Genomic DNA, 1,073,645 nt, shown 5'->3' with positions numbered 1-1,073,645 from the left:
GGTTGAGCATGAATGGCCCCTCGTTAAGTATGTCTCCTCTGTAGAACCAAACTTTTCACTCAGATAAGATATCATCAGGTCTAGACTTGGCAAAGTTGGGGACAGGAAGCGCTAGCAAGCCCATTTGGCCCTCACACAGAAGCTGTTTTATCTTCAACAGTTTTATTATGAATGTGATATTTTTATCTCCATCTGCTTGTCTCCTGTAGATATCTTTCCATTTTTTGTGAAACTTGGGCAAGTTGACACCCTCAAACTCTAACATATAGCATAATTTTAAATAGTTACATAGCATTCCATTGTTTGGATTATGTACAATAATTTTATCTAGTCTCCCATAGTTAACATTTCAGTGCTATTATAAATAATCCTTGTATACAAGGATTGCTACTCAGTTGTGGAAAGAGATCTAAGGAATATTAATTAAAGTGAAAAAGGCAATGTATAGAATCACATGTATAATAGGGTTCCTTCTGATGAAAAAAATGGGGGAGTAAGATAGCCTTTTTTTTTTCTTTTTTTGGCCACAAGTATCCAAGCCCCCTTCCCATATTTGGAAATTTCCCACCCACTATAGAAATTGAAAATACCTACCCTCCCTTTTGGGTAGGGCATAGGAACATGCCCTAGGCTCCACCAATCATTTATTTCTGCCCTAGACATTGAATCGGACATTAGTGATATTCAGGATCAGTGATGTCAGTGATACAAGTTGCAGAGTCTTCAAAAGGCCAGCTCTGCAGTGGTATTTTGGCCACTATTACCGTTAGTGGTAATTTCCAGGCTAGGATCACTAGATATCCTACAGATTCTGTAAGCCATCTAGTTTTTCTTGTTTGTTTTGAGGTAGAGTTTCGCTCCCTTTGCCTCCCAGGTCCAAGTGATTCTCCTGCCTCAGCCTCCTGAGTAGCTGGGATTACAGGCATCCACCACCACGCCTGGCTAGTTGTTTTGTATTTTTAGTAAAGATGGAGTTTCACCATGTTGGCCAGGCAGGTCTCGAACTCCTGACCTCAGGTGATCCACCTGCCTCGGCCTCCCAAAGTGCTGGGATTACAAGCGTGAGCTGCCACTGCACCCAGCCTAAGCCATCTAGTATTTAAAAAAAAATTTTTTTTTTGCCTGTTTAAATTAGCCAGAATTGGTTTCTTTTATCTGTCTTTTTTTCTTTAGCAACTAAGTACCTGGAATAATATATATGGGGGGTGGGGTGTGTGTGTGTACGTGTGTGTATGTGTATCTGTAGTTGATGCTGTGATGTGCCACCTAGCTGCCCCTTCAAGACTGAAGGACTTATTTCCCTAGCTTCTAGGGGTACTGTTGAAGAAAACTACCTTATCCAAGGTCATGCTGCATTCCTGTGACAGCCTGTGTCCAATGACTGATGGATATGGAGAATATAAAGGCCTGGCCCCTCTGCCCCACTGTAGGACAATAACAGTGAGCCATCCCAGTTTCAGAGCTCTCAGTGGAGAAGAATGAGGCCTTTGTTGATACTACATCAGACCTCAAATTCCCCTTCTGCCCAAATTTACTTCCTTTCCTTCCCCCACAAGTGTTGCTCCTGAGAGAACTCTCCAGTAAGTTTCCTGTACACTGACCTTCATTTTAGAGTCTGCTTCTTGAAAACCCAGTATGTCATCATGGCCTTATTAGAGTGGGGGCATATGTTGGTCATATGGAGTCCTGGTCCAGCTCTGACTCATAGTGAATCCACAATTGGGTCCACCTGGTAACTGTTTCTCCTGCAGCAGCCAAAAGAGTAAATCAAAACAAGATCCCAACCCAGGGAAAATGGCGTCCCTAAAGACCTAAAGTATTCAGGAGTCTAGTCCTCACCATGTTTCTGTTTAATTCATTCATCTTGCCCCTACAAAAGCCCAGTGGATGCTGAAAGATGACAATAGACTACCTCGAATTGAATTCATTAGTAATTTCAGTTGCCACATATGGTGAAAAATAACACACTTTTGGAGAAAATAGCTCCTGGCATAATATTAAGCCCTAGTATAGATGGAGCACTTGACCATACAACTAGAAAACTGTATCATGAGCTTATTTCTGTCAGTCATCTCCACCAAATCATAAGGTCAGATGGGCTCACTAGCAACCCATTGTAAGATGGAAGTGGTACATCTGGAACTGTGCACAAGCAGGTCAGAGAGCACTAGAAAGCTGCATCAACAGATGATCCAGTTCCCATTTCATGCTCCACTGTCACCTTGACACCTCTCCTTCAGCTCACGTTATGGCTGCATGGGAGATTTTCCTATGACCAACTAACAGAGGAGAAGAAAAGCCAAGCTTGATTCATGGATAGGTCATCTTGGTATGTAGGTGTGATATGGTTTGGATTTGTGTCCCCACCAAAATCTCATGCTGAATTGTAATTCCCACTGTTGGAGGAGGGACCTTGTGGGATGTGATTGGATCATGGAGGTGGATTTCCCCCTTGCTGTTCTCATGATAGTGAGTGAGTTCTCATGAGATCTGGTTGTTTAAAAGTGTGTAGTTGGCCGGGCACAGTGGCTCACGCCTGTAATCCCAGCACTTTGGGTGGCTGAGGCAGGCAGATCACTTGAGGTCAGGAGTGATCTGGGACCAGCCTGGCCAACATGGTGAAATCCCGTCTCTACTAAAAATACAAAAATTAGCAGTGCATGGTGGCGGGCGCCTGTAATCCCAGCTACTTGGGAGGCTGAGGCAGGAGAATTGCTTGAACCTGGGAGGCGGAGGTGCAATGAGCCGAGATCTCGTCATTGCACTCCAGCCTGGATGACAGAGTGAGACTCTGTCTCTTAAAAAAAAAAAAAAAAAAAAAAAAAAAAAAAAAAAAAAAAGGTAGTACCAGGGGGTTGGGGGCTAAGGGAGGGATACCATTAAGAGAAATACCTAATGTAGATGACAGGTTGATGGGTGCAGCAAACCACCATGGCATGTGTATACCTATCTAACAAACCTGCACATTCTGCACATGTATCCCAGAACTTAAAGTGTAATAAAAAAAATTAAATTTCTTTTAAAAAGTGTATAGCACCTTCCCCTTCACTCTCTTTTCCTCCTGCTCCAACCATGTAAGAGGTGCCTGCTTCCCTTTCACCTTCCACCTTGATTGTAAGTTTCCTGAGGCCTCCCCAGCCATACTTCCTGTACAGCCTGTGGAACCACGAGACAATTAAACCAATTTTCTTTATAAATGACCCAGTTTCAGGAATTTCTTTATAGCACTGTGAGAACAGATTAATACAAGGTGCAAGATGAAAATGGACTTCACCAGCCTTACAGTCCCATTCAAGAATAGCTTTGAACAACAGGAGTGAAGGGACAGCCTTCCAATGTGCAGAAGTTCAGGCAGTGTACTGGATTATCTACTTTGTGTGGAAAGAGAAATGGCCCAAGGTCAGAATATAAACAGATTCATGGTAGGTGGAGAATAGCTCAGCCAAGTGGTCAGGGTCATGGAACAAAAAAGACTATAAGATCAGAGGTAATGAGGTTGGGATAGAGATATGTGGATGAACCTATGAACACAAAATATGAAGATCTCATGTTTAATGCTCATATTAATACTCACCAGAAAGCATAGAATAACATTGGCTGAGTATGGTGGCTCACACCTGTAATACCAGCACTTTGAAAGGCTGAGGTGGGAGGATCACTTGATGCCAGTAGTTTAAGACCAGCTTGGGCAACATAGCAAGACCCTGTGTCTACAGAAAATAATGTGGTTTTTTTCTTTTTTTTTTTTTTCTTTGAGACGGAGTCTCGCTCTGTCGCCCAAGCTGGAGTGCAATGGTGTGATTTTGGCTCACTGCAACTTCTGCCTCCTGGGTTCAAGCGATTCTCCTGCCTCAACCTCCTGAGTAGCTAGGATTATAGGTGCATGTCACCATGCCTGGCTAATTTTTGTATTTTTAGTAGAGACGGGGTTTCACTGTATTGGTCAGGCTGGTCTCAAACTCCTGACCTCATGATCCGCCTGCCTCAGCCTCCCGAAGTGCTGGGATTACAGGTGTGAGCCACTGTGCCCAGCTGAAAATAATGTTTTAAAAATTAGCTGGGCATGGTGGCATGCGCCTGTAGTCCCCACTACTCAGGAAACTGAGGCAGGAGGATCAGTTGAGCCCAGGAGGGTGAGGCTGCAGTGAGCCATGATCACACCACTGCATTCCAGCCTGGCTGACAGAGTAAGACCCTGTCTCAAAAAAAAAAAAAAAAAAGCATAGAAGAAGCATGAAGCACTAAGCAAACAAATAGGCAGAATGACTCAGTCAGTTGACATCAGGCAGACTCTGTCATTGACCACTGCGGTGGTACATAATTCATCTATGAACATAGTAGACATGGTGGCAGGAATGGAGGCTACGAATGGACCCAACACCGTGGGTTCCCACTCACCACTGAACTTTTACCTACTACTGCTACTGAATGTCCAATCTGCCAGCAAGAAAGATGAAAACCAACCCCCTGATTTGACACCATCCCTCAAGTACACCAATCAGCCACTTGGAGGTAAGTTGCCTACAGTGGACCCCTTCACCTTACAAGGGGCAGCAATTCATTTTAACTGGAATATGCATCTATTTCAGGTATGAGTTTGCCTTTCCTACTAATAGAGCCTCAAAGTGTGCTCAGCCAGCACCACTTTCAAGAGCTTACAAAATATTTGCTCCATTGATAAGGGATCTCATATAACAGTGCATCAAAACAAAGAGCCCTTTTTTTTTTTTTTTTTTTTTTTTTTTTAAGACGGAGTTTTGCTCTTGTTGCCCAGGCTGGAGTGCAATGGCACGATCTCGGCTCACTGCAACCTCTGCCTCCAAGGTTCAAGCGATTCTCCTGCCTCAGCCTCCCTAATAGCTGGGATTACAGGTGCATGCCACCATCCCCAGCTAATCTTTTGTATTTTTAGTAGAGACAGGGTTTCACTATGTTGGCCAGGCTGGTCTCCAACTCCTGACCTCAGGTGATCTGCCTGCATCCGCCTCCCAAAGTGCTGGGATTACAGGTGTGAGCCACCGCTCCTGGCCATAAAGAGCCCATTTTATTTATTTATTTATTTATTAATGATTAATAGACTATTAAGGCAGGAATACATATAGTCATCATTGCCAGACTTAATATGAAAGGTTAAATGTTCCATCCAATTTTCCTTCCCGGATAAGTTTTTCTTTCCTATCTCTGTCAGTTTTGAAAACATAATACCAGAAGAAGAGGGGCCTAAATCCACACAGAGTTCCCAAGAGTGAGTTTTTAGGAGTGGGTCTGAAATTTGGATAGACATTTGCTGATCTTGGATAGGTCCAACGAATCAAGGCAGGATCTTCGATGACCCCTCGGCAGTTGGGTTCGTTGTACTGAAAGCAGGTACTCTCATTTCAGCCGGGCAAGAGCCCATTTTATAACAAAGAAGATATGGCAGTGGACACATGACTTTGGGATCTTCTGGTCCCAGAGGCTTTATTTTTCAAAAAGTATATAATTCTTCAAGTCATATAGCTATTGAAGATACTAATTGAATTTACAGTAGTCTACTGTCATCCTAACTACGCAGAAACTTTTGGCCTGATTGAGCAATGCCATGGCCCACTCATGGTGCACTGAGAAACCAGGGCAGAGATGCACCCTGTGAGGACAGACACCACCCTCAAAAACACATTTAGCCGCTCTAAATTAATGACCAACCTATGGTGTTTTGTCCCTAATAGGTAGAATACATGGATCTGGAAACAAAGGGGTGGAAAAAGAAATGGCTCAGCTTTATGCATCCCATCCCCTCAGCTCTGGGCTCTGTGAGTTTAGAAATTCTGATTTCCAAGGGGACTGTTTCCACCAAGAGGCACAGCAAGAGTCCCACTGAACTTTACGGTTGCTGCCTGAGCACTTCAGACTCCTGTGTCAAAGGACCAGACAACATAAAGAGAAGTCACCACGTTGTCGGGGTAATTGATCCTGATCATCAGGAGGAAGTAGGGGCCATGCATGGTGACTCATCCATGTAATCCCAGAACTTTGGGAGGCCAAGGTGGGCAGATCACTTGAAGTCAGGAGTTCCAGACCTCATGGCCAACATAGTGAAACCCCATCTCTACCAAAAATACAAAAACTAGCCAAGCGTGGTGATACATGCCTGTAGTCCTAGCTACTCAGGAGGCTGAGGTGGGAGGATCACTTCAGCCCAGGAGGCAGAGGTTGCAGTGAGCTGAGATTGTGCCACTGCCCTCCCGCCTGGGCAACAGAGCAAGACCCTGTCTCAATACAGAACAAAACAAAAAAACAACAAACGAAGTTCAGATTCTGTTACACCATGGAAGCTGAAAGGACCCTGTTAGCTGTCCTGAAGGGATCCCCTGAAGGGATCCTCTTAGCTGTCCCTTAGTACTATCTTACCCAATTTTGTTAGTAAATGGTACATCAGCCATAGCTTTAACAAGGATTGTTGACCAGGCACGGTGGCTCACACACCTGTAATCCCAGTACTTTGGGAGGCTGAGGTGGGTGGATTGCTTGAGGTCAGGAGTTCGAGACCAGCCTGGCCAACCTAGTGAAACCCCATGTCTACTTAAAATACAAAAATTAGCTGGGCGTGGTGGCGAGCGCCCGCTAGTTGGGAGGCTGAGGCAAGAGAATTGCTTGAGCCCAGGAGGCAGAGGTTGCAGTGAGCCGAGATCGTGCCACCGCACTCCATGATTGTTAGCAGGTGCTTAGACCCTTTGGGCATGAAAGTCTGGGCTGTATCACCAAGTAGGCCGCCTAGACCAGCAGAGGCACTAACAGGGGAAGAGGAATCTGCATTTGGATAGTAGAGGAGGGAGACAATGAGTAGAGTTGCAACCTTGCGATCAACTGCAGTGGTGGAGGCTGTCTTTCCCCCACTCTCCTCTCCTTATAAACTTCCCTCAGGGGAAGAGGCCCACCAGAATCCAGGAAGAGCTGCTCCCAGAACCCACACAATAAGTGGTTCCAAGTGGACTATATGTAAAACTCGGATTCACTTCCCATCCTCCCCTTCAGGACTGAAATACTTACTCCCCCAGCTGTTGGGAATTTTCTCTGAGACTTTCCTCAGCTGAAGAGAGCCATTCTGCTCAGGATCACTTCTGAGGGCAGCTTGTATCCAATATGTTGGGGTATAAAGGCCTGGGCACCTCACCTTGACTCAGGATGACCCTGAGGTGCTAGCCTGGCTTCAGAGCTCCCATGGAGTTGGCTGAAACATTTGCTGAAAGTGTAGCAGAGTCCACCTTCTCCATCTGCTCAATCCTGCTTCCTTCACTTCCTCCACAGGTGTTGATCCTGAAGGCACCTCTAATGAACTTCCCACATGCTAGCGTACTCTGCAACCATGCTGGTGGGTACAAATAAAATTTCAGGAAGGATACACAAAATAATGTTAAAAGTAAGTATCTAAGGGTAGTGGGACTGGAGTTTGGAATTATGAAAAGAAGACTCTTTCTTTCTTTTTTTTTGAGATGGAGTCTCACTCTGTCTCCCAGGCTGGAGTGCAGTTGCACAATCTCTGCTCACTGAAACCTCCACCTCCCAAGTTCAAGTGATTCTTCTGCCTCAGCCTCCCGAGTAGCTGGGGCTACAGGCGCATGCCACCACGCCTGGCTAATTTTTTTTGTATTTTTAGTAGAGATGGGGTTTCACCATCTTGGTCAGGTTGATCTTGAACTCCTGACCTTGTGATCTACCCACCTTGGCCTCCCAAAGTGCTGGGATTACAGGCATGAGCCACCACACCTGACAGTGATGGTCAATTTTGTCATATACTTTTTTACCACAATTAAAGGTATTTTTTTAAAAAAAACTTTTTAAAGGCTGGACGCAGTGGCTCACGCCTGTAATCCCAGCACTTTGGAAGGCCGAGGCGGGCGGATCACCTGAGGTCAGGAGTTCGAGACCAGCCTGACCAACATGGACAAACCCCGTTTCAACTAAAAATACAAAAAATTAGCCAGGCGTGGTGGCACATGCCTGTAATCCTAGCTACTAGTGAGGCTGAGGCAGGAGAATCACTTGAACCGGGAGGCAGAGGTTGCGGTAAGCTGAGATCGTGCCATTGTACTCTAGCCTGGGCAACAGGAGTGAAACTCCATCTCAAAACAACAACAACAACGACAACAACAAAAACCTTTTTAAACATTTTTAAGTATACAGTTCAATAGCATGAAGTATATTCACATTGTTGTACAATAGATCTCCAGAAGTTTTTCATTTTGCAAAACTGAAACTCTGTATCCATTAAAGAACAACTTTCCATCTTCCCCTCTCCTCAGCCCCTGGTAACTTTTATCATTCTATTTTCCATTCCATGAGCAATTTTTTGATCAGTGATTAGTAATGCTTACTTGAGACCTTGGCAGTCTTAGAGCCTATTTTGTGAGGGCAACATAGCTCCCATAGAAGTCCATTTTCTCACATTCACAATCAAGATGAAGCACAGTACCTATTTTGTAGTTTGGCTCCCATTTGGATTCAAGGCTGGTATCCATTGCCAGCATTCAAGATTAGGATGCTATATTACTCACCATTGTCTTTTTAGGTCAGTGAAGAATACCTGGCACAGTGGTCCACAAACTTCTGGATGTTATGGACAAATTAATTATTATTATTATTTTTTTTTTTTTTTTAGTCAGTAGTAGTGATGTGTGCCTGGAGGCCCAGCTACTCAGGAAGCTGAGGTGGGAGGATCTCTTGGGGCTAGGAGTTTGAGGGTGTAGTGCATTACAATCATGACTGTGAATAGCCACTGCACTCTAGCCTAGGCAACATAGCAAGACTCTGGCTCTAAAAAAAAAAAAATACACACAAACACAATTTTTTTTAACAGATGACTGACATAAGATGTTCAACTCTTTATACATATAAGTAAGCATATTTTTTGTTTGGTTTGTTTCATTTTGAGACAGGGTCTCACTCTGTCACCCAGACTGGAATGCAGTGACACAATCAGAGCTCACTGAAGCCTCGAACTTCTGGGCTCAAGTCATCCTCCCACCTCAGCCTCCTGAGTAGCTGGGACTACAGGTGAATGTCACCACACCCAGCTAATTTTCTAATTTTTTTGTAGAGATGGGGTCTCACTGTGTTGCCCAGGCTGGTCTCAAAATCGTGGCCTCAAGTGATCCTCCTGCCTCAACCTCCCAAAGTGCTGGGATTATAGGTGTGAACTACAGCACCTAGCCAGTAAACACATTTTAAAAAATTGACTCCTATCTATGATCTTCATAATTTTAGGAAAGGAAAGACATTTAACAGCAACAAGCTAGAATAAAAGTTAGAAGAACATAAGCTCAGACCAAAAGACAATATGTTGTTTTTTCTCCCCTTCTCTCTCCAATTCTGTCTCATGGCATTGCAAAGACAATTTCTTTTTTAAGGAAAATTCTGTACCCTCACAAATAGTAGAACCAGTGTCAATTCCAGGGGGACATTGATTGTTTTAAAAATGCGATATTGGACGGGCGTGGTGGCTCAAGCCGGTAATCTCAGCACTTTGGGAGGCCGAGGCGGGCGGATCGCCTGAGGTCGGGAGTTCGAGACCAGCCTGGCCAGCAAGGCGAAACCCTGTCTCCACTAAAAATACAAAAATTAGCCGGGCGTGGTGGCAGGCACCTGTAATCCCAGCTACTTGGGAAGCTGAGGCAGGAGAATCGCTTGAACCAGGGAGGCAGAGGTTGCAGTGAGCAGAGATCGCGCCACTACACTCCAGCCTGGGCAACAGAGGGAGACTCCACCTCGGAAAAAAAAAAAAACAAAATGCAATTTAGATGGATGCGATGGCTCACACCAGTAATCTTAGCACTTTGGGAGGGTTAGGCAGACGAATTGCTTGAGCTCAGGAGTTCGAGACCAGCCTCCTATTTAATAATAAATAAATAAGCAATATTAAGTGGCATAGTATGAATATGCCAGAGCACAGGGTTGCTGAGGCCCTCATTAACTCTGCCCTGGCCACAGACTTTAGCTTTGACCAGTTTACCATCTCATTTCCGCCTTAAGTTATGTCATGACCAGGAGACAGGCTATAGGTGGGCCCCATTCAAAGTCCTTGTATCTGATCTCCTATGGGTCAATAGCAGTGACCACACAGAGTAAGAGGTGCTAGAATCCAACTGCCTGGACTGGAATTCCTCCACGTGAGTATATTCTACCTACGAAAACTTGGGCAAACCGCTTCTTTCTTCCTTTATTTTATTTTATACAGGGTCTCACTCTGTTGCCCAGGCTGGAGTGCTGTGGTGTGAACACAGCTTACTGCAGCCTCGACCTCCTGGCCTCAAGTAATTCTCCCACTTCAGTCTCCCAAGTAGCTGTGACCACAGGTGCATGCTACCACACCTGGCTAATTTTTTAATTTTTTGTAGAGACAAGGTCTCATCATGTTGTCCAGGGTGGTCTCAAACTCCTGGGCTCAAGTGATCCTCCCATTTTGGCCTCCCAAAGTACTGAGGTTACAGGCATGAGCCATCACACGTGGCCTTACTTAACTTCTTTAAATCTCAGTTTCCAGCCAGGCGCGGTAGCTCATGCTTGTAATCCCAGCACTTTGGGAGGCCGAGGTGGGCGGATCACCTGAGGTCCGGAGTTCGAGGCCAGCCTGGCCAACATGGAGAAACCCCGTCTCTACTAAAACTACAAAATTAGCCGGGCTGGTGGCACATACCTATAATCCCAGCTACTAGGGAGGCTGAGGAAGGAGAATCGCTTGAACCTGGGAGGCGGAGGTTGCGGTGAGCCAAGATCATGCCATTGCACTCCAGCCTGGGCAAAAAAAAAAAAAAAAAAATCTCAGTTTCCTCTGCTAAGTTTATGATGATGTCTGGATGAGGTAGTACATGTAAAGTGTTTGGAATAGTGCCTGGTATATTGTAAGCCATTGATAAATGTTCGCTATTGTATTTTTGTTGTGGTTGCTGTTGTTTGTTTGTTTTTTGAGACAGAGTCTCGTTCTGTCGCCCAGGCTAGAATGCAGTGGTGCAGTCTCAGCTCACTGCAACCTCTGCCTCTTGGGTTCAAGCAATTCTCGTTCCTCAGCCTCCCAAGTAGCTTGGATTACAGGCAAGTGCCACCATGCCCAGCTAATTTTTGTATTTTTAGTAGAGATGGAGTTTTGCCATAATGACCAGGCTGGTCTCAAACTCTTGACCTCAGGTGATCTGCCTGCCTCGGCCTTCCAAAGTGCTGGGATTACAGATGTGAGCTACTGTGGCTGGCCTGCTATTGTATTTTATATATTATACATGGACAGTAAAGAAGGCAGAAGTAGACCTTCTCTTCTTCCCTCCTGCAGAATGTTTGAATACCTGGCTGTCAGCATTTCTCTACTAAACTGTTATCATTCCTCTACTTTTTAATTTTGTATTAATTTTTTTCTTTTTTAGAGATGGGGTCTTGCTATGTTGCCCAGACTGGTCTGAAACCCCTGGGCCCAAGCATGCTCCTGCTTCAGCCTCTTGAATACCTGAGATTACAGGCATGTGCCACCAAACCTGGCCATTTTTGTACTAAATGCAACAAGATTTAGCTTACTTGGTGACCTGGCTGGCAGAAGCCTAGAGGAAAAGAGAAGAAAGCAATTAACTCCTGATTGCCTGGCATATACCAGATAATTTATATGAGGACATGAAAATTGAGGAACTTCTCAAGAAACATTTCCTTTAGGGACAATTTCTCCCAACTAGTATGATGACCTTGAAATAATCAAATCAAGTCAATTAAACAGATTAATTTAGTATCTTTCAACCTTAAGCCAAATACCAAAGACCAGAAAGGAGTATAAGACTGCAAAGCGGTGGCCAGGTGCGGTGGTGCACACCTGTAATCCTAGCACTATGGGAGGCCAAGGTGGGTGGATCGTGAGGTCAGGAGTTCAAGACCAGCCTGACCAACATGGTGAAACCCTGTCTCTACTAAAAATACAAAATTAGCCAGGCATGGTGGCACACACCTATAATCCCAGCTACTCAGGAGGCTGAGGCAGGAGAATGGCTTGAACTCGGGAAGTGCAGGCTGCAGTGAACCAAGATTGTACCACTGCACTCCAGTCTGGGCAACAGAGTGAGACTCCATCTCAAAAAAAAAAAAAAAAAAAAAGACTGCAAAGCAGTAGGTGTAGGGACAGTGTCTGCCATGTTCATTATTGTATTTGCAGTGCATCTTGTGATACTTGCTTTTTTTTTTTTTTTTTTTTTGAGATCTGTCTCTCCAGACTGGGCGACAGAGCAGACAAAACCTCTTCTCTACCAAAAACACAAAAATTATCCAAGCATGGTGGCGCATACCTGTAATCCCAGCTTGGGTGGCTAAGGCTGGAGAATCGCTTGAACCCGGGAATTGGAGGTTGAGTGAGCTGAGATCATGCCACTGTACCTCAGCCTGGATGACAAGAGTGAGACTCCATCTCAAAAAACAAAAAACAAAACAAAAAAAAAAACAAGGTCTCCCTCTGTTGCTCAGGCTGTAGTGCAGTGGTGCAATCTTGGCTCACTGCAGCCTTGACCTCCCAGGTTGAAGCAACCCTTCCACCTCAGCCTCCCAAGTAGCTTGGGACTACAGGTGTGCATCACTATGCTGGGCTAATTATTGTATTTTTTATAAAAATCTTGTCTCCTTATGTTGCCCAGGCCGATCTTGAACTCCTGGTCTCAAGCAGTTGGGCTGCCTCAGCCTCCCAAACAAAGCTCAGGGATTACAGGCGTGAGCCACCACGCCTGGCCTCCTGCATTCTTATTGAATGCTATTGGCAGACATGAACTAGTCCGCTTCATGGGCATGAAGGGAAAATCAGAGGCTGTCTGAAACTGTACTGTAGTGCACGTGGCCAAAGGTTCAGAGACTGCAGGAAACAGGAGGGAAGGCAGAGGAGTTGGAGGCCAGCCAGGAGCAAGCTGGGAACAGCCAGGCCGTGCTGCTCCTTAGTTACTGCGGGCTTTGTCCTGCCAGATGTCCTCAGCATCTCCTTGGTTTTTGGCCTGAGGAATTTGACTATTCATCCTGAAGTTGTCTTACATGCTCTTCACATTCACAAATACTCTTCAGAGGCCAAATCCATTTTTATATAAATGGGGATATAGCCTGGACCTAAATAGACTTAGGTTTATTCCAACTTTGTTATTTACTAGCTGAGTGAACTTATGCAATTTATTTGGATTCTCTGATCTTCAGTTTGGGAATAATTTACTTAATAAATCTTTTTTTTGTTTGTTTTTGAGATGGAGTCGCCCTCTGCAACCTCTGCCTCCCAGGGTCAGGCAATTCTTGTGCTTCAGCTTCCAGAGTAGCTGGGACTACGAACACATGCCACCATGCCTGGCTACTTTTTGTATTTTTAGTAGAGACGGGGGTTTCACCATGTTGACCAGGCTGGTTTCCACCTCCTGACCTCAGGTGATCCGCCTTCTTCAGCTTCCCAGAGCTCTAGGATTACAGGCATGAGCCACCATGCCTGGCCAATAAATCTTTATTCTTGTATGCCTATTATGTGACAGACTCAGACTTGGGTGTTGAGAATACAGAATTAAATCGGGTAAGGGAGGCCCTGCTGTCACGGAGCTTGCTTTTTTTTTTTTTCTTTTTTTTTGAGACGGTATTGCCCTGTTGCCCAGGCTGGTCTCCAACTCCTGGGCTCAAGTGATCCTCCCCACCTTGGCCTCCCAAAGTGCTAGGATTATAGGCATGAGCCACTGTGCCCAGCCTGTCATGGAGCTTTATTCAAGTAGAGATGAGAGAGAAATAAATAGACAAGACAATATGGGATATTTATAAATTCTAGGAAGACAGTAAAACAAGCTGATATGAAAGACAATGACTGGGTGGAGGCATTGTTAGATGACAAGAAAAGCCTCTCTGAGAATTTGATATTTGAGCTGAGACAGAAGTAAGGAAGACAAAAAGCAACTAGCCCTCTAAGGATCAGGGTGTGGAGCATTCCAATGAGAGGGAAGGGGAGTTTCAAAAGCCATAAGGCAGAGGAGAGAGTTTGGAATGTCAACAGAACCTAACAAAGATCTAGAATGGAGTGAAGTGGAGAGGGATCTGGGAAGATGTGGGAGAGGTAGGCAGGACTGAGGAAGTGGAGGAGGAGGTGGGAGATTTGCAGAGAGAGAGAATGTGTGAAAAAGTTGCTTTGGAGAATGGAGGAAAGAATGTATTGGGGAAGTGTAGTGGGACTGCTTGGCAGCATTGACAGTCCTTTTGAGATGTGTGGTCCTGAATTTAAACTAGAACTAATTGGCATAGTAGATGTTCTGAGGATTAGGTAAAATGAACGGGAGGTTTGGATTCATAGCTGATGCTCAAAAATGTTAACTATCATAAGATGTAGAAAATATTAGAATGAAGGAGAGGAAACCAACCCATTTATTTTTGCTACCATTTGCAACTCAGGAAAGGTAGATAACACGCTGTCTGTTCTGATCTTAGATTTAAGACTAACTTTTTCTTCTAAAGTGAGATTTTTGCTTCTGGATTTTTATTTTATTTTATTGATTTTTTTTTTACAGAATCTTGCTCTGTCACCCAGGCTGGAGTGCAGTGGTGCAATCTCAGCTCACTGCAACCTCCGCCTCCTGGGTTCAAGCAATTCTCATGCCTCAGCCTCCCAAGTAGTTGGGACCACAGGCACGCGCCACCACACCCAGCTTATTTATTTATTTATTTATTTATTTATTTATTTATTTATTTATTTTTGAGACAGAGTCTTACTCTGTCACCCAGGCTGGAGCGCTGGAGTGCAGTGGCGCGATCTCGGCTCACTGCAACCTCCACTCACTTGAACCTCCCGGGTTCAAGCAATTTTCCTGCCTCAGCCTACTGAGTAGCTGGGATTACAGGCACGTGCCACCACACCTGGGTAATTTTTGTATTTTTAGTAGAGACGGGGTTCCACCATGTTAGCCAGGCTTGTCTCAAACTCCTGACCTTGTGATCCGCCCGCCTTGGCCTCCCAAAGTGCTGGGATTACAGGCATGAACCACCGCACCCGGCCTAATTTTTTTTGTTGTTGTTTGTTTCTGAAGACAGAGTCTTGCTCTGTCGCCCAGGCTGGAGTGCAGTGGTGTGATCTCGGCTCACTGCAACCTCCACCACCCGGATTCAAGTGATTCTCCTGTCTCAGCCTCCCGAGTAGATGAAACTACAGGCGCGTGCCACCATGCCTGGCTAATTTTTTAATTTTTAGTAGAGACGGGGTTTCACCATATTGGTCATGCTGGTCTCGAACTCCTGACCTCGTAATCCACCCGCCCCGGCTTCCCAAAGTGCTGGGATTACAGGCATAAGCCACTGTACCTGGCCTTAATTTTTGTTTTTTTGTTTGTTTGTTTGTTTGTTTTTGAGACAGAGTCTCGCTGTCGCCCAGGCTGGAGTGCAGTGGCGCGATCTCGGCTCACTGCAAGCTCCGCCTCCCGGGTTCACGCCATTCTCCTGCCTCAGCCTCCCAAGTAGCTGGGACTACAGGCGCCTGCCACCACGCCCGGCTATTTTTTGTATTTTTAGTAGAGACAGGGTTTCACCATATTAGCCAGGATGATCTCGATCTCCTGACCTCGTGATCCACCCACCTCGGCCTCCCAAAGTGCTGGGATTACAGGCGTGAGCCACCGCGCCTGGCCGTAATTTTTGTATTTTTAGTAGAGACAGGTTTTTGTCATGTTGGCCAGGCTGGTCTTGAACTCCTGGCCTCAAGCAGTCCACCCACTTCAGCCTCCCAAAATGCTGGGACTACAGGAGTGAGCCACCTCACCCTGCCTGCTTCTGGATATTTTTAACCTGGGTGTTTTTACATACTTAATGCAAAATGCTATGATTTTTGTTCTTGTGGTCTTAATAAACGGGAAGTGAGTATCTTTTTTTTTTCTTTTTTTTTGAAATAGGATCTCTCTATGTCACCCAGGCTGGAGTGCAGTGTTGTAACCTTGGCTCACAACAACCTCAAAGTCCTAATCTCAAGAGATCCTCCCACTTCAGCCTCCTGAGTAGTTGGGACTACAGTGGTGCACCACCATGCCTGCTAATTTTTTATAATTTTTTTTTTTTTTGAGACAGACTCTTGCTTTGTCTCCCAAGCTAGAGTGCAGTGGCACGATCTCAGCTCACTGCAACTTCCGCCTCCCGTGTTCAAGCAATTCTCCTGCCTCAGCATCCCGAGAAGCTGGGACTACTGGCGCCCGCTACCACGCCAAGCTAAATTTTGTATTTTTAGTACAGACAGGGTTTCACCATATTGGCCAGGCTGGTCTCGAACTCCTGACCTTGTGATCCACCCGCCTCGGCCTCCCAAAATGGTGGGATTACAGGCGTGAGCCACCGTGCCCGGCCTTAATTTTTTTATAATTTTTGTAGAGACAAGGCATTACTTTGTTGCCCAGGCTGCCCTTGAATTCCTGAGCTCAAGGAATCCTCCCACCTCAGCCTCCCAAAGTACTGGGATTACAGGCATGAGCCACTGCACCCAACTTGGAAGTGAATTTCTTTGATCAGTCCTTTGTAGAACTAGTTCCTTGTATTCCAAATACAGGAACTTGTTTCATTTTAGTATATACACGAAATTTGCTTCTCTAGCTTTTTCAGTGCTCAGACAAAATAAAGATGTCTGCTGGTAAACTTCTAAGATGTTTTAAAATGTTAATTCACAACATTTGGTACCTGGGAACAACTCTGCAGCCTAGGATATCACATCTATTACAACTTTAAATATAATCTCCTTCACAATGCAGTAATGGAAAAAATCACACCTGAGATTTCCTGTAATTTCATCTCACTGATGAGATCTTTTTAGACAAACCCCTTTTTGAACCTCCTTAAGGTTTAATAGTTGTGATATCAGAAAAGCACTTCTTATGGAGCAGAAAAGCAGAATGAACAAGAGTTGAACAGAACAGGATCTGGAGAAAGGCTTAAGGATAGGATGTTTTATCACTGGGGACCTGGGGAAGAGGGGCTGGGAGACAGCTAGGTGCTGAGAGGTGAGAATGACAACTGGTTGGCAGGAGGCTAGTGAGGAGTTCAGCAAGGGATAAGTGGGTACACCAACCAGAGGGCAACAGGCAATGGCAAGGAACCTGAGAGCAAGCAATGTGTGGGATTCTAGGCACAGAGTCTGACAGCAGCGCTTAGACAGTTCCAGAGGTTGAGATGAATAAGGAAGGCCCCCACTGGGCATGGCGGCTTACGCCTGTAATTCCTAGCACTTTGGGAGGCCGAGGCGGGTACCTCACCTGAGGCCAGGAGTTCAAGACCAGCCTGACCAACATGGTGAAACCCTGTGTCTACTAAAAATACAAAAATTAGCCACACGTGGTGGTGCACGCCGGTAATCCTGGCTACTCAGGAGGCTAAGGCACAAGAATTGCTTGAACTCAGGAGGCAGAGGTTGCAGTGAGCTGAGATTGTGCCACTGCATTCCAGCCTGAGTGACAAAGGGAGACTCAGTCTCAAAAAAAAAAAAAAGGTAGGCCCCCAATTTCAGAGTCTCTGATAGCCCCACCTCTGTGTTCTGCAAACTCTTCCCCTAGGTGGTATTGCCTCTAAGAGACACCATCCACTCCAAAATTCTTGCTTCCTCACAAAAACCTCCTTTCCATCTCCCCCACCTCCAGCCCACATAATATTTATAAATCAGAGAAAAAGAGGTTCTGACGTTGTAGCAAATGCTGCTGTCCCCTGTTGTATCCGCCCAGCACTCGCTGTTTCTATATATGCTGACAGCTTCTTCCTGCAAGTGTCTGGGACTCTCTGCCTGGGAGTTTTCCCTGATCACTGGAGCAGGCTTGACTCATGAGCAGGGCAGACCAGAAAAGCCAGGGTTTTCACGTCTCCAGGAGCGACTGCCAAACAATGATTGACTGGAGTTGGTGTATATTATTAATATATGCATCTCAGTTGCCTATTGCTGGTAACAAACCACTCCAAAATCCTGTGGCTTAAGACACCAACGATTTGTTATTTCTCATGATTCTGTGGGTAGGCTGGGTGGTTCCCCTTTGGTCTTGTCTTGGCTCACTCATGGAGCTGTTGCATTCAACTGCAGAGTGGCTATGCTGAGAGGTCCAAGCTGGTATTGCTCGCATGTCTTTCACTTGACGCTGGCTGTTGGCTTGGGACTCTTTTTTTTTTTTCAGACGGAGTCTAGCTCTGTTGCCCAGGCTGGAGTGCAGTGGCACAATCTCGGCTCACAGCAACCTCTAACTCCAGGGTTCAAATGATTCTCCTGCCTCAGCCTCCCAAGTAGCTGGGATTATAGTCACATGCCATCACGCCCAGCTAATTTTTGTATTTTTAGTAGAGATGGGGTTTTACCATGTTGGCCAGGCTGATCTCGAACTCCTGGCCTCAAGTGATCCTCCCGCCTTGGCCTCCCAAAGTGCTGGGATTACAGGCGTGAGCCACCATACCCGGCCCACTTCAGTATTCCTCCACATTGCCTTTTATCCTTTACGAGGCTAGTCCTGCTTCCTTATGTGACGATCTGCACATTATCCTTACGTGGAGGCTGCAAGGCATCTCAAGGCCCAGGCTCTAAAGCTGTTACAATATCACTTCTGCCATTTTTACCAGTCAGAGCAAGTCACAAGATCATCCTAGAGACTACTTCCATTAACTCACCTCTATTAATTTTGTTTAGATATTGTCACTGGCTACCACCTTGAAGAGTCAGTAACATAATGGACTTAATGTGGGATACAAGTAGATCAGAGTGGAACAAGGTATATTGTACCCTGCACACCTTCCCTTGGCATAGGACTCCTTACTCTCATGCCTTTTTCCTGCCAGCACCTATAATCCTTTGCCTGGTGGCTTTCTGTGGCCATAAGTACTTTTTTTTTTTTTTTTGAGACAGAGTTTTACTGTTGTTGCCCAGGCTGGAGTGCAATGGCACAATCTCGGTTCACCACAACCTCCGCCTCCTGTGATTCTCCTGCCTCAGTCTACTGAGTAGCTGGGATTACAGGCATGTGCCACCATGGCCGGCTGATTTTCCTTTTTTGTAGAGATGGGATTTCTCCATGTTGGTCAGGCTGGTCTCCAACTCCCAACCTCAGGTGATCCACTCACCTCGGCCTCCCAAAGTGTTGGGATTACAGGCGTGAGCCACTGAACCCAGCCGGCCATAGGTACATATTTAGCCCACACTTAAGGCAGACTGCAATCACCATGATGTTAATGTACTCAGAAGGAACTTTCCACCAATAGCTAAAAGGAGTTGGTGTATAGTAAATACCCCAACTTATTTATTTATTTATTTATTGAGACAATGTCTCACTCTGTCCCCCAGTGTAGAGTGCAGTGGCACAATATCAGTTCACTGCAACCTCTGCGTCCTGGGTTCAAGCAATTCTCCTGCCTCAGCCTCCTGAGTAGCTGGGATTACAGGTGTGCACCACCACGCCCAGCTAGTTTTTTGTATTTTTAGTAGACATGGGGTTTTGCCATGTTGGCCAGGCTGGTCTCGAACTCCTGGCCTCAGGTGATCTGCCCGCCTTGGCTTCCCAAGTTCATGCTGGGATTACAGGCATGAACCACTGTGCCCAGCCTATATATTTTTTACAGTTTTTAAAAATCCTGTTCTATTTCTTTAGTGATGTAGATTATTAAAAATGGCTCCTAATAATTTGAACAATAAAATAAATAACTCAAAGCATAAAATAAATATCCATTAGTCCATACTGATATAAATGACTGAAAAATAAATAAATGGGAGAAGAGACAAATTTCCTGTGAAAAATAATTCCAGATAATTTATTAGATGATCCTTCACCCTTAACGAGGTGGAGCATATCTCCCACTGCTTGTGTGGTCTCCTCATACTGGCTTCCTTCCAAAGAGCACAGTAAAGAAAGTAAAAAAGAATAACTTTCGGCCAGGCGCGGTGGCTCACGCCTATAATCTCAGCACTTTGGGAGGCCGAGGCAGGTGAATCACGAGCTCAGGAGTTTGAGACCAACCTGACCAACATGGTGAAACCCCATTTCTACTAAAAATTAGCCGGGCATGGTGGCAGGCGCCTGTAATCCCAGCTACTCGGAAGGCTGAGGCAGGAGAATCGCTTGAATCTGGGAGGCGGAGGTTGCAGTGAGCTGAGATTGCAGCACTGCACTCCAGCCTAGGCGACAGAGCGACATTCCATCCCAAAAAAAAAAAAAAAGAAGAACTTTACAGTGGAGAAACCTAACAATCACTACCTCAGCCAGATGCTCAAGGTCAACATCAACAGTGATAAATCATGTTGATAGTATGTATATGATGTGATGAAAATGACACTTTGGGGAAGAAGACCTCTGTGGTCTTCTTCCCAAAAACCTATAATGTAATCATGAAAAAAACATCAGCTAAAGCCCAATAGGAAGAACTTTTTTTTTTTTTTCCTGGAGTCTCACTCTCTCTCCCAGGCTAGAGGGCAGTTGTGGGGTCTCAGCTCACTGCAACCTCCACCTCCCAAGTTCAAGCAATTCTCCTGCCTCACTCTCCTAAGTAGTTGTGATTACAGGTGCACACCACCACACCTGGCTAATTTTTTGTATTTTTAGTAGAGTTGGGGTTTCACCATGTTGGCCAGGCTGGTCTTGAACTCCTGACCTCAGATGAGCCACTCACCTCAGCCTCCCAAAGTGCTGGGATTGTAGGCATGAGCCACCACACCCGGCCAGAAAGATATCTGGCCAGTACCCCTCAAAACTGTGAAGGTCATCAAAAACAAAGAAAGTCTGAGAAACTGTGACAGTCAAAAAGAGCCCAAGGAGGCGTGCCAACTACATGGAATGCAATATTCTGAATGGGATCCTGCAACACAAAAAAGACATTAGGTAAAATCTAAGGAAATTTGAATAAAGTATGGCCTTTAGTTAATCACAATGTGGTTAATTCATTGCGACAGATACACCATACTAATATAAGATGTTAATATGGGGGGACTGAATGTGGCATATGGGAACTCTCTGAACTATCTGCACAATTGTTCTGAATATCTAAAACTGTTTTATATATGTATGTTATATATACATATACATACATTTATTATATATATTATATATATATATATATAAAGGATATATATCCTTTTTTTTTTTTTCCAAGAGATGGGTCTCACTATATTGCTCAGGCTAGACTCAAACTCCTGGGCTTAAGTGATCCTCACACCTCAACCTCCCAAGTAGCTCAGCCTCATCACCACACTCAGCCTTAAAGTTTTTTTAAAAAGAAAGAAAAATGGCTCCCTGTGTTCATACTTCTTTATAATATATCTTGCCCTCCTCTCATCAAAAGAGAATCTGTTTTTCTTGCTGCTTAAATATAAGCTGGCCTTGTGAATTGGTTTAGCCAACAGAACGTGGTGGAATTGATGTTCTGAGACTCCTACGTCCAGGTCTTAAAAGGCTCTGTAGCTTCCAGTTTCATTCTTGGAAGCCTGCTGCTATGTAAGAAGTCCAGCTAACCTAAGATCGCCATGCTGTGAGGAAGTCCAAGCAAGCCAGAGGCAGAGGCCATGGGGAAGCGAGGCACCCCAGCATGTAGCTGAATGCAGTTGTCTGAGTGACTCCAGACAAGACAAGAACCACCTAGGCAACCTACAGAACCATAAGAACTAATAAAGTTTTGGGGGTAGCCTGTCATACGCAATACTTCACTGAAACATTTAGGGAGGAACTTTATTCTGGGAATTAAAAAGCCTAAGTTCAAGACCCAGAGTAGCTATTAGACCTTGGTTGGTCGGTGGGGGAGGAATGAAAAAAATACTGATCACTAATGTAGAGGCTTGTTATGAGGACTGCATGTGATAAGGCAAATGAAAATGTTTTGTAAACTTCCAAATGTCACACAAATTTAAGAGACATTATGGCTGGGCGTGGTGGCTCACGCCTGTAATGCTAACACTTTGGGAGGCCTTCATCTTAGACTTCCCAGCCTCCAGAACTGTGAGCAATACATTTCTTTTCTTTTTTTTTTTTTTTTTTTTGAGACGGACTTTCACTTTTGTTGCCCAGGCTGGAGTGCAATGGCGTGATCTCAGCTCACTGCAACCTCTGCCTTCGGGTTCAAACGATTCTCCTGCCTCAGCCTCCCAAGTAGCTGGAATTACAGACGTGTCACCACGCCCAGCTAATTCTGTGTTTTTAGTAGAGATGGGATTTCTCCATGTTGGTCAGCCTGGTCTTGAACTCCTGACCTCAGGTGATCCGCCCACCTCTGCCTCTCAAAGTGCTGGGATTACAGGCGTGAGCCACCGTGCCCAGCCTACATTTCTATTATTATTATTATCATCATCATCATCATCATTATTTGAGACAGGTTCTCTGTTACTCAGGCTGGAGTGCAGTGGTGCTATCTCAGCTTACTGCAACCTCCACTTCCTGGGCTCAAGCCACCTTCTGGAGTACCTGGGACTACAGACACACACGGCACCACGCCCAGCTAATCTTTTGTATTTTTTTGTGGAGATAGGGTTTTTCCATGTTGCCTGAAATTAATAGAAATAGTAATTTCTATTATTTGTAAATTACCCAGTTGATGGTATTTTATTATAGCAGCAGGAACAGACTAAGACAGAGAAAGGTCAACCCTGAGGAGGCTGAATTTTATGCCCTCTGTGAGTCTAAGGGTTGGAGCCACAGCTCAGCCCTTATCAAGTGTATCTCATCTGTCAGGCTGGCCTTCAGGATTCCTGGGAGATAAACCAGCGCACATTTTGGGGGCCAAGAGCCCCTCCCGTGCAAATCCATAGTGAAAGGCTACTCTTGTGTCTTTGCTTCAAACTGTGGGTAACACAGTACCCACCAGGAAGCAGGGCTCAGCCTAGGAAAAGCATCAGGTGGCTCACTCAGCTTTTCCCTCCAGCTTGTGTCTGTGAGTGGTGTGGTGATCAAATCTAATGACACATCAAAGAAAGCCAGAAAAAAAAATGAATGCTTGTTATAATGGTAGCTACTGTTCTAGGCAGTGTTTCTCTTTCTCTTTCTCTCTCTCAACCTTTCCTTATTAAAAGTTCCAAATATAGGCCGGGCGCGGTGGCTCACGCCTATAATGCCAGCACTTTGGGAGGTCAAGGCAGATGGATCACGAGGTCAGCTGTTCGAGACCAGCCTGGCTAACATGATGAAATCCTATCTCTACTAAAAATAACAAAAATTAGCCGGGAATGGTGGTGCACGCCTGTAATCTCAGCTACTCAGGAAGCTGAGGCAGGAGAATCACCTGAACCCGGGAGGTGGAGGTTGCAGTGGGCCAAGATCGTACCACTGCACTCCAGCCTGGACAACAGAGTGAGACTCCGTCTCAAAAAAAAAAAAAAAAATTCCCAACTACATACAGAAGTATAAAAAGTAGTATAATGGGCTAGGCATGGTGGCTCACGTCTCTAATCCCACCACTTTGGGAGGTCAAGGCAGGTGGATCACCTGAGGTCAGGAGTTCAAGACCAGCCTGGCCAACCCATCTCTACTAAAAATACAAAAATTAGCCAGGTGTGGTGGCATGCGCCTGTAGTCCTAGCTACTCGGGAGGCTGAAGCAGGAGAATTGCTTGAACCTGGGAGGTGGAAGTTGCAGTGAGCTGAGATTGCACCACCACACTCCAGCCTGGGCAAAAGAGTGAGACTCCATCTCAAAAAAAAAAAAAAAAAAAAGTATAATGACTTCCCATATATCATTACCCAGTTTCTTTCTTTTTTTTTTTTATTAAAAAGTAAACTTTAATGTCAAAAATGCAAACTTGGGGAAGGCAGAAAGATCACACACAAGGCTGTCACTTCACACTTGGAGGGCATTACCCAGTTTCAACAAGTATTCATATATTCATGACCACCCTGATTTTATTTTTATCTCTGCCCTCTCCTGCCCCCTGTATATTATATATATGTATGTATGTGTGTGTGTGTGTATATATATATATATATATATTTTTTTTTTTTAGATGGAGTCTCACTCCGTTGCCCAGGTTGGAGTACAGTGGTTCAATCTCAGCTCACTGCAGCCTCCACCTCCTGGGCTCAGGTGATTCTCTGCCTCAGCCTCTCAAGTAGCTGGGATTACAGGCGCACGCCTAGCTAATTTTGTATTTTTAGTAGAGACGGGGTTCACCATGTTGGCCAGGCTGGTCTCAAACTCCTGACCTCAGGTGATCTGCCCGTCTCAGCCTCCCAGACTGCTGGGATTACAGGAGTGAGCCACCATGCCTGGCCCCCCTCCATATTATATTGAAGCAAATTCCAGATAATCATCATTTTACCCAGAAATAATATTTCAGTATGTATCTCCAAAAGATAAGGACTCTTACAACATAACCACAATGTCATTAACATATCTTTTAAAACTAACAATAATTCCTTAATCTCATCAAATAGCCAGTCAGTATTCAAATTTTCCTAATGTGTATTTATATAGATATATATATACTATATATATGTATGTGTGTATATAAACTCATCACTTCTCTTAACCATTTTTTGAACCCATCCTTACCCTTTTACATCTCTGTGCTTTTCAATTTGTCATCCCTTCTGCCTAGATTGTCCTTCCGTTCATGCCTAACTGACAAGACACAGCCTTCCAGATCTGTTCAAGTATCACCTCCTCCAGGAATCTTTCCCTGGCAAAACTCAGGAGTTACTCATTCCTACAGCACTAGCACTCTGCACTCTGCGCTGGGTATTTGTGTATATGTTTATCTGTTCTCCAGATTGTGAGCTCCTTGGAGACTTGAGCCATATTCTTGTGGCCTTTGAGAACCCCAGGTACCTAGCATGGTGCCTGGCCCACACTATTTGCTTCAAGCCAACATATTATTTCTAAGGAGGGGCTCCCACGGCCTCTTCCATTGTTCTTGGTGTTGATTTATCCTTTTCTAAAATTCAATGTCTTTTGCAAAGATAATGTCCTCTCCACTTTTCCTATTTGAGCTGGGAGTTGACCCAATGTTTTCAATCTGAAAGCTTTTAGAAGCCACTGGAGGCAGAATTAATTGGTTCAGAGGTGGTGTTTTTGTTGTTGTTTTTTTCTTTTTTAAGATCCCAGGATTGATATAAAGCAGAAAGACTGAGAAAGAGAAAGCCACTTTGTCAGTCAGCAGTCACTCTGGTATTAATGTAGTAAGAGCTGTCCAGAATTTAAAAGAAAAAAAATTGTCCTTATCCTCTAATTGAATACAATCCACAAACCTTCTGGTTCTCTGAGGAGGACCTTGGAATGTGCTTGCAGTTTCCAAACTTTAATTAATAACAGTTTAAATCATAGTTTTCAAGTGTTTCTTTTACATCAGAACCCCTTCCTCAGTTCTATCTGCCTGGAAAATCTGTTACACAGATAAAAGCTCTGGTGGGGCCAGTGGCACATGCCTGTAGTCTCTGCTATTTTTTTTTTTTTTTTTTTTTTTGAGGCAGAGTCTTGCTCTGTCATCCAGGCTGGAGTGCAGTTGCGCCATCTTGGCTCACTGCAACCTCCACCTCCCAGGTTCAAGCGATTCTCCTGCCTCAGCCTCCCGAGTAGCTGGGATTACCAGCATGAGCCACCACACCTGACAAATGTTTGTGTGTTTGGTAGAGATGGGGTTTCACCATGCTGGCCAGGCTGGTCTCGAACTCCTGACCTCAGGTGATTCGCCCACCTTGGCCTCCCAAAGTGCTGGGATTACAGGTCTGAGCCACCACGCCTGGCCTAGTCTCTGCTATTTCACAGGCTAAGGTGGGAGGATTGCTTGAGCCCAGGAGTTCAAGTTTGAGGCTATAGTGCACTCTGTTTGTGCCTGTCAATAACCATTGTACTCCATCCTAGGCAACATAGCCAGACTGTGGTGGAAAGGTGGTAGACAGGTCCCTGGGACTCAGTTTTATTGGACTGTCTGACACAGATCAAGAGCAGTTGCTCGATCATTCATCAGTCTCTCAATTTTCCTCCATACAACGATTTTTAGAGTGCCTGCTATGTGTGGTGTTGGAGGGACTGTACTGAACAAGACAGATGACTTCAATTTTCTTGGAGTTTACATTCTAGGGCAGTCATGAGAGAGAGAAGAAATAATCACTGTAAACCACTGCTATGGTTTGAATGTGTCCTCCAGAAGTTCATGTGTTGAAAACTTAATTATTATTGTAACAATATTAAGAGGTAGGGCCTTTCAGAGGTGATTATCAGGTGAGGAGTGCTCTCCCCTCATGCATGAATTAATGCTATTATTGAGGAAGTGGGTTACTTATCATGGGAGTGGACTCTTGATAAAAAGGAAAACGGTGGCCCAATTTCTGCACTGTCTGTTTCACATGTTCACTTGCCCTTCTGCCTTCTGCCATGGGGTGACCCTCTTCAAATGTCAGTGCCATGCTTTTAGACTTCCCAGTCTCTAGAACTGTGAGCCAGGTAAACATCTATTTTTTATAAATTACCCAGTCTGTGGTATTCTGATGTCACAGCAGAAAATGGACTAAGAGTGGCTCATGGCTGTAATCCTAGCACTTGGGGAGGCCGAGGCGGGCGGATCACAAGGTCAGGAGATTGAAACCAGCCATGGCCAATATGGTGAAACCCCGTCTCTACTAAAAATACAAAAATTAGGCTGGGCACAGTGGCTCACGCCTGTAATCCCAGCACTTTGGGAAGCCGAGGTGGGCAGATCACGAGGTCAGGAGATCGAGACCATCCTGGCTAACACAGTGAAACCCCGTCTCTACTAAAAATACAAAAAAATTAGCCGGGCATGGTGGTGGCTACCATGTAGTTCCAGCTACTCGGGAGGCTGAGGCAGGAGAATGGCGTGAACCCGGGAGGTGGAGCTTGCAGTAAGCTGGGATTGTGCCACTACACTCCAGCCTGGGTGACAGAGCGAGACTCTGTTCCCCCCAAAAAATAAAATTAGCTGGGCGTGGTGGTGTGTGCCTATAATCCCAGCCACTCGGGAGACTGAGGCAGAATAGCTTGAATCCAGGAGGCAGAGGTTGCAGGGAGAGAGATCGCGCCACTGCACTCCAGCCTGGGTGACCGAGTAAGACTCCGTCTCAAAAAAAAAAAGGAAAAAAAAAGAAAAGAAAAATAAAATGGACTAAGAGTGCCAGTGGTTGCCAAACTTTAATTTTCATCAACATCATGTGGAGAATTTGTTACACACAGATCTTTGGATCCCATGTTCACAATTTCTGATTCAATAGGTCTAGAGTAGGGCCTGAGAATATGCAGTTAGAACAAGTTCCCAGGTGATGCTAATACTGCTGGTCCCAGGACCACACATTGAAAGCTACTAACGTAAACAATCAAGTAAGTAAAATATCTTCAGACACAGGTAAGTGTTATGCTTTTAGAAAATCAAATAGGGTAACAGAATAGGAAGTGATCTGGTGGTGGATAGCTACTTTAGGTCGGGTAGCCAGGGAAAGACTCTCTGAGGCAACATTTGATCTGAGCAGGCCACCTAAAAATCTGAGGGAAGGGCATTCTATGAAAAGGACATAGCAAGTGGCCGGGTGCGGTGGCTCACGCCTATAATCTCAACACTTTGGGAGGCTGAGGCAGGCAGATCCCCTGAAGCCAGGAGTTCGAGACTAGCCTGGCTAACATGGCAAAACCCCATCTCTACTAAAAATACAAAAATTAGCTGGGCGTGGAGGTGCACACCTGTAGTCCCAGCTACTCAGGAGGCCGAGGCAGGAGAATCGCTTAAACCCAGGAGGCAGAGGTTGCAGTGAGCTGAGATCATGCCACTGCACTCCAGCCTGAATGACAGAGCGAGACTCTGTCTCAGAAAAAAAGAAAAGAAAGAAAAAAAAAAGGCTGGGTGCAGTAGCTCACACCTGTAATCCCAGCACTTTGGGAGGCCAAGGCAGGCGGATCATAAGGTCAGGAGTTCCAGACCAGCCTGGCCAACATAGTGAAACCCCATCTCTACTGAAAACACAAAAAATTAGCTGGGCGTGGTGGCGGGTGCCTGTAATCCCAGCTACTCAGGAGGCTGAGGCAGGAGAATTGCTTGAACCTGGGAGGCAGAGGTTGCAGTGAGCTGAGATCTCATCACTGTACTTCAGCCCAGGCAACAGTGTGAGACTCCATCTCAAAAAAAAAAAAAAAAAAAAGGAAAGGACATAGCAAGTGCAAAAGCCCTAAGCAGAAAACAAGCACAGCATATTTAAGAAACAAAATAAGACATTCAAAGTGCCAGGACAGCTGCAGAGGCTTTGTTTTGTTTTGTTTTTGAGACGGAGTTTCGCTCTTGTTGCCCAGGCTGAAGTACAATGGTACAATCTCGGCTCACTGCAACCTCTACCTCCCGTGTTCAAGCAATTCTCCTGTCTCAGCCTCCTAAGTAGCTGGGATTACAGGCATGTACCACCATACCTACCTAATTTTGTATTTTTAGTAGAGATGGGGTTTCACCACATTGGTCAGGCTGTTCTCGAACATCTGACCTCAGGTGATCCATCCGCCTTGGCCTCCCAAAGTGCTGGGATTACAGGCATGAGCCACTGCGCCCAACCACGTATTCTGAAGAGCAAAGGGTAACACAAGATTGTCATAGAAAAAGAAAAGGGCCAGGTACGTGGCTGACACCTGTAATCCTAGCAATTTTGGAGGCCAAGGGAGGAGAGTTGCTTGAAGCCAGGAGTTTGAAGCCAGCCTGGGCAACATAGAGAGACTCTCATCTCTTTTTTTCTTTTAGACGGAGTTCCACTCTTGTTGCCCAGGCTGGAGTGCAATGGCGCGATCTCAGCTCACTGCAACCTTCAAGAGAGGCAACCCCATCTCTACAAAAGAAACATTTAAAAATTAGCTGGGTATGATGGCACGTGCCTGTAGTCCCAGCTACTTGGGGACTGAGGCAGGAGGATCACTGGAGCCTCCTTGAGCCCAGGAGTTGGGGGCTGCAGTGAGCCATCATTGCACCACAGCACTCCAACCTGGGTGACAGAGTGAGACCCTGTCTAAAAAGAAAAAAAAAAAGTAGAAAGAAATCTGATCGTGGAAAATCTTGTAGGCCACTGTAAAAATTGAGCTTTTACGGTACAATGTAAGACCACTGGAGGGTTTTAAGCAGGGCACACATATGACCTTATTTTACATTTTATTTATTTATTATTAATTAATTTATTTTTGAGGCAAGGTCTTGCTCTGTTGCCCAGGCTGGAGTAGGGTGGCATAATCACAGCTCACTGTAGCCTCTACCTCCTGGGCTCAAGTGATCCTCCCACCACAGCCTCCTGAGTGTCTGGGACTACAGGCACATGCCACCATGCCTGGCTAATTTTTTGTATTTTTTTGTAGAGACAGGGTCTCGCCATGTTGCCCAGGCTGGTCTTGAACTCCTGGGCTCAAGCAATCCTCCTGCCATGGCCTCCCAAAATGCTCAGATTACAGGCATGAATCATTGTGTTCTTATTTTACTTTTTTTTTTTTTTTGAAACGGAGTCTTGCTCTGTTGCCCAGGCTGGAGTTCAGTGGCCCGATCTCAGCTCACTGCAACCTCTACCTTCCAGGTTCAAGTGATTCTCCTGCCTCAACTTCCTGAGTAGCTGGGATTACAGGGCCCCCCCACCACCCCAACTGGCTAAGTTTTGTATTTTTTGCAGAGATGGGATTTCGCCATGTTGGCCAGGCTGATTTCCAACTAACTCCTGACCTCAAGTGATCCGCCCGCCTCAGCCTTCCAAAGTGCTGAGATTACAGGCATGAGCCACTACACCCGGCTTTATTTTACATTTTAAATATGAATTATTTGCTATAAAATATCTTTCTGGCTACTGTGTGGAGAGTGTACCATGGAGGATGGTGGTGTTGAGGGTGGCAGGGTGTATGTGAAAGCAACCAGAGAAACTGAGAGACCAGTTAGGAGGCTCTTGCAGTATCCTGGGCAAGATTTGATGAGGGGAGGGGAAGTAGCAATGGACATGGTGAGAAATGGTCAGTTCCGCAGCAGTGAGGGCTTGCTAATGAGAACCACATTTAGCATAACATCTTGCACATTGTAGGTATTCAGCTAACAGTCATTGAATGAATGAATGAATGAATGAAGCCCCCTTCCTTTCTGAAATGCATGATTATAATCCTTCACTTTACTGATAAAGTGAAGAATATTGTCAATTATTCTCCAAACTGGATTCCATTGTCTCGTTGGTAACAGTGGTTTTGAATAGGTGTGGGTGGGTGGGTGTGCCTGTGTTACTTGAATTTTTTGGGATATAATATTCCCCTCCACCCTCTAGCTCACTTATTAAATATTTCACTCCTACCCTTTCCCTTTTTTTTCAGATACAGTGCAGGTTTCCAACAGCTTGCTAAGAGTTATTTTCCCTTTGTAAAGCAAATTGAGTGGGGGTGGCTCCAGAGCTCGGCAATTCTCTTGGGAGGTGGCAGGGGTTGGTTGGTCTCCAGGGGCTCTGGTTGCTGGGAGAGGTGAATTGTGAGTGCTGGGAGTGACGAGCAACTCTTCCTAGTGCACTGAGGGCTATAAGCAAGTTATTCCTTTAAGACTATTTCAGGGAAGTGTTTTTATTATTTCCACGGTATTTCATCCCTACTGCAACCAAAGGCAATCAACATATGTGTTTAATTTGACAAGGGGAAAGGGCCACAAACAACTGTAAATTGTCAAAACTGTGGCAGATGACAGCCCTGATCTCTGCAGTAACAAAGATGAGCCAAGAAGCCTGCTTTTGCACATCAAAGGAAGCTGTCACACTGCTCAACTGACGATGCTGGTTAGGTGTGGAAGAAAATATTTCAAACACAAGTCATCTCATGGAAGGCTAGCAAGATGTTTAGAATTCCCCTGGGGAAATAAACCATTGTTTTAGCACAAGTTTCAAAAATTAAACAATAATAAAAGCTGAAAATCTGCTTTTTTCTTTGCAGAGATGACATTGAAATCCTTCCACCAGCCAAGAGGATTCCAAGGTCGGTTTTAACTTGCTTTCCTGCCGGGGCCCTGGAGGTCTGTGGAGTGTAATGAGCCTCCTGCTGAGCCTCTTCTCAGTCTCTCTCAGCCACTGTATTTCTCCCTGCGCATTTCCTTTCTGAATACTGTTTTCTTTCTTTCTTCCTTTCTTTCACAGGGTCTTGCTCTGTTGCCCAGGCTGGAGTGTGGTGGTCCAGTACTGTGGGACCACAGGCGCATGTGCCACCACATCCGGCTAATTTACTTTAATGTTTTTATAGAGATGGGGGTCTTACCGTGTTGCCCAGGCTGGTCTGAAACTCCTGGGCTCATGTGATCCCCCCGCCTCAGCCTCTCAAAGTGCTGGGATTACAGGAGTGAGCCACTGCGCCCGGCCTCGGAATGCCATTTTCTAGGTGATGTCTCAGGATAGGTTTCTCACTTATGTCTTTCTTTCTTTATCACTTTCCTGCAAACCCATTTATTCTCTCTCCCCCTTGTATACGTATGCGTTATATATCTTAAATAGCACAATATAAAACTAGCCAAGTTGCACAACTGAAGTTTTTTGGTTTTTTTTTTTGAGATGGAGTCTCGCTCGCTGTGTTGCCCAGGCTGGAGTGCAGTGGTGTGATCTCGGCTCACTTCAACCTCCGCCTTCCTGGTTCAAGCAATTCTCCCACCTAAGCCTCCCTAGTAGCTGGAACTAGGCGCACACCACCACGCCCAGCTAATTTTTGTTGTTGTTATTGTTGTTGTTTGAGATGGAGTCTTGCTCTGTCGCCCGGGGTGGAGTGCAGTGGCACCATCTCAGCTCACTGCAACTTCCGCCTCCCGGGTTCAAGTGATTCTCCTGTCTCAGTCTCCTGAGTAGCTGGAATTACAGGCGCACACCACCATGCCCGGCTAATTTTTGTATTTTTAGTAGAGATGGGGGTTTCACCATGTTGGTCAGGCTGGTGTCAACCTCCTGACCTCAGGTGATCCACCCGCCTCGGCCTCCCAAAGTGCTGGGATTACAGGCGTGAGCCACTGTGCCTGGCCTAATTTTTTGTATTTTTAGTAGAGACGGGGTTTCACCATGTTGGCCAGGATGGACTCGAACTCCTGACCTCAAGTGATCTAAGTGCTGGGATTACAGCTGTGCCCAGCCATTATGCTTTTTTTTTTTTTTTTTAATGGAATTTCGCTTTGTTGTCCAGGCTGCAGTGCAATGGCACAATCTCAGCTCATTGCAACCTCTGCCTCCTGGGTTCAAGCGATTCTCCTGCCTCAGCCTCCCGAGTAGCTGGGATTACAGGCGCATGCCACCACGCCCAGCTAATTTTTGTATTTTGGTAGAGACAGGGTTTCACCTTGTTGGCCAGGCCGATCTTGAACTCCTGACCTCAAGTGATCCACCTGCCTCAGCCTCCCAAAGTGCTGGGATTACAGGTATCAGGCACCACGCCTGGCCTACCCATTCTTAATAGTCCCAAAAATACACGAATCAAAATATCGAAATTATTTGTCTGGGTATTGTTTAATTTACTATGTTTTCATATATTTTTTAGTATTTATAGGTATATTTTTTTTAATTTCAAAATTTTTGACTTGGCATACCTTACAATTATTATTATTATTATTATTATTTTTGAGACAGGGTCTAGCTGTTTCCCAGGCTAGAGTGCAGTGGCACAATCATGATTCACTGTAGCCCGACCTCCCAGGCTCAAATGATCCTCCCACCTCAGCCTCCCAATTAGCTGGGACCACAGATGGGTGCTACTGAGAGGTGACAGCGTGCTGGCAGTCCTCGCAGCCCTCGCTCGCTCTCGGCGCCTCCTCTGCCTGGACTCCCACTTTGGCGGCACTTGAGGAGCCCTTCAGCCCGCCACTGCACTGTGGGAGACCCTTTCTGGGCTGGCCAAAGCCGGAGCCGGCCCCCTCAGCTTGCGGGGAGGTGTGGAGGGAGAGGCGCAGGCGGGAACCGGGGCTGCACGCGGTGCTTGCGGGCCAGTGCGAGTTCCGGGTGGGCGTGGGCCCGGCGGACCCTGCACTCAGAGTAGCCGGCAGGCCGGCCCTGCCGGCCGGGCAATGAGAGGCTTAGCACCTGGGCCAGCAGCTGCTGTGCTCAATTTCTCGCCGGGCCTTAGCTGCCTTCCCGCGGGGCAGGGCTCGGGACCTGCAGCCCACCATGCCTGAGCCTCCCCGCCACTCCGTGGGCTCCTGTGCGGCCCGAGCCTCCCCGATGAGCGGCGCCTCCTGCTCCACGGCGCCCAGTCCCATCGACCATCCAAGGGCTGAGGAGTGCGGGCGCACGGCGTGGGACTGGCAGGCAGCTCTACCTGCAGCCCCCGTGGGGGATCCACTGGGTGAAGCCAGCTGGGCTCCTGGGTCTGGTGGGGACGTGGAGAACTTTTATGTCTGCTCAGGGATTGTAAATACACCAATCGGCACTCTGTATCTAGCTCAAGGTTTGTAAACACACCAATCAGCACCCTGTGTCTAGCTCAGGGTTTGTGAATGCACCAATCCACACTCTGTATCTAGCTACTCTGGTGGGGACTTGGAGAACCTTTGTGTCCACACTCTGTATCTAGCTAATCTGGTGGGGACATGGAGAACTTTTGTGTCTAGCTCAGGGATTGTAAATGCACCAATCAGCGCCCTGTCAAAACAGACTACTTGGCTCTACCAATCAGCAGGATGTGGTGGGGCCAGATAAGAGAATAAAAGCAGGCTGCCCCAGCCAGCAGTGGCAAGTGCTTGGGCCCCCTTCCAAGCTGTGGAAGCTTTGTTCTTTCTCTCTTTGCAATAAATCTTGCTGCTGCTCACTCTTTGGGTCCACACTGCCTTTATGAGCTGTAACACTCACCGCGAAGGTCTGCAGCTTCACCCCTGAAGCCAGGGAGACCACGAACACACCGGGAGGAACGAACAACTCCAGACGCGCCGCTTTAAGTGCTGTAACACTCACCACGAAAGTCTGCAGCTTCATTCCTGAGCCAGCGAAACCACGAACCCCCCAGAAGGAAGAAACTCCAAACACATCCGAACATCAGAAGGAACAAACTGCGAACACGCCGCCTTTAAGAACTGTAACACTCACCGCGAGGGTCCGCGGCTTCATTCTTGAAGTCAGTGAGACCAAGAACCCACCAATTCCGGACACAGGACCACACCTGGCTAATTTTTGTATTTTTTGTGGAGACTGGGTATTGCCATGTTGCCCAGGCTAGTTTCCAACTCCTGAGTTCAAGCAATTTGCCCACCTCATCCTCTGGAAGTACTGGGATTACAGGCATAAGCCACCATGTCTGGCCTATGCCCCCCTCTCTCTCTATATACATAAAATATATATATATACACACACACACATATATACACATATATATACACACATATATACATACACATATATATACACACATATATATACACACACATATATGTATATATATATTTTTTTTTTTAAGAGACAGGTTCTCGGCCAGGTGCAGTGGCTCATGCCTGTAATCCCAGCACTTTGGGAGGCTGAGGCGGGTGGATCACCTGAGGTCAGGAGTGCGAGACCAGTCTGGCTGACATGGAGAAACCCCGTCTCTACTAAAAATACAAAAAATTAGCTGGGCGTGGTGGCGGGCACCTGTGATCCCAGCTACTCGGGAGGCTGAGGCAGGACAATTGCTTGAACCTGGGAAGTGGAGGTTGCAGTGAACCGAGATCATGCCACTGCATTCCAGCTTGGGCAACAGAGAGAGACTCCGTCACAAAAACAAAAACAACAACAAAAACAACCAGATTCTCGCTCTGTTGCCCAGGCTGGAGTGCAGTGGTTTGATCCTAGCTCACTGACGCCTCGAACTTCTGGTCTTAAGTGATCTCATGTCAGCCTCCTGAGTAGCTGGGACCACAGAAATGTGCCGCCGCACCATGTTTCATCATGTTGGCCAGGCTGGTCTCAAACTCCTGGTCTCAAGTGATCTACCCGCCTCAGCCTCCCAAAGTGCTGAGATTACAGATGTGAGCCACTGTGCCCAGCCTGCATATTTCTTACATTTTTTTTTCTCAAAACATGTCTTTTCTCAGTTATATGCCTAATTTTGTTTCATAATTTTTATCCTTTTGCTTAATGAGAGTCCCTCCCTGGTACCCCTTCCCCCAAGTCCCACAAACCTTGGCTCTGCTCCTGGCTGAGACGCTTGGACTTTGCAAAGAGACCAGAGCCTAAGGAATACAGAGCATGCACTGTGAACAGGAACAGGGCCAGTGCATACAGCTGTGGCTAGAAGGCACAGGCTAAAGTGTAGTGGTGCTATCGCAGCTTGCTGCAGCCTTGGCCTCATGGGCTGAGGCAATCCTCCCACCTCAGCCTCCTAAGTGGCTGGGATATCAGGTCTGTGCCACCACACCCAGCTAATTTTTTTATTTTTGGTAGAGATGGGGTTTCACCATGTTGACCACGCTGGTCTTGAACTCCTGACCTCAGGTGATCCACCAGCCTCGGCCTCCCAAAGTGCTGGGTGCTGGGATTATAGGTATGAGCCACCACACCCGACTGATATAAATTATTATTATTGCCAGGCGCCATGGCTTATGCCTGTAATCCCAGCACTTTGGGAGGCTGAGGCGGGCGGATCACCTGAGGTTGGGAGTTCGAGACCACCCTGACCAATATGAGAAACCCCGTCTCTACTAAAAATACAAAATTAGCTGGGCATGGTGGCTCATGCCTATAATCCCAGCTACTCGGGAGGCTGAGGCAAGAGAATCGCTTGAACCTTGGAGGCGGAGGTTGCAGTGAGCCAAGATCGTGCCATTGCACTCCAGGCTGGGCAACAAGAGTGAAACACTGTCTCAAAAAAAAAATTATTATTATTATTATTTTGAGATGGAGTCTTGCTCTGTTGCTCAGATTAGAGTACAGTGGCACGATCTTGGCTCACTGTAACCTCCGCCTCCCGGGTTCAAGTGATTCTCCTGTTTCAGTCTCCCAAGTAGCTGGGATTACAGGTGTGTACCACCACGCCTGGCTAATTTTTGTATTTTTAGTAGAGACAGGGTTTTGCCATGTTGGCCAGGCTGGTATCAAACTCCTGACCTCAGGTGATCTGCCCGCTTTGGCCTCCCAAAATGCTGGGATTACAGATGTGAGCCACCCTGCCCAGTCCATAAATTCTTTAACAAATAAGGAGAAGAGAAAGTTGTTGCCAGGCGCCGTGGCTCATGCCTGTAATCCCAACACTTTGGGAGGCTGAGGTGGGCAGAACACCTGAGGCCAGGAGTTCAAGACCAGCCTGGCCAACATGGCAAACCCCGTCTCTACTAAAAATGCAAAACTTAGCCAGGTGTGGTGGCCGGTGCCTGTAGTCCCAGCCAGTTGGGAGGCTGAGGCAGGAGAATTGCTTGAACCAGGAGGCGGAGGTTGCAGTGAGCAGAGATTGTGCCACTGCACTCCAGCCTGGGCAACAGAGGGAGACTGTGTCTCAAAAAAAAAAGAAAGAAAAGAAAAAGCTGCTTCTCACAAGTTAATGCCGATGAATATGTGTAGAAAAAATAACGGAATTTAAAAGCCACCATTTGGCAATCATCATAGCAGTAATTAATTCATGCAGGAAACATCAATGAATATTAAAACTAGTGGGTGAAATTCAGAGGATGAGTGGGGATATTTACATAGTTTCATAGTATCTCCTCACAAAATGCTTATTAATTAAAAGAGACAAATAGTAACTGTATAATAGGGAATCCTGGCAGACACCATCTTAATCAAGTGCTGAAAGTTAACATTGCCAGTAATGGTGCAAGGCAATGTCATCACGGGCACCTGATGCGATACCGTGAAAAGACCACAGCATTAGTTCTGTGCACCACCTGAATCTAATCATAAGGAGACAGCAGACAAACCTGGATTGAAAGAGTGTCTACAGGTTAACTAGCCTGTAATACTAAAGAATGTATTGCGGAACTTTATATAGGAGACTAAAGAGATATGACAATTAAGTGCAACCTATGATCCTGAGTTGGATCCTTTTGCTGTAAAGGTCACTCTTAGGATAGTCGGCAAAACTTGAATGAGGTCTCTAGATGAAGAGTATATGCAAGTTCTTAGTGCAGTATGATTCTTGCAACTGTTCTGTGAGTTTTATTTATTTATTTATTTGTTTTTGAGATGGAGTCTCACTCTGTCGCCCAGGCTAGAGTACAGTGGCACGATCTCGGCTCACTGCAACCTCCGCCTCCCAGGTTCAAGCGATTCTCCTGCTTCAGTCTCCCGAGTAGCTGGGATTACAGGCACGTGCCACCACGCCCAGCTAATTTGTGTATTCTTAGTAGAGACGGGGTTTCACCATGTTGGCCGGGCTGGTCTTGAACTCTTGACCTTGTGATCCGCCCGCCTCAGCCTCCCAAAGTGCTGGGATTATAGGCATGAGCCACCGCACCCAGCCTTGTTCTGTGAGTTTTAAATTATTTTAAAAATAAACACTCGGCCAGGCGTGGTGGCTCACACCTGGAATCCTAGCACTTTGGGAGGCCGAGGCGGGTGGATTGCCTGAGGTCGGGAGTTTGAGACCAGCCTGGCCACTATGGTAAAACCCAGTCTCTACTAAAAATACAAAAATTAGCCGGGTGTGGTGGCAGGAGCCTGTAATCTAAACTACTCCGGAAGCTGAGGCAGGAGAATCACTTGAACCCGGGAGGTGGAAATTGCAGTGAGCTGAGATTGCGCCATTGCACTCCAGCCTGGGCAACAGAGCGAGACTTCATCTCAGAAAGAATAACAATAAAGTAAAATAAAATAAACACACAACAAAAACCATAAACAGTGTGTCTGACTCATCAGTCCTCATGCCTTCCATGCCCATCTCGCCTGCTAACCATTTGTGTGACTTTTCAGAATCACTTTCCTTTTCTTGGCCTACTTTTCCTTATTGCAAAATAAAAGCTTTGGATATTAACAAATAATCACTTTAGGCCAGCATGGTAGATCATGCCTGTCACCCCAGCATTTTGGGAGGCTGAGATGGGGAGATTGCTTGAGGCCAGGAGTTTGAGACCAGCCTGAGCAACATAGCAAGACCCCATCTCTACAAAAAATACAAAAATTAGTTGGGCATGGTGGCATGCACCTCAGTCCCAGCTACTTGGGAGGCTGAGGTAGGAGGATCGCTTGAGCCCAGGAGTTGGAGGTTATAGCTATGATCGCTCCACTGCACTCCAGCCTGGGTGACAGAGGGAGACCTTGTCTCAAAATTAATAACAATCATCATCATCATCATCACTTTGGTTTCCTAGCCCAAAGAGGGAAGCACCCCGCCTCTCCCCCTACCCTGTTGTGAAGAAGGGAAAAGTGGCTGAGCACTGGGGTGCCTTAGAGCGGCTTTGTGCCCTCTTTGTGCTCTACTACCCGGGAGCCCAATCCTGGTGTCACACAAACAGCCGGCCCCAGCGCTGGGCCTGTCAAAGAGCAGGCCCGCTGTGAGGATGGCTCTGAATAACAAAGGGCTGGGACTGAGATTCTCACACGTTAGTGAGTGTTCATAGAAATCATCTGGTGGGGGCTTGCTGCGGTGGCTCACGCCTTTAATCCCAGCACTTTGGGAGGCAGAGGCAAACAGTTCACTTTGAGGTCAGAAGTTTGAGACCAGCCTGGCCAACATTGTGAAACCCTGTCTCTGCTAAAAAAATAAACAAAAATTAGCCCGGCTCCCAGCTACTGGGGAGGCTGAGGCAGGAGAATCCCTTGAACTGAGGAAGTGGAGATTGCAGTGAGCCAAGATCTTAGCACTACACTCCAGCCTGTGCAACAAGAAACTCTATCTCAAAAAAAAAAAAAAAGAAAGGAAGGAAGGAATCACCAGCCAGGCGTGTGGCTCATGCCTGTAATCCCAGCTACCCGGGAGGCTGAGGCTCCTCATGAAGTCAGGAGTTCAAGACCAGCCTGGCCAATATGGTGAAACCCCATCTCTACTAAAAATACAAAAATTAGCCAGGTGTGGTGAGGTGAGCCTGTAATCCCAGCTACCCGGGAGGCTGAGGCAGGAGAATTGCTTGAACCCAGGAGGTGGAGGTTGGAGTGAGCCAAGACCACACACTGCACTCCAGCCTGGGCAATAGAGTGAGACTACGTCTCAAAAAAATAATAATAATAAAAATAAAAAAAAGAAAGAAAGAGAAAAAAAAAAAAGAAGTCATCTGGAGGTGCTCATTTAAGTTCAAGGTTGCAGTGAGCTATGATTGCACTACTGCACTCCAGCCGGGGTGACAGAGCAAGACTCTGTCACAAAAGAAAAAAAAAAAGTACTTATCATTATCCAACATGCAATATGTTTTCTTGATTAAAGTCTTTCTCCCAACCCTAGAATGTAGGCACCATGAGGACAGGGACTTTTTTTTTTTTTTTTTTTTTTTGAGACAGTCTCACTCTGTCACCCAGGCTAGAATGCAGCGATCTTGGCTCACTGCAACCTCTGCCTCCCGGGTTCAAGTGATTCTCCTGCCTCAGCTCTCCAAAGTAGCTGGGATTACAGGTGCACACCACCATGCCCAGCTAATTTTTTTGGTATTTTTAGTAGGGATGACGTTTCGTCATGTTGGCTAAGCTGGTCTTGAACTGCTAGCCTCAAGTGATCCACCTGCCTAAGCCTCCCAAAGTGCTAGGATTACAGACATGAGTCACCACACCCAGCCACGGATTGTCTTTTCTGTTCATTGCTGTATTCCCAGCACTTAGAACATTACCTGGAACATATAGGTAACGAGTGCTTAATAAATACTTGTCGAATGAATGAATGAATGCACTTGCAAGAGGTGCGTTTGAGTTCCAGGCAGGGAGAAGAAAACAGAAGAGGAGAAAAGGATGATATCTATATCAGGAAAGCAAAAACTTTTCCAGAAATCCCTAGCAGATTTCTACTTACATCTCCTAGCCAAAACCATGTCACATGGCAACCCATTGCTGTAAAAGAGTCTGGGAATATGAATATTTTTACCTGGGCACACTGCCCTTCTTGAACAAAATTATCTTTTAAGCAAGGAGGAAGGGAAGAATGGATATTGGAAAGGCAACCTGTAGTGTCTACCAGTGGGTTTATCCTGGACCTGATCAAGCAGAATCTGAGGATGGTAATTTTTTTTTTTTTTTTTTTTTTTTTTTTTTTTTTTGAGACAGAGTTTCACCCTTGTCGCCCAGGCTGGAGTGCAGTGGCACAATCTAGGCTCACTGCAACCTTCGCCTCCTGGATGCAAGCTATTCCCCTGCTTGTAGCTGGGATTACAGGTGCCCACCACCACGTCCGTCTAATTTTTGTATTTTTAATAGAGACCGGGATTTCACCATGTTATCCAGGCTGGTCGTGAACTCCTGATCTCAGGTGATCCGCCTGCCTCGGCCTCCCAAAGTGCTGGGATTACAAGTGTGAGCTACTGTGCCCAGCCAAGGATAGTAATTTTGATCCAGGTAACTCTTGGACCACATTGTAAGAAAAATGGCCAGGGTAGACTGGACACTGTGGCTCACGCCTGTAATCCCAGCACTTTGAGAGGCTGAGGCAGGTGGATCACCTGAGGTCAGGAGTTCAAGACCAGCCTGGCCAAGATGGTAAAACTCTGTCTCTACTGAAAAAATACAAAAATTAGCTGGGTGTGGTGGTGGGTGCCTGTGATCCTAGCTACTCGGGAGGCTGAGGCAGGAGAATTGCTTGAACCTGGGAGGGGGAGGTTGCAGTGAGCCAAGATAGCGCCACTGCACACCAGCCTGGGTGACAGAGCAAGACTCGTCTCAAAAAAAAAAAAAAGAAAGAAAGAAAAGGAAAAAGAAAAATGGCCGGGGTAATAAAATAAGCCCAGATTGAAATTTTCTTTCTTTTTCACTTTTTCTCTCTTTTTTTTGAGACGGTGTCTCGTTATGTTGCCAAGTCTGATCTTGAATTCCCAGGCTTAAGCGATCCTCCTGCCTTTAGCCTCCTGAGTAGCTGGGATTTCAGGCGTGTGCCACCATGCCCGGCTCCAGATTAAAATTTTCTAAAGCCATCCTCCTGGGTGATGGACACACTGGCAAAGAACATCTGTTGTGCTGGCTGCCCGGAGCCCATTCGACTCCACTCCTACTTCCATCATCTTTTTTGAGAAATACTTTTACTTCTACCTCATCCCTCCCCCACATCTGCATGGTTACAGCCTTGGGACTCTTGGAGGTTTTGTTCGTACATCATATTCCCACCTACCTGACCCAAACTGCTAAATCAGAGTCCCATTCCCATAAATTTGGCATTGGGACCAAGATGCTAACTCTCTCCGGATGGCTGGATCATGTACCCAGAGAGCAGCTAGCAGATGTGTTTCCTACATCACGAACTGGAGCAGCTGAGGACAGAGTGTGAACCCCACACAGAAGGAAGTGTGGTGAAACAGAGAGGGTCTTTGTGGTGTTTGAGTCCCTGGTACTAGGTCATTCCTGAGGCCTGGGTCTTTCCTTGCCTTTGTGTGCCACAGCACGCCTCTGGGTCAGGCCAGCTTAAATGATTTTTTAGTGGTAGCCAAGAGTTCTCACACTCACCCCATCCATCCTAAGCCAAGGGGACAAGGACAAAGGGTAGTGTTTTCTACACCCCAGCTCTAGGTTCTGAGAACAAAAAGAAGTAACTCTGTGGAGAGCAGGTGTCCAGTTTTGGAAGAAGAAGTGAAACATGGCAGTTTCTTTATCAATGAACTGTTTATCAACAAAAGACCAGAGGCCTGGGTCAAGGGAGAATTTCTACCCCCTGGCTGTTGCTGTGGGGCTCAAGAAAACCACCTGCTGTACAGGTTATCCCACTGCTAATGGAGGAATGAGCGGTTTTGTGTTGTTGTTTTTTTTTTTTTGAGACGGAGTCTCACTCTGTTGCCAAGGCTGGAGTGCAATGGCACCATGTCGGCTCACTGCAACCTCCGTCTCCCGGGTTCAAGCAATTCTCCTGCCTCAGCCTCCCGAGTAGCTGGGATTACAGGCACCCACCACCGCGCCCGGCTAGTTTTTAAAATATTTTTAGTAGAGATGGGGTTTCACCATGTTGGCCAGTCTGGTCTTGAACTCCTGACCTCAGGTGATCCACCTGCCTCGGTCTCCCGAAGCGCTGGGATTGCAGGCGTGAGCCACCGCGCCTGTCCTGAATGAGTGGTTTTACAATAGGACCTCTAGGCAAGGGTCTGCAGATCTGGTCTGATGCCGAACCTTGCCCATTGAGATAAATCACTCTGTCCTCTGTCCCTGGCTGTCACCACTTGGGAACCATGTATAGTGCCTGTCAGTTTTCCATGGGCTAGAGAAGCAGTGTGGCAAAGAGGGCAAAACATGGGTTCTAGAGTCTGCAAGTCCAGCTTCATCACGTACTGGGTCTTTAGCCAGTTAGTTAATTTCGCTTACTTCCATCTCTCAGTCAGTCACCATAATCCTCTCACTAGGAGAATGAAATGAGTGTGAGTGTGTGTGTCTGTGTGTGTAAAGCACCTTACACAATACCTAGCAAACGCCCCCGAAGCAGCAGAGCCACTCCAGCCCTGGAACCCTGTTAGAGATCAGGGTGAGAGCCTGGCACAGAGACAGGACATCCCTCTAAGAAAACTGTCAGTGCCAGAATAGTTGGTTTACTGCCTGATTTTTGCAGCAGACAAACTTCAGTGCTCCCCTAGGAGTCAGGGTTCAAAGCTTTGTGTTTGTTTGTTTTTTAGCAGTAACTAATTTTCATTTCCTGTAAGACCTCCACACTACAGAGAGCTAGTGGCTAGAACCCAGCAGGAGGGAAAATAGGTCCTGAGAAGAGAGGATAAGGGAAGCTAGTCTTTCTTTTCTTTTTTTTTTGAGACAGAGTTTCGCTCTTGTTGGCTAGGCTGGAGTGCAATGCCACAATCTCAGCTCACCGCAACTTCTGCCTCCTGTGTTCAAGCGATTCTCCTGCCTCAGCCTCCCGAGTAGCTGGGACTACAGGCGTGCACCACCATGCCTGGCTAATTTTTGTATTTTTAGTAAAGACAGAGTTTCACCATGTTGGCCAGGTTGGTCTCGAACTCCTGACCTCAGGGATCCACCTGCCTCAGCCTCCCAAAGTGCTGGGATTACAGGCGTGAGCCACTGCACTCGGCCTAGACTTTCAAGTTATTGTAATTCAGCACCCATCAGGCCCAGGCACATCTGTGTGGTTTACATGCATTCTTTCCTCCTTTAACCCCTTTGGTGGATCATTGAGGGCACAGGGAGTATGACAGTGACAGCCAATCTGGACACCACTGAGGCAGTTCTGAAATCTGCTAGTCGCTCAGAATTAACTGGTTGGGGACGACCAGCCTAGAACACAAACAGCTGCTGCCATAGTCCAGGCACAGACTTCCGACTAGTGCCTGGGACCTGCTCCCCAGCCCTATTGGGCAAACAGATCTCCATTTATTAAGCAACCAGTTCTTTTCCAAAGTGCTGATAACTGCAGCTGGAATCCATATGCTCTTTTTATTTTTATTTTTTGGGACGGAGTCTTGCTCTGTCACCCAGGCTAGAGTGCAGTGGCACAATCTCAGCTCACTACAACCTCTGCCTCCAGGGTTCAAATGATTCTGCCTCAGCCTCCAGAGTAGCTGAGGTTACAGGTGTGTGCCATCACACCAGGCTAATTTTTGTATATTTAGTAGAGATGGGGTTTCACCATGTTGGCCAGGGTGGTCTCAAACTCCTGACCTCAGGTGATCTGCCTGCCTGGGCCTCCCAAAGTGCTGGGATTACAGGTGTGAGCCACCACGTCTAGCTGATATACTCTTGAGCCCCTACTGGAAAAACATGGAAGAGAGAGAAAGGAGAAAATGAAAAAGGGAGGGAGTAAAAGTAGGAAGAAACAAAGGGAAGAGAAGTAAGGCAGTCAACTCCGTGACGATACTCATTCCTTTATTGTCAACTGCGTTGATTGGAACAGGGCTGGGGCCTGCAAGCTGCTGGCAGCACCCAGCTGCAGGTGCATTTCAGCTCAACAGAAAGGCCTCCATCCTAAGCCAAGGGGACAGAGGGGAATGTTTTATATATATATTTATATATTACATATGTCCCGTATAGTCATATGTGTAGAGTGACAAGAATGGGCCACTGCATTGTTAACTGTTGTCCTAAATAAAGACCATAGCAACACACGAGAATTTGGTCCTAATCAAGGCCCTTACTTTGTCAATCAAATATTTGATACACCAAAAGGAAAAGGAGAGAAAGAGAGACAGAGAGACTGAGATCCAGCCACTCCTGGTGGCCCTGTTCCCAGCAGATCTTACACTGAGTGTAGAGTGTCCCCTGTGGAGGTAAACACGCACACAAACACGCACACACATACACACGTACACAAAACCGCAGGCAGGAGCTCCTCCTCCGACCATACCTTGGGCCCAGCCCTCGGACTGGGGGTGCTGATTTGGGTATATTGTGCTATAAGACTGTGAGGGGTGTGACAAGACAATGCAAAGGCGATGTGTCCAAGTGATGAATGAGGTGATACGTGCTGCTCTGTCCACAAACGAGAAAGAGGTCAGTGGGAGAGGCTGCTCAACGCAGCCCTGGAGGTCCCCCTGCGCTCAGGCCACCTGGTGAATTTCTACACACGACTGTCCCAGCCACAGTCGAACCTCTGATCTGAATCCTGAGTCTCAAATAATCTCTTGGGCTCTGATGAAAATTGTGATTTCCTGGAAGGACAGGAGCAAATGGCAAGTGGGTGGCTCAACCCTCTAGTCCAGTAATGAAGCAGAAATGACAGTGTCGCTGAGTTAAATCAGACCCAAGCTTGATCCTCAGAGCAGAACTTGAATGATGTAAGAAGGGTTCATTTCCTGAAGGAAAGAGAATAACCCCCACCACCACCTCCCACACCCCCCATTTCAGGCAGATCTGTCAGTCTCATGGTTTCACCCCAACGACAGCACTCTTCATATTCTAGGAACTGGAGACTCACACTATTAGGGCACTTTGAAATCCTAATTCACTCGTTTGCTTTCGTTATTACCTCTTCACCCGTCCTCCAAAATATACACTTAAAAAGCCAGTCAATGAACATTAACCATTTTTTTTTGTAGAAATTTACTTATCACTTGAGATACCTAGAGACATTTTGGGCCATCACAAAGGAAGGTAAGGAGTATCCCCCTAGGAACCAATTTGCGTAACTAGTGAATAAAGGATCTATTTTCAACAAAATAATACCTTAAAGATGCAATTCAGAAACAGGGGTAACAGGCAAAGCTGGAAAAGATTGTGCCTGGGCTTCTGTTTCCTGTGACAGATGAAGGGAAAAAGCAATAGATGTTAATATCTTCGTTTAGCCAGGGGTAGAATGACATTGACTCCTCCCACTGTGAACGGGGTCTAGGCAGCTGCAGGGAGAAATGATCGAAGCAGGCAGGAGCAGCCTCTTGAAAATGGGGAGTTGCCTTGAGGGCCTGTCGACCAAAATGACTCCTCGGAGGGGACAGAAACAAAGGAATCCAGTGGAGGGACTTCCGTTGATGACTGTTCAAGTTGTCTCAATTGCTGTTCCATTTCCTGCAGGTTCCAAGGTGATGGTAATTGCTTGGTCCACAGTTCCCATCCAAGGTGGGCAGAAAGCAGAGTTTGGGAAGCCGTGAGTTCTTGTCAAAGCTGAAGGGCATGAGCTATGTTGGTGAGGTTATTAATGTCCTTGAAAAGGAGCCCAAGAGGCTGAATGAGGTTGTCTGAGGCTCAGAAAGTGGAGAGTGGGGCTGTGTCCACGGGGAGCAGATGCCCAACACTGTCAGGATGTCTCTTGTCCTCAGGGAACACCAAGCAGTCTCCCAGTCCCAGAAAGTGCTCAGGGGCTGCTCGCCATCAGTGTGGGAGAAGATGGAGGTTATGGAGTGCGGTGGGTAGAAAAGGGACTGTCTTCTCAGGCACTGGCTACCTTCCCTTCTGGAGGCAGCTGACAGGGGGACAAGCCTGAGATCTGACTGGGGGAGCTCTCAAGTCAGAAGAAAAAGAGGCTACGCAGTGACCACGGTAGGCCCAGACGGCTCAGGCGAGGGCATCTCCCCAACACGAACTGAGCTCCGCAAATAAATAACATGAATTAAATAAAGGAGGCGAAGAAGAGCAGGCAGAGGCACCATCTGCCAGATTCTCACCCCTGCACACACGCACACGCACATGCACGCACACGCACACGCACCAAGCGGCAGATGAGATGAGCCAGGGTTGGCTGCCCCATCCCAGGAGTCTATTGGATGGGCAGCCTGACGTGATGGTTGTCACTCATGGTCCGCCACTGTTGCAGGGCGCAGAGAAGCAGAGGCCAGGGAGGCATGTGTGGTGGAAGGTGGAGGCCGCTGAGGACTCTGGCACCTGCAGGGGAGATGAGGCAGGCGAAAGGGGAGGTTAGGGAAATACAGGAAACAGGAAAGTGAGTCCTCTCCTTTGCCCCATCCTGTTGCTGCAGGAATCCCTCTGACATCCCCAGTCACCCCTTGCCCTTCCTGCCCTTCGGGTACCAGCAAAACCCTCTTTAGCATCACCCAGCCCCTGCAGTTCCCCTGCCTCCTGGGTCCAGTGCTGCCTTGGACCATGGAGGTACTGACCAGGATCTGGACTTTCGGACTTTAGACGTGGAAGGTCTTTCCAGAAAGCTGTCCAATCGCATGAGCCTCTCCATGTGTAGCGCACGAGGGTCTTGTTCTTGGTCGTGAGAGAATTCCATCTCAAAGACAGCTGGAGGGGACACATCCAACTCCAGAAACATTATGTTTTCAGCCTGTGGTGGGAATATCATGCCAGGCTTGAACAGTGCCCGGTCACTGTGCCTTCTAGGGACTCAGCCAGGCTTGGGTGTAGCAGGGCTGATGAGGTGGTTAGGGGAAGCAGAGGCTGTGAGCATCCCCTCCCATAGGCTCTTTTTTTTTTTTCTTCTGAGATGGAGTTTCACTCTGTTGCCCAGGCTGGAGTGCAGTGGTGCAATCTCGGCTCACTGCAACCTCCACCTCCCAGGTTCAAGCAATTCTCCTGCCTCAGCCTCCCAAGTAGCTGGGACTATAGGCACCCATCACCACGCCTGGCTAATTTTTGTATTTTTAATAGAGACGGGGATTCACCATGTTGACCAGGCTGGTCTCGAACTCCTGACCTCAGGTGATCCATCCGCCTCGGCCTCCCACAGTGCTGGGATTACAGGTGTGAGCCACCTCGCCCGGCCTCCCTCCCACAGGCTCTTTCTCCCCTCTCCGCTTCTTACCCTGTACCTGGGGTGGGACCCCATTGCCATGGCAACCCGAGCATACTGGCTGATAGGCCTCTTGTAGCCCACTGCAGATGTTGGCCGCTTCTTCATCTGGCTGTTACTGCTGTAGGGAAGAGGCTATATTAGAAAGGATTTCTGTGGAACACAAACAGCAAATGACATCATGAGGACCTAAATATCATTCAGGTAGCTAGGAGGCCCTGCAGACTGCAAGTTCTGGAATTTTCTTCTCCTTGCTCTAATACAGCTTGACAACTGAAGCTAGTGCAGTTGTCCCCCTCATCCGTGGTTTCACTTTCCACAGTCTCAGTTATTGTGGTCTGAAAATAGGCAAGTATAGTACAATCAGATGTTTCGAGAGACAGACACCACACCTGCATCACTTCTATTAGAGTATATTGTGTTTTTGTTGTTGTTTTGAGATGGAGTCTCACTCTGTCACCCAGGCTGGAGTGTAGTGGCACAATCTCAGCTCGCTGCAGCCTCCACCTCCCAGGTTCAAGCAATTCTCCTGCGTCAGCCTCCTGAGTAGCTGGGATTACAGGCATGCACCACCACACCTGGCTAATTTTACTTTATTTTATTTCTTCTTTTTTTGAGACGAAGTTTTGCTCTTATTGCCCAGGCTGGAGTGCAATGGCATGATCTTGGCTCACCACAACCTCCGCCTCCCGGGTTCAAGTGAGTCTTCTGTCTCAGCTTCCCGAGTAGCTTGGATTACAGGCACGTGGCACCACGTCTGGCTAATTTTTTGTATTTTTAATAGAGACGGGGTTTCTCCATGTTGGTCAGGCTGGTCTCGAACTCCCGACCTCAGGTGATCCACCCACCTCAGCCTCCCGATGTACTGGAATTACAGGCGTGAGCCACTGTGCCTGGCCTAACACCCGGCTAATTTTTGTATTTTTAGTAGAGATGGCGTTTTACCACGTTGGCCAAGCTGGTCTTGAACTCCTGACCTCAAGTGATCTGCCTGCCTTGGCCTCCCAAAGATCTGAGATTATAGGCATGAGTCACTGCACCCGGCCTTATTAGAGTATATTATTATAATTGTTTTGTCTTATACATCTCATGTACCCCATAAACATATATACCTGCTATGTACCCACAACAATTTAAAAAAATTAATAAAATTTAAAATAAACCTTATAGCATATATAGGGTTTGGTACTAGCTGCAGTTTCAGGCATCCACTAGGTCTTAAAACGTATCCCCTGCCAGGTGCAGTGGCTCACACCTGTAATCCCAGCACTTTGGGAGGCCGAGACAGGCAGATCACCTGAGGTCAGTAGTTCGAGACCAGCCTGACCAACATGAAGACACCCTGTCTCTACTAAAAATACAAAAAATTAGCTGGGCATGATGGTGCATGCCTGTAATCCCATCTACTCAGGAGAGTGAGGCAGGAGAATTGCTTGAACCTGGGAGGCGGAGGTTGTGGTGAGCCAAGATCACGCCATTGCACTCCAGCCTGGGCAACAAGAGCAAAACTCCATCTCAAAAACAAACAAACAAAAAACAAAAGAAAAAAAGTATCCCCCATGGATAAGTGGAGACTACTGTGTAACACAAAGAAGTACATATTAATATTTCTTCACTCCTGTTGCTTTAAATTGTTTCTGCAGTAGAAAGGCGTGATTGAAGGCTGAAATGAAATCCAGTCTCACTTTAGCTTGTAGCTTTATATACTTTTTTTTTTTCAAAGTCTTGCTCTGTCACCCAGGCTGGAGTGCAGTGGTGTGATCTCAGTTCACTGCAACCTCCGCCTCCTGAGTTCAAGCGATTCTTGTGCCTCAGCCTCCTGAGCAGCTGAGATTACAGGCAAACACCACCACACCCGGCTAATTTTTGTATTTTCAGTAGAGGACAGGGTTTCACCATGTTGGCTGGTCTCAAACTCCTGACCTCAAGTGATCTCCCTGCCTTGGCCTCCCAAAGTACTGGGATTACAGACGTGAATCACTGCACCTGGCTGTTTTTTTTTTTTTTTTTTTTTTTTTTTTTTTTTGAGTCAGAGTCTCACTGTCACCCAGCCTTCATTGTGTGTTGGTTTTTTTTTTTTTTTTTTGGAAACGGAGTCTCGCTCTGTCACCAGGCTGGAGTGCTGTGGCACAACCTCGGCTCACTGCAACTTCCGACCCCCTGGTTCAAGCGATTCTCCTGCCTTAGCCTCCCGAATAGCTGGTATTGCAGGCGCGTACCACCACATCCAGCTAATTTTTGTATTTTTAGTAGAGACAGGGTTTCACCATGTTGGCCAGGATGGTCTCGATCTCCTGACCTCGTGATCCGCCCACCTCAGCCTCCCAAAGTTCTGGGATTACAGACATAGGCCACTGCGCCTGGCCGGTAATTTTTAATTTTTAGTAGAGACAGGGGGTTTCACCATCTTGGCCAGGCTGGTCTCAAACTCCTGACCTCAGGTAATCCTCCTGCCTCGGCCTCCCAAAGTGCTGGGATTATAGGCATGAGCCACTCCACCCAGCCTATTTTTCTTCATAGGAGTTAGCATAATAAAATGGTTAAAAACTCAGGCTTGAAATGAAAAGGAACAAAGTTAGAAGCCTCACATTTCTCAGTTTCAAAACTTATTACAAAGCGCCAGGTGTGGTGGCTCATGCCTGTAATCCCAGCACTTTGGGAGGCCGAGGCAGGCGGATCACCTGAGGTCAGGAGTTTGAGACCAGCCTGGCCAACATGGTGAAACCCTGTCTTTACCAAAAATACAAAAACTAGCTGGGTGTGGTGGCACACACCTGTAGTCACAGCTACTCGGGAGGCTGAGGCAGGAGAATTGCTTGAACCCGGGAGGCAGGGGTTGCAGTGAGCTGAGATCTGGCTACTGCACTCCAGCCTGGGTGACAGAGTGAGACTCCATCTCAAAAACAAAACAAAACAAAACAAAACTTTTTACAAAGCTATAGTAACCAAGATACTATAGAACTTGCATAAGACGAACATATAGATTAATGAAACAGAACTGAAACTCCAGGGCCAGGCACCATGGCTCATGCCTGTAATCCCAGCACTTTGGGAGCCCAAGGCAGGTGGACTGCCTGAGCTTAGGAGTTTGAGACCAGCCTGGGCAACATGGTGAAACCCCGTCTCTAGTAAAATACAAAAAATTAGCCAGGCGTGGCAGCATGTATCTGTAATTCCAGCTACTTGGGAGGCTGAGACAGGAGAATTGCTTGAACCTGGGAGGCAGAGGTTGCAGTAGGCCAAGATCACGCCATTGCACTCTAGCCTGGGTGACAGAGTGAGATTCTGCGAGACTCCGTTTCAAAAAAAAAAAAGGGCAAAGGATCTCAATAGATATTTCTCAGAAGATATACAAATGGTTGATAAGCACATGAAAAGATTTTCAACATTATTAGTCATATAGGGAAATCTAAATCAAAACCACAATAGTGGCTGGGTGTGGTGGCTCACACCTGTAATCCCACCACTTTGGGAGGCTGAGGCATGTGGATCCCTTGAGCCCAGAAATTTGAGTCCAGCCTGGGCAACATAGCAAGACCCTGTCTCTACAAAAAATACAAAAAAAAATTAGCAGGGTATGGTAGCACACACCTGTAGTCCCAGCAACTCGAGAGGCTGAGGTGGGAGGATCACCTGAGCCTGGGAGGTCAAGGCTGCAGTGAGCCGTGATCATGTCACTGCACTCCAGCCTGGGTGACAGGGTTAAGACTTTGTCTCAAAAGAAAAAAAAAAAAACCACAATGGATACCAGTTCAGATCCACTAGGATGACTATAATTTAAAGACAGACAGTAACACATGTTGGTGAGGATGTAGAGAAAATGAAACCCTCATACACTATTAGTGAGAATGTAAAAAAAAAAGTTAAACATAGACTTACCATATAACCCAGCACTTCCACTACTAGGCATATACTCAAGAGAATCGAAAACATGTATTCATATGAAAACTTGTACACAAATGATCATAGCAGCATTATTTATAATAGCCAAAAAGTGGAAATTACCGAAATGTCCACCAACTGATGTGTTGATAAACCAAATGTGGTATATTCATAGAGTGGAATATTACTCACCAATACAAAGGAATGAAGTACTGATGAGTGTTCCAACATGGACGAACCTTGAAAACATTTTGCTAAGTGGAAGAACTCAGTCACAACGGACTACATATTGTGTGATTCCATTTACATAAAATATCTGGAATAGGTAAAGCCATAGAAACAGAAAGTAGATTGGCAGTTGTCTAGGTCTGGGGAAAGGGGTTTTGAGGAGAATGAGGAGTAACTGCTAATTGGTTCAGGGTTTCTTTTTGGAGTGATGAAAATGTTCTGGAATTAGGCTGGGCGTGGTGGCTCATGCCTATAAACCCAGCACTTTGGGAGGCCAAAGTGGGCAGATCACTTGAGGTCAGGAATTCAAGACCAGTGTGACCAACATGGTGAGACCCTTTCTCTGACAAAAATACAAAAATTAGCCAGGGGTGGTGATGCATGCCTGTAATTCCAGCTATTAAGGAGGCTGAGGCAGGAGAATTGCTTGAACCCGGGAGGCAGAGGTTGCAGTGAGCCGAGTCGCACCCCACTGCACTCCAGCCTGGGAGACAGAGCGAGACTCCATCTCGAAAAAAAGAAAAAGAAAGAAAATGTTCTGGAATTAGATAGTGGTGACGGTTGTACAACTCTGAATATACTAAAATCCACTACATTATTAAGCAGTAGAGCTAAAAAAAAATCCACTGAATTGTACACTTTAAAATGGTGAACTTATGATAGGTCAACTACATCTCAACAGAGCTGTTATTTAAACAATGAACAAACAGGCCAGCCTCAGAGACTCATGCTTGTAATCCCCACGCTTTGGGAGGCCGAGGTGGGAGGATCATTTGAGGCCAGGAGTCTGAGGCTGTAGCGTGCTATGATTGTGCCAATGAATAGTCACTGCACTCCAACCTGGGCTACAGAGCAAAGAGCCCAGCTCTAATTAAAAAAAAAAAAAAAGTTTATGGCCAGGCGCAGTGGCTCATGCCTATAATCCCAGCACTTTGGGAGGCCGAGGTGGGTGGATCACCTGAGGTCAGGAGTTCGAGACCAGCCTAGCCAACATGGTGAAACCCCGTCTCTACAGAAAATACAAAAATTAGCCGGGCACGGTGGCTCACACCTGTAGTCCCAGCTACTTGGGAAGCTGAGGCATAAGAATCACTTGAACCTGGGAGGCAGAGGTTGCAGTGAGCTGAGATCACACTGCTGTACTCCAGCCTGGACAACAGAGTGAGACTCAGTCTTAAAAAATAATAATAATAAATTTTTAAATGCATACTCTTTGACCCAAATTTCTCCTCCTAGGAACTTCACTAAGCAAATAATCAGAGGTAAAGAGAAAAATTTACATGCAGGGGTATTTGCTGAAGCCTTTTTTTTTTCTATAGACAGAGTCTTGCTCTGTCACCCAAGCTGGAGTGTGATGGCAACATCATAGCTCACTGCAGCCTCAAATTCCTGGGCTCAAATAGTCTTCCTGCCTCAGCCTCCTGAGTAGATAGGTCTACAGGCAGGTGCCACCACACCTGGCTAATTTTGTTATTTTTTGACAGGGTCTCACTCTGTTGCCCAGGCTGGTTTTGAACTCCTTGCCTCAAGCTATCCTTCCACCTCAGCCTCCCAAAGTGCTGGGACTTTAGGTATGAGCCACTGTGCCTGGCCCTGAAGCATTATTTACAACTGCAAAAAATTAGAAACAACCAAAATGGGGTTGTTTAAATTATTAGGACTCAGTTACATTACTATTCAGTCCTATGAAGGAACTTTATGTAGTCAATAAAATTTTTATGTGGCTCGGCCGGGTGCAGCGGCTCACGCCTGTAATCCCAGCACTTTGGGAGGCCAAGGTGGGTGGATCACGAGGTCAGGAGATTGAGACCATCCTGGCTAACACGGTGAAACCCCATCTCTACTAAAAAAAATACAAAAAAAAAAAAAATTAGCCAGGCACGCTGGCACGCACCTGTAGTCCCAGCTACTCGGGAGGCTGAGACTGGAGAATCGCTTGAACCCGGGAGGCGGAGGTTGTAGTGAGCCAAGATCACACCACTACACTCCAGCCTGGGCAACAGAGTGAGACTCAGTCTCAAAAAAAAAAAAACCAAACCAAAACAAAAAAATGTGTGTGTGGCTCTACATACATGCAGAAAGACTGCCACAATATATTAATAAAAGAGCAAATAAAAAGATGAAGTTTTTGTTTGTATTTTTAAATTTTTTGTAGAGATGGGGTCTCGCTATGTTGTCCAGGCTGGTCTCAAACTCCTGGCCTCAAGTGATCCCCCAGCCTCAGTGTCCCCAAGTGTTGGGATTACAGGCATAAGCCAGCATACCTTGCCAGTTTTAAGGAAATGCGTGTGTGTGTGTCTGCTTAGGAAAAAGTCTAGATGTTCAACAAAATGTTGACAGTTATAATCTTTGAATTGTGTGATTATGGGTGATTTTTATTTTCTCTCTGCCTTTCTGCAATATCTCAAAAAATTTTTTACAATGAATATGTATAACTTTATACTAATTAATTAGTTCAAACATCTACAGGAAATATGTATCTGTATGCCTGCCATCCAGTTTTGTAAAGAATGCTGCTGTGAACACTTCTAAAGGTATTTTCATGCTTATATTTAACATTTTCCCTGGGGTATGGATCCAGGAATGGAAGTGTTGCATTGCAGGGTATGTGGATTTTCAGCTTTACTTGATATTGTCAATTGCTTTTCAAAGTGGTTACACTTATGGAAGTTTCCATTGGTCTACATCCTAGAGAGCTCATTGAGTGCTTTTCACTTTCAGCAATTTGGTGAGTGTGATGGATTATTAAAATACTTTTACTACCCTGAACAAAAACAGAAAAAAGAAAGGAAAGAAAACAAGAAAGCTACTTCCATTTAAAAAAATAAAAGAACACAGGTTCTGGAGTAAGGCAGACCTGGGTTTGAATGCTGGCTCTGCCCCTTCAAGCTCTTTTACTTGGGGAAGTGGCTTACTATCTCTGAGCCTCAGATATATCATCCCTATCATACAGAATTTCTGAGATTAAACAAGACAAGCACTTAGCACAGTACGCCCGCCACAGGGCTTAACACATGGCAGCTGTGATTATGATTTATTTTCAATTCCACTTGCTAATTTCAAGTGGGGATACAAATGAAATGAGCAAGGATAAAAGTCAAAAGGCGACAGTTGGAAGAGGAGAAGAAACAGGCCGAGTAACTCAAAGCTTAGGACATTCTGTCCTTGAACAGCAGAACAAGCTGTGCAGGGGCCCACAGAACAATGGCTGCCTTCTGCAGCTGGCAGTGATGGGAAATAACATTCTTGTGGTTTAGTTTATGATGCATATAAAAAGGTGCCGTACCCCATTAGTGGTCCCTGCTGACCCTCTCTGTAGATGAAAACAAGGAAAGATAAGGCTCCAGAAGCCCCAGCTGGGTCTGCAGCTGAGCTTACAGGATGCCGGGAGGCGTGCCCGTGAGGAGAGGCAGCCTCAGTGGCAGTGGCAGCAAGGAGACAGTCCTGCTGCAGACGCTGCTGGAAATGCAGAGCCATCCCCTCTAAGAGGGGAGTGGGAAAATTAGGAAAATGGCAACTTCTTTACAACGTGCTTCTACACAGTTCATCTGAACTTAACAACCTCCGGAGGTGTGGATAGAGCAAAGAAGACTGAGGCTCAGGGAGGTGCAGCGCCTTTTGTGTCCAAGGTCATGCAATTAGGGAGAGACTAGGAATCTGAATCTTCCCATATACTCCTTTTAAAATTATTATTGGCCAGGCGTGGCGGCTCACGGCACGCCTGTAATCCCACACTTTGGGAGGCTGAGGCAGGTGGATTACCTGAGGTCAGGAGTTCAAGACCAGCCTGGCCAACATGGTGAAACCCTGACTCTACTAAAAATATAAAAATTAGCTGGGTGTGGTAGCATGCACCTGTAGTCCCAGCTATTCAGGATGCTGAGGTGAGAGAATCACTTCAACCCGGGAGGCGGAGGTTGAGTGAACCGAGATCATGCCACTGCACTCCAGCCTGGGTGACAGAGCGAGACTCTGTCTCAAAAAAAAAAATTATTATTATTTTGTGGTTGGGCACAGTGGCTCACACCTGTAATCCCAACACTTTAGGAGGACGAGACAGGTGGATCACCTGAGGTCAGGAGTTCAAGACCAGCCTGGCCAATTTGGTAAAACCCCCTCTCTACCAAAAATACAAAAATTAGCTGAGCATGGCACATACCTGTAACCCCAGCTACTGAGGAGGTTACTCAGAGAATTGCTTGAACCTGGGAGATGGAGGTTTCAGTGAGCTGAGATCGTGCCACTGCATTTCAGCCTGGGCGACAGAGTGAGTCTGAGTCTCAAAAAAAAAAAAATTATTTTGTGAAATTTTTGAATCGGGCAACACCTCATTCTATGCCACAGGGTGGGGGTTCCCCCCAAGGACTCTAGTATCATCTCTCAGGAGGACACTGGGCCAGAACAGATGGGCCAGTGAGTGCCTTTGAAAGCTCAGGCGCTGGGAACAGGACAGAGGGACAGGGCTGGGTGAGCAGCGGATCAGCGCAAATTGGCAGCCTGACCCAATAAAGATGCCAGGGCTATTCTGGGTGGCATGTGGGAGAGAAGGGTTGGGGGAAGGGAGTCTGTAATTGGGGCACCGACCTTCCCATCGGCTCCCTCTTCTGCCCCAGGCCTACTTTCCATGATTGATCCTCTGTAGAAAGCAGGTTTTGGCAGCCCGGAGCTGAGGCCTGGGTCTGCGTTTACGCACCCCTCCCTTTAAGCACCCCTCCCAGCAGGGCCCCACAACCACAGTTATCCTGCGTGCAGTACATCTGACGCGTTCTCCTAGGACCCTCCCTCTGTAATTGGCTACTATCATTTTTTCTCCTTTAATATTAAAAAGTCATCTCTCAGCTCCATCTCAGGGGTTGACATCATTCTCTTTCCTGGCTGTTTGATCACTTCCTTTCCCCTCTCCTTCCTCTCCTTCCTTCCTGCTCTCCCTCTCTCCCTCCCTTCCTCACTCTGTCACCCAGGCTGGAGTGCTGTGGCAAGATCTTGGCACACTGCAACCTCTGCCTCCCAGATTCAAGTAGCTGGGATTACAGGTGAGAGCCATCACATCTGGCTAATTTTTGTATTTTTAGTAGAGACGGGGTTTTGCCATGTTGGCCAGGCTGGTCTCGAACTCCTGGCCTGAAGTGATCCACCTGCCTTGGCCTCCCAAAGTGCTGGGATTACAGGTGTGAGCCCCCGCGGCTGGCCTCCCCCTCTTGTTCTGAAAGCAGGCATCCGACATCATCGGGTGTGTTTCCTTCTAGTTCCTTCCTGTGCATTCAACACTGACAATCAGGCTTTCCTCTTCGATCTGGCTGCTTTCTCCTGGCAGGCCATCTGTCCACCTTGTTCCACTGCCCTGCTTGTCTGAACTCTCAGCCTTCCCATTTCCCCTCCATGCTGTCCCCGACCCGCCTGGGAAGCTGCAACTGCTCCCTGCTTCACACTGTCTTCAATTCTCACAGGTCTGTGAAGAAATCCAGGGACTCAACGCAGAGCTAGGAATGTTCTTACTGGGGTGAACTTTGCCTCTGTGACAAAACCAGTTTAACTTTCTTTCCTGATTCTATTTATAGCAAGAAACACTCTCTCTTTAAACCCAGAGGCAGAGCCTGGGCGAGGTGGCTTACACCTGTAAGCCCAGCACTTTTGGGAGGCCGAGGCAGATGGATTACCTGAGGTCAGGAGTTCAAGACCAGCCTGGCCAACATTGAAACCCTGCCTCTAATAAAATACAAAAATTAGCAGGGCATGGTGGTGCACCCCTATAATCCCAGCTACTCAGGAGGCTGAGGCACAAGAATCGCTTGAACCTGTGAGGTGGAGGTTGCAGTGAGCCGAGATCGTGCCACTGTACTCCAGCCTGGGTGACAGAGTAAAACTCTGTCTCAAAAAAATAAAAATGAAAATAAATAAATAAATAAAATAAACCCAGAGGCAGTTTAACAAAAAATCAACATCTAAAACAAAAACATAAAGTCAAACTGCCCTTGTAGGGCACTTCTAAGGGATAGAGCAGGCCGGTTTCTCCAGAGTCCCCATAATTAGAATATTGGTTTATCAGTGTGAGTGCAACTCTTCATTGATCATCTCCTCTGCACCAGGCACAGGCCTGGAACCTTACATTATTTCATTTCAACCTTGACAGTCCTGCAAGGTACATATTGTTATCCCCACTTTACAGATGAAAAAATTTGGGTTCAGAGAGGTTAAAAAAACTTACTCAAGGCCAGGCGCATGGTGGCTCACGCCTGTAATCCTAGCAGTTTGGGAGGCCGAGGCGGGTGGATAACCTGAGGTCCGGGGTTTGAGACCAGCCTGGCCAACATGTTGAAACCCCATCTCTACTAAAAATACAAAAATTAGCCAGGCATGGTGGCGTATGCCTGTAATCCCAGCTACTCTGGAGGCTGAGGCAGGAGAATCGCTTGAATCCAGGAGTGGGGGGTTGCAGTGAGCTGAGATCACGCCACTGTACTCCAGCCTGGGCGACAGAGTGAGACTCCATCTCAAAAAACAAAAAAACAACAGAAAAAAACTTACTCAAGGCCACTAGTAAGTGGCAGAGCAGGGGCTAGAATTCAGAATGTTCTTTTTTTTTTTTTTTTTTGAGTCTCGCTCTGTTGCTCAGGCTGGAGTGCAGTGGTGCGATCTCAGCTCACTGCAACCCCCGCCTCCCAGGTTCAAGCGATTCTCCTCCTACCTCAGCCTCTGGGTAGCTGGGATTACAGGCGCCCACTACCACACACGGCTAGTTTTTGTATTTGTAGTAGAGACGGGGTTTCACCATGTTGGCCAGGCTGGCCTCAAACTCCTGACCTCAGGTGATCTGCCCGTCTCAGCCTCCCAAAGTGCTGGGATTACAGGCGTGGGCCACCACACCCGGCCAAATTCAGAATGTTCTAAATCCAAAGTCTAGTCTCTCTCTACTGCACCACGATGCCTTTAAAAAGAATCTAGGGGCTGGGCACAGTGGCTTACGCTTGTAACCCGGCACTTTGGGAGGAGTTCACTTGAGCTCAGGAGTTCAAGACCAGCCTAGGCAACATAGTGAGACCCCCGTCTCTACTAAAAATGAAAGCAAATTAGCTGGGTATGGTGGTCCATGTCTGTACTGTGGTCTAAGCTACTTGGGAAGTTGAAGCAGGAGGATCACTTGAGCCCAGAAGGTCAAGGCTGTAGTGAGCCATGATTGTGCCACTGCATTCCAGCCTGGGCAACAGAGTGAGACCCTGTCTCAAAAAAAGAAAGAAAAGAAACAAAGAAAATAATCTAGGGTGGCTGGGGTTACAAAGGTCAAAGGGCTAAAGTTGCAATGGAATTTTGTGTACCATAAACCACAGGGTATGGATACTGTCACATATATAACCCTTTAGAAGACAATTTTGTGGGGCTGGCTCACACCTGTAATCCCAGGCTGAGGTGGGTGAACTGCTTGACATCAGGAGTTGGAGACCAGCCTGGGCAACATAGTGAAACCCTGTCTCTATTTAAAAAAAAAAAAGAAGAAGACAATTTTACCTAAACACAATTAAAAATAAAGTCTAGGCCAGGTGTGGTGGCTCACGCCTGTAATCTCAATACTTTGGGAGGCTGAGATGGGGGTATCACTTGAGTCCAGGAGTTCAAGACCAGCCTGGGCAATGTAGTGAGACCTCATCTCTAAAATAAATAAAAAATTGGTCAGGCATGGTGGCACAAGCCTGAGGTCCCAGCTACCCAGGAGGCTGAGGTGGGAGGATCACTTGAGCCAAGAAGGTGAGCCAAGATTGTGCCACTGCACTCTAGCCTGGGCAACAGAGTGAGACCTTGTCTCAAAAAATTAAATTAACTGGGCCTTGTGGCATGTACCTGTGGTCCCAGCTACTCAGGGGGCTGAGGTGGGAGGATTGCTTGAGCCTGGGAGGCAGAGGTTTCAGTGAGCCAAGATGATGCCATTGCACCCTAGCCTGGGTGACAGAGTGAGACCCTGTCTCAAAAAAATAGATAAAAATTAAATAAAATGTAAAAATCTAGGTTGGGCACAGTGGCTCATGCCTATAATCCCAGGACTTTGGGATGCCGAGACAGGCGGATCACCTGAGGTCAGGAGTTCGAGACCAGCCTGGCCAACACGGAGAAACCCTGTCTCTACTAAAAATACAAAAATTAGCTGGGCATGGTGGCACATGCCTATAATCCCAGCTACTCGGGAGGCTAAGGCAGGAGAATCGCTTGAGCCTGGGAGGCGGAGGTTGCAGAGAGCTGAGATCACGCCATTGCACTCCAGCTTAGGCGACAGTCTATTATGAGAAACTAAAAATAAAAGGTTGTACTTGTAAAATATTTATTGCTAGACCTAGTTGCAAAAAAAAAAAATTTTTTTTTTTTTGAGATGGAGTTTCGCTCTTGTTGCCCAGGCTGGAGTGCAATAGCACGATCTTGCCTCACTGCAACCTCTGCCTCCTGGGTTCAAGCGATTCTCCTGCCTCAGCCTCCCAAGTAGCTGGAATTACAGGCATATGCCACCACACCTGGCTAATTTTGTATTTTTAGTAGAGATGGGGTTTCTCCATGTTGGTCAGGCTGGTCTCGAACTCCCGACCTCAGGTGATCTGCCCGCCTTGGCCTCCCAAAGTGCTGGGATTACAGGCGTGAGCCACCGTGCCAGTGCAAAAATGTTTTTTAAAGTAACTTTAATATTATACAAGATTATGACTGTGGAAGGCACCTCACCTTATATTATTTTATATCAAATAATGGCTACATGGAGATGGTAGAGAAAAAAAAGAAAGGGCTAAACTTCCAAAATAAGTTGATTAGGAATATTTCTCAAGAGTTGCCTGACAACTCCTTGTTTGAGAGAGAGGCACCGGTCAGAGGGTGGGATGGATGCTTAGAGCTGGAGTAGGTGGAGGAAGAATGTTTTTTGAACAGAAGCTTTCTAATGGGACAGCATGACTTCAGGTAATTTCTTACAAACAATGTTTTTTCCTCTCACTTCGAGCAGCTCTTAGTGTTCTCATCCCCAGAATACCACAGGCCGAAATAAAGCAAAATATTCCACACTTGAGTTGAGCAAATGGAACAACGCCCTAATTAGTTAAATATGCTTTGGAGAGAAATAACTTTTCTGTTTGTTTTTAGCCCTAATTAAGTGATGCGGCAAGTGGTGGGATCCAATGCTGAAGAAAGGACCTTTTCTCTGGGGAGTGGAGAAGTTTGCTTCACAGCTGTAGCCTCAGACCCCATGGTTCCTGAAATGAGGAAAGCTGCCTTGTTCAAGGACCTCCCTGCCCTCAACCTTCTGTGGTGAAATGAGGGACATGGGGCAGATGACCTCAGAGATCCAGGCCAGCAGCTCCCTGCCCCCTACTGTGCCCCACCAGGGTCTCTCTGCTAAGTCAGAATCACAACTGGGATTTCAATGACCGTGGAATTGTTTTTACTTTATTCTAACCATCTTATCTTGGCTTTAAAAAGAGTAATTTAAAAAACTTGTTTCATATAAAAAATCCTAGAACTGGCCGGGCACGGTGGCTCATGCCTGTAATACTAGCACTTTGGGAGGCCGAGGTGGGCGGATCACCTGAGGTCGGGAGTTCGAGACCAGCCTGACCAACATGGAGAAACCCCGTCTCTACTAAAATTACAAAATTTGCCAGCCGTGGTGGCACATGCCTGTAATCCCAGCTACTCGGGAGGCGGAGGCAAGAGAACCACTTGAACCTGGGAGGCAGAGGTAGGGGTGAGCCAAGATCGTGCCATTGCACTTTAGCATGGGCAACAAGAGCAAAATTCTATCTAAAAAAAAAAAAATCCTAGAACAATTTTTTACTTGCCTTTTCTATTTTTGTATTTTTTAAAGTTCTCAAATAAATATTAAATACTGCAAATTGCAGTCATCAGACATAGCAAAGTGGACAGTGACAAAAAAAAATGAAAAAGAAAAAGAAAAGAATATATTCATGATTACCTGATATTTCTTTCTTTCTTTTTTTTTTTTTTCATAGATATGTAGTCTTGCTCTGTGGCCCAGGCTGGAGTGCAATGGCATGATCTCGGCTCACTGCAACTTCTGTCTCCCAGGTTCAAGCGATTCCCCTGCCTCAGCCTCCCAAGTAGCTGGGATTACAGGTGTGATCCACCGTGCCCAGCTACCTGATATTTCTTAATAACTGTTTTGAAGTAATTTATTTCTTGGAATTCTTTATTATATTAGAGCATTCTGTAATTACTGTTCATATAATTTGTATTTAAGTGTAGTAGAGAACATTGGTAAATCATAATTGCCTTTTTTTTGTGTGTGTGTGAGACAGGGTCTCACTCTGTTGACTAGGCCAGATGGAGTAAAGTGGTATAATCACGGCTCAGTGAAGCCTCAACCTCCTAGGTTCAAGCAATCCTCCCACCTCAGCCTCCCAAGTAGCTAGGAGTACAGGCATGTGCTAATGCCTGGCTAACTTTTTGTATTTTTTTGTAGAGATGGGGTCTCGCTATGTTGCCCAGGCTGGTTTCAAATGCCTAGGCTCAAGCCATCTACCTGCTTCAGTCTCCTAAAGTGCTGGGATTACAGGCATGAGCCACTGTACCCAGCCTATAATTGCCTTTTACCCTACCCAGATGTATTTGCATATTTTCTTCACATATGTTGTACTTGGTCTTTATTCTGAACAGGTACAAACATATTCTGTATAAAATAGCATGGTTAAGTCATGAATATACTTGACCATAATTTCGGAAAACCTTGTAAATCTATTTATAGCTTTAAATTTTCAATATAAGAATTTCAGGGAGGCCGGGCACTGTGGCTCACGCCTGTAATCCCAGCACTTTGGGAGGCTGAGGTGAGTGGATCACCTGAGGTCAGGAGTTCAAGATCAGCCTGGCCAACATGGCGAAACCCCGCCTCTTCTAAAAATGCAAAAATTAGCCAGGCGTGGTGGTGGGCACCTGTAATCCCAGCTACTCAGGAGGCTGAGGCAGGAGAATCACTTGAACCCGGGAGGTGGAGGTTGCAGTGGACCGAGATCACACCATTGCACCCCAGCTTGGGCAACAAGAGCAAAACTCCATCTCAAAAAAAAAAAAAAATTTAAGGGAACACTGTCCAATTGGTGTTCATTTAGAAGAGTTGCCAACACAAACTTACAAATGCAATGTGGAAGCAACTATATGCAGATTTAAATTAATGGGCATAATGAGCGTGTGTTAGGACTAATTCTTTGCAAAGAATCTTGGAAAAGAAAACACTATAAAAGCTGCTCTACTTTATAGTCTGGTAGTTAAAATCCTGTCCTTTCACAGCTGCAGCCTGGGTTCAATTCTTGGTCTGGGTAGTCCCTTTACAAAGGATAAAACTAAGGCCAGGTTCGGTGGCTCAAGCCTGTAATCCCAGCTACTTGGGAGGCTGAGGCATGAGAATTGCTTGAACCCAGGAGGTGGAGGTTGCAGTGAGCCAAGATAGTGTCACCGCACTCCAGCCTGGGTGACAGAGTGAGAATATCTCAAAAAAAAAAAAAGAATAAAATTTAAGGCCAGTTGCATGCAGTGGCTCCTGCCTGTAATCCCAGCACTTTGGGAAGCTTAGGTGGGAGGATTAGCGTGAAGCCAGGAGTTCAAGACCAGCCCAGGCAACACAGCGAGCTATCATGGTGCCAGTGCACCGCAGCCTGGGTGACAGACGAGACTCCATCTCAACAACAGCAAAATAATACAACTTAACACTATGGAGGTAAATTTAAAGCAAATAGTTTTTGGATGTGCGTGGTGGCTCACGCCTGTAAATCCTAGCACTTTGGGAGGCCGAGGCAGGAAGATCACTTGAGGTCAGGAGTTCAAAACCAGCCTAGCCAACATGGCGAAACTCCGTCTCTACCAAAAATACAAACAAATTAGCCGGGCATGGTGGTGGGTGCCTGTAATCCCAGCTACTCAGGAGGCTGAGGCAGGAGAATTGCTTCAACCTGGGAGGCAGAGGTTGCAGTGAGCTGAGATCATGCCACTGCACTACAGCCTGGGTGACATAGCGAGATTCCGTATCAAAAAATAAATAAAATAAAATAAAATAAAATAAATAAAAATAAAGCAAATAGCTTCTGAGGAAAAACCAGAGTTTTCCAGTTTTCCACTGGCAAAGAACTGACTCTCTTTTCACAACTTTCCCTGCTCAAGGACAGTGGGAAGAATCACAGAGAGGAAAGGTGGGGGCCAGGTGAGGTGGCTTGTGCCTATAATCCCAGCACTTTGGGAGGCCGAGGTGGGCGGATCACTTGAGATCAGTAGTTCCAGACCAGCCTGGCCAACATGGTAAAACCCCGTCTCTAGTAAAAATATAAAAATTAGGCCGGGCACGGTGGCTCACGCCTGTAATCCCAGCACTTTGGTGGGCGACGTGGGCGGATCACGAGGTCAGGAGTTTGAGACCATCCTGGCCAACATGGTGAAACCAAGTCCCTACTAAAAATACAAAAATTAGCTGGGCGTGGAGGCACATGCCTGTAATCCCGGTTACTCAGGAGGCTGAGACTGGAGAGTCGCTTGAACCCGGGAGGCGGAGGTTGCAGTGAGCCAAGAGTGCGCCACTGCACTCCAGCCTGACGACAGAGCTAGACTCCATCTCAAAAACAAAAACAAAAAATTGGCTGGGTGTCGTGGTGTGCACCTGTAATCCCAGCTACTCGGGAGGCTGAAGCTAGAGAATTACATGAGTCTGGGAGGTGGAGGTTGCAGTGAGCCGAGATCGCACCACTGCACTCTAGCCTGGGGACAGAGCGAGACTCCATCTCAAAAAAAAAAAGAAATAAGGCTGGGCGCAGTGGCTCACGCCTGTATCCCAGCACTTCGGGAGGCCGAGGTAGGCGGATCACCTGAGATCAGGAGTTCAAGACCAGCCTGGCCAACATGGTGAAACCCTGTCTCTACTAAAAACACAAAAAAATTTAACCAAGTGTGGTAGTGGGCGCCTGTAATCCCAGCTACTGGGGAGGCTGAGGCAGGAGAATTGCTTGAATCTGGGAGGTGGAGGTTGCAATGAGCCAAGATTGTGCCATTGCACTCCAGCCTGGGCAACAAGAGCAGAGAGCTTTTGGAGACATACATTAGAACCCTTTAATAAAGAGCACAAACTTGCCTTTAAAGCAGAAGATCAGGGTAAAAAAGACAATGGGCTAGAAATTGGCAACATTTACACAGTAAAGAAAGATCTGTATTCTAGCAAGCTTCTTTCTTTTTAAAAAGTTACTACAGGGGCCCGGCGCAGTGGCTTGCGCCTGTAATCCCAGCACTTTGGGAGGCCGGGGCGGGCAGATCATGAGGTCAGGAGATCAAGACCATCCTGGCTAACATGGTGAAACCCTGTCTTTACTAAAATTACAAAAAATTAGCCGGGTGTGGTGGCAGACACCTGTAGTCCCAGCTACTCGGGAGGCTGAGGCAGGAGAATGGCGTGAACCCGGGAGGTGGAGCTTGCAGTGAGCCGAGATAGCGCCACTACACTCCAGCCTGGGTGACAGAGCGAGACTCTGTCTCAAAAAAAAAAAAAAGTTATTATAGGTATTGCTGTAAAAATTAATTAAAGTATGCTGTTTTAAGGTAGCTATTTTAATTTTTAAAATCTGTGAATGGTTTTTTTCAGCATATACAAACCATTTTAACTCTCAAAAGGAGAAAAGTTTATGTATAAAAAAAGAAAAGATGGTGGAAAGTTCATATCCAATTGTTAGTAAACAGTACTACTAGCTAGGTGGAATTTTCATTCTTTCTATGTTTATTTAAATTTTCCATAATGAAAACATTGTTTGCAGTTGAAGTAAGGGTTACTTAAAAGGAAGAAAGTAAATTAAAAAAAAATTTTTAGAGATGAGGTCTCATTCTGTCGCCCAGGCTAGAGTACAGTGGCATGATCCTAGCTTACAATAGCCTGGGCTCAGGCAATCTTTCTGCCTCAGCCCCCAGAGTAGCTGGGATTACAGGCATGAACACCTGGTGGAAGAAAGCAAACTTTTAAAAAACATTTAAGAAAAAATGAGCTGGCCATGGTGGCGACTGCTTGCTGGTTCAAGCTACTTGGGAGGCTGAGTGGGAGGATCACTTGAGCCCAGGAGGTCAAGGCTGCAGTGAGCTGTGATCACACCACTGCACTCTAGCCTGAGTGCAGACAGAGCCAGACTCTGTCTCAAAAATAATACAAATAAATAAATAACATAAATAAGGAGGGGAAGTCCAGGCTGGGTGGGGTGGCTCATGCCTGTGATCCCAACCCTGGGAGGCAGTAGGAGGGGGATCGCTTAAGCCCAGGACTTCACAACCAGCCTAGGCAACAAAGTGAGACCCTGTCTCTACAAAAGATAAAAAATTTAGCTGGTGTGGTGGTGCATGCCTGTGGCCCCAGCTACTCAGAAGGCTGAGGCAGGAGGATCACTTGAGCCCAGGAGCCGGAAGCTGCAGTGAGTTATATACTCCAGCCTGGGTGACAGAGTGAGACTCAAGAAAAAAGAAAGCAAGAAAGCAAGCAAGGAAGTAAGGAAGAAAATAAAGAAAGGGAGAAAGAGAAAGAAAGAAAGAAAGAGAGAGAAAGAGAAAGAGAGAAAGAGAGAAAGAGAAAGAGAGAGAGAAAGAGAAAGAGAGAAAGAGAGAGAGAAAGAAAGAAAGGAAGGAAGGAAAGAAGGAAGGAAGGAAGGGAAAGAAAGAAGAAAGGGAAGGAATGAAGGGAGGGAGGGAGGGAAGGAAATTCATAATCATTATGCAGAAAGCTCATTCTAACTTCAGGTAAAGCACCCGCCACACTTTGAGTCTGGATCATGTGCTTGAGGCAGTCAAGTCAAAATTGCAGAGTGTTTTGAGAAATGAATAAATTCCTCTGAAGCAAGAAACTGCTAAACTCAAGTCAAAATCCCTTCTCAGTTCCACATTAAAGGAGACCAAAGGGTCATGACAATTAAATGAAATGCATGACTGCAGGTGGGGAGGGAGGGAAATCATCATAAAGGACATTGGCAAATTTTAATATTGCCTATATAATAATATTGTGACAATACAAAATTTCCTGAGTTTGATCATTGCACTGTGGAACACGAATGTTCTCATTCTTCAGAAGTACAGGTAAAAGGTCAAAATGTCTGCAACTTAATCTCAAGTGGTTGGGGGAAAGTTAAAGCAAGATATGGCAAAATGTTAATAATCTGGTGAAGGGTATATGAGAATTCTTTATACTATTCTTGCAATTCTTGTTTTCAAAATAAAAAGCTGACGTGGCCAGGCGCAGTGGCTCACGCCTGTAATCCTAGAACTTTGAGAGGACAAGGCAGGCAGATCGCTTCAGCCCAGGAGCTCAAGATCAGCCTGGGTAACATGGCAAAACCCTGTCTCTACAAAAAATACCAAAAAAAAAAGAAAAAAAAATTAGCTGGGAGGAGGATCACATGAGCCTGGGGAGGCTGAGGTTGCAGTGAGCTGTGATTACACCACTGCACTCCAGCCAGGGTGACAGAGTGAGACCCTGTCTCAAACAACAACAAAAGTTAATGCACACCTTCTCAATGCCTCTCCCATCCCACAACTAGTTCAGCACATTGTTGGCACTACTACATCCAATGTAAAGAAATTCCTTCACCTGCAAACTTTAAACTCAAGAACTTTTCTAAGGACTGGTGCAGTGGCTCATGCCTATAATTCCAGCATTTTGGGAGGCTGAGGCGGGTGGATCACTTGAGCTCAGGAGTTCGAGACCAGCCTGGCCAACATGGTGAAACCCCGTCTCTACTAAAAATACAAAAAATTAGCCAGGCGTGGTAGCACGCACCTGCAATCCCAGCTACTGGGGAGGCTGAGGCTCGAGAATCGTTTGAACCCAGGAAGCGGAGGTTGCAGTGAGCCAAGATCACACCACTGCACTCCAGCCTGGGCGAAAGAGCAAGTTTCACTGCAACCTCTGCCTCCTGGGTTCAAGTGATTCTCTTGCCTCAGCTTCCCCAGGAGCTGAGACTGCAGGTGCATGCCACCACACCCGGCTAATTTTTTGTATTTTTAGTAGAGATGGGGTTTCACCATGTTGGCCAGGCTGGTCTCAAACTCCTGACGCCAAGTGATCCACCCGCCTCGGCCTCCCAAAGTGCTGGGATTACAGGATTACAGGCATGAGGCATGAGGCACCATGCCCGGCAGAAAGACCTTTTCTTTTCTTTTCTTTTTTTTTTTTTGAGATGGAGTCTTGCTCTTGTTGCCCAGGCTGGAGCGCAATGGCGTGATCTTGGCTCACTGCAACCTCCACCTCCCGAGTTCAAGCGATTCTCCTGCCTCAGCCTCCCTAGTAGCTGGGATTACAGGCGCCTGCCACCACGCCCAGCTAATTTTTTTTTGTATTTTTAGTAGAGATGGGGTTTCACTATGTTGGTCAGGCTGGTCTCAAATTCCTGACCTCAGGCTATCCACCTGCCTCAGCCTCCCATAGTGCTGAGATTACAGACTTGAGCCACCACGCCCGGCTAGAAAGAACTTTTCTAAGCATAAGATAACCCTTCAGAGCGAAGCCTCGCCAGCATCCAACTCCGGCAAATGTCATTGGAGCAGTGGTTTTCTAGCCTGGCTTCAAATGCAGAATCACAAAACCTAAGACCTGGGACCCTTTAAATCAGACTCTCTGCAGGTATTCTAGCTCCAGCCAGGGTGGAAAACCTCTATGACAGCTGATGTACTATTGAGAATCTCTACCTAGATTGGAAAGGTGGATTGTAGGTGCAAAGTAATACCATTGAAAAGTCCTCTATTCATGTGCTTGCCACTTACAAACTTATGTGGTATCACCTTAAGTAAAATCAGCCTTTAAGAAAGATCAAATAGGCATCTAAGCTATAGTTGTTAAAAAAAAAAAAAAGAAGAAAAGAAAAGGAAGAAAGGGAAAAAAAAATAACCAAGTAGGCATCTGATGCTTCAGTGAGAAACTGTAGACCTCTTGCTAGCTTCCCATCCCAGATTTAGGGAGACTCTTGCCCTATTTTAACATTAATATTCTAGAGAGAGCAAATAATCTCCAGGAAGGTGCATTGGTGTCCAGCCTCCTAAGCACCTCTATATATGTATTTGTAATTAAGGGCCCATGGTTCAGCCGGGCAAGGCCTCACTCTGTTGGGATGTTCTTCATGGCCACCAGCAGAGGGAGCCACACACCCAGCCAATGGCCGCAGCTGCACCCAAGGGCTAAGACATGGAAACAGGTGGAAATGCTGAAATCACCCGGATGAGCGAGCGCACTGAGATTGGATCACAGCTCTATCACATCATGATCTGATTACTTATTTCCCACTGGACTGTGAGCTCGGACCATGTCTAATTTATCTTCTGTCTCCTGAGTCTTGCACAGCATCCGGCACACAGTAGCGCTTGGCAAATATTAACTGTGGTTGCTATTTCGGGCATCTGACAAATGAATATTCACCAGACCTGGCCAGATGTTAGCATTCGCTAGGATTGACAAGAGGCTGAGATGCTCTTCCTCCCTCCCGAGATCCCTCACAAGGTATTTTCTGCATCCCAGGCCAATGAGACACTTTTTTTCCCAGAACACCCTTCCATCATAGAGACCCCTACAATTAGATCCTGAGAAATTCATCCCCCATGGGCATCCTCCCCATCTTTTCCCCAATCCACAAAACATCTGTCTCCCTGCAGGCAAGGCCTCAGGCCCCTCACCAGCCCCGACCTGGAGTGGACCCACAAGTCCCCCAGCCCAGACAGCTGGGTTAGAGACTCACACGCCGGCTGGCACCAGTGGCTGGAACTTCCACTGCTCCTCCTCACAGTCCAGGAAAAGCCGGTTCATGATCTTGTTCTTCTCCTCCGGCGGGATGAAGTTCTCGATGATTAGGTACCTGGGAGCAGGAATGAAGGAATGATGGGAAAATGGGTGAGCGAGAGACCACGTGGTGCATGTGAGGGTTGAAGGATTAGAAGCAACAAGCCAAGAGGCAGAGGGGGCCGGGCGTGGTGGCTCACGCCTGTAATCCCAGCACTTTGGGAGACCAAGGCGGGCGGATCACGAGGTCAGGAGATCAAGACCATCCTGGCTAACACAGTGAAACACCATCTCCGTCTCTACTAAAAATACAAAAAAAAATTAGCCGGGCGTGGTGGTGGGCACCTGTAGTCCCAAGCTACTCGGGAGGCTGAGGCAGGAGAATGGCATGAACCTGGGAGGCAGAGCTTGCAGTAAGCTTAGATCACACCACTGCACTCCAGCCTGGGCGACAGAGCGAGACTCCGTCTCAAAAAAAATAAGTTAATTAATTATTTATTTATTTTAAAAAAAGAGGCAGAGGCAATGTGGAGGTGGGGAAAATCAAGAAGGGGAAAGGATCCCTACAGAAATACTGCAGCTTGAAAAATCACTGCTTCTAATAGGTACACAAAAATAGAAAAATGAATAAATACTTTTATTTGATAGCACAATACGGTGACTATAGTCAATAACTTAATTGTATATATATGTGTGTGTGTGTGTATATATATATATTTTTTTTTTGAGACAGTTTTGCACTTGTTGCTCAGGCTGGAGTGCAATGGCGCGATCTCGGCTCACTACAACCTCCACCTCCTGGGTTCAAGTGATTCTCCTGCCTCAGCCTCCTGAGTAGCTGGGATTACAGGCACATGCCACCATGCCCGGCTAATTTTTGTATTTTTAGTAGAGATGGGGTTTCACCACGTTGGCCAGGCTGGTCTCAAACTCCTGACCTCAGGTGATCCACCTGCCTCAGCCTCCCAAAGTGCTGGGATTACAGGTATAAGCCAGCAAATTGTATATTTTAAAATAACTTAAAGAGTGTAACTGGATTATTGTAACTTGAAGGATAAATGTTTGAGGGGATGGATACCCCATTCTCCATGATGTGCTTAGTTCACATTGCACACCTGTATCAAAACATCTCATGTGGCCAGGCGAGGTGGCTCATGCCTGTAATCCCAACCCTTTGGGAGGCCGAGGAGGACGGATCACCTGAGGTCAGGAGTTTGAGACCACCCTGGCCAACATGGCGAAACTCCATCTCTACGAAAAATGCAAACATTAGTCAGGTGTGGTGGTGGGCGCCTGTAGTCCCAGCTACTCAGGAGGCTGAGGCAAGAGGACCGCTTGAACTTGGGAGGTGGAGGCTGCAGTGAGCCAAGACTGCACCACTGCACTCCAGGGTGGATGACAGAGCAATATTCCATCTCCAAAAAAAAAAAAATCTAATGTATCCCATCAATATTAATATATGCACCTACTATATACACACATTTTAAAAAATAATTTTTAAAACAAATTTAAAATAATTTTTTTTTTTGAGACAGAGTCTTGCTCTGTCACCCAGGCTGGAGTGCAGTGGCTCCATCTCAGCTCACTGCAAGCTCTGCCTCCCAGGTTCACACCATTCTCCTGCCTCAGCCTCCCAAGTAGCTGGGACTACAGGCACCCGCCACCACTCCCGGCTAATTTTTAATATTTTTAGTAGAGGCGGAGTTTCTCCGTGTTAGCCAGGATAGTCTCGATCTCCTGACCTCGTGATCTACCTGCCTCAGCCTCCCAAAGTGCTGGGATTACAGGCATGAGCCACTGCGCCCGGCCTTTTTTTTTTTTTTTTTTTTGAGACGTTGTCTCACTCTGTCACCCAGGCTGGATTGCAGTGGCATGATCTCGGCTCACTGCCACCTCCACCTCCCAGGTTCAAGCAATTCTGCCTCAGCCTCCTGAGCAGCTGGGATTACAAGTGCGCGCCACCATGCCCGGCTAATTTTTGTATTTTTAGTAGAGATGGGGTTTCACCATGTTGATCAGGCTGGTCTCGAACTCCTGACCTCAGGTGATCCACCTGCCTCCCAAAGTGCTGGGATTACAGGCATGAGCCACTGCGCCCGGCCCTAAAAATAATTTTTAAAAAATTTAAAATCACTGATTCTTATGCAAAGATGGTAGCCTCAGGGCCTTCGGAGTTACTTTTGGCCAGCACCTAGCGTCCATTTTGAGGGGTTCATCAAATACAGGCAGAGGAGGTAGAAGAAACTCCAGCACGTGGGCCCATCCCTCAGCCCTCAGACGCATTTTATTCCTAAAGGACTCATGGGAGAGGAGACAGTCAGGATGAGGCCTTAGGGGAGGAGAGGCCTGAGTAATGATGGCTGGCTGTGGGGACCCGGGAAGAAAAGAGCTGCGGGCCCTACTTGAGCTTGAGTTCGCGGGTCTGCTCGTTCTGCGCCTCCTCCAGGTCCTGCCGCACGCGAATGTACTCATCATGCTGGTCCTGGATCTCCGCCTTCACCGCCTGCAGCTTGGCGTAGAGCTGGGTGGGGACAGGTGCCACTCAGAGGCTGCTTGGTGTGGCAACGAGGCCCCAGTCACCCAGCCTGGGCCACAGGGCTGCAGGCTCAGAGTCTACCGACTCAGCCCAGGATGAGGCTGGGGGTCCTTTTCTGAACTCCCCGCTGTGCCCAACCCACCACGAATTGGGCTGGGCTATTTAAAGTGGTGCCCCGCCCTCCTTCACTGAGGCCTGTGACCATTGCCTGCTCTTTCTCAGCTGCTATCAGCATCGTGGAATGTTCAAACGGGAGGGGACCCCAGGGACCTTTTGGTCCAATACCCTCCTTTCATAGATGAGGAAGCCAGGCACAGACTTGCTCAAGGTCACACAACCAGCCAATAGAAGAGCCGGAACTAGGACCCGGGGCTCATTTGGAGACCCAGCTCAGGAAGCAGGAAGCCTGAACGAGTTTGGAAGGTGACCCCTACCCACTCCAGTCTCTTCAGGGGCTTTCAAAAGTGGAGTGTGGAGGTAGCATGGCCATCCTGCTCCTCTCCAAAGCCACTGAGGGCTGGGTCCGTGGTAACTGCCACAGTGGCAGTGCCTCTGCCAGGCCTGCCCCTGGGCAGCCACATCACCCACCCCGAAGGGCCTCCAGGTTTTTCCCAGAATCCAAGCTAGAGCTTTGCTGCTTCCTGCCCTAGACCCCCCTCACATGTACATGTCTTTCCCTTGCCACGGGCTTTGCAGGGTTCTGGTGAGCGGCTATTCTCATCCCTTGACATGTCCTTGAGGGCCTTACGCTCCCCACCTGAGCTTCCCGGGGTTCCAGTCTCCTCCTCAGCCTCTCTGTATTCCCCTGGCCCTGCTCCAGGCCCAGCTATCCCAACTGTGACTCACTGGTGACACTGAACGGGGTAATCACCCAGGACCATGAAGATGGTAACGCTGGATACTGCAAGTGACAGAGTTTGCAGTCTGTCATAGCCCACCCTGGCCCAGGAGAAAAGGCTCTACTCCACCCCCAGCCCCCGCCTCCTGCCTCCCCCTGTTGCTCACCCCCGAGGCCAAGCCATGTCACTCAGGGGTTCAGCAGTTCCAGCCAAATGGGGAGGAGTCCCTGAAGCATACACCCCTTGGGCAGAGACTGCTGGGCCTCCAGCACACCTTAACCGGTTCTGCTGCAGCGTCTCACCTTCTTGAGTTTCTTGGTTTTGACCTCCACCTCCTGCTGCAGGGATGTGTAGGTGCCCCGGAGCTCCATGGTCTCCTCGTCCCGGAGCATCATCTCCTGCTGCATCTCCCGCTCACGACGTTTCTAGGCCAAGGACGGGCAGTGTGGCTCAAAGGAGCAGTGCATACTCGGGAGGGCCAGGAAAGCTCAGGGGACTGGCTCACTCTGCCTGTCTCGGGACCTGGCTTCACCATGGCCCATGGCCCACATCCACTGCTCCCACCCAATCCTGCAGAGCCCCTGGGAACCCTCCTCTCAGTTCCCAGGGCCATGCCTTTGCCAGGCTCTGCCCCATGTGGATGGAGACTCCAGCCCCTAAGAGCTGGCCTACTCCAGAGGCGTTAGTCACACAGATGGAGGCACATCACACTGCCTTCCAAGCTGCCTCACCCCCTCCCCAAGTAGTGTAATGGTTGATTGGTAAGACCAACAAATTGTGATTCTTGATGATTTAGGGAAACAGTCATACAGTTGGCAAAGAACTCACACCACCTTGTGGAAGGCCCAGGAATTAGTACCAGGTGGCTTGTGGAGGCTGATGTTATGGAGAGCTATCACGTCCTCTCGCCCACCAGCTAGCAGTGCCCCTGCTAAAGGGAAGACCCTGGGCTAGTAGACCTGTGGGACCCAGGGTGGCATGTCTGAGATTCTCAGCACTGTAATTCCAGAGATCCAGAGTCCACCATGGTTTACGGCCCTGCACCTCCCAGACATGAGCTGCAGGCCACACTCTCCAAGGGGACCTGGCACCTGGAGGCCCTACCTGCTCGGCAATCTCCTGCCTCTTCAGTTCCAACATCTTCTGCTGTTCGTTGGTGTGATCCATGATGTTCCTGCCCCCGATGAGGAGCTTGCTCTCCATGGCCTGGGGACACAGAGGGGTTGGGAGGTGGGCTTTGCAAAGGGTCCACAACATTGCTAGCTGGAGAGATTTTGCTTCCCTGCTCTGTGGTCCTTCTGGGAGTGGACACAAGATGTGTCCCAGATGGGGCCTTGTGGCTTTCAGGGAGAATGGAGTTTTCCCCTCTAGTGTCTCAGGTCCCAGCACAAGGCTCTTACTGTCAGCAGGAACACTAGGGAGGCAGAGAGGATGCCCCTCGGGGAATCTAGGGCAACTGATCTGTTTGCTTTGGGTACACAGGAAAGGTTGGTTCACCAGGGCTAGGAGGAGGATGGGGGTGGCAACCTAATCCTGGCAACCAGGACCCAGCTGGTGTTGAGGATTGGGAAAGATAAGATACAGTCACCAGGTAGCCCAGCCTTTAGCTAACTGGCTTCCAACTCAGGAAGACAGCTCTCAACACAGGCAGCAGGAAAGGGTCTAAATCTTCAGCTGATGTGGAAAGCAGAAGAAAAGCCAAAGGGAGCAGACTGCACAGCAAGAAGGAACAGCACGGGCCCAGCACAGCAGGAGCTTTGGAGAGGGCCGGGAAGACTTGGTTCTACCCACTTACCTCGAGGCTTTGGGCAAATTAATCCCTTCAGGTCTGTCATCTACAATATTGGAACACCACCTATGTTCCAGGATGGCTGGCAAACATTTGCGGAGCGCTAAGTATCTATTAGATGCTGAGCTAAGCCTTTAAACACCATGGTTTCCATCCCCCCCTAAGAGGGACTATTCTCCTCCCCATTTAATAAATGAAGACATTGAGAATGACCAGCCTCAGGCCATGCAGCTATTGAGTAGCAAAGAGGAGAGATTCGAACCTCGCACCCCCAGTCTCACTCTGTGAAAGCCCCTAGTCAGTGCTTTGGAATCTGAAGCTGAAATAATGTCAGATTTGTGTAAACTGTGACTACATAAAATGTATTTTCAAGAGGGTGCTGTCGGCAGCCTCTCAAAACCTATTCTGGTTTGGGGGGGTGCCCGATTTGAAATTTTAGAAAATGAAAATAAAATAAGAAGAAGGTGCTGTCCCAGGGTACCCAGTTGTCCTCTGGCTTCATCATGGGCCTCCTGGAAGGTTGAAATCACCTTGAACCAGTGGAAAAAGCTGGCTGCTTCTCCACTGGAATTTTTCCCAGTGGAAACAGCTGACCTGCCTGAGGGATCTCAAAGCAGGGGGTGCTGTCAGACTTGGGGAGCAGGAGACCACCTGTAAGAGCCACATCATTGGGAACACAGCCAGACAGGGGTTAACAGTGGCTTTCGGGAGGTCAAGGAATGGGCTGTGTGAGGCTTTGTCACCCAAAGACGCTGAGCAAGTTGGGCCCGCCAGAGAGGCACGAGCTTCATTCCAGCCCCACACAGCCTCAGAGGCCAAGGCAGGAGGAAGAGGCCTTGAGCCCTGGAGGCTGTCCATGCTGCCACACTGCAGCCGCCTGCGCTCCTGGTTAATGATCTCCCCTCTTACCGCATCGCCTTGCCACAGACCTAAACCCATCCTAGGCTCCTCCTTCACACTCCAGGTCAGCATTTGCAGGACCATGAGAGGGAAGAATCCCTTACACTGCACCCTCAGCGACTCACCTGCCTCGCCTCATCCCTGCCCTGCCTCTCATCCATTGCATCTGGCCAGTGAGTCAAGGCCATCAAATCTGCTCCTCAGTGCGGCTCCCACCACCCCCCATTTTTCATTCTCACTGCTACCTGCTGGCTTCATTGCAGCCCCCACAACTCTCCTGGACCACTGCTGTGGTCTCCCCGCTGCCTCAGTGTCCCCTTCCACCCCTCTGCCACATGACACCCAGTCAGATCCACTAAAAGCACAACTCTGGGCTGGGGACGGTGGCTCACGCCCGTAATCCCAGCACTTTGGGAAGTTGAGGTGGGCGGATCATCTGAGGTCAGGAGTTCGATACCAGCCTGGTCAACATGGAAAAACCCCAGCTCTACTAAAAATACAAAAATTAGCTGGGTGTGGTGGCATGCACCTGTAGTCCTAGATACTCAGGAGGCTGAGGCAGGAGAATCGGTTGAACTAGGGAGGCAGAGGCTGCAGTGAGCCGAGATCACGCCACTGCACTGCAGCCTGGGTGCCAGAGTGAGACTTCATTCGCAAAAAACAAAAAACAGCACAACTCTGAATGCTTGCTCCTTGGCTTCAAACTACTGAATGGACCTCCATTCCTTGCAGGATGAAATCCAAGGTCAGCTGCAGTGACAGGCCCCGGGAGCTGGCCTGGCCTCCCGGTTCCTCTCACTACTCATGCTCCGCGTATGCTCTGTACTCCAGCCTCACCAAAAGAATTCCAGCTCCCTGGGGGCCCGGTGCGGTGGCTTACGCCTGTAATCCCGGCACTTTGGGAGGCCAAGGCAGGCGGATCACCTGAGGTTGGGAGTTCGAGACCAGTCTGACCAACATGGAGAAACTCCATCTCTACTAAAAATACAAAATTAGCTGGGCATAACGGCACATGCCTGTAATCCCAGCTACTCAGGAGGCTGAGGCACAAGAATCGCTTGAACACGGGAGGCGGAGGTTGTGGTGAGCCGAGATCACGCCATTGTACTCCAGCCTGGGCAACAAGAGCAAAACTCCATCTCAAAAAAGAAAAAAAAGAATTCCAGCTCCCTCAATGGGCCATGGCATTTCACAAGCACCTGGGTTCCTCCTCCCACTCCACATCTAACTGGAAAACTGCTACTTTTTCTGCAAGACACACCTTGACCATTGGGAAATTTTCCCTGATCCCCTTGAAATTGCTCTTTCGGGCCCCCTCAGTAACCAGGCCATATTCCTACTATTTCTCATAATAGAATAAGTATTCATTTACATGCTGTCCCCCCTGTGAGCTCCCTCACGGCAGCAGTCATATCTTACTCATATCTCTGGGTCCCTGGACTTAGCTCAGTGCTTGGCAGATAACAAGTGCTCAATACGTATTTGATGAACCAAACAGAATCCTTGGGGGTTGTCCCAGAGTGGGTTCCAGGTCCCTTCCTTGGGCTCTCTTTTTTTTTTTGCAGTGGCGCGATCTTGGCTCACTGCAACCTTCACCTGCCAGGTTCAAGCGATTCTCCTGCCTCAGCCTCCCACGTAGCTGAGACTACAGGCACATGCCACCACACCCAGCTAATTTTTGTATTTTTAGTAGAGACGGGGTTTTGCCATGTTGGCCAGGCTGGTCTCGAACTCCTGACCTCAAGTGATCCGCCCGCCTCGGCCTCCCAAAGTGCTGGGATTACAGGCGTGAGCCACTGCACCCGGCCACCTTGGGCTCTCTTTATCCCAGTTTCTCCTCCTCCCATTCATCAATCCACACTCACTGTCACGGGGCCCGATCATCTGGGGAACCTGGCAGGAGGGGTGGGGTGGGTGTGAGAGAAAAGAGAAGAACCACATGGAGGAGGCCCCTACTATTGTGGACCATGGATACCTGATCCCCTAACTACTGGGTCACAGGTCTTCAGGAGCCTGCTGTCTGGCCTGGCCTCTGAATCTGGGACACGCTTGTCCATTTCAACCCTGAGACCTTTCATTTTCCCCAGCATTTTATGTGGCTCCAGCATTCTTTATTCTTTATAATCAAAAGACACTTGCTCTCAAATTTCACTGCATGTTAGAGCCACCTGGGGAGGTTTTGTAACACTCCAGAGCCAGGTGTGGTGGCTTATGCCTGTGGTCCCCGTTGTTTGGGAGGCTGAGGCAGGAGGATCGCTTGAGCCCAGGGGTTCAAGCTCAGCTTGGGCAACATAGCAACGCCCTATCTCAAAAATAAATAAGCAAATCAAATAAGAAATTCAGACCTAGTGAATTGAGATCCATATTGCACTGAGATTCCCAGGTAATTTGGATGCACATAAATGTCTGAAAAGGACTGGTGTAAGGGGCATGCATATTATTAGCACTATCATTTTTCCAGTGAAAGCTCACAGAGGTTATATAACCCATCCAAGGTCACATGATGGCCCCCTCAGTAACCAGGCCATATTCCTACTATTTCTCATGATAGAATCATTATTCGTTTACATGCTCTCTCGCCTGTAAGCTCCCTTAGGACAGCAATCATATCTTACTCGTATCTCAGGGTGCCTGGACTTAACACACTGCTTGGCAGATAACCATCTGTGAGCTTTCACTGGAAAAATGATAGTTATATGCCTCTCATTAAATTTAAATGGAGATCCAGCTGAGCAGGATGGCTTATGCCTGTAATTGCAGCACTTTGGGAGGCTGAAGTGGGCGGATCCCTTGAGTCCAGGAGTTCAAGACCAGCCCAAGTAACATGGCAAAACCCGTCTCTATAAAAAATATAAAAATGGGTCGCGCACGGTGGTGTGGGCCTGTGGTCCCAGCTACTCGGAAGGCTGTGGCAGGCGGATCACTTGAGCCTGGGAGGTTGAGGCTGCAGTGAGCTGAGATTGCGCCAATGCACTTTAGCTTGGGCAACAGTGAGACCCTGTCTCAAAAAAAGAAAGAGAATTAAAAACAAAAAACTTAAATGGAGACCTGGCCTGGGCCTGCCTGGCTCCGAAGCCCAAGCTCTTCCTATTGCAGGGGCTGTGGTGACTCCTTTAGGAAGCAGAACCTGCTAAAGGAAATCAACATGTTTCCGGCAAGAGGAAATGGTGTCTGACTAATCTCCGAGAGTTCTTTCAGAATGGGACGGAATAGGTTATTACAGCACATGGGGAAGCCAATGACCAGAACTCTGGAGGTTAAAGCGCTCCTGGCAAGGCTGCACATCAGAGGTTATTCAAAGTTACATGGAAAGTGAAGAGATGGAGAAAGGGGAAGTGAACTAGGGAAAGGAAACAGAAATAAACAGGTATTTCTCTGGATGGAAAGCACTCAAGTGTGAAACAACAGGACTAATCTCTGAAGCTGTGCAAGAAGGAGTGCATGGGTGAAATACCCAACTTCACAGACACCCCCAAATCCTCCTAGGTGGTAAAGTACAAGAGAATTTCTAGCCTATGTGAGCTGACAAAAAATGGCAGATGAGCATCAATTACAATTTTACATTTTGGGGAAAAGGAATCCTAACTCTACTAATTAAATGATAGCCGTGGGCAATCAGTTATAAGCCCTAAAAAGGGGAGGAGGAGGAGGAGTAACTCCACTGTTCCCAGAAGACACTGGCTGAATATGCTGCCACAGCTAAAAAAGTCAGTAGCATCTGCCCAGGCACCATCATGAAGGCTTTTTAGAAACAAAACATTGTACCCTCATATAAAACCATGATGTGGCTGAATCGGGAGTACTATGTGTAGTTCTCTTACTGCATCTCCAGAGACATAAAGGAGAGAGAAGATCAAGAGAAGGGAGGCTTAGGCAGGGCGCAGTGGCTCAAGCCTGTAATCCCAGCACTTTGGGAGGCCGAGGCAGGAGAATTGCTTGAACCCGAGGCGGAGGTTGCAGTGAGCTGAGATTGTGCCACTGCACTCCTGCCTGGGTAACAGAACGAGACTCCATCTCAAAAAAAAAAAAAAAAAAAAAAGAGACTCTTTGTTCTGAAAAGACAAAGAAAAGTTAAGAGGACAAGTCTGGAAATGAAACAATCAAAACTGGGGATGAAAAGGAAAGATCCAGGCTTTTCCAATCCATCCTGGCACATAGAGTAAGAACTCACGTCTTGAGGTTTGACAGCAGCAGTTTTTAGGACAAACGAAAAGGAGTTTTACTGTTTATAGAAGGTAATACATTTACGAAATTTGTTACTTCAAGAGTTAACCCTGGAGGAAATACTTACCAGTCTATTAAAGAATTCTGGGGACACGTTTTTAACCCTTTATTGTCTTTCTCTCCTTTCAGAAAAAAAGAATTGCACAAACATCAAAATCACCAAAGAAATAAAATGACAAATGCCACATATTCCCTACCATGGCTACTTGGTTTCTTTCATTTTCCCTGTTTTTTTGTTTGTTTGTTTGTTTTTGTTTTTTTGAGACGGAGTTTTGCTCTTGTTGCCCAGGCTGGAGTGCAATGGCACGATCTCGGCTCACGCAACCTCCACCTCCTGGGTTCAAATGAGTCTCCTGTCTCAGCCTTCCAAGTACCTGGGATTACAGGCGCGCACCACCACACCCGGCTAATTTTGTAGTTTTGTAGAGACAGGGTTTCTCCATGTTGGTCAGACTGGTCTTGAACTCCCGACCTATGGTGATCCACCCACCTCAGCCTCCCAAAGTGCTGGGATTACAGGCATGAGCCACCGTGCCTGGCCCTTTTTTCACCTCTATGGACATAGTATAAACACAAGCTTATGTCTTGCTATTTCCACTTTACCATATATATATATATATATACACACACACACACACACATGTGTATATATACATATACATGTGTACATAGATACCTGTATATGTATATATACACATATATGTGTGTGTGTATATATATATTATATATATTATATATCTATATATATTTTTTTAAAGACAGAGTCTCACTCTGTCACCCAGGCTGGAGTGCAGTGGTGCAGTCTCAGCTCACTGAAACCTCCCGCCTCCCAGGTTCAAATGATACTTCTGCCTTGGCCTCCTGAGTAGCTGGGACCACAGGCACCCACCACCATGCCTGGCTAATTTTTGTATTTTATTGTAGAGACAGGGTTTTGCCATGTTGCCCAGGCTGGACTCAAGGGATCCACCTGCCTCAGCCTCTCAAAGTGCTGTGATCACAGGTGTGAGCCACCACTCCCAGCCTAATTTTTTGCTTTTTTAGGTGACTTTCTTAGAAAGGAATTTCAGGAGAGGACAAAGGGTTATAAACATTTTGTGTATCTTGGAACATATTGTCAATTATCATTCTAATGACTTAAACTACTGCCAGCAGTAAATAATGGAACCATTTTTATTACAGCATCATAGGCATGAAGTATTATTAATTATTATTATTTTGAGACAGAGTCTCACTTCGTTGCCCAGGCTAGAGTGCAGTGGCATGATCTTGGCTCACTGCAACCTCTGCCTCCCAGGCTCAAGCGATTCTCCTGCCTCAGCCTCCTGAGTAGCTGGGATTACAGATGTGTACCACCACACCTGGCTAATTTTTGTATTTTTAGTAGAGATGGGGTTTCACTATGTTGGCCAGGCTGGTCTCGAACTGCTGACCTTGTGATCCGCCCACCTCAGCGTCCCAAAGTGCTGGGATTACAGGCGTGAGCCACCATCCCTGGCTCCGCATGAAGTATTATTATTTTAAAAATTTGTTATGGCTAGGCACAGTGGCTCATACCTGTAATCCCAACACTTTCTGAGACCTAGGCAGGTGCATCGTTTGAGGCCAGGAGTTCGAGACTAGCCTGGCCAACATGGCAAAATCTCATCTCTACTAAAAAGACAGAAATTAGCTGGGCATGGTGGCGTGCACCTGGAATCCCAGCTACTCAGGAGGCTGAGGCACAAGAATCACCAGAGGTTGCAGTGAGCCGAGATAGCACCACTGTACTCTAGCCTGGGCCACAGAGCAAGACTCTGTCTCAAAAATAAAATAAATAATATAAAATAAAAATAAACATTTGTTATAATAATAGATATAAAATCGAGCCTCTGCATTCATTTTATATTCTCCATACCTTTAAGGTGGTCTTGTGGAGGCCTGAGCTTTCCTTTCCCGACATACTCTATATTGTGTTTTTAAAACCTTTTTGGCGAATTTTCTTTTTCCATTAGAGACGGGGTCTTGCTCTGTTGCCCAGGCTGGAATGTGGTGGCATGATCAGAGCTCACTGCAGCCTCCAGCTCCCGGGCTCAAAAGATCTTCCCACCTCAGCCTTCTGAGTAGCTGGAACTACAGGCATGTGCCAGCGTGCCGGCTAATTTTTTTGGTGATTTTCAAGCGAAGAGATGGACCTCAGATTCAAAATGAAATTTTTTGTTTATTCAGCCCCCACCTTCCCCAGCTATCCACACCTAGGCCCAAGTCCTTCTCACTCAAAGGCTACCAACTCACCCAGTTCTTGAAGCCACCTGGACACTATCAGGCATAATTTGAGCTGCCAGTCAGGCCTGGGGTCTGATGCATTAGCCAAGCATGACTGCTGAGTCCCCAAGTCCCAGCCCTCCTTCCTCCCTCTTCCCCATTACAGGAGTCTCAAGACCAGCTCCTGGGCTGGTTTCTGCTCATCTGCTTCCGTGTTGGATCTCCTCTGTGGACCTAGAACTCTGCTTCACAATCTCTCCTGCGGGCTGGGCCCTGGGCTCCATAAAGAGAATCCTGGACGATGACTAACTGGCCACTATCACTCCACCCGTCTGTCCAATGCCCCTGTGTTTCTCTGCCAGCCCTGCCGGGACCCAGCACAGACGTGGTCTGAATGACAACTGAATTTGCCTTATCAGTCACTGGCCAAGTCTTGCCCACTTGCTCAAACCCACACTCTCAGCCAAGCCTGGCTGACAGACCAGTCTTGTGCTGGGAAGAGGGGGCTGGCTCTGGCATGAAATCTGTGGGTGGGCCTCAGTCCAGGTGCAGTGTCTCTGCTCCCTCCTTCTCCCTAGTCTCACCCCATGCTGTCTGCTTCACTCCCATGCTCGGAAATATGTCACACATGAGATTCCTTTCTTGGCTTAGAAATAGATTTTTTTTCCTTTACTTTTTTATTTCCACATTTGTCTGAGGATACCAGTGGCCATCTCCTCCTTTCTCTCAGAGATCTTGAGCCTTTTCTTTTCTTTTGAGACACGGGATCTCGCTCTGTTGTCCAGGCTGGAGTGCAGTGGTTCACTGCAGCCTGGATGTTCCAGACTCAAGAGATCCTCCCACCTAAGCCTCCCAAATAGCCGGGACTACAGCGCATGAGCCACCACACTCGACTAATTTTTTTAGAGATCTCTATCCTTAACCATCACCTATGAGGGCAGGGAGGGACAGGGATGCCTGAAATCCCTGAGCCTAATTCAGTCTAGAATATACCAAGCAGAGGACATGAGAATGTGGAGTTCCTAGTCTTCAAGAGAAGTTCCCTGAAGCTCTAAGCCATTCCAGTCAATGCTTCTTTTGTAATATTTCAGAGCAAAAGACTATAGGTGGGTGGGCCTGGGGACAGGACTGGGTTTGATTCTGCTGATTCTAAACAAGTCCAGTGTAACTAAAAGGGCAGCACAGGCTGTGGGGGTGGAAAAGACAGGGCTGGGAGCTCCAGGGCACCATAGTCTCTCGCTTGAGAGATGGATATGAAGGGCAGGGTAACCAAGGGGACTTTGGGAATCATCAACCCCAACCCCCATGCTTTATAGATGGGAAACAAAGGCCTAGAAGTGGAGTCCTTGAAGCCTGAGTCTCCTAATTAAGGAATCTTCGTCTAGATGCTTTTTTTTTTTTTTTTTTTTTTTGTAAGACAGAGTCTCATTTTGTCACCCAGGCTGGAGTGCAGAGGCACAATCTTGGCTCACTGCAACCTCTGCCTCCTGGATTCAAGCAATTCTCCTGCCTTAGCCTCCTAAGTAACTGGAACTACAGGTGCCTGCCACCACGCCCAGCTAGTTTTTGCATTTTTAGTAGAGATGGGGTTTCACCATGTTGGCCAGGCTGGTCTCGAACTCCTGACCTTAAGTGATCCACCCACCTCGGCCTTCCAAAGTGCTGGGATTACAGGCGTGAGCCACCACGCCCCACCTGTCTAGCTGCTCTTACATTGACTATGTGCTTTCCAAATAACTTCCCAATTTGACTAAGGCTCTGATTCCAGGTATCAGAGGCAGGTCAGCTGCTGTGACAACAGCCAGGTCACTACAGGGACAATGCCAGCTTGTAGACACAGCTGGGGATACTCAGAGACTCACCTTTAACTATTCCAAGAGCAAATGGAGTGCAAAACCAGAGCGGGGAGAAAGGAGGCCCCAGTACTCATAAAGCACTGACGTGGAAAGCTAGAATGGAGACAGCCAGGCCCAGCCAGCCACTCTTCTGGAAAGATAGCATCAAGTATGATTTTACAAGGACAGAGAAGTCAAACAGGCTCTGCCCTGCCACTGCCACCTATCTGTGACATTCCGCAGGAGACAGGAGTCTCAGATGCAACTGGCCATGTGCCTCAACTGGGTTAACTCCTTTTTACCTTAATCGTCCTATCTGATGCTCACAAGAACCTTATGAGATAACGGTTATGATCCCCATTTGACATAAAAGAAAACTAAGGCCCAGACAGGCGAAGTGATTTGCTCAAGGTTTGGAGCCAGTAAATGGCAGAGTGATATTTGACCATCACCGCCCTAACTCCAAGCCCAATGTCCTTTTCTCTATTCCATGGCTTTCTTCCAGGTTCAGACAGGAAAGCACCTTGGAGAGAAGCAGCATTTGGTATTTGTACCTTTGCCAACTCAGGAACCATCAGGAAAGCTCAGAGCCTCCTTGCTTTCTCTTTTGGCTGAAATAGGCAGGGCTCTGCTGCTGCTGCTTCTGCCTGTGTGAGAGTCTTATGCAGGTCTCTGAGATAAGTGGGTTAGAGCTCTTAACTGTGTGCTGGCAGGGAGGTTGTCAGGATCCCTAGAGTCCCAGAGAGAGGCTAAAAACTCTGGGAAAATATTTGTGGGAAGGGCCCCTGCACAAGTTCTGTGGTGGAATGATATAAAGGTGGCTGGGTGTGGGAGTCAGGGTGCTCCAGTCGGGCTACACACTCTGCCACTCTCTTTGCTACAAAACCTAGCTCTTCAGCCCTTTGGACTTCCACTTTCTCATCTGTAAAATGGGGAGAATACCTGCTACCTTTCAGGCCTTGGGTAAGAACAGCAAGTTGGGCTGGGTGCAGTGGCTCACGCCTGTAATCCCAGCACTTTGGGAGGCTGAAGCAGGCAGATCACTTGACCCCAGGAGTTCAAGACCAGCCTGGGCAACATAGTGAGACCCCATCTCTACAAAACATTTATTTTAAAAATTAGCCAGGCGTGGTATTGTGTGCCTGTAGTTCCATCTCTGTAATCTCATCTACTTGGGAAGCTGAGATGAAAGGATTCCTTGAGCCCAGGAGGTGGAGACTGTAGTGAGCTGAGATTGCACTAATGCATTCCTGCCTAGGTGACAGAGTGAGACCCTGTCTCAAAAAACAAAACAAAACAAAAAACGGAAACAAAACAAAACAACCAGCGAGTTTGAGAATAGATGTGAAAGTGTTGGTAAGTGATAAATTACACCCAAATGGTAGTCGTTACTCGCTGTTTCGGTATCTCATTGGTATTTTACCCACCACCTGCCACAAAAAGCAAAACCAAAACAACAATCTCAACAGACCCCGCTTCCATCTCTTAGAAAATATAGCCACCCCTTCCTTCACAGACCTATTTCTCCTTTTCCAGCGCCCTGATTGTACATCTTGAGGAGTCAGCAGTAAGGGAAGAAGAAATGAAAGAGACAATGGGGAGGGGATGAAGAGTACCATTTTCAGATGAATAATGCTATTTTCAATGATATCCTTCCCTGGGAGACAAAAATCAGGAGACTGAGTCTGAGTCTCCGCCTTGGATGGCTCAAAACACAACAAAAATGACGAATGGTTCAAGTGCTAGGAATTTCCTTATCAAGAAGAAAGAACAATTTGAGATCAGGAAACTATTGGCCAAGGGATGAGGCGAGCTGGACTCCAGTACCAGCCTTATACTGAACAAGGCAAGGATGCCCAGAAGTGCCTCAGCTCACCTGGAAGAAAAGCAGGAAGGAAACTAATCAGCCCTTCTACTTTAGTGAAAAAACCATGAGCCCCTCAGATCAATGCTTATCTTCACCTTTCCGCCCTATTTCCCTCGCTTATTTGTGACTTTCTAGAGGGTTTCTCTTCAGCAAATCCAGACAACAGAATGTTCCAGTGTCAGAACTGGATGAACCTAAGGATATATATAGTGTAGTCTGAGCAGTTTACAGATCAGGTGCGGGGCCCAGAGGGGTTAGGTTCGTGGTCCTGGGTCACACAGCCTCTAGGCTCCCAGTCAAGGCTGGGTCATTCCTCTCTGTCCTTCACTGTCCTTCACTCAGGCTGGTTTCTAACCCTGGCCTGCTTCCAAGGTGAATCAGCAAATGGTACAGAAAGCAAGGAATCATCTTTTTTTTTTTTTTTTTTTTCTTTTTTGAGACAGAGTCTTGCTCTGTCACCCAGGCTGGAGTGCAGTGGCGTGATCTCGGCTCACCGCAACATCCGCCTTCCGGGTTCAAGTGATTCTCCTGCCTCAGCCTCCTGAGTAGCTAGAATTACAGGCGTGTGCCACCACACCCAGCTAATTTTTGCATTTTTAGTAGAGACAGGGTTTCGCCACGTTGGTCAGGCTGGTCTCGAACTCCTGACCTCAGGTGATCTGCCTGCTTTGGCCTCCCAAAGTGCTGGGATTACAGGCATGAGCCACCGCGTCCGGCCAGGAATCATCTATTGGTCATTCCTTACAGCTCCTGGGAGGGAAAGTGACTTGTCCAAGGTCACAGGATTACCAATAACTGAGTATAATTGAGCATTATTATCAACCCTGGATTTTCCTCAATTATTCATTACCTTTAAGCAAATCTTCCAACTAGGCATTAACATATATCTTTTATATGTCCCCCCCGTCTTTTTTAAACCATAGAACCTGACAAAGGGCTTTTTCCTTTAAAAAATTCAGATTAGTTTTTGTTTAATTTTTTAAAAGTGGGTGATGGGTGCACCAAAATCTCAGAAATCACCACTAAAGAACTTATCCATGTAACCAAACACCACCTGTTCCCCCAAAACTTTTGAAAAAATAAAAAAAAGTCCCAGATGACTTTTTAAAGTATTACATGCTTATTGTGAAAAATAAAATAAAAAGGTATAAAGTGAAAAATAAAAATTCCCCTCCATATTAAAATCCCTAGCAATAACCATTATTGCGAGTTCTTATGATTCCTTCCAGAAATTTAAAGAATTTAAAGATGAAGTTAACTATACCTACTGATTTATGTCCTTGGCCATGGTTACTTAAAAAGATTTGTTGGGTTTTTGTTTTTTTTTTAAGACAGAGTCTCACTCTATTGCCCAGGCAAGAGAGTGGCGTGATCTTGGCTCACTGCAACCTCTGCCTCCTGGATTCAAGTGATCCTCCCGCCTCAGCCTCTGGAGTAGCTGGGACTACAGGCACACGCCACCATGCCCAGCTAATTTTTGTATTTTTGGTAGAGACAGGGTTTCGCTATGTTGGCCAAGATAGTCGTGAATGCCTGGCCTCAAGTGATCTGCCCACCTCGGCCTCCCGAAGTGCTGGGATTACAGGTGTGAGCCACTGCACCCGGCCAAAGATTTGTTGATTATACGAACGAATGGTGCTGGGCTGAGGTTAGAAGCTGGGGGTTTGCATCATACAGAAGGACAAAGATGAGTTAAATATCTCAGGAGACAGGAGTTCCCACTGGGGCTTATTAGTCAGGGATCTGGCATAAATCCTTCCTGTCTGAGCTGGCATTACAGTGTGGAGGTGAAGATCATGGGTTATGGAGTCAGGCAGACATGGGCTCGTAACTCTGGCCCTACCACTTTCTAGGTGTGCGAACTTGGAATGTTCATTCCTTAATGTGCCTCAGTATCCTCACTAGTCAGATGAAGATTCACGCTACCGTGAGGATGAAGCAAAATGATACACATAAAGAACACATCAGAACACATCAGGCTGGGTGCGGTGGCTCACGCCTATAATCCCAGCACTTTGGGAGGCCGAGGCAGGCGGATCAGCTGAGATCAGGAGTTCGGCGCCAGTCTGGTCAACGTGGCAAAATCCTGTCTCTACTAAAAATACAAAAATTAGCCAGGTGTGGTGGTGGCCACTACAATCCCAGCTACTCTGGAGGCTGAGACAGAAGAATTGGTTGAACCCGGGAGGTGGAGGTTGCAGTGAGCCGAGATCACGCCATCACACTCCAGCCTGGGAAACAAGAGTGAAACTTTGTCTCAAAAAAAAAAAAAAAAAAAGAACACATCAGAGTGGTTGGCATTAAGCACGCATGGAAGAAATGGTAGCTATCATTATTACCATCACTGTTGTTATTTTTCTGCTGGCCCACCTGAAGAAAGGAGAAACCCTGCATGTACATTAGCTAGTGCTATAGAAATAGCTCAGCCCGGCAGGGCATGGTGGCTCATGCCTGTAATCCCAGCTCTTTGGGAGTCCGAGGCGGGTGGATCACGAGGTCAGGAGATCGAGACCATCCTGGCCAACATGGTGAAACCCTGTCTCTATGAAGAAAAAAAAAAAAAAAAAGGGCCGGGCACAGTGGCTCATGCCTGTAATCCCAGCACTTTGGGAGGCCGAGGCGGGCGGATCACACGGTCAGGAGATGGAGACCATCCTGGCTAACATGGTGAAACCCCGTCTTTACTAAAAATACAAAAAATTGGCCTGGCGTGGTGGCGGGTGCCTGTAGTCCCAGCTACTCGGGAGTCTGAGGCAGGAGAATGGCGTGAAGCTGGGAAGCGGAGCTTGCAGTGAGCTGAGATCACGCCACTGCACTCCAGCTTGGGCGACAGAGCAAGACTCTGTCTCAAAAAAAAAAAAAAAAAAATAGCAGGACGTGGTGGCACGCACCTGTAGTCCCAGCTACTCAGGAGGCTGAGGCAGGGGAATTGCTTGAACCCGGGAGGCAGAGCTTGCAGTTAGCTGAGATCACGCCACTGTACTCCAGCCTGGTGACAGAGACAGACTACATCTCAAAAAAAAAAAAAGAAAAAGAAAAAGAAAAAAGAAATAGCTCAGCCCAGGGCCTGCGACTCTTCTGTTGAGTATATCTGGGAAGAAAGTGAGACAACTAGAAAGTAATTTTTTAGTATGAGGTGGAGTTAATGCCCAGGAACTTCTCAGGATATTAAAAATTCTAGATATACCAAACCGCAAGTGTGGGTGTCCTATAAGGTCTGAGCATGAGGGTGTGCCTTGTACAGCCTCTACAGCTGCAGAGCTGGATCTGTGGAAAGAGAGACCATTTTGTTTCATTTTCTTTTTTTGTGAGTTGGGGTCTCGCTCTGTTGTCCAGGCTGGAGTGCAGTGGCAAGATCAAGGCTCAAGCCATCCTTCCATGTCAGCCTCCTGAGCAGCTAGGACTACAGGCATGCAGTACCATGCCTAGCTTTTTTTTTTTTTTTTTTTTACTTTTTTGTAGAGATGGGGTCTGGCTTTGTTGTCCAGTCTGGTCTCAAACTCCTGGCCTCAAGTGATCCTCCTACCTCACCCTCCAACACACTGGGATTTCAGGCATGAGCCACTGCACCTGGGGAAGCATTTCCTTATTCATTCAAACATGCCACCTGGTTCAGCAGCTACAGAAGAGGTGCCCCAGACTGGCCAGGCGCAGTGGTCTGGCAGAGAAAAGTCCCCCTCTCTATCTGAATTCCAGGCCTTTCTTCCTAGTCTTCAGAGCACAATGAGAATATTGTCAAAGCCACTTCATCCAATCTTGTGCTCTGCGGAGGCTGGAAATGACTCAGGGCAGTATGATAATACCCTCCTCCAGCCAACACATAGCACGAGAAATCTAACACTGGACCAAAAGGCCTGCTGAGCCTCAATGTCACTTGAAGCCCAGAATCTCATGGAAATCCATTAGTGTCATATACTTCCCACTAGTCAAATCTTTGTGTTACAAAATGCCCCCAGGACGCAACGACTCTGTTAACCGACCACACCCACCAGGGATGAGAAGGAACACAAGACACTGCTCTCACCAACACCAAGAGGTCACGGACTGTGACCTGGATCCAAACCCAGTCTGGAGTATGGGTCACTTGTTATCTCAAGGCTTCTTTCAAGGGTCTGATCATACAGGACTCAGCTGATCATGCAGCCCCACAAATCTCAGAGTGTCTAGCATGGGGCTGGTGTCCTTGGGGACATGTGGATGGAACCAGATCAGCTTTGTAGAAGTCTCTGGAGACTGGAGATAGCCCTATTTGAAGACTAACATTAAGATCAGGACAGTGGAATGATACACAGTATTTAACTCTCTCCACTACAGCACTTCCTCTCCCAATCAAGGTTTCTTCTTCCCAAAAACCCTGTCGTCCACAGCTTTACCCACTCTACCTCCCCACCTGTTTCTCTTTCCCCTCTTTATTGTCCCCCTCTATTTCTCTCTTGCTTTTCTCCTATTTTCTCTCTCTTTCTCTCTTCTCTTCTTCTCATTGTCTTTGACTCCTCTCTAACTGGTTATGACAGAGAGCTGAAAAACATCCCCTATTATATTATTGTTTGAATTCATACTATATTAAAATTTAAATCTTCTGGTCTTAATTTTCAGAAAGCTAAATATTTTCTATTTTACTGTTTAAAAAATACCATTTTAAACAATTAAGGGCCTTTAAGAGAAAGGGATTCTGAAGATCATCTGGTTCAATGGCTTTTCTGATACATCAAGCCCTTAGTGCACCACTGACATTCTGTCTCTCCTTGAACACTTCCAGGGATGGGAGCCCATGACTTTATTGGGGCATGATTGATGTGTAAAAAGCTGTACATATTTAGGTCACGCACGGTGGCTCACGCCTGTAATTCCAGCACTTTGGGAGGCTGAGGTGGGTGCATCACCTGAGGTCAGGAGCTCAAGACCAGCCCGGACAACATGGTGAAACCCCATCTCTACTAAAAATACAAAACTTAGCCAGGTGTGGTGGCATGCACCTGTAATCCCAGCTACTTGAGAGGCTGAGGCAGGAGAATTGCTTGAACCCGGGAAGCGGAGGTTGCAGTGAGCTAAGATCGTCCCACTGTACTCCAGCCTGGGCAACAGAGTGAGACTCTGTCTCAAAAAAAAAAAAAAAAAAATTGCTGTACATATTTAATGTATACAACTCAATGAATTTGGGGACAGGTATACAACCATGAAATCATCACCACCATCAAGGCCACCTATTTCTTCTTGAAACAGCCCAATTTTAACTGTTAAAGAGATCTTTAAATTAAGCTTAACCTGCTTCCGTAATTCCTACTCCCTGGTTACCAGCAACAATCCAGGACACAAAAACAGTGCAATCAGCAGTAGGATAGGGAGGCCCATGTTGGTTTCAAAGGAAGGGGTAGAACAGCTGGTGCAGGGTTTTCCTATTGGAGTAACCGGCTTGGGCAGGCAAGATAGAAGAGATGCATTGCAGTCAGACTCTGAAGCGCCTTGAATGCCAAACTAAAATGTGATGTGTTTAATATATCAGGAAGGTGGCCAAGTGAAAACATCTATTAGGTGGTTTGACATAGCAATAATAATTATTTACTTAACACTTGTGTGCCAGAAACTGTGCAAAGTGCTTTATGTTCATTCTCTTGTTTAATTCTCTTTTTTTCTTTTTTGAGACGGAGTCTCACTCTGTCACCAGGCTGGAGTGCAGTGGTGTGATCTCGGCTCACTGCAACCTCTGCCTGCCGGGTTCAAGCGATTCTCCTGCGTCAGCCTCCTGAGCAGCTGGGACTACAGGCGCGTGCCACCAAGCCCACCTAATTTTTGTATTTTTAGTAGAGACAGGGTTTCACCATGTTGTCCAGGCTGGTCTCAGTCTCCTGATCTCGTGATCCACCCACCTCGGCCTCCCAAAGTGCTGGGATTACAGGCATGAGCCACCGCGCCCGGCCTTTTTCTTTTTTTCCTAGAGACAAGGTCTTGCTATATTGCCCAGACTGGTCTTGAATTCCTGGGCTCAAGTGATCCTCCTGCTTCAGTCTCCCAAAGTGCTGGGATTACAGGCATGAGCCACTGCGCCCGGCCCTTGTTTAATTCTTTCAATAGCACTGTAACAAAGATACTATTACTATCCCATTTTATAGCTAAGGAAAGTGGTACTCAGAGGCGTCAGAACTGGTAAGTCACTAAATCCAGACCTGGCTGACTCTGATGCCCATGCCCTGAACATAGCACTTCATATGATAAGGCCAGCAGAGAGACCAGAGAGGAGACCTCGATCTGGGAGTCATTTACACAGAGGGAGAGAGTGTCAAAAATAGAGGGGCAGGGCTGGGCACGGTGACTCATGCCTATAATCCCAGCACTTTGAGAGGCTGAGGCAGGTGGATCACCTGAGGTCAGGAGTTTGAGACCAGCCTGACCAACATGGAGAAACCCCATCTGTACTAAAAATATAAAATTAGCTGGGTGTGGTGGTGCATGCCTGTAATCCCAGCTACTCGGGAGGCTGAGGAAGGAGAATCGCTTGAACCTGGGAGGCAGAGGTTGCGGTGAGCCAAGATCACACCATTCCACTCCAGCCTGGGCAACAAAAGTGAAACTCCATCTCAAAAAAAAAAAAAAAAAAAAAAATGAGACCCAATCTCCATTTCCAGTCTTGGGCTTGCTTCTAAACTCCACTGGCCCAACTCCAGCTGCCCACTGGACTCTGTCACCTCAAATGTGACACATCTACAGCAGCTCCTATCAGTTTTCTTTTCTTTCCTTTTTAAGACAGGGTTCCTCCCTGTCACACAGGCTGGAGTGCGATGGTGCAATCAAGGCTCACTGCAGCCTCAACCTCCTGGGCTCAAGCGATCCTCCCACCTCAGTCTCCTGAGTAGCTGGGACTACAGGTACACACCACCATGCCTGGCTAATTTTTTGTATTTTTTATCAAGACAGGGTTTCTCCATGTTGTCCAGGCTGGTCTGGAACTCCTGGGCTCAAGGAATCCACCCACCTTGGCTTCCCAAATTGCTGGGATTACAGGTGTGAGCCACTCCTACTCCTATAATTTGCCCAGCCTACTCCTATAATTTTTCAGCACCTCCTCAGGAACCAGTTCCCAACCTGATATTCCTAATTTTTTTAAGCCTAAAAGAGCATCAGATTTTGTGTCAAATCCAGCTGGGTTTACATAGTTTTACTATACCAACCATGTGGCCTCGGGTGAGTTATTTCACCTCAATGGAGCTCTGTTTTCTCATCTATAAAGCAAGAACAATAAGGTCGGGTGCAGTGGCTCACACCTGTAATCCCAGCACTTTGGGAGGCTGAGGTGGGTGGATCATGAGGTCAGGAGATCGAGACCATCTTGGCTAATGTGGTGAAACCCCATCTCTACTAAAAATACAAAAAGTAAGCCCGGCGTGGTGGTGGGCGCCTGTAGTCCCAGCTACTCGGGAGGCTGAGGCAGTAGAATAGCGTGAACTCAGAAGGTGGAGCTTGCAGTGAGCCGAGATCACGCCACTGCACTCCAGCCTGGGCGACAGAGTGAGACTCCGCCTCAAAAAAAAAAACAAGAACAATAACAGCACCTTTCTTGGAGGGTGCTCGTGTGGAATAAACGAGATAATCTGTATATAGGATAGCACTTGGCACAAAGCAAGTGCTCAGTAAATGTCATTATTATTGCTGCTACTGTTGTTGCTCAGGCTTGAAACATTCTCTCTTGCATTTATGGTTAATCCCCCTGCTGAGGGGTGGGAGAAAGCAGGACCCACAAAAGGGACAATACAATTTCAACAGTTCGCATTCCTCCTTATGACCGCATCCCTCTGGCTTCCGGGGCTGCTTCTGCAGGTTCTCTTTTCTACATTCACCACAGAGAGAGTGGGCTCCAGCCAAGAACCCCAGCTCTTCTCCCTCCAGACCTACTTATGGGGGTTCACATCCGATGCTGTTGTTTCTGTCTTCAATTCCTGCCTGCATTCTGTATCATCTGTACACAAACACTCTTTTTTTCCTTTAAGTAGCTAAAATCAAAGTTTTAGGAATCATCTAGTCCAACTCCTTGAAAAAATTAACTAAGCCAGACGCAGTGGCTCATGCCTGTAATCCCAGCACTTTGGAAGGCTGAGGTGGGCGAATCACAAGGTCAGGAGATCGAGACCAGCCTGGCCAACCTCATGAAACCCCGTCTCTACTAAAAATACAAAAAATTAGCTGGGCATGGTGGTGGGCACCTGTAATCCCAGCTACTAGGGAGGATGAGGCAGGAGAATCCCTTGAACCCGGGAGGCAGGGTTGCAATGAGCTGAGATCGTGCCATTGCACTACAGCCTCAGCAACAAGAACGAAACTCCATCTCAAAAAAAAAAGTTAATTTCAAAATTAAAGCAGTCATTTAAAAATTGTCTTGCATGATTACATTTGAATAAAGTAGGCCTTCTCCCAACCAATCTACATGTGTTCACCTGTCCTCACTGCAGTATGTATACTGCGCACAAACATTTGGGTTTTCACTGCGCAGTACCAAATATTTGAGGTTTTCACTGTGCATTGTGGGTCTGTGATGTTACCTATTCCTCCTACCTCACAGGCCTAGTATGTTATCAAGCCCTCACCAGCATTTCCCGCCCACACCCTCCCTCCCCCAGACACTACATAAGTATAAATTGCTAATGATTACTGATAAACAGGACACTGATCACAATCACAAACTCTCACACATTTGCACAATCGAACATCCCCTGAGGCCCACAGTAAACATGAAAGGAGGGATGAAACGAGATTCCAAGGAGACAGGCATGGTGTTTGTGCACAGTGAGGGGAGAACAAAGAGAACAGGGAGCCTGGGAGGTGGCAGGCAGGGAGAGCTGGCGAGACAGACTATGAGATGAGTCAGAGAGAGTGAATGAGGGCACTGGGTCGCATCAACTACCACTTAGCTGCCCCCAGAGGGTGGCATGAACTGGAAGAAGGGAATGGGAGCTGGTCGGGGAAGAAGCGGAGTTGATGCCATAACTCAGAAAGGGGGGACAGGAGTGAGCTGCAGATGGGGAGCCTGCCTTCTGAAATCTCCTAGACCTCCCCTGCCTGGCTCTACTCCCAGCAGCTGCAGGGTTATGGCAAGGCAGCTGGGATGGCAGGGTAAAGAAGAAGTCAAGCTAACAACAAAGATGTCTGTCCTGGAGATCACTGGACCCCAGCTTGGTGGACAGAAGCCACCCCATAGCTGCTAATGCCTTCCATGTATTTGGTGCTTTCAACTTATTTTAAATGCCCTCCTGCTAATGATCTCATTTAATCCTCAACCCTGGGAAATAGGCAGGACTGGGGTTGGTATCTCTAACATGCTCCTCCCCTCTTTACCCTGTAGATTCCTCAAGAGCCCTCAAATTGTTTCCACCAGCCTAGAAACATCCGACACTGAACCAGGCGGTGCCTTGGGGCTATGGGGAACTTGGGTCCTCTGTCTAGGTTCCATTCTGGGTTGCTGGCTGCTGACTGTCCTAGGCTGAGTGTGATGAGAAGTCACAGGATATGGAATCATTCCTGTTGTGGAATTTCCCAGGCACTCCTCCCCCTTTGCTTCCATCTGAACACCTGGTACATAGTGACTGTTTCACCCACTCCCCAGGGAGCAAGGTCAGGCTTCTCCTCCTCATTAGGTGAATGGAAGCCTGAGGGCTGGAGAGGGAAAGGCGGTTGCCCTGAGTCACACAGTGAGCAAACATGGAGCAATCTGAGATGCCTTGGAAAGAGCACAGGGCTGGGGGCATCAGAAGACCTGGGTTCCAGTCCTGGCTCTGCTGCCTATCACCCAGGGTCACGAGCTGATAAGACACTCACTCCACCTCCCCAGCCTTAGTTTTCATAACTGTTGAATGGAAATAATAGTACCCACCCCTTGGGGTTGTTGGGAGGATCGAATGAGATTAAGATGTCAACGGGTTATATAAAAATGAATTACTCTGATTATCAAGTAGCACAGGTAACATTAGGACTCAAGCAGTGGAAAGAGGCTGGGCTCTTCCATATATAAAGGGGCTAGGCTCTCCTCAACTCACCTGTGTGGCCCTGGGCAAGTCCAGGCCTCAGTTTTCCAAAGCTCCTGCCAACTCTAAGACTGTGATATTTTGTGGGCTATGCCTCTGGTGCAAGAATTCTGGTGCTGGCCGCCCTGATCTCTTGGCCGTTCTATCATCTGTGCCCCATACTGCCTTAGATCCAAGGATCTCACTGAGGGAAACTGGTCAGTTCCCAACAACGGAAACCTTCACCCCATCCCTCAGGCAGCCGAAGTGTGTTATTGCATTTTCCTCCCTTCTTAGCCTTTGTTGCCTTCCAGCTTTCAGGGAGGTGGGGGGTCTTCTTAGCAAAATCAATGGCAGATTGACCAGGTAAGCAAACACTGGATTCCCTCCCTCCTAGGGAGGGCTTCAATCTAACAGCCCTGCCTCTAATATCTTGCTTCTCTCAGGATGTCCCTAACGGTTCCAGGCCCCTGATCCTTTCCTTGAGGAAACAGCTCAGCATAACTCTTCCTGGGCTCAAAGAAGTGAATTAAATATTAAATATGTAAGGCCAGAGCCCCTGCTGCAGCAGCACATTCCCAAAACAGACAATGGCATACAGCTCATCTGTCACTCTCCCAGTGGCTGTAGGCTGGGCCCCTCTGCTCCCCAGACCACATTCCTGAGAAGGAATAAGAAATGGCAATATTTTGCTCTTCCCAGCAAGCTCATGGCTTCCTGTGTCCTTCCTTCAACCCCTAGTGTTGAAGGCTCCAGGGGCCTGGAAATGCCTGGAACATTGAGTTGTGGCATCCTCAGCAATGCAATTTAATAGGTCTATGACTGGACAGGGAGGGGCCTCTGTAGTTAGCCCCATTAGGGCCTGGAAGGTCCCGGGGGGGAGGAAACAGCTCAGGAAGGATGCTGAGGTCCTGACATCTCTCAGGGTTATGGGGAATTGGATATTAACTGTGATGAGGCCTCGGGGCAGGGGTCGGTTGGTTTGCTGCTCAGATTGATATAGGCCATAGAATTATCAGATAGGTAGAGCCTCAGAGATCACCCAGGCCAACCCTCTATTTTACAGAAAGGTAAACTGAGGCCTGAGAAAAGAGAGAAGCAACTTACACAAGGCCACTCAATGAGCTGTAGAATAGCTAGGCCAGTCTCTTGGTCTCTGGTATAGAGTTTGGTGCTTTTTCCACCCTACCTCCTGCATAACCCCCAAATCTCTTTCCTAATGATAGCAAGCAATGGCTCCTGCACTGTAAGGCCCAGGGGACCATTTTCCCAGGGAGCAGAATCTGTTCATGGTCCCACTTTGCCCAGCTAAGAACTGAAACAGCATGCGGTCCATGGGTTCCAGCTCAGCTCTGCCACTTCATAGGATGGAACCTTGGTCACGTCACTTCTCCAAGCTTTAATTCCTCACCTCTGAAATGGGGATTTCAGAACTGTGACCCTGGATGGCCAAAGGATCCAATGAGATCATGTATGGATCATATATATGGGGCATTTTGTAAACCGAAGCACTAACCAAATGATATTATTAAAACGACGTGAGGTTTGAAGATGCTGCAGAGGGAGGAAGCCTCAGGGGAGGAGGCTGTGAAGGAACAAGAACACACATTCACAAGAGGCTGCCTGGCCATCCCACAGACCTGACTGATCCTGAGGCCACCGGCAGGAAATGCCCACAGCAGGTCAGACCACCCCAAGCTCACTGGCTTGAGAGACCGCCTGTCCGCGTTGCTTCGTGTGTGTGTGCCTGTGCATGTACCTGGCAGCCCGGTATCACAGCAATTTGCCTGGCTGCTCTGGGGGCACATTTGGCAGGAGGGCAGTGTGCGGTGCTGAGGGAGAATCTCCACTTCAGGCCAGGTCACAGACTCTCAAAGAAGAGCCTCCTTGCCGGGATCCCCTGCGGGGACATCTCGAGTGCCCAGCTCCTCTGGGGCCCTTACCTTGTACTTGGCCGCAAGCAGCTCTGTGGCCTGCTGTTCCCGCCGCAGGTCCTCCAGCATCTTCTCCTTCTCCTCCAGCAGCTTCTGCTTCTCCTCGCTCACCAGGCTGCGGTCATCCTGGATGGCTGCCTTCTCCTCCTCCAGCCGCTCCTTCTGTTCCTGCAGGTAATTCTCCATGTTCTTCTCCAAGGCTGACTCCAGGATGGGCTGGGGCGGGCGGTGGTTGTTGTTGTTGTCATCCTCCTCTTCTGCCACCCAGGCCTCAATCACTGGGCCCTCAGGGTACCCAGGCGGGGCGGACACGGCCTTCTTCCTGCGGCTGCTCTTCCTCCGGGGCCGCTTCCCCAGCATCCCCCTCTTCTCCAGCTGGGCCTTCAGGCGGGCAATCTCCTCTTGGAATTCCCGCAGCAGTGTGTCCTTGGGGTCCTCGTTCACCCGGGGCTTGTTCTTGATGTTCTTGGCTCGGTTGGCAAAGCGCAAGGTGGAGAGGCTCTCATCGTAGCTGTGAGAAGCTGGCCCCAGTGTGGCTACCATGATGGTCTTGGCATTCCCCCCCAGAGAGTCCTGGAGCAGCCGGGTCAGCTTGGAGTCCCGGTAGGGAATGTGGGTGTTCCTGTTGCCCGCCAGGGCAGCAATCACGTTGCCCAGGGCAGATAATGAGAGGTTGATTTTGGAGGCTTCCTTAGGCCTCTCTCCACCAGCACCGCCACCACTGCCTCCACCGCCACCACCGCCACCCGAGGATGGTGTGGCTGCCCCTCCCGCTGTGTTGGGGCCTGCCTTGTTCTGCCTCTCGCTGCCAGCCAGGTCCACGAGGTTGAGCTTGCCCACTCGGATGTGGTCCTGGCCATCAGAGCCACGTTCGCTGCACTCCACAGTGATGATGAAGATGGCATGGGAGCGGGAGCTGACCTCGTTCATGTGGGTGCTGCCCACAGCCCGGGTCTGGTTCCCCAGGTTCATCACATGCTCAATCTCCTTGACATTCTTGGTGACGAAGGAGGAGAGGTCCTTGATGTAGACGCCAGTCTCGGGGTTCTCTTTCAGCTCTAGCCTCTTGCCCGGCTCCTTGGAGAGCAGGTCTCGAATCTCTTCCTGGTAGATCTCCAAATAGGAGGCCCGGACCAGGTACTGTTGGTTCTGGGAGCGGGAGATGTGGGTGAAGATGTGCTCAAAGGCATTCGGGATGACCCCGCGCAGCTCGGGCTCCACCCAGGTCCCCTGCATGGTATAGGTCTTGCCAGTGCCCGTCTGGCCATAGGCAAACACCGTGCCATTGAAACCCTGGAGCACGGAGTCTATCAGGGGCCTCACGGTTTCGTCATACAGGTCGGCCTGCTTGGAGCTGGCATCATACACGGCGTCAAAGGTGAAGGTCTTGGGCAGCTCCCCCGGGGCAGCGCGGGGGTTCCGCAGGGTCACCTGGCCCAGTTTCACGTCCATGGTCAGGATCTGCTCGTGACCAGCAGCCTCCTCCTTCCTGCTGAGGGGGCGGCACCGGGCCACCACCTTGAGGGCCTCGCTGGCCTTGGTCTTACTGGCCATTTTGCTGCTCTGACCTTCCTGCCCCCGAGCCCCTCCGCAGCCTGGGCGGTCCTGCTATCCTGCTCGCTAGGTCGGGATCAGCGGGGCCGGCCCAGCCCCCAGGCGCAGCTCTTCAATCCGCATGCAGCCTCCTAGGGTGGGGACGCTGGGAGGTGGCCCCAACGCTGCTGCAGTCCGGGCCTCCACCGCTCTCCGGTCCTCTCTGCACCGGCTGGGAGGTGAATTAGGCAGAATCCCCCAGTCGCCGCGGGAGCAGCGCCTGCCGAGCAGCCGTGCCCGGAGCCCGCCCCATGCTGGAGCAGAGGGAGCGCTGCCGTAAACAGCTTCGGCAACAATGAGATAAAGGAAGAGGAAAATGGGATGGGGGTGGGCGGCGAGCTGTCTTCTCCTCCTTCCTCTAGGGATCCATAGCGTGGGCTGCCGGTCGTGGGCGGCCGGGGGTCCCGGGCCTCCCGAGGGCAGAGGCTCACCTGGAGTCCTCCCCCCAAGCTGGGGGATCATTCATTGCAGCCAGCGCGGCTGCTGCTGCCTCTGCCTCCGCCTTCCCCGCCGCCGCCACTGGAGAATGAGAGAGAAAAACAGAAGGGGATGGGGCGGAGCAGCGGCAGCGAGAGTGATGTTGCCGCCGCGCTGCGGCCCCAGCTAAGCCTCCCGACTGGGGTGGGGCAGGGGGCGGGGCCGCGGGGCGGGAGGCGCGAGCCCGGAGCGGCCCGGGTGCGGGGCACAGGGGCGCATCGCCGTCTCTGCACCCCCGCCGACCGCTCCGGGATGACAGGCTCCGGTGCCGACCCAGGTCCTGCGCCCACCAGTCGGGTGCAGCGCAGCCACCGCCCGCCGTCACCCCACCGAGGCCGAGCATGCCGGGAATTGTAGTCCTGCCTTTGTTAACCGGGTTCTGGCAGGTTGCTAATGCCTTTCCCGGTCCCCCAGTCCGGGAGGCGCCTCCCTCATCCGCATGCCACCCCTTGAGTGACTGCTGAGCTTGCACCACCTATGCCTGGTCCCTCCGAGCCACCATCCTCGGACACCCCCCTGCTCCTGCCTTTCTGCCTGCAAATGGGTGCGCGTCACCCCTCCCCGTCAGGGTGTCGCCAGGCCTCCGGGAACCGAACTCCTAAATGTTCCTTGACTCTGTCCTTTCCTCCCCCTGTCCCGGTCTACTTCTGGCCTTCCTCTTCTCTCTGCTGGAGCCCACCTTCCAGCTGATTCTCTCGCACCTCATGTCCGCACAAGCACCCGGGAGCCCCCTCGCTCCTCCTCCACCGCCTTCCTTGTGTGAAAGGCTCTCCATCTTCCGCCTTCGCAGCCTCACCGCCACTACTCCTCTATAGAAAAATCTGTGTTCCAGACAGCCATTTCTTCAGTTATCCTGCGCCTGCTGAGCCCCAGGCCCCATTCTAGGATCTGGGTCCTTCCTGTCCTCAAGGAGTGCACATTCCCGGAACTGTGTTTTGTTTCTTTAACTGGCTTTGCTGTGCAGCATCTTTGTGCTTTTGCCCAGAGGCCTTGTCACCCTTCGGCACTTAGTGCCCTGCCACTTGGGCAGTTCAAGCACCTCCTCCTCCACGAAGCCTTCCCTTAGCAATTTTTTTTTTCCTATAGTGAAAGAGGCACAGAATTTACCTAAGACAAAACCTGGATTGAAGTTCCAGTTCTGATGGCCATCCAACGGAGTGACTTTGAGCAGTCACTCCCCTTGCTGCAGCCTTAGTTTCCTCATTTATTTTTTTAAAAATTCGAGGCGGGAAAGAAATAATTAACAAGTACTTCATGGAATGGTTGGGAGGCTCAAATGAAATAATGAATCATGAAGTACTGTACCATGAGAAGTCCTGCCCTGGCTTGGATTGCCTGACAGCTCCTGCTTCCTTGAGTATCCTGGATAGACCATGTCTGTGCTTGGTGTTCCTCTATGGGAGTCTTAATCTTTTTTTTTTTTTTTTTTTTTCCTGTAGGATACAAATGAAGTGTAATTCCACAAGGCCAAGGACCAAGCCAGAGTCCTATCCATGGTCCACTCTGCAGAGGGCAGTTGAGTCTGTGGACTGAGCCCAAGCTGTCCTTACTCTCCATATGAGAACCAGACTGAGAGGTGCTGTTATCTGAAACCTGGAGACCCTTCTTCACAGAGGCACCAGAAGAGTCTTTCCACAAAACATTTCCAAGCATGTTATCCTCTAGAGGACCCAATTGTTTTGTTTTCCAACTCAACAAAATTTACCTCCTTAACTCTTCCCCATCCCAGAACTTTAGCGTGAGCTGGACTAGAGGCTTGAGACTTAGCTGAGAGCTTGCCCGCTTCTGAAGCTCCCTGGCCTCCCTCCACCCTCTCCTTGATTAAGCTCCACTGCTTATGATTAACATGGCTTTTGGACCAATTACGGGGTGGGGTTTTGGCTCCGTAGACTAACCCCTCTTGGCTCTCACAACATGATTTCTGGATGGATCCTTTAGTTCTTCAACTATTTTCTGGTTGCATTCGGCTTTGGGTTTTGAATGCCCTTTCTCTGCTTAGGCTAATGTATCTGACACTACAGCGCTGGATAAAAGGGATTCTCACCCTGTTCTCCCCACTTGATGTCACCACCTGGCAGGGGACTTACCCAGATCCTCTTGTGTGAGAGGGAGATTGGAATTGCATTGCTTACAAGATGTGTGATCCTAGGCCAGGCGCGGTGGCTCACGCCTATAATCCCAGCACTTTGGGAGGCCGAGGCGGGTGGATCATGAGGTCAAGAGATCGAGACCATCTTGGCCAACATCATGAAACCTCATCTCTACTAAAAATACAAAAATTAGCTGGGCATGGTGGTGCATGCCTGTAGTCCCAGCTACTTGAGAGGCTGAGAGAATAATTTGAACCCAGGAGGCAGAGATTGCAGTGAGGCTAGATGGCGCCACTGCACTCCAGCCTGGCGACAAAGCAAGACTCCATCTCACCAAAAAAAAAAAAAAAAAAAAAAAAAAAGATATGTGATCCTGGGGAAATTATTTAACTTCTCTGAACAGCTATTTTTTCAGTGGAATAAATGAGGATAAGAATGCTTACATTGACCAGGTGTGGTGGCTCAAGCTGTAATCCCAGCTATTCAGGAGGCTGAGGTAGGAGGATCACTTAAGCCCGTAAGTTCAGGGCTGCAGTGAGCAATGATTGTGCCACTGCACTCTAGCCTAGGTAACAGAGTGAGAACCTGTCTCTGAAAAAAAAAAAGAGGGCTTACCTTACACATCAGGATTAAGTGAGATAATGTATGCAAAAACTCCTACGACATAGGAGGCACTCCAGAAATAGCAGTTTTCTTTTCTCTTGTCCTTTGCATTCAAGGCTGTTCACTTCAGCGTCTCCATTTTCACCACTGTCTTCATTTTTCCTTCCTCTTACATACTCAAGTCTCCAGCCACTCTGATTAGCTTAAGTCCCCCAAACACACCCCACTTTTTCGTGTCTCCTTGTCTTTGCTCATGCTGCTTCTCTGCCCGAAATGTCCTAACTTTGTTTTTATTTCAATTAATTTATTTGAGAAGGGGTCTCATTCTGTCACTCAGGCTGGAGTGCAGTGTTATGATTATGGCTCACTGCAGCCTCAAACTCCTGAGCTCAAGCCATCCTCCTGCCTCAGCCTCCCGAATAGCTGGGACTACAGGTGCATGCCACCACACCTGGATAATTAAAAACAATATTTTTTTAGGCCGGGCGCGGTGGCTCACACCTGTAATCCCAGCACTTTGGGAGGCCAAGGCAGGGGGATCACAAGGTCAGGAGTTTGACACCAGCCTGACCAACATAATGAAACCCTGTCTCTACTAAAAATACAAAAAATTAGCCGGGCATGGTGGTGGGCACCTGTAATCCCAGCTACTTGGGAGGCTGACGCAGGAGAATCCCTTGAACCCGGGAGGTAGAAGTTGCAGTGAGCCGAGATTGCACCAGCCTGGGTGACAGTGCAAGACTCTGTCTCAAAAAACAAAAACAAAAACAAACAAACAAAAAACAATATTTTTTAACATTAGCCAGGTCTCATTCTGTTGCTGAGGTTGGTCTCAAATCCCTGGACTCAAGTGACTCTCACACCTTGGTCTCCCAAAGTGCTGGGATTACAGACGTGAGCCACTGTACTCAGTCTTCCTAACTGTGTCTGTTTCTGTCTACATAGCCTCAGCTTCTATTCATTCCACTGCTCAATCTCACATGACTGGCCCAGTGCGGTGGTTCACACTGTAATCCCAGAACTTCGGGAGGCCGAGGTGGAAAGAGCATTTGAGGCCAGGCGTTCGAGACCAGCCCCATCTCAATTAAAAAAACAAACTTATATGGCTTCTCCTCTCACTACGCAATAGAGACCTCTCTTACCAAGGACATCAGTGAGTTCCAGTGCCACCCTCTAGTGTCATTATAGCTTATGGCTTCCATTATTGTCTATATAGTTCCTAGATTTGTATCTCCAGTCCAGACCTCTCTTCTGAGTTCTAAACCTCTATATCCGACTCTGTAATGGACAGAGCCACTTTGGTGGCTCTCCAGGTACCTGAATTTCTACTTGTTCACACTGAACTCATTATTCTCCCCTCCAAAAATATTACGTAGCTCTGTAAATAGCATTTCCTTCAGTCTCAGTGTATCCATTTGAATACATTGAATCCATTTGAATACGAAATTCTGCCAACTTCTTGCATATTTCTCAGATTTATCCATTTATTTTCTACTTCCATAGGGGCTATCATGACCAAGCCATCGTATTCTCTGGCCTGACTTCCTATAGTAGCCTCCAATCTGGCCTCTCTGAATGGGGAGATTCAGAGTCTGCTCTTACCCCTATGTATTCATTCTTTAGAAAGCAATCTTTTTGACTGGGCACGGTGGCTCACGCCTATAATCCCAGCACTCTGGGAGGCTCAGGTGGATGGATCACCTGAGGTCAGGAGTTCAAGACCAGCCTGGCTGATGTGGTGAAACCCCGTCTCTACTAAAAATACAAAAATTAACCTCGTCGCTATTGAAAATACAAAAAGTAGTGCACGCCTGTAATCCCAGCTACTCGGGAGGCTGAGGCAGGAGAATCACTTGAACCCTGGAGGTGGAGGTTGCAATGAGCTGAGATTGTGCCATTGCACTCCAGACTGGGTGACAAAATCGAAATTCTGTCTCAAAAAAACAAAACAAAAAAAAGAAAGTAATCTTTTAAAAACATCTATCTGGCCAGGCACAGTGGCTCATGCCTGTAATCCCAGCACTGTGGGAGGCCAACGTGGGAAGATGGCTTGAGGCCAAGAGTTCAAGACCAACCTGGGCAACATAGTAAAACCCTATCTCTAAAAAAAAATTTGTTTTAAAAGCTAGATGTGGTGGTGCATGCCTGTAGTCCTAGCTACTTGGGAGGCAGAGGTGGGAGGACCCCTAGAGCCCAGGAATTCAGGGGTGCAGTGAACCATGATCATACCACTGCACTCCAGCCTGCGTGACAGAGCAACACCCTGTCTCTAAAATAAATAAATAAATAAGTGTAAAAATCAGCCAGGCGCTATGGTTCATGGCTGTAATCCCAGAACTTTGGGAGGCCAAGGCAGGTGGATCACCTGAGGTCAGGAGTTCAAGACCAGCATGGCCAACATGGTGAAACCCCATCTCTACTAAAAATACAAAAAAATCAGCCAGGTGTGGTGGCACAGTCCTGTGATCCCAGCTACTTGGGAGGCTGAGGCAGGAGAATTGCTTGAACCTGGGAGGCAGAGGTTGCAGTGAGCCAAGATCACACCACTGCACTCTAGCCTGGGAGACAAAGTGAAACGCTGTCTCAAAAAAAAAGTAAAAGTAAAAACACCTATCTGATCATGTCACCCCATGCTTAAAAAGCTTCCAGGCCGGGTGCAGTGGCTCACGCGTATAATCCCAGCACTTTGGGAGGCAGAGGCTGGCGGATCACGAGGTCAGGAGATCGAGATCATCCTGGCCAACATGGTGAAACCCCGTCTCTGCTAAAAACACAAAAACGAGCCAGGTGTGGTGGCACGCGCCTGTAGTCTCAGCTACTCGGGAGGCTGAGGCAGGAGAATCACTTGAACCCGGGAGGCAGGGGCTGTAGTGAGCCAAGATCGCGCCACTGCACTCCAGCCTGGGTGACGGAACAAGACTCCGTCAAAAAAAAGAAAAAAAAAAAGCTTCCAGTGCTTCTCATTGAATTTTTTTTTTTTTTTTTTTTTTTTTTTTTTGAGATGGAGTCCCTGTCTGTCGCCAGGCTGGAGTACAGTGGCACGATCTTGGCTCCATGTAACCTCTGCCTCCCGGGTTCAAGTGATTCTCGCTGTCTCAGCCTCCTGAGTAGCCAGGACTACAGGTGCGCGCCACCAAGCTCAGCTAATTTTTGCATTTTTAGTAGAGACGAGGTTTCATCATGTTGGCCAAGATGGCCTTGATCTCCTGACCTGGTGATCCGGCCACCCTGGCCTCCCAAAGTGCTGGGATTACAGGCGTAAGCCACCATGCCCGGCCAGTTCTTACTGGTCTTAATGTAAACTCCACATCATTAACGCAGTCAGCAACGCCCTGCACAACATGGCACCTGTGCACATCTCTGTCACATCACATGCCACTCTCCATCTTGCCCCTCGTGCTCTAGTTACAATGACCTTCTTCAGCTCCCTTCCAGTTTCCTGTCACAGGGCCTTTACACATTGTGTCTCTGCTTCTAGAATATTTATCCTCACCATCTTTGCCTAGATACCTTCTCTTCATCCTTTGGATTTCAGCTTGAATGTCCCTCCCTAAGGATATTTTTCTTGATTTACCAACCTAGGTATGTCCCTCTGTAATAGGTTCTCATCCTTCCCTGTACTTTCCTTCATAGAAATTAGTACAAGTATAATTAAATCATAATTTGTCCACCTCCTCTGGTCTGTGAGGTCATAACATGTCTGCTTTATTCATTTTTGTGATCACAAAGACTAGTGCAGCTTCCAGTACATAGTTTGTGCTCAATAAATATTTTTTCAAATAAATAAAGTCCCATATGAGCATCACCTCTTCTGGGAAGACTTATTTGACTCCCCTGACTCTACCAGAATTATTTTTCCTTTTGGCCAGGTGCGATGGCTCATGCCTGTAATCCCAGCACTTTGGGAGGTTGAGGCCAGTGGATCACTTAAGCGCTGAAGTTCAAGACCAGCCTGGGCAACATACTGAAACCCCCATCTTTTAAAAAAATTAATTAATTTGTAAAAAAGAAAAAAAAAGTTCCTTTCTTCATGTTGCTATAGCTCTCTGTTTAGCTAGACCCCTAGTACTCATCACAGTTTGACTTGTACTGTGGCTAACTGAGTCTGTCTCTCTCACCATAAAGTGTTGAAGACAAGAGCCATGTTTTTTGTCTTTGTGTCTCCTTTTCCCATACCCAACACAGTTCTGGCTGCAATTAAGGTAGTTAGTATTTGCCCGAGGGCGGTGGCTCATGCCTGTAACCTCAGCACTTTGGGAGGCCAGGCCAGTGGATTGCTTGAGCTCGGGAGTTCGAGACCAGCCTGGCCAACATGCCAAAACCTCACCTCAACAAAAAACACAAAAATTAGTCAGGTGTGGTGGCATGTGCCTGTAGTCCCAGCTACTCAGGAAGCTGAGGTGGGAGGATGGCTTGAGCCCAGGAGGCAGAGGTTGAAGTGAGCCAAGATTGCATCACTGCACTCCAGCCTGGGCAACAGAGTGAGACCCTATTTCAAAAAAAAAAAAATATATATATATATAGTTAATATAGTTATTATATAATATTGTTATATAGTTAATATAGTTAATATTGGTCATTAAGCAAATGAATTAATTTTTTTTTTTTGAGACAGAGTTTTGCTCTTGTTGCCCAGGCTGGAGTGCAATGGTGCGATCTCGGCTCACCACAACCTCTGCCTCCCAGGTTCAAGTGATTCTCCTGCCTCAGCCTCCCAAGTAGCTGGGATTACAGGGATGCGCCACCACATCCAGCTAATTTTTTGTGTATATTTTTAGTAGAGACAGGGTTTCTCCATGTTGGTCAGGCTGGTCTCGAACTCCCGACCTTAGGTGATCCACCTGCCTCGGCCTCCCGAAGTGCTGGGATTACAGGCATCAGCCACCGCACCTGGCCATGAATGAATGTTTAAAGACCTTCAAGGCAAGAATGAATGAATAAATAAATAAATAAATAAATATTAAAAAGGCCGGGCGTGGTGGCTCACGCCTGTAATCCCAACACTTTGGGAGACCGAGGTGGGCGGATAACAAAGTCAGGAGTTCAAGACCAGCCTGGCCAACATGGAGAAACTCTGTCTCTACTAAAAAATACAAAAATTAGCTGGGCGCCTGTAATACCAGCTATTCGGGAGGCTGAGGCAGGAGAATCGCTTCAACTCAGGAGGCGGATGTTGCAGTGAGCCGAGATCGTGCCATTGCACTCCAGCCTGGGCAGTAAGAGCAAAACTCTGTCTCAAAGAAAAGAAAAAAAAAACCTTCAAGGCAAGAGAATGGAAAGGTGAGACAAAGAAATCACAGTAATAAACCCTTAGATTTGTAGTGTGATTAACAGTTAATAAAGTATTATCACATTTGTTACTCACTTGATCTTCACATAAATCCCAGGAGAGAAGAAACTATTAATATCCTCACATTATAAGGAGGACCCTAAGCTTCAGACTGATTAAGTGACTAAGAAAGGAAACGCAGCCAAGTGGCACAGTCTACAGACTCCAAACCTGCAGCCCTCCTAGTGTTTCCCCTGTGCCACGGGGTGAGCTTCCTATGATGGTAAGGTACAGATCAGTTGCTTCCCAGTCCTGGTTTGAATGACAGCTTCATTGAATACAGACCCGTCACTGGCTTGGTGGGAGGAAGAAGCTCCTTTGCTGCATTTCCTTTGATAATGAAAGTTCTTGGCAGGGCACAGTGTCTCACGCCTGTATTTCCCTGCATTTTGGGAGGCCAAGGCGGGCAGATTGCTTGAGGTCAGGAGTTCAAGACCAGCCTGGTCAACATGGAGAAACCCTGCCTCTACCAAAAATACCTTAATTAGCCAGGTGTGGTGGTAGGTGCCTGTAGTCCCAGCTACTGGGGAGGCTGAGGCAGGAGAATCGCTTGAACCTGGGAGGCAGAGGTTGCAGTGAGCTGAGATTGCACCCCTGCACTCCAGCCTGGGTGATGGAGTGAGACTCTGTCTCAACAACAACAACAACAAAAAAAGTCATTTTTCCACAGGGGATTCCCGTTCCACCACCTTCTTCCAGTGTGGTCCCAGTGACAGCCACAGTAAGATTACACAAAGAAGACAGAGTTCACTCTTTGGTAATCCTGGGGTCTACAAATGTTCAAATACAAGTAATTCAGGTTTGGATTTACCCTACAAAAACCAAGTTCTGGCTGGGTGTAATGACTCACACCTGTAATCCTAGTACTTCGGGAGGCTGAGGCAAAAGGATCCCTTGAGCCTGGGAGTTTGAGACAAGCCTGGGCAACAGAGGGAGACCCTGTCTCTAAAAAAACAAACAAAAAAAACAGGCCAGGTGCGGTGGCTCACGCCTGTAGTCCCACCACTTAGGGAGGCTGAGGTGGGTGGTAAATCACCTGAGGTCAGGAGTTCAAGACCACCCCGGCCAACATGGCGAAACCCCGTCTCTACTAAAAATACAAAAATTAGCCAGGCCTAGTGGCACGAGCCTGTAATCCCAGCTACTCAGGAGGCTGAGGCAGGAGAATCACTTGAACCTGGGAGGTGGAGGTTGCAGTGAGCCAAGATCGCACCACTGCACTCCAGCCTGGGCGACATCTCAAAAACAAAATCAAAAACAAACCAACCAAGTTTTGCCAGCAGAGGGAGACATGACTATGTGACAGAATTACTGGATGAGCTCCAATTTCTGGGCTATCAATCGTTATGCAATTACCTAACTGTATGAGTTATTACCTAACTATAGGAGTCTACCAAATGTGTCTAAGCTTGATTTCTCAATTGCGCGTCTTTCCCCTGCAGCTTCCTGTCTACAATCTCTGCTGTAATTTCTGGTGAACAGGATTTGTCAACCTAAATAAAAAAATCATAGAAAAATCTGAAAATTAAGACTCTGGATATTATAAAAAGAACAGTTCATAGTTGTTCCCCTTTACTGAGAACCTAATGGGTGGGTCACAGATGTTTTATCTAATCTTCACATTCACTTACCTGGTAAGTGGCTGCACTGGAACTTGAGCCTAATTCCTCCCACTCGAAAGACAGCGTTTTTCCTACCACCCTGTCCTAAGCCCTAAGGCTCAGCCCTCAATCCACCTCTATCTGGTCTAACTCTACCTTCCTCTTTCAACACTACCTGCCTCCTCAGTAAAGACCTGCCTCCTCCAGACCTAGGGGCCTCTTCCTCTCCTTACCTTCTGGGGCAATTTGTACGATGTGCAATTACCATCTGCTTTTTTAAATGGTGCTATCCATCCGTCTATGAATATATTGTGTCTCCCCAACTCGAGTTCTTCTAATTTGCTATAAGTAAGTGTCTTGTTCCAAAAGTAATTTAAGAACATTTTTAAAAGAGTTTTGACCAAACTATATATAGAATTGTCTCAATTTTGTTTTAAAGCATCGTACATGTTGACTCCTCTTCCTCTTACCCTAAATACAATTCATCAACAAATGCCATCCCGGTTCTACTTAGAAAATCTGTTGATCCTGATTCCAAAACTCTCCGCGCTACCACCACTACCCTCTTAGTCCATGCCCCCTACATCTCTCACCTGCATGCTGCAGTAGTATTTTAACAGGAACCCCTGGTTCCACCCTTATCCTCCTACTCTCCCTCTGCGACAGAACAGCTAGAGTCTTCCTTCAGAACTACACATCAAATCATCCTACCTCCTCCTCTCCATCCTCCAATGATGTCTCATCCCTCTCAGAACGAAATACAGGCCGGGCGCACTGGCTTACGCCTGTAATCCCAGTACTTTGGGAGGCTGAGGTGGGCGAATCACCTGAGGTCAGGAGTTCAAGACCAGCTTGGCCAACATGGCAAAACCCTGTCTCTATTACAAATACAAAAAATTAGCCGGGCATGGTAGTGCATGCCTGTAATCCCAGCTACTTAGGAGGCTGAGGCAGGAGAATCACTTGAACCCGGAAGACGGAGGTTACAGTGAGCCGAGATCATGCCACTGCACTCCAGCCTGGGTGACAGAGAGAGACTCTGCCTCAAAAAAATAAAAAAAGAAAGAAAGAAAAGAATGAAATCCAAAGTCCTTGTTGGGGCACGTACACTGTACTCTATCAAGCTCCTGGTCACTTCTCCTGTGTCATGTGTTCCTATTCCCCCCTTCCCTACTCTCATCCAACAACACTGGCCTCCTTGTTCCTCAGTCCTGCCAAGCACCTTCCAGCTTGAGGGCCTGCGCCTTGCTCTTTCCTCTGCCTGCAAGCTCTCTCTCTCAGCGTCTCACTCGGCTTCCCTCCTTCCTGTCATTCACTTGTATTTGCAAATGTCATCTCCTCAGAGAAGCTTTTTTGTCTGTGCTTCCTAAAATACTTCTTTGTCATTCCCTATATCCTTACTCCATTTTGTTTTTCTTCACAGCACTTACCACAATATGACATTCTAGATATTTCTTTATCTGTTTATGTTTTCTTCTTCCCATTAATGTGCAATGAGATAATTTCTCCCAGTGCCTAGAAATATGCCTGGTTCAGGCCCGGCACAGTGGCTCATGCCTGTAATCCCAGCACTTTGGAAGGCTGAGGCAGGCAGATCATGAGGACAAGAGATCGAGACCATCCTGGCCAACATGGTGAAACCCCGTCTCTACTAAAAATACAAAAATTAGCCGGGTGTGGTGGCGGGCGCCTGTAGTACCAGCTACTTGGGAGGCTGAGGCAGGAGAATCACTTGAACCCGGGAAGCGGAGGTTGCCATGAGTCGAGATGGCTCCTTTGCACTCCAGCCTGGGCGACAGAGTGAAACTCCGTCTCGGGAAAAAAAAAAAAAAGAAATATGCCTGGTTCATGATAAGCCCCCAGGAGATATTTGCTTAATGAATAAATGGTGAATTAAGCTATTAATAGTTTTCACAACCATCTTTTTTTCTTTTCCTTTTTTTTTTTTTTGAGACAGGGTCACACTGTGTCACCCAGACTAGAGTGCAGTGGTGCAACCACGTTTCACTGCAGCCTTGACCTCCTGTGCTCAGGTGATCCTCCCACCTCAGCCTCCCAAGTAGCTGGGACTACAGCACCACGGCACCCCGCTAATTTTTTTGTTTTTTATTTTTTGTAGAGATGGGGTTTCACTATGTTGCTCAGGCTAGTCTCAAACTCTTGGACTCAAGCAATTCGCCATCTTTGGCCTCTGAAAGTGTTGGGATTACAGGTGTGAACCACTGTGCCCAGCCACAACCATCATTTTGAATAGCTGCTTAACTTAATGTAATTTTTTTTTTTTTTTGAGACAGATTTTCGCTGTTGTTGTCCAGGCTGGAGTGCAATGGCGCGATCTTGGCTCACCACAACCTCTGCCTTCCGGGTTCAAGAGATTCTCCTGCCTCAGCCTCCCTATTAGCTGGGATTACAGGCATGTGCCACCACGCCTGGCTAATTTTGTATTTTTAGTAGAGATGGGCTTTCTCCATGTTGGTCAGGCTGGTCTCGAACTCCTGACCTCAGGTTATCCACCCGCCTTGGCCTTCCTAAGTGCTGAGATTACAGGCGTGAGCCACCGCGCCCAGCCTTAGTAAATTATTTTGTGTGTGTGTGAAATACTGGGTTGAATCACATGAATTCTCATTTTGTAGGTTAATAATGACAGCATATTGACTTCAGGCCAGATCGCCGGATATCAGCTGAGTGACTCTTACAAGTCCTTCTAGATCCTGAAGTGGATTAGGTGCCGCAGTTGCTGCTCGTGTTGAATCCAGAACCGTAGCCAGACATAGGACTGGAGGACGAGCGAAAGATGCTGACCGAGTCCGGAGATCCTAAGGAGGAGGAAGAAGAAGAGGGGGAATTAGTGTTTCTACATCAGGATCCCCTAACAACAGTGAGAGAGCAATGCCAGCAGTTGGAGAAATGTGTAAAGGCCCAGGAGTGGCTGGAGCTCTGTGATGAGCGTGTATCCTCTCAATCACATGCAGAAGAGGATTGCACGGAGGAGCTCTTTGACTTTTTGCATGCAACGGACCATTGTGTGGCCCACAAACTCTTTAACAATTTGAAATAAATGTGTGGACTTATTCCCCACAGCCTTCATCACCTGGGCATCAGGATATTTCCTTATGGTTTTGGATATGCCATTTGTTTCTTATTTCTGTAACTGTAAGTTCACATGAACCTCATGGATTTTGGCTTAGTCTGGTAGCTTCTATGTAATTCGCAGTGATTTCATCTTAATAAAGTTCTGTGATCTGCAGTCTGCAAAAAAAAAGAAATGACTGCATATTGGCAATTACACATAGTTTAATCAAATAAAACACATTCAGAAAGGTGCATGGTACATAAACACACGGCTTAAAAAAGTATTATTATTTGAGATGGAGTTTCACTTTTGTTGTCCAGGCTGGAATGCAATGGCCCAATCTCAGCTCACTGCAACCTCTGCCTCCCTGGTTCAAGCAATTCTCCTGCCTCAGCCTCTCAAGTGGCTGGGATTACGGGTGTGCGCCACCAGGCTCAGCCAATTTTGTATTTTTAGTAGAAACAAGGTTTCACCGTGTTGGTCAGGCTGGTATCGAACTCCTGACTTCGTGATCCTCCCACCTCGGCCTCCCAAAGTGCTGGGATTACAGGTGTGAGCCACCATGCCTGGCTCAGAATTATTATAAGACAATATCCATGTGCCCATTATCCAGGCCAAAAATAGGATATTGCCACCATCCTAGAAGCCCCCTGCAGGATTTTCTGCTGTCAGGAATTCCCCCTTACTCGTTAAAGGTAACCACTATCCTAGCTTTTCTGGTAATTCTTACCTTTTCTTTTTTCTTTTATCAACTAAAGATTATGGTTTTGGTTTGCCTGCTTTTGAACTTTATGTAAACTTATATAGTGTGTATTCTTTTGTACCCGGCTTTTTTCTTTTTATTTTTCCTTCCTTATTTATTTATTTATTTTTTATTTTTAGTAGAGACAGGGTTTTACCATGTTGGCCAGGCTGATCTCGAACTCCTGGCCTCAAGTGATCCACCCACCTCGGCCTCCCAAAGTGCTGGGATTACAGGTGTGAGCCACAGCGCCCAGCCATGTACCTAACTTTTTTCTTTTCTTTCTCTTTTTTTTTCTTTTTATTTGAGAGATTTATCTGTGTTTGTTTTATCTATAGTCCATTCATTATTACTATATAATATCCTATTTTATGAATATACTACCCATGATCGGCTCCTGATGGACATTTGGGTTGTTTCCACTTTGGGATTATTACAAATTATGCTGCCATGAATATTCTTGTCCATGTACCCTGTGTAAGTTGAACACATTTCTGTTCGGTATTGTCTTAGTTGGTTCTGGTTGCTGTAACAAAATACCATAGTCTGGGCAACTTATAAAGAGTAAACATCTATTGCTCACAGTTCTGGAGGCTGAGAAGTCCAAAATCAAGGCACCAGCAGATTTGGTGACTGGCGAGGTCCTGCTTCTTTCATAGATGGCACCTTCTTACTGTGTCATTATATGCTAGAACAAGCAAAGAAGCTCCTTCAGCCTCTTTTATTGTAAGGGTGCTAATCCCATTCACGGGACCTATGACTTCATGATCTAATCACCTTCCAAAGGCCCTACCTCTTAATACTGTCACCTTGGGGGTTAGGATTTCAACATACGAATTTTAGGGAGACACAAACATTCAGACCATAACAAGTACATACCTAGGAATGGAATAGCTGGGTCACAGAGAACGCATTATTTTCAACTTCAGATAATGTCAAACTGTTTTCCAAAGTGGGCATAACAATTTGCACTCCCAGCAGTGCAAGAGGTCCAGTTGCTTCACATCAGCACCAATACTTAGTAATGTCATTCTTAGTTTTAGATATTTGGTATCTCGTGCTTTTAATTTAGGTTTCCCTGATAACAAATAAAATTGAGCACTCTTTCATATGCTTTTTGGCATTTCCATATTTTCTGTGAATTTCCTGTTCAAGTCATTGCTCATTTTTTGACTCAGTCGCCTGCCTTTCTTACTGCTTATTTTGGATTTCAGCCTTCTGTTGCTTATATGCATTCCAACCATCATCTCTGTGGCTTGACTTTTCATTCTGTTCATAGTGCCCTTTTATAGCCAGGATTTCTTAATTTTAATGTAGAAACATTTATCAATCTTTTATTTGGCTTGGCACTTTTTGGATCTTGCTTAAAAACTCTTCCTGTACCCCAAGGTCACAAAGATATTCTTGTATACTGTTTTCTTTTTTCTTTTCTTTTCCTTTCTGTCTTTTCTTTTCTTTTCTTTTTTTTTTTTTTTTTTTTTTGAGACAGAGTCTCACTCTGTCACCCAGGCTGGAGTGCAGTGGCACATTCTTGGCTCACTGCAACCTCCACCTCCTGGGTTCAAGTGATTCTCCTGCCTCAGCCTCCCCAAGTAGCTGGGACTACAGGTGTGCGCCACCACGTCTGGCTAATTTCTGTATTTTTAGTAGAGATGGGGTTTTGTCATGTTGGCCAGGCTGGTCTCAAACTCCTGACCTCAGGTGATCCGCCTGCCTCAGCCTCCCAAAGTGCTGGGATTACAGGCATGAGCCACCGCGCCCAACCAAACTTTGCTCTTTCTTAAATCTCAGAGTGGGACTGCCAGTGCCAGCCTGGCATTCCCTCTTGAAATCATCACCTATTTCAGAGGAGGCTGCTACAGTGGGAAGTCAGGACAACAAGGTTGGGGCCAAACTCTGGTCTCCCAGGCATTTCACCTTGATAGGAAAAGTGCCTGAATCTGTCCTCCTCATTTGGCTCATGTGCAGAACAAGGCACAAAGCCCTGCGTCTCCCGGCTGCCTGTCCGATGCCCTTTTCCCTGACTCACCGTCAATCAGCAGTCAGACCAAGGTCCAGGCTCTTGCCTCCTGGAATGTTGCAAGGGCGGTTTCCCAGTGTGATTCACAAACAGCAAGAATGTTTCAGGCTGACTTGGAGACCACTTGGGGGTGGTATCCTCAGCCAGGAAGCTTCCTCAGGGCCTCTGAGTCCCAGAGAGCGCTCTCTATTTGTCCCTTTCTTTCTTTCTCTTTCTTTCTTTCTTTCTTCCTTCCTTCCTTCCTTCCTTCTTTCCTTCTTCTTTCTTTCTTTCTCTCTTCCTTCCTTCCTCTCCTTCTTTCCTTCCTTTCTTTCTTTTTCTTTTTTTCTTTCTTTCTTTCTCTTTCTTTGCCTTGCTTTTCTTTCTCTCTGTCTTTCTTTCTTTCTCTCTTTCTTTCCTCTTTCCCCCTCCCTCCCTTCTTTTCTTCCTTCCCTCCCTTATTTTTCTTTCTTCCTTTCTCTTTTTTTTTTTTTTTTTTTTTTTTTGAGACAGAGTCTCGCTCTGTCGCCCAGGCTGGAGTGCAGTGGCATGATCTTGGCTCACTGCAACCTCCAACTCCCGGCTCACTGCAAGCTCACACCATTCTCCTAACTCAGCCTCCCCAGTAGCTGGGACTACAGGCGCCCGCCACTATGCCCGGCTAATTTTTTGTGTTTTCAGTAGCGACAGGGTTTCACCATGTTAGCCAGGATGGTCTCGATCTCCTGACCTCGTGATCCGCCCACCTCAGCCTCCCAAAGTGCTGGGATTACAGGTGTGAGCCACTGCGCCCAGCCTCCTTTTTTTTTTTTTTTTGAGATGGAGTCTCACTCTGTCACCCAGATTGGAGGGCAGTTTCGTGTTCTTAGCCCCTTGCAACCTCCGCCTCCTGGGTTAAAGCGATTCTCTGGCCTCAGCCTCCCATGTAGCTGGGACTACAGACACATGCCACCAAGCCTGGCTAATTTTTGTGTTTTTAGTAGAAACAGGGTTTTGCCATGTTGGCCAGGCTGGTCTCAAACTCCTGACCTCAGGAGATCCACCCGCCTCGGCCTCCGAAAGTGGTAGGATTACAGGCGTGAGCCACCGTGCCCGGCCTCTTTCTTTTTCTTTCTGTCTCTCTTTCTTTTTTTTTTCCTCTGTCTCTCTTTCTTTTTCTCTCTCTCTTTTCTTTTTTCTTTTCTTTCTCTCTTCCTTCTTTCCTTCCCTCTTTCCTTTCTTCCCTCTTTCCTTTCTTCTTTCTTTCTATTTCTTTCCTTCCTTCTTTCTTTCCTTCTTTCTTTCTTTCTTTCTTTCTTTCTTTCTTTCTTTCTCTCTCTCTCTCTTTTTCTTTCTTTCTTTCTTTCCTTTTCTGAGACGGAGTTTTGCTCTCATTGCCCAGGCTGGAGTGCAATGGCGCAATCTCGGCTCACCGCAACGTCTCCCTCCTGCGATTCTCCTGCCTCAGCCTCCCAAGTTGGGATTACAGGCATGTGCCACAACACCCAGCTAATTTCGTATTTTTAATAGAAACAGGGTTTCCCCATGTTGGTCAGGCTGCTCTCAAACTCCCGACCTCAGGTGATCCTCCCGCCTCTGCCTCCCAAAGTGCTGGGATTACAGGTGTGAGCCATCACACCCAGCACTCTCTGTTTCTTTTTCTTTCTTTCTTTTTTGACTTTGGATGATCTTGTCACCCAGGCTGGAATGCAGTGATGCAATCATAGCTCACTGCAATCGCAAGCTCCTGGGCTCAAGTGATCCTCCTGCCTCCACCTCCCAAAGTGCCGGGATTACAGGCGTGAGCCCCATGCCCAGCCCCAATCTCTGCATTTCTGAGAGCTCATAGCATCTTTCATCCAGGGCCCTCGTACCACCTTCTTTGCTGTTATCCTCATGTGTGGTATTGTTTCTCCAACTGTGAGCAACTCCAGGTCAGGGAACACCCGTGGATTTCCTTGCCTAGCGCTAACCCTGGATACCAATAACCCTCAGTAGCTGTGAGATTGAGCCATGAATTTTATGGAGTCCCTAGGCATTCTGCAGCCTGTATGGTTAGAACCACACTTGGAGGAAGGCTTCCAAGATGGTCCAAAATGAACACCTGTGACCTGGCTGTTTGCTGACCACTATCACAAGGAGTGATAAAGGAGCCTGGCAAACTCACGAGCCTGGGTTGAGTCGATTTTTAAAACCCAAACCTGGGCCAGGCATGGTGGCTCACGCCTGTAATCTCAGCACTTTGGGAGGCCAAGGCAGGTGGATCACTTGAGGTCAAGAGTTCCAGACCAGCCTGGTCAACATGGCGAAACCCCATCTCTACTAAAAATACAAAAATTAGCTGGGAGTCGGGGTGCACACCTGTAATCCCAGCTACTCGGGTGGCTGAGCCATGAGAATCACTTGAACCTGGGAGGTGGAGGTTATAGTGAACTAGGATTGTGCCACTGCACTCCAACCTGGACAACAGAGTGAGACTCTGTCTCAACAAACAAACAAGAAAACAACCCAAGCCTGTCTCACTGGCAAAGGCTCAAGTGTCCTCTGAATTAGCTGCACCCAAAGACCATGCTCACTGCTATGGAGAAGTGAATCCCCCTAAAGGAGATCCTGTCTGTGGGCTCTGAAGGTTTAGAATCTAAACAGAACAACAGCTGGTCAATGCTGGGAGCAGAGCAGCCCCAAGAGCTGGGAGCAGGTCCCCAGTTGGAGTCAGGAAACCCGAGCTCAGGCCTGGCTCAGCCACAATATGCCGCGTGATGCTGGACCTCTGATGCCGGGACTCGTGGTGACTTCACCCCTCTGAGCCTGTGCCCTTATATGCCCAGCAAGGGGCAGCCCTGCCCAGCCACCCACACAATGATGGTGTCAGGAGCAAATGACACAATACAAATAAAAGTACTTTGAAAATCTTAAAGTGCAATAATGACACAAAAGGTTATTAGAAAGAGAAGCTCTGTGAGATGAAAGGGGCAGGTCTCTAACACTTGTCAAGGTAATTTACTCAGTAGTAGGAACAATGCCTTATTTGTTCGGTATTTGATAATTTACAAAGGGTTTCTAGATTCTTTATCTCCCCTGAGCCTCATAATAACCCAGTAAGGTAGGCAGGGCCGGATTGTTCTCTTTGACCACTGAACAGGGGAGGAAAAGGAGGCTTGGAGAGGAGACATGATTCTCCTGAGGTCACAGAGCTGGGACTGAACGCCCCTCCCCCCCCCCCTTTTTTTTTTGAGTCTCACTCTTGTCACCCAGGCTGGAGTGCAGAGATGCGATCTCTGCTCACTGCAACCTCCACCTCCCAGGTTCAAATGATCCTCCCACCTCAGCCTCCTGAGAAACTGGGATTACAGGCACGCACCACCACGTCTGGCTAATTTTTGTATTTTTAGCAGAGACAGGGTTTCACCATGTTGGCCAGGCTGGTCTCCAACTCCTAAGCTCAAGTGATCTGCCCGCCTCGGCCTCCCCACATGCTGGGATTACAGGCGTGAGCCACCACGCCCAGCCCCCCACCCCCTTTTTGTAGTTCCCCAATGCTCCTTATGATGGGCCATTATGGTGCTACCTCTGTTTCAGCTGCTGCAACCCCATGGGGCAATTTCCCACAAGACCTGTGTGAACATATCCTACTAGGCCCTGGAACCCCAGTAAGGCCGGACCGGCAGGGAGGGAGGGAGAGAGGGGCTGATCTAAGGAGCAACAGGAAATTATCAAAAGGTTTTAAGCAGAGAAATGATATGATCAGGGTTATGTTTTTAAAAAACTACTCTCCTCCACCTCCTTCTTCCTTTCCCACTCTTTCTTCTCTTCTCCTTTTCTCCTATTCTTTCTCCTTTTCCTCTTTATTGTTCACTTATGTTATATAATTCCCTAGGAAAGAAAGAAAGCAAGACTCTGGGACCTTCTATTGCCAGAACCCGTGGGCGTTCAGCCAGCTGGAGCCCTGACTGGTTGGCTCCTTACACTGTAGGAGGCCAGTGTTTTGCCCAGAATCCGGGGACCTGCTCAGAGACTCCCCTCTCCAGGAGTAGTCCTGGGAGTGGCATGCTCCAGGATCAAAGCCAAGGACTCAGAAAAGGAGGATGAGGTGACAGGCATGTTCCTGGGGCTGCTTGCCCCTGGAAAGGCTGGCACCAGGCCCCTAGGGGCCTCTCTCACCCTTTGGGAAGGGCCTTGGCTCAAGAACTGCCTGAAGTGGCCCAGAACCTGAGACCCTGGCAGGGTGCCCTTCTCCACTGGATGCTTGCCATTCAGAGTTATGCACTCCCTGGGCCACTAGCAAATAAGCACGTCCTGGGGTGCCCCTTCTGGGCTGTCTGCCCCCTTTCCTCCCCAGTTTCCTCTGGCTCCCAGCCCAACTTCCTTCCCATTTGTCTGTGTCCCACACAGATCGCATGCCTGGCAGCTGGGCCCCAAGTCAGAGGCTTTGGGGAGGATGTTAACAGAGAAAGTGAACATATATGCTTGCATGCATGTGCGTGTGTGTGGCGCCTTGGGTGGGAGAAGTAGATGCTGCCTTTACAGAGAATCTTTAACTCATCAAACTTGTTCAATATTGTATCCCCAGTATTGGGGATACAATAAGCAGTCGGGACCTAACAAATATTTGTTGATGTAAATGAATGAATGAACAATGAATGAATGAAATAAGATTACAACTGAAGAGTATCTGTTGCCTGGCTATAGCAACAAGAAAATCCTTGGAGACACTGATAACCCGTTTCTAAGGTGTGTCGGCAGGGTGGGCCTGGTGTTGACGATGGAGGAGTGTATAGGAGGTGAGCTGGGGGCACGGGCGGCTTTTAAGGAGTTTGGAGTGAGGAAAAGGAGTCTGGAGGGGCCAGGGCAGCGGAGAGGATGGCACAGCCTGTTTGAGCCTGAAAGGAGGAACCCCAAAGAGAATGCCATTGGCCAGTAAGGCCTTCTGTCACCCTCATCCGGCATTGCTCATTCTCTGAACTTGACCTTGTTGTTTCCCCTTCCCAAATGAAAATCAGTCTCTTCTTTTGCTATCCTTGAACACAGATCCTACGCCTTGCTGACCCCAGGCCTGGGGTGACCAGGGTCCTCCTTCACCCAGTTCATGGCCTGGAGACTCTTTGGATGCCCTGTCCAGCTGGCATGCCCTGCTCAGCAGCTTCCCACCCCAGGGGATTCTCAGGGCACTCCAGCTTCTGCCAGGTCTGCCCTCCCTACACGGAAGCAGAAGAAACAGATGCAGAGAAGAACAGAAGGAAGACCACGTGCCCTGAAGTTACAGAGGGAGGAGCTTCCAGTTTGGACTTTCCAGTTCCCCATCTTGAGCTAGCATGAGTAGGCTTCTGCTGCTTCCAACCAGATGATGCCAGACTCACAGCTTGGACTCGATTTGATTTGAACACATTCAAAATGTAGCCACCACCCACCTTAATACCCCTACCCTAGACCGGCCTCTCACTCCCAGTTACCCTGTTCCTGTCACCATCACCAGCATTTGGAGTTACATTTTCCTCACATCCTTGTTCCCGTTCTCTGTGAGGCGCCTCTTACCTTCCCATCCCCCTCCCCGACAGTTCCCACTGTCCCACTCCATACCTTCTTCAGTCCAAGCTCTCATCTCAGCACCAGCTTCCTTTCCACATCTGACTCCAGGGTCTCTCTTCTCCATCCCATTCAGCAGATCACCACCACTACATCATTTATTTTCTTTTTTATTTTTAAAAATTATAGACGACAACCAACCAACCCTACCTATGTATAAGGGTAAAAAAATAATAATAGGCCGGGCGCGGTGGCTCACCCCTGTAATCCCCGTGCTTTGGAAGGCCGAGGTATGCAGATTGCCTGAGGTCAGGAGTTCGAGACCAGCCTGGCTAACATGGTGAAACCCTGTCTCTACTAAAGTTGCAAAAATTAGCCAGGCGGGGTGGTGCATGCCTGTAATCCCAGCTACTCGGGAGGCTGAAGCAGGAGAATCGCTTGAACCTGGCAGGCGGAGGTTGCAGTGAGCCAAGATCGTGCCATTGCACTCCAGCCTGGGCAACAAGGGCACAACTCTGTCTCAAAAAAATAAAAATAGCTGGGCGCGGTGGCTCGCGCCTGTAATCCCAGCGCTTTGGGAGGCCGAGGTGGGTGGATCACGAGGTCAAGAGATTGAGACCATCCTGGCCAACATGGTGAAACCCCGTATCTACTACAGATACAAAAATTAGCCGGGCGTGGTGGCGGGTGCCTGTAGTCCCAGCTATTCAGGAGGCTGAAGCAGGAGAATCACTTGAACCCAGGAGGTGGAGGTTGCACTGAGCTGAGATTGCGCCACTGCACTCCAGCCTGGCGACAGAGTGAGACTCCGTCTCAATAAATAAGTAAATTAATTAATTTAATTAAATTAATAATAATAATAATAATAATAATATGAATGGTTGGGCTCAGTGGCTCATGCCTGTAATCCCAGGACTTTGGGAGGCTGAGGTGGACTAGTCTGGGCAACATGGCAAAACCTCATCTCTACCAAAAAATATATACATATGCAAAAGTTAACTGGGTGTGGTTACAGCTGTAGTCCCATCTACTCAGGAGACTGAGGTGGGAGGATTGCTTGAGCCAGGGATATGGAGGTTCCAGTGAGCCAGGATCACATCATTGCGCTCCAGCCTGCGTGACAGAGTGAAACTCTGTCTCAAAAAAAAAAAAAAATGATGAATTACATCATGTATGTATTCAGAAGTACATACAAAACATATCAGCATAATTTAGAATGAATGTATGTGGGGAGCTAAAACCATCCCCCATGTTAAGAAACAGAACACAAGGCTGGGCGCAGTGGCTCACTCCTGTAATCCCAGCACTTTGGGAGGCCAAGGCAGGTGGATCACAAGGTCAGGAGTTCAAGACCAGCCTGACCAACATGGTGAACCCCCGTCTCTACTAAAAAAATACAAAAAATTAGCTGGGCGTGGTGGCACGCACCTGTAGTCCCAGCTATTCAGGAGTCTGAGGCAGAAGAATAGCTTGAACCTGGGAGGCAGTGAGTGACAGAGCAAGACTACGTCTCAAAAAAAAAGGGCTGGGCACGGTGGCTCACGCCTGTAATCCCAGAACTTTGGGAGGCCGAGGCGGGTGGATCATGAGGCCAGGAATTCGAGACCAGCCTGGCCAATATGGTGAAACCCCATCTCTACTAAAAGTACAAAAATCAGCCAAGCGTAGTGGCATGCGCCTGCAGTCCCAGCTACTTAGGAGACTGAGGCAGAAGAATCACTTGAACCCAGGAGGCAGAGGTTGCAATGAGCCGAGATCGTGCCACTGCACTCCAGCCTGGGTGACAGAGTGAGACTCCGTCTCAAAAACAAAAAAAAAAGAAAGAAAAAAGAAACAGAAGTACTCATTATCTTCTTTAAATGTCTCATTTAAATTGTTCAAGCATGGCCAGGCGTGGTGACTCGCACCTATAATCCCAGCACTTTGGGAGGCCAAGGCAGGCAGGTCCCTTAAGCTCAGGAGTCTGAGACTTGCCTGGGCAACATGGTGAAACCCCATCTCTAAAAAAAAAAAAAAAAAAACACAAAGTGTTCAAGCACCTTTGGTGACTCCCTGTTTCCTATTCTAGCTTCCCTAGCCTGTTTTTCAGTCGGGCCCCCTCACACTGGCCTTGGCGTTCTCCTCACTGCCTCTTCCACCCCACCTTCACTCTGGCCATTACACTTCATCTAAGAGCACAGGATCAGAAACATAAAATCTGTGTTCCAGGCCCCTCTTTGTCATTTATTAGCTGTCTGAATTCAAATAGATTGTTTAAGCTTTCTGAATTAGTCAGTACTCTTTTGGTAGCAAGTAACAGAAACCAAATTCAAACCGGCTGACGTAAAGGAGGAGACGTAATGGCTTATCTCAGACAAATTTTAGGATAACTCAAGCTTCAGGCACAGCTGGATCTAAGGACCCGAACCATGTCACCAGGAAATGGTCTCTTGGCTGTTTTCCTCTGGGTTGGTTTTATTATCATCCCCCATTGTTTCAGCAAAGGTTCTTTTTTTTTTTTTTTTTTTTTTTTTTGAGATGGAGTCTTGCTCTGTCGCTTTGTTGCCCAGGTTGGAGTGCAGTGGCACGATCTCGGCTCACTGCAAGCTCTGCCTCCCGGGTTCATGCCATTCTCCTGCCTCAGCCTCCTGAGTAGCTGGGACTACAGGTGCCCGCCACCACGCCCAGCTAATTTTTTGTATTTTTAGTAGAGACAGGGTTTCACCGTATTAGCCAGGATGGTCTCAATCTCCCGATCCCCTGATCTGCCTGCCTCGGCCTCCCAAAGTGCTGGAATTACAGGCGTGAGCCATCGCACCCGGCCAGGTTCTTTTTTTGTTTTTTTTTGTTTTTTTTTGAGATAGAGTTTCATTCCTGTCTCCCAGGCTGGAGTACAATGGCGTGATCTCAGCTCACTGCAACCTCTGCCCCCCAGGTTCAAGCAATTCTCCTGCCTCAGCCTCCCAAGTAGCTGAGACTACAGGCGCCTGGACCACCATGCCTGGATAAGTTTTGTATTTTTAGTAGAGACGGGGGTTCACCATGTTAGCCAGGCTGGTCTCGAACTCCTGACCTCAGGTGATCTGCCCGCCTCGGCCTCCCAAAGTGCTGGGATTACAGCTGTGAGCCACCATGCCCAGCCTCAGCACAGGTTCTGACTGTGAGTCTCATTGGCCTACTTGAGTCACATACCCATTTCTGGAGCCCTGGCCAGTGGTAGGCCAGGCCTGGTTATGCCTACCCTGGAGTTTGGATGGAGTTAGACCCTGGTTGGTGTGAGAGTGAAGAGACAGGCTTTTCCAAGGAAAACCAGTGTTCTAATTGCGAAAAAGGGAAAAGGGATGTTGAATAAACAACATCAACAGATACTCTCAGTTCTCACTTTCCTTGTGAGTGGGAATCTCTGTTCTGCCAAATGTTCAAGCCTGCTGAGAAGATAAAAAAAAAAAATTAGAGATATGAAGTTTCATTGAAAACTTTAAAGTTCAACAAAAATGGAAGTGATTTTGAAGAAGATAATCTCTTTGACTTGCCTCCAACTGTTTACCTGTCAGATGCGCTTTGTCTAGCCAAGCCTACCCTTCCTTCAGCCCCCAGCCCAGTAGGAATTGGACTTTTTCCAGCACCTAGAGCCTCTTGGGTACCTGGAGACCTTCTCAGCATTTAGATGGGCCACATAGTTTAGCATTTAATTAGATATGGACTGGGCCTGGTGGCTCACGCCTATAATCCCAGCACTTTGGGAAGGTGAGGCGGGTGGATCACTTGAGGTCAGGAGCTCGAGACCAGCCTGGCCAACATGGTAAAACCCCATCTCTACTAAAAATACAAAAATTAGCTAGGCGTGGTGGTGCGCGCCTGTAATCCCAGCTACTCAAAAGGCTGAGGCAGGACAGTAGCTTGAACCTGGGAGGCAAAGGTTGCAGTGAGCCGAGATTGTGCCACTGCACACCAGCCTGGATGACAGAGTAAGATCCCATCTCAATAATAATAATAATTAGATATGGTCTTTCATTGTCTAGGTTGTTTTTTAGGAATATTACAGTTGAGCCAGGCATGGTGGCTCACACCTGTAATCCCAGTACTTTGGGAGGCCAAGGCAGGAAGATCATTTGAGCCTAGGAGTTCAGGAGCAGCCTGGACAGCACAGTGAGACCTCATCTCTATTTGTGTGTGTGTGTGTGTGTGTGTGTGACAGAACCTTGCTCTGTCGCCCAGGCTGGAGTGCAGAGGTGCAATCTCAGCTCACTGCAACCTCCACCTACCTGGTTCAAGCAATTCTCCTGCCTCAGCCTCCTGAATAGCTGGGATTACAGGCGCACACTACCATGTCCAGCAAATTTTTTTGCATTTTTAGTAGAGACAGGGTTTCGCCATGTTGGTCAGATTGGTCTCGAACTCCTGACCTCAGGCAATCAGCCTACCTGGGCCTCCCAAAGTGCTGGGATTACAGGTGTGAGCCGCTGCGCCCAGCCCTCTATTTTTTTTTTTTTTTAAGAATATTACAGTTTAGTTGACAATTCTCTCATGGATCATCAACACTTACAGATGAAATGGAAACAATGTTGAGTCTCAAGATATCTCCTCCTCTCCTCCTGCCATGTTTAACACTCTCACTGTTCCCAGCTGGTGTCTGCTCAGGGAGTTCATGCTAATTTTAATTTTCTCTAGTTATTAGCTTCTTTGAGAGAAGAACTTGTGCCTATTGTTCTCTACTCCTTATAAGGGCCTAACCCACTGTTGAACACATTTTAAGTCTGCAGTACATCTTTGTTGGTTGTTTTAAAAATGATCTTCTGAGCTGGGTGCAGTGTGCATACCTACAGTCCCAGCTACTCAGGAGGCCAAGGTGAGAGGATTGCTTGAGCCCAGGGGTTTTAGACCAGCAGGGCAACATAGCAAGACCCTGTCTCTAAAACAAAGTAACCAAAAGTAATCTTCTGGCTGGGCATGGTGGCTCATGCTTGTAATCCCAGCACTTTAAGAGGCCGAGGTGTGTGGATCACCTAAGGTCAGGAGTTTGAGACCAGCCTGGCCAATATGGCAAAACCTCATTTCCAGTAAAAATACAAAACTTAGCCGGGAATGGTGGCGTATGCCTGTAATCCCAGCTACTCAGGAGGCTGAGACAAGAGAATCACTTGAATCCGGGAGGCGGAGGTTTACAGCGAGCCGAGATCGTGCCACTGCACTCCAGCCTGGGTGACAAAGTGAGACTCAGTCTCAAAAAAAAAATCAACAAAAAACCAAAACAAACAAACAAACAAACAAACAAAAAGACACCACATACAGGAATAAAATGTACTGAGGAGACAAAAGAGTGTCAACCCAAAGATCTCTTTCAGAGGGGTTCCCTTAACTCTGGCAGGCCATGAGGATGATGCCTGGGAGCCCCAGGATTCTCCTGTTACTTTCTTGTGCCCTCAGAAACCACCCTGGTGACTCAGTAACACAAACCTAGGGTGTTGAGTGGGTGGGGCACCGCTTCCCATCCCAGTTTATCTGGTTTTCCCAGGCAGAATAGTACACTGAAGCTGTAGGCAAAGAGGAAGCCCAAGATAGGGGAAGGCCAGGGTGTTGGTTCCTCAGTTTGTTGAAATCAGAGTCATGAAGCAAGACAAGCCAGGGCTTGCTCAGCATTTCTCCTTCCTGGCATGGGTTCACCTCAGCCCCAATTCAGTGGCAGCTCTGTTGGTTCAGAGGGGTGAGGTATCCAAGAGGAGGAAGCTTGTACAATCCTGCTAGCAGGGGAGGGCTGATGGTGGGGTGGAGTTTCAAAGGAAGCCTCTGACATCTGACAAAGGCTGAGTCAGTTATATTGCCCCATCTCTGAATCTGGCTTCTCCTGCTCCTCTACCCTACCCATCCTGCCTTCCAGACACACCAAAGTTCTTTTTATCCCTGACCATGACAGGCATGGCTGCTGTGTGCAGCTTCATAGGTTGTGCACTGCACAGTTCCAGGAGGTGCTATTCCCATAGACAAAGGAGTGAATAACAACTCCAAGAATCATGCACAATTGTACCAGGCAGCCCCGAGCCAAGCCCTTTTATGACTTCCTTCCTTTCCACATATTGCTTACCCTGCCACAACTGCCCTTGTTTGCCTTTCCTCCCCCCATTTCTTTATATGGTGCAACATCTAACACTTAGTTCTCAAATTCTGCCCAAATATAATCCTGGTGAACACAAACATAACAGAATGCATATGGAAGACCTGACATACAGGAGTCTCGAACTGGCACATTGCCAGCTCATTAAGCTTGGTAGTTTTATTATGCCTGTGGGGTGTTCTAAAAGGTAATGTAAGTAAAGTCCATTAGAATGGCTAAGATGAAAAATACACAATACTAAGTGTTGGTGAAGATGTGGAGCAACTGGAACTCTCATACATTGCTAGTGGGAGTGTAAACTGGATAGCTACTTTGGGAAACTAGCGGTATCTACTAAAGTAGAAGAGATACCTAGTCATGTATGATCTAGCAGTTCCTAGAAATACATACACATGTACTCCTAGAAATATGCATACATACATAGGCTTCAAAAAAAGTGCAAAAATGTTCACAGCAGCACTATTTATAATAGCCCCAAACTAGAAACAACTCAAATACCCATCAACCTTAGAATAGATGAATAATATGGTATATTAATAAAATGGGGATGGGCGCAGTGGCTCATGCTTGTAATCCCAGCACTTTGGGAGGCCAAGGTGGGTGGATCACCTGAGGTCAGGAGTTCGAGACCAGCCTGACCAACATGGTGAAACCCCATCTCTACTAAAAATACAAAATTAGCCGGGTGTGGTGGCACATGCCTGTAATCACAGCTACTTGGGAGGCTGAGGCAGGAGAATTGCTTGAACCCGGGAGGTGGAGGTTGCAGTGAGCTGAGATTGTGCCATTGCCCTCCAGCCTGGGCAATAAGAGCACAATTCCGTCTCAAGAAAATACAAATGGCTGGGCACGGTGGCTCACGCCTGTAATCCCAGCACTTTGGGAGGCCAAGGCAGGCAGATCATGAGGTCAGGAGATCGAGACCATCCTGGCTAACACGGTGAAACCCCATCTCCATTAAAAATACAAAAAATTAGCCGAACGTGGTAGGGGGCACCTGTAGTCCCACCTTCTCAGGAGGCTGAGGCAGGAGAATGGCGTGAACTGGGAGGCGGAGCTTGCAGTGAGCCGAGAACTCGCAAATGCACTCCAGCCTGGGTGACAGAGCAAGACTCGTCTCAAAATAAATAAATAAATAAATGAATAAAAATAAAATAAAATAAAATAAAATAAAATGAGATGTAGGCCGGGTGAGGTGGCTCATGCCTGTAATCCCAGCACTTTGGGAGGCCTAGCTGGGTGGATCACCTGAGGTCGGGAGTTCGAGATCAGCCTGACCAACATGGAGAAACCCCGTCTCTACAAAAAATACAAAATTAGCTGGGTGTGGTGGTGGGCGCCTATAATCCCAGCTACTTGGGAGGCTGAGGCAGGAGAATCGCTTGAACCCGGGAGGCAGAGGTTGCAGTGAGCCAAGATTGCGCCATTGTACTCCATCCAGCCTGGGCAACAAGAGTGAAACTCCATCTCGAAAAATAAATAAAATAGAATAAAATGGGATGTTACATAGCAGTGAAAGGAATTATTTCTTCACACAACACACAGAAAAGGTCAGACACAAAAGAATACATACTGCAAGTTCAAAAACAGGCACTATGGTGTTAAAAATTAGAAAAGTGGCTCCCCCATGAGGATGGGTAGTGATTGGAAAGGAGCATGGCGTTTCTGATGTGCTGGTAATATTCTATTTATTAATGTGAGAGGTGGTTGCACAGGTGTGTTCATTTTGTGAAAGTTTATTGAGCTGTATACACTTAGGATTTGTGTGCTTTTGTGTATGTGTGTGATGCTTCAATAAAAACAATTACTTAACAGAAGAAGACAATGTCTACTTTTTGCCATGATGAAGGAATGGGGTCTAGATTTATCCTCTCCTTAATCAAGCAAAAAGTTGAATGAAATATATGAAACAGTGGTTTTAAGACATTGGTCATTGGTCAACAGGGAACTCAGGACAGTGATCCTTAAGAGAAGGGAAACCAAGGAGGTGAGCAGAGCAGATGTCCCAGCTGGAGAGAGTGTCCAAGCTATAGCACAGAGAACGTGGGCTCCTGGAGACCTGCAGAGGAGTCCCCTGACTTTTTTATTTTTGAGACAGGGTCTCACTTTGTCACCGAGGCTGGAGTGCAGTGGTGCGAACACGGCTCACTGCAGCCTCAACCTCCTGAGTAGCTGGGACTATAGGTGCAAGCCACCACACCTGGCTACTTTTTGTATGTTTTGTAGAGACAGGATTTCATCATGTTGCCCAGGTTGGTCTCAAACTCCTGAGCTCAGGTTATCTTCCTGCCTCAGCCTCCCAGAGGGCTGGGATTACAGGCGTGAGTTATTGCGCCTGGCTTCCCCTGATTCTTTGGGTTCCAATCAGTCACGTGTGTGAAGAAACTACTGACACACTGGGGAAAGGAACCCTGGAGAGGAGGAGGAAATGGATCCGTCAGCAGAGCTTACACAGGCTGGGGAGAGCTGGTGTTCCCATTAGCTAGAGTAGAAAGACCTTCCAACCCACTGGGCATAGAGTGACACACACTGAGGCTGTGAGGCTAAACCTGCAGCAGTGAGAGAAGTAGTGGGTCTTAAGTCTAAACACGGCCTCTCAGGGGCCAGGTCAGACTAGAGGGAAATTTGATCTGCTAAATCCTCTGAGATTGAGCTAAAGCTTCTTAAGTCTTCCTGGTACGCATGAGACAGGGAGGGTCTTAGAACCTCGGGTACAGCTGAGCCTGTGTGCAGGAATTCAGTAACCCCAGGTGTGGACTATCAGTTTGAAGTTATCTATTGATATGTTTGTTTTTCTCTTATGCGTCATCCCCTCATCAGCGCGTGCACTCTGTGAGGATAGAGATCTTATCTGACTGTGTCACAAGGGCTCCGACCAATGCCTGGCACGTAAATGGCACTCAATAAATATTTGTTGAACTGATGTTGAATGAATAAACTCGCTCTAAACCAAACCCACGAGGGAGAAACCAGATGCAGCATTATTCATTCATTCTGTGAAATGTAATTGACAATAGGCCCGAAGAAACCCCTGTCAGCACATTCCTTGCTTTGTGGAAGGCACACTTCAGAAGCTCAAAGTATATCCAAGAGTCACTTTGTAAATACAGAGTAGGGCTAAGGGGACTTGAAAGATCTTAAGAGCCTGTGTCACTGAGCTATGGCACCCCGATGAGTCATGCTTTCCCACACAGGGACAGACATCCCTTGCCAAACAGGATCCTGCCTTGCCCAGCACTGGCCTCTCTTCCCCGTCACCGTGGGAGAAACACTGACAGTCTGTCCTCTCCCACTTCTCTTCTCGGTACTCCTTATCAATCATAATGCTTCGGTCCTTTCTACTTGACCTCACATAACAGTGTCTTAGATTACACAGTGTCCCTTACTCGTTACATTTTCCATGTGAATTTGGCCACAATTTCATACATCCTGCAAAAGACAAAATAACCTAGACATGGATCAAGACCTCTCACTATCTAAGTTGCAAAGTCCCTCAGTCACTGTCTCTCGATTTCCCTATCTTTAGAAAATGAAATAATGTACCTTTTCCATCTAGCCTACAGGGCTGTTAAGCAAAAACAAACAAACAAAAAACTGAAGAACATGAATATGAGTGGCTCAGAAGTTGTGATTTAGGCCAGGCACGGTGGCTCACACCTGTAATCCCAACACTTTGGGAGGCCGAGGCGGGCGAATCACGAGGTCAGGAGTTCGAGACCAGCCTGGCCAACATGGCGAAACCCCATCTCTACTAAAAATACACAAAATTAGCTGGGCGTGGTGGCAGGTGCCTATAGTCCCAACTACTCGGGAGGCTGAGGCAGGGGAATCACTTGAAGCCGAGAGGCAGAGGTTGCAGTGAGCTGAGATCGTACCACTGCACTCCAGCCCAGGTGACAGTGGGAGCGAGACTCTGTCTCAAAAAAAAAAAAAAAAAAGTTGTGATTTAACCTTTCTAATTAAAGTTCTATACTAGATTTGCCACTAATGAACTACATGACATGAAATCATTTTGTCAGATGCTTAGCCCAGCATCTTATTCTTAACAAGCCTCCAGGAAATATTTATTATTGACATGGGCTCTATTGCCATGAACTGAGATACCTCCCACTTTCCCAAGGAGCATGCTTGAGGAAAAATAGTCAGTTGCTTTTTAGGTAACTATTGTGCTTTTGTTTTGTTGAATGCAAATGATATGAGGTGATAAACTTGGGACCATAACTGAATGGTCTGGAAGAAAAGAGGGAATTCAGAAGTTGTATACGGAAAGAGATGAAGGGAGGAAAGTTGGCAATATGGTAGTAAGGGAGAAAACTTTTGGAGGGAGAACAGGTTTAGCTAGTGGAGTGGAGGGATCTAATTAAGCTTTGCTTTATGGTGTGTGATGTAATCCTCTTCTGTCTTCCCATGAAGCCTTCAGTGAAATCTCCTTAGTCATAGGTATTTTTGAATTTGGATGTATTGGAGGGGATGCAAACAAAGTTCTCAGTTTGGACTTGAGTTGTATAAGGAGTGAGAGCAAAGACCAATCATCTCCTGGTTATATTATCAATTTTAAAATGAGGAGGTGAGGCCGGGCCTGGTGGCTTATGCCTGCAATCTCAGCACTTTGGGAGGCCAAGGCAGGCAGATCACTTGAGGTCAGGAGTTCAAGACCAGCCTGGCCAATATGGTGAAACCCCGTCTCTACTAAAAATACAAAAATTATCTGGGTGTGGTGGCAGGTGCCTGTAATCCCAAATGCTCAGGAGCCTGAGGCAGGAGAATTACTTGAACCTGGGAGGTGGAGGTTGTAGTGAGCTGAGATTGTACCATTGCACTCCAGCCTAGGCATTGCAGTGAGACTATGTCTCAAAAAAAAAAAAAAAAAAAAATATATATATATACATAAACACATATATATATATACACACACATATATATACACAAATATATATATATATATATATATAGAGAGAGAGAGAGAGAGAGAGAGAGAGAGAGACAAGGTTTCCACCCAGGCTGCAGTGCAGTGGCACAGTCTTGGCACACTGCAACCTCTGCCTCCTGGTCTCAGGTAATCCTCCCACTTCAGCCTCCCAAATAGCTGGGACCACAGGCATGCACCACCATACCCAGCTGATTTTTTTGTATTATTAATTTTGTGGAGATAAAGCTCATCACATTGCCCAGGCTGGTCTCAAACTCCTGGCCTCACATGATCTGCCCGCCTCGGCCCCCTAAAGTGCTGGGATTACAGGTGTGTGCCACCGCTCCCGGCCCACACATTGCAATTGGTTGAAAGTCTCTTTTATCTACAAATCACCCCTCTGACACTTTTTTTTTCCTCGCAATTTATTTGTTAAAGAACCAAAGTTATTTATAATAGTGATAAATTGATGAATTATTAAAGTTAGGCTGGGTGTGGTGGTACATACCTGTAATCCCAGTACTTTGGGAGGCTGAGGCAGGAGGATCATTTGAACTCAGGAGTTCAAAAACAGCCTGGGCAATATGGCAAAACCCTGTCTCTACAAAAAATACAAAAATTAGCAGGGTGTGGTGGTGTGCTCCTTTAGTCCCAGCTACTTGAGGGGCTGAGGTGGGAGGATTTCTTGAGCCCAGGAGGTTGAGGCTACAGAGAGCTGAGACTGCGCCACTGTACTCCAGCCTGGGCAACAGAGTGAGACCCTGCCTCAAAAACATTAAAAAAATATTTTTAAGGAATTATTAAAGTTAGATATTATTAAGTCAGCTATATCAGTACAAAATGTGGAGACTTATCTGCAGTTTGTGAAAAAAGGCCTAGGATTTTTAGCTGGCCACAAACCTATTAGAGCAAACATCATGACACAGTTGCCAAAATCCTAATCTACACTTAGGTTACATTAACCCCAGTACATGTGTACAATGAAAAATGTGGTTGTCTTTTCTACTACACCAGGTCAAACCATGCCTGGCATATCATGCCTGATTGTGGCTCCCACACTTTAAGAGAGATTGAAAAACTGGAGTGATTAGACAAAGTCCTGATGCTGGTAAGAGAGCTATAACATCCCTCCCCTGGCAGGGGAGCCTGGAGGAAAGAAGGGGAAGGGGTAGAGCTGGCTGTTTGCCTGCGGGAGACTCAAGACAGTGGGTCCTTAGCAATGAGAATACACAAAAGGCAGCGATCGGAGAAGGGGCCCTGGAAAACCCACCTTCAGGAGTTTTAAGGCTAAAGAAAAGGAGGAAGAAGGGAATGAGTTAGTGAGAGAGTACACAGAAATTATCAGATCCAACTGTGTGGTAGTAGCCAGTGGGACAGACACAAATTAAGAGTGCATGGAATTATGAAGGGCTGGACATGGTGGCTCACGCCTGTAATCCCAGCATTTTAGGATGCCAAAGCGGGCAGATCACTTGAGGTCAGGAGTTTGAGACCAGCCTGGCCAACATGGTGAAACCACGTCTCTAATAAAAATACAAAAGTCAGCCGGGCATGGTGGCGAGTACCTGTAATCCCAGCTACTTGGGAGACTGAGGCAGGAGAATCGCTTGAACCCATGAGGCGGAGGTTGCAGTGAGCTGAAATCGTGCCATTAAGCTACAGCCTAGGATACAGGGTGAGACTCCATCTCAAAAAAAAAAAAAAGTGCATGGAATTATGAAGTCAGGACTGTGGTGTGGTCTGGGCTGGCAGACGACCAGAAAACAACTGGCCCATGTAGGTATAAATACAATTTATTGGAGACCATTGGTTTGGACTGAGCTCCTGCACTAGGTCCAACAGACCAAACCAAAATGAAGTTACTCATGCTGAAGTTTCATGTCACCAAGCTGAAACTAAGTTTATCTGACCTTCTAAGAAATCAGGAGAATGAGAGATAATAGCCAAATTTCCAAAAAGGCCAGTTTTAGCCAGCGTGATAAGGAAGTCCCCTCTGCTTTAACCTTTATGAGAAAAGTAACTTTGAAACGATGAATCCACTTTTCGTTTTGTTTCTGCTTTCTTTCTCTAAAACCAACCTCCTCTGCTCGGCTCATGGGAACATTCACTCTGCCTTGTAGAATGAGATATTGCCCAATTCTGGAATTTCAAATGAAAGCCAGTTAAAATGTTTAAACTAAATTTGTTAGAATTTTGTCTTTTGACGTGGGAATCAGTGGGAAGGTATTGGGACTCTGGTGTGAATGCCCAGAATCAAGAGTGGAGAGCTGGGCAGAGCTTGGTCTCAGGCCTAAAAGCTTTGATATCAGTAGAGTTTGAATAAGAGCTGGTCCCAAGGAACAAGGCAAAGTGAAAGACACTGATTTTTTTTTTTTTTTTTTTAGATAGAGTCTTGCTCTGTCGCCAGGCAGGATTGCAGTGGCGCAATCTCAGCTCACTGCAACCTCCGACTCCCGGGTTCAAGCAATTCTCCTGCCTCAGCCTCCTGAGTTGCTGGGACTACAGGCACATGCCACCATGCCCAGCTAATTTTTTTAATTTTAATGGAGATGGCGTTTCACCATGCTGGCCAGGATGGTCTCGATCTCTTGACCTTGTGATCTGCCTGCCTTGGCCTCCCAAAGTGCTAGGATTACAGGCAGGAGCCACTGCACCCAGACTTTTTTAAAAACAAGGTCTTACTCTGTCGCCTGGGCTGGAATGCAGTGGTATGATCTCAGCTCACTGCAACCTCTGACTCCTGGGCTCAAGCAATCCTCCCACCTCAGCCTCCTGAGTAGCTGAGACTACATGCGTGCACCACTGCACCTGCCATTTTTTTTGGATTTATAGAGAGGGGGTTTCACCATGTTACCCAAGCTGGTCTCAAACTCCTGGGCTCAAGCCATCCTCCGGCCTCAGCATCCCAAAGTACTGGGATTATAGGCATGCACCACTGCACCAGGCAAGGACACAGATTTTTATTGTTCACCCACAAAGTGCTTCACATGCACTACTTTGTCTGACCCTCACGACAACCTGCAAGGTAGGTATTGTATTCCTACTGTACGGATGAGAAAAACTGAGACTCACAAAGGTTAGTTACTAGCTCAAGATCATGTATGCCTCAGTGGCAGGGCCAGGATTCAGAGCAGGGTGGCCTGGAGGTCTGAGGTTGGAAGCAGGTGTCACCTTAATGACTTAGCAATGAGGTCAGTGTCAGTGTCCTCCAATTATGGTGCCAGGCTCAGTCTCTACCAATGCCTGGAGAATATGTCAGCACTTACTGTAGCTTCATGTTTAGGCCAAGAAAAGGCTGAGATGAGATGATCCATGAGAGTTTTTCACAGAAACACAGACCAAACACAGAAGCAAAATCTTGGTCTTCATATTGCCCCAGACTTGTTCTCTTCTGGGACTGAACCTAGTGTTAGAATCCTGCTCTGCAGGAATAGGGGGGTGTCTTTACATTTCATTCTGGTTATTTGCCTAAAGCAAATCCTAGAGATACCCAGAGAGGGAAGACTTTCCTCTGCAGATGGTGGAAGATGCTGGCGCCCAGGCCATCCTATGTCATCTGTATCCAGACACAGATTCCAGATCCCTGTTCATGCCTCTGAGGACATGGAGTGGGCCTTTTAGCTCTCTTCAGAGCTAGAGTTTCAGGCATATGGTTGCTGCCCTGGATGACAAGGGTAGCACATGGGTGGGAACTCCAGATGCATGTAAGGGAGCAAGAAGCTGCCCTCTGAGGAGAATGCTGGGATAGCGCAGGGCTGGGCTGGCCCAACTAGTTCAGCTCAGCCAGGAAAGGGCAGGTCAGATCTGGCTCAGCAGGGGAGGCTGTGTAGGGGAGTGGTGCTGACTCAGGGCCTGGTGAGTCAGGTGACAGCCAAGGACAGCTGTTGCCTGGGTGTTTTTAGAAAACTTTGGCTGCCAACCACTCTCTCATGGGTGCTTCTGCACCTACTCAGAAGCAGGCAGAAAAAAGGAGGGCATCTTCTGTATAAGAAGCTCTGGGTGAGGGGTATTAATATCTGGCTCTACTTATGTTGATCCTTCCCATGAAGTACCTAGAAAACGGAGCAGAAATTAATTGAGAGGCTTCCAAATCCCTTCTGAATTCTCTGAAAATCACTTATCTTTTCTGCTTAGCTCTTTTTAGGCACCTTGCCAGGTATCCAGCATAAAGGTTAAGAGAGCAGGCTCTGAAGTTAGGAGGGCCTGGGATCAAAACCTAATTTCATCATATATAGTTGTATGACTTAGATCAGACTAAAAACAACTTTTAATTATGGAAAGCTTCAAATATATATGAATGACACACATTAGTATGATGAACTTCCATATACTCATTATCCAGCTTGAATAATCATTAACCCACTGTAACTTTATTTCATCTATACTCTACTTATCCCCCTTGCTCCCACTTATTTTGAAGGAAATACCAGGCATCATCACATTCCATCTTTTTTTTTTTTTTTTTTTGGAGACGGAGTCTTGCTCTGTTGCCCAGGCTGGAGTGCAGTGGTGCAATCTCAGCTCACTGCAGCCTCCTCCTCTTGGGTTCAATGATTCTCCTGCCTCAGCCTCCTGAGTAGCTGAGATTACAGGTGCCCGCCACCATGCCTGGCTAATTTTTGTATTTTTAGTAGAGATGGCGTTTCACCATATTGGCCGGGCTGGTCTCGAACTCCTGATGTCAGGTGATCCACTCTCCTCAGCTTCCCAAAGTGCTGGGATTACAGGCATGAGCCACTGCACCCCACCTTCCATGTCTTTTCACATCTTTTTCTTTTCTTTTCTTTTCTTTTTTTTTTGGAGATAGAGTCTTGCTCTGCTGCCCAGGCTGGAGTGTGGTGGTGCAATCTCGGTTCACTGCAACCTCCGCCTCCCAGGCTCAAGCAATCCTCCCACCTCAGCCTCCCTACCAGCTGGGACTACAGGCGCGTACCACCGTGCCCTGCTAATTTTTGTATTTTTTGTAGAGACGGGGTTTCACTATGTTGCCCAGTCTGGTCTTGAACCCTGGGCCTCAAGCAATGTGCCAGATTTGGTCTTCCAAAGTGCTGGGATTACAGGTGTGAGACACCATGCCCGGCCTCTTTTAACCTATTTAAACACTTGTTTCTTCATCTGAAAATGGGGATGATCATAGTTCCTACATCAATGTATTATTGTGAAGTCATGCCTCTAAAGGGCCAGAACAATGCAGGAACTCCATAAATGAAAACTCATGTTGTTAGATAAAATATAAAAATACCCCAGGCATGGTGGCTCATGCTTCTAATTCCAGAACTTTGGGAGGCTGAGGCAGGAGGACTGCTTGAGGCCAGGAGTTCAAGACCAGCCTGGGAAACATAGTGAGACCCCATCTCCACTAAAAAAAAAAAAAAAAAAAGCTGGGTGTAGTGACTCACACCTGTAATCTCAGCTACTTGGGAGGCTGAGGCAGGATAATCACTTGAGCACAGGAGTTTGAGGCCACAGTTAGTTATGATTGAGCTATTGTATTCCAGCCTGGGTGACAGAGTGAGACCCACCTAAAAAAAAAATTAGCTGGGTGTGATGGCACACACCTGTAATCCCAGCTACACGGCAGGCTGAGGCAGGAGAATCAGCTTGAACCCAGGAGGCGGAGGTTGCAGTGGGCCAAGATGGTGCCTGGACAGAGCAAGACTGAGTCTCAAAACAAGCAAACAAACAAACAAGCAAACAAACAAAAAAGGGAGCCTCTGCAACTTTCCTATCTCTTTGCCTGTGTCCCTCTTTCCTCCTGGTGACCCTCCCTTCCAGCATCTGAGGACTCTGCCCTGCCAGCACGAGGCCCACTGCTGACATCATGACAGGGTTAGGATGACTGCCCAACCTGTCTAGGCCTCAGGATGGGCTGGGAGCACAGGTCACCTGAACCTGGGGTAGAGGGGGCTAGAAAGAGGCAGTGGAGACCCAGGAAAGAGGAACCGAGGCTGCAGCAGTCTTGGAGGGCAGGCAGGAGCCAAGTTTCAGCAGAGGTGCAGCACATTCAAGTGGCAAGGTCAGCAGAAGGTGGGAAAGAGGAAGTGGACGTGCACAAATGTCAGGTAGAGCTGGAGTCATCCTGGGAATTTTACCAGAAACAAGTGTATCAGTCACGGGTTTTGGTTGCAACAGAAACTGATATTTGGCATTTAGAAGCAGAACATACATTTACTGAAAGGCTATTGGGAAGCTCTCAGAATTACTGGGAAGGCTAGAGAAACAGGCTCAGGGATCTGGGGAAAGAAACAGGCCACAGATTCAGTCTGTTAGGCCAAGCAGTGAGTCCATCACTGCCCCTGCCGCACCCCAAAGAGATTCTGTAGCCTATAGCACCATGGTGGCCAGCACTGGACTTGTGATCCCATCCAGCTCTGGGGTCCAGAGGTGGCCCAGAAACCAAGTGCTACTGCTCTCAGTCGCCCTCACTGTGCCTGCTTCTTTGTGTAGCTGTACACCTGTAATCCCAGCTACTCAGGAGGCTGAGGCAGAAGAATAACTCGAACCCGGGAGGTGGAGGTTGCAGTGAGCTGAGATTGTGCCACTGCCCTCCAGCCTGGGCGACTGGGTAAGACTCCATCTCAAAAAAAGAAAAAAAGAAAAAAGAAAGAAAGAAATAGCATCCTTATTTGGCCTTCAAGGACACAGGGCAGGTTTGCCCTGTGGACACCAGTGCCCTGAGGGAGGGCAAAAGGTAGTGGAACCCTGAATGCATAAGCTACATGGGCAAAAGTCTGGCTTCCTCTTGGGAGTATTTTTTCTTTTATTTTTATTTTCAATGTTTGTGGGTACATAGTAGGTGTATATATTTATTGGGTACATGAGGTGTTTTGAAACAGACATGAAATGTGAAAGAAGCACATCATGGAAAATGGGGTATCCATCCCCCCAAGCATTTATCCTTTGAGTTACAAACAGTAAAATTATACTCCTTTAAGTTATTATTATTATTTTTTGAGACAGAATCTTGCTCTGTCACCCAGGCTGGAGTGCAGTGGCGCGATCTCAGCTCACTGCAACCTCCACCTCCCAGATTCAAGCGATTCTCCTGCCTCAGCCTCTGCAGTAGCTGAGACTACAGGCGCACACCACCATGCCCGGCTAATGTTTTGTATTTTTAGTAGAGACAGGGTTTCACCATGTTGGCCAGGATGGTCTCAATCTTCTGACCTCGTGATCCGCCCACCTTGGCCTCCCAAAGTGCTGGGATTACAGGTGTGAGCCACTGCGCCCGGCCCCTAAGTTATTTTTCTTGGAGGTATTTTGGACAACAGAGATGGCTGCTTTTAGATATTGTCTTGACAGTGACTGACTCAATTAGCAGGTGTGTAAGGGCTTTTGATAACCTATACTTCTACTCTTTCTCTGGCTCCAGGAAAAAGGTGAGGTAGCTTGCAAATAACTGGATTTTTCCAAACAGCTAGCACCAGACAGGGAGGGGAAAGAGCTGACAGCTGAGAGTTGAGCACCAAGCTTCAGAAACTGACAATCCCATAAAGTCCATGGCCAAGTTCATATGATGAAATAAATCTGTCACATTTTTAAATTTGCATGACTATTGTTATGCTATGTGGCAGTTAGGCATAAAAGCAACAGCCAGAATCTATATTTTTTGTATTGATCCAAACCAAATATTTAGGGTTTTTCTTCTCATTTTGATATTTTTCTGCAAATGATAACTATAAAGAGTATCAATATCAATGTCATCTACCTCCATGTGCAATTTGATCTTCTCAATTTGTTTAAAAATTTAGATCTGGGATGCTGAGCACTGAGTTAATCACATTCCTCACTTTCTAGCACATTGACCACTGACTATGTGGTCTGTGCAAGGTCCTACTCATTTTATATTTTTCCCCCTTCTTTTTTTTTTGAGACAGAGTCTTGCTCTGTCGCCCAGGCTGGAATGCAATGGCACGATCTCAGCTCAATGCAACCTTCACCTCCCAGATTCAAGCAATTCTCCCGCCTCAGCCTCCCGAGTAGCTAGGATTACAGGCACCTGCCATCATGCCCAGCTAATTTTTGTATTTTTGTAGAGACGGGGTTTCATCATGTTGGCCAGGCTGGTCTTGAACTCCTGACATCAGGTAATCAGCCCGCCTCGGCCTCCCAAAGTGCTGGGATTACAGGCGTGAGCCACTGTACCCAGCCTATTTTTCCCCCTTCTTCCCTCTCATTGCCTTCTTCTTCCATAGGTTTCATGTGTAATATGTTTGATGTATGTTATTAAACATGTGTGAAACCTCATAAAAGAAAGTTGTTGTTTGTAATTTACCTGAATGGCATTGTATTATAAATCTTTTTTTTTTTTTTTAATGAGATAGAGTCTTGCTCTGTCACTCACGCTGGAGTGCAGTGGTATGATCTCGGCTTACTGCAACCTCCACCTCCCAGGTGCAAGCAATTCTGTCTCAGTCTCCCGAGTAGCTGCGATTACAGGCGCCTGCCACCACATCTGGCTAATTTTTGTATTTTTAGTAGAGACAGGGTTTCACCATGTTGGACAGGCCAGTCTCAAACTCCTGACCTTGTGATCTGCCTGCCTAGGCCTCCCAAAGTGCTGGGATTACAGGTGTGACCACCACGCCCAGCCTATAATTCATTTTCTGTTTCCTTTGTTTCAGTTCACTATGTTGCTGAAGGTGCAGCTAGTTAGGGGCTTAATAGTGCATGTGGGATAGGCCACGGGCAAGCCTGCTATCGGCCCAATAATACAAGAAACTTTCTTATATGGTATACGGTAGGCCCTTGAATGCTGACCTGGCCTCCTCCTGTGGTTAATCCTACCAAAAAAAGCTAGTCCCAGGCTGGGCGCGGTGGCTCACGCCTGTAATCCCAGCACTTCGGGAGGCCAAGGTGGGTGGATCGCCTGAGGTCAGGAGTTTGAGACCAGCCTGGCCAACATGGTGAAACCCCATCTCTACTAAAAATACAAAAATTAGCCGGGTGTGGTGGCATGCACCTGTAATCCCAGCTCCTCGGGAGGCTGAGGCAGGAGAATCACTTGAACCTGGGAGGCGGAGGTTGCAGTGAGCCGAGGTCACGCCACTGCACTCCAGCCTGGAGAATAAGACTGAGAATTCGTCTCAAAAAAAAAAAAAAAAAAAAGCTAGTCCCAACTCTAACCTCATTAGACCAGTTTTCTCCCTATGAATGTGGGATAGGCCATGGGTAAAGCCTGCGGTGATCACCAGAACTTAGGCATGTTTCTGTGAGGAACTAGAAAAGCATTGTTCTTTGCTTATTTGTGTTCTTTGCTTATGTGCTTATTTCACATTGCATGCCTGTATCATTGTTCTTTGCTTAGCTTGTTTGCCAATTTGTTATTTTTATTTTTATATTTTTTTTGAGCGGGAGTCTTGCTCTGTCACCCAGGCTGGAGTGCAGTGGCATGATCTCAGCTCACTGCAACCTCTGCCTCCTGGGTTCAAGCGATTCTCCTGCCTCAGCCTCCCGAGTAGCTGGGATTACAGGCCTGCACCACCGCGCCCGGCTAATTTTTTTTTTTTTTTTTTTTTTAGTAGATACGGGGTTTTACCATGTTGTCCAGGCTAGTCTCAAACTCCTGACCTCAATTGATCCACCCGCCATGGCCTCCCAAAGTGCTGGGATTACAGGCTTAAGCCACCGCACCTGGCCCCAGTTTATTAATAAACAGAAGTGCTAACAACCTTAACTTGGGTCTGAGTTGTCATAATAGCCAATTTTCAAACCCAAGCCAACCCTTTCTGATCTGCTCTAAATCAGTGAGCATCCATTGTATTTTATTTACTTATTCTCCTAGTAATAGATGCTTAGATTGGTTCCAATCCAACATCTAGCTACGACAAAGCAATGATGAACCTGTGTGGGAATTTCTCTTGGACGCCCCCAGGAATAGTGCTGTTGAGTCACAGATATGTACATTATTTATTAAATATTGCCTTGTTGCTTCCCAGAATGGCTAGACCAGATTGAATTCCTGTCAGCTATGCATGAGAGTTCTCATCTCTTCACATCTTTACCAACACTTGGTATTATCCATCTTTCTAATTTTTGCCATGCTGATGGATGGAAAATATTATCTTATTGTTTAATTTTAATTTCTCTGGTTACAAACTTGAATATTTTGTCTCAGAACATTTCTTCATATAGTCATACACTTCTGTTAATTGCCTGTTCTTCTTCTTAATTTTATTTTTTTAGAAGAGGTCTTCCTTTGTCTCAGATTTGAGTGCAGAGACACCATCACAGCTCACGGCAACCTTGAACTCCTGGGCTCAAGTGATCCTCCTACCTCAGCCTCCTGAGCAGCTAGGACTACAGGCGTGAGCCACCATGTCCAGCTAATTTTATTTTTTGTAGAGACAGGGTTTTTTTTTTTTTTTTTTTTTTTGAGACAGAGTCTTTCTCTGTTACCCAGGCTGGAGTGCAATGGCGCTATCTCGGCTCACTGCAAGTTCCACCTCCCGGGTTCACGCCATTCTCCTGCCTCAGCGTCCCGAGTAGCTGGAACTACAGGCGCCCACCACCAGGTCCAGCTAATTTTTTTGTATTTTTAGTAGAGACGGAGTTTCACTGTGTTAGGCAGGATGGTCTCGATCTCCTGACTTTGTGATCCTCCCGTCTTGGCCTCCCAAAGTGCTGAGGTTACAGGCGTGAGCCACCGCACCCGGCTGAGACAGGGTCTTGCCATATTGCCTAGGCTGATTGGGATCAAGTGATCTTCCCTCCTCAGCCTCCCAAAGTGTTGAGATTACAGGCACGAGCCACTGTGCCTAGCCTTCTTGGTCTATTTTAAATTTGTAAATGTGAAATGTAATTTTAATCATAATTTATTGTATAGCTCTTTAGTTACAATGCAGTTAACCTGGAAGGTGGTTTTGAAACCATCTTCGTCTTAGATATTTCTACTACCTGCCAGTGGTAGCTTGATCTGGTTATTTCCATGGGATTATGCCCTCAACTCAAACATAATGTTCAATTATGGATGTCATACTCTAAGAGAGACATAAGCAAAGCAGAATGATGGTGATGATAGTTTTCTGAGAATCGTCTTATATGAAAAGAGTTTCAATACCTCAGAAGGGGAAGAAAAAGAGAGAGGGTTAACTTGAAGCAGCCTAGAGGAAAACACCAATACTATGTTCAGATAGTTAAAGCACTGTCATGTGAAATTAGGGAAAGATTTATCCAGTGTTGCCCTAGAGGATGGAATTAAAACAAATGGGTGATGTTATAGACAAACATAGTTACTCTCAGTCTGTGGAATGCTTTTTTGTCACAAATACCTAGCCCTGCAATCAGCTGTCTGCAAGGCAAGCTCACTGGCCATGTTGATATAGAGGCTGGTTGGGGCATTTTTTCATGGAGCAGGAAATTAGTTACAACTTCCAACATTTCTCCCAATATAGATATAATTTAATTTAACTAAAGTTTATTGAGCTCCCACTACATGCAAGACACTGGGCCAAGGTAGGAGGATTACTTGAAGCCAAGAGTTCAAGACCTGCCTGGGTGACATAGTGAGAACCTATCTCTACAAAAAAATAAAATAAATTAGGCATGGTGGCACATTCCTGTAGTCCTAGCTGCTTGGGAGGCTGAGGCAGGAGACTCGATTGAGCCCAGAAGTTTACTGTGGGAATACAGAAGATAGTGTGGGAAAGAAGTCTCGTTCAGCTTCTCTGAAGATTAGCATATGGAAGCTAGGATAGAAAATAAGACTTGTTGGCGAGGGCCTGGAGCCCCTCAACAGCCAGCTGAGATCAGCATTTCAGAACTGAGGCATCCTTGGCAGTGGATTAGAACAAACATATCCAAAGGACTGGGGAAGACTCCCGGGGCAATCATTTTCTTTTCTTTTTTTTTGAGACAGAGTCTTGCTCTGTCACCCAGGCTGGAGTGCAGTGGCACGACCTCAGCTCACTGCAACCTCTGCCTCTTGAGTTCAAGTGATTCTCCTGCCTCAGCCTCCCGAGTAACTGGGATTACAGGCACGCGCCATCATGCCCGGCTAATTCTTTTTTTTTTAGTAGACACAGGGTTTCACCGTGTTGGCCAGGCTGACCTCGAACTCCTGACCTTGTGATCTGCCTACCTCGGCCTCCCAAAGTGCTGGGATTACAGGCGTGACCCACCGCACCCGGCTTTGTTTTTTTTTTTTGTTTTTTTTTTTTTTTGAGACAGGGTCTTGCTCTGTTGCCCAATCTGGAGTACAGTGGCGGGATCTTGGCTCACTGCAACCTTGACTTTCCAGGCTCAAGCAATCCTCCTGCTTCAGCCCCCTAAGTAGCTGGGACTACAGGCATGTGCCACCATGCCTGGTAGGGCAATTATTTTCTAACAAGAGGAGGCCTAAGTCAAGATATGCAGGCAGAGCAGAATACTGACGGGCTGCCAGCCACTAGGCAATCAGTACTTAGCATCAGGAAAGTCTAACCAAGATCTATCCTCATGAAGTCCCTGCAGGAAGACTGTGGGTGTGAACACAGGAAATAAGCAGTAGTAAATACACAAAGTCCTGGAGACTGGAGGGGAAGGTTTCATAGCAAGGTGATGACGTAGCAGTCGGCTGGCCCTTCAAGGGAAGACTCGATTCTCTCTTTTTTTTTTTTTTTTTTTTTGAGACGGAGTTTCCCTCTTTTTGCCCAGGCTGGAATGCAATGGTACGATCTCGGTTCACTGCAACCTCCGCCTCCTGGGTTCAGGCAATTCTCCTGCCTCAGCCTCTCAAGTAGCTGGGATTACAGGCATGCACCACCATGCCTGGCTAATTTTGTATTTTTTAGTAGAGACAGGGTTTCTCCATGTTGGCCAGGCTAGGCTGGAACTCCCGACCTCAGGTGATCCACCTGCCTCAGCCTGCCCAAGTGCTGGGATTACAGGCGTGAGCCATCACGCCCGGCCTGGAAGACTCAATTCTTATGAAGAACACGGAGAGCAAGTTGGGGAGGGATAAAAGAGTAAGAAATCAGGTATAGAGACTGAATATGCATGGGAACAGTGGTAAAGATGATCCTGCTTCAATATCTTTTGAGGCAGGAGTTTTTTATAAGGTAGAGGCAGGTCCTAAAAGCTTAAGTTGAAGACTAGAACCATAAACTGGTCAACTATGCTTTTTCTAGAAAAATATAGAGATAATACCTTAATTGATAGTATAAACATATAAATATGCCTCTTTTTTCTTGGCTTTGCAAATATTTGGACTACTACTTTCTCTTTTCCTCCCTCCCTCCTTTATTTATTTATTTATTTATTTATTTATTTTATTTATTTTTTTGAGACAGAGTTTCGCTCTGTCGCCCAGGCTGGATTGCAGTGGCACAATCTCGGCTCACTGCAAGCTCCGCCTCCCGGGTTCACGCCATTCTCCTGCCTCAGCCTCCTGAGTAGCTGGGACTACAGACGCCCACCACCATGCCCGGCTAATTTTTTGTATTTTTAGTAGAGATGGGGTTTCACTGTGTTAGCCAGGATGGTGTTGATCTCCTGACCTCGTGATCCACTTGCCTCGGCCTCCCAAAGTGCTGCGATTACAGGTGTTAGCCACCGCGCCCAGCCTCCCATTTATTTATTTATTTTTTATTTTTATTTATTTATTATTTTGGTTTTGAACCTTTAATGAGAAAAAATATATAATATCGAGCTCAAGAACACTGTGTGTTTGGTGTCATCGGATCAAGGGTTGGGGATACACAAGGCAGAATTCGGAAACGGTATATATCAACAAAAATACACACAGTCATAACAAGAAAAACTGGCGCATGGCACAATCAACTCTCAGTTTCCTCTTCACTCAGCAGCATGTTGGGGATCCCGCGGCTGATGGGGAACATACGTCCAGATTCCGGGCACTGCAGGGTGCCCTCTATCACTTCCACCTCCAGCAGCAGGTGGTGCATGGTCCTCAGAAACTCTTCATTTTCCTCATATCCCTCAACTGGCCCTTTAGGCACCTGGATCAGGCGCAAGCTATCGGCCGCCTCCAGGAACGCCGACCACTCCACCTTAGGTATCATATGTACCACGTATGATACGTGCCACGTATGATGCCACGTAAGTTGGGGGTTGAACTCCACAGGGCAGATACGGACCTCGGTGGCCTGGAGGCACAGGGGGAAGCCACGGGACCCCACCCCCCGCACATGCGAGCTCAGCAGATTGTGGGTGAGCAGTTTCATGTCGCCACACAACTATTTTTTATTTTTTGAGACGGAGTCTCACTCTGTCGCCCAGGCTGGAGTGCAGTGGCGTGATCTCAGCTCACTACAACCTCTGCTTCCCGGGTTCAAGCGATTCTGCTGCCTCAGCCTCCTGAGTAGCTGGGACTACAGGTGCACGCTACCAGGCCCAGCTAATTTTTATATTTTTAGTAGAGACGGGGTTTCACCATGTTGACAAGGATGGTCTCGATCTCTTGACCTCGTGATCCACCCGCCTCAGCCTCCCAAAGTGCTGGGATTACAGGCGTGAGCCACTGTGCCCAGTCTATTTATTTTTTTGACAGTGTGTCTCACTCTGTTGCTCACGCTGTAGTGCAGTGGCAGGATCATGGCTCACTGCAACCTCAGCCTCCCAGGCTCAAGCAATCCTCCCACCTCAGCCTTCCGGAGTAGCTGGGATCACAGGAACTCATCACCATGTCAGGCTAATTTTTTCTTACTTTTTTTAGAGATGGGGCTTCACCATGTTACTTAGGCTGGTCTGGAACTCCTAGACTCAAGCTCTCTGCCTACCTTGGCCTCCTAAAGTGCTGGGATTACAGGCATGAGCCTCTGCGCCTGGCCTGGACTACATTTTTTGTTGTTGTTGTTGAGATGGAGTCTCGTTCTGTCACTCAGCCTGGAGTGCAGTGGCGCGATCTCGACTCACTGCAACCTCGGCCTCCCAGGCTCAAGCGAGTCTCCTGCCTCAGCCTCCCAAGTAGCTGGAATTATAGGTACCTGCCACCATGCCTGGCTAATTTTTGTGTTTTTAGTAGAGATGGGGTTTCACCAAGTTGGCCAGGCTGGTCTCAAACTCCTAATCAAGTGATCCACCCGCCTGGGCCTCTCAAAGTGCTGGGATTACAGGCATGAGCCACTGCACCTGGCCTCTGGACTACATTCTTTATAGAGCAGTTTTGAAAAAAGCATAACCCCTAAACTAGCAGTAGATTGGCATTTTTTTCACTGTTTCCACTTTTATGAAATATTTCTTCATAACTCTAGGTTTATCCTTTAGGCCTGTGTAGATCCCCATTTTACTCTTCTTTTCTAGAGTCAGAGATCTTCCATACCTTGATCACTTCTGCTTGCTTCACTGGCAGATATAGCTTGATGCTTAGGCCTCACTCCAGCAAAACCTTTAATTAACTTTAGAGAATCCAAATGCTAAGTACTGGCCGAGCCTCTCAATCCTCGCAATTCTCACCTTGAGGTAATACGGTGTCCTGTGGAGGTTTTCTTCTCTTTTCCCTTGCCCGTATAGTCCAGGCTCTGCACTAACAGTGTGACCTCTGGGAAGGCCCTAACTTCTCTGAATCTTAGACTCCTCACCTGTGAGTTACGTGCAGGGGTCAAATTATGATTTAAAATATATGGTGGGGCATGTTGGCTCGCACTTGTAATCCCAGCATTTTGGGAGGCCAAGGCTGGCAGATTGTTTGAGCCTAGGAGTTCAAGACCAGCCTGGGCAACATGGCAAAACCCCATCTCCACAAAAAATATAAAAATTAGCTGGGCGTAATGGTGCACATCTGTAGTCTCAGGGACTTGGGAGGCTGAAGTGGGAGGACTGCTTGAGCCCAAGAGGCTGAGGCTGCAGTGAGCCATGATGGTTCCACTGCACTGCAGCTTGGGTGACAGAGTGAGACCCTGCCTCAAAAAAAAAAAAAAAAAAGGTATGATCCTGGCCGGGCACAGTGGCTCACGCCTGTAATTCCAGCACTTTGGGAGGCCGAGGAGGGCGAATCACTTGAGGTTAGGAGTTCAAGACTATCCTGGTCAGGCATGGTGGCTCACGCCCTAGTTTAGGGCTTATGCTTTTTTCAGAATTGCTCTATAAAGAATGTAGTCCAGGGGCTGGGCGCGGTGGCTCATTCCTGTAATCCCAGCACTTTGGGAGGCTGAGGAGGGCAGATCACTTGAGGTCAGGGGTCTAAGAGCAGCCTTGCCAACATGATGAAACCCCATCTCTACTAAAAATACAAAACTTAAGACAGGCGTGGTGGCGGCGCCTGTAATACCAGCTACTTGGGAGGCTGAGGCAGGAGTTTCACTTGAACCAGGAGGCAGAAGTTGCAGTGAACCAAGATTGTGCCACTGCACTCCAGTCTGGGTGAAAGAGTGAGATTCTATCTCAAAAAAAAAAAAAAAAAGTCTATGATCGATAATTTGTTAATAAATGTAATAATTCCTAAAGTTTCAGAATATGAGTTCATGGGGAAAGGTTTCTAAGTGATAAAATTGTTGGTTACAGGATAAAAAATAAAGTGAAAAAATCTTTTTTACTTATATTTGTACATATTAATGGAAGTACATGTGATATTTTGATACATGCATACTGTGTGTAATGATCAAATCATTACAAATGAGGTTACCCATCACCTCAAACATTTATCATTTGTGTTGGGTTTTTCAAATTTTTCAACTGTCCATTATCCCCAAAATTTACGTAGTGGTATTACTCTCCAAATTAGGCTTTTTTTTTGAGATGAACTCTTGCTCTGTCACCAGGCTAGAATGCAGCGGTGCAATCTTGGCTCACTGCAACCTCCGACTCCCTGGTTTAAGCAATTCTCCTGCCTCAGCCTCCTGAGTAGCTGGGACTACAGGTGCATGCCACCATGCTCAGCTAATTAATGTATTTTTAGTAGGGATGGGATCTCACCATGTTGGCCAAGATGGTCTCGATCTCTTGACCTCAAACGATCCACCCACCTCAGTCTCCCAAAGTGCTGGGATTACAGGTGAGAGCCACTAGGCCCGGCCCAAATTAGGCCTTCTACAGGAAAAAGTCTTGGCTGGGCCTGTTGGCTCACACCTGTAATCCCAGCACCTTAGGAAGCCAAGGTGGGAGGATCGCTTGAGGCCAGGAGTTTGAGGTTGCAGTGAGGCCTCCACACTCCAGTCTGAGAAACAAGCAAGACCCTGTCTTAAAAACAAACAAAACCTTTAACACTTCATTTTTTCACAGATGGAGTCCACTCTGTTGTCCAGGCTGGTCTCAATCTCCTGGGGTCAAGCAATCCTCCCTCCTCAGCCTCCTGAATAGCTGGGACTACAGGTTCAGTCACTGTGCCCAGCTTAAAAACTTTCAAGACTTTTAAAATACTTTGTAACATTGAGGCTTGAGTTAATCTAACTTATTTTGAAAGGAATAATCAAGGTAGCAAGATTTTCCTTCTGACGCTGAATTGACGACACACCTGTGCTGCACTGACCATCACTCACTTTGTGATTTGCATAACTAGTCTATTTTAGAATTGTTATTATCGTAAGGCATTCCCGACTAGAGTCAGAATGATTCATAGAGGATAAGAAGGTTTAAGTGAGGCCAGGCGCAGTGGCTCTCACTTGTAATCCCAGCACTTTGGGAGGCTGAGGCGGATGGATCATCTGAGGTCAGGAGTTCAAGACCAGCCTGGCCAACATGGTGAAACCCCGTCTCTACTAAAAATATAAAAATTAGCCAGGCTTGGTGGCACACGCCTGTAATCCCAGCTACTAAGGAGGCTGAGGCAGGAGAATCACTTGAACCTGGAAGGGCTGCAGTAAGCCGAGATTGTGCCACTGCACTCCAGCATGGGTGGTAGAGTGAGAGTCTGTCTCCAAAAAAAAAAAAAAATGTTTAAGTGACAAGACTAGGAGCAATTGGAGAAAACAACTGAAGAGAAAGCTGTATTAGTGAAGACAAGTATCTTCGGTAAGGACGCTTTAGGGGTGGTTGAGAAGAAAGGAAAAATGTAAGACAGAAATGTAAGACGGAATTGCCTGAAAGTCTAACTTTAATTACATATCAAATACACATTTTGGTGATTTGGCGATCTTGGGGTGGTGTGTGTGAAAATGTAGTTTTTACTTCTCTATCCCTGTTTCTTGTTTTCCACATACTTCAGCGTTTTCCACTTTATCAGGTTGAACCAGCTCACCAGGTTCAACTCCTGTGCCATCACACCTAGGTGTGCTTTGAGGGATGGATGTCCCTGAGAATGGAAGGTCAGCAGCATGCATACTGCAACTACAGAAGGGTAGGAGAGAAAAAGGGTGGCGTAAACAGGACTGATGGGGAGAGAGAACAGAAGGTAAAGCAAATACAAAGAAAATGCGAGGGCCCGGGCGCGGGGGCTAACGCCTGTAATCCCAGCACTTTGGGAGGCCGGGGCGGGCGGGTCACCTGTCAGGAGTTCGACACCAGCCTGACTAACAGGGTGAAACCCCGTCTCTACTAAATACAAAAAATTAGCCGGGCGTGGTAGCACATGCCTGTAATCCCAGCTACTTGGGAGGCTGAGGCAGGAGAATCACTTGAACCCAGGTGGTGGAGGTTGCAGTGAGCAGAGATTGTGCCATTGCACTCTAGCCTGGGCAACAAGAGCGAAACTCCATCTCAAAAAAAAAAAAAAAAAAAGAAAGAAAGAAAGAAAAGAAAATGCGAGGAAGCAGACTGTGTCGGACTGGGAGTAGGCTTGACCTTTCAATTTTCAACCCAGTGGTACGACGCTGGCGGCAGGCAGAGGCCCCACCTCCTCTGCAGAGCGCTCTCGGATTCTCCCGGATTCCTAAAGGACGGCAAAGGCCTGAAGCAGGTTCTCTGAGCACCGCACAGAACCTTCCGCTTCGCAGGGAGGTTCTTCCTGCGCCCAGGTGTTCCTCAACCTTCCTCTCCTCGCCCAGGAAGAGGTTGTGAGGATTACCTCATCCCAACCCGAGCAGCGTGGCCAGCTTTTCCATCTCAAACTCTTGCTCTTTAAGTCAATCCGGATGGAGCGCTCATGTTTCCCCGTCAGGGCTGGCCCTGGAGAGGGGGCACGCCGGGAGGCGTCTCTTTCTAGCAAAGAGGCTATTAAATGACCCAGGGCGCGGCTTTTTCTCGCGTTTACGAGCTCCACCTACACGGGAACACATGGCCACCCAAGCCCGTCGCTGCGCCAAGACCTCCAGCTCAACACACCCGACAAGCGCTGTGCAGAGAAACCGCAGCGCAGTCCAGCGGGAGACCCCGGGAGGGGAAGGAGGTGCTGGGCTCTGTAAGGGTGTCCCGGGGAGCGGGGAGCGGGAGGCGGGAGGCGGGAGGCGGGGGGCGGGGGGCGGCGGGGGGCGCTGCGCCTGCGCAGTCGCTAGGCAGCTTCTCCCCCGGGGCGTGCTCGTAACGCCGCGCACCCTATCAGGCGGCCACAGGGAGCGCGCCCGCGGCCTCGCCCTTTCTCGCCCCTCCCTTCTCCCCTCTGGGTCCAGCCTCAGACTGAGGCTTGGAGACCGGAGCATTCCACTCGCCACTTCGGCGCGCCCCCATGCCCTCTTGTGCGCGTGCGCAGAGGCGGACCGCAAGGCTAGGGCGTGAGGGAAGGGCGGGCGTACGTCCTTGCGTGCGTCTCAGGCAGCGCGCACGCCGGCGTGGGAGGGCACGGGGAAAAGGTGGCTCTGGCCGGGGTGGCTCGGTTTCCTGGGGCTATGTAACTGAGCTCGTTGACTTGGGGGTCCTTCTTCGCTGCCCTCGCCGCGTGCTAGCAGGGAGTTTCCGCTCGGGAGAGAGACTGTCCTCACGCCCGCTGCGCCTCCTCGACGGCAGAGCAGGCTTGCTCGCCCGTGGGAGCGTCCCGGCCGAGAAGCCCTGAGGGGGGAGGGGAGGCCATTTTGTCCCGACCGACTCCCCGGAACCGGGCGGAGCGGCTGGGAGAGGCTGCGGAGCCGCGGTCGCCGCCCTCGCCGCCCTCGGAGGCACTGGACGCCGCCACTGTCGGGGCTTCCTCAAAGCTGTTCGTAGGTCGCCCGCGCCCTCTCGAGCCTTTTTCCCACGCTTCCCCGGTCCTCCGGCCTGAGAACGCCCGAGTGAGGAGTTGGCCGTAGTGAGAGGGACCGATCCCTTGGGGCCGCCGGCGGCGAGAGCCCGAGCCGCTTCTCCCAATGGCGAAGAAGACGTACGACCTGCTTTTCAAGCTGCTCCTGATCGGGGATTCCGGAGTGGGGAAGACCTGCGTCCTTTTTCGTTTTTCGGATGATGCCTTCAATACTACCTTTATTTCCACCATAGGTAAGACCTGTGGGAGGACGGTGTACGGTCTCGGTAGCTGCATACCGTTTATTTTACTCCAGACATCTTGCTTCCCGTAATATACGCCTTTGTTTCAGTGATTCCGATTCCAAACGACACATCCAAGTTACTGTTTGAATCGGCATCGAGCTTACTGGGGCGGGGTCTTCCCATGATTTCCATCCAGTCTTTTGCTTTCGAGTCTCCCACTATGCTCAGTGCCTTCTGTTACAAAATATGCATCATTTAACCATGTTCCAGAACCTTATTTCTTCAGGCGACTGGACTGGCTTTTTCCACATTTGCGTGGAATTAGTAGATGTGTGATATTTTTAAGGTATTTATTTCAGTGGTTGCGATTGAAGCAGTACTAGCTATTTGGGAAAGGCCTGAATTTATACTTTGGGGCAAAGAAAAGATTCCATATGGTGATAACTTAGAGTAAACTTGAGGGTTTCTGAGAAGAATAATTAAGGTAAATTAGAAGGGAAGAGTGAGTTGCCCTCATTCACTAATCCATTGATGTGTCAAACAATCGGAGGCTCTTCGCGCTTGGGGTGGGACTCTGGCATATTTGCCTCAGTGCTTTTCGAGACATCAACAGAAGCAGTAATCTGAGGGAGATGATCAGTTTCTGTCCTCAAACCCAACGGAGTGAAGTCAAGTTCTCTCTTCTATTTTATTTGACTCTAGTATTTACAGGAAAGTATTTTGCCAGTCATAGCCCTATGGACTTACAATGCACTTTCACCATGTTTCAGAATTACTTAGTGTGGAAGTAAGAGCTAAAGAGTGACCTTTTTAATCGAATTTCCCGTTTAGGAAAGGAAAAGGGAAGGCTCTAGGAAAGTCCCTTTTGAATCTGGTTAGAAAATTTAAGTGGCATTGACGCTAATTGTGCTATATTAATTGTGAAACCCATCCGCTCCGCAATAAATTTCTTAAAAGACACATGGCTCTCAGCATTGTGGCGGTGCAGTTGAACCCATTTTTAAATGTACTTTTATATTGAGACGCTTTTAAAAAGCAACTGCAGTCGTCTTTGAACTCTGGGAATTGTCAAAATTAAGCTGATTTGAAACAGTTTGTATAGCGTTACTGAAATATTTGGTTTGGGTTTTCTTTTGTGACAAATACCTGCTTCATTCTCACAAAAGAAATTATACTGAAATTAAATTGGACAAGTGATTTTTTAAATAGATTTTTATTTTGCTTACCTTTTTTGGGAGGCAAATTATCATAATCCTTATTTCCAGAGTATCATACTGTTTTCTTGGTCTGTCATAAATTTCATGAAACTTAGAGCTTGTTCTCTAACTTGTGGGTTAGAGAATACTAGCACTTAGCGCTAGCACTTCCCTAGCACTGTTTGCTTTTAACACTCCACTTTTAGCTGTAGCTGGCTAGGGTTAGGTGATCAGATGGGTCAGCAAATATTTATTGAGCACCTAATGCTGGGCACTGTTTTTAGGCACTGGGAATAAATGATGAACACAACAGACCCCTTGAGGAGCATTCCGGTGAGATCAATCATAATAGTGTGGAAGATGCTACAATAGTAAGCACAGGGAGGAAGAGTGGCTAGTCTAAATCGTGAGGAGTTTGAGCAGGCTTACGTAGAGATGATACCTAAAATGAAGTCTGGGCCGGGCGCGGTGGCTCATGCCTGTAATCCCAGCACTTTGGGAGGCCTTGGCGGGCGGATCACAAGGTCGGGAGGTCAAGACCAGTTTGGCCAATATGGTGAAACCCCGTTTTTACTAAAAATACAAAAATTAGCTGGGCGTAGTGGCAGGCACCTGTAGTCCCAGCTACTCAGGAGGCTGAGGCAGGAGAATCACTTGAACCTGGGAGGCGGAGGTTGCAGTGAGCTGAGATTGTGCCACTGCACTCCAGCCTGGGCAACAAAGCCAGACTCCGTCTCAAAATAATAATAAATAAATGAAGTCTGAAGGACTAATAGGAATTGAGTCAGAGGGGTAGGATAGGGCCTTTCTGGAAAAGGGAGCATAGAACAAATGTATAGTAAGGTTGAGGATTTAATTCATGTGGTCAACTTTATTTATTTATTTTGAGACTGAGCCTCACTCTGTCGCCCAGGCTGGAGTGCAGTGGCGTGATCTCGGCTCACTGCAACCTCTGCCTCAGGGGTGCAAGCAATTCTGCCTCAGCTTCCTGAGTAGCAGAGACTACAGGTGCCCACCACCACACCTGGCTAATTTCTGTATTTTTAGTAGAGATGGTTTCACCATGTTGGTCAGGCTGGTCTTGAACTCTTGACCTCAAGCAATCCACCGCCCCAGCCTCCCAAAGTGCTGGGATTACAGGCGTGAGCCACCACGCCTGGCTGTGTGGTCAACTTTAACCTATCCTTAGGAACAGTGTGGAGTAGGAAGCAAAACATTAACTCTGTCTACTCCAATCTTTTTGTAAAGGGTGCATGCCCCCAACTAAAACTCAATCCTGTAAGATAATGGTATAATCTTTTTGTAGCCCTTTTACTTGGGAAGATGTGTGATGATTTTGGATCAAGTCTGCTGGGTTGGAATCTTGTTTCCACAGGTTACTAGCTGTGCAACTTTGGCAGATTACTTAACCTCTGTCGGCTTCAGGCTCTTTAAGAGTGTTAAGGCTGGGCACGGTGGCTCACTCCTGTAATCCCAGCTCTTTGGGAGGCCGAGGCAGGCGGATCACCTGAGGTCGGAAGTTCGAGACCAGCCTGATCAACATGGAGAAACCCTGTCTCTACTAAAAATACAAAAATTATCTGGGCGTGGTGGCGCATGCTTGTAATCCCAGTTACTCAGGAGGCTGAGGCAGGAGAATCGCTTGAACCCAAGAGACAGAGGTTGTGGTGAGCTGAGATCGTGCCATTGCACTCCAGCCTGGGCAACAAGAGTGAAACTCTGTCTCAAAAAAAAAAAAAAAAAAAGTGTCAATCATAATATCTACCACATAGGGTAGTTGTGAGGATTTTAGGGGTTAGTGAGAGTAAAGCACTTCACATGGTGCCAGGGCCAGGCACTTTGTAGGAGCACAGTGCATATTAGCTATATATAGAATATGTGACTCTTCTGCTGTGGAGGTGTGGCAGAACATGTTATTTTATGGATTGAACATCCTGCACACCGTGGTACCCAAGTATTTGTTGGTGCTCCACTAAACAATTTCTTTTTTTTTTTGAGACGGAGTTTCGTTCTTTTTGCCCAGGCTGGAGTGCAATGGTGTGATCTCGGCTCACTGAAACCTCCGCCTCCCAGGCTTAGGTGATTCTTCTGCCTCAGCCTCCCAAGTAGCTGGGATTACAGGCATATGCCACCACACCTGGCTAATTTTGTATTTTTAATAGAGACGGGGTTTCACCATGTTGGCCAGGCTGGTCTCGAACTTCTGACCTCAGGTGATCTGCCCGCCTCAGCGTCTCAAAGTGCTGGGATTACAGGCGGAAGCCACCACACTGCCCTCCTTTGTTTTTTGTTTTTTGTTTTTTTTTTGAGATGGATTTTCGCTTTTGTTGCTCAGGCTGGAGTGTAGTGGCACAATCTCTGTTCACTGCAACCTCTGCCTCCCAGGATCAAGCGATTCTCCTGCCTCAGCCTCCTGAGTAGCTGGGATTACAGGCGCGCACCACCACGCCTGGCCAATTTAGTATTTTTAGTAGAGGTGGTGTTTCATCATGTTGGTCAGGCTGCTCTTGAACTCCTGACCTCAGGTGATCCACCTGCCTCAGCCTCCCAAACTGCTGGGATTACAGGCATGAGCCACTGCGCCCAGCCTAGACTCTGACATTTTCATACTTTCAGGTAAAAATGTTTTCATATATAAGATGTTGAATAGTGTAAGTTGAGAAAATAAATGATTCTGAGTACAGCTTGAACACATACATGTATTAGCTCTGTGCACAGGTTTAAAATACCATTGGGCGGGGCGCGATGGCTCACGCCTATAATCCCAGCGCTTTGGGAGGCTGAGGTGGGTGGATCAGGAGGTCAGGAGATCGAGACCATCCTGCCAAACATGGTGAAACTTCGTCTCTACTAAAAATACAAAAAATTAGCTGTCCGTGGTGGTGGGCGCTTGTAGTCCCAGCTGCTCGGGAGGCTGAGGCAGGGGAATGGCATGAACCCAGAAGGTGGCGGAGCTTGCAGTGAGCCGAGGTCGCACCACTGCACTTCAGCCTGGGCAACAGAGCGAGACTCTGTCTCAAAAAAAAAAAAAAAAAATCTACCATTGCGTTTAACCAGTGCCGTTCAAAAGAAATAATGTGAGCCACATATATTACTTTTAATAGCCACTTTATTATTATTTTTTTTTTAAGATACGGAGTCTTGTTCTGTTGCCTAGACTGGAGTGCAGTGGTGCAATCTTGGCTCACTGCACCCTCCGCCTCCTAGGTTCAAGCAATTCTACTGCCTCAGCCTCCCAGGTACTTGGGATTATAGGCGTGTGCCACCATGCCCAACTAATTTTTGAATTTTTTAGTAGAGACGGGGTTTTACCATGTTGGCCAGGCTGGTCTTGAACTCCTGACGTCAGGTGATCCGCCCATCTTGGCCTCCCAAAATCCTGGGATTACAGGCATGAGCCACTGTACCTGGCCAAATAGTCACATTTTAAAAAGTAAAAAAATTTTTTTTCTTTTTGAGATGGAGTATCACTGTGTTGCCCAGGCTGGAGTGTAGTGGCGCGATCTGGGCTCACTGCAACCTCCGCTTCCCAGATTCAAGCAATTCTCCCTGCCTCAGCCTCCCTAGTAGCTGGGATTACAGGTACCCACTACCACGCCCAGCTAATTTTTTTGTATTTTTAGTAGAGATGCGGTTTTGCCATGTTGGCCGGGCTGGTCAAGAACTCCTGACCTCAGGTGATCCACCCACCTCGGCCTCCCAAAGTTCTGGGATTACAGACGTGAGCCACCACACTTGGCCTAAAAAGTAAATTTTAATAATATATTTTAACTCATATCTAGAATGTTACTTTATTGTGTGATCAAGATTTAAAAATTGTTGAGGGCAGGTTCAGTGGCTCACACCTGTAATCCCAGCACTTTGGCAGGCCTAGGTGGGAGGATTGCTTGGGCCCAAGAGTTCAAGACCAGCCTGGGCAACGTAGTGAGACCCTGTCTGTATGAAAAAAAATTTAAAATTGTTGAGATATTTCACATTCTTTTTCTCTGGTTTGTAAGCTATGCTTACAACTCATCTCAATTTAGATTAGGCGTATTTCTACATGGATGTATATTATGTAATGAAAAAATAAATTTTAAAGAGGCATATTTCAAGTGATTAATAGCTACATGTGGCTTGTAGCTACCATACTGGATGGTATGTGTCTAAACAATGTAAAGTAGCCAGTTGGTCAACGTGCAGATGACTAGAAATACTTTGAATGTAGACTACTTTCAGGAATGTGTTAAATGTTATTAAGTGACGAGGGTTTGTTGTTGTTGTTTAAAAGATTAAATCTCACTCTGTCACCCAACTTGGAGTGCAGTGGTGCAATCATAGCTCACTGTAGCCTCGAACTCCTGGGCTTAAGCAATCCTCCTTCCTCAGCCTCTCAAGTAGCTGGGACTACAGGCGAGCACCATCGCGTCTGGCTGTGTTGTTTTTAAAATCTAGAGCATTCTCTATAAATGATAATGAAATTTTTGAGTGGTCACTTGATTGTTAAAACATCCTGAGGACTGGGCGTGGTGGCTCAAACCTGTAATCCCAGCACTTTGGGAGGCTGAGTTGGGAAGTTCACTTGAAGTCAGGAGTTTGAGACCAGTCTAGGCAACATAGACCCCCATCTCTGCAAAAACAAAAAATTAGCAGGACATGGTGGCATGTTCCTGTAGTTCTAGCTACAGGGGAGGCTGAGGTGGGAGGATCACTTGAGTCCAGGAGTTCAAAGGTGCAGTGAGCTCGGATCACACCACTGCACTCCAGCCTGGGTGACAGAGCGAGACCGTGTATGATAAAACAAAAACAGAAAACATCCAGAGGTTTGTATAGAAGTAGTTATCTTGCAGGAGCTCAGAAGGACCTGACTGCCAAAATAAGGCAGGCCCTCATTATTTCAGGTGCAGTCATTTAAGTTTCTTATTGGCTATTGGTTTTTTGAAGAAATAATTTTTATAGATTTATAGGATGGTGTTCACAAAGACTACTGTATTTGAATTTTTCTATATATTTTCAATTCTCATACATCCATATTAGAAATTATGTATTGTATTTATGGTCAGATTTATTGGAGACTGCTGCAAAAAACAAATTACTGGTATGGTACACTCAACCAATCTCAAAACGAATCCAAGGGCACCAGAATATAAGTTGCACAAAGGCAGAAATCTTTGTCTTTTTTTTTTTCTCATGTGTGCTAAACACCTGGAAGAGTACCTGCATTTAATGGGTGCACCATAAATAATGAATGAAGGCAGGCAGGTAGGCAGACAGGTGGTACAATCAGGATCCTCTTAATATGAATTGGGGGTAGTTTATGTAAATTTTTCCTTTTTACCTACTTTCTGATCATTATATGAAGTAGATTGGGATCGGACTTACCAATATTAGCTGTGGCCGGGCGCAGTGGCTCATGCCTGTAATCCCAGCACTTTGGGAGGCCAATGCAGGTGGATCACCAGAGGTCAGGAGTTTGAGACCAGCCTGGCCAACATGGTGAAACCCCGTCTCTACTAAAAATACAAAAATTAGCTAGGCATGGTGGTGTGTGCCTGTTGCCCCAGCTGCTTGGGAGGCTCTGAGGCAGGAGAATTGCTTAAACCCGGGAGGCGGAGGTTGCAGTGAGTCGAGCTCGTGCCACTGCACTCAAGCCTGGGCGACAAGAGTGAGACGCTGACTCAAAAAAAAAAAAAAAAAAAAAAGAATGTTAGCTGTTTGGCTTAATAGGGCAAGACTGCTCTTAGAAATTGAAAGGTTGGGGCTGGGTTTGGTGGCTCACGCCTGTAATCCCAGCACTTTGGGAGGCCGAGGCAGGCAGATCACCTAAGGTCAGAGTTCGAGACCAGCCTGGCCAACATGGTGAAACCCTGTCTCTACCAAAAATACAAAATTAGCCGGGCGTGGTGGCGCATGCCTGTAATCTCAGCTACTCTAGAGGCTGAGGCAGGAGAACCGCTTGAACCAGGGAGGCGGAGGTTGCGGTGAGCCGAGATCGTGCCATTGTAATCCAACCTGGGCAACAAGAGCAAAACTCTGTCTCAAAAAAAAAAGAAAAAGAAATTGAAAGGTTGTTTGAAAAATAGTCTTAAGAGAGTTACTGCTTTTGGATGAGAAGATTTCAGTGGTTGATTTGACCATAACCATCTTGGTAGTATGAGCTCAGGAATGAGTTACTTATTAGTGATGTGGGAATTACATGGATTTGTCCCCAAAGCACAAGCTTTTAGTGGGCTGCTTCTATACTGGATGTGCTACCTTTTGGTGTCATTAATCCTTTCTCCACCACAGGCTTACTCATTTTTTAACAGGGAATATTTTTCACTGGGAATTGGAGTCTCTCGGCTCCATGTAAGAAATCAAGTTGGTAAAGGCTCTTGTCCCTAAGAGAGGTATAATACATACATTTTGTTGTCAGGATGATTTTGCTAAGTTTTGGAAGAGTAGGTTGGTTCCACTAACCTGCATTTAAGAAACGATTGATTAGGCTGGGTGCTGTAGGCTCACACCTGTATTTCCAACACTTTGGGAGGCTGAGGCAGGAGGATAGCTTGAGCTCAGGAGTTCGAGACCAGCCTGGGCAACTTAGCGAGACCCCATCTCTACAAAAAAAAGCTTTTAAATAAAAAATTAGCTGGGTGCGGTGGTGTACACCTGTAGTCCCAGCTACTCAGGAGGCTGAGATGGGAGGATCACTTGAGCCCAGGAGTTTGAAGCTGCAGTGAGCTATGATTGTACCATCTCACTCCAGCCTGGATGACAGAGTGAGATTCTGTCTTAAACAAAAAACCCCAAAAGACCATCCAGAGTGCTTGTCTCGGTAGCATATATACTAAAATTGGAAGGATATGGAGAAGATTCGTATGGTCCCTGCGCAAGGATGACACGCAAATTTGTGAATTGTTTCATAATTACTATTTAAAAAAAAAAACCTCTGTAGGTATTTCTCCAAAGAAGCTAAGCAGATGCCCAATAAACATATGGAAAGATGTTCAGCATCACTAATAATTAGGGAAATGCAAATCAAAACCACAGTGAGATGTTATTTTGTGACCATTTAGGATAGTTATAACAACAACAACAAACGACAAAAGCAAGTGATGAGGTTGTAGAGAAATTGGAACCTTGGTGCATTGCTGGTGGGAATGTGAAATGGTGCAGCCACAGTGAGAAACAATAGGGTGGTTTCTCAAAAAATTAAAAATGAAATTACCGTATGATCTAGTGATCTCACTTCGAGTTATATCCAGGATAATTTAAATCAAAGATTCAAACAGGGCCAGGCAAGGTGGCTTATGCCCGTAAATCCCAGCACTTTAGGAGGCCAGATCACTTGGGCTCAGGAGTTCAAGACCAGCCTGGGCAACATGGTGAGATCCTGTCTCTACCAAGAAACCCCCCAAAATTAGCTGTACATGTTGGCGCATGCCTGTAGTACCAGCTGCTTGGGAGGCTGAGGTGAGAGGATCACTTGAACCCGGGAAGCGGAGGTTGCAGTGAGCTGATAATCATGCCACTGTACTCCAGCCTGGATGACAGAGCAAGACCCTGTCTCAAAACAAACAACAACAAAAAAGACTCAAACAGCTATTTGTACACCAGCATTCATAGTAGCATTATGCACGATAGCTGAAAGGTGGAAGCAACTCACATGTTCCTCAGTGGATAAATGGATAAACAAAATGTGGTATACACATAGAATGGAATATTATTCAGCCTTAAAAGGGAGGGAAATTCTAACATGCTACCACATGGATACGCCTTGAAAATAGTTTACTAAGTAAAATGAGTTGGACACAAAAGGACAAATAATGTGTGAGGTACCTATAGTAGACAAAATTAGTGGAATAGTGGTTACTGGGGCCTGGGAGACAGAGTAATGGGGAGTTATTGCTTAAGGATCACAGAGTTTTAGTTTGGAAGGATGAAAAAGTTCCAGAGAGGAATAGTGTTGATGGTTGTATAACAGTGTGAATTAATTTAATGCCACTGAATTGTACACTTAAAAATGTTTGAAATGCATGAAAAGACAAATACTATGTGATTTCATTTATATGAATATGAGGCTATCTAAAGTCAAATTCATAGAAACAGAAATAATGGTGATTACCAGGGGCTGGGGAAGAGGGAAATAGGAAGGTGTTTAATGAGTATAAAACAACGCATTACAGTTTTGCAGAATGAAAAGGCTCTGGAGATCTGTTGCACAGTGGTGTGATACACTTAACACCTACTGAACTGTACACATTAAAAATGGTTAAGATGGCAAATTTAATGTTATGTTTTAGAAAATGGTTTAAATGGTAAATGTTTTAGATATATTTTCCCCACCGCTCAACAAAACCCAAAAAACTAACACTCCACCCAGTTCTCTAAAAGAGCATTTGATCACAGACGGCCCCTCCTGTTCCAGGTGTTAGCTACTGTTAACCAGTGGTTGTGAATCAAGAGGATCCTTTATGGTACTTTCCCATGCTTTAATATCACTGGTCTGTACTTTCAGTTGTTGAAGGCAGATTTGTCTTTTTGTTGTCTGTATTTGCATAGACCTTCTTGGAATGTTAGAATCACAGAATGTTAGTGCAGGAATGAACCCTTAAATGAATTTTCAAAGTGGGAAAACTGAGACTGGTGAGGTGAAGTAACTTCCAGAAGGCCAAAAGGCCACATGGCTAATTAGTTTTTTTTTTTTTGAGATAGAGTTTCACTTTTGTTTCCGAGGCTGGAGTGCAGTTGCGTCATCTTGGCACACTGCAACCTCCACCTCCCGGGTTCAGATGATTCTCCTGCCTCAACCTCCCGAGTAGCTGGGATTACAGGCATGAGCCACCACTCCTGGCTAATTTTTGTATTTTTAGCAGAGACAGGGTTTCGCCCTGTTGACCAGGCTGGTCTCAAACTCCTGACCTCAGGTGATCCACCTGCCTCGGCCTCCCAAAGTGCTGGGATTACAGGTGTAAGCCATTGCGCCCCGCCAGGAGTTTTTATTAGAATCCACAACCAATCTTATTCATAACCACATTGCTCATTCTGAGAATTTCATTGTTGTGTTAAAAAAAATCAATGATAGTTTTCCTGCTCATCAATTTCAATTTGAAAAGTAGAGTTGCTGTGGTTTTGTTTTTGTTTTTTTTTTTTTGGAGGGGCACGAATAGGTAAGTAACAAGTCTTAGAATAAAATATCAAGGATTTTGTTCGGGTTACTTGTCCTTTGCCATCTTAGTGCATAATAGAGAAGAGCCGATGATGTTTCTTTTCAAGAATTGTGGTGTATAATGACGCACAAGCATGGCAAAGGAAATACTGGTATTCTCGTTTTGTTTGCAAAAGGGAGAGGCTAATAAGGGAAATACTGGCAATCTCTTTCAACTTTTTTTTTTTTTTTTTTTGAGACGGAGTCTCGTTCTGTCGCCCAGGCTGGAGTGCAGTGGCACAATCTCGGCTCACTGCAAGCTACGCCTCCCGGGTTCACGCCATTCTCCTGCCTCAGCCTCCTGAGTAGCTGGGACTACAGGCGCCCGCCACCACGCCCGGCTAATTTTTTGTATTTTTAGTAGAGGCGGGGTTTCACTGTGTTAGCCAGGATGGTCTCGATCTCCTGACCTCATGATCCGCCTGCCTCTGCCTCCCAAAGTGCTGGGATTACAGGCATGAGCCACCGCGCCCGGCCGTCTTTCAACTTTTAACAGTAGAAGGTTGCCCAGGCAGAGCTGTGGTAGCAGTTGTGAAGAACGGAGGAGTAGGAGCTTGTTGAGTGTTGATTTACAAGTAAGAGACCATTATTTAGCACAAAATATAAATTGTATGATTAGCTGAAGAGATTTGCCTGGGAAAACTGTTTATTGAGATGGTTAAGTCATAAAGGAGGAGTTTCATTTTTATTTGATTTGATTTTTGTAGAGACAGGGTCTTGCCGTGTTGCCCAGACTGGATCAAATTCCTGGGCTCAAGCAGTCTTCCTGCCTCAGCCTCTAAAGCCACCAAGGCCAGCTTTTTAAAACTTTATTTTATATATAAAAAAAGAGTTTAAAGGAGTTACAAAGGATGTTGAGGTTAACAGGACATCTGAACCCAGAAGACTAAAAGTCTTGTAAAGGTCATAGAGGTGGGTCCTTCAAATAGATGAATAATTGAGGGTTTATGAAATTAGTTCATTAAATTTGGACTATAAGAAAAGGAATTTGAGGCCCGGTGCGGTGGCTCACGCCTGTAATCCCAGCACTTTGGGAGGCCAAGGCCGGCGGATCACCTGAGGTTGGGAGTTCGAGACCAGCCTGACCAACATGGAGAAACCCCGTTTCTACTAAAAATACAAAAATTAGCTGGGCATGGTGGCGCATGCCTGTAGTCCCAGCTACTCGGGAGGCTGAGGCAGGAGAATTGCTTGAATCTAGGAGGCAGAGGTTGTGGTGAGCCGAGATCACATCATTGCACTCCAGCCTAGGCAACAAGAGTGAAACTCCGTCTCAAAGAAAAAAAAAAAAAAAAGAAAAGGAATTTGAAAAGTTGATTAAAATGAAATTTTAGTGAAGAAAACTCAGTCTTAAGGGAAATCTGAAGTGAGAAAAACGTTTTTATTTGAAGACAGTGCAGTGTATTTTGGGTTGCAAGCATAAGTGATTGCTTGATGTTTATTCTTCTTTCCAGAGCTGAAAAATAATATTTTTGAGGAAAACAGCAACTATTAATGGAATGCTACATTTCTTTTTTTATTATTTATTATTTACTGTTGATTAAAAAAAATTAATAGAGATGGGGTCTCGCCATGTTACCCAGGCTGGTTTCGAACTCCTAGGCTCAATCAGTACTCCTGCCTCAGCCTCCCAGAGTGCTGGGATTTATAGGTGGGGACCACCACGCCTGGCCTAGAATGCTGTGTTTCACATATGACCCAGAAACAGAGCTTCCAAGGTTTAAAACATTAGAAAATGGAAAAACCATTATTCTGGAGACCCAAAAAGTACATCATATCAAAATTAGAACAAAGGACAGTGTTGATTTGTTTCTTTCATATAATTAGCAATGCTTCTGTACAGACTTTTTTTAAGTTGAAATTTTTATTAAGATAATTGTAATTTCTCATGCAGTTGTAAAAGATAATACAAAGGGATCTCTTGTATACTTTGCCCAGTTTCTTCCAATGGTAGCAGTTTTGGGAAACTTTTATAACATCACAACCAGAATATTGACATCTGGTGTAGTACACCAGCCTTATTAAAATTCCCCAGTTTTATTTTTATTCATTTGTGTGTATATGAAATTTGGTACAATTTTGTCATTCATAGGTTCATGTATCCACCACCATAGTCAATATACAACAGTTCCGAGGAACAAGGACCCTTCATGTTCTTTTGTAATTATAGCCTCCCGATATTTCTACACTCCAAACCTTGGTAACTATGAAACTGTCCTCCATTTCTAAAATTTTGTCATTTTACAAATGTTGTATAAATGGAATCATATAGAATGTAACCTTTTGGGATTGGCTCCCCCCCACCCCCCAACTCAGCATAATTCCCTGGAGATTAATCCAAGTTGTGTGTATCATTTGTTTTGTTTGTTTGTTTGTTTGTTTTTTATTGAGACAGAGTCTTGTTCTGTCGCCTAGGCTGGAGTGCAGTGGCACAATCTCGGCTCACTGCAACCTCTGCCTCCCAGGTTCAAGTGATTCTCCTCGCCTCAGCCTCCTGAGTAGCTGGGATTACAGGCACCCACCACCATGCCCAGCTAATTTTTGTATTTTTAGTAGAGATGGGGTTTGACTACATTGGCCGGGCTGGTCTTGAACGCCTGACCTCGGGTGATCTGCCTTGCCTGCCTCGGCCTCCCAAAGTGTTGGGATTACAGGTGTGAGCCACCATGCCTGGCCTGTTTTTTTTTTGGAGACAGAGTCTCACTTTGTTGCCCAGGCTGGAGTGCAGTTGCACAATCTTGGCTCACTGCAACCTCTGCCTCCTGCGTTCAAACGATTCTCCTGCCACAGCCTCCCAAGTAGCTGGGACTACAGGCATGCACCACCACACCCAGCTAATTTTTTTGTATTTTTAGTGGAGACGAGGTTTCACCATGTTGACCAGACTGGTCTTGAACTCCTGACCTCAGGTGATCTGCCGGCCTCGGCCTTGGCCTCCCAAAGTGTTGGGATTACAGGCGTGAGCCACCGTGCCGGGCCCATTAGTTTTTTTTTTTTTTTTTTTTTAAATTGTTGAGTAGTATACTTAATGGTATGTACCATTTTGTTTAATCTTTACCCATTGACTGACATCTGGGCTGATTCTAGTTTTTAGCTAATATGAATAAAGCTGCTAGGAATATTTTGTGTACAGGTTGTGTGATCATAAATTTTTGTTTCTTTGGAATAAACACCCAAAACTGCAATTGTTGGGTCACATAGTAATTGCATGTTTCGTTTTATAAGAAACTGCCAGACTGTTTCCAGAATGGCTATACCATTTTACACCCCCATCCTCAGCAGTGTATGAGTGCACTTTCTCTGCATCCTCACCAGCATTTGATAATGTTATCATACTATTTTGTACTTTAGTCATTCTGATAAGTGTGTAGTGATAATCTCATTGTGGTTTTTAATTTGCATTTTCCTGATTGCCAAAGGTGTTGAAAAGTCCTTTTATGTGCTTATTTGCCATCTTTGGAAAAATGTCTGTTCGTGTGGTTGCCAATTTTCTAATTGGATTGTTTTTTAACTGTTGAGTTTAGAGAGTTCTTTGTACATTTAAAATTCTAGTCTTGACCAGGTGCAGTGGCTCACACCTGTAATCCCAGCACTTTGGGAGGCTTAGGTGGGTGAGTTGCTTGAGACTAGCTTGGGCAACATGGCGAAACCCTATCTCTACAAAAAAGAAAAAAATTAGCTGGATGTGGTGGTGTGCACCTGTAGTTTCAGCTATCTGAGAGACTGAGATGGGAGCATCAGCTGAGGCCAGGGAGGTTGAGGCTGCAGTGAGCTGTGATCACTCCAGCCTGGGCGACAGTGAGACTCTATCTCAATACAATAAAATAAAATTCTAGTCCTTTGTTGGATATGTGGTTTACAGATATTTTCTTCCAGTCTGTAGCTTGTCTTTTCATCCTCTTCACATGGGCTTTCACAGGGCAAACATTTGGAACTTTGATGCGGTCCAATTTATAAATCATGCTTTTGGACTTTCCTCTCTTTTTGTGGATCATGCTTTTGGTATTTAGGAACTCTGTCCATCATAGATCCCAAATATTTTCTTCTGTGTTTTCCTAAAAGTTTTATAGTTTTATATTTTACACCCTATTTTGAGTTATTTTTGTATATGGTGGGGGGTTTAGATTGAGGTCGACTTTTTTTTTTTTTTTTTTTTTTTGCTTGTGGAAGGGATGTCTGATTGCTCCTGTACCATTTATTTAATATGAAGGCCTTTTCCCCTCTCCTAATTTCATATAGTTAATCAGATGATGTAGGAGTTCTCAAGATTTCAGAGATTCTGTATGACCTGACAGGAATGAAAATTGACTTAGTGGTTGACTCTTGCCATAATTTACACTGCGCTTTCTGAAAGTTTTTTTTCCCTCTTTTTTTTTTTTCTTGAGATGGAGTTTAGCTCTTGTTGCCCAGGCTGGAGTGCAGTGGCACGATCTCTGCTCACTGCAACCTCCACCTTCTGGGTTCAAGTGATTCTCCTGCCTCAGCCTCCCAAGTAGCTGGGATTACAGGCACGCACCACCACGCCTGGCTAATTTTTGTATTTTTAGTAGAGATGGGGTTTTACCATGTTGGCCAGGCTGGTCTCGAAATTCTGACATCAGGTGATCCTCTTGCCTCAGTCTGGGATTACAGGCATAAGCCACTGTGCCTGGCCTAGATGAGAATTTTAACCTTTTATAATCTCATCCCACTCTCTGTTTCAGTTCTTTGTTAAAATGGTATGCAGTGGTTACATTACTATGCCTGTATAAATATTCCATTTAGTTAAGTAGCCTACTATATTTCCTTTGTTCTGAAGTTAAAAATTCCTCTTTATTTGATTAATCTCCATCTTCCTATGTACTCCAGCAACCTCTCAAAATGAATTTCCACATAGCCAAACCACCAGATAATAATCTTTTGGTTTCTGTTGTTTTCCTGGACACCTCTCTGCTAGATACTTTCTCTGTCCTGCTTCAATAATGGACTGGTTATTAATTATGCCTGGTTGCACAATTAATGCCTTGGGAATTTCCTAAGGGTCTCTCCTGTATGCGATACCCTGTTTTTTTGCAATACCTTTCTTTGTTGGTTTACTGCCTTTGAGCATATCATCCTATCGTAGCTTTTTGCTAAAAGGGTACATGGTAAAGGAAATTTTTTGAGGCTTTCCATGTTTGACAAAGTCTGAATTCTTCCCTTTTCACTCAGTCCAGTGTTTGACAAGGCATAGAGTTCTAGGTTGAAAACAGTTTTCCCTTAGGACTTTGAAAACATTACTCCATTGTCTTCTAGTTGCTGACAGTTCTGATACCATTCTGATTCTTTATCCTTTATTTGTAGGATAATTATTTATTTATAGTAGCCTAGTTTATCTTTGGAAGATTTCTAATTTTTTAAGTTCTTAATAAAAAATTTCATAATTACGTACCTTGGTAGGTGGGTCTTTTTTATAAATCTGTTGTTCTGGGTACTGGGTGGGCCTTTCCAGGTCCTTCCAACTTTGTTAATTTGTTCTACTGCCTGGGAGATTCCTTTGACTTTATCTTTTTACCTTTATATTGAAGGTTTTCAGCTGTCATATTTTTAATTTCTGGTAGTTTTTTCTTGTCTATTCCTTAATTTTTTTTTTGGAGACAGGGTTTCACTCTGTCACCCAGGTTTGTGACAGCCTTACTGCACCTCAACCTCCTGGGCCCAAGCAATCCTCCCACTACAGCCTCCTGAGTGGTTGGGACCACAGGTGCATACCACCACACGTGGCTAATTTTTTCTCTTTTTTTTCTATACATGGGTCTCATTTTGTCTCCTGGGCTCAAGTGATTGTCCCACTTCAGCCTCCCAAAGTGCTGAGATTACAGGTGTGAGTCCTTGTGCCTGTCCTTAAATTTTTTTGTTTGACTTTTCTTTTTAGAGACAGAGTCTTGCTCGTCTCCCAGGCTAGAGTGCAGTGGCGTGATCAGGGCTCTCTGCAGCCTCAACCTCCCGGGCTCAAGAGATCTTCCTGGGTTCAAGTGATCTTCCCACCTCGGCCTCCTAAGTAGCTAGGACTACAGGCATGTGCCACTGCATCTGGTTAATTTTTAAATTTTTTGTAGAGACTGGGCCTCACTATGTTGTCCAGGCTGATCTTAACTCCTGGGCTCAATTGATCCTCCTACCTTGGCCTCCCAGAGTGCTGGGATTTTAAGTGTGAGCCACCATGCCTGGCATAAATTTGTTTTTTAAAATTCTTGTTTTTTGAATATACTATTTTCTCTTCTTGGAGGATAGCTTATTTGATGTTTTCTTCTATTTCTTACTTTCTCTTCCCTTCCTTCAAGTCCTCCCTTTTTGCCCCCTCCCCCTTGTTTTATTGTAAATTTTTTTTGGAAGCCTTCCTCAAATGATTGTTGATTTCAGACTGCACATTCATAATTAAGAATGAGTCATTAAAGGCCAGGCGCAGTGGCTCACGCCTGTAATCCCCGCACTTTGGAAGGCCAAGGTGGGTGGATCACGAGGTCAAGAGATCGAGACCATCCTGACCAACATGGTGAAACACCGTTTCCACTAAAAATACAAAAAAAAAAAAAGCCGGACGTGGTGGTGAGTGCCTGTAGTCCCAGCTACTCGGGAGGCTGAGGCAGGAGAATCACTTGAACCCAGGAGGCAGAGGTTGCAGTGAACCGAGATTGCGCCACTGCACTCTAGCCTGGGTGACAAAGCGAGACTCCGTCTCCAAAAAAAAAAAGAGTCATTAAGGCCAGGTGAGGTGGCTCACGCCTGTAATCCCAGCACTTTGGGAGGCCGAGGCAGGTGGATCAGGAGGTCAGGAGTTCCAAGACCAGCCTGACCAACATGGTGAAACCCCGTCTCTACTAAAAATACAAAAATTAGCCGGGCATGGTGGCACGCACCTGTAATCCCAGCTACTCAGGAGGCTGAGTCAGGAGAATCACTTGAACCCGGGAGGCGGAGGTTGCAGTGAGCTGAGATCCCGCCACTGCACTCCAGCCTGGGCAACAGAGCGAGACTCAGTCTTAAAAAAAAAACCAAAAAGTCATTAAAAAGATGTTTGCAGCAGGACGTGGTGACTTATGCCTGTAATCCTAGCACTTTGGGAGGCTGAGACAGGAGGATTGTTTGAGCCCAGGAGTTTGAGATCAGCCTAGGCAACATAGGGAGACCCCGTCTCTACAAAAAATTAAAAAAAAGAAAAGTAACTGATCATGGTGGTTCACGCCTGTAGTCCCAACTACTTGGGAGGTAGACGTAGGTAGATTGCTTGAGCCTGGGAGGTTGAGGCTGTAGAGACCCATGATCACGCCACTATTCTCCAGCCTGGGCAACAGAGTGAGATGCATTCTCAAAGAAAAGGTGTTTTCAAGGTCTAAACATGGGCAGGGCTTTTCACTGGTGGGCTCTGCTACAAGATGATGGAACCGTGAGCCAATTTTTTTTTTTTTCCACTGAGAGAGATTCCAAGCATTAATGTTTGTTGGTCTTGTTTCTGGAGCCATTCTGTTTCTCCAGAGAAAGACTCAGATCACCTGCCTCGAATTTGGGGAGGAGAATGTAAGCTTGACTGCCTGCTTTCTTGAATCTGAGCAGCTAAAGGAACTTGGGTGGGCAGGTGTGGGGTTAACTTTAGTTTCATTGTACACATTTGTATTTAATCTTATTTTTTCAAATCTCCTATCTGTAGTCTCATTCCCATACTCCATTTAGCCTGGTGTTGCTGAGTGTATCTGTTGCAGATTTTCTAGAGAATGAGCCTTTAGACACCTGCTTGGTCTTGAGGGATGACAATATTGGTATGTGAGATGGAAGCTATGTGTTGGGGTGTCCTTATATACACCCCTCACTTTCTGCCTTGGTGTCTGATATCTCTTACTGCTAAACCCTCCCAAATGAATTGACTTGTTCCTCTTTGATGTCTTCAGTGGGCCTTGAAGTCATAAGCTTGTTTTCATCTACTGTGGTTACAGTTGCAATGTCTATTCATTGAAATGGAGGAAAAGTTTATATTTCTTGTTTTCTCTATGTTGGTGTGACTTTGGAGAGAAGGGGTTAGAAAGATCTCTCTGCTGTCTCAACTGGAGGTTGAGGTAATTTTTGACTTCAAATGATTTTTGACTCCACTTTTTTAAAACTCGTAACATTAGTAGAGTTGGGGTGAATGATATTTTGCTATTGTTTTTGTAAATATCCAGTCCTCCTTCAAAATAATGAGATTTTTGTTCTTTAGGATAGTGGAATGTAGTATTGAGTCCAAGTAGTTCCACCACTATCCAGATCAGTGACATTTAAAGGAGACAGCTTTAATTTAGATGCGTAATTTTTAGCTGATTTACTTGGGGGGAAATGGAGTATTTTTGCTTTTTGAACAAAGTAGAACTGTAGTCTTCAATTTCAATCTTATGCTCTTGATGGATACTATTTTATAGAATACTGAACAGCAAGTGATTCAGCAAATTCATAATCTATTAGAGGATTTCAGTGGGTCCTATATATCATAGCACTTGGCATTGAATAATAAGTTATCATTCTTGATTTTTTGCTGGTTTGAAACCTGGTAAATATTCGTGCTTACAAAGTGGGAGTATTGTTCATCTACCTCTTTATATATTCTTAGTTTTACATAAATGCTTTTGCTTTCCTTAAATTAGATATTAATGGACAAGTGTATATTTCTTTTTTTTTTTTATTTTTTGAGATGGAGTCTCACTCTTGTCACTCACGTTGGAGTGCAATGGCACAGTCTCGGCTCACTGCAACTTCTGCCTTCCGGGTTCAAGCGATTCTCCTGCCTCAGCCTCCTGAGTAGCTGGGATTACAGGCGTGTGCCACCACGCCCAGCTAATTTTTGTATTTTTAGTAGAGACAGGGTTTCATCATGTTGGCCAGGCTGGTCTAGATCCTCCTGCCTCAGCCTCCCAAAGTGCTGGGATTACAGGTGTGAGCCACCACACCCGGCTTCTTTTTCTTTCTTTCTTTTTTTTCCTTTTGTTCTTTTTTTTTTTTTCCTGTTTTTTTGAGCTGGAGTCTTGCTCTGTCGCCCAGGGTGGAGTGCAATGGCGTGATCTCGGCTCACTGCAACCTCTGCCTCCCAGGTTCAAGCAATTCTCCTTCCTCAGCCTCCCAAGTAGCTGGAATTACAGGTGCCCACCGCCACGCCCAGCTAATTTTTTTTTTGTATTTTTAGTAGAGACAGGGTTTCACCATGTTGACCAGGCTGGTCTGAAACTCCTGACCTCAGGTGATTCGCGTGTCTTGGCCTCCCAAAGTACTGGGATTACAGGCTTGAGCCACGGCGCCCGGCCTAATGTTTGTATTTTTAGTAGAGACGGGGTTTCACCATGTTGGCCAGGCTGGTCTGGAACTCCTGACCTCAGGTGATCCACCTGCCTCGGCCTCCCAACATGCTGGCATTATAGGCGTGAGCCACCACACCTGGCCGGATAGGGGTGTAATTCTAAAAAATCTAGTAGTTTCTTTTTGCATATTTTAATGTGGGGATATATATTCAGCATAGTTAATAGGCAAGAGTGCTATGGAAGGTAAATATAATATCAGAATAGTTGTTCAAACATTAACTCTCTAAGAGATTAAGCATTTTTAAAACTTTTTCATTATTTTGAAAAATTTCTAACCTGCAGGAAAGTTAGAACACTCATTACGATGAATCCCGTTAGATCTTCCAGATTCACCAGTTGTCAGCATTTTGCTACATTTGTTTTTATATCTCTCAAGAGAGTTTATTTTGCTTGTGATGTAATGTCTGATTCAAGATAGATTAAATTAACCAAGTCTGATGGCACACGCCTGTAGTCCCAGCTACTTGGGAGGCTGAGGTGGGAGGGTTGCTTGAGCCCGGGAGGTGGAGGTTGCAGTGAGCTGAGATCACATCACTGCACTGCAGCCTGGGTGACAGAGTGAGACCCCACCTTAAAAAAAAAAAAAGATTAAAGATCTGCATTTTGAGATGAGCATAGTCTTTTTTTTTACGAACTAGAAAATTAAGTTATAATCCCCTGTGTTTGCCATTTATTGAAAAAAAAATTGAGGCTTTTAATATGTTAGGCACCCTCTACTAAGCACTAGGGATGCAATGGTGTGTAGTATACAGTTGGTGGCTGCTCTTGTCTAGTTTCAGTTCTAGTGGAGGATTGTTAGAAGTGCACTAAAATCCAACTACTTTCTTATCATCTGAAGTTAGAATATGATTCTCAGTATCTTTGTTGCTCTTCTAAGACATTTTACATTGTGGGAAATACAGGCTTTATGCCTTTTAAGTCACTATTTTTGTTTTTTGAGACAGTAGCTGGGATTACAGGCATGCGACACCACACTTGGCTAATTTTTTTTTTTTTTTGGAGATACTCACTCTTTCTCCCAGGCTGGAGAGCAGTGATGTGATCTTGGCTCACTGCAACCTCTGCCTCCCGGGTTCAAGTGATTCTCTGGCTTCAGCCTCCTGAGTAGCTGGGACTACAGGTGCACACCACTGCGCCCAGCTAATTTTTTGTATTTTTAGTAGAAATGGGGTTTCAACATGTTGTCCAGGCTGGTCTTGAACTCCTGACCTCAGGTGGTCTGCCTGCCTCAGCCTTCCAAAGTCCTGGAATTACAGGTGTGAGCCACCCTGCCTAGCCTAATTTTTGTGTTTGTAGTAGAGATGGGGTTTTGCAGTGTTGGCCAGACTGGTCTCAAATTTCTGGCCTCAAGTGATCCACCTGCCTTGGCCTCCCAAATGCTGGGATTACAGGTGTGAGCCACCATGCGCCTGGTCTGTGTTTTTTTGTTTTGTTTTCTTACCTTACATAGTTATTGTTGATGTACCTCCAGAAAGATGTAGAACTTTTTTTTTTTTTTTTTTTTTTGAGACAGGGTCTCACTCTGTCACCCAGGATGAGCGCAGTGGCACAATCACAGCTCACTGCAGCCTCAAACTTCCAGGCTCAAGCGATCCTTCCACCTCAGCCTCCCAAGTAGCTGGGATGACAGGCACACACCACCACACCTGGATTAGTTTTTTTTAGTAGAGATGAGATCTCTCTATGTTGTCTAGGCTGGTCTCGAACTCTTGAACTCAAGGGATCCTCCTGCCTCAGCCTCCCAAAGTGTTGGGATTACAGGCGTGAGCCACCGTGTCTGGCCTTTCTTTTTCTCTTTTTTCCGTTTTTTGAGATGGAGTCTTGCTCTGTCGCCAGGCTAGAGTGCAGTGGCGTGATCTCGGCTCACTGCAACCTGCGCCTCCCGGGTTCAGGCAATTCTCCTGCCTCAGCTTCCTCAGTAGCTGGAACTACAGGTGCGTGCCATCACACCCGGCTAATTTTTGTATTTTTAGTAGATACTGGGTTTCACCTTGTTGGCCAGTATGGTCTCGATCTCCTGACCTCATGATCCACCCACCTTGGCCTCCCAAAGTGCTGGGATTACAGGTGTGAGTCACCGAGCCTGGCCCTTTGTTTTAAGATGTAGAATTTTAAACACTCAGTTTAGTAAGACTACATTTATCTAGAAATTAGTCTTTTATCAATCTTTGAGTACAATCCAGACTCAAAATAAACAAGATGTATTTTAATGTATTCCCTAAATTATTTATTTTTCTTGAGACAGATTCTAGGTCTGTCACCCTGGCTAGAGTGTAGTGGTGTGATCATAACTCACTGTAACCTTGAACTCTTGGGCTCAAGCAGTCTTACCCATTAGCCTCCTGAGTAGCTAGGACTACAGATGCATGCCACCACACGCAGCTAGATTTTTTTGTTTTTTGTAGAGGCAGAGTTTTGCAGTGTTGCCCAAGTTGGTCTCGAACTCCTGGCCTCAAGCGATCCTCTTGCCTCCTAAAGTGCTGGAATTACAGGTGTGAGCCACTGAGCCTGGCCCTAAAAACTGTGTGGTGCCAACTATGAAGGACTCTGATCTGACAATAAGCTTGTACTTTGCTATATAGAGGCGTCGTGAGTGGCAGCATTAGCTCTATGCCACGTATTTCTGGTACTGCCACTGGCTGGGCCAATTGGTGCCATTAACTTAGGGAATATGCAAGAAGGAGCAGATCTGAGAGGCATGATATTCCACCCTGTGACATGTGCTTGTAGGATATCTAAGTTAACGTGTCCAGTAGACATTTGTATGTTATGTCTGGGAGGTAAGGAGTAGAATCTAGTCTTGAGAAATAAAACTACTTGAAGTCATAGTGGCTTCAATGAGCATGGAGTGAGAAGACCTCCAAAAGCTAAGGAAGCTGGGCATGGTGGTGGGTGCCTGTAGTCCCAGCTACTGGGAGACTGGAGGCAGGAGGATTGCTTGAGCCCAGGAATTCGAGGTTGCATTGTGCACAGTTGCACCTATGAATAGCCATTGCATTCCAGCCTGGGCAACATAGACAGTCTCTAAAAAAAAAAAAATTAAAAAATAAAAACTATAAGGAATACTAACATTTAAGGTGTAGACAGGATAGGAATCCAGCCAAGAAATTAAGAAGCAGTGGCTAGAGTGGTTGGGGGTATGGTGTAGAGAAAAAGAACATGGATTAGTTAAAATTTGTTTTGTCCCTTATTTGACTAAAGGCAAGTTTCTTTCTTTCATTCATTCATTCATTCAGAGACGGGGTCTCACTCTTTCCCCAAGGCTGGAGTGCAGTGATGCGATCTCTGCTGACTGCAACCTTCATCTCCCGAGTTCAAGTGATTCTCTCACCTCTGCGTCCCCAGTAGCTGGGATTTACATGCAGGCGCAACCACACCCGGCTAATTTTTGTATTGTTAGTAGAGACGGGGTTTCACCATGTTGGCCAGTCTGGTCTCAAACTCCTGACCTCAAGGGATCCACCTGCCTTGGCCTCCCAAAGTGCTGGGATTACAGGTGTGAGCCACCATGCCCGGCCTAAAGGCTAGTTTTAAAGTCTCTCTGAACTTCTCTTTTAGATAGGGGCTGATAACCCCTACTTTGAAAAAATTGATTGAATTAAATGGAAAGATGTGAAGTGTAGTACAGAACCTGGACCATAGTAGATACTCAGATATTTGTTAAGAAGACTAAAAATCTTGGAGGTATCCTTGATGCCTCCTTCACTTGTATCTCACATTAGCAGATTCTTTTGGATTAACCTCCAGAATTTCCCTGCTTCTCATTATCTCCGCTGCTACCAGCCTGGTCCATGACACCATCATGTTGCCTGGATTATTGTAAGTTCTTAGCTGGTCTCCTTGCTTTCTTTCTTGTCCTCTACAACCCCTTCTTGACAAGGGGGCACCTATAATGATTCATTTAAAGTTGAATTCATATATGTCACTCTTCTACTCCTCTGCTTAGAGCCTTTAGTGGCTTTCAATCTCAGAAAGAACATGTAAGGCTCCGTGTCCTTACATGATATCCAGATGCTTTTTTCTTTTCTTTTTTTTTAAATTGAGACAGGGTTTTGCTATGCTGCTCACTCTGGCCTGGAATTCCTGGGTGCAAGCAGTCCTCCCACCTCAGCCTCCTAAGTAGCTAGGATTACAGATTTATACCACTGTACTGTGCCCCGGCTAAATCTGATACCTCTTTGCTTTGAGCTTCAACTCCTAACTTAGATTGTTTGTTTTGTTTACCCTGCGGCAATTCATCTTTGCTCTCTTTTGAACTTGCCAAGCACACTCCTGCCTCAGGACCTGTGCGCTTGTTGTTCTCTGGCTGTAGCCACTCTGCCTAGGTACTTAACTTGCGTGGCATATTCTCTCATTTCTTCCAGGTTTCTGCTCAGATAGCATTTTGTCAATGAAGTCTTCCCTTTCTATCCTATAATAAAATAGCAACAGCTCCCCTCTTCCAGTTCAGATCTACCATTCTGCTTACCTGACTTCTACACAGTAATTAATATGACTTCTGATTAAGTTTTACTTGTTTTGTTAATTGGCCATCTTTAGAATCTGAACTGCTGAGGGCAGGGATGTCTGCTCACCTCTATATCTCCCTAGGACAATGCCTGTACATTCTCAAATATTTGAAAGACAAAAATGATTTAATATCTGTTTCTAGTGATCTCTAAATCATAGACCACATTTAACAGTTCTGTATCTTAAATACAGTTCCTTGTATATAGTAGGTGCTTTATAAAAGTTGATGTTGCAGTGTGAAGTATTACACTAATTGCTTTACCAGTTTGGAAATCTGTACTTGATCATTACAGTGGACTCTTTATTTAGGAGCCCAAACAAACTTAAAGTTGGAGATGCAGTATATTTTTGTTTTGCTAATGCATTCATTCATTCGAATGTTTGAATAGTCCAGTATGTGCTAGATATTGGGGATATGGCAGCAAAGTTCTTATGAAATTTTATTCTAGTGGGAGAGACAGATGTATTAAATAAACACAATGTACTAGAATATAACTTCTAACATTTAGTAGCATAAGCAAGGATACATTAGAATAACCCTTAGTTTAGGGATTTTGTTTTTTTAACCTAAATGCAGAATTTGAGAAGCACATGGTAAGTAAATATTTCAGAAATTTGTTGGGGTAAAAATTGTGAGTACTTTGGTATTAAAATTATAATTACTCAACAAATTAAAAATGGAATTACCATACGATGCAGCAATCCCACTTCCAAGTATATATCCCAAAGAACTGAAAGCAAGGTTTTGAGATCTTTGCATACCCATGTTATAACAGCACTATTCACAATAGCCAAGAGGTGGAGACAACTTAACTGTCCATTGGTGGTTATCAGGAGCTGGGGGAGGGAAGGGATGAAGGGGAGTTGTTTAATGGGTATGGAGTTTCATTTCTGCAAGATGAAAAAGTTCTGGAGATACGTTTCACAACACTGAAAATTGCTACTGAACTGTACACTTAAAAATTGTTAGTGGTAAGTTTTAATAGCTTTGATGTGTTTTAAATTATGTGGTTTTTTTTACCACAATAAAAATATTAAAAGATTGTCATAACTAGGTTGGGATTGCATAGCATAGTTCAGGCCATACCATCATGGTCATGTTCTAAGAACACATAATAATAGCTAGAATTGGAGGTAGAGGCAGATTACTTATAATGCCAGTCTTTCAAAATCCTCCTTAATTGGCAAGAGTTTGAAGAAGCTTATTTGGATTTAGAATTTGTGAATTCGTGTGAATGCCATGAATTCTCTAATATGGAGGGGGAAAGAGAAGGAAATTATTGAACAACTGCTGTGTGCCTGGCACTGTGTGAAGTGCTTTTATATCTATTACTCTTTCATTTTGTTCTCACAGTAGTTCTTTTTTGTTTTTTTGTTTGTTTGTTTGTTTGTTTTTTCAGACGGAGTCTCGCTCTGTTGCCCAGGCTGGAGTGCAGTGGCACGATCTCGGCTCACTGCAAGCTCTGCCTCCCAGGTTCACGCCATTCTCCTGCCTCAGCCTCCCGAGTAGCTGGGACTACAGGCGCTCACCACCACATCTGGCTAATTTTTTGTATTTTTAGTAGAGATGGGGTTTCACCGTATTAGCCAGGTCTCGATCTCCTGACCTCGTGATCTGCCTGCCTCGGCCTCCCAAAGTGCTGGGATTATAGGCATGAGCCAACGCGCCCGGCCTGTTCTCACAGTAGTTCTCTGAGGAAAATTGTATATCCTTATTTCGCCAGTGAGAAAATTTTGGATTAGAAACATTAGGTAATTTATCAAAGAAGGTTATGTAGCTAATAGTAAGTGGTAGAACCAGAATTGCTAATCCAGGTCTGTCAGACTCCAGAAACCATGTTCTTTCTATCACATTATGCCAGAGAAGCTGGAAATAGATATTTTCTTTTAAAAAAGTAAAACTTACTAGTTACAAAAACACAACAATAAAAAATCTGCTGGCCCGACTTAAATGTCTTTCAAGATGGCTACAGAGCTTCCATTTTGCTACTTGAAAAAAACTTCGTTGAAAAATAGCTTCTAGATGAGTGATTTCTTCAGTTACATATAATTTTGGGAGTGGTTATAGACAGACTAGATGTAGTTTCTTTATATACAATAACTTGATTTGCTTCTTTAAAAATATAGGTTGAAAGAGCTGATACTCAGTTGAAAATTTTTTTTTCCATTTATCTCTCTTTTTTTTTTTTTTTTTTTTTTTTTTTTTTTTTTTTTTTGTTCGTTTGTTTTTTGAGACAGGGTCTGGCTCTGTCACCTGGGCTGGATTGCAGTGGTGCCATCTCAGCTCACTGCAACCTCTGCCTCCCGGGCTCAAGCTATCCTCCCACCTCAGTGCCCCCAAGTAGCTTGGACCACAGGTGCACACGACCAGGCCCGGCTAATTTTTTGTGATTTTTATAGAGACGGGATTTTGCCATGTTGCCCAGGCTGGTGTTGAACTCCTGAGCTCAATTGATTTGCCCACCTGTGCCTCCCAAAGTGCTGGGATTACATGTGTGAGCCACTGTGCCCAGCCCTGTTTTCTTTTGAGAGACAGGGTCTTGCCCTGTCACCCAGACTAGAGAACAGTGGCACAGTAATAGGCCACCACAGCCATGTTGGCTGCCCATGTAGCTAATATTACAGGTGCATGCCACCATGCCTAATTAAAAAATTTTTTTTTTTGGTAGAGACAGGGTCTTGTTAGGTTTCCCTGGCTGGTCTCGAACTCCTACCTTCCATTAATCCTCCTGCCTTGGCCTCCCAAAGGGCGGTGATTATAGGTGTGAGTCATTGTCCCCAGTCTTATTTTTCTCGCTTAACGGTAATTTTAAGCAGTCATCTCTCTTCACTTCATATCTGCTCCCCACCCCACCCCCCCCTTGTTTTTGAGACAGAATGTCACGCTGTCACTCAGGCTGGAGTACAGTGCTACGATTTCGGGTCACTGCAGCCTTGACCTCCTGGGCTCAAGTGCTTCTCTTGCCTCAGCCTCCCATGTAGCTGGCTAATTTTTTTTTATACAGGCAGGGCCTCACTTTGTTGCCCAGGCTAAACATCATATGCTTTTAAAGGAACCTGCTGAAACAGCAAAGTCTCTTACCATGAACAGTTGATGGTTCTAGGAGCTTGGGGAAAAGGGGTGGAGTTGGGGTTTCTGTATGTGATGTCTTTTTTGGTTCAGAATAAATTTTTTGTGTGTGTGGTAAGTTACTATAGTAAGGGTAATTTCCCATAATAGGCAATAATATATACATCTGTTTTTGTTGGAATTATATTTAAACTTAAATTTTAAAAAGTAGTGCCTGTTAGTTTAAAAACATAGTAATAGATTGTATAGCATAGAAAGTATAAATACTATAATCCTTCATTGCAGCCCATCCTCTGCTCCATAGCCTTAGTGTAATTTTGGTGGCAATACTTTTTCCAGCGGATCTATGTATTATGATGCTTTTATTTGGAAGTGACAGCCCATCCCCTCCTCCCCAAACAAACAAAACTACAAAAGTGCTGCTGGGCATGGTGGCTCATGCCTGTAATCCCAGCACTTTGGGAGACTGAGGCAGGCAGATCATTTGAGGCCAGGAGTTTGAGACCAGCATGGTCAACCTGGTGAGACCCCAACTCTACTAAAAATACAAAAATAAGCTGGACCTGGTGGCGCATACCTGTAATCTCAGCTACTCGGGAGGCTGAGGCACGAGAACTGCGTGAACCACGGAGGTGGGGGTTGCAGTGAGCCGAGATCATGCTACTCCACTCCAGCCTGGGCAATAGAGCGAGACTCTGTCTCAAAAATAAATAAATAAATAAATAAATAAATAAATAAATAAATAAATAAATAAATAAAGGAAAGGAAAAAAACCCTTCAAACTGGCTTAAACAACAACAAAAAGTTTAAAGAACTTTAACCTTCTAAAGAATTGCCACTTCTAGGGTTAGTTTGTTCAGCAACCTCAAGAATCTAAGTTATCTTGGCCAGGTGTGGTGGCTCATGCCTGTAATTCCAGCACTTTGGGAGGTTGCAGCGGGTGGATCACCTGAGGTCAGGAGTTCGAGAACAGCCTGGCCAACGTGGTGAAACCCTGTCTCTATTAAAAATACAAAAATTAGCCAGGCATGGTGGCAGGTGCCTATAATCCCGGCTTCTCGGGAGGCTGAGGCAGGAGGATGGCTTGAATGCAGGAGGCAGGGGTTGCCGTGAGCCGACATCACACCATTGCACTCCACCTTGGGTGACAAGAGTGAAACTCCATCTCAAAAAAACAAAAACAAAAAAAAAGAATCAGGAATCTAGTTATTTTTAAAATCTAATGGTCAATCTATTAGACTGTCCTCCTCAGGCTCGCTTTCTTGTGTAGATAGCCTTGGCAGTTTTAGACTCCAGTCACGTTGGACAGATCGTCTGGGAGAAGAGGGACCATCTGTTCCTTATGTCCCTTTTCCCTTTCAGCTTTTTATTTTGAAAAGTTTCATACCTACTGATACTCTGGAAAAATTGTGCAATTGAACATATACCCTTCATGTAGATTTTCTCATTATTACCATTTTATTACATTTGCTCACTCACATTCTTTGTGTGATTTTTTTTTTTTTGCTAGACCATTTGAAAATTTGAAAAGTAAGCTACAGATGTTTTGACACTTCATCTCTAAATACTTTAGCATGTACCTCTTCAAAACAAGAACATTGTCTTACATAAGCACAGTATCATTACATGCAAGAAGTTTAACATTAGTAAATAACATATACTTTATAATCTTTATTCAAGCTTCCTCAACTTTTTTGCATTTTGGCAAGTGGTGGTTCTGGTAAGATGTCTAGAGTTCAATTCAGGATCATGCATTGAATTTAATTGCCTTATCTCTTTATATTCCTTAATCTAGAACAGATCCAGTCATTACATTGACATTTTTCGATGAGTCTTAATAGAATGTTTCACAATTTGTTTTCTCACCATTTTTTTTGGAGAGACAAGAGTCTCACTCTGTCGCCCAGGCTGGAGTGCAGTGGCGTGACCTCAGCTCGCTGCAACCTCTGCCTCCCGGGTTCAAATGAGTCTCCTGCTTCAGCTGCCCAAGCAGCTGGGACTACAGGTGTGTGCCATTATGCCTAGCTAATTTTTGTAATTTTTAGTAGATAATGGGATTTCACTATGTGTTGGCCAGGTTGGTGTCGAACTGCTGACCACAGCTGATCTGCCCGCCTTGGTGGTAATGTCTTTCTCAATTCATCCAGTAGGAGCTGCTTAATGTCCTTTTGTTCTATTTTTGGAGATAATAAATTTGAGCTTTTTGGTAGGATATAGCCTGCCATATTTCTTCATTGAAAGTACTCTTCCCCTTTGTAATTAATAAATAATAATGAGGTCCAAATCCTGTGATAAAGCCAAGGATGTATAAGCACAGAAGCTTTTGCTTTGGTGATTGCAGACGTTTATTTTTGCTTTAATGAATACAACTGTATTTGAAAATAGTTTTTGTAGAGTGTTTGTTTTTGTATTTTGAGATGGGGTCTCCTTCTGCCACCCAGGCTGGGATGCATTTCTGCTCATTGCAACCTCCACTTCTGGGCTCAAGCAATCCTCCCACCTCAGCCTCCTGAGTAGCTGGGACTACAGGGGTGTGCCACCACGCCTGGCTAATTTTTTGGGAAAAAAAAATTTTTTTTTCATTTTTTGTAGAGATGGGGTGTACACCATGTTGCCCAGGGTGGTCTCAAACTCCTGAGCTCAAGTGAACCGCCTGCTTTGGCCTCCCAAAATGCTGGGGTTACAGTGCTGGGAGCCACTGTGCACAGCCTGAAAATAGTTTTTAAATAAGTAAAAATGAACAAATTATTCAACAGATGAACAAATATTTCAACAAATTATGTAATCATTTTAACACCCTCTTTCTCTTTCAAGAATGTTTCAGTTTGGGCTGGGTGTGGTGGCTCATGCCTGTAATCCCAGCACTTTGGGAGGCTGAAGTGGGAGGATCTCTTGAAGCCAGGAGTCGGAGACCAGTGTAGTCAACCTAGCAAGACTCCTGTCTCCACACATGTGTGCACACACTCACTGTCTTAGCTGGGTATGGTGGTGTGTACCTGTAATCCCAGCCACTCAGGAGGCTGAGGCAGGAGGATCACTTCAGCCCAGGAGTTAGAGGCTGCAGTGAGCTCTGATCGCGCCACTGCAGGCTCTGTAGCCTGGGTGACAGAGCAAGACGCTGGCTCTTTAAAAGAGTGTTTCAGTTTGGATAATAAGTCACATGGTCATTCCAGCCATTAGGCATTCTCAGTTTTTCATTGTGCCCATAGTGAGTATTCAGTGTGTTTGTTGACTGACCAAACAGCAGTGCTTGTTAAAAACATGACTCTAAGAAGAAAGAAAAAAAGAAAAAGAAAAAAAAACATGACCCAGGTAGAATCATTCTTTGTGCATTTTCATGTGCCTTTATTAGCTGTATCTCTAATGCCATGTTCCTTGTGTTTTTCTGGATTGTTTTCTCCAGTATGGCTATATATATTTAATATAATTTTTTATAGCCCTCTAAGTTGTATTTTATGGTTGATAAGTTGGAAATGGTCAACACTTTCATTTGGCACTTCCCTGTTTGCAAGCTTTTGTTTTCAACAACTACAATTTGCCAAAGACTTCAAAACCTGAAGGTTTTTTTTTGTGGCACTTCAGTTTATTGAATACTTTGATTGAATATTTCCAACTGATTAGAAAATATTTAATGATTTTAAAAAACATTCAACCAAAAATCAGAAGACTCATTTATAAAACTTGATACCATTGTAGGACACTTAAGTTGATTTATGAAGTAGTTCTTCAAAGGCTCAAACATTTCCAAAAATATCATTGACATGTAACAGAAATCACATGCTGTCATTTATATGTATTTAATATGTAAATTGTCATCTTGATCACAGATTTTATAGTTCAGTTACTATGTATATTTGTACATTTCCACATCTACAGCGTATCTTTCAGTTGGTAAAATATTATAGTCTTTTTGCATATAGTTATGAGTAATGTATACTCCATAATCATTTCAAGTATATTTTTTGTTTTATCCTTTTTTTGTTTTAGCTTAGTGGGAATATTGTTTTTACCATGACAGTCTACTTAACCAATATTTGTATTCTCATCATCACTAAAACAAAAATTTTATCTTCAGTGTTACATGTTTTTAAACAATTCACAACATACACAGTAATATGAGATGTTTTACTTTGAACAGAGTTAACTTTCAAAAGCTTTATTTTGATTCCATGAATTGGATGAAAGAAATCAAGCAGTTAATGTGATGATGGTTTTTCTATGGAAGAGGTCTCATCATAGTGATAAACTTGCATCAGTTGTCTCTGGGAATTTCTGCTAGTGAAGCCAACATGAACAATTACTGATTTTTTTTTCCAGTGGACAAGAAAACTTGGAATTGAAAAAAAAAGATTAATTTAGAAGAACAGTCATTGGATCTAATTACAAGTTACGTTTCATAGAATGTTTTGTAAAGGCATCTTTTACAGCTGCATGTATTGTCATTTTCAGACACAATTTTACAATAACTGCTTATTGCCTTTGAATTAAATGTTGATTGTATTAGTCTATTCTCATGCTGCTATGAAGAAATACCAGAGACTGGGTAATTTATAAAGAAAAGAGGTTTGATTGACTCACAGTTCCACATGGCTGGGGAGGCCTCAGGAAACTTACAGTCATGGTGGAAGGCAGGGCGGCAGGAGAGAGAATGAGAGACGAGCGAAGCCCCTTACAAAACCATCAGATCTTGTGAGAACTCGCTATCATGAGAACAGCATGGAGGTAACCACCCCCGTGTTTCAATTACCTCCCACCGGGTCCTTCCCATGACACTTGGGGATTATGGGAACTACAGTTCAAGATGACATTTGGGTGGGGACACAGCAAAACCATACCATCAATTTTTTTTTTTTTTTGATACGGAGTCTCACTTTGTCACCCAGGCTGAAGTGCAGTGGCACAATCTCGGCTCACTGCAGCCTCCACCTCCCAGGTTCAAGTGATTCTTCTGCCTCAGCCTCTTGAGTAGCTGGGACTACAGGCACATGCCACCACGCCAGGCTAATTTTTGTATTTTAGTAGAGATGGGGTTTATCCACATTGGCCAGGCTGGTCTCGAACTCCTGACCTCAAGTGATCCACCTGCCTCAGCCTCCCAAAGTGCTGGGATTATAGGTGTGAGCCACCATGCCGCTCTAATTTTTGTATTTTTTGTAGAGACGGGGTCTCCCTATGTTGCCCAAGCAGGTCTCAAACTCCTGGGCTCAAGTGATCCTCCTGCCGTGGCCTTCCAAAGTGCTGGGTTTACAAGTGTGGACCACCTCACCTAGCCAAATGTTGATGCTTCTTCAGATTTGCTGCTTGAAGTCATTGTTACCACTTTAAATATATACTTGAGTGCATTGCTATCTAAAGGGCTTATTTCAAAATACATAGATTAGTTGTAGATATACACTGTGTAACAATGAAAAGGTCATTGTAGCAAAAGGGTTTTATACTGTATCTGCATACTCTATGAAAGGACCACTCATACACATTTCCTATGTATATATTTTTTCCATGTTTCCTACTGATCTCACTGACAGTATTTTGATGGCTTCTTGTTGGCTGAGGAACTGGCCATGGCACAGATGATGGATGGGGGCAACAGCCTTGAATATTCTCCTTCCAGCAACTGTCAAGACCTGAAGGAGGGAGTTAGCTGCCTGTTACCATACTGGATATTGACTTGGTGTCCTAAAAAGGAAAATGTCAATTGTTTCAAATTTGTAAAGGGTTAAGAAAAGAGGCAGACTACCACTAGTCATCTTGTTAGATATAATCATGTGTTAAAATGTGATAGCTGTTTACAATGCACATCTCACATGACTACTGTGTAAGACCTTGTCAGAAGTTAGAAACACCAATTCAATGTCTGTGAAACCATCAATACTTATTTTGATGCAACTTTGTTAAAAATGTAAAGTCTAAGACAGTAGATTTGTACACGATGTTTGGAAACACCAATCATAAATGAAGACTTGAGGTCAAACAGACTTATGGTCACCATACTTGCAGCAGAATTTGCTGGGGGGGGTGATATATGTTCATCAAGTAAACAGAAACATCAAACCAGAGTAGTTCTCTAGTTAGTAAAATGAGAATAAACAGGTTATTAATTAATCTATTTCAGAGGATGGTCAGGTGGCCTAGAGAATGCTGTCCTGGGGAAATGACATTTATACTGCTACATGAGATATGATTAGAAGTTAGGTAGAAGAACATCATTCCAGGCAGAGGGAGTGGGCACAAAAAGGTCCTTAGTAAAGGAGCTTTTTGAGTTCAAAGAACTGAAAGATGATGTGTGTTGCAAATGTGACTTGTGAGGCTAGCAGAAGCAATAGATGTTGAAGAGGTGGGTTTGAGCCAGATTGTGCAGAGCCTGGTAGTCCATGCTAAGGATTCGAATTCCATGGAAGGTTTGAGCAGGGATGTGACATGGTTAGTTTCAATTTTTGAAAGATGGTTGGCCCAGAAAATGTGGAAAATGGATTGGAGTTGGAATTTTCTAATTAAAGACTTATCAAAGATGTATTTAAACTCTTACTGTATATTATTTAATCTTTAAGGATTATGAGCGATTATATGTGAAAATACCTGTCAGTGACTGTGACAGTGAGCCTTTAATTTTTTTTTTGAGGTGATCTTTTTAGTGCCAAATACATCAGACAATCCTGAGCCAAGAGACAGAGTTCTAATCATAGTTAATTTGGTTTGTGAGCTTGAGCAAGTCATTTAAACTCTGAGCCTCTTTCTTTATCTGTAAATTGGGCATGTTTGAGAAACGTGTGCTTAACTCTAATTGTGTTAATCGCTTAACTCTGGTTAACATATGGGCTGAGTCTTGCTGAGTCATTTCCTCAGACGTTGTGGGCAAGGCTTAAAACCAGCTAAGCAAATTTAGTGACGACACATTTTACCTCTTCTGTAGAAGTCAGATGAAAGAGCTGTTTCAAAAATGTTTCATTTATTGTTTTCATGCAGATTATCTCTTCGTGGGGGAGAGAATACAGTACACATAGCTCAGGAACTACTGATGCACTGCCTTCCATTTTAGTGGCAGTTTGAAGTTAAGAATTTCTAGTTTGTCTTAAGCTTTTCTGTAATCTCTCACATATATATTCTTAATTTCAACTGATAATTTCTTTCTTAATGTCTAATATAGCCTATTTGCCCTCTGAACAGCATTGAGATGCTTTGAAATTTTAATGCCCAAAAAGTTGGCTTTGGTAAGGTGGTTTTCATTTCTGCAGTAGAACCATGGTTGAGGCTAATGGTCCCATCAGCATTAGCAGGCCTTTGGCTAGTTGCACAGTAAACTGCATGTTTCCCACTAGTAAAAGAGATAACCCCAACAGTTTTAGGATTAATGCTGAGTCGTAGTGTTCTTTGGGATTTACAGATTTTTTTCTATAATTTAAACTTTTTGAGACATATCCTGAGGATAATAGAAGGGCATTTAAAAAAACCAACTGGCTGGGCTTGGTGGCTCACACCTGTAATCCCAGCACTGTGGGAGGATCACAAGGTCAGGAGTTTGAGACCAGCCTGGCCAATATGGTGAAACCCTGTCTCTACTAAAAATACAAAAATTAGCTGGGCATGGTGGTGGGCGCCTGTAATCCCAGCAACTTGGGAGGCTGAGGCAGGAGAATCACTTGAACCCAGGAGGTGGAGGTTGCAGTGAGCCCAGATCGCACCACTGCACTCCAGTCTGGGCGACAGAGCGAGACTCTGCCCCCCTACCCCCCCAAAAAAAAGAAAAAAGGAAAAACAACTACTCAGATACTTTTTTTTTGAGATGGGGTCTCACTCTGTTGCCCCGGCTGGAGAGCAGTGGCATGATCTCATCTCACTGCAACCTTCACCTCTCAGGTTTAAGTGATTCTTCTGCCTCAGCCTCCCAAGTAGCTGGGACTACAGGCACGTGCCACCATGCCCCACTAATTTTTGTGTTTTTAGTAGAGATGAGGTTTCGCCACGGTTGCTGCTCTCGAGCTCCTGACCTCAAGTGATCTGCCCTCCTCGGCTTCCCAAAGTGCTGGGATTACAGGCGTGAGCCATCACACCTGGCCTCCGATACTTTTGACAGTAATCTTGGTTTGGGGGAGCTATGTGTGTGTCAGTCTTAGATTTATATTCACTCTGCATTGTGTGTTATATTGAGCTATAATGGATGTGCAGCTACACGAATTCTTCTAGAGATCCTTGGACTTGAAGTTATGCGTCCTTGGCTTTATCACAGGATGTGGCCTTCTTGGCCTCAGTTTTTCAGAGTAGAGAATTTGCTTTTGGCTCTTCTAGGACGTGTGCAGATGAGAACTTGCTACAGGCAGATAGGCTTGAGAGCTCAAAAGGAAATGGTGGGAAAAGACTAGATTAAATCAAGTAGTTGTGTGATTTCAGTGAAGTAGTATTAAATCTGGTTTTATCTGTTTTTCACCTGTTTTAAAACATAGGTACATTTTCACAGTCACTTAAAGTGACTATCTTTTTGAACCTCAAGGATTTTTTTATTCTTGGAATTGAGTTTTGTTCGTTTCATCGTACTTAAAATAGTTTAAGAAAAATTTTAGAGTACTGTTTTCCTTCTTGTGAACCTTGTACAATATTATGAAGAGGGCAAGCTACGTAGGTAACTATTATCATTTTACAGGTAAGGAAGCAGAGTTTAATGACCTGCCCTTGATAATATGACAAATATATCAGAGCCAAATCTTAAACATAGTGATGGAAAGCTTTGTAATTATAGAAACATTTGGATTTGTCTTTTGGTTCCACCTAAATTTTCTTACAGTTTAAAAAATGTCTTTTAAGATTATTGCAAGGAGCAAATGAATACATAATAGAAGCATCCCATTGTATGGCATGTAAATTCTCACCAAATGTGATTGTTTCTCAGTGGTTTTCAACATGTGGATCCCCACTGACCACCACCTAGGGAGTTTTTTTGACCAGAAGGTCAAAACTTTTCATAATAATTCTAAGACATTTGCCTTTTTCACTATGTTGATGCTTGTACTGATGGTACAGAAGCAATGGTATGTGAAATTGCTGACCTTAGCATGAATCAAGACAATGGAACCAAGCTGGACTAGTAGTCATTGTATTTACCACCATGTACTCACAAGAGAAAACTAAAATAATTTTCCTCAAGAATATCCTTGATGAAGTAGAATTAATTTTTATTAAATCTTGACCTTTGAGCATATATCTTTTTGGTGTATGATGAAATGGGAAGTAAATATAAAGCACTTCTGCCTCATTTTGAGACAGTGATGGTTGTCTCAAGCAAAGGCACTTGTGAAATTGTTTGGATTGGCCACCATTTTTATAGAACATCATTTATCCTTGAAAGAACAACTGGCAAACTATGGTTATTCAGACTTGAGTCCTTGGCAGATACTGTCTTGAATGAATGAAGTGACAGTATTTGTTGCCACTGATAAAATTTATGCTTTTAAGATTGGAATTTTGGCCAGGCGCGGTGGCCCACTCCTGTAATCCCAACACTTTGGGAGGCCAAGGCGGGTGGATCGCCTGAGGTCAGGAGTTCAAGACCAGCATGGCCAACATGGTGAAACCCCATCTCTACTAAAAATACAAAAATTAGCCAGGCATGATGGTGGGCACCTGTAATCCCAGCTACTTGGGAGACTGAGGCAGGAGAATTGCTTGAACCTGGGAGGCGGAGGTTGCGGTGAGCCAAGATGGCACCACTGCACTCCAGCCTGGGTGACAGAGTGAGACTTCATCTCAAAAAAAAAAGGAAGTTTGGAATTTTGAGCCAGTCAAGGTCACTCTTGCCTGTAATTCCAGCTACCCAAGAGGCTGAAGCGGGAGGATTGTTTGAGCCTGGGAGTTTGAGCCTGAAGTGAGCTGTGATTACACTACTGCATTACAGCCTGGGTGACACAGCAAGACTCAGTCTCTTAAAAAAATAAATAAATAAAATATATTTGGAAAACTTGTGTCTGCTGCTGTGAGTGTGACAGCTTTTCTGTACATACTCTCTTGATGAGGTCCATGGTGATAATATTATTTTTTTCATATTGTATAATGAAATACGCCAACATTTGGAAGAACTGTGTTAATGAACTATTAATTTCCAAATGACCAATACATGCTGTTATAAAATTGTGCACAGATAAAAAGACCTATTCAGAGTGCAAAGTAACTGATGGATTTTAATATAATAGAACATGGCTGGGTGCGGTGGCTCACGCCTGTAATCCCAGCACTTCGGGAGGCCGAGGCGGCTGGATCATGAGATCAAGAGATTGAGACCATCCTGGCCAACATGGTGAAACTGGTCTCTACTAAAAATACAAAAATTAGCTGGGCATGGTGGCACCCACCTGTATTCTCAGCTACTCGGGAGGCTGAGGCAGGAGAATCACTTGAACATGGGAGGTGGGGGTTGCAGTGAGCTGAGATCAAACCACTGCATTCCAGCCTGGCGACAGAGTGAGACTCCATCTAAAAAATACATATATAATAATAATAATAAAAATAATAATAGAACATGAAAACACCATTGACAGGGTTTCAGATTCTACCTTGCAACTAATGTTTAAGAAATTACTGCTTGTTCCTTGTGACTCATGCGAAAAAAGAAGAAAAAAAGAAATTACTTGCTGAGCTTTGTAGTGTTGAAGAATAATATTTAGGATTATCTGAATAGGTTCTTAAAATACTCCTCCCTTTTCTAGCAACATATCTGTTTGTAGCTAGATTTTCTTCATATACTTCATATTCTTTGTATGCTTCATCAGCCAAAACAGCATATTACAACAAATTGGATGCAGAAGCAGGTATAATCCAAGTGTTATCTATTAAGCTAAACATTAAAGTTGCAGTTGCAGTTTTGGAAAATATAGTAATTTTTAACAAAATGTCATTTATGTTAACATGGATTGGATTTATTTTAAATTGCATTAAATACTTAAATTGTTTTCTTAGTTTTAATTTGTAATATGGTAAATATGAATTTATAGAACCTACACAGAAGTTTGTTGAGATCCTCAGGAACTTGAGGAGTGTAAAGGAGTTCGCAGAACAAAAAATTTGAGAAGCAGTGGTGTACTTCTTTCATTGCTTCTATGTAATAGATTTGATCCAAGTTTCAGTGATGAGATTTATCTCAAGCTTATCTCTTAAGCTTGAGAGAGTAAGAGATTTGGTGTGTATTGGTAGTTAGTGTCCCATCAGAAAAACAGGAACCACTTCAGGTTTGATTTGGGAATAGTGTTGTTGATTTTAAAAGTAGAGAAGGATTTAATGCAGGAATTGTTTCAAAAGTGATGGAAGGGCTAGAGGAACAAATGGGAGAAGGGGCTATTAACCAGAGATCAGCAAACTGCTGTTTTGTCTGGACTGGATCTCCCTAAACCTGTACTTGTTGCTGAGCTGCTAGAGGTATCCCTTTGCTGATTAAGCAAGAACTGTTCTCGTTGCTACTACTGGTAAACTATTGGGCTATTGCCATTGTACTGGGCTTCCCACCATTGTGTTGCCTATGAGCTCAAGCCGCAGCCAGTGACTATGTTGTAGCTGTCACCAGGATCAGATGGATTTTCCTTTTGTCCTACTTTTTAGTTTTCTGCCAGTTCCTTTCATTGGCAGAACCTACCCAGAACTCAGCTTGCAAGGGAGTCTGGGAAATGTAGTTTGTAGGCTTTCAGAGCTTGGCAGCATAGATAAGAAAACAGAAGAGTAAATACAGTGCTAAGAGCATCAGATAGTTACAGTCAGCTATGAACACTGCATAAATAAGAAAGGACTCCACGGTTACCTTCCAGTTCCTAGTCTGGTTGCCATATTACACTGTAGTAAAGGGAGGAAAAAGTACAGAAGGGAATGATTCGAGCTCAAGTGTTATGAAGAAAACTAAAAATGGATGTAGATAAGATTTGACTGAATAGGAAGAATCGGAGGGTTTCTAGGCAGTTGATCAATATAAATAAAGGGAGATTACAATGGGTACATTGATTACAGTTTAGAGGATGTTATATATTTTAGAGCAATGAGAAATCAGGTTGAATATGTAGACCAGAGGCAGTTTATGTGGAGTGCTGTGAAAAACTGGCAACGGAATTTGGACTTTGTCTAGTAGAAACGTCAGCAAGATTGACATGATGAAAGGCATCTTATATTAAGATCAGAATGATGAGAAAATGCAGGACGATACAGAAGAGGAGACAGTATCAGGAAGATTGCCTTGGAGGTCATTGGTAATCTGAGCCTGAGATGATGGTATGGTAATGGAGAAAAGACCCTTACAAAGAGTATTTTGAATGAAACAGATTTGAGAACTTTCTAGATTATAAATGGTGGAATGAAGGCAAATTAGAGATGACTTAAAATATTTTAAACAGCTTCTCTCTAATCAAATTGTATAGTTGGGATTGGAAGCAAGTGATTGTGGAATTGAGGGCCTAGAAACGGTGAGAAGTGTACTTTTAAAGTATTTTATTTTTTTAATTTTAATATTTTATTTTTTTGAGATGGAGATTCACTCTTGTCGCTCAGGCTGGAGTGCAATGGCATGATCTTGGCTCACTGCAACCTCTGCCTTCTGCGTTCAAGCAGTTCTCCTGCCTCAGCCTCCCGAGTAGCTGGGATTACAGGCACCTGCCACCACGCCCAGCTAATTTTTGTATTTTTGGTAGAGATGGGGTTTTACCATGTTAGCCAGGCTAGTCTCAAACTCCTGACCTCAGGTGATCCACCCGCCTTGGTCTCCCAAAGTGCTGGGATTACAGGCGTGAGCCACTGCACCTGGCCTTTAAATGTTGAAAAAAGTGAGAAGGAGCGTTCATAGTTAAGAGCATGGGATCTGGAGTCGAACTCATGTCACTTATTAGCCTCGTGTGCCTGAATAAGTTACTTAACTTCCTTCTGCCTTCGTTTTTCTCATCTATAACACTCCTTAAGAGCTGTTATGAGGATCGAATGAGTAAATACTTGTAAAATGCTTGGAACGGGTCAGGCATGTAGTAAGCACTATAAATGTTAATAAAAACAGTAATAAAAGCCAAGGGCTTTTGGGAGGGACAAAAACTTGGGAAAGGTCGAAGTTCTTCTCTCACATTTCTTGGGAGTAGAAAATAAGATTAATTGGTAGCTCTTGGAGAGACTGGACTGGTTCTAAATTTTGGAGCAGCTAGATGGAGTATTATCAGAGTACAGGCTTCCTGGAGAGCAAAATACAAAAGATGCCAAGGTGAGATAAGTTGAAGGTAAAATATAGGTAAGGAATTAAAGAACATTGTGTTCAATTTTTCCTAGTACCTTTCTGTCTCTTTTTTTCCCAGTCATACTTTCTTAGCAAATCATTGTACCCTAAATTCTTTAGTACCAAAAGTAGAGCTATTCTTTCTTTCTCCAACAGGGAGAACAGTCCTTATCTCCTCCATTAAGTCATGTATTGCCCGATACTGTTTGAAGATACTTCCCACCCACCTCCTCCCTCTTTGTTGGAATGAACTGTTTTTGTGCTTTGACTGGAGGGGTCGTGAATGGATAAGCACAGGTTTAACTTGTTTAAGCAGATGTTTTGTCTCTCTGATAAAAAAAAGCTCAAGAACAGTTTGCTTGAAAGGTTTTACAAAATTTTTTAAAAGGAAAACATAAAACCTGAACTGAAAGCTAGAAGGGGAGAAGGACGGAGGTAAACAAATCAGCAGGAATTTAAAGTGGTTATGTTTCTTCTAATACAGAATAATCATGACCAAGGGACAAGTTGTCATGACATTATGTGGGAAGTAAGCATTATACACTAATAAATTTGAAACAGTTAATCAACGAGTCTTGAATTCTGAGGATTTGGTGGCCTTTAAGGATAATATCTGAATTCATTTTTCAGTGATGTAGAAAAATATGAAAACTTACAAATGTCCTTAAAAGGTGGAGGGTTGGGGGTGGAAGACAAGCAGGGGGTTAGGAGATAAGTAAGCAGGTTCTGAGAAAATTGAGAATAGAGTTGCTGACCTGAGAGTCATGGTGTTTGGGATACAGTTTGGGCTGGATCAGGGAGATGTATCAATAAGGGCAGGCCAAAAAGAAGGCAGACATTTGGCTCACTAGTGGCAAAGGGATGGATTGGGAGAAGGCTGAAATTGAGTAGCTAGAGTAGTATCCAGAAGCAAGAGAATTTAATAGCTTAATTGAGGGCTGTTTATGTACCCAGGCCCTGTCCTAGGCTTCCTATGATCTCATTTAATCCCCATAACATATTGGAGATAGAAATGATAATACCCACTGTAGGTGGGGAAAACAGAGACCTGGAGAAGTTAAAATTTCACCTGATGCCACAAAGCTAGAATGTGGCAGAGCCAGAGACCATGTTTTTCTGAATTCTCTTAATTACTACCTTCTGTACTGCTTTTCTTAATTCTGAAAGTGAATCTACTGTTGACATTAAACTTATATTTGCTTATTGGTGTGTAGTTTATAACCTGACACCATCACAATTTTTTGGGAGTAGCTTTGTAGGAATCCAGGTAGTTATTTGAGGCAGGATTACTCTCGATGATCTCCTCCTGATAAGGACATAAGATACTGCCATGTTCTGGAGAACACCTTCTTTTGGAAGGTGCCCCCAAAGTATTAGATAGTGGAGGTGACAGCAAAAGCGGCAAAATGGGGTTTCATCGCAGAATCTACTTAGTTCTTTTACACAAAAAAGTTTCTCCTATATTTAGAAAAGTGTCAAAAGAGGTCAGGCACGGTGGCTCACGCCTGTAATCCCAGCACTTTGGAAGGTAGAGGCGGGCAGATCACCTGAGGTCAGGAGTTCAAGACCAGCCTGGCCAACATGGTGAAACCCCATCTCTACTAAAAATACAAAAATTAGCTGGGCGTGGTGGCAGGTGCCTGTAATCCCAGCTACTCGGGAGGCTGAGGCAGGAGAATCACTTGAACCCGGGAGGTGGAAGTTGCAGTGAGCCGAGATCACACCATTGCACTCCAGCCTGGGGGACAAGAGCGAGGAAAAAAAAAAGAGAAAAAACAGAAAAGTGTCAAAAGAGCACTATAAAGAGAGCTCAGAAATAAAAGGAATGAAGGAATTCATTAGGAACTCAAGGAATTAATTACACATGCCAAATTTAAAACCACCTCTGGATATACATCTTAGGACTTTTGTGAAATCTGCATTAATTTCTACTACACTAATTTTGAATTCAAAATAATTCAGACATATGATTGTGTTTTACTTTTTCAAAGCATTTGATTTTTTAAAAAATCATGTGAAATGTAAATTGTTTATTTTTTTGTTAAAAGTACATGTGTATTACAAATATAGATATTAAAGGAAATTTTAAATTGTCAAATGAGAAAATTTCTTATTCTGGTGGAGTGTGAAAGTCAACACATCTTTTGTGCATAGAGAAACACATTAATTTCCTGCTTTTGTGGTGTTGCTTCTCTTGCTTTTGTATTATTGTCCATTAGCTGGTACTGTGGAATTCATCAGATTTCTGAGAATCTTAATGACCTTATGAATCTTTCTAAAATAATGCGTAACAAACAAGACTTTCTTTATTCTGACTTACATCTATTGATTCAACAGTTTTTAGGCATTAAGAATTTATGATACATTACTGTGTAATGTCAGCTTCTTTTGTTTACTTGGATGACTTTTTTATTAGAATGACTTTTGTTTTAATTTGTAATACAATTTTAATGCCGTATAATGTGCAGGAACTTCAGAATAGAATTGCTACCCTGCTTAAAGTCTGTAGATGGGAGGCTGGGCACAGTGGCTCAGGCCTGTAATCCCAGCACTTTGGGAGGCTGAGGTGGGTGGATCACGAGGTCAGGAGACAGAGACTATTCTGGCTAACACAGTGAAACTCCGTCTCTGTTAAAAATACAAAAAATTAGTTGGATGTTGTGGCACTCACCTGTAATCCCAGGTACTCAGGAGACTGAGGCAGGAGAGTCACTTGGTCCCGGGAGGCGGAGTTTGCAGCGAGCCAAGATCGCGCCACTGCACTCCAGCCTGGGCGACAGAACGAGACTCCTTCTAAAAAAAATAAATAAAAAAGGTAAAGGTCTGTAGATGGGATATACAAAAATCAGTTGTGTTTCTGTACACTAGCAGTGAATCATCCAAAAATTAAAGTAAGACAATTCCATTTACAGTAGCATCAAAAAGAATACCTAGGAATAGATTTAACACAAGAAGTATAAGACTTAATGAAAACTAGAAAGCATTGTTGAAGGAAATTTTAAAAGATCTAAGTAAATGGAAGGGCATCCAATGTCTGTAGACCAGAAGACTTAATATTGTTAAGATGGCCATGCTACCCAAATTGCTCTATAGAGTCAATGCAATTCCTATCAAAATTTTTGATTACAGAAATTGACATATGGCTCCTAAAATGCATATGGAAATACAGAGGACCCTGAATAATGAAAACAGTCTTGAAAAAGAAAAAGTTGGAAGCCTCAAATTTCCTGATTTCAGTACTTAAAAGAAAGCTGTGGTAATAAGACAGTGTGGTGCTAGCCTGAGAACAGATGTACAGATCAGTGGAATAGAATTGAGAATCCAGAAATAAAACTTTAGATTTCTGGTCAGCTGATTTTTGACAGGTATTTACTGCTCAGTAGGCAGGACTAGGGTGATTTCTAAGGTGATACATGTAATTGGAGTCTAGGAAAAGAGGGGAGGGGTTGCGGAAAAAGTATGAAGAAATAATGGCCAGCTAGAGTTTCCACATATGATGAAGGCTATAGACCTGATGAACCTAGGTAGGGTAGATACGAAGAAAATCACATTGAGGCACATCCTAGTCAAGTTACTAAAAGCCAGAGTAAAAAAAGAACATATTATATAGAGGAGCAAAGATAGGAGCTGTTGACTTTTTTCTCAGAAACACTGCAAGCCAACAAATGAACAGCATAATCACACTGAGGAAGAATAAAAGAATAAAAGAAACTTTGGAAAATATTTTGACTTGGCCAGGTGTGGTGGCTTACACCTGTAATCTCAGCACTTTGGGAGGCCGAGGTGGGCAGATCCTGAGGTCAGGAATTCAAGACCATTCTGGTGACATGATGAAACCCTGCCTTTACTACAAATACAAAAATTAGCTGAGTATGGTGGTGCCCGCCTGTAGTCCCAGCTACTCTGGAGGCTGAGGCATGAGAATCGCTTGAACCTAGGAGGCGGAGGTTGTGGCGAGCTGAGATTGTGCCATTACACTCCAGGCTGGGCAACAGAGCAAGACTCCATCTCAAAAAATTTTTTTGTGAACTACATACTGTAAGGCTAAAGAGAAAAAGAACCACATACATGTATTTTATTCTAGTTAGTAAATCTGGTTCCTCACGGGGTGGGGGTAGGAGCTAGCAAGTTTGAAACACACACACACACACACACACACACACACACACACACTATATATACACATACTAGGATTAAACATTTAAGTAAAAATTTGTAGATAATGACAGCTGGGTTTCTCATTGTTGAAGAAAGAAGTTGAAAGGAAGAAGGCTAGAATGAACTGTGGTATTGGATTGGAATTGGAGGTATCAGTATGAACTCATGGTTCAATATAGATACGTAAATGTAAATATTTCCTCTCTCTGCTGGGAAGTCATAGAAGAAATGATGCTGAGGTAGCAGTAAAGACACTTAATGCCCAGATCTTGGACTATAAATACAATTCTTTCCTCCATCCCTCCTCCCTTTTCTCCCTCCCTTTTCTCTTCTTTCTTTTCCTTTTTTGACAGAGTCTCACTCTGTCACCCAGGCTGGAGTGCAGTGGTGGGATCACAACTCACTGAAGCCTCAACTTCATGGGCTCAAGTGATCCTCCTGCCTTAGCCTCCCTAGTAGCTGGGACTACAGGCATGTGCCACCATGCCTGGCTAAATTTTGCATTTTTTGTAGAGACGAGGTCTCATTATGTTGCCCAGGCTGAACTCCTGGGCTCAAGCCATCCACCTGCCTCAGCCTCCCAAAGTGCTGGGATTATAGATGTGAGCCACTGCTCCCGGCTTAAATACAACTTCTTAATAAAAGGAACTAGGGCTCCCTGAAGAACTCGTTTATTTCAGAGCTGGGGTAGGAGAAATACAGAATGATCCTGGAACATCTTGTGATCCTAGAAAACAAAGAAGTGCTCAGAAAAGGATGGGACATGTTAGAAGTACACAGGAGCTGGCTTGAAGGAGCTGTTAATGGCCAGAGCTGGAATGAAATAATGGTAGTATTGAATTAAAACCAATAGAATAAAATATCTTTGAGTCCATAGTAGCAAAAATAAATAATTGAATAGACAAATGAATGGGGTGGAAGAAACAACTTGCAAAAGCAGAATTTCAATTAAGAACTGTAAAAAGAATGAGAGAAACACCGAATCACTGTTAGGCAAATACTACACTAAAAGTTGTTGCGGCAGGAGCCAGGAATGGAATGTAAAATCAGTGGGCAAAAATATGATGAGAAACATGATAATTATTTAGTCTGAAAGGATCTTCTCCAATAATTTTTTTTTGTCGTGATACATTCCTGACTTCTCCACCCCCAAATGCAAACAAACCTAAATTGAGGGAAATTCTATGCAATACCTGACCATTATTCATCAAATGTACACAGGAGTACAGTGACACAATCATGGTTCACTGTAACCTTGAACTCTTGGGCTCAAGTGATCCTCCTGCTCATCCTAAATAGTTGGAACTACAGTCACACACTACCACACCTGGCTAGTGTTTTGTTTTGTTTTGTGTTTTGTTTGTAGAGATGGGATCTTGCTATATGTTGTTGCCCAGGCTGGTCTCTTAACTCCTGGCCTCCCAAAGCAATGGCATTACAGGCGCTTGGCTCCCAAGAAATTTATTAATTACCAAGTGGAAGACAGTAAATTTGCAATAGAGAGAAACTCTGTAGATACCACCTTAACCAAGTATTTGAAGTGTATTCAGGGTTAATAGCACTAGTAATAAGACCTGTTGATATGGTCTGGCTGTTGATATGGTTTGGCTGTGTCCCCACCCAAATCTCATCTTGAATTGTAATTCCCACAGTCCCACATGTTGTGGGAGGAACCTGGTGGGAGGTAATTGAATCATGGGGACGGGTCTTTCCTGTGATAGTGAATAAGTCTCATGAGATCTGACGGTTTTAAAAATGGAAGTTTCCCTGCACAAGCTCTCTCTTTGCCTGTTGCCATCCATGTAAGATGTGACTTGCTCTTCCTTGCCTTCTGCCTTGATTGTGAGGCCTCCCCAGCCATGTGAAATGTAAGTCCATTAAACCTCTTTCAATAGTAAATTACCCAGCCTTGGGTCTGTCTTTCTCAGCAGCGTGAAAATGGAGTAATAGATCTGTTCATAGTTTGTACTCCCTGATATGATCAACTGAGAAAGGTAAAACTTCATATCTGTGATGTTCTGTGACATTCCTGACTCCTCCACCCCAAAATGCAAACAAACCTAAATTGAGGGAAATTCTATGGAATACCTGACCATTATTTGTTAAATGTATGAAGGTCATGAAAGAAAGGGAAAGACTGAGGGACTGTCTTAAGTTGGAGGAGACTAAGGAGACATACAGCTAAATGCAATGTGGGAACCTGAATTGGATCCTGAAACATAAAAAAAGTTAAAAAAAAATCTGGCGAATTAGGTTTGTAGTTTAGTTAATTGCACCAATGTTATTTTCCTGTTTCTGATTGACGTACTTGGGTTATATAAGTTATTAACATCAGGAGAAGTTGGATAAAGAGGTATTTGTGAACTGCGTACTATTTTTTCAACTTCTCTGGAAAGTTATTTCGAAATAAAAAGTTTCTTAAATTTACTTTCAAAAAAGGAACTTAAAAAAGGAAACAATGTAAGCCGCAAGACAATGGAGTAATATTTAAGTTCAGAAAGGAAAAGCTATCAATTTAGAATTCATTCCTGACAAAAATATCATTAATAAAGGCAAAATACATTTTTCAGACAGACAAAAGTTGAGAGAATTTTTTACCTGTGCTTTTAAGAAATGTTAAAGGAAGTGTTTTAGCCTGAAAAAAATTATTCCAGATGGAAATCGAAACTTACACAAAAGGAATGAAGATGACAGGAAATGGTAAAAATGTGTGGAAATAGAAAAGATTTCTTCTCAATTTTTAATTTATTTAAAAGATAATTGTTTACAGTAAAATATTTTAATGTTTTATAGGATTTATAGCACTTAGCAGTAAAATGTAGAAATGTAACAAAGAAATTTTAAAAAACAATAATAGCCCAATGATGGGAGGGGGAAAAAATGGAAGTATAATTCTGTAAGGTTCTTATATTATGTTAAAAGTGGTATAATACCATTTGGAGGTAGATGGTACTAGTTACGATGTTTATTATGAACCTTAGAGAAACTACTAAAAAATATACTGGGCACATCTAATCAGCGACCAAATCTTAAAGTTGGAGTGCTATATTAATATTAGACAAGGTAGATTTTAGAGCAAGGAGTATATTTCTAGAAATAAAGAGGATCTTTTTATAATGATAAAGGGGTCAGTTTGTCATATATACCTAATAACAGAATATCAAAATACTTGAGGCAAAAACTGACAGAATTGGAAGGAGAAATAATCTATAATTGTATAGTTGGATATTTTAACAGTCCTCTCTTAGTAATTGATAGAATAAGTAGACATATATTAAAGAAATGAGATCTTAATTTAAAACCTTTCTGAAAGAAACCTCAGGCCCAAATGGCTTCACTGGTGAATTATATCAAATGTTTAAAGAAGAAACAATATGAATCTTAAACTCTTCCAATAAATGCAAGAGGGTATGCTTTCCGAGTTGTTTTATGGGATCAGCCTTGTCTTGGATACTAAAACTAAAGATATGACCTATCCCTAATGAACATAGAGATTTTTTTCAAGAACATAATAATTATTAACTAAATAATTGCAAACCAAATCCAGGAATTTATGAAAAGAATAATACATCATGACTCAAATGGACTTTATTCCAGGAATGCAAGGTTGGTTTCACATTTAAAATCAAAGTAATTAGCTGCCTTAATGGAGTAAAGAAGAAAAATCATACCATCATAGTAGGCATAGACAAAGCATTTGATGAAATACACCTCATGATAACTCAGGAATCTAGGAACAGGAACATTTGTTTAATGTGCTAAATTTTGTACAGTTAGCACACTTTAATGGCAGAGCATTTAGTCTAGAGCTTCCTAAGGTCAAATAAAGAACAACAGTATATTAGAGGTTGTAGATAATAAAATAAAGCAAGAGAAATAAGTCAGAAGATGTAAATGTGCCTTTATTTAGACTGTGTTGTTATATACATAGAAAATCCTAAATAACCTACCTTCTCCACAAAAAAAGAGCAACTAGAATTAATAAGCGAATGTAACAGGTTGCAGGATACAAGGTCAGTGTACCAAAACCAATTGTATTATTTTTCTTTTTTCTCTTTTCTCTCTTCTCTCCCCTCCCCTCCCTTCCCCCTCAGCCTTCCCCTCTTCCCTCCCCTCCCCCAAAACCTTCCCCTCCTTTCTCCTTTCCTTCCCTGTACTTTCCTTTTGTCTCACTCTGTCACCCAGGCTGGAGTGCAGTGGCACCATATCAGCTCACTGCAACCTCCACCTCCCAGGTTCTAGCAATTCTTATGCCACAGCCTCTGCAGTAGCCGGGATTACAAGTGTGTGCCACCACACCCGGTTAATTTTTTGTATGCTAGTAGCTGGGATTACAGGTATGTGCCACCACACTGGGCTAATTTTTTGTATCTTTAGTAGAGACTGGGTTTTGCTGTGTTGGCCAGGCTGGTCTCGAACTCCTGGCCTCAAGTGATCTGCCCACGCCGGCCCCACAAAGTGCTGGGATTACAGGCGTGAGCAGCTGCACCTGCTTAATCAATTGTAGTTCTGTGTTTAGCAGCAATGAGAAAATGAAATGTAAAAATACATTATTTACAATAGCATCCAACAAATGAAAATGAAATGGGGATAAATTTTAAAAATATATGCAAGGCTTAGACATGGAAAACTACAAAATATCGCTGAGAGAACTAAAGACAGCCCAAATAAAGAGAGCTATACCGTATTCATGGATTAGAAGGCTCACATCACTCTGCTCAAAATGCTCCCTGTGTTTCTTGAACATGCCAGACATATTTGCATGTCAAATCCATTGTACTTGCTATTTTCTCTGCCTGGAACACTCTCCCCAAATAGTCACATGGCCTGTTCCCTTACCTTAAGGTCTTTGCTCAAATATCTCTCAGTGAGTCATTCCTTGGCCACCTCATATAAGATAGCTCTTCCTCCTGTTCTTGTTCATAGGATTTATTATTACTAACATCAGAGATTTGAAATTGGGGGGAATGGGTAATCCCCTTTCATAAGTTCCCCCAACAGAAGGACTTTGCCTTATTCATTGCCAAGTGTGTAGTAAGTGTGGTTTACCCTACTGAAACTCATGTTACTATAATGTGAATTAGCTTATAGCCAATTGTTAAAAAGTGAATGATATCGCAATAATGAGGAAATCATGTTGGGTCATATGTGCTTTTCCCTAGTGTATTATGTTTTGGTACATGGTACACCATGTTTTGGTACATGGTACATGTTTTTGGTACATGGTATACCAAGTACATTATTATTACAGTTGATTGCAGCAGTATGTCCCAGAGGAATACGAAAGTGTGCACATGGAATTCATCCCTCAGCCTTGCCATTGGTACAGTTTGGCCAAGGGAAGTTTATAAGGTTCTATGTAATTTTTGTACATTTTACCCCTTCTTTCATAGTTCTGCAGTTTCAGTTGTTATATCCCTTTTCATCGAGTTACCTTCATCTTTTTTAAGGGTAAAATTCGATACTTATTATGGTTGCTTCTTTATTAAGAATTCATGTATTTTTAATAATGCTAGTATTTTTAGTTTTCTGGACAAAGTTGCTTATGAGTAACTACCTCAAACCTAACTTTTCTTATAAGCCTGATTATTTTTAATTTGTGATTTTGCAGAACTAAAGGGTTATTTAGGAATGTGTATATTGCATTGTACTAGAAATGCTTGTGTTATCCCCAGTTACAACTAGTCTCTTAGTTGTAGTTGGCAAAAGTTCAATTTAGCTTTGATTCTGTCACCCAGAATTTTTCAGTATCAAGGAACTTCTTCCATCTCAACCCATTTCAGAAATCAAAATGAGTGGAGCTACAGCATGTGGCAAAAGGAATAATGGATAAAATAATTGGACTTCATCAAAATGAACTCTTGTGCATCAAAGGGCATATTAAAGTGAAACAACAGGCCGGGGGCGGTGACTCACGCCTGTAATCCCAGCACTTTGGGAGGCAGAGGCGGGTGGATCACTTGAGGGCAGGAGTTTGAGACCAGCCTGACCAACATGGTAAAACCTCATCTCTACTAAAAATAAAAAAAATTAGCCGGTTGTGGTGACGCGCGCCTGATATTCTGGCTACTCGGGAGGTTGAGGCAGGAGAATCGCTTGATCTGGGAGGCAGAGGTTGTGGTGAGCTGAGATTGCGCCACTGCACTCCAGCCTGGGCGGCAGAGCAAGACTGTGTCTCAAAAAAAAAAAAAAAGTTATGCAAAAAGACAGCACTTTCAGGTCACCAGCTTGACCTTCTTCCAAGTGTATTTTCCTTCGCTTTGTTCCTGCTCTAAAGCTTTTTAATAAACTTTCACTCCAGCTCTAAAAAAAGAAAAGAAGTAAAAAGACGGTACAGAATGGAAGAAAACATTTGCAAGTCATGCATCTGATCAAGATTAAGATTCCAAAATATATAAAGAGACTGGGCGCAGTGGCTCACACCTGTAACCCCAGCACTTTGGGAGACTGAGGCGAGTGGATCACCTGAGGTCAAGAGTTCGAGACCAGCCTGACCAACATGGAAAAACCCTGTCTCTACTAAAAATACAAAAAAATTAGCTGGGCATGGTGGCGCATGCCTGTAATCCCAGCTACTTGGGAGGCTGAGATAGGAGAATCACTTGAACCCAGGAGGCAGAGGTTTCGGTGAGCTGAGATCACACCATTGCACTCCAGCCTGGGCAACAAGAGCAAAACTGTCTCCAAAAAAAAAAAAAAAAAGTGGGCAAAGGGGCCCGATGCGGTAGCTCACGCCTGTAATCCCAGAACTTTGGGAGGCTGAGGAGGGTGGATCACCTGAGGCCAGGAGTTCAAGACCAGCCTGTCCAACATGACAAAACCTCATCTCTACTAAAAATACAAAAAAAAGTAACTGAGTCTGGTGGCAGCCCCCTGTAATCCCAGCTACTTGGGAGGCTGAGGCTGCGGTGGGCCGAGCTTACACCATTGTACTCCAGCCTGGGCAACAAGAGCGAAACTCCGTCTCATAAAAAATGGGCAAAGGACTTGAGTGGAGTTCAAAGACGTACAAGTGATCAACAAACACATGGAAAGTTCTCAACATCATTAGTCATTAAAGAAATGCACATAAAAAACCACAATGAGGTATCATTTGCTACCCACTAGGATGGCTATTTAAAAACACAAAAGGAAAGTAACAAGTATGATTGAGGACGTGGAGAAATTGGAGCCCTTATACGTTGCTCATGTGAATGTAAAATGGTACAGCCACCATGGCAATTCCTTAAAAAGTTAAACTAAGGTTTCCCATGTGACTCAGCAGTTCCACCTGTTGTGTATGCCCAAAAGAATTGAAAACAAATACTCAAATACATGTATATGCATATTCATAGCAGCTCTATTCATAAAAGCCAAAAGGTGGAATTTAACAGCTCTATTCATAAAAGCCAAAAGGTGGAAACAATTTAGATTTCCATCAGGAGATGATTGGATAGACAAATTATGGATTACGCATACAGTGGAGTATTCAGTCATAAAAACGGTATACTAATACGTGCTGCATAATATAGACGGACCTTAAACATACTAAGTGAAAGAAGCCAGACACAAAAGCTTACATGTTGTTTGCTTCTATTTCATGAAGTATCCAAAATAGGTAAATCCACTGAGACAGAATACAGATTAGTGGTTTCCAGGGACTGGAGGGGAGGGGAGAATGGGAAGCTGCTGAATGGATATGGGGTCGTTTTGAGGTGATGAAAACATGTTGCAACTATTTAGAGGTGGAGGTTACACAACATTATGAATTGTTCACTTTATTTTTTTCTTTTTTTTTGTTCGCTTTAAAGTGGTCAGTTTACTATGAATTTTACCTCAAAAAATAAAAATGAACAGAACTTAGTGTAGGTTAAAAGCATGCGTGGTATGAATCAGACATGGTACTGAATACTGGTTCTGCCATCTGTTAATCCTGCAACTTTAAGTAAATTACCTTGAACTCCCTGTTTTATAAAATAGGCATATTGGTACTCTCAGGATTTTTATGAATAGTGAGACAGTATATGTGAAATGCTTAGCACTCTTAGTAATTACCTAGTAAACATTAGTATTACTGCTGTTATTGCTGCTGCTGCTGCTGTTGTTGGTGTTACTATTATTATGACGAATTTTCGCTCTCGTTGCCCAGGCTGGAGTGCAATGGCGCAATCTCGGCTCACCGCAACCTCTGCCTTCTGGGTTCAAGTGATTCTCCTGCCTCAGCCTCCCTGGTAGCTGGGATTACAGGCGCCTGCCACCATGCCCAGCTAATTTTTGTATTTTTAGTAGAGACGGGGTTTCACCAGTTGACCAGGTTGGTCTCGAACTCCTGACCTCAGGTGATCTGCCCACGTTGGTCTCCCAAAATGCTGGGATTACAGGTGTGAGCCACCACGCCCAGCCTTTCTGCTGTTACTTTTTATTTTATTCCTCATTTGCAGAAAGGAAATAATACTATGAACTAGGATTATCCTGAGGTTTTAATGAGTTAATCCATGCAAAGATCTTCTAACAGTGCCAGGCACATTGTAAAATGTTAACTACGCTGTTACTATTATTACACAAAAGGATCTTTAGAGGAAACTTTCACATTCTACATTTTCACATCTGCATACAGATAAAGAAACAAATACCCATATTGGAAAATGACCTTTTCAAAATGTATACTGTTAGTAACAAAGCTAAGACTAGAACCTGGTCTTGAAATCCAGTGCCTAAGCGGCATTCAAACGATATAGGTGTATGATTATTTCCTTTCCAGGTAGGTGGAAAACACTTGATTTTCACTTGTTAAAAACCCCAGAAATTGATCATTTAACTATAAATGATGGTTTGGTTATTTGGTTGGTTGGTTCTGCCTGCATTAATTACTGTGTATTGATAAGTCATCAGAAGCCAAGCTCTGGAAAACTGATATTTAGAGTGGCTAGAGGTTGCAGTTACTCCTCTTGCCACTGGATGGTGCTTCTGCAACATCATTAAGGCAGATATGGTGGCTGATACTGTTTTTCTCTTGAGCAGCTAAAAATTGAAATACTCTTGAGCTGGGCCCTAGGAATCTGTAAAAAGTGAGAATTTCCTTTAGTGTGTTTTTACATAAGCAAAACCAAAAAAGGAATCACTGTTTGGATCAAACCCTGTGATTTCTGTGCTAATTTAGCAAATGATAATGTTGCAGGAGAGTCTGATTATTTCTTCTGACAGAATTTCAGAGGGTGGTAGGCTTTTCTAGCATCTCTTATTAGCTGAGCTATTGACTCCTCTCATCTCTCAATTTTATAAGCTTTTCCACCCTGTTCATCTTTAGTTTAACTTGCCCCCCCACCAAGATGGAGTCTTGCGAATCTTGCTCTGTCGCCCAGGCTGGAGTGCAGTGGTGCGATCTCGTCTCACTGCAACCTCCTCCTCCCCGGTTCAAGTGATTCACAAGTGATTATCCTGTCTCAGCCTCCTGAGTGGCTGGGATTACAGGCGCCCGCCACCATACCCAGCCAATTTTTGTATTTTTAGTAGACACAGCGTTTCACCGTGTTGGCAAGACTGGTCTCGAACTCCTGACCTCGTGATCCGCCCACCTGGGCCTCCCAAAGTGCTGGGATTACAGGCATGAGCCACCATGCCCGGCTTATCTTCAGTTTTTCTTAGGTGTTTGCATGTGGGTATATAGGGTGGGGGAGGGTGGAAAGTACACACTAATGAAACCATGATATTTACTTGAAAAAAGTTTAGCGCTATGAAAGTTGTGTTTGAATGTGACTACAGGAGAAAAACTGGAGGGAATAAGACTGGAGAGGTGGCTTGGGGCCATGCTCAGAAATATATTTATTCATAGAGAGTGATGATTGAGGCCGGGCACGATGGCTCATGCCTGTAATCCTAGCATTTTGGGAGGCCAAGGTGGGTGGATCACTTAAGGTCAGGAGTTCAAGACCAGCCTGGCCAAAATGGTGAAACCCTGTCTTTACTAGAAACAAAAATTAGCCGGGCATGATGGTGGGTGCCTGTAATCCCAGCTACTCAGGAGGCTGAGGCAGGAGAATTGCTTGAACCCAGGAGGTGGAGGTTGGAGTGAGCAGAGATTGCGCTGCTGCACTCCAGCCTGGGCGATAGAGTGAGACACTGTCTCAAAAAAAAAAAAAAGAGAGTGAGAGTGATGGATTGAATTGAAGTGGTTAAGCAGTGGAGAGAATGCATTTGTAAACATACCTCCTTCTCTGTTAGCCTAATTTTTATTTCTATTAATAGGTACAGATTTTTAGAAATCTTATTACTTCAGGGCTGTGACAGTGAAGCAGCAACTGCAACAACAAATTCTTGCCCTGTATGCACCTGTGCCTTACCTTTCCCAAACATTTTTAGGCTTTTTCTTCTGTTATTCAACTCCATATTCTCTAGTCATATGTTTCTAAACTTTAAAAAAACCTAGTCTTAGAAACACTCTTCTTGTTATGGAAGATGAGAATTTAATACTCTTACACCACCAGATATTCCTGGCACCTCTTTCTTAATCATTTCAATTAGTAATAAATATTTTGGTTAACTGCTAAGCCAAGTAGTGTACTATAATTGCATTTTCTTTGTCGGACAACTTTTTGTTTTTATTGTAGTTTACAGTTCGTTGTTACATTTGCCTAGATTTCAAGGCACTGTCTCTTCTTTATCTCATGTAGAATTGTCAGATCCTTTTGTTTTTCATATAAATTCTAATACTGTTTCCTCCTTCCCACTCCCAGGAAACATCCCCCCTGGAACTTTTCTGTTCTGAACTGGTTGCTCTCTAGGCAATTTTGTCTACCCTTTACTTCACACTGTTGAATGGATTTCATTTCTTCCTCTTTGTTGGTTTGGTAAAGCAATTTCTTAGTGCTATCTTAGAAAGGATGCATGGGAGCTAAATATTTTGAGATCTTCCGTGTCTGGGAATGCCTTTCATTTGGTTTTGGCTGGATATAGGTTGAAAGTATTTTTTAAAGATACTGTCATTTTGTCTTCTGGATTTTAGTGTGATTGAGAAGTTGAGAGTTGATCTTTTAAGGTGGCTTAGTTTGTTTCTGCGCATACTTTTATAAACTATTTCTGGTATTTTGAAATTTCATTGTGATGTACTTTGGTGTAAGTTTTATGCTTATTGTTCATTATGCTAGGTTCTTGGTGGGTTTTTCAGTTTAGAAGTAGATTCTTTTAGTTCTGTTTTCTTGCCTTTTTTTAAAATTATTTTCTATATGTCACTTTCTCTGTTCTTTTTCAAACTTCTGTTAGATGTCAGACCTCTTGGTTTGCTTTTCTAATTTATTATGTCTCACACTGCCTCTGTTAACTTTTTTTTTTTCCTTAATTGTTTTGATATCTGGCCGGACGCAGTGGCTCATGTTTGTAATCCCAGCACTTTGGGAGGCCAAGGAGGGCGGATCACATAAGGCCAGGAGTTCAAGACCAGCCTCCCCAACATAGTGAAACCCCCTCTCTACTAAAATTACAAAAGTTAACTGGGTGTAGTGGCACAGGCCTGTAGTCCCAGCCACTCTGGGCACTGCAGCAGAAGAAAGGCTTGAACTTGAGAGGTGGAGGTTGCAGTGAGCTGAGATCATGCCACCGCATTCAAGCCTGGGCAAAAGAGCGAGACCCTGTCTCCCCCCACCCAAAAAAAAAAAAAGTTCTGATATCTCATTGGAACCTTTGGCCTGAGGCGCTAAAAAGCTGATGGAAAGCAGAGTAGAAAAGGGTGGGGCTTGTCAAGTGATATTTCAAATTAAGGGCAAAACATGTTTCTCAGGGACTCTTTAATTTCTCCAGAAAACATCATTTATCTGTTTATTCGACAGATATTTCTTGGATTGCCTGCTAAATGTCAGGTATTGTTCTAGGTATGGGGAATTTAACTCAATTAAACAGATAAAAATCTCTACCCTTTTCAGTCTCACATTTTGGCAATGAGAGATGAATAATAACAGAAATAAGGACACGTTAAAGTTTAAAAGTCAGGAAGAAGGTTAGAAGTGTTAATAGACAATGGGTGGGAAACATAGAGAAATATTGCAACTTAGGGTAGCTAGGGGAAAGAGCCATGATGGATGAGAAAGGTAGTCAGAGGTTAGGGGAATAGTACCTTTATGGAAAGGTAGTGAGAGGCGAACCTGGCTGTCTTTGTGCATAGAGCAACAAAAAGGAAGTCAATACAATTAGCTAGATCAGAGTGAGATGATGTAGAAAATGTTGAGGGCAGGGTAGAAAGGGGTAGGTGGGAGAATATGTAGGGCCTTATTTATGGATTTAAAGAGTTTTCCTTTTAGTCTTTGTAAGAGATGGGATATGGAGATAACTAATAAGCAGTTGGGTATCTTGGGTTTGGAGTTCAGGGGAGAGTTGAGGTGAGAGATCATCAGTGTGTATGTGGAATTTAAAGCCATGAAACTAGGGAATGCGTCAAGATAGAAAAGAGAAGTCCACTTCAATTTTTAGGGGTCAGAGAGATGAGGAGAAACCAGCAATGAAGATTGATGAGTGGCTAGAAAGGTAGGAGAGTCAGGAGTTTTCATGCAAAAAAGAGTGAAGAATTCCTTTATCTACAGCTAGTAAGATCAGATGAGGACCGGGCATGGTAGCTCATGCCTGTAATCCCAGAACTTTGGGAGGCCAAGGTGAGTGGATCGCCTGAGGTCAGGAGTTCGAGACCAGCCTGGCCAACATGGTGAAACCCTGACTTTACTAAAAATACAGAAGTTAGCCATGTGTGGTGGTGCGTGCCTGTAGTCCCAGCTTCTCAGGAGGCTGAGGCAGGAGAATTGCTTGAACTTGGAAGGCAGAGGTTGCAGTGAGCTGAGATAGTGCCACTCCACTCCAGCCTGGATGAAAGAGTGAGACTGTGTCTCAGAAAAAAAAAAAAAAGAAAAAAGATCAGATGAGGACTTAGGAATGATCATTGGATTTGGGAACATGGAGATCATTGATCATAGTGAGAGCTGTGTGTGTGTGTGTGTGTGTGTGTGTGTGTGTGTGTGTGTGTGTTGGGGTGGTTAATAATAACAACAACAACAAAACCTGTTTGGAAAGGATTCAAGAGGTGAGAGGAGAGAAAACTAGAGACAGCACATATAGGTAACTTCGAAGAAGTTTGGTAAAAACAAAAAGTGAAATGGAGAGGAAACTTAGTGAAGAAGGATCCTTAACCTCCAAATTTAAAAGATTTAGTAATAGAACCTAGTAGTTGTGATTATTGACTAGAAGAAATGTGAGGGAAACTCAAGGAGTCCAAAATGAGGCTTCTATCTTGACCAATTAGATTAAGTAGTTACCTGAAAACAGCCCAAATTCTTAGACATTTTCCAGTGATGCCTAGTTTCCATCCCAGGGGGTTTAGAGCTTTCAGATTGTATCCTTATTTCATCTTTCTTCAGGCAAGTTTCCTGAAATAGTATCAGTTGTCACACTTGTCATTAAGATTAATTAATAAATTGTATACCTAGCTGAAGTTGTTGGTCATGTTCAGAGTTAGTCTAGACAGCCGGGTCATTTTAGGATGATTTTCTGAGAAATTCTTAAAGAAAAACAATATGGACTGTAGAAATAGGGTTAGGTTAAATGGTGGGTAAATGACCCTTTTTTCTTTTGATTGTGTATGAGAAACATAATGGGGCAAGCTGAAAGATTTTGACTGATTAAAAAGCAGACTGGCTCAAATTAAGAGGGGAGCAATAAGGTAAACCCAAGAGTTTGAAGGGATAGGGGCATTATTGTAGATTCTAGGGATAACAGGTTTTGTTGAAGGTTGGTGTTAAACCATTTCTTGGTGAGAGGTTAGTTATGAAAAATGAGATGCAGAGTAGAGCTAAGGTATGGGCAGGAAACTCACTGAATGATATTGTTTCTTCCTTTTATATGGTGAGCATTTCCCTACCCCAGGACCTCTTTGCAGAAGTTTATGGGCAAGGACTTTGTTTTCTTTTTTCTTCTGTGGATCCCCAGAATATTTGGACCAAAAATAATTTTTTCCCTGGAAAAATGTATGAAGTCTTTATTTGAAGTTTTAATTATTGGTGTATACTATCATCCATCTGCCATGGAAAGACAATGTCAGCAATATGGATCAAACCAATATTCTTTAGAAACACATAACAGGTTTTAATTATCTCATATATATATATATATATATATTTAAGATTGCAGCACATATTTTCTTCTGAAGTTCGATTTACCTTTAGGTCTGTTTATGTATTTAGATTGCTTAATTAAATGTTCACTATCAGTTGAGGCTTGCATAGATACCTCTTTTGTGTTTGTTCCACAGGAGCAAAACTGAATCTCGAAAGATAAATGAAGTTTACCAGGAAAAGAAAACTGGGATGAGGAGAGGATTTAGGAAGTAGCATATGCTAAACGAGAGACATGAGAAAACATGATGATCAGGGATGTCATGTAGACTGAAGACTTTGATACTAAGAGGCATTTTCACAATTTTATCCTGAAAGCATAGAGAAAACAAATCAACTTGTCATTTTCAAAAACTTACTCTGGCTGTAATCTCAATAAAAGGACATCTTTTAAAGTCAAGCTTTATGAAAAATTTACTACCTTGTTTTTGTTTTTCTCATGTTTATTATTTTATTTATTTTGAGGAGTGGGGTGTTAACTGTGTTGCTCAGGCTGGAGTGCAGTGGCATGATCACAGCTCACTGCAGCTTCAACCTCCTGGACTCAGGTGATCCTCCCACCACAGCCTCCCAAGTAGCTGGGACTACAGGTGTGCACCACCATGCCTGGCTAATTTTTTTGTAGAGATGAGGTTTTGCCTTGTTGCTCAGGCTGGTCTTAAACTCCTGGACTCAAGCGATCCTCTTACCTTGGCCTGCCAAAGTGCTAGGATTATAGGCATGAGCCACCACACCCAGCCTTTTTCCTTACTTAAAAAAAAAAAGCCCCCTTATTTTATCTATTTCATTTCATCTCATTTTTTCACTTCATTTTATGTTTTTGAGACAGAGTTTCATTCTTGTCACCCAGGCTGGAGTGCAGTGGCACGGTCTTGACTCACTGCAACCTCCACCTCCCGGGTTCAAGCAATTTCCCTATCTCAGCCTCCCAAGTAGCTGGGATTACAGGCGCCCACCACCACACCCGGCTAATTTTTATATTTTTAGTAGAGATGGGGTTTCACCATGTTGGCTAGGCTGGTCTCAAAAACTCCTGACCTCAGGTGACCCTCCCGCCTCAGGCTCTGAACGTGCTGGGATTACAGGCGTGAGCCACCGCACCTGGCCGTATTTATTTATTATGTATTTTTTTGAGACATAGCTTTGCACTGTTGCCCAGGCTGGAGTGCAGTGGTGCGATCTTGGCTCACTGCAGCCTGCGCCTCCCGGGTTCAAGCAATTCTCGTGCCTCAGCCTCCCGAGTAGCTGGGATTACAGGCATGTGCCACCATGCCTGGCTAATTTTTGTATTTTTAGTAGAGACGGAGTTTCACCACATTGGCCAGGCTAGTCTTGAACTCTTGACTTAAAGTGATACCCCCGCCTCAGCCACCCAAGGTGCTGGGATAACGGGCGTGAGCCACTGTGCCCGGCCCCCCTTAGTAATTTTAATCATGTTAAGTAATTATTGCATTTGAAAATTTGGGGGTTCGGTTGTCTTTGTTAACTTACTCAAAATGGGTAAGTTTTATGTGGCGTTTAATGTTTCTTAATTTAATAAGCTAGTATTAAATAGAGTTTTATTTGTGGGAATCCTGTAGGGTCTGAAGAAAGGATTTGTACCTTCAGACAGTTTTTACGTTTGCTGTTAATAGCCAAGGATCATTTTTTATGTATTCGGATTGTCAAATCTGAACCATGAGGCCTGGTATCAGAAACTTCCTTATGATTGCCCTTTGCCAGTGAATAGTTGTGTTTTGTTTTTTTCCCTAGGCAACTCTCACTAAGATTGTAGTCCTTTCTGGGTTTCAGGCAAAGAATGTATTGGTTCCAATTACTTAAAGCCTCCAGACCTAGACCTTTCATCGTGTTCTCAGTATGGCTGTTAAAAATGCAAGCTCAGGCCGGGCGCGGTGGCTCATGCCTATAATCCTAGCACTTTAGGAGGCCGAGGTGGGCGGATCACGAGATCAGGAGATCGAGACCATCCTGGCTAACACGGTGAAACCCCGTCTCTACTAAAAATACAAAAAATTAGCCAGGCATGGTGGTGGATGCCTGTAGCCCCAGCTAGTCGGGAGGCTGAGGCAGGAGAATGGCATGAACCCGGGAGGCGGAGCTTGCAGTGAGCTGAGATAGCGCAATTGCACTCCAGCCTGGGCGACAGAGTGAGACTCCGTCTCAAAAAAAAAAAAGCAAGCTCAGGTTGGATGCAGTGGCTCACGCCCGTAATCCTGACATCTTGGGAGTCTGTGGCAAGAGGATCACTTGAGCCCAGGAGTTGGAGCACCAGCCTGGGCAACATATTGGGACGTCGTTTCTACAAAAAATACAAGAATTAGCTGGGCAGGGTGGCACATACCTGTAGTCCCAGCTACTCAGGAGGCTGAGGTGGGAGGATCACCTGAGCCCAGGAGGTCGAGGCTCCAGTGAGCCATGACTGACACTGCACTCCATCCTGGGTGACAGAGGGACAGCCTGTCTCCAAAAAACAAAACAGAACAAAAAGCAAGCTCTTTGGTTTTGTTCTCACAGCCCTGCCACTGCCGAAGTGCAAGTAACGCCTATTTATCTGCTCTGGTTTTCAGTTCCGTCTTTATTTCTGGTGTACAGCAATTTCTCTTGGAGAAATTTATTGCCAGTGTGCTTGATATATGAAACATTTCTGGATGTTTTGTAGTGAAATAAGTTTCAGTTTATTGGGACTGCTCTATTGCTGGGATTGAATAACTCTAATTTGTCTGCAAATTTACTTAATATTCCTTTTATAAACAGATGTTAGACCTGTCTTTCACTTTGCTTTTTACTGTCTTTTTACTCCACTTATTGCCTTCAAGTCAAATGGACTATTGCTGTCATTCATAACATGATACAGTCACAGAGCAGCTTCAGAATTCTGATGTAGAAAGTGTAAGGATGTATGCCAGAACTTTAGAGTATTTTTGTAGCGTGCTTGCCATAGTGGGTGGGTGGGTGGATGGATGGATGGCTGGCTGGATGGATGAATGGATGGATGGATGGATGGATGGATCTTCTAGTAATGTTTAGTTTGCGGCTTATGCCTTTTTCTGGATTGACTTTGTTTTGAAGGTACCTTTTTCTTTCTCTAGTAACTTCTTTTCTACTCTGTCAAGTTAAGCCCTATAGGGAACTACTTTTGAAAACTTGGCTTTTTTGATCTTTGGAACATACTTTAAGAATTACTGACTTAACCTGTTCTTTTGGTATTTGACCCCTTCTGAAACAATGCTTGAATTTTGTTACAGTTTTATTTCCTAATGTGAACTATGAATACTAATATAATACTATGAATTTCTCTCTGAAACATTGCTTTAGCTGTATCCTACAAATTTTGATATTCTCATTTTAATTCATTTCAGAAATTTTCTAATTTTCACTATAATTTCTTTTTTGACCATGAATTTCCAAATATTTGGGAGTTTTCCCAGATGTATTTCTGTTATTGATTTCCAGTTCAGTTTTGTTGCAGACAGAAAACATACTTTGGGCTGGGTGCGGTGGCTCACGCCTGTAATCCTAGCACCTTGGGAGGCCAAGGCCGGTGGGTCACTTTGAGCGTTCGAGACCAGCCTGGGCAACGTGGCAAGACCCCGTCCTACAAAAAGATACAAAACTTAGCTAGACATGGTGGCTCGCGCCTGTGGTCTTAGTTACTTGGAAGGCTGAGGTAAGAGGATCACTTAAGCCGGGAAGCGGAGGTTACAGTGAGCTGAGATCATGCCACTGCACTCTAGCCTGGGTGACAGAGCAAGACCTTGTCTCAAAACAAACCAACAAACAAAAAACCAGAAAATGAAAACATATTTTGTATGACCTCAATACTCTTTTCTTTGTTTGTTTTTGAGACGGAGTCTCACTCTGTCGCCCAGGCTGGAGTGCAGTGGCGCAATCTCAGCTCACTGCATCCTCCACCTCCCGGGTTCAAGTGATTCTTCTGCATCAGCCTCCCGAGTAGCTGGGATTGCAAGCATGCCCTACCACACCTGGGCATGGTATTTTTGTGTTTTTAGTAGAGACGGGGTTTCATCACATTAGCCAGACTGGTCTTGAACTCCTGACCTCAGGTGATCCGCCTGCCTTGGCCTCCCAAAGTGCTGGGATTACAGGCGTGAGCCACCGTGCCTGGCAACTTCAATACTGTTAAATGTGTTGAAACTTCTTTTACGACCCTTATGTTTTCTCCTGATACATACTCAGTCTGCACTTGAAAATGGTATGTATTCTGTTGCTGTTAGATGGAGATTTCTGTATATGTCAGTTATGTCAAATTGGTTAATATAGTGTGGTTTAAGTCTTCTGTATCATTATTGATTTTTCTGTCTACTTAAAGAAATCTGGTTTTGAGGGAAAGGATGTTGAAGTCTCCAACTATAATTGTAGGTTTATGTATTTCTCTTTGCAGTTCTATTAATTTTTGCTTCATGCTAAACATTTGTATTTTTATCCCTTCCTAAAGAATAGACTGCTTTATCATTATGAAATGACCCTCTATCCTTGGTAGTTTTCCTTTGTTCTGCAGCTTAGCGAAGGCAATATTTTTCCCCCACTAGGAACCTTTTTATTCGTATGTGTTAGAATATTAGATATTTTAAATTTTACTTTCTTATATCCTAATTTGTAAAAACTCACTCTTCTTTTTCTTTCTTTCTTTCTTTTTTTTTTTTTTTTTTTTTTGAGACATGGTCTTGTTCTATTGCCCAGGCTCAAGTGCAGTGGCACAATTAAAGGCTCACTGCAACCTCTGCCTCTTGGGTTCAAGGGATTCTTCCACCTCAGCCTCCTGAGCAGCTGGGACTACAGTTGTGTGCCACTATGCCTGGCTAATTTTTTGTGTTTTTAGTATTTTTGTATTTTTAGTAGAAACAGGGCTTACACCATCTGCCCACCTCAGCCTCTCAAAAGTGCTGGGATTAGAGGCGTGAGCCACCATGCCCAGCCCAAAACTTGGTCTTTTCTGTATCTATTTTTCCTCCTATCCTGGATCTTGTATTACTCAGGTTTAAAATTGGATACATTTGCTCAGTGTTGCATACTTGGTGAATATCTGGAATCAATCAAACACAGACAAGTTTAAAAGATGTGAGCGTTTTTACTGTGATTAATTTTAGTATAGCCAAATGTAAAGCCACAGTTACAGTTTACCTTTTTTTCTGCATTGTAGGAATAGACTTCAAGATCAAAACAGTTGAATTACAAGGAAAGAAGATCAAGCTACAGATATGGTAAGTGATGCTAATTTACTTTATGTAGCAGAATGTCAGGTTCCTTAAGGTTTCACAGTGAAATTCTTTTTTGTCACAGGTTTAGATTCTGTGAGACTTTTGTTTTTAAAGCAGGCAGCGAGGTGACCTTTTTGTGCAGTAAAAACCATTGCATGGACTCAAGTCCATGAGATCTAATAATCTTTTCTACTTACCGTGTGAACTGAGGCAAGTTATATACTCATTATTAGGCTTTTTATCTTCATATGTAAAGGGAGATAGTAACACTCGTCTCAATGGATTGTTATAAGGATTACATGAAATAATATATGCAAAGTTTTTAGTGAAATGCATTGCGAAAATGTTTGTTTTCTTTAATATGTTTTTAACTTTTTATGGGCATTATTTTTATTAGTTTGTGTTAGGTTTGCCTGAAGAAGTACAAACCTTTGAATTTGTATTTGTCTGAATCATAGAATTTAGAATTATAATGGCAATATTTTCCAGCAAATGTGTTTTATGTGTATTATGTATATTAACCCATTAATTACTAAAAAGGACCCTGTGAAATCTGTTACTCCTTTTGAGAAAACAGCTTTATTGAGGTATAATCTAACTGATACAGAATAAGTGCACATAAAGTGTAAAATTTGTTAAGTTTTGACATACGTATAAACCTGTAAAACAATCACCAGTCAAGATAGTGAACATATTTGTCACCTCAAAAGTTTCCTCAAGCCTCTTTGTGATCTTTTGTAATCCCTTCTTCCCTGCTACCCCTGGTCCCCAGGCAGCCACTGTGCTTTCTGTCACTGTATTTCTGTTTTTTGTTTTTTTGGTTTTTTTTTTTTTTTTTTTGAGGTGGAGTCTCGCTGTGTCGCCCATGATGGAGAGCAGTGGCGCTATCTCGGCTCACTGCAAGCTCTACCTCCCCGGTTCACGGCATTCTCCTGCCTCAGCCTCCCAAGTAGCTGGGACTATAGGTGCCCGCCACCACACCTGGCTAATTTTTTTTGTATTTTTAGTAGAGATGGGATTTCACTGTGTTAGCCAGGATGGTCTCGATCTCCTGACCTCGTGATCCGCCCGCCTTGGCCTCCCAAAGTGCTGGGATTACAGGTGTGAGCCACTGCGCCTGGTCAATTTTTTTTTTTTTTTTTTTTGAGACGGAGTCTCGCTCTGTCGCCCAGGCTGGAGTGCAGTGGCGCGATCTCGGCTCACTGCAAGCTCCGCCTCCCGGGTTCACGCCATTCTCCTGCCTCAGCCTCCCGAGTAGCTGGGACTACAGGCGCCCGCTACCACACCCGGCTAATTTTTTGTATTTTTAGTAGAGACGGAGTTTCACCGTGTTAGCCAGGATGGTCTCGATCTCCTGACCTCGTGATCCGCCCGCCTCGGCCTCCCAAAGTGCTGGGATTACAGGCGTGAGCCACCGCGCCCGGCCTCGGTCAATTTTTTTTTAACATTCTAGATCCCATTTTCATTTATGTATTTCAAACTTTTATACTTTTCAACATGACTGTATCTACCCCGCAGAATGACCTAGCTCCTTGATTTTAAAGTATCCTTTTCCTGGGTCCTGTCCTGGGTCCTACCCGGACTCTGATTATACCATCCCCCACCAGTTGTTAAGGCAATCAATAGTTTATTTCAAATCAGGGAACAGGGTCCTTGCCTCACTATTTCTAGGCTTACTGATGATCTGTTGCCCAGGGCTAAAAATAGCCACAGCTGCTTGTTTATTGGTGACATTATTTTTAGGTTTGCATATACACATATGCCCAAGTCTAATCCAGTCCAGCAGGTCAAATCCAATAAGCAAAAGAAGGTGTTAAATATCTGAAGGGACAATTAAACATTGTACATGTTCACAGTATCTTTTTATGTCACCATAATACAGGTTTCTAAGCCTGCTTTCAAAACTACTCTCTTATCCTCTGCCATTAAAAAATTATTCCCTGACAGTCTACTTAGTAAGATCAAGTTTCTGAAATTACAAGACAATGAGAATAGAATTGTCCTTACTTAAAGTAATAAATAGACAGCCAATAATTGCTGTGAAATCCTACTTTTCCCACTGACATTATAAAAAAGAAGTGATATGTTTCTAGGAATTAAAAAGGTATATTTCCTTAATTGTTAGTACCACACTTGGGGTTGGGGAAGCTGTATACTCTGGCTGTTATTGTGACAGTTATTTTTGGTCTGGGCACTGACAAAACCAGTACAGGCCAGAGGCATATCAATCTGCTCTGCAAGGCAGAGACCCCAGATTTCATAACTCTGTGTTTTCTGGTAACATAATGAAGTTATTCCTTACCTTATAAATTAGGATGTCAAATTTCTCATGTTGCATTTTATTTTAAGAAGACCTGGATTTCTTCAGAGATAAACAATTTGTCTATACCCAAAATACCATGAACTTAAATTATGTTTGTCTTCATTCAAGGATTTTTTTTTTTCCCCCAAAAGTAGACAGCTGACACCTGCCCTGTCAGAGCTCACACCCATAGGGACAGGAGCAAACAAGTAAATAAATATATCACAAATTGTGATAAATGCTAGCAAGGTGAATAGGGTAAAGTGTTGGAGAATGGGGTAAGGATGAGGGAGGAAGTGATCTAGATAGAATGACCAGGGAGGTCCTCTCTATAGAGGTGATGTTTAAGATGAGAAGTGAAATACGAACAGTAAGCAACCAAAGTCATTTAGTCAATAAATGTTTATTGAGTATGTATTTGCCAGGTGTTGGTGGTAGGAATATAAGCATAAATCGGACAGATAGGAGCCCTGCCTGCAAAAGCTTACATTTTAGTGGGGTAAGTCTAGATCTTACTATGCTTTTTACCATGTTGCCCAGGCTGGACCCTCTCCCTTTTCAGAGTCCTAGTTAATTCACTATATTTTTCTTGTATAAAAGCACTACATAGCAGCCACAGCTGGAGCCTGGGTCTTCTTCATGGAGACTCCGGTATGGGTCTTACAAGATGGTCAGTGAATTCCTGATAGGGAGACTCATTGAACATGTTGTCTTTCTTGAGGTGTTGGGGATGAGATAGCTATAGGTCTTGAAGATAGTATTAAAGGTGACCTTGGCAAAGGTGCCTAGGGTAGCAGTGTAGCTCCTGGTGGAGGTGTAGCAGTCATTGATAGGGGCCATCAGCAGCAGCTTTTGGGCACAGGGGTGGGCAGTGCTTCTAGGGACTGGGATGAGGCCACCAGCACAGAGCTGCAGCGGTTACCTGGCAAGGGACTGTGGGTCTTAATGATCTTGTTCCCCAGGTAGCTTCACTGCACATGGGAAATGGAGAGGTTGGCCAGTGAATGGTGGCCCTGCAGATGGCAGGGACTACTTCCTTTGAATACCTAACACACAGACTGATGTGACTCTTGTCCCTGACTGTGACAAATCCCTTGAACCTGGTCCACTGGCCAGCATAGGTCTCTTTTTGCATGGGCATAATCTTCAAAACCTCATCTTTGAGGACATCCTTAGGAAAAAGTGAACAATCTCAGACTCCTTGATGGGCGGGGAGAATAGAGAGATTTCCTCCAGGAACTTGTCATGTCTTTGATCAGGTAACCCACCTTGGTGACAGAGAGCTATTCCTTGTCCTTGTCCTTGCCTCCTTGAGCTCCTAGGCCTCAGCAGCAACCCTGGCCCAGTCACCACTCCTGAAGCCTCCCAGTCTAGGGCCCCTAGTGCCTTCACACCCTCCCATAATAGTGGCAGGATCTGCCATTTGGTATTTTCTCTGAGAAGGCTTAATCTCTTTTCTTGCTCTGCTTTCTGTTTCCTTAACACTTAATAATTCTCTGACATTCCATAATGTTTTATTTATGTGTTTATCTTTAATAGGCAGGAATTTTTATTTCATTTACAGCTTTATCTCTTGCGCCTGGAATAATGTCTAGTGTGTAGTACTTAATAATACTGGTAGAATGAAAGAATGGGATATTGTCTTATTTTCCAGGGCAGATCTATATATTTTGAGATGAAATGAGCAAGTGACAGGGCTGTGATTTTTTTTTCTTTTTTTTTTTTTTTGAGACGGAGTCTCGCTCTGTCACCCAGGCTGGAGTGCAGTGGCGCTATCTCGGCTCACTGCAAGCTCTGCCTCCTGAGTTCATGCCATTCTCCTGCCTCAGCCTCCTGAGTAGCTGGGACTACAGGTGCCTGTCACCACGTCCAGCTAATTTTTTGTATTTTTAGTAGAGACGGGGTTTCACCGTGTTAACCAGTGTGGTCTCGATCTCCTGACCTTGTGATCCGCCCACCTCGGCCTCCCAAAGTGCTGGGATTACAGGCGTGAGCCACCGCCCCTGGCCAGGCTGTGATTTTCTTAAGATTAAAAAGTCCAAGTCTTTCACTTAGCTAAACACCATTTTATTTTACTTACATAGAAATAGGCTACAGGCAAAGCCAGGGTTTTCCTTGTGAAGCAGCTTTGAGTACTGCGTAAGCACAGATAAATATTAACTTGAGAGCTCTTAATACCATAGAGCATCTGTCTGCAAAGATGGTCTTGACTTAGAGCATTGTTAGGACATCTTAAAAACATAGAATGAAATTTTGAGTCTCACGGTGACATTATTGCAGCCTTGCGTATTTTTATGGAAAATATTTCTTATTGTTCATTATCCCTCCTTATTGTTTATAAGTGAAAACAACAACAACAACTACTAAGGTCCAAGGAAGCTAAGTACATTCAAGGTCACTAAGCTGGGAGGGGTAGAACCTGAGGATAAACTTAAGCCTGACCCCAAACCCATGTTCTATGTATATTCTTGCATAATGCCCAACCTATAGTAGACATTCAGTTAATATTCGGATTGATGGATAAATGAATAGATGGCAGATATGTGAACATGCTAAGTGCATTTAAGATATGAAAAGATTTTGAGAATCCAGTCATATGCAGGTAGTGGGAACAGATCTTGCAGAAGCTCTTAGTAGGAACAAACTTACGAATTTAAAAATGGTTTCTAGTGATTGGGGAAAAGAGTACCTCAAAATGAGAGGAGCTGGAGAAAGGTTTAAACTACTGTAAGGCTTTGTAATCCCCAGAATAAAGAGTTTGGAATTGATTCTGGTTATAATGAGTTTTTATTGGAAGTTTTCTGTTTTTACTTTTATTTTTTTGGAAAGCCTAGTCATATTTTCAGTTTGTTTTATAATGACTTTTTTATACATAATTCACATACCATACAATATACCCATTTAAAACAATTTAATAGTTTTTAGTATATTCACAAATTTGTACAACCATCGTTACCATTTCAGAACATTTTTATCTCCCCTACAAGGAAACCCCATACCTGTCACTCTTTATCCTCCCAATCCCCTGGCCAGGGAAACCACTGATCAACTTTGTCTGTATAAAATTTAGGTGGACTTTTCAAATAGATGGAATCTTATAATATATGGTCTTTTGTGACTAGTTTCTTTCACTTAGCATGAGGTTATCAGGGTCTGTCTGTGTTGTACATGAATCAGTACTTCATTCTTTTTTTTAATGGCTGAATAATACTCCATTGTATGGATATACCACATTTTATTTATCCGTTCATTAGTAATGGACCTTTCAGTTGTTCTGCTTTTTGGCTATTATGAATAATGTTGCTGTGAACATTCACGTCTATGTTTTTGTGTGGACATACAAGTTTTCATTTCTTTTGGTTATATACCTAGAATTGTTGGATCATATGGTACCTCCATGTTGAACATTTTGAGGAACTACCTGACTGTTTTCTAACATGGCTGCATCATTTTACATTGTCACCAACAGGGTATAAGGGTCCCAATTTCTCTACATCCTCACTAACATATATTGTCGTTTGGGTCATAGCCATCCTGTGGTGGTGGGGAGCTAGGTTGGTATCTCATTATGGTTTTTATTTGCATTTCACTAATGACTAAGGATGTTGAGCATCTTAAGTGTTTATTGGCTATTTGTGTATCTTCTTTGGATAAATGCCTGTTTAGATCTTTTGCTGATTTTTAAGTTTGGTCATTTGTCCTTTTATTGTTGAGTGGTAAGTTATTTGTATATTCTGCATACCCAAGTCCCATATCAGACACACAAGTTTGCAAATAGTTTCTTCCATTCTGTGGGTTGTCTTTTCACCTTGTATTGTTCGCTGAAATACAAGTTTTTAATTTTCACGTCCCATTTACCTGTTTTTTCTTTTGTTGTTTGTGCTTTGGTGACATGTTTAAGAAACAGTTGTCAAATCCAAGATTTGAGGATGACCCCTATGTTTTCTTCTAAGAGTTTTTATAGTTCAGCTGTTGGATTTAGGTCCTGATCTGCTTTGAGGTAATTTTTTTTTTTTTTTTTTTTTGAGATGGAGTCTTGCTCTGTCGCCCAGGCTGGAGTGCAGTGGCACTATCTCGGCTCACTGCAAGCTCTGCCTCCTGGGTTCATGCCATTCTCCTGTCTCAGCCTCCTGAGTAGCTGGGACTACAGGTGCCCACCACCACGCCCGGCTAATTTTTTGTATTTTTATTAGAGTTGGGTTTTCACTGTGTTAGCCAGGATGGTCTCAGTCTCCTGACCTCGTGATCCACCCGCCTCGGCCTCCCAAAGTCCTGGGATTACAGGCGTGAGCCACCGCGCCCTGCCATTTTGAGGTAATTTTTATATATGGTATGGGGTAGAGGTCCAACTTACTTCTTTTGCATGGATATATTCAGTTGTTCCAGCACCATTTGTTGGAAAGCCTGTTTTTTTCCCCAATGAAGATATTAGAAGTTTTAAGCAGAATAATATGATCAAACATAACGTTTAAAGAAGATCACTCTGGCTGGTGTGTGGAGAACGGCAGTCCATCATCTCTGAATCTTAGAATGCCAACAACAGGTATTGTGAACAAGCAGCCAGTGACTTAGAATGAAGACCAGAAACTTATCCAAAGAGTCATGAGAATAAACTGTTACAAGAAGAGAATGCAGTCGGCTGGGCACAATGGCTCACACCTGTAATCTCAGCACTTTGGGAGGCCGAGGCAGGCAGATCACCTGAGGTCAGGAGTTTGAGACCAGCCTGGCCAACATACATAGTGAAACCCCATCTCTACTAAAAATATTAAAATTAGCTGGGTGTGGTGGCACACACCTGTAATCCCAGCTACTTGGGAGGCTGAGACAGGAGAATCACTTGAACCCGGGAGGCGGAGGATGCAGTATGCCGAGATTGTGCCACTGTACTCTGTGAGACTCCGTCTCAGGAAAAAAATAAAAAGAAAAAAGAGAATGCAGTCAACTGTGTAGAATCCTACTTAGTGATTAAGATGCAGTCATACAGTGCATAATGATATTTTAGTCAGTGACTACATACACAATGGTTGTCTTATCAATATTGTAATACCACATTTTTACTGTACCTTTTCTATGTTTCGACATATTTAGATACACAAATACTTATTGTGTTACAGTTGTCTACTGTATTCAATATAGTCACATACTCTACAGGTTTGTAGCCTGGGAGCAATATGCTATATACCACATAGTGCAGGTATGTTGTAGGCTCTAATCATTTAGGTTTGTATAAGTACGCTCTATGATGTGTGCACAATGATGACATAGTCTAATGATGCATTTCTCAGAATATATCCCTGTCATTAGTAGGTGGATGATATATAAAGAGGAAATAGCTATTGGATTTGGCATCCAGGTTATTGGAGACCTTCTGAAAAGGAGTAATAGCAATCCTATTAGAATCAGTTAAGGACTGAAAGTGGGAAAACAGCAACTAGAGAAAACTCTTTAAAGAAATTTGCTGGGAAAATTTTTATGTAAATATAGACCAGCTTATCCTAGTATTTATATGGGAAGGCTAGGGTAGCTAAAACAATTTGACAAAGTAAAATAAGTGGGAAGAATCAGTCTATCTGGTTGTAAAGCTTTTTATTTAGCCATAGTAATCTAGGACAGTATGGTAATGGAGGAGGCCTAGACACATAGGAGATTGCAACAGAATAAAGAACCCAGACACAGATTGAACTGTGGTATGGCCTGCAGATTTTTGACAAAGGTACAAAGGCAATTCAATGGAGCAAGGTTATTACTTCGACATTTCAAGCAAATGGTGTTTGAGCAATAGGACATTCATAGAAATGTCCTATTTGAAATTAACTCAAAATGTACCATCGGTTTAATAAAACCATAAGGTGGCCGGGCACGGTGGCTCACGCCTATAACCCCAGCACTTTCGGAGGCTGAGGTGGGTGGATCATCTGAGGTCAGGAGTTTGAGATCAGCCTGGCCAACATGGCAAAACCCTGTCTCTACTAGAAATACAAAAATTGTCCAGTGTGGTGGCACACGCCTGTAGTCCCAGCTCTTTGGGAGGCTGAGGTCAGAGAATCTCTTGAACCCGAAAGGCAGAGGTTGCAATGTGCCGAGATCACACCACTGCACTCCAGCCTGGGCGACAGAGCAAGACTCTGTCTCAAAAAAAGAAAAAAAACCCATAAGGCTTTTAGAAGAAAATACAGGAGAAAATCTTTGGAACGTAAGACTACGTGAAGAGGCTGGGTGCGGTGGCTCACGCCTGTAACCCCAGCACTTTGGGAAGCTGAGGCGGGCAGATCATCTGAGGCCAGGAGTTCAAGACCAGCCTGGCCAACATGGCGAAAACCCATCTCTACTAAAAATATAAAAATTAGCTGCACGTGGTGGCACGTGCCTGTAATCTCAGCTATTCCAGAAGCTGAGGCAGGAGAATCTCTTGAACCTGGGAGGCAGAGGTTGCAGTGAGCCAAGATCGTGCCACTACACTCCAGCCTGGGCAACAGAGCGACACCCTTTTTCAAAAAAAAAAAAAAAAAAAGACTAGGTGAAGAATTCTTAGACATAACACTAAACACATGATCTGTAAAAGAAAAAAAAATCAGTAAATTAATTAGACTTTCACAAAATTAAAAGCTTCCTCTCTACAAAATACCCTGTCAAGGGAATGAAAAGACTAGCTACAGACTTGGAGAAAATATTTACAAGCCAGTGTATCTGACAAAGGACTTCTGTATAAAAAGAACTTTCAAAAGTCAGCAGTAAAAAGACAAAAAAACTGACAATCCAGGCCAGCCACGGTGGCTCACGCCTGTAATCCCAGCACTTTGGGAGGCTGAGGCGGGCTGATCACCTGAGGTCAGGAGTTCGAGACGAGCCTGGCCAACATGGTGAAACCCCATTTCTACTAAAAATACAACAGTTGGCTGGGCGTGGTGGTGGGCGCCTGTGATCCCAGCTACTTGGGAGGCTGAGGCAGGAGAATCACTTGAACCCAGGAGGCAGAGGTTGCAGTGAGCCGAGACTGTGCCATTGCACTCCAGCCTGGGCGGCAAGATCGAAACTCTATCTCAAAAAAAAAAAACCCAAAAACAAAAAACTAACAATCCAATTAGAAAATGGGCAAAAAAAAACCCAGACATTTCACCAAAGAGGACATGTGGATGGCAAATAAACACATGAAAAAATGTTCATCATCTTAGCCACAGGGAAATACAGATTAATGTGATGATGAAATATTACTATGTGCCCTCTTAGAACTACAGAAATAAAAAAGTGACAGCATCAAATGCTGGTGAGGATGCAGAGAAACTGGATCTTTTATATGTTGCTAGTGCAAATGTCAAGTGATAGAGCCACTCTGGAAAAAGTTGGCCAGTTTCTTACCATTATACACTTACCATATTACCCATAAATAACATTCCTGGGCATTTATTTGAAAGAAATGAAAAATTATGTCCACATAGAAACCTGTAAATGAATATTCTTCGAACTTTGTTATAGCCAAAAACTGGAAACAACCCTGAATGTCCTTCCATGGGTGAATGATTAAGCAAATTGTGATACAGACATACCATAGAATGCTACCCAGCAATGAAATGGGACAGACCAGGATTATGTGCAAAACTTGGAGAGGACTTCAAGAGCATTATGGTGAAAGAAGTGTTAAATGCCGATTTCAAAAGGTAGCATACTACATGATTCCACTTACGTAACATTCTGGAAATGAAAAAAATATAAACATAGAAAACAGATTATTGATCAAGAGTTTAGGGACTATGGGGAGTAAAGAGGTGATGTAATAGTTCTTTGTCTTGTGGTAGTTACACAAATCTGTACATGTAATAAATTGTAGAGAACTATATATACACACATACACAAATAAGTGCATGTAAAAAAAAAAAAAAAACCCTGAAATCTTAATAAGGTCTGTAGATTGTATCCAATGTCCATTTTCTGGTTTTGCTATTATGCTGCAGTAATATAAGATGTTATCATTAGGAAAAGCTGGGTGAAAGGTACCCAGGACCTCTCTGCACAGTTTTGTAACTTCCTGTAAGGCTGTAATTATTTCAAAATAAAAGTTTTAAAAATATTAACTCGAAAGAGGAGCAGGGATAGTTGGAGAGATACAGGGTTGAGATTGGGGTCTTTTGCTTTATTTTTATTTATTTATTTATTTATTTTGAGACGGAGTCTCGCTCTGTCACCCAAGCTGGAGTGTAGTGGCACCATCTTGGCACACTGCAACCTGTGCCTCCTGGGTTCAAGCAGTTCTCTTACCTCAGCCTCCCGAGCAGGTGGGATTACAGGCACGTGCCACCATGCCGGGCTAATTTTTGTATTTTTAGTAGAGATGGGGTTTCACCATGTTGGCCAAGTGTCTTGAACTCCTGACCTTAAGTGATCTACACGCCTCAGCCTCCCGAAGGGCTGGGATTACAAGTGTGAGCCACTGCGCCCGACCTTATTTTTGCTTTTTTATAAAAGATACTAAAACATGTTTGTAAGCTGATGAGATGATCCATAAAAGAGCAAAATGATGATACAAATGAGAGGGCATAGTTACAGGAGCAAAATACATCTTACATCTTTGGCTTTAAGCATTAAATAATGGAAAATACTACTATTTACATTTCTGTCTTATTATTTATAAGTGAGGTTATCTTTACAACTTTTGGTTAATGATTCTAAATGTAAATATGACTGTACTATGGTATAGTTCTCTAATGTTCTAAAAATCCTACCTGCTTTTGTGTTACATTATGGAACTAAATTATTAAATAAAATGAAATTTTAAGAGTTTCTATGGTGTTTGCTAGTGCTTATTCAATAACGTTGAGTTTTATGTGTCACTTCCTACTGTTTTCCCTTTCAGATTTTCATCCAGTATGGGTAGGTTATTAATTTCCTTCAACTAAAAAGTTTTTATATATACTTAGGAAAAACTATTCTTGTTTTGTCCTTTATGTGAAATGTAGTAATATCAAAATGCTTAATAGAAATTATTGGCTGTTTATTTCAGGGATACAGCAGGCCAGGAGCGATTTCACACCATCACAACCTCCTACTACAGAGGCGCGATGGGTATCATGCTAGTATATGACATCACCAATGGTAAAAGTTTTGAAAACATCAGCAAATGGCTTAGAAACATAGATGAGGTAAGACCTAGAACTTGTATAAACCCTTCATGAACACACATTTGTGTGCTTGGTTAGGAAGAATAAATATTCCAACTGATCTTCAGGATATAATGTACTGTTGAAGTCATTATTATTGAAGTATTTCTATTTTCTAAAAGTTAATGTTGGCCGGGCATGGTGGCTCATGCCTGTAATCCCAGCACTTTGGGAGGCTGAGGCGGGAGGATCACCTGAGGTCAGGAGCTAAAGACCAGCCTGGCCAACATGGCGAAACGCCATCACTACTAAAAATTACAAAAATCAGCTGGGCGTGGTGATGTGCACCTGTCGTCCCAGCTACTCGAGAGTCCAAGGCAGGAGAATCTCTTGAACCTGGGAGGTAGAGGTTGCAATGAGCCAAGATTGCGCCACTACACTCCAGCCTGGGCAACAGAGCAAGACTCCGTCTCCAAAAAAAAAAAAAAAAAAAAAGTTAATGTTGTTATTTGCTAATTTTTTCTTAAGTTTTTGGACAGTCTATCTAGAGCCCCATTCAAGACAATTAGTAAATTACTCCAAAACTCTGTATAGCCATCTTACAAGATGACCCCAAATAGAAGCTACCAGTGATTTTACAATGATTTTCTGGAAATGAATTTTTTCTTAATAAATTTTTATTGAATGAATGAATGAATGAAATGTCCAGTAGTAATTTTTTAAAACTTTATTTTTCATGTTATAGAAATATAATATTGCTTCTAGGCATTTTGAAATATATGGAATACTAATATAGTAAAAACCTAACTAAGAAAATAGTTCCATTGCATGTGAAAATGTTGGTTTTTTTCTGTATTCTGGGTTTTTTTGAGATAGAGTCTCACTTCATCACCCAGGCTGGAGTGCAGTGGCACAATCTTGGCTCACTGCAATCTCTGCTTTCTGGGTTCAAGTGATTCTAGTGTCTTAGTGTCTTGAGTAGCTGGAATTACAGGTGTGCACCACCACACCCGGCTAATTTTTGTATTTGTAGTAGAGATGGGGTCTCGCCATGTTGGCCAGGCTGGTCTTGAACTTCTGGCCTCAAGTGATCTGCCCACCTTGGCCTCCTGAAGTGCTAGGATTGCAGGCTTGAGCCACTGCACCCAGCCTGATGTTACTTTTTATAAGTTAAAATTATGTATCAAAGCATGTCTGTTTCTTTGCTACAGCATAGGTGGCTTCTTGTTAAGAGTTGTTTTTCATGCCTTATTGCTACCTTCTAGGCTTTGAGTTTTGTTAACAGTAACTCTTTGAAGCAAATTTTGGCCAGATACACAAAGACCAAGTCTTAAACCAATATTAGACCCAAGATAATACCCCTAATGGTAGCAATCCTAAGGGCTCATTACCACTGTTTTGTTGCTACAATAAATCTTTGGGAGAAGCTTATTATTTTTTAATAATTATTTAAAGATACACAGATCTTGGCTGGGCGCGGTGGCTCACGCCTGTAATCCCAGCACTCTGGGAGGCCGAGGTGGGCGGATCACCTGAGGTCAGGAGTTCGAGACCAGCCTGACCAACGTGGAGAAACCCCGTCTCTACTAAAAATACAAACTTAGCTGGGTGGGGTGGCACATGCCTGTAATCCCAGCTACTTGGGAGGCTGAGGCAGGAGAATCGCTTGAACCCAGGGGGTGGAGGTTGCAGTGAGCTGAGATCACGCACCATTGTACTCCAGCCTGGGCAACAAGAGCGAAACTCCATCTCAAAAAAAAAAAAATACAAATCTTAAAACAAAAAAGCTTTATTTTGATTTCCTTATTCTTTATTTTATTGTTCAGGTAAGTAGTCTGTAGTAAGAGCAGTTTAGAGATTCTGCAGTATGTTTCCAACAACCACCAATTCTCTGATTCTACCACATGAACTGGTGTCCTGCTATTCAATGCTATTCTGACACTGACTACCCTGAATTAGTATCAGACTCCACAAGTTTAAGGACTCATTCCTACAAAATTGCCCTCACTTGAGATGCCATTTGCAAGTCCTGGGTCCCCAGGCTTACCCACATTTCTGCCTTCTGTCCAAGCTGGCTATAGATTTTGGGGATGCCAACAATGCCCCTCCATGTGATCATTTGCTAGAGTGAGTCATAGAACTTAGGAAAATGCTATACTTAGGATTACAGTTTTATTATAAAGTATACAATTCAGGAACAGCCAAATGGAAGAGAGGCATATGTGGGGAGTAGCGGCAGGGCTCCAGAGCTTCCATGCCCTCTCTGGATACGCCACCTCTCCCAGCACCTTGATGTGTTCACCGAATTGGAATATTCCTTACCCTCAGTTTTTCAGATTTTTGAATTGAAGTTCCATCACTTAGGCATAATTGATTAAATCATTGACTTCTGGTGATTGAGTGTAATGTCTGTCTCCCTTCCCCTCCTAGGAGGTCAGGAAGTGGGACTGAAATTTCCAATCCTCTTATCACTTGGTTGGTTCCTCTGGAGACCAGCCCCCATTCTGAAGCTAGATAGGAGCCTTGTCATCAGTCACCTCATTAGCATAAACTCATTATAGTCAAAAGAATCTTGTTATGAATAACAAAAGACAACCCTGTCACTCAGGAAATTGGGAGGTCAGTGACAGGAACTGGGAACAAAGACCTAATACATGTTTTTATTATACCGCAGACTTAAACATCTGACATGGTAGACTGGATGGTTTGTTTCCCAAGATAAACTGAGAAACATACAACCCAGGTATCAAAAAGGAAAATTGTGGGTGTGGTGGTGCACACCTGTGGTCCCAGTTACTTGGGAGGCTGAGGCAGAAAGATTGCTTGAGCCCAAGAATTCAAGGCTGCAGTGAGCTATTATCATACCACTGTGCTTCAGCCTGGGTGACAGAGTGAGACTCTGTCTCTGAAAAAGAAAAGAAGTAAAGTTATTTAAAAAGAAAATCTTGGCCAGGCGCAGTGGCTCATGCCTGTAATCCCAGCACTTTGGGAGGCCGAGGCAGGCGGATCACCTGAGGTCAGGAGTTTGAAACCAGTCTGGTCGACATGGTGAAACCCTGTCTCTATGAAAAACACAAAAAATTAGCCGGGCATGATGGTGGGCACCTGTAGTCTCAGCTACTCAGGAGGCCAAGGCAGGAGAATCACTTGAACCCAGGAGGCGGAGGAGGCTGCAGTGAGCCAAGATTGCACCACTGCACTCCATCCTGGGCAGCAGAGTGCAACTCCGTCTCAAAAAGAAAGAAAGAGGAAATCTTGTTTCTCTGGTGTATTAAAGGATTATATAACATGATCAAGAGGAACTTACCCAGGAATGCAAGGGTCAGAACCTGTCAATGTAATACACCATATTAATAGACGACAAAACCATACAGTTACCTCAGTTCACACAGAAAAAACATTTGACAAAATCCAACATTCTTTTATGATTAAAACAGTCAGCCAAACGCAGTGGCTCACACCCGTAAATCCCAGCACTTTGGGAGGCCGAGGCAAGTGGATCACCTGAGGTCAGGAGTTCGAGACCAGCCTGGCCAACATGGTGAAACCTCGTCTCTACTAAAAATACAAAAATCAGCCAGGTGTGATGGCAAACACCTGTAACCCCAGCTACTCAGGAGGCTGAGGCAGGAGAATCGCTTGAGCCCAGGAGGTGGAGGTTGCAGTAAGCCAAGATCGTGCCATTGTGCTCCAGCCTGGGCGACAGAGCAAGACTCTGTCTCAAAAAAAAAGTCAACAAACTAGGAATAGCAAAGAACTTCCTTAATCCTGTAAGTGACATCTATAAAAATACCATAGCTATTATCGTACCTGTCCCCTAAGATCAAGAGCATGGCAAGAGTATCTACTCTGGCCACTTCTGTTCAACATTATGCTGAGATTTCAGCCAGAGCTAAAAAAAAAAAAAAAAAGAAAGAAAAAAAAGCCATCCAGAGTGAAACAACTATTTATAAATGGTAGAATATTTTATATAGAAAATCCTTAAGAACCCACAAACATATACCCAGAAAACTCTTAGAACTAATAAACAAGTTCAGCAAGGTTATAAGAAATGAGATCAACATATAAAAATCAGCTTTATTTCTGTACACTAGCAATAACCTAAAAATTACATTGAGAATAAATTTCCATTTGTAATAATATCAAAAGGCAAAAAATACTTAGGAGTAAATTTAACCAAAAGAGTGTAAGACTTGAACACAGAAAACCACAAAATATTGTTGAAAGAAATTAAAGATCTAAATAATTAGATAGCCATTATTTGTGAATTGGAAGACAATATTAAGATGGCATTACTACCCAAAGTGATCTACAGATTTAGTGCAATCCCTATCAAAATCCCAATTGCTTTTTTTAAAACTCCCCCCCGTAGATATTGACAAATTGACCCTAAAACTAATATAGAAAGGCAAGGGACCCAGAGTAGCCAAAATAATCTTGAAAAGGAAGTACACAGTTGTAAGATTTATACTTTCTGGTTTTAAAACTTAACCGCAAAGCCACAATAATCAAAACATTGTGATACTGACATAAGGATAGTCATAAAGATTGATTGAATAGTATTGAGAGTCTAAAAATAAACTCTTACATATATGGTCAGTTGACTTTTAACAAGATGGCTAGACAATTCAATGGGCAAAAGAATAGTCTTTCCAACAAATGGTGCTGGGAAAACTGGCTATCCTTGTGTGGAAGAATGAAAGTTAGACACCTACTTCATACCATACAGAAAAGTTAACTCAAAATGGACCACGAAGGTTGGGTATGGTGACCCACACCTGTAATCCCAACATTTTGGGAGGCCAAGGTGGGTGGGTCGCTGGAGCCCAGGAGTTTGAGACCAGCCTGGGCAACACGGTGAAACCCCATCTCTACAAAAATATACAAAAACAAACAAACAAACAAAAACAATTAGTCGGGTATGGTGGTATACACTTGTAGTTCCAGCTATCTGGGAGGCTGAGGTGGGATCACTTGAGCCCAGGAGGTCGAGGCTGCAGTGAACCATGATTGCATTACTACACTCCAGCCTGGGCAACAGAGTGAGACTCTGTCTCAAAAAAAGAAAAAAAACCAAAAAGGATCATGGACCTACATGTAAGATCTAAAGCCATGAAGTGGCAAAAGAAAAGAAATGGATAAATTGGGCTACATCAAATTTAAAACCTTTGTGCTTTGAAGGTTCTACCATTTAGAAAGTAAAAAGCCAACCCACAGAATGGAAGAAAAGAGGACAGACTCTAACAAGCATTCATAAAGATGGAGAGAAATTGTAACCCTCATATATTGCTGGTAGAATTGTAGAAAGATGCAGCTGGTTTGGAAGATATTTTGGCAGTTCTCAAAATGGTTAAACATACAGTTACCTTATGACCAGCAGTTCTACTCTTAGGTATTTACCCAAGAGAATTAACAATATATATCCACAAAAGGTGTACACAAGTATTTATAGCAGCATTATTCACAATAGCCAAAAAAAAAACCAGAAACAACCCAAACATCCATCAACTGATGAATGGATAAATAAAATGTGTATATTCATATAAGGGAGTATCACTCAGCCATTAAAAGGCATGAAGGACTGATACTTGGTACAGTGTGGGTGAACCTTGAAAGCCTTATGAAAGAAGCCAGACATAAAAGGCCTTACTTGATTCCCTTTAAATAAAATGCCCCACATTGACAAAAACATAGAGACAGAAAGTGGATTCATGATTGCCAGGTGCTGGGGGTGATGTTTGGAGAGAAAAGAGTGGTTGCTATGAGTACAGGTTTATAGGGGAGTGATAAAAATATTATAAAGTTAGTAGTGGTGATAGTTGAACTGCCTCGTAAATAACTAAAAAACACTGAATTGTATATTTTTACAGGGTGAATTTTATGATATGTAAATTATAAACTCAAAACTGTTATTTTTTTAAAAACTGAATTGAGCTTTAATACCTTTCCTTACGATTACAGTTGACCCTTGAACAATGTGGGTTTGAACTACACAGGTAGAGTTGTTATTACTGTTTTTTTTTTTTTTTTTGAGACGGAGTTTCGCTCTGTCGCCCAGGCTGGAGTGCAGTGGCGCCATCTTGGCTCACTGCAGTCTCCACCTCCCTGGTTTAAGTGATTCTTCTGCCTCAGCCTCCTGAGTAGCTGGGACTACAGGTGCATGCTGCCACGCCCGGCTAATTTTTTTTGTATTTTTTAGTAGAGACGGGGTTTCACCATCTTGGTCAGGCTGGTCTGGTCTTGAACTCCTGACTTCGCGATCTACCTGTCTTGGCCTCCCAAAGTGCTGGGATTACAGGCATGAGCCACTGTGCCCCACCAGTTGTTAATATTTTTTAATTAAAAAATATTTTTGAGATGGGTGTCTCACCATGTTGCCCGGGCTGGTGTTAAAACCCTGAGCTCCAATAATTCTCCCATCTCAGCCTTCCTGGTAGCTAGGACTACAGCCATGTGCCACCATGCCTGACTCACAGGTCCACTTAATATACATTTTTTTCAACTAAAGGCAGATTGAAAATATGAATTTTGATACTCACATATAATATAGGGTGGTGTGGAGCCTTCTTTGTATATGTCTGTTTCACAGGGCTGGCTGCAGGACTTGAGTATGCGTGGATTTTGATAAAGGAAGTAGGGTCCTGGAACCAATCAGCCATTCCCCATGGAGACTGTATTTCTTTTCTTTCTTTCTGTCTTGTGTTTGTTTTTTTTTTTTTTTTTTTGAGACGCAGTCTTGCTCTGTCGCCCAGGCTGGAGTGCAGTGGCGCTGTCTCAGCTCACTGCAAGCTCTGCTTCCTGGGTTCACACCATCCTCCTACCTCAGCCTCCCGAGTAGCTGGGACTACAGGCACCCGTCACCGCACCCAGCTAATTTTTTGTATTTTCAGTAGAGACGGGGTTTCAACGTGTTAGCCAGGATGGTCTCGATCTCCTGACCTCATGATCTGCCCACCTCGGCCTCCCAAAGTGCTGGGATTACAGGCGTGAGCCACCACGCCCGGCCTTTTTTTTTTTTCTTTTTCTTTTTTTAAGAGAGAGGGTCTTGCTGTGTTGCCCAGGAAGCTGGTCTCAAATTCCTGAGTTAGCTGGACTTCAGGCGTGTGCCACTGTGCCACTCTTTGTATTTCTTTAGCAAAAGGAGACAAATACAAGTTTTCTGTTCCTTGGAATAGAGATAAGAAGAATTTATATACTCTTAAATCTGTGTTTTCTGAAGCGTGTTCTACTTTTTAGTAGTATTACTTGGCATATGACATTCTGTGGACAAATACGTTAAATAGGTATTTTTATTCAATTTTTATATGCTTTAGTGTGTTGCGAATGTCCAAGAGGGGGAGTTGTTATATGAAGGTTTTGAAACTTGTTGAGGTGAAACTTTACATCAAGGGACAACTCTTGGGATCAGTGTTTTTGAACTAGGCTGGGGATGCAGCGTAAACAACATAAATGATCCCCTACTTAGTGTTAAGAGTTGGGAAGGTCCGGGCGCGGGGGGCTCATGCTTGTAATCCCAGCACTTTGGGAGGCCGAGGCTGGCGGATCACCAGGTCAGAAGATTGAGACCATCCTGGCTAACACGGTGAAACCCCGTCTCTACTAAAATAAGAAAAAAAATTAACCGGGCATGGTGGCGGGTGCCTGTAGTCCCAGCTACTCAGGAGGCTGAGGCAGGAGAATGGCGTGAACCCAGGAGGCGGAGCTTGCAGTGAGCCGAGGTCGTGCCACTGCACTCCGCTGCAGCCTGGGCGACAGAGCGAGACTCCGTCTCAAAAAAAAAAACAAACAAACAAAAAAAGAGTTAGGAAGTACAAAGTTGTTAACATGTAAATAAAACAAGTACCTAACTAACATAGCCTGGGAGGTGAGAGGAGCAACTTTAAACTGAGACCTGAGGAGATGAGAAGTTACCCAGATAAAGATGGGACTGATAAAAAAGTGCAGTGGATTCCAATTTAAGAGAGATCATATATGTTAATTTACTTTGGGTAACTGGGGAACATAACTACCTTGGCTATAGGGATATTTAGAGAAACGTACTTTGGACCAAATAACTTAGCTTAGGAAGGACAAATCCTTAGGAAACCCAAGTCTCAGATTATTTCTCTAATAGATATAAAAAGATGTGTTTTTTTTTTGAGACGGAGTCTTGCTCTGTTGCCCAGGCTGGAATGCAGTGGCGCAAATCTCAGCTCACTGCAAACTCCACCTCCCGGATTCAAGTGGTTCTCCTGCCTCAGCCTCCTGAGTAGCTGGGATTACAGGCGTGTGCCACCACGCCTGGCTAATTTTTGTAATTTTAGTAGAGATGGGGTTTCACCATGTTGGTCAGGCCAGTCTCGAACTCCTGACCTCATGGTCCGTCGTCCTCAGCCACCCAAAGTGCTGGGATTACAGGCGTGAGCTACCACGCCAGCCAAAAAGATGTTCTTTTAGCTCCAATTTTTACAAAGTAACGTCCCCTCCTCCCCCTTTTTTTTGAGACCGGGTTTCACTGTTTCCCAGGCTGGAGTGCAGTGGTGTGAACACAGCCCACTGTAGCCCAGACCTCCCGGGCAAATAAGTGCTTTAAAAAAAAACAAAGGCCGGGGGTGGGGTGGGGGTGGGGAATTAACAGGTTCTCATGTACCTAGTCAAATATCAGAACAACTATGAGGCTTATATTTGTGAAACATATATTGGTTTCTGAATGGTTTCATTATTATTAAACTTCAACATCCTTTTAAAGTATTTGTTGTTTCTATTTAATGATAGACAGTGATCTCTAAATCTGTGATTCTCAGTCAAGGACAGTTTTACATTTGTCAATATGTGGAGATATTTTTGGTTATCACAGCTTGGGTACAAGAAGAATGCTGACCCAAAATGTCTGTATGGCCGAAGTTGAGAAACCTTGGTCTAAATGCACCTCTCTGTATTAGTACTTTGGGAAAATTAACCATATTTTAAGCTAGTTACAGTCTGCATGTGTAATTCATAGAGATATGTGTCCTCCTGCATAAACATGTCTCTTTATGGATATGTCTGTGTGGTGCAACTACCAATCTTTCTTTGGGTGTTTTTGCCGTAAGTGGTTGTAAACACAATGCGTATCCGACTGAAAAAAGATTAATGTGCATGTTGGCATAAGAAAATGTATGAGAGAAGTTCTATGTATTCTGAGTGCTGTTTTATTGGTCCCCTGGCTCAGCAGTGAAGTCTTTAACCTCATCATGCTTGCTGCTTATTGTTAGTAAGATCATCCAAGTAAGGATGTATAGGGCCGTGCACAGTGGCTCACACCTGTAATCCCAGCACTTTGGGAATCCGAGGTGGGAGGATTGCTTGAGTTTAGGAGTTCGAGACCAGCTTGAGCAACATAGCAAGACCTCATCTCTACTAAAAAAGTTTATTTTTTAAAGTCGGATATGGCGGTGAGTACCTGTAGTCCCAGCTATTTGGTAGGCTGAGGTGGGAGGATCACCTGAGCCCAGGAGATCAAGGCTGTAGTGAGCTGATTATAGCAGTGCATTCCAGCCTGGGTGACACAGCGAGACCCTGTCTCAAAAAAATAAAATAAATAAATTTTAAAAAGAGTTGTATAATACTATTTTGACCTTTTTCTTAGTTTTTGTGTTTTCTTATTCAAGGAAGTGTATCCCAGGTCTTTTCAGGTCTTAGCTTTGCTTTTTTTTTTTTTCTTTTTAAAGACAGGGTCTCACTCTGTCAGGTTAGAGTGCAGTGGCACAATCACAGCTTACTGCAGCCTCTACCTCCTGAGCTCAAGCTATCCTCCCACCCTAGCCTCCCAGGTACCTAGGACCACAAGCGTGCTCTATCATGTCTGGCTAATTTTTATTTTTGTGGTGATGGGGTCTCACTATGTTGCCCTGGCTGGCCTCAAATTCTTGGGCTCAAGCAATCTTCCTGCGTTGGCTTCCCAGAATGTTGGGATTATACACATGAGCCACTGTGCCCAGCAGGCTTACTTTCAAATATATTTTTGAGCTAGAATTATATTTATGCTCTGAAATGGTACACATGTATAAAGAATTATACCTATTTCCTCACTAGCCCCAGAATACTGATGTGAGTTGGCGTGGAGGTGTAGTAGGTTGTAAATTGGTGGTCTGATTGCTAAAGCTTTTTTAAAAAACAGGCTGAAAATATCTTAACACTTATAAATTTATATATAAGGTAATTTTCCCTTTTTTATACTTCGTTGATCATTTATTTATTGGCTTCGGCTTCGTTCCATCAGCCTGCTTGCACCTAACTTACAGGTGTTCTTAGTAGAAGAGTGACTTCTAAAGCTACAGATAATTTATCTTCTCTTTGAGTGGAGGTTCATGTTAGTGGCTCTGGTAACTTGCAGTGTTTAGGATGTGGGTAGATTATTACAGGTCACTGTGATAATTTGTCCATTTAGCAGCTGGGAGCTTTTAAAACCATGCTTCTGTACTTCTTTGGGATCATGGACCCCTTTGAGAAATTAGAATCTTACCAGAATGATGTACTTATACAACTTGCAAAGTTTTATGTGTGCTCCTTGGAATTATTGATGTCCCCGAAGTCCATCCTTAGATTCTGAGATCAAAATGCCTCTTACTTTTAGCACATGGCAGGATTTTAGGAGCACCTGGTATATTGCTGCTTATTACTGGATATTTGCCAAGTTGCCTTTGTTTTAGCAGTAACATAAATTAAGAGGCACTAAATTCAGATAAGACCATGGAATCCCTAAATAGGGAGTTTCTTTTTTTTTTTTCTTGAGATGGAGTCTTGCTCTGTTGCCCAGGCTGGAGTGCAGTGGTGCTATCTTGGCTCACTGCAAGCTCTACCTCCCGGGTTCACGCCATTCTCCTGCCTCAGCCTCCTGAGTAGCTGGGACTACAGGGCATCCATCAACACACCCAGCTAATTTTTTGTATTTTTAGTAGACACGAGGTTTCACTGTGTTAGCCAGGATGGTCTCAATCTCCTGACCTCATGATCCGCCCGCCTCGGCCTCCCAAAATGCTGGGATTACAGGCGTGAGCCACCGCATCCAGCCAGCGAGTTTCTTTATAGTATATTATAATTTTTTTTTTCCCGAGACAAAGTCTTGCTCTGTCACCCAGGCTGGAGTGCAGTGGTATCATCTCAGCTCACTGCAACCTCCACCTCCTGGGTTCAAGTGATTGTCCTGCCTCAGCCTCCCAAGTAGCTGAGATTACAGACGTGCATCACCACACCCGGCTAATTTTAGTAATTTTAGTAGAGACAGGGTTTTGCCATATTGGCCAGGCTGGTCTCGAACTCCTGACCTCATGTGATCCACCCGCCTCAGCCTCCCAAAGTGCTGGCTTTACAGGCGTGAGCCACCACATGCAGTATAATTTTTCTTTGTTAAGCTTGTGATTCTACTAAGGGTATCGTCCTTGCAACAAAAGAGTTGTTTCCTCCCTAATCCCACCTTTGTCTACCCCCTTTTAAACTGTCATTGACCCTTGAAATGCAGGTTCACTTACACATGGATATTTTTGTTTAAAGAGATGGGGACTCGCAGTGTTGCCCAGGCTGGTCTCAAACTCCAGGGGTCAAGTGATTCTTCCTTCTCAGCCTCCCAAGAAGCTGGGATTACAGGTGTGTGCCACCACACCCAGCTCTATAAACAGGTTTTTAAAAACAAATCTTTTGGAAAAAATGTTAGAGACTTGCAACAATTTGAAAAACTCACAGACAAGCCACATAACCTAGAAATATTGGGCGGGGGGGGGGAGATTAAGAAAATGTTAAGTATATTATGAATGTCTAAAGTATATGTAGATACTAGTCTATTACTACCATAAAATATACACAGATTATTATTATTTTAATTATTATTTTAATTATTATTAAAAGTTTAAATTTATTAACACTCAAACACACAGAGCCCATACATGGCACCTTTTGCATCAAGAGAAATGTAACAGAGATGCAGTATTAAATCATAATTGCATAAAAATAACTAATACATACTGTACTACTGTGATAATTTTGTAGCCACCTCCTGTTGCTATTTTGGTGAGCTCGTATGTTTCCAAGTGTCTGCTTAAAACACCATGTGATGCGGATCATCTCCCCATGAACAGTTTGTGTCTCCATTAAATCCCATATTGCAATCAAAAGAGGTCTTTTGTGGTTCTTGCGTGTTTTCATCGTGTCTAGTGCAATACCATAAACCTTGAATAACACCATCAGACCTATACAAAGTGCCACTAGTGATGCCAGAAGCAATCCTGAGAAACAGAAAAGTCATGACATTACAAGAAAAAATTGAATTGCTTAATATGTACTGTAGAATGAGGTCTGCAGCTGTGGTTGCCCGTTATTTCAAGATAAATTAATCCAGCATAAGGACCATTTTAAATAAAAGAAAATTTGTGAAGCCATCACTGCAGCCACAGCAGGAGGTGTGAAACCTTGCACTTTTTACAGAATACCTTTTTATCTCATGTTGAAAATGCAGCTTTTATGTGGGTACAGGATTGCTATAAGAAAGGCATACTTGTAGGCTGGGCGCGGTGGCTCACGCTTGTAATCCCAGCACTTTGGGAGGCCAAGGCGGGCGGATCACGAGGTCAGGAGATCGAGACCATCCTGGCTAACACATTGAAACCCCGTCTCTACTGAAAATACAAAAAATTAGCCGGGCGTGGTAGCGGGCGCCTGTAGTCCCAGCCACTCGGGAGGCTGAGGCAGGAGAATGGTGTGAACCCGGGAGGCAGAGCTTGCAGTGAGCTGAGATCACACCACTGCACTCCAGCCTGGGCGACAGAGCGACTCTGTCTCAAAAAAAACAAAAAAAAAGGGCATACTTGTAGACTATGATATTCAAGAAAAAGTGAAGTTATTATATGACAACTTAAAGCAAAACGGAAGAGAAGCTAGAGGAGTTAATGCCAGCAAAGAATGGTTTGATAATTTTAGAAAGAGGCTTGGCCTAAAAATGGCAGGCTAACAGGAGAAGCAGCTTCTGCTGACTAAGACACAGCAGACAAGTTCCTGGGCACCGCTGAACAAGTCTTTAATGCAGTTAAAAGTGTCCTATTCTCGGGGTGGCAGGGAGGGGGGCAGGCCACAAAGGACATGAGTGTTAGGAAAAGAAGAAAGCACGGGGAATTAAGGCAGGAAGGGATAGGCTAACTACTGTTCTGTGCAAATGCAATTGGGTTTATGATCAGGACTGACTGCCCTTACGTATAAAGTTGCTAACCCCCAAGACTTGAAGGGAAAAGTCTTTTGAAGCTGCCAGTTTTTTGATCATTCAACAAGAAGACCTGAACACTGAGAATCCTTTTTCTGGATTGGTTCCATCAATACTTGTCCCTGAAATCAGGAAATACCTTGCCATTATGGGACAGCCCTTTAAAGTTCTTTTGATGTTGGACAGTGCCCCTGGCCACCCAGAACCCCATGAGTTTAACACCGAAAACATTGAAGTGGTCTACTTGCCCCCGAACACAGTCTCTAATTCAGCATCTAGATCAGGGGGTCATGAGGACCTTTAAGGTTAATAACACACGGTACTCTAACCTCAATAGAACATCATGAAAATCTGGAGGAATTACACTGCTGAAGATGCCATCGTTATAGAAAAAGCCGTGAAAGCCATCAAGCACAAAACAGTAACTTCCTGCTGGAGAAAATTGTGTACCGATGTTGAGCATGATTTCACAGGATTTGTAGCAGAGCCAGTCAAGGAATTTATGAAAGAGACTGTGGATAAGACAAGAGCTAATAGACATCAACCAGAGGAATCAACAGAAGATGATTTAATGAAGATGCCGGTGCTTCCAAACCAGCGTTGGACGATAAGGAAGAAGGCAAAGAAGTAGTGCCAGAAAACAAATTGACTGTAGACAATCTGGCAGAAGGGTTCTGATTATTCAAGACTGCTTTAGACTTACTGTACAACATGGACCATTGTGTGATACAGGCACTGAAACTGAAGCAAATGATGAAAGAAGGATTGGTTTTGTATAGAAATATTTTTAAAGAAATGAAAAAGCAAAAAAGAAATTACAGTGTTTTTCCATAAAGTTAAACTGAGTGTGCCTGCCTCCCCTTCCACCTTCTCTACCTCTTCTGCCTCTGCCTTCCCTGAGACAGCAAGACCAACCCCCTCCTCTTTCTCCTCCTCAGCCTACTCAATTTGAAGACATTGAGGATGAAGACCTTTATGATGATCCACTTCCACTTAATGAATAGTAAATATATTTTTCTTCCTTATGATTTTCTTAATAACATTTTCTTTTCTCTAACTTTATGGTAAGAATACAGTATAGAATACATATATAAAATATGTTAATCGACTGTTACTGATAATACTTCTGGTTAGCAGCAGGCTGTTACTAATTAAGCGTTTGGGGAGTAAAAGTTATACATGGTATACCCTTACCCCCATTGTTCAAGGGTCAACTGTATGTTGTTTTAAATCAGCATATTTTATAACTTTCCTAGTTTTTTTTTTTTTCTTATAGCTACAGGAAATGAAGTAACCGCAGCCATTTGGCAGTTTTGTTGCTGTTATTTTTCTTATTGTTGTTGTTGCTTTTTTTTTTTTTTTTTTTTTTTTTTTTTTTGAGACAGGTTCTTGCTTTGTTGCCCTGGCTGGAGTGCAGTGGCAGTGATAATAGTTCACTCCAGCCTTGAGCTCTTGGGCTCAAGTGCTCCTCCTGCCTCAGCTTCTTAAAGTGTTGGGATTACAGGCATGAGCCCCCGTGCTCAGCCTATTGTTGTTTTTGAATACTTTTTAAAATTGTGGTGAAATACATACAACATGAAATTTTCATTTTAACTATTATTTTGGTGTATAGTTCAGTGGTGTTAAGTACATTCTACTGTTGTGCAACCATCACCACCATCCATTTCCAGAACTTTTTCATCTTTCTGAACTCAAGCTTTGCATCCATTAAACAATGATTTCTGTCTCCCCCTTTCCCCATCTCCTGGCAACTGTCACCATTCTATTTTCTATGAATTTGACTGTTATAGGTACCTCATATAAGTGGAATCATATAGTATTTGTTCAATTTGTAAGTAATTTACTTCATTTAACATAAAGTTTTCAAGGTTCATCTACATTGTAGCATGTGTCAGAACTTGTTTATTTTTTGAGGCTGAATAATATTCCATTGTTTTTATATGCCATGTTCTGTTTATTCATTCACCCATTGTTGGATATGTGGGTTGTTTTCACCCTTTTACTATTGTGAATAATGTTGCTGTGAACACTGGTGTGCAAATATCTGAGTCCCTGCTTTAAATTCTTTTGCGTGTATACCCATGAGTGGAATTGCTGGATCATATGATAATTCTATGTGTAACCTTTTGAGGAATCACCAGACTTTTCCACAGTGATTGCACCATTTTACATTCCTACCAACAGTACACAAAGGTGTCGGTTTCTCCACATCCTCGCCAATATGTGTTTTCTGTTTTTTTAATAGTAGCCATACTAATGGGTATGTAGTGGTATCTCTCATTGTGGTTTTTGATTTGCATTTCCTAATCTTAGTGATATTGAGCATCTATTCATGTGCATATTGTTTGTTTGTATATCTTCTTTGAAGAAATGTCTATTCAAATCCTTTGCTTGCTTTTTTTTTTTTTTTTTTTTTTTTAATTTTTTCCAGACAGGTTCTTGCTCTGTTCCCCAGGCTGGAGTACAGAGGCATGATGATCATGGCTCACTGCAGCCTCAACTTCCCAGGCTCAAGTGATTCTCCTACCACAGTCTCCTAAGTAGCTGGGACTACAGGCACACACCACCGTGCCTGGCTAATTTTTAAATTTTTTGTAGAGATGAGGTCTCACAGTGTTACTCAGGCTAGTCTCGAACTCCTGGGCTCAGGCAATTTTCCTGACAGCCTCCCAAAGTGCTGTTGTTTTTTGTTGTTGTTAGGAGTTTTAGGTGTTTTTTATATATTCTAGGTATTATTCCCTTTCAAATACATGATTTACAAATATTTTCTCCTTTTTGTGGGTAGTCTTTTCATTCTCTTGATAGCGTCCTTTGTTGCACAGTAGTTTTTAACTTTGATGAAGTACAGTTTAACTACTTTTTCTTTTATTGCCTGTGCTTTTGGTATCATATCAAAGAAACCATTGCCAAATCCAGTGTCCTGAAGCTTTTCCCTATGTTTTCTTCTAAGAGTTTTATAGTTTGAGGTCTTTGATCTATTTCAAGTTAATTTTTTATATGGTTTAAAATAAGGATCCAGCTTCATTGTTTTGCATGTGGATATCTGGTTTTCCTAGTGCTATTTATTGAAAAGACTGTCCTTTCCCTATTGACTGATTTTGGCATCCTTGTCGAGGATCATTTGACTAAGTATGTGAGGATTTATTTCTGGGCTCTCTATTCCATTCCATTAGTCTGTGTATCTGTCTTTATGCCAGTTCCACACTTTTTGATTTGCAGTAAGTTCTGAAATTTGACTCCCCCAGCTAATATTATTTTGGCTGGGCTCAGTGGCTCATGCCTGTAATCCTAGCTCTTTGGGAGGCCGATGGGGGTGGATCACTTGAGGCCAGGAGTTTGCGATCAGCCTGGCCAACATGGCAAAACCCCCCGTCTCTACCAGAAAACTACAAAAATTAGCTGGCATGGTAGTACACACACCTGTAGTCCCAGCTACTCACAGCTACTCAAGAGGCTAAGGCAGGAGAATCGCTTGAACTCGGGAGGCGGAAGTTGCAGGAAGCCCAGATCACACCACTGCACTCCAGGCTGGGCAACAGAGCAAGGCTCTGTCTCAAAAAGAGAGATTCTTTTGATGTTAGATTCCATATGAATTTTTGGATAGATCTTTCTATTTCTGCAAAAATTGTCATTGGGATCTTAAGGGGACAACCACTTGTTTTTAACTGATTTTTCTGCATGGACCTCCTTGTGCCATAGCAGCACAGCTATTTGAGAGTTTAAGGGCTCTATAAAATTTTTAATTAAGGCTTCTATAGGGTAGTATGCATTATAAAATCTGAAATGATCCAGCCTGGATTTAGATTATGCAAGTTTCTTTGCTTGTATCTTCTCTTTTGGTAAGAAAGAACATACCTAGAAAGTAGACAGCCTCCTTTAGGGAGGAAATAGTATTTGACATGGATATGTCTTGGGAATTGCGTTTCTTTTGCTAGGTAATCTAAGAATTTGTGTAGGCTTTTAGTATGGAGTAGTTTTAGGGTGACTGCTTTAAAACTTTAAAGCTATAGAAATGACCCTCTAAATTGAGAGAATAAAGTCACTTTTAAAGACTGTTAAGCCGTACGTAATTCATGGTAGTATGTAAAAGTAAAATTTTATTTCATTTTAGCATGCCAATGAAGATGTGGAAAGAATGTTACTAGGAAACAAGTGTGATATGGACGACAAAAGAGTTGTACCTAAAGGAAAAGGAGAACAGGTAAAAATCTGAATTAAACTGATATTCTGCTCTTTCTTTGTAAAGGTAATGCTACTTTTGATTATTTTTATAGTAATAGTGATCGAACACACTAAGCTAATTACATAGTTTTTAAAATGCTTGTTGGAAATAATATTTTATCATTTGAGTGAATTTTTTTTCAGTGCATATTTAACATGTATGGGAGAATCAAATGTGCCCATAGTATTTTTAGCCTTATTTAAACTACAAAGAGAGAAAAATATAAGTCATTAATCCTCAGTTTTTAAACTTAGGACTTTAAGGAAATGTATCAATTAGTATGGTTCTAAAATGTGACAATCAGGAGCCTATGGTGAGCAGAAATTAGACCCTAAGGAGTCAGGTTGAGCTTCTCATAAGTTTGCCCCCAGTGTGAAGTATCTGACTTAGAATATCTGAAATAAACTTTTGGGGTAAGGAGATTACTTTTCCTTTGTTTGTTTTATGAAAGAGCTTGACTTGCTGAAATATTCTGTGTTATATATTCTAGTTGGGACCACTGCCTTCAGAATAAGATTAATATTTAAGATGTTAAAGTCAGCAGTTGGCAACCCATGCTTGATAATTTTACGATGATATTTTGTTTCTGTTTTAGATTGCAAGGGAGCATGGTATTAGGTTTTTTGAGACTAGTGCAAAAGCAAATATAAACATCGAAAAGGCGTTCCTCACGTTAGCTGAAGATATCCTTCGAAAGGTAAGTTCCTGTTTTTATATCCTGCCAGGTACCTGAGTATCTCTGTTGAATATTTTGTCTATTCTGAAGTACTGGATTTACATACAGAATTTGAGTTTGGGTGGTATTGTTTCTGTAGGGCAGCAGTCCCCAGCCTTTTTGGCACCAAGGACTGGTTTCATGGAAGATAATTTTTCCATGGACCGTACTGGGGGGTAGTTTCACCCAGAAACTACCCCACCTCAGATCATCAGGCGTTAGATCCTCCTAAGGAGCACGCAACCTAGATCCCTTGCATGTGCAGTTCACAGTGGGGTTTGCACTCCTGTGAGAATCTAATGCTACCACTGATCTGATGGGAGGCGGAGCTCAGGTAATAATGCTCACTCACTTGCTGCTCACCTCCTGCTGGGTGGCCCCGTTCTTAACAGGCCACGGACCGGTAAGAGTCCACAGCCCCGGGGTTGGGGACTTCTGCTATAAGGAACTGGGGAAACAGAAAGCCATCTAGAAATCTGAAGGATCTAGTCAGTGGTAACCATTAATATTCTGAGCTCCACAGTCACTGTCTAGTCCCTAGTTCAATTATTTTTTCCAGCTTTTTGTCTTTTCTAGCCTTTTTACTCTTGGACTCATTTCTCTTAATGAGTACTTTGCATTCTCAAAGATAATTTAGGAAATTTTAAGATAAGAAATGAATCTATTAAGTAGTTATTGCCACAGAATTGCTATTCTGCCATATTAGTCACTTCTCAGGCAAATAAAGGGCGTGTACATATTCTGTACGTACTGAATAAAACCTATTATGTAAGAAAATAAATAATGCTGAAAATGTGATCTTGGGGAATTCATATTTTACCTCAGGTTTGTTTCTGGGTTTAAGATTTGTGACTCTCAATATTTGCTAGTGTAAGTAACATGTAGTCAAATTAGGAAATCGGATTTTCGTATTTTCCCTCGAGTGAATAGGTATAATGCATGGATTTGGTTATGAGTCCTGAATTCTCTGTTCAATCTGTTGAAATTTTAAATGCAAATAAATACAGATAAAATCTGACATACATTGGCCAGGCGCGGTGGCTCACGTCTATAATCCCAGCACTTTGGGAGGCTGAGGCGGGTGGATCACGAGGTCAGGAGATGAGACCATCCTGGCCAACACGGTGAAACCCCATCTGTACTAAAAATACAAAAATTAGCTGGGTGTGGTGGCACGTGCCTGTAATCCCAGCTTCTTGGGAGGCTGAGGCAGAAGAATCCCTTGAACCAGGGAGTCAGAGGTTGCAGTGAGCCGAGATCACGCCACTGCATGCCAGCTTGGGGACAGACCAAGACTCCATCTCAAAAAAAAAAAAAGAAAAAAAAATCTGACACACATCCTAAAAGAGAAGCAGATGTTGTATAGGAGAAAATGTAATTACATTTGGTAACCTTTCTATTTTTATATTTGAAATATTAATATATTTTTCTAAAACCAACCTATACATAAAAGGTAGATGTTGGTTTTTAAATTTTCTTAACCAACCAGTTTTCTTTCTCCACTTTGGAAGGACAGAGACATTAGCTGTAGTAGAGGTGGTATGTCACATATAAATCTAGTGAAATTTCTGAGCAATTATAAGAGATTGAGTTGAGATATTTACATTGAAGTAAATTATATAGAGGCATTAAAACTAAGGGACCTAATTTTTAGAGTGAAATGTAGGTATCTGTTTACTACAATTGAATATTCAAACTGGAAAAAACAGTCATCAGTTATTGCTCTTCAATGGGACTAAAAAATTGGTGCCCTTTTGAGTCTGCCAGCTTCCTTGCATATCATATTTTGGGATTTCCTGCTTTAGGAGATGTTTTTCTATGAGAATCCAGTCAGATCAAAAATTGAATTTTATTTCAGAGAATGAGAGAGGCCGACAGCAATTAAAATAAGTATAAAAGATCTCCATAGTGTATTGAGTGATAAAAAGCAAATTAGGATATAATATGTGAAGTGATCTCATTTTTCAAGATTATATGATACCAAACATACATATGTACACGCAGATACATTTTGTTATTTTTAGCAACTAGAGAACTGGAAGGGTAGATACCAAAGTCTAAATAGCACTCCAAGAGAGTGATGGTGGTAAGGGGGAGGGATCATAGGGCAGATTCATTTACCGACTATAGGCAGTTTAGTTTTGAAATTTCAACAGCTTTCTTTTTTGAATTATAAAAACAATTTTAAGATTTTTTTTTAAAGAATAGTCTTTCACAATTGAGTTAAGGTGAAACCCATTAGAATTTCTTGAGAAAATAAATCTATATTATTTATTGTTCTTTTGAAGAGCAAAAGAATAGAAGAATACAACTAGGAAAAAATGTGTTTCTTTCTTTCCTTTTTTTTTTCTTTTTGTGACAGGGTCTCACTGTGTTTCCCAGGCTGAAGTGTAGTGGCTGTTGGCAAGTGTGATCATGCTGGCCGTAGCCTCAAACTCCTGGCCTCCAGTGATACACTAGTAGCTGGGACCACAGGGGTATGCCATCAAGCCTGGCTTGGTGTCTCTCTTTTTTTTTTTTTTAAATTGATGGGGTCTGACTATGTTGCCCAGGCTAGATTTGAACTCCTGGGCTCAAGCCATCCTCCTGCTTCAGCTTTCTGAGTAGCTAGGACCATGAGGACACATCACCATCCCTCACTAATTTTCAGATTTTTTGGTAGAGATTGGGGGTGTCTCACTGTTTTGTCCAGGCAGGTCTTGAACTCATGGCCTCAAGTGATCCTCTCACCCTGGCCTCCTGAATTGTTGGAATTACAGGTGTGAGCCACGTGCCAAAAATTGTATTTTTAATTAAATGAAGGGAATAAAAGAAATAGAAAAATGCTTGTTTTAAACTTGGTGGAAGGTACTTTGTATTTCAGACATTAATGGGTCAGGATGAAACATTATCCAGTATTCACAATCGAGTTAAAGACCAGGATAAGACTGGCAGGAGTTACTGCAAGACCTAGTGAAACACTCTTGTCTCTGTGTCCTTTCTCTTTCTGGGCTTTTTGGTCTTCGTGGTTTCTGCTTACTTTCTGTCTATACTATGTCCTTTGATCTTCTCATCAGTCTTGGCTTTTTTTTTTTTTTTTTTGAATAGTGCTATATAGCCATTATATATATAATTTTGTGCCCCAGTGAGATAGAGCTTTCCTTATTATCATTATTAAAGGTTAAAGTATGAGTATACTATTAAATAAAGATCTCAGTCTAGACTTGCAGGGGTGTCCAATCTTTTGGCTTCCCTGGGCCACAGTGGAGAAGAAGAATTGTCTTGGACCACATATAAAATACACTAATACTAACCATAGCTTGTACGCTAAAGAAAAAAAATCACACACAACAAATCTCATCATGTTTTAACAAAGTTTACGAATTTGTTGTATTGGGCTGTGTGCAGGCTGCAGGTTGGACAAGCTTGGTCTAGAGTTTTCCCCAAGTAAGCAGGCCCAAATACTAGGTAGCAATTTTTTTTCATACACATCCATACACTTAGATGTGGTGAAGTTGTGAGTTAAAACAGCAAATGTAAACTTCCTTCACATTAGAATTAACTTAAAATGAAAGCAATTTAAAACATCTTTTAATTTAATTATTTGGCTACATGATTCATTCTCTTGCTTCAAACATTTTAAAAGGAGAAAAAAAAAGGATACAGAAATTTCCCACCTTGTTCCCTTTAATTCCCTCAATGTTACCAATTCCTCATTTCCCCCTTACTCCCCAGGTAACTGATGTAATTACTTTATCAGTTATTACTCTGAGTAAATATGAATATATATTTTTGTCCCACCCCACCCCCACAACCTTTTCTTTTTAACAGATGAGGTAACATACTCCACTGATTGTCACTTTGCTTATTTCACTTACTATAAGCAAAATAATTTTACTTTTTAAATAATTACATGCTATTCCTTTGATTGTTTATATCATAATTGAACAAGTCTCCCAGTGAGGGACATTTAGATTATTTTCAAACTTATGTGCACATTAACTGTGTGTGTAGTACATAATCTTGTATTTAAATTATTTTCCACACGCACATACATTTGAAGGACAGATTCTGAGAATTGGCCAAAGAGCGTACATATATGTACATTTGCAATTTTGATAAATACAGCCAAAGTCTGTCCTGAGGGTTATACCCATTTACACACCCACTTGCAGTATATGAGAATATGTGTTATTCACACCCTGGTCAGCACAGTGGATTTACAAGACTCAGATCTTTCCCAGTCTAACAGGTTAAAAGATGTAGATTTAATTCGCAGGTAATTTCTGAGTAAGGCTGAGCATTTAAAAACATTTGTTTGTTTTGAGACGGAATTTTGCCCTTGTTGCCCAGGTTGGAGTGCAGTGGCACGATCTCGGCTCACTGCAGCCTCTGCCTCCCAGGTTCAAGAGATTCTCCTGCCTCAGCCTCCCAAGTAGCGGGGATTACAGGAGCCCACCACCACGCCTGGCGAATTTTTATATTTTTACTAGAGACAGGGTTTCAACATATTGGCCAGGCTGGTCTCGAAGTCCTGACCTCAGGTGATCTGCCCACCTTGGCCTCCCAAAGTGCTGGGATTACAGGCGTGAGCCACCACGCATGACCTGAAAACATATGTTTAAGAATCACTTTTACATTTCCTTTTCTGTAGTTTTTTTTGTTTGTTTATTCCTTTGCCCAATTTTTCTATTTGGTTATTGGCCTTTTCTTATTCTTAGCTAGGAGCCAGCCTAAAACTTTTAATAAACTTAATTAAAACTCAACTTCAACTTAATAAATATTTTGGCTGTAAAAGATTTTGCTCCGCAAGAGATACCCCCCCCCCCTTTTTTAAAATCTGTTTCAAGGATCTAAGTTAAATTCTAAAAAGATAAGAAAATCAGTGTAGGAGCCTCACTGGTTGTCTTTAACCTGACTCATACCTGGAAGTTCCCAGAGAGAGAGTATTTTCAGTGCAACTGTACTTTTTTTTCTTGCTGGATGCTGGTCTGCCCCTTTTTCTTCTTTACATTTTTCTCAAAGATCTGTATTAGGAGCAAAGTCACTTGTGCTGGAAACCCCACAGAGGTCTTTTTAATGCATAATTTGCTGCTTTAACATACATGGAGGAGAAGAATCCCAATTAGGCAGTGGGAGTAAGTAGGAGAGCTCTAAGGGCAAGTAGCAGTGTCACTTCAATATGAGTTAACTAGGCTTGTCTTAGGCTACTTGAGGTTTTAAAATATTTTTAAAATATTTTAATTTTTTCCCTCTTGGGCTACAAAAGCCCTTAACTTTATATTGTTTCCATGAGAGAATAAGTTCTCAGGTACGTCCTAGCTTTCAAAATGTTGTGATGAACTACTGTTCTATACAATAGCATCGATAAATCTCAAAGACTGATACTGAGTGAAAGAAGCCACAGAGAAGAATATATTCAACTATGGTTCCATGTATATGAAGGTTAGGAATAGAAAAAAACTAATCTTAGATGATAGAAATCAGAATATTGGGTAACTTGAAGAGAGCAGTACTGGCAGGAAAGGGGCACAAGGGAGCCTTCTTGGGAGTATTATGTTCTATATCCTGATCTGGTAGTTTGACAATATATACTAAAAATACATCAGGCTTACACTTAAGCTTTATGTACTTTTCTGTGTGTAAGGTATCACTTTAAAAATATTTTTAATATATAAAAATGGGCCTACCCTTTTAAAATACTGTATTCTTCTGATTTTTTTCTTTTTCTTTTTCTTTTTCTTTTTTTTGATATGGAGTCTCACTCCGTCGCCCAGGCTGGAGTGCAGTGGCGGGATCTTGACTCACTGCAACCTCTGCCTCCCAAGTTCAAGCGATTCTCCTGCCTCAGCCTCCCGAGTAGCTGGGATTACAGACGTGCAACACCACACCCAGCTAGTTTTAGTAATTTTAGTAGAGACAGGGTTTTGGCATGTTGGCCAGGCTGGTCTCGAACTCCTGACCTCAGGTGATCCACCCGCCTCGGCCTCCCAAAGTGCTGGGATTACAGGCCTCAGCCACGACACCCGGCCCTTCTGATTTTCAAAGTAATATTTAGTGTTGGGAAAAAGCAGAATTATACTAAGAATAAAATTAAATCAACCATAATTTTACCACCTAAGGGTTGCTACTGTTAGTATTTTGTTGTATCTCCTTTGGGGTTTTTCGGTGTTTTTAGAGGAGTTGGGAGGAGTCTTACTCTCTTGGTCTGTTGCACAGGCTGGAGTGCAGTGGAGTGATCATAGCCCACTGCAGCCTTGAACTCCTGGGCTCAAGTGATCCTCTTGCCTCAGCCTCCTGAGTAGCTGGGACTACAGGCTTGAGCCACTGTGTCCAGCTAATATTTTAAATTTTTTATACAGATGGGGGTCTTGCTGTGTTGCCCAAGGTGGTTTTAGCTCCTGGCCTCAAGTGATCCTCTCACCTTGGCCTCTGAAAGTGCTGGGATTACAGGCGTGAGGCACTGTGCTCAGCCATCTATATCCATTTTTAACATGAATTAGATAACTACATTTTGCTCCACTCCTTTTCACTTAATCAGTTGAGGTTGCCTTTTTAAAACTATGATACAGTAATAAAATTGGTCTAAAAAGGCAGATAACAGAAAAGGGCAGTTTTATTTCTGTGACGTTACATATACCTAACACTGGTTTCATACAACTTGCTCCACAATGCCTTTTAAGTACTAAACATATTCAGAGGTCAGGGCTAGAAGATAACAAAATCTATTTAAGAGTTAGAGCTGAGAAGATTTCAGAAGCTTTATAAAGGCATGCCAGGAAATGTCTACAATATTTCACAGCTTGGAGGAAGCAGGCAAAAAGAAAATCAAAACAAGGCTTCCAAATCTTTACTTTGCACGGAGGGGAAACCTATCTCCTGTGATTGTAGTTGTATTTTGTTGTATAAATTGACATGAGAATATTCCTGTTGAATCTTGATTTTATCCATGGCAGTGTTTTTTCATGAGTTATTTTCCTTGTGTGTTTGTTGCAGACCCCTGTAAAAGAGCCCAACAGTGAAAATGTAGATATCAGCAGTGGAGGAGGCGTGACAGGCTGGAAGAGCAAATGCTGCTGAGCATTCTCCTGTTCCATCAGTTGCCATCCACTACCCCGTTTTCTCTTCTTGCTGCAAAATAAACCACTCTGTCCATTTTTAACTCTAAACAGATATTTTTGTTTCTCATCTTAACTATCCAAGCCACCTATTTTATTTGTTCTTTCATCTGTGACTGCTTGCTGACTTTATCATAATTTTCTTCAAACAAAAAAATGTATAGAAAAATCATGTCTGTGACTTCATTTTTAAATGTACTTGCTCAGCTCAACTGCATTTCAGTTGTATTATAGTCCAGTTCTTATCAACATTAAAACCTATAGCAATCATTTCAAATCTATTCTGCAAATTGTATAAGAATAAAGTTAGAATTAACAATTTTATTTTGTACAACAGTGGAATTTTCTGTCATGGATAATGTGCTTGAGTCCCTATAATCTATAGACATGTGATAGCAAAAGAAACAAACAAAAGCCAGGAAAACACTCATTTTCGCCTTGAATATGTAAATGGGATTAATTTTGTCCTGTGCCTTATGTGGAAAGGAACTTCTTTGGTTTTCCTTTTTTGTTCTGGTGGAAGCATGTGCAGGAGACATATCATCCAAACATAAACCATTAAAATGTTTGTGGTTTGCTTGGCTGTAATTTTCGAAGTAGTTAATTGAGGACAAAGGGTAATGCAGAAGTGATAGCTTTGGTTTGCTGAGTCTTGTTTTAAGTGAGTGGCCTTGATATTTAAAACTATTCCTGCCACCATTTCTTCTCCTTGGCCACTTCTTCCTTGAGTCTCCCTGCATGCTGCTTTATTTGCTTCTCCCTCCCCAACCACCTCATGGTATATTTAAGAGTGAAAGGGACAAACTAGTAGGTTTGTCAAGTTTAATATAAAGCACTGATGTAACTTGCTAGGTAAACGGAAAGATAAGTTCTAACTGCCTACTATCCAATGTCAGTTAATTGGTGTCTTCCCCCCTCATTTGCTCTCTTCCCTAAAATGTGTCCCAGATGCCTTCATTTGCTGTTTTATTTCTATGTTCTGCTTTTCCTCCTCTCTTTGTTCCCTTCCTGTCTATCCATTGAGTTTATGAAATGGAAGAGTTAACTGCATGCACTAGTGTTTGGAGGGTGTTGTGGTTTGTCTTTCTAATTAGGTGTATAGCCTATTCACTTTCCTAGAATAAATCTCTTAACCTAAATTTGAGTAGTCTGCATTTTGGCAACTCCTCTAGCAGCTTGGTAGCCTAGTACAGGTTGTTTTTTTAAAAAAGAAAAAGCAGGAAGGAGGAGTGAATTTTATTAACATGTTTGCCAAATGTATTGAGATTTGGCCTCTGAAGAACACTTTTTCAGTGTTAAGTTTCTTTACCTTAAGATTCAGAAATACTTTAGAATATTATTAATTTTAAGTCCTGTCTTTACATCCTTTTGGAAAACTTGTATTACCATGGGTTTGGAAAAAGGACAACGAAAGGCTTTTCATGTAAAGATAAGATCTTTAGCTATCTCTAACCCTGTCCTTTTTTCACTGCATTTTTTCTAGTTTTGCTTCATTGCTTATCATTAGGATAGGGTAAGTGAAGTTTGCTATGCTGCTAGCATCCTAAGATGATACCTTTGTTGAAAGAATTGTGAATAGCATGATTCATTTCTAGCAGAGGCTGAGTTTAGGACAGCAGCTTCCATTGAGAAGTCTTTCTGTGTCGTGAATAGCATTTTAATGACCTCTTGGCTCACATAAGCAAACAACATAGGGACGTATCTGCTATGAAAATCCACAAATTTTTCAGATAGTGCCCTAAAAACAATTTTATATGCCTCACTGGTTGTTATTCTTAGGTTATTCCCACACTTGACTTTATCATTGTTTACTACTAGTAAAAAGCAGCATTGCCAAATAATCCCTAATTTTCCACTAAAAATATAATGAAATGATGTTAAGCTTTTTGAAAAGTTTAGGTTAAACCTACTGTTCTTAGATTAATGTATTTGTTGCTTCCCTTTATCTGGAATGTGGCATTAGCTTTTTTATTTTAACCCTCTTTAATTCTTATTCAATTCCATGACTTAAGGTTGGAGAGCTAAACACTGGGATTTTTGGATAACAGACTGACAGTTTTGCATAATTATAATCGGCATTGTACATAGAAAGGATATGGCTACCTTTTGTTAAATCTGCACTTTCTAAATATCAAAAAAGGGAAATGAAGTATAAATCAATTTTTGTATAATCTGTTTGAAACATGAGTTTTATTTGCTTAATATTAGGGCTTTGCCCCTTTTCTGTAAGTCTCTTGGGATCCTGTGTAGAAGCTGTTCTCATTAAACACCAAACAGTTAAGTCCATTCTCTGGTACTAGCTACAAATTCGGTTTCATATTCTACTTAACAATTTAAATAAACTGAAATATTTCTAGATGGTCTACTTCTGTTCATATAAAAACAAAACTTGATTTCCAGCTGTGTGGTTTGGTTTTCATTTATTTATGGAATTGGAAGATTACTTCTGAAAAAAATGTGGAATCGCAAACTAAAAGAGTTGACAAAAATGGGAAATCACTGTCAACCTATGGAAAACTGGAAAGGCAATTTCAAGAACTGTCTCTGCTGAGAAACTACATTAAAAAATAGAATTATCTCTGGGATCCTAAAGCGGAATCATCCTTGTGCCAAAATAGGAGATGCCACGATCCTAATCACACCTGGCTTACACTAGTTGGATGTGCCAAAGGCCACTACAGCTGAGGTCACCTGATTCCTCAGGGGGACCAAGCTGGGCTCCTCATACTGGAGGGTAAATCCTTGTTTTAGCAGCAGCTGGCCTCTTACTAAGAAACAAAGTATTGGCCAGGTGCGGTGGCTCATGCCTGTAATCCCAGCACTTTGGGAGGTCAAGGCGGACGGATCACGAAGTCAGGAGATGGAGACCATCCTGGCTAACGTGGTAAAACCCCGTCTCTACTAAAAATACAAAAAAATTAGCTGGGCGTTGTGGCGGGCGCCTGTAGTCCCAGCTACTCGGGAGGCTGAGGCAGGAGAATGGCGTGAACCCGGGAGGAGGAGGAGGCTGCAGTGAGCTGAGATAGCGCCACTGCACTCCAGCCTGGGCGACAGAGCAAGACTCCGTCTCAAAAAAAAAAAAAAAAGTATTGGCTGGGCGCTGTGGCTCACGCCTGTAATCCCAGCACTTTGGGAGGCCGAGGTGGGTGGATCACCTGAGGTCAGGAGTTCAAGACCAGCCTGGCCAACATGATGAAACCTCGTCTCTACTAAAAATACTAAAAGCCGGGCATGGTGGCGCATACCTGTAATCCCAGCTACTCGGGAGGCTGAAGCAGGAGAATCACTTGAACCCAGGAGGCAGAGGTTGCAGTGAGCCGAGATCGCACCACAGCACTCCAGCCTGGGCGATAGAGCAAGACTCCTTCTCAAAAAAAAAAAAAAAAACAAACAGTATTTCCTGCTTTTGTTATACATAGCAACAGCCTTGTCTTTATGTGTAGGGAAAAGAAATGTTTGATCCTATATTCAGGCTTTATTAGTCAATAATAAATATTTGTTGACAAGATTTTCTCTGCTGAAAGTATATGTAGAGTTTTTCTCAGATGCAGTGATTTTAAGAATCACATGGAGTGTTTTTAATGTTCTATTCCTTCCCCCCAACATACTTGTTTTGTTGGGACCTACAATTCTGCCTTTGCTGGGTGCGGTGGCTCACGCCTATAATCCCAACACTTTGGAAGGCCAAGGCGGGTGGATCACCTGAGGTCAGGACTTCGAGACCAGCCTGGCCAACATGGTGAAACCCTGTCTCTACTAAAAATACAAAAATTAGCCGGGCATGGTGGCGCATGCCTGTAATCCCAGCTACTTGGGAGGCTGAGGCAGGAGAATCGCTTGAACCCGGGAGGCAGAGGTTGCAGTGAGCCGAAATCATGCCACTGCACTCCAGCCTAGGTGACAGAACAAGACTCTGTCTCAAAAAAAAAAAAAAACAAAAACAAAAAAAAAAACCAAGATTGGTGTAGGGAAATAGGATATGGTCTCCCCCCTTAAATCGATGGTCTAGTTTAGAAAACAAAAGTAATTCATCAAGTTAAGCATATACAAGAGCCAAATAATTGTAATCTGGATTTTAATTGCTGTATTAATATATCAAGTTCAGTTGGTGAGAATGGGATTGCTTTTGGGGGGAGGAGGGACATTAATTGGTTCTTCGAAATGTCGATTCACTGGCTAGGGCAGATGGGGAGGTCATTGTAAGAAGAGACCAGAGAGACTAGACAATGACAGGCCCTGGGGAGTCATGGTAAACTCGAGAGTGGCGAGAGCAGTGTGTTTGTGGAAAGCAAGTTTAGATGGATTTGAATAGGAGAAACAAGGGTTCTAGAGGTCACATGGGAAGTCGTGTTAATCAAGGTTTCAATAAGACCGGGCTAAAATGGCAGAGGGAAATGCAGGGTTGAAGGCAAAGGTAGTGTGTGAATGGGGGCGCGGTGTATTTCTGGTGAGCCTGCTAGGTGCTTTTTTGGCACTGCTCTAGGTACTTTGGGTTAGGTTTTCAACGTCCTTGTGAATTAGTACCCAAGAAGAAACGGCCTCAGATTAAGTCATTTGCTTAAGGTTGCACAGCCAGTTGGTGCTGGAGTCGGATTTTGAAACCAGGCCAACACCACTGTCCCTCCTGTGTTCACTTCACCTTATCACAGTTCTCAGGAGGGCCTGGGGTAATGAACAGGTGGCAGAGACAGCAGGAAGAGTCTGGAGTGGTTGTGTGACCATTTAGCCCAAACTTGGCACCTTCTAACAAAGAGTAATACCCTCGAAGTATACTTCATTTACTACTGTTTCTGCTTTATATTACCCCTCAGCATCTCGCGCAGAAGAAAGCAAAGGGAAGCAATGGGGCATCTGATTGGTCTGGGAGCTCCAGATAGCCAGCAGGTACTTGAAGGCTGCAAGCCAGCTTGAGAGCGGTGGCTGGAACTGGAAGGGGTGTGCACACTACCAATAGCAAGTGAGCAAGAGAGACCCACAATAAACTGAAGGTTATTACAGTACTACAGTAGGCTCTAAGAAAGTCCCTTCTCCCACTCTAAGAAACAGGGCTTTTTTTTTTTTTTTTTTTTTTTTTTTACTTTTAAAGGAAACAATTTATTTGCTAGAAAAACCTAAAAAAAAAAAAAAAGATTATATACAAAATGGTTGTCTGAATGTGGATTTTGTACTGCAGCAAAAGCAACCCAGCTCTGGAACTCTATTCGGCTTCCTCAGTTATCAGGTACATCATGCTGCTGATGAAGGTGAAGGCGAAGGCCACCCACGCCAGGATGTAGGAGTAGCCATAGCTGCCTTCTTTGGTCAGGTAATAGAAATCTGTTGTTTTACCACGCCTGTCTGTATAAATGGAGGCTGCAATCATGAGGCACAGATATGACATTGTAGCATGGTGTACTCTTTTTTTTTTTTTTTTTGAGACGAGTTTCGCTCTTGTTGCCCAGGCTGGAGTGCAGTGGCGCGATCTCGGCTCACTGCAACCTCCGCCTCTCGGGTTCAAGCGATTCTCCTGCCTCAGCCTCCCGAGTAGCTGGGACTACAGGTGTGTGCCACCACACCCGACTAATTTTGTATTTTTAGTAGAGATGGGGTTTCTCCATGTTGGTGAGGCTGGTCTCAAACTCCCGACCTCAGGTGAACCGCCCGCCTCGGCCTACCAAAGTGCTAGGATTACAAGGCGTGAGCTACCATGCCCGGCCGCGGAGTGGGGTACTCTTTTTTTTTTTTTTCTTTTTTTTGAGACGGAGTCTCGCTCTGTCGCCAGGCTGGAGTGCTGTGGCGCAATCTTGGCTCAATGCAACCTCCAAATCCCTGGTTCAAGCGATTCTCCTGCCTCAAGCCTCCTGAGTAGCTGGGATTACAGGCACGCGCCACCACGCCCGGCTAATTTTTGTATTTTTAGTAGAGACGGAGTTTCATTATGTTGGCTAGGCTGGTCTCTATCTCCTGACCTCATAATCCACCTGCCTTGGCCTCCCAAAGTGCTGGGATTACAGGGGTGAGCCACCGCGCCCGGCCCATGGAGTACTCTTTAAAGCTGTCATTGATTACTGTACACTTCGTGTTTTTGGTACATATTCTCCAGACATCTGCAAAAAACTCATTTCCTACCCACCAGGCATTGTCGATGGTGGCGATGAACAGCAAGGCCGCAGAGGTGATGTGGAAGGCGATGGTGAAAGTAAGAAGCACCAACATTTTCATAGGGCAGGGCGAGGCGAGGGGTCACGTTTAAAGCCCAGAGCGGGATGTGCCGGCGCTGGCCGCTACGCAGGCTGCTGGACCGATGGACCGGCTGGGGTGCGAGGCAAGGCCGCCGGGCTATTTTGAAGCTCTGGGCTGGGACTGTGCACCCTCCCTCCTCTGAAACCAGGGCTTCTTGAAATGGCAGATTCCAAGTTTGTGTCAGGAAAGGGGTAAAATGAGCCTGAAATAGCTGATTACATCAGATCTCAAACTCAAAATCTAGGGATGTTATCAAGATGGCTTGGGAGTTAACTTGAAGATGCTCACTCTGGCTAAAGATGGGACAGTCTGAACCTGTTGAATATGTGTAAATCCATGAGTTTATGATGTTACCAAACACACATGCACACACCCCTAATTGGTCACTATTGGAGAATGCCAGGGAAATAGCTCTTCCCTCCCCCTCCAACTCCTCTGGTGGTAAGTAAAAGAATCAATGATTAATCTTACCTTTCTTATATGAACTATACCACTGCGTAACTGAATAGTCAACAAGATGAAGTTTCTCTGTACAGAAGTATTCCAACAACAACCAAAAAGAAGAAGTAATAGAGTCTTATCTCACAACCTCTGATGAATTCATGGATCTAGGCAACGGTCGATGGCTACTAACATCACAAAAAGATCCAACAAAACAGACATTTATGTTCCTTCTGACCAAGAGCACCATGCTTATGAGGAGGCCATGCCTGATCAAAAGATCAGATCTGTAGTTTAGAGCCAACTGCTAATTTATAGGAAAAACGAGCACAGAACATGTTATACTAAATCAATCAACAAAATCCAGACTGTAAACTTTACAGGACAATTGCTTCAGCCTCTTCAAAATTCAATTTCAATAGGTAGAGAGAGAAAAGCAGGCAAAGCTGAACTATAGTGCGTTTAGGAAAGTACAGCATAATATACTAATGTAAATTAAGAAAATCATCATCCTAGAAGTCAGGATAGGGATATTATTACTATTTTGAGACAGAGTCTCGCCCTGTCACCCAGGCTGGAGTGCAATGGCATGATCTTGGCTCACTGCAACTTCTGCCTCCCAGTTTCAAGTGATTCTCGTGCCTCAGCCTCCCCAGTAGCTGGGATTACAGGCACCCACCACCACGCCTGGCTAATTTTTATATTTTTAGCAGCGATGGAATTTCACCATGTTGCCCGGACTGGTCTCGAACTCCTGACCTCAGGTAATCGGCCTCCCACTCAGCCTCCCAAAGTGCTGGGATTACAGGCGGGAGCCACTGTGCCCGGCCAGGATAGGGATATTCTTAGCAGAGGGTTCCTAGGATAGCAAAATCTTTTCACATGGATATTGGTTGCAAGGGGGTTTGCCTTATAACAATTCATTAATCTACCCATTTGTTTTATTAAGTTTTAAAATTTGTATTATAAGGGCTGGGCGTGGTGGCTTATGCCTGTAATCTCAGCACTTTGGGAGGCTGAGGTGGGCAGATTGCCTGAGCTCAGTAGTTCTAGACCAGCCTGGGCAACATGACGAAAATCTGTCTCTACAAAAAATAACAAAAATTAGCCAGGCATGGTGGTGTGCATCTGTGGTCTCAGCTGCCTGGGAGACTGAGGTGGGAGGATCAGTTGAGTCCTGGAGGTTGAGGCTATAGTTAGCCAAGATTACACCACTGCACTCCACTCCACACTCCAGCCTGGTTGATAAAGTGAGACCCCCATCTCAAAAAAAAAATGTATTATAAGTTTAGCCCTAAAGGGCTGTGAACGTGTGTGTCTACGGTTATACTGGGTAGCTCCTAGTCTCTAAGACCATAGAATCAGTCTTAAAGGCTGTGCACCAAGATCCGGGTGTGCCCTCCAAAACAACAACAAAAAAGATTGTGCATCAAGACCAGTGCTCAAAATTAGACTTAAAAGAATTGGTCTGCTAAGGCCCTGTAGTCACTGCTGATCAACACAGACATCACGCCCCAAGAATTGTCCCTGCTGCCTCTGAAAACTGGCTGCCGCCAGTGCCAAAACTCCTGCAAAGGTGGATGGATACTGTATGGATTCTGCTTTGTTTCAGTGGCTTCTTGTTCACAGTCTGGATGGTTATTGGTTGGTGAAGCCCAAAATACATGCCCCTGCCCCAGGTGCCAGGGAAGTGGGGAAAAGGGAGAATCTCTTGTTTTCAGCTTCAATAGTGGGAGGTGGCCTCTGACTCTAAGATGGGGGATTTAGGTAACTGGATGGGCAAAAAGAGTGACAAATATCTACTATGCCAGTGGTGTGCAAACTTTACTGCACATTAGGGGAGTGCTTTTAGAAATACAAGCACTGGCTCTGTGCAGTGGTTCATGCCTGGAGTCCCAGCACTTTGGGAAGCCGAGATGGGAGGACTGCTTGAGGCCAGGGGTTCAAGACCAGCCTGAGGGTATAGTGAGACACTTTCTTTACACAATAAGCAAACAAACTAATGCCAAGGTTGCACCCCAGAATTCCTGAGATGATAGTGGCTTTTTGTTCGTTTTTAACTTCCTATGTGATTCCCATGTGCAGCCAAGTTCATGAACCAGTTCCCATACCCTTGCTACTCAAAGTGTGTTCTTCAGATCACCTGCATGGGAATCACCTGGGAGCTTCTGAGAACTGCAGCTGCTCTGCACAATTCACACCTATGATTACACAAAAGCCCCAGAGGAGTCTCACACAAATTACAATTTGAGAAAGGTGGCCCTATGCTATTTTCCCAAGGCCAGCCCGAATCCCACCAGCAGGTATATTCCCCACTTCTGAGCAGAGCAGTTGCCTTTCTCTTCTAAATCCCGAGAAGAATACATTTGGCCTGCTTTTCCGTTGGGCATTTATTGCCTACTTCCTTGTTTGTGGTTAACTGGCTTATCTCTTTAATGGATTGTGAGTGAGTGGTGGGCAGGGACTCTAGTCCTTTCTGTGTTTTCACAGATCTTATTGCATTGCTGTCCACGCAGCAGGTGCTCAGAACATGCAGTGAGTGAACCGGTGACGTTCCTTCAGCTTCCCTCTCCCACCACATTCAAGCAGGGGATGCAGCGGCCTCCTTTTCCCCACCCCCACTTCCATACATTCACAGTCCCATCTTGATTCAAAGGCAACTTCAATTATAACTTTTAGTCTGGGCACAGTGGCTCACGCCTGTAATCCCAGCACTTGGGAGGCCTAGTCTGGCGGATCACTTGAGGTCAGGAGTTTGAGACAAGCCTGGCCAACATGGCGAAACCCTGCGTCTACTAAAAATATAAAAATTAGCCTGGTGTGGTGGCACGTGCCTGTAATCCCAGCTACTTGGGAGGCTGAGGCAGGAGAATCACTTGAACCTGAGATAGGTTTTAGTAAGCCGAGATCATGCTACTGCACTCCAGCCTGGGCAACAGAGCAAGACTGTCTCAAAAAAAAAAAAAAAGAAAGAAAAAGAAAAAATGCGGGGCCTGGTGGCTCACGCCTGTAATCTCAGCACTTTGGGAAGCTGAGGTGGGAGGATCACAATGTCAGGAGTTTGAGACCAACATGGTGAAACCCCGTCTCTACTAAAAATACAAAAATTAGCCAGGCATGGGAACGCATGCCTGTAATCCCAGCTACTCAGGAGGCTGAGGCAGGAGAATCACTTGATCCTGGGAAGCGGAGGTTGCAGTGAGCCGAGATCACACCACTGCACTCCAGCCTAGGCAACAGAGCGAGACTCCGCCTCAAAAAAAAAAAAAAAAAAAAAAATTTAAAGTTCAAATTTATTCTTACTACTTCCGGGTATTGGATACATTAGTTGACTCCTGTGAATCATTTCCTTGTCTCTAAAGGAGATGGACTTGAAAGCTCTCCAACAGTTCAATGGAAATATTCTACAATTCTGTAGTCCACCTTGCTGGATTAGCCAGGACTCCAATACCCCAACTCTTGTGGGGTTGGCAGTGGGGCTTGCATGGAGAAACTATAAATTAAACATAGGGTCGCTCCGCCACCGTGTGACCAATGCTGGAAACTGCATTTCTTCAGTGTGCCATGAGAGATTTCTCAAAAGCCCATCAAGATTTTAGGGTAATATATAGCCACACAAAATTAAATGATCTCTCCCTACCCCCACAGCATGGCAGACACGGAATTTTAAAAGTATAAACCTACAAAGATAAAAATTAGGGAGCAAGAGACATCAGCAAGTGAGAATTAAAATTTTTATGTATGTAAATATTAGTCTTTAAAAAATGGAAGATGGAAAACAGAGCTAACTGACATGGAGCATGAGTTACAACCTCATTGTTTTCAAAGGGGGATGTCGATAAGAAGTGGGTATATTTTCTCTGATGGGATCCCAAGAGTTCCAGGATTTATAGGTACCAGTTACCATGGACAACTGAAGCATATGGCAATGGGCTAAAAATGGAGCAAGGAAATAACGGATCCCAAGTGTCCCTTCCCACCCCTCACAGCCAGGAGTTGCTGTCACCCCTCTTCAAGCCTTATTATTTGCAGAAATGAAACTATAGAGGCTTCAGATCTGAGGCCACCAGGCCCAGAGAGAGGTGGAGGTGAGTCATAGTATCAAAAACAAGGAATGAAGTGGATGCCTGTCTTGAATAATGGGCTCCTAAGCTTCTTTCCTTCATTCTTCCTTCCCTTTCCCAGAATTTTAGCAGCCAAATACATGTACTCAGGCAGAAGATTAGGAAGTCCTTCTGTCACATGGAAGTTCACCAACAAAAAGGCCCCTTATAGCAGATTCCTCCAGTTCTGAGGACATATAAACACATACAAAGTTTCCAATCTACCAAAACCTTATATACGAAATCAGTCAACATAAAGAAAAGTATAGGAAAATGAATAACAATCTACAGAAAAAAATAGCCGGGCATGGTTGCACACACCTATAATCCCAGCCACTCAGGAAACTGAGGTAGGAGAATTGCTTGAACCCAGGAGGTGGAGGTTGCAGTGAGCTGAGATTGTGCCACTGCACTCCAGCCTGGCAACAGAGCAACAACGTCTCAAAAAATAATAGTAATAAAAATAAATAAACAAAATAAATAAAAATAACAATCCACATACCTGACACCCAGATTGAGTCAGATATTCAGTTCTTCATGTTGACATAAAAGAGACAGTAAAACAACTAACAAACATAAAAAGGAGACTTCAGGGGAAAAAAGGTAAGGAAAACCAAAGAAAAACCCCAAACTCACTTTAAGCAATATTTTTGAATGACATGGGATCCATAAATTAAGAATAGGATGCTATAAAAAAGAACAAATAATGAAAAAATGATCTCTAAAATAAAAACTATCCACTGAAATAAAATGATTCAAGAGAAGAATAGGCCAGGCACAGTGGCTCCTGCCTGTAATCCCAGCACTTTGGGAGGCCCAGGCAGGCAGATCACTTGAGGACAGGAGTTTGAGACCAGCCTGGCCAACATAGTGAAACCCCGTCTCTACTAAAAATACAAAAATTAGCTGGATGTCGTAGCACATATTTATAGTCCCAGCTACTCGGGAGGCTACTCTGGAGGCTGAGGCAGTAGAATCACTTGAACCCAGGAGGCGGAGGTTGCAGTGAGCTGAGATCGAGCCACTGCACTCCAGCCTGGGCAACAGAGCAAGACTCTGTCTCATTAAAAAAAAAAAAAAAAAAGTGGGGGAAATAAATTTCTGTTCTTTATAAATTAGCCAGTCTATAGTATTCTGTTATAGCAGCACAAAACAGACTAAGACATAAAGTAATTATCAGAGAGAAAATACAAAAATAGAAAAGGAACTTACTTGTCAAATGTAAAGGCAAAATAAATGACATATTCAGATATGCAAACAGGTAAATGTTTTTTTCCCTTGCTGTCCTTCTCAGGAATCTACTCTAGGAAAAGGAAAGAGTACACCAAGGAAAAGAAAAGCCGGAGACTCAGAAAACAGGGACTCAAGTGTGGGCCAGTCCTGGAGGGGCTATGTAGTTGGACTTGGAAGCAACCTACCCAGAGGGGAGCAGGAAGACAGTCTCCAGGAAAACCAGTGGAAGAAATAATATTGATAGGTGGGTGATATAGCTGAGGGACAGTGCAAAATCATGAGGATAAAAAACAAAACCTTTCTCTCTGCTGGGAGCAGCTCTCTGAGAGCTAGGATAAAATCTGTCCTGCCTCACACAGGATCCCCAGTGCCTGACTATTCCTGGCACATAGTAGGTGCCCAAGAAATATTGTTAAATGAGGCCAGGCATGGTGGCTCACACCTGTAATTCCAGCCCTTTTGGAGGCCAAAGCAGAAGGATCTCTTGAGCCCCTGAGTTTGAGACCAGCCTAGGCAACATAGGGAGAGACCATCTTTACAAAAAATAAAAAATTAGCTGGGTGTGGTGCTATGTGCCTGTGGTCCCAACTTGAGGTGCTAGGGTGGGAGGATCACTTAAGTCTGGAGGTCGAGACTGCAGTGAGCCGTGATCACACAACTGCACTCCAGCCTGAGCAACAGAGTGCAGACCCTATCTCAAAATATATATATATGTGTGTGTGTGTGTGTGTGTGTATATATATATATATGCATAGTTAGATGAGTGAATGAATGAATGCATGAAGGAGAGCAGATCAAGCTTCCCATTTGTGCTTTAAGCCGGATGCTAAAGCAGACCAGCTAACCTGAGCACCTGAGCGCCCCTCCTCCACTACAGATGCCTTAGAAATACAACATCAGTATAATTTTGAATGCATAATCAAGTCCTCAAGAAAGCAAAGATAATCTGAAGGAGAAACAGGTCACTTACAAATCATTTTTGTTTTGTTTTTATTGTTGACATATAAAAAAACCATACATATATGTACACATCTTTATGTATACAGACCCTAATAGATCTGCCTTGCCCACAGGCTTTTTTTTTTTTTTGAGACGGAGTCTCACTCTGACGCCTCGGCTGGAATGCAATGGCGTGATCTCAGCTCATTTCAACCTCCGCCTCCCAGGTTCAAGGGATTCTCCTGCCTCAGCCTCCTGAGTAGCTGGGATTACAGGCACATACCACCATGTCCGGCTAATTTTTGTATTTTTTGGTAGAGATGGGGTTTCACCATGTTGGCCAGGCTGGTCTCAAACTCCTGAGCTCAGGTGATCTGCCTGCCTTGGCTTCCCAAAGTGCTGGGATTACAGACACCTCTTTGTGGTCTCTGCTCAAATGTCCCCTTGTCATTGAGACCTTCCCTGGCCACACTGCATAGGACAGGAACAACACCTCTCCCAGTCCTGAATTCGCTATCCTTTTCACTTGGCTTTCTTTTTTCCTCCACAGCTCTTTCCACCACCTGACATATTAACATTTACTGTTCATTTGTTTATTGCCTGTCTCTGCTAGGATAGAAGCTCCAAGTGGGCAGGGGCTCTTTCTGTCTTATTCATGGCTCTGTCTTCAACACCTAGAACAGCACCCACTGCATGAACGATGCTATTTGTTGAATGAATAAACCTGATCTCTTGTGCCCCTACTTCCTACTGGGAAATCTACAGTGAAGAGAGGAGAATAAAACTAACATTTTTGCAGCATTTTCTTAGGGTCATGGAGGGATTCCTAGTGTCCCGAAGGTGCTTGTCTGAGTCCTGAAAGTGAAGGGGCTATTTGTAGTAAACAAACAAACAAACAAACAAAAAACCCACTTTAGGACATAATATAGGAAGTGGGCTGGGTTCAGTGGCTGGTGCCTGTAATTCAGCACGTTGGGAGGCTGAAGTGGGAGGATCACTTGAGCCCAGGAATTCGAGACCAGCTGAGGCAACAGTGAAGTCCCATTTCTACAAAAAATTAAAAAATTGGAGGGGTGGGCATGCATGGGATAAAGGGAAGTGAAGCCAGGGCTTGGGGCACTTTTTCTGCCCATGAAGTCTCAGATTCATTCTTAAGGAACTGAGAACTTAATCTTCCAAAATGTCAAAAAGACCATCTTATGCCCCAACTCCCACCCCAGCTCCTGCAACACAAATGTCCAGTACACCAGGGTTTGTGGGATACAATCCTTACAGTCATCTCACCTACAACAACTACAGGCTGGGAGGCAACCCAGGCACCAATAGCCGGGTCCCAGCGTCCTTTGGTATTATGATTCCAAAACCCCCAAAGCCACCAGATAAGCCGCTGATGTGCTACATGAGGTACAGCAGAAAGGTCTGGGACCAAGTAAAGGCTTCCAACCCTGACCTAAAGTTGTGGGAGATTGGCAAGCTTATTGATGGCATGTGGGGAGATCTCACTGATGAAGAGAAACAAGAATAAACAAATACAAAGCAGAAAAGATAGAGTACAATGAATCTATGAAGACCTCTAATTCCACACGAACCTTGCTTACATAAATGCAAAAAGTCATGCAGAAGCTGCTTTAGAGGAAGAAAGTGGACAGAGGCAGTCTCGCATGAAGAGAGGAGAACCTGACGTGAGCATTCAGCTTGCTGAAGATCCAGATAATTGTGACGATGGCTTTTCATTTCTTTTTTTTTTTTTTTTTTTTTTTGAGACAGAGTCTTGCTCTGTCGCTCAGGCTGGAGTGCAGTGGCGTGATCTCAGCTCACTGCAACCTCCGCCTCCTGGGTTCAAGCGATTCTACTGCCTCAGCCTCCCCAGTAGCTGAGATTACAGGCACGCACCACCACGCCTGGCTAATTTTTTAAAAATCTTTAGTAGAGATGGGGTTTCACGATGTTGGCCAGGCTGATCCTGACCTTGTGATCCACCTGCCTCGGCCTCCCAGAGCGCTGGAATTATGGGCGTGAGCCACCGTGCCGGGCTGACAATGGCTTTTCAATGGAGCATACGGACACCGCCCGTTTCCAGAGAAATCATGGCCGCATCAGTGAAATCCTTAGTGACAGTGTGGTGCCAGACATTCCGTCCGCTGTCACAACAGCTAGCATGCAGGTCCTCAAGCGACAGGTCCAGTCCTTAATGGTTCATCAGCGAAAACTAGAAGCTGAACTTCTTCAAATAGAGGAACGGCATCAGAAGAAGAAGAGGAAATTCCTGGAAAGCACGGCTTCATTTAACAGTGAACTTAAAAGGTTGTGCGGTCTGAAGGTAGAACTGGATATGGAGAAAACTGTAGCTGAGATTGCACAGGCAGAGAAACAGGGCCGCAAAAGGCAGGAGGAAAGGGAGGAGGCGGCAGTGCAAGCTGAGCCAGTCAGAGCAGCCTCGTTCCTGAGGAAGAGCAAGCGGGCAACAAAGGCGAGGAAAAGAAAGACGACACGAACCTTCCAAGGGAGACAGAGGAGACACACTCTGAAGAAGAGCCAACGGAACAGTGAAGAAGGCATGTCTACTCCTGAGGACAAGGAGAGTGGGTAGGAGGGGTCGACTGTATGGCAGAGAAGGAACCAGTGATAGTAACACTGGCTTGGAGAGTAACAGCCAACAGTGGAAGAGCCACCAACAGATCCCATACCAAGAGACGAGAAAAAAGAATAAATGTGGCCTTGTTTTATGTGTTCTAAATACTTTTTTTGTTTGTTTGTTTGTTTTTGTTTTTTTGGAGACAGAGTCTTGCTCTGTCACCCAGGCTGGAGTGCAATGGCCGGATCTTGGCTCACTGCAACACCCACCTCCCAGGTTCAAGCTAGTCTCCTGGCTTAGCCTCCGGAGTAGCTGGAATTACAGGTGCCAGCCACCACGCCCGGCTCACTTCTGTATTTTTAGTAGAGATGGTGTTTCACCATGTTGGCCAGGCTGGTCTTGAACTCCTCACCTCAAGTGATCCTCACCCACCTTGGCCTCCCAAAGTGCTGGAATTACAGGCATGAGCTACTACGCCTGGCCTTAAATACTTTTCTATTTTTATTTTTATGTTATTATCTTATTTTATAATTTTATTTTTATTTTTGAGACGGAGTCTCACTCTGTCACCCAGGCTGGAGTGCAGTGGCCAGATCTTGGCTCACTGCAACCTCTGCCTCCTGGGTTCAAGTGAATACATACTTTTTTTTAATGAAAAAATGTTTTTTGGTTTAAAAATAAAAAAACTGGCCAGGTGCGGTGGCTCACGCCTGTAATCCCAGCACTTTGGGAGGCTGAGGCAGGTGGATTACTTGAGGTCAGGAGTTTGAGACCAGCACGGCCAACATGGTGAAACCCCATCTCCACAAAAAATACAACAATTAGCAGGGCATGGTGGTACGCACTTGTAATCCCAGCTACTCGGGAGGGTGAGGCAGGAGAATCACTTGAACCGGGGAGGCAGAGGTTGCAATGAGCCGAGATTGCACCACTGCAGTCCAGCCTGGGCGACAGAGTGAGACTCTACCTCAAAAAAAAAAAAAAAAAAAAAATTAAAGAATTAGCCGGGCATTGTGGTGCTTGCCTGTAGTCCCAGCTACTTGGGAGGTTGAAATAGAAGGGTCACTTGATCCCAGGAGTTTGAAGCTGCAGTAACCTATGATCACACCACTGCACTCCAGCCTGGGCGACAGAGTGAGACCTTGTTTCAAAAAAAAAAAAAAAAAAAGTCCATATACTATATTGTCACTGGATATGGAACTTTACCCTGAACCATACAAAAGTATATTATATACAACTGATTAGAGTTTATAATTTCTTTTTTCAGAACTAAATGTTTTATTAACATTTAATTTCCCATAATATTATAATATTAAATGTTCACATAAAGAAAAACCAGAAGAGGCTATGGACATTTATAAAATAGGATTACACTAAACAGGTCCCAATAAGTTTTAAAAGATTAAAATCATAAAAAGTATCTTCTATGACCACAATAGAAAGTAGAAATCAATAGCAGAAAGAAAACTGGAAAATTTACAAGTATGTGGAAATTACATAACATATGTGGAAATAACTAATTAGTCAAATAAGAAATCACAGGTGAAATTAGAAAATTCCTTGAGATAAATAAAAACTAAAATGCAACATACTAAAACTTATGGGATACAGCAAAAGCAGGGCAAACAGGGAAATCTATAGTTGTAAATGCCTATATTTAAAAATGAAGAAAGATCTCAAATCAGCAATTTAATTTTACACCTCAATGAACTAGAAAAAGAACAAATTAAACCCAAAGTTAACAGAAGGAGAGAAATGGTAAAGATTAGAGTGGAAATAAACAAAATAGAGTGTAGGGAGACAATAGAAAGAAAATCAACAAAACTAAGAGTTGGTTTTTTGAAAATAACAGCAAAAGACAAACCCTTAGCTAGATTAAGAAAAAAAAAAGACTGAAATAATAACTAAAATTAGAAATGAAAGGAGACTTCATAAATGATGCCACAGAAATGGAAAGGATTAAAGAGACTATGATGAATAATTATATGTCAACAAACTGGAAAACTTAGAAGAAATGGATAAATTCCTAGAAACATATAAGCAGCATGACTAAATAATGAAAAAATAGAAATCCAAACAGACCTCTAAGTAGTAAAGACATTGAATTAGTAATCAAAAGCCTCCCAAAAAAGAAAAGCCCTGGACTGGATGGCCTCACTGGAGAATTCTACAAAACATTTAAAGTAGAATTAACAATTCTCAAACTCTGCCAAAAAAAATTAAAGAAAAAGGAACATTTTCAGTCTCATTTTATTAGGCTAGCATTATCCTGATACCAAAGGCAGACAAGGATCCTATGAGAAAACTACAGACCAATATCCTCGATGAATATTGATGCAAAAATCTTCAACAAAATCTTAGCAAACTGAATTCAACAGCACACAAAAAGTTCATACATCATGACCAAGTGGGATTTAGCCCTGGGATGCAAGGATGGTTCAGCACACAAAAATCAATAAATGTAATACACAGAATGAAGGACAACAATCACATGATCATCTTAATTGTTGCAGAAAAAGCACTTGACAAAATTCAACACCCTTTCATGATAAAAAAACACCCTACAAACTAGGATTATAAAGAAATTACTGGCTGGGTGCGGTGGCTCATGCCTGTAATCCCAGCACTTTGGAAGGCTGAGGTGGGTGGATCACCTGAGGTCAGGAGTTCGAGACCAGCCTGACCAACATGGTGAAACTCCATCTCTACTAAATACAAAAAATTAGCCGGGCATGGTGGTACATGCCTGTAATCCCAGCTACTCAGGAGGCTGAGGTAGGAGAATCACTTGAACCTGGGAGGCGGAGGTTGCAGTGAGCCGAGATTGTGCCATTGCATTCCAGCCTGGGCAGCAGAGTAAGACTCTGTATCAAAAAAAAAAAAAAAAAAGAAGTTTTCTCAACACATTAAAGGTCATATACGAAAAGCCCACAGCTAACAGCATACTCAAAGGTTAAAAAAAAAAAAAAGAAAATGGAAAAGCTTTCCTTTTCTTAAAGGAAAATTTAAGATCTGGAATAAGGCAAAGATGCCCACTCTGGCTTCTTCTATTCAACATAGTACTGGAAGTCCTAGCCAGAGCAATTAGACAAGAAAAGAAATAAAAGGCATCCAAATTAGAAAGGAAGAAGTAAAATTATCTTTATTCACAGATGACATGCTCTTAAATGTGGAAAACCCTAAAGATTCCACAAAAGATTCTAACAAAATAACTGTTAGAGCTAACATACAAATTCAGTAAAGTTGCAGGATACAAAATAAACACTTGTATACAAAATAGTCATTTGTATTTCTATATGCTAACAATGAATAATCTGAATAGGAAATTAAGAAAACAAAACAATTTACAATAGCATCAAAAATAATAAAATACTTAGGAATAAACTTAACCAAGGAGGTGAAAGACTTGTAACTGAATACTACAAAGCATTGCTGAAAGAAATTTAAAAAGACAAATAAATGGAAAGACATCCCATATTCATGGGTTAGAAGACTTAATATTGTTAAACTGTCCATACTACTCAAAGTACTCTACAAATTCAATGCAACCCCTCTCAAAAATCCCCATGGCATTTTTTTGATAAATAGAAAAAAAAATTAAAATTCATGAGTAATATCAAAGGACCCAGAACAGCCAAAAGAATTACAAAGTTGGAGGATTTACACCTACTTCCTGATTTTAAAACTTACTACAAAGCTACAGTAATCAAAATAGTATGGTATTGGCATAAAGACAGACATATAGACCAATGGAACAGAATAGAGAGCCCAGAAATAAAGCCTCATGTTATATGGTCAAAGAATCTTTGACAAGGGTGCCAAAGCTACACAATGAGGAAAGATTAGCCTCTTCAATAAATGGTGCTGGGAAAATTGGATATCCACATGCAAAAGAATGATGAATCCTTATCTTATACTATATACAAAAATTAATCCAGAATAAAGGCCTAAATATAGACCTAAAATTATAAAACTCCTAGAAGAAAACATAGGGGAAAAATCTTCGTGACATTGGACTTGGCAATGCTTTCTTGGATATGACACCAAAAGCACAGATAACAAAAGCAAAAATAGGACAAATTGAACTACATCAAACTTAAAAACTTTCACACAGCAAACAATCAAAAGAGTGAAAAAGCATCCTACAGAATGGGAGGAAAATATTTGTAAACCATATATCAGATAAGGGAATAATATCCAGAATATATAAAGAGCTCCTATAACTCAATAATACAAAACTAAATAATCTTATTTTAAATTGGGCAACAGACTTGAATAGATATTTCTCCACAGAAAACATACAGATGGTCAACAAACACAAGAAAAGATGCTCAACATCACTAATCATCAGGGAAATGCAAATCAGAACCACAATGAGATACCACCTCATCCATTAAGAGGCTCACTATAAAAAAGGAAAAAAAACCCAGAAAATAATAAGTGTTGGAGAGCATGTGGAGTAATAGGAATCCTTGCGCATTGTTTGTGGGATTCTAAATGGTGCATTTGCTATGGAAAACAGTACAGCGGTTTCTCAAAAAATTAAAAATAGAATTACCATATGATCCAGCCATCCAAATTCTGGATATATAGCCAAAAGGATTGTAAACAGCAGATATTTGCACATCTATGTTCACTGCAACATTATTCACAATAGCTGATATGTGGAAACAACCTAAATGTCTATCAATGAAGGAATGGATTTTAAAAATGTGTTATGTACATTACAATGGAATATTATTCAGCCTCAAAATAGAAAGAAATCCTGTCACATGCTACCACATGGATGACATACCTTGAGGACAGTATGCTAGATGAAATAAGCCAATCACAAAAAGACAAATAGCCAGGCGTGGTGGCTTATACCTGTAATCCCTGTACTTTGGGAGGCTGAGGTGGGCAGATCACCTGAGGTCAGGAGTTCAAGACTAGCCTGGCCAACATGGTGAAACCCCGTCTCTACTAAAAATACAAAATTGGTTGGGTGTGGTGGCACATGCCTGTAATCCCAGTTACTTGGGAGGCTGAGACAGGAGAATTGCTTGAACCTGGGAGGAGGAGGTTTTGGTGAGCCAAGATCGCACCATTGCACTCCAGCCTGGGCAACAAGAGTCAAACTCCGTCTCAAAAAAAAAAAAAAAAAAAAAAAAAAGACAAATATTGCATGATTCCACTTATATGAGGCATCTAATGTAATGAAACTCAAAATCAAAAGCAGAATGGTGGCCAGGGGCTGGGGGGAAGGGAATGGGGAGTTGTTCATGGGCACAGAGTTTCAGTCATACAAGATGGAAAAATTCTAGATATCTATTGTACAACAATCTGCATTTAATTAACAATACTGTACTGTACACTTAAAAATTAAGAGGGTAGGCTGGGCACAGTGGCTCATGCCTATAATCCCAGCACTTTGGGAGGCTGAGGTGGGAGGATTGCTTGAGCCAGGAGTTAGAGATCAGCCTGGGCAACACAGTGAGACTCTGTCTCTACAAAAGAAAAAAAAAAAGAAAGAAAAAGAAAAAGAAAAAAATTAGCTAGGTGTGGTAGCACATGCCTGTACGGGAGGCTAAGGCAGGAGGATTGCTTGACCCCAGGAGGTCGAGGCTGCAGTGAGCCATGATCACGCCACTGTACTCCAACCTGGGTGACAGAGCAAGACCCTGTCCCCACTAAAATAAAATTTAAAAACAAAAATAAATTAAGAGGTTAAAATTTTGTACTTTTTACCACATTTTTAAATTTTATTATTTATTTATTTATTTGAGACAGAGTTTGCTCTGTTGCCCAGGCTGGAGTGCAGTGGCACGATCTCGGCTCACTGCAATCTCTGCCTCCTGAGTTCAAGGGATTCTCCTGCCTCAGCCTCCCAAGTATCTGGGATTACAGGTGCCTGCCACCATGCCTGGCTAATTTTTGCATTTTTAGTAGAGACGGTTTTGCCGTGTTGCCCAGGCTGGTCTGGAAGTCCTGAGCTCAAGTGATCTGCCCACCTTGGCCTCCCAAAGTGCTGGGATTGCAAGCGTGAGCCACTGCAATCAGCCCACAATTTTTAAAAATTGACAAAGAAAAAATCTTAAAAATTTAAAAAAGACAAAGAACAAAACACAAGGCAAAAGTTTTAAATAGACATTTCTAAGGAAGATAGACAAAGGGCCAAAATCACATGAAAAGATGTTCTATATCATTGGTCATCAAGGAAATGCAAATCAAAATTACAGTGAGAGACCACTTCACTCCCATTAGGACGGCTATAACAAAGCCAAACCAACAAACAGGCAAACTGTAAATTAAAAACCAGAAGACAGGCTGGGCGCGGTGGCTCACACCTGTAATCCCAGCACTTTGGGAGGCCAAGGCGGGTGGATCACGAGGTCAGGAGATCAAGACCATCCTGGCTAACACGGTGAAACCCCGTCTCTACTAAAAATACAAAAAAATTAGCCGGGTGTGGTGGCGGGCGCCTGTAGTCCCAGCTACTCGGGAGGCTGAGGCAGGAGAATGGTGTGAACCCGGGAGGCAGAGCTTGCAGCGAACCAAGATCGCGCACTGCACTCCAGCCTGGGGAACAGAGCAAGACTTGGTCTAACAACAACAACAAAAAAACGGAAGACAACAAGTGTTGATGGAGATACGGAGAAACTGGAACCCTCATATGTTGCTGATGGGAATGTGAAATTGTTCAACTACTACTGTGGAAAACAGTTTGATGATTCCTCAGTAAGTCTAACATAGAATTACCAAACAACCCAGCAGTTCCACTCCTAGGTATTTACCCAGAAGAACTGAAAACAGGTATTTAAACAAAAACTTGTACAAGAATGTTCTTATCAGCACTATTCACAATAGTCAAAAGGTAGAACAACTCAACTGTCCGTCAACTGCTGAAAGGATAACACATATGGTATATCCATACTTTAGAATATTATTCAGTCATAAAAAGTAACATAGTATTGATACACACTACATTATAGATGAACATGGAAAACATTATGGTAAATGAGTGAAGCCAGACACAAAAGGCCACTTGTTATATGATTCCATCATATGAAATAGCCAGAAGAGGTACATCTATAGAGACAGGAAACAAATCAGTGGTTGCTAGGGCTGAGGATTGAAATGGGGAGTGACTGCTTAATGGGCAAGGAATTTCCTTTTAGGTGATGAAAATGTCCTGGAACTAGTGAGGATGATTGCACAACATTGCAAATGTACTAAATGCCACTGAATTGTCCTTTTTTTTTTCAGAGATAGGGTCTCTCCCTTTCGCCCAGGCTGGAGTGAAGTGGCTTGATCATAGCTCACTGTAACTTCGAACTTTTGGGCTCAAGTGATCCTCCTGCCTCAGCCTCCCTAGTAGCTGGGACTACAGGTATGTACCACCACACCTGGCTAATTTTTCTATTTTTTGTAGAGACAAGGTCTTGCTATATTGCCCAGCCTGGTCTCAAACTCCTGGCCTCAAGCAATCTTCCTGTCTCAGCCTCCTGTCTCAAAGTGTTAAAATTACAGGCATGAGCCACTGTGCTTAGCCTAAATTGTAAATTCTTAAATGATGAAGTTTAAATTTGTTGTGAATGTAAATTTATGTGAATGTTACCTCGATTTTAAAAAATAGTGTTACATAATTTAATCAATGGTTCATTAGTAAATTAAACAGTTTCGTTACTGATGGAAGATATCTGAGTTACCTGGAGTTACCCACGGTGAATCTGTACGGATCTGCGGCAACCTTAATTCTTGCCTCCTTGGAAGAAAGAATTCAACCGAGGGGCATAGGGCAGAAGAGACAGAGGCATGTTTCAGAGCAGGAGTGGAAGTTTATTAACAAGCTTTAGAACAGTAAGGAAAGGAAGGAAAGGGAAAAAAAAGAAGGAAAGTACAACTTGGAAGAGGGAAGTGGGATGACTTGAGAAACCAGTGTGCAGCTTGACCTCTGGACTTGGGGCTTTATATATTGGCATACTTCCGGGATCTTGCATTATAACTTCTCCCCATTCCTGAGATCTTACTGGGAAGCTGCTGATCAGTTTCAGGTATTTTCTATCTATTAGGAAACTGTCCTTCTCTGGCACCAGCTGTGACGAATTATTACTTTAGAGAAACAGGTGGCCGGGCACAGTGGCTCATGCCTGTAATCCCAGCACTTTGGGAGGCCGAGAAGGGCGGATCACCTGAGGCCAGGAGTTCAAGACCAGCCTGGCCAACATAGTGACACCTCCCCCCACCATCTCTACTAAAAATGCAAAAATTAGTCGGGCTTGGTGGCGCGGGCCTGTAGTCCCAGCTACTTGGGAGACTGAGGCAGGAGAGTCGCTTGAACCCAGGAGGCAGAGGTTGCAGTGAGCCGAGATCATGCCACTGCCCTCCAGCCTGGGTGACAGAGCAAGACCCTGTCTCAAAAAAAAAAAAAAAAAGAGAAACAGTTAACAACCACCTGACCATCACCTGACAGGTCTCCCAACACGCCTGGTCTATGTGTTGGTGGGGAGCACTCTCCGGCGCTGCTCATACCTGACTAGCTACCTACTGTAACAATTTGACTTAATAAGATTCCACTGACTGGCCGGGTGCAGTGACTCCTGCCTGTAATCCCAACTCTTGGGGAGGCCAAAGTGGGTGGATCACTTGAAGTCAGCAGTTCGAAACAAGTCTGGCCAACATGGTGAAACCCTGTCTCTACTAAAAATACAAAAATTAGCCGGGCGTGGTGGCACGAGTCTGTAATCCCAGCTACTTGGGAGGCTGAGGCAGGAGAATCGCTTGAACTTGGGAGGTGAAGGTTGCAGTGAGCCGAGATTGTGCCACTGCACTCCAGCCTGGGGGACAGAGCAAGACTTTGACTCAAAAAAAATAAAGATAAAAATAAAAATAAAAAATAAAAAAAAGAAGAAAAGATTCCACTGACAATACAAATAAATTGAAATCTGTAATTTGATTAAAAAGTAGAGATTCTCATGTCATGTAATAGTGATTTCACAGTGAGTTTTGAGTTTACACTAGGTTTACTAGTGAGGTCAGGACCATAACATGAAAGATAATCCAATTGACCATTAAGGCGTTCCCATCAGTTGTTCAGTCACTCTGTAGGTGACTGGGTGGGGGCTTTCCCACAACTTCTGGAAACTCCTTGGTGGGTGGATCACCTGAGGCCAGGGGTTCAAGACCAGCCTGGCCAACATGGTGAAACCCCATCTCTACTAAAAATAATTTTAAAGAAAGTGAGCCAGGCGTGGTGGTGCATGACTGTAATCCCAGCCACTCGGGAGGCTGAGGCAGGAGAATCGCTTGAACCCAGGAGGTGAAGGCTGCAGTGAGCTGAGATCGCACCACTGCACTCCAGCCTAGGTGACAAAGCCAGTGAGACTGTCTCAAAAAAAAAAAAAAAAAGTACCAATTATGCTATGGTTTTGTGCTGGGAACAACTCTATTTCCCCAGGAACTAGGGGATCTCGCTCCTTTTCCTGTTCTGATTCCAATGGAATGCCAATGTGTCAACTCCTAGGATTTGCTGCCATCTTCAAGACATCAGGTCTTAAATCTGGAGAAGGAAGCTACACCACGCTTTTGGAGCCATGCATATTATTCAGGTCTATCTATTGCTCAGATTGGCAGAGGAGTGCTTTTGGTGTTTATCTTAAAGTAAGTTGTCACCCAACCCAAGGTCACCTAGATTTTCTCTTGTGTTATTCTCTAGGAGTGCTATTATTTTATATTTTACATTTAGGTCTATGATCCATTTTGAAATAATTCTTGTGAAGGATGTAAGGTCTGTGTCTAGATTAGTTTTTTTGTTATATGTATGTCCAATTGTTCTGGAACCATTTGTTGAAAAAGACTGTGCTTTTTCCATTGAATTGCCTCTCCTCCTTTGTCAGAGATCAGTTGACTATATTTGTGTGGATCTATTTCCGAGGTCTCTATTCCACTCCATTGATGTATTTGTCTTATTGCACAGATTGGAATTTCAGGGGAATTGTTGGACAATCTGTTTCAGGCGACAAAGGCAAAGCTGTTGGATCCCCAGCTAATTATTGACTTGGCTCACAGAAAAGATGTTGGATTATTTCAACCGGTTTTATTTTTTTGTTTTTTGTTTTTTTTGTGTGTGAGACAGTCTCGCTCTGTTGCCCAGGCTGGAGTGCAGTGCGCGATCTCGGCTCATTGCAAGCTCCGCCTCCCGGGTTCACACCATTCTTCTACCTCAGCCTCCCAAGTAGCTGGGACTACAGGCGCCCGCCACCACGCCCAGCTAATTTTTTGTATTTTTAGTAGAGACGGGGTTTCACCGTGTTAGCCAGGATGGTCTTGATCTCCTGACCTTGGGATCCGCCTGCCTCGGCCTCCCAAAGTGCTGGGATTACAGGTGTGAGCCACCTCGCCCGGCCTATTTCTACAGTTTTACTCCATCATTTGCAGTCACTTAAGCCCAGATGACACCAAGTCCATCTGAGATGTTCAGGCAAGTGTGATTCTGAAATGGTGTGAAAGACCACTGACACAAAACCTCTCTTTTGGGAAACAGTTTGAATAATTTTTTTTTTTTTTGAGACAGAGTCTCGCTCTGTTGCCCAGGCTGGAGTGCGGTGGCATGATCTCGGCCCACTGTAACCTCTGCTTCCTGGGTTCAAGCGATTCTCCTGCCTCAGCCTCCCGAGTAGCTGGGATTACAGGCACCCACCACCATGTCTGGCTAATTTTGCATTTTTAGCAGAGATGGGGTTTCGCCATGTTGGTCAGACCACCTCGGCCTCCCAAAGTGCTGGGATTACAGGCGTGAGCCACCATGCCCAACCCGAATAAAGTAATTTTTAAAGGATTCTGAAACTTGCCATGTTTTGAAAGTAAAGAACACCATTTAAAAAGCAAGAGATGGGCTGGGTGCAGTGGCACATGCCTGTAATCCCAGCACTTTGGGAGGCCAAGGCGGGTGGATCACTTGAGTTCAGGAGTTCGAGACCTGTCTGGCCAACATGGTGAAACCCCATCTCTACTAAATACAAACATTAGCTGGGCGTGGTGGTGCACGCCTGTAATCCCAGCTACCTGGGGAATAAGGCATGAGAATTGCTTGAACCTGGGAGGCAAAGGTTGCAGTGAGCCAAGATCGCTCCAGCTGGGGCGACAGAGTAAGACTCTGTCTCAAAAAAATAAAACAAATAAATAAATAGGAAGAGATGAAAAGGATAATAAAGCTTCAGTTTAAAAATGTCTTAGAATGAAGCATGCATTTTTGTTCTTGCGCCCAGCTTCTTCTCGCCTGGCACCTTAGCTTCCTGGTATTGGAAGAAGGGACCATCCTCTTCCTTGTCCCGGCCCCCTAAATCCTGCCATTGAAAGGGTTGAATGGTGGGGACCGGAGGTGTGCTCAGCAGCAGCAGGGGTCCCCAGATAATCGATGCCAGAAGTAGCAGTTGCTAGAGAAGCATTCTGCCCGCTTCACTATGGCGGCACTTCCTCCAGACTCCTGGCAGCCACCCAGTGTTTACTTGGAGACCAGCATGGGAATAATTTTATCGGAGCTGTATTGGAAGCATGCTCCAAAGACCTGTAAGAACTGCTGAGATGACTCGTCGAGGTTACTACAGTGGCACAAAATTCCACAGAATCATCGAAGATTTCATGATCCAAAAAGGTGACCCAACAGGGACAGGTCGAGGTGGTGCATTTATCTATGGCAAACAGTTTGAAGATGAGCTGCATCCAGACTTGAAATTAATGGGGCCTGGAATTCTCGCAATGGCCAATGCAGGGCCAGACACCAATGGCAGCCAGTTCTTTGTGACCCTCGCACCCACTCAGTGGATCAACAGCAAACACACCATTTTTGGCCAAGTGTGCCAGGGGATAGGAATGGTGAATCGAGTAGGAATGGTAGAAACAAACTCCCAGGACCGCCCTGTGAACGCTGTGAAGATCATTAAGGCATACCCTTCTGGGTATGCCTTGCTGCTCTCTTGAGCAGGTCTTCTGAGATGGCCCCAGTGAACCAGCTTCCCAATGACCTAGAATGACATGTAATGCTAAATTTCATTTTGGCCTTGCAAATCACGATGCTTAGGAAGCCTGCATCCTAAGGTGAGTTAGGGATGGAAGTGCATTTTAATAGGATGCTTCTTTTCTCTTCCCCCATTGCCTAGGTTGACAGAGCATTTGCACAGATGCCCCTGTTTATCCATAGGTTACTACTTACTGCACATGACCCATAATGCTCCTTGTGCCTGGCTGCTCTGATATTCTTGGAACAAAATGCAGCAGACGCTGTCATTTCTCAGTGTTTTTGCCTAACCAAACTTCTTCCTGATTTATATTCTGGCCTACACTGCAGTCTTTGATGGCTGACAGTCACAGAATTCAAAACCAAGTAGTAGCAGTGTCTATCAGCCCTCTTAACTTTGTGCACACCATATTTCAGTCTCCTATGTTTGTTCTTCTAGGGGATGTATGCATCTGTCTCTATATTTTCCCTCTCAAAACCAGAACATCTGCCGGGCACGGTGGCTCACGCCTATAATCCCAGCACTTTGGGAGGCCGAGGTGGGCGGATCACCTGGGCTTAGGAGTTAAAGACCAGCCTGGCCAACATGGTATAACCCGGTCTCTACTAAAAATACTAAAATTAGCCAGACATGGTGGTGCATGCCTGTAGTTCGAGCTACTGGGGAGGCTGAGGCCGGAGAATCCCTTGAACCTGGGAGGCGGAGGTTGCAGTGAGCCAAGATTGAGCCACTGCACTCCAACCTGGGCGACAGAGCAAGAATCCGTCTCAAAAAAAGAAAAAGAAAAAAAAAAAAAACCCACAAAAGCCAGAACATCAACCCTGCTGTTTCTGACACCTAGACATCCCACGCAAAGCCACACTGACTTTTTGCCAAATGAAAAACATATCCAAAAATCAAGTTTCTAAGAAGTGGGGAATAATAATGTGTAATAATCAAAAAATGAATTTATTAAAAGGAAGCGGAAGAATTGACCATCTTTGTCCCAGAGAAGAGGGAAATCTGTAGTGAGCACAAGGACAGACTATGAATTCTCCGTAAAAAGTAGTACTCTCAAAAAGGAGAGGTGTCACTTAAGTTTTCTTAACCTAAGACTTTAGAGAAATTAGATATGAGATTTTTATACATTAAGTTGTTGGACTTTTTTTTATTCTTTCTGGATTTTGGAGGGAGGAGTAGAAGAGGAAGAAAGTTAATATAATACCTATGTAATACATAGAAACTTCTAAAATAAAATGTCATCGATGGTTGAAATTGCAAACAAACAAAAATGTCTTAGTGATTACAGAGCTTAATTAAAATCAGTTTTACAAAACTAAAAATATAGAATGAACCAGGTGCAGGGGTGAGTGCCTGTAGTCTCAGCTCCCTGGGAGGCCGAGGCAGGAGGATTGTTTGAGACCAGGAGTTCAAGGTCAGCCTGGGCAACAAAGTGAACCTCATCTCTAAAAAAATAAAAATTAATTAAATTAAAGTAAATAAAATTTAGAGTAATGAATATAATGAAACATTATAATTTATGACATTTTCCCTTAAATTTAAAATACTATTTCGAGACAAAGGTTTTATTTCTTTTGGCTAAACATGCATTATTTGCTTAAAAATAATGGACTTGGATAATATTCATGGCTCCAAAAGCATGGTATAACCTCCTTCTCCAGATTTAAGACCTGATGTTTTGAAGGTGGCAGCAAGTCCTAGGAGTTGACATACTGATTCCTTATATAACTGGGACCTATTTCTGTTGCCCATTTCAGGCAACTGCCATGGTATTGTAACTACAAACCCTGCTGCCAACCCGAGGACATCAGCTGACAGCCATCTGAGGACACAGTCACAATTCTGAGTCTGTACAATGTCCAGCCAGAGTTGCTCAGTGGGGTAAATAATTACCTCAATCATATACCCCATACACTGTCTAATCCTTAATCTTGTAAAAGAGAACCTGGAGGAGAATAGAAAATACAGTTTGAACAAAATGTTGAAACTGTATCCATGGAAATTACTTACTGATTGTGAATGAAATGAAAGACAACTCCAAACAAATCAAAAGGTAGGTTATGTATGTTCGGTGCAAGTAATAAATGCCTACATTTGAAATAAAGATGTAGTGAAAGACTTTCTCTCAGCAAAGAAACTTAGGGTGAATGAGGGCACAGTGGTCACCTCCCTGGGTTACCTTTGAGGTGGCCAGCTGGCTGTGCCCTGCTGTGGAGGACCCCCCATCCCCACAAACTCGCATCTTGACCCGTTTCCCAGGGACTCTGCCCAATAAGCCTTTGCTCCAGTGGGGAACAGCTGGGCTGTGAGGCCCAGTGCTACCATTCTTTCTTTCTTTCTCTTTCTCTCTTTTTTTAATTTTTTGAGACAGGATCTCGCTCTGTTGCCCAGGCTGACAGAGCCTTGGCTCACTGCAGCCTCGACCTCCCTGGCTCAAGTGATCCTCCCACCTCAGCCTCCCAAGTAACTGGAACACAAGCTTGCACCACTACACTTAACTAGTATATATATATATTTTTAGAGATAGGGTCTCGCTATGTTGCCCAGGCTGGTCTGGAACTCCTGGGCTCAAGCGATCCACCTGCCTCAGGCTCCCAAAGTACTAGGATTACAGGCATGAGCCACTGCACCCTGCTATGAGGACTCTTTTAATTCCTATTTTACAACGAGAGACAGTGGTATGCTGGCAAATGTTTACAACCACACTCCAGAAAAAAAAAAAGAGTCCTGATTCGTAAGATTTGCCAATTTCTGTAGTGTAAATACACCCACCATGGTCAATTTCAAGCTATCAACATGCTATCCCTGGACACAGAGCTGGGAAGAAATGGATAGTAGCACAACATTATATAGTTTTTCTACTGTGCAGATATGATGGACATAAATAACCCCAAGAGCATAGAAAATAGTAAAATGGGCCTGGCGCAGTAGCCCAGCTGTCATCCCAGCACTTTGGGAGGCTGAGGTGGGAGGACTGCTTGAGCCCAGGAGGTCAAGGCTGCAGTGAGCCATGACCGGGCCACTGCACTCCAGCCTGGGCAAAACAGCAAGACTCTGTCTCGAAAAAGAAAAGAAAAGAATAGAATGTAATAAAATAATGAGGAAATGATGAGTCAAATATTTATTATGGTTGTCACATAATTTACTTCTAACTTTTTATAATTTAATTTAAAATAATGGCTATCTTTAATAATCTACTTGCAAAATTCCTGAAATTTTGACAATTAGCTTTTTTTAAAAATTACTATTTATTTATTTATTTATTTTGAGACAGAGTCTCACTCTGTCACCCAGGCTGGACTGCAGTGGTATGGTTTCTGCACTGCAACCTCTGCCTCCCGCGTTCAAGTGATTCTTGTGCCTCAGCCTCCCAAGTAGCTGGGATTACAGGTGGGTGCCACCATACCCAGCTAATTTTTGTATTTTTAGTAGAGACGGGGTTTCGCCATCTTGGCCAGGCTGGTCTTGAACTCCTGGGCTCAAGTGATGCACCCGCCTCGGCCTCCCAAAGTGCTGGGGTTACAGATGTGAGCCACTACGCCCGGCCTGACAATTAGCTTTTGCCACCACTGGGCAAGTAACTTGCACAGTCAATCATCCTTTCAGTCATAGGCCACTTTGCCTCATCTGCCGATGCCTGCAGTTAGCCAGGCACCACATTAGTCCTTGTGGGGAATCAATCTGGAATAGATACATATCTATTCTCCTACAAGGATAGACATGGTGTCTGGGGAGGTGTATACAAGTAAATGACTAAAATGTAGTATAATAAGTGTTATGGCAGTGGTGTGACATGCACCACTGATTAATCTCACCTGAGGAGAGATTAATCTGATTTATCTTGGGGAATTAGACTGTTTTATTTGTTTGTTTTATGAGACAGGGTCTCACTCTGTTGCCCAGGCTGGAGTGCAGAGCCACAATCATGGCTCCCTGCAGCCTTGACCTCCTAGGCTCAGGTGATCCTCCCACCTCAGCCTCCCGAGTAGCCGGAACTATAGGCAGGTACCACCACTTGGCTAATTTTTGTAGTTTTTGTAGAGGCAGAGTTTTACCATGTTGCCCAGGCTGGTCTCAAACTCTTGGGCTCAAGTGATCAACCCGCTCAGCCTCCCAAAGTGCTGGGATTTCAGGCGTGAGTCACCATGCCTGGCTAGACAGCTTTTTTTTTTTTTGAGATGGAGTTTCACTCTTGCTGTCCAGGCTGGAGTGCAATGGTGTAATCTCAGCTCACTGGAACCTCTATCTCCCAGGTTCAAGCGATTCTCCTGCCTTAGCCTCCCAAGTAGCTGGGATTACAGGCACCCGCCACCATGCCCAGCTAATTTTTTGTATTTTTAGTAGAGATGGGGTTTCACCATGTTGGCCAGGCTGGTCTCGAACTCCTGACCTCAGGTGATCCACCTGCCTCGGCCTCCCAAAGTGCTGGGATTATAGGCATGAGCCACCATGCCTGGCCCTAGCTAGACAGCTTTAAAGGAAAGCATAACCAATGATCAACAGATCGCTGACATCACAAAAAGAGAAACAACCTGACATTATGTGCATCCTGATCCTGATGGAAGAAACACCATCTCCTATGACATGTTATGTCAAAAAATAAAACTCAATCTGAATTTTAAGTCACTACATTCTATTACCAATGTAAAGAAAACCAGAAGAAAGAGCAACATGTTAAGCTACCCTAATTTAAAATAATGGCTGTCTTTAATAATCTACTTGCAAAATTCCTGAAATTTTGACAATTAGCTAAGGGATGGAATTAACAAAATGCAGACTGTAGGAAACACTATAAGAGTAATGATCCAGTTTCTTTTTTTTTTTTTTTTTTTGAGATGGAGTCTAGCCCTATCGCCCAGGCTGGAGTGTAATGGCATGATCTTGGCTCACTGCAACCTTCACCTCCCAGGTTCAAGTGATTCTCCTGCCTCAGCTTCCCAAGTAGCTGGGATTACAGGCATGCATCACCATGCCCGGCTAATTTATTTTTGCATTTTTAGTATAGACGGGGTTTCACCATGTTGGTCAGGCTGCTCTTGAACCCCTGACCTCAAGTGATTTACCTGCCTTGTCCTCTCAAAGTGCTGGGATTACAGGCATGAGCCACTATGCCTACACGTGGCTGATTGTTAGGTTTTTAGTTGTGAAGTATTACTGTGGTTATAATGTAAAAAAAAAAGTTTGTAAGCTGGGCATGGTGGCCCGTGCCTGTAGTTCTAGCTACTCAGTAAGCTGAGGTGGGAGGGTCTCAGGTTCCAGCCTAGCCTGGCAAAATAGCAAGACACCATTAAAAAAAAAAGTTTCTATCTTTAGAAGTAGATATAGAGATATTTAAAGATAAAATACTGGGCTCAGTGGCCCATACCTGTAGTCCCACCCACTTGGGAGGATTGTTTGAGCCCAGGAATTCAAGACCAGCCTGGGAAGTATAGTAAGACCCTCTTTTAAAAAATACAAAGAAAGGCCAGGTGCGGTGGCTCACGCCTGTAATCCCAGCACTTTGGGAGGCCGAGGCAGGCAGATCACCTGAGGTAGGGGTTCAAGACCAACCTGGCCAACATGGTGAAACCCTGTCTCTACTAAATAATACAAAAATTAGCCAGGCATGGTGGTGGGCACCTGTAATCCCAGCTACTTGGGAGGCTGAGGCTTGAACCTGGGAGGCAGAGGTTGCAGTGAGCTGAGATTGTGCCATTGTACTCTAGCCAGGGTGACATGGTAAGACTGTCTCAAAAATAAAATAGAAAAACAAAAAAAAACTAGATTGTAATGATGTTTGCAAGATACGATGAATACTAAAAACACTAAATGGTAAACTTTAGATGGGTGAATTGTATAGTATGTGAATTATATTTCAATAAAGTTGTTTTTAACACTCCAACATGGGTGACGGAGGGAAGACCCTGTCTCTAAAATGAAAAAAAAAAAAAAGAAAACTTTTTTTTTTTATCCAGTGAGGAAGGGGTGTAAGCAGGTACACAAAAATCAGATCAGCCGTGGGTTGGTAGGTGCTAAAGCTGGAAGATGAGCACATGGGAAGTCACATGCTATTATCTCTAGTTGTGTCTACATTTAGAATGTTCTGAAATAAAAAGTTAAATACAATATTACCTAAATTTCTCATAGGTGCTTTCCTAAATGTTTCCTGGCCTCGCCCAGTTCATGATCCCAGAAAAGGCCATCTGTCCTCCAGATGGGGTGGGGCAGGGTACTTTATAAATAATAACCCTAGCTGCTGTGGGCAGCTTTCCCTGCCTCTACTCCACTGACCTCTATGATCCGCTCACGGGCAGCCTGGCCAGCCTCTGCCACAGCCTGGCCTCTGGGTCAACACTGGGCCTCTGGTAGGGCTGTGACCCCTCCCTACTTTTTCCTCCCCTCCAGCCAATAGGGCTCTCCTTCTTAAAATTTTTTTTATTTTTGAGACAGTGTCTTGCCCCATCACCCAGGCTGGAGTGCAGTGGCATGATCACGGCTCACTGCAGCCTCAACCTCCTGGGCTCAAGTGATCCTCCTGCCTCCGCCTCCCGAGTAGTTGGGACCACAGGAGCACACCACCATGCCTGGCTAGTTTTTGTATTTTTTGTAGAGACAGAGTTTCACTATGTTGCCGGCCTAGTCTCAAACTCCTGGGCTCAAGTGATCTGCCCGCCTCAGCCTCCCATAGTGGTGGGATACTATGCTGGGCCAGGCTCCACCTTCTACTTGTCACTGCCAGCGCTGTCAGAGTGGAGCCCACCGCAGAGGAGCTGGGATCCCTTTGGCTGGGCTCTTTCTTCTGTTCCTCCTCCCTCTCTTTCCCCCAGCTGACTCTCCTGGAGCAGGAAGCACAGGCCCAGCCACACACAGCACCTAGGCCCCAGATTCTCCCACGGCCACACCCAGCCACACAGCCTGGCCTCTCTGCCCAGCATCTTCCTCCCTCTTGGTGCCCTCTTGGCTCTCCTTCCTGCAATCTCAGTCCAAGGAAAGATCTAAACATTTCTGCCTCCAAGAGAAGCTGAGTTCCTTCCTGCAGGGCTCCTGAGCCTCAGCAAATCAAGTGATGTATGTGTCTGGACACTTGTGTCAGGTCCCTGGAGACTTGACAACAGTTAAGAAGCCCTGGAAAGGCTCTGGAACATTCTGCAACAGTGAGGAGGTGGGTCTATTTAAGAAGCCCTGAAGAGGTTCTGGAACATTCTGCAACGGTGAGGAGGTGGGTCCATTTAGTTAGGTGAATCTGCCTGGTGTCTCACAGCGGTGTTGTCCCTAACTCAGCCGAAATCCAGGGTTATAGGTTTTGGGTGTGAAATAGGCAGGTTGCCTGGGGGAGAGAAGATCCAAACTGTGAACGAAAGCCTGGCTGGGACTGGAGCTCCTGGGAAGAGGAGGCTGGGGCTCCATGACACCTGGTGGAAGAGGAATTGCCAGCACTTGGTGACTAGTTTGGTATAAAGGTTAGGGAGAAGATTTCCAGGTTAGGAGACCAGGGTAAAGGAGATGTCCTCAGCTGGGATAGAAAATAAAAGGGGACCCGGTTCAAGTGTGATTGTGGAAATGGAAGTGGCTGTGAACGCCTTTTGGGGGCGAAGGGGTAGAGCTGGAAGTTGAGGTCGGGAGCTGAGGAGAGCCGGCCATGCTGAGTAAGAGAAGCCACCGTAGATGTGGCGTCTCTGTCCAGGGCGCAGGGAGAAGGTGACCACGTGGCTCAATGCCAGTTTATACTTGCTGTCTGGAGCCCAGGCTACCTGCACCTGTTGTCCTAGCTGGGTGGGGAGGCGGTTAGTACCGGCTTCCCTCTTAAAAGTCTCCCAGTTAGGATGATACACGGTCACCCTAAAGAGACACCCTACAGGGTAGGGGAAGAAAAGTGAATCTAAGGCAGCACCCTTCTCATTCACTTGCTTCTTCCGGCCTTTTCGCCCTCCTGTCTCAGACCTTCCATTCCCTTCTTTTCTTTTTTTTTTTTTTTGAGATGGAGTTTTGCTCTGTCACCCAGGCTGGAGTGTAGTGGCACGATCTCGGCTCACTGCAACCTCCGCCTCCCAGGTTCAAGCAATTCTCCTGCCTCAGCTTCCTGAGTAGCTGGGATTATAGATGTACCTGGAATGGCAGACAAGCACCACCATGCCCGGCTAATTTTTTGCCTGGATAATTTTTGTATTTTTAGTAGAGACAGGGTTTCACCATGTTGGCCAGGCTGGTCTCGAACTCCTGACCTCAAGTGATCCGCCTGCCTTGGCCTCCCAAACTGTTGAGATTACAGGTGTGAGCCACCGTGCCTGGCCCATTCCCTTCTTAAGACTCCTATATTTTCACTGTATTTTCTTTTCTTCTCCTGCCAGGCTTCACCTTCCCACTTCCCTGGGAAAGAACCCACCCCACCCCTACAGACTCAGGAGAGTGGAGTCCATCTGGGCTGCCTGAGTCACCGGGGTGAGCAGCTCCTCCCTGGCCAGGGTGAGCGGGCTGGGTTTGGGCCAGGCTGGGGAAGGGCCTCGGTCAAGTTGGTAGGCAGGGGTCCTGCCTTCTGGTCACAGCACTGCCTCTTTCCTGCCGTGTGACCTTAGAGCAAAGCATTTCTGCTCTTGGAGTCTCAGTTTTTTCCTCTGCAGCAGATGAGGATTGAACCACTGATCTAAAACGTCTTCTCGCTGAGAAGTGGTGTTCATCTTGTCGGCTGCCATTTCTCATGGGATTCAAGCCATAAGATGCCAGGTGTCAGTCACCTCAGAAGAGAGGGTTTTGTTTGTATTTGGTGGGGTTCTTCCGGGGGTACCGAGGCTGAGGACTGATGGATCGAGGCGGGTGGATCACTTGAGGTCGGAGTTCGAGACCAGCCTGGCCAACATGGCGAAACCCTGTCTCTACTAAAAATACAAAAATTAGCCAGGTGAAAAATTATCCGGGCATGGTGGTGCTCGTCTGTAATCCCAGCTACATCTGTAATTCCAGCTACTCAGGAAGCTGAGGCAGGAGAATTGCTTGAACCTGGGGGGCGGAGGTTGCAGTGAGCCGAGATCGTGCCACTACACTCCCGTGAGGGAGCAGCCTAGGGACTAAGGCCCGCTGGCTCCGCAAGATCAGCCAGGCCCGCATTATCCCCCAATTACCTGCAGAGGGCGCCGCAGACACAGAGAGGGCGAGGCCGAAGCCGAGGCCATCTAAGCTTCTGGGAAGGGGGTCCCAAAGGGAGGCCCCGAGCTGGAGTCCAGGGGGCTTGGAAGGAAGAGGTGAGGACAGCAGAAAAGGAAACGCAAATTAAAAGAGGGGAACGAAGGCTGGGCGCGGTGGCTTACGCCTGTAATTCCAGCACTTTGGGAGGCCGAGGCGGGCGGATCGCTTGAGGTCAGGAGTTCAAGACCAGCCTGGCCAACATGGTGAAACCCCGTCTCTACTAAAAATACAAAAAAATTAGCCAGGAGTGGTGGCAGGTGCCTGTCATCCCAGCTACTCCGCAGGCTGAGGTGGGAGGATCGCTTGAGCCCGGGAGGTGGAGGTTGCAGTGAGCCGAGATCGCGCCACTGCACTCCAGGCTGGGCGAAAGAGTGAGACCCAGTCTCAAAAAAAGAGAAGGAAAAGAGAGAAGGGATGGTGGCGGTGGGGGAGGAAGGCGGTTCTTGTAACGATCCGAGAGGAGACCGCAGCACCGGTTACGCCCTCGAACCTCGGCCTCCTCATCTGCAGAATGGACGCAGTCCACACCGCGTGCTGTGGAAGGGTTGGAGCGCCGGTTTACATGACACAGGGCTATCGGCTAAGGGGGCGCTGGGAACGTGGAAGGTGCTCTATGGTGGGGCGCTGTAGGGTGCTCTTGGGCAGTAGGGTTGGAGTCAAATCTGGGTTGAAGTCCAACCTAGGTTGAAGTCCTGGCTGCCCCCTGACCTCTGCCCCTCAGTTTGCTCATCAGTAAAATGGGGTTAAGGAGGCTGCCTCGCCCAGCTCCACGGAGCCGGAGGTGATGAAGGTCCTGGAAGAGCAGAATTCAGAACCCGAGCTTTGGGCGGCGGAGCAGGACAGGGCGCGGGTGGGCGCGGCCTCCGGGAGGCCAGCACGAGGGGGAGCGGCGGGGCCCGGACATACCCAGCCAGAAGGAGGAGGCCGAGCCCGCGTCGACTCCGCAGATGCCGCTCGGGACTTCGTTGTCCCTCCAGGCGCCCGCCCTGGGGTCCTCCATCACCCGCCGTCACCTGGGCGCGGGGAAGCTGGCGGGAGGGGAGGCGGGGCTTGGCGGCGGCGGCGGGTGGGGGCCGGGGAGCGGGGGCAGGGGCGGGCGGACGGAGCGCGGGGCTGGGGACCCGGGGTCCCAGAAGGGGGCGCGGGGACGGGGTCCGAGGAGAGGGGGCCGGGGCGGGGCGGGGCAGGGCGAACAGGGCTGGGGGCGGAGGTCCGGGGGTGGGTCCGGCGGCGAGTCCGGGTCGGGGCGGACAGAGCAGGGGGCGGGGGTCCGGGAGGAGGGGTCCGGGGTCCGGGAGGAGGGGGCGGGGCCCGGGGGCGGGGCCGGGGTCGGCGCCCTGCGGGGAGGCCGGCCACGTGACGCCCGCGGCCCGGCGGGGCTGCCAGGCGGCGAGCGCCGCGGCGGCCCCGGGAGGTGGCGGCGGGCGCGAGAGCCTGGGCCGCGCGGGACTGACCGTCGGGGCCCCGGGACGGCGGCCCCGGGGCGCCCATGCCATGGAGAAGCTGGCGGCCGGGCTGGCCGGCCTGCGCTGGAGCATGGGCGCCTTCCCGCTCGACCTCATCGTCAGCCGCTGCCGCCTGCCCACGCTCGCCTGCCTTGGGCCAGGTACCGGGGTCGCTGGAGATGGGGACCGGGGTCCGCGGGGAAATGGTGGGCTCTCCAGCCAGGGGCAGAGGGATCGTGAGGAGGGTGCGGCATCCGCACCCTCCCAGCTCCCCGGCGTGGGCCCCGAGCGGTTCCTGGCGCGCCTCCCGGGAAACGCGGGGCCCACCCGCCAGGTCCGCCTCCTGGGCCCCGCGGACAAGCACAGGCACAGACACCGGGGACAGGGCCCGGGACAGAGTTTTCCCGCCCAGCTGGAGTCCGGAAAGGGGCCGAGCCCCTGCTCCCGCCCCGTCGGTTGCCCCCCTTTCCCCCGCTGCCCCTGGGCCCCCCGCCCCGGCCGCGCCCCCTTGGTCCCTTTGTCCCTGGCCTCTCACCTCTGTCTTCCTAATCCCTGGGACCCGGACTCTGTCTTCCCCTTACCGCCACCCCTAGTCCTGCTCCGCCCCTCTGGGGACCCTTCTTGCACCTCCTTTCTCTTCCCTAGGAGCAGCCTCGGTCCTGGGGCGGGCAGGCCACCTTCGGGAGAGGCCGGCGGGAGCCGGGTCTGCTGCCCGGCGTGACCCCCAAACTCCCGGCCCTCCCCCAAATCTTGTCCCACTTCTTAATAGGACCTGGGGCCCCCAGCCGCTCGGCTGATGGAACCACGCATGGGGGCCCGAGAGGGTACGCCCGGAGGCTGCATGGAGCGAGGGGACCGTTTGGGGAGAGGGGGGTGCTGCTTGGTTGGGGGATGGGCGGTAGCCGGGGCTGGCAGCCAGGCCGGGGGTTTTGTGTGTGAGAAGAATAGGGGTTTGGCCCGCGTTGGCACACTCGCTTCCATGAATGCTAATGGGGTCCGCGGCCGCAGGCTCCTCTTCTCCCCGTGGGGCCCGGCAGCCCCTCCTCCGTGGCGGCCAGGAGTGGGCACAGTGGGCGTCAGCTGTCCCGGGAGCAGGCTCATGGGGGAGCATCGGCGCCCCGCCGTCGGGCAGGCCAGCGTCTAGTTCTCTGGCTCGCGGCCGAGTGGTCAGAGTGTGGTACTGTGTCTGCCTGTGAATGGAGGTCGCTGCCCTGGGGTCTTCTGGCCACTTCCCACACATCCTTTTTGGCATCTCCCCTTTCTGGGCAGCTTTTCTGAGCTCCTCGGTCTGCGTAGGGCCTCCTTTGGGCTCCCCTGCCACCTCATGCCAACTCTGGCTTGTCTCCTACTGTGCACCCCATTATAATGGTCAGTTTATTGTCTTTAGACCTGGCTGTGTGCTCCTTGAGACCGGGCATCCTTGCCCAATAAAGATTATGGATTGAATGAATGGGTGAGTGAATGAACAACTGGTGTGATGGCCCAGTTGTCTGTTGTGTGTGACGGTGTGTGGCTATGGCTGGGTCACCATCAGGGTGTGAATGTCTGGTCAGAATTGTGTGGCTTGAAGGGTAGGTCCCTGTGTGCCTGTGCATTTGGGGACCCCTTGGCTGGAGACTGAGTTACGTTGTTTGGGTGACAAGCATCTGTCACTGTGGGCTATTGTGGTTCAGCTGTTGGTGGTCATGAGCCATGGTTACTGCTGTGTGCCCATGTGGCTGTGAAGATGGGGCTAGGACCCAGGACAGCTCTCAGAGGAGGGAGCAGAGTTGGAGGAGAGCTTCTTGGGCCCCGGGAGGTGAGGAGGTACAGGGGAAAGCTTAGACAACACCCCCAACACACACATAGTGGGGGCCAGGCCCTTCCTGCGCGTCTTGAACCGCCCCCCACCCTGCCACACACACACACACACACACACACACGCCCACCCCACATGTACACACTTTATGGAGCCCCCAGCCATCAGAGTAAACCATTTCCCATTTGATTGGCAGAAATTTTGTAAGTTGTGCCTGAAGGAGAAAGGAAGGAGGTACTCCCTACCCCCACCCTCCCCACCAGCTGCAGCCCGGACACAGCCCCTTCTGCCTCCTGGAAGCTGGGCTGCCCCTCCTGCTCCCCTGGAAACCGTTGCTGGGGTTGGAGCCTCCAGGCCCAGACCCCTCCCAACTCCCAACACCTCTGCCCCAGAGCAGCTTCCCCCAGGCCCCAGGGCTGGGCCTCCCACTCCTGCCTTCTAAACCTGCTCTCTCAACCCCTCCAACCCTCAGCCATCACCCCTGTAACTGGGAGGATGAGGGGGCGTTGGGAGGGGGTGTCAAGGAGCTGCTTCTCTGAGATGGGGTTGGGGGTTTCTGGGGACTCCCCCCTCTCCTTCGAGGTCCCCTTGACAAGGCAGTGGGTGGCTTCTCTGAGATGGGGTTGGGGGTTTCTGGGGACTCCCCCCCTCTCCTTTGAGGTCCCCTGAACAAGGCAGTGGGTGGAAAGGAAGGGCTGCCCTTGGGAGAGGCAGTAATCAGCTGCTCTAAGCCCTGTCATTCTCCTGACCCGAGCGACCCGTGGCTCTGGGGGAGCTCTCACAGCTGGGACCTTATAAGGGACAGTCCCGTCCGGGCCCTCTCCACTGCCCCAGTAGGGCCCTTCTTGCAGGGCCTAGGCCCTGACTGGGAAGCACAGCTCCAGCATCTCCTGCTCAATAAAGTCTCCCTTCGCCACCCCACCCCCAGCTGGAGCCTACTGCTGCCCTCCGGGTCCCCAGACATACTCCAGTCAGTGCCTCAAACTTGCCTAGTCTCTGGTACATCTCTGCCCACCTCCCCAGGGGCCTAAGGGCTCCTGGAGGGCAGGGGCTGGTCTGAGCTCATCCATGGGGAGCTCCCTGCTCCAGCTCAGAGCCAGGGACAGCAGGCATTCCAGCCACTGATGAACGAGGGGCCCCGTCGGGAGTCACAGCCCTGAGAGGCTCACAGCCAGCCCCACAGCCCCAGGCCCCAGCTGGCAGCCCGCCTGTCCCTTGAGCTTTGCTGACCTGGACAGGGATTGTGTGGAGCTGTCCCTCAGGGGGGCGGTCTTGGTGAGGACGTCACTGTCTGTTCTTTCTGCCCCTTCTAATGTCCTGTCTTCCTTCCCCTCATCCTCTGTCCTCCTCCCCCTTCCCAGGGGAGTACGCCGAGGGCGTCAGTGAGCGAGACATCCTGCTCATCCACTCCTGCCGGCAGTGGACAACGGTGACAGCTCATACCCTGGAGGAGGGCCACTATGTCATCGGGCCCAAGATCGACATCCCCCTGCAGTACCCAGGTGTGTCCAGCCAGGACAGATGTCATAAAGCCTGTAGGGGGGTGTAGGCAGGAGGGACTGGGGCCAGGGGTAGGGGGAACGCTGGGACTAGCGAGGCGGTGATTAGGGTTAGGGTTGGAGTCAGAGCCCAGCAGTTTTCATTCTGTTCTGTGGCACTCTGGGTTTCTGGAGAGGTGGCTCACAGGTTTTTTGATTCACATTTTATTTTAAAGTAGATTTGAAACTAATGATTAAAAAATACCCACACTCTTAAATTACTACAAATCAGAGCTTAACCCTAATCAGAGGCCTTCAGGGTATACCTTCGGCTGCCACACTTAGCCATTTTTGTGCAGACCCTCCAAGAGAACATGTCCTGCCAGGACCTTTTCTGTACCGTGCAACCAAATACCGCAGAAACCAGCGAATGCCCAAGCTGGTAACATGGCTGCACCTCTCCGCGCTGATCCTGTTTTTCCCAATTTTTGCGTTAAACCTATTGTTTCCATTGGTTGACTTTATAAGTGAATATTAAAAATTTTAGACTTTTAAAGATTATGCTAATAGACTACCTTTATTAGTTTTATACGTGATGTTGACATATAATAAGATTTTGTTTGAAGAAAGGATTCTGTTACCAAAACAGAGTACAGCCCCTTCATTTTACAGATGATGAAACGGAAGGCTTGGGGGAGGAGGTGACTTGCCCCGTGTCACACATCTAGGAAAGGAAGAGCCTGGCCAGATCCAGGTATCTCAGCTGAGGGCTGGTGTCCGCTGCACCACACCAGGAGCGTGTGGTTGCTGTCCCCTGTGTGGGAGGGATGGGAGTCTGGTGGCCCCATCCCAGAGACGTCCCCGTGTGAGCCCCGGATCCCACATCTGCCATGTGTTAAGCATGTGCTGCATGCCATATGCTGGGCCGAACATTTTTGCCATTTCATCCTCATGGCAACCTGATGAGAAAGTCTTGTCAACTCCATTTAACTCACCAGGAAACTGAGGCTCCAGGAGTTTCAGTGGCTTGCCCAGTGCCATGTTTTTTATTTCATTTTTTGTGTTTTTAGAGATGGTCTCCTTATGTTGCCCAGGATGGTCTCAAACTCCTGGTCTCAATGAAGCCTCCTGCCTCAGTCTCCCAGAGTGCTGGGATTATAGGTGTGAGTCACTGGGCCAGGCCCAGTTCTCTGTGTGTGTGTGTTTTTTCTGTTGCTCAGGCTGGAGAGGAGAGGCGCCATCTTGGCTCACTGCCTCCGAGGTTCAAGGGATTCTCCTGCCTCTGCCTACCAAGTAGCTGGGATTGCAGGTGCCTGCCACCACTCTCTGCTAATTTTTGTATTTTTAGTAGAGACAGGGTTTCACCATGTTGGCCAGGCTGGTCTCAAACTCCTGACCTCAAGTGATCCGGCCGCCTTGGCCTCCCAAAGTGCTGGAATTACAGGCGTGAGCCACCAAACCCAGCCCAGTTCTGTGTTTTTAACTGCTGTGCCCAGCTGCTCCTGACAACCCCCTCACCAAGGCTGGGAAGGTCCCATTGCTTCTTCACAGGTACCCCTGCCTCCTCTGGCCCTGGGTCTCCCTGAGCCAGGAGGATAGGACTGAGCCCTTTACAGAGGCTTCTGTCTTTTACAGCCTGTGAAGTTGGTACCTGTGTACTCCACCCCCCAAACCCTTAAAAGATGTGGAAACTCACTCAGATTTCTTTCTGACCTGGGGTTCTATCTTGGGCTGGGAGCCCACTGGGGGCCTGCTCAAGCTAGAAATTTCCCAGCTTGGTTCAGGGGGAGGTCCCAGGTCTTCTTGGGATAAAAAAAGCAAAAGTTGCCTGAGCAGTGGCTCTTATATGTAATCCTAGTGCTTTGCTGAGACAGGAGGCTCCTTTGAGGCCAGGAGTTCCAGGCCAGCCTGGGCAACATAGCGAGAACAAACAAAAACAAAAACAAACCGCCCCCCCCCCCAACAACAAATAAATTAGCTAGGCATGGTGGCGCAGGCCTGTAGTCTGGCTACTGGGGAGACTGAAGCCAGGTGGGGGGGATCCCTTTAGTCCAGGAGGTTGAGGCTACAGTGAGTTATGATGGTACCCCTGCATTCCAGCCTGGGAGACAGAGCAAGATGGTGTTTCTAAAATAAATAAAAATTAAAAAGAAAAGAGAAAAAGAAAGGTTGGGAAAATCCCTCACTGAAAACAACGTGACTTTAGGGACTTCATTTTGGTTGTGTCATTAAAACTCTGGGAACCCGAGGCACAGTCTCCCAGGGAACCGTGGGTCCGGGGGCTCCTAGCTCTTCCTCCCATCTCTCTGGCGCCCCTGCGTGCCTGTGTACGGTGGTGGTCTTGGAGGGGTGGTGGTCTTGGGGGGCGCGGCCCCAGCCCCATCTTTTCGCGGGGCTGCTTCTGTCCGCCCGCACGGGGGAGGGGAGGCGGAGGCGGAGGCGGAGGCCCCTAGGAGGGCGAAGGCCGGCGGGTTAAGGAGGAGGCGCTGAGTGCACGGCTGGGCTCCACGCTGATTTCTCCTAATGAATTAATAATGGCGCTCGGGCGGGCGGGGGTGGCCGGCTGCGGACCGCGGAGAGAGCCGAGGGGAAGGCCGGGGAGGGAGGAGGACGGCGACTCGCGCCGGGTGGGGCTGAAGGCACTGCTGGGTGACTCGGTCTCCAGGCTGCGGTGCTCTGCTCCGGGAGTCAGGGAGACCTGGCCTGGCCCCGTACTGTCCCCCGTCCCAGCCCCCGCCCCTGGCCCTGCGGGAGGGGCCAGGCGTCTTCCCTGAGCATGGTGCCACTTCCCCAGTGTTGGCCTTGTTTCCTGCTCAGCATTTGGCAGATGCGCCTCTGGCCCAACTAGGATGTTTCCATTTTACAGACGGGAAATCCGAAGCCCAGAGAGATTAAATAATTTGCCCAAGGTCACACAGCTGGCTAGTGGCAGGGTGGGATTCAGCCAGATTTGTCGCACTCCAAAGCCTGAGCTTTTACCCACGTTCTTTACTGAGTGTGTGCTGTGGGGCAGGCATGGAGAAGGGTGGTCAGCAATCCCCTGCCACAGCCCTCAGGTGCTTGGGGCTGGAAGGGAGGAGCGAGGCAGCCATGTGCTCTGAGGGCAAGGACAAGGAGGAGGGGCAGGTCAGGATGGAGCAGGTCCTTAGAGCCGTGGGGGACCTCAGGTTCCATACAGGGGGAGGCAGGAGAGGAAGCCGCCCCTGGGCTGGCGGGGAGGAAAAGGCTTCCAGGGTCCAGAGCATCACTCCCTGGAGGGCTCCCTTCCTTCCTCCCGCAGTAATGACCGGCGCTGGGCTTCAGGCTGCCGCGGAGGGGGATGGTGCTGGATGCCATGGTTACATCGATCTTTCCTGCCACATCCTCCCCCAGCTCCAGCCCTGACTTGGCTCCAAGTCGCCCCACAGGGGGCAGTGGGCATTGCTCCCTGCCTGGCTACTTGTGGTTGGGGCAGGGGCGGGGGTGGGGGGTTGTGTGTGGACTTGGGGGAGGAGGCAGGAGTGAGGGGAGGGGGCTACTCAGTGCCTGCAGTTCCTGCTTCCCAAGTCCTAGACCCCTGCTTCTTGCCTGCCCCCCGCCACATTTTTCCTCTGTTGCCCTCTAGGGCTGTGGCACTTCAGAGGCCTCTTCCCAGGAGGGTCCCAGGGCGGGGAGGGCAGGCCTGGGGGCTCCCCGGCCGGCGTTCTCCTAGTCATTTCCCCTTGTTCTGGGCTCTCATTTCTCTCCCTGCTCGGTGATGATGCTTCAGGCCCTGACCTCTGCTCCTCTAACCCTGCACCATGGGTGTCTTCATCTGGGTCTCTCGCTGGGTTTAGGGGTCTCCAGGAACCCCCAGCACTGAACACACAATTGTGTGTGTGTTCATGCTAGGAGCACAGTGTGGGCATTTTTCTGGGATGAACATCCCCAAAGGGTCAAGCCCCCTGCTCTTCCTCTTCCCTGAGCCATCTCACTTGCCTCACAGCCGAGGCTGCCACATGTGGGCTGGTGACCTTCAGTCTATTTCACTGGCCAGATGTCCCCAAGTTCTGCATACACACTGGTGGCACCCACCCTAGGAGCACCACCTGAAGGCCCCTTTCCTGGCCTCTCCAGGATCTGCCTTGGCCCCACAACATGTTTCTTCTGGGTTCCCAGTTTTGGTTAACAGCTCTGCGCTCTGCGCTCTGCGCTCTGCCCTCTCCCCTCTCCCTCTCCCTCTCCCTCTCCCTCCCTCTCCTCTTCTTTTCTTTTCTTTTCTGAGACAGAGTCTCGCTCCATTGCCCAGGCTGGAGAGCAGTGGTGTGATCTCAGCTCACTGCAACCTCTGCCTTCCAGGTTCAAGCGATTCCCCTGCCTCAGCCTCCCAAGTAGCTGGGACTACAGGTGTGTGCCACCACACCCAGATAGTTTTTTGTATTTTTAGTAGAGATGGGGTTTCACCATGTTGGCCAGGCTGGTTTCAAACTGCTGACCTCAAGTGATCTGCCCACTTTGGCCTCCCAAAGTGCTGGGTTACAAGCGTGAGCCACCATGCCCGGCCTGCCATCTCCATTTCTGACCAGGCTGGTGGCCTGAGTACATCATCCTGAGTCCCTTCCTTCCCCACCTCCCCCTTCTTCTGTCACCCAAGCCTGCTGGGTCTCCCTTCCCAGTATCTCTTGGTCTGTTTCTGCTATTCCCTAGCTCTTCTCCAGAACCCCTTACTGGTTTGTTTACCTGACTGGTCTCCCGGTTATTTTAATAGAGCTCAACCTGGATCATGGTATTTCTTTGCTCGAAACACTCCAGTGGGTCTCATGTTGTACAGAATAAAGTTTTGCTGCCTTAGCAAGGCATTCAGAGCCTTTCAAATCCCAGTTGCTGTCTGCATCCCCTCCTGTCCTCCCTCTCCCTAAGTCCTTCCCTGCAGGCACGCACCATCTGGGGCAGGTGGTCTGATTTTGTGTCTCTGTGTCTTTGTTTACAGTGTTTCTTCCACAGGGAATGCCCATTCTGTGAATTCCCTTTGATTCTTAAGGTGCAGCTCAGTGATCCTCTCAGATTCCGCCAGGCAGGTTTCGCCTACCTAGCCGTCTTGTAACTCTTTTGTCACAAGTCTGTTGTAGCACTTATCACATCCTGCCACCATTGGGTACTCATCGTCTCACCCATTATATCTGGATTTCTTTAAGGGCAGACTGTATTTTACACAGATTTGTACCCTCTGTGTGGCCTACCATAGTCTCTGACACATAGTGAGTGCTCCATCAATATCTGTGCAATAATTAAATGAATGAACTGTGACAAAAGCAATGACCAAGGGGGCTTCAGAAGCTAACGAAGGCCCAGCACGGTGGCTCACACCTGTAATCCCAGCACTTTGGGAGGCCATAGCAGGAGGATTGCTCGAGCCCAGGAGTTTGAGACCAGCCTGGGCAACATCATGAGACCTCATCTCTAATAAAAATAAAAAATTAGCCAGGCATGGTGGCACATGCCTGTGGTCCCAGGTACTTGAGAGGCTGAGGCAGGAGGATCCCTTGAGCCCAAGAGGTTGAAGCTGCAGTGAGTTGTGATCATGCCACTGTACTCCAGCCTGGGCGACAGCAAGACCCTGTCTCAAAAAAAACACCCAGAGGCTAAAGAGTCACCTTGTCTTCTCTTGACTTGTTCCCTCACCTATTCATGGCTCTCTTCCTACTGTATAAAGCTTGAGAAAAGGCCATCCATCAGATGCCAGGGCGGCTCAGAGCTTGTTTTGTGCTCATGTGGGTATGCATATAACAGGTGTGTGGCCAGTGAGGTGAGAGAGCTTACACAGGGATGTCAGCTTCACAGACTGGCAATCACTTCCGTAAAGTCTGTGTCTCCTAGGGGCATGTGCTGAGCTTGGCAAAGCACGCAGCCCCAGACTGCAGGTTGGGAAGGCCTACTCTCAGGGAGGTGGCTTTGCTGGGTTCAGGTCAGAGCCTCTGGGAGAGTAGGATTGGATATCGGACCAGGGCAGGGTGTGGGAACAGAGCTGGGGTCAGAGTGGTTCTCCCAGGGCCTTCAAGGGCTGGGCCAGGCCCTGGTTGGCCCAGTGCCACCACCATGTGGATCAGCAGCCCAGGGCGATGCACAGGATGCCAGATCCAGGTAGGGCCCACAATCATCTGTCCCTACCCCCTCACATGAGGACCCAGAGGGCCAGAGAGGGAAAGGAACTTGTCACGGCAAGTCAGAGGTCAGGCTGGGACTGAGCAAGGAGCCAGCATCCCGGTACCACACTGATAGTTGATCAGAGGCCAGCTGTGTCCACATGTTTGGGGCTATTTGCAGTTGGGTTTCTCTGGGCAGGTAGCCGCTAGCCTCACTGCATACCCACAGGCTCTCTATGGGGGGGAGGGCTGGGCTATAGTTGCTAGGGATCTGTGCTCACCTTGCTGAGGCTGGAGCCAGATGACCAGCCCCCTTCAGCCCATGCCAGTGGAAACCTGCCCTTTGGCCCTCCTGAGTTCCTGAGGGGCTGGCCGAGATTATGGTAGCAAGTGACCATGAAGGCTCTTGGGACGCAGGCTAGACTCCCAGCAGGCAGGCCCACTCCAGCAACTTTTGTCACCCACTATGCAGGGAAGTTCAAGCTCCTGGAACAGGCCCGGGATGTGCGGGAGCCAGTGAGGTACTTCAGCAGCGTGGAGGAGGTGGCCAGTGTCTTCCCTGACCGCATCTTCGTGATGGAAGCCATCACCTTCAGCGTCAAGGTCAGTCACTCCCTCACCAGGTGTGGTGTCCCCACACTACTCCTTGCCTCAGGGGCAACCCTGACTCTGGTTGGAAGGTTGCCCTCAGGATCCAAGAAGGAGAGCGGCTCCTGGGGACCCCTTAGGGGTCTTTGGCACAATCAAGCCATGTCAGAAGGGTGGGGAATAGGACCCACTGGGCTGAAGGACTTCCTATGAAAGGTAGTGAAGCAGGAGCGAGTGTCTGGAAGGGTCATGTTCTGACTTGGAGACTTTTCAGGGCAACCTGTCCCTAGCTGCCCCAGCACCCACTTGTAGAGGCGGTGGTTGTGGTGAGCAGGCAATGTAAATAGACCCCTGCTGTGGGGTGGGAGCAGTGGCTCATGCCTGTAATCCCAACACTTTGGGAGGCTGAGGAGGGAGGATCAACTGAGGCCAGGAGTTTGAGACCAGCCTGGGCAACATGGAGAGACCCTGTCTCTACAAAAAATGTTAAAAAAATTAGCTGGGCATAGTGGTGCGTATCTATAGTCCTAGCTACTTGGGAGGCTGAGGCGGGAGGACTGTTGCCAGGAGTTTGAGGCTGCACTGAGCTGTGAATGTGCCACTGCCCTCCAGCCTGGGCGACAGAGCAAGACCCTGTCTCAAACAAACAAACAAACAAAAACAACTAAAAGCAGTCCCTGCTATGTACAGATAGTGCTGTTCTGTTTACAAACCCTTTTCTTATCCATCAATTCATTTCTCTTCACTTAGCCTTGTTGGATGGGTAGGGCATTATGATCGCCCAAATGGTAAAGACAATGATGATAAAAGTCGCCATTTACTGCATACTTTAAAATATGTTGCTGATCCAAGTAGTGGGGAAGAAAAGAAAAATACGTCACTGCACAGTCTTTTTAATCCTACAGCAGTTCTTCGAAGTAAGAGTTATCAGATATGGTCGCTAAGGCGTGGAGGGGCAACTCATTTAAGGTGGCACAGCTGCTAGTGGTCTCTCCAGGATGAACGTGGATCTCCTGGCCTACCATCTGGTCCGAGCCCCGGGAGGGCCGAAGAGGAAGGCTGTTTTCCCTTTCCAGTCTCTGGGAGCTGGCCGTGTGGCTTTCCCTGGGACCTGGCTAAGGCCCTGCCCTGTCTCTGGGATCCCCAGGTGGTGTCGGGCGAGTTCAGCGAGGACAGCGAGGTGTACAACTTCACGCTGCATGCGGGCGACGAGCTCACTCTTATGGGCCAGGCGGAGATCCTGTGCGCCAAGACCACCAAGGAGCGCTCGCGCTTCACCACCCTCCTGCGAAAGCTGGGCCGGGCCGGGGCGCTGGCCGGGGTGGGCGGCGGCGGCCCAGCGAGCGCGGGGGCCGCGGGAGGCACTGGCAGCGGGGGCGCCAGGCCGGTCAAAGGCAAGATGCCCTGCCTCATCTGCATGAACCACCGCACCAACGAAAGCCTGAGCCTGCCCTTTCAGTGCCAGGGCCGCTTCAGCACTCGCAGCCCGCTGGAGCTGCAGATGCAAGAGGGCGAGCACACGGTGCGCGCCATCATCGAGCGCGTGCGGCTGCCGGTGAACGTGCTGGTGCCCAGCCGGCCGCCGCGCAACCCCTACGACCTGCACCCGGTGCGGGAGGGTCATTGCTACAAGCTGGTTAGCATCATCTCCAAGACGGTGGTGCTGGGGCTGGCGCTGCGCCGCGAGGGCCCGGCGCCGCTGCACTTCCTGCTGCTCACGGACACGCCGCGCTTCGCGCTGCCGCAGGGCCTGCTGGCCGGGGACCCGCGCGTCGAGCGCCTGGTGCGCGACAGCGCCTCCTACTGCCGCGAGCGCTTCGACCCCGACGAGTACTCCACGGCCGTGCGCGAGGCGCCAGCGGAGCTCGCCGAAGACTGCGCCAGCCCGCGCCGCGCGCGCCTCTGCCTGCCCGCGCCGCGCGCCCCCGGCCCCGCCCGCGCCCCCGGCCCGCTAGCGCCGGCCCCCGCCGGCGAGGGCGACCAGGAGTACGTGAGCCCCGACTGGGCAGCCGTGCCCGAGCCCGCCGCGCCGCCCGCCGAGATCCCCTACGAGGAGTTGTGGGCGCACCAGGGGCCCGAGGGCCTCGTCCGGCCGCCCCCAGGGCCCGACCTCATCTCCTTCGGGGCCGCGGGACCGCCGCGTCGGGAGCCGGAAGCGCCGCCGCCTCCAGTCCCTCCCAAATCCGAGGCGGTGAGTGAGCGCGCTGGGGGCCGAGTCCCGGGTCCAGCCAGGGCCCAAAGCCCGTTCTCCTGGGCCCCGGCCCCGGAGTATGTGGCAGACGAGGTGTCTTCCTCGGCGGGGTGGTGAAGGGGAGAAGGAAAGGGCAGAGACATGCCAGGCAAAAGCATTTGTAGTAAGGGGCACTGGGGCGGGCGGTGGCGGGAGAGCTGTGGGACAGAGATGCGTGTAGGTCCCCAGCCTCAGAGGATTTGAGAGGAGCCCCGAAACACTGTTACCCAGAAGGTACCACAGAACAGGGGTCCTTTAAGTTGTTCCGTGAAAAGAAGGTTCCTTGGCGAAGTAAGCTTAGAAATGCTGTGAATGATTCCCAACCCTTTTTCCCTCCTCATGTTGGAGTCACAGAGCATTGGTAGATTAAAGGCTCTGAGAAGTCCTGCACTAAGGAATCCTGTTTATCAGAACATTTTTTCCCTGCCCGTAACACCCGTCAGCATCCCATGGAGTCCTCTTTGGGGTACACGACTTGTAGGGAGGGATGCAGGTGGCAGACACTTCCTTCCCTCTGTCCCTTCGGCTTTCCTTTGTCCTCTGCTTTCTCTCCTTTTCCTTGAGGAGGGAGCACGTCTGCTTAACCTGTTTTGATCTACCTTTGTGTTCTTTTTCTTAACATCCATGATGGATTTCCAAGGAACAGGAAGGAGGCTGTGGGACAGGGTGTGGGTGCGTGAGATAGGCTGGGAAGGCTAGGAAGGGTGGGGTGGCTGGCTGACTGGATGAGCAGTTGGGGTGCAAGGCAGCCTATTGGCAAAGTGGGGCAAATGTCAGGCCCAGACAGCCCCCTCGCCCAGCTGCTTGGGAAGGGGAAGATAAGGAGTGCCAGCTGTTTGGAGTCGAAGTGGAGTCACCGCCCTCTGCTTGTAGGTGAAGGAGGAGTGCCGCCTGCTCAATGCCCCTCCAGTGCCTCCCCGGGGTGGCAATGGCAGCGGCCGGATCTCCAGCAGCCCCCCGGTTCCCCCTCGCTTCCCCAAGCTGCAGCCGGTACATTCCCCCAGCTCCAGCCTCTCCTACTACTCCTCTGGCCTCCAGGATGGGTGAGTCCCTGCCTTCCCTTGGTCCTGAGTTCTAAGGTAGATCGAGGCAGGGAAGGGTGAGGAAGGGGAACTACAGTGCTGAGGAAGAGGAAGTCTTGAGGCCTGGGAGATTCCCGAGGGTGCAGCTCCCTGTGCAGTGGCTCAGGGAGGGGCACTGCTGTCTGGGTGTCTTGGGGCCTGGGGCCCAGTGGCCTGTTCTGCCCACTTCAGCTTCTTTCTCTCTTAAATGTTGAGGAATGGATGGGAGCATTGCCCTGGTCCCCTCAAGGTGGGGACTTTGCTGCAGGATAGAGAGAAGAGAGCTCCTTGCTGTTTTGAAATTTTGATTAAGTTCAGGCCAGGTGCGGTGGCTGATGCCTGTAATCCCAGCACTTTGGGAGGCCGAGTTGGGTGAATCACTTGAGGTCAGGAGTTCAAGACCAGCCTGGCTAACATGGTGAAACTCCATGTCTTCTAAAATACAAAAATTAGCTGGGCATTACGGCACATGCCTGTAATCCCGGCTACTCGGGAAGCTGAGGCAGGAGAATCGCTTGAACCCAGGAGGTGGAGGTTGCAGTGAGCCAAGATTGCACCACTGCACTCCAGCCTGGGCAACAGAGCGAGAACTCCATCTCAAAAGAAAAAAAATTGAAAGAAAATATTTTTATTAATTTCAGTTTCGTTTCATTTTTCCCCTGTGTTTTCTGACCTGGGCTGGGGGATGCTGGAAGGAAGAACATGGCCATTCCGGAGGGTCTTGGGCCGGGGCTGGGGTGCAGGCCCGTGTTGCTGAGGTCATAGTGGTGCTTGGTTGCAATGCATGTGTGACCCTATCGGGTTCCCTCTCAGCCTCACCTGTCCTATGTGTGTGTGTCTGTCTCTGTCCACAGGGCGGGTTCCCGCAGTGGCAGTGGCTCCCCATCGCCGGACACCTACTCCCTCTATTGCTACCCATGCACCTGGGGAGACTGCAAGGTGGGCGAGTCCTCTAGCCGCCCAGCCCCCGGTCCCCTACCCTCAACCACACAGCCCAGCCAGGCCTCCCGGGCCCTCACAGAGCCTCTGAGCGGTCGAGCCGCCTCCCTTCTGGGGGCTGACACCCCTGTTAAGACCTACCACAGCTGCCCTCCTCTATTCAAGCCCTCACATCCCCAGAAGCGCTTTGCTCCGTTTGGAGCTCTCAACCCTTTTTCCGGGCCTGCCTACCCCTCAGGCCCTTCAGCGGCCTCGTCTTCTGGGCCCACAACCACCTCGGGTCCTGTGGCTACCTCTGGCCCTGCGTATTCCCCAGGCCCAGCCCCGCCAGGCCAGGCCTATTCAGCTGCTCCCCCCTCCTCCTGCGCCCCCTCCTCCTCCTCCTCTTCTTCTGAATGGCAGGAACCAGCCCTGGAGCTCTTCGATCCCTTTGAGCTGGGGCAGGGCAGTTCTCCAGAGCCTGAACTGCTGCGTTCTCAGGAGCCCAGAGCAGTGGGGACACCTGGGCCTGGACCCCGCCTTTCACCACTTGGCCCCTCCAAGGCCTTTGAGCCTGAAGGTTTGGTGCTGCACCAGGTCCCCACCCCACTGTCACCAGCTGCTCTGCAGGGACCTGAGGCGGGAGGAGCACGACTTTTTCTAACCCAAGGGCGCCTGGAAGGGCCTCCTGCCAGTCCCCGGGATGGAGCCGCAGGCTTTGGAGTCCGAGATGCCTCCTCCTGGCAGCCCCCTGCTGACCTGTCTGCGCTCTCCCTGGAGGAGGTCTCTCGCAGTCTGCGTTTCATCGGGCTCTCAGAGGATGTGGTGAGCTTCTTTGCCCGAGAACGCATCGATGGTAGCATCTTTGTGCAGCTCAGTGAGGACATCCTGGCAGATGACTTCCACCTCACCAAGCTGCAGGTCAAGAAGATCATGCAGTTCATCAAAGGCTGGAGGCCCAAGATCTGAACTGCCCAGCTGGAGCTGCACAGCTGGAATGCTGGTATGGGGGCCCCAGGTACAGCACTCCGGAGGAGCAGGTGCTGCCTGCAAGAAGGATCTATGTCGAGACTGAGGCTGCTCAGCAGCCACTGGGTGGATCCAGGGGAGATGCATGTGGAAATGTGGTCCTCTGGGGTCAGACCCCTGCACGGGACATCTTGCCTTTGAGTGTGCAGAGTACATGGGGAAGGGGCTGGGGGCACCACTGTGTACCTGGGCCCAGTAAGGCATTTGCCGTGATTCCCACAACGGGGTCAAAAGCTGGCCTTCAGGTTGACCTAACACCTCCTCATGCCCTGCTATAGACCTTCACAAACGACTTCCACTGCTGAAGCCTGTAGGCTCTGTTTAGAGACAAGAAGATGGCTGGTAATTTAAGCACCGATTTCCCAAGTGCCCACTCTCCTTTGTGCTCTGTTGGCTTTTGGCCTAAAGCTGCCCCAGAGTGAGGGTGTAGATGTCTGTGTCTGTGAGATGCCTTTCCCTTCCCCCTCTGCTCCACCGTGGTTGAGGGGGGTGGGGCCTGGCCCCACACACAGGTGAGTCGTGTACAAGCCTAACCCATGGCACCTCAGAGGCTCCACCTGTGGGTCCTGGTTCATGGGTGACAACTTTGGAAGAGCACAGCTCTGCAATTGACCCGACCCACTTATCTAGTTAGGAAGCCAGACACTGCCCAGATGACTCTAGCACCCTGGCTTCTGCTCTGACTTTACTGCAGCTAGTCATCCATCCGTCAGGTGGGGTTCAGTCTCAGAATACTGATTCCGTGGAAGAGCAGGTTGATTTAGGTCAGCTTCTCCTTGATTCTAGAAGCAAGCGGTAGTCAACCACCTCCAATTCTGCCAATCTCTTGCCCCCATCATTTGTCTCTGACAATACTTGGTGTTTTTCCCTGGTTTTCTGTCACTGGCACAGGAGGGTACAGTTGGGAGAGTGCGTTCCTGGAGCTCAGTCCTGCATTTGTTCACGTGCTTCACAGCAGGTCTTTGTGCCCTTGAATCTCAAACATGGGGATCTGCTTGGTACTCAGAGCTCTGGTCATTGTGTCCAACCACACACCCCACCCCACCCGTGTCCTCCATCTCACCCAGAACCACAGGGTGTCCACTAGTGTCAGGGCCCAAGGTGCCAGCCTTCTCTTCTGCCTTACCTAGTCTACCTATTTATTTCCTCCACTTTTTATCTTAAAAGTAGCTAAGCCATGCTGGTGCCCATACTCCAAGCAGGCTGCCTCAGCTCAGAGAAGTGGTCAGAGAGTAGAGCACAGAACCTGTGATGTGGGGACATTTGGTTTTCTTGCAGATCATTTAATGAATCCTCAAGGACTAATGAAATAAATGCTAGACTGCTGAAGATGAGTACAAGTGGCATTCTGGGTGCCAGCTGCTTTCTTCTTTTGAAAACAAGGCCATGGGGACCCATGGGCACAGTGTATATGCCTTCTGGCAGGAGAGGACTGATGGAGGAATGATGTGTGTGTGTGGCCATTCCCATGTCTGTGGAGGCGGCTGGTGGCAGCCTTCATTCCCTTCTGCAGGGCCCTCGCCAGCCCCTCCCTACCCTTAAAGAACCCCCACCCCAGCTTCCACTAGTTTCAACATAATTCACAACTACCTGGTGTTACTGAAGGGAAAGACCCAGGCTCAAACCTGAATGCCACCAGCCAGGGCCCAAGCTTAGCTTCCTGCATTGGCAGAATGCCGGCTTCAGGCTCTCTCAGACCAAATTTGGAAACCTGTTAATGGCTTTGGTGCAAGGGATCAGCTCCCTACTCTGGTCATCTGAAAACCTCAACTCAGAGGTGACTTGGTTTTAGAGTCTGGCTTCCTAGTGACCAAGCAGAGCCAGACCTGATCTCCTTGCCTGCCAGTCCCAGCTACAGAGCTGGGACCAGGGACATATTTGAAGTACAACTGGAGCAGAGGCAGGAGTAACTGGTAATATCTGACAGTTTAGAATGCAGAATGTGATGGGACTGGAATTACGATTCCGCACACACTCAGCGTGGATCCTTCTGCCAGACCCAGTTAGCCCCAGTGCTGTTTACCGAGACTGGGCACTGCTTCTGTAGGAACTTTCCACCCCAGGGGGTGGGGTGGGGAGGGGCTGAAGCTTTGGGGGAGTGCAGGTGCTGTGGGGGTCAGCACTCCTCATGCTGCTCCTGTGCTGCCTGATTACCGCACAGGCATTTCTGGGGCAGCCCCGATATGCAGGATCTCCGAACATCAAGGGAGATGTCAGCGCCTCTGCTTAGCACCAACGTTCCCACAACCATCCCAAGAAGCACCTATGAATGAGGCACACCCAGAAAAGAAATGGGTAAGATCACACAATGAGGAAATCCAGGCTGGGGAAAGAGCTTTAATATTCCGGTACACTGTGGTGAGAAGCCTGGGCAAAGCATCTGCACAGACAGATGTGTGTGGTTGAGCCCACCAGGTCCCACTTTCTCTCATCCCAGTCCCTCCCTAAGGTGCTGCCTAGAATTCTGCACACACATTCTTACTCCCCCAAAGCACAGGGCTTTCTTCCAGATTGCTTTTTGAAGGAGGCGTTTAAACCAGAAGGGCAAAGATGCTGACACAGAGTTTGGTTTTTATTGTTATGTGTTTGGCTGGGTGCAGAACTGCCCTCACCACCCCTGGCCACCCTGGCCTCTTGGGAGGAACAGGCAGAGAGGTGGCTTCAGATGGCTCTTGGCTGCCACTCTAGGCCTCGGGGCTTATACAATGAGCAGTGGGCTCTACCTTCCAACAGGAAGTGCAAACTAATTTGAAGTCACACTTCACCAGGAGGGAGAGATGGTCTTGGCTGAAGGCACTTTAATCAGGGAGCAAACCCAGTGCCGGAGTTTGTCTTCACGTTACTCTGATAAATCTAGACAGACACCACTCTGTTGGAGAACCAGCACTGCCGGCAGCTGGGGTTAGTGCACTGACTGAGCGAGGCATGAGGCCTGCTCACTGGTAGAACTTCTTGTTAGGGCTGTTAGCATGGTCAGCTAGCAGCTGGCATGGGGTGAACTGTTTTCCATAGGCAGCTTCATACTTCTTGAGCCGGTCCACTATCTTCTGGGCGCCATACAGATCCACAAAGCGGAAAGGCCCTGAATAGAGAAAGAGGACTTCGTTGAAGGAGACGCAACACGGGCTCCAGGCGAAAGTGAGCTACCTTCCCAACCTGCGAGACCAACCTCCAAGACAAGGCGGGAAGCCAAGCCCAAAGACGGCTCCGATGTCTCCCTCTGCAGGTGTGGCCAAGATCCCCTCTTGCAGGCACATGACTGCCTCATTCACAAATCTTGTCACCAGGCGGAACTGGATGTCTTCGTCTGATGAGCTGCCAACAGAAAGAGATGTTTAGGTAGAAGAAGAGGAAAAGGGGAGGAAAGCCAGAGCCACAGATGCAGAATGGAAGTTGGGATGGGTGCATGGGGAGCTCTGGGCCGGTTGGTGCTGGCCCTCAGAGAAGATGCTGCCTGGGTGAACCAAACTTTCCCATGGAAAAAGTGGAGAGTAACTTGCCTTAATTAACATGAAACTGAGCACCTAGAACAGGGCCTGGTGCCGAGAAGATAATCAGTATCTCTTTGACGTCAGCAACAGTCAGCTGCTCACAAATGATAATAAAGATCTGCGAGGGTGAAGGGGCCAAGGAGAATCTGTCCTTCCAGCGGCTCTCTGGGACCTTGCCAGAGAAGGCTGGAGCAGGGGAGGGCCTTCGCCAGACGTGGCCTGGTTCTCACCTAGATGCTGGGCAGAGACCAAGGAGCATGTGCAAGGGCCTTCCACTTGGAAAGCACCAGGCCAGCATCAGGAGTGGTCCTCCTGTTCAGGTATGGTGGTCACAAAGAAAACGGAAGACAGCACCATGGCACGTGTATACCTATGTAACAAACCTGCACATGTATCCCAGGACTTAAATAAAGTATTATTTAAAAAAAAAAAAAAATGGAAGAGGGGCTGGGAAGCTTTGGGCTGTCAGAGAAAGTCAATTTCCAGGCATTAGCCACTCAAATGGACTTACACTTCAGATTTAGGAGGCAGCTTCAGACTCGCTAAAATACTATCCATGTCAGAATTCAAATCCTTCCTCTTCACACCCTCCTGATAGATGTAAAAGCCCTTCCCAGATTTACGACCTAAAAGAGGCAAGAAAAGGGAGTGTTACTATTTGTTCTCAGAACCCTGGCCTGGCCAGGCATGGTGGCTCACGCCTGTAATCCCAGCACTTTGGGAGGCCGAGGCGGGGGATCATTTGAGGTCAGGAGTTTGAGACCAGCCTGGCCAACATGGTGAAACCCCATCTCTACTAAAAATACAAAAATTAGCTGGGCGAAGCAGGAGGATCGCTTGAACCCGGGAGGTGGAGGTTGCAGTGAGACGAGATCATGCCACTGCACTCCAGCCTGGGCGACAGTGTGAGACTCTGTCTCAAAAAAAACAAAAAACAAACAAAAAAGACCCTGGCCTGAGAATTCTTGTCTCTGTTGGTCTATTATAAAGCTCTGGCCTCTTCTGAATTCCTGAATTTGTATGTCTAGCTAACCCTAGCAAATCAGTCTTTGTCAGAAGAGTGGGCAGAGAAGGAAAGAAGATCTTGTGACCCGGAGCTTGGGCATCTGTGTACATGGATGAGAAAGGCCACCTGGGTGAGTTTTAACATCCCCATATGCAGCACCAGGCCCTAGAACACCCAGGTTGTAATGCTGATTTTGCTGTTTTGCCGAGACAGAAAGTCACCTCTCTGTGGGCCTCAACTGTATACTGTGTATGGTGAGCTTATACATTCTCCTCGCAGGTGGCCAGACAGCATGGTAAAGCCCGGATGCAGAGCTTGCTTCTGCACTATTGCAGATTTCATCTCTGGGGGATAAAAATGCTTGTCCATCTGGCATAACTTGGACCAGGTGATGCTAGAGCCCCAGAAGGGTAGAACTCTGCCTTTTGTCCATAATCTATAGTCCTAGCCCTTAGAAGGTTCACATGACTTTTTTTTTTTTTTTTTTTTTTTTTTTTTAAAGAGAAGGGGCCTCGCCATGTTGCCCAGGCTGGCCTCACACTTCTGGGCTCAAGAGATCCTCCCGCCTCAGCCTCCTAAGCAGCTAAGACCATAAGTGGTTGCTACCACACCTGACTCATGAAATCATTTTTGAAATCTCCAGTGATAAGGGCTCTGTGTTTAGAAAACTTTCTTCCACGAGGGCTTCTGTAACTCTTTGGTCTCAGGAACTGCTTAGAACTTTGTAACTAATGGTGCTAGTTATGTTTCCTTGAGGCTACTCACCTAGGAAGCCCTTGGACACCATCTGTGTCAGCAGTTCTGGGTTTCCACCTCCAAACCGCTCCCCAAAGACTTTGCCCAGATCTTCCGCCACATGTTTCGCTACATCCACACCAACTTCATCCACCAGTGTGGCGGCACCCACAGGAAAGCCAAAGCTTGTGGTCAGGGAATCCAGCTTCTTCGGGTCAACTCCTTCCTGAACAGGAAGCGAAGCAGGGACCTCAGGGGAAGAGCAGCCCAAATCCCCCCAAAGGGCTCCCTGTACTGGCTCCAAACACTGCCTTGTGTAAAACCCACTTCTGAGTGTCACCTGACCAGGCCCAGGACTGCTGCTGTTTCATTCAGGGAAGCACAGAGAAGTTAGGGGCCACAAGTGGAAAGTCTGAGCCTTCTCTAATCTACAGCACTTTAAGGACATTTAGAGATGACTAAATTCTTCATTTTCTTCTTGTTTGCATTTCTGAATCTCAATAATAAGGAGATTGCATGACAGACGGCTGAGTGTGTCATGACCAACAGAAGAAACATCATCAAAGAGGAGCACTCAGAGCCCTGTGATCCCCAAGTCTGGGTAAGTGCCCAGTGAGGAGGATCCCTCTCCTTTCCTGCCAGAATGACCTCAATGGCTACTGGAGGGGTCTGTGTGCTGCGGAAACAGATGCAGCACCAGTTGAACCAAGCGGGCCCTGTTCTGGATGGTCCCTGCCTCAGAGAGGTGCAGAAACAGCATAGAAGACATGCTGGGGGGTGGGGCGCCTTTAGCTTGCTGGAACAGTGAGGAGGCTGTGGGGCAGAGGGAAAGCTCTGCCCCTTTCAGTGCAGTTATAAGCCCAACTTCCAACTACTGTGCAGAGAGAGGGCACCAGGGACCTTCCTAGACAAGAGCAGGAGTTGGTGTATCAGAAGGAAGCTTGGTCCTTATCTTGACATTATGAGTTTTAGAGTGACTGAAGGAGTGGAAGATGCCGCAAACACTCTGGAGAGCAATACCAACCTGGAGGATTCGGATGACTTCAGACATCATGGGCGCAAGACACCTGGTAGTATAGAAGCCAGGTCCATCCTGCCAAGGAAGAGAACATGAGCTCACTGGCCCTGCTGCTGGGACTGAGTCTGAAACACTCTACCTTTCCCAGGGTCACTTCAAAGTCATTTGAAAGTCACTGTAAAACTTAAGGTGACTTAAAATCTCAATCAGAATCCTTAAAAATGAAATTGCAGGGGAAGCCGTACTAGGGGTAGCCTGGCTTGAATCAAACAGTACAGCAGATAGTTTCATGGTCACCTTCAAGGTCTGGGATGGCTGGGAGAACCCTGCCACATCCTAGATACTCCCCACTCCCACCTTGACTCAGTGGGACAGTCAATACCACCGTCCATCCTGGAGACAACCCAGGGGAAAATCATATCAAAGTCTGGTCATTTGCCCCAGAATATTTATAAACAAGCCTGGAGGTAAAAGGAGTCTTATTAGAACTTTTCAAAAACTCTGCAGCTCTGTTATGCAGCCCCTTACCTTAACCACAATGATGACCTTCCCCTGCTTGAGACCAACTGCTACAGCTGAAGCACTGGTGTCTTTGGAAGTTTTCTCGGTCGTGATAATCTCCAGCAGCTGCATCTTGTCCACGGGAGAGAAGTAGTGCATGCCAATCACCTGGCAAGGGGAACCAAAAGCCAACAGATTGGAGAATGCGGGTGAGGAACCTGAGAGCATTCCTTCTCTGCTAGGAAAACACTAGAAAGAAAGGTGGCTGTGATATAGGAATACTGCTTGACATAGCTGAGTGGTTTGGTTCCATGGGTCTTTGATAAAAGTTTAGTATGTTTAGGGAGAGCACATTGGAATCCTCCTCTTCCATTTGCTTCTAAGGTTTTTCACTACAGACATCTGATCCTCCCAACAATCAGTGCCAAAACCACAGCTCGAGGCCAAACTAGATTTATTGGGGAACGACGGATGAAGGTTCCACTTATATTAATGATACTGATGGTTTAGATAAGAGGATCCAGTTTTTTTGGGCGGGGGTGGGGCAGGCAGAAGAATTAATGTGTTGGACTGTCAGAGAAGTATTTGCATTTTACACAGATGGGTCTCACCACCAGGATACTAGGTTTAACTAACACTCCTCAACAATCAGATGCACTTAAGACTCATTAAACCAGCAGTTCTCCAAGTGTAGTACCCGGACCCAACAAGCACTGTCATCACCTGGGAGCGTTAGGCCTGCACATTCTCAGGCCTAGCCCAGCCCTACTGAATCAGAAACTCCATGGGTGGGGCCCAGATTTGTTTTAATAATCCCTCCTGGTGATTCTGATGCGTGCTAAGGTTTCAGAGAACCCCCTCATTGAGCTAACAGTTACATAGTCTTCCCAACAGAACTGTGGTGAAAGAAGTCTAATTCATTAATTTATAGTTTTGCTTTCTCCCTCTCACTTTAGCTATAAGGTACAACAAGTGATATCTGTAATTTTTGGCTGCTCATTATCTACCTGCTCTTCAATACATTTACCACCTATTCCTTACATTTAATCCATTACAACCCTATGAACTGGTCAGCCTAATTATCTAGATGAGGAAAAAAGGTATCAAGAGGTTAGTAGTTCAGAGTCAGTCAGCATATGACGGGGTGGGATTCCATCACAGGTCTGTCTATCTCCAATGCCATTATGTAATACACAGATCAATTAAATGTTATATAAACTTATCAATCCAAAAGTTGTTTCTAACCCCTAAAGTGTTCTTTTACTTACATCTGAAATACTTAGGACCTGACTCAGACTCAGTACTCCTGAGCAAAAGGAATTAGCCTTTATTGATGTAGAATTTCTATATAATAAAATGCACAGATCTTAAAGTGTTCACATCAATGAGTTTTGACAACTGTATATACATCCATATAATTACTAACCCAGCAAAATACATTTACATCACTCAGAAAGTTGTGCCAAAGATGACCAACTCATCCTGGATGGCTGGGGATTTCCCAATTTGTGGCACTGAGGGTCCTGTATCCCTTGGTCCCGGGCAAACCAAGATGGTTGGTCACCCTATTTTGTCTTTTTGGCCTTACTTTTAAATGAATGACAAAAGGCAAGCAGGTGAGAAAAGCTATCCTAGATACTTGGAGGCCAGAGCTGCAAAGTGTGATGCTTGCTCTGCTCCGATGGCGGGGAGAGGTTAGCATCAAATGAACAGCAACGGCATCGCCTGTACTGATTTTAGATGCCACACAGATTTCTTGAGTGATATGACACGGCCAGACTGTCCATCTGTAGACTATCGGCTGCCACTTCTCCCTATGACCTTTAGCCTGCCATCATTGAGCCTGCCTGTGTCAGGTCCCCGCATCACTTCTAATCTGCTGTGTGCTAGGAAACTAGATTACCTTGCATTAGCAAGCTCGAAGAGTAGGAATAAATAGGCTTTTGTGTTTTCAGTACATAGAATTTGTATTAACACTTTCAGCTGCTTAAAGTTCTTTTATAATTCCTGCCTACCTTCGGCTGGTTCTGGTTAGCAGAGGCTAACTGGTATCCTCCAGAGAAGTGAGTTGTTTTACTTCTCTTTGAATGATTTCACTTCCCCTTAATTACTCTGGTTGAGAGCAAAAATAAATTTCTGGGCATCGTTCCAAATACTCACAGAAAGTGCTTCTATACCCAGCCCTTTCATGGCCCGGGGTAGAAGGTGTAAGCAAACCCACAGGCAGACACATCCCACCATTCCTGCCATTCCCTGATCTGGAGGTGGAACCAAACCTGTTCTAAACAGTCACTGACTCTGCTCTGTAGCCAAACTGGTATTTTGGAGCATCCTTTCTTAAGGCCTATCCTTCAATGCCTAATTGTAGGATACAGGTGGGCTTTATATCCTGAACCTGAAAAATAATGCCCATTTGGGATCCTTGAAAAGGATATTTTTTGTTGTACTTAACTTACTCCTGCATCTCACACTAGTCATGGTATTAGCATTTATTGTGTCCAGTGTTTAGGAACCACCCGCATCCACTCCGTAATCCAGACTGTCTCTTCTGTACTCAAGCTGCAAGACTTTATCAGTGAATCTGAAGCAATAAAACATCTCAGGGTTTTTCTCTGTTCCGAGTTTACCTTCTCAGGTCTTTTGCTGACAGCAGCGATTTCACTGATTGGGAGAGCAGATGTGTTACTGGCAAAGATACAGTGATCTGGAATCACCTGCAGGGGAAAAGCATTTAACAATGTGTCAGGTAGGCCTGGGAGATGATTAGAGGCCACAGCAAAGCTAATGAGTGACACCTGGGCCCAGCCCACTCTGTCCCCCACAACTGCTCAGACAGTAGATGTCACTCACCCAGACATTGACGGATCACCTAGGGGCTTTTGTGTCGGGGAATATGTTGACCTTGTTCCTTTTCCCATTCTGCCTTCCTCTAGTTATGGCCCATGATAAGGTCACCTTATCCTGACCTGGAGACTACATCTCAGCAGTTGGGTCAATAAAACAGCTTAGAACAACACTGAAAAGACGGCCTTGAATCACAATTCATTGATTTCAACACGCAGCATGGGTGTCACCTCCTCTTTTGTCTGGATCTGCCCTGAATCACTCCCCGCTTCACCTTTATAAGAACAAGCCAAAATGTGCATGCTTGTCTCATTTTATACAGTGTGTTACTAAAAAACGGCATACCACTATAGTTACAGCTACAGTACACAAATACTATTAACTATTAGCTTTATCCACCTGGAGAATAGTTCTCTAATGCAGATTGTCTCAGCATTCTGGCCACGATCCCAACTTATTCATGTTTTTTTTTTTTTAAAGACAGAGTCTTGCTCTGTTGCCCAGGCTGGAGTGTAGTGGTGCAATCTAGGCTCACTGCAACCTCCGCCTCCCAGTTATTCATGTTTTTATTCAGATGGTTGGATGAGAAACGTGGAAGGGACACTTGTCAAATGTGTGCAAATCTGGAACAGGCAGAATCCTAACAGAGATGAGAATCAAGGAGGAAGACACATTCAACACACTGAAAAGCTGAGTACAAAATAAGATTATAATGCAATAAAAGTAAAGTACTGCCTTAAGATTTAAAAAAAAAAAAGGAAAGAAAAGAACTGTATAGGTACTTGAAGGACAAGACCTGGCTTGGCAGTATTTGTGATAAAGATCCCATGATTTTAGTTAATCAAGAGTGGAGGGTGGGCATGGTGGCTAAACAACTATAATCCCAACACTTCAGGAGGCCAAGGATGGAGGATTGCTTGAGGCCAGGAGTTCAAGACCAACCTTGGCATCATAGTGAGACCCTATATCTACAAAACATAACTTTTTTTTTTTTTTTTGGAGACAAAGTCTTGCTTTTTCGCCCAGGCTGGAGTGCAGTGGCACAATCTCAGCTCACTGCAAGCTTTGCCGCCTGGGTTCAAGCAATTCTCCTGCCTCAGCCTCCCGAGTAACTGGGATTACAGGCGCCTGCCACCGTGCCTGGCTAATTTTTTTGTAGTTTTTAGTAAAGACAGGGTTTCATCATCTTGGCCAGGCTGGTCTTGAACTCCTGACCTCGTGATCCACCTGCCTCAGCATCCCAAAGTGCTGGGATTACAGGTGTGAGCCACAGTGCCCGGCCCTACAAAAAATAACTTTAAAAAACTAGCCAGGCATGGTGGTACATACCCATAGTCCTAGTTACTCAGGAGGCTGAAGTGAGAGGCTTGCTTGACCCCAGGAGTTCAAGGTTACAGTGAGCTGTGATCATGCCACTGCACTCCAGCCTGGGTGACAGAGTGAGACCCTGTCTCTAAAAACAAACAAACAAAAAACCAAAACAAAAGTGGAATGAATTGACAGTACAGCATAACTGCCAGAAAGCTTACGTAGTGTCAGGTTACTTTCTTAGTAATATAGTGTCTAATGCTGGTGGTGAAATCCTTTCTGAAGAACAAACTAATGTCTCCAAAGCTGGCTGGTAAACATTCTTCCCTTCCTTGGACATGTATGTCTTTTCTCCCAGCTAGAAGTAGAGTCTGTTTCCCTTCTCCTTGAATCTGGGCTGGTCTTGTGACTTGTTTTTATCAACAGAATGCAGCAGAAGTTACCCTGCCAGTTCCAGGCCTACCTAGACCTGTGGGGCCCGGCAGCCTCTTTTTTTAGTTTTTAAATTATTTATCTTTTTTTCTTCCTGACAATAAACTTAGGAAGCTCAGTAGCTTCTGCTTTTGTTCTCTTGGAAGCCTGCAGCCACGCTACAAAGAAGTTCTGGTGAGACGACTAAGTGAGGACAGACTATGAGAGATGTGGGGGAAGCAGTGAGGTGCCCCAACCGAGCTTCCTGCGGAATGCAGCCCAGGAGTGACCCCAGCCTTGAAATCAATGGACTTAAGCACCACTGTCTCTGCAGCGCCCTGCCCAGATTGCAGAATTGTGAAAAGATAGTTGTAAACACAGCAGTAGAACACGGAGACATGAGGAAGATACTAGAGAGGACAACCGAAACAGGGTGGTCTAGAGATCATGCCTGTGGAAGATTGTCCAAGGAATGGGTTTTGTTAGCTCTATGGGCAATAAGAGAAGATAATGTTTGTTTGTTTATTTTGAGACGGAGTTTTGCTCTGTGGTACTCTTATTTTTTGTAATGAGCTCACTGCTCATTATATCCAGCATGTTGCCAAGTCAGAATCATTTCATGTTCACCTTTCAGTAACCCACATTCTGTTTATCCAACTGTAGACTAGCTTAGGCCTTGGTCCTACCTCATGCCTGAATTACTGCTATTACTCCTTCTTGGGGCTTACTCTTCCTACTCCCCACTTCAAGTACTTGTTTTGTTCATGTCAGCCCATCTCAAGAAGTGCCTGTGGAGAACATTTGGGAGCTGGGCCAAAGCAGCATTTCCACAGAACAAGCATCTGGACGAACTGTCTTCCCTATTTCCTTTGCAGCCTTAGACCTGAAGAGGTTTGTTTATGGCTTTCGGCTAACCAAAAAATCTCAAAGCATCTGGCTATACTCTGTGAGGTTATCTGTATGTTTGGGTGACAGAGCTCCTACATGAATAAGGTGAACGAACCCTAATTTTCTTCCTTTAGAATTTAGATCTGACCTTTATAACATATGCAATGTGCATGAGCACACATAAAAACTTAACGTTTGATAACAAAAAGTCTTTTTTTTTTTTTGGAGATGGAGTCTCGCTCTGTCACCCAGGCTGGAGTGCAGTGGCGTGATCTCGGCTCACTGCAACCTCTGCCTCCCAGGTTCCAGCGATTCTCCTGCCTCAGCCTCCCGAATAGCTGGGACTACAGGTGTGTGCCACCATGCCCAGCTAATTTTTGTATTTTTTAGTAGAGATGGGGTTTCACCATATCGGCCAGTCTGGTCTCGAACTCCTGACCTCGTGATCCGCCCACCTCAGCCTCCCAAACTACTGGGATTATAGGCGTGAGCCACCGTGCCCAGCCTTTGAATAGTCCTTTTTATAAAAGCAATCATGAGTTTCCTATAGCTCCTTAAAAAAAAAAATCTCTGTGTTTTCTGTTCACTACACTAGGATTCAAGTACAACAGCCCCTTGCTTACCGCTTCTACTTCCTTTAGCACTCTGTGCTTAAGACTAAGGTCCTCAAACACAGCTTCAATCACCATGTCGGCCTTTTCAAAACCTTGGTAATCAAGCTGCCCAGTCAAGTTGCTGAAGATGGAATCCCTTTCAAATGATGTTAGAGCTTTCTTCTTCACTTTATCATTCAATCTAGAAAAAACACATTCCTAGTTAGATGGGAAGAAAAGGAAACTAACGTTTATTGAATGTCCATGGGCCAGAGCACACCTGTGTTTTTCACCAACTCTGTGAGGTAGTTATTCTATTACTCCCATTTTGAGGGAGACTTTCAAGTTGTTTAAAGAGTTTCAGAGGGACCTGTGGTCAAATAGCTTGATAAGGGAGGGTGCTAGCATTCAAAGACATGTTAACTCCCAAGTACACATTCTTTCTACCATAGAATGCCTCCAAATGCCCAACTTACATAAACTAAATCACTCTTAAACCAGTTAAATTTGCCAAGAGGAGTAAATAACATGAATACTAGAATGGCAAAACAAAAGAGCAGTTCTGGTAATTCTCTACCTATGACAGGGGAAGCAGCCAAAGTGTGTCTGAGACCACATGGTTTATATTTGCTTATCGCAAATATATAATTTTATGTTATTCTGTAGTTGTAATCTTTTTTATTTTTATTTTTATTTTTGAGACAGAGTCTTGCTCTGTTGCTCAGGCTGGAGTGCAGTGGCGCGATCTCAGCTCACTGCAACCTCTTGTCTCCTGGGTTCAAGCAATTCTCTGCCTCAGCCTCCTGAGTAGCTGGGATTACAGGCACCCACCACCAGGCCTGGCTAATTTTTTTTTTTTTTTTTTAGTAGAGATGGGGTTTCACCATCTTGGCCAGGCTGGTCTTGAACTCCTGACCTCGTGTTCCATCCGCGTCGGCCTCCCAAAGTGCTGGGATTACAGGCGTGAGCCACTGCGCCCAGCCTGTGGTTGTAATCTTCTAAAGAACAGAGACCAAGCATTATTTCCTATATTCTCCATCTACTTCCCACTCATTACCTAGTAGCACATTGCACTGATTACATAAAATATTAACTCAAGGTTTCTTTTTTCCCATAGGGAGCAGAAAAGGATTCCTGTTATTCAGACATTTAACTGATTATTTTTCGTTGCCAAGGGAAACAGGTTCTCTTAGATTCCATCTGACCACACTTTCAGAATAAATTACCTACAGTTTTCCTCTAAATGAAGAATGAAGCTAAACCCCATTCACTAATTTCCTTAACCAAAAGCAAAATTAAGGCCACAAGATAAATACAAAGGAGTATTCAAAGGTCTTAAGGGCCGGGCATGGTGGCTCACATCTGTAATCCCAGCACTTTGGGAGGCTGCAGCAGGCGGATCACTTGAGGCCAGGAGTTCAAGACTAGCCTAACCAACATGGTGAAATCCCGTCTCTATAAGAAAAACAAAAATCAGCTGTGCATGGTGGCGCATGCCTGTAGTCTCAGCTATTCGTGAGGCTGAGGCATGAGAATCGCTTGAACCTGGGAGGCAGAGGTTGCAGTGAGCCAAGATTGCACCATTGTGCTCCAGCCTTGGTAATAGAGTGAGACTCTGTCTCAAAAGAAACAAAAACATCAAATAAGGTCTTAAAAGTATGGGCTCAAAGCTTTTGTTTTTGACAATCATGACAGCAGTCAGCAAACAAGATACTTGTCAGCATTCAAAACATTATCAGTTGCTCTAATTCTAATGCCTGATTAAACTATTCCCAAGAGAGGACAGGAACTATTATGTCCCAAGTCAGCAGTGTGGTGAGCGGCACTCGCCAGAACCTGATGTTTCTAAGACAAAAAGGGGAACCCAGGACACTATTCAAGAGAGACTGGGGGAGGAAACTATTTTAGAGCAACAATTTCTTACTTTGGTGATGGTATGGAATGCTGTTTGGGATGCTTGCATGCTAGTTTCAGGGCACTGCTGCTATCTAGCACACGTCATTTTTTTGGTCAGAATCTTCTACTACAACTTGTTATCTTACAATAATCTGCCAACACGATGAAACCTGCCAGGTCCTGGTTAGCATTATGGCAGCAATATGTGAGCTTCTCTGCAGAAAAGGGATAACAACATGCTTAAGCTATCTAATCCATTTAAGAAACAAAAAAGCTCACTCAGCTAAAAGTCACATGCAGGATGCTTTAAGTGCAGCCAGCTTGTCCATTAAATGTGAGCAGAAAACTGATCAAACCAACCCTCCATTTGGCCAAGCTGCTGCTCCACCTTCCCCTCTGCAAAACAGGCAGCATGTGTGTGATGGTGAGAGAGGCAGGTGGTGAGGAAGGGGAATAATATTCCCCCTTTATTAATTCAGAGGTAAGATGGAGATAGTCTGTAAAGCCCCAGACACTGTGGAGGAATCAGTTCATGGCTTCTCTCTGTAATGCCAGTCAGGAAATACAAGGCTGAAGAGTCCTGATCCCGGCCCTGCCTTCCCCCTGCAGTTACTGCCCATTTCCTTACATCCTAACCTCACTCAGTCTTCTCAACAGAGACAGTCATGCTGTTTCAATAATCCTTAACAATAGAGCAATTACCTGCAAACTATATCAAAATCCACAGGCCTGATACGGAAGTGTAAAATAGCATTAAGTATCTACTAGATAAGATTTTCCCTTCTGCATTCAAAGACTACAGACTCCAAGGATGTTAATTGTCTATGATATCTATAACAAAACGAAGTCAAAGAAGGAATTGGCATTTCTAATAATCAAAAGAAACTTGGCTTCACTATGGAGTATCTAGAACTCATTATGTTCAGGAAAAAGGAATCTGTGATGGCAAGAACAAACAAACAAAAAAACCCACCAAGCCACCACAAAAAACAACTAACCAAGAAACAAAGGACATTCTAACTCTTGCAAAGAGAGAGAGCAGGCTTACCCTTTGAACACTTGTTGCTGTCCTCGGTCTAGCGCAGTGAGGGTGGCATCTTTAAGTATAGTCTTTAGCCCCTTATCCACGGAGACTTGGGCGATGCCTGCTCCCATCAGCCCTGCACCAAGAATAGCCAGATGCCTGCAAGGAAAGGACGAAATGACTTTCGGTAAACTGATCTTAATCATTTCAGTCAAAGTGGAAGATTGCCTAAGTTATTCAATAAACCAACTAATGCAGGCACAACTATAAGGTGTTTCAAATAATTTTTATTTATTAAAAACACAGCTTTAATAAACGATTGATTTTAAAAGTTAAGTGCAAAAACCCACCAGGTCTAAAAGAACTGGTCTACCCAAGAAGACAGAATTATACTAATCTTCAATCATGCTTCGAAATCACTGAAAACAAAACAACCAGTTTACATTTAAGTCAACATGAGTATTTTTGTTTTTTGAACAAAAAGACCAACCTCTTTTCTTATTGAACAACTTATTTGTTAGTGATTTTGACTATTTGCCAGTCATCTTTCTTTCTTTTTTTGAGAGACATGGTTTTGCTCCCTTACCCAGGCTGGAGTGCAGTGGTGCAATCCTAGGTTTACTGCAGCCTTGAACTCCTGGGTACAAGTGATCCTTCTGCCTCAGTCTCCTGAGTAGCTCGGACTAAAGGTGCATATCGCCACTCCTGGCTACTTTTTAAGTTTTTTTGTAGAGATAGGGTCTCACTATGATGCCCAGGCTGGTCTCGAACTCCTGGCCTGGCCTCAAATGATCCTCCCACATCAGCCTCCCAAAGAGTTGGGATTACAGGTGTGAGCCATCGTGTAATCTTTCATTTCCCCCAAAATCTGTGCCTTTATCACTCCTCGTCTGGATGAATTCAAAGTCTCCTCCATGGTCTCTTTGCTTCCAGACCTTATCCCTTCCTTAAACACTTCCACATATGCACATTGCTACCTTTTTTTGCCCCTGAATTCCTCTAGAACTTCTCAGGACGACTTGATTTACCCCAGAGTATCCTGGAATGGCTTTGTGTCCATTATTTGTCTCCTCAATTAAATTCTAAGCCTTTTGAGGACCAGAGATCATATCTGCTTATTCATTTTAGTTCCCTATAGTTCTGGAATAATTTGCCATAATCCCATAGTAAATAACTAAGAAAAATTTTTAAAGAATCTCTTCATAAAAGAAGCCCAAGTTTACAGCATTGTTATCCAAATTGGAGTTGAAATGAGGGATAAAGTTTCATTCTTAACCATTCTGATTATATTGTTCAAAAATCATACTAAAGTCCTGAAAAGGAAATCTAACTTCAAGTCCTAGGAGCATCTTCTAAATGCAGCTTTGTAATGGTACAAATATTTATATGGTGAGTGATAAGTAATTGCAGGACAATGAGAAAATACAGTAGAGAAACAAAAAATAGGGACTGAAAAAAAAGACTGACACATTTGCTACATCAAAATTAAAAATTTCTGTTTTGGCTGGGCACAGTGGCTTACGCCTGTAATCCCAACTCTTTCTTTGAGGCCAAGGCGGGCAGATCACAAGGTCAGGAGTTCAAGACCAACCTCACCAAAATACAAAAATAAAAAAATTAGCTGGGTGTGGTGGTGTGCACCTGTAATCCCAGCTACTCAAGAGGCTGAGGCAGGAAAATTGCTTCAACCTGGGAGGCGGAGGTTGCAGTGAGCTGATTGTGCCACTGCATTCCAGCCTAGGTGACAGAGTGAGACTCCATCTTTAAAAAAAAAAAAATTATGTTTGACAAATGAACCCACAAAATTAAGACAACCATAGAATGGGAAGAATTTGTGACATATACAGCAGACAAAGGATACTACTGGAAAAACAGAACATGCATATATCAATTTAAAAAGACAACGAAATAAAATGGGCAAGGGATATAAAGCAATTCATAAAAGAACAAAACAAATTGTCAGTAAAGATGCTCAATTTCAGCCAGGCACGGTAGCTCATGCCTGTAATCCTAACACTTTGGGAGGCCTAGGAGGGAAGATCGCTTGAGCTCAGGAGTTTGAAACCAGCCTGGGCAACACAGTGAGACCTCATCTCTATTACGAAAATAATAATAATAATAAAAAGATGTTCAATTTCCCTAATAATTGGGGCAATGCAAATTAAAATGAGATGCATCAGACTGGCAATTTTTTTTTTTTTTTAAGATGGAGTTTCACTCTTGCCGCCCAGGTTGGAGTACAACGGTGCGATCTCAGCTCATTGCAACCTCTGCCTCCCAGGTTCAAACGATCCTCCTGTCTCAGACTCCCGAGTAGCTGGGATTACAGGTGCCCACCACCACACCCAGCTAATTTTTGTATTTTTAGTAGAGATGGGGTTTCACCATGTTGGCCAGGCTGGTCTCGAACTCCTGACCTCAGGTGATCCACGCACCTCGGAATCCCAAAGTGCTGGGATTACAGGCGTAAGCCACCACACCTGGCCAAAAATTTTAAAGTACCAGTTACGATGTACAAAAAATTAGTTCTTTCATGCATGGTTGACGGAAGTATACTTTGTCCTACTTTGGGGGGGTTCTTTGGTTTTGTTAAAACCACGAACTGCATACTGTATAACATAGTAATTCTACTCGTCATTATCTACTTTACAGAGATGCACTTATACACAAGATGACATGCTGTGATGAACAGCTATATAATAATGTTTGTAATGAAAAATTGTAACAGCCAGTAATTCGTCAACAGGGGATTAAAAGGAAGGAGTTACCTGATATGTACTAATCTACATCTCCAAGTCATATCACTGAGTAAAAAGTGCAAGCTACAGGATCCATACAGAAGGATTCCTTTTATGTTAAAACATACCATAAGTATAGGCCAGGCATGGTGGCACATGCCTATAATAGTAGTGCTTTGGGAGGATGAGGCAGGAGGACTGCTTGAGGCCAGAATTTTGAGATCAGCCTGGGCAACTTAGCAAGAACTCATCTCTACAAAATATTTGAAAATGAGCCGGGTGTGGTGGTGTGTGCCTGTAGTCTCAGCTACTCAGGAGACAGAGGTGGGAAGACTGCTTGAGCCCAGGAGTTTAAGGTTATGGTGAGCTGTGATTATGCCATTGCACTCCAGCCTGGGTGACAGAATGAGACCCCGTCTCTAAAAAAACAAACCCACCCCTTTCCCCCAACAAAAAAAATCCCATAAACACAAAAGAGTATCTTATAATCTTATTTATGATAATTTTTTTGAAAGGAGAAAAAGAATGCATTATTTAGTAGGTTTTTTTTTTTTTTTTGTGGGAGGGCATTTGCTGGAATGTTAACTTTAGCTGTTAATAACAATAATAGTAAAATCTAAAACGTGTTTAAAGCTTTTTTGGTATAACAGAATCCACAGCTAAAATATTACTCATTTCTTAACTGTTATGCTCCGCTTCATTAACACCAGAATTTTCATGATGGCTTTATAGTTGTTTAATATTTGTCTACAACAATGTAGAGTTAAATTAACACACTTCACAATCTACAGAATCCTTCTAATAAACATCTTCAGCACCCTTGAAATGACCCACTTGTGTAATTACCCAGCAGGCTAACATCTATGGTGCACGATGCTTTATAAGCCAACTGCTGGGTGACATGAACTTTTGAGGGTTGATTACCCAGAAATGTTGTGATTTGAGGAATGCATAACATGGTACCTTGTCTGTATACTAATTTGTAGCTCAGTATTTTTTTTTTCATAAGTGCTGCTCTTCACTTATTAGAACTGATGGAATGCATTATTCATATGAAAGATTAATTTGTAAAGAGACAATAGATAAGGAATTCCAGTTATCATCCAAGGCAAGGGGGAAGGGGCCTAGAGAAATGAAAGTGGAAGAATTACTGATAACTGGGAAAGCAGGAAGGGGGACACCCTATCTACAATGTTCATTATTCAATTTTCAGTTTAACATATTTTGCCTTGGGTATCTTATAGCTTATTCTTCATTTCTAAGATGATGCTAACTTTTTCTTCAATGTCTTTCCCAAGTTAGGTCAACTCCTATATTTATCCTGTTTTTCTGTCCATTTAGTTCTAAGTTTTTGAATTTTTGATTCAAGGCAGTTTTTTTCTGATTTGCAAATGCTGATTTAAGAATATTTAAATCAAGTTCTGTTATAGTCTTCTTCTGCACTGTGGTTGTTTTTTGGGGGACAGAATTTTCATAAACTTCAGTATTCTGATTCTCATTTTCTCTTTTTTTCTTATATTAGCTTTTTGTGGGTGCTGTCTTTCTTTTTTGCATACTGACTACACAATACCACCTTTTCCAAGGGGTATTTTATTGTTACATGGAGATGTATACTATCTCCATACGACAATAAATGCTCAGGCAGGAGGAGTCTGGAGTTAATAAATTAAGACACTAGGTTTTTTAATTTAAGAGTACCCTCTTCTGTTGCAAAGTGCAGTTTCTTTAATTGACAGCATTCTTTGTGTACATGGAGGGATACGGTGGGGAGGGGTAGAAGTTGGTGTATCTAGGTTTTGTAATTTTGCAGGATGCTTCTCTGCCTTCTATTTATGCCGTGCACAGGGAATGGGTGGCTTTGTTTTCCTTATTAATCTGTTGATTTTTCTAGAATGTGTAAAGAGATACAGGTTTAAGTGGCCATAATTTTCCTCCTGCAACATGGAAGTAATTTACCCTGCTCATCGAATGCAAGGTACTATCCATGTTAGGTGGAACAAATGCAATTGGCTCTTCAGATGGGATTGATAGCAGTCACTAAATGTTTGAGAGAAGCAGTTAAGGTTGTATTTCAGATTCTAATTGGAAATCAGCCCTCTTGGTTAGAATCTTACCTGTTTCACCCAGACTTCTTATCCATTTTATTTTGTATTTTGTATTTGTAATCTCATTAAAGGTGAGAGGATGGAGAAGGCAGTATCATTAGCTGCTTCTCTTAAATCCCCCACAGCAGTTCAGCTAGAACAGCTGAACCTCAGGACTACTGACATTTCAAACTGGATATTTCTTTATGGTGGGGACTATCTGTGCATTATAGGATGGTTAGCAGCATCCCTGGCCTCCACCCACAGATGCCAGTAGCATCCCTCCCTCCCTAGTTGTGACAACCAAAAATGTTCCCAGGCATTGTCAAATGTCCCCCTGGGAGGCAAAATTGTCCACGCTGAGAACCACAGAGCTACAAGTTGCATCATTAAACATAGACTCTGAAGAGCTATTAGGCAGCATAATATGGAAAAAGGCTGGCTTATGACAATACACATGAAAGAGGCAAACAGACTTTCCAATACTTAGGTTGTAAGCTAAAAGAAGGACAAGATTTTAACAATTACAATGAGGTTTTATGTTTTTTAATGAGGAAGAAGTGTGAGTTCCCAGAGATGACATCTCAAATCACAGGGAGAGAGATGATCATTGAACAGTGCAGAGGGAGTGTGTGGTTTGGGAAGGGGGACCTAAACCAGACTTCTAGGCAACATCAATATGTGACAAGAAAGCCTCTATAGGAATGACCAGAGGGGTTTGGAAAAAACTCAGAACAGGCAGAACTTTGAAAGCCAAAAAGTTTTTAGTAGACATAAGGGCTCAAATGTGCTCAGGAAAGAAGTTGAGGGCAAGACTGAATTAAGATACAGATCTAGCTCTGTAGATCTTCAAAGCCTCTGTGAGCTTTGCACACAGTAAAATTCACAAGGGCTTCCTACGTAGAGTTTAACTTACTTAACATCCTTCTGTGGAGCTCCAAATTTATTCTTCTTGCACAGGACCTGACCATGGTAGAGTCCCATCAAGGCCTTTGATTCTTTGGTCATTACAAGCTCTCCAAATTTCTGAAAAGTAAAGGGGAATGAGAAAAGGTAGAACTTCACAGTCTAGGTTATATGGATTCCTTCAGTTCAGGTTCCTCTGAAGAGCAGAGGTAATGCATGTGAAGCCTGAGTCCCTGGGGATGCGGGGGAGTTTGGGGGTTCAGTGCTGCAGAAGTCTGTCTCTCACTGATGTGTCTTGTCTTTACTTGTCTTATCTGGAGCACTTTCCAACTACTGTGTTGAAGAAAGTTTTGGATATAACTAAGCTCTCAGATTCTTTACACCAGAGGTGTGGTAACCTTTTTCATAAAACTAGAGTCTCAGGGCCAAAATGAGCCTCCACAATCATCTCAAACCAACCCTCTCATTTTACAGATTGGGAAGAGGAGGGCCAAAGAAATGGAGTGACTTTGCTCAAGGCTATACTGCCTCAAAGTGGCAGAAATGGAACTTGAACCAAGACAGTATGACTCTGAACTCCAGTTCTTTTTTTTTGAGATGGAGTCTCGCACTGTCACCCAGGCTGGAGTGCAGTGGCACGATCTCGGCTCACTGCAAGCTCCGCCTCCCAGGTTCACGCCATTCTCCTGCCTCAGCCTCCTGAGTAGCTGCGACTACAGGTGCCCACCACCACGCCTGGCTAATTTTTTGTATCTGTAGTAGAGATGGGGTTTCACCGTGTTAGCCAGGATGGTCTCGATCTCCTGACCTCGTGATCTGCCCGCCTTGGCCTTCCAAAGTGCTGGGATTACAGGCGTGAGCCACCGTGCCTCGCCTCGAACTCCGGTTCTTTTTCCACTGTAGCAGGCTGCCCACGTGGGACTTACCACTTTTAAAAGTAGCTTAATTTATGGAGAAAAAGTCTCAACTTGGTGGTTAAAGGCATAATATCTAGGATTTGACAGATCCTGTCTCTGCCACTGCCCCATTGTGAAGCTTTCTTCATCCTTAAAAATGGGAAAAACAATACCCATTTTACAGTATTGTTCTGGGGGATTAAATGAGAACACTAGTAAAATGACCAGAGTCTCAAGGTTAGCTATTATTAATATCACTAGGATATACTGGTAAGACTGCATGGTTACAAAGAGCATTTCAAAAGAATCCCTCTAATAAAGTTGCTTTCATGACCCAAAAGAACATAAAATGACAACACAATCAATGCTTTACTAATCTTGATACAGGATGTTTTATCTAATAAACCAGTGATTTTCAAACATGGGCAAAAGATTCATCAATGGTCAGAAATTTAGTGGGTGGCAATAAGCATTATATATATAAAAAGAGGAATACACAGAAAATACTGAGCACAATGCACACAGGACAGTTACTGATTCGTGAAACTTATTCCTCAATTTTTCTGTACGTACGTTTATGTGCACTTGGTTATATTTTTAAAAAATCAGAAATGCCCAGTGAGACATCTAGTACCAGAAGTGTTTTTCTGGTACTTGTCCTGAGCTCTTCAGATTTTTTTTTTTTGTCCTTTTACAGGTTGAGCATCCCTAATCTGAAAATCCAAAATCCAAAATGCTCCAAAATCCAACTTTTTGAGTGCCAACATGATGTCATGGGCAAGATATTACACATGTTATGAGTTGCAGTCAAAACTGTTTTATGTGAAAAATTATTAAAAATAATGTATGATATTACCATCAGGCTATGTGTATAAGGTGTATATGAAATTAATTTCATGTTTAGACTCTGATCCCATTCCCAAGATCTCTCATCATATATATGCAAATATTCCACTATCTGACAAAGTCTGAAATCTGAAATGTTTCTAGTCCCAAACATTTTGGATAAGAGATATTCAACTTTATAAAAGAGCAACCATTCTTCGATGATCGTTTAAAACTTAAAAACAAACACAAATCACTTAAATCTGCAACATCACCAAGTTGCTAGAAAAGTACACAGGTAAAGCTGGTACATACATCTCTTCTGTCTTTGTCTTTTAGTGGGTACAAGATACTTCCTTTTCTTTTCCAATTTACCAAAAAATTCAATTTCATCATCTCTAGGCCTTAACATGTAAGAAAAATATTTTTCTATCTTTGTATTTATTTTGTCTCAATAAAACCTGCCCAAGTGCAGAACAAAAAACACCCAAGTGACTTGTTTTGAAAGGATTAGAACTCTGTTCCTGCCCTTTGTAGAGACAACCTTATTACTAAAAGTAAGTTCAAACATCTGCAGACCATAGGGTTTTTTCTTTTTTTTCTTTTTTTTTCGGAGACAGGGTCTCACTTTGTCACCCAGGCTGGAATGCAGTGGTGCGATCTTACTTAGCTCACTGCAGCCTTGACCTCCTGGACTCAAACAATTCTCCTGCCTCAGCCCTGCAAGTAGCTGGGACTGTGGGTGCATGCCACCATGCCTGGCTAACTTTTGTAGTTTTTGTAAAGATGGGGTTTTGCCATGTTGCACATGCTGGTCTTGAACTCCTGAGCTCAAACCATCTGCCCACCTCGGCCTCCCAGAGTGTTGGGATTACAGGGGTAAACCACCACGCCTGGCCCCATTAGGGTATTCTTAGCATCCACTTGCTCACTGAGATTAATCATAAGAGATGATAAGCACTGGAAGAAAAAAATTTTTACTAGGCTTTGGATATTTTTTTCCTTTTTCAGCTTTATACAGAGGATTGGATCTTTAGTTTTCCTTTAACTGATAATAAAACATTGAAAGGAAATAAGTTTACCTGAGATTCAGAGAGATAACCGGCATCACTCCCTTGCTCAATTCCAGTCTTTACCACCTAAAAAACATATAAAGCACTTGCTCAGCGTTGGAATAGATTGGCGAGATGTACAATAATGCTAAATAAAATTGCCAGTGTTGTTAGTCCTCAAAGAGTAAGTCAAAAGTGTAGACTGGAATGAGAAAGAGAAGAGGACTGAGGATCTGGCTGCTCTCGACTCACTTAATTCTCCATCTTTGAGGCTACTGCTAAATCTAGCATAACATGGCCATGAGAAGGAAAGACAAAGCTTGAATTACTCTTCCGGCTTCTCTCCTGATCTTCAAATGTAGGCAGATCCTCAACTTCCACTTTCAGCCCTTTTCACTCTCTACACTTTCTCCCTCAGATGCATGACCTAGTTAATCACATTAATGAACTCTACAAAATTCAATGTAACATTTGGGGTAAGTACTATCCTAAGTACAATGGCAAATATAAAAGATGAAAAAAATAACCCTGTACTTACTCACTATCATAATTTATGAGAATGACAAATTTTTAGAAATAAGCAAATTGACATCTCTAACTCTGACTTCTCTGTCTAAACTACTGTTGCTTGAATTTCCCAAAATATCCGAACTCAATATATCTGAACCTAACTCATAACCTCTCTTTGGCAAGCCTGTTGCTGCTTTCCTATTTTTACTATTCTATCTCAGGGCCTTATTCAAAGCTCAAGCCTGGATTATCAGGACAGTTTTGCTAATTCACTGCTCTACTTTGTCTCTCCTTCGAAACCATTTTTACCCACTACCATGAAAATGGCTCTCTAGAATCTTTATCGGACAAAGGTAAAATTTCTCAATTCATTATTACCAACCTTCTAAAATCCAGCTTCAATCTGCCTTTCTTCAGACTAACATCTCATTATCCCCCACAAATACTGGTCTCACTAATGTTCCTTGAAGAGCCTGTTTTCCAGCTTCCATAACTTTGCTCTAAATGCCCACCCTCCTTGGCAATACTTTCCCTTCACCTATCCTCCACCCAGCTTTCAGGGTTGGGGTCAGATCCCATGAGGCACTTACTGATCTCTTTGTCTCATGGTAATTGTTGCCTCCTCTGTCCCACTCATCTGGCATTAATCTTATGCTGCCTTATATCTCTTTAAGGCTATCCACCTTAACACATATATATATCTAACTTCCCCAGTCCAGCCTGTCAGACGAAGGCAGGTGGGGGCATGTTTCATATTTTATGTGCTTTGGTGCCTTCTACTCAAGATATACTTGCTGACTGACCCATTCACCAATTCTGAAGTCTTTGGTTATATACTCTCTTAATCTTGGACTTTCCACACTGAAAAGTTCTAAGTTTTACAGTCTACTGTTGGAGATTTCTTGAATCCTGTGATCATTTAAATTATTCTCATTGATCTTTTGCAGAGCTTCTCTACATCATTATATCTTTTTTATAATTACAGCAATGAAGAAGTCCTTGAGGGATTTTAGGTACTGACAATGATGTTGACCAAGAATAGAACAGAGCCATCAATTTTGTTTCAACTACTTTTTGGTTAGTGCCTGACACTCTAATGGCTTTGTTATACTGATATGACTTAGGTTCCTTTCCTGGTTTTCTGGTTTGTTACTGATACATTTAACTGCATCAATCAATGAGTAAGTCCAGCACTGATTTTCCCCAAATATATCACTTTATATGAGTCCTTACAGCTTGCTATGCCCTTTCCTTATTTTTGGTAAATACTTTAATAGCAGAATTAAGAAATTTAGTACTCAACATACATGGTCCAGAATGGCAATAAGGAGGAGTGATCTATATAAAGGAAGGAAATATGAGAAAAGTGGGAATATTGGGTAAGACTCACATCAATTATTTTCAGAGGTGCAGGATAAAGGCCTTTAGTCTGCTTTCGCACTTTTTCTTCCACTTTTTTGTAAACCTGTTGCCTGACAAATGGAATAGTCATGGCATACGCTGTCAATTCTGTAAAATAAAATGCTTTTAGATATTTACTATAAAGAGCCTAGATTCCCTTGTTAGTTTATCCTCTAAACTCTATAAAAATGAAGTAATTCTAGCTATCTGCAAGAACTGCTCTTTATTCTGATACACACAATATAAATTTCAACCTAAGCACTACCTTAAACATGCTAAGTGATGAATGTTAAAGCTGGGCCTTGGGTACATGAGTGTTTATAACACTGTTATCTAGTCTTTTTGTGTTCATGCTTAACATTTTCTAAAATGAAAAGTTTTCTATGACTCAAGGGTCATCATAAGGAAAAAAAAAGGTTTTAAAAATTGGCTTTAACTGGATAGTGTAAAGTTGAGGAGTTGTTACATCTCCTAAGGCTGACTTTATGCTTTGAGTAAATAATGCATTTATCACTTCCTCATTTTGAATCTACAGCAAATAAAATTAAATTCTCAGGAAAGAAGCTTTGCCTTTGTTCTTTAACAATGATACTCACTTTCCACCAATCCCTTGTCTCTCTTTGGAGAGATCTTCTTATCAGCTAGTCCTTTGGCAAAAGTAATTGCAACTTCTTCTAGGTATTCTATTGTCCGTTCCTCTGGAGGTTTTAGTCCTGGTCCTATAAAAATGAATGCAACACTGGAATGCAAATCAGGCTTAGACCAGTCCCAGGTAGTGAAAAACCCAGACTTGCCAAAGCCAAAGGCCCTAGCACAGCGTTCCATTTCAGACTGGAGACTGGTAGGTGGCAAAGTCATAAACCAAGAAGTCAAAGAAGGGAAATCACAATGAATAGAGGAGAAACAATATGCTCTAGGTAGAAAACGCGGTCTTAAACTGTTTCATTTGGCTTCCACTTCTGAGTAGAATGTAGTATGTAACACACACAAAAGGAATGCATTATGTCTACTGCAACCTGCATTCTTGCTGCAAAACTGGAAAGAAAAAAGAAGAAATCATGAAATCATTTGTAAAGACTGGGGAGCTATGGAAGTCACAAGGACAACATGAACTAAAATTCTAGAGAGCAAGAGCCTATCTTAGCTGAACTGATGATTGCTGATCATTTTCTTTTCAGGGATGTGTAATGCTTTGGGGTATGGACTGAAGACTGGACTTGACTCAAGCAGAAGGAAAGTGAAACCATCACAGTTTTTGGTGGTCATGTACAACAGATTAGAAGCTAGAAGAAACCAAGTGCAAAGCCAGTTTTCCCCAAGGAACATTTGTGAAAGTCTAAGACGGTACACAAGGAGGAAGGGGCTAGCTCAGAGAGGTTGAGTGAAATCTCTCATAGTATCATGATGTTTAATAGATAAGGTACTTCTATGGAGAAGGGGGCCTGAAACCAATATGCAACTGATTTTCCACGCAAGGCCTCTGCCAGATCTTGAACCTGCTTGGGGCAAGAGGTTACAGAGCTAGGCTCAAAAAATCTGAAGAACAAGTGCAGTGGTTCATGCCTATAATCCCAGCACTTTGGAAGACTGACACAGGAGGATTGCTCAAGACCAGCCTGGGCAACATAGTGAGACCCCACCTCTATTTAAAAAGAATCCAAAGAACACAATTTATAGTGCTGTGAAAACAGACACCTACCAGGCTCTCAATCAAAAGTCTGTAAGAGCCACATTGGAGGAGGTGGCTGGGGTCAAAATGGCAATCTTGTGCAGTACTGTGGTACTTAGGAAACAAAATCCCAACTGAGGGAACCCATAGCAGACATACAACCAATCTCTCCCTTAAGACATTTGACCTATTTTTTTTTTTTTTTTTTTTTTGAGATGGAGTCTCACTCTGTAACCTAGGCTGGAGTGCAGCAGTGTGATCTCGGCTCACTGCAACCTCTGCCTCCCAGTTTCAAGCGATTCTCCTGCCTCAGCCTCCCGAGTACCTGGGATTACAGGTGCATGCCACTGTGCCCAGCTAAATTTTCTATTTTTAGTAGAGATGGGGTTTCACCATGTTGGCCAGGCTGGTCTTGAATTCCTGACCTCAAATGATCTGCCCACCTCGGCCTCCCAAAGTGCTAGGATTACAGGTGTGAGCCACCGAGCCTGGACCATTTGACCTATTTTGAACCTGTGTGGGGAAGGAGGAATAATAACTAAGCCCAAAACTTTGGAGTGACAAAAGTTCAGTGTCCAGAAAAGTCCTAACACAGTCATAATCCTGAGGGAGGCCAGGGCAGCTGGAATCTGTGACGTGAAATGCTGGAGAGCAGCTGCTGCACAACAGGAGAGCTCCAGAGCTCTAAAGAGCGGTCCTTGAAACTCTGGCCGAGTATTGTTCTGCATGTGCATGAGGGGAAACTATCTGCAGCTGAGGAAAGAACCACCATAAAAGGCATGAAATGAAGCAAGGAAAGAATGACCCATAGCCAGGAGACAGATCAATAAATAGACACAGATTCAGAAATGAAAAAAATGATAGAAGGAGCAGACATGATGTTCAAGACTACTGTAAATTCATGCTGTATGTTACAGAAGGTAGAGGAAAACAGGACGATAATGAGGAGAAACTGAAGATATAAAAGTGAATCAACCCCAGCTACTTGGGAGACTGAGGCGAGAGGATCACTTGAGCCCAGTAGCTCAAGGACCAGACTCGGCAAGACCCCGTCTGAAAAAAAAAAGTGAATCACATGGGATTGGATTAACAGCAGGGATACACGGAAGAGGGAAACATCAGGAAACTTGAACACATGGCAGTAGAAATAACCAGAATGAAAGAAGACCTAAAACAAACAACCCAGAGCTTCATTTTTGGGCAATATCAAATGACCTAACAATGTGAAATTGGAATCTCCAAAAAGGGGAGGGAGACAGAAAAATATTTGAAGAAATAATAGCCAAAGAAGTCTCCAATTTTTACGAAAACTATAAGCCCATATGTCCAAGATGCTCAATGAATCCCAGACATAACTTTAAAAAAAATCCCAACAAACCAAGGCACATCATAATCAAATTGCTAAAACCAGTCATAAAAGGAAAATCTGAAAGCAGACAGAGGAAGGGAAAGGCACACCATATATAGAAGTATAAAGAAAAGAATGACAGCTGGGCACAGTGGCTCATGCCTGTAATTCCAGTGCTTTGGGAGGCTGAGGTGGGAGGATCACGTGAGCCCAGGGGTTTGAGACCAGCCTGGGCAACATGGTAAGACCTTGTCTCTACAAAAAGAATTTTTTTTTTAATTAGCTGGGCATGGTGGTGCATGACTGTAGACCCAGCTACTCGAGAGGCTGACGTGGAAAGATTGCTTGAGCCCAGAAGTTCGGGGCTTCAGTGGGTTATGATCATACCACTGCACTTTAACCTGGGCAACAGAGCAAGACCCTGTCTCAAAAAGAAACAAACAAACAAAAAAGTGCCAAGATAAAAGTGACAACAGACTTTTCATCAGAAATTATGCAAGCCAAACACAATGGAGACATTTATAAAGTACCAAAAGAAAAACATTAGCCGGCCAGGTGTGGTGGCTCATGTAATCCCAGCACTTTGGGAGTCCGCGGTGGGCAGATCACTTGAGGTCAGGAGTTCAAGACCAGCCTGGCCAACATGGAGAAACTCTATTAAAAGTACAAAAATTAACCAGGTGTGGTAGTGGGTGCCTGTAATTCCAGCTATCCAGGAGGCTGAGATAGGAGAATCATTTGAACCCGGGAGGTGGAAGTTTCAGTGAGCTGAGATTGTGCCACTGCACTCCAGCCTGGGCAACAGGGTAACAGGGTGAGACTCTGTCTCAAAAAAAAAAAAAAAAAAAAAAAAGAGAAAAGAAACATTAGCAATCTAGGAAAAATATGTTTAAAAATGAAGTGGGAAATAGACTTTGTCAGACAAATCAAAAGGTAAGAACAGACCTACACTACAGAAAACACTAAAGGAAGTTCTTCAGGTTGCAAGAAAACCAAATCAGATGGGAATCTGGATCTACCTAAACAAAGGATAAAAAGCACTAAAAATGGTAACTATGTGGGCAACTATAAAAAAGATCTTTTCTAATTTTTTATTCTCCTTAAGAGATAATTATCTAAAACAAATATACCAATATATACAAGAATTTATAATGTATGTAGCAGTAAAATGTATAACAACAATAGCAAAAATGGGGAGTATACAAAATAAATGCATACTCTTTTAAGGTTCTGACACCACAGGAAAATATTATCAATTGAAAACCGGCCGGGTGCGGTGGCTCACACCTGTAATCCAGCACTTTGGGAGGCCAAGGCAGGCAGATCACTTGAAGACAGGAGTTTGAGACCAGCCTGGCCAAGATAGTGAAACCCCATCTCTACTAATATACAAAAATTAGCTGGGTGTGGTGGTGTGCACCTGTAATCCCAGCTACTCAGGAGGCTGAGGCAAGAGAATTGATTGAACCTGGGAGGCAGAGATTGCAGTGAGTCAAGATCACACCATTGCACTCCAGCCTGGGCAACAGAGCAAGACTCCGTCTCAAAAAAAAAAAAAGAAAGAAAGAAAGAAAATAGACTGTGATGGGTTAAAAATGTATACTGTAAAACCCCAGAGCAACCATTAAAAGGGAAAAGCAAAGTAAAAGGCCAGTAATGAAGACAAAAAATATATATATATTTTTGAGATGGAGTCTCGCTCTGTTGCCCAGGCTGGAGTGCAGTGGTGTGCTCTCGGCTCACTGCAACCTCCACCTCCCAGGTTCTAGTGATTCTCCTGCCTCAGCCTCCCAAGTAGCTGGGATTACAGACGTGCCACCAGGCCAGGCTAATTTTTTGTATTTTTAGTAGAGATGGGGTTTCACCATGTTAGCCAGGACGGTCTCCATCTCCTGACCTTGTGATCTGCCCACCTCGGCCTCCCAAAGTGCTGGGATTACAGGCGTGAGCCACCGTGCCTGGCCAATAAAAAATTATTAATCCAAAAGAAAGCAGGAAGAAGAAAAAAGGAGCAAAGAACTGACAGGTCACCCTGGAAGGGTTAGAGGATGCACCCTTCACCACCACTGTGAGAAATCAGTTTGTGAGGTGAGGCCCAGCATCTTTGCTCTGTGGTTGCTTTTCTTTGTAGGTCAGAAATTACAGTGGGAACTGCTACCATCAACTGGGATCCCTAAATGCAATGGGGATAAAGGAATCCCGGGGTGGCAGGGCCCAAGTAGCAGCACCATGCCAAATCAAGGTGGGCATAGTTACCATAATAAATAGTGGAGCCAAAGCAGTAATCAGAATAGTCTGACTTGCTGAGACCTATAGCATTGGGTGGTTGATCATGGTGTCCCTAGAAAAGAAATAGATGGGCAGTCTACTAACTCTTACTTGATCTGTATAAGCAGAAGAATTCTAGGTCTGGTAAACAGAAGTATAACTTGAATCACCTGAAGAGAGTCATGGACCCTTAATCAATTCCCAGAAATGAGCTAGTTTACAGACCCAGAATCTCCTTAATGAAAGGGAAGCTGTGTCCTCTTGAGGAGACTTTCCTGTTTATCTTTCTCCTACCCTTCCCCAAACGGACCTATGGCTATTTGCCTTGCAGAAGGGGAAACAATGATTTTTTGGGGATTACTAGACACTGGCTTCTGAACTAACACTAATTCCAGGGGACCCAAACTTCGCTGTGGTCCAGCAGTCAGAGTAGGGGCTTATGAAGTCAAGTGATCAATGGAGTTTTAGCTCAGGTCTGTCTCAGTGGGCCTAGCAGGTCCCTGAGCCCATCCTGCGGTTATTTTCCCAGTTTCAGAATGTACAATTGGAACAGACATACTCAGCAATGAGTAATATCACTATATTCTCTGACTTGTAGAGTAAGGGCTACTATGGTGGGAAAGGCCAAGTAAAAGCCACTAAAACTGCCTCTACCTAGAAAAGAGTAAACCAAAGCAACACCACAATCCTGGAGGGACTGCAGAGATTAGTGTCACCATCAAGGACTGAAAGCGGTAGGGGGGTGATTCCCACTTCATTCTCATTCAACTTGCCTACTCTGGACAGTGCAGAAAACAGATGGATCCTATAGAATGACAGTGGATTGCTGTACATCTAATCAGGTGGCAACTGCAATTCTAACTGGTGTTCCAGATGTCGTTTTATTGCTTGAACAAATTAACATACATCCTTGGACCTGGTATGCAGTGACTGATCTGACAAAAGCTTTTTTTTCTTGGTATCTGTTAGTAAAGACCACCAGAAGCAGTTTGCTTTCAGCAATATACCTTCAATGTCTTACCTTAGGGGTGGGTGTATTGTTTTCAACCATATATCATAATTTAGTCCACAGAGAGCCTGATTACCTTGTCCTTCCACAAGATACCATGCTGGTTCATTACACTGTGATATTATGCTGAATGGATCTGGTGAGCAGGAAGTATTAACTACTCTAGACATACTGGGGGTAAGACATGTGTGTGTCAGAAGGTGGGAAATAAATCCCTCCAAAATTCAGGGCCTCCCATGTTAGTGAAATTTCTGGGGATCCAGTGGTCTGGGGCATACAAAGACATCCCTTCTATGGCAAAGGGTAAGTGTTGCACGTGGCCCCTCCTACCACAAAAAAACACGGAGAACACCTGGTGGGCTGCTTCAGATTTTGGAGACAACATATTACTCATTTGGGTTGCTACTCCAGCCCATTTACTGAGTAACTAAAAAAGCTGCTAGTTTAAGTGGGACCCAGAACAAGAGAAGCTGTTGGGCCATTTGGGCCACGTGATTCAAACCTGATGGCGCCTGAAGTGTCGGCAGCAGACAGAGGTGCTGTCTGGAGTCTTTAATAGATCTCTATTAGGTGAATCACAACACAGACCCTTAGGATTTTAGAAAAAGCCCTACCATCCTCTGTGAATAACTACTCTCCTTTTGGGAAACAGTGTTTGGCTTGTTAGTGGGACTTCACAGAGACTCAAAGCTTAACCATGGGGCATCAAGTTACTGGTGACCTGAGCTGCTGATCATGAAACAGATGTTGTCTAACCTACTAAGCCATAAAGTGGGGTGTACACGGTAGCACTCCATTATCAAATGGAAGTGGTATATGTAAGACTGGGCTTAAACAGACCCTAAAGGCACAAGCTGCATGAGGAAGTAGCCAAAATACCCCACGGCCCTGTTCTTCTTTGTCTCTTCCAGCCTGCACCTATGGCCTCATGGGGAGTTCTTTATGGCCAGTTGATTGGTAAAGAAAAACTCAGGCCTGGTTTGTAGATATTTCTGTGTGATACGCAGGTACCACCTGGAAGTGCACAGCTGTAACACTACAGTCCCTTCTGGGACATCCCTTAAGGACAGTGGTGAAGGGATAGCCTCCCAGTGGGCAGTACTTCTGACAGTGCACCTGGTTGTTCATTTTGTCTAGAAAGAAAAATGGCCTGAGCTAAGGGTCTACTCTGATTCATAGGCTGTGGCAAACGGTTTGCCTGGGTGGTAAGGAACTTATAGGGAACACAGATGAAAAACTGTTGGCAAGGTGTTATGGGCTGAATTGTGTCCCCCCTACCTCATTCATATGTTGAAGTCCTATCCTCCAGTATCTCAGAATGTGACTGTAATTGGGGATAGGGCCTTTAAAGAAGTGATTAAGTTAAAATGAGGCCATTAGGGTGTACCCTAATCTAATCTCACTGGTATCCTTATAAGAAGAAAAAATTTGGACACACAAAAGAGATGCCAGGGATGTGCAGACACAGTAAGAAAGCAGTGCCATCTGCAAGCCAAAGAGAGATGCCTCAGAAGAAACCAAACCTGCTAACACCTGATCTTAGACTTCCAGTTTCCAGAAATGCGAGAAAACATGTTAAGTTTCTGTTGTTTAAGCCACTCAGTCTGGTATTCGTTATGGCAGCCCTAGCAAACTAATATACAAGGACACCTGGGGAATAGGTCAGTGGATCGACCTCTCTGAATAGGCAAATAATGTGAAAACACTTGTGTCCCATTAAATGCTCATCAAAGAGTGACCTCAGCCGAGGATTTCAATGATCAAAGTGGATGGGATGACTCGTTCTATGGATACCAGTCAGCATCTTTCCGCAGTCACTCTTATCACTGCTTCATGAACAGTGGCCATGATGGTGGGTGTGGAGGTTATGCATTGGCTTAGGCAATATGGACTTTCACTTACCAAGGCCCATCTGGCTACAGCCACTGTTGAGTGCCCAATCAGCCAGTAGCAGAAACCTACACTGAATCCCTCATATGGAGAGTCTTCAGGGTGATCAGGGAGCCACCTTGTGGCAGGTTGAATACTTTGCACTGCTTCTGTCATGGAAAGGGCAGTGCTTTGGTTCTTACTGGAACATTTACTGTGAATATCAATTTGCCTTCCTGGCATGCAATGCTTCTGCCAAAACTACCATTTGTGGACTTATAGAGTGCCTTATGGTATCCCACACCATTATGGTATCCCACAAAGCACTGCTTCTTATCAAGGAATTCACTTCTCAGTAAGTGAAGTGCAGCAATGGGCCATGCTCACGAAACACTGATCTTACTACATCACCGGGAAGCAGTTGCCTTGACAGAATGGTGGGATGGACTACTGAAGACTCCATCACAGTGCCAGCTAAGTGGCAGTATTTTGCAGAGTCAATGTCCTCCAGGATGCTGCTATGTTTTAAGTCAGCTTCCAGTATAGGGTGCTACTTTTCCCACAGCCAGGATTCGTGAGTCCAGAAATCAAGGAAAGCAAACAGAAATTACCCAGTTCACTATTACCCCTAGTGATCTAATCTACCAGCAAAATTTCTGCTTCTTGTCCCTGCAACTTTGGGCTCTGCCTGTCTAGAGGGCTCAGTTCCAAAGGGAGGAATGCTTCTACCAGGAGACACAACAATGATTCTACTGAACTGTTAGTTAAAACTGCCATCTGGCCACTTTGGGCTCCTCATGCCTTGGAATCAACAGGCAGCAGAGGGCGGGTACTGTACTGGCTGGGGTGATTAATCCTGATTAGCAAGGGGATATTAGGTTGCTACTATACAACAGAGGTAAGGAAGAGTATGTCTCAAATGTGGCAGATCTCTTAGGGTGTCCCTTAGTACTAACATGACCTCTAATTAGTCAGTAGAAGATCACAACCCAGTTCACATGGGACTGCTAGTGGCCTAGAAGACATTTTAGGAATGAAGGTCACCCCACCAGGCAAAGAACTAGGACAAACTGAGGTACTTCCTGAGGGCAAAGGGAATATGAAAAGGGGAGTAGAAATATCACCCTTTCCACACCAAACCTGGTACACAGCCAGTGCATTGCGGTGTCATCTGAGGGAGCTGCAGTCAAGGACTTGGGTCTCTGGGGCTGGCTAAGCTCTTACACAAATGTGCATTCCTAGCCTAGACGCCTTCTATTCCTAGGTCTTTTTATATGGGGACTTTGGCTGAGGCCTTCTTCAGGTGCCTCTGCTGAGACCTTGTCAAAGGAGGAAGGGGAAATCTTTTATTTATTTATTTATTTTTTTGAGATGGAGTTTCACTCTGTCGCCCAGGCTGGAGTGCAATGGTACAATCTCGGCTCACTGCAACCTCTGCCTCCCGGGTTCAAGTGATTCTCCTGCCTCAGCCTCCTGAGTAGCTGGGATTACAGGCATGTACCACCACGCCTGGCTAATTTTCGTATTTTTAGTGGAGATGAGGTTTTGCCATATTGGCCAGGCTGGTCTCGAACTCCTGACCTCAGGTGATCTGCCCATCTTGGCCTCCCAAAGTGCTGGTATTACAGGCATGAGCCACTGCACCTGGCCGGAACGGGAAATCTTAAAGACACTTCTCCCAGTCTACTCCACTCTCCTCACCCAGGGTCCATAAAGCCGCAGGAACCTTTTGTTCAGGGCTTTCACAACAGTGAGATGTCCCCCACTTGTATGCTAATCTACCAGATCCTCAACCAGTGTACCATTCCATGGGGAAAATGGTACTGGGGGGAAAAAGGAGCTGGCACTTTCTTTGGTTTTTAGCCTTTTGTGTAAACTATCACAGTAAGTGAATAAAGGCTCCACTGTTACTTTCCTTTTGGGTTGTTTAATTATTTACTCTGATATTTGATAGCTCAGTTCTCTTTCCAGATCAGCTGAATACTGATCTGGAAATATTATAAATATTCATTTCTGAATACAGTAATGAATACTGTACTATTTATGAGGATTTCTTATTTTGTTATGAATGTATATAATTAACCAAATATTTGTGTTTCTTCTCTATCTCCTTATCATCTAATATAAGATGTATCCATAATGGTTAACTTTATATCATAGCATTTATGTTACAGAATATGAGAGAAGAGTGAATTTCACCCAAGGACTCTGCATCCTCTTCTAGGGAAAGGATTAGTGTATTTTTGGTTGTATAAAGGAGAATTGCATTATGTCAGGATGAAGTATGACTCCTGTCATTGCCTTTATTTGAAGACTATGTATGGCTTTAGGAGATGTGTGTGGGTGTCAAACAGACAAGGGGTGGAGTATGATAGTCTTCAGATATGTCAACTTGGCTAGGCTACAGCCCAGTTATTCAATAAACATTAACCTAGATGTTACTATGAAGGTATTTTATAAGTGATTAAAGTCCTATCAGCTGATAAACTATCAATATCAGGAATGAATGAGGAGACATCAGTATAGAGTATAAAAACATTAAAATGACAAGTATTATGAACAGCTTTATTGCAATAAATTTGGCAAATTGTTAACAGATGAACAAATTATTTGAAAGACACAAACTACTATCATAGCTTACTCTAGAATGGAGAACCTGAATAACCCTATATCTATTAATTGAATTCATAAGTAAAAATTTTCCCAACAAAGAAAACTAGGAGCCCAGGAATTACTGGTTAATTCTATCAAGTATTTAAGAAATAATACCAACTCTACATAAAATCTTCCAGAAAATATAAGAGGAGGCCAGGCACAGTGGCTCACACCTGTAATCCCAGCACTTTGGGAGGCTGAGGCAGGTGGATCATGAGGTCAGAAGATTGAGACCATCCTGGCCAACATGATGAAACACTGTTTCTACTAAAAATACAAAAATTAGCCCAAGATCTCGCCACTGCACCACTCCAGCCTGGCGACAGGGTGAGACTCCATCTCAAAAAAAAAAAAAAGAGGAGAGAACACTCCTCAATTCATTTTCTGAAGCCAGCATTATCCTGATGCCAACACCACGCAAAAATATCATAAGAAAATTATCCTTGAGACTTTATCCCTCATGACGACATAAAAATCCTTTATAATATATGACAACAAAATGGAGTTTATTCCAAGAAGCAAGGCTAGTTCAATATTCAAAAATCAATGTGACTGACATTATTAATAGACTAAAAAAGAAGAAAACCCCACAATTATCTCTGTAGATGGAGAAAAGGCATGACAAAATTCAATACTCATTCTCAGCAAACCTGATAAAGAGCACATATGAAAAACCTACAACTAACATCATACTTAATACTGAATGCTTTCCTCCTAAGACCGGGAACAAGTTGACAATACTTGTTCTCATGACTTCTATCCAATATTGTACAAAGGTCTTAGACATTGTGGTAAGTCAAGAAAAAGAAATAAATGGCATCTATATTGGAAAGAAAGAAGTCAAACTGTCTTTACTTACAGACAACATAATTATCTATGTAGAAAATCCTCAGGAATCTATTAAAAAAAAAAAAGGCTACTAGAACTAGTAAATGAATTTAGCTAAACCACAAGATACAAGGTCCATGTCCAAAAATCTTTGTATTTCTATATTCTAGTGAGAAATTAAAGTTAAAAAAGTAAAACAGCCTACAAGTATGAAATACCTAGGCATAAATTTAACAAAATGTGTTCAAGATCTATTCACTGAAAAGTACCAAACACTGCTGAGAGAAATTTAAAGACCTAAATAAACAGAGAACTTTACCATGTTCATGGATGAAATGACTCAATATTTTTAAGCTGTCAATTCTCCCCAAATTTATATACTGACTCAATGCAATTCCAATAAAAATCCTAGCAGGTATTTTTGTAGATATGGACAAAATGATTATAAAATTTGTACACAAATGCAAAGGAACTAGTATGAGCAAAATAATTTTGAAAGAAGGGACCTGAGTTGGAGGACTCATACTGCTTAATTTCAGGATTCCCTATAAAAATACAATAATCAAGACAGTGTGGTATTGGTTTAACAAAAAGACGTATAGATAACTAGGAATAGGAAATCCAATTGGCCCAAACAGATAAGGTCAGTTGATTTTTGATCAAGGGATCAAAGTAGTTCACTGAGGAAATAGTAGTCTTCTCAACAAATGGTGCCAGGACATTTGGATATTCATATGCAAAAAGGGAAGAAAAGGCCCTCAATCCTTACCTCACACCAAATACAAACTTGAAATGAATCACAGACCAAAATGTAAGAGCTAAAACTAGAAAATTTCTAGAAGAAAGTATACAGGAACATCTTAGTGATATTAAGTTAGAAAAATACTTTTTAGATCCCACACTAATAGCATGATCCATAAATACTCCAAATGGATCACAGACCAAAATATAAGAGCTAAAACTAGAAAATTTCTAGAAGAAAGTATACAGGAAAATCTTAGTGATCTTGAGTTAGAGAAATATTTTTTAGATACCACACTAATAGCATGATCCATAAAAGAGAAACTTGATAAACCAGACTTCATTAAAATTAAGAATTTCTGCTCTTATATAGTGAAAAGATAAGCCAGAGACTGTGAGGAAATATTTGCAAATCATATATTTGATAAAGGACTCATATCCTAATATATAAAGAACTCTGAAAACTCAATAATAGGAAAAACACTCAGTCCAAGAAAATGGGCAAAAAATTTGAACAGATGCTTCTTTATCAAATAAGATATACAGATATTCAATATCTTTGGTAATTAGGGTAATATAAAAACCACAATGAAATATGACTACATTCCAGCTGGGTGTGGTGGCACACGCCTGTAATCTCAGCACTTTGGGAGGCCGAGGCGGGTGGATAACTTGAGGTCAGGAGTTTGAGACCAGCCCTGACAACATGGTAAAACCCGATCTCTACTAAAAATACAAAAATTAGTTGGACATGGTGGTGGGCGCCTGTAGTCCCAGCTACTTGGGACGCTGAGGCAGGAGAATCGCTTGAACCTGGCAGGCAGAGGTTGCAGTGAGCCAAAATTGTTCCACTGCACTCCAGCCTGGGCAACAGAGCGAGACTTTGTCTCAAAAAAAAAAAAGAAAAAAGAACTGTTACTACATTCCTGTTAGAATGTCTAAAATTAAAAAGATTGACCATGCAAAGTGGTTGGTACCTAGAACTCTCATACACTGCTGGTGGGAATGCAAAAGAGTATAACCACTTTGGGAAAACAGTCTGACAGAAAAGCAAACACATACCTAGCAAATGCTAGTGGCATATGCCTCGTAATCCCGGCTTCTTGGGAGGCTGAGGCAGGAAGACTGCTTGAGCCCAGGAGTCTGAGGCCAGCCTGGGTGACAGAGCAAGACTCAAAGTCTCATCTCTAAATTTTTTTTTTTTCTTCCTGGAGATAAGGTCTCCCTCTCTCACCCAGGCTGGAGTGCAGTGGCCTGATCATAGCTCCATGTGACTTCAAACTCCTGGGTTCAAGCAATCCTCCTGCCTCAGCCTCCCTAGTAGCCAGGACTACAGGCATGTGCCACCACACCCAACTAGTTAAAACTTTTTATTTTGTTGAGACAGAGTCTTGCTATGTTGCTCAGGCCAAACTTTTTTTTTCAAAAGCTAATATATATCTGTTATATGGACTAGCCAATCCACTCTTCAGGACTTACCCAACAGAAATGAAACATTTGTCCACATAAAGACTTTTTTTTTTTTTTTTTGAGACAGAGTCTCGCTCTGTCACCCAGGCTGGAGTGCAGTGGCACAATCTTGGCTCACTGCAACCTCCACCTCCTGGGTTCAAGTGATTCTCCTACCTTAGCCTCCCAAGTAGCTGGGACCACAGGTGCACACCACTACACCCAGCTAATTTTTGTATTTTTAGTAGAGATGGGGTTTCGCCATGTTGGTCAGGCTGGTGTTGAATTCCTGACCTCAGGTGATCAGCCTGCCTCAGCCTCCCAAAGTGCTGGGATTAGAGGCTTGAGCCACCACGCCCAGTCACGCCCACATAAAGACTTAAAGATGAATGTTCATAGCAGCTTTATTCAGAACAGCCCTAAATTAGAAACAACTCAAATGCTCATCATTTGGTGAACGGATAAACAAACTATGGTACATTTCTACAATGGAGTAACACTCAGCAATAAGGACAAACTGCTGATATATGCAACAGTATGGATGCATCTCAAAAGCATTATGCTAAGTGAACGAAGATTAAAACAAACTACATACCAGAAATGTTTAAAAATGTTTGTTTAAAAGATGGCATCTCACTCTGTTGCTCAGGCTGGAGTGCAGTGGTGTGATCATAGCTCACTACAGCCTTGAACTTCTGGGCTCAAACAATACTCCTGTCTCAGCCTCCTGACTAGCTGGGACTACAGGTATACACTATGATACCCAGCTAATTGAAAAAAAAAAATTCTTTTTTAAGAGATAGGATCTTGCTCTGTTGTCCAGGCTGGTCTTGAATTCCTGGCCTCAAGCAATTCTCCCACCTCAGCCTCCCAAAATGCTATGATTACAGGTGTGAGCCACCATGCACGGCTATTTTTGGATTGTGGCAGTGTTTACACAGCTATATACATTTTCAAAACTCAAATTATACATTAAAAGTTGGTCAATTTCACCAGACACAGTGGCTCACACCTGTAAATCTCGGCACTTTGGGTGGCTGAGGGAGGAGGATTACTTGAGCCCGGAGTTTGAGACTAGCCTGGAAAACAGAGTGAGATCTCGTTTCTACAAAAAATAAAAAATTAGCTGGTGTAGCAGCATATGCCTGTGGTCTCAGCTACTCGGGGGGCACAAGTGGGAAGATCATTTGAGCCCAAAAAGTTGAGGTTGCAACAAGCTATATTCACACCACCATATTCCAGTCTGAGCAACAGAGTGAGACCCCAACATGTGCGCGCGCACACACACACACACACACACAAAATTAATACATTTACTATTATGTAAGTAGTATCTCAATAATGCTGATTTTCAATAAATATAAGAGGGTAATGAACACACAAATCAGAATAGTGGCTTCTTTGGATAAAGGGAGGCAAAGAAACTGAATGGGAGGAAGTAGCCCATCAGTAGATATCAATTATTGTTAATATTCTCAGGTTCGTTGTTTCATTTATTATATTACTAAAACAGACACAAGAAACTGAAGGAAGGTTATGCATGGATAATGATACAGGTAATTTAAGAACCAAAAATAATGACTTGACTGAATTCTGTACTCCTAATGTTCTAATTATAAAGCAAAATAAAAATCAGGGTGATGTTGAAAATGATTTAGTATTAGCTATTTTAGAAAACTTCCTTCCTTAGAATAATGACTCATTTCTTAAGAGTTTGAGCTTCTCTCTGTGCTTCCTGTGATATTCAAGAGGTTAACCGTTTTTTCTTTTGAGATGGGAGTCTGGCTCTGTTGCCCAGGCTGGAGCACAATGGCATGATCTTGGCTCACTGCAACCTCAGCCCCACCAGGTTCAAGCGATCCTCCTGCCTCAGCCTCCCAAGTAGCTGGGACTACAGGTTTGTGCCACCACACCCGGCTAATCATTTTTAGTGGAGACAGGGTTTCGCCATGTTGGCAAGGCTGGTCTCAAACTCCTGACCTCAAGTGATCTTCCCGCCTCAGCCTCCCAAAGTGCTGGGATTACAGGTGTGAGCCACCGTGCCTGACCTAAGAGGTTAACTCTTTAAGAAAATAAGTAACTTTATAAGGTCTGACTCTGAGATGTGCTAACACTTACCCAGGGGTTCCACCAGTTGGTCAACCAGTCCCATTTTCTTTGCCCTGTCTGCACGAATGCTTCTACCAGTCAGCATCATGTCCAAAGCAGCAGGCACACCCACCTAACAGGCAAGCAAGGATGAGAATATAGGGGGAAAAAAATCAGGGTGATAATTATATAGTTTACAAATCATCAAATGAACAAATATTAAAATGAGAAAAGTCAAGCCATATGTTTATGCTATTTGTCAATAGCATAGATAAGTTATATTTAATATACTGATATACACTTGGGTAACTTTGGGGATTAGATACCTCTAGCTGAAGCAAAAATGTCTTTATCTCTTAATTCAATATATAGGATTCTTATACTAATAAGGTAAAGAATTTCATGTTTCCTAAAATTGTACATTTCTGTTATTCTGAGGGTTTTTTTTCTATCATATATATATAATATGTAAAATTCTGGCCAGGCACGGTGGCTCACACCTGTAATTCCAGCACTTTGGGAGGCCAAGGCAGGCGGGTCACCTGAGGTTAGGAGTTTGAGACCAGCCTGGCCCGACATGGTGAAATCCTGTCTTTACTAAAAATACAAAAAATTAGCTGGGCATGGTGGGGCACACCTGTCATTCCAGCTACTTGGGAGGCTGAGGCACAAGAATTGCTTGAATCTGGAGGCAGAGGTTGCAGTGAGCCGAGATCATGCCACTGTACTCCAGCCTGAACAACAAAAGTGACTCTGTCACAAAAATAAAATAAAATAAAATTCTCATATTGAAACTAGCGAAGACTGTGAGAAACCTGATAGTTTTGACAAAGTCTTTAAAAAGAATTTTAAGCTTAACAAAAATAGAACTCAGCTAGGGCTGCTTATATGGCATACTAGAAGAAAGGCTTCTAGCAACATTCAAATACCAGCTACAGTTTAAGAAAAAAAAAAGAAGAAAGAAAGAAACTCAGCAAATATTTTTGATACACATATATGCATATTCATTCTTTCAATAAATCCTTATGACATTCCTATGAAGGAAAGCACATTATTATTATTAGAAAATTAACACCATAAACCTTGTTTTCTTTTGTGCTCAATTGAGATCAACTTCCCTGCAAAGAGTATTTCTGTTGAGCCTTGTTTTCACTGAGGAATCTAGAGTGCCAGAAGCTATAAGGTTCAGTGGACCCTTGAGTTGACATTAAGATTGCTCTGCAGCATCCAGGTCTGACTGTCCTTCCCTTCTCCTTGGAATTCAAAGCCTGCTGAGCCTCTTTTGGTTCCATACAACACAGCAGTGAGAACATCCAAATCAGACAATGAGGGAAAAGGTCTGCCTCTTATATTTGTAATGAAATATTAATATGACTCATGGTTTTGAAAAACTGTTAAGATGGTACTATGTGGAAAAGGAACCAATTAAACCATAAGCTCCAGAAATGCAAGACATGCATCTTAGTTATCTTTATGCTTCCTCAGAGACTAACAAAGGACCTTGATCAATAATTCTGTGGAATTAGGCCAGGCGTGGTGGTTCATGCCTGTAGTCCTAGCACTTTGGGAGGCTGAGGCGGGAGGATTACCTGAGGTCGGGAGTTCAAGACCAGCCTGGCCAACATGGCGAAACTCCATCTCTACTAAAAAATATAAAAAATTAGCTGGGTGCAGTGGTGCACGCCTGTAATTCCAGCTATTGGGGAGGCTGAGGCAGGAGAATCGCTTGAATCTGGGAGGAGAAGGTTGCAGTGAGCTGAGATCACACCACTGCACTCTAGCCTGGGCTACAGAGCAAGACTTTGTCTCAAAAAAAAAAAAAAAAAACAAAAAACTGTGGAATTGAAAAAATAAGTACCAGGAATAAAGTCTGTCATTGATCCTGTACACTCATATTTTATTTGGTTTTTTAATTCTACAATGAATGCCCATATTATGCATTTTATACAAGAAAACAGATCTAAAGAGGGCATATAGGTTCACAAAGGGGATGTTAGACTCACCATTTTGGGCAGCCTTTGTGTGCCTCCTGCTCCTGGTAAGGCCCCCAGCAAAACTTCAGGGGTACCTAATACTGTTTTTCTGTCTTTTGTTGCTATTCTGTATTGGCATGAAATGGCAACCTTTGAACAAATGAAAGAAAATTAGAATGTTAGAAAATGTAACTTATAGCAACTTGAGATGGATAAGGGTCTAAAGATTATTTATAAAGCAGGAATGTGCTCACAGAATAAACTGAAATTCCTTAGGCTGGCATTTAATAATTTCTAGAATTTACCTTTTTAGCCTTTTTTTCATACTTTTCCTCTAATTTACTAACCTCTTTTTGGGCCGTAGATCTCCTAAAAAATCTACTGAAAGCTAGAGAAGCTCTCAAGAGAAAAATGCACACACAATTTTATATGGACCCCAGGTTAAAAAGCCCCGGACTCTCCAATCAAGCACGTCTACTTACAGTGTCCTAGTTGGCTTTGCTTTTGCCTTTGCTCACACCATACCATATGCGGAATTGTTTTTCCCTCCATATTCTGGTTAATCAAATTCTGCTTATAGTTTAGGACCAGGCACAGGTTTTCTTAATTAATATAGTCATGTGTCACATAATGAGGGGGATATGTTCTGAGAAATGTACCATTAGGCAATTTTGTTGTTGTGTGAACATCGCAGAGTGTACTTACACAAACCCAGATGGCAGAGCCTGCTACACATCTAGGCTATATGGGATAGCCTATTGCTCCTAGTCCAGCAGTCCCCAACCTTTTTGATGCCAGGGACTGGTTTTGTGGAAGGCAATTTTTCCAAGAACTGGGGGTGGGGTGGGAGGGAGTGGTTTCAGGATGAAACTGTTCCACTTCAAATCATCAGGCAATAGAGGCCAATGGAGTGTGCAACCTGGATCCCTCTCAAGTGCAGTTCACAACAGGGTTCCAGCTCTTATGAGAATCTAATGCCACTGTTGATATGACAGGAGGCGGAACTCAGGTGGTAATGTTCACTCGCCCACTGCTCACCTCCTGCTGTGGGGCCCAGTTCCTAACAGGCTATGGCCTGGGAACTGGGGACCCCTGTCCTAAGGGGCCACAAACCTGGACTGCATGTGACTATTGAATACTGTAGGCAACTGTGGCACAGTGATAAGCATTTCTGTATCTAAACCAGAAAAGGTATAGAAAAATGTAGTGTTACAGTCTTATAGAACCACTGCTGTATGTGCAATTGGTCATTGAAACGTTATGTGGTAAATGACTGCATATGTGAAAGTGTCTGGCACAGAGTTCAGCATGTGAAAAGTGCTCAATGAATGTTTCCTTTTCCCCTTCTTTTCTTTCCTACATGTTCGGGTCTAGTAAGCATCTCTTCTCTCAAATCTTCTATTATTTACCGTCTTTACTACTGACAAAGCACTTATATTATGCTTTATGTGTCTCAACCAGACTTAAGTAGCTTAAGAGCCTAGATCACACTTCTGAATCTTTGCCCTGCAAACTTGAACAAGATTTTTACAGCTGAAAAGGACATTAGAGATGCAGTTCAAATGAAAACATCACACCTTCATTTACTTGCTCTGTGCCACTTGATCGGTGTCATGTGGATTAAGGATTAACACCTATCCAGAAGTTTGATAACTAAAAACAAAGCTATTTAGGCACAGTGGCTCACACCTGTAATCCCAGCACTTTGGGAGGCCGAGGCGGGAGGATCACCTGAGGTCAGGAGTTTGAGACCAGCCTGGCCAACATGGTGGAACCCCATCTCTACTAAAAATACAAAAATTAGCTGGGCATGGTGATGCACACCTGTAATCCCAGCTACTGGGGAAGCTGAAGCAGGAGAATTGTTTGACGCCAGGAGGCGGAGGTTGCAGTGAGCCAAGATTGTGCCATTGCTCTCCAGCCTGGGAGACAAGAGCAAAATTCCGTCTCAAAGCAAAAAACAAAAAACAAAGCTGATTCTCCTCCAGAAACTTTTTCCAGGCAAAGCAGTAGCCTAAGGGTTTACAGCTGATGAATGCCACCAATGAGTTGGACAGTGTCTCAATAACTTTAGAATATCTATACCTCAAGTCCTCCTCCCAGGCAGGATCCATTGATGGCAGCCACAATAGGCTTTGTGGACTTTTCAAGTTTCTCAACTATTCTCTGTGCTTCTTGTGATAGCTGTGTTACTTCTTGAAGGGTCTTGCAAGCGGCTAACATGCTGCATTATCCATAAAAGTAGAGAACAGAGAAAAAGATAAAACTATAATTTATTTGGTTCAATACTTATTCACTATACACTTATCCTATCATGCATCAATATTTGATGACAAATCTTCAAATAGTCAGAAGGTTAAGAATGATTTTGCTTCAAATAGCACGATAGCAGCAACATCATTTCTCCATAAAGAGTGTTAAACTTCTGGATCCATGAGACCATCCCGGCTAACACGGTGAAACCCCGTCTCTACTAAAAATACAAAAAATTAGCTGGGCATAGTGGCGGGCGCCTGTAGTCCCAGCTACTCGGGAGGCTGAGGCAGGAGAACAGTGTGAAACCGGGAGGCGGAGCTTGCAGTGAGCCGAGATCGCGCCACTGCACTCCAGCCTGGGCGACAGAGTGAGACTCTGTCTCAAAAAAAAAAAAAAAAAAAAAATTCTGGATCCAGAAAACATAAATGTGTTGCATAATTTATTTTTACTTCTGTAATAAATCATTAAATTACAAAGCTTGGTACAAGGGAAAATCATCTTTGGTAAATTACTTCACTATCAGATTAAACATTTCACTATCAGGTAGTTAACAGCAATAAAAATGACGCAAAAGAAAAGCTTCCAGGTTGTTTAGAGAAATCTAAAACATTTTAACAGATCCCACTAATGATTAAAAATGACCAGGTAGGCCAGGCATGGTGGCTCATGCCTGTAATCCCAGCACTTTGAGAGGCCAAGGCAGGTGGATCACCTGAGGTCAGGAGTTCGAGACCAGGCTGGTCAACATGGTGAAACCGCGTCTCTACTAAAAATACAAAAATTAGCTGGGCGTGGTGGTGCATTCCTGTAGTCCTGGCTACTTGGGAGGCTGAGGCGAGAGAATCACTGGAACCTGGGAGGTGGAGGTTGCAGTGGGCCGAGATCGCACCACTGTACTCCAGCCTGGACAGCAGAGGGAGACTCCGTCTCAAAAATAAATAAGTAAATAAAAATGATCAGGTGCAATGATGTTCCACTCAATGTCCTTTAATTTCAGTTTGTTTCATTTGCTACTTTGTGAACACATTTAGGATATGGATTTTGTACTTTTGACCAAGGATAACTAGTATATTCTGTAATTTTATACACTGAGAGTTGCTCAGCTGGCCTCATAGAAGCTACATGCATTTTCCTCTGGATATAGGTAGCTACTGCCAGGTACATCAGTGTCTTGTTAGACTTTACAAATGTTCTGTTTAATGTTGATTTTTTAGAAGACCCAAAATTATCTTATCAAGTGGTTTTTCTTCTAGCTGAATTATTTGTGCCTAACAAGAGACTGATTACTACACATAAATAATTACACTTTCAGTACAAATTACTAAACCTACAATGCTGGCTATCATTGTCTAAAATACAAAGAACATAACAAATACCCATATTTTAATGGAATTGACAACTTAACATTTTAACCTATTAAACTGACACTAAAATATCATTTCCCCTCCTTATGTATGTGTAAACAATTGTAAATAAGTTAATGTAAGCACACATTCCACCATTTAGCAGAGGAAAAGAAAATACTAGCTGCATCTGTAAAGCTGCCTTTAACAATCAAGTCCTACCACCCACTTCATTTCCCCAAAGCAGCCATCTTCATGTTTGTAGTGTCTCCTTCCAGACCAACTACGATTGTGTCCATAAATAGTATCAAGAATTATTCCATGTTTGGTTTTAAAACATTTATAGAAACTATATACTGTATGAAACATTCTGCAATTTGCTTTTCTTTTAACTTAACCTTATGTTTTTGAGTTCTAACATCATATTGTGGATCTAGTTAATTCCTTTTACCTGTTTTGTAGTATTCTATTGTGTGAATAGTCCACATTTTACTTACCCATTTTCCTACTGACTGACATTTGGTTTTAAATTCTTCATTATTTTACACTATACAGGACCAAACATCCTTGTACACTGGTTCTTATAAACAAGGGGTGAGATTTCTCTAGATCACATGATGTATGTGTGTGTGTGTGTGTGTGTATATATATATATACATACTGTGTGTGTGTGTGTGTGTATATATATATATATATATATACTTTTTTTTTTTAAGACAGTCTCACTCTGTCACCCAGGCTGGAGTGCAGTGGTGTGATCTCGGCTCACTGCAACCTCTGCCTCCCAGGTTCAAGGGATTTTCGTGCCACAGCCTCCTGAGTAGCTGAGATTACAAGCGTGTGCCACCATGCCTAATTTTTGTATTTTTAGTGGAGACAGGGTTTCACCATGTTGGCCAGGCTGGTCTTGAGCTCTTGGCCTCATGTGATCCACCTGCCTCGGCCTCCCAAAGTGCTGGGATTACAGGCAAGAACCACCACACCCAGCCTGATACGTACATTTTCAATTTTACAGGCCTGTGTCACTGTGCCCAGCACTTCTACTTTCTTTTAAAAGAAGAAATTATTAGGCCTAAGAAACACACTATTAACCAAGATAAAAGGTGACTTCAAGTTTCCTAAAACTTACTTGATATCAGCACCTGCAATAAAGCAGCCTGGCTTTGATGAGATAAGGACGGCACTTCTGATTTGATCACTAGCCCAGATTTCATTCATAACTTCTGAGAACTCTGAATGCAGCTCTTTACTCAGTGTATTTACCTGCCAAAGGGAAATATATACAGGTAAGGGTTTAAATTTGAAGCACTGGATGTACGTACCACCATCAAATGCTATTTTGATTATAAGAAATATACTTATCCGGCAGAAATATACTGTTAGAAGAGAGTAAGAAATATCATTCTCCCAGCAAGTCAGTAGCTTTCTATTCAGGCAGCTTTGGCCCACTACAAGCACCCCTTCCTTTAAAAATAGGTCTTCTCAAAGGAGAAACTCAGGGTCATCCTCAGAGTTTGAATCATATGTAGGCTATAAACAAATAGGTCTACAAACATTTATTGGCATGGAAAAAATCTGCATAATGTTAAGAAAAAAGTGAAATACAAATAAGACATATAGGCCAGGCATGGTGGCTCATCCCTGTAATCCCTGCACTTTGGGAGGCCAAGGTGGGCGGATCACTTGAGTTCAGGAGTTCGAGACCAGCCTGGGCAACATAATGGAACCTTGCCTCTACAGAAAATACAAAAATTAGCCGGGCCTGGCAGCACACGCCTATAGTCCCAGCTACTCAGGAGGCTTAGGTGGGAGGATCACCTGAGCCTGGGGAGGCTGACGCTGCACTAACCTGTGACTGTGCCACTGCACTCCAGCCTAGGCAACAGAATGAGACCCTATCTTCAAAAAAAACCATATAGTATGATCTTAGTTTTGTAAATATTATTCATTGAAACTGAATTAAATGTGATTATCCCATGGAAGATACCAAGAAAAAGATGTGGTTATCTTTAGGTTTGAATTATGAATGTTTATTATTTTCTTCTTTATAATTTTTTATAGTTGAAAAATTTTCTACCATTGACATATATTACTTTTGTGTTCAGGAAAAATGTCCAACCTAAGAAAATTCTGAAAAAATATCTTAAGCTTGAATCATTGGTTAGTGAGTGCTAAAATTTACTCTAGTAAAGGGGAATGGCTCTTATTTACCTTAATTTGTGATAGTTGTCAACTGCTTCCATCTAGGTCTTATTACATCTAAGCCTCTGGCTATAAGTTTGTTGTTGTTGTTTTTTAGAGAGACAAGGTCTTGCTCTGTGGCCCAGGCTGGAGTGCAGTGGTGCAATCATAGCTCACTGTAACCTTGAATTCCTAGGCTTAAGTGATCTTTCCACCTCAGCCTTCAGAGTAGCTAGCACTACAGGTGAACATCACCATACCCAACTATTTTTTATTTTTTATAGAGACAAGGTCTTGCTATGTTGCCCAGGGTGGTCTCAAACTCCTGGGCTGAAGTGATCCTCCTGCCTCGGCCATCCAGTGTTGGGATTATAGGTGTGAGCCACAGTGCCCAGCCTGGCTACAAGATTTTTAAAGTGAGAATACACCAAATTTAGATGGGGGAAAAGCATGGACTCTCACAATAAAGCTCTTCTTGGCAAAAGAATGGATTACTGTTACACACTTTATTGAAGCTGCCAAAAACAAATGAAGTTTCAATTCGAACAGAACTTGATTTCCAATATGTGAATTGCATTGAGTCATTCAGATCCCTCAGGAAGCTTAAGAGCCAAGTATCCACATTTCACCCAGCCAACTTACTATGAATAGTGACTTATGTCAGGCAAGTAATGAAGAAAATGGATTAACAACCTCATATTTAAGATGGGTAGGCAAATTTTGAGTCTTATAAACAAAGCTTGTACTCTGGTTCTTCTCTAATAAGTCACCTCCTCATTCTACACTATAACCAGGAGGCTAGTGGCACCTAAGGTCAACAAGAGGAATTCTTACGCAAGAACCTCTGCTTTAGAAAACTGGCTCCCTTGGCAATCTGTCAAAGTTTAACATAACTGTCAAAACTGTAAATTTATGTAAGATTACTGCCAGATTGGTAGATTTGGGGAAATATGGGATACATCTTTCCCATTCAGGACTAGATTCATAATGCGGTTAGCAGAAAAAAACTGCAAATTAAATGAGATACCTTTGAATTGGGAGAGTTAATTCGAACAACTGCCACATCCCCTTTGACTCCATAGTTAATATGGGTTCTGGCTAAAAAGAAAAGAAAGATTTATTTGTAAACATATTTATTGCAACATAAATCCAAAAAGCAATGTAAGCATACACATTAAAAAGAAATTAAACTTACTCAGCAAAGCAGAAGACCCTGTAAAATTGCGGCATATATAACCTGTAAGAAAAGACATTTCAAAATTAATTTGCGAAACAATTTCTGTAGTACCTTTTATATATAACAAAGCTGTAATTTACAATAATAACAACAACAAAACCCCCAAATCTGTACAATGTATTCTAGGCCATATGACTACTGCCATATTTTTTCCATTTCAGTTGTTAGGTCAGATGATTATTTGGATACTAAAAGAGGAAGACTGGCCCCCACAAAGGGATCTACATCCCCAGAACCTGTGAATATGTTAGGTTACACAGCAAAGGGGGGATTAAAGTTGCTAATCAGTTGGCCTTAATAAAGAAAGTTTATCATGGATTATCCAGGTGGGCCCAGTGTAATCACAAAAGGGAAGAGGGAAGCAAAGAGAACCAAAGAGATAGCAATGTAAGAGGCACATGGGAACTACTGACTGGAAAACCCAGTGAAGGCGGAGTGGAATAGGGGAGGATCATCAGTAGGTTGCCAAGGCTCTTGCTGCCTCCATATTTTCTCTTTATCCCCCAGTTCCTTACGGAAAGGGAAGAGAAGGCACAAAAAATAGCAGCTTTATACTGGTTGGAAAGGCAAGGTGACATATTAAAAAAAAAAAAAAAGAAAGAAAACTGTGGTTAGCACCAGAAGCAGAATGGGGTGATTTCAGGTTCTGCCTGCATTTCTTCTTTAAGCAATCCAAGCCAGCCGACTTAGTGCAAAGGCAAAGGACTTGTGTTCAACCATCAGGTTTATTTACTAGCTGTGTGACTGTGAACAAGTCTCTTACAAGTGAACTTCAGTGTTTTAAGATGGGAGAAGCCAGCCATCTCCTCAATCCCCAGTGCCTCTACTTGACTAATAGTATGTTTCCTGCTTTGCTTTTCCATCATTTGAAATCTGTGTCATCTGTATTTACCACTCTTCCTTCTTTATATTTGCATCATGACTCCAGTCTTTTCCACAAAACCTCATCTTCGGATTCTGTCTACAGTGATCTTTCCTTTCCTTGCCTGCATTTTTATTTTATTATTTAATGTTTTGTCCTCTAACTGCTGCATCTGTAGCAGGTGTTTCACCAACCACATTGTAATCTTTTCCAACATAATCTGTTATTCATTCAACAAAAACATATATTGTGACCTCCATGTGCCATTCACTGTTCTAGGCACTTGGAGTACAGCAGGACATTCAGGGTGAACAAAAAAGACAAAAATCCCTGTCTTGGTGGAGCTTACATTCCAGGTCAGCAGGGGATATGATATCTGGGAAGAATCAGTTCCTACTCAGTGAAGATAAATGAAAAGTGAAAATAGGCCTGGCATAGAAAAAGTTTTCCTGCAAAGTAGAAATTCCAGTGGGAAGGGAAGAAGGGGATAGGTAATTCTAGCAAAACAGGGTAAAGTGGATTAGAGTGGGAATGAACTGATTGGGAATGCAGGTTGAGAGGGAAAAACCAAGAAACACAAATATGTTAGAAAATAAGCACCTAAGCAAAAAAAGGAAATAGAGTGAGCATGGGTTGCAATATTTCAAAAACATTTTTTTTCTTTGAGACGAGGTCTCCCTATGTTGCCCAGGCTGGTCTTGAACTCCTGGGCTCAAGTAATCTTCCGGAGTAGCTAGGATTACAGGCATGTGCCACTATGCCCCACTGGGTTGCAGTTTTAAAGATCAAATATTTGAGATAACAGGTTAGTGGTCATTAGCCAACAGTTTAAACCATTTTAACTCCTGTCCACTAATCTACCTATGCTGCCCACACACTCATACACAAAACCTCTCCAAGATCAAGACAAATAGAAACAAATAGAAAACCAGTATATACATGAACATACTTCGAAAATAATTCCAAACCAGAGTCAACCAAATCAAGTCACATTACAAGGTAGCTTTGCTTTTGGAGTCTAGCCTTACTCACTACCTAACTGCAGAGCTTACCCTATGGCAGCTGAGTGAACTTTAGCCTACATCTACTGTGCCAGCAAAGTAGAGAGAAACCTTTGCCCCACTTTTTAATCATCTTTGTAATGTAACCTAAGAATACCTACAAAACCTCATAAGACTACAGTCAGCGAAGAGAGCTGGATTATGCTAACATAAATTTCAAATGTGAAAACATTACTTTGGTTGTAATAATCAACAGCTTTTCTCAAGATTCAACACTGGGAGAAGGGATGAGATTAAGGAAGTGAGAATCAAATTTAAAAATACACAATCTATGGCCGGGCACGGTGGCTCACGCCTGTAATCCCAGCACTTTGGGAGGCTGAGGTGGCTGGATCACCTGCGGTCGGGAGTTAGAGACCAGCCTGGCTGACATGGTGAAACCCCGTCTCTACTAAAAATACAACAACAACAACAACAACAACAACAAAAAACAAAAAAAAAGTTAGCTGGGCGTGGTGGCAGGAGCCTGTAATCCCAGCTTCTCTGGAGGCTGAGACAGGAGAATCACTTGAACCCGGGAGGCAGAGGTTGCAGTGAGCCAAGAGCGCGCCATTGCGCTCCAGGCTGGGTGACACAGTGAGACTCCGTCTCCAGAAAAAAAAACCAAAAAACAAACAAACAAAAAAACCATCTATTAAGGTATTTGCCTCTAAATTCATCTCCTGTGAAATTATTTTACTACTAATACCTATTTACTACTAAATACCTAATTAGGAATTTAGATTTAGGATAGGAGTGGGAATTAGACAACATACTCTGGTCAAGAAGTGATTTTCATTTGATATTCACATTCAGAATTATAGCACTTGTAGAGAAGGAATGCTTTAAAATTTCAAGAATTACAAGTCTTCTTCAAGATAATTTTTTTTTTTTTTTGAGATATGGTCTCATTCTGTCGTCCAGGTGTGATCTTGGCTCACTGCAACCTCCACCTCCTGGGTTCAAGCGATTCTCCCACCTCAGCCTCCCGAGTAGTTGGGATTACAGACGTGTGCCACCACACCTGGCCAATTTTGGTATTTTTTGGTAGAGATGGGGTTTCACCATGTGGGCCAGGCTAGACCTCAAGTGATCTGCCCGCCTTGGCCTCCCAATATACTGGGATTATAGGCATGAGCCACCGCGCCTGGCCCCTTTCAAGAGAATTTTATCATCCACCAGCAAAGGTCATAATCTCATTAAATGTTTGGCAGAGCCTTGCACAGACTTTTACTGTGAAGGATCTATTGAGTCTAAATAGTAATATAAGGGTGCAGGTCATTTTAAATTCACTTTCCAGACTTTTTTCCAAAATTTATAAATTGCTATTAAGGGACCAGTAACTACAACGAATGATACTTTCTTACTGGTGAAAACACAATGCAAAGTATATATTTACGTGTCTATATATTTCTATGCAGAAAACAGAAAAATTAGGTTGGTAGCTTTTTATTACACACATAAGATGTACAAATTACTTTTAAAAACTCTCAGATATATACAATCGTATTTCTTCCAGGCTGGAGTTAATAATATTTACTGAGTGCTTACTCCATGAAAAACTGCTTGATATCTAAAATAACTCCTTTCCATCACACAAGGTGGTATTATTCCCCATTTTACAAATGAGAAAACAAACACAGAAATTAATTGCCCAAGGTCATCAGAGGGTAAAAGGCAGAGCCAGGTCCAAACCCAGAAGTCAGACTCCAAACAATGTTTTTTTTGTTTGTTTGTTTGTTTTTGAGACGGAGGACCAGGCTGGAGTGCTGTGGCGCGATCTCGGCTCACTGTAAGCTCCGCCTCCCGGGCTCACGCCATTCTCCTGCCTCAGCCTCCCGAGTAGCTGGGACTACAGGCGCCCGCCACCACGTCCGCCTAATTTTTTGTATTTTTAGTAGAGACGGGGTTTCACCGTGTTAGCCAGGATGGTCTCGATCTCCTGACCTCGTGATCCGCCCACCTGGGCCTCCCAAAGTGCTGGGATTACAGGCGTGAGCCACCGCACCCTGCCCAAACAATGTTTTTAATTGCTCTGTCATGCTACTTCTCATGCAAAGGAAATCCATCATCTCAATCATTCATTTTGCAGATGAGGAAAATAAAGCCCATTTAGTTTAAGGCATTTGTCCAAAGTAACACAGCTAGTTAGTGACTAGAACCACGTGCCCTGGCTACCACTTCCGAGTGACATCAGCTGCCGATCCATAAGAAATACCTTCAAACCAATGCAGGGGTAAGATAAAAATTACACATGTGACTTTTCAAAAGTGTTGTGAAAATAGGGGAAAAAACCACCAAACCTGTAAGGAAACATAACCGAAGGCTAGTAGGTAAGCATATGAGTAGTAAGACAATGGGTGATTCGTTTTTTTTCATCTCTTTCCTCAATCCTTACAGCATTTCAATGTTCTATAATGTGCTTATGTTATAATTGGCAAATACATGCTACAGTTTTGTGGAGACTAAAAACAGCTGTTGAAAAAAGGGAGCAGAAAAATATTCAATCATTTAAAAAATCCCCTTACAGTAAGGGATTTCAGCTACTTGTCTAAAAAAAGCATACTACTTCAGCGGTTCCGGAAGAGGGAAGAGAGGTAATTCATATTACAAATTAAATTAAAAGTTAAAATTTCTAGTTAAGTAACTTATTAAGCACAACATGCAATAAAACGTTGTCCACTTTTGACTTTACAGATTTGGGATGGAAAGAAAATGCAACGTTTCCTACAACCACCCACTTTAACCCTTTCACTGCCAGTTTGAAAAGGAAAAAACACTAGCTAATACAGGCTGACTGGGAATCATCAGATTACAAATCGTTCTCAGAACGATCTAACATTTTATTGCTTAAGGTAGAGATATTAGTGTATTTTTAAAGTGTGTCTTCCAGTAAGTTGCAGAACCTCCCGCTGAAATTCAAAATACTATACGTTCACACTGGCATTACTGAAACTGCAAGAGTTGAGCTCCCTACTTGAATGGGGTAGTAAGGACAAAAATGGTTTTGAGGGAACGGAGCAGGGAGGGGCAGTGATCTGCAAGGCTGATTAATCCCATACAAGACAGCGCTTGTTGCGGGGCAAGGTGCTGTTTTTAAGACAGCTCTTGTTGCGGGGCAAGGTGCTGTGGAGCCACAAAGATGCGACAGAATGGATCCCGATTCTCCTGGAACTCCGGATCAAGAAAATATGAGGGGCGTGAGCCCACAAGTGCGACGCAAGAGACCCGCGGAAAGGTGACAGAACGAGTGGCACCAGACTCAGAAAGTTGGGGAGTTAGGAAGCCTGAAATCGCCGCAGGAGTCATGAGAGGGGAAGTGACAGTCTCTTCACAAGGTCACGGGAAACCGGGTCCCAGGGCAGTATCCCCACAGAGGGCTGCATCTCCGGGCTGGGGCAGGCGGCAGCGAAAGGGAGACGCGGCTCCGGGGCCACCCCAGTCTCCGCAGGAGTTCTGCCCGGAGGTCTGGGATGCCCTCGGCCAGGCCTCACCTCGGGAGCGGAGGATCCTGAAGGCAGAGAAGCGGCTGAGGATGCCAATCGCCCGGCAGGCCACCATCTTGAGCTGAAGAGGACAGCAGTGGCGAGCGCCTCTAACGGGTGCGGCCGAGCGGAGGACTTTTCTCCCGTAGCCTGGCAGCCAGGCGCCTGGAGCACTGCCTGACTAAAACCCAGATGCCGAGTGGCCGCCGGCCCCTTAGCCCTGCCCCTCGCTCCTGGCTAACATGGCCGAAAGGTCGTATTCTCCGGGGGAGGACGGGGGCCCGGAAAGGAGGGGGTGGAGTGCCTGGTTTTCCAGTCAGGCGGCCGGAGGGCAGCCCTCAAGAACGGCTCTGACCGCCCGCGGGGTGAGGGGCCCTTTCTGGGCAGGACCCGCCCCTTGGTCCCGCAGAGCCTTGGTACTTGGACCTGAACCTTGCTCCGAGAGGGAGTCCTCGCGGACGTCAGCCAAGGTGAGACGGCGAGCCCTCAGCTCTCCGCCCGGGCTTTCCCAAAGGCGAGATCCCACTTCCTTCCCCGCAACTGTCGCCGGTGCCCCCGGCCCCCTCCCCTCCCTGGGAAAGTGGGAGTTGAGGGAGCGGAAGGAAACTCCTCGGACAAGGTCGGCAGTGCTAGCTGCAGTTAGGACAGTGACTTGGACTAGCGTTCCAGCTGAAGTTCGGGACAGTAGTGTCACCTGCGCCCTAATTTATCATCACAAGTTAACGAAGTCTGGGGGTGTGGGGGTGTGTGTGGGCGTGTGTGGGCGTCGGCCTTAATGTAACCCTGGTCTGCGTGGGAGTGTGTGTTGTTTCGCCTGCTTCCCCTGTACCCAGGTCGGCGGCTATAGAGATTGTGGACGGCGCCATGGCTTTGCCCGATTTCTGCTGTAAAGAATAAGACTAGGTCAGGTGACCTTTCGGGGCTTGAGTGTGGGAGGAACGGAGACAATCCTCCATCCCGCTCGGTTATCCAGATAATCCTGTGCTCTCGGGGGTTTTCCGATCTGGATGATTATCTATCTGGTCGTTCACACCTCAACTCACTTAAGCGGTGAAGAAACTGCCTACGAATCAGAGAGAGTGATTTTACCCATGGCCATATGTAGTAGAAATAAGACTGGAGCCTAAGTCTACTAACTCCTAGTGAAGAGTTCTTCATTGCATGGTAGCTGTTTTTGTGCTGGAATGATGGGCTGGAGTCCTGGAATAAAGTGATTGATTTCAAAAGGAAGTCACATTGAGAGCCTGCTGTGCTCTGGTCACCTTCATACCTTTTTGTTTAGTCCTCACAATCCCCAAATTATTATCATTTGCATTTTCTAGATGAAGTTTGGGAAGCTCAGAATATATACATTTTCTAGTCTATGACAGAGCTAGCATTCAGACATAAGTCTGAGTCTCATTACTCGCCAGACTGACAGCTCTGCAGGACAGGAAACAAGGGGCATCGAAGTTAAGACTGAAATGAGTGTAGAGACAGAGTAGAGAGGTTTCTGTTTAAAGCTCAAGTTGCATAGTGAGTGCTCATCATGTGAGCACTTTAAGCAGAAACTGGATGACCTGACCACTTCTGAATAAATTGCAAAAAGGATTCTTGATAATCTTACAAGGTTTTTACAGTTCAGAGCCTGCCTCCTGCCCATGTAATGCTTTCTTCAACACCTAACTGCGTGTAACACTTATTATTTAGGTCAGAAGTGGTAAATTTTGTTGTTGTTGTTGTTAAAGGTCCAGACAGTAAATAGTTCAGGATTTGCAGGATCACTTTGGTCTCTGTTATATATTGTTTCTTTTGTTTTGTTTTGTTTTGTTTACAACTTTTTTTTTTTTTTTGAGACAGTTTTGCTCTTGTTGTCCAGGCTGGAGTGCAGTGGCGCGATCTTGGCTCACTGCAGCCTCCTCCCGGGTTCAAGTGATTCTCCTGCCTCAGGCTCCCGAGTAGCTGGGATTACAAGCGCACACCACCACGCCGGGCTAATTTTTTGTATTTTTAGTAGAGACGGGGTTTCACCATGTTAGCCAGCCTGGTCCCGAACTCCTGACCTTAGGTGATTCGCCCACCTCTGCCCCCCAAAGTGCTGGGATTACAAGTGTGAGCCACCACGCCCGACCTTACAACTCTTTAAAAATGTGAAAAACTATTTTTAGCTAGAGGCCCGTGTGTTGTAGTTTGCCAATCCCTGATTTAGATCACTCATTTGGCTCCATTTTTTTGCTCCCTGTGCTTTCTCTACAAAACTAAGCTCCATCAGGGCAGAAATGTTATAATGTTTCTTTGATCCCTAAGCACTTTAGTCCAATGGTTTATATAGAGGGAAACAGTACATTTGTATCACCATCCCTACTGGTAATAGCAAACACAGGTATACCCCTAACTGTGTATCAAGCACTGTTTTAAGTGGTGTGTGCACATGTGTGTGCGTGTGTGTGTGTGCGCGTGCGCGTCCTATGTGGTTAAGTAACTGGCTTAAAGTCATACAGCTAGGGTGAATCAGGATTTGGACATAGTCTGGCTTTAGTTCTCTTAACCATTACGTTGTGTTTCAAAGTTGTAATAATGAGCTGTTAGAGCCACCCCATCTTGCTTTTGTTTTCATTACTTGCCTAGACTCTTCTTCCTTTCCCTTGCTCCCAGGTGCCTGCAGCTTCGTGTATCTTTCCATAGTTCACACCTTACTCAGGCTTACCGTAACCAACTCGATCCTACCCTACCCTACCCTGGAGTTTCCATGCTTTGAATATTCTTACCAAAATTTCTGTTTTCTGAAGTTTAGCAAATGACAGAAAGGTCAGCTCTGCTATAGGATAATTTGCTTAGTCCCTCTTACTTTTGAAATCTCTATTTTTTATTAATTATTGAAGGAATACATATTCCATGTAATTTTTTATTCAGAAACTACAGAAAAGTCTAAAGAAAATCTGTAATTCCACCACCCGGAGATAACTACTTTTAACATTTTGATGTGTATTTTTCTGGACTTTTTAAAATGCATTTGTATATTTGTATATATTTATATAAGATATTGATGTACAGTCGGCCCTTGGTATCTGTGAGTTCTACATCCTCAGATTCAACCAATGTCTGAGTGAAAATGTAGTTAGGCCTACAGTGGTTTCATTTGTCCTGAACGTGTACAGACTTTTTTTCTCATCATTATTCCCTAAACAATACAGCATAACGACTATTTACATAGATTTACATTGCATTCGGTATTGTAAGTAGTCTAGAGATGATTTAGAGTATGCATGAGGATGTGTATAGGTTCTTTGCAAATAAATACTATGCCATTTTATGTAAAGGACTTGAGCATCCTTGAGGTTTGGTATCTGAGGGGGGTTCTGGAACCAATCCCCCATGGATACTGAGGAACAACAGTATATATAGATTTTAAATAAAACTAGAATTATGCATAAGTAAAATGCTTATTTTAAAAAAATTAAAGAGAACAGAAGAATATTAAATAAAAGCCTTTCTTTATCCTTCCATGTCTAGACTCATAGCTTCATGGACTTTCTTTTCTCTTTCTCTCTTTCTGTCACAAAATGAGTGTTGTAGTAGGGTTTACTTACCCATTTCCCTATTTTCCAGTTATTCTAATCTATTATTCTAATTTCTAATACACATTGTTCTGTAGCTTGCTTTTTCATTTAATATATATTATGGACATTTTTCCATGTCAGTATATATACATGTACATCATTTTGTTTCATTTTCTTTTCCAAACTGCCAAACAGTATTCCATGGTGTGTTTATACTATAACTTACTTAACTGTTTCCTACTGATGTGCATTTAGATTAGTTACGGTTTTCCACAAATATAAACAGTGCTATAGTGAACACCTTGAGTATTTCTTTTTTTTTTTTTTTGAGACGGAGTCTCATTCTGTCTCCTAGGCTGGAGTTCAGTGGCGTAAGCCACCACCCCTGGCCCACCTTGAGTATTTCTTTAGGCTAGAGACCTATATATGCTATACATACATTTTGAATATTTCTATAGGTTAGAGACCAATAAAAGGCATTATTGGACTCAAAAATTCACATTTTAAATTCTGATCTATAACTACAAAATTGTCATCCCAAAAGGCCTTAGCATTTTACATGTCTTCTAGTGTATGGAAGTGCCTATTTAGTTAGATGCATTCTTACTAGAATTATATATTAACCATATTTTCAATGTTTGCCAATCTGAAAACCACAAAATGATACCTTGCTTTGATTTAAAAAACAACAACAACAACAACAAAAAGGCTGGGCGCAGTGGCTCATGCCTGTAATCCCAGCACTTTGGGAGGCAGAGGCGGGCGGATCACCTGAGGTCAGGAGTTCAAGACCAGCCTGGCCAACATGGTGAAACCCCATCTCTGCTAAAAATACAAAAATTAGACAGGCGTGGTGGCACGTGCCTGGAGTCTCAGCTACTCGGGAGGCTGAGGCAGGAGAATCGCTTGAACCCAGGAGGTGGAGGTTGCAGTGAGCCGAGATCGCGCCATTGCACTCCAGCCTGGGGGACAAGAGTGAGACTTTGTCTCCAAAAAAAAAAAAAAAAAAAAGAAAATCACAACATTTTGTTAGTGAGGTTGAACATTATACATTTTGTTTATTTGGCATTTTAATTTCTTCTGTGAATGGCTTGTTTTCTCATTCTTGCTTTTGGTCATGTATCAGGAAGGAGTCTTTCAGTTGCAAATAACAGAAAATTCAAATCAAATTGGCTTCTTAAAGGGGATTTATTAGTCCGGGCGTGGTGGCTCACACCTGTAATCCTAGCACTTTGGGAGGCTCAGGAGTTCGAGACCAGCCTGATCAACACGGTGAAATCCTGTCTCTACTAAAATAAAAAAAATTAGCCTGGCATGGTGGTGTGCGCCTGTAGTCCCAGTTACTCGGGAGGCTGAGGCAGGAGAATTGCTTGAACCCAGGAGGCAGAGGTTGCAGTGAGCCAAGATCGCGCCGCTGTACTCCAGCCTGGGTGACAGAGTGAGACTCCGTCTCAAAAAAAAAAAAAATAAATAAAGGAGATTTATTGGCTCACAGAACTGAAAAGCACAATGGGAGGTTGGGTTTCAGATGGGATTCAGCCAGGACTCTTCTTTTTCCAGAATTCTCAGCTCCGTACTCTTCTGCTTGTTTGGTGTTAGCTCTATCTTAGCCTAGCTTTGTTAATGTTTGCAAATTGCTATAGCCATGGCAGGCCTCAGAAGGAAAGATTTGTGTTCCAGAATTATAGGCAGAAGACTTGAGTGTTAAACTGATGAAACCATCCACAAATCAATACCAGTGGTCAAGGCAATGCCGTGCATGGTTGTTTGAGGCCTTGGTACCTGAATCAATGATCTTGGCAGAGAGAATGAGATTATTCTGATTGGTTTAAACCCTGGAGTTGGGCTGGATTCAATCCCATGTAAGCCACATACAGCAGCTACATTTGGGTGGAATGGATATTAGAGTACAAACTACAGATTCCATGATAGATTGTTTCTGTTTTTCTTTTTCTTTCTTTTTTTTTTTTTTTGGAGATGGAGTCTCGCTCTGTCGCCCAGGCTGGAGTGCAATAGTATGATCTTGGCTCACTGCAACCTCCGCCTCCCGGGTTCAAGCGATTCTCCTGCCTCAGTTCCCAAGTAGCTGGCTTACAGGCATGCGCCACCAGGCCTGGCTAATTTTGTATTTTTATTAGAGATGGGCTTTCTCCATGTTGGTCAGGCTGGTCTTGAACTCCCAATCTCAGGTGATCCACCTGCCTGGGCGTCCCAAAATGCTGGGATTATAGGCATGAGCCACTGCGCCTGGCCTTGTTTTTCTTATAATTTGTACAAGTTCTTTATGGATTATGGGTATCAACCCTTTTCTGTTTTACATGTTACAAATATTTTCTCTGAATCTATTTGCCTTTTAACTTGATTTTAGTATATTTTACTGTGTGTATATTTTGAATGTTTATATGATCAGATCTATTAGTTATTATTTTCTGTTGTACTTCTGGGTTTTGTGCCATATGTTGAAATCCCTTCTCCATCTAAGTGATAAAAATATTCTCTGAGGCTGGATGTGGTGGCTCATGCTTGTAATCCCAGCATGTTGGGAGGCCGAGGTAGGAGGATTACTTGAGGCTAGGAGTTTGAGACTAGCCTGTCTCTAAAGTTTTTTTTTTTTTTTTTTAATTAGCCAGGCATGGTGGCATGTGCCTGTAGTCTAAGCTACTCAGGAGGCTGAAGCAGGAGGATCCCTTGAGCCCAGGAGTTCCAGATTGCAGTGACCTATGATCATACCACTGCACTGCAGCTTGGGCAACAGAGCGAGACCCTGTCTCTAAAAAATACATACACGTGTGTGTATGTATATATTATATTCTCCGATGTTTTCCTCTAGTACTTTTATAGTTAGAATATATATATTTAAAATATATACATTTAAATATTTAATCTATCTGGCATTTATTTGTGCTTTCGCTGTGAGCTGCGAACCTAAAATTTTTTCCAAATGTTTAGCCATTTTCCCAGTGAATTCATGGAATAATTTCTTTCTCTCAGCTAACTCAAGTGTTATATTTATTATACACTAAATTCTTACATACATGGGTCTGCTTCTGAACTGCTACATCCTGTTCTGTTGATCAGTGTCGTTTATTCCTGTGCTAAAGCTGCTCTGTTTTAATTATTGGTTCTTTCTAGAAAGTGTTTTGTTTGTTTTTTTTTGAGACAGTATCTTACTCTGTTGCCCAGGCTTGAGTACAGTAGCGTGATCATGGCTCACTGCAGCCTCGAACTCCTGGCTCGGGTGCTCCTCCCACCTCAGCCTCTTGAGTAGCTGCGACTACAGGCACATGCCACCATGCCCAGCTAGTTTTTTGTATTTTTTGTAAAGACAGGGTCTCACTAGGTTGCCCAGGCTGGTCTCAAACTCCTGGGCTCAAGTGATCCTCCCACCTCGGCCTCCCAAAGTGCTGGGATTACAGGTGTGAGCCTCTGTGCCTAGCCTAGAAAGTTTTGTTATCTGTTGCAACAAGGTTCCCCCTTTTGTTTTTCAACATTTTCTTGACAATTTTCATGAATTTTATTTCAAGATGAACTTTATGTAAGGGAACTTGTATCCCAGACCCTTGTGGCATTGTAAGTAGCTTCTGAGTGGTGCCTCTCTCATGGGCCTCTTTGTGTTTCTCTGGCCAGAGTCCTTTGAATATCCCTAGGCTGGTGATCCTAAAGCTTGGGCTTCTCCATCTCTTTCCAGTCCACATGTTTGGAACATGTTTTGTTTTTTTCTTTTCGGAAGCTATAGGACCTCCTTCTTTTAGTCTCTAAAGACCCAAGAGAAGTTAAACCTTAAAGCTTTTGTATTATCTATTTCTGTGTAGCCAATTACCGCCAAATGTAGCAGTTTAAAACAATACATGTTTACCATCTCATAGTTTCTGAAGGTCAGGAATCAAGGGCACTTTAGCTGGGTTGCTCTGAGTTTCCCATGAGGTGGCTGTCAGAATGTTGGCAGGGCTGGAGTCAGCTGAAAGCTTGCCTGTGCTAGAGGCTCCGCTTCCAAGCTCACTCACATGGCTGTTGGCAAGAGGCATCAGTTCCTCACCACAGGAGCCTCTTCATAAGGCTGCTCAGGACATGCCACCTGGCTTCTCTCATAGTGGGTGAGCTGAGAGAGAGACCACGACAGATGCTGCAGTATCTCTTATAGCCTATCTCAGAAGTGGCATACCAGTACTTGTAACATACTTTTTGGTTTATACATTCTGTGATATGGAGAGGGAGGCAGCTAGACAAGGATGTGAATACCAAGAGGTAGAGATTATTGGGGGGCAACTTGGAGGCTGGCTACCAAAGTCTTTGTTGGTAAATCTTGTGGGATTTTTTTGGTTTTGATTTTTTGTTGTTGTTGTTAAAACATGCTTCAAAATTAAGAAATTATAAAAGGTGTGTGATGACAAGTCTTCCACCCCTGACCCCTAGTTACCCAGTTCCCTTTCTTCCAGCCAACAATTATTTTTAACATCTTTATTATACTTCCAGGGGGATTTTATACTGATACAAGGAAATGTACATAATATTTTTCCTCTTTTAACATGAATGATAGCATGCTGTACAGCTATTTTGCGTCTTGCTTTCTTCACTTAATGATATAGCTTAAAATGGTTCCGAATTGGTGCATAAGCATTTCCTTACCTTTTACAGCTGCATAGTATTTCACAGGGGTGTTGTAGCATGGTTTACTTACCCATTTTCCTATTTTTTGGTTATTCTAATTTTTGACTATTACAGTAACAATATGGATTATGTCCCATGTGTGAGTAATATCCATGAAGTCAGTTCATGGAAGTGGAATTGCTGGTTCAAACATTAGGTGCAGTTATAGTTTTCATGGATAATTACCAAATTGCCCTCCCCATGGACTGTGCCAGTTCTCTTGGCAGCAGTATATGAGAATATCTATTTGCACATACTCTTACCTACACAGAGTATATATCAAACCTTTGAATCTTTGCTACTTTGAGAGGCAATTATATCTGTGTGGTTTTAATTTGAATTCTTCTTATGAGTGAAATTGAACATCTTTTCATATATTTAAGAACCATTTGTATTTCCTTTTCTGTGGTCTGTTCATATTCTGTGCCTATTTGTCTGCTAGTGTTTTCCTTAGTAATCTGTAGGAACTCATTGTTAGAAATTTAGTCTTTTTTGGAGGGGTGGGGGGAAGTTGTTAATATATTTTACATATTTCTTAACATATAGGGTTATTATATGTTTTACTTTTTTATTGTTTTGAAACAATACAGTATCAAACTTTGAAAAAAGTTGCAAGTGCAGTACTACAAACTTTTTTTAGTAGCATTTGAGATTAAGTTGCTGACATGATGCTTCACCATCCCTATTTAGTGTGTATTCCCTTCAGATACAAACATTCCACAAAGCCTTCTACATAATCATAGTACAGCCTTCAGAATCGTGAAACTAATACTAATGGTTTTATTATCACGCCTAGCAGTCTCTCTGCTTCTTTGACCCTAAAGGAGAGGAGCACACACTCTAGAGGTAGACTTCCTAGGTTCAAATTCCAGCTCTGGGCCCGGTGCGGTAGCTCACGCCTGTAATCCCAGCACTTTGGGAGGCCAAGGCGATGGATCACCTGAGGTCAGGAGTTCGAGACCAGCCTGGCCAACATGGCAAAACCCCATCTCTACTAAAAATACAAAAAATTAGCCGGGTGTGGTGGCACGTGCCTGTAATCCCAGCTACTCGGGAGGCTGAGGCAGGAGAATCGACTGAACCTGGGAGGCGAAGATTGCAGTGAACCGAGATTGCGCCACTGTACTCCAGCCTGGGCAACAAGAGCAAAACTCCATCTCAAAAAAAAAAATAAATAAATAAATAAATCAATAAATAAAAGTTCCAGCTCTGCCACTCACTAGTTGTAGGTCTTTTGGCAAGTCACTCAATCCTACTATGCCTCAATTTCCTTATCTCTTACAAAGGATGTAATAATCATGCCTCCTTTGTAGGTCATTGTGAAGATTAGATGGTTAATGCTTAGAATAGTGGTTGCTGCAATGTGAAAACCATGTTGGTGTTCCTATCATAATAATATTATTGGATGAAGAATAGTTGATAAGATTAAGTTTTAATGTTTTCTAGTAGCCATGGATGAGGTTATCAGAGTTCATAGACTACAATGTAAACTACAAATTGTTCAGCTAATCCAGGATATACTTTTGTTCTTCTCTTTTTAGATTCCAGAATGACTACTATCTTGACTTACCCCTTTAAAAATCTTCCCACTGCATCAAAATGGGCCCTCAGATTTTGTAAGTTTATTATTATTTTTTTATTTTTAGAGATTGGATTTGGATTTATAAACATCTTGCACAGATACTGAATGGTATTGCTTTTTGTAAACAGTTTATTTTGTCTTCCAGCCATAAGACCTCTGAGCTGTTCCTCCCAGCTACGAGCTGCCCCAGGTACAGTAATTTGTAAAATAAAGATTTCTGATTTAAATGTTAGATTCCAGATTCTATAGTTTGTGAACTCTGAATAAAAACCAAAACTAATTTGCTAATTCTCTCCTTTTTATGAGCAACATGAACATCTCTGTTGCCTTCAAATTAAAAAATTATAGGTCCAATCAATAATGATACTACATTATTTAGGATTAGGCTTGAGGATGTTGATGGGAGGCTGTTTTCTGGGATTTGAACCTGCTGGAGTCATGGAGGTTCCATAAACCTCGTTGGTCAGTTTATTTATCCTCTTGCTGTCCGTCCTGGAGATGAATGGCATACAAATGCTCTTGAGACCTGCTATGGAACCAAAAGTTAACTTTAAATTTGCAATTTGTGAAATGCTTCTCTATTGATGAATATCTTCTTCTCCCATGTGCAAGAGGGCCCATTCCTGAAATAGAAGTGATTAGGAACTAGTTAATAACAGAAAGTTGTTTAGTTAATATGAAATGAAAGAGTAAGGAAATGTGTTGATTTTATATGGTCATTTACACCCTTAGTAAACCCAATGAATTAGGCTTCTTTACTGCAGATTTTTGTAGAATCTGCTGTAGGTTTTTATCTTCACTGGCTAGTGCTAAAAACACCCTGACAAATTCTTAACATTTTTCTCCTTGCCTAGATTCTGTATTGACCCATGCCTTTGATTTTGGTTTTATTATGGTATTTCTACCTGTATAATAACTTAATAGAAAAAATACCTTCCAGGCTGGGTGCGGGGGCTCACGCCTGTAATCCCAGCACTTTGGGAGGCTGAGGCAGGTGGATGGCCTGAGGTCAGGAGTTTGAGACCAGCTTGGTCAACATGGCGAAACCCCATCTCTACTAAAAATACAAAAATTAGCTGGGCATGGTGGCATACGCCTGTAGTCCCAGCTACTTGGGAGGCTGAGACACGACAATCTTTGAACCCAGGAGGCGGAGCTTGCAGTGAGCCGAGGTCACACCACTGCACTCCAGCCTGGGTGACAGAGCGAGACTCCGGCTCAAAAAAAAAAAAAAGAAAGAAAGAAAGAAAGAAAAAATCCTGGGATTTGGTTCCCAGGATTCAGAAGACCTGTACTCTCTTCCAGCTCTACCTCTTTCTGGGCAGTGTGGCCTTGAACTGGTCACTTTACTTCCCTGTGCTCGGTTTCTTCATCTAAAAAAGAAATATATAATAAGTCTAGTCTTGTCAGCCTCATATAGTTATGAGATATCTCAAAGCACTTTAAAAACTATAAATTCACTGTAAGTGCAAGATGGTATTTTTTATTATTGCCTAATCCCAACTAGAGAAGTTTCATATTGTCATATAACAAATATATTTCCTGTGGCCTTTACATTCTAACTAGAATATAGGTTTGTAGTAGCCCCATAAATAATTCCTGTCTGTCTTGTTTTGCCTTTTCCCTAATTCTAATGTTGACCCAGGTCTTTGCTTTGCAAAGTCACACAAATAGACCTGATCCTTGCCAAGTGGGAGAAGGTCATTCTGAATACCAGCAGAGGAAACCAAGTATCTGGTGTTTAAACTATTCCTTATATTGCTCTGTAACTGTTTCTGATGTTTGTGTCTCCCCAGCTGTATTGTAAGCCCTGTGAGTCTTTAGCTTTTTGGTATCCCCAGTGTATAACATGGTGTTCCGCAAATACAACAGTGTCCCACAAGTAACTTGCATTAACGCTGATGATGATAGTGGTACCAGAAGGCACGTGATAAAACAATGGGAAGTGGCTAGCTGATTTGAGGGAGGAAGCAGGCATGTGCCTGTGCTGAGCAGGTTTTAGGTTGCAGTAATTTTTTTTTGTTTTAACTGGCATTCTGGTTTGAAGATTGCAGTAATTTTATAACTAATTCCTCTTGAAGCTTGTGTGAATATCTCTTCTTGACAGAGCTGTTAGGATGAAGGAATTAAAATAGAGGGGTACAGAATTTATGGATGTTTTTAGTCATCTGATGGACTGGAAATGTAAGTGTCTGATGGAAATTTTGACTGATTTGATGGTTATGTCTATGTATAGATGTCTTTCTCTCTGTGTGTGTATATATATATACACACACACGTATAATAGTTGTATAATACATGACACATTTAGTATCTTCTTTGATTTTAATTGTTTTTAAAGAGTATAGAATGTATATCAGTCAGCCATTGAATTGTAGGTTTTGGAGTTGGTTAGAGCCTTTGAGGTCATCTAGTTCAGCTCTAATATTTGCAAATAAGAAAATCGTGGCAGAGTAGGCCTACAACCCAGATATTTTAGCTCTCAATTCAGATTCTTATAATTCATTACTGCTGTGTGCCCAGAGCACTGTAGAATATATAAAATGGAGCTGTATTGTCTTGCCCTTGAGAAAATTTTGATGTGCTTAGGAGCCAGTGTGCACATGAGGCAGAATGAGAGTCCTTAGACCATTATTAGAGTCCTTGGCCGTTATTAGAAAGGGGTCATACGGTAGTTGTCTGCTGTGGCCTCAATCAGTCCTCTCGTAAATGTGCTAGTGGCTCTGTTTTCTCTAATGCTTTTTCTTATTTCTTTATAAGTGTTGAAAGTAATGAGTTCATGTACCCGATTGCCTTGTTGATCTTGCATCACTGGGAAGGCTAAGAGCTCCCCTTCTTTTTTTTTTTTTTTTCTTTTTTTTTTGAGACAGAGTCTCGTGCTGTCGCCCAGGCTGGAGTGCAGTGGCGCGATCTCGGCTCACTGCAAGCTCTGCCTCCCAGGTTCATGCCATTCTCCTGCCTCAGCCTGTCGAGTAGCTGGGACTACAGGTGCCCGCCACCACACCTGGCTAATTTTTTGTACTTTTAGTAGAGATGGGGTGTCACCGTGTTAGCCAGGATGGTCTCAATCTCCTGACCTCATGATCTGCCCACCTCAGCCTCCCAAAGTGCTGGGATTACAGGCGTGAGCCACCACACCCGGCCAAGATCTCCCCTTCTAATGCTGCTTGCCTAAGACAGGGTCCCATAACTGTAGTATATCCATTGTCTTCTTCCCAGTTTATTGGGGGAGGGGGCTCAGGAAAAACCTCTGTCTCCTCTGTGGCACCTTTACCCAGTAACGGCGGGGCTGAGGGAGGAGGAGGTGGTAAGGTAGGTGATGGTTCCTCTTCACTTCTCTTTTTAGGCTCTTCTGTGTAGAGCAGGGCCAAAGCAGCCCTAACTAAGGCCCACAACGTTAAAGATGTTACTGGGACCTGTTGCCCTTGTGCATGATGTCATTTAAGATTTCTTCCCACTTGTGGCTGGGCGTGGTGGCTCACACCTGTAATCCCAGCACTTTGGGAGGCCAAGGCAGGCAGATCATGAGGTCAAGAGATGGAGACCATCCTGGCAAACACGGTGAAACCCTGTCTCTACTAAAAATACAAAAAATTAGCCGGGCGTGGTGGCAGGCGCCTGTAATCCCAGCTACTCGGGAGGCTGAGGCAGAAGAATGGTGTGAACCCTGGAGGCAGAGCTTGCAGTGAGCCGAGATCGTGCCACTGTACTCTAGCCTGGGGACAGAGCAAGACTCTGTCTCAAAAAAAAAAAAAAGATTTCTTCCAACTTGTTCCCAGAACTCTAGGTCTAGTGTGCCTTCTTCTGGGAACCGTGGGTTATGGAAAACAACAGTTTGCATTAGGTCCCTTAACTGAGCCTCCGAAACGGAGGCTGTGCTGGCTTCAAGCAGCTGTTTCAATACTTTTATGTACTGTTGCTGTTGAGCTGATAACTCAAGTCCCATTGTTACCGGTGGGCCTTTGTTCTTAGAGCTCCCAAGATGGGGCAGGCGGCTCCCAAGATGGCGGCAAGCCTTTTTTTCTCTGACCTGAGGCTCTTGGCCTCATGGATTCCAAAGAATGGAACCTTGGGCCATGCGGTGAGTGTTATAGCTCTATTAGAAGCCATGGGTCATGGAAGAGAATCGTGGAACCCAGCGACGAGCGTTGAGCTCGATTAGGACGAACCTGGGCACTTAGCCGCACAGAAACAATGGCGAGCCTCTAGCCCAAACGGGAATGGCACTGGGTGCCTCGCTGGATCAGAAACGCAGCGGACACCCTGCCAGATCCGAGGGGTGGAAGTCAACAGCGGGTCTGCGACGGTGGCGAACAGCGGGTCTGTGACAGTGACGAACAGCAGTGGTGGAGGGTGAGCAAAAGCTCAGCTCGAGCCAGAACAAACACGGACCAGAAGAGTGTGCAGTTGCAAGATTTAATAGAGTGAAAACAGAGCTGCTATACAAGGGTAGGGGATCCAAAGGGGGTTGCCCCTCCTTGCTCAAATGCCTGGGGTTTATATCCCAATCATTGTCGCTCCCCCTGTGCTCTCAGATGATAGAAGATTTGACTATTTCTTTACCTCCTGCTTTTAACCTAATTGATATTTTAGTGAGCCTTCTTTACCACCTGATTGGTCGAGTGTGAGCTGAGTTACAAGCCCCGTGTTTAAAGGTGGGTGCAGTCACCTTCCCCAGCTAGGCTTAGGAATTCTTAGTCGGCCTAGGAAATCCAGCTAGTCCTGCCTCTCACCATGATGAAACCCTAGCTTGAACATCATGTCCCATGATGAAACCCTAGCTTGAAAATCCCCTCGAACTTGGAAATCCTGAGTGGGCACCAATTACTTACTGCACAGTCACTTCACTTTCATTTTCAAGGGTTCTGTCGTGATCCATTGCAGCATGTCTCACACGGGGCACCACCTGCCGGGTCTGTCCCACAGACCCTGGCTGACTGACAGATGAAATGAGTACTCAGACACAGGTATGCAGTGTAAGAGCAGCTAGGGGTCTGCCTGGCTCTAGTGGCCAAAGTGCAGCAGCCCTGAGAAGCTGGAGCTCCTTGCTTTTATTCAGTGTAGGCACAGTGATGAAAGCCTGGAGCAAACACCATCTGTGGGTAATTAACGTTTATTTCTCCCCTTCCAGGAACGTCTTGCATGGATGATCAAAGATCAGCTCCTGGTCAACATAAATAAGCTAGTTTAAGATACATTCCCCTACACTCCCTTGTACCTACTCCTTGCCCTCTGCCTCAGGGTTATAGAACAGCTGCCTTCAGTTATTCTCCCCCAGGGCTCTGCAGAACCTTCTGACCTTTTAGAAGGCCTGCATCTTTCCCTATAGTTTCTCCCACCACTCCGATTGATCTCCTACATATAATAATGAATATTTTTTAAATGTGCCTTGTAGAGTTAGTTTAATTACTTTATAATATGCTAAATTATTTGGAATGGCCAGTGTGCCCTAGAGGTTGCCCAGAGGTTTAGAGGCAGGAACCATCAGTAACTGTAGTTATCAGGGAAGGCTTTACTAGGAGGTAGAATGTGAACGAGGCCCAAGAGACAGGTAAGAATTAGATGGGCAAAAAAGGGGCCAGGCAGATGGGAGGTCCATAAGTAAAGGCAAGGAGGCTGACCTGAGCAAAGCTGTAAAGGACTGGGGGCTGGCTCATCTTGTTCTATTTTGAGAAGTAGTGGAAAATACTTAAGGTGGAACCGAGTAAAACAAGCTATTTGTTAGAAGAGTTAAGAATTTGAATTTTATCTGAAAGTATATAAAAGGAATATATGGTCAGTTTTTTCTGTTTTTTTTTTTTTTTTTTTTTTTTTTTTATGAGGCAGAGTCTTGCTCTGTCACCCAGGCTGGAGTGCAGTGGCATGATCTCAGCTTAGGGCAACCTCCACCTCTTGGGTTCAAGCCATTCTCCTGCCTCAGCCTCCCCAGTAGCTGGGATTATAGGAGCGTACCACCGTGCCCAGCTAATTTTTGTATTTTTAGTAGAGATGGGGTTTCACCATGTTGGCCAGGCTGGTCTTGAACTCCTGACCTCAAATGATCTGCCTGCCTCAGCCTCCCAAAGCGGTGAGATTACAGGCGTGAGCCAGCACGCCTGGCTTGGTTAGTTTTTAAAATGTGGAATGACATGATGGTGTACCATTCGACCTGTCACCTGCAAGGTCAGTCATGAATAGTGTGCAAATCTTCAAATTTAGTGACCTGTTTTCTGTCTGCTCAAATAAGGATTCTCCTTGAGGACCGATGCATTTAACCATCTTGTTCTCCTTGACACTCTCCTGCCTTTGATCTTGTGTACTGTTCTCTCTTGATTCTCCTACTACCTCTCAAGTTACTGTTTGTCTCACATATTCCCTCAGCCTTCTCATTGTAGGGACATCACAAAGCTAAGGGTTTTTTGGTGTAGTAATGGACCCTCAAGTTAAGGATGAGAAGGTTTGTGTGTACTACAGCTGGAAAGGTGTTAGGAACCAAGCAAGCAGCTCTAGGGGCCAGCTACTTTGTCTCACACACCACATGGTATGTCCCTTTCCTGGTCTTTCTGCTTCTATCATTCTTCATTCTGGCTGGCTTATTTGCTCACTTATGGTTTACAAACTCTGGCTTACGAATGACATCAGTTTACCATCAACCTGTTCTTCCTCATGGCATCTTTTCAGCTTCAACTAATTGGCATTTCTTTCCATGCTTCTTTGCCTAGAGAGAGAATCTGACCAACACAGTTGATCACTTGTAGGTAGATGACACTGGTTTCTGGTTGGCTCCTATATGGATGGATCATTGGTGAGTCCAGTACCTACTCTGAATCTAATCAGCTTTTATATTGACTTAGGGATGTGCCTATGGCTTCCCCTTTGGCAGGGACTGTAAGCAGGGCAACTCCCTTTAGAGGGGCCTGTGGGATGTCCAAAACAACAACAACACAACAAATACCCCCCCATCCAAACAAACAAAAAAAGTATCTTTTATTGTTAAAGAGGAAATAGGAAATTTAAAAATAAAAGAAATAGAGGGGGCTGTGGGAGAACAGGCATTGCAGAATACATCTCTGCTTTCCTTCTGTATTCTAAGCTTCAATATTTCATGACTTTCTAATCTACACTCATTTCTCTTCAGAGGTTTTGCTTTGCATCTTCTAGCTAACTGTGGAATTAACATATCCACCTGGTTGTCTCTCTGTCACCTCAAAGTTAGCGAGTTTAAAAATGAGGCCAGGCGCAGTGCCTTATGCCGGTAATCCCAACACTTTGGGAAGCCAAGACGGGCGGATCACTTGAGGTCAGGAGTTCAAGACCAGCCTGGCAAACAAGGTAAAACCCCATCTTTACTAAAAATATAAAAACTAGCCAGGTGTGGTGGCGTGTGCCTGTAATCCCAACTGCTTGGGAGGCTGAGGCAGGAGAATTGCTTGAACCTGGGAAGTGGAGGTTGCAGTTAGCCGAGATCATGCCACAGCACTCCAGCCTTGGCGACAGAGCAAGGCATCGTCTCAAAAAAAAAAAAAATTAAGTCCCCTTTTTTTTCCAAAACCAGTTCTCACTTTGTTTCAGGTAGCTAGGTATTCTTAGTCTCTAAGATTCCTTTATAATCCTGTTTTCCTCTTTCCTTTCTTTCTATATCTGATTGGTTGCCAACATACCTTGTTTTCTTTTATAAACTTCCTCTTTACTCATGTTGATACTGCCTTTATCCTGGCCTTTTGTGCCACATGCTTGGGTTTGCCACAGTCTCTTTGCTTACCTCCTTGTTGCCTTTATCTCCTTCACCAGCAGCACTTCTCCATGAATGCTGCCAGCGTCATCTTTATGCCCTATTTTATCATGACTATCAACTCTCACTAATATTTCTTTAAAGTTGGTTGTAGATGTTTACTATAAATACTTCTCTGTGACATTAACAGGTGTGGTAAGGTCGTTGTTGACATTGCATTCCGAATAATTTAGGATTTTTTTCTATCTTTGATAAGGAATAATGATAGAGTAGGTAAATTCCAACGTTAACAAAAACAAGAAAATAATGAACTAGATTTTGATATACTAACATGGAATGTTCTTCCAGCTATATTGTTAAGCCAATAAAATATACATAATATACAAGTATATGCATGTAAGTGCACTAAAAGAAACGATTTGAAAGTATATACACCAAATAAACAGACTTTACCTCTTAGAAGAAAATAGTGTGGTAGGCGAAGGCATAAAGAGGGAACTTTAGTTTTTACTCTCCATAGTTTAGTATTATTTACTTTTTTAAAAAAACCATAGGCACATATTTATATTTTATTCTTTAATTTAAGAAACCTAAAGGAAGTTTGCTTTTTTGAGATTAAAAAGTATTTAGGCATGTAGATTTTTGCAGAATAGCAAGTCACCAACCAAGGGCCCCTTATTTCCACATAGAAAGGTAAGAACATCAAGCTATGTGAAGAGTGAACAATATCAATCATTGCAACTTCTAATATTAAGGGTAGATTTGCGTGTAAATTTGGTTACTTCTAATGAAATAGGTTGTCAAACACTTAGTAAAAATGAACTATTTTGTTAATGGCATAAATTCCCTCATCATTGGATATAAGCTTTGTTTATCTTAAATATTATTTAGAAACTTACAAATGCTAGTCAATTTCTTAGCCTTTTTTAAAAAAAAATTAAAGTGGTTTAGTAAATGGCAAATGCAGGTTGGCATTAATGATGTAATAATTCTTAGAATGACTATCTTAAAAAATGTAAAAGTAGGCCAGGCACGGTAGCTCACATCTGTAATCCCAGCAGTTTGGGAGGCTGAGGTGGGCAGATCACCTGAGGTCAGGAGTTTGAGACCAGTCTGGCCAACATGGTGAAACCCCATCTCTACAAAAATACAAAAATTAGCTGGGCATGATGGCAGGTGCCTGTAATCCCAGCTACTCAGGAGGTTGAGGCAGGAGAATTGCTTGAATCCGGGAGGCAGAGGTTGCAGTGAGCCAAGATCACGCCATTGCACTCCAGCCTGGGTGACAGAGCGAGACTCCATCTTAAAAAAAAAAAAAGTAAAAGTCATCAGACTTTATATACTTTAATTAGTAGTTTTTGTTTTTAAACTTTATCTTAAAGCTGTCCAGACCAAAACGAAGAAGACGTTAGCCAAACCCAATATAAGGAATGTTGTGGTGGTGGATGGTGTTCGCACTCCATTTTTGCTGTCTGGCACTTCGTAAGTATGACATGATCATATTATTTTTTTTCCTTCTTTTAAGACACTTTCAAAAGTAGTCTTTGTAAATGTAACCCAGTAGGTAATAATATTGTTAGTGGACTAATATTTGGATAGCAGTCCCATGAAATTAATGTAGAATAAGTCAAGACAGTGGTGAAATAATATGGCAACATTTGTTTTTTATCCTTCTCATGAATAAGTCTAGCGTAGTTTTACTTGAAACAGCTCTATTTTGAAAACCTAGAGGTCCAGATAGCTTGCTTCCAACAGAGCTGTCCTTTCCTTTTCTGGAGACAAGTACATTGTCCCTGTTTCTCCTCAGAAGTTTGAGTGCTGAAGATGTGGGCCATGGGCATTCTGAAGGGCCTGTATAATCCACTGGTTTGGCCTCCTGGAAATTATTAAAATTGGAGTTGATAGGGCTGGTCCAAACCCCCGGCATAGCACAACCCCAAGTGTATGGGACCAGAATGGTCCTAGACCAGCTCCATAATTCCCTAGATCCAAATTGCTCTTCTCCTTGGCCTTTTATGCTTCTTTTCTGTCCCCGAGTGAAGGTTAGTCTATCCAAAAGCTGATAATGGACTTTGATAACAAGGTTTAAACTGTTCATTCTATTCTGTTTAGATTGTTTTAATGTTTATATTTTGAATAGGTAGTTGCCAGCTTTAAAAAAATGCTGCAGAATGTTAGGCATCTGTTAAAAAGAATGAGACCTATCTTTATATACTAATATGGAAGACCTAAGATCTTGAAGATATGTTAAGTATAAAAAGCAAGGTTCAGGCCGGGTGCAGTGGCTCACACCTGTAATCCCAGCACTTTGGGAGGCCAAGGCAAGAGGATTACTTGAGCCCAGGAGTTCAAGACCAGCCTGGGTAACATAGCAAGACCTTGTCTCTGCAGAAAATAAAAAATATTAGCTGGGCATGGTGGTACATACCTGTAGTCCCAGCTACTCAGGAGGCTGAGGTGGGAGGATCACTTGAGCCTGGGAGGTCAAGGCTGCAGTGAGCCGTGATCATGCTACTACCTATACTCCAGCCTGGGTGACAGAGCAAGACCCCATCTCAAAAAAAAAAAAAAAAAAAAAGCAAGGTGCACAGTATCGTGTATAGTGTGCAATGACTTATGAAAGATACACGTGTGTGTGTGTATGTGTGTATACACACACAACAAAGGTTCATTTTTAAACAGATGGTTTGGGACCTACAAATATATTTTCTTATAGAAGTAATGCTATATGTTGGCCAGGCACGTGGCTCATGCCTGTAATCCCAGCACTTTGGAAGGCTAAGGTGGGTGGATCACTTGAGGCCAGGAGTTCATGGCAAAACCCTGTCTCTACTAAAAATACAAAAATTAGCTGGGTGTAGTGGTATGCACCTCTAGTCCCAGCTACTTGAGACACTAAGGCATGAGAATCTCATGAACCCAAGAGGTGGAGGTTGCAGTGAGCCAAGATCATGCCACTGTACTCCAGCCTGGGCAACACAGCGAGACCCTTTCAAAAAAAAAAAAAAAGAAGAAGAAGAAGAAGTAATGCTATAAGTAAATGGTAGTGACGTTTCTTTATTCATCCTATTTTATCAATATAGTAATCCACTTAACAATGTTTCTATAGTCTCTTTCCTGTACTGACACAACAGTCAAAGTAAGAATCAGAAGGCTTTAGCAGCAGGAAGAAGATGATGTCCTCCTTTTACTCAGCAGCAATAAAATAGAAAAAGTTCCCTCAAGACATGAAAGTTCTTGGCTAGGAAGACTTTTTTTGTAAGGATCATTATATATTATGTAGGTGTTTGATACTGTTTTACTACCTGTTAAAAAATACAAACAGGCCAGGTTCAGTGACTCACACCTGTAATCCCAACACTTTGGGAGGCCAAGGCAGGTGGATCACCTGAGGTTAGGAGTTTGAGACCAGCCCGGCCAATATGGCAAAACCGCATCTCTACTAAAAATACAAAAATTAGCTAGGTGTGGTGGTGCACGCCTGTAGTCCCAGCTACTTGGGAGGCTGAGGCAGGAGAATCACTTGAACCTGGGAGGTGGAGGTTGCGATGAGCTGAGATTGCGCCACTGTACTCCAGCCTGGGTGACAGAGCAAGACTCCATCTCAAAACAACAACAATAACAACAACAACAAAACACCCAAACATACTCAACTGTTTCATTTACTTTTATTAAACATTTGATGATTAGTATTTGCATGAAGTTTAATTTGAGGTATTTACCAAATTGGCATAGGGTTGTTCCTTTCTTTGTTGTGTATTGTGTTTTAGTTTAATTCAGGATTCTGGTTCATGAGCAATCTAGTGGTACAGAGAAGAGAAAAACATTGAGTAATGTAAGAAATGATAGTGAATAGGGAAGAAAGAATCAAAAGTATTTTAAGGCAATATTCATGTAAAGAACAAAAGTCACTAAAAAATAACATTAGAGGCCAGGTGCAGTGGCTCACACCTATAATTCCAGCACTTTGGGAGGCGGAGGCGGGAGGATCATTTGAGGCCAGGAGTTTGACACTGGCTTGAGCAACATATGAGCAACATAACTAGACACTTATCCCCAACCCCTCCTCACCCCCTACCTCCCAGTCCTATCTCTACAAAAAAAAAGAAGAAAAAAAAAAAAGGTGTTTTAATTAGCCAGGCATGGTGGTGCATGCCCCTAGTCCTAGCTACTTGGGAGGCTGGGGCAGGAGGATTGCTTAAGCCTAGGAGTTTGAGGCTGCAGTGGGCTATGAACGTATATGAGCTATGCTATTGCACTTCAACCTGGCTGACAGAGCCAGACCTTGTCTCTTCAAAAAAAATTAATAATAATAACATAGAGGGAAAATGTATAAGGACAACAATTTTTACATTATTGATGTTAGGATTGAAGTGCCAAATGAGTCTTCTGTAATAGAAGATCATTTTCTAAGTGGAAAAAGTCTTTTTCTGTTTAATTTGCAGAAACGTTGCTTTCAACTTGAGTATTATTTGGAAGGCCAGGTTCTTATGGGTAGGGGCATTTGGGAAGCACTCCCGGGAATAGACTCTAGCAGTGGAATTCAGAAGTCTGTCAATCATTCAGGTAGAGGAATGTGAGAGTATGAGAATAAAGATTGTAAATGATAAGTTGGCTGGGCGCAGTGGCTCACATCTGTAATCCCAGCACTTTGGGAGGCTGAGGCGGGCGGATCACCTGAGGTCAGGTGTTTGAGACCAGCCTGGCCAACATGGCGAGACCCCATCTCTACTAAAAATACAAAAATTAGCCAGGCATGGTGGCGTGCGCCTGTAATCCCAGCTACTTGGGAGGCTGAGGTGGGAGAGTATCTTGAGCCCAGGAAGCACGTTGCACCACTGCACTCCAGCCCTCCAGCCTTGGTGATGGAGTGAGACTCTCTCAAAAAAAAAAAAAAAAAAAAGGATTGTAAATGATAAATAATTTATGGCTTAGGCATTTTCAAATTGACACGTGACTTTTCCCCAAATAATTCTGTCCTAAATTTGAGGAAACTGGATTTACCTATGAAAAATTTGGAAAACTACTCATGGTTCTTCTGTGATTCTGAGTGAAAATGACAGTAAAAATATTTTGGAGTTTTTAAGTTTTAATTTTCAGGGACTTGAAGAATGAATCTTCTTATTTAATCCAATGATTAAATCTCTGACTTAAAAATAAAGAGAATTTATTTTTGATCTTTAAACAAACAAACAAATAAATAGAGTTCATACCCAGATCTTGGTTTCTAAATAGCATTCTTCAATACAAAGAACCAGAGCTCCTTTGAAGAATGATTAGGGCTGAGCCAGAGAAAAGACAGGATGAGCAAGGAGAACTTGTAGTGCCGGAAAGCAAAGAAGTACTTAAAAAAAAGAGGGGTTCAGGGGGTCATGTCAAAAAGACACAGGTCTGACCTGCAGGAGCTACCGGTCACCAAAACTGCAATGATTTGAGCAATAAAATAAATTGCAATAGTATTGGAACATAACCCAAAGAATAAAACAAATGCCTACGAGTCTAATCTGATATAAATAAGTGAATAAATAAATACACTTTGGGAGGCCAAGGTGAATGGATCACTTGAGGTCAGGAGTTCGAGACCAGCCTGGCCAACATGGTGAAACCCCTTCTCTACTAAAAATACAAAAATTAGCTGGGTTTGGTGGCAGGCGCCTATAATCCCAGCTACTCAGGAGGCTGAGGCAGGAGAATTGATTGAACCCGGGAGGCAGAGGTTGCGGTGAGCCAACATCGTGCCACTGCACTCCAGCCTGGGCAACAGAGTGAGACTCTGTCTCAAAAAAAAAAAAAAAAAAAGAGTAAATAAATGAGAAAGAATGAACAAGTCTTCCTTACAGAAGAATTTTGATTAATAAATATAGGAGGACTGTGTACAGTGGTTCACACATGTAATCCCAGCACTTTGGGAGGCTGAGGTAGGAGGATTGCTTGAGGCCAGGAGTTCGAGACCGGCATGGACAAAGTGAGACTCCATCTCTGCAAAAACTAAAAATGAAAAATTAGCTGGGGGTGGTAGCAGACACCGGTAGTCCTACCTACAAGGGAGGCCGAAGTGGGAGGATCGCTTGAGCCCGAGTTTGAGGCTGCAGTGACCTGTGATTGCACCACTGCATTCCAGTCTGAGTGACAGAGTGAGACCCTGTCTCAAAAAATAAAAATAAATAAAGAATGAGAAAAATAACCATTAGAATACCACATAATACTTGCTGCGAGATCTACAAATGAATGCTAAAATTAGGTGAAATGCTAAGAAGAAACAATATTTGCATAGTCTCAGAGAATCTCCCCCAAAATATTTATCAATTACTATGATGATTTCGACATACGTCTGCAAAGTCTGTGTTATTCCTGCCACTGGAAGGTGGAACTTAATTCTCCCCTCAGAATGTGGGCTAGACTTAGTGACTCACTTCTAACAAATTGAGATAAGAAAGGAAAAAATAGTAACTTTATAGTGGAGTAAACTGGCAGACATCACTTGACCCAAATCATCACGTTAACATCACTGGTAGTAAGTCATGTTGATATCATGTGCCCCCTGATACGAAGCTAAGAGAAATACAGTTTACCTCTGTGATATTCTTCCCCTAAATCCATAACCCCAGTCTTCAAAAGTGTCAAGGTCATGAAAGACAAAGAAGACTGAGAAACTGTCACAAATTGGAGGAGACTGAGGAGGCATGACAACTAAATGCAACATGGTATCTTGGATTGAATCTTGGAACAGAAAAAGGACATTAGTGGAACAACTGGTGAGACTCAGATAGTTAGTAGCTTAGTGAATAGTATTGTGCCAATGTTCATTTCTTAGTTTTAATAAGTATATCATGGTTATGTAAGATGTCAGTATTAGAAAAAGCAGGGGAAGGCTGTGCGCGGTGACTCACGTCTGTAATCCCAGCACTTTGGGAGGCCAAGGTGGGCAAATCACCTGAGGTCAGGAGTTCAGGACCAGCCTGGCCAACATGGTGAAATCCCATCTCTACTAAAAATACAAAAAAATCAGCTGGGCGTGGTGGTGGGTGCCCGTAATCCCAGCTATTCGGGAGGCTGAGGCAGGAGAATTGCTTGAACCCTGGAGGTGGAGGTTGCAGTGAGCTGAGATTGCGCCATTGCACTTCAGCCTGGGCAACAAGAGCGAACCTCCGTCTTTAAAAAAAAAAAAAAAACAAAACAGCAGGGGGAAAAGAGGAACTCTGCTCTCTTTTTCCAATTCTTATTTATGTATTTACACAGGGTCTTGCTCTGCTGCCCAGACTGGAGTGCAGTGATGTGATCCTAGCAGCCTCAAATTCATGGCCTTAAGCAGTCTTCTCACCTCAGCCTCCCAAGTAGCTAGGACTACAGATCCATGCCACCACGCCTGGCTGATTTTTAATATTTTTTGTAAGAGACAAGGTCTTGCTTGCTATGTTACCCAGGCTGGTCTTGAACTCCTGGCCTCAAGTAGTCATATCACCTCAGCCTCCCAAAATGTTGGGATTCTAGGTGTGAGCCACCATGCTCGGCCTCTTTCCAATTCTTTGGTAAATCTCAAGTTAATTAAAAGCAAAAAGTTTCTTCAAAAGTCCTAATACATCACCTATAGCCCTGTAGGCATTACAAAATAAATAAATAATATACTTTTAAAATAAAATGTTTAAAGGAAAAGAGACCTCAAAGGTGGGGCTTCACTTTAAAGAAAATTTAGCATATGTTATACTGAACATTAAGGTGTTGGACAACATTTTTGTTCGATTCTTAGCAAGCTCAGGAGGAGTTAAGGCTTGCTAGACTTTTAAGGATGACAAATAGCGAAGTCACACTATTTCTTCATTTGAAATGTTGGACTGCCTTGGATAGTAAAGTTAAGTGTGTTTGTAGCAGCATGTGTTTGATGATCTCTGGGTATTTCAAATAGAATGAAAATTTTTCATTGAAGCTCTAGGGTTTTGGTTTAAATTACTGGTTTTCGTTCCCCAGATATAAAGACCTGATGCCACATGATTTGGCTAGAGCAGCGCTTACGTAAGTAAATGCAGTTTCATTTCCGTTCTTATTTCATTAAAGGCACTTTCTCCAGTTTTTACACATAAAATAGCAATTTGTTCTTATATTAGCCATCTGTACTATACAAATTTAAGCAGCTTATGAATATTGTCAATCTTTATTTTGCAGGCCTAACAGTGTCTTAGCCTGACAGTGTACTTTAATGCTACCTTAGCTAGCCACAGGACTCGATTGATCAGCCTAAACACAATACATATATTTGATGATTGCCTTAGGAACTTGTATAAGGGTAGCTGAACAGATTATGTAGATATTTACCTAGAAAGAAGCCTAAAAGACACCTGAAGATTCATGTGCAAACCAAGTAAAAATGTAAAATTAGATGTAGTTAAATAAGATTAGGCTGGATGAATAATTTGGTTGAGAATCATTAAATGTGTTGCTGTTTCATAACATGTAAGGCATTATCTCTTCATTTTCCACTGACACTTTGCCTTTGTGTCTTCAACCAGCCACAGTTCTTTCTTAGTTTGGAGAAACCCTTCAGTTGACCTTTCTGTCCATTCTAACTCTATGTTTGTTTTTTTTTCTTCCTGCAATACCTCAAGCATGAGTGAAAGAGCAGTTGTTTCTGTTTCCTTATTATTAGTTTCCTCTGTCTAATTATATGATCATTATTTCCATTTTCCCTTTGTTTTACAGAAACCATACTTTAGAATCTTCTCTTAATAATGGTTTTATGATTGCTAAATGTACTGATCCTTTCTCAGTCCTCTGTCTCTGTACTTTATAGCACTTGACACTGTAAGCTATAATCACCTCTCTTCTGTTGACTTCTTAGTAATATGCCTTTATGATTTTTCTTTTTCTTCTGTATCCTGACTGATTCTTCTGTATCTTTTTTTTTTTTTTTTTTTGAGACGGAGTCTCGCTCTGTCACCCAGGCTGGAGTGCAGTGGCGTGATTTCGGCTCACTGCAAGCTCTGCCTGCCGGGTTCACGCCATTCTCCTGCCTCAGCCTCCCGAGTACCTCGAACTACAGGCGCCTGCCACCATGCCCGGCTAATTTTTTTTTTCTTTTTTTTTTTTTTTTTGTATTTTTAGTAGAGACGGGGTTTCACCGTGTTAGCCAGGATGGTGTCGATCTCCTGACCTCGTGATCCGCCCTCCTCGGCCTCCCAAAGTGCTGGGCTTACAGGTGTGAGCCACTGCGCCCGGCCGATTCTTCTCTAGCTTAAAAAAAAAAAATTGGGCCAAGCACGGTGGCTCACGCCTGTAATCCCAGCACTTTGGGAGGCTGAGGTGGGCAGATCACCTGAGGTCTGGAGTTCAAGACCAGCCTGATCAACGTGGAGAAACCCCATCTCTACTAAAAATACAAAATTAGCTGGGCGTAGTAGCGCATGCCTGTAATGCCAGCTACTTGGAAGGCTGAGGCAGGAGAATCCCTTGAACCTGGGAGGCAGAGGTTGCAGTGAGCCGAGATCACGCCATTGCACTCCAGCCTGGGCAACAAGAGCAAAACTCCGTCTCAAAAATAAAAAATAAAAAACCACACACACACACAACTGGATCTCTCCCTCTTTCTCTTTTTGAAAGGTGTTTTGCAAGTTTCATTCCTTAGAGCTTTGCATTTCTCTGTATGCATATTTTCCTTTAAAAATCTCATCTACTAGCTAGGCATGGTGTCTTACACCTATAATCCCAGCACTTTAGGAAACCAAGGCAGGAGGATCAAGGTAGGAGGATCTTTTGAGCCCAGGAGTTTGAGACCAGCCTAAGCAACATAGTAAGACTCTATCTCTACAAAAAAAATTTTTTTAAATTAGCCAACCAAGAGAATTCAGCTCAGGAGTTGAAGGTTGCAGTGAGCTATGATTCCACTACTAGACTCCAGGCAGGGCAATCGAGCAAGACTTTGTCTCAAAAAAAAAAATTTTTTTTTAATTTTTAATTTATTTTTTTCTGTATGGAGTCTCACTCTGTCCAAGGCTGGAGTGCAGTTGCTTGATCATAGCTCACTGCAACCTCGAAGCCTCCCAGGTAACTGGGACTATAGGCGTAAGCCAATGTTTCTAACCCTCTTTTTAGTTTTTTTAATTGATAAAAAACTACAGATTTTACAGATTTTTATTTATTTATTTCATTGTAGCCAAGTTTAGTCATTACTCATTTTGAAGCTCAGCTTATTCCACATTTTATCTGGCACTCCTTCAAGTTGGCTCCTGTGTGCCTTTTGTTTTTTAGTATAATACTGGTTGTTGATATATAATTTGCATGCAATAAAGTGCACAGATTTTAAGTGTATAGTTTGATGAGTTTTGACAAATGTATATACCCCGTGTTCCTGTTTTTGATATGGTCCCATTTGTCTTTTTTTTTTTTTTGATACAGAGTTTCGCTCTTGTTGCGCAAATTGGAGTGCAGTGGCAAGATCTCGGCTCACTGCAGCCTCCGCCTCCCAGGTTGAAGCAATTCTCCTGCCTCAGCCTTCCGAGTAGCTGGAATTACAGGCACATGCCACCAGTCTTGGCTAATTTTTTTTGTATTTTTAGTAGAGACGGGGTTTCGCCGTGTTAGCCAGGCTGGTCTCGAACTCCTGTCCTCAAGTGATCCGCCTGCCTCGGCCTCCCAAAGTGCTAGGATTACAGGCTTAAACCACTGTGCCTGGCTGATATGGTCCCATTTGTCTTTGAGTGCTTCCTTACTTTTGGCACAAAAAAGATGGAAATTCACTTTGTACTTTCTTCTGGACCTGGTATCAGTCATTTCTTAAAAAACCTTTTGTCCTTTTAATGGGGAATGGCATTTAGAAACCAAGTCTGGGCCGGGTGTAGTGGCTTACACCTATAATCCCAGCACTTTGGGAGGCCAAGGCTGGTGGATCACTTGCAGTCAGGAGTCCGAGACCAGCCTGGCTAACATGGTGAAACCCTATTTCTACTAAAAATACAAAAATAAGCCAGGCATCATGGCAGGCGCTTGTAGCCCCAGCTACTCAGGAGGCTGAGGTGAGAGAACCACTTAAACCCAGGAGGTGGAGGTTGCAGTGAGCCGAGATTGTGCCAGTACACTCCATCCAGCCTGGGTGAAAGAGCGAGATTCTTATCTCAAAAAAAAAAAAAAAAAAAAGGAAACCAAGTCTGGGTTCAGGGAGTGCTCATTCCTACTGGAGTGTTATTGTGTCTAGTTTCTATTCATGGGCACAACTAGAATATATGTATTATTTCAATCATTTGTTGATACTGATATTTCAAACTAAAATTTAACATACCCAGGACTTCTTTTTTTAAATTTTTTTTTTTATAGTCTTAAGGGAGACTTTGCTTTATCTCTTTGATTGAATATTTGTCTCTCTTTTTCACTGCAAACTTTGGTTTCTACTAACATTAATTAACATTAATTTATAGGTTTCTTATCTATTTTATTCTATTCCAAATTATTTTTTATTCTCTAACTTCTCATTACCAATTGAGCATCAAATGTTGACTTTTAAAATCACTCTTTCATTCATTTCTTCTTTGAGAAGGTGCCAAATGCTTGTCAAATTAAAGAAAAGATACAGTCTCTGTCCTTTTAAATTCAAGGCTAACCTTTTTCAAGGAGCGCAGTGTTTTGTGTGATGATCTCTGGCACTGCCTTGATGTGTGAAATGTTTCTTTGCTTTGGATTTCTACTTCCAGGGGTTTGTTGCATCGGACCAGTGTCCCTAAGGAAGTAGTTGATTATATCATCTTTGGTACAGTTATTCAGGAAGTGAAAACAAGCAATGTGGCTAGAGAGGTGAGTAAAACAAACTTTATGTTGTTTAAAGAGTGATAGGAGAATCACTTTGAATTTCAATTAATAGAAGTTACTTTATAAAAGCCTTTAAAATCTATTCAGTTACATTTGACCTAAAATGTGATTTTACAGCTTGGGTAATGCGTTATTTAATATGTAAAAGAATTCTAATATAAATCAAATGACATACACTATATTAGTGTATATTCATACTTTACTGTAAATCAAATAAATTATTTGAGCTGGTTTAGGACATTGTCTCTTGTGTTAGGAAAATAGAGATCAGCAAAGTGTGGCTGATAGTATTTTTAGTAATGTTAGATATCATGGCTTCCAATTAATTTAAAATTTCAACATGTTGCAGAGAACTAATTTCATAACTTGACTTTTGTTAGCTGGAAGTAGCCTTGCTTACTCATTTGTTCCCATCAACTAGATGGCACGTAAGGCAGCTTGGCTTTTTAAAAACTATTTCACAGGAGTTTACTTTTGCCCTAGTTGGCATAGCTCCATGTAGTGTCGATTGGGCAACCAAGATAATGACAGGCCTTGGAACTTCTAGGATGTGTCCTACAGGCAAATCCAAACACGTCTTCTGGGCTGTGTTTTGATTTAAAATCGATTGGATGAAGTTGGCACCAAAAGCACATTTCATTGTACTCAGTATTTTCCCTAGTTCTGGTCTGTGCTTGCCATATTGTTGGGTTCAGTATCACTGTCAACTGAGAGACAAGGGCAAATGAGCAGGACTGAAAGTATTTGTTCTGTTCCACCTCCGTACCTGGCAGAAATGTTAGAACTGCCAAAGGCCTGGCATGACTGAAGCCTACGAAGATAACTGTGTGCTGTTGAGGGGCAGGAAGGAATTAACAATAGGAAGAGATTTTATTTCCCTTCTGAAATTTTTTGTTTTTCCTTGAACCTTGACATTTCTGAATGTTTCAAATATGATAATTTCATGAGTACATCAAGCTGCTCATAATACATTTTCAACTTTTATATTCTGAAAATAACCAAGTGACTTTTATAAGAGCACTTAAGATGTAAATAGTAAATTTTTTTGCTGTTTTCTCCTCTTGCTCAGCTTTTTATCCCATCCTTTTTTCCTTCTCCTCCTCCTCAAAAAATAAAAAAATAAATAAATAAAAATAAATGTTTCCATTTTCTCTGTAATTCAGTTCTTTTTTTCCTAAAACTAAAGCCATAATGTTTTCCTCTGAAATTTTTCCTGGAAATTTTACATCCATTTGCAGATCTCAGCTATTGATTGACAGGAGGTAGATTCCCTCTGCCTGCCCTGTACTAATACCAGTTATGTTGTGCTCCAGGTAATTTTTGCAGCGTCTGCAGGGAGAGATTGGGTTGAGGGGGATACATTATGAGAATGTCACTCTAAAGCTGTATTGCAACCTAAAAGCTAACATAATTTCCAGCCAAAGAGTTTCTTAGGCCCTATTGCCTGTATTAATAATGTTAATATACAGTCCTAAAAGGCTTCTGGTGTTCATGAACCTGACTTTGTTGAAAGGTTCAGCATATTCCCCTGTTCTCCAGCTTAAAGACATCTTCCTCCTTTTCCCTTAGTGCCCTGAGAGCTATTCAAATTTCAATAGAAGTGTGTGGACAAGGGTCACCAATAGCCACCTCTATTTAAAGCTCCTTCCATCCTGAGAGTCATCTAGGGCCAAGGGCAACACAAATTAGAAAGGCCCTTGTGAGAATCGAGCCATTGCAACCTAAGTGCCCCTTTGACACTTGCCCCTTTGCAGAGCTCTTCCCTCCTGCCCCCCGAGATACTTGCGTCTCTCTTCCTTTCCGATTGGTTTACGTTGAGAGGCTGATGCACAGGTGCCTGGCAGAAGTTCTCAACAAAGCAGGTTGGGCATTTAGTATCAGGCCTACCTGGAAAGACCAGAATGAGGTCATGTTGCAGTTACATCACTAACACATTTCTGTTTTTATAGATTATGGTAAATAGCATAAAAGTAAGTATAAAGGTAAAAATCAGTTAAGAGACATTGAATTTCTAATTGAGACTTTGGAAACATTTATTTTACTAAATTATAGGAGAGTTTGTGTTCTGAGGATAATTAAATAGTTTCAGGGAAAGACTACTAAAAATGAATTCCCTATAATGGGATCCAGTATTTCATAGTAAATAGTGTGTGGGTGTGTATGTGGGAGGAAATCTGGAAGCTTTATTTCTAAAGTAAAACTTTAATATTATAAAAATAAGTATTTTATAATTGCACCTATGCATTAATTATTTACATAAACAAAAATGGAATCAGACGTTGATTGGTTTTTGACAGCATAATTTCCCCCAATAAATAGTATAATAAAATTATAGATGTGCTCATTTCATGTTTGACTTTCACTGTGCCATTATAATAGAGGCCATTTTTAAAAGATTAATAATGACCTCAGTTTTTCTTAAAGCCGCTCAGATGACAAATTATTCTCTTTGTATCACGTATTATGCCATCATCCTGGCCACTTGTTAATTGGTCTGACCCTTATTTGTTCACAGACTCACTTGTAACTCAGGCAATTCTCCAGTTTCTTTCATTGAGTTGAGCTTCTGTATAGTTGGCAAGTTTTCCAGTTCATCTTTGCGTTGGGTCTGCAGTGTGCTATCTGAAGTATCAGATGGTCAGTAAGAGAAACCAGCTGGCAGTGAGCAGAAAGATAGGTGTAAAGCAGACAGGGTCTTGAGTGGGAACTCTGTTTATGAAGGGTCAGTTCTTTAGAAATCATTTTCATGTTTAATCACTTTTGCTTTGCTGCTAAGCTTTGTGACTGATCATGAGACCTGATAACACAGATAGTGAGGACTCCACCCCATAGTATATTTCATCATCATTCCAGCAACCATCTTTAATAGGTTCTTTTAAGTATATTTGAACATTAAACAAGTTAAAATCAAATTATATATTGATATTCTTGAAGGCCCTGAGCAAAACATCGATAAGAAATTAGGTGAGTTAGGAGAGTATCATAGCCTCGTGTCTGCACTAGAAACCAGCCAGCAGGAATTTTGCATATACCTGTCAATTAATGGCAAGATTAAATATTAATAAACCATTTCTGTGATGGACTTCATTTGATTTTAAATATTGCTCTGGAGAATGTTAAACTGAAACCGTTTCCAGATGACTGTGAAGATTAGTGCTCAAAGCATCATTTACATGATGCCCTTCCCTTATAGTGATCATTTCATTCACTCTATTTCCTAAAGGCTGCCCTTGGAGCTGGCTTCTCTGACAAGACTCCTGCTCACACTGTCACCATGGCTTGTATCTCTGCCAACCAAGCCATGACCACAGGTATGTTTAAATGGAAACAGACAGTACATGTTAATTCTCCTTTGTCTTTTACTTGATTATAAAAATGTACTTTTTTTTTTTTTTTTTTTTTTTTTTTTAAACACAGAACCTCACTCTGTCACTCAGGCTGGAGTGCAGTGGTACCATCATAGCTCACTGCAGGCTCAAACTCTTGAGCTCAAGAGATCCTCCTGCCTTAGGATCCCAAGTAGCTGGGTCTACAGGTGCTCTACCACACCCAGCTAATTTTTAAATTTTTTGTGGAGACGGGATCTTGCCATGTTGCCCAGGCTGGTCTTAAACCTCTGGCCTCAAGTGATCCTTCTACCTCAGCCTCCAAAGTGCTGGGATTACAGGTGTGAGCCACCATGCTCATCCCAAAAAGTACTCTTAACAGAAGTAAAAGATTAGCACAGATCTCTATACTTGTGTTTTTTAAAAAGTAAGGTCAGGTTTAAAATTTGGGGGTTCTAACCGTAGTTAACCTCTTTTTTTGCTCTCCATACCTGAGGAACATTACCATTGGCGTGGTTCCTCTGTGAATAATGTGGCTGGCTGCAGCAGGGATTATCAACTGGAGGAGTGTGTCTCTAGGAAGGTACTTCAGCATCTGAGGCATGAGTAAATAGTTTACAACCTGCCAGGCTTTCAACCTAGGTGCTTCAGATATGATATTTTCCCACAAAGATATGGTCTTCCTTCCTTCACCACTACCATACTTGTAAATCATTGCTTTAGATGGCACAGCTCTTTCCTTCACTTTCTCCTTACATCCTTGGCATTTTTATAAATCACTGAAAACCCACTAACAAACTTTAGCAAAACTGTGGGATATTTTGTAGCATCAGCTCTTAGTGTGAGGAGGCAAGGAAGCCTGAAAGATTTAGTAATCATGTGCTCATCTAGTAACATCAAGGCCTAGGTGGGCACCCCACCTCATGTGTGGCGGGGAATGATGCCCGTGACTGGGGGCGTTCGCCACTCTAGGCAGCGTGTGACCAACTCCTGGTTAGAGAAACAGAATACTGGCCAGTGGCCATAAGGAGAGAGGGGGCCTGCCTTACATTTCAACAGCTGTAATTTCTCTGCTTTGCAGCAGAAGTTAACATTCTCTTTATAGGATAAAAAAATCTTTATTAAAACTAAAGCTGGGAGCATATAAATATGCAAGATGTTCTGGTTTGGAATATGATTTGTTCAAGAGTTGGTCCAATGGATATTCCTAGAAGTTGATGTCCATATGGCAGGAATGAAACTTGTTTTTCTCTAACGTGTTGAATGTGTTTTTAGTCATTTAAGAAAATTACCTTAATTCTTCTGAAAAGTTGAAAATTTTAATTACAGATGTTGTACAAAGCTGATAACTGTCATTCAGCTTTTTAATCAAGAAGCTTAAATTGGAATGGTATGTTATTTTCTGTAAAAGATATTCATGAAGTATAACCTGTGCCCTGTAGGTGTTGGCTTGATTGCTTCTGGCCAGTGTGATGTGATCGTGGCAGGTGGTGTTGAGTTGATGTCCGATGTCCCTATTCGTCACTCAAGGAAAATGAGAAAACTGATGCTTGATCTCAATAAGGCCAAATCTATGGGCCAGCGACTGTCTTTAATCTCTAAATTCCGATTTAATTTCCTAGCACCTGAGGTAAGGCTTGTGTTTGCAGGGCATCTCACTGCAGAGATTTAGAATTAGGTATGGCAGTGTGGACTCTGCTATGCTGTAATAGGTGTAGATTCTGTAGTTACAGGAAAGGGTTAATTACTTGCTCAAGATGGAAAAAAAAGATAGTGGTTAGAAAACTTTAATTTGTGAGCCCTCTTTAGAGATCCTCTTTAGAGATCCTCTGCTTGTCTTGGTCTTGATTGATTAATGGTAGACAAATAGATTTTAACTTTTCCAAATAACACAGAACAATCCTAGGTGTTAGAATAACACCAGTTAACAGTGTACCTGCTCCTTGGATATCTCCTTTCCCAGCTCCCTGCGGTTTCTGAGTTCTCCACCAGTGAGACCATGGGCCACTCTGCAGACCGACTGGCCGCTGCCTTTGCTGTTTCTCGGCTGGAACAGGATGAATATGCACTGCGCTCTCACAGTCTAGCCAAGAAGGCACAGGATGAAGGACTCCTTTCTGATGTGGTACCCTTCAAAGTACCAGGTGAAATGAAATGCTTCATGACACTTATTAGGGAGTTCTGAATTGCTCCTAAAACTCAAAAACATCCCGAGTGATTTTTCCATAAGGAGGTTGGTTCTGTTTCCGAAGTATTCAGCCTTTATTCTTAAATATGGACGCAAATTTTGATTTATGTTGTAACAATAGGTTAACATTTTTTAAAGTTTCTATAAGAGTGTCCTTTTAAGATCTGAGCACTAATCTCAGCACTTTGGGAGGCTGAGGCAGGAGGATCGCTTCAGGCCAGGAGTTCAAGACCAGCCTGGTCAACAGCGTGAGACTTCATCTCTAATTAAAAAAAAAAGAAAAGAAAAACAAACAGAGTCTCCTTTTAGATCTTGCTGATATATTTTAGTTCTTACATACATGCCTGTTTTTAAAATTCCTGAATCGTCTGACTTCTGTATAGAATAGCCAACTGTGAATGAATGTCTTAAGAAAATAGGGTGTCCTATTTTTAGTAAAGCATTTAGATGATTTCCCAATTGTCTTTTAAGACTTTAGTTTAAAATTTGATAATATGATAATTATAAAACACTTTCCTTCTAGTGAATAGGTAAGGTTTATATTTCATTTGTTTTTGTAATTTTTAAAGCATATTTCTGTGGAGAAGATATATAAGGCTTGTGGTTCCATAGAGTTAAAAAAAAATTCATTTTTTTATAGGAAAAGATACAGTTACCAAAGATAATGGCATCCGTCCTTCCTCACTGGAGCAGATGGCCAAACTAAAACCTGCATTCATCAAGCCCTACGGCACAGTGACAGCTGCAAATTCTTCTTTCTTGGTAACTGTCAATGTTATTTGTATTTAGTAGTGACTTTTCTATTTCTGTACCCTCTGTAGAAAAGCCTAATATAACTTTTTGTGTGTGTTATGAATAGAGGGTTAAAAATATAGTTATTCATTTTAATGTGAAAGTGGAGTCATTAAAAAAAAAAATAGAATCATGGTTTTAAGGCCCGAGAAGTCACCTAATCCAGCCACCATTCTGCCACAAAAACTCTTCCTTTCAGGCACTTAACCAGTCAAAAAACTTCTATTGCTTATGGTGGGCCCTGGAAATGAAAAGAATAGACAATTGCAATATAGTGAGATGCTGTGATGGCTGTAAGCATAGGCTTAGGCTTAGGTCGAACCCCTGACCCAGATGGGGGGACAGTCAGAGAGTCTTCTTGGAAGAGGTAACACTTGAGCAGAAAATCTTGAAGGAAGAGTAAAAGCCAACTCAAGAAGGATTTTAAAAGGCATTTCGGGCCGGGCGCGGTGGCTCACGCCTGTAATCCCAGCACTTTGGGAGGTTGAGGCAGGCAGATTACCTGAGGTCAGGAGTTCGAGACCAGCCTGAGCAACATGGAGAAACCCCGTCTCTACTAAAAATACAAAATTAGCCAGATGTGGTGGCACATGCCTGTTAATCCCGGCTACTCGGGAGGCTGAGGCAAGAGAATTGCTTGAACCCTGGAGGCGCGGAGGTTGCGGTGAGCCAAGATCGCACCATTGCACTCCAGCCTGCACAAGAGCGAAACTCCCATCTCAAAAAAAAAAAAAAAAAAAAAGGCATTTTGGACAAAGGGAATAGCAAATGCAAAATCAAGGAAGTATGAGAGCAAGGGGTTCTTTGGGGAAAAGTTAGGTTGGAGCATAAGGTATGAACTGGGAAGTCGTAGAAGACAAGGAAAAGCAGGCAGAAAGAGTAACAGGATACCTCTTCCAGCCCTGATTGTTAGAAAACTGCTTTACACTGACCCCAATATTATTTTCCTGTAAGCATCATGGAACAAATCTACCACTGTTTGTTTTGTGTTTTTTTTTTTAACTTATCAACATGTAGCTTCATATCCTTCCATGCTTTTCTGACTCCTCAATTAAACATCTTTATTGATTCTGCTGCTGCTTGTAAGATGTGATTTCTCTTCTCTTACCACCTTGGGTATAGTCTTCTGGATATAGGCCGTCTGGTCAGAGTTTCTCTTACAATGTAACTCTCCTACCTGGCCATAAAGTCTTGAAAACATACGCAGATGTTTGACATATTTGCCCATGGTAAATGACTAATTAATGCCTGCTCTTGATAGGCTAGGGGAGTGGAATCTGGAGTAGTTGCAACAGGATGGAACACCACCCTGTTAAGCCCAGGTGGTGAAGAGCTGGTTAGGTTGGTCATTTGCAAAACCGAATTGGATGATAGAGCCATGTGGCATGGACTACACTTGCCAGATCTGAATCCTTTTGATTATTTCCAGGGTATGTGCTAAAGGTCCAGGTTTATTTAGTGAGAATCAGAGACACAAATCATCAGAGGTGACACATCACAATACATGGATTTTGGGGACTGCATTAGTGCCCCACATTCATTGCAATTTTGCACAAGGGCACATTGAACCTGTTATTAATGTAATGTCTGTAAACCATTTATTCCACATGGTCACCTATGTCTCCAGACTTTATGGACACCCTATTGGTGGCTACACAGTCTCTTCAGGGTTGCCGAGTTATAAAAGTATGACAGAATGTGGTAGAACTTATTTTGATTTTACAAATTATGAAGAATAGTTTCCTTTTCTTTGGAATTCTGAAGTTTCTGGGGAGCTTTTCTTCTTTGAAGTATGGTAAAGGACGTTTTTTCAGTAGTACTTCTTTGTCCTCCAGCTTCTCGGTTGTCATTTGGGAAGAAATGTATGGGGTGTATCCAAAGAGGGAAGATTGTGGTTCTCATGTCCTCAGCTGGTTCTCCCATTGGTTTGCTCGTTACAGAATATAGAAGTAGAATAAAATGACCTGTAAGCCACGGGCAGAAAGCAGCTGAGAGCCCAGAAAATGTAAAAATAAATAAATAAGAGATATGTTTATTTTGGTTCGTATTTTGTGCCAAAAGCTAAAAACTTTGGCTTAAATAAGTGTTTAGTGTTTATTATGAGCAGTTCTTTCTTTCTTTTTTTTTTTTTTTTGAGACAGAGTCTCGCTTTGTCACCCAGGCTGGAATGCAGTGGCACGATCTCAGCTCACTGCAACCTCCGCCTCCCAGGTTCAAGCAATTCTCCTGCCTCAGCCTCAGCCTCCCAAGTAGCTGGGACTACAGGTGTGTGCCACCACACCTGGCTAAGTTTTTGTATTTTTAGTAGAGATGGGGTTTCACCGCATTAGCCAGGATGGTCTCGATCACCTGCCTCATGATCTGCCTGCCTCAGCCTCCCAAAGTGCTGGGATTACAGGCATACAGGCATGAGCCACCACGCCTGGCCATGAGCATTTATTTCTAAAGTTACCTCTTCTATTGATTCATTTTGATTATTATGATACTTTTGAACAGCCTTCTCTACCCTCATCCTCCAAAAATGAGTCAGCGTGTGTATGTTTGAATTATGATTTAATGATGGATACAGTGAAGTAAGTATTGTTATATAGAATCACTGTGTAAGTCTAATGAGTTAATAGATTCAGGTACAGATATATAAGATGGCTGGAGAAAGACCTCCAGACAGGCTGAAGAATTTTAACATTGTGCTGGTTAACATTTCAGACTGATGGCGCATCTGCGATGTTAATCATGGCGGAGGAAAAGGCTCTGGCCATGGGTTATAAGCCGAAGGCATATTTGAGGTAAAGTAAATGTTCAAACAAATCATCTCTGATTTCTTTATTTTATTACCAAAGCTCACCTCTCTATTTTTTTACCTAGGGATTTTATGTATGTGTCTCAGGATCCAAAAGATCAACTATTACTTGGGTAGGTAGCAGTTTGTATCCTTGGACTATAATCACAAGTATTTGATTGCCTATGTTTTATTATACTGGTTAATAAATGATTAACACTGGTTTATTATTTATTTGTTTATTACACTGGTTTGAGAGTATATTAAGCCCTGAGTTCATAATTGGTTTATGTGGTGGCTTTTTTAAAAAAAAAATAGTAATCTGGCTGGGCACGGTGGCTCAAGCCTGTAATCCCAGCACTTTGGGAGGCCGAGGTGGGCAGACCACGAGGTCAGGAGATTGAGACCATCCTGGCTAACACGGTGAAGCCCTATCTCTACTAAAAATACAAAAAATTAGCCAGGCGTGGTGGCGGGCGCCTGTAGTCCCAGCTACTCGGGAGGCTGAGGCAAGAGAATGGCATGAACCCGAGAGGCAGAGCTTGCAGTGAGCCAAGATCACGCCACTGCACTCCAGCCTGGGCGACAGAGCGAGACTCCGTCTCAAATAAATAAATAAATAAATAAATATAATAGTAATCCTTTCCGTTGGTATATCATTTTACAGTTTTGGATTATTTTCCATTTTTTTCCTATAAGTTTTACATATATATATATATGGACACACACAACTTATATTCTTTTTCATTAAGATATCATATGCATTTTTTCATATGGCTACACACCCTGCTACACAATCTTCCTCATATAGCCTTTTATAAAAGCCTCCCCATGTTTAGACTCTGTTCCGCTCCCTCACAAGGCTGTAGCCTCTAGCCTCCACTGTGACGTTCACATCAGTCAAGCCCTTTCCCTTGCCTTGCTCTTTGAACTCTGTTCTTCCAGTTCTTCATGTTATTAGCTTGTCCTTATCCCTCACTGTTTATTTATTATCAATTTCTCTGACTCTGCAACATAATAAGGGTAGAGGGCATGTCTGTACAGTTTCACTATTTTATCTTTAACATTTCATTAATCAGTACAGAAAAATCAAAGAATGAGTGAAAAGACATTAGAGTACCTATGTAAAACTCAGTTTGGGGAATATGAAGGAGCTCTTAGTTTAAAAATTAAAGTTTTAAGATATTACTTATTTTTTCTTTGCAGACCAACATATGCTACTCCAAAAGTTCTAGAAAAGGCAGGATTGACCATGAATGATATTGATGCTTTTGAATTTCATGAAGCTTTCTCGGTAAGTAATTTGAAAGACACATATGAAGGGACTATAGTCATAAAAAATATCATCCATATTTGTGGGAGAGAGCAAGGCATGGTTTATGATGTGAGTAGAGCAGGAGTGGACCTGCATATTTTAAGTACTGATTGACACTGCTGGGAGGGGCCTGAGGGGAGGGAAGCAAGGGCCACACATACAGTGTTGGAGAACATACCAAATTGTTTCTTTAGGAAATTGCCATTGAAAACTGATACAAAGATTTGTTCAACTTTACTTTTTTTTTTTTTTTTTTTGAGACAGAGTCTTGCTCTGTTGCCCCAGCTGGAGTGTAGTGGCACGATCTCGGCTCACTGCAACCTCCGCCTTCCAGGTTCAAGCAATTTTCTTGTCTCAGCCTCCCGAGTAGCTGGGACTGCAGGCGCCTGCCACCATGCCCGACTAATTTTTTTTATATTTTTAATAGAGACAGGGTTTCACCATATTGGTCAGGCTGGTCTTGAACTCCTGACCTCAGATGATCCACCCGCCTCGGCCTCCCAAAGTGCTGGGATTACAGATGTGAGCCACTGTGCCTGGCCGATTTGTTCAACTTTAAACCATACCTAAAGTTGTTAAACTTTCACAAACCATTCCTATAAGAAAGCATAGAGGAACATGAATGACGAGGTTCTTATTCGATTATTTTCTCTTCCAGGGTCAGATTTTGGCAAATTTTAAAGCCATGGATTCTGATTGGTTTGCAGAAAACTACATGGGTAGAAAAACCAAGGTGAGTTTCTAATTTTAAAAAATGCGTGAATTTTCAAAGCACGTTAATAATTGGATCTTAGTTACCTGTTCTTAAGAATATGAAGGGAAAGCTTCTCTTTCTTTTGAAGAATTTTGTCTTTCATTAAAGATATTTATTTCTTAGTGTAAAAGTAGAAATTCTTGTATTTCATTAAATATATTTATTTCTTAGTTTAAAAACAGAAATTATTTAGCAAAAATAAAATTCTGTGTTGTCTTTTGTTCCTTGCATTCTGACATTAGATGAAAAATAAATGGACTCCTGACTTTTAATATTGACCTAGGCTTACTTTCTTTTGCAGTAAAATTATTTGTAATATGTCTGACGTTACGTATTTTCCTGTATCTCTCTTACTTCGTAGTACTAAGAGCCTAGCTTGATTCTGATCTTAAGTAAACTTATCTTTACATTTGTGTCTTTGGGGGAGCCAGGTTGGATTGCCTCCTTTGGAGAAGTTTAATAACTGGGGTGGATCTCTGTCCCTGGGACACCCATTTGGAGCCACTGGCTGCAGGTTGGTCATGGCTGCTGCCAACAGATTACAGAAAGAAGGAGGCCAGTATGGCTTAGTGGCTGCGTGTGCAGCTGGAGGGCAGGTACGTTGCAGTGGTGTCATAGGACCCTCCAGAGAGTCATTTTCTTGGAATGACTAGAATGTATGATTTAGTTTGAAACCTTCTTAAAGCAATATTTTTGATGACCTGGGGGTGGGGAGTGGGGAGGGATAACAGCTGTAATTCTGATAAAACTTTTTGTTTTTTGGGTTTTTTTTTTTTTTTTTTTTTTTTGAGACAGTCTTGCTCTGTCACCCAGGTTGGAATGCAGTGGTAATATCTTAGCTCACTGCAACCTCCACTTCCCGGATTCAGGTGATTCTCGTGCCTCAGCCTCCCGAGCAGTTGAGATTACAGGTGTGCACCACCGTGTCCAGTTAATTTTTGTATTTTTAGTAGAGACAGAGTTTCGCCATGTTGGCCAGGCTAGTCTCGAATTGCACACTTCAAGTGATCCACCCTCCTTGGCCTCCCAAAGTGCTGTGATTACAGGCATGAGCCACCATGCCCTGCCATAATTCTGATAATTCTTTGGAAGGAAACAGCTATTTAAACCCAAGCTATTTTCCCCCAATATAATGTTTATTTTTTACTTATAAATATATGCTGATTATGAAAATTGTGGAATATATGAAAAGTATATAGAAAAAGTTAGAATCATCTATAATCTCCCCGTCAGACATTAACATTATTAACATCTTGATATATTTTCTTCTTTAATAATTAACTTTTATTTATGTGGTCACCATAAGACTTTATAAAATCTCTCCAAGAGAGAAACTATCTTTCTAGAGAACTGAATTATACCTTAACTGGGGAGTTAATTTACTTCTGGATAACTTACTGCTGTTCAGCTGGGGAAATATATTGTTGACAGATTTTTTCCTTTCTACTTCACTTGCATTAGAGACCCAACTTCCTGACTGCTGTAGCATCTCACTCTAGGAATAAAATCCAAAAGGAAGATCGTAGTTTGTTTTTTGTTTGTTTGTTTTTTGAGACAGAGTCTCACTCTGTCCCCCAGGCTGGAGTGCAGTGGCGCCACCTCGGCTCACTGCAACCTCTGCCTCCCGGGTTCAAGCGATTCTCCTGTCTCAGCCTCCTAAGTAGCTGGGATTACAGGTGCTCACCACCAAGCCCGGGCAATTTTTTTTGTATTTTTAGTAGAGACGGGGTTTCACCGTATTGGCCAGGCCGGTCTCGAACTCCTGACCTCAGGTGATCCGCCTACCTCAGCCTCCCAAAGTGCTGGGATTACAGGCATGAGCCACTGCGCCTGGCCTGTTTTTTTTTTTTTTTTTTTTTTAATCCCGATGTGAACAGATTTTCTCTTCCTCTAGATTACAGAAACTTCCCGTTCCTGATCAAAATGAATAAATATTTAAAAGCATAAACAGGCCGGGTGCAGTGGCTCACGCCTGTAATCCCAACACTTTGGGAGGTTGAGGCAGGTAGGTCACTTGAGGTCAGGAGTTCGAGACCAGCCTGGCCAACATGGTGAAACCTTGTCTCTACTAAAATTATAAAAACTAGCCTAGCGTGGTGGTGTGCGCCTGTAATTCCAGCTACTCGGGAGGCTGAGGCAGGGGAATCGCTTGAACCCGGGAGGTGGAGGTTGCAGTGAGCCGAGATGGTGCCATTGCACTCCAGCCTGGTGACAGAGAGAGACTCTATCTCAAAAATAAAATAAATAAAATAAATCTTACATTTAAAAGCCCTTTTTCATGGATTTTCCTCAGAGACTTTGCAGAAACCAAGGGGTCAGTTATTTATCAGTTGGAACATTTTGGACTTTATGATCAGAAATGCTTTTTAATCTGTGTAACTTCATCTACAGAAAACCATGGTCCATTAAGACTAGAGCGATCCCTCTATCTCTTCATGCCAGGCTTCTACCAGGGAGATAACTTGTACACATTACTCACTAGCATAGTGCGTAATCCACATAGGGTAATGTCTGCAGATTTGAGTATGTGTTCCCTAATTCTTTATCTAGCATGTAGAGTATAAATAACACAATACTGGATGCTTTTATGGATGAACAAAGAATGATACCTAGCACCTTTCTTCTAGAAGTTTATAGTATCATGAAGAGTGAAGATAAGATGCATCTGAGAAACTAGATTAAACTTGACATTGTTTGATCAAGAGCCACGTGAGCAATACCAACATGGTTGGAGACAGAGGAGAAATCCATCGTGGTGAATCTAGAGCAGGGTTTCTCAACTTTGGCACTAACATTTTGGGCCAAACAATTCTTTGTTGTGGGGGGCTGTGTGTTGTAGGGTGTTTAGCATGGCCTCTACCCATCACATAGCAGTAGCAACAAGCTCCTCCCCACCTCTGCCCCAGGTACACATGGTTGGCATAACCAAAAGTATCTCCAGGTGTTGCCAAATCTGATCTAGAGCAAGAAAAAACATGGAACATGAAAACAGTGTGTTTAAAATAAAGCTAGAGAGGGCTGGGTGCGGTAGCTTATGCCTGTGATCCCAGCATTTTGGGAGGCTAAGGCAGCTGGGCGGCTTGAACGCAGGAATTCGAGACCAGCCTGGGCAACATGGCAAAACCTCATCTCTACCAAAAATACAAAAATTAGCCAGGTATGATGGCACGCACCTGTGGTCCCAGCTACTCAGGAGGGAGGTGAGAGGATTGCTTGAGCCCGGGATGTTGAAGCTGTAGTGCGCTGTATTCACACCACTGCACTTTAGCCTAGGTGACAGAGTTACCTTGTCTCAAAAAGCAAATAAAGAAATTAAAATAAATAAAAAATAAAATAACCAAGCCAGAGAGGAGTATTCTACCTTATTATAAATTCTTTCAGGACAACCCCCAAGTCAGTCAAACCTTCCTATCCCTGCTCTTTTTTTGTCTGCTTGTGCCTTTTCAATGTACTTAACATGCCAGGTGTGGTAGCTCATGCCTGTAATCCTAGCACTTTGGGAGGCCGAGGTGGGCAGATTGCTAGAGCTCAGGAATTTGAGACCATCCTGGACAACATGGCAAAACCCCATCTCTACTAAAAATACAAAAACTAGCTGGGCGTGGTGGTGGGTGCCTGTAGTCCCAGCTACTCGGGAGGCCGAGGTGGAAGTATCACCTGAGCCCGGGAGGTTGAGGCTGCAGTGAGCCGTGTTCAGGCCACTGCACTCCAGCCTGGGTGACAGAGGGAGGCCCTGTTTCAAAAAAAAAAAAAGCAGAAAAGCCAAGTACTTAACAGTTTGTTTTGAACTCTAGTGTATACTTGATTGAGGACAAAGACCATGTGGCAAATCTTTAAACCTGCAGTGTTCAACTTGGCACTTTGTAAATAATAGTTTCTTTTATTTACTTTTTTGTTTTTTAGAGACAGGGTGTCTAAAAATTCTATGCTAGGATTCAGACTCATCTAAACTAAGGACATAGCTAGTACATAGCACTGTGCATAGTGCTGGATAAAAGATATTCTACTTCTGGCCGGGCACAGTGGCTCATGCCTGTAATCCCAGCACTTTGGGAGGCCGAGGCAGGCAGATCACGAGGTCAGGATATCGAGACCATCCTGGCTAACACGGTGAAACCCCATCTCTACTAAAAATACAAAAAAATTAGCCGGGCGTGGTGGCGGGCGCCTATAGTCCCAGCTACTCGGGAGGCTGAGGCAGGAGAATGGTGTGAACCCGGGAGGCGGAGCTTGCAGTGAGCTGAGATCCCGTCACTGTACTCCAGCCTGGGCAACAGCGAGGCATGGTCTCCAAAATAATAAATAAAAAAAATAAAAAAAGGAAGATATTCTACTTCTTCCCTTTGTGGTCCCTCAGATCATTATCTTAACCTGTGTAGAATAGTGAAGAAGGGACAAGCCCAGCCTTTGGAATCATCTAGACCTGGTTTCAAATCCTGGCCCTGTTACCTTAATAGCTTTGTGATTTGGGTGAGTCACTTAACCTTTCAGAGCCTCAGTTTTCCCTTCTAGAAACTTACTTTTATTGGTATTTGCTGTATCATGTTTATGTTTATACAGTTAAAAAAGCCCCTGGATTTCTCATTTTAACAGCATCCATTTGTAGAGCATCACTAGGAATTAGATTCTGTACTAGACAGAGCCTGATGCCTATATGTATACATGTATATATGAATGTATATAAATATATATGTGTGTGTATATATACACACATATACAAATATACTGTATGTTATGTGATGCCCACAAAAGCTCTATGAAGTAGACACTATGAGCCCCATTTTGTAGAGGAAATTCCAGTTTAGACTGACTACAAACTTTCCCAAGATCACACAGTGATTGATTGGCAGAGCCAGGATCCCACTCCAAAGCCTGTACTTTTCTCCTTGTTCTCTGCTGTCCCTGTACTAGGTGGATTCATCACCATTCATTGCTCTAATTGGACTTTGTTTTCTTTACAGGGCCATGCTATGATAGTGGAAGCTTATCCAAAGTAATAGATCCAGAAGAAGTGACCTGAAGTTTCTGTGCAACACTCACACTAGGCAATGCCATTTCAATGCATTACTAAATGACATTTGTAGTTCCTAGCTCCTCTTAGGAAAACAGTTCTTGTGGCCTTCTATTAAATACTTTGCACTTAAGCCTTGCCAGTGTTCTGAGCTTTTCAATAATCAGTTTACTGCTTTTTCAGGGATTTCTAAGCCACCAGAATCTCACATGAGTTGTGTGGGTGGTTGTTTTTGGTCTCTGTTGTCACTAAAGACTAAATGAGTGTTTGCAGTTGGGAAAGAGGTCAACTGAGATTTGGAAATCATCTTTGTAATATTTGCAAATTATACTTGTTCTTATCTGTGTCCTAAAGATGTGTTCTCTATAAAATACAAACCAACGTGCCTAATTAATTATGGAAAAATAATTCAGAATCTAAACACCACTGAAAACTTATAAAAAATGTTTAGATACATAAATATGGTGGTCAACGTTAATAAAGTGGAGAAATATTGGAGAACTGTTTACCTCATTTTTTATTGGTCAGGGGAGGGTGGGTCTCTTGGCTTAGGACCAGATTTTTGCCTTTAATTACTCATTTATAACTTCTAACTATTTTGGTCAATGCTGAGGCTGCTGGGAAGATAAAGACAATCCTGTTTATTTATTTATTTTATTTATTTATTTTTTTTGAGATGGAGTCTCACTCTGTTGCCCAGGCTGGAGTGCAGTGGCGCAATCTCGGCTCACTGCAACCTCTGCCTCCCCGGTTCAAGCGATTCTTCTACTTCAGCCTGCCGAGTAGCTGGGATTACAGGCACCCACCATCACACTTGGCTAATTTTTGTAGTTTTAGTAGAGATGGTGTTTTGCCATCTTGGCCAGGCTGGTCTCAAACTCCTGACTTCAGGTGATCCACCTGCCTCGGCCTCCCAAAGTGCCGGGATTACAGGTGTGAGCCACTGCGCCCAGCCTGACAGTCCTGTTTTAGAATAACACATTTTGTTTTCCCCACTGCTGAACTGCAGAATGTTTATTTCACTGTTTGGAGATGCTTCTGTTAGCTAGGATTTAAATAAAGTGTAAAGAAGTTTTTTGTTTTGATCAACTACTCTAAATCCTCTCAGATTTTTGAAAACTACCCTGTACTAAAATAACATGGATGCGAGTGTTTAAAGAAACACTAGCTTCTTTTTATGGACATTTGTGTGACTGTTGCTTAGGTCTATGAAAGTTACTGGGAATCAAAATCACCCTGTAGTTCAGGGACAGATTGGGCAGGAGACCTAGTGCTAACCTCTTAAAAGGATATTTGAGAGTCCCAGCATCGTTTCCCCATGGTTTCCTTGGTAATTATAATGTGAGTTTTTAATACGAAAACCATTATATTTACATATATATCACAAAAATCAGGTATAGATAAGTTAAATATAAAATGTAAAAACCTTAAAATTTAGAAAAAAAAAATAACCCTGTGACCTTAGGTTGAAGGAAGAGAGGGATTTCTTGAAGAAAACATTGAAAATACTAATCATGAAAGATCTATAAATTTGCCTGTGTTGAAATAAGAACTTTTATTCTTCATGTGATGATACAGAGTGGTGGAGAAACAAACTAAAAGTGGAGCAAATATAGTAGATACAGCTTTAAAAGGATCCAGGATATATAAATAATTCCTACAAATCAATAAGAGTAAAGACCACTCGGCTGGGCACGGCGGCTCACGCCTGTAATCCCAGCACTTTGGGAGGCCGAGGCAGGCAGATCATGAGGTCAGGAGTTCAAGACCAGCCTGACCAACATGGTGAAACCCCGTCTCTACTAAAAATACAAAAATTAGCCAGGCATGGTGGTGGGCGCCTGTAATCCCAGCTACTCAGGAGCCTGAGGCAGGAGAATCACTTGAACCCGGGAGGCGGAGGTTACAGTGAGCTGAGATCACGCCACTGCACTCTAGCTCTGTGCGACAGAGTGAGACTCTGTCTCAAAAAAAAAAAAGGCAAAAGATCTTAACACAATTTTTAGAAAATGATATGCAAATGGTAAATAACAAGATGCTTAATAGTAATCAGGAAAAACAAATTAAGATCGTAATGAAATACACCTGTCTGAATGGCAAAAGTTAACAAGACTGAGAATACCAGTGTTGGTCTTGGATGTGGACAAATTAGAACTTTATATGCTGCTGGTGAGAATGCAGATTGGCAAAACCACTTTGAAAAACAGTCTGGCAACTGGGCCGGGCGCGGTGGCTCACACCTGTAATCCCAGCACTCTGGGAGCCCACGGCGGGTGGATCACGAGGTCAGGAGATTGAGACCATCCTGGCTAACACGGTGAAACCCCGTCTCTAATTAAAAAAAAAAAAAAATTAGCCGGGCGTGGTGGCGGGCGCCTGTAGTCCCAGCTACTCGGAAGGCTGAGGCAGGAGAATGGTGTGAACCCAGGAGGCCGAGATCGCGCCACTGCACTCCGGCCTGGGCAACAGAGCGATATTCCGTCTCAAAAAAAGAAAAACAGTCTGGCATTATCTTGTACATCTGAATATAACACAAGGTCTGTGACCCAGCTTTTCTGCTCTTAGGAATATTCCCTAAGGAAACTTGCACATGAGTCCAGGAAATATGTACAAGCCTGTTCACAGCAGCATTGCTCTTAATAGCAAAATATTCCTGTCATGATCATTGACAGGAAAGTTTCAAAAACAAGCAAAACTAAGTATCTAAGATGCCTACAGACGAGGTAAAAATAGTTTCTAAAACAGCTAAGGGAAGGGAAAAGAGACACATCTTCCTTACTGAAGAATTCCAAATAATACGCGTAGATACTCCTGACTTCAGGAGGTGGAGCATCCCCCGCCCCCGCTTTGAGTGTGGGCTGGACTTAGTGACTCAACTCCAGTAAATACTGTATGGAAAGGGAAAAAGGCAGCCTTACAGTGGAGAAACGGCAAACACCAGCTTAACCAGGTGATCAAGGTTAACATCATCAGTGCTGCCGTGTGGATGCACATGCCTCCTAAGATGTAATCAAGGTACACTTCACCTCTGTGGTATTCTTTCCAAATACCCATAATCCAGTCGAATCATGAGAAAACAGGCAAACCCAAACTGAGGGACAGTCTATGAAATGCTTGACCAATACTCAAAACTTGAAACTATCAAAGTCATAAAAAGGAAATACTGAGAATTTGTCTAGATCAGTAGAGGTTAAGGAGACATGACAACTAAATGTGATGTAATATCCTGGACTGGATTCTGAAACAGAAAAAGGACATTCATGGAAAAACTGGTGAAATCTGAATAAAGTCTGGAGTTAATAGTTTTTTTTTTAAAGCTTAGAAATAAATCCTCACATATATAGTCAAATGCTTTGTTTGTTTGTTTTGGGGTGGGGTGGGGGTTGGGACAGAGTCTTACTCTGTCACCCAAGGCTGGAGTGCAGCGGAGCGATCTCAGTTCACTGCAACCTCTGCCTCCCAGGTTCGAGCGATCCTCCTGCCTCAGCCTCCCAAGTAGCTGGGACTACAGGCATGCACCACCAAGCCCGGCTAAATTTTTTTGTATTTTTAGTAGAGATAGGGTTTCACCATGTTGGCCAGGCCATCATGGTCTTGAACTCCTGGCCTCAAGTGATCCACCCGCCTCTGCCTCCCAAAGTGCTGGGATTACAGGTGTGAGCCACTGCACTCGGCCATCAAATGCTTTTTGACAACATTGCCAAAAACAGTGCCAAGACCATTCATGGGGGAAAGGACAGTCTTTTCAGCAAATGGCGTTGGAGAAACTGGACATCCACATGCAAAATAATGAAGTTGGACCCTTACCTTACACCCTATGCAAGAATGAACTCAAACAGATCAAAGACCTAAAGAAAGATAAAAGCTAAAATCTATAGTTTTATAAACACTTAGAAGAAAACATGGGGGAAAATACATGACATCAGATTCAGCAATGATTTCTTCGATGTGACACCAAAAGCATAGGCAACAAAGGAAAAAATAGATTAAATTGGATTTCATCGAAATTAAAAACTGCATCAAAGGGCACAATTAACAGAGTGAAAGGGTAGCCTATGGAATGGGAGAAAATATTTGCAAACCATATATCTGAATTATATTAATATTCAGAATGTGTAAAGAACTAAAATTCACACCCAGAAAACCCCCATTTAAAAATGGGCAAATAGGCCTGGCGCAGTGGCTCACACCTGTAATCCCAGCACTTTGGGAGGCTGTGGCGGGCAGATCAGGAGGCCAGGAGATCGAGACCATCCTGGCTAACATGGTGAAACCCCGTCTCTACTAAAAATACAAAAAATTAGCCGGGCGTGGTGGTGGGCGCCTGTAGTCCCAGCTACTCAGGAGGCTGAGGCAGGAGAATGGCGTGAACCTGGGAGGCGGAGCTTGCAGTGAGCCGAGATCGCACCACTGCACTCCAGCCTGGGCGACAGAGCGAGACTCTGTCTCAAAAAAAAAAAAAAAAAAAAAAAAAGCCAATAATTTGAATATCTTCATCTCCAAACAAGATGACCAATAAGCACAGGAAAAGATGTTCAACATTACTAATCATTAGGGAGATGCAAATCAAAACCACAATGAGATACCTCTTCACATCCATTAATCCATTACTATGGTTACTATCAAAAGAACAGAAAATAGCAAGGGTTGGTGAGGATGTGGAAAAATGGGAATTCTTTTGTGCAGTTCGTAGAGATGTAAAATGGTGCAGCTGCTATAGAAAACAGCATGGCAGTTCCTAAAAAAATTAAACATAGAATTACCCTATGAGCCAGCAATTCCACTTCTGGGCATATACCCAAAAGAACTGAAAGCAGGGGGAGCAGGTGCAGTGGCTCATGCCTGTAATCCCAGCATTTTGGGAGGCCGAGGTGGGCGGATCACAAGGTCAAGAGATCGAGACCATCCTGGCCAACATGGTGAAACCTTGTCTCTACTAAAAATACAAAAATTAGCTGGGCGTGGTGGTGCGTGCCTGTAATCCCAACTACTTGGGAGGCTGAGGCAGGAGAATCGCTTGAACCCGGGAGGCAGAGGTTGCAGTGAGCCAAGATCGAGTCACTGCACTCCTGCCTAGCGACAGAGCAAGACTCTGTCTCAAAAAAAAAAAAAAAAAAAAAAAGCAGGGGCTTGGAAAAATGTTTGTATATTCATGTTCATAGCAGCATTTGTCACAATAGCCAGAAGGTGGAGGCAACTCAAATGTCCATTGACGGGTAAATGGATAAACAAAATACAGATAAATTGGTATATATGTACAAGGGAATACTATGCAGCCTTAAAAGGGAAAGCAATCCTGTAACATACTACAACACAGGTGGACCTCGAGGACCCATCACAAAAGGACAAATTCTGTAGGATTCCACTGACATGAGGGACCTAGAGTAGTCACGTTCATAGAGACAGAAAGTAGAATGATGGCTGCCAGGGGCTTGGGGCCAGGGATATGGGGAGTTGTTGTTTCATGGATACAATTTTCATTTTCAAAGATGAAGAGTGTTCTTGAGATTGGTTGAATAATAATGTGAATGTATCTTACTAAACTGTACATTTGAAAATGGCTGCACTGGTTCATGCCTGTAATCCCAACGTTTTGGGAGGCTGAGACAGGAGGATGGCTTGAGCCCAGGAGTTTGAAACCAGCCTCTACAGAATTTGTCCTTTTGTGACTGGCTTATTTCACTCAGCATAAGGTCCTCAAGGTCCACTAGTGTAGCTTGTCACAGGATTACCTTCCTTTTTAAGGCTGCATAGTATTCCCTTGTGTGTATATACCACAGTTAAACCAGGCTCTCACTGTAATTAGAGCCTCTGCTCCACCAACTAATCATTTGGCAGTAGAGCCTTTTATTTGTCCTCATCTTTCGTTCAAACTTCCCCCTATTCCCCGGTTGTTTGCTTCTGATGGTATCTGATTCTAAGTAACTGCATGTTCTTTCTATACTCTGTATAGTTTATTCATTTATTTATTCTATTGAGTGCCTTTTATGTGTCAGGCACTATTCTGGATGCTGAGGCTACAGCAACCAGGAAAACAGACCAAAATTCCTGCCCTTTTTGCTTCCCCCTTTCCAGAGCCTCTCCTCTCCTCCTGGCCTTTCTCAGTTGTGTTTTTCTCCAGGCCTCTCAAATGCTAGTCTTTCTTGAGGAATGAAAAGCAAGCACACAAGTTTATACTTTTAAATATGCAAAATATTAAAGAGAACTTTTCCAAAATCATTTTCTCTCCTTCCTCCCTTCCTCCTTCCCTCCCTCTCTTCCTTCTTTCCTTCCTTTTTAACAGTCTTGTTCTGTAGCCCAGGCTGGAGTGCAATGGCGTGATCTTGGCTCACTGCAACCTCCACCTCCCAGGTTCAAGTGATTCTCATTTTATTTTTTCTGATTCTCATTTTATTTTTTTCTAATGTAAGAAATACATGCTGGCCGGGCGAGGTGGCTCACACCTATAATCTCAGCACTTTGGGAGGCCGAGGTGGGAGGATCACTTGAGCCCAGGTTTTCGAGAACAGCCTGGGCAACATAGTGAGACCTTGTCTCTACAACAAAGAAAAAATTAACCAGATGTGGCAGCACATCCCTGTAGTCCCAGCTACTTGGGAGGCTGAGGTGGGAGGATCACCGGAGTCCAGGAAGTCCAGGCTGCACTCCAGCCTGGGTGACAGAGAGAGCCCTGTCTCAAAAAAAAAGAAAAAACAAAAGCTTATTGCAGTTACATAGGATGAATAAGTCCGAGGGATCTGATTACACACACACACACACACAAGATGAGATGGACACGTTAATCAGCTTGACTTTAATATCAGTTCATGATGTATATATAATAAAAAATGCTCATTGCCAAAGAACAACTCAAATAATATAGAGTAGAAAAAAATGAAAAATCAAGTAGAGATACCCACTTACCCATTGATAATGCTTTGATATCTCTTCCTTTCGAGGCGCTCATACTTGTATGGACAAATGTGTCACCAGGCAGCTTAACTTCAAAGTGCATTTTAAAACTTTTTTTTTTGTCTTGAATTTCAAGACATAACCTGGAAGCAAACTGTAGAAACCCTTTCCCTTAGCCTTAAAACAGACTCCACGACCCTCCTTTTCTCACGATATATACTCCCTTCACATTTATCTAATTGTATACTAGTATCTAATTGTGCCTTCCTAGAACTTCCAGGGACTAATCTTGAGACAGACAGACCAAGCCTGGAGACCCAGCTGCAAAATTCCAGAGATGACTTCAAGGCAGCTAGTTAACAACCTGGCCATTGTTGAGATGACGCCAGCCCACACACCAGGTGGACTGGGACCCAGGAGAGCCACCAGAACAAGACACACATATGTTGTATTTACCACAGTTCTTGAATACCTTGCTTATCAAGTTTTCCCTTTTTAAACCCCTGCCTTCCCCTCAAAAATTGAAGTGGTTGCTTTGGATGGGAATCTGGCTGCTTTCCCTTTACTAGGTTTTTTTTTTTGACAGAGTCTCACCCTGTCACCAGGCTGGAGTGCAGTGGTGCAATCTTGGCTCACTGCAACCTTCGCCTCCCAGGTTAAAGCCATTCTCCCTGCCTCAGCCTCCCGAATAGCTGGGATTACAGGTGCCTGCCATCACGCCTGGCTAATATTTGTATTTTTTAGGAGCGACGGGGTTTCGCCATGTCGGCCAGGCTGGTCTTGAACTCCTGACCTCAGGTGATCTGCCCACCTTGGCCTCCCAAAGTGCTGGGATTACAGGCATGAGCCACTGCGCCTGGCCCCTTTACTAGTTTTGGATAATGAAATCACTTTCTTTCTACCAGACCTTGCTCTTGTTAATTGGACTCTGCAAGCAGCAAGCATCCACACCTGCATTCGGTTACATAGGGACCAAAATTGCATAGTATAATGCTGTTCTGGAATGCTGTTGTTTTACTTAGCTATATTGGAACAGAAATTAAAAGAAATTAAAGAATGTGTGAGCAAAAACTCAGTTACATGTAAAAAACCCAATTCCCCCTGAAGAGGAGAAAGAGCTGGAGTCCTTTAAAATTAACTGCCTGTTTTTCTGTGGCTAGTGAGCCTTCTCTCTCCCTTTCCCAGGCATTGTGAAGACTGTTTCTCTAGCTGTGCAGCTGTAAGATCACTAGACAGATAATCTCAAGTCATAAAACATGTTGTTCCTTAAAAAGTAAAAAATAATATAATGCATGTCTCAGTTAAATAAGTCTTTGTTTCTCGCTTCTGTAATATGCTTCCTCCTGCACAGATCTCCCCTCACCTCACAAAATGCTTAAAAGGTAGCTTGACTCTTTGTTCAAGGCTCAGTCCTTTAAATGTTAATCCGACTCGGTCGGTGCATCTAAATAATTCAATAATTCCTCCTCAACCCCTCGGTCTCTCTGATTCTTTAATTATCCCACTGCATTTCTGGTGGCCCGTACAGGAACTGGAGACGACAGATTTACTGTCTCCTTTGCCTGCGGGACTTAGGGCCCTGGGGCTCGGGGAGACCCGGCATCCAAGGCGCGCCATCGGGGAGCTTCACCTGGATGGAGACTGGCTCTTCCCGCGTCCCAGTGCCCTGCCCGGCAGCGCAACAGAATCGGAGACGGGGCTGCAGGACGATGCCAGCACTTCAGGAACCACGGTAAGGAAAAAAGGCCCAAGGCAGGAGAGCCCGTCCCATAGGGACGAAGGGGAGCTTGATCACCTCCCGGGGACCAATCACTAATCCAACCCAGAGTGGCTGGGGGCGGCAGGAATGGCCTGCCAATTTGGATGAAGCTTGTGTCCCCACTAATAAGGTGGAAAGGAGAAAATAGGCCGATAGAGCGGCAAGTGCAGCAAGGAAGAGCTTGCTGGCACTCTTGCCACCCCAACTGGGAGTGTGTGGGCGCGTGTGAACTGGGAGTGGGTATGTGCGTGTGAACCTACCCGGGACATGAGAGAGGCTCGTTTCGTCCAATGAGGAGTCCTGGGGTAGGAGTGGTGTGTGTATGTGTGTGAATGTGGGAGCCTAACTAGGCTCACCCGGGACATGGAGAGGTCTGTTTCATCCGATGAGGAGTCCTGGGGCAGGGGAGGTGTGTGAAAGTGTGTGAAAGAGATGGTCTCGGGAGAGGCCAACGCGGGGAGTGACGTGGGGAGGCACAGATCCCTTAGCGCGGGTTGTGTTCCGAGGCCAGTGTGGGGGAAACCAGACCTAGAACGTTGTATACGGCTGATAGGACCAGGTCCACCGCTGCAGCAGCTGTGAGAGGGGAAGGCACTTTCCTGGCTAAGCAGCGTCCAAAACTCCCGTAATAGGACCCAGTCTGGTGGACCCGAGAGTAAAAGTGAGAGTGAAAGTGCGCCGCAAGGGAGGAAATGGGAGGAAAAGCGTCGAAACCAACTCCTTTGGAGTGCATGATAAAAAATTTTAAAAAAGGATTTAGAGGTGATTATGAGATGAAACTGGATGCTCAAAATTGAAGGACATACTGTGAATTAGAATAGCCCTCTTTTAGTGTTGGATGACTGGCCGAAGGCACTACAGAGAAATTGGCCGTGTGTTTTAACGTGGTGACTAGGGTTGGAGGACAACCAGGGCATTCAGACCTAGTCTTTGTATTGATTCATGGCTAAATGAATGCAGCCCTGCCTAGCAGTTTATTGTAGAACGCTCGCAGCTCATGGCGAGAGAAACCAGCTGTGCTGGCAGCTACAGAGTTAAAGGGAAAGTCACAGAGCCTTGTAACTCCACAAGTAAAAAGTGAAAAGTAAAAGCCAAAAGTGAAAGTAAAAATCAGCTGTGCCAGGAACTATGGAGACAAAAGAAAAGTCTCAGGAAAGAGAAAACTGGTTTTGCAAGAACCACAGAAGGGAATAAAGACCCCTCCTCCCTACATTCCAATCTACCCCCCTTTACCAAGGCTAACTGCCCCTAAGGAGTTAAGTTCAAAGAAATACAGGCTCCCAGAAGAAAAAAATCAGAGCTCCAGGAAGTTAAAGTGAAAGGTTACAAAAAAGTCAGGCAGGCCGTCTCAGGTCTGGCCGTGCCCAAGTTATGCTTATGCCTCTTAAGAGGACAAAAGGACCCCCACTAGGACCCAGATGATGCAGTCCAGCTTCAACCCCTACAAAATTGCCGAGAAGCACTTCTGCCAAAGGCTAAAGGATGGTAAAAGAAAAAGGTAACCAATATATATATTTAAAAAAAATCTCAGAGGTGCTCCAGGGTGCAGATAAAAGCACCAACCAGTTTTAAAAAAGACTTTGTGGGCATTTTGGTTGTACACTCCGTTTAACTCTAAGGCTGCTGAAAATCAGCACATGGTGGATACAGCATTTGTAAGACAGGCCCAAGGAGATATCCGGCATACATTGCAGAAGTTAGAAGCTCCGTAGGCGTGAATGCTACTCAGCTTATTAAGGTGGCTACCAAGGTGTACATTAACTGAGATGAAGAGGCAAAAAAGAAAGCTGATCGGAGGCTTAAGAAAGGCTAATTTACTAGCAGCAGCCCTTACAGGAAGAGAAGCTGGCTTTGCAAGGAGGCATGGACGTGGGCGTGAACACAGACGTGGAAAAGGCTAGTCTGGACAGGAGTTTGAAAGCCGGCCGAGGCTAGAGAGAGATTAATGTGCACAGTGCAAAAGGAAAGGACACTAGAAGGATAAATGTCAAAAGAATAAGGAAAATGGTCAATGGTCTAACACCCGAGTGCAGCGTTCGGTTGCTAGTTGTGATGCTTCAAAGGCAGATCCTGATCTGATCGGCTTAGCGGGGGCTGAGAATTTAGAGGACTGATAGACCGGGCTCCATCCTTTTAGGCCCCGGGGAGCCTATAGTCTCTATGGAAGTAGGGGGCCAATTAATGGATTTTTTGGTCGATACTGGTGCTGATTTCTCTGTGGTAACTCACCAATTAGTCCCCCCACAAAGAACTGTGCTACTATCGTAGGGGCTACTGGGGCCAAAGAAAAGAGGCCTTTTTGCAAATCCAGGAGATGTATTATTGGGGGACAAAAAGTGCAGCATGAGTTTCTATATGTGCCAAATTATCCAGTGCCCTTGTTGAAAAGAGACTTACTCCAGAAACTGCAGGCACAAATCTCCTTTACACCTAAAGAGAATATGACACTAGAGTTTAGAAAGTTTAAGGCAATGGTTTTGACTATAACTGTCTCAAGAACTGAGAAATGGCGGCTCTATAAACTGTGTGCCAGAAGGCTACCGGAGGCGGACCTACACAATATGCGGGCAATGCTTTTCAAGGTACCAGGTGTATGGACTGAGCACAACCTCCCTGGACTTGCTGCAAACAGACCCCCGGTCGTAGTAGAGCCTAGCCCTTATGTTCCCCGGTACAAGTCCGTCAATACCCACTACCCAGAGAGGCAATTGATGGCCTAACGAAACATTTAAATCGGCTCTATGAACATAGGATTATACTGAAATGCAAGTCCTCCTGGAATACTCCTCTGCTGCCTGTGCAGAAGCCAAATGGTGAATACAGGCCAGTTTACAAAGTGTCCAAGGACAAGGCAAAAAGTCTGTTTTCAGCAGGTTGGATAGCTAAGATTCATGGTATCCCAAAGCCAGTGCAGGCTTGGAAGTGCACGCAAGGAGGCTGTATGTGCATTGCCCACCCACAGGTCAGGGAATTTCTAGGTGCGGCGGGATTCTGCCGAATCTGGATTCCAAATTTCTCCCTTATAGCAAAGCCCTTATATGAGGCTACCAAAGGAAAAGAAAGAGAGCCCCTCCTATGGGAAAAGGAATAGGAAAAGGCCTTCAAAGATATAAACGAAGCTCTCATCCAAGCCCCGGCGCTAAGGTTGCCAGATATTAAAAAGCCCTTTTTTTGTGTGTGAATAAACGAAAGGGAATGGCAGTTGGAGTCGTAACTCAGTTGGGCTCTTAGCATTGGCCGGTAACATACTTATCTAAGAGACTGAACTTGGTGGCCTTAGGTTGGCCCCACTGCCTCAGGGCGTTGGCAGCTACTGCAATCCTTCTAAAAGATGCCAACAAGCTAGCCCTAAGTCAGAAGTTAATAGTTCGGGTGCCGCAAGCTGTAGTCACCTTAATGGAGCAAAGAGGACCTCGTTGGCTGTCCAACTGTAGAATGCTAAAGTATCAAGGGCTTCTGTGTAAAAATCCCCAGATAACACTGGAGACTGTAAATACCTTGAACCCAGCTCCCCTGCTGCCTGTGGAGGAACCCGACTGGAAGGACGGTAGGTTGCCTCACTGCTGGCAGGACCTTCCCCACTGTTGCATAAATATGGTGGATGAAGTGTTCTCGAGTCAGGAAGATCTCAGAGATACCCCCCTTGGAGAGCCCAGATGTTGAATACTTCACTGATGGTAGCAGTTTCATAACAGATGGGGTGCGATATGCAGGGTATGCAGTAGTGACCCAACACTCAGCAGTTGAGGTTCAAGCCTTACCTTCTGGGACTTCTGCTCAGAAGGCTGAATTAATAGCATTAACTGGATCACTGTTATTGGCCAAGGGGAAGAAAGTAAACATATATACTGATTCAAGATATGCTTTTGCAACCCTGCATGCCCATGGGGCAATATACAAAGAGAGAGGACTTTTGACTACTAAAGGAAAAAAAATTAAAAAAAAATAAAGAGGAAATTTTGCAATTATTTGAAGCCATATAGGCTCCAGAAAAGGTGGCTGTCATTCATTACAAAGTACACCAAATTGAAAAAAGCTATGAAGCACGGGGCAACAGAAAGGCAGACCGAGAGGCTCTGCGGGCAGCAATGAGCAAGGCTTTACCTGAAGAAAGACCTCTATCAATGCCTCTCCTTATAGAGCCCCCTTTGCCGGAGGTACCCAATTACTCTTCAAGTGAAAAAGCTTGGTTTGGTCAGGAAACAAAAAAATATATTAAAGGTGGATGGTGGCTCTGACAGGAGGCTAGCCATCCCAGAGACAATAGCCCCAAGGTTTGTGAAGCAGATCCATCAAGAAACACACATTGGAAGGACAGCTCTAGAGACTTTGATAGGTTGGCATCTCTATGTGCCATGGCTCTCTGCCATGACCCGTGCTGTTTGTGAACAATGTCTATCTTGTGCCCGGAGTAATCCAAAACGAGGACCTACTCAACCTCCAGGAATTCAGGAAGTAGGAGCTGTGCCTTGTGAGAACCTGCTTATAGACTTTACCGAGTTGCCTCGAGCAGGAGGTTACCGGTATATGCTAGTGTTTGTTTGCACCTACTCGGGGTGGGTTGAGGCCTTCCCCACCAGAACTAAAAAGACACAAGAGGTGACAAAGGTGCTACTGAAAGACATCATACCAAGGTTTGGGTCGCCTCTAACCCTAGGATCAGACGATGGTCCTGCATTTGTGGCAGAAGTTGTACAACAGCTAACTCAACTTTTAAAGATCAAATGGAAACTGCACACAGCCTATCGACCACAGAGTTCAGGGAAGGTGGAACGCATGAACCAGACACTCAAACAGCTACTGAAGAAATTGTGTCAAAAAACTCATCAAAAGTAGGATCAGGTCTTGCCCATGGTCCTCCTCCAAGTCAGGTGCACCTCCACCAAACAAACTGGGTATTCGCCCTATGAGATTTTTTTCGGCCGGCCACCCGCCCACCCATCATAAGACAGATTAAAGGTAATCTCTGTAAACTAGAAGAATTAACTTTAAGAAGGCAAATGCAGACTTTAAGTATGGCCATGTAAGAATGCATGACTGGGTATAGAAAAATGCCTATAAGTCTAACAGACCCAGTACACCCTTTCAAACCTAAGGATTTTGTTTAAGCTAAAATAATGGAATCCAACCATTCTAGGACCCACACAGGATAGGTCTCATATTGTAATCATGTCTGCTTCCACTGCTGTTAAAGTTGCAGGTGTCACACTTTGGATTCACCATAGCCAGCAGAAACCAGTGGCAACAGTGACTCCCGACGATAACCAGGGGATTAACCAACAAGACCCAGATCGCCCCACCCGAATAGTCCTACGGCGAAACCCAACCACCGGTAAGAAGGACAACTGGCCTGCTCTGACCACACCGGAGGATGGTCAGTCTGTGCACAGCTGAAGCTTGAGGATCCTGCAAGCTCTGCTCTAGTCACATCCTGGAAGCTGACTAGTCTACGCACAGTCGAAGCTAAGAGGACCATATCCGGATAAGTAAATGTGGATACAATTTATAAGCCTACTTACAATTCTGTCAACACTGATTGCTCTGCTGTTATGTTATCATTGCAAATGCTGCAAATGTCTATGCCCAGAGGAAGGTTTGCCATGCCCATGTATAGTATAAGCATGTTTCTATTACATACACTGTTGTCGTTACCATTTCTGCCTATACTAGAAGGGGAGAAATCTCTAGAAGGATGTCCACACTGTGTACCTACTACCTGGGTAAGGAATACCATAGTTAAAACTCTACTGTACCATACCTACTATAAATGTACGGGAACCAAGTTAGAAACCTACACATACAACCAGAAACAGTCTGCAATGGTTTAACACAAGAGAGGCTTAGCAAGAGCAGCCCTAAACACTTGTACGGAGAGCTACAAATCGGATGCCCAGACTGTAACATTCGGTGGTCTACACTAACACATCTCCAACACTTATATTCAGGAAGGATTGCTCTGCTAAGTAGTATGTCAACCAAACCAAATTGTAAGACAAGAACATGCAATCCTTTAAATTTTACTATCTTAAAGCCAGAGCTACCTTTTTGGTCTACAGGACAGACAGCACTATTATGAGTTGATAGACAAGGAGTAGGCCTTGGAGTTCCACTACTAATTGTCAAAAAGACTAGAAGGATTCAAATGTGTCCAACCCCACAATTCCGGGTCCATAAGTCATTCTATAAACATTTTGATCAGTCAGTGCCTGAGCTTTCCCATCAACCAAAAATTTACTTGCTCAACTAGCTAAAAACATATCTGGCAGCTTGGAAATTTCCTTATGCTATGTATGTGGAGAAACTAATATAGGGGACCAGTGGCCATGAGAGGCAAAAAAATTAATGCCATAAGATAACTTTACTTCGCCTAACCCTGCCAGTGAACCAACCGCCTCAACCAGTGTTTGGTTGTTTAAAACCTCCGTAATTGAAAAGTACTGTATCGCCTGAGTTAAAAAAAAAAAAAAAAAAAGCTTTCACAGAGGCAGTAGGAGAAACAACCTGCCTAGGGCAACAGTATTATGATGAGACTAAAAACAAAACTCTATGCAGAAACGCCCAGAACGACTCCTATTTACCAGATCCAAACCCTTTCTCTCGATTCTCTACTCTAAGCCACTCTTGGCATCAGCTAGAGGCTCCAGATGCTTGGAAAGCACCCTTTGGCCTATATTGGAACTGTGGAGCACGGGTGTGTCGGCACGGGCATATCAGCTAAATAGACAGAAGCATGCGTGTTAGGAACAATCAAGCCATCCTTCTTTCTAATTCCTCTAAAGCAAGGGGAACTCTTAGGATATCCAGTTTATAATGAAAATTAAAAAAAAAAAAAACTAAAAAAAGCATAATCGCAAAAATGACACAAATGTCAAAAAAATGTAGACATAAAAGACTGGAAAGATAATAACGGCCGAGCTGTCATAGAAATCACAGCTAAAATGCGCAAGTTAGCCCACGTTCCAGTTCAGACTTGCTCCAGATAATCCCCGGATTCCTTGTTTAGAGGATGGTTCTCAACCTTTAAAAGATTCAAAAACCTCATTGGTGGGTTTTTGTTTATTCTTGGAATCTGCCTCATCCTCCCTTGCCTTTTACCCCTGTAATTAGGAGTATTTGTCAACTATAGAGGCAGTGGTAACCCGACACACTGCCACGCAGCTGATGGCATTAACCAAATATCAGCCACTGCCAGTAGAAGAAAGAGCTCAGCTCTGCGAAGAGGTGGCAAATAGTGGTGCTTTCTATTAACACCTTTGTTATGAAAAGCACCAAAGGGGGGAAATGGAACAGAAATTAAAAGAAATTAAAGAATGTGTAAGCAAAAACTCAGTTATATGTTTAAAAAAAAAAAAAACCAATTCCCCCTGAAGAAGAGAAAGAGCTGGAGTCCTTTAAAATTAACTGCCTGTTTTTCTGTGGCTAGTGAGCCTTCTCTCTCCCTTTCCCAGGCATTGTGAAGACTGTTTCTCTAGCTGTGCAGCTGTAAGGTCACTAGACAGATAATCTCAAGTCATAAAATATGTTGTTCCTTAAAAAGTAAAAAATAATATAATGCATGTCTCAGTTAAATAACTGTCTTTGCTTCTCATTTCTATAATAGGCTTCCCCCTGCACAGATCTCCCCTCGCCCCACAAAATGCTTAAAAGGTAGCTTAACTCTGTTCAAGGCTGTGTCCTTTAAATGTTAATCCGACTGGGTCGGTGCATCTAAATAATTCAATAATTCCTCCTCAACCCCTCGGTCTCTCTGATTCTTTAATTATCCCACTGCAATATAGTCTAAATATTTTTCCTTATCAGTAGGTGTAGCTATACATCATCATTTTTAATGACTACATGGTGTTCCTTTGTATGGCTATATCCTAGTTTATTTTTCTAGGTGTCTCTTTTTAGAGGACATAAACACACTGGAATGTACATTGTTTGTGCACGTTATCTATTCACTCATCCACTTCTCTTTCTCTCTCTCTTTCTTTTTTTTTTTTTTTTTTTTTGGAGACAGGGTGTCGCTCTGTTGCCTAGGCTGGAGTGCAGTGGTGTGATCACTGCAGCCTCAACCTCCCTGGCTCAGGCAATCCTCCCACCTCAGCTTCCTGAGTATATGGGACCACAGGCATGTGCCACCACACCTGGCTAATTTTAACTTTTTCTTTTTTTTTGTAGAGATAGGGTCCTCCCTATGTTGCCCAGGCTCGTCTTGAACTCCTGGGCTCAAGTGATCCTTCCACCTCAGACCCTCAAACTGCTGGGGTTACAGGCGTGAGCCACTGTGCCTGGCCCACTTATTTTTTAAAGCCATCTTTTTAGAAATGGAATTGCTGCTGAGTGTCAGTTTTCTTACCTTTGTCTCCAAAGCCTTCTTTTACAGTCCTGTCTTTTTTGTTTTGTTTTGTTTTTTTGTTTTATGGTGAGAGCCAAGTAAACAAGAACTTAATGTCATTCCATCTGTCAATTCTGTGTGTGGCTTTTTTTTTTTTTGAGACAGAGTATCTCTCTGTTGCCCAGGCTGGAGTGCAGTGGCACGATCTTGGCTCACTGTGACCTCCGTCTCCCCGGTTCAAGCAATTCTCTTGCCTCAGCCTCCCGAGTAGCTAGGACTACAGGCACGCGCCACCACACCTGGTGAATTTTTGTATTTTTAGTGGAGGCAGGGTTTCACCATGTTGACCAGGCTGGTCTCGAACTCCCGACCTCATGTGATCTGCCCACCTGGGCCTCCCAAAGCGCTGGGATTACAAGCGTGAGCCACAGTGCCCAGTGTAATTCTGTGTTTTTACCAGCAGAGCATGCATTGAGTATGTGCAAACAATTGCGAAGGAAAATTAGAGCACATATATCTACAGAAGCGCACTCAGAAAGGGGGACCCTGTTGCTTCTAAAGTGAAAGAGTATTATTTGGATTTTTAACCAAAAGATACTTTTGTAATTTATAAAATGAAAACTGTAACTATCAGTGAAGTGAAAGTGAAACGAAGTGGGGTTGAGACATGTCTATGCTGCAAGGCAGAGCTTGCCCTGTCTTAGTCACCACCTGCCTCCTACAGGGCTGGAGTGAGTGTGAGGCTTAGAAACACTGCAATGGGGCCGGGCACGGTGGCTCACACCTGTAATCGCAGCACTTTGGGAGGCCGAGGTGGGCGGATCATGAGGTCAGGAAATCGAGACCATCCTGGCTAACACGGTGAAACACTGTCTCTACTAAAAATACAAAAAATTAGCCAGGCGTGGTGGCGGGCACCTGTAGTCCCAACTACTCGGAAGGCTGAGGCAGGAGAATGTCGTGAACCTGGGAGATGGAGCTTACAGTGAGCCGAGATTGCGCCACTGCACTCCAGCCTGGGTGACCGAGCAAGACTCTGTCTCAAAAAAAAAAAAAAAAAAAAAGAGAACACTGCAATGGCCCTGCTGAATTGGTGGCTTCCCTTTGAAAGTATAATGAATCCACTTATAGAAACATTTGGGCCAATTTATACACAATTCAAATATTCACACTAATCATTAAGTGAAGGCATGGCGTTTGTAAGAAAAGTGTTTTCAACGGTACGTGATAGCATAACCATTTTTATTTTAACAGAAAATGCCCCCGTCCCATTTTATAAAAAATATCCATGAATTGCATAATTAACAAAGACCGATTCATCAGACTTTTTTCACGTATCTAGTTTAAAAATTTCTCAGAATCCTGTCATCTTCCTCTTGTGAATTCCATAAGTTAATTCAGCCAGATAGATATCTTGGTGTCTTCAAAAAGATTTTCTTCTAGTATTCATTTTTAAATATAAATTAAACTTTATTAATTGATAGAAATTTATATTAAACTTTAAATTTTTATAACCTATTCTTACAACGTGCTCATATCAATCAATGCCTCTATACATGGATATGGTTAAGAAACTTACATTTTATATTGATTTTTTTAAAGGTTAAAGAAAGAGGGACCAATTAACTTCATCTTTTCCTAAACTTGAAAAGACAAACCAAATTCTGCCCTTCATCTCCAATGTTTGAAAGATCAGAGGTTCCTGTCAAGTAAGTCATCCTTTCTTCATAACTATTGAAAAAGAAATAATCAGAAATCGCTGAATAGGTCAATTAAAACCATTTTTATCAAATATATTCATTCACAACATGTATTGTTGTAGTTAAAAACTGGTTGAGAAAGTTTACTTGTAATTATTCCGCACTTTGATATCTATCGATTATTTCTGGAGCAAAGGCAGGCTTATTCATTAGGTGCCTTTAGCTAATTTTTCCTGCTATTCTTGCTGGATACTTTAGAAATGAGAAGGGGTGAGCTGTAAGATAAATGAGTGTCACTAAGGGAAATATAAGCCTGCCTTTCTCAAGGGCTGAGCTCCGGGAGGCGGGAAGAGTTCAGAGCATTGGGCCAGGGCTCATCTGGTGGGTTCAAGCACACAGCGTCAGCTCCCTTGCAGGAACATGGGTCCGTGTGTGGTTCACTCTGAAGCATCTGTCTTCCTGTGAAAGAGCTTGCGGCTGGTGAGTGGATACTGAGCCCAACTTCTGCAGGCTGCCCTCCCCTCTGGATACCAAGCCCACCCATGGCAATCCCTTCAAGGCGTGACTCTCATGATAATTAAATGTGTGATAATGTGAAAAGGAATTTTCAGAGAAACCGAGTCAAGGACTGGTGGTGGTGAAACTTCTTGCTTTCTTGGAAAGCAAGATAAGGTGCTATGCTTTCTGCTCTCTGACATTTCCACTGTCTCCCAGCCATCTAACAATGGCTACCCTAGAAAAACCTGTTTCCTACCCTTTGGTGTGGGCTGGGTATAGAAAGAGGAGGCTTCTCTCCAGAACTTTGCCAGGAGGCCCTTTGCCACACCGTCCTCAATCCACCCTGCTTACACTGCCCCTGAGAAATCCTAGTTCTCACCTGGCAGTGTCGCTTCCTCCTTTGCTGTGTTCCAAGATGCAGCCTTCATTTGTGGCCTAGGAAGGGGTGGGAAGGCCCAATTGCAGGGCAGTTATTATTATTGTCAACTCTCCCTTGAAGAGGTTGTATCTGTTTTACTTTCTCACATGCACTCCTGCCTGGGCTGCAGGAATCCTAGAAATTTTGCTCTCAGCTACAGTAACTCCCATGAGTACTGATCCCACACTTTTCCTTCAAATGTTAACTGGAGGCAGATTTTTAGATGGAGAAACCAGAGAAAAGAGAGTCAGCAGGAGTCCAGGTGATAATCAGGAACCCAGGACCCTGATCCTGACTGCTCTGACCAGGCTGCTCATTCCACTGGTGGGGAGCTGGAACTGGAAAACTGCTCATTCTAAAAAACAACCCCAATCTTCTCTCAGCTTCTGGCTGTGCCCATGTCCTCTGAGGAAGGCCATGGAATGCCTTCTGACATGCTCTCAGATGCACAGCTGAGGATCTGAAGGCAGCAACTCACCAGGGAGATGGTGGAGCTGGGGGCTTGGGTGCGGCAGAAGCGTTTGCGCAAAGCTTCTTGTATCTGCAGGAGAGGTAAATGCTCTGCTTATGCCAGCCACAGCCCCGGCCTGCGGGCTGCAAGTGAGGCAGGGGGTTAGGTGGGCAGACTTACCTTCCTGTCCATGAGGCAACCAAACAATAGGATGAAGACGCCCTGAGAAGAGGGACATGGGGATAAGCTGGTCAAGGAGGAAGGGATCCACCCGAATCAACGTGCTCCTTCTGTCCTGTGTAATTCACATCCTAAGGCTTCTCATCTCAATTTTTCTGTTACCACCATTTGGTGCATAGGATCCATTTCAGGTGCTTTTCTTATTGTTATGGTTATAAAAGGGATAGCAAAGGATTGGGTACTGACAATTTCCTGATTTCTCCAACAAAATCAGCTATTATTTTACAGATAAGAAAACCAAAGCTCAGAAGGGTTATGTAATTTGTCCAAAGTTATCCAGCTACTCAGTGGAGGAACTGGGATCCACACCTAAGCCTTCCAAAATTCCTGAACCTATGTTTCTTCTGCTCCACCTTGGTACCTCCTAGAGAAGAGATTGGCAGTGACTTAGACCATCTAAAAAGGCAAAAAACACAGCCACCCCCCATCACCTACCTGGAGGGTGTTGAGGATGGTGAAGATGTAATGAGGGACCGTGGAGACTTCCTCTAACAGAGTGGCCAGGCCCAGCCCCCAGGTGAGGCCAAAGATGGGTGTAAGAATGAGCAGGGCTTTGATCACCCCCCGCAGAGCTTGGCGCTTCTCTGCTGGGGGTCCCTCTGACAGTGAAGGTCTCAGCAACTTCAGCATGGCCATGGCTAGTACCAGCCCATTCACGCCTACGATGGCCAGCACTGGCCCCACGAAGGTGTATAACGCCCCTCCCTTCCCATCCAACCAGCATTCCCCCTCCCTCAGGTATTGCCCTTGAGGTAGGTAGAGCCCCAGGGTGACACCTGCCAACCCCAGTGGGCACAGGTAGCCCAGGAGCACCATGAGGGGGAGAACTCGGTGCTTTGGCAGCTGGTGAAAGACAAAGAGCAGCTGGTGGGCCAACACCAGGGCCTGCGCCAGCATCCAGAAAAAGGTGGCCAGGTACAGGAAATGACAGAGGAAGGCGGCAGCAAGGCAGAGCGGGCTTTGGGGCCCTGGAGAGAGGAATGGGGCGCCCAGGAAGCAAGTGTCTGCGGCCAGCAAGCAGAACACCATGTTGAGCAGGGCGGCGTGGCGGAAATAGGAGATCTTGTTCCGCACCACGACTCTCCACACCAGCCAGTACACACCCAGGCACACAAGCAGCGCCAGTATGGAAGCTCCCAAGCCCACTTGAGTCAGCAGCGCCAGAGCGGGTTCTTCCGGAACAGTGTGTGGGGACATGAGGATGGAGAAGGCAGTGAGGTGCTGGCAGAGGCACTGAGCAGTGGGGCTGGCACTGGCCACCTGTGCCTGGCACCCTTCTTTGGACCAACCCCCCCTGCCCTGGAAGAGACTGTGATCCCAGAAGACACAGTGAGGGGAACCATCTGTGTTCCCAAAGTCCATGATGACCTCTCCCTGGCTGAAGGCCCGGTCACCTGCCATGATGGAAATGACAAGGACCAGGCCAGGAGTGGCATAGAGGGAATCCCCCAGCCCTTGTCCATAGTTTGAGGGCAGAAGGTGGTCCAGTTTTCGCAGCACCAGGCTAGTAATACTTATTTCAGTTCCATTACGGACCAATGGGACCAGTGAGTGCCTGGGAATCTGAGCCTGCAGTGGGGGCCGAGTAGGGAAGGAGATGCTGTAGTCAGCAGGAAACGTGGGTCCAAACAGCTGGCTCTGCAGCAGCACATTGGGTAAGCTGAAGGCGAAGGGGTGGTCCTGTGGACACAGGCTGCATGCCAGGGTCTCCACAGCCAGCAGGAGAGTCGAGCCTGCCCAGGGCTTCCGGGCTTGGGCCAGGGTCCACAGAGACCTGGTGTCCATATCTAGGACCTTGTCTGTGGCAATCAGGAGATTCTGCAGCGCCCAAAAGAAAGATGAGCCCCGTCTGCTGGCGCCCACAGGACTGAGCCGGGGGCAATGAGAACAACAGACCCCACACCTTCCCTTCCCAGTCCAGTGTGCAACCCAAGGTTGGAGAGAAAAGGGAGAGGAAGACAGGCCTGTGAAGGGAGACTTTCTAGATGGGAAGAACAGGGAGCTGTTTGGCCAACCACCTGGGGGCATCTTCAAGGATATGTCCCCTGACCTGCACCCAGCCCCTCTGCTGAAAACCCTTCTTCCCCCTCCATCCCTAGGGGGCACCCAGGTTCTAAGAGGGGACTTCTCCCATTCTTTGGCCCCTCCAGGTCTGCAAAGCTAGGAATGGTGACCAGCAGTGGTAGAGGGCACCATGTCCTGGAGGCAATGGCCACACGCATGTCTGTGCATTCACACATGCTATGTATTCCCAGGCGTGAACGGTGTGTAATATCATTGCCCTTTGTTACACTTTTGGCTGCAGCTCATGGGTCACCAATGGATGCCCATACTGAGAGCCAATTTAGGTGAGCCCAGCAAAGCCAAGCATACTTCAGTGTCTCCATGGAAACTTCCTGTCTGTATCATAGCCACACGCCTGCATGCGCACACACGCCTCGGGCCTCATGTCTCCACACCCTTGCCTGCCTCCAACCCCCATGTGCTCCCAGCGCCAGGCCTCCATTCTGCAGCCTCAGAGAGTGGTGTCTGAGAGGAGAAATGGACCAGGAGCAGGCCCCTGGACTCTGGAAAGGTCTGCTGCTCGACAGCCCATGGTGACATCAGAGGGACAGAAGTGCCCACAGGTGGGGAGTCTTCAGCCCCCGACTGCCCAGCTGGCCCCCACTGTGGCTCAGAGATCTCACCTTCAGGGCTCTGCGGTCAAGCTGTATTCTGGCCTTTGCCACCACCATGGCCAAGTATTTCATGGTGCTCAGCAGGGTCAGTAAGTCGGAGGGTGAACTTGCCTCTGCCACCTGCCCTGGCAGCTGTGCCAGGATCTGTGGCACCTCCTCAGCAGGACTGCCCTGGCCTGCCTGCAGCAGCTGAGACAGACAAGACAGCAGGAAGTGGGACACATGGTGGAATGATGGTTTGAGAAGAGCATCCCAGACCCATGGAGATTGTTGACCCCCAGAAGCCCTCCCACACCTACTTCCTGGCTCTGCTAGGGCTCCAGTTCAGAGAAGCTGAACAGCCTGCGGGCTGGGCCTTGGGGAAAAGGGTCTGCAAGCTGGGTCCTAGAGAGGCTAGGGTGGGCCGTGGAGGGGGCACGTGGGCAGCAGGGTGGAAGCTTCACCTTGGTTCTAGTGAACAAGGCCAGGAGCCTCGCATCTGTGCAGCTGCTGTGGACAGGCCCCCAGACTCCGTCAGCCCCGCAGAGCCTCCTCACTATGCCCCTCTTGCTCTCAGGACATGGGGCCTGTGCCACGTGGCCAGCCTTGGTGACATTCCAGGTGAGCACCGAGGTGTCCTCGGGGCAGGTGATGTCTCCATCTGAAGAATGACGAGCAGGCGGTACTCAGCAATCACAGCCTCACCTGAGCCTCTCCTTGGGCAGAACCCTATGCGGGCCCCGAAGCCTGGTCCTGTTGCCCAGGGCAGGGACGCGCCATGCAAGAGAGCCCATGCTCCCAAGGCAAGCAGCTGGGACCAGCCCACTGGGCCCCAGGCCCTGCGTACCCTGGATGATGGTGATGGAGATGGGGACCCTGAGTGGAGCCAGGCCCGGGCTCTGCAGGTCACAAGTGTACGTGGTGTCAGCCATCGGGCAGCGCTGAACAGCCAGCACAAAGCACTGAGAGCCTGACTCGTTGAAGGAGGAGGCTGAGGGCAAAATGAAGAAGGGAACTGTCACTGGGCCAGGGACAGGCCTGGAACCCAGCAGGCTCTGACATGCTGTTTCAGTCTTTCTAGCAATTCAGAAACAGAGGAAGCAGTGGGGAAGAGCCGAATGATGTGTGGGCTCCACTTGGACAGAGGAAGAGAGCTTGGATTTTGCTGGAGGGGACTGTGGGGTCTCTAACAAGCTCTAGGACTCAGTTTCCACCATTTCCTCATTTGTAAAATGGAGACTATCATCAAACTAATTCCATAGAGAGTTAAATGAGATTGTGTAGATGACAGCATTTTGCAAAAGTTTCCTATACACGTGGTTATATTATGGCAATAGACGTGGCATGGCTCTGATGGGGTAGAAAACAGTGTTGGCCTTGGACCCCACTCTCTGGTTGAACTGTGGCCTCTGTTTCTCATGAGCTGAAGACCCAGCTGCCTGGAAGAGACAGCTGCCCCCTGGTCCCTCTGACCCCTGACTGCTGGCCCCTTCTCATACCTTTGCTGCCCTCTCCAGGGCTCCAGGCCGCGGCGTAGGCCAGGTTTGTGCTGGGGATGCAGCAGCTCAGCTGGAAGCCAGGGGAGGTGGCACAGGAGATGGACAGCTGGTATGGAAGTCGAGCCACATCTGTCGCCTTCAAGGGCACCCTCACCACCTCATACAGGTTCCACTTGAAGCCCTGGGCCTCGAAGCAGCTCATGTACTCACCTGCAGACACGTGTGTGCGGCGCCATGTGGCTCCTCTGGGCCCCGCTGCACCACAGAATCTCTGCTGCTTTCCAAGCCACAGCCTTGCTCCCGTCCTCTGCCTGCCACCCAGTGCTTAACCCCAGCAAGTAAGGTCCCAGGATGGCCCCTTTGGTGGACATTCCCTGTCCCCAAGAAGGATTTCCAGGAGGTAGAAGAGATCTCTCTTTTATCAGCCCATGCCCGTGAATTTCATGCTCTCCCTAGAGCAGATGCCCTTCCTGCACCACCCCTGCCATTTTAGCATCTTGAAAAACATGGATCTGTTCTCAGCAGACATTGAGACGGTATTCTCCACATTCTCCATATTTTGTGTGGAGAATTGTAGTATTTTTGTTAACAGAAGCATTTTTGTGAAAAATAACTACATTTTCCAAAACATAATTAGACAAGTGACTTTGTTTTACATGTTTGCAAATCTTGCCCGTGTCTGGGTTCTCCCATCTGCATTTGCATTCAATCTCGTGATGGCCCTGTAGCCTCTGGAAAGGGCCACTGTCTACACCTGAGGGAGTGGGAGTGAAAGGGTCAAATGACATCTTAGCATATTAGGACAATAGTTGTGACTTTGTAAACCCTGAAAAGGGTCTCAGAAGTCCCAGACCACAGTGAAAACAGCTGGCCATTTTTAGAATTTTCCACATTGCAATTTTTCACACCAAGGGACCTCTTAGCCTTTGTTTCCCCAGAATGGGTAAATGGAAAGATGAAAAGGGTGAGAAAGAGGTGGAAAGAAAAGAAGGAAGGAGAAGGGAGGGAGGCGTGGGAAGAAGAGGTGAAGGAAAGCAGAGAAGGAAGAGGAGGAAGAAGGGAAGTAAGAGGAAGGAGAAAGGAGGCAAGGAGAGGACAGGCTGGCTACCTGCCCAGTGATGGGACATGTTGGAGATGCTGAGGGCAGCCTGGCCGTGGCTGGAAGTCACAGACACCTGTGTCCCTGGCTGCAGGAGGATGGGACTGGGGCTCCCTGGGTGCCTCAGGAACCAGCTCAGGTTGGTGGCCTCCTGGCTCAGATGGAGAGTCAGGCTCAGCGTGTCACCAGGCATCTGCAGCTGGGAGTTCAGGTTGAGGATCCCGGGGACTGCAGGGAGGCAGGTGACAGGGGACCCTGGAGGAGGGACTTATGGCCCTCAGATGCAGCTGAGCAAAGGCTTCTCCCCTGACTCTGGAGCCCATTCCTCCACACTCCCTCCCTAGCTTTTTAACTTTTTCTTTTTGTCCCTGGATGGGCACCTGAATGTGGCTGCTGCGATCCAGCCTGGAAGACTCTATCTGTTATTGGAAACCAAAGAGGGAACCTTTTTGGTTTATGCCTCTCCCTCCCCCAGGTATCTTGGGGCTACTGGAGCTGCTTCCTGCCTGCTAGGGTAAAAAGCAGTCACTCCAGCACTTTCTCTTCTGGTCCTTATGTCTCTGGGGCCTCTCTCATTAGTCTCCCTACTCAGGTTCCAAGCTCAGGGCCTGTGATCTGCTATGATGGCTGGCTTTTTCTCCCACCCAGAGGAGCAGCTGTGCTTGGACCAGCTGGCCAAACTACAGGTTCAGAGAGGAGAAAACCACTGAGAACATTTATTTCACTTAAGGCCATTGGTTTCCAAGTTCCCAACCTTCCTCACCAGGTGGCAGCAACTGGCAGTACCCGGGTTCGGGATGGCTGAAGACAAGGCAGCCACAAGGCTGGTGGTTGTGGAGGCTTTGACAAGGAGGGTAATGGAGGCAGATGCTGGTGTTCCACTGGTAGCCAGAGAGGCAAGCACAATAGAAATTCCCCTCGTGGTTGACATTACACTCTGTGACAGAGAGAAGAGAAGAGGGGGTGGGCAGGCTGTCTGAGGAAGCTAGGTGGGCAGGGCAGACACCTGCCTGATGCCTGAGAGGCTTTAGGGCTGGGTATCTGGACCAATCCCCAAGCTACAGGTGCCTCAGTCAGGCCCATGCATCAGGACTGCCTCCTCAGTCAGGACTCGAAGCAGCAGATGTCTCGGGGGCCAGGGAACAGGTGAAGGTGGAGGTCTGGGCCCACGTTGTCTGTCCCTTGGGCCATCAGCCAAAGTTAGAAGATAGGGGGATGGGGCAGGCAAGGAAGGGTCTGTCTGGTAGGGAGGTGAGGAAGGAGCTGGGCCACGGAGACAGAACCAGGCAGCCCTTCCTCCAGGAAATACAGAGGGGCTCACAGAGTCTCAGGCAAGCTGGCTGCAGGAGGCCCGGGAGCCTATGTTCATTCACTCTCAGCCCCCTTCCCACGCAAGTGGTACCTGTTGTGAGTCTGAGGCCAGTGAGAAGAGGCCTTGGGGAAGAGGAAGCTGAGGCAGCAGGGAGAGTCAGTGTCCTGGAGAGTTCAGGGGGCCAGGTCTTATCTGGAAAGTCCAGATGTACATAGACGGAGACCCGCGCTGATTCTACAGGAGCAGAGGGGACAGCTGGAGAGGACAGGCAGCGAGGCCACAAACCGGTCCCCTCTGGATTCTCTCACCTAGCTGGCCAGTCCCAGGAATGCAGAGCAGACCCCCTCCCACAGCCTGTCCAGGTGCATATAGACAGGGCTCAGGAAGGGAACAAGTCCTCCCCTAGGCACTGTGCCTTCAGATACACGGCTTCATGTCATCCGTCCAGCAACACCTATTTTATGGATGAGGCTCCAAAGACAAATGAGTTCATTTCCAGGCCTCTCCGCTAGAGAACTGGTCACAGACCTGTCCGACTGTGATCAGAGCCAGTCCTCTCTCTCCGCCACCACTCTCTCGCTGCACCTGCCCTCTCCTTTCTGGGTCCTGGGTTTCCACCTCATTCCCGGCTCCCATCTCGTCCCCCTCCCTCCTCCTCCTGTCCATACACTCACCCCCTGCTCCATTCTCTTTGTCCAGGAGCTGCCCAGATCCAGATTCCCCTCCAGCCTGACTCTGTCCCTGGAACAGAACACAGAGGGGGAGACCTCAAGTCCCTTCCAAAGGCACCCCAGGGGCCAGCCTGACTAGTCTCAGCCAGCATGACTCAGTCTCAACCAGCTCTTCTTTTTGCCAGGAGTCAAGTGTACACATCAGGAAGGGAAAGCAGGCTTCTGTTAGGGGGTGCCAGGGATGCAACCCCAGGAACCCTGCTATCCCACCCAAGACCAGGAACCAGGCACGCCCTGGGAAGTCAACATGCTTTGTTTAATTCCTTCCTGCGTTTACCTGTCCCTGGGCCTCTAGGCTAATTGAAATGGCTTGGTCTGGAGCTCCAGCAGCAGAGCTGGACATTGCTGGCTGGGGCCCAGGCGCTTGGGGAGTTTATTCCTTCTGTAGGATTTGACAGCAGGGTGAGCAGAAGGCAGCCTCTTTCCTCCGTCTTTGGTTCCTGTACATTATTTCCTCACCAACTCCTCCTCTGTCAGGGTGAGGGTGGAGGTCTGGGCCCACATTGTCTGGCCCTTGGGCCATCGGCCAAAGCTAGAAGATAGGGGGATGGGGCAGGCAGGGAAGGGTCTGTCTGGTAGGGAGGTGAGGACGGAGCTGGGCCAAGGAGAGAGAACATGGCAGTCCTTCCTCCAGGAAATATGGAGGGGCTCACTGTGTCACAGACCTGAGCCCTGTCTATATGCACCTGCGTGTGCGTGTGGATATCTATCCAAAACCAGATATTGATATAGATACGAATATGGATAAGACGTGAGTATAAGCTGGTCACAATGGCACATGCCTTTAGTCCCAGTTACTTGGGAGGCTGAGGTGGGAGGATCACTTGAGCCCAGGAGTTCAAGTCCAGCCTGGGCAACATGGTGAGAGCATGTCTTAAAAAAGATATAGATATAGATAGATTTAGATACAGATACAGATATATATTTACATAAAGATAGATTTAAATTTAGCAATAGAGATAGATTTAGGCTTAGTGATATATAGACATAGACATAGCCATAGATATAGCTCTCTATTGAGGAGAGCACAGATGGAAGGGCACCCTCTAGACTCTGATGTCTTTCCTCAGATTCTCTCCCATCCTCTAAGCCAATAGTTTCCAAATCTGCAAAATTTTTCTTTTTCTTTTTAAATGGCCAGCTTGACTGAATGAGACTTTATCCAAAGTACAGCAGGTATCATATGAGTTTACAGGGACTCAAATAAGGAAACAAGAGCTATCCCCCACACCCAGGAAAATAAAATTGAGTTCTCAGAGATCTCATAACAAAGCATCCACTTTCCTTACACATTACTTCCTCTCCCCTCAGCCCTTTCCCCACTACCTAGCCTTTCATTCCATGCTTTGTCTCTCCCAATCAGAGGTCCCCATCGTCGCCTCTGCAGACCTTCCCTGGGTCTCACCCCAGTCTCACTTACAGGTTGGGATGCTTGGGCAACTGGTGACCCCAGCAGGGGAAGAGTTGTGGCCAGGAGCAGCAGCGGGGCAGCCGAACAGACCATGGCTCAGTGAAGCAGTCCCTACAAGCCCACGATGCAAATTTCCGCAAGGAAGAGCTGGCAGGGCAGTGTGCAGATGGGATGGGAGGGAAGAGGGGAGGGAGCCAGGGCTGAATTTACAGAGGAAGCGCTACAGCCTGTGACTCTGAGTGAAATGGGAATCCAGGTCACTGTGGGGGCCACCTGGAGCCCACATGCCCCAGTGAGAATGGTGCCCAGGCTCTTCTTGGGCTCTGGACCAAAAGCTCCGAGAGCAGGAGAGGCTTAGGGGTTCGAAGTCACAACCAGCAACATGTCTATAAGCCAGGTTCAGTCATGTTCCCAAGGACCTGGGAAATCTGGATTGTTCTGAACTCCTCAAAGGCTGAATCACTGATCAAACAGTCAAGGTTACAAATGAAAAATAAAGAAAAGATAAAAATATGAGAGCTGATTTTTACTCTAAAATAATTTCCAGATAGACTAGAATCCTCCCTCCCTCCCTCCCTTCCTTCCTTCCCTTCTTTCTCTCCCTCCCTCCCTTCCTTCCTTCCTTTCTTTCTTTGTTTCTTTCTTTCTCTTTCCTCACTCTTTCCTTCCTTCTTTTCTCTCTCTCTTTCCTTCTTTCTCTCTCTCTCGCTTGCTCTCACTCTCGCTCTTTTTCTTTCTTTTAGAAACAAGGTCTCCCTCTGTTGCCTGGGCTAGAGTGCAGTAGCATGATCAAAGCTCATGATCATAGCTCACCATAGCCTCAAACTCTTGGGCTCAAGCTATCCTCCCACCTTAGCCTCCAAAGAACCTGAGATTACACGTGTGCACCACTGCACTGGCCTAGAGTCTTAAATGTAAAAAAGAATCTGAGAGAATACTAGAAAAAATTATCAAGTTATTTCATAAAATAATTTTAAACTGCGGAAGGTTTTTTAAATTGATAATACTGGTTTTTTATGTATTTAAGTTTTTTAAATACATAAAACTGAGAAGCCAAAAAGGAAATAAATTTGACTGTCTAAAAACTTTTAAGTTTGGCCTAAGAAGAATAATTTTCTCAACAAAGGAACTTTCTTCTAGTTTTCATATCAATAAGATAGAAAATAGGCAAAAATGGGAATAGGCAATTCACTGAAGAAGGAATAGAAATAGTTTGATAATGGGCATGCACGGTGGCTCACACCTGTAATCCCAACCCTTTGGGAGGCCGAGGTGAGTGGATCACCTGAGGTCAGGAGTTCGAGACCAGCCTGCCCAACATGGTGAAACCCTGTCTCAACTAAAAATACAAAACTAGCCAGGCGTGGTGGCGCATCTCTGTAATCTCAGCTACTTAGGAGGCTAAGGCAGGAGAACTGCTTGAACCTGTGAGGCGGAGGTTGCAGTGAGCTGAAATTGCACCATTGCACTCCAGCCTGGGCAACAAGAGCGAAACTCTGTCTTAAAAAAATAAAAATAAAAAAGAAGTAGTTTGATAAACATATACAAACCTCCAACTTTACGCATCAGAAATACAAATCAAACAAGAAGGTACTATTTCTCACCTGCTAATTATCAAAAGAGAAAATTTTAATTATATTAAGTATTAAAAGTATAGTTGTACATGTGTGTAAAAACATGTACATAAGAATATTCAAGGCAGAATTGTTTGTGATAGCAAATGAGTTGATTAAACAATCAAAATGTCTATTAAAAAGGGAGAGCTTATATAAATCTTGGGATTTCCAAACAACACATTACTTAAAGTTGTGGGGGAAAAGTGAAGTAGCTTTATTTTGAAGTGATCCCCAATATATGTAGTGAAGTTTAAATATATGTTATATATATTATGCTCCCATGTATGTAAACAAAAGGAATCTATTTAAGATGCTTGTACTTTTATATCCCTAGAATATTTCTGGAAGAATACATCAGAAATTTGACAATAGTTGTTGCTTCTGGAGAAAGGGATTAAGGGTCTGGATGGGTCTGTGTGCTGTTTCATATATAGTTTTTCTAATCATAGACATTTTTTTTTAAAATCAAAAAAAGTTGATTTAAACACACACACAAAGTACGAAGTACCTATGGTAGAAACATAGCCCCATTGCATTTCCACCTCCACCTCCACCTCCAATCCCCCCTTGCCAGTTTTGCTGCTAATGGAAGAGCAGACACACAGAGCAAATACACTCATGGGAGCAATTGCTCTTGTAAATAGCTGATTTCAGAAAACATGAAAATGGTGGAGAATCTGGTTTGAGAACCAGAGAGAGAAGTGAGAGAGAAAACACAGGTGCTGGAGGTAGGATGCTATTAGCATGCTGTGTGCTGTCTGTTGCAGCTATAGGCAGTCTCAGATGGGCCAAGGGGATGTGGGACATCAACAGCATCTGCTGCAGTCTCCAAATGGAGTCTGTCAAGGCATGAAGTGGTCCTAGACCATGCTCAACAGGGTCTGTTGAGGACCAGGAAATACACAAGCAAGAGGTGGACTGAGACCCAGAAGAGTGGCTGCTTCAGTGCCGAGGGGAGACTGAGCCATGGCAGCCCCCAGTTAGGAGAGGCAAGGACGGCCTCCAGTGGAGGGAAGGCTGTTCATCCATCAGCAGGAACACTGAAGGAACAAGGAAGTCCGAGGACATTAGAAAGCTAATAGAGGCTGGGCGCGGTGGCTCACACCTGTAATCCCAGCACTTTGGGAGGCCGAGGTGGGCTGATCACCTGAGATCAGGAGTTCGAGACCAGTCTGGCCAACATGGTGAAACCCCGTTTCTACTAAAAATACAAAAAAATTAGCCAGGTTTGGTGGTGTGCCCCTGTAATCCCAGCTCCTCAAAAGACTGAGGCAGGGAATTGCTTGAACCAGGGAGGTGGAGGTTGCAGTGAGCTGAGATCGTGCCTTTGCACTCCAGCCTGGGTGACAGAATGAGACTCCTCAAAAAAAAAAAAAAAAAAAAAAAGCAAGCTGATAGAGGCTGGGTGCGGTGGCTCATGCCTGTAATCCCAGCACTACACCTTGGAGGCCAAGGTGGGCAGATCATGAGGTCAGGAGTTCGAGACCAGCCTGGCCAAAGTGGTGAAACCCCATCTCTACTAAAATATGAAAATTAGCTGGGTGTGGTGGCGCGTGCCTGTAATCCCAGCTACTTGGGAGGCTGAGGGAGGAGAATCGCTTGAACCTGGGAGGTGGAGGTTGCAGCGAGCCGAGATCACTGCCACTGCACTCCAGCCTGGGCGACAGAGCAAGAATCTGTCTCAAAAAAAAAAAAAAAAAAAAAAGAAAAGAAAAGAAAAGAAAGCTGATGGAGCTGGAGCTGGAGAGGTCCTCCGTATTTCACCCCCAAACATAATTTTCCCTAATTGATTCCCAGCTCATCTCTCATCTTAACCACTTTGAGTTCATGACTAATAGTGACAGTAGAAATGAGAGCAACATATTCCTAGTTCAAGTAAAGCTAAGGTGTCCAAGGTGTTCAAAACTATTGATAAAATTGAGATTTATTTTACACTTTTTAGACTGTTCCTATGATTTTAGAAAAGCTTGAAATGTTTTTGCATGTACAGAGATATCTAGAAAAAGACTGGAGGGAATTGCTGCAGGCTCTCCAAAGCATTGAGTTTACCTCAGTACCCCCCAGCGCCTAGCACCGTGCATTGGAGGCCTTAGGTAATATTTGTATCAAATCAATCAATCAATAAATGAAATACACCAAGACATAAACAGTGATTGTAATTAAATGGTAGGATTTGGTATATTTTTCTACTTTTCTGTATGTTTCAATTTTGTATTCTGTAATAGAAAAGATCTTAATAAAAATATCATATCTGGCTGGGTGCAGTGGCTCACTCCTGTAATCTAATCCCAGCACTTTGGGAGGCCGAGGCAGGTGGATCACCTGAGGTCAGGAGTTCAAGACCAGCCTGGTCGACATGGTGAAAACCCGTCTCTACTAAAAATACAAAAAAAATTAGCCAGGGGTGGTGGTGGGCACCTGTAATCCCAGTTACTCGGGAGACTGAGGCATGAGAATCACTTGAACCCAGGAGGCGGAGGTTGCAGTGAGCCGAGATTGCACCACTGCACTCCAGCCTGGGCAACAGAGTGAGACTCCATCTCAAAAAAAATCTATATATCTGTATATCTATATCAAATCTTACAGTCTTATGGACCGATCAGTTTCTTGGGGTGTCAGGAAGCACCCACAGGCTGAATCAGGTCTTAGGCAAAGTGGAGTTCAGACCAACGGGGACTTATTGCTGCCACCTACCTACTCCCAAGTCCAAAGTGAACCACAAGGTGATTGGCCTTTGTCCCTCCAATATACATAATGATTTTTGGAAACTGATAAGTTTTTAACTGCTGGCAGCTTCTCTGAGCTCCTAGGTTGCTCCTGGACACCTCTAAACATGGATTGTGAAGGCTGCTAGTAAGCAGTGCTCCCTTATTTCATTTTTATTTTTTAGAGACAGGGTCCTGTTATGTTGTTCAGGCTGGCCTCACAGTCCTGGGCCAAAGTGATTCTCCCACCTCAGCCTGCCCAAGTAGTTGGGATTACAGGCGTGAGCCACAGCTGGACCTGGCCTCCATTACTTCTTCTTCTTCTGTGTTTGTTTGTTTTTTTTTTTGAGACAGAGTCTCACTCTGTTGCCCAGGGTGAAGTACAATGGTGCAATCTTGGCTCACTACAACCTCCATCTCCTAGGTTTAAGTGATTCTCCTGCCTCAGCCTCCCAAGTAGCTGGGATTACAGATGCCCACCACCACACCCAGATAATTTTGTATTTTTAGTAGAGACGGGGTTTCACCATGTTGGCCAGGCAGGTCTCAAACTCCTGGCCTCAAAAGATCCACCTGCCTCGGCTTCCCAAAGTGCTAGGATTACAAGCATGAGCCACCGCGCCCGGCCTCCATTACCTCTTATAGAAAGTAACTGCTGGGCCCAGGTGTGGTGGCTTATGCCTGTAATCCCAGCACTTTGGGAGGCCGAGGCGGGTGGATTGCTTAAGGCCCAGGAGTCCAAGACCAGCCTGGGCAACATGACAAAACCTCAATATGGCAAAACTTCATCTCTACAAAAAGTTAGCTGGGTGTGGCGGCACATGCTTGTAATCCCAGCTACATGGGAGGCTGAGGTGGGACGATCACCTGAGCCCAGGAGGTCAAAGCCACAGTGAGCTGTGATCGTGCCACTGCACTCCAGCCTGGGCAACAGAGCAAGACCCTGTCTCAAAAGAAAAAAGAAAAGAAAGAGAGAAAGTAACTGCTGGGGTTGCTACATATTAGTTACCTCTATGAACCAGACATTGAATCTTGGTGTATTTTTTTTAACTTTTGTTTTAGGTTCAGGGGTACAAGTGCAGGTTTGTTACATAGGTAAACTTGAGTCATGGAGGTTTGTTGTACAGATTATTTCATCACCCAGGTATTAAGCCTAGTACCCATTAGTTATTTTCCTGACCCACCCTCTGAAAGGCCCCAGTGTGTGTTGTTCCCCTCTATGTGTCCATGTGTTTTCATCATTTAGCTCCCACTTATAAGTGAAAATATGTGGTATTTGGTTTTCTGTTCTTGTGTTAGTTTGCTAAGGATAATGGCCTCCAGCTCCATCCATGTCCCTGCAAAAGACATGATCTCATTCTTTTTTATGGCTGCATAGTATTCCATGGTGTATATGTACCACATTTTCTTTATCCAGTCTATCATTGATGGGCATTTAGGTTGATTACATGTTTTTGCTACTATGAACAGTGCTGCAATGAACATCCACATGCATATGTCTTTATAAAAGAATGATTTATATACCTTTGGGTATAGACCCAGTAACGGGATTGCTGGGTAGAATGGTATTTCTGTCTTTAGGTCTTTCAGGAATTGCCACTGTTTTCCACAATGGCTGAACTAATTTACACTCCCGCCAACAGTTTATAAGTGTTCCTTTTTCTCCACAGCCTCGCCAGCATCTGTTAATTTTTGGCTTTTTAGTAACAGCCATTCTGACTGGGGATCTTGGTGTATTTGCACAAATACAATTTGGGTTCAGAGGTCATGACAGCTGTTATGCGATACAGGATTTCTGCTGGTTGCTACCAAGCTGTGGCCAGTGGCAGCGGCCACATCATGGGACATGTGTAGAGAGAAGGGGAAATGCACAGCTGTTCAACCAGCTGCAGGACAATTCCAGTAATGGCAAGTCAGCTAATCCTCGGCTGACACAGAAAACTCTAATATAGAAAGAGTCTGTTCAAAATTGTTTGATGCTATAAAATTACTTATCTGTGAAATATTTGACAAGAAGAGGTATTTTAACAAAAAGCTGGACACATATATGTCTTTATTGGAAAAAAGATATTTCTGACATTAAAATGTTAAAAGAAATGGTATAAAGTTATTCAGAAGGAATAATGACAGGCTTAGATCTATAATTTAAGTATCTAAGTCTGGACCCTAGAATGAGATCCTGTATTTGCTGTCTGGGACTGTTCAGAAAACCCTGCTTCAGCGTTTATATTAAAGCTATGTACCTGAAGAGCACAACTTAGAGAAGCTGAAGAAACTCATGGAATTTCTGATGCTTTCTTTGATTCTTACAAGATGTGGGGTCTTCACAAAAGTTTCATGCTGACCTTATATACAAATAAACCTATGGAGAGACCAGGACATTAGAGTGGAGAAGAACTGTTTCTTCTAAAGATAAAATAATTTCAAATCCTCAAGCCAGGGTCCTGACTAATTTTAAGGCATAATTCAGGGTTATAATCTTATAAACTTAAGTATCTGTTAGGTACCATTCCCCATCTATTAAAACCCATTAATGAAAATTATTTTATAATTTTGGAGGTATAGATGACCTACTTAAGTGTGAGACAAAATCCTGAAATCATATAAGAGAAGATGACTAATGTGAGTATAAAAAATATAAGATATACAAATCCTGGACGGCTGCAAGATGGTAGTATTACTCCATGAAAGAAGAACAATTTTCTCTCTGAGTCAACAACTACGTGTTATGGTTTGGAAAGGGGTCACTAATAGGAAAGCAGACATGAGTCAGCTTCATTAATGGAAAAGCTGAGTGAGAGAAGGTGATTTTGATCTGAGCCAAGTGTACTTCCCAATACATCCCCCTCGAACTGAATTCACTAACTCAGTCACTGGCACAGCAAGGCATCTCCAGGTCTACCTGTCTGGGGACGGGGAGCTGAGGACAAGTATGGAGGACTGGCCACTTCAAAAGACGGGGCACCCAGAGCTCATTCTCCAAGTCTTACCAGAATATATCCTTATCAGAAGGATATATTCTGGTTCTCTGGTCAGAAATCCCTCTCTGTTCCCCTTACGTCAAAAAGTGATATAAGTCACTTTTTGCTTCGGTGAGAGGGAGAGGGAACAGAAAATATATCCTTCTGGAAGTGGAAGTTCCTTTCCCTCTGTGGAAATGGGAGAAGTGAGTACGCATTCCCTGCCAAACCATGCAGTAGTGAACTTATTTCAATATTCTAGTGAGCAGGAAAACGGAAAAACTTCATTTAATGATGAAATATACAAGTAAGTAGATTTTATAAAGTCAATAAACCTAGAAAATATTTTTGAGTAGCCTGTTAGAAGCCCTAGAGAAATGTGTGTCAAGGGCAAAAAATAGCAGGTCCTTGTACTGAGAACCTATTGTTCATGAGTATATTCTACTTATTTTCTGACTCATTTCTTAGAAACTGCCCTCTGCCCATAACCACAGGTTTACCGTCGAAGTAGCCTTTTTCTTTTTTCTTTGAGATGGAGTCTCTCTCTGTCACCCAGGTTGGAGTGAGATGGCACAATCTTGGCTCACTGCAACCTCCGTCTCCCAGGTTCAAGCGGTTCTCTTGCCTCAGCCTCCCAAGTAGCTGGGACTGCAGGCACCCACCACCACTCCCGGCTAATTTTTGCATTTTTATTAGAGATGGGGTTTCACCATGTTGGCCAGGCTAGTCTCAAACTCCTGACCTCAAGTGATCCACCTGCCTCGGCCTCCCGAAGTGCTGGGATTACAGGAGTGAGCCACCATGCTTGGCCAAAGTAGCTGTTTTACACTTGGTTACACTAATCCCTGATTACAGTACAGTCCACATCTAAAACCAAGTGGGAACAATTTCTCTCTTCTGGGGTAATTTTGGAACTGGGACCCAGTGAGAGTCTGGGGTTGGGCCTACAACTTGTAAACTCAGCAGCTCTTGGTTTTCTGTCATGGGGACTGGGAAAATAGTCTGAGCTCCAAGGAAAAGTAAAATTAATGTGGATACAGAAACAGACAAACATGAGGTGAGTTCCTCTTCAAATTCAGTTTATCCCTGATGTTCATTTGCACTCCTGATCTTTAGTTCCTTCAGAGAACCTGACTTCCTTTCATTATTTCCCTTTGAGCTGGATAGAGCAGCTTTCTGTTACTTGCAGCTAAAAGAATGTATCAATACATGCTCAGAAAAACCAAGGATGCTGTATCAGTACGTCTGAGTCTGTTCTGTGTTGCAATAACAGAATACCACAGACTGGGTAACTTTTTTTTTTTTTAAATAAGGCATTTATTTCTTACAGCTCTGGAGGCTGAGAAGTCCAAGGTTGAGGGGCTCACATCTGGTGAGGGCCTTCCTGCTCTGTCATCCCATGGCAGAAGATGGAAATTCAAGAGAGCACATGAGAGAGAGAGAGATGGTGGGGTGGGGGCGGGAGAGAGAGAGACAGAGACGGAGAGAGAAAGAGGAAGGGGGCCCTAACTTATCCTTTTATTAGGAGCCTACTCCCAGAGGACTCCAGGACTGTAAGAAATAAACATCTTCTTTTAAAAAAAAAATTTTTTTTTGCCAGTCTGTGGTATTCTGTTATTGCAACACAAAATGGACTCAGAGTCCTCACAACCTAATCACCTCTTAAAGATCTCCACCCCTCAACACTGTGGCATTAGGGATTAAGTTTCCAACACATGAACTTTGGGGGACACATTCAAACCACAGCATGGTAGAAAAGTGGTCATTATATTAGGAATGGGATTAATGAGCCTTGTGATTCGAGACAACCACTTCATCTTTCTAGACCTCAGTTTTCACATCAATAAAATGGAGTTAAAATATATGGTCTTTGCAGTATTTAAAAGTGGTGTTCTGTTTCTTTCTGGCTTCCATGGTTTCTAAAACAAAATCCACAGCCATATAACTCATTGATCCCCTATAAGTAATGTATCATTTTTCCTTGGCTGCTTTCAAGATTTTTTCTTTGACTTTAGTTTTTAGCAGTTATGATGTGTTTAAGGTGGGCTTTCTTTGGACTTATCCTTTTTGGATTTGGCGAGCTTTTGCATCTGTAGATTTATGTCTTTTATCAGCCACTATTTCAAATTGTTTTTCTGCACTGAATTATTTCTCCTCTTCTCTGGCGCTCTAATGACACAACTATTAGGCCTTTTTAGTATTTTTTTTTTTTTTTTTGAGACGGAGTCTCGCTCTATTGCCTAGGCTGGAGTGCAGCGGTGCTATCTCCGATCACTGCAATCTCCTCCTCCCAGGTTCAAGCGATTCTCCTGCCTCAGCCTCCTGAGTAGCTGGGACCACAGGTGCATGCCCACACCTGGCTAATTTTTTGGTATTTTTAGTAGAGACGGGGTTTCACCCTGTTAGCCAAGATGGTCTCGATTTCCTGACCTCATGATCCGCCCGCCTCAGCCTCCCAAAGTGCTGGGATTACAGGCATGAGGCACTGCGCCCAGCTGCCTTTTTAGTATTTTATCCACAGATCCCAGTGGCTCTGTTCAGGTTTTCAATCTTTTTTCTCTGGTTTTCAGATTGGATCGTTTCTATTGATCTATCTTCAAGTTGACTGACTTTTTTCTCTGTCATCTCTGTTCTGCTGTTAAGCCTGGATAGACAGAATAATGACCACCCAAAGATGTCCATGTGCTAATCCCTAGAACTTCTGGATATGTAAATGTATATGTCAAAAGGGATTTTGCAGATGTGATTAAATTATGAATATTGAGAGGGATATTATCACGGATAATCTGTGTGGGCCCAATGTAATCACAAGGATCCTTGTAAAAGGGAGACACGAATGTGAGAAACAAAAAAGCACAGGTTGAACTGATGCAGCACTTTATTTATGTATTTATTTTTTGAGACAGGGTCTCACTCTGTTGCCCAGGCTGGAGTGCAGTGGCACAATCATGGCTCACTGCAGCCTTGACTTTGTGGGCTCAAGTGAGCCTCATCCTCCTGGGTAGCTGGGACCACAGGTGTGTGTCATCACGCTTGGCTAATTTTTATTTTTATTTTTTGTAGAGATGGGGTCTCACTATGTTGCCCAGGCTGGTCTCAAACTCCTGGGCTCAAATGATCCTCCTGCCTTGGTCTCCCAAAGTTCTGGGATGACAGGTGTGAGCCACTGTGTCCAGTGAAACTGATGCACTTTAAAGATAAAGGAAAGGGCCTTGAGGCAAGGATTGATGACAGGCTCCAGAAGTTGGAAAGAGCAAGCAAATGGATTCTTCCCTGCGGTTTCCAGAAGAAATGCAGATCTGCTGACATCTTGATTTTACCTCTGTAAGATTCATTTCACACATCTCACTCTCAGAACACATTACATTACATATTACATTTGTTTTGTTTTAAGTCACTACATTTGTAGGTATTTATTATAGCAGCCATGGTAGTAATTTAATACAGAGCTCATGCAATAACTTTAACATTTTTGGTTATTATATATTTCAGTTCTAAAGTTCCCATTTGGTTCTTTATATTTTCTATTTCCTCCTTGAGGCTTTTCGCCCTTTCTTCTGTTTTTAAAACAGTGTTCACATTTACTTATGGCACTTTTGTAATAGGTACTTTAATGCCTTTTTCAGGTAATTCCAACATCTTTGTCATCTCAGCATTGGTAAATGTTGATTGTTTTTTCCCATGTGAGTTGACATTTCCAGGTTCTTCAAATGCCAGTTAATTTTGAGTTTTATCCTGGAAATTTTGAATATTATGTTATGAGACTCTGGATCTTGTTTAAAACCTGTGGGAAGTGTTAATGTTTCTTTTTTAGCAGGTAATCTACCTGGCTTGGTTCAATCACAAGTTCTGATCAACCCACTGCGGACTGTGCTTTCAACATCAATTCTCATTTCAAAACCTTTACGGTGCTATTCAGATCTTCTGCAGATGTGTGCCACCCAGTGGCCGGCCCGGGACCTGCGTGATGGATGGTCGATCTCTTAGTGCAGTTCTGCTGGTGGTTTGTGGTTTAGAGTCAGATCCACGCCTGTACAACTGGGAAGTGATCCCAGGAGCTCATAAAACTGTATGGGGTCATCTTCTTGTCCTCTTCCTTTCTGGTCATTCTAGTACTTTCTGATTCCCTGGGACTCCTCTCTTTGGTTCTCTGGCCAGAAATCCAGGGCTTTATTTCCCTGCTTTACCATGCACTTACTGTGACTGTTCACAGGTGGGGCCTTGTAGCAGAGACAAAAAGCAATGGAGGTTTGCCTTGCCCTCTTGGCACCATAAATTCTGATCAGAGGAAGTTCCCCTCCCTCAGAGTTCTCGGCTCCTGCGGATCCTCACCGCCACTGCTGCCATGGGATTGCTTAGAGGCTGGGTGTGAAAGAACAGAGAAAAAAGAAAAACAAGGTAGAATTTCCTCCACTCTCTCTGAGTGTTAGGGTCTTCCTTCCCTCTCCTTGAGCCAGACCTAGGGGGTTTCTTCTGTAGTTCTGTCTGTCTGTGCAATTGCCCATTTCTGGATTTGAGGTTGCCTTGAGTTCAGGCCAGTGCATACCAGAAGAAAAAATGTGAAGCTCACCACCAGTTTGGTAGTATTTTGAATTCTGGACTTCTTCCCCAATCCACCTGCTACTATTTACTTTCTAGAGTCCTCAAATATCAGTTCTGTGCATCTTCACTCAGTGGGAGAGACAGGGTGGAGGATGCTTACTCCATCTTTTCTAGAACTGGGCCCCTGCGTCTCACAATTTTGATATGTATTTTTATTATCATTTCATTCAAAATATTTTCTGATTTCCCTTTTGATTTCTTCTTTGTCGGCTACTTAGAAGTGTTATGTCTTAATTTCTAAACAAAAGAAATTTTCTGGTTATATTTTTGTTACTGCCTTTAGCTTGATTGCATTCTTGTCAGAGAAGATCACCTTTATGATTATCAATCTTTAATATTTTTGAGGTCCGTTTTATGGGCCAGCATATGGTCAGCTTTTGTAAGTGTTCTGTATGTAATAAAAAAGTATGTGTGGCCAGGCACAGTGGCTCACACCTGTAATCACTTTAGGAGGCCGAGGCGGGTGGATCACCTGAGGTCAGGAGTTCAAGACCAGCCTGACTAACATGGCGAAACCCTGTCTCTACTAAAAACACAAAAATTAGCTGGGCGGGGTGGCATGCACCTGTAATCCCAGCTACTCAGGAGGCTGAGTCAGGAGAATGGCTTGAACCCAGAGGCAGAGGTTACAGTGAGCCGAGATTGCACCACTTCACTCCAGCCTGGGTGAAAGAGCAAAACTTCATCTCAAAAACAAACAGACAAAAAAGTATGTGTATTCTGAGCTGAGCACAGTGGTGTGTACCCATAATCCCAGCTACTTGGGAGGCGGAGGTGGGAGAGTCACTTGAGCCCAAGAGTTTGAGGCTGCGGTGAGCTATGATTGTGCCGCTGTACTGCTGCCTGGGTGCAGAGTGAGACCAATCTTTAAAATACAAAAAACAAAAGGCAAAAACAAAACAAAAGAAACAAACAAAAAACCTTTAGATATCTGTTATAAATAGCACATATTTTGGTTTAGTTTTTTTTAAATCAGTTAGACTACCCTTACCTTTATTAAATCATTTATGCTATTTATAGTCAATTATAATTACTGATAAGTTTAAACCTGTTGTCTATGTGTTTTCTATTTAGTCCACTTTTTCTGCTCCTTTTTTTCTCCCTTATTTCCCTGTTTTGAGTTAATTTCTTTTGATAATTATCTCATTTGAACTCCTCCCCCATTAGCTTTTAGTTACACATATTTTTACCACTTATTTAGAAAGTTTCTTTAGAGATGATAACATGCGTCTTTGACATCTCAAGGAGTTTAGAACACTTTAACTTCTTTTATTCCCCAGACTTCTACACTGGAATGTGTTAAAATAGAAATCTGTTCAGTAGTTGGGTAAACGAGTTTGCCTTGTGAGGGAACAGACATTTTAGACACTGGGAAACACAGTTAAAAAGTACACAGGAATGATGCAGATTCTTGTGCTGTCAGAGAACTACAGTACTGCAGTTTGGGATCATTGCTGCCAGAGGTGTGAATAAAAATGGAGGTGGAATTAGATCATGAAGGGCTGTCCATACTGGAAAGCAGGATGGGAAGCCAACAAACTAGAGAGCAACTACTTGAAAAGAAATAGCACAAAACAAAAAGTGATGAATACAAAATTAGGCCAGGCATGGTGGCTCACACCTGTAATTCCAGCACTTTGGGAGGCCAAGGTGGGTAGGTCCCATAAGCTCAGAAGTTTGAGACCAGCCTGGGCAACATGGTGAAACCCCGTCTCTACAAAAAATAGAAAAATTAGCTGGACATGGTGGTGTGTGCCTGTAGTCCCAGCTACTTGGGAGGCTGAGGTGGGAGGATCACCAGAGCCCAGGAGGTCAAGGCTACAGTGAGCTGTGATCATGCCACTGGTCTCCAGCCTGGACAACAGAGTGAGAGTCTGTCTCAAAAAATATATATACAAAGTTATAACCAAACTTTATGTTAATTTTTTTTTTTCTATTTTTGCAGAGACAGGGTCTCACTATGTTACCCAGGCTGGTCTTGAACTCCTGGCCTCAAGCAATCCTCCCACCTCAGCCTCCCAAAGTGCGGGGATTATAGACACTAGCCTCCATGGCTAACCCTCAAATCTCAAAGGTTAAGAAAGTTTTAAATTTTGTATTATAACTGTATTGTTTGCTTGTTTGTTTCTCCGACAAGATAAACTGAAAGTTAACTCAAACTTGAATGCCTAAGGAACCACAGGTATTCATCAACACTCCCTCCTCTCCTAGGAAAATATTTCCTTCCAGGTTTTCCCTAAATCTTCCACCTCCCTAGTACTTGTAACCAGTGAAATACTTCCTCGACTTATTGCCTCTACTCCAGAACCATTCACAGTGCTCTTTGGAAAGCATGTTTTATTATGAGCAAGATTCTTTCCAGTATCAAGTTTTTCTTAGAACACTCAAGTTAATCCCTTATAAATATCCTTTGATTAGAAAGCAGGATGGGCTCCTTGAGTCCAGTTGGTATTATGATATAGGTGTAGGCCATTTGATGGGTCACAATTGCTGAACATAAGAGAATTGATCACACAATACTTAGGCCACATAAAAATGAGATTAGGTACCAACCTCTCCTCTTAAATCTGGGGTAGGATTAGTTTGGACCTTTATCTCAGAACTAAAGAATAAATCCCACCAGCCGGGCATGATGGCTCAAGTCTGTAATCCCAGCACTTTGGGAGGCCGAGGCAGGCAGATTGCCTGAGCTCAGGAGTTCGTGACCAGCATGGGCAACACCATGAAACCCTATCTCTACTAAAATACAAAAAATTAGCCAGGCATGGTGGCATGCGCCTTTAGTCCCAGCTACTTGGGAGGCTGAGGCAGGGGAATCGCTTGAACCTGGAAGGTGAAAGTTGCAGTGAGCCGAGATTGTGCCACTGCGCTCCAGCCTGGGCGACAGAGTGAGACTCTGTCCCCCGCTGCCGCAAAAAGAAAAAAGAAAAGAAAAAAAAGAATAAATCCCACCAAATAGGAGTTTTCAGTCAAATGAATTAAGACACCACACTTGGCTGGCGCGGTGGCTTATGACTGTCATCAAAGCACTTTGGGAGGCCAAGGTGGGTGGATCACTTGAGTCTAAGAGTTTGAGGCCAGCCTGGGCAACATGGAAAAACCACATCTCTACAAAGAATAAAAAAAATTAGCCTAGTATGGCGGTGCATGCCTGTAGTCCCAGCTGCTTGGGAGGCTGAGGCAGGAGGATCACTTGGGCCCAGGAGGTCGAGGCTGCAGTGAGCTGTGACCACACCACTGCACTCCAGCCTGGGCAAGAGAGTGAGACCTTGTCTCAAAAAACAAAAAAAGAAAAAGAAAAAGAAAACCACTCTTTTTGAGCGAAGTAGAATACCTAGGTTAAAAATATAAAAGCAATCCGATAAACTACAAAAACAAACTTTGATTTTAGATTATCAAAGCAATGCAGGCTTGTCAAAAAAATTAAAACGATTGAGACATTTGTCATTTAGAAACCAAAAGTACTTATGGCTCCCTTTCTAATCATGAAATGAACCAAAGTATATGCTTTGCCTATCAGTTGTTTACTTAAAAAGTGTTATGTTTCTAGGCTGGGTGCAGTGGCTTACGCCTGTAATCCCAGCATTTTGGGAGGCCGAGGAGGCCGAGGAGGGTGGGTCACCTGAGGTCAGGAGTTTGAGACCAGCCTGACCAACATGGAGAAACCCCGTCTCTACTAAAAATTCAAAATTAGCCGGGTGTGGTGGGGCATGCCTGTAATCCCAGCTACTCGGGAGGCTGAGGCAGGAGAATTGCTTGAGCCCAGGAGGCGGAGGTTGTAGTGAGCTGAGATCGGGCCATTGCACTCCAGCCTGGGCAACAAGAGCGAAACTCCATCTCAAAAATAAAAAAGTGTTATGTTTCTTGTTCTTATTTTTAAAGATCAAATAACCAGAACTATTCATATTGCTCTCACACACACAAAAGAAATATACAAAGATTTTTTTAACCTGAATATCATTCTCTGATTTTTTTTTTCTTGAGAACCTGTGAATTAAAAAAAAAAAATTTAGGCTGAACACAGTAGCTCATGCCTGTAATCCCAGCACTTTGGGAGGCCGAGATAGGTGGATCACCTGAGGTCAGGAGTTCGAGACCAGCCTGGCCAACATGGTGAAACCCTGTCTCTACTAAAAATGCAAAAATTAGCTGGGCATGGTGGCACGTCCCTGTAATTCCAGCTACTCAGGAAGCTGAGGCAGGAGAATCGCTTGAACCCACGAGGCGGAGGTTGCAGTGAGCCGAGACTGTGCCACTGCACTCCAGCCTGGGAGACAGAGTGAGACTCCAACTCAAAAAAAACCAAAATTAAATAAATGTATTAAAGAATGGCTCCAGAAGTGGAAATAACCTGACATTCATCAGTAGTGGAATGGATAAACAAACTGTAGATAGGTATGCAATCTGCTACCATACAGAAACAGAAATGAATGAACTGGGTCTATATGCATCAATCTCAAAACAATGTTGAGTGTCTTTTTTTTTTTTTCAGTTGGAAACATTTTAGATATTTTAAGACAAAAAATGAGCATGGACTTTTTTTTTTTTTTTAAACACACATACACATCTAATGGCCAAAGTGCACTAAGGAAATGAGCTCCTGATCTGTCCTCCGCAGTCCCCATCCTGTGGTTGAAGCTTTTGCAGGCCCTCCCTCTTCCTCTCCAATGCACTAGAAAGAGACAGTGGCTGCTTTACACCACAGCCATAAGGCGTTTTGACAGATGGAGGGCACTGCTGAAGTTGGGAGTCTTTCTGTAAGATGAAGGAGGGAGACTTCTCCCCACCAAGTTTAGATAGATCAATGTGTTGAAGTTTAAAACAAAAATAAAAATAATTCACATAATTAGCACTTCAAAAAATACTGAATTTCAGATTTCCCACCAAGACAGCTCAAACAGAGCAGTGACAATCTAGATCTTTCCATTCCTCCTGACAGCAGGCTTAGGCCCTAGAAGTATCTGCCGCGACTGCAGCTGCTGCCTTGGCTCCATTTGTGACCTTTCAGGCTCAAAGGCAACAGGAAGAACCAGGGTCATAAAGGAAGTGGGCCCAACCTGCAAGGCTGTGTTGGAAAACCTGTACATTTTTTGACCTATGAAGACGGAGAGGTTAAAAGTGGCTCTGGCCAGGGACCAAACCCTCTCCAGGAACATGTCTGTTAGACCCCACAGTCTCTCCAACAGGGTCTCATCTAGCTCCTGTTGTCAACCTCTTTCAGCTCTTCCTCAGGCTTCTCAGAGGCACCTTTCAGAAGAAAACTTGTGTTCTGGGATAAACGCTTGTTTTCTATACTCACACAGAACTTCTGGTGACCAAATGTGTGGGGTTTTCCCACACCAAGCAATCCTCCATTACTTGGTGGACACCGCTGGGTGTCCTACAATTTAATTCAATACTGATGCTGTCTAGTCGGAGTGTGAGATCTTACAGGTTAAGGGCTCAGTCTCACAGGACTGCCCCTTGCCACCCAGTTCAGACACCAATTTGCAAGTCCAGTACGTCACCTGTGCTTCTGATTGGCCAGCTATAAAACCCACGACTCCCTCCTCAGTTTCAGTAATTGGTTAGAACAGCTCATGGAACTCAGAAATAACAGTTTACTTAGTAGATTACTGGTTTGTTATAAAAGGATACAACTCAGGAACAGCCAGACGGGAGGGAGGCACAGGGCAAGGTACTCAGGAAGAGGTGCGGAGCTTCCATGCCTGCTCTGGGCACACCATCCTCCCAGCATCTCCACATGTTCACCAGCCTGTAAGCTGTCTGAACTCCTGTACTCCAGGGAGTTGTTTGGAGGCTTCCTCATGCAGGCATGATTGATTATTAACTCAATCTCCAGCTCCTCTCCCCTCCCAGGAGGGTGGGGAGCAGGGTGGAAAGTTCCTAGCCTCTAATCACGTGGTTGGTTCCCCTGGCAACCATCCTGAGGTTATCCAGGAGCCCCTAGGTACCAGTCATCTCATTAGCACGCAAAAAGACCTTACATTTTGAAGACTCCTAAACAGGGGCAGAGAACAAATATATATTTCTTATTATGTCACAGGGAGCGATTCCTCCAGGGACAGGAGCACCCCAGTGTCAGAGCAGCAGTTGTGGCAACCAGTGGTTATGGGGATCCCCAGCCACAGATGCCTTCTCTTAGCAGACAATCACTTATTCTAATACATACCTAGGTTTTCTAACACAAAAGTTTTTACTTCTAGCATAAAATAAAATTTAAAGGGCTGTACCTGTACAAGAATAGGATTTCATAAAATGTATTTTATTTACTATTTTTTTTTAAGACAGAGTCTGGCTGTGTTGCCCAGGCTGGAGTGCAGTGGTGCCATCTTGGCTCACTGCAACCTCCACTTCCCAGGTTCAAGCAATTCTGTCTCAGCCTCCTGAGTACTGGGATTACAGGCGCACGCCACCACGCCCAGCTAGTTTTTTTTTTTTTTTGTATTTTTGGTAGAGATGGGGTTTCACCATGTTGGCCAGGCTGGTCTCGAACTCCTGACCTCAAGTGATCTGCTCGCCTCAGCCTCCTAAAGTGCGTGAGCCACTGTGCCCAATTAAAATTTAAAGGGCTGTACCTGTACAAGGATAGGATTTTTAAAAATCACCTTTAGTAGTTAGCCAGGCTCAGCAGCACACACCTATAGTCCCAGCTACTTGGGAGGCTAAGGCAGGAGGATCACTTGAGTCCAAGAGTTCAAGACCAGCTTAGGCAAGACAGCAAGCTATCATCTCAAAAAAAAAAAAAAAAAGTAAATTAAAAAAACCACCCACAATGCTTTAATCCTAATTTTCCTTGTGGTTTTTGAGCTATTTTTTTATTTGCAAGCCTTACCCCTTTGTAGCAATTTAGACTTTAGAGTACCTCTTAATGCCTTCATTCTTTATTTCAAATTCCTCTAGAAAAGCTGTTAATTCACATCCTCCTGATTACTTTCTCCTGATTGCTTTCAAGAGAAAACTAGCTGGTGGCTACCTCAAGGGCTTGCTTCTCAAAACACCCCTTTAGCATTTTGCATTCCTATTCTCATGCCAAAACCAGGAAGATAAACCTTATATGGGCAATTTGTTGATGTTCACACTGAGTCCCTTTGATCATCTCCCCGCCATTAAAACACAGGTTATCCTAACAAGCATTCTATTAACGCAATGACTTGTCCTCTCCTACTTTATATTATAAAACCATAGAACCTATAGTTACCTTATCATGTAGGACTTTATAGGTCTACATTTTAGCTTTGCATAATTTGCAATAATGTTCTGGTAGATATGCCTGTAAAAGTACTAAATTTTAAGCAACTTTATCTACAATGATAAAATGCCCACAAATTAAAAACACCGAATTCATGACATCCTCTGTCTTTTTCCCTGGTTATCAATAAATACATTTTTAGTTGTAACAAGTATGCATATGTTATTTTGTGCTTTGCTTTTTTCCTCCCTCACGATGTGCTTTTCTTTTTAATATAACATTAATAATCAATTTCCCCTTTTTAAAAATTGATATAAAATTCACCCTTTTAAAGAGTACATTTCAATGGTGTTTAGTATATTCACAATTTTGTGCAATCTTCATCACTACCTAATTCCAAAACATTTTCATTATCCCTAAAAGAAATCTCACACTTATTAGTTATTCCCAGTCCTTCCCTGCCCCATCCCCTAATCTGCTTTCTGTTTCTATGGATTTGCCATAGAGCAAAGCAAAGCACATTTCCTATAAATGGAACCATACACTATATGGCCATTTGTGTCTGGCTTCTTTCACTTCGCTTAATGTTTTCAAGTTCGTGCTGTAGCATATATCATTACTTCATTCCTTTTTGTGGCTGAACAGTTGCATGGACACACACATTTTATTTATCCATTCAGCAGCTGGGCATTTGGCTTCTTTCCATTTTTTGGCTATTATGAATAGCTACTACGGACATTCATGTACAAGTTTTTGGAGTAGAATGACTGGGTCAGGTAACTATATGTTTAACTTTTTGAGGAACTATCAAGCATTTTTCCACAGGAGCTGTACCATTTTACATTTCCAACAGCATTGCATGAGGCTTCCAATTTTTCCACATCCTTGCCAACACTGTGTTTTTTTTTCCCATTGTTTTACATTCACTTATTTCTCTTTCTAATAATGATGTATCTTACGACATTAATTTACTATAGTTTACAGTTTAAGTTCTTATATAATTGGGCATTTGATTGCCTGCTTTCCCCTCTGCAGTTACAAAATATGGCTCCTTATAGGTCTTTGCAACAAGATTTTTTTCTTGCAGATCATTTCCTGGAAGTATATTCTTTCAAAGTGGGATTACTAGGTTAATAAGTAGGAAGAGTTTTATGTTAATAGCACTTGTTGCTGCCAGTGCCATATATGTCCTTATTCCTTCACAGTGCAACTTAATTCAATGCTTACTGAGGTCTTGCTGGGTATGAGGCATTATGTTACAGACTCAGAGGTATACAGATTTGGTCTTTACCTTCAAGGCACTTAGAGTCCAGTAAGACAGAAAAGAATAGATAATTTCCTAACATAAACATAAAGGTATGCACAGGATGCTGTGGGAACACAGTGTGGGGAGGTGGAAGTAGGTTGCCAACTGGGACAAAAAAGGCTTCTTGGGAGAAATGAAACTTAAGATGAATCTTGAAGATTGAGAGGGAGTTAACCAGTCACGAACAAAGGAACAGAAGCTTTGTATATGCAACCTGAAATGTTTGGCGATTTATGAATAATCCTGCATTCTGGGGAGATCAAGAGTGTGTGTGTGTGTGTGTGTGTGTGTGTGTGAGAGTGTGTGTGTTTGTATGTGTGTATGTGTGTGTGCGCGTGTATGTGTGTCTGTTGGAAGGAAGGGTTGGAGAGAATGACGACAAGAGTAATTAAATTCAAAGCAATCAAGGGAGGCTAGGCGCAGTGGCTCATGCCTGTAATCCAAGCACTTTGGGAGACCGAGATGGGTGAATCACTTGAGGTCAGGAGTTCGAGACCAGCCTGGCCAACATGGCAAAACCCTGTCTCTACTAAAAATACAAAAATTAGCTGGGCGTGGTGGCAAGTGCCTGTAGTCCCAGCTACTCTGGAGGCTGAGGCAGGAGAATCTCTTGAGCCCAGGAGGTGGAGGTTGCAGTGAGCCAAGATCTTGGCACTACACTCCAACCTTGGTGACAGAGTGAGACTCCATCAAAAAAAAAACCAAAACAACCAAAAAACAAAAAAACAGCAATCAAGGGAGAAGGGAGGACGTTTCAAGGAAATAACAGTGGGCAGGATAAGTGGAAGAAAACCCCAATAAGTTATGTCTGAAAGTGTCCATTTGACTCGGCATCAAAGAGGAGGAACCTGGCAGTAGCCATTTCAGTGGCATCTATGGGGTTGGAAATGGACTGAAGATGAGTGAAGAGCAAGTGGGAGGTTTGGAAGTAAGAGATAGTTTATGATGACTAAAAAAAGCCAATGACAAGAGTTTTTGCCGTTCTTTCTCTGAATATTTGAAAGCAATCTAGGTGTAAGTCAGTGGTTTGCAAGTCTTTTCATGAAGCCTACTTACTGTATTTTTAGCGAAAGCAGCTAATCTGAAGTGGTAGATTGTTTACAAAGATAGGGGCAGTGATTGTCCTATGCTTTTCTGCAGGCCCCACACTGTGTGACTTTGCCATTCCATCCATTAAGTAGTGGAATCTATTTCTCCTTCGTGACTCTGCACTGGCCTTGTGATTTGCTTTGTCTGGCAGAAGGCAACAGAAGCAACATTGTGTGGTATCTTACCTAGGCCGACAAAGGCCTTGTAGCTTCCACTTTATTGTTCTCCCAGCTTCATTGAGATATGATTGACAGATAAAAATTGTATTTATTTTAGGTGTACAATGTGATGTTTTGATATGGAGAACAGTGTGAAATGATTACCACAGTCAAGCTAATTAGCATATCTAGCAAGACCAGCAAAACTGCTCAGCTAAGCCCATTCCAAATTGCTGACCCACAGAATTATGAGCAAATAAAATGGTTCTTATTTTAGGCTACTGAATTTTGAGTAATTTGTTACATGGCAAAACATAACTTTTAAAACTGCTTATTTTAAAAATGTATTTTCTTGTAGTCTGTGTCTATTCATAAGGCATTTCATCATGAAGGGCTAAGTATCGTGAGTAAATGTGAAGAGCTGTTTCCATACCCCACTTTCTTGATTATTCATCAAAATATTAAATCAGGCCAGGTGCGGTGGCTCACACCTATAATCCCAGCACTTTGGGAGGCCGAGGCAGGCGGATCGCTTGAGGCCAGGAGTTTGAGACCAGCTTGGCTAACATGGCGAAAACCTGTCTCTACTAAAAATACAAAAATCGGCCAGGCATGGTGGCACATGCGTGTAATCCCAGCTACTCGGGAGGCTGAGACATGAGAATCACTTGAACCCAGGAAGCAGAGGTTGCAGTGAGCCGAGATCGTGCCACTGCCCTCCCAGCCTGGGCAACAAAGCAAGACTCGGTCTCAAAAATAAAATAAATAAATACATAGATAAATAAATAAATCCCTATGTGATCTCAAAGTCTGTATTTAGAATTTTCTTTTGATTTTAAACCTTTATTTCCTGTCTTTAAGTCAATTCTCTAAGACAAAATATTCCACACCTTCACAGTGGATTTAAAAAACAGAGAAGAGAGGTAGACGGGAGGATGAAAAAAAGATAGAAATATGGCCAGGTATGGTGATGCACACCTGTAGTCCCAGCTACTTGGGAGGCCAAGGTGGGAGGATTGCTTGAGTCCAGGAGTTTGAGGCCAACCTGGGCAACAGAGTGAGACCCTGTCTCTAAAAAAACGAAGAGAGAGAGAGTAAAATGATGAGCCAGAGCACTGGATGATGCTGGTCATTTTCAGAGTGCAATAATAACTTCTCCCTGCTTGGGGACCATGTCTTATTCAACTTTGTTTTGTTTTGTTTTGAGACGGAGTTTCGCTCTTGTTGCCCAGGCTGGAGTGCAATGGCACGATCTCGGCTCACTGCAACCTCTGCCTCCCAGGTTTAAGTGATTCTCCTGCCTCAGCCTCCCGAGTAGCTTAAATTACAGGCATGTGCCACCACGCCCGGCTAATTTTGTATTTTTAGTAGAGATGGGGTTTCTCCATGTTGGCCAGGCTGGTCTCAAACTCCCGATCTCAGGTGAACTGCCTGCCTTGGCCTCCCAAAGTGCTGGGATTATAAGCATGAGCCACCGTATCCGGCAGTCTTTTTCAGCTTTGTATCTCCATGTCCATCATGGAATTTGTATTTGGTACATAGTGTTCAATAAGGATACATGAAAAGAAAATGAAGTTGTTGGCTGGGTGCAGTGGCTCACGCCTGTAATCCCAGCACTTTGGGAGGCTGGGGCGGGCAGATCACAAAGTCAGGAGATCAAGACCATCCTGGCCAACATGGTGAAATACTGTCTCTACTAAAAATACAAAAATTGGTGGCGTGCACCTGTAGTCACAGGCTGAAGCAGAACAATTGCTTGAACCCAGGAGGCAGAGGTTGCAGTGAGCCAAGATTGCGCCACTGCACTCCAGCCTGGGCAACAGAGTAAGACTCCGTCTCAAAAAAAAAAAAAAAAAAAAAAAAAAAAAAGCAAAGCAAAGCAAAGCAAAGAAAAGAAAGAAAATGAAGTTGTTACTTTTGTAACTGGGTCCCTTAACTTCAAAATGCATTTTAAGGGCCGAGCACGGTGGCTCATGCCTGTAATCCCAGCACTTTGGGAGGCCGAGGTGGGTGGATCACTTGAGGTCAGGAGTTCGAGACCAGCTTGGTCAACATGGTGAAACTCCATCTCTACTAAAAATACCAAAAAATTAGCTGGGCGTGGTGGCGCATCTGTAATCCCAGCTACATGAGAGGCTGAGGCTTGAGAATCGCTTGAACCCGGGAGGCAGAGGTTGCAGTGAGCTAAGATCGTGCCACTGCACTCCAGCCTGGGTGACAGAGTGAGAATCTGACTCAAACAAACCAACCAACAAAACAAAACAAAACACCCCCAAAACTGCATTTTAATGTATATTTTTTTCTTTCCTCTTGGGTTTTAAGATGTAATTTTGAAGCAAACTGCAGAAGCCTTTTCCCTTAGCCTTGATATAGACTCCTTGGTCCCTCTGTTTCTCATGGTATATACTCCCTTCACATTTATCTAACTGCATGCTAGTATCTAATTATACGCCTTCTTAGAAGTTCCAGGGGCTAATCTTGAGACAGGCAGACCAAGCCTGGAGACCCAACTGCAAAATTCCAGAGACAATTCAAGGCAGCTAGTTAACAACCTGGCCATTGTTGAGATGACATCAGCCCGCATTCCAGGTGGATTAGGACCCAAGAGAGCCACCAGAACAAGACCCACATTGTACTCAGCACAATTCTCACATGCCTTCCTTAACAAGTTTTCCCTTTTTAAACCTCTGCTTTCCCTTCAAAAATTGAAACGATTCCTTTGGATAGAAATCTGGCCACTTTCCCTTTACCAGTTTTGGTTAATCAAATAATTTTCTTTCTACCAGACTTCGCTCTTGTTAGACTCTGCAAGCAGTGAGCATCCCGACCTGTGTTCAATTGCAATTTTACGTATTGTTTCCTATTTGTATATCTTGTTTTCTAGACTTATAGACAACAGTGTCTGATTAAAAAAAAATAGAGCCAGCTTCCATTAGAGTTCTGGTCAAACAGGCCACATAGCCTTAGTTATACATGTCAAGGAAAAAGTGAAAGTCTTAGGTAGTAGAGCTCTATGTTGGCCACTGTTGCCTTAACCCCAGTATTTCCAGAATTCCTACAGGAAAAATGAATTATATGAATTATAACAATGTTCTTTACTCTCTTGTTCCACTTAGGATTTTTTTTTTTCTCCTAGTGGCCTTCTCTTTCACCAAAACTGAATGACCATTGATCCAATAATCTCAAAGTTTCATGAAGGTAAAAATAATCCTCATTCAAAAATGAAGGCCCTTGCACAGCTGTGTGTTCAAACTGAAATTTAAAAAGAACAGTGGTTACATTTGGTTGCATCTGCATACCTGACATTAGATGAGATTAACATTGCCAAACAAAAATAAAGAGAAAGGCATCGCAGAGGTGATGCCCCTACGGCTACTCATCTGAATGATCTGTTCTCTCTTTACCTACAGTTCTGCTTCCGCTTTAGTGGAGTAATAAAGGGGAGGAGGATGTGTGTGGGGGAGAGGTATTAATTCTTCCTCCATTCATAGAATACAGATGCTGGTTCACTACCAGAACTTCAAGAATGATGAAAATAAGACTTTGCCCAGTGTAAAACTTTGCCTGCAATCAGTTTTTAAAATAATGCTTCTTTTATTTAACAGACATGCTCATGAGTAATGGTTATAACAGAGAAACAATCACTCGCCTTCAAAAAAAAAGAATGGCAAATATGTAGATGGTCTAAATTACTAGACCTGTGATTTTACTCTTGCCTCATATCACACTGGGTCCCTCTGAATCTTTAAACTGTCTCTAGACTTCGAATGACTACTGACACTATTGGTTTGGTACGTTAAGACCACAGAAATGGCCATAAAACCACTGAGAAGACCGGGCAAGGTGGCTCACGCCTGTAATCCCAGCACTTTGTGTGGCCAAGGTGGGTGGATTACCTGAGGTCAGGAGTTTGAGACCAGCCTGGCCAACATAGTGAAACCCCATCTCTACTAAAAATACAAAAATTAGCCGGGCATGGTGGCGGGCGCCTGTAGTCCCAGCTACTCAGAGTCTGAGGCAGGAGAATCGCTTGAACCCAGGAGGCAGAGGTTGCGGTTAGCCAAGATCGCGCCACTGCACTCCAGCCTGGGCAACAGAATGAGGCTCCATCTTGAGAAACAAACAAACACCACTGAGAAGCTAGTTGAGAATAAGTCACAAAATAGCAGAGACACCATCCTCCCCCAGCAACATAGGAAGTAGGAGGTATTAGCTTACGCTGAATCTCATTATATTGCGTAGACTTTTCCTGTGACAAAAATATGACTGATGACCCACTCATACAGTTCCCTTTACATTCTTACCTAAGAGGATTATGATTGAAAAATGTAAAATATAGCAAAAAACAGGCAAACAAAACCCCATTTGAGAAGATTTACTATAATAACTGGGGAGTTCCTTTTTTTTTTTTTTGGTAGAGACAGGGTCTCCCTATGTTGCCCAGGCTGGTCTTGAATTCCTGGGCTCAAGGGACCCTCCTTTCTCAGCCTTTCAGCATGCTGGAATTTGATTAAAAACTGACTTGTGAGCTGGGCGCGGTGGCTCATACCTGTAATCCCAGCGCTTTGGGAGACTGAGGCGGGCAGATCACGAGGTCAGGAGATGGAGACCATCCTGGCCAACACGGTGAAACCCCGTCTCTACTAAAAATACAAAAAATTAGCCGGGCATGGTGGCAGGTGCCTGTAGTCCCAGCTACTCGGGAGGCTGAGGCAGGAGAATGGCGTGAACCCGGGAGGCGGAGATTGCAGTGAGCTGATATTGCGCCACTGCACTCCAGCCTAGGCGACAGAGTAAGACTCCATCTCAAAAAAAAACTGACTTGTGATTTTTTTTTTTTAAATATCTTACCATCAACTTGTAGAAGCATAGTGTAGTGGAAACTTATTCAACTAAAAGTCTGATGACCTGTGTTCCTCTTTCCTGGGTGACTTTTGGTAAGATATATTACTATTCTATTGTTCCACTCTATACAATTGGAACAGCCATCAGGCCCATGGCTCAGGATTGTTAGTCATGTGAAACTGCTTTGAGAACCAGAGTTTATGTGTATAAGGCATTCATTTTTATTTTAAAATGAGAACTAAATCAATACCTTTTTACAAACTTCTTTGGAAGACCCTGCCCATTTTTATGGCTTCAGTAACTTATATTGGAGTTATTAACTATATTAGTCCTTAATTAACCTCCAATATTTTTTGGCTGTCTCCATTTATCTGATACACTCTTATTCAGACTAAATAAAACAGGCACTCCAGGAATTTAAAACACTTAATTTTGGTTATATTATAAAAATAAAAATATTGTTTCTAGCACGAATTGATATTTTCTATGATTATTATTCTGGAAGGCAAAATGCCTGATCTTGAGTGTACAAGATGTAGAAGAAATAAACTTCAATGGATGAAGAGGCAGACAAGGGAAACAAAGCAATAATAAACCACACTCAGGAATGTGGCGTGTAGAGCACAGATGGGAATAACAAGGCCAATCTAAAGCAGTCCGGGGCAGCTGGGCTGCCTTAGGGAAAAATGCCTCCTGGAATAAAATTTGGGAACGAGGAAACAGAAAGGTGACTTAGTTCCAAAGGCAAATTTGTTTCCATGACATTTTTCTCTTCCCACGTGACCATGCCTGCCGGGTTTAGGATTCACAGAATTCTGCGAAAATACAGTCATGCATCACTTAATGACAGGATATGTTCTGATAGTAAATACAAAAGCCAGTAAGATAGTTATTATCAAATATTCAGTAGTGTACATAATTATATGTGCTATACTTTTAGATGACTGGCAGCGCGGTAGGTTTGTTTACACTAGCATTACCACGAACGTGAGTAATGCCTTGTGTTACAACATTTTGACAGCTAGGATGTCACTAGGTGACAGAAATTTTTCAGCTCCACTATAATCTTAAGGGACCACATGTGGTCCCTCATTGACGGAAACATGGTTATATGGAGCATGACTAATATCTTAAATTTGTATGAGTTTAATTGAACAGACTGGGGCCATATCATTGTAGGTAAGACAAGATTTCCCAGATGAGCTGACTTAATCTCAGAGAAGTTATATGATATACAGTTTCATTGAATTTCAGAGATGAATAGGATCGTAGTACCTAATAGGTTCTAATGGATCGAATTAGATCTTAGGATCAAATGATCTCTTTTTTTTTTTATTTTTTTGAGACGGAGCCTCGCTGTGTCACCCAGACTGGAGTGCTGTGGCGCGATCTCGGCTCACTGCAAGCTCCGCCTCCCGGGTTCACACCATTCTCCTGCCTCAGCCTTCCGAGTAGCTGGGACTACAGGCGCCCGCCACCACGCCCGGCTAATTTTGTTTTTATATTTTTAGTAGAGACGGGGTTTCACCGTGTTAGCCAGGATGGTCTCGATCTCCTGACCTCGTGATCCGCCCGCCTCGGCCTCCCAAAGTGCTGGGATTATAGGCGTGAGCCACCGCGCCCAGCCCAAATACCCTCTTTTTGAAAAAGAGAACTGGGGCTAAGTGAAGTAAGTTGTCTGGGATTACACAGCCAGTAACATGTCAAAGTATAAACCAATTTCTGGGTTATGCTTCAGCTTATAAATTATCAGATGAATTTATAATTGATTCAAATTTCTTACAACCTTATGCAGAGAAGCAGCAAATTGTAACTGCTTTCACAAAATTAAAAGTTACTGTTTTAAAAAGTGCTTTTAAAGAAAATATCAGAGGTAGAAAACAATTTTAAGAATCAATCATGTCATTTTGAGTTTGCTTATATCTGAACTGATAAACAATAAGTGCAGTTTATAAACTATTATTAGCTTGCACTGAAGTCACATTTTATGGCTTTCCACAATTAACTAAGTTTTACAAGTATGAAGGGTTTTTTTGGTTTTGTTTTTGAGACGGAGTCTTGCTCTGTCGCCCAGGCTGGAGCGCAGTGACACAATCTCGGTCAAGCGATTCTCCTGCCTCAATAACCTGAGTAGCTGGGACTACAGGCGCGTGCCACCACGCCCGGTTAGTTTTTGTATTTTTAGTTGAGACGAGGTTTCACCATATTGTCCAGGCTGGTCTCAAACTCCTGATCGCAAGTAATCCCTCCGCCTCAGGCTCCCGAAGTGTAGGGATTACAAGCGTGAGCCACCGCGCCTGGCCGAGACTCTCATTTCTAACGTTCTTCTCAAAACTGGTACTTCACAGCATATCAAAGAGATCTTTGCTCATTCATTCAATAAAATACGTTGATCATGTATTATTTGCAAGCCCCCTGGGTTATGGAACATGGGGAAAATTAAGATGTATAAGATGCAAATACTGCCCTCGAGGGCAAGTGTGATAAAGGACACTGAAGTTTATTGGTTGGCGGGCGCCCACTCTTCAAAAAATACAAAAAATTTAGCCGGGTGTGGTGGTGTGCGCCTGTAGTTCTAGCTACTTGGGAGACGGAGGCAAGATCACCTGAGCCAGGGGAGGTCGAGGCTGCAGTGAGCCGTGATCACGTCACTGCATTCCAGCCTGGGTGAGTCAGTCCCTGTCTCAGGGGGCGGGGAGAAGCTTATTATCTACCATATACCAGGTATAAGATTATCTATTACTTTCTAAGAATCATGCTTTAGGAGGGGAGATTAGACATGTAGTAATAATACTGTGTTTGGCATATCTCGGGTCCCCAATAAATAGTTGTTAAACGAATGAACATAAAAGTATCTCAAAATAATCGCCCTTGTTTCAGAGACCCAGAGAGACTGAAAGGCTCCCTGAAGTAGTGGTTTCCCCTAACACAGAACTCATTTCATGTTGGGTCGATCATTTCCGAGCTTCGTAACTAAGTGACTCTGGGCAGGCTGCCTAATCTGAAAAAGGGGATAATGCCTTTCACTTCAGTGTTGTTATGGGGTTGATAATGTATGTGAAGTTCTCCCCACAGAAGGCGCTCAATAAAAAGCAGCAACTATTATACAATTTTATTAGTAGATACTCACTAGCCATTGATCTAGTGTTTTTTGTTTGTTTGTTTGTTTTACAATTAACTGGGCTCCAGTTATGTAAAACACCTCTTGCAAACGCATTTAAGGACTCGTTGAGACTGAGAGATCACTGCTTTTATCTGGTCGGGAGACACCAGCAATCTTAATTTGGAACGGTTTGATAGAGCGGAGTGCGATGAGGCGGTCCAAGGTTCCTAAGCAACATAGACCTGAGGGGCTTGTCTCCAATGTCCTTTCACCTGTCTTTCAAGTCCCTCTGGTGACCGCACAAAGACTCCCGTGGCCCCGGCAGCAGCTCGGCCTTCTCTACATCTAACCACGTTTACTAAATTTCTACGGCACGCAGCGCACCGCACCAGGAGCTGGGAGCGGCTCGCGGTACAGACCTCCTTCCTCTTTTACTTCGCTGCAGTGGGAGAACTAAGTCCTCTTACCTGAGGCACTGCTGAACTGGTTCGCAAGCAGTCACTCTACCCCCAAGACTACAATGGTATCCCCCAGATCGCCACTCAAGTGTGGATACCACGGAAATCCCACCTTCCCCCGGGACCGGGAGCAAAGCCCGCTGGGAAATTGACCTTTCACCCCCTCTCTTGCCTTACCTCAGCTCACCAATTTTGACGCTAGCAAATGAAGCGACGAAGAGAGCTGGAAGGCGGGACTTAGTGTTGCCTGATTCACTCCGATTGGACAACAACAGTGTCGGGGGACGGGCCGCTCGAGCGGGCTAGCAACCCCCCCTCGGTGAGCGGGGAGAAGCGTGGGCTGCGCTTGCGCACTGAGAGGCGGCCGAAGGGGCCGAGGCGGCTACGCGTGCGCGGTGGGCGGAGCGCGGCTCTCCTACCTTCTCGGGCAGCCCAGTCTTTGCCATCCTTGCCCAGCCGGTGTGGTGCTTGTGTGTCACAGCCTTGTAGCCGGGAGTCGCTGCCGAGTGGGCGCTCAGTTTTCGGGTCGTCATGGCTGGCTACGAATACGTGAGCCCGGAGCAGCTGGCTGGCTTTGATAAGTACAAGGTACTGCGGGCCGGCGGATGCCCCTCTCCCTGCTCCCGGCCTCGCCCAGGGGGCTGAGGGGCCGGCGCGGCGCGGTCCGTGTCACCTTGTGCCGCGTGGCTCCGGGCGGGCTGGCGGGCGTTCCTCCGGGGGTCCTGCGGGTCCTGGGGATTGGGGGTCGGGGAGCGTGGGAGCATCCTAAGCCCGGCGCCCGGAGTCGGCACCCCCCGGGAGATTTCCTTTTCCTTAGGAGAGCGCTCAGTGATCATGGAGCGAGGGAATTCCCTTCCTATTTTTTTTAAACTTATTATTTTCGTAAGCCCCCGAAAGGATGGAGTTCCTTCTGTTGTGTCAATCGCCTTCATTTTAGTGAAGTTTCCACTCGCCTGTCATGCATACAACTTCGGAGGAGGAGATGATCGTTTGGCAGATGAGGCCCGGGAGGGGAGCGACTTGCCGATGCCATCCTGCTGATGTCTCCACTTCTGCTCCCGGCAGGGACTTCCTAAGCGGCAGCTTGTGGCGCTAGGGCCACCAGATGAAAGGGAGGTGCACAGGAAGGAGCTGTGGAGTGGAAAGAGCGCGGCCTTTCGAGCACATACAAACCTGATACAAAAGTCAGATTTCTTTATTTCGTCTTGGGCACGTCATTTTAACCCCGCTCAGCCTCTCTTTTGTGTATGAAACTGAAAGTAATAGCTTCTGCTGTGCAAAATGATTAGAGGAATTTGTGAAGCGCCTGGCAACATACTAGGACCGCAGTAAATAAATGCGGGTGGTTAACTTTCCTCCAAATCTGGTTCCCATCCGCAGTTCCTTTACCAATGAATGACTCTAACCATCCAGTCGACCAAGCCTGAAATATGGGCTTTAACCCTGCATCCCTGTTGTTACCCGTTCATCTTCACATCTTAGCTTAAATATTGCTTCCTCAAAGAAGCCCTCCCTACGTGCCCCTTTCCCCCTTAAATGTGCGCTCTGTTCGTTTATGGAATTGCTGCTTTAGCGTGTCTCGCCATTAGAATATAATGCCCAACTCTATTAGAGTTTTCTTGTGGACCATCATGGCTTAAGCACAGTGCTATGTGCATACTAGGCGCCCAGTAAGCATTTGTGGAATGAATGAATAACTGAAAAAGTCATAATGGATTTTGTTTAACTCGAGTTAAAAAAAAAAAAGCAAGGGTCCTTAGAAGGTCACATAGCATGTTTCTCTGCTTTCAAGCCGTATTGTGCCATACCATTCTGAACCGAGGTGATGACTTGTCTTAACATTTTAAGTAGAAAGAGGGTCCAGAGCCTTCTTGGTAACTCGGGCCAGTGCTTTTCAACTTTCATTTTAGAAGGCTGTTAACCCAGATACCTCCTGTTTTGCCTTAAGCTCTACCCCCCTTTTGTTGTCTGTTCTGCAGGGTAAATATTGACATATAAAACATTTTCTTCCTTACTAGGGTCTGACTTTCTAAGTGCCAATAAAATAGCTATTTCAATGGGAGCAGTGTTTGTAATAGGAAATCTCCTTTTTCTTATAAAGAATCTTCCCTAGATTTATATTTTCAACTAAATAAGTGTCTTAATTTACTAGAAGTTTCGTGTAATTTTCTGTTCTGATCTTTCCCCCTTTTTTATTATATAAGTTCCTGTATCTGACAGCAGATGACTTCCTATCATCCTGGAAAACAAAGGTCGATTTAGCAAGCGTCCAATGTTCACTAAAATAGTTTGTTGATATCATTTTAGTTATAATGAGGCTTCCTTGGGGAAAAAAAAGCACACATTTATAACCTAAATATTCTTCTATTGCAATTACTCAATACTGCATTTATATTAAAATTATGAAACCAGTGGTATCCAAAGGAAAAATCCATGGGATCAGTTTTGCTCGAACACAAATCTCACAGATCTTTTTTTCTTATCGTTGCGTTCCCCTTATGTTGTCTTCAGATAGTAAGCGCTTTATAAATGCTTATTTTAAAAAGTCTTTTTTCCCCATAAATGGGTAAAGATTGAAAACACTCAAAAGGTATTTTGTATTCCCTCATATGATGCTTTATAAGAGGGATGTAAAGAAGAACTGATACTACAAAAGCAGTTGGTGGAAAAATTACTTTTGAAGTAGTTTAATTTATCTTCCCTAGAGGTATATCTGAGAGCTACAGTTGGAAACCTGGCAGATATACAGAATAACTGCTGAAAGGGGTGCACACGGGGAGTGGAAATTAGGTTTCTGAAGCAGGAAACTATAAGACAATTGATTTTTGGTATGGAAGAGCATGGGATGGATTCTGTGTTATGTATTGACACTTGCATTCGCTATTGTGTTACTTAACACAATTGTATTAAACAGTTAGTTGACTATTAGTTGAATGTCTACTTTGTCTTTTAGGACGTGAGCTTTAAGAGGGCAGGCCCTATGGCTGATTTTTTTTTTTTTTCTTTAATAACATGACTGAGGTCTAGCACAGTACCATGAACAGAGTAAGTGCTAAACAAATATTGAAGGAATGAGAGTGTAAAAGAATCTAAACCATTTTGGAAGTATGGTTAAAAAAAAAAAAGGAGCTCTATGTCTGGATATTGAAAGGATGCTTTTGTATTTTAAATGTGAAGATATCAGGTTTAACTACCATTGCCATTGTTCTCTGTTGCTTATTAACTAAGGTAACTTCAGAGAATTACACTGAAGGATTTCAGGCTTATTTTTGCCTCTACCTATCCTTTGTGTTGGACAGGTTTTTTTTTTTTTTTTTTTTTTTTTTTTTGGAGATGGAGGTTTGCTCTTGTTGCCCAGGCTGGAGTGCAATGGCGCGATCTCAGCTCACTGAAACCTCCGCCTCCTGCATTCAAGCGATTCTCCTGTCTCAGCCTCCCGAGTAGCTGGGATTACAGGCATGCACCACCTCACCTGGCTAACTTTGTATTTTTAGTAGAGGTGCATTTCTCCATGTTGGTCAGGCTGGTCTCGAACTCCCAACCTCAGTTGATCCGCCCTGGCCTCCCAGAGTGCTGAGATTACAGGCATGAGCCACCACACCTGTCTTTTTTTTTTTTTTTTTTTTGAGATGGAGTTTTGCTTTTGTCGCCCAGGCTGGAGTGCAGTGGCGCGATCTCAGCTCACTGCAGCCTCCGCCTCCCGGGTTCAAGCAGTTCTCCTGCCTCAGCCTCCCGAGTAGCTGGGATTACAGGCACCTGCCACCATGCCCGGCTAATTTTTGTATTTTTCGTTGAGATGGGGTTTCACATGTTGGCCAGGCTGGTCTCGAACTCCTGACCTCAGGTTATCCACCCACCTCGGCCTCCCAAATGGGATTACAGGCGTGAACCACCGTGCCCGGCCCTTGGACAGGTCTTTATAGTTGAGGGATTTTCCCCCACTTATCTAAGGGTGAAACTGCAAGTTTTTTTTGTCCTGGTTTGCTCATCATTTGGGAAGGCAAAGTTTTAATTGATAGTGTAGCAGCTACTTTGAAATTGTATCATTTTGCCTCAGGGATGAAATGTTCTGTGAAATATCTTGTTTGGTTGGTTCAAGAAAGTTATTTGTCTGGGCACAGTGGCTCCTGCCTGTAGTCCCAACACTTCCGGAGGCTGAGGTGAGAGGATGGCTTGAGGATAGAAGTTGGGCAACATAGTGAGACCTCATCTCCACAAAAAAAAAAAAAAAAAAAAAAATTAGCCAGGCACGGTAGCACGTGCCTATGGTCCTAGCTACTTGGGAGGCTGAAGTGGGAGGATCAGTTGAGTCTGGAAGTTGAGCTGCAGTGAGCTATGATTGTGCCACTGTTTTGCAGCCTGAGCAACAGAGAAAGACCCTGACTCAAAAAAAAAAAGTGTGTGTGTATAAATATATATATAGTTTCATGATGAACTGGTTTTTGATATTATGGTAATTAATTAACTTGGCTCTCAACAACAACAGCCTGACTATAGGAATCATGATAATTGTGAATTTATTAGTATTACAATTAGAGGTGGTAAAGAGAGATTGTGTTTGCATCTTAATGGTAATGCTAAAGAACCAGAATCTGGCCTTTAACCTTACTAGTTCCTGAAAATTTCATAAAAAATTATTTTTATTCTTATCTTTTTTTAGAGACAGGGTCTTGCTTTGTCGCCCAGGCTGGAGTGCAGTGGTGCGATCATAGCTTACTGCAGCCTTGAATTCCTCAGGTGATCTTCCTCCCTTGGCCTCACAAAGTGCTGGGATTATAGGCAGGAGCCACCGTGCCTGGCCATCATACAGTTTGATTTTGTTTATTCAACAAGCATTTATTGAGGGTCTACTCAGTGTCAGGCATAGCATTTGGGCTGCAGAATTAAGCTAAGTTGAAATTCTTGTCTTCAAATAACTCAGTTTGGTGGCATGTGAACATGTAAATGAACAGTTATAAAAAGTTAATAAGTCCAGTTAGGCAAGTGCTGGCTGCTATGGAAGAGGAGAGGAGGCAGCTTCCAGGGAGTGGGAGCTAGAGTTGAGAAAGCCTTCAGGGGATGGAGGTGAAGGCAAAGCTCAGTCTAGAAAGATGAATATATATATTTATATTGTATAGAGAGAAGGAGAGAGAGAGATGCTGCTCCATTTATGATGGGTTTCTGTTCCTGATAGACCTATTGTAGTCAAAAATACATTTAATACACTTAACCTACTGAACATCGTAGCTTAGCCTAGCCTACCTTAAATGTGCTCAGAACACTTAGATTAATTCGCCTGTACTTGAGCAAAATCATCTGGCAGTGCAGTAGAGAATTGGTTGTTCGCTTTTTTTTGAGACGGAGTCTCGTTTTGTTGCCCAGGCTGGAGTGCAGAGGTACAATCTCGGCTCACTGCCACCTCCACCTCCTGGGTTCAAGCAATTCTCATGCCTCAGCCTCCTGAGTGTCTAGGATTACAGGCACGCACCACCACACCCGGCTAATTTTTGTACTTTTAGTAGAGACGGGTTTCGCCATGTTGGCCAGGGTGGTCTTGAACTCCGGACCTCAGGTGATCCGCCTGCCTTGGCCTCCCAGAGTGCTGGGATTACAGGCATGAGCCACTACACCTGGCCTGTTCACCCTTGTGATTGCATTACTGACTAGGAGCTGTGGCTCGCTGTGCTGCCCAGAATTTCGAGAGAATATCATACCACTTTCTACCGAATGCATGTTGCCTTTGCACCATTGTAAAGGTGAAAAATTACGAGTGAAACTGTCATAAATCAGACTGTACTACCAGGTTAAGAGGGGAGAAAGGCATTATGGAACAAGAGAGCAATGGAGTGTAAAGTGATGAAGGCCTCAGGGTATTTTCTGGGAACCACAAGAAGTTAGATAATGTCTTTAGACATAATGGTGGAGTGGCAGGAGATGAGACTGGAGAGTGAGGTGGGGTGCTGTCAGAGGGGGATGATTTGATGTAAAGGACTTCTGGATTTGATCCTGTAGATCACTGTGTGGTTCAAGGACTATTGGCAAGAATCACTTCGGGAGGGTCTTTAGCAAATTCCTGGCTCTCTTTGGGAGATACAGATTGGATAGATTGCAGTTATTTCTATGTTTAACAAATACCTCAGGCCAGGTGCAGTGCCTTAGGCCTGTAATTCCAGCACTTTGGGAGGCCAAGGCAAGTGGATTGCTTGAGCCCAGTAGTTTGAGACCAGCTGGGACAATATGGTGAAACCCAGTTTCACCAAAAATACAAAAATTAGCCGGGTGTTATGGCGCATACCTGTGTCCCAGCTACTCTGGAGGCTGAGGTGGGAGGATTGCTGAAGCCTGGGAAGTCAAGGCTGCAGTGAGCTGAGATCACGCCACTGCACTCTGGTCTAGGTGACAGAGTGAGACCCTGTCTCAGAGAAGAAAAAAAAGCCAAATATCTTAAGTGGTTCTTAGGCACATTATAGTGCTATAGGTTTTGGGGAGCCACTGTTTAAAATTGAAATCCAGACAGGATCACATTTCAATTTTAGGAAGCTCACTCTGGCAGTGTGTAGAAGATGGAGAGAGGTAGAGGTGATCTGGAGGCCTTTTAGGATGCTTCTGCATAAAACTAAGTTAAGAAATGTCGAAGGCCTGAACTAAGGGGTGGGGATAAAAAGGAAGGAGTGGGGATTCTAAAGATAGATGTCAAAACAGGTTGACCTGCACACTGAATTTAGCCAACAGTTATGTTTAATTTGGCCCACACTTGCTTTCTTTCAAAAATTACTATCTCTAGTCGGGCGCGGTGGCTCACGCCTGTAATCTCACTTTGGGAGGCCGAGGCAGGTGGATCACGAGGTCAGGAGTTCGAGACCACCCTGGCCAACATGGTGAAACCCTGTCTCTACTAAAAATACAAAAATTAGCTGGGCATGGTGGTGTGTGCCTGTAATCCCAACTACTTGGGAGGCTGAGGCAGGAGAATCGCTTGAATCCGGGAGGTGGAGGTTGCAGTGAGCCAAGATCGTGCCACTGCACTCCAGCATGGGAGACAGAGCGAGACTTCATCTCAATAATAATAAAAAAAATTAGTGTCTTTCTCATAAAAATCCAGATTTCTGGATTCTCTTGGAAAAAAACCCAGAATATTGGACTATACTGGCCCTGAACTTCCTCTTGACAAGAATCAGCTGATGCTGAATAGTGCTTGCCCTCTTTTTATTTGCTCTCTAATTTGCCATTTCTCTACCAGTGCATATGCTTTATGCAGGAATGCTTTGTTCAGTTTACCTGCCAGATCCCTGTGATCCTTGATTTGAAGATACAAGATTGGCAGAACATGGTGACTGACTAGCTGGAGGTGGTGTAGAGGGCCACATAAAAGACGGGGAGGAGTCTGGGATGACTCAGGTTCTGGTAGGATGACTGGGTGGATAGAGGTGGTAGTCACTGAGGCAGGGTTTTATGAAACAGCATACTGTTTTATATATATAATTTAAAAAAAAATACAATAGTGTTTTGCACAGGTCACTTCTCTTGGATGGGACCACATGAAAGTGTGGCTTATGGACTTGGAATTAAAACAAAGAAAACTTGTAAAGAAATCTCATTTGTGAATGAGTTGTCCTCTGTTAGAGGACATTTCTGTAAAAATTTCAAAGATATGAACACTTTTCCTTTTAGAGCCTCAATAGAAAGAGCATGAGAAATTCTTGATATTTTGATTTTCATTTATTATGACTACAAGCTGACTACAATACAATATGTTAATTATGGCATTGCCTGGATCCATTACAGTTAATTGAAGCATAACTTATCTTTAATTGTACCTTGGTCACCTTGACTAGATTTGGGGAACTGCCCTCTCTTCCCTGTAAGTACATTAATAAGGCTTGAAATGTATTCTAGTTGTCTTAGATAGTGATTTACATATGTCTGGCAGAAAGAATTATTTCTGCAGTTGGCAGAGACAAGAAAGATGGGTGGAAAACTGCAGAAGGGGAGAGATTTAGTGGTAAGAAGATGGCTACTATATTTTTAGGTGCTATTTGGAGGAAACATCTTGAATTGGATCTTTTACTACCTTCTGAAATAACAGTTCACTGATGATGGCTTGTTTCTCTAACTGCTGTAGTGCTTAAATATTAAGAAATTCTTTGCTAAATAAGAGTTTGCCTACTGCATAAGGGAAACTTGGGGAAAGGTGTGCCATTCAAAGACACCCGTGGGAACCAAGGCACAGACACTGGAAAGACCCTGGTATGTTAGAAGCACAAGGAAGTGGCGGGTGTGTAAGTGACCAGGCCGAGCCTTGGGAGCTCAGTGAGGGAAAGCAATATCATCATAAATACTGAATAACAATAATAATGATAGCAAACATTTATATATTGTATACTCTGTGCCAGGCACTGCTTTAAGTGCTTTATGTGTATTATCTCACTTAATATTCACAACTGCCATCTGAGAAAGAGGTACTATTTTCCCTGTTTCACCGAGACACTGAAAATTTAAGTAACTTGCTCAGGGTCCCACAGCTCGTAAGTGGTGGAGCTGAGATTTGAACTCAGGCAATCAGTCTGGAGTCCATGTTCTTCCTGCTATTCTGCCTCTCAAAACTAAGAATGAAGTATAAACTCTGCCTTGTAGGTACTGGCTGTTTGTTTTTGGTTTTTTGTTTTGTTTTGTTTTTTCGAGACTCTCACTGTCGCCCAGGCTGGAGTGCAGTGGTGCGATCTCGGCTCACTGCAAGCTCCGCCTCCTGGGTTCACGCCATTCTCCTTCTTCAGCCTCCCGATTAGCTGGGACTACAGGCGGCCGCCACCACGCCCGGCTAATTTTTTGTTTTTTGTTTTTAGTAGAGACGGGGTTTCACCGTGTTAGCTAGGATGGTCTGGATCTCCTGACTTCATGATCCGCCCGCCTTGGCCTACCATAGTGGTGGGATTACAGATGTGAGCCACCGCGCCTGGCGGTACTGGCTGTTTTTGTGTAAGATATATAAACATTAGAATAAAGACCTTCAACGGCATGCTTAATTGGATGTGTATCTAATGTATGCAGATGGGGAAAATGTAGTGGAAAAAACCTGATTTTGTTTACTCTTTCCCTGGTTTAAAATTATTAGTAGGGGCAAGTGGGCCTGAATTTACTAGTCTTGCATTTAGTTGAGTATAAAGACCATTTCATTTATGATTAGCTCTAATTGAGATAAAAGGCTTTTGATTAAATAATTAGCTTTTGGACTAATATGACGTTAAAAAGTTTCCACATACCAGCTGTGTGATACTTAGCAGGTAACTTAATCTAACCAGGTTTCCTCATCTGTGAAATGGAGTAGTACCTACCCCATAGGATAATTCTGAAAACTGAATGAGTTAAAATTTATAAAGTGCCTGGCACATAGTGCTGTATAAGTGCTGAGTAAATAAGCAAAACTTGACATTTGTGATTCCCTGCACAAATGAACATTGGCTAGCATATAATATATCCACACTTATACACATCCCTGGTGGTTATACCAAGAGAAACTATTTTCAGATAGGAAGTGAAGGGTGGCAACGTAATGGACAGTTGGAAAGAGTAATAAGGAGTCTGTCTAGCTTGGGTCCCCCAGATAGTCTTTGGCTTCAGATTTCTTCTGAAAAGAATAATCATATGTAATAGCACAAGAGACAATAAATAATTTTTCTCAAATACTGCACCCTATTTAAGAGTCAGCAGTGGCTTCCATGTGTTTGATATCCAAATTCCTCAGCAAAGATTTCAAGTTCATTCACTAAATGACGCCTCCTTTTGCCGTATCTTCTCATCTTGTTAGAGCTTACTTAAAGTCTAGCAAGCAAACCTGTTTGTCATCATGACTTGCTTGTATTTGTCTCATTGCTCTAATTCTCCAGTCTCCTATTGCCACCCTCCTCTCTCCGACTTGTTAGATGTAAACGACGGTGTTCACTGAAATTAGATCTCCTTGCTCAATGAGTCATGTTCTCTGTGGGCGTAGTTCTTCAAGTCTCTCTCTCTCTCTCCCTTTTTTTTTTTTGAGAGGGTGTCTCGCTCTGTTGCTTAGGCTGGAGTGCAGTGGCACGATCACGGCTCACTGTAGCCTCAACCTCCCCAGGCTCAGGTGATCCTCCCACTTCAACCTCTCAAGTAGCTGGACTACAGGCATACACCACCACACCTGGCTCATTTTTGTATTATTTTGTAGAGACGGGGTTTCTCTGTGTTTCCCAGGCTGGTCTTGAAGCTCTGGGCTCAAGCTATCTGCCTATCTCAGCCTCCCAAAGTGCTGGCATTATTGGCGTGAGCCACCTTGCCTGGGTGAGCCAGCATTCCTGGCCTCAAGTCTTGTATTGATTAAAAGTACATTAAAAAACTTTTTATTTTTGTCCTAGGGTTAATTATCCTTCCCCCTACTTTTTTTGTATTTTAAGTTTAGTGATGTTTTGTTTTAATTAGAAATAAGATCTCCCTCTGTTGCCCAGGCTGAAGTACAGTGACATGTCATAGCTCATTGCAGCCTCAAACTCCTGGGTTCAAGTGATCCTCCCACTTCAGCCTCCTGAGTAGCTGGGACTACAGGCGTGTACTACCATGCCTGGTTAATAGATAGTAGAGCATTACTTGGGGCAGTGGACTCAGTGTGATTACTAAGTTGTCCAGAGCTCAGTATTTAGTGCAAAGATGTGTCAGTTCAGTTTTCTTATTGGTACATAGAAGGGATTTAAATACATGTATAAAGGACATACTTTTAGGTCCAAGAAGGTGTTTTCATAGTTTTCCTTATGTTAGAGCCAATTTCCTTCTTAAATTAAGGGGGACTCATTTCTAATCTTCTCAAAAATGGACACTTCACAGCATATTTAGAAAGTATTTTACAAGTCATTGTACTGCTCCTAGACTAAACCCATAATTGTCACTTGCCTGATAAACTATAATAGTTTCTAACTGATCTCTAGTTTGTACTTTACCCCCTTCAAGTCCATTTTCTACACCATGATCAGAATGGTCCTCTTAAGGACCATTTTTTGTTCTTAGAATAAAATCCAACTCCCTGTGGTCCTGCCAGGTGATGTCTGCCCGCGTTTCCAGTCTCATTTTATATCACCCTTCTATATGATGCTGGAGCTCCATTGGCCTTCCTTCAGCATTTCTGATACTTCTGTTGGTGGTCTTTGTACATGTTATTGTTCTCCTGCCTTGAAGGTGTTTCTTGGCATGTATTACATCCCTACCTCCACACACACACACGTGAGTCATATAGTCTTTCGTTTTCTTTCTTTTTTCCTTTTTAGGTAAAAATTACATATAAATACTGTAATACATTAAGATCTTAAGTGTATAATTTACTGCTTTATTACATGTGTATATACCCACGTAACCACCACCCAGCTCAAGATACAGAATTATTTCTAGTGCCTCAGAAGGTCCCCATCAGTCCCTCTCACCAAACTACTGTTAGGACTTCTTTTGCCATAAATCAGTTCTGTTTTTGAACTTCATATAAGTGGAATCTATGAAAGCACATTGTCTTTAGCCTTCCACTCACTATTGTGTCTCATACATTCTTTACCTGACTGCCTTCTCATCTAGGACTCAGCTTAAATGTCGCCTTCTAGAAGCTGCCTCTGACCACTCTGACTAGGCACACTTCCTGCTCCACTTGTTCTCTTCTTTTTTGGGAGCTGGTTACCATCTTTACTAGCCTCCTAAGGCTGCCATAAAAATTACCACACACTGAGTGGCTTTAAACAACAGAATTTTAATTCTCTCATAGTTACGGAGGCTAGAAGTGTAGAAAAACAAGGTATTGGCAGAGCCACACACCCTCCAAAAGCTCTAGGTGAGAATCCTTCCTTGCCTCTTTCAGCTTCCAGTAGCTCCTGGCCTGCCTGGGCCTGTGGCAGCGTAACTCCAAGCTTGCCCTCCCTCTTCATATGGCCTTGTTCCCTGTGTTTCTGTCCCCTTGTCCTCTTCTTGCATAATACTCGGATAATTCCCTTTATAGTATTTATCACAAATAGTGTACATGTGGTTATTTTTTAAGGGGTGTGGGGAGCAGTGTCTTGCTTTGTTGCTGATATGCTTTGGCTGTGCCCCCACCCAAATCTCACCTTGTATTGTAGCTCCCATAATTCCCACGAATTGTGGGAGGGACCCGGTCGGAGAAATTGAACCATGGGGGCGGTTTCCTCCATACTGTTTTTGTGGTAGTAAATAAGTCTCATGAGATCTGCTGGTTTTATAAGAGGAAACCCCTTTTGCTTGGCTCTCATTCTCTCTTTGCCTGTCGCCAAGTAAGACATGCCTTTCACCTTCCACTATTATTGTGAGGCCTCCTCAGCCACATGGAACTGTGAGTCCATTAAACCTCTTTTTCTTTATAAATTACCCAGTCTCAGTGGGGCGCAGTGGCTCACGCCTGCAATCCCAGCACTTTGAGAGCCCAAGACGGGAGGATCTCTTGAGGTCAGGAGTTCAAGACAAGCCTGGCCAACATGGTGAAACCCCATCTCTACTAAAAATACAAAATTTAGCCAGGCCATGGGGTGCACATCTGTGAGGCTGAGGCAGGAGAATCGCTTGAACCTGGGAGGCGGAGGTTGCAGTGAGCCAAGATCGCTGCCACTGCACTCCAGCCTGGCGACAGAGTGAGACTCCGTCTCAAAAAAAGACAAACACAATACAAAAAAAACCTTTTATAGCCCAGGCTGGTCTCAAACTCCTGGGCTCAAGTGATTCCCCCACCCCACCTCAGCCTCCCAAGGCACTGGGATTACAAGCTTGAGCCACAATGCCCGGTCCGTAATAGCAGTCTTGATGGAAATATTTACAAGTTCTACGTTGATTGGCATTTTTACAGAGACTTAAGTGAAAGCATTATTAGCATGACCAGATTTATATGCTGAGAGTTTTGGTAGGAATAGCTATTTCCTTGGATAACTAAGCCAGGATCAGAAGAAATCTGGAGAGGGCAGAAATGAGTTGACTCTAGCAAGATGAAATGTTAAAACTTTAGATGCAGTATCACACCTGCATTCCAGTAGTCAAGCTCATATTAGCATAGAGAAAGATGGCTTTGCAGTCCACGTGAGAAAGGCCTGAGGGGGTTCAGGTGACTGCAGTATGATTTAGTTGTCCCGGGAATTAATAATATCTTGAGCAGCATAAGTTATCAGGGAAGAGGGGCTTATAGTCATGTTCTGCTTCCTATTCATATACCACTTGAAATGCTCCTTTTGCCTTAGACCACATGTTTGTGTTGATTTAACAACAAATTGGATTGTCTGAAGCAGGGGTTGTCAAACTGAAGCCCCTAGTCTGCCTGTTTTTGTGAATACAGTTTTATTAGAACACAGCCAGGCCCATTTGCTTACATATTTTCTGTGACTGCTTTCCTGTTTCAAGTGTTATGTATTTGTTACAAAGACCATATGGCCTGCAAAGCCTCAAATATTTACTATCTAGACCTTTACAGAAAAAGCTCTCCAACCCCTGGTGTATTAAACTAGACCTAGATAATGAAGGAGACTGAAACCATGGCAAAAAGGAGTATAGGAACAGATGATGAAAAGATTTAGGTGTGACAGGGAGCGCTGTCTTCAAATATTTGAAAGACTGTAGTTTAGAAGAAAAATTAGGCCTGGTGTAGTGGTACTTGCCTGTAATCCTAGAACTTTGGGAGGCTGAGATGGGCAGATCACCTGAGGTCAGGGGTTCAAGACCAGCCTGACCAACATGGTGAAACCGCGACTCTACTAAAAATACAAAAATTAGCCAGGTGTGGTGGCGGGTGCCTGTAATCCCAACTACTCAAGAGGCTGAGGCAGGAGAATCGTTTGAACCCAGGAGGCAGAGGTTGCAGTGAGCTGAGATCATACCACTGCACTCCAGCCTGGGTGACAGAGTGAGACTCTGTCTCAAAAAAAAGAAAAATTAGACTGCTTAACTTGTAGAGCAAAATGAAAACACAGGATAGATGATATAGGGCAGGGGAGGATTTTGTTAGTGTATAGAAAAATTGTTTTAACTTTGAATTGGGTTGCTTCTGGAAGTAATGAGTTGGTGAGTTTTTTTGTTTGTTTTGGTTTTTTGGTGATCTGAGGCCTTTAAAATGAGGCCTGATGACTGTTTTACGTCTTCTCCTAAATGAGGGTCAGATATACAATGGTGTATAAGGTTAGGCATCTCTGAGCTCTGAGGTTTTTCATGGAATGAGTCTATCAAACCCAGCCTGTGGTCCTCAAGCAGTTTTGAGGGCTCTAGCTTACCCTAGCCTGATAGATTGTAGAGCCAAGCAAGTCATGCCAGGTCTTAACTGGATTATCTACCTGGTTCAGGTTTCCTGGTGTTTGCCAAAATGTCACTCCAGTGGAAAATAATACCTTTAACAAACATTAACAAACCCAAATCTAGTCTAGCCCCTTTAAAAGTTTGCATTTTATCTTTTTCATGAACGTGGAAGGTTCAAGTCATTTTTCTTCTTGTGGGTTCTTAAGACAGTTTAGAGTTTGTTTATTGTGAGTGGTATGTGACCTTGAAAAATACTCAGGTGTGTAAGGTGAGAGCACAGAGTTTTGCTGCCTTCTATAATCTATTAATCTTTCTTCCTGTTTGAACTCATCAGCTGTTATTGAATGTCAAATAATTGAAATCCAATTAGGTAAACTGGCCTCCTTGTGTCATACTTCTGATCTCCTGAAGTCGAAATTTCATGTTAAAGCTTCAGAATTTTAAAAGAGGAGCTTTTCAAGTCAAAATACCATTCCTTAAAGACGTTCTTTTAGATTAAAGTTAAATTATGAAAAGCTGCTGAATGAAAATGAGCAAACAGTTGAATTAAGAACATTGCACAGTTACTTTGTGCACTATATTAGGTATTCATGTGATATCTTAAATGGTTTTCTTCTGATCTGAACTTACAACTTCTGTGCTTTACGATGGATGGTGGACTTGAAAGGGGTGATTTTTCATTTTATTTGCCCCGCTGGCTATATTTCATGGTTCTGGGTGCAGACTTTTGTGAAGTAAAGGAGTGTAGGGCCCTCCTATCTTGTCATTGGCAGCCTGTAGGGGTTCATATTGGTTCCTGGTCCTCAGGTCTGAAGACTTAAATTCAGGCAGTCCTGTCAGTTCAGAACTCTTTCATTCTGCACAGGCTCCAATGGAGTGTTATCTATTACGGAAAGGCTTTGTAAACTGTAGACCATCCTGGCCGGCACGGTGGCTCACGCCTGTAATCCCAGCGCTTTGGGAGGCCAAGATGGGTGGATCATGAAGTCAGGAATTCGAGACCAGCCTGGCCAACATGGTGAAACCCTGTCTCTACTAAAAATACAAAAAATTACCCAGGCGTGGGGGCGTGCACCTGTAATCCCAGTTAGGAGGCTGAGGCAGGAGAATCACTTGAACCCAGGAGGCGGAGGTTGCAGTGAGCCAAGATCACACCATTGCACTCCAGCCCAGACAATAGTGTGAGACTCCATCTCAAAAAAACAAAAAACAGCAACAACAACAAAACTGTAGACCATCCTACAAGTGAAAGTTGTAAGTTTAGGACATGTTTAGTAAGAACACTAGTAAAATTGCCCTCTGCTTACCCATGGGAGATACAGTCCAAGACCCCCAATGGATGCCCCAAACCAAGGATAGTATGGAACCCTGTACAGTAGTTTCTCTGTATCCACAGGTTCCACATCCATCGATTCAACCGTGGATTGAAAATATTAAAAAATAATAATAATAACAGTACAACAAAAGATACAGATAAAAAGACAATGCAATATAACAGTTTACATAGCATTTACATTGTATTAGATATCATAAGTAACATGAGATGATTTAAAGTATATGGCGGGGCGCGGTGGCTCACGCCTGTAATCCCAGCACTGTGGGAGGCCAAGGTGGGTGGGTCACAAGGTCAGGAGATCGAGACCATCCTGGCTAACACAGTGAAACTCCGTCTCTGCTAAAAATACAAAAAATTAGCTGGGCGTGGTGGTGGGCGCCTATAGTCCTAGCTACTCAGGAGGCTGAGGCAGGAGAATGGCATGAACCTGGGAGGCGGAGCTTGCAGTGAGCCAAGATCGTGCCACTGCACTCCAGCCTGGGAGACAGAGTGAGACTCCGTCTCAAAAAGTATATGGGAGGATGTGTGTAGGTTATAGACAAATACTGTGCCATTTTATATAAGGGAGTTGAACATCCACAGAGAGTCCTGGGGCCAATTCCCCACAGATACCGAGGGGCGACTGTATATACTGTTTTTTCCTATACATACACACCTGTGATAAAGTTTAGGCACAGTGAGTGATTAACAACAACAACTAAGGATAAAACAACTATAACAATGTACTGTAATAAAAGTTATGTGAATTTGGTCTCTTTCTCTCAAAACGTCTGTTTGTACTATACTTACCTATTTTCCGACCCTGGTTGGCTATGGTTAAAATGAAACCTTGGTTAAGTAGGCGACTGCTGTACTAATATAAGTGGGCTCCTTCTGAGAGGCTGGATGCAGCTTTAGAGTTTCTACCTCTGGCCATTAGAAGCAAACCACATTGTCCATCATCATTTCTTTTTTTTTTTTTGAGATGGAATCTCACTCTGTAGTCTAGGCTGGAGCGCAGTGGCGCAATCTTGGCTCACTACAGCCTCTGCCCCCTTGGTTCAAGCGATTCTCCTGCCTCAGCCTCCCAAGTAGCTGGGATTACAGGCGTATGCCACCACACCCAACTAATTTGTTTTTGTATTTTTAGTAGACACGGAGTTTCACCGTGTCAGCCAGGCTGGTCTCAAACTCATGACCTCAAATGATCTGCCCGCCTCAGCCTCCCAAAGTGCTGGAATTATAGGCGTGAGCCATGCACCTAGCCAGCCCATCATCATTTCTTACTACTGTCTCAGATCTTTTGTCCAATTTATTTCATTTTAGTTAGGATGGGTTGGAGAAATGGAAGAACCTCAGACATGGAGTCTGTTGAATAAACATTTGGCTTACTGGTTGACTCTTTGCTAAAAGAGTTGACTCTTTTAGCAGAGTCTTGCTCTGTCGCCCAGGCTGGAGTAAGCTCCGCCTCCCGGGTTCACGCCATTCTCCTACCTCAGCCTCCTGAGTAGCTAGGAGTACAGGCACCTGCCACCGTGCCCGGCTAAGTTTTTGTATTTTTAGTAGAGACGGGGTTTCACCATGTTAGCCAGGATGGTCTCGATCTCCTGACCTCGTGATCCATCACACTTTTAAGTCTTGAAACACTGATGTATTTCTTGCATATTCATAAAACTTATTCAGAAAGAAATTTTGATCTTTAATTATGATTTTTAAAAATCAGATACTCAAATGATTACTACTTATTTTGTATACATACTGAACACACATAGAAAACATAAGCAAAGGTGGCCAGGTCCGGTGGCTCACGCCTGTAATCCCAGCACTTTGGGAGGCCGAGGCAGGTGGGTCACCTGAGATCAGGAGTTCAAGACCAGCCTGGCCAACATGGTGAAACCCCGTCTCTACTAAAAATACAAAAACTAGCCAGGTGGTGCACGCCTCTAATCCCAGCTACTCGGGAGGCTGAGGCAGGAGAATTGGTTGAACTCAGGAGGCGGAGGTTGCAGTGAGCTGAGATCGCGCCACTGCATTCCCGCCTGGGTGACAGAGCGACTCCATCTCAAAAAAAAGAAAAAAAAAAAAAGAAAAACTTTTTCAAGCGTGTGACTAGTATAATATGTAAATTTCAGTTGGATGAATTAGGTAATCACCCAGGTAATACTGTGAACCCTCAAGGAGGGTTTGAACTAGGCTAATATTACCTAGTTCAAGACTTGTCTGTTACCAGTTTTGTATCCCTTCTTCCCCATGCCTAGCAGTGTTTGTGTGTGGAGTGAATAAGTTATCAACATGACCCTTAAAGTTTTACATGTTTATGTATGTCTTTTAAAATTTCCTTTACATTCTTATTAAATAGCTCAGTAACTGGGGAATAAGCTCCCTTACCGTATGACCCTAACCTATTTTGTCTTCCTGTGCATGTTTATGCAATTCAGTATCCTGCTATACAGGGATCTGTCATTCCTTTGGTACTTAAAACATATGTAATTATAATAGCTAATACTTACATAATACTTACTGTAGGTCAGTTCTGAGCACTTCACATATCTAATCCTTATGACAATCCCTTGAGGTAAGGACTATCATCTTCATTTTACAGGTGAAGAAACTAAGGCAGAGAGATTAAGTAACTTGCCCAAGGTCTCACAGCTAGTAAGTGTATCGTAATAGCATCAAAAGGAAACACAAATTCCTCTAAGTTGAGAGGGATGAAGGAGGTTGAGAAGGTGTGTGGTTAGTGTGTGAATGCATGCAGTGTGCATTTTGCTGATCCTGCATAATAAGTGAGGACATGTAAGCAATATAAATTTCTCTACTGAAACACCATAATGTAAAAGCTGATTGAGAGTGAAGGATGAGTCAGTGATTATCCTGGCGATTTGGACTCTGGTTGAGTATGTGCCAATGAAACAACCACTGTATGATTAACTCTGCGATTTGGGTTGATCTTTAGACTTCCCCTATGATAATATCTGACTGCTTGATAGTCTTTGCCTCATTTATGTTGCTATTCCAGTTTTGCTACTCAGATTAGGACATCATAAAAATAGGTGTATTCTCCAGGTTATTTTTGTATTATTATTATTATTATTATTTTTGAGACTCAGTCTTGCTTTGTCGCCCAGACTGGAGTGCAGTGGCACAGGCTTGGCTCACTGCAACCTTTGCCTCAGCCTCCCGAGTAGCTGGGATTACAGGCGTGTGCCACCATGGCCCAGCAAATTTTTGTATTTTTAGTAGAGACGGGGTTTCACCACGTTGGCCAGGCTGATCTTGAACTCCTGACCTCAAGTAATCTGCCTGCCTTGACCTTCCCGAAGTGCTAGGATTATAGGTGTGAGCCACTATGCCTGGCCTGTAGTATTTTTGTACTATTACTTTCTTTCTCCCCCCCCTTTTTTTTTTTTTGGAGATGGGATCTCACTGTGTTGCCCAGGCTGGTCTCAAATTCCTGGGGTCAAGTGATCCTCAGGCCTCAGCCTTTTGAGTAGCTGGGTTATGTGCATGCGCCACTGCACCTGGCTTTACTATTATTTTCATCTGAGAAATGTTATTCTGTCTACTAGTAGGCAAGGATTTACTCTGAATATTTTCTTTCATTTCTTAACAGTACAGTGCTGTGGATACCAATCCACTTTCTCTGTATGTCATGCATCCATTTTGGAACACTATAGTAAAGGTAAGATAATTAATATGCATGTACTTTTTGTTTTAGTAAGTTTTAAAGATTTTAACCTATTTTATGGAGTATTATAAATGCAACTCTCAGTTTCATAAGATATTTAGAGAAACCACCCTTCCCCAATCACAATACCCCAAATCACATACCTTTTGATTTATCTTACTGTTGAAGTTTATACCCTGGGATTTGTCATTTTTGTAAAATCCCTTTTAAAATTTTTCTAAAATAGACTTAATGTTATGATTATAGAAGTTTGCTGATTACAGAGTTAGTTAAAAAATAGAGGATGGAAGAAAGAATGCTGATGGAGATTATCGTTTACGTGTTAATGTCTATAACTTCTCCATATGATCTTTCAAATGTATAGCTTTTATTATGACTTCAGTTTGCATGTTGTAGTATATATTGGACAGAGATTCCTCTACTTTAATTATTTTATAATTATTTTGCAAAAATAGGTATTTCCTACTTGGCTGGCGCCCAATCTGATAACTTTTTCTGGCTTTCTGCTGGTTGTATTCAATTTTCTGCTAATGGCATACTTCGATCCTGACTTTTATGCCTCAGGTAAGAATATTACTTTATTATAAAATTTTAAATGTCTGAGTAGAGAAAAATGAAATGTGGATGCTTATTTTCTGGTTTTGTTAAAATGTTCATATTTCCAAAACATTTTGAATATTATAATGGCATCACCTTGCCTATTGAATTAGATATGTTGTCTAAAAAGCAATGAGGTTTTGGCAGATAAAGAATAATTGGGTTTACATGACGATGGAAAATTAAGACTCAAAACTTTGCCTAAAAATGAATACAAACAGGGCTCAGTTTACCTGTCAGCTCTAGGAATATCCCTTCTCCTTTTCTAGTCATGAAAGAAAAATCCCCTTTCTTCTGAAGGAAATGTGATTGTCTTTCCTTCTTCCCAGCATCCCTACTTGACTTGAATGACTCCTAGTTTCCTCTGAAAATGATACTTAGACCTTAAGTATTTATTGCTAAGTCTGTACCCTTATTGAGGAAGAGAGGAAGGAGGCACTTTTGGAGCCAGTGGTCAGCCTGCTCCTGCCCTCTGCTCCAACATCTTCTCTCTCACCCGTTTTATCTTCACTCTGTTTCACACCCAGCTTCTGCCCCAGGCCAAGAATTGGGATGAGGAGGGAATAGTTGGAGACAAGTTTTGTTTTTATTGTTCAGTCAGTTGATTGCATTGAGAGGAATAGAAAGTTGGAGATAGATGGGCATTTTTTGCATTCTAAGAGAATTTTCCAACAGTAATACTTAGAAATGATGTAGTCAGGAGTGTTAGTGTTATAATTCATCTGTGTATGAGTTCAGCAGACTTTTCTGGACTGACCTGGAGAAACTGAGTACCACTGACAACATTGTTTTAGTAGAAAAATTTGGAGTTTCAAACACTTAAGACTTTTTTTTTTTTTTTTTTTTTTTTTTTTGAGACGGAGTGTCACTCTGTCGCCCAGGCTGGAGTACAATGACGCCATCTTGGCTCACTGAAACCTCTGCCTCCCAGGTTCAAGCGATTTTCCTGCCTCAGCGTCCTGAGTAGCTGGGACTACAGGTGTGCACTACCATGCCCAGCTAATTTTTGTATTTGTAGTAGAGCGGGGTTTCACCATGTTGGCCAGGCTTGTCTCAAACTCCTGACCTCAAATGATCTACCCGCCTTGGCCTCCCAAAGTGCTGGGATTACAGGTGTGAGCCACTGCGCCTGGCCAAGACTTTTGATACTATAGAAATTCCGAATATTGAAAGTATACATATGCTGAACTTTACTGAAACTTTTAGCCATAGCTTCTGTACATGTAATAAAATGGTAATTGAAGTTGGAAATGCCAACTCTGAAGCATGAGAAGATCATAAAGTACACATGAATAAAGAGTAAGATTAAATTTTGTTAAGCATTGTTTGGGTATTGTGGGTTTTTAAAAATTTATTTATTTATTTATTTATTTTTGTATTTTAATCCTCAGGACACCCTAAAGAATGTATCTTTGTAACTAGAAATACTATTTTCTTTGACAACTCTAAATAAGATTATTTACTTAGCTATTAACAGCATCAAACATACGTAAATGTTATATATATCTCCCCAAATCATATAAGTTCAAGGACCAGATAAACCATCTGTTCCCAAAATATTTGGAAAATACAAGATGGGAGAGATTAAATGATACATTCAAGGTTACACTGCTGGTTGATTACAAAGCCAGGACTAGAACCCAGACTTTCTGATTCTCAGTTGTTTTGTCTTAGGGGAAAAAGTGAGCTCTAGATATTTCAGAATGATTCTGATGCCCAAATCATTCAGTTGAGGTGATCTATCTATACCCAGATCAAAAGGTCTTTTGTTTAGCTAATTAATAGTGTAGGAAAGGATAAGGTGAAGGCTCAATACAAGTTTGTAATACAGTCATAAACAACAAGAATTAGATTAAATGCAGTTAGTTTTTAAATTCCAAAAATATATTATTTTTCATTGTAGGCACATGAAAATTATTTATTTTCAAGTAAAGGTGAACACTCAGTCTTGAGTTATGATAAAAGCTCAAAATAACTGCTTACTGTTTGTGACGGGCTGGGAAGTTGCTTTTTTGGTTTTATCAGTTTCCTGGTAAAGTACTTTAACTTCTAATGAACAAATAGCAACACTTCTCGCTGTCAGTATATGCTATGGTAAGAACTACTGTACTTAAACTGTATTAAAATCTTAGTTGCTTTCCTTTTCAGCACCAGGTCACAAGCACGTGCCTGACTGGGTTTGGATTGTAGTGGGCATCCTCAACTTCGTAGCCTACACTCTAGGTAAGGAATTGGTAATACTATAGTCAGTGACTGGTGAATCAGCAAGGATAGCCACGTATTAAAATAACATTTTCTCCTGTGCTTAATTCATTTTAACTAGAGTTTATTAGTATCCTGTTCAAATAGATAAATATGTTTTTGAGTTTCTTTACAAAAAATTTTGTCATTCATTGCCAGGGATTCACAGAATAAGATAAGAGTTGGTAAACTACTACTTGTGGGCCAAATTTGGTGTGTAGCCTATTTTTGTTAGTAGAGTTTTACTGGCACACATCTATGCTCATTCCTTTATATATTGTCTATGGCTGCTTTCCTGCGATAAAGACACAGTTGAATAGTTGCAACAAAGACTGTATGGCCTGCAAAGCCTAAAATATTTATCATGCGGCCTTTAAAAAATATTTACCAACCTCTGGAATAAGACATCATTTTTGCTTAAGTTTGGGAAGCAATACTGTCATATGTAATAATTAAAAAATAGATAGTATGATAGAACACAGTGGGAGAACAAATAAGGAAGTGATCAATTCTTTTTTGGTACAGGGAGCGGTCAGGGAGTGGGCAGGGAGGCCTACTGTGCGAGACCATGCTGTCTGTCCTGCCAAGAATGCTTTTCATTAGGATTATCCACATGGCTTGTCCTGCATTCTTCTCTCCTTCCCTGCTTTATTTTTCTCCATAGCACTTAAAACCATGTAACATGGTATCTATTTACTTGCCTGCTTGTTTGTTATCTCTCTTTTCTAACTAAAACGTTAAGTTTTGTGAAAGTGAGTACTGCGTTGTTCACTACTGTATCCCCAGTATCGTAGACACTCGGTACATAGTTTTTAAATACAAGTAAAATAGCAGATCCTGACTTCAAGTTGCTTAGATCTCTTCAGATAAAAATGACTTGTTCTCATAAAACCAGCATAACCTGCTACACGATTAAATGCTGATATGGTAGATGTCATGCTGACCAGAGCTGCAAGAGTTTGGAGAAGGAAGAAATCAGTGACGTCTAGAAGAATTAGGGGAAAGCTTAGTTAAAAGCTACATATTTAGGCAGAGGTTTTTGCACATTTGTTATTAAAGATGAGCAGGTCTTTAAGTGCTGCTGAAGGATTTGGTTGCCAAGGACTGCTGAGAGGAATAGGGAAAAGTTGAGAGTGGCTGTGAGCTCAGACTTTTGACAACACGCCGTAAGATCCTTTTGATGTACCATCTACTTGTTCTAGGCCCACAGTTTTCTGGCAAAAACCCTGGTCTGACATGAACTATTTGTTGCAAACCAGTCTTGAACGAACATGAAGCAGTTTATAATCTTTATTCTACCTAGTGTGACTACTCATGACATTTTGCTGCAGAAATACTAAGATGTTTGATCACAGGATGCTGCTCTATGTCCTACTGGGGAGTCTCTGATAATATATGATATATGCCCTGAATTACCTTTTTAAGAAAAAAAAATTCTAAAGCATATCTGGACCTCAGACTTGTGGAGATGGAATGGGTGTAGTGAGAAAATGTATAAAACCTAATTAATACATAGTTTATGATTTCAGTATTGTAATAACTGCATAGGAGTTACATTGAAAATGGGAAATTGTTAAGCCAGTAAATAATGAGAAAAGACTTTCTGGGAATATTTTAGCTACTTCAGGGCAAAAACTTTCCCAACCCTGTATAACAGAAATCTGTAGTATTTGGATAGGGAGTTTGGGATTCATCTTTTCATATAGTCTTCAACAATATATTATGCCACAGACTGATCTAGGCACTGGGGAATATACTTTGGTGAGCAAGATTAACCGTAATTATAGGAGTTAATTCCTTAATCTGAATTTTTTCAGTTAGCCTAATTCTAATGCACTTAGTTAACAAAACTGTTTCTTTTGGGGGGAAAATTGTACAGTTCAGTGAGACAGGCTGTCTCTAACAGGCTCTTCTGTTTCTGCCTGTAAAATGAAGGTATTCTACTGTGCTTTATCCTAAACTCTGGCTTTCTCCTCATTCCCTTGGTAATGGTGATTCTCACTCTACAGTCTTAGTTAAGATTCTCATGTTTATATCTAGCCCTGATCTGTGTTCTGAGTTCCTAATAAGTACCCTTGGATTGAGTTCCTTGACATTACCATGTGGATATCTCACTAACATTTCAATTTCAGTATCTAAAATTGTACTCTGCATCTTGTCTGTCACTCTTGCTGCTTATTCTGACTTCCTTTTTTCTATTAACACTACCACTATCTTCGTTACCCAGAATAGAAACTGGAGATTCTCTCCTTGTCCTTAGGCCTTATGCCTCATCTTTTGCGGCATTTTATCATTTTTATTTCCTCGATCTCACCTACCACCAGCTTCTCATTCCTACTGCATTTCATCTCAGTTAGGCCTACTAATTAGTGTCCCTCTCTCCACCCTCTCATTCATACCGTCAGGTGCCTCTTCCTGAAGCATTGCTTTCATTCTTGTGATTTCTCTATTCAGATACCTTTAGTAACTCCCCATATTCCCTACAACTTTTAAACTGGCTCAAACCTCCTTTTTGACCTTTTTATATACTTCACTCTTCACATGCTAGTCTCTAGTCAAACTAAGGTTCTTGGCATTTTCTGAACATGCATTGTGCTTTTCCACCCTGGTGTGTTTTGCTGATAGCATTCCCTCCTCTTGAAATGACATACTTCTTTATCTCTTATCAGCTGAAATCCAACTCATTCTTTATGTCCTCTACTCAGATTTCACTTGCCTGAAAAGCCATTCTAGATTATCTTAGCCTAAAGAGAACCTTTCCCTTATCTGTACTCTTTTATGGTTTGTGATATACCATACCTTTATTATCATGTTTTGTTCCTTTCTCTTTTTAATTTTTGAGACAGAGTTTCGCTCTTGTTGCCCAGGCTGGAGTGCAATGGTGTGATCTCAGCTCACTGCAACCTCCGCCTCCTGGGTTCAAGCGATTCTCCTGCCTCAGCCTCCCGAGTAGCTGGGATTACAGGTGTGCACCATCCCTGGCTAAGTTTTTGTATTTTTAGTAGAGACAGGGTTTGGCCATGTTGGCCAGGCTGGTCTTGGACTCCTAACCTCAGGGGATCCTCCTGCCTTGGCCTCTGAAAGTGCTGGGATCATAGGCGTGAGCCACCACACCCGGCCTGTTCCTTTCTCAATTGTAAATTCTCTGAGGGCACAGTTTATTCTAAGATTCTTCCAATCCTTATAGCACCAAGAATAGTGCATTAGTTTCAGTAAATTCAATTCTTATATTTGCTGAATATCCACTGTATGCATTTTCTGAAAGCATTTAAAATTATGGAGGCAGTAGGTCTATAAAGAAGTGATTATGATTTCAAACAGGATAGAATAGATGTTGTGACTGAAGTACTTTTGGATCCTAGAGCAAGGAGGGGTGAGATAAGTTGTGATGAATTACTATGGCATGTTCGCTGGAAGCTTGAGAATTTGTAGCTAGTGAAACAACCCAATTGTTCCATAGATTTGGAGGTATTCAGACTCCAACTAAAATGCTACTTTCTCAGATCTAAAGTTGACACCATTCAGTGTAATATGACATTTTGATTTTTAGACTAAACTTTGAAAAATTATATATTTTATTTCTGAAATCTTTGGTTTTTGTTTAAAATTTTTTTTAGAGGCAAGATCTCGCTCTGTTGCCCAGACTGGAATGCAGTGGCATGATCATAGCTCACTGCAGGTTCAAACTCCTGGGCTCAAACAATCTTCCCACCTCAGCCTCCTGAGTAGCAGGAACTACAGGTGCGCACCACCATGCCTGGCTAATTTTTAAATTTTTTGTAAAGACAGAGTTTCGCTATGTTGCCCAGGCTGGTCTCAAACTTGTGGGCTCAAGTGATCCTCCTGCCTTGGTCTCCCAAAGTGTGGGGATTACAGGTGTGAGACACTGTGCCTGGCCCTAAACTCTTTGAAGTGTAGAATTAAATAATTAGATTTTTATAGTACCGGCTGATAGCTATACTTAACATTCCTGTGATAAGCTGATTTGTTTTGTTTTTTCCTCCAGTTTATTAAAGAAGACTTTCTCCATCCTGGTGCATATGTTGAACTTTTCCTGTGGTTTGTTTTTGTTGCAGATGGTGTGGACGGAAAGCAAGCTCGCAGAACCAATTCTAGCACTCCCTTAGGGGAGCTTTTTGATCATGGCCTGGATAGTTGGTCATGTGTTTACTTTGTTGTAACTGTTTATTCCATCTTTGGAAGAGGATCAACTGGTGTCAGTGTTTTTGTTCTTTATCTCCTGCTATGGGTAGTTTTGTTTTCTTTCATCCTGTCCCACTGGGAAAAGTATAACACAGGGATTCTTTTCCTGCCATGGGGATATGACATTAGCCAGGTGGTAAGTATGTGTTCTACCTTAAATTTTCAGTATTACCATGATACTTTTGGAAAGCTTTTGTCATCGTTTATTTATTGCTCTTAGGCTTTTTTGATTAGAATTGATATGTACTTAAAAATTTTTTATTTTTATTTATGGAAAATTTCAAAAATAGAATAGTATAGTGAATAGTAAAGTAGAGAGAATATTTAAGAAAAAGTAGAGAGAATAGACCCTAATGTACCCATTGCTTAGCTTCAGCAGTTAGCACACGTGGTCAGCCTCGTTTCATGTATAACGTCCCTGAGCCCTTTCTCAATTATTTTATTTGTTTTTGTTTTGTTTTGTGTTGTTTTTGCTCTTGAGGTGGAGTCTTACTCTGTCATCCAGGCTGGAGTGCATTGGCACAATCTCGGCCCAGTGCAGCCTCTGCCTCCCGGGTTCAAGTGATTCTCCTGCCTCAGCCTCCTGAGTAGCTGAGATTATAGGCGCCCACTATCACGCCTGGCTAATTTTTATATTTTTAGTAGAGACAGGGTTTCACTATGTTGGCCGGGCTGGTCTCTAACTCCTGACCTCAAGTGATCTTCCTGCCTTGGCTTCCCGAAGTGTTAGGATTACAGGCATGAGCCACCGTGCTCGACCCTTCTCAATTATTTTAAAGGAAATTTCTGATATTATATGATAAATACTTCGCTATATATCTCTAAATGATAAAAGCTTCCTTTAAAAAAACAATCACGATGCCAGTATTACACCAAAAATTTAACCATTTCTTAATGCATGTTCATTTGAACTCTTGATTTTGGAAAGAAAGATATGCACATATAATTGAATGGTTGGCTTTTTGTGTTCATTGGCACCTTTTCGGTGTGTAGAGAGATTTGTTTTTTCTTACTTTAATGGCCTTGCTATTAACTCTCCCTGCCTTTGAATCCCAGCTTTTTGTGTTGCCATTTTGCCCATTTGCACCTAAGTCTCCAGTAAAGAAATCAGAAGTTGGAGTGTTTGTTGAAGTGGTTGGGTGGGTAAATTTGGATCATCTTACAACTTAACCAATTTATGAGTTGCTGTTAAAGTGCTCCAAATGATGGCCAGTTGCTTGCATTGTCTAGAAGTTAGTTATTTTATAGCATTGTTGGCTAAAAGATTGTATTTTTTTTTTTTTTTTTTTTTTGAGACAGAATTTCACTATTGTTGCCCAGGCTGGAGTGCAATGGTGTGATCTCGGCTCACCGCAACCTCTGCCTCCTGGGTTCAGGTGATTCTTCCGCCTCAGCCTCCCAAGTAGCTGGGATTACAGGCATGCGCCACCACGCCTGGCTAATTTTGTATTTTTAGTAGAGATGGGGTTTCTCCATGTTGGTCAGGCTGGTCTGGAACTCCTGACACCTCAGGTGATCTGCCCGCCTTGGCCTCCCAGAGTGCTGGGATTACAGGCATGCGCCCCCACGTCCAGCCAAAATATTGTATTTTTAAAGGTAAGAAGACTTGCCACATACCAAATATAAGCATACTTCTTGCCTTTACTAAAACTGTTTGACTTGACTTAATGCTGCATAAAGCATGGTGACTCCTGATCTTTCTAGCGTTAATGCTTCTGTATGCTTTTGTCTGCATTTTCCTTCCAGACTATTTCTTTTGTCTACATAGTGACTGCAGTTGTGGGAGTTGAGGCCTGGTATGAACCTTTCCTGTTTAATTTCTTATATAGAGACCTATTCACTGCAATGATTATTGGTAAGAAGCTCCATGTTGAAGCCTGTTTTAACCATCACTTTGTTATCAAAAGAGCCGGTATTTGACTATAACAAGCAACAACACCCTTTGCCTCACAAAACCTCCAGGAAGCAGAGCAACCCTACAGCCTTGTAGGATTTCAGCCTAACCATTAAGAAAAATAAGGTTTCTCTGTTTTTGGGTTTTTTTTGTTCAGCATCAGTTATTTCTAATCAGAGGGAAATACCAAAATAGATCACATAAGCCTGATAAAGTGACTATTCAAATTAACCTAGGCTGTATTGGAGGGTCCACATTTGGTACAGGTTTTATATTTATCTCAAAGTTGAAAATTACTAGTTTGTATGAAATACAGGACAGATGAAATGTAGAGACTATTTTATAATGTATCCTCTCAAAAAATTAAGCTTCTATTCCTCTCAGATATCCTCTTTCTTAACCCACTGATTGCTAAAGATTTTTTATGGTGGTAATCTTTCTGTTTTGATTTTAGCTGAAGGGGATATCTGTAGGATGATTGAGTGGAGAGGGTATTAGTGGTATGGAACGAGGTAAAGAGAAATCTAGATGGTTATTTAGGGGCTCCAGGAGTGGCACTGAGAACCTTTGTAGAAGTAAAAAGGTATATGTGTGGGCTATGTCCTGTGTTCTGTTCTCTTATCTAAAAAATAGGCCACACACAGTGGCTCATGCCTGTAATCCCAGCACTTTGGGAGGCCGAAGTGGGAGAATCTCTTGAGCCCAGGGGTTTGAGACCAGCTTTGGCAACATAGTGAAACCCTGTCTCTAGAAAAAACTAAAGTTAATCAGGTGTGGTGCGTGCACCTGTAATGCTAGCTACCTGAGAGCCTGAGGTCAGAGGATTACCGGAGCCCAGTGAGCTATGATCGCATGTGCCACTGCACTCCAGCCTGGGTGACAGAGCGAGACCCTGTCTCAAAAAAAAAAAAAAAAAAGAATAAATAAAAAATAACCCTTTCCCATTTGGTGAACCTTGGTAATGGAATGGGAATTAGGTAAGGCTTAGAAACTGTTTAGAAGATGGCATATTAGGCACTGGCTTTCAGAAAAGGAGTGGTTTGGGCTTTTTTCTGTAGCTCTAGACTGTGCATATTTTAGGAACTATCTTGAAATCTATCAAATGTTCATTTTTGATACCTGTATAAATTATTTTTTCTTTACCTCAAAAATGCTATTTTTCTTCTCCAATTATGTAGTGACCCTTTTGATTGTCCCATGGCAGGTTTCCTGCATGTTACATTTAAGTGTTAAATTTAGATAAGACAGAATCCTCTGGTATATGAGACATATTTTTTAATGTTAAGTGTGTACTCTAATAGGCACATAATTTTCTTTATAATGTTTCTACTTTTATATAATAAACCCCTGTGTACTATTACCCAGTCTCAACTATTTTCAGTACCAGTGCCAATCTTGTTTGAAATGCACCAGTACTCTTTAGCCCCCTGCTTAGCCCCCGGGTTGTGTTATAATATACAGTTTATTTACTTACTGACATATTTGCCTTATATTTGACCTACCATGTGGTGTTCTTTCCCAGAAGTTTGAAGGACTTCCTTTAGGTTTTTTTATAGTGCAGGTCTGGTAGCAGTTTATTCTCTCTTTTTACTTACATGAAAGTGTATTGATTTTGCCTGAATTTTTTCTTTTGGCATTTTGAATATATCATTTTAATGTCTTTTGACTTCCATTGTTTCTGAGTCAGCTCATATATCATTGTCACTCTGTAATGTATTATTTTTCTCTTGTTGCTTTCAAGGTTCTCTTTTTATCTTTGGCTTTCGGAAGTTTGACTATGATGTACCTAGGTGTGGTTTTCTTTGTGTTTGTCTTTCTTGGTATTTGTTGAGCTGTTGACTCTGTTGGACCTGTAAGTATTTTTGACTGAATGTGTGAAGTTTTCAGTCACAGTTTCACTTCTTGAGATATTTTTTCTTCCCCTCTCTCTTCTTTTCTGGGACCCCACTTACATGTGTGTTACACAGGTTTGCCTGATACTGTCCTAAAAGTAATTTTCTATGGCTTTATTAAGTTTTCTTTAATCTCTTTATTCTTTGTAGTGGATAACTTTTATTTATCTATCTTTAAATTCATTGCTTTTTTTTTTCTTCTGCCATCTCCAATATGCTGTTGAGCCCATCTAGGAAGTCTTTCATTTAAGTTATTGTACTTTTCCCTGGGTGCGGTGGCTCACACCTGTAGTCCCAGCACTTTGAGAGGCTGAGGTGGGAGGATTGCTTGAGGCCAGGAAGTCAAGACCAGCCTGGGTAACATAGTGGGATCACGTCTCTACAAAAAAAATAGAAAAATTAAGCCAAATATGGTGGTGCATGCCTGTAGTCCCAGTTACTTGGGAGGCTGAGGCAGGAGGATCACTTGAGCCCAGGAAGTCGAGGCTGCAGTGAGCTATAATTGTGCCACTGTACTCCAGCCTGGGCAACAGAGTCAGACCCTGTCTCAAAAAAAAAAAAGTTATTGTACTTTTCAGCTGTAGAATTTCCATTTGGTTTTTAAACTTTCTATTTCTCTGTTGAGATTCTTCTGTTCATTATTATCATCATATTTTCCTTTAGTTCTTTGAACATATTTAAAATTGCTGCTTTAAAGTCTGTCTACTGAGTCCAACATCTGGGCCCACTTAAGAGTCATTTTCTGTTGACTGCTTTTTTTTCTATTTCTTTGCATACCTAGCAATTTTTTTTTTTTTTGGTTGAAAACTGGATATTATAGATTACATTTGTGGAGACTATAATCTGTTCTGCTCTGAGGATTTTTGGTTTTTTGTTCTGATAGGCATTTAACTTGTTTGGACACAGATGAAGAAATTTGTCCCATCACATTGTATAGTAGCTCTTGTCTCTGTTTGGTTATTTTCAGCTTTTAGCTGCTGCTTTTTTAGCCAGGTCTCTTGGGGGTCTCCTTTGTGTCTGTGTAGTTTAGTGGTCAGCCAAAGATTTGGGCAAAGTCGATACTGAGATTTTGGCGCTCACCTCTCTGTGATTTTTTTGCTTTTGGGGTTTCCCCATCTGAATCGTCGGCTGCTCTTCCAGCAATTGTGTTCTGCCCCCAACCCTCAAGCCAGTAAGGGCTCTGCCTTCTTCAGCCCAGTCTGAGTGTGGGTTGGGAACACACTTAGTAAGAGATACAATAGACTCACATCTCACCAAGAACACCTCTGTCTTTCAAGCACAGCATCTCCTCTACTTTCTGCCTTCTCTTTCACTATGTTCTGTGGGGTCTCCGATTTGCTTGCTTAGTTTAGCATCCACTCAGGAATCTGGGCAGAGCATATACTCAGATTTAGAATCTCAACCCTTCTGCATCTCTCTCTTCTACAATATCCCCCACCCTGCTTTCTAGTTCCTCTGCTGCTCTGAATCTATTATCTGCTTCCACAGGCTGGTAAGGAAGACTGTGGCTTTCCATCATCTGGTCTGGGACAGGGGGTAGGCAAGCCACGAACTCAGAGTTGTTCCCCAGTGTTTCAAGTGTAAATGCTTCTCGAATTTCTGTCTGTCCTTCAGTATTTTCTAGTACCTTCAAGTAGTTGTTTTAAATATTTTTCTCTGGTTTTTAATCATCATTTGTGAGAAGAATTGTCCTCCCTTTTTATGCCATCATTAACAGATGCCTTCCTTCCTTTAGATTATTTTAAAGCAAATCCCGGATATCATTTCTTTTCATCCGTAAATATTTCACTGTGTATCTCTAAATGATAAGGATTTCTGTAAAAGAACCACAATTGATGTGTTTCTATAGCTGCCGAGTACCTATACATTGCCTTTGGTTGGTATGCCTTTTAAATTTCTGTTAATCTGGCTGGGTGCGGTGGCTCACACCTATAATCCCAGCACTTTAGGGAGGCCAAGACAGGCTGATCTTCTGAGGGCAGGAGTTTGAGACCAGCCTGGCCAATGTGGTCTCTACTAAAAATACAAAATTAGCCGGGTGTGGTGGCATATGCCTGTAATCCCAGCTACTCGGGAGGCTGAGGCAGGAGAATCGCTTGAACCTGGGAGGTGGAGGTTGCAGTGAGTCAAGATCGCACCATTGCCAGCCTGGGTGAGAAGAGCGCAACTCTGTCTCTAAAATAAATAACTAATTAAAAAATTTCTTTTAATCTACATAGCTTTTCCCTATTTTTTTCTTGGAAGTTTATGTATTGAAGAAAGTAGGTCATTTGGCCAATAGAATTCTTAGATTCTGCGTTTTCCTGGTTGCGGTCTCATGGCATTAACATGTTCCTCTGCCCCTCACTTTTCCTATAAACAATAGTTAGATGTGTGAGCTTATTTTGATACAGGTTTAATTTTGGGGGTCGGGGGGCATGCTGGGGAACAATGTTATTAGGTACTGGTCTTCCTATTGCATCACATTAGGAGGCATGTAGCAGGTTCAGGTTTTGTATGTCTGTTCCATCTGCTGCAAATATATATATATATATTTTTTAACCTGCTACCTTAAACTATTAAGGGTTAAACTTCACCTAATAATATTAACAGACATTGATTAACATGGCTTAGGAATTCATTCATTCAGTGGATAGGTAAGGAAATCAAGTTTTTAGTTTTATGATAAAATACTTCATAAATACATACTGATAATTCCAAAGCAAATTTAGTAGTACAGAATTTTTACTTAACCTCATTGATCTTATATTTTTATCTCCTTTAAACTATGACAAAATCCTTGGTTTTAAGTGACACAGAATACTCATTCGCTTTATTCCATGAACTATTCACAACAGTCTCCGAATACAGTACCTAAATCAGCAAACAGAGGAAAACTGAAAATTAAGATTTTGTGTTTTTGCGTTTTATTCATCCTTATGTCTTATCCCACTAGGCGTGTCCCATCAGTTTACTGTATTTTAAAGTCACCACTCCGTGGTTATGCCACCAGTTGTGGATTTATACATCTAGGTTTATTTGTTTTACTTTAAGAATTACTTTCTCTTTTAAAATTCATTTTTCCTTCATAATTATGTAACATTTGTGATAACAAAGTCAAATTTACAGAACAAGGTATATTCAAAGAAGTCTAGCTTCTGTTGTTACCCAATCCTTTCTTTCCTCAGAGGTAACCATTCTTAGTTTTTAATTTTATGGCTTATCTTTTCATTGTTTCTTTCTTATTATAAGTAAATATTTGTGTTTCATTTTATCACTCACTTTCATAGATATATGGTAGCATTCCATTCTATATGTACTGTACTATGTACTGTGCCTTTTTTCCTCCCCCCCCTTAATTGTATATCCTAGCGATCACTCCACAGTGGTCTATAAGGAGCCTCCTCAGTCCTCTTACAGCTGCCTGGCACTTCATTGTGTGGATGTACCGTAGTGTGTCCAACCATCCCCCTATCAATAGACATTTGGGTTAGTTCCAGTTTTTGCTGTTGTACACATTGCTGCAGTGAATAGTCTTGTACATCAGTCTTTTCATATTTTTTGCTAGGGTGTTGAGGAAGAGGTCCCTAGAAGTAGAATTGCTAGTAGAGGACAAATGTGTGCTGTTTTGCTTAAAATTACCATATTCCCCTCCATATGGGTTGTGTGATTTTCTGTTCCTACCAGCAGTGTATGAAAGTGCTTGTTAATTTACAGTTTTACCAACATAGTATATTGTCAAACGTTTGACTTTTTGCCAATCTGATAGGTAAGAAATGGTGTGTCTGTACAGTTTTAATTTGCCTTTCTCTTACTATGAATGAGCTTTTCTAGTGTTTAAGAGCCGTTTGTATGTCTTTTTCTGCATATTTTACATCTCTCAAGCAGATTTTTTTTTCTATAGGGTTGTTGGCCATTTCCTTTATTTTTAGAAGCTATTCATATATTAGGTATATTAATCCTTTGATATAGATTATAGTTTTCCCCATTATTGTTTCTCTTTTTAACTTTTCTTAAGGTACTTTTTGTCTTGGTGGTTTTAACTGAAGTGTACCTACTTAATAAATAAACTGGAAATGTGAGGAACGAAAATATTTTTTATGACCATGCTGTCCTTGGATTGTATCTCCTTCAGTTTGGTCTTTTTTTTTTTTTTTTTTTTTTTTTTTACAAATTCTACTCTGATTTTTCTCTAGCTGTTAAGTTTCCTATATTATGAAGTCTGGGCCTTCACTTGTGCAAGATGAAAAGCGGGTCTACATATATATGGTCTCTATCACTGTTCTCTACTTGAAACATAGAGCTTCATAGATAAGTATTTAACAATTAAGTACTCGTTTCAGAAAGTACATTAAGTACTATAAAGAAGAAACAGAAGATGCAGCGTTTCTCTTTGGCAGCCTGTATAGAGCTCCGGCTTTCTACATGCTCACTATACTTGAGATAGTTATTTCAAGATTTTTAAAACTAAAATTACTCTTGGTGGCAAATCTTTTGCTAGTTTGTCTCAGCCTATTTCCAACACCTCAGAGCTACAAGTAATTCTGCGTTAATTCATTTAGCCTTGGCTCCCCTTTGGTGCTTCCCAGCTTGACATGGAGTAAGCTGCTAAAAATTTCTGAGAACACTGAGGACCTCAGGTGGTCTTCTCCTTCCTTTCCCTCTAAGTTCGTCTAATTTGGGGAACTTTGTTCTACTTGGGCTTGGAAGTAGCAGAGTAATTCTTTTTAGAGATAAGATTTCTGTTGGGTTCTAGTCTTCTGTTTTAAGCCAGATGTCTTAGGAATTGTTTAGAAGGAATGTTTTCTGCCTTTAATCTTTAAGGCCATAGCTGCATTGACCCTCAAACCAAGTAGAGTCACCAGGTGTCTGGAAGAGACAAACTGGGGCTAATATGTTGCATGACAATGGAACATCCAAATGAAGTGCCCAGCAGCTTGCCAGATATATTGATTTGGAGTTTGAGAGAGAAGATAATTAGGAACTTATATCACTATAGATCATAGGATCAAAGAATTTTAAAGATGTAAGGGACACTAGAAAATAGTTCAACCCATCCCCATTGTACAACTGGAATCTGAAGTTCGATTATTAGAGTTTGTCCAAGAGTCCATAACTAGATATTGCAGTCATCTGTTGTAAGCTTGTAGTTGTGCTTTAAGAGGGATTCTGAGAGAGAGAGAGTATAAGTACGGTGGGGCACCCAGGTAGTAATATGCAGGAAGTAGAATTGCCAACAAAGGACACAGAATGAAATGGTGAGATGGCTAGTGGAAACATAGGGAGAATGGCATCACAAAGGCAAAGGGAGGAAAGAATTTCAGTTTAGTGGATAGTCAACCAAGGCATTTCACTTAGGAGTCAGGAATGAAAAAACGATACTGAATTTGAACATTAGGAAAGCTTGGTAAATTTCAAGAGTATAATTTCTGCAAAGTTGGAACACAGTGAATAAAAAAGTGCTAAGAAATTGAGGACAATTGAAAAGTTTAGCAAATGATAAGACAAAGCAGAAGAAGATAGTAGATAGTGAGGACAGCAGAATCAATGGGAGGGTTTCTTGGGAAGGCCATCTTTGTTTTAAAGTTTATGGGGACAGAACCAGTGTGTGAATGGAAGTAGCTAGGGGGAGAAACTGAAAATGCTAGGAAGACTGGGTGTGGTGGCTCATGCTTGTAGTCTCAGCTGCTCAGAAGCCTGACGTAGGAGAATTGCTTGACCCAGTAGTTCGTGACCAGCCTGGAATACAGCCAGACCCTGTTTCCATAAAAAAAAAAAAAAAGCTAGGAAGGTAAAAAATAAATGTGAAGCAACAGGATTCCCCCTTTGAGTAGCTCATGCTTACTGTGCAGTTTCAGTACCCCATACTGTTCCAGGTGTCTTAACATGTCATAACTCATTCACTTCTCAAAGCTCTGTGGGGTTGGTACAACTATTATCTCTATTTTATAAATACGGAAACTGAGGCAGTAAAACACCAATTTGCCTGAAGTCCCATAATCAGTTCATGGTACAACTGAAATTGAGGCCCAGCTGGCTCTTTGAGTCTGCCCTCTGAATCACCAAATTGTACTGCCACTCTTCCTGTTGTAAATGTTGTTTATAAATGTATTTAATTTTATTACACAAGTAAACTTGAACCTGAAATTTTTGGGGTCTAAAAAAATTTGTTTTGCATGATTCAGTGATAATGTAATAATCGTTCTTGAATAAGCATAATAATTGAATAATTATTCCCTTTAGGTTGTGCATTATGTGTGACTCTTCCAATGAGTTTATTAAACTTTTTCAGGTAAGTATTTTATTTTTTAAATGGGCAAGAAATATGAAAAGTTTTAGCAGTTGTTAGCTGAACTTAGGGATCTATTTTCCTTTTGGAGTCAGGACATTTTGAAAAGGTCACAAAACCTATATTTTAAATCTAGAATGGGGTAGGATAGTTTAGGGTGTCGATGGTGGCTAATGTAGTCATTTCAAACACAGCACAAAACTACTAGTTCTTTTGTTACGGTTTTGGACTCATCAAATAGTCTTCTAACGAGGCCAGGCGCGGTGGCTCACACCTGTAATCCCAACACTTTGGGAGGCCGAGGTGGGCGGATCACGAGGTCAGGTTCGAGACCAGCCTGACCAACATGGTGAAACCCGTCTCTACTAAAAATAAAAAAATTAGCTGTGTGTGGTGGCACGCGCCTGTAATGCTAGCTACTCAGGAGGCTGAGGCAGGAGAATTGCTTGAACCTGGGAGGCGGAGGTTGCAGTGAGTCGAGATCACGCCACTGCACTCCAGCCTTGGCAACAGAGCGAGACTCTGTCTCAAAAAAAAAAATTTTTAGCAAGATCATAAAAATTCTGAATGTGTGTAGTTTAGGACCAAACTGGACCTGTGCTGACTTTTCTTAAATAGCCCTTATATAGAAGTTCCTGTCTGGGTTGCGGGGAGAAGGGAGATGCTCAGGTGGAGTTTCATTTCTCTGATCTATGTGCTTCTCCACTTTTGCTCAGCCACACTGAATTTGCCTATTGTGTCCTGAATATATTTTGCTCTTTCCCTTCTTAGTAATTTTACTCCCACTGCTTCCTTTGCTCCTTTCTCTTCTGGTTGAAACATTTTCTTACACTTCCCACTTCATCCTTTAGCTCTCAAATCTGCGTAGCAGAATCTTATTTATGTTAAACCAAGCTCTATTAATCGTCTTCATTTATTTGAGCTGGCAGTTATTTATAGAAGCCATACAGTTTAAAGCTCTGAAGGATGTAGAGATTATTTCTCTACATTTTCTCCTCATTTTATAACAACAAGGCTCTCATTGGGCAACATATTGCCCGAGGTCGTGTGATCAATGGCGGAAGCAGGACTGGAATTTGGAGCTCTGTTCAGCTGAGCAGGCGTGTATTGTATAACCTCCTGTGTGCTTAGAGACACTGAGATGTGGTATGCCTGTCACACCTCAGAGTCTTTCATGTGAGCTGTCTCACTCTAAGTTCTCTATCACTTTGTGTCAAAGCTGCACTTTGAGGTACTCTTCTAGTATTTTATGTTCATCTTATTTCCCCCATTAGAATATCTCATAGAACAAAGTCCAGATTTTATTCATCTTTATATTCTTAGCACAGCAGTTGATCGTTTGGTTTAAAGAGAAAAAAATGGGATTAGAGGTCAGAAGATTTCAGTCCTAATCCTGGCCCTGCCACTTGGTAGCAAGTTTTGTAAATTTAAATTCTCTTGTCCTCACTTAGCCTGTCTGTAAAATGGGATTAATGATGTTGGTATGCCACAAGATTATTGTGAGTATAAAATAAGTGTATAAATAAGGAAACTATAAACTACAGTACAAGTACTGTACAATTTATATGTAATAATGTTCTTTATATTACTTGATTTTTTTTTCCAGAAGCTATAAAAATAACACCTTGAAACTCAATTCAGTCTATGAAGCTATGGTTCCCTTATTTTCTCCATGCTTGCTGTTCATTTTGTCTACAGCGTGGATCCTTTGGTCACCTTCAGATATTTTAGAGCTACATCCTAGAGTATTCTACTTTATGGTTGGAACAGCCTTTGCCAACAGTACAGTAAGATTTTTTTCTTTTAAAAATCATAATATATATTAGAAATGTATGACAGAATTTGATAATTTGAAAAATCTTTAATATTAGAATAAACAGATTTTAACTTAAAGATTTTTATTTCAGAAATTTGAAAGAATAGTAACCTCAAAGACTGAAATGCTGAAAATTATTTTATTTTGCCCTTTGAAACCAATAGGATTGGAGACTACAGTAGTATTTTGGAACTATGGCACACTTAAATTTTTTATTTTGGTTGCCCGCTGAAGAATTCATGGAAAAAATTTATAGATTCCCTTTAGACTCTAAATATATTACCAGTGTGGCTAAAATAGCTGCAGACTTAAATGATTATTCTAGGAAGCTTGGAAGAGATTTTTGAGAAAGAGAAAACACACACTTTAAAAATCAGCTGATTTTAAGATTAAGAACGTGGAATTTCAAACTTTGTAATAAATAGAACATATTCTTATAAATTCCTTTCCATGCTGGACTGTGCAAGAGAGCAGACAGGAAGCAGAGATCAGGAGTTGAGAAAAGACTCTGATAGTCCTGAAAGCCAGAAGGTCTGTGTTCTAGCTCAGGCTGGGTCCTTAGAAGTTTTTATTTTGTAACTTAGCTACTCATCTTATGTTTCCATGTTTGTAACATGTGTAATATCTCAAGTCCTGCTGATTTTATAGGGTTTAAATATCTAAAAACACTAATGCATTGTATAAAAAGTGTCTCTGAAAGAATTAAATTATATTCAAGTAAGGTCTTCAAAAATAAAGGAGCCAAAGAGGTTTTGAGATACTAATTATGGCAATGGGACTGAATTGGAGATAGCACTTCTTCATCATTGCCATAAAGAAACTTAATTGTGTGGGGGTGTGGGAGGCTATTTTGATTTTTTTTTTTAACATATCATAGAATCTTAAAATTGAGAGAAATTTCTTTTATTCAAACTGTTGCCCAGTGGAAGAATGCCTTCTATAGCATCCTTATTCAGTTATCTTCCAGCCTCTTCTGACACCCTCTTCTGAGGGTACATGGGTTTTTGGGCGGGGCCGGGGGGTCCAGTTGGGCCCCTAAGCATTGAGAACTTCTGAACTTAGATAATGTAAGTGTGTTGGTTCAGGTACTTGAATGCTTTTCAAATGTTGGAAAGACTAGTTTCGGAAGTGCTTTGCTAATGAAATTTTTCTTTTTTTTTCTCTTATTTTTTTAAATTAACGTCCAGTGTCAGCTGATTGTTTGCCAAATGAGTAGTACCCGGTGTCCAACTTTGAATTGGTTGCTGGTTCCTCTCTTCTTGGTTGTCTTAGTGGTAAACCTAGGAGTAGCCTCTTACGTTGAGAGCATTCTCCTGTATACATTAACAACTGCTTTTACTCTGGCCCACATCCATTATGGAGTACGAGTGGTGAGTAATCTACAGCAAAATGGGTTCAATTTGGGGCTTATAAATGGCACCAATAAATGCCTCCGAGTAGAAAGGAGGCAATGGAAAATTTTAAAAAGAAAGTTGCTTATTATAGTAGCTATAAGGGTTTTGGGATATTCTCTAAATTTTGGATAATATCCAGATGTTTAATTTCAGATATTGTTTCTCTAATGAGTATGTTACTGTAATAACAAATGATTTTAAAGCTGGATAATTATTGTGAGGAATTAGTTATTACTGTAAGTGGGTATGTATAGGCCATCTTCTTGGTGAGTAGAATTGTAAACTGAGCCTTTAGTTATATGGGATCACATAATCACATTTGTTGATTATCTATTTCTTCACTTGCTTCTTTAGCTTTAGGGGCATTTTTATTGTTCATTAACAAAATTTGGAAAGAAACTGTAATTGGTTGTGTAGTGCTTTTTCCCTCCCACTGCCCAGTTTGCTAAGCAGTTGTGGTGAGGGAGATTAGAATTTCTGACTGAAGGAAGACTTTGGCATTATTTGAGGTTTTACTTCATTTATGTTATTCTCGAGCCCTCATCAGCAAAATTGATAAATAAGGGGAAATATAGAAGAAAAGGGATTTTGAGAAATGTTTTGTAAACTTGGTATTTTCTTCTAAAATAAACTAATTTTAGGAGAATGGATGAATATAGATATAATGAAATCAAACGGAACCATGTGGTTTTTCTTTCACTTTAACATTCTTTTCTAATTATTTTACATTTTTAACATAGGCTGTGCAATATTCCACGAAGGAGATTAGTTAATAATGACCTTGCACAGCACAGTTATTTTAATCATTTAGGTTGTTTCCAGATTTTCACCATTATAAATATTGCCCTAGGCTGGGTGTGGTGGCTCATGCCTATAATCCTAGCCCTTTGAGAGGCTGAGGCGGGTGGATCGCTTTATTAGCTCAGGAGTTCGAGACCACCCTGGGTAACAGTGTGAAACCCTGTCTCTACAAAAAATACAAAAAAAAAATTAGCCAGATGTGGTGGTACAGGCCTGTAGTCCTAGCTACTTGGAGGGCTGAGGTGGGAGGATCGCTGGAGCCCAGGAGGTCGGGGCTGCAGTGAGCTGAGATGGTGCCACTGTGCTCCAGCCTGAGTGACAAAGTGAGACCCTGTCTCAAAAAAAAAAAAAAAGAAAGAAAGAAAAAAATGTTGGCATAAACAATCTCGAATATTTTTGTTTCATTTGTTTTATTTTCCGAGGATAATTTCATAGGAATGGGGTTGTGACAGGGTATTCACATTTTTATGACTCTTAAAACACTTCTATTTGGTATGCTTGTTTGAAAGGAACCCTGCTGTTAATCCGTTTGAGAAACAAAATATCTTCTGTATTTTCACACACAGTTTTTAAGTGGGAGAGGCAGCTATCATGCTTGATAACAACTTTATACCTTGCATATGTTGCTAAACTTGGGCTTTCTTCCCTTAGTGTTTCTCTACAAAGTTGCCCTCATTTGTTAGAACAAACTAGTTACAATTGTTAAGGAGAAAAAAGCTGTGATGAATTGTGATATAAGACATAATTATTTTTGTTTTTACTTGTACAAATGTAACCTTATATACCTTATATCAATACTCTTGGGCCTTTATCCTGATATTTCATCAATATATGCATGGCATAGAATATCCATTTGCCAGTGTCTTTTTAAATTGTTTTCATTTACTATAGCCTTTTAGAAGCATATCTTTAGAAAGCTACATACATACCAAACCAAACCAAAATATACTACATTTTCATTGTTAAAAACCTGGAAAATAAATAAGAGGCTAACTGGAAAACAATTTAGGATCATCTTTTTTGTCTGTCTTTGTGTTCTTTTACCACATCTACAACTTCTGGCCAGAAGTTAAAACTTGCTAGGCCACACAAAACATTCACTTGAACTGCTGAAATGTAAATAATAAGTATCAAGTAAATGACATGCACTCGCTGACCTATAACTAAGCTCTTGCCTTCCCACTAGAGATACCCTAACTAATAAATAAGGCCTCTCCAAATTCATAGATCTAGTTTTCTACTATTTCATCGGGATTAGGAATGATTACTTAGAAATGTTTAGCAAGCTGAATATAGAGTCTAACTATAAATATGATTACTTGATCTAGATGCTACAGGTCAACTAATCCTATAGTTTTTCAGATTTGGATGTGAATTTGAGTGCTCTGGAGGGTTCTCAAGACTAGATTTTAGTTCCAAGTCCTAACTTTCCCATGTTAGTTCTAGTACTTCCATTTAGCTGTCTAGCTCTATAGCTATCCTAATCCAGAAAAACCTCTTCAGTATTTCTCATGATTTTTGCTGTGTCAATAAATTGTTATCTCTAGGGGGTAAATTCTGTGTGCTTTTAAAAAACAATAAGGTACATATTTGTCACTGTCTCATGTTCTGATTTTTCATAGGTAAAGCAGCTGAGCAGCCATTTTCAGATTTACCCCTTCTCATTGAGGAAACCAAACTCAGATTGACTAGGAATGGAAGAAAAGAATATTGGCCTGTAATAATCTTTCTTTGGGCACAAAGAAGTACTGTAAATAAATGCTTGTAAATGTTTCCTCCATCACCATTGAACTAGACTGATCTGCTTGACAGACATGGGATCTCAGTATGGTACTTGGACAGCAGGAATGATACATATAATCTGAACTTGGGAAATTTTGGACCTAGTAACTCTACGCCTATTTTATTTTTTATAAAACTATGTGACGTTTTGGTTGAGCAGAATGTACGTTAGACCAGCAAAATGTTCCTAATGGTTCTAACTTCGTGAGTTTACAATGTTGTGATTCATGCAGGGTTAAAGATGCTTTGTTTTTGTTTTTTAAATACCAAAATTGGTTTCAGAACACTGATAACACTCAGAAAACCACAGTGTGTTTTCATATTTGGAACTTTGTAATAGTGGGAGTAGCAGTAGTCCAAACCTAGTATAGGGAAAGGATAAAAATAAGTCACCTTCACCAAGAGATGCCAATGATTACCAAACAACAGACAGTTGCCAAATACTGGTTTCTCTTTCCCCTGAAAATGGCTTTTGTTCTCAAGTGATAAGAGAGCTAATACATTTAGCTAATATTCTAGCTCTCTTTATTATGGAACAGATCTTGATAGATGGTTTAATTTTCTCCTAAAGAGAAATAATCAGTTGAGAATTTGAGAATGGGTTGTAATTATAGCGCACTCATTGGGATGGTTCATTGTTTAAATGTGGCATTTTCCCCCCTTCAGCTGCAGGTTCCTGAGATTTGGTGCCTGTGAGCTCTGATTGTAGGAATGCATGTGACAGTCCCAGTCCTATGGTAATGACTTGTGAGGAATGCAGATAAAAGTACCTTGTAAGATAAATATAAATTGGAGTTAGGAATTTCATGAACCTCACTATGACCAAAATTAATTTTTTGATTCAGTTTGTCTGTCTGTCTGTCCTTCCCCTCTCTCTTTTTTCAGGGTGAGGTGCTGTGTTTCTTATTTCATATGAGATAAAACAGAGAGAAGTTCTCTCTTCTCCAGCTTGTCCATCTCCCCACTTGAAGAAAACTTTTGATATATATGCCTTACTGAGTACATGCCCCCTTTAATGTTAATATGACTTGGAGTAATTTCTGAGGTTTACTGACAAACATAAAAATCCCTTTAATTGTAGTGTAGTTGTTCTATAAACCATATTTTTTCATGATGTGGATATTTTCTTCTATTTCTTTGTCTTCATTTAATTTGGTGGTGGTGAACTTTACTTGCTGATTTTCTTTTATTTTTCACTGAATGAAGTTTGTGCTTGAATGAAGAGTGTATCTTAAACCCCCTTTTTTTGGACAGGCTGCACTTGGATAAAATAGGCACCACTGTGTTGATACGTAATTAAATTCATAACTATTTATGAATGTGACCATTGTTAAATTTAATTATAGTGTATTTCTTTGTTGAATTTCAGTCTGCTGCTTTGTAAAAAATAACTGTAATTGATATTTCATTTTTAAAATTTATAAATTCCAATCATTGTCATTCAAGTTATTAGAAATGAGTCACGGCACTAACTCATGGTTCTATACTCATTTTAAGAAATTGTAAATGTTGAGGTGTATTTGGTGACTTTCTCTGAGACACAGATGAACGTTGGAAATAGATGAGAAATGGATGCAGAATAATGCAGATAGTGATCCCATGTTTGTTAATTGCCATCATGGAAGTCAGAGAATTAACCAATTAAGTGACGGTAACTATTTTTTGTATACCTTGTTCTTTGTGATCTATAAAATTAAACTGGATAAAATGTTAATTGGGGGTAGGGAAAAAGCTTTGTTTTAAGATTTCTAAGCTAATTATTTTACCATTTTGTTGACCTTGTACACAAGAATGAGATTAATCTGTATTATATAAGAAAAGAACTGATAAATATTTATAAAATGACAAACTTGGACCACAGGCTTTCTTGACCTTGTACAGTATAGTAAAAATACCCTTTACTTCTGACATTAAGGTCACGTCCTATAGTTTGGGGGCTCTTTTACTTCAAAAGTGTGTTTCTGCCCTCTTTTGGTTGTATCAAATTTATTTGAAAATTGTTTTGTGCTGTACTTTATGACTTGTTTCCCTATGGTGGTAAAGAATGATGCCATAGTCAGTTTTATTGACATTGTTAGATGAAAGAAAAGTAGCTGTCAACAAGGGGAAAGTGAAATTGAGCAATTCACTGTTTCAGGATACTTGTGGATCTTTAGTGTACTGCTGACTCTTTTTCTTGTTTTGTCTGCCATTCTTGAAAGTGCATCTTGAGAGCCCCCATTTGTTGTGTAGAGATATAGCAGCTGAAGCAGGACTTCATTCCAGATAGCTGTGTGCATTTATGTCATGCCAATTACTATAACATTTCCAAAGTATGAAAGGTCTTTCAGGCTTATGCATGATATTGTGGGTGACTTCATGCCCTAGCCTTTCTCCCCAGCATACAGTGAGCTGCCTTTTGGGGAGCAATGCCATGATAAGGAGCATACGTGCATGTTTTCCGTACTTTCAGAATAGAGTGCCTTAGCTAGGCCAGAGGCTCGTATTGTGTTTCTGCTGACCAAAGTTGCATACACCTGTAAGAAGTGTCTTTTTAGGTTATGGTATTAAAAAAAGTCCTTTCAGGCTTATCAGATAATAATTCTCCTATATTTGAGGGGGGCATGGGATAAAAAGATTTAATAATACCTGGATAGAGAATGCTAATGCTGCCTTTTGTGATCCTTTAATATTATCCATGCTTTTATAAAGTGCAGTACACATTTTGACATTGCCACAGTTTACAGGGTCGTTCTTCCACGAATAGGTAATTGATAGAGTTTATGGGTTTTAGTCTTAAGGGTAACAGAGTGAATACCTTCCAAATAAAAAGCTAAATATTCCTCCTTGTCATTTTAATGTCATTATTGAAATACTTTTAATTCTAATTTTCAAAAGAAAGCTAAATGCTGATTGTGGTTTAGGATGTTACAGTACTAATACCATCATGTTATTTATTCTAATATAGAGGCATTGAGAGGAGGGGAGTGTATGTCTAGAGTTACCCCAATTCTAAATAGGTACCAAAAGAGTATTGATGATGACCTGGAGCCTGAGCTTTGGGAGAATATACAAAGGAAAAAGCAGGCATAGTTTCCACTTTAAAGGGAAGAAGGGACTTTTGAAACATCCTATGAATTTGAAAGTTTCCTAAGTGTTGTTTTCAAAGAACTGGTTTATTTTGTAGTCAGTCAAAATGCATTTGGAATGTACCTTGCTTCCATAACAGACTTTGACTCTATGACCTATGAAGAATAAAAAGATAATCTGAAGGTGTTTGAGTCAGAGGCTACTTTTCCCCTTTATATTTTATATAGAAGCCTATTTGTAATTCTTCCTCTTCGTTCTTCACCTGGGTTTCCTCTTATCTACCCACCACCTAGGACAGAGGCTGCCCACTCAGGTCTTGCCTTGTTGCCCCTAGATGTTGCCACATTCACATCTCCTGGATGGCCTTAGATCTCTTGACTAGTCAAGGACTGGGAATGTGCCAGGGGGAACAAAGTAAGCTTGATGGGCTGGAACTTTTGATTTTGGGTCCCCAAACAGCCAAAAACAGATACAGAAATCTTTGGTTGTGTGGATGCCTGTGTTCAGAGTGGCCTTATCTTGACCTCAGTTCTGGATTTAAGTACTCTATAGAAAATTTGTGAAGTCAGACCAGAATTGTCTTTGTCCCATGAGGTGTCTTTGTAAGTCAGCATGCTCTTGCTTGAACACCCTGTGGGTGAATAACTTTAGTAAGTTAGCTGCCAGCATTAGAACCTTCCAGGAAGAATTTTAACTAGTATGCTACATTTGAAGCACTCTGACATGTACATTTAAAGTGACAGTTTTAAAATAAAATGGTGTTAAATCTCTGAAACTTGAACGTATGATGCTCTGGGCATTTTAGGAAGCTTAAGTAAATTTCTGATTTTCCTTTATTGATTATGTAACCCATGTGATTTGCATATTTTAGTTTTTATGTTTGACAGTGGTACAAATGACTGACATTGGCAGGCAGTTATTGTAGGGTATATGGTTAATCACGATTGTCTAACTTTTCCAGAGAAAGTGGTGATATGCTTCTTCCTTGCATGGAGCTGTGGGAATTGGATTTGTTGGCTCTTCATTTCCAGTGTTTCTACAGTGCAGAATAAATGTAACTTTTGAAGCCTGCATGCTAGTAATATGCTTTGCTCTTTAGTAAACAAATATGCAAGAGATAGTAATCTATCTACTTTTTTTAAAGCAGGGATCTTCTCCCTATCTAGACAGATCTTTTAATGCATTAATATTTAGAGTAGCAAAAGAAGTTTTGCCATTTGTAGCTCTCTCACAGGTAGCTTAAGCGAGGGGGTTGTGTTGCATATGCTTAGAAAGGCCAGGTTCCCAGAATTGGAAGGTGCCACATACACTGATTTTAGAATATTTTAACAAAGGCCTGTCTCTAGGAAAATCCACTTGGACTGCAGCAGGATTGTTCTGGTCTTCCACAGACCATTCACATGGTTTTTCTCTCCAGAGAATCATTCTTAGAAAGCCAGGCTAAATCAGAGTAGTGCTGTTTTTAAAGCAAGTATATTGGATGATGGCTATATGGTACCTTAATGCTGTGTTGAAATTGGAAGCAGACTGCTCTCTTCAGCAGCACATATACTGCAATTGAAGTTAGAGACAGTACTGAAGACGAGGGAGTAGCTAAATGCTGTGGATATTTCATGTCTGTTTGGCTAATGTCTTCTCTTGAGCAGTTTCTATGGGTAGCAATTAAAATTAGAATTTATTTTAAGGTTTTTATTAAAATATATACAATTTGCCATAAATTCTAGATTCTGATATTCTTGACAAGCACTTTTTGAATATCTCAAGAGTAAGTTCTTGACCTGGAACATATATAGTTAGTACTTGATGTCACTAACCAAGTTGTAGAAGGAGCCTGTTATAATTCTGCAAGATCTGTGAATAGCATTATAAATCTGGGGCAGGTGCCTGTAATCCCAGCACTTTGGGAAGCCAAGGCAGGTGGATTGCTTGAGCCCAGGAGTTCGACACCAACCTGAGCAACATGGCGAAACCCCGTCTGTAATAAAAATACAAAAAAATTAGCTGGGCATGGTGGCATGTGCCTGTAATCCCAGTTACTGGGGAGGCTGAGGCAGGAGAATCACTTGAACCTGGGAGATGGAGATTGCAGTGAGCGGAGATTGTGCCACTGCACTCCAGCCAGAGTGACAGAGCAAGACTCCATCTCAAAAAATAATAATAAAAATAAACAAATCTGTTTAAATTACTGTTGCCTTTCAGCATTAGACTTTGAGTTTAATAACTACAAATTGAGACTGCTCACAATATTAACTTTTTTTGTAGGTTATTTTGTTGTTTAGATAACTTGCCTCCCTAGAGGAGCATTCAGGAGATAAAGACCTAGCTACATGTAATGATATGATCATTTCAAAAATGTGCCAAGAAAGCAAAATTCATTATTGAACTCTAAATTTCTGGGTTTTTTTTTTTTTTTTTAAAGTAGCATTTTCTCTGGGTAAAGGGAAAGGCAATGAATGATTGCCAACATGTAAACTCCCTGCTGCCCGCCTTCCCCCAGTCCCCTCCATCTAACATAATACGGTAAATTTGTAGCCAGTTGTAGAAAAAGAAATTGATATCTTTCTGAGTAAGGTTTCATGCCCTGTGACTAAGAATAGGTGGCAGGAATCATGGCCAAATCAAATATGAATTGTTTAGCTTGATCCTGTTGCAGTTGGCTTTCTGTAGTGTTCTGAAACAAGAGGACGATTCCATTCCTTCTCAGGAACCTAGAAACAACACCGCTTGAGCAACTGGAATATGTTTGCTGCAAGCAGAATATTTTGGGGAGAGGAAGAGTAGTTTAATTCAAGTAGTTTAATTGAACATATTAGTCATTGGTCTGTCTGGGACGTGCTGTGTTCATAGTAGCAATGTATGTACCATTTATTTTATCTGGTTGTGTGTGATGTGTGTGTATGCCTATTTAATATGTACACATATATTCACTACATATGTATGTATGATATATTCATATATACATGCAGTCCGCTTGATTATCAGCAAAATGGTCAGCCTTTATCAGATAGTTTCTTCATGTGGACTTAATCTGCATGTGGCCCTTACTCTGAAGCCTCTTCCTGATCTGGAGCCACAGTCTGTCTGTCTTCCAGTTCGTCTCAGTCCTCGAGAAAGGCCCTTTAAATATGTCACTTTCCCATTTTCCTTTAACCATGGGTTGTGTGAGCCAGAAAGAGCTTTGAGAAAGATGGCTGCTTCCACCAGGGTGGAGGCTTCTAGGTCTGCATGATGATGGGGCCCGTTTCTGGCCAGAGGGTGGCTCTGGGAGCAGTTGTGCTGCGGGCTTGCTGGGGGAGAACTCTAACTGTTGCAGAAACAGAGCTTCATGGCTTGCTTAAATTACTTAGCTGGAATATTTTAAAGTGTCAGATAATGTGATGTACAAAGAGAGTATGCCGATGCATTTCATTGTTTTTGCATTATCTGTATCAGTGTTTCCCATTGCTAGCCCGAATAATCAAGACCAGACTGTTTCTCGTCACTGGATTCTGGAAGCCTTGCCCTTTCAACTGGATTTATGTTTGTTTCTGCTGCTGTGAAACCCCAAAGTAATGCAGTAGGTTTTAATTGAAAATTGTTTAATTCTATTATTGATAATTATTTATTGTAATAAAAGTAAAAGTAATTTTTAAATCCTTTTAATTGTTTTCAGATTGTCTTCTTTGTTTTCCTTGGCAAGTGCAAAAGGGGAGGGAGCTATGGGGAGAAAACTAATGTCCAGCCACTTGTCTCAGAGAATCATTGATTATTTTAAAGCAAAACACTGAAAAGGTTTTGTTCTGTTTTTAGAGAGATCAGCCGCTTGCTCCTGGGCGTTCTGTGATCCTGTGACTTGTTCCAAAAGGCAGAATACGAGGCAGGTGGCAGTAACGGCTTTTCATAGTATACTGCTCCTGACTCGCCCAGAACTGGGTGGTGGCAGTCTCTATAGTCTAATAATGACTGGGTCACGCCTAAGTTAGTTTGTAAGGTGGTTTCTTCCTCAGAAGCATTTTCCCATAGAAAGAGTGTTAACATATGGTATTAATTTTCCAGACGAATCCCATAAAAACCTGTTAGACCATACTTAGTACGTCTAGATTATAGTATAGAAACTATAACTCCCATTACATGACATTGCTTCTGAGGAGAATATTTCCCATTTTTACATCGATCTCCCAGCTCTGGCAGTAGGCATTTAAAAAAAATTGTAGGCCAGGCACAGTGGCTCACGCCTGTAATCCCAGCACTTTGGGAGGCCGTGGCGGGTGGATCACGAGGTCAAGAGATCGAGACCAGCCTGGCTAACAGTGAAACCCCATCTCTACCAAAAATAACAAAAAATTAGCGATGCGTGGTGGCCCGCACCTGTAGTCCCAGCTACTCAGGAGGCTGAGGCAGGAGAATCGCTTGAACCCGGGAGGCAGAGGTTGCAGTGAGCTGAGATCGCGCCACTGCACTTCAGCCTGGGTGACAAAGCAAGACTCTGTCTCAAAAAAAAAAGATAAAAGAAAAAAAAATTTCAGTAACAGGCTTGAAGACAGTGAGGAAGAAAATGCCCCATGTTTTAACCCAGGCTGTTCTCCAGCTGTGCGCTCTTAACCCCTTTCCCTCCCACGCTCTTGGTTGCGGTAGCAGTTATTCCCTCCCTTCTATCTGCAAACCTCAAACACCTCCCAAGTGCCTGATGACACATACCAGGTAGATACTACGTAACCACTCTTGGGGCTACCAAAACTTAAAAAAAAACCCTATGCCCCCAAAGGGTCTTGCTCCTCTTCCCACTCTCATCTTTTTTCCTCTGTTCACAAATTTCCTGAAAGAAAACTTTACAACTGCTCCTTCAATTTTCTTCTTCTTTTCATTCTGAGAGTTTTCTTAAAACCTCCCAAAGTTTTCATACAATGGCTGTTTCTTAGTCATGTTCAACTCTGCAAACTTTGAAGAAAGAGCTTTTTACTTTTTTCTAAGCCTTAGTTTCCTCATCTATAAAATGGGATCAATATTACCACAATTACACCATGTGAAGGATTGAATGAGGATAATGCATGTAGGGTGTTTAGCACAGTCAGTGCACTAAGGCAGGTGCTTGGTTTCTACTAATATCTAGTTCTCTGTCTTTTTTCTTTGAACTTTTTTTTCTAAACCGTGTGACACAGCTCATGACTTCCATGCCTCCTCCCCTCTCTTTCCTCCTTCATGCCTTTTGAGGCAGTATATGAAGATGATGGTAAGGCAGTTCCCCAAATTAAAAATGGGTAAGATTGCCTTCTCAGAATCTAATTAGTAAAATTCGCACACATTGAAAGATAGAAATAACCTAAGAAGTTGTCTAAATGTTTGATGAATTTGTCAGCATCCTCACATTCCAATTAAGGTGAGTTAGTGTAAACTTATTGGATGTAGAATTAAGTGTGACTAGACTTAGTAAGATATAAAATCAAATCTGTTCATCCTTGTTTTGAAAAAAGGCTATAAAAGCTGAAGGTGGATGCCCACGTACCTTCCTTAGCAAGGGAAGCCCATATAGCCAGATTTCTCAAAAACCTACTCAGGGATGAGGAACTCGACTGTGCTTGTGGCAGATTATCCTCATTGTGAGCCTCTGAACCATGGCAGTCAGTCCTACATATCAAGGGACTTCCCAGTCAGAGTTTGATCCTCTTTGTAGATCAGCCCACAGAGATGTGCTGGTCACAAGGCACGAAAATGCACACTGCCCTGTGTGATGGTTGTACTTGCTTGCTAAAAGAAATTCTATGTTTTTCTTTTGTGAGCTTGTTAGTATGAGCCAGCCAGGCTTTTGTATGAGCTTTTTTTTTTTTTTTTTTTTTTTTTTTTGTGAGATGGAGTCTCGCTGTGTCACCCAGGCTAGAGCACAATCTCTGCTTACTGCAACCTCTGCCTCCCGGGTTCAAGCGATTCTCCTGCCTCAGCCTCCTGAGTAGCTGGAGTTACAGGCATGCACCACCACACCCAGCTAATTTTTGTGTTTTTAGTAGAGATGGGGTTTCACCATGTTGGTCAGGCTGGTCTCGAACTCCTGACCTCGTGATCCACCCACCTTGGCCTCCCAAAGTGCTGGGATTATAGACGTGAGCCACCGTGCCCGGCCTGTATGAGCTTATTAGTATGAACCAGCATTGCCTACCAGTTGAGGACCACACTCTAGATGCTGGTCAGTCATCAAGGTGAATAGACATCACCTGCCTCCCTTCCCCAAGTCCCTCTCATCTATAACAGCCCTACTTGCCTGCCTCACTCTCTTGGGGGTCTCCTGTTATTTCTCTTACAAAAACATGAATAAATAAGCTTTATGTTTTATTGAGTCAAAAGGGATTTATCCTCATTGTAAACATTTTTTTTTAATCTTCAGGGAATCTGAAAATCACCCATAAGCCCACCCCTGAGGGATATTGACTACTTTGTGGTATTCCCCCTGTTTTTCTTGTGTACTACTGTCTACATTTCAAATCAAACTCGGCTTAGGCTCTATATTGTGCTGCCTCTTCCCTTTCTCATGTAATGTATCTTGGATGTCTTTCTAGGTCACCTTTATTCTTGTGTTAGAGAATCCCATGATTCCTTTATCGGTTCCCCTATTGATGGATTTTGTCAGATCTAGTTTTTTAATATTACAAGTAACTGGAATGAACATACAGATACATCTCTATATGTTTCTTTCAAAAAAAAGTTTGTTGAGCACTTACTACATATCAAATATTGTGCTAGGTGCTATGTATAAAATACTGAATAAAACTGATGTAGTTGTGACCCCAATGAGCTATAGCTAGATCCATGATCTCCTTGTGATGATCTTTAAACTAGAATTGCCTAGTGAATGGATATGCTAATTTATTTTTGTGTGTATACAAATAAATGTTTTTATCTAGTTTTTTCAGTTTTTAACAATTTTCTAAATTTAACTCACTTATGAACCATTTACAAAGGCATGGAAAATTAAGCATGCATTTTCCCATTTATATTTAATCATAATTCATTACATGTCTTCTGACTTTCTTGTTTAGTGTTTTTTCTTTGTCTCTTTGTTTCATTCCTTTGACCTCTACAACCACAGTTGTCTGCCCCATGAAAATATTTCTTCCTCTCTCTGTCCTTTGTTCAGTTTAAAAAATTTTTGGCATTTAAAAAAATTCGGCAGGCCGGGCGGAGTGGCTCATGCCTGTAATCCTGGCACTTTGGGAGGCCGAGGCGGGTGGATCGCCTGAGGTCAGGAGTCTGAGATCACCCTGGCCAACATGGTAAAACCCTGTCTCTACTAAAAATACAATAAACATTAGCTGGGCATGGTGGCACATGCCTGTAGTCCCAGCTACTTGGGAAGTTGAGGAAGGAGGATCGCTTGAACCCAGGAGGTAGAGGTTGCAGTGAGCCAAGACTATGCCACTGCACTCCAGCCTGGGCAATTGAGCAAGACACTGTCTCAAAAAAAAAAAAAAAAAAAAAAGGAAATAATAGTTATATGTTTATGGGGTACATAGTAATATTTCAATCCATATAATGTATAGTGATCAGGTCTGGTAATTAGCATGTCTATCATCTCAAACATTTGTCATTTCTTTGTGTTGGGAATGCTCAATATCCTCGTTGCTATTTGAAACTATGTTATTGACTATAGTCACCCTCCAGTGGTGCAGAACACTAGAACCTGTCATTTTGTATCCTTTAACAAATCTCTCCCTATTCTACCCTTTCCCCTAGTATGCCAATTTAAACAGTTAATAGATTTTGGCAAACTGTCCTCCTAGGAGGTCCCTTTCCAGCGGTGAGTGAAAGTGTTTCCCACACCAGTGAAAAAGGTTTATTACATAATTGAGGCTGCCTGTGGGAGCAAAGAGGGCCTCCCAGCTGGTCAGAAAATGGCTAGAGAGAGCCAGGAAAGGAGACAAGCTTGGGGCTTTTATTGTGGTTAATGGGTGAGGCTGGGAGGAGGGTATCCTGTGCACACAGATGAAATCTGCCAGCACCAAAAAGAGCACCTGGGCTTTTTTAACAGCTTGCCCAGATGTGGAGAAGAAAGAGGGAGTGCTGCTTAAAAGCTGCCAGCAGCCAAATGTCAGCAGCAAAAAATGGAGTCAGATTTCTTATATAAAAAGATGTTGGAAGTGGTATCAGAACAGTGCAGGGCCAAGTATCTCACTGGTCACTCTTCATGGGTTTGTATGGTACCTTTGCTCTCACTTACCTCTTGTGCAACAGCTGATTCCCCCTGAGTTTCTCATGGTATCCCACTCCCAGGCATAGAAATGCGCATGCACACATGCTTGTTTCTGTCCTTACGGATAGTGGAAACATGAACCAGGACCTGGATGAGTTTTTGGTCAGAGCTGTATCATGGCTCCTAGGAGAGTTTAATACTTTAGGTTTCAACCAAAGGAGACAGAGATCTGGCAGAAGGCCCTGAAGCCTAGAAGCAACTACCCACGCTCCTACCACCACCACCTAGGCAGGTGTGAGACAAGGATCCAGGCAGCTGCTGTTAGACTCTATAGCTGTTGGATGGTTTTGGCATTCCTAAACCTCTCTACTGCTTGCAAACGTGGAAGAACTGATTTTAAAAACCCACTCCATTTGCCTCTGGGCAGTTCTTACTCACAAAGGACGGGTCGTCTTGGCCCCACAGTTGTCTGTGGGTTGCACCATTTAACAGCTGAGAAAATGGTCCTCAAGAAGTTGTGACTTGCCCAAGGTGGCAGGGCAGGGCTAGGACTAGTACCCACCCTTTCTCACTGCTCATCCAGTGCCCTTAATTCCCCACGGGCTAATGGGACAGAACCCTGTTAAATGGTATCCAGTTTTTGTTTGGTTGGTTGGTTGGGTTTTTTTGAGACAGAGTCTTGCTCTATTGCTCAGGATGGAGTGCAGTGGCTCGATCTCGGCTCACTGCAACATCCACCTCCCAGATTCAAGCGATTCTCCTGCCTCAGCTTCCCGAGTAGCTGGGATTACGGGTGCCCACCACCACACCCAGCTAATTTTTGTATTTTTAGTAGAGACGGGGTTTCATCATGTTCAGCAGGCTGGTCTCAAACTCCTGACCTCAAGTGATCTGTCCACCTCGGCCTCCCAAAGTGTTGGGAGGCTGAGGCATGAGCCAGCGCGCCAGGTTTTAATTCTCAATGAGAACACTATTTTTGTTGACAATGAGACGCCCAGAAGATAGCGCCTTTCTGGGGACAGTTGAGAATTTAATAGTGCTTCCGCATTTCTAACTTTTATCCCTCCCCCTTCCCACGGACTGTTTTCCTCCATTCCACTTTTCCTCTTTCATAAGTATTTGATTGCAGGTTGGTATCCTGTATCCAAGCACAGCGCTTGGCATCGAGTAGGGGCTCAATTTTATTTGGTGAATATGAGTTGGAGGAATATTTGATGAATGAATGGAAGATGAATTAATCATCAGGGTCAGCAAGTGATGAACCACAACTTGGTCCAGTTCTTTAGTCCTCTAGTCTCCTGGTGAGACTCCACAGCTCCGCTAACACAACCGGGCCTTCGTGGGCCTGACAACAGACCTGACATCCCACGGGCGGGAGAGGCGTCAGCCCGAGGCTGGGATGCTCGGCCCGAACGGCGGCTGGCGGCAGGCTGGGCCCAGGGAGCTGCGCGCGCAACCACTCGGGCTGCGGCTCCGGTGACCGCTCTCCCTGGCAACGGTTTGTTACTAGCAAGCAGCCTGAGGTCTGGAGGTGGTGCGGAGGGAGCCGCCTAGGGGTCAGGGACTCCTGCCATGAATCCGCCGGGGTCCCTAGAGGCCCTGGACCCGAACGTGGACGAGCACTTGTCCACCCAGATTCTCGTGCCCTCGGTCCACTCCGACAACTCTCAGGAGCGCATCCAGGCCCGGCGCCTCCGCATCGCTGCGCGCTTAGAAGCCCGGAGGCGGTGAGCGCGGGGGCGGGCGGGGCGGGCGGGGCGGGCGGGGCGGGATCCGCGCAGCAGGAGCCGGAGAAGGGCTGGTTTCCTGATGAAATAGAAACATTTCTTCGGGAAGGTTCAGGCAGAGTATGGGAAAGTAAAACGCTGGGCCGGTGCCGTGGCGCGCGCCTGTCATCCCAGCACTTAGGGAGGCCGAGGCGGGCCGATCACTTGAGCCCAGGAGTTCGAGATGGTCAACCTGGGCAGCATAGAGAGACCCCATCTCTATAAAACATCAAACAATTAATCGGGCGTGGTGGCGTTCGACTGTGGTCTGCACATGGCATCTTTTCCACTACGGACACCTCCAAACCACAGGGTCTGCTGGATCATGTGGCCCAAGTAGCCTGGCTGCTTACACTGTGGCCTGGGTCCTTTCTTGTTCCAGGCACCACTCAAAGCTGGCAGCTTTTTGTGTCAGCCTGAATAATATTCCTAAGTGCGGGATGTATTGTCTCTAGGACCCAAAGTGGCCTAAGAGGCATTGAGTTTCCTTCTCTGTAGAGGATGCAAAATGCAGTAGATTTGTTTTTTACTTGATAGGCTATCCCAGCATCCCACTGACCACTGGACCCCTACAAACTTGAATGACATGGCAGTCCCTGGGCCTTCATAGGGTTGATTGCCCACCGTCTGGAGCACATATGTCTTACCAAGCCCTGCAGTGTGTTTCCATCACTCGCTCACCCTGGCTGATTGCTGCGGGGCCATCAGTGTAATGCAGGGGCCGGCAAACCCTTTCAGTAAAGGGCCAAATAGTAAATATTTTAGGCTTTTCGGATCATATGGCCTCTTTCCTAGCTGCTCAACTGCCATTGTATTGCAAAAGCAGCCACAGGCAAGACATAAACAAATGGGCATGACTGTGTTCCAATAAAGCTTTATTTATGGACACTGAAATTTGAATTTCATATACTGTTCATGTATCACAAAATAGCCTTCTTTTGATAAAAAATAATAATAAACTTTATTTTTTAGAGCAGTTTTTAGGACCACAGCAAAACTGATCAAAAAGTACAGCATTCGCATATACTCCCTGCCCCCACACATGCACAGCTACTGTCAACATCCTGCACTGGAGGGCACATTTGTAACAATATATGAACCTTGGCGCATCGTTATCACTTGAACTCCATTGTTTACCTTAGGGTTTCTTTTTGGTGTTGTACATCCTATGGGTTTGGATAAATTTATAGTGACACGAGCCCACCAGTATAGTATTATACCAAATATTTTTACTGCCCTAAAAATCCCCTGTGCTCTGCTTATTCATCCTAGTCTTTTTTTTAACCATTTATTTATTAACCATTTAGAATTGTAAAAATCATTTAAAATTGTAAAAACCATTTAAAATTGTAAAAAATCATAGCTCATGCCTGTAATCCCAGCACTTTGGGAGGCCAAGACAGGAGGATCACCTGAGGTCAGGAGTTCAAGACCAGCCTGGCCAACATGGCGAAACCCCGTCTGTACTAAAAATACAAAAATGAGCCAGGTGTGGTGGCAGGCACCTGTAATCTCAGCTACTTGGGAGGCTGAGGCAGGAGAATTGCTCGAACCTGGGAGGCAGAGGTTGCAGTGAGCTGAGATAGCGCCACTGCACTCCAGCCTGGGTGACAAGCACAAAACTCCATCTCAAAAAAAAAAAAAAAAAAAAATTGGGCCGGGCGCAGTGGCTCATGCCTGTAATCCCAAAACTTTGGGAGGCTGAGGCGGGCGGGATCACGAGGTCAGGAGTTTGAGACCAGCCTGACCAACATGGTGAAACCCTGTCTCTATTAAAAATACAAAAATTAGCCAGGCATGGTGGCGCGCGCCTGTAATCCCAGCTACTCAGGAGACTGAGGCAGGAGAATCGCTTGAACCCAGGAGGCGGAGGTTGCAGTGAGCTGAGATCATGCCATTGCACTCCAGCCTGGGCGACAGAGCGAGACTCTGTCTCAAAAAAAAAAAAATTGTAAAAATCATTATTTGCCTGGAAGCCATACAAAAACAGGTGGTGGACTGGATCTGTCCCACAGGCCATAGTTTGCCAGTGCTGAAGTAATGGATCATTGTGATGTTCTCTGGGATATCCAGATGTCCCTGATATATTCAGAATATATTATGACAGAGATCAGGAGAATTACCATGGTCCTGTGAGTGTGAAGGACTTGCGAGTGTATATCATTGTCTGTTCCATGTAAATGTGAACTTCCTGATTATTTTTCCTGATTGAGGTAGAAAAGCATGCATTCGGCCCAATCAGTAGCCACACATACTGTGCCTGAGGCTGTACAAATTTGCTCTAGTGAAACTTACCACACTTGCATAGATGCTGTGTTCAGGAGTGCTACCTGTGGAGCTTCTGGTAGTTGACAGTCACTTTCTAGGATCCAGTTTCTGCAGGTGCCAGACCCATGAATTAAAAGGAGATTCAATAGGGATCACCATTCCTGCATCGTTGAGATACTTCAGGGTGGCACTAATCCCCACCAACACCCCTGGGTGGCAATATTGTTTTTTGTGTACTGAGGTGCAGTTTCAGAGATGTCCTTTTGGCCTTCCCCACTATGGTAGCTCTATTTATAGGCCAAGGAGTGGAGTTTTTCAAACTTCTAAGTATGTAGGTCCCAATTATACTTTTGGCCATTAGAGACATGATTGCTGGCTGAGTCCACAGACCTGGCAGACCCTCTGTAAGTAGGACTTTGCCTCCCCTATGTCCTCACTCTAAGTGGGTGGGAGCATGCTTTGGGTCTCTGGGTGTCAATGGTAACTCAGACCCTGTTCTAATCCTAAACATTTCTGGGTATCCTCTTTCCTTATTGTGCAGCCCTCCTGAGTAGATGACCCTAGGCCCCTTTGGGGAAGAACTGGGGGAATCATTACAGTATATATTTGCCGTTGTGTTCCAGATCCTTCCTTGTGGGGACCCTGCTGCCTCTTCAGTCAATAGATTCTGGGTCTGAACACTGGCTTAGGTTCAGGAATTGGGCAAGGGAGCATGAATCTTTACCAGCGTGCACCCTTAGCCTATTTATCCTTTGCTGCTTTCTTTGGTGAGCACCTATGAGTTGTATTCTTGTTGGCTGCCCTTTCGTTTTGCACCAAATGATGCCATATTTTGTAAGCCATCTTTAAAACTCTCTGTGGATCAAGCCCTCGTCTGCTACTCTGACCTTGGCAGTTGTGCTGGGGATTCTATGATAAACAAGGCAAATATAATCTCTGTTCTCAGGAAGCTTATATTCTAATGAGGGAGATGGGAAAAAATAAAGTGCAACTAAACAAGTAAACAAATAACATAATTATACATTTTGAAAAGAATCCTAACGGAAACAAGCAATGAGCAAATATGAAGAATAATAGATGTGGCACCTGAAGGTAGGTGGTCAGTGAGGGTGAGAAAGAGCTGTCAATGTAAAGAGTTGTACTGGGCATTCAATTATATTAAGGAATTTTTTGGCTATGATAATGGTATGGTGGTCTTGTTTTTTTTTTTTTAAAGGCTATATCTTTTTTTTTTTTTTTTTTTTTTTTGAGGCCGAGTCTCACTCTGTCTATGCAGGCAGGAATGCAGTGGCGCAGTCTTGGCTCACTGCAATCTCCACCTCCCAGGTTCAAGTGATTCTCCTGGCTCAGCCTCCCGAGTAACTGGGATTACAGGCAGCTGCCACCACACCCAGCTAATTTTTTATTTTTAGGAGAGACGGGGTTTCACCATGTTGGCCAGGCTAGTCTCGAACTCCTGGCCTCAGGCAATCCACCTGCCTCAGCCTCCCAAAGTGCTGGGATTACAGGCGTGAGCCACTGTGCCCTGCCTCTATTCTTTATTAGTGGTTGGGGCCGCGCATTGTGCGTAAGTGAGCTGGGACCATTCTGTACCATTTCAATGTGCTCTCAAAACAAATGCATGCAGCTGAGTCTGTGCGAGCCTGGAAGCTCCCTGAATTAACTTCTCTGTTAATTAAAGGAAAGGAGATTAAAATATGTTATATTGAAGCTTACATATATATTATTAATAGCCAACAGTAATTGCAGCAATGGATCAGAACTTAGATTGACAAGAGCTTTTTCAGAAAGGAATATTTTACTACTGACATTGTTTCGAATTGCTGGCACATGTGATAATAAAAAGCACTTGTATTGTTTTTACTTTACCTATAGGCAGTGCACCCACCCCTCGGTTGCCTGTGATACCCACTGCTGTTGCTGCCTGGGCCTTCTTATGTCATGAGGTGTAATGTTAAGGTGAAAGTTAACAGAATCAAATGTCATATAAAGAATACAGCCGGGTGTGGTGGCTCACGCCTATAATCCCAGCAGTTTGGGAGGCTGAGGTGGGTGGATCACTTGAGGCCAGGAGTTCGAGACCAGCCTGGCCAACATAGTGAAACCCCTGTCTCTACTAAAAAGACAAAAAATTAGCCTGGCGTGGTGGCACACTCCTGTAATCCCAGCTACTCAGGAGACTGAGGCATGAGAATTGCTTGAACACCAGGAGGTGGAGGTTACAGTGAGCCAAGATCGAGCCACTGTACTCCAGCCTGGATGACAGAATGAGACTCCTTCTCAAAAAAACCAAAAAGAATAGGAATAATGTGCTAATGGCCCTGATACTCCCAATCTCTGGTGTCTTAGTTTAGGTTTGACATTTCTGGGAGATGTCACTTTCCTTTTTTTTTTTTTTTTGAGACAGGGTCTCACTCTGTCACCCGGGTTGGAATGCAGTGGTGTGACCTTGGCTCACTGCAACTTCCACCAGCTAGACTCAAGTGATCCCCCCCACCCCAGCCTCTCGAGTAGCTGGGACCACAGGTGCACACCACCATACCCCGCTAATTTTTTGTATTTTTGGTAGAGATGGGGTTTCACCATGTTGCCCAGACTGGTCTTGAACTCCAGAGCTCAAGTGATCCTGCCACCTTAGCCTCGAAAAGTGCTGGGATTATAGGTGTGAGCCACCACACCCAGCCGGGAGATGTCACTTCTGGGTAAAGATGCGAGATGGAACACATACATCTACCTTAGATCTCTATCATTTTAACTCCATTAAAATGATATTTAAGGGGATTAAGTAAAAAAGACGCAAATCCACAAAGTCAAGATCAGGAGGACTCAACAGCAATGAAATTGTGGATGCTGGGAAGCACAAGATAGATGGTAAATGGGTGAGCAGATTCAAGAAGATGGAAAAATAAGCTGATAGTGAAGAAAGCTGAGAACCCCCTTGATTTACTCTGCACTAAATCCCCAAAGACTAGGAGACTGATGGCATATCATATTCCTCCGTGAGGATTTAAAAAATCCTATGGCCCTTCCAATGGAGTGACAGGACCTCTGTGGCCGAGAGACCTCAAAGTTCTTAGCCCTTAGCTGTGACAGGAGACTGGACATGTCCACTTCCTGCTACCCCCGTCCCTTTACTAATTATTATGAGGTCTTATCAAAGGCTGACCTGAAGACGACAAAAGGCCAGAAGACTCCTTGGCTTACTTCGTCCGACCACCCGGCACCCTCCTCCTCATGTTTATGGTTCCAACCTGACAACAGCCCTGGACCACAGAGACCTGTTCCTAGACGACTGCCAACTTCAGGCCAGTTTGGACCGGTTCCCTGAGACTGCGCAGATCCTGGACTTGTGCCCTAAGCATCACCTTTTTGCATTTATGACCCAATTGTAGTACATTTAAATGTTAAATCTCCACCCCAAGGTGAACATGAGTAGCATATTGTTGTATGTTCCGTGCACATGTAAGCCTAATGCACGTGCGTAATGAGTTTTCTCCGTAAATATTCACAACCTTCTCCTATATCCTGTAGAATATGCATTTCCTACCTCCTCACCTAGCAGAAATATCTGCCTTATTTTCTCCCCTTCAAAGCCTGCTTCTCAGTCTCAGTTGAAAGCTTGCTTCCTGCCTGCAGGTTGTGTCCTTTAGAAATAAAGTTCTCTTTTGATTTTGTGGATTCTGACTCTTTTTCAGTTGACATCTGGAAGTGGAGGTGACAAAGGGAACCAAAATAAGGACAACCGATTGGAAAATTAATAGGTAGATGCCTAGAACCTTTCTCTCTCTTTGCACAGAAGATTGGAGGTTTGGAGAAAGTCAAGCGGAGGATCTAGGGCTTGGGGGATGCTAGACAGAGGCGAGGCAAGGATACTTCATGGAAAATAAGGGGATTCAGGGAAAATATGCACAGTGGATGCCAGGACCTTCCAGCTCTCCTCTCACCAGTTCCTGGAATGCTGGCACTTCGGCCTTCATATTCCAGGCAGGAGGCTGGAGAAGTTTCTCTGTGGAATCCGACCAGCTCCAAAAGAAGGATTTAAAGACACTAATGTTGGTCTGGGCACAGTGGCTCACGCCTGTAATCCAGCACTTTGGGAGGCCAAGAGGGGTGGATAACCTGAGGTCTGGAGTTTGAGACCAGCCTGGCCAACATGGTAAAACCCCGTCCCTACTAAAAATATGAAAATTAGCGGCGTGGTGGTGCATGCCTGTAATCCTAGCTACTTGGGAGGCTGAGGCACAAGAATTGCTTGAACCTGGGAGGCGGAGGTTGCAGTGAGCCGAGATCGTGCCACTACACTCCAGCCTGGGTGACAGAGGGAGACTCTGTCTCAAAAATAAAATAAAATAAAATAAAAATAATAAAGACACTAACATCGGGTTTGCTCACAAAGCAGCCCCATTAAATCAACCCACGCTGACATGCACAGTTGTTAAGGCACACCCTTGTACTCACAGCTCCCATCAGCTTTAAAAAAAAATTATTTTTATTATTTATTTATTTATTTATTAAGCAACAGAGTCTCACTCCATTGCCCAGGCTGGAGTGCAGTGGTTTGATCATAGCTTACTATAACCTTGAATCCTGGGCTCAAGCAGTCCTCCTGCCTCAGCCTCCTGAGTGTCTGGCACTACAGGTGCAGGCCACCATGCCCGGCTAATTTTTTTTTTTTTTTTAGAGATGGGGTCCTGCTATGTTGCCCAGGCTAGTCTTAAACTCCTGGGTCAAGTGGTCCTCCTGCCTTGGCCTCCCATAGTGCTGGGATTATAGGCATGAGCCACTGTGCCCAGCCCCATCAGCTTGTTTTTAATATTTAAATTTTTATTTGTCACACTATTAAAATTTATTTTTTCTGCTTTATCCTGACACCATATTACAAGCTTCCAAATGGCTAGGGACTTAGATTGAAATGATACTAATTTGTCCTTATTTTCTCTAAATTCTTGGATTCCGTATAATCAGGTGTGTTTATGTACACATAACCAAAACAAACCATCCTTTATGTAGTTTTTTTTTTTTTAAAGGCAGCTCTTTCTTTAACAACAACTAGGTAGCTACTGTGAAGATGGTGACATGTAAAATTGGTAGTATTAGTATCCTTTTCCCAAGTTTTCATGGAAGTTACCATTATACTTATAGCTTTAGGTCTTTGGTACATCTCAGACAAGACAGGCAAGAATTTGGAGAACATTTTGAAAAGAAGAGCAATAGACACATTCAGCAACAACTAGAATAATGGAACTCAAAGTTCTAAAATTACATGATATAAGTGAAAACAGCTTTAAAAGCTACCTCATAAGAGTTGTTTTATCATTAGCTTGATTTTTTCCACGTAAAACAGTGTTTATTTATTTTTAACCCATGTTTTAATTTTTTCATAGGCTTTTTAGTTCTTGTCATGAGTCAGTAACTGAGGATTTCTATGCATCTGAGGAAAGTCTTTAACATGAATGGTAGATATGAAAATTAACAAAGAGAAAGAAGCACCTAAGAGGACATTAAGACTATGTGGGGAGAAAAAAACAAGAATACCACAAAAAGATGATCATTCAGATCCTCAGAGATAGTTTTGAAGTCTTTGGGGGAAAAAGAGGGAAAAAAAAGAACCTCAAAGAAAAAAGAGATGATATGGCAACCACGAAACAAGAATAGAATGCTACTAAAAGGAGTGTTCAGAGAAAAAAAATAGAGCTCTTAAAAATAAAAAATATTATAGAGATAGAAAACATTAGAAGGGTTGGAAAAATAAAGATGATGAAATCACTTAGAAAATAGAGTGCAAAGAAAAAACGCAGAAACTTATAGAGAAAATATTATTATTATTATTATTATTTTTGATATGGAGTTTCACTCTTGTTGCCCAGGCTGGAGTGCAATGGCATGATCTCTGCTCACTGCAACCTCTGCCTCCTGGGTTCAAGCAATTCTCCTGCCTTGGCCTCCCAAATAGCTGGGATTACAGACGCCTGCCACTACGCCCAGCTAATTTTTGTATTTTTAGTAGAGACAGGGTTTCACCATGTTGGCCAGGCTGGTCTCGAACTCTTTACCTCAGGTGATCCACCCGCCTCGGCCTCCCAAAGTGCTGGGATTACAGGCGTGAGCCACTGCACCCAGCCAGAGAAAAAAATTTTTTTTAAATTAGAAGATATTATCACTTTTCTAGATCCAGAAAGAATGGAGCAGGGAGCATATTATCATGGAAAGAATTCAAGAACATGTCTCAGACCTGAAGATCATGAGGTTCCTGATTGAAATGTCTAGCACAATGGATGAAAATAGACCCACCCTAAGGCACACCATTGAGAAAGTTCAGAACACTGAGAATAAAGAGAAAGGGCCTACGAGCTTCCAGAGTGAAACAAAACAAAACACAACACAACAAAACAAAAAAAATGGTCACATATAAAAAACAAAAACATGGTCACATACAAAGAAAGGCGTAAAGACAGAATGACTTCAGGTTTCTCAGTTAGCAACACTGGAAGGAAGCAGTGAAGGAAAGTTATTTCCAACCTAGAACTCTAAACCCAGGTAGACAATCAACCAAGTTCCAATTTTTTTAAATCCTGAGAATTGGTCAGGAAGTAGAGTATTCAAGATGGCAGCTCCCATTTAGACCACAAACATGGGGTGGTGGGGAGGAAACAGCTTCCCAAAAGAGGACTCAGCCCCCAGGAGGGAGGGAGCTCAAATCTGAATAGACAGAAGTCTGAAACAGTTCCTTTGGAGAACATACTAGTTCTACACTGCTGAAAAACAGAAATACAGTATCAGCCACATATGTCATTTCAAGTTTTCTAGTAGCCACATTGAAAGTGGTAAAAACAGAACAGGTGAAATTAATAATTTATTTAACCCAATATATAAAAGTATTATTTTAATATGCAATCAGTGTAAATCATACTGATGAGATATATTGCAAATATTTTTTGTTCAAAGTCTTCAAAATCCATCTAGAGTGTATTTTACACTCATAGCGCATTTCAATTTGCAGCAGGCACATTTCAAGTGCTTTATAGCCACATGTGGTTATTGGCTACCATATTGGACAGTACAGTGCTAAGCAGTAAAAAATGATGCATAAAAGACAGTGATGAGATTTAAGTTAATAGTAGTTAATAAGAATTTATAGCATATCTGCAGACTGGCCAACATGGTGAAACCGCATCTTTACTAGAAATACAAAAGTTAGCTGGGTATGGTGGTGCGTGTTTGTTGTCCCACCTACTCGGGAGACTGAGTCAGCAGAATTACTTGAACCTGGGTGGCGGAGGTTGCAGTGAGCCGAGATGGCTCCACTGCACTGCAGCCTGGGGACAGAGCAAGACTCTGTCTTTAAAAAAAAACAAATATATATATAGCATATCTGGACTGCATAGTTTTGTTTTTGTTGTTGTTGTTTGTTTGTTTCTGAAGCACTGATCTTTGATCCAGAAAGCACTTGGAAGGGATTATTTAAATAGAGTTGGTCATTAATTGGTGGTCAAAGTAGAAAGTCAAGGGAATTTTTTGAGTGGTGATGGGAACATGATAAGCCTGGCAATAGCTGAAGACCTGAGTAAAATGGAACAATTAGTTTACTTGGTAAGAAAACAAAGAGCATGTTCAATAAGAATAGGGAAGCCAATGAAATGACAAGAAAGAAACAAGGGGTTTTGGTTAGATTGGGAGTGGAGGATGGTAACTCAGTTCTGTATCTCCAAAATAGTGTTACACTAGGTAGGATTGTCCTGGACTTTGAACAAAGGGAGTAGAGATGGAAGTCAGAGTTAGAAAAAGTCAAGAAAGAATGAGATAAAGAGATCTGCTAGGCTGAGGCAGGAGAATTGCTGGAACCCAGGAGGCAGAGGTTGCAGTGAGCCGAGATCGCGCCATTGCACTCCAGCCTGGGCAACAAGAGCGAAACTCCGTCTCAAAAAACGAAACGAAACCAAACCAAAAAACAAACCTGCTGTGTCATGTTGAGGTTTCATTTTTCCTAAGGCAGTGCTGGTAGCCCTTATGGCCACTCTGTGCCAGAGGAGAGAGCAGGGTCTTGATGATGTAAGTGGTGTGGGGGTTGGTGAGGTCACTCCTCCATGCCTCCTCTGAAGAAGTCTATAATCTGGAACTTTATCTCGCCACCGCCCCTTTAGTCTCATTTTCTGATTCACACACACAGACAAGCACACACACATGCACTATTTAGAAAATTCATGCAATACAAAAATATAGAAAATAGAACCTCTCAGTAATTTAATTCCTGTTCTTTAAGTAATTGCTGTTATTCGTTTGTCATATATACTTCCAGAAAATGTCCTGTGCACATATAAGCCTGTTTTTTGTTTTGTTTTGTTTTGTTTTGTTTTGTTTTGAGACGGAGTCTCGATCTCCCGCCCAGGCTGGAGTGCAGTGGCGCTATCTCGGCTCGGCTCACTGCAAGCTCCGCCTCCCGGGTTTACGCCATTCTCCTGCCTCAGCCTCCCGAGTAGCTGGGACTACAGGCGCCCACCACCACACCCGGCTAATTTTTTGTATTTTTAGTAGAGACGGGGTTTCACCGTGTTAGCCAGGATGGTCTCGATCTCCTGACCTCGCGATCCACCCGCCTCGGCCTCCCAAAGTGCTGGGATTACAAGCGTAGCCATCACGCCCAGCCAAGCCTGTTTTAAAAAGAAAATGTGTATTATAGTCTACATATTGTTCTAAAACTGGCTCCCTTTACTTAACTGCTGTGGACATCTTTCCCTGCTGCTAGGTATTACATCATTCTTTTTGTAGGCTACAAAGTATTTTTGAAATATTGTTTCCTCTTAATTAGTCAGCTATTAATATGTATGTAGAATGTTTCCATGGTCTTACGAGTATTGTCAGTGCTACAATCATCTTTCTCGTGCATATTTATTTATGTACTTGTAAAGGCTTTCTGTAAAAAATTCCTAAAGATAGGATTGTTGGGTTAGAGGGAAGGCACATTTAAGCTTTTGACAAATCTTGCCGAATTGCCTTTTAAACACGTTGTTATACTTTACATTCCCACCCATGGAGTGTGGAAAGCTGGGCTCCCACCTGCTACTGTCAACCCTTAAAATCTTTTTTAGTCTCATAATAGAGTAATGACACCTCACAGGGTTTTGGTTTCTCTGATTATATGTGAAGCTGACCATATTTTCAAATGCCTATTTGCCATTTGTATTTCTTTGGGAAACTGCCTGTTCATATCCTCTGCCAGTTTTTCTCTTTGGTATTTTGTCTTTTGTTTATTGATTTGAAGGAGCCCTTCCTATTTTATGGATAGTAAAATTTTGTCAAATATCTTTTATCAGTTTATCCCTTGACTTTCAAGGATAAAATTTCTAAATTTTAGAAAGTAAAATCTTTTAATCTTTTTATTTTCTGACTTTGGTCTTATTCAAAGATGGGTTTTCTATGCTAGGATTATATAGATATTCTCCTGTATTTACTTCTAGTGTTTTTATGATTGTAGTTTTTTTAATATTTAAGTTTTTTAAATGATAGAGATAGTGTCTCTCTATGTTGCCCAGGCTGGTCTCAAACTCCTGATTTAAAGCAGTCCTTCTGCCTTGGCCTCCCAAAGCGCTGGGATTACAGGTGTGAGCCACTGCACCTGGCCAATATTTAAATTTTAATCCATATGGAATATATATTTATATATGAAGTACAATGGAACCATTATTATTATTATTATTATTGTTTTACATAAATAGAGATGGGGGTCTTGCTATGTTGGCCATGCTGATCTTGAACTCCTGGACTTAAGCCATCCTCCTGTCTTGGTCTCCCAAACTGTTGGGATTACAGGCATGAGCCACTGTGCCAGGCCAAAACCTTTAAATATAGAATTTAAGTACTAGAAATAACTTCATTTTCTCTGCTTTTTTCCATCACAGGGAAGCACTTGGAGAATATTTAGATGGGAAGAAGGAGAGTGAGGAGGATCAAAGCAAGAGCTACAAACAGAAAGAAGAAAGCCGATTGGTATGAACTGGTTGGCAGATGGCTCTGGAAGACCAGTGAGCTGGGTGTGACATCATGGTTTTCACATTTAGACTGGAAGAAATCATGTGGTCCATGTTGCTGTCTCTAGGCAGAGCTGAATAGAATCTTTCCCATTTGAGAGCTCTCTAGGAGTGAGCTTTCAGATGACAGTTTCTTATATTTACGCTGTCTCTTCTCTGCTCATGCACTTTTAATGGTATTCACTCTTCATAGGATAAAGTCCAGATGTTTTAGCTTGGGCACTCACGGCCTTTGGTAGTCTTTTCCTATCTTCACTTTCCAAACATATCTCCTGTTTGTTACCTAATTCGGGCCTTCCACTTTGGTGAGGCGGATCCACTCACTCCCCTCCAGTGGGGTTTTGTTCATTTCTGCTCTGTGCCTTTGATCATCTGGAATGCCAGGCCCCTCTATTCTCCTCTTCTTCTCTCCTCTCATCTGGCCACTTTCCCATTTTCAACAACCATCTCAAGACCCAAATCCTCCTTGGATTCTTCCTCAGCCCAGCCTGAGCTCCCTTTCTCCACACATTGAATACTTCCTGTCTGTGCTATTCTTTTCATTTTAGATAGCTTTCTGCTGCATATGACTTTTCAGATGTGTGTGCCTGCAGTGCCCCAGTGAAACTGTATGTACTGTGAGAATGAGAGCCTCTTTTTGTAGCCGTGGGGTAGTGCGTAGCTTGTACTCAGTAGACACAAAAAAGAAAATCATTGATTACCCTCCATGGCGATGAAACAGCTCCTGGGATGCTGAGGGATAAACAGCAGCTCAAAACAGCAGACCAGAACTGGCAAAATGCTGCATTTAATCAATGTTAAGTGAAAGGCAAAAATGGTGATACCGTGTGAACTCAGATATGGAGAGGAACTCACCAAGCTGGCCTGGTCAGGGAAAGTTCGATGGAGAAAGTGGGATTTGAGTTGTCTTAGAAATATAGGTGGGACTTTTAAGAGCAGAGGAGAGATCATTTCTGGTGAGAAAAATTATTCAGGTTGCTGAATATGATTATAGAGCATAGAGGTATAGAGAGATCACTGAATATCTCATACTGTGTTAGGGATAAGATATTTTACTGTGGAAAGGATACTGGACTGATGTGGGTTTTTGTTCCTGATCTTTTACCTACTGCAGAGTAGATGATTCATGTCACTTTTTTGTACTTCGTTCTCTTCATTTAAAAGTCAGTGAGCTCAGCCGGGCGCGGTGGCTCACGTCTATGATCCCAGGACTTTGGGAGGCCGAGGCGAGCGGATCACCTGAGGTCAGGAGTTCAAGACCAGCCTGGCCAACATGGTGAAACCTCGTCTCTACTAAAAATACAGAAGTTGGCTGGGCCTGGTGGCACACGCCTGGGGTCCCCCCTACTTAGGAGGCTGAGGCAGGAGGATTCCTTGAACCCACGAGGTGGAGGTTGCAGTGATCCGAGATCAGGCCACTGCACTCTAGCCTGGGTGACAGAGGGAGACTCTTTCTCTTTCAAAAAAAAAAAAAAAAAAAAAGTCAGTGATCTCTGAGCATTTCTGTGTAGGACAAAAGGATATTAGATTTTTTAAAATGCTGATATACAGTTCACCCCGAGCACTCCTTAGTTAGGTGTAAAACCAAAGAGATAATATTGTTTTCATTAGCAGGTTTTGAAGTTTCCTTTCATTTAGGACTTAAGTAGTGAAGAGCCTTGGCGTCAAGGAGAAATATACACAAAAATGCTCCCTTCCTCAAGATTAAGGTATTGATTATTAGTTCTGACCTAAGATCTGGGCAGGCTGGGCCCCACCCTTGACCCTGCAGTTTATCATTTTTTTTCTTTTTTGAGATGGAGTCTTGCTCTGTCACCAGGCTGGAGTGCAGTGGTGCAATATTTTTAGTAGAGACAGGGGTTTCACCATGTTGGCCAGGATGGTCTCGATCTCTTGACCCAGTGATCTGCCTGCCTCAGCCTCCCAAAGTGCTGAGATTACAAGCGTGAGCCACCGTGCCCGGCCTTACCATGTTTTTAGTGGTCATTATTTTTGTGTCCTGTTTAACCTTTGTCTACTTCATATTTATGAAGATAGTCTTCTATCGTTTCTTCTAGAAGCTCTATAATTCTATCATTTACATTTTGGCCTATGACCTATCTGGAATTGATTTCTGTCTGTCGTGTAAGGGTAGGGTTCCAGGTTCATTGTTTTCTATGTAGATTTTTAGTTGACCCAGCACCGTTTACTGAAAAGATCATCCTTTCCCCACTGCATTGTTGTGCACCTTTGTTGTGAATCAGGTGACCATGTATATGTGAGTTCGTTTCTACATTGTCCATTCTCTTTTTTGGTATCTATATGTCTGTCTGTATTAGTTCATTCTCACATTGCTATAAAGAAATACTTGAGACTGGATAATTTATGAGGAGGTTTAATTGGCTCATGGTTCTGCAGGCTGTACAAGAAGCATAGTGACTTCTGCTTCTGAGGAGGCCTCAGGAAGCTTCTAATCATGGCAGAAGGCAAAGGGGAAGCAGGCATCTCACATGGCAGGAGCAGGAGTGAGAGAGAGAGTGCAAGGAGGTGCCACACACTTTACAACAGCCAGATCTCGCGAGAACTCACTCACTATCATGAGAACAACACCAAGAGGATGGTGCTAAACTATGAGGAATCCATCCCCATGATCCAATCATTTCCCACCAGGCTCCACCTCCAAATCTGGGGATTAAAATTCAACATAAGACTTGGGCAGGGACAAAAGATCGAAACTATATCCAAACTATATCACCAGCTCTGTGCCAATTCCACTCAGTTTTAATTACTGTAGCTTTATGACAGTTCTTGATGTCTGGTAAGGTAAGTTCTCTAACTGTGTTCTTCCAGATTGTCTTGGCTACTTGGCTATTCTTTTTTTTTTTTTTTTTTTTCTTCCGAAACAGCCTAGTTCTGTCATCCAGGCTGGGGTGCAGTGGCACAATCTTGGCTCACTGCAACCGCCGCCTCCTGGGTTCAAGTCATTCTCATGCCTCAGCCTTCTGAGTAGCTGAGATTACAGGCATGTGCCACCATACCTAGCTAATTTTTGTATTCTTACTGGAGACGGGATTTCACCATGTTGGCCAGGTTGGTCTCCAACTCTTGGCCTCAGGTAATCCTCCTGCCTCAGCTTCCCAAAGTGCTGGGATTACAGGCATGAGCCACTGCGCCCAGCCTTGTCTTGGCTATTCTTGACCCTTTGTATTTCCATATACATTTTAGAATCAGCTTGTCAATTTCTACCAAAAAACCTGCTGGAATTTCAATTGATTGAATAGACCTTATAATCCATGGGAGGTATTCTTTAATTTGGCTCAGCAATGTTTTGTACTTTTTGTTCAGGTTATAATGGTTCGTGGTGGTATATAAATGTACAGTTGATTTTAATACATTGACTTGGTATCTGGTGACCTTGCCAAATTCACTTGTTAATTCTAATAGTTACCTGTGGCTTCTTTTGAATATTTTTTTACATCTATAATCATATCATCTGAAAATAATGAGTTTTATTTCTTCCTGTCTAATTTTATATCTTCTATTTTTTTTCTGCCCTTATTGCATTAGTTGGATGCTCCAGCTCATTAAAAAAAGTGGTGACGATGGGGTTCCAGGTTCTGCTCTGGATTTCCTGCGGATACACCCCCTCAAGTAGACTTGTCCATGTCCCTTCAAACCCCCATTGTCCCCTCTAGATTACTGAGTCCGATGGGAGCCAAAATTCCCCGTCCAAATGACTTTGAGCCCACCTTCAACCTATACGTGCCTCTTCCCAGAGTCTGTCCTGCTCAGGGCAGATGAGGCCAATGTTACGCAACCCCTGGGGCTGATAGATGGCCACAGGGTATAGATGGAGCTTGGATGTGCAGTTGGGGAAATCCACATGCCTGCAGGACAGAGCTGGGGGTGGGCTGGGAGCTGTGGCCAGAGGCAGGCTCTTCCTTAGCCACCCAGTTATCAGTAGAACTCTGAGGTGTGTCTGAATTCAAACTAGGACTTTTAAATTGTCATAAAGATATTGTGATAGGAGGATATATAAAAAATATATTTTAAATATATATTATATATTAATAATATACAATATAATATAAATTATATTTAATTTATATATAATATAAATTATATTTAATTTATATATAATATAAATTATATTTAATTTATATATAATATAAATTATATTTAATTTATATATAATATAAATTATATTTAATTTATATATAATATAAATTATATTTAATTTATATATAATATAAATTATATTTTTATATATTATGTATAATTTATATATTTATACATATATACATAATATATAATATATTGTATAGTATATATAATATATATTATATATAAAGCATATTATATATTATATATACAACATTATATATTATATTATATATATATTTTGAGACAGAGTCTCACTCTGTCACCTAGGCTGGAGTACAGTGGCATGATCTCAGCTCACTGCAACCTCCACCTCCTGGGTTCACGCGATTCCCCTGCCTCAGCCTCCCAAGTAGCTGGGATTATAGGCATGCACCACCATGCCTGGCTAAGTTTTATATTTTTAGTAGAGACGGGGTTTCACCATGTTGTTCAGGCTGGTCTTGAACTCCTGGCCTCAGGTGAACCGCCCGTGTTGGCCTCCCAAATTGCTGGGATTACAGGTGTGAGCCAACATGCCCGGCTGAATGTTTTATTTAACAATTTTTACATGATACTATAATTTAAAAATATTTAGACATATGGTATGTGAACCTCCATTTAAATGCTTTCCCTGGATCTCATAAAGGTGAGGGGCATTTTGGTCTGTTGGTGGCTGACATTTGGATTTTTAATTTTACTTTGAGTCTTAAATACTTGATTCAGAAATTTCTGGAACTCCAGTAATTGGTTAGCACATGGTACTTATACAGAACTCTCTGATGTTCACATTGAGTAGAAACTAGAAAATAACCCCAAACTGCAGGAAAGCCATTACTTCCTTATGCACGTAAAACCATTTGGTACAAGTGATAAAACTGCAGGCATTAACAAAAAATCTAGAGTGCCCTGGATATCTGGGTTAAAGCTCTGTTCTGTATTCAATGAAACTACATTTCAAATTTTTCATATAATAGTGAGATCAAGTGAAGTCTCTGGTCATTTCTGTGACTCCTTGGTGTAGAAGTTTTATAGGTTCCTAGTTTAAAAATTATTTGAGAGTTGGAGAGTTTATAAGTTCCAAAAAGACTTGAAAAAACTTAGGCATAACCTAAGGATACTTGAACTTTTTGTTGAGAGGATTTATCATCTTGAATAACATCACAACAAGGCTAGGTGTGAAGATACTGGAGATGGAATTTACGAAGAGGGATTTAGAAGGATGGCACCAATTACAAAATCCCTGAGCCCATTAAGGAGACAGCAGTGCAGCCAGCTACAATCTTTTCCTGCCTTAGAATCCATGTAACGAAAGACTCCACATATCATTAGCTGCAGCAGGACAGAAGCTTGTTTCTCTGTCTCAACAGTTCCGAGTATAAGTAGTCCAGGGCTCACATGGATGGGGTCTGCTTGATGATGGGACCTCAGCTCCCTCTGCCATTGCTTGAGTTGCCTTTATCTGCTCATCACCTTTTACTTGAGCCCCACATGCCAGCCTGGGAGAAGGGGCAGAAGTGGGGCAGCAGAGGGTACACCTTTTTCCCTTAAAGTCACAATTCAGAAGTGGCACACATCACTTCTCCTGTGTCACTGATCAGATAGTATTCTAGGTGCAAGGGAGGCTGGGAAAGGTACCTATTTTGGGAAGCCACATCCCAGCAAAAATATGAGTGTTCTGTTACTAAAAGGAGAGGGAGAAATGGACATGGGAGCACAGCTGTCATTACCTGCCTCACTGTCATTATCTGCCTCACTGTCATTATCTGCCTCACTGTCATTACCTGCCTCACCTCCCCAACTGAGGTTCTTCGAAAGGCTCCCGGCAGTGTCAGTCACTTGGAGATCTGCTGGGGAAAAGGCTGAGATGAATGTACAATATCTGCTGGTATAAAAGTTGGCTGGTGCCTTCTCTACAGCGAATAAATAAAGTACATTGAGAACTGCAGAGTGCTTTTTTAAAAATTTTTTATTTTGCCCAGGATTGGACAAAAACTTACCACAGTAGGATACTAATGATGCCCTTCTAGCCAAACGCAGTGGCTTTTCTCCAGGCCTCATCATATTATGACTGGATACTGGACTTTTCTTTCTCTTTTTCTTTTTTCTTTCTTTTTCTTTTTTTTTTTTTTCTGAGATAGGGTCTCACTTTGTTGCTCAGGCTGGAGTGTAGCGGCGTGACCTTGGCTCACTGTAACTTCTGCCTCCCAGGTTCAAATGATTCTCCTGCCTCAGCCTGCCGAGTAGCTGGGATTACAGGCACCCGCCACCATGCCTGGCTAATTTTTGAATTTTTAGTAGAGATGGGGTTTCACCATGTTGGCCAAGCTGGTCTCGAACTCCTGACCTCAAATGATCCATCCACCTTGGCCTCCCAAAGTGCTGGGACTACAGGCATGAGCCACTGTGCCTGGCCAAGAACTGCAGAGTGCTTTTAAATTGTGAGCTGTAAAATCACATCACAAATGTCCTGATAGAAAAGGGTTGCTACACAGAGGCTACTCTTAAAAGTCTTAAGGTAGTTGCTGCTTCCTGCTTGAATGGATAGAAGCTGTGGACAGTTCTGCAAAAATGTTTCAGACTTTATACATTATTTACAAAGTGTTCTAGCTTTGTAAATTCTTATCTCTCTCTTTTCAGAAATTGGCTAAACTTCTGCTCTGTGGCACCGAGTTGGTGACAAATATCCAGGTGGCTATAGATATCAGAGAGATTCACAGGAGAGTCGAAGAAGAGGAGATAAAGCGTCAAAGGTAAGGACTGTGCTACTCTGCACCTGGTGGACATGAAGGTAACCTCCATGGGTCCGGTAGTTCTCCCAAATCGTTGGAGGGTGACTTTGTCCACCTTAGACAATTCCCTTCCTGCCCTTATAACTTCTCCCTCCCTCCCTCCTCTTCTTTCTCTCTCTCTCTCTTTTTTTTTTTTTTGAGACAGAGTTTCGCTCTTGCTGCCCAGGCTGGAGTGCAATGACGTGATCTCGGCTCACCGCAACCTCCACCTCCCAGGTTCAAGTGATTCTCCTGCCTCAGCCTCCTGAGTAGCTGGGATTACAGGCATGCACCAGCAAGCCAGGCTAATTTTGTATTTTTAGTAGAGACGGGGTTTCACCATGTTGGCCAGGCTGGTCTCGAACTACTGACCTCACGTGATCCACCCGCCTTGGCCTCCCAAAGTGTTGGAATTACAGGCGTGAGCCACCGCGCCCGGCTATCTCGTCTCTTTTCTTTCCTCCCCTCCTCGAGCACTACATTGCTGATACGTGCCAAGCTGTGTGTATACAAAAGGAGTGAAACACGGCCTCTGTTTGTGGTATTCACAGTCTGGTCAAGAGACACATGGAAACACCCATAATTCGTGGTAAAATAGATAATGTGTAAAGGGTTGTAGTAACACACACAAGGGGGCCTTTAATTCTATCTGCAGAGATTACAGAAAACTTCCCAGGCAAGGTGACGTTGAGTTGGGCTGTGAGGGATGAATAGGAATTTGAGGAGTTGAAGAGTAGGCATTTTAGGCAGAGGGAACACTTGAGCAGAGGTGTGAGATCACATGATGTGCTTGGGAATGGCATGATAGTGAAGGATGTATGCGGGTAATGGAAGAAAAGAGAAGAGGCTAAGAAGGTCAACTGGGCAGTCCTGGGTTTCAATTGGTGAGAATGACCAGACCCACGAACACCTCAGTGTTATGTGTAAAGGTGGCAGCATTATTAAAGAATATTGAGGGCTCCATGCCTAGAAGGATGGAGGTTCACAGGGATCACAAGAACCTGCGTCAAGTCCTTAGCTCCAGTCCTCAGGAGGCAGGCTGCCCTGCACGCCCATGTCCCAGGTCTCAGGCTGTCCAGCAGGGAGGCATAAGCGGCTTAGAAGAATTAAACTTCTTTGGTTTGCACACAGAAGTAGACTGATAGCAGGTCCTCATTTAAGTTTTGGATTGTTCTTCAATTAATTTCTTAAACAATTAGAAGAACAACCACTTGGCCAGGCACGGGGTGGCCCACGCATGTAATCCCAGCACTTTGGGAGGCCGAGGAAGGCGGATCGCTTGAGGTCAGGAGTTCGAGACCAGCTTGGCCAACATGGTGAACCTCCGTCTCTACTAAGAACACAAAAAATTAGCTGGGCATGGTGGCGCGTGCACACCTGTAGTCCCAGTACTCAGGAGGCCGAGGCAGGAGGATCACTTGAGCCCAGGAGGTGGACGTTGTAGTGAGCCAAGATTGTGCCACTGGACTCCAGCCTAGGCAATGGGAGTGAAACCTAGTCTTTAAAAAAAAAGAAAGAAAAAAAAAGCAACCACTTGACCATTTTGGCTCATCGTATACATACAGGGGTTGATTTTAACAATATTTTTAGTTGTTCAGCATAAGCAGTTCCCTCTTTAGCAACTTTAGCAGCCCTACCAGTAAACGTGGGTGACTTTTATTCTCGAAACTTCCCACTGCCTGTATGGGCTGTGCCAGGAATGGAGTCGGCAGATTCCCAGCAGGGTCAGCTTGTGAAAGGCAGGGAAGGTCATGCAAGGAGTTAGTCCTTGTCCTCTAGCCACAGAGGAATGCTGAAGGTCCCAGGTGGCAGGTTACAAGGTCAGTGTGCTGCGGAAAGATGACTTGACAGCTCTTTCTCATTTCTTGAAATAAAAAAGTCAATTAAATTAAAAAAGTGTCCTAGCTTGGAAGGTGGGGTGGGTGGGGGATGGGACAGGAAGAGGGGATTGCAGGATGTTTAAGCTGTGACTTCGGTTCCTCAGGGGGTTTGTTTGGAGGTGCTCTCATAGGATTAGTCTGTTACAAGGAGCAGAGAGTCTCTGGCAGATATCTTAGCCACTGTTCCCAGAGGGGCCCCAGCTCAGCTCTCCTGCCTTCCTGCCACCTCGCCCCAGCCTCGGTGTGCTCTATCACGGAGGTTCTTTGGAATTTATGGAAAGGCTGTCCCTATTTTCCATTACTCATTGGTGGAGTTTCCATATTTGTACATTCCACTAGTCATTTATTGGTAACTTGGGAGAGGAGTAGCCAGACACTTGAGGTCATGTTGCTAATATAAAATTGATAATTTAAGCACCATGTGTTAAGTGACTCCCATGCTGAGCACCTGTGCTGTGTGCGCATCTTATTTCATCCTGACAACAGCCAGCCACTTGAAGGTAGATACTTTTCATCCACGCCATTTTACAGAAGAGAAAAGTGAGGCTTGAGGGAGTTATGCAACTTGTCTGAAAGGTTGACAGTCAGTTAGGAGCCAAGTCAGGACTTGAACATAAGCTCTGTGACTCCAGAGACCCAGTGTTTAACTGTTGTGTGTTATCATCTTACTCAGAAGCAGGTGACCAATCGATCTTGGTGTGTGTGCGTGTGTATGTGTGTGTGTGTAGCCTTAATGTTGATCTGTTTTTGCTATGTGTCATTTTCTTTACTTGGCCTAAGTTATTTACAGTCAAGCGTTAAACGAAAAGATTTCTCAGCATTGAGTTTGATTTTGGGCGGGTGTGTTTGGGCAGTGCCTAGTACCTGGGTCTTATATTCTAGAGATTCTAGAGAACGTACCTGCTCTACTGGAAGGCAGCATCTGGAGCTGGGTTGGCATGGCTGGCATGTTTGTATTTGCAGGATTGAGAAGCTGGAGAATGAAGTTAAGACCAGCCAGGACAAATTCGATGAAATCACCTCCAAGTGGGAAGAGGGCAAGCAGAAGAGAATTCCCCAAGAGCTGTGGGAAATGCTCAATACCCAACAGCTGCACTGTGCTGGACTCTTAGAAGATAAGAATAAACTCATCAGCGAGTTACAGCAGGCAAGAGGCCCGGGCCCTCCAGCCCAGCCACAGGGGATCTGCCTGGGATTTAGCTGGGTTACTGGTTTGCTTTTCCTGAATGAAAAATGTAGAAACCTTTTACTTCATTATTTAGAATGCTGTACAAGTCATGTTATAAACTTTTTTCTATGATGGTAAGAAACACATAGCATTAAGTTTGCCATCATAACCATTTTAAAGTGTATAGTTCATGGGCTGGATGAGGTGGTTCACTCCTATAATCCCAGCATTCTGGGAGGCCGAGGCAGGCGGATAACTTGAGGTCAGGAGTTTGAGACCAGCCTGGCCAACATGGTGAAACCCCATCTCTACTAAAAATATAAAAATTAGCCGGGCATGGTGGCACATGCCTGTAATCTCAGCTACTCAGGAGGCTGAGGCAGGAGGGTCACCTTAACATGGGAGACAAAGGTTGCAGTGAGCCGAGATCGCGCCACTGCACTCCAGCCTGGGTGACAGAGCGAGTGAGACTCTGTCTCAAAACAAAAACCAAAAAACTGTTCAGTCATGTTAAGTATACAGCATTCAGATGCAACAGATCTCTAAGAACTTTTTCATCTTGCAGCATGGAAACTCTATGCCCCTTAGACACCAATTCCCTCTTCCCCTTCCCCCTAGACCTTGGTAATCACCTTTCTACTTTCTGTTTCTGTGATTTTGACTACTCTATTAGATACTTCCTGTGAGTGAAATCATACAGCATTTGTCCTTTTGTGACTAGCATATTTGGCTTAGTATAGATGGACTTTGTTGTAGCACGTGACAGGACTGCCCTTTTAAGGCTGTGTAGTATTTCATTGCATATATATACCACATCTTGTTTTATACATTCTCCTGTGAATGGACATTTGGGTTGGATTTCACGTTTTGGCTTTTGTGAGTAATGCTGCTATGAACATGGGTATACACGTATCTCTTTGAGATACTTCTTTGAATTATTTGGATGTATACTTAAAAGTAGGATGGCTGGGTCATATGGTAATTCTATTTTTAATTTTCTTAGGAACCGTCATACTGTTTTTTATAATGATTGCACCATTTTACATTCCCACCAACAGTACACAAGGGTTCTAACTTCTCTGTATTCTCACCAACACTTACATCCTGTTTTTTTGATAGCTTCCGTGTTGATGGTGTGAGGCGATATCTCATTATGGTTTGGATTTGCATTTCCGTAACGATTAGAGATGTTGTGCATCTTTTTCATGTGTTTATTGGTCACTTGTATATCATCTTTGGAGAAATGTCTATTTAAATCCTTTGCTTATTTTTAAATTGGGTTGTTTTTGAGTTATAGAAGTTCTTTATGTATTTTGGACATTAACCCCTTATCAGATATATGATTTTCAATTATGATTTCCTATTCCGTATATTGCCTTCTTATTCTTGATTTTTTTTTTTGATGTGCAAACATTTTTGAGTTTGGTGCAGCCCCATTTGTCTATTTTTGATTTTGTTGCCTGGGCTTTTGTTGTGATATCCAAGAAATTATGGCCAAATCCAATGTGCAGAAAGCTTGTCCTCTATATTTTCTTCTAGGAGTTTAATAGTTTTAGGTCTTTAATCAATTTTGAGTTATTTTTGTATATGGTATAAGGTAAGGACCCAACTTCATTCTTTTGCCTGTGAATATCCAGTTTTCTCAATATCATTTGTTGAAGAGACTATCCTTTCTCCACTGTATAGTCTTGTCAAAAGTCATTTGACCATAGATGCAGGGGTTTATGTATCATTCATTTATCATTTTGACCCTTGTCAAAGCCATTTGGTCATATATGTAGGGGTTTATTTCTGGGCTCTCTAGTTCCCTTGGTCTATATATCTATTTTTATGTCAGTACAACATTCTTTAATCCCTGTTTCTCTTTGCAGTTTTGTTTTTTTGTTTTTTGTTTTTTTTTTGAGACGGAGTCTTGCTCTGTCGCCCAGGCTGGAGTGCAGTGGTGTGATCTCGGCTCACTGCAACCTCTGTCTCTAGGGTTAGAGCAATTCTTCTGCCTCAGCCTCCCGAGAAGCTGAGACTACAGGCGTGCACCACCATGCCTGGCTAATTTTTGCATTTTTAGTAGAGATGGAGTTTCACAATTTTGGCCAGGCTAGTCTCGAACTCCTGACCTCAGGTGACCCACCTACCTCAGCCTCCCAAAATGCTGGGATTACAGATATGAGCCACTGTGCCCAGCCTGTAGTATGTTTTGAAATCAAGGAATGTGGGGCCTCCAACTTTGTTCTTTTCTCAAGACTATTTTGGCAATTTGGAGTCTCTTGAGATTCTGAATTTTACAAATTTTAGGATGGTTTTCCTATTTCCACAAAAAATGATGTTGGGATTTTGATAAGGACTGCACTGAATCTATAGATCACTTTGTATAATATGGACATTTTTAACAATATTGAGTCATCCAATTCATAAGCACAGGATATCTTCCATTTGTTTGTATCTTCTCTGATTTCTTTTAGTAATGTTTTACAGTTTTCAGTGTACAAGGCTTTTGCCTACTTGGTTAAGTTTATTCCTAAGTATTTCATTCTTTTTGGTGCTATAGTAAATGGATTATTTTCTTAATTTCTATTTTGGATTGGTCATTATTTGCATATAAGAATGCAACTGATTTAAAATTTTTTAAACATTTAATTTAATTTAATTTTTTTGAGACAGAGTCTCGCTCTGTCACCCAGGCTGGAGTGCAGTAGATTGATCTTGGCTCACTGCAACCTCCACTTCCTGGGCTCAAGTGATCCTCCTGCCTCAGCCTCCCAAGTAGCTGGGATTACAGCGCACATCACCATGCCCAGCTAATTTTTGTGTTTTTAGCAGAGATGGGATTTCATCACGTTGCCAAGTCTGGTCTCGAACTCCTGACCTCAAATTACCCACCCACCTCCACCTTCCAAAGTGTTGGGATTACAGTTGTGAGCCACCGCACCTGAGCTTTTTTTTTTTAATTTAAAATTAAAAAATTTTATGGGTAGGTGTATATATTTATGGGGTATATAAGATATTTTGATACAGCCATACAATGTGTGATAATCACATTGGGGTAAATGGGGTATCCATCACTTCAAGCATGTATCATTTCTTTGTGTTGCAAACATTCCAGTTATACTCTTTTAGTTATTTTAAAATGTACAATAAATCTAGCTGACCTTAGTCACCCTGTTGTGCTGTCAAATACTAGATCTTATTCATTCTAACTATATTTTTGTACCTATTAACCACCCCCATTCCTCCCCGACCCCCCACACTACCCTTCTCAGTCTCTGCTAACTATCATTCTACTTTCTATCTCCACGAGTTCAATTGTTTTAATTTTTAGCTCCCACAAATGAGTGAGAAGATGCAAAGTTTGAATTTTTGTGCCTGGCTTATTTCATTTAACATAATGCCTTTCAATTCCATCCATGTCGTTGCAAATGACAGGATCTCATTCTCTTTTGTGGCTGAATAGTACTCCCTTGTGTATAGGTACCATATTTGCTTTATCCATTCATCTGCTGATGGACACTTAGGTTGATTCTAATTCTTGGCTATTGTGAATAGTGTGATTTTTGAATTTTGATTTTGTGTCCTGCAACTTTGCTGAATTTAAGTTCTAACAGGTTTTCGTGTGTGTGAAATCTTTAGTTTTTCTGCATATAAGATCATATCATTTGTGAACAAAGGTAATTTTAACTCTTCCAATTCTGATGTCTTTTCAAGGGATAAACTTTTAACTAGAAGTAAAAGCTTTGTATAATTGTAGAATTATTAGCTATCTAATAGAAATACAGTCGTGTCACTTAATGATGGGGATATATTCTGAGAAATGCATCGTTAGGTGATTTCATTGTTGTGAGAACATCATAACATGTGCTTACACAAACCTAGATGGTATAACCTACTACACACCTAGGGTATATGATATAACTAATTGCTCCTAGGCTACAAACCTGTCCAGAATGCTACTGTACTGAATACTGTAAGCAGTTGTAACGCAGTGCTAAGTATTTGTGTATCTAAACAGAAAAGGCACAGTAAAAATACCACATTATGGCCGGGCGCGGTGGCTCATGCCTGTAATCCCAGCACTTTGGGAGGCCGAGGCAGGTGGATCACGAGGTCAGGATATCGAGACCATCCTGGCTAACACGGTGAAACCCTGTCTCTACTAAAAGTACAAAAAATTAGCCAGGCATAGTGGTGGGCGCCTGTAGTCCCAGCTACCTGGGAGGCTGGGGCAGGAGAATGGCATGAACCCGGGAGGTGGAGCTTGCAGTGGGCCGAGATCGAGCCACTACACTCCAGCCTGGGCAACAGAGCAAGACTCTGTCTCAAAAAAAAAAAAATACTGTATTATAATCCTATGGGACCACTGTCGTATATGTGGTCCATCATGGACTGAAATGTTGCTATGCAGCACATGACCGTAGTATTTTTACAGCAAATGCTGTTCCAGAGTTTAGTCCTTAGTTAAGGAATGCAACTTAGTCTGCAGTAGATATGTTCTCGTGTTGGAACCTGGACAGTAATTGCTCAGCTAGGACACTCTAGGCTTTCTGGGAGCTTGCAGGGAGATTTGCAGCAGGTGATAACATTGAGGGGTTTGGTCCTGGGTGCTTGTTAAGAGCTTTGCCCTGAGCAGAGTCCATTCCACTCCATCTACTATGCTTTATCTCAGGCCTTCTAAGACTCTTCTGAAACCACTTTCTCTTTGTACAGATGATGATGATGATGATGATTATTATTATTATTATTATTATTGAGACAGGATCTTGCTCCATCTCCCAGGCTGGTGTGCAGTGGTGCAATCATGGCTCACTGTAGCCTTGACCTTCTGGGCTCAAGCGATCCTCCCACCTCAGCCTCCCAAGTAGCTGGGACCACAGGCGTGCACCACCACGTCTGGCTAATTTTTATATTTTTTTGTAGAGACAGAGTTTTGCCATACTACCCGGGCTGGTCTCCTGAGCTGAAGCACTTGCCTCAGCCTCCCAAAGTGCTGAGATTATAGGTGTGAGCCACTGTGCCCAGCCCTTTTTGTACAGTTTCATGTCCTAACGTTGACAGATTCTGGTGAGAGGGGTCTAGAGAGAGTGCTTGGCACCTTCTGCTCCTGACACATTTTGTGGCCAGACTTTTACATGCTCTTTTCTAGGAGTTAAAAACAAAGGATGACCAGTATGTGAAGGATTTGAAGAAACAGTCAGATGACATCTGCCTGCTTCTGGAGCGGATGGAAGAACAGGTGAAGAATGTGATGAAAACCTTTCGTGAGGAGCTCTATAACATTGAGGTAACAGGGTGTGAAAAGACCTGGTTTCTGCTCTTGGGGGGCCCCTGGGAGGAGGTCTAGGTCTGTCCTAATAATCTAAGGAGGGCCCTACATGACTTCTCTGTCTGCTGATTTCTGTTTCTGCTCTCAGGTTTTATTAATTTATTTACTCATTCATTCATATGACAAGTACATATCAAGTGTCTACTATATGCTGGGCACTGTTCCAGGGGCCTGAGGGTGCAGCTGTGAACAAAACAAAGTTCCTGGTGGAAACTGTATGCTAGTAGGAAGCAGCTAGACAATAAACAAGTTACTAAATATATTATTTTACAGGTGGTAATAAGTGTTTTGAAAGAAAATAAGATGAGCAAGAGGTTGGGGAATAAAAAAGGGGGATTAGCACTCCATAAGCATAAAGCCTGTGTGAGGCATTTATTTGTTTCTTTATGGCAATTGGGGCGGACAGCAGCAAAGGGGAGTGCTGCATAGGATTCAGGAATCAGTATTTTGAATTTGAATGAAATGTTCAAGATTGAGATTGAGATTTAGCCCTTTCCAAGATGGAAGAGAGCCAAGAAGGTGGAGGCCTCTCTCTCTCTCGGTTGTTGGAGACTCTGCATTCCCAAACCTACCCCTTGTGCATTCCCAAACCTACCCCTTGTGAGTTTCTGCATTCCCAAACCTACCCCTTGTGAGTTTCATGCTGCCTTTGCTTCATGGGATCCCCAACCATGGCAACGCATCAGTGGTAGTCACAGTTGAATTACACACCATGGCCTGCCGTGTGACTGCCAACAGGGGCACTGGCCTTCCTCCAGTTCCCTGCCTCTGATATTGACTAAGCCATGGGACTGTTGGCACACCTCCTCTCTGCATTTGGAGTATCGTCTTCATAACGCTAATTTCCATGCAGCTCCTTCCATAGCCATTTGGTCTCATGAAACTTGGCAGGTCTGAATTTGGATTTGACTTTTTCTATGTGGTCGGTGGTATGGCACTTATAGTTACCTAAAAGTTCTTTGACACTGGTGGGACCTGCCCAATCAAAACAGATGCAAGAGTGTTTTTCCTTCTTGGTCGTAGAAAGCATTTGAGGTGGAACGCCAAGAGCTACTGGCCAGTAATAAGAAGAAATGGGAGCGAGCCCTTCAGGCTCATAATGCCAAAGAGGTAAAGGGTGGAGCCTGTCAAGGGTGATCCTTGGGGCCTGGGTGATTTTTACTGTGACTGAATTTGCTAGCTAGCCTTTTTCTATCTTTTTTTTTTTTTTTTTTTGAGATGGAATCTTGCTTCTGTCACCAGGTTGGAATGCTGTGGAGCAATCTCGGCTCACTGCAACCTCCGACTGTCTGGTTCAAGTGATTCTCCTGCCTCAGCCTCCCGAATAGCTGGGATTACAGGCACACACCACCATGCTAATTTTTGTATTTTTAGTAGAGACGGGGTTTCACCATGTTGACCAGGATGGTCTCGATCTCCTGACCTCGTGATCCGCTCATCTCGGCCTTCCAAAGTGCTGGGATTACAGGCGTGAGCCTCCGCGCCCGGCCGCCTTTTTGTGTCTTAAGTAGAATTGCTGTGGCTGAATGCTACTGCGTTCATTACTGCATTTCCTAGCTAATCCGTGTGGCCTTGCAGATGGGGATTGTCTCTTGGGTGGTGGTGAGTACCACCTGGGCAGCTTGCTCTGTTTTCCGTGGGCCCGTCACTTTCCCCTCTGTTTACTGGGTATCTCACCCAGCTGTGAATATTCATGGCCCAAGGTGTTTTAAGACACCTTTTTAAAGGGTGTGGGATTATCACTTTATTTCAGAGTTGTGAAGAACAAATAAGCAACTTGACCAAGATCCAATAGACTTTTTAGAAATATAAACATCTGATTTCAGGGTCTGTGCGTAATTTCTTTTCTTTTTTTTTCAAATATTTAGACTTCAAGGAGATGAGCTTAATTTCATAATGGAGCATTCCTCTTAGAGTTTCTGGAGTAATGACCCCATTAGGCAATACAAGCCAAGTCCTAAAAGCCTTGGGTATTCAGGACTTCTGAAAGCCACCAGACTCCCTGTGGAGCCGTGAAACTTCCAAACTCTCCCCTGTGTCATGCTGGGCAGGCCATCCGAAGGATTGAGGTGGGGCAAGGATGGTCCCTAACTTTTCCCTTGTCTTCCTGTGCCTTTAGCTGGAGTATCTTAACAACCGCATGAAGAAAGTAGAGGACTATGAGAAGCAGCTGAACAGGCAGAGGATCTGGGATTGCGAAGAATACAACATGATCAAGATCAAGCTGGAGCAGGATGTGCAGGTGCAACAGCTGGTCCTCACTAGGGTGCCTGGGTGGCAGAGCAGATGGCGAACACCTGTGAATGTTTGATATTTAGCAACTACCTGTGATATTCTAGAGGTAGTCCCTTCAGCACGTATTTATTAATCATCTGCCTTCTTTTAAATGTTCATATCTGAAGGAGCTCATGTACAGGAGGGATGCTTTCTTTAAGAAACCAGTGGAGGTGAGCTGAGCACAGTGGCTTACACTTGTAATCCCAGCACTTTGGGAGGCCGAGGCATGAGGATCGCTTGAGCCCCGGAGTTCGAGACCAACCTGGGCAACATAGTGAAACTGTGTCTCGGCAAAAAATAAAAAGAAATTAGCTGAGCCTGGTAGCACACACCTGTAGTCCCAGCTACTCAGGAGGCTGAGGTTGGAGGGTCACTTGAGCCCAGGAGTTTAAGGCTGTAGTGAGCTGTGATCATACCACTGCACTCCAGCCTGAGCAACAGAGCAAGACTTGGTCAGAAAGAGAGAAAGGGAGAGAGAAAGTAAGAGAGAAAAAGAAAGAAAAGAAAGAAAGGAAGAAAGAAAGGAAGGAAAAAGAAAAGAAAAGGAAAGAAAGAAAAGAAAAGAAAGGAAGAGAAAGAGAAAGAAAGAAAAACTGCCAAGATGCTGCAGAGGTCTGGAAGCCATTTTCTCCTGGCAAAGGAAAAATGTCCCTAGGCCAATTTGGCTGTGTCAGAGAGCCAAAGCTAGGACAGCTACTGGTAATAGTGGCAGCCATCAAGTGAGTCTCTCCCATATTCCAGGCACTTAATGAATGGTATCTCTAATCCTCATCACCAACGGCATTTTATACATCAGAAATCTGAAGCTTAGAGACAAAGCTATATATCTAGTACACGATAAACCCGGGATTCAAATCCAATTCTATCTGGCTCAAAAGCCTATATTCTTCCCCTTATTTCAAACAGCCCCTTGACTGATGGTTGGAAATTTCAGTGAGGCAAATTCTGACTATCAGAAATAAGCTTCTAAGAGCTAGAACTGTCTAATATTCAGAAAGGCGTTCCACAAAACAAAGATTGCTTTATCTCAAAATATGCAAAGGCTGAATGACTGTGTCTGTCTTTGGTATTGAAGAAGGATTCCTGCAGTAGTAGGAGGTTATTTCTGGTTTCTAAAGTTTTTTCCAAGCCTAGGATTCTGTTTCAATACCAGCTAAAAAATGTATCTCTAATTACATGTAGATGTAATGTAATTGCATCTTAATATTCAAGTATGGTCTGTTCATTTCAGTCTCTATGTAGAAAAAGGTGTTAGATGAAAGCTTTTCCACGAAGCTTTTGTTAGAATTTCAGTTCTTTTCCTGTTACTTGATATCATGAAGTTAAATTAAAAACCCCATTGGGTTACAAATATATTTACCAGTCTTGAGAATTTTCCCAGGTCCTTCTCATATTAATGTCACAGAAATGAGAGTTACTGACAGAACACTACAAATCTGTAATACAATAGCACTATTTCTGTGGGCTGTACATGTGATATGATTTTACTGAAAATGGCTATTGTTAAGCTTTCTGAATTTATCTTGTTTCTGTGATAATTTACCTGACAAAACTACATACTGTTGGCCTCAGTGAGATATATGGAATTTCATGTTCTTAATCCAATGTCCAAATATTTGAGTGAAGCAAAAACTTCTAGGACATGGGGAGATCCTGGGGTGGGTGTAGGAGGTAGGGTAAGATCAGAGAAGTGGTGGGCAGGGAGGCGGGGAGCCTGGGAGACCTGGTACCACTGGCTGTCCCTGTCCAGGTTGACTGATGGTGGCATGTGTGCAGATGGAGACATTTCAGGCAGAAAGGGGTCACAGTGCCTTTGCGTCATAGTTCTTTCCTGTGTCAGGTGGAAACCGAGGCTACCTGTACCGCTTTCCACACTGTAACAGAGGGAAAAAAAAATCATCCAATCAGGGACTACCCATGTGGCAACATGTGGAATGTTTTAGTAGGTTAAACTTTATCAAAGTGACTCTTAAGTGTACTTTCACTAGACATTCAAGCCAAATGGCACTGATTTTTGTTAAGAAGATATAACATGCAGCTCAACTTCAAATTTGCTCTTTGCAACTAATGCATAGCACTCTATCAATTCTAAAATATGGAACTAAAATTCTTGCAAACCACAAAAATAGGAAGGATCCAGTACACATAGATTTGGATGATGGGTAAGGTACAAGAAGTAAGAAAAAATGTCTTACTATTCAAGTGCTTACTGCCAGTAAAGGTCATGTTATGAATAACAGAGCAAAGAGAAGCCTGTAATCATTGTGTACTTAGGGGGAAACTCCCTACCCCTGCCCACCACCCTAAAAGAAAACTGCTAGAAACATTTAATTCTTGATGCAGGAAGCAAATGTTTTTATCTGTAGGCCTTATACAATCATTTAGGATTGTAAGATGTTCAGCTTAAACTTAGGGGCTGTTACCTTTAAAACCAGAATATTAATCCCCCCAAATTAAATATGTTATTTATTTACACTATATTAATTTACATTGTGCAAAGCACAGAGATAAGCAAAGTACAGCCCCTGCCCTCAAGGAACTTATAATCTATTAAGAAAGCAAGCTACCGCCGGGCACGGTGGCTCATGCCTGTAATCCCAGCACTTTGGGAGGCCAAGGCAGGTGGATCATGAGGTCAGGAGATCGAGATCATCCTGGCTAACATGGTGAAACCACGTCTCTACTAAAAATACAAAAAATTAGCCGGATATAGCGGCGGGCGCCTGTAGTCCCAGCTACTCAGTAGGCTGAGGCAGGAGAACGGTGTGAACCTGGGAGGCGGAGCTTGCAGTGAGCCGAGATTTCACCACTGCACTCCAGCCTGGGCGACAGAGCCAGACTCCGTCTCAAAAAAAAAAAAAAAAAAAAAAAAAGAAAGAAAGAAAGCTACACAAATAGTGTCAAAGAGAAAGAGATGGGGCAGAAAGGGGGAGCAACAGTGTGGCCTGAGATGACATTGCCAGTCTTAGGGTTCCAACATGGAATCCTGCAGGCCCAGCTTAGGGTCGAGATTGTGGTAAATAGGCCCAGTGGGGTCTCTGGAGTCAGCAGAGAAGGCCAGAGGGAAAGGCTGTTTTAAATTTCCATCCTGCTGGCACATTGGTGGCAGCCTCTTTCCCTGAGCCCATGGGCAAGAGATGACACCCAAAAGCAGCTGTGGAGAAGCTTGTGCTGCTCCAGGAAAAAAGAGGGAAGGTGTTGTCAACACTTATGCTACCTTTACCATAGAAGGACTTTTGTGGCAGGTTAGCTTGTAATCTTTATCGATGACTCATAAAACACAAACATCATGTTTTGCCATTAGTCTTGGGAACATGAACTGCAACTTTGCAAAAATATCTTTGGATAATTGAATAATAAGCACAGACATTTAACAAAATCAATTACAGGTATTTTTAACTTTTATTTTAGGTTCAGGGTACATGTGCAGGTTTGTTATATGGGTAAACTGCACGTCATAGGGGTTTGCTGTACAGATTATTTCATTACCCGGGTAATAAGCATAGTACTCGATAGGTAGTTTTTTGATCCTCTCCCTGCTCCCAACCTCCACCCTCAAGTGGGCCCCAGTGTCTACCGTTCCCCTCTTTGTGTCCATGTGTTCTCATTGGTCCCACTTATAGTGAGACCATGTGGTATTTGGTTTTCTGTTCCTATGTTAGTTTGCTTAGGATAATAGCCTCCAGCTCCAATTATGTTGCTGCAAAGGACATATTCTCATTCTTTTTTTTTTTTAAACCTTTATGTCAAACTGTATGATGTTGTTCTTTTTATGGCTGCATAATATTCCATGGTGTATATGTACCACATTTTAAAAAATCCATTCTACCGTTGATGGGCATCTAGGTTGATTCCATGTCTTTGCTATTGTGAATAGGCTGCAATGAACATATGCACGCATGTGTCTTTGTGGTAGAACCATTTATATTCCTTTGGGTATACATCCAATAATGAGATTGCTGGGTCAAATGGTAGCTCTGTTTTACATTCTTTGAGGAATTGCCACACTGCTTTCTACAATGCCTGAACTAATTTACATTCCCTCCAGCAGTGTGTAAGCGTTCCTTTTTCTCTGCAACCTCACCAGCATCTCCTGTTTCTTTTTTTTTTTCACTTTTTAATAATAGCCATTCTGACTGGTGTGAGATGGTGTCTCATTGTGGTTTTGATTAGCATTTCTCTAATGATTAGTGATGCTGATCATTTTGTCATGTTTGTTGGCTGCATGTATGCCTTCTTTTGAAAAGTGTTATTCATGTTCTTTGCCCACCCACTCCCCCTGCCCTTTATTTTTTGGAGACAGGTTCTTCCTCTGTTGCTCAGACTGTAGTGCAGTGGCATGATCTCGGCTCACTGCAGCCTCGACTTCCCAGCAGGCTCAAGCAAACCCCCCACCTCAGTCTCCCGAATAGCTGGGACTACAGACACATGCTACCATGCCTGGCTAATTTAAATTTTTTTTTTTGTAGAGATAGGTTCTCACTTTGTTGCCCAGGGTGGTCTCGAATTCCTGGCCTCAAGCAATCCTCCCTCTTTGGTCTCCCAAAGTGCTGGGATTACAGGCATGAGCCACCATGCCCAGCCATCCATATACATATTATTATGTAATAACCTGCCTTTAAGAATGAAATTCACATAAGCGTGCATATGGTAGAGCTTGCATTTATAGTTCACATGCTCTTGTTGTATTGTAAATATAAAAACAATCCTATGGCCAAATAAGTCTGGGAAATGCTGTCTTAGGGATAGGGGATTATTGCAAGGCCACGAGAAGAAGGAGGGCTCCCTGGAAATCATCGGAGCAGATATTCAGGCACTCTGGGTCTCAGGGCCCCCACATGGGTCAGTTCCCAGGAAGACGGAACAGCCATTCATTGTCATCCCAAATTGAGAGCAGTTCCGAAGACCCTCCTTCTCTGTGAGTGCTCATACGTTCTCAAATGGTTACATCCCATGTGGAGCTTTTCTATTGGACTTTTGTGCCGAGCTGCCTCATAGACCAATGGCTTCCCTTATGTTCAGTCCGCATGTGTTGGTTTGTGTCCTAATTCCTGACTCACTCACGATGACCAAGGCTGGTAACATTTGAAGTGGCAGAGCTGGTTTCATTTGAGGAATGGAGGCATAAATCATTGCAACTTTGCAAGAAGAGCTGCTGAGAATCCCTTTCCTGGGAGACACTCAGGGCCATCCCTAGAAGGGGACAGGGCCCAAAGCACCTCAGCCTGGGACCACCCAGATAACTGCCATTGAAATGAGGCTGTGCTGTTGGCATCATCCATAGGTCCTTTGGGATACTGTTCAAGTCAGACATTTCAAAATTAAATTTTAAACAGGCTCAGAAAGGGTCCTTTGTAGTTGCAGTTGAAGCTTCTGGCAGCTCCCTGCCCTGCCCCAAGTTCCCTCCCCAAGAGCCAGGCCTGCACTTGGAGCTGCAGGGTCTGCCCGGCACGATGCTCGATGCTGACAGGATGGGGTGAGGTGGGCACTTACACCCATGGCCAGTGGGAGCATAAACCATAGGTTGCTCTTTGGAAAGCAATTTATTGAGAACTTTTGACTTAGTCATTTCACTTCTACGAATCTACCTAAGGAAATAAATTTCCCTAAGAGTTGTGTATATAATTTGTCCCAGCATTATTTTATAGTAGAGAAAATTATTAAAAGTATATATAACTATGTATATACACACACACACACACACGACTGTAGGGAAATGGCAAATTGTTATGACATGGTAAACATATTAAATATTTCATATATGATGAAACGGCATAATATATAAAAGTATTCTAGCCTGTAATCCCAGCACTTTGGGAAGTTGAGACGGGAGGATCACCTGTGCTTCCTGACCCAGTGAAGCGTCACCTCCTAGCCAGGAGCCCTCCTCGAGTATGACCCAGAGCAGGCTGTGATAGCCGCTTGGAATCACTTCCTCTGTCGATTCCTGGGCCAGAGTCTGTAGTCCAGCAGAGGGAGATGGGATGGAGGCTGGAGACAGCACACACGTGGCAGTTTTATTGAGTTTCTGATTCCACTTGATTGCCTTCCCCATTCCTGCATTTCACTCGGGAGAGGCAGGAGCATGCCAGCCTCCAGCCTTGCCTCTCTCTGATCTTTTTTTCACAACCTGTCTGGGTGATCTTTCTACAGTGACTGGACCAACCATTTTCCTTCCCTGCCTAACATTTTCAGTGACCCTCCATTGACTTCAGGATAATGCTTTAAATTCCTAGCTTGGGAAGTCTCTGCTGCTCTGTCAGCCTCATTTCTGACCATTCCTTGCCTCGTGCCTCACATCTAAATCTTCTTGTGGTTTTCCCAAAGCACCCACCCCCCTTGCCTCATATATGCTATTTCCTCTCTCCAGAGCGCTCTCCCTTCAGGTGGCACCTGCGTAACTCCAGCACATTCTCTAGGTCTCAGCTAGACACGCCGTCTTCCAGGGATCCCTTCCCTGGTCCCTCAAGACCAAGGACAGTGCTCCTCTCATTGATCCCATAACGGTCTGGCCTTCCCTCTATCTTGCTTCTTATCACTAGTGTTTGTTTATCTGCCTCTGTTCTAGACAGGTCAGAACTATGCCTTTCTCACTAGTGTTTTCCCAACAGCACCTTGAAAAGTATCTGACATAGATTAGGCACACAATAAATAGTTGCTGAATGAATGAATACAGCTAATGGAAATCCAAAAAGTAAGGATGACTGTGTCTGTCCTCCTTTTAAATGAGCCTGGGTTGCTAAACACTAACACTTCTGCCCTGGAAGGTCAAAGTGGGGGAAATTTTAAGTTTTTGTGGCCATATTTATTTCTATGGTGTTTTTAGAGGGGCTACTCATATCTCTAAAGGGTCTGGCGGAAGTTAGCAGAGTTAGTTGGACTTGAAAGCTGTGTGATCTCTCTTAGGCTTTAGGTACACAGATTTTAGCTTATAGTTCATTGACTTGTATTTTATCTGGTTGGCCTTTAACTTGACTCTCATGATACATTTTCTAAAAATGCAGGCTGAGGCACTTGTCCCTAAGGTTCCTCTGACATGACTTGAACAATTTATCAGAGGATATATATACACACATATATATATTTGTATTTCAGAGCATACCTTTATTTGCATACAATTTTAGATATAATTCACAGAGCAGATAAGTTTATAAATGTAGGAAAGTTTCTTTTTATATTACTTCCAGTATAAATTTCTACCAATACTTTTACCTCTTTATTCTTTATGAATATAGGTACAAAGATGAATACATCTGAATATGGCTATGCGTAGCTAGGTAAATAAACAGACATAAACAGGATTATATAAGCATGTCTATGTAAATATTTACCTATATAAAGCATGTTCCCCAAAAGACATTTTAAATACTCTAGTGTATATAATACTAAGGATGCAGGTGTAGAGTTAGTGTGTTTGTGTGTGTGTGTGTGTGTGTATATATATATATATAGTTTTTTTAACTTTAGATTCTTGAGCAGCAGCTTCAGCAGAGGAAAGCAATTTATCAGCTAAACCAAGAGAAATTAGAGTACAACTTGCAGGTGCTGAAGAAGAGAGATGAAGAAAGCACAGTAATTAAATCCCAGCAGAAGAGGAAGATCAATCGGTAAGCTAGCATGCAGAGCGTCTTTCTTCTGGGCCTTCTGTGCTGAGAATAGGGATGGATATGTACTTTTTTCTATTGAAGGGGTAGAAACCATTAAAAATATAACCAACACTTAGTAAAATAGTTTTTTGGAAAAGTTAATACATTCAATCTCTCCCCAAGAAAAGAGTACATAGCAAAAGATCTTCCATCCCCATTCGTCTTGTTCCTCTTTCCTACCTCTGTAACCATTATTTGTTTGTCTCTTCCAGAATTTCATTAGGCATATACAAGCCCACACAAATATTCTCATCCCCCATCTGCTTTTACACAAATGATGGCAGTCTGTACACACTCCTGTATATCTTGAAGACCTTTCCATCCCGGTTCATAGAGAGCTTTCACAGTTTCTTAAGCTGCTTACTACCCACTGCATAGATGCACTATGATTTATTTGACCAGTCTCTAATGATGGACATGTAGATTGCTTCCAACCTTTTCCTCTTGCAAATAATACCAACCTAAGTACTCATGACATGTGCCAGTTTGCTTTTGTGGAGATACCGTGGCTCATTGAAAGGTACCTATTGCTTGAAATTTCTCATACATCCTTCCGTTCTTCCTCATCTCCTTACTCCTATCCTTCCTGCCTTTCTTCCTTTAAGAATTGCATTCTCAGTTTCAGACCATTGTGCTAGGCTCTGAGGACCAGAGTGAAATAAGACTTCTTGCTTGTGGAAGGAGACAAGATTGGGGATTTCCCTCCAAACCCCAAATAGCCTATTATTATTTAGGAATTCTTCCACTTGTAGATTGGTAATAGATACATTTTGGACACATGTTGAATGTGTAGAGGAACATCAGTTGACCTTTTGGTAGTTACTTATTACAGAAAATGATACTGAATAAATGAGATGGCATCTTAAGCCTGATTGTCTGGGAAACAAGAATAGTCAGGGGACAATATTTATGAAAAAATTCCCACTATATATGCACCGTACTAGATAGCGGAACATCCAAGAAAGGCACACATCAATACAGTGAGGAGGCACCTGGGAAAGCTTCCCAAAGAAGTGAAATACTGGAGGGGGTGGGGACATGAATTGGCAAAAAGCAGTTAAGAGGAGACTCCAGGTGGACAGTGCTGGCAGCTGGGAATGGCTGGTCTGAAGGCAAGGACGTAGGATTCAGAAAGTCACACAGTGGGTGAAGAGAATGGGTAAGGTGGGAGGTGGGAGGAGGCGCTTGAGGCAGAGCTTGGGTTTGATGCGTGTGGCTGAGAGATGAGTGGAATCTTCCCTCTTATTTCAAACTCAGACAGCTTTCCCTCAGCCTGAAAAACCCTTCAATGGACCCTGCTGTTTCTAAGCACTATCTTTTCGTCTCTTGCTTTCATTGCCATTTTCCTTTCCTGCTCACCACGACCCAACATTTCATAATTTGACATATCTGTTTGTGCTGCTCTAACAGACTACCTGAGACTGGATAATTTACAAAGACAAAAGTTTATTTCTCACAGTTCTGGAGTCTGGGAAGGCCAAGATCAAGGCTGGCAGGTTCAGTTTCTAGTGAGGGCTGCATCTTTCAGAGGGGAGGGACGCTGTGTCCTCACACAGCAGAAGAGCAGGAGAGCAAGCTGGCCTAAGGCTTTGGGAGGCCTCTTTTATAAAGGCCTTAATCCCATAATCCCATTCATGATGGAGGAGCCCTCATGGCCTCATTAACTCTTAAAGGTCCCGCCTCTTAATATTATCACATTGACAACACTGAATTTTGGAGGAGTTACATTCAAGCCATAGCAACCTACGACCCCAGGATTGGATAAAAACTTCCCGCGGTAGGATACTGATGATGCCCTTCTAGCCAAGCGCAGTGGCTTCTCCTCAGGCCTCATCTATTATGATTGGATACTGGATTTTCTTCTTTGGTTTAGATGACCCTAAAATATTTGCTCTTCTTTCTTAATGTATTTGTTTCCTTTGGTGGTTCTGCTTTCCCTTGCTTGATATGTCTTGAGTATCTAGATAAGACAATCTAGAAAACCCAGGCCTTACCATTGCTTTTAATTTTTATTTCATCTGCCACATAGCTCAGTCTCATGGTTTTGAATATCCCCTTTTTGTTGATGACTGCCAACCTCATATCCCCAATCCTGAGCTCACCTTTCATTTACCTGGAACTGCCAACGTAACAGTTCAGCTTGGAGAGGCCCTGTCGTTTCCAGGGCACAGTTTCTGAAACCAGACTTGCCTCTGCTCCCTGTTTCCAGTTCTCCAGCCTCACTCCCCTGCATCTCTAGCTTCCAGGCACTAAGGACTCTGGACTTTTTTTGTTGAGCTTCCTCTTGCAGCCATTCTTCCCTGTTCACTTCCTCGCCTGCTGTCTTGCCCAGACCTTCAGTATGCACCTGGAGTTTGTTTTGTTAGCTCTGGTAATTAGATGACACATAGGAACTCCTTTACTGCATGACATTGGAAAAAAACACTTTGGAATGACTACTTATTTTTACATCTGTGCTTGGAAAGCCTCCTTGAAGGCTGTAGTTAAGGAAATGGGTTAGCTGTTTCTTTCTATCAGAGACTAAGGTAACGACTTTTTTGCATTTTCTTGATGATGAAAATATGAATGATGAATGTTTGCATTTGAGAGACATTTTGATCACTTCAGAATAATGCTTAGGAGAGGGAAAATCTTATTTTTAGAATTTCTAAACTTAAAATACGTTGGCCTTCAGCTTCTCTGTTACTGTGTGAATGGGGCACTGATAAGAGACACCTCTGTAGTAGTTTGAAGTCTGAAGTATGGGCCTGGGTCTAAAACTTGTGCCTGCCATGCATATTTTATGGGCCAAGTTTCCATGCACAGAGCTCCTGTTAGCAGTGAGATGGTGAGCTGTGCCGTGCCTGGATTCACAGTGCTATTGGACAGGTTTTAACTGCCTCTTGCTGTTCTGGAAATTTTGGACCATCCCCTCCCCTGCAAGCCTGGGTAAGTTAGATGCCTCACCTCTGGGCTTCCCTGGCACCCTGCATAAAACTCTCCTATAGCACTTTCCACGCTGTACTGTAATTAACGTTTGTCTTTGTTTTTGACTAGACTGATAGTACCTTGTATTGAAATGTATCTTTGTATTCATCTTTGTCTTTCAACATATCCTTGCACAGAAGTGGCATTTCATGTTTGTTTAATGAGTATGTGGATGAGTGAATAAATGAATGAATGAATGAGTTACTGGACCTGTTAACGGTATCAGCTCTTTGAGGCTGGAAGATTTATGTATCATAGGCTTTTGTGATATGCATTTTTTTCTTTAAAATTTCCTTGCTTCATGATTGAATTAAACATCCAAGTCATGACAATGAAATCGTTGAGATAGATTATTTAAATATGTGAGGCTGGCCCTAGGTATGGGGATGGGCATTCTGACAAATGATGTATTGTGAAGTAGGTTCTGTCCACAGTCTTGAGTAGGAGGCTGCCTCTTGGTGGGAATGGGCTCTGGATTGTTTTCAATGCGTTTCGTTTTGGACTGTCCCATGATCTCCTGTTGCCTTCCTTTTGTTGACCAAAATGGGATCTGTGTTTTGGAATATATGGGAGGGTTTTCTGCTCTTCCACAGATCTGCTCCTGGGTTTGTGGTAGAGCTGAATCAGGTGGATGAGAGGAACATGCGTCATACCTTCTATTCAGCTGCAGACTAACTTTTTTCTCCTTCAACCAGCCTGCATGATATACTTAACAATCTGAGATCAAAATATGCCAAGCAAATAAAGCAGTTTCAGGAGGAGAACCAGTCTCTAACCTCGGACTACAAACGTCTTGTGATGCAATTCAAGGAGCTACAGAAAGCCATGAGGTATCTTAAGGACTTGGTCCTAAGGCACTTGTCCTAGCATAGAGGTGACGGGGATGGAGTTTGTACAAGCTGTGATTTCGTTGGACTTGATGTCACCAGCTATTCTGGGGCTGGACCAGGCACTAGTTAACCTTTTGTGGTGTGTTCCCCTGGCCCTTCACTTGCGTGTCACCTGCCTTTTCTTGAGATGTGTTGGGATGGCTTCCAGTTTATCGTAAGTGGGAATCAGCCGCCCAGGGATGGGGCCAGGCCCAGGAATTAGCACAGCTCCTTTTCATATTCCTGCCCTGCTGCTATTTGAGGGGACCCTGGCCAGGTCCTGGGGCCAGCTGGCCATGCTCTGTGACTCTCCTTCACAGGCATTTTGCTCTTATTGATGATGAGAAGTTTCGGGAGATTTGGCTGATGAATGAAGAGGAGGCGAAGGACCTAATAGCCAGAGCCTTTGATGTGGACAGGATCATCCACACCCATCATCTGGGGCTTCCCTGGGCAGCACCTGATTTCTGGTTCCTGAACAATGTTGGGCCTATTTCTCAGCAGCCCCAGAAGTCCGCCACACAGATAGTAGAAGAAATGCTTATGCGCTCAGGTGACTAGAACACTGTCATAGAGCCTTAGAGCTGGAGGAGCCCCCTGAGAACATCGGGTCAAGCCAGTCACGTTAGAGATAGTCTAGGGAGGAGGGGGAAGAGTATGATTATTGGTATTGCTTTTAAGTCTCCTCTAATTTATAGCTTTGCTCTCTCTCCTGTATTATAAACTGGCAGTTAGGTCTAGAAGCTTGATCAGATGCAGGTCCAATTTATTTTTGCTAAGTACACTATTGTGTAGTACCTCCATCGGGATAAACTAATGTTAAATTGTCTCCCTTTTTGTGATGTTAGCAACCATTGCTAATCATTGTCTAAGATCCATTAACTGTATTAGGGATTGCAAAATGGTGATATGTTAGATTCTGTTCTTGTGTCTTTATTTAACAGAATACTTCTTAAAAGAAAATCTTCCCTTCATCAGCAATTTGCTACCCTGAGATAGTCTGTATATGAAAAGCAGGATAGATGCTTATTTTTTCTCTGTTTACCAGTTTTCAAAATAATGGGTTGGGCCTGTAGCATCTTCCAAAGGTACCAATGAGTTTTTAAAAAATATTATGAATGCATGAGTTTAAACAAATTTGATGTATTTTAGTTTACTAAAGTAATTATCCTTATTGAGGCTCAAATTGTTCCATCTTTGGCTAGTGGAAATCTTTATATTGGCTTCTGGGTCCTTTTGACTCAGCCCTAGTAGTTATTTATTTATTTATTTATTTATTTATTTATTTATTTTTGAGACAGAGTCTCGCTCTGTTGCCAGGCTGGATTGCAGTGGCGCGATCTGGGCTCACTGCAACCTCCGCCTCCCGGGTTCAAGCAATTCCCCTGCCTCAGCCTCCGGAGTAGCTGGGACTACAGGTGCGCACTGCCACACCCGGCTAATTTTGTGTATTTTTAGTAGAGACGGGGTTTCACCATATTGGCCAGGATGGTCTCCATCTCCTGACCCCGTGATCCCCCCACCTCAGCCTCCCAAAATGCTGGAATTACGAGTGTGAGCCACCGCGCTTGGCTAGCCCTAGTAGTTTTTTTTAACAGCGTCCTGGCTTTCCAGGATGACCAGGTGTTCAAGGCACACATTGTACTTTTCCTGCCTCTTGTCTGGAATCAGCCATTTCTCCAAGGATCCCCTGGTCCTTTCAAATAGGGAATTTTTTTTTTTTTTTTTTTTGAGATGGTCTCACTCTGTCACCCAGGCTGGAGGGCAGTGGTGGGATCTCAGCTCACTGCAACCTCTGCCGCCAAGGCTTCAGCAATCCTCCCACCTCTGCCTCCCAAGTAGCTGGGACCAAAGACTCATGCCACAATGCCCAGCTAATTTTTGTATTTTTTTGTAGAGACATGGATTTGCCATGTTGCCCAGGCTGGTCTCAACTCCTGGGCTCAAGCGATTCCTTCCCAGAGTGCTGGGATTACAGGCTTGTGTCACCATGCATGCCCAGGGAATGGTATTTAGAAACCACGCTGTGGGCGCTGGGTGCTTATTGTTTTGGATTGGCCATTGTTTCTAGGCCTTTTCAGTGGACAGAGCTGAGAGTATAGGATTTCTTTTTTTTGGTAATAAAATAAATCATGAGTTCATCCTAATACCTCCTCATCAACAGGATGCCAGGATTTTTATTTAACAGCATCAAAGTGTATCCCCTTTCTTCCAACTTGAAAATCTTAGTGCTCAGTGACTTCAAAATAATGAATCACATGCCTTCCCCACAGCATCACAGAACCGCCTCAGAGGAAAATATCAGCCCTGCCACCAACAAATGATTACTAACGACAGTTTACACTGTTTTATGGTTCCTTTTATTCTTAAAATGTGTCCCTCCAGGGATGTACAGACAGATTGCTATATTTTAAAGTCACCTGGAGCCAGGTGCGATGGCTCACCCCTGTAATCCCAGCACTTTGGGAGGCCAAGGCGCGCAGATCACCTGAGGTCAGGAATTCGAGACCAGCCTGGCCAACATGGCGAAACCCTGTCTCTACTAAAAATACAAAAAATTAGCCGGTCATGGCGTGCGCCTGTAATCCCAGCTACTCAGGAGGCTGAGGCAGGAGAATCGCTTGAACCCGGGACGTGGAGGTTGTAGTGAACCAAGATTGCACCACTGCACTCCAGGATGAGCAACAGAGTGAGCCTCTTTCTCAAAAAAATAAAAAATAATAAAAATAAAAAAAAATAAAAATAGGCCGGGTGCAGTGGCTCATGCCTGTCATCCCAGCACTTTGGGAGGCCAAGATGGGCGGATCATGAGGTCAGGAGTTCGAGACCAGCCTGACCAACATGGTGAAACCGTCTCTACTAAAAATACAAAAATTAGCCGGGCATGGTGGCGCGCGGCTGTAATTCCAGCTACTCAGGAGGCTGAGGCAGGAGAATCACTTGAACCCGGGAGGTGGAGGTTGCAGTGAGCCGAGATTATGCCACTGCACTGCAGCCTGGGTGACAGAGTGAGACTCTGTCTCAATAAATAAACAAATAAATAAAAATAAATGCACTTGGAATAATTTCTGTGTGGTTATATCACCAGCTTGATACACATATAGGAATTTTTGTTTCGTTTTACTTTTGATTATTAGGGATTGGTTTTTTACAATTTAATTATGCTTTTTGTTTGGTTTTTGTTTTTTTGAGGCAGACTCTCACTCTGTTGCCCAGGCTGGAGTGCAGTGGTGCAATCTTGGCTCACTGCAACTTCCGCCTCCTGGATTCAAGCGATTCTCCTGCCTCAGCCTCCTGAGTAGCTGGGATTACAGGTGCGCGCCACCATGCCCAGCTAATTTTTGTATTTTTAGTATAGACGGGGTTTTGCCATGTTGGCCAGGGTGGTCTGGAACTCCTGACCTCAAGTGATCCACCTGCTTCGGACTCCCAAAGTGCTGGGATTACAGGCGTGAGCCACCGTGCCTGGCCTAAAAATTTAATTTTAATTAAGAAAATTTTTGGCTCTTGCTGTCAGCTGTCAGTTCTTGCAGTTAATATTTCTCCGGGCCGGGCGCCGTGGCTCATGCCTGTAATCTCAGCACTTTGGGAGGCCGAGGCAGGCAGATCACTTGAGCTCAGGAGTTCGAGACCAGCCTGGCCAACGTGGCAAAACCCCATCTCTACGAAAAACACAGAAATTAGCCAGGTGTCGCGGTGGGTGTCTGTAATCCCAGCTACTTGGGAGGCTGAGGGAGGAGAATCACTTGAACCCAGGAGGCGGAGGTTGCAGTGAGCCGAGATCACACCACTGCACTCCAGCCTGGGTGACAGAGCGAGACTCCATCTCAAAAAAAAAAAAAAATTATCTGTGAATGTGCAAAGCCACCTGCCCCTGCTTTGAGTTGGCTGCTTCTATCTAATCTGTTGCAGGTTTAGAAACCATATAGCTACTTACTAGATCATCTCTGAAATAAGAATAAATGGGCTCACACTCTCCCTCCCACTTCCTGGTTCATGGCCGGATTTTGAGTATGATGTTTCCAGGTAGACGCAATTTGGAAAAGTAGGGCATTACAGGCTGGCTGGGAATGGCCGAGTTCTCCAGGTAGTCTCTGATTCCAACCCCCTAGCCCGCCTTCCCGCCACGTAATAGGCTTTTTTCATCATAAAGAGACTGTGAGAATGCCTCACAGAGGCTTTTTAAGAGGTACATTTTCTCAAGGAAAGCCATCTGACTGTTTCTCAGAGTCAACTAGCTCCAGAAATTATCTTCTTTTTCTTTCTCTCTCCTCCCCATGACCCATCTGCAGAAGAGGAGGAGGCAGAAGAGGCCACCTCGGAACCAGAGTCCTACCTGGATTTGCCGAAGCAAATTTCTGAAAAAACTACCAAGAGGATCCTGATGCTCCTGTGTGACGAGTCGGTGAGGCCAGGCGGGGGCTGCAGCAGAGGGACTCACGGGGGTGTGCAGCTTCTGAGGCCTCTGCTGGGCCAGTGCTAGCCTGGAGTCAGGAGTGGGCCAGTCCTCCCCTGGCCAAGCCCAGGGTTGGGCCCTGAGGAGCAGAGTCAGGATGGCCCCTGGACTTCAGGGCCGGTTCATAGAGGCCTTGCCTCTGAGCTGGCCTAGCTGGAAAATGGGTCTAACCTTGGTTGGCCAGTATGGCATAGTTTAGGCCAGCTGGAGGGCTCCTGCCAGCTTAAAATGATGCTGCTTCTGAGACAGAAGTTGCACCAGCTCACCTCCATGAACCAACTTGCTAAGTGATGTGGCCACACTGACATGGCCCTTCTCAGGGGCTTGTTTTGGGGGTGACTCTGGCTATGTTAGGATTTGGATGTCTGCATTGTATGTTAGCAAACATGATTAGACTTAGAATAAAAGCTGCATTGAGCTGGTTCAGCTGGAGTTTGGGTTGTAGTCAAACATGGGCAGAGTTGGTTTGGATCTTACAGTTCTGAAGTGTGTATTCTTTTGGGATAGTGAGGGCAGTTGCCTTTGGCTGGCTCTTGCCACTGAGGGCAGCTGCTGCTGAAGGGGTCAGGTGGCAGGTTCTGCCCTCTGAACCTGCAGCTGGATGCAGAGGCCGCCTCACCATGGAGCTCTCCCCCAGGCATCCCAGCTCAAAGCGGGCACCGCATCTGCTCAGCCGCCCTCTCCCTTCCACCGCATGTGTGCTGTGTTTTTGTTTGGGGTGCCCACTGCTTTCCATGCCTCCCTGTCCTGCTGCTGTGTTCTGTAGATATTTGGGGACAAGACTATGGGTGAAGCAGGAGCCTGTGACTGGGTCAGCTTTGGACTGTGGTGGGGTCCTCAGGAGTTTGCCCAGTGGCTTGTGGGTGAGGTGGGTTGGTGCCCTTCTGGGTGGGAAAAGCTAAGTCTGTGGTGAGGATGGGCTTTGTCCCTGGCCTTGCTTGTCCCTGGCCTTGCTCCCTGGGGAGGGCGGTGTTCATGGGCACCCCACGAAGGCTTTGCTGGGGCCCACTGCTGGCTCCCATCCCTGGGCGTCTGCTCCGTGGCATGGTCCCTAGAGTGTTACACGGGGCAGCTGCAGACCCTGGGACTCGCTCCTGAAACCTGTCCCCGACAGGAGATGCGTTCTTCCTTCTCCCCAGGGCTTCCTCATAGAGAGCAAGCTGCTGAGCCTTCTCCTGCCCCTGGAGCAGAATGAATGCTATCTGCTGAGGCTGGATGCCATCTTCTCCGTGAGTCCAACGGGGCTGGGAGGACACGAGTGGGGCTGCAGCTGGGCGAGTTCTCAGATGGCCCTGCCATTGCCTCAACCCTGGCAATGGATGAGGATCTCCCGGGGCTTCCCCTGCTCCCTGTCACATCCTTCCCTTAACCTGCTCTCCACACAACACATTGGTCCCAGACTCACTGCAGTGTCTCCCACCACTGACCCTCCCTCTACTAGCATCTTCCTCTCAGGTTGTAGGTTCTCCCTGACACCCCCAAACTCAAATCTGGTGCAGCCCCACTAGGCATCCTCACAGCCATGGGATCCATATGGAGCAGTTCCTGGCTCTATGAGCATTGTTTCTGTGTGTTCTGATGTGTGTGTCCCCAAGTTCACAGTTGCTTCCCAGCGTTGGATGAATGCCCTCCACAAGCCAAGCCGCCTGCTCTTAGGAGCTGAGCATCTGTCAGCTGCCCAAGCCCATGGTCTCTTTGATGGGGTGTTTGAGCAACCATCCTGTTTTTTGCCCCAGGCCCTTGGAATTGAAAGTGAGGATGACTTGTATAAACTGGTGAACTTCTTCCTTAAATATCGAGCTCACCGTTTATCTTCCAGCCTCCAGGTAAGGCAAGGTGCAAAGAGAAGAAAGCATTTTCTTTCTTTCTTATTTATCTATTTATTTTATTATACTTTAAGTTCTGGGTTACAGGTGCAGAAGATGCAGGTTTGTTACATAGGTATACATGTGCTCTGGTGGTTTGCTGCACCCATCAACCCATCACCTACATTAGGTATTTCTCCTAATGTTATCCCTCCCCTAGCCCCCACCCCCCGACAGGCCCCGGTGTGTGATGTTTCCCTCCCTGTGTCCATGTGTTCTCATTGTTCAACTCCCATTTATGAGTGAGAACATGCGGTGTTTGGTTTTCTGATCTTGTGATTGTTTGCTGGGAATGATGGTTTCCAGCTTCATCCATGTCCCTGCATTTTCAATTGTCCTGAAGCCCCCAGAGCACCGTGCTGTCTTTGAGTAGCACTTCTGGAGAAATAGCGGGGCTTTTATGTCAGGTATAGCTAACTTAGCATTTCCCTTATTGTTTATCAATTTGTCTCTTTGTAAAGGGAAGAATGGCTTGGGGGTGAGATGCTGTTCTTATACTGAGGCCCAAGGAATCTTTTCCTGCACCCTCCCTCAAAACCAGGTCTCAGCCACTGTGAGACCAGAGCCCACCAGGTTCTGAGGATTTTGATCCTTAACACTTTCCCGCAAGGCAGGGCCCATTTGTCCTACATATCTTGATTGTAATTGATTTCAGAAGGTGAATCAAATATTAACTATTTTAAAGAAGTTGCCATATTAAAAGTCATATAACATTTTAATTTAAAAATGAAAAATGTGAATGAAAAATGTTTTTAGTACTGCTAGCCCAAAGCTGAGTAGCCTGACATGCCTGTAAAAAGAGTTGGCTGGGCTAGGCACAGTGGCTCATGCCTATAGTTCCAGCTACTTGGGAGGCTCAGTTTAGCCCAGAAGGTTGAGGCTGCAGTGAGCCATGATGAGGTTGAGGCTGCAGTGAGCCATGATTTCACCACTGCATTTCAGCCTGGGTGACAGAGTGTGAGACACTGTCTCTAAGGGAAAAAAAAGAGAAAAGAAAAAAAGAGTTGGCAGAATGGACAAAACCACAAAGCCATAAAGGGAATAAAAGCTATATTTGACTACAGAATTTAAAAACAATTCTGTAGTGCAAAAATCATGATAAGCAAAGTTAAGAGATGAATGACAAGCTGCAGAGAAATATTTTCAACTCATATCATAATTAAGGCATTTCCTTAATATATAAAGAGCTCTCAGAAATCAATAAGAAAAAGACCAACAAAAGGAACAGATAACAAATATGAATGAACAACTCGTAGAAGAGGCAATACAGGTAACTCTTAAACATATGAAAAGATAATCAGCCTTCCTTGTAATACGAGAAATGCAAATTAAAATGCCTGATTTCCATTTTGCCAACCTGTTATGTTGGCCAAAAAAAAAAAAAAGCTTGATAACACAGCAAGTATAACATAGCGATGACTGAGGTGTAAAAAACAGGCACACATAAGTTACTGGTAGGAGTATAAATTGTAACCTCCATTGAGGACAGTTTGGCAGTATCAGTTACAAAACTATATACATTTTACTCTGAAATTCTTCTTCTTTTTTTTGAGACAGAGTCTCACTCTGTTGCCCAGGCTGGAGTGCAGTGGCACGATCTCAGCTCACTACAACCTCCACCTCCCAGGTTCAAGCCATTCTCCTGCCTCAGCCTCCTGAGTAGCTGGGATTGATTACAGGCACCTGCCACCACACCCGGCTAATTTTTGTATTTTTATAGAGACGTGGTTTCACCATGTTGGCCAGGCTGCTCTCGAACTCCTGACCTCAAATGATCTGCCCACCTTGGCCTCTGAAATTCTTCTTCTAGGATTTTATTCTCTAAATATATCTCATTACAGTTGAAATGGTGTATTTATTTTAGCTGATTCACTGTACATTGTTTGAAATGGCAGAAGATTCGAAACAACCTATATGTCCACTGTTGAGGAATCTATTTAATAATATATGGTATGTCTACACGATGGGGTACTATAAAACTGTGGGAAAAAACCAAAGTTCTTTATGTATTCACATGAAAAGATATCTAAGGTTTATTGGTAAGTGTAAAAGCAAACTACAGAACTCCATTTGTAGTATAGTATCATTGATGTCAAAACGAGAAGGAGGAGTATATATGGAAAGGTATGCGCATGTATTTATATATAGACATTATATAGACATACTATTTCCTTGGAAGGAACCATAGGAAACTTGATAGCATTCGTTTGCCTGTGGGAGGTCAATTGCATGAACTGCAACATACGAGTAGGAGGAAGACCTTCTAAATTTAACAATTAAAGCAAAAATTTAATCTGTATTATGATTCAAAAGAAGATTTCTAACATGTGAGCTTTATGAATGTCAATAAGGTGAGCACCTGGGAGCCCGGATTTAGAAACAGAACCTTTCCATTTTCTCGTAGCCTCCTAGTGCCTCTCCCCATCCCATCCCCCTTCTTCCCACTCTTTCTCCTGTTTCTGTCCCTGTGTAAATGTCTCCCTGGGCAAGCTTTCTGTCACTTTCTGTAAACTTTTCTGGTTTTTCTTCTTCCTGCCTCTCTCTCCATGCTCATGCTCATGTGTCCCCAGCCCACAGTTGTCCGTGCATCTTTCTCCAGATCAAGCCCTGCAGTCAGGCGAGCATGGAGAAGGCGAGCATGGAGGAGACAAGCACGAGGTCAGAATTGGAGCTGGCAGAGCAGACGGAGATGGAGGGAGAAAAGGAAGAAAGCCTGGTGGAAGGGGAGAAGGAGGAAGAGGAGGAGACCCCACCCTCCCCCTGGGTCATCCACCCCAATGATGTCCTCAAGATTCTGGAGGCCTTCGTCATGGGTCTGAAGAAGCCTAGGTGGGCTGCGGGGCTGGAAGGCTTGCCTGAGACCAGAACCAGGGGAGCTGGATGGGCTGGGGAGCCAGGCAGAGCCAGTGAGTGGAGAAGAGTCCGCTGGGCAAGATGCGGGGACTAAGGACAGGGCTATCTGAAGGCGGGCTGGGGCAACCAATCACTGGACAGTCAGGAAAGCAATAGGGCATAGTGGTGATCTGTGCTTTTTTCACTCATCATTCATTCAGCAGACATGCACTGAAGGCTGCCATGTGTAAGCACTGTGGGGGCACTGCCTTGTGATCAGAGTAATGGTCAAAGCACATTCAAGGTGCACCGTTGTTCAGAGGAGGAAGTGGCCGTTTCCATTTGGCATATCAGAGAGGGTTTTGGGAGGAAATGGCACTGGAACTAGGTGTTCCCAGGCAGATAAAATGGAGGTAAGGGCATTTCAGGAAATGGCAGCATGGGGAAGGTCTGGTCTGTTCAAGAATCATCACAGGAGGTCTGGCTGGAGTGTCAAGGGCCTGGGAGGTGGCACTGGTGGGTGGGGAGCTAGCCAGGTCTTGGAGAGCCTTGCCCAATGTGCCCAAGATCTTTGTCTTTACCCGTTGGTGGGTGGGAGCCAGAAAAGGATTTGAAGCAGCCGAAGAGCCATGATTAGCCTTGCGTTTTAGAGAGATCATTGTGGCGTCAGGGAAGGGGCGAAGCTGGATACAGGGAAAGCATCAGGAGGCTTGTCCAGGTGGGAGGTGAGGATCCCCCAGATTAAGGCTGTCATGAGGGGATGGAGAGGACATGACTGAATTCAAGTGCTGTTTTGGATGTGTTGGTGCAAGAGATGGGCACAGTGATGAGCTGTAAAGCCAGTGAGGTAAACTGATTGGGAGAGAGAGGGGTGGATGAAGCACTGATTATGCCCTCACGAAGGTACCGGTGGTACCGAGGCAGGAACGCTGACAATAAGCATGCGTCCTTTCTGAGAACCTGCCACTGTCTAATAAACTTGGACTGCTGAGTGGGAAGGTGACAGGTGGGAAAGCAGTAGGCCTGTGACTGGCACTGCCTGGGGGCCTGGGTAGTACCCAATGGACATGACAATCACTGTGCTCTTGGCCTTCAGGGACTCGTGGGCCCCGCTGAGGGTACAGAAGAATGTGTGTGACAACTCTAAGGACTCGGAGTACTGGCAGGCCCTGACCACGGTGATCCCTTCCTCTAAGCAGAACCTCTGGGATGCCCTCTACACAGCCTTGGAGAAGTACCAGTAAGTGTGCATGTCATCGAGCAGGAGGGTGCTGGCGGGCAGGTGAGGAACGGTTGTTGGGAGCAGCCGCGTTTGCTGCCTCCCTGTCCCACTGAACCTGGGAGGGAAGAGCTGCCCTTGGCATCTCCTGTGTGGGTGGATCATGTGGGGCGGTTGGCTCTTGGGCCCTGGCCTGCCTGTTCTGTTCCTGCTAACCTGGCTCACCTGGCGGCTGGGTGAAGAGTGTAGCTTCTGGAGTCTCCCTCCACCTGTAGCCAAAGTACAACCACCAAGACCCTGGCCCCTACTTGGCAGAGGATGGAGGATTCAGTGAGCCTCTAACCGATTTTTCTGTCCAAAGCCTTGTCCTGACCCAGAGGGCCAAGCTGCTGCTGGAAAACAGTTCTCTGGAGCAGCAGAACACAGAGCTGCAGGCGCTACTGCAGCAGTATCTGAACTCCAAGGTGGGTGGCGGGGCCTTCCAAGGAGGGGCAGCAGGAGACACGGGTGGGGCAGGGGCACTGGAGCTGGGATTAGGGAACGAGGAGTCCCCTCCCCGCCAGAGGCAAGGGAGCTTTGTGATATGATGTAAAAAATCAAGAGTGGCACCTTGAGACAACTACTGGCCAAAGGAGTAGATCTTGCCTGAAGTCTCCTCCAGGACAGCTCAGGTGTGACAGTGTCTCTTTGATACTGTGGTTTCTGGTGCCAGTGGCCAGCTGGGACTGCTCTGTGTGAAGCAGTGCCACAGCCAGGAGCAGCTCCCCAGCTACAGAGCCTCCAGCTGTGCTCTCTTCTTCCATCCTCACACCCGCTGTGGGAGGTGGACAGGGCGGAAACGATGCTCCTCATTTCACAAAAAGGACAATCACAACTTGGAGAGTTTGCAACTTGTCCAGAGCCTGGGCTCTTTCCACCCACCAGCCCCGGTTCTCTGCCTGGGATATGACTGGAGGGTCATCCTCGCGTGGGGGAGGAGGCTCTGCTGGGGCAGATATTCCCTGGCCCCCATCTGTGCCCAACCCTGCAATAGTTGTGGACAACTGCCCCATGGCCTGGCAAGAGGAGGAAGGAAAAAGTCCATTGCTGACATTTCCTGCTCTGCGGGTGTGGGCACCTGCAGCTGGGGCTGTAGGCCAGGAAGGTCGTGACACAGCTGTTAGTTGCACACGTGTGAGGTGACTGAGGCCAGCTCCAAGTCCAGCCACAGGGGCTGCGTGGCCCCAGCACAGTCCCAGGTCCCAGGCCACAGCTGAAAGTGGGATGTGGTAGTGAACCTTGGCCTCATAATGACCCTTGGCCTGTGACAGGACCCAGACATTCTGGACGGTATGGTTCCTGCTTCCACAGATGCTACTGCATACAAGAGGCTGGGGGAGGAAGAGGTGGGGCAGGCTAGATTGGGGATGGCATGGGTGCGCGGAGAGAGGAGAGGGGAAGACTTCAGAGAATGGATGGGCGGGAGATGAAGAACGCTACCAGAGGTCACAGCTGAAGCAGAAGCTGAGCAAGAAGGCTCAGGCGTGTCTCCTGCAGGGAGGCAGTCTGTGGGTGTTCAGCATCTCTCAGCTTTGGAGAGGAGATGCGTGCAGGGCTTTGGAGGCCCATGGGAGAGCCAGCGTGGTTCGCAAGGGTGGCAAAGAAGGAGGGCCCTGGGAAAAATGTAACGACTTTCACCCTTTCTTTTCCAGATCAACTCTGAACTGCAAGTTCCTCCCACTCAGGTGTTGCGGGTACCCACAAAATAGAGCTGGACCTCCAAAGGCTGATGTGTTAGGGCTGGCCTGATGCTGGTGTCTGTGCCGGAGCCGGCTCATGTCACCCACTGGGCCGCGCCTGGGCCCGCTCTCTGGCTTTTCCAGGGCTGTCTTTATAGTCCGTCGAAATAAGGAGCCAGAGGAGTTACCTGTGTCCTGCATTATGATTAAAGCCTTTTAAAGTTGTGGCTGAATCTCTTTAAAGAGGTCAGGTCTAGCAAGACCAGGCCCTTGCCCCTACCTCTGTGTCATGAGGGGACTTTGCCCCAGGCGCAGATAGTGGTGTGAGTCAGAGGCCGAGGCCAGTGGCGTGGGGCTCCTTTCTTGCTTTCAGGGGAACTGGTTTCTGTGGGTGGAGGCTAGAGCTTTTGGGCCCTTGTGGGGTCTTAAGCCTTCAGACTGGCCCCAGACCTGAAGGATTCTTTCGGTGCTTTGGGGGCCCCTGGGCCCAGGCTGGTGTGCCCTTTGGGCTATGGTGTAAGACTCCTCCTGTGGGCAGCCTGGGTGGGCAGCCCTGTGCCTGAGGCCTGCCTTGAACCCTGGGCCACCAGAGGCCACTTGAAGGGGAAAGGCCATGGGAGCCCTGCTGGTACTGAATCCGCCAGCCTAGAGAACTGCTGCCTCTGCCCCGCACCTGCGGCTCCTCCTCTCAGCTTGACCAGTGCAGACCTGTCAGCTCAGTGCTTGACTTCTTTTATTTAGAGAAAAATCACCACTCAGGAAAAGAAAAACAGCCAACAGAAACCCAGACACAGGCAGGGGCAGCACTTGACGGGCCAGCTCCCAGCTGCAGCTGAAAGGGCTGGAAGGGCAAGGGGGGCAGGGGTGGGAGGACAGGGTGTGCCCGGGATGGGGAGTCCCCTCTGCTGCTTCTCACAGCTCCTCAGCTGGGCCTGGAGGCGCTGGCTGGGGCAGAGGGAGCTCTGGGAAGCCATGGAAACCCACAGGCAGGACAGGCGACACTCTGGGAAGTGAGAGGAGCCAAGTGGAGCCCAGCAGTGGCAGAAGCAGCCGTGCCGGGACTTGTGGGCAGGGTCTGGCCCCTGCTGCGGATCAAAGACCGGTGCTATCTGCAGGGGTCACGGTGGGGATACCTTTTGCTCGTTCATTCTTTTTAAAGCCCTGGGCACTGACCCATGGTCCTTGGTTAATTTCACTAAAGCTTCAATCCTGTACTTGGAAGACCTGGGGAGGGTTTCAGGAGTCTTCCTCTGGAGCCTGGGCCTGAAGAAGGGTGGCGCCTCAGCCGGGTGGGGCAAGAGAGACCCATTCCAGGTCCCCACCCCATCCAAGGCTGCCCAGCCCACAGGCAGGGGTCAGAGGGGCGGGACTCGGCAAGCCGCAGCCTGGGGCAGTGAGGACAGGCGGCCCCGCAAGCAGGAGGCAGGCTCGGCCCAAGGCATGAAGAGTGAACGCTGGGCTCCTCAGCCTCCCCAGGGGAGATGGGAAAGAGTCCAAGCCACTGAAAGGAAATGCGGCAGGGCTGGGGAGCAGCTGGCGGCCTTCATGCCCCAAGGAGCTTTTTGACCATGTAGCCAGGGAGGCTGTAGAGGAAGAGCCCCAACATGAGCAGCCCCAACAGCGCCAGCACGATCTTGATGATGAGCCACTTGTACCGGGTGCAGATGAGGTACTTGATGGACTTGAGAGGGTTGAGGAACCAGACGAAGGCCGTGTCGGGCCGGCTGGGAAGTGGAAGAGAGGAGCTGGTCAGCCAGTGGGCAGGAGCTGTCTCCCAGTGCACCCCATCCTCTGTCCTTCTGGACCCCCAAAAGCCCTGCCATGGCCCCAGCCCCAAAAGCAGTGAATGCTGGAGCCAGGGTTTGAACCCATTTCTAAGTACCCGACTTGCTGCTTACAAAACTCTATCCTCCCTGCAGCACCTTTGGGGCCCGAATCTCCTCCTAAGGCCTAGATGGGAGCTACTTGCAGCATGGGGCAGCCTTGGCCCTGCAGGCAGTTCTCATCGTTAGGAAGCTCCTGCGGTTAGCTCGTTCTATGTGCTGCCCCATGTCCTTGGTAAGACCGGTGCTTCACAACCTCTTCCCTTCTGGACATAAATGGCTGTTCCCACTGGGCCCTGCTGAGGGTCTGAGCAGCCCCTGTGGGGCGCAAGCTGCCCTCACCAACCTGCCCACTCTCAGGATGAAGACCCACTCCACCTTCTGTAGAGCCTCCCAGCCGAGAAGCACCTGGCCAGCCTCACTATCTGTCATTTGTGTTATAAAAACAATAGGTTTTGTAAAATGTCAAGATACAAGTGAAAGTACTGCATATGCATTTTCAAACTACTGCCTCCCAGAGGACGTGGCGTGCAGCCCCAGAGCTGAGCTCAGTATTGGTGGGGACACAGAGCCGGGGCTTGGGTGCAGGACACCTGGTTTTGAATGGTTTTCACAGGCAAGTGAGGCACCTCTATCAACCTCGGTTTCTTCATGTATAAAATGGGGTTACAAGCAGTACCTACCTCCTGGGTTTGGCGCAATGGCACAGTGAGCCAGTGCCTGGGGAGCTCTGAGCACCTGCAGTTGGGTGTTCAGGCCATGGTGGCTATGAAATGTTTGAGTTGAATGGAACTATTATCCTGAAGGGCAGAAAACAGCAGCCCTGGACTGGGAGGTCACACACAGGTGAGAGCCATTTCCAGACCTGTTGGCTAACCCTGGCCACACCCTTCCCTTTTCCCTGTCCATAGCTCAGCTTCTTTTTGCCAATGAAATTGAGTTAGAGTCGGCTGGGCGCGGTGGCTCACGCCTATAATCCCAGCACTTTGGGAGGCCGAGATGGGCGGATCACGAGGTCAGGAGATCGAGACCATCCTGGCTAACACGGTGAAACCCCGTCTCTACTAAAAATACAAAAAATTATCCGGGCGTGGTGGCGGGTGCCTGTAGTCCCAGCTACTCGGGAGGCTGAGGCAGGAGAATGGCGTGAACCCGGGAGGCGGAGCTGGCAGTGAGCCGAGATTGTGCCACTGCACTCTAGCCTGGGCGACAGAGCGAGACTCTGTCTCAAAAAAAAAAAAAAAATTGGGTTAGAGTCTGGGAGAAACATGGCTGGGAGCAGAGATGGTGTGCAAAGAACACAGAATTGGAAATTTGGAAACCTTGGCTTGAGTCCCGGCACTACCCTAATTTGCTGGGTAACCTTGAGCAAGCTACTTCACCTCTTTGGCTTAATGTAGAAAAGTGTAAAATAGTCATTTCTAGTTCTGAGAGTCTATTCTGTCATGAAAGCTTGAAAGTTGCTGTGCATGTTTGTGTGGGCTTAAGTGTGTGCCTGTGTGTGCTTGAGTGCATGTGTATGCACTTGTGCGTGGCACATGTGTGCATACATGCTTGTGTGTGTTTGTGTGCACACATGCTTGTGTGTGTTTGTGTGCACATGTATGCATATTTGTGTTTGTGGATGTGTGCGTGTATATGTGTGTGTGTGCGTGTATGTGTGTGTGTGTGTGTGTGCACGTGCCTGCCTAGCCCTTGGTCCAGAGGAAGAAGTAAGAAATATCAGACCCAGGAGGCCACTGGGCTCAGGCCCCGAGGATTTTCTTGACCAGGTAGCCAGGCACAGAGTAGAGGAACAGGGCGAGGAGGAGGAGCAGCAGCAGGAGCAGCAACAGTTTGAGGAGCAGCCAGCGATACGTGTGCCACAAGAAGTAGCGAGCCGACTTGAGAGGGTTCAGGAACCAGATGAAGCTCGTGTCGGGCCGGCTGGAGCATGAAGGGTAGAGAGCGCAGAGGAGGGACAGGGAGGAGAAGGGATTGGGTGTGGCGAGGGGTCCAGACCAAGAGGGAAGCTGTCCTGGGCTGTGTGTGCAGTTCTAGGCACCCCTCTGGCCATCAAGGCTGGCCAAGGCCCCAGAGGCCACCACTGGAGCTGGCTCTTCTGCAAAAGCTAGGAAGGGAAGAGCATAGTTTCTCTCCGCTAGATGGGGCCTTTCCCAGGGAAGGTCCTGCTCTCCAGTATTCCTAGCCCATCCTCTGGTTCAAAGGGACGTTGTGGGATTCAGGGTCAGCAGAGGGCAGGGAGGAGGCTCCCCTGTAATGAGGCTGTGGCCCAGGAAGAGATGGGGTGTCTGGGGAGCGTCTCCTTCCTGTTCCAGCGCCTCCAAGAGCCAGCGTGGGGAGGGGCTGGGCCGGCAGGGCACTCACTTGGGTTTCTCTAGGGGGTCAGGTTCATTGCGGGCCAGGCCCACTGGGTTCTTCTCTGCCTCCTCTGCTGTCAGTAAATGCAGCTCAGCCTCCACCTTGCCCTGCAGAGGACAGACAGGTCCCAGCGTCCAGGCTGTGTGCTGGGCCCTTGGCACCCCAGCCAGTCCCAGCCCTGCCTACTGCCCGAGCCGGAAGGGGTGCGCACCGTGAGCTCAAACTCATCGTTCTCATTGCGGGCCAGGAGGGGCCACCAGCCTTTGACGCGCTTTTGCTTGAAGATGGACACGAGGGGCACGTCCACCTCCCCGGTGGCCATCTCCATGGTGCACTGCTTGGCTGTCTTTGCGCCCCGCGGGAACCGGTTCAGGTCCAGCTCGATGGCCCCTGTGGCGACCTCAGTGTCAGCTCTGAGTGAACAGGGGTGGGGTGGGGCAGGGTGGGGGTGGGGGTCTGGGCTCCTCGGCCCCTTGTTTGCTGAGTGCAGACCTCCCCGAGCCCACATCTCATCCTCCTGCCTCACTCCCAGCAACTGGCCTCAATGCAGGCATCCTCGTGGGCTTGCTAGGCAGCCCCAGCCCCCATGCTTTACTCAGGTCCTTCTTTCACCCCAGAGGGTCTCTCCTGGGGTCCCCCCTGCCACTCCCTGCCATGCATCTATTCTGTCAAAGTCCTGCTAATCTCACAAGCTTTTGTAGATGCAGATTCGAGTTTTAGGGAGAATCCCTGCTTTACAGAGAAGCAACCTGAGGCCCAGGGAGGTTTCCCGACTCCCTTACGGAGCCTCTCCCCTCCCCCATCATCACTGACTGCCCCCTCCTTGGTGTGTCCAAAGCTTGTTGTCAGCCTGGTTATGACACTGAGAACATCTGCCTAGGGACGGTTAGGTGGGTCCTTGGGGGCGGAACCCCGTCGGACACCCCTGGCTCTGACAGACTGGAAGCAATGACCCCTTGTCTCCCCAAGGCAGGGCTCTCCCTGTCCCTGCCAACCCGGCCCCTGCCTCTTCTCAGTTCTGGATCCTGAACCCCCATCCCTGCCCTGCTCTGCACCCAGGAAGTCGTCAGCGGAGAAGTGGTCCGCATCCCAGATCTGCAGGGTGAGCCGTGCGGGGATCTTGTACTCGGTCTCGTCCCAGGAGAACATGGACTCCTTCTTGGAGATGACGATCTTCTCCTCCGCCGCCAGGTAGTCGAAGGGGAACAGGTAGCGCCAGTTGAAGTTGCCCTCCCCAGTGAGGGAGTGGTAGTGGACGTCTGTGTCCTGCTTGTCCTCCTGCTGGCCCTTCAGCCACCTGTGGGCGCCACATCTCCAGACCCGCAGCCAGGCCGGTGGGGCCTCTCCCACCCACAGCCACCTTCCCTCTGCCTCCTCTCCTGCCCTCCCAGGAAGCAAGCCCCACTCAGCTCAGTCCCTCCCATGCAGGGACTGCTCACCCACCCCCTCACGAAGATGTCACTGGACTTCTCCCCTGTGAAGAAGTCGTCGTCCTCCAAGACCACCTCATCTGTGTTCCAGATGATGACCCGCAGCTCGTACCTGGGCCCAGGGAGAGAAGGCTGGTTAGCAGCCCCAGGTGGGGGTTATGCCAGGGTGCCAGGGCTGGGATGGGGCAGGCGGAGAGAAGCCCTGGGGACTTGGGGTCAGCACGGGGCCTGGGCCAGGCTGGGGCTGGAGGAGTGGTTTGGGGTTGGGGGAGCAGAGGCATGAGTGAGAAGGCCCACCAGGCACCTGGCTGTGGGCGGTGGGGGTGGGGTGAGGGGAGGAAGCCACCCTCTGTCTCAGATGCTAGTTCCAAGAGAAGTCTGCATTTAAGCCCAGTAGCCAGCAATGGAAGCCCATGGAAGCTGTATGTCCCTGTCCCCAAAGAGAATTTTCCCCTCAAGGTTTAATTGTAATTATGAATGATGTAGTTCATTTCAATCATTAAGAGTGAGGCTGAGTCATTCACTAAAAATTGATCTGAGCATGGCTCTCCTGGGATTGCAGACAGGGCTGTGAGCCCAGAGTGGCCCAGTGAGTTGGGTGCCCCCTAATGACAGGCCCTGGAACAGCTGACTCACGGCCTCAGGTTTCCAGGACATTCCTGGCAGAATTGGCTGGATGATTTGCTGGGGCCAGCGCCAAATGGAAATGCAGGGTCACTTGTCATAAAGAATTTCAAGATGGCAACATAGGAGCATGGAAACAAGAGTGGGACCCTGTGTGGCTTCCTCCATCCCTGAAGCTGGCCCTGAATCCAGTCACTGTCTGACAGCTGGACTCGAACCTGCTGCTTTATGGATGGGAAACCCGGGTTCTTTTCACTCTACCACCTCCTGCCTGTTCCAGGCACTCACTCCTGGATTCATCACTGGCAGGCACTCCAAAGAAAACTTGGCGGAACATCACACTAGCCTGGATGTGAGGATGACACAGGGCCGGCTCCCAGGGGTTCTGTGTGTTGTGAAGGAGTGTGTCAGTGTGGGCATGTGTGTGGGTGTCCGTGGGAGTGCTATGCTGTGTGTGTGTGTGCATGAGATGCATGTGTATGGGCGCATCGACCGTGTAGATACAATGCACCAGAGTGTGCTGTGTGGGGCTTGTCTCGCTCACTGATGCAGGGTGGAAGGCGTTGTCCTGCCTTAGCACGTGGGGACTCTCCAGGGCAGGCCCTAAACTCTATCGATTGGTTGGTCAGTTTCTCCCCTATAAGGCCCAGTGGCCACACCCAGGCCCCAGGGATGCCAACTGGCCAAGGCCATCTGGACCTGAGTCCCCCGCAGGAAGGGTTGGGCCGTGGTGGGAAGTGGGTGGGGTGGGCCGGAAGGGAGTAGCGCTGGGCCCCAGGCCGCTCACTTCTTGGGCTTCCGAGGTGAGATGTCCAGAGGCGTCCCAGGGGCTGGCATGTCCATGGGGAACATGTCCACCCACAGCTCCAGGCGGCCCTGAGGAAGAGGGTTGTGGCAGATCTCCCAGGGCCTTCTCCCTCTGCCCAGGAAGATCAGCTCTCCTCTCCCTCCTAACCTTTGTTCTGTCAAGGACCCAGTTCATCAGTTTCCATCTTTGGATGCCAGGAATTCCTATGATGTCACCAATAGCCAATCACAGCTTCTGAGGGAGACAACCCAGGTCTCTGCCTGAGCTGATGTAATTCTCACTCAAAGCAAATACCCTTGCCATTCAAGTTACCCTGAGGGGCCTTGGTGGGAAGGTGCCTGCCAGGCTTTCTGGAATGCAGCGGACAGCGTGAGGCCTGGCTTCTACCTTTACTGATTCAGGTTGGGGATCCCTGGTCCCCAATACCCAAGAACCCCAGTCTTGGCCATGCAAGTGTCACCTGCTCGATGCCCGGCTTATCGGGGTTGAGCAGCGGCCTCGTCTCCACGTGCTCTGGCACCAGGCGGCAGCCTGCGCGGGGGGTGTCCTCCCAGTGCCTCAGGGCCAACAGCGCCACATGCTCGTCTGTGGGCTTCCTCTGACCTGTGGGTGCCGGCGGCTCAGCTGCACACATGGCTCGGCAGAACCAGGAGGCCTTTGCTGGGACTAGGGACTCAGGAGCACAAAGAAGCCCGTACACCATCACCTATTTACCCCACCTCATTTTCACTGTTGGGGAAACTGAGGCACAGAAGGAGAAGTGGCTTGCCCAGGGTCTCAGCTGCCCCACAGGGCCAAGAGAGGTCTGTGACCTTGGTCCTCTGCTTGGGGAAGTTGACTGGAGAGCCCTGCTGGGCTGAGAGAAGGGTCAGGGAGGGAAAATCCACTTCCTGTCCCAGCACCTGAAAGTGATCAGATACCAGCACAGACACCTCCCAATTCTCTGCTTCTCTGGGAAGTGCCTCATGGACAGAGAAGTAAGGAGAGTTTAAGGATTAGAGCCAGACGGACCTGGGCCGATGCCCTCGCTCTGCCTCTAAAGAGCCACATGACCTTGGGCGAGTCACTAGAAGTAGGATCTTGGTTTGTTTACCTGCAGAATGGGATGCAGATAACCTCTCTACCTCACTGGGATTTGGACAGAGAGAAAGCAGGTGGGGCTGCCCTGTAGGAGGGGTGGAAGCACAGAGGCTGGGCAGACAGGAACGGGGCTCTGGGGTGATGAGCAGAGGGTCACTAAGACCAGGTTTAGGCTGAGGACACCCCAGGCTAGGCTGTGAGGTTCCCCAGGGAAGTGTGGGCCCCTCCTGGCCTCTGAAACCCCCTGGAGAGGGGGCAGGCGGCTGCATCCAGTGCCCCATTACCGTTCTCGTCCTCAATCTCAGAGGGCCCAGTGAAGACGCGGTTGGCCACCTTCACTCTCCCAGGGGGCCCAAAGTGGGGGCCGTCCACTTTGCCGTCTTTGCAGAGGCGGGTCAGGATCTGGCTGGGCTTCATGGGGTCCCGCCAGATATTGTAGCCATGTCTGTGGGAGGGGACACACAGGCTTGGACGGGCTGGGTGGGACTAAGCCATCCTGGATGACAGCTGGTCATGGCCAGTTCTCTAAAGTTGGCTGTTGCCCTCATCAGCAAGTGAGCCTGATTCCTCCTGCCCTGGGTCCCAGGCTCACCTGAGACACTAGGGCCGCTGGAGGCTGAACCCTCCTGCCCTGGGCCTTGGACCACGTATCAGTGTCCCCAGCCTAGCCCCACTGCATCCCCTCACTGTGCCCACTCCTCTGGAACCTCAGAGACTCCCATGAGGAAACTGAAAACCAGAGAGGTGAAGGGACTTGGCCAGGGTCACACAGCCTATAAGTGGCAGAGCTGGCCCAGATCCCCAGGGGACTCTTTCTGTCCTCCTCTGCTAGCCCCCACCTTCCCTAGCCCACTTGTCTCTCCTCGTCCTGCCTCCTCTGTCCTGGAATCCACTGTCCCTCTCCTTGCTTTGGGATCTGCAGTCCTGTCCCCTGAAGACTGTGCCCAGGGACTGTAGGGGCAGAGGCCTGGCCTGGGACAGAAACCACAATGTCTAACCTCTCAAATCACCAGGATCTGAATCTCATTTTAGAGTGGAGGCAAAGCAGGCACACTGCCCCCGCTCTCTGCCCCATGCCCCACATACGTGGAGTAGGTCTGAGCAATGCCGCAGGTGGCACGGTGCTTGCTGTAGAAGCGGTTCTCCAGGTCGATCTTGGTTTCCCCAATGAGGTCATCAGTGCCCACCAGGTCCCAGTCATACACAGCCACCGTCAGCATGGATTCCATGGGGAAGGAGGCCTCGATGTCAAAGGACCTGGTGGGGTGGAGTTAGGAGAAGGGCTTAAGGATTGGCTAGGGTGGGAGGTGTTCTGGGTTGGAGAAGTCGGGGTGTGGCAGGGGAGGGCACCAAGAAGCCTTACTTCCCAAAGACAGGGTTGAGCTGCTTGGAGATGTAGTTCTCCTTGTCGCGGATGTCAGTCTTGCCTAGCCGGATGGCGATGTAGGGGTCAGCTTTGCCGTTGATGTCGGCAGGGTGCAGGTCCGTGGCCTGGAATGGGGAGAAGGGCTGCCTGAGCAGGCTCCCATGCCCTGCTCATCTTCAGTGCCCCTGCCAGGCTGCCTGAGGGTCCTATGACAGTGAAGGGCAGGGGCAGGAGCACTGGACCCCTCAGGAGGCTTGCTGTGTGACCCTAGGCAAGTGGCTACCCCTCTCTGGGCGTTGACTTCTTCCTCTAGAAAAGATAAAGACTAGACCAAACGATCTCCCTGGTGCCTCCCAGTCTGGGGCTGTCAGTATGCAGCTTCTTCTTCTTTTTTTTTTTTTTCTTTGAGACAGAGTCTCACTCTGTCTCCCAGGCTGGAGTGCAATGATGTGATCTCAGCTCACTGCAAGCTCCACCTCCCAGGTTCAAGCGATTTTCCTGCCTCAGCCTCCTCAGTAGCTGGGATTACAGGTGTGTGGCACTGTGCCTGGCTAATTTTTGTATTTTTAGTAGAGATGGGGTTTAACCATGTTGGCCAGGCTGGTCTCGAACTCCTGACCTCAGGTGATCCTCCTGCCTTGGCCTCCCAAAGTGCTGGGATTACAGGCGTAAGCCATTGCACCTGGCCAGTATGCAGCTTCTTTGGTCTCTCCCAGATGGGAGGATGAGGAGACTTGCAAGGAGGGAAAGCGACGGGAGTCTCACCCGGACCACATAGACTCGGACCAGCACATTGATGGGCTCATTGCTCGGGATGCCCTGGAACATGCCGTAGGTGGAGTCGTAGCCGGCTTCCTGGGACACGTCCTCTGGGAGTGGCACTTTGTACACGCAGAGGGAGCCCTGGGCAAGACAAATGTGGGTCAGGGTGTAGGTTTGCCTGGCAAGGGTGGCATTCAAAATAGCTAACAGCACCGGGAGGGCTGGACCCTGATGTGGCAGGGCCTTCACCCTTTAACTGCTGAGTCATGGGAGAGTCCAGGGCTTCTGGAGGGAGTGGCCGGGGCAGCGGTGGGAGGTGAGTGGGAGAACCTGTGGTGGGGCAAGGGCTGGCGGGTGCTCAGGCTGGGCCCGTGCTCCTGGCCTGACCTTGAAGCGTCCCACAATGCGCTCCTCCTCGGTGGAGCCATCCTCATCATCTCCGGTCTTGCCCCGAAGCAAGTTGAAAGTGTGCAGCCAGTCCTCAAAGTTATCAAACTCGGACTCCAGCTCTTTGGGGTATACCTGAGCCAGACCAGGCTGTTAGGGGGCGGCTGCCTGGTCTCTGGCTTTTGTCCTGCCCCACCTGCAGGATCACTGCGCCCCCTCTTCCCGCCCCCGCACACCCTAGAAGGGTCTGCTCCTAGGCTCTCACCTTAAGCTCATCAATCTTGGGTTTCTTCTTCTCGGGGGCCTCGGACCCCTGGCCAGAGCCAGAGCTCTGAGTTTTCTTCTTCTTCTCCTCTTTGGTAGCCCTTGCCTTCTCCTTGCCCTTCATTGACCCCTTCAGGCCTGGCCAGAAGCAGAAAAGGAGGTGGAGCAGAAATGAGCAGAGCAGGAAGGCCTGGATTCGAGACCCAGCTCTGTCGCTAATTTGCTTTACTAACTTAACTCTCGGATGTCCATGTGCTGTCAAATGCAGATAATACTCCCTAGCATGCCCGCCTCATGGAGGTGCTGGGGCCCCAGTGAGTTTATGCCCGGGAAGGTGTCTGAAGACCGTCTTCATGCCCTTTGGAAGAGAGGGGCAGGAAGGAGCATGGGTTTGGGGGTGGAGGCCTGTTGCTGCGCAGTTCCTTGCCCACTCACTTTCCTCACTAGCTTCCCTCTTCTTGTCCATAATAATAACACTCTGTATTAGCATTTCCCAAACCTCATTCAGTGGAGCACCTGGTGCAGATGCTGCTGGCATGCTTTAGAAGAAAGAGTACTGTGATCCAATAAGCTGGGGAAATATTTTATACTGTGTCTTCCTTTTAGAGATGTATAATAACATTTGCACAGTAAAGGGTATGAAAAGTCCTGCACCAAAACAAGCTGTTTCAATCAGCTTTTCCTAAACTAATTTGATCAAAACTAATTTGTTCCTTCTAGAACATCCATCAATTTTCTTCATGGAAAAGAGTCTGGAAAATGCTGGATGGAATGAGCTCTGAGGTCCCTTCCAGCTCTGATGTTCCGTGGCTCTAAATGTCTGCCCATCACTGTGGGTGCTGAACTGGTCAGAGTAAAAGCCTCCCTGGACAAGGGCCTTAGCCTGCCCAGTACTGCCCACGGATTACTGATGCTGCTTCCCTGGCTACTAAGGCTGGGAGGGCTGGCAGGAGGGAAAAGAGAAGCAGGTGATGAGGTGGGCAGGAGAGCTGACCACCCAGGGGTGGGGAGGAGGAGGCAGAGTTCCAGGTTCCAGGGCTCACCCTCGGTATTGTCCACTTCCTCCTTCTCCTCCAAGTCAATTCCAGAGGGCTCTTGTTGTCGAAGTTGCTGCCAAAAGATGAGATGAAAAGGACAGAAGGTGGGTTTCCTGGGGAGGAGTCTGTTGACCCCAAATTGTGGGCCCAGACCAGTCTTAATGCACTAGAAGTAGAAAATCTTCCCTACTGCATTTCAAATCCACCATGTGCTCTGCTTAAGTGGGTCAAAAAAAGTTTATAATGTGTACAGTGTGACTAGTGGTACTTAGGGGTTTATGCATCTGTGGCACATATACACCATGGAATACTATGCAGCCATAAAAAAGGATGAGTTCATGTCCTTTGCAGGGACATGGATGAAGCCGGAAACCATCATTCTGAAGAAACTGTCACAAGGACAGAAAACCAAACACTGCATGTTCTCACTCATGGGAGGGAACTGAACAATGAGAACACTTGGACACAAGGGAGGGGAACATCACACACCAGGGCCTGTGGTGGTGTTGGGGGAGAGGGGAGGGATAGCATTAGGAGCAATACCCACTGTAAATGACGAGTTAATGGGTGTAGCACACCAACATGGCACATGCATACATATGTAACAAACCTGCACATTGTGCACATGTACCCTAGAACTTAAAGTATAATTAAAAAAAAAAAAGAAATAACACCTTGCAATAAATATTTACATTTTCTACTTAAAAAAGTACAGTGCATTTTAATGTTGCTTTTAGTGATATTAATAAATTGTTTTAATGTAGAAAAGTATAACAGTAAGAAAATGTACTATATTTTCTTTCACTCAGCACACCCCATCTTACTGGAAACGAGAATAAATCTTACTACAAACTAGAAACCAGGTTTCAACTAAGTCGCCACCGCCACCTGGTGGCAGTCTGTGAAAATTGCAGGAGTAGAGACGGCAACAGGCAGCCTCTTGCAGCTCCAGCCTGGCCAACTTGATGGTGGGAGACGAGACTACCAGTTGTCCTCAATGATCTGTTCTCCTATTTTTACAAGTTTTGCTGAGCACACAGCCACCTTGCTAAAGATTACATTTCCCAGCCTCCTTTGCAGATAAGTGTAGCTAAGGGACTAGATTCTGGTCAATGTGAGTGGAAGTCATATGTGCAGCTTCTGGATTGGGCCCTGAAAAAGAAAAGCATATGCCTCATCTCCTCTTTAACCCTTCCTGTGCACTTGAATTAGAACATGATGTTGAGTCACCTCCAACCCTACAGATGTGACAAACAAGAGGTCAGGATCTTAGTCCTTGACACCACTGAGCCACCATACCAGCCTAACCCCCACTCTCTGAGATGTTATGTGAGAAATAAACCGCTGTCTTGTTCACTTCACTCTAACTTGCTACAGCAGCTTAATGTGTGCTCTAATAAATATCACACCTAGCTTGGGTCACAGAAAGGGCCTGGGAGAGGATGTGGCTGGATCAGCTCTGGCCCCACTGAGGAAACACAACTGCAGGCATGTGTCCCTCCTGGTCAGGTGGCCAGTCAGAGCACCCTGAGCTAGGTAGGCAGCGTGGAGAGGACACAAACAAGAAAGCAGAGAAATGCGCTTTCTGGAACTGTTTCTGGCCAAACAGATGGAACCCACATATGTGTAATAGGGGAAGAATCATTCACGTGCCGATGACCAAGATGTGTAAAATAAAACAGTATGAAGAAGAGTCGTAAGGACTACTGATAAGCAGTTGTTCCCTTATGGCCTCTGAGAACATGTTTCTCCTTTTCCACAAAGGTCACCTCCTCTGAGACGCCTTCCCTGATTCCCCCAAGCCATGATTTGCCTTTGTTATCACATAGTCCTCTCTAAGTCTCTGTTTACATGTCCATTTTGCCCAGTAAACCGGAGGCCCATCAGGGCAGGTGTGGCATCTTTTGGCTCCCATAGCACCTAGTATGGAGCCTGGCTCATCGCATATACCCAAGAGGCATTTGTGGAATGAGTCAATGAGGACAAAAGAAAACCAAGCAGGGAAGGTAGATGGGACCATCATCTTGGAAGGTGAGTTCTGAGCTAGGATTTCAAGGATGTGAGACAAAGCCATCCCAAACTCACATGAATGGAGGTGGGATCCAGCTCTTGGGGGCCGTGGGAAAGAAGCTGGACAGGAGGGTCTGAGTGTGGAGGGGTCACCTCCCCTCACCCTACCCGAGGTCTCACCTCCTTCATGGTGTCAATGGAGGCAAAGTACTTGGACCACCAGTCCAGCATGCTCTCGTCTGGCTCCTCCTCCTCTGGCTCCTCCGCAGTGCCCTTCTTCTTCTTCTTCTTCTCCTTCTCCTCCTCAGCCTGCAGGTTGGCCAGGTCCAGAGTCCTACATGGACTCCTCCTGCCTGGACAATCCCGAGAGCCTCCACCCATTCCGCCATCTGTCAGCAGGAAGCCTTGGGCTCCATGAGGCCCTGTGGGGCCACCCATGTCCAAGGGGCAGGGCCTTATTTTATGGAGAAGGTGCCACAGGCCACAGAGTGTTGTGATCTGCCAGTGTGATCCACTCGCCCAAGCAGGACTGGCACCGAGTCCTGCACTCACCCAGCTCTTTTCCACTGCATCTTAGGGGAGGTGTGCTGGCCCAAGCATGCGGGGGCTGGGGCTGGCTCTGTCCCTGATGCTGGACCCTTTGGCCTGACATCATTGCCAATAAAGGACCCTCTCACCCCAGAGCCCCTGCATGGCCCCCACACTCACCACATCCACCTTGACAACAGCTTCAGAAGTCTGCAGAGGAACCAAGGAGACAGGGACAGAATCAGCCACTGGGGCCTGGAGTGGCAGGCAGTGGCCTAGCACAGGGTGTGTGGAGGAGCCAAGACAGAAATTACTGTGTGCTGGCAGCCCCTGTGCCCGCAAGGCCAACTTTGCATTAATAAGAGCACTCTGACTGGTGAGTCTGCAAAGGGTCTGAGTGAGGATGTTTCTTTGGGTGGCCAAAGGAACAGTGGGCTGTGTTCCAGGCTGGCCCACGTTCTGCCCTTCCCTGTAGGGTCTACAGCTTGTACGCCACTTCCACACCCAACCCCCAGGTGGCAGTTCTCTCTCTGGCAGATGAACAGTCCTAGGCCCAAAGCCAGGAGGAATAAGGAGCTTCCACCTGGAAATCCTCCTCCGACCCAGGCTGGGGAAGTGTCATTTGTGAATGGCCGGGATGGAAAACCAGCGACTCTTTGGAAAGGACACTGATGATCTCATAAGGAATCATTACCTATGGTGTCATTTGTTGGAGTAAAAATTATAGCAGGTGATTATAATAAACTGTGATGGCTCACTCTGTCTCTCATACACACATACCACATGCCAGTGCACATGCACACACCCACATGTATGCACGCATGTGCACATACGCACACCGCAAGCATGCATGCACACATATATGCACATACACCACATGCACACATGCACACATGCACATTTACATACCTCATGCACACATGCACACCACAAGCACACATGCACACATATATGCATATATACCACACTCATGCACATTTACCTACCACCCGCATGCATGCACACTGCACACATGCACATATGCATTTACACACCACATGCACGCACATATGCACACACCACATGCACACATGCACGTATGCACACCATATGCGTGCACACATACATGCACATGCTCATACCACATGCATGCATGCACGTGCATATGCACATACACCACACATGCATGCACATATGCACACCACACGCACGCACGTGCATATGCACATACCCCACATACATGCACACACACATGCACATACACACCACATGCACGCATGCACGCACATATGCACATACACCACATGCATACATGCACGATGCACATATGCACACCACACATATGCATGAACGCACAAATGCACATACATCACATGCATGCACACACACATGCACATATGCACACCACACACATGCGCACACACATGCACATTTACACACCACACGCACGCGTGTGCATTCCAGGATAGTATTAGGAGGGAGCTGTTTGGACACACAATCAAGTTCAGCCCCCGACAGTCACATGCCAAAGGAGGCTCTTAGTGTCCTTTTCTCTCGGGGCAGATAGTCTGGTTCACAGGATGTGTCACACGAAGTTGCATGTTCCCAGCCAGCAGGGGGCTGACCCCACCCGCCTTACCGCGTCCAGCTTCACCATGGTCTCCAGTTTCTTGATGGGTACCTCTGGCTCCATAGTCACCACAACCTCCCCTGTGGAGTGAGAGGAGGAGCCCCCATTGCACAGCACACGGCAGCGCCGGAGAAGCCAGACTGGACAGATGGATAGATGGACAGACAGGCAGAGGAAGGAGCAAGAGGAACAGTGAGATTGGCGGGGCAGGAAGGTGCGGAGAACTAAAGCTGATTCTGGAACTTTCTGAGGGAGAGGGGGACAGCCAGTCAAGGGAGAAAATATGGGCATGAGGAGGGAAGAAGAGAGCCCGAGATAAGGGGAAGCTGCGGAGGCCGGCGGGAGGGAGGTGGCGGGGAGGCCTGGGTCTTCTCCATCAACCAGCGCAAGGGGCTTTCTGCCCTCAGGCCCCCCCAGGCTGTCTCCAGTTCTGCCCTCTCTGGCTGTAGAGCTGGCGTCACCTTGGGTAGCCTTCCTTGGCCACCAGGGTGACCTTCGTCTATGCCCACCCCCTCGGCCCCAAGGAGCAAACTCTGGTGGCGGCTTGGACTGGGCGGAGACCTGGAGCCCTTCCCTGGGGGGCGTGGAGCCAGGCTTGGTGGCAGGGTGGATGTGGCCATACCCGTGGTGTTCCAGCTGGGGGCCGAGCGGTCTGGGGGCCGGTAGATGAAGCGTCGCAGGGAGCTGACGGCATGGGAGCCCACCAGTGTGTAGCGACCGAAGGCCCGGCAGTCCACCACACGGATGTTCAAGGGCGGGTGCAGCAGCTCGTTCTCTGGGAGGTCCTGGGGTGTTGGCGACAGGAGCCTGAGCCTCCAAGAAGGGGCAGAGGAAGCCGGCTGGCTGAGTGGAGCCACACAGGACGTCCTCCGTCCGCCAGGGCCTGCACTCACCACTTCAAACCACTTGACGAGGGTGTTGAAGTTGGGGTTCTTCTTATAATTGTGGATCAGGGACGACTGCACCCCCTTCCCTGCACACTCGATGTCCACCCGTGGCCGGTCCACCTGGGCCAGGTTCACCCGCTTTAGGTCCCGTAGGCCCCAGAACAGCACCTGGGAGAGGTTGGGGGGTGGGTGCAGAGAAGAGAGCCCCTTAGTCAAGGGAGCCAGCCATGGGGGTGCTGGACCATCCAAGAAGGAACTGGGCAGTGGGATGGGCAGTAGTTCACCCCAGATTTCAAAGGGTGGGAGCAGGGCCAGGAGAGCAGAGGAGGGGCAGGCGTTCTCCAGGGATGAGGGTGGGGCTGCCCGGAGAAGGGGTGCAGAGTCAGGGGTGCAGACAGGAGGGCTGGGCATGGTCCTGGGACATGGGAGTGCGACTTGGTGCAGATGGGGGCAGGCCCTGGGCTGGGGCAGGAGCCTGGGTCTGCTGCTGGCTCCTGGTGATGGTGGTGGGAGGGGGATGACAAGCCACTTCCCCTCCTGGGTCCTCAGACTCCTCATCCAAAAGGGAAGGGCCACACAGAGCCCTCGCACCTCCACTCGGTACTTGCTGAGCACGGGCCGGATGCCCATGGGCACAGGCATGATGGGACCTCGGTCCACGTCCACCGGGCCATTGATGGGGGGCAGGTCAGCCTTCCCTGCTGGTCCAATCTGGGGAATGGGGGTCACAGGTCACACACTGGGGAGCCCAGGGACAGGGTCTCTTTCCCCATGAGTTGTTTGCCATGATCTGGGGAGACAGGGAAACCCCCTAAGGACCACGCCCCCAGCTTTGGTCAGGATGGGTAGGAGAGAGGCCCCTAGGCCCAAGCCCCCAGGCCCCAGCTCCAGGCCCCAACCCCCAGGCCCTAACGCCCAGGCCCTAACCCCTCAGGCCCCAGGCCCCAGGCCCCAGCCCTCAGCCCCAGCCCCCAGCCCCAGGCCCCAGCCTCCAGGCCCCAGACCCCAGGCCCCAGCCTCCAGCCCCCAGGCCCCACCCCCAGGCCCCAGACCCCAGGCCCCAGACTTCAGGCCCAAGACCCCAGGCCCCAGCCTTCAGGCTCCAGCCCCCAGGCTCCAGCCCCCAGCCCTAGGCCCCAACTCCCAGCCTCCAGTTCCCAGGCCTCAGCCCCTCTTCCCTGCAGTCCTACCTGCAGCAGCTCGAAGGCCGCCAGCAGGTCTCCAGCTGTGGCGTTGCCACGGTAGATCTGGTAGTACTCGAGCTGAGGTGGGAAGCGGGGTGGGCAGTACGCCTCGTCTGCCATCTTCACCAGGGGTTTGGCGAAGGTCCGGCCCATGAAGTCAGCTTTGCCCTGACGCAACAGACAACCCAGAAGCCTCTTGGTGCTTGCTGTCCACACCTGTGATCTCGTTTGGTCCTTACCACAGCCCCATGAGTTGTTGTAAGGGACAGGTGTGATCACCCCATTTTACAGATGAGGAAACCAAGTCTCAGGGCCCACCAAAGACTTGTTCAAGGCCAAGCCGTCAGTAAATGGCAGATGCCCAGCTCAGGACTAGACATGAGGTCCTCCTACCTCTAGTCCAGGGCTATCTGGGCACCTCAGCAGCTGAGGTGGTATGTGAGAAGGTGGCTCGCTAACTCTCGGGGGTCACCCCAATCCCTTACTCCCTGCTCCAGAACCTCCACAGAGGACGGCAAGGCTGTTACTGGTTGTGGTAGGTGAGGGCAGGGGTCAGGGAGCCCTGGGGTGGGGAGGCTAGTGACAGCAGGACTTGCTGGCACACCTTCAGGGCTCAGTCTGTAGGTGACAGGAGGTGAGGATGTCCTGGCCCGGGAAGGGGTCAGGCTGCCGCAAGCAGGCAGGAGGAGCTAGATGTCAGCCCCCACTCCCAGCTTCCCAGCCAGCACCTGGCCAAGGAGCTCTGCAGGTGGGTGGCGGAGGTGAGGGCACAGCCTCAGTGCAGGTGGAGTGCAGGGAACAAGGGCCAGGTGTGGTGCTGCTGGGGTCCCTGGCACCAGAGCCCACCCATACCATGGAATCCTGGTCATAGATTTCAATGACAATGATGGGCGGATCGTCCCTCAGCTCATGAGCTTCACCATAGAGCTCCAGGTTGTCGAACACCAGCATCTGGTCCCAGGTGGGACACAGGGTCTCATTCAGCACCTGCAGCATGGGATGGGGAGACAGGGGACAAGTGACAGAGGGTGGGCAGATGCACAAACAGAAGCCACCCCTACTCACTCAGCTTCCACGGAACCTGGGGGCAGGAGTGACAGGTGTCTTGATTCTTCCAGAAATCTTAAAATCAAGGCTAATATGAGGTTTGGCCCAAGCCCCCTGCCAATGTCCTCCTTGTCATCCCTGTCTTGTGAATATAACCACAGCTAAAGCCCATAGCCTTTCCAGTGTGACCCGCGTCTGCTGCAGTTATCTGCAGGGCTTCCCCTGAGAAACCGGGGCACTGGCTGACCTGTGGCTCCAGGCCCCACAGGCTCACAGGCCCCACAGGCTCCAGTCCCCACAGGCTCACAGGCTTCCTGTGCTCTCAAAGCCAGAGCCACTCCCTCCTCCCAGGCCCTCACCTCTGTGCACTGACTCTGATTGATGAAGAAGACGCGGGCAAAGGGGTCTGAGAGTCCGCTGCTGTCGGCGGCAAAGAGGCTGCGGGCCTGGTACATGTGCGCTCGGAGCTGGAACGCCTGCTTCTCTGTGGGGAAGGGCAGCCTGAGGTTCCGGGATGGGCAGCCCCTCCAGCCCCCTCCCAGGTGAGGCTTCGAGTGAGGGGTCCTCACTCACTGGTGTAGACCAGGCTGACGGGTGGGAAGGCATGCAGGCCCAGGCCCTGGGCTGCCTTGACCTCCTGGAAGCCACAGGGCAGGCCGCACAGGAACTCCTTGCGCTGTTTGCTGAGGCCCAGCCACAGGTAGAGCTCCACCTTGGCCTGCACTGTCCAGCCTGCCGAGCCGAAGCCCCGCTTCCCTGGCAACTGGGGGCGGGCATGGGGTCACCAGGAGCCTGACGGCTGCCAGGGCCCAAGGGGTGGGGAAGGGGCAGGGGCTGGCAGAGGCCCTGGTCAGAGCTGCCCTGCCCATTCACAGCCATCCCGCTGGGCTGGGGTCCGGTGGAGGCAGGGGGATGGGCAGGGGGCCGTCATGCCCCCTTCCCCACCCCTTCCCCCACCTCCTTCCCCACCCCTTCCCCCACCTCCTTCCCATTCTTGGCTCTTCTCTGAGCACCTGCTGCTTGAAGGCCCCACCCTGTCACTCAGGCCGTCCAGCCCCAGGTGGGGGCTGCTGCTCCCCTGAAAGGACCCAGGCCCCCATCCATCCTGCTCCCTCCAGCACCTTGAGGAAGAGCGTCTTGACCTTGGCGCAGTCCTTGCCGGTCTCCTCCTCCACGATGGAGAAGAGCAGGTCCTTGGAGGGCACACGGGCATAGGCGACACGCTTGTTGTTGCTCATCATCCAGATGAAGATGTCGGGAACGCTGTGCTGGGGCTGGGGGTTGGGGGGTGGCCAGGGGCAGCGGGTAAGGGGGTCCAGCCTCCTGACTGAGCCCCCTGAGCCTGAGGGGCCCCAGAGAGCCAGCCCTGGATGAGGCAAAGCCCCGACCCCTTTTGCCGCACCTCGTCCGCCAGGAAGCGCAGCTTCTGCAGGAAGTTCTGGCACAGCCTCAGCTTGTCCCGCACCGTGTGCCGCTTCACCTGGGCCCGCAGCGTCCTGGCCTGCTGCCCCATGTTTTCCTGCGAAGGAGGGGGTGTCAGTGAACCCAGCAACTGGGGGACAGCTCAGGCCATGACAAAGGGGGTTGTGACACCTTCTCACAGCCAGGCCCTCCCTCCAGTCCCCGCTGTCCAGTCGGTCCTCACCAGCTCCCTCATGCAGGACTTGAGGCGCTCCCGGTCAAGTCTGGTGCGGGATGAGTGGCCCTGGTCCTTGTCAGCGAGGGAGAGGAAGCGGCTGAGGGTAGGGGGAGCCGGGGTTTAGCGAGCCTGACCAGCAGGGGCTCTGTAGTTTCTTCCTTATCTGCCCAGCCCTGGCAGGGTCCCCTTTGTCCAGTTCCGCCTCATCCTCCCCCCACCTGCCGCCCCTCCCTTCTCACCAGCAGCCACAGCTCAGCTCCTCCAGGACGCCCCGCAGGCGACGCTCAGGGTAGGACTTCTCCGTTTTGATCATCTCCTGTACGTCGTTCAGGCCTTCTTCCTGTGAATCAGGAGTGTGGGTGATGCTGGGCCACAGCCCCGCCTCCCCAGCCTCCCCAAATGCCTCCTCCCCGTTGATCAGGGGAGTGAGGGACCTCATGATCTGGGAGCTCTCGCTAGGGCCATCCTGAGTATCGGTGATCATGAGGAAGTCATCAATTTCCCAGGTTCTGTTCTCAGAACCTGGAGATGTTGGTGTTCATGGGTTCTTCATTTCCTGAAGGAAGAAGCCACCTCTGGGCTGTGAGTCTGTGGCTCTGGTGAGCTCACAGGGCCTGGGCAGAACTCAGGGCTAGGGGGCTCAGGGCTGGCCAGAGACAGAGGGAAACCCTAGGACTGGATGTGCCAAGATCCTGACGTCACTCCAGAATGCTGGGGCCTGTGGCAGGGGATGGGAACAGATGCCTGGGGGAAGAGGGAGTGGCTCTGGCTCTGAGAGCACTGGGAGGGCTGTGAGACCCAGGTCCCACAGGAAACACAGGTCAGCTTGTACCCCAGCTCCTTAGGGGGAAGCCTTGCAGATAACTGCAGACCCAAGTCACACTGCAAAGGCTATGGGCTTTAATTGTGGTTATAGTCACAAGACAGGGATGACAAGGAGGACATTGGGAGGGGGCTGGGAGCAGACCTCATATTAGCCTTGATTTTTTTGGAGGTTTTAATTCATTTTTATAAAATATGAGCTGGCTGAGCTTCAGGGAACTTCAACAGGGAACAGCAACAGCTCAGGGAAGAGTGGGATTATCTGCTGGTCCCTGCTTCCCCAGGCTGGGGAGAAGGAGGTCTCATGCCAACAGCTGCACTCCTCACCCAGTCAGTGCCCATGGCTCAAGGGGGGAGAGGGGTGGGCAGAGGAGGAGGGGGCAGCTCCTGAGCTTCAGACACTGCTCGCTTCTCCCTTTTCCCCATTTCCCTTCCCTAGCCTTGCTTTTTTATTTTGTTTTATTTTATTTTATTTTTTGAGATGAAGTTTTGCTCGGTTGCCCAGGCTGGAGTGCAGTGGCGCCATCTCGGCTCACTGCAAACTCCGCCTCACGGGTTCAAGCGATTCTCCTGCTTCAGCCTCCCGAATAGCTGGGATTACAGGTGCCCGCCACCAAGCCCCACTAATTTTTGCATTTTTAGTAGAGATGGCATTTCACTATGTTGGCCAGGATGGTCTCGAACTCCTGACCTCAGGTGATCCACCTGCCTTGGCCTCCCAAAGTGTTGGGATTACAGGCGTGAGCCACCACACCTGTCTCCCTAGCCTTGCTTTTAAGATTTCTGGAAAAATCAGGGAACCCAACACTCCTGCCCCAGGGTTCGCTGGAGGCTGCAGTGACTAGAGGTGGCTCCTGCCCTTGTCTGTGCCTGGGACCTGGGGCTGAGGATGGGAACAGAGGTCCTGCTGGGGCCGTTCCTGCAGCCCCCTGGGCAGACCAGCTTTGTGTGTTCCAGGGAAGGCCCTCTGACAGCGCCGTCTCCCCCAGGACCCCACCCCTGCTGGCCCCTGGCCTGGCCCTGACCAGCTTGTCAGCAATGTGGTCCATGATGTTGGCATTGTAGAGGCGGCGGCGCTGGTCCGGCCACCAGCTCTTGATGTAGATGCAGGGCTTTCGCTCCAGGTAGGGCAGATGGAAGTAGTTCCTGGGGTGGGCAGAGGCGGGAGGTGAGGTCTTGGGGGCCCAGGGAGGTGGGAGGGCCAGGCCACAGGAGGATGGGAGGCTGGGCCCACCTGTCGGTGACCTGGGGCCGCATTGGTGGAGTGGAGGAGACTGAGGCCAGGTCCCCGGCATCACCGGCCTCGTCATCACTTGCGTTCTGAATCAAGTCTACTTCTTCCTCATCCCCCGGCTCCTTCCGGGGCCGAGGCCGCTGGGGCCGGGACAGGCCATCAGCTTCGTTCCCATAGTTGCCTGGAGCAGAATGGGCCCAGAAGGCCTAGAGTGCATTCCCCACCAGGCCCCTCCCACCGTCCAATCCGGTGCTGCCTTGGGTTTGGGAAAGGGGAGAGGGAGAGTCAGGGAATGGGGCTCAGATGTGACACATCATTAGCCAGAGAGCATTACCCCGTGTCCCCACTCCGCTGAGAGTCAGGGAGTCCTCATGACGCCTGAGTGCGAGGCCCAGCCCTGGCCCAGGCTGTGGCCTGAGTTCCCACTCTCTCCTCTCCAGCTCCGGGAAGGGCTTCTCCCTGCCCTCTGCCCCAGGTCCCAAACACAGCCTCACCCTGTAGGTGGAGCTGAGGGTTGGCCCCTTTATGGGGCGTGGTCCACCCCATGCACACACAAAGGTGTTTTGTGGGGGCTTGAGGCCTCTCGGGGGAAAGGGGTCAACGTTCCCTACAAGAGTGAGGACAGGGCTGAGGTGCAGAGCCTCACACTTACCACCTGCAGCCTAGGCCTGAAGCCTGCTGTGGGCCCAGCACTCACCTAGGCCTGAAGCCCCCGTGGGCCCAGCACTCACCTAGGCCTGAAGCCTCCCGTGGGGCCAGCGCTCACCTAGGCCTGAAGCCTGCTGTGGGCCCAGCACTCACCTATGGTGACCTCAAAGGTGATGGGCTTGTCTCCGTTTCTCCGGTCGATCATTGAGGCCTCCAGGAAGGCTCCAAAGAGAAAGAATTCTTCCATTTTACCTGCACAGCTCTGTGGGGAGGCAGTTCAAAGCATTCCTGAGCTTGAGTAAGGGTGGCAGGTCGGGGGCCAGGCCTCCTTCCGTCTCACAGACAGGCCCTGGGGGTGGATGGTGGGGGCATCCCCCCCGGCTTTGGGGCCAGGAAGCCCACACCCCAACGGCCCCCCAGCCTGGATATCCATGGAAGCAGGGCTGGCTGCGGACACCACAGGGACAGCCGTGGCTGGGAAGAGGGGCAGAGGGGAGGCACCATCGTGAGACCTGGCGGCCGTTGTGAGACAGAGCACAGGCAGGCAGTGGACGAGGGCAGAGTCCTGTTGGGGGGCTGAGTGGGGGCCTCTGCTTCCTGGGGAGAAACCTTATCCTGAGGTCTGACTCCTCAGGTAGACAGGGCAGCAACAGGCAAAGCCTGGGACCCAGGTGACTCAGGGAGAAGGGGGCTGAGCTGGAGGCCCTGGGGGACAGCACAGTGCCTGGGGTCTCACCTCCGAGATGGGCGTGGCCTGCTCCACCTGCACCTCTGTGGAGCTGGTGAGCTCAGGGTTGGAGGTGTCTAGGATCTCCACGGCCAGGCCCAGCAGGAGCCGGGCCCGGAAGGACACACCCTCCCCCAGGCCCTCGTTCAGGTCCTGATGCTCGTCCAGCAGCGTGTAGTTACGTGTGGAGCCGTACATGTTCACCCAGGCTGGGCCCAGTGTGGGCAGGAAGCCTGTGGCAGTGGGAAGAAAAATGAGGGGGCCGCGTCACATCCAGTTTCCCTGGGGAAGAGGGGCCTCTTTTGGGGGTCCCTGGCCTCCAGCTCCTGGGTGCTGAGCTGAGAACTTCATGTGTGCCATTCAGGTGTGGGGCAGCCTTCTCACACTGCGCTGGGGTGGAGCACTCTCTTGGGTCTATTTCTTCCCTGCGGGGGCCTGAGCTGGAAGCAGTGGGAAGGCAAAGTCTAGCTCCCTGCTTCCTGGAACTTAGAGCAGGAATTGTCAACAGTCTACTTGTAGGACAGAGCCAGTCCTTCCAAGTCCCCAGCATGACCTTGGGCCCTGTGCCATTTTTGCAGCTCTGTCCCACCACGGTGACCCTGCTGCTGCAGACCCCTCCCCTCCTCGCTGAAGGCCCTCCCTCTCCATCTCTGCCTGTGAAATGCTGCTTCCTCACGAAGCCTTCCCAATTCCTAGGCACAAGTCCCTTCTCTTATGGCTAAGGTTTGTCAGGCCTCTGACAGGGGTCGCATGATCCAGTTTTTTTGGTTCATTTCCTTTTTATTCTGCCTTTTTTTTAAAAACACACTTGTAGCATTTTAAAAATTTAGATATACTTCACATGACATAAAATTCACCCTTTTAAAGTGTACATTTTAGTGGTTTTTCGTATATTCACTATGTTATAAACCATCATCTACTTCCAGAGCAGTTCCACCCCCTCAAAAGAAACTCTGCACCTATTTAGCAGTTAGTCCCAATCCCCTCCCTTTAGCACCTGGAAACCGGCAATCTACTTTCTGTCTCTATAGGTTTTCCGGATGTTTCACACACATGGATCAGACAACATGTGGCCTTTTGTGTCTTCTGCCTTATGTTTTGACCATTTGGTAGCACATCTATCTCCTCAATACACAGTGAGCACTTTGATCCACGAATAGATTCTTATCTCACTCTATGTCCTTGGAACCCAGCACAAGGCAGGGATCCTAGGAGGTGGTCAATCCCTGCAAGTCTGCAGATAGGCACTACTATTAGGTATCATATATATATACACACACACACTGTAATTATATACAAATGCAGTATATACACTGCTATAATGTGCATATCATACTATAATTATCATATCATATAATCATTATTATTTTCACTTTACAAATGGGAAAACAGGTCACACAACTACTAGCTGACAAATCCAGTCAGCTGGGCTCAGGCCAGCTCTGAGCCGACCTGAGCCACAAATCCTCACCCTCCCCCTGAGGCAGGGGCTGCTGCCAAGGCCCTGGAAGCGCCTGTGAGGCTGAGGTCCAGAGCTGATGACGGTGGTGTGAAGAGAGGGGATCTCACCTATTCCTTCCCTTCAGGCCACTCCCTGCCCCCCAGCACACCGGGTCTCCCGCTGCTGACCTTTGTCTCCATCATTAGAAATCTTGCGCAGGTCAATGAAGTGGGTGCCGATGGCCACGTCGTTGACCTTGTCCGAGTCTCGGATCTGCACCTTCATGCGTTTGCAGAGTGGGGGGAAGAGGTCTGTAAAGATGACCTGCTCATTCCACAGGGGCTCATAGCTGCTCTTCTGCACTGAAGTCTTGCCCTGGTGGAAGGGGGAGCACGGGTGAGGGCGTGGCATGTGTGTGTGAGTGGGTGCGTGTGTGTGTGTGAGTGGGCGCATGTGTGCGTGTGTGAGTGGGCGCATGTGTGCATGTGTGAGTGGGTGTGCGTGCGTGTGTGAGTGGATGCATATGTGTGTATGAGTGGGTGCATGTGTACGTGAGTGGGTGCATGTGTGCGTGAGCAGATGCATGTGTGCGTGTGTGAGTGGGTGCATGTGTGCGTGTGTTAATGGGTGCATGTGTGTGTGAGTGGGTGCATGTGTGTATGTATTCGTGGGTGAATGTGTGCATGGGTGAGTGGGTATGCGTGCGTGTGTGAGTGGGTGCATGTGTGCATGTGTGAGTGGGTGTGTGTGCATGTGTGAGTGGGTGTGTGTGCGTGTGTGAGTGGGTGCATGTGTGTGTATTCGTGGGTGCACATGTGCACGGGTGAGTGGGTGCGTCTGCGTGTGTGAGTTGGTATGCGTGCGTGTGTGAGTGGGTGCATGTGTGTGTGCGTGCCTGTGTGTGGACTTGTCTCCACTCTTCCCACACCCCCAGCCTCTCCTCCCTCTCATGCCCCCTGCGCAGCTCTCAGTCTAAGGACTCCAGGAGGCAGTGAGGATCCTCTAAGTCCGTCCCTGGCCAACATGATTTTGCTGGCCAACATGATTTCCAGCTTTGTCTTACCTGCCCAGCTGCCCCAGGCCCCACACCCATCAGCCTGCCCTTGTGATACCTGTCACCCAGCCCCAGCCTCCTGTACCTCATACCCCAGTACCTTCTGGCCAGCAAAGAAGACTTGCACGTAGGGGTCCACGAGGTCCTTGTTTTCACCGATGAAAGCCTTCTTTACATTGGCCATGAGGCTTGTGTTCATACGGGGCAGCCCCTCTGCTCGGTAAATTTTCACATAGAACCGGGCCCACTGGCGTTCGGGGGGCACCCCCTCGGGGAGCAGCAAGTTCCTGCCAGCACATACAGCCAGGGCCATGGTCACCAGGTCCAGGTCCCCAACCCCCATCCTGGCATCTACACACTCCTGGGTCCTGGCACAGTCTCTAAGGGACAGCTGAGGGAGCAAGGCTAGGATTAGACACTTGCGTTCATGGAACTTGCCCCTTGTGGGATTCTGGGCAAATCTTCCCATCTCACTGAGCTGCCGTTTCCTCACTGTTGAGGTGGCTGTAATAATACCCACCTCCCAAGAATATGATCGGCTCAAGCACGCTAAAACATATGAGTGCTTTGTAGATTGTACATTGGGATATGATCTTAGTATTATTGTCAGTGTTTTATAGTTTTGTGCCTTATCTTTTGTTTTGTAGACAAAAACTTCACAGTAGCCACTCTCTGTCCCCCAGCTCACAAAAGACAGGATTCATTGATCCCAGCACTTTTACCCACTGACTCCAGACAAGGTCACAGAATATTTCTCAACAGCTGCTATCAGCTGCCTGGAATTGGCACACCAGAAGAAACCTTGGCTCTCCCAGCACTTCCTGCTGCTATACTCAGGACCCAGCAGCTGCTGGCTCTGGTCTGCCAGCATCGACTCTTCCCAACCCGTTTCTCACTGGCAGAAAGGATGTCAAAGGACTGTTATTCTCAGCCATCCTCCATCACCCCCTGCCCCTGCCCTGCCTCGGAAGAGTGGGGCTGCTTGGGAGAGTGAGTGAGAGCAGGGTGAGGGAGACGGGTGGCAGGTGCTCTGAGCAAACCCTCACCGGGGGCTCCCTGGGGGAAGGAAGGGCTGGCTCAGACTCCAGGGGCTGGGGTAGCTGGGCCTCACCCCTCAATGTCATCTTCGTCGGTCTCATTGGCCTTGTGGGGCGTCTTGATGTTGTCCCCTTTGCCCACCACGGCAACGTCACACTTCACGTAGCCCTTCAGCCCCGAGGAGATGTCATCGGGGTCAGACAGGATGGCCCACTTGTGATGGAACTGGTGCTCTGCAATGATGAGGGGTGGGCACTGCACCAGACGCCCCCACCCAGAGCATCTCCCAGTGCTCAGGGCAGGCCAAGGGGTGGCAGAACCAAATGCTGTCTTGGTCCCTAGAGTCCCGGGACCTGGGGCCACAGCTCTGCCTGTCCCTAGCCCAGGGTATGATAGAGTCTGAGGTCCTCTGGAGCTGGGGCAGTGGGTGCACGGCCTGCCCATGGACATATATCCCATCAGTGGTGTGACTTGGAAGCACGACAGCCTCCTCCTAATTGGGTTTTTCTGCCTGTGGCCTCTTCTATGGCCCCACCCCAGTCAGCCAGCCTTCACATAGCTGTGAAGGACACAGCTGCACACAGGGCCTTCCCAGGTGGAGGCTCATGCTCCTGCTCCCCATCTTCAGCCCCTCTGGGGCTTCCCAGTGCCTTGGGGTGAAGACAAAAGGCATGGCCTGCAGGCTCCTGATTTAGTGCTCCCTGACTCACTCTGCTGAGCCCACCCAGCCCTGTGTTCCTCCTTGCTGAACAGGTGTTGCGGTTTTATATGCCCTTTTATACCTCCATGCCTTTGCATCTGCTGCTCTTTGAGCTTGGAATGCCCTCATTCCTGTTCTCTCCACCTCCACCTGTCTTTCTCCCTATTCAATTTGTAAACTTCTACTCATTTTGCTCAAGTTTCTCCTCCTCCATGCAGCCCTCCCTGACTTCCTCGGAAGAGTTGATCCTGGGCTCTTTAGTGTTTGTTCTCTGTGCTCTCCATGCACACCTCCCATCTCACTGTGCTGATCTGGGTATTGTTTGGCTCTGATTTTAGACTGAGAGTCTCCTAAAGACAGGGATTGTCAGTCTCATCCCAGTGTCCCATGACCTATGACTGTGTGGAGGAAAGGACGGATGTCAGGGAAGGAGGCGCTTTAGGAAGGATTTGCCCCTTCAGGTTTACTTTAAGCCCAGTGGGCAAGCAAAGGGAAGCGCATCACTGTGCCTTAGGAATCTGCTTCCCGGGATGTTAGGTGGGCACTGAACTCTCAGGGACTCAGCACCTCCCTCCTTCACTCCCTCCTCTTCCACCTTCTACCGTAGCCCAGGCCTGCGTCCTGCAAGCCTGTGGCCCTGGTGGGCTCCCGGAGATGTTAGGGGCTGTGTGCAGAGGTTGGCCTTTCTGGGAATAGCCAGGCCACCTGTGTCTCAGAAAAGATAATGCCACAGTAGAGTATGAAGAGAGGGACAAGCAAGGTGAGAGGGCAGGAAGGCACGTGGATGAGGAGTCACTGGAGAACCTCAGCCAGGCTGGCAGGCCTCCAGGGAGGGGCCGTGTCCCAGGAATCCCAGGAGCTTCAGGTCTTACCAGAGCAGATGTGTGTCGGATGAGGAGATGGACAGAAAGCTCAATGAATGGGTGCATAAATGGGCAGAGGGATGGGTGGTGAGCTGCCTGGCCGGCTGAGAGATAGACGGACAGATGGTGAATGGATTACTGGATAGAAGGAGCCATTAACATGTGGACAGGTGGGTGGGTAGATATATGGATGGGTGGGTGGATGGGTGGATATATGGGTGGGTGGATCTGTGGATGGGTGGGTAGGTGGATGGATCTGTGGATAGATGGGTGGGTAGATATATCGATGGGTGGGTGGGTGGATGGATGGATATATGGGTGAGTGGGTGGATCTGTAGACAGGCGGGTGGGTGGGTGGATGGATTCATGGATGGGTGGGTGGGTGGACCAATGGATATATGGATTGGTGGGTGAATGGATGGATACATGGATGGGTGGGTGGATCTGTGGACAGGTGGGTGGATGGATTTGTAGATGGGTGGGTGAGTGGATGGATGGATACAGGGGTAGATGTATAGAGGTGTGCATGGTTAGATGAATTGGGGACATTTAGCAAAGAAAGAGAATACGATTCAGGAGGAATGTAAAATTTATCTTCAAATTTAAAGTCTATTTTTCTTTTTGTCCTGAAAGAGAGACCTGTGAAAGTGGGTGAAGGTTACAGGGTGACAGATTTTGAGATGACCTAAAGAAAGTGAAGATATCTAAAATAAGAAGTAGTGAGTGCCCCATTTCTGGGAGGACTAAGCAAGGTTACAGGACCAATCAGAGATGGTGCTGTGGGGGTCCCTACATCAGGTTAACACTTGACTGATGACTTCTGAGGCCCTTCTAGTCCTAATACTGTGTGATCTCAGGCTAGAGATACAAGGACCACATGAGATCCTGAGCTATATGCTTACCAGCCTGAAACATCATTTCACCTCCCTTCAGCCTGGGGCTGACACCTGCCAGTCAAGGGTAGCCCAGCTGGGGAAGTTGCTGCATCCCAGACCTCCTTTATGATCTATGAGGATGAGTGTATGGCCCTGACTTCCTCTATGATCTATGAGGATGAGTGTATGGCCCGTCCTCACCCCCAACAGAGAGTAGCAAACAGTAAACAGTTTCCTGATGTTGCATCTGGTGGTACAAATGACAAAATGTGGTCCTGCCAGGGTGAGAAGAGGGTCTCTCGGGAAACCCCTTCCAGTTCCAAGAGATATCGACACCACCCAAAGCTTCCCAGCAGCACCCAGGAGTGTCTCTGGGAGCATGCTGTCCAACAATGCCCTGGCTGGAACTAACGACTCATCAAGAAGTTCAGGCCAAACTGGAGCTATCAGAGTAAAGACATTGGGTCTCAACTCCAGGATCCATGTGACTTCAGGCTCTCCTATCCCTGGGACAGGGTGCCTGGTGCCCTCCCAGGGACAGGAGAGCACCAGGCTCAGGGCTGGATTCAGCAAGAGCAGCAAATCTCGAGCTAGGTTACCCAAGTGGAGACCTCAGCCCACATCCTGTTTCTGCCGCTTACTCACAATGTGGCCCTGGACCAGCTGTTTAAGCCTGCTGAGCCTCAGTTTCCTTATGGTGAAATGGGAATGATGCCTATATGGGGTCGTGAGGGTGAGGCCTGCTGGGACAGTGAGCTTAGCCCAACATCTGGCACTTACTGATGCCCTGGTGGTTTCCTCACCAGGACTTTACTACCCAGAAGCCCAGAGGTCCATATTAGACTAATCTCCGCCTTTTTCTCCACCCCCTGACTTTCTCTTGGCTCTCGGCCTCAGGCCTGCCAGTGGTACCCGGGCCACTGCTCAGCCCTGGGAGGAGCTTATCCTCAGGGATGCCAGTCATTCCAAGCAAGTAGTCCACGGCTATGCATGCTTCCTGGAAAGCAACATGGCAGGAGGCCGACTCTTCCCTGCTCCCCATGGCACTGATGGTCAGCAGGGCTGCCCTCCGCTGAGGGCTATGGCATGTGTGGGGTGGTGGCAAAGGCACTGGCCTGGGAGCTGGAGACAGGGGTGCTACTCCTAGATGGTGGACAAACCCCTTCATCACCTTGGGCTTCAGTTTATCTTCACAGAGGCTGGACTAGAAGTTTTTCAGTTCTTGGGCAGCTTGAGTGTTCTATGATCTTGTGATTTTTATGTGTATACTCTTGGTTTTGGACTCAGATTCCCTGGTCTAAGTCATAGTTGTAATGTGCACCAGCTGGACGTCTCTTAGGTTGAACCACAAGCGATTGCCAATTTGTTCAACCTACTAGTTTAGTGGTATCTCTAAGCCCCTTCATTTCTCTTAGCCTCATTTATCTCATCTGCAAAATGGGAAGAAATGCTGCTGCCTACATTACTGTTTTGTGAGGGTCCAATGTGACAATTGGGTGAAATTATGTTCTCACTGTCAAAGCGCCTAATGGGGTCATTACAGCACTCTGAGCAGTGCATTCACTTCAGGGACACAGGGAGGTCCCTAACCTGCCCACGTGGTGAGCTGTCATCTGGCAGGCTGAGGCACTTCCTCTGCCTGGCCCACCTCACAAGCCCTCTGGGCCACCCCTTGGGGTTCCCTTGCCAACACCATTGCTGTTACCCTACAGGATGCCACGGAGCACACATGGCTGCCCAAAAGCCTGGGGCTCTTGTAAGAAGTGTTTTCAGAGACCAGAGTCCCTCAGAGGCCGCCGCACTACATCTGGCATTGACCAGCATCACCGCATTCAGATTGGATAGTGTGGCTCAGTGAGGCTCTGGGGACACACAGCCTGACTTCACCCCCAGCCAGCTGTGTGGCTGGGGCAAGCCCTGGCTCTGAGCCTCAACTGTAAAAGGGGACGGCAGGGTCCTGTGAGGGGTGGAAAGGGGTTATTTTCTGCTCAGCAGGTGCCAGCCCAGGAGGCAGGAGTCTGGGCGCAGCCTCTCTGCAGGCTGTGACGGGTCTCCCTCACTGCATCCTCTACCACTACTGGTCAGCCTGCCTATGGCCAGTGATGCACCAGCCTGCCATGCACTCCAGAGCGAGTGATGAAGCTCCTTCCAGGCTCTGTGCAGAGTTACTCACTTAATTATGAGTGAGAACCCACCAGACTGGGTGCGCAGTTGCTCATTGCATTTGTGTACAGACTGTGTGCGCCACTTCTCCGCAGGCCAGATGGCTGTGTGTACTAACAGTCGCCAGACTGTGGTCCTTGCCAGCCTTTTCCCAGGAACTGCCACAGTGGGAAGGGCCCCGTGCACCACGCTCCCTGAGCCATGCACACCTCGACTGACTGGCCATGCGCAGGTACTCACCTGGCTGCGAGTACACGGTTCCCACGTCCATTTTGAAGGAGCCCACCAGGGTGCCACTGCGCAGCAGGTTCTTGGAGTGAATCACCTTTCAGGCAGAACCACAGCCCACCCGTCAGGCCCAGCGAGGGTGAGGCTTTCCATGGGGCAGTGGTGGGACCCGAGCTTTGTGGTGAAGTGGGAGGGCGTTTGGCAGAGTGGGGTGGCTCACTGAGGCTCAGCATCAGCTCCTCCTGCCCACGCCAGTTTCTTGCTGGCCACTGTGTACGGGCGAATGCACTATTCAGAGGCATCCAATGAAAGGGGTGGGTGGGGGCCAGAATCCAGCCTGTCCCTACTTGCCCAGCCGTGTGTCCAGGCACGGCGCTGCCTCTTTATCATGGGTCTAGACAGAGGGGACCCCTCTCAAGTCTGCACAAAGGTGCAGTTTGAGGGAGTGGCCCTGCCTGCCAGGGGCTGCTCCCCACTCACCGAAATCTTGATGATCTTGTCAAACATGACATCCGGAGAGACATGGAAGTCGAAGACGAAGTACTGGAGGGGGAAGGATCCAGGCCTGCTGTCACTGAGGGCAGCAGCAACAGCCCAGGCAGTGTTGGGCCCCTCCCTCCTCGCAGGGCCTGTCTACACCCCAGACATTTGCCCTGAGCCCCAAAGTTCAGAGGAGCAGCAGAGGCAACTCATCTGATCCTGACTGACCCTGGTGGTGGGTGGTAGGAAGCAGAGCCCCATCCCCTAGGTGGGGCTGGCGCTGGCAAGTGTGGGGTGGGAAAGGAACTTGGAACAGTAGGTGGGACAGCCCATGCCCTTGTACTGTGCTCAGAAGAGGTACAGGGCCAGGGAGCAAGGAGACCTGGGTTTTAGTCCCCGCTCTGCACCTTCTTAACTGTGTGGCCTTGAGCAACACATTCTCTGAACCTCAGTTTTTTGAGCTGTGAAATGGGGATAATGACACCCACCTCAGAGTCTTGTTATGAGGCTCTGATGAGACAGTGTAACATATTTTACCAAATCTAAAGTGGCTACTGGCTGTAAGATATACTACGGTTTAATAAGCCACATGGACATTGCCATGAAGCCACAAGGCTGCCTAGGAGACACATCCCAAATTCAGAGAGGTGAAACTGCAAAATAACGCAAGCCTCAGAGCAGATGAACCATGGTGTGCCAAGCACTTAGTTGGCAGTCAATGTGAAATGCCATGGGCGTGCACTGTCCTTTGGTGCTGTGGGCTGCCATGCACATTTGCAGTCCCCATCTCTTCCCCTGGCCTGGGTGTGCAGGTGCTGAGGATGAGGGTGTGGGGCAGTGAGTAGAGGGGCTGCTGCTTTGGTGAACTATGGTGGGGGAGAAGGGAGAAATATTTCCGATGTGCTTGGGGTAAATGTCCGAAGAGAACGTGCTCCTGGCTGCTGGGGGCTGGCCCTTGAGCACTGAGGGTAAAACCAGCTTCAGAGCCAGCCCCACCTGGCGGTTACTGCTAGATCACTCACTTTCTTGCCTGAGCCTCAGTTTACCTATTATACTATGAATGTGGAGATATGATCCAGGGCTGTCGTGCTGAACTGCTCCAGGGGTGCCATTCACTTGGGGGGCTTCAAGGTGTGGTTGTGAAGTTGCAATGAGACACCCTGGTCAAGTCTTTAACGCAGGTGTGCACCACGGTAAGCACATAGCAAGCAGCGACAGCTGTGCATGACACTAACAGGCCCAGGGTGTGCTGGCCGGAGTTCTGAAGCTCTGGGGAGGCGGGTGGGGATATGGATTTGGGAATCGTCAGCACAAGATGGTAACTGACACCTTGGAGATGGAGGAGATACCTGGGGAGAGCATGGGAGGGGAAGCAGGCCCAGGTCAGGGCTCCAAGAAGACACAGCCTTTCAGCCAAGAAGTCAGGCCGGGGAGATGGAGCTGGAGAGACAGGGGAAGCAGGAGAGTGGGTGAGGGGCCCCCAAGAGGAGCAGCAGGCAGCGGGATGAAAGAAACTGGGTGATCAAGGGAGAGGAGGATGACATGGACATTATACTCAGGAACAGCAATGTCCTTGGTGACCTTGAGGAGAGCAGTGTCAATGACATCTGGAGGCAGAAACCCTGCAGAGATTGAGGGGTGACTGGGGGGAGGAAGTGAGGACAACCCAAGTGGTCTGACTATGGAGGGGTGGAGGGAAAAAGGAGGTCATTGGAGCAGTGTGTGGGAATGAGGAAAGGCCCAGAGAGAGGTGACAGACTCCTAGTTCCTGTCCTTGAGCACACATGGGTCTTCATGGTTGTACTTAGCATATGCTGGAGTAGAACACCTTATAGGCAAGGAAGAAGGGGCTGGAAGAAAAACAAAGACAGAGTTGGGCTGTGCAATGCCAGGTTCTTTGAGCTGTAGAAAGAGAAGGATCCAAGGCAAAGGGGAGAGGTGGATTTTCAACAGGAGGAAGGATGGTGGCGCTCCCAAGATGCCCAGGGCGGGGCCAGATGCACACACAGGACACACAGGAAAGGAGCCTTAGTCTGGTTTGTGAATGGCCAGCTTGTTCCAGAAGGGCAAAGGTTTTGAGCTTCCCTGCACACAGGCAGGCTCAGGGCCAGGCAGGGTGATCAGGCCAGGTGCCCGCAGATGTGCCAGCCCCGGGGGAGTGAGCTAGCTGAGCTAGAGCCAGAATCCCGAACTCTCTGAGCTGTCTGCAATCAAATTCCTGTTATTTCCTGAGCATATTTTCCTTTTGTAATAGCTTAGATACCTAAGTCATGTTGATTGTTCCCACCTCCCTCTGTTGTTTTAATGGAGCCAAAGGAAGGTTCCTACCAGCTCAGATAATTAGTCAGAAATAATACATTCCCACGACGAGGAGGAGGCCCTTCATTGAAAAGGAATGTGGCATAGAAAGAGAAGAAAAGGGAAACAAAGCTTTGGGGCTGGAAAGGCTGATTTGGGGCTGGAAGGAATCATAGTAAGATAGTTTAGAACGGTGGTCTCAACTGAGGGCGATTTCAGGGGACATTTGGCATGTCTGGAAACAGTCTTGGTAGCTGTAACTAAGGGGAGTTGCTATTGGCATCTACTGGGTAGAGGCCAGAGATGCTGCTCACATCCTACACAGCACAGGACAATCCCACCACAATTATCCAGTCCAAGATACCATAGTGCTGAGTTTGAGAAACCCTAGTTTAGAGGAAACAGAAACGAAATCAGAGCTATTTGGGTTTGTGAAAAAGAACAAAAATGTGATCAGAAACACATTTAAGATTGTCCAAAGATGCGCAGAATGAATAGTCAGTCTTAGAGGAAGTAAATAGGGAATTTAGAAAGATTCTAGGCTGAAACAAGGAGGGGACCTGCGCAGGGCGGAAACTGTGCCTCCTTCATCTCGGCAGCCTCCATGTTGCCCCACGTGCCACTGTCTGGTGTGCGGCAGATGCTCAGTGGTTGTTTGTGTCTTCCTTTGGGTGAGTGTTACTGAACCCCTCCGAGTACATGCCTGGCTCTGAACAAATAGCGAGGCAGGAGACTGGGAGCCTCCAGTCCACCAGCAGGACAGAGACACGGAGGACCAACCTCAACTCCAGGACATTAACACTGCAGAGAAAGGGGAGTGCTGACCTCTGACCCAGACAGAGCAGGCAAGGCTGCTCAGTAGCAAGAACATTTGAGCTGGGCCCTGCCGGGTGAGTAGGAGTTTTCTGGGGGAGCCACAGAGTAGAGAGAGCAGCTCTGTGCCCTTGGGAAAGAGGAAGTAATTTGAATGAAAGCCAAGGTGTGTGGGCCTGGTGGAGGGAGATCCCTTAAGTTAGCAAAAGTGGCTTCACTGCTATCAAGTAACCACAGGGGCCACAGGGACCTGTCTCCATGCCTGTCTTGGGGACATAGATGCTTATCTAGGCGGAGGCTTGTCCAGTCAGGATGTGTCCTAACGTAAGGCCAGAGATGTCAATCCTGAATGTCCTTGGGGCTGGAGGGGTCCTGAGCAGGTTGTCCAGCTCGGGGGGCCTGTGGGAAAGCAGCTGGGACAGCAAAGTCAATTTGTGGTCACAAAGGAGAGTTCGGCCAGGCCTGGGCTGAAGGGCAGAGGTGGGCCTGGGTTTTCTTCCTGCAGGTGCACAGTCTGAGGACTCTCAGAGGTGCCTGAGAAATGCCCTCCCCCAAGCTACAGGAGGCACCTCAGCCCTCACCCACCTCAGGGTACGGGACTCAGCTGCCTTACTTGGGCCAGCCTGGCACCCCTCACTGCCTGGAGCCACCAGGAGAAACAGACTGGGGAACCCTCCGGGAAAGGGATGGCAGGGCCCAGGCCTGTGGCTTCTGGGTTAGTCTGATGTGTGATCAGGCATCTGGGAAAGGCCTGGGCATCCTGGTGAGAAAACATTTTAAATGGTCCATTTTCAAGGCAGGATAAGTCTAAGTACTGGCATCCAACCTGCGAATGTAACAAACCACACGGCTCATGCACCTAGAAGGACACAATAAGCGAACAGAATGTAGAGGAGGGGTCAGCCCATGAAAGGGAAGAAAGGTTTGTTATTGGGAAATCGAAACTTAAGTGGGGAAATCGAAGGGGAGCGGGGTATAACCTTATAACGGGGAAAATGAAACTTAGGCGACGTCAGGGAAGATTGTAACCCCATAGTACTCGACCAGTGGGGAACTGGGGGAGGGACTTGCACACTAGGAGATAAATTCCTGTTGTGACTGCCCCAGGTGTGCCTGCCTACCAGACACTCCATCTTGCAAGACCGTTATTAAAAGTCTCACTTTCGCTGTTCTTCATGCCTCTAAGTCCATTCTTTGGGTTTTGATGAGTGAGTGTATTTCTCTATTTCTCACATCCCTCCTCAGAGCTGATTATGATGGGGTCCCATTTGGAGCCTGGGAACCAAGGTGCCATATTTGTGATGGTGGCCAGAGCCCTGGGCTGGAAGCTGGGTGGGCAGCCTGGCCCCTGCTCTATCAGCAACACTCTCTGAGATTGTGGGCAAGGCCCTTCCATATGGAGGCCTCAGTATCCTCCTCTGTAAGATGGGGAGATTAAAGTAGAAGGTCTCTGAGGTCCCTCACCCTTGATGTGGCCTCAAATGGCTGGAAAGAATAGGAGTGGGTACCAAATGTTTTCTCTTTCACACCCCAAAATCAAGGCCAGTGCTCTGGAGAGAAGCCCGCAGAAGTTTAGGCAACCATGAAGGAGCCGAGCCAAGAGGGCAGAACCCCACTAGCACGCCAAGGGCGATGCTGGCACTGTGAGGTTGGACAAGGTCTGCCTTCAGAAGTCTCACTGTCCCCTTGTGTAAAAGGGAATTGATAGTGACAACTTTGGATGGTCCAGTTCAGAAGCATTTAGGAGCATGCCTGGCTGGTAGCAAGTGCTTACTAATGGTGCCAGTGCCACCATGGGTTGGAATGAGGCAGCCCTGTCCTTGGGCTCTGGCCTGGGAAACAGTGGGAACCAGGCCTCTTGGGGAGTGGGGTGGGGGGGGGGTTCTTTCACAGGCACTGCTGGGGTCTGCACAGGAGCACCCGGGTGGTGTACGCTTCAAAGACCAGTGTCGGCCTGTGCTCTAGACTGGGGTGTTCAGAGGATTCAGAGGATGTGGCTCTGTTTGTCAGTGTCCTGGGGGTTGTAACAGGGTGGATCACCCCTGCTGGTAGCCCTGTGTGCTCCTTGACTTCCAGCCACTCCTATTTCTCCTGGGGAGGGCTGGGGCCACCCTCCTGCCATATTTACAGAGGCTCCTTTCCCCACAGGGCCACTGACCTCGTTGTAATAGGGGCAGTTAGTGGACTCCTTCATGGACGTGTACTTCTTGTCGTCACCCACCTCCACGCACACCACAGGGTCCATGTTCAAGCCCACCAGCTGCCGGGCCTCGATCACCGTGATGCTGACCTGCAGGCAGGAGAAGGGGGAGCCAGAAGGAAAGCTGCCTGAGCCTAGGAGCCTGGTCCCGCAGGGGTCCAGGGGCTGGGGCAGCAGGGTCAGAGGGAGGGCCCGGGAGCCAGCACTGGCCTCCTGGGCTCCATTCTGACCACTGCCTCTCATCTGCTGGGTAATCCTGGCTCTTTCTCCTTCTATGCCTCAGTGTCTTCATTTATAGAGGAGTATGAGTTGGCTAACCTCTAAGTCAGTGTTCACTAGACTTAACTTGCTGGGCCGAAGGGAGGGAGAGGCATTAAAAACACTGATGCCCAGGCCACCTCCAGACCAATCCAATCCAATCCTGGACATGCAGCTCAGGCATCTGTATTTTTATTTTTTTGATGGAGTCTTACTCTGTTGCCCAGGCTGGAGTGCAGTGGCATGATCTCGGCTCACTGCAACCCTCTGCCTCCTGGGTTCAAGTGATTCTTTTGCCTCAGCCTCCTGAGTAGCTGGGATTACAGGCATGCACTACCACACTGGGCTAATTTTTGTATTTTTTATACAGATGGGGTTTTGCCATGTTGGCCAGGCTGTTCTCAAACTCCCGGCCTCAAGTGATCTGTCTGCCTCGGCCTCCCAAAGTGCTGGAATTACAGGCATGAGCCACCGTGCCCAGCCTGGAATCTGTATTTTTAAAGCTCCTAGGTGATGCCAAGTGCCCTGCGTTCTTCCCCAGCGTCGATGGCTCTGCTTCAGAAAGAGCTGCCAAACCCATGTCACAGGTTTCATGCACTCAGGAATAAAGCTTTCAAAGTTTTCATTAACTTGCATTTAATTTCCTGCTCGAGGAATTCTCATGTAAGCCTGCAGGCCTCTGATATGTCTTTGCATTTCTGGAATTTGGCTCCCCCACTTTCCACATTGCTACCTCCTCTCCGTTTGCTGAATTTCTTTGTTTGTATGGCCAGTGCGGCTTTGGTGCCTGCCTGAGCCGCCTTTTTCAGCCTACTGATTGTATGTTGTGTGCACTCTGCTGTGTCCTTTATGTGGCGTCCAGCTCTGCAATCTTACTTATATCCTGGGAAGCCCTATTTCAGTTGTTCATTCATGCAACAAATGTTTCCTGGAAACCTGCTGGAGCCAGGCACAGGTGGGATTGCAACAAATTCTTCCTTGTGGAGCTTACCACAAATGATTAATGGCTTTTTTTTTTTTTTTCTTCACACTGAGTCTCTCTCTGTCATTCAGGCCTGGAGTGCAGTGGCATGATCTCAGCTCACTGCAGCCTCCACCTCCTGGGTTCAGGCGATTCTTCTGCCCCAGCCTCCCAAGTAGCTGGGATTACAAGCATATGCCACCCCGCCCGGCTAATTTTTGTATTTTTTTTTAGTAGAGATTGGGTTTTACCATGTTGGCCAGGCTGGTCTTGAACTCCTGACCTCAGGTGATCTGCCTGCCTTGGCCTCCCAAAGTGCTGGGAATGCAGGCACGAGCCACTGTGACCAGCCGATTATTGGCTTTTTAAGCTAAAAAGATATAAGGACAGAGAGAGAGACAGAGAGAGAGAGAGCCAGAGCACCAGTAATTTTTGACGTCACTACTACTTTTCCCGAACGCTCATTTTAAGCCATCAGGTCTCATTTGGATTTGGAGGTGTCAGTTCCTGTCAGGGTGGCCATGGTAAGATAGACAGAGGCATGTACTGGGGGTTGCTGAACTTGGGATTGAACCCCAGACCTGACATGTTGCCAGGTGTGAGGGCAAATGACCACATAGCCTTGTGTTTTTCAGTTACAAGCAGAGACACCAGCTACCTGTAAGGTTGTATGCAGGTTAAATGAGATCATGTGTGTCAAAATGCATCCTAAACAGCAGAAAGCTCTATAAAATGTGAGTGACCCCAACAGAATCTCCCTTCAGCTAAGCGGTTGATCTCTCAAGTAGGGAGCTTGTGCATGATACTTAGAATGATTGATTCACTTGCCTCTCTCAAACGTGTGTTTTAACAAGAAAAGCCTTTCCCCAGCTAGAATAAGCATGGACCTCAGTACATTCTTCTTCTTTTTTTTTTTTTTTTTTTTTTTTGGAGACAGAGTCTCACTCTGTTGCCCAGGCTGGAGTGCAGTGGCACGATCTAGGCTCACTGCAACCTCCACCTCCCGGGTTCAAGCTATTCTCCAGACTCAGCCTCCCAAGTAGCTGGGATTATAGGCGCCTGCCACCGCATGGCTAATTTTTGTATTTTTAGTAGAGACGAGGTTTCACCATGTTGGCTGGGATGGTCTCAATCTCCCTCGTGATCCACCTGCCTCGGCTTCCCAAAGTGCTGGAATTACAGGCATGAGCCACTGAGCCCGGCACATTCTTCTAATGCGACTCCGAAGGTTGCTTTTCATGCCTGTCATCTTGGAGATTTCATATTTTAGTTGTGCTTTGATGCAACTTCTAAATACGACTTTACTTGAGAGAATTATCTTCCCTTTCCATGAAAAAGAATAACCACTAAAATGATCATCCAGTGTCCATCAAAGTCTGAAAAATAACCTGAGGGCAATTAAAAATCTACACATCAGAAGTAATCATGTTAAGGAAATAGAAATTCCAATGTTAATGAGAACATTGCCAGGAAAGGGGATATTTACAAATGAAGTGACACTTGAACTAGGAAGCAAACATTTCCGTTTGGAACGTGAAGTGCCAAAGGGACGGAAGTAAAAGCTTAGAATCTGGAGCTTCACAGAAGTTCAATATTCACTGCTCCTTCAGGGAGCTAAAAAGGAAATAGGACTAACTAACTTAGCTCTGAGAAGTTTACTGTGAAGAGAGCAAACGGACACTAGAAGTCCTTCTTTGCACAATAGTTTATAGAGTTTTAACTTCCAAGAACCCTTTTTTGCCAAAGATTTTTAAAAACCCCATGAATTTTTCCACAACTAATGCCCCCACCAACAATAAAAAAGGCTTTCTATAACTCAGGACTGGGAAGCGGACAGACATAGTTTTGGCATCTACCGAAGATAAGCCAGCAGCAAGTCCTCTTCCCACTGCCAAGAGAGTGGTTGGTTTTTATGTTTTCCATCTCGAGGCATGGCCATAAGACAGGCTACTTCTCCCTGTCCCCCTTTTCAGGCCTCATACGTTTCTCCCTTCCTCCATGTAGCAGAGGCAGTGAAGGTGACAACCTGGGCAGAAGCTCTGGCAGTAGAGGCGGAGGGTGGAGGGGAAGGTGGCCAGAGGCTTGAAGGAGCAACGGAGGGAAGAGAAGCTCCAGAGGGTGCTCATTGCTGGTTGAAGGGCAGCCCCGAGAGGAAGCTGAGGGCACTGGAGAAAGACCACCACGTGCATGGTGTTGGGGGAAGGGGAATGCCATTCCTGCTGCCTCCCACCCCTCCTGGGGCTCTAGGAAGGGGAAATGATGCACTTGAAATAAAAAATAAAAAACGGCTGGTCATTCTCCAGGGTTCTCGGGGAGGGGCTTGGCCATCCTTCTCTCCAATCATCAGCAGAGGACTCAATTTTTCCAGGGTGGAAGATGAAGAGGCAAACGGAGCCACAGCTGGGACCAACTGACCAGCTGACTATTCCACCATCTCCTTTCAAGATAAGGGACACACCTCCCAGTGGCTTCATGAAAGCGATCACAAGTAATAATGCTGAGTGGTAAATCTATACCCCTGTCCTGGGAAAACCCGAGAGTAATGATGCTTTGTGACCTGCTTCCCAGGGACCTGATCCAGCTTCAGGAACATCTGCTGGGAGCCAGAGATGAGAGTTGGTGCGCCCTTTAGTACTGTCCTTCTGCAACATCCATTACCCACTCCCCACTTTTCCAGGTGGCAGAGATGTGACATGACCAGATTTGCATTTTCAGAAGTTTGCTCCAGTGGTGGCATGGAGGTTGGAGTGGAGGAGGCAATATGAGGGCAGGGAGACCAGGTAGAAAGTAGGTACAAGCATGCAATTGAGGCTGGGGACCTCAGGTCAGTGGCAGGGGCATGAAATGGAGGTGAAAACTGGAGAGATGTTGGGTGACAATGTATTAAGTCTTGGTGCCAGGAAGAGATGGTAATGAAGAGACTCAAGACCCCTTGATCCACCAAAAACATCTCTGCCAAGTGCCAAGCGTTGCTCACTCTGGTGGGGAAACTGCACATTCACAGGGGGGTGACTGTGGTTTCTTGCCTTGGAGATGGCAATAATCAGGAAAGAGTTTACACGTGACATGCATTCTAAATGGAAGAAACAAAGAGCATGGGTACGCCGCGGTCCTTTTACCTCCAGGCTTCTTTCAGTGCCATAACCTTTAGAATGGTCCTGAGCCCTCACAACCCTTCCTGGATCTGAGTTCAGCTAAGTCTCCCCACATCTCACCAACGAGGTGTCCTTCCTGAGGTCTTTATAACTCATCAAACCCAAAGTCTCCAAGAGAGTGAAGTCGTATCTGGTTTTATTGCTTTTTATTATTAATTTATTTATTTTTAATTTTCTTTTGAGACAAGGTCTCCCTCTGTTGCCCAGGTTGGAGTGCAGTGGTGCAGTCTTGACTCACTACAACCTCCACTTTCTGGGTTCAAGTGATTCTCCTGCCTCAGCCTCCCAAGTAGCTGGGATTACAGGTATGCGCCACCACCATGCCTGGCTAATTTTTGTATTTTTAGTAGAGACGGGGTTTCACCATGTTGGCCAGGCTGGTCTTGCAATCCACTCATCTCGGCCTCCGAAAGTGCTGGGATTACAGGCATGAGCCACTGCACCCGGCTTGGTTTTATTGCATTATACACTGTATGTATTGGAAGTGAAAATAATTTCACATTTGCATCCTCATAGCTCTCACTCAAATGTTTGCAAGGTTAATTGTGAATGAACTTGTCGGGAAACACTATGCTACCAGGTAAAATACAACAACCGTTTTGTTCAGTTCGGTTTAAAAAGTCTTTGGAGGGGACAATGTCTGGTTCAGTCAATAAAAGTCTCTGGTAGGAAGCAGTTTGAAAAGGTTTGGAAAACAAGCACTAAGTAGCAAGATGAAGATGAACCAGGGACCTGAAGGGAGCAGCTGTCTAGAAGGCTTGATATATAGAAGTCAATTGCTCTTATGGCTATGGCCAGACACCCCTGGCCTTGAACCCTGGCTCTAGCCTTGGCTAACTTAGTGGCAACGACCTGGGACAAGCTCCTGACCTTCCTGGGGCCTCACTTTCTTACCTATAAATGCAGTAACACCTATATTTGGGTGGTTGAATAATTACATTAACTACAATGGAAATACATATATAGCTCCTAGCACAGTGCCTGGCATAGAATAAACCTTCAAAAATAAGTTCCATGAACAATAATGACTGTATTTTTGATGTGTCCTTACCTCTTAGGCCAGTGACATGATACCTGAGTTGGGGTCGTTGTTCTTTGGAATTCTCCAGTTCTCAGCACACAGAGAAACAAAGCCCTGAGCCCAATCCCTTGGAAAAGCCCTCGGAAGTCTCAGGACACTTTGCGTTTGGGTTTTGGCAGAGGTGAGGGGCCGGGATTCTCAAACCGCTAAGGAATCCAATGGCTTGAAGTTATTTAAAACCACAGGGGCAGGTCCGTTTGACATTGCCTGGGGCTGTTTTTCAGGCACCTGGGAAGACAGTTGCCTGAGTAGATGGAAACTAACTAAAACAAAGATGAAGGGAGATGAAGTATATTCTGGAGAAAACATGGCCAGATGTACCTTTTACATAGAAAAGTGCCATCTTATCCTTTCCGTCATCACCTGAGTGAGGGGAGGTGGGGTTGTCCGTAAAGAAGGGTTGGTGTGCTTGGGGTCTGGAACTAGGCATCAAAGATAAAGCTCTACCCTGGTAGATGGGGCTCACTCTGATTCTGGGGCCTGGTGCTGATACCCAGACCGAACATCCCCAGGACAGAAGTGCAGTGGCAGCCAGGTGAGATCTCTCGCAAGCCCTGTCCCCTCTGAGCAGCCAGCATTCTAACTCAATCCTAGGAAAGCCCAACAGTCTTCTGATTTATAGCTGAGTCTTGTTAGCCTCCAAGGGAGGGTCTGGAGCAATGGAGGGTCCCTGGGCCCTTCCTGAGAGATGGTGTCCCAGCAGCCACCAGACATGCTCATCACCTGTCCTACCTGCACTGTTGGCCACATTCACATTCTTACAGCTGTCAACCTCTCTTTGTCTCAGTCTTTTGTCTCTGGTCTTAGAAGCACACAAATAAAAAAGTTGTGTTAATCTCAGAAAATACAGAGAAGCAAAAAGAAGAAAAAAAATCACTCACAGTCTCACCATCCAGAGATAACCAGAATCGACATTACTTCCAGCAATCAAATAATACAAAACAACAATTTAAAAATCATGCCAGGAAAACTTTCTTAACTTATCTTAACTGTTTGAATACTTTTTTGTAGTTCTTGGTCTCTTTATGGTTTTTCTAGGTGCTTCTCACTTTATGAAGTCCAATACTGAACATGAAATACTGGAAGGGCTTTGATTAGCATAGGCAGAGTTCTCAAGCTTTTCTTTGGGTTTGTACCTCTCTACTGATGATACTGCTAGGAATGCCTCCCAGGAACAAGCTTACTTTGGGAACTTATATTCAGCTTGTGGTTCTCTATGACCCCTGGATCCATGCCTCAGTATAGTGGATAATGCACATCCGGCTAGAATCCCCCACTACAGCAGAGTCTGAAAGACATGAGGCCTCCAGGTGCCCACCTACCTGGTAATCCATGGGCCGCCCAGCACTTGGCTCCATCTTAATGTCTGGCTTAGATCTGAGGAAGAGAATGTACCATCAGGCCTGGGGTATGGGGACTGCTTCTGGGGGAGGAGGACACTGGCAGTGGTTAGACCTGGGAGTGGGCAGAGGGACAGAAGCATGGTCTTTAAACATCAAGCCCTGCCAAGAATAGTGAGGATTAGTTGCCTTCAGAGGCCTCAACACAGAGAACTAATCAAAGGCAGAAGTAACAGAGAGACAGACATGGGGTCAATAGGTTCAAATATGGGGTGGGCAGGTCTGTGGCTTCCTTGGGCTGGGAGGTATTCAAGGACCTGAGAACAGGCCTGCAGCTGCTGTGCTCTGCTTTTGCAGGGAGAGAGGTGAGAAAAACACCCAAGGAAAAGCAGAAAAGGGTAAGGTTGGGTTAGGAAGGAGCCGTCCATGAGCCCTGACTCTTCCCTACCCAAATTCCAATCATGGCAAGCCAGGTCCTGCCTGACAGGGTGGGGGCAGCTGGGGTTGCGGGTCTCCCGTCCACTCACCGCTTGTTGGAGACATTAGTGGTGAGAGCTGTGACTGAGGCTAGAGACACCGAGTCGGGATCCAGTCCATCCCCTAGCCGAATGGCCAGATGGTCAAGGTCTTCCATCTCCAGCACCGCCGGTTCATCTGGGGAAGATGAAAGACTGGTTAGGTGGGCTGACTGATGGTGAGATAGTGACTGTTTCTCCTTTTACTCTGGCATCCAGAAAGCTGAGAGTTAAATTTGAGGTTTACTTAGTTGCTACCGCTTAGAATGTTATGGCCTGAATAACTGCAGTGTTTTTCTACCTAATCCCGATCTTGGATTTGAATGGCCATTACGTCTGGTCTTGCCTTTTTATTTTAATTGAATGCTCTTTTATTGTATACCACTTACTTAGGCACTGAATATCTCTTATGGAAGAAGGTAGGGAATAAAGAATTCATACTTTTGCACTTCTCAATAAATAGCTACCATTTGTTGGGTGGATACTCTGTTCCAGGCACAACACCACTTTACATGAGTATCTCTAGTCCTTAGAGCTGTGCCCTGGCAAGATGGGCGTTATTCTCATGTCACAGGTACAGAAACGAAGGCTTAGGAAGTAACTTATCCATATCAAATAGCTGATGGAATTCAGAACCTAATGCATTGGTGTGTATTCATCTAATGAGATGCAGACATGTGGATTCCGAACAGCCACCCAAGGATGCTGGGTTTGGTTCTCAGCCAGCAGCTGTACTCTCTCCATTTAAGAAGGTGAAGGGCACGGCTGGAATTGGCATGGGGGCAAGAGGGTGGGGGAGAGAGCCTGAGGGCCAGTGGGCCACAGAGGGGATGCTGGGGGAGGGCAGCCGGGAGCCCCGATGGTGGGCCCGTGATGGAGAAGATGGCCCCCTCCCAGCTCCCCTGTCCTCTCCATTTCTCCCCTTGTCTTCCTCCAGGCCTCCCGCCTCCTCTGCAGCAGCTGTCTTCCCCTCTCCAGTCGCTCCTCCGGGAGGGCGCAGTGCCACCTGCTGCTCCAGCCTCCCAGGCCCGGCCCTGCCGCGCCCTCCAGCGGCCCCAGGACCTCCCCAAAGGCCAGGCTGCAGCCTGGTGAGAGCGCGCGGGCGAGGCCTGCCGCCGACCCCGCACTAGTGGGACGACGGTTTCCCCCTAGAAATAGGGAGTTGGCCAAACAGCGTTTCTTGATGGATGGATATTCTCTGCTCTAATTAAAACTCTGGGCTTCTGCGTGAAGAAGGAAGAACCGGGAGCAACGAGGGCGGGACGAGCCTTGTAACTAGGCCCACCCGACAGAGGGCGCTGCCCGTTTCCCTCCCTCGGCCCCAGGGCGTCTCCTTCCTGGAGGGCCACGCATCACTGGGCGGGGCCTAGCCCTGGGCCAGCCAATGAGAGTCCAGGCCCCTCACAGATGGCTCTGGACGACCTATCCCAGGAGGGCCTTTTGGCAGCCGGGCAGGGGCTGGCAAGCGGCGGGAGGGCGCCGCGAGGCGCGGGGCTGCGGGGCTGACGCGGCACCTGTCCTACCTGGTCTTTGGGGCTCCTCCTTGTGAGACCGGTTTTTGCCGAGCTTCATGGCGGAGAACACGCTCCTCCCGGCTCTGTGAGGGGGGCCACCAGAATGAGGTGCAGGGAGAGGGACGCATGGAGGAAAACACACAAACACAGAAGAGCCAAACATGAGAGAACACATCAGAGAAGGGAGATGGACCCGGCCCCTCACCTACTGGTCCCGAGACAGATCGGGATCTGTCTTCCCAAATTGGGAGCCAGGAGGGGGAATCAGGGCAGTGAGAGACCCCTCCACTTCCGCCTTTGCCATCCTTTCACACACGGAGGAGAGGGATGGGGTCCCCAGCAAGCAGGGAACGTGGTCTTGAGCCGGAAAGAGCCGCTTTAACTGGAGCTCCTCTGGGTCTTGGACTTTTCAGTCTGATCCCAGCCCCTCAGTCTAGTCTCCTCAGAGCTCTGAGCCCTGCCAGTGTCCCCACGCTCATCCTCCCTGGCTCAGCTGGTTGGAGAGAAAGCCCGAGGACTGGAGACAGAGCATCAGAACGGCGGGGCAGGGACCAGAGAGGACTCAGGGGCAGAGGCCGATGAGGAGATGGGAGATGTGGTTGAAACGAGCTGTTCAGTTCTCAGATGGCCCTGGTGTTCAAAGCCTGACTTGTCTTTCTCCAACCTCTCCGTGTTCTGGGATCCTCCTTGGTCCCCATGAAAAAGGGGGAGATAGGCCCTTTCCCATCTATCTCCGGTCCTGGAGTTTGCCCCTTCTACCTGTCCCCTCTCACTGCCGAATTCCCCTTTCCCCCAACCCCAGGAACTTATGGCAGGCTCCATAGTTCCTACCTCTTCCTCTGGCTTGCTGCGACCTTGTGCCCCCAGGTGAAGGGCCTTGCAGTCAGGGGGGCTGAGGAAAAGGGGCAGGGGTCCTCACTGCCCTTCAGTGATGTCCCTGCAGCCGAGCCTGTGGTTCCTGGCGCCAGGAAGCCCCAGGAGCAGGATCAGCAGAGGGTAAAGTGCAGTGTTCCATTACCCCATCCATATTGCATGAGTGGATACCTGACTCTCTCCACTTCCCATTCTCCCTCCTCCTGGGTATGGCTCCATCATCCTGTAGGTCCAGGTGGAGCCAGGTGTAGGCTCCAACCTGGAGCTCACTTACAGCAGAGTCCACCCTTTTTGGGTCACACATCTCCCTGTGGAGGCTTGACTATGGTTTCTAAGACCCCAGATCCTTGTTCTTTATGCCGGGCAATAGGAGGTTGGGGAAAACCTTTCTGTCCTCAGGCAGATGACCTAGAAACCTCAAGCCCCTCTCCTCAGGATTGTGGAGCCAATCTTATTCCCCAAACCTGGCCCTATCCCAACCCCAGGACCTTTCTTTACTGTTCATATGCAGGACAAAGCACGTTCATATCCCAGTGAGGGAGCAATTGAGAATCACCCTTTTCACGTGGCAGCAGCTCACAACTTAGGGAACATTAGCATGTTCTTTGAATTCCTAAAAAGGAATGGAAGAAGGCTGATGTGTCTGCACTCTTCAGTAGCATACCATCTGAAATACGACAATGAGAAGAAAGGGAAAGAAAGAGGCTCTAAAATCAAAGCTGATGCCTTTGGAATTATTTTTAAAAGCTTCCTCCCTTCTGATGGGGGAGGTGAGTTACACACACACACACACACACACACATACAGGCCAAAAAGAGACTACGTAGGGCCAAAGGCCTTTCCAGATGTCTGCAATGTCTGCTCATTTCATCTTCCTGGCAATCCTCTGAGGGCCACATACTTCTCCTCATTCAACCAATAAAAAGACTGAGGCTCAGAGAGGGGACAATAATCACGAGGTCACACGGTGAGTGGCAGAACTGGGATTGAAGCAGAAAGCTCCTGTGTTCTAGGCCAGCAATATTTTTACTGCATCTCGGGTCCTTTGCCTCGATGCCGTAGGACTGCATTTTTCTGTGGGCAAGAATCCCATCCATTCCTGACCATTTGGGATTTTAGCTAAAAGGCCCCAGGGCTGGCACCCATAGGTACAGATATGGTCTGTGTGCCAGCATAGTTTACAGATCAGGATGCTGTCATCTGTGGAATCTCACAGATCATACCCATGTTTACAAAGAAGGGGCTCATTCAAAAAGAACCTGAGCACCCAAACATTTGGGAAGGGACTGCTGTGCATGTTAAATTGCTGGTGACATAACATTGAACAGATCAATGAACCCACCAGAAATAATCGTGTGATGGTGGGGAAAGGACCACCCTGGCTGGCTTGCCCTGAAGCATCCTGTGGGATTTCGCCCCACCTGCTGGCCCCAAGGACAGGGGTGCTGGCTGTCCTGACCCTGCCATAGGCCCAGCTTCAGAAGTGTAGTTTTTGTGGGCCTTCCTGTCTCAGTGCTTGGGATTCCTTTTTGCCCAGCCTTGCTGCTCAACTATGTCTCTCTCCTGAATTACCCAGGAGTCTCCTGCAGGGCTCAGCGTTTGACTTTGTACCATTACTTCTTGGCCATTCCTAGGCTGTGTTATTCTTGGAGTCCTTGGCCCTTCCCCATGTGTGACCTACATAGTTAGCCTTTGCCATTGCAGCCTGCTCCAGCCACAGACTTCCCTCTCCCCTGCCCCTTCCCCACTTCCCCAGAGGGGAAGTGCTCTGAGATGGTAGGTTAGAAGCAGGCCCTGCCTGGAGAAGCCGGCTGCCTGGCCTGCTGGGATGGGATCTGGCCCTGCTGCCTGAGTCCCGGGGGGAGTGCAAGGTAGCAAGAAATGGTGGCTTTCAGAGGCTGGTCCCATGGACTCACCCAGGTGGAAAAGGACCTGAGGCATCCCTGGGGCACTTATGGCCCTTGAATTTGAAAGTCACTTTATTTCTTAACACAAACAGATTTGAAAGAAATGATTGAGGCTTTAAAAAACTATACTTGTCCTGGTCCGGTGCGGTGACTCACACCTGTAATCCCAGCACTTTGGGAGGCCGAGGCAGGTGGATCACTTGAGGTCAGGAGTTCAACACCAGCCTGGTCAACATGGTGAAACCCCGTCTCTACTAAAATTAGCTGGGTGTGGTGGCACATGCCTGAAATCCCAGTTACTCGGGAGGCTGAGGCAGGAGAATCGCTTGAACCCAGGAGGCGGAGGTTGCAGTGAGCCAAGATCGCACCACTGCACTCCAGCCTGGGTGACAGAGTGAGACTCTGTCTCAAACAAACACACAAACAAAAACTATACTTGTCCAACTATCTCTACTACACCTTGAAGCAATTGAAAGGAGAAATCTCTCCCTTCCAACCCTGCATAATTTTAGCTGTCTGAAGTGGTAGTACTGGTAGCACTCCTGTGTGCCTGGGAATATCTCAAAAGGATATTGTCTTTGTCCCTTTATTAAAAATGCAGAAATGTGTAGTGAAGGATGTAATTTCCAGAATTCTTACTACAGGCTCTGTACCTCTGATTCTCCTAGACTTGCTTTTCAATGAATCTGAATTGTGATCAGTACAGCATGATGTCATCACTGCCACTGGCCTTTGTAATTTTCTGATCAGTAACACATCAGAAGTTCACTATAGAAAAAGCCCTTTCTGCCTGATTGCAGCACCAGTTCTCAGAAAGCAGTATGCCTACTTCTCTTGGCAAACTGTAAAGGAGAGTTTTGAAATAAATGTCAACTTAATCAGGGAATTTTGAAGATTATCTATTTGTCTGAAAGACTTAGATTTCAAAAAATGTAATTTGCTGTTGAGGTGTCTGTTGTCCTGGCCTTTTTTTTGTTTTCAAAGCAAAATTCTGCATTTGGTCTAGTTGAGTTCTACAATTACCAAAAACAGGATATGGTGAGAAACAGACAAAGAAAACAAGCCAATAATCAACTCAGTGAAAACTCACTTTACAATCAAATGGCTCGTTATTCTTGGGCGTATTAAAGCTTGAGAAGTGAGAGCCAAGGGGAGGCCAGTATCCCAGGACCCTCTGAGGATTTAGAATCCGTTTGAGTTTCCCGTGGCTGCATTCACCATGGTCAGAATGAAATGCACCTACAATCTAGACTGGTATTTATCTCTAGAGGAAAAAATGCTAAAATTAGTTCACTTATTGTAAACTATAAATCTGATGATTTCTTCGCTCATTTTATGGCCCAGATTTAGAAGGGTGTTGCTGTGTGGTGCACACAGGGTCCTAGGTAGAGCTTAGTATTCATAATGACTTGGGAACATTCACCAAACTAAATTTAGTGACCCGAGTGTTTCATTAATTCAGGTCTCTGGATTATTCTGAAAGCTAATAGAGACCTGACCATAAATGAGCTGCAGGTTGAGTCCATTCACTGCCCAGGGCTTCTGCCCCATGACTGGCTTCAACTGGAACTACTAGGCTCATTAGCTCAGGCCTCAGGTAATCAATCAGGATAAAGACTCCTATCTATGAGAAATAGGGTCTGTGGTCCTTCTTTGCATTGCTCAAACAGCCCAATTTTCAAAACCTCGGAGCATGTTATCCAAGCGCCCCTAAATGGGTTTATTTAAAAAATTTTCCATGCCCCAAGGCACAGGGAATTTCATAATTTCAGTCTTTACAGGTGTCTTTGAAAGTGCGTTGAATTTCAGTTAGTTTTTGAATAGCTTTCCGTAGGTGGGCAGGATAGGTTGACCCTTTATACTAGAACCACCCTGTCTCCAAACTGGCCCGTTTGCACATGTGCCCACGTTGTACCAGAAGGCTTGGGGGACCCACACACACTTGTCCTGACCCCAGGATTGTCAGGGAAGCTGACTCTTCAGTTCTTGCTGGCAGCCCAGCCCTTTGCAAGGCTCAGGCAAGCAGCATCATGGAAGATGATGGGTGTTTTCTCATCTCCCCAAACCAGCCTATCCCAGAATGTCACACACTATGAGTTCTTTCGTGAGTTGAATCTTGTTTCTCTACTTCAACTTAACTTCAACTTAAATTTATTTCCATTTATGTCCTCTCAGTGGAGATAGATACCAGCCAGCTTTGCCACACATTAACATTTCAGAGATTGAAATCTGTCTCCACAGTTTTCTCTCCTCCAGGCTAAAGAGTTTAAATTTGTTCAATCTCTTCTTAGAAATCTCATTTTCCTATTCTTTCAATAGTCCTATTGCTCTACACATAATAATAATAACAATACTATATGCCAGTTTACTTTATCTCATGTGCTAATTAGAGATGGTAAGAAATTAGGACAGAGAAGTGCTAGGGAACCAGTATTTTGGTGGACCTACTATGTGCTGGCACTGTGAGGTACCTCTTACTCCAACTGTAGCCAGTCAAAGGGATCAGGCCAGTCTGTGTCCCTGTGGGTCTGGCCTGGGACAGACTGGGAAGCTGGGCATCAAGAAGGGCCTTAGAGCATCGCTGATCTCAGGCAGAGAAGCTGGGGATGGACAGGCTGCTCGTATCTCATTCATATGCCCTTTACATCTAAGCATCTATGGAGAAACCTGAACCCTTGAGGACTCCCTAAGAGGACTCCCCAGCTCAGCATTCCCCATCATCGCCACCCACCCTGGATTCAGTTCCCTGGCTCTGAGCCTTGACACATGCTCTGCCTACGTGTCTTCCCTTACTGGGAACCTGGCAAACTCCTCCATCCTTCAGGTCTCTGGGCTGGAGCTCTTCCTACACAGCGCCATTTCCTCCATCACTACAGAGTTAACACTGCATCATCATTGCTTTTGCTTGTGCGTAACAAATGCGAGTTAGAACTCATACCTTTTTTTGAAGCAATGAATGAGGCTGTGAGTTCCCCAGGATCTTAATGCCAGTGGATATCCCAAGCCCACACCAGTGTTGATCAGTTCAGACCCCTCAACACACAATCCTGATATTTCCATGATATCTTCAGATGAACTAATTCTTAATATATTGAGGCCACAGTTTTGAGCAAATCTCTTAAGATCTCTGGGGCTCAGGTTGCTTATCTGGAAGATAAAAAAGACCACACTCGTGGCTTTTCAGCTCTCATTGGTATGTTTGGAGAATTAGATTAAATTTAGATACAGTCAAGTTCTCTAAATTTCCTGGGTCTATGGTGAGCTCTGGGTCAGAAGTCAGCTTCTCTGTCTTCTGGTTCCAGCTCTGCCCCTGTTCTGAGACAGATTTGTCATCTGTAAGAGCAGGTGTTAACCAGGGGCCTCCTCCAGTATGGTCCACCTTGGCTACCACTGCCCTTATGAGATCCCGTAATGCTAGAGTCCTCCAGATGTCAGTGTGCTTCTAGGGGTGCCTACAAGACCCATTCACAACCCCCAGCCTTCGAATCTTTCCAGACCCTTGTGACCAGCCCCTCCCACCTGCAGGACCCTTCTCCTGTCCTCTCCAGACAGCACCCTGACCTCATTTTTCCAGGAAGCCTTTTGGGGAGATGAAGATACAGAGGGCTGCCCAAATGGTGGCCTCTCCTAAGCTTCCTGGGGGTCTCCAACTCCACCCACGACCTGCAGCTGCAAAGGGTACCCAGAGTTCCTCCTCCTTATGCCTCCAGCTGCCTGGCCCTACCTCGCCCCTGTTGGGAGAGGGGTCCCTGAGGTCCTCGTGCCCCTCTCCCCTTAGCCTTTAGCTGTCCCCTCCCTCCCAGGGAAGCCCGAAGGCCACAGGATGGGGGCTGAACAGTGGAGGAGGAACAAGACACAGAGAGGAGGATGGTCACCCCCGAGAGCCCAGAGTGGAAACCAGAAGGTCTGGCCACCTCCCCCCCGACCCTAACCCCTCCTCGTCCCTCACCCCCGTGGCCAGGTGAAAAGGCCTCCCTGGGCCTCCATGACCCGTGCCAGCTCCACCACGACAGCCCACTCCTGAGCCCTCTCAGCCGAGCCCATCCCGCCCTCCACAGCCTGTGGGGAGGAGGCCTCTGTCTCCCCAGAGACGCTGCCACGTCTGCCTTCGCCTGGGACACCTACTTGTGCTCGTCATCTCTGCCTCCCTTGGTCTTCTCTCTGCCTTTGCTGAGTAGGGGGAAGAAATGAGGAGACAAGGGGACACGTGTGAGGGGCTGTGGACCAGAGACACTGGCCTCAGCCCCGGCCCCACGGACCTGCACGCTCCCCAGGGGCCTCCTTGTCCCACAGACCTCTCACCCCACAGCTTCGCACGGTAGCAAGCCTAGGTCTGCAGGGTAGGGGTCCCATGGCCCTGGGTTCTGCCTTGGGGGAGAGGGGAGGGGCCCACAGTGCTGGGCCTGGGTGGCCACTATTCCAACCCCAAGCTCTGATACCTCAGGGCCTCAGCTCATCGCCCCTACCAGGCTAAGATCTGATGATTCCACAATGTGGGTCGCAGCTTCCTCAGGGAACACAGGGTTAGATGAGCCTGGCCACCCTCCCGGCCTGGGCCACCCTGCTCCTCTGCCCACCGGCTCCCCTGCTCCCCTGCTCCCCTCCAATGGAGTGGGAGCTCCCAGGCTCTGGGGGCCTCTAGGGGAACAGTGGGCTAAGCCTGCTCTGTGAGGGTGAGGCAGGGCTGGGGGTCCTGCTATGGAGTGCACACGGGTGGTTGGGGGCAGCTCTAGGGGTGTAGGTGGGGCAGTAAGTGAGCTACCACTCCAGGGCTCAGAGCAGGGAAAAACGGCGCTCCTATCTCACTTTAGGGAGGCTTCTAGAAAACTTTTCTGGAATGTTCTCTCAATGCTTTCCCAGTGCTGTGGCAATGAGGATGAAGACAGGAAAGTGAATAACAATTAGCAAATTATTCCTCTCCTCACACCCTGTTCTGGCACAGACCTTGCCCAGGTAGACTTGACTGCATACCCTGATGGCTCAGGACCTGAAGGCCTAGACACAGCACAGCTGCAGTCCAGCACTGGCCAGCTAACCTTTACGTTGGGCAAGCAGGTCAGTCTGTAATTCAAAGGTGTTAACATCAGCCAGGCCTCGGCTGCCCACATCAGCTGAGACTACTAAGCGGAGAAGAGCTCACAGCAGAGGAGGAGGAATGTGTCTCAAGCACAAAATCCTAGTGCGCCCAGCTGCCCCGGCTCATCTGAGCAGCTTTGGGAGCTGCTGCAACTCTGGGGCTCAGCCTGGAGAAGGGAGGCAGCAGAGGATTTTCTAGCTCTCTAGGGGCTGTGGAAACCGATTTAAAAACACTCTTGGGGTAAGGCTGCATGTACTGGCCCCACATGCACACACTTCTGCATGCCCACTCTCTGCCCCTCTGTCTCAGAGCCCCACCATGCACACGTGCCCCACTGCCCTCTGGCCCCAGCATAGGAGGAAGTTACCTGGCTTCTGCAGGCCTCCACTGGAGTGGAAGAATGATCAATAAGGAGAATGAGAAAAGTGGCTCCTGCCCCAAACTCCTCCCAGATGAGACCCAGCAGAGAGGAGACCAGCAGAAGAGGGTTTGGGCAGCAGAAGGAGGTGGGGGTCGTGGAGGGCAGGAGAGCCAGGCCAGGTGGAGAAAATGAGAAGAGGAGATAGTCGCAGAATACAGGGACTCAGGAGGAAAGGCTCAGGTCTCTACAGTTTAGCTGCAAGACTAAAGCTGGGATTTCTTTCTTTGTCCTCTCTAAGATGTGACTCCTAAAGACAGCATCAACAGCAGAGCCCAGAATCCAGAGTCCTCCCTGGTGTCATGCAGTGCATGTGAGTGTGTGCAAACACATGGGCACTTGTGTACACATGTGTGTGCATGTGAGTGTGGTCAGGGCCGAAGTCACTTTCTCTCCAGAGACTAGGGCAGGCATACGCTGCCATGCAAGGGTCTGGAACATGGATTTTGTGCTGCTGAGAGTGGAGTGCCCATGAGGTTAGGGATTCATTCCATCTCTGCAACACTGAGAGCCTGGGGAGGTGAGGGGAACTTTGAGTAAATGAGCTCCCTATACCTGCCCCTGGGCCAGTAAGGCTCCTGTGTGGGCAGCTTCTGCAGAGCCCTTGGTATAGGGTGGGGAGCAAGAGCTGAGAAGGTGCTTGGACAGCACCTGAACAAGAGGGTCAGGTGCTGCTCGGGGTAGAAGTTGACATCAGGGTAACATGGAGTCAGTGAAGAGGAAGGAAGTGAACACTGGCTGAGCACCTGCCACATGCCAGGCACAGGGGTGGGTGGCTCGCAGGTGCACCTCACTCAATCCTGGCACTTCTGTGAGGCATCCTTGAGCCCCATCTCACAAATGGGGAGGGGGGTTCCCAATAGCAGAGCTGTGAGTGGAGCCTGTGCTCTGTCACACAGCACAGCTTCCTGGCACATTACCGGGGGCATTGTGCAAAAAGCCGGCAGAAATCAGGGCTTCGTGGCAGGAACTAGAGAAGTGGGCAGAGTGGCTCAGAGGGCATGCGGCTGACCAGGGCCTAGGGGAGGTGGAATCGTTGGGGCAGAGAGTCAGTGGGCGGTGGGGTTGGTGGTCTTTCAGGCAGAGCCCCCATACTGATTCCCTGAGGAGGAACGGGGTAACTTCATGGCATATTCTTAGGGTCTTAGGAGTGAGTGTCACAGCAGCTGAGGCCTGAGGTCCACATTGCCCCTGCTTAGAACCATCTGACCCCCAGAGTGAGGACAGGATGAATGTGGGTGAAGTCCCAGAGAAGCAGGCCAGGCAGGGCAGGGCAGGGCTGGGGGGTGGACCCAGGCCCTGGAGGGAGAGGTGAGGAGTGCCCAGAGGATCTCCTGGCATCTGCCTCCCCTCCATCCATGGAAGATTCCAGCTTGGGCCACCCGGGGCCTGCCTGGGCTGAGGCTGTTTCCTGCCCACTAGTCTACCTCCCCGCAGCCCCCAGCAGGCCTTCATTTCACCCCATCAGCCAGGGAGCGGCTGATCCCCACGCCGGACCCTAACTGTCAAGATGGCCGGTGAGACACTGCTGCTTGCCAGCAGCGGGGTTTTCCTCTTGCTCATTGTGGCTAAAGCAGGAACAAGAGGGAACTGTGGATATTGAATATCCTGATCTATAAGGGGATTGGTCTTCCCAGGAGAGGATGGAGGGCAGGGAGCAGATGCAGGGGAAGCCTGCCTGGGCTCCTAACGGGGTCAGAGGTGAGGCACTGATGCCCCTTCCCCGGTGTTGTCCTCTTTAGGGAGTAGGTGTTTTCCTGATCAAAGGTTGGCCAAGTCCCTTCTGGAGAGCTCTCTGGCTTCCTCCCAGAACCCACACTATGTGACAAGGGTGAGATGCAACATCTAGGGCTGCGGGGCCAGCTTCCAGGTCCCCCTCCTCACCTCAGCACTCCTTGACCCAGAACTCACTGGCCCCATATGGGCAGCCAGGATTAAGCTACAGGAAAACCCCAAGTTCTTGAACCTGCTCCACCTTCTCCTCACCAGCAAATGGCCCATCTCTAGAATTTTTCTCAACCCCTCTTTTCCACAACCAGGCCTGCTGGCTGCATGGCTAGGCCTGGCGGGAGAAGGTGTAGCAGCGACGCCTGTCCCCAGTGTGCTCTCAAACCTGGACTGGCAGCCCCAGTGGCAGCAGGGAAACTGTGCTCCTGCACACTGCCCCTGCAATGCAGGGTGGGGGCGCCTGGCTTCGGCTGTCACCCTCTCCCAATTCCCAGTCCTGGGGTGAAGCCCCTCCTTTTGCTCCCGCTTCTTGCTGCTACCCTGGGAGGGGCCACACGAAGATGGGGAGAGGTGGGGAAGCCACCAGGCTGTGAGGAAGTGTCGGGGGAGCCCTCTTATCTCCAGATTCCTGGCGCCCAGGGCTCTCTGTGACTCTAAGCTCTCCAGAGCCCCCATCAGCACCCTGGCCCACTCTCTTAGGACTGAGTGAGAAACTGGCTCTGTGTTGCTACGCCACCCCAGAGAGGTTGCCTTCGTGGCTGCTAAGGGCTCCCAGGATGTTGTTTCCCATGGATGTGACCCACAGGTCCAGAGTGTCCATGGGTCCCTCAGGACATCAGAGTTGGAGGGGAAACAGATTTAACTTGCTGAACCCATTCCTGTTACTGACCTACAGGGGCTAGTGACATGCCCAGTGTCACTCAGCCAGTGAGTGGCACAGTCCAGATGGGACTTAATGGGCCTTAGCTCTCCCGATTTGGGGCCAGCATTCCTTTCCCTGTGACTGATGGCCCTTGTGTGGCTTCTGATCTTGTTCTCTGGAAGCCCTTTCTTAGAGCCCGGCTTCTGGTTTCTGGACCAGCCCTGCCAACCTCTTTTCTGAATGGAGACAGTCGAGGAGGACCAGGTGGTGCCCACTGAGTCAGCATCCCTTCACTCCCCATCTGAGCACTGCTCCTCTTCTCACAATTTCCAACCCGATTCCTGACTCTTCGCATTGTTGTGCTACAAGAAACCTGTTTGTCTGTCACCAGCCTGGACATGGGCAGCGCTCAGCACCTCCATTGCCACCTGTTCCTCTGTGATCCCTCCGGCTCTCCCAGCAGCAGGGCAGGGGGATTTCATTGCTATGTCCTTCTTTGCAGGTGAGGAGAGAGGGTCAGAGACTTGCCAAGGGTCACACGACCAGTAAGAGGCAGAGCTAGGACTCAGGCCTGGGTTTTCTGCTGAAGAGCCAGGAGTCTGAGGGGACAGGCTCTAAGCTAGCCTGGGGCTGCCCCATGCCCGTGGCTGGCCTGGAGTAGACAGTCCCGCCATGTTTGTTGCAGGCCTGGTCACTTTGACCTTGTTACTATTACTCGTCTGGCTCCCAGGGTTTCTGAAGCTTGTGTGTGTGTGTGTATGTGTATGTGCACACGTGTGCACTCATGCACCTGTGTGTGAGGGGTGCTTAAGGGGGTGTGAACTCATTCAAGTGCAAAGGAGAAAACATATGTGTCCCATAAAAGTATGTCAGTTCAATTACACTAATTTAGAACCTATGGTTTCTTCATCAGAGGGACTGAGTAAACTTTACTTGGAAAGGAAAGCGTGGAAGGAGCTTACAGGGATATGTTTCCAGTGGCACAGAGGGTCCCTTCTCAAAACACACCCTGGTCCTTCAGATGCACCCTTGACTTACTGGCATTTAACACATAATTCCTAGTGACTTAGGAACCCATGGACAACATCTTACTAGACTAGCCCAGATTCTGTCCCTTTGGTCTCTAATAGTAATATAATTGCATTTTCTGTTTTGTAAAAATAGTGCACGTGGAATGAGCTGTCCTGGATCCAGCTTCCTGTGATCCATGGGTGGCAGGACACTTGCAGGGCGTGACGCTGGATTCTGGGGGTTCCCGGGTACCCTCCCTTCTCAAGAGGAAGAAAGGCCAGGGCCCAGCCAGGATCTTTGGCTTCACTCTGGCAGGAAGAGCCGCCCTGTCTTGGGCCTCCTCACTGGGCCAGGGTAGAGGTCAGGCTGCCGGCACCTGGTGGACACTGCTGGGTCTTGAACCAGAGAGGCCAGGGGCCCTCCTATCCCCATCTCCCCTTCTCTGAGAAAGGCAGGAGATCTAGCCCCATCCCTGTGTTAGAGCTCCACCTCCCTCAGGGCCACTGGGGAGGCCTTGGCCTTGCAGCTCCATCTGAGTCTCCTGCTCCCTGCCCAGTGACCTCGGGGGTGGACGGCTGGGTGGGGGGCTACAGAAACATCTTCCCACCCCTTGGATGTCTCTCCAGAAGCTCAGCCCTGTACTCTGAGCCCAGCTAGGCCTAGAGAGGCCTGTCAGTAGGACCAGGCCCCAGGTCTCTTCCCCGTGTCTTGGGAGCAGTGGGCAGCCAGAGGGGCCCTGCCTGTTACCTCCGGAAGCTCTTCTCTCCTGGGGGCCGGGAGCTGGGCCGGGAGCCTGGGAGCAGTCCATCCGTCTCTTGGCTGTCCTTCTCTTCCTCTTGAAGAGACTCATCTCCCAGGAAGTCCCCATCATCCCAGGAGCCCACTGTGCCGTCAGTGGCCTGATACCGGACCTCCATGCACAGGCTGGTCTGAAGGGAGGGAGGCGGTGGTGAGCAGCTGGGATGGTGACAGCAATCTCCACCCCGTATATGTGGCTGCTTGGTGGTGTGTACACAGCGCTTCCACACCCTTGCCTCACTGGAGGAGGTCAGGATGGTATGATCCCCTCTACCCCATTTTGCTGATGAGAAAACAGAGGCTCTGAAAGGCTGACTTGTGCAGACCGGGTCAGCTTACTGGGATCTGGTTCCAGGTCCCACTGCTGGTGGTTCCACTCCTCCCTGGTGCTCAAGGTGGAGGGGCCTGCCCTGCCCAGCACAACTGAGCCTGGACTCACCCCCTGAGTCCACTGTCTACATAACCGAGAGTGTCGTTCAGCATCCCCATGATCAGGCCACCTCCTCTCCTCAGAACAAGGGCTGCCTGCAGGCATGAGGCACGGCCCGCCAGAAATCGGCTTGCTGGAAATGTGACAGAATGAGCTGAAAGTGGCCTCCGGGAGAGGAGCCCAGGGCCCAGGCTCACACTCACCCTTCCTACCCTGGAGAGGGAGGGAATCTTGGGAGCTGCCCTAGGGTTTTCCTCTGGGAAAAAGTAGAGCACTCAACTGGGCTCAGGCTTAGCAATGGAGAATCATGATTGGGCTTCCTGCTCTGTGTCTTGGGGCCATTACTTTCTTGCAGCTCTAGTTTCCCCCCAGTGCCCAGGGATCACCCTTCCTCACTGGTCTAGAGGTGACTTGTTCCTGTGCCCCAGACAGGCGGCCCTCACTCAGTGCTTGGATGCTCCAACACCCAGGCTTAGATTTCCCAAGGGAAGGGAAAGGTGCACATATTTTCTGAATCCTCACTGTGCTAGGCATCATGCTAAGATGCTTTAATGTACACTCATTTGATCTTTTCAACATTGCAACCTACCTTACCTAGCATATCAGGAGGTTAAGTTACTTGCTTTAAGTCACACAGCTAGGAAGTACTGGAGCTGGGATCTGAGCCCAGGCTGCCTGACTCCAAGCCCCATGTCCTTTCCATGGAACAAATGTGACCCTCTTGGTGGAACCAAGTATGTTGTTGTGGGAAAATGGTGGTCTCTGGCATTGGAAGTCCTGGGTCTCCGTGCTGGCCCTGCTGTCGACTGTGGCCGAATCCATTCCCCATCCAGGACTTCATTGTTCCCATTCATAAGAATGGGTAGCGGAGATGGGTGGCAAGTGGGCTAGGAGATCTGTGAGTCCTTTCCTCTGCTGACATCTTAAGTCTGATTCTGAAAATCCAGGGCGTGGGCTGTGCTGTCTGTCCATCCCTGCTCACTCCCCAATTCTCTTATCTCACTTCCAACACTACACTCTTCATCCAGGTTTCTGTGTTCTCCTCCCAGCCCGCCTTCCCATGGGTGTCCATACATAGCTTATTCTGCACCCCTTCTCCCCTTGCTGTGGTGGCTGAGACCCTGGTAACTTTAAGAAGCCCTCCCTGCCCACCCCTGCCCATGGGAGAAGAGCGTTCCTTCTGTTCTAGCTCCCTGTGGCTGCAGTCCTGGCTTCTGAGGCTGTTTCTCTTGGCCACTACATACGGCCATATATTACACAGGACCCCATTGGGGGACCATGGCACAGCCCCATTTTATACATGGGTAAACTGAGGTCAGGAAATAATAGCTAACAATATTATAGATTTATTGTGCATATCTGTTCTAAGTACTTTCTGTGTATTGTCCTTTAATCCTCAGAATAGTCCTGGGAGGTGGATAATGTAAGTGTGCTCACTTTGAGGTGATATGTAGCTTGTCCAAGTCACACAGTTAGTGAGCAGCCTAAGATTCATACCCAGGGTCCCTGTTCCTCACCATCATGCCAACTGCCCATGAGTGGCCACGGCTGAGCTCAAGAGGATTGAAGAATCAGAGCAGAGCCTGGGGCCAGGCTGTCCTGGTAGGGTTGCTTCCTTCTTTGTTAGAACATGTGTCAGGTGCCTCTAGACTGTGCATCACTAGTGCATGCGTGCTCATGCAAAAGTGCTGGGATGTGACAAACAATAGGAAATGAGGTCCCTGCCCTCCCAGGGAGGACCCGAGCTAGATGTGCAGAGTGAAGGTCATGCCCTCGAGTGCCAGCAGGGCTCAGTCTGGCCTTTGGATGATGAAAGGAGCCTCTTTAGTGACTCCTGAGCTGGGTCCAAATGGAAGGACCGGTTGGTGCATTCCCACCGTAGGAAGGGCAGGGGTGCCTACTGTGGGGCAGCAGACCCTGCCATGCCACAGGGCCTCCAGCCATGGCCACAGATTGAGCCATTCCAGCAGAGTCTGACCTGAGTCTCCTCCTCCTGCCACACCTCGCCATGCATGAGAGGCATTCCCCAGACCACCCCATGTGTGAGGCAGGGAGAACAGACCCCCAGATGGCCCCATATGGGAAAGTCCAGGAACTCCCTGGGGCATACCCACCTTGATGATAGCATTGTTGTCATCAATCAGCGTGTCAGTCACCTCCACATAGCTCTCCTCTACCACCTTCTGCAGCACCATGCGGAAGGTCCCGATGAGCCTGGGGATGGCAGAGGGGGCACGGTGGTAACATGGAAGAGACCAGGGTGAGGAGCAAGACTGACATCCCAAGGGCTGTTACTGCTTGGGGAGGACTCAGGTGGGCTTGCTCCAGCTCTGGGCTGGGCTAGAGAAGGTGGCCCAGGAGCCAGGACTGGTTGCAGCCAGGGCAGCATGTCCCACTGTGGATGGTTGTTTGTGGGAGGCCCATTTCCTTGGGAGAGCTCCAAGGGGCAGTGGGCACCCTTAGGGGATGTCTACAGACTGCAGGGAAAGGTGCATGAAATCCAGCTTTAGCTGAGCCCTTGCAGAGAAGCTTCCAGATGCTCAATGTGGAGGCTGGGAAAGGACCTGAGTTTCCTGGATGGACAAGTAGCTCCTCCGGCTTCTACCCGCCTAACCATGACCAAGGTTTCCAGCCCACACCAACAGCACTCACTCATCCATTCCACATCTGCAGCCTGTAAGTTCCTGGATGGCAGGACCCTGTGTGATGGCAGAGCCCATGGAACTGCACAGCAGGGGAGAGGCGGTGCAACGCTTTGGTTAACAGCACAGTCCTGGCATCAAAGAGACAGGGATCTGAACCCAGCTCTGACACTGACTAGCAAGCTACCTGCTTCCTGGGCAACTTCCTTAAGCTCTCTCAGTGTCGGTTTTCTCATAAGATGAGCTGATAAGCCCTACTTCACAGAGTTGTTGTTGGAGGACTGAATGAGATCATCTGCGAGTGTTCTTATCAAAGCCCCCAGCACACAGCCAGCACTCCAAAGCAGTCCGTTTTGTCGTGATTCATGTACTGCCTCTAAACTGTGAACCTCTCAAGGGCACGGGTGGTGCTTTTTATTCCAGCCTCTGTTTGACATTTCTAGCACACTAGAGATCTCAATATCTGCTGGCTGAATTAATGAACAACAGTGGGTGTCCAATAAATGCTGATGGAGTTGACTTCAACCCCATTGCACCCCACAGTCAGAAGACTGTTTGTTGCTCTGGGAGAGAACAGGGAACTCAGACAGACATTCTCACATGGTGCTTCCACATAGAGTGGATTAGAATACACACACCATTTCTAGCTGAAGGCACAAAGGCGAGGGAAGCAACCAGGGCATGTGAGAGCTGGAAGGGACCTTGGGCATCATCTGATGCTGCCTGAGATTTATAGAGGAAGACAGTGAGGCCACGGAAGGGGAAGGGACACAGCTAATTAATGGTAGATCTGGGTGAGGTGAGGTATCAGATGAATTCTGACTCAGACATGCTTGATGTCTATATCACCCTGAGGTCTGTGGAGGGTGAACATTGATTTTTTAAAAATCTTCCCATCTGTGTGAGGGGAGGAAGTGGTAGGGGCAGCCATGAGGAATGGATATGAAATGCTCCCCTTTGGAGCTCAGAGCCCCAACCACCATTGTGCCCCACCTCCCTGAGGATGAAACTGACCACGCCACTCCTTCACTCTAAAGCCGAACTGGGCTTCTGGGCTCTTAGAGCAGCCCCATGGAAGCCTTCTTCCATAGCTGCATGCACCTCTCCCCAGCTCAGGCAGTGCCCCAGAGACAGAAGTGCTGGGCTGGGGGCCAGGAGCCCTGGAGCTGCTGCCCCTGAGTCTCAATTTGGTCTTTATAAAATGAAGAGGGAAGGGGACTTTTAGCTTCCGTACCATGTAGACATTCTAACAGTAGACCACAGGCATGAAAGAATACACTCATCTTTTTGCAGCCTCGCCCCTTTTTGTTCTAAATCAGTGGTTCTCAAACTTCAGCATGAACAGAATCACCTGGAGGGCTTGTGAAAACACGCACGGCTGGGATATCCTCCTCTGTGGATATGCTGGAAAATGTGTCACTGGTGGGAGAGGAGAGGTGCTCATCTGTAGCTTTTGCTGGTTTCTGAGATATAAATACTCCCGCCATGGCCAACTTCAAGCTTCTAATGTGAAGTCACCAAACTGGGTCCACCGGACTTCAGTTCACACCACTGGCCCCGCCCCCAGGGCTCTGATTCAGTGGGTGGGAGAGGGCCTGAGAATGTGTATTTCTGACAAGTTTCCAGGTGATGCTGAAGCTGCTGGCTGGGGAGACACTTTGAGAATCCCTGCTCTGCTATTACCCTTTGTGGATGGCTATTCAGCTGCCTTGATTCCCCTAGGACCTGTCGAGCACCTGTTGAGCGTGGGGCGATCAGGCACATCTTTCTCCAGAATTAGATGCCTAAGAACAGCCAAGGCAGCTCCGCAGGATCTGCAGAGGTGCTGCAATGTGACAAGACACTCCCAGGGGGCAGGGTGGAGCTATTCCCCCTGCAAGTGCTCAGAGAGGCGTCTGGTGCCTTCTAGGCTTAACCTGCCTGAATCTCAGATCTTATACTTGGGAAGAACCTGAGAGACCTTGTCCAGCGCCCCTTCCCGGAGGAATCCCTGAAACAACCTCCCTGACATGTGCTTTCAAGTCCCTGCTAGATACTCTGGTGGCGGTGACAGTGATGGGGCTGTCACTGGTAGTCCATTCAGCCACTGCCTTAATCACACAGTGTGCTGAGTGAGATTGGCCTCCAGGCAAATCCCCTACACTTCATACCCTGGTCCGAGCCCTGTCCACATGCAGATTAATTCCATCCCTAAAGGGAAGCGGTGTAGACAGTGAGGGGCCTAGGCTCTGGAGTCAGACAGATGTGGGCTCACTCAGCAGGACCCAAGGGAGATTCCACCTCCTGGCAGCGGTGTGGTTTTGGCTCCTTCTGCTATAGCCCTCCGACTTCCACCGGACAGTGGTGAGGAGACTGCTCATGTGAAATTCCTCTACCAACACCGGCACTCGGATGCCAGCCCCTCCCCCCTCCCTAATAATGAGCAGGGCTGGCCATCTGGAGAGCCTACACAGGGCGAGTCTCCTTTGCAGGATGGGCTTCAGGGGCAGGTCCAGGCTGTCCCCCACCCTTCAAGCTGTGCACAGCCTCGCACAGCCAGAGCTTGTCTATGGCCCGGAGGGTGGGACTGGGACGCTAGGAGCTTGCAAGATTAAAGGAATCAATTTGCCACACCCCCAGGAGTGGCTTGGGGGGTTTTAACTCCTAACAGTTCACCCCCCAACCTCTCTCAAATAAAAGTAAAAATTATATTTTTTGACATAGACAATTGATATTATCTCAGCCTTATGTAAAGTATAAAGAAAAGCAGTTTTATAAACCTTGACTCTTTCTACAGGTCTGTAACATACCATTTAAGCAAAAACACAGTGCTTGCCATGAAAACAGTTTCAAAACAAAGGCCCTGGCACTGCTTCTAGGATGCCATCCCTCAGCCCGTCTTCTATAGATATTCTTTGGGAAGAAGCTGGGACAGGAAGAGGTAGGAGGAGCCCCTGGCTCTGGCCCTTGTGGTGACCCCAGAGGCGACCGTGCCCGCCGCAGCTGGCCTTTGTGCATCCTGGCTGCACACATAGTAGGTTCTTACTCCTCTGCATGGGTCAGCATGGAGGAGCTGCCTGGGAGAGTGGGGCCCAGGACGATTGAGGAAGGGTGGGCTCATATGCTCCTTAGACAGCTGAGTCATTTCCCTAGGAATGGAGTTGTGAGGCCATGTGTTCTGTGGGAAGGAGCACTGGCCCGGGCGTCAGGAGGCCTGGGGTGAAGACCTGACTGTCCTGAACCTGCTGTGTGACCCTGGACAAGAGGCCTCTCTGGGCCTCAGTTTCCCTGGGGCTGTCAGGCAAAGGATCTGGGGCTAACTCCATGTCCTCTGACTACTTGCCTTACAGGGCCATCCAGGTCACCATGGCAAAGAGGACACCCCTCACAGGAGGCTGTCTGGCCCCACGAGGGGCTGGGCAGCTGGGCAGAGCTAAGATCCCCACGTAATTAGCCGGCAGGAAAAGGCCTCCAGCCCAGATGGGCCCACAGACTGATCACAATAGAGCGGCAACTGGGCACCAGAATCCTGTCAATAATTCATCACTTTCCCCTGGGAGCCCGTGTCAGGTGTCCTGGGCCCTGAGAGGCCTCTCCTGCTGTCCTGGCTCCTGAATTATTCAGGGTCCCTGGCATCCTTAGCAGGCAGGAGGCTGGAGGCCAGGCCATGGACCCTCAGAGGTCCCGGACAGGCAGAGCTGGATGCACAAAATCTTCTGAACCGAACATTTCTTTCTCATGGGGAAGCCCAAGGTTCCTGGACACAGGTCTTTGTTCCAAACGGGGCCAAGCAGACCTGGAGGTCTCCTGGTTTCTGCCTAGGATGCCTCCTTCCTTCATACCATGTCTCTGCCTCCTGGCAGCCTCTAGAACCACTGGGTGAGGGGCCAGTTTCCAAGCTGCTCTCTGCTTCTAGGACAAGTCTCTCTCTCTGAGATGGCAGTGATGGGATCAGGCTCATTTCTCGTCCTGGGCCCCACTCTCCCAGGCAGCTCCTCCATGCCTCTTTTAGCTCAATTTCCCCAAATGCATCAGTCATGTGATGCTGAGTGTCACCCTTGAGTGCCCTGAGTCCTTCAGAGAAGAGGGGCCACTCCGATTCCCTCTCAAAGGCTCTCCCACCTTGTATACCTACCCTCTGCCTCCTAACACCACAGGGGCATTTATTCATTCTTTTATTCCACAAAATAATCAGGGGCCTGCCATGTGCCAGGCACTGTCCCCAGCAGTGGCCATGGCTTTGCTCATTGCTAAGCCTAGTGCAGACCTCAAAGACCCCTTCCACTCAGCTGCCCCATGAGAAGGAGCCTGGGGTCTGAACTGGGCCATGTGGGGGTTGAGGGCAGTGGCCTCATTGCTCCTCTGGCCTGGCCCAGGCAAATGCCAGGATGGGGAGACTTGAGTCTCACATCATTCCAAACACCTCTGTCCCACTCTGACCCCCACAAGCTGGCCTGTGTCAGCCTGGGCCTGTGCTCTCCACAAGGGGACCTCTTCTTTCCCATCTCAGCTCTGCAGCCAGCAGTGCCCTGGGCATTCTCTAGGCTTCCAAAGAAATGGCAGAACCTCTCCCACCAGGCCTGGGCCTCCCCTTGTGGGGTTTCCTGCCTTCTCTTGGACGGGGGCAGGGAGGGAAGAAGAAGAGAGTTAGGATAGGAACTATCCCCCTTTCTGTCTTCCTTCTTATTGGCACTTAAGAACATCTAATACAGGCTGGGTTTGGTGGCTGGCACCTGTAATCCCAGCACTTTGGGAAGCCGAGGCAGGTCTATTACCTGAAGCCAGGAGTTCGAGACCATCCTGGCCAACATGGGGAAAACCCTGTCTCTACTAAAAATACAAAAATTATCCAGGCCTGGTGGCATGCACCTGTAGTCCCAGCTACTCGGGAGGCCGAGACATGAGAATCACTTGAACTCAGGAGGCAGAGGTTGCAATGAGCCGAGACTGGGCCATTGCACTCCAGCCTGGGTGACAGAGTGAGATTCTGTCTCTGAACAAAACAAAAACCAAAAACACCTAATAGAAGCTGTAACTTTCAACATATTCACGGCATGGTAGTCAATTTCCCGATTTCCCAAATACTTCTGATTTGTTTGTAGCAGTCTTTTGATGGGCTCAAGCGTTTCCAGCATTTCAGTGGTTAGGCTGGTGGCTTTCATTATAAATGATTTAACAATGTCTTCCATGCCCTCAGTTTCCACCATCACTGCTCAAATATTTTGGTTTCTGGGAGTTGGATTAGGAAGAGAAGTTAACAGACATGCATTCTAGCCCTGGCTCTACCATTGTCTACCCATGTGACCTCAAGTTCCCCTCTGAGACTTGGTTTCCCCTCCTGCACAGCTAGGGCTGTAGTGGCCAAGCTGTAAGGCTCCTGGATGCTTTGGCACCTATGGTTGGGTTCCTTCAGGGGCTCTCAGGTGCCCTCCCTGGTGCTTGACTTCTGATTCTCCTTCCTTTTTCACACCCACTTGGTCTGTGTGTGAGCCTTCCACTTGTTCCTGTTTCTCCTGTCCTCATAGGTCACACCCTCATGGTATCTCACCCCAGGGAAGAAGGCTCTGCTTCACCTTGGGGGCCCCTGGTGGGGGGTGTCTCACCAACCTTGCTTGTGGGTGCCAAAAGCAGCTGCCTGAATGGTGTGATGCCATGAGAGGCAAAGGGAAGGCCTTTGTGCACTAAACATCCTCCCTGTGGCCCTGACAGCATATCTGAAATGCCCTTGCCCCATACTCAGCTGAGATTTTGAAAGCTCCTAATAAAACCCACAGAATCAGAGACTCCTTGGAGCCCATACGGTGGGGCCTTTCCTGACTCGGAAATCCCCTCTACAATGTGGTCCACTCTTTGCTCACCCTCTCCCAGTGGCAAGGAGCTCACTACCTCCTAAGACAGCACATTGGCTGGAAAATGCTGGCTATCTTTCAGTTGTCTGCTGTCTTCCAGCAGCCTGTTCCTCATCCTGCCTCTAGGTACACACCTTTCTTTCCTCTTCCTGTGGCAAAAAGCCTTCTGGGAGGGTAGGGGCAGGGACTGTGCCTCAATACCTCATCTCAGTATCTCCAGTGACTAGCATAGTGTCTGACTGGCAGAAAGCATTTGTTCACTATATGTATGATGAGTGACTGCAAAGTTGGGTGAAAAGATGGATGGATGGATGGATGGATGAATGGATGGAAGAATGAAAGGATGGATGAATGGATGGAAGGAAGGATGATGGATGGAAGGATGGATGAAAGAATGAAAGAATGGATGGATCGATAGATGGATCAGTGAATGGAAAGATAGAAGGATGGGCCAAAAGTGGTGGCTCACGCCTGTAATCCCAGCACTTTGGGAGGCTGAGGAGGGTAGATCACTTGAGGTCAGGAGTTCGATACCAACCTGGCCAACATGGTGAAACCCCATCTCTACTAAAAATACAAAAATTAGCTGGGCACGGTGGTGAGCACCTCTAATCCCAGCTACTCAGGAGGCTGAGACAGGATAATTGCTTGAACCAGAGAGGCGGAGGTTGCAGTGAGCCGAGATCAGGCCACTGCACTCCACTGTGGGCCACAGAGCAAGACTCTGTCTCAAAAAAAAAAAAAAAAAAGGAAAAGAAAAAAGATGGAAGGATGGATGAATGGATGGATGAGTGGATGGAAGGATGAATGGAAAGGATGAAAGGGTAAGTGGTGGATGAATGGATGGAAAGATGGAAGGATTGGGTTGATGAATGAATGGATGAAAGGAAGGATGGGTGAATGGATGGATGGATGGATGATGAGTGGATGGATAGGATGAATGAAAGGATGGACGGATGAATGGATAGATGGATAAATGGGTGGATAAATGAATTGATAAATGGATGGAGGGATGGATTGATGAATGGATGGATGAAAGGATGGAAGGATGGATGAAAGAAAGGAAGGGTGGATAAATCAATTGATGGACAGACAAATGGATAGGCAGATGGATGAATAACAGGAATGATAGATGGATGGATGGATGGATGGATCAATGGATGGATGAATGGATGAATATGTCCTCTATGATTTTCCCTTTCAGGCTCTCATCCATTTGTTATAAGGTAACACTTAAAGTCCCTTTCCTCCTGGAAACTATAGGGTGGTGCCTACAGGAATTCTCTGCCACCAGTATCAGAGCAGTGGACTCCTTGTCTCTCCTGCTCAGATCAGGAGTGCTTTAATTCTATTAGTATGATTTAGGATGAGGCCTACTTTTCTTTTGTTTGTAGTCTCCTCCCACTGTTGAGTCATTCTGAGTCCTCAGTGAGCTAACACCTCCACACCTTCTTGGACATGTTACAGTTAAGCCATGACCTCCAGCTTGTATAAGAGCAACCGATTTTTTTTTAAAGAGATGGGATCTCACTATGTTGCCCAGGCTAGCCTCAAATTCCTGGGATCAAATGATCCTCCCGCCTTATCTGCCCAAGGACCTAGGACTACAGGTGTGTGCCACACCTGGCTGTGATTTTTTAACCCAAGATATTACTTAGCCACTGTTCCAGCGTGTTCAAATCCTTCTGAATTCTTCTCATGGCCCAGAGAGAAGGATGACAACTACTTTTATTGAACACCTTATAGTGATAATGCTCGTATGGCAGGTGTACTTCACTTGTGGAGTGCAAGCTCCATGAAGGTAGGCACCCCGCCCTCTGCATCACCTAATTCAGTACCTGATACCCAATCGGCACTTAGTAAACATTTGTTGAATGAGTGAGTGAATATCTATCTCATTTAATTCACACAGCTGCCCTTTGAGGTAAATACTTGTCCTTTTCACACATGAGCACATTGAAATCAGAGAGGTTATGTAACCTTTCCAGGGTCACACAGTAGATGACTGACCTGAGTGTCTGAGATCAGGCTTGCCTGACTCCTAAACCACCACCCCAAACTGTCAAGCCTGCCCTCAGGGCTACAGAGTGTCTCTTGGAGGAGATCATCAGCCCCTCCACCTTTCGCCTCTCCAATGGGTAACTGTACCCCAGGGTGGCATTGAGGGAGACTTAAAGCTTTAAGTCTTTGAGACAGGAAGCTTTGATGGGGTTGGAGACAGCAGGGGTGATAGGAGGGTGGAGTGTTCTTGGCTGACAGCAGCTAGGAGAACTGGGGGATTCTGAAGACAAGAAGAGGGATCAAAATGGGGATCAAAGACCAGCCCAAGACTTCTTCAGTCTTTGAAAATCAATCCAGGGCAGGTTGGGAGTGTAGGTCCCCCTTTTAAGCCCCAAACAGAGGGTAGCCCAAGGAGAAGAGCAGGCTCCCAGCCCGTCCAGGCCCAGCCCCTCCTGCCCCATCCCACACTTACTTGTTGCTGAAGACTTTGCTGTAGTTGAAAACCTGAATCTCCAGCATCTCATTTCTGTCGATGCTGCTGGCCACCGGCCACCGAAACGTCTGGGGAGAGAGGGACAACTGCGGCTTCGGTGGCAATAACAGGTAGGAGCCGTGGGGTGTGGGAGGGGAATCTCTGGTGGGGATCTCCAACAGTCAGAGTGGCCCCTCACTTGGGCCCAGTGCTCCCCAGGGACAAAGCATTGACACCTGGAATCTCATTTAGTTCCAACAACCACCTTGTAGAGCCGGCATTGATGCCCACTCCTCTTTCAAAGATGGTGCTCAGAGATGTTGGAGGACCTGCCCAAGGTCATGTGGTAGGTGAAGAGCCTGGACCTACCAGGACTTTTGACTCCCTACACAGCGCTGCTTCCATGGCCTCCCAGCTCCTGAGGGGGGTTGGGAGAGGGTGGTACAACCAGGGTGGTGGTCGGGTCCCAGGGAGACAGCAAGGAATGTGGGTGTGAGCCTGGTTTTTGATGGGTGCTGAATGGAGCTGTGAGCTGCCAGCTCTCTCTCATCAGAATCACCCTGACTGGCACAGGCTCTGCCCCAGACTCCTGTGTTGAGTTCAAACCACTCCTCACTCTGTCAGTGGTAACATTGGGGACAGGTTTGAGCTGATTAGTGTTATTGGGGTCAGGCCCACAGCCTGTCCCCAACTCATTGTTTCTAGATTCACCCTTACCACTTCTTTGTTCCTTCCTCCCTAACTTAATGTTAATGATGAGTAGGAATTTGATTGGGATTTTTCCTGGTGCCCCAGAAGTGGCAACAATGGCTCAAAACAGAGGCTAAAGTGGCCCAGTGCCCCATTCTGTAAAAAGCTGCCAATGGGCAGAGCCAGACATCTTCCTAGGGCTTCCTCAAAGGCCCTGTTACCTCCAACCATCACCCAGCCCACCTTCCTGGGATGGGAAAGAAGACTGGGCAAGGGAAAGATGGGAAGAATTCTGTCCTAGGCGTAGTGTTTTTGTGGTACTTCTTGGGGAAACAGCTCATGGTGATTAGATACCGCAAGAGGGGCAGCGTGGCATGCAAATCCCCAGTGGCATCTGCAGGGCAGTGGACTGGCAGGAGACCCATAGAGCACGGCAGGGCAAGGAGCCCAGCCTGCCACTGTTGGCTGTGGCAAGTCATCGATTTGCGCTCCATTGGCCAAGTGGGGTAGAGTGATCTGAGGACACTTTTTCCATGGGCTTCCCACCAGGGGAGGATGTGGAGGGCCTCAGCAGGGGACCCTGTCCCACTCCACATCCTGAGCCACAAGCATGAGGGAAGGAGGATGGCCAGGGGTGAACAGGATGCCAGACTGGAGTAGGAAGCCCTCCTGGACAGGACCAGACAGCGCTGAGGTCTGCTCAAGACGCTGTGGAGAGACCGTGTCAGGGAGGATTTTGACAGATCTGGTAGAAGGCAGTGACTTTTTATTTTTTAGTTCCATTTTTATACCCTACCAAATTCAGACTGCTCAATAGTCCAGTAATAAATAATAATAGTAATAATCGCTGCCATTTCTGGGGAACTTTTTCTTATGCAGGGGTCTGAATGCTCTATGTGCATATTCATTCATTTAGTCTTTCCAATGGCTGGAGAGGTGGGTAATGGCTTCTGTGCTCTATAAACAAGGAACTCGGCCTCAGAGCAGATGCATGACTTGGAGCACTCTGTTGGTGGCTGAGCAGGCCCTGGGGAGGAGGCTTCTGTGAGCCCACCCTGCACGTTTGCCATTCCCAAAGCTGAGATTCCTTCTCCCAGCCTGGGGACTTGGAGGGCTTGGGCACACTGGGCCAGCACCGCGGGTCACTGCCCAGCGTGGGCAGGGCCTGTCTCAGGAAAACGGCCTTTGTGACATCTCCCTTCAGGACTGGCAAGGGAGGACCTGGCCTTGGCATGGGAGGGAGGAAGAAGCAGAGGAGCGGGAGAGGGGTCTGCGGGGTGGGGTGGGGAGGGTTCTGAGCAGGGCCTAGGGAGGGCTTCAGAGGCGAGGTGGGCACAGGGCAGAAGGGTGGGCTGAGAGTCCCAGGAAGTGGAGGCAGCCCGGCCCACAGGCCTCATTCAGCGGCTGCGGCTCCAGCTTCTGGATGCCTCTGGCAGCTCAGCAGAGTGTGTGGTTTTCTTAATGAAGCTGCTTTTATAGGGCTGCAGGGAAATAAAGCAGCCCAGGAAGGCCCAGCTCATCAGCCAGGGCGCTGTGTGGGAGTTGGGGGGGCCGCAGGAGCCACCGAGATTTGGTTTACTGGGGATGAAGAGGGGAGGGGTGATTGGTCCCCCTGAGGGTCTGTGGGTGGGATTTTGGCATTGGAAGGAGAGAAAGATCAGGAGAAAAAGGACATGACTTTGGAGATGGCCCTGTGAAAGGGAGGTGGGGTGTTGAACGGTGGCGGGAGGCTGAGGCTAAGGGACCTGGGGAGGGAGGCTGCCTGGCTGCGGGGCGAGGGCCTGTTTGTTGAGTGAGAGTCGGGGGTCAGGGAGGGCACAGGAGACAGGGAGCTTCCGGGGCCCCTGACTGCAGATGAGAATAATCAGGGGAAGTGTGTGTAGGTGTGTGGCTCAGGTGCCCTTTCAGAAATTCGTCAGCCGGGTCTGGGCAGTCCATGCCTATGTCAGGGGGGAATGTTCTTCTTGGAGGCTTTCTGGGCGAGGGAGAAGACAGGGTCCTCACTGAGTCACAGCAGCTTCTTCGGTCTCTGACTTGCTCCCCCCTTACAGATTCCTTTCTTTCCTCCCCTGTCTCCCTCCCGCATTTTCCACCCACACGAGGCTTTCCCCTCATTTCTTTTCCTTCCCTCTCGCGTCGTTCCTCTGCTTTCTTCTCCTCACCACATCTGTTTTCTTTCATCAGTTTCTCTCTCTGTCTCTATCTCTCCCTTTGTCTCTGTCTCCCTCTGTCTCTCTCAGGGGTTCTTCATCTTGGCTGGAACTGCAGTCCATTCCAGAAGCTTTTAAAAATCCCAAGGCCCAGGCCTGGAGACCGATCAAGCCGGCACCTCTAGGTGGGGTCCTGGCATCAGTGTGGGGCCTTGGAGGGTGACGGGCCTCTTGGCTGGAGGGAAGTGACTCAGGGTCTGGGACTGGGGGTTACTCCCATTTGGCCTCCCTGGAAGTAGAGGCATGGACTGTAAGAAGGAGACTTTTTGGGTTGAATTTTCCTCTTTTTATCTCTCCTTTGTTAAAACTTTTCAGTGGCTCCTCTACAGCTCCCTGAAAGAGGTGGGGATTCCCTTTCCTAGCACCCACAGGCCCCCTTGCTGTGCCCAGACAGCATTTCCAGCCCCATCTCCCATTGCTGACACCTTCCTTTGCTCAGGCAGCGTCTGTGAGCTCTGGGCACCTCACAGAACTCCAAAGGACATGCCCACCCTTTGCTTCTTTTTTGTTCTTCTGACAACACCGAGGCTTGTATCTCACGCAGACTGGGAGTCTCCGTGGTGTTGCAGAAACTCTGAGTTTGAGTCAGGAGACTTGAGTTCTAGCCCTGGCTCTGCCACTCACTAGCTGTGCCTCAGCTTCCCCATCTGTGAAATTGGGGGCGGGGGTGACAATATCTACCTTAGAGGGCTATTGAGAGAATCAAATGAGATCTCACAGGTGACAGCAGTCGTAAGTGACACAGCACTGCAGAATGTGTTTAGTTTAGATCTTCCCAGTGTGAACTCTGTGCAGGTCTGCAGCTGCCTTGTCTCCTTGTCATGACACCTCCCTCCCCCTTGCCGCCATCACTTTCCTCTTCTGCCTCGGCCTGTGGATTTCACGTGTCTCTTTCACTGCATCTTCTCTTCCCTAATTTCATTTTTCATTGTCTCCTCATTTTTGTGGTTATGTCCTTTCCTCCATTTGGGGTGATATGCTGAGACCACAGCAAGACCAGATGAGGACTTTGAGGGTTTGGGAGCTACACTCCTCTCCTGACTATGGTATTGAACTTGTGAGCTATTAGATTGAAGGAAAGGGAGCTGGGGGCAGTGGCTCATACCTGCAAACCCAGCATTTTGGGAGGCCGAAGTGGGCAGATGATTTGAGGTCAGGAGTTTGATACCAGCCTGGCCAACATGGTGAAACCGTGTCTCTACTAAAATACAAAAATCAGCCAGGTGTGGTGGTGCATGCCTGTAATCTCAGCTACTTGGGAGGCTGAGGCAGGAGAATCACCTGAACCTGGGAGGCAGAGGTTGCAGTGAGCCCAGATGGCACCATTGCACTCCAGCCTGGGTGACAGAGTAAGACTCCACCTCAAAAAAAAAAAAAAAAAAAAGACTGAAGGAAAAGGGCTTCTGAAGGAAGAATTTCATCTGGGTAGCACTTAGTACTTCCAGAGCACCTTTTACCCATAACCAAGCTCACAGCAACATGGCAAAGATGTGCTCCTTTTACAAGTGGGACAGTGGAGAGGCGAAAGTTGCCCGCGGGCACAAGGCTGGTTGGTGGCAGAGGCAGGATTCAAACTCAAGTCTCAGGACGCTTAGTCTGGAGTTCAGTCCTCAGGGCTTAATCCACTATACTGAATCCTCTCCTGAAGCCTGGTACTGCGGGGGGACTCAAGTAGCAGTTAAGCCAAACACAGTCACTCAAGATGTCACGAGCCAGCAAGCCCCATGCTGGGGGCGAACATTTGCTGAGCACTTGCTGTGTGCCAGGCTCTGTGCATGACGCTGTGCAGAACGCAGGGATGCAGGGTTGTTTCTCAGTCCTGGGGATGGTCCTGGATAGTTCTGGAGACAGACACAGACCTGGAATAGCAGCCTGGGATAGGACTGTTGACAGAAGCAAGGTGGTAGGTAGTACAGATAGGGAGGGAAAGAGGGCCTCTGTTGGAGGGGGTGGTCTCAGGAGCCCGGGGAGTGCTGAGTCCTGACCCAGTTTCCTGGTCTAGGCTTAGCCCTGACCTGGCTGGTGCTGGCCGGGGTGCAGGGTTCTGCATCCTATCAGCCCCAGTGATCTAGGACTCTGCAAAAAAGGTTTCCCTGATGTACCTTGGAGAATGATCTGGATTATGTCCAGCTTGGCCACTGACTGGGCCTGGAACCATCCTAAATCAGCAAGGTAGCATCCTTAAAAGGACAGGGCTATAGGTTTGGGGGAAAATATTGAGATGCACTACAAAGCTTTAGAGCAGGGGTCCCCATATCCCGGGCCACAGACCAGTACCAGTCCATGGCCTGTTAGGAACGGAGCCACACAGCAAGAGGTGAGCCGCGGGTGAGCGAGCATTCCCGCCTAAGCTCCATCTAATGTCAGATCAGTGACAGCATTAGATTCTCATAGGAGTGTGAACCCTACTGTGAACTACATATGCAAGAGATCTAGGCTGTGCACTCCTTAAGAGAATCTAATGCCTGATGTTCTGAGGAGGAACAGTTTCATCCCAAATCACCCCCAGCTACCACCATCCCAGTCTGTGGAAAAACTGTCTTCCACGAAACCAGCCCCTGGTGCCAAAAAGGTTGGGGACTGCTGCTTTAGAGTACAATGGAAAGAGATGGATTTGGGAGCTTAAAGACCTGGGCTCAGTATCCCTAGTGTGGCTATTTCACTTTCCCAGGGCACACAGGCTGGGTCTCTCTGTCTCTGTCTCTCTCTCTCTCTGTTTCTGTCTTTGTCTCTGTCTCTTTCCCCAGCTTCTTTAGAGTTGTAAGTTAAATGTAGGATCTCAGATCTCAGCTGGTCTTCTTGGGCAATTCTCTTCCCCACTCTAAGACCTGTTTCTTCAACTGCAAGACAAGAGGGTTAAACTAGATGATCTCTAACCTTAGAGATCAAGGTGATCTAAAGTCCCTTTAGGTGATCTCGTCTGTGCCTTGCCTGCTTCTTTTCTATCCAGGCCACAGCAAAGGGCTTGATGTACCACTAGCCCTGCTGAGCCCACTCGGTCTGGGCACAGGCCTGCGGTGACAGGTGCCAGTCTTAGTGAATGTCACTGTTTTTTTCATTCTTTCACTCGGCAACATTTTCTGAACTCCATGCTGGGTGCCAGGCCAATGACGAACAAGACAGGTGCGTTTCTGGCCTCCAGGAGGTAACAGCCATGACTTCTTGGTACAAACAGAAAGGGGCAGATAAGGCCAAGCTCCCCTGCCCTGTCATCCCCCAGGCTGGAGACCTCTTCTTCCTCTTGGCTCAGAAGGCCCAGGGTCCCTCCTTGTTTGTAGTGGGTCCATCTGCCCACTAGACTGAGCCCCCTGAGGGCAGGGCTGAGTCTTGTCTACTTTACAAATGACCATAGGTCCTGGAATCAGATAGACTTGGGTTTAAATCCTGGTGTGGCTCCTTATCACCTAGGATGCTACCAATCCAGCAAGTTCTAGTGAGTCTAATGCTTGTGTCAAGCTCTCAGCCCATCTTGCCACACACTAAGTGCTCAGTAAATAGCAGCAGTTCTTCTTATCATTGGCACAAGTACTATTGTTACTCTGGCCTCTCCCCTGGGGCCTGGTCCACACAGGGCCTGTGTTAGAGCCAAACCAAACTGGCTAAAGGTGGCTACTCCTGCTTCCCCAGGTCACAAAGGCTGGGTCTTTCTCTGTCTCTCCCTAGCTTTTCCAGTGTTGTAGGTTAAATGTAGGGGCTCAGGTTCCAGCCTCTGGGAAAGGAGACACCATGTCCAGGCTCTGTTTCCACCCATTGTTGTAGAGAGCATTGTCTTTCTTCCATGGCCTCCTCCTCCCCACTCAGGTTCCTAAGCCCAGCTGCTGCAGCCCCTCTCACCCATGCCTGAGCAGAGGAGGGGCCGCTCCCTTGCTTGGAATCCCTTACCTAGTAGAGCTGTGAGAGACATTTGCTTTCTTGTCTCTCATTTCATCTTTTTTTAGCCTTGTGACAGTCCCGTGGGGCAGATAGAGCAGGGAGCATATCTCTCTTTTACAGAAGGGGAATCCAAAGCCCAAAGAGGTTCCTCAGCAAGGACTGTGGTGTAGGTCTCATGACTCCCAGGCCAGTGTGTCTCACTAAGCTGGCTCCGGCAGGCCCTGGGCAGAGTAAGGCGGAGAGAAGAGGCTTTCTGGAAAGTCAAGAAGGTTCAGGGGGATTTGAAAGGGTTCTTTCCCAGGATATTCTGGAACCACTGGTAGGCAGATTCTTTCAGGGGGAAGCCAGGGAAGTTTACAACATGTCCACTGGGTCTAGGGAGAAAGGTTAAAGCCAGGGTATGGCTCCAGGCTACCTTTGGGACTGGGCTGACCCAGGCCTCCGGGCCGTTCCTGAACAGGGAATGGGAGGGTGGCCTTCCTGCTTTGTGGGATGTGCACTGCTGACCATTGGTGGCCAGGGCTGAGGCCACTTTGCCCAGGGAGAAATGGAGGCAGGAGGTGTGGAGAGACTCCAACACGGGCCTTGCAGGGGTGGTGGGAGTCAGGTCCTATCACTGTATCCAGAGAGGGCTTAGGTCTAATCTATGCATGAATTCAGAACCCTGGCTTGGCCGCTTCCAGCTCTGTCACCTGGGGAAGGGTAGTTACCATCTGAGCCTAATTTCATCTGTGGATGATTTCAGAGATTGAGTGGAAGGGGCATGGCTCAGGAAGCAGCTCAGTGCTGCTGCTGGGGCTGCCACCATCTTCCCACGGGGCTCCCAGGTGGGAAGTGGGGGATGGCCTGAGCATTGCAAGTCATTCTGCATCCTTGCTCCCCACCCCACTAAATGCCAGTAGGCTCCTCATTGCAACAACCAGAAACTTCCCTGTCTCCCCAGTGGGCGGGCAGCACTTTCCCCGGGCAGGAGCCTCTTCTCCCCATCGTGTGCCCTGCTCTCTGACCCTAGTCATGTGCTTCTTCCATAACTGCTTCTGCCCCGCCCCAGTCTCTCCACACTGACTCTGGCTACCCCATCCCTAAGCTCCCATACAAATCATCATGGGGTGTTGAGCCCAGGTTCCTGCCTCTGGGATATCTCAAGCCCGGCTGGCATGCACTAGATGCTCGGAATGTGGCCCCTTGTTCAGGGCCAGCAGAGACAGACTCTCCCCCTGAGGCGGGCTGGGCAGAGTTGGGAAGAGGAACGACACGGTGATTAACTTTGAATGTCATGCATACCTGTGGCTCAGGTGTCCAAGGCGCTGGGCATGGAAAAGGGTGGCAGTGCCCTTGGAAGGGGCATCAGGTTGCCCCCTGGCTGAACGCCTGGGCTGACATATCCCCTGGGAGTCTTGGGAGGAGGGAGTAAGATGCTGTGCCTGGTGGATTAGTGGGCAGAAACCCAGGGAGGTAGGACTATGGGAAACTGGGCCAGGCTGCTGGCATCTTCTCCCAGCCAGCCCAGTGCCCTGACTGAGGAAATGGGGAGGGGAGGGAGCAGGCCGGGTGTGTAATGGGGCAAGCCTGAAGCATCTATGACAGCTGTCTCAGTGGGCAGCCATGATTCCACTCTCACCATAACCCTTCATTTTGTTCATCATTTCACAGAGACCTTCACACCCATCACCAACCCCATTTGACAAAGATGGTGGCGGGTTTAGAAACTGAGGTCATTATACAGCCAGGAGGGGGAGAAGGTAAGGACAGAAACTTCCTTAGCTCTAGTGATTCACTTTAAATGAGTGATTCACCTGTCCTGCATAGCAGTGGGGACGTACCAGGGAGGTCGTGGCAACTGCGCCCTGAAGTGGTTGGGGAGGGTGTGGTGCTGGGCCGCGATGGTTGATGGCTGTGCCTAAGCCTGAGTGAGGAGCGAGGTTTTGCTCCCTGTGTCTCCAGCTCTGGGTCGATGGACACAGCCACATCGTGTGGCCCGGTTTCAGAAGGAGGGGGAGACAGCTGGTGCTGAGTGTCAGCCTGGTGGCTGCTCAGCCGAACGCCAGCAGCCAACCTCAAGAGGCACAGTCTGCTATGAGGCCCTTCCCAGCCCCCACAGAGCCAAGCGGGAGAGCCAACCCCAGGAGAGAGGGGGTACACTATTTGAGGGTCACTACATGGCTTCCAGTTTGTGCTAAGATGGTGACGGATGACTGCTGGCCCTCACTCCAAAGTCAACCCTGGAGAAACTACAGCAGCCAGAGGGGAATATAGATTCTGGAAGCAGCAAACACATAGACGAAAGAATGTGAGGAGGCGGAGGAGGCCGCAGGCTGCTCGAGCTGGTGTGTGTGTGAGAATAGGGCTCCCAGCCCGGCCACGTGCCGAGGGGACGGGCAGGGAGAGGGAAGCGTTGTAAGTCCTCTCACTGCTCCTGGGCACCCCTGTGGGATGGTGTCGCCTGCTCCTTTGCTGATAAAATTGTGACAACAGCCCAGCTGGAGTGAGGATTGAGAAAAATCATTGTCAATAGACCAGCAGCTCACGTCTTTTCTGATGGCACCCCCAGAGCTGTTGCTGAAAATCCAGACTGTCTTCTGTTCCCTATGCTTCCCCTCAAGGTCTGGAGATGGTGCCCTCACTCACGTGGGGTGCTTGACAATGTTTTCCTGGTGACTGGGGCTCCCACCTCAGTGCCCGGGGCTGCCCTGCTCTTCAACCCCTGGGGACTGACACAGACTGGCCTTTGCGACGTCCCCAGCACTCGCCTGCCTCGTTGGGCCCTCAGCTGGTGGCTCACATTCAGGTCTACAGCACCTGTGGGCTCTTTCTCCACAGGGAATAACAGGCCCAGACCCAGCAGGGCCGTCGAGGTGGGCCAGGTTGCTGTTCCCCGTGTCATTTGCACACGGGCCTCACCTGTGCAGAGGTTTCTGGGGGGAACATGCGGGAGGGAGTTCCTGCACACCCTCCTTACCACCTCCTTCAGGAAGCAGCTGAGAGGTGAGGGGCTCAGAGTAGGCCGGCGCCTGGGATTTGGGGCCAGTGTGTGCCCACAAGAGGCAGCGAAGGGTGGTTGTTCCCCTCTGGGCTCAGGGCTGAGGGAGGGGGGAGTCTTGGGCCTCCTACCTCATCAAAGTCAGCCACATCCTCACAGTTCTCCAGGACCCGAGAGTAGAAGGATTGCCCTGTGGGGAAAGAGGAAATAAATTCTAGGGTCAGAGCTGTCCAGACGACGACCGTGGGGTCAGACCTCCTCATCCTGGGAGTCGTCCTAACAGCATTTGACTTGTCATGCAACATGGGACCTCGTGGCTTGCACACCTCTCCCAGGGCGAGGCCAGTCCCCATGCGGCTTCTTCTCTGACCCTCTCAGCAGCCTCGTGAGGGAAGAGGGTCAAAGGCCATGAGTTCCATGTTAGGAACGGGAATGCTAAGGCACAGAAGGCCCAGGCTGGTCAGAGTGGCCGTGGAAGCGGACCTCAGGCACTCTTTTCCACCACGCTCTTCCTCCACGGATCTCTCAGCCTCCTCTGCAGCCTCCTCAGCTCTGCTGGTGGCTCCGGGCCCTGCTGCCCTGAGCAGAAGCCTGGTATAGGGGGCGTAGCCCCTGCCTGCCGACAGGGATCTGTGAAGCCCAGCCTCCTTCTGCAGCCACCCCAGGGGCTCCTGCCCAAACCAGGCCCCCAACAACAAGTCAGCTCCCAGACAGCCATTCCCCGTGGGCCAAGGGCCTTCCCCTTCCACCACTGTCATGGTTGTCCATCTTCCTGTCAGCCTTAGCAGAGAAGACGGTCTCTGGCAGTTCCCTCCCGGGCTCTATTCCTGCCCCCACTTTCCCCACTGGCATGGGAAGTAGAGAGTGTGTGAGATGGACACACATTGTCCCAGGCTCCCCCATCCATACGCCACCCAGTAGGGCATGTTGGGAGCACAGAGGTAAAGCTGCCCTCTTTGCTAGTCCAGTTGGAACTGGCCCAAGATGTGGGGAGAAATAAGTCAGGAGAGAATCGAGGGCAGGTTGAGGGGGCTCCAACGTGTGGGAAACACCAGCTAGTTCAGTTCACTTTGAGAAACAGCCGCTGGAGTCTCTGATGTTCCAGGCCATGTCCCGGGGCCTCGGGATAGAGGATGGACCAATGACAAAGGCACAGGCTCCCACCCACAGGTAGCTGATGGTCTAGAAGGGAGGCCAGGAGCCAACAGGGCACCAGTGCAAGGGAAACACTTTTTTTTTTTTTTTTTTTTTTTTTTTTTTGAGATGCAGTCTTGCTCTGTTCCCAGGCTGGAGTGCAGTGGCACGATCTCAGCTCACTGCAACCTCCACCTCCTGGGTTCAAGCAATTCTCCTGCCTCAGCTTCCTGAGTAACTGGGATTACAGGCGCCCGCCACCATGCCCAGCTAATTTTTGTATTTTTAGTAGAGATGGGGTTTCACCATGTTGGCCAGGCTCGTCTGGAACTCTTGACCTCAAATGACCCGCCCACCTTGGTCTCCCAAAGTGCTGGGATTACAGGCGTGAGTCACCGCGCCATGCCTCCAGTACAATACCATTCAGTACATACCCCAAGGTACAATTTCTCACAAGAAACAGTAATGGTACAGAGAAGGGAGGATAAATACTGTTTTAGGGATGGGATGGAACCACAAGAGAAGGGGTTGTAATTTCTGTGAGGAGAAACCTAGAGACAGGATGGGTTAAAGAAAAATTTGTTGCTTAGAATTAATTTATTATCCTGTGTCAATTCCATGGTAAGGGAAAAAAGGCAGCATGTATATTACAACTCCATTAATTAAAAAAAAAAACAAAACCCAAATTATATGCATATATTTCTTCTATGAAGAGACAAACATCTCAAACCATTGAAAGTGGTTACCCCCCTGGGTGCAGTGACTCACGCCTGTAATCCCAGCACTTTGGGAGGCCGAGGCGGGCGGATCACCTGAGGTCGGGAGTTCAAGAAGTGCTTGACCAACATGGAGAAACCCCATCTCTACTAAAAATACAAAAATAGCTGGGTGTGGTGGCACATGTCTGTAATCCCAGCTACTCAAGAGGCCGAGGCAGGAGAATCGCTTGAACCCAGGAGGCGGAGGTTGTGGTGGGCCGAGATTGCGCCATTGCTCTCCAGCCTGGGCAACGAGTGAAATTCCATCTCAAAAAAAATTAAATAAATAAAATAAAAAAGAAAGTGGTTATCCCTGGGGAGGGAGAGTGAGAAGATACTGAAAGCAGCATACTTTGACGTGAGCCACTGCGCCTGGCTGAAAGACCAAAAAAACAAAACAAAACAAAACAAAATGTGAATTTAAATTTTTTTTCAGTGACCATGCTTGATTTTTGTAATTGAAAGACAAACACCTTTTTTGTTTGTCTTGAGACAGAGTCTTGCTCTGTCACCCAGGCTGGAGTGCGGTAGTGTAATCTTGGCTCACTGCAACCTCTGCCTCCGGGGTTCAAATGATTCTCGTGCCTCAGCCTCCCACGTAGTTGGGATTACAGGCATGCGCCACTGTGCCTAGCTAATTTTTTTACTTTTAGTAGAGATGGGGTTCTGCATGTTGGTCAGGCTGGTCTCGAATTCCTGGCCTCAAGTGATCTCCCACCTCGGCCTCCCAAAGTGCTGGGATTATAGGTGTGAGTCACCGCACCCAGCCGAAAGACAAATACCTTTAAATCTCCACCAGCATAAACCATTTCATTGAAGGGCTGTCTCCAGGTTGAAGCCATTCCTATTTGGGGGTGAGTTTGGGTTGTCACTGATGAAGCCCATGGCACGGGTGGAGCAGACTGTGCTCCTCTCCCTACAGAAAACCTGGGAGCCCGGGCTAGAGCGGCGTCAGGCCAAGGAGGTACTGGAGGGGTCAGAGCTCCTCTGAACCTTCCCTGTGATGGGTCTGGGGGCTGGGCAAGGAAGGGGGCTCAGCAAAGCAGGCTCGTTCCCTCTGGGAAATGATCTCTCTCCTCTGGCATTGGTGGCCTCATCTGTTTAGTAAGAGCTCTCCAGGGTCCTAGCAACTTTTATGACCCAGGAGCTAGTCCTAGTTCAATGCAGAGCTCCCCTCTGACGAGGGCCGGGGGTGGCGGGGTCGTTGATGTCAGATCCACTGAAACAGAGAGTGTGGATGCAGTCTGAAAGGGTGTGTGTTCGTGTGTGTGTTTTGGGGCGGGGGCAGGTGGGGAAGGGCTGGCTGCATCTGAGATAAGGAGGAAAAAACCATAAAGCAGAAGCTATCTATACAGCAAAGAGATGTGAAGTAAACATGATGGGAAAGAAAGAATGTTTAGCACCAGCCAGAGACATAAAAAACAAAAAAATCAACAAGAAATATCTCAACAACAAGCCCCCGGGCAATCAAGGGAGGAGAGGGAAAGTGCCTGAGGTTTGAGCTTTTAATTTTCCCCGCAGGTAACACACAATATAAATTGAGAATCAGCTGAGCATGTTTGTGTATGGGGGCTTCCCCTAAAGACCTGCTGCTCTGAATAACCAAAGACCTTTGCATCCTAGAAGATTTTAATAAGCCTCGGATATAGCTGTCCTGCGGGGTCTCTTGGAGTGAAAAATGGAGCAACCCAGCGGAGGATTGGGAGTGGGTGGGGAGGGGCCCTGCTCCAAGGTGGTGTCAGATTCACATCTGCAGGAAGCACCGAGGCTCAAACCCTCCCCTGCTTGTGCATTTTTCCATAGCTTTGTTAGAGAGGAAGTAAAATACGTGAAATCAGCCATTGCAGAATTTATACATCAGGGTTCTGTTTCGAAATGTGCTAAAACCTCATTGATTTAGGCCCTGGGGATTTAGAGATGGTGAATATTCTCAAACATGATGAGCTAAATTTACCTCTAGATATTCTTTTTTAAAAAAGGTTTGCTGAAACACATCAATCATACAGAAACAGTGGAAAGGCCAAATTATTAAGAAAACAAAATGTCCTTCAGCATTTTGGAAGAGCCGTTTCAGGAGGGTATGTACAAACAGTGGCTGGCAGTATTCAAGTGGTTCTGTTCTGTTCACTGGAGCAGAGCCAGGGGACCTCCATCATCTGTTCCAAGTGATCAGGGGGATGACTAACCCCATCTCTTGTTTCAAGTTCATTTCCACTTCACATCTACTCCATTCAGCGTCAGTCTTGTTGACATTCCAGCTTCATTTTAAATGGCTTTCAGATAAAACCATTACAAATCCCAATATCCAATCACCTTTCTTGCCACAGGGAAAATGGAGAATAAAGCTTGAAAGAAAATAGCCTCTTCCTTGCATGGAAAGGCTGTTGTGGATCGAGTGAGAAGGAGGTTAGATGGGGAAAATAGAACAGCATCCTCCTTCCTTCTGAGGCAGCTGCTCCTGGGATAGCTGAGCTGTTTGGTTTGAAATAAACTCCTCCCTGAGTCAATAGATGGAGTATGAATAGCAGAGTCTGTGCTCAAAGTGTAACAAGCGCCATGGTATCAGATATACCCATTTCTCCTTTCACCATTTAAAAATACCCACACGACAGATCTTCTCCAAATGGAGACGAGCTCAGTGCTTGTTTCAGAAGCAGGATGGCATGTTGGCCTTTCATGGGACATGATTTAAGGGGACAAAATGTTCCATCTGCACAAAATAGCTCCCTCTTCCAGACAGCTTACCCTGCTAGGGCCACGCCTCTGAGAAAAGGCAGGTGTGCAGGGACACGGCTGCCAGCCCATGTGTGTTCATTCATTTCCACAGGCAACCAGGGCTTTCTTGCTCCTGGCTTGTGTGCCATTTGGCCTTCACAGAGGGGAGTTGTACTAAGATCATTCAAATCTGAACGATGCCTTTAAGAGCGTATTACAATCCAGAGGGAGATATATCAGACATGGAAAATTCTGCCGATGATATAAGGCAGAATTTTGTCATTGGCATGCAAAAAGTGTAAATAAAGTGAGAACACAGGAAAAGGAGCAATGACTCTCAATGTAATGGATTAAAGAGGCATTGCAGAGGCACAGGCATTGACGCTAGAAGACCAGAAGAAATCTGGATATTCAGAGAGACTGGGAAGCAAGGAGAAGGAGGGAAATCCAGGCAGAGAGAACAGTGTAAGGAAATGTTTGAAAGCGTAGAGCAGAGAGTAGAGCCCCCAAAGAGCTGGACACAGAACAGGGGAGTCCCGATGGTGAAGGGAAAAGCAAAAATGGTCTGCCCTCAGGGAGCAGCCTGTGGAAGCAAGACTGGAGAGGGGCTGGGGTCCCGAAAGGGCAGAGGGTGAGGTGGTGGGCCATCCGAAGGGGAAGGAGAAGGTCCTGGGACTGTTTTCAAGGACGTCATGATTTTGCCAGGGCCCAGCCCACTGGCCTGTCTCCCAGCAGTGCCCGCCATTGCTATTGTCCCTGTGGGAACTGAGAAATAGAGTAAAACTCTGCTGGTGACTCAGACCTGGGGCTGCTATTTCCTCGCGTTATTTAAAATCAGCAAAGCCTTGTTGTATGCACTGCCTGGGCTGGGCTGTATAAAGCTCAGCAAATAGTCCCATTCCCTCCCACAACGCTCCCATGTCCTGGCGTCTCCTCTCCCTCTCTTCCTCTACAGCGACTCTCTGAGTGGTGGTCCTGCTGTATTTTCTCTCTCCCCACTTCAGATCAATCTGTTCATTTTGAAGGACAGATACTCCCATGGAGCACCAGGAAGCAGGGCCCAAGCACCCCTGCGTGCAGGAAAAAGCCAGGCCCACTCAGGTGTGCGGTCTGGCACAATGGCCCCTGGTCTGGAGGCCTGGGAGCTGGCCATCCATCCCCTTGGGGTCTCAGACTCACCATCTGTTAGCTGGGGGTCATTATCCTGGACCAGCCTGTGTCCTGGGACCATCACGAGGATGACAAGAAACTGTTGTGGGAAAGTCTAAGTAAAGCATCAAGTCCTTTACAAGCACGAGGGGGCGTAGGATAGAGGTTAAGGCTCTTGGGCCAGAGCCCCTGAGTTTAAATCCCAGCTGCCTCTTCCTAGTTTGCGTGCCCTGGATGAAGCTAATTAACTTCTCTTTGCCCTTGTTTCCTCACCCTTAAAATGAAGGAAATAATAATGCTTACAACAGCATTTGGTGCAGTTTATCCCTCAATAAGAAACAGCTATTCTCAGTCTACTAAATAGTCTTGTTTCTCCTTCATTCTATTTTGTTTTGAATTTATTTTTTTGAGACGGAGTCTTGGTCTGTCACCCAGGCTGGAGTGCAGTGGCGTGATCTCCGCTCACTGCAACCTCCACCTCCTGGGTTCAAGTGATTCTCCTGCATTAGCCTCCTAAGTAGCTGGAATTACAGGCGTGCGCCACCACGCCTGGCTAACTTTTTTTGTATTTTTAGAGAGACAGGGTTTCACCAGCATGTGGCCAAGCTGTTCTCAAATTCCTGACTTTAAGTGATCCTCCTGCCTTGGCCTCCCAAAGTGCTGGGATTATAGGCGTGGGCCACTGCTCCCAGCTTGCTTGTCCTTTAGACCTTTAAGTTATGTGCTAAATATAAAAATGGCTTCTTCTATTATGAATCACATTTGTAGCTTATTTTTAGTAGCATGTAATCAGAAATAATTTTTTCCTCATCTTATATAATATTTTTCAAGTTTTAGGTATTTTAGATGTGAGTCTCTCTTCTTTTTTAAAACTAGGTGAAACTTACAGTCGTGGATCTTAAGTGTAAAATTCAATGAGTTTCAATAAATGCATTTCCCTGTATACCGCCACACAATCAAGACATAGAACATTTCCATTTGTTCCACATGTTCTCTCATGTCCCTTTCCAGTCGATTTCTAGTCCCTTAGTAACCAGTGCTCTGATTTCTAGCACCAAAGATCAGTTTGCCTGTTTTAAACTTCACATAAATGGTATCCTACAGAATGTACTTTTTGTGTGTCTGGCTTCTTTTGGTCAAGGTAATGTTTTTGTGATTCATCCATGTTGTCGCATATATAAGTGACGTATTGATTTTTATTGTAGAGTGATAGCCCGTTGCATGCCTATACCACAACTTCTTGGTCCATTTCTCTGTCGATGATAAACTTTTGGGTGCTTCCAGGGTTGGGCTATATGAGCAAAGTTGCTGTAAACATTCATGTGAGTCTTTTTCTGAAAATATAATTTTATTTCTCTTGAGGAAATTCCCAAGAACAGAATGGTTATGTCACAGGATAGGTACCCTTAGCTTTATAAGAAATTGCTGGCCGGGCGCAATGGCTCATGCCTGTAATCCCAGCACTTTGGGAGGCTGAGGCAGGCAGATCATGAGGTCAGGAGATGGAGACCATCATGGCTAACACGGTGAAACCCTGTCTCTACTAAAAATACAAAAAAAAATTAGCCAGGCGTGGTGGTGCGAACCTGTAGTCCCAGCTACTCGGGAGGCTGAAGCAGGAGAATCGCTTGAACCCGGGAGGCAAAGGTTGCAGTGAACCGAGATCGCACCACTGCACTCCAGCCTGGGTGACAGAGCGAGATGCCATCTCAAAAAAAAAGAAAAGAAAAAAAAGAAATCGCCAGATAGTTTTCCAAGGGGATTACATCATTTCACACTCTTATCAGCAATGTAAAAAAAATTTCAGTTGTTCCATCCTCATCAACATTTGATTACTGTCAGACTTTTACATTTTAGCTATTTTAGAGCATGTGAAATAGTATCTCTTTGGAATTTTGATCTTCATTTCTCTAATGACTTAGGATGTTGATCACATTTTCACATGTTTATTGGCCATACGTCTATCTTATTCTATGGAGTGTCTCTTCAAGTCTTTTGCCTATATAAAAAATTTCATAATTTGTCTTATTATTATTGACTTATAGGGGTTCTTTATATATTCTGGCTACAAGTCCTTTGTCAGATAAATGTGAATATTTTCTTCCTGTGTGTGACTTGCCTTCTCTTGCCTTCTTAAATGTAATTTTTTTATGAATAGGAGTTTTCAATTTTTTTTACTCTGTGACTAGCCAAAGAGAGTTTCCAATTTTTAAGAAATGCAAGTTTTTAGTGAAATTTATTTCTTATGTTTAGTCTTTTAAAATTTTTCTTTAAGAAACCTTTGCCTAACCCAAGAATACAAAAACAGATGTTCTATATTTTCTTCTAGAAGCTTATAAGTTTTTAATGTTTAATTCTATAATCCATCTTACATTAATTTTTGTGGATGGTATGAGGTAGGAGTTTGGAGTTCATTTTTTCTCCATATAGATACCTAGTTCTAGATATCCAACACCTTGATTGAAAATCAATTGATTTTATATGTACAGGGTTTATTTCTGGACACTATTCTGCTCCATTGGTCTATATGTCTATTCTTAGACCAATGCCACACTTTCTTAATTCCTTTAACTTTATAGTTAGACTTATAATTAAATATAGTTGACCCTTGTACAACACAGGGATTAGAGGTACCAGCCCCTCATATGGTTGAAAAGCTGCGTATAAATTTTGACTCCCCAAAAACTTAGCTACTAATAGACTACTGTTAACCAGAAGCCTTAATGATCACATAAACAGCCAATTAACACATATTTTGTATATGTATTATGTACTGTACTTTTACAATAAAGTAAGCTAGAGAAAAGAAAATGTTAGGAAAAAAGATAAGGAAGAGAAAACATGGCCAGGCGAAGTGGCTCATGCCTGTAATCCCAGCACTTTAGGAGGCCGAGGCTGGTGGATCACTTGAGGTCAGGAGTTCGAGACCAGCCTGACCAACATGGTGAAACCTCGTCTCTACTGAAAATACAAAAATTAGCTGGGTGTGATGGTGCATGCCTGTAATCCCAGCTACTCAGGAGGCTGAGAAAGGAGAATCGCTTGAACCCGGGAGGTGGAGGTTGCAGTGAGCTGAGATTGCGCCATTGCACTCCAGCCTGGGCAACAAGAGTGAAACTCTGTCTCAAAAAGAAAAAAAAAAAATCCACATATAAGTGGACCCATGTTGTTCAGGGGTCAGCTGTGGTGTGAACCCTCCAATTCTCTTCTCCATTTTCAAGGTTGCTTTAGCTATTCTAGATCATTTGCATGTCCACATAAATTTTAAAGTAGTTTTCAATTTCTACAAAATAGTTTGTTGTGATTTTTATTAGGATTGCATTCAGTCTATAGATCATTTTGTGGAGAATTGTCATCTTAACAATTATGAATCTTCAGTCCATAAACATAATCTATTTTCTACATGTTTGGTTTTTTTTTTTTATTTCTCTCAGCATTTTGTGTTGTTTTGTTTTTAGGGTGGAAGTCTTTCCTGTCTTTGGTAAAATTAATTTTCTTGTGTATTAATCATATATCCTGAAAACTTGCTAAATTCACTCATTAATTGTAGTAGCTTTTTAATAGACTCCTTAGGATTTTCTACATAACCAATCAGGTTTTCTGTGAATAAAGATAGTTTTACTTCTTCCTTTCCAATCTGCAGGAGTTGTTTTTACCTTGCCGCCTTGTACTGGCTAGAATTCTAGCACAGTGTTGAACAGAAGTGGTGAGAGTAGAAAACTTTGCCTGACTCATGATCTTAATGTTCAATATTTCTGAATTAAGTATAATGTTAGCTGGATGATTTTTATCAGATTGAGGAAGCTCCTTTTATTGGTAGTTTGCTGATAGTTATTATCATGAATGGGTGTTGAATTTTGTCAAATGCATTTTCTGCATCTATTGATATAATCATGAATTTTTTCCTTTACTGTGTTAATATGGTAAAATATTTTGATTTTCTACTTTTAAATTAACATTGCATTCCTGGGATAATACTCACTTGTCATGATGTGTTATTCTTTTCATATATTGCTATTCAGTTGGCTAATATTTTGTTAAGGATTTTTACATCTGTGTTCATGACAGATATTGGGCTGTAATTTTCTTTTTGTGTAAGGTCTTTGTCAGGTTTTGATAATATAAAATGAATTGAGATGTGCTCTTCCTTCTCTATTTTCTGAAAGAGTTTGTGTAAGATTGTTATTACGTTTTCCTTTAAATGTTTTCTACAGGCCGGGTGTGGTGGCTCACACCTGTAATCCCAGCACTTTGAGAGGCCGACATGGGCAGATCACTTGAGGTCAGGAGTTCAAGACCAGCCTGGCCAACATGGTGAAACCCTGTCTCTACTAAAAATACAAAAATTAGCCAGGCGTGGTGGCACCTGCCTGTAGTCTCAGCTACTCTACTCGGGAGGCTGAGGCAGGAGAATCCTTGAACTGGGGAGACAGAGGTTGCAGTGAGCTGAGATCGCGCCACTGCACTCCAGCCTGGGTGACAGTGCGAGACTCCATCTCAAAAAAAGAAAAAAAAAATGTTTTCTACAATACAGCAGTGAAATCATCTAGATCTGAAGTTTTCTTTGTGGAAGGAAGTTTATTGTCATCATCATCATTGTTATTACAAATTCAATTTCTTTAATAGATATGGAGGCTCTTCGGATTTTCCATTTCTTTTTCTGTCAGTTTTGGTAAGTTGTTTTTCAAAAGATTTATTCATTTCATCTGAGTTGTAGAATTTATTGAGGTAAGTTATTTGTAATAGTCCCATATTTTCCTTTAAATGTAATGATATTCCCTCTTTTATTCCTGATATTGGTAATTTGTGTTTTCTTGCTTTTTATTTTTGATAAGTCTTACTAGGGTTTATCTATTTTATTAATTTTTTTCAAAGAACCAACTTTTGGCTTTATTAAATTTCTCTGTTGTCTATTTTCTATTTCCTTCCTTTTATACTGTCCTTGGGTTTAATTTGGTGGGGGGTGTTTGATTTTTATTTATTGAAATATAATTCACATTCCATAACATTCATCCTTCTAAAGTGTACAGTTCAGTCGTTTTTAGTATATTCCCAAGGTTGTACACCCATCACCACTATCTAATTCCAGAATATTTTCATCACCCTGGAAGGAGACTCCATACCCGTGAGCAGTCACTCCCCATTCACCCTCCCCACAGCCCTTGACAACCACAAATCTCCTCTCTGTATGGATTTGCCTGTTCTGAGCATTTCGTATACATTCATGCACCACATAACACCGTTTTGGTCAACGACCACTTGGATATACAACAGTGGACCCATAAGATTATAATATTGTATTTACTGTATCTTTTCTATGTTTAGATACACAAATACTTACCATTGTACTATGATTGCCTACAGCATTGAATACAGTTATGTTCTGTACACGTTTGTGGCCTAGGAGCAGTAGGTCATACCATGTAGTCTAGGTGTGTAGTTGGCTATACCATCTAGCTTTGTGTAAGTACACTCTATGATGTTCACACAATGACACAATCGCTTAATGATGCATTTTTCAGAATGTACTCCTATCACTAAGCGATGCCTGACTGTAAATGAGGTTATACAGTATGTGGTCTTTTGTGTCTGGCTTCTTTTATTTAACATAATGTTTTCAGGATTTGGGTTTAATTTGCTTTTCTTTTGGTATCTTTTTAAGGCAGAAACCTAGATTACAATTTTACACTTTTCTTCTTTTCTGCTATAAGTACTTAAAATGATAAATGTTAATATGTTGTATTTTCATTATAATTCAGTTTAAAATGTTTCATAATTTCTCTTTTACTTCCTTCTTTGACCATAGGTTAAGAAAGGCATTAATTTCCAAATATTTGGAACTTTCAAAGGTAATCTTCTTATTATTGATTTTTAGTTGAATTCCTCTATGGTCAGAGAACATACTCTGTAAGATTTCAGTCTTTTGAAATGTATTGAGACTTGTCTAATTGCCCAGCATATGGTCTATCTTGGTGAGTGTTCTGTGTGCATTTAAGAAGAATGTATATTTTTCAGTTTTGGGTGTGTAATGTTCTAGAAATGCCAGTTACGTCAAGGTGGTTGACGGTGGTATGATTTTCCTGTCTAGTTGTTTGTGATTATCTCTTGTAATAACACTTTTTTCCCCGTGAGAAACACATCTTCAATTTTATAATGACAGTTGATGGCATGGTAGAAGAAAGAAATTCAATTCAAAGAGTTGTCCAAGAAAGCAGCTATTCCTCATGTTTCTTACAGAGTGTACTCTCTGAAAATCACCAATGACTCACAGAGCCAGACTTGGGATACTGCAGAGTCCCTGGGCCTCCCACTGGAAAAGGTTACCCCTTCCATTTTCCCCATTTCTCAGCTAAATGGAGGCCCCATGGAACTCTAACCCTTTATTATCCACAAATTGTACTAAAATATCATTTCTACCTCCACTCATGTATTTCCCCTTAACCCACCCTGCTAACCTCCAGGTTTACACTATGGAAACTTAGGCTTGGGTCAGGGATTCATCTGAGAGGCAGGGGCAGGGCAGGGATGATAAATCCCATCTGTCTGGCTCAGCTCAAACCCTTCTTCCAGGTCCTCACTCAAACTCTGACTTTGCCCTGCAACTGATTGAAAGTGCTGGTTCCCATTTTTCAGACCCTGGCACTGAGGCAGGAAGGGCCTGTGGTATTTGTCTTTGAGACTTGGACAGTGCCACCCACACAGTCATCAACTGCTGGGTCCTAGATTCTCCTGTTACGGTGACAGAGGAGCTTGTGGTCCCAGTGATCCACAAGTGTGTAGAGTACCCATTCTGTGCCAGGCACTGGGAATACAATGAGGTATAATGGGAGGGTGACTCTTTTACTCTCCGATAGGGTAAAAATATTGTTGAAACTGCAGTCCTGACTTTATCTTAAACTTTGGCTGAAAAAAAAAAAAAGCCAGTGGGTGAAAACTCATCTCCACCTCAGCAGATTAGCCCTTCTGCTTTGAAGTAAAAGAAAATAAAATAGAAACGAGGACTGTTGAGGCAGCGTCTAGCAGGTGGATCAGTTCAGACAGAAAGCGGTCAAGCGGTCTAGGGTAAAAATGATCACATGATAGTCCCTGTCTCCGGAGCCTTTTCTAGAACTGTCACCGATAGAAATGGATCACTGTCTGGTGCTGCCTGGATGGCCGGCTGCAGGGGGGCCCCTGTTGCTAACTGATCACTGCTCCTGCACCCACAGGCGGTGTTCCTTTCTCCCACTTCTATGCCAGGTCTGTCCTGTGCCAGGCTCCATGCTGCTGCTGGGAAAGCAGCCAAGGGGCCTGGCCCTCAAGGCGCCCACCTGGATGGCAGTGGCTCCAGGTGTTTCCACCCTGATGTCTCCATGTTTGCCAGAATTCAGGGTGTCAGCAACTGGCAGGAGTCTAGATGAGAATCAACTAAGGCCCTGTACCCCAAATCCCTGGGTCCACGGTGGTCCCCAGGACCACAATTGACTCTTGCCCTGCCCTCTCACTCACTCCCCCGATCCCAGCGCCGCTCCTTCCTCTGTCATGGTGCCTGCTGAGGCACTCAGCCCTCCGCCTGCCCCGGGCTTCCTCCCCAGTGTCCCTGCCCGCAGTCCTCACCTCTAGAGCCTTCTCTCCAAAACAAGATCTTAGCATCCCATTCTCCTGCTAAGAGTGTGACACAGAAGTCCCTCCGTGTTTGGCTGCGTCCCCCATGCCCTGCCTTCCAGTCTCCCCTCCACACTCCCCTGATGCATCTCCACACCACCACGTCTGCACTAGTGTTAGCCCCTCTGCCTGGGATGGAGCCTTTCATGGCTTATTTTTCCCCCCTTGAGACAGAGTCTCGCTCTGTCGCCCAGGCTGGAGTGCAGTGGCACAATCTCGGCTCACTGCAGCCTCTGCCTCCTGGGTTCAAGCGATTCTCCTGCCTCAGCCTCCCGAGTAGCTGGGATTATAGGCGTGCACCACCACGCCCGGCTAATTTTTGTATTTTTAGTAGAGATGTGGTTTCACCATGTTGGCCAGGCTGGTCTCAAACTCCTGCCCTCAAATGATCCCCCCCGCCTTGGCCTCCCAAAGTGCTGGGATTACAGGCGTGAGCCACCATGCCCAGCCCTTTCATGGCCTTTGTTCCTGCCAATGAGCTGCGACCCTTCAAGGGCTTCTTAAATACCGCCCATTCCTCCTGCTCAATAAAAACTCCTGACTCACTTCCGGGCTCTAGGGGCCAACTAGGAGCCTGCTCCTACCTCCCTTCCCATCTGCCCTTCCTCCTTCCTCAGTCTTCCCCCAACTGACTCTGGCTCACGCACTGGGGTGGCTTCCCCCCATCCTGGGCTAAGTGGGTTTCCTCACCACGAGCTGCCTGGGCACCTGTGCCTCCCTTCCATAAAGCTCCTCATGATGATGGGTGCAGTGGTCATCTTCCCCCTTTGAGGACAGGAACCATGTCTGTCTCATTCCCCACCATCCCCCAGTGCGTGGCACATGGCTGCCCTTCAACAGAATGAGTGGATAAATGATTAAATACCTGATTTACAAAACTCATTAAAATGAAGCTTTTAATAAATTGGAAAAAAATTATGACATTGGTGAGACAATTAGGAATTTGATGACTGCCTGATTAGTGGATAGTACTAAGGAATTGTTATTAATTTCTTTAAAATGACAAAGTATGTGGTATTTATTTGAGCTCTTATCTTTTATAGCTATGTACTGAATATTTACAGATGGAATGGTATGGGGTTTGGGGTCTTCTTCAAAATAATTTGGGGTGGGGAAGTAGGATGGGAGGCAAATGAAGCAAGATTGGCCATGAATTGATGGTAGCTGAAATTGGATGGGACAACATAGGGCCATGATACTGTTCTCCCCACTCTTGTATGTATTTGAGAGTTTTTTTATATATAAAAAGTTAAAAAAAAAAAAAGATAAGGCCGGGCACAGTGGCTTACACCTATAATCCCAGCACTTTGGGAGGCTGAGGCAGGCAGCTCACATGAGCCTGGGAGTTCAAGACCAGCCTGGGCAATATGGTGAAACTCCATCTCTACTAAAAATACAAAAATTAGCTGAGCATGGTGGTGCGTGCCTGTAGTCCCAGCTACTCGGGAGGCTGAGGTGGGAGCATCGCTTGAACCCAGGAGGTTGAGGTTGCAGTGAACTATGATTGTGCCACTGCACTCCAGCGTGGGCGACAGAAAAAAAAAAAATGAGACCCAGGGATGGGAGTGGGTGCGAGAGATGTGGCTTTCACATGATCGGTAAAAGTGGCTAAGATAACCAAGACTTCCCAATTCAGAGAAATGATTTGCAAGTCTGTTCTCAAGCACATTTCCAGCAGCATATTCCTGAGGGCTTTTGCAGGGGAAGGCAGTTTTACAATCATTTCCATTACATGAAAACACACTCTTCCTATCAAAGCAGAAGTCTGGGGAATTTTCTGTGTGCTCTGTCTGCTGTTCGCTGGTGTGCAATGGCTTGCTCTGGGGGAGGGAGGAGGGGTGAACATTCACTACCTGGGGCATTAGGCAGAGAAGATTTCCCTCAGGTGTGGTGAGGGGGTCTGAGTGTGCTGTGAAGAATGGAGGATGCAGGGGGCATATCCGTTAGGACTAAAACAAAAGCGCAGGGCTGTGTCCACAGCCAGCCACCGGCTGCCAAGGTCATTGTAAGGGTCCCCTCTATTGCTGCCTTCAGCAGGGACAATGCCAACCTCACATTCTCCAAGAGAGGGGGTGCTAGGCTGGACCACAGCCCACAGACAGGCCTAGGCATTGCAGGAGCATTTCAGGGGTGGGTGCACTGGGTATTCTGCCTCCTTTACCAGGGGCGGCAGATAAGTTTCCAAATAGTAGCTATATTTATCATCAAGAGGGAGGGCTCCCTCATTTTACTGGGGAAAACAAATCTAATGTGGAGTCAGAGGTCGCGCCTGCAGCCAACAGTAGGGGGACATCTTGTCCCCAGTGCCTCAGCTGCAACCCTTCCCTGCACAATCACTCAGCAGGCCCATTGCTCCTTTCCTAGCTGGTCTCCCTCTTCTACTTCCTATAGCCTCTGCTCCAGCTACATGGTGTGGCTTCCCCGACATGGAACTTGGCTGCAATTCTCCTCCTCTGGCCTCTGGTCTGGTCAGTCCCTCACCCAAAATGACTTCACCTTCCTCCATCACCAATTCCTCACTTCCTGCATCTCCATAGGTGCAAACAGGGGCAGTTTTTCCAGACCCAGCTTAGGCGCTTCCTCCTCCTGCTCCTTTTCCCTCGTCTCTGTAGCTCTAAGTAAGCTGTCATCCTCTGAACATTGTTGCGATTTACCCCCACCGCTGGCCCTCCTGTATGCTGCACTCCTTTCACCTCTGTGTGTATGTTTCTTCTCCTCTGTCAGATGGTGAGATCCTGCCCCATGTGTGGTCGCAGTAAGGCTCGGAAAGAGGCATGAGCCACCACGCCTGGCCCTTTCATGGCCTTTGATCCTGCCAATGAACTACGATCCTTCAGTGGCTTCTTAAATACCACCCATTTCCCCTGCTCAATAAAAACTCCTGCCTCCCTTCTGGGCTCCAGGGGCCAACTCAGAGCCTGCTCCCACCTCCTTTCCCGTCTGCCCTTTCTCCTTCCTCTGTCTTCCCCTAATTGACTCTGGCTTACACATGCAATCCCTCTTGCTTCCCACCTATGGGCTGGAGCTGAGCTTGCTAATATTTGTTAGGCTTGACTGGGCGCAGTGGCTCACACCTGTAATCCCAGCACTTTGGGAGGCCGAGGCAGACGGATCATGAGGTCAAGAGTTTGAGACCAGCCTGGGAAATATGGTGAAACACCGTCTCTACTAAAAATACAAAAATTAGTCAGGCATGGTGGCGTGTTCCTGTAGTCCCAGCTACTCCAGAGGCTGAGGCAGAAGAATCGCTTGAACCCAGGAGCTGGAGGTTGCAGTGAGCCGAGATCGCACCACTGCACTCCAGCCTGGTGACAGAGCGAGACTCAAAAAAAAAAAAAATTGTTAGGCCCCTCTGGAGCCCTAGAAGATTCTCTGGGCTAGGGAAGTTGATGGAAGGAGTAAGAGCCAAGGTTCTTGGTTCTTGGCCCTTGAGGCCTCTTCCAGTCCCTCGATCCTCCTTGGATAGAAAGTTCTGGGGTGGGAGCTCACAGTTGGGGAAATGGAGCCAAAGAGTGGCAGTGCCACAGTGGAAGAACTCAAACCCATGACACAGTGAATCCCTCAAAGACAGAAACCATGTCTGATGTCTGTCCTGAAGATGCTCAAAAGCTTGGGCAGCATGCAGAGGTGTGGCCAGTTTCTGAAATGCAATGTACCTTGGCAGAGCAGTAGGAAGAATGTGTGCAAAGTACTGCTAGAGGAGTACTTTGTGTGCAAAGTACTACTCCTTCATGGAGGAGGTAGCATATGAGCTGGGCCTTGAAGGATGAGCAGAATTAATGGGCGTTCTCAAGGTGGAGGGTGGTCATTCCAGGCAGAAGAAATATGATCGATGTCTCAAAGTTTGGAGGTGTAAAAGGGTGTGGTATCTTTTGGGAATGGCTGGAAGTTGAATGTAGTGGGAACATAGCAGGGTGGGAATCAGGGGTAGGGTGGGAAGAAGAGTAAGAATGAAAAGGTGGAGGGGGATGCCCTGCAAACCTTTGTGCCAATTTCCAGCCACAGTGAATTATGTGGAAGCCAGGTCCAGCCTTTAGATGTTCTTATCTCACACAGAAAATCCCCAAACCTCATGTCTTGGCAAGAAGGCTCAGGGGATAGAAAGAGAAGGGAGACATCAGGGTTGGCCCTGGACAGTCTGTCACTTGGTTCCCTTACAGTCCAGGTCCCCCAGCCTTGGGGCTCAGCACTGGACAGAAGGTTGGACTAGAAGAACTTTGGGACCCTTCACACCCTGCGTTCTGTGGCTCTGTGATTGATGTAGGGAACTATCTCAGGAGTTGATAAAGGAAATACCTGAAGCTAATACTTCCTCTCTTTGAGTAGCAACCTGTGGTCAAGATGGCTCCTTCTCAGATAGCCCACTCTTGATTACTCCTGGGAACTGCAGGCCTCTGAGCTAAATGAGGACCACTGTCTCCATTTTGTTAATGAGAAACCCAGCTGAGCCCTGTGGCCTGCAGGCACAATAGAGATTCGCCCAGGACTCCCTATCTCCTGTCTGACCCAATGGGATTGTGACTCCTGGAGGGCCAGGCTGGCCCCTTCACCTCAGGGTCCCAGGCCTGTGCACAAATATCAGTATGTTCAGGAAATGCATGAACAGGGCAGCACCAGCTTAGGAGCAGCCAGGGGCAGTAAGAACTAAGAGCTAGATACAGAACTGGCTGGGAGCACTGAGCGAGGGGCCGACTGACCTGAGGGCAGTGGGAAAAGAGGTGGCCACGGGCAAAGCTGGTGCACACCCAGCCAGATGAGAACAGGAGTCTCGGGGGTCTGCCTGCCTGGGTTCCTGCGGAACATCTCAGCAGAGGCTCCTACAGAGCAGAGGCCAGGCTCTCTGCCTGCTCCTGGCAGACTGGAACCCCTTAGACGTGCTTTCCTCTTCCCTTTATATCTCACATGGGGCCCTCTGCTGGTCTGGAGAGAAGATACCTCAGGGGCCAGCAGCTGCTCCCAAGGAGAATGGGAATGGCTGCCTCACAAACACATCGGCCATTTGAATACTCTTCCCTCAAACTCTTCCATACCTATGGTTTCCCTGAAGCAATCTAGTGAAGTGAGTGTTATTATCATGCCCATTTTACAGATGAGGAAACTGAGGGTGAGTGGCAGAACCCAGGTAGGATCTAGGGCTTCTGACTCCATATCCAGAACTTTTTCCACGATAGACCAGCAGGGCTCTTTCCTTAGTGTCTTGGATGGCACAGCACAGAAGGTCAAGCCATATTTCAACCAGCTGCTCTGTCCTACGTAGGGCCACTGCCAATGGGCACAGCTCAGCAAGGGCTCCCTCACCACCTCCCCCGGCATTGACTTTCACTCAAAAGCCTTGGGGAGCCTGGGGCCAGTGTCTCCCTCTGCGTGTTTACCAGTTTCTTGTTTCCCCCTGCAGAGGACCTGCTTGGCCCCCAGTGGTTGCATGTGCTGGGAGATGCTAAGGAACATTGTAGAGCGGGTCCATTCTCTCTGAATTGTGGTCAGTGTTGGTCTTTTGGGGCGCCTACAGCTGTCAACTGCTAGATGACACAGGTGAGCGACTGAGGCATCTTTCGTTGTAATAAAGGAACTTTCTGGAAACTGCTTGTCATCTGCCTATTCCTGCTGCCCAGCCCCCTTCCCCAGGAGCTCTGCCCATGGCCACCTCCTGCCAATGTGGAGCTTGGAAGCGATTTCTCCACTCAGTCCAGAGAGCAAGGGTTGCAAATAAACTAATTCCTGTGTGGTCAGTGAGGCTAAAGGCCCAGCCCTTCACTGCTCCAAGGAGAAGATGGGTGTCAGACAAGGTGCTGGCCCCCAGGTGGCCCAGGAGCAGATAAAGAGCTTGCAAGATTGAGTACTCAGGATGAGGTCCTGAGAGCTGGGACCACCGTGCCTCAGCCCCTCCGTGAATGCCACGCACAGTGTTCTACCCCAGAACCTTGGTTTCTCGGCCTGCAAGTGGGCCTGTCCGGTGCAGCCTGGACCGTTCCAGCACAGCTGCAGCAGGATGGCAACCTGTAGCTTAACCGCCCCACACTATGCTGCCCATGGAGCTCAGGGCCACATTTCACAGATGAAAGGACACATTTGCTTTTTCTAAAGCCAGCATGAGCCTGCAGGTGGCACACAGAGGGAGATCCAGGGTGCTGCAGAGAAAGCAGTCAGTGGGTTGGGGTGGGAGGCAAAAGGCAGCCCAGCCCACACCTCCCTCTCCCTCCTGCCTGACCTCCGCCTGCCAGCAAGGCCACTGCCATCACCTCCACCCCTGCCTGTCCCTATGAACACAAGCTGCAATGTGGGCATCCCAGGGCCTCTGGGTAGGTGATGTGGGTGCCCCAGGGCTCTTGCTGGAATGTTCTGCCAATGGTCTCTCCCATCCCTTCCAACAGAGGTGCAGACACTGTGTCCAGCCTGGGCCCCAAGGCTCACTTTGCTCTTTAGTATAGGGGGGTCCTCTCTGCCCTCTTCTCACCACCTCGTCCCCATCCCACTCTCAGACCCCTCTCTCGGGAGAAGGGGCCATGTCTAGTGAGAAGCACCCCCAACCCTCAGGGCTGGGCAGCAACCACGTGGAGAGGCAGAGGTGGGTGGTGAAGGACAGAGTCAGCCTGGCCCTGCCTTTCCCCACTTAAAATGCTCAGGGGCTCCGCTGTCCCCGGGGTCAGGTCCAGCCTCGCCTCCTTGCCCTGCTTGGCTCTCTGGCCTCCGCTCCTGCACCCTCTCTGAGCTGTAGACACATGGAACCTCTTTCAGTTCCAGAGTTTCAGCTCCTCTCTCAGCTCTGGGCACACTGTTTCCTCTGCCTGCTCAGTCCTTACCTCCTCTCCTAGCTCCCACCTGCTGGTCCTTCGGGTATCAGCTGAGTGTTGCTTCCTCCGGGAAGCCTTCCCTGACCACCGGTCACCAGCCTGGGTGAGGGTGCTGCTTCTGTAGCTTGCATGCTGCACCCCCACCTTCTGTCTCACATACCTGTCCTGCTTGTTCCACGCCTGCCCAAGAGATGCAGGCTCCTTGGGGCTGGGGCTGGGTTGTGCTCAGCTCTGTGTTTCTACCCCTATCCTTGGGACACAGTAGATCATGATAAATGGTCGCTGAATACAGGAGTGAAAAGGATGAGAAAAGACCAGATAGAAGAGAGGCGAGGGGCTCCCAGGGTTCCCGCCCATGAATAGATCTAAAAGAAGCCAACAGTGTCCCCCATCACTCTGGGGCCCAGGGAGCTACTGGCTGCCTGGTTTCTCCCAGTCACCCTGGGTGTCCCAGGCTCCATACCCAGCCCCCACCCTGTGCTCAAGGAAATCAACCTGCAGGAGAGGGAGAGAGAGAAGGAGGGGGTCCTGGGTCTCCCTGAGCTCAGGGATGTGGTCCTCACTTCTGCCTCCCCAGGCAGAGGGCTCTGTGCCCTGCCCGGGCACTGGCATGTTGGCAAGCACAAGGAGACACAGGCATGGAAGAACAGGGGACCCTGATTTTCCAGAAATCACAATGGCCAGTCAGTCCCGGGCAGATGACTACCTGTGAAAAGGCTCGTCGCCCCAGCCCCTGCTAGAACTTTTCCCACCCATCCTCCCAGCCCTGTCCTATCCCCGGCCACCTCCAGAGCATGGGCTGGTCCAGCTCTCAGAGCTGGCGTCCCTCTGAGACAGGGGCTTCCCTACCTCGGAAAGTCACTTTGGCGATCCGGTCGCCCCTGCCCCGCAGCTCCGAGACTGTCTTGAGGTGGATGAGCAAGGCCATGCTGGTGTGGGCTGCCTGGCACTGCCAGGCGGGAGCAGTGGGAAGGAGCTAGCCGGTGGAGCACGGCTCACACGCCTCTCTCTTCTCTGCGGCTGCCTCCTCCTCCTCCTCCCGACCCCCCTCCGATGCTGCCCACAGAGACCAAGGCAACCAAGCCGAGCTAAGCTGCTCCTGCAGCGACTCACAGAGCCTCACAGCCCCCGCCCCTCCAAGTTGTCAGCCCAGCGTGTGTGTATCGGTGTGTGCGTGTGTGTGTGTGTGTGTGTGTGCACCCAGTGTGCAGCCTGGGAGTGCGGCAGAGTTGGAATTCATTATTCAGCAGCCGCCGGCTCCCAGATAAAGCTCTGTCCAGCTTCAGGTGTCTTCTCCCAGCTCCTGGAAGGGAGGTTCTGCCCACCCCTCTGCAGGGCTCTGCTCCCTGCTAAGCAAGCCCTGCCACCAGTGGTGGGCACAGAGGAGTGGGCATGAGCATAGGTAGGGTGGATGTGGGGCGGGGGGCACTCCCACCCACAGGGGCACACTACAAGAAGAAGGGAATGTATTTGTCCACCTACGCCCACCTCTTCCCTGCTGGAGACTGTGCCCCCAAGAGGCTGGGCCCTGAGCCCTGCCCTGGGATCCCTGTTTCTGAATCTCAGGAAGCAGAGAGGCTGGGGCTGCTGCCTGAGGGGAGGCTCAGGACCAGGCCATGCATGATGGAGATGGCTGGTTGTGGAGGCAGCAGAGGCTTATGTGCTACCAGGGGCCATGTTTAAGGATCCAGGGCACTAACCTAGCCCCACCCCAAGGCTGGGGGTCAGGCAGGCTAGCGAAGGTAAGCCAGGCTGATGTTTGCTTTCCAGCCAGAGGAGCAGAATTGAATGGCCTTCTGCTGTTACAAGCTGCTAGGGGCAGGAGAAGGGATGTCTATAGTGAAATTTCTAAGGACCAAAAGAGAACTGCCCCCTCCTGTCTTCCAGCAGCATACACCAAGGAAAGGGACGCTGGGGGCCAGAATCCCTGATGCTGGAATCTGTGCAGGGTCATCTGCACCGTTGTTCTTGCTATTCATTCTTGGTGGAATGCCCTCCACCCCACCCTGGACTCAGCTTGAGTGCCTGCTCCTGGAGGTGCCTCTGTACCCGCACCCCAGCTGGGTTGGGGTCCTCCTCTGTGCTGCTCCTGCCTCCTCTCATCTTACTGAGTCCTGGGGCTGCTTCCCTTGCCTTTTCCCCTCCTGACCTCAGGAGGGCCCTGGAGCACAGCATCCCTCTACCCCAGAGCCCCACATGGTATCCTGTGCACCGTAGGATGCCCAATTACTGTTGAAAGGATAAAAGAGTGAGCTCAGGGATCTACCTGAAACAGAGTCTAAAGGTTAAAAAGAGAAACACTAATTTTTCACAGCATGGTAACAAGAGGTTACTTCTTTTGATTCTACATTCCAAATAACCTACAGTATGTCCCAAGAGCCTTCTTTCCTCCTTCTAGATATTTCCTTGCTACTGTGCCCTATTTTTCTTTTTCTACTTATGTTTTTTTCCTTTGCACTTTTTCCTAACCAATTCTTGCTTACCTTTCTCACATTTATCTAATCATATTGAATTTAAAAATGTCTTAGAGTATTCTGTTTATTGAATACAAGTATGAATGCTAAATTTTCAAAAGCTAGATAAGTTTAATGTCTTAAAAAAAAACACCTAAATTCACTAGCATTTTCCATCCATGAGGTCATCAGGTGATCTGTGTTTTTAAGGCTTGGTGACTACAAGGTACAACAACAACAACAGAAAATATCTTCTTCCTTGGTTCTCTGGAGGTCCTCCCCTGAAAGGAGTGAATTTCATGAGGCCTCTTATAGACCCTGTGCATCTTTAGGAAAAAGCCCATGATCCTGCCCTAGCCAAGGCATTGATCTATGCTGAATCTCGCTTTCCACATCCATAAAATGGTAGCAATTCCACTCAGCAGCTCTCAATGGACTCAGCTGACCTTTCTGAAACCTAAGACAGATCCCACTTTTTTTTTTTTTTTTTTTTGAGACAGAGTCTCACTCTGTCACCCAGGCTGGAGGGCAGTGGAGTGATCTAGGCTCACTGCAACCTCTGCCTCCCGGGTTCAAGCGATTCTCCTGCCTCAGCCTCCCAAATAGGTCAGACTATAAGCATGTGCTACCATGCCCAGCTAATGTTTGTATTTTTAGTAGAGATGGGGTTTCACCATGTTGGCTAGGCTGGTCTCGAACTGCTGACCTCAAGTGATCCGCCTGCCTCGGCCTTCCAAAATGCTGGGATTACAGGCATGAGCCACCGTTCCCAGCCAGAACCCACTTTTTAATTTCCATTCTTCTATTACCCATTTTGGTAACTGAGTATATAATTTATGTAATGAACATTTACTGAATTCTTTCCAGAGCCAGGTGCTGAGATTCAGGGATGAATATGATATGGATGGCACAAGATCCCAATCAGACGAGACAGATGGACTAGAACACAGGCAGGTGGAAGGCAGGGTGGTGGGTTTACCAGCAGGACTGGCTGGGCAGCCCTGAATGGGGGAGGAAGTAGGCGGTCAACCTCACCAGGGCTGGGGGTCTTTGACTCATGTTTTCCTTATTGTAGAACATGTTCCCCAATGAGAATTTAGAAAAATACAGACATGACTGCATTCTGAAGGATGGATGGATTTTCCTTCCACCCAGTTTGTTTGCAGCCGTTCCTTTGCCTACAGCTCTCTTTCCAACCAGGCCTCAGTGTTTCTGCTTCCTGAGCCTCTGGGAAGCCTGTGGCTCCCCTTCATTTCATTGGCATTTGCCAGGGGAAGTCTTTGGAGAATCCTGGTGGCAGCCACATTCTGTGAACCCAGTAGCGTCTGCGGTCTTCATCCACTGCCATTTACAGAACCGAAGTGCGAGGGGAGCACTGCTCTCCATCTGGCATCTGAAGGGAAGAAGCAAGACCTGGAGACAAAGTGGGAACTGCCAGGCTTCTTCATGACACCAGGACTGCTGCAGAGGGAGCTGGGGTGGCGGGGCCTCCACCCGAGTCACCAAGAGCCTGGCACCGTGGAAGCTGTCCCCATACCCTCACCCCTTATGGAAAAGCCGAAGGCCCTGTGCCTGCCCTAGGCACCAAGGCTGGTGTAAGGGTCCCTGGAGAAACTCAAATGTGGAGGCTGAAGCAGTCACAGGGAGGGAGGGAGGGAGGCAGGCAGGATTACACAGGGGGTGGGCCTTCAGCAGGCCTGCTCTCTGGGGCAAGCGCTACCCCTGCGGATGCCATCCCCAAAATGAACGGCAGCATTGCGGACAAATGTAAATCACACACCCAGACGTTCTATGATTTTCTTTTTGCCTCTTGTGGAGTAGTTTACAGGTATGATGAGGTGAGAAGGAAGCCATCAGCTAGAGATTAAGAAGAAAAATGAAAAATGCTCCTCTTCGCAAGGCGCGCACGCACGCACGCACACACACAATTACACACAGCGTCCTAGGCAACCTCGCCCAGCGCGGCCCACTACAGAGCCCCTTCCTGGAACTCCCATGGAGCTGGGGTGCAGGGGAAGCCTTGGAGAGACATAGCTCCTGGGGACCCTAAGGCCACTCAGGTTTCTGGGCCCGAGCCACGGTGGGGCAGCTGCTTTGTGCGTGACCTCCAAAGTCAGGACCTGGCCTGTCCTTTGTGGTAGGGTCGCGTTCCAAGCCGGGTCACCGCAAGACGGATCCCGCCAGGCCTCTCCAGCGATGTTCTGCCTCCCTCCCGCATCTGAGCCTCTGCACATCCCGCAGGCAGCAAGGCAGAGAGCCCCGACGCGCCGGGGCAAGTGACAGGGGTCACCCAGCAGAGCTCGCGGAAATGGGAGGCGCCTTCTGGGCGCGCCCTATGGGGCTGCTCCGGGAGGTGGCCGCCAGGGGGGCGCAGTGTCTCGGAACGCGAGGACCGCGGGGCCAGCTGGCGTTGCCAGGCTCGCCGCCGTGGCGGTTGCCAGGTGACCCGCCGCTGTTTACCGTGGGGCGGAGCGGAGCGCCAGGCTCGCTGTACTCGCGCACCCACCATGGCCTCCCGCAGCGCGGGCACCCTACTGACCGAGTTCAATGCTGCCTACGTGCCCCCTGGACTCATGCCCGGGTAAGGCCGAGGGAGCGCCTCCTCCCCTCCCCCTTCCACTAGCGCCCTCCTCGGTGATCGAAATTCAGCCCCCTGCCCCCGGACTTTGGGGTTGAAGGAACCCCGAGGAGCCAATTTTCCACCCGACGGGGCGAGGGGCCTTCCTGGAGGTTTGTGGTTTCAGAGTAGGAAGTGGGCGGGCACGGGCGGGGGCCTCCCCAGATTCCCCTTCACAGGAAGGCGCTCCCTGGCAAGTGGGGCACAGCCAGCAGGGCATAAGGGACCTCGCATGGATGTAGCCGGGGAAGGGGGAGGAGATGGAGCCACGTGGGGTTTAGTGCTTGGAGACGCCCCAGGCGGGCAGCCTCCAGCGCTTACAGAAAATGCGAGAAAAAGCAGGCCCTTCCGTCCGGCGCACAGGGCCAGCACCCAGCATTCGGGCAAGGTCAGTACTTGTTGGTTGAAGGAGGGAAGGATACCGGGTGGGTGCCCGATCGAAGAGCCTGGCAAGGCCGGAAGATCCGTAGTTAATGGGTCATGTATGCAGTACCCGCCCGACTTTGCGGTCGGTCCTTTCACAGACCTCCCTTTATCCTCCCAGAAGTTTTTCTTGGAAAGCTTCCTGGCCACTTGCCCTGAGCGCTGGCTGGCTGTTTAGCACTTTCAAATACTAGGTTACACCTACCTTTCTTTACTCTGGATATTTTCAGACTCCAAGCATCTAACATGCAAGTCTGGCTGTTGCCTCCTGTTCTTTGGCTCTTTCTCCTACAGTGTCTGATGTTTCTACTCCGGACCGCCTCTCCCAGGGTGTAAGGCTGTCTTTATCCCTCCTACCAGTCAGCATGGGTACTGAGAACAGGCACTGGATTCTGAGAGGCAACCTGTACAGTATCAGCAAATCTGTATAGAATGAATGAATGATCCTAAGAACCCTAGTCTGAAAAAAAGAGTGAACGAATGAATGAAATGAATGTCTTGAGAGTTCTGCAGGCAGAGTCTCCAAATGGGTGAAAAAGCCCGCATGCTCTCCCCTGCAATAGGAACAGATGGCAACATGAAGAAAAGTGTATTTGGTATGAAGTTGGGATTGTTTTGAAGCAGAATAAGCTAGACACAGAGGTGCTGTGACATTCAAATCATTTCTGGAGGCTGCATGAGAAAGTAGCAACCAGGGGCTGGTGCTGTAGTTTTAACCTAGCCCATTTGTGGATGCGACCTCTCTCTGGGCCTTGGAGGGAGCTCAAAAGCTACCAGGGTTCCCATCAGACAAAGCTGATTTACCAGGTCATGGTAGTTTCCCGAAGCCAAGCCAGGTGACTTAGGATTTGCCCGTTTTCCTTTATTTAAGACATTCATGTGGGTCAGTGCTTGGGACATGCCAGGTGTTATGTTAGGAGGCTGGGAAGACAAAGACAAACAAGTGAGGGGCTGCCCTAGTGTGGTGTAAACACATAAGGTTTAGTTCAAATCCATTTTTGCAGCCTTGGATGGTGGTGCTGACACCACATTCTGGGTGTTCATCATGAGATTTGATTTTATACATTGACTTTTTTTCTTAAGCCTCCCACAGTCTCCAGTTGGAAAATTTTCTATTGTCTGACTCCTGGACATTTCCCATCTGGGGAGCAAGGCCTGGTGCTCCTGCAAACCCTGCCCCGCAGTTCCCCAACTCTGTTTGGCAGGGGTGGGAGCTGCAGGTTTCAGAAGCAGTCCCCAGGGTGCTTTCCTATTCCTGCCACTTCTCAGCAGTTCCCTTGAGCGCCCTGTCCTGTGATTGATTTAGAAATGGCAATAAGAGGATCATGAATGAGGCTTCAAGCCTGGACTGGGCTAGTTTGAGCAGCTGAGCCCATATCTGCTGCTTTCTTATCTAGATCTTTCTGGAAGGGTTGTGTTCCCCTTAAAGATTCCCATCAGCGAGGGATGAATTGAGTCATTTTGTGTTTCCAAATGCTACCTCGTTGGCAATTCTGTTAACTTAATGAAAGAACCCAAGATTCCCGACCACACTTGGATAATTCTTATTTTTGTGTGTCTGTTCAAACACTAATCACAGGATTTTAAAGCACAGCCAGTCTCTTCTGACACTCACATCACCCTGCTCTTACCTGCTTTATTCATAGAGGCAGAGAATATTCATGCTGGTGTGGACCTCAGAGATCTTGTAGCCCTGTCCCCTCCTGTTCCAGATGTGGTCGCTGAGGTGTGGGCGGACTTGCCTGAGCCCCACGCTGGTGATTGGAGTGCTGGGCTGGAGCCAGGTCCCTAATGCCTGGCAATAACACCATGATCTCCTAAGTCTGAGCTCCAACTATGTACCAGGCACTGTGCTGGGCCCTTCACAACATTTTCTTCTTCTTCTTCTTCTCCTTCTCCTTCTCCTTCTCCTTCTTCTTCCCCTTCCCCTTCCCCTTCCCCTACCCCTTCTTCTTTTTTTAATGGAGTCTTGCTCTGTTGCCCAGGCTGGAGTGCAATGGTGCAATCTCGGCTCATAGCAACCTCTGCCTCCTGGGTTCAAGCAATTCTCCCTACCTCAGCCTCCTGAGTAGCTGGGATTACAGGCACGCGCCACCACACCCGGCTAATTTTTGTATTTTTAGTACAGGCGGGATTTTGCCATGTTGGCCAGGCTGGTCTCCAACTCCTGACCTCAGATGATCAACCCGCCTTGGCCTCCCAAAGTGCTGGGATTACAGGCATGAGCCACCACGCCTGGCCTTTTTTCTTTTTTAAAATCATCACAATAACCCAGATGAGGAATGAGCAGCTTGCCCAAAGTCATTCAGCAAGTTGCCGAGCCTCGGCTTTGTGACTTCAACACCCCAACTCACCCCACTATCTCCCCAACCGTCATGTGGTGTTTCACACTGCCTCCCTCATTTAGCAGGGAGGGAATGGGGTCGACAGTAAGAGATGGACTCTGGAGCAAGCCAGCCTGGTACGAATCCTGGCTCCATGACTTCCTTACCCTGGGCAGGTTACTTATCCCCCCTGCCTCACCTACCTTATCTGTTCAATGGGGATGATCACGGTGTGCAGGTTAAAGAGGTTTCAGTTAGTTAACATGTGTAAAGCCTGGCACTTGATCATTGTTAGCTGTTATCATTAGTTAGATCTCTACTGTGTTCAAGATCTGGTTCTAGGAACCCCGGGGAACATGAAATAATAACCAAGCTGGTCTTCAGCCTCGCCGGCCAGGGTGCTCCATTTGGTTCCATGCTGTTCCTGGGGACACAGCTCCTAGGCACCTTGCCACAGGCAGTGCCTGCCTACGCCTGGCCTGGGTGCTATTCCTGCAGTGGGCAGGAGCTCTTGGGTCAGAGCCCCTGAGATTTGAAGGGGTTTGAAGGGATGAGATTGGCCTCAGTGAGGATCCAAGCTTCCTGCTTGCAAGTCGGATCTGGGTGGCATCCACTCCTCATTCTCTGTTTCTGGCCATGCCTCACCGGCTCTCAGTGCAGACACTTGGCCTGCGCCATGCATTCATTCATGCCCAGACTGCCACTGCGCCCCATGCCCACAGCTCCTGCCCAGCGGCTCTCACCAAGATTGAGGGCAGGAGGATTTGCCTCCCAGCCCCTCTCTCTGTCTGCCTGGGGTGGCAGTTGTGCCCACATCTGTCACTGAGCTGGACCTCGGAGACTTCAGGGGCCTCTGGTCCTAAAATCAGTGCATTCCACTCCATTGTCAGGAGAGTGGTCCCACAAAGGTGGCTGTGTCCCCATCCCCAGAATCCCTGTACAGCAAACACACACACAGTGGTGTGCTGACAAATGTTTAACAACCAGTTCTCTGGAGCAAAAATGCTTTGATTTGTAACATTCATCCATATCTGTGGTATAAATACTCTCACCAAAGCTGATTTCAAACTATCAACATAGTGTCCTTAATTGCAGAGTTGGGGAGGGATGGATGCACAGCTGTGCACCATTATATAACATTTCCACCCCACAGATAGAGTGGACATGACAACCTCAAACACAGGCGATAGTAACGTGGCAAAATAATTAGGAAGTGAGGAGTTTTGACTGTCTCCTTTGGTTTCAGTGTGTTTTTCTTTCCTTTGAGACAGAGTCTTACTCTGTCACCCAGGCTTGAGTGCAGTGGCACGATCACAGCTCACTATAGCCTTAACCTCCTGGGCTCAAGTGATCCTCCCACCTCAGCCTCCTGAGTAGCTGGGATCACAGGTGCGCACCACCATACCTGGCTAATTTTTGTATTTTTTGTAGAGACAGGGCTGCCCAGGCTGGTCTCGAACTCTTGGGCTCAAGCCATTTGCCTGCCTCAGCCTCCCAAAATGCTGGGATTATAGAAGCCACCATGCCTGGCCTAATATAACATATTTAATTGTAATGGAATATAATTTGATATTGAATACTGGCTTGTTTAATAATAGACTTAACAATTTCCTGAAAATTTAGAAGTTGATTCCCTTGAAGCCAGTAGGCACTGCCTGTAGCCCACTACTGCCTGCCCCTGTGATATGGTTTGGCTGTGTCCCCACCCAAATCTCATCTTGAATTGTAGTTTCCATAATCCCCACATGTCACAAGAGGGACCAGGTGGGGATAATTGAATCATGGGGGCAGTTCCCCATCCTGTTCTCATGAGAGTTAGTTCTCACGAGATCAGATGGTTTTATAAGGGGCTCCCCATTTATTGGGCACCCATTTTTCTCTCCTGCCGCCATGAGGACAAGGACATGTTTGCTTCCCTTTCTGCCATCACTGTAAGTTTCCTGAGACTTCCCCAACCCTGCAGAACTATTAGTCAATTAAACCTCTTTCCTTTATAAATTACCCAGTTTGGGGCAGTTCTTCATAGCAGCGTGGGAACAGAGTAATACACTCTGCCAGCTTCCTGGGGCCTGGGGCCTTACCCTTCAGGGAGAGAGGTCAGGCCAGGCTTGGGAAGGGAGGGTTCCAAAGCATTTGCATTTCCAAAGCCCCTTCCACTTCAACCCAGGCCCTGGCACCCAAGATGCAGCCCTCCAAAAAGGCCAGTGCATCTTGGGGTATGAAACAAAGGCCATCTGCCCAGGAGGAGGTAGGGGACCCTTTGTGCCCATTCGTTAGTATTAGAATCTCCTGGGGAGCTTTAACTATGACCTGTGTTCGGGCCCCATCTAGAGATTCTGATGTCATTGGTTGGGCTGGGCCAGGGCTGCAGGAGTTTTTAATCCTCCCAGGCAATTCTAAGATGTAACCAGGGACAGGAATGCTTGTCTGAGAATTTCTATGGCCCCTTGCATTGCAGACCACTGTTGAGAAACTGGCAGGTGTGGTCCTATTTTCAAGCATTTGAAAGAAGGGACCTCCTCATGTGAAGCCTTCTACCTGTGCCATTCTCCTTGGCACACCCCCGCCCCCAGGCTGAGAGGTCTGACTGAAGGAACAGCAGGCGCTACTTTCGTTGTTCGGTTCTCATATCCAGCTGAGGGAACAGATCATTGTCCCAGATTCAAGCCCAAAATACAGAAGCAGGAAGTAAATTCTACAGTCCCTCAATTCTTCTCCCTCTTGGCCCTGTCTCCACAGGGAGCTTCCCTCTTTATCCCCCCAGGAGGCAGCCTGGTCTCAGAGGGCCTCACACGCTTAGGGAGCCTCTGGCCACTCACCTGCCTTTCTCTGCTGCAGTATCTTCTCTTCTGGAGGATTCATAAGCCACATCATTCCCCACCCCTTTCCCAGGACCTCTGCCCCAAGACCAGCCCCTATCTCTTCCCTGGAATTCACCTCTGAGCTGTTCAAGGACATTTCATAGGTAACTGGTGCCTCTCTACCTTGAGGAACTGTGGAGCCCCCTAAGAACAGGTGATCAGGGGCTTCTGGAGACTTGGGCTTTGCAACAGGGATCCTCCTTCTCTCCAGAAGAAAGGGCAACCCTTTAAAATGTGCCACCATTTGTCAATTCCATTCAACAGATATTCACAGAACATCCACTGGGTGCAGAGAATGCCAAGCATGCCAGTATGAGTACAACAGAACCCTACTTCCCCAGAGAGCCTATGATTAATACAGAAAGAATATTCCAGTGGCTCAGATTATTGTGATATGAAAGAATGTGAACTGAGGCCAGGTGCGGTGGCTCACACCTGCACTTTGGGAGGCCGGGGCAGGTGGATTACCTGAGGTCAGGAGTTTGAGACCAGTCTGGCCAATATGGCGAAACGCCATCTCTACTAAAAGTACAAAAATTAGCTGGGCATAGTGGCGGGCACCTGTAATCCCAGCTACTTGGGAGGCTGAGGCAGGAGAATCGCTTGAACCCGGGAGATGGAGGTTGCAGTGAGGATCATGCCATTGCACTGCAGCCTGGGTGACAGAGTGAGACTCAGTCTCAAAAAAAAAAAAAAAAGAAAAGAAAAAGAAAAACAATATGAACGGAGACATAGGAGAGGTGCAAAGGGCAAAGACAGTTCCATGGAGCAGGCAGGCAGGGTCTGTGGGCTGGGTCATGGAGGCTCCATGGGAAAGAGGGCATTCAAGATGGACCTCAAAGGATGGGTAAGATCACAATGTGGGAAGCGGGGAGAGCAGAGCCTTCTGGATGGAGGATGTGGCTTGAGACAAAAAAAAAATGGTGTGGAGTTGCCAGAAGGATGTTCTTTCAAAGCAGCAAATGGCCTCTTCAGCTGAAATGGGAAAACTGTGATGACAGTGGATGATGCGGCTGGAAAGCATTCTCACAGAGGCCCTGGCACGGAGGGACTGACACCTGGCCCCGCTTGTGCTTGGTGTCACAGGCAATAGGGAGCCCTTGAAGGGTTTTGCCCTGGGGAGGAATGTGATCAGAACTGTCCTCAGTAGGAGGCGTTATGGAGGAGAGGATGCATTGTGGAATGCGGACATGCCGAATAGTCGCTGGTTAATCAGTTAATAAGGTTGATCATGGGATCTCTGATGGCTCATGGTAATTAGTTTTAATGTTGGCTGTGGGGCCAAGCAGTGCTATTAAGAGTCAGGGAAGGGACTGCTCCTTTTCACACAGTAACCCACAGTGGGCCTTAGAATCCACATGTGACCATTGCCCAGGGGTCCGGCTTGGCACAGTCTCCTGGCTTATGTGGTGTACAGATGGATGGAGGGACAGGGTGGTGGACGGGAGCAGATGAAGGGGTTGAAGAGGAGGTGTGGTGGCACCAGCCAACACAGCAAATGCTGCCACTCGATGCCCTGTTATAAAACTTGCCATTCCCCTCTGTTCCTCCCTACCTTGGCCTGCCTCATATCAACACAAACAGGACTGCAGAAGGCTCCACCGTGGAGCTCAGGGCATGCTCAAAGGAACACAAATGCAGGTGCATATAAGGGACACAGACCTAGCTTGCCAAGATGCGCCCACTGAGTGCTAAAGAATGTGAACCTGCCCATGTGTGCACACACACCTGCCTGAGCAGCAAGCCCTGAACAGAATCCAGGCAGAACTCAGGAGGATTGCGGAGGAGAGGGCTTCTATTCTATTGGGATGCAAATATCGTGGCATTCAGAGAAGGTGGAGAAGCAGGGAGCAGAGGAGGAGTATGGCAGAGAGCTTGGGGGCGAAGAGAAGAATCACGAGAACACATCATTTTTCTATGGCTCTTTTCTTCGGAGGAGCCCAACGCCCCTGTAGGCGGGATGCTTCATGCCAACATGTGCTCTGCTGATCAGAGCCACACTCCTCTTAAATCAGGACTCCAGGGCATGGTGCCCCCAGAGTTTCTGGAATTCTGCCTCCTCCAGTGAACATTTGTTGAGCACTTGTCATGTGCCAGGTGCTGAGGATAAAGGAGAACACGGATTAGCAGAAGAGACAAGTTCATTCGGGTCTGAGTGTGGATTTAAGGATGACAGTCCTCTCAGCGAGGCAGGTGCTAGGTACAGGGTATGCAGTCAGGGGAGGTAGCAGAGGGCACTGGATCCTTAGGAGTGGGTGGCAGATCCCCAGATGGGCAACAGGGAAAATGCATCCCAGGGAGAGGAACTCCATGCAAAGGCCCAGAGGCCTGAAGAGCAAGTGGGGCCCCAGAGACTGGGAGTAACGCTGCTGGGGCCCAGGGCACCTACAGGGCAGTGATGGGCGAGAGGAGGGATGGCTCTGGTGCTGTGTGGACGGCAGGCTGGAGGGGGTGATGCTCTGTTTAGACCAGGGAGGAGATTGGAGATTGTCCAGGCAAGCAATGAGGGAGGCTCGCAGCAGTGGGATGGAGGAGGGCCACAGGCCGGTGGCTAAGGAGGGGCCTAAGCAGGACTTAGGGAGAGGTCAGATGTGGAGGGTGATGGAGGGTGATGGAGAAGCCATCCCAGTTTCTGGCTTAGGCGGAGGTTGGAGGGTGCAGGGATATACTGGAGGAAGAGCAGTTTCAGTGGCGCTGAGTCTGTGGCGTGGTGGCCCAGCCTTGTGTGGGCAGCCAGGCATGTGGATCCATTGCCAGAATGGTAGAGGCTGGAGACCCAGATCTGGCTGTCATTGACATACGGGACATGTTGGAAGTCTAACACAGATGAGATCTCCCAGAAGGAATGGGTCCCTGGAAAGAGAAGAGGACCCTGGGGCAACACCATCGCCTGGGGAAGGAGCCAGACCCAGGGGCTCCCCCTGCCCTGGGACTTTCCTCAAAGCCTCACCCCAGTGGACACTCGTCATGGAGCTCCTCCAGTCCCCACCCTGGGAATGGCCTTCCCTCCTTGTGGTTGATAGCACTAGAACCTTGACCATGGTCCCACTTGGGTTGGAGCTGGTTGTACCCAGGCCAGCGCAGCATGGCGCCTGACACATGCACCCCATGACTCAGTAAACACCGAGTGAGGACTGGGCTCGGGGAAGGCAGGCTGAGCACTGTGGGTCTTTGTGTTCCCAGCACTTAGTGTGGTGCCAGCACACAGCAGGTTCCTGATAAATTAATGTTTCATGCCATCTGACTCTGTTTTTAAAAAATGATGTGTGTACAAAGAAGAAAGCCACAAATCACCCCAAATCCAAACACCCTGAATTATCCAGGATCAACGTTTGGTGCATTTTATTCAGAGTTTCTCTTTATGTGTATATTCAGATGAGATCGGGCACGCTCAGGGTGGTATGGTTGTAGACCTTATGTGTATATTCAGATAAAGGACTAGATGGAGGAGTGAATGGACGGATGCATGGATGGATATAAAGACAGACAAAAGCAACTTTATAAAAATATAATCATACCATATTTGCTATTTTAAAATGAAAAGCATGAAATTGAATCTTAATAGAACTTAACTGAAGAGAAAGAAACTGAAGTAAAATGGAAGAATAAGTAGATTTGAGACAAGTGTTAATTCATCACAAGAGATATTAGTACAAAAAGATCCCACTATAGGAGAGAGAGAGAGGATAAAAACCATCAAAGGACTAAAGCCATTATGTTGTACTTTTTTCTAACGATGTGTTTCAATTTTAGATGCCATGGGTTGACTCTGATTTAAAGAGATTCTTAGTAAGTGCACCCCCATCTCCCCTCCACCCACCCCCCAATTTTTGTTGCTTAAATTAGTTTTACTTTGACAGGTTTTATAACATTTACATTCCATTCTGTAACTAGCATTCACCTAGTTGCTATTCCTGGTTCTGCACTTCAATAGATTTGAAGCTCACCACCACTCATTCTAACAGAGGCTCTACATTACTGAGTTGTTTTTTTTTTTTCTTTTGAATCATCTCTTGATTGGCAGGATTTTGTCGCTGAACATGACTTTCAAGAAGAGCTTGTGGGTGCTTTAGTTGCTGAGCCCTTTCATGCTAGGAAAGGGTGGCTTTGTACCCCCGTGACCGCCTGGCTGGTGTGGTATTCTTGGGTTATGCTCTTTTCCCTGCGGAATGCTGTGGGTATCTTCCTTTGCCTTTCATTCTATCACTTCATCTTTTTGCTGGGGTTGGCAGCACCTGGAGACGAGCATCTCTTCCATTCCCTACATTCCGAACCACTTGAGAAAGAAGGTGAAAGAGGAATGTGGCTGTTAGAGAATGGGGTGAACACAGCCTCAGAATGAGACAGGCACTGGGGCCGGCCTCCTCCCCACGGGCAGAGCCTGTCCATCTAACATCTAAGGCTTGGAGGGGCGGAGCAGGCTTCCTTGCTTCCAAGGAGGAGAAGGAGGGAGGGGAGAGGTGGGCCACAGGCTGCCCGATGGTTCCAGTGTGGGAGGAACCTCCCCTCCACGTGGGAGGAGCCCTCAGGATAGAGGAGGCAGCATCTCCCCATGTCACTTGTCTTTGACATCTTAATTTATTGAATCTATATCTTGATTAAGCTTCATCTACAGCACGAAGTGCTCTCAGGAACTTGCTTACACGTCACAGGTTAGGTTTTTTCCCAAACAAGTTTCTTCATCAGTGCGAATGTTGCAGCGGGACAGTGTGAGCCGAGGACATTGGATTTGGCAACAGCAGGACCTGATATGACCTTAATTTAGATGTAGAGGTTCACGTTTCAATGGTGGGTCTGAAGGCAGACTGAGGGAGGTCAAGGAAAGGGTGAGAGTTGAGAAATCAGGCAGAAGATGCAGCGTATTCCTTAGCGAGCTCCAGAAGGAGGGAGGGAATCTGCAATCCCGCCTTCCTCTTCGCCATCTTTAATGTCTCCTCTCTTGGCTGCTTCCCCTCTGCCTATAAACGGGCACCAGCCTTTACTGTGGAAATGTACAATCTAGGAACCACGGCTCATGCCCACTTACAGGCAGAGGGGAAGAGGCCGAGAGGGAGGGGGATATTAAAGATGACGGAAGAAGGGCAGAGGCTGAGAGAGACAGGGAGGAGTCGGATGGGACAATGAGGCCTTGGGTGAAACCAGAGCAGGAGCTCCAGACCCAGGAGTGGCGCCCAGGCCGGGAGGAAGACTCTGTCTCCTGAAGCGGCCAAGGTGACCACACAGCCTCACAGGAGAGACAGCAAGGCACCCACCAATTCCTCCGTCTTCCCAGTTCCAGAGGAGACCTGGCCTCCACAGGGAACTCAGGGGGCCAAGGAGGAAGGGCACTGAGGTGGTAGAGAAGAGTCAGGACCGCCAGGGTCACGGTGTCAAGGGCGGCGCCTCTGTGGCATCCAGGGATGTGAGTAGTGAGGCTGGAGGGGGTGCCTGTGCAGCTGGGGTGGAGCCTCTCCCCTCTGCAGCCTCATTGCAGCTCTGGCCCAGCCAATGCCAGATGCTGTGAGACCCCAGGAAGGCACAGCTGTTGAGGGTGGTGGGACCAGGAGCCAGGGCAGAACTCACTTTGTGTGAGCTTCCCTACAGTGAGCAGTCCTGTCAGCAGTCACTCGGCTTCGCTTCCTTGCCTTTTTCCTGAAGACAAAAAGAAGGAAACCATGCATTGCTATCTAATTCCAGGCAGCGCCCGTTCTGTTGGTGAGGAGACCGAGGCCCAAGGCACAGGGAAAGACCCCAGAAGAGGTGAGAGTAGGGGACGGAGTTACATCTAGATGGCTGTGATGACTCTGCAGGACTGGGATATAGAGGAGCTGATGGGGCTGGAGAGCTGGGCCCGGGTCAGATCACAGATGGCCTCGAATGCCACGCCGAGGATCTGACTCTGGACTAAAGTTCAGTCTGCTGGAGAAGGGATTGCAGGGGCAGGGGTCTGGTGCGGTTAGAACAGTGAGGTTGTTATGACCACAGGCCAGGTACAAGGGCACATGGCTGGGCTCAGGTGGTGCAGATGGAGCTACAGGACTTGGTGACTGACTAGATGTGGGTGAGGTGGATGCCTCAGTTTCTGACTTGGATGGCTAGGGGGAACTTTTCACAGAGATGGGACCAGACTGTCAGGGAAGGTGGGGGTGGGAGACCAAGCCTGGGAGACATCCAAGGGATATGTCTGGTGTGCAATTGTACATAGCAGCCAAAGGCTTGGAGAGAACTCCCAGGCGGGAGCTGTGGACTGGGTTCATCTGCACACAGGAGGTGGCTACGGCCATGGCATGGCTGCCATCACCCAAGACAGACCCCGGAGGTTCACCAGTGCTTAAGAGGCGGGCAGAGGAGAAGGCTCATGAAGGTGTGGTCAGAGATGTTGGCAAAAGCAACAGAAAGGAGCAAAGGTGTCATCCAAACCAACAGCAGCGTTTCAGGAAGGGAGAGGTGGGTGATGCCCTGTGCTACTGGAAGGCCCAGCAAGACAGAGCGTGTCCACCGACCTGCAGCAGCAAGAGCACAGGCGGCCTTGGGAAGAGCGATTTCAAGGGCCTCATGGAGCAGAAGTCAGACCCCGGAGAGTGAGGCATGCAGGGGGGCACAGGGCCATGCTGCTCGGCAAGCTTCCACATTGGCCGCGAGTCTGGCGCCTGTACTCTCTGGGTGTTGTTGACTCTCCCTTGCTTTGTTAAAACAAGTCTTTAGCTCTTGGAGCGAGTCTCATTTAACCAAGGATCTCTGGAGTGCCTGTGTCACCAAGGCCTCCGCTCGCCCATCTCCTGTCCCTCTCCTGGAACCTCCTTGGTCACAGAGGGTGGAAGACTCCTTGTAGGCTCTCAGAGCTCCAGAACCTTAGTCAGCTCTCCAGGCTGCCTGAGGAGCGTGTTGGGAGGCTGCTGTGCTGGGAGCAAGGCTGCGGCGTCCTGAACCTAGGCCTTGCTACACCACATCTCCCACCCATCGCTGTTCACTGACCGGGCCCCCCACCCGCTTCTCATACTCCCCCTACTCTTTCATGAGATAACTGCAGAATGTGGGAGCCAGAGGAGGCCTTTGCATCTTCAGGCCAACGCCTGAGTAAATGCGGGCCCCTGGAGGGACAGTGATTTGCCTACAGCATTGACTGGGGGGTATCTGGTGTTCTGGCCCCTGTGTAAGCCCCTGGTCTGGAGAGAGGAGCATCTAGGCAAAGACCTCTGTGGGGAGGGAGAGGCCCAGAGCCCCTTGGACTTGGCCATCCCCAAAGACCTGAGCAGGTCAGTGCACCTGGGGAAGCCCCTTAGGGCCAAAGATGGCCACCGGGCTCCCCTGACTCTGCCCTTCATCTTTTTTTTCTTAATTGTTATTACGTTTTTATGGGGAGACAGAGTCTCACTGTGTTGCCCAGGCTGGTCTCAGAACTCCTGGGCTCGAGTGTTCTTCCCGCCTCAGCTTTCCAACGTGCTGGGATTACAGGCATGAGCCACGGCACCCTCCACTTTTAAGGGCCTCTCTTGGAACAGGCCTGGGGCCCTTCACTGATCTGTGGCTCCACCACCCCCACCGTGATCGGCAGGTACCAGGGCCACGTCCCCACTGTGGCCTTCTCCTTTGGCGCTCCCTACGGCACCACCACCCTCAAGTACTTCCAGGACCACCGCAACGCAGCCATGGAGAAGAGCCACACTCCCTTCAGCCAAGGCGGCCACTTCCCCACCATCTTCTCCACCAACCCCAACCTCCTGCTGATGGAGCGCGCCAGCACCCGGGACCGCTGGCTGCACAAGCCCAGCTACACTCGCTTCAACCTGGACAGCCATCGCTCCACAGAGCTTACGAATTTCTACCAGGTAAGCTGTGTGGGGCTGCCCTGTGGCCTCCCCTCCTGCCCACCTGCCCCCCCCATGGGAAGGGAGTGATGGCCAGGGGCCAGGGGGAGACCTCGCACCTGCCACAGTGTCTTGATTTCCTTTCTCAGAGCCCCTGAGCCAGCAGGGAGCATGGTGGGCTTGGCTAAAGGGAGTAAGGAGGCTCAGGACTTTGCCCCTCTGATCTCTCCCCACCTCCTGGGGCTTCAGGACCTCCAACTCCTGCTCACTCCCACTGCCAGTGGAGCTAGGGGTCTCTAGGGACCTGTCTCTAGGCTCCTGCCCTTACCTTCTGCCCCCTGGAGTCTCTTGGATCTGTGGAATGCCATATATTTTGTAGGTGAGTATAAGGTCTAAGATCCACCCACCAGATGAATAACACATGAGCAAAGGCCCCACTACAGCCCCCGGCCCCAGTTCCAACCCCACGGCATTTATCCACCTGCGTCCTGGAGCCTGCTCACCCCTCCCTGCCCTGCAGCCCCCGGGGGGCATGCTCTGAGTCACTCTCAGCCCCAGCCTGGGTGAGACTGCCCTGCAGGGAGTGAGCTCGAGGAAGGGGACCCACCCACACCCCTGTTGTTCTTGTCCTGCTGTTCAGGCTGGTAAAGCCTCCCTGGATATGGTTCAGACACATCCCCAGAGACCACAGGTGCACGGGCCTGAGCTGGCCCTTATGCCCTTGGCAGGGATAAGGGTTCATTCTCTCCTGTGTTCCCAAAACCTTACTCTCTCCATCACCTTCTCTCACAAGCCTCCCCCTCTAGCCTGATTGCGAGGACAAGGTGTGTCCTTGCCCCAGGGCAGAGAACTTGTATGAGTAAGGCAGCTTCCTCGGGAGAGGAGGAGGTTGATGCCACCAGACTCTGAGGCATGTGCGACCATCTCAGGGGGTCTGCCAAAGCCTCTCCCTCCATCTTGGCGCTCAACAGAACATGCCCCGTACAGTGGGGAAGGAGAGGGGGGAGGAAACACAGGCCGGGCGGACATGGTGCCTGTGTGCACAGCAGATGTGCGTACGCCTGCGGGGCTGAGTTATTGTACTCGGTCTGAGCTGGTCTCTTTTCTCGTTTATTCTCCATAGCAAAGCTGGTCTGGTGGGTGTCGTTATTCCCATTAGGCAGATGAGAAGTCGTGACTCAGTGAGGACACCCAGCTGGTTGGCAATTGAGTTGGGGCCCCAGCAACTCTGGGACTCCTCCAGGGGCATTAGGGGAGGTGGCCCCCAACCCTGCCCAGGTGCAGCGAGGCATGGACTGCAGGTGCCTGTGGTCAGTCCTGTGCACTAACAACCTGTCATCTCTTCCTTGATTGAACCATAGATGGTCCAGCAGCATCGGAAGTACTATCAAGACAAGACGGGCACGGTGCCTCGAGTCCCCTACTTTGCGCTGCCCGTGAGGGAGCCGGAACGGTACCCCCTCCCCACCGTCCTGTGAGTGCCTGCCCTCCCTTCATCTACGCAGTCAAGAAACGCACCCATGGGGCACCTGCTCTCGGCCAGGCATGCACAGCACACAGACTGAGAAATGAGTTGAGGATCTTGCCCTAAAACGTGCAGTGCAGAGAGTGATGGTTACAGAGCAAGGGGGTCAGGGCATTGGCAGCCTCAGGGGGGATGGTGGTAGCCTGAATGGGCGAATCAGAAAGAGTGCTTTCCCGGCCAGATGCACTGGGAGTTTGGGAGAAGCTCCGTAAGCTTAGTGGGCCTGAATCTGCGGACTGATGCCCCGCCTGCAAAGGCAGCCTGGCAGCTACACTAGTCCTAACGTGGGCACCAATGCAGAGAGCAGTAAGGAGCTGCTGCCCTCTGGTGGATACAGAGGGCACTACACCGAGCAGGAATCTCCCCCGGTCCCGTTCACATTTGGAAAATGTTCTCCTAAGGACTTTCTGTCCATCTAACTAAATAGGAAAGTTCCTTGCCTCCTGCCCCTCTCTGCTTTTATCTAGGAGAGCTCCTTTCTCCAGGGAAGGCCCACTCTGCCCTGAAAGATGACTTAGGTACTGTGGTTTCTGTGCTCTCTCCTTCCTGAAGCGCAGGCAGGGGGATCATTGGCTCACACGAGGTGTCCTGGAGTGGGGTAGGGTGGTGGGTGGTGCCTGGCCTGGGAGGTCAGTGGATAGAGCTTGGGATTTAGCTCCATGCCAACCACTCCCGGCTTGCCTCAGAGTCCTAAGATTCACCATCATCCTTACTGATAAAACAGCATCTGTTTTCATAAGTTTAATGGTTTTTAAAGAAACAGGCTTCACTGCATCTAAAAGTTCCTTTTTGCAAGTCAGACAGGACCATTTTACAAAAAAGGGAACGTGAGGCTCATTGATCGCCTGGGGAACTTGTGCTGCGTGGCCTGGATGGTTGGAGGCAGAGCTTGGAAAGGAAGCAGCATCTCCCATCACCACCTCTAGGACTTGGGGGCTCTCTCTAATCTTGGAATGGCTCTGAGCCAGTCCATCCCTAGAGTATAGTGGGACTCTCCTGGGGACAGGTATCCTCTTGAGATGGCTCTGGCCAGGATCTGCCCCCCATCCCCATCACTGTGGGGAGAGCGGGACATCTCAACTCTGTTCCTTCTTCAGGTTGCCTGGCCACTTGCACTGCTGCTGACAGTTTCACAACTAACGCAAAGGGCCAGCCAGGTGGTTGGGAGAAGAGGGTCAGTGACAGGCCTGAGGCAAGCCCCTCCCTCCCGGAATCCCCTCCATCAGCACCATCATCATTTCTTAGAACATTTGTTGTGTGTTTACTCCTTGTCCAGAGCTTCACATGCATTACTGCATTTATTCCTCAAGTCAAAGCTAAGAGGGGGATACCACCACTGGGCCATTCTTAAATATGCACACTTCTAGCAGGAGTTAGGACCAGAGTCCGCCCCAGGTCTGTCTGACATCTGTGTCCTCACTCTTAACCACTGTGCCATTATGTAAATACAGGCTATTCCCACCCCAAGTCCAGGGTGACTTATCAGGTGTTAAACTGACGAGTAGCTGGCAGGTCAGCTTGAGCTGGAAAGTGGGCACGTGGGGCTGTGGGTGGGCACGCACCACCCTCCTTCCCTGGCACACTGCATAACACCAGTCCCATCCTCACCCCTAGGCCTCCTCTGTGCCCGAAGAAGAAGTGGCACCTTTTAAGACTAGCCCCCGAGAACCTGAAGACCTACCAGACCTTCCCATCAGGGAAGAGGGTCTCTCCACAGGAGCGGAAAAAGAGAGACTGCTACTTTGAGTTCAGAGCATGAGACTTTAAGTTCAGAGCAGAGCCTGATGCCTGAGATCCTGGGTCGTGACCAGCCTGGCTTGCTTGGAATAAAATCTTTAGCCATGACCATGCTACCCACCTCTCCTCTGGATCCCAGGGACACTCGGCCACAGCAGGAAATGCCCCCTGAAGGTCACACAGCATTGTGTCCTAAGGGCCTGCGGAAAGCTCTGCCCCAGGGACTCAAGTCAAGGAAAAGTGGTGTCCGGCTACCTGGCAGGCCCAGCTACCTTCTCCCCAAGGTGGGGCAAATGGAGTTGAGGAAGGTAGGGTTCCCTAGTCTTAGTGGCAGGTCACTCAGGTACAGAGACCTCCCACCAGATTCCACTGGTATAAGCAAGGAAGTCCAATTACGCCGGTCTGAGAATGAAGGGGAAATGACCCCAGAATAATTGCACTGGGTGTGATTGGAAAGGAATTTTCATCAGAGCCCTGACTTGGCGTCGTTTGGTCCACACGATCACTTGTGAGGGAAGAGGTGTTATTATCCCCACTTTACTGATAAAGACATTGAGGCTCAGAGAAGGTGAGAAAGTTGCCCGAGCTTACACAGTTGGGAAGTAACACAGCCAGAATTTGAATTCAGGTCTTTCTGGCTCCCAAGCCCTGGTTTTTCCACGACACAGCCTGCTTGTGGTCCATGTGGAGACTGAGGGGCGGGGAAGACATAAACCTGGGGATCCTGAAGGAGTCTGTGGAGGGCGGAGCCTGGGAGAAGAAGCTGTGTGCAGCAGGCACCTTCTGCATTCTGCCTAGGCTGGCTTGGATGGGTGGATGCAGCATCTACCCCTGAAGCTGTTTCTAGAAGACAATGGGAGGGAATGACCTAGGACCAGGCAACTCTGCCAGGAATCCTTATGTTTCGGGGCCCCAGGCCGGAAGTGGATGCTGGTCATGGGTGCTGAAGCCGCATGCCTGGGGTGGTCTTTGAGAGTCTGGAGGGTCTGCTCCCACAAGGCTGCTGCTTCCTACCTCCCAGGAGGCTCCTGCCTGCTGGGGCAGGGGTGGGACGGGGGTGAGAGCCCCTCAGTGACAGGATCTGGGATGGGGACCTCAGACCAAGGCGGGGACCTTCTCCAACATTCCAGCACCTCTTAGATTTGATCAAGGGCACTCCATTAAGGAACAAGGCCCTTATTGTCCTTCAATGGGTGAATCAGGACCTAACTGCAAGGGGAACACAGCCAGGTTCAAGTACACCTGGGGCTGAAGCAGCCCCTCCTCTGTAGCCAGCGATTAGACACCTCCCCCAGGACAGTGTAAATAAGAAAAACCCAATGGGGGGCTTCTTCTGTGTCTCCAAGTCCCTGAGGAGCTGGACCCCAAAGGCTGTCTGTGGTAGCCAAATTCATTCCAGGGCTTGGCTGAATAGCAAAGCAAATAAACTCTGATTGCTGGTCCCACAATCAGGGCCAAGATGCCTTCTCCCTCAGAAGGCGAGTGGGGAGCCGGGCACAGGCTGGAATGGCTGCTATGTGCACGTCTCTGTGCAGCTGTGAACTGTAAGGTGCTGGGGGTCGGGGGTTTTGATGAAGGGAGGGAAGGACATGTATCTTGCTAGGGACCTTCATCCCATTTGGCTTGGCCCCCTGCTATGACATGGGTTGAGATTTGAACTATTCCCTCAGAAAGATTGCCACCCCAGCCTGCTTGACGTCGCTGGCACACTGAAGCCCTGGAAAGGGCAGTTCTTAATAAAAAGTACCATGTATGACCCTGCATTTAAAAAGCGATGATCTGATGGGCTAAGGAAAAGCTTTTTCTTTTCTTTTATCCAATAAACAATATTCTAGAGGTGAGGGTGGGCCCAGTACAAAGTCATACTTCAAACCAGCTCCCTCCAGTGCTGGAGGGGGTTCGATTCCTGTGGTCTCCCTCGAGGCTGCCACATCAGGTATTTGCCGCTACATCAGCATCCCCAGAAGTGAATCCGAAAGGAGCTGAAAGAAAGAATCCTGTGAGCCATGTGAGCCCACAGGTCCAAGGGGCCCTCTGACTCCTGGGTTCACAGTAGTCCTGGAGGCTCCCTCCCCGGCCTGCATCTCGTGTCCCTTTCTCTGGGCGACAGCCACTTTGCAGCCATCCCAAAGCAACCCCAAACCTTCTTTAAGCTTCTTTCAGCATCACCCCAAGGCAAAGGCAGGGCACCAGAAGGAACCTTGTGGTGCTCGAATCAGTGGAAAGAAATGGAAGAGATTCAAAGAGAAACTCCGAGCAGTCAGGGTGCCAGCTTCAATTATGTACTGGGCTGTGACAGAACAAGAGGAGTTAGCTTTGGCTGGGGTGGTCCCAAGTGTGCATCCTTAGAGAGGGGCCACCCAGGCCACAGGCCCTAGCAGGCCTGTTGGAATGAGGAGCCCCCTCCTCATCCAGGCAGTCAGAAGAGGGGAGGACCCCTGACCATGGCCACTCAGATTCTGTCTCTGGGGATTTGGAGTCAGAGCTGAGAGGTGTTACTCAGGAGTCACTGAAGGTCACTCAAGACCAAGGAGGTATAAACTTGACCACTGCAGGGAGGCCGTGCATGGTCTTGTGTCTGACAAAGTGGAGACAGCTGGTGCATAGCACAGAGTGAGCGTGGAAGGGCGATGGGAAGCAGAGACGTTGGCACAGAGGGATCCAGCAGCCCTGGGCTCCTGCCCTGGTGCTGGCTGAGGTCTAGCTCTTTGTTCTGTTTCCCTTAGTCTGTAAAAGCACCTTGAGTGGGCATACTTGAAATCAGCGCGCCTCTGAGACCAGGGGCAGAGTCGGACCCAGGAGCAGGAGACGCCAGCTCCACCCAGCTGGTCCTCCATGGCATGCGCTGCCTCCAGGGGGCACGCATCTCCCGAAAGCAGCAGCACCCCAAAAAGACTTCAACGTGGCCAGGGAGATCTGGAGATGGCCAACCTTCTCAAGGACGTTTGGGCCTCAGAAGACCCTTTGGGCCCCTCCTGCTCTAAGAAATAGAATTGGGTGCTTCTCTCATTGTTTCTTTTCTATGAGCTCCACCACCAGCATCTTCAGATCCCCCCTGTAAACCCCCACCTCCCAGTTGGCCGCTGGAGGCAGTGGGGTCGTCAGGAGCCTAGTGGGTTTTGGGAGAAGCACAGAGGTGTGTCGGCTGGCACAGGGAATGCTCTGAGGTTGGAGCTGTGACGTCATTCCCAAAGCCTGGGATCCAGTCCTCTCCTCTGCCTTTTAATACCCCAGGGTTATCTAATTTCTCAGAAGCTCCAGTTTTGCTGATTCTGAAAGAATCTGCAAAGTATTCTGGAAACTCACAGCCTTCTTAGGAATACTGAGATGTCCCATGGAGTGAGGAGAGACTGGGGAGCCCTTCCTGCTCCCACCACTCTTCTGGACAGTCTCACCCCCTCCAGAATGCCTTACTTCATGAAATCTGGAGACTTGGCCATTGCATGTTCAAACTCTGAGAAGGACAGCATGTTGTCATTGTCCAGATCCGACTCACTCAGGACCTGGCGAGAGAGCACAGAAGACAGTTGAGTGGAACCCCATGTCAGGCAGTGAGGTGGGGCACGCGGTGGAGGGGGAAAGCCACATGCCAGGGGCTCTCCCACATGCTTAACACTTGTCTCCTGGGTCCCCTGACCCCAGTGACCCCACAGAGATTAGGTTATGTGCACCAAAGTTTGGGACCCTACTGGTTGCCTCTCACTCCTGGGGCCTCCAGCACCAGCCTGGCAGTGAGAGAACAAGAATGTCCCCCACCTGCCCCACCAACCAGTACACACAGGGGCTCTGCACTGCAGGGGGCCCAGGCAGGCAGGGAGGCGGTGGTGACTCCCTCAACAGTGCTCATGGTTTTCTCTTCTAGTCCCCATCGAGACTGGAAATGCTGGACACTTGTCATGTTCTGAAAGCAGAGATCCATGCCCTGACTTGAGTTTGCAGGGCCGTCCTCGTGTTTGTCACTCCAGGACACCTGGGCACTGTGTTGTGCTGGGACAGAGTGGGGAGGGGATGTTGAGATGGGTCCCTCTGAGGTTGAGCTGTTGTTGGCCCACCAATGGCAGTCCCTGTCATGTAGGGAGGCCCCTCGAGTGGGTGGGTCGGGCTCCGTGTTCTGGGGACCCTGGAAAGGACTTGGAGGAAGGACAGAAAGTGGAGGGGCAGTTGCCTCCAGCTGTGTGCCCATTCCTCAGGGCACCCTGAGCTACTTGTCCCCTTGGCAGCCCCCAGGGAATGTGTGCACCAAAGGCCAATGTGTCATCTGCCTCAGGCTGGCCCTGGGTCTCCTCCCAAGAGGGTGGCCTGACATCCGGGGGCTTTGGGTGACAACCTGGCCCCTATCCCCAGCCCCAGCCACCAACTCCCAGCCCCCAGCACACACGTGGTTCGTGAGGTCCATCAGCAGGTCCTCAGACATGTCATCACTGTTCAGCAGTCGCAGGATGATCCTCTGCAGATCCTCCTCATCAATGAAGCCATTCTCATTAAAATCTGCAAAGAAGAGGCCAGGCCTGCATTAGACGGAGCTGGGGGCTAAACAGGAAGAGGACTTGAGGAGTCCTGGGGGACACAGCACCAGCCAGGACCCCACAGATGCCCATTAGCCTCTGGGAGGCCCCCCAGAGCCCAACTCTCCCAGGCGGGTCACACGTGTGTGCTAAATAACCCGTCGGAAATACCAGTGGTGGTAAGTATTGATCGTGTGTGTACTACATGCTCAGACCGCTCCTGAGAGCTTTAAGTCATTGAATCTTCACAATCAACCTTTTATTAGTCTTTTACCAAAAAGAAACTGAGGCACAGAGGGTTATATGGTTGTCTGCAGCACCAGGAAGTGGAGGGGGAGATTCAAACCCAGCCAGGCTGACCTCCGAGCCCCACATCCACCCCTGCACTTTGCAACTCTCCATCTCACAATTCAGAAGCCAGGGTGTCTTTTGGTGGCTGGGAGCCAGGCAGTGTGGAGCGGAGGGTGGCCTGGATCTGAAGTCAGAAGGCCTGGGTGCCAGTCCCTGCTCCTGTCCCGATGTGGTAGCTGTGTGATCTGGGCATGTGCCCTCACCTCTGCAGTGAAGGGGGGACAGTGGTCCTTGTAGACTGTCCACAGTGGGGCTGGCCATACTGACCCTGGCTATGCCCTCAAAGGGTTAAGGGGACAAGAGGCAATATTCCCTCCAACCCCGTGCATCCTCCTTCCTGAAATGGAGTCCAGAATTGGGCAAGAATGGGCACAATTTCTTCATCCCAGGCAAGCCACAGCTGTCAGATAAAGGGTAACATAACAGGGAGCCTGCAGACCATGGCAGGCTCCTTACATTTCACATCCCCCTATAAAATAACCCAGGATGCTGCAGTGGCCCTGGTGTGCACAGAGGGTTCCGGCCGTGGGGAGCCCTGGGGACTCTGGGGTGGGTGGCAGTGGGGGCGGCACTGGGACTTCCCAGACTTCTGGGGGCCGCACTGACTCCCGCGTGTGCCGGCTGCTAGTTCCTCAACTGCAGCCACAGCCCAGGGCCCTGCCTTCCAGGACAGCGCTCGGAAGTGCCCACCCACCGTCCCACCAGTCGGGGAGTGCTGCCCTGAGCCTGGCCAGGCCTTGGGTCCTCCTTTTAGGGCCATAAAATATGGTCATTACATAAACCTCCTGAGTACTGAAGAGTCAGGGTCCACCTGACCCTATTTCCCACAGAGCCACCTTGAGGGGTGCCCTTTATCCCTCAGGGCTGCCTAAATGGGTCTTCTCAACAGGCCTTGGAAGAGCATGACCTGGAGGGACGGCGGGTGGAGGAGGTGCCAGGCCACCAGCGGGCAGAGACCGAGGCACCCTGGGGAGCCAGGGACAGCGGCAGAGATGGAGCCACCCTGGGGTGCTTGGCAGGAGTGACTGGCATGGTGTGAGGGGAGCAGAGGGTGCGGGGAGGGCCTGGGTGGAGAAGCATCAGGGGTTAAGTCTGGAAGGCAGGCCGAGTTGTGAAGGCCTTGAATGGCAGGTGAGGCGATGTCCGGCATTCTCAGCACCACACCCCTAGAGCTCCAGCACAGTCACCCGAGCCCCTCACTGGATGGGCTGGGTGGTAAACACAGCTGCCTGAGTGAATTATAATAATCACCACCACAGCAAGCACAGATGTTTTTGCTGTGGCCAGGCAGTGGTCTAAGCGCTTTGCAGTTCACTGCATTTAATCCTTCAGAGATTATGAAACTGAGGCATGCACAGATTAAATAACTCTACTTACATCCTTAATCTCATTTCAGCTCATTGCAACCTTTAAATATCACCTATAAGCTAATGAATGCCAAATATATGTCTCCACCCTGGGTTTCTCCCCGAACTCCAGACTCACATATGCACCTGCCTTCCTGCTCCTACCCAATAGTCCCTCATATGCTACATGTCCAAGCCCAGGCTCCTCATGCTCCCCTCCCCAGCCCTTACCCCAGACCTGCTGCACTCACAGCTGTCCCCTCCCTAGGAAGTGGGACTCTTCGGGACTCTTCCAGCCACTCAGGCCAACCTGGAGTCACCCTTACCTCTCTCCCTTGCACCCCACAGGCGATGGGTTGGCAAATCCTCCCAGCTCCCCCTACTTCCCATGCACTACCCCACCCTAGCCCAGCCACCGTTGCCTCTCTCCAGGTCACCCTGGCAGTCTCTTGCTGAGCTTCCCTCCTCTCTCTCTGCCCCTGGAAGTCTATTCCCAACACAGCAGCCCGGGTGATCTGTTGATCGTCATTCCTTCCTCATTGCCCTCTTCTTGCAGCCCCATCTCACCCAGAGCACAGCCCAAGTCCTGATCCCCAAGTCAGCCCGCCCTCACTCTGCCTCCTTGCTCGGTCAAGCCAGACACACTCCTGCCTCAGGGCCTTTGCACGGAGGCTCCCCCTCCTCGGGACACTCTCACCCAGAGATCCTCTAGGTCTTTATTCAAGTGTCGGCTCCTCCTAGGGCATTACCCAGCCCCTGTGAAAACATGCACTTCCTATGTCTTCCCAGCTTTGTCCTTCTCCCATACAGAATACTCCCCAACACACTATGTGTTATTAGCTCGTTTATTTCCCTCCACTCGAATATAAATTCCACAAGGGCAGACATCTTTGTCTTTTTGCTCACTGCTATATCCCTAGTGCCCAGAACAATGCCTGGGACAGAGTAGACGCTCAATGGCTGTTGTTGAATAAATAACAAATGAACTACCCAGGGTAACCATTGGTAAGTGATGGAGACAGGATTAAACCCAGGCAGTCTCACTTAATGGGAAGTCTATGCTCTTAACCACCCCTAACTGCCTTTATTGCAATAAAGTGCCAATCTTTCATGGGCAGAGGATCACCCAAAACAATCACTACATTTGCCAGCCTCCATTGCTGCTAGATGTGCCCATGTGACCACGTTCTGGCCAATGAAGTGTAAGCAGAAGAGGCACAGACAACTTCTGGGACCATCTATAAAGAGAAGGTGTGGTCGTCTGGGATAATGAGGTGACCTTGGGAATGAAGGATAAAGCGACAAGATAGGAGGACCTGGGATCCCTGACACTGAGAGCTTTAGAATAGGTAACTGGCCGGGCATGGTGGATTACACTGTGGATTACATTCACGCCTGTAATCCCAGCACTTTGGGAGGCCGAGGCAGGCGGATCACTAAGTCAGGAGATTGAGACCATCCTGGCTAACACAGTGAAACCCCGTCTCTACTAAAAATACAAAAAATTAGCCGGGCGTAGTGGCTGGCGCCTGTAGTCCCAGCTACTCGGGAGGCTGAGGCAGGAGAATGGCATGAACCTGGGAGGCGGAGCTTGCAGTGAGCGAGATCACGCCACTGCACTCCAGCCTGGGCGACAGAGTGAGACTCCGTCTCAAAAAAAAAAGAACCACTGTGGGTAACTATCTCTTGACTTCTACATATTAGATAAATAAATATATAGCTTTCAGCAATCTTGGAAGCTATCTTGCTTAAGCCACTGCTACCTGTGTTATACTGTCTTTGGCCACCAAATTTAATCCTAATTCATTATCTGAGTCTCAGTTTCCTCATCTGTAAAACGGGAGTAATAGCAGTACCTCTGCAGAGTTGCTGTGGAGATTAAATAAGAAAATACCTGGAATATAGAAGATATTCAGTATAGAAGGTTAGATATAAATAAGAATAAGCATATTAGTTATATCTAATAAGCATCTTCTATACTAAGATATCTTAGTATATATAGTTATCATCACTACTTAGTAAATATACAACGCTATAACTTAGTATAGTTATATATATCTTTAATACTAAGAGGCTCAATTCTACATCACTGGATTGCTAAACACTAAAAGTGCAAACCGAAGAGGCTTTATAAACCCACCTTGAAGGAAAGGAACTAGAGCTATATTGGTTTCTACCAGTTTCCATACTTGTTTCTACTAGAGAAACTAAGGCCCAGGTTTGCTCATGTCACAGGGTCCTTTGGTGGCAGAGCCAAGACTTGTCTGTGTTCCCCATGGCAGGATATGGGTGTGGAAGGTGTAAGTTCCCCTCACTCCTCCAGCAGTGCCCCTTCCCTGGCTGAATGCTTGTCAGTGCCAGGACTGGAGCCTCTCTCCCTGCACAGGCTCTGCTACCACCTCCATGGGAAATGGCTCAGAGCAGGTGAAGGGGGCGAAGGGACCAGCCCCAGGGCCTGGAGACGGTGGACAGCTGCAGTGACACTACACTGCTGCTGGGAACCTCTGCAGCCTCTCAGAGACCCTGCGGTGTCCCCAGGCGTCCTGCTGGCCCAGCTCTTCTATGCAGAGACTGCAGCAAATGACATGGCTTTGGCCCCAAGCCATCTGGAAACAGAATAATTTGCTAGAGTAAATGTAGTCCTGGACAGTTCCCCTCCTTTGGGGGTGGCAAGGACAGGGCAGCCTGGGAGGGGCTGGGGGCTGAGAGCTCCGGGAGGCTGACCAGCCCAGGCGGCCTCTGCAGCCTCAGACCACTTGGGAGGGGCTAGAGCCTTCTTCTTGCTGTCTCCCAACAATGCTAGGAGGGACTCAGAGAGCTGGTGGAGTTGGGGCTCAGCCTTCAGTCCCCCCAAAGACTCTGACCATTGTCACTCGAAGTCTCTGTCATTCTTACTACTTGCAGTTTCCCAGGACTTTTACAGAAATCAACCTGTGGTGGAGGGAGGGAGGGCTCCTTTGACCGTGACTTTTGTGAGAACTGAGGTTTCTTCCTTTGCCTCTCCCCAGCCACCTGCACCTGCTGTGGCATCAGTCCCTGGGAAGGTATGGGGAGACCTGCCAAAGGTGCTCCGGTACCTGCCTGGGAATAATTCCTAACTGGTGGAGGCTGTGCTGATGGGAGCAGGAAGACATTGCTGGGATGGTGGTCTCTCACCAGTGGAAACTCTCTCCAGAGGTACAGAGAGAGGAGAGTGAGCAGTTGGAGACCAGAGTGTCTCTCAGAGCAGGACATGGAGGCCAGTAGGTAAGCTCCAGGGAGGTGTGGCTGTCCCTGCTGGCGGCTGCCGCTGCTTCTTCTTCTTCTTCTTTCTTCTTCTTCTTTCTTTTTCTTCTTCTTCTTCTTCTTCTTCTTCTTCTTCTTCCCCTTCCCCTTCTCCTTCTTCCTCTTCCTCTTCCTCCCCTTCCCCTTCCTCTTCTTCTTCCTCCTCCTCTCCCTCTTCTTCTACTTCTCCTTCCTCCTATTCTCCTTCCTCCTCCTCCTTCTTTCCTCCTCCTCCTCCTCTCCTTCTCCTTCTCCTCCTTCTCCTTCTCCTTCTTCTTCTATTTTTGAGACAGAGTCTCACTCTTCTTCCCCAGGCTGGAGTGCAGTGGCACAATCTCGGCTCACTGCAACCTCTGCCTGACAAGTTCAAGTGATTCTCTTGCCTCAGCCTCCTGAGCAGCTGGGACTACAGGTGCCTGCCACCATGCCTAGCTAATTTTTGTATTTTTAGTAGAGACGGGGTTTCACCATGTTGGCCAGGCTGGTCTCAAACTCCTGACCTCAGGGGATCCACCCACCTCAGCCTCTCAAAGTGCTGGGATTACAGGTGTGAGCCACTGCACCCAGCCCCTGCTGGATTCTTGACCAAAAGCCATTCTCCTGTCTTTCTTACTAGCATAACTGCAGTTTCTTTTCAGGATGACACCATGTCCAGCTTAAAATGTGTAGCTGGATGTTTTAAGTCTCCTTTGCAGCTATGGGTAGCCAGGTGACATAGTTCTAGCCAATGAAATATAAACCAAAAATGCCGGGTGGGGCTTCCAAGAAAGCTTGTGAAAGGAGAGTGGACTTATCTGCACTTTGGACGTACTTTTGTCCTGATCCCTTCTCCTATCACCTTTTCTTCCTGAAATGAAGAGGAGATGTCTTTGGGCACAGAAGCCATGTTGTGACTATGAGGATAATGGTCCCCGACTGTTGGCAGAACAGGAAGCTTGAAGGAGCCTGGGCCCTCAGTAACCTCCTGAAGCCATTGCCCCAACTCTGGACTGCCTGACTCCAGACTTTGTTTTTTCTTTTTTGTAATACCATGGCCACTGCTCCACATCACTGAATGCAACCCTAGCTCCTGCAGCAGTTTAGAGCAACAGTTCTCACAGTCTGCTGCTCATTCGAGCCATCCAGGGAGCTTCCAAAAAGCCCAGGGACCAGGACATACCCAATACCATTCCATCAGGTCCCTGGAGCTGGGGCCCAAGCATCTGTATTAAAAAAAAAAAAAAAAAAAAAAAAAAAAAACTCACAGGTGATTCAATGTACAGCCAAGTGTGAGAAGCAGTGGGTTAGAGCAATGCTTCTTAGACGTTAAAGTGCAGAGGAATCTTGCTAAAATGCAGATTCAGATCCAGTGGGTGGAGTGGGGCCTGGGGCTCTGCATTTCTGATAAGCTTCCTGGCAGTGCTGATACTGCTGGTCTGTGGGCCACACTGGGGGTAGCAAGGGGCCGGAGCACTGAGTTCCGTCTTTGGACGGAATCATCACCATGACAGTTACCATGCCCGCCTTCTCCTTTCCCTTTCTGTCTCCTTTCCCCTCTTTTTTGACCCTTCTTCATCCTTCACTGTGGACCACTCCCTCCTCGACTTACTACGCAGGCTCAGGATCCACGTGTCCCATCTCTAATCTTGCTGACAGCTCTGTAAAGAAACCTTCTGAGCCCAGAGAGAATTCAGGTTTGTCTGAGTCTATCTGATGAAGCCTGGGCATTTATGAGCCCCTGGGCATCTATTTGCACAGCTGATTTGCATGAATGCTTTGAACTTTTTGTGTTTGTGCTGAGGCTGGAGGAAGGAACCTCTGTGCTGCAAGGGGCCTGGAGAGAGAGTGGGGAGAAAGATACAAAGACATTGTGGGGTATATTGTGGTGTCTAGTCCTTGATCTACCCTGAGGCTCTCAGTCTGACCTCTGGGGACAGTGGGTGTTCTCCCCATGTCGCAGCTGAACACGATTTAGCTTGTGCCTTGAAGCCCAAGGAGAACCTTCTGCTCACCTCGCTCCTGAAGGGTTTGAGTGTTTTTGTTTGTTTAGCTCAGGAAACCATGGAAAGTCAGCGGAGGCAGACGTCTTTTGTGGCCTCTGCCCAGCCTACGCTCTACCGTCTCTGAGAAGTGTCCCCACCCCAGTGGCAGGCCTCTGGAGCCATGCTTGTTTCACAACTCTGCTTCTTTTTGGCTGCAGGTGATTGGGCAAGGCTGGTCACCTATCCCAGGGGAAGCTAGATCACTGGCTGGGTGAGAAAACAGAAGGGAGAAACAGAGATGCTTGTGGCTACTCAGAGTGAAGCCTGCAGGCCATGTGGGGGCCGGGGAGTCATCTTTGGCCTGTGGGCACAGAGGCATAGCAGATCTGCAGAAGGAGAAGGAAAGCCCACAGAGAGAGGCAGAGATGAGAGACGAGGCAGCCATGGAGAGGAGACTGCAGCTGCCTGGCTTCCTGACTCTCATCCAGCTGTGCCCTAGGGCCCCAGGAGTCCTGCCTCACTTCCACCGTGGGCTCCATAGTGCTCTTGGCAGATGAACTCTAGTGACCTCTCTCCTAAGAGCCACACATCTTGGTGCTCAGGCTTTCGTATAATCCCCAACCCCCTCGAGTGTGGGTGGGAACTGTGACTTGCTTGTAACCAATGGAACTTGGCAAAAGTGATGGGCTGTCACCTCCACCATCACGCTGTCTTTTATGACTCCATCTTGCCAGTGGGGTGACTCAAGAGTCTCTCCCCCTGGCTGTCTTTAAAGAAGCAAGTGGCCAGGTTGAGAGGCCCATGTGTCCAGGAGCTGAGGGCAGCCTCCGGCTGAGAGCCAGCAAGAAGTCAAGGCCCTAAGTCCTGCAGACACAAGGAAGTAAATTCTGCCAACAACGTGGGCAAGCTCATGAGCAGATTCCCCCAGTCAAGCGCCCTCCAGGTGAGAAGGCACCCCGGCCAGAACCTTGATGGCAGCTTGCAAAACCCTAAGAGGAGGACCCAACTAAGTGATGCCTGGACTCCTAACCCACAGAAACTGTGAGGTTACTAATGTATGTAATCTAAAGCCTCTAAGCTTGTGGTAATTTCTTACACAATGGAAAACTCATCTAGTGCTGGTTCTTATCAGTGGCATTTACATAGGTAAGTTTCTGTGGTTTGCAACCTAAAGACTCTTGGCTAAGACAGAAACAGCAAGCCTGGGCTGGCATCTTCCCAGAGAATCGACCCCAGCCAGAGAGCACTGATGGGGGCTTGAGCCAGCACAGCTGCCACCTGTGGGAGGCCTGGCCGAGAGGAGCAGCGGCTAGAGGGCTCCAACTCCCTGGATGCATTGGGATCCCCATGGAAACTCCCAGAAATACTTGCGGTAAGGAAGGAGGAACGCTGGTGTGGACAGGGGGGGCACATGAAGCCAACAGAATTTGGGTATGTGATTTAATTTCTACATACCCTGCTTGGAGTTCACTGTAAATCTGTGTCTTACATCAAATGTAGGACATTTGGGGCCATTATGTCTTCAGATATCTTTTCTACACCGATCACTCTCTCCTCTCCTTGTCAGACTCCACCTAGATACATGTTAGAGCTTTCTATTGTCCTGCACATCTCTGAGGCTCTGTTCCCCTTTCCCTTGAATAATTTTTCTCTCTGTTCTTCAGATTAGGTTATTTCTATTGTTCTGTCTTCAAGTTTCCTGACTCTTCTGTTATCTCAATTCTCCCGTTAAGTTCATCCAGCGAATTTTTGTTTCAGATATTTTATTTTTCAGTTCTATATTTTCCATTTGATTCTTTCTTATAGTTTCTGCTTCTCTGCTGAGATTTCCTATCTTTTCATTTGTTATGAGCAGTTTTTACATCCTTGGGCATGATTATAGTGATGATTAATGGTATGTGTCAATTTGACTGAGCTAAGGTTGCCCGGATAGCTGGCAACAGATTCTTTCTGGGTGTCTCTGTCAGGGTGTTTCCAGAAGAGATTGGCATTTGAATCAATAGGCTGAGTAAAGATGATCTGTCCTCACCAATTAGACATTGTTCCATCCATGGAGGGTCCAACAGAACAAAAAGGTGGGGGAAGGATGAATTTGTACTCTCTGAGCTGAGACATCTGTCTTCTCCCATCCACAGACATTGATGCTCCTGGTTCTTGGACCTTCAGAATGAATTATGCTACCGCCTTTCCTAGCTTTCCAGCTTGCAGACAGCAGATGATGGGACTTCTCAGCCTCCATAATCACATGAGCCAGTTCCTAGAATAAATCTCTCTCTCTTTCTACATATATATGTAGAGATATGTGTGTGTGTGTCTGTATATATATGTGTGTGTGTATATATACATATATACATATACATATATACACACATATATACACACACATATATATACACACACACATATATATACACACAATATATATACACACACATACACTCACATACATATACACATATACACATATAAATATACACATATAAATAGCCTATTGGTTCTGTTTCTCTGCAGAATCCTGACTAATACAGTCATAATAGCTATTTTTAAATCTTTATTAGCTAATTCCAACATCTAGGTCATGTCAGTCAGTCTCCATTCTTGAGAATTCATCAATGAAAACAAATTTTTGTACATTGTGTACAATTTTGAATAGCTTCTTGGATATTATAAATGTTTTGTTGTAGAGACTCTGTATTTCTCCAAAGAGTGCTGAATTTTTGGTTTTAGCAGGCAATTGATTTCGACTCAAAGTGCAAACCCTGTCACTCATGGATCTGGTTAAAATGTGGTGGCAGCTCAAATCTCAGTTTAGTTCTTTTATCCTTAGCTGAGCTGCTTTGAGTTTGCCCTCGTGTATGTGGTGTAGAGGTCAGAAAGAGATATGGGCATAGTTTACACACAACATTTGGACTCCCTTTCTCTTTCGTAGGCTCTCCCTCACTTTGTAGGGGCTGTGTGTGCCCCAAACTCTCTGGCTTTTCAAGTCAGAAAGAATCCAGTGTTTCCATCAGCCTGCCTGAGTCCAGTGTTTCCACTCACTGAAGCCTACCTTCAGGATAAAAAAGTTAAAAATAAAAAAAGTGGGTGAAGGAAAACCCATCTACTACCGTTTCCTTCTTCCAGGCATCAGATCTCTCTAGAACACATCTCGCTTTTGGTAGCTTTCCAATGCCATCAGCTAGTTGATTTTTATATGTAGAGTTTTATAGTTGCTATCTGCAGGAGTGACCTATGATAGGAGTTTACTCAGCCATTCTCAGGAGGGGACTCTGTGATTTCATGTGTGCTTACCAAATGCTGAACCTGAGGACATATGAGATAAAAAATATTAAGTCCTTTTTACAGATGATAAAACTGAGGCCTCATAGGTCCCTCTGGCTTAAAGCTCTTCTACTGTCTTCTATCCACATCCCACTTGGGTGAGGCAGAAATGAGATGGAGTCCACCATGCGGAGACTGGGGAGGAGCTGGCAGGAAAGGAAGGAATGTGAAATGCGAATGAGCAAGTCTAAATGTGCAAGTCCTTTGGGGCCAAAGAGTTATCAGGATGCACTGAAAACTTGCACCTGGTTTGTTTGAAAGCATCTTAAGACTTCTTTCTTTCCTTTTGATTCCTTTTGAGAATTCCCTTGCATCCCAGCTGTGCTAAGCAGACATTTGCCTGGTGAAGAGCAGAACTTCAGCAGAGTCTTGTGACTACCCGAGACAGAGTCAGAGACCAAAAAATGTCAAAGTGCCTCAGAGATTATCTCTCCCTATCCCCTCATTTTACAGATGAGAAAACTGAGCCCCAGAAAGGTGAAATGATTTGTCCAAGATTGTTCAAATTTTCTTAACTTCCCATCCAACGCTCCTTCTGCCAAATAAGCATAAATCCTTTACATGCATATGTGGTTCTCTCTCTCTCTCTCTCGCCTGCCCACACACCACACACTACCAGCAAATATCAACGCCAATGACCCCATTGCCCTCTGATGACACGGAGGGGAGTCTGTCCATTGATGCTGTCATTCTCAATCTTTTTTTTTTTACTCCATGGTACATGCAAAATATGATACGGACCCACAGATACCCAAGCACACCCCAGTTAATGCCATCCATCAATGAACTGATGATGGAGTCCAGATACAGTATGTTCTCTATGGCTCTTCCACCCCTCACCCCTCAGTCCCCCACAGCACCTACCATAGATGCGAAAGGCATACTCGATCTTCAGGCTTGGGCAGGCCTGCTCGCTGAACACAGATGCCATGCCCAGCACATCCTCAAAGGAGAACACGCCTTTGTGGGAGAACACTCTGCAGATACGGTCTCTGAAAGGGTTGACCTGTGGGCGACAGGAGGAGCAGGGAGGAGGTCTATCAGGATCGGGGCTGTGTCTCCCTGGGTCTCTCTCATCTATTACAAACACTGTGTCCTGGGTTTGAGATGAAAACAGCCACAGTGTAAATATCGGAGTAGATGGTGGCTCACTGAGCCAGGACCCTGGGCATGATGGGGTGCCGGGGATGAATCTTGCAGTTGGATATGTGACTTCACAAGATTCCTGCAAGGATGCCACAATTGAAGATAATGGTTATAATGCAAATGCAAATGAACAAGAGATTGTCAGAGCTGAAACCTCTCCTACTCTAAATACGAGTCCTTCTCTATGAGGTAGAAATCATGAGCATCCAGGCAGAAATAACAAGAAGTCCTGCATCAATTTTCTTGTCCTGTGCTCAGGCAGGTGCAAGGCAAGCCAACAGGCTCACTGCCCAAGCACATAGCCAGCCAGGGAATGAGATACCAAGCTTCTTTTCCCTGGGGACCTCCCCTTGTCTTTGCTAGTAGTGATGGGAGGGAGATGGTTGCCAGGACACCAATACACAGCTTAGATCCATGTCACATGACTTATCTGCACACACACACACACACACACACACACACACACACACAAACCATGTCTTATAGAGACTGAAAACAGGACAGTTGATGTGGTAGCTGCTGGTAGCACGAATAGTACCTATGACACAACATGTGAGCACGTTGGAAGATGCAGAGAAAATATTGCCAAAGATATACGGAAATAAGTATTTGAACAAATTTCACACTGTGAAAGCTTTGCTAAATAGTTAAATAAAGGTATAGATTTTCTAATGTGGTTTTCCTAGATTCTGTATGTGAAAAACCACATTTCTGCAAGCCACTAAAGGAAACAGAGACATGGACCGAATAGTAAATGAATGTCTTTAATAAAAACACCATTGCTGGGGAAAAGTGAAGGTACTCATCGAGGGGGGTGGCAGCTCCAGGATGGAAAAGAATTCTGGGGTGAGGATGCAGGATGGTGACACATGCCAAATGACTTCCCTGCAGGATTTCCTGCCGGCTACTGCAGTCAGGAAGGTAAGCCCAGAAATAACTAAAGTACAGCAGAAGGCATTGAAATGGTTCTTTTTTTAAAAAGAGTTAAAATATAGTAAAACTTGGCCAGGCACGGTGGCTCAAGCTTGTAATCCCAGCACTTTGGTAGGCTGAGGCAGGTGGATCACCTGAGGTCAGGAGTTCAAGACCAGCCTGGCCAAAATGGTGAAACCCCGTCTCTACTAACAATACAAAAAAAATTAGCCGGGCGTGGTGGCGCATGCCTGTAATCCCAGCTACTCGGGAGGCTGAGGCTGGAGAATCGCTTGAACCCGGGAGGCAGGGGCTGCAGTGAGCCGAGATTGCGCCATTGCCCTCCAGCCTGGGCAAAAAGAGCAAAACTGCATCTAAAAAAAAAAAAAAAAAGGAAAGCTTATACAGTGATTTGTAATTAGAAGGAAAGTAAGTATGAAAATCTTCTGAACCACATGGATGTTTGCTGCTTAGCTCTTGGAAGAGTTCTTAAAAGAGCTATCAAACTTAAAGATGAGTTATATGTTTTCCTGGCACAAAAAGACAAGTGTTCCAAATTTGCTGACCTTTCCATGATGACAAGTAGCTGTTGGCAGTGTGCTACCTAGCAAATATCCATCCACCAAAAAATGAACTCAATTTCATTTGACTTTTCAAGGTAAAGGTGACTCATTTTAGCGTTATTGCTTTTCTAAAGAAACTCATGCTTTGAAGAGAATATTTTTAAAATGGGATTTTTTGTGGTTAAAAACGTGTATCACCTATAGAAATGCTTATATTACATACCTGGAAATATAGAAACAGACTCTTCTGACCTGTTTGGATATTGTCCAAATAAAGAATGTCAGTGGATTTTGAATCCATTTGTTAAAAATATAAAAATATAATACTTTCCACTTAGTGTAAGAGCCAGTGACTGATGTAAGGGAAGACAATTACTAGCTTAATTTCAATTGAAAGCTTTTAATTGGTGAATGGGGTTGAAAATGAGTGCCGTGATTTAAGACATATAGCCCATGACACATTTCCTCTCTTTGGATCAGTTACGACAGCTATTAAAAAAAAAAAAAAAACTGAACTAGAACCACACCTCTGAATGGCTCTAGCTCAATCTTAAAGCAAGATTTCAAAGAATAATGAAGCATATCCAACCACATTGCTTTCCCTTACAATATTATTAGCTATATGCAAACAATAGCATAGTGTAAGGAAGAAATCTTACTATATCTATTAAAGGGAAAATTGTTTGTTAAATATTTTATGTAGTTTTTAGCTTGTCCTTAAATTTTTTTATTTTGATATTATATCAGATTAGTATAGTAGTAAATGTATACAGTTTATAAATGAATATATATATATGATGAGTACATGTTTCTCATTTTTTCATATTATTGCGGGGGATTTGTGATCTAGGCTAACCTGCTCATCTCACGGATGTGGAAATGAGGCCTGGGGAAGGGGAGGGACTCAGCCAGCAAGTGGGAGAGCCGGCCTGAGACCCAGGACTCCTGAGCCTGTCCTGCCCTATTTCCACTAAGGTGCCTGGTGCCAAAAAAAAGCAAAGGCCAAGCAGTGGCCATTAAAATACAGAAAACCTTGGAAATGGATCCCTCTAAAATTCTTACTTTAATAAAAAACATTTTTTGGCCGGGCACGGTGGCTCACGCCTGTAATACCAACACTTTGGCAGGCCAAGACTGACGGAACTCCTGAGGTCAGGAGTTTGAGACCAGCCTGGCCAACATGATGAAACCCCATCTCAACTAAAAATACAAAAATTAGTAGGGCGTGATGGTGCGTGCCTACAGTCCCAGCTACTCGAGAGACTGAGGCAGGAGCATCGCTTGAACCTGGGAGGCGGAGGTTGCAGTGAGCTGCGATCACGCCAGTGCACTCCAGCCTGGGTGACAGAGGGAGACTCCATCTCAAAAAAAAAAAAGTGCAAAAACAGAATCTAGATTGAAGTTAAAGAAATGGCTCATGGCCCAGGAGAACTCAGCAGCCGGCTAAAAATGACTCTGTGACTCTGTGACTCTGTGACTCTGTGACTATGAAAGTGAGAGGCACAGGAGGGGGCCACGGGACCAGAGGCTGCAGAAGGGAGAAGGTCAAAGAAGATGGAGCTGACACGGAGCAACTGGGCTTGGGAAACAGTGAGGCATCCGAGTATGGAGCAGGGGACACTGTCCCTGAGAGGATGGCAGGGCAGATGTCAGGCCGCAGGGCTAGGGCCGAGCTCACCAGAGGTGCGATTGGGTCCCGGGGACCCAGGAGTGGCTAGTATAGTTCGCTGTAAGGCCTGGCAGGCACCTGCCAGGAGAGTGTCCCAGGGCTGTCTCTGGTCCAACAAGGTGCAGCTTCCTTCTCCCCCAGGGTCCCTGTCTCAAGGGATAGTTCAGGTTACGAGCCCCCCTGCGACAGAGCAGCTCCAGTCAAAGGGGCACCGATAGTGCTGCGGGAGAGTTTCCAGGGGCCCTGGTGGGGCAGCCTCATGCCCCTCCCTGCTCTCCATCCTGAGCTAAAGGCCAGCTCAGCCGGTGTCCTCGGATCTGGTTCAGTCCAGCCCCAGGCAGACAAAACAGCCAAGAAGGGGAAGCTGAAAGAGCAAGCCTCATTAGAGATCACAGGTCCAGTTTACTGGATTCCAGATTTTTGATGCTATAACTTTAACAGTCTGAAATCTGAACGAATAAATTTGGGGACCTATCCAGAGAGTTATCATCTGTATGAAATTTCACACTTATTTAGAAGTCTTCAATCCTCCAGAGGAGGAAGGAAGTGACAGTTGACAAAGCAATGCTTCCATTTCAAGAATAACATGTACCCTGGTTTGAGGGTGTTTTGAACAAAGGGAATACAAACATGTCAGTACAGCAACTTATACAGGTAACTCAGTGTATGATCTCCATTTATGCGTGATGAAACTAAAGTAGATGAAAATAAACCCCAAATTCTGGGAGTTTTTTTGGAAATAGAAACTACAGTTTATCGACAATAAAAAGATTGCAGTCCCTGCCAAAAAAACTAAAAGTTTTCTTTTTTTAAAGATCTTCTTAAAGTTATTGAACAAGAGATTTGATTTGAAGATGAAAGTCAGAGGAAAAATATTTGGACCTAGCTTAAAAATATCTCCTCACCATTTCTCCAACTAGCGCCTAGTCAAAAAAAGCTTTTTACAGTTGCTGGAAAAAATTCACACAAAAATACGCTAGTGACTCAATGATGATGTCATTGATGCACTTGGACTTTCAAGAGCTCATTAAAAAAAATCAAACAGTATTAATTTATGTAAAATTTCTCATCTCTAAATTTTCTTAATTACTAGTGTTTTTGTTTTCTTTTTCTATTTAGACTTCATTTAGTGTTTTTATTTTCTAATCATACTTTATTTTGTGAACTGTATCTGCTACCCACTCTTATTAAAATAATATGATTGGCCGGGCATGGTGGCTCACACCTGTAATCCCAGCACTTTGGAAGGCAGAGGTGGGTGGATCACGAGGTCAGGAGATCAAGACCATCCTGGCCAACATGGTGAAATCCTGTCTCTACTAAAACAAAAAGTAGCTGGACATGGTGGCGTGCACCTGTAGTCCCAGCTACTCAGGAGGCTGAGGCAAGAGAATCACTTGAACCCAGGAGGCAGAGGTTGCAGTGAACCAAGATCACGCCACTGCACTCCAGCCTGGTGACAGAGCGAGACTCTGTCTCAAAAAAAAAAAAGATATGATTAATGTTTATTGACTGGGCGCAGTGGCTGCTAGGCATGGTGGCTCACTCCTGTAATCCCAGCACTTTGAGAGGCCAAGGCAGGCAGATCACCTGAGGTCAGGAGTTCAAGACCAGCCTGGTCAATGTGGCGAAACCCGTCTCTACTAAAAAATACAAAAATTAGCCAGGCGTGGTGGTGAGCGCCTGTAATCCCAGCTACTCGGAGGCTGAGGCAGAAGAATTGCTTGAACTCGGGAGGCAGAGGTTGCAGTGAGCCGAGATCGTGCCACTGCACTCCAGCTTGGGTGACAGAGCAAGACTCTGATTCAAAAATAAATAAATAAATAAACAAATAAAGAAATAAAATGATATGATTAATGTTTATATTTTAAACATTTTACACAGATGTAAAGCACTTGTCAAAGAAAGTGGTAGATGAAGGTGTCTGTTAGAGTGGTATAGAAGAGGTCAGTCCTTCCTCAGTCTTGAGTGGAGTCCTCAGTTTACCTGAAGCACCCTCTCACCCAGAAAGGCACTGCCCAAAAAGTGCCTCATGGCTGTGTAAGGTTAGGTGAGCAGAGCCCATGTCCTGGGAGAAGGGTGTAACAAAACCTTTTGTATTTTAGTGCCTTTTAAAACTCCCCTCAGATATACTTATGGGTTAGAAGGCTCAATATTATTAATGTTGATTCTTTCCAAATTGATCCATAAAGTTAATGCAGTTCTAGTTAAAGTTTTCCAGCCAGTCCATTTTGCAGGACTTGACAAGCCAATTCTAAAGTTTACGTGGAAATGCAGGGGTGAAGAACAGCCAAGTTAATCCTAAAGAACAACAAAGCTGGAGGACTTATACCGCTAGATATCAAGACCTAGGCTGGGAGCGGTGGCTCACACCAGCACTTTGGGAGGCTAAAGGGTGAGGATTGCTTCAGTCCAGAGTTTGAGACCAGACTAGGCAACATAATGAGACCCTGTCTCTACAAAAAAAAATTAAAAATTGGCCAGGTATGGTCTTGCACACCTGTAGTTCCAGGTACTTGGGAGGCTGAGGTACAAGGATCAATGAGCCTAGGAGGCTGAGGCTGCAGCATGCCATGCTTGTGCCACTGCACTCCAGCCTGAGTGACAGAGTGAGACCATGTCAAAAAAAAAATATATATATATATGTATATATATATATATATATATGCATGCTAAGGCTTTAGTAATTAATATGGTATGGTATTTGTTCAAGGATAGACAAATAGATCAATGGCCATAATGGAGACTCCAGAAACAGACCCACACGTATATGGCTACCTTATTTATGACAAAGATAACATGGCAATGCTGTGGGGGAAGGGACAGTCTTTTCCATAAGTGGTGTTGGGTTTAGTGGACATTCATATGGGGAAAAAATGAATCTTTATAATCCTACCTCACACCATACACAAAAATCAAATCCAGACTGATCATAGATCTAATATGTAGGACTAAAATAAAACATTAGGTAACTATCACAGGAGGATATCTTCATAATCTCGGGGGCAAAGACTGTTTAACAATATACAAAAGCACAAACCATAGGAGAAGACTCATAAATTGGAGTATATTAAAAATTTTCAAATTACATTGCTCAAAATACATAATTAAGACAATGAAAAGGCAAGCCATAATAATCACTAGGTACTTCCACAGGTGAATGGATAAACAAACCATGGTGCATTCATGCAATGGAATACTACTCAGCAATAAAAATGAAGAACCATTGATTAATGCAACAACGTGGATGATTCTTCAATGCATTTTGCTAAATAAAAGAAGTCAGACACAAAGGGCTACATATTGTATGAGTCCATCCCAGAAAATGTAAAACCATAGGGCCGGAAAACAGATCACAGCTGTCAGTGGTTGTGGGAGGGGGAATGAGTTCACTACAAAGGAAATTTTGGGGGTGATGGAACAGTTCTCTAGGGTGCTGTGGTGCAGATAGAAGCCATGCCTTTATGCATTTCTGGAAACCCATAGAACTGTACACCACAGAGTGAACTTTACTGGATGCAAATCAAAGGCAATATGGGATGATAGAGAATCCAGGATGGAATACAGGTCATGGCAAATGAAACCAACTGTATTACAAATGCATGACAAAACCTTCCTGAAAGGAGTGGAAGAAGAGGAAGTGACCAAGTAACTTTGAAAAGTGGTGTTTGACCAGGTACGTAGTCTAAAGACCAAAATAATATAAATAAACTTCTAGGGAGTATTCTAGGGAGTCATTCCAGGGAGTATTCTAGGGAGTGTATTCTAGGGAGTCAATTTGATTCTCACAGGGTTATGGATTAGCAATTCTTACCACAAGTATACTAAGAGTGAACAAATACATAAATAAATAACAAGTTATAAGTAAGATAAAATAAGTTATAAAGAAGCAAGAGGGAAGGCTAGATATGGTACTGGATTAGTCAGAGACATCAATATGAACTAATGGGTATTTTACTACATGTACAGATGGATAGATACAAAATAAATATTGATGTGTAGTATACATGGGTTAGTATACATACCTATATTTTCCAGCTTCTGTCTACCAAATAACTTTACAGTGGAGAAACTTAGAAATACCATCCTCACCAAATGATCAAGGTTAATATCACCAGTAATAGGTCATGTTGATGTCAGGTATCCCCTGGTATGATGCAATGAGAAGGGCGGTTCAGGCCAGGTGCAGTGGCTCACGCCTGTAATCTCAAGCTTGGGTGGCTGAGGCGGGAGGCTCACTTGAGGCCAGGCATTCGAAATCAGCCTAAGCAACATAGTGAGATCCCATCTCTAAAAAATTAAAATAAGCTGGTGTGGTGTTCTGTGCCTGTAGTCCTAGCTACTCGGGAGGGTAAAAGGGGAAGATCACTTGAGCCCAGAAGTCCAAGGCTGCAGTGAGCTATGATCGCTCCACTGTGGCATGGGCGATAGAGCAAGACCCTGTCTCTAAAAAACGGGGTGGGGTGGGGGGTTCACTTCTGTGGTATTTGCACAAATCCATTACTTCTGTCTAATTATGAGAAAACATCTGACAGGCCCAAGTTGAAAGATGTTCTACAAAAACACCTGGTCTGTGCTCTCCAAAAAATCATGGAAAAGCGAGACTGAGAAACTATCACAGATCAGAGGAACGAAAAACACGCAATGACTAAATGGAAGGTGGGACCCTGGAGGGGATCCTGACACAGATCAAAAAACATGAGTGGAAAACTAGTGCAAGCCGAGCAAAGTTTGTATTGCATTAATACAATGCAAGCACTAATTTTTATTTCTTAGTTTTGAAAAATAAAGTAAATATAAAAATACCTATATAAAAATATAATAGGTATACAGGTCCTGTATACCTTTCACCCAGCTTTCCCTGATGTGAATACAGGGTGAAAGGTACACAGTCTTGTCTTACTAAATCTTAAAAGCTGGACTTGAAAATATCAACGATTTCAGTAACAAAACAGCATCCAAGAACAAAACTCAGTAACATTTAAATGAATGCAACAAAATTAAACACCTAACCATACAAAATTTACAGTGTTTAGCATCCAGTAAAAAATTATCCATCATGCAAAAAAAGAAGGAAAATAAGACCCACAACCAGTAGAAAAATCAGCTAAAGAAAACAGACCCATGCTTATGCCTGTAATCCCAGCACTTTCGGAGGCTGAGGCAGGCAGATCACTTGAGCCCAGGAGTTCAAGACCAGCCTGGGCAACATGGCAAAAACCCCATCTCTATTTTAAAAAAATACAAAAATTTACCAGGTGTGGTGGTGTGCGCCTGTAGTCATAGCTCTTCAGGAGACTGAGGTGGGAGGATCACTTGAGCCCAGGAGGCAGAGACTGCAATGAGCCAAGATTGTGCCACTGCACTCCAGCCTGGGCAACAGAGCAAGAGCATACCTTAAAAAAAAAAAGAAAAGAAAAGAAATATGAAGAAAACTACATCAATGCACAGCATAATCAAACTGCTAAAAAGCAGTAATAAGAAGAAAAATCAGAGCTGGGCATGGTGGTTCATGCCTGGAATCCCAACACTTTGGGAGGCAGAGGCAGGAGGATCGCTTGAGCCCAGGAGTTCGAGACCAGTCTGGGCAGCTTATCAAGACCCTGTCTCTACTAAAAATAAAAAAATTACCTGGGCATGGTGGTGCACGCCTGCAGTCCCAGCCACCTGGGAGGCTGAGGCAAGAAGATTGCTTGAGCTCAGGAGAATGAAGCTGCAGTGAGCTATGATCATGCCACTGCACTCCAGCCTGGGTGACAGAGCAAGACCCTGTTTAAAACATATGAATAAAAAGAAGAAGAAAAATCTTTCTCCAGAGGCAGGAAACACACAGGTAGAGAGGAACAAAGATAAAAATGGCACTAGGTCTCTTATCAGAAACCAAGCAAGCCAGAAGACAATGGAGCAATATCTTTTACTCTCTGAGAGAAAGAAAAAAGTCTCTTATTCTACTCTTCTATACCCAGCAAAAATACCTTTCCAATCTGAAGACAAAATACTCTTTTTTTCCCCCAGACAAACAAAACCTGGGTGAATCCATCAGCAGTAAACCAGAGCTGCAAAAAATATAAAAGGAAGTCCTTCTGACAGAAGGAAAATTCCAGAAGGAAACCTGTTTCTGCACAAAGGAATGAAGAATATTAGAAATCATAAGTAGGTGAGTAAACATAAAGGGTTTTCCCCCTCATTTTGAATCCTTTTCAAGAAGACAAATTCACAATTATAGTTGGAGAGTTCAACATCCAATGATTGATAGAACAAGTAGGACCTCTAAAAATCATTAAGGATATAAAAGACTTAAAAAGACTACCAATCAACAGGACCCAATTGATATTTTACAGAACACGCCACCTCACACAGCAGAATACACATTTTTTTCCAAGTATACTTAGAATATTTACCAAGATAGACCATATTCAGGGTTATAAAACCAATCTCAATGAATTTAAGAGGATTTAAAGCATACAGAAAATGTTATTTGAACACAACAAAATTAAATTAGAAATCAATAATAAAAAGATTCTTGAAAACCCTCAAAGTCAAAGAAATCATGAATAATTAGAAATTATTTTGAACTAAGTGAAAATGAAAACATAACATATGAAAATTTGTGGTATTCAGTGAAAGCAATGTATACATGGAAATTAATAGCATTAAATGCTTGAATTTTTTTTTAAAAAAAGAAAGGTTTTTAACGTTTGTTCAAGTGAAAAAAAAAATGTCCTTCACCCCTTGTTGGCAGTCAGTCGCCAGGGGAAAGTGTATCACCTGGTGGATGGTGGAACCCATTCCACCCTGTGCTCCTGGACTACCTGCAAGTGGCTGCCCGGAGGAAATGGAAGAGCTTATCACCACCCGCGGTGACTTGGACGCCACAGGTAGATGAAGTTGCTGGACTCACCTGCGAACAGGGGAGTGGACGCCCTTTCAGGGAAGGCTCTTCTTCCTTCATCTCACTGCCTAGGAGGAATTCCTAGTTCTGGGTCTGAACCAGGATTCACCCTTCAGCACTAGAGTAGCTCTACCAGAAGGTGGCAGTGTTGGGTCAGCATCATTCAGTCAGTTCACAGACCCAACAAGTGAGCACCTACTGTGTGCAGGCTGTGACGACCTTGCAGGCAGGTGGCAGGGACGATATTATCACTTCATTTTACAAATGCAGGGTCGATATTATCACTTCATTTTACAAAAAGAGGAAACAACTCAAGCCCAAAGAAGGAAAGCAACTAGCCAAACGAAGGTCAGGACTCAAATTCTGAATTCAAATGCCCAACTACAGTGCTACTTTTGACTCCATCGAGCATTTAATTAACTGTCTCCCAAGAAAATGTTTCAAAATCACACTCCCACCTACCATGCAGGCGGGGTTTGAGGAATCGCCATGAGTCCCATGACCCTGCCAGCCCGCAGTTACTCAGAGAACAGGCCAAGGGCAGGGGGGAGGCGCGGGGGAGGGCGAATGATGTGGCTTCTTCCTTTGGGAATGAAGACACAAAGCTCATCGTCTGAACTTCAAGTCCTTGCCGCAAATGCATCAGGGTGAGGTACTGAGCAACAGACACTGCACTGAGTCCTGGGGCCCCCCAAAATGATGCAGACGCTGCCACTGCACTCCAAGAAACTCAGCGTAGGCACTTACAGATGTTTCTTCAGAACCAGACAGCGTGGGGAAGTATCTCAATCAAGCGCACACAAAGTGCTATGACAAGAGCTAGGACAGGACAGTGAGGCTGGGAGGCAGGATAGACAAAGGGCTCGGAAGGAGAAACCAGGGAGAAGACAGAGGGGAGCAAAGCCGAGGCCAAATCCGGAAGGGAGGGAGATGTGGTGGAGGATCCAGGGAAAAGCTGTTCAGGGGAATGAGAAAAGAAGCAGGGCCAGAGGACTCCCCCCTCCTCCCGCGCCCCTCAAGCTGTCCCTTTCCCTTCCAGGGAATAAAAATGTGAAGGAGGAGAAGGCAGCAGTGGGGTTTAACTTGGACTCTGAAACCCCTCAGAGACTCTAGCTGGTTGGTATGACCCTCCCCAGGTAGAAAGAACACTGAAATTTTCATTTCTGGGGCGCTGGGGTCCAGGGAGCATGGAGGGTGAGAAATTTATTTAGGTGAATGCACCTCCTCTATTGTCTGGGGCCCTGGAGGCATCTTTCCTGCTAATTATTTATAAGAAAGGGACAGCCCCTGTGTTTGAGATGCTCAACCTTCCTGAAGTCTAAAAACAGAGAGGCTCAAATGGGAGCTGTCTCCTAGTGACAGATGGGCTGGCAGGGACAGGCTAAGGATGTGTCCTGCCGGCAGCTGGAGGCGGATCGCTAATGGAACAAATAGGGAAGAAAGGCAGTAAAAATGTTAAATATTATTAAACAGCCATGGGATCATGTGGCTTGAACCTGACTCAGACCCACCAAACCAGTCCTCCCCAGATTCCAGGCCAACGGGTACCTGCCACTCCCTGGAGGAAACTTCCCAAAGAGCCATCTGCCCTAACTACCTCTCCTAGGTGGAGCTCAAAGGACTGCAGGCCTGAGGTTTTGGGGGCCACCTAGAAGCCTGGTCTTGTGTTGTGGGAGATTTGGGGTAGGCAGTGGAGCGAGCAGAGGCTCTGGAGTCAGATTGACTCTAAAAAGTTAGTATAATGACTTCTTATTTGACATCTACAAGATTTTCCCATCTTGCAGCTTTTGACTATATTTATACAATCTCAATATTTTAATAGTGCAACTTGCCCGAGCAAAAAAGAACAAAAAAGAGAACCAAAAATCAATTGTCCCCTCACTTGTTCATCAGCATCTATTACAGGAGAAACAAAACTTACCCGTATTGTAGATAAATATCTATCCACGTTTGTACATTACCATTTTTAATAGCTTGTGATCAACTCTACAATATCTTATAACACATTAAACAATATTCAAATTCCTAGATAACAACACAACAAAACAAGCTGTGTGACCTTAGGTAGGTCATAGAGCCTCTCCATTTCCCCATCTGTAAAATGGGTAAAGTCATAGCCTGGTTCACAGGGTTTTGTGGGGCTCAAATGAGATTATATTTGCAAAACACCTGGCACTACCAGGACCCGGATAAACATTTGCTACCATGAATAACCCCCAACCCACTTCACCTGTCCTCCATCAGCACCACCAGCACCACCAACACCCCTGGCTCTGGTAGAGCTGTTCATTTTGAGCTCCAAGCAAAGCTGTTACCTGGGCCAGCGTGTGTCCAGGGGTTCACCCTGCCTTCCTGAGGGCAGCAGAAATGTGTGTTCTGGCTCTTCAGATGCTGACTTTGGCCAGAGGCTTGGCTGGCCAGCCAGGCTGACGTGAATGTCACCTCCACGTGAAATCTCCAGGGGACTCAAAGGAGAGCAGCTCTGGCCGGTCGCGATGGCTCACGCCTGTAATCCCAGCACTTTGCAAGGCTGAGACGGGTGGATCACCTGAAGTCAGGAGTTCAAGGCCAGCCTGGCCAACATGTTGAAACCCCACCTTTACTAAAAATACAAAACTTAGCTGAGCTTGGTGGCGCATGCCTGTAATCCCAGCTACTCAGGAGGCTGAGGCATGAGAATCCCTTGAACCCAGGAGACGGGAAGGTTGCAGTGAGCTGAGATTGCACCACTGCACTCCAGCGTGGGCGACAGAGTTAGACTCTGTCTCAAAAAAAAAAAAAAAAAAGGAGAGTGGCTCTGGTGAGAAGGGGGTGAGAAGGGGGTTCACATGCTGTGTACCTACCTACATTTCACCTCGTTCCGCAGTTGAGGCTAGAGAATGACAGAGGCGCTAACACATTGGCTGTGTGTCTGAGTCCCACAGGGAATTTGAAACAAAATTCAGATGCCTTAACCCCAGCATAGACTTTGCGAGTCAGCACCTCTAGGCCTAAGGCCCAAGAGTCTGTATCTGAATAAGCTGCCTGGGTTTCTCCGTGGACAATCCTTAGACTACATCCACTAAATGACCTGATCGAACTCCCAGGGCCACTAAATGGCAGAGACATGACACCAGATGCTGTCAGGCTGACTCCCAGGCTGCCCCATCCTTGCCTGGACGGAGCCTGCCACCCAACAGGGGTGGCGATGGGATGGGGGCTGTGGGGAGAAGTGGTGTGGAGCGCAGACCACACCCAGCCTCACTCCAGTGCAAACCACCAACCTGGAAACAGTGGTTTGGCACAGATCTCACCAAGCCTTCTTTCTCTCTCTGCACTCCCCAGCACCCCTGTCTCGTGGGTGGCCGGGCCCTGCAGAGGCGGCATAGCACATCACCCCCACCCCGGGGCCCACCCTCTTCTCACCTCTCCCTCTCTTGCTGTCTCGTCGCTCATGGTCACTTCCACCTGAGATGAGCTGTCTCTCCTGCAAGCCTGTCCTTCAACTGGCTTCCCTCTTCCAATTTCTGCCAGATTTTTTTAGGAAATGTTTCTATTGACCACCGCAGCCCTTTTGACAAAAACCACTTCTCCCAGAGCCCCAAATAAAGCACTGTTGTTAAATGGATGACTCTAGTTTTATTCTACCGCTTTGCTGGTTTTATCGAATTACGACGGTAGTGAGAAAAAGATTACTATTGACACTAAAACAACTGGTGTGGGGGAGGGTGAGTCCTGTGAGTGGGGACGCCCCTCTGCTCTGAACAGGCCTGGGTGGAGGCAGGAGCTGGTGCCCAGTACAGAGAGAATGGGGCCCCTACAGGCACTCCAGGATAGAGGCTGAGGAGGGCAGGGGGAAGAGGGAGGGGAGAGGCAGCAGCGGATGCAAATGCTACAAGCCAGGGCCCTTACAGAGACCACCTCCCTCCTCTCCCCACCTCCCTCTCCCCAGCCTTCAGTGGTGCTGACCGAAATTCACACAGCGCTTGACATGAGTGGAATTTTTGCAGATGTCAGTGAAGAGGCCGAGAGTTTTGTTTGGGTGAATGTGAAGCGAAGCAGACATGCAGGAGACGGAGGCAGAGGGAACAGAAGGAAGATGTAGGAGTCCCTCTTCTTGTGAACCTCACCCCCACCCCAGACAAAAGAACAGAAAGATAGGGGAGGACCGCATACGCTCTTGGGCCAGAGAGGAGGAGGGAAGGGATTTCACAGCCATTTCAACTCCATTTTTCAGGGCGGGAAGGTCCCAGGCGCAATAGGGCTCCAGGTCTGGGCGCAAGGTTATTTTCTCAATTTTAATGCTGTTGTACTATGAGTAGACTCAATGCTTGTGGCTCAGGCTGGGAACTTAAACACAGTTGATACGTTTTCCCACGGAAAACACAAACAAAGTTCTGAACAACCAATATGAAAACCCTTTAAAACACAATCTGTACCTGTACTTTACAGGCAGTTAGTTCAAAGCAAGAGACTGTAACTAACAGGATGAAGTCACCCACTCAAGGGCAGACCAGGCAGCGGAAGCTTAGAAAACTGCCTAGAACATTCGCTCCTCTGCTTCTCATGGGAGCAGGCTGGGTTCCGCTTGGAGTGGCAGGGCCCGGCTGTGCCTCCACGACCCTCCTGGTTCCGGCCTACTGTTTACAAGCAGCCTTCCTGTTTGTAAGCCGCCAGAGGTTCTCAGATGGTGTCAGGGCTGCTTTGCAGCTGTTTGGGGACACCCAGCCCAGGGCACGCTGGGAACCATGTTCCCTGTGAACTCTGCAGGCTGTAGATCTTTGCATCAAGATAACAGTTTCTCTTTTATCAAACACATCTAAGCAACAATTGATCTATTTTGTCCCTCACTTTGAATCCACTGATATAAACAGAAATGGACTCGCACTGCAGCCTCCTCTCACCAATAGCCGCCTCTCCCCCTGCCCACCCACTGCCCCACGCTCAGTGACTCTTTAAACAACGGAGTCTAAACCTAAGCAACTCAAAGGCCTTTTAATGTTTCAGTCCTTGACATTTTGGACTATTGGATTTTTGAAACCCCCAGCTTTCTGTTCTTCTCTCTCCTGTATCCTGGGGACTTTGCCCCAATAGTATCAGGCTGCCCTTGCCTGCTAAGGGCCCTGCCAGCCAGCCATGATTTACCTTGGCATTTATTAAGTACCCAGACCTCTGGGCACCACACCTTATCTATACCTTCCCTCGGGTCCAAGAAGGGCAGAAAGGAAGGCAGGAAACTGGTGCTTGTTAAATATTTACTGTATATCAGGTGCTGTGTCAGCCAAATTCACATCTATTTGTCCATTAATCCCTTACAAGAAACCAAGCAGTCAATAGCAGTAAGTCCATTGTATAGATTAAGAAAACTGAGGGGTGAGGAGGTTAAATTACTTAACCAAATAAGAGGAAAGGCAGGAATTTGATCCCAGGTCTGTGTGACCCTCAAACCTGAGCTCCTTCCCTGGAATGTTTTCCAGGAAAACGCTGCATTGCAATGGAAAAAATACACATGGGGTGTCATACTCCCGGGCTAGCAAACAAGCCCAGGCTGACAGTCCAGGAACAAGCTTGCTCCTGCAAGAGCAAGGGGAGAAGTGGAAAATGCCCCGTGAATCCCTGCATTTGCTGGGGTGGCCAGATGAACTGATGACCTGTCACAGGAGTGATGAGAACTTCTGCATCTCTCCCTCCAGGATGGCACCCTCTGGGCAGCAGTGCAGGTGGAGGAGACTTGGGGCTAGGATCCACTGCACACCCAGCAGGAGATGCAACCTAGCCTTCGGGCTGCAGGGCCAGCAGTGCTGTGGCGTCTGTCAGCACAGTCCATCTCGGAAGTTCTCACATAATACTGTCCGTGGGAGGATGGAGAGAATGGATTGTATGATAACACAGGGCAGAGCTGCCTATTGAAAAATCACATGCGAAGAGACCTTTATGGAGTCATGTCAACTTAGAGGGAGGTCTCTAGTGATGTGTCACAGGGCTCCATCTTTTATCATTGATTTGGGTTAAGGATATTCCAAAGCCCAGGTTTCTTATTTTGTGCAGTTTCCCCTATGAGGCATAAAGGTTTTTCCATGTTGCTACATACTCAGTATAATTATCATTTTAATGATTGCATAGTTCAAATTCTTGGAGCGGACAGTTCTATCCACCTAAAACCTCCAAGGAGAACCTGGATGTCTAAACTAAAAAAAAATTCAAAAAATGAAAAAAATAATAGATGAGGGTGTTTATTACAAAATTATTTATAGTAACAAATAAATAAATAAACCCCTGGAAAGAATGTTAATGTCCAGCCATGAGGAGATGGTTTAGTAAATCAGAACTCAATGCAATTACGCGCCATCAAAATGATAATTACACAGACTATGTAGCAACAAGAAAAAGCATTTATGCCTAATGGAAAAGAGCACAGAATAAAATTGTATCTATGTATGTCTACAATATTATAAAATAAAGCTTGCCTAGGGGAAAAGACGGCAAAAGAAAATAGAAAATGAAAATTTATGTTAGGGTCGTTGGATGCTAAGGAACTGATTTCTTAAAATTTTATTTTATTGGTGTCATACTACGTTAACAATAAATAAAAAGCAAATTAAAAAAGAAAGTGCACCCCAGAGACAATTTGCTAAGCAAGCAAAACAACTTTCCTTCCTAGGGGGTTGGAGGCAGGAGCTTTTGCTTCTCTCTTCTGCTTCACTCTCTGCAGGGCAAGGGCTGAACCCAGGCAGAGCTGAACTCCTGGCTCCCAGACCCAGTGAGGGGCTGATGCGCACTCTTCTCCTGTAAGGCCTGGCAGGAGACAGGAATCCTCTTCAGCTCAGAGCTCAATAAGAACGGAAGTTCAGTGGAAGATGGCCCCAGCTCATCACTCCATCTTTGAGTCTTAGAGCATCTATGTCTGTACCTTTCCATATACTTTCCAAAATATGGAGCCAAAGATGGATAACTAGGATGCAGTGGACATTTTTGTGGATAATTCTACAGGGTTCTAAGAGCCTTGTTGGCCCCTGTGCTGCTTCTACTTTCTGGGCGTGAAAGCCTGAAAAAGCACAGTGGTTCCCTGGCCTCCCTCCCCTCCCAGGGTCCCTGGTGGCTCAGAGGCCTCTCTAAGGAGGAAGGGACTCAAGAAGTGGGACCACTGCCAACTGCCTGGCCCTGCTGGGAGCCTTCCCTTTTCTCGGTGATTCTTCCTCTTCCAGGAGGCCATTTGCCCAGAGAGAGAGAGCAGGAGCAGCTGGCCGAGCGAGGCACTGCATATGCACAGAAGGAAGCTGTCCTCGATCCACAAGAGCCCTGCCAGCTGCTCCCCGTGACGACTTTCCTGAAGGTGGGGTGGCTTAAGCCCTGGGGCAGTTTACAGAGTATGGGACAAGGGGGAGGTTCTGCATCAACAGGGGCCAGGGCAGTAGGTGCTCCAATCATCTCCAGAGATAACTTATCTCCCATCTCTGGGTTTTCTGCCACCTGAGAAGTGGCGTCTTGGTCACTGGCCTTTGCCTCCATTCCCCTAGATGCTGGGTGGGTCTGCTGGGAGCACTTCCCTCTGGCATTTGGCCTTGGGCAGAAAGAGAGAGAAGGAGGATCCTTTCCCCAAGGCCTAGGGGACTTTCAGCAGATGCAAGGGCTTTCATCATCTCTCCTCCTCATCTCAGCTTCAGCTTTCTAGGAGAGTGGGTTGTTCCCACCGGAGCCTGATCCCCCAGCTTATGCCTGGAGGCCTCCAGCGCCTGGAGCTTGCTTTCTCTCGACTGAGCCTCCTCTCTCTGTTAGGAAGTTTCCTCCCTAGGACCAACAGAAGGGGCCCCAAGGTCACTTTTCCCATCCACCTTAGCAGTACCCTTGGGGCCAAATCTAATTCCTCCTTCACCCACCAGCAAGGATGTAAAGAACGTATGTCTTCCCAAGTCTTTCTGCAGGTGGAGCACCCCAGTTTCTTAGCCACCTTCCCTCTAAGCCCCTGGTGTGAGGCTGGAGCTTACACATAAAGACTCCCCAGGTGGTCCTGCCACTCAGAGGGCACAGCCATACCCTCCCTCCACAGGCAGCTTCTGGGAATGCTGCCTGCAATCCCCCTCCCTTTCCTGGAGTATTTTAGCATTTCACCTCCATTCTGTCACCCAGTCTTCATAAAAACCCTCTGAAGTAGGCAGGGCTATCATTGGATTCATTTTTCAGATGGGGAAAGCTGAGGTTATACACAAACTGCAGTTCAACTCCAGGGCTTTTGGTGACAAGCCTGAAGAGCCCAGGAGACTTTAGGGTTTGCATCCTGGAGTTGTATCCGGTGCCTGGCACACAGAAGGGGCCTGGGGTCTTGTGAGGGGCTGGGGCCAGAGCTAAGAGGAGAAGGAATGTCCCCAACAGGTCTCTCTGTGGTCGGGCCTGTGCGGGGCCTCTCCTGCCTCTCTGCACCTGGGTGAATGTGTCCCCGCACCTCAGCTGTCCCAGCTGTGAAGAGCAGAGGCCGCCGACACCGGCAGGCAGGTGGCTGAATGCCTCCTCTGACACTAGCCATTCGGGCTGCTGGGAAGCCCTCCAAAGCTGCAGGGCGTCTCCTCCCTGTGGAGGCAGCAGCAGGCCCAGGGCCTGCAGAGGGTCAAAAACCCTGGGAACAGAGCCCCGGCCAGCTTGGCCAGCACCTCGTTAGGAGGCCCGAAGAGGGGAGGGGGTACTTCAGGAACGATATTGTTTATTTTTCTATTTTTAAACAAGTCTAAGGTCTCTGGGGCACAAATGAAGTTATCAGAAAAGACATGAGTGGAATAAAGCCTCAAGCCAGCAGGCAGAGAGGGGCCCTTGGGACCAGGACTCTTGAAAAGCTGAAATGGAGTTTGTTTATCTTGTACTCTGGGAGTGCCGGACTGTGGCCGAGGGACTGGATGAGCATGTCCCCAGGCCCGCCGGCCCCTTCCCCAGGCCCTCGTCTGCCTGTCCCTTGGTGTCACTGGGGAATTCAGGCACGAGCAATACTTTTCAAATGATCCCATTAGCGTGTCATTTGCACTAGAGGGAGGAGGCTCCTCCTCTGGAAAGAAGCCTGGACTCGCTTCTCACCTCAGACACATGAACAGTTTTCCCAGGAGGCAGAGCCTGGCAGAGTCGGTGCACCACAGGGCGCCCAGTTCCGGCTGGTCGCTGGCTGGTCCTGCCACCTCGGGCAACCCCTCCATCTCCCGAGCCTCCATTTACTCATCTGCCAAGTGGGGCTGATTATTCCCGTCTTGACTCACATGCACCCCTCACAGGGAGAAGCACATGAGATGCTGTGTGTGCAGAGTGTCCTCAGAGAAGGGCTGAGCCACAGAATCCTTACATGACCCTGCAAAGGGGGCTCGCCGTGCCCAAGTTCAAGGTAAGGAAGCTGAGGCTCCGGGAAGTGGAGCAACTTGCCCGGAAGCCTGAACTCCTTCCATTTGCTAAACTGCCTCTCCAATGCTGCACGGCAAGGATAATGCGCCCTGCTCTGGGGAGCTCTGAGAGAAGTCACGAATCATTGACAGAACCAATTAGAGGCCTGAGTGGGTTTGACTGGATGAGAAAATCTTCCCAGGAAGTGAGAAACGTGATGAGAAGCAAGGAGAGTTGGCCCTGCGGTTGCCAGTGCTGGTTTGAGTTCCAGCCCTGGCCGCATACCAGACTAGCTGGGTGACTGAGGGAGGTCACTCAGGTACCCAGTGCCTAATTTTCTCCTCCATGAACTGGAGACAGTAACAGTCTGAATGCTGCTTCCCAGTTAAGATGTGGCAGGTAAGGAGTCAGGGGAACAGTCAAATCCTGGACAAATGAAAGCAGAATGCCTCTCCATCCCCTGCCCCCAGACAGCATGAAACAGGGGTCGAACAAACTGCAGCCAGGTGAGCAGTGGGAAGTGTTACCCATCCGTTGTCCCCTGCAAGAGGTACCACATAGGCTGCAGGGTACAGAATCTCCCCTACCTCCCAGGATGCCCTGGGAGAGGGGCTGCCATCCATACAGGCTCCCTTCACCCCTGGCGTGAGATTAGAGCCTCAGGTCATCCATGCCCCGCCTTTTGGTTCAGGTAGAAAGTGAGGCCCAGGAAGAGGAAGGAACTGGCCCCAGGCCACACAGCCAGCAGATGGGAAAGCTAAAACTAGAGCCCTGAGCTCTTCCCCAACTTCCCAGGCTTTCCTCGCTACCTTCCTCACCTGTGGGAGGTGCTATCACACCCATTTGGAAGATGAAGACACTGAGGCCCTGAGAAGGGTGGTGCCAAGCCCAAGACCGCCAGGTGGCAGCGGCAAGGCCGAGGCAGGGGGCCAGAGCCCGTCCCTCCACTGCTGCCTGCTCGACCCAGAACAGAGACTGCCTCCTACATCACTGAGCTTTTTCTGAAACAAACCACTTCTTAATTCTTTGGCTGAATGTCTAAATAAGGATTTTTGCCAATTCTGAGCCCTGCTAACTGATGAAGTTGTCAGAAAAAGATCTAATGATGCTTGAAAATGCAGGGTGTGAGCCAGCTGCCAAGTTACCCTCCCAGCTCCGACTGGCATCAGGCGTCGGGACCCTCCCACCAGCGCTGGGGGGCAGTGGGGGGTGAGCACTGGAGAGCAAGGCTGCCGATTTCCATCAGCCATGTGACTGTGGTGGCTGGGCTGCTTAACCCCTGTGGGCCTCTGCGGCCCAGCTGTAAATGAAGCGAACAACTCCCTCCTCAAACAGTTACCTTGAGGAGTAAGTGAGATGATGCATGTGTGACATCCCACACCGTGCTGGGCACAGCCCAGATCTCAGGACTTCCTGGGGGCCACATGGGGCAGCCAGCTGGCCTGAGGTCAGCCGAATGCAGCATGGTGGCCGTGCCTGCAGCCCTGGGTGAGCGAAGAGTGGAGGTCGCCAACTCCTAGGGTGCTCACAGAGCCAGCGTGCATCTCCCCAGTGTAATGAAAGGCTTGGTGACCTTGGGCCCTGCGAGGTGGAGCCTTGGGGTGGGAGTCTGGGAGGCCAGGCTGGGCCCTTTGTTCTCTCTGTCCTTTCTCAGTGGAAGATTTGTCCCGCTGGGGCGTCTGGGCACTAAGGGTGGGGCCTGGCTTGGGGACTTGGAAATCAGACAATTCCCAGGCCTACCACAGGAGCCCGAGAAGCTGGGTGCTGGGAGCTGAAGGGGCCCTGCTGTCAGGAGCTGGACCTAAGCCCAGGCTACCCCAACACCCAAGACAGACACTCCACAGGGCGTCCCAGATGTGTATGAGAAAAGCTATTCCATCTCAGCCATCAACCACCCCGGCCACCAGCTCCTTCCCATCCTCCTTCCTCCTCCTACCACACACATGTACATAAATTAGACATGTGCACACGTGTGTATCCACACAGGCACACACACGTGTCACCTGCATGGTGACCTTGACTTTTATCTTCCCGAGAAGATGAAGAGATATGCAGAAGAGCAAACAGAAGTCTTGGGGGAAGGGCAGGCCCTCTTCATAACAGGGACAAAGGCTCAAACGATTGCCTCTAAAGGATTGGAAGGTGAGGGGAGCAGGGACAGCTCAGGCAAGCACTGCCTGTGAGGGGTCAGGAGTCTTAGAGCACACATGGTCACTCCCAGCCTCCCCCACTGCTCTACCCATTTTACAGGTGAGGAATCCGAGACCAGGGAAGTGGTTTGTCAAGAACTTACCCACAGCAAGAGCGTGGAATGTGTGTGTGTGTGTTTGTGCGCGCACGTGAGCGTGGGTGGGCATGATTGTGTCCTGGGCATGTAGGAGGTGGGATTCAGCCTAGGAACAGTTGGGGAAACTGGGAGGGAATTAGCATTCAGCCAGCCCTCTGTGTAACAGGAGCCTCTAGCTCAGGGAGGGTTGGCTAAATTGAGGGCGAGATGAGGAGAGAGAAGTTGGCAAGAGCAAAAATTCAAACACCCTTATTTCCTGTAGCCACTTCTGGAGCTGAATGAAGGCAGGTTGGCAGGACAGTCTCTGGGCAATTGTGTGGCCTTGAGTAGGGCTTTCAGCTTCTCAGAGCCTCAGTTTCCTCATCTGTAGAATGGGGAGATACCACTGCATCTTACAGAGCTGCTGTGAGGATCAAACTAGGTAGACTGTGAAAGTGCTTGCAACCATGAAGCGGTGACTAGGGCAGAGAACATTTGGGGTTGGAGAGTGGAATTGTTGTACTCATCCAATCTGCTGCTTTTCATTAACAAGCCAGGGAGACTATCTGAGGGTGAGGGAGGGGCTCAGGGCAGTGGCCTAAATACAGGAGGAGGATTATCACCGGGTCCAGCTGTCCCTGCCTGGGTTGAGGATGGTCAAAGACCCCCCTGCGGCTGCTTTCCTCCTGCTCAATCCTCTGCCCTCTGGCTGAGTGTAGCGTTCCCGGAGGGCTGCCCTGAGTTCGTGACAGCCAGGAGGTCAGGCAGCTCCTCATCAACGGACCAAACCTCAGACATGGAGTTTCCTCTGGACACGGTAGAAAATCAGAACAGGGAGTGTGGAACGGCCTAGGCTGGGGAGGGAAGCCTGGGTTGGAACCTTGGCTCACCCTCTGACTGGCCCTGTTACCAAGTGTAGGTTGCATCCCACCCGTGGGCCTCAGTTTCTCCATCTATAAAGGCTGGCTCACCCTTGGAAAGTGTGGTGAGGTGGAGGCCATGACACAGCTCTGAAAAAACTGATCAAAAAATGCACCAGGAAGATCCCTGGAGTCCAGGCCCTGCCTCCCTCCACCCCGACCTCGTCTCAGGTGGACAGGCAGATTCTAACACCCTCCACATGTGCCATATCCAGAGGAAAAGAGGCTCAAAAACCCAAGAGCCTTTGAGACCCCTCCAGCCCAGGTCTCTGCAAGAAGAAGCAGGACTGTCTTTCCTTTTCTTTCAGACAGAATCTCACTCTGTCACCCAGGCTGGAGTGCAATGGTGCCATCATGGCTCACTGCAGCCTCAACCTCCCGGTCTCAAGCCATCCTCCCACCTCAGCCTTCTGAGCAGCTGAGGCTACAGGCGCACACCACCATGCCTGGCTAATTTTTTATTTTTTGTAGAGAAAGGATCTCACTATGCAACATAGTGAGATCAAGACCAGGCTGGTCTTGAACTCCTGGGCTCAAGTAATCCTCCCACCTCGACCTCCTAAAGTAGTGGGATTGCAGGCATGGGCCACCGCACCCAGTCAAGACTGTCATTTTTAATGGCAAAGTTTTCACTGGGCCAGAGAGCCAAGCCTGCCTTGGGCCTGGGGGTCCAGTCGGGCCGGGTGCTGGGGAAGGGTCTACGTGTGGGTACTCCGAGGGCCTGGTCCTAGCCTGGCCGCAGGGCAGCACTGGCGAGGTCCTTCCTGGGTCCTCATGGAGGAAGAAGTTGTGCCAAGACTTGCATGGCCGCCCAGGAAGCCACTCAGCTCCTAAGAAGTGGGAAGGAGATGCTGACGGGCATGACCAAGGCATCTCCCACTGGCCTCTCTGGGAGGGACTGTGCTTACTGGTAGCCTGGGTGAGACCATCTGGGCCCCAGCTTTGGGCACTTTGGGCACTTGGGTCAAGAATCTGAGCGCTGTGAAGCCCCTGGCTGGTGAGTCTCCTGTTCTTTATCCAGAATTCCCTGAGAAGAGGCCCCATCGGCCCCCATGACCGAACTCGGTGCACAGCCCGCAGTAAACGCATAGTCACTTCTTATGGGGTGATGGATGAGAACCAGGCGTGGGAGCCTCTATTCACCAGGCATTCTCCACAAAAACTTCTCTTATCCATGGTCTTTTCCCTCTGGGGATGAAATCAAAGGAAAGAGGAGTGACATTTCCCAGGAGTCTCCTCACAGGGCCCTCCCCGGGGGGTGAGGGAGGCTCCAGAGGTGCCTGGCTGCTGGGCGTCCCAGCGTGGAGACCGGAAGGAGGGCAGTACAGGACCAGGCTCTCAGGACACCAGCCTCATGGAGCGCTTGGGAGTTTGGGAATGGAGAGTGGAAAAGGAAAGTTGTGGGGGCAGCTGCTATATGTGCGGAAGATTCTACGAGGGCAACGATGAGGAGGGGATTTCTGTAATGTTTTACTGCACATCGGAAAGGCAGGTGTGATTCCTGGGTAAAGCGACAGGGTGAAAGTTCCCTTGCATCAAACCTCACTCCCTCCTGACACCTGCCAAAATGAAAGTAAAGGGGTTTCTTAGAGGCATGACCCACAAAAACATAGAGACCTGACAGGGAAACAACAGCAGGTTCACAGTGACATACACAGGAAACAGACAATCAAGTGGGAAGTAACCCAGCAGATTCGAGGAAGCAAGACCCAAAGCCCACAGCAGGGAAGGTGACACCACCCCGATCTCCATCCCGGAATCCCCTACAGACTCTGTGACTGAGGAAGCAGGACCCTAAGCCCACAGCAGGGAAGGTGACACCACCCCGATCTCCATCCCGGAATCCCCTACAGACTCCGCGACTGAGGAAGCAGGACCCAAAGCCCACAGCGGGGAAGGCAACACCATCCTGATCTACATCCCAGAATCCCCTACAGACTCTGTGACTGAGGAAGCAGGACCCTAAGCCCACAGCAGGGAAGGTGACACCACCCCAATCTCCATCCCAGAATCCCCTACAGACTCCGCGACTGAGGAAGCAGGACCCGAATCCCACAGCGGGGAAGGTGACACCACCCTGATCTCCATCCCGGAATCCCCTACAGACTCTGCGACTGGAAGTCCCTGGTAGCGCTGGAAATAGAGGCTGGCTGAAAGGAAGGTCAATTGCAAGTGTTTAAAGCAGTTGGAGTTCTAGACACCCCCATCCCCGCCAACCCACAGGCTGCTCAGCACCACGGGGTGACTGCCCATCCCCAGCCCCTGCAAAAGACGGGAGGTTGTTCTCTGGGGAGAGTATAGCAGAGGCTTTCTCCACGGGGGACATCAGACATAGTTGAGAACTGGGGAGTGAATAAACATACAGGTGCTGAACTCTGAGACCTCACCAGCCCTCTTTCCTAACATGGCTCTAGGATGCTAGCAGGCAGAATTTTACTCTCCATTTTTCTAGAGAATCCTCAAAATGACCCCTCAGATCGCCCTTCAGTGAAGCTCCCAGTTGATAAATCCCACCTAGGGACTTCAGCTTTAAAACAGCTTTTTAGCAACCACCCTTCACTCATCATCATGAGCCCCTGATGACCAGATATCTGAGGAAGGCTTCTGACGCGCAAGCCAAGGACCCAAACAAACAAGTGAGAAAAGCACCTTGAAGGAAAAAGGAGAGGATGCTACAAAAACGAGAAAGATCAGAGAACAAAAATGAGCTCTTGGAAACTAAACGCATGATGGCAGAAGTGAAAAACCCAATTAGAGTTGAAGATAAAGTGGAGGAAATTTCCCAGAAAGAAGAGCAAAAAGGCAAAGATGAAAAGTAGGAGAGAAAAGACAGAGAATAAAGGACCAATCTAGGATGTACAGCATCAGAATATTAAAGTTCCAGAAAGAAAGGACAAAGAAAACAGAAGGGAGAAAGTTATCAATGAAATAATTAAAGGAAAGGCCCCAGAGCTGAAGGACATGAGTTTCCAGACTGAGTGGGTCCTCTGCGTGCCTCACACACAGGGGAAAGGACTCGTGCCAACAATTATTGTTGGGAATATCAGAGTAGTAAAATAAAAGAGAAGAGTCTACAAGTTTCCAGGAAAAAAAAAAAAAAAAAAACAGGGAATGAAAAAAGATCAGGAAACAGAAAGGCTTTTGACCTCTCAATAACAACGGTGAAAGCTAAAATGCAATTAAGTGATGCTTTCCAAATTCTAAAGAAAAATGATATCCAACCTACAATTCCATCTAAACTCTCAGTCAAAGGCCAGGTTCGGTGGCATGCACCTGTTATCCCAGCACTTTGGGAGGCTGAGGTGGGAGAATTACTTAAGCCCAGGAGATCAAGACCACCCTAGGCAACATAGTGGGACCCCATCTCTACAAAAAATAAATAAATAGGTAAATTATCCGTCAAGTATGAGAGGAGAAAAAGACATTTTCAGATATGTAAATTGTAAAAACATTTATCTCCATGCACCCTTTATCAGAAAGCTACCAGAGGATGTGCTCCACCAAAAGAAGGGGAGTAAATGGAGAGACATGAAAACAGAAAATGCAAGACCCAAGAGAGTGGTGAGAAGAATCTGAGATGGTCATGAAAGGAGATCCCAAGGTGGTAACATATACCAGGCTCAGAGGGCAACCCAGTCCTGGTTACAGAATGTTAGAAGGCTCCAAGAGAAATTTTGCTAGGAAAAGGAAATGTACAGGAAACTTCTCACTTCTAAATGCCTTTGGAGAAGACTTAGAAGATTGGCAGAGGTTTGGTGTCAATTCAATGAAAAGTACATAGACAACTAAGCAAAAACAATGATGACATCCAGGAAAAATAAACAAAACTACACAGAAAGGGAAAGTAACTACAGCTTATTTCATGACTCAGCTCTGAACAGTGTATGCAGTCATAATAATACAAAACATTGAGGCCAGGCGTGGTGGCTCATGCCTGTAATCCCAGCACTTTGGGAGACCGAGGCGGGTGGATCGCCTGAGGTAGGAGTTCGAGACCAGCCTGGCCTACACGGTGAAACCCTGTCTCTGCTAAAAATGCAAAAATTAGCTGGGCATGGTGGCGGGCACCTGTAATCCCAGCTACTTGGGAGGCTGAGATAGGAGAATTGCTTGAACCCAAGAGACAGAGGTTGCAGTGAGCCGAGATCGCATCACTGTACTCCAGCCTGGGCGACAGAGCAAGACTCCATCTCAAAAAATAATAATAATAAATAATTATAATACAAAACATTGACTATTGATCTCCCCCAAACTATCATGTAACTATATTGGGAGGGCAGGGGAACAAGGAGTGAGGAATAGGATGGGTGTCGGGGAGGGGAAGAGCTTTAGCTCTTCTTAGGGGAAGTCAAAGGCTGAACTATCAAGAAGGGGTAATACAAGGTGCTCTTTAAAGACATGGAGGCAAATAAGGAAAGAATCAGCCAAGAGCTGAAAATAGTTGCCTTTGAGAAGGGGAAATGTGGCAACCCTCATAGGGCAACTTAACTCCTGGCACACACGAATAATTTTGATTTAAAAACTTTTAAAAAAGGCCAGGTGAGGTGGCTCACACCTGTAATCCCAGCACTTTGGGAGGCCGAAGTGGGCAGATCACTTGAGGTCAGGAGTTCAAGACCAACCTGGCCAACATGGAGAAACCCTATCTCTACTAAAAATACAAAAATTAGCCAGGCATGGCGGCACGCGCCTGTAATCCCAGCTACTCAGAAGGCTGAGGCAGGAGAATTGCTTGAACCTGGGAGGCAAAGGTTGCAGTGAGCTGAGATGGTGCTTCTGCACTCCAACATGGGCAACAGAGTGAGACTCCATCTCAAAAAAAATAAATAAGAATAAATAAATAAATAAATGATAAAAACTAAAAAAAGTTTTTTTTTAATTAGAATAAAAATTAAGGCTAGGTATGGTGGCTCATGCCTCTAATCCCAGCACTTTGGGAGGCTGAGGCAGGAGAATTGCTTAAACCCAGGCATTCAAGACCAACCAGACAACATGACAAGACTCCATCTCTATGAAAAACACAAAAATTAACTGGGTGTGGTGGTACATGCCTGTGGTTCCAGCTACTCGGGAGGCTGAGGCAGGAGGATCGCTTTAGCCCCAGAGATTGAGGCTGCAGGGAGCCATGTTCACACCACTGCACGCTAACCTGGGCAACAGAGTGAGACCTTGTCTCAAAATAAATAAATAAATAATAAAATAAATATTAAATTTTTAAAAATACACTACCATTCCCACCCCACCTACTTTTAGGATCTCTTGAAAGGCTGAGTAAATTTCAGGACTTTTCATTGCTTTCAGCCTTGGGAGTGAGTTCTTTGCAAGCTGTTCTAAGCAGATAGGAACTAGTTCTAAGCAGGACTCAGAAAGGCTCAGAAAACTTTGGGAGATACATAGAAACCGAGATGGAGCTGAAACCTTAGGGGCCATCCTGACCATACCTCCCTACACCTCGGGCAGGTTTCCAAACCTCTCTGCTCTGTAACAGATGGGATAAAATGTAGTAGGGGCGGGTCTATGCGAAGACCATCTGCCAGCAGGAAGCCCGGAGCAGGAGGAGGGAAGAGGCCAGGGGGGTGAGGTGGCCCCGCCAGTGTGCAGGCCTCCACCCTACCTGCTCCAAGGCCCTGCGATCTTCCTTTAGGCCCTGTTTCCAGCCATCCCCAGTGGATGCAAATACAGCTCTGGGCTCGGAAACTAGAAACCCAAGTCACACCATGCCACACTCATCTGTGTTTACAGAAAGCAAGATAATTATTTACAAGAACAGAAACATTGAGCTAATACACTTTTAAATACACCAAATCCATCAGACAAAAAGAAAACAGAAACTACTGAGTGGAAAGGGGGCACTGTGTCCTGTCCCCATGCAGGACATTTTGGTCAGCAGGCTTTTCCTGCTACCCAGGATGTTCTCTCGCCTTGTTCTCCGCTGATGGGCAGACCCTTCCCAATATTCCCAAGCCCGCTTTTTCCACGAGTGAACCCAAGTTAAGAAAACAAAGCTTTCTTCCCAGACCACTCAAGCCCCTGAGCCAAGTTATATCAGTACCCAGAGCTCCCTGGGGCCCAGTTCTCAAAGCCTGTTCCAGAGACGTGTTCTGGGCAGTGTGAGTCACGCAGCTCCCGTCCTTGCGGCCACAGAGGACGCAGGCACAGCCGGGCCCCCACCTCCCAGCAAGCCTCTCCTTGCTCATTTTGGGAAGCAAGTCTTCTGCTTTGTCCAGAATCGGAAAGACACAGAAGGAATCTTTAGTCCTCGCTCTAGGTCTCCAAAAGCTGGTCTGAGCACTAGGGATGAGTCAGTGACAAAGCTCTTGACGACAGGTGACAAACGGAGAACAATACGGACAAAAGGGGGTGTGTCTGAAAACACTCGAGGCTTCTTACATTTTTGTTTTAAAATTAATATTTCTTTAAAATAAAATGATGGTCACTGACAGTGGATGACATATTTTTTTTAATGTCCTTACTTGGCAAACCTGAAAGTTGGCATCTCTAGTCCTGCCTCAAAAAAAGATTTTGTTTTTGAATAAAAAGTCTGGGACCAGGCTGGGAAGGCTAGTGGGAGGGTGGGGGGCGGGGCAGGCAGGGATGGTTAATGGGTACACACAAAAAAAATAGAAAAAATGAATAAGACCTACTATTGGATAGCACAACAAGGTATTATGATGTATATATATATATTTTTTTTATATAGGTATTATAGTCAATAGTAATTGTATATTTGGAAATAACTTAGAGGGTAATTGGATTATTTGTAACTCAAAGGATAAATGCTTGAGGGGATGGATGCCCCATTCTTCACGATGTGCTTATTTCGCATTGCATCACAACATCTCATGTACCCCATAAATATATACACCTACTATGTACCCACAAATTTTTTTGTAAGTCTGGGACATACTGTGGTAGATGGCACACCACAAAAGAGAGTAAGACCAAGTCCTAGGGCCAGAACCACAGACTCAGAGAGTGAGGAGGGCACCAGATCATCGGTCCAATCTCTCTTTGAGACCGAAGGATGCTAGAACACCCGTCAGTGACAGAAAGGGCATTCCCTCTGTGCATAGCGCTGGCAGTTAGGGAGTGTTTACTTGTATTGTGGAGAAACCTGCATGTGCTTGTACCTGAACCTATGTCTGGAACCACCTAGAGCGAGGCCTTTCCTAAGGACAGCCTTTTATTTATTTTTTTTTTTTTTGAGATGGAGTTTCACCCTTGTTGCCCAGGCTGGAGTGCAATGGCGCAATCTCGGCTCACCGCAACCTCTGCCTTCTGGGTTCAAGCGATTCTCCTGCCTCCGCCTCCCAAATAGCTGGGATTACAGGCATGTGCCACCATGCCCGGCTAATTTTGTATTTTTAGTAGAGACGGGGTTTCTCCATGTTAATCAGGCTGGTCTCGAACTCCCAACCTCAGGTGATCCACCCGCCTCGGCCTCCCAAAGTGCTGGGATTACAGGCGTGAGCCACTGTGCCCACCTGTGGAAAACAGGCTCCACCCCCCCACTGCTTCCCACCCGGACTTGCACAGACAGTTTTGTTTGCTGTGCAGAAGCTCTTTAGTTTAATTAGATCCCATTTATCAATTTTTGCTTTTGTTGCAATTGCTTTTGGCAATTTCATCATGAAATCTCTGCCCATGCATATGCCCTAAACGGCATTGACTAGATTTTCTTCTAGGGTTTTTATGGTTTGGGGTTTTACATTTAAATCTTTAATCTATCTTGAGTTAATTTTTGTATAAGGTATAAGGAAGGGATCTGATTTCCATTTTCTGCATATGGCTAGCCAGTTCTCCCAGCATCATTTATTGAATAGGGAATTCTTTCCCCATTGCTCATTTTTGTTGTGTGTCAAAGATCAGATGGTTGTAGGTGTGTGGCCTTATTTCTGGGTTCTTTATTCTGTTCCATTGGTCTACATGTCTGTTTTTGTACCTTTACCATGCTGTTTTGGTTACTGTAGCCTTGTAGTATAGTTAGCTGAAGTCTATTTGCCCCTTTGCTTCTCCCCACTCCAGTCATTCCTCTTGTGATGTCACTTGCCGAAGATCATGTGGCTAGCAAGTGAATCCAAACCTAGTTCTTTCATGCCTGGCCTGGTGCCCTATCCCTAGTTCTCTAGGTGGGGCAATGGCTCAGGGTCTTCAGTTCACAAGACGGTTCTGGCTGTTAGAGACCAGATGGAAAAGCAAGAAAGAAACCCAAGTAGAAAAAAAAAAACATACAAAAAAAAAAAAAAAAAAAATCAATGGGATCCAAATCAACATGTATATATCTGCATAGAAAAAAGTCTGGAAGGAAATAAGCCAAAATGATTGTGGCAGTCATCCCTTGAGGTAGACTAATATATCATTTTAATCTTTTTTTTTGTTTTTCTGTGTTCTCTAGTTTTTCTACAATGAGCTGGCTCTTATTTGTATAATAGAATAAAATCATGACCATTTAAGATTAAATCAGAAAAGTAAAATTAAAATCATGTGGCCAAGACTCCACTTCCCAGCTGCTCTCCAGTGAGCAAGTTCGGGGGGAAGAGGGGGTCTGAGACTCCAGAAAAGGTGAAGCATCCCAGCCCCGGCCTGTGCACCTAGCCTATCTGCTGGGAAGAGTAGGCCTCACCCCACCTGCCCCATCCCAGGTCTTCTCAAGCCTTGTTGCACCCCACCCCTAACCCCAACAGGCTCCTCACCCATGACATGGAAGAGAGGAACAGGGGAAGCATAAAAGATAGTGCAGAGGACAATGGCTCACCTCCACCGGGTCCCTTACCCAGCACAAGGTGTTCATATTGGTTTATAGATGGGGGCATATAACATGCAAGGAGTGTGATAGCTCCAGGCCCAGACTCAGCCCTCCTGATCTTAGTCCAGTGCTTACTCCTTTGGGGGCCAAACAGAGACTCCAGGCCCTACTGAGACAAGGCTATTGCTGGAGAAGGATGTGTTGAGGCCGTGGGTCACCAACACCCTCTATGCCACCCCTCCAGTTCGGCTCCCCTTGGGCCCTCTGTGGCACCTGGAAGACCCAGGCACATGGTCACTGCTCAGCCAAGCCTTGATTAGAATAGGAGGCTCTGCCTGGGCCAGAGTTCAGGCTGACTCCCCCAGAGCAGGAACTAGTCCAGACTCTTCCATCATGTGGCCCCTTGGAAGTTGTTTCCCTCTTGGGACCTCAGTTTCCCCATTAATAAAATCAGGGTGAGGAGCAGTTGACAGTGACTAGACTGGGTGGTCTCTAAGTTTCTTTCCAGTCGTAGCATTCAGAGAGTCTGGGACTGACCAGTGACCCTGCACCCACCCAGGGGACGGCAGAAGCTTCCCATCAGCCCTGCCTCTCTGGCTGGCCCTGGCCCCGGGTCCCTTAGTGGATGGCCTGGGTTTGAGAGAAGTCCCACCCACGTGTGGTGGAGCCCATGCACGTGTACACGTGGGGTGTGACTGTGTGAGGGTGAGGCCAGGAAGTGGGGGGTGCCAGGAAGACCGCCTCCCCATTTTGTTTCTGTCACATTCACAGTCTCCGATTCACTCACCTTTCTCAGGTTTCTATTTCTTTCCCCTCCAGAATCCCAGCTTCTCCCAGCTACCGCCACCCACCTACCCACCCCTCACCCTTTCTCATTATTTTGTCTTCTCCACTCCTGCCTCTATTTCAAGACCCAGCTTTGTGCATTTTCCTCTGTCTCTGTCTGCCCTACAGATAGGCCTGTCACTTAGGAGGGGCCGTGCAGCCGTGGCTTGAATGACATGTCTGTGCCCCCTCCATGTCCCTTCCTCAGGAGCCAGCCTCCTCCTCCCTGGTGTCCCCAGGCCTCTTCCAAGTGGTGGCCACAGTTCTCAGAGCCCAGTTTGTTCCAAACAGAAATGAAGATGGGCTCTCATTGAACAATGACAAACCGAAGTCATTATTCTGCCAAGAACCGAATGAAAAATAGAGAAGCCTGACGTAGCCATGATTTGTTAACGTGACGTTTCCTCTCAATGCAACGCACAAATTTTAATTAAAATCTCAGGAGTGATTTTGGAGTCCTTTATTGTGTGCCTCTAGGCTCTTCCAGGCTGCCCTGGGGGAAGGGCAGGGCCTCTTCATAACAGGGATAAAGGCTCAGATAATTGTCCCTAAAGGATTGGGAGGTGGGGGGAGCAGGGACAGCTCAGGCTAGCACTGCCTGTGGCGCCAGGAGTCTTAGAGTGCACATGGTCACTCCCAGCTGCCCCCCACTGCTCTACCCATTTTACAGGTGAGGAAACCAAGACCAGGGAAGGTTTGCCAAGGACCCACCCATAGAAAGGGTGTGTGTTTGTGGGGGGTGGGAGTGTGTTCTGGGTGCTTGGAAGGTGAGATTCAGCCCAGGAAAAGTTGTGGAAACTGGGAGGGAATGAGCATTCAACCAGCCGTCTGTGTAACAGGAGCCTCCAGCCCAGGCAGCGTTGGCTGAATTGAGGGCGAGTTGAGGAGAGAAAGGATTGCAAGAGCAGAAATGCAAGCACCCTTCTTTCCTGCAGCCACTCCTGGAGCTGGGAAGAAGGCAGGTTGGGAGGGCAGTCTCTGGGCCCCGAGCCCTGCTCCTCCTGGCTTCTCAGAGAAGAACCTGAGAAAATTCTCAGTCCCTCTAGAAAAGCCCCAGTCCATTGAGGCAGCCTGAGGAGAAGAGAAGGGCTGAGGGACTCGGCCGATGGCTAGGGTGGCGCCCTGGCTTCCTCAAGGCCTAATGGTCCTGCAGGGGATCCTGGCCTAGGGTCACTTGCCCTAGTTTGGGGCACAACAGACAGCAGAGGAAACTGGCTGGTGTGGGGTCACTGGGGTGAGGGTTAAGTAAGGAACGAGCAAACAGCATGGGGTGGACTGCAAGCTGAAGCCCATCTAAAGACCCACGGGCTGGCCTCGGAGGCTGAGCAGCAGGACCAGTGAGCACCTCCAGATGGGGCCGCCACCTCCCACGGTAAGGCCTGGAGCAGGTCTCATGCCCCGTCTGCCCCTGGCCCCACCTGAGAAGTAGTGACTGTTATCACAGGGTCCTGCTCTAGGACCGAGGTGAGGATGGAGGGAGGCCAGATGCATGCAGGAAGTGTTTGGGAGCCATGTCCTTGCGCTCCTCTGCCTGGAGGATCAGGAGCCCCTTGGAGTGAGGTGACCATCCCACAGCACGGAGTGCCCACCTCACCCCAACCCTCCCAGCACGCATCAGCCCATCAGCAGGTCCCACTGATGCTGCCCTTGCCCCACCCACCATCCTGGACTCACCCGCAGAGCTGGCAGGGAGCTGACCTGGTCCATGGTGAGCGTCGCCTCCTTGTAGTACTTCCCAGGAGGGCAGAGCTTCAGGAAGGTGTCATGGATGCTGAGAAGAGAGACATGAAGGCCGTGTGGCCGGGGAAAGGAGGCCAGCACTGTGTGGCCGGGGAAAGGAGGCCAGCAAGCCTGTCTTCTGCTGCAAGGGGTGGGGGTGTCTCTTTGAGGAAGGAGACTTGGGGTTGGCTGACACAGAAAAGGCAGTAATCAATAATAATAAAGCGCAGTAATAAATATGTCTTCTAGAAACATCCCTGGACCCTCCAGTGTGCCAGGCACACCATAGAGGATGCAGAGATGAGCCAGGTGAGAGGAAAGTTAGGCGAATATGCCCTGTAGCGAGCAGCACACTCTACGACGGTTCATCATAGAATGTCAGAACTGAAGGGGCTTATGTCCAGTCCCTCGGTTACGGATGGGGAAGCCAGTAGGACCTTGGGGAAGCCAGGGTCCCCACCTCTGGCCATCTGCCAATTTCCATCCTCAACCCAAGAAAAGAGGTCACTTCGTGGGTCTGAGTGAGCCGGGATTAGAGCCCGGCTGCCTGCAGCCAGCAAACCACCAGCCTTGCTAGGCCACTTGACAGCAAACTTGGTTGCAGCAGATCGTGGACTGACTGGTCTTCCTAATCATCCCTGTCAGCGATGTCTCTTGTCTATAGGATCCCATCCCAGTCAAGAGGATTTTGCTTATAAGCTACAGGCAGAGGGTGAAATGGCCGTGTGACCCCTGAGAGTAAGAGGGCGGGAGGGAGCTCTGCCTCAGGCTAAGAGAGGATGAGCCCTCATTCCCTGTCTCCCTCACCCTATCCTGAACCTGGGTCCCTGTCCACCAGCAAGCTCTTAGGCCTACAGGTCCAGCAACCAAGGCAGCCAGTGGAGGTGAGACAGTGGTGCCCTGGGGCCCAGGAGGCCTGGATCCCAGAACCTGAACTGCTGTGGCAGGGCTGTGTGACCTCGGGCAACTCACTTGACATTTCTGAACTTTAGTTTCATCATCTGGATAAGGGACAAGAATGATATCTCTCTTGGAGGGCTGTGGCGGGGGTTCAGTGTGAAGGAGGCTGAAGGGTATGTGTGTTTATGTATAAATGGTGGATGGCGGGTGGTGGGGTCACTACAGGCTGGTTGAAAACACTGTCTCTAGAGCCAGACAGATCTACATTCAAATCCTGACTCTGCCACTTAATAGTTCTGAGATGTCGAGCAAGGTTCTGAATCCACCTGAGCCTCAGTCTGCTCCTCTTTGCAGTGGGGTAATAAGTCCCCCCCACACACTCATGAGGATTAAATGAGGGGAGGTGTATGAAACATCAGCGCAGTGTTTGGTAGGTGAGAGTGTTTGTGTTACCCGGAGCCTCAGAGGGGACACCCAGCCTGCCCTCTCTCTGTGTTTCTCTCCTATACTCCAGGTGCCCCTGTGCCCCTGGGCTGTGCACAACCCACACCTAGACTGTGAGAGTGGGAACCCACCACCCTGACCCAGACCTGCTCTCCCCTCTCTTCATGGTCCCCTCCATGCTCCAAAATTACCCCTCCCTCCTTTAGTCCTTTCCTGTTCCTCTCCTGTCTTCCATCAAACCTCTACTCTCCTGAGAGGCCAGCAATCCCATGAAAGGAGTCTGTATGCAGGAGTGAGTGACTAACAGTCCCCTATTGACATTCCAGGGTATGTGGTTTGTTGACTCAAATGAGGCTCTGATTGGTGGAATTTAGGGACATGTAACTAAGTGAAGACCGGGTGCGGCGGCTCATACCAGTAATCCCAGCCCTTCAGGAGGCTGAGGCAGGAGAATCGCTTGAGCCCAAGAGTTTGATACCACCCTAGGCAATACAGGGAGACCCCATCTCTACAAAAAAAATGAAAATTAGCCAGGCATACTGGCATGCACCTGTAGTCTAGCTATTCAGGAGGCTGAAGTGGGAGGATCACTGGATCCCAGGAGGTTGAGGCTGCAGCTACCTCCTGACCGCACTACTGCACTCCAGCCTGGGCGACAGAGCAAGACCCCGTCTCAATAAACAACAAAAACTAGGTGAAGAATTTGGAGGGTGATTTTAGGAGTGGAGACTCAGAGGTAGAGCAGGAAGCAGGAGGCTCTCCCACAGCCCTGACGATGGTAGGTGGAGGCCTCACACCCTGCCAGCCACTCACTGTTTCACATCTCACTGACTAGAAAAACATCCTTCAGCTCCCAGCCCTGGGAGAGTGGAAAGAAACTATGCTGGGATTCTGTGTGCCCACTGCACTCTGTGCCCTGGGAGGCTGATCTCTACTGACAGTGTTCCCACCTCCCTTGCCCTCTGGCTTAAGGGAAGCTCCAGGAGGACTGGAGGTATGAGGGATGGGTGGGGATTTATCCTCCTCTCCCTCCCAGCCCCACACGACTCTGCAGTGTCTGTGTTCCCGCTGTCTTGGGCTAGCAGCCAGCTTCTGCAGCTCCAGCTCTCAGCTATCACCTCAGGCCTGGGGCAGTCAGGGCTGGCCCCTGGGTGCTTCCCTGGGCCTCCTTCTGAACAGTCCCTTCACTGCAAAGCACCTTCAAAGATCCTGCTGAGTGTGCCACCTGCTTCCCACCGGGTTGCTCACAGATCTATCTGGATCTATCCGGATCCTATTTCTCTACCTCTAGCTACGAGACCCAAGGCAAACTGCCGGACCTCTCTGAGCACGCAGGCCCAGGTTCATATCCTGACTCTGTCCGATGGAGAGTCAGCCTCCTTCCAGTGGCATTGTGCAGATCCAGGCTAGGGCCTGACAGATGGGAGCTGGAGTGGCGTGTGGTGTTCATGGAGAGCACCATGACTGCCGCCTTGGCCACGGAAGAGGCCTGAGCTGTCACTAGGGTCTAGAGACTGCACACGTTTGGGAGGGAGCAGAAAGCAGAGTGTGGAACGGGTTGGGGGAGAGATTCTCCAGGAAAGTACTGGGGTGGGTGCTGGGAACCACAGGTCAACAAGGAGGAAGAAAAGCCATCACTGCTGAAGTGTCCAGTGGCCTACAAGGGGTGAGGGGTAGGCCGGGCGCAGTGGCTCCTGCCTGTAATCCCAGCACTATGGAAGGCTGAGGCAGGTGGATCACTGGAGGTCAGGAGTTCGAGAGCAGCCTGGCCAACATGGTGAAACCCCATCTCTACCAAAAATATAAAAAATTAGCCTAGCATGGTGGCGCGCATCCATAATCCTAGCTACTCCAGAGGCTGAGGCAGGAGAATCGCTTGAACTCGGGAGGTAGACTTCCAGTGAGTTGAGATTGCGCCATTGCATGCCAGCCTGGGCGACAGAGTGAGACTCCATCTCAAAAAAAAAAAAAAAAGAAAGAAAGGGTTAAGGGCAGTGGGAGTGGCCGGCTCCAGTCAAAAGGAGCATTTTGTCACTGTCATAGTTAGAATTGCTGGCTTGAGGTGATAGAGAACAGACCCGCTTTCAATAAGAGCAATTTTCAACAAAAATTAATGTTTTGGTTTTTTTTAAAATCCCTAAGGCAACGCACAAGTGAGCTCGGGCTCCTGCCCCCACCACGGGCACCACTGGGAGTGCCTGCTCTGTGTAGCCAACTCTCACGGACATTCTGCATGTTTCATGCCAGTCGTGCAAGGAAGGGACCATTGTTTCTTTTACAGATAAGGAAACTGAAAGTCAAGTAGGTAAAATAGTCTACCTAAGGTCACACAGTGGTAAATGTTAAAGCCAGAGATACAAACACCAAAGCTCGTTCCCCAGGAGGCATCAGGGGCTGCTGAGGGGCAGAAAAGAAACTCACCAGCCCTTGCCACCCTCTCATGACAAAGCCTCTGTGCCGGGTGCACTCACACACATCATCTCACTGAATTTTCCCAACAACTCTCTGTGGGAGAAGTGGAGGGGCCATCATTTCTACAGATGGGTAAACCGAGGCTCCAAGAGTTTAAGTGTTGTATCTAAGGTTATACAGCTGGGAAGAGACGGAGTGGAGGGCTGAACCCTAAACCAAGTTCTTCGGGCTGTGCTGCCCACCCCTAAAGGGCCCACCCTTCTTCCAGGTGAGAGACTCGAGTCACCCCCCTGGAGAGTCCTCTGGGGGAGGGTGCTGGTGGGGTGCCTGCCTGGAGTTGGTGCCTTCCCAGGCTGCAGAGTGGGCGGGCTGCCCATAGATGAATCGTGGCTGCATCTCGGCTGCCATAAAATGTTCTCCTCCTCCAAATATGGATCAGCTGGCTCTAAATGGAACCCTGAATTAATCACTAATGGACTCAAAAGTCAAAGCCATTTGAAAAACTCACACATTCAGCCTGCCAGCAATCCAGCAGCCTGGGCCATGGCTCCCTTCCACACAGCCCAGAGAGGCAGGAGGGGCTGTCTGCGGGCTCAGGGGCTGGCCCTAAGACGGGTGGAGGTCACTCTGCTGCTGACTGTCCGTGAGACCTTGGACTCGCCAAGTCCCCTCTCGGGCCTCAGTTTCCCTTCTGTGAAATTAGAGTCCCAGCATCCCCCCAGCTCCCTCCAGTTTAGGCATCCTATGACTCTAGGCTTTCGTGCCTCTCTCTGGCATCCCATTTACCCCCTTGCCTCTGAGACCCTCTAGCTTAGTAGTTCTCAACGGGGTCCCACGTAAGAATCATGTAGGGAGTTTGTAAAAGGATCTGCCCTCCCCCCACCTTGAAGTTCTCATTCAAGGCCAGGATAGAGCCCGAGGCACCTACAGGTTCTACAAGCTTCTCAGTATTTCTACTGCCCCAGAGAGATCAAGAACATGACAAACCCGAATTCCCACTCCTCAAGTCCCAGCTTTCTGGCTTCACCCCCACCCCACGGGGTCAATAGTCCTTTGCTCTACAGTACTGACTGCAGATAGTAGATATTTTCTAAATGGTCCTTCTTTAGCCTGAAAATGTGGCTTTTAGTTCCCTGATCTGCTACTTGCAATCTGTGTGGGCTTGAGGAAATTACTTCATTTCTTTGAGCTGATTTCCTCATTTGCAAAAAGTAGGGATAATAATACCGTGATAGTAACAGCAGCCACATAATCGGTGCTGACCCATGTGCCAGGTATTGCTCTAACAATGACAGATTTGATCTTCTGGTTGTCCTAATAACAACCTTGTGAGATTAGGTTCTATTTCCCTCAACTATTTTATAAGGATGGAAACTGATGCTCAGGGAGAGTAAGACACTCCCCCGTGTTTGCACAGCTACTAAGTGGCAGAGCTGAGCCTCAAACCCAGGTCTTTGGCTTCCAGGAAATAAACCTGTAACCACTCCACCTGCAGCCTTGAGGTGCCCGTTAATGGCCAGGACAGGGCCATGGAGTCTACAAAGTGTTGGAACCTCCAGAGGTTCTAGGAAGAAAGGCCCCATGGCTGGGTCAGCCTGAGCAGAGGCTGGAAGCAAAGCTTCAGGCTCCTAAACCAGACCCCACCCCACCCAAGAGAGTGTCAGGAACCATCCCAGGCAATGCAGAGTAGTCCGAAGAGCTCGGGCTGAGCCAGGCTGACCTGCGCCTGAGACATAGAGGTCTGGGCTTGGAGTCAGGCTGTGCCTTGCCCAGGAAGCCACATGGGCCCTCTTTGGGTCTGCAGGGTCTGCACGGTCTGCAGTCACCGCCGGAAGGGCCTGGGCCCAGAAGAAGCATCTCGGGAAAAGGCTTCTTCTGGGACAACCAATTCAAACAGAGTCAGACAATACTGCCCCGATGCTAGGGTGGAAAGGGACCTTGCTTTTGCTGAGATCAAAAACATGTGAAAGGAAAGTCTCATAGGCTGGAAACTTAGAGTGAACAGACCTCTTCTTGGAGGGCCAAACCAAAGCAGCCCTGGACTGGGAAGGTGCTGGCTCCAAGACAAGTCTAGAACATGAGGTCTCCCCCCACCAGCCCCCAGGAGGTGCCATCTGCACCAGGTCTGGTGACCAGGCCTTTGTGTCCTTATGCAAGTCACAGATTAAAAGGTGGGAAAATATTGGACAGAGCCAGCCTCCCTGCAAAGGTTACTTTTACTTCTACCTATCGGTCTCTTGAATACTTTTTTAACTGGCTAAGTCCATCCAACTGTACTGCCATCTGGGCCACATTTCTCCATGACACTGATAGGAAAATCACAAGGCATTGTCAGAGGCCACAGTGGAAAATCATTCAAAAGTGACCAGGGCTTCGTCTGGCTCAACTTGGCCTTGGTAGCCCAGGATGGCCACTTTCTCCCTGAGTATCACATGCCTTCTGCTCCCTGAGCCAGAGAAGCTGGGCATCCACATCACAGCTGTCCCCTCACTTTACAGACAGCAAGCCCACACCAACCCTAACATATTCCACTCCCCAGGGCCCCACCAAGAAGATAACCTATTATCAGTTTCTGTGTCTGCCTCCAGGGATATTCTCCTCTGTGTATGCATGTATGAACAGCCCTTTATTTCACAAGAGCAGTAGCAGCCTGTATGTACTGGTCTTGTTTGCCAAAGTAATGCAGCTAAATAGATTAAAAATGCAAATAGTACTGTGATACTGTGAAGCTTACAATCAAAGTTACTAATACTCCGTACCCCACACCACCTCTCTAACCCTGCTCTCCAAAGGCGGCAGTTTGCAAGCATTTTGCTATTTCACTTTGTTTTTGCTTAATATTTACATGGTACTTCCAAATGCTGTGCTAATACTGCCTTTGCTGTTGTTTTCACTATAGATATTATCTTGTGACCTCTTAGTAGAAAAAAAGAGGATTTATTTCTCTATATATACTTCTTTTCCTTTCCCCAACCTCCCAATATAAAACAATTTTCCTGAATGAATATTCAGTGTTTATAATAATATTATATATCGTATATGCATTATTCAAACATTGCTCAAGCTGAGTTCCCTAGTGCAACATGATTACTTCTTTCCTGCAAGTCTTTTTGTTTTTCCCAGAATTAATAATCACTTTCAGTTTTTTGCCTTGGTTTTTGTGTGCCTATCTTTATTTCATCTCCAAACTTTCTGCAGAAATAAGTACCTCTCAATATGGTATCTAGATAGATTCATTTTGTCTCTTAGAGACACCACTCCTGGAACCCCTGACTCCCTAATTCTAATCTGGACTGATTGCTTTCCAGGCCGACTGTCCTGCTGTCATCCTTCAGCTTCCCTTCACTATCTTCCTTGTAATTCGTTTTGCCTCTAGGTTGAAAGCCTTTGTTTCCCCGATCCTGGGTCTTCTTTTTTCTTGGTTTACTCGCTAGTTTTAATGAAGCACATCTCCCAAAAGCTTCCTATGAAAAGGTCCATAAGACATGATTTTTTTAATTTGCATGTCAAAAAGTATTGTTATCCTGCCCTGACTCTTGATTAATGGCTTAGCTAGAACTTATTTCTAGATTGAAATTTTTTCCTTAGAATGTTGAATGTGTTTAGCCACTGTCTTCCAACATAAGTCCAAAGCTATTTTGATTCCTGATTCTCTGTAGTCTGTTTTGCTCTCTATGGAAGCACTCAGGATCTTCTCATCATCTCTGGCAGTCTGAAATGTCATGATGGCATGACTTAGTGTGTGTAGGCTGTTTTTTATTCTTTCCTCAAATACCTGGTGTCCCTTAGCTTTTGATTTCTACTTACAGGGAGGCTCTAAAATGCTGACCAGAAGCTCACCCTGCTCTTCATCATGCTGGTGGCCCTGAGTCAGGGGCCTGTCTGGCTCCAGCTCTCCCCAGATGGTTAGCTCCTGTCTTCCGCTGGGGCAGGGCAGGGGTGCCAAGTGGATTGTGGATTGCAGAGGGAGAGAGAAGGAATCACATAAGACTTTCAATCTGCCTTTCTGTTTTCACCTGATCCTGCATCCTGGCATTTGGAGGTTCCTGAGCCTTTCTGGGTTCTCGATTCCATCATCCAACCCCTGCAGGCAAAATTCTTTCAACTTTCTATTTAGCTAAGTCTGCGTCATGGGTCTATCTGCTTTGCACTTGTAAAATTTTTGTTGACCTCTCTCATCTGCTGTCATTGCTTGTGTTCTCTTTGTCCTTATGGGTTTCTTTCTTCTTCTTTTTGTTTTTTTTTTTAATTCCTTTACTCTCCTTTTAGTAAACAGAGGTCAAAGAAAATGCTCTATTCTCCACGTAACTGGAAGCCCCCTGAACTTTGCTTTCTTAACTTAATCATATACCTTGGAGATGGCTCTATATCGAACAGAAAGCTCTTCCCCTCCTCTCTAAGGGCAGTCTTCCACGGAGGGATGAATCAGCACTTACTTCACCTGTGTCCTCTTCATGCAAGTGGAATGGCTGGGTCAAGGTGTACTTCTCATTTTGAACTGGGACATTTCAGCATCTCCTGCCTTTGCTGGTCCTCTTCCACTCTTCAAAGCTCTTGACAGCTATTCCACATTCTCAGCTGCTTCCCAGGCTGTGGTCTCCTGGGTCTGGAGACTCCCCTTGGTTTAAAGCAGCAGAGGGCTCTCACTGGTATCACCTTCCCATTTGAGAGTTTCTGCACTGCTGTCCCCGGCCCCACTAGTGCTTCTCACTCTGTCTTATCTGAAGGTGTCCAAGTAATAGGATTTGGATACTTTGCCCTCTACTCTGCCTTCCTTATGCAGTGTCGTCCCCAACCCCACCACCCCCAGTGCTGACGCACGCCGGCCTTTGAGAGTGGGAGCCTCCTGAGCAGGAGCTACCCAGGGGCAGGCACAGGCCCCTCATGCTCAGGAATGGGGCTCTCAAGAGAAGGGGCAGGACAGAAAGAGCTTTAAGAACTGCTTGTTAGAGAAGTTTGCACTGAACCATGAACCGTGAACTGTGAACTGGAGCCTTCCCTGGCAGCACTCACCGGGACCCACCTCCCCAACACAACGCGGAGCCAAACTGTGCTCTTCTCCGGGGAAAGGCACCTTCCACGGGGATGGAAACAGACTGGAAACAGGATCTGGGAGGAGGTCATCTCAGGGCCTGGGTGGGAGGTTCAGAAGGGAGGCGTCCATAAGCATGGCTCGCTTCCAAGGAACTCTTTCTCCGAAGGCCAAGGCAGAACAAATGAAAATGGAGGATCGATGTTCGAGAGAGAGCCTGAACCCTTCCCATACTCCTCTCACTCCTCTCGTCCACCACCCCATGCTCTCTCCTGGCATATAGGAGGAACCCCAGGGGTGGATCCACGAATGCCATTTGAAGCCCCTGGGTTAGAAAGAGGGGCAGGCATGGCCATGCCCCCTTGCTGAGAGTATAAACTGGTGCAACTCCTTTGAAGGACAACATTGTCTTACCCATCGAAGTTCTAAAATGTAGGCCGGGTGCAGTGGCTCACCCCTGTAATCCCAGCACTTTGGGATGCCAAGGTGGAAGGATCACTGGAGGTCAGGAGTTTGAGAACAGCCTGGCCAACATGGCGAAACCCTATCTCTACAGAAATACAAAAATTTGCCGGGCGTGGTGGCAGGCACCTGTAGTCCCAGCTACTCAGGAGGCTGAGGCAAGAGAATTATTTAAACCAGGGAGGCACAGGTTGCAGTGAGCCAAGATTGCACCACTGCACTCTAGCCTGGGAGACAGAGCAAGACTCTGTCTCAAAAAAAAACCCCAAAAGCTTAAAAAAAAAAAAAAAAGGTACAGAACAGTATGAAGGGATAAATGCAACTGTGTGAATGGGGTAAAAGGAGGATAAATGTGTTGGCTTATGTATGGAAAATTCTTCCAGGAGGCTAGATGGTAAGACAAACCAACAGTGAGCAGAGGCGGCCTTGAGGGAAAAGGACTGGGAGGAGAGAATGGAGACATTTTCTTTTCACTTAGAACTTTTACACTATTTGAATTTTCTTTTTTTTTTTAAATTATATTTTAAGTTCTGGGATACATGTGCAGAACATGCAGGTTTGTTACATAGGTATACACATGTCATGGTGGTTTGCTGCACCCATCAACCTGTCATCTACATTAGATATTTCTCTTCATGCTATCCCTACCCTAGACCCCCACCCCCCAACAGGCCCCAGTGTGTGATGTTCCCCTCCCTGTGTCCATGTGTTCTCATTGTTCAACTCCCACTTATGACTGAGAACCATTATTTGAATTTTGAATTTTCTAGCCAGGTAGCAGATTTTTTTTAGATTTCATTTTATTTTTATTCATGTGATACTTTTCAGAAAATTTCAATAGAGGTTATATGGGTAGTAGGATATGGGTCATTTGGAGTTATGTCATATTTTTCTATATTTAAAAAAGTGAGTGAATATTATTTTCAAAAGGGAAACAATGTCACTGGGTGACAACCCCTGCTTAGCTCCCCGTGCCCTGGCCATCCCCCATCCTCATTTGTGCCTGGAGAGTCTTGCACTTGTGACAAAGTTGTTACCTGCCACCCCCAGACCCTGAGTGGGAAATGCGGCTTCCATGTGGTGAATGGGGAGGGTTAGTCCAAGCAAAGATGATGAGAGGGAACCTTCCCCCACCTTCCCCTGAAAGTGTCTTGGTGAGCTCCTTTATTCATCTAACAGGTTTTGTTGGACACCTGGCTTGGCCCAAACACACAAACACACACACACCTCTCACACTATTCACTCTCCCCACAGCCCCACGAGAAGGGTATTTGGCCACCTCCACGCTGAATGAAGTTTCTTCCCCACTGGACAGGGGTCCGCATGACAACAGGGAGCGGGGCTGCTCACCACCCCACCCTCAGGGCCTCCACGAGGCCAGCACATCACAGGCACCGGAGAAAGGGCAGGGAGGGAGGGAGGGAGGGAGGGAGGGAGGGAGGGAGGGAGGGAGGGAGGGAGGGAGGGAGGGAGGGAGGGAGGGAGGGAGATGGAGAGGGAAGTCTGGGCTTCAGTCATGCATCCAAGTTTACCCAGCCAGTGGACAGCCAAAATGGGCTTCAGACATAAGTTCCCCAAGTCCTTTCCTTGTTCTCCTCATTATTCCAAAGAGGTTCTGTCCAGCTCCATGATCCTCTGAAGAAACCTCAATTTGGATCCCAGTAAAAAGTTAGCAGCCTAAAGCCTGATGTCTCATTCAGCTCCAGTGGGGCTCTGCGGATCGTGGCCCCTGGGCCCTCCCATCCCTGCCTGCCGTGTCCTAGCCCCATCTCCAGGGCTGTGTGGCTCTGAGCAGGGACCACACTCAGGGACCAGCGTGAGGCTGTATTAGGGCAAGAATCCAGCTCAGAGGGAGGAGCTGGGAGAAGGAAAGAGGGGCGGGGCCTCTACTCACCATAGAATTTCATTTCTGGTCAGGAAGGTCAGGGCCTGCAACAAATCACAGAGAAGCGACGTGTCCACTCCATTCATCCCTGCTGTGGCCCCTGGGGAGTGGCACAATTCAGAGGCTGGGGAGGAAATGCCCATTCTTTTGCTGCACAGCTGGGGGAACCCCAGGTTGAGGTGGATGCCTGAGGTGGCAGCAGGAGAGGAAATGGTGCTCTTTCTTACCCCCCAGTCTCTTACAGCCCTAGGAAGGAGGGCTTTGGCACAGATGTGGAGAGGAGATCAGAGACAAGAGTGAAACTCTGGGCTCTGGAGCAGGAGACAGATGGAGGAAGGTAACCTTAGAGATCTCATCTGGGCCACATGGATGCAGATTTAGCAAAGAGAGGGACCACCGCTACCCCGCCTGGTAAACTCTAGAGCAAGCTTGTCCAACCCACGGCCTGCAGGCCACATGCAGCCCAGGACAGCTTTGAATGGGGTCCCAACACATATTTGTAAACTTTCTTAAAACATTATCAGATTTTTTCGTGATTTTTTTTTAGCTCATCAGCAAGCATTAGTGTTAGTGTATTTTATGTGTGGCCCAAGACAATTCTTCTTCCAATGTGGCCCAGGGAAGCCAAAAATTGGACACCCCTGCTAGAGCATCAGGAAGGAATTTTCCCATTCATTCCACCTGCTTTAGGAAGCTCCCACCTCTGCCCAGAGTCCCTAGCCCGATCTACCCACCTGGTACTCTTCCAGGTCCTCCCAGTGCATCTGGTACCTCAAGCATTGCCCCATGCCAACCACACCTTTCTGTCTGCCAGCAGTAGAACCTCAGCCTCAAGGACTCGCCAGCTGGGGCACCTCGTTGATCTGGTTGCCATGGTGACCTACATTCCACCTTCTGCCCATTCCACCTGAGTTACTGAGTTGGCAAAGAAACAAATTCTTTTCATTCCCATTCCACCTGAGTTGCCGAGTTAGCAAAGAAGCAAATTATTTTCAATCCCAAAGCTAAGAGGCATCAGTCCCATACAACAAGCAGAAAGGCAGCCCAAAGACAGGGCTGAGAGTCACACTGTCAGCTCAGGAGTCACAGTGCCTGGGGTCCAATCCCAGATCCGCCCCATTGTAACCTGGGACAAGCTCTTCAATATCTGTGTGTCTTAGTTTCCTCATCTGTAAGCGGGGATGATAATCATGGGATTGTTGTGAGGATTGACGAATACAGGGCATAATGTCAGGAACATAGTAAGTGCTCAATAAATGCTAGTTATTTGAACCACAACCTAGCTGGGCATGGTGGCTCACGCCTCTAATCCCAATACTTTGGGAGGCCAAGTCTGGTGGATCACTTGAGGTGAGGCGTTTGCTACCAGCCTGGCCAACGTGCAGAAACCCCGTCTCTACCAAAAAATACAAAAATTAGCTGGCATGGTGGCATGACCTGTAGTCCCAGCGACTCCAGAGGCTACGATGGGAGAATCGCTTGAACCTGGGAGGTAGAGGTTGCAGAGAGCCAAGATCGCACCACTGCACTCCAGCCTAGGACCCTGTCTCAAAAAAACAAAAAAACCCTACAACCTGCCGGGTGCTGAGGTGCACACCAGCACACCTGTAGTCCCAGCTACTCAGGAGTCTGAGGCAGGAGGATCGCTTGAGCCCAGGAGTTCATGGCTGCAGTGAGCGATGATCATACCACTGCACTTCAGCCTGGGTGACAGAGCAAGACCTTGTCTCTAACAAATCAAAATAAAAAATAAACAAGGAACCACAACCCCAGGACTGTGCCAGGCATGGGGATACCGAAATATATCAGCATAGATCCAACCTCAGAGAGTGGCCCAAAAAGTACAGAAAAGGGCGTTCCACCCCATCAGTCAGGGTCTCTGCAGGAACAAAGGGCACCATCAAATCAGGATCATGTGAAAAGGGTCTTAAAAAAGGACTCTCCACAAAGGTGTGTTCAGGGTGTAGGGAAGTCACATGGATAACTGGATAACACAGACTCCTGAGCCCAACAACAAAGAGCTGCTACCCGACCCAGCACCACCCACCTGGAAGCACCACCCCAGCCCCACTCTCTCCTCTTTCTGTGATCTCCTACAGGGAAGAGAACAGGGCGGAAGAGGATGGGCAGACAGAGACAACGTCCAGCACAGGCATCAACATCACAGGCCAGGAGGGCCTTCCAGAAGCCATCACTCCCTCCCCTGCCTCCAGGAGGGTCTGCACACCCACCTTTGTCGTGAAAGGCTGGTCTCCTTGTTCTAGAACACATCTTCCCTATGCTCTCCTGAGTAAACATCCTGGTGATTCTCTGATGAAGCTTATTTATATCTCTGAAGTGCAACTGCCTGCTTTTTCTTTCACTGTCCTCCATGGGGATAGAGCCTGGCAGAAGGAAACCCGGGGCCCTCATTCCTTCATCTGCTCACCAGACACAGGTAGAATATCCACAGTGTGCCAGGGACTTGGCTTGACCCTGGGAGAGAGAGGACTGAACATGACTTCAACCCTCAAGGAACGTATGCTCTTCATGCTCTTTTAAGGGAGTAAGAAAAAAAAAAAAAAGAAATGTGTGCTCACCACACACACACACACATACACACACACACACATATATACACACACTAAAGCAGATGGAGGCAGATGTCACAGACGGGGAAGAGTACAGAGTTACGAGTGTTTAGAAGAGGAAAGGCTTGCTGGGCACCAAGCTTTCATGTAGGTGGTGGCATTTAAGTTGCTGTTATCATGCGGTGGTTAAGAACATGGGCTCTGAAATCTGAAAGGCCTGGCAGCATCTCTTCTTACTGCATCACCTCAAGCAAGTCATAAAATACTGTAAGCCTCAGTTTCCTCATCTGTAAAAGGGGAATGATAAATCCCTACTTCATAAGTATTGCAGGCATAAAATAAAATGATGGGTGTATGTGAAGCTCTTATTTAGCAAGATACCTGCTATGTATTGAGTTCTCAATAAAGGGTAAATTACCAGCCTGGCTAACATGGCAAAATCCCATCTCTACTAAAAATACAAAAATTAGCCAGGTGTGGTGGCGTGTGTCTGTAGTCCCAGCTACTGGGGAGGTTGAGGTATGAGAATCGCTTGAACCCAGGAGGTGGAGGTTGCAGTGAGCCAAGATCGTGCCTCTGTACTCCAGCCGGGGTGACAGAGTGAGACCCTGTTTCAAAACAAACAAAAATAAGGGTAAATTATATTACTACTTTTAAAAGTTGGGCCTGGGCCGGGCATGGTGGCTCATGCCTGTAATCCCAGCATTTTTGGAGGCCGAGGCAGGCAGATCACCTGAGGTCAAGAGTTCGAGACCAGACTGATCAATATGATGAAGCCCCATCTCTACTAAAAATACAAAAATTAGCCGGGCATGATGGCATGCACCTGTAATCCCAGCTACTCAGGAGGCGGAGACAGGAGAATCTCTTGAACCCAGGAGGCAGAGGATGCAGTGAGCCAAGATCTTGCCATTGCACTCCAGCCTGGGCAACAAGAGTGAAATTCCATCTCAAAAAAAAAAAAAGAGGCCTGGAAGGAAGGGTAGGACTTTTGCAGGCTAAGCCAGTGGTCAAACCCCATCTTCTGCTAACCCCTTTGAGCTTCTACCATCGTTGATTAAGCAGCTTCTATCTGCCAGGTGTGTGCATGTAAACTGTCTACCTTCAGGCTCAAGCAGCTCATTGAGGGCAGTAGGGTGTCCTTGCTTCTTTGCTCTAGGGAAGGCGGAGGCTGGTGAGGTGAAGTGATGCTCTTGGGTCAGTCAGCTGATAAGTGGGCAGGATGTGGGTCTGTGGATTCCCAAAGCATGGGGCAGGAAACTTGGGGAAGCCAGATGATCTGCAGGATCACACCCAGAAAGCCACTTCCTTCTCCAGCCTCAGTGCTCCTCATCACATCGAGGTGCAAGTGGCAGCTTGGCACTGGCTGGTTGTGACTTTGACACCTGGCTGACACTTGCTAAAAAGAAAACAAAAACAAAAGAGAGAGCTGCCCTGGAGCCCAGAGCTTTAAGCTACTGACTCAACCACTATTCATTGAGCGAGGTAGTGCCGACAGAGGTGAATGAGACAGATGATGTCCTGCCCTCACGGATCCAGACGCGCATATGTGCACCCACATCCCTTAGACAGCCATACGTGCTGCGGAAGAAGGAAAGCAGGGAACGGGGGAGAGACGGTGTGACAATGGAGGTGCTGGTGGTCATGGAAGCACCGGAGCAGAGACCTGAGTGACGGGGACGAGTGAACCAGCCTAAGAAGTCAGGGCCAGTTGCACAGGCCCAGATGACCACGGGATCCAGCGAGAATTTAATAACACTGGTTTTCATTATATTTGTTTATATAAAGGTATCTTCCATATTGAAAATGATGCAGGTTTACCATTTATTACTGTGATCTAAAGTTTCCTCTATAAACATATCTGTTTAATTAAAAGAAATAGGAACCTATTCAAAAATATTAAGTAAATAATTATACAGGTGGTAAAGAAATATGCCAGAAATCATGAATCTCTCTCTCTGTGTCTCTTTCTCTCTCTCTCAATCTCTCTCTATCTCTCTCACTCACACACACCCCCCCAAGGTTTGCAAACTCTGCTACCCTTCTCTCTCCTTGATCTTTCATCCCCCTAACTCCCCAACCCCTGCCTTCCCTGCACCCCCGCAGGCTCTGTCATTTCATCACAGAGAGGGTTTTCATTGGTTCCTACAATAACAATACTAACAATAAGAATATCACTTTACATTTGCATATTCCTTTATAATTTCAAAATGCTTTTTTATGTACCATCTCATTTGTCCCAGAAATAAAAGCTAGTGTTCTTTAAAAAAGAGAGAGAGAAATCCTCCCTCCATATGATTCTGCCTTTGATACACTAACTAACCTGCCTCTCTATCCATCTCTAGCCCATTACATCCCTTAAACTCCTCTTCAGCAGAGATTTTGAAAGGGGTATAGTTGAGGAGGGCGGAGGTTCTGGGGAAGGGCAGTTCTACATCCTTCCCCTCCAGGGTCCACCTCTGCAGGAACCCTCTGTGTGGAACAGAATGTATTCTTTGCAAGGCTTCTGTCACCTTGCAACTTACAGTTTTACAGACCGGTAAAACTACAACCCCGGCTCCGACCCTGATTTAGTTGTCTCTTAGAATTCAAGAAGAGTTGAAAAGAAACTTGCATTCAGAATATATAAAAAATTCTCACAATTCAACAATAAAAGGCCAAATAAGCCAACTTAAAAATGGGCAAAAGATTTGAATAGACATGTAAGAAGATACATGAATGGCCAATGAGCATATAAAAAGAAGCTCAACATCAGTAGCCATCAGGGAGATGCAGATCAAAAGCACAGTGAGATACCTCTTCACACCCACCAGCATGGTCAAAATCAAAAGAACAAGTAATAAGCGCCAGGCGTGGCAGCTTATGTCTGTAATCCCAGTACTTTGGGAGGCTGAGACAGGCGGGTCTCTTGAGCCCAGGAGTTCAAGACCAGCCTGGGCAACATAGTGAAACCCTGTCTCTACAAAAAATACAAAGATTACCCTGGCATGGTGGCACGCACCTGTAGCTCCAGCTACTTGGGAGGCTGAGGTGGTAGGATCGCTTGAGCCCGGGAGGCAAAGGTTGCAGTGAGCTGAGATTGTGCCACTGCACTCCAGCTTGGGCAACAGAGCAAGACCTTGTCTCAAAACAACAACAACAGGAAAAAAAAAACAACCAAGTAATAAGTGCTGATGAAGATACAGAGAAATCGAAACCCTCATACATTGCTGGTGGGAATGTCAGATGGTGCGGCCGCTTTGGGAAAGAATTTGGCAGCTCCTTGCAGTTTTAAGCAGTTGCTGTAGGACCCAGCAACTCCACGCCCAAGTATGTCCTCAAGAGACATGGAAACAATGTCCACACAAAAACTTCACACGAGTGTTCATAGCAGCATTATTCATAATAGCCCCAAAGTGGAAACAGCCCAAATGTCCATCTACTGATTAAATGAAATGCAGTATATCCATACAGTAGGATATTATTTGGCAATAAAAAGAAATGAAGTACTGATACGCGCTACAAAACGAATAAATATTAAAAACATTATGTGAAGCGAAAGAAGTCAGTCACAAAGGACTATGTATAGTGGGATTCTATTTATAGGAAATGTCCAAAATAGACAAATCCATAGAGACAGAAAGTAGATTGGTAGCTGCTGGGAGCTGGGGGGTGAGGGGACTCAGGGGTGACTGCTTATGGGCATGGAGTTTCTTTCTGGGGAGGTGAAAATATTCTGATCTTAGATGATGGTGATGGTTGTACAGCTGTGAATACACTAAAAACCATTGTGTGGCATGCTTTTAAAAAGTGAATTGTATGATATGTCAATTATATCTTAATAAAGCTATTTTTTAAATGTCAAGGGGTTAAGTCCTAACTCAGTGCCTCACCATAAGTACAATTAAAGGAATGTGTACATGGGAGGATATATTTGAAACTATTTCAAATCTATTTCCTCAGACTGAGTCTTGCAGCCCAGGGGGCTCCTCCACTGCAGTAGTTCCGTGCTGGGGACAAAGGTGGATCCTGTTGAGGCAAGTCGCTCCCCGGCTCCCAACATCAGTTAGACTTTTATTTGAGTTTCCAGCAAACGAGCAGGCTGAAAAGCTACGCTCTGTCTGGAGGGAAGATTTTCTAAATTCCTTTGTGTGGCAAGAAGCAGGCCTCGGGGAGCAGGTCCTGATTTCTATGGGGGCCTCCTGAGTAGACAGGAAGAAAAAGGATGGCAGGGCTGCCCTGCTGGTCTTGGGGAGAGAGGAGCTGAAGAAGGCAGTGAGGAAGTGAGATTGCCCTGCTCTAGCTATCCAGGGATGGGGTGGATGGGGCGGGGCTGCTTAGGAACATCCCTGAGCTCCCTGGGCAGGGGTCTTGGGAGCCTGCACATCTCTAGAAGCCTGCCTCATGCTCTTATCCATTTCCAGCAGGGTGCAGGGTGCAGGGCAGGAGTGCCCGAGGCAGAGCGCCTGGCTTCCCTGGCCTGATGGCACCAAGCAGGGACCCAGAAGCTCCCACATGCCCCAGGGAGGGGGTGCAGAGGGCCTGAGAGTGCAGTGGCCTGTCAAAGTCCTGGCCAGGATGGAGAGCCCACCAGGTACATTTCCTAGGGTCAAATGGGATGCCACGGACTCCCACAGCAGTGTGGAGAAGGTGGCAACAATATCTTGAAATTTAAATCTTCGTGTTCTTTCCCCCATCTTCTCATGAGAGACATTTTTTTTTCTTTAGTCTCCCATTCACATTGCCTGGGGGAAAAGCAGAATTGTTAGAGCGTGAGGGAAAAAGCTAGAAGCAGCCTACGCTCCTTTTTTACTAACAAATCAGATATTTAAGAATCGGGGGGAAGGTGAGGGAAGCAGAGTCTAAAGTTAATAAAAGGACAGATGAGAAAGACAGGGAGGAAGCACCATGTCACCAGGGAGCCTAAGTGAGGGTCTCCAGACGGTACCAAGAGCATCACCATTGCCAACCCTGGGAGAACTACTCACTGCCCAGGGGAGGAGGGGGAGGAGCCACATGGACCAGCACTGCCTCATTGTGGGGCAGGGCACCCATCACAGCATCCAGTCCTCAGGGACTGCCCAGCAGAGTGACAGTTGCTTGTGTCCCAAGGCTTTGCTGAGCCCCATCTGAATTGCCCTGGTAGAGAGGCATCCTCAATTTCCAATGACACGAGACACCAAAAAGCTCCCAGAAAAGCGGGTGAGGGGCCTTGACATTCAGAGAGCAGAGGATTGATGGGGGTGTGGGAGGAAATCCCAGCACTGGTTCTCGGGCAGGGTTGGACAGCAGCCATCCTGCCCTTTTGCAATTTGCATTAGATGCCCTGATGCTCCAGGTGACACCTGATTTCAGGTGCTGCTACATGGACAGGTTCCTGTGAACCTAGTTCTTCCCTCACTGATCCGGTGTTGCCTCAAGGCCTTGCAAGGCCTCATTTTCTGCCTCAGAACCTTCTGTATCAAGTAGACCCCTCAGGCTATGGTTACACACAACCCTGAAGTTCAGAGCAACACTGACCTTCAACCAGTGGGGCTGGGAGCTGGTAGAGAAGCTCCCTCACCTGTATTTCTGGGTGACAGCTCTGGAGGGGTTCTGTGGCTTCTCAGCAGGTTCTGGTGGAGTCAAGGCCTTTAGACACCTGGAGGTGACCTAGACACACCTGGACGCCCACCTGGGCTTCTCCTCTTTCCCACCTCTCTCTCCCCAGCCCCTCACTCCTGCTCTGGTGTCAGCTCTCAAAAGCCCTGGTTTCAGGCTGGGCGCAGTGACTCACGCCTGTAATCCCAGCATTTTGGGAGGCCCAGGCATGCAGAACACCCGAGGTCAGGAGTTCTAGACCAGCCTGGCCAACATGGTGAAACCTCGTCTCTTCTAAAAATACAAAAATTAGTCAGGCATGGTGGTGCATGCCTGTAATCTCAGCTACTTGGGAGGCTGAGACACGAGAATCACTTAAACCTGGGAGGCGGAAGTTGCAGTGAGCCGAGATAGCACCATTGCACTCCAACGTGGGTGACAAGAGCAAAACTCCATCTCAAAAAATAAAAATTAAAAAAAGCCCTGGTTTCAGGTTCTGCTTTGGTGTGACACAAAGTCACACGAAGGCTAAGTCACCCCGGTACTGTTAAGAGCCTCTGGTGACGCTGCCCTGCTACTTACGCTGGAAGTGGGGAGCAGCTATTTGAGAAGGGGACTCCAAAAACTTGCTTTCTGATTTGGGTAGTTCTGAATTTCTAAATCTAAAATGTCATAGACAAACCTTAGAGGTCATCTTGTTGGACCCCTTCATTTAACAGATGAGGAGACTCAGGCTGGAGAGCCTTACCAACCAGCATGTGGAGCTGACGGCAGAGCTGGCTCAGGAGCCGGCTCCCTGGCTCCTTATTCCCCAGGGGCCTCTCAGAGCTGCTTGTTGGAGGTCACAGAGCCAGTTTAATTCGATCCCATCTGTGGAAATACCTTGTAAACTGTGAAGCATCATAAAAATGCTATTTGTCATGATGTGTGCCAGACCTGGGACTGGAACCCAGATCTGCCAGCTCCCTGGACAGCAGAAGACGGCATTAGATACAATTGCTTATTTTCATAGTCTCACCCTCAGACACTTGCTAACTAAAAGCCCTCTCCCAGCTGCCCTGACTGCCAAGTGCTCCCTGCACGGCCTTCTGCTGGGTGCCCGGGGCTTGGGGTATGGCCATCTGCTGTCCTTGTCCATCTTTTATTCATTTATTCAAAAAATTATTTACAAGTCTTTTAAGGTACCCTGGGTAATTTGCTAGTGCTGGGGATAAAGTGGTGACCAAGACAGACACGGTTCCTGGCCTCAGGGAGGTTGGAGTCTAGTAGGGGAGAAAGCAAGGCAGTGATCTCTCAATTAACGAAGAAGACTGTGCTGGGCGCTATAAGCAGAGTGGAGGATGCAGTGATGGTGAGTTATCAGGGGCACCTAACCAATTATGGACATCCAAGAAGCTCCCGTAAGGAGGGGCCATTTAGCTGGGACCTGCAGAATGAGCAGCAGAGAGGCAGACATGGGGGGAGGGTGTTTCCTGGCAGGAGAAGGGCACGTGTGAAGGCCTGGGCAAAGGAGCTCCTGGTGCTGGCAGGACAGAGAAGGCCCAGTGGATGCAGTGTGTTCAAGGTCAAGAGTCAGGAGAGACTGGGAGGGGGCTTGGGGCAGCTCAGGCAGACCAGTGGCTCCTTGAAAGTATATCTTCAAAGCTTTCTGTTAAAAGCAGTGGGAAGTCGTTGGAGGATGTTCTGCGGAGAAATGACATCATCCGATTTTTGTGTTCAAGGGATCATTCTGCCCACAGGGTGGCTGGCCAGCATGTTGGAAGGAGGCCAGCATGGCTCTAGGGGACCGTGAGGGGACTACTGAGTAACCTACATGAGGGCACAGTCTTGGGGACAAGGTTGTGGCTTCAAGAAGGGGAGGATGACTTCATGTGATGTTTAAGGTGGAATCGGCAACACGGGGAGATTGGATGTGGGAGGGGAGGGAGCAGGAATTGTCACGGTGACCCTGAGGTTTCTGACGTAAGCAGCAGGATGAAGGGAGGAGATGCAGATCTGGGTAGAAGAACAAGATTTTGGACGTGTTGAGTTTGAGATATCTGTGTGGCATGTGCATGGAGACGACAAGGGAGCACTTAGATATGTGGGGCTAGGGGCTCAGAACAGAGCTCTGGGCTGCAGACAGGCATTCAGGAATGTCCAGGAATGTTTAAAGCCATGATTGAGATCAGCCAGAGAGCTCAGCAGTGGCAGAGACATGGTTCCTGCCCTCACGGAGCTTACATTCTAACGGATGGATAGAAGACTTCACTTTCTGCAATGTCAGAGTAGTTCCTCAGAGGCCAGTCCTCCCACCAGGAATGAGCTGGATAAAGTCCAAAAGCTGTCTGTTGAGGGCAGCCAGGCTGGAGAGGGCAGGGTCCCCGGGGGAAGGGAAGCCTGTGGGTAGCCTCAGAGCCACTCTTCCCCTTGAGGCATCTGCTGATTCATGAGCAGCATGGGGGCCAAGAGGCTAAAGCCAAGCAGAAAGTGTGGATAAGAAGCTGAGAACTTGAGTAGGAGACTTTGGCAATTTCGAAGGGCTGGGAGATAAATTTGGAGTTCAAACTACAAGACAAGCAGACCTGGGGGCCAAGACGTCTGGGGAAGAGAAGCACGTGGAGGTTAGCTTCTAAGGCCCCTTTCTCTGGAAGGCATTCACGGATCCGTAAGCAGCACCCAGCCAAGGAGTGAAGCATGGCTAAGAGACCGGGAAGCTGAGCAGAGTTTTTGGCAGTCTCATGGGGCTTGGAAGACAGACTTGGAATTGAAGGCCCACCAAAGAGGAAGAGCCCTAAAGAACAAGCCAGACTTCCAGCGAGAACCTCAGATGGGTTACACACCAGGAGGCAGGGTGAGCTGGAAATAGAGCGGCCTTCAAAAAGCCTGACAGCTTCAAACCAGCTCAACCGCAGCCTGGATTACGAATGACCTTCCCTTCTCTAACTGCCTTCCGGAAAATGAAGTAAATCCTCCATGATGAAGGACAGCATCAGTCGGAGCCAAAAAGTATCTCCGTCATAGAAACAGCCCTGCAGGTGACCCAGATACTGGAGCTCCCTGACACAGACTTCAAAATAAGTGTGATTAACATAGTTAAGAAAACAGATGACAAGATGGAGAATTTCACCGGAGAACTGGAATCTATGCAAAAGTATCAAATGGAAATTACGGTGGAATGGGTAGAATTTGGAAATTAATAGTCTTAAAGAAGGGCTAACATTTTTCCATACAGCTGGGAGGAAAGACATCCCAGGGGGAAGTAGGTGTACCAGGAAGCCCCACGGTGGCAGCCTGAAACAGGATGGATTGTGTGGCGGGGCGAGGCGGTGGGGGAGAGGGACAGGGGCAACAGTGTTCCGTGGAGGAAAATTCAAAAAAAGGACAGTTGGAACCACATTATGCTGGAACTTGAATGTTGGATAATGAAATTAGAATTCTGTTCTGCAGACGGAATGAACAGTAGTTACGTTTGTCTGTGTCTCTGCTTTTGGTTTGTCTCTGGGTCAATTTAGAAAAAGTAAAAAGTGATACAGTTTAAGTTTTTTTTAAAATTACTCTTTTTTTTCAAACATTAGGAGATACAATAGCTGTATCAGTACTTAAAGCACTTTGATCTGCTTCTCCATCCCTCAAAAGTTTCATCTTTTTGGCTATTTGTTTTTTCTAAAAACTATGTGATGAGCCTATATTACAGTTTCGAACTGTAAGATTCAACTTTTAAACAAATTTTGTTATTGAGCAAGACCTTTTCAGCTGGTTTGTTTTGTCCTTCTTTTACTGACCTTGTAAACTACTTAATTGCGAAATGTGGTTTGTCTCAGAGTGCCTCTTAACATTGTATTCTTTAAAACAGGAGATTTTTCCATTGCATGGGAGACCAACAGCAACATCTTCCACACACCAAGCAGGGTTTGTCTTTCCACTTACTTAGAGACATATGGTTTTCATCAGTCACTTCTCTCTTCTTGGCAGCCACCACGGCAAGGATTTAAATTTTATTTAGCAAATGGCCCACCCCTCTCACACCAAGCCCCTATTTGCTCTTCTCCCTCTTCCTCTGTCTCGCAGGATCCCGCCTCTATTCCCATTCCCAGAGAGCACCAATCTGCCTGCCAGGCAAACTCAATCAACTGAGTTGCCTCCATCAGCCACCCCTGGCCAGCAGAGCCGGAAGCAGGAAATCAGCCCAAAGGCCTCTGGGAGTTGGAGCGGACCGAGCTGAGTCTGAAGCACCTCTAGAAGAGAGGGTTCCTGAATCTCAGCTCATTGGCCAGCGGGAGCTAGTCTTTACTGCTGCAGGGACAGGGCTGCAGGCAAGGCCAGTTTTGGGCCTGGAGGCTGATGACGTTTGGGATGTTCGCCCCCAGTGCTGATGCAGGGGGGTGGCCAAGCTCCAACCCCTTGCACAGGCAGCCCAACCTCTGCTCCCATCAGTTCCTATCCTTCCTGGAGTCACTGGTAGGAAGACACAAGCCTCCCACCTTAGTCACCTTTTAGGTTAGCAGTGAAGTTTGGGAACCCTAGCCCATCTGACCACCCTTCCTCCTGAGGCTATCTGAGCCGCCTTATATGTAGACAGATAGAGGTACCTGAGTCCTGGTGAAACTGCTGGAAACTAGGTGGTAAGAGACCCCGGTTGTCCAGTATCCTTACCCACCGAATTGATTGCAAAAATGATCATTTCTACCTCCATCCCCACCATTTACCCTCGTCTGGCACCCTGCTCTCCCACTCGGACCAATGCGCCTGCCCCTGCATGGCCCTGATTCTCCTCTGGCCTCTCTTTAGTCCATTCTGCACGAAGGCAGCACGATCTTTAAAAACAAATCAGATCATGTCAGGCCCCCACAAAAACCTCCTTGATGGCTTTCCATGGCACTTACCACAAAATACTGATACCTTGCTATGGCTTACGTGCAACTGCCTGTCTCTCCAGCCCCATCCTGAGTGGCTCTCTGCCTCACCCACTGCACCCCAGCCACACCCCAGGGGGCCACCATCCTGGACATCCCAGGCCAGGAGCTGGTGCAGCCTTCATCCCTCCAGCTGAGGCAGCACAGCCTCTGCCTTCGCGGGCCACCTGTCTCCAGGCACCATAGTGAACTCCTACCAGAGGTAAGGTCATCCCCTTCCCAGGACTCCACTGTAGCTCTCTGGGCCTTATCGAATCCAGCCCCTCCTTTTTCAGATGACAGACAGAGGCCCAAGTAGGGAAAAGAGGTTGTCCAGCACTTGGAGTGAGCTGAGAGCAGAACCGGCCTGTGTCTCGCCTCTCAGAGCGGGCTTCTTTTTCTTCTGCAGGCTGCCTGCTCAGAAACCACGGGGCAGCCCAAGGAGCAGGCTGTAGTTTGTGCAACCCTTGAGAGACTGAATTCCAGTCTGACTACTTCCACCCTGGGCCCAGGACACAGTGCAACTCCGGATGAGGCAGGTGAACGTGTCTGGAGTGCTTCTCATGAGCCAGGTGCTCTGCTAGGTGCGGGGGACTTGCCAGGGCTAGGGACCCTGGGTCTGAATCGCACACTTGGAGACCCTCAGCCACACAGAAGCAGTGTGGCATGGGAGACTGACCCCAGACAAGCAGCAGGGCCCTAAGATCTCCCTGGAGGAGGGAAAAGAGGGCCTTCTTATGGCTCAAGGTAGCCTGTGGCTGATACTCCAGCTTGGGAGGCAGAACGGGGACATAAGGGCTTGGGCTATTTTGAGAAGTCTCGTGTACTGGGGAGGTAGGGTGTGGCTAGGGAGGTGCTGACAAGTGCAGGATAGAGCCAGGTGGGGTAAGATTTATCCAACAAAGCAGGTGGGGCTGATGGAAGCATCTCTGGGCTATAGTTAAACTTGAGCAACAGAAAAGAAAAAGCTGCTATTTAAACAACCAGCAAAATTATTCTAGCTTCTTCTGCCTTCTAAGGGGGTGGTATAATTCATATCAAAAGGATGATGCATTTTTACATGCCTGTAGAGGCTGCTAAGGAAAGGAGTTATGACGGATAATTTGGTAGTGTTAAAGGAAAAAGTAATTTCAAAGCTGGTCTTTAGCGGGTTTCTAAGCAGACAGAGATGGGCCCAGATGCAGTCTGGGGTGGGGGATGGGGGCTGACTACTCCACAGGAGAGAGGAAAAGGATGCTGTGGGAGTCTGGCTGTGTGTGTGTGTGTGTGAGAGAGAGAGAGAGAGAGAGAGAGAGAGAGAATGAGTCTGGTGGAGGCTGGGCCTCAAGGAGGCAAAATGGCTCATGGGAGCGGGGAGGTGGGTAGAGGACATGGCCAAAGGAATATCAACCTTAAGGTGTTTTCTGTGCTAAAATGCAACGTAGCTCTCCCAATTACACACAGGAAAAACATGGTTCATATGCCTTATGCTAGAGCTACTTGGAGGAAATCAAGGAAAACAATCTATGTTTTACATTTGTCTTGACACAAGGCAGAAATGATAGCAGCCGAGGGAAGGAGGGAAGGAGGGAGGGAGGGAGAGAGGGAGGAAGGAAGGAAGGAAGGAAGGAAGGAAGGAAGGAAGGAAGGAGGGAAGGAAGGAAGGAAGGGGAAGGGAGCGAGGGAGGGGGGAAGGAAGGAGGGAAGGGAGGAAGAGAGGACTGGATTTCAGTAGAAACAGGATATCAGAGTAAAAGGTCCCCAGAGTTATCGCAGGAAACCTTGTGTTTTCCTCTATTGTGGGTTGAGGGCTTGATCTATTTTCTCTTGGATGAAAAGCAAGGTGGCCCTATAAGGCCATAGGGCTTAGAACACCAAAATGGCGGACACTTGGGTTTTAGTTTTGTGCGTAATTTACCAAGTGATCAGCAAGAAGAAGAGCAGAACTTGGGGAGGTTCAGGGCAGTTGCTATGGGGCAGGAGGAGATTCATCATCTAGGAGTCTAAATCCAGGTCTGTTCTGTCAAAGGCAGGTCCTCAGGTCACCTTCACGAAGGTGATTATAGAAACCCTTGTAGGATCCGGCAGGAAATAGGCATGCTCTTCCCTGCTTCCCACACACATGTGTGCACCCACCGCCCACACCCCCTCCACCCTGGCCCCCCGCAAACCACCTCAGCTTAGATAAGGATAGGTCTGACTCTGTGTCTCCCCTGCCCCCTTCCTTTTGTTGTTTCTTAAAGCAAGAAAAGTGGCTTTGAAGCCACTTTTAAATTATGGATCAACTCATTAGCAGCCAGTTAAAATGACTGAGTGGTTTCCTCAGTATTTCAGGGCAGCCCTGGGATCCTTTTGGCTGTAAATGAGGACACATTCCTTTCCCTACCACTTAGAAACACGTCGCTCAAGGCGCTGACCTCAGAAATCCCCATGTTCAAGAAAAGTTGCTTTGTTCTTTTTCTTCTTCTTTTTAAAAACAGAGACGGAGTCTCACTATATTGCCTAGGCTGGTCTTAAACTCCTGGCCTCAAGTGATCCTCCTGCCTCAGCCTCTAAAAGTGCTGAGATTACACGTGTGGGCCACCATGCCTGGCTTGCTTTGTTCTTTATAGAAGTGTAGCTACTTCTTGGGAGGGGCACTTGAGGGATAAAAGAGTACAAATTGGGTACAATGTATATTGCTCAGGTGATGGGTGAACTAAAATCTCAGAAATCACCACTAAAGAATTTATCCTTGTAACCACAAACCAATCGTACCCCAATAACTATTGAAATTAAAATTAAAATTTAAAAAAAAAGTGTAGCTACTTCCAATCATGCCTGGCCCTGACCAGGGTGCCCTCAAAAGGCCTCACCAACATCCAGCCCACAGGTATCAAGTTTATATCTCGATTTCTTCAGAGAAGAGTCCATCATGTACTTTACTGCAATACAAGCCTAAGAAAGCAGGGTTCCTCAGGGAACTAGTGTGGGCATCTCCATCCAGAGGAGGATGACCAGGGAGGAGAGGGATCTAGAAACCATCTCAGAAGTAAAATGAATTTGGGATTTTTTTTTTTTTTTTTTTTTTTTTTGAGATAGAGTCTCACCCTGTTGCCAGGCTGGAGTGCAGTGGCACAATCTTGGCTCACTGCAACCTCTGCCTCCTGGATTCAAGCGATTCTCCTGCCTCAGCCTCCCGAGTAGCTGGGATTACAGGCACATGCCACTATGCCTGGCTAATTTTTGTATTTTTAGTAGAGATGGGGTTTCACCATGTTGGCCAGGATGGTCTCGATCTCTTGACTTCATGATCCGCCTGCCTCAGCCTCCCAAAGTGCTGGGATTATAGGCATGAGCCACCGTGCCCGCCTGAATTTGGGATATTGAGTCTAGGGAAGAGCCAGTCGGGAAGAACATGCAATTATTAGTGAGGACTCTCACTCCTAAGTGAGAAAAATCCAACCAAGTAAGTTAAGCAAGAAAAAAATGTATTGGCTTATGTAAAAGGGCAAGTCAACTAAGCTTCAGGAATGGCTGGATCCAGTAGCTCAACATGTCCTCAGGGTTCTCTAAGTCTCTCTCTCCTTCATCTGACCGTTTCTACTTGGCATTATCTATGGCTGGATCTTGTGCCTCAAACTAAATCCCTGGGGCTCTGTCTCATGCCATCTATCAAACATTTTCTCTCCACGTGGCAAGAAGCCTTCTTGGTCACCAGTAGCACTAGATTCTTATCCTATCAGCTTAGAGACCCCACCAGAATGAATTGGTTTCCTCTAGAAGCTCTTTTGGGAAAGTCCTAGGCCCAAACTTGAATCACAGCCCTGTCCCTGAAACAGTACCCATTGCCCGATCAGGCATTCCTGTTGGCCTGGCCTGGGTCATGAGCACACTCCCTGGTTTTGAGAAGACTGCAGTCAGCTCTGCCTTTCACATGAAAAAGTTCCCCACAGGAAAGAGGGGTTCTGTTACTGCAGCAGGGGTGGAAGAGGTGCTGGGCAGATAAAAACAGCAGATGTCCACTGCAGCTGTCTATAAATTCATGAGAAATCCTGGGGTGTTTCCCTGTAATGCAAGTTTGATCACATCACCATCTTGCTTAATATCCTTCAGGGGCCTACAAGGTAAGTTCAGCTTCCTTCAAATGGCATGCAAAGCTCTCCAGGCTCTGGCCCTGGCACCCTGCTCAGGTTCACCTCCAACCACTCTCTGCCCACCCGCCCCCCAGTCCCTGGCACATCCCACCCAGAGCCAGTCAGGCCTCACTCTGTCCTCCCATGTGCCAGGCTTTCTCCTAATTGTACAGCACACCCAAAGGCAAATTAAGAAAAGTTTCCTGAAATCTGAGGGGGAAAAGAAAAGTACACACCAGAGTGCAATCTATAACTGTTCTTAGAAGTGGCTCTGCTGAGAGCACCTAGCCCAGAGCTAACTTCAAAGCCATGGCCGGGTGCAGTGGCTCACGGCACTTTGGGAGGCCGAGGCGGGCAGATCACTTGCGGTCAGGAGTTCGAGACCAGCCTGGGCAACATGGCAAAATCCCGTCTCTACTAAAAATACAAAAATTAGCTGAGTGTGGTGGCGCACGCCTGTAATCCCAGCTACTTGGGAGGCTGAGGCATGAAAATCGCCTGAACCCAGGAGGTGGAGGTTTCAGTGAGCCAAGATCGTGCCACTGCACTACAGCCTGGGCGACAGAATGAGACTCCATCTCAGAAAAAAAACACAAACCCACAAAGTCCTTCACAGGTCCCCTCCCCACCTCACCCATCAGCTGCCTGGAGCTGGAAGGATAAATCTCCTCCCACCACCAGGCCTATCGCAACTATCCCCTTCTTTGGAGTCCAGGTCTAAGCAACTCTCCCCACCTCCCCAGCCCCAGGAAGTGTTTTTTTCCTCTCACTCACATCTAAGATCTGCCTCCCAAGCCCTCTTGCCTGCACCAGAATTAGCCTCTTTCTTGCATTACTGATAATAGGGATATCAAAAAATGATAATAAAATAGTGGCTAGGATATTTCCCCAAAGCTAGGATGGGCAGGTTAAAATAGCACCTCAGTGGGACACCAACTCCCAGGTCCAGGATGGACCGAGCAGAGCCCCGTCGGGCTCATTTGCACTTTTTCTCCAGCCTGAGCTGAAGAAGTGAGCCCTTCTCTCCCACATTCTTCTCCACCGCAGCTCCTTATCTTGTGCAAACAACTGATCCCAGAGTAACACACAACATTGCAAGGACACATCAATTTCAGGCATAAGATAGTCACATTCCAAATTAGGAGATGGTGGTGCTCTAAATAAAACAATCCTCAGAGACATAATTCAACAAATTCATTAAATGTATATTACTAAATGGTATTAACATCTCAGACTAAGTAATCCCCTTTAGAGGCCCGTCAGTGCTTTCCCATACTCCCCAAGAATGATAGGTAGACCCTGGCTGTTTTATACTAGCCTAGCTCAAAGGATCAACTCTAGTGGTGCATTCCAAAACAAAAGAACATCTTCCACAAAGCATTCTAGTCTCCACCTGAAAAGGCAGACACAGTTTATGTTCCTAAAATGTCATTTTTTCAATTAAAAAAAAAGAAAAACATCAATTTACTGTAAAGTAACTTTTTAATTCCATAACAAAGGACAACAAGGAGAGAGAGAGAAGGTGAAGGTTTGACTTCAAGATTTTGTTGTAGGAGACCTATTAAGACATTCAATCAAAACTAAAATTTAATCCAATATGGGAGTTTCCCAAACCTGTTCCAAACAGTGAAATGTTATATAATTGTTATGTTTTATAACATTTTATATAAAACTTCAGTTTAAAACATAGCTAAGCTCAAAAGCAAGAAAAAGAAAATTTCCAGGTACCAGAAATGAAGCAGAAACCTGTAACCACAGAGGGTCAGAAAGGGCAAACCCCCAAAAGAGTAGGAGAATAGTGAGATAACCCAATAAGAAGGCCTTAATAAGTCAAGGCACTTACAGGATTCCTGTGAAAAATAACACCTATTGAAGATGAGCTCACACACAAAAATTATAAAACAGATGGGAAAGTCCAATGCCAAGATAGATATTCTACTGACTCTGCAAATGGAATAACTAACATCAATGGAACTAGAGACTAAAAAGTGATCTGAAAAGGACCTTAAGTTTGATTAAGAGATGAAAGAGATAAAGGAGATTCCCATATACAAGAATAGAAAATTATAAAATAAGAACAAGAAAATAATGTCTAGCTATAATAGTGCATTTTTTTCTTTTTCCTTGCAGTTCTATCTCATTTTGCTTCATGTATTTTGAGTCAGCTTTCTTATTAAGTGCATGTAAATTTAGGATTGCTATGTCCTGTTGATAAATGGATCCTTTTGTCACTATAAAATAACTTTCTTTTTCCTTGGAAATATTTTTTACTCTGAAATCTGCTTTGTATGAAAGTAATATAGTCACTCCAGCTTTCTTTTGATTAATATTTGCAGGACATATCTTTAGGCAATTTTTCTCTTTTGACTTATTTATGACAATATTTAAAGTGGATTTCTTGTAGGTGGTATATAGTTGGATCATGATTTTAAAAAAATACAACCTGACAATCTATGCCTTTTAATTGGGGTGTTTAGATCATTTACATTTAATGTGATTGTTGATGTGGTTGAGTTTAAATCTACCATTTTGCTATTTGTATTCTAGTTATCCCATTTCTTCTTTGTTCTTTATTTCCTCTTTTTGAGTTACTTAATATGTTTCATGATTCCATTTATCTTAGGTTTACTCTATTTCTCAGATATCACATGATATCTATTTATCATAGATCTACCTTATTCTTTTTAACCTCAGTCTAGTATCCCACAGTATGGATATACCATAGCTTATTTACCTATCAATAGAAACTTAAATATTTTTTCAAATTTTTATTGTTATGAGAAATACTGTAATTAATACCTTTATGCGTGCCTCTTTGTTTTTTGTTTGTTCGTTTGTTTTGTTTTTTGAGACAAGGCCTCACTCTGTCACCCAGGCTGGGGTGCAGTGGTGTGATCTCAGCTCACTGCAACCTTTGCCTCTCGGGCTCAAGTGATCCTCCCACCTCAGCTACCCAAGTAGCTGGGATTACAAGTGCATGCCACAATGCCCAGCTAATTTTTGTATTTTCTATAGAGACAGGATTTTGCCATGTTGACCAGACTGGTCTCAAACTCCTGGCCTCAAGCAATCCACCTGCCTTGGCCTCTTAAAGTGCTGGGATCACAAGCATGAGTCATCATGCCCAGCCATGCCTCTTTGACCCTCTGTAAGTATTTCTGTAAGATCAAGTCTCAAAAGTGAAATTTCTGAGTCAAAAGATATGCATATATTCATTTTGATGAAGGCTGTTAAGTTCACTTCCAAAAAAGATGTATCTGTTCTTCTCACTAATAGCATTTTCCTACATCCTTGCCAACCTTAGATAGAATCTTTTCTTTCTTTCTTTCTTCTTTCTTCCTTCTGTCTCTCTTTCTCTCTGTCTCTCTCTCTTTCCCTCCCTCTTTCTCTTTCCTTATTCTATTGGAGGAGGGGCTGTCATTACTGTTTAATTTGTGTGCTTCTGGTGATATTAAACATATTTACATATATTTATTCACCATTTGTACTTTTTCTGTAAATTGCCTGTCATTGTGGGCTGAATTATGTCTCCCCAAAATTTGTATGTTGAAGTCCTTACCCCCAGCATTTCATAATATAACTGTATTTGAAGATAGGGCTTTTATTTTTATTTTATTTTCTTATTTTTATTTTTATTATTGAGACAGAGTTTCACTCTTGTTGCCCAGGTTGGAGTGCAATGGTGTGATCTTGACTCACTGCAACCTCCACCTCGGGGGTTCAAACGATTCTTGTGCCTCAGCCTCCAGAGTAGCTGGGATTGCAGGCATGCCACCACCCCCAGCTAATTTTTGTATTTTTAGTAGAGACTGGATTTCACCATGTTGGCCAGGCTAGTCTTGAACTCCTGACCTCAGGTGATCCACCCACCTCGGCCTCCCAAAGTGCCGGGATTGCAGGTGTGAGCCACCATGCCCGGCCAAGATAGGACCTTTAAATATGTAATTAATGTAAAATGAGTCATATGGGTAGGCCCTATTGCAATATGACTGGTATTCTTATAAGAAGAGGTTAGGACACAGACTTGAGCACACACTGAGGAAAGACACAGCAAGAAGGCAGCCATTTGCACGCCAAAGAGAAAGGGCTCAGAAAAAACCAAACCTGCCAACATCTTGGTCTTGTGCTTGCAGTCTCCAGAGCTGTGAGAAAATAAATTCCTGTTGTTTAAGCCACCTAATCTGTGGGATTTTAGGTTATGGAAGCAAACTAATACACCTGTCCATACACATTGCCCATTTTTCTTCTGGACTCTCTTATTACTTTATAAGAGCTTTTTATATGTTAACAATAACAACCTGCCAGGCACGGTGGCTCACGCCTTTAATCCCAGCACTTTGGGAGGCTGAGGCGGGCGGATCATGAGGTCAGGAGATCGAGACCATCCTGGCTAATACGGTGAAACCCCATCTCTACTAAAAATACAAAAAAAAAAAAAATTAACCAGGCGTGGTGGCACATACCTGTAATCCCAGCTACTCGGGAGGCTGAGGCAGGGGAATCACTTGAACCCAGGAGGCAGAGGTTGCTGTGAGCCGAGATCACACCACTGTGCCACTGCACTCCAGCCTGGGTGACAGGGCGAGACTCCATCTCAAAAAAATAAATAAATAAATAAATAAATAACAACCTTTGTCTAGGGCGATTATATAAGTTATCATCCAAAGCGACACACTTTGAGAGTGACAAATCCTAAGCCAGATGGAACACCAAGACAACAAGTATAAACTAGAGGAGTCCTGAGAAAACTAGAATGTGTGGTTACCCTATTGTCTGTTACATTTGCACTGAACTTTTCTCCAAGTATATTAATTACTTCAAAACATTTTAATAGATGTATTTTTAATACAGTATAAAGTTTACAGAAGCATCGAGTAAAAAATACAGAGTTCTCATATATCCCCTGCACACTCCCCAACCCCATGCATGCACACACTCCTATTATCATCACCTTGCATTAGTGTGGTATTTGTTACCATTAATTAACAAGTATTGATACATTTTTATTAACTAAAGTCTGTAGTTTACGTTAAGGTTCATTCTCTGTGTTGTACAACTTTATGGGTAATGACAAAGACATAACGCCCTATATCCACCATAACGGTATTATACAGAATAGTTTGTCACCTTAAAAATGTTTTGTACTCCATCTATTCATTCCTCTCACTTTCCCCTGTATCTCTAGAGACTACTGATCTTTTTACTGTCTCTATAGTTTGCCCTTTCCAGAGTGTCATATCATTGGAATCAAACACCATGTATCCTTTTCAGACTGGCTTTTTTCACTTAGCGATCCACATTTAAAGTTCTTCTATGTCTTTTCATGGCTTGACAGCTCCTATCTTTTTAATGATGAATAATATTCCATTGCACTGATGTGCCACAGTTTGTTTATCCATTTTTCTATAGAAGAATAATATCTTGGTTGTTTCCAACTACTGGTAATTACAAACAAAGCTGCTACAAACATTCATGTGCAGATTTTTGCATGGACAAAGTTTTTAACTCATTTTGGTAAACATCTAGGAACACAATTGCTGGATTGTACAGTAGGCCTGTTTACCTTTGTAAGAAATTGCTAAACTATCTTTCAAAGTGGCCCTACTGATAAAAAATATTAGTCGGGTGTGGTGGTGCCTGCCTGTAGTCCCAGGTACTCAGGAGGCTGAGGCATGAGAATTGCTTGAACCTGTGAGGCAGAGGTTGCAGTGAGCCGAGATCATGCCACTGCACTCCAGCCTGGGTGACAGAGCGAGACTGTTTAAAAGAAACACACACACAAAATGGCCATGCCATTTACATTCTCACTGACAATAAATGAGAGTTCCTGTTGCTCCATGTCCTAACCAGCACTTGGTGTTGTCAGTGTTTTGGGTTTTAGCCATCTTAGGTGTATAGTGGTAGCTCATTGTTGTTTTAATTTGCAAGTCCCTAGTGGTATATGATGTTGGACATATTTTCATATGCTTATTTACCACCTGTGTGTCTTCTTTATTTAGGTGCTTATTCAGAGCTTTTAAAATTGGGTTTTAAGTCCTTTTTGTATTTTGGATTAAAGTATTTTATCAGATATGTGTTTTGCAAACATTTTCTCCCACTCTGTGGCTTGTCTTTCATTCTCTTAACAGTGTTCTTCACAGAGCAGAAATTTTTAATTTTAATGAAGTACAGCTTAGCAATTTTTTCTTTCATGAATCATGTTTTTTGTGTTATATCTAAAACATCCTCACCAAACCCAAGGTCACCTAGATTTTCTCCCATGTTATCTTCTAAAAACCTTGTGGTTTTGAATTTTGCTTAGGTCTATGATCCATTTTAAAGTAATTTTTGTGAAGGGTATAAGGTCTGTATCTAGAGTCATTGATTTTGCATCTGTGCCCAATCGTTCCAGCACTATTTGTTGTAAAGACTACCTTTTCTCCATTAAATTACCTTTTCTCCTTTGTCAAAGATGAATTGGCTATATTTGTGTTAGTCTATTTCTAGGCTTTCTATTCTATTCTATTGATCTATGCATCTATTCTTTCACCAGTACCATACTATTTTGATTACCATAAATTTACAGTATCTTAAAGTCAGGTAGTGTCGGTCCTCTGACATTGTCTTCCTTCAGTATTGTGTTGGCTATTCTGGGTCTTTGCCTCTCTATATAAATTTTTAAATCAGTTTGTTGAAATTCACAAAATAACTTGCTGGGATTTCTATTGGGATTGTGTTGGATTTATAGGTTAAGTTGGGAAGAACTGACATCTTTTTTTTTTTTTTAATTTTTTTTTTTTTTAGTATTTGTTGATCATTCTTGGGTGTTTCTCGGAGAGGGGGATTTGGCAGGGTCATAGGACAATAGTGGAGGGAAGGTCAGCAGATAAACATGTGAACAAGGGTCTCTGGTTTTCCTAGACAGAGGACCCTGCTGCCTTCTGCAGTGTTTGTGTCCCTGGGTACTTGAGATTAGGGAGTAGTGATGACTCTTAACGAGCATGCTGCCTTCAAGCATCTGTTTAACAAAGCACATCTTGCACCGCCCTTAATCCATTTAACCCTGAGTGGACACAGCACATGTTTCAGAGAGCACGGGGTTGGGGGGTAAGGTTATAGATTAACAGCATCCCAAGGCAGAAGAATTTTTCTTAGTACAGAACAAAATGGAGTCTCCCATGTCTACTTCTTTCTACACAGACACAGTAACAATCTGATCTCTCTTTCTTTTCCCCACATTTCCCCCTTTTTCTATTCGACAAAACCGCCATCATCATCATGGCCCGTTCTCAATGAGCTGTTGGGTACACCTCCCAGACGGGGTGGTGGCCGGGCAGAGGGGCTCCTCACTTCCCAGACGGGGCGGCAGGGCGGAGGCGCCCCCCACCTCCCAGACGGGGCAGTGGCCGGGCGGAGGCACCCCCCACCTCCCTCCCGGACGGGGCGGCTGGCCAGGCGGGGGCTGACCCCCCACCTCTCTCCCTGACGGGGCAGCTGGCCGGGCATCTTAATAATGTTGAGTCTTCCTATTGATGAACATGGAATATTTCTCCATTTATTTACCAGAGTTTTCTTTCCTCAGAGTTTTGTAGTTCTTTATACAGATCCTGTATATATTTTGTTAGATTTATGCCTAAGTCAGCCTGTCTTACTTCCCTCTCCTCCCTCCCTTCCTCCCTCTCCTCCTACCTTCCTTCATTCCTTCTCTTTCTTTTTTTCTGTCTTTCTTTCTTTCTGGTTCTAATGTAAATGGCATTGTGCTTTTAATGTCAAATTCCAGTTGTTAATTGCTAGTATATAGGGAAGCAATTGGCTTTTATATATTAACCTTGTATGCTGCCCCTTGCAATTATTTATTAGCTCTGGGAGTTTTTTGTTGATTCTTTGAAATTTTCTACATAGATAATCACGTTATCTGCAAACCAAACTATTTTGTTTCTTTCCAATCTGTAAACCTTTTATTTCCTTTTCTTATCCTATTGCATTAGCTATGTCTTTCAAGACAATGTTAAATAGGACTGGAGAAAAGCAACATTCTGGTCTTGTTCCCAATCTTAGGGGGAAAGCATTTAGTTTCTCACCATTAAGTATGTTAGTACCAATTATTTTCCTAAAATGTGGAAAGCAATAAAAACTAATTTAAAATATTTAAAATATGTCTTTATATTTTCTAGATTTTGTGACTTCTTTTTTTTTTTTTTTTTGAGATGGAGTCTCGCTCTGTCACCCAGGCTGGAGTGCAGTGGTGCGATCTCGGCTCACTGCAAGCTCCGCCTCCCGGGTTCACACCATTCTCCTGCCTCAGCCTCCTGAGTAGCTGGGACTACAGGCGCCGGCCACCACGCCCGGCTAATTTTTTGTATTTTTAGTAGAGATGGGGTTTCACCGTGTTAGCCAGGGTGGTCTCGATCTCCTGACCTCATGATCTGCCTGCCTTGGCCTCCCAAACTGCTGGGATTACAGACATGAGCCACCACACCTGGCCTTTTGTGCCTTTCTTAAAAAGGCCTTCCCTACTCCAGGGTTATAGAAGTACATCCCTATATGTTCTTTATTTTCTTTTAATAATTGTATAGGTTTGTTTTTTATCTATGCCTCTTTAATCCATCTGAAAATTATTTGGTATGTGAGGTAGGGATCTGCGGCAGATAGATACTATATGATGGCTGGCTCAAAATTCATATCAGTGCCCTTCTGGTGTTTCCTCCTGTATTGCAGAGATTCCCCTCATGCTAGGATTCCAGATGTAATGAAGAGTCTCCTGGCTAGATGCCTTTGGGATTCATCACAGCTCCAAGCCAATGACTGAGCACAGAGAGGAAACTAGGGCATAGCCAATTCTTCCCACCAAGAGACTTCTTTATGGGCAATCTTTGCAGTGGCCAAGACTTTCCTCAGAGCTGCACCAGAGTCTGAGGCCTTTTCTGGCCAACCTTCTTCCTTCCCTCTTTCCTTTCACAGGTGTCATAACTGTGTCACAGTCAGAAGACTTTCCCTACTACTCCTGCTCCGTCCCTGCTTTACCTTGCATGGGCATTATCACAACACATCTCTTACCCTCTTAAACTCTATCTCGAAGTCTGCTTCCTAAGGGACCTAAGCAGATACAACTCACATGAAGCTTCAAGTTATTTGGAGAGAAAGGTAGCACCACCTCCATTTTATTAGCACAGATCCTGGTTAGAGGCAGTGTGGTCTCAGAACAACATCCATGGCAAAAACTTCCTACTATCTGGCAGCTTCCAGATTGTAGCAGACATCAGCTCCATCAGTGACTCAGTTCTGCACTGTGTCTTTGGAAGTTGTTCTGGTAAGCTCAACCTAAAGTCTTTTTCTTCAATGCCTCCTACAATCCTGTCTGCTATATGTACCTTCCATAAATTCCTTTCTGATTAAAATATTTAGAATAAATTCTCTTTGCAGGAAGCAAAGCCATCACCAATATATTATCTAAGTTAATTTTTTCCCAAGTGGGAAATCTATTATTGTCCCCAAACCATTGCTCCCAAACCATTTTTGAATAGCCAGTCCTTTTGTACTGGTTTAAAAATGCCCCTTTAGCATACACTACATTTCCATGTATCTGTTTCTTTACTGTCCCATTGATTGAATTATACCAACATCACTCTGCATTCATCACTTTACAGTAAATATTTGTATGTGGAAGGGCTGTTTCTTCTTCATTGTTCTTGCTGTGTCAAAATTTGTTTGGCTATTCTTGTGCATTTTTTTCTTCTAAGATGACTTTTAGAATTAGCTTGTAAAGTTACATTTTTAGAACTCTTGTTAAGTTTTTATTGGGATTTTACTGAATTTATAGATTAATTTTGGGAGAATTTATGTCTCTACAATATTGGATCATGCCCAAGGCCCATTTGTATTGGGGACTGGCTAGGTGGCTTAGGAATAGGCCTGAAGCTTGAAGGCACACAGACTGGTGAGCAGGCAGTTCCAACGCAATCAGATTATTGCCTCAGTACCCAGCGCAGAAGTTCCAGAGAGAGCCCCCAGGATGTCCTGGGAGAGTCCAGAAAGTCTTCACAGACATAGAGGCAGCATTTGAGCTGAGACTTGAAGCATGACTAAGATTTTTCTAGGGAGAACAGTGGGAAGTGTGTATCCCAGGAAGAGACAGCATGAGAAAAGGTACCGTGGCATGGGAAGACCTGGAGTGTTTGGGAAACCACAAGTTGTTGTGGATCACTCAGGCATGCAGTGGCAAGGGAGTAGGGTGAGGTGGTGCCAAAACAGTGATTGATTTGGCCAGAAGGGTAGTCATTTGACGGCCAACGTGTGTGCCGGGCACTATCTTAAGCACTAACTTATTGAACATGTACAACATCCCAGTTACAAAGCTACTGTCATGATTCCTATGTTAGAGTGGGACGATATAGTTAAAGAGAAATCAGCTGGCCGTGGTAATCCCAGCACTTTGGAAGGCCAAGGCAGGAGGACTGCTTGAGCCCAGGTGCTTGAGACCAGCCTGGGGAACATAGTGAGACCCCTCTACAGTTTTTTTTCTTAATTAGCTGGGTGTGGTGGTGCACACCTGTAGTCCCAGCTACTTGGGAGGCTGAGGTGGCAGAATCACTTGAGCCCAGGAGGTCGAGGCTATGGTGAGCCATGATTGTGCCACTGTAGTCCAGCCTGGGGGACAGAGCAAGACACTGTCTAAAAGAGAGAGAGAAGTTAAGAGACCGTCTCAAAGCCATGTGGCTAGAAAGTAATGGAAGTAAGACTCAAGCCCAGGGATGTGGGCCCCAGGGGCCATCCATCTTCTTATCTCTACACTGTCTGAAGAGCCTCATAGGCTGAACCACAGAGCCCCGGCCCATCAATCCCAGTGCTCTGTTGCCCACAGATGCACAAGGATGAGCCTGTAGAGTCTGACGATACCCTACAAACAAGATTTGCTAAACCAGGAAAGGAGAGACATGGCAATTCCTCCTGTAAGAGGCTCATTTAAGCAGCAGCCTCAGGAGAGATGATGTGTGGGGAGACACGTGATACTTGAACCAAGGCAGCTGCCAGGGAATAGAGAGGAAAGGCTGGAAAAGAGGCTATCAGTACTCAAACCTCAGACTCAGACTCCAAATCAAATCTGCTTTTCATACCACACTGTCACTCATTCATTCATTCAGCACTTACTAAGCCCTTACTGGGTACCAGGCTGGGTGCTGGCTGCCAGGATACATCCTGCTTCTGCCCTAAGGCTAGACCCAGAGCTTAAAAAGGTGACTGATTAGAGCTATCCCAACCACACCACATGACAAGAAGGCCCAGGATGTGGCCGACTCCCCTGGCTTCCCACAACACCCCACCACAGCCTTCCCTGTCCACGTGGGTCTCGAACTCTCTGTCCCCTCCTAGTATAGAATGCCTGTCTCCTTTCTTCTCTCTTTCCCTTCTTCCCTTCCTCTCTCCCTCCATCCATCCCTCCCTCCCTCCCTTCCTTTTATTCATTCAACAAACATTCACAGATTGCTGGCCTTCTGCCAGACTCCAACTAGATGCTAGGGAAGCAAAGATGCAAGACAAAGCCTTATCTGAAATGATTACAGGAAAGAGAAACAGAAATAGCCATGGGGAATCTGTCTGGGAACCATAGGGGCGCAAAGGGTCTCAAAGGGTACTGTGGTGGTCAATTCAGAGTTGGTGGGGGCAGGGGAGCATATTTTTGCAAAAGAAGCAGCTTCAGCATCACTGAGGAGGTGTGAAAAAGCCTGGAATGTTCTGGAAACTGCAAACGTGGGGTTGGGTTTTAAAGGCTAAGCTTTGGTCTGGAGGCATACAGGCAGAGTTTGGCATTCTGGCTATGCCACATACAACCTGTGTAGCCCATGTGAGTTATTTAACTTCTTTGAAACTATGTCTTCATTTGTAAAATGGGGATAATAATTTTCATTTCACAGGGTCATTGTGAGAATTAATTGAGAATATTTATCCCACAAAATATCTTTTGGACACCTCCTATACGCCAGACACGGCTCCAGCCTGGGAGTGCACAGTTAAACAAAATAGATCAAGTCCCTGCCCCCATGGGGCTCACATTCTAGTGGAGGGAGACAGACAGTGAACAAATGAAAGTATAGCATCATGTCAAGTAGTGGTAAGTGATTGCAAAACAGTAAAGTGGGTGTCTCAGGTTGGGCTCCCCAGGAGCAGCCCCTGAGATGAGGATTTGCTAAGGAAGTGCTCACAGGGGCCGCTGGTAAGGGACTGGGGAGGAAGGGCAGGGGGAGTGAGGAGGCCCAGCAGGCATTCGGCCTGAAGTTGAGCCCCACAGAGGAGGCTTCAGCCTGATCTCACAGGAAACACTGGCATGGTCCCAGCCTTCCACACCCCCACATCCTTAGTCACTGGTTAGAGGGCACCCAGGGATGTAAATTTCCAGGCTGTTCTGGTGCCTGCAGGGAAAGCAGGCTCCAGTAGCCCAAGGATGGGTCTCTAGAGAAGGTGGGAGAAGGGAAGGAAGGAGGAAGGAAGAAAGGAGGGAAGGAGGCAGAGAGGGAGGGAGGAAGGGAGGGAGGGAAGGAAGGAAGGAAGGAAGGAGCTAGAAGCTTTTTCCTAGAAGCTCAGTAGCCCTTGCTCTTGTCTCTGCTGAGGGTAACGGGGGGCTGCCTGTGCTCATGGGGAGAGGCTGAACTTTTAAATCAGAAGGCGCAGGTTTGAAGCCTGGCTCCCTTGCTTCCTGGCTGTGAGAGCCTTGGATGCACCACTTAGCCACTCCTAACCTGAGGGAGGGAGGGAAGGAGGAAGGAAGGAAGGAAGGAAGGAAGGAAGGAAGGAAGGAAGGAAGGAAGGAAGGAAGGAAGGAAAAGGAAAGGAAGGAAGGAGGGAAGGAAGGAGAGATGAAGGGAAGGCAGGGGAGGGAGGGAACGAGGGAGGGAGGGAGGGAGAGAGGGAGAGAGGAAGATGAGCAGGGCCATGGGGATTCCGGAGCTGGATTCAGCCCCGGCCCATGAATCCCAGTGCTCTGTTGCCCACAGAGGCCCATGGATGAGCCTGTAGGAAGATCTAGCTCTTCAGGGTTTGCTGGTTGACAGAATGTCAGTGACTTACATTTACAAATGCTTTGGCATGCCCAAGACAGTTTCATATAACTTGATGAACTGGAAGAGCAGGTAGCATTATTTTTATACCTTCTCTACTCAGGGTGGACAAGTGGTGGTTGCCCCAGTAGCCATCCTATCCCCTCCCACTGGGCAGCAGCCATGCCCTGCAAATAGGAGAGTCCCACCCCAGTGCACGGGTCTAAAGGCAGTTTGATCCAGTGAGAGAGATGCAGATGGGGAATCCAGAGATCTGGGATCCAAAGTCCAGCTTGGCCATAGCTGGCTGAGTGACCTTGGGCTTTTCCATTCCCCTCTCTGGGCAACAGTTTCCTTGTCAGTCACATGAGGGGCTTGCGTCACTGATAGGTGATCTGTAACATTCTTCCTGGCATTGGGATGCTCTTATTTCTGAGACTCTAAATTGCCTGGCCTGTGAGAGGGCAGCTGAGGGCCGTGGACAGAGTCTAAAGTGAAGAGTACAAAGATCCTGGTTCAGACTTGGGCCCCGCTTAGTACCTCTGTGCCCCTCAGAGCTTCATTGTCCTCATCTACAGGATGAAGAAAAGTCATTCTTGCCCAAATTACTTTCCTGAGTGAATAAAGGAATAAAAGATGATAAAGCTGCAGAAAATGTAAAATGTTTACTCTTATTAATCATTTGTGAGCATCTGCTGAATCGGGGCATTGTGGTGAGAACCTTACATACTTTATCTAAGCTCATTACTGAGACCTAGAGGTAAGAACTATCCCCAGGGTTGTGCAGGGAAATGCTTAGCAGCCAGCCCGCCGGGGAGGAAGGTCCTGATTTGTAGTGTTTGCCCATTTCTGTGGTGTCATTGCTTCCACTTTGGCCCTTTCCAAGCTAAGCGGCCTCATGTTACTTAATGCAGAGCTGGGGAGAAATGCATACAATTGACTTTCTGGAGTGGAAAAGAGTCAGCTCCAGTGCATCACTGACTGTATCCACTTTATTGATAAGAAAGCGGATTCAGAAACATGTCCAAATTCACAGTCAATACTAGCAGAGTCAGGATTGAAACCCAAGCCTGACTGCCTGGAAGCTCAGTGGTCCCTGCTCTTCTCTCTGCTGAGGGTAACGAGGTGTACTGTGCTCATGGAGAGAGGCTGAACTTTTAAATCAGAAGGCGCAGGTTTGAAGCCTGGCTCCCTTGTTTCCTGGCTGTGAGAGCCTTGGATGCACCACTTAGCCACTCCTAACCTGAGGCCTCAGTTTTCTCATCTGTTAAATGGGAGAGAGTGAGTGCCCAGCACACACAGTTTCTCTGTGACTCCAGTGAATGTGGCCGTGCTTTGTAACAGAGAAACTCACTTTGTAAGCAACAGCACCTGGCGCCTCACCAGTGGTGAGGAGCTGCTCACCCAGGGAGCCTGTCTGCTCTGAGGACGCTGCTTCCAGCAGGACTTGAGGCCCCCAGCCCACCTCCCTGTGCCCAAGGATCTATAGCCGAAGGCCGGTAGCAATATCTCGGAGCTCCTGCTTCAGCCCCACCATGGAGCTCCCCTCCCTCAGTTCCCAACCCCTAACATTCCAGCACAAGTCCCTCCCTTCTGCCTCTCCCCAGGAGTTAAGCCCAGCAGAAACCAGAATGCTTCTCAGAGCTGCTGGAATCCTGTGCCCCATAAATCAGGATGCTGAGCTGTGAGACCAAAGGAACGCTCTGGAAAAGAAAGTCAATCACCTGATGATTGTTTTTAAATAGCATCTCATGAACTCAGACTTACCCATGGTATCAAACTGCCTTCCACCACCATCACCCCCAGTAAGGATATTTGGGGCTCAACCCTCCTTGTCTTGATGCTCAAGCAGCAGGGGGTGCAAAGGGCCCTGCAGCAGGGCCCAGGGCTCCTGGAAACCATGGCCTGCTCTGTGACATGGCCCAGAGGGAGCTCAGGTACCCTCTTGAAACCTGCACTCACCCGGACTGGCTGACTTTGACAGAGGGAGACAGAGGTCTTTGGGGAACTTTTGTAAGAGGGAGACATTGTGTTCTCTCTAGAAGTCAAGATTATCCCCAAATCACATGAGTTTACACACACGCGTGCACACATGCCCTTACACACAAACACAACGTGTGCACATGTGCACACACATTCACCTACATGTGCGCACACTCCCATCTATTCATCCTGGAGTGCCCTGGTATTCTGGAGATGCACAGGTGCACATTGTGATGTTGACTGTGGTTCTCAGAAGAGGCAAGAAAGAGATTTTGGGGTGACCCAAGTCCCAGCAGAGCCCCTAGCAATGCACAAGGGGGAAGAGTATGGACTGGAGACTGCAAGAGAACAAGAATCAGGAGAAGGGATTCCTGAGTGAAAGAGGTTTCTGGAGCCACCTCGGGAGGGGCAGCTTACCTGCAGCTGGCTTCTGGGCAGAACCTGGGCAGCGGGCACTTTGCAAAGGGCAGGTTTGACCTGGAACAGAGAGAAACAGACCTAGAATCTGGGAAAGGGACCATTTTTTCTGAGCGACTGGGAGAACTCTGAGAAAGGACTGATCTGGCCTTAGATCAAATGATGGAAGGAAGCGCAGGCTGCGATGAGGTCTGGAAACCCCTCCAATGTGCTGGGACAAGCAACCAGCCAGAGTGGGTCGTGTGGGCCAAGGCTCCTCTTTGCCCTGGCTTGTGTGTGATGTCATCCAGAGCTTTCCTTTAAGTATATGCCCAGGGGGTGGTCTATACATAGATGAGCTGGGGATGTCAGGGTCAAGGGACAGGGGGTGGGGGGCAGGGGGCAGAGTTTGGAAGCTGGGGTGGCCCTGAAAAATTTGTCATGTCCTCTTGGTATTAAGTGGGGTGGTAACAGGCATTAAGAGTGGTTCTCGCTGTGGGAACCTGAGCTAAGAAGAGGTGATTAGTGGGGTAGGGACAGGTAGTCTAGTAGGTCAGGTAGCATCAACTAAGGGACCTCCCAGGTGACATTGCCCTGGTGAATTGACCATTATCCCAGACAGGGCCAATCAAGCTCCAAAGAGAGGGGAACCTGCAGACCCTCCTTGGCCAATGTGTTCAACCCTTATGAGGGCTTGGAATGCCCATGCCCCACCTCCCAGGCTGCCTTAGCCTGGCACAAGACCCCCTAGATGGCTGGAGCTGTGAGTACGGGGTCTGTGCAAAGTCTTAGGGCCACCCCATACGGCCGTGGTGGGCCCAGTAACCTGCTCAGACCACGTTAGAGCATGTGGTCTGGTCCCTGGGGCATTTCTAGATTCAAGGCCTTCCCCTTACAGTGTTGGACAAATCCTGTACCCTGTAGCTCAGGGTTACCTTTTTCTCCTCCCAGATTCATCAACCCCACACCGGCGAACCTCGGTGGGTGCTGAGAACACTCTCAAAGGCATGGGTCCCACAGTTACAGACAGCCGCTGGGCCACCTTCCTCGGATGCTGAGCTTAAGTCTCTGAGGGCAGCTTCTGAGAATTGCCCCCCTGGTTCTGCCCAGGAAAGGAGCCTTGGCCTCTCCATAGGCAGATGTGGGATCCCTTAGAGATTGTGGCTCTGCACCAGCAGAAGGGTGGGACTGGTGAAGGCTCATTAGACGTCCTTGTCCACCCCATGTGCTGCATAGATGAGGAGCCTGAGGCCCACGGAGAGGACACGGTTACTCCTGCGTCCCAGAGACGGGTTCAGGGCAGATCTGAGGCTGAACTGGAGCTCCTACTGCCCATCTTTTCTATCAAAGTTCATGCTGCTGTCCCCAAGACCCTGCTCCAGATACAGAGCTGCAGAAGCTTTCCTGAGCCTAGGCGAGGGCCTGGCCCACTCTACTTTCCCAGGATGAGCATTGGTGAGGGCCAGGGTGAGCTCTGGCCGAAGCAGGAAAGCGCTGTCTAAACACACTCTGGGGCCTGTGCGTCTGGCTGGCTGTCCCCCGGGCCAGGTGGGCCTCTGACACACAGCAGGAATTTTCCACTGGCGCATCCTCTGGCTGGTTGGGATCCAACGCATTTTCGAGCCTTTTTGTTTCACTCCAGTTGTCTCCCCTGCCCCATGAAGATGCGCCCTGGGGGCGAGAGCGTGGGGGCCGTGAATCTTCAGAGGCTTCAGGGAGCCCCCCTTCTATGACCCAGAAGCCATCAGTCAGTACCTAAAATACAGAATGAAGGAAAGGAAAATCACTCTTAATAAATCTACATAGATAGTGAAATTAAAGTTCAGAGAGAAGGTGACATGTCCAAGGTAGAGCCAACACAGGTTTGTCTAAGCCTGGCACCATCCTGTTTCCACTGAACCAGTTTCCCAAGGTTAAGAGCCAAGGTCACCGGAAGACACTGCAAGGGGGAGTTTCAAAGATGAAGCTGTGGCCAGGTGCTGTGGCCCACGCCTTTAATCCCAGCACTTTGGGAGGCCGAGGTGGGCAGATCACCTGAGGTCAGGAGTTCGAGACCAGCCTGGCCAACGTGATGAAACCCTATCTCTACTAAAAATACAAAAATTAGTTGGGTGTGGTGGTTCACACCTGTAATCCCAGCTACCTGGGAGGCTGAGGCAGGGGAATCATGTTGCAGTGAGCCGAGATCACGCTACTGCACTCCAGCCTGGGCAACAGAGCAAGGCTCCATGTAAAAAAAAAAAAAAAAGCTGCAGGAGGGAGCTGGGCCATCCATGTGGGGACACTGCCAGCTCACAGAAGTCCCTGGAATGGACAGCTGAGTGTGCCAGCAACGCACGCATCCCCATGCTGTGTCACTCCAGCCTGGAGGCAGCAACGCCAACAGCTCCTTCCCAAAGGCCAGGCCGGGAGGCCGGGGCCCACACTTTAGGAGCCTGTAACCCCTCATTCTGCATTACAGTGGTAGGGCTTTTTCCTGGGTTGGGGCCAACACATTTGACCCTGCATCCAGAGCATTCCTTGGGCAGCAATAAGGGCCTTGATCTGGAACCTGTGGGGAGGACAGCCTGAGAGGCTGGGCCTGCAGAGGGAGACCAGCTGGGCTGGAGCCTGAGTCTTCTGGGGCCTCTGTCAAGCCATGCAGGAGGGCCACAGGAGGCCACAGTGGGCAGGCACAGGATGCTGCTTTTTCCCAAGACAGTGTTCCTGGCTGGTGGTTGGGGAGGTACCTGTGCCTGCAGGGCAGGTTCACAGCCAAGGAGAGAAGACCAACTTAACACGCTGAATGACATTCTCTGGGCTCCTCCCTCGGACCCTGGAAATGTTTCCTAGAATCATCACCAACTGCCCAGAGCCTGGGCCTCCACAAAGCTGACCTCAGGGAGACTCCAGCCCATTCAGAGAGGTGGGCAAGTGGGGAAGGTGATGGCAGGAAGATCTGGGGTGCCATTTGGCCTGTGCAACCTCCCACCCCCATGAAAATTCTTGCTATGGTTTGAATGTTTCCCTCCTCTGACACTTATGTGGAAACTGTATCCCCAATGTGGCAGTATTGAGAAGTGGGGCCTTTAGGAGGTGATTAGGTCATGAGGGCTCTGCCCTCATGAATGGACTAATCCATTCATGGATTAATAGATTAAGGGGTTAGTGGATTAATGGGCTATCATGGGAGTGGGACTGGTGGCTTTATAAGAAGAAGAGAGATCTGAGCTAGTACTCTCAGCCCCTCACCCTGTGATGCCCTGTACCACCCAGGGACTCTGCATAGAGTCCCCACCAGCAAGAAGACCCTCAGCAGCCCCTCAGCCTTGGACTTCTTAGTCTTCATAGCTTAAGAAATTAATTCCTTTTCTTGGCCTGGCACAGTGGCTCACACCTGTAATCCCAGCACTTTGGGAGGCCGAGACAGGTGGATCACCTGAGGTCAGGAGTTTGAAACCACCCTGGCCAACATGATGAATCCCCGTCTCTACTAAAAATACAAAAATTAGCCAGGCATGATGGAGGGTGCCTGTAATCCCAGCTACTTGGGAGGCTGAGGCAGGGAGAATGGCTTGAAACCGGGAGGCAGAGGTTGCAGTGAGCCGAGATTGCACTACTGCACTCCAGACTGGGTGACAGAGCAAGACTCCATCTCAAAAAAATAAAAAATAAAATAATAAATTTCTTTTCTTTATAAATTACTCAGTTTCAGGTATTCTCTTTAAAGCAACAAAGAATGGACAAAGACACTCCTACGGCCGGCTTCCCATTGACCAGCCCAGCATTTCCTGTGTTAGAGAAAAAAGTTTTTCCATGGTCAAATAAATTTGGGAAATCAGGCCAAACCCGTCCTGATTCCCAAATGTATTACAAATTTCCTTCAGATCTTCTAGACAGCGGTTCTCAAGCAGGAGTGAATTTGTCCCCTAGGGGACACTTGTCAATGTATTTAGACATTTTTAGTTATCACAACTGGGAGGGTACTACTGGTATCTAATGGGTAGAGGCCTGGATGCTGCTCAACATCCTATAATGCACAGGACATCCCATAACAAAGAAGTATCCAGGCCCAAATGTCAATAGTGCTGAGACTGAGAAACTTTGTCCTAGAGTGTTGCATAGAACTCCAGGGAGGTGTTCAGGGGCCACAGTGTAGAGAACATTTGTCATTCTTTCGGGCCACCCAGCATCTGCTCTCCCTTCCCATGTTTGAGGATTTGCCCCATGTTTTGAGCCAGAAGCTGAACCCAGAATGGAAGCTCTATGAAGCCAATCCACATTGTCCCAGCCTCTCTTGCAGCTAGGTGGGAGGCAGGTGACCTCCCTCCACCAGTCACATGCATTTTCCCCAGGATTTGGATCCAAAGCTCACGATGCAGAAAAGTGAGACTATGCAGGCCCATTGTGTAGCAGTGAGGGAGGTGGCAGCAGCTGTGGTGGCAGGGGCTATGGTGGTCCTAGAGGCAGGGTGGATGGAGCTAGTGGCACAAGCTAAGGTGTCTATGCAGCAGTAGGGTCTTCCCAGGATATATCATACAATGTGACTTTGGGTGTTGCTCCTGGCTACTTTGCCTCTGACCTTGATTTTTCTGACCCCACAGGAGATTCTGTGAGCTACCCAAGATCTTTAGAATAAATCCTTTTTAAGCTTAAGTTAGGAAAGTCGGCTTCCATTGCTTGCAATTAAGAACTAATTGGGTGGTACTGAGTTCTCCAAGTGTATTTGGGCACAGGATTCTTTTTTTTTTTAAACCAGAACATTTATTGCATGACTAATCATTGAAATTCTTAAAATGAACTGGATGTTGTGACAGCTGCCCTCTTGGGTTTAGGTGTTGTTCCTTCATGGAATCCATGCCTGAATGTGTGGTATATAATTTTTAGGTGCCTTATTCAACCGGTCCGGGTGGTATTTTGTCTTTTAGCCTTGGCACTCCAGTTATACTTTCTCTCGCACTTGGCAAGGTAGCCACATTTGCCACAGGTCAACTTCTGAAGGTGATAGGCCTTACAGCCACAGCAGCGGCACAACATGTGTCTTATTGCAACGCTTTCCAAACGATGATGTTCCCTTCATCATCTTGCTTCTGTGGCCGAGACCAGAGAGCAGGCACAGGATTCTTTCTTTTGCAGAACATCTCAAAGAACCTTTGTGCTATGAGCATACTTTAAGGTATATTGGCCAAAATGAGAGTCAAATAGGGATTCCCATAACCTCTGCTCCTGCCAGACCAGACCACTGCAATAGCTCCACCTCCAGCAGAGGTCCAGGACCAGTGAGGACATCAGCATCTCTCTGCTGGTTGTAGCTGAGTCAGGCATACCCCGCAACTACCCTCCTCTTCTGTGCCATCAAGGGCTGAGAATAACTGCAGCTGGCTGCAGCCTCAAAAATCAAAACACAATCAAGGTGTGGAAATGATTGGGCTTATCAGAAGAAGGTGGAAGAAACTGGAAACTCTGACGCCTGATTGGGGTGATGATACTGGCAAATCAGAGATAGGTTTAAAGAGAAACTTGAGGTTTTAAGAATTTAAGAAGTCAGGAGGGAAAAGAGGGAGACTTTTGGGGAAGGTCAGATATCTACCTAGAAAAGAGTGAAGCTATTTTAGGGGATTTTATATCCGGACTTCATGGAAGATGTTGAGCCCAGTTTCAGATATGTTTAAAGAGAGCAATTTTAAATGACATTCATTTATTTACTCAACAAATATGTATCAAGAACCAGACATTAAACAAGTGCTGGGGTGGCAGTGTTGAAGAAAGCAGGCGTAGTGACCTGCCCTTACCCTCCTAGAGCCTGAGATCTAGTCAGGAAGGCAGATACCCAGTCCTTAAGATGCAACTGATCTTTCCATTATAATGGTGTTTCCTCATTGGGGAAGAGAGTGAGAGCTGGGGGAATATACGTGGTGTAACCCTCTTTGGGGTCATGGGGGACTTCCTGGGGATGGGACCATCAGAGGAGCAGAAGTAAGCAGATGGGAAGAGGAGTGAGGCTGGTGGAAGAAGGGTCTATGTTGGGGCTGAGATGGAAGGAGTATGGAGGGTTTGGGTCCTGAAAGAAGGCTCCGGAAGCCCAGGGTTAGGGCAGGGCAGAATAGAGGACTTGAAGCTGGGCTGGAGAGGTAGGCAGGAGCCAGATCCAAAAGGGTCTTGCAGGCAATTTCAAGGATCCAGGTCTTCATCCTGAAAGCAATAGGAATAATTGGAGGGTTTGGATCGGAGCCATGTGACATAAGGCTGAGGGGATCTGAAACTATAAAATCGGATGTGGCTTCTTCACCTCACCTCAGGTGGGGATTGGGGTCCAGGTGAACTAAAAAGAGGGAGGCAAAAGGAAAAGGATGGACTTTGGGAGGCACCTACCGTGTGCTCAGGCAGCACGCTGGGTGCTTTACATGTGGCGTTGCATTTACAGCAGAGCTGAAATAACCAGAAAAGCCCTGCCCCACTTAAAGCTGGGGTGCTTGTTTCCCCCCACCCCACAATGAGTTGGGTGTTCCAGGCCTGAAGGCTGTCAGGGAGCTTCTGGGAGAAACAGGCAGGGCCCTTGAGAAGCTGGAGGAGCAGGAGGGGAGGAGGAGAAGGAAGTAAGCAAGAGGAACTGGCCCACATAGCCAGAGCAGCTCCAGAGAGCGAGCTGAGAAGGAAACTTAGAAACCGGCAGTTCCAACTACCCCTTTTACAGATGAGGAAGCTAAGGTCCAGGGTTCAGTGGCAGAACTGGAAATAAAGCCCAGCTCTTTAGCTTCTTTTCTGCTGTTCTTCCTACTGCTCCAGGTGTGTGCACAGGTCCCTGTGTGCATGCACATGGGCACGCTGTGTGTGTGTGTGTGCGCGCGCGCACACATATGTGGCTGAGATGAGATCATCTGTCTCTCCATCCATCCGTAATCCAAGATGGCCATGATGTCGACATGAATTAAGATGTTTATAGAAATTTAAAAAAATGCTTAGGAAAGCAGTTAATCTATATGGGGGTGGGGGGATCCAGTTTCAGAAGGTGAATGTCTTGATTTTTTTAAAATCCCTTTTCTGTTTTATTCAAAGAGGATTTGTTGTTCTCAGCCCCAGCTGGGAGCTTAAGAAAACAGATCTGCGTTTTTCGGCCTCGGTCTATCTCTGAAGCTCTAGGCCTCTTTTATTGGACCTGAGGACAGGGATGCCTGGAACCTGGTCTCTACTCAAGTCAGCTCCATGCCTCAGTTTTCCTCCGTACAAAGGCCTGGGGCTTCCCTTTCCATCCCTCTTCCCAATGGTTGTTTGTCCAACCCAAGAGCAAAAGGGCTCAGACACAGAAGATGAGAAGCAGGATTCACAGTTGAAGTTGGGGGACCTGACCTGGCAGCTGAGAGAGGACAATAAGCTCTGAGGGAGGCTCTGAGGTGTAAGCAGAGAGAGGGGGAAGATACACAGAGAGCAGAGTGTTGTGGAGAACTCGCCAGGAATCCCATCTTCCCCATCTACTGTGTGGGTGAAACTTGGAGTGACCTTTCCTCCTTGGAAAAATGGGGGTGGCTGTGGGGCCACATTTGCACTGGCTATGCTCTTACAGCTGCTTAGTTTTGGGGCAAACATGAGAGTGTATTTCTAAGGTCAGCATTGGTAGGTGGACAGAGGGCTTGGTGTGGTCATCTGTGGTCCCCACCAATCTACGTCAAGCCACTGGAGACCAACTACCTCCTGGGGTCCCAGCCCATCAGACTCAGTAGCTTCCTGGCCCCAAAAATCCCGAGAGAGAATTCCCCTTTGCAGAAGGCTGGACTCCCCAGGGTAGCACAAGGTAAGCTGGCACCCTCACCCAGGGCTAATTGGGTTCCCAGAAATTTTGACTACAACAAAAAAGCAGGTCCCAGTTCCTCCAGATTCCTAAGGTCAACACGAGTATCTGCTCCAGTCCAGGGCCCTGGCCTTTGCCTGGAATACCATCATCCCTTTGCTAGGCCTCAATTTTTCTTATTAGGAAACTCAGCAATGGGTTTTGAGCTCAATCAAGTGTTGGCGCCATCATCATGTTAGCCCTCTGCCCTTCCCCACTCTGGGCCTCTGTTCTGTCACCGGTTAAATGGGAATTCAGCCCAGATGACCTCCTGCACCACATGCAAGTTCCCTTTGGTGCTCATTTCAAGATTCTAGACTTCAGAGTCCTGCTAAGGCTCTTGCCTGCCTCTCATCAACTCAGTCCTTCCACAGCCCACCCCCCAACCCCAGGTTAGATGCTAGTGAGGTCCCTCATTAATCTAGTTGACAGGCCTGGAACCTGCTTCTGTTTGTCAATTCCTTCCTCCCAGCATGCTGGTCCAGAGCCCAGCAGCTGGGGCCATCGGTGTCAGGATTCCTCCCTTGGCAGTCCCTGTCACCCAGGCAGATCATCTAAGCCTCAGGCTAGCTTCCTTCCTGGGCTCTGGCATGGGTTGGTTTCCAGCCCTTATCAAGAAAAGAGGGAACAGAGGGCAGTGGCATGCCAGTCCTACTGTAAGGACTGCAGCTTCCCTTATCTCCCTTCATCTTGCCATCCTCTTGAGGCAGATGGGGCCAGGAACCCCACTTTAAGAAAAAGGGGCGGGGCAGACCCCACCCAGAGGTGCCGACTCCAGAGCTTGAGCTCCTTCCTCAGCCTTGTGCTGCCTCCTTAGATCTCCTCTGGGAAAGCAGGGCACAGTTCTTTGGCCAGGAGTCCTGCCTTAACTCAATTCATCAAATATTTATTAATAGACCAGAAGGTTTGCTTGGCATGGTGTTAGGGGACAGCAAGGGACCACAGAACCTATGGGGTGATTCCCTTCCAGCCCCTGGGGTGGGCCTCGGTCCCTCCCCCAGGGCAGTGTCAGGCCATCGTCAGACACCCATGGGCCTCTGGCAGCCACTTTCCCAATTGTTCTTTTGGATCCAGCAAGTTACAGCTCATTCCTTTGGCCCACATTGTTCCTTAACGACATCACTTTTTCCATCTCCCGAAGGCACCGTGCCCTTCCGCCTGAGCACTGCCTCCCAGCTGATCTCCATCTCCCTGACGTGCTGTACTTTCCATGGATCGCTGGAGGGCATCATCTCTGGATCATCTGAGATCTGTGAAGCTCAGAGCCTGAGTACCCCCAGGCCTCCCCATGGTGACCCAACACCATGACCAAACTTGTCCATTTAGTTGGATGATCCCTGTTCCTTCAAATCACTGGGTGCCCTGGGGACACGGATCTTCTCCAGGCACCCGGCTGAAAGCCTCAAAAGCATCCTTTAACTTGTGCACAGATATGGGGATCCTTATGAGTCCCTGCTTGGGCTGGATGTCAGATTGGGCCATGGACAGCTCTTCCTCTCCCTCATCTCCACCTCGCATGGGTCACTAGCACATTCACTGGCAGTCTTCTCTCGCAGTCCCTTTGCGAGCTCAAGTCACTTGGCATCACCCACAGCTCTACATACTTCCTATGCCAAGTTAAGCATAGGTTCCTCCTGGGTGAATCCAGGTGCTGGGTCCTGGCCCTCCCAACAGCCTTCCTCTCTGAGCTACTCATTCATGCATGTGACCAGTATTTTCCTAAGCTCTCACTATGTGCCAGGCCCAGTGTTGCCAGCACCTTCTGTTTTACTCCCTGTCATTGATAGCTCTGGTCCCCACCATTTTCTAGTGAGGGAGTGTGGCACAGATGGCAAAGCACACACTTGGGAGTCAGAGTTATCTGGGTTTCAGTCCCGGATCTGTTATCTGTTTGTTTGTTTATTTGTTTATTGATATATTTATTTAAGACCAACTCTCACTCTGTCACCCAGGCTAGAGTGCCGTGGCGTGACCTCGGCTCACCGTAACCTCCACCTCCCAGGTTCAAGCAATTCTGGTGCCTCAGCCTCCTGAGTAGCTGAGATTACAGGTGCCTGCCACCACGCCCGGCTAATTTTTGTATTTTTTTTTAGCAGAGACAGGGTTTCACCATGTTGGCCAGGCTGGTCTCAAACTCCTGACCTCAAGTCATCTGCCTGCCTTGGCCTCCCAAAGTGCTGAGATTACAGGCATGAGCCGCCGAGCCTGGCCATGTTGTCTATTTAATTATGAAAACTTAGACAAGTTGCTTCACTGGAAGCTTCGGTTTCCTCATCTGTCAGCTGGGAATGCTGCCATTGCTAAGGTGGTTGGGAGCACTAAGTGCATTCATATATGTACGTGGTGCGATGTGTATTTCTGGCATGAAGGCAAGAAAAAGGCCGGTATATTTGGAGGAACTGCAAAGAATACAGAATGGCGGGTCTAAGGAGCCCTAGGGGAGCAATAGGGCGTGCAGCTGGAGAGGCCAGCTGGGTCAATGGTGCATGGCATGGAGGACCAACCGAGGAACCCAGGCCAGGCAGAGCCAACAAAGCCAGGAGCTCATCATGTCATACCCCTGCCCAAGCACCTTCATGTCCCCCAACTGCCTCCAAGTGGCAGTACAGGTTTCTTTGACCAAACCAACCCTTGAGGCTTTCCAGCAAGCATCCAGTCTAGCCTTCTCTCCCAACACACTCTGAAAAAGATGGGGAATAAGGTGGCATCTTCTTTACAGTCTCTTTCTCGGTGAATGGTTAGTGCTGGGTGTGGAGGAGCAGGACAGCCCAAGCCTGCCTCTGTGCTCCGGCCCCCACGTCCTGCCTCCTTCCTTTTCTTCTCCTCTGGGCCTGATCCAGGAGAATCCGCTCTCCCCAGCCCCAGTCTCTGAATCAAGATTTCTTCTTGCCCCCTACCCCACCCCCACTAAATACCACCCAAAGGCTGTGTGTGGTTCAGCAAGGCCAATGGTTGCCAATCAGCACCAGGGCTCTTCTTTGAGGACAGACGGAGGCTTTGGTCTAATTACATGGGCACCAGGCATCTGAGATCACCAAGGCCAGGAAAAGCTGAAAGTCAGGTAGTTCCCACTGTCTGCTCCAGCAAGGCCAGCTGGCTCTCAAAACCATCAAAACAGAGAGAAGGGCGAGGTTGGGGAGGGAGACCTGAAGCCCAGCTACTAATAACAGTCTCACCTTTTAACAAAATATTATATTAGTTTCACATTCACACTGGCAGTCTCCCCACCCCTGTGTGAGGTGGGCTATGCAGACATTGCTCTCTCCATTTTCTCACTTATAGAGGGGAAACTGAGGCTCAGAGAAGGGCCATGGCCTGCCCAAGGTCACCACAGAGGCCTCTTGACTTCTGGTCCCTTCCACCGGGCTGCCCATCTGGTGAGTTTGGTTCACATCAGTCGTTTGGTACTGATCCAGAGTTCTGGAACTTCTGTTTAAAATTCCCCTTCAGCATGGGAAGGGGGCAGCATTCAGAAAATCTTCCAGGGAGTTCTTCCTCTGGAAAAGGAGAATGCCACGTGAAGCAGCGTGGATAGAACAGATGCTGTTGTGGCCCACACCTCATCTCTTTCCATCTTGCTCATCACCCTTCATTTCCAGGGACCCCCTTCCCGTTTGTTAACACTCTAACATGACCCATCCAACTTCCTCGACGAATCTGGGACTCTGAAGCCACTAAATCATGGTCCAAAATATCATAGCTGTTTTTGGGGGAACACACATTTCATAAAATTTCTAGAGGAAAAGAAGAATACTACCAGGACATCTGTATTTTTATTTTAAAAATGTGTTATTTGAGTTATTTTTTAAAACACAGTCTGAATAATTAGATCCTGTAGTGTGTGTTTTATGTTTGGGGATTTCAAACAGGTTTTTCTCTATCTGGTCAGCTCACTTTAACCTGAACCAGAATTCAAGCCAGCTGGGATGCATAGACCAGAGTTTCAAGATTAGAATGGATCTTCTCTAGTCCATCCTATTTGTTTGACAGATAGGGAAACTGAGGCTCAGAATAGAAAAGTGCTCTCCTCAGTGAAATTCAGCTCCTTTGTGGCAGAGCCAAGCCTCAACCCAGGTCTTTGAGTCCCCCTTTGATACTGTTTCTACAGTGCACTGTGCTCTGAGATCCGGGAAGCCTGTGGAAGGGGCCAGGGAACTGCTTTCTGAGCAGCCCCTGGCCTCAGACCAGCCTGCCCAGGCCTGGACCTCAGGTTACTCTGATGCTCCTACTCACGCATGTGTCTGGCTCAAATGGCTATCCCTTTGGACCGCTGCAAGGGGCTGATTAGATGTAATTGCTTTGCCTAGAGCGAGCTATCTGCTTAATAGTATCAGCTCCCAGTAATTAGCCTGCCAGAGGCCCATTTCCCTTGCTGGAGTCCAGGGCCTCCAGGCCCTCACTCCAACCTGTGCATGATGGACCTCCCTCTGCAGGTAACAGGGTGTACAGTGTATGTGGGTGGGCTTCTGGCTTGGGTTGGAGAGCTGGAAGAAAGCACTGCTGTGGAGGCTATGCAAGAACTCCAGATGCATCCCTTCCTGAGGCCTGGAGCCAGGGAATACAGCATTTCCAGGTGGGAGGGATAGAGTCTGGCATAGACAGACTGCTCCATAAATGTTAAACTGAGCCCAACGGATCCACAAAGGGCATCTAGACCAGCCCCAAACTCAAAATATTCAACAGTCAAGTCAAAAGGCAATCCTTGCAGACCTGCCATGTGCCAGGCACTCTGCTAGTTCCTAGGATCCTTCTAACATAGCCTCAAGCCACCCAAACTGTGCTTACATACCTCTGGTGACCAAGTGCTCATCACCATCCTGGAAAGCTCACTCCTTCTTCAGGGACGTGGAGAATGTTCCATCTTATGTTGAACTGAAAGCTCTTTCCCTGTTGCATCATCCCCACAGATCACTGGCCCCTTCTGGACTACACAGAGCAAAGCCAATCCCTCCTCAGGTGATAGCTCTCATGTCCCCTGCATCTTTTCTTCTGGCTGAACATCCCAAGGCCCCTCCTTTGTGCCACGTACATCATGCTGGCGAGGCCCCTCGTTAATCTGGTTGACAGGCCTGGAACCTGCTTCTGTTTGTCAATTCCTTCCTCCCAGCATGCTGGTCCGGAGCCCAGCAGGGGGGGCCACAGGTGTCAAGATTCCTCCCTTGGCAGAAACAACTACAGCCCTAGCAGAACATGACACTACCCAAGGAGCACTATTGTGGCTGCCTCAGCCTGTCCACTGACGGAAGAACACCTGCAGCCTGCTCACCAGTAGCAGTCGCCTCTGCTGCCCTCTCCCCTGCCCTGAGACACACACACACACGCACACACACTGCTGTGCGTGCTCACAGGCACCACTCAATACGCACGGGCTGATTAATCATTGCAAGTGTTCTTGTAATTATTGCATTCGGTGCTGAGAACAGGCTGCCTCTGCTTGCTTCTCAGAAGCCATAAACCTGCACAGAAGGATTTCAAGATTTGTGAGGCTGTTGACACGATCTCCGGGCTCACTTTCTTCCTTAGCAACAATGTGTTTGTCAGGAAATACAGGCTGTGGCCACTCCAGAACCTCTGCAAAGGACAAGCTTAAGGGACTTAATTCTTGCAGTGGGAAGAGGGCGAGTTTAGCGAACTTATCTTATGGTATTCGGTTAGGAAGTAGCATAGACATGAGGGCTGGAGGTGTTCACTCCCCTTGCCAGACCTCAGTTTCCTCATGGGCACTGGGCATTCTACGCTTTTCTCCAGCTTCAATTACTCTGTGATCCTTGGCCAAATGCAGAGAAGACTGGGTATGGAGGGGAAAATGCAAAGGTCCAGAAGACAGAAGAAGAAGGGAAGAGGAGACAAGGACTGAAGCTGAAATTCTCAGACTCACAGACACACACAGACACACACACACACACACACTCCAGACTGGAGAACAAAGGCTGATTTCCTCCCAGGTCTGGCTCTGTATCACCTGCTGGCCTTCCTGAAACCCCAGTAATGGCTGGGTCTGTCCCAGCCCCTGCCCCAAGTGTGGGAAGGGGAAGGCATTGAAGAGGAAAGGAAAAGGGGGAAGAGGATGAGATGAGTAGAAAGTGGGGAGGGAGGCACACAAATGGTAAAGTCAGAAAAGTGAATCATCCCAGTGCTGGTGAGGACAGAGCGGGAATCTTGTGCACTGCTGGGGAGAATGAAAACCAAGACAGCCATGCCAAGGACAGCCCAGCAGTATTTAGTGACATGCCTGCACCTGCCCAGTGTCAACCTTTCTCTGCCACATGTTTGCTGTGGCATTGGGGGCCAGTTCAGCAGGCATAAGCACTGTGGCCACTGATCAATTCCCTGCAGATCCTTAAGCACGCATACACAAGGATGCTCATCACAGGCTCAGGGAAATGGAGGCCACTTAGGAGGCCGCTCTAGGGGCAGGGGTTCATCACACACGGGGGATGCAGACTGTGAAATAAGGGCTATGGCTTCATGCTGTCCATGGCTGCTGTGAGCAGGAGCAAGCCTGACCCCACAGCAACTCCACAAAGCCCTGCTGTTCCTCACTCTCACTAGTAGGAGAGCCAAGCCCAGTCCCAGCCTAGGGCTGGCCTCACAGATCTTTGAATTTGACCCCTCATTCCCAGGTGAGAACCCTTTCTCCCCAACCCACGGCACGACTGGGCGGGGCTAAGAACAGGGCCAGGTGTCCAGACTCCCAGCCCCATGTGCTCTCCCCCCACAGCTCGCAGAGCCTCTCTTTGTTAACAGTTGCCTTTTGTGTTTGATTTGGGCTTGAGATGTTAAACAAATAGTGTCTCTTGACAAACGCAAGCCGGCTGCACTGGGACCAGTTATGCTCCATAAAGCCAGGCTAATCCCCTGACTTCTCTCCCTACAGAGCTACACCAAGAAACACCCCAATCATACCCAAAGCACCCTAAATCTGATCAACCTGCAGACAGAGGCCATGATCCCTGGTGCAGCGCTCAGTGTCAGCAATGCCCTCCTGGGCTTTCTGCAGCAGCTTCTGGGCTTCTCTCCCCCTTCTCAGGCATGACCCTGGCTTGATGTCAAGATGGCTCTGGACCCTGCCTCCTACATGAACCGTGGGCCCCAGGCCCTACTGACCCACCTGAGCCCACCAGGCCAACTGGACCAAATAGAGGGGTGTTTACAAACACTTTCTCTGTGTCAGCTTCTGTGCCAGGAGCTGTGGCTTACACACATGAGTAAGGCCCTACCCCTGCCCTACAGGAGCTTATGGTCTGCTCTAAACAAAAAGAACTTGAATTTCACGTGAGGATCTGGTCTAGAAATTGATGGAGTCAGGATCTGAACTTCAGCTTGTCTGACTCAGGGTCCTACCTCATTGATCCTGCCCCTATCCTCCAGCCAAACTGCCAATACAGGGGGCTGGAAAGCAATGGACAGGGAGGTATTTGGGCCTCTCATCCTTCCGGCCACATTCTTGGCCATTGTACAATGACCACTGCTGGTCAAATGGCCAGGGCTCTCGATAACATCCCAGAATGTCAGAGCAGGAAGGGACCTTTGGATACAGCCAACGCTTTTGTCTTATAGAAAAAGAAACTGAGACACAGAGGCCACGTGAGTTTCCCGAGTCCACCCAACTAGTTGGTGGTAGTTGATGGCAGCACTGGGACCAAACTCCAGCCTCTGGACTCCTAGTTCAATGCTGTCTCCCACATGCTTCCTTGGGCCCTGGGACACACATCTGTCTTTATCCTCCTCACCTAAGCTAGACAGGACTTGTCCCAGCTTTAGAACTATCTCTCTTCAGAGAGCCACAGAAGCAGATTGCCAGGGTTTTTCTGCCTGCAGACTCAGCCATCTGTGCCCCTCTCCCTCTGACACTGATGGTCTCTAACTCAGGTATAGAGATCCTTAAAGCCTTCATTTGAGTGAGTCACCCAAGGACACATGTGGAGCAGCTCTAAGGTGCAAAGCACTGTGGGGAGAGTAGCATGAGTGAGAAGGGTTTCCTCCACCCTGGAGAAGATAATGAGCCAGTGGGGAAGATGGATATGAAAGAACAGCTAATCTTTTAGGCAGGAGGAATACCTGCTGAGTTGATGCTTAGATAGGGTGCTGCAGAAGCACAAAAAGAGCCAGTGGTTCTGATCAGAGGAAACTGGGAAATGCTTCATGGAGGGAGTGGTCTTTAAGCTGGGTCTTGGAGCCTGAATAGGAGTTCAACAGACAGAAGATGGGAAAGGCAAGGAGGCACCAGCATCCCAGGTTATGGGAGCCACATGAGCCATGTGAAGCATGGAAGTACTTGGATGTGTTTAGAACTTAGAAAAGAATGGACTGGAAGATAAAGCTGGTTAATAATTGTGTATGATGTTAGTATATAATAAAATATAGTAACTAATGACACATTCTGTTCAATTTATCCTACCTAACTCTGTGTCCCTTTCCTCACAAACTAGAATCTTAAAAGTAGTGCTATTTCCTCTTTTTGTCTGATTATTGGGAGAACTAGAGAAACAGAGTCCGGGAAGGTCATGGGATGCTATAAATGAAGGGAGTGTAGACATTTCCTGGTCCAGACCCCTCCACTGATGGATGAGCAGCAAGCCCCAAGGAGAAGGAGCGACTGGCCCCCAATGCCAGAGCAAACAGGTGGCAGAGACAGGTTGACACTGGGCAGGCACAGGCAGGTCTGAGGAGCCCAGGATGGGAAGAAATGGGATAAGCTGATATGTCTTTGGCACAATCTGACCCAGGTTGCCTACAAGTCCCAGGGGCTACTCAGAAACCTAGACTGGTACCAACATGGCTTCTACTCCAGAACCTTCTCCCCAAGAGAAGGAGAGAGGAGGGGCAGGAAGAAGGAGACCTAGGCTGCCCTCTGGGCTTCAGGGCCTCCCCACTGACAGGTGCCCTGGTCCCACACATAATAGGTGCAACAAGAAAGTGCCAGCCTTGGGACACGAGTCCTGGTTCCCCCTCACTCACTGTGTGACCTTGGACAACACTCTTCCTACTCTCTGGGCCTCAGTTTCCTCATATGTAACACGAGAAGGTTGGGCTAAATGATCTCTAAAGGTCCTTTCAGTATTGAAGTGCTCAGAGAAAAAGCTTCATCGTGATTAATAATACATGCCCTGCCCCTAAAGACAGCTTTTTCCCTTTTCCAAAGCTCTTTCACTCATAATATCACCTTTCATCGGTACAGCTGTCTGGCCTGGCAGTCACAAGCAAGCAGAACCTGGACACAGCCTTTTCACCTTGAAAACTTGGTCTAGCAACCCTCTTGCTCATCTAGACAGGCTTTGGGGGAATTGGCTTCTGGGGTGACTGTCACCAGGAGCCAATACATCAGAAATGCACAGAACCTAACTTGTACCTTCACCTCTGAGAAGCTGGGAAAGGCAGTACTTTCCTTCCAGGGAGCCAGAAGATGCAAAGGGGAAAAGCCTGCAATAGGCTGAGTTGCTGGTCAGAGGGCAAGACCAGAAATTCTGTGCCTGCAAAGAAACAAAGACCTTCCCTTGAAGAGGGAGGGGGAACATGGTGCTATAAATGTAGGACCCTCCCATTGGGCTCTGAAGTCATTAAAGAGCCTCATATCATCTGATTTGCACACATGTGTTCTTCTTTGATCTCTCAAAACGAATGGTTCAAGATATGGGTAGAGCTAATATTATTATCTATTCCACTTTACAAATTGAAAAAAAAAAAGAGAGACTCAAGGAGTCATGGCAAAGAGCATGGGCTTAAGAGGCAGACAGACTGAAGCCTCTTCCCAGCTGAGTGAACTTTACTGATTCTCTACATTGCCTTTAGCCTCAGTTTCCCCATCTATAAAATAGGCATGACCACACCTACCTTTCAGGATTGTGGTGAGGACCAGAGATGATGAATCCCTGACACACAACAGATGCTTAATAAATACTTGTTGAAGGAATGAAGGGGTTGGTGGCACTTCTGGGGTGTCATTGGAGGAGTGTAGTGTCCAGCAATGACAGGTCAGCCCAGCCTGTGGGTAGACAGTGCTCCAGCTTCTGGCTGACTGCCTCCTGAGTCTGCTCTCAGTCAGGGGCCTTGGTGTCTCTTCCCTGTCTCTCTGCGTGGCCCATGCCAGGGTCCTGTGAAGGACTTTTTAACCCTCCTTGGCACTGAGATTTGCATTCCAATCATTCTGCTCACTCAGCCCATCCAAGTCTGGAGTTGTTTGGAGCTGGGCAAGGCCTGTGGGATCATCTGCTATGACACCTCGTTGAAAAGATAAGGAAACAAGGCTCTGAGAGGGTCAGTAATGCCTGAGTTTCCACTGCCCTTCCCACCTCACCACCATAGCCACCATGTTGACAAATGAAGAAACTGAGGCATAGGGACCCCCTCTCCTGCCCCAGTTCCCGCAGTCTGCCAGTGAGCCTCCTGCTCTGGGCCCCACCTGCCCAATTCCAGCTAGATCCCGGTTCTGCTGGGATGCCCTAAGGTGGTGGCAGGTGCTATCTCTGGCAACTCAGCCTAAGCCCAGCCTGGTGCACGGGTGCAAGACAGGAACCATGGGAGTCGGGACAGCCTAGAAGCCCCTGGGAGCGAAGCGGGAGGCCTAGACTCCCAGCCTGTGCCTTCTCAGCCAGTTCCAAGAACTGTGCTGACCTGGGAAGGCACACATTGCCTGAGAACAGGGCTTTCCCTTGGGTGTCAGCTCATGTGTGCCCAGGTCCACAGCTGGGCCCTGCCTGCTTCCAAGACAGCCAGAGTCTGGCCCAAGGGAGGAAGGAGTGTGGCCTGGGAGGAAGGAACGCTTGGCTGAGTCCCAGTGCTGTCACGAAATCACTGCGTGCCCATGCGTGTCACTTGACCTCTCTGGGCCTCCATTTCCTCATCCATAGGATAAGGGCAGGACAGCGAGGCCCCAAGTGCCTCCTAGCTACAATATGCTGTGATGAGGGTGGAGGGTGGGGTGGGGAGGGGCTCGCTCTGCCTTCCTTGCCTTCCTGTCTGTTTCCGTGTCATTAGTTTATCTCCAGCAATCCAGGCCTCTCTGTCTCAGTCTGTTGCTCTCTGTTTCCATCTTTTGCTCTGTATTTTTCTGCCCGCCTCTCTTCTTTTTCTGAGTGCACCTCTGATTTTATCTCCTCCTCTGTCACACAGCCCCCTTCCCTCAGTCCTACACTGCCTTTCTCCCATTCTCCGTAGTTATCAGCGTTTCGCTGTCTAGTTTTCTCTGTCTCCCGGGCTCGCTCTCTCTCTCTTTCTCTCTCTCTGTCCTGCCCGGGCTCTCCCGCGGCCGCCCCTCCCGTCCCCTCCGCCAGCCCCCCTCCTCCCTCCTCGGCGCGTCTCCCCAGTCCTTATTTGGCTGGGCGGGAGGGCTGGCGGGAGGAGGCGGCCTGCGGGCGGGGGGCGGGGGGCGGGCGCGGGGCCGGGCGGAGGAGGGCGGTGGGTGGTGCTGAAGGGACAGCTCCGCGGCGGCGGCGGCGGCGGCGGCCCCGGGCGCTGAGCGGGTGCCCGGCGCGGAGAGCGGCGAGCGCAGCCATGCCCCAGGCCGCCTCCGGGGCAGCAGCAGCGGCGGCCGGGGCCGAGGCGCGGGCCGGGGGCGCCGGGGGGCCGGCGGCGGCCCGGGCGGGACGATGAAGCGGCAGAACGTGCGCACGCTGGCGCTCATCGTGTGCACCTTCACCTACCTGCTGGTGGGCGCCGCGGTCTTCGACGCGCTGGAGTCGGAGCCCGAGCTGATCGAGCGGCAGCGGCTGGAGCTGCGGCAGCAGGAGCTGCGGGCGCGCTACAACCTCAGCCAGGGCGGCTACGAGGAGCTGGAGCGCGTCGTGCTGCGCCTCAAGCCGCACAAGGCCGGCGTGCAGTGGCGCTTCGCCGGCTCCTTCTACTTCGCCATCACCGTCATCACCACCATCGGTAACGGCTCGCCGGGCGGGGGGCGGGAACCCAGGGCTGGGCGCGGAGCTCCGGGAGTCGTCCGGGGCCGGCTGGGGCTGGGGGCGGGGGCTCCCCCGAGAGGGGCTGGGCGCCGAACCCTGCGCTCGCAGAAACCCGAGTTCAGCCTGGCGTGTGTGCTCCGCGGGGACGGAACTCGGGGAGGCGTCGATTCCTGGCTCCGGACCTGACTCTCCGGCCGGGCCAGCCCTAACTTGGCCCTGCCATGTTGCATAGGCCCCCAGGGACTCCGAAGTGTGTGAGAGGGGCAGGGACGACCGGCGGAGGCTCGGGCAGGAGGGGTGTGGCAGGGCCAGGCCCTGAACAGGGCGCTGAGTGTGAGCGGCGGGAGAGCGCCACTGCTCCGTATCCCTGCGGATCGGCTTCCACAGCCTAGCAGGTCTACACCTGCTGGGCTCTGGGGAGGCATGAGGATGCCGGAATGCGGCACTTCGGGGCACTTGGGGCCACCCTATAACGGCGGCTGTGAGTGTACGTGTGTCTGCGTGTTTCAGCTCCAGGAGTTTGGTCGCCACCAGTCAGTGCCTGTGATTTTCTCAGAGCGGCAGAATTGGTGCGGGAAGCCAGATCTGGCCTTGTCAGCCTTCTTCTCTGCTTTCCCAGCAAAACAGTCACCTCACAGGAATAACCCCAGTTCTTTCCAAGCCAGGGCAGATCACCATGTAGGAGGCCACACGTACACCCAGACTGTCAGACAACACAGGCATAGGCACACACGCACACAGATACACGCAGGCACTCACAGGGTACACACAGGGCGGGCACACACACACACACACACACACAGAGAGAGACAGAGAGAGAGAGAGAGAGAGAACAAACGTTGCCCAGGAAAGGAATCTCTAGCCAGGCCCTTGGTGGTGCTATTCAAAACTGTCCAGACGGGAGTAACACCTTACCTGTCCCCAACACCCTATGATTTCAGCCCAGCTCCATCACTACCGTGATATATGACCTTGGGCAAGTCCCTTCCCCTGTCTGGGTCTCAGGCTCACCTCCAGACAAGGAGGGGTGGCCAAAATGATCTCAAGAGCTCCTCCCCAGCCACGACGTGCTTGGATTCTGAGATGAAACCCACCTTCCCCCAAAGCCCATTGAGATGCCTCCAGAAGCAGTTTCCTCTGTCTTTACTGTTCCCTCTCCTCTCCCTAGTCCCCTTCCCTGCCTTGATCAGACTCCCAGGGGTTCGTTGCCACTTAGCGCAGCCCATGAAGATGGCATTGTTTTCCTGGGAGTCAACAGGAGCTGAGGGAGTAAAAGGCAGGACTAGACGCTCTTCCTGCGGTCTATCCACTGCAGGATGCTGTTCCAAGAATCTACGGCTCCCTGGGGACCATGGGGAGCTATGCTGTGTCGTTTCTGGATTCTTCTCTTGGAAGAGGGAGGAAAGGGCCCTGGGAGTGGATGTGGCCCAGCTGGGGCACCTCTGGGTCCTACTGGTCCTGTGAGTTTAGGATAGGATGATCAGACTTAGGTCTGCCCAAAGAGGAGCCCGCTTCCTGAAAAACACCAGCCCAGATTTGGTCTGCAGTCTCTTCCACTCTCACACCCCACTACTATTTGCCAGGGTTTCAGTAGCTGTTTAGCTGTCTGGAGAATCAAAAGAATCAGACTGAACATCTTTGGACCCTCTCTCTCCCTCTTTTCCACATGTCAAGCCTTCACGCGTGTCCCCTTTCCTTCTCAGGCCCATGGTCCCCAGCTTCATAGTAACCTCCCAACTGACCTCCCTGCCTACCCCACAACAAGGCATGCTCCCCTGGACAATGCTGCCAGAAAGAAAAACTCAGCTGTCACCAAACCAATTCCCTTCTTGGAATCCCTCAGTGACTCTCCACTGTCCATGGAATCTGGTCTATGCTCCTTATCTCAAATTTTGAGGATCTCCATACCTAGCTCCAACCTCTATGTCTGACTTCACATCTCACTTCTTACTTATGTGATCCCTCTCGATAGCTGCCAACCTGTCCTCTGAGAATACCTTAAGTATGCCTGTCTGGCATGCCTTTTTCTCTACCCTTTTTCTTTTCTTTTTTCTTTTTTTGAGAGAAAGAGTCTCACTCTGTCTCACCCAGGCTGGAATGCAGTGGTGTAATCATAGTTCAGCACAACCTCAAACCCCTGGCCTCAAGCGATCCTCTCACCTGGGCCTCCCAAAGTGCTGGGATTACAGGTGTGAGCCACTGCGCCTGGCTCTACCTTCTATTTATCTTGTCCATGCTAACCTTCCAGGTCCAGCTCAAATCCCCCCTCCTCCTCAAAGCCTCCCAGGCCACTGCTCTGGACAACTGCAGGTCTCACTGTGAGGATGATCTGGGTGACACGCTGTTGGCTGTTTTGAATGGTTATTTGCATTATAGGGGAAGTGTTTTGTCTCTTTGACCACATTGTACTCAACCTCCATGTGGGCAGGTCCTGCAGTTCCTGTCTCTGTGCTCCAAGTGCCAGCATAGTACCCAGAGGCTGTGAGCACACACAGAATGCTATTGATGGGTTTAAGGTGTGCAGAAATGAAAGGGTAGCATCCTTCCCTCCTCCCCTGCTGTTTCCCAAAGTGCTTGCAGTCCTCACCAAGAGAGACGCTAAAAGCCATGGGGGGAGAGGCAGACAGAGTGCGGTTCTGGTGATTATTTATTTATAAAGTGCTGGGCAAGAGGAAAGACAACATCAGACCACCCCCCTGGTTCTGTGGGGGCCCCTCCCTCCCTGCCCCACCTGACCATCCTGGCTTTGTGTTGCCTTCCACTGTGGCTATGCCACCTTGCTGGAAGCTGTCCACAGGGGCTCTGCTCTAAGAAAAACCTATTTGGGCTGTGATCAGATGGTAGGAAGGGGCCCTAAGTTAGGCTGATAATGGCCCCAAGCCCAAGGGCAGCAGCCTGTGTTCACCTGACCCCTTTGAAAACATGAATGAGTCTCATTCTGAGATACCGGGTGTCCCATTGGGATGGAATAATGACAGCACTTCCCATCATTTGGTACCTTAGTGATCACAATGCACTTGCATCTCTTGTCATGATTCTCAGTCTTCATGACTTGGTGAAGTTGCTGGGCAGGTATTGTTAGCTCTGCTGCATGGATGAAGGCGTGAAGGCTCAGGGAAGGGAAGCGGCTCCCCCAGTCACCCAGCTGGTAAGCAGCAGAGTCAGAGTGGGAAGCTGGGTCTTCTGACTCCAAGCCCAGTGCTCTTTCCCTGCTGGTCTTTTGGCTGCTTCCTTTGACTCCATATGCTATGAAGCTCAGACCCAGCCAGGCCTGACACAGCCAAGCCGTGCTTAGTGGTGCCAGCTCACAGGGTGCTCATGGGCAGCCCTGATTGGTTGGAGGTCAGCAGGTTCTTTCTTAGTCATTCACCTGGTTAGTCACCGTCTCCACTGGCTGGAAGGATTCCTCCAGCTCCCTATCCCTGGTCTCCCAGCCAGGAAACCCTTCCTTTGCTGGTGCCCTAAGTTCACCCAACAGTAATAGAAAGTCATTTCTTAGGAAGTCTTAACCACGTTAGCTGTTGAGTCATTAAACTCCTCCAGGGCCCAAGCCTCATCTATTCATAGCCCAGAGGCTGTCAGAGCAGGAAGGGGCTTCGGAGATCAGCTGGTACCACCCCCTGCTCTTACAGATAAGGAGTCAGAGAGGTGACAGAAATCACACAGTCAGAGGGTAGCAAAAACCTAACCCCCAGTCCCCTACTCCTTCTACTTGTTCAGGATACTTATTTATTATTTTTATTAACAACAGCAGCAGCAACAACAATAACAATGGCAACCACCATTTATTATTTACTTTGTGGCAGGCTCTATACTAGACGCTTCATTTGTACCCCCTTATTTAATTCTCTCACCAACCTCTCTAGATGGGCATTATTACCCCCATTTTTCAGCTGAGGAACCTGAGGCTCTGAGGGTAGATGACTCCCCCATGGCCTCAGGCCTCGGAAGCATGGCACTTGCCCAGATTCGACTGGACCTCTCTGACTCTCCTGCCCTGAATTTTTCACGAATTCTTTCTCCATTTCAAGAGCCCATTCCATGCTGGGTGCAGTGGCTGACACCGGTAATCCCAGCACTTTGGGAGGCGGAGGCAGAAGTAGACAGATCGCTTGAGGCCAGGAGGCCCAGACCAGCCCGGACAACATGGCAAAACCCAGTCTCTACTAAAAATACAAAAATTAGCCAGGCATGGTGGTTCATGCCTGTAGTCCCAGCTACTCAGGAGGCTGAGGCATGAGAATCACTTGAACCCAGAAGGCAGAGGCTGCAGTGAGCCAAGATCGCACCATTGCACTCCAGCCTAGGGCACCTAGAAGCCAAGGCTTGCCTTTTTCCCAGCAAAGCCCTCCCCAGAAGCAGGGGGCCTCCTGCTCCAGCACACTCCAGTCAGGCCTGCTGCTTCCCACACCCTGGCCCCTGACCAAACCAGATGACTTGTCACAGCTGTGCCCAGCACCCGCCATGGGCACCTGCCATGGGCTCGCAGGTGCCCATTCTCCCACTGCAGGTCCTGGGAATCTTTTTGGCTCTAAGGCAACAACAAAGAGACCAGGTGATTGATTCGCTGATGGGGCTGGGGCAGAAAACCTTCTGTTCCGCTCTTTCCCCAGCTTCCAGCCTGTGCTCAGCTGAGCACCACCTCCCGTCACCCACCACATGGCCTGAGAACCCTTAGACTGTGAACTCAAGCAGGTGATTCATGAGGAAACCTATACTTTTTACATCTTTTCAAGAAGGAAAGTACAGATGTGACCTGCCACCCCCAAAATCCCAGAGCTCCTAAAATAAGAGAAGGAGACATTAGCAATCTTCCAAACACCCAGAGAGGTGAGCGGCTTGTCCACACTCACACAGGGAGTTGAGAGTATGACCCTGACTAGAAGCCAGGCCTTCCAGTGCCTGCACTGGTGTTCTCTGCATCCTCCAGCCTGTCCCCCACATCCCACCATCTCTCTTAGCACTCAGGCCTCTGGCAGCTCATCACTCCATTGTTCGAGGCCTCTTTCGACTTTCCAAGGTGAAGGAAGGGTAGCCTAGCCTAGGAAAGTCCCGGCACCCACCTCAGTTGCCATTTCCTTCCTGCCCACAGGCTAGCCCGTGGGCGTGCTTCGACCCCACAATTTCTGCAGGGCAGCGGAGGAACATAGGCACTGACTTGGAAGCTGGAGTGCCTGGGTTCATCTCAATCCACCCTACCCCCATTCCCCTACTGCCACTAGCTGTATGTCCTTGGACACATTATCTAATCTCTCTGAGCTTGTTTTGTCATTTACAAAGTGGGGATAATAATATCTGCCTGCCAGGATTAAATGGGATCATAAAAAGAAAGTGCCTGGTACAGAGAAGGCACTTAATAATTTGCCATTATTATTGTTATTAATACTATTGTTTGTGCATTATTACTTGCCTTACCAAGGAACTGCTCTGTCTCCCAAGGGTTACCATGACCACGGCTACTTCTGCTGCTTCCTAACAGGTGGGAACAGTGAGGTTGAGGGCCAGGAGATTGCCACACCCTTTCCCCTTATCTTCCCAATCCCACTCCCCACCCCCCATCTCCCCGCTCCTCAGCCATGCCTGGTGTTTCCCTAACTGTCCAGGCTCCTGCTCCTCCTCAGAGCAGAAAGCTAGCAAGGGGCTGGGCGTGGTGGCTTATACCTGTAATCCCAGCACTTTGGGAGGCTGAGGTGGGCAGACCTTGCAGAAAGCTAGCCAGGGGCTGGGTGTGGTGGCTCACACCTGTAATCACAGCACTTTGGGAAGCCGAGGTGGGCAGATCACGTGAGGTTAGGAGTTCAAGACCAGCCTGGTCAACAATGGTGAAACCCTTCCTCTACTAAAAATACAAAACTTAGCCGGGCATGGTAGCACACGACTGTGATCCCGGCTATGCAGGAGGCTGAGGCAGGAGAATTGCTTAAACCTGGGAGGCAGAGGTTGCAGTGAGCCAAGATCGCGCCACTGCACCCCAGCCTGGGCAACACAGCAAGACTCCATCTCAGAAAAAAAAAAAAAAAAAAAAAAGAAAGAAAGAGAAAGAGAGAAAGAAAGAAAGCCAAGGAGAAAGGTACACGGTGGTAGGAGAAACTACGGAGTGTGTTTGGCCAGAGATCTTTCTGACTGTGCCATGCCTCCTGTCTGCAGGTCCCATTTCCACGCATTACCGTTAGGGGCTGGAGCACGGAGAGAGTGGGGGTGAGAACAGGACAAAAATAGAAGACACACGCCTGGCCACAGTGGGGACAGGACAAACACAATAAGTATTTTCAAAGCAAACATAAACAAGCACAGATGAATGTAGTGCAAATCACCACTATAAACAGCTTTCAGCTGGCTGCACAAACGGTGAATCTGTGAGTTGATTTTGTAATTAAAAAAAAAATGTAGAAATGATTTCCCTGCAGTCAGCCAGCAGCAAGTGGAGACCAGACTCTAACTGAGACCACTGGGGGTCTAGGCCAAGCTCAGTGGAGACCCAGGACGGACACTCCCTCCTCCACTCCCTCTCCACCTTGGACACAGGGAACGGACAAGTGTCTGTAACAGGCCGGGTGCTGTCCACAACATTTCCTGTCACCAGAATCTCCACACTGCTCCAGGACGGCAGGCGGCATCATCCTGCACAGTCAAGGAAAAGGACGCTCAGAGAGGTTCAGAAATCTGGGCAGGACCCTACAAATATAAAATGACAGCACCAGGACTTGCACCCAGGTCTGTAGGGAGTATTTCTTCATGGAGTCATGCAACCCCCACTCCCCATGGAGCCTCTGCGACTCCTTCCATGTGAACACAGCTAGCGGTGGCAGATGGGTACCAGGGTCTATGCAGGGTGCTCAGTTGTGGGCTCAGCTTCAGGGTCTCTTGCCCTCAGAACTATGGATAGAGCATTTAGCCCAAAGAGAGAACAGAATTTTAGCTCCAATCCTCTCAGTTCACAGTTTGGAGACTAAAATCCAGGCTGGAGAAGGGTCATGCTTACAGCTGTCATCAGAGCTGGGCATAGAGCCCTGTTTCCTGACCCCTCCGCCAGCCTCTGGTCCTCAGAGAGCCACATGACAAATGTCTTTCGTGGCAGCACAAAGAGCAGTCAACCGCCCAGCTGATGCCACTGCCTCCCTGTCTGTCCACATTCTCTCATTGTCCAGAAACTGCCCATGCTACAGCAGCTCCCAGGTGGCTCCCAGAGACCTTCCCCTCAGCTGGAGCCAGCATCCCCAAGCTACTGCCACAAGTCACACCTTCACTTTCCCATTTGCTAGAGCCAGCCTCAACTGTGGCCTGGAGCCACAGCTCCAGTTCTCCTGGGCTGGTGGCCTCTCTGGCTGGGCCTGACATCCCATCCTCACCCTTCACAAAAGCAAGTTCCTTACTACCCCCGCTTCCTCCAGTGACACAGCAAAGATCCCTTAGTGAAGGGGCCATGTGGCTGCCAGGAATGTGGGGCAGGAGGCTGGCCTTCATGCTAGAGAGGTCTTAGAAAAATTGTTTGCTGTTGCTGCTTCTGCTTCTCCCTCTTCATCATCATCATCACCATCATCATCATCATCACCATCATCATCATCATCACCATCATCATCATCACCATCATCATCACCATCATCATCATCATCACCATCATCATCATCACCATCATCATCATCATATCTCTCTCTCTGTCTCTCTCTCTCTCACTCTGTCTGTCTCTTTGCTGGCTCTGTGATCATGGAAGGAGCAGACACTTCCCTGGTGTACCTCAGTCCTCCCATCTGTATAGAGGAATCAGTCCACAGAGGGAACTGAGGAGGCCAGCTCAGCAATGCAGAGTTCTCTAAGTCAATACTTCTCAAACTGTAATGTGCAGGGAATAACCTGGTTGATCTGGTGTAAATGCAGATTCTGAATCAGCAGGTCTGGGGCAAAGCCTGAGATTCTGCATTTCCAAAAAGCCCCCAAGGGACACTGATGCTGTGGATCAGATCCATTGTCCACATTTTGAGTAGCAAGGCTCTAAAGAACCTGGAGACCTGACATCTGGGAATAGCCATGAGATGTGTGGACCACAGTTTTAAGAAAAAGAACGTCTGCAGCTGGAAAAGACCTTGGGACTCTGGTGGTAAAATGTCAGAGCTGAGGGCCCAGGAGCTGTGGCCGCTTCCCTGAGGCTGGAGCAATGCTATGTCTTGCCCCATAGGATCCAGCTAGAGAGCCTGGGTGGAGCCGCGTGCTGTAGCTGGCACCGTGAGGTAGAAGAAAGGGAAGTGGAGAAGGTGGATGGAAAGGGAGGAGAGAAGTGGAGAAGGGCTTGCCCCATGAGGAGGCTGGGGAGCAGGGGACCACTGGTCCTCAGTTGTTGCCATTTCCTCCCCTGTCTGCCAGGAAGGCACCTTAGATCAATGGAAAACCGGTACCCCAGAGATTAAACATCAGAGCGGGAAACTGGCTCCTCCCTCATAGCATCAGCCTGTCTTAGTTTGGGCTGCTATCATAAATTACGGTAGACTGGGGGCTTGAACAACACACATTTTTTAAAAACTGTTATTTTGCCTGGCGCGGTGGCTCATGCCTGTGATCCCAACACTTTGGAGGCCAAGGCGGGGGATCACTTGAGGTCAAAAGTCTGAGACCAGCCTGGCCAACATGGTGAAACCCTGTCTCTACTAAAAATACAAAAATTAGTGAGGCGTGGTGGCGCATGCCTGTAGTCCTAGCTATTCAGGGAGCTGGGGTGGGAGAATCACTTGAACCCAGGAGGCGGAGATTGCAGTGAGCCAAGAAAGCGCTACTGTACTCCAGCCTGGGCAACAGAGACAGACCCTGTCTCAATCAATCAATCAATCAATAAAAATTTTATTTTAAGTTCAGGGATACACATTCAGGTTTGTTATATAGGTAAACCTGTGACATGGGGGGGTTGTTGTACAGATTATTTCATCACCGAGGTACTAAGCCTAGGACCTATTAGTTATTTTTCCTGATCCTCTCCCTCCTTCTACCCTCCACCCTCGAGTAGGCCCCAGTGTGTGTGGATCCAGTGGCTGTGAGAGCTGGCTTCCTGGCTTACAGATAGCCATCTTCTCACTGTGTCCTCACATCCTCACATGACAGAGAGAGAGAGAAAATGAGAGAGAGTGCTACCAGACACTCACCCTGCTGCAGGCTACAGTGTGGAATGCAGATAGTAGCACAAGACCTGTTTTCTTTGGGCCATGTGTGTATGCAAACTTTAAAAGGGGCATCAACAACCTGGGGGACTGTCAGAGGAGAGGAGCAGCAGGTCAAATGAGAGACACTTGGTAGGGCGGGCATGGACAGCGTGAGTCCCAACTTCAAATATCTGCTGGGCTATTGTGAGGTGAAAGGACCAGTCTTGCTCTGAGTGTGTCCAAGGGGTTGAACCAGCAGCAGTGGGTAAAGTTCATAGAAAGACTTGATTTAGTTCACTGTAAAGCAGAACTTGTTAAAATTGAAGCTGACCAAAGATGAATTGCACTGCCTCAAGAGGTAGTGAGCTTCCCATCACAGGAAGTATACAAGCAGACACTGGATGGACGTACTACAAAAGCCACTTGTATCAGCCAGGGTTCCACCACAGAAGCAGAACTGGTAGGAGATACATATTAAGAGATGTGTTGCAAGGAATTGGCGTATAGGCTGGTAGGGGCTGGCTTGGCAAATTTGAGATCCATACGGCAGGCCATCAATAAGGGCAGGCTGGGTCGGGCGTGGTGGCTCATGTCTGTAGTCCCAACATTTTGGGAGTCAAAGGTGGGTGGATCACTTGAGGTTGGGAGTTCAAGACCAGCCTGGCCAACATGGTGAAACCCTGTTGCTACTAAAAATACAAAAATTAGCCGGGCATGGTGGTGGGCACCTGTAATCCCAGCTACTCAGGAGGCTGAGGCAGGAGAATTGCTTGAACCTGGGAGGCGGAGGTTGCAGTGAGCCAAGATTGCACCACTGCACTCTAACCTGGGTGACAGAGTGAGACTCTTGTCTCAAAACAAAAGAAGGGCAGGCCGGAGCTCTCTTCATTATGTGCTAAAACTGCTGTCCACAGGCAGAATTTCTTCTTTGAGGGAGCTTCAGCAGTACTCTTATGGCTTTCAACTGATTGTATTAGGCCCACCCAGATTATCTAGAATAATCTCCCAAACTTAAAGACAACGGATTATGAACTTTAATCACATCTACAGAATGTCTTCACAGCAGTCCTAGATTGGTATTGGATTGAACAACTAGGGGCTTTAGCCTAGCCAAGATGACACATCAAAAAGGCCATCACACCACCCATATATCCCACTAAGGCTCACAATAAATGGCTTTTAAGATTCTTCCCAACCCTGAGATGATTTGATTTATTGATGTTCAAAGGGGCAGCCTGGAGAGTTTGAGCACCCAGAGTGGGACTCAGGAGTGTCCTTGGGGCCCTCAGGCCCTCTGGGTCCCCTTCCAAATCGAATTGGCTTCAGCCTTCCTTTCAGTTCAGTTAACCAAAGATCATTTGAGATGTCCCGAGATCTCCTGTGTGCCAGGCACTATGTGAGGCATCAAGAGAATGAAAAACTAAGACCTAGAGCCTTCCCCAAGGAGCCTTGGGTCTAGTGGAATCTGAAAAGCACAAGTTGCATGGTGCACATGCTAAATCCAAGTACAGTGACCCAAAGAAGTGTCTGAGAAGGTGTCCAGGGGTAGGCTTGAACAATGAGTGAGGACTTCAGGAGGTGAAGATCAGCAGCCAGAGCTTTCTGCAGTGAGCATGACACACGCCAGGGCATGAGCATGCCCAAGGAAATGTACTCGTGAGCAGATCCTGGAGGGCTCTGGACTCTGGTGTGTGGACTTGAGTGGACAAGCACTGGAAGACAGAGGATAGGCCCGATCTGTGTGCCCCTGCCTGAGTCCTGACCAGTGAATGCCCCCATGACCCCAGTTGAAGCAGTGGGTGCCCTGTGATTCCAGTTGAACCCAAGGGTAATGGTGACCTGAATCCTGATTGCCTGACTTCTCGCCCACCCTGCTCACCCAGCAGCCCTGTGTCAGCCCCCAGGGAGTTTTTGACTCCCCTATCCCATTTCCTTTTCTGGGCCAAAGGTCCACTCTGGAGCTCACACCAAGTACAGTTTTATTGACGGCTTGCAGGAGCACCGGGACGGTGCTAAGCTGAAGATGATGCTGCCATCCAACACTGAATGCACAGCTTCTGCATGGACAACCCCAGGCCCCTGCTCTCAGACCCCTTTTCTCTCCCACACACCCTCCCACAAATCCAAATTTCTGGATCCCAAGCGTACCCTCCTTGATTTCTGCTCCGGGCTCCGAGGCTTGGCATGGACTCAGTGTCCCTCATCAGGAATGCACAGGCCTCTCCTAACCACAACTCTGATTCAGAAATAACCATCTTGGAAACATCCTGAGAGTCACATTCCAGCCCTCCAGCCATAGGACCATCCGGGGCTTTCTCCAGGGAACTGAACTGTCAGGCCCCAGTGGGGCAGCCTGGAGAGATCTACACAGGCACTGAGACAGGGGCAGGCCCGCTCCTCCAGGATGAGGTCTAGTCCCCCTGCCCGTGCAGAGGAGATTCCCTGGGGCTTTGGGGGCAGGCACGGTACAGACAGTTCCAGGCAGGGCAAGCCTCCGATCAACGCAACAGATGGATCTGCCCTGGACTGTTCCACACAGATCTTACCCCCAACATGGAGCAGCCGCTCCTCAGGGAGCCTGCCTCTGTTACCACAGTCATGAACTAAGGTTGGCATTCATCAGGAGGTTACTCTGGACTGAGCCCTTTACAGGCATTACCTCATCCAATCCTCATGGCTGCCCTAGGAGGGAGGCACTATTTTCTTTCTTTCTTTTTTTTTTTGGAGGCAGGGTCTCACTGTGTCTCCCAGGCTGGAGGGTAGCCATGATCATGGCTCACTGCAGCCTCGACTTCCCTGGCTCAAATGACCCTCCCACCTCAGCCTCCCAAGTAGCTGGAATCACAGGCATGTGCCACCACACCCAGCTAATTTTTAAATTTTAAGTAGAGACAGGGTCTTTCTATGTTGCCCAAGCTGGTCTCAAACTCCTGGGTGATCCTCCCATCTCGGCCTCCCAAAGTTCTGGGATTACAGGTGTGAGCCACTGCATGTGGCCTGGAGACAGTATTATTATCCCCATTTTACAGATGAGAACACTGAGGCTCAGGGGGGTCGGGGGATGTGTCCAAAGTCATGCAGCTGGCAAATGGCAGAACACGGATATGTTAAGCACTCGGTCATCGAGTGTCTCTTCTGAGCCTCATATCAACCCCAAGGTGTAGGCATCATTATTCCTACTTTGCCAACAAAGAAATTGGACTTGAGAGATAAGGTCACTTCCTGCAATTGAGGGTCAGTGAACGTGGGAGCCAGAGTCCAGTCCAGACTTCCCAACCTTAACACCTAGCTTCTCCCCGACCCACCCCAACCACAAGTGCCCTTGCCCCCTTGACAGTGGCAGAAAATAGGTCATTCCCGTAGTAGGGATGTTAGAGATGTCACAGAGGGTTGTGTTGGCCTATGAGGGGCAAAAAGGCAGCATTGGGGGCAGGGGCAGTTGTCACAGAATGGCCTTGGTTCCCGGCCTTTGTCCACACCATCCCACTGAACAGGATGGGAATCTGAGACCAGAATGGGGACAGAGTGACGGTTCTTAAGAGTGGCCACTGAGTGGAGAGGGGGCCTTGCTGAGGGTGACTTGGGCAACTCACCTGCTCCCTGGTATGGAGGTAGGGGGGTGGGGGGCAGGTCAGACGGCCCTTGTGTGCTGAGTAGGGAAGTTACCCCGGTAGCAGCAGTTGCTGGAACCAGAGTCATGGGTGTGAGGACCCTGCCCACGGGAGTTAATTCATTAGGGCTGAGGTAAGCCCAGGAGGCTTCAAGTCTGAAGGACCTCCCAGGCGATTGGAATCTGCAGCCTGGATCTGGGATGATGGAGAAGAGAGCTTGTTGGGATCTGTATTCCATACTTGGGAGGCTGGGCCACTCACCAGCTGCTAGAATTTTCTTTCTGGCTGTCCTTGGCGTCTCAGAAACATGCAAAGGTGGCTGAGGAAGATCTTTGCTCATCCTCGAGCCAAAGCTCCTGGGGTGAGCCAGGTGGCCAAGACATCAGGAGTCAGTGGGTGGCCCCCGGAGAAGGTCGTTTCCCCTCCCCCCAGAGGAGGAGCTGGAGAGGGCCTCAGTAGGGGTCCTGAGGTCCTGGGGACAGGTCTGTCTTTCGCTTCATGGCTTTAGCTCTCACTGCCTGCTCTCAAACAACCCCAGGGAAGGGGGTCAGCCCAGGGGAGGCCCCCTCCACTGGGAACAAATCTGGGGTTGGGGCCAGGCTGAGCCACGGTACCCCCTTCTTCAGCATGACTCTGAGTCATGGATTTTCCACCGTGAGGGTCAGGCAGAGTAAGACCCTCCAGGGCTTCCTGGGGCTCTGGAGCAGGGGCCCCTCTTGTCCTTGGTCCACCTCCAGGAGGGGCCAGAGAGAGAAAACCTGGAACCAAACTCAGTGGGCAGCCCTCCTCTTGCATGCCGTGCCCAGCTAAGTGCCCTGGAGTCCCGAGCACTCATCTGCCTGGGCTCCAAAGAGGCCCTGCTGTCCCCTGCCTGCTTCCAGGGGGTGGGCCAGTGAACTCGTAGAGGCAGGCATCTCGTCCTTTCTTGCAGCTGTGACTGGGCCAAGGAAAGAGGGGATCCAGCCTCCTCCACTGCTCCTCTGCTCCTCTGCTCCCACCTGGCTGTGAAACCTGGGGCGAGTCATACCTGCCCCGGCCTTGTCCGTGAGGGACTGGGCTGGTGGCACCTAAAGCCCTTCCAGTTGGGGCCGTCTCTGTTGCACCTGCCCTGGCCTCCCCTCCAGCCCTCCCGAGAAGCATGCTACCCAGGATTACGCTTTTGTCCCCGCTTCACCCCATGCTGTCCGAGCCCTGAAGAGACTTCCTCTGTGTCTAGTCCCAAGAATAGAGTTCTGTCAAGGACCTCCAAGTCACCCCTTGCTGGAAAGAGAGCATTCTTGAGTGTGGCCGAGGTCCTGCTTATCAGCACAGCGAGTCCACTGCCCCAGCCCCTGGGGCTGCTGGAATGCAGGAGCCTCCCACCCGGCCAGGGTCAGCTGCTCACGGCTCCCACAGTAGTCCCTGGAATGGAGTGCGGGAGGGAGCACTGGTGCTGAGGGCAGGCTGATCCCAGCCACTGCCTTCCGACAGGGAGTGGCCAGGAGCGAGGCTGCAGACACAGTTTTGTTGCACCCCAGCTGGCCCAGGATGTGTGTACTGGCAGCCAGTCCTGCCATCCAGGCCCTGGGCTTGCTCCAAGGCTGCCAGGGTACCGGGAGCTGTGTTCTGCTCATGCACCAGCCTTCAACATTTCACCTTGACCAGTGACCCACTGGATCTTCTCAGGGTCAGGGCTTAGCCCTGGGGGTCTCCACTGTGGTTTGATCACTCAGAATGTTTTGGGGCCTGGTGTGATTCCCTGCTGCAGAGCCTACACAGTCATGTACTCAACCTTTGACCAGGATGGGGTGAGTTCAGGGTGCTGCTGATGGTCCGCACCTGCAGAGTAGAGGCTCGGGCAGACAGCAGATAGCATTCTGGCAATTCCCAGAGTCCTGCAGATGCTTCAGATTCTTTGAGAACCACTGATGCAGCCCAACCCTTCTCTCTTCCAGATGAGGGGATGAGACCCAAGGCAGGGTGCAGGGGAGATGGGCAGTGGCGTGCCTCCACTACACAGCAGTCCAGTGACAAAGCAGTCCTCGAACTCTGGCCCCCGACTCTTTCCACTCCCCTCAGGCACCCACGCAGTCATTCCTCCACCCACTCGGCCTCTCTGAGCATCTTCCCTGTGTCAGGCCCTATTCTAGGCCCCAGGGACTCAGCAGGGAAAAAGAGCAGCCCCTGTTCTCATGGGGCCACTTTAGAGGAAGTAGAGAGTCAACAAACTAAATTATGTTGTAAAAAATAAACAACATCATCTCAATGGTAATAAGGGCCAGCAAGACAAGAAAGCCAGGGGATGAGAGTGAGAGGGAGAGCTGCCTTCCAGGAGGGGCCTGTAGAAGGCAGAGGTGGGAGAACAGATTTCTGGGCAGGGGAAGAGCAGATGCAAAGGCCTCAAGCAGGCCAGTGCCAGGTGGGTTGAGGAACAGGAGCAGTGTGGCTGTGGCGTGCTGAGTGAAGTGAGGAGAAGAGGCAGAAATCTGTAAGGGCTGGACACTGCAGGGCCATGGAGACCATGGTCAAGAGTTTGGATTTTTGGCTGGGCGCGGTGGCTCACACCTGTAATCCCAGCACTTTGAAAGGCTGAGGCAGGAGGATCACCTGAGGTCAGGAGTTTGAGACCAGCCTGGCCAACATGGTGAAACCCTGTCTCTACTAAAAGAAATACAAAAAAATTAGCCAGGCGTTGTGGCATGTGCCTGTAATCCCAGCTACTCGGGAGGCTGAGGCATAAGAAGCTCTTGAACCTGGGAGGCGGAGGTTGCAGCGAGCCGAGATCGCGCTATTGTACTCCAGCCTGGACAACAAGAGCAAAAACTCCATCTCAAAAATAAAAAATAAAAATAAAAGAGTTTGGATTTTTAAGACTGATAGAAGTCACTGGAAGGGTCTAAGTGGGTTGTGATGTGACATGACTTAAATTTCTACAAGAGCACTCTAGCTGCTCTGCAAAGATCGGATGGTGGCAGTGCAAACAAAAGCAGGGAGACTGCCAGGCCACAGGTCACCAGGCCACCCGCAGGTCAACCCCTCCAAAGAGAGGATGGTGGCGGACTGGACCAGCGTGGTGGTGGTGGTGGAGACAGAGCTTGTGGGTGGATTGAGCTATGTTTGAGAGGCAGAGGAGACAGCACTGGCTGATGGGTACGATACATATGTTGGAGGAGAGGGCTGTAGGAGTTGGGGGAAGAAAACAATCGAGAATGGTCCTCAGTTTTTGACCTGAGCAACCAGGTGGAGGATGTGCATTTACTAGATGGAAAAGAACATCCAGAGAGTAGCAGGTTTGGTAGACTCAAGACTTCTGTTTTGGATACCCAGCCTAATTTTGAGATGCTCATTTCAAATCCATGAAGGCAGTTAGACAGATAAGTCTGCAGCTCGAGGGAGAAGTCAAAGCTGAGATATCAACTCAGGAGTTATCAGATAGAAATAATATGGAAAGTCATGCGCCAGATGAGATCAGCTGGGAAGGGGGTAGAGCTGGCAAGAAGAGCAGAGCGCCCAGCCCTTCCTCCAGTGCTGGGAGGTCAAGCAAGGAAGGGAGCCTGCCAGGAGACGGGAAGGAGACCTGGGCACTGTGGTGGCCCAGAGGCCAGGGGGAGTGTTTCCAGAGAGGGAACAGTCAACCAAGCTGGCTACTGCTGAGAGGTCAAATAGGATGGAAACCACCAGTAGATCTGTAGCATGGCGGTCACCGGAGACATTGGCCATGAAAGCAGTGCAACATTCAACAGCTTGCTCCAGGAGCGAGAGAAGGGGAGGGTGGTGGGAGTCGGCCTTAGGTGGAACAGTGAGGCCAGATTCCAGGAAAGGCAGGGAAAGAGCAACTATACCACAGCTCGCCCTATTTTCAGGCCTTTCCGTAAATGCTTCACACCCTCCCCCTGCAGAGACCCATGAGGGAGTTAGCCTTATATCCCTCAAGCAAATGAGGCCTGAGGCCCAGCAAGGCGATGGGCGCAGGGCTACTGCCAGGAAGCCGAGTCCGGGTCTGTCTGACTCCAAAGCCCCCGCTCTTCCTCAGCAGTCCCTCACCCCAGCCCCACGAGCTCCGCCTGCCTTACCCTGCCGCCGCCTTCCACATTCCCTCCCACCTCATCCATCCTTGTCCTTTGATCATTTCTGTCAGCTTCCAGCCGTCTTGGCCTCTGCCTCCCTCCTCCGGGAAAGCTCTGCTTTTTCTCTTTGATCCTGCACGTCTGTCCTCTGCTGTGTCCTCAGCTGGGCCCCATGTCCCTCCCACCCTGTCCTTGCAAGATGTTCCTGCACCCTCTGCCAAGGGTTGGGGGCTGAAGACTAACCAAGAGCTTTGCAGGGAACCTGGGCCTGCGAGACAGAAGTGTGGCCCCTGTCCCCCGACTGCTCTTTGGGAAAGAGCTTGGGGATCTTTGGGCCTAGCTGGGCTCAGCACAGGGGCCCAGAGATGAGATGCAAGCGCACAGTCCATCGATGCCTCCAGAGGCAGCCAGGAGCGAGCTGGCAGGGCCGTGCCTCCTTATCCTGATGGGTCAAGAAGGGCCTCGGTGCTTCTCGAGAAGGGTGCAGATGAAGAGCAGTGGGCCCAAGTCCTAAATAGGGAGAGGTAGCCGGCAACACCCACCGGTGCCTGCCACCACTGACACACAGGCTTCAGAGAAGAGGGGAGGGGCTTGGGAACTCAAAGACCCTTTTGGAGCCAGCTGACTCCAGTGGGAAGTCATGTGCAAGGCCCAGAGACAGTGTAGGGGGGAAGAGGGAAGCCCTGGCAGGAGATGGGGGCCTGCCCAGCCTGGCTCCCCTTCCCTACCCTGTCTGGGATAAAGGAGGCTGTCTGGGATGTCTGTAGCAGCCTCCAGCTCTGACCCTTGGGATTCTAAGGCCTTGGGATTCTGAGGCCCTGCTGCTCCCAGCTTCTCTGGGAGGGCCTGGCACCCGATTCTCAGCTGGAAGAGATGAATAGAGCAGACCCAACACCCAGACACCACGGAGGTCCAGCCGCTCTCCCGAAAGCCTGACAGGGGGCTGCAGTAGTAATTAGCTCCCCACATATCCCCGGGGTTATTTTTGTCTCATTCTCCCCTGGTTTATTTTTAAAGTAACACTGGCACGTGGCTGGCCGGCTGCCCTTCCCAGGTGCCTGTGCCAATTTGGGCCAGGAATGGAGCAGGGCAAAATGTGCCCCCTCCCTCACAGTCCCGCCCTGAGTGCCGGAGCTAACCAGCCCCTCACTGACTGGCTCCAGGGGGGTTCTTGCTGCACTGAAGCCCAGAGTCCAGCCTGTGGCAAGCAGGTGGGCCGGCAGCAGAAGACCCCTGGGAAATTACCACGTCTCTGTCGTGAAGCTGATACATATGTTGCCTAACTTTGACCGAGTCACCTCACCTGTCCCAGCATCGCCTCCTCATTTCTCAGTGGGATGAATGAAAGTGACATTGCCTTACTCACCGTGAAAACGCTCTGAAGTGTGCAATAAACTGAACTGGTGCAGACATCAAGGAACAGCGTGATTAACTCCCATATAAACATGCTGCCCCACACTCTCCCACTAAGTCCCCTCCAAGGCACGTCTTTCTCCCTAGAGGAGTGACTCCCAGTCTGGAAGTCTCCACTCCCATTTCTCCCTTTCCCACCAGCCCTGAGACCTGCCCTCCACGTTTTCTGTTTGGCTGAACCCTAATCCAGGCTGCCTGGGGTGAAGGGAGGCAGTATAGGGGAGAGAGTATGAGGGAGAACCTAGCTCTGCATTTACTTGCTGTGTGATCTTGAGCAACTGCTTGACCTCTCTGTGGCTCCGTTACTGTATCTTCAAATGGGGATAATAATAATACATACCAATAGGGTCGTTTGAAGATTACACAACGTACATATATTAGCTCGCTTAGAGCAGTGCCTGGCACGTAGTAAGCGCTCTATAAATGTTAGCTAATATTGTTTTGAATTGGAGAGGAGGATCAGTGACAGAGGCATTTAATCATTCGAATAAAGTCAAGTGCAGGGAAAGCCAGCTTGCCCAGATTCCATATCGGGGCTGGGGGGAGGGAGCAGGGTAGCACTGTAAGCTGCAGCTGGGGGGAGCTGGGTCCTGGGGAGATTGCCTGGGTCCTGGGGAGGCTGCCCAGCTTGGAGCTCTTGGCACCATAAAAAGCAAGCTCAGGACACCAGTGCATAAACAGGCAGCCTCTATAGATCACAGGAGCCAGGAAGTCACTCTCTTCTTATACCCTGGCCTGGCTGATCTCTTGCCGATGTTGCACTGTGAACAGTGGGTGCAGAGAAGCTGGAGGGCTTCAGGATGGCCGAGGCCACTGGAAAGGCTGGAAAATCAGAGGTCAGAAGACAGCAACAAGCCCAGGGCAAGTCAGGTCTCAGAAACAGGCTGGGGTGGGCAGCTGCCTCCCTGTCTCCGTGTAAAGGGCAGTGTCCCCGAGGATGGGGACAGCTGTTTGCTGTCTCCACGGAGGACAGACTGAGTCAAGCAGCCGAAGGCTTGTTCACTTCATTCTGCAGAAAGAGCATTTCCTATAGGGTGCAGGGTTGAGTAAGTATGTTTCTACGGAGAGTGGTGGATTCTTAGCCTCCTAGAAGAGTCTGTGTCCCCTTGGCTGGAGAGAAGGGAGGCTGAATTCAGTGGCTTCTTTAGATCCCTAAGGGCCTGGAGCTTGTGAGAACAGTGGAAGGAGTGGGAGGCCCAGAGGCCAGGTCCTGTGAGGTGCTGCCTCTCCCTTTGTGCAGATGTCCCCCTTCCCTGTGTCTGTCCACCCTATAACCTATCGGGATGGTGGGCAGAGGCGTGCCCAGAGGCCACAGTAGGGGAGAGGCTGGGTGTTGGAGTGTGTGTGTGTGTGTGTGTAGGAGTGCGCACACACATGTGAATGTTGGGGGTGGGGACCTCATGTCTGCAGGCTGGCTCAGAGGGAGAGAAGGTCCCCAGCAGCTGCCTCCAGGCTGAAGTCCCTGTTGCCTGGAGTCCCTCTCTTCCTGGGCACTATGCCAACCTACACCATCTGAGCTCCTGAGCCCTGGGGAGGGTACTGAGCCTAAGAAAAGCCTCCTTTCACATCTCCTGGCATCTGCTTCCAAATTCCCTGCCAGCCCAGAGCTGTCTGGGCGATGACCAGAATGGAGAGTGAGGAGCAGAAGATGGAGATGGGGCCACACACGCCCCAAGATCCCCCCACCACACCCAACCCATTCATCAAGACTAGCTTCATGGATCTGCTAGTTTTCCACTGTGGGCACTGGGCAAGGCAGGCCAGTAGGAGAGGGGCCATCTCCACGCAAAACCTAATACCTGGCAGATGGTGGTGAGGGCAGAAGATGCCATTCTCCGGGGAGACTGCGAAAGGAGGAGGCAGCCCTGGGGCTTTCATTGGAGGCCAGAAGAGATGAGGGAGGGAAGTCAGGGCAGCAGCGACTCCAGTGACTCTGCAGCAGTGGAAGTGCTCAGAGGCGAGGCATGGGACAGATGGGACCAGAAATGGTGAGGGAGTCAGGAGAGGCCAGGCCAGTAGGGCGGGATCAGGTGGTGGATGGAGAGTCCACTTACTGGCCAGGAAACCCCCAGACTGTATTGTGTGGACTGGGGGAACTAAGGAAGGTTTCTGAGTGGTGAATGGCAACACAGAGCTGGGCTTAGAAACATGTATGTGGGCCGGACACGGTGGCTCATGCCTGTAATCCCAGCACTTTGGGAAGCCGAGGCGGGCGGATCCCTTGAGGTCAGGAGTTCAAGACCAGCCTGGCCAACATGGTGAAACCCCATCTCTACTAAAAAATACAAAAAATTAGCTGGGTGTGTAATCCCAACTACTTGGGAGGCTGAGGCAGGAGAATTGCTTGAACCCAGCAGGCAGAGGTTGCAGTGAGCTGGAGGTTACAGTGAGCCAAAATCGTACCACCAGCCTGGGCGAAAAAGCGAGAATCCATCTCAGAAAAAAAAAAAAAGGGCTGGGTGCTGTGGCTCACACTTGTAATCCCAGCACTTTGGGAGGCCAAGATGGGTGGATCACATGAGGTCAGGAGTTCATGACCAGCCTGGCCCACATGGTGAAACCCTGTCTCTACTAAAAACACAAAAATTATCCAGGCGTGGTAGTGGGCACCTGTAATCCCAGCTACTCTGGAGGCTGAGGCAGGAGAATCGCTTGAATCCAAGAGGCAGAGGTTGCAGTGAGCCGAGATCGCGCCATCGCACTCCAGCCTGGGCAACAGTGCAAAACCTCTGTCTTGAAAAAAAAAAGAAAAGAAAAAGAAAGAAACATGTATGTGTTAATAAGAGCTCCTACTTTGTGAGACCCTCCACACGCCAGGCCTTGTACTGGACACTTTATTTTACATGCTGTCTTCTAACCGCAAGGTCACCCAGCCACCTAGCAAAAGATGGGCTCAGAGAGGCAGTGTGGGTGGAGGGGAAGCAGCAGGCCCAGAATCAAGAGGCTGGGGTCCCAGGTCCAACTCAGGAGCTGCAACTGCAGGCGACACACCCAATCTTTCCAGGCTTTGGTGTCCCCGACTGTTGAATGGACACCACCCCGCCCAGTGAGCCACAGGGATTCAACAGGAATGGCCCTGCACTGCTCACTATCTTGGGGACCCCTGGGACACAGTGCTTGGGGACTGGGGCCCTCCATCTGGAGTGGCTGGGGCATAGACAGGGCACAGTGCCCCTTTGGACCAGAGCAAGTATAGGGGACTTCTGAAAGGAAACAGTGCCACATAGCTAACGTCAAAGGCCAGCAGGCAGAAGCCTAGGCCTCTCCCTCCCGTCCCTCAGGCTGCATTGTTCCTGTCTCTGCCTTGCTCTGCCATTCTTGGGCTTCTCTTCCCCCGCATGTGGCTTGGGCTTACCCTGGTCCCAGCCAGGACTCACCTCTTTCTAACCCTGCAGCTCAGCCCCTCACAGCTGACCCAGCCCCTCAGCCCATCACAATTCCTGGAAGAGAGAATGTGAATTGCTAAGCCCAGCCAAGTCCTCTCAGCCCAGGTGTCCAACCCTGGTCCAATCTGCTCTGGTGCCAGGATGACATGGTACAAAGGGGCTGCCTAGGTCCGCCCTTGACTAGGGTTGCTGTAGGACAGACAGTTCCAAAAAGGTAGAAGCGGGCAGAGCCCGCAACTATGCCCACCACAGACAGCCTCCCTGGATCCCTGACCCCTGCACTCCAGCTTCCCCCTCTCACCTCCTGCTCTGTCTGGCGCAGGGCCACACTGACACATCCCTAGGACAGAAAGGACAGGCTACCCAACTTCAGGGTGCATCTGCCTGGCAGAAAGCAGGGTGGGGCGAGGCTCAGGAGAGAGGAGCTTTGGCTAGGAAGGCCTCTTCCATCCTCACAGTTTGAGCACCTGCTGTGTGCACGGCACCAAGACTGCAAGGCCAGATTCTGCCTAGAGTGGAGTACAACGGTCTTGGGATGTTGGCCTGTTGGACATGCTTTCTATGTGCTTTGACAAAGGGAGTGGTCCTGGGAACATCTGAGGGGGTCAGACAAGGTTGAATCCTACCTTTGCCAATTTTTATCTGTGTGACCTTGGGCCAGCAGTGTCTAACCTTCCTGAACCTTAGTTTCCCCATCAAAAAGGAGCAAATCATGGCCACCTTCAGGTCATGGGGAACATTAGGGATAACAAGTGTGAGGGCATCCAGGTTCCCTGCCACCATTGCCACTGTTCACAGAGGATCCCATAGCACAGGCTCCGCTCAGGCGTGTGAATGCCTCCCTTTCTCGCCCTTACTTCCTATGCTCCATCCTCTGCATTCCCACCTGCAGCCCAGACTCAGCTGCACAGAGGGGAGGCCAGCAGGACAGCACCCACGCAGGGGTCCAGGCCTGAGCCCTGACCACCTCCCAAAAGGCTTGTCCAGTGCCCAGCACCCCTCCGTGTGAGCCAGCCCTCATCCCCCGTGCTGTGTAGGCAGACTTGACTAAAAGGAGCTTTGCTCAGAGTCACCGCTGTACATAAGGAGATGGGTAAATAGGCCAGCCAGCGCCTGCCAAGAGAGGCCCACCGAGTGGCAGAGATGGATGTTACGTGGGGAGAGCAGAGGAGGCTCCTGGGGCCACAGCAGGAAGGAGGCTTCCTGGGGGAAGGCAAGGTGCAGGGGGAGGAACAGCAGCTAGCACTGCATCAACGTAGGAGAGGTGCTGACTATTGAGAAAGGAAGGGAGGTCTCTGCACTAACTCTATAAATCTGAAACTGTTCTAAAATTTAAAAGTTGGTTTTAAAAAATAGTAAATGGCAAACAAACCAGAAAAGAAAGAAAGAAGGAGGAAAAGAGAGAGTGTAGCCTCAGACATTGACCTTGATCCAATCTGTAGTGACAACCAGGGCCAAGCAGCTCTGCACACCAGCCAGGTGTTCACACTGACTCTGAACAATGTTTCCAGGTGTCCAGGGTCATCTTCCAAGGCTGCAAGACGTGGAAAATGCCATGCTTCCAGCCACAGGAACGCTGGCAAGATGCCTGGGCCTTCTGACTCCCTTTCCAGGTTCCTGGGTCCCGCTTTCACCGAATGGGCCCCTCTGGCACAGATGTATCATATCTTGGGGCAAATCTTTGCTCAGAGCCATTTCCCACCTGCCTGCTGGCAACTGTTTTAGAACAGTTTCAGATTTCTAGAGTTAGTGCAAAGACCTCCCTGCCTTTCTCAACAAGTCTTTGTTCCCAGAGGGCAAGATCCAGCTGGCCTGTCTCTGCATCCTCTCTTCACTTAGCCTAGTGCCTGGCACAGAGTAGTAGGTGCTTAAGAAATGTTTGCTCAATTAATTAATTAAGACAAGCTAAGAGGGAATAAAGCCATTTTCACCTTGCTGATTTTCCAGATGATATTCTTGAGACCAGGCAAGTGCCGCAGGCTCCCTGGGGACCCTGCTTCCCACTCAGCCTCCCCAGGTGCCACAGCTCCCTCTGCCAGAGGCAGGGTGTCTTCTTCCAGGGCTGGCCATGAGCCCCCAACAGCCTGTGGCCAGCCTCAGCCTGCGGCCTCCTGCCATTTGGCTCAGGCCAGTGGATGGGTCCTCTGTGGAGACCCAGTGCACTCTCAGGCCCAACTGCTGCTGGGGAGGGGTTGAGCAGGAAGGATCAGGAAGCAGAGCTGGAGAGAGCACCCGCCTGCCTATCCTCCCCAGGCCATCATTTTCCAGAACAACCTTAAGAGGAGGGATGCAGGCAGGATGCAGTGGCTCAGGCCTGTAATCCCAGTACTTTGGGAGGCCAAGGTGGGCGGATCACTTGAGGTCAGGAGTTCGAGACCAGCCTGGCCAACATGGCGAAACCCTGTCTCTACTAAAAATACAAAAATTAGCCAGGAGTGGTAGCACACACCTGTAATTCCAGCTACTCAGGAGGATGAGGCAGGAGAATCACTTGAACCCAGGAGGCGGAGGTTGCAGTGAGCCGAGATCATGCTACTGCACTCCAGCCTGGGTGACAGAGTGAGACTCCATCTCAAAATAAATAAATAAATAAATAAATAAATAAATAAGGAGGGATGCATCAAGGTCCCCTTAGATGGGCCATGGATCCTGATCCCTGGGCCCCAGCCCAGAGGCCCTGGAGGCCACATACCTGTGTGGCCTTGTCCAAATCACCAGCCACTCACTCAGCCCAGTCTCCTTAGCTGAAAAGCCAGGGCACCTGCCTTCTGGCATGCAGCATCCATTCAACTAACATTAGTTAGACTGGACAAGGTGACCGGCCTGAGCTTGTCCCCTGGCTCAGACATTCACTAGCTGTGTGGGCTTGAATGAGTCATGGAAACTTTCTGTGTCTCAGTTTCCTTATCTGCAAAGTGGACATAATACTCATCTAAAATGTTTGTGAAGACTAAATAAACGAATGCGCAGAAAGCACTTACTACAGTGTACAGCGTCTGGAATACAAGTGCTTAATAAATGTGAGTTTTATTATTACTACCGCTGCTGTTGTTGTTACCACCACCATTAGCTGCTGTGTGCCAGGCACTGAGCCACTAAGAAGTACAAGGCAGTACCCCTGCCCTCGATAGCCTCTGCGTACAGACTTACAGGACAAAATGACAGCCAAAATAAAAAGCAGCAGCAGCTAAATAAATGAAAGAAAGCAAAGGCCCAAGTCCCCAAGATCCTGGTCTCCTGCATGAAATGAGTGGCAGGGAGTAGAGGAGAAGCTGGGTACCAACACGATTCCCAAATGTTCTGGCTTGTCTTGGCATGGGAGACTCAGGCAGGGACACGTGGCCATCTCCTCCCTGACTCCATGTGCCCCTGAGGGCCGGGAGGGTGTATGGGGCCGGGTCAGGGATTTTCCACCTAGCTCTGCCTGCCCCTCCGCTTCAGCTGGGGAATGTTACAATCAGAGCTGGGCTGAATCCAGGCCGGCCCCAGGTCCCTCACCCTCTCCACAGCATCTGATCAGTGCCCACCAGGACTGTCGGTCTGGCATATACCCAAATGCCCAGTGTTATTGCTTTGGGCCAGCTGACATTCCCAGTGGCCTTTGTCTGACTGAAACTATTGCTGTCTCCACTGTTTGTGAGGGAGAGAATGTGGCCCTCTGAAAGCCCACAATCCTAGAATGCTGAAGGGCCTCAAGAATGTCTTCTAAGTTCTTCATTTCCCAGAAGAAGCGCTTGAGGCCCAGAGAGGGGCAGCGTCTTGCCTGGGATCACACAGCAGCACAACTAGAACCACACCCCAGGTCTTCTGACTTCCATCTTGGTGTGAAGAGTCCCGGGGCAGCCAAGTGCAGCAGAAAAAAACTGCCTTTGAATTTCAAGTTTGATTCTAGCATTTATGGCCTGAGATGAAACACTGTCTCTCTCTCTGAGCCTCAGGTTCCACATCTGTAAAATAGGAATAATAGCACCTCCTCTAAAGGACAGCAATGCAAGCTCAAACAATAGAATGTATAGGGATTGCTTTGTAATTGATAAAGTCCTGCACAAATGAAATACAAGGGATTATTATTCTAGAACTCAGAGCACAGCACATATTAAGGACTCAAAAACACCTGCTGGTTGGAGTGGAGAAATGTTTGAAGGATGATGAGTAATGAACAAAGGGCCCCTGGAGCACTGATTTGTTTAGGTGGGTGAGATCAGGGAAGGCTTCAGAGAGGGGGTGACTTTTGAAATGGGCTTTGATGGAGGAGTAGAAGCCCAACAGGCAGAACAAAGAGCACGAGCAGTGTCCAGAAATGTGGAAAGGAGCCCTCCCAAGAGCTGCTGACACCATGTCCGCAGCCAGGTTTAGGCACCAGACCCTACTCAAAATGTACCCCTCTCCTCAGGGCCTCTGCATGGTACATGGAATAGGAGGAACTAGCGATTTATTCAATGCTAAAATACAACTTTTCAGGGAAGAAGAGACATAAGGGATCTTCTAATCTAACTTCTCTTTTGAAGGTAGGAAAAATTGAGATAAGAAAACTGACTCAGATAAGTCTCAGGGAGCTGGCGTGGCTTAACAAACACCCTGCAGTAGGCTTAGCAAACTAGGGACTATGGACTGAATCTGGCCCACCACTTGTTGCTGTCAATAAAGTTTTATTGGAACACTAAATTTGCCATGCCCATTGTCACGTAGTATCCATGGCTTCTTTCTTGGTTCTATGGCAGAGTCGAGTAGTTGCAAGAGACCACAGACTCATAAAGCCTAAAGTATTTACTATCTGGCCCTTTACAGGAAACAGTTTGCTGACCCCTGTCATACAGCAAGGTAATAGTAAAGCTAGGATGGTAGCCAGGCCTCCTGACTCCTAGTACTTTGTAATTCCTATGCACCATCACCCTCTGGGCCCCGCCCTGCCCCCATAACACTGCCCACAGGGTGAGATTTCAGGCAGCCAGACACTGGGCCCACACCTAGGCTGGCCTCTGCTGCTCCTCAGATGCAACAGGGCTTCCAGCTGGGAGAAGTTCATTCCCTTTAGGGGATTGTGGCAAGGAGATGCCAACACACCCCTGTTTCTCCTCAATGGGCTCAACAGGAAAGGCCTGGGAGTGTAAATGTGTAAGACTCGGGCCAGCCAGATGCCAGCGTCACGGACAAGGCCTTGAAAAAAGCATGTGGGGGAGAACTGGCACCTCAGCCATCCACGAAGAGGGCCAAGTCCACTTTAAATTGTGCTGTGGAATTCCTTTCTCAATGCCAGGCTGTTCCTGGTGGATTCATTTAATTAAAACCCCACCAGATCCAATCTGTTAGAAGCTCTGAGCTCACAGATGCCCTGTCCAGCTGGTCATGAGGATGCAGACAGGCCACAGGCCTGGGCCATGGCACCTGGCTCAATGGCTAGCTTAGAACAGGCCCCACCGGCCCCAGGTCAGGGCCCTGCCCAGGACCCCCAGGATAACTGGCTGGTGGTGTGGCATTGCCTGCTTTAGCCCTCACGCTCTGCTTATCCTCTCCGTCTCCATTCTGTTCAAACCTCAGGCTCATCTCTGATGCCTCCCTCTCCCTCAGGCATTCATTCAACAGAAATTGATGAAGCAGCAGCTCGGTGCCAAGCCCCCTTCCAGGTGTGAGGGATCCAGTAGCAAACAAAAGAGATGAGAACCCCTGTCCTCGTGGGGCTTACAGTTTCACCCATGAATGCAGGGCATCCCACACACCATGCATCCACTCTCCTCCCCTCGCCCCTTCCTGTCCTCTCCTTTCTCGGCCCCTCGCCCCTACCTCCTCCTCTCATCCCGAACTCTTGGATCCTCCGCTTCCCTCTAGCTCAGGCCTGAGCACTTGACAACTGGACCATGCAGAGGACCTCAGTGGATCCACCTGCCCCCATCTCCCACAGCCACGCCCCTGCCCAGGGTTGCCAGGCATTCAGCTCAATATCTCTCTGAGCACAGCCCTCCCCTGCTCAGGAGCCATCCATGGCTCCTCATTGCCTTAAAATGAAGACTTCATTCCTGAACCCACCCTTGAAAGCACCTCAAATTTTGGCCCCTTCTCACCTTGACGATCTTCACTTTTCAACTGTACTTCCTGTTCCAAGAACGCCAGAAGAACTTGTGCTGTTTTTAGGTTTATAATATTCATCGTTTTCTACTTACAAAAGTAATAGTTTTTTGTAGTGTAGAATTTATAAGAGGAAAATTAAAATTAATCACGAGCCCATTATTCAGAGATAAGCTATATGAGCTTTAGAATATTTCCTTACAGCTATATATGTGTGTGTACACATACAAAATGTATATGTGAATATACATTTTTTTTTGAAACAGGGTCTCCCTCTGTCAACCAGGCTGGAGTGTAGTGGTGCAATTACTGCTCACCACAGCCTCGACCTTCCGGGCTCAAGGGATCCTCCCACCTCAGACTCTTGAGTAGCTGGGACCACAAGTACAAGCCACCATGCCTAGCTAATTTTTCGTTTTTTCTAGAGATGGGTCTCACTGTGTTGCCCAGGTTGGTCTCGGATTCCTGGGATCAAGGGATCCTCCCACCTCAGCCTCCCCAAATGCTGGGTTTACAGGCATGAACGAGTGTGCCCAGCCACATTTTTCATATTTTCATATTAGCGTGGGATCCCACAATATAGAAAGCGTTGTCTCCTACCCTTTTAATTTAACATGATGTGGTAGTTTTCTATGTAATCAAGAGACTGTTCAAGAACTGCACTTTAATGGTCGCACAATATTCCACCACATAAATATACCTTAATATGTTTAACCAAACTCTATTGGTGGATATTTGGACTGTTTACAATTTTTCACAATGAAAATGCTGCTATAAACATCCTTGTTCATAAATCTTTGTTCTGATCTCTGGTTATTTTCCGAGCAGAGATTCCTAGAAGTGCCACTGCAGGGCCACTGGGTAGACACATTTCTAAGCTTCTTGATTCGTATCATGCAGTTGCCTTTCTGAGAGAGTCCGCTGGCCCCCACACCAACCCCATTTGTGAGCACACACACCAGTCCCACGCAGGTCTATTTTCTCTGACCTTAACACATCATGTGTCATCCTAACATTGTATCCTTGCCTCAGTAGCTCCCCTCATCAGAACCCTGCATTTCCTATCCACCCTTCAGAGCGCAGAGCAAATGTCACCTCCTCCATGAAGCCCTCCCTGATAACCCAACCAAAGTTCTCTATGTCCAGCCCTCCTTCAGCTTCTGTCTTAAATCCCTCCTAAAACATTTCCCACCTTTGCCATGCATTTTAATAATTTGTGTAATAATAACCTCTGCTTTATACAGGGCACTGAAGTTTTCAAAGTGCTTCCACTGAGAGGTTTCATTTGATTCAATCCCAGATGGAAAGTGTTTTGAGGTCAGGGACCTCATCAATAGATCATCTAGGTCTATTTCTCCTGGCTGCATCACCAACTCAAGTCCAGCACAACCTCAAGCTAGCCCTTGTGTAACAGAAGTGTTTAACCAGCCCTTGTTACTCCTTGGCCTATCAGAACAGACTTCAAGATGCTCCCTTCTGCAGCATAGTGCAGTAAAAGACGACATGAGGGCCCTGGATTCCAGTCCTAGCTGTGTCACTGAGTTGCTGTGACCTTGGGCTAGTCCCTGCTCCTCTCTCAGCCTCAGTTTACCCATCTATAAAATGAGTGGGGGGAAGGGCACCGTGGCTCATGCCTGTAATCCCAGCACTTTGGGAGGCCGAGGCAGGTGGATCACTTGAGATCAGGAGTTCGAGACCAGCCTGGCCAATATGGTACAACCCCGTCTCTACTAAAAATTAGCCGGATGTGGTGGTTCACACCTGTAGTCCCAGCTACTCGGGAGGCTGAGGCAGAAGAATCACTTGAACCCAGGAGGTAGAGGTTGCAGTGAGCTGAGGTCATGCCACTGCACTCCAGCCTGGGCAACAGAGCGAGATTCCGTCTCAAAGAAACAAAACAAAACAAAACAAAAAAGGAGTGGGTTGAACTACGTTGTCACACCAGGACTGATCGCTCCTAAGGTCCCTATCCCCAGGCACCCAGAGCAGCCCTGGGGTGCCTCTGAGGGCCTCTGCACAAAGCCGGCCTCTGGGATGGGCCAGAAGGAGCTGGCCAGGGAGGCAGGCCTGGCTCTAGGCCAGGCTGTGTCTGCAAACACTGACCTTGGCTGCCGCAGGGATTTTCCATGACACCAGCACCCTCCCTCTGAGCTCCCTGCATCACACATGGGCCTGAGGAGGGTGGGGGATGGGGGCTTTGGGGGTTTGTCCTACATCAGAGGCCCCCAGATCAGTACTAGGGCCACCTGTGGATGGGAGGAAGCTCAAGGCAAGAGAGGAGAGAGCAGTGGGCCCAAGAGTGGGGAGTCCAGGAGGAAGCATGGGGCAGGGAGAGAAGCTGCTGGGTGTAGTTGGGGGGAAGAGCTGGGAGAGGAGATGGGACAATGGGAAGAGAGGCCTCGGGAAGGGGCAGGGCAGAAGAAGCGGATAGGTGCTGTGCTTCAGAGCTGTCCTTCCCAGGAGCTCTGGCCTGAAGAGGGACAAACTCCAGACCCCATTCTGTACATTGGTCCCACCCCTACCCCAGCTCCATGAGACCTGGTGGTTCCCAGGCCTAGCTAGGGGCTTGCCCAGGCCCAGTGCAGGGGGGATTCCTTCTGAACCTTGAAGCTGACCTCATTTTGAAGGGGCCAGAGGCCACAGTGAAGGCAGGAGCTATGAGTCACCCGAGGCCCTCCTGCCAAGGGCCACCTCCCGTCCCCATCCTGGATGTCTAAGGGGTGGTTTCTCATCACCATCCCAGACCTCAGAGTCCTTCAGAACTGGAGCCTCTGAGTTCTGCAGCCCTCCCACTCCAGGCCTGTTCTGGACACTGAGGGGACAAGCCAGCCCTGCAGGACTCCTCTGTGGACATGAGTGCCCAAATACAGGGTGGGGGCCTGAGAGGGGCAGAGGGAGGAGAGGCCCCTTCAGTGCCCAGAGAAGGTTCCCAGAAGGTTCTCGGGAAAGGCAGTGTCTGAGCTGCATCTCACAGGAGGAGGGAGAGCACCTGCGCCCTCCTCCCGTCTCCACCAAGCTACAGCCCCTCCCTCCTCTCCTCCCCCAAGACCTGGGCACAGAAGCTGGGCTCCTTCCGCCTCATCTCCTTTAACATGCCAATTAGGCTCCCTCAGAGCCTGCAGTCCCACTTCCTGGTTCCACACTGCCGCCATCCCCACACTGAGGGGCAGCTCCATGTCTGTGCCTCAGGCCCCTGAGCTGGTTCCTCGTGGGCCCTCCCCTAGGTGCCCTCTGAGCCCAGCTGCCCTCTGCCATCCAACAGGGGAGCCCAGCCTTCCTCTGAGGGCCCTCCCTGTGTCTTGCAGCCCCCAGAGCTGCCTCTGTCTCCCCCAAGCCCGCACTCCTCTCTGGCTGCCACACCAGGCCCAAGCCACACTGAGGTCACTTTGGCATCAGCCCAGAGTTCACGGCCTTTGGGCACCTCAGGCCACAGGTCCCTCATCCACCTTCCCTCAGGACAAACATTAGCCCAGCCATTGCCTATTTACATTAGATAACTAGGTCAGCCTGGAGACAGGCACAGCTGGCATTGCCAAGGGCTGTGGTTTCTATTCTACAGAAGGGCTGGGCCACCCATAGAAGGAGATCAAAGAATCATGTCGTCAGAGACCTGGGGGAAGGACCTCAGAGGTTCTTGATACTGCACAGGAGCGTTTCCCAAACTGTGCTCCCAGAAACACTTGCTTGGTAATGTGCACTGTGAGAAAAGTGCTCCACGGTCAAGGAAGTGGGAAGACAGGCACCTTTTCTCGGCCTTGATCGACCTTGCACATGAACACATATGTAGCCCTGAGAAAGCCTAGGCTCAAATCAAATGATGGTGAATCCTGTTAAATTCAGCATTTCCCCAATTTAATTGAGCCAAGCAACTCTTTTCTCATCCAACAGTTGTTAACATTCCGTGGAACTGGTATTTCAGAAAAATAACTTGAGTAAACACTGATCATAGAATGTTGGCACTGAAAGGAACTTTAAAGATCATCAAATCTTGGTGCTCCCCAAAATATTCATATTAATAATTCATATTTATTGGTCTCCATGTCCTAAGCATGTTAAGTCTATGAACTCAATCAAGTCCCCACACCAAGTCTATGAAGTGAGTACTTCATTATTCCCATTTTACGGATGAGAAAACTGAGGCACAGTGGATTAAGCAGTGTGGCCAAAGATAAAGTCATTTGGCTTCAGAGCCTGTGATCTTCTCTACTCCACTAAACTGCAGAGATCCTCTCCCTGTGTTCAGTATTTCAAACATACAACAATAACTTAACTCCATCTCAAAGAGTCAATTATCTCAGGCTAATCAGACTTTCTGACTGGCAGATGTGTCCTTAATTAATTTTGATGGGGAAAGAAATTAATTACGGTTCTAACAATGATTTATTCAGTGCCTGCTCTAGAGAGTATCCACACTGTGCTGATCACCACATCGAACTTCATAAATAAAATCTTCCAAAATTTTGCCTCTGTGAATGGGTGAGTGAACAGAGAAAATAATAAAAGGCAGTGGAAAAAGGTGGGAACCTCATCTCTTGCCCTATCTTCCATGTCACAGATGAGGAAACCTGAGGCCCAGAAGGAAATTGCCAAGACACAAAGCTGTCTTTGATCAGGGTCAGGTCAGACCCCAGATCTCCTGCCTCCTAGCCCCATGCTCTTTCCTCTGCCCAAGGCTGTGGCCAGCATCCTGGCCTTGTGGCCAGCTAGGCCAAGGGTAGGAGGTCAAGCAAGCAGACTAGCAGGCATAGGAGGCCAGTGGGGAACAAGCAGCCAAGCCCAGTCCAGCCAAGGCCATGATCAAGGGCTCAGAGTGGCTAGTTGTGCTTTGAATAGAAGAAAATAAGTCACAGGGAGAGAAAGACCAGTAAAAGGGAGGACCAGACCCAATCCCACTCCCACACCACCATCCCCACCCCTCATCTCCCTGGAAGACAGCTTCAGCCAGTTTCTGACCTCCTTGGTGATTCTGGGAGGAAAACAGAGGAACTGAGGTGGCCCAGGGTTTGCCTCCGATCTCTTGGTTTTCCTGCTGCCCTAAAATATTTACACTGATAATTAATTTTTATGTCCAGCCACCTGGCTTCCTTAGGTGGATTCTGTGCCTCCAGCCAGGGTCCCAGGCCACCTCTTAGCTGAGTTGCTCCCAAGTAGGAGCTGCTGGGCCATGATTGAATGAAGAGGCACAACTCTGGTCATACCTGAGCTGGAGGGCAGTGGACAGAGCATTGGTTTTAGAACCAGGTATCCTGGGTTATAATCCTGGTTCTGGCATTCACAAGCTGTGTGACCTTGAACAGATTGCTTTCCCTCTCTGGGCCTCCATTTCCTCATCTGTACGATGTAAAGACTGAACCAAATGATGGCTAACGGTATTTCTGGCTCTGAGAACCTTAAAACCTATGTTGGATTCAGGGAAAGGAGGCTAGGAGAGGAGGCGGTATGGATAGTCCTGGTAGTTTTCTGAGAGGCAGTGGCCAGAGTCTCCCGGTCAGAACATCTGCTCTGGTTGATCAGCCCAGCAGGTACTGCGAGAGAGGGTCCTCAGAGAGTCAGCCACACAGAAGGACAGATGCAGCCCCTCACCCAGAGACTCGAAGGCCTTGACAGAGGAGAGAAGATAGAGAACACCTTTTGCCCCCTGCCTCATAAAGCCAAGCGCGACGTGGGCAAGGACCAGGCAGGCAGCGGGCCTGCTGGCAGGCAGACGGGTCTTGCCAAACTCCCACTTACTTCCCAGAAGCTCCAGGGCCCCCTGGGAGTGGCTCCACCCAGCTGGCACCCCTCCAAGTTGGGCACCCACGTCAGCAGGTCCTCACACTCCCTTGCCCTTTCACCCAGTGACAATGGGACAGGCAATGGGGCGGGGGGCACCCTAAGCCAGATACTTGGAGAAGCGTCTGACTGCCTGAGCATGGCCCTCCTGTTACCACCTCTGCTGCAACTGGCTCAGAGCAATGCCTGAGGCTGATGCCCAAGTGAAATGCTCTCCTCCCAAGGCCTCCCAGCCTGGTCGCCCTTCCTGGGTGATGCATTGGCTCCCACGTACCGGAATGAATGCTGAGTCAGAAAGGCCCAGTGGCCTTGGCCAACACCCAAGGCCTCTCTGGACTTCATGACACCAACTGTAATATGAAGATAGTCATAATAGTGACCTTGTAAGAAGTTTTTGAGGATTAAGTTAAAAATACATCTGAAGGGTAAGAACTTATTATTCTTAAGCCTCAGCCTGCGGTAGGAAGTGAGATTGAGCCCTGGGGGCATCTGACCCCAAAGAGGAGGCACATCTAGGCCAGGGCTGCCTGGACAGGGCAGTGGCTGTGGTGGAGCATGAGGTGCTGCCTGGGATAAGAGCCTCTGGTTAAGCCTGGATGTGTCATTGGCTTTGAAAGTCACTAAGTTCAACAGGATGAAGGGCAGAGGAAGGGGTTGTCACTTGCAGCTGAAGCTGGGTCCTGAGGAGCTGGGTCTTTGTGGTCTGGGGTAGGAGAGGCGGAGGAGGGCCACGAGGCAGTGTGGGAAGCACTGTGGAGAGGAGGGGCCGGCTTGGCTGGGTGTGGGATAAGGACGGGTCTCTGGGGTGGCTGCAGGGTATAGCAAAAGAAGGGCAAGGAAGGGATGTGTGGCTCCTTGAAGCTGGGTGCTTTGTGAGCACAGTCACAGTAGGCAGTAAGGCTGCCAGACAGGGGGGCACTGGCTTTTCCTAAGAGACGGTGGGCCCAGGGAAGTCACGGCCTATGACAAACACAGGACAAGGGAGCAGTGGTGGCAGAGAGGGGGTGAGGGCCCCTGATGGTGGTATGTGTCTGCCTGACCCCACAGAGATGGCCCTGCCCCCAGGCCCATGCTCTCAGGTCACCCTTCCCCTGTGAGATCCCACGACCACTGCTTCCATCTCGCAAGCTACAGGTTTCAAAGAGCTCTAACGCCCAGTCTCTCCTGTGCTCCTGCAGACGGCTCTGGCGGGCAGCGAGGGTGGGGGTTAATAGCTCTAGCTCAATCCTCCAGAGTGTAGGAAAGACAAGTGAGCCCAGAGAGGGGTAGGGATTTGCCAGCTCACACAGCTATCACGTGGCCAAGCGGGGGCTATGTCCACGCTCCCTACTTCCTGTTGAGCCCCATCCATGGTGCCATGCCCTCCTCTCTCCACCAAGTAGTGCCGGCCTGGAGGACAGGGAAGGATGGGATGAGAAGCAGCTCTGGCTCAGGGCCTGCCCAGTTGTCGAGGTGAGTTGTGGTCTGGCTGCCATGGCCCAGCTGGCGGGCACAATCTGTTCTCACCCTACTGGAGCACAGACGTCCCAAGCACAGTGGCTCTACAGCTCAGCTGTCCAGGTCCCTAGCAAATGGTGACATAGTTACTGGCCCGACGCTGTGGAGGGGGGCAGGGGAGCTGGTTCTAAGGGCAGCCCCAAGCAGCTGTCCCCAGAGCTCCTTGAGCTTTAAGATCCAAATGGCCCTGGGTTGACAGAGGTGCCAGCTTTACTGGAACTGAGCTGCCCTCAAGCCTGGCTGCTCTCTTGGAAACATGACAGTAATCTGGCACTTCACTCATTATTAATCACAGTGAGCCATTATTGAGCACTTGATATGTACCAGGCTCTGGGCTAAGTGCATTACACACATGATCTTACTTATTCCTCCCCAAAGTCCTGTGAGGCAAGTGTATTATTAACCCCATTTTATAGATGTGGAAACTAAGGCTCAGAGAAATCATGCATACACACACACACACACACACACACACACACACACAGAGAGAGAAAGAGAGAGAGAGAGAGAGAGAGAGAGACAGAGAGAGCAAGTCCAGGACAGAGTCACACAGTATACTGCCTTGCAATTTAGTTATCAAACATATTCTGGGCCTCCATAGGTATGGCTGGCAATGTGGAGGTAGAAGCTAGAGAGGAAAGTGACAAGACCCATCAGTGCCACCCCTTCCCCCCAAAGCTAGTGTTTAGCACTATGTAGTTGGGGATCCTAGAGGACAGGGGGTGGTGGTAATATTGGCCCTGGAATTACAAGCTGAACATTTTCGGTGCCACTCAAATAAGGCAGAGATCATAAGCTGTGAGGAATCCAGGAGGACTGCATGGAAGAAGAAACATTTGGTTAAGATTTGATAAGGCTTAGAATGGAAGAAAATGCCAGTGTCATTTTATTATCATAATTATGTTAATAAAAGTAGTAAATATATCAACAATAAAAGAAGCAGGCCAGCACCAGTAAACACACTTTACAAATGAAGAAACATGTTCAGAGAGGGGGAGTAATTTGCCCAAGGTCACACAGCCACTAGGGCCCTGTCACTAGGGATGAGTTCCCATCCAGGGTCATTTTCCCTCCAGTTAGACGGAAGAATTCTCAACTTAGGCTTTTGAATGGCTGGTGCAGAGGGAACCTTTGCCTCTGCCCTGATCTTGGCTCAGGGTGGGCCAGGGTAGGGGCGGGGTACAGAGAGATTATCTGGCTGATGATAGTAACACACCTGGAAAGACACCGAGGGCTCCTGCTTTGCCAAGGGTAACACCACCTCCCCATGAGGACAGATCCTACATCAGGTCAAGTACAGAGGAAGACCCCAAGGCCTCCAACTGGAGGCTGATGGGGACCCCGGAACACTCATTCATCCTGCTGTTGCAGGGAGGGGCAGGCAGTCTCCTTTCTTCTGTGGCACAGTGGGCCAGCTGCCCCAGGGAGACTGAAGGGCCCTTGTTGCCAACCAACCCCACATAAGCTTTGGCTGGCAGCGGGGAATCCACCAAGAAGCCAGCCCTGCCTCAGTCTCCCTTCCTGTACACTGGATCACAGGATGTCAGAAACCATTCAGGGCAACCACCTCACCTTGTAGTCAAGGAAACTGAGGCATGGAGAGGACAAGGACCACGCCCGCAGCCCAGGACACTGAACTAGAATCCAGCTCTCCCAGCTGACCTGTGCCCTCACACTCTCCCTGTGCCTCTAGACAAGTTCTCAGCAGCACCCAGGCCACCCCTTCTCTAGGCATACAAAACAGTCCCGTCATTGAGGTCAAACGGACTCGAGTTCAAACACGGTTGTTCTGCTCCCAAGCCGTGTGACCTTGGAAGTCATCCCTCCTTATTTCTTCCTTCCTACATACCTTCTGCAGGTGTCACAAGAGTACAATAGAACGCATGAGCCAGGGCCTAGCACAGTGCGTGGGGATAAGGAGCGCCCATCACTGTGGACCCAGACCCACAAGGTGGGGGAGGTGGCGGGGCGACGGGGAGGGAGAAGAAGGTTTCTGGAAGGGCAGCCCCAAAATGTGTGCTTTTTCTCCTCTTTCCCACTTTCCCCCAGGCTACGGGCACGCGGCGCCCAGCACGGATGGCGGCAAGGTGTTCTGCATGTTCTACGCGCTGCTGGGCATCCCGCTCACGCTCGTCATGTTCCAGAGCCTGGGCGAGCGCATCAACACCTTGGTGAGGTACCTGCTGCACCGCGCCAAGAAGGGGCTGGGCATGCGGCGCGCCGACGTGTCCATGGCCAACATGGTGCTCATCGGCTTCTTCTCGTGCATCAGCACGCTGTGCATCGGCGCCGCCGCCTTCTCCCACTACGAGCACTGGACCTTCTTCCAGGCCTACTACTACTGCTTCATCACGCTCACCACCATCGGCTTCGGCGACTACGTGGCGCTGCAGAAGGACCAGGCCCTGCAGACGCAGCCGCAGTACGTGGCCTTCAGCTTCGTCTACATCCTTACGGGCCTCACGGTCATCGGCGCCTTCCTCAACCTCGTGGTGCTGCGCTTCATGACCATGAACGCCGAGGACGAGAAGCGCGACGCCGAGCACCGCGCGCTGCTCACGCGCAACGGGCAGGCGGGCGGCGGCGGAGGGAGTGGCAGCGCGCACACTACGGACACCGCCTCATCCACGGCGGCAGCGGGCGGCGGCGGCTTCCGCAACGTCTACGCGGAGGTGCTGCACTTCCAGTCCATGTGCTCGTGCCTGTGGTACAAGAGCCGCGAGAAGCTGCAGTACTCCATCCCCATGATCATCCCGCGGGACCTCTCCACGTCCGACACGTGCGTGGAGCAGAGCCACTCGTCGCCGGGAGGGGGCGGCCGCTACAGCGACACGCCCTCGCGACGCTGCCTGTGCAGCGGGGCGCCACGCTCCGCCATCAGCTCGGTGTCCACGGGTCTGCACAGCCTGTCCACCTTCCGCGGACTCATGAAGCGCAGGAGCTCCGTGTGACTGCCCCGAGGGGCCTGGAGCACCTGGGGGCGCGGGCGGGGGACCCCTGCTGGGAGGCCAGGAGACTGCCCCTGCTGCCTTCTGCCCAGTGGGACCCCGCACAACATCCCTCACCACTCTCCCCCAGCACCCCCATCTCCGACTGTGCCTGCTTGCACCAGCCGGCAGGAGGCCGGGCTCTGAGGACCCCTGGGGCCCCCATCGGAGCCCTGCAAATTCCGAGAAATGTGAAACTTGGTGGGGTCAGGGAGGAAAGGCAGAAGCTGGGAGCCTCCCTTCCCTTTGAAAATCTAAGAAGCTCCCAGTCCTCAGAGACCCTGCTGGTACCCAGACCCCCACCTTCGGAGGGGACTTCATGTTCCGTGTACGTTTGCATCTCTATTTATACCTCTGTCCTGCTAGGTCTCCCACCTTCCCTTGGCTCCAAAAGCCAGGGTGTCTTTGTCCAAGTCACCCCTACTCAGCCCCACTCCCTTTCCTCATCCCCAGCTGTGTCTCCCAACCTCCCTTCGTGTTGTTTTGCATGGCTTTGCAGTTATGGAGAAAGTGGAAACCCAGCAGTCCCTAAAGCTGGTCCCCAGAAAGCAGGACAGAAAGAAGGAGGGACAGGCAGGCAGCAGGAGGGGCGAGCTGGGAGGCAGGAGGCAGCGGCCTGTCAGTCTGCAGAATGGTCGCACTGGAGGTTCAAGCTAACTGGGCTCCAGCCACATTCTCATAGCAGGTAGGACTTCAGCCTTCCAGACACTGCCCTTAGAATCTGGAACAGAAGACTTCAGACTCACCATAATTGCTGATAATTACCTACTCTTAAATTTGTCGAGTGATTTTTAGCCTCTGAAAACTCTATGCTGGCCACTGATTCCTTTGAGTCTCACAAAACCCTACTTAGGTCATCAGGGCAGGAGTTCTCACTCCCATTTTACAGATGAGAATACTGAGGCCTGGACAGGTGAAGTGACCAGAGAGCAAAAGGCAAAGGGGTGGGGGCTGGGTGCAGTGGCTCACACCTGTATTCCCAACACTTTTGGAGGCTGAGGTTGGAGGATTGCTTGAGCCCAGGAATTCGAGACCAGCCTAGGCGACATAGTGAGACCCCATCTCTACAAAAAATAAAAAATTTACCAGGTGTGGTGGCACGTGCCTGGGAGTCCCAGCGACTTGGGAGGCTGAGGTGGGAGGATTGTTTGAGCCTGGGAGGTCAAGGCTGTAGTGAGCCCTGATTACACCACTGTACTCCAGCCTGGGTGACAGGGCAAGACCCTGTCTCAAAAAAAAAAAAAAAAAAGGCAAAGGGAGACAAGAGCCCAGCCTACTTGTTCCTAGCCAAAGTGTTCTTTCCTTCCAGCTTGGCCTGCTCTTAAAAGCAAAGCTCCTGCAGTGTACATCCTGGCATTGTGTGGCTACCTGGGTTTTAAACCAGAATCAGAAGTCCCGGGTCAGAGGGCACTGCTGAGGCTCAGCCTCTTCTCTTCTTGGCCAGGAGGCAGCAGCTCTGAATGGGCCCCTGAGGCTGCACAGGGGCCTTTGTCACTGGGGTGCATGCTTACAAACAGTGCAGTTCTTGGCACCGAGGTAAGCAGGGCTGGGTCTCATGGCAGAAAGGCCAGGATCTGGGGCTCTAGGAATTTGGGAATTGGGCAGAGTGGCCAAGAAAGCTGGCAGGCATATCCTATGGGACATCACACCTGGCACCATTGTCATTGTTGGTGCCTGTGTCCCAAGTAGCTAGTGATAAGCTGAGGCTGCAGCAAGAAACACCCTTCCCAGGTGGGGGAGTTTGGACCAGAGGTGCCCTCTGCCCACCACACCTGCAACCCAGAAGCCCAGATGGAACGCAGCTGATGAAGGTGATGCTTGAGGCTCACTTTTGGGGCCCCACAGCTGGAGCCGGTATAGTGACTGGGACAACATCAAGGGGTGGATGAGGGGCCTCTCCTCCCGCAACACTGCCTTCCCATGCTGTTCCCCTGCCAGCTCCTTAACACTGCCGACCAAGGCCAGCCCTGGCATTCAGGAAAGTTGGAGGGCAGCACCCATAGGATGGCCAGCCTCAGGCCCCACCCCAGCTGTGTCCTCTAGTCTCTGGGGACCCCTGGGGGGAAGAAGTCTACCCTGCTTGTGAGTCCCGTCTCACTGGCTGCACGTGGGACCTGAAGGTGCCCTCTGTGTTTATGTTGGGGGTGGGGGGGCAGTGCTGGCTGCCTCTGTCCTGTGTGTGACCCTGCCCTCGAAGGGTCCTGTCCTGTCAGTCCCGAGGGAGCCACAACCAAAGCTGCGGAGAGAAGGTGGGGAACGGTGCGGAATGGCCGTGGGGCACAGCGTGGCAGACTGTTCAGTCTCTGCTGGGTCTTTCCTAGGGACCTGGAAGGCCAGTGTTGCTTCCCCCTCACTCCCTTTCACTGCAGGCAGCCTCTCTCCTTCCCCAATGCCTTATGCCTGGGCACACTGCCACAGAATATGCAATATGTGTGGGTGACCATGCCCTCACGACCACACCCCCACCCCGGGCAGCCCCCGGACTCCAAAGGTCGTGGCTGCCACAGCCTCCCTCAGCTCTTCCTGCCTATCTGTCTTCACACTGAGAATGGCGCCCAATAAATGCTATCCACGGAGACCAGGCTCAGGCTCCAGCTGCCTCTGTCATCGTATGCCCTTGCTGCTGCCAGGGAGGGGCCATCTCCCACCCCCTCCCCTGCCGGGGTCTACAAACATACCTAGCTGCTGGGTGCCGTGGCTCACACCTATAATCACAGCACTAGGCGGGCAGATCACCTGAGGTCAGAAGTTCAAGACCAGCCTGGCCAACATGGTAAAACCCCGTCTCTACTAAAAATACAAAAATTAGCTGAGCGTGGTGGCGCCTGTCTGTAGTCCCAGCTACTCGGCTACTCAGGAGGCTGACGCACGAGAATCGCTTGAACCCGGGAGGCGGAGGTTGCAGTGAGCTGAGATCGCGCCACTGCACTCCAGCCTGAGCGACAGAGTGAGACCCTGTCTAAAAAAAACAATAATAATAAAATAAAATAACATACCTAGCTGACTCGCCATGGGCTCGCTGGCCTGTGGGCGACACGGGCTTCCCTTTTGGGATTTCCCAGAAGATCCAGATTTTCTTAAGTCCCCTTGGAACAGACTAAGAAAGAAACACCTTAGAAATCACCTGGTCCTATTGTCCCCCCGTACATGAGTAACTGAGGCCCACAGAGAGCAAATCGCCTGCCTGAGTCACACAGCAGTGAGTGGCAGACCTAGGCTAGGAACTAGAACTGGGGATTGCTATTCCAGTGCTCCCCATCCTCACACAGCCTGTGGAGTCCGCCTGGACACACCCCAGCTGACAGTGGTACCTCCCAGTCAGCCAGGAGAATGGATTCCTTCTCCTGCAGTAGGGGCCCCCTGGCTGAGTGGCCTGATTGACTAAAACATATGTCTTTGAAGGAGAGTGCATCACAAGCACCTTTCTTTGGGGTAGATTTTTCTCTGGGTCTAGAGGGACACCTCAGGCTTGGGACTGGGCCTCAGAACCTAGGACAGACCCTGAGAGCAGACCCACCTTATCCATCTGGTGCCAGCTCCCCAGGTCAGCTACAGCGACCCCCGAACTTCATAGAGTACAATCCACAGTAATAGCACACAGCTCTGTACCTATCTAGCTCCAAGCCTATCTATCTGCCTACCTTTCACAAAATAATTCTTAGCAACCCTGCTACAGCCAATGATTCTAATACGTTCTGTTCTATTACATGTTATAAAATGCTGGTCACGATCCACTAAATTGATGTCTCTACCTGCTAATGGTTTAATACCTGCAGATTGAAATATACTGGAGAAATAAAGAGAGTAGGAGTAGGGACACTTTCTCCCAGTGCCCACACCGCCCCTCGTTACCCGCATAGGTCAACTGAAAGATACAGAGAGGGAAGCTTTGATGGGGGGTTCAGAGTTCAAAGGAAGAAATGATGGCACCTGCACTCCCTGCCCCCAGAGGCAGGACACAGCCAGCCCTCCTGTGACAGCACTCCTGGCAGCTCCTTGTTGGCCTGCAGCCCTTAGTTGCCATTGACTCACCCACTCCTAAGGCCACCACATCAAAATCTGAGGCTTACTGCCCTGGCCCACCTGCCTCTGTCTTTCTTAAAACAGCTAAATGCAACGATAGCAGAAATTAGCTTGTTTTTGAGGTTGGCAATGACCAGTTCAACTCTTATTTTCTTAAGCAGTGCTTGCAGGACATAAATGTGATGACACTTGCCCTCCTTTCTTTATCGCCTGGGGCAGACTTTACAAACAGACCTGGGAGGAGTCCCCTAAGGGGCTGCATTTATCCCCATCTCCCTAGGGGTGATCAGCATTGTGACAGCTGGGCAGAGCAGTGGTGAACTGCACCCATGTCCCTGCTCACATCTCCTAAGATCTCAGAATTGCCTGAGGTTCTAGCGTGGGCTCCTTCTCTCCAGATGATGCCATCCCCACCCCCCTCATTTCCACACAGCATCTGAGGCATCCTGCACTAAAAGATATATGTACAGCAAAACAAAAATAGAAAACCAGCACAGCAGAGTGGAGGTGGGGTATAAATATACCCAGATCCCCGCTGATTTGGTTACTCGGGGTGAGCATCAGATGGAAATAGAAGTTTCCGGGGGCCAAGAGAGAAAGAGGGATGTAACGACAATTCTTTTCAAAACGTGTCCCATGGTATGCCTCGTGGAAAAAATGGTTCGTTGGTCAAATGAATTTGGGAAAATGCTGTCAATATCACCGACTCATGGAGCTTCGCAAGGCATCTTAGCTTAATAAAGGTTATGAAAAGTCTTGCAGCAAAGATGCTGTTTACCCCACTTAATTCAGCACTGCCCAAACTCATTCCAAATACCAGAGCCTCTGTTTGCACGACATCTCTCCAAGCCCTGTATGTCACAGCACATGCTTTGGGAAATGCTGATCTATCGAAATCTCACTGATGAAGAGAGAAGGCTGATCCTTCCTCCTCACCCCACACTAAATTATAAAAGAAGTTTAGCTTGCAAGTCCTTCTATAAGTGAAGACCACAACAATATAAAATACATATGTTATTCTCAATTACGTGCCAGATTCAACCAAGGCTCAAAGCAGCCCGCTTGCTCAATATCAGGCAGTGAATTGATGGCAAAGCGGGGATTTGAACACAGGCCAATGGCTGCGAGGCATATGCTCTTACCCACCTGCTGTGTACTGTCCCATGATGATCCACGTCTTCAGCAAAGGTTTGGCAGAAGTTCAGAGCTATTTATGATGTGGTCATTTCTTATTCAGAACCTCGGTGAGAGAGGAGGCTGTAATCTAAAGATGTCATCCTTCAAAGACGGCAGATTCCATTGGAGCTAAGAAATCCTATTCTGGCCAGGTGTGATGGCTCACCCCTACAATCCCAGCACTTTGGGAGGTAGAGGTGGGCAGATCACCTGAGGTCAGGAGTTCGAGACCAGCCTGGCCAACATGGAGAAACCCTGTCTCTACCAAAAATACAAAAATTAGCTGGGTGTGGTGGCATGCACCTGTAATCCCAGTTACTCAGGAGGCTGAGGCAGGAGAATCACTTGAACCTGGGAGGCGAAGGTTGCAGTGAGCCAAAATCATGCCACTGCACTCCAGCCTGGGCGACAGAGTGAGACTCTGTCTCAAAAAAAAAAAAAAAGAAAGAAAGAAAGAAAGAAAAGAAATCCTATTTTACCTCAGGCCCTCACATTCCCACATTTAGCTCTTTCTGCAGGCTCAGCATTTCCCCCTACCCCCAAGCCCAGTAGCCTTCCCATAACTTATCTCAGGAAGCTAGAGGCAAGAGAGGGTTGTCCAGGGCCAGGGAAGGATGTGTTTAGGACAGACATGTTGGCAGAAGAAAGAGGCACTGCCGACAGTGACCAAGCCAAGCTCCCTCCCTTGCAGCTCACATCACCATCTCCATTGAGCAGCACAAAGCTGTGGCCCCCTCTCAATCCCAAAGCTGGATTCAGGTAAGAAGTTTGAATGACTCTGTTTCTCAGGTAACCCCTGAAAAGTTCAATCTGTCGTGGACTCAGTACCTTCCTCTTGCCCAGTGAGGAAGGAGCCTTGATGCTGGAACAACAGCATCTTTTTATTATTATTATTATTATTATTATTATTGAGATGGAGTCTTGCTGTGTTGCCCAGGCTGGAGTGCAGGGGCATGATCTTGGCTCACTGCAACCTCCACCTCCCAGGTTCAAGCAATTCTCCTGTCTCAGCCTCCCAAGTAGCTGGGATTACAGGCGCCCACCACCACACCCGGCTAATATTTGTAGTTTTAGTAGAGACAGGGTTTTACCATGTTGGCCAGGCTGGTCTTGAACTCCTGACCTCAAGTAATCTGCCCGCCTCAGCCTCCTAAAGTGCTAGGATTACAGGCGTGAGCCACCGAGCCCAGCAGCCATTACTTTTTCTCAAAGGTTGCAAAGATACACACACACACACACACACACACACACACACACACACACACTCAGATAATTGTTCCAGTTCCTCTGTTTCAGAGGAAGGGATTTTGGTTCAGAGTGGAAGTGACATATTCAAGGTCATGAAGCGAGATAATGCTGTAGCCAAAATTAGTATCCACATAGCCCAACTTTCCAACACACACACACACACACACACACACCAGTAAGGGCCCAGCCTTCTCTGACTCTGATTTCAGATGAAAACTGCTAATCTCTGAGGTTGAGTCACTCTGATGCTGGAAATTTACCACATCCACATCTGGACAAACACAGAGACTCACACTCCTGCCTCTCAGTCTCCCAGCTGCAGGGGAGGGCCTCGTGGGTGGTGCCAGCCCCTTAGGGCAAGGACTGTGATGGAATTGACCTCTGTGACCCTCTCTGGCCAGTGAACAGCACCCCCTCGAGAATCCATATGAACAGCATTTTGCAGTTACAGAGCTCTCACATCACTCTCTCATTTGATCATCAGAACAACACTGTGGGGCTGGGTGCGGTGGCTCACACCTGTAATCCCAGCACTTTGAGAGGCCAAGGTAGGCAGATCACCTGAGGTCAGGAGTTCAAGACCAGCCTGGCCAACATGGCGAAACCCCATCTCTACTAAAAATACAAAAATTAGCCAGGCGTGGTGGCGGACACCTGTAATCCCAGCTACTTGGGAGGCTGAGGCAGGAGAATTGCTTGAACCCAGGAGGCGGAGGTTGCAGTGAGCCGAGATTGAGCCATTGCACTCTAGTCTGGGTGACAACAGCAAAACTCTGTCTCAAAAACAAAAAACAAAACAAAACAAAAAGAACAACACTGTGGTTTAAGTGAGGATTAACACCCCTGTTTTACAGATTACGAAACTACAGTCTAGAAAGACCCAAGGTCCTGCAAGCAGGGACTGTTCCACATTCACCCTCTATATGAAGCACTGGGCAGAGCCACAGGCATTTCCATGGTGATGGATGTGCTGGGCCAGGGCTGCAGCCCAGTCACAATAGCGCTGGGCCAGCAGTGTCCTGCTGTTCACCAGCCTCCCAGCTCACTGGGCAGGTTCCCATGGGTGGAGGAGCCCCCAGGTGGACATGGTTCACAGAACCCATCATCCAAAGGAGACAGGAGTTAGGAACACTTCACCCACTTCACCACATGTCCTGAGCAAACCCTGCCCAGAGCCTAGACTCGCGACCAAGGGCAGCAAAATGTTCAGCCAATGACCTCTGCCCTTTGGCTGGAGGAGACCAAGGTTCCTGGGGAAAAGGTCATGCCTTTGACCGGGCTGACTCCCCAAATCAACACTCTCCCACCGTTGTTTCCTGGAAGAGGAAACACGTGACCAGGCCACTACTAACTATGGAATACATGCTGGACAATGGGAGTGAGACGGCCCCCAGAGACCCTTGCCACCTTTCCCCATGCCCTTTGCCCTTGTTCAAACAGGCACTGGGAGCAGAGCAGTGAGCTCATTTCAAAGTAGACATCCAACCTGGGAAAAAGATGCCATCTCCCCTTCCTGCAGTTTCTATGAGTGATACCTGGGAGCCTGCAGCTCCAACTCTGCCAGGTTTCCTCTCTGAGGCTGACAACCCACAACTAGAGGGATCCTCCTTCTTTTCTTTTAGTTATCCAGGCTGGGGAGAACTGAGAGCATCTCTTTGTCTTTGGCTGTGCATACTGGTGGCAAATTCCAAGACAAGAGAAAAAATCAGTGTCTGTTAACTTCTTTTTTTTTTTTTTTTTGAGATGGAGTCTCACTCTGTGGCCCAGGCTGGAGTGCAGTGGCATGATCTCAGCTCACTGCAACCTCCGCCTCCCGGGTTCAAGCAATTCTCTTGCCTCAGCCCCCTGAGTAGGTGGGATCACAAGCACCTGCCACCACACCTGGCTAATTTTTGTATTTTTAGTAGAGACGGGGTTTCGCCATGTTGGCCAGGCTGGTCTTGAACTCCTGACTTCAGGTGATCCACCCGCCTCCACCTCCCAAAGTGCTGGGATTGCAGGTGTGAGACACCATGCCCAGCCTGTTACCTTTTGAGCCAGGCCTCTCCTGTGCCGAAGCTGAGCAGTTAACCTTTTTAATATCAGCGCCAGACTGCACTTTAGTGCCGCTGAGTATCTCCAGGCCTTTGATTAGGCTTCAGGTGTTGAAGCCTGGTTCCACATTAAATCTCTTCCTGCTCTCTCCTGGCCCCACATCACCCACTAATTTGGTAATACAGCCTTCTGTGCCGTTACTCAAGCCTTTGATGAAAATATCAGAGGACAGAATCAGATAAGGGACCCTTAATTCAGGGTGACATTTATTCTGGCGTGTTCTTGGTGAACTGTTGCTGGCTCTGGCTACTCATCACTCCTTTTATCTATTCTTGAAAATTATCTGTTTAATCAAAGCCAGCAGGTGGCTGGGCTCCAGTCACATCAGCACAGCTTCCTAGTCCCTAGATGTCAGTGACCTGGAGATTTGAACTTGCTAAAGATAGAAGGTGCTTCCTGGCTGGGCACTGTGGCTCATGCCTCTAATCCCAGCACTTTGGGTGGACAAGGCGGCAGATCACGAGGTCAGGAGTTCGAAACCAACCTGACCAACATGGTGAAACCCTGTCTCTACTAAAAATACAAAAATTAGCAGGGAGTGGTGGTGCGCGCCTGTAATCCCAGCTACTCAGGAGGCTGAGACAGGAGAATCGATTGAACCTAGGAGGCGGAGGTTGCAATAAGCCGAGACTGCGCCACTGCGAGACTCTGTCTCAAAAAAATAAAAATAAAAAAGGCGCTTCCTTCCCTGACTAAGCTTTCACCCTTTCTCCCCCAGCCACCGCCACTTTATCTGGGCTTCTTCATTTAGCCAAGCTCTGCCCAGCCCAAACCCCATCCCTAGCTCCTGACCTGGGCATGGCCCTTCCCAGCCCGTTCCCAGCTCAGACTTGAGCCCCTTCCTCTCTCAGGCACCTGTCCTGTCCTTGAAGAGAGGGAGCAAGAGGGCTGTCCCTTATCACTCAGGACAGCCTCCAAGGGCTGAAATGTGCCACAGGAAACTTGATGGCCAGGGCTCTTAGATCAGTTGGGGCTGAGGTGTGTGGAGCAAACAATAGATATGAAGCATGTGCGAGGAGCTGGGCTAGGAGTGCTACTCAATTCTCCCAACACCCCTGCAGAGGGAGGTACAATTATCCCCATCCAGAGGTGAGGAGACTGGGGCTCAGGGAGGTCACCTTACTTATCCAAGGTCACCCAAGTGGCAGAACCAGGTTTCGAACCGAAGGCCACATGGCTCCACCTTCCACATCCATCCAGCCACCACAATCTCTGGCCCTTGGGGCCACATTGTTTTCGAGCCACATCCATCCAGCCACCACAATCTCTGGCCCTTGGGGCCACATTGTTTTCGAGCCACATCCATCCAGCCACCACAATCTCTGGCCCTTGGGGCCACATTGTTTTCTTTGCCTTCCCAGGTGTGCCCCCCAACCTCATCCCTGCCCCTGAGCAAATGGGGATCCCAGATGCTGCTTCAGCAGCTTCTGGAAGGCAGAGTAAGCCAGAGCCCATCCCTTCCTGATCCTCCCTTCCCAGAGGGAGCAGCAGGTTGGTGGGGTGACATCAGGCTGTGGGGGAGCCACTTCATTGTTCCTGAGACCGAAGTGATTTGGAGTTAATCTCCAAATCTGGTGCCACAGACACAATAGGGACCCACTGCCACCGCCCCCTCCAGCCTTATCATGGTGAACAGATGGGCAGACCCCTCTCTGGGGTCTAAGTAGGGCACTGCTGAGGTTGCTGGGAGGCAGGGAGGGAGGCCAGTCGGCCGTGGCGGGGGAAGGGGGCAGTGGAGACAGTAGGGGTGGGACAAACCCAGCCCCACCCCACCCTTCCCTAGCCCCCCAGGATGGATGGGATTCAAGCATCAGCGCTCTGCTGCCACAGTGGGCTGGCTCCAGCAGATCCTCAACACGCATTTCAGGGGACCCATGCACCCAGTCAGGCGACCATACAGACAATGCTTCAGGTCCTTTCTAGCTCCAAATTCTGTAGCCTAAGCTCACCGGAAGGGAGGGTCTACAGACTTACCACTTGAATTCCAGAATGAGGCTTGGGCAGTGCAGAGCCCAGCACCCCGAGATCCTGAGCAGGCCCAGCCTCTGCCATTGGCCCTCACTGTCACAGGAGCACAGCAATAACAGAGAAAAACGAAGGAAGCCAACTGTTAAAGCCAACTGTTAAAGCCAAGGGCCCCTAGGAACTGTGAGTCCAATGCTTCATGTTTCAGAACAGAACAGTAAGACAAAGAGGGGAGGGAGGACAGGCGAGGTGGCTCACGCCTATAATCCTAGCACTCTGGGAGGCCAAGGCGGGCGGATCACCTGAGGTCAGGAGTTCGAGACCAGCCTGGCCAACATGGTGAAACCCCGTCTCTACCAAAAATACAAAAAAGTTAGCCAGGCGTGGTGGCGGGTGCCTGTAATCCCAGCTACTCGGGCGGCTGAGGCAGGAGAATCACCTGAACCCAAGAGGTAGGGTTGTAGTGAGCCAAGAATGCACCATTGCACTCCAGCCTGGGCGACAAGAGTGAAACTCCGTCTCACAAAAAAGAGGGAGGGAATGGGCCTCTGGGCTCCCTGGCTAGCGCTCTCCCCTATCTGCACCAGCTTCAAAACTCTATCTATAACAGGCCCGTGTGTCCATCCACAGGGAAATGGATACATTAGCTGGGTATATGTGTGGCAAGGAATACAACACAGCCATGAAAAGGAAGAAGCTATTGAAACACACAAAAAGCAGAAGGAGTCAGACAAACAGGGGCACATATGGAAGGATTCCATTACTCTAAAGTTCCGGAAAACAGAAGCTAATCTAGAGGGGCAGAAAGCAGATGAACAGTTGCCCTGGCCCAGGGGAGGAGGCAGGGATTAAAAAGGTGAGCAGGCCAGGCACAGTGGCTCACGCCTATAATCCCAGCACTTTGGGAGGCCAAGGCGGGTGGATTCCTTGAGCCCAGGAGTTCAAGACCAGCTGGGCAACATAGTGAGACCCGATCTCTACTAAATAATCAAAAAAATTAGCCAGGTGTGGTGGCACGCACCTATGGTCCCAGCTACTCAGGAGGCTGAGAAAGGAGGATCACCCGAGCCCAGGAAGTCTAGGCAGCAGTGAGCCATGATTGTGCCACTGCACTCCAGCCTAGGTGATAGAGTGAGACACTGTCTCAAAAAAAAAAAAGTTGAGGGGGCGGGGAACAGGAGGGGAGCAAGGGAAGGTTTGGGGCGAAGGATGCATTTGCTCTCTGTTATGGCTTCACATGTATATACTTCTGTCAACTTACCAAATTCTGCATTTTAAATATGTGTAGTTTATTTTATGTCAGTTTTATCTCAAAGAAGCTGTTTAGGAAAAAACAAACCATAGAGGCTTTGCACACGGCCCAGCAGATGAGCTAAGCACTCCCACCCACACCCATTTTGTTCTGATGGCCACGGTAGGGGGTGTTAAGTCCCCCATGCCTCTTTATGAGAGGGTCAGCGGGGAGGCCACCAATGCTTCTGGTCAACTTCTGCCCACCCCAGACCAGGCCACCTGTCAGCACAGGTGTCACTAGTGTCACTTGAAGCTGGACACATATCAGTATATGGATGTAACAAGCAACCATGAGGTCCCCATGGGGTGTTGCTGGCACAAGCCAGACATCAAGCAAAGGTCAATGGGGCAGGAACTAATCTAAAACACTGTGCCTCTGCCTAGGGAAACAGGGTCTCTCAGGCCCTAGCAGGCTGAGGATAAACAGAAAATCCCCAGAGCCCATGAAACAGCATTTCTTTGGCTGTTTCTTCGCCTATTAAAATTACTCTCCCATCTTTTTCCAGGAGTCCCAAAGGGTCTCATCCCATCTAAACGACTATGGGGTAACCTCTGCCTAGGCTGGCACGCACACCAGGGTGAGGGACAAGGCGCCATGTGGCCCAATTGTTCTGCCACCTGCCGCTTGGGGCTGGAGCTGCTCAAGGAGACAGGCTCCTCCTCGCCTACAGCGGTCAAGACAGGCGGGCCATCCTGCCCCAGTGAGCACAGTCCTCAAACCCCACCCACCTACTGTGACACTCCCTCCTTCAACTTCAGAGCATGTTGTCTGGTGCTCCAAACTTTCATGGTGGGTTTAGTGAAAACGCTTTGGATTTGTACTCACAGCCCCCTCTCTGTGACTTAGCCCTCTCTCCTGAGTGCATGAGGACTGGGCTGTGTGACAGGAACCATACAAACCTCAGTGCTATGCTCTGCTATGCTTTTATTTCCCTTGTGGTCTGCCTGCTTCCCTTCAGATGAGGCTGACCAAGAAGCACCACAGATCCTGATGCAAAATTGCCCCTTAAGCACTTCAGCCCGGCCAGTCAGGTCTGCATTCCTGGATGAGCCCAATGCTGACCCCATGGGGACCCCCACTCCCTTCTCCAGTACTAGGAGCTGGGCCCCAGGGAGGGACTTGGATAGGACCCGCTCTTGTCTGCCACCATGAGTGTGAGCACAGGGCTGATGGAGCTTTGCAGAGAGAAATGAAGGTCAAGGTGTGTGGGCTGAGTGCCAAGTGAGACAGAGAGGGCTCCAAGGCTGGGGAGGTGTGGACATGGGGCCGGGGCTGGGCCTGACTGAGCCTGGAAGGAATGGTGGGATCTAGCACATGGCAACAGCATTTCAGGTGCAGGAAATTGAGCAAAGGCCCCATAGGGGAATGTTCCCAGAGTGCTGGAGAACAGTGAGAAGAGCCCGGGGATCTCCTTAGGAAGGGGAGGGAGTGGGCTCCATGAGTCCGGGGCTGTGTCCATCTCTTTTGTGGTTTTATCTCTGGAGCTTCATGCCATACCTACACTTAATAGGCATCAAAGATGGTTGTGAAAGTGTGGGGAGGAGGGAAGGAGTAAGGCAGGGGAGAATGGAAGAGACACTGGAGGCATCCACCAGACAGGATGTTCAACTCTTAGCTGTTACTCACAGGCAGCAGGGAGCCAGCAAAAGTTTCTGAGTGGAGGAAAATTTCATGGAATTTAGAGTTTCTAGAAGATTCACCTGGCATCACTCACTCCTGACAGATGTTCGTAGCCCAATGCCTGCGCTCTGTAAGATCACTCTCTCTACACCAGCCTAGGCAGGGGAACGGCAGGAGGGCACATAGCAAGCCCTTCTCTGTGGGCTGGGAGGCCCCGGGATGCCCCAGCTGCTGCTTCCAGAGCTGAGAACAAGCTACTCCCCTGCCTGGCAGGGAGGCCAAGGAGAGCCTGTGGCACAGCCAAGGGAGAAGATTGTCAAAACACTGTAATGGAATCTTCCGGGCTCTCCTTGGCCTCACATTTGCACAGCGGCCTCCAACTCAAGAATCAGATGTCCTGATAGTCATGCCAGTGGCCTCGGTGGCCCCAGCAGCCCTGCCTTCAGGGCAGAGAGCAGGAGCCGTGACGGGCAGGAGTGTGCTGAGGCTGGGATGGGCCGGTACCACCTGTCCACCTGGCTCCCTCACCACTTAACAGCTCCGGAGTCTTGGAAGGCCCACAACCCTCCCCTAGGATGCCACCTCCCATGGGGTCAGCCCATGGCTGGGAGTGGCTGGGGGGCATGCTGAGGGGCTCCAGGATGCTGAGGGCAGATCACTGCCGGGGCCAGGCTGCTGTCAGGCCATCCCAATCCAAGCATCAAAAGTGAACAGCAGCTCCCACTTCCCCCTGCTCTGGGCTGCAAAAATGGACCTCGTAATCGACCATACCAGCACAGTACTTACTTTCTAGTGGACCCTTCCTTCTGTCCACTCTCTGAACCTGTGAAGTGGGCAAGGCAGTCAAAATCGTGCCCACTCTGTGAATGAGGGCTTCATGCTTCCACTAGGCCAGTGGACCTGTCTAAACCCCACAGCTAAAATGCTTAGGAAGGGGGAGCTTCAGCTCCCCAGCCAGCCTCAAAAAGGGCCCTCAAAGCATGAGGAATGGATCTTCAGTGGAAATGTACAGAGTCTCACAGTGGGACCAAGTATGTCTGCCTTTATAGAAAGGACCTACAGGGACCACCTCTTCCTCCCCTCCATTTGCTAATAAGGAAGCTCGATACAGAAAGCTCAGATAAGCTCAGAGTCACACCAGAAAAGTAACAGAGCCAGGCTAAATCCAAAAAGCCACTCTGATTTGGACAATCATGGAGAGGACTTCTCCCCTTCCTTCTGGTTGGTTCATGGTGAAAAATCTGACCACTGCATTCAGACAAAGCCTCATGTTCATGAGGAGACCCTGAAAGCAGTCAGGAAGTCAGCCGAGGTCCCCAGGGGACACCTGCAGCAGGGCCATGAAGGATGACATGGTTCCCCTTCCCTGCCTCAGTCAGCACAGAGCAGAACAAATCCTCATGCAAGATTTGGCCAGAGCTGGAAGGAGCCCCAGAGGCATCTCAGCCTGCCTCATTTCACCCCTAGAGAAACTGAGGCCTGATAAGGACCCAGGAGGCGGTCACGACCATCTGTACTTTCAGTTGCCATAAGAGACCAAGAATCCGGGAGCGATCGGGACAGGTGAGCCAAGGAGGTCCGCAGCAGGGGCAGGGGTATGTGTGGGTACTGTTACAAAGGGCATAGGCCTAGCTCACTACCTCCCCTATTCTCACAGCACAAGAGACACTCTGAGGCCTGTTCCCCGAGGGGCCTGCGGGCCAAGTTCAGATGATCTAATACAAGGAAGAAAACCACTACCTCTGTTGAGTTTCTATCAGATGCCAGGCAGGAATCACCATGCCCAACTTACAGGTGAGGCCCAAGTAGCTGAGTGACTTGTCTGAGGTCACCCAGGTGGTAAGGAGCAGAGCTTGGACTGCAAATGCAATGTTCTCCCACTCCACCTCCTTCCCCTCAGACCTAGAGGCCGCCCTGCTACTGCTATTTGCTTTGGGATAGTGTTGCCCTACCTGCCTGCTCAGCCTGCACCCCTGAGGTTGGGCCCTTTGACCCCTGAGCCAGCTCCCTCCCATCCATGCTCTGGGGTCTTTCCATGTCCGTGTCATCCCCCAGCCCCTGCTGGAGGGCTGAAGCAGCTGGATCTGCTTTTTCCCACCAGGCCTGTCAGGACCAAGTCACCAGACCTACTCTCTCGAGAATCACTGCGTAATGGCCACTGGGAATCTGCATTTTAACAGGAAGGTTCTGGAAGCACTGTTTTGGAGAAATAAAGACTGGGATCTGCTGCTCTCAGGAAAGACTTTAGTTCTGTTTTTCAGGAAGGAAAACCAATTTCCACTCTATTCCACTAGGGCCAAAGCCAGCTGATATGCCCCCTTGATGGAATTAACAAGGAGCCTCTTCCAGGAGGTACAACCTCATGTGGTGGGCAAAGAGCCCCTTTCCGTGGGGGGAAAAAAAGATTTCCCTTCCTATAAGCACATAGATCCAAGATTCCTTCAGCTGAGAAAGAGAGGAAGAAGTGCAGAGGCCTGAGGCAGACACTCCTCCCACTTGGTCACTTTCACTCCGGAGAAGAGTGTCCCACTGCAGCATTTATCTTGCCGGCACCCCTCCCCACTAACACCAATCTCTGCTCTGGAGAAAAGGTCACTTTGCCCGGAGTCGCTAAAAATTACACATTAACAGCCCTAGTGGTTTCCAGCAGTTTCAATGCTGGCTTCAGCCAGAAATGTCTTAAAAAGGCCACCCGCTCTTTTTAATCCATAGCATTTATATTTTATAACATTTAAACAGAACCATTTTAAGGCAAAGATACATAGGACTTTCCTCACATGTCCACATAAAAAGGAAAAACCAGGAGATATCTATTAGGTTGGTGCAAAAGTAATTGCGGTGTTTGCCATACATTAGACAACTAGGGAATTCTTTCTGAGCCCAGCAATGGTCAGCTCCTACAGAGTACCGCTGCCTCACACGGGGGATCTCCCTCCTCCAAGAAGCCCTCATGCCTACCCTCTGGGCTAGGAGCCTGGACATCAAGCCCCAAGAAAAGGTGTCCTCTGTAGAGGCAGCTTCCCCGTTATACATAGACATAACAGCTACATTTACTGAGCTTTCTAATGTTTCAAGAACAAACACTATTAAAAGAATGACAATCAATATCACAGGTGACAGAATTACCCCATTTTACAGATGGGAACAAGCTCAGAGAGGTCAACAGACCTGCCCGCCCCTGATTCCACAGCCCATGCCCTTCATGGCTCTCTGCCCCAGCCAAGGCCTCCCCAGCTCACAGGGAGGCTGAAACCTCCTGCCAGCCTGCAGTCTTGCCAGCCTCTTACGCTAGGCCACCCTGCCCTCCTGGTTGAGGGCACTTGACTGTGTCCTCCACCATCTGACTCCTGGAGAAACTCAGCCCTCAGCACCTCTTTTTGTTTTATGCAGCTCCCTGAATCACACCCTTTTTGATGCTTTCTTTTTTTTTTTTTAATAGAGATGGGGGTGCCAGGTGGGGTGGTTCATGCCTGTAATCTCAGAACTTTGGGAGGTGGAGGCGGGTGGATCACTTGAGGTCAGGAGTTCGAGACCAGCCTGGCCAACATGGTGAAACCCCGTCTCTACTAAAAATACAAAAAAAAAATTAGCCGGGCATGGTGGCACAGGCCTGTAATCCCAGCTACCTGGGAGGCTTAGACAGGAGAATCCCTTGAACCCGGGAGGCAGAGGTTGCAGTGAGCCGAGATTGCACCACTGCACTCCAGCCTGGGCAACGAGCAACACTTCATCTCTAAATAAATAAATAGAGATAAGAGTCTTGCTATATCGCCCAGGCTGGTCTCTAACTCCTGGGCTCAAGCAATCCCCCTACCTCGGCCTCCCAAAGTGCTGGGATTACAGAAGTGACCTTTTTGATACTTTCAATATTAAAATTCCCTCCAGTGACACCTATCATTTGTAAAAGCTGGATGGGCCCAGCCTCATCTCCCTTTGGAAGCAGGGTCAGCGCGCCATCTGGTGGCTGTCTAGTGAGCCTTGTCTTGGCCGAGCGGCAGAATCAGAGCCTGAGACCTGGAAGGCCCCTAGGAGTCAGGTGGTCCAGCAGAGGTTCAGAGATGGGAAGTAACCCGCCTAAAGGCACATGGCAAATTAGAATCCATCTCCAGGACCACAACCCAGCGTTTGGGCAATAAGACTGTGCTTTTCGAATTCCCCTGGTGTTTTGGAGAAGCTGCATATCTGGAGCCATATCTGATAGTTGTGAAGTGCAGGTAGAGACAGTCCTATTCTCAAGGTGCACCGTCTTCCTGGCGCGGCATCCTTTATTCTGCTTATCATTTTGAATAGGTCAATTTACACATGGTATAAAATTCAAAAGGCACAAAAAGGATATGCAGTGAAAAGTGAGTCTCTCACACCCTAGCCCTCTACCACACAATTATCACTTTCCATATCTCCACCCAGAGATTTTCTCTATATTTACAAGTATAATATATACATATATTTTAGCTTTTTACATAAATAGTAGCATATCATACACAGGGATTTTTCTTTTCTTTTTTTTTTTAGACAGGATCTCACTCTGTCACCCAGCCTGGAGTGCATTGTAGTGGTGTGATCTTGGCTTACTGCAACCTCCAACTCCCAGGCTCAAGTAATCCTCTCACCTCAGCCTCCCAAGTAGCTGGGACTAAAAGTGCATGCCAGTACACCTGGCTAAATTTTGTGTATTTTTTGTAGAGACAGGATCTTGCCATGTTGCCTAGGCTGGTCTCGAACTCCTGAATTCAAGCGATCTGCCCACCGTGACTTCCCAAAGTGCTAGGATTACTGGTGTGAGCCACTGTGCCTGACCTTACATGGGGCTCTTAACAACACATCTTGGAGATCATTGTCCATCGCACATGAAGAGCATCGTCATTCCTTTGTAAAGCAATACTGTATTCCCTGCATGGCAGTATATGGAGGTGCCATAATGTATTTAACTACTCTTCTTTAGATGGAAATTTGGGTGGTTCCCAATTCATTGCTATGAAAAATATGTAGGGAAAACATGTTAGAATAAATTCCTGGAAGTGGAATTGCTACAATTATCAGTTTTCATTTTGGTCTCACAGACCAGAAAACCCAACATAATAAGAGTTTAATTATGCAAGGCCTCATTATCTCATAGCAAACAAGCCTAGAAGACAGTTCATGGGCACATGGTAGCTCCAGGCTGGGACAAAGGGTATGAATATGTTAATTGTATAGATATTACCAAATTGCCCTTCTCAGAGGCTGAACTGTCTTGATTTCCACCATCAGTGTACAGCGTTTCCTTACAGTCAGACCAACAGCACATTATCATACTTTGTTTGAAATTTCCCAGCTGAACAGGTGAAAATGATACTCATTGTACTTTTATATCACTTTTGCAGGTTCAACCTCCCAGACTCAAGCAATCCTCCCACCTCAGACTCTCAAGTAGCTGGGACTACAGATACGTGCCACCACACCCAGCTAATTTTGTTGATTTTTTTGTAGAGATACCCTTCTCACTTTGTTGCCTAAACTGGTCTCCTGGGCTCAAGCAATACTCCCATCTAAGCCTCCCAAAGTGCTAGGATTACAGGCATGAGCCACCATGCTCGGTCTTATATTTTTTTCTCTCTCTGTTTTTTTTTTTTCACAGGGTCTCACTTAGTCGCCCCAGCTGGAATGCAGTGGTGCAGTCTTAGCTTACTGCTGCCTCTGTCTCTTGGGTTCAAGTGATTCTCCTGCCTCAGCCTCCCTAGTAGCTAGCACTGCAGGTGTGTGTCGCCACACCCGGCTAATGTATTTCTCTTATTATGAGCACTGTTGAGCATCTTTCCTGGGCCTAAGAGGTACTTCTTTCCCCATGGATTGTCTGGTTATATTCATTGTCCATTTTGCTTTTGTGTTTTTGGCCTTGTTTGTATTGATTTTTTGTTAACAGCTTTATTAAGATACAGTCCACATACCATAAAATTCACCCATATGAAATGTACAATTCAGTGGTTTTAGTATGTTTACAGGGCCGTGCAACTGTCATCACAATCTAATTTTAGAACATTTTGTCTCCCTTTCAAAAGAAATCCAGTACCCATTAGCAATCACCCCCACCATGCATATACCATACACCTCCATGCCTCCCCCACCAAACACCCCCACACCTAAGCAACCACTAATCAACTCTCTGTCTCCATAGTTTTGCCTATTCTGAACATTTCATATAAATGGAATTATACAATATGTGGTCATTTGTGGCTGGCTTCTTTCACTTCACATAATGGCTTCAAGGTTCATCTGGCCGGGCAAAGTGGCTCATGCCTGTCATCCTAGCACTTTGGGAGGTTGAGGCAGGCAGGGCCTGAGCTCAGGAGTTACCAGCCTGGGCAACCCGGTGAAACCCCATCTCTACTAAAATGCAAAAAATTAGCTGGGCATGGCGGCATGCGCCTGTAGTCCCAGCTACTCAGGAGGCTAGGGGAAGAGAACTGCTTGAACACGAAGGTGGAGGTTGCGGTGAGCCAAAATCACGCCACTGCATTCCGTCCTGGGCAGCAGAGCAAGATGCCATTTCCAAATAAATAAATAAATAAATAAATAAATAAAGTTTCATCTATGTTGTACCATGTATCAGTACTTCATTCTTTTTTATTGTTGCATGATGTTCCATTGTATGGCTACGCCATACAGACTTCTTCATATGTCAAGGAAATTCGACCTGTGTCTGTGGTGTGAACTGCAAATATTTTTCACAGATTGTCATATATCTTTTATTTTATTTATGCTTTTTTCCCCATGCAAGTTTTTTTTATCACACGCAGAAGACCTTTCCTACTCCAGAACTATTATAATGTCTTCAAAATGGCTCTTCCACATTCCTTTCTAGAGATTTCACAATTTAATTTTTTTATTCCAGTCACATCTTTTGTCCAGCTGGAATTTATTTTGGTGTAAGGTAAAAGGTGGGAATCTAAACTTTTTTTTTTTCCTTGAGACAGAGTCTTGCTCTGTCGCCCAAGCTGGAGTGCAGTGGCACAAACTCGGCTCACTGCAACCTCCGCCTCCCAGGTTCAAGCATTTCTCCTGCCTCAGCCTCCCGAGGAGCTGGGATAGCTGGGACTACAGGCGCATGCCACCATGCCCAGCTAATTTTTGTATTTTAATAGAGATGGGGTTTCACTATGTTGTCCAGGCTGGTCTTGAACTCCTGACCTCAGGCCATCTGCCTGCCTCGGCCTCCCAAAGTGCTGGGATTACAGGCATGAGCCACCGCACCCAGCCTCTAAACTTATTTTTCACAGATATCTACCCAGTTGTCCCAATAACATTTAAATAATCCCCACTGATTTGAAATGCCACGTTTGTATTGTATTTATTAAATTTCTGCTTGTGTTAGGGTGCATTTCTGGACTTCCTATTCTTTCACAGTTACTCATCTGTCCATGGACCAGTACCACAACATAAAGATCTATAATGCTTAACTTTATATAATGGAAAATTTCAAATATGCAAAAAATTGGAGGACATAGTACAATGAGCCTCCATGTACACATAGCTCAGCTTTAACAATCACTGGCCGGGCACGGTGGCTCATGCCTGTAACCCCAGCACTTTGGGAGGCCAAAGCAGGCAGATCATCTGAGGTGGGGAGTTTGAGACCAGCCTGGCCAACGTGGTGAAACCCCGTCTCTACTGAAAATACAAAATTAGCTGAGTGTGGTGGCACGCGCCTGTAATCCCAGCTACTTGGGAGGCTGAGTCAGGAGAATTGCTTGAACCCAGGAGGTAGAGGTTGCAGTGAGACTAGATCACGCCACTGCACTCCAGCCTGGGCATCAGAGCAAGACTCCATCTAAAAAAAAAAAAAGGCAGAAAAACAACAAAAAAACTAATCATCAACTTTCTGCCATTTATGTCTTCTAAGGGTTTTTTTCCCCCTCTCTATTTTTGTGGGGAAAAGAGAGATCAGATTGTTACTGTGTCTGCGTAGAAAGTAGACATAAGAGACTCCATTTTGTTCTGTACTAAGAAAAATTCTTCTGCCTTGAGATACTGTTAATCTGTAACCCTACCCCCAACCCTGTGCTCCCTGAGACGTGTGCTGTGTCAACTCAGGGTTAAATGGATTAAGGGCTCTGCAGGATGTGCTTTGTTAAACAAATGCTTGAAGGCTGCATGCTTGTTAAGAGTCATCACCACTCCCTAACTTCCAATACTCAGAGACACAGTACACTGCGGAAGGCCGCAGGGACCTCTGCCTAGGAAAGCCAGGTATTGTCCAAGGTTTCTCTCCTTGTGATAGTCTGAAATATGGCCAAGACCTGACCGTCCTCCAGCCCGACACCCGTAAAGGGTCTGTGCTGAGGAGGATTAGTAAAAGAGGAAGGAACGCCTCTTTGCAGTTGAGATAAGAGGAAGGCATCTGTCTCCTGCTCGTCCCTGGGCAATGGAATATCTCAGCGTAAAGCCGGATTGTATATTCCATCTACTGAGATAGGGGAAAACCGCCTTAGGGCTGGAGGTGGGACATGCTGGCAGCAATACTGCTCTCTAAAGCATTGAGATGTTTATGTATATGCACATCAAAAGCACAGCACTTTTTTCTTTACCTTGTTTATGATGCAGAGACATTTGTTCACATGTTTACCTTCTGACCTTCTCTCCACTATTATCCTATTGTCCTGCCACACCCCCTCTCTGGGAGATGCCCAATAATGATCAATAAATACTAAGGGAACTCAGAGGCCAGGGCCCGCACGGGTCCTCCATATGCTGAGCGCCGGTCCCCTGGGCCCATTTTTCTTTCTCTGTGTCTCTTTCTTTTCTGTCTCTCATTTTTTTGTCTCATTTTTTGTCTCTGCATCTCTTTCTTTTCTAAGTCTCTCGTTTCACCTAACGAGAAATGCCCACAGGTGTGGAGGGGCAACCCATCCTTTCAATTTTCTTCTTCTTTCATTCTTACTTTCTTTTTTTTTTTTGAGACATGCTATCACTTTGTTGCCCAGGCTGGAGTGCCAGGGTCTCACTCTGTCACCTAGGATCATGCTTAACTGAGGCCTCAACCTCCCCAGGCTCTGGTGATTCTCCCACCTCAGCCTCCCAAGTAACTGAGACTACAGATCCGTGCCACAATGCCCGGCTAATCTTTGTTTTGCTTTTGTAAAGATGGGGTTTTGCCATGTTGCCCAGGCTGGTCTGGAACCCCTGGACTCAAGTGATCTTCCCACTTAAGCCTCCTGAAGTGCTAGGATTTCAGACATGAGCTCTGTGCCTGGTCTAGAGGATTTTAAAGCAAATAATTTCACCTATAATCAGTTCACTAACAGCTAAGGACTTTTTTCAAAAACTGTAATCACGATACCTCATCACAACTGTGGTAGGAAGAATGATGGCCTCCCGAAGATGCCCATGCCTTAATTCCCAAAGCCCAGGAATAAGTTGCCTAATGTGATGAAAGGGACTTTTCAGATATAGATCTTAAGATGGGAAAGTATTCTGGATAACCCAGGTAGTGCCAATGTAATCACAAAGGTTCTGTGGAGGCAAGAGGGTCAGAGTCAGAGGAGATGTGACTAGAGAAGCAAAGGTCAGAGTGATGTGGGGCCAGCAGCCAAGGAATGCAGGCGGCCTCTTGAAGCTGGAAAAGGCAGGGAAATGGATGCTCCCCTAGGGCCTCCAGAAGAAGCACAGTTCAGCCAATACATTGATGTTAGTCCAGTGACTGAATTTCAGACTTCTACCCACCAGAATTGTATGATAATAAGTTTCTGTTGCTGGAAGTCACTCACTCTGTTTGTGGTAATTATAGCAGCAACAGGAAGCTAATACAACCAATAAAACTAGCGAGAGAACTTGTTCTATAGATCATTTTTACTTTCTCCCAAAAGTTCAAAAAAATCTTTTTTTTTTTTTTTTTTTTTTTTGTGAGGTGGGGGTCTCACTCTACTGCCCAGGCTGGAGTACAGTGGCATGATCATGGCTCACTGCAGCCTCAACCTCTCCAGGCTCAGGTGATCCTCCCACCTCAGCCTGGGACTACAGGCACGTGCCACCATGCCCAGCTAATTTTTTATCTTTTGTAGAGATGGGGTTTCACCATGTTGACCAGGCTGGTTTGGAACTCCTGGACTCAAGTGATCCTCCTGTCTCGGCCTCCCAAAGTGCTAGGATTACAGACGTGAGCCATCACGCCCGGCCAAAAATATCTTTTTACAGTTCATTTGTTCGTAAGTTGTATTACTTTAAATGTAATTAAGCATTTGTAGGGCCAGTGAATTTTTTTATTACTATCAGGTTTAAACTAGTTCATATAAATCTAAGCCAAATAAATAAATACATGGAGTTGACTAGCTCACAGTCATTTGCTATTGACCTGAGCAAGTCACCTTCTTTCTGGGCCTGGGTTTTCTATTCTGAAAAGTGGGGGGTTGGATAAGAAGTTATGTCAGGGGCAGTCCACGCCTGGGCTTCGTGAGATCTGGGAATATCCTGAAACTGTATGCAAAAGAGGAAAGTGTTCTCAATCTGTCTGTGCTCTGAATTTTCTAGATGTGTGTTAAATACAGGGCTGGGTGCAGTGGCTCACTTCTGTAATCCCAGCACTTTGTGAGGCCAAAGGACAAGGATCATTTGAGCTCAGGAGTTCAAGACCAGCTTGGGCAACATAGCAACACCCTGTCTCTATTTTTTAAAAAATAACACATTTTTTAAAAATTAAAAAAAGAGAAGGGTGTTAAATACAGGAACCTAGGCTTCCCTAGGGTGAAGGCCATGTCCAAGGGGGCTGGTATCAATTTAGAGATGTAACTGAGTCAGAGGGAGAAAATATCATAAGCTTAGTCAACAGCATATTAGAAAGGAAAACGTGCCTGAGATGCACTAATTCAATTAGCTGCTGTCATAGTCACTGTCTCTGAGCAAGGGCTCTGAGCTGGATGCCAGACCAGCAGGGTGCCAGACTGAGAAATGAAATGCAGGATGCATATCTAATTTGAATTTTAGACAAATAATGAATCATTTTTTACTCTAAGCGTAACTGTAATAGGTTAATTGCCCGACACTCCTGTCAAATCAATACACCCAGACACGGGGTTGCAGCAGAGAAAGAGGTTTAATACAGGGCCACTGAATGAGAAGACAGGGAGGAAACCTCAAATCTATCTCCCCAGGGAGTCAGGGGCTGGGGGTTTTTTGTTGTTTGTTTTTTGTTTTTTTGAGACAGGGTCTCTCTCTGTTACCCAGGCTGGAGTGCAGTGGCGCAAAAATGGCTCGCTGGAGCTCGACCTCCTGGGCTCAAACAATCCTCTGCCTCAGGCTCCCATACAGCTAGTATCACAGGCGTGTGCCCATGACTGGTTAAATTTTTTTTTTTTTAATAGAGACAGGGTCTCACTTTGTTGCCTAGACTGGTCTCCTGGGCTCCAGCAATCCTCCCACCTTGGCCTCCCAAAGTGCTGGGATTTCAGGTGTAAGCCACTTCGCCTGGCCTGGGGCTAGGGTTTTTAAGGGTTTTGGAGAGGGCTGAAGTGTGGAGATCGTTGATTAGGCAAAGAGTGCATGAAGTCATGGGACAAGGAAATGAAGAAACTATTCTTATGTTGCTTTCATTCCTCTGTGGAGGTCTTCAAACTGCTTGGCATCAGCTGTTTCACTGGAATTCAGGGACCTGAAAAACATCTTAAGCAATTCTTAAACAAAATCCTTATGATTCTTTTTTTTTTTTTTTGAGACAGGGTCTCACTCTGTTGCCCAGGCTGGAGTGCAGTGGCACAATCATGGCTCACTATAGCCTCAACCTCCCCAGGCTCAGGTGATGCTCCTACCTTAGCCTCCCGAATAGCTAGGACTATAGGCACAAATCCACCACACCTGGCTATTTTTTGTATTTTTTGTAGAGACAGGGTTTTGTCATGTTGGCCCGGCTGGTCACTGAGTTCAAACGATCCACCTGTCTCAGCCTCCCAAAATGCTGGGATCACAGGCCCAGCCAAGCCTTATGATTCTAATGTCAGGGATCCAATCTAAAGGAACAATGGGGATTCAAGTGGTCAGTATCTAGTGCTATGTGACTTTCCGTTACAAGGAAGTGGGTGAAAGTGCAGCCTCATTAATGCTTAATTATAACTATATTTCTGTCCAGGATTCTTGTTAACCCTGTGAGGACAGCTTCATAAGTATGTCCTAAACACTAGGGACATACTCATACTGCAAAGTGACTCATTGCTTATCTGAAATCAAATTTACCTGGGAGTTTCTGTTTTATCTGAATCTGACTTGATCCTGCTCTTATAGGACCAAGCTTCCAGAATCCAATGACCACCTCAGAATTAGTGATCAGGGCTGTTCGTGGTGGCTCACACCTGTAATCCCAACACTTTGGGAGGCCGAAGCGGGTAGATCACCTGAGGTCAGGAGTTCGAGACCAGCCTAGCCAACATGGTGAAACTGCATCTCTACTAAAAAGACAAAAATTAGCCAGGCATGGTGGCAGGCACCTGTAGTCCCAGCTACTCAGGAGGCTGAGGCAGGATAATTGCTTGAACCTGGGAGGCAGAGGTTGTAGTGAGCCGAGTTCGTATCACTGCACTCCAATCTGGGTAACAGAGTGAGACCTTGTTTCAAAAAAAAAAAAAAAGATTAGTGATCAGCACTGATGGGGGTGAGAGGTGGGAGCGGGGAGGTGGGTAGAGACCAAAGGAGATGATAAGAAAGAAAACAGAGGCCAGATGTAGTGGCTCATGCCTGTAATCCTAGCACTTTGAGAGGCCAAGACCTTGAGGTCAGGAGTTTGAGACCAGCATGGCCAACATGATGATGAAAACCTGTCTTTACTACAAATCCAAAAGTTAGCCAGGCTTGGTGGTGCACGCATGTAATCCCAGCTACTTGGGAGGCTAAGGCAGGAGAATCGCTTGAACCCAGGAGGTGGAGGTTGCAGTAAGTCGAGATCGTGCCACTGTACTCCAGCCTGGGTGATAGAGAAAGACTCCATCTAAAAAAAAAAATTAAATTAAAAAAGAAAGAAAAAAGAGAAGGTTTGAGAATGACTTTACGAGGGCCTGCAGCTAGAAGGAGCAGGTGAGTTATAATCTGATCATCTCTGGTCACCATAGAAACCAGCTGTAAGTTCAGCCAGATGAGCTGATGAGCTCCAATATCTATGCCTCTCTGCCAGTGTAGACAGTCCACACTCCCTTCCTCCAAGACCTAGTCTTGTCAGACCTGCTTCCAGCCGGAATCTACCCCAGTCCTCTTCCTCTCAAGCCTCTTGTTCCTCTTTCTAGCCACAGTTCCAGGTGGCTGCCCATCAATACCAACCCCCTGGGAGAGACAGGCAGCAAGATACCCAGTCCTTGCCCAGGAGGAAGTCACATTCTAGGCAAGGAGTAGACTACACTGGAGAGAAATGGCCCAAGGATACACAGCAAAAGCTTGTTTAAAGAAAAAACAAAAGCAGGTGTGACCTGGCTTGTCTGCCCGCATCTTTCTGTCCTTTCCAGGGTAAAGCGACTCTCTCTTAATCCAGAATGTAATTACATTGATTGGGAAAGCATTCAGTCTTTCAGACAAGCCACATGCTGGCAGTAAGCATTGAATACAAATGCAGGGTTTGCAGTGACTGGAAGTTAGAGCCTGCTTGCAGGTAGCATGCAAATGTGTTCAAAATGTCCCCAACTTTGGGAGAAAAGGCTGGAAGTCTGGATCAAACTCGTATGCAAACCATGAGGAGTGCTTTTGAAGGCACAGCGGGCTAAGGGCTTTCTCCATACCCCCTATCGGGTGGGCTCTGGTCTTACAGCAGCTGTAGTAATTCTCCCCAGCAGGGCTTGCACTGCACTTCCTCATCTGTCCTCTCTCTACACAAGCTGTGAATGTCATTTCCATTTTACAGATAGGAAAGTGGGGCTCTGAGTGATTCAGTGACCCAAACATTGTCACCTTGCTTAAAGTGGCAAACCCAGCCAGAGCCCTCCTCTCGCTTTTCCCTAGTTAGGGACAACTTACGTAGGTGTCCTTGCATGTCTGAAGATTCTGCATTCTTAGGGATACATGAAGAAACTCCTATGTCCTCCCACCACCCCATTCACACTTGAGGATTCTGTGGCAGGTGCGCCCTTAACAGTAAAATTCCTTCCTTTGCTAAAAATTTGCTGAATTCGCTCCCTTTCATGCTCTGTAACTTTACATAAGCTGTTGTCTTTTATCAGCTTTAACAAATCAAATGTGAGCAATCGTCTGGGCATGGTGGCTCACGCCTGTAATCCCAGCACTTTGGGAGACTGAGGTGGGTGGATCACTTGAGGTCAGGAGTTCAAGACCAGCCTGGCCAACATGGTGAAACCCCGTCTCTACTAAAAATACAAAAATTAGCTGGTGGCGGGTGACTGTAATCCCAGCTACTCAGGAGGCTGAGGCAGGAGAATTGCTTGAACCCGAGAGGTGGAGGTTGCAGTGAGCCGAGATTGCCCCACTGCACTCCAGCCTGGGCAACGGAGAAAGACTTCCTTTCAAAAAAAAAAAAAAAAAAAAAAAGGGAGCAATCAGGAGACAATTGTTCTTCTGATGGCTGAGGTCACCATACAACCAAGGCTGACTGATGTTTCACTTTCTAAAGACTCAGAAAAGGAAGGAGAACCCTGTCCCACCTCACCCTAGCCCTTGTCTTCACTGACTGCAGGCCGCAGCCACCAATTGGTTTCTCTGGGCTGTGTCCTCAAAGATACCAGGAATGCAGAAGGGTGGAGATACAGGCCAAGTGTTAACATTTGTGCTGGTTTGCAGATATAGTATTTTACCCAGGAAATCAGGGCTTACAAAAATATGAGGCAAATTTTTATCCAATGTACAGGTTAAGTGCTATCCCTAAATTCCATCAAATAATAATCTGATGTGTGAAAATTAGTAATTCAAAATTTACGCTGTTGGAACTTTAACATATATTGAGCCTTAAGGGAATATGATTATGAGGCCTGGGTCACATGACAGGCAGCTGTAACCTCTGTTTCTCTGATTAGATTAGCTTTTTTCCTTACCTACATTGTTTTGTAAAATGTAAATGACTAAAGGGTGCCAAGGAAGACCCCCTTGCTTCACTGTTGATCTTCATTACAGATTAACTTTTTTTTTTTTTGAGGCCAAGTGTCGCCCTATCGCCCAGGCTGGAGTGCAGTGGTGCGATCTCAGCTCACTGCAACCTCCGCCCCTGGGTCCAAGTGATTTCATGTTTCAGCCTCCCAAGTAGCTGGGATTACAGGCACCCGCCACCATGCCTGGCTAATTTTTGTATTTTTTAGTAGAGACAAAGTTTCACCATGTTGGCCAGGCTGGTCTCAAACTCCTGACCTCAAGTGATCCACCCACCTTGGCCTCCCAAAGTGCTGGGATTACAGGCGTGAGCCACCGCGCCCGGCCATTACAGATTAACTTTCTATACAAAGACTTCATGACTATCACGTTGTCTAAGATGGGATGTTAAATACACTCCTCTCAATTGGAAAGGAAATAAAAAGTTGTAAAGAAAACAAGCTCTATGGGAAAGAAAAACTAACTGTTGTAACTCATAAACAAGCCTGTTGTAGAAAATGTTATAATCCTACTAAATGTATTTGTTTCCTGCCTATATAAGCTAAACCTTAACTTTTTTGGTTTTCCCCCAAGCCGACCAGGATGAGAAAGACCTTAACTTTGAACTTTAGAGCACTGGCCCCATTTCTCTGGTGCCTGTGTTTCTCAGGTGGCTACTCCCAGCTTTTCACTTGCATAAACTCTTTAAAATTGAATTCTGAACCTTTTGATTATTTCAGGTGGATAGATAGATTTCGCAAAGCCTATGCATGTACATATTCACCCTAATTCTGTTACCAGAAAGGGGTCCCAATCCAGACCCCAAGAGAGGGTTTTTGGATCTCGAGCAAGACACAAGAATTCAAGGTGAAGCCACAGAGTAAAGTGAAAGCAAGTTTATTAAGAAAGTAAAAGAATAAAAGAATGGCTAATCCATAGGCAGAGCAGTGGCATGGGCTGCTTGACTGAGTATACTTATAGGTATTTCTTGATTATATGCTAAACAAAGGGTGGATTATTCATGAACTTCCCAGGAAAGGGGCGGGGATTTCCTGGAACTGAGTGTTCCTCCCACTTTTTGACCATAGGTCACTCTTGTTGCCATCTTGGTTTTGGTGGGTTTTGGCCGGCTTCTTTACTGCATCCTGTTTCATCAGCAAGGTCTTTGTGACCTGTATCTCATGCCAACCTCCTGACTCATCCTGTAACTAAGAATGCTTAACCTCCTGGGAATGCAGCCTAGTAGGTCTCAGTCTTATTTTACCCAGCCCCTATTCAAGATAGAGTTGCTCTCATTCAAATGCTTCTGACGATTCCTCTGTATTTTTTTTCAGAATTCCTGTCTCTTCAGGCCCTGATACCTTAGCCTGGGGCTCACTGCTACCTGGAAGCACTAATGCAATCCTAGTTTTCTGCCCTAAAGCCCATTCTAGCCAGGTGGCAGGGACGTGGAGCCTCACTGTAGGTCACACCCTGGCGTGAAGGGCTGATCAGCCACCCCATGGTGTCCACATGGTTGTCTCTGCCTGGGGTGACCCTGCTTTCTGCACCTGGAGCAATCCTGCTCCTCCTTCAAGTCCCTACTCAGGTCTCCTCTGAATTCCAGTTCTACAGGGCTACTGTGAAAACCAAGGCCATGGAGGTCAAGCTTCAGGCACAGGCCTGACACAGACAGGGCACCTGGTCCAGGACAGCTCTGATTGTCACTGTTGTCCCCTCTCCTTGCCCACTCCCTTAGGTAATCCATCCCTCCCTCAACCCCCTCTGTCTCTTACACATTCTCACATTGCTGCATGGTTAATGCAGTGTTGACCCCTCTCCTCCAATGAATCTCAAATTCCTTAAGGGCAGTGACCTTGTCTTGCTTCCTTAGGACCCCATATCTGGCTCTAGGCCTTAAACTTAGTGGACTCCACGTATATTTGCCAATAAACTCTGTCTCCTGGGATCCACAGACAGCAGTTTGATGAATGGTCAGGACATTGTGATAAATCAAAATTCATTGTTTGATGTGGCTATAGACACAGACAGAGACTGTGCTGCTAGTGACATCATGTCTGTCTGGTAATTAATAATGATCATTAGTAACATTTACTTCAGGACAGTGCCCTTGGCCTGGACGTGTGGGGAAAATGGTCCAGAGCCTCACCGACTGAGTCACTGTGCCCTGTAGGAATGGCCTCTGATAGGGATGAGTGCCTGCTGCTGTGGGCTGCCCCAGTCTGCCTCTTGGGACAGAAGCTGTGTTTTATTCATCCTACATCTCAATAAACATTTTTTGATAAATCAATGAACTCCTTTGAAATCACACAAAACTAGAGGTGTTGTTGGAGACAAGAGGTTCAGAAGAGACCAGGCATAGTGGCTCACGCCTGTAATCCCTGCACTTTGAGAGGCCGAGGTGGGCGGATCACCTGAGGTCAGGAGTTTGAGACCAGCCTGGCCAACACAGTAAAACCCTGTCTCTACTAAAAATACAAAAATTAGCTGGGTGTGGTGGTGTACGCCTGTACTCCCAGCTACTTGGGAGGGTGAGGCAGGAGAAGCCTGGGCAACAGAGCAAGACTCCATCTCAAAAAAAAAAAAGTTCAGAAGAAACCTCTTCTGGGTCTTCCAACTCCGCACTGACTGAAAGGAGAAGAGGCTCCAATTAAAGAAAATTCTAGAACATTCTGTGGGTCCCAGGCTTGCTCCACACTCACACCTCTGCACCGCTGTACATGCCATGTCCATCTGCAAGAAAGCCCTTCCGCTGTCTATCTGGGGACCTCCTATGTTTTTTCCAGGATCCCACTTATACACCTTCTCCAGCAGGTCTTCCTGCAATAAGGGAGTCTGGTGCAGCCCCTTGAGAGTTCTGCGTCCACTCTGGCCTTTTTCACAAGTTCGAGGCTGTCTTAGGGCAAGTAGGAGGAGTTGGCAGACAGGTCCTATCTCTGTACCTCTTGTTGATCTATTTGTTTAATTTAAAAAATTTGTGTGTGTGTGAGATAGGGTCTTGCTCTGTTGCCCAGGCTGAAGTGCAGGGACATGACCACGGTTTACTGCAGCCTCAAAGTCCTGTGCTCAAGCAATCCTCCTGCCTCAGCTTCTCCAGTAACTGGGCTCACAGGCCCGCACTACCACCCCTGACTAATTTTTAAGTGTTTTTGTAGAGATGAGGGTCTGGCTATGTTGCCCAAGCTGCTCTCAAATTCCTGGGATTAGGAGGCCTCAGCCTCCCAAAGTGCTGGGATAACAGGTGTGAGCCACCACACGGGCCACCTCCTGTTCATCTAAAATGAAGTTGCTAGCCATCTGGGCGTGGTGGCTTACACCTGTAATCCCAACACTTTGGGAGGCCAAGGTGGGTGGATCACTTGAGGTCAGGAGTTCAAGACCAGCCTGGCCAACACGGTGAAACCCCATCTCGACTATAAATACAAAAAATTTAGCTGGGCATGGTGGTGCTCACCTGTAATCCCAGCTACTCGGGAGGCTGAGGCAGGGGAATTGCTTGAACCTGGGAGGCAGAAGTTGTAGTGAGCCAAGATTGTGCCACTGCACTCCAGACTGGGCGACAGAGCACCACTTCATCTTAAAAAAAAACAAGAAGGTGCCAAGGCACAAAATATAAGTTAAACAGTTTACTTGAGCCAAAATGAGGACAGCTGCCCAAAAGACTCAGACCCAAGTAATCTTGGATGTGAGCTCCCTTCTCTCTTTGTTACAAACAGGTTTTTAAAGGCAGAAAAAGGAGGACAGGAAGTGGGCTGATACAAAGTTGTTTGTCAGAAATTCTCATTGGTTTACAGAAATAACATTGATTAGTGATTGGCTGTACAGTGCTATAGGATGTAAGATATGGTGTCCAGTGCAGCATTGTTAGGTTATAGCTACCTGTGGCAATAGCAAGCAGTTTCAAGACATAAATACATAACTCAAAGCGGGAGTAGGACGTGATTGCTGTCTTATTTTAATGTCTCTCTGGGCCTGATAACTTACAGGACTCGCATTCCTCAGGCAAAAGTTCTTTTCTCACCACAGAAACAAGATCTGCAGCATAGGGGAAGTGTGTTGGCTCGGTCTGAAGTCGTTTTCCAAAGTATCAGAGACATTTAAATCAGAGCAACTCCATCTTGAACAGGGGCTGGGTAAAACGAGGCTGAGACCTACTGGGCTGCATTCCCAGGAGGTTAGGCATTCTAAGTCACAGGTCGAGATAGGAAGTGGGCACAAGGTACAGGTCACAAAGACCTTGCTGATAAAACAGGATGCAGTAAAGAAGCCGGCCAAAACCCACCAAAACCAAGATGGCGACAAAAGTGACCTCTGGTTTTTCTCACTGCTTGTTATACGCTATTTATAACGCATTAGCATGCTAAAAGACACTCGCACCAGCGCGCGACAGTTTACAGATGCCATGGCAGCAACTGGAAGTTAACCTACATGGTCTAAAAAGGGGAGGAACACTTAGTTCTGGCAATTGCCCACCCCTTTCCCAGAAAACTCATGAATAATCCACCCCTTGTTTGGCATATAATCCAGAAATATCCATAAAAATAACCAATCAGCAGCCCTCGGGGCTGCTCTGCCAATGGAGTAGCCATTCTTTATCCTTTACTTTCTTAATAAACTTGTTTTCACTTTATGGATTCCCCGCAAGGTGCCAGGTCCAAGAACCCTCTCTTGAGGTCTGGATCAGAACCCCTTTCTGGTAACAAAAGGGTCTTCTCGCTGGCGTGACAGGGCATGGGTGCAGACTAGAGCGCTGGGAAAGGCATATTAGGAGCAGTTTTTTCTTTTCTTTTTCTTTCTTTTTTTTTTTTTTTTTTGAGATGGAGTTTTCGCGCTTGTTGCCCAGGCTGGAGTGCAATGGCTCGACCTTGGCTCACTGCAACTTCCATCTCCCAGGTTCAAGCGATTCTCCTGCCTCAGCCTCCGGAGTAGCTGAGATTACAAGCATGCACCCCCACACCTGGCTAATTTTTTGTATTTTAGTAGAGATGGGGTTTCACCATGTTGGTCAGGCTGGTCTTGAACTCCGACCTCAGGTGATCCACCTGCCTCAGCCTCCCAAAGTGCTGGGACTACAGGCGCGAGCCACCGTGCCCGGCCTTTTTTTTTTTTTTTTTTTAAGACAGGGTGTCACTTTGTCACCCAGGCTGGAGTATAGTGGCATGATCTCAGTTCATTGCAACCTCCACCTCCAGGGACTCAAGCGATCCTCCTACTTAGCCTCCTGAGTAGCTGGGATTATGGGTACTTGTCATGACACTCAGCTAATTTTTGCATTTTTAGTAGAGACTGAGTTTTGCCATGTTGCCCAGGCTTGTCTGGAAATCCTGAGCTCAAGCAATCAGCCCGCTTCAGCCTCCCAGAGTGCTAGGATTATAGGTGTGAACCACCACACCCGGCCAAGAGTAGGATTTTAAATGCCAGAACCCCTTGAGGACTAAGCTCTGATTTTTTTACCTTGCCCAAATTCCTACCTAAGAGGTCTGGAGAGTCATGCCCTACAAACCATAAATTCTCATCAGATGGGTTTTATTTAACCCTATATATCATGACTTACTTTCCAATCTGACTCTGGCATAATATTATGTGACTAAGAAGAAAGTCAAAAGATTTTACCCCAAAACATTTTTCTTTGCCACATCTTGAAATGGCCCTGCAAATCTGTCTTTTGTGGGGGAAAATTTGCATCTGTAAAGAATCTCTATTACCGGCCGGGCGTGGCGGCTCACGCCTGTAATCCCAGCACTTTGGGAGGCCGAGGCAGGTGGATCAGGAGTTCAAGACCAGCCTGGCCAACATGGTGAGACCCCCCATCTCTACTAGAAATACAAAATTTAGCCAGGCATGGTGGTGGCAGGCACCTGTAGTCCCAGCTACTTGGGAGGCTGAGGCAGAGAACTGATTGAATCCGGGAGGTGGAGGTTGCAGTGAGCTGAGATCGCACCACTGCACTCCAGCCTGGGCGACAGAGCAAGACTCCGTCTCAAAAAAAAAAAAAAAAAATCTCTATTAACATAGATAGATATTTTTCCCCTTTCCTGCCCCACCCTCTCCCCTCCTCCCGGCTTTGAGTTGTCCTGCCTTTCTGGACCAAACCAACGTATTTCTTAAATGTATTTGATTGATGTCTCGTGTCTTTCTAAAATGCTGCGTCCCGACCACTTTGGGCACATGTTTTCAGGACCTCGTGAGGGCTGTGTCACGGGCCATGGTCACAAATATTTGGCTCAGAATAAATCCCTTCAAATATTTTAGAGTTTGACTCTTCGTCAACACCCTCAAACCTAGGGATGGTCTTTCTGCCTGGATGCCTCAGCTGCGACCAGTAAGTCCACAAAGGAGTAGTGAAGCAGGGCTTGGTGCAGAGGCCATGAGGAAGGCACGGATTTTTGGAGACTGGAGAACCCAAGCGCAAATCCCTACCCCACTGCTCACCAGCAGGTTCTTAAGCAAATCACTCTGCTTCGCTGAATTTACTGTCCTCAGCTATAAAATGGTCTCCTCGGCAACTGGAGCTAGATGCCTTCGCCACTTTGCTGAAAGATATGAACTGTGCCCAAGGTGGGCGGTATCAGATAGGAGCCCCGAAGTGGAAACGTCCAGCGTGGGAATCTCCTCTCTACAGGGTCCCCAAGGAACTCCCGGCAGGCCCACTTCAGGGCTCCTTTCTGACACCGCCCAGCTCAACCTCTCAAAACGATTCACAAAATGCTGTAATATCCACGATGCACCCTCACTGCACTGTCCCATCCGCCCCTTTTACAAATAGGAAGACCCAAAGATAAAAATAAGAAACCAAGGCCAGGCGCGGTGGTTCACGCCTGTAATCCCAATACTTTGGGATGCCGAGAAGGGCGGATCACCTGAGGTCGGGAGTTCGAGACCAGCCTGGCCAACATGGTGAAGCCCTGTCTCTACTAAAAATACAAAAAATTAGCTGGGCGTGGTGAAGGGCGCCTGTAATCCGAGCTACTCGGGAGGCTGAAGCAGGAGAATCGCTTGAACCCAGAAGGCGGATATTGCAGTGAGCCGAGATCATGCCATTGCACTCCAGCCTGGGCGACAGAGTGAGACTCCTTCTCAAAAAAATAGAAAAAAGAAACCCAAAAAGGAGGGGGAGAGTGAGGAAGAAAAGAAAAAAAAAACTGGAAGGCCTGGGCCGTGATTTGCCAGGGCCACGGCGTGGCCACCAAAGCGCTCCAGGACGACTCTGCAGAGCGCGGGCACCGGGGCTCAGGCGCGCTCCCCGGGGGCGGGGCGAGCAGGAGGGGTCACGTGACGCCCGGCCCGGAAGCGCTCGCGCAGGAGACCCCGGGTGACGGGGCCCGACGCCGCTAACTGGACCGAACCCCAGCGTCCGCCGACATGGCCTGGACCAAGTACCAGCTGTTCCTGGCCGGGCTCATGCTTGTTACCGGCTCCATCAACACGCTCTCGGCAAAGTGAGTCTGGGCCCTGCCGGGCGTGCGGGCCCTGGCGACCCCGGCGCTCGTTCTACGCCTTCCCCCTTCTTGGCCCTGCCCTCCTGGCTTCTCCTGCTTTCCCACTTGCTCCGGTCAGTTCGCGCGCGTTATGACCACCCAAGGGATGCTAGGCCCGGGGAAATGCGGAGCGGAGCTGCGCCCCGGGCGGGGGGATCCGAGCCCCGGCTTTGATTTGCTGTACAGCCTCCGCTCCTGTTTCCACGTCTCTTAACAGGAGGGTTGGCCGATTCCTTTCCACGGCCCTTCCAGTGCTGGCGTCCAAGCCTGAGCACCTCCCTCCACGAGCTGGGAGAGACCCCTGGACTTGTGCACATGAGCCGCAGTAGTGGCTGTGCAGGCCGAGTGACCCAGTGAGCGTGGAGGCCTCAAGCGGCAGACAGGGAGGTGCCCCACGGCCCCTCAAGGATGAGGGGTTAGAACTGCGCTTTGAAGCTTAGGTGGGATTTCGGAATGTGTCTGAGACTGTAAGGCAAGGGAAGTCTACGGAAAGGCCAGATCAAAGTCGATTGTAACCAGCATCAAATGCCCAGGTTAGATTTTCTCTCATAATCAGAAAAGTGCTTTTGAGCTGGGGAATGACATGTTGAAAGTGATATGATTGACTCAATGACATGATGAGTGGTTTGGTGCAGGAAAAACCACTCCAAGGCTGCTGCATAGCAGATGAGGGGAACTAGGAGGTGGCAGTGAGAAGAGAAAGGAAGGGACAACTGGTGGCAGAGATCAGGTGCCGAATGGCCACAGGCCTGACCCACATGAGCAAGAAACAAGGATCACTCCAGGGTTTCTGCCTGGGAGAAGAAAAGTGCCATTAACTCAGACAGAGAGGGCAAGTGGCCAGTTCAGCTCTGATGTATGGGGGTGAGAGGGGGGACAGTTCCCAAGAGGTTAGGGACTAAGGACCCAGGGCAGTCATGAGACTGAGGGACAGGGCCTAGCCTCCCCTCTGTTGTGGCCAGGATGGCATTTCTTTGTCTCTCTCTGTCTCCATCTCAGGGCAGGGCCTTCCTGCCCCTCCTTTTCTTGTTGCCCAGGCCGGAGTGCAATGGCACGATCTCGGCTTACTGCAACCTCCACCTCCTGGGTTCAAGCGATTCTCCTGCCTCAGCCTCCTGAGTAGCTGAGATTACAGGCATGCGCCACCACGTCCGGCTAATTTTGTATTTTTAGTAGAGACGGGGTTTCTCCATGTTGGTCAGGCTGGTCTTGAACTCCCGACCTCAGGTGATTCGCCACCTCGGCCTCCCAGAGTGCTGGGATTACAGGTGTGAGCCACAGTGCCTGGCCCCTGCCCCTCCTTTTCACCATAAGAGCTGCAGTGCCCAGTGGCCTCTGTCTGAAATGATACCAAGGTACATGGAGAACAGTGGACAGTGGCCCTCTCCAAGTTAGACCTCATGTCCATCTGGGCCCTGTCAGGCTCCAGAGCGAGGTTGGATTGGTGTGGTGTGGAGAAGCTATCATCGGGAGCTTTTCCACTCTGAAGGTGGTGTTCCAGGTCCCCTGGGTTTTCTATCTGGCTTCACACTTTGAGAAACTGTGAGCCATTTAAAGGGAAATGGCCATTTCTTATTCATTTTTGAGGCATTTATACCTAGCAAACTCCATCAGTGGTATGAAAAGTGCCTCATCAGGCATGTATAAGGTACCTACGGTATGTAAGGGAAGGGGACAGAAGTGACCAAGAGGCGATCCCTGCCTTTGAGATGCTTGGAATCTGAGGTGGAGGAGACAGACGTGTACGCACACGACAGTCACAGTGTTCTCCCTTCCGCAAACGGTGGGCACAGTCAGTGGAGTCCTGGGTGGGCCCCACCTGTTCCTCTGGTTCACCTCCGGCCAAATGTGCCTTGTGGAGAACTGCTAGCTTCCCAGGCCCTGCATCCTCCTGAGGATCACTCCTCATGCTGAATCCTTAGCTGTTCAGAGGCCCCAGCCTGAGGGCTCCCATCTCAGGATCTGAACGCAGCAAAGCAAGTCTTCTGTTCTGTCATGCCAGCCAGGGCCTCTGTCAAGTGCTTAGAGAGCGGCTGTAAGTCCACCAGGGCTGCTGCCCACAAGGAGAATCCAGATTGCCAGTTACTGCTGGGGTAAACTGTGCTGATTCACCTCCTTCCTTAGAAAACTCCAAACCAGTCAGGTAGGAAGCTTAGAGATCCTCAATCCCAGAAGGCGTCGCCTTTAAAGGCTGCCTGAGAGTCAGGAAAGAGGCTCCCAGGTGACAGACCCAACTTTTGGTCCTGTCCCCTGCCTGACAGCTGGTGTGGGGCCTCTCAGGATCCTCCCACCCCAAGATGGGCCCCCAAATTGGACCCTAAACTGTTCTAAGGTCAAACCACAAGAAGGGATACTCTTAGGGAGAAAGAACATGTGGGAGCAGCTGCATGCACCCCGATGTGAAGTATGGATTTGAAATCACATTTCTGGCCCGGCGCGGTGGCTTACGCCTGTCATCCCAGCACTTTGGGAGGCAGAAGCGGCTGGATCACTTGAGGTCAGGAGTTTGAGACCAGCCTGACCAATATGGTGAAACTGTATCTCTACTAAAAATGCAAAAATTAGCTGGGCGTGGTAGTGTGCACCTGTAGTCCCAGCTACTTGGGAGGCTGAGACAGGAGAATTGCTTGAACCCGGGAGGCGGAGGTTGCAATGAGCCAAGATTGCACCACTGCCCTCCAACCTGGGTGACAGAGTGAGACTCGGTCTCAAAAAAAAATGTAAAAGGAAATCACATTTTTGACCCACGATTTCCAGCAGGCACAGACAGACAAGCATGTGCTGACAACTAGCAGAAGCATCTCATGCACAAAGAGCACCTCGCATGCCCCAGGCCCTGCTCTGCCCTTTCATGTGTGAACTCAGGGAATTCTCATAACCACCCTATCAGGCAAAGATAGGGGCTGATATTCCTGTATAAGGAAACTGAGGTAGGAAATGATTAAATTCCTTGCCCAAGTTCAACTTAGCTACTAAGTGGCAGAGTTTATAGTTGAGCCAGCATGGTCTGGCTCTAGCATCCATGCTCTTAACCACCACTGGAGGGTGTGGATGGGGACTTCTCCAGTCATTTTGGGGTCATTTAGAGTTGTTAAAAGCATAGAAATCATCCAGTCTAATCCCCACAATTTACAAAGGAGGCCTCAGGAGAAGTTTCTTTCTGTGATTCAACTGTTTGGTGTCTGAATGAAGGCTGGAACCCAGGCCTCAGGACTTTAAGTCCTGTTCTTTTATGACTGATACCCCAGAGTCCCTCCTTCCTGGGAGTTTCCTCTCACAGCTCCCCAGGCCAGGACAGAGAAGCCTGTGCTTGTGGAAGTTGTAAACCTGTAAGTGGCATCTGCGCTCCCAGTCTTTGATGTGCCTCTCTCCAGGACTGGGCTGCCAGCCTCTCAGCCAGCCCAGAGACACTGCTGACAGGGTCCTCCCGCTGGAGTCCAGGCCACTCAAGGTTCAGACTGACAGCCTATGGTTGTCTCTGGCAGTTTCTTGGCCTGTGACAAGAGTGATGTTTCCCTTCCCAGGTTCTTGGGAGGATGAAAGGCAGTGGATGAGGAAGTACATCTGAGCACGTGCTGCCTGCTGTGCTGGGGCGGCAGGTCAACTTTCCTCTCTGCGGCCCCATCCCTGGGTCCTGGCAGGGGGCCCCTCCCTGTGAAGTGGCTTCTTCTTTCCCTGGCTGTTTTCTCAAAACCTCCTCAGTAGCACCTTCTGTCGATCATCTTCTTTAGGCCAAGCCATTTCTGTCTGCCTGAGCCAGTGCCCCATCCACAGGTACTCATTTCAGAACCCCAGTCTCCTGAATCCAACTGAGGTTCTACATATGAAGAGCCGGGGTCAGCTGGGCACTGTGGCTCCAGCCTGTAATCCCAGACTGGAGGCTGAGGTGGGATGATCATTTGAGCCCAGGAGTTCAAGATCAGCCTGGACAACATAGGGAGACCTCGTTCTCTACAAATAATAATAAGAAATAATTAATTAATAGAGCCAGGGTCAAGTAGATGCTCACTAAGTAAGGCTCAGCTCCCCTCCTAAGTTCTGCAGGCTGTAGGGCCCTCCCAGCCAGGCAGGGATATGAGCCTGACTTCCTTTCATGCCCAGGCCAGGGACCCTGCCAAGAAGGTGGCAGGAAGCCTGGAAACCACTAGGCCTCTACTAGAGAAGAGGTGTTCGCTCTTCTGTGTCCTTTCTGTGCCAGCTCCAATGTTTGTCCTTGGCAGCTGCCCCACCACCCTTGGGTTCCATGAACTGGCATGGGATAATTGCTTCAAAGGGGTTGTTGGGCCAGCTTGTGGAAGCCTTAACTCAGGAGGACAGTGTAGTAGAGTGGGAAGTTCATGAGGCTTGGGAGCTGAGGAATAGATGAGCCACTGGACCTCTCTGAGCCTCAGTTTTCTCATCTGTAAAATGGACTTGGTGATCCCTGCCGTACCTTCCTGGACACTGAAGATCTACTGAGGAAGGTTTCCTTTTTTTTTTTTTTTTTCTTTTTTGAGACGGAGTCTGGCTCTGTCATCCAGGCTGGAGTGCAGTGGTGTGATCTCAGCTCACTGCAAGCTCCACCTCCCGGGTGAACACATTCTCATGCCTCAGCCTCCTGAGTAACTGGGACTACAGGTGCCTGCCACCATGCCCGGATAATTTTTTTGTATTTTTTTAGTAGAGACAGGGTTTCATTGTGTTAGCCAGGATGGTCTCGATCTCCTGACCTCGCCCATCTCGGCCTCCCAAAGTGCTGGGATTACAGGCATGAGCCACTGTGCCCAGCCTTTTTTTTTTTTTTTTTTTTAAGACACGGTCTGTCTCTGTTGCCCAGGCTGGAGTGCAATGGTGCCATCTCGGCTCACTGCAACCTTAAGCCATCCTCCCACCTCAGCCTCCCAAGTAGATGGGACCACAGACACCCGCCACCGTGCCCACCTAATTTTTGTATTTTTTGTAGAGACAGCGTCTTGCCATGTTTCCTAGGCTGGTCTCAAACTCCTGGGCTCAAGCAATCCACCTGCCTCAGCCTCCCAAAGTGTTGGGATTACAGGCATGCACCACCACACCCAGCTTAAGGAAAGTTTTCTAGTCCATAGAGATGAGAGGGCTCACCATTGTCACCTCAGGAGCCAGGGCCACCTGCTGTGGCACCCCAGAGAGTGGAGAAGCCTTGGCCCTTCTGTAGGTCCCAGGCAGGAGAAAGAAGGGGACTCACTGGTCTTGACAAGCTGGGGACACAAGAGGAAGTGGCAGAGATTCTGTGGGAATGGCCACAGCCAATCTGCCCAAGCCAGCCCCATCGCCACTTCCTCAGTCTGTTTTCGCCACCCCCACTCACGTGGACGTGCACACCTCCCAGAATGCTGAGCTTTGAGTTTGGGCCTGGCCATGCTAGGGAGTGACTCACCACCCAGCACGGAGAGCCCACTCCCCAGCCTGCCTACCAAAAGGAGCGGCCTCAGCTTGTCCCCGCTAGGACCCTTCGGGCCTCCTGCCCTGGAGGTCATCTCCCCTAGAATACAGTGTCTGTGGAGAAGACAGGCCCACCTGCTGGGCTGCCCCTCTCCTCCCACCAGCTAGGGGAGCAGGAACTCGGAGGAGAGCTTCAGAGCGTCAGGGAGGGGGCGCATGACTGCCTGCTAAGCTTCCAGTGTACTGGCCCTGCCTCAACATCTGAGGAGCCGTGAGCCCTTCGAGCCCTCTCTGGCCCCTGGGTTCCTGTCTGTCAAATAAGGAGTTTCGTTCAGCTGATGGCTGAGTTTCTTCTGTTTCAGGATTGTGGCTCTGTGAACTGCAGGGACAATAGCCTGAGGTCCCTCCAGCCACCTCTGCCTCAGCCAGCAGGACAGGTTCCAGACGTTTTTCCAGTAGCTTTCAGGCTGAAGCGGAGCTGGGGCCACGCTGAACCCAACAAGGGGGAGATGGCTTCTGCTCAGTGAAGGGAAAGGAGAAGGGGCAGAAAATGAGTTTTGCTGAATACCTGCCATGTGCCAGGTCATGTATATATCCTTATATCATGTATTGCTTCTGACAGTTTGTCAGTGTTGGTATGATTACCCTGTAACTTGTCCAGCCTGTGGGACTCAAAACTCTGGGTTTTCTCTGTATTCTGCCTTTTCTGAGTATAAATTCAAGCAAGGTTTGACCCTGGATCTGCCTTAAGCCTCAGAGTCCCCATCTAAAATGAGGATCCTTGTTGTAAGGCTTAACGGGACAGTCCCCATGAAGTGTCCTATGAATTGTGCATTTAAGGAAACATGGGCTGGGTGCAGTGGCTCACACCTGTAATCCCAGCACTTCGGGAGGCTGAGGCAGGTCAATCTCTTGAGGCCAGGAGTTCGAGACTAGCCTGGGCAGCATAAACAAGTCCGCATCTTTGCAAAAAATACAAAAATTAGCCGGGCATGGTGGCCCATGCCTGTAGTCCCAGCTACTCAGGAGGCTGAGGTGAGAGGATCACCTGAGCCTTGGGAGGCTGAGGCTGTAGTGAGCCGTGATTGTGCCACTGCACTCCAGCCTCGGCGACAGAGTAATACCGTGTCTGAGAAAACAAAACAAAAAGACAAACGTTGTTGGCCGGACGCAGAGGCTTATACCTGTAATCCCATCACTTTGGGAGATTGATACGGGTGGATCACTTGAGGTCAGGAGTTCGAGACCATCCTGGCCAACATGGTGAAACTCCGTCTCTACAAAAAATATAAAAATTAGCTGGGCATGGTGGTGGGTGCCCGTAATCCCAGCTACTTGGGAGGCTAAGGCAGGAGAATCACTTGAACCTGGAAAGCAGAGGTTGCAGTGAGCCAAGATCGCGCCGCTACACTCCAGCCTGGGTGACAGAGGGAGGCTCCGTTTCAAAAAAAAAACAAGAACAAAAACAAAAAACAACAAACAACAAACGTTGTGAAGAACTGACAGCAAAGTGCTGCCCACCTTAGGGGTCACTGCTGTCATCCCCAGGCAAACTGGGGCTGGATTTTTGTTCTAGCCTGTGAGGCTGGGGTCTTTCCTGATTCTGCGCCAGGAGTCGAAAACTGTCTCCAATCCAGGATGAGAAGGCTGGCTTTCTGCCCCAAGGTACCTGCAGGTCTGAGCATCTCAGGCTGGGCAAGGCAGCCCATGCTGCTGACACCCAATCCCTTGAGCTGTCAGCCTGCCCCAGGCCCTCAGATACAAAGAGATTCCATTTCCCCAGCTGGGAGCACTGCCAGCCAGGCCTGTCTAGGCAGACCTACCCGTGGAGAAAGTGAAGACAACCCCTGTGGGAGGTGAGGAGCTCAGCACCAGCCCTACAGTCAGCTCCCCAAGAAGCGCCCCAACCTTGGGGAAGGACAGGCCCCGAGGGGTTTCCCCTATAGACCAACTTGTTCTACCAGCAGGGGGCCCTCAGACTCAGGTGGGAAGTAGGACTCATGGAAATGTGGCCTCAGCTTCCATACCTGCCCCCTACAGACAAAAATAATAATAAAATAAATAATAACCCTTGCCTGAAGCTTCTGATCAACCTTCATGGACCTGGCAATAGCTCCCTTGTCCCTCCTAGAGGAGACTTGGCTCCTGGCCTGGGGATTCCCATCTCTCTGACTTCACTTGCTCTGGGTAGTTGGCTCTGTGCCCTTGGTAAGGCTTGACCTCTTCTGTCTTCCTTGCTTTGCCTCTGTTTCACTCAGTTGCCTCATGCAGGCCTTCTCAGGGGGCTCTTTCTGCAAAAGCAAGACTGGGTTCGAGAGCAGCCCTGCTGGGTCTGTGGCCCTTACCCATGTTCCATGTCCTGTCCTGGCCAGGGATCCAAGAGCCAACAGCATATCAGGCAGAAATTAGGCACCATGGGTGCAGTGGCTCATGCCTATAATCTCAGCAACTCAGGAGGCTGAGGCGGGAGGATTGCTTGAGCCCAGGAGTTCAAGACCAGCCATGGCAACATAGTGAGACCCTCTCTCTAAAGAAAAAAAAGAGAAAGAAGTGAGACTCCAGCCCATGAGGTCAGGTGTTTCCTGACCTGGGCTGGAGGCTTCCTCAGCTCCCAGACTCCCTGTTCCATAGCAGGCGCTTTCTTTGCCCCACTGGTACTGGTTACAGCCTGGTCCCCAAGCCATGCCAGGCTCCAGGTTTCTCTCTGCCTTCTAAACAGTTCTGTCCGAACTTCTCCCTTCAACTCTCCTTTGCCCCTGCCATTCCCAAGAACCACAAGCAATCTTAACTACCCCTCTTTCTCCACATCTCCAGGAGCTGGTGGGGTCTCTCACTGTGGAATAGGTTTGCCATAGCCCTGTTTTCTTCCGCAAACTCAGAGGCATATAGAGAAGCCAAAGCTGGACAGGGACTTTGTCAAACCTAGACCCTAACTGCGGCACAACCAGTGGCACATGCTCTGGGCGCTGCGGGGGAGGTACAGGAACCAGAGGACTCCCCCGCCCTTTGGGAGCTGAGGCTCGCTACAGAGATGAGCCAATGGCAGTGCGGGGCTGTGCACTGCAATCTGACTGCCCTGGAAAGACATTTCAAGGAAAGGCATTTAATAAAAAGAAGTCCCGAGTCTTGCACTTTAAAGACATCCACTGCCTATGCAGGATATGCTGCAGTGGGATCAGGTCGGTGGCCCACAGGAAACGGCTCTGGGTCTGTGTTGACTTCAGTCAGCACATGATGTTACTGATGCATTTGGAGCTGTGTCAATGAACCCAGGGTGTCAACATGAGGGAGGGCCACGCCTTGCTAGCCTCAGTCTGGGCCAGATCACATGCTCTTGGCTCTGGGCCTGGGTACACCAGAGTACTTCCAGAAGTCAGTGGCCAGGGGTGAAAGGTTAGGAGAGGCTGGAGCTGTTTAGCCAGGAGATGAGAAGATTCAGAAGAAGGTCAACAAGTCCCCAGATACCTAAAGGGCTTTCAAATGAAAGATTAGACAAGATTCCACAGACCTAACCAAGCCCAGCAAAGACGAAATTCCAGACAGAGAATTTTCATGCACAGATGGCAGACAGTTCAGAGTGATTGGTGGTTAAGCTGCCCAAAGCACTATGCCACAAAGGATTCTGGGCTTGTGTCTAGGCTCATCGGGGAAGTATGTCATAATCAGTCATCACCATCTGCCGGGTGCTGACTGGGAGGTCATGCCATGAGTGTGATGTCTTTGCCACCTGCTTGAAAGTCAGCATTAGAAAGATCTTCCAAACCATTCAGGCTCTTTGAAGGTGAGCAGGTGGTCTGTATTAAGTGGTCATTTCCCAGGACCCAAATACTCCTGTAGACCAGAGGTTCTTGATATTTTTCATGCCATGGGACTCTTTGACAGTCTGGCACAGCCTATGGACCTCTTCTTACAGTAATGTTTTAAAACGTGTAAATAAGACCAAGGATTGGGCCGGGCGCGGTGGCTCACACCTGTAATCCCAGCACATTGGGAGGCTGAGGAGGGTGGTTCACAAGGTCAGGAGATCGAGACCATCCTGGCTAACACGGTGAAACACCGTCTCTACTAAAAATACAAAAAAAAATTAGCCAGGCGTGGTGGCGGGCGCCTGTAGTCCCAGCTGCTCAGGAGGCTGAGGCAGGAGAATGGCATGAACCCGGGAGACGGAGCTTGCAGTGAGCCGAGATCTTGCCACTGCACTCCAGCCTGGGCTACAGAGTGAGACTCCATTAAGAAAAAAAAAAAAAAAAAGACCAAGGATTACAAAAGAAGTCAATTAAATTGAAATACAGTTATCAAACACTTAAAAAAGCAAATTCGTGATATAGTAATATATATAGATATGCTTTTTTTTTTTTTTCTGAGACAGGATCTTGCTCCATCACCCAGGCTGGAGTGCAGTGGTGCAATATCGGCTCACTGCAGCCTCTGCCCCCCAGGTTCAAGTGAGTCTCATGCCTCAGACTCCTGAGTAGCTGGGATTACAGGCTTGTACCACCATGCCCGGCTAATTTTTGTATTTTTAGTAGAGACGGGGTTTCACCATGTTGGCCAGGCGGTCTCGAACTCCAGACGTCAAGTGATCCACCCACCTCAGCCTCCCAAAGTGTTGGGATTACAGGCGTGAGCCACTGCGCCCAGCTATATAGAAATGCTTTCTACTACATTAAGTTATAAGTAGGTCTGACTACTGTAATTTTCATGAGTGATGAGTGTAAATGATACCTCACGATATATACAATGACTGTAATGTGATCATGAGAGTATCTGTGATTTCTATGCATTACAGAGGCACAGACACAGTAACTTGAGGAAATGCCAAGTTAAAACTCCTTGAGGTGAAGACTGGCCCCTTTGAGAGGGAGCCCCACTCTGGGGCCGAGTCACCCAGGTCTGGGCCTCTTGACATTGAGAGGTGTGAGCCTCTTCACTAGCACCAGGGTAGGATGCTGCCAGGGTCTGACCTTCCCTCTCTCTCCTACAGATGGGCGGACAATTTCATGGCCGAGGGCTGCGGAGGGAGCAAGGAGCACAGCTTCCAGCATCCCTTCCTCCAGGTATCTGGCCCTGTCCCTCCTACCTCCTGTCTCCCGGGCCTCAGACCAGGCGCCACCCCCGGCCATGAGGCCAGGCTGTTTCCTGACCTAGGAGTGGAGGTGTCTCCTGCTCCCAGAAGAGCCATCCACTTCTCTCTTTCCCTCCCCAGAGCAGAATCCAAGGTTTAGAATAGGGCAAAGAGCACCATCCTCTGCGAAAGTCCTGGCAAGTGGTCATGACCTCACCACATCCAAGTCAGGACACGTGGAAAACATCAACCCTAGTGACAAAAGTCAGCTCTCTATCCACTGGGAGCCCAGACCCCAATTGGGACAGGGCAGACACCATAAATGGAAGACACTATTTGTTGAACTGAGAATCAGGATACTCAAATGTCAGCCCCACCTCTACCAGCAACTTGCTTTGTGGCCTTACATAAGTCTTTGAGCCTCTCTTGGGTCTAGGTTTCTCCACCTGCGATTTGACTAGGGGTTGGCCTAGATGGATGGTTTTCAGAAAGGGCTCTGCACAGCCTTAGGGTTCATCAGGATGTATGGGGGCTTTGGGGCAGACCTAGGAGGCTGTCTCTAGCCTCCATGGCAGCTCTGCATTTGTCTATTGTACATATTGGGGTTCTGGGTAAGCTCTTGTTTGACAAAAGTTTGCATTAAAAAAAATAGTTAAAGATGATCCCCAAGATCCCTTCCAGCTCTGAAGTCCTCGGGTTTTCATCTCTGCAGGCAGTGGGCATGTTCCTGGGAGAATTCTCCTGCCTGGCTGCCTTCTACCTCCTCCGGTGCAGAGCCGCAGGGCAATCAGACTCCAGCATAGACCCCCAGCAGCCCTTCAACCCTCTTCTTTTCCTGCCCCCAGCGCTCTGTGACATGACAGGGACCAGCCTCATGTATGTGGGTGAGTAACCAGGCCAGGCTGAGAGGGGCTCAGGGGAAGCTGTGGCTGAAGGGGCTACTGGTGAAACAGCCCCATCCCACCCACCTCCACTTCATCCCACCATTCCCCCAGACTCACACACACAGGCACACAGGCAGGACTGATCGAGCACTTACTATGAGCTTGGCATGTCTATCACCAAAGACCCCTTAGTGACAGATGGCCTTCACCTTGGGAAGCTAACCGTAATTTGCTTCTCCTTTCCTAGCTCTGAACATGACCAGTGCCTCCAGCTTCCAGATGCTGCGGGGTGCAGTGATCATATTCACTGGCCTGTTCTCGGTGGCTTTCCTGGGCCGGAGGCTGGTGCTGAGCCAGTGGCTGGGCATCCTAGCCACCATCGCGGGGCTGGTGGTCGTGGGCCTGGCTGACCTCCTGAGCAAGCACGACAGTCAGCACAAGCTCAGCGAAGTGATCACAGGTGCGGCCAGGGGCAGGGACATGGGGCTGCCCTATCCTGCCCTGTCCTCCTTGGGAGCCCAGCACAGACTCATACAAGCTCTGCCATGTGCCATATGCCAAGCCCTGGGTGAGGTGGGTAGCTCTGGAGGTAATGGATAGAATGTAGGGAAGACTGCAAAGGGATGTGGCTCCACCAAGGATGAGTGGCAGGCCGGGCAGGGCGAGGGGCTGGCTTGTCCTTTGATACAGATGCAGACATGCAAACTACTGGATTTGGGAGTGGAAAGGAACAGGTGCTTACCAAGTGCCCAGCCTGGTGCTGAGCACTGTGTGTTCATCATCACAGTGACTCCCACAGGCCCCAAAGGGATGCATCACAGCCCGTTTACAATGAAGTGACTGTCCTGGGTCACTTAGGGTCAGGATCAGCCAAGAAATGTCTATCTCAAAGCCTGTTGCTTCTTGAAAGACCTGCGTCATACCCCGTGGGGCAGCTCTTAGACACAGGCAGGCCTCTGGGGCCTTAGCCTGGCGCTGCTGGCATGCCCCTCAGGGACCAGGGAATCAGGGACAGGCAGTGGTGACTGTGCCTGTGAACTATAGGGGGCCCTGCAGAGGTCAGGGGCTGGCGTGTTTGGTCGCTGTGGCCATGCTCTCCTAGCCCCCAGCCCCAGTGCAGCCCTGTTCTCATCTGGGTCCCTCCTTCCCCACAGGGGACCTGTTGATCATCATGGCCCAGATCATCGTTGCCATCCAGATGGTGCTAGAGGAGAAGTTCGTCTACAAACACAATGTGCACCCACTGCGGGCAGTTGGCACTGAGGGTGTGTGTGGGCACAGGGGCCTGGAAGGAGTGGGGTAGGAGGGAGCCTGGGGAGCTGAGCACAGGACAAGGTGCCAGGGTTCACTTGTGGGGGGTGAACTTCCTGCCCCGCCTTGCCTTCCAGATGTGTTTTGACAAGTCTTCTGACACCTGCTGTGCCAGGAACTAGAGGAGACCAAGGACAGAGATGAATGAGATGCAAGCCCTTCAGAGGAGGTGACCAGCAGGAAGAAAGGGCAGTCAGTGAATTCAAGTTTGGACCACTTGTGCTGAACTGATGTCTCATTGGCCATGCCTATCTGAGTCTCTCAGGACAGGGAGGGTGGCATTCGAGCTGCAAATTTCAACAGGCAGTAGTAGGAGCAACTCCAAACAGAGCAAAGGCACGGGGGACTGGACGTGAATTTGAAAACCAGTGAGGAATAATTTTGAGTGTGGCCGGGTGCAGTGGCTCATGCCTGTAATCCCAGCACTTTTGAGAGGCCAAAGCGGGTGGATCACTTGAGGTCAGGAGTTTGAATCCAGCCTGCCCAACGTGGCAAAACCGTCTCTACAAAAAATACAAGAATTAGCTGGGCGTGGTGGCGCATGCCTGTAGTCCCAGCTACTCAGGAGACTGAGACGGGAGAATCGCCTGAACTGGGGGAGCAGAGGCTGCAGCAAGCCGAGATTGTGCCACCGCACTCCAGCCTGGGCAACAGAACGAGACTCCATCTCAAAAAATAATAATAATTTGAGTGCAGTATAGGTTTGATGTTGGGGAAATAATCAGGAATTAAGTAGGTCAGGGTCATGTCATTAGAGAACTTTACCATCAGGCAAGTAGATTTAGACTTTAAATGACGGAGGAATCCCTGAAAGTTCTTGAGCAGGGAAGTAACTATCAAAATTATGAGATTAGCAAGATAGAGCTGCGCTTTCAAAGAATGGCCTGGGGGCTAGTCCCTGTTGCGGAGCAGCTCTTGTCTGGCCCCCAGTGAGCTAAGGGACTTAGGCAGAATGTGAATTAGCTGTGTCACCGAGCATGCAGTCTATTTCCACTCATTTCTGTTTTCTAGCAAGACCTTAATGAGTGAAGCAGTGCATGGACTTACCTTCTGGCGCAAGCTCCTTGTCACAGACCAGTAACACACTGAACTAGAAAGCTGTGTTTTTCCAAACTTGTGAAAATAATGTAGTCAGTTGCAGCTGGCAGTTCTTTTTTTAAATGAATAGAATTTTTAAATATCAGAGCATTGTATACTGTAAGGGTAATGTTTTTATGAGTGTGTGTGTGTGTGTGTGTGTGTGTGTCCATGAACCTGTGCACACGTGTACTGGGTCACAATATAAAATGTATTTCTTACTCTTGATCCAGTCAAAAAAACCCTGAGTAAATGTGGAGAAGGGACAGCTAGAACCCATCTAATAGGCCACAAGCTCCTGATGAGAGACTGAGGGACGTGAAAGGAGGGAGCCGGCATGAGGACCACTGGGAGGGAATGACCCGAGATCAGAGGAGGCTAAGCCGGTGGGCTGTGCTGGGGGTCTGGGGGAAGGTGGAGAGTGTAACTGTTTCTTCTACTCCCCAGGCCTCTTTGGCTTTGTGATCCTCTCGCTGCTGCTGGTGCCCATGTACTACATCCCCGCCGGCTCCTTCAGCGGAAACCCTCGTGGGACACTGGAGGATGCATTGGACGCCTTCTGCCAGGTGGGCCGGCAGCCGCTCATTGCCGTGGCACTGCTGGGCAACATCAGCAGCATTGCCTTCTTCAACTTCGCAGGCATCAGCGTCACCAAGGAACTGAGCGCCACCACCCGCATGGTGTTGGACAGCTTGCGCACCGTTGTCATCTGGGCACTGAGCCTGGCACTGGGCTGGGAGGCCTTCCATGCACTGCAGATCCTTGGCTTCCTCATACTCCTTATAGGCACTGCCCTCTACAATGGGCTACACCGTCCGCTGCTGGGCCGCCTGTCCAGGGGCCGGCCCCTGGCAGAGGAGAGCGAGCAGGAGAGACTGCTGGGTGGCACCCGGACTCCCATCAATGATGCCAGCTGAGGTTCCCTGGAGGCTTCTACTGCCACTCGGGTGCTCCTTCACCCTGAGACTGAGGCCACACAGGCTGGTGGGCCCCGAATGCCCTGTCCCCAAGGCCTCACCCTGTCCCCTCCCTGCAGAACCCCCAGGGCAGCTGCTGCCACAGAAGATAACAACACCCAAGTCCTCTTTTTCTCACTACCACCTGCAGGGTGGTGTTACCCAGCCCCCACAAGCCTGAGTGCAGTGGCAGACCTCAGCTCTCTGGACCCCTCCTACAGCACTAGAGCTAAATCATGAAGTTGAATTGTAGGAATTTACCACCGTAGTGTATCTGAATCATAAACTAGATTATCATAGTTATCTAATTTATGAGTCATAAGCTAGATTTGATTCTTCAAAGAAGAAAAGTCAGTGAGCAAATTTAAACCAGAACTAAGCATTATATTTTCTTTTTTTTTTTTTTTTTTGAGACAGAGTCTCGCTCTGTCGCCCAGGCTGGAGTGCAGTGGCACAATCTCGGCTCACTACAACCTCTGCCTCCCAGGTTCAAATGATTCTCCTGCCTCAGCCTCCCGAGTAGCTGGGATTACAGGTGCATAACACCACGCCTGGGTAATTTTTATAGAGATGGGGTTTCACCATGTTGGCCAGGCTGGTCTCAAACTCCTGACCTCAGGTGATCTGCCTGCCTCGGCCTCCCAAAGTGCTGGGATTACAGGCGTGAGACACCACACCCAGCCATAACTAAGCATTATGTTTTCTAAAACTTCTAAGATCCTCCCTAAACCCGTCTGGAGACATGGGTTTTAGCCCAGACTCTGCCTCAAACTCACTGTAGCTCCCAGCACATTACCCAGTTGCTCTGGGCCTTGGTGTTATGCTCTGGGAAGTAGATGTTGATGCTGTGGCCTTAGTGCCTTCTGGCCCCAGCATTCCATGGGCCTGTGATCTTGACCAACCTGAGAAAACAGTAACAGCCCATCCACTGGAAATATCCCTCTGCCCACAGCACCACCCTTCTGTGCTGTTTTTTTTGTTGTTTGTTTGTTTTTGTTTGTTTGTTTCTTCTTTTTGAGACAGAGTCTTGCTCTGTTGCCATGCTGGAGTGCAGTGGTGTGATCTCGGCTCACTGCAACCTCCCGCTCCCAGGTTCAAGCAATTCCCCTGCCTCAGCCTCCTGAGTAGCTGGGACTACAGGCGTGTGCCACCACACCCGGCTAATTTTTTGCATTCTTTAATAGAGACGGGGTTTTGCCATGTTGGCCAGGATGGTCTCAATCTCCTGACCTCATGATCCACCTGCCTCAGCCTCCCAAAGTGCTGGGATTACAGGCATGAGCCACCACGCCCAGCCTTTTTTTTTTTTTTTTCTTGAGAGACAGGGTCTTGCTCTGTCACCCAGGCACAGCTTACTGCAGCCTTGAACTCCTGGGATCAATCAGTCCTCCTGCCTCAGCCTCCCGAGTAGCTAAGACTAACAGGTATGTACCACCATGCCTGGTTTATTTTATTTTTTTGGCAGAGATGGGTCTCACTGTGTTGCCCAGGCTGATCTCAAACTCCTGGCCTCAAGCGATCCTCCCATCTCAGCCTCCCAAAGTGCTGGGATTACAGACCTGAGCCACCACACCTGGGCAACAGAGTGAAACCTGTCCCTGTTTTCCTGCTCTTACTCTCACCTCTGAGGCCTCCTCTGCCTGGAAGAGATTACAGGGAAATTCCAGGCAGCCCTTGTCAATTGTTTTTATGAATTCTTTACCTGCTCCTTTTAAAGACAAGGAAACTGAGGCCCAAAGTTCTAAGTTGTTTGGCAAATGGAGTCTCCTACCCTCAGCTCCTGCAAGGACCTGGGGGACCCCCAGGTCCAGCAGCCACATGATTCTGTAGCAGACAGGGACCTAGAGCACATCTGGATCTCAGCCCCACCCCTGGCAACCTGCCTGCCTAGAGAACTCCCAAGATGACAGACTTCCTAGGATTCTGCCATTTAGAATAATGCTGGTATCCTGGGCATTGCGTTAAGTTGCTTAACTTTCATTCTGTCTTGCGATAGCCTTCAGAGGTGGGAACAGATGAAGAAACCATGCCCCAGAGAAGGTTAAGTGACTTCCTCTTTATGGAGCCAGTATTCCAACCTAGGTTTGCCTGATAGCAGACCTGTGGCCCCACCTCCCATGCAGGTCTCTGTGGGGTCTTTGGGATGGATCTCCTAGGGCTGGGCTGGAAGCCTCATGTACTGTTGTCTTCTCGGTAACCACCCTGAAGAGAAGGGGTGGCATCAGGAACCGCAGGGAACCAAGCAGCCTTTGGTCCAGTGCTGCTCCTTGGAACAGTTGAGTGTGGCCTCAAACCATTCTCCTGGGTAGTTCAGTCATAAAACACTGAATGCCTGCCTCAAAATAGCCTCTGAGGGAAGGGAGCTGTTGACAAGTGAAGCCCTCAGGTTGTGTGGGATTCCAGCAGGTTATTACAGCTTGTGGGGGGAGGGAGGGTCCATTCCACCAGCTTTGAATCCCAGGGTCCCCTCAGCTTCACTGGGCCACAGTGTCTGTCCCAGGAAGAAGCAAATGGACAGTGAGGATGATGGAGAGACTACAGCTGCCTTGTCTAAAACCTGGGATCTTAAGAGTGTTATTTTGGCTTTATTTTTTTAAAAAAGAAAAGGAAAATTGGCAATTGTATTAATCCATTCTCGCATTGCTATAAAGAAATACCTGAGACTGGGTAATTTAATTTATAAAGAAAAGAGGTTTAATTGGCTCACAGTTCTGCAGGCTATACAGGAAGCATAGTAGCATCTGCTTCTGGGGAGGCCTCAGGAAACTTACAATCATAGTGGAAAGGCAAAGGGGAAGCAGACACATCTTATGTGGCCAGAGTAGGAGCAAGGGGGCGTGGGAGGAGGTGCCACACACGTTTTAAACAACCAGATCTCACAAGAACACTCTCAAGAGGACAGTACCAAGTGGAATGCTGTTAAACCATTCATGAGAAATTCACCCCCATGATCCAGTCACCTCCCACTAGGCCCCACCTCCAAGATTGGGGATTACATTTCAATATGAGATTTGGGTGCGGCACACATCCAAACTATATCAGCAGTACTGGACGTTTTTCATGAGAGAGAAGGGGCACAAGAGGATGTCTGGAGCTAGCCTCTAGAATGTTGGTGTGGAAAATCTCTCCAATGTTTGAAAGGCATACCAATTACCTAGTCTTCCATTCATTGTTCAAATGAAGAAACCCAAAAAGCAGAAGGAACTTCCCAAGGGTCACACAGTCAGTTAACAGGCAAAAGCCAGATGTCCTGGTTCTCAATCCTCACCTGTCCCATTCTGCCACAGATACTGCAGCCAGAGGCCAGGTATGGTGGCTCACGCCTGTAATCCCAGCACTTTGGGAGGCCGAGGTGGGTGGTTCACCTGAGGTCAGAAGTTCGAGACCAGCCTGGCCAGCATGGCAAAACCCTGTCTCTAGTAAACATACAAAAATTAGCTGGGCATGGTGGCACAAGCCTGTAATCTCAGCTACTCAGGAGGCTGAGGCAGGAGAATCGCTTGAACTCGGGAGGCAGAGTTTGCAGTGAGCCAAGATCACGCCACTGCACTCCAGCCTGGGCAACAGTGAGACTCAGTCTCAAAAAAGAAAAAAAAGCTTAAGAATAAAGATATAAACCGGGTGCGGTGGCTCACGCCTGTAATCCCAGCACTTTGGGAGGCCGAGGGGGGCAGATCACGAGGTCAGGAGATCGAGACCATCCTGGCTAACACGGTGAAACCCGTCTCTACTAAAAGTACAAAAAATTAGCCGGGCGTGGTGGTGGGGGCCTGTAGTCCCAGCTACTTGGGAGGCTGAGGCAGGAGAATGGTGTGAACCTGGGAGGCGGAGCTTGCAGTGAGCCGAGATCGGGCCACTGCACTCTAGCCTGGGCGACAGAGTGAGACTCCGTCTCAAAAAAAAAAAAAAAAAAAAAAAGATATAAAGAAAAAATGTTTTTGTATACTTGCAGTGTGTGTTTTAAGCTAAGTGTTATTACAAGAGTCAAATTTTACAGTTTAAAAGCTTATAAAGTTAAAATGTTACATTAAGCTAAGATTAATTTATTATTGAAGAAGGAAAATTTTTCTTTTTAGAGCCAGAGTCTTGCTCTGTTGCTGTCACTGGGGTGCAGTGGCATGATCCTATCTCACTATAGCCTTAAACTCCTGGGCTCAAGCGATCCTCCTGCCTCAGCCTCCCGAGTAGCTGGCACTACAGGCATGCACCACCGTGCCCAGCTAATTGTTTTTATTTCCTGCGGAGATGGGGTCTCACCACGTTGCCCAGAATGATCTCGAACTACTGGGCTCAAACAATGCTCCTGCCTTGGTCTTCCAAAATTTTAGGATTACAGGGGTGAGCCAGTGTACCCAGCCCATTTTTTATTCTGTTTTTTTTACTGTACCTTTTCTAGGTTACATATGTTAGATACACAAATACCATTGCATTACAGTTGCCTACAGTATTCAGTACAGGAACATGCTGCACAGGTTTGTCACCTAGGAGCAATAGGCTATACCATATAGCCAAGGTGTGTAATACACTATACCATCTAGGTTTGTGTAAGTACACTTTATGATTGCACAATGACAAAATCGTCTAACAACACATTTCGCAGAGCATATCCCCGTTGTTAAGCATGGGAACTATATAATGCCTTTATTATATATACATGACTATATAATAAGGGCTGTATGATAAGCCAGAGTTACCAGGGCACTACAAAATGTTTTTTAAAAAATTAGCCAAGTGGCAGGGTGCGGTGGCTCACGCCTGTAATCTCAGCACTTTGGGCGTGGTGGCACATGCCTGTAGTCCTAGATACTTGGAAGGCTGAGGCAGGGGAATCGCTTGAACCCGGGAGGCGGAGGTTGCAGTGAGTGGAGGTCGCACCACTGCACTCCAGCCTGGTGACAAAGTGAGACTCCATCTCAAAAAAAAAAAAAATTAGCCAAGTGTGATGGTACATTCCTGTTAGTCCCAGCTACTCAGGAGGCTGAAGTGGGAGGATTGCATGAGTCCAGCAGTTCAAGGCTGCAGTTAGCTGTGATTGCACCACTATACTCCAGCCTAGACAATAGTGCAAGACCCGATTGTGGGGCGGGGGGGGAATATATATATATGTATACACACACACACACACACACACACACAACATAGAATTTACCATTTTAACCAGTTTTAAGTGTACAGTTCAGTGGCGTTAAGCACGTTCACAGTGTTGTGCAACCATCACCACCATCCATATCCAGAATTTTTCATCTTCTCAAACTAAAACTCCCACCTATTAAATACTAACTCCCCATTCCTCCCTTACTCACTGGCAACCACCATTTTACTTTCTGTCTCTATGAGTTCGATTATTCCAGGTACCTCATACAGTATTTGTCTTTTTTTTTTTTTTTTTTTTTTGGAGACAGTCTTGCTCTGTTGCCCAGGCTGGAGTACAGTGGCACAATCTCAGCTCACTGCAACCTTCCCCTCCTAGGTTCAAGCAATTCTCCTGCCTCAGCCTCCTGAGTAGCTGGGACTACAGGCCCGTGCCACCACGCCCGGCTAATTTTTTGTATTTTTAGTAGAAGCGGGTTTTCACCAGGTTAGCCAGGATGGTCTTGATCTCCTGACCTCATGATCCACTGGCCTCAGCCTCCTAAAGTGCTGGGATTATACAGGCATGAGCCACCACACCCGGCCTTGTCCTTTTTTTTTTTTTGAGAGAGGTGCCACTCTGTCGCCCAGGCTGGACTGCAGTGGCACAATCATGGCTCAGTTCAGCCTCAACCTCCTGGACTCGAGCGATCGTCCCACCTCAGCCTCCTGAGTAGCTGGGGCGACAGGCATACATCTGCACACCCAGGCTAATTTGTGTGTGTGTATCTTTGGTAGAGGTGGGGTTTCTTTCTTCCTTCTCCTCCTTCCCTTTCTCTTTTTTTTTTTTTTTTTTTGGAGACAGAGTCTCACTCTTGTCGCCTAGGCTGGAGTGCTGTGGCATGATTTCGGCTCACTGCAACCTCCGCCTTTCAGGTTCAAGCAACTCTGCCTCAGCCTCCTGAGTAGCTGGGATTACAGGCGTGCGCCACAGCACCTGGCTAATTTTTATATTTTTAGTAGAGACGGGGTATCGCCATGTTGGCCATGCTGGTCTTGAACTCCTGACCTCGGGTGATCTGCCCGCCTCGGCCTCCCAGAGTGCTGGGTTTACAGGCGTGAGCCACCACGCTCGGCAAGATGGAGTTTCGCCATGTTGGCCAGGTTGGACTCGAACTCGAACTCAGTTGTTCCGAACAACTTGGACTCCCAAAGCGCTGGGATTACAGGCATGAACCACCGCACCCCGGCCCAGCATTTGTCCCTTGGTGGACTGCCTTATTTCACTTAGCATAACGTCCTCAAGGTTCATCTGTGTTGCAGCAGGTGTCGGAATTCCCTTCCTTTTAAAGGCTGAATAACATTGTGGTACACACCCCATTTTGTTTATCCGTTCATCTGTTGGTGTGTATTCAGGCTGTTTCTGCCTTCGGGCTGTTGTGAAGAATGCCGCTATCAACATGGGTGTGAGAATATCCCTGGCTATATTTAAATTCTTTTGGATATTTAGCCAGAAGTGGAATTACTGGATCATCTGGTAATTCTATTTTTGATTTTTTGAGGAACCACCAATACTATTTTTCACAGCAGCCGCAGCATTTTACACTCCCACCAGCAATGCACAAGGGTTCCATGAAATCACTAATTTTATAACTAACATTTTTCCTGATTACAGTACATGTTCACTGTAGAACATTTAGAAAATGCAAGAAATAAAATTCAGAAAATTAAAATTCCCCTTATTCTACATACCGGGACATGACTTGAATTTTTATTATCCCCAACAAAGGGAAGAGAGCATTTTTCTGGGACGATTGCGTTGCTATAGTGCCGAGGCCTGCCCTGCCCGGACCTTATTCTCAAAGCCCCGCCGATCCCGCCGTCCCCGCGACCCCAAGCGTCAGCAAAGTTCATGCAGTTGAACTGGCTTCTGAGTATATCTGTGGATAGTTCCTGGGAGGGTCGCAGATACGACATGGGGTTGTCACATTCTCTATGGGTCTGTTTCCTCATCTTTAAAAGCCATTTCTGCGTTGCTAAGGCAAAGCATAAAATGTTCGAGGAAAGCGACTTGTCTAGAAAGCACGTTCTACAAACACACCATCCACGTTCCAAACTGAGCTTCGGTGTTTTGACTGGAGGGCACCTGAGGACGTCAGTACGGTCCCGCAAAGACCAGCAACCAGATTGGCAAGCAGGGGGCAGGAGAATTTCCCGCCCCCCTCTTTAGGTGTCTATTGGTTGATTTTACCATCAGTCTCCCCTGTCCTCCTATCATCGCCGCTATATTTGTGTCTCGGTGCGTACTCTCATTGGCCCTACCTGCAGTCGCTCTACGTAAGGGGCGTTCCAGAGTCAGCCACTGGGAGTCGCTGGATTCGGATTTTAAAAAACGCCGGCGGTGAAGTGGGTGGAGCGAGGGATTTGAACGCCAGCGGCGCGGACTTCTGCCAAGCACCGGCTCCTGTGAGGCTCGCGGCCCAGCGCTCTCTGGGCTCCCCAGAAGCCAGCCTTTCGCTCCCGGACCCGGCAGCCCGAGCAGGAGCCGTGGGACCGGGCGCCAGCACCCTCCGCGGCGTGTCATGGGCCCGCGCCGCCGGAGCCGCAAGCCCGAGGCCCCGAGGAGGCGCAGCCCGAGCCCGACCCCCGGCCCCTCCCGGCGGGGCCCCTCCTTAGGTAACCGGCCGCGGCCCCATCTCGAAGAGGAGAAAACCGAGGCTCGCAGGCGGAGCCCGGATCTCCCGAGTCCCGATCCCGTGGCCTTCCCTGTTGGGAGACAACGCGGTTCCGCCGTCCGGCATCCGCTCCGGGCACGGGCGGTGCCAGCCCTGCGAGGGACTGGAGCAGGCGGTTCCGAAAGCGGGAAGGGACCGGCGTAGCCACTTGGCTCCTAACGCCGTCTTCTTGTTAGGACTAGTGGTTACCCAGCGCCCACCGCCCACCGCCAACCAGGCATTGCCTCCCACTGTTCGTGCGTTGTCTCAGCTTCATATCGTGCCCATTTTACAGCTAATGAGAAAGCCGAGGCACAGGCCAGAGAGCTTGAGCAGAGTCACACAACTTGGTGTTCTGGCGGTCACGGGATTTCCAATCCTCTGTGTTTGTGCATTTTTAAATTGCAAAAGTATTGACTGCTTTCGGTGACGATTTCAAACAGGAGTCCTCTTAGAAGGTGTCTTTCAGGGTTTTTTTTTCCCTTCCGGGAGAGGCTGTTAGGCCTTGAACCGAGGCCCTCTGCGCTGCTCACCCTGTTGCCTTCCAGAGCTTGTGTCCGGGAAAAGGGGCCGAAGTCTGTGTCTTAATTGTCTGTATGGTGGGCTGGTGGATGGGAGACCCAAGGGCAGGAGGAGGCAGATGCCTGTATGGTACACGGTGGCAACAGCTGCTTTACTTATCTCTTAACTCTTGCTACGTAGCTATGAGGAAGATGGGAAGTGTACTATAGTTTGTTTGTTTCATTGCTTTTTGTAGAGACTGGGTCTCCCTGTGTTACCCAGGCTGGTCTCAAACTCCTGGCCTCAAGTGATCCTCGTGCCTGGGCCTCCCAAAGTGCTGGGATTACAGGCATGAGCCACTTACTGTGCCTATAGGCTTTTTTGGGTTTTTTGTTTTGTTTTGTTTTGTTTTGTTTTGGAGACGGAGTCTGGCTTTGTCGCCCAGGCTGGAGTGCAGTGGCGCGATCTCCGCTCACGGCAAGCTCCGCCTCCTGGGTTCACGCCCTTCTCCTGCCTCAGCCTCCCGAGTAGCTGGGACTACAGGCGCCTACCACCACGCCCGGCTAATTTTTTGTATTTTTAGTAGAGACAGGGTTTCACCATGTTAGCCAGGATGGTCTTGATCTCCTGACCTCGTGATCCGCCCACCTCGGCCTCCCAAAGTGCTGGGATTACAGGCGTGAGCCACCGCGCCCGGCCGGCTTTTTGTTTTTTTGTGTTTTTTTGAGACCCATCGCCCAGGTTGGAGTGCAGTGATGCCACGAGGGTTCACTGCAGCCTCAACTTCCCAGGCTCAGGTGCTTCTCCCACCTCAGCCTCCCGAGTAGCTGGGACTACAGGCATATGCCACCATGCCGGCTAATTTTTTGTATTTTTAGTAGAGATGGGATTTTGCCATGTTGCCTAGGCTGGAGTAGTTGTTTCTAGATGTTGCTGTTGCGAATGGGATTTTTTTTTCTTTCCCAAAACACGAGGATTTAACCTTTGCTTCCAGCCAACTTGCTGAAGTCTCGTTCACCCTAGTCGTTTTTAGTTGCTCCAGTTGGAATTTTTAAGTAGACTATTATGTCATCTGCAAATAATTTTTGAATCTTCCGTTTTCATTTCTACACATTTTATTTATTATTGTATGGTACTAGTAAGGCCCTGAGACTCACTAAGAGTGGTGTTTTGGTCATCTTTGTCTTGTTTGTAATTTTAACAGGAATATTAAGTATGATGTTTGCTGTTGCTTTCCAAGGTAGAAGCATCCTTCTACTCCTGGTTAAATGGAAGGTTTATCTCAAACGGGCAGTCAACGCTTCTTGGCAGTCCTACCACCTTTGTCTGGTATTCTTCAATTTTCGAGACAGAGTCTCACTCTTGTCATCCAGGCTGTAGTGCAGTGGTGCTATCTTGGCTCATTGCAGCCTTGACCTCCTGGGCTCATGCAGTCCTCCTGCTTCAGCCTCCTGAATAGCTAGGATGACAGACGTGCACCACGATGCTTGACTATTTTTAAACCTTTTTTGTAGAGACAAATTGTTTTGTCTCTACAGAACAAAAAAAACAGCCATCGTGCCTGGCCTTTGTCTGGAATTCTTGCTTTTCCATTCTCCCCATGACTATTTCATACCTTTTTCTCCCTCCTCGACTTCCTACAGCTCCATTCCCCCCACTCACTCTTAGCCAATAATGGCCTTGACTAGGTGTCCCCCTTCCTATCAAAGCCCTTCCTTCTACATGGGGTCTTGGTCATATCCTTCTTTCACCTACAGAGGAGCTTTCTACCTGTGCTTAGATAAATCCAGACACTTCACACTGGCATCGGCACATGTGCTCTAGTATTTATGATGTTTTGTTTTGTTTTTGTTTTTGTTTTTGAGACGGAGTTTCCCTCTTGTTGCCCAGGCTTGAGAGCAACGGCGTGATCTCGGCTTACCGCAACCTCTACCTCCCGGGTTCAAGCGATTCTCCTGCCTCAGCCTCCCGAGTAGCTAGGATTACAGGCATGCGCCACCGCATCTGGCTAATTTTGTGTTTTTAGTAGAGATGGGGTTTCACCATGTTGGTCAGGCTGGTCTCCAACTGCCAACCTCAAGTGATCCGCCCACCTTGGCCTCCCAGAGTGCTGGGATTACAGGCCTGAGCCACTGCGCCTGGCCGTATTTACGATCTTAAGAGAAACGGCAGGAGTGTTTCCTTGACCCCATTCTCACTTCCCTATACCTCCCATTTCCCTCTACTTCCCTTCATAGCTCTCCTTTTAAAATAGCCAGACTTGTTAGGTCCACATACATTGCGTCTGATTCCTCCCTTCCTAGTGACCCTACAACCCACTCCAATCTGACTCCCCACAACCACTACCCCCACTTCCAATCTGCTTGAACTACTCCTGTCAGGGTCACTAGCACCTTTTGTAGTGCCAAATCCAGTAGGCGGGTCTGTGTTCTTACTGTGTCTCAGAAGCATTTGACGCAGTGGGCCTCTTTCTCCTTGAAGCATTCTGTTCCCATGGCTTCCATGCCACTGTGCACTCTGGCAGTTCTGCTTGGTGTTCTCTACTGCCTGTGATGCCTCCCTCGGCTCCTTGATGTTGGACTTCCTTGACATCCTTTTCCTTTCTACCCCCTCCCTAGATGGTCTCATCTCCTCCGTGGCTCTAAATCCCACTCATACATTGACAGCTCTCAAATATCTGTATACCTGGATCTCTCCTCTGACCCCAGATACCTATATCTAACTGCCTTTCTACCTGAAGGCTCTTGGTTATGTTAAACTTAACACACCCAAAACTGAACTTCTGGTTACTCCCCTCCAGCCCCTTCATCCTCAGTTTCCCCATTTCAGTAAATGGCACAACTACCCACCCAGTTGTTCAAACCACAAGCCTGGGAGACCCCCGTCTCCAATACAAATGCAGATCCAGATAATTCTACTTCCAAACTGCATCCTTAATCACTCCATTTTCACCATCTCTGCTCCCACTAGCCTAGTCCAAGCTACCAGCAGCTCTCAAGAGCAACTGTGAGAGCCTCCTAATCAGCTGCCACTCCACTTCCACTCTGTCCCTTTCTACTTCTTTCCTTACACAGCAGCTGGAATGACCTTCCACATCTCTATCCTGCATAAAACTCTTCCCTGGCTTCTTATTACATTAGGATTAAATTCCATCTCCTCATGTTGGCATTTCAAGACCCAGCTACTAAATTTTTGATCCCAGTTCTTTTCCACGATCTCTCTAATTGGTTACTTTTCATAACCACTTGTTATTGGGTCATGGATTTCATATCTCTGTTACCTCTCTGAGTTTATTATCCATTTTTCTCTCAAAGTTTCTATCTCTTTTCTCTATTAACTCAATTTCCTCTGGTATTGGTTATTTTGTTTGTTGAGTTTGGTTCCTTTCTTTCATGGTATTGGCCTTCTTAAATTGTTGGGTGATCTTTAATTGTGTTCATCTTCAAATTTTCTGTGAATGCTATGTCTTGTTTATTTTTTTATTTTATTTTATTTATTTATTTATTTATGTCTGAGACAGAGTCTCACTCTTGTTGCCCAGGCTAGAGTACAGTGGTGCGAGCTCAGCTCACTGCAACCTCCATCTCCTGGGTTCAAGCAATTCTCCTGCCTCAGCCTCCCAAGTAGCTGGGATTACAGGTGCCCGCCACCATGCCCGGCTAATTTTTGTATTTTTAGTAGAGATGGGTTTCTCCATGTTCATCAGGCTGGTCTCGAACTCCTGACCTCAGGTGATTGACCCACCTTGGCCTCCCAAAGTGCTGGGATTACAGGCGTGAGCCACCGCACCCAGCCCTATGTCTGTTTATTAAAGACTGCCTCCAGTGACTGGATTGCCAACGGGTGGTGGGGAGGGAGGGAGGTGTCAGTAGTTTGTCTCCTGGGCATGGGTCTTCCCTGTTTTAAATGTCATCAGTCTCCTGGACACTGCCCTGTTTCATTGGCCTATGTTCTCTAGCCTCATCCAGGGATGGTCTCCTCTGCCGGTTGCCTGGCACAGGCCATCTCTGGATTGTCTCACCTACCCTACTTGCTCTTGCAGCTCTTCTAACACCTCGTGATTAGTTTATTGTATTAAATGCCTTCTATTAAACTTGGTGTAGAGTCTCTTTTCTTGGCTGGATCCTGAATAACATTTCTGAAACAATTTTATCCTTCAAAATGTTATTTTTGTATTTTGTTTGTTCAACTTATCAGACGTTCACTCATCTTGATCCTTGGTTGTAATTATGGAGCAACTGTGCTGTTTTTTCTTTAACTTTCATTTTCACTAACTTATTATCTAATATTTCTTTTGTTCTATCTTGTTTTGGTTTACTTTAATAACTCTGTAATACTTAATTGGACTGCTTAGCTCAGATACCTTTTAGTGTTCTTGTTTTCTAATAGGAACACTTTAAGGCTATGCATTTTCCTCTAGTACTATTTTGACTGTATCTCATAAGTTTTGGGATATGGGCTTTTTATTGTTATTCATTTCTAAATAGTCTAATTTCAATTAAGTTTCCTCTTCAACACAGGTTAGTTAGAAGAAACTGGTTTTTGATTCATGAGTTTTTAATTTCCAATTAGAGAATTTGGCTTTTTTGATTTCTACTTTTGGGAATGTTTTAAAAATTATTTTCTTTTTTGTTCTTGTTGGAACCAGGATTTGAGCCAAAGGCTCTGTCTCCACAGCCCAGGTGCCTGACACTGACACTGAGTTAGGCCACACCTTACACAGGTCTCAGCTTGGCCACTAATGAGGGCTGGCCAACCATCTTCACCTCGCTGGGCCTCAGGATGATCAAGACAAGGGAATTGTACTAGTCTCTCAGAATCTTTCCAGCTGTAAAAAACAAACCAACAAAAAATCTAAAACCAAAATAACTGAGCTTCCAATCTAGGTGGGAAAGATCTAAGACTTGTACAAAGTCCTGCAAAGCCCAGAGGAGGGCGGTCACCCATCTGTTTGGAAGGATCAGGATTCGGGAAAGACTTCATGGAAGAGTTAGCATTTAAAATCAACTGCAGAGGATCATTCACTCATTCATTTAACAAATGTTTATTTAGCACCTATCTGCTATTTTCTAGTTGCTGAAGATAGCAGCAAAATTACTATATATCAGGTTGGTGCAAAAGTATTGTGATTTTTGCCATAACTGCAATGACTTTTGCAGCAACCTAATAAAACAGACAAAAATCCCTGCTCTGTGGAGTGTAGGCACATAGATACAGTCTAGCAATTTGACAGCTTACCTGACTCAGCCAAGCTGCGAGGCACCACCTATTTTCCACTGAACTTACCTTTCTTTTGCTCAGGCGCTTCCTCCCATCAACACAGTCGGCGGAGACAAGGTTGGCTAAAGGAGATCCGAAAGCTTCAGAAGAGCACACACCTCTTGATAAGGAAGCTCCCCTTCAGCCGCCTGGTGAGCTCCGGGAGCTTCCCACCAACCCCTATGCCACCCTCCTTTTTTTAAATTTTCCCAGGTATTAGGGACCCTACTGTCTCTTAACTAATTGGCCAAGGGACCTCTTTTGTAACCTGGTAGGGGAATCTTTTCTGGAAACATGAGCCCTCCAAGAGCACCTTGTAGTTCTTTATGGAATTGATTTCTAACCTCTACTACCTTTTTAAAACTGTAGTTTTTGACTGTATAAATAGGACCTCTCTCGTTTGTCCACCTTAGATCCCTTTTCCTATCCTGGGAGATTGCCTCTCATCACCCAATTACTGGTGATTTCCCCATCACCAGTAAGAGATCCGCCAGTTCCTAAGCTCCCAGGAGTCAACACCTGCTCCTAATTGGGTCCTAAGATTAAGAGCCCCGAAAAAATAATGGAAAGGAAGATCCACTGGAACTCATGGAGAGCATCATTGTCCCTTGAATCCCTCTTCTGTTACTCCCTACTCCTACTCCTCCCCTTCCCCACTCCTTCACAGGCAAGAGAAATATGTGTTAAATTCACTCGTGGTGTGGACTTCAATTGGCAAGCCCAGGCCTTATTGGCCCTACAAGAGGTAAGAAGGCACCAAGGCACAATTGGGTGAGGGCTGAGTGGGAGAAAGAGGCAGCCTAGAATTCTCCAATGCTGACTGGAGTGTCACATGCTGAATCTGACCTCTGGAAAAGAACAATGAGGTAACCTCTGAGGGTTTGGAGGCTGGATTCTGTGTGGTGATAGCAGAATTCCCTGGCAAAGTTCAGTCTCATTCTGTGAACAGTTTCCTACAATCCTTTGAGCCCTCAGAGATTAAGTTTAGCAGGTCTCCAAAAAAAAGCAGCCCATGGCCCTTCATCTGTGTCTGTCTTTTTCTCTTTCTGTCTCCAGGCAGCAGAAGCATTTCTAGTTCATCTCTTTGAGGACGCCTATCTCCTCACCTTACATGCTGGCCGAGTTACTCTCTTCCCAAAGGATGTGCAACTGGCCCGGAGGATCCGAGGCCTTGAGGAGGGACTTGGCTGAGCTCCTGCACCCAGTGTTTCTGTCAGTCTTTCCTGCTCAGCCAGGGGGTAAGCTCATCCTCTTTCACAGGACTGGGGCTGGAATTTCTCAAGTAATTTCCTTTCTCCATCCGTAGTCCCTTGTCACCTCACCTTCCCTTTGTTCTCTAGTAAAGGTTTGATCTAGTTTTGACTGCCTGGGACAATGTGGTTTGTGCCCTTTTGTACAATGTTAGATAAAAGATTTCTTTCTATTAAATAATAACCAGATGACCCCAATTTCTTTTGGTTGGTATTGTTGTTGTTTTATTTTTATAAGACAGGGTCTCTGTCATCAGTGTTGCCATCGTGGCTCACTGCAACTCCTGCCTTGGCCTCCCAAAGTGTTGAGATTACAAGAATCAGATGACCTCATTTTGATTAAGAGAAAACTTTCTAATAAACTTTCTAATAAAAGAGAACACTTTCTAATAAAAACTTTCTCTTTTTTGATTAAGAGAAAGTTTTCTTACTTTTGAAAATGGCTTGTTAGTAAGTGTGCTTCCTTAATTTCAGGGATGATACCGGGGACTCTCCAGAGCCATGACTAGATCCAATGGATTCTGCGATGCTGTCTGGACTTTGCTGTCTCTGAACAGTATGTGTGTGTTGCTTTAAATATTTTTCTTTTTTTTGAGAAGGAGAAGACTGCATGACTTTCCTCTGTAACAGAGGTAATATATGAGACAATCAACACCGTTCCAAAGGCCTGAAAATAATTTTCAGATAAAGAGACTCCAAGGTTGACTTTAGTTTGTGAGTTACTCTTGTGACTGAGGATTTTGAAAACATCAGATTTGCTGTGGTATGGGAGAGAAGGTTATGTACTTATTATTTTAGCTCTTTCTGTAATATTTACATTTTTTACCATATGTACATTTGTACTTTTATTTTACACATATGGGAAAAAATAAGACCACTTTGAGCAGTTGCCTGGAAGGCTGGGCATTTCCATCGTATAGACCTCTGCCCTTCAGAGTAGCCTCACCATTAGTGGCAGCATCAAGTAACTGAGTGGACTGTGCTTGTCAACAGATGTGTAGCTTTTCAGAAACTTAATTGGGGATGAATAGAAAATCTGTAAGCTTTGATGTTCTGGTTACTTCTAGTAAATTCCTGTCAAAATCAATTCAGAAATTCTAACTTGGAGAATTTAACATTTTACTCTTGTAAATCATAGAAGATGTATCATACCAGTTCAGAATTTTAAAGTACATTTTCGATGCTTTTACGGGTATTTTTGTAGTTTCTTTGTAGAGAGATAATAAAAATCAAAATAATTATTTAATGAAAATGGACTTACTGTTACAGCATAGAGATTATACTGTACTTTTTATGTGTTAAAAATAAGTTCTTTATTTGTTTGCAAACAGCCACAATTTAAACAAGATAATTAAGGGAGGTGGTTTTGCCTCTGGTGGAGTAGAGTATGACTAGATGAAAACCTTGCCCTTCTGTTGTAACTGAAAGCAATTTAAAAGATTTCCAGAGACATGGGAAGTGTCACCCAAAGATATGAGATCTGTATGTGATGAAAATGATTAGTGAGGGCAGACTACTAATAATGATGTGTCAGTCAACTGAATTCAGAGACAGATTAAAGAGATGCACCAAGTTCTATTGTTTAATAATTTTTTTTTTCCCGAGACAGAGTCTCTGTCTGTCGCCCAGGCTGGAGTGCAGTAGTGCGATCTCAGCTCACTGCAAGCTCCACCTCCTAGGTTCAAATGATTCTCCTGTCTCAGCCTCCCTAGTAGCTGGGATTACAGGCATCCACCATCATGCCTGGCTAATTTTTGTATTTTTGTAGAGACAGGGTTTCACCATGTTGGCCAGGCTGGTCTTGAACTCCTGACCTCAAGTGATCTGTCAGCCTCGGCCTCCCAAAGTGCTGGGATTACAGGCGTGAGCCACCACACCCAGCCTGTTTAATAAATTTTAAGCCTTTGGAAAAACCTCTTCCTGTTTGACATCAGCTTATTTTTATGCAGGCATTCGAATAAAGCTTATCTAACCACAAATATATTTAATGTTCTTGTCAGTGTCATTAGTTAGAAGAGTATAATCTTCCTCTAGTTTTCTTTAAACTGACACTTCTCAGCTTTCTTGAAATTGTATTAACCAATATAGTGCTGCAATACATGTACATCACATTCAAATGCCAGGCAGGATGCAGGCTCTCAGCACCACATAGTATTTATATGATAACATGAGAATAAGTGGTTTACATCATGATATTGTTACAGTTTACTATAAATTTTGAGCACTTATGATGTTGTTGGGTTTTTTGTTTTTTGTTTTTCCCAGATGGAGTCTTGCTCTGTCGCCCAGGCTGGAGTGCGGTGGCGTGATCTTGGCTCACTGGAACCTCTGCCTCCCAGGTTCAAGCAATTCTCCTGCCTCAGTCTCCCAAGTAGCTGGGATTACAGGCCCACGCCACCACGCCCAGCTAACTTTTGTATTTTTAGTAGAGGTAGGGTTTCACCGTGTTGGCCAGGCTGGTCTCGAACTCCTGACCTCATGATCCACCTGCCTCGGCCTCCCAAAGTGTTGGGATTACAGGCGTGAGCCACTGTGCCTGGCCAGGTTTTTGTTTTATGTATTTTTTTATTTTTTTTTTTTAATTTTTAATTTAATTTTATTTTTTGTAGGGGCAAGGCTTTGCCGTGTTGCCTAAGCTGGTTTCGAACTCCTGAACTCAAGCAATCTGCTTGACTTAGTCTCCCAGAGTGCTGGGATTACAGGTGTGAGCCACCAGGCCTGGCCATATTTATTTTTGAGAGAAAGGGGGGTCTCGCTCTGTCACCCAGGCTGGAATGCAGTGGAGCAATCCTAGCTCGTTGCAGCCTCAAACTCCTGGGCTCAAGCAATCCTCCCACCTCACCCTCCCAAGTGTCTTGAACTATAGATGCTCACCACCACGCCCCTGTTTTATTTTTTTATTTTGTTTTTCCCTACTTTCAGGGTGATTTCATCAACATTCTTTTCTAACCTTTCAATTGAATTTTTTATTTCTGATTTCATGTTTTTAATATCCAATTAACTCCTTATTTTGGTAATGTTTCTTTTTTATAGTATTCCAATCAGTCAGCATTCACTTAAAAAAAAAAAACAGAAATAACTCCAGATATTTTAAGCAAAAAGGGATTTGGTGGAAGGGGTTGGCTATAGTAATGTCAGGAAGGCTGGTTGAGCCAAAGAGAAGAGGATGCTGCCCAAAGATCAGGAAGCTCCCAGTGCCCACCCCCACTGCTGCTCTGCTGGAAGCATAGCCCTGCCACCATTGCATTGAACTGTACCACTGCCGCTGAGCAAAGTCAGGATCCCCAACTCTGACCATTGTATCATGCCCGGCTGGCTCTGCAATGTCATTTTGATGTGTCTTCAGTATGGATTTTTTTTTTTTTTTTCTGAGTCAGAGTCTCGCTCTGTCACCGAGGCTGGAGTGCAGTGGTGGGATCTCCAACTTTTTCAGTTTTCTTTGATAGGAGAGTGGTCCAAATGACCTTTTCTACCATTACTGGAAGTTGAAGTTTGATGTGTCTCTTGATATTCCCATACTCATCATTACTTTAGTATGTACTTATTGTCATTAAAATAAAACAAAAATAAATGTATTCAACATCAAACATAACACATGCTGTCATATATAACAATCAAGACTCTCATTTGCAAGTTTGGGGACCCCAACTCAAACTGACTTAAGAGGAGAAGGTTCATATAACTGAAAAGCCCAGAGACATTTCTGGTTTCGCTACAGTCAAATCGAAGGGCTGTAACAAAGTCATGAGATTTGGTCTCTCTCTTCACCCTTTGCTGCTTCTGTTAGTGTCACTTTCAGGCAGGCCTTCAGAACCTGTGAATTTGGCATGTCACATGGCAAAGGGGAATTAAGAGTGCTAATCAGCTGACATTAAAATAGGGAGATTTAGAAGAAAAAAAGGACAAAGCAAAAAATGGGGAGAGTACCTTGGAATTTTGGGTGGGCCCAATGTAATCACAAGTGCCATTAAAAATGGAAGAGTGAGAGAGAAGTGTGTTAGAGATAGGAGTAGGAGAATGGTCAGGCAGATGCAACATTGCTGGCATTGAAGATGGAGGGAGAGATCACAGACTGATGAGTCTAGGTGGCTTCTAGCAGCGAAGAGGCAAGGAAGCGGATTTTCTTTTAGAACCTCCAGAGAGGAAAACAGGCCTGCCGATACCTTGATTTTTAGCCCAGCGAAACTTGTGTCAGACTTCTAAACTACAGAACTGTAAGAATAAATTTGTGTTTTATCTAAGCCACTAAGTTGTTGCTAATTTGTTACAGCAGCAACAGGAAACTAATACAAGTGGTTTCCCAAGGAAATTTGAGGCTTCTTAACAGGTAAGAGAGAATGCAGACAGGGCAGACAAAAATAACAGATGTCTACTATACCACATGTGGTGTTATGATAGACATTGGTTTTCGTCCACAGTTCCGGGCTCATAACTGCTATAGCCGTTGTTAGTTCTTTTGTTGTAATATTGGGTATGTGTTAGGCCTCAGGAAACAGAATCTCTCCTTCTCCTGCCCTCCTTTCACCTGCCCCAAGACAGGCCTCTAATCTTTCTCAGGCTTTCAGATTGTGGGTCTTAAGATCCTCCCCAGAGAGGTTCCCTCTATACCCTGGGGGAAAGAATGCGGAGGTCCTGAAGCTTCCATAAAAACCCTTGAGGACGGTTCAGGGAGCTTCCCGATACCTGAACTCGGGGAGGTTCCTGGAGGGTGGTGCCCCCCACACCCCCCACCCCCCACGGAGGGCTTAGAAGCTCTGTGTTCATTCCCCCACACCTCACCCCACGTGTCTCTTCATCTGTTTCCTTTTTTTAATGTTTTTCATGTATTTTTTTTATTTTTCATTTTTTTTTTTTTAGACAGAGTCTCACTCTGTCACCCAGGCTGGAGTGCAGTGGTGCGATCTTGGCTCACTGCAACCTCCGCTTCCCAGGTTCAAGCAATTCTCCTACCTCAGCCTCCCAAGTAGCTGGGATTATAGGCGTGGGCCACTATACCCGGCTAATTTTTGTATTTTTAGTAGAGACGGGGTTTCGCCATGTTGGCCAGGCTGGTCTTGAACTCCTGACCTCAGGTAATCCGTCCGCCTCAGCCTCCCAAAGTGCTGGGATTACAGGTGTGAGCCACTGCGCCCAGCCATCTGTATCCTTTGTAATATTTTTTGTAACAAACTGGTAAATGTGTTTCCCTGAGCTCTGTGAGCCACTCCACCAAATTAATCAAAGAGGGGGTCATGGGAACCCCAACTTGAAGCCAGTCCTAGAGGCCCGGACTTGTGACCGGTTTTGGCGGGTGGGCAGTCTTGGGGACTGAACCCTCAACGTGTGGGATCTGATGCCATCTCTGGGTAGACAGTGTCAGAAATGAATTAGAGGACACCCAGCTGGTGTCCACTGCTTGGTGTGTGGGGAAACCACCTCCAACGTTTGGTCACAGAAATCTTCTGCATGGATGATTGTTGTGCTGTGAGAGTGAGGAAAAACATGGTTAGAGTTCTCCCTACACACCATATGAAGCACTGTGTCACAATTACAAATTTTTAAAAGCCAGATGGCACCTACTTTTTTTTTTTTTTGCCATTACTTTCAATGGCAACAACCGCAATTACTTTTGCACCAACCTAGTAATATACTTTGAGCAGCATTAGAGTTTTATTCTATTTTATATTCTTTGGATTTATTTTAATGCTGTTTACAGGAACTGAAAAGCTCCATTCTTTTTAAAAGATTTTCTAATTAAAGTATAACATACATACCAAAAACACAAATGTATACAGATTACAATTTTACAGCTCAATTAGTTTTCACAAACTGAAATCAATGCATCTCAGAATCCTGCCCCATTCTAGTCAATACTTACTTTGCCAAGGATAATTGTTATCCTGTTGTTTTTTTTTTTATATAGACGGAGCTTTGCTCTTGTCGCGCAGGCTGGGTGGGGTGTGTGGCCCAGGCTGGGGTGCAGTGGCGCAATCTCGGCTCACTGCAACCTCTGCCTCCCGGGTTCAAGTGATTCTCCTGCCTCAGTCTCCTGAGTAGCTGAGATTACAGGCGCCTACCACCACGTCTGGCTAATTTTTGTATTTTTAGTAGAGACAGGGTTTCACCATGTTGGCCAGGCTGGTCTCAAACTCCTGACCTCAGGTAATCTACCTGGCTCGGCCTCCCAAAGAGCTGGGATTACAGGCATGAGCCACCACGCCTGGCCTATCCTGACTTTTAATACCATAGATTCATTTTGATTATTGTAGTAAGTGGAATTATAAAGCATATATTCTTTTGTGTTTTTCAGTCAACATGTTTGTGAAATTTATATTTTCCCATGTGTTTATGGTGTTAATTCTTACTGCTGCATAGGGTTTCATTGTGTGGATATGCCTACTTTTTTTTTTTTTTTTTTTTTTTAGTGAAAGCAAGTTTATTAAGAAAGTGAAAGAATAAAGCATAGCTACTCTGTAGGCAGAGCGGCCTATGCCTAAATTTGTATATTTCCATCCTATTGAACATTTGGATAGTTTCAAGTTTGGGGGTTACAAATATTGGCTACTGACTTTTGCCTCAAAAACAAAAAAAAGAGACTTGGAGATGCATTTTTTTGGGGGGGTTTGTTTGTTTGAGACAGGATCTTACTCTGTCACCCATGCTAGAAGGCATTGGTGTGATCACAGTTCACTGCATCCTCGACCTCCCCAGGCTCAGGTGATCTTCCCACCTCAGCTTCCCGAGTAGCTGGGACTACAGGAGCACACCACCACACCTGGCTAATTTTTTTTTTTTTTTTTTTTTTAGACAGAGTCTCACTCTGTCACCAGGCTGGAGTGCAGTGGCGCGATCTTGGCTCACTGCAACCTCCGCCTCTTAGGTTCAAGCAATTCTCATGACTTAGCCTCCCGAATAGCTGGGATTACAGGCACATGCCACCACACCCAGCTAATTTTTGTATTTTTAGTAGAGACAGGATTTCACCATGTTGGCCAGGATGGTCTTGATCTCCTGACCTCATGATCTGCCCGCCTCGACCTCCCAAAGTGCTGGGATTACAGGCGTGAGCCACCGTGCCCAGCCATTTTTGTATTTATTTTAGTGGAGACGGGTTTTCTCCATGTTGCCCAGACTGGTCTCAAACTCCTGGGCTCAAGTGATCCACTCTCCTCAGCCTCCCACAGTGCTGGGATTTCAGGTGTGAGCCATTGCACCCAGCCTGAGAGGCAGTTCTTTGTAAAGTTTTTATAAATGTTCTGAATGTGTGAAGGAAATTAATTTCCAATGCACAATATTTGTGTATATATTTAAATATATATATTTAAAAATTCCGACTGAGCACCTGTAATCCTAGCACTTTGGAAGGCTGAGGCAGGAGGATTGCTTGAGGCCAGGATTTTGTGACAAGACCAGCCTGGGCAGCAGTAAGCCCCTGTCTCTGTTTTTTGTTGTTGTTGTTGTTGTTGTTGTTGTTGTTGTTGTTGTTGTTTTGAGACAGAGTCTCACTCTCTCACCCAGGCTGGAGTGCAGCGGCACGATCTCGGCTCACTGCAACCTCCAACTCCCAAGTTCAAGCGATTCTCCTGCCTCAGCCTCTCGGACCCTGTCTCTATTTTTTTTTAAATAAAGAAATAAAAATTCTGTGTAACTTCATAAATCTGTGTTTTGTGCACTTTTCTGAGAGGAGCCATGATTTCCATGAGATCCTCAAGTCCACCCTCCACAGATGGTTATGAACCCCCCTTCTAAAATTCTATGAGTTATTCTGCCTCCAACCTCACATTAATATTCTCAGTAAGTATATTGCATATTTTTGCATAGATTTTTAAGAAATGTGTAACAAAGTCATTTGACACATATTTTTTGAATATTTGCCTCAATTGCCTCAATTTTCCATCCCGCAGGACATCCCTCCACTTGAGTAACAGAGTAATAATAATGCCTTACACTGATACAGATTTTCAGTGTATGATGCTCTTTCAGCACTGATTTGATGCTCTCAACTGCAGACAACACATCACTTATACAAGACAGATTTAGAGCTCCCAAGACACTGAGTGGATTGAAAAACCAAATTCATCTTGAAGGAGCAGCCGAAGCATTTGAATTGAGAATTTCTCCCCTCCCTGGCACTGGGCCAATATTGCTACACCATGCAACAGCAGAAAGGTAGAAGTAGATTCCTAATTGTTTCTAGGATCAATTTAAGTTCCCTGCTTTTCTGCAACCTCTTATTACAAACCTCCAAATCCATGGCCTTACATGCTGTTTAGAGAAGCCTATTTGTCTGCTCTGTATTTACCAGCAGCCTGCCTGACTCACTTCTATTTGGCCCACCAAATCCAGGGGGCCCCAAATCATCCTTGTTTCTCCCCAAAAATACTCATCCTCTCCCAAGCCCCAACCAGCACCCTTCAGACACCACTGGGACTCAGCACATCTTCGGCTGCTTCAATTTACTGATCACTTTTTAAAAAGGCATTGCTCATCCGTTCCTGAGAGCCCTGAAATCCTCGGCTGGGCTGGAGCCCTTGGTGTCTCCAGCCCTGTGTTCTGGCATAGGCCGTGGGGAGAGCCTGCTTGAGTTGTGCACATTCACAGCAACTCTACAGGGCTGTGGTCATGGGGGACAAGGCTGTTTCCCTCCAGGCTCATGGCAGTGGAGTTTTCTGGAGGGAGGAGAGCTGAGTCTCGTCCAGCAGTGGGCTAAGAGGCAGTGATAAGCTCCAAGTGGGGAAAGGAAAGGGCTATGGCAACTTCCGGGATGACACTAGGTCTAAGGTACTGGGTCTGAAAGTGCTTCATGGACCTTTTTTTTTTTTTTTTTGAGATGAAGTCTTGCCCTGTCACCCAGGCTGGAGTTCAGTGGTGCAATCTCACTCACTGCAACCTCCACCTCCCAGGTTCAAGCAATTCTGCCTCAGCCTCCCGAGTAGCTGGGACTACAGGCACCCGCCACCATGCCCAGCTAAGTTTTGTATTTTTAGTAGAGACTGGGTTTCACCATGTTGGCCAGGCTGGTCTTGAACCCCTGACCTCAAGTAATCCGACAGCCTCAGCCTCCCAAAGTGCTGGGATTACAGGTGTGAGCCACCGTGCCCGGCCTACGGACCATTATTTTGTGTGTTAAGGTTACAATGGCCCAAGTAAGGTTTGGTTTTTGTAGAGTCTTTTATGATAGTTTTTGTTATCAGGCATTTATGCATAAGAACCCTCTCTTCATGGTCTTCTGGCTTTGTTTATTTGTTTTGTTTTTTGAGACGGAGTCTTGCTCTGTTGCAGGCTAGAATGCAGTGGTGTGATCTCGGCTCACTGCAACTTCTGCCTCCCAGGTTCAAGTGATTCTCCTGCCTCAGCCTCCCTAGTAGCTGGGACTACAGGCACATGCCACCATGCCCGGCTAATTTTTCTATTTTTAGTAGAGATGGGGTTTCACCATGTTGGCCAGGCTGGTCTCGAACTCCTGACCTCACGTGATGCGCCTGCCTCAGCTTCCCAAAGTGCTGGGATTACAAGCGTGAGCCACCACGCCCGGCCTCAAAACATATCTTAAAAGTCATTTTACTGCCAGGTGCGGTAGCTCACGCCTTTAATCCTAGCACTTTGGGAGGCCAAGGCAGGCGGATTACCTGAGGTCAGGAGTTTGAGACCGGCCTGGCCAACATGGTGAGACCCTGTCTCTACTAAAAAAAAAAAAAAAAAAAAAAAAATACAAAAATTAGCCGAGCGTTGGTGGCACATGCCTGTAATCCCAGCTACTCAGGAGGCTGAGGCAGGAGAATTGCTTGAGTCCGGGAGGCGGGGGTTGCAGTGAGCTGAGATCGTGCCACTGCACTCCAGCCTGGCCGACAGAGCAAGACTCTGTCTCAAAAAAAATAAATAAATAAAAAGTCATTTTACTTGAATGTCTTCTGTAACAGTCAACCTTTATTTGAATACCTTCAGTGATAAAAAAAAAAAAATCTCACCAGTCACTCAAGTAATTACGTTTCAGAAAGTTTTAAGTATTTATTTTATATATATAGGGAGATATATACATATATTATACATAGGGAGATATATATATATTAGGTACATATATTTAAGATACACACTCACATATATATCTCAACTTTGCTTTCCTTTGTCTTAACCTCATTAATTATGCCTTTGGTACACCAGAGAATAATTTGTCTTATTTATTTATTTTTGAGACAGGATCTCACTCTGTTACCCAGGATGGAGTGCAGTGGCACAATCTTGACTCACTGCAACGCTGACCTCCCAGCTCAAACAGTCCTCCTGCCTCAGCCCCCGAGTAGCTGGGACCATAGGTGCACGCCGCTGCACCCAGCTCATTTTTCTATTTTTTGTAGAGACAGGGTTTCACCATGTTGCCCAGGCTGGTCTTGAACTCTTGGGCTCAAACAATCCACCTGCCTTGGCCTCCTAAAGTGCAGGGATTACAGGCGTGAGCCACTGCACCCAGCCACCAGAGAATTTAATTTATCTTCCATGTAACTGAAGAGAGTCGTCAGGTCCCCACTGTCTTCCCTGTGTCAATCTAAAAAAACAGAGAGAGGCTGTCTCTAAAATAAAATATTTATTCAGCAATAGAGCATTGCAATGGGAATACACGTGCCACAGTAAACTGCATATTCAGGAAGGGAAGAAAGACAAAAGTTTTTAAAGGAAAAATGAGGATTACATATTGTTTTGAGATAACTATCCTTGGCTACAAGGATCAATAACAAGGGTGGCAGCAGTCTGAGGTTGAACAGGCAGTTGCTGAGCAGATGTCCTTGAAGAATTTTTGTGTGTGTTAAGGTTACAATGGCCCAAGTAAGGTTTTGGTTTTTGTAGCATCTTTTATGATAGTTTTTGTTTTCAGGCATTTATGCATAAGAACCCTCTCTTCATGGCCTTCTGGCTTTGTTTGTTTATTCGTGTTTATTTTGTTTTGTTTTTTGAGATGGAGTCTCGCTCTGTTGCCCAGGCTGGAGTACAGTGGCACAATCTCAGCTCACTGCAAGCTCCACCTCCAGGGTTCACACCATTCTCCTGCCTCAGCCTCCGTAGTAGCTGGCGACTACAGGCACCCGCCACCACGCCCGGCTAATTTTTGTATTTTTAGTAGAGATGGGGTTTCACCATGTTGGCCAGGCTGGTCTCGAACTCCTGACCTCAGGTGATCCACCCGCCTCGGCCTCCCAAAGTGCTGGGATTACAGGCATGAGCCACCAAGCCCAGCCTGTTTGTTTTTTAACACAGTGACTCCATTTTGATTCTGGCAACTTTCACACCTTCCACAGGTGAATCATTCCTACTTCCACATTGGAGTCAGGGGCTCACTCTGTTGCCCAGGCCGGAATGCAGTGGTGCAATCATGGCTCACTGCAGCCTGGAACCCCTGGACTCAAGGAATTTGATCATGCAGCCTCAACCTCCTGAGTAGCTAGTACTACAGGCACATGCCACAATGCCCAGCTAATTTCTTCTTCGGGTTTTGCTACGTTGCCCAGACTGGTCTCAAACTCCTGGCCTCAGGCAATCCTCCAGCCTCAGACTCCTGAGTCACTGGGCTTACAGGACTCACTTTCTTCAATTGTTCTCATTATTATGTGGTTCAGGGCCTTTCACCCCATGACACAGTTTGACTCATCACTGCCCTTCTTAAAGTAGGTAGTGTGGGAAAAATACGTGGAAAGGAATGTAGGATTTATAGTCAAAGTCTTATTCCTAAGTCTGGATATTCATCTTTGTGTTAGTCCATTCTCACACTGCTAATAAAGACATACCTGAGACTGGGTGATTTATAAAGGAAAGACTCACAGCTGACTGTGACTGACTCACAGCTCATCATGGCTAGGGAGGCCTCAGGAAACTTAACAAACATGGCAGAAGGGGAAGCAAACACGTCCTTCACATGGCAGTAGCAAGGATAAGTGCTGAGCAAAAGGAGGAAAAGCCCCTTATAAAACCACCAGATCTTGTGAGAACTCACTGATTATCATGAGAACAGCAGCATGGGGGTAACGGTTCCCGTGATTCAATTACCTCCCACTGGGTCCCTCCCATGACACGTGGTGGGGATTATGGGAACTACAATTCAAGATGAGATTTGGGTGGGGACACAGCCAAATAATATCAATCTTCAAAATAAGGAATACTGCCCCACTTTGCAGAGTCGATTTGGGAATTAAGGTAATATACATCCAAGTGCTTGTGAACTAAAAAGAGATGCATGTATACTTTTACCGGAAGCCAGAGAAGGTGGGGCTTCCACTTGAAATGGTGTTGGCACCTAATGGTGATCCTCTCACACCCAATTTTGGTTTCTGCTACTAAAGTAGGAAGTTTTACTTTCAGAATTGGATGACAGCCACTCACAATGTTTGGTAGTTTATGATTTCCTGGCATATGTTGTTTGGGAAAAGAGATCTGGATGTTCCACCTGAACCGCCCCAGAGGCAGTGCTGCTCCTCCAGCTGGTGAGAGCTCTGGGTGGCTGCAACCCACAGTCCCTGTCCACCTGTCTTCCCCCAGGGACAGGCACATCTGGCACCAGTGGGTGGTCAAAAGCATCACCCTAGGATGGGTGCCTAGAGTGGTTTCCTAGGGTTCACTGTGAGAAGGATCCAGGCTGAGAGTGCCCAAAGAGAAGGCAGAAGGGGACCAGAGGCTATGGGACAGGCAGTGGAGATCAACCACAGGGGCTCGGAGGGCCACACCCAGGTCCCCACAGCCTCTCCTTTCCTCCTGGCACAAGGGTTGCCCTCTCTGTCTCTCCATTCAAGACTTGCCCCACCTCCCAAATCACCTTCCTGGAGCCTTGAACTGAATAGCATCTTCACCTTCCTCTGTCAAGCGCTGCATGCTTGGTGCATGCCAAGCTTGGCACTGGGAAGGAGCAGGACAGATCAATTGCCTCAAAACACATGGTCCTTGATGGGACAGGATACAGCAAAAGGGATTGTTATAATCATGGCAATACCACCAATACCTGTGTGTCCATGGACGAAGAACTCTGCAAAATGCAAACCATCATTGGGTAGGAAGTGTGATCACAAGGGAACTTCTTTCTTCTTTACAATTTATTGAACATTTATATACATTTTTACCTGTTACATAAACATTATGACTTAGTTAATATTTTCTTTTTTTAACTTAAAATAGATAGAGACAGGGTGTCCCGATTTTGCTCAGGCTGGCCTTGAACTCTCGAACTCAAGCGATCCTTCTGCCTTGGCCTCCCAAAGTGCTGGGATTGCAGGTGTGAGTCACTGCATGCAGCCTATTTTCTTTAAAAAAAAAAAAAAAAAAAAAAAAAAAAAAAAAAAAAATTTAATGCTGAAGAAGCAGTTAAGAAGAAAGTAAAAAAAAAAAAAGAAAGAAAAAGAAACTTATAAAAAAAAATTTTTTAAGAGAGGATTTCACTCTGTTGCCCAGGCTGGAGGGCAATAGCATGATCTTTGCAGGTGTGCACCACCGTGCCTGTCTAATCACCAAAAAAAAAAAAAAAAAAAATTGTGGGCCAGGCACAGTAGCTTATGTCTGTAATCCCAGCACTTTGGGAGGCCAAGATGAGTGGATCACTTGAGTTCAGGTGTTCTAGACCAGCCTGTGCAACATGGTGAGACCCTGTCTCTACAAAAACTTAGTTGGGTGTGGTAGTGCATTTCTGTAGTCCCAGCTACTTGGGGGGCTGAGGTGGGACGATTGTTTGAGCCCAGGAGGTCGACCCTGCCGTGGGCTGAGATCGTGCCACTGTACTCCAGACTGGGTGACCAAGTGAGACCCTGTCTCAAACAAAAACAAAACAAAACAAAACAAAACAAAATTTTGGAGACAGAGTCTCACTATGTTGCCCAGGCTGGCATTTAATATTTTCATAATAAAACTTGAAAAGATCACAAGTATGTGACTATGTTCATCCATAAAAATATAAGTGCACTATTAATACTAAATGAAAAGAAAAAAAAAAAAAGGGCAGAACAGGAAGCTGTGCAGCCAACCTGACAGCCAGGAGAGCATGCTTTTTGATAAACATCAAAGAGCCATGGAAGCAGCAGGAATTTTCCAAGATTTTTATACTTCTTTCTACATAAAGTAGAATAGATACATCATAGTGATTCAAAGTTGAAAATCAAGGATCTAGCAAATCCTTCTGAGATAACATCCCCTTGCCTTCTATGCTGCCTTCCAGGAGGCAAGCACATGGGAATTGCTGAGCCAGTCCAAAACAATCCTCCCCTTCTGTTTCCATGGCAATGAGGCCAGCCAGGGGCAGCAGCAGAAGATGCCAGGAGAGAACAGAGAATATTCTGGGTCAAAGTCTTTGTTGAAGCTAAGGTGGTGCATTTGGAGACCCCATTTCTCCATCCCGCAGAAGGTAAGGGGAAAGTACCCCCCTTCCCATTTCTGGCTGCACAGGGAATGCCCCAGGGGTAGGGCTCTTCCGGGTACCAGACACAGTCTAGAAAAGCAGGAAGCCTGGTTCTAAGTCTGATGTCAGTCTAACTGCCAAACCTACCTGCACTTTTATTTCCAGGTTAAACTCAAAGGGCAGGGCTTACTTAGATAGCACTATTGTTCCAGGGAGGCCTGAAATCTCTGGTGGACATGAATATTCTACAGGAAGGGATCCATGGCTCCCACCTGCATCTTTCTGTTATGGATTGGAAAATGTTTGTTCGATGTGTATGGAAGGAGGTGACAGATTCTTGTAGGCCCTTGAGCGTTTCCTTTATTCATTTTTTAATTATTTATTTGTTTGTTTGTTTATTTTTTTTGAGACAGAGTCTCACTCTGTCACCTAGGCTGGAGTGCAGTGGCACCATCTTGGCTCACTACAACCTCTGCCTCCGGGGTTCAAGCAGTTCTCCTGCCTCAGCCTCCTAAGCAGATGGGATTACAGGTGCACGCCACCACGCCTGGCTAATTTTTTTTCTTTTTCTTTTTCTTTTTTTCAGTAGAGATGGGGCTTCACCATGCTGGCCAGGCTGGTCTCAAAATCCTGGCCTCAAATGATCCTCTTGCCTCAGCCTCCCAAAGTGCTGGGATGACAGGCATGAGCCGCCGTGCCCAGCTCGTTTTTAAAATTAATAATTTTTTATAAGAGACAGCATCTCACTATGTTGCCCAGGCTGGTCTCCAGCTCTTGGGCTCAATGAGTGATCCTCCTGCCTTTGCCTCCCAAAGTGCTGTGATTAGAGGTGTGAACCATCATGCCGGCCTACTTAAACCTTTTTAAGACTCAAAATTTACGTTTTTTAAGCCCCTCTTCTTTATTTTCAGTTGGGATCTCACTCTGTCTCCCAGGCTGGAGTGCTGTGGCACAATCATGGCTCACTGCAGCCTCGAGCAATCCTCCCACCTTAAGGGATCCTCCCACCTCAGCCTCCTCAGTAGCTGGGACTACAGGCACACACCACCATGCCTGGATAATTTTTTAAAACTTTTTTATTAATAGAGATGGGGTTTTGCCATATTGCCCAGGATGGTCTCGAAATCCTGGTCTCAAGCCACCCTCTTACCTCTGCCTCCCAAAGCGCTGCAATTATGGGCATGAGCCATCATGCCCAGCCTTGTTCCCCTGTTCTTCAGGGCAACACATCCCAAGGATGTGACTCCTGTGTGGCTGTGACCTGTGTGCAGTTGGTGCAGTGGGGTGGTAGTGAGGGCAGAGGCACTGAGCAAGGTGAAGAGGAGGGGAGGCCCAGCACCACTGGGGGAATCCAGAATGTGTCACCCCGGGATATGTCTCTTTGACATAACTACTTTTGAGCTAAAGGCAATTAAGAAGCAGCAAATGGGCCGGGTGTGGTGGCTCACACCTGTAATCCCAGCACTTTGTGAGGCTGAGACAGGTGGATCACTTGAGGTCAGGAGTTCGAGACCAGCCTGGCCAACATGGTGAAACCCCATCTCTACTAAAAATACAAAAATTAGCTGGGTGTGGTGGCACACACCCGTAATCCCAGCTACTCAGGAGGCTGAGACAGAAGAATCACTTGAACCCAGGAGGAGGAGGTTACAGTGAGCCAAGATCGCACCATTGCAATCCAGCCTGGGCGACAGAGCGAGACTTTGTCTCAAAAAAATTAAATTAAATTAAATTAAATTTTTAAAAAAGAAGCAGGAAATGGAGAAAGAGCTCTTTCTGTCCTCCCCACTTTTCCACCTGAAGACAGGATACAAATTCTTCTTTACCGGAGACAGCTCTTACCAGATCAGAGAGGGCACCAGAGGAAGCTGCCAACAAATCTTGCCCCATTAGTGTACTTTCATATATTTACCTTCCCACAGTTTCCTGCCCTCGGAAGCCTAGAACTGCTTTGCTTTGTCTTGTCACATCTCCAAAGTATATTGTTCTTTTTGAAGATGGTTTATAGGGCAGAGTTCTAAGCCACTGCTTTGAGTTACCTTTCATCAAGGTTTCTCCCACGAGATGTGCAGTGCACATGTTAATACACTTGCTTGTTTTTTCTTTGTTAATCTGTCTTCTGTTAAAGGGCTGTGTCCCAACCATGAACTTGTGAGGGTTGAGGAGAAGTGCTGTTTTCTCCCTGACAGCTGAATGTGTGCCTGCCCTCTGACTAGGGGGAAATGGAAAGGGGATGTGGCTAATCCTATTCTCATAAGTTCTTCACATTCGCTGTCCCATGATAAGGGTGTCCCAGAGCAGAAGACACAATGGGGAGTCGCAGAGCCCAGCATGGAAAGGAAAGACAAAACCACATCACTGTGTTGCTGATACACCAGACAGGACCAGAAAGGAGGCATTGAATGGTCAGTCTCCAAGCCATAGGATTTCCAGAAGAAGGTGGGAGAGGAGACACTGGGCTGCAGAAATCACTGAGCCAACCAGACAGAGCATGGGGGGTGAGCACGTTCAGGGGCCCAGAACCTGGGCTCACCAAAGGGTCTGACTGAGAATCTTACTCTACTCATGCAGGGCTCTTCTTCTTCAGTCCCCCACACCTCTATCTCCCCTCTGCACTGGGCTTCTTGCATCTTTTAAGGACATTTCTACTTGTTTACAAATGTGGCCACATCCTCCCACCTGGGAAACATATATATGTATGAAAAGAAACCCAGAAGGCTCATATATATATACATGAGCTTTCTAGGTTTCTTTTCTTTTCTGTTTATTTTGAGGCAGGGTCTCACTCTGTTGTCCAGGCTGGAGTGCAGTGGTGCAATCTCAGCTCACTGCAGCCTTCACCACCCAGGCTCAGGTGATCCTCCCACCTCAGCCTCCTGAGGAGCTGGGACCACAGGTGCGTGCCACCATGCCCACCTTCTATGTTTCAACGCTCACCTATTGCTCATGACACTCCTCTGAAGTGAGTAGGATCCCCAGCTTCCATAGGAGGTAATAACAGTGGAAAGAACACAGGCCTGGCATGGGACAGCCCCAGGTGTGAACCCCCAACTCTGACACTGTAGCTCAGTGACCCGGGCAAGGCACTCGTTCCCTCTAAGCCTCAGTTACCTGGTCTGGAAGATGGAGATGAGAGACCTCCTCACTGGGGTATTGTGAGCATTGAACTTACCAATGTGGGGAAAGTGCCAGCACCCAGTAAGTGGTGGCAACAAGGATTATTCCTGTTCCTCAGAGAGGCGGAGTAACCACAAGGCAGAACTGGGACTTGAGCACGGCCAGCAGACCCAAGTCACGGGAAAAATTGCCAAGAATGGGCACCCTGGTACAAAGCAAGGAATGTGACGGCATAAGCAGGGGGCCGGCCCCCGAATCGCCTTCACAGGGAGCCCGGGCCTATTTCAGGGTCCTCTGTGTGGACGGAAGCAGAAACAATACTCAGGCCAGTATAGGGGCCAGGACTTCATGGGGCTCAGGGGTTTTAGGCAATTCCAAAAGGTTGTCACCAGCTATTGAATAAAATTGGTCACCCTCGGTTCCAAAGCAGAAGGGCTAATGTGCCGTAACATATTGAATGAATTCAGTGTCTTTCTGCAAAGGAGATCAAAGCACTTCAAAATCATTTCCTGCACACTCTCCTGAGAAGCAGCCAGGGAGGAAAACCTGTTTCATCTACGAGATACGCTTGGTGTCAGTCACCATCTCTGAGATTGTAGAATTCTTTCTGTTTCCAAAAGGCTTTGGCATGCCGCCTCAGTGGCACCCTGGGAGGTAGACCGGTGGGACTGACCCATTTTACAGACAGGTAAGTGGGAGCCCAGGGAGCCTGAGAGCCTTTCCCAAGTGAGGACTTGCCCCTCGCAGATGGCCACAGCACACTGGCATATCCATGGCCCACTGTGAAACCCACACAGACCACAACAGGGCCAGGTCCTGGAAGGCCAGGATGAGGTTGGCCTTTGAATCAACAGCTCACAACAGTGCCGCAAATGCCCCACTCTCTGAACTCCAGGAGCCGGTGCCTAAGTACAATGGAAGTGGGCTCCTGGGCCTCTGAAGCCTGAATGACAGGCAGATCCCCCAGCCGCTCTAAGTCTCACGCTGGGGAGGCATCCTCCCTGCATTGCTGAGTCTGCTATTTTCTCCTTCCCGTGGCACCCCCATACTCCTCCTGTGCCCTCAATCCCTCCCCCTCCACTCACCCAGGGCTCTTGTTCAGTTCCCCACACCTCTATCTCCCTTCTGCACTGGGCTTCTTGCATCTTTTAAGGACATTTCTCCTTGTCTACAAATGTGGCCATGTCCTCCCACCTGGGAAAAACCTTCCCCAGACCCTGTCATCCATCAGCTTAGTCACTGCCCCCTGCCCCTCCCACCTCCTCCTCTCCTGACACGCTTCCCCTGGATTGATCTACGTGATCACTTCTAGTTTTTTCCTACACGCTACTGAGTCCTTCAAGCAGACTTTCACCCTAACCCTTTACTGCCGTTGCTCACCAATCACCATTCCCATTCTCCTAAATAATAACTGCTGCATACTGAGGAGTCTACGGCCGCAGGTGCTATGCCATCCACCTTAAAATGACCTTGTGAGATGGGTACTGTTAAGCCAGGTTACAGACAAGGCAATGGAGGCTCACAGTAAGCATCTGGGTTCAAGTTCCCAACAGTCCAAGTCTAAAGCCAGGGCTTCTCCTCCTGGCCTCAGCCTTCACTATGTGCCTGGCATAAGTAGACCTCAGCCCTCCCCTTCCTCCAGCACCCACCTTCTGCCTCCACCCATGCATGTCCCGAGCTTCTTCCTTCATCGCTCTCGCCTCACTCCTCCACTCTCCCCTGGCTTCAGCCAAGACTCTCTGAGATGGTCCCAAAGCCCACCCCTCTGGCTCCAATCCCTGTCCCAGATTTGAGGTTTATGTTTCTAAATCCAGGAGGTCTCAGCTCCTTGGCTGCTCAGCTTCCTGGGCTCTTCCAATACAATGTTGCTATTTTATTTTTTGAGTCGAAGTCTCACTCTGTAGCCTAGGCTGGAGTACAGTGGCGCAATCTTGGCTCACTGCAACCTCTGCCTCCCAGGTTCAAGTGATTCTCCTGCCTCAGCCTCCAGAGTAGCTGGCACTACAGGTGCATGCCAAAATGACCAGCTAATTTTTGTATTTTTAGTAGAGACGGGGTTTCAACATGTTGACCAGGCTGGTCTTGAACTCCTGACCTCAGGTGATCCACAAGCCTCAGCCTCCCAAAGTGCTGGGATTAGGCGCCCGGCCCCAATACAATGTTTCTAAACTCAGACCCTTCGTCTTCTCCTCAAACCAGTCTCCATCTTGCAGCTTTTCCAAGAAGCTTCTTCCTTGACTTCTGACAAGGATGCTGGAATTTTCAGGCATCTTGGGCTTTTCTACAAGCCTGGTCCTCCCACAAAAGCATCATTCTTCCTATTTCTGTCAAAACAGTGGCTTCCTTCCTCACCCCCTCTCCTCACAACTGATCTACTGTCGTAGAACTTGCAAGGCCCCGGGGTGACCTCCAGCTCTGAATCCTCACATCTCCTGTACAAGTCCTGGAACTGACCTTCTTGGAGGTGGACCAAAGGAACCCATTCCTCAGTGCTGGCCTCCCAACATAACCCCAGCTCCCCAGCTTGGGCGCCACACCCACCAAATCCCTCTACGGAAACAGCCATCTGCCCTGGACTGGCCTCCAGCTAGTCTGTGAATTCGCTTCTCCTGAGACTACTGGCTTCACCATCCATGGCCGGCCAGGGATTCTTAAGTCCGATAGCTTCAGCTCAAAGGGAGAGCTGGAACTCACTCACTCATCTCCTCCGCAAACATCTATTGGGTTAATCGGAGGGTTAACTGTGGGATTCTGTAGGCGCCTGTAGAAACAGAATTCCAGGCCGGGCGCGGTGGCTCACGTCTGTAATCCCAGCACTTTGGGAGGCCGAGGTGGGCGGATCACGAGGTCAGGAGATCAAGACCATCCTGGCTAACAAGGTGAAACCCCGTCTCTACTAAAAATACAAAAAATTAGCCGGGCGCGGTGGCGGGCACCTGTAAACCCAGCTACTCGGGAGGCTGAGGCAGGAGAATGGCTGGAACCCGGGAGGCGGAGCTTGCAGTAAGCGGAGATCAGGCCACTGTGAGAGGTGACAGCGTGCTGGCAGTCCTCGCAGCCCTGGCTCGCTCTCGGCGCCTCCTCTGCTTGGGCTCCCACTTTGGCGGCACTTGAGGAGCTCTTCAGCCCACCGCTGCACTGTGGGAACCCCTTTCTGGGCTGGCCAAGGCCGGAGCCGGCGCCCTCAGCTTGCCGGGAGGTGTGGAGGGAGAGGCGCGGGCGGGAACCGGGGCTGCGCGCCGTGCTTGCGTGCCAGGGCGAGTTCCGGGTGGGCGTGGGCTCGGCGGGCCCCGCACTCAGAGTGGCCGGCCGACCCTGCCGGCCCCGGGCTGTGAGGGGCTTAGCACCTGGGCCAGCAGCTGCTGTGCTCAATTTCTCGCCGGGCCTTAGCTGCCTTCCCGCGGGGCAGGGCTCGGGACCTGCAGCCCGCCATGCCTGAGCCTCCCCCCGCCCATCGACCACCCAGGGGCTGACAAGTGAGGGCGCACGGCGCGGGACTGGCAGGCAGCTCCACCTGCGGCCCCGGTGCGGGATCCGCTGGGTGAAGCCAGCTGGGCTCCTGAGTCTGGTGGGGATTTGGAGAACCCTTATGTCTAGCTAAGGGATTGTAAATACACCAAACGGCACTCTCTATCTAGCTCAAGGTTTGTAAACACACCAATCAGCACCCTGTGTCTAGCTCAGGGTTTGTGAATGCACCAATCGACACTCTGTATCTAGCTTCTCTGGTGGGGACTTGGAGAACCTTTGTGTGGACACTCTGTATCTAGCTAATCTAGTGGGGACGTAGAGAACTTTTGCGTCTAGCTCAGGGATTGTAAACGCACCAATCAGCACCCTGTCAAAACGGACCAATCAGCTCTCTGTAAAACAGACCAGTCGGCGCTCTGTAAAATGGACCAATCAGCAGGATGTGGGTGGGGCCAGATAAGGGAATAAAAGCAGGCTGCCAGCGGTAGCAGTGGTAACGCGCTGGGGTTTGTTTTCGATCGTGTAGAGGCTTTGTTCTTTCGCTCTTTGCAATGACTCTTGCTGCTGCTCACTCTGGGTTCACGCTGCCTTTATGAGTTGTAAGACTCACCGCGAAGGTCTGTAGCTTCACAGCTGAAGCTATCGAGACCACGAACCCACCAGGAGGAACGAACAACTCCAGAAGCACCGCCTTAAAAGCTGTAACACCCACCGCGAAGGTCTGCAGGTTCACTCCTGAGCTGCCGAGATCACGAACCCACCAGGAGGAAGAAACTCCGAACACATCCGAACATGAGAAAGAACAAACTCCAGACACGCTGCCTTTAAGAACTGTAACAATCACCGCGAGGGTCCGCGGCTTCATTCTTGAAGTGAGACCAAGAACCCACCAATTCCGGACGCAACTGCACTCCAGCCTGGGCGACAGAGCGAGACTCCGTCTCAAAAAAAAAAAAAAAAAAAAAAAAAACAGAAACAGAATCCCACCCAGCTTTAGCAAGTCGGAGGAGGTGAGGCCCACTTTTCTACTTTCCTGATTGGAAGGAGAAGGAAGTGCACAGGTAGAGCGGGAGGCGGGGGGGGCCTGCCAGGCCCAACGGCAGTGAGGGAGCAGCTGGACTGAGTAGAGAATTGCGGCGGGGTGGGGGGAGTTTTTTTTTGTTTGTTGTTTCTTTACGTGTGTGCGTGTTTCAGAAGTGAAGACCAGAATTAGAGTGGTTATCTAAAGACAGATTTGAATCCGGGGTTTAGAAGAAAACAGTGGTGTTACAAATGAAAACAAAACGGGTCCTGTCTGAGAAGCCTCAGGAGGAGAGAACACCTATATTATTAAAGGAAGCATGGACACTAGTGAGCCTTATATTTCTATTCTTTTTTTCTCTCTCTCTCTCTGAGACAGAGTGTCGGTCTGTCGCCCAGGCTGGAGTGCAGTGGCGCGATCTCAGCTCACTGCAACCTCCGCCTCCCAGGTTCAAGCAATTCTCCTGCCTCAGCCTCCCAAGTATCTGGGATTACAGGCGCACGCCACCATGCCCGCCTAATTTTTGTATTTTTAGTAGAAACAGGGTTTCACCATGTTGGCCAGGCTGGTCTCAAACTCCTGACCTCAGATGATCTGCCCTCCTTGGCCTCCCAAAGTGCTCTATTCTATTCTCTCTCCTGTCTCTCTTTTTTTTTTTTTTTTTTTTTTTTTTTGAGGCAGGGTCTCACTCTATCACCCAGGTTGGAGTGCAGCAGCGCCATCATAGCTGACTGCAGCCTTGAACTCCTGGGCTCAAGCGATCTTCCCACCTCAGCCTCCCAAGTAGCTGGGAGTACAGCCACCGCTCCTGGCCTGAGTCTTCTATTGTCTTTCCTTTTCCTTTTGGTCTGGTAGGTTCCTCACCTTTTTCCTTTATCTAGATTAGTGGCGCATTCATACTCGAGTAAATGACTGTACTTTTTAAACTGCTATAATATTTTGAGGGGCAGGTTAGAGGAGTCATAAGCCTTAGTCCTAAAGAGCTTGTGTTACTTCAAGCATCAGTCACATAGGGGAGGTGACAGACGATGGTCTCAAGTGTTCTGAAATCACTCTAATGTATATAGAGGGGCCAACCAGAAGAGGAAAGCTATAGTGTCTCAGGAGTTCCTGAGCCTCTGATAAGGGGAGAGCATGTGACAACAGTGAAAATCCATTTAATGCCAAGGGGGTGGGGGGATTTAGAATTACTTGCCTGAGAAGCAACATCATCTCAGGTGGCAGCCAAGCCTTCATCCTGGAAGCAGAGAAGAGCCGCTTCCTCCCTAGTGATGCAGGGCTGGGGGCAGGCTGGGCTGGCCTCTCTCGTAGGCACAGGCTGAGCCCTGCAGCCCCTCCCATGGGAGGAGCTGGCTATTTCCCTCCACCCTAGTGCTTTCAGGAACTCAGCCAGGCCCAGGCTCCCTCTCCTTCTCACCTTCCAGCTCTGCCATAAGGTCTGAGCTTCTGCCACAGTGGCCTCATTTCCCTTCTCATGCCCAACAGGTGCCCCAGGGCTCTGACCCACAGGTCACTTTATAGAGAATCTTTCATTGCAAATTGTTTTTTCTATGTCCAGGAGATTCAAGAGTCATCTCAAATGTGATTTGAATGGGAGTTTCTTTGAATTCATTATTGGTAACTGGCTAATCAATAAAATTCCCCCTGGACATGAAGACAAGACGGGACTCGCCCCTGGTCAGAGTTTTACAGAGGTTTTTTTTTTTTTTTTTTTCCTTTTTTTGAGATGGAGTCTCGCTCTGTTGCCAGGCTGGAGTGCAGTGGCGCGATCTCGACTTACTGCCTCCTCCACCTCCCGTGTTCAAGCAATTCTTGTCCCTCAGCCTCCCAAGTAGCTGGGATTACAGGCACCTGCCACCACACCCAGCTACTTTTTTGTTTTGTATTTTCACTATGTTGGCCAGGCTGGTCTCGATCATCTGACCTCATGATCCGCCCGCCTCGGTCTCCCAAAGTGCTGGGATTACAGGCGTGAGCCACCGCGCCCAGCCTTACAGAGGTTTTCTTCATGACTTGCTCCCTTTTATTCATTTCATGCTCCAGTTTCATTATTTTAGTGAATTTGAGTTGAGAGTAGCTCAAAACCACATAATGAAGAATATTCTACTTCAATTACAGTTACCCATTGTTCTGTGGGGTCTGGGGTGCATGGATAAAGATATTAACCTGGCTTCATAATGATGGCAAGAGGGGAAAGGGAGGTAGATTTCAACTGTTCTGGGTTCTTGTGTGTACGCACACGAGCACATAAGCCTTATTAAGATGCACTGTGGAATAATACGAAGGTACAGGGAGAACAGGCGTATTTACAGACTGTAAGTGGGAATGTAATGTAACATTTTCTATACCAAAACCCTTAAAAATATGAGTACCCAACAATTCTGTCATCAGGTTTCCCTTAAGAAAATAATTAGACAAGGATACCAAGTTGGATATTCAAAAATGTTTGTTCCAGATTGTTTATAATAGCAAAAAAATGCAAACAACTTGGAAGTCCGGAAATAATCTGAGTTCTTAATTGGAAGCAACAGAAATCATTGCTGACTAAGGTAGACAGGAAAGGGATTTATTAAAAGGACAGGATATGGCTTTAGGTGGTGTAGCCAGGAAGAGCGGGTGCCTGAAAGGCTGGGCAGGACTGGGGCAGTGGACTCACTTCTACAGTGTGCACCTCCAATCCTACAGGCGCCAAACACTGCTTATCACCATCAGCCCCACGGCCACCAGCTGCTCAGGGATGCACCATCTTGCTGAAGCCTCTGCCTCTGCCAGACTGGGTTCCTCCAGGGCCTCTGCTTTTGCACCCCCAGCTCCTAGTTCCAAGCCTGGTGTGGGTGCATGTGATGGGCAGGGACTGGATCCCATGCCTGTAAGCTAGTGACAAGAGAGTCAGGAAAACTGACGTGGGGCTTTCAGCAACTACAGTGGGAGGCTTCCAGTAGAAGGGAATTGGGATGCTGAGAAGCCAAAAAGACTGACAAATGTGCACTAGATTAAGAAATGAGAAAAATAAATTACGATACCTGAATACAAGTGAGATATTGTAAGGGAGCAGAATCTAAATCTACAAACTTGGTTTTTCTATCGATACGTGATTTTTATTCCAAGTGCTCATTCAGCTGGAGTGGGAGTAGTTATGGCAAATTAATCTCAGGGAGTTGTGATTCTTCTGTGGGGTGTATCTAAATTTTGGGGTCTTACACAGTGCAACAGCAAGGACCCTCTGCTGTAAATTGGCTCATTGTGATGAGACAGTCTATCGTCCCACCCCGACAGCTGGGCTTGGGCTGGGGAAAGGCACAGGGCACCCTTGCTTTAGTATCCACATGAGCTGTGCTGCATGTTCCTCACTCCTGCTCTCGCTCTCCTCCACCCACACCTGGAAGCCTTTATCTAGTGCCAAGCATGAGGACTTGCTCAGACTCATATTCTGCCAAATCTATTGATTATGCCTGAGTTCTTTCTGCTCTCCCCAGGGGCGCAGCTAGACCGTGCCCAGCCATATTCATCTCTTTTATGGGGCAGTGAATAGAGAATGCCCTGGTTGACTGACCTGGGAAAGAACCGAGAAATTGGAGCAGACTTTTCAAAATAATATCCCTTGGCTGGGCGTGGTGGCTCACGCTTGTAATTCCAGAACTTTGGGAGGCCAAGGCAGGTGGATCACGAGGTCAGGAGTTCGAGAACAGCATGTCCAACATAGTGAAACCCCGTCTCTACTAACAATACAAAAATTAGCCGGGCGTGGTGACTCGTGCCTGTAGTCCCAGCTACTCGGGGAGGCTGAGGCAGAAGAATCGCTTGAACCTGGGAGGCAGAGGTTGCAGTGAGCCAAGATCGCGCCACTGCACTCCAGACTGGTGACAGAGCGAGACTCCGTCTCAAAAAATATATGATGATAATAATATCCCTTGACTCTCTATACCTATTGCTAATTTTTTTCCAGAAAGGTAAAATCATGACTCATACTAATACAGAATGAACACATCTTAAAGACTTTATTTAACTCGTTAATTACCGAGAGAACCAGTAAGATATAAAAACTGTTTCCACGGAGAATCCAAAAAAACAAACACGTATGTAGATGACCAGGAATGCGGAAATGAATTACTAAGAGATGGCCTCTTTCACTGAATGAAATGAATTGCATCTTTAATGGGAAATGTATTTACATGTTTATAAGCTGGAATAATTTGCAATCACAGACAATGAAAGGTGCAGACCATATAGAATCAGATAACCCGGTAAAGTCTAAGCCTTGCTTTCCACAGAAAAGATATGTATTCATTTTCTAGGTCTGAGAATCACAACACAGAATGGGTTGGTTGTTTAGTATTTTTTGTAGAGACAGGGTCTCACTATGTTGCCTAGGCTGGTCTCAAACTCCGGGGCTCAAGACATCCTCCTACCTCAGCCTCCTAAAGTGCTGGGATTATAGGCATGAGCCACCTCACCTGGACTGGGTGTTTAAAACAACAGAAATTTGTCTCAAAATTTTGGAGGCTAGAAGTGCAAAATCAAGGTGTTGGCAGGGCTTGGCTCGCTCTAGGCTCCAGGGAAGCCTCCTTCCTTGCCTCTTCTGGCTCCTGCTGGTTTCTGGCAATTCTTGGCTTTTGCTGGCTTGTAGATGCATCACTGCAATCTCTGCCTCCATAGACACATGGCATTCTCCCCATGTCCAGATTTCCCACTTACTAGGACATCGGTCATATTGGATAAAGGCTCATTCTAATGACCTCATCTTAACTTGATTAAATCTGCAAAGACCCTATTTCCAAATAAGGTCACATTCACAGTACTGAGGGTTAGGACTTCAATATATGTCACTTTGGGGAGTGACACAATTTAACCCATGAGAGTGTTAAAGAGGCTGGGCGCGGTGGCTCACGCCTGTAATCCCAGCACTTTGGGAGACCAAGGCGGGCGGATCATGAGGTCAGGAGATTGAGACCATCCTGGCCAACATGGTGAAACCCTGTCTCTACTGAAAATACAAAAAAAATAGCTGGGTGTGGTGGTGTGTACCTGTAATCCCAGCTACTCGGGAGGCCGAGGGACAAGAATCACTTGAACCCAGGAGGCAGAGGTTGCAGTGAGCCGAGATTGCGCCACTGCACTCCAGCTGGGCAGCAGAGCGAGACTCTGTCCAAAAAAAAAAAAAAAAGTAGTGTTAAAGAAAAACTGAAGACAAATTAAATTGAATAGCATTTAACCGAGCAAAGAATGATTCACTAATCATGAGCCCCCCAAACAAGAACAGGTTCAGAGAGACTCCAGGGCTGCCATATTTATGGACCAAAAACAGAAAGTGATGTACAGAAAATGAAAGTGAGGCACGGAAACAGCCGATTGGTTACAGCTCAACGTTTGCCTTATTTGAGCATGGTTTGAATAGTTGGCCACCTGTGATTGGCTGAAACTCTGTGATTGGCACACGAGTAGGTTACAGTCTCTTTACACATCCAGTTTGGCTGGAGTTTACTATCTGTGGAGAAACCCTTAGGCCGAACTTAAAATATGTAAGGAGGGAGCTTTAGGGTTAACTTAATGTAACAATAGATACCCAGTAATCTTTTTGTCCGGTAAAACATTTTCTACAATTTTCCTGACTTCCCTTGCCCTCTTTTTGATCATCATAATCTCCAAGATTTTTCTTGATGGCAATACACAAAACACCAGTCTCACTAGATATGTGCTAATTATTTACATGGGTGCAACAAGAGTGTTAATTAATCACATAAGCCTCTTTCAGTTTGCTTTGCAAATCCAGAGCCATATAGTATTAGCATCTAAGGCCAGAAAATTAACTTCTGTCTTTAAGTTTTCATTGGGAATCAAAGACTGAATTAATTAATTTGTTGATTTATTAGGTCTTGCTCTGTCTGCCAGGCTGGAGTGAAGTGGCATGATCACGGCTCACTGCAGTCTCAACCTCCCAGGCTCAAACAACGCTCCCACCTCAGCCTCCCAAGTAGCTGGGACTACAGGCACTCACCTCCACACCTGGCTAATTTTTGTATATTTTGTTGAGACAGGGTCTCGCTATGTTGCCTAAGCTAGTCTCAAACTCATAGGTTCAAACAATCCTCCTGCCATGGCCACCCAAAGTGCTAGGATTATAGGCATGAGCCACCATACCTGGATGACCTTTTAAAAATCTATATTCTTATATTTCTCTGAAATTAGAAAGCCTCCCCAAAATGTTCTTCTACATTTCATCAATAGTACATGTAACTTTGAATGAATCCCTTTCTACTTAAGGTTCCAAAGTTTGTTAAGCCTCCTGGTCAGACCTTAGGTGACCTTCCATACCACCAATAAGGCTGAGACCCTACGTAAGGCATAAGGCAGGTAGTAGCTAGTTTTCCTGGGAGAGTTTTGTGAGCATTGCCTTCTTAAGTAAAGTCTCAAAGTTGTCTAAGGGGTCTCAGCTCAGTCTGTACTTAAGAGCATTCTTTGAAATAGCAATAGGAACCGGGTATGGTGGCTCATGCCTGCAATCCGAGCACTTTGGGGGGCCGAAGTGGGTGGGTCACTTGAGGTCAGGAGTTTGAGACCAGCCTGGTCAACATGGTGAAACCCTGTCTCTACTAAAAAATACAAAAATTAGCCAGGTTTGGTGGTGAGTGCCTGTAGTCCCAGCTACTTGGGAGGCTGAGGTAGGAGAATGGCATGAACCTGGGAGGCGGCGCTTGCAGTGAGTCGAGATCACGACACTGCACTCCAGCCTGGGCAACAGAGTGAGACTCCATCTCAAAAAAAAAATAAAAATAAATGAAGTAGCAGTAGGTTAAAACACCTGGTACAGTTCTTTTCCACAGACTTTGAGTCTATCCTTTGTTAGAGACATGGACTCTGGCCTATAGCTTATAGCTGACCCTTCAGATAATCATCATAACAAAAGAAAACCTATTGGTAAATGGCAGATTCTTAATGGCTATGGAGAACTTATTACTTTACCAATAAAGTCAAGATGGAGGAGAGTAGAGTTCTCTATTGAAATATAGTACATAACTGTTTCACAAGAGTTTTTATCAGTGTTTCTTCCCTGAGGATAAAAGCATTTATTTTTTCTGTTTATTTATTTTAGCTACAGGGCCTGCTTCTGTCACCCAGGCTGGAGTGCAGTGGCATGATCATGGATCACTGTAGCCTCAAGCTCCTGGGCTCAAGCCATCCTCAACCTCAGTCTCTTGAGTAGCTGGGATGACAGGTGCAAGCCACTGTACCCAGCTGATAAAAGCATATTATAGATAATGAGGACATTGAAACATTTCCAGAAACTTCCCCATAAAGAATACCAGTTTCTGAAATATTTATACATTTCCCATGCAACTCAGAATAGTAACACATCAAACTTATTTTTAGCACCTCCCTTTTTATAGGCAGAAAACCAGACAAATTTTGTGACTTTCCAGGGTGTCCTCTGGGAAATCTCAAAGATAGTTTTAGGTATAAAAGATATCTTTAGGCAGCCGGGTGTGGTGGCTCGTGCTTGTAATCCTGGCACTTTGGGAGGCCGAGGCGGGCGGATCACGAAGTCAGGAGATCGAGACCACCTTGCTAACACGGTGAAACCCCATCTCTACTAAAAATACAAAAAGTTAGCCAGGCGTGGTGGCGGGCAGCTGTAGTCCCAGCTACTCAGGAGGCTGAGGCAGGGGAATGGCGTGAACCCGGGAGGCGGAGCTTGCAATGAGCCGAGATCATGCCACTGCACTCCAGCCTGGGCGAAAGAGCGAGACCGTGTCTCAAAAAAAAGATACCTTTAGGCTAGGCATGGTGGCTCATGCCTGTAATCCTAGCACTTTGGGAGGCTGAGTAGGGAGGATCACTTGAGCCTGGGAGATTGAGGCTATAGTGAGCTGTGGTTGTACTACTGCACTCCAGCCTGGACAACAGAGCAAGACCATGTCTCAAAAAACAAAACAAAAAAAAAAAGGTGGGGCCAGGTGCAGTGGCTCATTGCCTGTAATCCCGGCACTTTGGGAGGCTGAGGCAGGTGGATCACTTGAGGTCAGGAGTTCAAGACCAGCCTGGCCAACATGGTGAAACCCCATCTCTACTAAAAATGCAAAAAATTAGCTGGGTGTGGTGGCAGATGCCTGTAATCCCAGTTGCTTGGGAGGCTGAGGCAGGAGAATTGCTTGAACCCGGGAGGCAGAGGTCGCAGTAAGCCAAGATGACACCACTGTACTTCAGCCTGGGTGACAGAGACTCTGTCTCAAAAAAAAAAAAAAAAAAAAAAGTGGGCACAGTGCCTCTTTCATGCCTGTAATCCCAGCACTTTGGGAGGCTGAGGCAGGCAGATTGCTCAAGCCCGGTAGTTTGAGACCAACCTGGACCACATAGCAAGGCCCCACGTCTACAAAATAAATGCAAAAATTAGCCAGGTGCGGTGATGCATGCCTGTAATCCCGCTACTTAGGAGGCTGAGACGAGAGGATTACTTGAGCCCAGGAGGTCGAGGCTGCAGTGAGCCAAGATCACACCACCACTGCACTCCAGCCTGGGGGACAGAGAGAGACCCTATCTCAAAAAAAAAAAAAAAAAAAAAAAAGATATCCTGAAAAATTCTTCCTCTTTTTTTTTTTTTTTTTTTTTTTTAATTTTGTGTCTAATTTCTGAAGGCAAAATATCAAGAGTTGTCAGAGGAGATTTGGGTACATGATTAAGATAGAATCATGAGTGACCAGGAAACGATACTTTCCTCTTTAATCAAAATGCACAACAAAATATTTAAAAATAAATACAGAAGGCAACACAATTGTAAAAAAAAAAAATTGTAAAGAATTTTAGTGCTTTTGTGAGAAAACTTTGTTCTTTTTTTCTTATGTTTACATAATCAAGGACATAAGACAGCCAAAATAGAGTGGGTGAAATTATACTGATAGAATCCCTTATATGCAGGCAAATTTCACAGAGATAAAGAATTACATTTTTTAGGCCAGGCATGGTGGCTCATGCCTGTAATCCTAGCACTTTGGAAGGTCAAGGCGGGTGGATTGTCTGAGCTCAGGAGTTCAAGACCAGCCTGGGCAACATGGCGAAACCCCATCTCTACTGAAAATACAAAAAAATTAGCTGGACTATTGGTGCACGCCTGTAATCCCAGCTACTCAGGAGGCTGAGGCAGCGGAATCACTTGAAACAGGGAGGCAGAGGTTGCAGTGAGCTGTGATCGCACCACTGCACTCCAGCCTGGGCGACAGAGTGAGACTCTGTCTCCAAAAGAAAAATAAAATAATTACCTTTTTTTTTTTAATTGTATGTGAAGGCATTAATTAATACATCAAGTAAGCAAAACCAAGAAAACAAATGAATTTTGTCAAATTTTAAACATATTTCATATGCTGACATATATATTCATATAACCTCTTTCAGACAAATAATCACTTATTTTCAGGCAAATAAAAATCACTTTCTGAATTTTGTCCTTTGTTATGGTCTTTTATATTCTGGAACAAACTGACACTTTAAGACACAAGTTCTCTGAGTGTGGTCTGGGGACCCCCAAGAAGTCTGCAAGACCCTTTCAGGGGGGTTTTCAGTTTTGAAGCCAAAACTATTTTCATAGTCACACTAAGACATGATTTCTCCCTTCTCCTTTTCTCATGAGCATAGAATGAGGCTACATGACATGTGAAATGGCAAGAGATTGAGGACAGAAGCAGCTATGGGAACCCAGCTGTCTTCTGTTCAGCTAGACATTAAGGAGATTTGCAAATAGACAATAATGCCGCTTTTCTCATTTTTTGGAAAATAGTTATTTTTCATAAAAATATGTTAACATCCAACGATTCCATCATTGCTTACTTCAGATGGATTTTTTAAAAATTCTACTTTAGTTTTCTGTGTGGGGATGATGCTGGTGATTATGATTATGATTATTATAGAGACAGGATCTCACTATGTTGCCAAGGCTGGTCTTGAACTCCTTGGCTCAAGTGATATTCCTGCCTCGGCCTTCCAAAGTGCTGGGATTACAGGCATGAGCTATGGTGCCCAGCCTCTGTGGGGATTATTAACAGATATAACTCATATAAGCAAAATCTCTTTGGTGTCCTCTATAATTTTTTTTATGTGTGTAAACTCCTGAGACCAAAAAGTTTGGGAATTGCTGCTTTAGGAAAAACTACTCTTTTTCCTTTTTTAAAAATTTTACTTATTTATTTATTGGAGACAGAGTCTCGCTCTGTCACCCAGGCTGGGGTGCAGTGGGGTGATCTCAGCTCACTGCAACCTCCACCTCCAGGGTTCAAGCCATTCTCCTGCCTCAGCCTCCTGAATTGCTGGGATTATAGGCACGTACCACCATGCCCAGCTAATTTTTGTATTTTTAGTAGAGACAGGGTTTCACCACGTTGGTCAGGCTCATTTCAAACTCCTGACCTTGTGATCTGCCCTCCTCGGCCTCCTGAAGTGCTGGGATTACAGGCGTGAGCCACTGCGCCAGGCCTCTTTTTCCTTTAAAAACAAAAGCACATTCACAGTTGTATTTCTCTTTTGCTACTGCTCCTAGAATAGTCTCAACCGTGCATAATAATTATAACTTTTAACCAAAGTAATGAACTTCTATTTCACGAGAAAAATTAAGGGCTAGATAATTAAGAAATGTCTGTTATACACAAGTATTTTTGCAGACAGACAAAATTCTGACAACATATAACACTATGTTCTATATAGAACATATAGCCAGACACATCACTTTTACACCTTCTTAGCATAGCAAAAATGAACACCTTCATTACAACACCCCAAAGATACAGCCTCTCTCTAACATACAAAATATATTAAACCTCCTGGGGGACAGAGAGAGACCCTATATAAAAAAAAAACCCTGAAAAATCTTTCTTTTTTTATTTATTTTTATTTTGTCTCTTAATTGTGTGTGCCACCATGCCCAGCTAATTTTTTTGTATTTTTAGTAGAGATAGGGTTTCACCATGTTGGCCAGGCTTGTCTCGAACTCCTGACCTCAGGTGATCCGCCCACCTCTGTCTCCCAAAGTGCTGGGATTACAGACGTGAGCCACTGCGCCAGCCCAAAAAGGCATTTTAAGCAAAAATTCTGATACTTAAAAACTGAAAATATGAGCCCAGGAGTTCGAGGCTGCAATGAGCCAATACTGCACCTTTTTACTCCCACCTGGGTGACAGAGTGAGACCTTGTTGGTAAGAAAAAAAACCAGAAAAATAGAAAAAGAGGGCTTTTGCTATGTTGATGAACTCATCTTAGAGTGCATGATTTATAAATACATAACTATCCATACATACTTTTGCAGTGATAACCACTGGAAAAATGAGAATGTTAAGCCAATCTAGACAGAGTCCTTCTCATTCCACCTGCCTCTTTATGTTGGTAATACCAGGAGTCTTAAGAGAGCTGCTGTGGTCTGTGTCACATTCATCCCAGCCTCCTTTCTAATCCTGTAGCTGATGATGAAAATGTGATAAATCTTGTGGCTTACCTTTGATGCCTTTTCATTAATTATCTTCTGGTAGTAAATTGTGGCAAGTCTTCCACTTCCATCCCATCAGCCATTCCCATCACCTTGTCTAAAATGTCTTTATTGTAACTGCAGCCCAGGAAGAGGTGGTTGGCCCAGACCATGAAGAAGGGACAGCAGCTGGTCCAGGCGGCCACCGCCATTGGGTGGGTTGCGGTAGTTGGGCAGGTGGCGCAGCATGAATTCCATGCGGGCCTTCCATTGCTTCTCGCTGTCTGAGTAGGAGCGGAACTGCTCCTTTAAGTCTGCCACCTGCCGCACCCCTGAGACCAGCTCCTCCACCGTGGTGGCCGCCTCGCCACCAACCATGGTGCCCGCCGCCCTAATTTTTGTATTTTTAGTAGAGACGGGGTTTCACCATGTTGCCCAGGCTGGTTTCGAACTCCTGACCTCAGGTGATCCACCCGCCTTGGCCTCCCAAAGTGCTAGGATTATAGGCGTGAACCACTGCACCTGGCTGAAAGCCATTTTTAATATTTCATGTTTTGTGAAATTATGCTAAAAATTTTGGAGAGATATATCCCAAAATATTTACTGTGATTCTTTCTGGATAGTGAAATTGTGGATGCTTTTTTTTTTTAATTCTTTTTTTCCACAGCAAATGTGTCCTACTCCTATAATAAAAAGAAATCAATAAAATGTAATTTTAAAAAGACAACATTTAAAGGCCACTAACCTGAATTTTATTTACTATGAGCAAATTTTGATGTACTAGCAAGCCGAGTTCTCCCAGGCATCTATCTGCCTGAAATAATACCTGGGGTTGTTCATAAACCCAGGACTTTATGAGAACAACAAAGACTGAAGAGAATGATTAAACTCATATCATGAAATGAAAATGAAATGTTTCCAGCAGCCAGGCCCCAGATCTTCAGGAATGCTCAGCAAATATTACTTTCCTTTCTTCTCTCCCTTCCTTCCTTTCAGCCTTTGACTAGGTCAAATGGCCTTTGAAGGTGAGTGTCCCATGTCACATGTCCTTGTGGCTTCTCTTGACCACCGTCCCTCATGGACAGTCTACAAGCTGTTCTGGGTCTAGAGTCTGACCTACGTGCCCACCTGAGCCTCTCCAAGTGATCATCACCAAGTTGGGTGTTCGTTTTATTCCCCAGGACCCCATCCTCCAAGCTAAAGGGATGATGGGCACACCTAAGGTCCTTGTAGGATTCTGGCCCCAGGAGCAATTCCTTCCTCATGCAGAATCTGCCCTCTGGGCAGGGATTAGGACTTATGTGGATTTAAGCACATTGTGGACACTGTAAACCACAGGGAACACTTGCTGGGGAATCCAGCATCAACTCTCACATCTCACTGGCAAGCTGGTGAGAACCCTTCTCTTGTCATGGTGGAAACAGGTCCCATGGCTAGGCATGGTGGCTCACACCTGTAATCCCAGCACTTTGGAAGGCTGAGGCAGGAGAATTACCTGAGGTTGGGAGTTCAAGACCAGCTTGGCTAACATGGTGAAATCTTGTCTCTACTAAAAATACAAAAATCAGCCAGGCGTGGTAATGCACGCCTGTAATCCCAGCTAATACTCGGGAGGCTGAGGCAGGAGAATCGCCTGAACCCGGGAGGTGGAGGTTGCAGTGATCCAAGATCGCACCATTGCATTCCAGTCTGGGTGGCAGAGCGAGACTGTATCTCAAAAAAAAAAAAAAAAAAAAAGTTCCTGTTCTGTTTAGGTCTGCGGGGCAACGTTTAGGAACTCTGAAGCTAGAGTTTGTGGGTTCAAATCCTGTCCCCAGTGTTCACTTATCCCAGGCACATGGCTCATCTTCTTTGCCTGTGTCCTCCTGGTCGATGTTAAGTTAATATAGGAAGTGCAAAGAACGGAGCCCAATACACAGAAATCTGCACTCAGTGTTGGCTGTTGGTGCTATTTGTACCGAGCACTGTCTCCACAGCAGCAGCGGGGGCAGTACTGAAGAGAGGGCACTGATTCTTTCCTCTGAAACTCCTTACAGTCAGCAACCTCATCCCAAATGGTGCTAGACAAAGCCCCAGCGTTTCTTTTTAAGTGAAGCCAGAGTTGGCACCAATCTCAGCCTGGTGGGCAGCTTCTGAGCAAGGGGAGACCTGTCCTGCCCCAGGATGCCAGAGGGTGACCCAAGAACCGACTCCCTCCCCTTTGGCTGGAAGGTTGGACATAGCTGAGTAAAACTGACCTTGGACTTCATGTTCTTCAGAGTAGAGGCTGAGATGTGTATCAGACCAGAAGACAGCCAGGAGCTGCCCCCAAAGTAGCTTCTAGATGGTCCAGGGAGGGAGCCTACAGTAATGTTTGTCCCATGTTTGGACAGTCAGTGAAGTGGAGAGCAGAGAGTGAAATGAAGGACAGGCACATCTGTTGAAGATGCGGGGCCCAGGGCCTGGCTACTAGCATGAGTATTTGGGTGGTCGCGGGGTATGGGTGTGGCTCCAGGAGGAGAGATTTTTGTTTTTGTTTTTTCGAGATGCAGTCTCCCACTGTTGCCCAGGCTGGAGTGCAGTGGCACAATCTCGGCTCACTGCAACCTCTACCTCCCAGGTTCAAGTGATTTTCAGCTAATTTTTGTATTTTTAATTTAGACGGGGTTTCACCATGTTGGCCAGACTAGTCTCGAACTCCTGACCTCCAGTGATCCACCCGCCTTAGCCTCCCAAAGTGCTGGGATTACAGGTGTGAGCCACCACACAGGAGGAGAGTTTGAAAGCCCAGCTGCCTGCTGACACTTGGAGGTTACTGTCCCAACTCCAGCTCTCAGACTGTGTCGACTCAGGGCGCCTCTCAGCCTAATATACCGTGACACTTCCTCACACGGTCTATTTGACTTGAAATTTATATTTAGGAATTGCACTAAGGAAAATATTCTGCCACCAGAACTGTTCAAAACTTACTTGTTCTAAATGGTGCTTAAATTTCCCCAAATTTAAAAACAATACTAAACAATTTACCTGATATCAACATAACCAGGTAAAGGTGAGGAAAAAAATTCTAAACAATCAACAACAGCCAAACTTTGCTCAATCATGCTAAAAAAAAAGATAATTATCTGTCTATTTTTGCCATAGAAAATGTTTGCAGAACAGAAAATTATTGCAGCCCTTTTGCAACTGGGAGGCAACAAGCTTGAGAATAAAGGGAATGAACTAAAGATGGTGGAGCCAAACACCAGAAAAACATCTATGGTATCCTGGAGCAGCTCAAGAGACATCAGTAACTGCCTAGTTCCTGGCTTCTTGTTATATAAGAAAAATACGATGGGCGCGGTGGCTCACATCTGTAATCCCAGCACTTTGGGAGGCTGAGAGGGGCAGGTCACCTGAGGTCAGGAGTTGGAGACCAGCCTGGACAACATGGTGAAACCTCGTCCCTATTAAAAATACAAGAATTAGCTGGGCATGGTGGCAGGTGCCTTTTATGCTAGCTACTTGGGAGGCTAAGGCATGAGAATCACTTGAACCAGGGAGGCAGAGCCTTCAGTGAGCCGAGATCGCGCCACTGCACGCCAGCCTGGGCAACAGAGCGAGACTGTCTCAAAAAAAAAGAAAAACCCATGTAAAAAAAGAAAAAGAAACCCATGTGTTTAAGCCACACATGCACACACACACACACATGAATGCATACACACCCTGATGTTATATGAGGTAATAAACAATACCATCAAAACTGATGGGGAAATGTATTATAAATATGTGACAAGCAGTTAATAAAAATACACTCTGAGAACCTTGTGGGGCTCCTGGAAGTAAAATCCATGAAAGTGTGGGCCCCCGACCAACACTGGGCCCCAAGGGATTTTTAATTCTCAAGCTAGTCTCAGCTCAGCCTCCAGCTGTTTGTCCATTCCTGACTCAGTGCTCCTGCCAGTTCCTGGCTCCCGTGGCTTCTCCTTCAGGTAGGCAGCTCTCAGCTGTGATTCTGTCTTCACTGCATCTTCATATTTCAAGGTAGTGGTTTGCCCTATGACCTCAATCCTGTGATGATCTTTACTTTTTTTTTTTTTTTTTGAGATGGAGTTTTGCTTTTGTTGCCCAGGCTGGAGTGCAACGGTGTGATCTTTGCTCACTGCAACCTCCGCCTCCCAGGCACAAGCGATTCTCCTGCGTCAGCCTCCCGAGTAGCTGGAACTAAAGACACGCGCCACCACACCCAGCTAATTTTTGTGTTTTTAGTAGAGACTGGGTTTTGCCATGTTGGCCAGGCTTATCTCCACTTCTGACCTCAAGTGATCTGCCTGCCTTAGCCTCCCAAAGTGCTGGGATTACAGGCATGAGCCACTGTGCCCAGTCTGGAAGGCACCTTTAAACCAGGTCTTGGTAGCTGGTTGGAGAAGGGTAGGGAAGGGAATTCCAGCCAGGAAGTTCAGCATGAGACAGGCACAGAGGTTCCAGGTCTCTGGTCCATATTCAGGGTACCACAGGCCACCTATTTGCCTGGAAGCAGAATTAGTGGAGTGTCTGGGGTGCAGAGAGATAATCATTGGAAAATGCGGGTGCTGAGGACACTCACTTGGTCTCTGGTAGACTCCCTCTGAAGGCAGCCAGAGTGGGTGGAGATCACTTGTGGAGATCACCTTTCTCAGCATCATCCTGGATATCACAGTGGACATTTACTGAGCACTTACTGGCTGGCAGGCATTGTGCTAAATGCCACATCTGCTTTTTTATTTTATTTTATTTTATTTAACTGTTAAAGATGTTCCATTTATTTTTTCAGTTTCTGTAAAAAGAAGACTGCTCCATAGTTTTTACTCACACCTCCCTGTCTGGTCTTTGCTTGAGTTGTCACCTTAGCCAGCCCGTTCTGGCATGTCACCCACACCCCCAAAACTTACTCTGAGCTTGTTGGGTGAGCTTTAGGAGACATTGTGAGCTAGAGCTGCTGCAGTGGTGGGCCTAGAAATGTCGCTAGCTGATGGTATAGCCCCTCCAGAGGGACATGCTGGACACAACCTTCCATATTCTGCACAGGAGAGCATCCCTCCAACTCCCCATCATATGAATGAAAATTTTGGCTGGAGTGCAGTGGCATGATCTTGGCTCACTGCAACCTCCGCCTCCTGGGTTCAAGTGATTCTCCTTCCTCAGCCTCCTGAGTAGCTGGGACTACAGGCGCGTGCTACCACGCCCGGCTAGTTTTTGTATTTTTAGTGGAGATGGGGTTTCACCATGTTGGTCAGGCTGTTCTCAAACTCCTGACCTCAGGTGATCCACCCGCCTTGGCCTCCCAAAGTGCTGGGATTACAGGCATGAACCTGTAACAGTGCAAGACTCCATCTCAAACAAAACAAAACACCACATTTTTAAATAACGTGAGTCAAAGAAGTCTCGAGAAATTTTAAAATATTTTGAACTAAATGAAAATAAAACATCAAAATTTATGGGATGTAGTAAAAGCAGTGCTTACAGGGAAATTTATAGTATTGAAGTTATATATTAGGAAAGAAGAACTAACAAATAATCTAAGCTTTCAGCTTAGGAAACTAGAGAAAGAAGGCAGTGTAAGCCTAAAGGAAGCAGAAGAAAAGAAATAATAAGAATTAGAGAAGAAATCAATGCAATTGAAAATAGGAAATCAATAGAGAAAATCAATAAAATCAAAAGCTGGTTCTTCAAAAAGAGCAATAAAACTGATAAACTTCTAGCCAGGCAAATCAGAAAGACAAAAGAGACAGAAGAAACACAAATCACTAATATCAGAGATAAAAGAGGGGGCAATCACTTCTAATCCTAAGAACATTAAAAGGATAATAAAGGAATTTTATGAAAAATTCTCTGCCCACAAATCTGATAGCTTAAACGAAATGGACCAATTACTTGAAAGACACAAACTACTACAACTCACACAAAAATAAATAGAGGCAAGGCCTGGTGGCTCATGCCTAAAATCCCAGCACTTAGGGAGGCTAAGGTGGGAGGATCACTTGAGCCCAAGAGTTTGAGACCAGCCTGGGCAACATAGTGGGATATCATCTCTATTTTTAAAATTTTAACATATATTTTAAACAATTTTTAAAAAGGAATAGCTAGTCTGCCTGGATGCAGTGGCTCATGCCTGTAATCCCAACGATTTGAAAGGCCAAGGTGGGAGGATAGCTTAAACCCTGGAGTTTGAGACCAGCCTGGGCAACAGAGTGAGACCTCGTCTCTACAAAAAATACAAAAATTAGCTGGGCATGATGGTGCATGCCTGTAATCCCAGCTACTTGGGAAGCTGAGGTGGGAGAATTGCTTGAGCCTGGGTGGTGGATGCTGCAATGAGCAGTGATCATGCCACTGCACTCCAGCCTGGGGGACAGAGTGAGACCCCCCATCTCAAAAAAATAAAGTGAATAAAATAAAATAAATGATAATCTGAACAGGCCTATATATATATTAAATAAATTGAATCAATAACTAATAATCTTCCAAAAAACAAAACACCAGGTCCAGATGGCTTTACTGGTGAATTCTACCAAACATTCAAGGAAGAAATAATACCATTTTCCTACAATCTTTTCCTGAAAATAGAAGGAGAGGGAACACTTCCTAATTCATTCTCTGAGGCCATCATTACCCTAATTCCAAAACCAGATAAAGGTTATAAGAAAGACTATAGACCAATATCTCTCATGAAGATAGATGCAAAAATCCTCAACAAAATAGTAAGTTGAACCCAACAATGTATAAAAAGAATTATACACTACAACAATGTGGGATTTATTCTAGGTATGCAAGGCCAGTTCAACAGTCAAAAATTAATTAATGTAATCCATCACATCAACATGCTAAATTATATGATCTTATCAGTAGAAGCAGAAAAAGCATTTAACAAAATCTAACACCATTCATGATCAAAAACTCTCAGCAAGCTAGAAATAGAAGGGAACTTCCCCAACTTGATAAAGAACATCTATAAAAATCTACAGCTAGGCCAGGCCCATTGGCTCACGCCTGTAATCCCAGCACTTTGGGAGGCCAAGATGGGTGGATCACCGGAGGTCAGGAGTTCGAGACCAGCCTGACCAGCATGGTGAAACCCTGTCTCTAGTGAAAATACAAAAAATTAGCCAGGTGTTGTGGTGGGCGCCTGTAATCCCAGCTGCTCAGGAAGCTGAGGCATGAGAATTGCTTGAACCCTGGAGGCGGAGGTTCCAGTGAGCCGAGATTGCACCACTGCACTCCAGCCTGGGCAACAAGAGGGAAGCTCCCATCTCAAAAAAAAAAAATCTACAGCTAACATCATACATAATAGTGAGAAATCAGATGCTTTCCCTCTAAGATCAACGATGTTCTTCACCATTCCCATTCAACATCATACTGTATGTACTAGCTAATGCAGCAAGACAAGAAAAGGAAATAAAAGATACAGATCGGAAAAGGAGAAATAAAAAATGTTTGTTTGCAAATGACATGAGTGTCTGTGTAGAAAATCCCAAAGAATCAACAAAAAGACTCCAGGAATAAGTGATTATAACAAGGCTTCAAGATACAAGGTTAATGTACAAAAGTCAGTTGCTTTCCTATATACCAGCAATGAACAATTGGAATTTGAAACTTAAAACACGGTATCATTTACATTAGCACCAAAAGAGAAAAAATGAAAAAAGAGAAATACTTAGGTATAAATCTAACAAAATATGTAAAGGATCTATATGAGAAAAGCTATAAAACTCCAATGAAAGATATAAGAGATTATCCAAATAAATGGATATTCTACGTTTATGGATAGGAAGACTCAATACTGGTTTTTTTTTTTTTTTTTTTTTTGATATGGAGTCTCACTCTTTACCCAGGTTGTAGTGCAGTGGTGCAATCTCGGCTTGCTGCAACCTCTGCCTCCGAGTTCAAGAGATTCTCTTGCCTCAGCCTCCCGAGTAGGTAGGATTACAGGCACCTGCCACCATGCCGAGCTAATTTTTGTATTTTCAGTAGAGACGAGGTTTCACCATGCTGGCCAGGCTGGTCTCGAACTCCTGACCTCAGGTGATCCTCCTGCCTCAGCCTCCCAAAGTGCTGGGATTACAGGCATGAGCCACCACACCTGGCCTCAATACTGTTAAGATGTCAACTCTTCCCAATTTTATCTATGGATTCAACACAATCCCTATTACATTACCAGCAAGTTATTCTGTGGATATCAGCAAACTGATTCTAAAATTTATGTGGAAAGGCAAAAAACCCAGAATAGCCAACAAAATACTGAAGACTATCCAAGGGTAGACACCACCCAACTTCAAGACTTACTATAAAGCTACTTTAATCAAGACAGTGTGCTATTGATGAAAGAATAGACAAATTGATCAATGGAACATAATAGAAAGCCCAGAAAAAGACAACAGATCTTTAACAAGGAGCGAAGGCAATTAAGTAAGAGAATGGATAGTTTTTCAAAGAAGCTACTGGACATACATAATGCAAAAACAATGAATTGAGACACTGACCTTACACCTTTCACAAAAATCAACTCAAAATGGATCATAGACATAAATGTAAAATGCAAAACTATAAAACTAGAAGGTTACATAGAAGAAAATCTAGGTGACTGGGTTGACAATGAGTTTTTAGATACAACACTAAATGCATGAACCATGAAAGGAACATTGATAAGCTGGACATTATTAAAATTAAAATCTTCTCCTTGGTCTGTGACACTTAAGAGAATGAAAAGACAAGCCACAAACTAGAAAACAAATATTTTCAAAACATATCTGATAAAGGACTTATATTTAAATCTAGAAAACTCCTAAAACTCAACAAAGAAAGCAAACGACCCTAATTTAAAAATGGGCAAAAGATCTGAACAGACACCTCACCAAACAAGATATACGGATGATGAATAATCATATGAAAAGATGCTCAACATCATATATCATTAGAGAATTACAGATTGAGATAATAAGATATCACTGCACACCTATTGGAATGAGTATAATACGAAGAACTTACAATACCACATGCTGATGAAGATGTGGAGCAACAGAAACTCTCATTCACTGCTAGTGGGAGTGCAAAATGCTACAGCCATTTTGGAAGAAAATTAGGAAGACAAAGCTAAACAGAATCTTACAGTACATCAAACAGTTGCACTCCTAGGTATTTACTCAACTGAGTGGGTAAGAAAACTTATGTCACACAAAAGCCTGAACATGAATGTCTTTAAGAGCTTTATTCAGAATCCCCAAAAACTGGAAGCAACCAAGATGTCCTTCAGTAGACAAATGGATACACAAACTGTGTTATATCCATACAATGAAATATTATTCAGTTATCAAGCCATAAAAAGACACGAAGAAACCTTAAAAGCACACTGCTAAGTGAAAAAAGCCAGTCTGAAAAGGCTACATACTATATGATTCCAACTATATGCCATTCTGGAAAAAGCAAAACTACAGAGGCAATAAAAAGACCAGCAGTTGCCAGGGATTAGGGGGCAGGGCAGGGGATGCAAGGGGAAGGGATGAATAAGTGAAGCTTGGGCGACAGTGAAACTATTCTGTATTGATACATTAATGGTGGATACATGACATTAGGGATTTGTCAAAACCCAAGGAACTATACAACACCAAGATTAAACCTTAATGTAAACTATGAACTTTAGTTAATAGTAATGTATCAATATTTATTTGTAATAGCCAGGCATGGTGGCTCATGCCTGTAACTCCAGCACTTTGTGAGGCTAAGGTGGGAGGATCACTTGAGGCCAAGAGTTCAAGACCAGCCTGGGCAACATAGTGAGACCCCCGTCTCTAACAAAAACAATTTTTTTTTAAAATTAAGTGGGTGTGGTGGTGCGCACCTATACTCCCAGTTACTTTGTAGGCTGAGAGGGGAGGACTGCTTCAGCCCAGGAGGTCGAGGCTGCAGTGATCTACAATGACACCAATGCACTCCAGCCTGGGTGACAGAACAAGACCCTGTCTCAAAAAAAGGTTGTAACAAATATACCACACTAATGCACAATGTTAAGAATAGAGGAAATTCAGTGTGTATGTGTGGGGAGGGGGTATGGGAGCCTTGTGTAATATGTGCTTAACTTTTCTATGAATCTAAAACTGTTCCAAAAAATAAAGTCTATTAATTCTTAAAAAGTAATGCAGGTAGATTGTTTTACTTGAAAGTCAGAAAAATAGAAAAAAAAAAAAACCCCTGCAGACCCATCATCCAGACAACCGACATTTACAATCTGCTAAATTTCTGTCCAGGATTTTTTCTTTGTGTAGCCTTTTACCAATAGCATTTTATTTACACCTATATTATATCTCATACCCTCGTTCATCTCTTATAATAGTTGTCTGTGTCCTCCACAAGATTTTAAGTTCCCTGAGGTCAGGAAAACCTGAAAAGTTTTTGTATTTCATATGGTTCTTGATATAACACCTGGAACTTACTAGGGTCTCAATAAGTGTTTATTTGACAGAGATGAATAAAGAAGAATCTTCACCATATCAAATCTATATCTGCTAGAGAAAAAAAATCACAGAATGATTAAGAAAAAATATGCATTATGAGAAACTTATTTTAAAGAGTTTACATCAGAAAAAGGTGATAGGAATGGGCTGAAGACCTTAACAAAACAAGAGCAAGGACAAAGAATTACTAAATTTACATGAGGGCTGCATGGCTGGTACCTCCTGGTCATCACATTGCTCAGAGGGCTAAATCTTTGGCCAGGTTAGTCCAGGAACTAGGCTGAGAGACCTGCACAGAGCATGTGGGCTATTCTCCCAGGGTGGGCCTACAGAGCCTAATGTGAGTACATTTCCTCAAGAGAGCAAGCCACAGATGGCACTTTATAGTGTGAATGCCACCTGTCCATGCTGACTGTTAGGCAAGGGGTCCTGTCCTTCTGCAGAGTTAAATAAGATCACAAGATTTGTTAGGTGAATAAAGAACTCCAGACACAAGATTAGTCCTCATCCTTAGGGCTGTTTCTTGTGAAAGTTGTCAGAATCAAAATGGAGTCACTAATCTAAAAAATAAAACCTGACAAATAGAGCTGGGTTTGAAGAGAGGCCATGAAGAGAGGGCTCTCATGCTTATATGCCTGATAAAAACTATCACAAAGACTGCAAAACCGCAACCTTGCGCAAAGGCTATGGCTACCTTACACACACAAAATTATTTCCTTCCACAAGGACATCTGCTCAGAAACTGCCTGTCTAACTCCATGCTGTTATTGATCTTTGTAGCCAAGGAAAATTGTTTCAAAATAATCATGTAATCCTCATTTTTCCCTTTAAAAACCTTTGTCTTCCATTACCTCCCAGAATATGCACATAGTTTACTATGGCACATGTATTTCCATTGCAATGCTCTACTCCCAAATAAATATCTTTATTTTACAGAACTTCTCTTTGTTATTTGGCATTCTCTTCATATTATGGTAAATCCTACTTTAATTTTCCTAGTTTACTGTAAGAACTATACCTATTATAAGTTTCAGCACTAGAGGTTTGGACAGTTCTATGCTTTTCTTTGTTCTGCCTCGTGAGGGCTTTTGAGAAGACAAAAGTCAGAAACTCTAGAACTTCCATCTCCGTAATGAGTAAGGCAAAACGCTGGCTCTCTGAACCACAACTACAAAGTTGCATACATAATTTTACAACCAGACTCTGCCACCAGACTCTCCCGGTCATTCTCAAAGACTTTGGATCAGTACAACGTCCTCCCTCTACCCAGGTCATGGAATCACAGAGTTCTACTTTTATTGGCCATTTTCTTCCCTCCATACTCAAGAGGAAGGATTCTCAAACAAGCAATGAAACTCCTTCTCTAGCTTACATCAGCTTGCAATTTAAAACTGTATTTCCAGATGAAGTTATGCCAGTATTTGACTGGAAAGGTTTTCAATAAACTTCTTAATTCATTCTTTCTTTCTTTTTTTCCTGAGATGGAGTCTCACTGTTGCCCAGGCTGGAGTGCAATGGCATGATCTCTGCTCCTTGAAACCTCTGCCTCCTGGGCTCAAGCAATTTCTCCTGCCTCAGCCTCCTGAGTAACTGGGGTTACAGGCACCCACCACGAAGCCTGGCTAATTTTTTCTATATTTAGTAGAGATGGGGTTTCACTATGTTGGCCAGGCTGGTTTTGAACTCCTGACCTCAAATGATCTGCCCACCTTGGCCTCCCAAAGTGCTGGGATTACAGGCATAAGCCACTGCACCCGGCCTAAACTTCTTAATTCTTTAACTCATCTTTTCTATACCTGGAATCCAGAGGAATGGCAGATTTTACACACCACAACTATCATGTTTCCATCAATCCAGGTGATGTGCAATTTCAAGGCTAATGGCTGCTAAGAACTATCCATACACACAAAGAAAGAGCAAAACCCGACGACTCTTTAAGCCTCAGATCAAATAATAACAAAAATAATTCACATTGATATAATGCTTTATATGCAATTCAAAGCTAAGCAATTTCTCTTTCTTTCCCTCCCTCCCTCTTTCTTTCTTTCTCTCTCTCTCTTTCTTTCTCTTTTTCTTTTTTCTTTTCTTTTCTTTTGACAGGGTCTCACTCTGTCACCCAGCCTGGAGTGCAGCGGCATAAATAATGGGCTCACTGCAGCCTCAAACTCCTGGGTGCAAGAGATCCTCCCACCTCAGCCCCCCAAGTTGCTCAGACTGCAGGCACACACCACTATGCCCAGCTAATTTTAAAATTTTTTGTAGAGATGGGAGCTCACTATGCTGCCCAGGCTGGACAATTTCTGAAATGTTATCTCATTTGATCAGGTGCCCTAAGGCATTATCCGATCCTCAGGCACTTTGCCTCGACTCAAGTGAGTTCAATTCCCAGCACAAACATTTGCTGACACATCTCAAAGAACACTTAAATTATAGCCAGTCTGAGTACAGGCTCTCCTCCCTAAGAGAAAAAAGCTGAGGTGAGTTGGGGGGATGATGTATTTATTCACCTTCTAGTTCTGGCACACCAGGTGCGTGTGGTAAAACACCCACTGTTGAGCGGAGACTCCCTGGCTGCGGGTAGCTTGGCCCTCTTCAGGAAGTGGGGCACTGAATTACAGGTGCACAATCCTGGCGTACTGTGTCCATGCCAAAAAGGGATGGGAGAGGGAGACAGGTAGGCTCTGGTTTTGGATTCTGGACACACAGAACAAAACATCCAAAGCTCATTTGAGGGACCTCGGTCCAACTACAACTCCTGGTACCCCGGTACCTCGTAATAAGATCAGGTACCCAGATCTTGTGAGGAATCTGGCTAAACACCTGGCAAGTTTGGTGGGTCAAGATTCCCAGGAGAGGGATCTCAAGGACTATTTCCACTTGGTGTATGATAAAACCAAGTAGAGTTGTTTTATTTCTACCAGGACTATGATCTGTCTACTGTAATTTCACGCTTCATGGACATTTATTTCACTGAACAGATAATAACAATTGTAATTGCTAACAGTTTTAATTGCAGTACATGTGGCTTTTTTTTTTTTTTTTTTTGGAACGAAGTTTCACTCTTGCCCAGGCTGGTGCGCAGTGGCGCGATCTCAGCTCACTGCAACCTCTGCCTCCTGGGTTCAAGCGATTCTCCTGCCTCAGCCTCCTGAGTAGCTGGAATTGAAGGCACCTGCCACCACGCCTGGCTAATTTTTATATATTTAGTAGAGATGGGGTTTCACCATGTTGACCAGGCTGGTCTTGAACTTCTGACCTCAGATGATCCACCCGCCTCGGCCTCCCAAAGTGCTGGGATTACAGGCGTGAGCCACCACGCCCGGCACATGTGATTTCTTTAATCCTCATTACACCTCCAAAGGTAGGTGCTCTGTTCTAACAGTACACTTCAATTGCACGGTGCTTTACATTGTCAAATTTTAAGCCTATTCATTATAAACCATTGACCAAACACTGAGCATGTGTCTTATACACAGGCACCTGATGTACATTTCCTCATGCACTCCCTACAGCCACCCTGTGGGTAGGAACTGAACTACCCTACTTGCACAGAGGAAGAAACCCAGATGTAGAGAGGCTGCATAAGCTGACCAGGTTCCACAGCTGAGAGAGTGATTCAGGGGGGTGTCAAAAGGAGGCCCACCATCTCCACACTCTGGAACTTTATCCAGCCTTTTTTGATCCTCAAAATAACAGAACTGGTCACTACTGCACTACAGTGGGGAAGAGAACATCCCCTGATGGAGGTGACTTCTCCCAGGTCACACAAGCACTTGCCCCACTTGGCCACACGGGCCAAGCCCTCTGAGACACTGGAGGTTTGAACAGTAGGATGCCTGGTCACCTGGGTGCCGTACAGGGCTTTTTACCTGAAAGTGGGGAAGCAAATGAATCTAATTCTACAAATCACCAAATTCTACCCCATCACACAGTGGATGCTGCCTTGAAAATTATAACTCAAAATAACTTCCAATCCATACAATCCAACAAGAAAAAAACACCACCAACTAAAAAAAAAAATCAAAGTAACCATAATAGACTTGAGAAAAGGGAAACTGTAAATGGAATAATGTTCAGTCACAGGTAGTGTGGTCTAATGGAATAGACACGGAACCTGGAGTCAAACTGGGACTTTGATCTTAGCTCTGCCCCTTTGAGCTGTTTGACCCTGGGGAAGTTACTTCATGGTCCTGTTTCCCTCCTCCATAAAGTGAATGTCATGATCTCTTTCTCACAGGTGTGCTGTGGGATTAAATGAATAATATACATAAAGTATACAGGAAATGCTCAATAGCTTTTGCTTTTTTTTTTTTTTTTGAGATGGAGTCTCACTCTGTAGCCTAGGCTGGAGTGCAGTGGTGCAATCTCGGCTCACCACAACCTCCACTTCCCAGGTTCAAGAGATTGCCCTGCTTCAGCCTCCTGAGTAGCTGGGATTACAGGTGCCCGCCACCATGCCTGGCTAATTCTTGTACTTTTAGTAGAGAAGGGATTTCACCATGTTGGCCAGGCTGGTCTCAAACTGTTGGCCTCAAGTGATCCACCCGCCTCAGCCTCCCAAAGTGTTGGGATTACAGGTGTGAGCCACGGCACCCAGCCTAGCTTTAATTCTTATTTAGGTAAGTTCTGATTAATGCAACTAAAAAAGAAAAATCAGGGCCAAGGGCAGTGGCTCAAACCTGTAATCCCAGGCTGATGCAGGAGGATTACTTAAAGACAGGAGTTTGAGACTAGCCTGGGCAAAATAGTGAGACCTCATCTCCCCAGAAAGATTTTTAAAATGAGCTGGGCTGCAGTGAGCTATGATTGTACCACTGCACTCCAGCCTGGGTGACAGAGTGAGACCCCATCTTTAAAAAACAAAAACAAAAGAAAGCTCAACGGAGGAACTGGCTTCATAAAAAGAATATCAGGGAAAGGTAGTAAGGGTATTTCTTACTGTCTTTTTTTTTTTTTTTTTTTTTGAGATAGAGTCTTACTCTGTCACCCAGGCTGGAATTCAGTGGCGTGATCTTGGCTCCACCTCCAGGGTTCAAACAATTCTCCTGCCTCAGCCTCACGAGTAGCTGGACCACAGGCGTGCACCATCACACCAGCTAATTTTTGTATTTTTAGTAGAGACAGGGTTTCGCCACGTGAGCCAGGCTAGTCTCAAACTCCCAACCTCAGGTGATCCAACCACCTTGGCCTCCCAAGTGCTGGGATTACAGGCGTGAGCCACCACACCTGGCCTTACTGGCTTACTTCTTTGGATTCACTTAATAAATAAAAATTAAATTTGGGGGCATGGGTGAGAGGATTCTTTCCTATGTTCTCAGCTCCTCCACCAGTAGGGGCTCAGTAAAGCCCTGTGTTGTGGAAAATGACAGGTAGGGAATCAAAAGGTGATTAAAGATCTGGCTCTTAGAGTAATTCTTTTGTTCCCTGAGGGTGATTGTTTGACTTATGTTTCTTGTCCTCATTATTATTCTTTCTAATACTCGAATTTTATTTGTTAAGGGAGAAAAAAGGCTTAAAACAAAGCCTCATTATCCTCATCTGGATAATGTTGGCATTGTGAGACTATGCAATTTCTTGCTTTGTTTGGCTTAAAGAACCTCTATATGTGCGTGAAATAAATGCCAATTTAACGTTTTAGATTTCTGCTACAAGGCTGGGGCAGCTGGAATCATCCAGCAGTTCCTCCTTTATGCTGGTTTGTGGCCATTCTCGTTCCAAGAGAAGACAAACTTGCATTTCAAAATTAAACTCTGAAATTTAAAAATAAAAGCAGGAAAAAAAAAAAAAACCAAAACTCCTAGGCCAGAAGGAATGATTTGAATTTTCGGAGAGCTCCTTGGCGTTTCAAGGGTAGTGATAAACCACTGGAATTTACTTTGATGTTTCAGCTCTAGCGCAGCACCCCCTCAGCCTCCCCAGGCCTCCTCCTCCATCCCCTGTGTCTGACTGGGTAGTTACTTCTCTGGGGCCTGGAACCCTTCCAGTCTCATTCCCCTGTTTGTGTATCTGAGTATCTCTATGTCTTTAGATCTTCTTCATGCTGTCTCTGTTGTCCTGTCTCCCTCTCCCAAAGTCTGTTTGTCTGTCTTGTTGCCCCCCTGGCCCCGTGCTTTTTAAATTTGGCTCCTGCTTTGTGGCACTGTCTTGAATACACAGGTTTGACTGCTGGTTGACATTTATTTATTTGTTTGTTTGTTTATTTTGAGATGGAGTCTTGCTCTGTTACCCAGGCTGGAGCGCAATGGCAAGCTCTCAGTTCACTGCAGCCTCTGCCTCCCGGGCGCAAGCAATTCTACGGCCTCAGCCTCTGGAGTAGCTGGGATTACAGGCCTGTGCCACCACACCCGGCCAAATTTTTTTTCTTTTTTCTTTTTTTCTTTTTTTACTGAGACGGAGTCTCGCTCTGTCACCCAGGCTGGAGTGCAGTGGCCTGATCTCGGCTCACCACAACCTCTGCCACCCGGGTTCAAGTGATTCTCATGCCTCAGCCTCCCGAGTAGCTGGGACTACAGGCGGTTGCCACCACGCCCAGCTAATTTTTTTGTATTTTTAGTAGAGATAGGGTTTCGCCACGTTGGTCAGGCTGGTCTCAAACTCCTGACTTCAGGTGATCCACCTGCCTCGGCCCCCCAAAGTGCTGGGATTACAGGCCTGAGCCACCGCACCTAGCCTATTTTTTTTTTTCTTTCTTTTTTTTTTTTTAGATGGAGTTTTGCTCTTGTTGCCTAGGCTGGAGTGCAATGGCGTGATCTCGGCTCACCACAACCTCTGTCTCCCAAGTTAAAGTGATTCTCCTGCCTCAGCCTCCTGAGTAGCTGGGATTACAGGCATGCGCCACCATGGCTGGCTAATTTTGTATTTTTAGTAGAGACAGGGTTTCTCCATGTTGGTCAGGCTGGTCTCGAACTCAGGTGATCCGCCCGCCTTGGCCTCCCAAAGTGCTGGGATTATAGGCATGCACCACCATGCCTGGCCTATTTTTTCTTTCTGAGACAGGGTCTTCCTCTGTCACCCAGGCTGGAGTGCATTGGAGCAATCTGGGTTCACTGCAACCTCTGCCTCCTGGGTTTAAGTGATGCTTTCACCCCAGCTTCCTGAATAGCTGGCACTACAGGCACTTGCTACCATACTCAGCTAATTTTTAAAATTTTTTTGCAGAGACAAGGACTCATTATATTGCCCGGGCTGATCTCAAACTCCTGGGCTTTGTGATCCTCCCACCTTGACCTCCTAAAGTGCTGGGATTATAGGCATGAACTACTGCACCTGGCCTCACTTTTTTTTTTTAATGGCTAACTAGACTTCACAATGTGTTCCCCACACTAGGGTTGTCACTGAGAAGTATAAGGAGCAAAAAAAAGTGAAAAGAGAAGGATGAGGAGGAAACTTAATATTATACAAAGCTCCTGGGAATACTGGAGAGCCCCTTTCCCGGGGGCACTTCGAGGAGGAACAGGTTGCCGCTGCAGAGGAAGGAACATCTGGGTTCCATGGCTTGGCAACAGGCTCTCCTTGAGGGTCACTCACCGTCACAGGCTCTCTCTGCACTGGAGATCCGGCCTTCTGGAGGCTGGCAGGGAAGACGTGCTGAAGCAGGAAGGGCTCAGCTTTGCACCAGGCAGATGTCCTTTGGAATCCTGGCTCTGCTGCTTACAGCAGTGTGACTTCCCAGGCAAATCGTTTAACCTCTCTAAATCCAGATAGCCTCATTTGTAAGAAATGAGCAATGCTACCTCCTGTGTGGAGTAGCAAGGATTAAATGATGTGTTGTAAAACACCAAATAGACCCGGGCTCATAATAGGAGTTCAGACAGTGCGATTTTCCTCCCTCCTCCTTTCATGGTGGTCTTTAACTTGTATTTATTCTGAAGTTTGTTAAGGCTGTTGGGAACTCAGAACACATTTACTCATAAAAACCAGTAGCCCTGGGCTTTGTGAGGTCTGACCCCCAACCCCTGCCTAACTCACCATCCCCATTCTCTTCCCATCACCCTCATTCAGGGACTTGACTTTCAAGACATGGTGGGTTCTTCTGCTGTCTTCCAAATACCCCCTTGGGTTCCCCACCCATAAGCTTTTGCTCCTTCACCCCAGAATCTCAGACCTTTGCTTAGAACTGTCCATCAAATCAATATCCAGGTGAAATCCAAATTCTAGCTCCTCCATCTCCCAGTGTTATGCAGAACTGATTTCTTTCTCATCTGAATTCTTATTCTACTTTATCTGACCGAGTAGTAATATGAGCTTTATAATAAAAATCACAACATATTGCCTTTTGTGGCTGTTACTGTGGGGAGTGTCACATATTCTTATATCCCTCACACTGTTCAATAACCACTTTCTGTGGGATAAATAATAATAGCTGCATTTGTTGCATGCACACTATGCCAGGCAATGTGCTATGGCCTTTATCTACCTTTCTTCATTTAATTTCCACGACAAGGTTAAAAGAATGTATATGACCCCAATATTCTGGGTGGAGCTAAGGGTCAGATGGAGTAAGTCACTTTCTCAAGGTCAAGTAGGCAGAAACTGAAGGAGCAAGGATTCCAACCCAGCAATGCGGGACTCCCAGCTCTGTGCTCTTTCTACTTCCCAGGAAATGGAGCCTAAGTTAGCAACAACAAACCGAAGTCGAGGACTGAGGACATATGCAACCCCCGGTTTGGGTGCAACCTTTATCAATGTCCTAAACTGACAGATGACGTAGAGGCAGCCGTTTCGCTGACTAGGGAAGGTAGCCCAAGAAAGCTAAGATGCTAGAATCCAAATTTAAGGTCTACGAGACGCTGCAGAAAACATTTACAGTCACTAGAGGGCTCTCTCTCCCTTAAGCAAAAAGCGCAGCACCGCCCGCGCGCGGTAGTCTCGGAACCCCGCCGCCGGGAGGCCGCTGGCAGCTCCACGCCACCTCCCTGCAGCCCAGTCCATTTTGCCTACATCCCTGTCCGGGCAAGCCCTGGAGAATCCATAGGGCAGTGCCCCAAGCTGGAGCAGTTTTCACAGCCACATCCCGGGCTGCACTGGGTTGGGGATGCTTTGAGGTTTCTCTGGGGGCTCCCTGCTCTCTGCTTACCAAGCAGAGGGGAGTTGGGAAGGGGAGAAGGAGTGCAGACTCAGGGGTGGGGTAATCCAGAAATGCATCCCTCAAAGGCCAGCCTGGCCTGGTCCAGGCCCTAAGCTCTCTGGGGAAGGACGGCAGGGAACCCCGCCTTGGCGGGCTCTGCGGGTCCTGCGCCCGGGTAGATTTTGCTGAGATGGGGAGAGGGGACCCCCTCCACGCCCCCGGAGTAGTGAACACCATTTTGTTTGAAAGTATCCTGCAAAGAGAACCACCTCACGAGGCCATGGCTGCCAGGGGACTCCTCTCCCCACCGGATCGCCGGGGAGCCCGGGGAGGGAGGGATTCTGCAGCTGCAGCTTGGGGGTCCTTGATGCTGCATTTTAACGCGCATCGCAACGCCTTTGGAGTGACATTAAGTGCAAAGAGGCAAATGACTAATCCAAACTATTATTACAACTGCAGAAAATAACACAGATCAATGGCAAAGGCTTGAACCGGGATTAGCTAGGGAGGTGGGACAAACCGGGGATGATCCTTCCTCTCCTTTTTTAGATTTGTTTATTTTGGTAAATTATGTGTGTATTTAAACATGAAGAAACAGGTGAAGCGAATGTAAATTGGGTTATAAATAATTTCCAAAGGCTTCGCTGTCCCTTGACAGAAGCCAGAAATAAGACAGGCACTGGGCCTGAGCGCTCTGGACAGGGAAGCACCCGGGTGACGCTGGGCAAAATCTTCTCAGTGGAGAGAACGCACTCCGGGTTCGAGACCTCACCGGGTGCAGATGCGAACTGCGGTGGCCCCAAGTGGCCGTCCACTTTGTTCATGAGAACAGTTTTCCTATAACGCCCACCCGGCCCTTTGCATCCTGCAATCTCGCGGGCGTCGGAGCCGGTCTTGGCGCGAACCAGGCGGCCTCGGCGGGGTCCTGCGGCGGAGGGCAGCGCGGCCGCAGCCCGGGAGAGGGGGCCGCGGCATTGTTTCAGTCCCTGGGGTGGGATCCAGCTGGGGGAGGGGAGGCGGGGTGTCCTCCGGAACCGCCCCCGGCCCTCCCCGGGGACCCGTGCCTCAGCGCGTCCAGGCTTTGTGGTGTCCTGAGTCGCCATGGAAACCCGAGGGAACGCGGAGCCGGGTGCTAGGGGGGTCGGTGAGTTCTCCGGCCGCGCCCTCCGTCCGCTCTCGGACCCCGGCCCTGCAGCAGGGCCTGCCGGGAGTTGTAGTCCCCAGGCGGCGGCGGCGCGCGGCGCCGAGGATGCGGGACGCCGCCTGTCCCCGCCTCCCCTTAACCTGCTAGCTGAGGTGGGGAGCGGCGGGAGGAGCCGGCCGCGCGGTGATTGGCGGAGGCCGCTCCCAGCCCCCGACACGCGCCCCTCCCCCGCTCCCCACTCTGGACTCCCGCGCTGGGCGCGCTGAGGCGGCCCCCGAGCGAGCGCGCGTGCAGCCGCCGCCGCCGCCCCGAGCACCCGCAGCTCCGGCGCCGCGGCGAGACGGAGACGGACCGAGCCACGGGCCCCCGCGGCCGCAGCATCTCGGAGGAGTGGGTGATGGCAGGGGGGTCGGTGGGCTTACCCCTCCCGGGCTAGGAAATCCTCCTCTCCCCCTTCTGTTTCTGCGTGAGGCGCACAAAAGGGCGGGGAGCCGGGTGAGCCTGGGGCCCGGCCGCAGGGGACGCGGCGGGAGGTGTGGTTTGGGGTTGGGAGGTGGCCATCGGGGCTAAGCCGGGGCGCTCTTGGGGTCCTCTTTGTACGCCCACGAAGCGCCGTGCCGGGCCTTGCTCATAGTAAGCGTTTAATGCGTGCTCGCGGGGTTGCAAAGCCCTGGGGTGAGGAGGCGGCTCGGCCGAGGGGTTTCGCGCCTAGCACGCAGTGGGCCGCTTTCCTAGCCGGGCGCGGTGCAGTGGACCGCTGGAGCGCTGGGCGGGGGCGCCTCTGGCCGGGGGCCAGTCCTGCCGGTCCCAGGATCTGCGCTGTCCCCGGTCCCACACACCACCCAGATACACACCCTCCGTCCTTCTCGCCTCCGAGCTGGGATCTGCCCAGCCTGGACCCGACCCGGCGGTCTGTTCCACCGCCAGGCTAACGGAGCGGACGCCTGCAGAGGACTCGCCCGCCGCCTCCGAACCTCCCGCCTGAGCCACAAAGGCCTCCTGCGGCTGCCCAGCCCGGAGCGGGCGCCGAGCTGGGTCCCTCGGCTGGAGCCCAGCGTGGGAGCCCGCCTTGCAGCATCGATCTCAGCGGGCACCGACGTCGACGCCCCGGGCCTGGGGACGGGGCTGTAGTCTGAGCTGGAGAGAAGCCGGGAGAGGGCGAGGGGAGGCCTCGGTTGAGAAAAGATGGGGATGGGGAAGGCTGGGGAGCTGGGTTAGGACAGGTAGTGGGTCTCGGGGAGCAGGGAGTGGGAACTAGGGTTTGAGGAGGAAAGAGAAGGGGCGGGGGCGGGTCCGAAGAACGAGGGAAGGAGCTCGGTGCAGGTGGCGCCCGGCGAGGCTGGTTCTGCTGAAGAATGGGGAGGGGAGGAGGGATGCAGGCGGGTGGAGGCCGCCTGGGTTTGAGGAGGGAGGACGGGAGCGAGGAGAAGACCCGCGCTGTGCGGGGGAGGGGGGCCTCCTGGGAAGGGGAGCCTCCCGAGGATGGAGGGGCAAGCAGCTGAGAGGCGGTCTCGGGCCCGAGGGTCCTCAGCTCCAGGCGTGGGGCCCCGCGGCCCAGGTGGCCGGCTGGGCGTGGCCCTCGGACCGGGGGTAGGGACCCAGGATGGCAGATCCGGGACCGGGCTGGGCTGGCTTGGTGAGGAGCTTTGTCTCCAGGCTTGAAACCAGCCGGTAGCGACTCACTTAGGGTTTTGTGATCTTCCGCGGCGCCCACGGCACGCCCTTTTCTCGAGGAGCTGAAAGGCTTTGCCCAGCAGCAGGTGCTGCCAGGGAGGCGGGTCTCCCTTCGGGGAGACCCGGAGAACAATAGCCGACCCTGGTGTCCACCCGACGACAAACCAGGGCCACCCAGGACGCGAGGGTGCAGTTTTCTGGTGCTGGGAATACTCCCTGCGGAACCTCCGGGCACGTGCTGGCTTTGGGGTTGTATGGGGGCCTGGCCACGCCGGGAATCCCGTGTAGGAGGCGCTCCCCCGGCCTGGGGGCCTGCAGACAGCCACCCCCCCACTCCGGCTCGGATGCCTTCTGGTGCAGCGCCGCCGCCCGCCCCGCGCTGTCCACCCGCTGCCGAGACGCGGCGTGGTTAGCGGCGCGGAGCTGCCGGGCGGCGACGCAGGTGCCAAAGACTGGAGGTCGCCTCGGTGCAGCGCGGGTTCCCCCGAGCAGCGGCTTTGTCTGCCGAGGCGGCCGGAGTCTAGGGGCTGCAGCTGTGCTTTCTCAGGGGGAGCCGTAAGGGGTGGTGCGGATTGTGGTCAAATTGCGGAGAAGCGGGTGGAAATGATCCCGCAAGGGTGAGGCTCTAGGTTTGGGAGCCGCTGCTAGGGGACCAGTGCTTTTCTTTGCCAGTGACCACACCCAAGCCAGTGCGTCTCTTGCAGACTTCGCCCATATTGTCTGCTGACCTAAGACTGGGGTAGCTCTGTGATAGGCGCTGCTTGCCCGTGGGAAAGCAGATGAACCGAATGGAAGCTTAAAACAGGCTTTCAGCAGGGCTTTCCACGCACTCAGCCTCTCGCCCGCCGTCTAAACACCTTGCAAGTCACCGCTGCAGCGCCTTGACATGTGAAGTGACACCCAAAGCCAGAATTCTTTGTTGCACTGTTGCTTTGATAACTGGTTAGATGACAAGTTAAAGGTGAATCTTTAGCATAAAGTTATCATTTTAAATTGCCATTCATTAAAAAAAAGGCAGGAATGTTTTTGTTCCCAGACTGGACGATACTTGGCATTGTAGAACTCATTGATGCCACTTACATTTGCCACTAAGTTAACTGAGAACCTGTTGGTTCTCTTAACCCAGCCTTGAAATCTCAGGATTTGCTTTCTTAACAAGATTAGTGTGTAAGGTGAAGGACTGTGCTGTGGCTGTTGGCTTTTGCCCAGGACAGATGATAGCTGTCAAAGTGAAGGCCTCTTGTCTGAGTGTCCTTTCTGGCCATAGGGAGTCAGCAGTAGGCTATGTCTTGCTGGTTTTAAAGGATGGTGTTTTGAGGAGGTGCCTCACAGAATTTACAAAACTGGTCTGGAAGGACTAGCTGGAACATTGCTCATTGGTTGTTTTTAACTATATTTTAACTGAATTATATATATGTATATATTAATATGTATATACACACATACACACATATATACACATACTATATTTTAACTAAATTATATATGCATGTGTGTATTTATGCATACACACAAACATGGATTCAGAGTACATAAATACTAGGAATCTCAATATTAGAAACCTAGAAATCTGACAGTGAAGGTTTTTTCTTGTAAGAGAGCTCCAATGGGAAACATGTTTTCATATTATTACCTAAAGGGAACAATTTCAGGAAGGAGTGTTTTGTTGGCTTCTTTTTTGTAATAATTTTATGGATTTTTAAAAGGACGTAATCTTCTTAAAGCACTCTGTGAACATCCATTGCAGTCTGTTCCTCATGGCAGGGAATCCATAGACAAGGAATGCCGGTATGACCAGCCCGTTTTTACAGGGATCTTGGAGAGAAAGCAGCCTCCCTCTCCCACCTTCTGCTGGTGCTGCTCCAGTAAAACACCTGGAAGACAGAACTCAGAAAGGGGAGAGGCAGGTGGCCCCAGAGAAGGACTTTGTGTCCCCAGAATTCCGGGGTGCCATTCTTGAGCTTGGGGACCTAGGCTAGGTACACAAAGATGTTCATGGGACGTGAAGGCCTGGCTGTTGTCAGCGTAACCTCTCTAGGTGCAAACATTAGCAGGGTTGTTGCATTATTCTCAATGCTTCTGTCTCTGGAAAGAGTTCCCCAGCAAGGCAAGTTTACACAGTTGGCCAAAATCAGGTCTCAGGACTTGGCGTAAACTTCATTTGTGGCACTTCCACGTCTCTTCTCCTGCCATAGCTATCTGAGAATTTCCCCTTAATAGCTTCTCTGACCCAGGATTCTGTATGATCCTGCATTAGCTCCACGGGACTATAAGCCAAAGGACAGCATGACTATAGGCAGGTCTCTGGGGTAAAAGTAAATTGTGGCCAGGCACGGTGGATCACGCCTGTAATCCCAACACTTTGGGAGGCTGAGACAGGAGGATCACTTGAGGTCAGGAGTTCGAGACCAGCCTGGCCAACATGGTGAAACTCCGTCTCTACTAAAAATACAAAAAAATTAGCCTGGCGTGGTGGCGCACACCTGTAGTCCCAGCTACTTGGGAGGAGGCTGAGGCTGGAGAATCGCTTGAACCTGGGAGGCCGAGGTTGCAGTGAGCTGAGATCGTGCCACTGCACTCCAGCCTGGGCAACAGAGTGAGACTCTATCTCAAAAAAAAAATGTGAATTGTGTGTTCAGATCATTTTCTTGGGGCATAGAAAAGTACTGAGAGCCAGAGAAGTTGGACAAGAGTATCTGAGACCCAGTCTATCTTCCTGGTGTGAAAATTTACCAGTTTCTGATAGAATCTGATCTTGTGTATCTTTTTTGTTTTCTGAGGTATAAAACATATTCCAGAAAAGTCTTCTAAGACTTAATTCACAGGAATCCTGTAGAACAAGATATCTTTGTCAACATGAAGTCCTGTAGGGAAAACTTGGTGTAATATGGGAGCAAATAAGAATAAATGTGTTTTATCATTTTTCAAATAAGCAGGTGTTTGATTTCATTGCACTGCTAGTGCATAAATGAGAAATAATTTCAAAATCGCTTTGCCTTGCTTTTTTTTATATGAAGATGAAAGGTTGAAATACCATAGCATGAATCTTTTGTGAGCTTTGGTATTTATGTATAAAAGTGGGCACAAATTATACACTTGAACAAAAAAAATTCAGGGAGGAACATGGTGTATGATTTGTTCTACTTCAGTCTTTGAAACTTGTTTCATTTAAAATAAGCTGATTTAACCATTGATTGAACCCGAGCTTGCCAAGCACTCCCATCAATCACAGCCCTGTTCTGTACTTGTTCCCTCGCCTCCCTCCTCCCTCGTCACAATCCAGGCTCAGCAGTAGCGTGCACAGGAGGGAGAGCCAGAAAGCCTGGGTTCAGATTTCACCTTGGCCACTTTCTGTTTATCTGTGCAATGAGGATGGTTGTATTAGGTTGGTGCAGAAGTAATTGCTGTTTTTGCCATTACTTTTAATGACAAAAACTGCCGTGACTTCTGCACCAACTTAACAGTATCTACATCTGGGGTTGTTCTGAGGCTTACATGAGTTAATGGTTAGCACTGAGAGCAGCATCTGGCATCTTGTAAGTGCTCAGTAAAAGTTATCATCACCATCAGCAGCAGCATCATATTCTCCCTCTAAAATGTGTGTCCACAAAAACAACACTTTGATTCCCCATTTAATCTTTCATCCCAAGGGGCCATGGCAAGTTGCTGTAGGGATTAACAGTGGGAACACAAGGAATGATTAGGACTGCTTTCTAAAACTCCCACCCTTGCAAATAGTAGGAATAGCTCTCTGTGGAGTCTGTTTCCTGGCAGCCTCTTTAAGCTCAGCTGTTTTTAGCAGCTGAGAACTTGGAGAATTAAGAGTGTTCCAGAAGTGCTGTGACCTCAGCTTTGCTGCATCATTCCTTTGAGTGGGGTTAGGCTGGCGTGGCTGGTGAGGAGCTGTTGTCCCAAGGCTATGTAATTCTTGGTGTGGGGAAGAGTCATCATGTTTGGTTGATGGCAAATTTTTGGGAATAAAGAAAACTCAGGTTTTCCAGCTAAGAAATACAGAATTTTGTGCAACTTGGAACCACAGTTATTTATTTCACAAACACTTTCAAAGCACTCTGTGCCAGGGGTGGTTCTGATTACTATGCGTTAAGTTACTGTTATTATCCTCATTTTACAAATGAGGCAACAAAAGTAAAAAGGACACCCAGATGGGGACATGGCAGAGCCAGGCCTTGAACTCAAGGGGTTTGATTACCATCTGTATCAGTTCTCCAGGATAACTGGAGTTCTCCAGAAAAACAGAAAATCAGTTCTCCAGAAAAACAAAACCAATAGGATTGGTTTATGCAATTGGAGAGGCTGGCAAGTCCCATATCTGTAGGGAAGGCTGGCAGACCGGAAACTAGGCAGGAGCTCATGGTGCACTCTTTACTTAGAATTTCTTCTTTCTCAGGGAAAACTCAGTTTTTCTCTTAAGGCCTTTTAACTAATCATATGAGGCCCACCCACATTATCAAGGAAAAATCTCCTTTCCTTAAAGTCAACCACCCAGCCTGGGAAACATAGGGAAACTCCATCTCTACAAAAGTTAAAAAAAATTAGCCAGGTGTGGTGGCACATGCCTGTGGTCCCAGCTACTTGAGAGGGTGATGTCAGAGGATTGCTTGGGCCTTGGAGGTCGAGGCTGCAGTGAGCTGTGATTACTGCACTTCAGCCTGAGCAACAGAGCAAGACTCTCTCAAAAATTAAAAAAAAAAAAGAAGTCAACTGATTATAGATGTTAACCACATCTACAAAATACCTTCACAGCAACATTTAGATGAATCTTTTATTGGATAATGGTACTATAGCCTAGCAAAGTTGACACAAAGAACTAACTAGGCCAGGCACAGTAGCTCACACCTGTAATCCCAGCATTTTGGGAGGTCGAGGCAGGAAGATCACTTGAGGTCAGGAGTTCGAGACCAGCCTGGTCAATATGGTGAAACCCTGTCTCTACTAAAAATACAAAAATTAGCCAGGCATGGTGGCACATACCTGTAGCCCCAGCTACTCAGGAGGCTGAAGCACAAGAATCACTTGAACTGGGAAGGTGGAGGTTGCAGTGAGCCAAGATCACACCATTGCACTGTAGCCTGGGTGACAGAGTAAGACTGTTTCAAAAAAACAAAAAACCACAACAACAAAAAAAGAAAGAAACCCTAACCATAAAAGGATCCATGCCTTTAAACAGTACCTCAAGCTGAGAACCTTATGAGTTGGGTGTGAGATTCACAGTTAACTAAATAATTTAGCAATAGGCTATCCCATTACAAAATGCTGCACCTTACCTTGTTTAAAATAGAATTTGGACCTCTTTTCTCATCCAGGTGGCTTCTGGCCCAGAATATTGCTCAGAGTAACCATTCAACAGATAATATTGAAAGAATGACTGACTGAATGGTTTTAGATGATATTTTACAGGATTTTCCAGCTACTGAGACCTCTGGCTCCCCATTTAAAATTTTTTTCTTTTTCTTTTCTTTTCCTTTTTTTTTGAGATGGAGTCTTACTCTGTCGCCCATGCTGGAGTTCAGTGGTGCGATCTCTGCTCACTGCAACCTCTGCCCCCCGGTTCAAGCGATTCTCCTGCCTCAGCTTCCCGAGTAGCTGGAATTACAGGCATGCACCACCACACCCAGCTAATTTTTGTATTTTTAGTAGAGACGGGGTTTCACCATGTTGGCCAGGCTGGTCTGGAACTCGTGGCCTCAGGTGATCCGCCCGCCTCAGCTTCCCAAAGTGCTGGGATCACAGGCGTGAGCCACTGCGCCTGGCCTCCCTTTTAAATTAGAAATCATCTGGCCCGTGCTGGGCGCGGTGGCTCATGCCTGAAATCCCAGCACTTTGGGAGGCTGAGGTGGGTGGATCATAAAGTCAGGAGTTCGAGACCAGCCTGGTCAATATGGTGAAACCCCGTCTCTACTAAAAATACAAAAATTTAGCTGGGCGTGGTGGCAGGCGCCTGTAGTCCCAGCTACTCAGGAGGCTGAGGTAGAAGAATCGCTTGAACCCAGGAGGCGGAGGTTGCAGTGAGCCGAGATCGTGGCACTGCACTCCAGCCTGGGTGACAGAGCCAGACTCCATCTCAAAAAAAAAATCATCTGGCCCAAGTAAGATTGAGTTTTGGAAAGAAAGGAGAACTTCTGCATTCTGAATTGTGCATGTGTCACTCCCCACTACCTAACATCTGTCCACTTTCATTGGTTTGGCAAAGGGGTTGAGGTCTGTTGCTGCCTGGACTCCCTGTGAATGTGTGTCTCCCACACGTTAGTAGTGCCCGGTACTCAATCACACCATCTTTGTGTCACTCCAGTGTCCATTTCTAAGCTGCCCCTTTGTTGATTTCAAATCCGCCATGGGCTGACTCGAAATTCTCACGCCTTGGGTCTTTATTCTCCCTTCTTTTGTCTGGTCCTGTCCCTCCCTTTGTCCTTCTGCAGAGCAAGATCCACTATTGATACAGAAGTCGCCTCCTTTCTAATTTTTTACTTCGGATTTCTGACCTTGTAGATTGATATATTTGTTCTGTTATAAAATTCAAAAACAACCCCCAATTTTTTCATTTAATATCTTTTTGCTCTTGTTTCCAGCATACGTGAAACACTTTCAACCTTAATGAAGTTACTTAAATTGTTTTAAGTTTGCCGTATTGTCAAGTGGCAATACACATACATGAAACAGTCACTTTTGGGGGGTACAGTGGCTGAGGGTGCATTTTAAAAAAAACTAGTAAAGTATAACAGATAAACTGAGAAGCGTACAAACCATAAGTGTATAGCTTGATGAGACATACCCATGTAATCAGCACCAAATTAAGAAACAGAAAATTGGAGTCTCTGAGCCTACTATGGCTCAGAAGCCTGCCTGATTCAAAATCTTATTATTTAAAAAAGGGGAAAAAAAGAAAGAAACAGAATTATCAGTACTCAAGGAGAGTCTCTAGTTACTTAGTATTCTTCCTCCATATCCTGACTGCTTATACACAGATCAATCAGCTTTGCCTATTTTTGAATTTTTACAAATGGATCATGTAGTGGATATTCTCTCACCAGGGGCTTCTTGTGCTCAAGGTTATATTTACGAGATTTCTCTTACTCTTGTATCTAATTTGCTTATTTTTTTCATTGCTATATAGCATCCCATTGTATGTATGTACCAAATGTGTCAGTTATGTTGCTATTGGTATTTGGATAGTTTCCGGTTTGGGGCTTTCATGGACAGTGCTGCTGTGAACATTCTAGTAGGTGTTTCTGTTGGGTATATATATACCTAGGAGTGAAATTACTGGGTCAGGGATACACACCTGTTCTGTTTTAGTAAATTGTGCCAAATGCTAAGATTAATGGAGAAATTAAAAAAAAATCCTCTGAGGTATACAATGCAGCTATTTAAACCAAAATCCTAAAGACTGGCACAATATTATGGCTTGATCAGAGGTTGACTTCCAACTCTTATTCTTCAGCAAAAAGTAGAACTTTAAGCTATATCTCTGACTCCACAGTAATCTATCAGTTAAAAAAATTATATATATTATATATACATATATAATATATGTAATAAATATTATATATGTATATATAATATATTATACTAGTTTTCAAGAATTGGCCACAAACAACCAGTTGATTGGCTGAAATGAACACTTTTAAACTAAACGGTGTACATCTACCTTAGTCTTGCTACCGCAGTTTTCTTAACTCATGTTTCTTGAGGAAAAGATGAAAATCATATTATAAATGCAACATTGGTCCAGATATCATTCCAGAGATGTCCTGACAGCCTTGGGCAAGATTAACAAGTGATTTTTATTGTTAACTAATTTATATTTCTTGTATTGGGTCAAATAGAAATTTTGAATTGTGTGATTTCTTTGGCTTAAAAAAAGTCTCAGCCAGGCGTGGGGGCTCACGCCTCTAATCCCAGCACTTTTCGGGCACAAGGTGGACAGATCACCTGAGGTCAGGAGTTCGAGACCAGCCTGGCCAACTTATAGCGAAACCCCATCTCTACTAAAAAACACAAAACTTATCTGGGCGTGGTGGTGCACACCTGTAGTTCCAGCTACTTGGGAAGCTGAGGCAGGAGAATCGCTTGAACCCGGGAGGTGGAGTTTGCAGTGAGCCGAGATTGCTCCACTGCCCTCCAGCCTGGGCGACAGAACAAGATTCTGTCTCAAAAAAAAAAAAAAGAAAAAAAATCCCACAAAAGTGTCAGCTTGGAATCACAGAGTTCAGATTTCTTATTTGGCCAGACAGGACATTGATTTCTAATAATGGCCAGATTTCTTATTTCTTATAATAATTTCAGATTTCCTATAATGGCCAGACAGGACACTGCCTTTTTTAAATTTAGAAATAGAATTATGACATGTATCTTATTTTCTGTAGGTTTCTGGAAAAACTTAAAATAGATGTGATTTTTACAGTTGGATTATAATGGAAAGAACCTCTGCAACTAATGAAAAAAATAAAGATGAGGCACAACAATATGAGCACTAACCTTCAGCCTGTCACATCTCATGTTCATGGCCAGTATCGTCATGTGGCCCAGGAGAGATGGCAGTGATGGGCATGGCCAGTGTGGATAAAGGACAGTGGTTGAGGCATAATTATAGGATGGTGGTAATGAAACACGAGCAGCCAGAGGAGCCTGCCAAGGCAGTCATGAACTCCTAACTTGGCTGGTTTTTTCCTTGTGTGATCCATTCACAGCCCAAATTGTTCCTGAGAAAGATTTTTTTTAGCATGTGGTCTGCCATGTTTGATATTTGTCTTTATACAAACAAGTGAATGAGATCAGACTTAACATATCTTTTTTTTTTTTTTTTTTTGAGACGGAGTCTCGCTCTGTCACCCAGGCTGGAGTGCAGAAGTGCGCACGATCTCGGCTCACTGCAAGCTCCGCCTCCTGGGTTCACACCATTCTCCTGCCTCAGCCTCCCGAGTAGCTGGGACTACAGGCACGCGCCACCATGCCCGGCTAATTTTTTGTAGTTTTAGTAAAGACGGAGTTTCACTGTGTTAGCCAGGATGGTCTTGATCTCCTGACCTCGTGATCTGCCCGCCTCGGCCTCCCAAAGTGCTGGGATTACAGGCGTGAGCCACCGCACCCAGCCCAGACTTAACATTTCTTTAAAACCTCGACTTACTGCTTAAACTCTGAGTCCCTTAAGCACTTAGATATTTCATATTTCATATCTTTTATAATATAGGATTTAATTTTTTTTTTTTTTTTTTTTTTTTGGAGACAAGTTCTCACTCTGTCACCCAGGCTAGAGTGCAGTGGCATGACTGGGGCAGCCTCGATTTCCCAGGCTCAAGCAATCCTCTCACCTCACCCTCCCAAGTAGCTGGGACCACAGGTGCAGGTGGATGCCACCACACCCAGCTATTTTTTTTTTTTTTCGTAGAGATAGGGTCTCCCTATGTTGCCCAGGCTGGTCTTGAACTGCTGGGCTCAAGCAATCCCCCCGCCTTGGCCTCCTACAGTTCTGGGATTACAGACATCCACCACCACACCTGGCCTAATTTTGTACTTTAAAATATATAAATCTAATACTCCAATATTTAATCAATTATAAACCACCCATAGACAATTTTGTTTGCCTAGCTAATGTAATTTTGGCTGATTCCATTCAACCCTTTGTCCATATGTTTACATAAATTTTTACAGAGTTGTTACCATGGCATGGAAATTATTTCATATTCTGTTCTTTCATCAAAACTTTTCCATGTCTCTATCTAATTTACAAATTGAAGCTTTTAAATGGCAGTCTTCAGTTCCGTTGGAATGTACTAGATTCCATTTTTTTAATTCATTTTGTTTTCATATGTTATTAGATTCTATTTATGCATTTACTTGTTGATGAACATTAAGGTTATGTTCAAGTTTTTAATTATTTTAGATAGTACCAGCACAAAAATCCTCATTCTTATCTTTGTGAACATCACATATATCATTTTCATACCTAGCTGATAATATGTTTTTGAGAATAGAGATTGTGTTTTTTTTCTTTTTTTCCAAATGTTTTTGGCATAGGGGGTACAATTCTATCTATAGTACCTGATAGTTTTCACATTAAGAGAAATGTATAAATACATGTTAATTCCTTTATTTCAGGACCAACTTCACAAAGTTTCCTGATCAGCAAATACTTTCTAATCAGCCTTAATTGGCAAGTTGGTCATTGAAGAATTTGTGTGAAAGTAGGAATAAAATTGTGTGAGATACTCAGTCATTAACAGGAATAATTTGGAGGACAAAAGATTCCAAGTGAAGCTGATTTTTATCAATTAATTCTATAAAATTGTGCTGTCTCAGTGGCAGATAGCACCTGATGTTGGCCATTATGACAGAAATTAAACGGTCTTGGTGTTGCAGAGAGATGATTCGGTTATGAGGCACACCCATTGCTAAGTTTGAGTATCTGGTAACAGAGTGCAAATAGCCAGAAATGGAAATGAATGTTAGTGCTGCCTGGCAAGGGAGAGAGAGGTTTACTGTCTGATAACTGTGCACTTAACTTGCCTTGGGCTGTTGTTTGAGATGGGCTTGAACCTCCTCTCAGACCTGCACCTATTTCCTGAGTGCCTGCAACGGGCAGTGCGATTTCCAGGAAGGAGCTAGTGCATGGGAGAGAAATGGGGTTGGAATCCTGACTGCTACTTCCTAGGCACGAGAGATCTTGGGCAAAGTCATTTTATCTCCTCAAGCCTCAGTTTCCTTGTGAACTAAAGGGATGCTAATATCGTCCTCACAGGCTTCTAGAGGACTAAAGTGAAAACGTGCACTGAGTCTGGTGGGCGTGTGGTAAGCGCTAAGTGGAGCTAATGGTATTGTCCAGATGCTAAATTAGGTGCTTTGTGACATATAAATGTATATAAAAACAATCAAAGGGACATGATTGTCAAATGGACACAGGCTGGACAATATGACAATTGGAGAATGTAAACTTCTCCCTCACATAAGGAGAAGTTTAGCACAACGCCTCTCCCCTCCCGTGTCTGTCAAATGAGAAGATGCAGACTGGATGCTGTCCTGACTGCTTTGATGTCCTGTGACAGACACCCTGTGTTGCTGCTGAGCTGTCACAATTCTTCATTGGTGAAAACTGGCAGATTTGCAGTTTGACACTATCTATCAAAATTAAAACTGCACATTCCTTTTAACCCAGCAGTACCACTGCTAGCAATTTTTCCTAAAGATATACAAGCACATGTGCTTGATGAAAAATAGGAAGGGCTGTTATTGCAGCATTATTTGTACTAGCAAAAAATTAGACATGACCTATCATTGGAGAATGAATGGAATGCACTATGACACGTCCTTACAAAGGAATACCATACAGCCATTACAAAGAATAAGGCAGGTATTTCTGTTCTGATGTAGAACAATCTCTAATATATATCATTGAATGGGAGGAAAACAATGCAGAACAATATTTAATGCGTGCCACCCTTTCTGTAATACATTATGTAATGTGAAATATATATTTAAATATGCATAGACCATCCATGGAAGGAAACACAACAAAACCTATGATGTTGCTTGTCTCTGGAGGGGTCAAGGAGGAGCTGGGAAAACTCACAATTTACATGGCTTTAAATGTTTATCATGTCTATGTTTTACCTGTCTAAACAGTAATAATAATTTGTCACCCGTGGCTGGCTCTGGCTCACCCTGTCAGAGACTCAACAAGACTTGAGGAGGGTGAAGTTCTTGGGCCCATGTGGATGGCTTATGTTCCCAAACGGACCCCCAGATGCAGGCCTCCGAAATAAGACACAAGCATACAGAGTTGGGCTTTCAGGCTTACTGAACAGACAGACTGTGTTTTTTCGACTGCCCATTCAAACAAGAAAGGCTCTGAGATCAGGAAGTAGGTATGACCCATTATTGCTGACTATCAAATAGCTTTTCCAATATTTCCCCTTTGAGTCTTTTTTATTCAGAGGAAAACTTGGTTGAACTGTAGGACACAGAAGATGAGAAGCACTAACTGGGCATTGTGAACCTTCCCACAGGTTCACAATGTGTGTGATGTGTGTGTCTGCTCATCCCTTCATCCCTTCCTTCAGGCAGCAAGTGCTTGATGAATACCTGCACTGGGCCAGGTGTCATTATAGGATATTGGGTCTAAAAGAACTTTAGAGAACGTTTAGTCATTTCACAGAGGAGGAACCCACAGGGCACTTTAGTTTTCAGTGAGTGGTATTGGTGCAGAGAGAATGGTGATTTTTGCCTTCTTTGGTCTCGGATGATGGGTTAGGAAGCCTCTGGATGCTCCTATAGAATTGGCTTCCTCATGTAGAGCATTCATTTCATTTTGCCTTGTGTTTCAATTACTTGTGGACATGTTTTCTCTCTAAGGACGTGAAGACAGATTCATGCCATCCCCCGGCCATGATCTCTAACTCCTGGTGTTCACACTCTTATGTAATCCTCTATCTTTGAATGTGGCAGGACCTGTGACCTGCTTCTAACTAATAGGATACAACAGGGGTGATGGGAATGTCGTTTCCCTTATTATGTTATATAATACCTTATCTTGCTAGCAAACTCCTTTTGGAGACTCTTTTTGCTTGATGAAGTAAGTGGCTATTTTGGGAAAGCCCACTTGGCAAGAAATTGGTGGCTTCTAGGAGCTGAGGGTGTCCTCTAGCTGAGAGCCTGCAACCATGTGGAAATGAATTCTGCCAACAATGTGACTGAGTGTGGAAACAAGTTCTTCCCCAGGCAGGTCTCCAGATGAAAACATAGCTCATCCAGCATCTTGATTGCAGCCTTGTGAGGCTCTAAGCAGAGGACCCAGGGCTCCTGACCCACAGAGTGTGAGGAAATAAGCTTGTGTTGTTTTAAGCCACTAAATTTGTGATCATTTGTTACACAGCATAGAAAACTAATACAGGGCTCTCTTGTGGCACTTGGCGCAAGGCCCCTCAGCAAGTTGGTTATCAATGAATATGTTCAGCTGAATTTATTTCTCTTTCTTTTCGTGAATGTATCTCACAATAATTGCCTGAAGTGCTCTCACTTGGGTGGTCATATAATTTATATTTCAAAGCAGAGCACTTTGGAGAGTGATTATTATTTGCTATTAATGATCTACTTAGGTCTATAGGGATAAACTGGGTCTATGCCAGGCATACTGGGAGGTATGGTCCCCCAAGCTATGATAATCTCATCATTTATTGTCCACGTTTTCCTGGCTCATTTTGCCCCAGGAAGCCATTGCATGTTTGTTGATTATTTTTCTTCTGGGTCTGCACTCTTCCTTCCCCCTCCCCATCCCTACCTGCTCCCTGGCTTCTGCCTGGATGTTGGCAGAGAGCCGCTGTGTGCCTGACTGTGACAAGGCTGGTGGAAGTCACCGGGATGCCAGGCACATCCAGCCTCTGTGTGGAGGTCCAGCAGAGTGGGGCAGCTGTATTGACTAAGTTGGTGGGAAGGGAGGCTGGGATGGAGCTGTGCAGAGGAATTTACTAGAAGCAGTTGCAGGAGTGATCAGCACCCCATTACATGGCCATTTTCAATGTGTACAGCCTATTCCAGAAGCTGTTTCTGCCTGCCCCTGGTGTTTTTGTTGGGTTTTGTTCAGGTGGAGGGGAGGGGACTTGTTGAGGTGCCCTCCCCTTGGAATCCCCTTTTTGGAATAGACCCTGTAGCATCTGACACATGCACTCTGAGGGCCTCTCTCCAACACAGCGGGAGGAGAGGCTCCCTTTCCCCCACCACCCACCTCCATAATTATCTTCCTCAGAATCCATATGGGGAGCCCAGTCCCTTCCCACATGTCACCAGAATGTCCCTTCACTTTTTCACTGAGCCAACCACTTGCATTGCCCCTGGCCCACCCCTTCCTCCAATGTTCAGCTGTGTGGAGCCATACTAGCCCTGGCACTCTTGGCCACAGCTCTGACATGGGCCCCAGGCCGTTGGCATCCTCCCCCTTTAAGCTGGTTCAGTTTCAGCTGCTGACCAGGAGTGTGGGACAGTCTTGACCTGCCCCCCAGGCCTGTACCTATTTTCTTGACTTGTGGACCAGGCTGGAGTTTCCATTCCTTTCCTATCACTGCTTCTCAAATCTTGCCCAGAATGGTAAAGGAAAAGGAGCTCATACCCCTGGGAGCTTGTGGGCTGGGCCTGCAGCACCCTGGTACAAGTTGGAAATATCTTTGAAGCCTGCTTGAACAGCTTTATTGAGATACAACTTTCATACCATAGAGTTCACCCATACTAAGTGTGCAATGCAATGGTTTCTAGTATGTTCACAGAGTTGTGTAGTCACCACCATATCTAAATTTACAACATTTTTGCCACCCCAAAAGAAACTCCATATGCATTAGCAGTCACTCTCTGTTTCTTCCACTACCATCTCTTCCCCAACCCTCTAGCCCCTGGCAACCACTAATCTACATATTGTCTCTAGGGATCTGCTGATTCTAAACATTTCATATACATAGAATCATACAATATGTGGCCTTTTGTGACTGTTGAAGCCACATTTTTTAATCTTAAGAAAATTAATGCACTGTCTGCACTCTAGTTCACAGTATTTCCTTTTCGTTTTAATAGATACAAGGAATTTCAGAAATTACATATAGTTAGACCGGGTGCAGTGGCTCACACTTGTAATCATAGCACTTTGAGAGGCCAAGGTGGGTGGATCATTAGAGCCCAGGAGTTTGAGACCAGCCTGGACAACATGACAAAACCCTATCTCTTTCAAAAAAATACAAAAATTAGCCAAGTGTAGTGGTGCGCGCCTGTAGTCCCAGCTACTTGGGAAGCTAAGGTGGAAGGATCACTTGAGGCCTGGAGGCGGAGGTTTCAGTAGGCCCAGATCGCTCCACTGCACTCCAGCCTGGGCAATGAATCCAGACCCTGTCTCATAAAAGAAAAGAAATTACACACAGTTTAAATGTTTAGCCCCACAAGAGTGCTCCAGGAAGAAAGAAGTGCCTTACTCATGCCACACCCCTGGGGCCCCAGTCTGAAAGGGGCTATGCCTCAACAATGCTGACAGCATCCAGATGGCTTTCCATCCAGAGCAGGTGCAGATCCCAAAGTAGGATTATTTGAGTAGATGATGGGAAAGGTGGGGAAGATGATTAACATTCTCTAAGCATCTGCCACTAGCCAGGCACCATCTAAGTACCACGGAAAGGAAAAGGTGGATGGAGGTGCTGGTCTTGAAGAAGTCTCAGTCACTTTCTGGGTGTAGATTGTGCAACTGTCAGTAAAGTGACAGAGAATGACTAACGTGAACCATCCTGGCCATTAGGATGCAGCAAAGATCTTCACTGATGAGTGTTGGACTGGATTTGGGAAGAAGACGCTAGGCAGAGGGATGAGTGTGAAGCTGCAGGAAGGGCCAGGCACTTGGAGAGGGACCTACTTGGCTGGCCTGTGAGAGCAGGGAGGCTTGGGCAGCAGGGGAGAGGGGGACAGACGCCCAAGGTGGCCGGGGTCAACTAAGCACATCCGTACTCCCCTGTTTCCACCTCTTCCTGACTCTTCGCCTTTGGGGTCTATGTGCTGAGAGGAGTCCAAGGCTAAAGAAGGGGGCCCAAGAGGGTCAGAAATGAGGAGACCTTGTCTTCATCTACATTCGTTCACAGACCCCCTCGTTGCCCTGAGCCTCCAGACCACCCTCAGCAATTTTTCTTTCCTAATTAAAATCAGTGACAATACAATGATGAGTTTTGAAAATACATTTAGTGTTTCTGTATATTTAAATAAGAAAACTGTGTGCATAAATTCAATGTGTTTTTTTCCTCCTTCTGATTTTGTATTAAAATAACATCTCTTGTTCCTTCTTTCTTTGGAAACCTTTGTTCACATCCTTCATGCTCCAAATAGCCAACAAATAGCACAGAAAGCATGGTCTTTCCTCCTAACTGTAGAGTCCTCTGTTCTTTGTTAAGATGTGGAGATAGGGTTTTGTGTTCTTTTTTTTTTTTTTTTTTTTTTTTGAGACGAAGTCTTGCTCTGTCACCCAGGCTGGAGTGCAGTGGCGCGATCTCAGCTCACTGCAACCTCCGCCTCCCAGGTTCAAGCAATTCTCCTGCCTCAGCCTCCCAAGTAGCTGGGATTACAGGCATGCACCACCACACCCAGCTAATTTTTTGTGTAGAGACGGGGTTTCACCATATTGACCAGGATGGTCTTGATCTCCTGACCTCGTGATCCTTCCGTCTTGGCTTCCCAAGGTGCTAGTATTACAAGAATGAGCCACCACACCCGGCCTGTGTCCATTTTTAAATGCATGGTGAGCTTGAAGTCATCAGAGCCCACTTTATTGTATAAACATTTTATCATAATAGGTGTGGCCCATTAGAAAGACCTTATGGGTGAAGAGAGAGTCAAAAGGCTGGAAAAGATAGCTCATGGCTTTTTTGTGTGTGCTTTAAACTCCTCAGTTGTAAGCAATGAATTGGGACATTTACAGAGACCTATGCCAAGTATCAACACAGATGTCAACACAGATATCTGTAACACACAGCCCTTGCCCCCCACCAGCAATTACAGACTAAAATCTAACAGATAGAGACCTGCAGTTCTTGAAGGCAAGGATTCTGTAACACTCATTTTGAACCCCACCATCAGGGACAGTGAGGGGCACCCGGTGGGTGTTTGTCTGCATGGTGAGTGAAGGGACATATGAGTTGGCCAGATGAAGGATAAATGCACTGTGAACAGCATAGCCCCTAAATGAGAATTCAGAGTAAAGGCAGGAAAGAGAATGTCTAGGAGTTAAGCCCGGGTTTAGAGCTTGCCCTTCCACACTTACTAATAATCTGTGTGATATCAAGCAAATTACCTAACGCTTCTGAACCCCACTGGCCTCATTCACTGCAGTGTTGCTGTGAGGATAAGAAATGAAATACATAAAACATCTAGTCCTGTGCATAACACATAATAGAGGCTCAGTAAATTTGACTGGGTGAGTATAGTTTTCCCCTGATTTTATTAACAATACATATTCACTGTGGAAAATGTAAATGATATCGTAAGGAAGAAAACAAGACACCTGAAATCTCACAACCCTAAAATAGCCACCATTAGCAGTTTGGTGACCACCTTTCATGCATCTCATTATGCAAACACACACACACACACACACACACACACAAAATGTTCATTGTAATTGTTATTTTTTCTTTCTTTGTTAAAAAATGAGGCTTAGAAGAATTGTAATGTTCCCAATACAAAGAAAAGATAAAGTTTGAGGTGATGGATATCCCAATTACCCTGATTTGATCATTACACATTATATACATACATCATAATATCACATGAACCCCCCAAATATGTACAACTATGATATATCCATAAAAGTAATAATAAAATAAATTTAAAAATTCTTCTTTTTTTTTTTTTTTGAGACAGAGTCTCACTCTGTTGCCCAGGCTGGAGTGCAGTGGCATGATCTCGGCTCACTGCAACCTCCGTCTCCCGGGTTCAAGTGATTCTCCTGCCTCAGCCTCCTCAGTAGCTGAGATTACAGGTGTGTGCCACCACGCCCAGCTAATTATTTTGTATTTTTAGTAGAGACGGGGTTTCACCATGTTGGCCAGGCTGGTCTCGAACTCCTGACCTCAAATGATTCGCCTGCCTCGGCCTCCCAAAATGCTGGGATTACAGGTGTGAGCCACCGAGCCTGGACTAAAAATTAATGAGACTCTTTGTCTCATCATCTCCTACTAAACACCACCCGTTCACCCTTAGGTAACCAACATAAACTGGGGTGTTTCCACCCACAGTTTACCCTATACACATCAATGTATATAAATATATGTACATAGGTAAATATCTTTTGTCCTTGTTCATCTTAACTAAATGGGATCCGATTTAACGTTATGTCTGTGTGTGGGTGTCCAGGGTACATGCATTGGATTTACATTTTGGTAAAATACATCATCTCTGCAATTTTCCTTATCACTAATCTTGGAAGAGACTGTAGGCCAACTGATATAAATCTTTTTAAAATTGCATAATATCCCATGGCATGGATAATGCTACAGTTTAGTCTGCCATTCTCTATTGATGGACATTCGGTTTGTTTCCAATTGTTTGTTTTTGCCCTGCCAACAGTGCTGCAGTGGACAGCTTGGTGCCTGTCTCCTTATGTTCTGTTGTTTTTATTCCTATGGAGAGAGTCCTAGGGGTGAGGTGCTGGGTCAGAGGTCCTTTTACAATGTTAATAGAGCCTTTTCAGACTTTTTCAGAAGGGTGCAATAATTCACGTTTCCACCAGCCATGTATGGATTCTCCTCACCACCACTCCCAATTTGCACCCCTCCTCCCACAAGACCTGCCAATGACAGGTATCACGCTTGAATTTTTGCCATCTGATGGATGTAAAGTGATACCTCATTGTTACTTCCTGTATTTGCATTTCCTTGACTACTGCAGAGGCTGAACATCATCTCATATGTTGTTGGTTATTTAGATTTGTTCTTCTGTGTATCACTGATGTCCTATGCCCATCTTTCTCTTGGTTGTTTGTCTTTTTCCAATCAATATGTTAAGAGCTCCTTGCTGTCATATGCGCTGCACATGTTTTCTCAGACTCTTTATCATTTATCTATTGATTTATTTCTATAGTATCTTTCATTTCTTGATAAAAATTTAAACATTTTTATCAAGTCGGAATTGTGTCTTTGTGTGTGTGTGTGGCCTCTGAGTTTGCAGACTGAGTTAAAAGCGATCCCCTACTCCTTGGTGGTACGCAGTCTCCCAGGTTGTCTTCTAGTCTTTTTATTGTTTTATGTTTTACATTTAAATAAATTCCAGATGGATTACAGATTTTGATATATGCTGTAAGGTAGGGAGCCAATTTAATTTTCTTCCAGATGAATAACCAGTTGTGCCCACATCATTCATTGCATAAGTCATTTTCCCCACTGAATTGAAATATCACTTCTGTTGGATTTAATTGAAATCTGCTACCAAGCACTCTATTCTGCTCTCCTTATCTGTTGATACCATACAGTTTTAACTACAGTAATTTCATAGAGCATATTGTAATATCTACTAAGGAAGCCCCTCATCTTCCCCACACTATTCCTTTTTATAATTTTCTCAACTCCTCTCAATTCCATTATTATCTATTTCAAAATAAACACATTGGGAATTCACTTCTATATACTAATTTGGAGAAAATTGACATTTTACGATATGTTTTCCTGTCTAAGCATATATTTGTTTCATTCTGCTTGGATCCTATTTTTTATACTTTGAGAAGCTCTTTAGGATTCTGTGCCTTTCTTTGTTTGTTTTTTGAGACAGGGTCTTGCTGTCTTGCCCAGGCCGAAGTGTAGTAGCGCAGTCACAGCTCACTGCAGCCTCAACCTCCGGGGCTCAAGCGATCCTCCTACCTCAGCCTCCTGAGTAGCTGGGACTATGGGTGCACGCCACCATGCCTAGCTAATTTTTGTATTTTTTGAAGAGACAGGGTTTCACCATGTTGCCCAGGTGGATTTCGAGCTCCTAGGCTCAAGAAATCCACCCACCTTGGCCTCCCAAAGTGATGTGATTACAGGCGTGACCACTATGCATGGCCAGCCTTTCTTAGTTTTCTTTCTTTTTTGTTTGTAAAGCTGTATTGAGGTGTAATTTACATACTATAACATTACTTGCTTTAAGTGTATAATTTGCCGATGATTAGATTTTTACAGTTGTGTAACCATCATATAGTCTAATTTTAGAAAATGTCCATCACCCCACACAGACACTTTGAGGCTATTTGCAGACACTTCCCATTCCCACCCCCAGCCCTAGGAAGCCACTGCTCAAAATAGATCAAAATAGAGAAAATACTCTATATATAGATATTCCCTTTCTGCGTCATTCTTAGTGTTTTATTCTTTACAATGTTTTTCACTGTTGTGAATAGAACATTTTCCCCTCCTATTTCTTGCTAGCTGTTTGCTATAAAAAATACTGATTTTATTATATTTATCTTATAATCTATTATCTTACCACTTTTCTTAGGTTTTCTTATTATACAACTATAACATAATGTATCGGCCGGACGCGGTGGCTCACACCTGTAATCCCAGCACTTTGGGAGGCCGAGGTGGGCGGATCACGAAGTCAGGAGATCTAGACCATCCTGGCTAACACGGTGAAACCCCGTCTCTACTAAAAATACAAAAAATCAGCCGGGCGTGGTCACAGGCGCCTGTAGTCCCAGCTACTTGGGAGGCTGAGGTAGGAGAATGGCGTGAACCCGGGAGGCGGAGCTTGCAGTGAGCCGAGATGGCGCCACTGCACTCCAGCTTGGGCGACCGAGGAAGACTCCGTCTCAAAACAAACAAACAAAAACATAATGTATCTTCTTTTTCCATGTTTATTCTGAGGATTAATTTTCTATCTTACTGCGTTTTCTGGCAACTTGTAAAATTGTTTAATAATAGAGGTCAGGGGAGGCATCCATGTTCTGTTCCTAATTATAATGACTGACTTTTGTGCTTTACTCATTAGAATGATATTTGCTGTTGGTTTTTGGTAACGTGTCTTTATTACACTTGAGTCGTTTTGTCCTGTTCCATGGTTCTTAGAATTTTTATTGGGAATGGCATTTCATCAGATATCTTCAACTTTTATTTATTTTGATTGGTTTTTCTCCGTTGATTTGTGGATGTAAAGAATGATGCTGCTAACTTCCATGATGAATTGTCCTTGGCTTATGGAATAAACCCAGACAGGTCAAACTGTATTATCCTTTTGGTACACTGCAAATTGTTTACAACTGTAGTTTGTGTCTTTTGTATCTATGTTCATGAGGTTTGTCCAAGGGCTTACTATTTTAGTACTACCATTATTAGGCTTTGATATTAGGGTTATATTGGTTTTATAAAATGAATTGGGCATGCACATGGCTGTAATCCCAGCACTTTGGGAGGCTGAAGGATTGCTTGGAGCCCAGGAGGTTGAGGCTGCAGTGAGCTATGATCCGCCACTGCACTCCAGCCTGGGCGACATAGTAAGAAAGACTCTGTCTCAAAAAAAAAAAAAAAAAAAAATTAAAATGAGTTCAGGAGCTTGTCATCAAACTGTCATTTTTTGACAACTCTTGATGGACTGGCAGAGGCAGGGAAAGTCAAAACAACAAGGTTGAGAGGTAGCTATCCTTCCATTCTGTTTGTCTTTTAAGCCTGCTCTGTAGTAGTTAATAGTTAATACATTTCCTTAATTATTGGCTAGAGCTGCTCTACACATTGACTTAACCACTAGCCACATGTCTGTTTAAATTAAAATGAAATAAAATTTAAAATTCAGTTCCTCAGTCATACGAACCACCTTTCAGGTGCCCAGTAGCCACATGTAGCTAGTAGCTGCCACACTAAACAACAAATCAGGGGTCAGCAGACCATGTTCAGTGGAGTTCTTGTACGGCCTGGTGAGCTAAGAATGGTTGTCACCATTTTAAGAGATTACTTTAAAAAAAATGTGACAGAGCCTGTGACTGTGGCCCCCAGAGCTTAACCCATTCACTCTCTGGCCTTTTACAGAAAAAATCTGGTGGTCCCTGATTGAGAACATTGTCTCCTAACTTGAGTTGCTTACTTACCCCTTCCCATCATTTTTATAATGGAACACCATCTGTATGACTGTTTACCTAATATTTTTCTTTAAATAGATTTACTTAAATTTTTGAAAGAAACATTATGTCAACATCATAAATAGAAATATTTACTTACTTTTTTAACTTACATTTTTGAAAGAAACATTACATTATTATTATTATTATTGTTTGAGATGGAGTCTTGCTCTGTCACCCAGGTTGGAGTGCAGTGGTGCCATCTTGGCTCACTGCAGCCTCTGCCTCTCAGGTTCAAGCAGTTCTCTGCCTCAGCCTCCCGAGTAGCTGGGATTACAGTTGTGCACCACCACACCCAGCTAATTTTTGTATTTTTAGTAGAGACGGGCTTCACCATGTTGGCTGGGCTGGTCTTGAACTCCTGGCTTCCAGTCATCCACCCGCCTCGGCCTTCCAAAGTGCTGGGATTACAGATGTGAGCCACCACACCCAGCCAGAAACATTACTTAATTTTTTGAAAGAAACATTATTTCTTACATTTTTACTTGAAGTTTTGAAATTTACTTAAATTTATTTTACTTAAATTTTTGAAAGAAACATTATATCAACATCGTAAATAGAAACATTTGCCATAAATAGATAACTAGAAAAATAAATACAATGAAAGCCAACAGTATTATTAAATTCCAATTACAAACTAGACCTTGGTCTTTCCTTTGCTAAAAAGAGAGATTAGTAAGTATGAAGTATTAGAAGATACACACCCACCAGCTGAGATATTTTCCTTGATGTAATCAGACATGTAGAAAGAACTGGAAAGGGAACTGCCTCCTCACTCATAATTCAGTGTCATTTAAGTCCGGGCACGTGTACCTCCTGAAATCACTTGTACACGTGTTCTAAACTTTGGAGCACTGGGCTGAGGAGAGAGGAGAGCAGGGAGCATGAGTCTGGCTCAGATGATGGCTGGGGTTGCGGGGGCCTAACTAGGGCAACAGTAGTTAGACACCTTCCTTACCACTGCCAGCTAAAGGATGCACAAGACATCATTTGAATTCTCTTTGTTGTGAAGGTTAGAGCACCAGATGTAAATTTATAATTGGACCCTGTCATTCCACAGAACACTCCACAGAAGTGTCATCACTAAGTAAAAAAGTTAATGGGCCAGGCGCGGTGGCTCACGCCTCTAATCCCAGCACTTTGAAAAACTGAGGTGGGCAGATCACGAGGGCAGGAGTTCAAGAACAGCCTGTCCAACATGGTGAAACCCCGTCTCTACTAAAAATACAAAATTCAGCTGGGTGTGATGGCGCGTGCCTGTAATCCCAGCTACTCAGGAGGCTGAGACATGAGAATTGCTTGAACCCAGGAGGCGGAGGTTGCAGTGAGCCAAGATCATGCCACTGTACTCCAGCCTGGCAGAGCGTGACTCTGTCTCAAAAAAAAAATTAATATTTTCCCAGCTTTTACTGATGTTTACTCTATATTAAAAATGGCGTGAGCCAAGATCATGCAACTGCACTCCAGCCTGGGCAACAGAGCGAGACTCTGTCTCAAAAAAATAAAAAAACAAAAAACGGCCGTTGGAAAAATATTTCCGCACCTTCTGCAAAACTGCAGTCAAATATATATTTATTTTCCTTAAATAGTGATTCCATAAGTTCCTTCTAGAATTTTTATTTACATGTAGAACAGACTTACTTTCTCTAAAATATTTAGACTGAAACCTCTTTTTAATGTTTCCTGGTGGGTGAATCAGAGCCTTCCTTTAATCCAACAAGGGTTTCCCTTTCCTAAACCATTTCCCCTTTTGTTTGAACTGCTAGGAAGCTTAGTGCTAAATGCAATTCCTACTATATTATATTTTTTTTACTTCTTTTCAACAATCCACTTTTAAATGCATTTTTGTTGTTTTTAAATCAACATTGTTGAAGTATAATTTATATACAATAAACACAACAATTTTTTGATGTATATTTCAGAGTTTTGACATTTTTATATGCCTATGTAATCACTACCACAATCAAGATATGGAATATTTCTATTATCCCAAAAAGTGCCTCTTTCTAGTCAATCCCCCTTCCTCTCCACCACCACCTCCCCTCGTGCTCCCCCTCACCCCCCTGGCAATCAGTGATCTACTGTCCCTATAGATCAGTGCCTCTCAGGGGACATATAGCAATGTCTGGAGACATTTTTGGTTGTCACATTTGTCACAGCTGGGCAGGTACTACTGGTATCTAGTGGGGAGAGGCCAGGAATGCTGTTAAACATCTACAGCACTGGATAGCTCCCAGGACAAAATATTAACTGGCCAAAAACTTCAATAGTGCCAAGATTGAGGAACCCTGCTATAGATACAGGTGGGGTATGCAAATGATGGTCTGCAGGCAAAATCCAGGCTTGTCACCTGTTTTTGTATGGTGCATAAGCTACACATGGTTTTCACATGTTTAAATGTTTGAACAAATCAAAAGAAAAAAAATATCTCATGACAAATATTCTGTTACATCTATAAATGGATTAGACGATGTCCACCCACACTGGTGAGGGGTGGATCTTCTTTACTCAGTCTACTGACTCAACTGCTAATCTCTTCCAGAAACACCCTCACAGACACACTCAGAAAAAAATGTGTCTTAACAGCTATCTGGGCATCCCTTAGCCCAGACAAATTGACACATAAAATTAACCATTATACCATTCTACTGGGCATAGAGTGGTATTTCATTGTGGTTTTAATTTGCATTTCCCTGATAACCAATTATGTTGAGCATTTTTTTCATGTGCTTATTTACTACTTGTATCTTTTTTTAGATACAAATAGTGTCTCTTCAAGTGTCTCTTCAAATCTTTTGCTCATTTTTTAAATTGCATTGTATTATTGAGTTGTAAAAATTATCTTTATATTCTGGATATAAGTCCTTTATCAGATCTATGTGTTGCAAATGTTTTATCCCAGTCTATGGCTTGCTTTTTCATTTTCTTAACAGGATCTTATGAAGAACACAAGTTTTAAATTTTGATAAAAGTTTCATTTAACAATTTTATCTTTTAGGGTTCATGCTTTTTATGTCCTAACCCAAGATCCTAAAGACTTTCTCTTATATTTTTTCCTAGGAGTTCATAGGTTAGCATCTATGATTAGGTCTATGATCCATTTAAGTCCACTTTTTTCCCCACATGGATATCCATTTGTTCTAGCATCATTTGTTGAAAGACTACTCTTTCCCGCATTGAATTACCTTGGTACCTTTGTCAAAAATCAAGTGATCATATATATGTAGGTCTACTTCTAGAATCTCTATTCTGTATCATCCACATATTTGTCTATCTTACAGCAATACCACACTGTCTTGATAACTGTAGCTTTACAGTATGTCTTGAAATAAGGTTTTAAAAAAGCAGGAGGTGTCTGACTTCATGTGGCATTTTCCAGGTGTCCCAGGAGGCCCAGCCTTTGCAGGGAGACCTGCGTTCTGGGAGGTGGTGAGAGGTGTGGCTGTGATCTCTGGGTTTGATTGATTCCACCTTTGTTCTTTTCCGAAATTGGTTTGCCTGTTCTAGGTCGTACATATTTTATATAAATTTAATATGAGCTTATCAATATCCACAAAAAGGCCTATTAGGATTTTGATTGAGGGTGTGTTGAATCTATAGATCAGATTGGAAAGAATGGACATCTTAACAATATCTATTCTTGCAATCTAGAAACATGATATATTACATTTATTTAGTTCTCTAATTTCTTTCAACAATGTTGTAGAGTTTTCATTGTACAAGTTTCGCACCTATTTTGTTAAATTCATCCTGTTTTCTAATCCCTTTATAAATGAGATAAATATGTTTTAATATTATAAGCTGCTTCATTCCTCCAGTTCTCAGAAAAGCAACGGATCACTTGATTAACTGCAACAGAATAAGGCAGATTGGGAAGGAACTAGGACTGGAGTGGGTGGAGGGTGGTGAAGGGACAGCTCATCACAGACACTGGAGAACCTGCATTCCAGTGGGCGAAATACCCGTGATGGCAGAGACAGCAGCCATTGGGTAACCCAAGTGGGCATGTGGGGTGAAAACAGGCAGGAGAGCACAGTGGTGGGAGTGCAGGCACAGGTAGTGTGGGGAGGCAAGCAGCTGGTGTCAGGAGAGTGTGCCAACAGGTGGGGGACCACAGGTGGGCAGGCCTTGACTCCCTGAGGAAGGTGATGGGCAACCACAAAGAAGGGTGTGTCAGCCTACTGGGAAGGAGATATGAGGCCCTTTGCACACAGGCTTGGGCTCAGGGAGTCAGTATCTGGCTTGGAGTCCTGGGCCTGCCCTCAGCAACAGAGGAGTTGGAGCTTAGAGTCAGGGCTTGTCCACTGTCAGGCATCCCAACCTGGATGCTCAGCATGTTGGACTCTAAACCTGCCTTCTGGGTTTGGTTCTTGGCCTGGGCTGGTGGTGGCTAGGGGTGGGAAAGAGGCTACCAGGGACTAGGAACCAAGGAGATCTGGCCAGCCTTTCAGGGAATAGATGGGGGATAAATTGTATGTCCTTATAAAAATAATTTGGGTGTCTGTCATCAGTTCCAATTCCACCTCTCCTAGCAGGAGCAGGTAAACATGAAAAAGAGGAAATGCTGGCATTCCAGATGAATTAGACGGGCAGGCAACCCAAATTCTATTACTCCCACTTACTTGCTTTCAAGAGATGTAGACGTATTCATCTCTTTTATCGGTAGGTATGCAGCAGGTGCTCCACAGTCAAGCATCGATCTCAGAGGAAAGGCCCATTTCCTCTTTTTCTTTAGGTGAATGAATTTATCTGCACTTTTTCAGACTCAACCATCAGGAAAAGCCTTTTGAACCCCAAATAATCATTTGCTTCATGTTTCCATTCATTCATCAAAGGAAGGTAGCAGCCAAGTAGGCCAGGTTACAGAGGGTGTTCTGCTCCCATTTTGTAGCCATTTGAGAAGATGCTGCGTTGTCCAGGGCCCTGGTGAACAGAATGGAGGAAGGGGGCCTTCATTGACTACCCCTCCTGGAGGTAGCCCCATCACTTGCACTCTTCAGTGAAGATGATGCCCTCACTGGGTGCGTCCCAGTGCACGGTGGAGTGGGGGTGCCTCTCACTGAGATGGGGGCCACTGGAGGACGAACCTGGTGGAGATAGAGCATGATAAGCTTGGTTTTAGATGGGATGGGTTAGAAGGGTCAGCAAGATATCAAAGTAGAGAGATCCAATTGGCTGTAGATGTCCAGATTAATGGTTTTGGGGTTTGTTTTTGTTTTTGTTTTTTGAGACAGAGTTTTGCTCGTCACCCAGGCTGGAGCGCAATGGCATGATCTTGGCTCACTGCAACCTCCATCTCCCAGGTTCAAGAGATTCTCCTGCCTCCGCCTCCCGAGTAGCTGGGAGTACAGGTGCCTGCCACCACGCCTGGCTAACTTTTGTATTTTTAGTGGAGACAGGGTTTCACCCTATTGGCCAGGCTGGTCTCGAACTCCTGACCTCAGGTGATCCGCCCACCTCGGCCTCCCAAAGCGCTGGTATTACAGGCGTGAGCCACCGCGCCCGGCCATGATGTCCAGATTAATGGTTGTTAAAGAAATATACAAGAGATGTTAGCTTGCTAGTGGCTTTGCCTGACCTGGCACAAACATCCTCAGAGTGTAGTCCGGTGTAACTACCCCATTCACCAGTGCTGTTACTGATTCCACAGCCACTTTTTTTTTTTTTTTTTGAGAACGAAGTCTCGCTCTTGTCCCCTGGCTGGAGTGCAATGGCATGATCTTGGCTCACTGCAACCTCCGCCTCCCAGGTTCAAGCGATTCTCTTGCCTCAGCCTCCCGAGTAGCTGGGATTATAGGCGCCTGCCACCAAGCCCGGCTAATTTTTGTATTTTTAGTAGAAACGGGGTTTCACCATGTTGGCCAGGCTGGCTGGAACTCTTGACCTCAGGTGATGCGCCGGCCTCGGCCTCCCAAAATGCTGGGATTACAGGCATGAGCCACCGCGCCCGGCCCACAGCCACTTTATTATAACAATATTTTTATTTTTATTTATTTATTTATTTTTTTAAGGCCAAGGAATTAAGTGACTGTATTTAGAACAGACGGTATTCCATGAATAACATCAAAACAATGTGGACACTAAGAGAATACATGTAACTCATGGATGCAGGGGATGCACGTTGTCATTCCTGTTTTCTGTGCCTGCTACATGTGCTCCACCCCACACCTGCTGAGTACATGCTGGGAAGATCATGTCAACCCTTGGAGCAGCTAGTGTTTAACCATCTCCTGCTAGCGCCTCATGTTTTACATTTTGGCACTGTCATGCAGATACTCCCCTTTCCCCCTAAATAAGACACTGTCACACAATATCTTTTAACTCATCTGTATTTGTATAACAATATTTTTTAAATTATATAGTACCAAGAGATTGAGTTCCACTGTAATTCTCCTTCTGTGGGAAAACTGCAGTTAATAGTTTCATATATATATGAAATCTCACTCATATAAATACACATATAGATAAACATACCTTGGGTTCTGGTTTTGTCCTGTAAACTACTTTCTTCACTCATAACCTCCCATGTCAATACTTAGAGATCTACAGAATCCTTTTCAATGGCTGCACAGCCCTCTATTGTGTGAATATACCATTATTTATTTAAACAGTCCTCCTATTGTCAGACTTTAAGCTGGATCTCAAAATATTTGTTATTATAAACAACAGTGTTACCAAACACCCTCGTACTACATCTTTGTACAACTGTTCAATTATTTCCTTAGGAGGAATTCTTAGACATGAAATGCACATTTTAAGTTTTCATGCAGATGTTCAGATTTCCTTCTGGTGAGAACATACTAATTTGAACTCTGTTAACAACATATAAGAATGCGTGCTTTTTACATTTGCTTTGGACATTGTTCTGTGTGCTATTATGAATGGTGAAAAATGTAATCTCATTGTTTTCATTTGCATTTATTTAATTATTAATAAAGGTGAACATCTTTTCATTTGCCTATTAGCTATTTATGTCCCTCCTCCCCTTGTGGGTTACCTATTCTTATCCTTTGCCTATTTTTTTATTGCAGTATTTTTTCGTCTTTTAGGATTGAGAAGCGCTATTACATATGAATATTAATCCTTGGTTATATGATACACACCTGTCATACCAGTTTTTATTTGTCTTTATTAAAAGTAATTTGTGGTATCTTTTGCTGTATCATAATTTTTCACTATTGTATAGTCTAAATTACTCTGATTTTTTATGGTTTCTGGCTTTGGATTATGATTTTTAAAAAAGCCTAACTCAATCAAAGGTTATAAACATATCCTTCTATGTTTTTTTCTAGCATTTTATACTTTTCTCTCCTTTTCTAATGTAGAATGCAAATCTACTGATGCTGCTTCTTTGCTTGCCATGCTAGCCAGCCCTGCCACTGCACTCAGCATCTTGTCCATACTCTTGGCACGCCATGTCCCACCAGGCCTTGAAGGATTCAGCCACTGTCCACTTTCCACCCTCATGCATCCAATGCACCAGCCATCCTGAGTGCACCAAGCTAGCTTGGGCCACACGGCTTCTGTCTGGAACATCCTTGCCTGACTTCTTCCCTGACCCCTGGTGAACTCCTAAGCAACCATCCAGACTCACCTCCAAGGCACTTGTGAGAAGCAGTCCTCCAGCCCAGTCAGTGTGAAGTGCTTCCCCACCCTTTCTGGTACCGGCAGCCCTTCCAGCTCCTTGTCTCCTATTGAAATGTTGGTTGATGCATATCCTTCCACTACCAACTTGTGAGCTCCATGAGAGTGGGTTGAGTATCTGGCACCCAGTACAGTAACCCTGCCTCCATGATCTGATTTGCATTTTAGCGAGCTCAATCTGCTAATAGTGTGGAGGCAGGGGACCAACCAGAAGTATCCATGTAATGGTGAGGTCATAGTCCAGTAAATGATAAGGGCCTGACTTCAGCAATGGGTTTGGAGAAAGAGGACAGAGGAGAAGTTGATTTAGTAGGTAGAACCAACAGTGTTTTGTTTGAGATGTTTCCTGGACATTCAATACATGAGAAAATAAAAACATTAGCCCAGTGCATGGTGGCTCATGACTGTAATCCCAGCACTTTGGGAGCCCAAGGTGGGCAGATCACTTGAGGCCAGGAGTTTGAGACCAGCCTGGCCAGCATAGCAAAACTCTATCTCTATTTGAAAAAAAAAAAAAAAAAAAAAAAGCCCATTAGCATGGTCCAGACCTTTTGGTTGTTTGGAATTACGCCTGCTTCTCTTCTCTTGTGACTTGGCCTAGTTATCACATCCACGTCATTATCTATCAAGTGAAGTTAGCATATGGACCTCCAAGGCCAGCTGTGCAGTGATTTCCGTGTGTGATGAGCTCTCCCAGCCCCGGACACATGCAGTCAGTGAGTGCTGGTTCTCTGCTCTCCTCCACCTCATTACCTTGGGTGGTGGGGTCAGTTGCCATCTTCCAACTGATCTAAAGGATTCCTAGAGAGAGATGGTGAAATCAGCTCTTATTATTGTGTTTCCACAAACCATAGATGTGCCCTGGACAGCTAGTCCCTGCCTAGATACCTGTCCACACCTGCTTTCTGCTCTGCTCACCTATGCTGCCACTTGTTTGTTGTTGTTGTTGTTGTTGTTGAGACAGGGTCTCACTCTGTTGCCCAGGCTGGAGTGCAGTGGCATGATCATGGCTCACTGCAGCCTCGACCTCCCAGGCTCAAGCGATCCTCCTGCCTCAGCCTCCCGAGCAGCTGGGTCTACAGGCATGCACCACCACACCCAGCTAACTTTTGATTTTTTGTAGAGACAGAGTCTCACTACGCTGCCCAGGCTGGTCTCAAACTTCTGGTCTCAAGTGATCCTCCTGCCTCAGCCTCCCCAAGTGCTGGGATTACAGGCAGAGCCACCACTGCACCAGGCCCATGCTGCCACTGCTAGTGTCATTCCCACTCTGTTTTCCTTTCCCTCCAGGGAACCTCCCAGCATTCAGCCCGTTCTCAGCTCTGCTCCTTCCTTTTCTGTTCCGTGGGCACCACCCAGTTAACCCACTGCACCCCCATGCCTGGCTTAGCATAATCACTGCCCTCCCTGTCTCCAGGCCAGGGTAAGGAAGCAGAAAGGCCAGTCCCCAACTCACAGTTGCATCCTATGACCACACTTGGATCCTGCTCCCGCTGTGCCAGGGCACCCTGGGAGCCATGTGTCTCATTCAGAGCCTCGACCTCTTGCTCTGCACCCCTGATTTATGTTCTGTCTCTCCAAGCTGCATCCTCATCCCAGCTTCCCCTCTCAGCCCCAAGGTAGCCAGTCTGTCTGCCATTCTCAGCCCACCCTTGCCTACTTCCGCCTCCCCTCTTTTCTCCATGCCAGAGAACACCTGCTTTGCTCCTCTCCCCCAGCCCTTGACCAAACACCCACAACCAGCACAGAACTCTCTTTTGAGAAGACTTCTTTCCCATCACTCGCAGCTCAGAGTCCGTTCCTGTGGCTGACGCTGTAAATGCAAGCTGCTTTCTCACCGCCATCTCCGTGGTTCTTACAACTTCCCCAACCCAAGCCTTCTTTCAGCCAACATTGAATGAGTCCCCTCTATGTGCCAAAACCTCAGAGGACAAAATAAGGCATAGGCTTGGCTTTCAAAAAGCTTCAGTCTATTGGGCATGAATTCCCACCCACAGTTTTCTCAGCCATAACGTGGGGATAATAATGTTTCACTTCCTCACAGGGCTGCTGTAAGATTGCTAGGAAATCGTGTGTGAGCTCTTGAGATGATGTGGTGCTGATGGTGTTGACACCTACTTGACAGCTGGGAAAACGGGCCTGGGAGGACGTGCCCATAGTCGCATGGCACAGCCAAGGTCACTGCCCTCACCTGTGCCCACCCTGCGGCCCACCCCATTTCCTCCTCACCTCCCCTCTGTGTCTGTCTCATTCTCACTCACTCCCATTCATTTCCCTCTAAAACAGGGCCCTGAAATCCAGACGCAATCAGCCTAGTGGTATCACTGCCCCAGAAGAAGGGAAGTTGGTCATTTTCACCCCCAGACGTTTCTGTAAGCCTCCTGAGAGTGCCCACTGGCCTGCCACCCCTGTGGCACAGTGCTTCCTGCCTGTGCCCGGGCGTCTCAGGATCAAGGTCACAGTGGCTCACCCACCTTGCTGCTCATCTCCTCAAAGCTGGGTTCCATTAGTCATGAATTTCCATGGGCACTGATGAGATTTGCTTCTCAGGCTTAGGAATTCTGGACTGTTGTAAAAATGTCTGTCTCAGTGATGGAGGTGTCAGGTCCGTAAGAAAGACAAGCCGGCAGGAGCAGGCACAGGAGGAAGGCTGCTTTTGATTGGGCAGAAGCATTATTGGCTTAAAGTCAGAGGCAGGTAAAGCAACTTCATTTGGGAGAGAGAGCCTGGGAACACATTTTAACTACAAGTATCTGGTGCCTCTTTGAAGGGGTCTTACAACTCAGAAATAAAGGGAATGCCTTGTACCCTTTTGAAATCTTGTTTAATTTCAAGAGTTGAAATAAAGGAAGCCAGGCACGGTGGCTCACACCTGTAATCCCAGCTCTTTGGGAGGCCGAGGCGGGTGGATCACGAGGTCAGGAGATCAAGACCATCCTGGCTAACACGGTGAAACCCCATCTCTACTAAAAATACAAAAAATTACCCGGGCATGGTGGTGGGCACCTGCAGTCTCAGCTACTCGGGAGGCTGAGGCAGGAGAATGGCGTGAACCTGGGAGGCAGAGCTTGCAGTGAGCCGAGATCACGCCACTGCACTCCAGCCTGGGTGATAGAGCGAGACTCCATCTCAAAAAAAAAAAAAAAAAGAAAGAAAGAAAGGAAATTGGTTTGTCCCAGACAAGGGCAGGACTTCCTGAAAATAAGAGGGAAAGTTTTCCACCTTATTTCAATTTTTTTTCAAACAATATAAAAGTACTTGCATGATTTTAAAGTACAATATTTACTTATTTATTTATTCATTGAGACAAGGTCTCACTCTGTCACCCAGGCTGGAGTTCAGTGGCATGATCACAGCTCACTGCAGTCCCGACCTCCTTGGCTCAAGCAATCCTCCTGCCTTAGCCTTCTGACTAGCTGGGACTACAGGCGCACACCACCATGCCCAGCTTATTTTGTGTGTGTGTGTGTGTGTGTGTGTGTGTGTGTGTGTGTGTGTGTGTGTGTAGACAGGGTGTCACTATGTTGCCCAGGCTGTTCTCAAACTCCTAGGCAATTGCTCAAGCAATACTCCTGCCTCAGCCTCCCAAAGTGCTGAGATTACAGGCATAAGCACCACGCCCGGCACAATATTTATTTTTAATTATAAGAGCAATGTTGGCAGAGAGTGGTGGCTCACGCCTATAATCCCAGCACTTTGGGAGGCCAAGGTGGGTGGATCACTTGAGGTCAGGAGTTCAAGACTAGCCTGGGCAACATGGTGAAACCCCATCTCTACTAAAAATACAAAAATTATTTTGTAAATTAGCCAGACATGGTGGGGTGCACCTATAATTCCAGCTACTCAGGAGGCTGAGGTGGGAGAATCACTTGAACCCAGGAGGCAGAGGTTGCAGTGAGCCGATCATGCCACTGCACTCCAGCCTGGGTGACAGAGCGAGACTATCTTAAAAAAAAAAAAAAAAGCAATGTAACATATAGAAAGTCTGGAAAATTAGGGGGGCAGAAATCCCTTGTTATCCCACAACAGAAACTATTGTTTATTCTCTTCTGATCTGCTTTGAGTCCATATTTTGATTGTAAGCATATTTGACATGTATTTGTATGTTTTTTTTAAGTTTTAAATGTTTGATGAGATATATACAGAAACATGCAGAAAATATATGTGCAGTTTAAAGAATAATTAATAGCAAATGCCTTCATAATTCCCACCATGTAAGAAGCTCCCCCTACCATGGGCCCCTCCCTCCCTGCCAGATAACCACTGCCAGAGCAATAACCCCTATCTTGAGTTTTCTGATTATCATTTCCTTGGTTTTTTTTGGCCATGGTTTTAGCACTAGATGCCTACATACTATAATTCCCATTTGCCTGTTTTTGATGGTTATGTGAATGGAATCATACCGTATTTGCTCTTTTTGTTTGTTTGTTTTTGTTTGTTTTTGAGGCAGAGTCTCACTCTGTCACTCAGGCTGGAGCGCAGTGGTGCGATCTTGGCTCACTGCAACCTCCGATCCCCGGGTTCAAGCAATTCTCCCACCTCAGCCTTCCAAATAGCTGGGATTACAGGCACGCGCCATCATGCCTGGCTAATTTTTGTATTTTTAGTAGAGATGGGGTTTCACCATGTTGGCCAGGCTGGTCTTGAACCCCTGACCTCAAGTGATCCACCCACTTCAGCCTCCCAAAGTGCTGAGATTACAGGCATGAGCCACTGCACCCAGCCTCATATTTACTCTGTTATGTCTGCTCCTTTCCCTCAACTATTGTTTGCAAGATGCTGTATATGGCTGTAGTCAGTTCATACTAATTTTCAGCTTAAAAGAGAAGAAAGTAGTTTCATATTCTCATTCAATTTCTACCCTGAATCTAGGTTTCATCAGGTAGCCTGGGTTTGTGGTCCTTTCATGGTTAAGAAAACGCATCCTTTCCTCCTGTTTTCCCCAGCCCACACCTGAGGTCTCCAGCTGAGAAGAGCCCCCTGCCCCGTTTCCTGGCAGTGGGTGCGAGCCCTCTTCCAGCATTTGGCCCTTGTTCTAGGAAGCAGCCACTCCAGGAGCTGCTGGAGACCCTTGAGCTGCAGCTGCCATCCTTCCAGGGGAGATGATGGAATTATTTCTGGGGCCTGGAGACAGCTGGCAAGAGCACGGGAAGCACAGCAGGGCTGAGTTATCTGCCAGGAGTCAGTGCCGGGCGGGCGAGGTGCTGGTGGTGGTGTGGTGCCTCCTCTGGTCACAGACGCTTGGCCTTCCCCAGCTAAAGCCCCAGTCGGGAGTCAGGAGTCCTTGTCTCCCATGTGTACACCTGTCTGTCCTTCTTCCAGGACCTGCGGGAGCTGGGCTTATGGAAGTGGGATTTACTCACACTTACTTTTGAGGGTCCTCAGCCTGCCCAGGCCTCAAGTAATGAAGCCTCCTGGCCTCAGGGAGTCAGCCAACACTTACAAGGAGCCAGGCTTCAGCTTGAACGCCCAAGACTGGTGCTGTGCACACTTGAGCTGGGAGGTGCACGTGAACACACATCAACACACAGCTAAGCTTGTCCTATCTCACACACACACACACACACACACACACACACTCAGCTCTGGCTTCTGACAACTGCCCCTTAGCTCTTCTGTGCCTTTGAACTAATCTCACTGAACAAGTGGTCGGCAGCTCCCATTTCTTACCACCCTCTCACAGCTAATCCTTTGCAATGTAGCTTTTGCCCTCCGCACACTGATGGGTCCTTGTTCATTAAGTCCAGCCACGTGGGGCCGGGCCAACTCAGATGAACTCATGGGATTAAAACCTCTTACTTGATCTTAGCCTGTTAAGGAATCATCCCTGTGGATTTATATACACCTTCCCAGAAGCTATTTGTTTCATTCAACTCCTGCTTGCTTGGGGCCCAAGCTTGATCTGTACTTGTGGCAGTTTCTTTTAAAAACCGTCTCAGGAGGCCGGGCATGGTGGCTCATGCCTGTAATCCCAGCACTTTGGGAGGCTGAGGCAGGCGGATCACCTGAAGTCAGGAGTTAGAGACCAGCCTGACCCACATGGTGAAACCCCATCTCTATTAAAAATACAAAATTAGCTGGGAGTGGTGGCAGGTGCCTGTAATCCCAGCTACTCGGGAGGCTGAGGCAGGGGAATTGCTTGAACCTGGGAGGTGGAGGTTGCAGTGAGCTCGGATCGTGCCATTGCACTCCAGCCTGGGTGACAGAGCAAGACTCTGTCTCAAAAAACAAAACAAAACAAAAAAAAACCTGTCTCAGGAGCAAGCCCTTGTTAACCATATTCACACCCATGACGCTGGCCAATGCAGATGGTATTTCCCTCCCCGTACCCACTCCTGCACTCTGAAGAGGCTGTTCTGGTGCTGGGCTCTTACCTATAGTCTTGCCCACCCCCTGACCTACTTGTTCCGATTCTACCTTCTCTCCAGTGCAGTGACAAAGGTGGTAGCAGTTTTCCAGATGTGGATGCTTCATGATCTGGTGCAGATGGTCCCCAGGTACAAACGCCCCAGTCTAGCCCTCCCCCAAAATGGCACCTGCCATCTATAGGCTTGATCCTGCCCCGCCCCTGGGTTAATGGAAAAAGGGCCTGGTGGGACATTCAGAGACCTCCTCACTAGCCAATTTGGTATGGAAATATGTTTGTGGCTGTGGACAAGGACCCAGGGTGTCTCATGGTGGATGTAACATTAGACAGAGACTCTCTCTCTAGCCTCTGACTGCTCTGCCTGACCAGTCCTTCCTGTGCCAGTCCCAGGCCATTCAGGTTCTCCACTAGCCTTTGGAGATGGCTGAGGCCCAGATGGAAGAAGGGGGACCTGCCCTTCTGCTCTCCTCAGTTCCTTGTCCCAGGGTTGGGTTCTACTTCCAGAATCCCTCAAAACATTTTGCACAAAACTCCCAGGTAATCCAAATCAGGACCACCTCTCAGAGCAGTCTTCCTGGATGTCGACCCTGGCCTGGGTTGGATAGGAATCTGGGAAGAGTCTGAGGTTTCTGGATGGGGTGACTGGGGACAGGGGAGTTGGTTTTGGACAGGTTGAGTGTGTGCTGCCTGTGGAACCCAGTAGAATGGTCCAGTGGGCATTCGGATGGTATTAAAATGCTCCCGCTCCCTCATTAGCTAGACTTTCAGTTTCCTGTTTGCTTCAGAAAGTAGAGAACTGGGGGTTGTGAAAAGCTCAGTCACTGAGCAGGTAAAGTTTGACTGGATGTCGGGAGAAGTAGTCACGGAGTGGAAACAGCTGTGACCTTTTCTTTTTTGCTTGTCACCTAATTGCTATTAGTCATTAGTTCATATAAACTAGATACCTTTGAGAAGTAGGACATGGTCAGATGAATGAGGTGTGGAGACTTAAACAGTAATGACATGCTGAGTTCACAGGTCTCTGTGTCATTATGACCTGCCTTACATGTAGGTCATAAATATTTTATTTCTGTCTAAATAAATTATAAAAAATGCACTTAATGATATTAAGCTGCAGCTACTTACCTGAAAAGGAACAAAATATCGCCTCTGAAGTAACTACTAATTATACAATTTTGCAAACTAATAAATATTATTTTAAATCTACTCAATAGTTGATAAATCAATTATGAATTAATCATAAAATTATTCTGTGCTTTAATATTAGTTAAGTTTTTACTGTTTACTACTTAGAAAGCCATTTACTTTTTTAAACTTAAATTTATTAACTTAAACCCTCAGCATTTCCCACTCATCTCAAACTCCCCTTTGGTTTTTGTGTTCCGTTGAACCTTTGATTTGGCATGTTTCAACTCAAAGAGAATCCCTTCCCTGAGTGACCCCAGGGTGCCTTATGTGCCAGCATCCTCTACAACCCCATTTTAAGAATGGCTCTCCCATTGAGAAGGCTGCAAAATGCCAGCCTACTCTTTCTCTCTCCTTTGTGCTGATCAGAAGAAAAATAGCCGTAGGTTTCCATTTTCCTTTCCACACAACTGTCGTGTATTGCCTTTTGATCCTTTAGCAAATGTTACCTGCTTGGAGCAAGGGAAAATCATGCCAGCCCACCTGTGTCCTCTGTGACCTGAGCTGACCTCACCTGCCCCTTGAGGTGCTACCCAGGTTGCCATTAGGCTTGGCTTAGATGCCACAGATCCTTCATGTCACATGACAGTGTTTTTGATATAACAATCTTGTGTGTTTTTGATATCACAGTGACCAGTTATCTGTAAAATCATACGTTTTTCTGTGGATTCTATCAAAAGAGGAAATGTGAGTCTTAAACTAATGCTTTCTAAAAAGAGGAAATGCATGTCTGAAACCAATACCTTCCAAGTTCCCTTTAAGGTCTTTATGCAGGAAGGGTCCCCCTTGCACTATCCTGGCCCCAAGTTCCTGTGCCAAGCTCCAGAGGCCCCCAGCATCCTCCAGCTGAGTTGTTGGCAGGGGCAGCCGTGCAGGCCAGACTGTGCAGGCTCTCCTTGTCTCACACCTCCCCGCAGGCCCAGGGGAGCTGGGGAAGGCGATGACAGAAGCAGGCAATTCCAAAACACAGTGTTGGGCTTGGCATTTCTTTGGCAGGACTAAAACTGTGTACCTCATAGGAGTGTATGGTGTGTACATTTCATGATCAAGAAGCAGCAGCTGCCATAACTTTGTCCAGTCAGCAAGATGCTTCCTATGCAGTTCTGCATTGGAACTACTCCACAAAAGTAAAAATGGGGGGCATGGAAGGAAGGATTTTTCTGTTTTCCCACAAGACAGTGGTTGGATAGCAATAATTGTTACTATTTTAAACATGGAGAGGCTTTCTCATGAAAGACTGCACTCCTTAGTTACAGTATTGTCCCCTCCCCACCATCCCACTTCCACCCCAAGTTCTCTATTCCCAGCTTGCACATCACCTTAACACGAACCCATGAATGGTTCAGGAACATAATGCCACAGGATCAGAATCCTCTTGGAGGAGACAAGCTGTGTATAACTGGATAAATCTAGGATTCGGGATATCCAAAGATAGCCACCATCTTGCTGTGGAAGGCATCATTACTTCCCTGAATAAACTGTAAACATCATAAGATCCCTGTGCTTGCAGTGTGACACCTTCCCATTAGTCCTGGGCTGGTTCCCTTCAGTTCAAGGTCACTGTTGACAAAGTCCAGGGATTGGAGTGAAAATTGGAAGTAAACTTAATAGTCTATGCAGCTCTAGAATTCCATACTTCTTATTCTTTCTTTCTTTCTCTCTCTTTCTTTCTCTTTCTTTCTTTTTCCTTCCTTCCTTCCTTTTCTTTCTTTCCTTCCTTCCTTCCTTCTTTCTTTCTTTCTTTCTTTCTTTCTTTCTTTCTTTCTTTCTTTCTTTCTCTCTCTCTCTCTTTCTTTCTTCTTTCTCTCTTTCTCTCTCTCTCTCTCTCTCTCTTTCTCTCTTTCTCTCTTTCTTTCGTCTCTGTCTCCCAGGCTGGGGTGCAGTAGTAGTGCAATCTGGGCCCACTGCAATCTCTGCCTCCCAGGTTCAAGTGATTCTCCTTCCTCAGCCTCCCGAGTAGCTGGGATTACAGGTGCGTGGCACCATGCCCAGCTAATTTTTGTATTTTTGGTAGGGACGGGGGTTTCACTATATTATCCAGGATGGTCTCAAATTTCTGACCTCAGGTGATCCACCCACCTCGACCTCCCAAAGTGCTGGGATTACAGGTGTGAGCAAGCCACCGTGCTCAGCCACGATTTATTCTTTCTAATGGCATTTAACTGTCTGGATTTTTTCCCATTCTGCCTGAGATGACAGACATGTGTTTTTGAATTCTATTGTTTGCATAGATAAAATAACTGGATGATCAAAGTTTTTGGCGAAACATATGGGCATATGGGATATAGCCAGAAGTCTTTAAAGGAGGTGACATTTATTTTAAGGCTCAGTTGTTACTTATGTTGCTCATTTCTGTCTAGTGTGATGTCTTAGTTTAGGCTGCTTTAACAAAACTACCGTGGACTGGGTGGTTTAAACAACAGAAATTTATTCCTCACAGTTCTGAAGGCTGGGAAGTCCAAGATCAAGTTGAAGCTGAGGGTTCCTGTTGAGGGCTCTCTTCCCGGCTTACAGATGGACGCCTTCCTGCTATGCCCTCACATGTCAGAGAGAGAGATATCTCTCTCCTGTCTCTTCTTCTAAGGACACTAATCCCATTCATGAGGGTTCACAAAGGCCTCCCAAAGGCCCCACCTCCAAATACTGTCACACAGGAGATTAGGCTTCGACATATGAATGGGACACAAACATTCCATTCATTGCATGTAGTGAGCCAGAGGGCCAGATATTGACTCTGTCTGCTACACAATTATTGTGTTTTGGAATAAACTAGGTGACTTGAAGCATCAACAATCGGTAAAACTAATGCTGGCCTTCTGGAGAGCTTATACTTCTTTTTTTTTTTTTTTTTTTTGAGACGGAGTCTCGCTCTGTTGCCCAGGCTGGAGTGCAGTGGTGCGATCTCGGCTCACTGCAAGCGCTGCCTCCCGGGTTCACGCCATTCTCCTGCCTCAGCCTCCCGAGTAGCTGGGACTACAGGCGCCAGCCACCACGCCCGGCTAATTTTTTTGTATTTTTAGTAGACACACGGTTTCATCGTGTTAGCCAGGATGGTCTCGATCTCCTGACCTCATGATCCACCTGCCTCAGCCTCCCAAAGTGCTGGGATTACAGGCGTGAGCCACCGCGCCCGGCCTGGAGAGCTTATACTTCTTTCTGACCACAACCTCTGACAAGAATGTTACCTGGATTTACTGCCTCAATTGGAGCAGAGGGAAGAGAGTCCCTTTATGGTGCTTAAGAACCTGCATAGCGTAGGGAAAAAAAAAAAAGCCTGTATCACAACAATTGCCCTCAAATCTCTTCCCTTCTGGGCGACTTTCCTGAGAGGTCCAGAGTATCCACCCCACTCACCCACCCTCTGACTGACTCCTTCACTATGTTCATACACATGTGCACACACAGACAGCCTGTGCTGCAGAGACAGACCAGCAACGTCATCCCTTTGTTGAGTTCAGCAAAGACTAGCAGGGAAAGCTGTAAGAATAAGGTGCTAATGAGGTTACTGGGGAAGGTGAGCAGCATGATGAGTGTCCACAGTCCACAGCGAGGCGGGATTGGACGGGGTTAGCATCTTGGGGACTTAGGCTACTTGGAAGGGTAGGAATGTGTGGGAAGGATACTGGTGCAATAGGCTTCCTACCATCACCATGCAGCTAGTCTTACCCATTCCAGCTCTGGTCTCTGTAACATGGGGAAAGATACCCAGTTTAGACCAGTATCTGTCAAGTTCACTGTTAGGTCTTTAGGCAAGAAGTGTCCCCTTTACACTTCAGTCACCTATTAAAGCAATTATTTGCATCTCTCTTGCTCCGCAGACTGAGTTTCTTAAGAGCAGGGCCTGTGGTTTTTTCAGAGTTGTCTCCAGTGGAAAGGAGTGAAGTTATAGAACACTTTAGTGCACACAAATATTCTAAACTTTTAAGATTTTAAAAATTTAAAAAAGATATTCTCCAAAAGCACCCTGGGTAGGGAGCATGTTAGGCAACTGTGCTACGATATTATCCAAACAAGCCAGTGCGGGCTTAGAGGTCCCAAGACCTTGGGAACCCCGAGGCTGAAGCCCTGCAGGCTGCTCCGACAGCAGCCCATGTGGAAAGCTGGAATTCAGCACAATTGGGCCTGGAGGCTGGGCCATCACTCACACTGCGGTGTCTCTACTGAGCTGCTTTAGATCTGGGGTCCAGCTCACCCCTCCTTCTGTATGGCTCAAGGCTAGACGCTTGTATTAGTCTGCTCAGGCTGTCATAACAAAATACCACAGACTGGGTGGCTTAAACTACAGAAATTTATTTTCTCACAGTTCTGGAGGCTGGAAGTCCAAGATCAGGGTGCAGGCGGGTCGGGTTGTGGTGAGCTCTCTCCTCCCGGCTGGTCAGTAGCTGCCTTCTCACTGTGTCCTCACACAGCCTTTCTTCTGTTCCTGTGCCCGAGAGAGAAAGCGAGCTCTCTGGTGTCTCCTAACCAGGACGCTAATCCTAGCAGATCAGGGCCCTGCCCTATGACCTCATTTAACCCTTAAAACTTTCTAAGAGGCCCCATCTCCAAATACAGCCACACTGGGGTTAAGGCTTCAGCATATGAATTAGAGGGGACACATACATCTAGTCCATAATAACTCTAGAGACGAACTGTCTGGCTTTCAATCTCTGCTCTGTTACAAACTAGTTGTGGGACCTTAAGGACGTTCTTTTAACTTTTCTAAGCCTCAGGTTCTTCTTGGTAAAAATGGGGGCAATGATGGTACCTATCTCCAGGCATTGTAAGGATTAAATCAGATGATGCACACAATGGGCATAGCGAAGGGCCCAGTATATAGTCAGTGTCTAGTAATTATTAGTTAGCATTATTAATAGAGTCCTTTAAGTTCTGAGAATGAGTTTTCTAGATGGTAGTCCTAGGAGAGCAGTCTATCCTGGATTTCCAGGACCAGCCCAGGCCTGCGTGAATGGGATTCCTGGGCCAGAGAGGTTCCAGGGCTCCCCAGTATTCTGCAAGGGAGCCAAGCCTCTTCAGAGCCTCGTTAGCCTCCGGAGACTTCCAACTAGGAAGTGGAAAAAAATAGGCCGAGGTGGTGGCAGCCCAAGGGTTCTAGAGAAGGGGAGTAGTCAGCCCCATCTATTCCTCCCTCACCCATCTCCTTTCAAAAAGGATGGCAGAGGGAGGAACTGAGCCAGCTGGGTCTGAATGAAGGGTCACGTTGGATTCCTTCTGGCTTCTTTTTAGTTAATAAATAAATAAATAACTTTTTTTTTTTTTTAGACAGAGTCTCGCTCTGTTGCCCAGGCTGGAGTATAGTGGCATGATCTTGGCTCACTGCAACATTTGCCTCCTTGGTTCAAGTGATTCTCCTGCCTCAGTTTCCTGAGTAGCTGGGACCACAGGCATGCACCACCACGCCCAGCTAATTTTTGTAATTTTAGTAGAGATGGAGTTTTATCATGTTGGCCAAGCTGGTCTCGAACTCCTGACCTCAAGTGATCCGCCGGCCTCAGCCTCCCAAAGTGCTGGGATTACAGGCATGAGCCACTGAGCCTGGCCTAAAAAAAGGCTTTTGAACGTATATTTTCAGATTATATGTTCCTCCTCCAATTTATTATGTAAAATTTGAAAAATACAGAAACCTGTGAAGGACATAAAACTCACCTGGAAACCTTCTACCCAGAGTTAATTCCCTTAAGTCAGATAGACCTAAATCTGAAGCCCATCCCTCCCCCTGGATTTTTATGACCTTTAATGGGCTACTTGTTATTTTCAAAACCTCTGTTTATTCCTTAAAGTGAGGCTAACACTTCCTGTCTTGTTCCCACTTTGTGGGGGTTGCTGTGTGAATGCATGTAAAGTGCCAGGCACAGGGTGTTTATTTACTGAGAGCTCTTACTTCTATTGATGATGATGTCCTTGGCTTTCGATTCTAGCATCAAAGCTCAGACAAGAATTCTCAGTAAGCTATTATCACACTGCTCTTTCAGGTTCTCCAACCTCCAAGCATGTGCTACGAGCATGTAAGCAAACCCATCTTGTCATTTATAACATTGACATAACGATTATGCAGCAATTTTTCCAGCATAAGTATTCCTAGTTTTCCTCTTACCTTAAAGCTGCTTTAAAGGGTGAGGATTAAGCCAGACATGGTGGCATGCACCTGTAGTCTCAGTTACTCAAGAGGCTGAAGCTGGAGGATTGCTTGAGCCCAGGAGTTCAAGTTCAGCCTGGGCAATGACGTAGAGAACTAAAACAAAAACAAAAAAACAAACAAAAACAAAAAACAATTTAAGGTGAGGATTATATCTTTGCACAGAGCATTGGGTTTGTTTCTTCCTCCAGCAAACTCTACTATCACCACCACTTCTCTCTTCTTTTTTTTTTTTTTCTTTTCTTTCTTTCTTTTTTTTTTTTCTTTTTTCTGTTTGAGATAGAGTCTTTGCTGTGTCACCCAGGCTGGAATGCAGTGATGTGATCTCAGCTCACTACAGCCTCAACCTCCTGGGCTCAAGCGATCCTCCCACCCACCACCCAGTAGCTGGGACTACAGGTGCATGCCACCACACCTGGCTAATTTTTGTATTTTTTGTAGAAACGGGGTTTCACCATGTTGCCCAGGCTGGTCTCAAACTCCTGGACTCAAGCGATCCTCCTACCTTGACCTCCCAAAGTGCTGGGATTACAGGCATGAGCCACTGTACCTAGCCCATTTCCCTCTTTTAAAGCAAACTAAGAACCTGGATCTCTCCTTTCCTAGTCACACTTGGGCTTGGCTTTGTAATAAGAGAGAGAGAGAGCGAGAGAGAGAGAATGCATCTCAGACTTCTGGGCTTCCTGTGGCCAGAGTGGCTCTATCCACCACCTAAGAACCAAACCCATTTTCTTATTATTGCATATGAAATTAAAACTCCAGTTTTTAGGTTTTAGGACAAAAGATCCCTTGACATGTGTTCAGCTTCACCCCAGCTCCAGACAATAGGCTTGTGGCTGTGGCTGTCCCCTCTTCCCTAGTCTCTCCAGTCCAACTCCCCACGGCCTCTCTGCCCTGTCGCCTTCCACTCTAGGGGAGCAGGGCCTCTTCTCCCCAGAGGTCAGAATGATACCCTGCAGGGAGCAGATGTTCCTGGAGTACAGTTGTCACTCCCAGCCACCTGCTTTGTTTCCCAGCACTCCCTCAGGCAGCAGCCCCCAAGGGCCATGCTTTCCTTACAGCAGGAGAACCTGGTGGTTGAGGCTCCATATAAGCTTTCTTGTTTGTTGTTGAGATTCCATGCACTTGAGCCTGGCCAACTTGGCAAAAAATAAACCAACTGTTTCCAGGAGAACAGGCTATGATCTCCAAATATCTGACATGTGCCCTTACAAGAGGTACTCCTTTAATAGATCCCCAAGGCCTTTTCATCCTGGGACACAGCCTTCCCAGAACTTCCCTGGTGACAGACAAAGTTAAATGATGAGGATGAGAGAAAATATGTTGCTTCCTTTGTTCTATTCACCGTAATTAGCTGTGTTAGGAAAATTGAGCCTTATCCTGGACATAGAGTTGCAAAATATCCCTGAAAACAAACATGGAATTGGTCTACTACTCATTGCTTTAAACCATTTTGATTGTGTTAGAGTGCAACAAGTAGATGGGGCTATTTATTCGTTTATTCACCAGTTTTGAGTATTCTGTACTGGATGCTGAGGATGGGGAGTGGGCGGAGACAAAGATGACTGATAGGACTGTCTTTGAGGACCCTACTCCATAGGTGGAGAGCGAATCTAGTGCCGTGAAGGCAATGGATCTAGTGAAGGCACAAAGAGAGTCAGAGAAAACTTTTCAGAAGAGGGGACAATTGGGCCCTGAAGAACGAGAAATTTACTGCATATAAAAGTGGGCTTTATTTTACCTCAAGGACACACTGCAATGGCATAATCTCCTTCCTGCTGGTCAGAGTTTGTCCTATATTTTCTGAGCCTGAATGTAAATATTTTCTGTTCAGATATCTAAGGGTCAAGAGAGTTGCATATCCTTATTATTATTATAAATCCTTATTCGAATTTATATTATAAATATAAATATAACAATTTTATATACTTATAATTATATAATTATAATTCATATTATAAATATAAATCCTTATTATTATAGATAATTCCTTACTTATTTTGGATATTAACCAAAGTGTGCCACCTGGATGGAAATTTTAAGCAACTCACCATGACCACAGCTATCTGAGTTGCCCTCAGCACTGGCCCCATTTCCTATGTGCACCCCATTTCACTTCTCAGGTCCCTGCAGTGGCTCCCCCACATCTTCACACTCTTCTCAAATCCACTCATTCTGTACCACTCCCACGAGCTCTCAGCCCCCAGCTTTGCAGAGCAGAGAGAATGCAAACTCGCTTATATGCCTGTCTCTTCTGCATCTGCACATCATCTCCTCCTACAAGCCTTTGATTTTAGCCTCTCTGTATCTCTTTCCTCTTTGGTGAGGTGGGCATAATAATACCTTCCCCAAAGGATTGTTGGAGGGATCTAATCAAGCAAGCCATGTAAATTGACAAGTGAGGGCCTTGTTTGTGGAGGCCTTCTGTTAATGATGGTTGCCATTATTCTATGCTACCTCCTTCGGGAGCTCACATCAAAAATAGTCCCTTGATCTCTTAGACCTTTAATCTCTCCCTTGGCTCCTTCTTCACTCCCTGAAAAATATTAGTCCTAAAATTGATACTTTCCCTCAGCCATGCTCCTTGGGCCGTTTCTAGGCTTTCTTTACTCACAGAGATCTTGACGACTGTATACACAGTCTCCACAAACTTGCCTTCAATCAGAGTTCATCAAAGACTCACTGATTTCCAAAGCAGAGGTCAAGATCTTCTGTGGTCCTTGCCCCCACTTCACTGCATGGCTCCATTTAATGCTAAGGGAAGGGAGCTCTACAGAGGAGGGAGTAGTCAGTGGTGTCAAATGTGGTTACTTGATGCATAATCCATTTTGAGTTCATTTTTATATAAGATTTTAGGTTTAAATTAAGGCTGGGTTTTTGGCCTATGAATATCCAACACCAATTGTTGAAAAGACTGTCCTCCCTTCACTGAATTGCTTTTGCACCTTTGTCAAAAATCAGTTGACCATAGTTGTCAAGATCATGCAGTCTTGATTACTATAGCTATGTAATATGTCTTGGAATCAAGTAGACTGATTCCTCTGACTTTATTCTTCTTTGTGGAGTTTGCTTTAGCTGTTCTAGTTCCTTTGCCAGTCCACATACATTTTGACAATACTATACAAAAGATTTGTGCTGGGATTTTAATAGGAATTGCACTAAACATGTATGTCAATTTGGGGAGAATTGACACCATGTTGAGTCTTCCAATCCATGAACATGGTATGTCTCTCCACTTACTTAGATTGTCTTTGATTTCTTTCATAGGCATTTTGTAGTTTTCAGCATACAAGTCCTATGTGTGTTTTTTCTTTTTTTATATTGACAGATAAAATTGTATGTATTTGTTGTGTGCAACATGATGTTTTGAAGCACACACGCATTGTGGAATGACTAAATCCAGTTAATTAATAGATGAATTACCTCATATAATGAGAGGTTAGAACACTTGATAGCCATACTCAAAGCATTTTTCAAGAATACAATGTTATTATTAACTATAGTCACCATGTTGTACAATAGAGCTCTTAAACTTATTTAACTGAAATTTTGTATCCTTTCACCAACATTTCCCCAACTCCCCTTTACCCCAACTACTCCAGCCACTGATAACCACCATTCTGTTCTCTATTTCTTTTTTTTTTTTTTTTTTGAGATGGAGTCTCGCTCTGTTGCCCAGGCTGAAGGGCAGTGGCATGATCTCGGCTTACTGCAACCCCTGCCTCCCCGGTTTAAGCAATTCTCTACCTCAGCCTCCCGAGTAGCTGGGATTACAAGCACCCACCACCATGCCCGGCTAGTTTTTGTATTTTTAGTAGAGACGGGGGTTTCACTATCTTGGGCAGGCTGGTCTTGAACTCCTGACCTCATGACTCACCCACCTCGGCCTCCCAAAGTGCTGGGATTACAAGCATGAGCCACCGCACCCAGCCTCTGTTCTCTATTTCTATGGATCAACTTTTTTAGGTTCCGTGTAGGAGTGAGAGCATGTGGTATTTGTCTTCCTGTGCTTGGCTTATTTTACTTAACCTGATGTTCTCCAGATTTATCCAAGTTATTACACATGACAGGACTTCCCCCTTTTTTATGGCTGAGCAGTATTCTATTGTGTGTATATACATCTTTTTCATCCATTCATCCATTGATGGGCACTTAGGTTGATTCCATATATTGGCTATTGTGAATAATGCTGCAGCAAACAAGGAAATGCAGATATCCCTTCGACATCTGATTTCATTTCCCTTGGATATATACCCAGTAGTGGGATTGCTGGACCATATAGTAGTTCTATTTTTAAGTTTTTAAGGATTCTGTATACTGTTTTCCATAATGGCTATACTAATTTACATTCCCACCAACAGTGTACAAGAGTTCCCTTTTCTCCACATCCTTGCCAACACTTATCTTTCATCTTTTTGATAACAGTCATTCTAACAGGTGTGTGGTGATAATCTCATTGTGGTTTTAACTTGTACTTTTCTGATGATTAGTGATGTTGAGCACTTTTTGATAAATCTATTGGCCATTTGTATGTCTTCTGAGAAATGTCTATTCAGGTTCTGTGCACATTTTTAAATTGAGTTGTTTTCTTGCTGTTGGGCTCTTTCAATTCCTTATTTATTTTGGATATTAACCTCTTGTCAGATGTATAGTTTGCAAATATTTTCTCCCATTCTGTAGGTTTTCTCTTCACTCTGTTGATTGTTTCCTTTGCTATGTAGAAACTTTTTAGTTTGATGCAATCCCATTTGTCTATCTTTGCTTTTGTTGTCTGTGCCTATACATGTTTTCTTGGATTTATGCCTATTTCACTTTTTCTGGTGACACCAGGTGTGCATTGCTAGTGTACAGAAAAAAGTAGCCTTTTGTATATTGATCTTGTAACTTGTGGCCTTGCTTATTTGTTCTAGGAGATTTTTTTTGGTAGGTTTCTTGGAATTTTTTATGTAGATCATCATGTCATCTGCAACGAGGGACAGTTTTGTTTTTTCCTTTTCAATCTATATGCTGTTTATTTCATTTTCTTTCCCTATAGTGCTGGCTAGAATAACCTACGTTGCCTAGCACTAGCAAAAGTAGACATCCTTGCCTCTGCTGTAGAGGAAAGTATTTAGCCTTTCACCATTAAATCTGATGTTAGCTGTAGGTTTTTTTGTAGGTGTTCTTTATCAAGTTGAGGAAGCTACCCTCTCTCCCTACTTTTCTGAGAGTTTTTATCATGAATGGGTGTTGAATTTTGTCAAATGCTTTTTCTGCATCAGTTGATACGATTTTATGATTTTTCTTCCTTAGTTTATAAAGATGGTGGATTACACTGATTGTTTTTCAAATATTGAACCAGCCTTGCATTTTTTGAATAAACCCCATTTGTGTGGTGTCTAATTCTTTTTAAATGTTGCTGAATTCTGTTTGCAAATATTTTGTCAAGAATTTTTTATATCTATATTCACGAGAGATATTGCTCTGTAGTTTTCTTTCTGTAGTGTCTTTGTCTGGTTTTTGGTATAAGGCTAATACCGGCTTCATAAAATGAATTGGGAAGGGTTTCCTTCTCTTCTGTTTTCTGGATGAGGTCAGTATTAATTCTTCTTTAAATGTTTGAAAAAGTTCTCCAGCTTTTGAAAACTGTTGATGCTGTGGACCCAATCTGGCCCAAATAAATCTGCATCTCTGGGGGTGGGGCTTGGGCATACATAGTTGTCCAAAGCTACTCAGGTGAGCTTCATGTGCAACCAGCTGTGGAGCTAAGTGTTGGTTGTGGACTTCTTGAAGCCAAAATAGGAGCATGAAGGAAGCAGAATCCATCTGAGGAATGTCATGAATTAAACAGCTGTGAGATTTGGAGAGTTCAGCTCTGAGACACACCCCCAGAGGCTCTGGTGTTTTCAGGATACCGTGCAGTGTAAGGGAGACATTTGTTGTATAAGACATGTGGGTTCGACTTGGCTACTTGATAACCATAAATTCCTTAGCAATTTCAGCTTTCTCATCTGTAAAATGCCTTGGGTTGTTTTGGGGATAGTAGAGATATGAGAAATGAGATATGAGAGATAGAAAATGAGATAGTAGATGTGAAAATGCTTTGGAGCTCACATAGCATTTTGGGAAAGTAAAACATGATGTTTCTGTAGGCCCCAGCTTCTCCCTTACTGCAGCCGTGTCCTGATTCCTAATAAGTCCCTCTGGGAAGCCAGTGGGAGGCTTGTGACTCCCGCTGGCTGTAGGGGAAAGTTCCTCCTCTTCTCTGCTCGCTTACCCTGACCATGGAATTTGGGCTCTGATAGGAGGGATGGGAAACTGGAAACAGTGAGAAGGGACTTTGACCTTGACCATGCTCACCTTCTTGTAGGAACATGCTTGCCAACTCAGCCAGCGTGAGGATCCTCATCAAGGGAGGCAAGGTGGTGAACGATGACTGCACCCACGAGGCTGACGTCTACATCGAGAATGGCATCATCCAGCAGGTGGGCCGCGAGCTCATGATCCCTGGCGGGGCCAAGGTGATTGATGCCACAGGAAAACTGGTGATCCCTGGTGGCATCGACAGCAGCACCCACTTCCACCAGACCTTCATGAATGCCACGTGCGTGGACGACTTCTACCATGGGACCAAGGTAATGCTCCTGTTTGCCAAAGGTGGCTTCCTCTTTGGCTTTTTTATTCTGCTTCTGGGGCTGCTCCAGACTAGACTCATGTGAGCCAGGTGCTCCCAGTGTATTGCTGGCAGGAGAAGGGTGTGTCAGGGCCACTGTGGCAACTACAATAGGGATTTCCGGCTTAACGTCACAGATTTCCATGATTACAGAAAAGGAGGCATTTAGGCTGGTTTTGCTAATCAGATCATTTACCCAAGTACCCAGGCTGAGAACTGATTTTATTTTTATATCTTTATGTCATGTAATACAAACCTAGAGGAAGAGAATAAGCTGGTGTTTGTTATTAAGTAGGGGAGTGGGTTGGTCTGATGGGCTTCTTTATGTATGATAAACTGAATTAAATTCCCAAAGACTGAAAGACAAATTTGCTTCTTCTAGATGATGAGACAGCTTCTATTACCTCTCCTAGCTTGCTTGTTATTTTTAAAAACAACCGGAAAATTGCTGGTGGTGGGCTCTCTTTTCAGAGTGAGTTACCATGGACAATATTTAACAGTTACTGAGCTGGACCTGAGCTACTGTAAGTTCCTGAATGCCAAGTACAAAAATTCAGAAGAAAAATTAGGAGGAAACTACATTCTGCAAAAAGAGCCATGAATGGGCTTTTTTACCCTTCCCGTGTGCTCCAGACATCTCTGTCATTGCTGTCATCCCTCTTCCTTGTGATTTTCTATCTCATGCTGGCCTCTCCCCGGACATCAGACTGTGGGCTCCTTGAGAGCAAGGCCTGGCCATTTTCCTCTGCTTTCCCAGAGCCTGGACTGACCTGGAACTAGAGTAGCTGTCCCGTAAGTGTGCAGGCAGAGGCTGGGCCTGGGGACACAGCTTGATGGACCAGCCCCACCTCAAGCAGATGGCCCTTAAGGTCTCCTTGAGGACAGGCCCCCTTCCCAATCCAGGGGCTGCAGACCAGACCCTTGGAAGGCTGGGCAATGAGGAGTCACAGTAGCCATTGCCCGACTGTGCCAAGGCAAGGATGCTCCCTGGCTTAACCCTCTGGCATCAGGGCTACACCTGCTCACTCTAGCCAAGTCCAGGGAAGAGAGGTGGTAGGCCGACTCTCCTTGCTTTCTCCTCTGAGAATTCTCCCGGGCCCTGCAACTGATGTTTTGATTATGAAATGGGGAGCCCCATCCTCATAAATTCAGGATCCTCTTGCAGGGTGCCTGGTGACAGTCGGGACCTTTCTGAAGTGAGTGAGCATATCCAGCTCACCATCCTCATGCACTGAGCCAGGCCAGGCCTGCGGTTATTGTTGTCATTTTCACTGAAGTATAGCATATATACAGAGAAGTGCAGAAATTGTAAGTACACAGAATTACCCCATTGAATACACTTGTAAGCAGCTCCCAAGTCAAGACACCAAACTTTACCAGCACCCAGAAGCTCCTCCAGTCACAGGTTCCCATCAAGGATAACCACTATCCTGACTTCTAATAGGATTTTTTAAATAACAGCTTAATCGAGATATAATTTACATATCATACAATTCATGTATTTAAAGTGTGTAAGTCAGTGGTTTTGGTATATTTATCACAGCTTGGTTTTGTCTATGTAGATGAAATGAAGCAGTATGTACCTTCGCATTGGCTTCTTTTGCTCAAAAATTCATAAATTCATTCACTTTCATTGCTTAATACTATTCCACTGTGTAATATACCACATAGCAATTATCTCTCTGTCAGTGGCCATTTAGATCATTGCTTGTTTGAGGCTATTACAAACATTGTCACTATGAACATGTTCTTGTACACATCTTCAGCAAACATGTCTGTACACATTTTGTTGGGCACATACTCCTGGGAATGGAATTGCAGGGCCCATAGGGTACACTTAGGTTCAGCTTTAATAGGTAATGCCAAATAGTTTTCCAGACTGGTTGTAACAATTTATGCTCCCAGCAGTAGTGTAAGAGAGGCCACAGTATTTAACACTGACATCACCAGTCCATTCTGGGGTCCATTCTGTAGCACGCTCAGGGCTTGCACTAAAAAATGCACCTTCCTGGTTACTGTCCCTGTTTGGAGGAGTCCTTTAGGCCAGGGTCAGATGCCACACTGTCACTATGCTGTCTACCAGCCTCACGGTGGGCAGACTGGCCTCCTTTGTCTCATTTTCCACATTGTCATCTGCTAGGGCCTCATTAGCCAAGAGTGACTGGTTTTCCCCTGAGAACCATCAGCTCTTTACAGCTGATGAAGAGCTCTGCACACGTGTCTTTATGCAAGGTGGTGAGTAACTCTTGATCTTTTCTGCTTCTCATCCACGCAAGCAGCTGCCTCCAAAAAACATCTAAAGGCCCCTGTGTGACGAAAGGCCCCAGATCTCCCATTTCTGCAGGTTCAGGCTGCCTCAGGAGCCCCAGTCCATGTCAGGCCCTAGTTGTAGGGAATTTAAGAGACCACAGATCCCAGGCCACCCTGGCAGCTGGTATCACTTAAACTGACACTTTGTTATATCCATGCCCTAAGCAAGATTGTAATTGTCCTTGTGCCCCAGCCCTCACATTAAGCCTCTGTCATGGTGGCCTCGTTCTACCTGGACTCCATTAGTAGATCCTGCCCAGAGTCCTGAAATTCCTGCCCTTGACCCCTCCACTCCACACCAAGATTTCCCCTTTATGTTGTGGCTCCTGCAGCCGAATGGTGTAGCTTCCCAGTTTCTGAAAATCGCCCGCGGAGAGAAAATGCTCTCCTACTGAAACGCTGATGGGGACGGGTGGATTTAATTATTCACACCGCCTGTGGCACCCATGCAGAGGCCGTGCACCCTGATGGACCGCCGCTGACCTACTTAGTATGCTCTAAGAAAGGTTGATTCACTTTAAGCATCTGGGTTTATAATAGAACAGTAATCCCAAGGAAAATCTCACCCGAACGATTAGCCAAGAAAGAAGGAGAGATCAAGTTGCATCTTTTTGTTCTTGTCAGACAGATAGCGGGGCCCTGAACCCTGCACACAACACCCCACCCCCGCCCCGCCCCACCCCAGCTAGCGTCTGCTTGTTGATTTGGCAGCAGCAGCAGCCGGACTAGGAAAACAAAACAGTTGAAAGCCTGGCCTTTCCGAGAACATCTGGGCCTCCATTGTACTTGATCTCCAGGGATTTCTCTCCAGTACTTCTTTAGCCCACGCCTCGCTGGCCCCGGCCTCTGAAAGAGGCTGTGGCAGGCTCTGCCTGGCTCCCCTGCTCACAGCCTGGTCACTTGACCCTCCTCCCTGCCCCAGGCAGCACCCCCACAACACCCCACCACCTGCAGGCCCCACCCTCCCCGGGCCCAGAACTAGGGTTTCCAGACGGTGCCAGGACCACCTGCTGGCTAACAATACAGACCTCATTCCAAAAAGGAGGTTATCTCCGTGGGGTGGCAGGGGGAGAGGGAGTGAGGAGGGAGAGTCAGTGACACCAACTGTGTTCAGAAGGACCAGAATTTTAGTCTTGTTGTGGGGTCTCATATTATTATTATTCTGCTTAAGTAGATGTTGCACTTAGTCTCTTTCATATGTATCTAGTATTACAGAGTAAAGAATGTTCTTACAGGCTCTTGAGCTCCATCCACCAATGGCTCTCCAGGGCCAGGTGAAAATATCAGAATCAGGTTTTTAAAACTACAAGCATTCATAAGCAAACCAGGTATGTGGCAAAATAAAAATAAATATAGGTACCAGCCCCTCACTAAGATATTGATAGAGAGGACAGACACGTGCAACTGAACAAGCTTCCTATGTGCCTTTTCTGCCTCCCTATCCCTACAAACATATTTTAAGGACCGCTGTCTAGGCCAGTGATTTTCACGCTTTGGAAGCAAATTACATCAGAACTGTCAGAGACGTGTGAACCAGAGCAGCTCCATCTTAAATAGGGGCTGGGTAAAATGAGGCTAAGACCTATTCGGCTGCATTCCCAGATGGTTAAGGCATTCTAAGTCACAAGATGAGACAGGAGGTCGGCACAAGATGAGACAGGAGGTCGGCACAAGATACAGGTCATAAAGACCTGGCTGATAAAATAGCTTGCGGTAAAGAAGCCGGCCAGGTCCCACCAAAACCAAGAGGGCCACAAGAAGTGACCCCTTGTCGTCCTCACTGCTACACTCCCAGCAGTGCCATGACAGTTAACAAATGCCCTGGCAACATCAGGAAGTCACCCTAGATGGTCTAAAAAAAGGAGGCACGAATAATCCACCCCTTGTTTAGCATATCATCAAGAAATGACCGTAAAAATGGGCAACCAGCAGCCCTGGAGCTGCTCTGTCTATGGAGTAGCCATTCTTTTATTCCTCTACTTTCTTTTTTTTTTTTTTTCTTTTTTGAAATGAAGTCTCACACTGTCACCCAGGCTGGAGTGCAATGGCGAGATCTCGGCTCACTGCAACCTCTGTCTCCTGGGTTCACACGATTCTCATGCCTCAGCCTCCTGAGTAGCTGAGATTACAGGTGCACACCACCACATCTGGCTAATTTTTTGTATTTTTAGTAGAGAATGGGGTTTCACTATGTTGACCAGACTGGTCTCAAACTCCTGACCTCGTGATCCACCCGCTTCGGCCTCCCAAATATTCCTCTACTTTCTTAAGAAACTTGCTTTTGCTTTGCACTGTAAAATGGTCCTGAATTCTTTCTTGCACAAAATCCAAAAACCCTCTCTTGGGGTCTGGATAGGGACCCCTTTCCTGGAACAAAACCACTTGGGGAATTTTTGAAAGATCCAGTGTCCAGTCCCCAGCCCAGCCCAGCCCAGTTGACTCTAGGTCTGTGTCCTCCCCATCATCCCTGGTGATTCTGAGGAACTTTGAGGGGTTTGAGTGGCACAGGCTGTACTCCTGTTGCCCATCCAACCCTCACCTTGTGAGCCAGGGCTGACATCCGAATCCCCTGGGTCTGCCTTGGGGAAGCTTGGGCCTGTCTTGTTTTGACCTTGCTGGTCTTTCTTATTTGCTTCTTTCTATTCACATTGCAACACCCCCTAGTTGGGCTCCCAAACCCCAGCCCGGGGCCCAGAGCTTCTGTGCTTGTTAAGTTCCCTAACCCGGTGTCCTGACCTCCTGTCTGTACCTATGGCAATCGTCAGTGAGAGAGAAGTTGGCAGTAGCAGAGATGCCATCAAACAGAAGTCAGTCCACTTGGGGCTGGCCCTCTTCCGTGAGGGTCCAGAGACTCCCTCTTGTCTGTGCCAGAGGCTATCTCGTCCCAGAGACAGCTTCCCACCAACTCAAAATTAGCATTGGGGTATCTTACAGTCAACCTGTGGGGGAAGCCAAATCCTAATCAAGAGTGCTTGTGCAGCATGGGATCGGCCTAGGGGACAGCCAGTCTCGCAGGCTAGGGTGCCCTGCCACCCCTCACCCCCATGGAGGATCCTGCCCCTCCCTGCCCTCCCACTGCAGAGTTCTGGACCCCATCTGGTAGGGCCCTGAGGTATGTGCCGCTAGGACATAAATAAATTCCTTTTGGTGCCCAGCCTTGCCAACTTCCTCACCAAGGATCCTGTTTGTCCGCTTGGCAGGTTGCTTTTGCTACTTTTGTCTTCAAAATGCGCTCTCGTGGAATGAAGCCTATAAATGTGGCTCACTTCCTTTCTTCTTTTTCTTCAACTCCAGTATTCTGTTTCTGGTAAATTCTGGCCAAAATTTCTTTCCCGTCTTTAAGCTCTGCAATGACACTTCCTGCTCATGGGGATCCAGACTCATATGGTCTTGCTTATTCATTGATATTCTCAAGTTTTCTTATCTCTCCATCCCTGCGAGAAGTTGGGTGACACCTTAGAAATCATCTAGTCCCACCCACCCATTGATAGGAGACCCAGAGAGGATGCATGAATGTGCCAGGCGCTGTGGCTCATGCCACTAATCCCAGCACTTTGGGAGGCCAAGCGGGGAAGATCACTTGAGCCCAGGAGTTTGAGAGCAGCCTGGGCAACATGGCAAAACCCCATCTCTACAAAAAATACAAAAATTAGCCAGGCGTGGTGGTGTACGCTTGTAGTCCCAGCTACTCAGTAGGCTGAGTGGGGAGGATCACCTGAGCCCAGGAAAGTTGAGGCTGCAGTGAGCTGTGATTGCACCACTGCACCCCAGCCTGGGTGACAGAGTGAGACCCTGTCTCAAAACAAAAACAAAAACAGGAGTTTGAGGTTGCATGAGTAGCCCACATCCCAGGGCCAGTTGGACCAGAAGGCAGGTTTCTCAGCCTTTCACCACCCTGTTCAAGGCCTCCTGAGACCTCGGGACTGAACAATCACCCCTTTCAGCCTGTGGCCTCTTGGTTGGCTGTATGCAAATATTTCTCTTGCTATTCTGTGGCCCCAAATTTTGCTGGACCAGATGAGGGTGTCTCAGAATGGATTTGCATCAGGCAGGCAGCTGAGCGAGGTCTCTGCCTGCCCAAGACAGTAGCTTTATGAAATGCTGCTCCTCCCTGCAGGAATAACTGATGTCAGCACCTTAAAGCTAAACAGTTTTTACTATGTATAAATGGTGTTTGTAAGGATTAGATGAGATGATGCATGACAAATGCTTCACATAGTCCCTGTCACAGAATACATATACAATAAATGCTAGTCCCCAGGCTGGGACTACCTGCTTCCACCCCAGGCTCTTTTCTTCCAGTTCCTTGAGAAAAGATCCACCGACTTTGGCTTCACAATGAAATTGCTCCACTGTGCACCGAGTGCCCATGCTACCTGTGTCCCTGGGCTTGGCCAGCAGGCACCCTGGCAGGCCTTCTCTGGGAATCGGCCCTCACCTCCCAGCTCGTTTTCCATGCTCGTTCTTCCTGCTGCCCCACCACCCCTCCGGCCTAGCTGTGGGGGCTGGGATTAGCATAGCTGGGCTCCTCTCTCCACTTTCTTCTGTGACTCACCTGTAGGCTGTAAAGAGCCCTGTGAAGGCTTCATGAAGTGACTTCCCCTCCCCTGCCACCTGGAGGACATCCCTCTACCCCCTCCATCGGTACTTAGTCTGCTTGTAGAGGGTATATTAGTTTTCTGCTGTGTAACTAATTGCCTCAAGTTCAGCAATTTAAAACACCCATTTATTAACTCACAGTTCTGTAGGTAGAAATCTGGGCACAGCATGACTAGGTCTTCGGCTCAGAGCCTCGCAAGCCGCCATCCAGGTGTCAATGGGCTGCATTCTCATCTGGAGTCCAGGGTTCTCTGCCAAGCTCATGTAGTTGTGGCAGAATTCCATTTCTTGGAGTTCAAGGACTGAGGTCCCTGTTTCCTTGTTGGCTGTCAGCCTGGGGCGGATCTCAGTGCCTGGAGGCTGCCAGCACCCTTTGCCACCTGCCCCTTCCATCTTCAAAGCCAGCAACAGACTCACCTCAAGTCTCTCTCCTGTTTCAAATCTCTGACTAGAATCTCTTTCACCAAGAAAAAAACCCATATCTTTTTTGTTTGTTTGTTTGTTTGTTTGAGACAGAGTCTTGCTCTGTCACCAGGCTGGACTGCAGTGGCACGATCTCAGCTCACTGCAACCTCCACTTCCCAGGTTCAAGAGATTCTCCTGCCTCAGCCTCCTGAGTAGCTGGGATTACAGGCGCCTGCCACCACACCCAGCTAATTTTTGTATTCTTAGTAGAGATGAGGTTTCACCATGTTGGCCAGGATGGTCTCTATCTCTTGACCTCGTGATCTGCCTGCCTCGGCCTCCCAAAGGGCTGGGATTACAGGCGTTAGCCACCGTGCCTGGCCAACCCATACCTTTATGAGCTCACCTGATTAGCCCAGACCCACTGAGGATAATCTCCTGCCATGGAATATAACCTAATCATGGGTACGTTTTCCCATCTTATTCACGAGATCCCTCCCACACTCAGTGAGATGCAGTTATACAGGGGTGTTGGCCACTGGGAGTCATCTTAGAATTCTGCCTACCGCAGGGAGTCACATGCAAAAACATGGCTATCCTATAGACATTTTGCCCTAGCACATCTCCACTCCACCTATTTTGCTTAAACTACCTAAATCATAATTTATTTATTTATTTTAGAGGTAGAATCTGGCCCTGTCACCCAGGCTAGAGCGTAGTGGCATGATCATAGCTCACTGTGGCGTCAACCACCTGGGCTCAAGCCATCCTCCCACCTCAGCCTCCTGAGTAGCTGGGACTGCAGGCACATGCCACTGTGCCCAGCTAAGTTTTTTATTTTTATTTTTTGTAGAGACCAGATCTTGCTATGTTGCCCAGGCTGGTCTTGAATTCTTGGCTTCAAGCGATCCTCCTGCCTCAGCCTCCCAAAGTGTTAGCATTACAGGCGTCAGCCATCATGCTCGGCTTACTTAAACCTTTTTAAAACTCCACATTTACATTTTTATTTATTTATTTATTTTATTTTTTTGAGATGGAGTCTTGCTCTGTCACCCAGGCTGGAGTGCAGTGGTGTAATCTTGGCTCACTGCAACCTCCGCCTCCTGGGTTCAAGCAATTCCCCTGTCTCAGCCTCCCAAGTAACTGGGAATACAGGCGCCCGCCACCATGCCCAGCTAATTTTGTATTTTTAGTAGAGACGGAGCTTCTCCATGTTGGTCAGGCTAGTCTCGAACTCCTGACCTCAAGTGATCCATAAGCCTCAGCCTCCCAAAGTGCTGGGATTACAGGCATGAGCTACTGCGCCCAGCCCACATTTACATTTTTAAAATAAAAAATCACCTTGGCCCCCCTTCACCTCACGGCTCTCTCTATGCCTGATGCCGTGTCCCTGCAATGGCTCCCTGTTGTCTAAGACATCAAGTTTGGATGTATGGATCTTCCCCCTGGGCAACCCCCGATCTGACCTTGCCCTCCCATCGACCCCTCATGGCCAGCTGCTCCCCACACGCACCCATCCATCAAGAAGATGCCCTCCATGGACATCCCATGCTGCCTGTTGCCATCTCTCTCCGCCCCTGCACAGAGCCCCTCCTTCAAGGCGAACAGCCTCTCGTCGCACTCCTCCTCCAGCTAACCCAGCTCCAGGATGTCTCTTTCTTCTCGCCAGCTGAAATAACTTGTCATCCTAGGGCTTTCAAATTGTTTCCCATGTTAAGTTTGTTTCTCAACAAGATTGAAGACCCTTTGAGGAGCAGAGACCACGATTCAACTTGTGACTAGCCACAGAGCCTGCGTAGCCCTAACGGTGTAGTCGACATCCAAGAAATGGATGTCAGCATGGAGTGGGAGTTATCAGCACAGACTGGGGCTATGAATGCTGGAGTTCGGATTTCAGCTCCACATTTGCTTGCTATGTCATGTGGGCAAGTTAATCTCTCTGTTCCTCCATTGTCATATGTCTTTAAAAGTGCTAATTGAGTTATTATTTGTAAAGAACTTAAAAAGAATACTTGGTGCTTATTAAGCATTATGTGAGTGTTTGTTAAATAAATAAATAGATCATGTTGATCAAAGTCAGATCCCTTAAAAATCCATTTGTACGAGCATACATATAAAACAGTTAAGCATCAAATAGGAACTAAAAGAACTGGATTTCATTCCTAGCATTAGAATTTCTGTGTGTGTTTTAGATTTCAAACAGAGTCTGATAGTAATAGTGATAAATTCTAGATAATTTTCTGTCTTCTCTCTTTCTCTTAAAGGCAGAAATAGCCAGTAATAAACTCTGCAGGCATCAGGAGCTATTTAAAGGTGTCCTGCTTCAAACCAGCTACTTGCTTAACAAAACCTTGCTGGCAACTTTCATTCTACGTGTACATTAATTGGTAGGCCAAAATGTAGGCCAGGTTGATCCTTCTTAGAACTGATGTGAATGAGGAGATCTATCGTTTCTTATAAATTTGTATCTGTAGTATTGGGAAAAAACCTCCTATGGTGACCAAGCAGCTCCTCAACTTCTAGAATAGTGTTTGCAAAGAATTTATCAATGCAGATTATTGCATTTTTAAAACCTTTGATTCAGAATAAAATAAATACACCCTCTGTGATTGAGGCCAAGTGTCCTGGCAATCTTTCATGCTTAGTACAAGAAGCTTTGCTTTATGCTGTCATCCACTGGAATTTATAAAAGGAAAAAAGGAAGAAGAAAAATATATACTGTATGTGCACTTCAATGATACATATTGCATGTGAATGCCATTTTTCTGTCTTCTTCCATTTTTCTCCCTTCTTCCTCTTTTTCTTTTCTTAAATTAAGCTTGTATCTTTTTTAATATTTCAAGAAATATTTGAATATGGCCTTTTCTCAATTGGAAATATCTGTTCTCCCAAACCTCACAGAGGTTACCTTTGAAGTTGCCATATTTGTGTTGAAAATAAGGGACATATCTTGGTTCATTTACAGGTAGAAATTTGCGTAGGTGCCAGATCCTCTCCCCTGGATAGTTTCAGCCTCATTGTTCCCTTGAGTGATTACTGCAGCCAGCCACATTTTTCTCTCCTTCTGATGCTTTTTTGTTTCTTGTTGACTAACACTGAAGCCCTATAAGGATCTTTAATTAGTAACTAAATGAATATAAAACTGTGGGCCAACTACTGTAAGAACGTTCTCACTGACCATTGTTTCTCACTCATACTACACACACATCACACACACCATCTCACATTCACACTCGCTCTCACACACACAATTTTAGAGCTGGAAGTACCATTAGAGATTAATAAATACTACCCCTAATTCATAAATAATTTTCCTGTTTAGACTTAAACGATCCACAGTATTCTCAATTAATATTTTAAAATAAAATTAAACAAGGCGGGGCTCAGTGGCTCGGTGGCTCACGCCTGTAATCCCAAAGCTTTGGGAGGCCAAGGCAAGAGGATCACTTGAGGCCAGGAGTTTAAGACCAGCCTAGGCAACATAGTGAAACCCCATCTCTACAAAAAATACAAAAATTAGCCAAGCATGATGGTGTGTACCTATAGACCTAGCTACTAGGGAGGCTGAGGCAGGAGGAGTTTGAGCTCACTTGAGCTCAGGAATTTGAGGCTGCAGTGAGCTATGATCATGCCACTGCACTCCAGTGACAGAACAAGACCCTGTCTAAAAACAAAAAAAAATTGGTAAATGTTAGTGAACTCTACTGTTGGGAAGAATATGTATAGAAAGAGGAGAACATGATTAGGTAACCTGGGAAGCCACCTTTAAAAAAAAGGTATAATTAATGTTTGATAAGCTGCACATTTTAAAGTATACAGTTTGATACATTTTGACATATACATACATCATGAAGCCATCACAATATAATAAACATATCCACCATTCCTGAAAGTTTCTTTGTGTTCCTGTAATTTTCCCCCAGCTCTCACCCCAGGTTACCACTGTTTTATGTCACTATAGATTAGTTTGCATTTTCTACTATTTCTATATAAATGGAGCAATGCGATATGCATTCCTTTTTTGTCTGGTTTCTTTCGCTCAGTAGTATTAAGTTATTGGCTGTTAAAGATAAAGCTACTGTGAACATTCATATACATATATTTGTGTGGACATAGGCTTTTATTTCCCTTGGGTAATTACCCGGAAGTGGAATTTGTCTGTTGTATGGTAGGTCTACATTTAGCTTTTTAAGAAATTGCCACCTGGTTTCCAAAGTGGTTGTAACAATTTTTTTTTCCCCCATCAGTAGTGACTCCATATCATTCCCACCACTTGTTGTGGTCAGTCTTTTTAATTTTAGCCATTCTAATAGGTGTGTAGTGGTATCTCAGTGTGGTTACAATGTGCATTTCCTTAGTGACTAGTGTTGAATGTCTTTACATGTGCCTATATGCCTTCTATATGTTTTCAGTGAAGTGTCTGCTCACACCTTTTACCCATGTTTTAGTAAGTTGTTGGCTTTTAAAAATCTGAATATAAGAGTTGTTTTCTTTTTTCTTTCTTCTTCTTTTTTTTTTTTTTTTTTTTTTTAGTAGAGACAGGATTTCACCAGTTGGCCAGGCTGGTCTTGAATGATTGACCTCAGTTGATCTGCCCACCCTGGCCTCCCAAAGTGCTGGGATTACAGGAGTGAGCCACCACACCCAGCCCAAAAGTTGTTTATATAGTCTAATTACAAGCCATTTATTAGATATATGTTTTGCAAATTTTTCTCCCAGTCTGTTACTTACTTTTTCATTTTCTTAAGTGTTTTTTGAAGAGCAGTAGTTTTTAATTTTGAAGTCCAATTTATCAATTTTTTTATTTCTACTTCATGCTTTTTGTGCTATAATCAAGAAATTTTTTCAGAATCCAAGGTCTCTAAGATTTTCTCCTATGTTTTCTTTTAGAAGTTTGTAATTTTAGCTTTTACAGTTCAGTCTATGATCTGTTTTAAGTTAATTTTTATACATGGTATGTGGTATCTATGTTCAGTTTTTTTTTTTTTTTTTTGCAAATGGCTATCCAATTGTTCCAGAGCCATTTGTTGAAAAGATTATCCCTTGTCAAAAATCAATTGACCATACATGTGCCAGCCTATTTGTGGACTCTTCTCTTCTTTTGATCTGTTTGTCTATTTTTACACCAATACCACAGTCTCTTAATTATTGTAACTTTACAGTAAGTCTTGAAAGCGGGCAGTGTAGGTCTTCCAACTCTGTTCTTTTTCAAAGTTGTATGACTATTTTATGTCCTTGGAAGCAAATAGTTTAGTGCAGGCTGCAAATCAAAAACATAGAGAAACGAATGCATTAACCAAGCACTTGATCAACATTCTCAGTCCTAACATGGTCCCTTTCTGTTGGCTAAAAGTCAGGAATTTTCTTTAAAATTTTCTCAAGTTATTTGGAGGGAAAAATCTATGACATGATTATAAATATTGATGTAAATATATTGTCTTCGTATCATCCATGTCTAATTTAAAGTAAATTACAATGACATCAAGGGGAAGAGCGCATGCTTCCTCTTGCCTTAGATTTAGAGTTGGTGGAGAAGAGGGGTAGGCTGGGGGCTCCTGAAAGGACTAGACTGGGATTAAACTTTTCCTGGACTGAATCTAACCACTGAACCATCGCCCCACTCCCTTTCCCTCAGTCAGGTTTCCATTCTTTACAGAATCCTTTGTTACCGTCAGGCCTGGGCTGGAGCTTCTCTTTTCTGGTTTAGTGCCTTGATTCTCACACTGCCAGGCAAAACACACTCCAGTACTTAGGTTTAGGAGAGCACTTTGGCTCTCAATCTCAAAGCCCTAGACTTAGTGGCCATCAAAGAATATATTTTTCCCACCAGGTGGAAAATACAGTGCTCAAAATGGGGTGTGTTCAGCCCCTGAGGGGATCTGGGACCCCAGACCCCGAGCTGGTGCGTGGCAGCACATGGTTCTCACAGGACCTGAGGTTAGGCGTCCATCCCCCAACCCCTCTGCAATCGGGATGCCCCTGAGCTGTCAGGTCCAGACCTCAGGCCCACCCATCAGAGCACTTCCACACCCATTCATCACTTATTTTGATCTTTGAAGGCCCCTCGGGCAGATCTTATCATCCTTCCTTTGCAGGCAGAAAGCAGGGTCCCAGAGAGGTGAAATAACTTGCCAAGCTAATAAGGGTAGGGCAGGCCTGTCTGCCGCCCATTGACTCACAGCCCCCGTTCCTGGAAACCACATTCCCAGGGCGGCCTCTCGTTCAGCTTTATGGCACTGTCACACCTTAGCTTTGGGACTAAAATGAGGGTCTTGCCACGTTGAGGCAGCTGAAGGATGGAGAAAGCGGAGTTACATGTGTCTTATTGCTCTCTGGCATCCGTGGGTAGCCTGGATGTTTAATAAACATCATCATGGCCTGCTGGCCTGTAAACGTCCCTTTTTGGGGTTAGAAGGGGCTTTGCTAAGGATGTGGGTGACAAAGGGCCTCTCAGTGTGGCTCTGTTTCAGAGCGGCTCTCCGGAAGCTGGCAGCCACATTCCCTATGCCACACAGCTCCTCTGAGGAGCCTCTCCAGTCTCCATGGAAACCGCATGTCGGGAGCCAGCCGGCTCCGTACTGTGGCTTTGTATTAAACACAATGAATTTAAATTGGATGCTCGGCAGTGAAGATAATCATTCTGGATTAGAGAGAAGCCTGGAGCTCCTCATTTCATCATTTTACATGTTGGCACAATTCTCAGTTTTCGCCCTGTAATTCAAGCCCAAGCCGCACTTACCCCTCTGTTTCTAAGCTGCAGTTAGGTCCGATTTCACTTGGGTTTTTCTGCATTCTTTGAGGAATCTTGGAGCTGGGGAGCCCCTCCGTCAGGCCAGGGCTACTCCAGCATTGTGTAAAGGAAACCAGGGGGCTCTAGAGTCTGGCTATGTGATTTTCTCAGGCCCCAGTTTTCTTCTCTGTAAAATGAGAGGAGTAACCCCTCCCCTAGAGTTATTTTTAAAAGTATTTATTGTGTAAACTACATGCAACATAAAATTTACCGTTTTGACTGTTTTTGAGTGTATGGTTCTTTGGCATGAAGTACATTCGCATTGTTGTGCAACCATCACCACTGCCCACCTCCAAAACGTTTTTATCTTCCCCACTGGCTCTCTATTGATGAGGGTGAATGAATAAGAAGTTCCCATTAAACAGTGATTCCCCATTCCTCCCTCCCCTAGTCCATGGCAATCACCATCTTATTTTCTGTCTCTGAATTTGACTACTCCAGGTCCCTCATATCAATGGAATCATTCTATATTTGTTGTTTTGTGACTGGATTGTTTCACTTAGCATAAGGTCCTCAAGATTCATTCATGTTGCAGCGGGTGTCAGAATGTCCTACCTTTTTAAGGCTGAATAATACTCCATTGTATGTAGATACCACATTTTGCTTCTCCATTCATCTGTCTATGGATACCTAGGTTGCTACCACCTTTTAGCTGCTGTGAATGCTATGAACATGGGTGTACAAATACCTATTTGAGTTCCTGCTTTCCGTAACAGAGTCATTTTGAGAATCAAGTAAGATAATAAATATTAACAACATTGCAATAGTAGGCTGTCAGTAAATGTTAATTTCTTTCCTGAAAGTGTGTTAAACCCAGGAGCTAATGCCACAGTGGCCTGATGACTTCAGTGAGAGTGATGTCACTTTTGCTAGCAGGCTGCTTCTGTATCCCTGGGACTCGCTGATCTGCCATGTCTGGGAATTCACCCAATTCATTCCAGGGCTTAAAGGAAATGTCTTCAGCATGGAAATGTGCCTCGTGTCTCACCATAAAAACCATGCATGCTTTTACATTTCTCTCACCAGTGGGTGTTCATGTATTTCTAGTTCCAAAATGTAAAAAAAAAAAAAAAAAAAGTGTTAGAGCTGATATATATACTAACTTATCAGTGTTCTATTTTAAGTACACCCTCTGGGAGACCCTGAAGCCAGGGTGGGATCACCCAGGCTGGGAGGTTCTGTGCCGAGTTACTATTTCAGCAGCAGCCTCAGACCGGTTTCCAGTATTACAGAAGAATCTGGGATATGGAATAAAAATACCTGGATCGCAGCCTTGGCTGGTCTCTCAAAAACTGACAAGATGACCATGTCTGTTTCACATGGCTGTGAAGATTAGATGGGAGAGTACCTCGCTGCGCTGATGCAGGAGGCAGAAAGGGACCAGGTCTTTGGGCTGGTCTGCACCCTTCCGGTAGATTCTCTCTGGGTCTAGTTTCATCCAAGAGCCTTCTATAAGGGAGCGCCCCCTTGCTGCTTTGAAGTCCTCCAGGGGTGAGAATTGCAGACCTCGGAACCATCTTTCCCTGGGGGGTCCTCTAGTCTTTCCAGGCGTTGCTGGGGCAGCCCTGGAGCCAGTGCCCCTTTGTACTTAGGAATTTGTGACAGAAGGGAAGGAGGGGCAGGGGCTTTTGCACAGCCTCCTGACCCATGCATGACCTGGCTGCTCCCTACAGCTTACCAATCAGGCCTGTTCTTTATTGATGAGGCCGAAGGGAGGAGGGGAAGCAGGGATTTCACACAGAATCACAGACCTTTCTCTCACTTCTCAGCAGTGGCTGCTGGCAGTGTGGGGTGCGCCTGGGATCTGTCCACCTGTTAAGCAGGAGCCAGGGCAGGCTGAAATCAGGGCTTCCTGAACAGATGTGTTCTTTGTCCCTGGGACAAGAAAGGTCCCTGGGCTACTCACCTATGGGGAGCAGGAACTCAGGACTCCCAGGGAGGGCCTGAATCTTAACCTCTAAGGGGAACTCACCTCTTCTTGAAGCCAGTGAGCCCAGGAAGTTTCTGTGCCTTGGTAAGAGGCTTTGCTTGGCTTCCATAACCCCATACCCCCGGGCTTCCTCCTACTTCTTTGCAATTCCTTCCCAGTCTCCTTCCTGGTCTTGTCTTAATCTTGATGCTCTCCTATGCTGTGGCCTCTCAGGGTCCTATTCCAGAGTGTCTTTTCCTCTTACCCACCCTCTCCTCCTATGTAATCTGTTACTGATGACTCCCATTTACAGCTGCAGCCCAGCCACCTCTGTGCACCTCCCTACTGGACATTGTGCCTTGGATGCCCCAAAGCCTAACCTAACACGGTCCGTGTCCTCCATACAACCCCACTCCTCTTCCAGGGATACGTCCTGCAGGGAATGGTACCCCATCCACCCAAGCCAGGCCTACTTGCTAAAGACCAGGGGACTCCTCAGGGATACAGCCAGAAACCAAATCCAGGTCTGTCAGGCTCCAGAGTTCAGGCTTCTCCCACCATTGCCCTGCCTCCATGGACCATCGGAGAATTGAACTGCATTTCTAACAAACCGAATAATGCAAATGTCGCTCTGAGCTCCAAACCAAACTCAGCATGCCCTGGGACCCCTTCCCATTTTGTGGCTGTGCTGGACTTCTGCCTGGACCCCTTTGTCGGCCATCCCTGACCCCTGGGCTCCCAGCCCCTCAGCTCTTCCAGAGTGCTTTCTGTGCCCCAGCTCCTGGTTCAGAGTGGGCCCATTACAGCAGCATGGTAACTTCAGCCAAGCCCTGTTACTGCCTCTCTGGTTGACTCTGCGGTGCATTTTCCAAATGGTTTTCCTAAGCCTCACCTTGGCTCAGACCAACACTCCTGATTTCCCCCAAAACCTTCCATCTGGGATTTTGGTTTTATTTCCTGTTCTGCTAAGAAGTCTGGGACAAAGGACCTGTGCTTCCTCAGCTCTCCTCCCAGTCTCCTCTGATCACCTCCATCTTTAGCCACCCCTCTCCTGAATGAATGGGAAGAAGGTCCCTCCAGCCTAATAGATGAGAATATGAGCCCTCAGTTTCCTCATCTGAACAATGAGGATAATAATGGCCCCTATTTGGGGGAGAATTAAACTGGCACAGGAAGTGCTTGATGATGTTAATTATTAGCAATTTTCATCAACACTTGAATGTCTCTTAATCAGCTCTATCTCCATGTGTCTAAAAATTCCCTTCCCCCTAAATTTGATTTTCTCTCTCCTGATGCCATTTTTTCAGTCACCCAAGCATAAAACCTCCCCCGTTATTTATTTTCACCTCCTCGTCTGTCATCAAAGCTTGCTGCTTCTTCCAAGAAACATGAATCACATATGTCTCTTCCAACCCAGCCTCCAGTCAGGTCCATCATCCCAACACTGCCCTTGAGCTTGCACACTACAGCCAGAGTAATGTTGCAAAGTCCAGTGTTCATGTTCTTCCTCTGCCCAGAGCCTGCTTGTAGCTGTACGTGGCTTACAGCAGAGATCAAGTGCATCCCAGCTCCCCCGACAGCCTCCCATCCTGGGCCAGACATGTCCAGGGATGGCAGTGTGGCCTGACTCCTCTCTGTAAATGTGCTCCTAAACTTCACACTCCCTAAACTCCCTCACTACCACCACCTCCACCCACACAAGTTGACAAACTGCCGATATGATGGAATCAGATTAATCAAAGTCCCCACAGTTTGGTCCTAATCAGACCTGCCTCAGCCCGAACCTCAGCCTGTTCTCTGTCTTCCAACTGTGCCCCCGACTTTGCTACACCATTTCCTACCTTGGAGCATCCTGGCCTGGTCAAGTCATGCCTATCCACCGCTCACAGCCTTCTTATCCTAACATGACCTTTCCTTCCACTGGGCTGCTTTTGCACTTGCTGCTCTCCATCCGCATCGAGGAATACTATCTCTTGCTGCCTTGTAGTCTCATAGTATTTTGAAGTCATTTCTGTTAAAACTGAACTTTTCTCCTTTCCTGTTTCCCAGCTGGACTCTAAGCTCCTTAAGATGCTTACATTTCTTCTTCTGGAGCATCTGATACACATAATAGAGGGCACATACTGTGTGCATTAGTGCTACCTACAAATTATGTTTCTTGTTCCTCATGAATATTTACTGGGCTCCTACTATGTGCAGGCACTGGGCTAGGTGCCTTATATGCTGTATGTCATTTAATTCTCCTAGTAACTCCATGAGGGAGGTATTACTATCTCCGTTTTACAAATGGAGAAACAGAGCTCAAGGAGATTAAGTAACTTGCTGAAGATCTTACAACTAATAAGTGATGGAGCTGGAATTTAAACGTAGATCTGCCTGCCTGAATGTCTGATTCTTGTCAGGATACGTGAGAGCAAAGTAAGGTCAGGAAGTGGGACCATGCCCTGGATGATGTGGTAAAGGCTGTAGACCCAGAAGGTAAGAGTGGAAAGTAAAAGGAAGTTTAGGAGTGCAATCAATTAAAAATGTGCTATTTAGGGAAAAACCTGTCAGCTTCAGGATGAGCTCAACAGGCTGCAAATTATCAGTCAAGATAAGGCCTGAGGGCTGTTTGTAGCTAGAGGGACAGAGAGTGGGGCCTCGGAGAACAAATCATGCATCTCTCGGATGCCCTGGAAGAGGCTGTTTTCTTAAGGAGTATTTGACAGAAGGTGCTGGGGTTGGGTGTGGGGTTGGGGGGTGGCGCAAAGAGGATGGAGTGGTGGTCAGCATGCAAGCTGCCTGGAAGGGGATCCAGAGAAAGGGTCAAGTGGTCAAGTGTCCTCAGCAACCCCCCACCCATGTGAATTAGCTGAGTTGACAATGAAGCCCAGTGTAAGGCCTGATCCCCCTACATCAGGCCAGCGCAGGTGATAAGCTGTTGGCTGGACTGGCCACATAATTTGCAGGGCCTAGTGCAAAAGGAAAATATGAGACTCCTTGTTTAAAAATTATTAAGAATTTCCAGATGGTGACAGCAGAACATTAAAACAAGCACAGAATGGCCGGGCTCAGTGACTCACGCCTATAATCCCAGCACTTTGAGAGGCCGAGGCAGACGGATCACCTGAGGTCAGGAGTTCGAGACCAGCCTGGCCAACATGGTGAAATCCCGTCTTTACTAAAAATACAAAAAATTAGCCAGGCATGATGGCACACGCCTGTAGTTCCAGCTACTTGGGAGGCTGGGGCACGAGAATCTCTTGAACCTGGGAGGCGGAGGTTTCAGTAGCCAAGATCATGCCACTGCACTCCAGCCTGGGTGACAGAGCAAGAGTCTGTCTCAAAAAAAAAAAAAAAAAAAAAGCAAGCGCAGAGCCCTTCTAAATGTAGGGCCTTGTGCAGCTGCATGGGTGACATGCCCATGGAGCTGGGCCTGGACGGTGGGCTTGTGATTCAGAATGGGAAAGGTGTTTCCTGCGTGCCAGGCATGGTTCCAGGTACCATACATGCATCATCTCACTTGATGAAATGCTTGGACCCTTTTTGGGAGTTGCTCACATCCCATGGTGATGTTCAGAGCTTGCTTTCCAGAGGGCCAATAAGTAGCCAACAGAACGCTGAAGGTGAAGGAGGTTACCATGAGCAATAGAGAAACTACCGAGCTGGTTATTTTTTTTTCTCTGGTACTTCGGGAGGATGTGAATAAAAGATGGAAGATAATTTTAATGTGAAAAGAAAAGGAAGTGGTTAAGCAATTCCAAGAGAGGCAGATCCATCCGAACAAATGATAGCTTTTCCAGCAGCATTAAGAGCTGCAGACATGTTTGCATTGTGCTTACCAGTTTACAGAGCACATCCACTCGTCATTTGATTCTTAGTGCAGTGTTGTTCCCTCTATAAAGATTCAGTTGGCCTTAATCTATATACATACCAGTAATAGTAGATCCTGCTTTTCTGATTCCAGTCACCTCCTCAAACATACACCCCTTTTCCATGCATATTTTCGTATGAAGATATGCTCTAGGAAGTCTCTCCCCTTTCCTCAATGAAAAATTCCATGAATTGGCTGTAGCCCAAGTGCCTTCTCAATAGCAGAGCGCAAAGTTTGTGCCTTGACCAATTGGTTCTTGGCCTTGAAGCAAGAGAACCAAATCTTGTGGGCAGGGTTGCTGGGGAGCAATTGCTGCAGGAAATTCAGCAAAACATATTGGAGCGGCAGGGCAGTCCTGTAGAAGATGGTAAGAGAGTGACTCTTCAAAGGTCTTTGTCCTGATAAAGCTGGAAGTGACCAACGCATTGTTCTCTCCAATGCTGTGATGTCAGCAAATAAATCTTATCTGAAGGGCCACAAGTATCTGAAATGTCTTTCCAACTTGCTGAGCAGGACCCTGGTCAATATGGAGACCCCCATGAGCCCCACGGTGGTCTGATGAACTTCTGAAGTATAAAGATGGTGTTTATAAAAGGTTTAGGCTGAGTTCTAGTACAGGTTCCTGCACCTTGCCAAGTGTATGCCTGGAAACTGTGTCATAAAATGGATTACCATTAAATATACTGAGTTTTCTTAGGGAACAAATGAGCATCAAATAAATCCAGCTTTACCCAGTAGTATGTTATAAATGTCAAAAACAAAATAATAGCGACACTTTGAAATTGTAAAATGATGTTTCGTATTCTTCCAAATAATATATAATGGTGCAGTGTCTGTTGGTTAAACAAATGATCCTAATGTCTCTGTTAATTTAATAGTGAGAGATGTCAGGATAAAAACAAATTTCCACCTATACAATGGGAAATGCTTAGCTGGACAGATTTTTTTAAACGTTTATATTTTTAAAAATAAGGGCTTGGGTTGATAAATGGGCACTTTTGGTCAGCCACCAGGCTCAAGGAGGCTGTTGTGAGATAGGCTGTTCCATGATCAGGTCTGGAATAGTTGCAGATGAGGATGTTCTACAAAGCTGCAATTCTGCTTCCTGGCAGTGTCCACCTAGAATGTGGTCTCTGCTCATATGCGTTCAAGAATGCTCAAGCACTGTGTGAAGTTGTAAATGTCCATGAACTTGGAAATGCATTCATACATGGAGGCATGTTTATACAATGAATCAATTAAAAGGAATGAAATAAATCTACATAAATAAATCTTAAAGATAATATTGAGTACATGAAAGCAAGTTGCAAAAGATTATAGACAGTATGATAGATATTATTTGTATAATTTTTTTAATTGTATAAATTTTGTATAAATTTTTAAATGTTATGTGTTTACATAGTAAAAGCATAAAAACATAGATGAGAGGAATGTATGCCATCTTCAGGGAAGAGAGGGATGGGAATAGGATGGAGGGCTTTAGTTGTATCAGAAATATTTCATTTCTTTTTTTTAAAAAAAAGCATCTGAGGTAAGCATGGCAAAAATGTTAACATCTGTTAAGTTTGAGTAATGGAAATATGGGTATATGTTTTATTATTTTCTGTATTTTACTCTGTTTGAAATATTTCATAACTTTAAAATATTTTAAACACATTAAGAATGGCTAAAATTTTAAATACTGCAGTTTTAACTTCCTCCAAATTTATTCTGAAGTGTACATTGTAAAACTCATATATTCTGTTAAATTTTGGAAAAGTAGAAAAAATAAATTCCTCAGAATCTCATCACTCAAAAATAACCATTGTTGGCCAGGCGTGGTGGCTCACGTCGATAACCGCAGCATTTTGGGAGACTGAGGCAGGCAGATCACTTGAGGTCAAGAGGTCAAGACCAGTCTGGCCAGCATGGTGAAACACCATCTGTACTAAAAATACAAAATTAACCGGGCATTATGGCAGGTGCCTGTAATCTCAGCTACTCAGGAGGCTGAGGCAGGAGAATCACTTGAACTCGGGAGGCAGAGGTTGCAGTGAGCCAAGATTGCACCACTGCACTCCAGCCTGGGCCACAGAGCAAGACTGTGTCTCAAACAAACAAACCATTGTTAATATTTTGGTCTATTTCCTTGCATTTTTATTTCTTGTGTGGGGAGTATGTGTGTTTAAACATGGTTCCGAGAATTTGAATCAAGTCTTTTTCACTCATTACAGTATAAAACTTTTTCCGTGTTATGACAGCCTTCGTGAACATCATTTTTTTTAATATAAAGTTTCACATTTAATTTGGTCATGAATTCATAAATACATAAGTATTTTGTACACAATGTGCTTCCTTGTATTGTTTGTATTATAACACATTTTAAATAGGGACCTTTGACAGGGCAAAAGCATGAAAGGACACCAACCACGAGCAACACACTATACTATGGCTGTCCTGTGTCACATGCTATTTGGCCCGGGGATATAGCAAAACCTAACGTAACTAAACAAAAAAAACCCCAATTATTTCATGTTGTCAGGAAGCTTACTTTAAAAGAATAGCTTGGCCTGGCGTGGTGGCTCACGCCTGTAATCCCAGCACTTTGGGAGGTCGAGGTGGATCACCTGAGGTCAGGAGTTCGAGACCAGCCTGACCAACATGGTGAAACCCCGTCTCTAGTGAACATCATTTTTATTGGCTTCCATTAAAGATCTTCTGCAGCATACTTAACCAACACCATTTTTTGTGTAAAAAGTCATGAGCATTCAGCAATCACATGTTCTTAAACATCATCCTTTTGAAAGCCTCGGGAACACAATTGGGCTGTGCCTTGCTGCCGATTTCTACAAGGCTGTTTTGTGGGGGATGACACTAAAAAGGTCTGTCACATCTGTGATATCACTTTCCTGTGAAAACAGAGCTTGTCAGCATTCATCCTGTGGGTTGGAATGGTACATATTCAAAAAGCCAACTCTGTGTATGTCTTGCCTAAGAGGAAACAAGTGCTTGAACATCAGTGTGTGGTGTGGGCTTGCGAGCCTGCAGCTGGGGGAGAGTTTGCTGATCCAGTGAAACTCTTGTTTCGAGGCCTTGGGGTAACAACGGTAATAATTATTCCAGATACTTATGTGCATGCCCCTCCCAGCTCATAGATGCTCTCACATCCATTGCCACCTGACCCTCTGGGGACCCGAGAAGTAAGGTGCAGGTCAGGGGGCACGTGGCTGCTCCTAGATTACAATCAACATGTGGGAAAGTCAAGACCACCTCCTATGCTTCCAACTCCTTCCTGAACCCTTTTCAGTTCCTGTCCTTAGACCCAGGCAAAAGGGGCCTCTTCCCAGGGCTCTGGACTTTAGGGTCCTCTTCGGGCCCTCCAACAACTTGTACCCCTGCCCCATAGGTCTGGGGATTGTGTCTACCCAGACCCCACTCACCCATTCCTAAACTACACTCTGTGTCCCTGGAATTCCATGAGAAACAGCCCTGAGCATTCCAGAGCCTACAAAACCCCGAATCTCTCCTCCTGGGGGACAGACCACCAATGTGTGCATACCAGGCTCAAGGGCAGCATTTTTGCAGAAGGTGGACAGAGCTTAGGTCTGCAGGCTGCAGGATCAATTCAGGATAGGCGCGTGTGGGCTGCGGGCAGGCACAGAGGCTGAGGCCAACTATCCCTGAAGTGTAGCTCAGAATTTTAAGGAACTCGAGGATTCTAAGGGCCAGGCCCTTTTGGCCTTTATGAAGATGTATTTGACAGAGTAGGAGGATAGAGTATATTCTGTGTAATGGTTTTTTAGCTTGATCTAACTTTTGAGTGTTTAGAGAACCAGCACATGATCCTCCTTTTCTCCTCTTGCCCTGGGACCCACAGTATGAGGACTGGTCCTGACTCTTTTATCTCACTGTGCTGTTTCCAGGTTCCTCTTTTCCTATCCAAGCCTGCAGAGGTACTGTGGGGGTGCAAAGGAAAGCAATCTAGAGCCACAGAAAAATGAAACAATTTAGTGTGTAAAGCTCCAATATACACCCCCACGTGCACGTGTAAAAGCAAGAGATGCATTTCAGGACAAAATAGAGTACAACCACCTGCTGTGAGGATGAATCAGCCTGGCACGATCCAGCAAAATCGGAAATAGAAGCCTGCTAGTAAAGCTACAATCTGCACTGCTCTCCTTCTCCCGGTTCCTCTGCCGCCCCCATCACAGCTCCTGCAGGTGCCACAGAACTACCACCCTCTGTTGGTTGCTTTAAGCTGTGCAAGCAGTCAAACCACTGAGTTCCCCAGGACGACTAGGAACATTCTCGCTGGCCCAGCCTGCATCATGGAACATCAAGGTTGTGAGAGTTTTCATTTTAATTGCTGTTGGGCCACTGAGCTAATTTTTTTTCAGTCCCTTATTCCCCAGCAATATTTTTCATTTGTGATCAAGGATTTAACTGAATAGAGAAGCGTGAAACATTAAGACAATTTCATGGAGCTCTTTTTCTCCCCTACAGAAAACAGATAAACACCTAAATTCTGGCTGGGTGCAGTGGTTCATGCCTGCAGTCCCAGCACTTTGCGAGGCCAAGGTGGGAGGATCACTTGAGCCCAGGAGTTTGAGGCTGCAGTGTGCTATGATTGCACCACTGTACTCCAGCCTGGGCAACAGAGTGAGACCCAGTCTCAAACAAAAACCTAAGTTCTGAGTAACTAAACACACATGTTAGGACAACACTTTACCACATCTGTTCCATAAGCAATGTTTTACTTAACCTTCACAACTACCCAACAAGGAAGCCACCCTATTGTGTAGGTAAAGACTTTGCATCCAGAGAAGTTAAGTAACCTGGCAGAGGTTATTCCAACCACGAGGGAGCAGAGCAGGGACTTGAACGTGGAGCCGTGAAGCACTGTAAGGACTCAAACCATTTTTCACCAGAAAAAGAGTCACTTTGTCTTAGAGCCCTCACAAAGACTCTCATGTTAGGGACTCTCAATTATTTAATTTAATTTATTTATTTATTTTGAGACAGTTTCACCCTTGTTGCCCAGGCTGGAGTGCAATGCCGCAATCTTGGCTCACTGAGACCTCCACCTCCCAGGTTCAAGCGATTCTCCTGCCTCAGCTTCCCAAGTAGTTGTGATTACAGGCACCCACCATCACACCCAGCTAATTTCTGTATTTTTGTAGAGACAGGGCTTCACCATGTTGGCCAGGCTCATCTTGAACTCTTGACCTCAAGTGATCCACCCACCTCAGCCTCCCAAAGTACTAGGATTACAGGTGTGAGCCACTGCACCCACTCTCACTTATTTAAATTCTATTTTAAGTTTTGTTTGGGAACAACACATTAGCCTGAAATAGCCTTTGATCGATGCTAGTTTTGGAAGTTCACAGAAGTCCCCTGATGAAATTCACTTTTAAAAAGTTGAGTGGGGGAATCTCTAATACAGATTTAGTCATTTTTCCTGGGGGTTCACTCTATGATTGCGAGTGAGGCTTTTTAACAATTTCTTTTTAAAGTGGTATCTTGCGGAGTTGTGAATAGGATCAGTTTTCACTAATAAATCACACATGCATCTAAAAAATGCCTGTCTCAAACAAGATAGATGAAAATGAAGCCCCTATGCTTAGAAAAACTGAAGACAAAGACCCTGAGGTTGAAGATGCGTGCAAAATGTTTGAACAAAATTGCTTCATGAAATTTGAGAGCATAAAACAAAACAATGTATCCAAATTAACATTTTATATATCGTGGTTCAAATATACGTGTGTAACTAAGTAAATGATATAAACAGACATTTGATTATGCCATCAATATTATGTTATTATATGATACAACACTATATTATGTTATATATTACATGCAGACATTTGATCATGTTATCTATAGAGTCAATTGGCTAAAAATCGTCTGGGGAGAGAATCTCCTCATTGGGAAGATAGGCCTTAGGTCTGGTGACCCACGATGTGGTTTTTCCAGCGCGCCAAGCTGAAACCCTGGCTGAGGAAGAAGCAGGTTTGGGGACCCGTGGTCATGATGAAGGTCGCGCTGGCTGTTGCACCTCCACATGGCTCTTTACAGTTTCCCAAACCTCGCTGCCCTTGGTCCTCACAGCCTCTTGTGAGGCAGGGCCTGTCTTTGAATGGACCGTGAGGACCATGTCTCACCACATCATTGACTCGGGGGCAGACAGGGCTGTGACGAGACTGCCTTTTCCCATCTTCCCAGGCAGCACTCGTCGGAGGCACCACCATGATCATCGGCCATGTCCTGCCCGACAAGGAGACCTCCCTTGTGGACGCTTATGAGAAGTGCCGGGGTCTGGCCGACCCCAAGGTCTGCTGTGACTACGCCCTCCACGTGGGGATCACCTGGTGGGCACCCAAGGTAACAGTGCTGGTGGGATCCCAGAAGAAGGCACAAGTGGTCTTGTAGGCAGAGGGGCTGGTTGGGGTGCAGTGCCTCCTGCTTGTGTGGGGCACCCCTCCCACTACCATCCTAGCTCCCCACGATGCCAAAAGAAAACACACTTGGGATTCCATAAGGGGAGCGGGTGGGCCTGTGCTGCTTAACTTAATGAGCCATTTTCCGGCAGGCACAGAGAGGCCAAGGCCAGAGCCCAGGACTTGGGGATGCAGTTTCATTGCTCTGACCATGAGGCTCTTACCGTCTCGTGTGAATGTGGGGCACCACTGACAGGTCATGGGCAGTGCTGCTGAGCAGAGGCCTGAGCAGGGCTCAGGTGCAGAGGGTCATATCCCATATCCTATGTGTACTGAGAGTCCACCACACTGCGCTGAGGTCTCCGAACTGAGGCTCCCATCCTGCCTCAGTACTGTCTGGAATGAAAGGAAGGTGGTATGCTTTTTTCCTACTGGGGGCCCAGCTTCTGCTCTGAGAAGCATCGAGGCTGTCCTGGTCTGTGACTGAGGCTGGCGCCCCCTGAGCCTTTCTCAGTTCAGCCTCTGTGCCTCCTTTGTGTCTGTGCCCCTGGCCTCTGGCTTTCCTGTCCTCCCCCTGCCCAGGCCCCAGGGTCAGAGTCCAGACTCCTCTACCCGGATTCCCACTTCCTTGCTCTTCCTAACCTACAGGCATTTCGATTTGGCTTTGTTTCTGGGGTTTTTCTGCTTATTTGCCCAGGGTAGCAGTCTGGATATTCATTCTTTCATCAATTATTTATTAAGCCCCATGTACCAGTACTTTGGTGGGTGCCCCAGAATCATAAAAATAATAAGCATTATTAGTTTTACCAACTTAGGAACTGCCTCTTCATTTTCCGTCAAAAACCCACTTGTAACTGCTGCTAATCAGAGTGTATATTCAGGGCAGCTTGAATCTATGCTCCCAGGTGGCCATCCTCAAGCTTTGAGCTCGAATAAACTCTGTTCTTAATCATAAAAAAAAGAAGAAGTTTTACGAAGTTCTTCAGTTGCAGGCCCTGGTATAAAGGGCCTAACACCCTTCTGAGATGATAATCTAAAGCCTCACTATATTTCTGCCCTCGGGTCTTAGCCTTGAGCTGGGGGCTCACCCGGTTTCTTCATTATTTCTGACCTGGCACTTATAGAACACCTCCTCCCGGTTCTGGGCCAGAGGTGCAGATCATGCTGAATGTCAGCCATTCCTTATCTCAAATGGGGGTCTCCTTTTTGGACACTCTCCTGGGTGAGGAGCCTGTACCTCTAAGCCACTCTCTACTTCCCCTGGAGCTGGCCTAGAATAGAGGGTCTGCTCAGGTTCCCAGCAGCACAGAAGCCAGGCCAACCCTCCCTAATCTCCCGGAGCTTATGGTGACTTTCATGCATCAGGAATTTAAAATTCTGTTTTATAATAATCAAATAAATGTTTCTAATTATAGATGTCAAAAATAGAAAAGAAAGGAAGTACATAATCCAGTAACCCCCAACACCATCCCTGCTGTTAAACTTCTTTCTTTCCCATCTTTTTTCATCCATGCTTTCACAGAGTAGCTATTTTGCATAGGTGTGAGCATTTTCTATTTTGCCATGAAGTTCATGAACCAGCAATATAATGGCCACTTAATATTCTACCAAGTGGATGAACCTGAACTTATTTTCCTGTTATCAGGCCAATGTTGCTTCCATGTTTTTCCTAGTACAAATAATGTTGTTAGGAATATCCTAACTCTCATAACTTTGTTCATGTTTGGCTTTGTTCCTAAATTCGGTTTTCCCAGGACCTCTGGATTTTTAGCATTAGTATGCCTTCTTTGTAATGCCAGGGAACAGCCCACAGAAATTAAAATCATTATTCCTGTGTTTACCATTAAGGCTGGTTTGGAGACAGACATAGGGGACAGGCCTAAGTGATAGGAGAAACGTGCCTATAAGGTAACAATGTGGCTCCTAAACTGTGTCATGTTGACAATTTTCACAGTACTTCCGCATCCATCTACTCAGGTGACCTCACAGCAGCCTGTGGGGTGGGAGGAAAGTGAGAGAGGTGTGGGGGGTCAACCGACAGACTGAGCTGGGGCAGGCCCCACATCTCCCCCATGCTGGGCCGGTGCCTGCCAGTCGGCCTCTTGGGTGTCTGCCCTCACGCAGCATTGCCCTTCTACTTGTTCTCCAGGTGAAAGCAGAAATGGAGACACTGGTGAGGGAGAAGGGTGTCAACTCGTTCCAGATGTTCATGACCTACAAGGACCTGTACATGCTTCGAGACAGTGAGCTGTACCAAGTGTTGCACGCTTGCAAGGACATTGGGGCAATCGCCCGCGTCCATGCTGAAAATGGGGAGCTTGTGGCCGAGGCAAGTCTGCAGCCAAGAATATTGGATGGAGGGACACCAGTGGAGACAGTTCTCAGGGGATTCCTGACCACCTGTCACTGATCCCACAGGATTCAGACAAAATCAGTTGTTAAAGTGTGAGGTGTGGACACCCCGGCTGTCAGATCTTGGTCAGAAAATCCAAACTTTACTACTGTCTGTAAAAAACAAATCTCTTTTTATGGTTCAAAAAGGCTTCTGAGTCTTAGGTGATGATGTCTTAATTCTAATGATATGAGATTTAAATTCCATTATAGCAGAGAATTTGGAGCACCTCTCAGACATATTTTTAATGAGATTTGATATACAGAATAAATAAGAATCCGCTTTCCATTTGGCCTCTTCAGAGGATCTGAGACATTAAAGAGATCTATTCATGGCACCAGGAAGGATAAGCCTCTGGTGCATTCTCCTAGGTCTTGGGGTAAGGGCTAGCCTAGGAGTTGCTGGAAGCTAGAGCTTAGTCTCGATTTCCAGAGAGGGAGTTCTGAGTTTGAAATCAGTAAAGAGTGCTTCTCTTTGGTGTCCCAGGCCTGTTGCTGGTTATAATACTTAACTGTATTTTTAAGAGAACAAGATATGTTCAGTCATTATGAAGTGAGAATCAGGAGAGCCCCACTGCATGGGCGGCCTGTGCATGCTCTGCCTTCTTTAGAAGACGAACACTGCAGAAGTGAGAAAAGAAGCAAGCCTATTGAAACAGGCGGTGTCTAGCATATTTCACTGTCCCTTGGGTTCAGTATTTTCTTACACGGTGTCTCTGTGATTCTATCCATTTTCTTTCTCTTGCTGTTATCCAGGGTGCTAAGGAGGCACTGGATTTGGGGATCACAGGCCCAGAAGGAATCGAGATCAGCCGTCCAGAGGAGGTGAGAAACACTTCCTGTAGCCTTTGTCAGCGTCTCTCATGTAGATTGACAGAATCTTCCAGGATGGAGGAGACATCAAACATACAAATTAGCCAGGCACAAGGGCTCATGTCTGTAATCCCAACATTTGGGAGGCTGAGGTGGGTGGATGGCTTGAACCCAGGAATTTAAGACCAGCCTGGGCAACATGGTGAAACTCCGTCTCTACTAAAAATACAAAAAAAATTAGCTGGGCATAGTGGCGCATGCCTGTAGTCCCAGCTAACTACTTGGGAGGCTGAGGCAGGAGGATCACCTGAGCCCAGGAGGTTGAGGCTGCAGTGAGCCGTGATGATGCCACTGCAATCCAGCCAAGGTGATAGAGTGTGTATATATATATATACATACACACACACACATACATATATATACGCACACACGCACACACACATACGTGTGTGTGTGTGTGTGTGTGTGTGTGTGTGTGTGTGTATAGCATCATTTTCTCCACGGGTGAAATTTCCATTTGATTCTGATTTCAAGGATCTAGGGGAGACAATGTCAGCACACCTGGGGTTGCTGTGCCCAAAACTGAATCAAGAGACAAAAGACAGACTGAAAAGGCCTTCAGGTGTTAGAAGAAATTTCAAACTACAAACTCTGCCTTTGGGGGATGACATTCCTTTGAGCATCTGAGGAATACTTTGGACCAGGGGTCACCAACCCCCAGGTCATGAACCGGTACAGGACCGCAGAGCAGGAGGTGAGCAGCGGGCAAGCTGAGAGCCCCCTGGGCTCCACCTCCTGTCTGATCAGTGGTGGCCTTAGATTCTCATAGAAGTGTGAAGCCTATTGTGAACTGCACATGCGAGGGATCTAGGTTGCACGCTCCTTATGAGAATCTAACTAATGCCTGATGATCCGAGGTGGAACAGTTTCTTTCTTTATTTTATTTTATTTATTTTGAGATGGAGTCTCGCTCTTGTTGCCCAGGCTGTAGTGCAATGGCGCAATCTCGGCTCACTGCAACCTCTGCATCCCGGGTTCAAGCGATTCTCCTGCCTCAGCCTCCCAAGTAGTTGGAATTACAGGCATGCACCGCCACAACCAGCTAATTTTGTATGTTTAGTAGAGACGGGGTTTCACCATGCTGGTCAGGCTGGTTTCGAACTCCTGACCTCAAGTGATCCACCCACCTCAGCCTCCCAAAGTGCTGGGATTACAGGCGTGAGCCACTGTGCCCAGCCCTGAGGTGGAACAGTTTCATCCTGAAACCATCCCTCCCCACTCCCCACTACCACTGCCCCATCCCTGTCCTGGTCTGTGGAAAAATTGTGTTCCAAGAAACCGGTCCCTGGTGCCAAAATGGTTGGGGACTGCCGCTTTGGACCCTTTCCACCAAAAACAGGAGACACATACAAGTCTATGCTCCTCTCCCTCATTACCTGCTGAGATGGTCATTCAAAGCTGTTTTCCGCCTGCCCTCTGGCTTTATCCCTGTGCACAGTTTTGCATGGCATTGACACAAATCCCCTACAGTCCCCCTGCTAAAGAATTCTGCTCTAGAGGGACCACATTAGACGAATAACGCCTTCCTGCCCTATTACCCTGTTTACACATTCTCTACTGTTTTAGAAGAGGGGGAGAAACTTCTCATTTCTTCAAAGCCTAAAAATGCAGATGGGTGGTTGGTTATCCATAAGGGATTGAGGGGGAGGCCTCGAGGGACAAGGAGCGGGACACAGGATGTGGTGGCACTGCCATTACCCAGAAACCAAGTTGGCCCACCAGTGGGTCCGCTGAGGAGTCCCCCCTCACTGCCCTAATCTGTGCCTGTGTTTCAGAGCCCTTGAATATAGGTCCTGTTTGGCACTTCTGAATTGGTAGAGAAACACACACCAGATTCGACTGAAACACAGAGGGTGTGCCTGTGAGAACAGGAGAGAGCAAGGGGTGGACACACACACTAGACTTTCTTTGTTACTTAATACAAGGGAAAGAGCAAGGCTTTGGCTGTGGTCGTAATACCAATAATTATCACTGCCATTATCTATTGGTTAAAGGTGGGAGGGCCCTGGGTCTATGCCAGGGGAGATGTTGCTCCCCAGGGGAAATTTGACAATATCTAGAGATATTTTTGCTTGTCCCAATCTGGGGGGCAGGGCGGATGCTACAGGCATCTAGCGAGCAGAAGCCAGTGATACTGCTAAACATCCTACAATGCGCAGACACCCCCACCATAAAGAATTACGCAACTCGGCTGGGTGCAGTGGCTCACACCTGTAATCCCAGCACTGGGAGGCTGCAGCAGGAGGATTGCTTGAACCCAGGAGTTTATGACCAGCCTGGGCAATAAAGGGAGACCCCCTCCATCTCTGCAAAAACTTTTTAAAAATTAGCCAAGCATGGGCCGGGCATGGTGGCTCACACCTGTAATCCCAGCACTTTGGGAGGCCAAGGCAGGCAGATCACAAGGTCAGGAGATCGAGACCATCCTGGCTAACATGGTGAAATCCTGTCTCTACTAAAAATACAAAAAATTAGTCGGGCATGGTGGTGGGCGCCTGTAGTCCCAGCTACTCGGGAGGCTGGGGCAGGAGAATGGTGTGAACCCAGGAGACGGAGCTTGCGGTGAGCCAAGATTGCGCCACTGCACTCCAGCCTGGGCGACAGAGCAAGACTCCATCTGGGAAAAAAAAAAAAAATTAGCCAAGCATGGTAGCGCATGCCTGTAGTCCCAGCTGCTCAGGAGTCTGAGGTGGGAGGATCGCTTGAGCCCTAGAGGTGGAGGCTGCAGTAGGCAATGATCGTGCCACTGCACTCCAGCCTGGGAGACAGAGTGAGACCCTATCTAAAAAAATATATATATATATATATGTGTGTGTGTGTGTGTGTGTGTGTGTGTGTATATATATATATATGAATTATACAACTCAAATGCCAATAGTACCATGCGCAGAAACCCTAATCTAGGCTAATTTCCGGAGTCAAATCAGCCACTATTTCTCCTTTGCTGCAGTTCTGAGGTGGCTATGGAGAGAATACACCAGAAAACAAGGAGAGACATGACCTTGGGTTTTTATTTACTTTTGTTTCCTTGCCTTTTAATTAAGCCCCAAGTAGCATCCAGCAAGGGCGTGCCTGGTATTGTAAGACCTAGAATTCTCCCTCACTGTGAGCCAAGGTAGTTGGAGGTTAGTGCCTCTGCCCGGGCTTTGCCCCGAGCCAACCCCTGTGGGTGCAGTTGCTCCATGAAGGGGAGAGTATGGTGTGGGTATCCTTGGAGGAGATGGTGAAGTTTGGTTTCCTCCTGTCCTTTGTTTCTAACAGCTGGAAGCTGAAGCCACTCATCGTGTTATCACCATTGCAAACAGGGTAAGTCCCCCAATCTCCACTGTGGGATTAGAAACCAACCTCGGCCAGGCATGGTGGCTGATGCCTGTAATCCCAGCACTTTGGGAGGCTGAGGTGGGTGGATCACCTGAGGTTAAGAGTTTGAGACCAGCCTGGCCAACATGGTGAAACCCCATCGCTACTAAAAATACAAAAATTAGCTGGGCGTGGTGGCGTGCGCCTGTAATCCCAGCTACTCAGGAGGCTGAGGCAGGAGAATTGCTTGAACCCAGGAGGCGGAGGTTGCAGTGAGCCAAGATCGTGCCAACTGCAATCTGTCCTGGGTGACTGAGCGAGACTCTGTCAAAAAAAAAAGAAAGAAAAGAAAGAAAGGAAAAGAAAAAAGAAAAAGAGAAAGAAAGAAAGAAAAGAAAAAAGAAAAAGAAAGAAAGAAAGAAGAAAGAAAGAAAGAAAACCAACCTCTACGATGCAGCCCCATTCTGCTCTGGGTGCCAGCACCATGTATTGCCCACAGGACCCCAGAACTGTTTGCTGACTGAGCACTGTCATGCCCACCATCCTTGCATTCACCCTTCTCACCACCAGCTTTCCATTCCACCCCGCCGAGCCTGCTGAAGCTCAGTTCATTGCTCACATGTAAACTCAGTCCAGCTCCTAAACTCTACATCCTCCTAATGTGATAATCAAAGAGAACAGAATAACATCTGGGGAAACAGAATTTCCCAGTTGCACTTTAGAGCTCTGGCCGCTGGACAAGGACATTGTTTCACTGTCATGACAATAGTTATTTATCAATTACTTCCTGATGGAACTTAACCCAGAATAAGGAAAGACCCAAATAACAAAAAGTCAGTTCCTTGCCTTTTAGCTCAAGCATATGCTCAGAGGAGTTAAGCCATGGACCGTGGTTGCACAGCTCAGTAGAGAAAAAGCTAACCAGTATTACAGTCCACGTGTCCATTCGCAAGGTCAGCCTTCTCTTGCCTAGACTCTGAACCCTAACCCCCTTGTATTTTGTTCATCTCCAGGGTGCATTCTGTCTACTGATAAGCAGCCTTTAGACAGCAGGCATCGTAATTTTAGATACAGAATACACGACTAACTCTAGGTCATCACGTTTATGAACAGGAAATTAAAATAGGAAAAAGAGTTCCCCCCTTTTAAATTACAGTCATGGTTGTCAGATGGGAGAAAATGTGAGGTTCAGACTTGACTGTCTTGAACTTCACAGGCTGGGCTTCCCGGTGGGCTCTGGTGCTGGAGGCTGTTCTCTGCCTCCCCCATCATGCAGTTCCTGCAACCTTGCCCTGACTGCCAGCCCTGCATTCCCCGCTTAAGGACTGTCACCTTGAGGGTGGGGTTGAGTGACGCAGGGGGAGGCGCTGGTGCCAGGGCTGACTTTGCCAGGGTTATTCTGATGCTTGTGAAGTTTATGGGTCAACCCTCCCTACTTCCCACTGTTTCTTGTGTTTAGACTCACTGTCCAATCTACCTGGTCAACGTGTCCAGTATCTCGGCTGGTGACGTTATCGCAGCTGCTAAGATGCAAGGTGAGTCCATAGACTTGGCTGGACAGAGCAGGTCAAGTGGAGGGACTGGAGACGGATGGGGCCCATCAGCCGTGCTCACTCCTGGCCCCGGCTCCTGAAACCAGGACCTGAGCCAGCCCTTCCCTTTCATCTGCCACCGTCTTCCTCAGAGCCGCCCTGTGCTATGCTGGCTTTAGTCTGCTAGAACATGAGCTTTTTCTTCTGCAAATTTGTATGCATAACAGCTTTACGGAAGTGTCTGTCACTTCTCCTGGGTCTGGTAAAATTTTCCAAGTTTTAAACCCACTCATTAATTAGTGTCTTTTTGGCCTCATAGATTTTACTAGCAGTTGCCTTGGCAACTAACATAAAATGCTGGACCAGTTTCAGTGGGCATTTCAGGGGCTGTTTGGGAAGTCCCTAAAGAAAGAACAGTGTGTGGGCCCAGCTTCCTTTTAGCCTCCTGGAACCCTGTGTATGAGTCCGAGGGGCACTTGTATGGCTTCTGTTGCGGATCGCCTGGCAGTACCTAAAGGCTTGCAGATGCTTGGAGTCCAGCCCCGCCCCAGGTGCTGGTGAGGGCCTGGCAGCAGGAGAAACAAAGTCACAGTCACAAGCCTGGGGAGACAGATCAGAAGCAAGGGCATCTCAGCCTTCAACTATAATCGATCAGAAGCAAGGGCATCCCGGCCTTCAACTCTATCGCCCTCTAGATCCCGCCGCCTGCCTCTCCCCTCACTGAAGCCCCTTGGAGGGTCTCGCCTAGACTGTCGTCCCAGCCTGGTGACTGCTCCCACCTCCTGTCTCCCTGTCCTCCAGCCCTGCTACGGCCCTCTCTGTCCTACCTAAACCATTCTCTTGAAGCTGCTCACAGCACCTGCCTGTCCAGAAAACAGTCTAGACTGCTCTTTAGCGTGGCATTCGTGGCCCTGCATGCCTGTTCACCCACCGTCAAGCTCCATCTGCCAACAGCACCCTGCACACACCTGTGCTCTGGCCATCTGGCCAAATCAGACTCCTCAAAGTGCCGCTTGGTCCTGCTGGGCCTCGGTGCCCATGTCCCTCTGTCCTCCTTGCCTAAGTCAGCAGAATAGGGAGGCTCTCTGGGCTTGAACCCAGCTGTGCTCTCAAAAGCCCTGTGAGCTTGGGCAGGTCCCTTCCTGTCTCTGACCTCAGCTCCTTCACCTGTAAAATGAGAGGCACACACCAGCGATCGCTCGGGTTCGGTGGCTTCCTGGTTATGGTTCTGACCTTTCTTCTTCCAGGGAAGGTTGTGCTGGCGGAGACCACCACTGCACATGCCACACTGACAGGCTTACACTACTACCACCAGGACTGGTCCCACGCGGCTGCCTACGTCACGGTGCCTCCCCTGAGACTGGACACCAACACCTCAACCTACCTCATGAGCCTGCTGGCCAAGTAAGGCGTTTCAGCAGCACATTGCAGGGATGTGTACATCTTTAGGAAGACGTCATAGAGGGCCCAGGAAACAAATCTGAGCTAGGTTTGATTTCATTGTGCCCATAGGATGATTGTGCTTTTCTTACCTTCTCTGAGCCCATCAGATAATTGCCATCCTATTGGGATTTTATGACCGCTTGATATGGAGTGAGATCTTCTGAAGTGTAAGAGTGAAGAGCACATATAGAACTGTGAACCGTGGTTATTCGGAATTTCAAAGGACATTGATCTCTTACTCTAAAGCCCAGTGGGGAGCTGCAGAACGTGGCCTGTGACTTATCCTAGAATGTAGGGGTCCTTTCTGTTTCTTTTGTTCACCTCTCCCTCTTCTTGTTGGCTCCCGTGTGCCCCTTGTCTGTACATCCCTCCTTCTGTGGGTTTCTCCTCCTTTCCTTCCCCTTTCCCTTTTTCTTCTGCACTTTCTCCCCCTTTCCTTCCCACACCCTTCCTCCAGATCTCCTTTCTCCAGCTCTTCTATTTCTGACACTGCTTTTTCCCCATGCAATCCCAATCTAAAGGAAATGGTTTGATGAACGGTCTGAATTCAGTGGGACCCAATCATGGAAGGGTTTCTGTTTTATCCCAATAACTGCTTGCAGCTTCTTTCTCTCTCCTATTAACATTTTTGGGGCCAGGTGCAGTGGTTCACACCTGTAATCCCAGCCCTTTGGGAGGCCGAGGTGGGTGGATCACTTGAGATCAGGAGTTCAAGACCAGCCTGGCCAACGTGGTGAAACCCTGTCTGTACTGAAAATACAAAAAATTAGCCAGGCATGGTGGTGTGTGCCTGTAATCCCAGCTACTTGGGAGGCTGAGGCAGGAGAATCACTTGAACCCAGGAGGCAGAGGTTGCAGTGAGCTAGGATCATGCCACTGCACTCCAGCCTGTCCGGCGACGGAGCAAGACTCCATCTCAAAAAAAAAAAAATTGGGGGAGAAGACGTTGCTTTCTCTTCACTTTTGGGTATTAAAGTTCCATCCAGTTTAAGACTTCATCTCCTTCCCTCCTGATCCCCAGCTCAGCTTGGGTTGGGGTAGGAGGACTAGGACAAAAGGCGAGGGGATTCTTCTCCATACCCAAGCATGCATCCCTCCCAGCTTGCAGCACTGGCAATGCCTCTGTGAACAAGGACCTGCACAAGGCAACTTATGCCTGGCCACCTTCTACAGTATCTGAGGCCCAGAGGAAGCCCACACAGCCTTTCTGCTCCCTGTGGCTCAGAGGCAGGTCCATAGCCCACAGCCCAGGCAAGGTGCCCACTGCTCTCAGCTCTGTTCTCCACAAGTGAACCCCTTGAAGTATGCCCTCCTTGTCTTCAGGGTGGACTGGTTAGGAGAGGGTATGGAAGCCCCACTCAACTCAGGAAAGAAGAGGGGAGGGAATGCCAGGACTCTCCATCCTGCCAACCCCTCAGTCTCCCTCCGAGGGTCCCGCTTTCTAGACCTGGGGGATGGGGATTCGCCTCTTCTAAGATGGTGCAGGAGCAGTGGAGGGAAGCGACTGGCCCCACCGAAGATGGCTCTCTTAGATAATAAGGTGCTTGTCTCATCCATATCCTTAGCTTTCAGTTCTGGTTGCCAACCACTGGAAAACTCCCACTCCCATCCTGTTATGTTCACAACCTAAACAGAGTTGGGGGGTGCAGGGCTTAGCCAATGCGAGTGGAGTGCCATCGATAGGGGCGTGGGCGAAGGTGGCCTCTGTGGAGGGCAGTACACACCACGGCATGGGGATGGTCATTGTATTCTGTCCCATAGCCTTGGTGGGTGCCAGGCGGCAGCAGCTCTTACAATATTTGCATATTTACATTATGTAAATAAATACGGAGGGTAAAGATGAAGAGAGAAATGCTAGATCAGCTCTTACTCTTAAAAAATGCTTGTTTTGGCTGGGCATGGTGGCTCGCACCTGTAATCCCAGCACTTTGGGAGGCGGAGGCAGGCAGATTACCTGAGGTCAGGAGTTTGAGACCAGCCTGGCCAACATGGTAAAATCCTGTCTCTACTAAAAATACAAAAATTAGCTGGGCATGGCGGCTCATGCCTATAATCCCAGCTACTCCAGAGGCTGAGGCAGGAGAATCGCTTGAACCCAGGAGGTGGAGGTTGCAGTGAGCCGAGATCGCGCAACTGCACTCCAGCATGGGCAACAAGAGCAAGACTTCATTAAAAAAAAAAAAAAAAAAAAAAAAGCTTGTTTTGAGAAGAATCAACCTCCTTTTCATCATCAGCAATACAATAAAAGAAACAATTACCAAGACTCCACTATAATAATGTGGGCTTGGTTCCAAGGTCAAGAATCTTTTGAAACACCCCTGCTTGCTACAAGCAAATTTACTGAAAGAACAAAAAAGATAATAAGTGCTTCAACCCACCCAAATTACAGCACCCAAACCCACACAAATTCAAATAGACTGGGGGGAATAAGTATCATTGAATAATTTAAGTTTTTATATCTAGCTTACTTTGTCAAATGTATTTTAATTATTTAAATTAATTCTATTTATTTAAGTAGAAATGTACTTTTTGTGTTATGAGAATAGTCTGAATCCCTTTTTAATCAGTGCATATTGTAAATGGGTGCTACTTTATAGGATTTGGAGCATAATTTTAATATTTTAATATTTATAGAAATTTATGATGACTATAATTTTGCTTTTGTAACACATTATTGGTTATAATTTATATGATGCAAGATACTTGATAGAAAATTCAGACACCAATTATCATTCCTATAAGAAAATATGAGCTGTTTCCTAATTATCTACTTTAGGGTATGATTTGTGATTTGTTAGGCCCTACAGGAATAAATAAGTACAATCTATAGATATATATAACTATTTATGCTTTATTCTGGCTTGTTTTTTTTTTTTAGACAGGGTCTGGCTCTGTCACTCAGGCTGGAATGCAGTGGTACAACCTCCTGAGTAGCTGGGGCTACACGTGTGCACCACCATGCCTGGCTAGTTTTTTGTTTGTTTGTTTGTTTGTTTGTTTGTTTGTTGAGCCAGGGTCTCACTCTGTCTCCCAGGCTGGAGTGCAGCCTCCCAAAGTGCTGGGGTTACAGGCGTGAGCCACCCTGCACCACCGTGCCCAGCCTAATTTTTGTATTTTTTGTATTTTTTCATCATGTTGCCCATGCTGGCCTGAAACTCCTGACCTCAACTGATCCACCCGCCTTGGCCTCCCAAAATGCTGGGATTACAGATGTGAGCCACTGCACCTGGCCTAAAATCTGGTTTCTTAAAGGGACAAGAAATTTTTTCATTTGATCATATAAAATGTTACAGTGCTTAGCAAAGCCAGTCATGTTTTAAACTTTAAATGGTTTGGATGGGGGCTTCCTATCTCCCAGATTCAGGGCAGCACTGAGAGAGCTCAGAGGGCCTCCTAGAATGTAACTACCGTCATTCACGGCTGCTTAGTGGGCACCTTTGTGTAGGAGCCTTTTCAGAAAGCTGGGTGCTCAGGAAGACTTGCTGGTTAAAGAGCAGGAGTTGAGCCTGTTGCTCTCAGGGTCCCTGACCTGCCCTTCATGACTGCAGTGGGCATCTTCTGCCCTGAGCCCTGCTCAGGTATCCAGAGGGCCCCTCAGGAGAAAGGAAACCCTAAAGATTCCATTCATCTGTCAGGGCTTCTGCAGGTCCAGAGAGTGTGGGGAGCCTTGGGGCTCTGCGGGAGAATCTCTTGCAAAGAGTCTCTGCAAGGGCCAGAGCAGCCTCTTTGGCCCAGGGAAGGCCCCGCCTACCGCACAGGAAGAGCGATGCATCTTCACCACGGGTTTGGCCAAAGACATTAGTCACTGGGCGGGAGCTGAGACTGATAAGCCCTGCCAGGTCCCCCGTGGAGACAGCCCTATGGAGCTAACTGGCCATCATCTGAGAGCCTTAAGAATATGCTTCCTCACCAGGTCAGATAATGCTTTCTGCACCCACAGTCTCCTGGAGTGGGCATCTTAGATGGCCCACAGGCACTCACAAGGCTCTGGGGCCTCTTACAGAGTACAATGCGACCCCTGCCCCTGACCTTCAGGGCACCCACAGTGTGGTCCCAGCAGTCATCCCCTCCCCCACCTGACCCCCCTGCTCCAGCCAGGCCTTTCTCTGCCCCCGCAAAGCCATTTCCTCTTGAGGCCCTGGCCTGGTTTGCGTGGGCATTCTCTCTCCTCCGCCCCTCACTGCCTCTGAGCCCTTGGCCTGCAGAGATCTCTGAATCCAGGCCACCTGCCTGCCTCCCTCATTGGGCAGAGGATCTGCTGCCATGAGCCCTCTCTCCCTGTTCTTCCCTACGTCTTCTTTGGCCCAGGAGCCCCTCGAGGGCCTGCCTGTGCCTTAGCCACCCACAGCCTTGGATGGAGGATGGCTTTGTTTTTCATCTTTTCAGACACAGTCTCCCTCTGTCCCCCAGGCTGGAGTGCAGTGGGGCGATCTTGGCTCACTGCAGCCTCCGCCTCCTGGGTTCAAGCGATTCTCTCACCTCGGCCTCCGGAGTAGCTGGGATTACAGGCGCCCACCACTATGCTCAGATAATTTTTTTCTATTTTTAGTAGAGACAGGGTTTCACCATGTTGCCAAGGCTGATCTCGAACTCCTGGGCCTCCAGTGATCCACCTGCCTCGGCCTCCCAAAGTGCTGGGATTACAGGCATGAGCACCTGGCCCGAGGACAGCCTTAATATATGTGTGAGGACCGTAGTCATGAACGGCATCGGGGAAGAACTGAGTGGCTTGCATACCACTCTCGGTCTATTAAGTCAGGCTTCTAGCTCATCCCTCCTTCCCCTTCTGGGCCATTAGAATCCCCACATCCAAGGAAGGCTATGAGTCCAAGTTATTCAACAAAACTTAACACTGAACTTGTGAATGCTTGTTGCCAGCAGGTTGGGGTTGGAGAGCTGATGAGAGGGAATTGGTGTACAATTCCATGACAGTAGAACCACCTCCACCATCTCACTTCAGCTAGACTCTAAGTTTGGCTTTTCTCTGCTATCTTCACTCTTAAACATTGCTATCCCAAGGCTCTCACTGAAGTCTCCTGTGACACAGACAGACTGTGCCACACTCATTCTGTAGATGAGTAAACTGAGGTTCACATAGATGCAGTAACTCATGAGAGACCACATGGCCTAAGCGGCAGAGCTGAAATTGGAGTCGGCTTTGCCTGGTTCCCACACGGAGGATTTTCCCTATATCTATCCTCACCCTCTAAGTTCCTCACCTCCCCTCCCCTTACTGGTCACCTCCTTTTCTCTACCCAGTGACACTCTGAACATCGTGGCATCAGATCACCGGCCTTTCACCACAAAGCAGAAAGCTATGGGCAAGGAAGACTTCACCAAGATCCCACATGGAGTGAGTGGCGTGCAGGACCGCATGAGCGTCATCTGGGAGAGAGGAGTGGTACGTTTCCTAGAGCCCCGCCCCGATCTGATCCCTGCTCTAATCCCCGTTTCATCCCCGTTCTAATCCCAATAAGAGTATTCACTCCTCAGATCCTGTCAAAGAATGTTCTTAGAAGGGCTGGTTCAATCCCAGCTTTGTTTCACTCAAAAACAAAACACAAAAGGTCTTTCCCCCGATTAGAAAGGTAGTAAGACCTATTATGGAAATTTGGAAAATACAGAAAAGTATAAGAAAAAAAAACCTTAATTCCATGCCTAGAAATTAAACTACTATTAACATTTTAATGTATTTCTTTCATTTAGTTCTGTGCATGTACTGTACTTTTTTTTTTTTTTTTCCTTTTTTGCTATGTTGTCCAGGCAGGTCTTGAACTCATGGGCTCAAGCTATCCTTCCACCTCTGCCTCCTTAAGTGCTGCGATTATAGGTGTGAGCCACCACACCCAGCTATACATTATTTTAATAACTGGCTTCATATTTTTTTCTTTTACCAACTGCTATACTAACCAGGATTTTTTTTCTTCATATAACACTATACCCTGAGTGTCTCCCTATATCAGTAAAAATTCTTTAAAAACATCTTTTTTCAGAGCTGAATGATATTTTCTCCAATGAAAGTACCATACTTTATTTAATCCTTCCCTGATGTTTGGGACTTTCGGCTGTTTCTAATTTTTGCACTTACAAATAATGCTGCGGAGAACCTCTTTGTTCAGGAGTGTGTGTCAGCATTTCTGATTATTATTATTATTATTTTTTTTTTTTTTGAGATAGAATCTCCCTCTGTCACCCGGGCTGGAGTACAATGGCGCTATCTCAGCTCACTGCAACCTCCACCTCCTGGGTTCAAGCGGTTCTCCTGCCTCAGCCTCCCGAGTAGCTGGGACTACAGGCGTGCGCCACTATGCCCAGCTAATTTTTGTATTTTTTGTAGAGGCGGGTTTTCACCATGTTGGTTGGTCAGATGGTCTCGATCTCTTGACCTCGTGATCCGCCCGTCTCAGCCTCCCAAAGTGCTGGGATTACAGGCATGAGCCACTGCGCCCGGCCTCTGATTATTATTTCTGATTATTTCCTTAAGACAGCATCCTAGAAGTGGATTTTTAGGCCAAGGGATGTGAACATTTTTAAGGCTCTTGATTTGATGTATTTTGTCTAATTGCTTTCAGAAAAGATAAGAACTGGGACTTCATTTGAATACCACCTGTTCTGCACATGAAGAATAAGTATTTTTGGTCTTGATCTATCTCAGATTAGATCCAAAATAGTATGAGCCCCAAAGAGATTTGAAGTTCTCAAGACTAAGCTCATGGAAGGCCAAGGAGATGGCTCAGGAAATCCCCTTGAAGAGAGTCCACAGTACTCTCATGGGTGGGGCAATAAGATGTTTTTCTAGAGCATATATAACCCTTTGAAAATATCACCCTTAGTAGATGAAGGGAGGTTCCTGACTTATCCGTGTGGGCACATGAGCAGAGCTGGTTTTACAAACAGGAGGCAGATTTGCCCCCGGGCAGGAAGCCTGAATGGAACCACGGCCACTCACCATAGTTGCTGGGTGAAGGGAGAAAGGAATAAGTGAGCAACTGGGACCCAGCCAAGCAGGCTGGCTCATCTGAGATGGCGCTCATGGCCTTGTCCCTTTGTGACCACTGTCCTGACCACCTAAGCCCTAAGTCCATGGGCCAGCATCAAAGGTGACCAAGGGTTTGAGACCCACCCCCAGAGCCTGGTTGACTTGACACTTTCTGCAACATTTCAGGTTGGAGGAAAGATGGATGAGAACCGTTTTGTGGCCGTTACCAGTTCCAACGCAGCTAAGCTTCTGAACCTGTATCCCCGCAAGGGCCGCATTATTCCCGGAGCCGATGCTGATGTGGTGGTGTGGGACCCAGAAGCCACAAAGTAAAGTTTGTTGCTCGTCCCCAGGGCTAGAGGGGCTTGGGATTTTGAAGAGGACTTGCATTACAGATCTCCAAAAGCATATAATTTTGCACTATTTCTAGCACAAAATATGGCCCTGGCCTACAGTTGGCCATCTTCTCCCTCCATCTTCACACAGTCTTTCTTCCGTGTCACACATGTCTGGTGTGTCTGTCTCCTCTTCTTATAAGGACACCGATAAGACTGGATTAGGGCCCACCTATATGACCTCACTTTATCTTAATGATTACATTAAAGGCCCTAAATAGTGCCATGTTCTGAGGTTCTGGGTGTTAGAACTTCAGCAGAAGAATTTTGAAGGGAGCCAATTCAACCCATAACAACCAGCCTTTGGGGCTCACCCCTCCCATGGAGCTGTGACATTTTGACCTGTCCTCAGCGCTTTCTCTCCCGCCATTGCCTCCCCACCAGGACCATCTCAGCCAGCACGCAGGTCCAGGGAGGAGACTTCAACCTGTATGAGAACATGCGCTGCCACGGCGTGCCACTGGTCACCATCAGCCGGGGGCGCGTCGTGTATGAGAACGGCGTCTTCATGTGCGCCGAGGGCACCGGCAAGTTCTGTCCCCTGAGGTCCTTCCCAGACACTGTCTACAAGAAGCTGGTCCAGAGAGAGAAGGTGAGGTGGGAGGAGGAAGATGCAGGGGTGTTGGCGCCCCCTGCCGGGGAACATCCTCCATGACTGTTTTAAATCTCAAAGAGATGTTCACTCCAGTTTTCGACCCAATTCCATTGCCCTCTCTCCAGCGTTGAGAGGGGAGTGTGCGGCAGCGCCAGGGAACGCTAGAGTCAGAAAATGCTGATTTCTGTTCCCCGTCTTTGATTACCAGGTGGCATTTTAAGTGGTCAGGCAGCAGGGGTCCTGAGTTGCTGAGGGCACAAGTGGGAAATGTGAGTGTGTGCGACCGCTGAGCTCCTCTGGATACGCAGGCTTGGGGTGGAGGAGGTACTGGGGGCTGGAGATGCTGCTTTGGCTCGGCTCCCTCCCACTCTTGATGAAGCAAGCGGGGGTAGAGCTGGCATTTGCAAAGCATTGTCTGAAGCACAGGAGGAGCAGGCACCTGAACACGGGAGGCCCACACTGCTGGCACACAGAGCACACGAGAGGGCTCAGAGCTTTCAGAGAAACCAAGGACCCTTCTCTCCCAGAGGCCAATGAGTGAAGAAATCCACTGCCAGGTCTGTCGTGGGAGCGCAGGCTTGGGCTGCCTGAATGAAGAAAGTGTGACTTTCGTGATCGCAGGGCTAAATCCAAAAGCAAACTGAGGGTCTCTCACTCATCACACTCAGCTAATGTTTACTTTTTTGTAGAGACGGACGGGGTTTAACCGTGTTGCTCAGGTTGCTTTCAAATTCCTGGGCTCAAGTGATCCGCCTGCCTCGGCCTCCTAAAGTGCTGGGATTACAGGCGTGAGCCACTATGCCCGGCCCAATAACACTTTTTAATACGATGTAGGACCATAAATGACCTCTGCAGTAATAACTGCTCGTACTTCTGTGTTGCCTCTCATGTGCCAGAGCAGTTGGAACAGCTTTACACATATTAATTCGTCTGCTCTCCTGCAACTCTCTGATGTAGGTATAGTATTATGGGCACAGAAAAGTAACTTGCACAAAGCCACACAGTTTACAAGTGACAGAGTTGGGATTGGAACCTAGGCAGTCTGGTTGTAGAATATAGACTCCTAACTCTACTGCCTTTGTGAGTACAGAATTAGCTAGTATTGCTACTGGGGGCCTCTCATCTCCAGATGGGGCTGTGTTTAGCCTCTGTTCCCTCAGAGTTGTCAGACCAGTAAAGGGTGTGGCTTCGTGGGAGCCTAAGGTGGGGAATAACGTTGCGCTGTGTGGGAGGACGCTCTCTAAGGTTGACTTCCGGTTGGGCATGGTGGCTCACGCCTATAATCTCAGCACTTTGGGAGGCCGAGGCGGGTGGATCACGAGGTCAGGAGTTCAAGACCAGCTGGCCAAGATGGTGAAACCCCGTCTCTACTAAAAATACAAAAATTAGTCAGGCACGGTGGCAGGCGCCTGTAATCCTAGCTACTTGGGAGGCTGAAGCAGGAGAATCACTTTGGGGGACGCGGAGGTTGCAGTGAGCCAAGATCGCACCACTGCACTCCAGCATGGGCGACAGAGTGAGACGCTGTCTCAAAAAAAAGAAAAGAAAAGAAATTTGGTTAAAGTTGACTTCCTCAGATGTCTACCTGCTACCTCGGTGAGGCTTCCATCAGTGTTGAGGGGGAGCCAGTATCTCTCCCATACACATGCATGCACACACACATGTGCACTCACATACATGCACGCATGCACACATGTACACATATGCATATGCTCTTTAGGAGGTATGAGAAAACTCCAGCCCCTGGACTCAATGTTTAAGAAGCCTTGGTCACTTGCAGTGATTTGGGTCTTGGGCAGAGTGGCAGTGTCTAATGTCCCACCGGCCCCCAGGGAGGCCATGGTTGGATCACTCAGCTCTGATGGTGTTGTCCTGTTCTTCTGCTCTTCTTCCATCCTTCCCTAGACTTTAAAGGTTAGAGGAGTGGACCGCACTCCCTACCTGGGGGATGTCGCTGTTGTCGTGCACCCTGGGAAAAAAGAGATGGGAACCCCACTCGCAGACACTCCTACCCGGCCTGTCACCCGGCATGGGGGCATGAGGGACCTTCACGAATCCAGCTTCAGCCTCTCTGGTAAGAGTCAGGGGGCCACGGGAGGAGGACGGGGGTCTGGGAGAAGTGGCCCACCCAGGCAGTGGGACTTACGCCTGCTTTTCTTTTGTGTCCTCTCCTCCCTCCCGTTGCCTATTTCCAGGGATGAGTGCTGGTTTGGATATTAGACTCACACAGACATTAGTGGGTACAGGAGGGCTGTCCTGGTCCCTGGGCACAGACGCTCTAATAGGCCATGGCTCTGCTCGGGGTTTCTAAGTTCAGATATTTTTGTCCCTTGAAACATCTTGAGGGCTGTGCACACAGTGGGTGCTCCAGAGATGCCCTGAGCTCAGAAGAGTCAGCCCTGTCTGTGGTTCACGGGACTGCACTGACCAGCCCTTCGCCCACCCCAGCCCATTCCTCACCAGCGTCTCTGCTCCTTCTGCTACCCCCTCTCCTCCTCTGACCTTCCCACACCTTTCCCCGCCTTTGCCTCACCTTCACCTTCTTTTTTTTACCAGGAATTGTATTATATATATTTTATTAACTTTAAGTAAAATATTTTCTCTCGACTTCTGATGCCCAGTTTTTTCTCTTATCTTTCTGTCCTTTGGGTCCTGGCCCCAGTCCTTCTGCGGAATCTCTGGGTTCCTTGGGGGGTCCGATCCCAGTTCTTAAAGCCACGATCTGCAGTTTCCCGCCCCCCCACCCATCACCATGCGAGCCACGGGCTCATAAATGATGATCCTCAGTGGAGAACAAGCAGAGGCTGTAAGATGCCTTGGGCCTCCAGGTGGCTTAGGTGGGAACTGTCACCACCACTTGCAGGGGGCTAGGACCCTGAGTCTCCCTGAGCACAGTTGAGCTGCCTTCAGGATAAGCCCAGAGAGAGACCAAGCACCCACTCAGTAAGGGCTGTGCTGGGATGGGCACAGCGAGAGGCTCAAGACCCTGGTCCTTCCACCCACAGCCTGGAGCTTACTGGGGGAGACAAGCCCCATACACAAACCATCCTGCTGTGAGAGCAGAGGGCTAAACCAGAGGGATGCCAATGGGTCAGCGCCTGCCTGCCCAGGCTCCTGTGTGCCCTGCTTTGGGCCAGGCGCAGCTTGTGGCAGAAGAGATGAGGTCCCTGTTGGAGGTGCTGGTAGCCCATGGGGAGGGGTCCTCTCTCAGGACCAGTCTCATTCCTGAGATGATGGCTCCGCTACTCTGAGGGCCACTGCCACTCCCACCAGTGACGGGCCATGAGTGAAGTCAGAAAGGGACCCTGGCATGGAAGATTTGTTTATGCACACTCAGGTCTTGCCAGTCCCGGAGGCATGGACTCCCACCGCCTTCCTCCTGCAGCCAGACCCACAAGAGGCACCAAGACCCCAGAGCTGCAGGGCCCCTGCTGACCAGCAGCCTCCTCTTCTCCTGCCTGAGAGCCAAGACTGGGTAGAACCCCCGCTCAGACAGCAAACATCAGGCAGCCTGTCCCCTCCTCTCTACCCCAAATCTTGTCTGTTCTAAGCAGGCCAGGCTGAAGAATGTCCCACTGGGCTCTCCGGGGCACTAGACCCTCCTTTTCCCTCCCTTTGTGTTTTGTTTGTTTTTGTTTTTGTTTTTCAATCCTTCTCCTGTATAGACCCTCCCTTTGTAACTAAGTCATGGGATTTCAAGATGCGGGGCCTTTGGGCTGTGGTTCTTTCATTTTCCGAAACAATGGCATACCCTCATTTTTCTCTCTCGCTTACTCACTGAGGCATATGTACAAAGGCCCATGTGCCAACAGGCTGGCCAATGACCTGCATGTACCAGAGACTGTATGCCTAGGCATGGGGCAGTGAAGTTGGCACAGTGGGCAGTTAATAAGCTCGGCTCTGAATCAGGAAAACCTGGGTCCAAGTCCAGGCTCTGCCACTTACACACTGCAACACGGGGCAAGTCACTTAACTTCCCTGAGCCTCGGTCTCCTCATCTATAAGATGGGATGGAGTGGCTGTGAGGATTCACTCAGGCCATGCACACAGTGAGCCTCCAGGAGAGGGTGTCTGTGGTTTGTTAGCAGGCACAAGAGCCCATCTCACCCTCTGTGCTTCCTTCCCTGCAGGCTCTCAGATCGATGACCATGTTCCAAAGCGAGCTTCAGCTCGGATCCTCGCTCCTCCCGGAGGCAGGTCGAGTGGCATTTGGTAAAGGCATTGCCAAGCCCCCCGAGTGAGGATGCACCGCCGCCACCAGCCCGCAACTCTCCGGCCGCAGCTGCAGGGGCAGGGGAGGCTGGGCTGGGCAGCACACCACCCGAGGGGGGCCCCGGGACCCACGGAGCCCTCCCTATGTCTGCAAAGTGATTCACTGTGCTTCGAGCCAACTCTAACAGGCACTTTGAGATGTGTTCCTCCTGCTGTAGTCCTTTCTGCCTTGGCCTCGGCGGGCTTTTCTGGGGCCCAGGAAGCCCACACTATGCACAGAGCCCAATGCATAGAGCCCTGGCCAGCCCTTCCTCTCACTCCTGCCTCTGCTGGCTTTGGGAAAGCCCAGACTTTAGTGCCCTGCCCCCTGGCTGACTGACCAGTTGCCCAGAGCACTTTAGCAGATGTGGTTTCAAAGTAAAGGCCTCCTCCCCCACCCCTTAGGCCCCGTGGTGACATTTCCCAAGTCAGACAGATGTCAGCTTCCCAGCCATGCCCAGGACGTCCTATCTCCCCCAACCCACCTCTGGCCCTGTGTAGGGGCAGGGATGGGGGTGGCTGGGACTCCCAGTGCCCCTCGCCAGCTTCTCCTGCGCCCCGCCCACACCTTTGGGGGGTCACAGGCCCAGAAGGGTAGCTGGGCGGGGCTCAAGGCTGGTGCCAGGCGCGTGTAAATGGTTTTGTTTTGCACGTTTGATTTGCGCAGTAGTTTGGTTTGACTTGTTTGTGCATCCTGTGAAAAATAACGGTGCTTGTGTCACTAGCATAGAATAGCAACAGGAATAGATGTGGTCCTTAGGAGACGCTGCACTCGACACCAACCAGACAGCACAGGGCAGGGGCGGTGGAGGGGGCTGGGCTCACAGGCCTCTCTTTTCCCCGCCTGCGGTCTTCTGGGCTGCGGGAGGCCCTGGCCCTTTCCCCTTCCCCTCCCCTCCTTGTCTAGTTTCCCACATTCCAAAAGGGGGCCTGGGATGCTAGCCCCGGAGATGCAAGCCCTTCAGGAAGCAGGTGTCCTTTCCCCTCTCTGCCCCTGATCACTCCCAGCACTCCCCTTGCCTTCCCCTGTCTTCACCTGCCACCACACACACACACACACACACACACACACACACACACGCACGGCTTCCTATAACTTCTTCCTGCTGGACAGAGACTCAGCGCTCCTCCTGTGTGACTGGCAAGAGGCCTCATGCCTGCTGAGAGAGGAGGAGTGGGAGAGGGGCTTGCCAGACACCAGAGAGGGAGACCCCAGGCCCACAGGACCTGGCTGTCGAACCCGCATTGCTGCTCAGGTGCCGTGATCTCCCGTGGTCGGCACCAGGCCCTCGCCAGCTCATGGCCTCATCTTCTCCCCTGTCCATCCAGGTGGGCCCTCCCTGCTTCTAAAGCCCCACAGAAGTTCCCATGGAAACACTAGAGGCCGGGTGTCTCCTTCCACCTCCAGTGATCTGGGAAGTGACCCAGCCGCCTGCCCTTGTTAAGCCTTGTCTGCCCCGTGGGAAGTGACTTCATGTTGCACATGTGATTTCAGCCCCCGAGGCTTGCGCGAGGCTTCTGGACCCTCAGTTAAAGGTCAGCCCCTGGCCGGGTGCGGTGGCTCACGCCTGTAATCCCAGCACTTTGGGAGGCCGAGGCGGGTGGATCACGGAGTCAGGAGATCGAGACCATCCTGGCTAACACGGTGAAACCCCGTCTCTACTAAAAATACAAAAATTAGCCAGGCGTGGTGGTGGACGCCTGTAGTCCCAGCTACTGAGGAGGCTGAGGCAGGAGAATAGCATGAACCTGGGAGGTGGAGCTTGCAGTGAGCCAAGATCACGCCACTGCACTCCAGCCTGGACGACAGAGTGAGACTCCATCTCAAAAAACAGACAAACAAAAAAGTCAGCCCCTGCACATCTCTGTAGTGCTTTTCATGTATTCAAACCACTTCCGTATATGACCTCTCACTTGGTCCTCATGACAATGGAGCACTTATTATTCTTCCCATTTCACAGATGAGGAAACTAAGACCCAGAAAGTTCAGGTCCTCTGACCCCAGAAGTGTCTGTGACAACCCTCCCAACCTTGGCTATCTACCCCAGCTGTGGAGAGGAGGTCTGGGGTGACATCTATTGTAGATCCCACCTGAGAGTTTAACCAATGAGAAGACTTACTTTCCTGGTAGGCAGCCTGCTTTGTTTTGCACAGGAAGATAGATTTTTTTTCTCATCTTTCTTATAAACAACCTCATGCACATTCTGTGTTTGAGCCAAGACTAGTCACCCATTGGGGGCTAACCGTGCAGTGTGAGCTGCGTCCACACCCTCACTTCTCCCTTCACTCCCCCTTTCCTCACTCAGGGGCTGAGAGGACAGAGGTGGTCAGCCGGGGAGCAGAGGTGGCGAAGGGGCTCATGGCAAGTGGCAGCCATTGGAACAGGGGTGAGGGCCCAGGCCTGGGAAAGCCACCAGGGATGGGGGAAACCATGACGCCGCCTCCTGGTGCAGTGCACACCATCTCTATCCCTGTCAGCCCTCACTGGGTCATGGGCCTTGGGCAGATGCCAAAGAGTCCAGCAGCAGCGGTGGTGGCCAGCTGGGCAGAGCATCCTTGCTTGGGCTAGGAAAGCTTTACCTTCTCTGAGTGCCTCCGCCCGAGAGATGTGTGACCCGTGGCACCGGGGAACCACATCTTGGAGTGGTCCACTGTAGGCCATGCGCTTCATCCACCCCCAGTCCTTACATAGGCCCTACCCTTGCCCGGGAGCTTCTAGATAGAAATCAGAAAGAGATTCAAGGAGCCGAATGAGCAGTCAGCCCCCACCATGCACTCCTTGCCCCGTGCAGAGCTCCAGCCAGCTTCGTCACCAGCCCCACTGGCTCCTGGTTGGAACGAAAGGGTCTCTGGTTGCGCTGAATGCAGCTCTCAAACTGGTCTTGCACTTGCTGAATAAATACTGTTGTTCTTGCCTTAGCTGCTCTCTAGGTTTGTGGGGTTAAGTTGCCAGAAAATTGTGCTACTGTGTGTGCGTGTGCGTGCGTGTGTGTAGTGCTAGGAGTCCACAGTAGGTCTCTGTCAAGCCGATGTCGTGATGAGGGCTTTTCTGATACTGACCCAGAAGCCACAGAACCACAAGGAAACCCAAACCCCCTCCAGCTGCTGAGGCGCAGGCACAGCCTGGGGTCGGGATGGAGCCTCCAGCACCCCAGCACCCAGGTGACTTCCCCACTCCCCTGTAAATGTCATGGTGCTAAGACTGTGTCAACCCCAAGACGACACATGGTCCTGTGCTTTGGCCACCGTTTGAGGCAAAAACTAAACAGCCCGACACCTTGTGTTCTGGTGCAGGTTTGTATTAAACTGTAGCTACTTCTCACTTGGACTCTGTTGTGTTTCTTCAAAGAGGAGGGAGTTTGGCAGAGATCTCTTCTACAGTGGCTGGGCAAGGCTTCAGTTGCTAAGAAAAGGCAGCTTTGATCTGTCTCTCCTATTGGGTGGCAGCTCACTGGGAGGCTTGTGCAGAGACTGGATTTTTTTTTTTTTAATTCTGAGAGACAGGAGCCCCAGTGGTGCCAGATTTCCAGGGACAAGGTTGCCAAATTATCTGAAATAATTAGGAGGAAGAATTAGATGCAAAAGGGAAAAAAACTAGACTCACTCCATCTACCTCTAGTCGCCTATTCTCTTGGCTACCATTTTGGAAGCCCATAGCCACCTCTCCACTCGGCAGAACGCTTGGCTGATGCAACGATGGCCTCATAAAAAAAAAATCACAAGACGAAGAGCTGTCCCAAGGCCAATATGCCTTTGAAGGACCTTCCAGCTGCTCTCCGGCTGTCTAGAACCCTGCTTTTGGAGTTGGCCCTCTGTACTCTCAACCCCATCCATTGCATTGAGACCCCTCTACCTTCCCTCTAGAGCTCAGTCAGATGTTGGGAGGATTATCTGATTAAACTCTTTCACACTAAAGGGTAAAACTGTGGCTTCTAAGGCCGGGTGCTGTGGCTCATGCCTGTAATCCCAGCACTTTGGGAGGCCAAAGCGGGTGGATCACCTAAGGTCAGGAGTTTCAGACCAGCCTGACCAACATGGAGAAACCCCGTCTCTACTAAAAAAAAAAAAACAAAAAATTAGCCAGGTGTGGTGGTGCATGCCTGTAATCCCAAGTACTCAGGAGGCTGAGGCAGGAGAATCGCTTGAACCTGGGAGGCAGAGGTTGCAGTGAGCCAAGATCGCGCCATTGCACTCCAGCCTGGGCAACAAGAGTGAAACTGTCTCAAAAAAAACAAAAATAAAAATAAACTGTGGCTTCTAGTACTATGTGGTCACTGTACTTATTTCTTAACATTAAAATTCGAAGGTTGAGATGGATTTGCCAGCTTGAGATGGATGCCGAGTCCCTGCAATGTATTGGGCCAAAGTGTCTGTTACCCTGTTTTCCCACAACAGGAGAGCACACCAGAATTGGGTTAACTGCCAAAAATCCATTGGGTTTGGATGAAAAAATAATATGACCACACATTTGGCACATGGCGTCTATCAGGCAGTCTACAGGGAAAAAATAAAAGATACCCAGGAAGACATAGGGTGCCTTGTTATGTATGTAGTTGTAGAAAAATCAAAGACCACAGACTCAGACTTTAAAATAAGGCTTGATCATTTATGAGAATCTGGATTTGGAGAAACCACACCAGTCAGCAGCTAGGCAGCCACCAGCCTCTATTTTCTAACTCAGAATTACAGACTGACCTCTGTACACCGGTAGAGACTAACGCTAAGAATTGCATTGTGGTTGGCCAGGCACGGTGGCTCACGCCTGTAATCCTAGCACTTTGGGAGGCCGAGGCGGGAGGATTGCTTGAGCTCAGGAGTTCAAGACCAGCCTGGGCAACACAGTGAAACCCAGTCTCTACTAAAATACAAAAAATTAGCCGAGCGTGGCGGTGGGATCACACCACTGCACTCCAGCCTGGGCGACAAAGCGAGACTGTCTCAAAAAAAAAAAAAAAAAAATTGCTTTTTAGTCAGTGGAAGACACACGGTCTCATGACACCCAGGTGTGAAGAAGAAACCTCATGATATGTAGGGGCTGGTAGACCTTAGAGTCCTAAGTTAATAATGGGCTATTTGACAGTGTTGTAACAACATACATTTGAAAGGGCTCTTAGAGCTTTCCCAGTAGAACAGTAAAGGATCTGGCATTTTGCTGACACTGGGTACTGTCTTATGATGGAAAGTGAGTTCTTTACTTTCCCTTCTGGATTTACAACCATACATTTAGACCTAGAGGGACCAGATGTCTTGGTTTGCTCAGGGCAATCCTGGTTTAAGTCTATTGCCCCAGAATAATTATTAACAGTGTCCACTTTCACTGTCAAACATGTCCTGGTTTGTATAATAAATTACATGGTCACTTTCTGTATACCTATACATTCATTGGGCTATTACTGTGCCTGTCCAGGAGTTAAAAATTTTTCCATTGCTGAAAGACAAGACATGGCATCGTAAGAGATGCGGAAGATGAGTCCTTCCACAGTGGGTGGTGACTTAGGGATTTGCATGACAAGCCCTGCGTCTTCACACAGCTCTTGGAGGCTTGATGAGTCTCAGTAGCCGGGGATGCCACAGGGTGGGGAAGGCCTGCAAATGCTTTTCTAAGCTTTTTGAGTTTGCCTCGTAGACCTCATTGTTCCATTAGAAGCTGTAAGCCTACCAAATTCTATCATTTGCTTTTAAGGTGACTTTGATTCCATTTATGAACTTGAACACCTTACAACATTTTCAACTACATTTAAAATTTGATTTCCCTTTTAAATACCTTTCCTGAGTACCAAATAATTATTACCAATCTAATAAATTAAACTTATAAATATACTGAGTTTCACACTTTATTAGTTGTTTTGATGCTAAGAATAAACAATATTTCAACCTAAAATTAGAAGTTTTAAGTTAACGCTTTTTTTTTTTTTTTTTTTTTGAGACAGAGTCTTGCTCTGTCTGTCATCCAAGCTGGAGTGCAGTGGAGGGATTTCAGCTCACTGCAACCTCCGCCTCCTGGGTTCAAGCAATTCTCCTGCCTCAACCTCCCAAGTAGCTGGGATTACAGGCACCTACCACCACGCCCAGCTAGTTTTTGTATTTTCAGTTGAGATGAGGTTTCACCATGTTGTCCAGGATGGTCTTGAACTCCTGACCGCGTGATCTGCCCGCCTCAGCCTCCCAAAGTGCTGGGATTACAGGTGTGCACCACTGCGCTTGGCCAAGTTACACATTTTAAGTTAATTATGAGATGCTCACTTTAATAGCGCAAAAAGTTCTCATAGAAATGAATAAAATACCAAATATGC

At 46.6% G+C, this 1,073,645-nt stretch overlaps 17 protein-coding genes, 1 long non-coding RNA gene, 1 other non-coding gene and 4 pseudogenes across 47 annotated transcripts; 15 read left to right on the top strand and 8 right to left on the bottom strand.

Annotated features, from left to right (window-relative positions):
• Positions 1-43,720: 43,720 nt before the first annotated feature.
• Positions 43,721-98,637, bottom strand: KIF3C (kinesin family member 3C). 2 transcript variants are annotated; one of them, XM_003827053.5, is made up of 8 exons: positions 97,089-98,637; positions 73,402-73,503; positions 72,600-72,722; positions 71,325-71,443; positions 68,882-68,998; positions 47,073-47,181; positions 46,423-46,595; positions 43,721-46,189 (listed from the first exon to the last, which is right to left on the bottom strand). In XM_003827053.5, exons 1-8 carry the CDS (start codon positions 98,631-98,633, stop codon positions 46,096-46,098), a joined length of 2,382 nt encoding a protein of 793 aa, XP_003827101.3. In that variant the 5' UTR covers positions 98,634-98,637; the 3' UTR covers positions 43,721-46,095. The 2 variants fall into 2 exon arrangements, with proteins under 2 accessions (XP_003827101.3, XP_008950668.3); XM_008952420.4 differs by having other exon boundaries at positions 47,073-47,178.
• A 584-nt stretch (positions 98,638-99,221) lies between these two features.
• LOC100973130 (cytochrome b-c1 complex subunit 6, mitochondrial-like) lies at positions 99,222-111,959 on the top strand. The gene is made up of 2 exons (XM_055107378.1): positions 99,222-99,446; positions 111,537-111,959. The coding sequence occupies exons 1-2, from the start codon at positions 99,222-99,224 to the stop codon at positions 111,828-111,830; spliced, it is 519 nt and encodes a 172-aa protein (XP_054963353.1). The 3' UTR covers positions 111,831-111,959.
• A 30,686-nt stretch (positions 111,960-142,645) lies between these two features.
• Positions 142,646-145,293, bottom strand: LOC100977522 (multifunctional methyltransferase subunit TRM112-like protein). Its single transcript, XM_055108381.2, has one exon. The coding sequence runs from the start codon at positions 145,248-145,250 to the stop codon at positions 144,843-144,845; it is 408 nt and encodes a 135-aa protein (XP_054964356.1). The 5' UTR covers positions 145,251-145,293; the 3' UTR covers positions 142,646-144,842.
• Positions 145,294-150,365: 5,072 nt separating this feature from the next.
• RAB10 (RAB10, member RAS oncogene family) lies at positions 150,366-254,288 on the top strand. Its single transcript, XM_003827054.6, has 6 exons — positions 150,366-151,302; positions 215,237-215,297; positions 226,595-226,733; positions 244,010-244,099; positions 244,716-244,817; positions 251,811-254,288. Exons 1-6 carry the CDS (start codon positions 151,176-151,178, stop codon positions 251,892-251,894), a joined length of 603 nt encoding a protein of 200 aa, XP_003827102.1. The 5' UTR covers positions 150,366-151,175; the 3' UTR covers positions 251,895-254,288.
• Positions 159,274-159,380, top strand: LOC112439054 (U6 spliceosomal RNA). The gene has a single exon (XR_003027351.2). It is a non-coding gene; the product is annotated as a U6 spliceosomal RNA (small nuclear RNA).
• A 7,378-nt stretch (positions 254,289-261,666) lies between the features above and the next one.
• On the top strand, positions 261,667-269,675 carry LOC100977867 (SWI/SNF-related matrix-associated actin-dependent regulator of chromatin subfamily E member 1-like; annotated as a pseudogene).
• Positions 269,676-270,393: 718 nt separating this feature from the next.
• Positions 270,394-288,343, top strand: LOC129397184 (peptidyl-prolyl cis-trans isomerase-like 1; annotated as a pseudogene).
• Positions 288,344-289,961: 1,618 nt separating this feature from the next.
• On the top strand, positions 289,962-306,595 carry GAREM2 (GRB2 associated regulator of MAPK1 subtype 2). Of its 3 annotated transcripts, none has more exons than XM_034952785.3 (7): positions 289,987-290,206; positions 293,205-293,345; positions 299,895-300,025; positions 301,158-302,201; positions 303,114-303,283; positions 304,156-304,240; positions 304,643-306,595. In XM_034952785.3, the coding sequence occupies exons 1-7, from the start codon at positions 290,095-290,097 to the stop codon at positions 305,186-305,188; spliced, it is 2,229 nt and encodes a 742-aa protein (XP_034808676.1). In that variant the 5' UTR covers positions 289,987-290,094; the 3' UTR covers positions 305,189-306,595. The 3 variants fall into 3 exon arrangements, with proteins under 3 accessions (XP_034808675.2, XP_034808676.1, XP_054964123.1); XM_055108148.2 differs by adding an exon at positions 294,392-294,482 and having other exon boundaries at positions 290,066-290,206; positions 304,156-306,595; XM_034952784.4 differs by having other exon boundaries at positions 289,962-290,206; positions 304,156-306,595.
• A 1,204-nt stretch (positions 306,596-307,799) lies between these two features.
• Positions 307,800-362,143, bottom strand: HADHA (hydroxyacyl-CoA dehydrogenase trifunctional multienzyme complex subunit alpha). The gene is made up of 20 exons (XM_003827055.7): positions 361,686-362,143; positions 356,248-356,289; positions 356,080-356,150; positions 354,001-354,134; positions 351,358-351,496; positions 349,303-349,422; positions 347,330-347,432; positions 331,972-332,094; positions 331,365-331,483; positions 329,495-329,551; positions 326,702-326,811; positions 320,988-321,122; positions 318,074-318,245; positions 314,627-314,713; positions 312,027-312,167; positions 311,505-311,573; positions 310,511-310,706; positions 309,251-309,365; positions 308,418-308,563; positions 307,800-308,330 (listed from the first exon to the last, which is right to left on the bottom strand). Exons 1-20 carry the CDS (start codon positions 361,750-361,752, stop codon positions 308,185-308,187), a joined length of 2,292 nt encoding a protein of 763 aa, XP_003827103.1. The 5' UTR covers positions 361,753-362,143; the 3' UTR covers positions 307,800-308,184.
• On the top strand, positions 362,007-407,608 carry HADHB (hydroxyacyl-CoA dehydrogenase trifunctional multienzyme complex subunit beta). Its single transcript, XM_003827057.5, has 16 exons — positions 362,007-362,146; positions 371,404-371,478; positions 371,590-371,634; positions 380,538-380,637; positions 387,121-387,165; positions 390,831-390,930; positions 394,169-394,256; positions 395,714-395,901; positions 396,235-396,415; positions 397,100-397,221; positions 399,958-400,037; positions 400,117-400,164; positions 401,237-401,324; positions 402,004-402,078; positions 402,531-402,695; positions 407,061-407,608. The coding sequence occupies exons 2-16, from the start codon at positions 371,412-371,414 to the stop codon at positions 407,094-407,096; spliced, it is 1,428 nt and encodes a 475-aa protein (XP_003827105.1). The 5' UTR covers positions 362,007-362,146; positions 371,404-371,411; the 3' UTR covers positions 407,097-407,608.
• A 7,942-nt stretch (positions 407,609-415,550) lies between these two features.
• LOC103783060 (uncharacterized) lies at positions 415,551-425,790 on the top strand. 2 transcript variants are annotated; one of them, XR_608573.4, is made up of 3 exons: positions 415,551-415,733; positions 420,955-421,246; positions 425,683-425,790. It is a non-coding gene; the product is annotated as an uncharacterized LOC103783060 (long non-coding RNA). The 2 variants fall into 2 exon arrangements; XR_008624404.2 differs by lacking the exon at positions 425,683-425,790 and having other exon boundaries at positions 420,955-423,329.
• Positions 425,304-466,663, bottom strand: ADGRF3 (adhesion G protein-coupled receptor F3). 3 transcript variants are annotated; one of them, XM_024927632.5, is made up of 14 exons: positions 466,550-466,663; positions 434,629-434,695; positions 434,045-434,188; positions 433,406-433,579; positions 432,652-432,870; positions 431,544-431,753; positions 430,892-431,035; positions 430,509-430,705; positions 430,075-430,254; positions 427,823-429,205; positions 427,328-427,369; positions 427,175-427,237; positions 426,658-426,713; positions 426,098-426,239 (listed from the first exon to the last, which is right to left on the bottom strand). In XM_024927632.5, exons 1-14 carry the CDS (start codon positions 466,661-466,663, stop codon positions 426,218-426,220), a joined length of 3,015 nt encoding a protein of 1,004 aa, XP_024783400.1. In that variant the 3' UTR covers positions 426,098-426,217. The 3 variants fall into 3 exon arrangements, with proteins under 3 accessions (XP_003827104.1, XP_024783400.1, XP_054964122.1); XM_003827056.7 differs by lacking the exon at positions 466,550-466,663 and adding an exon at positions 436,106-439,795 and having other exon boundaries at positions 425,304-426,713; positions 432,652-432,897; XM_055108147.2 differs by lacking the exons at positions 426,098-426,239; positions 426,658-426,713; positions 466,550-466,663 and adding exons at positions 435,145-435,257; positions 436,012-439,795 and having other exon boundaries at positions 426,998-427,237; positions 432,652-432,897.
• SELENOI (selenoprotein I) lies at positions 465,727-514,991 on the top strand. Its single transcript, XM_003827060.6, has 11 exons — positions 465,727-466,083; positions 466,313-466,718; positions 485,318-485,386; positions 485,848-485,956; positions 488,138-488,212; positions 492,307-492,569; positions 494,180-494,288; positions 502,442-502,490; positions 504,094-504,274; positions 505,491-505,673; positions 508,121-514,991. The coding sequence occupies exons 2-11, from the start codon at positions 466,662-466,664 to the stop codon at positions 508,217-508,219; spliced, it is 1,194 nt and encodes a 397-aa protein (XP_003827108.2). The 5' UTR covers positions 465,727-466,083; positions 466,313-466,661; the 3' UTR covers positions 508,220-514,991.
• A 5,893-nt stretch (positions 514,992-520,884) lies between these two features.
• Positions 520,885-574,892, top strand: DRC1 (dynein regulatory complex subunit 1). Of its 4 annotated transcripts, none has more exons than XM_055108149.2 (17): positions 520,885-521,234; positions 533,438-533,525; positions 540,326-540,438; positions 543,300-543,483; positions 548,639-548,776; positions 549,842-549,928; positions 550,938-551,060; positions 558,563-558,702; positions 562,404-562,538; positions 562,898-563,130; positions 566,870-566,982; positions 568,173-568,262; positions 568,629-568,859; positions 571,498-571,727; positions 572,827-572,970; positions 573,311-573,413; positions 574,641-574,892. In XM_055108149.2, the coding sequence occupies exons 1-17, from the start codon at positions 521,080-521,082 to the stop codon at positions 574,695-574,697; spliced, it is 2,364 nt and encodes a 787-aa protein (XP_054964124.1). In that variant the 5' UTR covers positions 520,885-521,079; the 3' UTR covers positions 574,698-574,892. The 4 variants fall into 4 exon arrangements, with proteins under 4 accessions (XP_054964124.1, XP_003827110.1, XP_063451107.1 ...); XM_003827062.3 differs by having other exon boundaries at positions 520,886-521,234; positions 568,770-568,859; XM_063595037.1 differs by lacking the exon at positions 520,885-521,234 and adding an exon at positions 527,284-527,302.
• Positions 574,893-575,383: 491 nt separating this feature from the next.
• On the bottom strand, positions 575,384-677,025 carry OTOF (otoferlin). Of its 5 annotated transcripts, none has more exons than XM_008952428.4 (47): positions 676,762-677,002; positions 655,853-655,911; positions 645,969-646,057; positions 637,140-637,239; positions 634,545-634,726; positions 621,931-622,004; positions 620,420-620,546; positions 619,875-619,929; positions 613,056-613,187; positions 607,787-607,849; positions 607,319-607,403; positions 602,551-602,710; positions 601,540-601,726; positions 600,574-600,760; positions 598,954-599,177; positions 598,371-598,479; positions 597,570-597,750; positions 597,361-597,481; positions 595,753-595,853; positions 595,520-595,610; positions 595,277-595,393; positions 594,996-595,148; positions 594,448-594,637; positions 594,234-594,358; positions 593,680-593,814; positions 592,834-592,995; positions 592,235-592,354; positions 591,650-591,811; positions 591,379-591,541; positions 590,766-590,836; positions 589,328-589,357; positions 588,800-588,928; positions 586,616-586,682; positions 585,574-585,710; positions 585,309-585,443; positions 584,925-585,062; positions 584,157-584,284; positions 583,880-584,050; positions 583,078-583,238; positions 582,174-582,316; positions 581,693-581,781; positions 580,295-580,393; positions 579,907-580,148; positions 579,063-579,241; positions 578,858-578,958; positions 578,219-578,416; positions 576,256-576,391 (listed from the first exon to the last, which is right to left on the bottom strand). In XM_008952428.4, the coding sequence occupies exons 1-46, from the start codon at positions 676,838-676,840 to the stop codon at positions 578,236-578,238; spliced, it is 5,934 nt and encodes a 1,977-aa protein (XP_008950676.3). In that variant the 5' UTR covers positions 676,841-677,002; the 3' UTR covers positions 576,256-576,391; positions 578,219-578,235. The 5 variants fall into 5 exon arrangements, with proteins under 5 accessions (XP_034808683.2, XP_054964121.1, XP_008950676.3 ...); XM_034952791.3 differs by having other exon boundaries at positions 590,766-590,896; positions 676,762-677,001; XM_034952792.3 differs by lacking the exon at positions 578,219-578,416 and having other exon boundaries at positions 575,384-576,391; positions 590,766-590,896; positions 676,762-677,025.
• Positions 677,026-678,581: 1,556 nt separating this feature from the next.
• Positions 678,582-699,400, top strand: CIMIP2C (ciliary microtubule inner protein 2C). 5 transcript variants are annotated; one of them, XM_055108143.1, is made up of 7 exons: positions 678,582-680,946; positions 690,344-690,379; positions 692,267-692,329; positions 692,775-693,016; positions 694,125-694,398; positions 695,739-695,851; positions 697,517-699,396. In XM_055108143.1, the coding sequence occupies exons 1-7, from the start codon at positions 680,674-680,676 to the stop codon at positions 697,659-697,661; spliced, it is 1,146 nt and encodes a 381-aa protein (XP_054964118.1). In that variant the 5' UTR covers positions 678,582-680,673; the 3' UTR covers positions 697,662-699,396. The 5 variants fall into 5 exon arrangements, with proteins under 5 accessions (XP_054964118.1, XP_054964120.1, XP_054964119.1 ...); XM_055108145.1 differs by lacking the exons at positions 690,344-690,379; positions 697,517-699,396 and adding exons at positions 696,370-696,420; positions 697,000-697,503; XM_055108144.2 differs by lacking the exon at positions 690,344-690,379 and having other exon boundaries at positions 697,517-699,400.
• Positions 699,401-699,420: 20 nt separating this feature from the next.
• Positions 699,421-759,436, bottom strand: CIB4 (calcium and integrin binding family member 4). Of its 2 annotated transcripts, none has more exons than XM_063595035.1 (7): positions 759,248-759,436; positions 758,523-758,613; positions 747,334-747,430; positions 713,252-713,393; positions 702,018-702,127; positions 701,054-701,142; positions 699,421-699,621 (listed from the first exon to the last, which is right to left on the bottom strand). In XM_063595035.1, the coding sequence occupies exons 1-7, from the start codon at positions 759,291-759,293 to the stop codon at positions 699,591-699,593; spliced, it is 606 nt and encodes a 201-aa protein (XP_063451105.1). In that variant the 5' UTR covers positions 759,294-759,436; the 3' UTR covers positions 699,421-699,590. The 2 variants fall into 2 exon arrangements, with proteins under 2 accessions (XP_063451105.1, XP_003827116.1); XM_003827068.5 differs by having other exon boundaries at positions 758,523-758,557.
• Positions 759,437-795,535: 36,099 nt separating this feature from the next.
• Positions 795,536-796,061, bottom strand: LOC112438916 (large ribosomal subunit protein eL37-like; annotated as a pseudogene).
• Positions 796,062-810,236: 14,175 nt separating this feature from the next.
• On the top strand, positions 810,237-851,180 carry KCNK3 (potassium two pore domain channel subfamily K member 3). Its single transcript, XM_008952528.5, has 2 exons — positions 810,237-810,674; positions 847,660-851,180. The coding sequence occupies exons 1-2, from the start codon at positions 810,392-810,394 to the stop codon at positions 848,559-848,561; spliced, it is 1,185 nt and encodes a 394-aa protein (XP_008950776.2). The 5' UTR covers positions 810,237-810,391; the 3' UTR covers positions 848,562-851,180.
• Positions 851,181-883,932: 32,752 nt separating this feature from the next.
• On the top strand, positions 883,933-901,866 carry SLC35F6 (solute carrier family 35 member F6). 3 transcript variants are annotated; one of them, XM_034952802.3, is made up of 6 exons: positions 883,934-884,587; positions 894,895-894,967; positions 895,688-895,859; positions 896,107-896,319; positions 897,014-897,124; positions 898,695-901,866. In XM_034952802.3, exons 2-6 carry the CDS (start codon positions 894,911-894,913, stop codon positions 899,162-899,164), a joined length of 1,023 nt encoding a protein of 340 aa, XP_034808693.1. In that variant the 5' UTR covers positions 883,934-884,587; positions 894,895-894,910; the 3' UTR covers positions 899,165-901,866. The 3 variants fall into 3 exon arrangements, with proteins under 3 accessions (XP_034808694.1, XP_034808693.1, XP_003827117.1); XM_003827069.5 differs by having other exon boundaries at positions 883,935-884,474; XM_034952803.3 differs by lacking the exon at positions 894,895-894,967 and having other exon boundaries at positions 883,933-884,474.
• A 4,801-nt stretch (positions 901,867-906,667) lies between these two features.
• On the top strand, positions 906,668-921,628 carry CENPA (centromere protein A). Of its 7 annotated transcripts, none has more exons than XR_010109306.1 (7): positions 906,671-906,949; positions 912,790-912,899; positions 913,415-913,492; positions 913,804-913,985; positions 914,472-914,553; positions 918,271-918,324; positions 921,495-921,612. XR_010109306.1 is itself a non-coding variant. In XM_034952804.3 (5 exons), the coding sequence occupies exons 1-4, from the start codon at positions 906,856-906,858 to the stop codon at positions 913,936-913,938; spliced, it is 417 nt and encodes a 138-aa protein (XP_034808695.1). In that variant the 5' UTR covers positions 906,671-906,855; the 3' UTR covers positions 913,939-913,985; positions 914,472-917,874. The 7 variants fall into 7 exon arrangements, 2 of the variants coding, with proteins under 2 accessions (XP_034808696.1, XP_034808695.1); XR_004669758.3 differs by having other exon boundaries at positions 918,268-918,324; XR_004669757.3 differs by lacking the exon at positions 918,271-918,324 and having other exon boundaries at positions 921,495-921,628.
• Positions 921,629-934,148: 12,520 nt separating this feature from the next.
• On the bottom strand, positions 934,149-948,119 carry LOC100975159 (CDKN2AIP N-terminal-like protein; annotated as a pseudogene).
• A 19,956-nt stretch (positions 948,120-968,075) lies between these two features.
• Positions 968,076-1,070,674, top strand: DPYSL5 (dihydropyrimidinase like 5). 3 transcript variants are annotated; one of them, XM_034952807.3, is made up of 13 exons: positions 968,076-968,436; positions 1,019,009-1,019,273; positions 1,045,379-1,045,537; positions 1,047,743-1,047,922; positions 1,048,741-1,048,809; positions 1,052,119-1,052,163; positions 1,053,617-1,053,692; positions 1,054,937-1,055,093; positions 1,060,392-1,060,533; positions 1,062,298-1,062,440; positions 1,062,891-1,063,098; positions 1,065,007-1,065,175; positions 1,067,232-1,070,674. In XM_034952807.3, exons 2-13 carry the CDS (start codon positions 1,019,013-1,019,015, stop codon positions 1,067,315-1,067,317), a joined length of 1,695 nt encoding a protein of 564 aa, XP_034808698.1. In that variant the 5' UTR covers positions 968,076-968,436; positions 1,019,009-1,019,012; the 3' UTR covers positions 1,067,318-1,070,674. The 3 variants fall into 3 exon arrangements, with proteins under 3 accessions (XP_034808698.1, XP_003827118.1, XP_057157311.1); XM_003827070.5 differs by having other exon boundaries at positions 968,173-968,541; XM_057301328.2 differs by having other exon boundaries at positions 968,173-968,679.
• Positions 1,070,675-1,073,645: the final 2,971 nt, after the last annotated feature.

This window comes from Pan paniscus, chromosome 12, assembly GCF_029289425.2.
Source record: "Pan paniscus chromosome 12, NHGRI_mPanPan1-v2.0_pri, whole genome shotgun sequence".
Classification (NCBI taxonomy): domain Eukaryota; kingdom Metazoa; phylum Chordata; class Mammalia; order Primates; family Hominidae; genus Pan; species Pan paniscus.
Note: the sequence above shows the minus strand (reverse complement) of the source record. Positions and strands in the feature narration are given on the sequence as shown.

Bases quoted from the DNA above. Each gene is read 5' to 3' on its own strand.
- ADGRF3 (XM_055108147.2), bottom strand. From the start codon at position 436,189: ATGGTCTGTTCGGCTGCCCCGCTGCTGCTCCTGGCCACAACTCTTCCC. The intron at 434,696-435,144 runs GTGAGGAAATAA...GTTCTGTTCCAG, and splicing joins CCCTGACAGAGGAGGAGTTG to GGACAGAGTCAGGCTGGAGG. The intron at 431,754-432,651 runs GTAGCCAGCCTG...ACGTGTCTGCAG, and splicing joins CATGTCCCATCACTGGGCAG to GTGAGTACATGAGCTGCTTC.
- CIB4 (XM_063595035.1), bottom strand. From the start codon at position 759,293: ATGCTTGAGGTACCAGATGCACTGGGAGGACCTGGAAGAGTACCAG. The intron at 758,614-759,247 runs GTGGGTAGATCG...GCCACTCCCCAG, and splicing joins AGGACCTGGAAGAGTACCAG to GGGCCACAGCAGGGATGAAT. The intron at 713,394-747,333 runs GTGAGTCCAGGA...TGTCGCCCACAG, and splicing joins GCTCCCTGCCAGCTCTGCGG to GTCAACCCTTTCAGAGACCG.
- HADHA (XM_003827055.7), bottom strand. From the start codon at position 361,752: ATGGTGGCCTGCCGGGCGATTGGCATCCTCAGCCGCTTCTCTGCCTTC. The intron at 321,123-326,701 runs GTAAGTTAAACT...CTTTCCTTGCAG, and splicing joins GCTCCACAGAAGGATGTTAA to GCATCTGGCTATTCTTGGTG. The intron at 314,714-318,073 runs GTAAGCAAGGGG...TTTCCCCTGCAG, and splicing joins TGCTAAAGGAAGTAGAAGCG to GTGATTCCAGATCACTGTAT.
- KCNK3 (XM_008952528.5), top strand. From the start codon at position 810,392: ATGAAGCGGCAGAACGTGCGCACGCTGGCGCTCATCGTGTGCACCTTC. The intron at 810,675-847,659 runs GTAACGGCTCGC...ACTTTCCCCCAG, and splicing joins CACCGTCATCACCACCATCG to GCTACGGGCACGCGGCGCCC.
- DPYSL5 (XM_034952807.3), top strand. From the start codon at position 1,019,013: ATGCTTGCCAACTCAGCCAGCGTGAGGATCCTCATCAAGGGAGGCAAG. The intron at 1,045,538-1,047,742 runs GTAACAGTGCTG...CTTGTTCTCCAG, and splicing joins TCACCTGGTGGGCACCCAAG to GTGAAAGCAGAAATGGAGAC. The intron at 1,053,693-1,054,936 runs GTGAGTCCATAG...TTCTTCTTCCAG, and splicing joins CGCAGCTGCTAAGATGCAAG to GGAAGGTTGTGCTGGCGGAG.
- DRC1 (XM_055108149.2), top strand. From the start codon at position 521,080: ATGAATCCGCCGGGGTCCCTAGAGGCCCTGGACCCGAACGTGGACGAG. The intron at 533,526-540,325 runs GTATGAACTGGT...CTCTCTTTTCAG, and splicing joins AGAAAGAAGAAAGCCGATTG to AAATTGGCTAAACTTCTGCT. The intron at 551,061-558,562 runs GTGCAACAGCTG...TTTTAACTTTAG, and splicing joins AGCTGGAGCAGGATGTGCAG to ATTCTTGAGCAGCAGCTTCA.
- RAB10 (XM_003827054.6), top strand. From the start codon at position 151,176: ATGGCGAAGAAGACGTACGACCTGCTTTTCAAGCTGCTCCTGATCGGG. The intron at 226,734-244,009 runs GTAAGACCTAGA...ATTTCATTTTAG, and splicing joins GGCTTAGAAACATAGATGAG to CATGCCAATGAAGATGTGGA. The intron at 244,818-251,810 runs GTAAGTTCCTGT...TGTTTGTTGCAG, and splicing joins CTGAAGATATCCTTCGAAAG to ACCCCTGTAAAAGAGCCCAA.
- LOC100973130 (XM_055107378.1), top strand. From the start codon at position 99,222: ATGGGGCGGAGCAGCGGCAGCGAGAGTGATGTTGCCGCCGCGCTGCGG. The intron at 99,447-111,536 runs GTGCAGCGCAGC...CCAGAACCGTAG, and splicing joins GTCCTGCGCCCACCAGTCGG to CCAGACATAGGACTGGAGGA.
- CENPA (XM_034952804.3), top strand. From the start codon at position 906,856: ATGGGCCCGCGCCGCCGGAGCCGCAAGCCCGAGGCCCCGAGGAGGCGC. The intron at 906,950-912,789 runs GTAACCGGCCGC...TCTTTTGCTCAG, and splicing joins CCGGCGGGGCCCCTCCTTAG to GCGCTTCCTCCCATCAACAC. The intron at 913,493-913,803 runs GTAAGAAGGCAC...TTCTGTCTCCAG, and splicing joins CCTTATTGGCCCTACAAGAG to GCAGCAGAAGCATTTCTAGT.
- SLC35F6 (XM_003827069.5), top strand. From the start codon at position 884,398: ATGGCCTGGACCAAGTACCAGCTGTTCCTGGCCGGGCTCATGCTTGTT. The intron at 895,860-896,106 runs GTGAGTAACCAG...CTCCTTTCCTAG, and splicing joins GACCAGCCTCATGTATGTGG to CTCTGAACATGACCAGTGCC. The intron at 897,125-898,694 runs GTGTGTGTGGGC...TCTACTCCCCAG, and splicing joins GCGGGCAGTTGGCACTGAGG to GCCTCTTTGGCTTTGTGATC.
- KIF3C (XM_003827053.5), bottom strand. From the start codon at position 98,633: ATGGCCAGTAAGACCAAGGCCAGCGAGGCCCTCAAGGTGGTGGCCCGG. The intron at 73,504-97,088 runs GTAAGGGCCCCA...CTGTGTCCCCAG, and splicing joins TGCTTGCGGCCAAGTACAAG to GCCATGGAGAGCAAGCTCCT. The intron at 71,444-72,599 runs GTGAGACGCTGC...GTCCCCACCCAG, and splicing joins AAACCAAGAAACTCAAGAAG to CTCTACGCCAAGCTGCAGGC.
- CIMIP2C (XM_055108143.1), top strand. From the start codon at position 680,674: ATGGGAGGCGCCTTCTGGGCGCGCCCTATGGGGCTGCTCCGGGAGGTG. The intron at 680,947-690,343 runs GTAAGGCCGAGG...TTTCAATTTTAG, and splicing joins CCCCCTGGACTCATGCCCGG to ATGCCATGGGTTGACTCTGA. The intron at 690,380-692,266 runs GTAAGTGCACCC...ATCTAATTCCAG, and splicing joins CTGATTTAAAGAGATTCTTA to GCAGCGCCCGTTCTGTTGGT.
- GAREM2 (XM_034952784.4), top strand. From the start codon at position 290,095: ATGGAGAAGCTGGCGGCCGGGCTGGCCGGCCTGCGCTGGAGCATGGGC. The intron at 290,207-293,204 runs GTACCGGGGTCG...CCCCCTTCCCAG, and splicing joins GCTCGCCTGCCTTGGGCCAG to GGGAGTACGCCGAGGGCGTC. The intron at 303,284-304,155 runs GTGAGTCCCTGC...CTCTGTCCACAG, and splicing joins TCCTCTGGCCTCCAGGATGG to GGCGGGTTCCCGCAGTGGCA.
- LOC100977522 (XM_055108381.2), bottom strand. From the start codon at position 145,250: ATGAAACTGCTCACCCACAATCTGCTGAGCTCGCATGTGCGGGGGGTG.
- HADHB (XM_003827057.5), top strand. From the start codon at position 371,412: ATGACTACTATCTTGACTTACCCCTTTAAAAATCTTCCCACTGCATCA. The intron at 380,638-387,120 runs GTAAGTATGACA...TTCGTTCCCCAG, and splicing joins TTTTTGCTGTCTGGCACTTC to ATATAAAGACCTGATGCCAC. The intron at 394,257-395,713 runs GTATGTTTAAAT...TGTGCCCTGTAG, and splicing joins CAACCAAGCCATGACCACAG to GTGTTGGCTTGATTGCTTCT.
- OTOF (XM_034952792.3), bottom strand. From the start codon at position 676,840: ATGGCCTTGCTCATCCACCTCAAGACAGTCTCGGAGCTGCGGGGCAGG. The intron at 588,929-589,327 runs GTGAGTGTGGGG...GCCAACCTGCAG, and splicing joins CTGTTGTCAAGGTGGATGTG to GCTGAGGAGGAGAAGGAGAA. The intron at 584,051-584,156 runs GTAAGGCTTCTT...CCACCCCACCAG, and splicing joins CTCAACCCTGTCTTTGGGAA to GTCCTTTGACATCGAGGCCT.